Here is a 1062566-nt window from a genome sequence, read left to right on the forward strand (position 1 = left end):
ATATCTTCTTCCCCCTGGTGGGTGAGGCTGGACTAGAGCCTTATGCAGGTTTCCTGGCAGGAGGAGTTAGTGCCTGTCCAATGCTGGGTGAGGCTTGGTCCTGGTCCTCTGTGGGTAGGGCCATCTCTAGGGTCGTGTCTAGAGGGGGGTTCAAGGCTCAGGAAGTCTGCTGATGGGTTGGGCTGTGTTCCCACCCAGTATGCTGTTTGGCCTGAGGCTTCCCAGCACTTAAGCCTTTAGGCTGTTTGCCGGGGCTAGGTCTTGGTGCTAATGTCCCAAGCAAGATGTCAGCCTCTGGGAAAGCTCACGTAGATGAGCACTCCCAGAATGTCTGCCACAAGATTTCATGGCCCCAGGGTGAGCCACAGCCATCCCCTATGTCCCCAGGAGACCCTCCAAACCAGTAGGCAGGTCTGGCCCAGGTTTGTATGAAATCACTGCCTCTGTTTCCCCCCGTCCTGTGGGGCTCCTGGAGCTAAGTCCTGCTAGTCTTCAAAACCAGATGTCCTGAGGTCTCCTCCTCCCAATGCCAGGACCTCAGGCTGGGGAGCCTGACATGGGGCTCAGAACTCTCACTCCTGTGGGAGGGGCCCTGCAACTTAATTGTTCTTCAGCTTGTAGGTCGCCCACCCCAGTGGGGCTTTGGCCCGATTACATTGTGATCACACCCTTCATGCCGTTCCACTGTGGTTCCATCTTTATGTTTCCAGTTGAAATATCTTTTTTGCTAGGTCCCAGTTTTTTTGTTTTGTTTTATTTTGTTTTGTTGGTTTATTTTTTTGATGGTTGTTTAGCAGACAGTTGTGGTTTTGTTGTAGTCAGGAGGAGAGGTGAGCTCTGGATCCTACTACTCCACCATCTTGACCTCTAACCTCCATATATTTTTTATTTTTAATGTAGTACACGATACTTATTTTTCAGAAAAGAATACATTAGGTACTAATTCGTTTTAAATAATAGCAGCTGCTATTATATATTCAATGTTTTGTCTTCTAAAACTTGATATCTTTGTTCCTCCAGCTAATAGACCTCCCACCATAATTGCTACAAGCCTCACCACATCAATCCCTCCTTCTTCCACAGTGGCTGCAGGCAATTCAATATCAAACACTCCTCCTTCTTCCACAGGGGCTGCCGGCACCACGGCATCGAGCCCTCCTCCTCCCACCACGGGGGCTGCCGGCACCACGGCATCGAGCCCTCCTCCTCCCATCACGGGGGCTGCGGGCACCACAGCATCGAGCCCTCCTACTCCCTCCACGGGGGCTCAGAGCACCACGGCGGCTACAGTCACGCCGGCATCGAGCCCACCTACACCCTCTACAGGTACTCAGAGCACCACTGCATCAAGCCCTCCTCCTTCCTCTACGGGCGCTCAGAGCACCACGGCGGCTGCAGGCACCACGGCATCAAGCTCTCCTACTCCCTCCACGGCGGCTCAGAGCACCACGGCAGCTGCAGCTACCACGGCATCGAGCCCTGCTACTCCCTCCACGGTGGCTCAGAGCACCACGGCGGCTGTAGGCACCACGGCATCGAGCCCTGCTTCTCCCTCCACGGTGGCTCAGAGCACCACTGCGGCTGTAGGCACCACGGCATCGAGCCCTGCTACTCCCTCCACGGTAGCTCAGAGCACCACGGTGGCTGTAGGCACCACGGCATCGAGCCCTCCTCCTCCCACCACGGCGGCTGCGGGCACCACGGCATCCAGCCCTCCTCCTCCCACCACGGGGGCTGCGGGCACCACGGCATCGAGCCCTCCTCCTCCCACCACGGGGGCTGCGGGCACCACTGTCACGAAAGGTAATTTCATAGGGACTCTTCCTTCAGTGACTTGGGGCAGCAGCACTTCATCAGAGACCAACAGCCCAAACCCTGGTCCCACAGGTTAAGAGCAATTCCAGGAAAGACTCCTCAGTGAGGAGTCACAGCACTGTGATGGATGGTAGGTAAGTGTGTTCTCATGTAGTAGGGAAGTGCTTGTGAAGTGACTCAAGGTTTCCTTGGATACGAAACTCTAGAGTTAAAAAGTCTGCAGTCACAAAGACTAAGAGCGATGGCAGAGATGCTACAAGGTTGCCTGTAGGTCTATTCTGTTTTCCTTTCCTCCAGCAATTTGCCAGATGGGGAATATTTTTATGAACTTGGACTTCAGAAAAGCTGCTTTTCCAGCTTCTGTCTTCCTAGGAGATTTTTGGAAATAGTTTCAGCTTCTCTGAGAAAGTCAGGTCCTAATAAGCACTGACTCTCCAGCCCCACTGGTCTAGATCCCTGGTCTCCTGAAGGAAGGAGTCAGTGCTACCCCGGTTCCTGACCAAGTGCTATTGAGAAATATGACATTGCAAAAGTAGCTGATCACAATTTGGAATTTGAGGGATAAAAAGCCAAACCACAGCAGTGCTCAGTCCTCGTCCTAGACGTGAGCAGAGCCATGGTCCAGAGGATGGGTGTTTGGGGGTACTAAGAGAGGACAATTGACCTCAAGCCAAAGTTACTGAAACAGAAACCACTTGCCTCATTTCCCAAAACTTGGTCTAGAGCAACGGTCAGCAAGTTTTATCAGTGAAGGCAAACTAGTAAATATTTTAGGTTTTGTGGGCCACAATGAGGTCTCTGTTACAGCCACTAAGCTCTACCATTTTAATATCAAAGCAGCTGTAGACAATATATAAATGAATGTGCCTGACTGTGTACCAATAAACCTTTAGAAGAAAAACAGAAGACTGGCCACTATTGGCTCCTGAGTGAGAGTTTGCCAGCCCCTGGTCTAAAAGAATCCTCAAACCTTTGCGTAAAGGGTCTAGATAAACTGTTATTCTCAGAAAGGGAAACTGAGGCCCAGTGAGGGCGGCAAGTTGCCCAAAGTCAAAAAACAATTGATGTCTCCCTACGCTTACTTCTTTGGCTTCCCTAATGTTCTTGGATAGATCTAAGATATGGATGATTAAGCAAATGGAGGCAGAGCATGTGTCACAACCAGATTCCCAGTCTTCTTTCATGACAGGAGGAGCCACTCTGAAGGCAGCTACACAAATCCCGTGATCAGGAAAAGCAGCTTTTCTATGCCATTTCTGCCCTCCCCCCCCCCCCCCCCGAGTAAGGCAATCTGTGTTCTGGCCCTACACTCACTAACTGTGGGGTGCAGGGCGAATCATTTCTCTCTTGGCCTCTACTTGCTCATCTGTAATCAGGTGTGATTGAACTAAATAGCCTCCCAAATCCCTTTCACACTGTAACATCATGTGACTTTATTCCCAGACACAGAAGAGCTAACAAGTCTGTCCTTTATTGCCAGGAAGAAAGCATGCAGGGAGTTGTCTGTCCAGTGTGTCCAGAAGGGAGCTGCACTCAGTTTCTTCCCTAGGATTTTCCAAATTATCCTTGCAGCATGGCTGAGGCTTATTTAAAAAGCTATTTACTTTCCTTAGAATATTGATTTACACCTGGTTGGAGGGGAGAGCCTTACATTGTTTATGAGACACTGCATTATGCCTCCTGTGTTGCATGGAGCCTGATTTTTCTTCACTCTTAAAAAAATTCTTTTTAGATAGACTTTACTTTTTAGAGCAGTTTTAGACTCACAGCCGAATTGAGAGGAAGGTACAGAGATTTCCTGTATTCCTTGCTCCTATGCCTGCATAGCCTCCCTCATTATTAACATCCCTCACCAGAGGGTACAGTTGTGACAACTGATGAATCTGCACTGACAAATCATAGTTGCCCCAAGTCCAGTTCACATGAGGGTTTACTGCTGGTGTTGTATATTCTATAGGTTTGGATGAATGTAGAAGATGTGTATCCATAATTATGGTTTCATAAAGGTTATGTTCATAAAGACTTTCCTAACAATCCCCTGTGCTCTGCCTATTCACCGCTCCCTTCCAGCTAACCCCTGGCAATCACTGGCCTTTTTTACTGTTGCCATAGTTTTTCCTTTTTCAGAGTGTCATGTAGTTGGATTCACACAGTATGTGGCCTTTTCAGATTGGCTTCTTTCACTGAATAATATGCATTTAACATTTCGCTATGTCTTTTCGAGACTGAACACTGAATAATTTTCCATTGTGTGGCTGTACCACAGTTTGTTTATCCACTCACCTACTAATGGACATCTTGGTTGCTTCCAAGTTGTGGTGATTTTGAATAAAACTGCTATCAGTGTACAGGTTTATGAGCGGATGTGAGTTGTGGTAAATACAAAGTTAATATTTAGTATTTACCTTGGGTGAGTACTAAGGTCGGCACTTGCTGGGTCACATGGTAAGAGTACATCTAGTTTGGTAAGAAACTGCCAACCTATCTTCCAAAGTGGCTGTACCATTTAACATTCCTGCCAATATAAGAGTTCCTCACCAGCACTATTTTATTTTTCATTTTTAAATAAAACTACATTAGGTCCAGAGTTATGGAAAAAGAAGCTTAAATTTAATTAAAGTAAAAGAATAAAAGTATATGCAGTAAAAATTAAATCTCCTTCCCATCTTAAACCCCTAGGATACAGGACCCCAGTTTCTTTCCCCAGAGGCAGCTTCTGTGGCCAGCTGCTTGTGTTTGGGCAAATACAAACATATACACTTGTATGTTTGTATGTAGTCCCCTCCTTTATCATAAAACAAAGCATGTTATTTCTAGATACATGCCCAGGAGTGGAATTGCTGAATCATATAGTTGTTCTGTTTTTAGTTTTACCATATGATCCAGCAATTCCCCTCCTGGGTATATAGCTGGAAAAAACAAAAACACTTATTCAAAAAGATGCAAGGACCCCAATATTCATAGCTGCATTATTTACAACAGCCAAGACATGGAAGCAACCCAAGTGCCCATCAACAGCTGATTGGATAAAGATGTGAGAGAGAGATATATACACACACATACACACATATATATATTTATAAAATGCATGATATAGATACATTATGTATTATACATATACATTATATATTTTATATATATACACATACACAATGGAATATTACTCAGCCATAAAAAGAATGAAATTCTGCCATTTGCAGCAATGTCGATGGACTTGGAGGGCATTATATTAAGTGAAATAAGTCAGACAGAGAAAGACAACTGCTGTATGATATCACTTATATGTGGAATCTAAAAAATAATGCAAATGATGCATATACAAAACAAAAACAAACTCACAGATATAGAAAACAAACTTGTGGTTAACAAAAGGGAGACGGACAAATTAGGGGTATGGGATTATCAGATGCAAACTACTATCTATAAAATAGATAAGCAACTAGGATATATGATATAGCATAGGGAATTATAGCCATTATCTTATAATAACTTATAATGTAGTATAATCTACAAAAATCCTGAATCACCGTAGTGTACATTTGAAATTATAATATTGTAAATCAACTGTACTTCAATAAGAAAAGAGACCATGTTGTACACATTGTAGCTTATACACAGCTTTTTCTTAAGAGCAGTGATTTTCACCTATAGGATCATGTGAATCTTAAGACAGCTCTGAAGGTTGTCAGTCACATGATCTATTCTGAAATCAAAGCTCAGAATCATTTCAGTGGACAGAGATGAAGAAAGTGGCTAGCCAAGACCACCGTTTGGCCAGTGACCTATCTTCCCTTCTCGGGTCCCATCAGTTCTACAGAGATAGGAAGGATGCTGCACCTGGCCTCGTCTTGGAGTCCTGGCCAGTGGTGCAGAGACCACTGTAACATTCTTCTCACCATTTATTCAGGTCATCCACTCAGAAAGCCAGAGGGTGGAGTGTCCCCGCATTGCTTGCTCTTGGAATGTTCACTGAGTTAATCCACATTGTTCCCTTACTATCCCTTTCCTTTCTTCCTGGGTCTGTATGCCATGATGCTAACCAGAATAGAATAGCTTCTTTTTGGAGCGTCCTGCCTGGTCTTCCCTGTAATTGAGCTATTCACATCTTCCTGAAAAAATACGATGCTTTCTCTAAAATGGTTGTGGGAGCCCTACCTAGTGCTGGAGGACCAGACGTCAAGGTTCTGGAGGATCCTTGAGGTCCAACATATTTCCGTACTCCTTGCAGTTAGAAGACTGCTACCCCTCTCTGAGCAGACTCTTACCCACCAAACTCTGACCTTTACTGTTGACAAGCGCTTGGCTCCAGAATTTTAGCAACAAACTTCCTAGAGACGTAAGAAAATATGTATTTGTTTCTAGCTGTTCTAAGAGGGTACCATGGAATAGCACAGCTAAGGAACAGAAAGTGCCTGGGAGGGAGGCATGAAGGTTTAAAAGTATGTTTCTGGGTGTTATTTGTTGTCAATCTATGGATTTTTAATCTCTTTCTACTCCATTGCAGGTCCCACCAACCCTTGCCAAGAGGATTCCTGTAAGGGTGGTTCTTCGTGTGTGAGTCTGAATGATACATTTTTCTGCCTGTGTCCAGAAGGGCAATACTATAACTCTTCCACATGCAGTAAAGGTGAGTGACAAGGGATGAACCATGTAGACCTGCACCTCAGACCTAAATGGAATAGAAAACTTAAGATGATGGTGAAAAGAGCCTCCAGAATTCTAAAGGTAGAGGCAAATTTGGAGGCCACAAAGCCCCACCAAGTAGAGAAAAGGCACCTGTCTTTATCTCACTGGGACCTAGTGGGAGAGGAAATGGACCGAGTCAGACCTGGGAGCTAGTCCTGAAGGTACAGGAGTGCATGTGTCCCTTCACCTCACAGTTCAAGGAACGGTGCCATGGGGTCAAAATGAGAATGAGAGGTGCTGAAGTCCCTGACAAAGTACAAAGGCTGCATAAACACAGGGTGGTGCTGCTCCGTGGCTGCTCTGATACAGAATAAGGCCGTATGCCTAAAACCACTCAGCCAGACAAGCCGGGCTACTTCGGCTCTGACCTTGGTCCTGTTCTGTGTTGTCTATAGGATTTGCTTCTTCCAAACACCAAACCCTATTTTTGGAGACTTAAGAGCTTCTCAGCTCTGGAAACGGACTTTAGGAGCAAATCAGCACTACACTTTTTTGGTTAGACCAGCTGACTGCTATGAAAGTCCAAGGCTGTTTACTGATTTATAAATGTGGATCTGTTTTCTGAATGAGAAATACCCTTCCTTCCCAGAGCAGACCAACTCTATAGGACATGAATGAACTGTACTGGCCACAGGGATTAGAGATATACCAAAACGCAGAAGGATGTCCTATCTTAAGCACTAATAATCTCATTTCTGAGGGTGCACTCTAAGTAAATGACCTCCAAAATAGAAAGCTCTGTATATGAAGACGTTCACTGCAAGCTTTTTTTCCCTTTTAAATAATTAAAAGCACTAAAAAAAATCAATGGAGGGAACATGTATTTCATAGAATACTATATAGCATTTAGAATGATAGTTACAAAGCCTAAGTAATAATTTGGAAAAATGTTTATTATGTAATAATAAGTAAAGAAGACTCATGATATATATTGGAGCTATAATGATGTAAACCAGGCACAGAAAAAAAACAGAGCTGGGAGAAATAGGGGGTAATGTTTTTCGTCTTCCCATACTTCCAGTAGTATCTTCATAAGTTTAGAATTTTTTTACAATAATCTATGTTTTAAACAAAATGGAAATGGCCCTTTTTACATTAAGTATCACAGAAATATTCTGCTTGAATTTCAGGAAAGATATTCCCTGGTACAATTACATTCAAAACATCAAATATAGAGGACTTGAAAGATGAAAATTCTGTGGCCTATCAAAAATTACATTTTGAAATTACTGAATTTGTAAGTATTTTCCAACTGTCTTTTCCATACAGATATTCTTTATTCTAACACTGACTATTCTCTCTCTAACTAGAGAATGACATTCAGGTGGTTCACATGGGTGTGGCTGTACCAGTGGTTCAAACAGAGAAATGCACCCTTATTGGCTGGTAAACAGTAACTGTCCCCAGCTCCTGGGTGTCACTGCTTCCTGGTTGCCCGGCTCCTCCTCTGGGGCCCTGGTCCCCGCACCCCTGCCCCTACACCTGGCAGCCATGCCATACTCATTCTTACAGAGGCTATTAAAATATTTTTAAATGGACAGATAAATGTAATGATGCTTTAAAATAAATTATTTTCATAGTCTTGAAGAGAAAAAAAATTAAAGATATTTTTCTTTTTACAATCAAATTTGCACATTTTCCTGTGCTTGTCTGGCTTTTTTAACATCTGGAAGAGGAACTCCATCTGACTTAACATCCGTTATTTCATTTTCCCATGTTCAAAAATGTCAAAATGAACAATAGCTTCGTTTCATTTTGATTACTGTGAGTAAGAATGTCAACATGGAGAGATGGAGATCTTCATTCTGGACCAGCTGCTGTCAGATCTGGAAGGTCTTAGGGCCTCCGGCCAGTATTTCTCAAAGTTTGGTTTTGAAGAAGAAAATGTTAGCTTGTAAATACATCTTAGAATTCTAGTAAGATGTTAAAAATTAAAATCTTACTCTATGTCAGTGTCTTTCAATTTGAAATTATATCATTACAAAGAGTTTTACGCAGCGCTCGACTGTAAACGTGAAAAATTATTATCCAAGTGATTTACAGATGGTACAGACAGAGTGAGTGCTTACAAGCAAACAGCCGGTGCCAGGCACTGTGAGCAATGCCCGGGTGCCCCGGGCTTGCCCTGCCCCTTTGCTGCACCACCTGTGCACCAGGGGCCAGCTGGCCGGACTTAGCCTCTCACCCTGGGTCTACATTCCAAATCCCCGCTTGCATGATACGTGCTACATTGAGGACAGTAACACCAGTGTGTTCCTGCTTCCAGGGAACCCCTGATGGTCTTGTGTGGCTTTACCAATCTCTGGCCACTGTGGCCACTGCACTTCCCAACTTGCTCTGAGTACGAGTGTCCAAAACCCCCTCTGGCTACAGGCCTAGGCCCCGGGCTTCAGAGTCTAGTTCAGTGACTTGATCTCAGGCAGGTCTCGATGATCCTGGGGAAGCAGGAAGGGCTAGAGCACTCTTGTAATTTCTAAGAGGCTATCAATCTGAAAGGGAAGCACCAAAACTCCTTTGCAACAACTAGAGGTGGGGAAAGAGAGACATTTACTTTCTTCCAGGTCCACTTAGCAGACTCTATAGCCAGGGCAGTGCCAGCTCAGGCCCTGAGACGTCTCCCAGGGTCCTTTTTGTCCCCAGATAGATTCAAAGGGACAGTCTGCACAGGGTTTTGAAGTTTCCCTACTGCTGCTGTACCTGGCATTTTATGCATAATATTTCTAGTTCTCAAAATCGCCACATGGGGGAGACGGTGCTGTGGAACTGTTCTGCAGGTGAGGTGGGTAGTCAAGGATCAGGAAGGCTGAGTAACTGGCTGAAGGTCGCCCAGCTGATGAGTGAGGACGGAGTTGGGGGATGTGAACCCAGACCTGCCTGACCACAGAGCTGCTTCTCCTTCCCTGCTGGCTCTGCTGTGCAGTGGAAGCCGGCAGGCCTGTTTGGATAACTCCTGCCCTCCTGCCCAGCCTTGCAGCCCTTCTGCTGAAGAGGTGCATATCCCCAAATCCTCAAAGGGTGGCATGAAGAGGGAAAAATGGAAACCCTTTTCCAATGGCAGATGCTAATTTTGCAATCTCTTCTTTGAGATTAAGGAAAACGAAATTAAATGGGCAGTGGTCAGTAGGGGAGATGATGGAAACTTGGAGGTCATTCAGTGAACTTTTTTCAAGTAGATACCTGGGGCCCTGATGGTTTACAGAAATACCAGCCCTTCCTAATATTTAAAAGAATTGAAAAGGAATCTGACATATTCCAGATATAAGGCTGCCCAGAATAAGGAGAGCATCAAATTTATTTGGATTTGACTAGAATGAAAGAGAAATGTTCTAACATCTTTCTAAGTGACATTGGTTGCCAAGATCTTTTAAAATGTAGGGCCCCCGTGGGAGAAAAATAATAAAATTCTTGGATTCTAAAACAGTTGCACCAACCTAGTTCAACACTCATGTAATAAACATGGAGACTGGGGCCCAAAAAGGAGAAGACACGTCCAAGGTCATGACTTTCACATTTAATTCCCTCAGTCATCAGTCAGCTGGTGTGGGTGTTTCCTGGGGGCTGCCTGGTGCTGGGCGCTGTGGGACGAGGATAGGGGTGAGCAGGCGGGAGGGGGGTTGTGTCATAAGAAAGAGAAAATGAATCTCATTTGTGTCATCAAAGAACTTATGTTCTAATTGGGACCCCCATCCCCTCACCCCTGCCAGAGTCCCAGCTTTACCTCTGGCCACGTCTGTATAAATTTCTAGAGTTGTCTCTGCTCCTGGGACACAACTCGAGCCTAGCAAGATCTACCTGTGCTGGAGCCCCTTCCAGCGCACAAAGCCACGATCCTTTACTCCCCCTCCTCGTCTACACCTGCGGCCTTGGGTGGTGGAAATTACTGCTATCTCACACTTCCCAGTCAGACAGCGAGGTTCAAAGAAAGCTGACAGGGGGAGAAAGGTGGCACTTGAGCCCACTCCGCTCTGAGCCCCGCCACCTCTGAAGGCCGGCCCGGGCTGCCGCTCCCTCTGCGCTGCCGCTCGCTCCGCGCCCTGGCCCCGCACCACCCGCTGAAGTGCTGGAAGGCTGCTCTCCTTTGTGCCGCTCGCTCTGCTTCTCTGCAGCCTGGAGGGAGTTTCTCTGAACGCCCAGGGTAGATCATACTCTCTGTGGTGCTCCCCTCACTCAAGTTCATGGTGTAGCCCCCATTGGCTCTCAGGCTGGTTCTGCCCACCTTGGTCATCTCCGTGTTCCTGGCCTGACGCCCTGGGAAGGCAGGCAATTATGTGTTCCTGGATAAATGATGAGTGTATGAAGTTTGCATACACGTAAGTGTAACAGACTTGCAGAACTTCACCGTGGCTTTGATAAGACAAAACTGAAGTTAGTCAGCTGATTTTTAAGAGAGTGATCATTGATTAGACTGAGTGCTTTAGGTTTCCTGCTTTTTCCTGGGTAGCTCTGAATTATATCAGAATCTTACTATTTCAAAGCAACACTTACTGAAAGGTGTTAGAGCGTATGTAAAGAATAAATAATTTGCTGTATTATTTGTATAAATGAGTTTAGAAATGGACTTATGCTAAAACATAGATACAATATCACATTTCCCCCCTCTTTGTAGTTATTAAATCTGTACTTTTCCTCCACAGTTTAAAAAGGCATTTAACAATTCTGATTACGGACAGACTGTAATTGTTAAAATAAGGTAAGTTTGCTGTGGACTGAAGGGGAACTTTGGAAGCAGGTGTGTGTATGCCTATCTTCCCATCTTCTCTGGCATTCCCCGTGAGGCACTGAGGCCCTAGGGTGGCGAGTCACATGTCAGGAAGAGCACTCACTGCAGAGGGCCCAGCCTCTGATGTCACACTGAGCCATGCCTGGGTGCGCAGGGTGTAGCCTGGGGACAGCAAGATGCTGCCTGTGATTGGCGACACAGCAGTGTGCACACGTGACATCACCAGTCATCAGTTTGTTTGGTTTGATCCCTTGGCTACAAACCATGTTCCTTCCAGGGGGCCAGGAGCAGAATGAGTGGCTCACGGCTGTCTCTTCCCTCATGGGGGGAATGAGCAGAGAGGAGTTCCCCAGGCACACACCTGGCCACTGAAGGGCCCGTCCTGAGCTCTTTCTTCAGGAAGAACAGGCATTCAGTGAGCATATGAATATTCAATGACCAGGGTTACGTGCTACTAAGGAACCCAAAGAGGCAGAGGAGCCTCAAAAAGTCAGTGATTCCATCTCGGCCTTCTCTGAAGCATGCTGACACACAAGTGCAGCAGGCCGGGGAAAGGCAGCTCTAAGGTGAACCGAGTCATGCAGAAAAAGCAGCCCTAATGTATTTGTATTTTATGGTTTTACTACCTCATCTATCTTTATAAGCTTTGTCAAATCCATACTGGAAAAATGTACAATATATACATTCATATATATAAATTCAGAGAAGACCTCCTAAAGCTGGTGCGTTTTGATCTTGGCGGTGAACAAGGGTCCCATGTGATTGGTGGCCAGGACAGCAGGCAGCCAATAGGAGGCCCAGGGCAAGTGGCAGGCAGGGAGCTGAGCCCCGATGTGGAGGCTCAAAGCTGGAGGTACAGCCACCAACTGTCAGGGCATTAGGTTTGGCTTAAGGGAAAACAAGGAGTTCGTGCATCGGGATGACTGGATAAAAACAGGATCAGTGCAGTGTGGTGGGGTCAGCTAAATCCACACTCGAATCCTGGCCTTGGCACCACTTGCTGTGTGACTAGGCAGGTGATTTAACCTCTCTAAATTTTTATTACTTCATCTGTACAACTGGGATAATCCAATCAACTTTTGAAACCCCGGGAGGAGCAAATGAGATACCCTTGGGAAGATTCCCTGTGCAAAGTGCCTGGAACAGAGTCAGTTTCAACACGTTAGTTCCCGTCTGTTGCCCGTCCAGAATAACAGGCCCTGCAAGTGTGAGGGAGAGCTGGCCCCACAAGGTCATCTGGGGGTTCCCTGATGCTCTGGCACTCCCGTCATTCCCAAGAAGTTACTGAAAGGGAGCCAGCGGTGTTTGGAGGCAACCCCTCACCTGTGAGCTCAGTGTCCTGGGGAGAAGTGACTCCCTTCAGCTCAGGGGCCCTGCCCAGCACGTGGACCTTGGTTTCACTTTCAAAGGCATTTCTTAGACTCCAGACCAGTGCCCTTGCCTCTGATTCCCCAAGATCTTTTTATTTCCTGCCTAAATGTTGGAATGAGAAGGATCCTCAGAGTTTCTCAAACACTCGAAGCTCTGTTTGGACAGAGGAGGACACTCAGGTTCAGGGAAGCTGGGACTGGTCTTGGGCCACAGAAGACGGTGTCCTGTCCATCCTGGGTCTCGATCCCTGGGTGCTTAACTGCAAGCCGCGCTGTAGTCCTGCATTCTGCACCTCTTGTCGCGTAAGTGCGCGGCTGCTCCAGTGTTTCCTGTAAATGTTCTGTGAGTGGGACGTCTTGCCTCCTGACTTGGGGTGTGTGCTAGTAGGTTCTCTGAATCAATGAATAATGGACGGCATTTCTTCCCTAGCCCCACTGCAGAATTACACCGTGGATCTCTGGGCATCTTTCAACCGATAAAGAATTGCTTGTGTCAAGTACCCCTTTCTCACTGCCCTGTTCCTTCCACTCCCGCCTTCAAATCCTACTATGAGCAAATTACTGTAGGAAACTTTTAATTAGAATTGGAAGCCCATTTTTCCTTTTGGAATCCCTTTTTATGGGATGATTCCTAAAAAGCAGAATTTGGTTCATGTTCGGTTTTTCTTGATTGTTCTGCAGAACCCACATGGCGGTGAACATTTCCCAAGCAGGCTGGCTATGTTTTCAAGCTTCTGTGTTTATTCAGATGTCAAAAGAGAATACAGGAAAATAATTAGACAGGAAAAATAGATCCTGAGTCTTAAAAAAAAACACGGACACTAATCAGAGAGGGAAGCAGGTTTTAACAGTCGTTTCTCTCTCTCTCTCTCTCTCAGTGGTTGTGTGACTTGATTCCTTTTGGATAATGAAACAGAACTTGGCACAGCTGTTCTTAGGGCCCCAAATTGCAGCGCTGATTCGAGAGAGAGGCCCTTACGATGTCCTGGTCGTAGGAGGACTTAGTGTCTGGGGATGTGATGTGGGGCTGTATGCTGATGCTTCCCCCAGCCCCACCCTCCTTGGGATCAGTTCTTCTCTGGGTCCTATGTGCCCAGGCCCAATCTGCATGCACTTTGAACTGCCTGCTGGCTTCCTGGGCCTTTTCTGGGAAAGACCCAGACTCTGTGTGGTGGATTACTGCTCTCTCTGTGCACAGGGAGGAACACACACCCATCTGTCTCTCTCAAAGCACAAGTCTGAGATTTTACAGGTTGTTAAGAAATGTACTCCTGATTTTCTGCAGAAAGTGACACTTTCCTATTTCAGATGCAACTTCTACTTCTGGTTCACTCCGGGCTCCTAGATGCTAAACAAGTTTGTCCACAATGTTTTTACGTACCTTCCAGCAGGACCTTATTGTAGCCATAGATTTCCTCTGAATGCACATCGAATAGAGATCTCTGGGCTATGAACTGCCATCTTACTGCAACCCCAGGTCTCCCTATGTGGGCCTCAACTGTGGATTTAGAACAGTGGGTCGGGACTAGTGCTGGGAGATTTGAGAGTCTGGGAGGTCTGAAGACCTATTTGTTGAAGCTTAAGTTCAATTCATCAAGTAATGATTTCATTTCAGTCTTAGGACATCTGCAGCAAGATCTGAATTGCGTGCTGGTGACAAGGATGTTGACGTAGAAGTAGTAAACATCTTTAAGGAAACTACAGAACTAAATGAGACTACAGTATCTAATGCAATTACAAAAGCAATTGAAGACAATGCAGATGTCTTTACAGGATATACTGGTAAGTATCAAATAATTTTATTCCACATTTACCTGAAGACCTATCTAGGTTTTCATAAACTTTGCTATTATTTGTGTGAAGGGGGCCAGAAGAACTGGGTAATTGAATCCACAGACATCTGTCCTTTGACGTCCACAGACGAGTTTCCTTTGCACCGTCCTTTCTTCCTCCCTCCCTTTCCTCTCTCACGTGGCTTCTGCTCCTTGCTAACCGTCTCCTAAGTCAAAAAATGGACTAGTTTGTCCCTCTGCTTGGAAGGTAGTCTTGGACAAATAGCCTCTGGACATGGAAAGATGAAGAAGGAGAAAAAAGAGGGCTCTCTACCAAGTTAGAGCTTTCCAAATGCTCACAGAAAGTTTTACTTATACTGGCTCTCCTCTAGGCAGACACACAAGCCCACAGCAGAGCTGTGACTGTTCATTTCTGCTGTGTTACAAACACCCCAAACTTAGTGGCCTAAAACAACCACCATTTATTTATTACCGCACCGTGATTCTCTGGGTCAGAATGTGGGCTGAGTTCAGCTGGGCACTTCTGCTGACCTAGGTGGAGCTTGGCTGCTCTCTGCTGGGCTATCTTAGGCATCTGCCGTTAGCTGCTGGGTGGGCCTCCTGGGGACCAGTTGATCTCAGATGATTCAGCGGGATGGTTAGTCTCTGCTCCACGTGGTCTCTCATCCCCCAGCAGGTTAGTCCCAAAGAGTTTCAAGAGCAGCAAGAGGGCAAGTTTCAATACACAGGTGTTTCTCACTTTCTGCTTATGTTAGATTTACAACTGTCCTCAGTTCACATGACCAAACACAGTGTGCCCGGTGCTGCTAGGGGCGTGGATACAGGAAGGCAGGAGTAAACTGGTACTATGACTGCAACCAGCACAGCCGTCCTCAGGAGGTCCTCCCCTCAGAGGGAGCTGTTAGGGCCGGCTGGCCTGCGGGAAGTTCTTTATAACTGGTTCTCCCTGTGGCAACCAAATCCAAAGGCTTCTGCTGAGGAACAATTTCGCTGACTTCTCTGTAGCCTCTGACACTGCTCCCTCCCTGTCCTGAAGTCCTTTTCTCTCTGGGCCTCCCCCCACCTTCCCTTGACCCCTGCCCGCCTCCCTCATCTTCATTTTTGATCCTTCCAAGACTCCTCTTTTCGTCTCTTGAATGTTTGCTTTTTGATGTTTGGAACCTCCATGGCCTAGTTTGCAAAATTTATTTCTCTTTTTGAAAATATAAAGAAATCCTGGTCATTGATCTTTTTCCGGCACCTTCTCTCTCTCTCTCTCTCTTATCTTTTTTTCAAGATTCCACAAAGATTCTCACTGTTCTCTCAGGACCTGGAATATAAATGCTCTGGAATAAAATACTTAAACTTTTGTCAGGAATGATGGGGGCTGCTCTGCTCTGTGTTCTTTCCGGGGACTTCAGTTCCCTTAGCCATGTCCATTCAACTCTTTTCCATCCAAGTATTACTTCCTGGTGGAAGAGACACACACCCCTTCACTGATTTACCCATTTTTCATGTTTAACCCTTTGCTCTGTGTCATTGGACTCTTGCTGTTGTTTTGGGTTTTGCTTGTGGCAAACTTGAGCTCATTTGGGACTCTAGACTGTGTCACATGTTTAATATTCCATCTTTGGTTCCAGGACCTTCTTTTCATATTTTGTTTCTGTCTCTCATCTGAGAGCTTCTGTGCAAACCATGCCAGTTTCTTAAGTTACAGACACTCTCCCACTGTATTTTTTTTCTAAATCTATTGGGATCACTTGCAGCTGCACAGTTACAATCACATTTTCAGAACTTCTTACCTTCTCTTCTACTTTCATCTTCCAGAGTCTCGTGCCGTGGACCTACACCTTGTCCTTTCTGAACATGTCAACATTTACTCTAAGTCACACTCCTCTTTCTGGCTGTCACGTGATCCTTGTCTTCCGAGAGACCCATCACTTCTGCCTGCCGATAAATTTCTCCTTGGGGTCAGAATTTGGCTGAGGGTAGCAATTCATGCAGTCAGAACCTCTCCCCCGGAAGGTGAAATTATCAGCAGGGCAAGACAGAACCTTATCCTACGCTCTGCTTTGGGCTAGATGAGATCTCCAGCAAGTGCGAGGAAGTTGAGGGTTCCCATCAGCATGGGGACTGACCGCTCAGAGTGGATACTAGATGAAAATAACCATTGTACCCTTCAGGACATAGTTGAGTACCCTTTGCCGTGCTCTCATTTGGTTCTACTTGGCTCTGAGCTCTGGCCAACTTCAAACCGTTCAGCCTCAGACTGAGAAATGCTCTTCTTTACCAGCTGCTCTCAGCATCTCCCCACTCTGAGACCAGGCACGTACTCTGAGATACATTAGCAAATACCACATGGTGCCAGCTCGAGGTGGCCACAGGAGCATGAACCGCCCAGCAAACGGACGTGAGAGTGCCAAACTTCTGGAGAAAAACAGCTTCTCCTGCTCTCTTGCTCCTGCTGCAAAGACAGATTCTTCTGTGTCAAAAGCTGTAGAATCTCTTTCTCTAAGCTTTTAATTGGAGGCATTTTCAAAGGGCAGGTGATGAAGGAAGGTCAGGTATGGATTTGGGGTGTTTAGAAGAGAGTGAGCACGTATCTGCTCTACCTGCTCCTATCCCCTCCCCATCATCCATCCTCACATTCCCCTGTTTATCCCTAATGCCTTCCGCTCTGCTTCTAGACTAACGTACTTACCAGATTGCTTCCTCCTGCCATGCTTCTGGTCAAAATCGACCAATGATTTTCAGGCTTATATGATAAACATCAATGTCCTTAGCCTTGTGTTCAAACCCTGCTCTACCTGTGAATGAACAAAACAACGATTATTTGCTGAGTGGACACTTGCATTTCCATGATCTCATTCAATTCTCGCAACAATCACACGAAACAAGAATCATTAGCCTTAGTTCATAGATGGAGGGAACGTGGACCCACCACCAATGAAATAATTGAACAGGAAGCCCACAGCCAATCAATGGCAGAGCTGAGAAATCCTGACGTTCCCTCCTCACCTCTCTGCCTCTCTTCTGCCCACGTACAACTCCGTCACTCCCGGACAACAATCCTTCACTTCTTTTCATGCCTCACTTACTGCACTTCGACAGATTTTGTCTCTCCTTTGACTGTTCATATCTTCCCCATCTTTCAGCACTTGGCCCAGTACCCACCTCCTCCACAATGTGACCTTTAGCTACCCGAGCCCCTGAGTTCCCACTGTTCCTAAGGCTGCTGCTGGATGTGACAGTCATGTAACTCTACAAAGATGGGGCCTGAAACTTACACAGCTACTGTGTCCCCTGTGGAATCCAGCAAAGAGCCAGGTGCAAAAGAGGTCTTGAAATTGAACATAACTGTACTGCACTGGATTGAATTAATTTGAATTGAGTAATATAGGATATAGATATAGAAGAAATGATTGGGGACTTGAATTTTAGAGTCTCAGGTCTTTATTTGTTAAATTCCAAACCTATTAAAAAGCAATTACCACAACAATTGAGTGAGTGCTTTACAAGTCACCTTATCCATACTGTCTTCCTAATTCATCTTTGAATTCTGTGTGCCTCTCAGAGCAAGACCGGTGTGACTACTATGGTTGTGAGAAGAAGAATGACCAGGACAACTGCTCCAGTGGTTTACTGTGTCAGTGCAAACAGGGGCTGGTGAGGCCCAACCCGCAGGTCCCCATGTGTGTCGGTAAGGGCTCCCTTGGTTCTAAATGTCCCTCTCCTCTCTCCTTATACATTTTCAAAATACAGACTGTCCTGCTCAAGTTCCCATGTGCATTTCAGAGTCTAAGGAGTGGGAATGTTGGCTGTAGACCTACGGACCTGGGTGGGGCCTTGGCTGAGAGCCGGTGAGGAGAGCCTTGTGCAGCTTCACAGGGGGCACATTACGTGCAGACCACTGAGCACTTCCTTTTACCTAGAAAGAGCAATGTGAAAAACACTGTATTCTGTGACATGTCACTTTGGATAGGAGGAGGTTGTGTCTGAAAATTACCCAGAAATCACTCTGTTTTGCAGCCTTCGGTCCAACCTGCGATGACACCTGCAACGCAGAGAACAAGCGGCAATGTTTAGTGAGGAGCAGCACGAGCGCGGACTGCGTGTGCCTGCCGGGCTACCGGGAGGACAGTCATGGGGCCTGTCAACCGTAAGAGAAGACACTGCTTTTTCATCTTGCCGTAGCTGAGGCTGAGCGAAAAGGATAGAGCTTGTAACAGATGTATGAGTTTAGGGTCAGGGTGTTGGCTCCTGCCAAAAGCTGGTAGGTACAGAGCATCATGACCATGACTGTCATCATCACTATCGTCATCATAACCATCGTCGTTACCACCACCACCACCAACCACCCAACACCACCTCTATCCCTGCCACCACTATCACCACCACCACCATCATCACCACCATTACACCACCATCATCACCACCATCACCACCATCACCACCATCACCATCACAATCACCGCTACACTACCATCATCACCATCATCACCATCATCACCACTACCACCATCATCACCATCAGCAGCAGCAGCAGCAGCTTTTGAACATCCTCTGTGTGCTAGGAACCACACTAGGTAATTCTTCTCACACAACAGCACTGTGCCCATTTTCAGGTGAGGAACCCGAAGCTCAAAGAATATAAATAACGTGCCCCACCTCACCGGGCAGCAAATATTCAGCAGGGCCAGGTAGGCCCACAGCCCGAGGGGGTCCTGCTATGCTCCGTGCCTCTCAGGCTCAGCCTCCCCTGAATTGCTGAATCCTCCTGGCGCTCACAGCATGAGCATTGATGGTAGCAAATGGAAGCACGTGGGATTGTGTGCCCCCCTCAACCTTCCCGGTTTAACTGGGAAGACGGGGAGGGTAAGAAAGAAATGAAGAAAAGGAGATGGAACAGGGAGGATAAACAAAGAGATGCAAGGACCATACGGAGGTTGGGTGGGAGGTCTGGCCTGCTCCCACAAGGCTCTTTACCACGGTTTCCTGCTCCTTGTGTTTCAGGTGTGCATTTGGCTACAGCGGAGTCGGCTGTAAAGACAGTGAGTAGAAAAGTCTTGCTCTGTTATTCAATAACTGAGATACAAACCTTGACCACATTCAGAATCTGTCCAGTGCCCCAAGTCTCGGGCCTGTTTCTCAAAGACACAGAAAACCTGCCTGTGTTTGTCTTCTGGGTCAGGCCATCCCATGCCCACCCTTAGTCTCGGGCAGGGCCCCTCTGCTGTGGGAAATCAGAGAAGTCAGTCCAGCACGTGGGCTGCTGCCTCTGGACTTGCCCCAGGCCAAGAAGGGAGTCCCAACCTTATGTTTCCTTCCTACAGTAGCTTAAATACAACTTGTCTGCTGCTAGAAAGGATCCAAGGCCAGTGTTTTCCAAAAATGTGTGCTCATGGGAGAGCAGAACTAGAAAACAGACGTTAAATATTCAAATCTTTTCTGCCTGAGAGTGATTTCTTAGTTTGCATGTGTTGTTGCAAATTCAGTTGCTTAGTTCTTTCCCACCAGTTGGGGTCAATACTAACTTTATATGTTAAATGATTTTATATTTGAAATTGTATGTAATGAATTAAAAGATCAGTGATGAATGAAATACCCCTGTCAGTCTCTCAGCCAGCCACAAAGTTAGTGATGAGAAATGCTTTCAATTCCTACTATCTTTTGCTGTGAGGCTGGGTTTGCTAAATCATTTCTCCTTTCTGGGGTTTCTGTGTCCACACCTATAAAATGAGAGTTTCGGACCAGATCACCTTTGAGGGTTTTTTCCTAGACTTAATGGTTGATGGCCCCGTGAGTGAGGTTGGAGGTGATACGCAGGGCAGTCATGCAGAAGAAAAAATCCAAGTGGTTAGAGCAGCAGCGTCCAACAGACACAGCACATGAGCTGCAGAATTAATTTCAGATTTTCAAAGTGTTAAGTAAAATGTAAAAAGTAAAAAGAAATAGGTGAAAATGATTTTAATTATTTTATTTTGCTTGATATTGAACACATTATCATTTCAACAGGTTATTAATCTAGGAATTATTAATGAGATGGATTACATTTTTTTCATACTGTGTGTTTGGAATCCGCTGCACATGTTACACTTAAAGGCCAGCCCAAGGCCACTTTTCAAGGGCTCAGTAGTGCCAGACAGAGCAGATCTAGAGGAGGATGGGTGGTAATGAACTTCCAGGCTCTTCCCTCACCGGTTCCATCAGGCCATTTCCTGGATCCTCTGTTACTGGCACAGTTAACCCCCACCTGGTTCCCCTAATTTATCAGCAAGGTCAGCGATGGGCAGGCACAGGCAGCAGAGGCACGGAGGTGTGTGGACCTCAGATGAGATCCCACCCACCACGAAGCCCAACAAGGTCCTGCCACCATGGCCTCCTTTGTGTTTATGGTCTTGGTTTATCTCGCAAGGCTGTCTCTTCTGATTGAGTTCTGAAGACACAGATGGGGGTGGGTGGACAGAGGGTTAAAGGAGGTGGGCCACCCTCCATCCTGGCCCTGGAGGCATCAGAGACCACAGCCTGATTGTCCTCAGGGCCAGGACCCACTGGGAACGCATGCACCTGTGCAGTAGGCAGTGGAGGTGTGCTCGGGGGAGCCTCTCATACTCGGCTCTTTTCCCTTTCAGATATTTACCTGATCATCACCATTGTGGGCATCATTGCTGGCATCCTCATCCTCGGTTTGCTGATAGCATTGGTCATCTCAATGAGGTACAAAATGAAGTGTCCCTTTTCTGGGACACAGTGACACCGTCATTACACTCTGGTTTCCAAACTTCCAAACATGCCCAGACTTCCCTGGGCAAGAGCAGAAAAATACGGCGAGGCCTCTCTCACACCAATGACCTTTTTTTCTTACCTGAATTTTCTTCTGATTCTATAAGCTACACGTGATCATTGAAGAAAAGAGAGAAATGTGTACAGGAGCAGAATAAACACTCACCCACAAAACCTGACACCCTGCAGCCACCAACATTTTGACATACATTCTTCCAGGTTGTTTCTACCTTTTAAAATGACATACATAATTTTGTATTCTTTGTGTTTTAAAATTTTTTTCCTGAGGTTTGTTTTTGCTTAATACTGTACTGTGACAGAGCAGCCGCTCTCTGATGGCACTGAGACTCGTCTGTTAGCGTATTTGACTCCACTGATGTTGTCAGATCTAATTTTCATCAATCACTCCCCTGCCCAGGTCTTCGCACAAAAGCCAGACAACCTCAAGTGAGCCCCTGGGCTTTAGAAACATGATCTCCTCATGGCTGCTCCTCAGCGTGGTGTCTTAAGTGCTCTTCTTAAAACTTGAGTGGGGTCCATTCATTTCCAGAATGAGTAGAGAGCTCGAGTTCCCTCCATGAGCAGGGTGGAAAGCTGTTATCCAGTCCATTCTAAATGTGCCAAGTGAGGAGCCACTGTGGTAAAAAAAAACAAGCTGCTTTTTAAAAATGACATTATCTCGTATCATATTTTGGCAAAATAGGTACTTTTGCACTATAATAAGAGAGGACAAATAGAGTTTATGTTCCTAAAATATTTTTTTTTCTTCTATTCCATTTTGATACTAACTCTTCCCCAGAGACCTGCTTAACAGGATGCCAAGGTGGGAACTGAGAATAACTCCTTTTGCAGGGAGAGGGCCAGGACCCAGGGTTCTGGAGCCAGGCTGTCTCTCTCGGGACTGGCTCCTGCCCTGCGGGGCCATGGGGGGACGCTCGCCCCTGGGACAGTCCTGGTTCTCGGTTCTCCCTCCTAGTGCAGAGCCTGGCTTGCTCTTAGCTCAGCCTCAGTCTCGTGACTCTTGGGAGCAAGCCAGGAGTTATCATTTCTTGTCCATCTCAAGGGAAGGAAACCTCTCCTCCACGAATCACCTTAGACAGGAGGGCTGTCACAGGGCAGGAGCTGTACTGTGGGCTGGGCTGGCCATCACGGTCACCAGGGGGCTGGGTCTTCCTTTACGACATTCCCAGTGTCTGAGGCTCACCCTGGGATGGCCCTGTGGCCATCATAGGTGCCTCTGGCCCCACGACCCAATCTGAAGGGCAGGACTGTGTCTGGGGGCCAGAAGAAAGAAGGTCATGAGCCAGGTTCACTGGGAGCAGATGCCTCCCTCACCTGAAAGTACTTCCACTTGTCTTTGACCCCTTGAGGTCCCTGAGGGCCTGCAGCAGAACCTGGGAAACTTCGGTTCCTCCTCCTGAGACCTTTATACCTGGGACTCACTTTATTCACTGAGGTGCTTCCGTGGATAGTGACTTTGCCTGAATGAAAGTTTAGTCACAAATCATCTTTTTTCTTTGACTGTTATTATCATTTCCATAAAGAATTCAAAGACACACTTAACAATACTAACATTATTAGCAAATAGTAAATGGGATCAGTAGAATAAGACAGTAATGCTGGACCAGGATCAACGTTCTGGTTTTGATGGTTTCCTGGAGCTTATGAGTGGACTGAGGGGATCTGCATGGAATGAAGTAACGAGACACTACAGGTGACGGACATCAGGTCTGCAGCTTGTTCTTAAATGGCTCAGAAATATTAACAATGGGGGAATATGGGTGATAGATGTATGGGAGCTTCGTGTAATACTCTTTTCGTAACTTACATGTACATATGAAATTATGTCAGAATTTTTAAACATTTTTTAAAAAGAATATTAACATTTGCTTCACAGAACTTGCTACCATTGTCATATTCTAATTCCTGTTACCAATTACAGTTCAAAGAGCAAAAAGAAGAATGTGGAAGAACAGAACCTGATTGAGAACGACTTTCACAGTCTGAGACTTTATGAGACTACTGGCTTTAGCAACCTAGGAGCAGATGGGAACATCTTCCCTAAAGTCAGGGTGAACCTCCCAAAAGACGGTAGTGCTCGGAATCCCTATTCGAACTAGGGTTGTATACCCAACCCCGACTATTAGGTGAGCCTTGACGTGCTTTCTGTTTCCTTTGCTGAGTGAGATGCCCCAGGGACCTGGCTGTTGTATCATCACCAGCCCTGGCTGTCCTGTAGGCTTTTTTTTTTAATCCAAAGCTATTGTAAATAGCCACCACCTGGTCCCTAACACTGACCATGTATGTGACTTTAAACACATCGCTTAATTTCTCTGGCTGTCTATTTCCTCAGCTGTAAAAAGAGAAGCTTTAATTTAGATGCCTCTATGGTCTCTTTAAATCCGTTTCTACGGATATGACTCCAGTGGTTGTGATGACAGCTCCCAGACTGTTGCAGGAACTAGGACCTGGCTCAGGCCTAGGCAGCACTGCTGGATGTAAGCACGGTCCTGTTTACATGGACCCTTCCCATCCAGCCCACAGAAGGGCAAAGCTCCCCTCTCCTCCCCGCAGACCTCAAGGCAGCCAGATCAATTTCTGAGGCTGGTAATGCTTTATTTCCCATGGGAGGGCTTGCGATGAGACTAGCTCGTCCTCAGATGTGCATTAGATAAGCGCAGCTGGCACTGCTTAGTGCGACCCAGTGAAATGCTGAGAGGAGAAAGCCTGTCAGGGGACTCCTGCGGGGAAGAGGGACAGGACGGAAGGAAGGAGGGATGGCCCAGGAAGAGGAGGGAGCCAGAGAGGAGAGAAGACAGGGGAGGAGAGAAAGGATTTGTTTTCAAAAGGAAGAGTGGGGAGAAAGGGAAGGAGGGAGAAGTGGGGTGAGGCATCCCCAGGAGAGTAGAAAATAGGCTGAGAGAGGAGGAGACATGGGAGGTGGGGGAGGGGCTGGGGAGGGAGCACAGCACCGGACCCCCCCCCCCCCCCCCCCCCCGCCGAGGGCGATCACTTCTGCCGGCAGCCCTGGTGAGAGAGTCATCCTTTGAGGACCTTAATGCACTTTGAACATTCTGGGAAAACCTGACTTATTTTTATTATGAAATCGTATGGCTGATTTCACACATCAAGTTCCTTTTAATCATGGAAGTCCGGATGTCTCGTGTGTGCACCACGGGACGACTCCACAAAGTGCGCCACTTGGGGTCAGACACAGGTCTAGTCAGCAAGAGCCGGGGACGAACGTCCCATGGGCGCCCCTGTTGGTCCTACCTGAGGTGAACCTTAACCATCGAACTCATTTCAAACCTTTTCTCCACATCGCTGGAGCCCTTACCTCAAGTATAACCTCTGAAGAAAGCCCTTTGGTGGCTGAGTCGGTGTGGGATTTAAATCAGACACCTGGCTTCACAGCCTTGCCCTTCCTGCTACTAAGTCTGTGGTCTCGGGCTAGTTCCCTGACTTCTCTGGGTTTGTTTTCTCATCTGTGAAATGGACAAAAGGATGCCTCCCTCAAAGGATAAAGATCAAATAAGCTAATATGCATAAAGAACTCAGCACAATGATGGGTTCTAATTGGAACAGTAGTATTAAATAATGTTAATTAAAATTATAGTAATCCTTTATGAATCTAAATTGTCTCATACGTTTCTGTTGCAATACTTTTCTAAGAATTCCCCCCCACCTCTCTTTTTGTCTAGGATGGTAAAAGTTTGGGACCATTCATGGCCCTGAACCCAGCATATGAGCTTTTACTTCGAGTGTTTGGAAGACTGAAGGAGACGTGAGCAGCTGGGAAGCTCTGACGTTTGGGATTTCTCTTCCAACCAACACCTAGCCTCTCTGAATGGAAGTTGTGACAGTTTGCAGTGAATACAGCTTGTTTGCTAAGTACCTGTGAAATTAAATGCACACAGATGGGACCAGCACTTGTTAAGATAGTTGATTTGCTCCAGTCAGTACAGGGGTTGGGGTTTCTTTTACACGGTGGAGCAACAGTAACCATTTCCAATCTAGACGGAAGTGCCCCAGATGGTTCACTCCTGGAAGAGTCTACAAGAGTGTCACTTTGAGTTGACAGCCTGTGCATAAGTGACCTAATTCTGGGAGACTCCTACACATCAGCTGTGGAGGTCCCAGGGGATGGGAAGAGACACCATCCTTTAAGGTTCTTGGGTTCATTCTCGGGCAAGTGACTGTAAGGAAGCTGGACGGGGAGGCTGAGTCAGGGAGAAGATACCCAGGACCCACCTTCACCCTCAGAGTCCCCGCCTCGATGAGCGAATGGGCACTTCCTCTACTTCGTGTCCCACCCAAGACTCAGAACCTAGGAAAGGGTGTAAAGACAAAACTCCCAGCGCAAGAGGTTAAAGTCACTTCAAACTTGTAGGCCTTCTGTCCAGCTGATGGTGAGAGGCAGCTGTGCTCTGGATCCAGATGTTCAGCCTTGTGATGCAGATTCCAGAGGTACCTCACTGAAGCTCCAGCCTTCCCTGGGGACAGAGGCTTAACGGGGCCACCAACACACACACAGCCAAGAATGGTGGCAGTCACATCCAGTCATATCCAGTTTCTTTAATGTCAATTGTATCCTTGTTTATGTCTAGTCTCCTTGCAAGTCATTTTAATTTGCTTTTATTGTTAGTATTTGTTCTTGACTGTTAACAAATAAAGTATATTTAGTAGCTGGTGTCCTTCCTTGTGTTTGGGACTTTGGATGACACACATAGCAGTTACGTGTCACTTTCAATGGCAAACACGATACATGGCAAACCAAGGTGACTGACGTCTGCTGTCCTCATGAGGGCCTGTTGGAATACCCACGGTAATTTATTTTTTCATGGAGTAGATATTTTCGGCTGCTTCTCCATGCATACCCCACTACTCTTCCATTATGAAGCAACCAAATATTTTGGATGGGACTATCTGCCCGTCAGCTCAAATGCAGGAGCCCAAGTCATTCAGTGGAATCCTGTCCACCCTCCTTGCCACAGTCATTGACTTAGCACATGGCATAAATGGATGCAAATAGGACAAAGCTCAATTGTTGGTAGAAGGCTTGGAGGAAGAGAAACTCTTTGTTCTGGAGAATGGAATGTGAGGCCTTAAACTGCTTCAGTTTTGCTAAGCTGACACAAAAAGGAGGGGACAGCTGAAAGAACCATGCAAACCTGGAGCTGGTGCTCTGATCAGACTGTACCTGAAGTCCCTGGAATATACTGTTAGGCCAGTTTGAGCAGTTGTTTCTGATTTTGCAGGTGAAAGCATCCTCACTGATATAGCTTGTGTTTACTCTTTTGTTCTCAAGGCTAGTTAGTGAAGGGAATAAAAGAAACATTCTTATGAGCTATTAATGCCCACTGTAAAGACACTGGCCGTCCATCAATAGGTTAACACCAGCAGAATCAATGCAGACATAACTTTAAATTGGCTGACCACTGTAACTTGTCATCACAGATTCTATTTCTGACCTGTGTGCTACCTGCTTTACATCTGACGATAATTCTGGATTTAGTGCTAAACGTAGGCTATTTCTACCTCTTTACTAAAAAGTCCCACTTCTCTTGTGCCCCTCTGCACCAGACCATGCCAGTTTCCATCACTTCTCAAAGGCCCTGGGCCTGCAGAACTCTGGGCTTCATGGACCAGAGTACATCCATTCTTGGGAGACTTTCATTGCTATTGTTTGAATAAAAATCATGCTCTAAGTATGTATATGTGTAATGTTTATGTAAATGGCTTTAGCCTCCAAAGTTGTTTTTGATTCTTGAGTAATATGGCCTGTAATTCATTTGCTTCTGCTCATTGGGACCTTTGCAAAGGTTTTCTGATTGTCCTGCAACCTTGGAGGGCTGTCAGAATGAACTTTCGAAGATGTGAATCTGATCAGGACACTCCCTTGCTTAAGGCTTTCAGCGGTTCTCTATTGAGAGAATCAAGCCAGGCTGCTTGTGGCTCCACAGTCCTGCGGCTGCTGCCACCAGCTGCTCCAGCTTGGCCTCGCCTCCCCTCCCCTCCCCTCCCCTGCAGGGCACTAACACTGGCACACCTGCTGCTCCCTGAATGTCCACCTCCTCATACCTCCGTGTCTTTGCCTGTGCTGTGCCCTACACTTGAAATGCCCCTTTCCTTCAGCTGCCTAGTGAGCACCTCTGCCTCCTCTGACCAGCTTTTCCTAATTCTCTCTTCTCCACCCAGCACTCCCGAGTAGAAGTATCTAGTCCTTCAGATCCCAACGGGCTCCTGGAACTCACTCCCCCAGGAAAGAGGTTCCACACGGTGAGTCTGTTTCCTTCTTACCCAGCACAGTGCCTGGTGCAGAATATTAAACAGTTTGTGAGACAGTAGAAAACGGGACTCTTCCAGCTTGGTCTCCAAGGGGTATGTTGATTATCTTGATGGTGGTGAAGGTTCCCAGGTCTACCAAAACTGAAATCGTATGCTTCGTGTAAGTGCAGTTTATTGTACATCAAGTGTACCACAACAAAGCTTTTTTTTTTTTTCAAGTAGGGGGTGGCCGCTCATGCAGGGGCCTCTCTGACCTTGAGGGAGGCATCCTCTGATCACAGCCCTAAGACAGGGCAGGAGCACATACGTGTCATTCTGCTGATGTCCACTTCCGCCTGAAGGCTCTCTGAGGTCAGCCTTGGGTGAAGCCGGCCGGGGATGATGGGCTGCTGCCCCGACAGCAGCAGGTCTCAGCTTACATTCAAGTCACCTGAGAAGATTTAATAATCACTGATGCCTGGGTCCCATCCCAGAGCGCAGCGCTTCATTGGTCTAGGGCAGGCTTGTTAAGCTCCGCAGGTGACTCGAATGTGCAGGGGAGTTTGAGAACCACTTGCTCCTGGCAGTCAAGCCCCAGATCACATATCTCATCCCTTCCCCAGAGATTCTAGAAACCAAGAGTCCATTACACACAAGAAGCTTCAGAGGGCTCCAAGCCTCCTTGTGGAGGAGGAGGTCAGGCATCCAGGTGACACCAGCACCAGAAGAGCTTGAAACTTACATCTCTGGGGGCAGTTTTGCCCCACCTAACTACCCACCACCCTCTTGCCCCTTCCTAGCAGGTGGGGAAATTCCATGGCCAGTAGGTGGCGCTGTCTCCTATGGCTTGTAAACATCTGACTTCTGGGGGACAGCTCTTAAAAGGCTTGTTTGAAATCTTTCACTTTTTTTTGAATTGAAGTATAGTCAGTTATAATGGATCAATTTCTGGTTTACAGCACAATGTCACAATCATGCATGTACGTACATATATATATTCATTTTCTTTTTTTTTATTAAAGGTTATTACAAGATACTGAATATAGTTCCCTGTGCTATACAGCAGAAACTTGTTTGTTTGGGTTTTTTAAAATCTATTTTTATACATTGTGGCTAACATTTGGAAATCTTAAACTCCCAAATTTATTGCTTCTCACCCCTTCCCTCTGGTAACCATAAGATTGTTTACTATGTCTGTGAGTCTATTTCTGTCTTGTAGATGAGTTCAGTAGTATCCTCTTTTTTTCTTTTTCTTAGATTCCACATATGAGTGATATCATATTGTATTCTTCTTTCTCCTTCTGGCTTACTTCACTTAGAATGACAATCTCTAGGTCCATCCAAGTTGCTGCAAGTGGCATTATTTTATTATTTTTTATGGCTGAGTAGTATTCCATTGTATAAATATACCACAATTTCTTTATCCAGTAATCTGTCGATGGACATTTAGGTTGTTTTCACTTCTTGGCTATTGTATATAGTGCTGCTATGAACATTGGGGTGCATGTGTCTTTTTGAATTGAAGTTCCCTCCGGATATATACCCAGGAGTGGGATTGTTGGATCATATGATAAGTCTATTTTCAGTTTTTTGAGGACTCTCCATAGTGTTTTCCATAGCGGCTGTACCAAACTAGAGTCCTACCAAAAGTGTAGGAGAGTTCCCACTCCAGCATTTATCATTTGTGAACTTTTGAATGATGGCCATTCTGACTGATGTGAGGTGATACCTCATTGTAGTTTTGATTTGCATTTCTCTAATAGTTAGCAATATTGAGCATTTTTTCATGTATCTATTGGCCCTTCGTATGTCGTCATTGGAGAATTGCTTGTTTAGGTTTTCTTCCCATTTTTGGAATGGGTTGTTTGGTTTTTTTGTATGAGCTGTTTGTATATTATGGAAATTAAACCTTTGTCAGTCGCATTATTTGCAAATATTTTCTCCTATTTCGTAGGTTGTCATTTTGTTTTGCTTATGGTTTCCTTTGCTGTATGAAAGCTTATCAGTTTAATTAGGCCCCATTTGTTAATTCTTGCTTTTATTTCTATTGCCTAGGTAGACTGCCCTAGGAGAACACTGCTAAGATTTATGTCAGAGAATGTTTTGCCTATGTTCTCTTCGAGGAGGTTAATTGTGTCTTGTCTTATATTTAAATCTTTAAGCCATTTTGAGTTTATTTTTGTATAAGGTGTGAGGGAGTGTTCTAACTTCATTGATTTACATGCTGCTGTCCAGTTTTCCTAACACCACTTGCTGAAGAGGCTGTCTTTTCTGCATTGTATGTTCTTGCCTCCTTTGTCAAAGATTAATTGACCGTAGATCTGTGGGTTGAAATACTTCACTTTTAATTCAACAATCTTAATAATTCCCCCTTGATTTTTCCTTGATCTCTTCATTCCTTGTTCTTGTGCCAGGGGAACATGAATGTTATCAGTTCACTCTTGCATTATTTGCATAATTTTCACTGGAACATTAGAGATCATACATTGTTTCTCTTCAGTGGCCCTATAAAAGCTTAAGTATTGAAGTGATGTCATTGTTATCTTAATGGTGCATAATGTTTGGCACAATTATTCAGATAATCAATGTTTTCTTTGATGGTTTTCCCAAATACAAAAGGAGATAAATCCATTTTCACTGAAAAATCATTCATTCTAGAAAAAAAGAGAATACCATTAGTAGAAGGTTTCTGTCTTTCATCAGCTTTTATGAGGTGAGCAAGTTCTGGCTGAATTTTTTAGAGAATGAGGTTGAGAAGAACTCTGGGCACCATGTGGGGATCTTCTCTTTAGCCTCCAGGCTCTGACATGTGACCTGTGTGGTCTTTTACTCAAAGATGGAAGCTGGAGCAGATCATCAACAGCTTCCTAACTCCTGCAGGCTAAGTAACGTTCTCTGAGCCCACAGCCATGACATGTGGTCCAATTGAAGAATTCCTTCCTGCATTCAGATGAGGGAGCCAGTCTGAAAAACATCAAGAATAATAATAGTCCATATATTCTGGAGTACTTAATTTATGCCAGGCATAATTTCTTGGTGCTTCACGTGTGTTGATCCCTTTAATCATTTAATTCTTACCACAGGAAGAATAAAGACAGAGCCACTGCTTGGGAAAGACTGTGAAATGTCAACAAATGTCAAAGACAAAGTAAGACTAAGAATTCCAGGCTCATCATTCTGGAAGATCTCTTCAAATTAGGGAGGATAGGACAGATAAACCCAAGACAGCAAGCATTGCCTTCACTCTCATCTTAATGTCAACTGAAAAAAAAAAAAAGCACAGCCTAAAAGTTGAGAATTATGTTTTATTCGGCTGACTTTCTGAGGACTTATGCCTGAAAGACAGTCACCTCTCAGATCACTCTCAGGGACTGCGCCGAAGACTAGGGGAGGAACCAGGATACACAGGAGTTTTTGTAACAAAAACCAGGTAGTGGGAACATCAAAGAATTATTGTTAATTAAAGAAAAGCAGACATCTCCACTTAATGAATTTAGCTCTTTATTGTGTATGGGAAGATGCAAGAGTCTGGGCTCATGGAAATCATTCCCTTGATGTGCACCTTAGTGATCTAGGACCCGGATCCTGCTTTTCTCCACCCTGGGTCCCCGCAGGGTGCACAGTCAGGGCGGCTGCAGTGGCTGCTGGCTTGATGGTCACAACATCTTTTATTTACTGATATGACAGGCAACACTCTTTGTCCACAATACACATATAATGTCTAGATTTAGAGGAGGTTGTGTGTATGTAAACACATGAATAAAATGTGGGAAATAGAGAGAAGCTCGGAGAAGAAAGCACAAGACCCTTATCACTCAAGGCAGCGCTAACATCTGTATTTTTGTGAATTCCCTCCCCAGCGCTTTCTCTGTGCTCCTGTGCCCAGAGGTCTTCTGGCTTTTGGTCCATTGTTCATGCCTCTCCTATATAATCGAAGCCAGTGTCACTTAGGTGTGGTCTGCAGGCTGGCAGCATCTCCATCCCCTGGAACCTGCTGGAGATACAGCTTCTCAGGTCTAGCCCAGACTTACTGAATTAAGTCTCTTGGGCTGGGGACCAGGCATCTGAGTTTTCACAAGCCCCCTGGGTGACTGAGATGTGCAGGAAAAGTGTGAGAAGCACTAGTCTATCCCAGTGTGCTTTGTTTCCAGGGGGCAAATTATTCTCAGAGACTGCGATGGTCTTTGTCAATATTTTATTTAACACAGGTTGACTGCGGGAGCTATAATTTCACAAGCCAAGAGCACATAGGGTAATGTCTCTTAATAAGTCAATAAAGAAATAACAGAGTCCAGACCAATGACAGATTAATCACACTCTTGTTCCCAGCAAGGGGTCATGAAAGGAATAAAGTTCAAACTTAATTGAGGCGCACCTTTCGAGTTGGCTCTCAGAAAAGACGGTTTAGCTGATCTCCAGCTGCCAGTGCGAAAACCAAAGTCCTTGTTCCTAGAGCCCGTTGCTAGGGGACCAAGATGCCCGTGTTGGAGCCGCTGCACGGCTTTCCCACTGCCGGTAACAGAGTCCCCTTTCCCGTGGCAGGAGCTAATTCCCCTTGGTCTTCAGAGAGCTATTTAGGTCAGTAAAGGGTAGCCTTGTCCCAGTGGAACACTCTCGGATGGGCCTCACAAACTCTAAGTATTTAGAGCCTAAACACTCCCTCAGCCAACTTACTTCTTCTTAGGTTCTTAGAGATAAACCCCTAGCCGCACCCTGCAGCTGAGCTGGGTGATGTCGCAACCACAGATGTGGATGACGACATCCTGACACACAAGTTCACTTTTATATCAAAACAGTAACTTCATCCTTAAAAACAACTTCATTTTTGTCACAAACAAGGGGATTTGAATTCATATCAAACCAGCTCACAACACAGAGCACCTCAAAGTTTGGGGGCTGTGACCTCCTTTACAGTGACATGGCCATGACACCCAAGCATGGGGCAGGGTGTGAAAAAAAAAATCTCTATTGTATTTTACGGAAGTTTCGGTCCACAGTAGACCCCTTAAAAAAAAGGAAAGAAGGAGAGCTGGTACCTGTGGGGAGAGATGAGGGGAGCAAGTGAGACTTTATTTTCTTCATTTAAAAAGAACATCCAAAAGCACAGGCAGAGAAAAGCTCATCCTCGACCACAGGCCGTTCGGGAAGCACTGGTCTACTGTCTTTGTCTCTTTCAATGCTGGTTTCATAGAGGAACCTGCCACTGCAAGGATCGCTTCTACAACCAGTGCTCGTTTGTTTTGCTGAAGGGAGGAGACGTGACCTTGGTGTGGAGGGATAAGCAGGAGCCAGACTTTGCTCTCTGGCTGGGAACAAAGGGAGCCACTGTGGGGTTTTTAAAGCAGGGAAATGGCACCATCACAGCTGCTTTTTGAAATTAATGGGCAAAAACTTCATGCTGTACACCAGAATGGACATAACATGATAAACTGACTATACTTCAATTTAAAAAAAGAAGAAAGAAAGAAATGAGTGGGCAAGACGTGGGCAAGAGGATGAGTTGGGAGGTGATTACAGTTGTCTGGTCAGGACTCGATGGGGGCTTGGGGTGGTGTTAGGGTGGTAAAGAGCAGTCCACAAATTTAAGGATTTGTCTTTTGTCGTTACTTTTTTTTTTGAAAGTGAAGCTTGAATACATGTGTCAGGAGGTGAGGGAGAGAATTCTCTCATTCGTTGGTTTCTTTGTTTCTTGTGTATCTACATACTGATGGTTTCTCATAAAATCTGGTATCCGTGCTGCTTATTTCAAGAAAGGACAGGTAAATGGTTGCATGACTTGTGTTTGCTCTTATCTTACAATCTGTTCATAGTCAGCTCTGTGTATTACCCTTTGACTTTACCTGAATACCTACAGAGTGTGGTTCCAGCCAGATTTACCTGGTTTATTGGCCCTTTTTCCATCTTGGACTTTACAACCTGAGAACACAATTTTAATTATATTGCCACAGTACAAAATCAATCTGAATATCTAATGGAATTTGTTGAAAATATGATTTTTCCAGAAATACACAGGCATAAACCAATTAATTAAAATTTTAATATTGTTTATTATAAATGACTTATATATGACTTGTATGACTGCTAACTTCTGGACATTAAACTCAATCTGTATGTGTTGAGACTACCCAGTGCCAGCCTGGATTATGCAGTGATTCCCAGGCTCTGGGTAATATGTCTTATAAAATTGGGGAATCTGAAGTAAAATTTCAGAGCATCCCCTTTTTATTTTATGAAGTAAAAACCTAAAACCAAATTTTAAAAATTTGTATCTATCTTCACCATCAATTAAAAAAAATTAGAACAATTAATTTTAAAAGTAGCCAAAAAAGATTCTCTTTTTTCTCAATTACTTTTTAAAAACTAGCCTTATTGGAGGCATAATTTACACATAATAAAGTGCATCTAGAGTAAGTAAGGAGACAAAGAAGGAAGGACCAACTCTTAGGCAGTATTAAAACTAAGGAAAAAAACAAGCATAGTTTTGGAAAAATACATGCATCTCCTTTATTTTTCTCTTCTGTTGGTGGATTGGTGGCAGTGTCATCAGGCTGGTCTGCAAGTAGAACTTGGGACCCCCACTCTAGGCATGGATAAGAAAGGGAAGCTCTTCCCAAAAAGTGTAGGGAAAGAAAAATCATTTTTCTTCTCTTTCCTAGGTTCTTGGCTGAGACACATCCCCCCACCCTCTGCAGAAGCCAGACTAAGAGGAGAAAAACACAATTTTAATTATGTGCATACACATGGGAGCCCCCACAAAGATATGAGACTCAGGCAGCCAGATGATTGAGGCTCATATACCCTCCTGAGCTGAGGAAAGGGCCGGGGGCCTGGGGCTGCAAATGGGAAAAGGCAATTCACAGGGGAAAAGTGCGAAGAGGAAATGTTTGGGAAGCAAAGATTCCTGCCAGCAGATAAGTCTCTCAGGTGAACAGGTCATCTCTGGTGTTAGCTCTCTTCCTGGTACAAGCCTCCTTCTAATGTAAATTTCCCTTACCAAGGGGTAACTAGGACTCAGTTTTCAGAGCTTCTTCTGTGCCTGCAGAAATATCAGCTCTAAATAATAAATAGGTAAAGAGGCATATTTTGGGGTGACACGTTCTGCTCCCCTTCAGTAGAGAAAATGCAGAGCCAGCCTTTAGCCGCCCTTGCTGGGGGCCCAGGGAATGAAAGGTGGTCCCCAGCTGAGGTACTGGGGTGGCCTTGGGGTGGGGAGGGGGACCATTTTGGGGCATTCCTTCATTCATTCATTACCTCTTACCAATCCACGTTTTCCTTTTCTCCTGAACCGTGTTTAGCCTATCAGCTTATCACCGTGGTGATCGCGGCAGCGGGAGGTGGGCTTCTCCTCATCCTGGGCATCGCACTGATTGTTACCTGTTGCCGGTGAGTGCCGGGTGTCCACATCCCAATTCTGTCCCTTTGCCTGTGCTAAACAAGGGTCCATTTTTATCCTCATAAAGAATGTCTGGGGTGGTGTACAGTATTAATGATAATCTATGACTGAACCATTAGAGAAAAAGAAAGGCAAATTTCTGACAGGCACTGCCATCAGGGAAAGAAAAGGAGAGCAAATGGGATTTTAGTGGAAAAAAAAGAATATTCAAAAGCACAAGCAACAAAAGAAAAAAGATAGATTGGACTTCATCAACATGAAAAACTCGGCTTCAAAGAACACTGTCAAGAAACTGAAAAGATGAGGGGAGGGTATAGCTCAGTGGTAGAGCACGTGCTTAGCAGGAGGTCCTGGATTCAGTCTCCCAGGACCTCCATTAAACAAATAAATAAGCCTAGTTACCCCTCCTCCCAAAAAAGTGAGAAGACAACCCACAGGAGGGGAGAAAATATTTGTAAATCATCTGTCTAACAAGGGACATGTGTCTAGAACATATAAAGAATTCTTACAACTCAGTAATAAAAATGCAACCCAATTTAAAAGTGGGCAAAGAATTTGAATAGACATTTCTCCAAAGAAGATATGAAATTGCCAGTAACATATGAAAAGATGCTCAAAGTCATTAGCTATCAGAAAATGCAATCAAAACCAACATCGGGGGTGGGGGGGAACCCAAAAAACCGAAATTGGATACCACTTCACACCCAAAGATGACTATTGAAAACAAACAAAAAATAGAAAATAGCAAATGTCGGTGAGAATGTGGGAGAATTAGGATGCTCATACACTGCTGCTGGAAACGTAAAATGGTGTAGCCACTTTGAAAAAAAACTGGCCGTCCCTCAGAAAGTTAAGCAGAGTTGCCATTTGACCCAGCATTTCCACTCTTAGGTACAAACCAAGAGAAATGAAAATGATGCCCACACAGAAATATGGACATAAATTTTCATAGAGGACCAGTTCATAGTCACCAAAAGGTGAAAATAACCCCAATATCCATCAACTGATGGATGAACAAAATGCCATATCCATACAATGGAATATTATTCAGCCATGAAAAGGAACCAACTACTGATACATGCTGTAATGTGCATAAACCTTGAAAACAGTATGCTGCATGAATTAAGCCAGTCACAGAAGACCACATATGTATGACTGCATTTATTGGAAATGTCTAAAATAGGCAAGTCAAAGAGAGACAGAATGTAGATTAGCGGTTACCTAGGGCTGGGTAGGCAGGGGCAGAATGACGGGTAACAGCTAAGGAGTATGGGTTTCTTTCCAGGGTGATGAAATTGTGCTGGAATTGATTGTGATGATGGTTACACAGCTCTGAATATACTACAAACCATTGACTTGTACATTTTAAGTGGGAAAATGAAGAAACAAAAAGAGATGAAAGGGGTTCACTGAAGTCGTTAGCAGTGGCGAGGAGCAGATAGTAGTAAACTTGGCTCTGGGCTGCTGGACACCAGCGGGATGGGTTTCTACTGGAAAAGGAAGAGAAAGAACAGAGCTGGTCCCCTTCTCCTAGATTATTCAGATAAGAGAAAACTCAGACCTTTGGTTTGGATGGTAATAAACAGCAGGAATTATCCTGACATCACAGATGGAGGGAACTTACACAATAGCAAATTATCTTTTGGACCATTGATATGCAGGACAGTTTAAGATATCCTCTTCCTCCAGGGAGGCTGCAGAGAGCAAGCTGCTCCAACTGCCCATCCAGGGATTCAGGCCTCACGGTTCAGCCATTGCCTATAATTTACAATGTTGCTAGCAAAGCATCAGAGATAAACTATGTGAGTGGAAATAAAACACTGGGAATGAGACTAGGAGCTAGAGAGACGAACCTCGAATGCTTCAGGGGTCTGCTAAGTGTCCCGGAGCAACCAGGTAGTGTGGAAGGAGAGCCTGTCTCTGCTGGCCCCTGGGAGGAGAAGGTCTTTGTGAATAATTAAGTCATTGTTTGAGACCGGATGCTCCACCCCCAGGGAGCAATAGAATTGCAAGTCTGTTCTGAACTTGTCAGGAGGGACAACGCCTAAGCCCCATGCTGGACATTTGGTTTTATGATCCCGAGTGATTTGGTGCTTTCCCCAGAAAGTTCATTTACAGGAAAGCTACGTAAAGGGAGGAAACTCCAGATTCTCTTACCCAGGGCAAGTATAACTAAACATGTCTGACCCTAGGCTGGGTGCACAAGGTGACTGACATATCCTCCAACCCTTTCCAGTCAGAGAACTCTCACAGGTAGAGAACTTGTCCTAGGGTTTCCTGCCCCCTGAAATGAGAATCTGTATGGGTATAAAGACAGCTGGACATTTCTGCAAACAAAACATCATATTTTTACAGTTCGTGAAGTAGCTTCACGCAGTAAAAGAAGACTGACTAGAGAGTTCGAAAGCCTGAATTCTAGCCCAGCCTTGCTAGTAGCAAACTGTGACCCCAGGACAAATCACATCCTTCACAAAGCCAGAGTTGCCCCAGCCCCGCAACTCCTCAAGCAGGTGGGGAATAGCTGGGCTAAAGAACTCTAAAGGCCCTTCTGACTCCAACAGCTTGTGAATTTGAGCCTTATTTGCACCTGTTTCCCCCATGATTTAGAGATCTCTGTCCCCTAGAAGAGTCTAAATCCGCTCCACTGGGGCTGTGTCCTCTCTGCCCCCAAAAACCTGGCCCTTTGGGTTCAAAGATTTTTGGCTTTTTTTTTTTTTGCACCTAATTGCATTTTTACTTGTTTTAGGCAAATACTAAAATTAACAATAACATTCCTCAGTGGGCAGCTACAAAAAATAGTGGTAGCTTTAGTCTAATTTACCTTGTAAGTGACGAGATGGCACTTTCACAGATACCGTTTCTTTACAGAACTTATTCATTTAAATGTTAAATTTTTTTTCCCACAGAAAGAATAAAAATGACATAAGCAAACTCATCTTCAAAAGTGGCGATTTCCAAATGTCCCCATATGCTGAGTACCCCAAGAACCCTCGGTCCCAAGAATGGGGCCGGGAAGCTATCGAGATGCACGAGAACGGAAGTACCAAGAACCTCCTCCAGATGACGGACGTGTATCACTCGGTGCGTATGTCCGCCCCCGGGGGTCTCTGGGCTCCACTTTCCTCTGAGAATTCAAGGGCTTCCGTTTTGTGGTAGTCAGAGCACTCCAGCTAGTTAAGGGTTAAAGAGAATGGTGGCCTACGCCCATTATTCACATAATTTAATATTCAGTTTACTTACTATCTCTTTGCTTGGTATTTATTAGTTTTGACGTTGAGATAATATTTCCATGGAACACAGTCCATAATTTATGGGGTTGTAGCAATAAACCTCTTGTCGTTGAAATTGCCTTTAAGTTACAGGATTGGAAGCTAAAAGATACAGAAAGAATTTAATGATATTTAGCCTTTGGCCCATCCATTTTTATCTTGTTGGCCATGCTTTACGTCATAAGGTTGGGAAATTGAAACTGAGGGACGGGGAAAAGGTGTAGAGAGAACATGCTGTCCTCAACCAGCCCATGACAGAGGTTTCGCAGATTCAATAGGTCTTTAATAGTCAGTAGATCTTTAGTAATTTGCTATGTCCAAGAGAAAGACAAATATTATATCACTTACATGTAGAATCTAAAAAAAGATAGAAATTTTATTTACAAACCAGAAATAGACTCACAGACATAGAAAACAAACTATGGTCACCAAAGGAAAAAGGGGAGGGGAGGGACAAATTAGGAGTTTGGGATAAACAGATACACACTACTATTTATAAAATAGACAAACAAGAACCTACTGTATAGCACAGGGAAGTAGATTCAATTTCTTGTAATAAGCAATAATGGAAAAGAATCTGAAAATACATGTATGTACACGTATATGTGCATAACTGAATCTTTTTGCTGTATACCTGAAACTAATATTGTAAATCAACTACACTTCAATAAAAAAGATTTTTTTAATGTAAAAAAATAATAATTTTCTGTATCTGGCCGTGGACTGCATCAGTTGGACAAATGAGAGACCACCCTGAACCCTGCTTCTTCTGTCCCACATTGAATAGCGCATGTCATATTCCGGTGCCCTGTCAGTTCATCTCAGGTTACACGATATCAGCCATAAAGCAAACACGAGTGGAGATACCTGAGCTGAAAAATAAACAGCCATCAGGTGACTTCTCATGCCCTGTGGAGCTGTTTGAGGTATAGCTGCGTGTTTCTGGCCACTAGCTGAAAAGTTGCCTTTAATAGATAGAATTACAAACTTAGATGAACCCCATCTTCATTTCAGACATGGTAGGCTGAGCAGTGTGACAGGTGCTCAGATGATATTGCCAAGGTCAGTCCCCCATTCGCGGCAGGGATACTAGCGTTCTGGTAAATGCCAGAGAGGATTTAAAGCCATTGTGCTCCACAGAGAAAGATACTCTTTTTTTAAGTCAAAATAATAATCAGATAATAATTAATTTCGATAATAATCAAGATAATAATCAACTCAGGCTTTTCCTCTGTTGGCCTGTGGGCTGCTCTTGACGATGTAATACTTCTAAAAATCCCCTTTTGACATATGGGCAAAGGTGCCTCAGGTTCCACAGAGACGACCTGGCAGGTGTGACTTCCAAGTCAAGCCTTGCTCTGCGGGAATAGCTGCCTCCGCATAAATTCATCGAAATGGAGCATTCGTCATTGTCGTCGTCGTTGTTTTTAATTATTTAATTGAAACCCAAGAATCATAAACCGACTTCTCTTCTTCTCTCTTTGGCCACCAGCTCACCAGTATAAGGAATCCTGAACTTGAACGGAAAGGCCTCTACCCGACCTACACTGGATTGCCAGGATCGCGGCATTCTTGCGTTTTCCCCGGACAGTATAACCCAGTTTTCACCAGCGATGAGAGCAGGAGGAGGGACTACTTCTAAGTGCAGACAGCGCAGGGGCCTCCATCGCTCAGAGGACCGGACGGGGAGCAGCGCCCGGGGCCGCTCCCGGGGCTAGAGGAGCCACACCAGCGGAAGGGGCCGGGCGGAAGCGCCGTGAGGACAGGGGAGGCGACAGCGGGAGCCCGTGGAACTGGAACTGCCGGCTGCTCTTCAGCACCTGCATTGTTACTGTGAATGTGAACACGGGCCAGTACCACGGGGTCCCCGCGTGCCTGCAGCAGGGCCACGGCTGGGGGATGACGTTCCTTAGGGCTGATCACTAGGCATCATTGCAAGGACCCAGGTTTTCCTTAGCTTGCACCTCGGTAGATGCAAAAGCAGGGAGGGAGGTCTCCTTTCAGGTGTTTTTCAAGACTGCTCCGGAAAGAAGGCCTCTTCCTCAGATACTTCCAGAGGCCTCAATTTGGTGATGCTTTGACAGCGAAATACTGCCTCCTCAGTTGTTTTCCTGCCCAGTAGCTCCGTGCTGAAGCACAGGTGCCGACGGACCTACCACTAGTGTCTGGAGATGCCCCAGGTTAAGGCACAGGGTTTCCACATGCTTCTAAGTCTTCTTGTGCTACGTTGGCCAGACAGACCCCCCCCCCCCCCTCCAAACGAGGAGCTGAAATGTGTGAGGCACAGCACACAACTCCAGTGTGCTTTCTTTAGTCCAGGTGACACGTTTATTTAAGGTTTTTTCCCTTTGCTGTCACAGCTCGCTTTTCCATACACGCCTGCATCAGGGCAAACAACTTGCACTTGGTTCTAATTAGAGGCTCCAGCTGCCCCACAGTGAGCCCAGCAGGCAGCAGCGGGCACGGGGTGAAGTTCCTGGTGGAAGGTCGACCCCCGAGGGCACCGTGTGGTGTGGGGGCTCTGAGCGCCTGCTTTGAGGCCCAGGCTGCCACGTAGGGAGCAGAAGTGAAAAGCTGACTGCAGGTTGGGCCTGAGCTGCTATTTCACCACTAATGCAAAAGCAGCTGGATGTGGTTAGAGGAGCGGGATGGATAGGCGAGTTCGATTATCTGGAACGCCAGCCCTTTGGGAAGCCCTGCATATTGCTGGGGAAGGAGAGGGAGCTGAGGGGAGCCACACATGAGTCTGCTTACCTAGTGCAGCACCTGTCCTAGAATTTCTGGTCTTGTCCACACCCAGTGTAGCTTGAGTGGTTCCACCAACCACTCAAAGCTATTTATTCATTGAAGAAATAACTTATTTTCTCTCAGACAGTAATTTGTAACTCTTCATAGTATCACATAGTTCCCTCCAGAAGCATGGGTATAATTCAAGTTGGCTTTGGAGAACTAAGTCTCCTGGCCAGTTAGGGAGCTGAGCGTTTGCCTTGGGGAAAGAAACAACCCTGTGTCTTACTTATTATGCCCGTGACCTGGATCCTGTGTGCGGAGGAGGGTTGGGGGGTGGTGCATATCCAGTGTGGTGTCTTTACTCCTTGTGGAATTGTGATCATTCTCATCATCTACTTTTGAACATCCTGGTTTGGGGTAAAGAGAACACAGAGGTAAAAAAAATTGTTCCCACCCTGAAGCTTGGAGCCCAGTGGCACACTCATTTCTGGAAATGGTGCGGCCTTTGGAGACAGTTCTGTCCTGGGCATGGTGGTTTCTTCAAGATTCTCTACTGTCTTCAGAATGTATCTAATCCTTAATCTTATGGAATTCTCATTCTAACAGCTTTAAGTGCAAACTCCTGTGTCCCATGGTCTCCACGAGCAGGAAGGCTGCTCAGATGCGATGCCACTTTTGCAGTTCAGTTGCACTCATCTCATGAGATAGATACAGAGAGTCCTGTTTTTTGTCAGTGGGTGCCAACTTAAAATCTCAGAGCATCCCCTTTGAGAAATCTTGGGTCTTGCCTCTCCCCGTGGAACCAAACAGCCCTCTGAGTCTCACGGCCTCGCATCTAACTGGAGAGCTCGGAGCTCCTGCACTCAGCTCACCTGAGCCAACAGGCTGGGTCCCTCCTGAGGCAGCTGCTTCCTGCTCTAGACGCAGAGCCCTGCTCACCTCCAGGGCCCAGAGCACAGTGGGGGCTGTTCCCAGGCATACACGCCTGCTGCCTCCACTGGCAGATCATCTCCGATACCAGGGCCGGAAGCTGTATGCTCCCCCACATGGAGTGGTCTGTCCCCAAAGCATCCTGGAGCAGGATCCCAACGTCCAGAAAAGAGTGTGCTGTGAGTTCCAAGAATGCTTTCCTGTGAGTGGGTTTTGTGCATGTGAAATGGATTAAGAGTGTTGTCTTTTTCTTTTATCGTGAGTACTGTAGCACACCCCCGAAGGTTGAGTTCACAGTTCTGTGCAGTTTCTAGGAGGCTTCTGAGAGTGGAAAAGTGCATCTCCAGGGCGTCAGGGTCTAAGAAGGCATGAAAGCAGCCTGACTGTTCCTCAGGGCCGGCTGCCTGCCTGGGTGAGGAAGGGAGAGGCCAGCTTCACTCCTGCTTGGGGTGAATATGCCTCCAGAAGGGTCCCCCCTGAGCCAAGAAATTGCTTGTGGGGCAGCAGCCCTGGACTGAAGGGACAGGCTGGATGCACCCTGGGGGAGCAGAAGCCCTCAGTGTTAGTCCTCCCACCTGGGGTGTGCGTTTCCTGTGCACAGAAATGTCCCGGTCCTACATGGGGTCCCAGGACTAGAGGACAAAGGGAGGAAAGGAAAAGTGGCCCCTAGCAGCCCGGGAGATGCTGAGAGGGTAGGGAAGAGTGGGCTGAACAGAACCCCCGCATCCTGCAGTGTACCTGAGCCTGGGGACGCAGAGCAGGGCAGCGCTCACCTGGAGCCTCCCACATCTGTGGGTTTGGTTGTAGCTCCAGAGGTCCTATTTCTTGTGTCTCTTCCTCTTTGCCCCACGAGCCAGCCCAGGGCACTGGAGACAATTTAGGAAGTCTTAATAGTCCCAAGAGCATCTCTTGTGTTTCCAGCAGGGCCAGGATCTGTGCAGGATCCTTGCCCTCACCACACCCTGGTGAGGTGGACATGAGAGCACTCATTCTCGGATGTGGGAACCTTCAGAGAGGACAAGCCCCTGCCTTGGAGAGTCAGGATCCAAACCCTTTACGTGGCTTGCTCCTCCTGGCTGATGCCTCACCATCCAGTATTAAAGAGAGCATGAGAGAGTGGGCTGAGAATAAGTTTGGGTTTGTTTTGGTTTGGGTTTTTAGAACTTTGATATTATTAAACTGGAACTAAACTGATGACATGAAGTACAAAAACAAAATGTTGAAAAAGTCCTTTCAGGTCTGTTGTTACATGTATTTTTTGGACACCTGTGATGGTCATTAAGAAAGCTGTGGTCAGCTTGTGCTTAGCAAGAAGCACAGTGGTACATGGCTTTGGATGTAGGAGTGTACGGTGATGCTCTGGGTTTTGACAGACACAGCTAGACTTAGACATCCATCTGAGGGCTGCCTCACCTGGTTCCGTGGTAAGGCCGGATTTCCCACATATTGGAAGCAGATCTTTGTGAATGTTATCAGAGTCTGGAACTTATTCAGTTGAATGTCTTAAATGCTGACAAATTCCCCTCCTTTGACAGAAGTTTAATTTCAGAAGCAGCTAAGTCATTAAGAACCAACATTACTAAATGGATTGTGTTTTCAAGCTGGCTGATGGCATTTGAGGTCCAAAACAAAGCTGTAACAATTAAGTTCTTAAAGATGTTGTTCTTATAGTTGGTCCAAATGGGAGGGCAGCATCTTTGCAGTACGAGGCCGGATGGCTGCCCAAGGAAGTGTCTTTGAAGGATGCTATTTATTCAGATGTGAACCTGTCCCAGAGCAGACACGCCAGGGTCACGTGTCTCACGTGGCTGTTGGGGCCTCTGTTAAGCCCCCTTGCCCACGGTGGGTGGGAGGTGTGCCTGTAACTGTGTGAAGGCGGCTGACGAAGCCAGAGTGTTTCTCTCCTTGCTCCTGGATGAGTTTAGCTTAGCACACCCCACACCAGGGATTTGGGCCCGGGCTCTAAGATACTTACTCATATGGAAACTAGAACACTTCTTTGGAGAGAGGAAAAATGCAAAGTTTAGTGTTTCAGGATTTTGCATCTCATTGGAAAGTACCGTTAATATTAATATCAGAGATTTTTTTTCTGTGAAAACTTTTGTGGGAATTAGAAGGGACGTTTCATTTTCTTCTTGTTGACAAAGCGTCATTCTGTGGTTCTCGTGTGCATTTTTGGAAACAGATGTTCTGTAGAATTGGCTGTTAAGTGTGTTCTTTTTTCCTTTCTCAAATCCCCAGAGGAGGATCCTGGTTAATATACTAGAAAAATTAAAGTACTAAGTGTCACTTAACTTGTTGTGCTAAAGTATATTTTTAAGAGTGTTTTAATCTGTCCCATTTGGTATAAACTGCTCACAGAAAAGCCTGTGAAAACAAAGGGGCAACTGAGGTCAAAAAAGAGACAGATCTTTGACTCTGTCCTCTTGGCATTTTAATGAGGACGTTCTAAAGGGTTTGCCCATTGGATTCTGGCTTTGTGTTTTTCTAGGGGAAACACAGAAATACACCTCAGGTGCAGAGTCCTTGGGTAGGAAGGATGGGACTGGATAGGAATGAGATGGAACCAGTCTACCCGGGAAGCTACCCCAGGTTTCTGTGTTTCCTTGGCCTGTTTCTTAGGAAAAAAATGACCTCTCATCATGGGTGGCTGTGAGTCTTGTTACTGTTTGTGTTGCTGGATTTATGGTTAAATGAAGCATGTAGCTGGCAAACGAACTTTCTGAGTTCTCACAGGGTCCCAGATTTCTTGTTGCAAAACTTTAAACCTTAGCCCCTGGTTGATTGTGTTAAACCCATTATGAGAATGTTATTTAAATTTGTATTATAATTGCTACCTCCACTAATTATTCCGTACAGTGGCAGGAAAGTATTATTTGTAAGAATTTGATTATTTTTATACTCTATCCACTGTAAGTCTGGCGTTCTAGTCAGTAAAATGATGCAATAAAATAAATATCATTGTCACTGTGTTTTTCTCCTAGTAACAAACAATCCAGACCAGAGTTCAGCAAGGTCTTTCTCATGAGGGCATCGCTTAAGCAATGGGGCTGTACATTGACCTCTTACATGGCACATGTAGGGACCGAGTTATCACTGTGTCCTCAGTGCTCGACACCATGAGGAAATATGCTTTTGATGACAGATGGATGGGCAGAAAGGTCAACCTAAATGATGAAAAGCTTGATTCAGTATAACACTGGCTTTTGTTTATTTTTCTTTCTGAGAACTGGAGAGTCAATAACCAATTTTCAGACACTGAAAGCTTCCTCCTGAATGCCTCCCACCACCTCTCCATTTCCCATCTTCATGTCTTGGAGGAGGAGGGATAGTAAGCGTGCCCAGGCTTTGTGTTGGGGAGAATCTTGAACTTGAAGATGGTGGCCGTGGGCCTTACACTTAACCGTGGCCAATGAATGTGGCCTCCTGGTCGATATATGTTCGTTGATGAATTGCTTCCTTGAGTGCCTTTCGTGACAGGGATCAATGAGCCTCTCATATGCTTTATGACAGTGACCTTGGCCCTAGGAGGGGTTGGTAATGGCAGCTTGGGCCAGGAAGGTGACCTTTTGACACATGAGATCACAGTTGCAGCCCATCAGACATCTCTGAATGGAGATGAGCAGCAGTGCTCTCCTCTTCTTACCGGGTCCCTCCCACTCCCCTCTCCCCGCCACCAGTTAGCCCCCAGCTGAGACCTTACTTAGCATAACCCAGTACTGACCCCGTTCACCATCCTGCCTAGCTCAGCCAGACACGGTAAACATCACAGCATTTCCATACCCACACTACCCTGGGAACTGTTCAGGACTGAGAATGGGAGGCCCTTCTGCTGTCCACCCACACGCTGGCCTGATGCTTGTCCTGCCTGTGTCTCCGAACTCAAAACTGTCCAGCAGTTTTGAGCCTCCACCTTAGGGTTTGATTTGCCAGTAAGTCAAGATCTAAACAGTACTTTTAGGCCCTTGGACTTAAAGGGCTTCAGCAATGCACACTCATATTCCAGTTGCTTGAGGGGTAATGAAAGTCAGGGGCACAATATATAGATTACACAGGCCAGAGTCCTTCTGTCTGGGATATTGAATGTCAGGACAGCTATAAACCCCCAGAGCTGGGCTGTGTGGACGTGAAGCCACGTGATGCAGCATGAACGTCACATCAGAAAGATACTAGAGAGATGCCAGGAAACAGAAATGTAGGTGATTTTTAATGACCACATAAAAACTCACAGTAGGCCTGGGCTCTAACAGCTGGTACAAGACACTCCCTGACAGTTTCATGGCTGTTTTCTCAGATCATGTCGTCAGGCCTAAGAGTCCGCTCAGCTCTCTGAGCCTCAGTGTCCTGATCAGGGAAATGGGGATAATAAGTATCGCCTCCCAGAGTTGTGAGGACTAAAAGGGGGGATTCAAATGAAGACACTCTGAAACTACAAACAAACAATGCAGATTGATTCTCTTCAATAGAGCCTTCCTGTCACCAAAAGAAAGACAAACAGTTAACAGGATTAATATGCCATTTCAATGCTGTCTCATAGTGACTGGTCCTGAAGACCTCAGACTTGCCCTCAAATTGTTCCTGTCATTTCCCCCGCCTCCTTCTCCCACCTGCTCCCTGTACCGTGAAGGAGTTAATGAGCTCAAAATCGTACGCTCTGTACAGCTAGGAACCAAGACTGTCCTGTTCAACCTGATACGCTCAGTGCCTGGCACCTCGCAGGCATCACTAAAACAAATAGGTGAGTAAGTGGGTGGACAAATCACCCAACAGAAGAAACAGATTGAAGTTAGAGTTCCTGGAGATCTACCCCGTCCAGAAGCTGCAGGCTGAGGACTAGCTGGGGGCGGGCAAATAGGTAGCTGCGACACGTACCTGAGCAGGGCCCTTAGCAAAGATCTCTTGTAGCAAAGCTCCAGCGGCACTTGTGGACTAAACACTTGAAGATGCAGCAGAAAGCCCCTCACCTGATGAACTGTGGAGCAACTATGCCATGAAACACCACTCAGCAAACAGGAGGCCCAAACGACCTCAACAGACAGCAACACGGACGTGTCTCAGAAGTGCTGTGCTGTGTGTAAAGAGCCAGCCCCAAACGCTGCAGACTGTGTCATTCCAATTGTATTTCATTCTGGAAAAGAGAAGATTATATATAGGGACAGAAAGCAGGGGAGTGCTTTCCCTGGAGGTCAGGAAGGGCTTTCTTCCTTCCAGGCGCATGGTAGCTGGGACTTCCCTACCCACGTTGACATATGGCCATGTGACTTCCTTTGGCCAAAGAAATGTGAATAGAAGTGAAGTGTGTCACTTCTGGGAGACCCTTTAAGAGCTGTGTGTGGCCTTCATGTCTCCTGTTCAGCAATCGTGGAAATATGTGTTGAGATGGAGCCACTGTTGGCCTGGGACACCCAGTGACTAAGAGGAACATAGCCCCTTGCTGACTGGGCTTGGACGTGAATTGGACAAAAAGTGACACTGGTTACTACACTTTATGTGAATTGTCTGATTCCTAGTTCAATGCCATAGAGCATTTTTATCATTAAAATTCTTCAACTAAGCTGTTTTAAGTTTGTTTGTTTTATGAGAACTCAAATCAGAAACATTTATTGATGGCGAATATTTTCCAAGCCTGAGGTGTGAGGATTTGTGATGTAAATGAGCTTTTGAACTAGAATGTCCTAGATTTGAAACCTAGATTTATTAGCTATGTGACCTTGATAAATTTCTTAGTCAGTCTGATCATGAGTTTTCTCCTCTATAAAATAGCAATAATGATCATTCCTAGTTCAGAGGTGTGTTGAGAGATTAAATGATAGGATGTCTCTAAAGTGTATCTCAGTGGTGGGATACATCATTTAGCTCTGGGCCTTGGACAAAGCAGGCACTGAATATATGTGTGTTAGGCCCCATGGTGGGCATACTTAAAGCAGCTTTTTTGTTGTTGATATAAAGCTACAATTTTAATTCCTCTGCCGTTCCTTCCTGCTTACTTCATTGTTGTTGTCAAATTTTATTGTAAGGCGTTATCACAATGATTCTAGTACCATCAATAAGATGAAGGTTGTCTGGGGAAATATGCTGTGATTTTATAATCCACGTAAAACTTGATCTGTATTTAGCTCAGTGATAACTAGATTAATTGAGAACAAGGTCCATCTTTCCTGTCTCTCCACACCCATCAGCTTCACTGTGGAATATCTTGTCCCTCACTTCCTTATTAATTGGTTCACATTTCACATTGACGCTAATTCCTTTCTAAAGACCAAGGGACTGGAATAGTCATCCTAACCTGGGAAAATCAGGACAGGTTTCACCATTACTCAGTATCATAGAAAATGTGAGACCAGGAAAGATTTTCAGTGAGGTCATCTAGGCAACAGTTTACAAATCTTGCCCTTGGAGAGTGACTGGTCCAGAAGAGGCCATTACTGGGCTGAGGCCAAATGTATGAAGTATGTGGAGAGTTTTTCAAAAAACTAAATTGAGTCCATTTAAATACAATCTCATTATTATGAGATAATGTGCTTTCTACTCTTTTTAGTTAAAAAAATGTCCCTTATTTTACAAAACAATAGTAATAGCAGGTGGCAGTTTTCTTTATTTTTTTAATACCAATGATGCTTTGTCAGCAAGCACCTCTGGGTCAGGCCCTTCCACATCATTAGTTTGGGACACATCACTAGCTTTGTAAAATCTGTAAGTCTGGGAACCACTAGCATGGTCCAGTCCTGGATCTTACAAAAGAGAAAACTGAGGCCCACGGAGGATGAAGGCTGTTACTTTTCCCAAAATTTCCCAGTGTCACTGGTTGTACTTTGCCAGACAGAAGCATTGTCGTGCAGTGGGATAAAAGAGGGCAGGTTTTAGAGACAGATTTGGATACAAGTCCAGGGCCCCAGTGAATTGCTCACTAGGATAGAGCCTTGACAAATTATGCCATCCCTAAATCTTGTTAGTCGTTGGTTTTTTCCCCATTTTGAAGACGAGGTTTGTGTCAAGTATAAAAAGGAAGGCCCCTTCAAGTGGTTGAATCTGGCTGGTCTCAGACTGCCCCTCATAGCAACATGCAAAGCTTGGAGGCAGTGAAGCAATATTTATAAGGTTATTCTCTTAATCATGAAAGCAATAGGCAGAGATTGTTCAAAAGAAAAGATTTCAAGGAACCCAGCACCCAAGAAAAACCACTCCATGGTGAAGTCCTGCCAACCAAGAGGAGGAATCAAAACACTGAATTTGGAAATGGAGAAGCCATGAACGATATGTATTGGATCTGATTAGACAGAGAATTAAGATATAGAATTAAGAAAATGAAAGAATTAAGACCTGGAAATAGAATATAAATGTTACAAAACCCTGACAAACTAGAAATAAGAAAAACAGGAGGAGTGGGAGAATAAGATGCTCTTTCTCTTGTTTTCATAATGGCTAGATCAATCCATAGTTTAAAGTTAGTAAGTCTTTTAAAACAGCATAGCTTATTATAGTTTTCACAATATTTTTTTCTTCATCTTGGAGAAGTGTCCTTGGAACTATTATCTCTTGTATAAAAACACATTTTCTCAAAGTTCAGCAATCATTTCGTTTTCACTTCAATTGATTTTTTCCTTAAGTCAAATTAAAAACTAAATGTCATATGCAATTGAAAAGGTGTCTATATTATGACCTCACACTTGTAAAATCACACCTACCCACTGTCTCCCTCCATCTATTCTCTCTCTCCCACTGTCAGTCTACACACACGGAGAGCAATGTCTCACGGGGTGTCCTCTAAATGATAACACTGGTTACTGGACTGTGGGTACTTTTCCTTTCTTCTTCATGCTTTTCCATGTTGCTTAAATTTATTTTAACAAGCATGACTCATTTAATAAAAACAATAAAATTATTAATTTAAAAAATAAAATGAGGACATCAATGTGTAACTTTCAGATTGTTGAAAGAAAGTGTGTGTGTGTGTGTGTGTGTGTGTAGTGGTGTATGTGTGTGTGAGGAAGTTACGCCGCGCACAGTTCCTGGCATGTTGGCGGCGCTCAGTAGATGCTAGGTGCTGTTGTTACTGCTTTCTTGGGGAGAGATGAAGAGCCTTAAATCTCGACTGTAATATTCTCCTGTATTAGCTGAGGTTCTTAGCTGCAGAGATGAGCATCCCTTCGGTTTGGTTTATTAAATGATATCAGGTGACTCACAGAATCTCCCAGGGGGGAGCAATGGCCTAATCACACTGCAGGAGTGAGCATCCGGAAAGACAGCCCCTCTGCCACACTGCTCCGCACGGACCCCACAGCTCCCACCGCTGGCCCCAGCACGATGCTGGCACCTTGTTTCTGCCCGTGACAGCCAGGAAAGTAGACTTCACCTGGTGCTGCCTCCATTAATTTCCTCTTCTAAATACCAGGTCTGTATAGGTAACTGTGGTTTATGGTGCAGAGTCACAGACCTACACCCCAGAGACAAGAGAGGCTGCGAAAGCAAGGTCTTGGCTTCTCCCTTGGAGAGGCAGGCCTCGCGGGGAGATCCCTGGTGCAGGAAGGGTGGTCCAAGAAGCTGAGCCGCCTCACACAGGGCATCACTATCAACTGCACCATCTGAGTATCCCTTACAAAGCATGGTGATCCAAAGGCCAAAAGATTTCAAGAGCACTTGAAAGTTATTGTAAATTGGCTCCTTACTCATTCAAAAGTTTTCCCAATTCATTGAAATATATTTATGTACAAGAGGCCCTTTGTATCCATGGATTCCATATCTGGGAATTCAACCCACTGTGGATCAAATATGTTAAAAAAGAAAAATTTCCAGAAAGTTCCAAAGAGTAAAACTTGAATTTGCCACTCACTAACAACTATTTGCGTGGCACTTACATTGTATTTACAGCTATTTTCATAGTGTTTACATTGTATTAGGTATTATAAGTAACGTAGAGGTGATTTGAAGTATATGGGAGGTTATGCAAATACTACTTTCTTTTATATAAGGAACTTGTGCATTCTAGGACTTTGGTACCTGTGGGGGATGGGGGGGAGTCTCACACACTCCCCCCCCCCCAGGTACCAGGGGACCACTATAAAATTCTAAAAACTCAGAGAAGGGACCCCTTATCCAATGTAAATGGTGTTATCAGAGACCTCTCAATTCTTAGGTGAAAAATTGATAGATTTGTTATAAAAATATAAGCTGTGTATAAAGAAAATATTAAAAAGCAAACAATAAACTAAGAATTTACAGCAGATATGACAGAAGGAAAGTTAATATATCTTGATGTTCCAAAACTCATACAAATTAATTTAAAAAATAATCCCACTGAGAACCCAAGAGATACATGGGCAGAGAACATGCACAGATGATTGACAAGGGAGAAGGTACAAAAAGACACATGGGATGAAAGATACTAATGCTCACTCATGGCTGGAGAGGAAGGGAGACTACCACTGCCGGGGTGGGGGAGGGGGCGGCAAGCATCCCACATGCATTTTTATTTCATCCTCACAACCACGGTCACATTAGGTACCATAATTTCCATGTTATAAATGAGGAAACTTGAGGTTCTGAAGGGTGGGATAGCTTGTTGATCAATGTCAACTGGCAAAGCTGAAGCTGAACCCACGACTGTCAGTCTTCAAGGACCAGTGTCGTTCCACTCCTCAAGCTGCCTCTCTAGTGATTGGTGTGATTTTTTGCCTATTAAGTTATCAAGACCCAGTGCTGATGAAAGTGTAGTGGAAGAGTCCAGCTCATGAGAGGTTATGGGTGGGTGAGTAAATAAATAAAACCCTTTAAAATCTGTCAAGACTTAACTAAGAGCCATAAAAATGCTGATTTCCATTGATCCAGTCATTCCACATTGAGGGAATCTTGTCTTAGGGAATAATTCAGTATATGGAAAGAGTTATTGGCAAAAAGATTTTGTCAAGGATTTATGAGTAAACAATTGGAAACAAACTAAATGTCCAGAAATTGTCTACTTGATAAATGTTTATTTTCCAATTAATAGAACATTACATAGCTAATATAAATATTTGTTATAAATATTAGGAAGTAAAACGGGAAAAATTATTTCATACAGTTTTTAAAATAAACCTGATCCCCCTTGATATCAGGATAAGAAGTGGAAAAATGAAGGAGGTTTCACTTTTTATATTTCTGTATTCTTGGAAATTTTTTCAAACATTTTATAATTTAAAAAAATAAGGAAAAGTATATAGGATAAAAATTTTAAAATAAATATACCAAAATATCAACAATAGTAGGGTAGAAGGACAATGGAGGTTTTCCCTCCTTATTTTATTTTCAAACTTTCTTTTTAATATATTACTAATGCTATAGTTTTATATTAGAAAAATATATCATTCTGAAATTAAAACATGATTCCAACAAGAAAAATAACCATACTTGCCATTTATTGTCTCTGGAAGGAGGTCATTGTCTCTCTATCACACGTGAATAAACTGAACCTCCAGGAGGCTGAGTAATTTGCCGGCCACTCAGAGTTGAGCCTTGAATTAAGCCTTGACCTGTCTGACTCCTACCTTTGTGTGCTTTCAGTCTGCACTCAGGGCCCACATCAGTGGAGCTCTGGGCCTGAAGGAAGCCCTTGAGTGATGAAGACCTATAATTCAGCTTCCTGGAAATAGATGACATGGGGTGATGGAGGAAGAATTATCAAAATTGGTATTGACCTGGACATGAAAGAAAAATAATATGTCAGAAATGAGAGGAAGTAGGGTATTCAGGATTTTTGAAGCAGGTGGTTATCATAGGAGAAGGAAGATCTAGGGGAACTTCTCCAAATGAAGCGGATGTGTCCAGTGGCGTCCTTCTTTGTGGTAATTATCAGTACTAAAGTAGAACAAATACAGCTGGATAACAGAGATGTTTCAGGACATCAGAGAGGAGATCTTTTGCTTTAAAAAAATATTAAATACGAATTAAAACAGTGCTAGGAAATGCAAAATATAGAATCCCAGAATCTCAGGTTTGGAAGAGATTTTAGCCATTGTGAATTCCAGTTAAATTCCCTCTCATCTGAGTAGATGTACCAGGAACAGGGAGCACATGTGTTTGAGGAAGCCCTCTGCATATCTCAATAACTCCAATTGTTAGAAAGTTCCTCCTGACTTTCACCCCATTTACTTCCCTCTTCTTGGATGAGAGAGACCTCTTGGGAGTGGCAAGGGGCTTGGAAGGGTGGAGGAACTGGATTTAGGTTAGGGCTGTATGGGGACAGATTTGAGCAAAGCTGAGCAGCAGAGAGGAGAGAGGTGAGGCTGGTGGGGGGAGTCTGAAGGCAGGGTGGGCTCCAGGTGCAGAGACACCAGGGGACACAGGCTCTTCTGCTCTGCCTGAGTCATAGCCAACACCCGGGAAGACCTGGGAAATGTGTGAGGAGGAAGAGGCTCCTGCTCACCTCTGCAGCCTTCTCTGCAGCCATCCTTGCAGGAGTGGTGAGGGGAGGGCAGAGGCTGACGAGATAGTGGGACAGGGGAGATGACCCTGGCCACTCATGCAGACTTCCTGGGTTCACATCCCCACTTACTAGCTCTGTGACCAAGTTATTTTTTTTTAATTGAAGTAGATTTACAATGTTGTGTTAGTTTCAAGTCCTGGACAATTATTTTTAATTGCTCTATGCTTTAGTTTCCTCAGGTAGAATAATAACACTCTACCTCTTAGAGTTGTCTTGAGAATTAAATGGGTCAGTATCTATAAAACACACTAGTAATTTACACAGAGTAACTTCAGTGTAAGTGTTTGTGAAACGTAAGACATTTTGGAATTGAAACTGAAAATTTCTGTGAAACCATGATTTGGATTTCACAATTTATATAGCTGACTTCCTTGTTACTTTTTAAAAATATTCCTGATAATCTCTTAAATTATGAAAGAAGTTGAGAGTCACATAATGAGAGAGGCATTCTAATATAAAGATGTTAAGAGGGTAAATCTTCAAAGTTCTCATCCCGAGAAAAAAAATATTCTTTTGGAGCTATATGTGGTGACAGATATTAACTAAATTTATTGTAATAATCATCTGACAATATAAAAATATATCAAATCATTATGTTGTATACCAAAAACTAAAACAATGTTACATGTCAATTATGTCTCAATTGGAAAGAGAAAACACAAGTTCTTCTCCTGAAAGAGAAAGAAAGAGTGTGGTGGGGTTGAACAGCAGGGAGGAGAAAAAAAACCGGGAATTAGCTATTTGGGAACGTGGGAAGAAGCTGATTCAGGACATGGAGTATGTTGGACAGAGGCTGAGAACGGTGGGCTTGTGGTAGCAGCAACCCCGACATAAGATAATTGTCTTCCAGCAGGACTCAGTAGTAGGTATTAGAGCAGAGAAGGGGGCCAGACTTGAGGTTTTGGCAGGTGCACCAGGTGGGAGGAAACTGGCTGGAGGACTTTACTCAGAGTGATGCCTGTGGGTTTGGACTGAGAAGAAGGAAGGGCTGGGTGACGATGAAAGGTCGACAAATATTAATATCTTTAATCCATAAGATAGATGAATAACTCATACACTTTCATTAGAACATGATGAATAAACTTTCCCTTGAAACAGTAGATAAGAATCATGAACAGGAATTACACATAACCGAACAAATATATCGAGAATGCTCTATCTCATTAGTAGTCAAAGAAATGAGAATTTAAATCCTGGGCTATCATTTCTCACCTATCATTGTGGCAAAAAAGCTCTACTTTTTAAAAACGAAAATACTTTATGCCAATGGATGAAAGGAAAACCACAGAGGAGTAAATTAATATGAATCTTTAAGAAGATAACTTAGCAACAATTTCTAGAAGCCTTAAAATGTTTACCCTTTGAATTAGTAATTTTACTTCCCTGAATTTATACTAAGGAAAGAATACAAAACAAAACCAAAAAACAAGAGAGGCACAGCCTTCTCCCTCCCCTGCCCCCCAGCACTAGGCTTATATCTAAGGAACTAAGTCAGTTAACCTTCAGGATAATGGAATTTTGAGGCTATTAATGTCCTCTGAAGCTCTCTGTCCCCTGATTGAGGGATGTACAATAAAGCAAGCTTAGTCAGCCTACTTCTCTACAGAGGCAGGTAGGTCAAATCCTCCTAATTTCACTGCTACTGCTTCCTGCATTTCTATTATTCCTAAGTTTTTATTATTAGCACCTTGGTTATCACCCACTAGACTGTGAACTCCTCAAGGGCGGGACCACAGTCTTATCTTTGCTCTGTGTCCATCTCTACTCCCTGAGACAAACATTCACATAGGGGATGTGTCACGGATATTTGGCTGTCATTTAGGCTGCTCCCCACTCCCTAAGCCTCATTCTCTACCTTGTTTAGTCTGTGCATTTGTGAAATTGGCCTCTTTGTTTACCTGATTTATTCTTAAATGTCCCCGAGTCTGTGCCAACTAGTTGGCATTTCAGGGGTGCTATACTTATTAAAGGACTCTTGTGTCATGTCCCTTAAAGCAAAGTTCAGAGTCCATGCCACTCTGGGCCTATCAGCAGTATCTTTCCATAACTATTACTAACAGAGGGAGGTGGTAGTTTGTGGGTAATAAAACATGGTGGGGAATGAGTTGACTCATAGAAATTTAAAACTGGAGAGGAGCTCAGGAAAGGGGGGTATCCCTCCACCCCCACTCTGATTTTATAAATAAGGAAACTGAGGCCCAGAGAGAGGACATTTTTCCAAGGTGATGTAGCTGGTTCATGAAAGGGTTGGGCTAGGGGTCCAGGTCTTATGAGTCCCAGGGCACATGTTGTCATCAAAATATGTGTCATAAGAGCATGTGAGGTACAGAAGGTACGTGAGACGGCGAGGCCAGCAGCCCAGCCGTGGTGACTGAGAGGCAGAGCTCCCTTACAGAGGCCGGAGTCACCAGGGATTCTGTGGGAAGGCCTGGAGGAGAGCAGGGGCAGGGATGTGGGGCAGGCCTGGAGAGGTGTCTGGATGAAATAAAAACAGAGTGATGTGGTGAGTCAAACATGGTCTTTGGAACTTGGAATTCAGTCCCTGGGCTACCACAAATCCCCTTGTTACTTAACTTCTCTAAGATCCAAGTTTTTCATCTGTAAAAGCTTGCCCACAGCACTGACTTTCAGAATTGAGTTAAAGGAGATAATGGATGTGTTGTAATTTCAGCTCAGCACCAGGAGATAACTCTGAAAGATGATGGTTGGTGACATCCTCATGGAGGTCAAGTCTTGTGGTCCTTCTAGGAGATTCAAAGTGAGCACCCATCCCTCTGTCTGTCTTGAGAATTCTTTTGGACACAGACAAGCTCCTACCTTGGTGAGAGAGGACCTGTCCCCACTGGGCTGACTGCACTCATGACCAGTTGCTGGCCAACTACATCCCAGGGCCACAGTCAGTCAGCTGCCAGTTTTTGTAGGACCCACAAGCTAAGAGTGATTTTTACATTTAAAAAAACCTAGAAAAAAATCAATAGAAGAATCGTATTTTGTGAAATGTGTAAATCCTGTGGAATCCAAATTTCAGTGTCACAAATGACGTCTTATTGGGGCACAGCCACCCCATTTGATTGCACGTTGTCTACGGCTGCTTCCATGCTACAGTGGCAGGGTCGAGTATCATAACGGATTAGAGGTGACATGACATGACTCTCTCATCACTTCACACTGCTGCTCAGCACACCTCACACCACAGTGATACACTTGTAACTCAACAGTGTTTCAAATGCCATGTGTAGTTATCCCATGACATTTTGTGAAATATAGTTAATGTACAGCATTCTGTTAGTTTCGGGTGTACCGCATAATGATTTAACATTTATATACATTAGAAAATGATCACCATGATAGGTCTAGCAATCATCTGTCCTCATACAGTGTTATTACAGTGTTATTGGCTGTATTCCTTATGCTGTATGTTACAGTCTTGTGACATCTTAAAGAACTGGAGTTTTGTACCTCTTAATCCCTTTATCTATTTCCTTCAGCCCCATCCCACTCCCTTTTAGAAACCACCAGTTTATTCTCTGTATCTATGAGTCTGTTTTCATTTTATTTTTTGAATGCTTTGCTTTCTAGATTCCATGCAGGATTTGTCTTTCTCTATCTGGATTTTTCACTTAGCATAATACCCTCCAGACCCATCCATGTTGTCACAAATGGCAACATTTCTTTTTTATGGCTGAGTAATATTCTATTGTGTAAATATATCATATCTTCTTTGTCTATTCATCTATCAACTGGACACTTAGTTTGCTTCTATATCTTGGCTATTGTATAATGCTGCAATGAAATTTTCTTGTTCCTACCCAATTTAGCCAGACATTGTAAACATCACAGCATTTCTGTACTCGGCTCCCCTGGGAACTGTTCAGGAATGAGAATGGGAGGCCCTTCTGCTGTCCACACACACGCTGGCCTGATGCTTGTCCTGCCTGTGTCTCCGACCCAGCAGTTTTGAGCCTCCACCTTAGGATTTGATTTGCCAGTAAGTCAAGATCTAAACAGTACTTTCAGGCCCTTGGACTTAAAGGGCTTCAGCAATGCACACTCATATTCCAGTTGCTTGAGGGGTAATGAAAGTCAGGGGCACAATATATAGATTACACAGGCCAGAGTCCTTCTGTCTGGGATATTGAATGTCAGGACAGCTATAAACCCCCAGAGCTGGGCTGTGTGGACGTGAAGCCACGTGATGCAGCATGAACGTCACATCAGAAAGATACTAGAGAGATGCCAGGAAACAGAAATGTAGGTGATTTTTAATGACCACATAAAAACTCACAGTAGGCCTGGGCTCTAACAGCTGGTACAAGACACTCCCTGACAGTTTCATGGCTGTTTTCTCAGATCATGTCGTCAGGCCTAAGAGTCCGCTCAGCTCTCTGAGCCTCAGTGTCCTGATCAGGGAAATGGGGATAATAAGTATCGCCTCCCAGAGTTGTGAGGACTAAAAGGGGGAATTCAAATGAAGACACTCTGAAACTACAAAGGAACAACACAAATCAGTTCTCTTCAATAGGGCCCTGTTGTCACCAAAACAAAGACAAACAATTACAGGATTAATGTGTCATTTCAATGCTGACTCACTAGTGACTGGTCCTGAAGATCTTGGACTTGCCCTTAAAGTGTTCCTGTCATTTCCCCTCCCATCCTTCTCCAGCCTGCACCCCATATCATGAAGGAGTTAATGAGCTCAAAATCGTATGCTCTTTATAGCTAGGAACCAAGACTGTCCTGTTCAACCTGATACGCTCAGTGCCTGGCAACTAGCAGGCATCACTAAAACAAAGAATAGGTGAGTAAGTGGGTGGACAAATCACCCAACAGAAGAAATGATTGAAGTTAAAGTTCCTGGAGATCTACCCCATCCAGTAGCTGAAGGCTGAGGACCAGCTGGGGGTGGATAAATAGGTAGTTATGACATGTACCCGAACAGGGACCCTTAGCAAAGATCTCTTGTAGCAAAGCTCCAGCAGGCATTTGTGGACTAAACACTTTAAAGATGCCCAGAAAGCCTTTCACCTGGTGAATTATGGGACCATTATACAATGAAATACCACTTAGCAAATAAAAGGAAGAAAACCAACAAATTTCTGTATACTAATTTTGTATCCTGCAACTTTACTGAATTATTTTTACTGGTTCTAATCATTTTTTACTGGTGATGATAGGATTTTCTTGTATATTATCATGTCATCTGCAAAGTGACAATTTTACTTCTTCTTTTCCAATTTGGGTTCATTTTATTTCTTTTTCTTGTCTGATTGCTGTGGCTAAGATTGCCAGTGTTGAATAAAAGTGGAGAGAGTAAGCATCTTTGTCTTACTCCTGAATTTAGAGGAGATGCTTTCAGCTTTTCACCATTGAGTACGATGTTGATTTTAGTTTCGAAAAATACAGCTTTTATCATGTTGAGTTATGATCCCTCTAAAACTACTTGGTTGGGAGCTTTTATCATGAATGGATGTTGAATTTTATAAAAAGTTTTTTCTGCATCTATTGAGATGATCATATGTTTTGTATTCTTCAATTTGTTAATGTAGTGTATCACATTGATTTGTGGATATTGAACCGTCCTTGCATTCCTTGATAAATCCCATTTGATCATGGTGTATGATCCTTTTAAAGTATTGTCAGAGTCAGTTTGCTAATATTTTGTTGAGGACTTTTGCATCTATATTCAGCAGTGATATTCGTCTGTAATTTTCCTTTTTTGTGATATCTTTGTCTGATTTTAGCAGTAGGGTGATACTGACCTCATAGAATGAGTTCAGAAGTGTTCCTTCCACTGCAGTTTTTTGGAATAGTTTGAGAAGGATAGGTGCCAAGTCTTTAAATGTTTGGTAGGATTCACCTGGGAAGCCATCTGGCCCTGGACTTTTGCTTATTGGGAGTTTTCTTTTTTTTAAATTGTAGATGCAATACCATTACTGGAATTGATCTGTTCATTGTTCCTATTTCTTCCTTAGGAGATTGTACATTTCTAGGAACTTGTCCATTTCCTCTAAGTTTTCATTTTATTGGCATATAGTTTTCCACAGTAATCTCTAATGATCCTTTGCATTTCTGAAGTGTCAGTTGTAACTTCTCCTTTTTCATTTCTGATTTTATTGATTTGGGCCCTCTCCTTTTTTGATGAGTCCTACTAAAATTTAATCAATTTTGTTAATCTTTACAGAGAACCAGCTATTAGTTTCATTGACCTTTTCTACTGTCTTTTATGTCTCCATATCATTTATTTCCACTCTGATCTTTATTATTTCTTTCCTTGTATTAAACTTGAGTTTTGTTTGTTCTTCTTTTTCTGTTGCTTTAGGTGTAAGGTTAGATTGTTTGAGATCTTTTTTCTGAGGTGGGCTTGTATCACTATTAATTTCCCCCTTAGAACTGCTTTTCCTATTTCCATAGATTTTGGATCATTGTGTTTCCATTTTCATTTGTCTCCAGGTATTTTTTATTTCCTCTTTGATTTCTTCAGTTACCCAATGGTTATTTAGTAGCACATTGTTTAGGCTCCATGTGTTTATGAGTTTTGCAGTCTTTTTCTTACAGTTGATTTCTAGTCTAATACTCTTGTGGTTAAAAATATGCTTAATATGATTTTAATCCTCAGTTAATTGGCATTTGTTTTGTGGCCTAGTGTATATATAAAGTCCATCTGGTCTAATGTGTCATTTAAAGCTAGTGTTTTTTTATTGATTTTCTGTCTAGATCATTTGTCCATTGATGTAAATGTGTTGTTAAAGTTCCCCCACTACTACTGTGTTACTGTAAATTTCTCTCTTTGAGTTTTTTAATGATTGCTTTATATATTTAGGTACTCCTAGGTTGGGTGCACATATATTTACAATTGTTGTATCTTCTTGTTAGGTTGGTCACTTTATCATTATGTAATGTTCTTCTTTGCCTCTTGTTATATATATTTTTTTGAAGTCTATAAGTATCGCTACCCCAGATTTCTTTTTGGTTCCATTTGTATGGAATACCTTTTCCATCCCCTTAATTTGTGTGTGTCTTTGAATCTGAAGAGAGTCACTTGTAGGCAGCATATACACAGATTTTTTTTTCATCCAGTTAGCCACTCTTTGTCTTTTGATTGGAGCACTTAGTCTATTTACATTTAAAGTAATCATTGATAGGTATGTACTTATTGCCATTTTGTTCATTGTTTTCTTGTTGTTTTGTAGAGGTTTTTTGTTTGTTTGTTTCTTCTTTTGCTCTTTCCCCTTGTGATGTGAGACTATCTTTAGTGTTATGTGTCAATTCCTATCTTTTTTTGTGTGTAAATTATCCATTATAGAGTTTTAGTTTGTGATTACCATGAGGTTTATTATTATTATTATTATTATTATTATTATTATTATTATTATTATTATTACTATTACTACTACTACTACTACTACTACTACTACTACTACTACTACTACTACTACTACTAGTATTAAGTTGATGATCTCTTAGGTTCAGATACATTCTAACAACCCTGTGTTCTTACCCTGCTACCACAATGTGTAATTTTTTGGCATCATATTTTACATCTTCTTGTTTTGTGTATCCCTTAACTAATTAGTGTGGATATAGATGATTTTAGTACTTTTAACCCTCTTATTAGCTTTACATGTAGTTGATTTACTTCCTTTACTGTCTGTTTGCCTTTACCAATTAGATTTTTCCTTTCATAATTTTCATATTTCCAGTTGTGGCCTTTGCTTTTCTGCTTAGAGAAGTCCCTTCAACATTTCCTGCAAAGTCAGCTTAGTGGTGCTGAACTCTTTTACCTTTTGCTTAACTGTAAAACTCTCTATTTCTCCTTCAAATCTAAATGATAGCCATGCCATGTAGAATATTCTTGATTATAGGTTTTCTTTCTTTTACCACATTGAATATATTGTGCCACTTCCTTCTGGCCTACAAAATTTCTGCTGAAAAGTCACCCTATTGTCTTATGGGAGTTCCCATATACGTAACTAGTTGCTTTTCTCTTGCAAGTTTTAAGAGTTTCTCTTTTTCTTTAATTTTTGTCGTTTTAATTAATGTGTGTTGGTGTGGACCCTTTGGGTTCATCTTGCTTGGAACTCTCTGTTTCCTGAACCTGGATTTTTTTTTTTTTTTCCTTTCCCAGGTTAGGGAAGTTTTCAGCTATTATTTCTTCAAATAAATCATCTGCCCCTTTTTCTCTCTCTTCTCCTTCTGGGGCCCCTATAATCCAAATATAGTATGCTTTATGTTGTCCCAGAGATCTCTTAAACTTTCCTCATTTTTTAAAATTCTTTTTTCTTTCTTCTGTTTAGCTTTGGTGATTTCCACTACTCTGTTTTTCAGTTTGCTGACCTGTTCCTCTGTATCATCTAATCTACTGTTGATTCCTTCTAGGGTATTTTTTATTTCAGTTGTTGTGTTCTCCAGCTCTGTTTCTTACTTATGTCTTCTCTTTGTTGAAATCTCATTATATTCATCCATTCTTATTCTGAGTTTATTGAGCATCTTTATGATCATTAGCTTGAACTCTTTATCAGATAGATTGGTTATCTTCTCCTTGTTTAGTTCTTTTTCTGAGGTTTTATCTTGTTTCTTCATTTGTTAATACCCCTGTCTCGTCATTTTACCTAATTCTCTGCATGTATTTGTATGTATTATGTAGGTCAATTATGTTTCCTGATCTTGGAGAAGTGACTTTATGTAGGAGACATCCTATGGGGCCCAGCAGCATACTCTCCTCTGGTCACCAGAACTATATGCTCATATGATGCCCCCTATATGGGCTGCATGAGCCCTTCTGTTCTGGCAGGGCCAACTGCTATGGACACATGGTAGGCAGGCCCAGTCCCCAGCCAGGTAGGCTGCCACGTCTTGCCTCATGCAGTGATTACTAGCCCACTGGTAGTTGGGGCTGAGTCCTAGGGAAGCTGGCTGCAAGGTCCAGGGATCCCCAGAGCTAGTCCTGGCCTGCTGATGGGCAAGGCTGGGTCTCATGGCATGTGTTAGTCCACTGGTAAGCAGATAAATCCCTAGTGCTAATAAGCTAAGGGGAGGACTCCAAAATGGCACTTTCCAACACCAGTGCCCTTATAGTAGCAGGGGCTCCCCAAAATAGCTTCTGCCAATGTCTGTGACCCTAGGGGGATTTCCCAATTGCATCCTCCTCTTTGGGAGGTGCTTCAAGATCAACAAGTGGGTCTGACTCAGGTTCCTTTCAATTTACTGTCTCTCAGTTGGGACTCAGACCTATGAGATTTTGCCTGAGCTCTATAGGAGTGGATTCTCTGTTTCCTACAGCCTTCTGGCTCTCCTGAATGCAAGCCCTGCTGGCCTAAAAATCCAGACATTCTGAGGACTCATCTCTCCCAGTGCAGAACCCCTGGGCTGGGGAGTCCAATGTGAGTCTCAGAACCCTCGCTTCTTGGGAAGAACCTCTGCAATTGTGATTACCCTCCAATTCGTGGGTCTCCTCCCTGAGGGTGTGGGTGTTAAAATATACTGCATCCTGGTCCCACCTACCCATCTCGCTGTGGTTCCTTCTTTATATCTTTAGTGATGGAAAATCATTTCTGCTGGTCTTCAGATTGTTCTAACTGACAGTTACTTTGTAAATGGTTGTGATTTTGGTGTGTCCATGGGAGGAGGTAAGCTCAAGACTTTCCCACTCCATCATTTGGCCGCACCCAATAGCAGACTTTATATTAGCAATAGGAAGGAGTTTTGTGTCCTGTCTCTAGTCTCTTAGGAAATGCCAATGCTTCATCACTTTATTTTTAAAATACCAATGCAACACATCATATCAAAATAAGAAGACAAAAATGGACTTTCAAGTATCATGCTTTTGAATCCAACATGGATTAGTTACTAAATTTGATGGCAAAGCATTATTTATTAGGCAGTGACACTATAGGTAGGGCTAAAATAATAGATTATGTTAACATTTCCATACCAAGGATTTATCACAATATTCCCAACTCACAGGAAAGCAGCCATCAGGAAAAACAGAAATTTTTAAATGGAATATCTCATTACAGAAGAATTCCATCATAAAATTAAATAATGAAAATAAGCCTATAATCAAAGAAAGTTTCCATGTGGCTCATTTATTAGCCAAGCAAAGGAAGCCATGTAGGGATGAGTTAAATTGTATTTGTTTACAGCAGCCAAGGAGATATGTCTAGAAATAAAGAAATGTGCTTAAGACTCTTTCAGCCAGAACAGTTGCTCAGAAAGTTGAGAACATTGGGAACAGTGTCAATGGCCAATTAATAAACAAGGAAAATAATTCTGAGTGGTTTTCCTTGGCTCTTGATGAGCTGACAGATGTCACCAGGACTACTCAGTTGTTGTTTATTCAAGGAGTCAGTGACAAGTTTGAAGTAACTGAAGAATTAGATTCTATGGGCAGCCTCTGTGGAACAACTATAGGAAACAATATTTTCAAAACGGAATTATACACATTGAGTGAGTTGCATGATATGTGAATTTAATCTCAATAAAGCTCTTGTTTGAAAGAGGATATTTTCAAAAATTTGAGAAAACTCTATTTTCAGAATAAACTGAAGTAGAATCTGCTAAGATATATAACAACTAAAGGTGGTAGAAATATGTGTAAAGCAGAAAAAGCTATAGTTGGACTCATTTATAAAGTTTGTGAAAATGTTAGGCATTTAAAGCCTATGGTTATTCATTGTATTAGTTATAAATAAGTATTTTGTGGAAAATATTTGTATACATCATATATTGTAAGCTGGTAGTGTAACTTCATTCACTATCAGTGGACTTAACCATCACTGTTTCCGTGAATTTTTAATCCAGTACAGAAGATAATATCCTGATTTAATCTACTATAAAGCAGTTGGATGGCTTAATATTAGCAAACTTTTATTGCAAGTTTTTGAGCAAAGGGCAAAAATTTGAATCTGAATGAGAAGAACCACTCTCAACCACTATCATCAAACAAGAATGACTTTTGAAGGTATCTTCTGCTAAAGACTTGATCATGCTTCTTAATGAATTCAACTTATAGTTAAAACCCAAAAAAGCAATACATGCAAATTTTATACTGTGGAAAAGTCATTTTTATAGCAATCTAATAATTTTATGTAATTCACAAGTAATATCAAGCTAAATTCTATACTTCACATGTAGTCTAAAATTAAAATGAGAAGCAAGATATTCCTTCCCACACATGTTTGCAGCAGACATATATTCTGAATTTAAACCACAGTTCCAGCTCTGCTTTTTGATTTCAATGCAAGTGCAAAGAAACTTTCTGTATTTCAAAATCTGTTTTACTATGCAATTGAGGAGCATCTACCTAACATTCAATTGGAAATGATTAATTTGCAATGTAATGGCTGCTAAAGGGCAACTACCAATAGAAGAATCTAATAGATTCCTATAGCTGCCTTCTGAGCAGTGGATATACTTAATGAAAATTACATGCTGGTGGGCAAATATCAGCATTTGGCACTATAGCCTCTGAGTATGAAAAGACATTTTTGAAGATGAAATACATGAATTTCATTATAAATCAGCATTAACAGTTGAACATTTGTGATCAGTTTTAATGACATAGGGAACCTAATTCTGAACGTCAGTTAAGCAAACTAACCCCCCCTACCAAAATGATTCTATTCTCTATTAGTAAACCAGTATTAACAAAAGTTGTGCTCAGTTATTATTCTATTTTAAATTTCATCAATATATTTTTTTGAAATTTGTTTTCTCTCTTGTTATATAAATGTCTACATAATAATCTCAGTTTTGCCTCTTGGCCCACAAAGCCTAAAATACTATCCAGCCCTTTATTGGAAAAGGTTGCTAACCCAGATCTAAGTTAAAGTCTCACCTGTGCTCCTGATTCCTAGCTAAAATATGTGTGTTATAATAGTAAGTCACCTTCATGGTTTTGAGCTAAGAAGTGTAAACTATGTACAATGGTGACATGTGGTAGGTGCTTTTTAAGTTGTTATGAACATTAATAAACTCTATTTCTATAACTCTTCTGAGCTATACAGAGTTGTGATCATTACCAAGCTTGTCTGTAGGCAGAGGGAGGCCATTGGTGAAGAAAATTTTCCTTTAAGCCAGTCCTCTTTAAAATTGCCCTGGAGGGGTTTCCACCTAATCCATCCCAGCTTGCTTTTTTAAATTTTAGTTTTGAGGTAGCAGGTTTATTAAGATACGATTCATATATCATGCAATACACCCATTTAAATTCAATGCAGCACCACAACCAATTTTAGAACATTTCCGTCATCCCAGAAAGAAACCCATACTTCTTAGCCATCATCCCCTCATCCTCCCACCTCCCCCCTAGCCCTAGGGAACATATAATCCATTTTCTCTCTCTATAGATTTGCCTATCCTGGACATTTGCTATAAATGGAATCACACAATATGTGGTCTTTTGGGACTGGTTTATCTCACCGAGCATATTATTCTCAAGCTTTATCCACACGGTAGCATGTATCAGTCCTTCATTCCTTTTCATGGTGGAACAGTGTTCCATTGACTAAATGTACTACATTTTGTTCATCCATTCATCAGTGATGAAGACTGGGTTCTTTCCGTCTTTTGGACATCATGAATAACAAACTCATGTACAAAATTTTGTGTGGACATTTTTTCCTTTCTCTTAGGAAGAAGTGGAATTGCTGGGTGACGTGGTAACTCTATGTCTAACTTTTTGAGGAACTGCCAGACTGTTGTCCAAAGTGGCTGCACCGTTTTACTCCCTACCAGCACTGTGTGAGGATTCCAGTTCTCCACATTCTCACCAACACTTGCAGTTACTGTCTTTTTGATCACAGCCATCCTGGTGATGAAAATGTGATACCCAGCTCACTTTTAATTCTCTGGGAGTGGGTACTGGGGAAAACCACTCTCCTCACCTCTCCACACTGGGACCCGTTGCGGACAACACCCTGGGAACCCAGCCCTGCAAGAGCACTGGAGTATTTCCACTAAAATTTAAGTTTTTCTCAGAGAAGAAAAGATTCTCAGAGATTGTGCCTCGGAGGTACCTAGTTTTTCCATTCATAAAACCCACACATTTATGCCACCCTCTGGGTAGGCATTATTGAGAGATCTGGAAATATTTTTCAAGGAACTCCACATAGTTACAGGGCAGATTATTACAGGGCATCTTGACTCAGCAGGAGCCAGGACAAGATGGCTTCCAGAGAGAAGTTCTGCAGACATTCCCTCCCAGCCCCACCTCCCACCACCCACTCCCCATCCCTGTGATTTACAGAGACACCAGGAACCTTCTGGGGAGAGACCCAGGGCAGGTGGGAGAGCGTTTCCATAAAGGAAGGGAGGCAGACCCCGCATCATGGGAGGAGGTCAGAGGGGAGGGTGGTTTCTGGCCCTGCCCTGTGTGGCAGCTGCTGTCCAGGCTGGAGCAGAGATGGGGATATTGGCCCTCAAAGAAAGTCAGTCAGTTGAGGGCTCTGTATCGTGGGCCCCCGTTTGCTGGCCTCTGCTGGTGGTGATTCCTGGGTGCATTTTGCAGAGTGTTCCAGAGTGAGGACTTCCCACTGCTGCTCCCTCCACACCTTCAGCATGTCCTTCACAGCCCTTTGCAGAGTTACCGCAGAGACGCTCGTTTCAGATTACCACTCCATCCCCAGAGCCTGGGACAGCGTCTGGCACTTGTAGATGCTCAAGAGTATTTAGTGAATAAAGGAAAACATCAGAACCCGACACGGGCTGGTGGAACCCCAGCATAGCTCCTCATTGTATATACTGTTTTGTAATTATTCATACTTAGTAAACGCAGCATTGTTGAAAATTTCCTTTGTCATAATGACTACATTTGTCTTAACCGAGCTCCAGCTTTTGGATATTTGCATAGTTTCAAATATTTTCCTATGAAACATAATAGTGATACATCCTTGTAGCACTGTCTTTGAGCACATGTCTGGCTGCTTCCTTGGGATACATTCCTGGAATTGCTGGATCAAGCGTTAAGTCCATGTTAAAGTTCTGGGATACATATTGACAGATTTCCTTTCCCCCAAAGGCTGTGTACGAGGCCTGTTTCCCACACACCGTGGTCCACAGCAAGCAGTATCATTCTTTTCATCTTTGTCAGCAAAATAGGCCCACAGTCAGAATATCTAATTGATTCCTGGTGCTTTGCCGCCTCCCAGGAAATAGCTTACGAATGGGTGCCCAAGTTTGAAGCACCTCAGAGCCCTTGACGTCTTTGTGTGTGAGAGAGAAAATCTCAAGAGGAGAGCTCACCCACAGTCCTGCCTCCCAACAAGTCAAAGCACATTAATTTGTCCATGTTTGCTTCCAGGGCCCATCTTTACAGAGGCACAGTGTTCACGCACTTGGCTGTATAGTCGGAACCCTGCCTTTTTCACATGCCTGAGTAGAATAAGCACCCTCCCCTACTGCTGCTTTCATCTTCACCCTGTGCGACGCTGGCATACGTTTCATCAAGGACAGTCACCGCATTTATTCCTCTGCTCTTGGGAATTAATAGTTGTTTCTAATTTTATAATACACATAATAGTGCAGCACATGAACTTGTATGTATAATTTTCCCTTCATTTGAAAATGTTTCCTTCGGCTAGAGTCCTAGAGGTGAGTTTCTCGGTCAAAAGGTAAGAATATTTTTTATGGTTCTTAATGTCTGTTTCTGAATCGCCTTTTGAAGCAGACATAGCATTTGTAAGCATGTTAAATTATCTACACCCCCCAGAACTGAACATTGTCAATGTGAACATTTCTAACAGCTGTAAAATGTTATTTTACTCTTGTTTTTGTAGTAGCATGTCTTTAAAATGAATGAAAAGTCAAGTATGTTCCCCACATTTCTTTACTAATTTATTTTCTGTTTGTGAATTATTTGATTATGACAACCAACTTTGGGAAAATAAATTATCCAAATGCATGTTGAGTCTGAAGACCCAGGACAATATCTATTTACTTGGCATCCCTGCTCCCTGCACCTGCAACAGACTGGATGATACTCGTCCATTCTTTCCTTTATTCCATAAATATTTACTGAGCACCTGCTTGTGCCGGGTGTTCTGGGTGCTGGGGGCAGAGGCATGAACAAGACAGGGAAGCTCTGCTGGGAGACGAGGCACGAGACAGGGCTCTCACGGGCAGCAGACAACTGAACCAGCAAAAAGAAAAATAGTTTCATCCTGTAATGAGGCCACAGAGGAAATGAACTGGGGATCGATAGTCAGGTGGCTCTTTTACAGGAGACCACCAAGGAGAACACTCCTGTCATTCTTCTGCTCACTCTCTATTTAATTATTTTCTGTCTACCCCTCCGCCCCTATAAACCCCAAGAGAGTAGAGACCTCCATTATCTTGTCCACTGCTTCATATTCAGAGGCTGAGAGATGTACAGAGGTGCCTCAAGTATCCGATATCAATTGAAGAGCTGCCTGAATGTTATTCCTGTAGAGTATCCATTTGGTGAAAGTTAATTTCAGTAGATGTGAATGCCAGGATTGGACATGGTTCTGTCAAAGTGGCACCAATTAAACACCTGAGTTGGGAAGATTGCTTTCCCACAAGCCATTTCTGTGGGAATGGTTTACTGCATTAGAGAGGAAAATAAATGATCAACTTCATTGTTATCAAAATATGATATTGACAATTAGTATTAGTGAATCTGGAAAGACTATAGCATGGAAAATACTTACCAAGGGACTAGAATTAGCGAGAAGCAGTGAAGGGCAGTTAAAATTTCTTGCAACACTTGATTCTGTAGACAGAAAAAATTTGGTGAGTCTTGTTATTTAATCTTGATAGCAATTTTTAGGTATCTAATGATCCTTCCAAAGCCTTAGAACCTTATGATAGTACCACCATGTTACAGAACGAGAGTAGCTGAAGAGGGGTCCTTGACAGATCAAATTCCAGTCCTAAATGGCTTTGACACAGCTCCCTTCTGTTTACCCTATGTTTGAGTAGTCAGATATAATTTTAGATTAATGGGCATGTCCTGTCCTTCTCCATAGTCAATAGGCCATTGATAAAGTCCCTGCTGACAAACAGTTCTGTGGTTACCAGGTAATTATGGGTAAATTTAGCTCTTTTTAGCTGATTCTGTGACAAAGTCACCTACATATAATGTTTCTACAGGAAAATGGAGTCTGTGTCCTCAACTTACAGATAAATATCTAGGATATAGCTGGTGAGGTGCTAATTAATATCGCCCCTTTACTTTGCCCAGGTTTTGAATGATGTGAGAAATAGGACAAAGAATATGGTAGACGGAGAGGAACTATCACTTTCAACAGGAGTTTATTTTGGAGAATGTGATTTAGGGCTTCCTAGTCCTGCATCCTTACCCTCCCAGCTACAACCAGCCTGAATACCCAGGTTTGCCCCCCAGAAGGGAAAAGGCACATCAGAGGTGAGTTTTCCCAGTTTATTCTTCTGAAACAACTCACTACACCTCACGCAGGGCCAGTGAATAAAGGCACGCAGAGAGGCCAGGAGCATGATGCTCACCGAGCTGCCTCCACGTGGAAGGAGACGTGGGCAGGAGGGAGAGCACGTCCCTGCTGAGAGGCTCTGCGTACATCATCTCTCTGAGCCTGGGAAGTGGTGGACTGGGATGAAGGAGACTGAGAAGGATGGCTGTGGAGTCACACTCTCAGGACTGACTGCCTGACCTTGTTGCCCATGTTTCCCGGGGAAGGCCAGGGAAGCGTCAGGAAGGCAGGTGCTAGCAGACCTGCATCCCTCCCTGGTCACTCTTCCTGTGTCCTCAGCAGAGAAGTGGGACAAACCATGGTAGCATCGACCCTGCTACAATAGTATGGCATTAGTAGACACTGGCAGTAGAGCTCTGTGGATATTACTCTCTTGCTGTCTTGAAGCCAGAAGAGGATAGAGCGGTGGGCTCCTCCTGGTTCAGGAGACAGGATTTGAGTCCCTACATCTGAGACTCTGCAGCCAATTATATGACCTCTGGCCACTTTCTCCATTTTCTTAAATTCCTGGTTAGCCTTTTATAAAGTGGATGTAGTAGGCAGAAGTGTCATGGAAAAATCCAGAAAGGGAGAACATATTGCAACACATACATAAAGACCCCTGACAACTCAAAAATAAGACAAACAATTCCATTTGAAATTGGCAAATGGTAGAACAAAATATCTTTGAAAAGAAGAGATATGAATGGCTAATAAGCACTTGAAAAGATGCTCAGCATCATTTGTCATTGGGAGATACACCTTAAAACCAAAGTGAGATGCCACTACATACCCTTTAGAATGATTGATATTATTTTTTTAATTGAAGTATAGTTAGTTACAATGTGTCAATTTCTGTTGTACAGCATAATGTCCCAGTCACGCATGTACATACATATATTTGTTTTCATATTCTTTTTCATTAAAGGTTATTACAAGGTATTGAATATAGTTCTCTGTGCTATACAGAAGAAATTTGTTTATATCTATTTTTATATATTGTAGTTAACATTTGTGAATCTCAAACTCCCAAATTTATCCCTTCCCACCCCTTTTCCCCCAGTAACCATAACATTATTTACTATGTCTGTGAGTTTGTTTCTGTTTTATAGATGAGTTCATTAGGGTCCTCTTTTTTTCTTTTTCTTTTTTTTGAAATTCCACATATGAATGATATCCTATGGTATTGTTCTTTCTCTTTCCGGTTTACTTCACTTGGAATGACCATCTCCAGGTCCATCCATGTTGCTGCAAATGGCATTATTTTATTTGTTTTTATCATTGAGCAGTATTCCATTGTATAAATATACCACAACTTTTTTTTTAACATTTTTTAATTGAGTAATAGTCATTTTACAATGTTGTGTCAAATTCCACTGTAGAGCACAATTCTTCAGTCATACATGAACATACGTATATTCATTGTCACATTTTTTTTTTCACTGTGAGCTACCACAAGATCTTGTATATATTTCCCTGTGCTATACAGTATGATCTTATTTATCTATTCTACATTTTAAAATCCCACTCTGTCCCTTCCCATCCTCCACCCCCTTGGCAACCACAAGTTTGTATTCTATGTCTATGAGTCTGTTTCTGTTTTGTATTTTTTTTTTTTTTTTTTTTTTTTAGATTCCACATATGAGCGATCTCATATGGTATTTTTCTTTCTCTTTCTGGCTTACTTCACTTAGAATGACATTCTCCAGGAACGTCCATGTTGCTGCAAATGGCATTATGTTTTTACGGCTGAACAGTATTCCATCATATAAATATACCACCTCTTCTTTATACAGTCATCTTTTGATGGACATTTAGGCTGTTTCCATGTCTTGGCTATTGTAAATAGTGCTGCTATGAACATTGGGGTGCGGGTGTCATTTTGAAGTAGGGTTCCTTCTGGATATATGCCCAGGAGTGGGATTCCTGGGTCATATGGTAAGTCTATTCCTAGTCTTTTGAGGAATCTCCATACTGTTTTCCACAGTGGCTTTCCTTGCTTCTCTCTCCCACTCTTAATGATTTAGATGTCTTCTTTTACATTTTTGTGTTTATTCTATTTGGAATTCATGGTAGTTATCACCTTTCTAGTTATGAGTTTCTCATTTTTGTAGCATCCTGCTTCTTTTCTATTTAGAGTAGACCTGTCAATATTTCTTTTAGGTTTAGGGTTGCTAAACTCTTTTAGTTTTTGCTTGTCTGTGAAGTTCTTTATCTCTTTCTGTTCTAAAGGCTAGCCTTGCTGGATTGAGTATCCTAGGCTGCATCTTTTTTTCATGCAGAACTTTGAGTATATCTTGCCACTCCCTTCTGGCCTATAGTGTTTGTGTAGAGAAATCAGCTGAGAGCCTTATGGGGGTTCCCTTGTAACTCACTCTTTGTTTTTCTCTTGCTGCCTTTAGGATCATTTCTTTATCCTTGACTCTGGCCATCTTGATTATGGTATGTCTTGGTGTGGGTCTGTTTGGGTTCTTCCTGTTTGGGGCCCTCTGATTCTCCTGTACTTGGATATCTGATTCCTTCTTTAGGTTTGGGAAGTTTTCAGTCATGATATCTTCAAATACCTTTTCAATCCCCTTTGTTCTTTCTCCCCCTTCTGGAACCCCTATTATGTGTAGATTGGCATACTTTATATTATCCCATAGGTTCCTTATATTGTTTTCATTGTTTTTTATTTGTTTTTCTCTCAGCTGTTCTGATTGGGTGCTTTCTGTTGGCCTGTCTTCTAGGTCACTTATTCGTTCCTCTGCATTATCTAGCCTGCTTTGTACAGCCTTTAGGTCAGCTCTCATCTCAGCAAATGAGTTTACTAATTCTACTTGGTTCTTCTTTATAGCTTCTATTTCATTTTTGACATATTTTATATCTAAACACTATTTCTTTTAGTTCCTTCAGTACTTTGATCAGTCCTTTTTTGAAATCTTGATCTAGTAGACCATCAATATCTATTTCCTTGATCGTGCTTTCAGGGGATTTCTCTTGATCTTTTAATTGGGAGTGGTTCCTCTGCTTCTTCATATTGCTCATATCTCTCTGGCACCAGTGGGTGGGCAGGCAGGTCACTCCCCATCCCGATGTCGCAGTCAGATGCTGATCTCAGGTGAGGCAGGTGGGTGCATTGTGCCCCCTCCCAGCACCGTGGTCAGGTGCTGCATTACTGCCAGGAAGGCAGGTGGCCACCTGCCCTCTCCCAGCTCCAATCGCTCCACTGCTCTGAGCAGCTGCCTGCTCCGCCTTGGGTCAGCACTCTGAAGATGGGCTCAGGGAAGACCATGGAACCACCCTGCCCCTGCTCCATGCCAAATCTCAGCTCCTTGTTTGTCTTGGTGCCGCGAGTTCTCTGAGGTGCCAGGGCAGAAAAAGCCTATCTGTCGTGGGCTGTAAACAAGTCTCAGTCCTGCCTAGGAGGTTGCAGAGCCCCCTGGGTGTGGATTCAGGTCTCGGCCCTGCCCCTGCCCGGGCACTGCACACAGGAGGATATGGTGGCTGTGGCTGCGCCCTGCCTCTCTTCTCGTGAGAAGCTCCAATAATGGTGCTGTGGGTCTGAGGAGACAAAGGCTACACACCCCTGCCCCCAGGGCACACCAGCTGTGTTGCTTTGCTTTTTTCGCAATTTATGGGAGACCGAGGTTGTTCTGCTCCATATCCCCTCCCAGCCAGGGGGCGCAGCACCCTGCAGTCCCCTGGGGCTACCTAGTGCAGCTGCCCCAGTCCTCCACCCAGCTCAGGCAGCCTGGCCCGGCCCCAGCTGCCAGATCGTGTCTCAGGCTGGGTGTTGCGGGGACCCTTTGTGCCCCTTTAACTTAGTTCTGTCAGTCAAGGGGTGCTCCAGGCAGATCTGAGCCTCAGAGGCTCCCCCTCCAACCTGCTGGCCTCTCCTTTGAGAGGGGGAGACCCAGAGAACGAGCACTAGTCCTCCCTTGCCAGTCCCTCCCTGCAGGACCACTCCTGCACTGCTTTGCTTTTTCTTCTTTCTTTTTTCCTTTTCTCCTACCAGATTTTTGGTGTCTTTGTCTTTTGAAGAGGGCAATGTTCTGTCAGAGTTCAGCAGGTTAGTTGGCTCTGGTTGGCTGAGTGGGTCCATAGATGTGAGTTTTGGTGTATTTGTGGGAGAGGGTGAGCTACAAGCGTCCTTCAACTCTGCCATCTTGCTTCTCCCACGCTCACAACTTCTTTATCCAGTCATCTGTCGATGGACAATTAGATTGTTTCCATGTCTTGGCTATTGTATATAGTGCTGCTGTGAACACTGGGGGTGCTGCTATGAACATATATCTTTTCACATTAGAGTTCCCTCGGGTTATATGCCCAGGAGTGGGATTGCTGGATCATATGGTAAGTCTGTTTTTAGTTTTTTGAGAAATCACCATACTGTTTTCCATAATGGCTGCATCAAACTACATTCCCATAGAATGGTTTATATTATACAGACTGATAATAGCCAGGTGTTGGCATGGATTGGTAACAACTGGAACTCATATATCCTGATGGGAATGTAAAATAGTCCAACTTTGGAAGACAGTTAGAGAGTGTGTTAAAAGTGAAACATATTCATACCATATAATGCAGCCATTCCACAGGTAACTATTTACCCAAGAGAAATAAAAGTGTATGTCCACACAAAGACTTGTACGGTAATATTCACGGCACTTTTATTTGTAAAAATTAAAACCTGGAAATGATCCAAATATTTATCAACAGATGAATAAACAAACCATGGTATGTCTAGCACATCTATACAGTGGAATACTGTTCATAAATAAGAAAAAAACAAACTATTAATATGCATAACAACATGAATGACTCAAAATAATGATGCTAAGTCAAAGAAGCCTGACCAAAAAATAACCCCCCAAACCCCCATCTGGATGACTCCATTTATATAAAATTCTGAAAAGTGCAAACAAATCTATAGTGACAGAAAGAATATCGGTGGTTACCTCTGACTGGAGGTGTGGGAAGGATGAATATGAGAAAACTTGGGAATTATGAAAATGTTTCAGATCTCGATTATGTTAATGGTTTCTTGGGTGAGCACACGTTGAAATTTAAATATGTGCAGTGTACATAAATTATACCGCCATGAACTTATAAAAGAAAGAAAGGAAAGAAGGAAGCGGGAAAGAGGAAGAAGTGGTACACAGTAATGTGGATGAATTTCACAGTCATCGTGCTGAGGGAGAGCAGCCGGACATAAAATAGTGCATACTGCATGACTCCGTTTATACGCAATTCTGGAAAAAGCAAACTAACCTCCAGTGACAGAACGCAGATCAGTGGTTGCCTGGGGTTGGACAAGGAGGAAAGAATGGACTGCAAATAGGCAAGAGGAAACTTTTGGATGTGATGGAAATGTTCTATATCTTGACTGTAATGGTGATTTCACATGTATATACATCCATCGTAACTCATTGAATTTTACACTTTCTATGAATTCATTTACTGAAGTAAATTACATCTACCTTGATAAAGTGAGTTTAAAAAGAAAAAAGAACTTTAAGGCTTTGTTTAATTCCTGGTGCCAGGAATCATTCAGGCTGAGAATAAGAGCAAGACACGTGGGCCTGGGAGGTGTCTTTGCTCGGGACAAAGATTTAAGTCGCTTCTCAGCTGTATACGAGCAAACCCCCAAACCTATTTCTGAATGGAGACTTTTGGTACAACAGGGAACTCCTCTGCCATGTAATAACATAAAAAATTTCATTTTCACTAAGGTCAGAGTTAAAGCTCTGTCTAACACTCACAAGGTGTTATTGGCTGCATTCCTCTGCCTGGGGCTAAATGCAGGGGGTTGAAGGCCTGGGTGTTAAAGAGGGAGGACTAAATGGAGAAGACCCTCCTCCAGGTGATAAAGCTACTTCCTGAAACGTGGTGAGAGGTCAGGGGCTGGGGAGTGAGAGGTGAGGGGAGGACCTGAGAGGGGGACATTCCAGTGAATGACCAGGAGTGAGGAGATCAAATCATCTGTTTTAAGTCTTTTCTTGTCTGCACTATATTTTCCCTTCCTTGACCTGTCACCCACAAGCTTTCAGGCCAGTTAGGGTAAATGCTACAATTTGATATTAACTGCTGTTGAGGGCATTAATGGGGACCGAGTCCAGATACAGAGATATGTGGAGAGCCGTGGACGCTTGGAGGCATGATGACAGAGCTGCTGGAAGTGACCATCAGAGAGGCCCGGTGGTGTCCACAGCGAAAGGTGACAAAAGCTAAGCAACAAGCAGTTGGGGAAACACTAAGCACCCCTCAGGGGTTCTCAGATCTACAGCTGGAGGAAACTGGATTCCCCGCACTCAAATGGAGTGAGTGAAACTACATAACTGGGTGTTTAAAGGAATGGTCACCTCCTAAAAGATGGTAGTTTGGGGACTTTGGAATATAAGGATATTAACTAACACCCCCGTTTGCCCCCCAATCTTTAAGGATGTTTGGACTGTTCTGAGTTATCCTGGACTATGAAACAGAAAAATAATCCGTAAGGCCCAGTTCACCTCCTTGATCTCAAAAGCTCAGGAGAGACCTACACTATATGACCAAACCCTAACTAGTAATTGCCTTTGTCTGGATTGACATCAGTTAATGATTGGACTTTGAACCTGAGAGAGAGTTAAAAGGAAAGACAGTAGGAGGGAAGTCATTTTCTCCCCGGATTACCCAGCAAGAACATAGAGAATGAAAGCCTTCAGTCACCTCACTCTGCCTGCCCTCCTTTTTGTAATCTCAGGTAAGGAACATTTAAACTTTTTGATTCTTTCAATCCTGTTTGTTGTCTTTGAGGGAGAATCCGCGGGCTTGTGCTGCCACAGCCCCACCAGGTGGACTGTATTGTGGATGGAGTTTCCCCTCCAACTGGCCTGAAGACACAAGGCGTTTCAGTCTGTGATGAAGGCAGATTGAGCCGCAGAGAAAGAGGGCTCTGGACTGAGATGTGGGGTTCGGCAAGCCAGCAGTTTGTCCTTGAGAGTCCTGGGGCCAGACAAGAACAACTTTGTAGTTCAAGGGCCCAGTGCCCTGCGCCCCTTTCTCTTTAACCCCCAGATGTGATCTGAGTCCTACTACAGAGCAGGGACCTGGTTTAATTCCTGATTCTGGCATCCAGAGCTTATTGCCCCTTATGCATGGGAATCGAAGCTTACTCTGGGCAAATCCCTTAATCCCTCTGAGTGTTGGTGGCATTTCTGTCAAATGTGGATGCTCACATGTATTCCATAGGCCCTGTTGGGCACAGGGTCAGCCCCTGACAAAGGAGGGTAGTAGCCGGAGCAGGGGTAGCAGCAGCCCAGATGGCCAGCTGGGGAACTACTTTCTTGCTCCTGAAAAGCAGGTGCCTACAAAGAACTGCTTCAGGCAGGCCCTGTTCAAGGTGAAGAGCCAGATTCTGCACCAAAGCTTCCAGACACGAGGGGGAGTCAGGTAGCATCTTCAGCAGTTTTCTATGTTTGAAGGTTTAGGAATAGCTTCTTCACTAAAATCTTTTCCTTTAATAATATTTTTAAACCAATTGTCATTGTCAGAGTTCTTAGAGACAATGAAGTGTTCTAGAAAAATGATTACTGGGTCACTAAGAGTTTACTGACCAGGGGTTTCTAAGTGTTGAAAAAAGGTAACTTTATTGATCCCCTAGCCCTTAGGGCAATAATGATCATCTCTATTCATCTTAGTCTTTAAGAGTCCATGTGCCTAGAAACCTGAATGGGTATACAGCACTAGAAAAGTTTTTGAAAGAAGTTGAATACACACATAATGATGTATTTTTATGTCATCATTTTTTAAACACACACCCTCAATACCACCCCTAAAATTTCTGTCATGGAAATTGGGCAAATGCCTTAAACTACAATAGGCCACTTCCAGGTAGTAACATCGCCACCTGGTGGCACCTTCAGTTATTTTCACTGAGAACGGCCCTGAGGAGTATTAAACTCAGACTGATCTGCACTATAGGCAGTTACTACTTCTTCTAGTAATATAGTATGTTACACTAATATAGAAATACTATATTACTTATGTTATATTTATGTATTGTAACTAATGATTAATATATGATTAATACTATAATGAATGATATTAAATGTTCATATTTTTCTAATCTGATGAGCTAACAGTACAGGTTACATAATATTTTTCAATAACATTTCCAGCATTTGTGTTTTTATTAATTTTTGAGTTGTGCAGTTTTGTAGAAGGAGTCATGTATTTTATTTTTAATGCAGTTCTCTATATTTATTATTCAGAAAAAAAGTTGAGGGGGTAGAATTACTATTAAATAATAGTCACTGCCTTTACATCCTCAGTGTCTTCTCCTCGAAACATAATACATGGTTCGAGAGCCTCTAGTCAAACCATTTCAACAAACTAACCTCTTCATCCACAGATGTTATCATAATTCCTACCATGACTGATAATTGTCCTACCACTGAAGCTACAACACAAACTGCCACGGTTTCTGGGAAGACAATAATCAGTACTTCGAGCATAAAACACTACAATCAACCCTCACACACTACATATGAAACCACCACTGAAATTACATTAAGACACAACTACATACCCACTTCAACTGCTGTGGATTGTACCACAACAACCACTGAGAAGCCTCCTTCGCACTCAGCTCCCACAGATCCACACACTAACAATGAGTCTACTAATGCCGCCTCAGATGACACAATTCCTCCTACGACCAGGGAAAACCCTCTTCCCTCCTCAGCTACCACAGTTTTTCTAAAAACCACGGAAAAGCCTACTCCATCCTCAGCCACAATGGCTCCACCGACAACGACGGGGCCACCTACTACCTCCTCAGATGTAATAATGCCTCTTACCACCACAGGGAAGCCTACAGCCACCTCAGCTAACACAGATCCTCCTACAACCACAGTGGAGCCTATAGCCTCCTCAGCTTCCACAGCTCCACCCACTACCACTGAGCCTCCTGCACTCTCCTCAGCTGCCACAATTACTTCTATCGCCACAGGGAAGCCTACAGCCTCCTCAGATACCACAGTTCCTCCTACAACCACAGTGGAGCCTATAGCCTCCTCAGGTTCCACAGCTCCACCCACTACCACTGAGCCTCCTACAGCCTCCTCATCTGCCACAGCTCCTACCATTACCACTGAGTCTCCTGCAGTCTCCTCAGCTGCCACAATTACTTCTGTCACCACAGGGAAGCCTACAGCCTCCTCAGCTACCACACTTCCTCTTACGACCACAGAAAAGCCTACTCCATCCTCAGCCACAATGGCTCCACCGTCAACGACGGGGCCACCTACTACCTCCTCAGATGTAACAATGCCTCCTATCACCACAGGGAAGCCTACAGCCACCTCAGCTACCACAGTTCCTCCTACAACCACAGTGGAGCCTATAGCCTCCTCAGCTTCCACAGCTCCACCCACTACCACTGTGCCTCCTACCGCCTCCTCAGCTGCCACAATTACTTCTACCACCACAGAAAAGCCTACAGCCTCCTCATCTACCACAGTTCCACCCACAGCCACTGAGATGCCTACACCCTCCTCATCTACCACAGTTCCTCCCACTACCACTGAGCCTCCTGCAGTCTCCTCAGCTGCCACAATTACTTCTATCACCACAAGGAAGCCTACAGCCACCTCAGCCTCCACAGTTCCTCCTACAACCACAGAGGAGCCTGAAGCCTCAGCTTCCACATCTCCACCCACTACCACTGAGCCTCCTACCACCTACTCAGCTGCCACAGTTTCTCCTGCCACCACAGAGAAGCCTACAGCATCCTCAGCTGCCACACTTCCTCCTTTGACCACAGAGGAGCCTACAGCCTCTTCAGCTTCCACAGCTCCACCCATTACCACCGAGCCTCCTACAGTCTCCTCAGCTAACACAGTTCGTCCTACCACCACTGAGAAGCCGACTCTGTCCTCAGCTACCACAGTTTCACCCATAACCACTGGGCTGCCTACACCCTCCTCATCTACCACAGCTCCTACCATTACCACTGAGTCTCCTTCAGTCTCCTCAGCTGCCACAATTACTTCTATCACCACAGGGAAGCCTACAGCCTCCTCAGCTACCACACTTCCTCTTACGACCACAGAAAAGCCTACTCCATCCTCAGCCTCAATGGCTCCACCATCAACGACGGGGCCACCTACTACCTCCTCAGATGTAACAATGCCTCCTATCACCACAGGGAAGCCTACAGCCACCTCAGCTACCACAGTTCCTCCTACAACCACAGTGGAGCCTATAGCCTCCTCAGCTTCCACAGCTCCACCCACTACCAGTGAGCCTCCTGCAGTCTCCTCAGCTGCCACAATTACTTCTATCACCACAGGGAAGCCTACAGCCTCCTCAGATACCACACTTCCTCTTACGACCACAGAAAAGCCTACTCCATCCTCAGCCACAATGGCTCCACCGTCAACGACGGGGCCACCTACTACCTCCTCAGATGTAACAATGTCTCCTACCACCACAGGGAAGCCTACAGCCACCTCAGCTACCACAGTTCCTCCTACAACCACAGTGGAGCCTATAGCCTCCTCAGCTTCCACAGCTCCACCCACTACCACTGAGCCTCCTACCGCCTCCTCAGCTGCCACAATTACTTCTACCACCACAGAGAAGCCTACAGCCTCCTCATCTCCCACAGTTCCACCCACAGCCACTGAGATGCCTACACCCTCCTCATCTACCACAGTTCCTCCCACTACCACTGAGCCTCCTGCAGTCTCCTCAGCTGCCACAATTACTTCTATCACCACAGGGAAGCCTACAGCCACCTCAGCCTCCACAGTTCCTCCTACAACCACAGAGGAGCCTGAAGCCTCAGCTTCCACATCTCCACCCACTACCACTGAGCCTCCTACCACCTCCTCAGCTGCCACAGTTTCTCCTGCCACCACAGAGAAGCCTACAGCATCCTCAGCTGCCACACTTCCTCCTTTGACCACAGAGGAGCCTACAGCCTCTTCAGCTTCCACAGCTCCACCCATTACCACCGAGCCTCCTACAGTCTCCTCAGCTAACACAGTTCGTCCTACCACCACTGAGAAGCCGACTCTGTCCTCAGCTACCACAGTTTCACCCATAACCACTGGGCTGCCTACACCCTCCTCATCTACCACAGCTCCTACCATTACCACTGAGTCTCCTGCAGTCTCCTCAGCTGCCACAATTACTTCTGTCACCACAGGGAAGCCTACAGCCTCCTCAGATACCACACTTCCTCTTACGACCACAGAAAAGCCTACCCCATCCTCAGCCACAATGGCTCCACCGACAAAGACGGGGCCACCTACTACCTCCTCAGATGTAACAATGTCTCCTATCACCACAGGGAAGCCTACAGCCACCTCAGCTACCACACTTCCTCCTACAACCACAGTGGAGCCTATAGCCTCCTCAGCTTCCACAGCTCCACCCACTACCACTGAGCCTCCTACCGCCTCCTCAGCTGCCACAATTACTTCAACCACCACAGAGAAGCCTGCAGCCTCCTCATCTACCACAGTTCCACCCACAGCCACTGAGATGCCTACACCCTCCTCATCTACCACAGCTCCTCCCACTACCACTGAGCCTCCTGCAGTCTCCTCAGCTGCCACAATTACTTCTATCACCACAGGGAAGCCTACAGCCACCTCAGCCTCCACAGTTCCTCCTACAACCTCAGAGGAGCCTGTAGCCTCCTCAGCTTCCACATCTCCACCCACTACCACTGAGCCTCCTACCACCTCCTCAGCTGCCACAGTTTCTCCTGCCACCACAGAGAAGCCTACAGCATCCTCAGCTGCCACACTTCCTCCTATGACCACAGAGGAGCCTACAGCCTCTTCAGCTTCCACAGCTCCACCCATTACCACCGAGCCTCCTACAGTCTCCTCAGCTACCACAGTTCGTCCTACCACCACTGAGAATCCGACTCTGTCCTCAGCTACCACAGTTTCACCCATAACCACTGGGCTGCCTACACCCTCCTCATCTACCACAGCTCCTCCCACTACCACTGAGCCTCCTGCAGTCTCCTCAGCTGCCACAATTACTTCTATCACCACAGGGAAGCCTACAGCCACCTCAGCCTCCACAGTTCCTCCTACAACCACAGAGGAGCCTGTAGCCTCCTCAGCTTCCACATCTCCACCCACTACCACTGAGCCTCCTACCACCTCCTCAGCTGCCACAGTTTCTCCTGCCACCACAGAGAAGCCTACAGCATCCTCAGCTGCCACAGTTCCTCCTATGACCACAGAGGAGCCTACAGCCTCTTCAGCTTCCACAGCTCCACCCATTACTACCGAACCTCCTACAGTCTCCTCAGCTACCACAGTTCGTCCTACCACCACTGAAAAGCCGACTCTGTCCTCAGCTACCACAGTTTCACCCATAACCACTGGGCTGCCTACAACCTCTTCAGATGCCAGTATGCCTCCTACCACCTCTGAGAGGCCTACACCCTCCTCATCTACCACAGTTCCTACCATTACCAGTGAGCCTCCTGCAGTCTCCTCATCTGCCACAATTACTTCTACCACAACAGACAAGCCTACAGCCTCCTCAGCTACCACATTTCCACCCACAACCACTGAGATGCCTACACCCTCCTCATCTACCACAGCTCCTCCCACTACCACTGAGCCTCCTACCACCTCCTCAGCTGCCACAGTTTCTCCTGCCACCACAGAGAAGCCTACAGCATCCTCAGCTGCCACACTTCCTCCTATGACCACAGAGGAGCCTACAGCCTCTTCAGCTTCCACAGCTCCACCCATTACCACCGAGCCTCCTACAGTCTCCTCAGCTACCACAGTTCGTCCTACCACCACTGAGAAGCCGACTCTGTCCTCAGCTACCACAGTTTCACCCATAACCACTGGGCTGCCTACACCCTCCTCATCTACCACAGCTCCTACCATTACCACTGAGTCTCCTGCAGTCTCCTCAGCTGCCACAATTACTTCTGTCACCACAGGGAAGCCTACAGCCTCCTCAGCTACCACACTTCCTCTTACGACCACAGAAAAGCCTACTCCATCCTCAGCCACAATGGCTCCACCGTCAACGACGGGGCCACCTACTACCTCCTCAGATGTAACAATGTCTCCTACCACCACAGGGAAGCCTACAGCCACCTCAGCTACCACAGTTCCTCCTACAACCACAGTGGAGCCTATAGCCTCCTCAGCTTCCACAGCTCCACCCACTACCACTGAGCCTCCTACCGCCTCCTCAGCTGCCACAATTACTTCTACCACCACAGAGAAGCCTACAGCCTCCTCATCTCCCACAGTTCCACCCACAGCCACTGAGATGCCTACACCCTCCTCATCTACCCCAGTTCCTCCCACTACCACTGAGCCTCCTGCAGTCTCCTCAGCTGCCACAATTACTTCTATCACCACAGGGAAGCCTACAGCCACCTCAGCCTCCACAGTTCCTCCTACAACCACAGAGGAGCCTGAAGCCTCAGCTTCCACATCTCCACCCACTACCACTGAGCCTCCTACCACCTCCTCAGCTGCCACAGTTTCTCCTGCCACCACAGAGAAGCCTACAGCATCCTCAGCTGCCACACTTCCTCCTTTGACCACAGAGGAGCCTACAGCCTCTTCAGCTTCCACAGCTCCACCCATTACCACCGAGCCTCCTACAGTCTCCTCAGCTACCACAGTTCGTCCTACCACCACTGAGAAGCCGACTCTGTCCTCAGCTACCACAGTTTCACCCATAACCACTGGGCTGCCTACACCCTCCTCATCTACCACAGCTCCTACCATTACCACTGAGTCTCCTGCAGTCTCCTCAGCTGCCACAATTACTTCTGTCACCACAGGGAAGCCTACAGCCTCCTCAGATACCACACTTCCTCTTACGACCACAGAAAAGCCTACCCCATCCTCAGCCACAATGGCTCCACCGACAAAGACGGGGCCACCTACTACCTCCTCAGATGTAACAATGTCTCCTATCACCACAGGGAAGCCTACAGCCACCTCAGCTACCACACTTCCTCCTACAACCACAGTGGAGCCTATAGCCTCCTCAGCTTCCACAGCTCCACCCACTACCACTGAGCCTCCTACCGCCTCCTCAGCTGCCACAATTACTTCAACCACCACAGAGAAGCCTGCAGCCTCCTCATCTACCACAGTTCCACCCACAGCCACTGAGATGCCTACACCCTCCTCATCTACCACAGCTCCTCCCACTACCACTGAGCCTCCTGCAGTCTCCTCAGCTGCCACAATTACTTCTATCACCACAGGGAAGCCTACAGCCACCTCAGCCTCCACAGTTCCTCCTACAACCTCAGAGGAGCCTGTAGCCTCCTCAGCTTCCACATCTCCACCCACTACCACTGAGCCTCCTACCACCTCCTCAGCTGCCACAGTTTCTCCTGCCACCACAGAGAAGCCTACAGCATCCTCAGCTGCCACACTTCCTCCTATGACCACAGAGGAGCCTACAGCCTCTTCAGCTTCCACAGCTCCACCCATTACCACCGAGCCTCCTACAGTCTCCTCAGCTACCACAGTTCGTCCTACCACCACTGAGAATCCGACTCTGTCCTCAGCTACCACAGTTTCACCCATAACCACTGGGCTGCCTACACCCTCCTCATCTACCACAGCTCCTACCATTACCACTGAGTCTCCTGCAGTCTCCTCAGCTGCCACAATTACTTCTATCACCACAGGGAAGCCTACAGCCTCCTCAGATACCACACTTCCTCTTACGACCACAGAAAAGCCTACTCCATCCTCAGCCACAATGGCTCCACCGTCAACGACGGGGCCACCTACTACCTCCTCAGATGTAACAATGCCTCCTATCACCACAGGGAAGCCTTCAGCCACCTCAGCTACCACAGTTCCTCCTACAACCACAGTGGAGCCTATAGCCTCCTCAGCTTCCACAGCTCCACCCACTACCACTGAGCCTCCTACCGCCTCCTCAGCTGCCACAATTACTTCAACCACCACAGAGAAGCCTGCAGCCTCCTCATCTACCACAGTTCCACCCACAGCCACTGAGATGCCTACACCCTCCTCATCTACCACAGCTCCTCCCACTACCACTGAGCCTCCTGCAGTCTCCTCAGCTGCCACAATTACTTCTATCACCACAGGGAAGCCTACAGCCACCTCAGCCTCCACAGTTCCTCCTACAACCACAGAGGAGCCTGTAGCCTCCTCAGCTTCCACATCTCCACCCACTACCACTGAGCCTCCTACCACCTCCTCAGCTGCCACAGTTTCTCCTGCCACCACAGAGAAGCCTACAGCATCCTCAGCTGCCACAGTTCCTCCTATGACCACAGAGGAGCCTACAGCCTCTTCAGCTTCCACAGCTCCACCCATTACTACCGAACCTCCTACAGTCTCCTCAGCTACCACAGTTCGTCCTACCACCACTGAAAAGCCGACTCTGTCCTCAGCTACCACAGTTTCACCCATAACCACTGGGCTGCCTACAACCTCTTCAGATGCCAGTATGCCTCCTACCACCTCTGAGAGGCCTACACCCTCCTCATCTACCACAGTTCCTACCATTACCAGTGAGCCTCCTGCAGTCTCCTCATCTGCCACAATTACTTCTACCACAACAGAGAAGCCTACAGCCTCCTCAGCTACCACATTTCCACCCACAACCACTGAGATGCCTACACCCTCCTCATCTACCACAGCTCCTCCCACTACCACTGAGCCTCCTACCACCTCCTCAGCTGCCACAGTTTCTCCTGCCACCACAGAGAAGCCTACAGCATCCTCAGCTGCCACACTTCCTCCTATGACCACAGAGGAGCCTACAGCCTCTTCAGCTTCCACAGCTCCACCCATTACCACCGAGCCTCCTACAGTCTCCTCAGCTACCACAGTTCGTCCTACCACCACTGAGAAGCCGACTCTGTCCTCAGCTACCACAGTTTCACCCATAACCACTGGGCTGCCTACACCCTCCTCATCTACCACAGCTCCTACCATTACCACTGAGTCTCCTGCAGTCTCCTCAGCTGCCACAATTACTTCTGTCACCACAGGGAAGCCTACAGCCTCCTCAGCTACCACACTTCCTCTTACGACCACAGAAAAGCCTACTCCATCCTCAGCCACAATGGCTCCACCGTCAACGACGGGGCCACCTACTACCTCCTCAGATGTAACAATGCCTCCTATCACCACAGGGAAGCCTACAGCCACCTCAGCTACCACAGTTCCTCCTACAACCACAGTGGAGCCTATAGCCTCCTCAGCTTCCACAGCTCCACCCACTACCACTGAGCCTCCTACCGCCTCCTCAGCTGCCACAATTACTTCAACCACCACAGAGAAGCCTGCAGCCTCCTCATCTACCACAGTTCCACCCACAGCCACTGAGATGCCTACACCCTCCTCATCTACCACAGCTCCTCCCACTACCACTGAGCCTCCTGCAGTCTCCTCAGCTGCCACAATTACTTCTATCACCACAGGGAAGCCTACAGCCACCTCAGCCTCCACAGTTCCTCCTACAACCACAGAGGAGCCTGTAGCCTCCTCAGCTTCCACATCTCCACCCACTACCACTGAGCCTCCTACCACCTCCTCAGCTGCCACAGTTTCTCCTGCCACCACAGAGAAGCCTACAGCATCCTCAGCTGCCACACTTCCTCCTTTGACCACAGAGGAGCCTACAGCCTCTTCAGCTTCCACAGCTCCACCCATTACCACCGAGCCTCCTACAGTCTCCTCAGCTACCACAGTTCGTCCTACCACCACTGAAAAGCCGACTCTTTCCTCAGCTACCACAGTTTCACCCATAACCACTGGGCTGCCTACACCCTCCTCATCTACCACAGCTCCTACCATTACCACTGAGTCTCCTGCAGTCTCCTCAGCTGCCACAATTACTTCTGTCACCACAGGGAAGCCTACAGCCTCCTCAGATACCACACTTCCTCTTACGACCACAGAAAAGCCTACTCCATCCTCAGCCACAATGGCTCCACCGTCAACGACGGGGCCACCTACTACCTCCTCAGATGTAACAATGCCTCCTATCACCACAGGGAAGCCTACAGCCACCTCAGCTACCACAGTTCCTCCTACAACCACAGTGGAGCCTATAGCCTCCTCAGCTTCCACAGCTCCACCCACTACCACTGAGCCTCCTACCGCCTCCTCAGCTGCCACAATTACTTCTACCACCACAGAAAAGCCTACAGCCTCCTCATCTACCACAGTTCCACCCACAGCCACTGAGATGCCTACACCCTCCTCATCTACCCCAGTTCCTCCCACTACCACTGAGCCTCCTGCAGTCTCCTCAGCTGCCACAATTACTTCTATCACCACAGGGAAGCCTACAGCCACCTCAGCCTCCACAGTTCCTCCTACAACCACAGAGGAGCCTGTAGCCTCCTCAGCTTCCACATCTCCACCCACTACCACTGAGCCTCCTACCACCTCCTCAGCTGCCACAGTTTCTCCTGCCACCACAGAGAAGCCTACAGCGTCCTCAGCTGCCACAGTTCCTCCTATGACCACAGAGGAGCCTACAGCCTCTTCAGCTTCCACAGCTCCACCCATTACTACCGAACCTCCTACAGTCTCCTCAGCTACCACAGTTCGTCCTACCACCACTGAAAAGCCGACTCTGTCCTCAGCTACCACAGTTTCACCCATAACCACTGGGCTGCCTACAACCTCTTCAGATGCCACTATGCCTCCTACCACCTCTGAGAGGGCTACACCCTCCTCATCTACCACAGCTCCTACCATTACCACTGAGCCTCCTGCAGTCTCCTCAGCTGCCACAATTACTTCTATCACCACAGGGAAGCCTACAGCCTCCTCAGCTACCACACTTCCTCTTACGACCACAGAAAAGCCTACTCCATCCTCAGCCACAATGGCTCCACCGACAAAGACGGGGCCACCTACTACCTCCTCAGATGTAACAATGTCTCCTATCACCACAGGGAAGCCTACAGCCACCTCAGCCACCACAGTTCCTCCTACAACCACAGTGGAGCCTATAGCCTCCTCAGCTTCCACAGCTCCACCCACTACCACTGAGCCTCCTACCGCCTCCTCAGCTGCCACAATTACTTCTACCACCACAGAAAAGCCTACAGCCTCCTCATCTCCCACAGTTCCACCCACAGCCACTGAGATGCCTACACCCTCCTCATCTACCACAGCTCCTCCCACTACCACTGAGCCTCCTGCAGTCTCCTCAGCTGCCACAATTACTTCTATCACCACAGGGAAGCCTACAGCCACCTCAGCCTCCACAGTTCCTCCTACAACCACAGAGGAGCCTGTAGCCTCCTCAGCTTCCACATCTCCACCCACTACCACTGAGCCTCCTACCACCTCCTCAGCTGCCACAGTTTCTCCTGCCACCACAGAGAAGCCTACAGCGTCCTCAGCTGCCACAGTTCCTCCTATGACCACAGAGGAGCCTACAGCCTCTTCAGCTTCCACAGCTCCACCCATTACCACCGAGCCTCCTACAGTCTCCTCAGCTACCACAGTTCGTCCTACCACCACTGAAAAGCCGACTCTGTCCTCAGCTACCACAGTTTCACCCATAACCACTGAGATGCCTACAACCTCTTCAGATGCCACGATGCCTCCTACCACCTCTGAGAAGCCTACACCCTCCTCATCTACCACAGCTCCTACCATTACCACTGAGCCTCCTGCAGTCTCCTCATCTGCCACAATTACTTCTACCACCACAGAGAAGCCTACAGCCTCCTCAGCTACCACATTTCCACCCACAACCACTGAGATGCCTACACCGTCCTCATCTACCACAGCTCCTCCCACTACCACTGAGCCTCCTACCACCTCCTCAGCTGCCACAGTTTCTCCTACCACCACAGAGAAGCCTGCAGCCTCCTCAGCTACCACAGTTCCTCATACTACCATGGAAAACCCTCCTCCCTCTTCAGCTACCACAGTTCATCCTACATCCACGGAGGAGCTTACACCCTCCTCAGCCTCCACAGTTCCTCTCACTACCACTGAGCCTCCTGCAGTCTCCTCAGCTGCCACAATTCCTCCTACAGAGAAGCCTACAGCCTCCTCAGCTACAACAGTTCCACCCACAACCAGTGAGAAGTCTACTCCCTCATCATCTACCACAGCTCCTCCTACTACCACTGAGAAACTTACAACCTCCTCAGCTGCCACAATTAATCCGACCACCACAGAGAAGCCTATAACCTCCTCAGATGCCACAATGCCTCCAACCACCACTGAGAAGCCTTCTCCCACCTCAGGTGCCACAGATCTTCCTACCACCACCATTAAGCCTATTGCCTCCCCAGCGACTACAGTTCCTTCCACCACGTCAAAGAATCCTACACCACAGTCAGTTACCACAGCTTCTACGATAACCACCGAGAAGCCTACTGACTCCTCAGAGTCTACGGTTCCTGCCACCTCCACAAAGAAACCTGCTCCCTCTTCAGCTACCACAATTCCTACTACTACCATGAAGATTTCTTCTCCCACCTCAGGTATGACATCTCCTCCCACCACCACAGAGAAGCCTACTCCCCCCTCAGCTACTTTGAGCAGTGGTACTTGACCAGAAACCAACAGCCCAAATCCTGGTCCCACAGGTAAGAGCTATATCCTCAAAGACTCCTTATTGAGGAGTTCAGCGTGATGAATGATGGTAAGTAACTGTGTTCTGTTGTAGTAGGAATGAGCATATAAAGAGAACCAAGGTTTCCTTGAATGCAAACCTCTGGAGTTAAAAACCTGAGTCACAAAGCCTGATGGTGATGACAGAGATGCTACAAGATTGCCTGTAGTTCCATTCTGTTCTCCTTTCCTCCAGCTATTTGCCAGATGGGGAATATTTTTTTGAACTTGGACTTCAGAAAAGCTGCTTTTCCAGATTCTTTCTCCCTAGGAGTTTTTTGGAAATACTTTTAGATTCTCTGAGAAGATTAGGTCTGAGTAAGTACACTGACTCTCCAGCCCCACTGGTCTAGATCCCTGGTCTCCTGAAGGAAGGAGTCAGTGCTACCCCAATTCCTGACCAAGTGCTATTGAGAAATATGACATTGCAAAAGTAGCTGATCGCAATTTGGAATTTGAGGGATAAAAAGCCAAACCACAGCAGTGCTCAGTCCTCGTCCTAGACGTGAGCAGAGCCATGGTCCAGAGGATGGGTGTTTGGGGGTACTAAGAGAGGACAATTGACCTCAAGCCAAAGTTACTGAAACAGAAACCACTTGCCTCATTTCCCAAAACTTGGTCTAGAGCAACGGTCAGCAAGTTTTATCAGTGAAGGCAAACTAGTAAATATTTTAGGTTTTGTGGGCCACAATGAGGTCTCTGTTACAACCACTATGCTCTACCATTTTAATATCAAAGCAGCTGTAGACAATATATAAATGAATATGCCTGACTGTGTACCAATAAAACTTTATTTACAAAAACAGAAGACTGCCCAGAATTGGCTCCTGAGTGAGAGTTTGCCAACCCCTGGTCTAAAAGAATACTCAAACCTAGACTTAAAGGGTCTAGATAAACTCTGTTATTCTCAGAAAGGGAAACTGAGGCCCAGCAAGGGCAGCAAGTTGCCCAAAGTCAAAAAACAATTGATGTCTCCCTACGCTTACTTCTTTGGCTTCCCTAATGTTCTTGGATAGATCTGAGATACAGATGATTAAGCAAATGGAGGCAGAGCATGTGTCACAACCGGATTCCCAGTCTTCTTTCATGACAGGAGGAGCCACTCTGAAGGCAGCTACACAAATCAGTTCTCCTGTAATCAGGAAAAGGAGCTTTTCTAAGCCTTTCTGCCCTCCAGACACTCACAGAGTAAGGCAGTCTTGTTGTGTTCTGGCCCTACACTCACTAACTGTGGGGTGCAGGGCAAATCACTTTTATCTTGGCTTCCACTTGCTCATCTGTAATAAGGCGTGATTGAACTAAATAGCCACCCAAATCCCTTTTACGCTGTAACATCATTTGACTTCATTCCCGGATGCAGAAGTCTGTCCTTTATTGCAAGGGAGAAAGCATGCAGGGAGTTATCTGTCCGGTGTGTCCAGAATGGAGCTGCACTCAGTTTCTTCCACAGGATTTTCCAAATCATCCTTGCAGTGTGGCTGAGGCTTTTTTTTAAAATCCATTTACTTTACTTAGAATACTGGTTTATACCTTGTTGGAGGGGTGATCCTTACTGTTGCTTATGAAATACTGTACTGTGCCTCCTGTGTATCACATAGCCTGGTTTTATTTTTTTTCCACTCTTAAAAAAAATGAAATCACACAGTATATAGCTTTTTCAGATTAGCTTCTTTCATTTAATAATGTGCATTTAAAATTTCTCTATGTCTTTTCAAGTCTTGAACACTGAAATATTCCATTGTGTGGCTGTACCACAGTTTGTTTATTCACTCACCTACTGAAGGACATCTTGGTTACTTCCAAGTTTGGGCGATTATGAATAAAACTGCTATAAGTATTCGTGTGTAGGTTTTTGAGTGGATCCAAGTTAGTATATACTTAGTATTTTTATTGAGTAAATACTACAGTGGACGCTTGTTGAATCACATGGTAAGAGTATGGTTAGTTTTGTAAAAATCTGCCAATCTGTCGTCTCAAGTGGCTGTACCATTTTACATTCCAAGCAGTATGAGAGTTCCACACCAGTACCATTTTATTTTTTATTTTTTAATAAAAGTAATTAGGTCTATATTTAGGGGGAAAAGTTTAACAGGGCAAAAGTATATGCAGTAAAAACTAAGTCTCCTTCCCATCCTAAACCCCTAGGACCCAGACCCCCAGGTTCCTTCCTCAAAGGCAACTTCTGTGGCCAGCTGTTTGTGTTTGGGCAAATACAAACATACACACTTGTATGTTTGTATGTGGTCCCCTCCTTTATCATAAAACAGAGCATGTTATTACTAGATACATGCCCAGGAGTGGAATTGCTGAATCATATAGTAGTTCTGTTTTTAGTTTTACCATATGATCCAGCAATTCCACTCCTGGGTATATATCCAGAAAAAAAAAAACACTAATTCAAAAAGATATATGCACCTCAGTGTTCACAGCAGCTTTATTTACAATGCCCAGGACATGGAAGCAACACAACTGTTCATCAACAGAGATTGGATAAAGAAAATATTATATTTTTATTATATTTATTATATTTTTATACACACACACACACACAATGGAATATTACTCAGCCAAGAGAAGAATGAAATAATGCCATTTGTAGCAACATGAATGGACTTAGAGGGCATTATGCTAAGTGAAATAAGTCAGACAAAGAAAGGCAAATACTGTATGGTATCACTTACATATGGACTCTAAAAAATAATACAAATGAAAATATATGCAAAAAAAAACAGACTCACAGATATAGAAAACAAACTTGTGGTTACTAAAGGTGAGAGGGACAAATTGGAGGTATGGGATTATTAGATACAAACTTCTATGTATAAAGTAGATAAGCAACTAGGATATATTATATAGCATAGGGAATTACAGCCATTACTATATAATAATTTATAGTATAATCTGCAAAAACACTGAATCCCTATGCTGTACACTTGAAACTAATATAACATTGTAAATCAACTATACTTCAATAAGAAAAGAGACTATGTTATACACATTGTAGCTTATACACAGCTTTTTCTCAAGAGCAGTGATTTTCACCTATAGGATCATGTGAATCTTAAGACAACTCTGAAGGTTGTCAGTCACATGATCTATTCTGAAATCAAAGCTCAGAATCATTTCAGTGGACAGAGATGAAGAAAGTGGCCAGCCAAGACCACTGTTTGGCCAGTGACCTATCTTCCCTTCTCAGATCCCAACAGTTCTACAGAGATAGGAAGGATGCTGCACCTGGCCTCGTCTTGGAGTCCTGGCCAGTGGTGCAGAGACCACTGTAACATTCTTCTCACCATTTATTCACGTCATCCACTCAGAAAGCCAGAGGGTAGAGTGTCCCCGCATTGCTTGCTCTTGGAATGTTCACTGAGTTAATCCACATTGTTCCCTTACTATCCCTTTCCTTTCTTCCTGGGTCTGTATGCCATGATGCTAACCAGAATAGAATATCTAGGTTCTTTTTGGAGCGTCCTGCCTGGTCTTCCCTGTAATTGAGCTATTCACATCTTCCTGAAAAAATATGATGCTTTCTCTAAAATGGTTGTGGGAGCCCTACCTAGTGTTGGAGGACCAGACGTCAAGGTTCTGGAGGATCCTTGAGGTCCAACATATTTCCATACTCCTTGCAGTTAGAAGACTGCTATCCCTCTCTGAGCAGACTCTTACCCACCAAACTCTGACCTTTACTGTTGACAAGCGCTTGGCTCCAGAATTTTAGCAACAGACTTCCTAGAGACGTAAGAAAATATGTATTTGTTTCTAGCTGTTCTAAGAGGGTACCATGGAATAGCACAGCTAAGGAACAGAAAGTGCCTGGGAGGGAGGCATGAAGGTTTAAAAGTATGTTTCTGGGTGTTATTTGTTGTCAATCTATGGATTTTTTAATCTCTTTCTACTCCATTGCAGGTCCCACCAACCCTTGCCAAGAGGATTCCTGTAAGGGTGGTTCTTCGTGTGTGAGTCTGAATGATACATTTTTCTGCCTGTGTCCAGAAGGGCAATACTATAACTCTTCCACATGCAGTAAAGGTGAGTGACAAGGGATGAACCATGTAGACCTGCACCTCAGACCTAAAGTGGAATAGAAAACTTAAAATGATGGTGAAAAGAGCCTCCAGAATTCTAAAGGTAGAGGCAAATTTGGAGGCCACAAAGCCCCACCAAGTAGAGAAAAGGCACCTGTCTTTATCTCACTGGGACCTAGTGGGAGAGGAAATGGACCGAGTCAGACCTGGGAGCTAGTCCTGAAGGTACAGGAGTGCATGTGTCCCTTCACCTCACCAGTTCAAGGAAAGGTGCCATGGGGTCAAAATGAGAATGAGAGGTGCTGAAGTCCCTGACAAAGTACAAAGGCTGCATAAACACAGGGTGGTGCTGCTCCGTGGCTGCTCTGATACAGAATAAGGCCGTATGCCTAAAACCACTCAGCCAGACAAGCCGGGCTACTTCGGCTCTGACCTTGGTCCTGTTCTGTGTTGTCATAGGATTTGCTTCTTCCAAACACCAAACCCTATTTTTGGAGACTTAAGAGCTTCTCAGCTCTGGAAACGGACTTTAGGAGCAAATCAGCACGACACTTTTTTGGTTAGACCAGCTGACTGCTAATGAAAGTCCAAAGCTGTTTACTGATTTATAAATGTGGATCTGTTTTCTGAATGAGAAATACCCTTCCTTCCCAGAGCAGACCAACTCTATAGGACATGAATGAACTGTACTGGCCACAGGGATTAGAGATATACCAAAACGCAGAAGGATGTCCTATCTTAAGCACTAATAATCTCATTTCTGAGGGTGCACTCTAAGTAAATGACCTCCAAAATAGAAAGCTCTGTGTATGAAGACGTTCACTGCAAGCTTTTTTTCCCTTTTAAATAATTAAAAGCACTAAAAAAAATCAATGGAGGGAACATGTATTTCATAGAATACTATATAGTATTTAGAATGATAGTTATGAAGCCTAAGTAATAATTTGGAAAAATGTTTATTATGTAATAATAAGTAAAGAAGACTCGTGATATATATTGGAGCTATAACGATGTAAACCAGGCACTGAAAAAAAACAGAGCTGGGAGAAACAGGGGGTAATGTTTTTCGTATTCCTATACTACCAGTAGTATCTTCATAAGTTTAGAATTTTTTTACAATAATCTATGTTTTAAACAAAATGGAAATGGCCCTTTTTACATTAAGTATCACAGAAATATTCTGCTTGAATTTCAGGAAAGATATTCCCTGGTACAATTACATTCAAAACATCAAATATAGAGGACTTGAAAGATGAAAATTCTGTGGCCTATCAAAAATTACATTTTGAAATTACTGAATTTGTAAGTATTTTCCAACTGTCTTTTCCATACAGATATTCTTTATTCTAACACTGACTTGTAGACTAGAGACTGACATTCAGGTGGTTCACATGGGTATGGCTGTACCAGTGGTTCAAACAGAGAAATGCACCCTTATTGGCTGGTAAACAGTAACTGTCCCCAGCTCCTGGGTGTCACTGCTTCCTGGTTGCCCGGCTCCTCCTCTGGGGCCCTGGTCCCCGCACCCCTGCCCCTACACCTGGCGGCCATGCCATACTCGTTCTTACAGAGGCTATTAAAATATTTTTAAATGGAGAGATAAATGTAATGATGCTTTAAAATAAATTATTTTCATAGTCTTGAAGAGAAAAAAAATTAAAGATGTTTTTCTTTTTACAATCAAATTTGCACATTTTCCTGTGCTTGTCTGGCTTTTTTAACATCTGGAAGAGGAACTCCATCTGAATTAACATCCGTTATTTCATTTTCCCATGTTCAAAAATGTCAAAATGAACAATAGCTTCGTTTCATTTTGATTACTGTGAGTAAGAATGTCAACATGGAGAGATGGAGATCTTCATTCTGGACCAGCTGCTGTCAGATCTGGAAGGTCTTAGGGCCTCCGGCCAGTATTTCTCAAAGTTTGGTTTTGAAGAAGAAAATGTTAGCTTGTAAATACATCTTAGAATTCTAGTAAGATGTTAAAAATTAAAACCTTACTCTATGTCAGTGTCTTTCAATTTGAAATTATATCATTACAAAAGAGTTTTGTTATTATAATTTGTTAAACGTGAAAAATTATTATCCAAGTGATTTACAGACAGTATAGAGAGAGTGAGGGCTCACTAGCAAACAGCTGGTGCCAGGCACTGTGAGCAGTGCCCGGGTGCCCCGGGCTTGCCCTGCCCCTTTGCTGCACCACCTGTGCACCAGGGGCCAGCTGGACGGACTTAGCCTCTCACCCTGGGTCTACATTCCAAATCCCCGCTTGCATGATACGTGCTACATTGAGGACAGTAACACCAGTGTGTTCCTGCTTCCAGGGAACCCCTGATGGTCTTGTGTGGCTTTACCAATCTCTGGCCACTGTGGCCACTGCACTTCCCAACTTGCTCTGAGTACGAGTGTCCAAAACCCCCTCTGGCTACAGGCCTAGGCCCCGGGCTTCAGAGTCTAGTTCAGTGACTTGATCTCAGGCAGGTCTTGATGGTCCCGGGGAACCAGGAGGGTATAGAGCACTCTTGTAATTTCTAAGAGGCTATCAATCTGAAAGGGAAGCACCAGAACTCCTTTGCAACAAAAAGAGGCGGGGAAAGAGAGACATTTACTTTCTTCCAGGTCCACTTAGCAGACTCTATAGCCAGGGCAGTGCCAGCTCAGGCCCTGAGACGTCTCCCAGGGTCCTTTTTGTCCCCAGATAGATTCAAAGGGACAGTCTGCACAGGGTTTTGAAGTTTCCCTACTGCTGCTGTACCTGGCATTTTATGCATAATATTTCTAGTTCTCAAAATCGCCACATGGGGGAGACGGTGCTGTGGAACTGTTCTGCAGGTGAGGTAGGCAGTCAAGGATCAGGAAGGCTGAGTAACTGGCTGAAGGTCGCCCAGCTGATGAGTGAGGACGGGGTGGGGGGATGTGAACCCAGACCTGCCTGACCACGGAGCTGCTTCTCCTTCCTTGCTGTCTCTGCTGTGCAGTGGAAGCCGGCAGGCCTGTTTGGATAACTCCTGCCCTCCTGCCCAGCCTTGCAGCACTTCCGCTGAAGAGGTGCATATCCCCAAATCCTCAAAGGGTGGCAGGAAGAGGGAAAAATGGAAACCTTTTTCCAATGGCAGATGCTAATTCTGCAATCTCTTCTTTGAGATTAAGGAAATTAAATGGGCAGTGGTCAGTAGGGGAGATGATGGAAACTTGGAGGTCATTCAGCAAACTTTTTTCAAGTAGACACCTGGGGCCCTGATGGTTTACAGAAATACCAGCCCTTCCTAATATTTAAAAGAATTGAAAAGGAATCTGACATATTCCAGATATAAGGCTGCCCAGAATAAGGAGAGCATCAAATTTATTTGAATTTGACTAGAATGAAAGAGAAATGTTCTAACATCTTTCTAAGTGACATTGGTTGCCAAGATCTTTTAAAATGTAGGGCCCCCATGGGAGAAAAATAATAAAATTCTTGGATTCTAAAACAGTTGCACCAACCCAGTTCAACACTCATGTAATAAACATGGAGACTGGGGCCCAAAAAGGAGAAGACACGTCCAAGGTCATGACTTTCACATTTAATTCCCTCAGTCATCAGTCAGCTGGTGTGGGTGTTTCCTGGGGGCTGCCTGGTGCTGGACGCTGTGGGACGAGGATAGGGGTGAGCAGGCGGGAGGGGGGTTGTGTCATAAGAAAGAGAAAATGAATCTCATTTGTGTCATCAAAGAACTTACGTTCTAATTGGGACCCCCCATCCCCTCACCCCTGCCAGAGTCCCAGCTTTACCTCTGGCCACGTCTGTATAAATTTCTAGAGTTGTCTCTGCTCCTGGGACACAACTCGAGCCTAGCAAGATCTACCTGTGCTGGAGCCCCTTCCAACGCACAAAGCCACGATCCTTTACTCCCCCTCCTCGTCTACACCTGCGGCCTTGGGTGGTGGAAATTACTGCTATCTCACACTTCCCAGTCAGACAGCGAGGTTCAAAGAAAGCTGACAGGGGGAGAAAGGTGGCACTTGAGCCTGCTCAGCTCTGAGCCCTGCCACCTCTGAAGGCCGGCCCGGGCTGCCGCTCCCTCCGCGCTGCCGCTCGCTCCACGCCCTGGCCCCGCACCACCCGCTGAAGTGCTGGAAGGCTGCTCTCCTTTGTGCCGCTCGCTCTGCTTCTCTGCAGCCTGGAGGGAGTTTCTCTGAACGCCCAGGGTAGATCATACTCTCTGTGGTGCTCCCCTCACTCAAGTTCATGGTGTAGCCCCCATTGGCTCTCAGGCTGGTTCTGCCCACCTTGGTCATCTCCGTGTTCCTGGCCTGACGCCCTGGGAAGGCAGGCAATTATGTGTTCCTGGATAAATGATGAGTGTATGAAGTTTGCATACAGGTAAGTGTAACAGACTTGCAGAACTTCACCGTGGCTTTGATAAGACAAAACTGAAGTTAGTCAGCTGATTTTTAAGAGAGTGATCATTGATTAGACTGAGTGCTTTAGGTTTCCTGCTTTTTCCTGGGTAGCTCTGAATTATATCAGAATCTTACTATTTCAAAGCAACACTTACTGAAAGGTGTTAGAGCGTATGTAAAGAATAAATAATTTGCTGTATTATTTGTATAAATGAGTTTAGAAATGGACTTATGCTAAAACATAGATACAATATCACATTTCCCCCCTCTTTGTAGTTATTAAATCTGTACTTTTCCTCCACAGTTTAAAAAGGCATTTAACAATTCTGATTACGGACAGACTGTAATTGTTAAAATAAGGTAAGTTTGCTGTGGACTGAAGGGGAACTTTGGAAGCAGGTGTGTGTATGCCTATCTTCCCATCTTCTCTGGCATTCCCCGTGAGGCACTGAGGCCCTAGGGTGGCGAGTCACATGTCAGGAAGAGCACTCACTGCAGAGGGCCCAGCCTCTGATGTCACACTGAGCCATGCCTGGGTGCGCAGGGTGTAGCCTGGGGACAGCAAGATGCTGCCTGTGATTGGCGACACAGCAGTGTGCACACGTGACATCACCAGTCATCAGTTTGTTTGGTTTGATCCCTTGGCTACAAACCATGTTCCTTCCAGGGGGCCAGGAGCAGAATGAGTGGCTCACGGCTGTCTCTTCCCTCATGGGGGGAATGAGCAGAGAGGAGTTCCCCAGGCACACACCTGGCCACTGAAGGGCCCGTCCTGAGCTCTTTCTTCAGGAAGAACAGGCATTCAGTGAGCATATGAATATTCAATGACCAGGGTTACGTGCTACTAAGGAACCCAAAAAGGCAGAGGAGCCTCAAAAAGTCAGTGATTCCATCTCGGCCTTCTCTGAAGCATGCTGACACACAAGTGCAGCAGGCCGGGGAAAGGCAGCTCTAAGGTGAACGGAGTCATGCAGAAAAAGCAGCCCTAATGTATTTGTATTTTATGGTTTTACTACCTCATCTATCTTTATAAGCTTTGTCAAATCCATACTGGAAAAATGTACAATATATACATTCATATATATAAATTCAGAGAAGACCTCCTAAAGCTGGTGCGTTTTGATCTTGGCGGTGAACAAGGGTCCCATATGATTGGTGGCCAGGACAGCAGGCAGCCAATAGGAGGCCCAGGGCAAGCGGCAGGCAGGGAGCTGAGCCCCGATGTGGAGGCTCAAAGCTGGAGGTACAGCCACCAACTGTCAGGGCATTAGGTTTGGCTTAAGGGAAAACAAGGAGTTCGTGCATCGGGATGACTGGATAAAAACAGGATCAGTGCAGTGTGGTGGGGTCAGCTAAATCCACACTCGAATCCTGGCCTTGGCACCACTTGCTGTGTGACTAGGCAGGTGATTTAACCTCTCTAAATTTTTATTACTTCATCTGTACAACTGGGATAATCCAATCAACTTTTGAAACCCCGGGAGGAGCAAATGAGATACCCTTGGGAAGATTCCCTGTGCAAAGTGCCTGGAACAGAGTCAGTTTCAAAACATGTTAGTTCCTGTCTGTTTCCCGTCCAGAATAACAGACCCTGCAAGTGTGAGGGAGAGCTGGCCCCACAAGGTCATCTGGGGGTTCCCTGATGCTCTGGCACTCCTGTCATTCCTAAGAAGTTACTGAAAGGGAGCCAGCGGTGTTTGGAGGCAACCCCTCACCTGTGAGCTCAGTGTCCTGGGGAGGAGTGACTCCCTTCAGCTCAGGGGCCCTGCCCGGCACGTGGACCTTGGTTTCACTTTCAAAGGCATTTCTTAGACTCCAGACCAGTGCCCTTGCCTCTGATTCCCCAAGATCTTTTTATTTCCTGCCTAAATGTTGGAATGAGAAGGATCCTCAGAGTTTCTCAAACACTCGAAGCTCTGTTTGGACAGAGGAGGACACTCAGGTTCAGGGAAGCTGGGACTGGTCTTGGGCCACAGAAGACGGTGTCCTGTCCATCCTGGGTCTCGATCCCTGGGTGCTTAACTGCAAGCCGCGCTGTAGTCCTGCATTCTGCACCTCTTGTCGCGTAAGTGCGCGGCTGCTCCAGTGTTTCCTGTAAATGTTCTGTGAGTGGGACGTCTTGCCTCCTGACTTGGGGTGTGTGCTAGTAGGTTCTCTGAATCAATGAATAATGGACGGCATTTCTTCCCTAGCCCCACTGCAGAGTTACACCGTGGATCTCTGGGCATCTTTCAACCGATAAAGAATTGCTTGTGTCAAGTACCCCTTTCTCACTGCCCTGTTCCTTCCACTCCCGCCTTCAAATCCTACTATGAGCAAATTACTGTAGGAAACTTTTAATTAGAATTGGAAGCCCATTTTTCCTTTTGGAATCCCTTTTTATGGGATGATTCCTAAAAAGCAGAATTTGGTTCATGTTTGGTTTTTCTTGATTGTTCTGCAGAACCCACATGGCGGTGAACATTTCCCAAGCAGGCTGGCTATGTTTTCAAGTTTCTGTGTTTATTCAGATGTCAAAAGAGAATACAGGAAAATAATTAGACAGGAAAAATAGATCCTGAGTCTTAAAAAAAAACACGGACACTAATCAGAGAGGGAAGCAGGTTTTAACAGTCGTTTTTCTCTCTCTCTCTCAGTGGTTGTGTGACTTGATTCCTTTTGGATAATGAAACAGAACTTGGCACAGCTGTTCTTAGGGCCCCAAATTGCAGCGCTGATTCGAGAGAGAGGCCCTTACGATGTCCTGGTCGTAGGAGGACTTAGTGTCTGGGGATGTGATGTGGGGCTGTATGCTGATGCTTCCCCCAGCCCCACCCTCCTTGGGATCAGTTCTTCTCTGGGTCCTATGTGCCCAGGCCCAATCTGCATGCACTTTGAACTGCCTGCTGGCTTCCTGGGCCTTTTCTGGGAATGACCCAGACTCTGTGTGGTGGATTACTGCTCTCTCTGTGCACAGGGAGGAACACACACCCATCTGTCTCTCTCAAAGCACAAGTCTGAGATTTTACATGTTGTTAAGAAATGTACTTCTGATTTTCTGCAGAAAGTGACACTTTCCTATTTCAGATGCAACTTCTACTTCTGGTTCACTCCGGGCTCCTAGATGCTAAACAAGTTTGTCCACAATGTTTTTACGTACCTTCCAGCAGGACCTTATTGTAGCCATAGATTTCCTCTGAATGCACATCGAATAGAGATCTCTGGGCTATGAACTGCCATCTTACTGCAACCCCAGGTCTCCCTATGTGGGCCTCAACTGTGGATTTAGAACAGTGGGTCGGGACTAGTGCTGGGAGATTTGAGAGTCTGGGAGGTCTGAAGACCTATTTGTTGAAGCTTAAGTTCAATTCATCAAGTAATGATTTCATTTCAGTCTTAGGACATCTGCAGCAAGATCTGAATTGCGTGCTGGTGACAAGGATGTTGACGTAGAAGTAGTAAACATCTTTAAGGAAACTACAGAACTAAATGAGACTACAGTATCTAATGCAATTACAAAAGCAATTGAAGACAATGCAGATGTCTTTACAGGATATACTGGTAAGTATCAAATAATTTTATTCCACATTTACCTGAAGACCTATCTAGGTTTTCATAAACTTTGCTATTATTTGTGTGAAGGGGGCCAGAAGAACTGGGTAATTGAATCCACAGACATCTGTCCTTTGACGTCCACAGACGAGTTTCCTTTGCACCGTCCTTTCTTCCTCCCTCCCTTTCCTCTCTCACGTGGCTTCTGCTCCTTCCTAACTGTCTCCTAAGTCAAAAAATGGACTAGTTTGTCCCTCTGCTTGGAAGGTAGTCTTGGACAAATAGCCTCTGGACATGGAAAGATGAAGAAGGAGAAAAAAGAGGGCTCTCTACCAAGTTAGAGCTTTCCAAATGCTCACAGAAAGTTTTACTTATACTGTCTCTCCTCTAGGCAGACACACAAGCCCACAGCAGAGCTGTGACTGTTCATTTCTGCTGTGTTACAAACACCCCAAACTTAGTGGCCTAAAACAACCACCATTTATTTATTACCGCACCGTGATTCTCTGGGTCAGAATGTGGGCTGAGCTCAGCTGGGCACTTCTGCTGACCTAGGTGGAGCTTGGCTGCTCTCTGCTGGGCTCACTTAGGCATCTGCCGTTAGCTGCTGGGTGGGCCTCCTGGGGACCAGTTGATCTCAGATGATTCAGCGGGACGGTTAGTCTCTGCTCCACGTGGTCTCTCATCCCCCAGCAGGTTAGTCCCAAAGAGTTTCAAGAGCAGCAAGAGGGCAAGTTTCAATACACAGGTGTTTCTCACTTTCTGCTTATGTTAGAGTTACAACTGTCCTCAGTTCACATGACCAAACACAGTGTGCCCGGTGCTGCTAGGGGCGTGGATACAGGAAGGCAGGAGTAAACTGGTACTATGACTGCAACCAGCACAGCCGTCCTCAGGAGGTCCTCCCCTCAGAGGGAGCTGTTAGGGCCGGCTGGCCTGCGGGAAGTTCTTTATAACTGGTTCTTCCCGTGGCAACCAAATCCAAAGGCTTCTGCTGAGGAACAATTTCTCTGACTTCTCTGTAGCCTCTGACACTGGTGCCCTCCCCGTCCTGAAGTCGTCTTCTCTCTGGGCCTCCCCCCACCTTCCCCTGACCCCTGCCCGACTCCCTCATCCTCATTTTTGATCCTTCCAAGACTCCTCTTTTTGTCTCTTGAATGTTTGCTTTTTGATGTTTGGAACCTCCATGGCCTAGTTTGCAAAATTTATTTCTCTTTTTGAAAATATAAAGAAATCCTGGTCATCGATCGTTTTCCGGCACCTTCTCTCTCTCTCTTTTATCTTTTTTTCAAGATTCCACAAAGATTCTCACTGTTCTCTCAGGACCTGGAATATAAATGCTCTAGAATAAAATACTTAAACTTTTGTCAGGAATGATGGGGGCTGCTCTGCTCTGTGTTCTTTCCGGGGACTTCAGTTCCCTTAGCCATGTCCATTCAACTCTTTTCCATCCAAGTATTATTCCTGGTGGAAGAGACACACACCCCTTCACTAATTTACCCATTTTTCATGTTTAACCCTTTACTCTGTGTCATTGGACTCTTGCTGCTGTTTTGGGTTTTGCTTGTGGCAAACTTGAACTCATTTGGGACTCTAGACTGTGTCACATGTTTAATATTCCATCTTTGGTTCCAGGACCTTCTTTTCATATTTTGTTTCTGTCTCTCATCTGAGAGCTTCTGTGCAAACCATGCCAGTTTCTTAAGTTACAGACACTCTCCCACTGTATTTTTTTTCTACATCTATTGGGATCATTTGCAGCTGCACAGTTATAATCACATTTTCAGAGCTTCTTACCTTCTCTTCTACATTCATCTTCCAGAGTCTCGTGCCGTGGACCTACACCTTGTCCTTTCTGAACATGTCAACATTTACTCTAAGTCACACTCCTCTTTCTGGCTGTCACGTGATCCTTGTCTTCCGGGAGACCCATCACTTCTGCCTGCCGATAAATTTCTCCTTGGGGTCAGAATTTGGCTGAGGGTAGCAATTCATGCAGTCAGAACCTCTCCCCCGGAAGGTGAAATTGTCAGCAGGGCAAGACAGAACCTTATCCTACGCTCTGCTTTGGGCTAGATGAGATCTCCAGCAAGTGCGAGGAAGTTGAGGGTTCCCATCAGCATGGGGACTGACCGCTCAGAGTGGATACTAGATGAAAATAACCATTGTACCCTTCAGGACATAGTTGAGTACCCTTTGCCGTGCTCTCATTTGGTTCTACTTGGCTCTGAGCTCTGGCCAACTTGAAACCGTTCAGCCTCAGACTGAGAAATGCTCTTCTTTACCAGCTTCTCTCAGCATCTCCCCACTCTGAGACCACTCACGTACTCTGAGATACATTAGCAAATACCACATGCTGCCAGCTCGAGGTGGCCACAGGAGCATGAACCGCCCAGCAAATGGACGTGAGAGTGCCAAACTTCTGGAGAAAAACAGCTTCTCCTGCTCTCTTGCTCCTGCTGCAAAGACAGATTCTTCTGTGTCAAAAGCTATAGAATCTCTTTCTCTAAGCTTTTAATTGGAGGCATTTTGAAAGGGCAGGTGATGAAGGAAGGTCAGGTATGGATTTGGGGTGTTTAGAAGAGAGTGAGCACGTATCTGCTCTACCTGCTCCTATCCCCTCCCCATCATCCATCCTCACATTGCCCCATTTATCCCTAATGCCTTCCGCTCTGCTTCTAGACTAACGTACTTACCAGATTGCTTCCTCCTGCCATGCTTCTGGTCAAAATCGACCAATGATTTTCAGGCTTATATGATAAACATCAATGTCCTTAGCCTTGTGTTCAAACCCTGCTCTACCTGTGAATGAACAAAACAACGATTATTTGCTGAGTGGACACTTGCATTTCCATGATCTCATTCAATTCTCGCAACAATCACACGAAACAAGAATCATTAGCCTTAGTTCATAGATGGAGGGAATGTGGACCCACCACCAATGAAATAATTGAACAGGAAGCCCACAGCCAATCAACGGCAGAGCTGAGAAATCCTGACGTTCCCTCCTCACCTCTCTGCCTCTCTTCTGCTCACGTACAACTCCGTCACTCCCGGACAACAATCCTTCACTTCTTTTCATGCCTCACTTACTGCACTTCGACAGATTTTGTCTCTCCTTTGACTGTTCATATCTTCCCCATCTTTCAGCACTTGGCCCAGTACCCACCTCCTCCACAATGTGACCTTTAGCTACCCGAGCCCCTGAGTTCCCACTGTTCCTAAGGCTGCTGCTGGATGTGACAGTCATGTAACTCTACAAAGATGGGGCCTGAAACTTACACAGCTACTGTGTCCCCTGTGGAATCCAGCAAAGAGCCAGGTGCAAAAGAGGTCTTGAAATTGAACATAACTGTACTGCACTGGATTGAATTAATTTGAATTGAGTAATATAGGATATAGATATAGAAGAAATGATTGGGGACTTGAATTTTAGAGTCTCAGGTCTTTATTTGTTAAATTCCAAACCTATTAAAAAGCAATTACCACAACAATTGAGTGAGTGCTTTACAAGTCACCTTATCCATACTGTCTTCCTAATTCATCTTTGAATTCTGTGTGCCTCTCAGAGCAAGACCGGTGTGACTACTATGGTTGTGAGAAGAAGAATGACCAGGACAACTGCTCCAGTGGTTTACTGTGTCAGTGCAAACAGGGGCTGGTGAGGCCCAACCCGCAGATCCCCATGTGTGTCGGTAAGGGCTCCCTTGGTTCTAAATGTCCCTTTCCTCTCTCCTTATACATTTTCAAAATACAGACTGTCCTGCTCAAGTTCCCATGTGCATTTCAGAGTCTAAGGAGTGGGAATGTTGGCTGTAGACCTACGGACCTGGGTGGGGCCTTGGCTGAGAGCCGGTGAGGAGAGCCTTGTGCAGCTTCACAGGGGGCACATTACGTGCAGACCACTGAGCACTTCCTTTTACCTAGAAAGAGCAATGTGAAAAACACTGTATTCTGTGACATGTCACTTTGGATAGGAGGAGGTTGTGTCTGAAAATTACCCAGAAATCACTCTGTTTTGCAGCCTTCGGTCCAACCTGCGATGACACCTGCAACGCAGAGAACAAGCGGCAATGTTTAGTGAGGAGCAGCACGAGCGTGGACTGCGTGTGCCTGCCGGGCTACCGGGAGGACAGTCACGGGGCCTGTCAACCGTAAGAGAAGACACTGCTTTTTCATCTTGCCGTAGCTGAGGCTGAGCGAAAAGGATAGAGCTTGTAACAGATGTATGAGTTTAGGGTCAGGGTGTTGGCTCCTGCCAAAAGCTGGTAGGTACAGAGCATCATGACCATGACTGTCATCATCACTATCGTCATCATAACCATCGTCGTTACCACCACCACCACCAACCACCCAACACCACCTCTATCCCTGCCACCACTATCACCACCACCACCATCATCACCACCATTACACCACCATCATCACCACCATCACCACCATCACCACCATCACCATCACAATCACCGCTACACTACCATCATCACCATCATCACCATCATCACCACTACCACCATCATCACCATCAGCAGCAGCAGCAGCAGCTTTTGAACATCCTCTGTGTGCTAGGAACCACACTAGGTAATTCTTCTCACACAACAGCACTGTGCCCATTTTCAGGTGAGGAACCCGAAGCTCAAAGAATATAAATAACGTGCCCCACCTCACCGGGCAGCAAATATTCAGCAGGGCCAGGTAGGCCCACAGCCCGAGGGGGTCCTGCTATGCTCCGTGCCTCTCAGGCTCAGCCTCCCCTGAATTGCTGAATCCTCCTGGTGCTCACAGCATGAGCATTCATGGTAGCAAATGGAAGCATGTGGGATTGTGTGCCCCCCTCAACCTTCCAGGTTTAGCCAGGAAGATGGGGAGGGTAAGAAAGAAATGACGAAAAGAAGATGGAACAGGGAGGATAAAGAAAGAGATGCAAGGACCATACGGAGGTTGGGTGGGAGGTCTGGCCTGCTCCCACAAGGCTCTTTACCACGGTTTCCTGCTCCTTGTGTTTCAGGTGTGCATTTGGCTACAGCGGAGTTGGCTGTAAAGACAGTGAGTAGAAAAGTCTTGCTCTGTTATTCAATAACTGAGATACAAACCTTGACCACATTCAGAATCTGTCCAGTGCCCCAAGTCTCGGGCCTGTTTCTCAAAGACACAGAAAACCTGCCTGTGTTTGTCTTCTGGGTCAGGCCATCCCATGCCCACCCTTAGTCTCGGGCAGGGCCCCTCTGCTGTGAGAAATCAGAGAAGTCAGTCCAGCACGTGGGCTGCTGCCTCTGGACTTGCCCCAGGCCAAGAAGGGAGTCCCAACCTTATGTTTCCTTCCTACAGTAGCTTAAATACACCTTGTCTGCTGCTAGAAAGGATCCAAGGCCAGTGTTTTCCAAAAATGTGTGGTCATGGGAGAGCAGAACTAGAAAACAGACGTTAAATATTCAAATCTTTTCTGCCTGAGAGTGATTTCTTAGTTTGCATGTGTTGTTGCAAATTCAGTTGCTTAGTTCTTTCCCACCAGTTGGGGTCAATACTAACTTTATATGTTAAATGATTTTATATTTGAAATTGTATGTAATGAATTAAAAGATCAGTGATGAATGAAATACCCCTGTCAGTCTCTCAGCCAGCCACAAAGTTAGTGATGAGAGATGCTTTCAATTCCTACTATCTTTTGCTGTGAGGCTGGGTTTGCTAAATCATTTCTCCTTTCTGGGGTTTCTGTGTCCACACCTATAAAATGAGAGTTTCGGACCAGATCACCTTTGAGGGTTTTTTCCTAGACTTAATGGTTGATGGCCCCGTGAGTGAGGTTGGAGGTGATACGCAGGGCAGTCATGCAGAAGAAAAAATCCAAGTGGTTAGAGCAGCAGCGTCCAACAGACACAGCACATGAGCTGCAGAATTAATTTCAGATTTTCAAAGTGTTAAGTAAAATGTAAAAAGTAAAAAGAAATAGGTGAAAATGATTTTAATTATTTTATTTTGCTTGATATTGAACACATTATCATTTCAACAGGTTATTAATCTAGGAATTATTAATGAGATGGATTACATTTTTTTCATACTGTGTGTTTGGAATCCGCTGCACATGTTACACTTAAAGGCCAGCCCAAGGCCACTTTTCAAGGGCTCAGTAGTGCCAGACAGAGCAGATCTAGAGGAGGATGGGTGGTAATGAACTTCCAGGCTCTTCCCTCACCGGTTCCATCAGGCCATTTCCTGGATCCTCTGTTACTGGCACAGTTAACCCCCACCTGGTTCCCCTAGTTTATCAGCAAGGTCAGCGATGGGCAGGCACAGGCAGCAGAGGCACGGAGGTGTGTGGACCTCAGATGAGATCCCACCCACCACGAAGCCCAACAAGGTCCTGCCACCATGGCCTCCTTTGTGTTTATGGTCTTGGTTTATCTCGCAAGGCTGTCTCTTCTGATTGAGTTCTGAAGACACAGATGGGGGTGGGTGGACAGAGGGTTAAAGGAGGTGGGCCACCCTCCATCCTGGCCCTGGAGGCATCAGAGACCACAGCCTGATTGTCCTCAGGGCCAGGACCCACTGGGAACGCATGCACCTGTGCAGTAGGCAGTGGAGGTGTGCTCGGGGGAGCCTCTCCTACTCAGCTCTTTTCTCTTTCAGATTTTCAGCTGATCCTCACCATCGTGGGTACCATTGCTGGCATCCTCATCCTCGGTGTAGTGACTGCATTCATCTTCTCGATAAGGTATAGGATGAAGTGTCCCTTTTGGGGGACACAGTGATACCATCATTACACTCTGGTTTCCAAACTTCCAGACGTGCCCAGACTTCCCTGGGCAAGAGCTGAAAAATACGGCGAGGCCTCTCTCACACCAATGACCTTTTTTTCTTACCTGAATTTTCTTCTGATTCTATAAGCTACACATGATCATTGAAGAAAAGAGAGAAATGTGTACAGGAGCAGAATAAACACTCACCCACAAAACCTGACACCCTGCAGTCACCAACATTTTGAAATACATTCTTCCAGGTTGTTTCTACCTTTTAAAATGACATAGATAATTTTGTATTCTTTGTGTTTTAAAATTTTTTTCCTGAGGTTTGTTTTTGCTTAATACTGTACTGTGACAGAGCAGCCGCTCTCTGATGGCACTGAGACTCGTCTGTTAGCGTATTTGACTCCACTGATGTTGTCAGATCTAATTTTCATCAATCACTCCCCTGCCCAGGTCTTCACACAAATAGCCAGACAACCTCAAGTGAGCCCCTGGGCTTTAGAAACATGATCTCCTCATGGCTGCTCCTCAGCGTGGTGTCTTAAGTGCTCTTCTTAAAACTTGAGTGGGGTCCATTCATTTCCTGAACGAATAGTTAGATATCTTGAGTTCCCTCCATGAGCAGGGTGGAAAGCTGTTATCCAGTCCATTCTAAATGTGCCAAGTGAGGAGCCACTGTGGTAAAACCAAGCTACTTAAAAATAACATTTATCTGCTATCAAATTTTGGCAAAATAGGTATTTTTGCACTGTAACAAGAGAGGACAAATAGAGTTTACTTTTCTAAAATTTTATTTGTCTTCTATTCCATTTTGATATTAACTCTTCCCCAGAGACTTGCTTGCCAGGATGCCAAGCTGGGAACTGAGAATGACTCCTTTTGCAGGGAGAGGGCCAGGACCCAGGGTTCTGGAGCCAGGCTGTCTCTCTCGGGACTGGCTCCTGCCCTGCGGGGCCGTGGGGGGACGCTCGCCCCTGGGACAGCCCTGGTTCTCGGTTCTCCCTCCTAGTGCAGAGCCTGGCTTGCTCTTAGCTCAGCCTCAGTCTCGTGACTCTTGGGAGCAAGCCAGGAGTTATCATTTCTTGTCCATTTCAAGGGAAGGAAACCTCTCCTCCGTCACCTTAGACAGGAGGGCTGTCACAGGGCAGGAGCTGTACTGTGGGCTGGGCTGGCCATCACGGTCACCAGGGGGCTGGGTCTTCCTTTACAACATTCCCAGTGTCTGAGGCTCACCCTGGGACTGCCCTGTGGCCATCATAGGTGCCTCTGGCCCCACGACCCACTCTGAAGGGCAGGACCATGGCTGGGGTTTGAGGTTCACTTGGGGCAGATGCCTCCTTCACCTGCAAATACTTCCATTTGGCTTTGACCCTTTGAGATCCCTGAGGGCCTGCAGCAGAACCTGGGAAACTTTGGTTCCTCCTCCTGAGACCTTTATACCTGGGACTCACTTTATTCACTGAGGTGCTTCTGTGGATAGTGACTCTGCCTGAATGAAAGTTTTGTCACAAATCATCTTTTTTCTTTGACCTTTATTATCATTTCCATAAAGAATTCAAAGACACACTTAACAATACTAACATTATTAGCAAATAGTAAATGGGATCAGTAGAATGAGACAGTAATGCTAGATCAGGATTAACGTTCTGGTTTTGATGGTTTCCTGGAACTTATGAATGGACTGAGGGAATCTGCATGGAATGAAGTAATGAGACACTATGGGTGGTGGACATCAGGTCTGCAGCTTGTTCTTAAATAGCTCAGAAATATTAACAACGGGGAATCTGGGTGATAGATGTATGGGAGCTTCGTGTAATACTGTTTTTTGTAACTTATACGTAAATTTGAAATTACTCAAAATGTTAAATCTTTTTTAAATAAAATATTAATATTCGCTTCAAGGAACTTGCCACCATTGTCAGATTCTAATTCCTGTTACTGATTACAGATTAAAGATCAAAGGCAAGAATATGGAAGAACAGAACTTGGTTGAGAATGAATTTCAAAATCTGAGACTACAGGAGATGACCGGCTTTAGCAATCTCGGAGCAGATGGGAGCATCTTCCCTAAAGTCAGTCTGAACCTCTCTGAAGACAGTCAGCCACAGGGTCCCTATGCAAACCTCAATCTCAGAGCACATGGGAGCATCTTCCCCAGAGTCAGGCTGAACCTCTCCGAAGACAGTCAGCCACAGGGTCCCTATGGAAACCTCAATCTCGGAGCACATGGGAGCATCTTCCCTAGAGTCAAGCTGAACCTCTCCGAAGACAGTCAGCCACAGAGTCTCTATACAGACCAGGCTAGTACACCACGGCCCAACTATTAGGTGAGTCTTGACGTGCTTTCTGTTTCCTTTGCTGAGTGAGATGCCCCAGGGACCTGGCTGTTGTATCATCACCAGCCTTGGCTGTCCTGTAGGCTTTTTTTTTCAATCCAAAGCTATTGTAAATAGCCACCACCTGGTCCCTAACACTGACCATGTATGTGACTTTAAACACATCGCTTAATTTCTCTGGCTGTCTATTTCCTCAGCTGTAAAAAGAGAAGCTTTAATTTAGATGCCTCTATGGTCTCTTTAAATCCGTTTCTACGGATATGACTCCAGTGGTTGTGATGACAGCTCCCAGACTGTTGCAGGAACTAGGACCTGGCTCAGGCCTAGGCAGCACTGCTGGATGTAAGCACGGTCCTGTTTACGTGGACCCTTCCCATCCAGCCCACAGAAGGACAAAGCTCCCCTCTCCTCCCCGCAGACCTCAAGGCAGCCAGATCAATTTCTGAGGCTGGTAATGCTTTATTTCCCATGGGAGGGCTTGCGATGTGACTAGCTCGTCCTCAGATGTGCATTAGATAAGCGCAGCTGGCACTGCTTAGTGCAACCCAGTGAAATGCTGAGAGGAGAAAGCCTTCAGGGGACTCCTGCGGGGAAGAGGGACAGGACAGAAGGAAGGAGGGATGGCCCAGGAAGAGGAGGGAGCCAGAGAGGAGAGAAGACAGGAGAGGAGAGAAAGGATTTGTTTTCAAAAGGAAGAGTGAGGAGAAAGGGATGGAGGGAGAGGTGGGGTGAGGCATCCCCAGGAGAGTAGAAAATAGGCTGAGAGAGGAGGAGACATGGGAGGTGGGGGAGGGGCTTGGGAGGGAGCACAGCACTGGACCCCCCACTCCCATCCCCACCCCCGAGTGCGATCACTTCTGCGGGCGGCCCAGGTGAAAGTCCCGTGGGCGCCCCTGTTGGTCCTACCTGAGGTGAACCTTAACCATCGAACTCATTTCAAACCTTTTCTCCACATCGCTGGAGCCCTTACCTCAAGTATAACCTCTGAAGAAAGCCCTTTGGTGGCTGAGTCGGTGTGGGATTTAAATCAGACACCTGGCTTCACAGCCTTGCCCTTCCTGCTACTAAGTCTGTGGTCTCGGGCTAGTTCCCTGACTTCTCTGGGTTTGTTTTCTCATCTGTGAAATGGACAAAAGGATGCCTCCCTCAAAGGATAAAGATCAAATAAGCTAATATGCATAAAGAACTCAGCACAATGATGGGTTCTAATTGGAACAGTAGTATTAAATAATGTTAATTAAAATTATAGTAATCCTTTATGAATCTAAATTGTCTCATACGTTTCTGTTGCAATACTTTTCTAAGAATTCCCCCCCACCTCTCTTTTTGTCTAGGATGGTAAAAGTTTGGGACCATTCATGGCCCTGAACCCAGCATATGAGCTTTTACTTCGAGTGTTTGGAAGACTGAAGGAGACGTGAGCAGCTGGGAAGCTCTGACGTTTGGGATTTCTCTTCCAACCAACACCTAGCCTCTCTGAATGGAAGTTGTGACAGTTTGCAGTGAATACAGCTTGTTTGCTAAGTACCTGTGAAATTAAATGCACACAGATGGGACCAGCACTTGTTAAGATAGTTGATTTGCTCCAGTCAGTACAGGGGTTGGGGTTTCTTTTACACGGTGGAGCAACAGTAACCATTTCCAATCTAGACGGAAGTGCCCCAGATGGTTCACTCCTGGAAGAGTCTACAAGAGTGTCACTTTGAGTTGACAGCCTGTGCATAAGTGACCTAATTCTGGGAGACTCCTACACATCAGCTGTGGAGGTCCCAGGGGATGGGAAGAGACACCATCCTTTAAGGTTCTTGGGTTCATTCTCGGGCAAGTGACTGTAAGGAAGCTGGACGGGGAGGCTGAGTCAGGGAGAAGATACCCAGGACCCACCTTCACCCTCAGAGTCCCCGCCTCGATGAGCGAATGGGCACTTCCTCTACTTCGTGTCCCACCCAAGACTCAGAACCTAGGAAAGGGTGTAAAGACAAAACTCCCAGCGCAAGAGGTTAAAGTCACTTCAAACTTGTAGGCCTTCTGTCCAGCTGATGGTGAGAGGCAGCTGTGCTCTGGATCCAGATGTTCAGCCTTGTGATGCAGATTCCGGGTCTTTTTTTTTTTTTTTTTTTTTTTGAGGGGGAGGTAATTAGGTTTATTTATTTTTAAATGGAAGTACTGGGGATTGAACCCAGGACCTTGTGCATGCTAAACACATACCCTCCCTCGTGATGCAGATTCTGGAGCCTCACTAAAGAACAGAGGCCTTCCCTGGGGACAGAGGCTTAGCAGGGGCTACCAACACACATACAGCCAAGAAAGGGGGAAGCTACATCCAGCACAGTCTTTCTTTAATGATAATAGTATCCTTGTTTATGTCTAATGTCTGGTCTCCTTGGGCAAGTCATTTTTATTTGTTATTGTTATTATTTGTTCTTGACTGTTAACAAATAAAGTGTCTTTAGTAGCTGGTGTCCATCCTTGTATTTGGGACTTTGGATGACGCACATAGCAGTTACGTGTCACTTTCAATGGCAAACACGATACATGGCAAACCAAGGTGATTGACGTCTGCTGTCCTCATGAGGGCCTGCTGGAATACCCACGGTAATTTATTTTATCATGGAGTAGATATTTTTGGCTGCTTCCCCAAGCATACCTCATAGCTCTTCCGTTATGAAGCAATCAAGCATTTTGGGTGGGACTGATCCCATCCCCAGCTCCAAATGTAGGCCCTGATTGGCCCAAGTTGACTGTATCCACCCTCCTTGCCACAGTGATTGACTTAATAAGCACGTGGCATAAGTGGATGCAATTGGAGTAAAGCTCAAATGTTGGTAGGAGGCTTGGAGGAAGAGAGACTCTCCTGGAGGGTTGGGTTGAGGATGTAATGCCTTGAACTCCTTCAGTATTGCTGCTCTGACACAGAGATGAGGGCAAAGCTGATCAGACTATACCTGAAGTCTCTACACTTTACTGTTAGGCCAGTTTGAGCAATTGTTTCTGTTTTTGCAGGTGAAAGCATCCTCACTGACACATCTCTTGTGTTCTCAAGGCTAGCTAGTGAAGGTGTAATAGAGGAGAACAAATCTGACTCTACATTGGATCTGTTCCTTTAGTTTTAACCACTGTGCTCTGTTTCCTAGGCTTAGTCTTGCTAGCTCTGCACCCTTTGTGAAACAGTGTTGCCTTTGGCCTGGAATATACAGGACAGCCTATTCTCCGGGCTCTGACCTTTAAGGATGTTAGCACTCGTGCGCTTACGTAGAGATGGCAAGTTGCAAAATAGAGAATAACGTTTGTTTAGTTGGAGGTTTACAGGGACACCGTGGCCTGACCCAAGTGGACGGCTGCAAGAACACAGAATTCCTACAGCAGGAAGTTTGCAACAACCAGCCACACCCCCTCCCCTGTTTTTTTTGTGTGTAAAAGAAGCCTGTATCCTGACTGGATAGGATGGTTCTCCAAGACATTAGTCGGCCATCCTCTCGGTCTGCTGGCTTTCTGAATAAAGTTGCTATTTGTTGCCCCAACACCTTGTCTCCCGATTTATAGGCCTGTCATGCGGCGAGCAGAACAAATTTGGACTCGGTAACAAAAGGAATAAAAGAAACACTTTTATGAGCTATTAATGCCCACTGTAAAGACACTGGCCATCCATCAATAGGTTAACACCAGCAGAATCAATGCAGACATAACTTTAAATTGGCTGGCCACTGTAACTTGTCATCACAGATTCTATTTCTGACCTGTGTGCTACCTGCTTTACATCTGACGATAATTCTGGATTTAGTGCTAAACGTAGGCTATTTCTACCTCTTTACTAAAAAGTCCCACTTCTCTTGTGCCCCTCTGCACCAGACCATGCCAGTTTCCATCACTTCTCAAAGGCCCTGGGCCTGCAGAACTCTGGGCTTCATGGACCAGAGTACATCCATTCTTGGGAGACTTTCATTGCTATTGTTTGAATAAAAATCATGCTCTAAGTATGTGTATGTGTAATGTTTATGTAGATGGCTTTAGCCTCCAAAGTTGCTTTTGATTCTTGCATAATATGGCCTGTAATTCATTTGCTTCTGCTCATTGGGACCTTTGCAAAGGTTTTCTGATTGTCCTGCAACCTTGGAGGGCTGTCAGAGTGAACTTTCGAAGATGTGAATCTGATCAGGACACTCCCTTGCTTAAGGTTTTCAGCGGTTCTCTATTGAGAGAATCAAGCTCAGAGAATCAAGCCAGGCTGCTTGTGGCTCCTCAGTCCTGCGGCTGCTGCCACCAGCTGCTCCAGCTTGGCCTCGCCTCCCCTCCCCTCCCCTCCCCTGCAGGGCACTAACACTGGCACACCTGCTGCTCCCTGAATGTCCACCTCCTCATACTTCCGTGTCTTTGCCTGTGCTGTGCCCTACACTTGAAATGCCCCTTTCCTTCAGCTGCCTAGTGAGCACCTCTGCCTCCTCTGACCAGCTTTCCCTAATTCTCCTCTTCTCCACCCGGCACTCCCGAGTAGAAGTATCTAGTCCTTCAGATCCCAACGGGCTCCTGGAACTCACTCCCCCAGGAAAGAGGTTCCACACGGTGAGTCTGTTTCCTTCTTACCCAGCACAGTGCCTGGTGCAGAATATTAAACAGTTTGTGAGACAGTAGAAAACGGGACTCTTCCAGCTTGGTCTCCAAGGGGTATGTTGATTATCTTGATGGTGGTGAAGGTTCCCAGGTCTACCAAAACTGAAATCGTATGCTTCGTGTAAGTGCAGTTTATTGTACATCAAGTGTACCACAACAAAGCTTTTTTTTTTTTTCAAGTAGGGGGTGGCCGCTCATGCAGGGGCCTCTCTGACCTTGAGGGAGGCATCCTCTGATCACAGCCCTAAGACAGGGCAGGAGCACATACGTGTCATTCTGCTGATGTCCACTTCCGCCTGAAGGCTCTCTGAGGTCAGCCTTGGGTGAAGCCGGCCGGGGATGATGGGCTGCTGCCCCGACAGCAGCAGGTCTCAGCTTACATTCAAGTCACCTGAGAAGATTTAATAATCACTGATGCCTGGGTCCCATCCCAGAGCGCAGCGCTTCATTGGTCTAGGGCAGGCTTGTTAAGCTCCGCAGGTGACTCGAATGTGCAGGGGAGTTTGAGAACCACTTGCTCCTGGCAGTCAAGCCCCAGATCACATATCTCATCCCTTTCCCAGAGATTCTAGAAACCAAGAGTCCACTACACACAAGAAGCTTCAGAGGGCTCCGAGCCTCCTTGTGGAGGAGGAGGTCAGGCATCCAGGTGACACCAGCACCAGAAGAGCTTGAAACTTACATCTCTGGGGGCAGTTTTGCCCCACCTAACTACCCACCACCCTCTTGCCCCTTCCTAGCAGGTGGGGAAATTCCATGGCCAGTAGGTGGCGCTGTCTCCTATGGCTTGCCAACACCGGGCTTCTGGGGGACAGCTCTTTTAAAAGGTTTGTTTGAAATCTTTCACTTTTAAGGCAACAATTCTAAATAATTCCCCTTTGATTTCTCTTGGTCTCTTCTGTCCTCACTGTTGTGTCAGGGAAATATGAATGTTATCAGTTCACTGTTGTTGCACTATTTGCATAATTGTTACTGGATCGCTAGAGATAGTACGTTTCTTTTTAGTGGTCCAATAAAGATTAGTATTGAAGTCATGTTAATGTCATCTTAATGGTGTGTATAGTTTGGTAGAATTATTCAGGTAACATTTTATTTAATGGTTTTCCAAAATAAAAAAGGAGATATATCCATTTTCATGGAACAATTCTTCATTTTAAATTAAAAAAAAAAAATGCCACCAGTGAGAGGTTTCTGTCTTTCATCAGTTTTTATGAGGTGAGCAAGGTGTAGCTGGGCTTTTAGAGAATGAGGTCAAGAAGAACCCTGGGGCACAGTGTGGGGATCTTCTCTTCAACCTCCAAGTTGTGACGTGTGTTCTTTTATTCAAAGACAGAACCTTGGAGGAGACCATCAAAGGCTTCATAATTCCTATAGGCTCAATAATATTTTGTTGAGCCCACAATCATGACATGTGCTCTAATAAAAGGTTTCTCTCCTGCTCCTAGATGAGAGCACCAGTTTGACAAACAACAATAATAATCACAGTAATATAGCATGGAATATTTAATGCATGCCAGGCACAATTCCTAGTGCTTTACATATATTACATATGCTTTAATGTGTTGCATATGCTTTACATATATTTACATATATTAACCCTTTTCCGTTCTCACAGTCATGAAGTAGATGCTATTATTATCCTTGTTCAACAGTTGGGGAAACAGAGGTAAGAAATTTGCTCAAAGTCCCATAGGTAGTAAGCAATACAGCTGGGATTCGAACCCATGCAGTCTGACCCCAGAGCCTACGTCTCTGGCATTTAATGCCAAAATATTGACATATGTAGGATATTTCAGTGGTCAGTAGAGACAATGAGACATACATTTGAAACTGAGAGTGTCCTATATTGACTAGGCCTGGTGCCGGACACAAACAGAGCTTCCTGGAGCTTGTAGGTTTACGGGTCTTTATTACCAAAAGTGAAACATTTTGTCTTTATGCAATTGTTCAAATTTCAGAAAGTATTCTCTCCATTGAAGTAAATCAGCTAAAATCATCTGCAAAATGCCTGCTGTGTATGACTGCCACCTGCAGCTCTGGCTTCCTCTGTTTGGGGTCAGGGCACGGTTCCAGCTTCTCTCTCTCTAGTGAGAAGTCGCTCCATTCTCGAATCTTTGAGGCTTCTTTCCATTTGCTGGAAACAATAACCTCCTGACAGAGTCCAGGCTGGAAGTGACCCCCCCCCCCCCCCCGTTGGGCTGACATCCTCATTCCCCCTTAATACTACCTTTATCAGCCAGCCCTTCTCTGCTCCTGAGCTTCCGGAGAAAAGCCCTCTGTCTCATTTCTCTGGTATGTAGAAGGTCCTCAAAAAAATTCACTGAATGATAGAAAGAAGGCCCTATTTCAATGAAGTAACATCCTAGAGCAAAAAATAATCTGGATTATGGAAGCAAATCAATAGAATTAGGGCAAAACAAGAGAAGTCTCTGGATTATAATGGAGTCGATTGTCCAAATGTCTATTTGCATTGACACTTTTGAAGTATGTTTTTTAAAAAGGCTTAGGCCACAACAGAAAGACTCTCTTACCCAGCCCTGACTAAGCGTCTTTTCCATTTTCTTGAAAAGAGTTAACTTATATAATATCTTCAAAATGGTACATAATTCTCATTCTGTAATAGAACATCTATATTTTAACTAATCTTTTAAATGTTTCCATTATTATTCTAAGTCTCAAACTTTCAGAAAACACACACACACCTCAAAAGTGTCAATACAAATAAACTTTTGGACAGTGGACCCCCTTATAATCCAGAGACGTCTATTCTTGCTCCTGGGTGTTCCTGATGAGCCCTCTGCTCTCCTCTAAGTGGTGATCCAGGCTCCCTCTTGCTATGATTTCCTCACTAGGAACATGTTTCTCAAGGTCACACTGCACTCATCTGCATCAATCTAGTGGAAGAGGAAAGAGTGCGGAGGACCATGCAAGAGAGATTTTTTTGGGGGTCACGTCTGGTGTTAATACATCTCCTTTCTCCCCACATCACATTGGCTTAGAGCTCAGTCATATAACCACACCTAACACACCAGGGGAGGCAGAGGAATAAAGCAGAGCTATATGTCCAGGAAGATGAAGAAATGGGTGCTCTGTGAACAGCTATCCCGTCTCTCTCTCTCCCTCCTTTTACCTTACAGCATTTTCTCATCATTCAAGATTCTGCATAAATACCACTATTCCATCCCTAACCTAGAACAGTATCTGGCACAGAGTATACACTCCGTAAATATTTGTTAAATAAATGAGTCATGCCACAAATACTCTTTAAGTGCCTATTCTCTTAATTCTCAGTTAAGTCAGAGAGTCAGTCACAACGTAAGTAAGTAATTTCGAATTCAGCTCATGTGATGGAGCAAGGACCAAGCCCTTTGAGAACAAGGAGGAAAAGAGTCTGTGAACATCAGCTCTGGAAGGCTTGAGCTGGGTATGGAAAGATGAGTCAGTTTACCAACTGGAAAGATCAGGGATAGGGCCTTCTAAGGAGAAGAAACACGGTGTGCAAAGGTGAGAATGTGTTTGTGAGGGTGGGGGTCGGGGCCAGGCTGTGATGGGCCTCGTGTGTTGCATAATCATCTGATTTCCTGGTCTACTGACCTTTCAATTACACCAAGTGTGTGCCTGCCTGCTTTTTCTGATGAGAAGGCTGAACAACTAAACTTGGTAAGGCATTTACTCAAGTCCTGTCTTCTTGCATGGAGAAACTTGCAGTGCCCTCCCTGGTCTCTTTGGAGGGAGGGAGCCCAGCTGGCTCAAGTTATAACTTGTGGGCATCCTGCCTTGGGCCTGGCTGGGCTTTGTCCTTCGGCTGCATTTGGAAAACAGTGATTCGCATGGCTTGCAAATCTCCACAGCTAACTACACTTCAGCTTATTGACCTGAGGGTAAAAGGCCCTGTGTTTGCTGTTAATTGTGGTCTGGGGATGAGGATAGCTATAAAGCATGGAGCTCCTTGTAATGAAAGGCCCGCTGTGACCCCGGATGGCCCCCCTGTGTAATATGACTTGGAAGACTAGTGGGTCAAAACTCTCTCCCTGAGAAATCATGTGGGTCCACCTCCCAATTCAGGAAGCACATGACTATGCAATGAACATTCAATGAATGCCTGTGTGACAGGTATTTCCAGATGTATTTGCTGATTTATGTAAATATTTCCTGCATATAAATATGTTCTGAAATAATCACAGATAAGACCCACTGTTAGGTGGGATTGCACTTCAGAAAATTTGAAGCTGTATTTCTTTTAAGTACAAATTATATTAAGACTATGTCATAGTCACAGTGAAGATCAAAATTTCCATTCGAAATGAGGCAGCTGTGGTAGAACAGAAAGGACAGTGGACCTTGGAGTCAGGAGATGTTGACTCTAAGCTTGTTATTACTTCTCTAAGCGTCAGAGTCCAAATGGGAAGAGTGGGGTATGTTTTATAGCAATGATTGATACTGTAACTACCTGATCGAACTACAAATACCTGCTGGGCACCATTCTTTGGGCCATTCTGAGTGTCGTGGCTTTTTGAACGGGCTTGTCTTTGTGAGGAACCTGGAGACTATACCCCTGGAGTTATTACAAAATATAATGGCTTCTAAGACAGGGAGGCACCTATGCCTGTGCAACAGAGACCTTATCTCCTTGCACCTGAGATGACTGCTATGCAAGACTGGACTAGGGCACCCATGAGACGAACTCTTGATGCTGCCATGCTGGTCAATTGTGGTTCCTCCCTACATCTTTCTGACTAAAGCCAAGTGTGGCCTCTGGAAGGCTCATGAGTCTGAATATTTAGTTGAACTTAGGAGGAACCACTGGTGGGCACTGCAGGCATCATGTTTCATTTTATGGCCTCTGAAATGTTAGAGCAGACAATGACCTATCTCCACGGAGGCTGAGGAAGAGGAAGCTACCAAAGAAGGAACTTGGGTTACACAGAATGAAGAACCTACTGTGACTGATGATTAAATAATCAGAGCAGATTAGCCGGGGAGCTGATGGAGGCTCCTTGGAACATCCCTCAAAGAAGTGAAGTGCTCATTTTCAGAGTCCGTTCTCAGGCCCTCACGATCTTCCCATGAAGAGAAAGTGTTCGACCAGGTCCTGCAACCTGTTAAAAGGCGGTGGTTTTCTGAAGGACAGTTTTTAGTTGGTAGAACAGGTTATGTAAACCAGAGCCTACTGCCAAGTGCCAAACACATCTGACTTCACAGGTAATAATTACAGAGCCAGCTCTGGCATGGACTGGATCTTTTGCTTTCCAAGTGAGCAAGCTGAGACTGAGAAAGGGGCAGGCAATTGCATGGTTGCTCAGCTAGTTGATGGCACTGAGGAACGGGACTGAATTCTTCTGATTCCGAGCCCAGATTTATAGTTTTCCTCCGTTAGCAATTAAATATGAAGAGCTATATTCTATGAAAGGGGCAGTAGCCCCTGTCCACAGGCCAAAGTTGGGTCCCAAGCTAGAGGCTTGATGCCTTCTTGCAGGGCTGTTGGCCCTTGACTTCTGCAGACCTGGTCCTTGAGCAGCTGCACAGACTCCACCCCCACTGCAGCCCCAAACCTGGCCCCTAGAAAGGGGTAGGGGGTCGAGGCTTGTCATACCTTTTGAAAAGCTGCTGAGTGCCTAGCTAAGCATTATCTTCAGGACCACTGATAGCAAGAAGACAAGGCAGAAGAGAAAGGCAAGAAAGAAGTCGGGGGTGGCAAGGACAAAAGTGTGGGTGAAAAGGAGGATTAAAAAAATGGTACTCAAGTGGCCGAGGCAGAATGCTGGCTCAGCTTTACAGCACATTCCCAAGGTACCTGCTCATTCCTTCCAGTCTTCAGCTATCTCCTCCTTGCCCATGTTTGTGGTGTTTACTGCCCTCTGTCCATCCCCCCTTTCTGTGGCATTTCTCCCCAGGCCACATCTGCATGGATCATATCAGTCCTGTGCCCCTTCCCCATTCCCTTCTCACTCCTTTTTCCCTGACATTTACTCCAGAAGTCTCTAGACATGTTTAATTTAAAAGGGGGATGTGTGTGTGTATGTGTGTGTGTGTGTACTTGTCCTCATTCATTGTAGTTTTCATTTAAATAACTAGAAAAGAGTTTGTGTTCTTTAGGTGGTATGAGATAACTTCTAGAAAAAGAAACAAATTGTGATGGCTTTGCTAAATTGGAAAAGGGGCATTTAGAGAAAGACTCCAGCAGTCTCCTCTGGGTCTAAGCTCTGCAGACAATTTTAAAGAAAAGTGTTCTAAAAAAGGAAACAGACACGCCAAAATTAATTGAAAACTATCACAACTTTTACTGTAATTTTATTAATGGATATTGTTTTAAAATATTTCAGTTCATGAAGGCTGGAAAACATACATTCTCTCTGGAATATGTAATTTTAAAAATATGTTCAAAACTAATCTTTGAAAAATTGCTATCAGAAAGATATAGTAATGAATGAGCCCTTTCAGAATTGATAATTCTATGAACAGAGAGGTTGAAGACACATGACTTCTTTATCAAGGATGTGCTAGCTGCTCTGTAAATAAGTTTGAATGTGCTTCTCAACAGCTTCAGAGGAATGTGGCATTTCTGTGATTTACAACTACATTGGTATATCAAAAGCAACAATGAACAGAAACACCTTTCCTTGTTGAAAATTTCCATCAAGATGTTTTCTGTATTCCATTTCTCAATATGAAATTCTACCCATCTCAGTCTTGGCATAACCGCAGTGTGCATGCTTAACTCCAAATAAACCACCAATTCTTACTGAAGGATCTACTATATGCCAGTTCACCTAGTAGGCTATTTTCACCAAAATGGAACCTGGTATGCTCACTCTGGCCTGTCATCTGCCTCTCTCCTTGTTTGTCCTTTATCTGCACCATGCCTTTAGATCTGTCCTTGGCAGTCCCAGATGGGCAGCAAACCTCTGAGGGCTGGCATGGGGATTATGGTTTCCTAACCGGGACCGAGTACTGTAGGGAGACAAAAACCTATATAGAACATTTTCCTATAAAAAGGAATATAATTTGGTATTTTTAAAATGACAACTTAATATTAACCTTAAAGAAAAGTTTATACATGTTTCATTGCCCCATCAATTGCTGCAAACATTTTTTGTAATATTCTGTCACTGGAATCATTCATTCTTTCCACTGTGACAATACCAGAAATTACTATTAAAAGTAAAGTAAATGAAGGGGGAGGGTATAGCTCAAGTGGAAGAGCACATGCTTAACATGCATGAGGTCCTGGGTTCAATCCCTAATACCTCCTCTAAAAAGAAATAAGCCTAATTACCTCCCCTCCCCCCACCTGCCAAAATAAAATAATAAATAAAATATTTTAAAAAACAAAAAGTAAAGTAAATGAAGCATATTACCCAAACTCAGGTGACTACTGTAGGCTTGTTGTCTTTTGCTGCTCCAACTTTCTTCCCTGCATATTAAATGGCAACTGTTTATCAGTAAAATATTTTTGACCTGGATTATAAATTGAATTGCACAATATGACAACTCTGTGGGAGAGAGTTAGCATGTAAATCTGAATTGTGAAATAGGAAACTTAACTAATCTGATTTCAGGCAGTTTAAAAAAAAATTATGGTAAAATATACATAACATAAAATTGATCATTTTAGTCATTTTTAAGTGTACATTCACTGGCCTTAAGTATATTTACAATGTTGTGCAACCATCACCATGATCCATTTCCAGAACTTTTCCATTATCCCAAACTGAAACTCTGTGCCCATTAATTAATAACTCCCCATGACCTCTCTCTAGCCCCTGGAAACCTCTGTTATACTCTTTGACTCTATGAATTTGCTTATTCTAGGTCCCACATATAAGTAGAATCATACAGTACTTTTTCTTTTGTGTCTCACTAATTTACCTAGCTTAATGTTTTCAAGGTGCATCTGTGTTGTAACACATATCAGTATTTAATTCCTTTTTAAGGCGAATAATCCATTGTATGTCGATACTACATTTTATTTATCCATTCATCTGTTGATGGATGTTTGAGTTGTTTCCACCTTTCAGCGATTGTGAATAATGCCATTATGAACATGGGCGTACAAGTATCTGTCTGAGGCCCTGCTTTCAATTTTTTGGGGACTTGAGAGTTCGAGTTGCTGGATCAAATGTTAATTCTATATTTAACTTTTTGAGGAACTAATCTTATTTTTAAAGTAATAAGAAACATAAAATTTCTCTGGGTTATTCATGCTCAAGCCTTGAGACTCAAACTCAATCCAACCAGCAGCCTCCTTTGGGCCCAGAAGCTCAGAAAGGATCAGAAATAAGGCGTTCCTGAGGCAGCCACAAAGGTTGTTTCAGGAAGTACTGCCTTGTCTCTCTCCTGAGGGGGACCCCCCAAATTTGCTTATCAGAGGAAGGCAAAGCATTTAAAGGGCACTTCCACCCTCCAGCTTAATAAAAGGAAGGGAGGATGCTTGGGTAAGAAAAAGCTACAAACCAGAAAGCAAAGGCTTGGGAGGAATTAGAAGAGGCATCTCCAAACCAGTTCTGAGATAATGGAGCATAAAAGAATGTTGTCATCACTTGGGATTCAGCGGTTTACGGCAGGTCTGGGCAGGTTGGGAACCACGAGGTGGGACAGGAGGAAGGCAGATTTGACTGCAGTGTACTTTCCAGGTGCAGTCCAGGTAAACAGGGGTCTGTGTTGGGTCTGAATAGTGAAGCACAATGCTGGAGTGGGGAAGGTGATGCACAGATCAGACGCCACAGGGCCTAAACTTAAAGGATGCTCGATAAATGCAAGCTGCTATTGTACATGTCAATGCAATATTTACCTAGTTTCTGCAACTTAACTTTCCTTCCATCTAATCCATCCTTCACATCCCTACCAGACAAATCTTTTAAAATCACCACTCAGCACATAACAGCTCCCAGTTCAAACTCTTTCACTGGCTGCCCATTATTTATAATCATTGCCTCTCAAGCATGGATAAGAGTAGCCCCAAGGTCACTCCAGTGAGGCAGAAAGACCCAAGATAAACCTGGGGCAGCCTCTGCAGCACCAATTTTACTGGAAAATGTTTAGGGACAAGAATGACTCTTACATTAGAACAAACATGGGAGTATTTAGAGTATGATGATATTTGCATGTAGTCTAAGGATGAAACACTGGCCTTCAAGTGGAATTTGGAGCTTGGCCTCTGTGTACACTATACCACAAGAGTATGTTTACTTCCTCTGGCATCAGGCACTGCCTTGGTAGAGTCACGAGTGGAGGTGTACAATTAAAGATTAAACTCCAAATTCCCTAATCTGAGTGGTTAGAACTTTCCCCTGCCTGCCTCCTGGGAGCCATCTATCCAACTGCTTCCTGATTTACAAAAGTCAGATCACTTTGCTCTTTACTCCTTATTGCTTCTGCTTTCAGTAAAGGCACTCTAGACTTCTGGACAATGCATCCAGCTCCTGCATTTCTGCAAGTTAAGCCTTTTGTGCCTCAGTTTTCTTATCTGGATAACAGGAGAGTTGTGGGGAGGATTACGGGAGTTAAGGCAGTATTTTTACATTACAGTGCCTGGCTAGCAGTATGCTTTTTGTTCATGTTGGGCATCCTATTATTATTTCCTTCTACATGGAAGCCGCCTCCTCTCTTCTTGCCTATAAACTATTTCAGTCTTAACCCATTCAACCTGGCCCAGCCTAATCCCACCTGGTCCTTTGCACGTGCTGTCACGGGAAGCTCCCCACACCCACTCTTAACTGGCAACTTCAGAACCGGCTCAGATGTAAAGGATAAGGTGAAAGCCTGAACATCTGTTTTTTTAGTTTATCAGTTTGACTTCACGGAAACCGCCAGTGTATCGAGATAAGGAAAACGCAGAATAGCGACATACTGGCTAGTCTCGAATCCGCGAAAGGAGCAAAATTTACTGAGGTTAACGTGGGTTTTCTGTGTGCCTCCACGCCCCACGTGCCCTCTCTTCCCCACGGAGCGCGTCGCCTCGCAGTGACATGAGAGGGGCCTCCACCCCTTGGGCGAGCGCGGCTTTAGGAGGACGAGATGGCCACCGCATGATTCCCCCTCCCCGAACCCCACTCCTGAAGTCTAGAAACCCCAAGTAAGCTCGTCTTGCCTGTGGAGCGTGCCCCGCCCCCTTCCAGTATGGCCCAGCTGCTAGGAAAGCCCAGCCAGGCCCTACCCCGAGATTTTGATCACCGTCCCCGCCCCTAGGTGCGCCGGAAGCGACTTCCACCTGGACGCCCTCGGCCTCCGGTCCCGGGCCCGCCGCCGCGCGGGGCGGAGATCGCCCCGCCCCGCCTCGCCGTAAACTGACCGTGTGGCAGCCGGGCGGGGGCCGGGAAGGGGAAAGAAGGGGAGGAGTAAGGAGAGGAGGAAAGTAGAGTCTGGCGGGCCGGAGGGAGGAAGGGAAGGGGCGGAGGCGACTGCAGAGTGTGGCGGCGTGTTGGGGAGCCTCAGCGCGGACAGCGTCCCGGAGCCGAAGTCGCGGCCGCTGCTCAGAAGCCAGCCGTCCCCTCTGCCCGGAGCCGCCCGCCGGGGCTGTCCCTAGCGGCGACACCCCGAGCGTCCTGGCCGGCGAGTCGGCGCAGCGGCGGCCCGGGGACTCGGCGGCGAGCGCTGCGGGAGGGATGGTGGCGGCGGGGCGCGGGCCAGCGCAGCTGCCCCCGCCTCCCGCCCGGCCGCGGTCCCCGGCCCTCCGCCCCCGCGCCGTCCGCCGCTCGCGCCGCCGCTGAGCTGGGCGCCCCACCATGCCGCGGGCCCCCGCTCCCCTGTACGCCTGCCTCCTCGGGCTCTGCGCGCTCGTGCCCCGGCTCTCAGGTAAGCCGCGCCACCCGCCGTGCGGAAAGAAACTTTGTGGAGCACCCAGCGGCCCGCAGGCATCTCGGAGGGGCTGGGGCAGGGGATGTTATCTGAAGGTGGAAGGCGTCCCCCGGGGACTCCCAGGTGGGCGAGCCGCGGGGAACTGCCGGGTAAGGGCTTCCGAACTGCGTGCGCCACCCCGCGCGCGGCCCGCTGCATTCCCGCCCGGCTGTCGTCCGCCTCCGGTCGCCTCCCGGGCGAGGAGGAGCCTTCCTGTGTAAACAGCCCTGCCCGTCTGCTGACCCAGCCCGCGAGCACCCGCGCCCTGTGCGCGGGGAGGGCCGCCGCCAGCCCCGCGTTGGGGACGGGTCTCTGCATTCCCCGGCACAAAGCGGCCCTTGTGGCCGGCCTGGGGCTGTCGAGCTGCTGGCAGGCGCTGAGTGATGCAGCCGGTGCCCTGGCCTCGGGGAGGCGAAGGGCCGCTGGAAGCGCGTGACACGGAATCTTCGCTGGAGCCAAAGTGTGGGGGCCACCGCTACTCCTCAGGGCTCGTCTCCTGGGAGTATGGGTGCTCAGGGCCCAGTGGCTAATCCCTAGAATTTGACCGCGCCGAGGCCAGCTGCCTTCTTCCAGCTTCCTCTCCCGAGCCCCGCAAACTCGAGGGGAGACCCGCATCCCAAACCACAGCCCCACCTGGGACATCCGGATCTGATTCCTTTCTGCCTGGTTTTATCCCGCGGTTTACAGACACTCCGTCCCGCACACTCCTCTTAACTGTGGACGATTCCGGAGCAAAGGGCAGGGATTATGCGACTGCACTCGCGCGACACTGCCTTGGGCTGCCGGCTGTGTGAGGAGCCCTCGCTTACCTGCTTTAAGTTTTTGTCATTAGGAGAGGGCTAGTTGTGGCAGTTGGGAGGCCCCAGAGAGAGGATGTTCTATTGGGCGTTAGGGCTGCCAGGCACATGAGCTACCCCCACCCTGCCCCCCAAAAGCAGGAGGCTCCAAACTTTCTCCTTTCCCGTAGGGGACAGTTGTGTTGGAGTGCTTGCTCCATTCAACTTTCAAGCCCGAGATACTTGATTGCTCTTGTGAACCAAGAGTCTGGCTGCCGACAGAGGGAAGGAGTGTCCCCTTACTGTGTCTCATTTGCATGAAGGCAGTAGAGGTTTCCGTCTGAGAGAAGTCTGGGCAAACAAAAACTTCCTTCAAGCCCTAATTCATACTTATTACTGTAGCAAGACTTCTTTTATCACTCCAGAGCTTGGAGTAGATCAGAGGTTTCCAAACACCCATCTGGCAACCAGTGCTCATCGCTGATGTTTTCATGGGTCCCCAGGGAAATACAAAGAGAAAGGTGTAGCCTGTGTCACACATAGAAGTGTGTGACATTGCCAACAGTCCCCTGCTTCACAAGACTATCCTTTAATTTGAAATTATGTCTTTTTTTATTTTTTGGTAGGAAAACTTCTTTTAATAATTTGTAGTGATAATAGAGGGTAGATTTTCATTTTGGGCAACATTAAAAAATCGGGCAGTCCTATGTAAATTTCACCTTCTCTTTTTCTGTGTTTTTTCTTTTTAAATTTTAATGATGTGCGAAATCCAAAAATTTGGGAGCTACTGAAGGAGGTGACTTCTTAGTTCCCTTACAGCTTGATGTTCTGTGATTCTAATAAAAACTTAAATACTTCCAGTTGCAAGTAATTCTTTCAATACATCATTTTCCGCTTACATTGTGATTTCTGTTTTTCAGAGCTCACATGCATCCTCACAACGATCTCCATTTTTCGGGTGGGCCCAAAAGGATTATTTGCCCATCCTCCTTGTCCATCGACCCCATAGGTTTTTGGTCCAGTATCCTCTGTCCGACCTGAAGCAGCTTAGGGAGGGAAAAAAAGCATTGAGCCGCAGTGGTTTATTTCCGACTCCTGCGATGCTCTCTTTTCTCCTGCCATTGCTTTAGAGCTCAGCCAGCCCTCCATGGATGAGCAGAGCAGTGGTAGAGCAAACCCATCTCTGGCCTCCAGTCCTGGCCACTTCCCTCTTAGTGCTCTGGAGCGTCTTAAGGTTAGAAGGGGTGACACACATCTGTGTAATTTTTCCTTGTTTCCCTATGTAGCTGAGCAAACTGCAAGCATAGTTTGAAACAGTTTTTCTTTTCCTTCCCTTTTCTTCTTTTTTTTCATGATGCACTGAGGTACTTTATCCAGAGTTTGTCTGTCTTGCTACTAGGAACATGATTTGAAAGAAAACTCTTCATTACCTAGTAAAAGGAAAAGGTGATCTGCAGGGTCATGCCTGCCTGGGGGTCCCTAGATCAGTGGCCAAGTCACCCGTCTGTTGCTTACACCACACTTTCATCTGTATGCTTAATCCAGCAGGAAATAGACTTAATTTAAGGGGACTCACTTCAAACAAGTCCCTGGCAGGCTGATCACCCCTGCCACCCTCCCCCCCCATCCCAGGGTTATCTCCTGCTTTCCTTATTATCCCCTGGCCAAGGGCCTCTAGACAGGACCCAAGGGCGTGGTATTCCCAGGAAACCAGCGAAGGGTTTCTCTGGGGTGAGGCCGTTTGTCTCTACACAGTAGGAGGGAGGAATGTGGCATTGATTTGGCTGCAGGACTGGAGTCATGTTTGCTATCATAGTTTATTAAAAAGAAAAAATTCAAATGTTCTCTTAGCAAATGCCCTGCACGTTACAATGCTCTAAATCCTAAGAGAACCCTTTATCCTATTTACTGTACTCCTGTTGGCAGCACTTCCCGCCACCACGTTTTCGGTCTGTGAGGGGACTGCTGGAAAGTGGCCTTGGCTTTGCAGCTCTCAGGTAACCAGGCAAAGGTTTACAAAGGACGGGACAATGAAACGCAAACAGGGGCTTGGTGTGTCGGCCGCTGTTTACCCGAGGTGTTTACACTTTAGCGCCACCATCCTTGAATTAGGGGGGCTTTTAATAAAGGAGATTGAGGCAGAAGAGGGCAGGGTCTAATTAGCTCTAATTAGTATTCCTCTCCTGCTTGTTCTCCATGCTTATTTAGCTACTGAGGCAACGGAGAATTAAAGTATCTGAGTGGTTGGCAAAGGCCCTTTGTGCCTGCCTACCCTGGTAACTGCTACTTCAGCCAGCTCAGGGAAGTGTTCTGAGAAGTTCTAACGACATCAGTAATGTGCGATGATGACACAGAACGTCATGGACAGCGAGTGCCCCTTTCACGTGTGGTGTGCAGACCGGTTAATTGCGGGGGGGGGCTCTTCGCAGGTGTTTTCCACTGGCTGTGGCTGAGGGCTTTGTTTCCTTTTTTTAAAGGTAAAAAATTTTTTTTTTACTTTATTTTTTGAGGGGGGAGGTAGGAGGGCTTTGTTTTCTTTCTAGTTGGAATGGGATTAATGGCCTTTATAAACGTAAAGGAACTCTTCACAGGCCTGTTTGTGAGGCCTCTTCTTGTTTCTACTGAAGGCAGAGCTTGATTCCGGGGCCACGTGGTGCCAAGTTTGCTCCCAGGCAGGCCCTGACACCTCCCCTATGGCCCGCGCTTGGAGGGGGCTGTGGCGTGGCCCGCACTCCGTACTGGAGTCCCTCCCCTACCCCACGAGAGATTTTCAGAGGTGGTTGCTTGTCCCTTGTAGGGTCTCAACTCTCACTCAGAGTGATCTGTTAAAACTCAAGTTAGAGGCTGTCAATCTGCTTGAAACCCTCCAGTGGCTTCCAGAAGTCCTGACTGTGCCCTGCTAGGCTCTCCATGAAATCCCACTGCCCCCTGACTTTCTCACCACTTCCCCTTGCCCACTTCACTCCAGCACCGGCACCGCTGGCCACACTGTTCTTCCAGCTCCGGCTGCAGCCCTCCACTCTCCTGCTCCAGGTCTCTGCATGGAGAGCTTCCTCCACCCTGCAGCCTTTTCTCTCCCCACCCACGCTGCAGCCTCCCGGCCCATGTTCTTCCTACCTCCTCTCCTTTCTTAGCATTTATCACCATCTAATGTACCATCATCTGGTTTATTGTCCATCTCCCCCTACGAGGATTCCACCCCCACAACCAGGATGTAAGCTCCCTGAAGGCAGGGAGTTTTGTTGTTTTTATTTATCACTGTATCCTCTGTGCCTAGAACAGTGCCTGACTCATAGTTGCTGAATGAATGGATGAACACAAGTCTTGGTTGTGGGTCTTTGTGTGTGTGTGTGTGTATTGGAAGGGGAGTGTCCCACCCACCTCCTTGCCACCTTCTCCAACTAGCTTTGAGGTCAGTGACTGCATGTAGTTTATGAGGAAGAAACATTCTGGGTCGGGCTGGGGAGAGAATCCTTTTGAATGTGTTGAGATTTTTTTTTTTGAGCTGGAATCTCTGATAGAGGCCATTTAGTCTACCCCCCTGAATTGTTTGCATGAGGATGCTGAGGCCAGGAAAGGTTAAGTGACTTGCCCAAGGTCATGTCACCAATAAGTGACAGAACAAGTCCTTGAATCTGTTGTGCCAGGATATCCCCTCATCCCATGGCTCCAGCCCAGATGTCCTGTCCTCTGTGAAGTCTTGTCTGCATCCCTCAGATGGAGCAGAATTGGCCTTTCCTTCCCTTGTTCTCATAGCATCTTCTGTCTGGGGCTGGGAGGGATCTGCCTCACCCGCTGCATGGTGAATTGCCCCGGTCTTGTTTACCTTCTGGTCCCTGATACAGACTGATGATTGGTACTCAGTTGATTTCTCACCCCCACCCCCACCATGGTTTCAATGACCTTTAAAAGAAAACCCTCAACTTTTTAAACAGGTAAAACTATTCTAGATTTACAGAAAATTTGAGACGAGAGTACAGAGAGTTCCCATACGCCCACTTCCAGTTTTGCGTATTACTTACATCTTATATTCTTATGGTATTTTGTTACAATTACTGAACCACATCAACATGTTATTATTAACTAAAGTCCATGCTTTCTGCAGATTTCTTTAGTTCTTCCCTGATGTCCCTTTTCTGTCTTAGGATCCTGTACCGGATACCACGTTACGTTGAGCTGTCCTGCCTCTGTAGGCTCCTCTTGGCTGTGACAGTTTTTCAGTCTTTTTTGCTTTTGATGACCTTGACGGTTTTGAGGAGATATTTTGTAGACTGACCCTCTACTGGAATTTGTCTGATGTTTTTCCTTGTGATTAGATTGGAGTTATGGATTTTTGGAGGAAGACCGTAGAGGTAATCAGTCGCCTTTTAAAAATAGGTAATCTATTCACCTAGTTTTTTTAAGCATAACAAATGTAGGATGAGAGATTTCTCTTCTTTTCTGTTCTTTTTGCCCATCAGTCCAGGATGTTTGCCCTGACCCCCTCCCCTGCTCAGATCATGCCTGTCAGGTTTTTATGTATCTGGAGTATTTTCTGTACACGTTATAAATTTCCCTCCCCTGTTTTTATTGAAAGGCAGCACTAAACGCACTGTTCTGCATCATGCCTTTTATGTTAACTCTGTGGTAAATCTGTCAGGGTGAGCTTCATTTCTTCCGTACATGGGGAATAGGGAACGTGCACATTCTTTTTTAAAGCTGCATAGTATTCTAATGGATGAATTGGTGTTTAAAAAAAAACAAGTCATATCTGTAAAGCTGGCATTGTCGGGTGATCTGATGTCTGGTGTTCAGAAAGTCTAAGATTGGAACTGAGACAAATCCTTCCTAGAGCTCGTGTTTACACTTCATGGTAACATCTTTAGACCGATGACTATTTAATTGCTAGATTCAGTAGTGGAAATACTTTGTTGTGTGACACATGTGCAGGATGTGGTTCAGGGTTCAGGGCATCGGGAGAAGCACTTACCACCTTGTTTCTCCAAACAAGAATAATGAAATGTTTTTATTTTCTGTTGTGAAAACAGTGACTAAAATATGATTCAGGATTCTGTTTCTCTTGCCTGGCTTTTCACTCGTATGAAGGTGGACGCACAGACATCAACTGTTCCAAGTATCGTGGTCTGTTCTTGTTCGTGTGCTTTCTAGGGTGGGTGCATATCCTATATACTCATTAAGCGTTTCCCACTGTCCCGACTGAGGAGTGCCGTGTCTCCTCTCCCCCTGCCAGCAGGGCCGTTCCTGCTTGGTACTCGCCTCTGTCATCCCATTGCATGTTTTGGATCAGAAAATTCCAGCAGTTGAAGGTGTGTGTCAGTCGGTGCTATGTGACCTTGGCCACATGGGATGACAGAAGTGGGGAGAGGCTGAGTGGAGGGAGGCCAGCGGGAGGGGAGGGCTACTGCAGAAGTCTGCCGAGACCTGGCTGGGGCTGTGTAGGGCTGGAGGTGGCAGGCAGGAAAGGTTGGATTTAGGAGAAACATTTCATATGTCTTGCAGGAAGGATCGGCCGGACGTGGAGGCTGCCTGACTATGACTGATAAAGGGAGGGATGAGTCAATGAGTTTCAGAAGACCATATTTTCAGATGATGGTTTGCAGTAAACCCCTGGCTTCAGAGACATTAAGGGCTGCAGGCCACTGACGTCGAGCTGGGAATAGTCATGGTGCAAACAGCAACCAAGAAAAGTTGTGGCCACCGGCTGGGCTGCTCGTGCCTATTTCCATGACCTAGACACAATACTCTGACATTTGTGAACTCTGGCTGTTTAGCTTTTCTGTTCATTGCTTCCTTCCTTTCAAAATGCTATTGGTGCCGAGTGACTCATCCAGCCAAATCCAGCCTCTCTGAAGTGTTAATAGGGGGAGAGAGGAGAGATGCCAAAGGGAGTAACGCTGGCACAGGGGCACCGGTCAGCGCGGCCTGTGCTCTTGGTTCCGGAGTGCCTGGCTGCTGCCTGGTACCCACCGACCATGTGCTCCCAGGGAGCAAGGCCTGGGTCAATCCTCTCTGTATCTCCAGCGTCCCCGGGCCCAGTGCTTGGCGTTTAGGACATGCTTAGAGCAGGGTTTCTTGAATTTGAATTTGTCCCAACAGCAACCTAATTTTAGAGGAATTATCTTGAGTACAGTGAAACTCCTTTACTATTGCTTGTGAATATGTAATAGTTACAGAAACAATTAAGAATGCAGTGTGACAGATATTTTGCAGTTGTTTAATAGGTTTTCATGCCAGATGCCTGCCACATCCTTGGAGGCTCTTCAGGATTATGTCCAAGGTCTTTTAGGCTGACACAGAGGAAGACCAGAGCCCAGTCTGATGTGGGTCAGAATGGAGGAGCCCTTAGTGCCGTGAGCCGGAGACCCCGGTCCAAGGTCCCAGGGCTCAGTGATGAGGCCCTGGTAATTGGAAAGTGGTGTTGGTGAATTTATGTGGGCTGGGACAGAGACATACATGAGACATCCAACCTCAGATTCCTTCCTGACTAGGGTCTGTTGGACATCTCCTCCAGAGGACTCCAGAGCTTTCTGGTCACATGGCCCTGAGTCTAGGGTGGGGCAGGGACCCCCAGGTAGGTACTCCAGACAGGCACTGACTGGCCACTGCTCCTTCTGAACTCACTTGTAGGCTGAGCTCCTTGTTTTGGGTCACTCTTTTGTTTTCTCACGTTTTCATCTATAAAATGAGGTGACTTGATTAGCTCATCCTAAAGCACTTCCAGCTCCAAGGTTCAGCAATTCCAAAATTTCATGGAAATAGTTTTATACATCAAAGCAAATGACATGCCACAGGGCCTGCACTTCTCTCTGATAAGGTTGAGGAGAGCAGGAGAGTCATTTTCATTCTAGATTTGATCCCCACCCTCCAGGTAGTGGTTTCTGACCACTAAGGATATTTGACCAAAAAATGGATCTGGCATCTTGACTCTTTTCTTGCACTCATTGTTTTTTTAAAAGTCTCAAGTGCCTATTTGAAAGTCACCAAGTGAATGGATTCATATTAAAATGAGAAAGGAGTTTGTCGATACAAGCAGGAGGCAGGCAGGCTCAACTTCCCGGTGGGCTGGATTGTAAGACCTTGGTCAGTGTTTGGCCCTAGGAAGGGCTCTTCCTGCTGAAAGGAGGCATGCACCGTGGTTGGTCTCAGCTTGTTCCTCCTGGAAAATGGGTTCTGAGTCCAGCGTTGCACCCTGGAGGTCCTGCTGCAGGCCTGGCAGTGAGATTGGGGTCCCCCAGCTCTGGGGGTGTAAGGCAGGAGTCCCAACAGGGCGACCACTGGTGGAGGTGAGGGGCCCAGGGTTCCAGGTGGGGTCTCTGGTGGGGAAAACCATCTTTCTCACCCCCATGGGTCCCCAAAGCTGCCTTTCCTTTCTTCCCTGCACCTCAGGTCTTGCCAATTTCTCACCCGTCTATCCCAGTTGCCATTCTTATCCCAAATGGTATTTGTTCCTGCTAGTGCCTCTCAGAATGACACAGTGCAGCTCCGAGTCACTCAATTTCTGTGGGTTTTTACTGCCAGTGACAGAGAAGAAGCAGGGAGTTCAAATTAGCAAGTGAGGGAAATATTACAGGTTTAAGATGTCTCACAACCAGTGTTGTTATGGTGTTTAGCAGAGCTAGGGAACAGTCTCCACATCCCTGTGTTTTCTCCACTCTCCCTTGTTAATCTCCTTGACTCTTTTTCTCCCCTTTGTGGTCTAAGCCCTTCTTCTAGGGCTGGTGGCCCTGGGTTTTCCTTTTTTTTCCATTTATCCAGTGTGCCCCTAGGCAACGATCAGAAGAGACCAGTGGGTCTTTTAGGGCTGTGAGGACCAAATAAAGTTATTTCTATTCAAGGAAAACCAACTAGTTCTGCTCTTGTTCAAAAGAAATCTATCCTGGATGTTTGAGAGAGGAAGGAAAAGAAGGCTGATAAATTTCACCAAAGATGCCTGTGCAGTTGCAGGGTGGGATTTGGAGGAGGAAATGGGGTTGGGTAGAGGGGTGGGGGAGGGAAAGGAGTGGGGGACAGTGGATTTAACCTCAATACCACAGTTGCTCCTGCCTCCAGAGACCCCTCCCCACATTAATGGGACAGGGACAGGGGGTGGGAGGGCTGGCCTGGGTTTGAAATAAGTGACTTTTATAAAAAGAAGTTTTCCTCTACTCTTAAGTTTCTGATTTTTTTAAAAATCAGGGATGGGTTTTGAATTTGATCAGATGCCTTTGTATCACCTTCTGAGGTGATATATCGTTTCTTACTTGACCTACTAATACATGTATTGTTTGTTTGTTTTTTAATTTTTTTGTGGTGGGGAGGCGATTAGATTTATTTACTATTTTATGAAGAGGTACTGGGGATTGAACCCAGGACCTTGTGCATGCTAAGCATGCGCTTTACCACTTGAGCTATATCCTCCCCCCTTTTTAATTTTTATTTATTTATTTTTTTAATTTAAAAAAATTAAAAAAGAAATTGGGGGGGGGGGATTTGTTTATTTATTTTTCTAGTGGAGGTGCTGGGGATTGAACCCAGGACCTAGTGCATGCTTGGCCTGCACTCTACCATTAAGCTATACCCTCCCCCCTACTAATACATGTATTGAGTTAATGGAGTTGCATTATCTTAATCTAGCATTGTCTTCCCAGGGTACATTCTCCTCTGTGGGCTGTGCTGGCTTCTTTCGGTACACTGTGGATTTGGGACGACAGGACCCGATTTAGGTTTTTCTGATGTCTGAAGAAGACCTATCTGTTCTTTTTTCTTTCTTTTTTTTTGTCCTTTGTATTTTTGTCTTTTCAGCTGGACTAAGTGTACAGGGCCTTGTGCCCCCTCAGTGAGGGAGGGCCTGCTGTGTTACGGGAGAAGGCAGTGGAAATCCAAGTGGGCGCAGCAGAAGAAACGGGAGCTGCTAACACAAGGGTGCACGGTTGATGGGGGCTTCAGAAACCGTCAGTGAGAAACTGCAGTTAGCACAGGGGCTGCACCCTTCGGCCTCACGGAGGCCCCCTGTCACAAAAGGAAGTGACTCCTCCTCCCACCCCACTCAAAAGCCTCATCAGTAGGGTTTATGGCCAGAAACTAATTGGTGCGTCTGTATCTTTTTTTTGAAGGTCTGAACATATGCACTAGTGGAAGTGCCACCTCGTGTGAAGAATGTCTGCTGATCCACCCAAAATGTGCCTGGTGCTCCAAAGAGGTATGTGGGCGAGGGTGGGTGGGCTGCACTACCACACACACGTTGACTGTGCAGAGAAAGTGTGTTCAGATGCTGCAGACTACCTCTTCCTGCCAGGACAGTGGTGAAAGAGAAGCTGCTTTTTTATAACATGAATTGGGTCTCAGGTAGTGCTGAATGTTTCAGTCCTGCTTTAGGGAAGCAAGGCCTTCCTTCCCTTTTGTAGGGGAACCAGTCACAACTCTTGTATAGTTTTCTGCTATTTGGTAAAAGACCTGAGCTTGTGAAGTGACTCTGTCGCATAACAATTTAAAACATGCCTGGGTGGGTGGCCGTTGGTAGACACCAGTCATCTTAGAGTGGCTTATCTGAGGATGGATGTTAGGAATTGGCCTTTATGAAATGATTTTATTTGAAAAGAATGGCTGCTGTTTCATCAAGTCCTATAGGAGGGGCTGTAAGTTTGGGGTGGTGACAGGCATATTGCTGTCATAAAGCAGTACGATCAGCAGTGCTTGGCGGGCTAGTCGGGACATGGTAACTTCTAAAGCTCTCGTCTTGGGGGAGATTTCTGGGTCACTTTTCTAAACTGTTGTTAGAACCATGGGGCACAAACCCTCTTTGCACTGGTGCACCATTAAGGCTATTTTTAAAAGAACCCAGGACTTGCCGTTTTAGACTGGCTCAGCCGCTGCTTACAGTGTGTGCTGTGCAGGAGGCCCAAGGGATGGCTCCTGGCGGGCCAGGCCTCTTCGCCGTGATGCTGCCCCAGAGGTCTAGGGGTTCCTTCTGCCTGTGGTGGCTAAAAATGATCCTGTGGGGACCCCTACTTGATGCCACACTCTTTGTACATCTTGTCTCTAATCCTCACAACAGCTCTGTGTGGTGGGTGGTAATACACCTGTTTTATTGATGCAAGTCTGAGTCTCAGAGAGATTAAGTGACTGTTTCAAGGCCACACTGTGTTCCAAGGCTAGGGTTTGAGTCTGGCTTCTGGGACTTCTGAGCACAGGCCCTTTCCTCTAGGCTGCACTGCCTGTTACATGTGACTGTTCTAGAATGTTTTCTAGTAGAGTGAGATTCCTAACCAAGCCGCTTTGAGAGAGAATTCTTCCCAATACATGAACTCTTGGTTGTATTTGTGCTTAATTGTAGTCTTTGTTATGAACTTTCTCTAAACCTGCCAGTGGTTCCTTCCTGACCTGCATGACAAATCCAGGTTCCATGGCCCCTGCCTCCCCACCTTCATCCTTTGCTTGCCTCCAGCGCTTCAGCCCCAGGGAATGACCTGAAGGTCCCCAGAGAGCCCAGACTGATGAGCACCCTTGTGGTTTTCCCTGTGATGCTGCTTCTCCTGGGGGCCTTCCCCCTCCTTCCCCTGACCAACACCTTGCCTTCCAGTTTTCAAGAATCAGTTCAAGACTCATGTACTCTATGAAGACTTTTGTGGTTCCCCCCAGACTCATCTGTCTGTCTGCCCAACCACCTATCCGTCCGTCCATCTATCCATCCATCTCAAATGAGAATGTAAGCCCCTTTCACCAGAAGGTCAGGGCAGGGGTTTTATCTGTTTTCTTCACTGCTGGACACCCCCACACTCAGAATGATGCCTGGCAGATAGTTGTCGCTTAGTAATATTGATGGAAGGCCTTTGTTGGGCGGCTGTTCATTACGTGTCTGCATGAACACACCATGACCACCTCTCTGTCTCCCCATAGTCTGTCCTCCTTCCATAGCACCTGCAACTTCTTATTCTATGCATTTGTTTTCACGCTTGTTACCAATTAAAACATCATCTTCTTGAGTCTCTAAACTATGTCTTATTCATCTTCAGATCTAGCCAAGAATCTGGCATGAATTCCTATTTGGTAAGGTCTGCTAAAAAGACATGGAGTTAGACAACCAAAGTTTGTCTCAGTTTTACCATGACTTACTCCCAGTTTCTTGATAGGTCAAATGAAGGTGGCAGTCCCCACCCTCCAGCATTACTGGGGGCACAAAATGAGGTCAGTTCATGAGAGGGCTTGTGCTTGGGGCTGCTGATTAGCCAGGCCTCCTGAACCTTGTCATCGGTAGGTATTTTCTAGTGAAATGTGGGCAGGGGAGCTGGAAGCCGTCTGAACTGTCCACTTGAGGTTCCTTCCTTTCCTGTGCTGGCACTTCACAGGTCTGACGGCCTGATACTGGTGGTGACTGACCTCATCCCAAGGAGCTGACCACTGTCCTCGCCCACAGCTGGGCCGCCCTGCCGCCCACTGGGCTCCCCCCGTGCTTAGGAAGAGCCTCAGTCTTGGCTGTAGGACCTCCTGTGCTGCCTGCTTGGGAATGAGGCTTCCCATCCTCTTTGGAGTGAGCTGCCCCCAGGGCCTGAGTGTGTTCCAGGGAGCTGAGTTAGGGGAGTTCAGGAATGGTTTTGATCAACCTCTACCCCTAGCAGGACAGGGTGAGTGTGGCTGAGTGCCTTAACCATACTTCCTGGGATGCCATCAGAGAAGTAAGGTATGTGCCAAGAGCACATGACGTGTGTGCACAGAGGGCTGGTACTGAGTGGACAGCCAGGGAGGGCCGAGTCCCTAACCAGTGGGTTCTTGGGGATTCTGATATGCCTGCCCACCCTGTGGCTGCATACCACCCCGGATTAACCCCAGAACACATTCCACTGGGGCTCCCCTGTTCCAGATCCCACAATGGCTACCTTATTTACTTGAGGTGGGGGTGGGAACTCCTTACTCTGAATTAAACACCACTTGTGACCCAATTCCACCTCCTCTCTCCAGTCCCCCTCCTGTTACCGTGTGCTCCCACAGGGGTGGAGTTTGAGTCCGCCGGTGCCCTCACCGCCCCCTGCACAGCACTTCACGCTGGTTCTGTCTACCTCGTCCTGCTGCATGGCCTGTTAACCTGGCTCACCTGTCCTCATTTCCTAACTGGTTTCCTTGGCTTCAGACCTGACCCTCTGGCTCCAAGACCAGAGTTGCCAGACTCTCCCCTACCCCGAATCGAGGATGTGTGGGGTGAGGGCTGCCTGTCTGCACCACACAGCTCAGCCCCTGTCCCTCGTCCTTGGTCATGGCCCTGTGCTGTTCCGGGCCGGCTTGAACACTCCCGGTCCTGTTTGTACCACACAGCATAAAACGGATGACAAGCTCTGATGGGTTAGTATCTATTTTGCCCCTCACTTTTTAAAGTAGAAGTTTGCCTCTACTCTGAGAGAGTGGGTTTCACAGCCCAGCGAGCTGTGAAGAGGTGTGTGTGGGGAGAATGTGTGGATGCTTGTATGGCAAAGCCTGGGGGCAGCCCGCGTTATTTCCACTTACATTTTCTCTCTGAAACTGGCGCTTCGCTGTGCCTAAGTGCAGCAGGAGCTGGGAGACTTCATTTAGCTGTGTGCCCAGGGGGAAAGGGGCAGGGGCTTCTTGCTATAGGCCAAGAGGGCAGCGGGTGTGATGCAGGACAGTGTTTTGGGAGGAGTGGGTGGGGCTGAGGGACCGATGTTCCCCCAGGACAGAAAGCAGGGTTGTGAGAGCTGGGAGCCTGGAGCCAGAGGAGACAGGCAGGCAGGGTGATTGCTCTCAGGGCTGGGGGAGAGGGGAGCCTGTTGGTGTGAAAGGGGGACACCTTGAGGTGATCTGGCCTTGGGCAGTCCAGGCTTCTATGAAACCAGAAGGACCAGGCAGGCAAGGCTGCCCTGTGGAAGCTGGAGTCCCGCAGGGATGAGAACAGGAGGCCTGTGGCACTTGGATCGTGGATGTAGGATGCGGCATGGGAGACTAGGGGAGCCTGGGCTGCGGTGGAGGGTCTTTGCCTCGGAGTGGACGTGGGAAAGGAATGAAGGGATCGAGAGGGCTGGAGGCAGGAATGGGAGGGCTGGAAGCAGGAACAGGAGGAAGGGAACAGATCAGGGGCTGGGAAGCAAGACCAACCCGACTGGACCTCCTGGGGAATTATGGTGGCAGGGAAAGTGGAGGACAAATAATGTACATTCTCCTTTGAGCTGGGCAGAAAGTAAAACCATGAGCATCCACTCCAGCTCACAATGAAACACGGATCTCTGAGAGAACATCTCTTTGTGGTCATGAGAGGAAACATCTCGGCCTGTTGCTGGTGCTTTGTAAGCATTTATTTGTCCGGTGCATTAAGGGAGCCAAGTGGAAGCTGACAGGGATTTCTCTATCCCCGGGGCAGGCAGCACATGTGGTGGTGTTGATGGTGCACAGATTTCAGTTTGTCATCACTTACCTTCTCCCCTCCCCCCCACCCCCAAATCCCCAAGGGCTCTGCTGAGCCAGGGCTGTAGCCTCACAGGGCAGCCAGCTCCCTGCCCCTGCCCGCTTCTCTGCTCCTTCAGTCCAGGGATCAGCCGCTGCTCCCTTTCCTGCTTGGGTTCATTCCTCTTTCCCCAAGGCCTGCAGTTTCTCAACTCTTCCACCCTGCTGTTTCAGAAACAAACAAAACCCCATCCTTTCTCCCAAATACCACCCACATCTCTTTTGAGTTTTGGCCTTCCACAGCGGGCAGCGTGGCACACAGAGGACGTGCTGACTGGTGTGGTGCAGACGACAAGCCTGAGCGCGCTGGCCGCGGTGCCGGACAGCTGAGAGCCTGCCGAGCGCTGGCCTTGGCTGCAAGAGGGAGGTCTGATTGACAAAAATGTAGGGGAGTTAAGTGTTACATTGTTACAGCAAACAGTGGACCTCATTATATCCTCTCTGTAATAGGTGACTGAGGGAGCAGAGAGGGCCAGGTTGTAACAACTCCAAATGCTGGTGTTGTAAGAAAGAGTCATCAAAATTTGGAAGGCCTCTCTTTTCTTTCTTATTTTATTACCACTTAGTGACTAAAAGCTATGAAAGATGTTCCAAGTTCCTGTTCTGTTGCTTCTCTTGGTAATTTGCCTGCAGTGCAGTTACCCTTTGTGAGTCCGTTGATGACAGTGTTTCTGGAGACCATGGACAGACACCTCCATCATGAACTCTCTTCCAGCGTAGAGCGCTGTGAGCACCTGTGAACATTTGAGCTGCCCCATGAGACGCCCACCGTGAAACGAGTTTCCATTTTTCCATGTTGAGATGAAATCTCATACCTGTTTTTCTGCATCAGGTGGATGTTTATCCTCCAAGTTTGATAGGTGGCAGGAAGAGCTCAGCATCTAAGGCAGCAAGGAAGTAACGAAATTCAGTGGGTTGGAGTCTGGGCCGAGTTAGTTTCCTGCGGTGAGATTCAGCGATGACCCTGGGTGAGAAGGGGAGCAGATGAGGCAAAGAACATTGAACTTGGGTCCAGAAAGCTGAGGCCAGAGGAACTTAAACTTCTCAGGTGAACATATGCATGGACCTAGGCATGTGGGCCTCTGGTTCCTCATCTGTAGACATGATGGGCTGGTGCCAGGGATGCATCCAGGATCCCTTCCCCCTGGAACTTGCTGTATTCTGACACTGGCAGAGGCTCAGGTGTCCGGTCTCTGGGAGCTGAAGGCTCTTAGCACATGAGATTTCAAGACGTCACTCATGTGAGGAGGATTTTCTTAATCACAAGTCTTCCTTTCCTCCAAAGGTTTATCATTTGGAGTGTCTGTATTCATTGAATTTGGAGCTTGGAAATGGAGGTATTGAGGCATTGTCTTTATTTATAGTGTTTGTGTACTTGGAAGGTCATAACGACCACAGTACATGCCCCTGGTCTTTGTGGTTTTGGTTTCCTCTCTTTAAATATGTATCTGTTCTTATTCAGAATTAAAATATCTAGAGAGGAACCCAGGGGAATAGAGGAGAAGCTCTTGGGCTTGTGGGGTCAACCCTCCCTGCTGGGTCGGCAGCGCTCTCTGTCCTTTCCTTGGGCAACCAGAGCTCGTACCAGAAATCAGTCATGGCTGTTTTCAGACTCCTTCATGAGAGACCTTCAACCCTTGAGGGGATCCTTCATAGATGTCGAGGTAGCTGCCTTACTCTCAAAAGGTTCTTCAGACCTGCCATACCCAGAGGTGCCTCAGCTGGTGTCTTTGAGGCCCTAAAGCTCTGGGACAATGACAGGACTCAGTATGTAGGTAAAGGTATCTCACAGGCTGTCGAGCATGTCAGTGAAACCACTGGGGCTGCCCGGAGGAGTAAGAAGGTTGACAAACAGGATAGAGAAGGATGGCTCTGAGCCTAAGTCTGAATTTGGTATGAGTGCTGTCATAGGCTGTCCCTTACTGCCATTGAAGCTGGAGCTGTGGAGAAGGGGGCTCCCTGTGCTGTCACCTTGCTGACGTGGTTGGCACTTCTGAAGTCATCCTGCAAGGTGCAGTTTTAATGTGGTCAGTGGTAGTTCTCATGCTGGCAACCAGGTGACAGGAGTTCATGGTCTTCCGTGCTGGTCCATCAAATGTCAACGAAGCCACATGCATTGGAGTGGAGGTTTGCCACAACCTTGAAGAATGTTACTAAGGAGAAATAAGGGAAAGCTGCTACCAACGAGAGGAATGCAGAGGGCTTTGCCCCTAACATCCTTGGGAGCAAAGAAGCCCCAGAGTACTGTCAGGAAAGCCAGCTATGCCAACAAGGTTGTCACTGGCACTGTTTGGCTGCCTCTGAGTTCTTCAGGTTTGGGAAGTATGACCTGGACTTGAAGTCTCCTGATGAGCCTGGCGGGTACATCTTCCCGGACCAGGAGGAGGCCCTGAAGTCCTCCCTCAGGGACTGGGAGCGTCTATCAAAAACAGCCTTTGAGCAGGATGACTGGGAAGCTTGGATGAAGTTCATTGCTGGTGCAGGTATCCAGGCATTAGGGGATGATCTTGAGGAAGCGAATGGCTGATGCTGTGGATGAGGAATCATGCAGCTGCCTCCCAATTTAGGTGAAGCAGATTGGCTCTGTGACCTGGTCTATTCCGGAATGCAAGTTGCTCCAAACCATCGGGTAGGGTGCTGGGGGTTCCCACTGCTCTGGGGAGACTAAAGATTCTTTCCTTGACAGCCTGGTGGTGGGGATATGCACTGGTCTGGTCAAAACAGGTGCACTTTGACAATCAGAACTGGGTGGAGGACAGCCAGCTCCTCAGAACTGGAGGAGCTGGCAGCAAGGCCTGGTGTGCCGGCAAGAAGTTCAGAAATCCTCTAGCCAAGTAAGCTCTGAGCAGATGAGCCCCTGAGCCCTTTCAGCTCCCAACAGCTAATTTAGCCTCTGCTTCAGAGTTTAGGACGGCAGACTGATATCTGTAGGGCCCTTAGGAAGTTAACTCTCCTTTCCCACATCTCTGTGTTGTCTTTTTTTTTTTTTTTTTTTTTTTTTTACTGCTTTATTAGAATTATTATATCAGAGCCAACCTTGGTCATTTGGAACCCAGTTTAGAAACTCTGGCCTTGAAATCTTGTAGTTTCAAGAATAATTATTTTAAGCTGGCGTAATCACTTTTCCCACCTTGCTCCACATGTCTGTGGAGCCACTTCTTCCGCCTACAGTGCCCTGCTAGAGGTTGTTGACAGGCAAGATCTCCTGCCATGTCAAGGGTTCAACACATAAAATAAAATTTTAAAAAAGAGTTTTAGTTATAAATAAGCAAACAAACAAAATCACAGGAGCCCAGAGCAACACATCTGTTTTTACTTATTTAAAAATACTGCGAAGTCTTCTTGACTTCCTGCTCTTGAATCTTGCAAAGGCCCTAATGGGCACTGGCTAGTCTTGGGGCAAACTAGACACAATGAAGGGGGGTCCTTCTGCGTGTTTGTGCCTCTGCGGTCAGGGGATGCTTGAGGCTTTTTGGCAAAGTGTTTTGGGTAGGGGGGCAGGAGGAGGGGGAGGAAGAGAGCATCTGACTCCTCCAGCCAGCACTCCGGTCTGGCACTAGCATCTAGCCAGCTAGAAAGGTAATTTGTTTTCTCCATCCAGCACTGAGAGGGTTTGCTTTGCCATTGAAAACTCCCTTCCTGGAAAATGATCAATGCTTACAGGTATCATACTTGATATAACAAAGTATATAATTTCATTTTCAAGTAAATGGCCCAAACTCCTTGTGTACCAAATTAGGGTGGGTCGTCCTGAAGCCCAGCCTTCTCCTAAATCCAATTTAAGACAGGTTCTTCTTATCAATGTAGCTTTATTGTTTAAACAACAGTAAAGATTAAAAAGAAAAATATCATTTTATTCCCTCTTCCCTAATACCTCATCCATCTTCATTTAAAATTTTTCTTTTGAACCTGCAGATACAATTCTATTTTCTGATTTTTTTCCTCTAGTATAAATGTTTAGAAATTTCTGCTTAGTCTTCATAATTATGTATAATGGCTGTATCATCTACTGAGGTGATATCCTTTTTTTTTTTTTTAAGGATTTAGGGATTTGGCTTACAAGTGTATGATTGTGCTGTTCTAAGGAACATGCAGTATATATCTTCTTACAAAGTTTTGCATTCCTTTTGATAATTTTCTTGTGATAAATTCCTAAGAGGAGACTGTGGAGTCAGGGGTACAATGTATGTCACCACATTACTCTCCAGAATAGTTGTGGCTGCTTGGTGGATGAGGGAGCAGCACAGAAGTTAATTCTTCATTGAGTGACGACTGCTCAGCCACTTATAAGGCATCTTTCACAGACTTTTAGTTTTGCAGCTTTTGCAGCTCAGTTACTTTCTTCTGCTAATCATGTAGACAGGGACATTTTTAAAGGGAGCATTTTGACCATTAAAATAACAACGAAACTAAACATTTTTATTATGCGTTTACAACTTGACGAAGTACTTTCAGTCTAGCCACTCAGTCCTCGTGCTGCGTGGTGAGGCATTTGGGGTGGGGAATATTGTTTTCTCCCTTTTTAGGAGGTGGAATGTGGAGGGTTTAAGGTCGAGGGATGTTGAGGAGTCCACAGCCTGAGGTGTTCTGAGATGCCCTGGCCGCCTCCCACCCTCTTCCCCTGTCTCTGTGCCTCCAGGACTTCGGCAGCCTGCGGTCGGTCACCTCCCGCTGTGATCTGAGGGCCAACCTGGTCAGGAACGGCTGTGGTGGCGAGTTCGAGAGCCCAGTCAGCAGCACCCAGGTCCTGCGGAGCCAGCCTCTCAGCAGCAAGGGCTCCAGCCCCGCGGGGTCCGATGTCATCCAGATGACGCCGCAGGAGGTCACGGTGAACCTGCGGCCTGGTGAGTGCCCTCGGGGTGTACCCGCTCCTGCTGGGAGGATGAGCCGGGAGGGGAGAGCGCAATGGCACAGTGTCCCCAGACCCCAGGATGCAGGCTCCAAGGCCTTTGTAGACGGATGGAATATCTCTGCTATTTTTTAAAATTGTGTTGAAATATGTGCAACATACAATTATCCACTGTAACCATTTTTAAGTGTGTAGTTCATTGGCATTAAGTATACTCACAATGTTGTATAACTATCACCACTATCCGTTTGCAGAAATTTATTATCCCAGAGTGAAACTCTGGACCCACTGAACACTAACTCCTCACTCCCTCTCCACCCGCAGCCCTGGCAACCACCTTTCCACCTTCTGTCTCTGTGAGCTTGATTACTCGAGGTACCTGCGTCAGATAAGTGCACTCACACATGTATTTGTCCTTTTGTGACTGGCTTGTTTCACTGAGCATAATGTCCTCCAGGTTCCTCCATGTTGTGGTGGGAGTCACAATTCCCTTCCTTTTCAAGCTGCATAGTGCTCCGTTGTGTGTAAGGGTACATTTTGTTTATCCATTCATCATCCACTGAGGGACTCGAGTTGTTTCCACCTTTCAACTATTGTGAATAATGTTCTTGTTTTTTAGGGGAGAATGCTGGTATAAGTTTACTCCCTAGCTAATACAAGTTTCTCAGGAAACATGCTGCTTCCAGGAGAAAGTATTTTTTTCCCTGTTAGCAAATCCCATTTTAATGGGTGGTGTTCTACTCTTCAGAGTAGAGATTTTTTTTTATGACCCTGGGGCCTCAGCCAGCCCTGGAGTTGATTGTGATATAAGGGAACAGTTTCTGCGTGCCTACTATGTGCTAAATACTTGACCTACCCAAAGACAGCTGATAGAGTTTTACACCTGAGGAGCCACGTGCCCAAGGTCTCCCAGTTAGCGGGAACCTGACTCAGTCATAGGTCTTTGTGACAGTGCAGCTCATGGTTGTTTCGTGTGCACCACTTTTGTCATCTCACATCTACATGTTAGGCTCCTTGCGATGTCAAGGAGGATGTGAATGTGGCCAAATTGGAAAGCATCACATTGTTGAGAGAAGACAGCTTTTCCCCTCAAAGCCCGTTGATTTTTAGCCTTGTCTTTCTCACTGTCTAGGAAACCCCTGGCAATAACGATTTCCAGGTGGTTTATTCAGACTTCAGGGCGACTGGGCCAGTGGAAAGATGAGGGATCTGGTTGGCCATCCTGGGTTCTAGTTCTGGCTGTGGCCCTAGCTTGGGGGCCCGGGGCGAGCTGCTCCTCCCTTTAGCACCTGAGAGTCTTCGTCACCCTCAGTCCTCAGGCCATGCTCAGAGGCTTAAGCGATACTTCTTGTAAAAATGCACTTTAAGAATATTTAGTTACTGTTTTCAAAGAGTAATGGCCAAAGATGCCGATTTGGAGTCAGCCACATCTAGATTTGGACAGAGAGTCTGCTGTCTCAGAAATGGGTCCAGCTCAGCCCTGTCCATCATGAGCATTCAGTAATGCTTCTTGTTGTTGTTGTTAGGCAGAACTCTGAGTTACTGTGTGTTTGAGAACTGTTTTATCTTGCCTGTTGAATTATCCTGGAAATGAGAAACAAAAGAGGGCGTAAGTGGCCCGGCTGCGTAGAGCAGCATGAACTGCTGGACGTCTCAGGGACCAGTGCTGGGATGAGTTGAAGTTACTGTTTCCACAAGTCATCTCACTGGAAGGCATGCTTAGCCTTTCGCTGAGTGACATACGGTGTTGAGAGCGAGAAGCGAGCCCTTACAGAGCTGTGCGCGTGGGTAGAAAAGAGGTGGCTGAGTCTCTGGGGGCAGATGTTCGGTGGTGTCCTCTGGGGAAAGATGAACTCTCATCATGAGGAGTCAGGCTCAGGGTCAAGGGCTCTGACCTGGAAGGGGATGTAGGAGTTGTACACTATTAAGGTACCAGAACACAGTGTAGGATAGAAGTGGTTACTGACTAAGAGAAATGGTGTATTTTCCTTTTTATCATAGTAACACTATAATGGTGACTTCAAGAGAATTCTTGAAAAATCATCCACTTTAACACAGTATTATCTTTCGTTTTCACTAGATCTTCTGTCTTTATTCATGTGTTCATATTTTTCGTATACTTATAATGTATTTATTATTGTGTACTGTTTTCACTCAATAACTTTTGAAAACAAGGACTGAAATCCACACCTCCGAAAGTTCATAGTTTGAGGGTTGTCATCACAGGAGGTTTTTAACTTTTATTTTGAAATTCCTCATCTAGAGTTGCTCTCAGAGCCTGTGGTGCTTCCTCCAAGAAATAACCTTGATGGTGGCAAATCCTCATTCTTTATGATGGATTTCATTTAGGGAAGAGTTGGCAGTCACACAAAGCCAGAGATGTCACAGTTTTAATTCTGGTTTTTAAAATCAGACTTAAGGTGTCACTCTGAGGCAGAGAGACTATTGTTTGGTTTGACTTTGACTTACCAACTGGGTTTTGAAACAGACCCCAGAAAGAATTTCAGGAAGTGATTTGAGTGAGGGCAGCCTCCTTGGGCAAAGTTCTCCTGGCATTAAATTTATGCACAATGCCTGTTTATATATAAAGCTCAGAGTGTGCTCAATTAAAGAAAAAGGAAGCCTTATTTGGTATAGTCACATCTCTTGCTAAGCATTATGATTCAGTATCCAGTATTGGAAATAACATGGGAAATGTGATCCTTTGTTTGTACAAAGTCATGGCGCTGTGTGTAGCTCTGGTCCTGTGGAAGGTGTAGTGGTGGAGAGCCCATTGTGGAGGTCAAGGTGATGGAGGGGCTGGCTGCCCTGTGAAGACACAGCCAAGCTGTGAGGATGTTTCAGTCTGTAAAGATGAAGACTAGGAGAAGATATGAAAAATACGAATTCCTAGAGCTCTGGAACCTTCTGAACATATTTCTCAAATATGAAAACCCTTGAAGCCAATGGTGCCTCTTAAACTTTTGAAAATTTCATTATTTATAAAGATAACTACAGGCAAAGCCCAGATATTTATTTATTTAGGGGAGGGAGGAATGGTGTGTCACAGCCAGCAACATTTCCAGTTCACCAAGTGCATACTTACCTCAGGTGGATGCCCCCCTGACTCTGGGGAAGGCGGTCAGGTATGTAATGGTTGGTTTCTCCATTACATATTTTTAGAAATGCTTTTGTGTTTCCTCCTTTGCCCTGCTCCCTGCCCCTCCTCCATCCCACACCTCGTAATAGATATTTGCTGAGTGAAATGTAGAACTTTACCAGCCTTATACGGGACAAGTCAAGGACAAGTCTCAGAATAATATGTGAAGTACTTCACCAAGGCAAGGTTATTGTTCCAGAACAAGCCTGGAGGAAAAGAAAACAGAAAGAAAAAGTTTCCTCTACTTTAAGCATGATTTTTTGTTTTGTTTTTTAAAAATTGAGATATAATTCACATACCATGAAATTCACCATTTTAAAGTATACAATTCAGTGGACTGTAGTCTATTTGCAAGGTTGTACGGCATCACCACTGTCTAATTCCAGAACATTTTCATCACCCCCTAAAGACATCCTCTACTCATTCATTATTAGTCCTTATCCTCTCCCTCCCCAGCACATTCAGCCACTAATCTATTTTATGTCACTGTGGTTTTGCTTATTCTGGACATTTCATTTAAATCATATAATATGTGGTCTTTTACGTCTGGCTTCTTTCACTTAGCAAAATATTTTCCAGGTGCATTGGTGTTGCAGCATGTATCAGGACTTCCTCTTTATGGCCAGATACTATTCCGTGGTGTAGGTATAGATATACCACATTTTAGCTGATGAATATTTGGCTGTTTCCACCTTGGAACAGTTATGAATAATGTTGCTGGGAAGGTTTCTGTCCACGTTTCTGTGTGGACATATGTTTTCAGTAATCATGAGTAGATAGCTAGGAGTGGAATTGTTGGGTCATGTGGTAATTCCATGTTTAGCTTTTTGAGGAACTGCCAGATTTTAAGCAGGCTTTTGTATAAACACAGGCTCATGTTTTCCATTTTGTTTCCAATCCTGGAAACTGTATGTCAGGATAACAATCTTAAAAAAACTTTAACAAAGGACATAAAATTCTTAAGAAAGGGCATAAACTTTAGAATAAAGCATGTTGAAATGGTGAAAAGCTGGAGGTGGAGCAATTAGGAAGGGTTTACTTAAGTCTTTATTTGCCTTAATCCCTTAGCTTCTTAAAAAATGACCTTTGATTAGTAGCTTTAAAATTTTTTTAACTTTTTATTTTGAAATAATTTTCGAGTCACAAGAAGTTGCAAAAATAACAGAGAGTTCCTGTGTACCCTTCTCAGCTTTTCCCAATGATAACATGTTATATAACCAGAGTGTGTTACCAAAGCCGGGAAACTGACCAGGGTACCATACTGTTAACTAAACTATGGGGGATTGGTTGCTTTTGATACAGGTTTCCTGCCAGCCCCTGTCTATGCTGCTGTTTCCCCTTCTCCCATGTTCTGCTTTGTGGAGGTGCCAGGTGCCTGACTTTGGTATCGCTTCTGCTCCCCAGACTGACATTGCACACGCTTCAGAAGACTTGATGATGGGTGGATAAGTGTTTTGCTGTGGACTGAATGTTTGTATCTCTCTAACATTCATATGTTGAAATCCTAACCCTCAGTGTGATGGTATTAGGAAGTGAAGTTGGGCCTTTAAGCGCTGATTAGGACAAGGGATGGATCCCTCGTGAATGGAATTTGTGCTAGGAAAAAAAAAATAACAAACCAAAACCAAAATCCTCACAAGATCCTGAGAGCCCTTCCCCCTTCAGTCTTATGAGGACAGAGCAAGAAGTCAGCTGTCTGCAACATGGAAGAGGGCTCTCTCCAGAACCCCACCCCACTGGCCTGATCTTGGACTTCCAGCATTTATGGAAAGACATTTCTTTCTTTCCTTTTTTTTTTTTTTATTGAATTATAGTCAGTTTACAATGTTGTGTCAATTTCTGGTTTACAGCGAAATTTCTGTTGTTTATAAGCCGCTTAGTCCACAGTACTTGTTACAGGGGCCCGAACTGACTAAGATGAGATTATTTGCAGGGAAACTAGGAATGCCGAGCCCTGTAAAGGCCAACCACGTCTTCAGATGGCTCTGTCTGTCCAGGGTCAGAGTTCCGAGGTGGGGGTGGGGTGGGGTGCAGCACAGCCGCCTTGTTCTGGCCCAGTGAGGCTATTCTTTGGTTCTGGGTCTGGATTTAATTCTGAGTACTGATTACCTTCTGCTGCAGTGAACAGAAGAACTGGATGATAGTCTTAGGAGGTGTGTACTAGGACCCTAATTCCCTGTTCAGCTGTTGTCCATTTATAATACCGCTGATTTTAATGTTTCCATTCTTTTAATTTCTAGCTCAGAAATGTAATTCTAGAGAATCAAAAATTACTTAGATTGGGGATAGTCAGAGTCTTTTATCTGTTGAGGTATTACTTTATCTTAATGGTTGAACAAAAATCAGTCTTAAAAAAACCAAAAGTTTTTGCTGAAATTCTCTACCTTCGTTCTCCAGGAATGTTTGTCATGTGATATATGTCCCTAAGGACAAAAGCTAATTTTCGCTTTTTATTGAAGGCAAGACAGAGAGGTGAAAGCTTTAAAAATACATTTCAGAGGGAATGCTAGTTGATACTTGATTATGGTGGGAAACCTATGCTTATGAGCCAAGCAGTGGCAGGAATTCTGTGCAAAATACAGTTGGAGCTGGGTGCTTTGGAAACAGGAAAAACCAGAAGGCTATGGGAGGGGCTGCCTACAGGAGTAGCTTCCTTCTCACAGGTGCCAGGTGATCAGCTTGTCTTTGGGGCTTGCTTTATCCTGCTTCTCTAATCTTCTGCTGGCCCTGAGGTGGGGATTACGTGGAATGGCTGCAGAGAGGAGGGGTGCAGCCGCACGGGGAGATGAGCTTATAGGGGTCTTACGTGGAGAGGGAGGAAGGGGACATGTGGGCTGGGCTGAGCTGATGTCACCAGAGACAGGCACCCACAGGGAAGGTGAGCCTGGCTCTCACTCTGCTGGCCACATGGGAGGTGGTGACTCTATAGGTGGTGCAGAACTGGGTGGCTGGATGTATTGTCGAGTGCTTCCAAGTGTGTGTGGTTCTGGAAGTGTACCCAAAGGTGGAAAATGTACCCAGACCCTCTCCTGGCAGAGGTGCCCCCAGCCTGCAGCAGCGGCTTCACCTTCAGTCAGCTAACCACGGAGCCTCCCTCTCTGGGGAGTTGGGGCACCATAGCTTAACTCCCACTCGCAGGGCCACACTGAGAACTGGTCCAGAAATGTCAGTCCCTCCAAAACCTGCTGATGTTCCCGAGGCAAAGCTTGTACTGCAAACCACACGACAGGTCAGTAAATTGAGAGATGAGTTGTTGAGGCAAGCAACAGTGACTTTATTTGGAAAGCCAGCAGACTGAGAAGATGGTGGCCTAGTGTCCCAAAGAACCATCTTCCCTGAGAATTCAGGCTTCTTTTATACTAAAAAGAGAGGAGGGGAAGTCCTGGTTCCCACCAGACTCTCGAGGGGATGTGTTAATTTCTTCCTTCCTGGAGCCATTCACAGGTGGGCTGTTCAGGATGGTTCCTATGAGCTAAACAGAGGTATTTTAGCTTAGAGCTCGCTCGTTAGCTTGGAGGCAGGTTCCCGGCGGTGGGCCATTATGTACAATGTAAGCTCATAGGCAACATCCCTTTAGTGATTAACCTGTCATGGAATGCAGAGGTTCTTCCCTGTTACACTGATAGAACATTCCATCATTGCCAAGGCCCATTGAGAAGTTTGTAGCATTTAAAATCGGCATAGTTGAGGTAGCAATAAACCCTCAGTCTGAAGATTAATGGTTTTACCCTTTTTCTTACACCCCTTCCTTTCTGGAAAACTGGGAGAGAAATATTTCTTTTTAATATTTGCAGCCTCCCTGTAGGGAGACACGTGTGTCTGTGTGTCTGTGTGTGTTTCAGTGCTTAATTCCTCTTAGAATTTGATGGCAAGAGATTTCTCACTTCAGAATGGATACTCTCTTAGCAGAGAAAGAGACCGGTACATCACATCTTGTTTCCCTCTTGCCTTCATGTCTGGAAAATTTGGAGTTGAATGGCTATTAGCTATTTACACTCAAGTTTTTGGCAGAATGTTCTGTCTCTCTTTTTATTCCTACAGGAAATTGCTTTAAAAACTGACTTTCAGGGGAACTGAGGCTGAAGTTTTTCTTGTGGAGGAGCAGATGTATGGTGTTTATATACGTGGTCTCCTCAGTACCTGCAGGAATTAACATCCTCCCGGTTTCACTGATCCAGAAACTGAGCAGGAAGTTTAATGGCCCCTGAGATCTCAAATCCTTGGTGACAAGGTCTGGATTCCAACCCAGCTCTTACTCTCCAAGGCTGGTGTCCACTTCCCTCCCGTGGGTGCCTCCCAGCCTCCGTGAATCCAGGCTAGTTCCCTGTTTCCTGGTCCTAAAGTGCTCATCAGTTAATTACTCATAATCCACAGAGAAGGTGGAAGTGGATTCTGGATTGAAGAAAGTGTAGCTGGGAACTTGGGGGAAGGACACAGGTGACAAAAAGCAGAAGACCTCACAGAGAGGTCATGGGATGGGGCGGGGGGCGGGGCATGATTGCAGGCCCTGCCGCCCCTCCCCCACTGAGATGTGGCCCCCAAAGATGGGAGGGGCCCTGTGCAGGGACCTGCTCTGTCTGCTTGACGGGAACCAGAGACAGACATTGCAGCAGCCCGGAATTCATTCTGGAAAAAAATCTCGAACATTCCTCTGTTTGAGTCAGACTCCCATGGTTTTTAAAAATAGGCTCCTACCAACAGGCAGCCCAAACTACATCAATCCTGGGGCGGCTAGAACAGCACATGCAAAGACAAGTTGGGAAAGCGGGCTTGGCGCTGTCACTCAGGCTACAGTGGTAATTAAAATACTTCATTTGGGCAGGTCTTCATGGCTACAGAATACTTCTCTCCCCCCTCAGTGCTTCAGCCTTAATGCTGTGGTGGTGGTGTTCCTGCCATTTTACAGTTAAGGAAACTGAGGGCTGGGCTGCACCCCTAGTCGAGGGGCAGAGCTGGAACTTGAACTTTTGGCCCCGTGATTCTTCACGGTCTAGTTAATGAAGTATGCCTCGTCTGGGGTGGGATGAGGGGAGGGGTCCCAGAGCACAGGGTTCCCTATCCTGCAAGTTCTCGAAGGCTTCAGCTTGCTGGTTGTCAGCTTGAGGTGGAAGATTGGTTCCTCTGAGGTGTGAGTGCTGGCAGATCAGGCGTGGACCCTTGTGCGGGAGCCAGACCACCTTTCCTCTGAGCCTGCAGAGTACATCTGGACTTCAAGTGCGTGTGGACAGTTCCACTCGAAGACTTCAGGGACATCTCTTGGTGCCTCTGAGAGCTGATGAGACTGAGGGCAGGTGGAATTACTCGGTATGCTTCACTTCTTGATGCTCTTTCTGAACGATGTGTTTTTAGAGATTATGAAATGATGTGGGATCATTGTCCTGGCGTGAGTCTTCCTGTGCTGACTTGGGCTTTTCTGCACACCCTGCGGGGTGAGCTTGCACAGGCCACGCCTTTCAAACGCTGGCTTTTTCTCTTTGTTCTTTTCCTCTGAATCAATTCTTTTTCCCTTTGTCTGTTGGCTATCTTATTGTAGAACCAAAAATTATTTTCTCTTATAGCTGGTAGACAAATCTAGTAGTATTTCTTTTCCTTTTCTTCTTTCTCTTCTTTTTTTAAGAAGGTTTCTTGTTTGTTTGTTTTGTAAAGTTATTTTTTGTTTTTTTTGTGGGGGAGGTAGTTAGGTATATATGTATTTATTTTAATGGAGGTACTGGGGATTGAACCCAGGACCTCGTGCATTCTAAGCACGCACTCTACCACTGAGCTATGATTTCCCCCTTTTCTCTTCTTTTTGATGGTGCCAAAATTTGGAGTATGTCTTCCTGTATTTACATGTATACTTTCTGATAATAATGATTTGTGTCGGTGGTGTCAAATATGCCCAAGAACTAAATACCGTTGTTTGATAAATGACTGGGGAGCTAGAAATAGGTGATATGGCATGAGCATAAACATTTTTGCCCTTTGAGGGTATTTTAAGTAACCGTCTTTGTGTCCCCACTCTCCTTTGCCTTGTCCATCTCTCCCTTCCCCACCTCAGTTCTTACTCATGTCTGTACCTTTCTTTTGTTAATTGCCTCCCTGTTTTCTGTTTCACACCCACCTTTATGTCTCCTGGCCACATCGCCATCTTGGCCAGTCCTTTCTCTGAAGTTGTGTGGTTGGTGGGCTCCTCTCACTCAGTTTGTGTCCATGAAATTGTCTGGCTCACTGTCCACCAATTACCTAATAACAAACTTTTTTTTGCTGAGAAAACAGAACACTACGAAGGAGACTGGTTCTTTTTTTTTTTTTAAACATTTTTTATTGATTTATAATCATTTTACAATGTTGTGTCAAATTCCAGTGTAGAGCACAATTTCTCAGTTATACATGAACATATATATATTCATTGTCACATTTTTTTCTCTGTGAGCTACCATAAGATCTTGTGTGTATTTCCCTGTGCTATACAGTATAATCTTGTTTATCTATTCTACATTTTGAAATCCCAGTCTATCCCTTCCCACCCCCCGCCCCCTTGTCAACCACAAGTTTGTATTCTACGTCTAGAGTCTATTTCTGTTTTGTATTTATGTTTTGTTTGTTTGTTTTTAATTTTAGATTCCACATATGAGCGCTTTCGTATGGTATTTTTCTTTCTCTTTCTGGCTTACAAGATTATATATCATGACCAAGTGGGGTTCACCCCAGGGACACAAGGGTGGTTCAACATACGCAAATCAATCAATGTAATACATCACATCAACAAGAGAAAGGACAAAAACCACATGATCATCTCAATAGATGCAAAAAAACCTTTTGATAAAATTCAACACCCATTTATGATGAAAACTCTCACCAAAGTGGGTATAGAGGGAACGTATCTCAACGTAATAAAAGCTATGTATGACAGATCTACAGCCAGCATAGTACTCAATGGTGAAAAACTCAAAAGCTTCCCACTAAAATCTGGGACAAGACAAGGCTGCCCACTATCACCACTCCTATTCAACACAGTCTTAGAAGTCCTAGCCACAGCAATCAGGCAAGAGAGAGAAATAAAATGGATCCAAATTGGAAAAGAAGAGGTAAAAGTGTCACTATATGCTGACGACATGTTACTATATATAGAAAACCCTAAAAGGAGACTGGTTCTCAAAGAGTTTCTTTAAAAATGCTGTCTCGTGTTTAGAGCGGCTTCTTCAGCACTCAAATCCCCTTCAGTCACTCTGCCTCCAAGAAAAAGATTCCTTCTGAGAGGCACACAGTCACTAAAGAAAACTCAGAGGTGGACCGGCTTTGAAAACAAAACCCATCCCTGAACTCAGCCCCAGCAAGCTGGATGACCTCTCACACACACGGTCTCTCTGTTGGCACAGGTGAGCAGACGACCTTCCAGCTGCAGGTTCGTCAGGTGGAGGATTATCCTGTGGACCTGTACTACCTGATGGACCTCTCTCTGTCCATGAAGGATGACTTGGACAACATCCGCAGCCTGGGCACCAAGCTGGCCGAGGAGATGAGGAAGCTCACCAGCAACTTCCGACTGGGGTTCGGGTCTTTTGTAGACAAGAACATCTCTCCTTTCTCCTACACAGCACCGAGGTACCAGACCAACCCCTGCATTGGGTAAGTGACCAGCTGCCCTTCTGTTGGGTGGGGAATGGATCAGCAGGAAGGCTTAACCTGAGGACAGGACTCAGGAGGGCATATCTGGGTAGGGGGAGGGAACCTGGCTTAGGTGTTAAATCTGATGACACTGGTCCAGTTCTCCCGTTGTCTCTGAGTGTGAAGAAATGAACTGTTACAAGATTGCATAAAGAGGTAATGATCATAGCTGCTTTGTTTTCCTGCCTGCCTGACACAGCACTGTTTGCTACGTGAATAGATTTTGAGAATGTTCTCAGGAAGTGATGGACCCCAGGTGATCAAGGAGGGAGCCGGCAGAACAACGTAAACTTTCCCCTCGTTTGGGTTACCTGAGATGTTTGGGATAAGTGAATGCACAGTCTGTTGTTGGTGTTTATATAAATAACTATAACTTACCTGGACAAAACAAAATGAAAACCCTGCATTTTATAGGTATGTTTTTTCCCCAATATAAATACTTGAATTAGAAAATATTTGACAAATTGGGAGAGAACAGGAGTTCTAACTGCCGCAATGAACAAATCCAAAAGCATGTAGCGGCTCAGACTTGATGGAAGTTTATTTCCTGCTCACCTAAGTGCACGTGGGTCTCCTGATCAGTGGACACCTGTCCTCCAAGCAGTGACTCAGGGATCCAGGCTCCGTGTGTCCACGTGTGGCTTGTAAGGTCGGCTCCCTGGAGAAGGACTGGACAGGACAGAGTGGCCTTTGCGCCTACATTCTGTTCTGCAGAACTGGGTTCCAGCAGGGAGGCTTGGGAGCCAGACTGGCTGTGTCCAGGCAGAACAGGAAAAAGGGATTGGTGCATAGTCTCTGCCATGGTGCGTTTATGTCACTTCCTTCACCTCCCCTAACACAACCTCTGTGAGGTTGGTTGGTTTCCTTCCTGGTCTTTTAAATATTCTTTTAAATGGTGAGATTATGCAGTGTGACAACAAGTGATAACTTCCTAATTTTTCTTGCCTCATCTCCACGTTTAACTTTAGTTAGGCTTTGGCATGTAAGGTCCCAAAATAGTCACTAGATAAGGAATAGCTAAGACTTAAGTTCTTACTAAGCATTAGGCATCCATTGTACTAAATATCTTATATGGAATATCTCACTTAAATCTCATAGCAGTCTTCTGAGGTCTCTAAGGTAGAAGTGAGCTGTATCTTAAAGGTGAGGAAACCAAGGTTTAGAGAGAATAAACAACGTACCCAAGATTACACAAATAGTAAGGGGTAGATTTGGAATATAAATCAAGATGAACTACTTCCAGCTCTATGTTTCCATTAATATAATGCTTATTTTTCCTCCATCCAAATCACACCGCCACACAGATGCTGTACCTGAGTTTGAGTAATAGTTCCTGTTCCAAAACCACCCACCTCTGGGCACTTGCCTGAGGGTAATGTTAGGCTTTGCTACAGTGATAAACAGTCCCCAGATCTCAGCAGCTCAACACAATGAACGTTTATTTCTTCAAAGATAAAAAATGTACAGAATCTGATGGGAGCCACTTTCTGTGGCAGCTCTTCTTCAAATGGTGACTCTGGGATTCAGGTATCTTGTGATGTCATTTTCAATTCTTGGTCTCCTTGGCTGCCCCTGGGGGGAAATGCTGTTCGTAAGCCCCTAAGCCTGCCTGACCTGCCAGCTCGCCTTTGGTAGCCTCAGCGGCTCCCAGCTCTGGGTTGAGGTGGGTAGGTGAGGCGAGGTGGTTTTTACTAGAGGTGGGTGTCCTTCTGATCCTTCTGTGCACTCTCCTAGAAGCTACCATAGATCTTCCCCCGGGGAACAACACAGCTGGTGGAAAAAACAGTAAGATAAGAAAGTGTTTTAGATACAAATGAGATTCTAAGCTCCTTAACCATGAAGAGCTCCTAGGAGTAGTCATTTGCTGGGTTAGGTTCCTCCTGGCCACAGGTGGCTGCTGGCATTATTGTTGCTTTGGTCCTGTCTCCAAGGCCCTTTTCAGCTGTGTCCCAGTGCCACATGTCCTTTTGTTGGAGTTCTGCTACTTAGCAAGAGCAATGGCATCTTAGTCAAAACTGTTTTCAGTTCCTCTGAAATAGTGATTCTTTCTGCTGCTTTTCACCTCTGCCATCTGCTTGGGCCCTGTCTCCGGACAGACAGGCTGTGTTCCCGCTTCCATCTTCTGGGGACCATCAGCAAATCATCACAGGCTAGATTGGAAGCTGGCAGAGGATGAAGGACTGGCTTGGGGCCCTCAGCGTTTGAATAGTCAAAGTTACTACATTCTACTTATTCAGAGCTCCTTCTCCCAGCCAGAGAAGGCAGAACCAACTGCAGACAGTAAGTCTCACTGACAAGCTGCTTGGGAGACAGGAAATCCGGTGAAGAATAAGAATTTTGAAGGAAGTATCAGGTCTGTGTTATGCAGATCTCTCTTCCTGAAGCTGGACAGCACACTGGGGAGTGCCTCCATGGCTCGGTGAGCAGGCTGAGGTTATCGCCCCCATCCATGCAGTGGACCGTGTGCGGTCCCCTGGGTGTCCTCAGAGATGCCCTACTGCTCCTGGTGGGGTGGGGCAGAGCAAGCTGGGGGATGTAATCTGGCTGTTCCTGTTCCTGATCCAGGCTATATATGTGCTTTGTTTGCCTTCCTAAGTTTCTGCGGCACTGTGAATTAGTTACCAACAGTTAAAAATAGAAGATTTAACCAGAAATAGCCAGGATTTCTAGGATTTCTAAAAAAACAAGGAGATCTGGAAAAGGCTGGTTTGTGCCATATGTTGTTTGGCTGCCACAGTCCCTACCACTCCCTCCTGTCTCCCAGCTGGCCGGCTTCCCTAGTTTTGTTACCAGGCCCTCTCCAGATTCTTGGACAGCAGTACCATAGATACTCATATCACTCCCACAAGACTCTTAGGCGAGCAAAGCTTTTAATTGAAAGGATAGCTTGTGTACAAGCAGAAGGTGAAAAAGAGTGCCAGCTTCCCGAGGACTTTCCGGGAAGGGGTTTTAAAGGCCATGTGAGGGAGGGGGCCCCAGGAGCCTGATGAGCTTGTGCTCAGTTTTTGGATTGGTTGGCTTCATGGTGAAGTTTTGAGCATCACCAGCCTTCTGGTTTCAACCAGTCTGGGGTCCCCGTGCTTGTAGTCAGCCGTTTGCCTCTGGTGGGGGCCCGCTTCCGGCCCAAACGACCTAGCGGTGTGTGTCAGGCCTTTATCTGTGTCTTTCAGGGAACTGGGACTTCGGTGATTCTGCTGGGTGGTGGATTTATAGTCCTGCTTTTGTCCTTGGAAACCATGTATGTGTATCAGTGGAACAGAGATGGAGCTAATCTTTTACTCCTGTGGGTGTTTGGTTATTGTCTCAGAATCGCAAGGTTGTAGGCACTTTGTTTGACTGGACCTGTCAAGCCCCCACGCTCAAGGCCGGGCCCTTGGTCCTTTTCCGAAATGGCTGTACCCTTGTCTTCCTGTCTCAGTTTGTGTTCCATGCATGGCTCCGTAGATGCTGTCTGTGAACCTTGCTTATTCTTTTCCTTCCTCCCAAGTGGAGAGAAAACCACAGGGTTCTCTCTCAGTGGTACCTCTGTTAGGTGGTTCTCCCCTGTGGTGGGAGTTTCGGGGAGACAAGGAGTCAGGAGGGGTGATCTAACCACCTGTGCAGGGCAGCTCAGAGAAGAGAACCAGTTTTTCTTGGGGCTTTCCTGCGGTTTGTCCCACCTCCTTCTGCTCCGTAAGTTTCTGCCAAAGGATAAAGCACTTAGACTCATCCCCTCCCGTCTTAGAATGCACCAGAAATGCCAGAACTGAAGTGAGTAGTACTGGGGCTGCCATGGAAAGAAAAATAATTAATAAGTAAAGGAATTTAATCATCAAAGAACTGTTTAATTGCTATTCTGAGTAATAGGAATAGTGTCACTGGGAAGAGTCACATGATGTTCACTGATAACAGGATTTGACAGATTAATCCAGGATGTTATTTCTGGTTCTGAACACCTTTTCTTTTGTTAGAAGTATTGGGCTGTTGTTGAAATACATGCCTTGTCTTATTTCCATGTGGGATCTAAAAAGGCCAAACTCACAGAAACAGAGCAGAGTGGTGGTTCCCAGGGGCTGGGAAGTGGGGGTGGGGGAAATGGGGAGATGTTGGTCAAAGGGTACAGACTTCCAGTTATAAGATGAATACGCCCTGGAGACCTAATGTACAGCATGATGGTGACAGTTCACAATACTATACTTGAAATGGTATATAATTGTATACTTGAAAGTTGTTATAGGAGTAGAGCTTAAATGTTCTCACCATATACACACACACACACACAATGGATGTCACATGTAAAAATCTTTGCAAGTGAGATAATACATTTCATCCTTCCTCATTTATATTTCTTCTTACCCTTCATATTTCTTCCAAGAGGTCATGTACTCCTTCACCGCCTTGAAGATTTCACTGTCTTCTGGCGTGTCTTATAGCTGATGAGAAGTCTGCTGTCCATCTAATGGGTTTCCTTCTCTCTGGTAGCTTTTAATATTTGCCTGTGCTTTCCATGTTCTATAATGCTGAGCACTCCAGGGTGGCTGGGTTGGATTTAGTACTTTTATTTACATTGCTCAGAACTTGCTCTGCTTGTTTACTCTGAAAATACAGCTTTATTCTGGAAAATTCTCAGACATCATCTGATTCCTTTCTCTGATTCTCTCCATTTTTCTTTCTAGCACTACTAGGTGTGCGTTCAGGCTTCTCTTTCTAAACTTCATGCTTCTTAATTTTTCTCCCATTTTCTACCTCTCTCTTGCCCTTGGCTGCAGAGTAGGAAATTTTTTTCCAGTTTACCATTTTGTTCTTCAGTTTTCTAATCCATACGCTGAAGTTTTGTTTTTGAATTCCAGTGACTTCTTTTTTATTTGGTTCTTTTTCAGACTTCTGTTTTTCATACTATCTTTTCATAGACTTCTGACTTTTTTCCTTTCTAATAATATCCCATTCTGGTCTGGCATATTTTATTCCTTCCTCTCCTTCAGTGTTTGAGATATCTTTGTTTGAAAGTACTTTAGAACACTTTGTTATCTGCTTCCTTCAGTTGGTTGAATTTGCTGACATTCCAACATGGTGGCTTATTTCTCGTGGGGCCTCTGGCTTTTTCATTAGCTTCTCTTCATCAGATGGTTTTCCATCTGGGGATCACGCGCCTCAGGTGTGCTGACTCCCCTGCAGGGTGGCTTTATGTCCCCTGTTGCCAGGATCCTCCGTTTCACTGTGGGACTAGTTTTCCTCTTTATTTCTCAGCTGGGGGTTCGTTCCCTGTAAAAGTAATGAATTCTGACTTGTTCAGGTCTGGAGTTACAATCTTCATGGGTGATTCATCTTGCCCTGGGCCTGAAGTGCATCTTCCTTACTTCTTTCCCAGGCCAGTGGCTAGAATCTTTCTGTTTTTGATTTTAATGACTGGGCAGCTCTTTGTAGGAGTCAGCTTTACGCAGAGCCCTGTTCCGATCTCTCCTCCATCCCTGTTAGAACCAGCCCCAAGGCCCTGTCAGGTCCCAACACACCAGGGGGCCCTTCGGCGGGAGCTCCTGCTCCCTTCCCACCTGGTCTCTTGAGTCCATTTGTGGAATGGTTTCCTCTTGGTTCCTGGCACCCGGGATTTCCCTGCTAAGCTTCCAATCTTGGCTACATATTAACATTTTTAAAGACTATACTCTACCCCCCAGTTCTCTACGTTTAGAGAAAGAGGGAAGCTCCTTCCTTGTCAGCGCGATGACTCACAGGGTTATCTTGCAGCATTAGATTGTTTTCTGGATCCCTAGATCTAGCGTCTTCAAATTGGATTCATTTGTACACACACAAGCAATCCCTCAGGCTCTTTAAGCATATATATTTTATTTATCTTCTTGGTTCATAATCCTTAATCTAGTAACTCCCAGTCCACGGCCCTAACCTGGGGCCCTATGGCACAGACACAGGGTAGGGGTGGGAGGGCTTCCTGGCACGAGACCCTCAAACACCCAGATCTTGAGGTCACTCCGACAGTGCTCCCAGGGGTTAAATTAATTAACTAGTCACACAGGACTGTGCGGACATTCAGCAGACCCTGTGTGACAAAGCTGTTTTCCTCTCACCAAGAGGTGACTCTGGTTTGGTTATTCTAAATTCTCTGCAATGAAAGCATCTCTCTGGCAAACACATTTTGTAGTTCCTGATTATTAACAGTAGTTCTCCACAGTAAAGATGGATCTACTCACTACTGTTTGCAGGAAGGGAAGGGAAGCGGTAGAAAATGCTGAGCTAACTTAGCCGAGCTTTTCACAGCTTTTCTGGTTTTCTCATTGAACAGCAGTTACTGTTCTGTTCCCCTCCTCCCTTTTTCCTCATCCAACCCGACCAACCGTGACAGCACTCAGACACCTGAGGTCCTCCACCATGGACGGGACCTGCATGGAGGGTGAAGTTGTGGAGGGAGAGCCAGGGGAGTGAGCATGTGTGTCTATTTCTTTCCTCCTGGGCCACCCCTCTGTCGGACAGCTAGGCTGGGACCTCAGCTCAGTTCCTGCTCTCTTTGTGGCGAAGTGAGACAGGGACGGACAGTTTGGGTGGCACAGGTTATGGAAGAGTCTGAGCTGTCCGGGCACAAGGGGCAGAGAAGGTATGGGGAGAAGGAATAGGGAGCGAAGCAAAGGAAAGGCAAGCGGGGACAGCCTCTGGCTGCTGCTCCCTGTCTGGAGGGCACTGTGGCCATGATGGCAGTGGGGCTGACTGGCCAGGCTGGCTTGTTGAGAGTGACTGATGAAACAGGTACTAGAGGCCCTGACGGGGGATGAGATGGCCTCTTAGGAAGCCTGAGGTTGCTTCTTTCATGGAGTAGGGGAACCTTTCAGTCCTGCCCTGGCCACTCTCTTGGGCAGGTAGGCGGGAGCCCCTAGCAGTTGCTAAGCGTGTTTCCCTTCCCACGCACACAGCCTGAGTTGGATTATGAAGTCTTCCCCTTATGCCTCTCTGTTAGTGTTTGTTTTTCATCTTTTGTTCAGAAAGAGAGGCTTCTTTAACATGGCCACAGACCTGCACAGTCTGGTCCCGCTGGCCTCCCCAGCCTTCCCACAGCCCATCTTTGCCCTTACTCCCTGCACTGCAGTCTCACTGGCCTGCTTCTGCCCTGGGGCTCTTGGTGCTCCTTCTGCCACAGGGCCTTTGCATGTGCTCTGGCCAGGACGCTCTTCCCTGTCTCTGTTTTTACTCCCCTTTTACTTAGTGAACCCATCTGTGAAACAATGCCAGGCCCCTCTTCCGACTTCACTGGCTGTATATCCAACCAAATCTAGAACTGTGGCTAGGATCTAACCTCCTCCAGGAATGGCGCCACTTGGGGTCTCTACTGCAGGCTAAAGATGAGAGCACCCAATATTTCAGGAGAAAGACATGGCATCAACCTCCACTAGAGACGCAGTACTTCCCTTTTTCCAAATTCCCAGGTAGAGTTTTCCATTTGAAGATGGTTTGTATGTAAACAATTTTTCTTTGCATCTAGGAGAGCTGATGGTTTGTCATTCCAATGTTGATAAAATGAGTGAAGAAGCAGAAAGAACATTTTCTTTCATTCCAGTTGCATTCAGCGTGTGTCCATGTGCCAGCACGTCCTGTGGGCTCTGAGTGGGTTGACCTGAGGGGTTCTGTGATCCTCTGTCATGTGCAGCAGCAGAATTGATGTAGGAAGCTGGATTCCCAGAGTCACTCTGCTCACACTGCCCTCTCTCAGCATCTCCCGCCTTCCTCAGCCCGAAAGAGCCTTCCCTCGGCGCTGCCTAGGCTGCGGTGCCTGGACACCAGTCCCCTGCCTCTTCCAAGGCCCACCTCAGGGCTCCTCCACGACGTCTTCCTCTGACTACAGCAGCCCACTGTTATCTCTACTTCCTTTGACCCGTTTGTCCATTGCATTTACTTACAACCCGGTATATGCCGTCTTGCCTACAGTTTAAGGCTTGTATTTGGAGAGTAGGGACTGTTCTCTGTTGTCCCCACTGTCCTCTGTTGTCCCCACTGTCCTTGTCCCAGGGGCATATGATAGGTGTTGAGTAGATACTCGTTTGTGTCGCTCAGGGCATTCAGTAAATGCACAGGGTACTTGGTTGTTAAAGATTTAGAGACAGTGATGGAAAAGTGACTCTTCTTCTCTTTCTCTCTAGTTACAAGTTATTCCCCAACTGTGTCCCCTCCTTTGGGTTCCGCCATCTGCTGCCTCTCACAGACAGAGTCGACAGTTTCAATGAGGAAGTTCGGAAACAGAGGGTGTCCCGGAACCGCGACGCCCCGGAGGGCGGCTTTGATGCGGTGCTCCAGGCGGCTGTCTGCAAGGTAACCTTCCCCTCTGGCCCTGTCCCTGCATGGCAGGTCACAGAAGAGGCGTCAATGCGGGTATTGGCACAGCCTACAGGAGACGGCAGATTCTGAGCCACCCCAGCCTGTGGCTCCTGTCCACTCTTACATCAGAGGGTGAGCTCAGTGGACCCTTGGGGAAATTTACAACAGTCAAACCAGCCGGAGTGCAGGGATGGCTCAGAGCTGGTGTGTGTCTGTGTCGGGGTGTGGCTGTGTACAATGGGTTGTTGTCTTTGCCAGAAGACAGCTGTTCTGTGTTTCTACATTTGGCTTTTTTGCTTCTTTTCGAGGGAAAAAAGGAAAGGTCAAGCCATATGCATAGAATCTTATAGAGCTTTATGGCTCAATTTTGGTAAATGTTAAAGATTGCTCTTATGGGGACTCCAGCTGAAAGAGAATCGCACGTCATCTTTGTTTGCATTTCTGTTTGTTTTTATCCTGCTTCTCTGTGATGTATGAATCCAGAGGGAGGACACAGACTTAGGTCAGAAATGAACTCATGCTTTGAGAGGTTCCAATCTCAGCGAAATATGTAAATGGAATGTTGGTAATAACTTATTCTTAAAATAATTTTCTTCTGTCAAAACAACCCAATAACAACAAAAGATAAAAATAAATATCACTCTTGAATTTACTATCCCAACACATACTTTAAAAATTTTTCCCACAGTGGTCATCATAGGCGATGCGTCATTGGTGGTGCTTGCTTTCTTGAAAATCTAGGTGGGCTCGGCACCAGGGCGGTGGTTGGGACTCATATCGGGGGAGGGCGGGGTAAGGAGGTTAGAACTGTTAGGAGAGGCTGCATGTTTGACCTCAGAGAGCCTATACTTAGTGTGTCACAGATCCACTTCCCCTCTTCCCCTCTTCCCCTCTGTCCTCCACAGAATGAGAGCCACGATTGTCCTGTTTGAAATAAAACACCAGAATGGTAGACAGAGGCGGGTAAGGGGAAAGAAAATTATGAGGAAAACATCACAGCCTCCTGCAGTCCTCTTCTTGGTCCCAGTGTCATCCTGCCCGTCCCTGTGTCTTTGGGGCCTCCCGGGAGGAGGAAGGTCTCACAGTGGCCCCCTACCCAGGATGGCTACAGAGCGGCCCCTGCCCAGCCGCTGGCTGGAGTCAAATGGTTTGATTCAGGGGCCCCTGACACTTCGTAGCAGCCCAAGAAAGCCAGGTGGGACACAGCTAGGATGTGTTCAGCTCTGAATCTTTTGGGTGCTTCCCAAAATGGATTTGTTTCAGAAAATAAAATTGCATTTTTGACTGGCATTCAGACTGATTGTATGAGGTGTTGTCTTCCCAGACATTCCGCCAAATCCGCTTCTTGGCAGGAACACATAGTCAGGGAGGACGTCGGTGCTCTCTCATCTCCTGTCTCGGGAATTTTGTGGATTTTCTTTTGTGGGAAGGAAATCATCTTTAAGGCTTGGAGGACAGAGCCCAGTGACAGGCCTACACAATGTCCAGTTAAGTTAATTCTGTTGAATTAAATGAGTCAAGATGGGATGTTTGAGGCACCACGGTCTGTGAGAAGCCATTTGATTCACTCTTTTGCCCACAGAACCTTCCTGGGCCAGCCCAGACCCATGAAAATACCCTTCCCTTGGTAAACTCAGTATTTCAAGACTTGAGCATTTCAGAGGAGATGCTGGCAAATTTCTTAACCCCCATGCCTGCACCCAGTTGTGGATTACTGTTGGCCAGGAGGCACTTCAGAGCAGGTTTCAGTTTTAATCTTTTGGTCCCCAGGAAGTTACTAATGGCTTGGAATTCAGCAGTCTTTGAGACCCCAGCTTTTCTCTTCGCCATTGCTGTTCCTTTGTGCTGTCAGTCTGTGTTTGGGTACATAGCAGGCAATTTCTTCCTCACTTGAAACCACCTATTTGTAACAAATATCCTCTTCCTGGTTCACCACAGCCTTATTTATAGTAGCCAAATATTGGGAATAGGTTACAGTTGCCTATGGATGAAAGACTGTAGCAGTTGTCCCCTTAAAGAGTATTTGAGGACTTGAAAAATACTGAAGATAAATGAAGAGAGGAACGGAAAGCAAGTGATAAAACAGTATAGACATACGATTCTATTTTGCAAACAAAAGAAAAAATATGGAAAAGATTGGAAATAAATACATGGAAGTGTTAACAGCAGTTGTCTCTGGTGATAGGATTATGTGTGGTTTTTATTTTCTTCTGTTTTTTATTATATTTACTTAAATTTCCACAATAAAGATGTGTGATTTTTAAAATTTGTGTTGGAATATTTCCAACATATCACAGTAGGGAGAACAGTGAAATAAAACCCCGTGTACCCAGGGTCCATCTTGAACAGTTACCAGTTTGTAGCCAATCTTGTTTTATTTGCGTTCCTAACCACTTTATCCCCCATTATTTGAAGCACATCCCAGCTCTTGTTTGTTTCCATGATATTTAGATTTTTAATATTAATTAGATTTCCCTGATAATTAGATTTTTAAAGATTTCTTCAAAGCCCTAAGCATGCCTTTCTCTGTTGACTGAATTTTCTGCCTCCTCCTGATTTGGCTGGATTAAAGGCCCTTCCTCTTAATCCTGCAAACTGAATGTGACAGAGCCAGCAGACATGTAATCTGCGGTGGGAGAGGCGGCTCCTGCAGGCTGGAGCTGGCTGGGCAGCCCCATGCCCTCTGGGCTTCCTCTGACCCCAGGCCCTGGAGACAGAGCTCGGAGCTCGGAACAGGCCTATCTCACAGCCACAGGGGGCCCTTTGTTCTGACTTCACTCTCACTCTGGTGTCCCTGGGGTGGACTGCTAGTTCCGGACTTGAGGGGCTTGGGGGACTGGCATGTGCACGTGACTGGCCTTAAATCCCACTCCTGTGGTGGACTTAACGCTTCTTGGGAAGCTGTTGTTTGTTTTGATTTTTGTTTTGTGTGTGTGTGTGTGTGTGTGTGTGTGTGTGTGTGTGTGTGTGTGTGAAGAGAAGGAAACTGTTTGTTTCTATTTAGGACTCTATTGAGGATAAATAGAGCCCTACGAGTGGAAGGTTTGAGCTGCCATCTTTCCCCTTAGAAAACCCCATTGTTAGGAGAGGCCACCGAGCGGTGTCCACAGCTAAGGAATGAACTCCCCTGTCCTCATTGCGGCCGTTTTCCCAGTGCTGCGCTGGGCTGGGCTGGAATGAGGGGATGCCTGCCCTTAACTTTTTACCTTTACCTAGAAACCTATTTTTAAAGCTGTTCATACTTTTTCATGGTCAGAGTGACAGTTTCTCCCCTTACCACTTTTATCGCTCTCCTGAGATTTTCTAGAGGTTAACTTTAAGTTGTTTACTCTGGAATTGTGTAGGCAGGAGTGTGATGAGTAGTTCAGACTGGACCCGTGGCTGGTCTCCTCCAAAACAGGGAGCGCCTGTGGCCTGGGGAGACAGAGGGTGGAATGGGCCAGGAACTCTGTTCCAAGTGGCCAGTCACCACTTTGCTGGCTCTCAGGTTAAAGGAGTTCCCTGCAAAGTTGAGCCTGGCTGGGTACCTCCTGGCCGCACAGATTCTACTGGTCCTTTCTCCCGTTGGACAGAAAGTCAGATCTCTTTCCCCCAGCCTGTTTCCCTTTTGGCATCAGCTTCTAGCACCCCAACATTTATCCTCTGTATCCCTCAGACAGACTTTCTGTTTTAATCTTGATTACCTAATTTTGCACTGTTTACTAAATTTTTAAAGCGTGGTATGTCCTCTCAGAAATAGGTGGATGAGTAAGTCTCAAAGCAAATGAAGTAAAAAGTCTTGGCATAAAGATTGGGTCCTTTATTCCTCTGCTGGTGAGAGCATCCTAATCTGAAATGGAGACCACAGCCCCGGAGGGGCTGGAGGGACAGCTTCCTCCAGCAAGACGTTCTGCAGGAATACGGATTCTGCGGGCCTCTGGAAGCAGAATGATGACCGCCGTGCTTGACAGTCATCCGTGCTCCAGATGTCTTGTATCCATTGTCTCTGATTCTCATGACAGTCCTTCAGCGTATTCGTGGTGCTTGTCCCCAGTTTACAGGGTGCATTATACTTACTGTTGGTTAGGGTTGGAGCCAGGATTTGAACCAGGTCCAGCTGATTCTAAAGTCCAAGCCCTGTGTATCACCTGGTACCGTGCAGAGTGGGGGAACTCGATTTAGAGCCCTGTTGTCCTGATTCAAGCTGTGCCTCTTCTGACCTCCCGCTGACCTCTCTGGGGATGGAGGGGAGGCTCTCCAGGCTGCTCCATTTCACAAAGAGCTTGTCCCAGCCCTGTGCCCCTGTGCCCAGAGCCTTTGACTTTGCTTTTTGTCTCTCGTGGTTCAGGCTTGAGCTTCAGGCTGGGCAGGGGCTGCCCAGATACCAGTAGCGGGTGGAGAGTTCCTGGTCCCTGGAGGCAGGCTCAGCTCTTAGAGGTTCTCACTCTGCCCAGCCTCCTTCGAAGTTGATCTGGCTTCTTTCCACTTGTTGCCGGATTTCTTTTAGACCTCAGACTTGTCATTTTTCCAAGCATGGGTTGAAAAATACAGGAAATTGCTTTTCTTTCCTCAAGGAAGGCAGCCGCCCTGACGCCTTTATGTCCCGCGATGGGGCGCCCCCATGAGTCCTGTGCGCACGCAGTCCGGGTGATCTGTCTTGGCCAGTGTGAACTATTTCTACTGGCCGAACGCACCACGGTTTCTGCACTTCACACACCTCACCTGCTTGCCCTTCCTCTGGTTCACTGTCTCTGAAGCCTGTGAAAGTGTCAGATGTCCCTGCGGCCCATGGAGCTGGGGGCTGTGTGGCAGGTACGCAGGCCCCCCCACCCAGGCCTGCTCAGTGTTTTTGTCGAAGGTGGTAAATGTTCTCCTGGGCTTTCTATTTCACAGTTGGTTGTGGTTTAATGTGTGCTTGTGAATCACTCAGCTGTTTTGGCCCCTGGAGTGGCATTTCCCTGGTTGGCCTTCTGCCCGTGGACTGTGCTGTACATAGGCTTCACTGCCCTGCTCACAGCTGCCTGTTCCACACGAGGGTGGGCACAGACGGAGTCACAACTCAGAATTGTCAACAGGGTACGAGTGAGAATTTGTGGCTTTTCATCCTCTAATGTAAACCTCCGTCCCCTGCTTGGAAGGTGTCTGCACACCCTGGCGCCCTTGGCTGATGATAGCAGGGAAGGCTGATGCTGGGAAGGTTAGGAGGCCCCTGCGATGACTGAGGCTGGATTTCCATACCTGGCAAGAATGTTAGTTCAAGTTATGGCCTCCTTTTTGCTTTAAATGCCCACTTGGCAAAGAGGAATGAGAAGGATTTATTCTTGGGCGTCCCAGCCTCCACCCTGGCCTCTGCATTTCAGCCACAGTGACCTTGAATCTGTTACTCTGACTCATGTGAGGCCCTTTGCACACGCTGTTTCCTCTGCTTGGAATACTCCTCCCCTGTATTCCTGCATTTCTTTTTCTTTTTCTTTTTTTTTCAATTAATAGACTTTACTGTGGCTGTAGAACTGCTCTTAAAAAATAAAATTGTTTAACATAAAATACACCAGAGTTCCCATGTGCCCCTCCCCCATACACAGCCTCCCCCACTACCAACATCCCTCACCAGGATGGAGCATTTGTCATAATCGATGAACCACTGTTGACACAGCATTATCAGGCAAAGTCCATAGTTGACTTTGGGTTCATTCTTGGTGGTGCACTTTGCATGGGTTTGGACAGATACCTAATGACATGTCTCCCTATGGCAACATACAGAGCATTTTCACTGCCCATGCATCCCTCCTTCTCCCCTGAGCATGGTTTTCTTTTTGATGTTTAATCTCTGCCTGCTTATGTTTTGGACCTCTGCTTGCTTGTCTGTGTGTCAGGGAAGCCTTCCTTTATTGATCTTCCCAAAGAGGTCAGAGTCCTGTGCAGCAGGCCCTTGGTCACATCAACACCAGTTACATTTTATTTTTATTTGAGCTACTCCTTGAGCGATGTCTGCCTCCCCTTTGAGACAGGAAGCTCCTCGAAGGCAGGGAACCACGTCTGTTTGCTTCGTCACAACCATGTATCCCCAGCACCGAGCTCACTGCCTGCACACAACATACTCTCCTTGAACATTTGGTGACCAAACAGATGCTTTGTTCTCGCTGATTCCTTTATGCTTCTGAAGTTCAGGACCCCAGGGTCTGCCTGGCTCCACCACCCTTCCGCTATACCAGGTTCCACGTCGTTCACAGTGCTTCACATGTCCACTACAGTGGAAACAGAAGGACTATTACTTGGCAATACTTTCCAATGTGGGAATGTTTACAGCATGCCTGGTTAGGGCTCAGTGACAGGTATGATGGAGAAAATTAAGGAAAGATAAGAAAAAGTCCCCATCCTCAGGGATTTGATTTGAGCTTGTTGATCCGCTAGAAGACAAATAGAACAACCTGTTTGTAAACGTTAGATGGAACCATGTGAAATTATGACTATCAATTAAGTTTGGTATTTGACTGTTGATTGTTTCTCCTATAAAAGTAGAAAACTCATTTGGTTGAGCCTCATGTACTACAAACGTTTTTCTTCAGTTCGGACTGGCCTCTCCATGGAGTCTGCACCGGACGTGTTCCGCCGCACGTTGCTGGGGCTTGGGCTCCAGATGAACGTCTAAATCCTGAGTCACAGGCCAAGACTTCTTTTCCCCCAAGGGGAGAAATACAGTATTTTTGCTTTCCTTACGTTGAACCATAGACAGTTTTTTTTTAAAAAGATCTTTCATTGCAAAGCCCGGATGGAAGCATAATCAATAAACTACTAATGAGAACGTGTATATTGTTACAGAGTTACAGAAATAGGCTTGAATGTCAGCATGATGGCGAAGCACATCACAGAGAGAACATCCCACCTTGTTTTTCCTTATGTGCCTTTTTTGGAACTGAGACTCCTCGGTCCCCAAGCTCAGGTCCACGGTAGGGTCTGCCCCTTGGCTGGTCAGGCCAGCCCCCTTTCCTTCCTCATTTCCTTCCCCGAACTGTTTCCTCTCTGTGCTTGCCTGAAAGGTCAGTGTGCAGGGTATTTTAGTTAGGATTTTGGGGAGTTTGTTGGGCACCTGCTGTGTGTAGGATGCCTCATTAGCTGCTGTGGGATGCACAGATGACTGAGCCCCAGCTCCTGTCCTAAGCAGCACTGCCGTCGGACGGCAGATGCCTGCACAGCAATGTAAGGTACCAGCGGGAGCGCGCAAACTCTGTGAAAGGTCTGGCCCTGTAGGACCCATGGTTGAATCCCAGCGTGCTTCCTCTTCGAGGGGTCACCTTGGTCTCTGCCTCCCCACGTCTGCCCTGAGGCTCTGCGGCCACTGATGTTATTGATCGCTGTTGGCTGAACGCTCTGTGAGAGCTAGGCTCTATGCCAAGCACTTCACTGGGCTTATTTTACTTAATCCTTTGAAGGTGGCTTTACTGTCCTCTTTTGATCAGGAAATAAGTCTAGAAAGGTTGAGTCACTCCCTGAAGGTCTTACACCTAAAAATGACAGAGCCAAAGATGGAACTGTACCCGTCTCCTGGCTCCAAAGATAGAGTTTTTAACCTTGACATTAAAGTGCCTGCCATCTTTTGTGGCCACACAGGAGCAGAGAAGTGGGAGGAATGTGCTTCCAAAGCAGGCAAAGTCCTGGTCTAAGGACCATTTCAGTTTCCCACGTGACCCAGTTTGCCAGTAGTAGAGCCAGAACTGAATCAGTCCTGGGGGAGGCAGCTGTGCTGTTCTCTGGAGCTAAGAGTTTCCTGTTTATCAGACACAGTTATGACATGGCTCTGGCAGCCTTCGGGTTCTCTAGGGGGACGACGGGTACCGTCGCTCAGTCAGTGTGCTGCTGGATCCCGGCCCTTTGAGTGAGCATGCTTGTCTTTGCCCTCGGCTTCTCTGTCTGTGAGATGGGAACTCCGTACCTGCCTTGTCATTCATAAATCAGGGCGCCTCGGAGCCATGGGTTCTGGTGTTCAGCTCTCGCAGAAAGTGCTGGGGAGACACTTTTTCAGACAGTACATCCTTTTCTGCAGTGAGGGGGCATGTGGCTGGTGATTCTTCAGTGACAACGAAGGCCCGTGGACTGTGTCGACACCCAGCTAGAGGACCCAGGTATTTGGGGGACCGTCGATCTTACTTAGACTGACGTCAAGGTCAGAAAATCATGTCATCTAAAGCTAGTGTTTCTGTCTTCAGTGAAACTGCTCTTTGGAGAACATCTTGTCTAGGCCTCCCCTGTGTTTGAACACTTTTTACCAGAGAGAGTATTGTGAGCCTTGCCTCCAAACGGGGAAGCCAAGGTGAACGGGCCAGCCCGCATTCAGGCAGGCCCCCACCCGTGTTCTCTAAGGCAGCTGGGTGGGACGTCGGCTTTTCTCAGATTCCTAGGACGCTGTGTTCCAGGCCCTTCCTGCCCCCTCTCATAGGGCATCCCTGAGCCTCCCTCTCACCCTTGTGATGCTCTGCCTTGGCCCCTGTGTGTAACCCAGTCACTGTGAAATGGATGTGGGGACCCAGAGGCTTAACACAAGCCTGTTGGGAGATTCAGCTGCCAAACAGGACTGCACTCCAGGGCCTGCAGGCCGCAGTCCCAGCCCCGCCGTCCTCTGCAGCCAGACCACGTTCAGGGAATGCATCTTCCTCCTGGGCCGTGTTTAAGACAGACAGTGTTAGCAAGAGAGCAGAGACAGGTGAGTGGATGGTGCCAAGTGTGAAAACCACATCCCCTCAGAGTGGTTAAAGGTTAACCAGGAGGAGCAGCACCGCAGGCAGAAGCGTGTTACCTGACCTCAGACATCATTACTGAAAGGAGAGTGGACGCCTCTGGCTGTTCCAGGGCATGTTCTTGGTAGCCACAAGGAAGCAGGTTTGAGTTCAACACAAGGAAGAATTTTCTAACAAGGATCTCTGCTCAGCAGTGAGCAGGCTGTCAGGTGTGGCAGGGAGTCTGTGTGGGGGTCCCAAGCCCACATTGTGGGGGTGCCAGATGAAAGATCCCTGCACTGGATGGAGCTTGGATAAGCCAGCCTCTGGGGTTCCTTCCAAAGTCCAGGTGCTATGTATTTCCTCCCAGTCATCTTTTCTGTCCAGTAATCTATTGGTGCTTTTATTCTGTAGTGGCCCCTTCTCATCTGTCTTCTCTTCTCAGCAGTGCACCCTCTAAGCTGGATTTGTATTTGGCCACCATGACCGTGAACTCTACCATCCACGCTCGTTTTGTGTGCCAGGCTCACCTTGCTTGGAGCTGGCGCCTAGAAAAGCTCTCCCTGGCTCCCAATGGCTTCCCTATGGAGCCACCTTACCAAGTACATAAAAGTCCAGGTGGGGTGGGACAGCTGTTCAAGGGGACCCAGGGGCACTCTGGAGGTGGTTGGGAAGGGTGGAAGCTGGTTTTGGTCCTTTGAGTGACCTTCCTCTTTTGTCAGACCTGGTAGCCCCGGGGTGTGACTCCACCCAACCCCAGAAACCAAATTGCCCCACAGGCTGGAGGCTCATGTCCTTAAACAGAGAAACAATATCCTTACTCCGTGACTCCTGTTTCTCCCCCAGCCCCAGGCTATCTGGGGCCAGACATTGGAGGCGAACAAGTCAGCACATCTGTCTTCACTCTTAGGAAAAGCCAGTTTTTAATTATTTTCTCAAAGGCTGTGGAATCTGGTCTTCCATCTCCATTCCGCTTCCCCTTTTCTTGGACTACTACTCTTTATTTGCCATTTCCAAGTCCCAGGTCTCCCGAACTGACTTCCAGGCCTGGCTGCCCAGGTCCTCCAGTAACCATCCCACTGACCGCCCCTGCCTCTCTCCCCTCCTCCGCCCTCCTGCCACTTGTCAGACGACCCCTGGCCCTGCTGCCACCCTCCCTGCCGTTCCCATTAGTGTCCTCAGATCTCAGCACATGGCAGGTGATTTAATTAAATGTGTTCACTTAAGCTAGCCCCTTAATGCTTCCCATAGTTGTAAGATTAAAAGAAGATGCTTGTTAGATTCCAAAGCATATTAAACAGTCGGTGGAGTTGGGAGTGATGTGATTGAAGATGAGACGTTGTGAGGGAGGTTTCTTGGTACCCAGCCCTGATTTTGTTCGTGTCTCTACTCGCTCGTTCCTCACAGAGAGCCGAGTATGTGCCAGGTGCAGAGCTCTGGTTACTCTGGGCACTGCCCCCCTCCTCTCTTCTTTCAGCTTCAGATCTCTGCTGCTTTCTGAGAGAAGAGCAGCTTTGGTAAGTTCTCCACCGAGCTCCCACCCCGACAAAGTCATCCCCAGCCCCAGCCCTGATTGGAGTGGTCAGTCCCCACAAAAACCAGAAGGCTTGCCTCCTGGGACCTGGACAGAGTCAGAGCTTTTGGGCTTGGTGACAGCTCCCTTCCCCATTGCTCCTGACACGTATGTCCAGAGTCTCTGGATGGCTGCTCTTCACGTAGCGTGGTCACCTGTTCACGTATGTGGCTCACCTGGAACAGCTGGAGTAAACGTCACAGAACACAGCACCCTGGGGTGGCAGAAGGCAGGCCGTGGCCGGGAGAGGGGTGCCCTGCTCACCTGGAGAGGGCTTAGGAAGGGGAGGTTAATGTGTAACATTGCTCGGAGGCTCTGGCTCAACACAGGTCCTGGGAATGGACTGTAAGAGACAACTGGTATTTTGGGACTGGATGGGTGCTACTGGGGGACCAGGGAAGTAAGATGAAAAAAATATAATTCCAAGGTTTCCAGACAAGGCATTTAATGGTCCCATTGTAAGAAATGGGGAAATCTGGAGGGGAAGATGGTGTATCAGCTTTGGAGAAGTTGAGTTTCGGGGTGATGGCAGACACATCTGGCTTTTGGTCGGGACCTGGGACCAAAGCTCAGGAGACAGATCAGGTAGGGGAGGTAGTTGTGAGTTGTCCAAGCAGATGCAGGGAACTTGGGTAAATCTCCACAGGGGGAGAATGTCACCTTTGACCTCATCCAACGACAGGAGAGGAGGTGGAATCTGAGCAGCCAGAGAGGAGGGGGGAGTTGATGGTGCAGTGTCTAGGAAGCCAAGGGCAGGAGGGCTAGAGGAAGGCCCTGATCAGCAACAAAGAGGCCAGAGAGCAAGACCAGAGGATGGCTGTGGGGTTGGCGTGAGGCTGTCAACCTTGGCTGTACAGTAGAGTCACCTGGGAGCTTTACAAACCTCGGTGGCCAGGCTGCAGGTCACATGAGAACTACTGGGCATCAGCATCCTCAAAGCTCCCTCGAGGACCCTCAAGTGCAGGCAGGACAGAGAACAACTGTGCGTGTGAGGGAGGGAGATGGTGACTGAGAACCGCCTGGGAGAGAGAGTGGGGTGTGTGGAGAGGTTGTTTATGTGGGATTGAGGACCAGTCTGCTAGTGTTTGAGACATGTGATAAGAGATGCTGGGTCCCAAGCAGGGCTATTTATCATAAGTCATAAGCATATTTTCAGGCACAAGGAACAGAAACAGAGGGGACACTGGTTTATAGAACAGATTCTCCGAGAGGGTGGGATTTGGGGGCTGCATTTCCTTGGGGAGGGAGAACACGCCTTCCTTTGGGGCGGTGAGACAGAGGACAGGCCAGGAGGACGTCCCACTTGTTTATGACAGAAAGGCATCCTAGGGCTGTGGAGCTGGGGCACTGAGTGACTAGAATAGATGGAGACAAGTCCTGTTACCTGTGTCTGCGGGCTGCCTCCTGAGTGCACGTGGGAACTGGAAGTTGGAAGGCTGAAACAGATGCTGTGGTGGATTTGATGCAGATTCGACCAGCAAATAAAGAGAAGGCAAGTGAACTCCCATCTTGGCCAGACGCCGGATTTCTGGCTCCTGAGTCCAGTGCGTTTCCGTCCGCCCACTCCTGACATTTTCATCTGAGGGCTGACCGCCATCATGTTTGATGAGACTGGCTTTTAAAAATCTTGTCTTTACCCAGAGACTTGGAGAAAAGTTTAGTTAAACAAATTTCTGGGTTTTTTTTTTTCCTCGTAAAATAATTTTGTATAAAAAGAGAATATATTCAATCTAAAAATGTAGGAAATGCAATAAGCAGAAAGGAGATAAACATCACCCATAACCCTACAATCCAAAAATAAGATTGTATGTCTCTGGATTACAAATTTAAGTCACAGGTTTTCATCTCCATCGAAATACCGAGGACAGCCACTATCCGTCCTTGACTGTTTACTCTATGCAGGTACTGAGCTGGGTGCTCCGTGTATATAATTTTGTTTAATCCTCTCAACAGCCCTATTCTAGGTACTCTTATTATCTCCATCTTACAGCTGAGAAGCTGGGACTGGGAAAGATTAAGTAACTTGCCCAAGGTCACAAAGACAAGCCAAGGGAAGACGTGGGGCCCCCACTCCCAGCTGCTGTGTGGGTACCACAAAAAACAAAGGAATATGCATACGTGGTATTCCCAGCACAGTCCTGATATTCAGTCTAGTCAACTTATTAACTGTATTTAAATGACTCTTTGAGCAAACCAAGACTTCTTAAAAAAAAAAAAAGCTTTATTGAGATATAATCAATGTACAATAAACTACACATACTGAAAGCGTACAGTTTGACAAACTTTGACATATGTATACACACCCATATATATACACACCCATGAGTTGTATCTTCATCACAATCAAGATGATGAACATAGACCCTTCTCCTCCCAAAGAGTATTCCCCCCTGCGCCTCCTGCCCCTTTACCCCAATAGCCACTAATTTGCTTTCTGTCATGTTACTATGTATTAGTCTGAATTCGTTAAAATTTTAAAAATCCAGTGTATACTCTTGAGCCTGGTTAATTTTACTCAGCACAATAGTTTTGAGCTTCATCTGTGCTGTTGAGTGTCTCCATTCATTCCTTTTGTTACCAAGTAGTATCCCATTGTATGGATACACCACAGTTTATCTATCCACCTGTTGATGGATATTTGGTAGTTTCTGCCTGTTACAAATAGAGCTGCTATAAATGTGTTCAAGTCTTTGTGTGAATGGATGCTTTTATTTCTCATGGGTCAACCCCTAGGAGTGGGATGGCTGGGTCACATGGTCAGTGTTTTAACTTTTTAAGAAATTGCCAAACTGTTTTCCAAAGTGCACGTATCATTTTACATTCCTATGGGCAGTGTATGCTCGTTGCATTTTCTCCACATCTCCATCAGCTTTTGATGTGGTCAGTCTTTTTAATTTTTAGTCATTCTGTTAGGTGTGCAGTAGAAGCTCACTGTGGTTCTAGTTAATACAATGCTTTTAAACTTTTTGGTATGGAGTTCTTCATAGTCCCTGTAACAACTGTGGAGCCTCAGACATCAAACAACAAAAGGAGAAGAAAAGAAATGCAAAAGGTATTACTAGTATTTGAGTAGTAACTGTAGATCCTTGTTTTAGTTCCCCTTACGTGCTAAATACTCATTAAACCAGCATCAACCCTGCGAAGTAGGATTATCTCTGTTGACAGATGAAGAAACTGAGGCTGAGACAGGTGAAGTGACTGACTTAGGGTCTCACAAAACAAAGCAAAGACTTGAACTCAGCCTTGTCTGTTCTAAAGCTCTCATATGCTGGCCCCCATGCCATACTCTGTTTTGTAGTTATTCCTAAAAAAAAAAAAAAGAAAAAAAGAATCCGCTTTCCCACTACTGCTCTCTGCCCCAAATGTGGGATACAAACTTAAGCCTTCAGGATAGTCCAGACACATAGTGGGAAAATTATTTCTAGTGTAAATTCTCTGTGGAGTCACTCTTTATAAAATCTCCAAGCCCAAAAGCCTGGGTAACGAATAAGCTTGTCATTCTCTGCAGCCCGGCCTCTGGGCCATGTTTATTAACTTCACTTACATAAGAAGAGTCCACTTCAGAGAAGGCAGCATTATTACTACAACACCGTGCCACTTCTCCTTTGTGGAGCTGCTTCTGTCTCAGGTGCAGTCTTGCAATTCAACAACCTTTTCTCTTGGATCCAGCCGTCATCACTGAGAACCTGCCATGTACTTTCATGAATTATCCCAGTTGTTACACACCCTCCCCTCTCCCTGTGTGATGGGGTAGTTTAGCTTTGTGGGTAAGAGAGGTGGATCATCTGAATCTGACTTCTCTGGTCCTTACTAATTCAGTACCTATTGTCTAGTAACTTAATGCCCCTAAACACCAGTGTCCACATCTCCAAGATGGCAATATGTTACCTCCTTCACAAGGACTGTGAAGATGTAATGGAGTAGTGGAGGTGATCAGTAAACGTTAAGTAGTATTATGCCTGTCTTCCTAACAAGAAAAAACTTTGAGGTATTAAATAATTTGGTCAAAGGTACACAGGTAACTGGTAGTGGCAAAAAATTCACATGCCCATCTTCAAGCTTCTGAGTTCCATGTCATTCTGTCTGTTCACTTCCACCCTCCTTTGGGTCCCTACCTGTCCCTTGAGAAGCTGGCATGGAAGAAAAGGAGGCTGAAAAAGTTATACGACAGAGCCAGCATTCAAAGCCTAGTCTCGTAAAACTAGCACTTGCTTATTAAAGACAGTTTGGGAAAAAATGGAAAAAAAGGAAAAGATACCACCTATAATCTCACCCCCAACCACATTATGGTGTTTTTTTGTTTTCATCTCTTCTCTTTTTAGTAGAGAGTGGTGCTTGTTTCTCACAGTTTGCAATCACACTGCAATTGCAGTACTATATTCTTTGTTTTTCACTTTATGTACATGTTTATACATAATTTCATACTTTTTGTGAACATAGTTTCTAATGGCTGAAGAGGACGGATCTCAGTCTAATTAACTGTTCCCGAATAGTAGGGTGTTCACATCTTTCCTATTCTGTCACTAATAGTAAAAATACTGCTGTATGTACTTCAGAAAGGTTCTTGCAGATGGAGACTCCTGAAGTAGAATCATTGAGTCAAAAGATACATACTTCTTTGGGGTTTTTTTTAAAGTCAAGGTTATTCGGCAGTAATTGATGCAGAGTAAAATTCACTCGTTTTAGCCATAATGTCTTGTAACTACCCCCACAATTAAGATATAGATGATTTCTGTCACCCCAGGAAGTTTCCTAGTGCCCACCTCTTGTTGACTCGTCCCTTTGCTCTCAGTCTGTTTTCTGTTCCTGTATTTTTGTCTTTCCCTGAATATCTTAAGGATTACACAGTAAATCGCCTTTTGAGTCAGGCTTTTTTCACTGAACATAATGCTTTGGAGACTCATCCAAGTTGTATGTACCAGTAGTTTGTTCCCTTTTTTGCTGACTACTGTTCCATTGTAGAGATGTACTACAGTGTCTGTGTATTCACCACTTGATGGCATTTGGGTTGTTTCTAGATTTGGTGATTATGAGTAGCTGCTATAAATGTCTGCATAGAAGTTTTTATGTGAGCGTAAGTTTTCATTTCTCCTGGGTAAATACCAGAGAGTAAGATTGCTGAATTGAAGGTCAGTGTATATTTAACTTCCTAAGAATATGCCAAACTGTTTTCCAGAGTTGCTGAAACAATTTGTATTCTCATTAGCAATTTATGAGCTTTCTAATTATTCTATGCCCTTCCCAGCGCTTGGTATTCTCAGGGCTGGTTTTGTCTGCTGTTGGGAGTAGCCATCTAACGGCAACCTCGTGGTGAGTGTAATGTGCACTTCCGTAATGACTAATGAGGTTGACGATCATTTCATGGGCTTAACATCCACATCTCTTGGTGAAATGTCTGCTCAAGGCTCCGTCTTCTCCATCTTTTAAAATTCAGATATTTGTGTTGTTACTGATCTATGAGAGTTCTTTATATATTATGGACACAAGTCCTTTATCAGATTTTTATTTTTTGCGAATGTTTTCTCCCAATCTGTGTCTTGTCATTTTCTTGGTGGTATCTTTCAAAGAGCAGATGTTTTTAATTTTGACAAAGTCCAATTCATCAAATTTTTATCTCTTGAATCATGTAAGAAATCTTTGCCTATACCAAGGTCACAAGGCTTTTCTCCTTTGTTTCCTTCAGACTTTTTATAGTTTTAGGTCTGTGATCACTTTGAGTTAATTTCTGTACATAGTGAGAGGTATGGGTTGAGCTTCATTTTTTTTTCCCCATATGGATGTCTAATTATTCCATTACCTTAAAATTGACCCTATATGTGTGGATCTGTTTCTAGTCTCTGTCCTGTTCCACTGGTTTATACGTCCATCCTTTTTTCAGTATCACACTGTCTCAATTACTGTAGCTTTACAGTAAGTCCTGACCTTAGATAATGAATCCCCCAACTTTGTTTCTCTTTTTCAGAATTCGTTGTCTAGTTTTCATTATTTGCCTTTCCATATACATTTTAGAATCAGCTTGTCACTTTCTCAAAAAGGCCTTCTGGGCTTCTGATTGCGATTGTGTCAAATCTGTAGATCAATTTGGGGAAAAATGACATCGACAACATGGACTCTTCCAATCCATGAAAATGATCTTTGTTTTTCTTTAATGGTTTCATTTTCTTTAAGGTTCTTGATACACGTTGTTAAAATAAAGGTTGGTCCTCTGCTTTCCTGTTAGGGTGTTTAGCACATTGCTCTGCCCTTCTGGATAACAGATCCACGTTTCTCCTGCCCTCCCCCACCACGCCAGAAAAAAATCCTTTCTTGATTATGCTTTAACTTCTAAGGATCCCACTCCCCTCCCTTCCACACTCCATGGCTTATAATGATTGCTTTATTTATTTAAAAGTTTTAAGCTCTTTCTCAAAGTATAATATACATACGGAGAAGTGTAAGAATGCATTTTGGTAAATTTTCTCAAGGTGAAGCTACCAGGTAAAGAAACAGAACATTACCAGCCACTCTTGTGACCTCTTCCAGTTATTAGCCCCCGACTCCACCCCCACCTCCTCACCGTGCCTTTACTAGCATCTAGAACCCCTCTCCCCCTCCTTCCTTCCCCGTCATTCCTTCTTCCAGCTTCCGTGAAGGATCCTCCTCACTTTCAGCTCAGCTTTACGTAGGAAGCTCCCCCCTCCTCCTCCCCGGGCTCCACTGGCAGTCTGTTTACCTTCATCCGCATGCTTACCGTGATGTGTTAAAGTTGTGTTTCCATTTGACTGCGAGCTTTTTGAGGTCTGGAACAAGCTGTCTCGTAGACCCAGTGCCTTCTGTGGTGCCTGCACACAGTAGGCGGTCAGTAATTGTCTGTAGGATGACTGTTGAGAGTCTGGGAAACTGATTCCCCAAAAGTGAATTCCTTGCTCACAGCTGGCCTCCTGGCTTTCAGTTTCACTGGCTTCTTTTCAAACCCCCTTTTCTTCCTCGTGTTACTCTGACTTCTTGTGACTTAATTATTTCCATGCCACTCTTGGAGCAAGTGAGGAAACGTCATAGCTCTTGAAGGCTGCTTTATCCATCATTGTGGTGATAAGAAAGAGAGGATGATACCCTCAACCCCTCATCTGCCATTAGGTGATAGCTTTTAACTTTTAAAGTCTGTGAATCCAGTCTCCTATTCCAGGGTCAAGTGTGCATGTGTAGATAACTCAGCAATGCGTAAACCCTTCCTGCATTCACCCTGCTACCCACATATTTTGGGATGCCCTTTCACTACTGGTAGGGAGGCGACCCTATCCCAGTTTTTGTTGGCCTGTATCAGGGTCTAGCTGCTCCTAACAATAGTGACTGGGAGTGTTTTTGTGCAGTGTTGGGGCCACAGTGACTACATATGAAAGACAGAGACCTTTCTTCGCAGTACAGCCTGTATTCAGCTGTGCCTCCATCTGAAGGGTGGCTACGTTCCACACGTGAAGCAGTGAAGGGAGAAGAGAGTTGACCTGATTGGCCTTAAGCACCAGGGTAGTTCAAGGAATGACTGGAGCGGTCTGCATCTACAGGAAGGATGGCAGGTTTTACCGGATCCTCCAAAGACAGATCTGTCTGTTGGTCATTGGCGCACTCTGTTCTGAGTGAGTTGTGCCTACCTGGGGGGACTGAACTGGTCACTTACCGGTCATCTTTGACAAGGGCAGCCAGCCGAGCATGTTGTAGGGAGGCTGGAGTGGGCTCAAGGCTGTTCTGGGGAAGGAATAGCAGGCATCCTGGAGGAGTAGCCATCAGGTGAAGAGCAGTAGGAGCGGTGAAGAGTGGGACGGTCTGGAGGGAGGGGTCCAGGCTCGCAGCCTGTGTGGGCCACACCATGGAGACTGGTCTCCGCAGCTGGGCTTCCCCAGCAGGTCAAGCTGGGTCTCTTCTGAGCTCTGTGGGATCTCCTCTCCCAGTGGTTGTATGAGGCTCCCCTGCCATGTGCACAGAGGAATGCCTCTGATTCAGTCTGTGACCCCTGGAGATGGACCAGCGCCCCGCCCACAGGCTTGGGCAGCAGCAGCCAGAAAGGCTTTTCACCATCACACTCTGCCCCCAGGAGAAGATCGGCTGGCGAAAGGATGCGCTGCACTTGCTGGTGTTCACAACGGATGATGTGCCCCACATTGCGCTGGATGGAAAACTGGGGGGCCTGGTGCAGCCGCACGATGGCCAGTGCCACCTGAATGAGGCCAACGAGTACACTGCGTCCAACCAGATGGTGAGGGCCTGGGACCCCGGCACCGCTCCTGCCTCCTCCTTGTGGTCTGAGGCCTCACCTGGCCTGTGCCACCGTCCTTTGGACCCCTGCTCACTGACCTTCCCATCCACCCTGGGACCGGGTTTCTATTCCATTTTCTCCACCTGGGGGTGGGCTTCCAGAATTCCTCCTCCTCATTTACTTAGAACATTTCCCAGGGGTCTCTGTAGCTGGTTCATCTTTCCAACCTGGGGACTGCTGAGTCAGGGAAGAGGTGACCCAGGGAGGCAGGAGAGAGAGTGGGAGAGGTGATGGTACAGGAGGGAGAGGACTGTGTTCAACAGAGCCCAAACTGGGATAGATGTTCTAGGGCAAGGGCAGTGAAGACAAAACTGTCTGACTTCTAGAAATGGGTTCCCTGAGGCCCTGAGTTCTGTCAGTGTCGGGGGTAGGGTGGCAGGTGACCCACATGGGGAAGCCCCGAGGACCTTCCACTCCCACTACTGTCACTATGACCACGCAGTGAAACAGAACTTGTGCAAAATTTCAAACATATAATAACTGACCAGTGAAATGAACTTCTACCTACCCGTCCCCAGAACCAACAATTAAGATTTTTCCACATTTGCTGTACAATTTTTTCCCCCAAATCTACACCCTCTTCCTTCCCAAATCCATTCTAGTGTCTGGCTAGAGAGAAACTCTAATTCTTGCTGGACTAGCCCATTTTCTCTAGTTTCAAAAGGTGGTCAGTGCTCAAGACTTCCATATTACCCAAGAGTAACAGAGTCTGGAAAAAGGACCTGATAACTATAGAACCTCCCTGATGAGGACCCTGGACCCGTGATCAGCCCTTGAAATCCTTCAGGACATTGTTGAGCTGCTTGCAGCATCCGCCCCCTCTTCCTCACTCCCCTACAAACTCCTTTCCTCCCTCTCTGCTCTGCATCCCCTCCCCTCCCCTGCCACAGCCCAGCTTTTAGTATAATGTCAGCAGCCTCTTCTGCCCATTCTGAGCCATGAGCAGGACTGAGCAGAACCTGTGGGGGACATTGGCAGGCCCAACACTGGGCATAGGAAAAGGAAAATTGAGCAAGGAGATGGGTCTTAGGGAAGAGAGGAAGGGTGCTGCTGGTAGATGGTAGGATGTGATGGCCGTTCTTTTGGGGGCCTCCCCACTCTGCCCCATCTCTGCTAAAGGGATGGAGACATGGGCCAGGTGTGGGAAACCTCCATCATCACTTCTCCATTCTGGGTTGGGAGGGGTGGGAGGAGTGAGTCTAGTTTGGTAGGTGCCAGAGGGTCCTATCCTGGAGGGTCTCCCCGACATAGTTCCTCAGTTAGGAGCTGCCGGGGCTTGGTTATTAAGGGACTGCCAGGGAAAGACGCTTATCATGGCAAGATGAGCTACTGAGTGCATGCTGGAGCCAGATGCTAGTGTCTCAGCCTGCTAGAAATGTTACAGCCTTGATTTTTGCCTTGGCCCTAGGACTATCCATCGCTTGCCTTGCTTGGAGAGAAACTGGCAGAGAACAACATCAACCTCATCTTTGCAGTGACAAAAAACCATTATATGCTCTACAAGGTATACCTGGAGGGAGTGGGAGCCTGGTGGCATGAACCTGGGGGCCATGCTGACCCTAAGATGAGTGGGAGACAGGAATGTGGGCTCAGGTGAAGTGTAGGGAGGCGGAGTGAGATCCAGAGGAGAGTGGAATATAGCCCTGTCTTCATCCAGGGGAAAGTAGTAGTTTTAAGGAACAGTGCATACCAAGGACGTTAAACATATGGTGTCTAATTTGATAATGAGAAAAACTTTGGGAATAGTACCGATTCCTATCTTCCAGATGATGAAATGGAAACATCAGGGAATAGGGAAGGACAATATGAAATGAAAGTGTACAGAGAAAGAACTAGGCATCTCAGCAGGCTCCATCACTTATTGCGTAGTCCAGAGTTCTATGCCTTCCCGCAGAGGACAGGAGACCCGTGGGTTAATCTGGGACAGGAATTTCCGAAGCAAAGAGTAAATGTCTTGAGTGAACAGAGCAGTCTGTTTATAAGGCTATTCTGTCTAAAAGAGAATTTTTCTGGGTCATCCCAAGGACCACAGAGTCACAGGCAAGTCACCTTTTACTAGGACTCTCCACCTAACTACCTGAGGAGGCTTGTGGAGGTGCGAGGCCCAGCTCAGCTCTGACACCCTTCGCGCTGAGAGGCTGTGAGAACTGAATCCACACCTCTGGGACTGCCAGCCCTGGTCCCCTCTCCTTACTCTTGAATGTCCACAAAACAACCTTTGCTGATAATGTGTTTCTAGTGCTCCTACTCGAGATTATCACTGATAAAATGCCACTTAAATCTTCTTGAGTTCTTCATCTTGTTTTAGTCTGAATCAATTTTAGAATATGAAAACAAGGAAAGAGGATTGTTTGTCTTTTGTTGGTTTGTTTAGTGGAAAACAGCAGGATAGAACATACCCATTTATAAGGACCATTTTTAGAGGGATCAGTTGCACAGACTGTACTGAGAATGCCTCTGGATGCTTCAAGGGGAAAGAGACAGCCCCACCTTGGCTAAGCTATCCTTGCTTAGAACCAAGAACATCTTCCTCAGGGAGGAGGCTCATCCAGTCCAAGGCAGGCTGAGGGCTGTGGGTGTTTCTAGACATTTTTGTCACTTTAGTGAGTGACATACTTAGGCATTAGTACAAGTGAAAGAGGAAAGACAGCCACTTCAGGGCTGCCTGCTTAGCCACAGGACGTCACCCAGCGATTCCAGACCTCCTTGGAAGGCACCATTCATGTCTCAGTCCCCTTTTGAGAAAAGACACTGTATTTGAGACGCTTGGAAAAGTTTCCCCTTCACTCCGGGGCCCTGACTGTTCTAGCTCAGTAGGCCAGTGTTCACTCTGACAGTATGGGAAGGCAAAATGGGCTTATTTGTTTTCTTTCTTTTTTTCTCCAAGAATTTTACAGCCCTGATACCTGGAACAACAGTGGAGATTTTACATGGAGACTCCAAAAATATTATTCAACTGATCATCAATGCATACAATGTAAGTCACCGGTTTCTTCCCTGCGACACCCCCCACCCCGCCTCCCACTGAGGCTCCTTGAGCTGGTGTGGACCATCGTGCACCACCGTGCTGGTGTACTTGGTTCTGTTTCTCGCCTCCTGCCTCTTGAGTTTGGCGCCTTCCTCCTTCACTCAGGTTCAGGGTGGAGAGGGCATCCTGCTTGGTGCATCCCTCTCCCCTCATCTCCGCCTCCTTGACTCTCATCATAAGCTTATCCCAGTGAAGCAGCACGTGGCTCAGTCAGGCTCAGGCTGGCGGCCCTGGAAGTGCTTGGGTTCTGACCCGGTGATAACCCCAGGCCCCGTCGGAGCTCTAGGCTCGGGTGGGTACAGATGCTCTTCACCTATCCAGTTGCTGGGACGATGCTGCCACTGTGCTTGCTGTGTTGAGAAGGGAGAAGCGTGCACACTGACCTCGCCTCCCAGTGGGCAGGGCTGAAATTCCCCGGGCTTTTGGAGCTCCACACAGAGCTGCAGACTGAAACAGAACAGAAGAACCTGAGAAGAATCAACACCAGGTCTTCTGCCTGCACACTTAGGATCTGACTGTAATCAGGTCCTTTCAGAGGGAGGCTGAGCAGGGCTGTTAAATTCTGTGCTGTTGTAACGCATCACGTTAACTTGGCTCTGCTTTAGGAAGTACAGCACATAAGTGGTCAGGTGGCACTGTCACTTCCCAAGCCAGTTGTCCCTGATTGCCAAATGTGTCTCATTCCTACCCTCCTTTCCCTCAATCCTGATACCCAAGAAGTACTCAACTCAGACCTACTTTTTCTCCAGACGATGGCGCAGTTTCTTGTGCTGGCAAGTATGTACCCTCAGCTGTCCCCTCCCTGTGACGTCCCAGTGTGGCCGTAGCCTCCAGTCCCCACGTAGCCCTTCACAGGGCCAGGCAGTTCCCAAATTGGAATTCAGCGTGCATCTTCCTGTTAAAACAAAGTTCTACATAGAGTATATATAGTTTGAGTAACACTAGTGGTTGTAAACTTATATAGAATAGACTTGTGGGCTAACCTGGGGACCTGATTAACCACTACAGCATCCCCTGGGTGTTAGAAAAACCATGTGCTTTCCAGTGACTGATGTACACATGTGTATTTGGAACTCTGCCTTGCTAGTTGACTTTGTCACCCTACTGGTCTAGCCTTGTTCTGAGCTGCAAAATACTGCTCAGCTAGACCACGGGGGACCTGGAGGTTGGGACGTGGTCAGCCCTCACCTGGTCTCCTGGAGCCTCAGTGTCTTAAAGGCAGTGAGGGGGCAACAGTGAGAATTTCTGGCTCGTTTTGCGTCCTTCTCCCCACCCCCGCTTTCTGCTGCAGCTCAGGGCCCTCTTCCTCTCACAAGTGCTCCAATTCCTCCTCACTCCTGGAACTTCCTACTGAGAGAAGCTCAAGACTTCCTTCTCCTTTTCTACTTAATTCCCCACATACTAACATCCTCTTTTCTGATCTCTGACCTTGAAATCTTCACCAGATCCAGGGGCCACCTCTGAACCTGGTGAGACTAGGTTTCCAGGTTAGCTACACTTTGTGGCGTTCAGATTTCTACAGCGGGTGGAAGTGTGACATACTGAAAGTCTGAGAAGAGAGTGTGTGTGAGGGAGGGGCTGGGCCTGCTGAATGTGGCCCCCATCCCGAGGGTCACTCCTCACTGTGCTGCCTTGGGCCTCAAGCTGGGCGGCTGGCTGGCGGACCTCTGGGGCTCCCCCAGGAGTGCTTTCTGCCAAAGGCCCAGGTCCCCGATCCTTGTGGCTTTGATAAAAGAGGGCATCGTGATACTCAGTTCTAAAGGACTGGCAGGGTGGTGTTCCCCAGAAATGGGGAAGGCACTCGCTTAGTCAGCGTTGCATGTGGCCAAGTGGTCTGCACGTCCATACTTGTGTGCGGGTCCACTGAAAACCAGGATGCATGAGACAGTTGTGGTTCCCTGGGCAGGGTCTCAGGTGCTCAGTGCTGCTCTCACTGTTGCCTTGGCCCTGCGCAGGACTCATGCAAGGTAAATTCGTTTTCTTAATGGAAATCCAGGGGCCTGGGGTGGGCAGAGGTCAGGAGAGGAGCAGGGAACCCCACTCTGGGACTGAAGCGGTGGGACCCAGATGAGTAGAGGAAGTAGAGGAAGTCAGGAGCTACATTTGGAACCCGGGTTGAGCCCCCCAGGAGCTCTGGGAATCTAGCACCGCAGCTTGACTCTGAGTTAAACTGTAAGAGAGCATATTAGGAAACCAGACATATGACTTAGGAGTGAACGCTTGAAACTCAGTTCTTAAAATGGGCGTGTCCGGAATACTATGCACAATGACTATTCAAAATCAGTGGAAAACTGAAACAGCTTGATTTAGAGGTAATTAACATACAATTCACTGTACAGATTTGAAGTGTATAGTTTGATAAGTTTTTATACTTCTACACACTTGTGAAACCATTACCACCACCAAGACCTTGAATGTGTCCTTTGCTCTGAAACGCTGGGACCCTTGGTAATTCCCTACTTCTGCCCTTCCCTTCAGGTATTTTAAAGACAGGTATTACATACAGAAATGTGAAAAGGCAAGGTATTCGGAGCAGAGCCTAGCTGGTGGCAGCCGTGTTGCGGATACGCTGGTGCTCGACGTTGGTTAGTACTCGAGTCACTGGCTGCCGTCCTTTCTGGCAAATGGGAAGGCCCGGCCTGGGCCTTGGGCCCCTCGCGTCTCCTGGATCGGGGCCCGCCGGCGCCTGGGGTGCGGTGTGGACGTGCGTGCGCGCTTTGGCCGGCAGAGGGGCCCTGCTCTTCCCCCAGCCGGGTCGGAGCACTGACCGGACTGTGCGTTTCCCCGCCTCACCTCGCCGCCTCCGCAGTTTGCGGTGGATTTCACATGAGTCATGCAACGCGTGACTAAGTGTGGTGCTGACTTCGGCCTCCCCTGGAGCTGGCAGGCCGACTGGGGACATCCTGAAAGGATCGCAGTGGAGCCACGGAACAGAGGAAATGGCCTTGGCGTGGCTGTCGGCTGGGGAGGGAGCAAGACGGAAAGGGCACGTTTAATGGAACGCCTGGCAGAATCGAGTCTGTCGTACTCGACTTTCACGGGGTAAAATCTTGACGTACGCTGTTTCCTGCTGCGCCGAATTCTTCACTGTGGGAACTCGCCGGTGCGGAGCTTCGCCGCGCCGAGGGTGCCGGTGAGCTCAGAGGTGGGGCGCTGGGTGCACACACACGACCGGCCTTGTGTCACATTGAGAAAAAGGGGGCAGGACTCGGAGAGGAATCACGAGGGTCCCTTTTCAAAGGGAGAAAGAGCAGAATGAGCTGGAAACCATAGAGCTGCATGTGGAGGGTGACGTCAGAGGCCGTGGTGTGTGCTGCTTCTAGCGGAGCACGTTTCTCTTTTTGTTGTTGCCATAAAGTCTGCTCCCACCCGCTCCACAGCTGGCCTGGCTTAAAGCGATTGCAGATGTGACCCAGCCTGACTGAGTATTCAATAGTCTTTATAAACTAATGACATTTTTGACATTATCTCCTTGTCCTAGGATGAGAAGGAAGGAGTCATCTTCATGGGCCGGTCTGATAGGAGTTCACTGAATTTCAGGAGTCACACATAAGTCTTCGTGCATCAGAACTGCGTTGGCTGTGGCTTTGATCCTCTACTGTGTCTTGTACTTTATCCATTTATTCATTCATTTATTTGTCCAACAAATATACACTCCTGGTGTGGCAGGCACCATGCTACAATAAATAATAAAGCAGTGAACAGAACACAGTTCTACCCTCCAGGAAGGAGCTCACGATCTTTGACGGGAGTCTGAGTCTCAACTGGGATATGACCTGACCACACTTTCCAAGGTCAGAGCCAGTTTCCAAATAAAGTATCAGATCTGGTGATGACAGCGCGTCCTGCAAGGGGACCCAGAAGGCCTGTTCTGGTCCTGCCTGCCCCTGAGTAGGCCCAGATGTGGCCTTTTCTTTGGCCTCAGTTCCCGCTTCCGTAAGATGAGAAATTTGAACTGAGTCTCCACAGTTCCTACCACTGCTAACATCTTAAGAATTTCTGATTCTAGAGACTATGTGGAGATCAGAAATAATACAGATATCAGATCGGAACACAAAACTTTAGGGTCCTATGACCAGAATAGAACATCAGATTCAGTTTCCATCTGTTACAGTCACCGGTTCATTTAATCGGAGTCCCAGTCCCCAGTGCTCTTTCTCCCACGACCGGGTTCCCCATTAACGCTTCCAGGAGGTGGCCTCAGCAGATCTTGATGGGAAGTGCTGATGCTTCCTCCCAAAGCCTTGTCTGGGAGCCACGCGGCCCTCATATTTCAGGAGACTGGTCCCCAGTAATTTTTAAATAGCTCCAGTCTGCCTAACCCTTTTATGATACACTGTTTTGCCTCATCCTCATATACTTATTCACAATTAAACTATATAATTTCTAATTTATTTTGTCTTTCAAAAATAATTTAAGTTTCTTCCACTAGATCTGAGCCGCTGTGAAAACATCCACTCTTCCATCCCTCCATCCATCTATTCAACAAAAGCTTATGTTCAGTCCTGGAGAGAAATATGATAGGGTCCTCAGAACTCACAGCTCAGTGGGGAAAACAGATCTGTAAATAACTAATCACATCCTGCAGGAGAGCTGTGTGTGTGGAGTGGTGCTGGCAGCCGGCTGCCAGTGGAGGCTGGCACTAACAAGAGGAAGTGGATTTAAGAGAGAGAGTATTTTTAGAGCTGTAGAAGAGCTTAGACAATTTGTTGCAAAGGGAGAGACTATTTTTTGCAGAGTGTTTTCAACAGGCTGTTAATGTGTTGGGGAAACTGCATATTTAATTTAAGTTTAACGTGATATGCTCAGCAAAAAGAAAGAAGAGAAACCCTACAAGAGCAGGAGGCACTTCTGCCTGCTGTTGTGTCCAATGCCCTGTTCCCTGGAATGCAGCTGAGAGGGGAGATGGGAGTGTGATGGGCTGTCCGTTGATCTGGGGGTCCGTGTGTCTCTCGGAGCGTGTGCATCCTGCTATACTGAGTGCATTTGGTGGAAAAAAATTCTTTTTGTAAGATATGTCCTTCATTTGGTCTCAGTCTCCAAAGTACCTCCTTAGAGATTTTCAGTGGCAATTTTTTAAACTAACAGGCATACAGAAAATTGTACAGACTTTTCACAACTAAATACACCTAAGTATTGGGCCACCCAGGTCAAAAAACAGAGTATCACTAGCATCTGGAACCCCTATTATGTCCTCTTCTATTACTGTCCTCCAAGGGTAACCGTTAGTTTTTTCATGTTTTTGAATTTCATATAAATAGAATCAAACAGTATATATGCCTTTTGCGTCTGGCTTCTTTCAGGCCATGTGATAGGAGATTCATCTATGTCATGACATGTAGTCATATTTCATTCATTCTTGTACTGTATGATATTCTATGTGAACACACCATAATTGAAAAAAAAATGTTGATAGGTGTTGGATAATTCCAGTTTCTAGCTGTTACAGACAGTGTTGCTGTAAACATTCTTATACATGTGTTCTGGTCAGTACACATCTCTGTTGGATATAATTCCAGCATGAATTGCTTGTCTGAGGTTGACCTGAGCATTAGTAGACACTGCCTATTGTTTTCCTCAAGGGTTGTACCAGGTCACATTCCCACCTGCATGGAATGAGGGCCCCAGTGGTCCCAGCTCCTTTCCAACACTTGATATGTTGAAGTCTTTCATTTTTTTCTATTCTGATGGGTAATTGTGGCTTGATTTTTATTTCATCCATCATCTTGAGAACATAATCCACACATAAGGTGGATTTCAGAATGTAGGTCAGAACTTACGAATGTGGACCTCATCTGATGGGGGTAAGTGTGAAGAATGAAAGGGTGGGTTCCTGGAGAAAGTGCCTGCTGAGCTGACGTGGTAGGGTGATAAAGAGCTAGCGGCAGGGGAGAGATGAGAGAGGAGCAATTGAGCAAAGGAACGTTATCCAAGGCACATGCAAAGCCCAACGCCTGGAGAGCACATGGCAAGATTTGAGGAACTGCCTGTCTGAAGCTGAGGGTGGGGATGAGAGGTGACTGCAGAGACAAGCAGGGATAGAGCATCACCCCTGGAAGCAGAGGAGATTATCGTATGATACATGGACCATTAGAAATTCTCTGAGCTCACGGAGGGAGACCTCAGGCCAGGGCTAGCAAGACGGCACGTGGGTGTGGAGAGAAGGAAAGGGATGAGGGACGGGCAGTAAACCTAGCCTGCTGGCTCCTGCCTTGGCTTGAGTCCTGAGTTAGAGGAAGCCACATGGGCATTGGAGAACCAGTATGGAGAGCATCTCGCTGCAGCCTTTACTAACTGGTTCTGGCTGCTTCTCTCTGTTCAGAGCATCCGGTCTAAAGTGGAACTGTCCGTGTGGGATCAGCCTGAGGATCTTAATCTCTTCTTCACTGCTACCTGCCAGGATGGCGTCTCCTACCCTGGTCAGAGGAAGTGTGAAGGCCTAAAGATTGGGGACACGGTAAGTTCTCACCCTCTGCTCATTTATACTTAACATTGGTCATCATTCTTCAGCTTCTGAAAACTTTTGTGACTTATTAGAGTCCTTTGGGGGTTTGAATCTATCTTCCCACTCAGCGTGCCGGGGACTCTCCTAAACCTGCTCTGTGCTGTGTCTTCAGGATGTAGGTGGACTTGTTAAGAAAGCTCTGGTCAATACACAGCCCTCTGAGTTGCCACGTACGGCGTCTTCAGGTCAGCACTGTGCCTTTGTTATTGTCTTTGGCAGGGATGAGATAGGGTAGGAGAGTGTCAGTGGGAATCTGAAAGACTCAACCTTCCTTCCTAGTTTTCTACAGCTTGCTCTGTGCCTTGGATAATATGACTTTCACCTTTCCCTTCTGTAAAACATGAAGCAAGCTATCCACGTCTTCTGATTTGGAATGGGTAGCTTTGTAGCAGTGGAAGCCACAGGCCCCTTGTCTGGATTAAGTGGATATAATGAAATGGTGGGGAAGAAACATTGTGTGTAAAGTTGTGTACCTGTGTACCAAACCAAGGACTTGTGGGAGGGAGGAGGGTACATGGGTGATGAGAACAAAGGTGAAACACTGGCTCAGGGGCAGGCAGAGTGGGGATGGAGAGTCACCTGCACATCTCCTAGAGGTTCCTGCTGCCAGAAGAGACTGTGAGCTCCACTCCTTACTTTGTTGACTCTTCCATTGCTCAGAAAATAGGAAGGCAGTGAGGAAAAGTTCTCTTCTGCAATTAAAACAATCTGGTTGGAACCAAAAGAACCATAAGGACCTTAAAAATACAAGACCTGGGCTTCTAAGCTTTCCTAAGCACTAATGATGGTCAGGGTGGCTATAAGCAAACATACCCTGGACTCCCCGGAAACAGCTCAGAAAGCTGTAGGTGTGGCCGCATGACCGCTTACACTGCAGCCTGGTCTTCTGTGATTTCCTCACATTCTGTAATTGATTCTCTTCCTCCTTGCTCAGCCCAACTACCCTCCGCCCCTTTTATGAGCCACAGGCACCCATTCTAAATCTTACAGTAGTGCCTTGTCCAAGCAAAGGGACCACTCAAAATGTGCAGTATCAAGGTTCAGAAAATGAGGGACTCTAATGACTAGGTAACAAATCTTTTCCTAACACAGATTTTTTTTTTTTACAAGTTTCTTTTTGCTTAAAAGAAAAAAAAAAAAAGAAAGATGGCCTAATCAAGTTGATAGATGACAGATGATTAAAAATTCAAAATGATTGATTGTTTATGGCTTTTAGCTCAGAAGGCACTCACAGAATAAGATGACATGGCTATAATGAAACTCCTATTTGCATCTTCCTGTTTATGTGAATAATTTTTGGAGGGTGTGCTTTAATCTATACAAATAAAAAATAGGAATAGAATTGATGCTGATCCCTGTCTTAGCAAAAAGTAAAATTTTCAGTATACATGGACTCTTTGGGTGGGGAAAGCCCCATCTCATTAAAATGCACTTCCAATAAACTTTTTTTTTTAATGCTTGTCAAATTTTGTGATATATTTATGTCGTTTTGATGAATTGCAGTGATTAATCAATCCAGATGACTTTTTTAAAAAGCATAAACTCGGTTTGAAGAGACAGCTGTGAAAAATGGAGGGAGGCAGAAGCAGATTCTGTAGGTCTGTGGATGGAATGTTTGGTGCAGTGGGTCAGGAAACCTAAAGTGATGTGTGAAAAACACCCAAACAAGGAGCCCTTTACTTGGAGAAGTGGGTGCACCGGAAGAGAGGAGGATACGCAGCACGCACACCAGGTGCCTGGGTTTCAGGAAGTCCCTTGACAATTTCTAATGACATCCTTATGCGAAGGCAAGTAGTGTGGATTGAGGACAGCACAGCTAGGCAGACGCGTAGCTGAGAAAACTTGCTTTCTAAGAGCGTTGATAACATCAGCTGGGGGAAGATTTGACTGAGGTTCCAAATGTCTCCTGTTCCTGTTTACTACTAACTTGAGCTGAACTCGCGCGGAAGACCTGCTCATCAAAGATGGGAAGGTCATAAAGCTGAGGAAAAGAGGTTATCCTATAAAATAGGAAACCCAAGATTTAAGAACGTTTTTCAAAACTGAGCTGAGTTGAAGTAATCAGGATTAGTATCTTGCATTTACAGTATGGAGGGAACCTGGTTTGATAGTAGCTTTTAGGAAAAAGATCTGGCAGATTCTAATTCTCAGAGGCTCAATGTGAATAAGCAATGTTGCTTAAAAAAAAATATGCCAATTGAGGCTGCATTAATGGAAGTATTTTTTAGTATTTTGAAACCCCAGAGATGATGGCTTCACTCTTCTTCATGTGGGTCAGACTGCATCTTCAGTTCTCGGTTCAGTTCTTTTTTTTTTTAAAGGCCAGCCACAAGCAACCATCAGGATGAGTTGTCTAGAAACTAGGAAGATCAAGGGAACTGGTGTTTGTTGATAATAACAGCATAAAGTCAATTCTTTCTGGATGCAAGAAACGGAAGCCCATTTATGCTACCGTAAGCAAAAGGGAAATTGGTATAAGAACGTTGGGTCCCTTGTGGACCAAAGAGGGAAATGCACTTAGTCTTGGGAAAACCTGGAAAGTAACTGGACAATGAGTTAGCTCCATGTTCCTCACCTAGTTCTTTGCAAGGAAATAGTTATGCATGTTGACAGATGAGAAAAACTGAGGCACAGAGAATTTAATTAATTGCCCAAGGTGCCATAGCCAGTAAGTAGCAAAGTGAAAGTTGAAAGTCAGGGCTTTCTGGCTGTGACACCAGCACCGCATGCCCCCTCTCCCTGGCCTCCTGCTGCCCACGGTTCTGTTCATCATACCTGTTTCAGAGGGCTCACCTCAGAGCAAAGTACAGTAACAAGGAGCAGGCCTCCAGCGGGGAGCACAGAGTATCGGGTGCCGTTGTGCGCCTCCCCACATTTGATGCACACCCCTGTGGCTCAGTGCTGCCCAGCATCCTGAGATTTGGGGATGTGCTGACCTGTCTTAAGATCACCCACGGCTGGTGGTAGACTCAACTCAGCCCAAACCGAGTCCTCTCCTTGCCTCCTGACCATGGAGGGAATGACACAGGCCATTTCATGGGAATTGATAATGTGCCCCATACTGCACCAGGGTTTTGCTGCCAGGTCCTCTGCTGCCCGCAGCATCCGTGTCAGGTAGACATCCCCATTTTCTGTGAGGAAGACCGAGGCTCCAAGGGGAGCCTGAGAGACTTGCCGGAAGTCTGGCTGCTGGTGAGCCACACGCTCCAGGAGTCAGATCCACAACCACTGATGCCAGAGTCCATGTTTTTTCCTTTTACCTCATGCACTTTGGCAGTAAAGACTTCAGAGAAGTGCAGAGTGGTATCGTTGCCACTTGTGGAGGGATACTCCAGTGCGTAAGATTTTATTTTTTGCTAGGAGACCTCGGAAAAATAGGGACAACATCCAAAATACAGGAAAAAATTTTAAGTGGCATTGCTTCGCGAAAGTGAAAAATCGCAGATGTATTTGGATGATGTATAGATTTTAAAAGAGAAGGAAGAACGGTGCTTCTCTCATGCCTTTGACACACTTCCACACGGGTGGGCAGGCAGGAGCCTCCCTTGGGCTCTGAGGGGCTGTGACCCTGTTGAGACAGAGTGGCCTAAAGGCAGGCCTCCCATGCTGGCTCCTGGTTTCCTTGCTCTGTCCACGGGGCCACTGTCACATGACCCCTGGCTCCCCCGCCAGGGCCGATGGAGACAGGTCGGCAAAGAGCTGTGGCTGTTTGCCTGTCACAACCACATGGTGCTGCTCACCAGGCCACAAGAGGTGAGCTCTTTGAGGGCCCTGGAGGCAATGGGGTGGGGTAGAACCCAGGGCAAAATGAAACTGTGGTGTTCTTGTTCAAAAATAAAGAATTTCAAGATGACAATAGCAGAGCATTAAACTAAGCACAGGCCCTTCTTTCTGAGTATGGGCACTGTGTGCCCAGGCACTTGCCTGCTGAGCTGGCCCCGGAGGGGCTCTTGGGGGGCTGTCCTTCAGCCCCCTTTGTGCTGAAGGGGAGATGTACTTCTGTCCTTTCTCTCAGGCTGAACTCTCTCCAAAGAGTTGACAGTTGGACCTCGGCAGTCAGGTTTGTTACTGAGTGTGCAGGCATTTCTGTCTTGACATTTGTCCCAGGGACAAATCTGGTGGAGAAAATATACGTGCAGAGGAGTCAACCCCAGGGAGTGGGGTGCAGTGATAGCAGCCGGGCCTGGTGCTGCAGGAGCCCCAGGGAAGAAGGGCCCTGCATCACAGAGGGGTGCTGTCGAGCTGAGGCTCAGCTTTCCAGACACAGAAATAGGGTGGGGAGGCCCCATTAGCGCACATGGCATGTGCAGAGCAGCGGCTGAGTCCAGGAGAGGGTGAAAGCATTGCCCTGCTGCAGGGGGAATGCAGCTGCGGGGTTGTTTGGGGATTGAGGGGAGAGGGGGTGGGGCTGGGCTGCAGAGGCAGGATTGGGCCACATGGTAGGATGTACTTGCCAGGCTACGTGTCCGGCTGCTGTTTGGCAGGCGGGTCCGTTCTTTAGTACCACAAGTGAGAAGGGTGGGGCGAGTCCAGGAATGGCGAGGAGGGCAGGCAGGAGTCGAGAGCACAGCAGAAGGGCCAGGGGCTCCGGGGGCATCACCTGGAGAAGAGGATTAGGCAGGCAGGGTGTAACTGTCGTCAGGGGTGTCGCCAGGGGTGTCTCAGGGTCTGGCCTCTGGAGAAGGACATGGCCCACAGGGTGGGGGAGCCGTGGGACAGCTGGGCTCAAGTTGCATCCGAGCAGGTCTCACTTCTGTGTAACCAGAGCTTCCTGCAGGGGTGGGGGTGGGCAGGCCGGGGCTCCCTGGTCACTTCTAACCAGTGGTTCTGTGACTGTCCTGTGTTCTCTGGATTAAGAGATCTGTCCAGACAAGAAGCTGGAGAGGTGGTAGGAGGTGAGGGACAAGGTTGTCCTCAGACAAATAGTCCTTAAATGAAACCTTGAAGTCCCAAATCCAATGATTTCCATTTTTTTCTCTTAATTTCCCTCCCAACACCAACCAGGCGCTGACTGAGCGGGCCTGGCCAGTGCGAGCCAGTCTTCTCATGAACCGGCTTTGACGAATCAGTACACAAGTGGCCAGCTACGCGGCCAGTACAAAGGACCCCCTGAGCCCTGTCATGGGCTTCCCACAGCGTCCCCCTCTCCTGTCCCCTCCCTGGGGCTCTCTACCCCATGCCCATGTCCAGCGCTTTGTTTCAGTGCTCTCCTAGGGGACTTGGCATCTGCGCAGCCCTGGGTTTGGTGGGTATGGTGGGGGCTGGGCAGCCCCTTTGAAAGGGTGGGTCAGTCCAGCAGCCCTGCGGGGGAACCAGGAGCATCCCAATGAGGCTGGAATAACAGGGCTGAGCGGGAGGGAGGGCTGCTTTGTCTGTGACCTTGCTCTGGAATCTCCGAGTGGGAGAATGGAAAGTCTCTGGGAACTAAAAAGTCCACAGTTGTCAGGGAAGAGAAGCCTCATTCCAGCCGCCTGACAGTCTCTCTGAATTCTTTCTTGATCCCTTAGGGAGATGGACTCTGAAGGGAGGGGTAGCAGAACAGATTTACTGGCTGTTCCCGAAGTGCTTTTTATAGCATTCCTGTGCCTGGCAGGACCTGAGACCCAGTGGCTGAAATGGAGCCGTTCTCTGGTTATCAGGTGGCCTGCTGCGTGCTAGGCTGTGTGGGGCCCGAGAGCTAGGACCTCGGTTAGACCAAAGCTTTGGCTGAGGAAGGCCGCTGGGACCTGCTTGAAAGCTGGGTCCTCCTCACTCCCTCAGCTAGGCAGACAGTGAGTGAGCCTCTCTGAATCCTCAGTGATAGGCTCCAGCACTGGTTCTGGGCAGCCCCAGCATCTCCACTTACTCCTGAGCAAACCCAGACACGTGGGCAAGACCCAGGAGATTTAATTATCTCTTGCTCCTCGATCCCTTATAAGGCAAGTTTTCCCGGGGCAAGGTTATGCTCACAGATGGACAGTCCCCACAGTCTTGCAATAATTAAATGCTTTTGCCTCGTGGTCTAGGTTATTTGCAATTTATCCCACTTCTGACCCCCATATGCCTTTGCTGGGCAGGACTTCCCATTTAACAAGTCCAGCAAACTTGTTCCCGTGGGAAGTAGTAGCCTTGAGCAAGTCATGGCTTCTCTCTGAGCCTCCAAGGGAGGGATGTTCACCTCCACATTCTTGATGGCCCCATGAATGGGTGGCCCCGGTCAGGTGCAGCCCCCCACCCCCGCATCCTTCCCATCTGCAGGCTCAGATCATCCCCAGCCCGAGACAGGAAGATTTTAGGGAGCTTCTGGTCACTGCCTGGGGGGCTCCATCTAGTAGTCCATGCAGTGAGCCGGGCCTCTCCCTCTGTACCCAGATCCGGACACTGGGCATCTGCCTCATCCCCTGTTTCTAGGAGGTGGCATGCCAAAGGAGAACACAGACCCAGTCCCCCCACCCCCAGCTCTGTGACCAGCACTAAGATCCCCGAGCCACCAACCCCATTTTCTCTCTAGTAAAAGAGGATGTTTCCTCTAGGGCGGATAAATGAGATGCTCGTAGAAATGCCCAGCACAGCGTCTGGTGTGTGTAGTACCTGGCACCTGGTAACCATTAGTGTTTGTTGTCCTTAGGCAGATTTTAGTGCCCCAAATGGGTCCCCATCTTGTTTCCTTCCCTTGAGAGCTCACCTGTACCTCAGGGCTCGGAACTTGGTCTTGAACTTGCTTTCGTCAATCTCTCCCTTTGCTTCCTCCCACTCACCACATGGACATAAGGGGTGGGCCAGTCCCAAGTGTCTGCACTGGCTTGGTTCTCCCAGTGTCCTCTGACCCTGGCTCCTGGTCATCGTCCTCAGCTCACCTGTCCAACAGCATCTCCTGGGATGCTCCCCTGCTAGTGCTGACTCCTGGCTGTCTTGTTGAGTCCCCAGAGCCGTGGCTTACTGCCAAGCAGTACTCTCTCCAGGACCTAGAGAGCTGGGGCTGTCCTGCACAGTCTCACACACTCCTGCTCTCCCCCGAGGGATCCCTAGATGTCACAGATCTGAGGAGAAGCCTTTTAGAATTAGTAGAGTGATAAAAATCTGTAGAACATTTAGAAAAACAAATTTTGGATATTTTCCAAAAATATACATTGTTACCTAAAGGGCACCCAGTAAAGCAGGTTATTTATGACTTTTGAAAAATCAGCTTTCTTCCAACCCAAGTAGTAGAACTGACAGTAAAAATCGCTAAAAGTGGGTCCTAACTTGCTTTGCACTTTAGAATATTCTGAGGAGCCTTTTGAAAAAGGCATCTGGACCAGAGGCGATGATTTGGTTTCTGGAGTGGGCCCAGGTCTCTGTCCGTTCAGGGAAGGAAGCACTTCAGGATGGCATTTGGCCAGGGCGTGCTAGCCACCTGTGTGTGGATTTGCACAGTGCCCTGCTCGGAGGGCAGTGCTGGGTGATCCTTACTGCACAAAGGGAGGAGGAGAGCTGGAGGAGCTGTGCTCCACTTCCTGGGAGAATCGCTGTAAGCAATGTTCTTGCTTTCCTCGCATCCCAGCCACGTGGGCAGCTAACAGGCATCTTTCCTACATCGCCATCTGCCAGCGAGGTCCACTTGCTGTCTGTTTCCATGACAACCCATGAGCTGCTCAGGAGTTAGCAACACTTCTTTACTTGCTCTGTTTAATAGGAAAAAGTCTGTCCACTTCTGTGGTAATGACTCTTCTTTGACAGCCTCAGGCCCGTGGGCTGATGGTGAAAGATGCAGCTGGGAGGACCACTCAGAGAGGAACTGGGGCAGAGGGAAGCTCAGGTGTGTCTGTGCGGGAACAGTTATGCTGGGAGGGACCTAGGAGTCATTTTGTCCCTTTCCAGCAGGGGAGGAAACACCTCGACAGGGGCAGGCAGCTGCCAGGGCCCTCGGCCCCGGCGCCCCATAAGTTCAGAGAGCACGTCTAGCCTGGCACAGAGGAGGTGCCCGGTAAATACTTGTTGTGTATTTTGTTGACGTTCAAAATGGAGAGGGGAGAGGATAGGATAGAAGTGGGGGGAAAAGAAAAAAGCAGAGGAAAAGAACCATGTAAACTTGAGTGAATCCGTCTACCTTTCTGTGGAAGGAAGCCCTTTTGGAGGTGTGAAGATTAAAAGAGATAATGATCAAAATTAAAAGAGATAATGACTAAAAAATGATCGGAAGAACCAGGCATGATGCCTGTCAAACGCTGGCGTCCTGAAGACACCCTTCCCGGGTAAAGTGAAGCACTTGCTGACTCCGGGGCCCCTTCCTGCTCGGGCTGCCCGGGCGCTCCTCCCTGAGGGTGGGGAGGGGCTGGATTTGGCCCCAGCTCTTCACTGAGGACCTTGGAGGAACTGTGCTTGGGGTAAATCCCTGAGTGGCTGGAGACACACCGTGGTCACAATGTCCCCTCTCTTTCTCATGCCCAGGCGTCCTTTGAGGTGTCAGTGGAGGCCCGGAGCTGCCCAGGCAAACACACGCAGCACACGTTCACCCTGCGGCCCGTGGGATTCCGGGACAGCCTGGAGGTGGGGGTCACCTACAACTGCAGGTGCAGCTGCAGTGAGGTGCTGGAGCCCGACAGCGCCAGGTGCAGCGGGAACGGGACTTACGTCTGCGGCCTGTGTGAGTGCAACCCCAGCTACTTGGGCACCAGGTGCGAGTGCCAGGAAGGGGAGAGCCAGAGCGGGTACCAGAACCTGTGCCGCGAAGCAGAGGGCAAGCCCCTGTGCAGCGGGCGCGGGCAGTGCAGCTGCAACCAGTGCTCCTGCTTTGAGAGCGAGTTCGGCAAGATCTACGGGCCCTTCTGTGAGTGCGACAACTTCTCCTGTGCCAGGAACAAAGGCGTCCTCTGCTCAGGTAGGCGCCCCCACAAGCCCTTATTCTCTGAGTCAGGCACAGGTCTGGGTGCCCTTAGGACATCCCCAAAGCATGCCTTTTGCTTATTGCCACGGTCCTCTTGGGAGAAGATGAGGACACTCCTTGGGGGTGGGGCCAGCACGGTGAGTACAAAAGCAGGAGAGGGCACTGCCACGTGACTGCACTCTCAGAGTTGGAGGAGTCTGCTGCGGGTCATCCAGGACTTGCCGCACAGCACTCCTGACAGGTAGACCATCAGCCTCTTGATTGCCTCTGGGGACAGGGATGGCTGTTCCCTTGATTGACATCCCATTCATCTACTGCTGCTCTGACAAGTTACCACAAACTTAGTGGCTTAAAACAACAGATTTATTCTGTTACAGTTCTGGAAGTCAGAAGTCTGAAAGGGATGTTATTTGGCTAAAACCTAGGTATTGGCAGGCTGCATTCCTTCTAGAAGCTCTAAGAGGGGAGAATCTGTTCCGTGGCCCTTCCCAGCTTCTAGAAGCCATCTACTTTCCTTGGCTTGCAGAACCTTCCTCTGTTTTCAAAGCCAGCAGTGTAGCATCCTCATTTCTTTTTCTGACCTTTCAACAAACCTCTGCTCTGTTGTCACATATCTTTCTCTGATGCTCCTGCCTCCCCCTTATAAAGAGCCTTGTGTTTGTGTTGGATCCACAAGGATGATCCAGGCGAGTCTCCCCATCTCAGAATCCTTAATCGCATCTGCAGAGTCCTTTTTACTGTGTAAAGTAACCCTGATACAGGTTCCAGGAAGGAGCCCATGGACATCTTTGAGGACCGTCATTCTGCCTCCCACAACATGATTTGAAAGTTTCCTTTTATGTTGTACAGAAAATTGCTTCTCAGTCACTTCCCGCTCAGGGTTCACATTTTAGGCCCCCTCTTACACATGACAACCTGTCAAATGTCCGAAAAGATCTTTTTGTTTCTCTCTTCTGTGTTCTCATTCAGGTTGCACACCGGGTCTCTTCCTTCCCTGAGGCTCTACCTTGTTAAGTGTGCTTCTTAGGTCCAGGCACTTATGTGCCGTCTGGATAACGAGGACTCAGCCCAGACGTTGGCTAAACATTTGTTTCCTGTACCCTGGACATTCCACTTCCATTAGCACATCCTAACAAAGCTCACTTTTCTTTTTCTTTTCTGTTAAACAGTCATGTCGTACTACTGAGCTTGGTTTTAACTTGACTACCTAATGTTGAAGATTTTTAATATTTTGAACAAACTTTAGCTATTGTGTCATGTTTGAGCACGTAAATCTTTGAATCGAAGCACAGGACTTGACATGGATTCCAGTTAAATTACATTTTGGCAGTCCCCATTCTGGAAGTTGCATTCCGATGAGATACTGTGAAATTGTGTCTCAAAAGGGTCATTCTCTCCAACACCATGCCACCTGCACATGGGTCATGCAGAACAATTTTAGGCAGGATTGTAGTGTCTTCTACTGCCGTGTAGTCCATTGTGTATTCTGTGTGTATTGTTTCCAGAATTCCTTCCTTGAAAGTTGTCTTCCAGTTGTAAAGTGTTGATTTAAAAGGAGCTTAGAATATAGCAGGGAAGAAAAAGCACAAACATGTGAAGTAAATCAGAGCATATAAACAGTCTGCCATTGTGGGAGGAGTACCATCCCTCCACGGGACATATAAGTGCCCAGGGCTGCACAGACGAGGGTGAGCGAGTGGGGCCTCCTGGGGCCGACTGCACCGTGAGACAAGTTCGAGTACACCCACGGGTGCAGCGGCAGCGGGACGTTCAAAATTGGAATTGCTCCGGAACGTGCAGGACATGGGAATGCCATAGAAGAGTCAGCTGGGGGTGGAGTTAAGATTTGACGTGCTGAACAGGCAACAGGGATCCGCCCTATCTGATGGGTTGGATGGTTTTGTCTGGATTCACAGAAGAAGTGCTTAGGATCAGGCGGGCCTGGGTCTAAAGCCAACACCACCACGTGCTGCTTGTGTCACTCCGGGCACAGAGCTGCTGTGAGCAGTAAGAGAATGTGTCTAGGGCAACGAGCACATTGTCTCTCTGACCGCTGGTTGCCTTTACGAGTCAGTACCGTGCACCTGTGGGAGCTGCAGCTGCTGCCCAGCGTGCAGGCGGGGCCACCTTCCCTGTGAATCGCCCGGCTTTGCTGAGGACTTCCAGCATGGCGGGATGGATGGACTTCCCAATCCCATTAGCAGCCTCCATAAATGCTCCAAGAAGCCTGGCTGTGTCTGTAATTAGCTTTCAGTGGTGGATTTAAAAAACAAAACAAAACAGATTGGCAAATATCACAGAACTCCCTCCTTTCCCGTCAGGAACCAAAAATAATCCTCTGACGTGTCTTCATCCGGAAGGCTACCTGAGTCCATGTTGCCTAAGGACTGGGGCTGCTAGGTCGGGCAACGTGCAGATCCTGTCCCCACGGTTTAAATATCAGCCTACTGCCTGGGTTGTCTTGGACTTTGGGGTTTCCTGTCTCTAAAAATGGCCCAACACTCCTTGTTTCTGCAAAATTTTGAGAATTGAAGATGTAGACAGAGGATCTGGCATGGTATTTGGCAGGAAGCAAGACCCAGCATGTGGTAGGTGCCTCCACCCCCACCTCAGATGCTACGTTCCTCTGGATACGGCAGGGAGCCTGGAAGTGCGGGGCCCGAAGGGTGGTACGTGAGGTGCGAGCAGCCTTAGTGGGGAAAACTGGTCATTTGGAAACCAGAGTATTCTGTAGCTGAGTGAATACACAGCTGTTTGTTCAACCCCCAGAACCCACAGTTCTCCTGAGTTAGGCTTGCATTTCAGACTTCTGCCTGACCCCACTGCCCTCTCTCCTCCCTGTACTCTGTCCAGCCCTGTGGTATTGGGAGACTATCATGTGCCCCAGGGTGGAGAAACAGGAGGTTCGAGAAGCCTTTGAGGCCCCTCCATGTGCGGTGCTTCGAGTCACTAACTCCTAGGGATTGCTGAGCTGGGGTGTCTTTTGTTCCCCCATTGGAAAATTTGAAAAATACAGGGGAGTCGGTGGATGTGTGGTCAGTCTGTGCTGTCTGCCTCCTTCTTGGCGACCAGGATTAATTTGGACCATCTGGAAAACCAGACAAGGAACTCCTTTCCTCTCACTGGTTCACATACATCCCTTCCAAAGCTGTGTCCTCAGTCAAGAGGACGACTCCAGCTAGCTGGCCGGTTACTCTTAGGTCTAGAAAGCTCTGGAGAGAGAGAAATTGTTCATCATTCCATCACTCATACTTTTAGAGGTTAGTATCTTTCCTTTTCGTTTTTTTCCTAAGAGTATGTGTGTGTCCATACACAATTTTGTATCTTTTTTCACGTAATATTATCTCCTAAGAAGCACTTAGGCTATAATTCAAGAAGTTGAATTACTTGAATACATCACGGATTGGAACATTTGACTGTCTTTCCACCGCATCCCCGATTAGCCTTGTCCACCCCTTTACTTTGAAAGCAATGACTAGTTGAAATGTGGCGCCGTTCAAGTCCTCCTGGGTACAGTAGTTTCTGGAATGAGCTCATGCTTGTGTGCTCATCCAGGAAGGACATACAGCCGAGCCCAGCTCCAGGCAGGACTGTCGCCCGCCGGTGCAGCTCCCAGCCTCAGTTCGTCGTCTCGCAAACACTCCAGCTTGTTCAGGAGGGAGGCGGCGTGAGCGGGTGGGTGAGGGGCTCGCCCCCGGTTCCTTGCACCCGCGGTGAGCTCGGGCTCCCCCTCCGGAATTGTGCCCACTGATTTCGAGCTCTCGGATTGCTGTTACATTTGGGGTTTTTGTGGGAGAAAAGTCTTATTTCTCAACAACCGCTCTGGTCTTGAAGCTGCTGACTCAGAGGCTCACAGGCAGCTGACTTCAGCATTCTCTCAGTCTTTCTCGGGCCGTTCTCCTGCGGCCTGGCCCATGCAGACTGTGCGGTTGGGGTCCATCTTTAGACAGGGGCTGAGGTGGAGCCAGGGCCAGAGCCGGTGGGGATGTTCTAGAGAAGCTCCTGCCACTTCTCTCTGGTCTCTCTGCCTGCTCAAGGCTTCTTGTCCTTACCCCCACCGAGACAGGACAGGTTTGTTATGTGATAGGTCGTAAAAGTTAGTAGTGAAGCAAATCAGACTAAGATCTGGAAGCAACTGAGTAACTTGGTGATGGCTTTTGTGACACACTGTCACGGGAATGGGTGGGCAGCCAGGACTGCTGGGTCCCCCTCTGGTTTCTAGAGGCAGCGTAACTTAGAGGATGGTTCTGTCCACAGACTCTCCCCGTGTGTGCAGAAGGAGGTGTGGGGCTGTTGGGAGAGTTTCTGTTCTTTTGAGTCTCATGAAGTGTTGACCTTTCGGAATCCCTCTGCTAATAGAACACGAGAAGTAGGACATGGTCTGTGTAGTTGTTTTCAATGTAACTAAAGATTAGTGCTCAGACTTTGTTGTTCTTTGTTGGTTTCTGCACACAAACAGTGCATTTCCTGGGATTTGAGTTACTCCATTATGGTAAACTGTTGAAATCAGTCCCAACCCTGATGCTTTCAGCAGTCTCTATACTTAAAATGTCTGGGGTACATGGAATAATTTGCTAGTAGTCAGCCTCCTTCTTGGGCTGCATATATTGAGAAAATTTGTATCAAATAGGATATAGAATTTTGAACAGAACACTTTTGGTCTTGTGATTTTGAGATCCCAAAGGTACATCTAAGTAAGGTATCATATATTTTACTTCATCTAATAAGTTATTTGGCCAGTTTAATCCATATATATATATATATATATATATATCCATATGTATATATTTATCCATATATATATATGCGTCTCTTTTAAAACATGGCAGGCAATTAGAGATCAAAGGGCATCTGCAGTGTCCTCCCAGATGTAAAAAAATGGAGAGTGACACTAGTGCCATCATTCCTGGTGGCCAGAGCCAGCATCCAAATACAGGTTCCTGGACTGGGCTGATGGCTTCCAGAAGGCTTCCCAAGGTTACGTTAAACTTCTCCTGTTAAAAGTGCCTCTGACATTAGGGCCTAATTCTAGACTTCTGGATTCTTGCCAAATGAACCCCCTCCCATGCAACAGTTACCTAGATATGTTTGTAAAAGTACTTCTCAGCCTATTTGTACTGTTTTCTTCAGAAATGTAGTTTTCACTCTCAGAATATGTATTGTGGTGGCCCCTTCTGGGGCCATGCTCATACGCTACCTCCCATCACTGCATCACAGTTTGCATATTTCATAAATGACTTGTTTTAGGACCATCTTGAATGTGGCTGCATGACAGAGGCCTCCCAAAATACCTTTTGAATGAGCCAAGATTTGACATGTAATTTCCCAAGGAAAAAGAGCCCTCTTGGTGGGATTGTTACCACTGTGTGCCTCAGGTGGGAGAGCCTGGAAAACTCTTCATGCATATTAACTCATTTCATGTATATTAACCTCTGCTCAGTTTCTTGATGTTTCCCTGGATGCTATTTGCAAAAACAAGGATGCAAAAAATATATATCTTCTAGAGCAAGGGCTCCTCTCCCTCAAAGGAATAGCCTGCACAGCAGTTTTCTTTATCGGTTACTACATAAATCTTAATTATGCACATGACAGCGAAGGCCAAGAGAGGCATATTTCATTTTGGAGTACCCAGAATATGGTGGCTATGAGAATAGAACTTGTTACAGTATTCTTCAGTAACTATGATTATAAGGAATGATATACTGTAATTAGTAAAGATACTTCCACAGAGGACCATTTACCAGGATGCGAGGCCAGTGCACGTTCAAATCTAGATTCTAGAACTGGCACTGCCCCCTTTCTACCTCTGTGACCTTGGACCCTTCACTCACCCTCTCTGATGGATGTTCTCATCTGTCAGATACCCAGAGGGTTTTAGTGAGCAGCAAACAGGACACCAGCTGTAAAGCTCCTTAGATGCTGCCTCCCCACCCGGCCTGTTGAGTAAATGTAACTAGCTGGCTGCCCCCTCCCTGCTTTCCCAGAGGAACATTTTCTTTCCCGAAGATAAGCATCAGAGACATTCATGGCATCAAAAGAGGCTGGTTTCAGAAGTTCTCAACAGGCATCCATCTCACGGTCAGGAATCCTCTAAGAATTCCATCTGTATCCAGGTATTGCTCAAATTCATTTGAAAGGCAACAAGGTCCCAAAATTTAGGGCTTAGTCATATAATAAGACAGGGCACCTTTTAGATTGGCTGCATGAACCAGGTGAGCTGGGCCGCTCGGTCTGGCATCATCCAGCCTCTTGCAGCCTGTGGTTGGAGAAAGGTCTTTGGAAAAACTGTAGCATAGTAAGTATCTGATCTTCGTGCTGCTATAGATACCGAAACAGCGATCTCTCACTGGGATTCATTTTGTTTTAGGTAGGGTGCTGTGTTCACCTCATTCAAGAGCTCGCTGAGCATTCCTCATGTGCCGTGTGCTGTATGGGGTGCCAGGGGTGCAGAGTTGGAGTTGCTCACAGCATTGAATTTCTAAATGTTTGTTGTCCCTAGAATTTTCCATTCCTTAGAAACTTTCTGGGACTGAGGAATAAGGATAATGACCCATGTAAGCTTCTACCTTCATCATCCAGACTTAGTGAGATCTTGAAAGATGGGATGGAGTGTTGGGGAGCCATTTTGAGAGCCTGCCTGGTTCCATGCTCTGAACTCAGCTCTGGGAATGCAGTTTTCTTACTGCTCTTGCTCCCTGCTCACATTCTGATTCCAGAAGCAGCTTAAGCAGCAGGTCACAGTGACTGTGAAAAATGGAATAATCTGAGTGTTGGATCTCATGTCCCCACTCTTGTCTCTCTCCTTAGAAGGGGAAGTGTGCCGACAGGAGACCCGGTGATGAGGCCTCTGCCCACGCCCAGGCCTCTTGAGGCCTGGTCCTTAAGGTCATGAAGTTTGGCTTGTGAAGGAAATAATGGAACTTAAAAAGCAAAGGAAAATCCTAGGAAGACCGTGAGCATGCCAAAGACGAGATCTCAGTCCTGTATAGAGTTGGGTGGTATTAGCTTTTCCATGTTACAGGACAACCCGATAGAATGTTGTCCGTTCTTAGTTAACAAGAAGCCATGAGGACCTCTGGTGACTGAAATAGTTGTCCTTAAGGCTCCTTTGGTTCCACTTCTTGGGCGTTGAGCTGTCACTTAGTTTTGGAAACTGTGACATAACTGATTATAGGACTCCGCTGCTCAGTGCCTTGGTGGGGTGGGGCAGGATTGGATGGAGCCCTGTTTTCCTTTGGGATAAGTGTTCCTGACTGTCAGAACACTGACCTAAGAGCTCCACCCAGATCCAAATGCTCCCTGGTGTCTGGAATTTGCTCTGAATGAGTTCAACCTGCCAGAAGTTTTGCTTCTTGTTAATGAAAGGAACTGGGTTCTGCTTGTCCAACATGCATCAAAATCAGTCTACTGACACTGGGTTGTGGTGAAGGAAAGTACAGCATTTATTGCAGGCCAAGCAAGGAGAATAGGCAGCTTGTGCTCAAAAGACTCGAACTCTCCAATGGCCTTCGGGGAAGGGTTTTCACAGGCAACACTGGGGTGAGGGCTGCATAATCTGATCAGCTCATGGACATTCTTCTGATTGGCTGGTGGTGAGGTAACAGGGTGGTATTTGGGGAAATCTCAATTATCAATTTTCTGCCTCCAGCTGCCTGGGGTCTAAGGTCTGGGGACTACCGGTGGGTCAGCAAGCATTCAACTTCCTCCACTTGGTGGGGGTTTTAGTTTCTGCAAAACAACTCAAGGATATAGCTCAGGATGTTATCTGTAGCCCTTGAGGAGATGCTAAAGGCTCTTGACTTTGTTTTATGACTAAACTATTACTACTTTGTCTTGCTTGACTGCTTTCCTTTGTTTCTGCATTTTCTCACTTCTCTGATAAAATTTGCTTTTTAACACTGGGGGAAGGCCTAGAAAGCTAACACTTTTCTGTCACTGGACACCTTCCCGAGCCCTGCCTGCTGCCCTCTGACCCAAAGGAGGTGGCCTCCTATCACCCCAGCCCACAACCACCACCCCCAAAAGTCTTGATCAGGTGGCCCCACCATCCTTAAGCTAAAGGACTATACTTCCCAGGTTGGTATGTGATTTGACATCATAACGTTGGCCTTTAGGCAGATGTTGCAATAATGCAAGGAGAATCTATTTGAAGACCCTTTAGTTTACTATGTTGAAATGTGTTTCCTTGGAACCACACTGAGGCTAATTTGTTAGTGTTTGGTGCCCATCATAAGCAAGCACTAAAGAGTGGTATTATTTGCATCTGGTGCCTTGCCTAGCACCAGCAGTGACACACAGTGGGCCAGCTGCCTGTTACCTGCTTTGACTGTTTACATTGTGGGAAACTGAGGCCCAGAACCTGGACTAACGCACCTTGTAATTCTTGATTATAGATTCAGACTTGCAAGTAAATAGTTAACCTCCACCAAATTTCACTCATTTTGATTAGCTTGAGGCCCTTCCCAAATCTTATTACCACCACAGCCCTTCCTGCCACCACCCAAGCATTGAGCCCACATTTTCCAAGTCTTACCTAATAAATGCTCTTTATTTTGGTCAAAAATTTAGGAAACATTTAGTCTGTGTTTTGCTTAAGTGAGTTTCTCTGGGTTACGTAAGCATATACCAGACCCGGCAGACCAGGCTGGAGGACACACATGGACCGAGAGTCCGGCTGAAGTGCCCCATCCGTTATTGGTGAAGGCTCAGCGTGTTCCTCTTGGTGCTCAGTGGGCGTCTGGCTGTTCTTACTGATGAGGCTGGACCTGCTTTCCTTAAATGAACCTTTGTTAGCCCATTCTAATTCGTAAAACGCTCTTGGCATGAATGATTTCATTTAGCTGTTGTTCTTCTACCAGGAGACTGATGTGGCTGTTACTGATCAGCCCTGCGGGGGAGGCCGTGGCTGAGAAGATTGGCATGTTGGCCACACTCCCCACAGGTGGTTGGCCCAAAGCCTTGACCTAAGAAAAGCCCGCTTCCCCTAACCCTCAGGGGATGCTCTGCTCTGGGTGGCTGCTTCCTGCCACCTCGCGGCTTGGCTGGGCTCCTGGCAGCCAGGCTTCAGCATGGCCCACTCATGTGACATTCCAAACCAGCTCTGTCCATTGAGAGTGCAGCTCTAGGCTCTGAACGGTGGCCAGCTGAGGATGGAATATGGCAACTGTTAACCAACCACAACAACATGACAGCTTGCCAGGTTGGAAATAGTAACCTTCTCATCCTGTTGCAGTGACCAGGAGAGACGGTGGTGAATTCATGTCTCCCCAGATACCGCTGGCATTTCCCCTGAAGTGCCTGCTGGGCAGATCCGGCAGGTTAAGCTAAATTCAAGATGTTGATCTGAGGCACCTCTGTTTCTTTTGGTCACCGGCCTTCTGTTTTTCTTTCTGAGTCAGCATTCTTAGGGTCCTGTGAGGACTATAGTTCATTGCACTCAGCTGATTATAGACTTCTTTGAAACTGGAAAGGTGAGTTCATTAAGGAACTTGGGCTTTTTCCATCTTCCTTCCATTGCCTTAATCTCCCTGTGATTAATAGAGTTGGGCCAGAGACCAAGTCCTTTCCTTGGTGCTCTCTTGTGGGATGCAGTAGTCACTAGAAGAGTTTGGCAGCTGGCCATCAGCACTGAGGAATCAGGTGCTAAGACCAGAGAGGCAAAGGTGGCCTTTGAGGGGGCTCTGTTGCCTTTGACAGTGGAGTCTTGGCTTTCTAGCCCGATCTGTCATCTCAAAGTGAACTTGAGGTTTAGAAAAGGTTAGCTTAAAGAAGCATCACACTGTTTGCTTAGTAGTGGTCAGATTTTGCTGCTCAGATACAGAATGCTGTATGCGGTCCAGCCAATAAAGGCAAAGGATGAGGGGCTTGTCAGGGCGTTGCCTCTTGGGAAGCACCACCAGTTGAACTTGTCAGGGCTGGTTCATTGACACTAAGCCAAAGACAGAGGAGCAGCTGGCCCTGAGGCTGAGGATGCATCATTGCTCACATCTCTGAAGAGCCTTTTGCTGGAGAAATCTGACCAATATGCAAGAACAGTGCATATTGGGTGCAAAGCCTATGGCTTCTGCTTGACCATGACCCTTTTGCTGCCACAGGAAAGAGAATTCCTCATCTTTTTTTTCTCATGTCATCCTGAAGTCTCTGGGTCTCTTGGACATTTGCTAAAACTTAGAAGCATTTCAAGAATCACATTTAAGTTTATAGCATCAATAGTACTTGTTTCTTTTCTCTTTTCCAGCATCGGATATCTTCCCCCAGGGCTTCAAGCTTGTCCTGATGGCGTTCACAGCCTCCAACCAACAGGTTCTGAGCACCTGTTGTGTGCCAGACACCATGCTAGACATCGGGCAAACAAAAATAAAACACGGACTTTGATTTTGTATGGGTTTGTGGGCGAGTGAGATGAGGAAAATGAGTAAACACATATATCTGTGTGATGAGTGGTTGTGTGTCTACACTCTCCCTGTTAACTAAGTCTTCTGGTCAGCTTTAGAAAGTGCTCAAGACTTTTTAATCTTTAAAAAATAAAAAGATGGGGTATAGCTCGGTGGTAGACTGCGTGCTTAGCATGCACAAGGTCCTGGGTTCAATCCCTAGTACATCCATTAAAACAATGAATAAAACCTGATTACCTCCTGCCACCAAAAACAAACAAACAAAAAAAAGAATAGGAAAAGAGAAACTCTCAGCCTCCCGGCCTGCTCCCTGCAAGCTCCTCTTTCCTCCATGTTCACAGCCATGTTTCACAGAACATTTGTCTACACCCACTGGCTTCATGTGTCACCTCCCAGTCAGCCCTCACCTCAGTCCAGTTTGGATTCAGCCCCATGGTTCCACCACAGCAGGTCCTCTGGGTCCCAGATGGCTGTGTCCTGCTGCATCTGAGGCTCGATCAGCCCTCAGGCCCTCCTTCCTCCTCAATCATCCTCTCTTCCTCTTTCCCTTTCTCCCCTCCCTTTCTTCCATCTATTTATACATATGCGTGCTTGCACATGCGCGCGCGCGCATGCGCGCGCGCGCACACACACACACACACACACACACACACACAAACAGCAAGTCCGTCTCTAGCCCCTTGTTACCCATTCTCGTGTCTACTTTTCAAGTACTTCCCTTCCAGGCTGCCCACTCTCTCAATCCATCCTCACAAGTGAACCCACTCTATTTTTTGCGTCCAAAATGCTTTCTCTTCTCTACTCTTCCAAAACCTGTAGCTTAACCCAGAGCTTGTCCCAGGCTCTCTGGATTTCTCCCTGCTCTGACCTAGAACAGTAAACGTCAGTGGTGGAGGAATGGTAGAGCTCACCAAGTTACCTCTGTTACTTTACAGATAGGAACATGGAGGCCAAGGGTGATTTAATGATCAGTGACTAAAAGAGCCAGCCCTGTAGATGGATCTGTTGTACGTTTTTAAACTATAACACAGCCTGGGTCACCTTTAACATTTATCTTATGTGTTGTTTTAGTTTTCATTACTTAGTCATGACTGGACTATATTGGAGAGGTAGTACATGTAGTTAGGAATATGCGCTCCAGAGTCAAATAAATGTGGTTTAAATCCTAGCCCTGACACCCACCTGCTGTGTGACTTTGGATAAATTACTTGGCCTCTCTGGGCCTCATTTTCCATATTTGCAAAAATTAGGGTAATAATGGTACTACTATGCAGAGTGATTGGAAGGACTAATGAGATAATCCAAGTAAAGTGCTTAGAATATTGCCTGTCCTACTGTAAGTATTCCATGAAGTTTCTCTGTTAAGAGATTTTAATGGCTTGATACTTCAGTGAAATTAGAAGTTTCTTGAAGGCAGTAAACCATACATTTCTTTATCACACATTTACAAAGAATTGACCCAGTCCTGAGACCGACAGGCACTCTCTGCCTTTTACTGATGGAGAACCTGGACCACTGCCCGGTCTGGCCAGCGGGTGGCTGAGGTTGCACCATAGCTCCCGCCTAAAAAAGGTGCCCCGGCGCCCCCTGCCGAGCCTTGCCAGGTGTTCCAAGGAGAGTGGCAGGAGTGGGACTGGGCTGGTGTGAGGCTTTCCCGAGAGCTGAGCTCCGGGGTCGGTGCCGAGCCGGGGCAGTGCTGTGCTTTCTTGGGGAGGAGCAGCCCTTCCCTTCGCTGGAGGGTTCTCCAGTCAGTAACTCCTCCTTGCCAAGAGAAGGCTGTGTTTACAGGCTTAGGAAGCCCGTGGTGAGAAGGACACAGCCGTTCCAGAGCGACTTCTCTCTGGCCCCTGGAGGTTCATTTAGTTTCTGCTGAGGTGCCCGGAGCCAGGCTGATCCCTCATGAGGGAACTGGGTGGCTGTCCTGTGCATTTCAAAAATCTCTGTTCTCCACTTTGGCGGCACCAAAGCCAGCGCGTGGAAGGAAACGCGGAGATGGTGGGAGGGGCGCGTCCCTGGGGGGACCAGGCTGGGAGACACAGAGAACACCCTCCCTGCCGCACAGGCAGCCCAGCGGGCCGTTGTGTAACCTAACCTGCTGGTCCACAAAGCGCCAGGCAGCGCGCCCCACTAGGAGGGATTTCCCCTTCCCTCTGGAAGCCCGTGTGTGCGTTTGGCCACAGAGAGGTCAGCCCGCGTCTGGCTGTGGTTCTCCACGGAGACTTGAGTGAGTGCCTGGGATGTCTGTGACTCCGGCCCCTCTGCTTTGCGTCCATGGGCTCAGAGAGCTGCTCCGGACTCCCACCTCGTGCTGAGGAGGGCAGGTCCATGTGCCTCTCTGCTCAGCTGTGTCTGGGGCCCCGAGTCACACAGACAGCGGTGGAACAGAGGCTCTGTGCGGGTTTTCCTACTCTTCTCAGGTGGTGGCTTTGAAGAGTTACAGAAGTCAGGCCCAGGGTCTCACCCAGAGGTGTCCACACTGCAGACCAGACTGCCTTCTGTGACAGGGAGGTCACCCAAGTGAGCAGAGGCTTTCCAGCCCACACCCCTCCTGTCTCTTTTCTCTCTTACCACTTCCTGTTTACACGCCACCTATCCTGAGAAGAGGGGAGAGATGGGGAGATGGGCAGACAGAGGGCTGTGAGAGGAGGGATGCTGGGGGCTGCGAGAGGGAGATGCCCATGGGGTGCTCTGGGAGAGGCAGAAACAGAGGGTGCACACTTGTGTGCCAGGGACACTGACTGTGGGGAGAGGCAGAGGGAGGGAGACTGGGAGAAGAGCAAGGGAAGCACCCTTCCCTCCTGGGGAGCTCAGCCCAGCCCTCCCTCTGCCAGAGCCTCGAGGTGGGGGGGGGGTGGGTGGAGCCTCGAGGTGGAGGGTGGGTGGCGGAGGCGGAAGCTACATTCCGGAGCTGGATGGGAACTATTTTTGGACCAGCTATGGAGAGATGATCTGACGTCTGCTTGGTTGTGACCCTTGCTCCTGAGCCCAGCCAGGACAGGGAGAAGAGACCCACTTCTTGTTTCTGCCCTGTCCCAGGCTGCCTCCTTCCTTCCTCCAGCCCCAGGGCCCTCAGGCACATCCTCTGAGGTCACCCCAGGGCCACTTCGGGCCTCTGCAGACCCAGAGTTCAGCTTGGGGCTCAGGGCCACGGATGTCCTGCCCTGGACATCCAGCTGTCCCCCTCCTGCTGAGGGCCAGAGAGCTCCCCAGCAGGGCTCAGGCTCTGAGGGGCCAGTGAGCAACTCCACCAGGCCCTGGGGGTTCTCACTTTTGGCTGGATGTGGATTAGGTAATCTTATGGGAGCTTTTAACCTTGGAAGTTTTTGATCCAAGCTCCCAGAAAATGTTTCCTTCTCCCATTCTCTGAGAAGATCTACCCCATGCCTCCCTGCGATCACCCTCCCCATAACAACATGATGAAGCCAGCCTGCATTAACTGAGCACTTACTATATGCCAAACACTAAGTGCTTTATGCAGCTTAAGTGATTGAACTCACACAAAAACCCACTGAGGGAGGCATCTTTATTGGCCTCATTTTAAAATGAAGAAACCAAGATGCAGAGAGCGTAACCGTCAGTCACTGCTGGTAAATTGCAGATTCAGGAGGCCAACCCAGGCTCTGATTGCAGAAGCCACGTGTCAACCACCACACTCTGCTGCCTCATTTTCCGAATATTTCCTTGTATCCCCGCTCTGTTGTCTGCCACCCATGCTCCACAGTAAACAAGCTCCCCTTCAGCCTCTGCCTTATGCAGGAATGCCCACCCCCTCCTTTTCCTGAGAGCTTCAGGACTGGCCTCCTCCCACACAGAGATGGCATTCTTCTCAGTTAGCAGACCCTTGCTTTCCACCCGCTCTCTGAGGTTGTGCCCTCCCACTGTGTGATCCCTGACTTTTCCTCCTCCCTGCCTGTCCCTGTCACCCCTGCACGGAGGCGCTGTGACTCAGTCCAACACACTGGCCTCCAAGCCCCTTGCTCTCTCAGCTCCAGGGGTGGTTGTGTGCCGCAGCAGGGGCTTTATGTGCAGTGGTGGAGTCTGGTGGAGGGGGCAGGGCACAACCACTGAAGGAGCGACACAGCAACTGAGGACAGGTAGACCGGTTAGAACCAAGATGGCGGAATATTCGACTTCCAGTAGACCTTGAGCCTCATGGCACACCCACAGGCGCCATGGCATTTCCCAGGCTGACCATAAAAGCTCAAAAAGTGTGAAATCCTTGCCCCTTCCTCAGAGTAGTTGGAATAATCCTACTCATTAGCATGTGAAATTGCTGAGCCCATAAAAACTAACCACCCCACCTCACGGTCACTCTCGCTCTGGCTCTGTTGCCCCAGCTCTGTCGCGCTCACCTTCTGAGGTGGCCCACACTCTGTGGAGTGCGTATCAGCTTTTACTTTAAATACCCCACACCTTGGCTTCTCTCCCTCTCACCTTTCTGAGATGGGCCACACTCTGCCTATGGAGTGTGTATCTCCTGAGCCATTCTCCCTTCTGAGGGAGACAGACTGCACTCTGTCTATGGAGGTATCTCTCTAAATAAACTTGCGTTCACTTTACCATGCCTTGCTTTTGAATTCTTTCCTGCGTGAGGCAAGGACCTATTCTCCCCCAACATTGGCACCAATATTTCTGACGACCCTCCCACCAGGAAGGCCTTGTTCTCACTGACGATGAGGAAATGATCATCAGTCAGGTTTAGGGACTTGCCCAAGGTGACTTAGCTGATGGTGGAGACAGACTTGAACTTGTCTCCAGTACAGCCACCCGGCCTTTCACGCAGCTGTTACCCTGAGCTCCTCCCGCCACAGCCCTCACCCCCCAGCTGCCCTCTCCCTCCACTGTCTCTCCTATTGTAATCTCTGGAGTTTGCTCTTCCCTCCCTCCACTTCCCCTAGAACTTTGTCTCTTCTGAATCTTTCTCTTTAATCAGAAGAATGCTCAACTACATCCCCTCTTCAAAATCCCCAGCCTCCTTCCCCGCATCTCCTCCTTTCCCTGCACAACCAGATTCCCTGGGGGAGTTGCTCTGCTCACTGAGGCCACTTCCTCCCTGCTCTGTCAGTGGATATCGCCTTTGCCCTTCCTGACCCCTGTGGAGCATTGATGCTGGGGTTTCCTCACGCGTCCCCTCCCTCCTCTCCGGCAGCTCCTTCCTCGCCTGCTTCAAGGGTACCCCTGCCTCTAAATAGCAGGGGCCTGCTCTTGGCCCACGGCCCACACAAGCACCGCTTTGCTGATGGAAAGCTGTTGAATTCTGTCAAGCTGAAATTCTGTATAAATAGACACATTTACAACTTCCTGTCCATTTAGCTATCACTCATTCTAACAAAGTTACTAATAACTTGCACATGCAGCAGTTCACAGCTTACAGAGCGCCTTCACATGCCCTTCAACATCCCTGTCTGTGTGTAACGAAAATATTTTTTACGTCTGCACGGTATTAAACAGGCATCATTAAGTTCAGCCCAGTTTGCCCAGGTGTTGGGGGGGCATTATAAATAAGCTGTGTTTTGATGAAGAGCCCCTGCTTCGGTCCTCTGGGTGCCATTAGCCAGGATCGTGTTCCCTGTTCCCCATTCCGTTCTCCTGGTGATTGATGGATTATTGAGCTTGGGGACGGGGCCAAATGACCCTTGTCATTTTAATAACGTGTTACTACTAGGGCATCAGGAGAGGCCAAGGGCTGACCAGAAGATGTGGAAATCTCCCCGCATGCAGGTCAAGGGAAAGGCAGGTTGAGGCCCAGACACTTGGATTAGGATAAAATGAGACCGGACTTACATTGTTTTTGACACTCTACGTGGATCACACTTTCAGAGGAGACTTGGAAGCTTTAAACCGAGATAACAAGTGGGTGTATCTTGCGTGCCTGCCCCCCTCAGCTGGTAGAACCCCCTGGGAGTGCAGTGTTGAGGGTTCTGAGGCCAAGCCCGGGCTGCCTGGGAGAGAGGCCCCTGGTGCACCAGCACGCTGCCGGGGGAGGGAGGGAGGATGTGGCGGCCCGCGCCACACCTCTGCCACAGCTGCTTTACTCTCGTCTCTGAAAGGCAATGAACTACCTGACGGACTAAACTGGGGCCATCCAGGGGGTCCCTGAGGGCAAGCACTCAGGTGGCTTCAGCCACTTCACCACACGTGCCTTCTTTCCTAGTGTGGCTGCCGGGACTTGCTTTGGAGTTGGCGCATGTTTGGGGCTTGAAAGCCACACGAGGGACGTTCGCATGCCCTGTAGTCCTCAGCAGCGCCTGCCCGCTGCCCACCCAGCCGGCCCTGCCCGCGCCCAGGTCTTTGTACGCCGCTGCCTCGGGCGTGGCGGGAGGCTTTCAGGAAAGGCTGTGTCTCCGGCAGTGAGTCCTGTCCTTCTCCAGGAAATGGCGGTGACCTTCGGTGCATCACCAGCTCCTTCTGTCTCCTGCCCTGGATCCCCAACTCTCTCTCTCTCTCCTTGAACCCAAGATCTGGGGCCACACTCAACTGCTTTGACCTTGGACTGGGTTTTGGAGCTGGCATGGTGTCAGATGTACCCAGGGCAGCTGGGTTTACTTGCCAGTTAAGTGTCATGGGGAAAGGATGGGGCAGCTGGCAGCTTTGGCATTTTCACAGTAGCTGCCCAGCAGGGGAGCAACTTCTCCCTTTAGCACACACCCTGACCCTTCACCCAGAGCAAAATCATATACTACCTCTTCTCCAAACCTCTGACACTTTGGAATATTGGGTTAGGCTCTATTGGGTTCATTTTATCACATTGCTGCCAGAAACATTTGGAGGAGGAAGGAAAACAATACGCATCATCTCCAACAAAGCAGTCCCCCTGGCCCGAGTAGTGTCTTTGCTGCTTGTAAATATGGCACCAACCATACCTTTTACTTCTTGTATTTTTATTTTATGGGGTGGTGTGCGGTACAAACCACTGGAGAGGCCAGAGCTCTGTTAAAAACCTACCCCTGAAGTGCACTGATAGCTGCAACTCACTTTGAAATGCATTTAAAAAAATGTGGATTGATGGATGGATGGAGGGATAGAGGGATGGACAGGTATGGGATAAAGCAGCAGGCAACATGCTAATGGTGGAGTGAGGTGGTAAGTAGATGGCTGTTCACTGCATGGTCATTTCAAGTTGGCTGCAGGTTTGGAAATTTTCAAAATAAAATGTTGGGGTGAAATTAACCTGACAGTGAACCATTTTAATTTAAAACAGGCTCTTGACCAATGTGGTCCTGAGGCTGGAGAGTGAGGAAGTTGTGCGGATTGGATCCATTTGGGAAGACTTCCTGTGGAGGGTGGTTTCCTGTCTGCCAGGACAGTTCCGGGATTGGTGGAGAGGAGAGGCGTGCAGGCCTCCCCTCCCCCAGCCAGGAGCTCTGCTGCACGCCCCCACCCGTGCCCTGTAACCCTTGAGCAGGGGTGCTGCTCTTGCCTGTGGCCCACACATCACGCGCCAGCTTCCAGGCCCTGCACAGCCTCCTCCTGGCTTGGACCTGGCTTTCCTCAGCTCTCCCAGAGGGCTGCCACATGCCTCCACACTGGCCGTGACGTGGGAGGGCGCTCTGTCCCCGCACAGTGTCTGCTGGGCTCCCAGTCCCTGGGCAGCGGAGAGGCTGTCCCACACGTAAGGGAGGTTGGGGAGGCTCGGTGGCTCCAGATGGCCTTCCTGCCTCCTGCAGATTCTGGGCACTACAGAGCAGTCGTGGCACAGGGCGGGACAGGACGGAAGTGGGAGTGAAGAGGCTCTCTGGAGTTAGGTCCTGACCTAAATTGTGGGTCACACTCACTAGGGGTCTCACAGCAGGTGCTGAGCTCCAAGTAGCAGGATAACTGACTCAGGGTGGGAGCCTAATCTGTCCCACGCTCCCTCCTGCCTGTCTGCTCTTCTGCTGGTATGTCAGTGGGGGCTCAGTAAATACAAATTCTTGACCCTATTAATACTAGCTTTAGCAGAACGGCATCAGGAAGGAAAGTATGCTGCAATAACAGTCTCAGGAAGATTTTTAAAACTTAAGTGCCATTCGTAGCTTCCTGCCCCTGTTAGTGCAGAGAATGGAGAACCACTGACTGCTGGGCTCTTGTGTCCCTTGGAAGCTGGCACTCTCCGAGCTTTTCACTGTCCAGCGTGCGTACGCGCACCCACTCACACACACGTGCCTGGTGCACACACTCACTCACTCAGGCCTCTGAGCCCAGCAGTTCCTCTGCCCTTGGTGCCGCAGAACCAGGAGGGGATGCCCAGCCCCACATCCCTTGCAGGCTGTGGAAGAGGTTCCTCCTGCAGGGGGAGCAGGGGATCTTCAGCCGGTCCTCATCTCAGTTAGGGCTGCTCTGACCTCTCCTGAGAGTTCAGACCGTGGGCCCTGCAGCCACACTCCCTGGTTTGAGTCCTTGTGCCACTGGCTATCTGACCCCAGCGAGCTGCTTCATCCTGTGTCTCAGGTTTGTCACTTGTGAAGCAAGGATGGTGACAGTCCCTTCCACATGGGTGGTTGTAAGATTTCCTCAAGTTAGTGCTGTAAAGCTTGACACAGACGCAGTGAGTTCAGTGTTAGCCCTGACCGCTGCTGCCCCCGCACCTGCCCCCACACCTGCCCCGAGTCATCCTGCTCTGGGCCACGGCTGCGAGGCCAGAGCAGGAACCAGCAAGCGTCTCACTGAGACTGAGGGCAGTGACTGTGTTGCTTTCCTTCATGGCTGTAACAAGTTACCACCAATTTAGTGACTGAAAACACCTCAGCTGTGTTCTCTTACAGTCCTGGAGGTCAGAGTGTGAAACGGTTTTCACTGGCTAAAGTCAAGGTGTCCGCAGGGCGCCACTCCCTCTGGAAACTGGGGGAGTCCGGTCCCTTGCCTTTCCATCTCCCAGCGCTGCATTCCTTGCATTCCTTGGCTCCTCGAGGCCTCTTCCTTCCTCCACCTTCAAAGGGGCAGCACAGCATCTTGCTTCTCTTCGTTACCCCTACCTTCTGTGGTCAGCTGTCCCTCTGCCTTCCTCTTGTGTGGACCCTTGGGGTGGCATTAAGGGCCCAGCTGGGGAATCTGGGAGACTCTCCCACCTCAAAATCCTTCACTCAATCACACTGCAAAGTCTCCTTTGCTGTACGGGATATCATTCACAGGTTCTGGGGCCATTATTTACAAAACAACGGACACAGGGAGAAGCTCTGGGTCCTGAGCCTGTGGCACAACTTGGCCAACTTCTAGACCAACTTAGACACATGCACTGCCCGGGCCCCCTGCTGCCACGCCGGGTCAGCGCCAGGCCCTCTCTGTCTGCCCGGACGGACTCCAGGGGACTGCACCACCAATGTCTCGTCCTGTTGGACCCAGGCACGGGGTGGTTGGTTGCGCGTTTGTGCGGGCAGGCAGGTGCTGATGTGCTATGTGTGTCCCTTTAGGCCACGGCGAGTGTCACTGCGGAGAATGCAAGTGCCACGCAGGCTACATCGGGGACAATTGTAACTGCTCGACAGACATCAGCACGTGCCAGGCCAGGGATGGCCAGATCTGCAGCGACCGCGGGCACTGCGTCTGCGGGCAGTGCCAGTGCACTGAGCCAGGAGCCTTCGGGGAGACGTGTGAGAAGTGCCCGACCTGCCCTGATGCTTGCAGCACCAAGAGGTAATGGCCCCTCTCCAGCTTCTCCCTCAGACTAGGACTGTCACCCACCCAGTGAGCCGTCAGGGCCGGCCAGCCTCTCACTCCCCGTCTCCTGCACCTGCCCCACCTGGCCTTCCTGAGGAGCAAAACTCTTACTATCATTAACTAGACTAGTATCTTTGAAACACTGGTTCCATGGGGATTTTGTTAAAAAATAGAAAAACAGAACAACAACAACAAAAAGATTGCTCTTCCTAACCACGTTTAGAAATTACCAGATTACTGAGTTAAATGAAATTAAACTGATTTTGGTACCAAAATAACATCTTCTTGAGTCTTTAGAGGGCTACTGAGTATTTCAAAAGGGGATTCAGCCAGCATGCATCTTTTTTCCAAATGAATTTGCTTCCCACTCCGTCACATGAACATCTCCCAAACAATGCTTCACGGACCTCCATGGGAAATGCTGCTTTAAACAACACATAATCAGAAGGTAAATTGAATAGGAGGACACCGACCTAGATAAGGCATGCCAGGAACAAAACGCAGTGGCTTTTGAATTTTCTGCTCCATTTGCACAGATAATGGGGCAGGTCTCTGTACGGCTGCTGAGTGCAGAGACTGTCTGGACGCGGGCTCCAGGCCTTCACTGACTCAGCCATGGGGTCGCGTTCCCCGGCTGACCTCCCCACGGCGCTGCCCTTCACACCCCACCGGAGTGGGAATGAGAGGGAATGAATGAAATCGGGGAGTTATGCCATCAGGAACGCACGATGACACTTTCCCTTGCATTTTGCTAGAGAAACAGCGGTGCCATCACCACCCGTGCTCAGGGGCCAGGAGAAAGGGAAGCAGGGCACAGATCATCAGAAACAAATAATAATGCCGACGTTGTTTCTCTCTGGCTGGGAAACGCAACTGTGCAATTTTCTTGGCAGGTTTCCCTTCCAAACGCCTGGCTCAGGCTCCTAATGAGAGGAGTTCATGCTCCCTGAGCTGCCGTGGCTGCCGGTCAGGCCGTGCTCAGAAATGTGGTGGGTGGCGGGACCCCAGGTTGGATGTTTGCCACAAATAATTCAGGGTAATTGAAAGCTGGCTGCAGATGGATAGAAGAGATAGACAGGGCCGGATTTTATTTTGCGTAATTAGAGGGGAGCCAGCAGAGTAAGGAAGAAGAAACACAGATCCACTTTAGACCCACTGAGAGCTGAGAAACAGGAGAAATCCAAATAGTAACATCCCAGGGGAGGAGGTTAGGCTCCTGGACCTAGAGCCCAAATAGCTGTGGCCGGTTGAGCCTGGAACTGGGGCCATTATCAACATTTAAGGCCTGAGGGAGGTGCCCTCCCGTCAGCTCCCACCAGTGGAACCCTTTCGAGTACATGCTCCCAGCCCTTGGGGCACAGGAGGCTAATGGGGGGGCAGGGCCAAGCTAGGAGATACACATGGAACTAATGAAAGCAGATAAGGCCCGTTTCTTCCCTTCCTCTGGAGCAGCAAGGGTTAGCTTAAATCAGTTAAAAGGCCCTTGGGAAGACAACCTAAACTTTAACTGTTTAAAGCATTCATTTCCAAGAAGACAGAGACTCGATTTGTTAACCATTAAGCAATACCACAGGAGCGAGGGGAGCAAAGATGCCGTCAGAGCAGCTCACTATTCCCGCTCACTTGTCTCTGGGCCACGCTGACCCTCTGTCTCTTTCACACCCTAGTTGTAGCTTTTTTTTTTTTATCCCTTTGATAGTTCCCTATATCAGGCTGTTTTTCTACTTAATGCTTTGCTGAGAGCCACCAGGTTTCGAATGCCTTATGTGCTTTTGTTCCCCTAGGGTTTCAGGACAGCCCGTCTCTACTTTCTAGAGCTAACCAAACACACCCTTCACCTTGGGTGAGTTCACATTCAGCCTCAGCTGATTTCAATTAACAGGCTCTCTGAGTAAAGTCTGTCTCAGCAACTTTGTTTGCTTAAAGGCCAGACTTATTTTAATATACGACTACAGTACATCACAAGCTTCAGCCCAGTACGTGGAGCTCACAGGTTGAACTGATACGTCCACATGGATAATTAGGGAATGTTTCCTGGAAGTGGCCCTGTGCTTTCATGACAACAGGGGCTGCGGATGGAGGGCCCGGTGAGTCCTAGCAGAGACCGAAGCAGCCCCCTTTCCTTGCACTGTGTTCATCCAGGGGCTGGAGGACCAGAGCTGGAGCCACCCCTCCCGGGTCCCCAGCTGAGTCTCAGTTGCCTGCCCACTGGGGCTCAAATGCAAAAATTACCAACTTGTTTGTTAACTCTAAAATGTTTCCAGGAAGTCATTCCCAGGAGAGTAGGATTTTGTGGCCAGTTCTGTGAATTTTTAAGCATATTATACTAGAACCCTGGTAAGAAGTCTTACCTGCTTTCTCTCCACGATCCACTCCCTCACCCGTTCCTCCTCAGTGTTCAGAAAGAGAGTAGGGACTCGGGAGGGACTTATCGGAGAGGCAGGTGCCTGGGTGCTGGACCCTGCGGCCACTGACTGCTTTTTGGCCTCATTCCCCTCTCCTGTAAAATGCGGGCGACTTAAACGGCCCCCAGCTCCCTTCCAGGCCTGGCGTTCCATCCACAGTTTCTGCACTGGAAGTGTCATAACTGGTCTCTTCACCCCGAGGAATTTAAAAATGATAATAATAAAGGTGATGCACTGTGACTGGACATCCTTCCATATTTCTGCCGGGGAGTTTTCCAGACACACAGCCCCTTTGGTCCCCACAGGCCTGTGGGGTAGGTAGGACTGCTGTCCCCCGTGCGGCCGAGGCGCTGTGAGGCCACCGCCTGCACTCTGGTGCCGGGGCACAGCTCGGAGGAGGCAGTGGCCCTCCCAGCACGCTTGGCTCTGCATTCCTCACCCCGTTTCCCGGGGAAGCCCCTGTTTCAGGGGCTCTCACCCTCCTTGCAGGCCACCAAGCACCATCACCTCACAGATTCCCTGCAGGTTTGCCGTCAGCTGGCTGTTTTGTCCCAGCCAGGTACCCTGGTGGGGATCCTGGGAATTGGGGCTATAGGGGTGTGAGGACCCCTCTTCGAGGCTGGGCACACTTTCATCATCAGGAACTTCTTGTTGGGATTTGGCTCCTGATATCAGAACTTGAAATCTCCAACCTGCAGCTTGACCTGTGGACTAGACATGCACATACACTCACATAAGCTCCTCCAAGAGCCCTCAGGCTTCCCTGTGTGATGGCAACAAGAAGGGCAAGGCAGAAACAGTCCCTGAGGCCAAACATTTGAAGATGGGAGAGGCTGAAGCCTTCAGGGGCAGGCAGGAGGGCTGGGACTCGTGGGACATGCACCCAGTTACCCACGTGCAGCTGCTACACCGCGTCTAACACCCACATTTGTTGCCTCTTTTCCAAAGAGATTGTGTGGAATGCTTGCTGCTTCACTCAGGGAGCTCAGCTGACAACCAGACTTGCCAAAACCTGTGCAAGGATGAGGTGATCACGCGGGTGGACACCATCGGTGAGTGTGCTGAGTGGCCCCGGGCAGCTGCCCCTTTAGGATCTTGGCAGACACACAGAGACCTTCTCCCTGACGAGGATGACCGTCAGGACTGCCTGGCAGGCGGGGTAGTTTTAGTCTTGAGTTAGGAAGCAGCCTCAGCGCCTTGGCCAGTCCTTGCTGGCTCCCCCGTAGGACTTGGGGCGCCTGGGCTGGGGCAGTGGTTCCAGGCTCTCCAGGTATAAGACCTCCTCTGTCCGGTTCCTGGAGCCCAGTCCCTTCCTAGCCTCATCTCCCAGGCTTCCTTTGAAGTTGGCATGTTAGAATCGGTGCTGTTAGCTGCCACAACAAACCAACCCCAGACCTCAGGGACTTAACAAAATGTAAGTCAGTCTGTCACTACTGAAAGTCCAGTGAAGATGCTGACAAGGACTCCATGTGGTCCTGCAGAACTCAGGTACCCTCTAGATGGTGGTTCCACCCTCCTCCAGGTCCTTGGAATCCCCTCCATTGAGTCAGCAAGTGGGGAAGACAGGGAGGGATCAGGCGGGGGGCTTTCATGGGCCAGACCTGGAAGTGGTGCCCATAACCTGCACCCAGAGCCCAGTTGTCCAGCCACATTTAACTGCGAGGATGGCGAGAAACGTCCAGGAAGCCAGGAAACCATGTTTGGTGACCAGCTAGCCAGTCTCTGCCCCATTTGACCTCGGCCTAGCACAGCCGTCCCAATGCTGCCGGCATCGGACAAGGCAGAGCTCACATTCAGTCTGGATGAACCCGGGGTCCAGTACCGCCCCGGCGCTTCTCCTGGTGACGGGTCGCCCACTCCCTGTTCCATTGTCCTGCCCGGCAGCTTACATCGCAGGCTCTTCTCGTTCCAGCCGCTGCAGTTTGACCCCATCCATTCATCCTTCCAGCCATGCCTTTACCACAGGTCCAGTTCTGACCAGGAGCCCACAAGGAGGCTCCGACAGAGGTGCAGACATGTTTGTTTTCACCATCTCTGGGCTGCGTCCATTCTTTCCTGGTACAGCCATTGCTGTCCAGGCTGAGGAGTTTCTAAGGGTAAGGCTGCAGATCACACACCTTAGCCCTACAGACACGTCACGGGGTTTAGTACGGGTCTGGAAAACTCTAGTTACATCCAGTCCAAGTGAGCCTGAACCCCCATGCACTGCTGGGGAATGTGAAATGATGCAGCCACTTTGGAAAACGGTTTGGCAGCTCCCCACAGATTAAACATAGAGTTACCACATGATCCGGCAGTTAACACCCCCAGGTGTATACACAAGGGAATTGAAGGCATACGTTAACACAAAAACTTGTACATGAGTGTTCATAGTGACATTATTCATAACAGTCCAAAATTGGAAACAACCCAAATGTAAATCAACTGATAAATGCAAAAGTAAACCGTGGTGGTACATCCATGCAATAGGACATTATTTGGCCTTAAAAAGGAATGAGGTGCTAAGACATGCCACAGCATTGACGAACCCTGCAAACATTATGCTAAGTGAAGGAAGCCAGACAGAAAAGGACATGTATGACTCCATTTTTACAAAATGTCCAGAATAGATGAAAGCACAGAGACAGACACTGCACTAGAGGTCGCCAGGGCCTGGGGAGAGAAGGGAATTGGGACTGAGTGGTAAGAGGTGTGGGGTTTCTTTCTGGGGTGATGGAAATGTTCTGGAATTAGTGGGAACAATTACACAATGTGGTGAATGTACTAAAACTATGGGATGATAAACTTCACAGTGGTTACAATGGTGAGGAAGAAAGAGTGTGTGCCCTCAAAGGGACTCTGCCTCTGAGGTTCCCTTTCAGGCAGCCCGGCCCTCTTCCTCGCCCTCAGCTGCTGCAGCCTCCTCGCCCTGGCCACTCGTCTGTCTTGGCCCCGACCTGCCCCCTGTGTAGACTTCCGCGTTCCTGCCTCCCTGGTCTTGACTGACTGCTCTGTCTGGCCAGGTACCAGCTCCTGAGGATGCCGAGTCATGTATTCAGCCAACCCATAATCGCTGTGCCAGGGCTTGTGCTGGACCTGGGAGCCAGCCGGGAGCCCGTTTGCCTGCCCTGCTTCTGTCTAGTGACTTGAGGCCTGGCTCCCAGCCAGTTCCGCCTGCAGCCCTGGGACCGTTGCCCCTAACCAGGCACACGCAGGAAAGACAGGGCGATGCCTGCCCGCAGCCCAGTAGCAGTTCCCTCACTCTGGAGGGAATGCAGCCATTTGTGCACAGCTGCCTCGCAGTCTGTGCCTCTGAGATGGATCAGCTGCTCACAGAGGGCTTCTGTTCAAATTCCCCAGTTACCTCCTTCCTTCCTTCGCCTAGGCCTTTTCATGCACCCACACGCCCTCTCACCCAGACTGGACTTAGGACCGGGAGCTGAGAAAGCCCCGGCCTCCCTGTACGATACCCACAGCAAAGTGTCTGGGTCCAGGTGGAAGCACCTCTGAGCAACAGGCTCATGTAGGCCAGGGCTGGAAAGCACCTGGCGTCTCAGCCTGGCCCGCAGCCGTCATTCAGGGCCGAGGCCATTCCCGCGCTGCCCGCCTCCCTCTTACTTAACACTCTTCCCTGCGTCCTTTCCCTCCTAGAAATCAGTCTAACCCCGTCCCAGGGGTTAACACCTGGGGGGGGGGGGATTGTGACACCTCTGCCTTGGGTAACAGCTGTGTGGGGACAGGGTGGTGTGGAAGCAGCTCACGGAAGGGGGCTTCTTACTCCAGAGGGCAAGGCGAGGCCAGCGGTGTCCGGCCTGGCCCTGGCCTCCGGCGCTGACTCGCTGTGCATCGGCGCAGGCCCCACGGGGGCTGCCAGCCTCTCGTCCAGACATCCTCGTCTCCTTGTGGGTCTTTCTGGTTTTATATCCCAGGAAAGAGCTGCCGGCTCTTGGCTTCTCAGCCAGCTCCCGGCCCAGTGGACTCACGTGTGAGCTCTCACTCGGCCTCCAGGAGCACCAGTGTGGCCCTTCTTCGCTTTGTCCAGTTCTGCTGCTCAGTCCCGCCCGGGGTCCTGCCTCCTCTCCTTCCATGTCGCCCCAGCAAGCGCTGCAGAGGACTGAGGGGCCTCCCTTGCTTGGAAGGAAATTCATGTCCCCAGAGAAGCTAACTCAGCACCTGGGCCTGCACTCTTGATGTGAGAAAGCTGGCCTCGTCTTTCAGGCCCAGCCTCCCCTTTAAGCCTCTCTGCACCCACTTCCTTCTCTGAGGGGTCTGAATCCTCACCCTGTCCATCAGTGGCTCTGAGTTGCTCAGAGACATACTCAGGATGTTTCTGCTTGGTTTTCTTCCAGTGAAAGATGACCAGGAGGCTGTGCTCTGTTTCTACAAAACTGCCAAGGATTGTGTGATGATGTTCACCTACACAGAGCTCCCCAGTGGGAAGTCCAACCTGACGGTCCTCAGGGAGCCAGGTGGGTGGGGGCCAGCTCTCTCCTCCGCTGGGGGCTCAGTTTCTGACATATCACTTGTTCTCACCGTCCTTTCCATACTTGAGAAAGAGGAGAGATACATTCCTTACAAAGATCAAGGTCTAAGGTCACCCCTCCCCTACTGCTAGAGTTTGGAAGGATGGCTGTACATCTGGGGGCCCACTGCTGGCGTGGAGCTTGGGGGGCACAGCTTGGGGTACTGGGAGTTACAGGAGGCTAGGGCCCTGCCCTGGGGGAGTGTTTCATCTTGAAGGAGGTGGTCACAGCGGTGACAGTAAGCACAGAACACACTTAACCTACACGGCTGGTGGTGGTGTGAGTGTGCAGGGCGGGTCTGGACCATCAGGGCTGGGCTGGCCAGTCTTGCATCAGGGAGCATCCGGGTGCACACGCAGCCCTCGCTGGGCTGCGCACTTGCTGGCGTGGAGTCTAAGAAGGGCAGATGGAGTGCTGCCGTGTCCAGCTCCCTGGGTCACTGAGGACGGCACAGTAATCCAACACAGACAATTCTGCCTCATGCTCTGGTCCCCTTCCTTGAGGTAATTAGGGTTTCTGGTATGACCTCTTTTATTTTTCTCTGGAGGAGTCGAGGGTGTGGGGGGCAGAAAAAGATCTGCTCTCTTCAATTCACAGCATTACAAACTGTTTTTCCATATGGGGCCAGACCACATAATGTGCCTTCCCTAGGCCAGAGGCAGAGGGAAGTGTTGTGGTCCCGGCCCAGGATGCACGCCTGTAAGAATGAGGCTTTGTTTCCAAGGGCTGTCTTTGTGGTTCTTTGAAAATAAGCACATTTGCTCCAAAGAGCTCCACGCTAAGGGCTTACAAATGTTGGCTGGCCCCTCGCCCAGCCCTTGTGGAAGCGGCTTCATGATACCTCCTGCCTGTCCAGTCTGCTCCTGAAACTGTTTACATGAAAGCTGAGATGTGGTCCAGCGTCCTGTACGGAAGGCGGGGCCAGGCTGGGGTGTGGGAGCTTCAAGTTGGGGAGATGCAGCCGTGCACACACAGCCCGAGTAAAGTGGAGTGGCCACCAGGCTTCTCCTGGGCTTTGCCATCGATTGCTGTGGGCCTTAGAACAGTCACCAGCCCTCTTTGAATCTTTCACTTTTTGTGCATTGGAGAAACCTGCCTGCCCCCCAGGTCTCCCAGAAGCAATGTGGGGATTGCAGAGCATTGAGGGGAGGCCTTTGGGGAGAGGCATCCCCTTCATCACAGATGTGCCTGAGGTCTGGGTGTGAGGCTGGGGAAATGGTGGTGCTGGTGGCTTTCCTCACCATGCCTTGGTCCCCTCCAGAGTGTGGAACCGCCCCCAATGCCATGACCATCCTCCTGGTTGTGGTTGGCAGCATCCTCCTGGTTGGGATTGCGCTCCTGGCCATCTGGAAGCTGCTCGTCACCATCCACGACCGGAGAGAGTTTGCAAAGTTCCAGAGCGAGCGATCCCGGGCCCGCTACGAAATGGTAAGCCAGTGGGAAGTTGGAAATAGAAAAATGATCAGGCTTCGGGGTCCAGTTGTGTTCAAACAGCCGACAAAAGCCCACTGACATGTTTGGAATTGAAAACAAAGGCAAAATGTGATCGCAGGCAGTATTTGCCCAATCCTGGATGCCCTGCACAGAGCCCTGTGCCAGACCCGGGTTAGGAGGCTTACAGGCAGGCGCTCAGTGCAGCATCAGCAGGAAGTCTGGATGGTCTGGACACAGTCCCGGAGAGGACCCCAAGCGCTCAGTCTGTCACAGATCTGTGTGTGTGAGTCTCGGGTCCCCAAGCAAACTGCTTGCTCCCGAAGGATGGAGCACTGAGTCAGTGCCCCTGAATCCCCAGTTAGTTTCTGTTAAAGCTGGAAGGGACTGTAGAGACCATCTGATGCAGCCCCTCCTTGCAGAGACAGACAGAAAGCTCTGGGAAGGGAGGGCCCTTCCCAGGCCTGCAGGTTCGAGGCAGCCAGGCCTGCAGCACAACAGCACTGACCCGAGAAGGGCCCCCAGCCCTGACTCTGCATGTTTGAACAAATGAACTAACGCACGTCCTCTGGCCTCCCCTGTTCTGCAGGCCTCGAACCCTCTGTACAGAAAGCCCATCTCCACACACACCGTGGACTTCACCTTCAACAAGTTCAACAAATCCTACAACGGCACAGTGGACTGACGGTGCCTCCTCCTCAAAGGGCCGGAGGGGCACGTGCTCAGGTTAGAGGCGGACACGCTGGGACAGCTGCTCAGCCTGCTCACGGCTCCCTGCACGGCCAAGCACGGTGACCTTCCAGTGGGCCTGGCCGAGGAGCCCACAGCTGCACAGCAAGGCGCCCGGCCGCGCCACCTGGCCACCCCTCCGAGCCTGGCGCCGGCCAGGGACTTTGGCGCTCTCGACTTTCCTCACCACATCTGGCTCGTGGTCTCAGTGAACTGCTGAGACACTGGGCTGCCTCTCCCTCCAGCCTGGCCAGAGGGGAAGGCTCTTGGGAGCGTCAGTGTAAAACACCGACAGACACAGTCTTAGCTTTTCTCGTGTTGATCATTTTTATATGAAATAAAAAGATCGTGCATTTATGGTATAGTCCTGATTCCTGAGAATTACCTGCCTGGTGTCTGCCTCGCACATGGGCGTTGGTGATGGGATTATTGAGACGCCGGTTGAAGGCACATAGTTTGCAAATGTCAGCTTTCTTCTGTCCATGTTTGTTTAGTACTTTTGTAATGAAAAGGAAAGATTGTTTGGTAATGAAAGTAAAGACTAAAACCAAAAGATTCTGTGTTTGCCTGACACTCTTTATGACGTGCACGTTCTTCTCTAAGTGGTCGTGAATGGTGACCCAGTGGGGACTGAAATGGCTGTGCCCTCCCTCAGGGGACTCCACACCAGCCCGTCTGATACTCCAGATCAGGGCTCTTCACACAGCTCCATGTGGGGCTCGGGGGCAGCCGGTGGGGGTGCTCCAGGGAGGCCTGGGCAGGTGCCTTTGGACCCTCCCAACGTTTGCTTAAAGAGTTTAGGCTAGAAACTGTGCCGACCATCCCCTCGGCCTCCCGCCCCTGTCCACAGGTGCTGAGGCTGGAACTAGACTGTACAGATGAAGGGTCAAGATGTGATTTCCAAACTTCTTGCACAATATTATCAAGAACAATTTCTTTCCAGTGCCTTCCCCAGCCAAACTTCCATGCCCCAAAGCACAAAACCCATTTCACCTTTCCTTCCCTGCAGAGCCCGTAAGTCCCCATCTGTTCCCATCTTTCCCGTATCTGAGGCAAGAGGGCCCCCACACGTTACCTGATTCTATCCTCTTTAAAGAAGACGAAGCTAATTGCTGGAGAGGGGATGCGGCTTTCCCAGGTGTCAGGAGCCTAATGACAAACTGGTAGGAAGAGCCAGGTCTGGCAACTGGAGTGCCGGCCTCCTGCTACCGTCCTAAAATCTCACTTTTTTTCCCCTGTTGGCATCACTTCAAGGCTATTGGGTTTTCATTCCAAATTCATCTGCTCTCAGCCTTGGACCAAATTCCCTTTACTTAATTTTAGCAAACACTAAGACAGATGTCTATCAGAAAACAGCCCCATTACCTGGGGGAGATAGGAACAGATTCTGAGTTTCCTTTGTCCTATGTAATTAGGATGAAACAGATCTCGTGAAGGCGAAGCTGCCTTAAATCCCTTTTGGAATAAAGCCAAATATAGGTATATATACAAAACAGATAAATGGTGGCTTTGAAACCTTTCTAAACAGAAAAATACGACTTTGGAAGAAACTTTGGGTTTCTTTTTTGCTTGACTGTGGGTTTCTTGGAGACACATCATTAACTTGTTCAAAGTCATTTTCTATCTGGGCAGCTCTGTAAGGGCACAGTGTTCTTGAGCCGCCAACATAGAGGATGGTTTCCACCTGATATGGAAGTTAGGGGTATCCCCTTGGTGCCACCAGATGGCTGTTGTCAGAGCAGCTGCTCACAGTGGTCTGCTGCCCCCTGCTGGACACCCTGGGGACAGCAGTTCAGAGACGACTCCTGAGATCCTCACTACGTGATTCCCTTCTTTCTTGAGGTGATTCGGCCACACTTCCCGTTCCCCCGCCCTGCATCTCACCTGGGTTAACACAAATGATGGAGCAGGAGCTGAAGGTGGGCTGCAAAACTCTCTCAAACCGAAGGCTGACAGGCCCTTTCCTTCATTCTTTCCTCCTTTTTCCTTCCTTCCTTTCTTTCCTTTCTTTTGTAATCAATTTATGTTGATTTAATAGTATTTCCAAATGCTACTTATTTTTATTGATTTTTAACAATTTTTTTTAATTGTAAAAGTAGTACATTGAAAAGATGGAAAATGAAGAGATCATAAAGTAAAAGTCTTTTATAATCACACCACACAGAGGTAACCACTCTTGCTCTTTTTGTGGATGATGCCTGTCTTTCTTTTTCTATGGATATATGTGTAACTTTAAGCAAATTAGGATTATAGTATCACTCTTAAAAAGGATGGGGATTCTCATTCCACTTGGTTGACTAGGCCTTAGTCAAACTAAAATAACTAACAGCTGCTTCTTCTGGGAAGACATGTGTTTTTAATTTGCTTAATTAGACTCAGAGCTGGAGGTTGATGATCATGGAACTCTTGGGATGAATTTCAGGTAACAGCAAACAGATGGGGAGATCAGAGGGGTGGAGAGAAGGTCCTTTTCTCTGCCCCAGTGCCATCTCTTACCTGAATAGCTCCTCCCTCTGTGCGGGGCTCCTGCTGCCTGGAGTGCAGCTTCCAGCAGGCTCTGTGACTGACCCGGAGGAGCAGCGGAGACAGCACAGCCGCGTAGAGGAGACTCAGGAGGAGGTAAGTGTGTCTGAGGCAGCCCTTGTGGACCATGGAGCCAGCCCTGGAAGTACAGCCAGGGCCCTGCTGGACGTGTCCGTGAAAGCGGCGCTCCCGTCCCTCTCCTCCAGCTCAGCGGGCTCAGGAGGCTGGGACAGGTCTCTCCCCACCTGGCTTCTGTCCTGCCCCAGCTCAGGAGCTCCAGGCTTCTCAGGCAGGCAGGACACGGCTCCATTTTGCCCCCAGGCCCCCGGGGGAAGATGTAAGTGGAGCGAGACAGCTGAGCAGGCGGTGGTGCTGGGAAGGGAGAGCTGTGCTGGGAGACTCATCCTTCTCGGTCCGCGTGGATCCTCCTGCCGAGCTTGCGGCTTTGGGAGGGACGGTCACTGCCCAGCCAGCCCCAACTGACAGGGCTGCCGAGGCGGGTTGATGACGTGTCACAGTGAGATGGTCTTCACAGCCAATTTGTTTCTCTGGAGTTCAGTGCTGGGACATTCTGAGGCTTCATTTTGTCACACAATGGCACCTGTATAATTGAGTCTTGATAGTCAGGAGGCTGGGAAATAAATGCCACTAAGCGTAACCTACCTCGGGTTCTTACCAGGCTCCTCGTCCTCTCCACCGAACCCTGCTCCCTCTGCTGCCCCCATCCCCCCCGCCCCCACCTCCACCCTTGCTCTCCCATCCTTCTGAGAGGTGTCTTGCATAGTGTCTTCACTTTAAATGGCCTCAAATTCTTGTTGCAAAAAGGCAGGCTCTAAACTGCAAATAACCATAGGGTTATGAGCCCCAGCAACCTTCTAGGATAGTTCTTAACCATTTTGGGTTGGGGACCCTTTTGGTGTTCTAGTGACCGCTACAGACCCCTGGTCAGAATAATGCTCATGAATGTGTAAATAAGGAACATCCTGAAAAGCCTGGGTCTATCTATCAGGCAACTGGTTACCACTTACCATCGTAGTCTGACTTCAGAAACACCCTGGAAGGCTCGCCAATTGTAGCTTCATTGGTCCTATTCCACAGACTGTCAAACACCTGAGACTAAAAGCAGCCTCTCCTCATTTGACCCTCACAATAGGCCCACGTGGTATTCAGGGAAGGTAATGCCTTCTCTTTCTAAGGAGGAGATTGAGATTGGTCACCTGTGGAGTGAGGGTGGGCACGTGACACCCCAGCTCAGGGATCCCTTCTCTGGTCTGCTGCTCTTTCCTCTGCGTCGCACTTTCTCTCAGGAAAAGCAAGACTGTCTTTCCTGATCCTAGAGCTCCCTCATATGACTAGGGAGTCATCTGAGTTTCCCACTTCGAGGCACACATCTTTACTGAAATAAAATGTACCTCCACGTACAGACAGGTTACAAAGTATCTCTCCCCCACCTCTTCCTTGCATCTCTCTCTTGTCCCCAGCTTAGGAGCAGTCTGGTACATGGGTGGTAACCACGAATCCACGCACAGCTCAAGGAACTTGTCTATCTAAAAAATGAGGGAAGATGACAGCTGACACACACTTCATGATTCCTGGCACAAAAGTTCAACACTGTAAAGAGTCCTTTCCATGGATGTGGCCATGGTTTGTGTAGGCACTGGTTCGTGGCGCATCTCCCTGCCAGTCCAGCTGGAGTACTTGCATGAGCAGACGTGGGTACTGGTTGGCATTCACATCCTAGCCTGTGACCATAAAACTATTTTAAAAAACCTACACTGAACAGAATACACCGTCAGCTGAGGGTTGTGTGGCCACATCCTGAGTGAGGGTCTCCACGTGGGTGGGAGGTGGGGGCAGAGGCCCCAGGAGAGACGGGAAGGCCAGGGCTGCCTGCCTCTCCCGCCTGCCCAGCTGTCCCTGCAGGGAATGTAGGCTTGACTTGAGCTGGGAGACATCCCGTATCGGAGGGACCCGGAGTCTAAAAGGGAGGAACAGGGGATGCTGCAGCCCAAAAGGAGACAGACTGTGGGATTCAGGGAAGTCCAAGGGCAGCAGGATGGCGTGGGCAGGGGAGGGGGGAGCATAAGGCAGGGAAGGAGATCTGACCAGGCTGTTTTCCCCTGAGCAAATTCTGAGGCGAATAAGAATCTCTGGGCCATCACTCAGGTATGCAAAAAAACATTATTTTTTAACTCCATATCACCTCTACTTCAAGTATTCAAGTGATGGCAGAAAACAGTTACTAGGTAAAGAGGGACAGTGTCTTGTTAAACACAGTTGTCTCAGGACCCCCACGCCCCACCCTGCTGGTTGCTAGGTACAGTGTCATGACCCTGGAGGTGGCCCACGGAACCGTCTGTGCACCCGACACCTGCTAAGACGTCACTGTCCTCATCAGAACCACTTTCCGTTGAAGTGTCCCTGCACACTCGTGGAGAGCCTTCCAGTCCACCAGCTCTGTTTCTCAGTTAACTCCCACACCCTTTCAGAGAAATGAAAAGACTTCGTGGCTTCTCCCTCATGTTATCTGGAGGGACAGGAGGCTCAGGCCACCTCAGGCTCTGCCCCAGCCACGCATGGCCTCCAAGTCCACTGCCACGGCCCGTGCTGGGTCTCTGCACAGTCCCCGCTCTCCTGGGCCCCTCCTAGAAGAGCGAGGCCCAGAGCTCCTCTGTGGCCTGCACGCCTTTTTTCCTCCTCTCTTCCCTCCCTCCTGCCCTGGAGTTCAGTCTGGGGTCAGGGAGCCTGTACCACAGCCCACCCCTGGGTGACTGTGACCACCCCTCTGCCTTCTGTTCCTCTCCCCTGCTCCCTTGGTGGGAAGGAGAGGCAAATGTTCTTCCAAGCCAATACATACGCCAGAACCTTGAACTTTAAAAGTTAAAAAGCATTCTAATTGCTTTGTTTCTCTTTGTGTTTCCATTGTGGCATCCCTTTCCTGAGGCCAAAGGCCAAGTACAGAAACTGGAGAAAGCAGACTGCAGGGCAAAAAAGGAGGGAGGGGGAAAAGCTTGATAGTTCAGACGAGGCCTGATTACGAACTTTGAAGGCCTGAGGATCTAAAAAATGTGGCATCCCACACCCTATAATCCAAAATTAAAAATTAACAAAACAGCATTAACCATAAAATAAACATACAGCACCCCAAGAGTCCTGGCCCCCCACCCCTCTTTTGGAGTACCAGATTCCTTCAAAAGGCATGTTTTGGTATCCTTGCTCCACTGGTCCCCTCGGCCCGCGCTCAGTCGGCCAGTCGCACGCCCCAGCACTGACGACACGACTCGCCCCATCCGCGGAGGGGTGGAGGCCGCACACTGCGGAGTCCGTGGGTCACCGGCTGGCTGACATGGGCTCATGGCGACGAAGCACAGTATCCCTGCAGGAGCCCGGCAGCTGCTGCTTCTGGAGAGATCACTGGAAGCAGGCAAAGGGGAAGGCAGACAGGGAGCCTGGGTCTTGGTGGAATAAAGTTTTGTCTCCCTCGTAACCAGGGCTACAACTGGCGTGGTGCACTGTTAAACGTGTCAGCCAGCTATTGCTGCACAACAAGCCTCCCCCAAATCCCACGGCCACGATACTGAGCACTTATCATCCTGCTCAGGGGCCTGCACACCAGGTGGGGCCTCGGCACCTCAGGCTGTGGAAGGCTGGTGTGGGCTCCACTCTTAATTTTTTCTTATTCTTCTGGGATGTGTGGGCTAATCAGGGCCTGATCATGGTGGCAGTGAAAGATGAGTGAGTAGAAACACGAGTCTAGGCTCAGAACTGGGTCCCTGTTCCCTCCACCCACAGTCCATTGGTCAGAGAAAGGTAACAGCTAAGCCCAGCAGCAGCGGGGCGTGGAAATACTCCACCTGAAATGGGAGGGGCTGCTGGGCCATACAGTGAAGTGCATGGACTCGGGAGGGGGAAGGAAGCATGGGGACATGGATGGTTTGGGCACTTTGTATTGAATCCTGGTGGCAATAGAAGCACGTGTCTCTTGAACGGTGACTGATAGGAAGCCTGGCTGCTGTCTCTTAGGGTGGCATGGAGGTCCTAATAAAAGTTTAGTTTAGAAACGAAGTTCCATAATGACTCGAACAGTGTATGTTGGGGTCACTCCGTGCTCAGGAAATACTTGATTACATGGTGAAAGACTATTATACGTATAGTATGTAGCTGCATGTGGACATAAGAGGGGGAAAGTTGAATCTATCTGCCTTACAGCAAGAGGGTAAAAAGAGTAACAACGAAATACTAAGCTGGAGGGTAAGGACAGGGATTCTAGTCCTTACTCTGCCTGTCATTAGCTCTTCTGTAACCTTAGGCGAACCATTTCCCAACTGGCCTCCATTTCATCTGTGAAATGGGGTGATCAGATCAGATGATCTCTAAGGGGCTTCCAGTATCAGTTTCTGAAGATCCTAGGGTAGAGTCACCACTTCAGCTGCTGACAGGCCCGTTCCTATTGGGCAGACACGCCTACTCTACTGCACACTCCCAGCCTCCCCTGACGAGCCTTTCAGAGGCACATGCTCAGGGCACCTCCCTCACTAGTGTGGATACAGTCCAAGCACTGAAGTGCCCCATGATCGGGCTGCTGGGAGCCTAAGAACACTCACAGCCAGGCCGCTACAACCCAAGAGCAGATCACACAGCTGGGCTCAGGACTCCTGGTTGTGACAGTCCTTCCTCAGAGTCTGTGGATGTCACTACGTCTCCAAGCTTCCAGTGTTCCAGGGACAGTCCACTACTAGTTGGATTCCTTTTCGAAGTAGTTTATTCCTCTAGATGCTTGTAAAATTCTTCCTTGAAGTGCCCTAATTTTTACAGGATATGCCTTTGTCCGTAACACCTGCCTGGAATTTAGTGAGCCCTTTTAATCTGCAGACTCAAGTATTTTTTCAAACTGGAAAATTTCCTCATTGTTCATTTCGATCATTATTTACTCTGCTCCCATTGTCTTCTCACATTCATGGATCTGTCCTCTAAGCCTCTCATCAGTTCCATCTTTGTCCTTTTGTTTTGAATTTTTATATTTCTTCCACTTGATCTTCCTGCCCACAGATGTAGTTCTCAATATTATCATACCATCTTTAAATTTCCCATCAAATTTCCAAATTGACAACTACATTTTTAAGTTGAGTCCCTTTCCACAAATTGTGTCATCTTGTCTTTGCTATTTTGGTCCTTGAAGTGTGGTCTGTGTCCTGTGGAGCTCAGTTTCAGCAGAGGGCACTTGTGCTCGCTTTCATTCAGAAACATTCGCTGGGTCTGATCCAGGTGCTGAGAATACCGCACTGATGGGAAATCCCTGCTCTCTTGGCGCTCACAGCTGTTACAGGTGGTTTTCTTTGCTTTTCTCCCCGGGTGGCTGGATTTCCTCAGGTGCTTCTCTGGCCTACCCTCGGCTCTGTACACTTTGACCCTCATGTAGCAGCAAACCCGCAACTGGTAGGAGGCGCACAGGCTGCATCCATGGGCCAGCACTGCACTAACCAGGACAGGCGGTCAGGAACCTCAGCTCCTCTGAAGCCAGGATCATCCAGTTGGTCCTCTGATGTGCGTGCACACACATGCACGTGCATCCTAGACCTGAGCCGCCCCACTGTTTCCTGTGCCCACCTACCTCAAAGGACAGACGACGCCCTGTCTGTCCTCTCCTGTAAAGATCCTGGCAGAGCCTGTGGCCGTGCTTCTGGGCCTCGCCAGCTATTCTGTTCAGGAAAGGTGGGTGCATGGGAGATGGGTGTCCTCAGGCTGCCCTTCACCCTCCAGTGCCCTTTCCCAGAGACCAGAGACAGTCCACAACAGCAGGAGGCTGAGCGGGGTCTGAGAGACCCCAGGCCTCTGCTGGCCACAAGCTGGTTGTGTGCAAGGCTCTTTGCCTTTCAGGGTCTTCACTCGTGCAGCCCTTAAGTGAGGACAGCAGACCAGGTTTCTCGGGTTCCTGGGGCGTCACGGACCGAATGGTTTACGCCTGGAGTCCGGGAAGAGGCTGGTCCTGGTGGGACTCTCCACCTCTCTTAGCCTTACACATTCTGGGTGCCCTGTGAGGGCTGTTCCCGTTTTCTTCATCAGGACCATGTGTTACTGGGTTTGGAGCTCATGCTCTACACATATTTCTTGACTGAGGAAGGGCTAAAAACATCTGATGCCTCTACAATACTTCTATGCTTAGCAGCCCCTCACAGGCCCTAGAGAGCCAAGTTCTTTGTCTTGTCTCAACCAGTTTGTGCTACAAAGTTTTATGTCTCCAGACTGCACGGAGCTTATTCTCCAAAAGCATCAAAATCACCTGAGGCACCTGTTATAAATGCAGATTCCCAGGCCTCACCTCAAATCTGCCGAAGCAATCTCTGATAATGGAGCCCAGGGATCTGCGTTTTAAATACAGGGCAGGGGCCAGGCGACCCTTCGGCATTCCTCTGATTTCCCTTCAAGTTACCCAGAAGGGGCCCTTGGGGAGCTTCAGTAACAGAACTGGGTATGACTGGAGTAGGTTTCTCAGTAGGAGATGCAGGGAGACCCCAAAGACTATGTCACTGCAGAAGAAAACTGACTAACCAGGGCCGCGGCTCTCAGTGCAGTCCCCACACCAGCCTCAGCCCTGCCTGGGTACTTGTGAGAAATGCACTTTCATGTCCGATCCTGGAACTATCCAGAGTCAGAAATGCTGGAGCCAGGCCAGCGTCTGATTTAACAAGACTCCAGGTGATCTGACGCATGCTGAAGCGTGAGAACCAGTGAGTAAGTCGGTAAGTGGGCACCTGAGTCCTCAGCACACCACTCCGATGGTCTCTCAGCCTTGAGGTCGCCAATACTTTGAAGGTATCCAAGGGATCCTCGTAGGTTCTTGTTAGAAAAATCTGCACCTCTTCCTCTTTCAGCTCCTTCAGAGTAGCCCCAAGCCCACAGCTCTTCCATTGCCTTCCTGCCTTTTCCTTGATAATATGTCTTTGCCAGAGGGAACTGCTCTGGAGTTGCAGCACTGGGACCCGAAGGTCAAACTGGACTTTAGAGCAGAAGCTAGTAAGTGTGGACTCCAAGATAAGCACCTAGTTGAAGTAAGAGGTTTCTATCTGAGTCATGAAAGCTGAAGAGCAGGGCAAGCAGGGTGGGAACAGCTGTCATGAGAAAGTGGCAAGTGTCATCCTCGGATACCTGCCACTGCCTGCAGGCGTGATGGAGCTGAGAAGGAAAGGCAGATTATGAGTGTGCTGGTGGAGTCTGAACTGAGAGCCTTCCTTCAAATGCAACTGCCACCCTAGCCCTGCGCAAGACCCTCAGGGCCTTGAATGTGCAGTGGGGCCATTTCAAAATGATCCTCTGAGCCCACACCCTCCCCTCCCTCTAAGATGCTTCCTCAACAGATCAAAGAAATATGAAAATGGGGAACAGCTTTATTTGTACAGGGATCATCCAGAAACTCAGGAATTTCTAAGAGAAATTGCACCGGGGCCCAGAATGAGGGCTGCCCAACTGCCACGTGCACGAAGGCGGGGCCTGTGAGGGAAGGCAGATGCGCCCAGCCCAAAGTGGTTGCTACCTCTTGTCGCTGGTCTGCTTTCTCTTTACTTCTAAATGTGAGGCTGACATCCCTATCAACGATGGTTGGGAGAATCATGTAGGATCTTCAAGCAAATCTCCAAATGAACCTCTTACCACTGTTCCCTTCTAAATAAATGAAGGGGCAGCTGGTCCACTGGTAATAGAAAAAAGGCAAAAGAAAGCAATGACTGGGGCCGACAACACCTGCCTCGGGGAAGAGATGAGTCAACAGCCCTGCCTGTTGAATGAAGGCCGGGCACTGGCTTCAGGGGCTCAGTTACCGTCATCACCTGCCCCTCCCCTCCCCTCCCCTCCCCCAGCTCCCTTGGGTGAGTGAGCAAAGGCAGTGCTGGGACCCAGCACCTTTTGGACACTTCGACCATCACTTTTAAGCAGAAGAGGAGGAGAACAGGAAATATCTAAACATTATTAGGGCATCAGAGACACCAAATAAAGGACACAAGAAATGCTGTACTGGTTTTAGCCTCTTGATGTCCTCAAATTTTTGTCCCATAGAAATTAAAAGAATCAAAAAGTCTGATACAGAGATGAGTGGATCTTCAAATATGGATTGCCTCACCAACATCAGTCTCAATAAAAGGCAGCCTGAAAACGAACTGAGCATAGCGACAGTGCAGTGATTACAGGTCACTATATCCCCATAGCCCGTGGTAATTCCGGAAATCATTCCGACAGGACCAGTGGAAGACTCCAAGCAGTATTAAAGGTTGCTTATTATTTCAAGCCAGCAGCATCTCAGGAGACAATGTATCTTCAAGGCCTTCACAAAAATATGTCGGAGACACTCAAACAGCAAGTCTACTCAAATAAGCTTCCCAAGCAGCTTTTCTGTACATCTCAGCTGCTTCCAGACGATTTGGTGATGTTATTATGCCCCGGCCCACAATGATGATATCAGAACCTTGTTTGCCAATAACTTCCCGTGGGCTTCTGTACTGCTGGCCGAGATTATCACCTACAAAAACAAAAATGTTTAACAAAATACAGAGAATCAGAAAACCTGTTGCATGACTTTTCTGAAAAGGATCTCACCTGCTTTAGAGAAATATGCTCTTGCTCACCATGCCCCTTCTGCACACACAGCAAGTGAATAAAAGCAGAAGACTCCTTGGATTGGCCATAGATGTCCACCGTGTAGACATGCTAATCAACAGCTTTTCAGTGTCTAATTTTAGAGCATGTATAGTTCAACAGTATCAAAAAAAAATCTGTTGCCAAAAAAGGTTCACCACCAAATGAAATGCAATAAAAGTTTGTCTCATAATTGAAGACAATTTCAGTATACATCGTAATCACTGTGACATGCTGTTGGAAAAGTCTTCACAAGGCAGCTAACCTGACCATGACGACACATGTGAATCTTTCTGCCACAACCCTATCAGGTGCTTAGGTTATGTACAAATCCTAATCCTTAATTTCCGCTCTTCTGTTCTTTTAAAAAAAAATTTTGATGTATAATCGGTATGTTTCAGGTATACAAGATTGTGATTCAACACTGGTAGACAGTGTGAACTGATTACCACAGTAAGTCTAGTTAGCATACGTTACCTGGCTTAATCACAGGAAATTATTTTTTTCTATGATGTGAACTTTTAAAATTTACTCTTAGCATCTTTCAAATACGCAATACAGCAGTATTAACAAAGCCAGCGTGCGGTACACTATGTCCCCATGACTTACTTTATTTACAACTGGAAGTTCGTGCCCTTTGACTCCCTTACCTATTCCAGCCAGTCCTATCCTATGACTCTTGGCAACAACCAATCTGTTTTCTGTACCTATGAGTTTACTTTTTTATTTTTAGATGTGCACAGATAAATGAGATCATATAGTATTTGTCTTCCTCTGTCTGACTTATTTCACTTAGCATAACAGCCTCATGGGCAGCCATTGCTGCAAATGGCAGGGTATCATTTTCTTACTGTCTGAATAATATTCCACTGTATATATACATAACACCTCTATTCATTCATCCATCAATGAACACTTAGGTTGTTTCCATATCTTGGCTATTGTAAATAATGCTGCAGTGAACGTGGGGGTGCAGGTATCTTTTCAAGTTGGTGTTTTCTTTTTCTTTGGATAAATATCCAGAAGTAGAATTGCTGGATCATGTTAGCTTTAATTTTTTGAGGAACCTCCATACCATTTCCACACTGACTGCACCAATTTACATTCTCACCAGCAAAGCACAAGGCTTCCCTTTTCTCCATAACCTCACCCACACTTGCTATTTCTTATCTTTCTGATAGTGGGCATCCTTCTTTTGTTTCTGATCTTAGAGGAAAAGCTTTTGGCCTTTTCGGGATGATGCAAGCTATGGTCCTGTCATATATGGCCTTTATTACATTGAGGTAAGTTCCCTCTATAACTACTTTGTTGACAGTCTTTATCATAAAGGGAGGTTGAGTTTTGCCAAATGCTTTTTCTGCATCTGCTGAGTCTCTCTGTTCCTTCTTGTTCCCTTCCACTGTGTTTTGATGACTGTCTTTAGTGGCATGCTTAGGTTCCTTTATATTCTGTGTATCTACTACAGGATTTTGCTGTGTGGTTACCATGTGGCTTACTTGTATCCGTAACAGTCTGTTTTAAAGTGACAACAACTGAAGTTTGATTACTTTCTAAAGCTCTACATTTTTACTCCCTCCAAAAGGCTTCAGGTTTCTGATGTCATATTTTACATCTTTTAATCTTGTATATCCCTTAGCTAATTATTGTAGTTATATTTTTACTACTTTTATCTTTTAACCTTTTAAGTGGTTGATTTGCTACCTTTACCATATATTTAGCTTTCCAGTGAGATTTATTCTTTCTTTTGTTTTCTTGTTGCTAAATAGCACCCTTTCTTTTCAGCTTAAAGTCCCTTTAACATTTCTTGCAAAGCCACTTTAGTGATGATGGACTTCTTTAGCTTTTGCTGATCTGGAAAACTAATTCTCTCCTTTAATTCTGATGCTGGGCAAAGTTCTTTGTTCCAGACTTTCTCCTTTCAACACTTTGGCTCTATCATGCCGCTACCTCCCGGCCTGCCAAGTTTTTGCTGAAATACCTGCTGATAGTCTCATGGGGGTTCCCTTTTATGTAACAAGCTGTTTTTCTCTTGCTGCTTTTAACATTATCTTTAACTTTTGACATTTATAATGTGCCTTGATATAGGGCTCTTTGGGTTCATCTCATATGGAACATTCTGGGCTTCCTGCATGTGGGTGTCCACTTCCTTCCCCCCAGGGTAGGGAAGTTTTCAGCCATTATTTCAGGAAATAAGTTTTCTGCCCCTTTCTCTCTCTCTTCTCCTTTTGCGACTCCTATAGTGAGAATGTCATTCCTGTTTGATGTGTACCTTAAGATCTTCACTTTTTTCATTCTCTTTTTTGCTGCTCTGATACCCCCTCTAGTGTATTTTTCAGTTATTGTATTCCTCATCGTTGACTTCTACTTAGTACGTATATTTTCTGTCTCTGTTGAAGTTGAGTTAAGGGAGCATCTTTAAGACCATTACTTTGAACTCTACTGGGTAAATTACTTATCTCCATTTCACTATAGGTTTTTCCTGAAGTTTCATCTTGTTCCTTTTTCCTTCATTTTGCTTGACTCTGTGTTGGTTTCTATGCATTTCTCCTGGTCTTGAAGGAAAGATGTAAGACTTGAACCGTGTTCAACCTTTTCCTGGCTCCTGGTCATTTCTCAAAACTTTTGACTGCCCATGCAGCCTTTGCTCCCAGTAATAGCTCCCAGTAGTTGAGGGTATGCCAAGGCCTGTCAGTGTCCCAAAGGAGAGGGTCTCAGTCAGCACCTAGATTCACCCTGATTAGTTCAGACAATCAGGCAACAGCTTTTGAAGTATGCAAACACATACAGGCCTGTGGGACTGTAAGTGTAAGCCTTACTGGCCACGAGTGCCCTACCTGAAGGTGTCCCCTGAGTGGCAGTCAAAAAATTCAGGGTTACAGATGAATGCATAAGAAGCTTTTTTTCTAGGAGATAAAACAGCAAGTTCTAGTGAGACAAAGAGCATAAAGACGGTGTCTATCAATCACCTGACGTTCCCAGAGAAGAGCTCTGTAAACCCTGGTGTGTGCCAAAACTGAAGCCTCAGGCCAAAGCTCCAGGACAAGCAAATGGGCCCCTCTGACAGAAAGAGTAGGAGTGGTAACCTGCCAAGAATTGTGTCTCATTGTTACAGTCCCATGGGACCGGCAAAGGCAAGCCTCCCGATGGCCACCTGGTGGCCTGGTGATCAAGGGGATTCCCCTGGGGCAGCAGCCACAAAAACTGGGGCATTACAGATTTGGAGGGCATTATGCCAAGTGAAACTATACAGAAAATATGACATTGCTTATACATGGACTCTAAAAATGTAACAAACTAGTGAATATAACATAAAAGCAGCAGACTCAAAGATATAGAGAAACTATGTAAAAGTGTAGAAGTAGGAAATGTAGTGACAACATGGCAAATGTAGCCAATAAAGCAATCTAGAGAAACATACTTGAGAGGAATCTCAAAGAGCTCCTCCAAGTGGCAAGTGCCGGTAATACATACAGTGCCAGGCAATGGGACGTGTGATTTGCAGAAACGCAGGCAATAAAGCCTTCCTGCCTGCCTGCCTTCCTTCTTCCTCCCGCACTCCCTTACGCGCGCGCGCTCTTACCTCCTGCTTCTAACTGAACTCCTGGAGTCAAGTGAAGAAACTCAGGTTTCATGCTTACTCGGGAGCCAGAAATAAAGCCAATCACAAATTCAGAATGCTCTTCGGCCATTCTCACCTAAAGGGAACATCATAAACAGATAATAAAAAAGCAGTTAATCACACAGAATGTAAGAGAATTTACTATTTTATAGATGCCCTTTCTCATTTCATATTAAACTTATTATATTTAAGACAGGTAACCTTAGATATGAATTTACGTACTTGGTCCATTAAAGCCCTAAAGTAACTCCTCCTGTTCCTTTCCCTCATAATTACACACTAAAAAAATTAAAAATCCTTTACTATGTACATCTTAATTCTAAATGTTGCAGTTACTTTTTTGTAAAAATGCTTGGGGACCGACCATTTCCAAAAAGGATATGAGTAATACTCTAGAATGCATTTATAATGGTATAAAACCACACTGAAGACTTACTGCTCATCTATCTACACATATATCTAAGGACAGCCACCATATAAAAAACAGCTCTGTTGTTACCAGCAAGCTAAAGAGATCTGACCTCTACTCCTTTCTCTCTTCTTTAACATTTGTCAGTAACTTGTGTCCACAATTTATTTCTCTACCATTACGATACAAGTTTCCCTAGATTGTCTGATTTTCTAAATTACTCTTCTCTGAGGCTCATGCTGTTCCACTCTTGCCACTAAGTACTACCACCTACCAACAAGCGATATATTGTCCTTGAGCCAGATCCAGAATGCCAAATACCAGCACTGACTCATGGACCTTCTGCTGTGAGAGCTGGGGAACCACAGACACGGTCAATTCAGGAGGGGGTTAAAACCTGGCCCTAGGACATGTTAAGTTCTTCACAGTTCCACAGACAGCCTTTGAAATAATATGAAAAAGTAAATTCCCATGTAAAATGTAAAATTCTATTAAAATAAAAAGTCCTATTACTTTCAAAATTAATAGTCTTTAAAATATCTGTAAAAGTAATCCATCCATCTTTCTAGGTGACTATCCAACAATGAAACTCAACCTGAGAAGAATGTGAAAAGGAGCTTTTGAACTAGGTGATTATCCATCTCTCATTTGTTCTGGTGTGCAGGGGTGGGAGCTGAGTACTAACATGTATGGTGTTATAAGAACTTTTAATAATGGGGAATTACTGGAGGAAACAATGTGTCTGGACTCTAGTTAAGAACTCTCCCATACAATGCCAATCAATACCAAAGACTTTAAGCCACTTCACGTGGACTGCTGTTAGGAGACTGTGCGTCTCTATGGGATTCCAGAGAGTCTAAGAAAGCGCATATCCGGGAATAAGAGCTTCAATTTCCGCTTATGGTGAGACGGACAAAACTCACCTATCCTAAAGGCCAGATAAGTATTGACAGATATTTGACCCAATATTTGTGTTTCAATGTCTCTCTCTTAGAGTACAATTCAAATCTTTTCAGTGTCCACTACAAGATATATAATGCTATTAACAGGGCACTCTAGGCAACTAGTATTAATAAACTAATACACTAATAGCAACTGATTTTTTTATTTTTGGTAGCGATTCCACAGACCCCAAATTAAGATACTTTCCTCCCCTGTAACATGTAGCATCACCGCCCCAGCCCTCTCCACCCCAGTACCCCTCCTCTTTCACTTACTGCTTCTTTAGTGTAGTCCCCAGTGGCCAAGGAGCCAGCAGAGCTCATTTCTGCAATGAGCAAGCATGCCCGATGCAGGGGCAAGCCAACTCCTTGCAGGCCTTTCACAACTCCTGAGCCTGGCACCACGTGAGCATTTACTAGATCTGCCCAGGAAACTATTTTAAAGATACCACCTAAGAAAAAGGAAGGGAAAAGATACTTGTCAATTTGCAAATAAAAACCTTTAACTTTTTATCCAACTAACTAACCAACTACAATATGGAAATAATCTCCTAGTAACATGCTAATGAAAGAGTGCAACAGTTCAAGAATTTTAGTGATTCTCAGTGGACTTATGTGTGAAAATTTATCTATCTACCTGGTTAGCTAGCTGAGAGATCATAAGGAGAAGAAAACTGATTAGGACTGTTTTTCCTTGCAGGCTGACATTTGTGACCACCAATAAAATCTATGAAACTGGAAAGGTATGCCACTGAAGACAGGGGTTTGCTGAGGTCAAAGATATCAACATTCTGAAATTCCTCTGAAGATGACAAACTTTCTTTCTGTAGGAATCTCTCAGCAACTTTACCATCTCACATCTTCTACTTGTTCCTCAGGTCTCTTTAGTTCTTCACGTTTCAACAGGCAATTGCACTCATTTTAAAAGCAGACAACAATAACCTTAGATGTTTGAAAAAATCTATATGCATACCTATAGAAACTCTGTATAACTCACTCAACAGTCAATATCATAAGCACATGAAGAAAGTCAATTACAGAAAAATCTACCCTAAAGAAATAGTTTAAGAATACATACACATTAAAGAAAAACTGTCATCTGAAAAGACGCTTGTAACAGTTAAATTACATAAAATGTCTGATGTAAGGTTAAGTGAAAAAGCACAGGACACAAACAATAAAACAGAAATTTGCATAAAAGATTAGGTAAAGAATTAATTAAGCAGTTTTTTCAACTAACATATGCTCTACCTGGAGTTCCTATTTAACATAACATTTTTAAAAAAGGATGTATATCAACAGATCTCTTTCTGCTAAAAATAATCTTACAACTTTATACTACTTTTTAATTGCTTCCTGTATCTACAATTCTCATTCTTCAAATATTCAGAACTCATTGTGTTCTGCCAGGGCCAACATCTGTCATTTCTTCCTTCCTAGAACCCATGTCCCTTTCTCCTGGCATCAGCATACCCATTTTCTTTAAGGGAACTACCCTTGACTAAATCTTGGTTCAAGAAGCTTACATAAACTTAATAGCCTCACATTATCCGGGGTGAGGCTTGTTGCCCAGGTGAGCTAATAAAGGTATTCTATACCACAGAGCAGAGTGAGTGGATTGGGGAAGGCTTGAGGAGAATGCCTACCTGAGAAAGAAGTCAAGAGAGAAGAAGGCAGAGCTGAGACTTGGCGAGAAAGCAAGACCAAAAGACATCACTTGAGCTCCCAGATCCAACCATGCTTGACAGGCTGCTCTATGGCTGGGCTATCAGTGATGTGAGCCAATACATTTTCTTTTATTCTTCAGCAACTTTAAGCTGGATTTCTTATTCTTGCAGGTTCCTGAATAATACTTACCTTCATACTGCTTTTTCACTGTGCTTCCTATATCTGCAAATTTCCGGTCTTCAAATATTAAGAACTCATGGCATTTTGCCAGAGTGGTTAACTCCTTCATCACATCCAGAGTAAAATCATTCAGAATATCTACGTGAGTCTTGAGCATGCAGATGCTGGGTCCTAAAGCATCTGCTAGCTGCAACAGCTCACTGGACTCTGCAGTATCAGCAGACAGACACAGATTGGTCTCCTTCTTCTGCATAAGCCTCAGAAGCTTCGATGCAACTGGGTGGATCCCGGGCAGCTCTGCACGTGCACCAAAGCTTAGTTCCTTGGGTGCTTTCTTTACAGAATGGAGAGAACCATTATGATTAGTTACCACAAAAACATTCTCCTGAATAAATCTCTTCACTCTCTCGACCATCTCAGCATCAACTTTTTCCTGTTGCTCAAGAATCTCCAGCACTTTGGACAATGTACACACTGAGTGGAGACGAATCCCATGCGCCTGCAGTTTGTCCCTGCCTCCTTGCTCTCTGTCCAGCAGCACTACGGCATCAGTGACCTTCAAGCCCTCCTTCTGAAGAACCTCAACAGTTTCCAAAACACTAGATCCGCTGGTAACAACATCTTCAATGATTAGACAGGTTTCTCCAGGATTAATACACCCTTCTACAAGACGCTTAGTACCTAGAAAAGAAAAAATTACACTGATTCCATTTTAAAATTATATCTTTCAGCCAATTCAAGATGTATCTTGCAGTATAAGTTTGGCATGTATTAATGAAGAGGTGGATGATCTAATCATATTTTCTGATACTCTACTTTGATTTCTGATAAATCTTCGTTGTGCTATGATTACTGTCTTGTTCAGTGTCTCCATTTCAAAACTGTCAAAGCTACAATACAGCAAATTTAAAGTAAAACTAGCAAATTATTTAACAGTGTAAATAAATACCACTTAATGTGTTTATGATCAAAATATCAAATATGGGGTTTCTTAAGGGAAGACCACCTAGATCAACGCAAGTTATGAAATAAAGCATAGCCCACTATCACCAATGAAAGCATGCTTCTTTCCATTAACAAGCAATTTCATTATTCAAGATCAAACTACTGGCCTTGTGAGAACATAAATTCAGGAGTGAAAATGTTTAAAAACCACTCAGATCAGTCACTGTAACTTTATGAATTATATAATGTAGTGTGACTAGATACACTTTCCCACTCCAACCCCCTACTACAGACCATTTTCAGATGATCTACAAACTAAATAACTCAGGATGTGGACTCCTGTTTTCAGAGACTCAGTTTTATATCTTCTACTACCAAATTTGCTTTTTTAAACAGAAATAGAATTAGTGGGCATTTTGCCCACTCTTGGAGCCTTTTCACAGGTACCACCTTTGCCCTGTCCCATCCCTTTCCCTTTAAATCCTTTCCTTCCCTGGAAGAACTGGCAAGTTTAACTGAATCAGCTTAGACCAGAACTTAGAACTGTATTTATAGGTATATTTAACAATTAATGATCTTATTCTAAGATCTTAACATTTTTGAAGACATACAATACGGAAATAGAAATAAGTTTCCTTATGGCAGGGATTCATATAAACACTGTGCCACTAAGCAGCAAAAATATTTTTCTAATTTTTTATAATAGATAATACCAAACAAAAATGGACAAAACAGAATAACAAACCCCCACAAATACAACACCTTGCCAGTTAACAACTCATGGGCAATCTTGTTTCTGCTATAACTCCACTCCCACCATCCTCCAGTAATTTTTATTTATTCATTTATTTTTATTTTGGGGGCAGAGGTAATGTAACTAGGATTATTTAATTATTACTTTTAGTGGATGTACCACACCAGGGATTGAACCCAGGACCTTACGCATGCTAAGTACGCACTCTACCACTGAGCTATACCCTCCTCCCTGCCCCTGTTATTTTTAGAAGCAAATTCCAGACATATGATTTCATCATAAAAAATTTTAGAATACAACTGTAAAAAGAACTCTTTTCAAAAAAAAAAAGTAACAAAATAGTATCACACCAACATAAAACAACACATAAAACCCCAGTAATTCCCTAACATCATCAAATAGGAAATCATTTCCAGTATTTTTAGGTTGGAGTATTTTAGTTTTAAAGCAGCCTACATGTTTAAAACAACTATCTGGTAACCTTTTGCCACAGACCCATGAAAAAAAAAATCTCCATTTGTAATTTCATGTGACATTTATACTGCTTTAAGAAAATGATTTTTCTTCATGCATTTCTATTCATGCAGTTTAAATATAAATACACTAGGAAAGCAAGTGCTCTTAGAACATTCTGCTGATCAGGGAAGTGCTGGTGAAAATGCTGGGTTTCATAAATTTGGTGCACAAAAAAGCACTTTTTTCATTACTTAATTAATACGAAGCAATTTCACCCCAGACTCTAAAGGAAAGGAAGGTGTGATTTATAACAGTTAACAAATTCCACAAGCCATAATAACTTAAAGGACCTGTGAAGAATATTCAAGTCTATGAACATGAGTGCCTAGAAGAAGAAAAGATTCTAGAATTATTTACTTTACCATAATCCTTTGTTTCTTTCCTTCTAATAAGCATTGGAATTTGATTGGTTGAACAAATAACGGTAGCCAATGGTAAAGCTGTATAAGGTACTCCACACACAGTATCAAAATTGATCCCTGCATTTTGGGCAGTTTGGAATAAAATTTCTGCAACCTGTGGGGGGAGAAAAAAAGAACACATACAGGATCTACTATTATTATTATTTTAATTGATATATAAATAACTTAACATAAATACAATAATAACCCAGCAGGGTACAGCCTCAAACCTGATCAGAAAGATATAAAAGCTTTTGGTTAAATTACCCTCTCTGCAAATCCCAGTTTACAAATTTAAATATAAAAGCAGAAGAATAAACCTATTCTCTAGACTCAGGGCTGCTCTGAGGGCAACATGGAATGTGTTAGAAAAGGCTATGATGTTGACCCTGAAAGACTAAGTATGACCCCCAGGCTTCACAGTCTCCCTTACTAATTCATTATGCTTTGAGTGTCTAAATCTTTGTATCACCTTGCTAGTTTTACTTTCTTGAACAAGTCTTCAATTAAGAAGTTTCAGAAGGAACATTTCTGAACTCATTCTACAAGGCCACCATCACCTTGATACCAAAACCAGACAAAGATATCACAAGAAAAGAAAATTAGAGGTCAATTCACTGATGACCATAGATGCAAAAATCCTTAACAAAATACTAGCAAACCGACTCCAACAATACATTAAAAGGATCGTACACCATGATCAAGTGGGATTTATTCCAGGGATGCAAGGATTTTTCAATATCCACAAGTCATTCATTGTGATACACCACATTAAAGAATAAAAACCATATGATCATCTCAGTAGATTCACAAAAAGCTTTCGATAAAAATTCAACACCCATTTATGATAAAAACTCTCCAGAAAGTGGGCATAGAAGGACCATAACTCAACATAATAAAAGCCACATATGATAAACCCACAGTTAACGTTGTGAAAAGCTGAAAGCATTCTCTCTAAGATCAGGAACAAAAGGATGCCCACACTCTCACCACTTTTATTCAACATAATTTTGGAAGCCCTAGCCACAACAATCAGACAAGAAAAAGAAATAAAAAGAATCCAAATTAGAAAGAAGCAAACCTGTCACTGTTCACAGATGATAGGATACTATACGTAGAAAACCCTAAAGATGTCACCAGAAAACTACTAAAACTCATTAATGAATTTGGTAAAGTTGCAGGATACAAAATTAATATACATCATTTTTATACACCAACAATGAGATATCAGAAAGAGAAATTAAGGAAACAATCCCAGTTACCACTGCATGTATCAAAAAGAATAAAGTACCTAGGAATAAACCTACCTAAGGAGGCAAGAGACCTGTACACTGAAAACTAAAAGATGCTGATGAAAGAAATTGAAGATGATACCGTGTTCTTAGATCATAAGAATCTATACTGCTAAAATGACAATACTACTCAAGGCAATCTACAGATTCAATGCCATCCCTATCAAAATACCAGTGGCATTTTCCACAAAATTAGAACAAATAATTTTAAAATTTGTTTGGAAACACACACAAAAAAACCCAGCCTGGAGAAAAAACAGAGTTGGAAGAATCAGGAAGAATCATGATCCCTGATTTCAGACTATACACTACAAAGCTACAGCAATCAAAACACTATGGTACTGGCACAAAAACAGACACACAGATCAATGGGACAAGACAGACAGCCCAGAAATAAACCCATGCACTTATGGTCAATTAATCTACAACAAGGAAGGCAAGAATATACAATGGAGAAAAGACAGTCTCCTCAGTAGTGATGCTGGGAAAACTGGACAGCTCCATGTAAAAGAATGAAATTAGAACATTCTCTAACACCATATACAAAAATAAACTCAAAATGGATTAAAGACCTGAATATAAGACCAGATACTATAGAACTTCTAGAGGAAAACATAGGCAGAATACATTTTGACATAAACTGCAACAATACGTTTTTGGATCCTTCTCCTAGATTAATGGAAATAAAAACAAAAATAAACAAATGGGACTTAATTAAACTTAAAAGCACTTCCACAGCAAAGGAAATCACTGACAAAACAAAAAGACAAACTACGGACTGGAAAAATTATCTGCAAACAATACTACTGACAAGGGATTAATTTCTAAAATAAACAAACAGCTCATACAGCTTAGTATGGAAAAAACAACCCAATCAAAAAATGGGCGAGAGTAAACAGACATTTTTCCAAAGAAGACATACAGATGGCCAACAGGCACATGTAACAATGCTCAACATCACTAATCATCAGGGAAATGCAAATCAAAACTACAATGAAGTACACCTCACACCAGTCAGAATGGCCATCATTAAAAAGTATATAAATAATAAATGCTGGAGAGGGTGTGGAGAAAAAGGAACCCTCCCATACACTGGTGGGGATGTAAATTGGTGTAGCCACTATGGTGAACAGTATGGAGGCTTCTTAAAATACTAAAAATAGAGTTACCATATGACCCTGCACTCCTGCTCTTTGCCATATATTCAGAGAAGACTCTAATTCAAAACAATTCATGCACCCCAATGTTCAAAGCAGCATTACTTACAATAGCCAAGACATAGAAGCAACCTAAGTATCAATCAACAGTTGAACAGATAAAGATATGGTATTTATTGACACAATGGAATATTACTCAGCCATTAAAAAGAATGAAATAATGCCATCTGCAGCAATATGAATGGGCATAGAGATTATCATTATTAAGTGAAGTAAGTCAGACAAAGACAAATATCATGTGATATCACTTATATGTGGAATCTAAAAAAATGATACACATGAACTTACAAAACAAAAACAGACTCACAGACACAGAAAACAAACTTACGGTTACCAAAGGGGAAAGCAGTGATCAGGGAGTGATAAATTAGGAGTTTGGGATTAACATATACACATTACCATATATAAAACAGATACCAAGGACCTACTATATACAACACAGGGAACTATACTCAGTATCTTATAATAACCTATAATGGAAAAGTATATGAAAAGGAATATATACATACATATATATAAAGCTGAATCTCTGCTGTACACCTAAAACTAACACAACATTGTAAATTAACTATACTTCAATTTAAAAAAGTTTCCAAGAGAAATTAAGAAAACAATTGCATTTACAATTGCATCAAAAAAAATAAAATACCTACAAATAAATTTAACCAAGGAAGTGAAAGACCTGTAAACTAAAAACTATTAAGACACTGATTAAAAGAAAAAAAAGATGACATAAGTAAATGGAAGGATATTCCCTGCTCATGTATTGGAAGAATTAATTGTTATAGCAAACAATCCTAAAATTTGTAGGGAACCTCAAAAGACCGTGGATAGCCAAAACAATCTTGAGGAAGAAGTATCAAGCTGGTGACATCAAACTCCATTATTATAAACTATATCACAAAGTTATAGTATCAAAACAGTATGGTATTGGTTCCAGTCAAGATGGCAGAGTGGAGGACCACAAGCTTGCCTCTCCTAGCGACTACAACAAAACCACAACTGAATGCTAAACAACCAGCGAAAAATGACTGGAACCTAGCAAAAAAGATCTTCTGCAACTGGAAATATAAAGAGAGAACCACAACAGGATGGTAGGAGGGGCGTGTTCATGATATAACTGGGCCCCATAACCTCCAGGTGGGCGAACCACAAGCTGAAGATTTGTTAAGTCGCAGAGGCCCTCCCACAGGAGTGAGAGCTCTAAGCTCCACGTCAGGCTCCCCAGCTTGGTCCCAGCATTGGGAAGAGAAGGAGACCCCAGGACATCTGGTTTTGAAGGCCAGCGGGGCTTGGCTCTGGGAGCCTCACAGGACTGGGGGAAACAGAGACTCCATTTGCTTGAGAAGCGTACATGGAAACTCACGTGCACCAGGTCCAAGGGCAGAGGCAGTGATTTCATAGGAACATGGGCCAGACCTGCCTGCTGGATTTGGAGGGTCTCCTGGGGATGTGGGGGATGGCTGTGGCTCACTCAGGGGACATAAAAGTTTGTGGCAGAGTGTTAACCTACATGAGCTTTCTTGGAGGGTGACATCTTGATTGGATCATTAGTACCAAGACCTAGCCCCACCCAACAGCCTGTAGGGAAGCTTCAGGCCAAACAACATACAGGGTAGGAAAAAGGCCCCACTCATCAGCAGACTCCCTAAGCCACAAAAGGCCTCTAGACACAGCTCTACCCACCAGAGGTCCAGGACCAAGCTTCACCCAGCAGTGGACAGGCACTGGCTCCTCTTGCCAGGAAATCTGCATAAGCCTCTAGTTCAGCCTCATCCACCAGGGGCAGATACTAGAAATAAGAAAACAATAATCCCAAAGTCTGTGGAAGGAATCCACAAACACACAGAAAGATAGACAATATGAGGCAGCAAAGGAATATTTCCCAGGCCAAAGCACAAGATAAAATCCCAGAAGAAGAAATAAGTGATGAGGAGATAGGCAATTTATCTGAGAAGGAGTTTAAAGTAATGATGGCCAAGATGTTCAGAGAACTCAAGAGGAGTATAGATGCACAGAGTGAAGTTTTTAGCAAAGAGTTGGAAAATATAAAGAATACCCAAACAGAGTTGAAGAATAAAATCACTGAAATGAACACTACACTAGAAGGAACCAAGAATAGAATAAATGAGGCAGAAGAATGGATCAGTGAGCTAGAAGACAGATTAGTGGAAGACAGATTACTTCAGAACAGAAAAAAGAATAAAAAGGAATGAGGATAGTTTAAGAGAACTCTGGGACAACATGAAGTGTTCTAATATTTGCATTATAGGGGTCCCAGAAAGAGGAGAGAGAAAGAACCTGAAAAAATTTTTGGAGAGCTAATCACTGAAAACTTCCCCAACTTGGGAAAGGAAACAGACACCCAAGTCCAGGAAGCACAGAGAGTTCCACACAGGATCAACTCAAAAAGGAACACACCAAGGCACACAGTCATCAAACTGACAAAAACTAAGGATAAGGAGAAAATATTAAAATTAGCAAGAGAAAAGCAATGAATAACATACAAGGGAACTCCCATAAGGTTATCAGCTGACTTTTCAGCAGAAGCTATACAGGCCAGAAGGGAGTGGCACAATATATTTAAAGTGATGCAAAGAGGAAACTTACAACCAAGAATACTCTATCCAGCAAGGCTCTTGTTCAGACTTGATGCAGAAAAAGGCTTCACAGATAAACAAAAGCTAAAAGATTTCAGCACCACCAAACCAGCTTTACAACAAATGTTAAAGGAACTTCTCTAGTTATCAAACCAGAAGAAAAGAGAACAAAAAGAAGAAAGAGGAAAAAAAAAAAAAGAGAGAGAGAGAGAGAGAGAGAAAAAACAAGAGAGAGAGAGACCTACAAAAAATTGCTTTGGCTGTTCAAGGTCTTTTGTGTTTCTTATAAATTTTGGAATTGTTTGCTCTACTTCTGTGAGGAATGTCGTGAGTATTTTGACGAGGGTTGCGTTGGATCTGTGGATTGCTTTGGGTAGTTTGGCCATTTTGATAGTATAGGTTCTTCCAATCCAAGAGCACAAGAAATCTTTCCATTTCTTTGTGTCATTTCGGTTTTCAGAGTATAGGTAACCTCCTTGGTTAAGTTTATTTCTAGGTATTTTGTTGTTTCTGATGTAATGGAAATGCCTCTGCCAGTTATAAAGTTTTGGTTTTTGAAGTAACAAAAAGGTGAATGAAGGGCTGCAAATGACAAAAATATCCTTCTTTCTTATAGGTGAGCTGTATTTCAATACATGTATATGTGTGTGTGTGTGTGTGTGTGTGTGTGTGTATACATGCTGTATCTTCATGTGCACTTAGGATGCTCCCATATCTTGGCAATTATAAATCATGTTGCTGTTAATAGTAGGGTGTATGTATCTTCTTGAATTAATTCTTATCTTGTGGTTGGCATTATTCCTTTGATAACTATGTAAGTTTAAAAACCTAAAGCTCTAAACGTTCTTAGAGACAATGAACAGTACATATATGTAAATTTAAAAATATATGTGCAATAAAAAAAAATCTGTCAAGCCATGAAAGACATAGAAGAAACTTAAAAGTTTTTCATATTACTAAATGAAAGAAGCCAGTTTAAGAAGGCTACAAACTGTACGATTCCAACCATATGACATTCTGGAAAAGACACAGCTACAGAAACAATAAAATATTGTGGCTTCCAGGAGTCTGGGGAAAGGGAGGGAGGGAGGAATGAACAGATGGAGCACAAGGGATTTTTAGAGCAATAAAGTTATTCTATATGATAGTATACTGATGGTGGCTGCATGTCATTATGCGTTTGTCAAAACCTGTAGAACGTACAACATCAAGAGTGAACCCTAATGTAAACTATGGACTTTGGTCGATAATAATATGCCCACGTTGGTTCATCGATTGTACCAAATACGCCACACTGATGAGGGATGTTGAGGGTAGGGGAGTATGTATGTGTGGGTGGGGAGGGCTATTTTCTGCTCAATTCTGTTGTGAACCTGAAACTGCTCTAAAAGAATAAAGTCTATTACAAAAAAATCAGTATGGTATTAGCATTAAAAATAGACTCATAGGTCAACAGAACAAAACAGAAAGCACAGAAATAAACCTAAGCATTATTGTTCCATTAATTTACAACAAAGGAGCCAGGGATATACCAAGGGGAAAGGACAGTCTCTTCAACAAAGTGGTTTTGGGAAAACTAGACCTCTGTCTTACACCACACACAAAAATTAACTCAAAAATGGACTAAAGACGTGAATATAAAACCTGAAACCATAAAACTCCTAGAAGAAAACAGGTGGTAGGCTCCTTGACATCAGTCTTAGCAATGAGTTTTTGGATTTGACACCAAAAGGAAAGACAACAAAAATGGCGATGTAAGAAGATCCTGAACTCACCTTCTCTTGTGGACACAATAAATCTACAACTACTTATAGAACAATCCCCTCTGAAAAGAACTTGAGAACTAGCTGAACAGCTACTCGACAACAACAGATACAAGGGCACATAGAGATGGGTGGGAGACTTAGAGTTGCAGTCTTGCCAAAAACCCCATCCTGCTGCAGCAACCCATAACCAGGCAGGCCCTCACAAATATGGAATTTCTCCATGAGGAGCGAGGGGTTTGTGCTCCATATCAGTCACCCTAAGATTTGGGACCTGCACCAGAGAGATGAACACTCAAAACACCTGGCTTTGAAAACCAAAAGGTCTACACCCAGGAAAACCATATGCATGTAGGGAATGGAGACTTACTCTTAAATGGCTTGTGTGCAGACTCACTCACCCTGGGACCCAGCTTTTAAAAGAAGCAGTTTGAAAAAAGTCTAGACCATACATGAAGTAGAATCACTTGCTAACCTTAAAGTGTCTACTAGAGACACAAAAGCTTGTTAGGCCTCTCTCCAGGTATGTAGGCACTGGCAGGTACCATTTTCACACTTTTATTTTAACCTGCTAGCACCTGCTCCTCTCTGAGAGCCACTGTCCCAGCCCGACCAGAGGGGGCAGGTGGGTGCACCACCTCCACATGCTGCTGCTACAGCCTGGTCCCCAGCACTGCTCCTGCAGCCACACCAGAGATGTGGACACATGCCAGAGCCAGTGGGCACACAGCTCAAAAAGGGGACAACACTCAGGTACTGTGTTCTGGTGGCCTGGGGGTTTATATTTTTGGGTCCCATAGGTTTGAAACAATCAAAGAGACAGTTTGAGATACAATACATGAACCAGGGCAACATTAAACAGTAAGGTTCATTTTCTACACAGGACCACCCTTTCAAGACAGGAAGAGATAACTGTAACACTTAACACATAGAAACAAACACAGAGTCAAGCAAAAGGAGGAAACAGACATGTGTTCCAAACAAAGGTAAAAAATAAAATTCCAGTGAAAAAACCTTAATGAAACAGAGATAAGTAATTAACCTGACAAATAATTCAAAGCAATGGTCATAAAACTTGGGAAAAACATAGATGAACACAGAACTTCAACAAAGAGATAGAAATATAAGAATATACCAAAGAGAAATCACAGAGCTGAAAAATACAATAACTAAACTGAAAAATACACTAGAGAGGTTTGATAGCAGACTAGATGAAGCAGAAGAAAAGACTGGTGATCTGGAAAATAGGGCAGTGGAATTCATCCAGAGTAGCAATAAACAAAACAAAACACCAGAATTTTAAAAAGTGAAAATAGCCTAGGGAACCTAGCAGATAATATCGAGCAGAATAACATTCACATTATAAAGTATAGGGGGTCCCAGAAGAAGAGAGAAAAAAAGTTGGGGTGGGGAGAAAACTTGTTTTAAGAAATAATGATTGAAAACTTCCCTAACTAGGGGATGGATGTGGACATCCAGATCCAGGAAGTTCAGTGTTCCAAACAAAATAAATTCAAAGAGACCTCAACCAAGACACATTATAATTTAACATGTCAAAAATTAAAGACATGGAGAGAATCTTAAAAGCAGCATGAGAAAAACAACTTGTTATGAACATGAGAATCTGCCCTCCCCACACTCCCCCGTAAGACTTTCAACAGATTTCTCAGCAGAAACTTTGCAGGCCAGAAGGAAGTGGCATCATATATTCAAAGTGCTCAAAGGAAAGCACTTCCAACCAAGAATACTCTAGACCAGAAGGACTTAATATATACAGAACATTCCATCCAAAAGCAGCAGAATACACATTCTTCTCAACTGTACATGGAACATTCTCCAGGATAGATCACATTCTAGACCACAAAACAAGTCAACAAATTTAAGACTGAAATCATATCAAATATCATTTCTGACCACAATGGCATGATACTAGAAATCAATTTTACACACACACACAGAATGGGAAAAATCACAAATATGTGAATATTAAATATGCTCTTGAACAACCAATGAATCAATGAAGAAATGAAAGGAGAAATTTTTAAAAATATCTTGAGACAAATAAAAATGGAAAGAAAGCATACCAAAATCTATAGGATGCAGCAAAGTAGTTCTAAAAGTCTATAGTGATATAAGCCTACCTAAAGAAACAAGAAAAATCTCAAATAAACAACCCAACTTTATACCTAAAGGAATTAGAGAAAGAACAAATGAAGCCCAAGTTAGTAGAAAGAAGGAGATAATAAGGATCAGAGTGGAAATAAGTGAAAAGAGACCAAAAAAGATGATTTAAAAAAATAATGAAACTAAGAGCTGATTCTCTGAAAAGACAAACAAAATTGACAATCCTTTACTAGACTCACCAAGAAAAAAAGAGAGGGCTCAAACAAAATCTGAAATGAAAAAGGAAATTTACACTGAAACCAAAGAAATAACAAAGGATCATAAGAGATTACTATAAAGAATTACACATCAACAAACTGGATAATCTGTAAGAAATGCATAAATTCCTAGAAATATACAGTCTTCCAAGTCTGATCATGAAAAAATAGAAAATCTGAATAAACCAATTACTAGTAAAAAGAATGAATCAGTAATAATAATTTTTAAAAGCCTGCAACAAACAAAAGTCCAGGACCAGATGGCTTTACTGGTAAATTCTACTAAACATTCAAAAAAGATTTTAATGCCTATTATTCCCAAACTGTTCCAAAAAACTGAAGAGGAAGGAATCTTCCCAAACTCATTTTACAAGGCCAGCATTACACTGATACAAAAACCAGATAAGGACACAACAACAACAACAAAAAGTGGAGGCCAACATCCCTAATGAATTGAGATGCACAAATCCTCAATAAAATATTAGCAAAACAAATTCAACAATACATTAAAAGGACAATAAGCCATGATCAAGTGGGATTTATCCCAGGGATGCAAGGATGGTTCAACATTCACAAATCAATGAAGTTGATACACCACATTAACAAAACAAAGGATAAAAATCATATGATCATCTCAACAGTTGCAGAAAAAGCATTAAACACAACGTCCATTTATGATAAAGACTCTCAACAGAGTGGGTAGAGATGGAGCGTATCTCAACATAATAAAGGTCATATATGACAGGCCCACAGCTAACCATCATATCGAGTGGTGAAAGCTGACAACTTTTCTCTTGAGATCAGAAACAAGACAAAGATGCCTACTCTTGTCGTTTTTACTCAACACTGTATTGGAAGCCCTAGTCAAAGCAATTAGGCAGGAAAAAGAAATAAAAGGCATGCAAATTAGAAAGGAAGAAGTAACAAGTGGATGACATGATTTTATATTTAGAAAACCATAAAGACTCAACTAAAAATTGTTAGAAGTAACAAACAACTTCAGTAAAATTGCAAAATACAAAATCAATATACAAAAATATACCCCCAAAATTGTATTGTTATATACTAACAACAAACTATCAGAAAGAGAAATTAAGAAAACAATGCCAAATATAACTGCAACAAAAAGAACAAAATACCTAAGAATAAATTTAACCAAGAAGGTGAAACACCTGTACACTAAAAACTATAGGACACAATGAAAAAAACTGAAGATGATCACAGATAAATGAAAGACATTCCATACTCAGGTTTCTAAAGAATACTATTAAAATGATCATACTACCTAAAGCAATCTGCAGATTCAATGCAATCCCTATCAAAATTCCAATGGCATTTTTCACAGAAATAGAACAAACAATCCTAAAATTTGTATGGAACCACAAAAGATCCCAAATAGCCAAAGAAATTTTGAGAAAGAGTAAAGCTGGAGGTGGGGAGGGTATAGCTCAGTGGCAGAATGCACGCTTAGCATCCACAAGGCCTTGGGTTCAATCCCAACTCCCTCCATTAAAATAAATAAATGAATAAGCCTAATTAACTCTCCACCCCAAAAAATTAAAAATAAAAATAAAAATAAATTTTTTAAGCTAGAGGCACCACACTGATTTCAAACTATATTACAAAGCCACAATAATCAAAACAGTATGACTCTGACATAAAAAAATAGACAAACAGATCACTGGAACAGAATAGAGTCTAAAAATAAGCCCAAGTACATATGTTCAATTAGTTTATGACAAAGGAGCCAAGAATAGATAATGGGAAAGGACAGTCTCTTCTATAGTGTTGGTAAAACTGGACCACTATCTTACACCACATACACACAAAAATGAAATAAAACTCCTAGAATAAAACATAGGTAGTAAGCTCCTTGACATCACTCTTGGGTGATATTTCTTTGGATCTGACTTCAAAGGCAATGGCAACAAAAGCAAAACTAAACAAATGGGACTACATGAAACTTAGAAGTTCCCACACAGCAAAGGAAACCATCAACAAAAAAGGCAATCTTCTGAACTGCAGAAGATACTTGCAAATCATACATCTGATAAGGGGCTAGTATCCAAAAATACATAAAGAATTCATACAGCTCAATAACAAAAAGCAATCTGATTGAAAAATGGGTAGAGGATCTGAATAGACGTTTTTCCTCAGAATTTGTACAAATGACTGAAAAGTATATGAAAAGATGCTCAGTATCACTAGGTCTTCAGGGAAATGAAAATCAAAACCACAATGAGGTATCACCTCACACCTGTTGGAATGACTATTATCAAAAGAATAAGAAATAAGAAGTGTTGGTGAGGATGTGAAGAAAAGGGAATCCTTGTACAGTGGTGGTAGGAATCTTTTTTTTTGGAGGGAAGGTAATTAGGTTTAGTTATTTATTTTTTGGAAGAGGTACTGGGGATTGAACTCAGGACCTTGTGCATGCTAAGCATGCACTCTACCACTTGAGCTATACCTTCCCCTTGGCAGGAATCTTAATAGTATGGCGGTTACTCAATTAAAAACAGAACTCCCACATGATATAGCAATTTCACTTCTGGATATTTATCCAAAGAAAACAAAAACTATCTTGAAAGGATATCTGCACTCCCATGTTCACTGCAGCATTATTTACAATAGCTAAGATATGGAAACAACCTGTGTCCACTGAAGAACAAATGGATTAAAAAAAAAATTCAGTACACACACACACATATACACAAATGGAGTATTATTCAGCCATGATAAAGAATGAAACCTTGCCTTTTGTGCAACACAGATGGACTTTGAGAGCATTACACTAACTGAAATAAGTCAGATGGAGATAAATACTGCATAATCTCACTTATATGTGGAATCTCATAAAAACAAACTAACATACAAACAAAAAGAAGCACACAGAGAAAGAGAACAAATACAGGTGGACAAAATGGGTGAAGACAGTCAAAAGGTACAAACTTCCAGTGATAAAATTAAAAAGTCATGGGTATGGAATACACAGCAAGGTGACTATAGTTAATAATACTGTTTTGTGTATTTGAAAGTTGCAGAGAGATCTTGAAAGTTCTCATCACAAGTAAAAATTTGTACTATGAACAGAGGTATGTTAACTAGATCTACTATGCTGATCATTACACAGTATATACAAATATTGAGTCATTTTGTTGTACACCTGAAACTAATATAATGCTGTATGTCAGTTTTTAAAAAGGAAGAATATACACCAAAGTGTTTTTCATTAAGTTCTCATGCAGAGCCTATTGTAGGAAGTACTGGTTTATATCATTTCCACATAAACCATCACATTTTAATTCTATAATGGATACTCCCACCCAACACCATCTTATTTCAAAATGAAAGAAAAGCAAAGAGTTGCTTAGTGAACTAAATCAGAGGTCTTTAAAATATTTTGCTCCTGTACTTCTAAAGAGTTGAAAAACTTATGAGTATTTTTAAGCTACAAAAGATGTAATTTCTAGACTAGTGAAAAAATTAACATATTATCCTAAAACTGCTACTTGACTCTTTTAAGTGAATACAATGGAATCCAAATGCTATACTGATTTGATTGATACTCAACGTCTCCATTAAAATAAAAAAAAAAAAACACACAAAAATGTTGTACTATCAAAGTTGTAAAAATTTACATTTTTTGGAACTCATATTTTCATCCCATTGTTTCCACAGAATTTTATCCTAATATAATATATATTTAATGCTGGAAAAACTTTTACGGATCATTCTGATACTTCTCCACAACAAAAAGGCATGTAAACTGAACTTTAAAATTGTAAATTAAAAAGTTTTCCATGATCTAAGTCTCTAAGTGTTAAAAATTCTGTTACCATTATAATTGTTATGAGTATAAAATTAATTAAAACATAATCTACAAATTTTGACAGAATCAAAAATCAGATTCTTTTGGAAATGTACTTCTTAGAGAGATGAATGGTACCTCACCCTAGCAATTAATTTATGTATCTACTGCAACGACTATTACTGCTAGGAGGTTAAGAGTTTGGTATAAATTCTGTTGCTTTTTTGGGGGTGCAAGTATTAAGAAACCCTATTTGCTGAAGTAAGAAGATATGGAAGGAGTTCTGTTATAGCCAGGTCTCTTGGTGTTTTTAACTCCTTCCAAATTAACTACCAAAAATCACACACAGACACACACACACACACACACACACCCTAAGATCTAGAATCACAAAATAATTTTTAGAGGGTAAGGTATAGCTCAGTGGTAAAGTGCACGCTTAGTATGCCCGAGGTCCTGGGTTCAACCCCCAGTACCTCCATTAAATAAATAAATAAACCTAATTACTCCCCTAAATTTTTTTAAATCAAAAAATAAAAATAAAATAATAATTTTTAGTCATCTGTCAACTCATCACTTCTTCAAAAAATAAACCAATTTTTCAGTGGAAGATTCCCTAGTCATTCACTTTCTCAGCACTGATGAGGTGCACCAAAGCAAGATTTTGGATGGTGAGAATAGCTTAATCCCCTTCAACTAGTGCTTCAGTCCTTTTCTTAATAACCTCACACAGTGGGGTTCGCAAAAGGTGAACGAAACAAAAACCTTTAGTGGTGGAGAAAATTTACATATGTCTTCTAGATAGAACTTCTGTGATAATGGAAATGCTCTATATCTGCACTGTCCAATAAGGTAGCCATAGTCACATATGACTTTAAATTTAAAAACTCATAATGCTCAATATTCACATGCGGCTAGTAGCAACTCTATTACAAGACAGCACATTTAGACCCTCCTACTTACTGTGTGGTCTCTGCAGTTTTGGCTGGCAGCTTGTTAAAAAGACCCTGCCTCACATCTACTCAGATTACGCATTTTAACAAAACTCCAGGTAATTCATACATACTCAGTCTGAGAAGCACTATGCTAGAAACCTCTAATTTGTAGAAAAGTTCTTTCTTTTATTCACCAAAAAGTCGCCAAGAAATGCCCACCATCTGGCTTTCATAAAGTCTGAGAAGCACTATGCCAAAAACCTCCAATTTGTAGTTTTTTTCTTTTATTTATCGGAAGAAGTCTCCATGAAATACTCACCTTCTGGCCTTAATTTTTGCTCCCGGCCACACAGCACAAAATCAAATCCCCCTTTCCAAGCAATAGCCCTTTCGCGTATTTGAGCAGCTTCTAAATCTCACCCCACCCACCTTTCTCTTTCTTCCCCAGGTCTAATTTTCTCGAGGTTAAATATGCGAAACTCCTTCAACCACTTCTGTGCAAGCCAAAGCCCCGAGCCCGGTTTCTCAGCTCTTGCAAGGCACGTGTCAAAGGAGGCAAGTCAAAGGGCAGGCTGCCCTCTAGGTCCTCAAGAGCCTAACAGTTCCCGGTCTCCGGGCTTCGCAAACCGAGTACCCCAGGCCCACCCGCCTCCTTTGCTCTTTTGCTCTCACCCACAGCCCAACTCCTGGCACCTCCAACTCCCGCTCCCCATTCCGGCCACCCAACCTCTTCTTCCCTTTCCCGGGCTGGCACCTGACTAAGAAGACGCGGTCGAGACACAATTCCCCGCAGGTCGATGTAGACCGGGGAAGAGAGCCCGCTCTTCAGCACGAAGTTCCCAAACTTGAAAGCCTGCACATCGTAAAGGCCCGTTACCAACGACGTTAAAGCTGCTTCAGCGGCCGCCATGCTCCGACACTCACGGTTCTCTCCAAACTCCAAAGTGCGGCTGGCCTGCGCCGTCCGATGACGTCACATCAAAAGTCCCGCCTCTTCCGCCCCTTTTCTGACAGCTGCGCCGGCGCAATTCGCGCCGCTCCGGGTCCCAAGCAGCGAGGGTGGAGGGTTTCAGGTTGGGTCCCGGGTGGCGGTAGCGAACCTCACCTCGGTGCTGCATTTAGGGGAGATCGCTGGATTTTGAAGCCCCGTATAATTAGATTGGCTCCGGGATCATAAAATCAAGACTCTCAAGGGAGTTGTTATAAATCCTGCACTTTTTATAGTTCGGTGTTCTTTTGATGCTCTTCTTGGGCGAGCATGTTATTTGCCTCTTATTAGACACGACTCCCCTTGCCCTCCCCTTTTTCCAAATAGAGTGTAAGTTCTGGAAGACGGGGCCTTTGCTCAATTCTTTTATTTGGCAAACGTCAGTGTCATAGCAGTTTGCACATGCGACTATAAAGCACTTAGCAGGTAGTTGTTTCTTACTTCTGTCTGCCCTGTGCCTCTAGAGGAGAACGTATTTATTCCCATTAGAGTAGCTCAAGTGCTTGGCTCATAATAAGTATACAGCAGATGAGGAAGAGAGGGAAGAGAGTAGAGGAAGATAAATTGATTAGTATCAAGGTTATCTAGGAGGATAATCTTGCCAGTCAATCTGAAAATCTAAGCGTATTTGGTATTTACAAATAAATCCCTTAAAGTAGTGGAAGTTCCCATTATGTGTAGAAGGCAATATTTTAAGGGTAATAATTGATTCTGATTTCATTTCTATGTTTCTGTGTTCTTTATGTATGTCTGTATTTTCTCTGAAGACACTATGATGACCAGTCAGTGTGAAGGAACCCATGCTTTTGACAGTTCTCATTTCAAATAAATGCATAAAATCTTGATGAAATAGAAACCAAATATTAAAACATTTATGTTCTTATTTGCAAAATAAGCTAATCAGAATAGTTCAATCCCTAACACTTGTCAACTTTAAAAATAAAATGGCCAGTTATTTTACCAGCAAAATGAATTTTATTTGGGAATGGCAGAGGAATTGCATTTGGGACATGCAAACTAGGGTGAACATAGACAAGCCTGGAAAACAAAGGAGAGGAATGTTACTTGATAGAGAAACAGGGGAATTTGGGAGCGACTGCTTTGAAGGAAAGTCTATTGGAGTAAATGAAAAGTTCGAGGTAACAGTTTCTTATTGGCTGAGTCTTGGTCACTTTTCACTGGAAGCATTGGTGGGCAAGGAGAAAATCTTCCCTCCTCATGTTGGGGTAGTAAAATAAGCCTCTATCCTTCCCAGGAATGTAAAATAAATAGCATAGGGTGGTATGTGCTGGTGTGTACCTGAGAGCTCCTCCTTCAAGGCTTTCTCACTCCAATTTAAATGAAGTTTTCATTTAATAATTTTCACACAGTAGCTAATTGACAGTGTTCTATGAATCAGGTTCATTTGCCCTTGAGTGGCACACACACTCTTTCAGAGCCTGATCATGTTTGAATAGGCTAATCCAGATTCCTGGAGTCCACACTATGATGCATAAACATGCTGGATCCATCCCAAATGACCTGCCAATTTTCTAACAAAACTGCCAAATAAAGCAACAGAATGAAGTTAACAACTCACATTGAGACTTATTTGGCATCTTTGCATAGAGAAATGGCCTAGAATACTTCTCCAGGCTCCAAATTTTTGCTTTCTTTCTAAAGTGCTAGGCAAAATGTGTTGTAATAATAATGCAATATTTTCACCTTGTCAAAGGCTTTCATATATTTGGAGAAAGAGCAAAAAAAAAAAAATACTCTTTTCTTTATAACAGAAGTTTTAATGAGAAAACAAAAGATCACCAGCAAGAATATCTTTAGTATAGTATATTTATAGGAATGCATAACTTGTGAGATGTACATTTTGAAGTTTCATCCATAACTTACAACATTTACTGTAGTAATAATAACAAGACAGCAGGTCATCACTTTACAACATTACACATGAGTGATTTTGACTTACAAATAAAATATTTACAACCTACCTTTACAAAACGACATTGTGTGCATACAAAATGAACAACTGCAGAAAAATTTAAAAAGAATGAGACAACCAAAAACCCAGAAGATACACTTAAGGCAGACCAGCAAGACACTGAAATAATTAAGGCTGTGGAATTCTTCTGCACCTTGAAAATATAGAGCTATTTATCAATACTGTGGAGTGATTTTAAATCAATTGTTACAAGCCTGATGGAAGTATGTACTTATATGTATATGTGTAATGGTCCCTATGGGGAAACCTGTCCACTTTTGGATAAGGCCCTTTATCTGAATGGCCAGAGAAACCCATCCCTAACTCTCAAAATACTTGGTGGGGAGGAGTCACTCAAAACCAAGAGGTGCCAATGAAGTTTTCAAACCAACCATTAATAGTTCAAACATAAAGATTCTCCTGACTCCAGATAGACAGAATAACCTTAATAACGGTCCCATTATGTTTCAAGCTTTGTTCATTTAGCTTTGCAGATGTCAATAGATAGCAAATAATTCCCAAATGAGCAGACTCTAACTCTGCCCATCAGCCCTAATGGTTTTGAATGGCCTTAAATGGTTTTCTAATAGAAAAATTGACCCTCTGGGCTGTCTTCAAATGGATAGATTTCTGCATATGAGCAATAACATATACATACATATTATACACTATATACATGTACAGACGTACATATATCCGTATTTTCCAACAGTTTGCACTTTGATCACTACTGTTCTCTGACTAGGATCTCATTCTGAAGAATATGTTTAGCTTTTTCACAGTCTTCACATTTGTCCTAACTACTCGTTTTACTCACCTTCCCCATAGAGTAGGCTGAAGTTTGGCAGAAACAGAAGTAAAAGCACCAGGGTCAAAAAATCAAACACAGAGATGACAGATATGGCTTAAGTTAGTAAGAGAAGATGTATGTTCTGTTAACGTCAAATTCATAACCACAGTCTTTGAGATCCCAGTAACAGTCCCCATAAATACTCCAGGATGTGGATTCATTTCCTGATAGAAGTCAGGCACTGATGGAACTCTTATACTACGTATTCCTGGGCTAGCAAATTTGCTTGCTTAAGTTAAGCCTCAGGATTGGTGCTCTGAGAATTGTTCTTTGCACTCTTTTCTACCACCTTCCCTTTTCTCAGCTATCCTCACCATCCAAAATAACAGTTGTCTGAATAAACAATTAATCTCGATCATTTGAATCTGACCACATTTTAGAATCTCCCAGCAAACAGGCTGACAGGAAACACAATAGCCTATGAGTATTCATTTCAGGCTTTCCAGAAATGTCCCTTAAAGATGAAAATTTGTCTTAGAATAATTGCTTTTCCCTTTCCTCTATAACTTCTACATATATTGAAAACGAGGAAGAAATGCCTTTCATGGAAATTCTTTCTGTGTTCTACTGTTTTGGTATAGATTTCTCACATGAATAATATTCTCTGTGAAAAATATCTAATGCTATGGAAAATTTCAGCCCCTTTGACCTCCTAGAATTAATGAGACAACTAAAAGTCTTATAGTTTTTAGAAAACAGATATTAACATGGTAGCTCCTCTTTTATTAGTGGAGTATGTGTAAACCTTATCTTTCCTAACCCTGCCCTGGGTTTAATCATTCATTTCCAAGTGATCCCTAGATTTTAAATAGTTAAGAAAAACTGTAATGTAAATAAATCCAGTAAAAGCTCACATACTATGTTTGCCTAACCCAGACTCCACAGACATGCCACCCAGGAGAGAAAGAAATAAGGCCTGCGTTCCCCAAAGGAAGTGGTGAGTTCCACTTTTGCCCTACTATCAAATTCCTCCTCTATCAAATTCATGGGACAAAGTTTTGGTGAATACTCGGAAATAACCACCATCCAGTTTATAACATATTTGCTCCCTCATATTCTCACAAATCTAAATTTCCATGCTCTTCCACATAGGCAAGAAAAAAGAATGACTGACTCACGGGCACTAAATCACGGAGAATATGGGGAAGCAAATATGCTGCTCCTGAAACACTTAATTATCAAAAAAAAAAAAAAAAAAGATCTAAGGTTTTCCCTCCAAAACCCAACAGTCCAATTCATTTCTACACCTGTGCATTCCATTTGCCTCTTATAATTGATGCCTGTGAGACTCTGAAGACATGAGTTGTGATATCAGAAATTATTTTATTCTCACATCTGCCCTCCCATAAGGAAAGTGGCTGTTTGGGTTCTTCTCTGTTAGTTTTTCCAGAGGCCAGCACTTGAGAAGAGAGCCATGGTTGCTTTGGAGGGCATCTCGCTCTTCGCTTCTGCCGTAAGACATACCGGAGAAAACAGTTTACTGACAAAGACCTCACCACCCCTCCTAACCTTTTTCTGTAGACAAGCTTTTAAGTGATCAAAATTACAGCCTAAGACCAAATAACATTCAGACAAAGAGCACCTAGTACTTCCAATGAAAATCAATTTACAGAATTTAATCTCATGAGTTTGCCAATGGTATCTAAAGATGTGAATATTGAAATCCTGCAATGTTCCAAGTTACTATTGACAAAATCCTTAGCACTGGCAGTGTATAGCACTTAAAAAAAATTAAAGTATTTTCTAGACATCCCAACTAAGGTATTTTCCCAACATTCATATGAGATTAATTCCTCTCTCCTTCCCCCCAACTCCCATTTTAACAATGGGCACATTTGGGGCAGAAAAAAACAAAGACTTTCTGTAAGAAAGGACGAATCAGGAATAGCTGAGGTTGAAACTCAAGAATTCCTGGGCTCACCCTATGTTCAGATGGTTTCATTTAAAAGATATTTTAAAATAAAGGAAAAATGCTGTAATATCAGTCAGTCTAAATACAATGAACTTCTTTATCTCCCATCTTCCCCTCTGAAAGGCACTACTGTTTATAAAGACTTTGTGAACCACAAAGCAGTGAAGCCAGCTTCTCCTCTGTTTTCTCTACTCCCCCAAGAGTGTTTATGGCTGTGAGAGACCTGAAGGGCACCTCCAACATTACAATTTTTTTCTTCAAAATTTTCTCACATTCAGCTGTAAGTGGATATAAATCTAATTGGAAACAATGGTAAAAGATGCCATAAACTATTATACCTTTAAAAAATTATTGTGGTCCCTGATCTTTTCCTTCTTTCTGCATCCCGCAAAACAAAACAAAACAAAATACCCCAAATCAGATGCAACGAATATAAGCCAAGTAAGAAGCTTGCAACTTTAATTAAAATTTATTTTTCCCGTTTTAACTAGAAATTCACTCTTACTAATTCCTTGTTACATTTGGATTTCAAGAACTACGATAATTAGGTAGAAGTGGACTATTTTCTTGCCTCTCCCCTCTTCTCTACCACAAAGTCATAAATACCTCTGCCAAAATAGATACAAGAAAGTGGTTCCTAACCCTTCAGCCCTCTCCACAGTTGACCACAGAGCAACCTAAAGTATGTTTTCCTCATCTTCTGGGATTCCTTGTGATTTCCAACTTGCTATGGAGAATTCTCGAATCAGGAACACTATCCTATCCCTGCTGGGAGGGACCAGGAGCTTTGCAGACAGGGAGCCGCCCTACTAGTTTTCTTCAGTTATCATGCTATATAAAATATACACCCTTTCTCTTGGGGCCTCTATTAAATTCATTCTACTCTAATGATTGTATGTTGGCGCCAGTGAACAAAATCCTACTACTTTTCATCCCTCTGTCCCTCCTCTCCTGTCTCCGCACTTCCCCAGCATGTGTACTTGGGGAGGAGGATTCCACACAGCCTCCCATCTGGACCATTCCCACTCTGATGTAAAAGCTGTTATAAAAGCTTTGGCTCTAACATTCTCCTAACTGCCCTCCCCACAGCATGATTTCGTCAGTGCTCTCCTGTGCAGTCTGTACACCACTGTCCTTCTCCAGCAGAAACTCAGCTTGTCTCCTCCAGGGTCATAAAAACTCACAGTGACTCAGCCGGGGGCCCTTTAGTCATTGTCCACAGTGGACAGAGCAGATCTTGCCAAGCCATCCTGCATAGATACTTGGAATCCTCAGTGCCTGTGATCTATCCTATGATGAGCTCCAGGGACCAGCCTTTCTTCTTTTATGTTCCATCTTATCATGAAGACATGTTTACTAAAAGACTTTTCAGTAAATAATTTTAAATTTCAAAATACTGTATCACATAGTATTTGTATATACATGAAGACTGTGAAGGTTAGTCAAGAGAAAGGTCTGAGGAAGGGAGCGTTGGTGACCCAGGACCATTCGAAAGCGAGGAAACAAATACAGTCGGAGTCAGTTTCCACGTATTTGGTTAATCCTGAAAATACATAAGTGCTATCTAGTCTTATTGCTTGTACTTTCTACTATTTTATTAATCTATAATCTTGGATGGGATGAGGTGGAGGGTAGATGAGGAAGTTGACTTTGAAACCAATGGAAAAGAATGATGAATATTTTTAGTTCTACATTTCCACTGCGGGAGTGTTTTTAAGGTTCAGGCTTCGTTTCCATCATTCTTTCTCATTTAGATAGGTTTGTAGTTCTATTTATCCTTCGTAAACTCTCTCCTTGCACTTCTGTGCTGCGTGATTTTAATTTTCTCAGTCCTAGTATAGGAGAGAGGCAATGCCATTAAACCTGATTGGGACGAACACTTGAGTTATATTTTTTAAATATCATTTGCATAACAACAATTTTTAAAACACATCCTAGGAAACAAATGGTGGATCATGTACAAACACAAAAACAAAAACTCCTTCCCAAAAAGCAAAAAGAAAGAAACCATGGAATGCCCAGGTGTAAATTTTTTTTCCACCAGTGGAAAAAATGGGCAATTCATAATCATCTTGTACGGAGAATATACACCGGAAAGCAGCGTTGGCCTCAAAGTGCAAGTAGTCCTTTTAGTCCAGGGAAACACTGGCGGCTGAACGGTGATAGGATTTGCGATTGCAATTAAAACGCAATGCTCTGATAGGGTGATGTATCAGATATTATTCCATGGCTTCAAAAAGGACTTGGGACCAGGCCTTTAGAAGACCTATATGGCTGCCTCCTTTTGGTAAGCACCCCTTTGCTTCCACAAAGGGTTAGAAATAAAGCAGGCCAGCTTTCTGAGGACTGCGCTGTGCAGCTGCAGAAGACATCAGAAAGTGTGGTTTTTTACGTTGTTCACAGGCATTATAGGAAAGGTTTCTATTTGCACTTTTGTATGAACCTGTTTTATTCATTATCTATTTCAAACCAAGAGTAGACATAAAAATAGCCCCACAACTCTTACTGTATTTGGACTCATTTCTTAGCAGGCTTTCCTGCCAGATGAACTCTGAGCTGCCAGTGAATCTGGGGGTAGCATTTCATAAACAGAACCTATGTGAGTCAAATACCTGTGACTGAGAGAAAAATCTTCTCGTTCACAGATTGCAAAAGGGTAACATTGCTTTCTCTTAATGCACAGGTTCTAGTAAAAGAATTCTATACAAGATTTAAAAAATGCTCTAAAAAACCTGTCATCTAATTGTGCTTCGTCAAAACAATATAATGCTTCGGTAAATAAGTTATTGTCTTAACTGGAGCACTCAAAGTTACTTATGATTGATTTCATATATATCTCTATATTATAAAACTCTGAAAACGGAATGGAATATATTTTACCGTATGTGTATATGTATCCTATTAAGAAACTATATCTAAGTAATCTACACCAGAATAATTGACATACATGACATCTCTGTTAAATAGAATTTTTTCTTAAAATTTCAGCAAAGGCAGAAATCTTTTATACTCACGACAGTCAGTTTAAGTTTTGTCCAGTTAACCTCTCATTTTGGAACTCACAATTAGAATTTCATAACAGCTACTGTTCCTGTTACCTTTGCCTTGCTTTTGAATACTTTCTGTGACTCAGCATCTGTATCCCGTCTGAATGACCTTCTGGAAAGTCCCTAGATTTGGGGCGATCTTAGTGCCTCTCAGACCCTGAATAACCACTGACAAGGTATAAGAGGTACACCTCTCAATCCAGAGAACCATGTAGAGTGAAATAATGAACAGAATTATTTACAGACACATTCAGTCTTGCTTTGGCTCACACTGCACTTCCATGTGAAACCTCGGGGCCTGCAAGATGGCTATGTCCCTTGGTTCACCCGGTTGACAATGTAGCTCTTGACGTTGGGAACAGGCCGCACATCGTTCTGATGCTTGCGGCGCTCTATGAAGCACGCCAGGCGGGAGGTGTCCAGGGGGATCTTGGAGTAGCTGCCGTTGTGGGGCTGCAGCCACGGATGCTGCAGGCAGGTGGCTGCTGTGGGACGCCTGCGAAAGTCTTCCTGTAAGATCACATTGATGAAATCTCTGGCGGCATTGCTCACACCGCAGAAGTATTCATGGGGGAAGCTGAAGTCCACCCTGCATACATTGATACATGTCTCCTCCTTGCTCTCATCCAAGAAGGGGGAGACCCCGCTCAGCATGACATATGTCAAGACTCCGATGCTCCAGATGTCGGTGCCCAGGGACACAGGGATGCCTTGGATCACTTCCGGGGCAGCAAACTCAGGGTTCCCCAGAAGGTGGTGGATGTGGAAGTGACCTGAGATCTGGACAGCATCCTCCAAGTCAATGAGCTTCACTCGAGGCACTGGAATCCGTAGGTCAATGAGCAGGTTTTCAGGCTGTGGAGATCCAAGGAGGTGGGGAGAAGAGAAGGCAAGTTCAGCTCTCTGTTCTGACTACCAGGAGGACTCCATCCGTTCAAACATGGTTCTGCTATTCTTTGATCAAGCCTGTCGTGTATGGGACATTTCCTATGCAGAGTGCCCAGGAGGCTTCAAACTGAACTAAATTCTGAGTTTGGATGGGACTTCAGAAAAGTTGGACATTGAAAATCACGTCTTCTTAACTAGCCCTTACTTCTGCACTGAATTAAGAAAAGGTAAATTCTTTATTTTGGAAAACAGGAGTTTCTTTTTTGAGCACCATGATAAGGAAGGTGACATTTATTGGATTCCTTCTATAGAGTCAGACAAAGTGGCTAAAGCTTCCCTACCTTCTCTTACCCCAGAGGTCATGTGACTCTGGTGTGTTCTTATTCACTCACAAATAACACACAAATTGTGTGACAACCCAATATTCACAGAGACTTTAATGTCAGTTAAAAAAATAAAATAAGAATTTACATCCCTCAAGGGTAATGACTGGCAGGTTGGACTTAACCATTCCCCTGCTAGGGTCGCTATTTCTTATTACCTTTATGTCCAAATGTGCAACCCTGCAGTTGTGAAGGTACTGTAGGGCTTCCATGATGTCTCGGATGTAGAAAGCTACTTTTTCTTCCATCAGCTCATCATGATTCATAAGGTAGTCTAAGAGCCGGCCGTCATCCATCCTGAAAATAGGGAGGAAAAGGCAAAGGAAATATGCTTGCAAAGAAACAGAAAAATAGTACACATACAAATCTGTAAGATGTCTAAGATTTCTCGCACTCTCTCTTATAAATGAAGATCCACATTGCAACACGTGCATATTTTAGTTACAGCCCACAGTTAGCACAATGTTCAGAACTTGTATTAAGAAAATAAATGAATGTGTGCTTCAGGGAAGAAATCTGTATAAATTTAAGACACATTCTGTTTTGTGAACTTCTGAAATTGCTTACAGGGAAAAAGGTCTGACACTCCTTTAAGACAGGTTAGATTGCATAACAGAGAAAGGAGGGAGAGAGCCAGTGCACTCTTGCAATCGTCTGAGTAACTGGAATCTGGAGACTGCAAGGCATCCCGCGTATGTTTTGCAAATTGCTTTTACTTGTCAACGTTTAGTTAGGGAAAAACAGAAAGTAGGCAAAGTTTGACCTTGGCATTCCTGACCCCTTTTTGAATCGTTTCCCTCTTGGGCAACTTTCCAACCTTAAAACTGTGACTGAGAAGCTGGTACCAGGAGCCAACCAGACCTAGATTTGAATCCTGGTTCTGCCACTTACAGGCAGGGGGCTTGGAGCAAGTCACTTAAGCTCTCTGTGTTTTGGTTTCTTCATCTTTTAAGTAGGAGTAGTAACAACAACAACAACAATGTCTATTTCATTATGAGGACTGTGCAAGGATCAAGTGAGACAGTGAGGCATTTAAGCATAATTGGTAGCAACAGTATGTGCTCAACAAATGGCAACTATCTTCAGGGGCCCTGTGCCCTCTTGAGCGGGGAGTGACCAGTTGTCAGGCAGCTGTTCTCTAACATGCACTGGGCTGATAGAGGCCAATTCCCAGGAGAGGCCCAGGCAGAGGAACTTGAGCCAGAAACTACTTTTGAGCACAGCTGACAACCCCCTGCCAAGTTTCCATTCTCTTCCCTCGCTTGTTCCTTCCCACTGGTCTCACCTCCTGCTTTCCTTGACAGGAGCACAGGCTAGGACCAAGGGAAGCCTTCTTTGCCTTCCTCTGACCCTGCCAGGCTGGGGTGGGAGTGGTGAGCATGGAGGAGAGTAGGACTGGGCTTGTTAGATGCATCTCTCTGACCTTCTTGGAGTGATTTGAGAGAAGTTAAGTGTGGAACTGCTTGGAGACCAGAAAGTCTCAGCCACCAAGTTCACCCTTAGAGCTCTTGGGTAATGCAGACACCCAAGCCCCACCTGAGACTAAGGGATCAGAACCTCAGTTGCCTGATGGAGAAAAGCTCTACCAGCCATTGGATGGCCACCAAAGGGGTACCCACAGTCATGGCATAACCAAGAGTTAGCCCAGGGGCTAGCTCCAGCACTGCCTCTCCTCTAGTCACCCCTGAACCTCAAATCAGGCCAAGTTCCTCTCTATGTTCTCACCACAAACCTCTCCAAAATATGCATTTACCATGCTATGTTGAAATCACTCATTTATCTATAGACTTCCTCATTAGACATAACTCCTCAAGGTCAAGAACTAGAACTTCTCATCTTTGTTTCTGCTACCCAGGCCCAGGTCTACACAGTGAGTGCTCAGTAAGTGTTTGATAAACTAGTTCAGTGCAATATTCATCTAATTTAATCCCTGCAACATCTCTGAGAAGTGGAAATACTTCTTCAGACTTCCCAGATGAGGCCCAGGAAAATAAGTCCATTGCCCCAAATCACAGAGCGGGGATTAGAACCCAGGTTCTCCATGCCAAGAACAGCTTCTCTCCAATATTCTGTGGTGGCCTGGTAATCAACACCTTCCCTTGGGATGGTAATTGGCAAGTCTGAAGGGGCAGAGGTTCTGGGTCTGCTGTACCACTTTGGCACACAGGTGACAATACCTTTTACTGGGACTCAAGTACAACACATTGTCACTTGTACACAAGGATAGTTCCCTGTTGACAGAATGTGCCTTGTGAGTTAGAAAGCGCTCAACAAACAGGTTAGGCTCTGAAAGGCTTTCTGTAAGTGTATTTATGAAGTCCAAAATGACAATCTTACCAGCTACTACACAGCTATAGAAAGTCAAGTATCACAAAAGGATTACAAATACTAACAGTGATGGTTTTGTTTCCTCTTGTTTCTTTTCAACTAATTAAAAAATGTGGTCTAAGATGTCTTCATTTTGGCTTTTTTTCATCATAAATTTATGGTAAGTTACTGCTTCAAAGCCCCCCACACACACACACACCTAGATTAATAAACACCCAAAAGCAAGACGAAAATGAGAGTTGAAAAGCAGTAAATAGAGGGCTTCTCTATTGAACGTAGGTTCACGTGGAGCCATATACGGCACTGATCTTTGGTGTAAATGTCTCCAGGGCCAGGGCCTCCTCAGTTCTAATCAAGTAACATTTCCATGAGGGCTCAGTACTCCTGAAAAGGCTGTTCTCTTTAGCCTCTGTAAGATTTCTCTTCCCACTTTGATTTTATTGCTCTGTGCTGGGGCCCAGTACGTGGCCCCAAGTATACGGTTGCCTGAGTTCTTAGAAATTCTGGAATGAGAGATAAGATTCTATCCTTAAAGGAATTTCTTGGGTGGTAGATTGGGGATGTTGGGCAGTGGATGGATGCACAAGCTCTTCTCTTTCATTTCAACCACCCCTGTCAATAAGCCCATTGTCAATAAGCTTTTCCTAAATCCCTGCCCAGCCCAAGAGCCCACAAGAGAAAGAAAATGAAAAATGAAGTGAGAGAGATATGGGTTCAAGTCCCAGCTTCTCCATTTCCTAGTTCTAAGGAACTAGTTCTAATGACCTTCCTTCTCCTTAATTATCTAATGTATAAAACGGGAATAACATTTTTATACAATGGAGGGGAGAGTGCCTGTTACATGCAACACTTTGTAAACGAGAAGACACTGTATAAAATGTAACTGCCTTTTCCATTAATTGTGGGCAATAAATAACCCAAACAGCTGGGGACCACTCTGAAGAGATGACACCTGTACTTACAGTTCTAAAATCAGGATGTAGGAAGTGGGGGACTCGTAGGTGTCATGGAGAGTGATGTACTGGGGGTGCTGCAGGTGCTGAAGTAGGGCGGCCTCATGGGCAGCCTGCTCTTTTTTCTTCATTTTTTTGCTAACAAATTTCACAGCGACATCTTTGCGAGTAGCTTTGTGAATGCACTTCTTTACTATGGAGAAACGGCCTCTGGAAAACAAAAGGGAAAAAGTGTTTTGCTAAGATTCCTCAATTAGCTCGGTATCATTTTATTCAAGGATGTGTAAAGTTTTATTTGAAGCAGTCAGACAGTGACATTTCATTAGGAATCCTGTTTTCCTGTATTTTTAATTATATTATCATTTACAAAAACCTTGTTTCCGTCCTTAGCATTGTAGGGTTCTTTGAGATGCGAAAAACTAAATAACATTTTTAGTCAATGTATTTCTCTGTCATTTTGATCATTAAGCACAGGTTCAGTTTTCTTTTCTAAGAGTATATTTCTATATTTCTGTAAAATACAACAGTAACAATATTAAAGTAGGAGGAATTCTGCTCTATAATTTCAAAACATTTTTAAAGAGGTAGTATTTTTTCATTTTATTTTGTATTTATGATCCTTTTATTATGGAAAATTTCCAGTACACACAGAAGTAGAGAATAGTGTAACAGATCTATACACCCAGCAGCCAGTTTCAATAACTATCAACATTTTACCAGCCTTCATCTATCCTCTTCCTACCTCCTGCCTTTTTTTTCTGGGGTGTTTTAAGTGTATCTTATTTCTCGCATAAATACTTAGTTTGCATCTCTAGCTGACAAGGACATTTAAAAATATATAACCACTGTGTCATTTTCACATCTAGCAAAATTAGTTATGCCTGAAGTAGAATGGTTCCTAGACTCACCTGCAGGCCTTTGGAAGGTGGTAAGAGAGTGAAATGGAAGGAAGAAGTTGAGAGATGGAAGCTCGAAGAGGTGGCACAGCAGCACCATCCAAGGCCTGTCCCAGAGGTGCCCTCACCCAGGGTCTGAAGGGCAGGCCACCCTTCTAGCAGAAATGGATGCATCAGACACCACGGCCACCACTAAGGTTGTCCAACTGACTCCTTGGCCTGGCTCTGTGTTCATCAAGCAACTTCTGATAATGATAATTTTTTTTTTTCTGCTATAGATTTTCCCCAAAGAAGAGAATGCCCTAATCAATGAAGCAAATATTTGACAAATATTAATTGAAAGCCTATTATATGCCAGACATCATTCTTGGCATAGTAAACAAGTATTTGGTCAAATGGGGGATTCTATTTTATATCATCAATTAATAAATTGCCATTCTGGGTTTTGGACAGCACTCTCTCTTGTTTGTTTATTATAGGTGACTCCTTCCGGAGGACTTTGGATACAGGGAAACAACTGATGGCTGAGGAGAGGGCACCTGAATTAGTGGCTATGTCAAAGTACTGCTACCTTAATTTTTAAAAAACATTTTGTGTTATCAAAGTTATACATCCCCATGGTTTAAAAAGTCAATTAACTTTAATAAGCTTTGTTATTAAAAGCAACAGTATCTCATCCTTCACCTGTCCCCACTTTAACTTCCCCTTGAGGTAGTTTAATATAACAGTTTAATATATTTTGCTGATTATTTAGGTATTTATTTCTATGACACTAAATACAGTATGTTTTGTGTGGCTACATCTTGATTTTTCAGTTTTAATTATTATCTGTTGACATCTCATTATGGAAGATGAGATTTTAGTCTCTTTCCTTCCTTTGTCCCCACCACATAAGCACTTTTCTCATCCTCTGTCCTCCCAAGAGAACTATTTTGTAATCAGTATTCATTGTTCCCATTACTGCAGCTATGTCAGTGCTGCTCACAGCTGAACCTCTAGTAAATTATGACTATTTTTCCCTTTTTTGATAAAATGCATTCTTCAATCATTTCTAGCAAAAAGTGCACGGGAAGTAAGTCATTTGAGATTTGCATATCTAAAATGTTCTTTTATACATTTAGACTTGATTGTATGTTTGGCTGCACATAATTCTGGTAAAAACTTTTGAAGGAATTATTCTATTGCTTTCTAACTTCTAGGATGATTGATGATGTTAACTGTTAATGTCCAAAGCATTATGAATCCTTTGCATAGGACCCATATAAAAATATTTAGCTCTCTCCTCACCGAGATTTCCCGCATATTCTTTAGCTCAAATGGACCCTTTTTGTAGTTCCTCTGGCCAGAAAGATGGAATTCCATCAGAGTTTTAGCCTCTTGCATCACCATACACTTCTTCATGAATGCCCTTGGTAAAGCAGTAAGAGAAAGAAGAAGGGAAAAATAGGAATCTCCCTGCTCTCTTCCTGTCTTTTGGCATAAGGATGGGTTTCTCTTGGAGATTTTGCTCTCTGTGCATGCTGCATAGTTCCTTGATTTTGGCCCACCTTTGGTCAAAGCCAGGAGATCAAGGAGAAAAAAGAAAAACCCGAAAACCTCAAAAAAACCAGAAAATTCCCTTCCACTGTCTTTGTATTTTGCAGGTGTTAACTTCCCTCCCCAATCTCCCTGTTACTTACTTTTCAGAATCCTCGGGTAGTTAATATTTGCATTTTGCCCAAGGATTCTAGTTCTAATCAGTGAGAGGGAAAGGCTACAATGGGCTTATTCCTTCTTGGCCAGCATCAAAAGTTGTCTTCTTTTAAAAGTTGGGGACTACAAAGCTGTTTGGAAGTTCTGAGTGTGGGGGTGGAGCCTGTCAAGTTGACCTTCACTACAGGGTGATCTGAAGGGACTATTTAGTTGGGGGAAAATCCAAAGTCAGTATCTTTAAATCTTTCCTCTTGAGCTGGTCAGGTTCCCCAGAGAAAGACTCTCTTACTTTTCTGCCTAGAAGATGAAGCCTTGGCTGTCCACCTCTGGAGGCCTGGTGGGTAAGAGAGCAGTGGTCTTCAGCATCTAGCATTTATATGTCCTCATTAATGTCCTGTTGGGAGTGGAGTTCCATTTGCTCGCAGCTGTGCTTGTGTCCCTGAGAACAGAGGCATTCTGCCTTACCCTTCCCGGAGGATGGTTTTCCTGGACTTGGAAGGACAATCATATAACTACCCGAAGCTGGGGTGGAGATCTGGAGCCACAGCTTCTTCTCAAACAAGGTTCAGACAGTCTTTCCAATTTTAGCATCTTCCTAAGACACATTTCCAGAGGTACTGGATGCTGCCAGGACCCAAGCCTTCAGGGAATTTTCTGCTGCAAAAGTTATACTGGCTTTGAAGATACTAACTAATATACATAAAATAGATAAACAACAAGTTCATACTGTACAGCACAGGCAACTATATTCAATATCTTGTAATATCCTATGGTGAAAAAGAATATAACAAATACATGTATGTTCCTATACCCCTGAAGTATTGTGCTGCACACTAGACATTGACACTACATTGTAAACTGACTATACTTCAATTAAAAAAAAAAAGTGATACTGGCGCTCACCTTACCCCACCAACTGTCTTGGACTGAGTTTCTCAGGTCCCTCAGTCGTTCGTCACTTTCACCTATTTTTCTGCTTCTAATACCAATGTCCTCATCTTCATGTGCCTGCTTCAAAATTTCCTTTACTGTGGATTCAGTGAAGTCTCAGAAGGGAATGAAAATGGATGCCTGCGTTCAACCTGTCGCCCTTATCTGGAGGCCTGGTACCACTACCTTTTCAGATCCTGTATAGGTAACCAGTCAGCATTCCCAAGGGATAACTTTTGGGCTTCTTTAAGATGGAAGGGGGCCTATAGTTTACTTCTGGTTAAATATGCCACACTCATGTGCTCTTTGCTTCTATAGATGGGTTATAGGAGTCAACATATTTCTTTTTGGTTTTTATAGTACTTAATTTCTGGAGAGCTATTTTTAATGAGAGAGTCACACAGACCAAGCATTCTTGGTTTCGGTGTGGTGGGGAAAGCTGACTCACCTCTATGGCCCTGGCACAGATATCCTTCATGTATCTCATAAAGTATCTATATGTTTTATTTCCATTCTGCTAGCCATACAGCATTTTTAGAGGATCTTCTAAACATATGATGACTATAGTTGGGAGAGAGGAAAAGTGTCAGGCTGTTGGAGATGAAATTAAAAAAAATTGATTGCTTTGAACAGATCAGAAAATTGATCTCCCCTTGAGAAACATCAAAACATCCCTCTCTTTAAGGTAAAACATGCCTTCGCCTATGGCAATCAACAGCAAATCCAGGCCTCAGGGAGAATTAACTGGTATATCAAGGGGATGGAACCAATGTCATTTAGAACCAGATGGGGATTTGACTTGCTTATTATTGGGGTCATATATAGCTTCACAAACTTTAACATCATGGAGCAAACTAGATTTCAATTCCTAGAGCTTATTTTTAACAACAATTGCTATAACAAGAAACAACGTATGTTAGCAATACAAGCACAAGCTTAAAGTCTGGTAGCCCAGGGTTTGAATCCTGGTTCTACACCTACTAGTTGTGGGACCTGGAGAAAGTTACTTAACCTCCATGAGTTTCCTTTATGGGACATCTACTCAAACACTACCTCAAGGTTTTGTAACGATTAGATTAAATAATTTTTGTATAATATCCGCAAAGCATCTGCAACATGATAGTACTCAATACACATCACCATCACCACCACCACTTAAATTTCCACTGGCCTTTTTTTCTCTGTTTGGCTGCACAAAGAAGATAGGAAAGTAGAGCTAAAGTCAGCTTTTGATGAAAGGAGCTATAACAAAGGACAGTGAGTTACACTGTGACTCCTGCCTAAGAAACAGCAATAACAAGCATTTTGGCTCTCTCCACAACCTCTGTCACAGGCACTTAGGGAATTTTTATTTTTCACTGAGAGACGTCAATCACCGATGGAGAAGATGCTAATGGCCAGTAGCTAGTGGCTGTTCTTATTTATGCATTACAGGAGGCTGGGCGACCTGCAAGGTCCACCCATGTTCTCTCACGTAGACCACCCGGAGACCAGCGCATCATGGGCACGAACCTCGTTTTGTTCCTTCTCAACAACTATTTTGTGAGACAGGTGATAGATTTTTTTTCTATATTCTGTGAAAAGTTACATTTTTGTCCTTCTTATTTTTGAGGACATAGTTTTCTAATAGAGAGAGAGGAAGTGGGGGGTTGGAATAGAAATCCCCATAAACAATGTGATTGGCACATGGACATATATAGAGACCTGTACTCAACAGTTAGTGATTACACATTCTTCCCAGGAACACATGGAACTTTTTAGGAAAGTTGACCATGTTTTACTCATAAAGCAAATCCCAAAAGAAATCAAGGAATCAGTATTATAATGAACAAGTTCTTCAACCACAATGTAGTTAAGTTAGAGATAATTTTTAAAAAGCTCATATATTTGGAAATTTAAAAACATTTCTATTACAATTGGATCAAAAAAAATCATACTTGAAGGAAAAATACTTAGAACTTAAGGATAATGAAAATGCCACATGTCAGAACTCAGGATGTAGCTAAAATTGTACTCTGAAGGAAAGGTTGAGCCTTAAATTCTTATGTTAAAAGTAGAAAGGCTGAGAGTTGACAAATAAAGGCTTCAACTTAAAAAGTTAAAAAAAAGAGACATAGAAATACACAAAAATATTCTATTTTTTTCTTAATCTAGACAGAATGCACTTAGTGAAAGAAACAAAAAATAAGAAAAGCAAGTCATTATTCTGATGGGATGTTAAGTGTTCATGAATGAAAACAGAAAACTGGGTTATTACCTTCCAATTTCATTCAGCTCAGTATAAGCAGAATCAAAATTTTCCTTCCAAGAAATGGTGGCGCCATCAGCAGCAGCATCTTTGGAAGAGAGAGAAGCCATTTACTCTACTGCGGAAGTCATGTAACAAAAAGGTTAACAGAAAAGCTCTGGCATCATCCCCAGAGCAATTCTTGTGACTAAATATGGAGTCTAACTCAGTGGGAAAATGCCACGGTTCTCTGAAATGTTATTTTAAAAAACAGTATCCAAGGGGAAACGGACATGACGGAGTCAGATTCCCTGTCCCATCTACATATACAAAGGGAAAAGTCCATGAGAGAGGTGACTCGGCAGGCTTACTGACCCTGGCTGATTAACGAGGGAAGGAAAGTGCCAGGCTGAGGAAAGGCAGGACACTTGTCTTATGCCACAGGTGGCTCCTTAATTCCAACGACATAGTCCTACAACAGGACAATTTATGTTCCACAACTGCTGCTTTAATCCCAAGGACATATCCCAGTATCTCTTTCTTCTCCTTCTCCCCCTGAAGTTTCAGTTTTAGGGCTGAGCTCCACGGGAGGAAAGAGCCCATAGTGGAAGATGACTAGCCCCACCAGAGGGAAGATCGCGATGGCAGAGTCTTCCTATCAGAGACCCCGTGGCCCTGGTGGGGAGGGGGTGTGGAGGGAGGCTGGAGATGTCTCCACCGGCTGCCAGGCTGATGGCTCCCCACTGGAGCACTTTCTTTTCCTCTCTGAGCAATAAAAGCAGCTCATTTTTTTTTTTTTTTTAACTTTGTCCCTCTGCCTCTATTGAGAATTCTTTGTCCGTTGGTGGACAAGGACCCACACATCTGGGGGGAGGGGGGCTTACCCACCTGTTTGGTGGGCTTTCCAACTAGGGGGTCCCTCTATCCATTAACATTCAGACAATCAGAAATGTAACTTCTGGATATTTTCAAATAGAAATTTAATAGAGAAAATTAAAAGGGAGGAAAAAAAGCACTTTGAAGGCCTAGAAAAGCCAGTGAGAAGCAGGGCTGCAGAGGCCGCGGCAGAGAGGAAAGGGGAAGAGTTACAAGGCCAAGGAGAAAAGGAAAGCTATGCGCTCAAAACATTCTAAGCACTGCTCTTTCCCACCGCTTTGTTCTCAGCATTAATGAGTTTATCCTGTATACTGAATGTTTAGCTTAATTCAAAATATACGCCTGAGCAGAATCTTTGGCAGCAGTACCTTGTCTGATGTGTTAATTTCCAGGCAATGATTTATACACATACACACACATGTGTGCATGCGCGTGCGTGCACACACACACTCGCGCGCACACACTACCTATCTGTGCTGTCTGCTGGGGACCAAGGCTCACAAGAAGCACAACGTGAGCAGTCGTCATCCCGGGTGGGACTTAGGCCGCGGCTTGGGAGCTGAACAGTCAAGCTGCAGTACGTCTCTCCTGACCCCAGTCACCTCAGGCTGCCCAGAGCATAGCCGGGCTGAGGTTGGACATGGCTTATCCATATTGAATTCTGAGGAACTAGAGAAGCAGGGCCAAGGTTTCCCAGGGAGTCACAGGCCCATAGGAGCAGAGCAGAGCTGAGCTGGGCTGGCTGTGGAGAGGGGCCTGGGTGCATTTCCGGAGTTAACTGCAAGGGCGGGGCTGCAGCCTGAGGCCCTAGAGAGGCTTGCACAGCTCCTCTGGAGACTCCGGGCTCCCCTAAGCCGAGACAGGTTCATTGTCTTTTAAGTACAGTGACCCCCTCTCCCTGTCCCCACATACACCGTCTACTGTCTGGCCCCGCCCAAAACCTCAATACTTGGAGATTTCTTTAGGTTAACATGTTTCCTCTTACAAAATGTCCCTGGGACCAAGGTGGCTTGATGAGATAGTGAATAGGGGAGCAAAATGAGGACCACATTTGTAAAATACTCATGGGTAGCTAGTTAAATGGATATCTTAGTTAATTATTCAACACAGCTACATAAAAATGTGGTTAAAAAAAAAAAGAAGACTTTCTGGGAGGGTTAGGGGTGGAGAAACTATCAAATACTCATTTTGATTCAAATCTTTCCACCAGGTTGCTTTCCTCTCCCCATTTTAAATTGCTGAGTGGGGCTGCCCATAATGCTATAAAATACAAATAGGCCTGGTAGTGTTCCCAGGGAAGAGGAGGCTTGGTGTTCCTGTCTCAGAAGAGGGCTAGACAGCATCCATGTCACTCAAGGATGCTTAGGAACACAGGTGACACATAGGTGCCCGGGAACCTGGCAGGCCCAGGGGTGACGTGGGTGGCAGATAGAACTTTTGCTCCAAGACACTTGAAATCATACTTTTTGGAAACCTTCCTTGTCAGGCCTCTGAAATGCTACTTGACAGAAGCCGACAAGCAAATCCAGGTCGCCTCTAGCCCTGTGGCCTGACATGCCAGTGGGTCCGTGACAGTAGGTCAGGTGTCTTGTCTCCACCACCTGGGGTGCCGGGCACAGATGGGACTCACCATATTCTGGAAGTCGCACGAACTCCGAGGGCTCACTGGGAAGGCTGATGCCCCAGGGGTTACTGGCACTGACTCTGAACTGATAAGGACTCCCAGGACTGAGGTCTTCGATGACAAGGTATGTGTCCAAGGTCGATGCTACCGACTGCTGCCAGGCCTGGGAACCTAGGGTGCAGATTTTCGAGGAGAGGGAAAGAAAAGGCCAGGGGGACATTGTTTCAAAGACCTTCAGCAAACAAAGAAAGGAAAATTGACATATCCCGTTCAAGGGACAGTTGTGGTCACTGCTTCGGGCCTTGAAAGCCTGCGGGTTTCCATTTCCTAAAAGACCGAATACATATGAAGCTGTGAAAGCAGCAGGCCTGTAGCGTCTGCTCATTTTCGAATGTGCACCCGAGAGAGAGAAAAGACACAGAGCACGCAGAATGGACAGACATGTGGCAAATGTGTAACGAGGCCAAGAAAATACATTGTGAATGAATAACAAAATGGGAGGAAATATGCATTTGGAAATAGAAACAGAAGGGAAATGAACACTCACTGAGCACCGCGTACATGTAAAATACTGCGGAGGAGTCCTGTAATTCTCTCACGTAACCTTCTCACTTAAATCCACAGAACTCCTGGGAGGTCGGGAGCATTGGTCTCACTTTACAGAAGAAGAAACTGAGGCTCAGAAAAGGTTAAATACTTTTTCCCAAGAGATCTCAGTTTATAAGATGAACTATGACCTGAATAAAGCCACGGCAAATACAGTTTCAGCTCTGCGTTGATAGCTTTGTGCTGAGTTGGGAGACACCGTGAACAGCTAACGAAAGAGGCAAACATAAATAGCTTTTTAACTGCACAGGGCCTGTTTAATAGAAAAAAGAAGGGTTAGAATAAGAAGAGTAATGGAGAGTGGTGTGAAATAAAGGCTTCCAGTTTGTGAGTGAAAAATTCCGCCAACAGTATCAGTAAACAAAGAATGCTGAAGCCGTCAAGTCATCAGCCGCTGCACCACCCCCCACAGTGAAGACGAGTCTGCAGCCCGGCCTCTGCAGCCTCAGGGGACTCAGAATAAGAAAGGACAGGATACTGGCCCTAGACAGCTAGTTGGTTGTCAAAAGAATGAATTCAATGAGCCCAAATGTTTGCTCCCTCCCATACATAGAAAAGCGCTAAATTCTTTAACTTGAGATGCCCGGTTTTCTTTTAGTTAACAAGTAATCTTTTAACATTCCGACTACCTGGCCTTTGTTGTAAAAAAACTCCTGTATATCCCGGCTCCTCCCCTACATCTTCGGAGCAGTCCCTCAGAGGATCTGGGAGGCTGTCACCCCAGGCTTGAAGGGGTACGAGTCCTCAGAAATGTCCACTAAATAAAACATAACTCTCAACTTTTAGGCTGTGCGTTTATCGCAGTCAACAGGTTCCAGGTGAAAGCAGTTGCTTTCAATTCAGTGTGAGTTATTATGTGGTTCAGAGATGTATTATTAACAATTCCTGGCGGCATCTCATTTTAACTCATTCTTCCTGCTAATAGGTTTCAGGCTCAGCTATTTCTAACCACTAAGGAGCTGTATGCACTCAGCATGTAAGTGTAACACATTTAAAAGTTGAATAATTTTAGATAGAGATCTCTGATCTCTGAATTTTGTCTGGGGGTCGGGGGTGGTGTAGAGCTCTGCTTTTCCCACCCCAGTTACTACTCTAGGAGAAAGATCACAGGTTAGCAAACTAGAGACCGGGCCGCTCACGCCAGCTCTGCATCTTATGAACCCCAGCCTTATGTTTCTTAACTTTCTTTAAGCCTTAGCCTCCTCACCTATAAAACAGACCTGACTGGCCCTGTCTGGGTGATTGGGCTTGGAAGTAGGGAAATGCATGTGAAGGTACTTTGAAACCTGCCCGGAGTCATTATCATTTTGGTATTTGAGATCAAAGCCGCCTGTCCTTTGGCACTGAGGCCTTTGTGCTGAGTTGGAAGGCACAAGAAGGAACAGCTGATCAAATAGTTTCATGACCCTGAAGGACCTCCTTACGAGGAAACGAAGCTAGACAGAGGAGGGCAGGGGAGATGGCTTACCTTCCTCTCTGTACTCCACGGTGTAACCAGAAATCGTGCAGTTTCCCGTGCTGGATGGGGGCAGCCAGCGGAGAATCACGGAGGTGCAGCTTCTCTCCTGGGCAATGGGGCGGTTAGGGGCCGCTGGAACACCTACCAGGACAGAAACTAGGGTCAAATGCTGTTTCTGCAGAACTTGGCATCTTACACCAAGGCTGGAAGTTCCCTAGGGAATGTTACCTAACCCAGGTCTCAAATGTTTCCTATGACCTTCTCCACCCAGTGGCACACCTTTCTCTTGGCCCTTGGGAGACCTGGGAGATACACCTTGCTGTCTGAAGTTCTTCCTCGGGCTAATTACTGCACACTGGCGAGACAGTTTGGTCAGAGGACTATGAGGAATGGAGAGTCGTTGTTTAATGGGTGCAGAGCTGCAGTTTTGCAAGACGAAAAGTACTGGAGACTGGCTGCAAAACCATGCAAATACACTTAACAGTACTGAACTGGACACTTGAAGCTGGTTAAGATGATAAATTTTGTTATGTGTATTTTATCACAAATTAAAACAATATTAAAAACAGAATAAAAATATTCAACTAATAAAAGAGACTGTACCTTGCACTTTAAGGGTAGCAGACGTTGATGCGGTGCCGTGGTCATTGGCTGCTATGCAGGTATAAATCCCGCTGTCTTGGGGCATCAGATTGCAGATCTTCAGGGTGATTTCCCCGGAATCACTAGGGACACCAAAAGGATGCCCTTTAAAGTCCAGTCATGAGACAGCTGATAGTAAAGGAATGGTGCATGGAGTGCTGAGCTGAATCATTTGGCCCAAGGTCTAATCTCTGTTCTGTTCCCTTCTTACACACCTTGGGTGATCACACTACTTGTCTATCTCCCCAATGCCAATAGAGGAAGAAAATTCTTGCATGTCCATATCTCAAGCTGGTTGTAAATGAGGGATGGTAAAGGAGTAAGTGAGATAAGAATTAGAACATGAAATATGTAAAGTCCTATTCAAGTACTGGTCCCCAATATTACCGGTAATAAGCCACCTAGCCACTTTGTCCGAAAATATCTTCAGTCTCACGATCAATACTGAATGGTATAAGAAAATTGAAAGACTGAAAAAATGAAAAGATTCAAGTACTTCACATTCTCCATGTGGGACCCTCAAAATAATTAAGTGAATTAAGTAAAGGCAAATTTTTCTACTAAATAACTTTCCCAGTGGTCCCAGCCAGGGGTCCAGGACATCACAAGGGAAGAACTGCTCTGAAAGGGTTAAATGCAGAAGTCACAGTCAGCCCACTTGCTCCCTACTGGTTGTGACATAACCTAGTGATCTTCCTGATCCTCACCAGGCGCTGACACTCCCACCAAGCTCCCTGGGTCCACTGACATTTTAGCACCTGGCCAGGGAGTCTCTGCTGGGAACACCATCTCACAGGCACATACATTAGGTTAAAGGATGAAGTGTCTTGATCCTAGGTGTTCCTTTCATAAATGTTTCTTAAGTATCTAGGGCTTGTTACTGCATTTCCACTGGAAGTGGTACCATGCAATAAAGCTCTCAATTAGTGGCAATAAATATTAACAGAATAATTAGAAGGCAGTCAGCTAAGTTTTGTTAAAGTCTTTGCATAGAAGCACGCTTGTGCCTGGATGCACACTTTGGAGTCAGTCATTTTTTATTCTTCTAAGAAGATTGTTCTTAAGCTAACAGGGGAATTGAGCATACCATCATTTCACGAGATCCCGAGGGGTACAAATGGTTTGTGTTAGAATAGACTCTGGGGCAGCTATTCTCTTGAGAGACTGAGTAACCAGAGTAGGAGCTGCATCCCAGACTCAGCCTCCAGGTACCGTGCTGAGGTGCTGGGGCTGCTGACGTGGGGCCGTCGGCTTACCAGGAGGAGACGGTGTATGTAGCTGAGCTGTTGTCAGTGTCAAGGATATTCTGATCTGGACCCTTCCAGGTGATGGTGGGCTTCGGGCGGCCACAGACTTTGCACTGCAGTGTCACTGTGTCCCCAAGCAAGCAGGTCACATCCACTAAGGGCACAAGGAATTCTGGGGCCACTGTGGTCAAATAGACATAAATTTGCATCATTCAGAACAAACTTAGAATAAAACAGTTATTTTATAACACAACCCTCCCATTTCCCACCTGTGTTGTGGAACAATTCACATAAACTTGAGCTTAACAGTGTAGTCATCTGTGTCCCGTGAAAAAGTATTTTTAAAGTAATAAATGTTTATTTTAGAAAAATTAGGAAATACAGATTTAAAAAGAGGGGGAAAGGCTCCATGATGCCATCGTGCAGCAGTTACCGTGAAGAGTCTGGAATATATCCTTTCAGACTTCATAGAAACACATTTTTTCTTACAAAAAGTGGATCCCACTGTGTATAATGCAAGTTGTGGTCTTTTTCACCCTAACAGTTTATTGTAAACACTTTTCTCGTCCATAAATACAGAAGTACATCATCGTTGTTTAAAGGCGCTACCTCAGGGCTGGATTTGCCATAATTTATTTAGCCAATCTCTGTATTCTCAATTCTATCATTTTTAACTCACCTTCTTGGATGAAATTTGGATTTAAGATCTGAAAAACACAAAGAAACAGAAAATTGCTTAAAGCCTAAACTACTACAAGAGAACAAGAGGCATACCCTATTGAGTAAAAAAAGCACAATTTGGGGAGAGAAGCCTGGAGCCCAGGCTCTGTCGTTTGAGATTGTATCACTATTGCAGTAACAAGGGCACCTGGTTTACTTTCTTGTCTGCTAACTATTCACATTGAACTCTGGGCAGCCGAGGTCCCAGGCAGGTTTACTGTGTCTTTCTGGCCTCCATCACCTCACCTGCTCTTCCTCCCTACCACAGGCACAAAAACCCATTCCCCACCATCCCCTCCCCGCCCCCTGTGCCCCACCTCAATATGCCCTCAAAAACCTTGAGGGCATTGATTCTTCCCAGCATCAGGAATTTTCAAAACAGAGGAACTGGCATCTATCAAACTGGAAGGGTCGTGGACATGAACAAACCCAGGGGTTTCGTTTCAGAGCTTGTCTGGTTGAAGGGGAAAGAGAGAAGTGTCCCACCTGACCCACCCCGGTCCATCTGGTCCCTAGCACTCCTCCCATTGCCCAGGCCTCCAGAAGGCAACTTAAAAACCACTGCCCTGATGGTTCTGGCCCTATTGGCCACATGGGTGAAACGACGGAGACTTGGGCCAACCGTGTGACTTGTCTGGTCATGTGACTGGTTGGCGGGGACCGCGGGAGCTCTTTGCACACACAGAGCTGCCTGCCTTGGGATACCACGGATCTTCCAGGCGACAACCCGTTACCTCTTCTTGAGAGGATGGTCACCTTGATTTTCTTCCCATTTTGGCCTGACCTCTAATTCTACAGTCTGGGTCGTAAATCTGAGCGGGGTGAACAAAACCTGGGCTCAGGAGGAGGAGAGGCTGGGGCTTATTATCTCTTTTGTTCAATGTGGTTTTCTCCTAATTAGTTAAAAACTACTATCGGCATTCTCCTTCACGATAAAATGGGGATAAATAATCCCTAGTGCAAAGTGTTATCACAAAGATTAAATGCAATAATGTATGTTAAACAGTGCTTGGCAAAGAATGAGTCTTCCACGACTAGTTAAATAAAGATGACCTACTTCTAATCTCCCTTTTGCTAAGAGGCCCACTGTGGCAGTGGTTTATCTCAATAGTTTATCTTGCAAAAGCCTTCTTTTCTTCATAATGAAGCCAGAAGGTCTCCTTGTGCCTTCCCTGTTGGGGCACTCACGTTTCTCTCTGATTTACCCATGCAAACTTGGTTTCTGTGTGGGTTTTCCCTTCTACAGGCAACCATATGAGCACTTTGGAAAAAAGATATTATTTCTTCTTTTGAGTTCCCCTCTGCAAACCGACCGCCCACATCTACCACCAAGGTTTTTCACAGAGCGAATTGCAGAAAACTCTTGCAACGCCAAGTCCTGGGGCTGAGTGTCTCAAGACTGACCACCGCAGAGCCCTCTGCTAGTTTCAAAAGGTCACTCACACCTCTGCCCCCGCTTACTTTTAAATCAGTGGTTCTCAATCCTTGACCCAGGTGGCTTAAAAAACACAGTAACAAGCCAATGCCTGGGCCTCATGCCTAGAAATTGTTTTAATTGGTGTGAAGTGAGGTTGAAATCAGGAAGTTTGAAAGCCGCCTCAGGTGAATCAACACACAGCCTAGTTTGAGGAAAGCTGCTGAAAATGCCCCTCTATCCAATGGAACTGATCTTAGATAAACCCACTTCCTGCCCCTGAGGCTTCTCTGGAATGGAGCAGGGGAAGCCTGGGGCATTTGGTAAAAGCCACTGCTTTGTCCACATCTTACAAACTCCCTCTCTGTGAGGAGCCCCTGGGCAGTGGCAGAGGGAGAAGGAGTGGTTCCAGTTGAACAATTAAATAAACCACCAGCACGCAAGGCGGGCATGGCAGGCAGCACGGCCTCCCTTGCAGGGGAAGCTGGGGAAGCCAGGAATTGATCCACCTGGTTTAGGTGAGTCAGGAGAATGACATTGAACTAGTCGTTTCATATGCAAAGAAAAGGAAACCAGGAATATTTCCCAGACGTTAATAGTGGTTTTCTCAGGGTGATGGGATGAAGGGTGGCTGTCCCCCTCATTCAAAAAGCATTGTCTTCTCTAGGCTGGTGTAAGGTTTTCTAGATACAGAGATGCTAAGACAAAGGTCCTGACCTCAGGATTTATAAAACAACTGAATGCTGCGTGATTTTTTTTTCCTTTTTCTTCTTACCTGAGTTTTCCAAATATTCTGCAGTCAGTATGTTTCACTTTTGTAATTATTTTTTTTAATAGAAAAAAGGTGCAGTTAGAGCTATTAGACTGTAGCTTCCTCGAGGACAGGATCTGTTTGTTATTCAGCTTTGTAACTCAGGTCTCTAGCCCCTGGTCTGCCTCGTAACGGGCATTTAATTCGTGTTGGTTGAATGAATATTTGACCTATGTCCTCATTTCAGATTCATACACAGAATCCGGAAAAGATCTATAAAATAATTACTTCTGGGTATATTACTAATCATATTTGACTAAAGACTGTTTGCAAACACAGTGGAATGCAAACTTTTTGGAAAATGATTTAAAAACCATAAAATCCATAGCCTCTGAGGGAGGAGGTTCCTAGTGGGGTGTGGCGCTGGAGGGATGGTAAACTCTGGGAGCAGCAGAGCACATAGTATCCAGACCCTAAGCCAGACGTGATCTCTTGCCTTGAACAACATTCCCAAGCAGCTTAGGCCCTGGTTTTATCTGTAAAGTGGGGACAGTAATGCCCACCCGGAAAGCTGTTTGACAGAAGGAATTAATCTATTTGATGATTTTTTGAGCCGACCCTGCTAGGTGGTGGCTGGCGTCCAGCCGGGAGTGAGGCAGAATGCTGACTGTCCTCAGTGGGCCAGCAGTCCAGTGGGGAAGATGGAATTCAGTGACATCTCCGTGCCCAGGACGGTGCCCGGCTGATGTTAATAACCAGCTTCAGCAAACATGAAGGACTGCCCTCTCCCTCGTCCTACTCCTGCTCAATCAGAGGGACTCCAGGGTTAAAAAGAGTTGGGGATGTGGCCAGATCTGTATTTCCCATCTTGATGGGACTCCACAAGGGAGCACTGAGTCCACACCAGGAGTCTCAGTGAGGAGATGGATGACAAATGGAAGAGACAAATAGCAGTCTCCTACATTATAAACATGTAGTGGGCTGTCATAAACCTGCACTGTGGCAGTACTTTTATAAATGCCCCCAGCTGCTGCTTAGAGAATTCTTGCCTTATTTTTCTTTCTCATCACAACTCCACTGGTGATGTCTGTTATTGAACACAGGCACCATTTAAAAAGAAAATCTTCCTAGTTTGGGTGTAGACCTTAGTGGGGACCTTGGAGAGAAAGGCTGTCCATATGGCTTAACTACAGGTTCTCCATCTAGAAGAGGCTAGTGGGAAGCACCCATCTTCACACCTCTGCGGCTCGGCCGGCCCAGGTGTTGCTGATAAGAGTAATACCATCTCTGATTTGTTTACGTTATATAGTTGGCACAAACTACTCATAAATTCCTTCATTTGCTCCTTCAGAACTCTGGAGGAAGTGCTGAGCAGGTGTTATTTATTCCTACTTCCAGAGGCAACAGGGAAGTAAGTGTAAGATCACGGGGACAGTGACAGAGGACTGGCTCTGAGCCCTCCTTCCACCTCAGCATTCAGTGCTGAGGCCAGATCTTGGGAAAAGCATCGTGAAACTGTCATCAATGTCAAAGTTCTGCCTGCTGACCTGTCCTCCCCAGCCTTGCTCCCCATCACGGGAGTCCTCCTCTTTCCTCCAGCAAGGACCAAGAGCCTGGGAATATCCACACTAATGTTTCTCTAACTGTGACTCTGAATTATGCCCATAGGAGATTCCGCCCTCATTTTTTTCTCTTTCTCCTTTGAAGCAAATCAGAGTATGACGTGGAGGAGGGTCATGACGACCTTCTCACACGGTGTCTTTATATTTGTCTATGGCTCCCTATGGACTCGAAGGCCCATGCGGGCAAGGGCCACGTTTCGTTCACTGTCATTGCTGCAGAGCCTAGCACAGTACTTGGCACATATGTGCTCCACTGATACTTGTCAATCAATGAAAATGTAAAATGGTGGAGGTTCTAATTTGGGAGAGAAGAGTTGAGAAAATGCCTTGCCGTGGACTTGCAGTGTTCTCCTATTTCCATTAATCTGGAATGCGACTTGTTCTGGACTCTCACTGGTCCGTCAGGGTCTGAGATTTAGCCAAGAGTGATCCTCACCTCCTCTCTGCTCTTTCAGAGGCTGGTACCCGTGGCTCTGGTCAGTGCTGCCAGCTATCACAACATCGTCTCCCTGCATGTTGACTGCCCTACTGGACTTGTGAACCCTTTGAAGATAGTAACCTGTTTATGGGGTCTATGTACCACCTGCCATATTGCTTAACATAGCACCTTGCACATAGCAGAAGATCAGATAGTATTTGTTAAGTCAAATTAACCGAGGTCACTCCATGAGTCGACTAGAATTTAGGTCTGACCACCTTGTCTGGTGTGTGCGGGGACCTGGGGTATCAGCCTGGGCCCTGAAGGGTTAATCATAAGCTGTACATATTTCTTGAAACCCAATGTTTTCCTTCCTTAGAACCAGTTTGGGGGCCCGTGTAGAGGCCTGGGCGGGAAAAAGGAGAGATCTGGAATCCGAAATGGAAGCGGCTGAGGAAGAAAGATAACGTCGTTCTCTCTCTGGGAGACCCGCGTACAGGGAGGAGGAGGCTGGTATACACAGTGTGGGAAAGAGCTGCTTAGGAATCTGGTTTTATTTGAACAGCAGAGGGCGGCAGGTGGTAGAGCATCCTCCCAGAGCCGGCACAACACAGTCCAGCAGCAACTTGGTTCTTCCTTCTCGAGAGAGTTCCAGCCATTTTCTTGATTTTTCTTTAAAATAGGAGGGCAGTGCCATAACAGGAAAGAATTACAGGTAAAATCAACCAGCAATGAACAACATGCTGAGCTCTGAGGAAATCTTGAGTCTATTTTTCTTGCCAGTCAGGGTCCAAGATTCTGACTCCACGACCTGAGAGTGAGGATGAAATCCTCATCTGCCTAGAAAACCAGGCGCCAGAACTCACTCCAGAAGGAAAATACCTGCTTTTTTCTAAATCCCGCATCACCAGTCACAAAACACAGTTCAAAACTACATACCGAGGATGCTGAAGGAATAAAAATGGTCAAACAAAACTCCAATCAAAAGTCCTAAACTTGACTCAGAGCTGTCTTGAATGAAGCAAAATTTCTATACTCTGCCTCCTCTTCCTAGTCTCTTTGTGCTTGTTTCATGTGAATCCATGTTCAGAGGAGGAAGGAAAGGGATTTTAGATGATTTTAGGTGATGAGATTTGGTAATAAAATGAACAGATACCAGACAAACAATTTCTAAAAACTGAGGTATGATTTCTGGTTTGGAGGTTTAACCCTTCGTGTTTTCAATCTGGCCAAACCAGATATGATTTTCTAACTTTTTAGAAAACATTTCTCTAAAAATTTGGAAAATATTCCAACCTCTGCTCATCTCTAAGAGGACATAAAACAAGCTGCAAATAAACAAACAAAAAAACCCCAAAAAACAAAAAAAACCCCACACAAACGCAACAATCCCAAAAAGCAATAGAATGCTCTTTTTGAACCAGTTCCTTACCTCCCAAGTATTTTCTTTATCATTAAGCTCTAAGTATTTTTTCTTCAACCATAATTTTTTCTTTGACCCAACTGTAATAGAAATGTTTTAAAATTTACAAATGTATGAAATTAAAAAAAAATTATCTTCTTACTATTGATTTCCAACTTAACCTCATTGTGGTTGGAGAACTTGGTCTATAAGACACTGATTCCTTGATTTTTGTTGGCTCTGGCTTAAAGAGTAAAACACGGTCAATTTTTGTAAAAAGTCCCGTGTGTCCCTGAGAAGAACGCAGAGACACCAGTTGTTGGGTATAGTTCTCTATGAATGCCTGTGTGTCAAGCACATTGTTTTATGGGGATTTCTAGTCCAAATCTCTCTCCTATCTCTCCTTGGTATTTTGCTTAGACAACATTAAGAATGTCCTCAAAAATAAAAGGACAAAAATATGACTTTCAACAGAATAATGAAAAAAATCTACCACCTCTCCCACAAATAGTTGAGAGGAAAGGAACTGAAAGGTGGTTTGCTGCTGTGCACGCATTGGCCTCACGGTGGGGGAGCTCAGCCCACGAGAAGCCTGTCAGGAGAGGGGCTGGGGTTGCAGGGTGGGACGGTGCGGTGGTGGTGTTCTGCCTTCCCTTCTGCAACTCCCCTTTCCAACTTGGAAGCCAAGATCTTGACTTTGGATAAAGACTTTAGGGAATGAATATGCTGGGGTCTCATCCCTTAATGATTGACCTTGATCATATCCCTATTCCCCAAACTTCTCTTACTGAGTGAACCAGCCTCCCAGAGTCTGTGGACCCACAACAGGTCAAACTTTGCCCCGAGGACATGGGAGAGGGGAAGGCTGATTCCGGGGAACTCCCACACCCGACGGTGCTCCCCTGACATCCCGGGCAGCACTCAGCCGCTTTCACTGCTGCTTCTTCCTGTTCCTTCTAGGCCTCTCACTAGCACTCATTCCTCTCCCTGGCCGGGCCATCAGGCATTTTCCACCTTTCACTAGGTCCTCTGCAACCGCGCTCCAACAGGCCTGCCCGTCCCCACTGTTCTTAGTTAGGTGCCAGTTATCTTCCTAAAGTACAGAATGAATCCCCCGGACTCTGCCTAACAACCTTCCACTGCTCCTCACTGTCCACTGGGTCAAGTCCAGGCTTCCTAGCAAGTCCCCTGAGGCCTTCAGAGTCTGGTTCCAACTCACCTGCCAGGCTCTGTCTCCTACAACTCTTCCCACATACACCCAGGTCCCCAGACCGAATTCTCTTCTCAAGATGTGCCAGGCATTTTCATATCCCAGGGCCTTTGCTCAAGCCCCTTCCTCACCCTTACCCTTCTCCAAGATGGTTTACATCCTATTAGTCCATCCAACCCTAACCCTGCCATCGTGTGAAGCCAGTGACCATGCTCACAGGCATCCTGGGAGACAGGTTGTGAATGCACAACCGTGGGAAGTTCCTTAACCGCTTTGTGCTCTCTCAGCTGTCAGACAAAAATAATCATAACAGTACCTATGTCATGATGCTGTTGGGAGGAAAGAATTCAGTACGGAGCCAGGTACACAGGAGAGACTGAGAGAGTAGCTACTACTATTACCCCAGTGCCTGAGTGGGTGTTTAAATACCCACTGAACAAATACATGAATGCTCCTGCCTCTATTAGAGCACGTTTTGAAATCCGCTATATAACATAGGCATTTAATCAAAACTGCTTACAGTCACATGGAGGGACGTGATCTCACATAATCTGTTGGCCCTTTATAGTATTCACTGTGATACTGTGTTAACCAACTTTTGTTAACTTGAATTTACTAGGAAATCACGTTGAGTGAGTCTGTAGGTGAACCCTGATGCCGTGGGGTGTGGGAAAGGGAGGCGGTAGCCTTTGCTCCTCTCAGAGCTGGTTCTCAGAGCAACTTCTCCCAGGTCAGTGGCACCTTGTAATCTTATTAGTGAGTGACACACATGAAATGGGCTAGGCCTCCAGAGGGTGAGGGTGCCATTGGACACGCATGGCTAGGTGACTGTGCTGGCCTGAGAAACCAGTGCAGACATTTCCAGCCCTTGAAACTGGACCTCTTTCTTGGCTTCTGTGGCTGGACTCCTGAGTCACTGGGAAAGGGTGTGGGTGAGGCCAGATAATCACCCCAACTGTCAAGAGATTAAAAAAGTTGTTGAGGAAGAAATTCTCCTCCAACAAGCAGATGTGCAACAAGGAAGGGCCTGAACCTGACCGTCCTTAAGAAAGTACCTGGGCCTCACGTGGGGAGCAGACTTCCTATCATGTGCCAAGTTCGGCTCTCTACCCAGGAGAGCAAAATCTTTGGCCATCACACCTTAGCTCTGCACCATAACCAAGACCTGCTCTTTTTATTTGTTGCATGACCATGACCTCTCTGAACCTCTTCCCTCCAGGAGGGTAAGAAAACCTCATCTTCCCCAAGTGGTTGGAAGAAATAGAAACCATAACAGATGTGACCACGCAGTAGAAGACCTTGTAATTAATTCTCCTGGGAGAGAGAAACCCCAGCTCCATCTAGCTAAATGCCCTCCTCCCAGTGGCAGAATATAAATCAATCTGCATGGAGAGTTAGAACAAAGCTAGGAAAAAAGGTGAGTCTTTGGGCCAAACCTATCAGATCTATTACAAGGAAAATATTTTGTAAAAATAAAACGGGAGGAATGTGAGGCTCCACTTTCTTTTCTCCAGAGTTCTTTTCATAAAAAAAAATTCTTTTTATAAAATGCAGAAACAGGCACTGATGGAAACACACTGCTGATGCCAGGAGGTCAGTCACCTGACTAGGGGCATAAAAATTTCCTTCAATCTGTCTGGCCAGGTTATTTTGAAGCTCTGAATCTGGGACAAGGAGCCAAGGCGGCTGAGGAGGGAGCAGCAGGCTTGCTCTTTGAAGATATGGAAGCTGTGGCTAGGGAACTATGGGTTTGGGGAGGGAAGGAAGGGTCAGCTCTGGACACTCAAACCCTTTCCAGAGCCAGGAGTGGGCACTCCAGCTGGGTCTCAGGGGGAAATGCTCCCAGGCCATTCCTGCCATACCCCCGGCAAAGCAAGTTTCAGGAGCAAAAGCACCTCCCCTTCTGTTGGGGTCTGTTTTCAGAGTCAGCAGTTCGGGAGAGGGAAGTCTTTGGATATCACACTTTAGCTCTGCATGGGGCTCATAGGGCTCACACCAATTACATAAACGCCTGTGCCCTCGCCCTCAGAGCTGTGCCGCCTCCCACAGAAAACCGAGGCTCAGAAAGCCTGACTGGCCTGAGGCCTCACAGCTGACTGTCTCCAGACTGGAGTCCAGGTTTTCTAGCTCCCGTTCCAGGGTTCTTTCCATGTGATACTGCCTTTGTGTGATTTTTAAGTCATACTTTAGCCTTGGAGAGCTGGGAGGGGCAGGAAAGATATTCCTCTTTGTTGAGCTGGAAAATTGAATAACAAATTCAAGCAGAAAAAGTGGTACCAGAAGGCAGGCCTTCTTGTCTGCCAGGATCTGTGTTTTAGATGAAAAATAACCTGGAAATGGGGGCTCCAAGAGGGGAGCAGAATATGGTATAGGTGGGGGGACAAGGGCCAGGGAAAACCAGACACTGCCTGCAGGGCACCTGCTCGTTTTCAAACAGAACAGTACAACTTCCTCTGCCTCAGTTTCTCCTCCTAGTCTCCAAAGAGGTGAGAGGGATGGAGAACAAAGGAGAGCTGTTGCGTAGTGGGTACAGTTTCAGTTTGGGATGATGAAGCAGTCCTGGAAGTGAGCGATGGGGATGGTTGTGCAGCATGGTGAAAGTACTTAAAGCCACTTAAAAAAGGTTCAATGGCAAATTTTATGTCATGTATATTTCACAATAAAAAAATAAATAAATGAAGGGGGATAGGGTTAACTAACAATTTCTAAGTTTGTCAATGATTCTTACACTAATTGGAAACTTCCTTCCAAATTAGCTTCACTGTTTCAAATATTTTTTCTCCCACAGGATCCTAACCCCGTTTTTACCACAGAAAGCAACCCCCTGAGCTAAATATCTGGTGGCCGGCATTATGATCGCACTTAGTCTGTGTCATGGATAAGGCGGGCCCCGAGTTAAATGGCTGAGGCAGAGACGTAGTCTTTTTGGAATCATGACAACCTCTTACTCTGATGGATTGACCATCTCTGCTACAAGTATTCAGGAAAAAAAATTAAGATGCTTTAATTCATTGGCCTTGACATGAAAGCTGGGTTGAGACAGTCTTTGTCCCTGAAGACAGAGGCCCGAGTCTGGGAGGGTGGTTCAGGCCTTCCGACGCCAGCATATGATGCAGCCAAGTGTCAGTGCTGGGGTTGGAGGGTAGGTGCCCAAACCCAAGCACTGACAGTCTTCAGACAACTTTTCAGAGGTGGCACAGATGTGGGAACCTGTGTGTCCTGGGTCCCAGGAGAAACCCAGACTTTTCAGAGGCGGGAGTTAGCTAAGCAGGCAGATGCTGGGCCTCGAGCCGGGACCCTGGCTCCAGCCTGGTGTCAGTGCAGACACTGGGCAGGGGCAGGGTGAGAAGCTGGTAGGTGGGTATGTGGTGCCAGCCTATCATCACGCCTGCCCACCTTGTCCTAGAAGGCAATCAGCAGTCTAAGCTCTATGGGAAAAAATGAATAGTCACTTGTTCCCAAGAGAGCCTAGTGTTTGCTTTTCAGCCTGATTTGACTCTTCTTCCATGTATAGACACTTCTCTTATACACACTACCCCCTCCACTCTGCCCCTCGAAGTGTCATCAGTGCAAGGTTAAGAAGGAAGCTCAACTAGGGGCAGATTCTCGTCATTTTTAGAACAGTTCCCTCGAGGTATGCTTACGGATCAGCAGGAGGGAAGGGGGGTGGCAGGCCACGATGGGATCGCATAGACCCGGAGACAGTCTTGCGGGGCTGCTGGCGTGGCTTGCGGTGCTGGGAGTGGGAGGTGGGTTTGTATTTGAGAGTATTCACAAGCGTGTCTCTACAGGGGCAGAAAAAGGATGTTCACATTAGAGCAGAATGGCCTCCCTTTACATAACTAGGTGTTCTCGGAAAGCTGTGTAAATTGGATTCCAAGGATCCAAGGTGCTTTATTTTCCTCTTAATTAGCTTTGAAGGATGTGCCTACAGATGTACCTAAAGCAATACGTTAGGAATATGCCAGCCCTGAGAGTATCAAGCAGCTGGTGTGTGAGCAAAGACCCTGGGGAAACTGCTTCTTAAAGGAACCCTTTAATCTACCAATTGAGAATAAGTAAAGAGTGCTTTGGCAGTGATGCTCGTGTAGAGGCCAGAGATAAGAGCCCATACACCTGTAGGCTGGGAGCCAACATACTGGCATCAGGTCAAGGGCAGGCATTTGGCAGGGCAGGACTCAGCATTCAGAGATCTAACACTGACAGTGCTTGGGGTGCGTGGCCGGGATGTCCGCTGGGATCCCAGCCCCAGTGGCTCTTAGCACAGGCCAAGGGAGTTGCTGTTCAGCTCAGCAGTGCACAGAGACATGCTCCCAATGAGACACCACCTATCCCAGTCATCAGGCTCAAAGACAGGAGTGGGGCTAGGGGGCCAGGCTGGGCCTCGTAAAGATGCCCAAAGCTATCAATTTAGCAGCAAGCATCCTTTATGAGGTGGCTGGCCACCTATTTCTCAAACTGGGTCTTTAAGGAATAGCTCTTTTCAGTAGGCATTCCCAGCCATTTTCTTCTGCGGTGGACACTGCAAGAAAGTTCTACCTACCTATCCCTTGAGAAAGTTCTCAAATCACATTGAACGGGTTATCTTATCTGTTATCTGTGTCTGAAAATACTAAGCCAGCAGGGCCAAGATGCCTGCTTTCCCTCAGCACCTGCATATGTGCTCCAAGTTAATTTCAGCATGGCAACACAGTTCAGAAGAGCTCATGGATCCTTAGAAGGATCCGTATGGAATATACAAGGGCTGCAGGCATGCCTGCTGCAGGGACCTTGGCTTAACTAGAATATCTGCAGCTTCCAACCATATGCCTCCTCAAGAGTTCCAGTTCTGCCTCAAAGACTGTATTTGAAAACCTTTTGAAATGCATCAACGTCATTTTTGACTTCACTCTATTCAGCATTGCCATCTTAATACCTTTCCTTATGCACCCATAGCATCTCTCTGGACCCATGTGACTCAGCCCATGCAGAGGGCTGCAAGCCTTGGAGGAATGAGAATACCAGAAATGCGTGCAATTCACAAATCAGGGCTAAGACGCGTGCGCACGCCCATGCAGAAGCTTTTGCTTATCTAAGAGTAGAATGGAACACTGGATTACATCAGTTAACCCTCTCAGTGTCTGTTGCTCTCACCTGGCCCCACATTCCCCTGTGACCAATTTTTCCTTTAAAGAGCAGAGTGGGAAAGTCTCCCTAGTCCACCAGAGCTGAAAAAATGTCCCAAATTGCCTTCTGGAACACAGATACCCGGCTTTGCCCCTCCCTCTGCCTGGCCTTCCTCTATGTATTTGCAGATGACATTTTCAATACATGCCTGCAACACTTAGGTCTGGAGATACAGGTGCCATGAGGCATCTACAAGCTGTCAGGTGTGGGCTCCATGACAGCTGGTGCCTATCCTATGAAAAGCAAGGAAAGCAGAGCCAGAAATGTCCCCCACCTTCCTCATTCTCTAAGATACATTTAGGCTACAAACGCCATATCTGCTTCTTCCCACAGGGGAGCACTGCACTGACCTACACCTGCCAGATTTAGCTCTGTGGCAATACCCACATCCCCAGGGAACTGATCTATCTTGGCAGAACTCCTACTTGCAACCACTTGTCTCTGGCCTGATTCAACTCAACTGTTGTCTTCCATAGCGACTTACCCCTTCTTGAGCCACATGGTCTTCCTTGGGTTTTGTGGTGGTTGTCATAATACGGTGGTAGGTTTTTTTGGGATTAGGTCAAGTTAGAATAATAATAATAAAGGTACATCTAGTTAAGTGGAAAGCATAGAGCTATAAAAATGAACAGGTTTAAAAAAAAATCTCCATTTTGTGCATAGAGGAAATCTCTAAACTTCTATCCATTATTAGGGATGTGGGCACAGATTTGGAGAAAGACATTTCAATTTAGTCTGAAGGACAAAATGACAGGGAAAGCCAGCTCCACGTTTGCTCCAATTCTCTAGGGCTTGTAAATTGATGATGCTTGTCACTCAGTGGCAAGCCATGTAAGAGTCCTGTTTCTACACCTCCCAACAGTCCCCAGCCTAGAAGGAGTTGGAAGTTAATTCGATATTCTTGTTGTTGGAGGTGTTGGTTCTGCTCCCACATCCCTGTAACCCTAGAGTATGAGAAAGGCCCCTGGGCAGCGTCTCAGCCTCCAGGACTCTCTTGAGGTCTTTGCCAGGCCTCCACGAGGGACGCTGTTCCCAGGGCTCTTTCCCTTCACGGCAGGCACAGCCGGGCCCAGGAGCCCCGGGGGCTGGGCAAAGGCGGGTTCTGGAGTTGCTGCAATAGCTCCTCATTTACTATTGGCCAGCTACACACAGCGCCCAGGGGCCAGGTCATCCAACAAATGGACGGAAGCAATGACTTTGCTGGAGCCTTGAGGGAGGACTAGGTCCCAGCAGAACATAAAGGAGAAAGAAAAAAGATGAAAAGGGAGGAGAGAGAAACTAAAACGAATGGGTTCTTATCTTTAGCTGGGAACCAACCACTCTTTAGCAAGCTGTTCTCCATGCAGAAATGTGTTTCCAGTTACGAAGCTGGAGATTTTCTACATGAAGTCAAATTCGCCAAAGAAGAAAATATTATGCGAGCACTCGAGAGAACCAGAAGCTTGGAAAAAGATATCTAGGTAGAGTTTTCTATCAAAATCAAACTGAATTATTTCGTTTTGTTTTGTCTTGGTTTTTAAGTGGGATGGGACACCCAGAGGTGCCCTCACGTCACAATTTATCCTTGACTGGCTGGTCACTTTAGCAAGGCCACTGTTACAGAACACACCAGAAAAGACAATCATTGTAGGAAAGAGGACAATAGCTGCTTCTACCTCCATGCTAGTATTAGGGTCAAGATCATCACACTCTGACTCCTCGGAACTGTTCGTCTCCTTGATGGGCAGCATGAGGAAGGGGGAAGAAAGAGAACACAGTTAGAACACAGGCAGCTTTGGCTGGAGAGTGAGGAGAACTGGAGAGAAGCATGGACAATGGGAAACCAGGTGGAGAAATACCGGTGCTGTTAAGGTGGGGTGCGAATCACCGAGGGCGGCAGCATGCTCTTTTCGGGGAGAGGAGGCTGGGACTGTGTGGACAGCCGCTCATCTCACAGGAAGTAGCAATGGAAGCAACCAAATGAAGCCTGAGTGCTGTCAAATTTAAACTTGCCTTCCTTGAGGCTGGACTTCCCAGATGAGGGTAAAGAAGAGAGTACAATTTCTTTTCCCCAAGAAGGACATTAGAATGGGTTTCGATTGTTCTTAATTTGCCGAGGAAGGGAAATAAGACTCAGGGAGATAATCACACAGTGTAATAATATTAAACAGCAGCAGTCCGATTTCCACTGTCCAGAGGCAGATCTTTTCTGAGGGCCCAATGTAGAGAAAACAGAGCATGTCGTCTCTACAGGGACTTCCAGGGTCTGCCCAAACTTAGAATCAGTGAGTTCATGGTAATTGTTGGATTATTACAAAGCACTGACTTGGGCTTCATCAATGTGCCTCTCTTCTCTGCTCATGCAGAGGCCTGAAGGTGATGGCGTCTGAATACTGGGGAAAAGAAATGAAACTTTACCAAGGACACAGTAGCCCTTAAATTCCAAACCTCAGACTTCAAAGGGTTGGAGGTTTGGAAAGCATCCTAATCTCTTTACCCTGCATGTATTTTCAAACCTAGGATACTGAATGGGCGGCCTGGGGAACTTTAGTATGAATCAAGCATCTTGCATTTCTAACAGAATAATACTGCAGATAATTTTGCTATAAAACATCTGCATAGTACACAGAGAAAGGTATAAAAGAAAAAAAGTAATACTTACTTATTTGAATCGAAGTTGCCAGGAGAAATAAAAAATAAAAAATAAATTGATCTCGCATGCAAAATCCTACTAAACTACTTCCCCTCTGGTCCCCATCCACCCGCACTGCCTCGGGAGGATGCTGCAGGGTGGGAGTGGATGAGAGGTGGGACACAGCTCCGGAATACCTTACTCACTTTAACAGAGACTTTGTTGCCCAGAATATCCTTGGGTTTACGAGGCCCTGTGGCTTCATTTTTACCCGTGTTCTCCACTTCCGCCCGCTTTCTCATGCGTAGAGTATGCCATGAACATGACTTCCTGTTGTACCAAAAAATGCACCAATCAAAATGGCAGGTCAGGGCAGACTGAGGCGGTGGGTGGGCTGGCCACCCTTTGGGTGAGTCAGTAGGTGAGGTGCTCCGGTCAAGCCCCGGCTTCAGAGGCCCCAGACCTGCACACCAGCTCCTGCGGTGGCTGGCAGCAGGTATCACCTCCAACAGGAAGTGAGTGAGGATGAACTTTGACCCCTCCTGATAGATGTGCAAGGTTGGTTGTAGCATTTCAGGAAAGTATGAGTACTGACTTATTAAACTCTACCGGGGAAGTTTTTATATCATACTGATGAGGCCTTATTATAGGACTTGGGAATTCCCTTCCTGAAGGGTGTGGTGGATGGGAGAGGATTCAGGGGGTGGGGTAGGGGTGGAGTGGAGGATAAAACAGGAAAGATAAGGGAAGTATATTCTACAGTACTTTCCCAGGATCAGATAGAAAGACCCCAAAGGGTGATGCTGAAGTTTCCATCTCACTGTTTGTATTTGGGCTGTGGCCACTCCCAAACACCACAGTACAGACAGGAGATTTTAGGGCCTTTTGCTTGACAAACAGGTGAGCACTACTCATCTATCCGCATATTTTAGGACGAAGGGTTTCTCGTCCTATGTTCTCCACATCACTCCATGTTTGTGAGTACAGGGCTCTGTCAACCCCTAAGAGGTCCTAGAATTTTCCTGTTGGGAGAAGACCCAACACGTGCTCTCAGGGATGTGAGGGCAGCAATGCCCTTTCACACTAACCTAACTTCTTTCTTCTCATGAGGGGATTGGGAGCTATTTCCTCACAGAAACATAAAGAGAGGCTCAGAGCAGGGCTCAAAGACAAAGACACCAAAAGCCAAGTCACAGACAGCATCAGGGACCATGGGCAGGCATCATCAACTTCAGGTCACAGAGTCTGGATGAAGTTCTACCATGTCTAGAATAAGTGAGGTTGGCTTTCCTGCAGTGTCTCCTTGTCAAATTTAGGCCTATGCAGACATGGCTCAATGAAAAGAGCCTTCATTAAGGGAGAGGGGAGAAGGAGGCCTATGAGATTGAGGAGGAAGGACGATGCTCCAAAATGTGTAGCATCTCCTCCACGGAACTCCACAAATGTCAGGATTTTAGGATGCCCTGTGGGAAGTGTTCTCAAAATATTTATCACTAAGACATGTTTCACAGTCAACTTCTTCTGAGTAGGAAAAAGCAATAGTAGTCATGTCCTCAAATTTTTTTGGAAAGTGGGCTCCTTCAAGAGGCAAGAAAGAGTCTGTTGGCCAGACCTTCTCTTGTAGTTCCTAAACAGGCAGGTTCCCTAGGGTCCCCTGCCTACCAGCTCCTTGCTTCAAGCATTGTTTCTGAGTGAGAGCCAGTCATGGAAACTAACTTCCGACAACATCACTGTTAACTTCAGACTTCATCCCATGTCTTGACCCCCAAAGCCATGTCCCTGGCTCATTCTGAGAACATCTTGAGTCAGGGAGGTCCCTGCTGAAAAGACTTCCAGGGCTGCCAGCACAGTGTGTGTGTATGTGAGTGTGGAGATAGGTTCCTGTGCTTATCGCAGCCCTGGGGGTCATTCAGTATGCTTGGTGAGAAACCAGAAATGTTACAAGTAACATTCCAAAGGGAGACTCAGTAGTACAAGCAGCAGGACCCACTCAATTTCATATTCTTCTTCCCAGAAGAACATTTCATCATGGTTTGGGGAGCTTCCATCTCTTGGCCACAAGCCCAGGGACTGATGTGGAAACAGGCTTGCAGTGACATTTATCCCGTAGGCATCACAACCAACTCGACCCTGGTGGTCACAGCAGGCCCTGGGGTGTGGTGAGTGTCCTTCACTGATAAACAGTGACAGCCACTTGTAGCCCGTCGCTCTGCTCCACCCCCACCTCATGCAAGAGCAGCTAACAAGGAGCCAAGGAACTGGTATCTAAAGCTGCTCCCTCTCACCCAGCCTGACACCCCTTCTACGGCCCCTCCTATGGTAGGTGTGAAAAAGGGACCAGAAGATGCAAAGGTGAGGAGGGAGAAGTGCTGAGTGCTCGGGTAATCAGATCACAATGTATTACAAGAGTTAGCTCTGGAAGACATTGATTAATAAGAACCTCAATGCTTTAAGGGCCTTAGTTCGCAAGGCTTTGTGAAAGGTACTGAAACCAAGGGTCTTTAGGATAAAGTGATTGGGGCCTATTGCCCTGTCGCGGCCACTACTGATTTCCAACTGGGCCTGTGGTGACCTAGAGAGGCCAGGGTGAGGTCAGCAGCCCCCTGCCCGAGCCGGAGATAGCGCCGAGGAAGTGCAGGGGTATTGGTGCTGCTGCCCAGGTGTCTACGGGATCTCCTTCACCCCAGCCACGGGGACCACGCGCAGGGAGAGCAGTGTGGGCTGACAGCCAAAACCCCACCTCCTACCCCCATCATTAATGTACATCAACCTCTGGGTCACCCAGTTGGACGGCATCTGCTCTGCATCCTCCCTCCTCTCAGAGGTTAGATAGAATCCATGGGGGCTGTTTACAAGGGAGGGCTAGGGTGGGAGCTTTAGCGATAAAGGCACTTTTTGTGAAGGAAAAAACTGCTAATGCATTCAACCAACTCCTAAAACACAAAGAAGGAAAAAAAAAAAAAGAAGAAGAAGAATCATTTGTACAGAATGAAAAGCCCCAGAATAGTGAAATGGGGAAAAAGGGTCCACTAGTCTTGAACCTCATTAAAACATGCTCATGGTGAAAATTTATTTTACATATTTAAAATAGTACATTTAAAATTCTTAGGTACATTACAGGTACAATGTTGACCATTGTGACTCTCACTATATTGCACAGCCTGACTTCATCCATATGGGTCTCTTTAAATAGTGCAAAATACTTTATACAGGAATGTGTATGGAAGGGTCTTCGCAACCAAAATAAGGAAAAGAAATATCTTACAAATTACCATGAACATATATTAAAGTGACAGGGGAGGGGGAAAATTAAAAAAAAAAAAGTTACAATCTGTACAGAGGAATTGCCACAGACAACCAAAAAGTCCCTCTCTTCTGGGAGAAGCAGCAGGCCTCTGACCTGTACAGGTCTGGCATTTGTGCTAAGGTCATTTTTTGGTGTCAATCAAAAAAAATATATATATATCAGTTACTTAATACAATATAAATAGAAGTCCAGTCCAGTGAATCCTGTGGTGAGTCAAATGAAGAACAGGAGGCATGCCTTTTGTCACCTAGGGTTTCAGTAGGGTTCTTTTCTTAATGAGGGTGGGGAGAAAAGAAAAAAAATAAACAGAAAATTACAAATGAAAAGGAAAGAAAAACCACCGCCACTACCACCACCACCAAGAACACTCGGAACCATCCCGGCTGGAGGCCCCATGCTGCGCGCGGTTCCAGCGCTCAGACAGCGGTCCCCGAGGCGCTGTCAAGAGTAAGCAGCAGTAATTCCCTACCGTGTGTTTGCATTTTTGTGTTCTTTGTTTTAAATTTTTTTAAATCCACATTCACTCCTCTCCCGGGGAAGCCAACGAGGCACTTACTTGATGCTCCCGTCACTATTTTCCACGGCTGCTGTGGCTTTGGTGAGGGGCGCCAGAATACTGCCCGGGACCCAGCCCTCGGCCGCGGGGGAATGGTCACTGGCAGGCTGGAACACCAGGCACATGTTCTGCTGGTTGACGGCGAGGACTTGGACCACCTCACCTTGGCTCACACAGATTTCATTCTCCTTCAGTGCATAGTAGTCTTTGATCACAGCCATGGATGAGGCCCCATTGCAGCCTCCTAGATCGCTCTGCCAGCAGACAAGGGCACGAGGGACAAACACAAGAAGGCTGGTTCACAAGGGCTTGCTTTGCAATCTACTGTGGGGCTGAAAGCCAGCCCTCCCACTAGCATGGTGAACAGTGGGCAGAAGATTGTCTTGAGTAACGAAATCATATTCATAGACGGGCTCTGAAAACATGTTGGATAGCAGTGTCTCATATAATATTGTAACTAAGGATGAAAAGGTGGAGATACTGCCCAGCCTGGGGTGAAGGCAGGAAGCTAGAAGTCCTCCTGAGCATGCACCTTCCCGGCCGCACCCTCCAGCTGGTGGAAGGAAGACTGCGGCACAGGCACGGGGATATGTAAGCACTGGGGCGGAATGAGGTCCAGGCAAAGGTCAGGTCAGGGGTCACAATCCGCCAATGAAAAGAACACAGACTCTTTGACACATTTTTTTTTTCTTCCTTTTGAAAAGGCATTGGCCTTACTCTAAATTCTGACCCTCCTTGAGACAGGAGTAATGATGAGACATTTGCCCAATTCAAAGACCAGGCCATCACCCATCCTGACCCAATGGCTGTGGGAACAGAACTCCTCCAGCCCCCCTGTATTCATTAATATGAGGGGTCCTGCCTCCATGGCCTTTTCATGCAACTCTGCACCAGGGAAGCTGCCCCTAGACAGACTTATAACTCCCAAGGAGGCCAGGCTGCCTCACAGAGCATGGTGAGAGCCAGAAAGTCTTCAGTAAGTTAATGTGACTTCAACCTATTCATGAGGTTAGGGAATTTTTTTTTTCAAATTGAAGTATAGTTGATTAGCAATATTGAGTTAGTTTCAGGTGTACAGCAATGTGATTCAGTTACATATATATATACATATATATGTATTTTTTTCAATTCAATTCCATTTTGGTTTATTATAAGATATTGAATATAGTTCCCTGTGTGATACAGTAAATCCTTGTTATTTTTCTGTTTTATATATGGTAGCATGCATCTGTTAACCCCCTACTTGCCAAGCAGGAAATTTTTAAGATGAAAAATCATTTCCAGGTCAGTATAGTTACTCTAACACAGAATTGAACTTAGACATTAATCCTTAATTTTTAAAAATTAGTATCATCTAATAATACTAATTATTATAATAACTGATTATTATTATAATAGTATTATAAAACTATAAAAGTGAGAAAATGTAGGTCAGAAATGTAGATGTTCCTATTTACAGACTCACTGAGTTCTAGAGGAAACAGGACTGATGAGATTAAGTAACTTGCTGAGTTTCTAGGGCAAGGTGCAGAGTTCTGAGCTGCAGAAATTGGAATGGAAACCAGATTGCCTGATTCCTGATCTAGCACTTTTCCCATTTGTTGTCATTCCTAACTATCTTGAGGGGTTAAAACAGCTGTGTAGACTGGACCTACAGTCACACTGATGACTATCCTCATGGTTATGCTTGAACTGCGGCTGATCTGTGATAAATGTTTAATCTAAGGCTAGCTTCTCCCATTCACACATCGATGAACAACTGCCCCTGGACGCAACAGCTCACAGGTGGTGAGTAACTGTGAGCTCACTTGAGCAGCTTGTTCTTAGAAAGGGCAATCTCTTCAAGACGTCAAACCTTGGAGTTGTGACTTTTAGATGATCCACACCACATGGATGTGCTGTGATGTGCTATATATTATAACTGCCACTACAATATTACCTTCCATTTGCATGGCATTTCTGCAGATGACAACAGCCCTTTAACACGGAGTGTCTGAAGCAGGGGGAACTGGTCAAACTAGCTCAATTTGCAGGAGAAGGAAGAGAAATCATCGAGACTAGTCTGAATTTAGTGGGCTATTCCTGCTAAAATGATCAGCATAAAAAGATGCTACTTCCTGTATATCCAGGGGAAACTCTAATTTGAAAAGATACACGCACCACAATGTTCACAGCAGCACTATATACAATAGCACAAGACATGGAAACAACCTAAATGTCTATTGATAGATGACTGGATAAAGAAGTTGGTATATTTATACAATGGGATACTAGTCAGCCATAAAAAAGAATAAAATAATGCCATTTGCAGCAACATGGATGGACCTGGAGAATGTCATTCTAAGTGAAGTAAGCCAGAAAGAGAAAGAAAAATACCATATGATATCACTTATATATGGAATCATAAAAAAAAAAATACATCAATGAACTTATTTACAAAACAGAAACAGACTCAACAGACATAGAAAACAAACTTATGGTTACCAGGAGTGAAGAGGGTGGGAAAGGATAAACTGGGAGTTGATTTGCAGATACTAACTACTATATATAAAATAAACAACAAGTTTATACTATATAGTACAGGGAACTATATTCAATACCTTGTAGTAACATATAATGAAAAACCATATGAAAACGAATATATGTACGTGTATGTATGATTGGGACATTACGCTGCACACCAGAAATTGACACCACACTGTAAACTGACTATACTTCAATTAAAAATAAATTAAAAACAAAATACTACTTCCTAAAGTAGGCAGAGGCTGCGCCCTTAAGGTGGTGAGAGTGGCAGTATTGGGCTGTCACTTACCTTGCTGGCCTCAAACTTGTCCCCAGCCTGGTGGTAGTCAAACCCCGGACTGCCATTGGAGGTAGATATCTTCAGGGGTGGCAGAGGCGGGTTATAGCTGGAGCCCTTTGGGGGCTTCTCGGAGCCCACGGGGGCAGAGGAGTAGGGCCTGGGGCTGGCTTGGGGAGCCCTGGCAGGCTGGGACCGCATCACGGCTGTGCTCCTTTCTTTCCGCTGGTACTCAATGGGTGACTGCAGTGCTGCAGGGTAAGAGCAGACTGTTACTCCAAGCTCTGGAAATCCCCCAAGGACTTGGACGTTTATGAGGTACAGGTTTTGTGCAAGAGTGAGGATGTGTGAGGAAGATACTGCCCTTGTTTTTAAGGGATGTATATTCTACTGAGAACTCTTCTTAGTTTTGTCTAAGTGATGAAAATGCACAAACAAAATGGTGCCATGTGTGAGGGGCAAGTGTTGTACAAAAGAAGGGAGAGAGGGCTCTGTGGGATGTGTGTGTGTGGTGGACACAGGGAAAGGCGGTGGTGGTAATAAAGAGCTTCAGAAACCGCCAGCCCTCAGGCCCTGACATGCAGGCTCGCAGGAAGGAAGCAAGTGTGAAGCAGGTCTGGGGAACAGGATGGAGTCAGATTCCCTGGAGCACAGGGCTATGGGTCTCTGCAGAGGGAGGGAAGATGAGACAGGTAAAGGAGGTTGGAGGTGCCATGGTTAAAAGATTTAGAAAGCCAGGCTAATGAGTCTGATTTAATTCTGAAGATCATGACAAGTGACTGAATTAAGTGAACCTGAATGTTTGAAATCCAGGCGCTCTCACCAGATCTCACCAGGGTGCGCCTGAAGGACATTAACCTTGTAGCAGGTGGGAGGAGGGACCGGCGAGGGTCATTAGGAGGCATGAGATAGTAACAGAGGAGAGGCCCTGGGTGACCCAGAGCAGAGCCGTGGGAATGCGGAGCGGGTGCGGTGTGGCCAGGGCTCCAGCGGGAGATAAGACTGACACAGCCTAGACGGGAAAGCTGGCGAGAATCGAGGGCTGCTCGGGTTTGGAGACTGAGAGAACAGTGGTCAATGGAACTCAGGAGACACAAGAAAAGCTGCTTTGAAGGGAAAGATGTGAGCTTTGTTTTACTGAGTTTAAGATAAAGTTCCAAGGTCTGAGTACTAAAGAGGTACAGCCAGGCAAAAGCCACACAGGTCAAATTCTCCAACAGTGACTTCAGGGCTGGCCTGATTATGCTGTTTCTACTGGTGTTCGCTGTAGCAAATATTTAATTGGTTTAATGGCTGGGACCCAGACAGTTTTCAATTATAAGGCTATCTCTATAGTAACAGGTATGTACTTCAATAGGACTCAAGATACGGTCAACATTTCCTTTCTATTTGAGGCCTCAGGAGGAAAAGGTTGGCTCTGAGTGGGCTGCACATGTGTCTATAAGTAAAAGCCTGGCCCCAGTCCATCATCACATCCTTCTTTTGAGTGTGTCAAGGTATGGGATAGGCTCCAGCCAGACCTCAGCTTTTCTCCTTGGAGAGCATTCAATATTTAGGTTCTGATATGCTAGCTCAGTAATAGCTCCATAATTCACTGTTATTAGGTGAAAGGTCTCTTGGAACCATAAAAAGTCTGAATCACTGACTATGCCCAAGAAGCGCAGTTCCAAGTATTAAGTAGACGGCAGAGGGTTGTGACGCAGGCCGTAGCGAGCGGATCTGATGAACCAATGCCCATCGTATAGAACTGGGGCATTACCTGATTACATGCAATGGCTGGGCTAACGTGCTTGAAAATAGCATGTCTTCTAAAATAAGCACTATAGGGAGCCTCCACTCTTCTACCCGCCTCAATCTTCATAACTTAGGTCTTAGGATCAGGAAAGCCGTGCATCTTCTGACAGGGTCTGTATCTGGCTGATGGACACACTGTCTTACATCTGATCCTGTTTCGCACTTTGTCTCATTGACAAAAGTGGCCTGACCACTACAGTTTTGTGGGTAAGAGTCTAATTTCAAGTCATCCAGTTCTGGGTTCAAGCTCTTGTTCTATCAACCACTATTTTTGCAACTTTGGACAAGTTTATTAACTTCCCTGATACTCCTTTTCCTCATTTGAAAAATACAGGATGATAGTATTTAGCTTCCCAGGTTGATGAGAGGACTAAGTGTGATAATACTGTGAAATGATTAGCATCGTGCCTCCCCCAGAGAAAGGACTCAGTACATGGGAGCCATTATTTTACTCACTTACATTAGCCATTAATTGTTTCCGGTTTCGGTTTATTGTCCTACCTTATTTTTCCTTTGTTCTGAATTAATGAACTTTTAAAAACCTCATTCCAGCTTAGAATCTATCAGAAATTCCTAACCAATAGGATGCATTTTGCTGAATATATTTTATATGCACATATTTTTGCTTAAAATTACTTTATCCACACAAGCGTTAATTCAAAAGTCGTATACTCAGAAAGTGTAAACTATATACAACTTTCATTACAATCCCTCAGGGCCTGGCTTGTGGTTAATTTTAGACAGTTTAGAATGAGAAAGAACCCTAGAGATTACTTGGTTTATTTTTTTTCACCAAACTGTTTTACAGTTGGGCGATCAGGGGCATGGTCCCAAAATACTCTCCATTAAGTGTGTAATGGCTTTGAAGTCTCATGTTCTATTTTAAAAAGTCAAAGCATCCTGCTACACAATCTCTTTTTATTTGCTTTAAAATAAACACAATGTGTTAGGTCCCTCACCGTGGCCCACATTGATACCTGGTCATCTTCCAGGTTGTCTAGTGTTATCTGGAGATAACTGGGGGTTTGGCAGATCAGCTCAAATCCCCTTTTGCTCCCAACAGAGGTGATTGCGAACTCTCAATTTCGGTAATAACCTTAAAAGTTTCCGGAACAAACTGACAATTACACAGAGACTGACGCTCTCTATGGGATGTGTGCCCTGTTTTCCTGTTTCCAGAGCTGCTGCAACTCCATGGCACCTGCCCGCCGGGGGCAGAGTAGATCGTTTCTCCTTTTCACAAAAGAGCCAACTGAAGCCCAGAGAAACTCCGCTACCTGCCCAACGTCCCCAATGAGTGTGTCACCTTTAATCTTTCCCCACAGCATTCAGTTTTGTGCCAGACACCCAGCAAGTGCTCTATCTGCATCATTTGAGAGAATCCAGATTCTAGATAACAAGAAGTGACCCACCCACGGGTGGACACGTGCGTGCCAACGTGTGAGCACATATGGCCACACAGTGCTCCTGCAGGTCCACAGAGTTCATCCCTGTCTCTGTAACCAGGTCAGTTTGTTCTGGGAAATTTCAAGGTATTAGTGAAATTGAGAGTTAGCAATCCTATCTGTTGGGAGAAAAAGGGATTTGAGCTGATCTGCCAAACCCCTAGTTATCTCTAGATAACACTAGACAACCTAGGAGATTACCAGCCATTAGTTACCAAATGGAAAAATATACGTCATTGATAGCTGGCCCCTGAGACAAAGAGGGTGTGCCCATTTCAGACTTTTGCCCCAATTATTACCTGCCGATAGTGGAGGCCACAAGGCACATCCCCTATGTCGAGGCTACGAGAGATCACCCTTTCTTCTGAAAAGATGGATTTCTTTATCATGCCCCGTCTGTCCACTTGCATATTCAGGTTCAGAAAATTTCTAAACAAAAGTGTTTCTGAAAGCTACCGAGCTTTCAGATCACATAAATGTGATCGGGGCTCAGAACTTACTGTGAGCCCAGACCCAAGGAGGCTCAGAGGTGTGGGGTGCCCTGAAATGGCTTGGCTAGAAGCCAGGCCCAGTACCCACCATTTAAGAAGTCTCGCTGTGTTTCTAAGACTTGGTTGATGTCCTGCACCCAGGCCTGCTGGATGTCAGCATTGGCAGCTTGCAGAATGACCCTCTCCGAAGTCTCCCGGTTCATGAGTGCAAACTTGCAGGGGTCATTGTCCACGTTCTCTTCCAGGACCAAGTAATTCATCTGGAAGAAACCAAGTTGCCTCTTTTTTATATCTAAGTGATTCAAAAAAAATCAACAACATATTACAATTCCTCCAAGTTTTTATTTCAGGACATGTTTCCAAAAATTCGCTCTGGATCTAATAGCTTAAACACTTCGGTTTCTTTGAGTGAATGATACGCTCCTGGAGAACCTGTAGGATCACGTTAGAGGCTGGCACTCAGCCTGACCCTTCTCACAGATATTCGACCTCCAAGCCCAGAGGTCACTAGGCAGAAAGATCTTCAATGTTCTGGATCCTCACTCATGATGCCAGTGCCTCTGTCCTGGGGAAGTGGCTCCCCCAGTGTGGCTCCTCCATGTCCCCGCTCACCCCCACTGGGATCCTCACCTTGATGCTCCTTTTGAACATGTAACCCGGGGTGAGGGATCCCTTCCTGAGCAGTTCACTGAAGATGACAATTTGCTCAAAGAGGAACACACGCCTCTCCTTGGTCCGGGACGGCATGCCCGCATCCAGCTCAATCACGTAGAAGGTGTCCTGCTGGAGCAGCTTGCCCTGAGCGGTCAAGGTGCCCTGATGGAAAGGAGGGCCAGGGTGAATTAAGTGCAAAATGGGGAGACCACTACAGCCCTCTGGGTTGCAAAACCTCCCCCTCTGGGGACATGGACAACAGACCTCACAGCGAAAGCCTCAAGTTCTAGTAAGAGATTGAATCAGGACCCACCCAGTCATCTAGGGCAGACTGTGGCCACCTTCCTGTTCACACAGGGCCCTGGAGGGAAGGGAAAGAAGGCGATGGAACCACTAAGAAGAAACTCCAGGAAGACGCCAGAAGGAAGGTAAAATTCTTAGCCGAAAAGACGCTCAGGAATTATCCTGGCCCTTCTTGTTTTTTATTAAAAGGAGCCCTGGGGCTGAAGTGGCCTCTCCGTCCTCGGAGCTCTGAGAAGTGTGGCTGTCTGGCCCTTGCAGCACGGGCTGGACCCGGGAGGGTCCCACAGCCATGAACCTAGACCAACCTGTGGCCAAGGGAGGTGATGGAGGCAGGACCACGAAAAATCAGATGAGTTGGGCCCCGCTTTTCTATTATTTCAGGATAGGGAAATTCTGCAGTCTTAGTTTCCTGCTGCAGAGCAATGGGTCCAATTGAGGTACCACAGACAGGTGCCCATATTTTATAAGCTGATGGATATTTTTCTGGGTCCTGTAATCCTCCTTAAAATGCCTCCAGTTACCAGACCACTGGACACCCAGCCTAGGAGGTGGAGCCTATTTGGTTTGCCAGTTCTAAACAGATTCTCAGAGACACCTTCACATCTTCAGAGGGAATATAGCCTAACCCAGCAAGTCTTCACAGATGCTACTGGAGAGCCTTGCTTTTCCTACTGTCCACAACAAGAAGATGCTTATGTCTGAGACAGTGGCCAGAGGGCCTCCTCTGAGCTGTACTCTCAGGTGATAACTCTTGCCCTTTAGTGCAAATGTGGACTGTTCTCTGCACCTTACTGCAAACATCACCCAACACATAAGTCAGTTTCCTTTTTTGTTCCTGAGAAACACCTGCCCTCTGGGTCAAGGTCAGCAGCCAAACAGGCTTATCTCTACCTTGGTTAATATTAAGCCAGTGACCAGCTCTAAAAGCTCTACTAATTTTACGTAAGAGCCTGACCCATGAGTTAAAGCCCTGCCAATGCTAAAGGGAAAGCTAGAGGATTTAAAAGGAGAGAATGTGAGTGAAGGGGCTAACTTCTCCCAGGCTCAAAACCATGGACCTCAGAAGGAATTGAAGTATGTTCACGGTTTTTCCCAATGAGCTGAAGGAATACAAAGCAGATTCTCTGGGGTTTGATGAAAAAAGGAGATGGTGGGGCTTGATTTAAAAGATAAAATCATTCCACACTCCTGTGGTGGCCTTCCATGGATGCACGCACACAGCTCCTGTGAAGTCTGACTTGGGTCAGACAGCACATCAGACGCTGTTCCTCCTGTCAGCGGTCAGCTCCTCCAGAGACCAAGAGAAAGGCAAGTGAGACTCCAACTCAGAGAAACATTGGACATCAAGGACTAAGAGCAAAAGGAATTACTTGGCCTGTGCAGAATAGCCTCAGATCTAGTGTAATTCCAAGAGAACAAGGGTAAAAACTTCATCTAGTGTGACTAAAGAGACACCAAGTGAGAACTCGGGATGTATTTCTGCAGTGTGACCCTGCTCTTAAATGCTGCAGTCTACTGTGGAGAACAGGAACCTGTGAAAGAATGAATAGCGAAAAAGACCCTCCATATAGTTCCTGGTCACAAGAGAGCAAGGGAAGTCTGACAGGGACACCAGAAAGGGCTGGAAGGGCAAAAAGGACCAAAGAATTTGGCTCAAGATCATGAAACCAACCCATTAACCCAATCCTGAATATAGCTTTCCCTCAAATTACTTAAGCACTAGTCTGCCTTAAGTCTAGTCTATTCTCTCTATTCTAGCTTAGCCCCCCACCTCCACCCCACCAAATCCCTCTTCTCCAGAAAGGAATGACATCTTAGGTTGCAGGATTACTGGGAAACAGGATCAGAAGAGCCACATCTTTCTCTAAGGGGTTCGACAACAATTAAGCACCAACCAATAACTGTGTCAGTTCCTATTATATCATATTAATATTTGAAATAGATTATGATTAGTTAATAAATGGAGTTTGGATATAAACTAATAATAGGCACTTATTAAGTTTAAATTAGGAAAGTCAACGTGCCCTTCAAAGGTTCACTGTTATGAGTTGAAGTGTATCCCTTCTCCAATTCATATGTTGAAGTTTTAACCCCTAGTACCTCAGAATGTGACCTTATTGAAAGGTAGAGTCTTTACAAAGGGAATCAAGTTCCAGTGAGGTCACTATGGTGTGCCCTTATCAAATATGACCGGTGTCCTTAGAAAAGAGGGAAACTTGGACACAGAGATGTGTACAGAGGGAAGACGATGTGAAGATGCAGGAAGAACACCAGGCGAACATGAAGACAAGCTGAGGAGAGAGGCCTGAATCCACCCTTTCCTCACAGCACTCAGAAAGAACCACCCTTGCCCACACCTTGATTTTGGACTTCGAGCTTCTGGAAACGTGAGATGATAAATTTCTGTTGTTCAAGCCACCCAGTCTGTGGTACATGGTTATGGCGGCCCAAGCACACTAGCATATTCACTGAATCCGAAATCCTGGGTACACCTAGCTGTCTCCCGCAAAACTTGGTTCTCCTCTTCAGAGAAGAGAAATGTGCACTGTGATGTTTTAGAGCTTTAAATATTCGTTTAACTAAATAGCCAGCCACTATACAGATCTGCTTACTAGAACCACCCTCTCAGAAAAAAGGGGGGTGGTTTTCCAATTTCCCTCTGGTTCTGCTTCCATCAGTGTCCTGCTCTCCCTCACATTCCCAGCATTTTTCAAGCAAGAAAGAAAAGGGAAGAGGTCATCGGCAGGTTCACGGTTAGAAAGAATTCAGAGTCTTTCCAGTCCCACTGGAATTCTGACTCCAGCTTGGTTGACTTCCCATGACTGCCCTATCACTGGACATCCTAAATAGGATGTGAACCAGAGGGGCTCGGGCACAAAGGCGTAGGTGGTGAGTGAAGGAGGCCGGGAGGGCGGGCATGGGGCTTCAAAGGGAAGCTGCCCCACCACCTGGGCTCCTGTGGCCCCGAAGACAGAGGGCTAAGAAGCCTTCTTAAGGGCTCACCTCGAAGCCCTGCAGGCGTCCCAGGTTCATCATATCATTGCAGCGTTTTGGAACAAGGCACATTAACTCCACTGCTTTCTGTGGGAAAGAACAACAGCGGTCAGGACAGGGAGCAGCCCTCGGGCAGGGGCTCAGGGCAGCTCCATGCCAGTAGACAGGGGCCTCCCAGTGGCTCGTCGATCCTAGGAAAGGACACTGGTCCCTGCTGCCCACTTCAGAGGAGGGAGGGGTTTTCTGTTCTAGGTTGGGGAGACGTTGGTTATCTACAGGGGCTCCTCGTGAATCAGTGACCACATGTGGGGAGGATGCTATCCAGACCATCTTTTCCCTACCTTTCCACTCTTGATTATCAATTTCCTTTCCTTCTTGCATTTTCTTTCTTTGTTGCTTCCTGGCTGCCCAGGCAACAGCTTAGCCTCACTTGTGAAACATAACAGGTTTTAACCTAAGATAACCCGCCAGAATGGTCTGGGACCTCTCTGGCTTAAAATAATCCCCCTGGTGACATTGTCTTAAAGGACTTCACTTAGGGAGTAATCCTCAGGGGCAGAGGAGGGAGTGAAAATGGAATAATTTATATGTTCGACCCAAATTGTACCTGGATTCATGGATAAAACTGCACAGTGAAGCACCCAATCCTTAAGGATATTAGAGGGCTCAAATACCACCCTTTCCCACCACAAGTCACTGAGAGCCATGGAGAACACCGGCAGGGCTTGCTCTGGTCTGGCTCAGGATCGAATCCTCGAGTTCTAGAAAAACACTCAATGTGTTCTTTATTACTCACCAGTCCTCATCCTGCTAAGCAGCTATTTGCAAGGGGCTCTTGCTGTCTGAGAGAAGTCAGCCTGGACCCTCGGTCACCCTGACAGTATCTTTCCCTTTTAGAGGCAGACATCCAATAATGTCTCTAAGAACCGCCGGCATTCCAAGCAGAAAACTCACCTCGATATCTGAACACTCCAGACCAGCCTTCTCGCTGTATCTCAGGAAGTCCTAGTGAGTGGGGGAAGCAGGCAAGGGTGAGGGGAGGGAGAAATCAGTTAGGAAAAGAGAGCACTATTAAAAACCTAACGTCATGAAAACCAAGACAACACCCAGAAGACTTTCCTTCCTAACAGAGATGGCAATGCTTTGTAGTGGCTGAGATACGACGTTATGGGTCACAGCGAACATCGTAACACAGAGAAAACCCCCCAGAACAGTCAAAGATTCAAAGCTATGGGAAGGGGGGGAGGGGCGAAGGGGAGAGAAAGTGTGTGAATAGGGTCGAAAGGGGGACGATGACAAGAAGGAATGGGAGAAAGGACAGTTAAATCCCTCGCCCACTTGCCTCAGATTTCTCGAAGACAAGTCAAATTAAACGATTTTAGGAAGTAAAATACGATCACATTGTAGGTATTACTCATCTACGGTTTCTAGGGCCTTCCCTTTCCTTTCCCTTCTCCTCGTAGTCCACTCTGATTTTATGCTCTTATTATTTTTACTTTTTATTTTTTAAAGGTGCCAAGTCAGTGATGGCAACAAAATAAGAATGTGAATTGGAAAAAAGAAAATCAGGTGACAACCAACCTTCAAGGCAAGAATAAGAGCCATGCAATTTATTTGGGGGCAAAGCTGACACAAAATAACCAGCAGGTAAGGCAAAAACCTACACACGCCCCCAACTAGTTCACAGGAAAAGTGTGGAGACAGATCCCCACGCTGACCTGCTCCCTAACTCAGGCCTGACGAAGCCCCTTCTCTGGCCCTGAGCCAGGCTCACAGCCCTCTTACCTTGAGGAGCAGCTGATATTTTGTTATTCTCTGAATGGGCTTGATAAGGAAGTCGCTAAGTGTCAGCCTCTGATTTATCTCCTGTTTCACCTCCTGGAACACAAGGGAGCTACGTGAGGAAAAAAGGGACCAAAGAAGTGGGATGCTCTGGATCAGGGTTCAAAGGCAAGGAAGGCAGGTCTCTGTGATTGCCAGTAAAGTTTTAGAATCTTGTGTGGAATGGCCTACCCAACTGCTCATTTGTTATTACCAACACAGAGCACCCCTCACCATCTCCTCCTTACATGTCGAGATGTCACACCCTGTGTCCTCACCCCAGTCCCAGGGACAAGCTGGAATGGGTTTTCTGTTCTCCATCCCACTCCAGGGCCAAGTCAGGAAAGAAGGGCTTCCCTCCCCTAAGACACAAACAATCCCACGGGCTGGGCCCTCAACTCAGATCTGCAAATGCTCAGTCGAGGGCTCTCTCCAAGTAACGATGTTGCCTCTCCTCCAGCAAAGGAAATACTCTGAGGTGCTTGCCAGACCTCTGGGACCGGGAGCAGAGGCTACGAGGTGAGGGTCCTTAGCAAGTCTCCAGGGACCGGTGAGGAAGAGTGTGGGCACAGCCAGCTCCTGGGACCCGGAAGGAGGCCCGCAGCTTCTGAAGCAGCCCCCGTGTTACAGAGGCCTCATGCACGAGCAGGCGCGACAAGCAGTCCCCGCGCCGGCCAGCTCCGCTCCTCTCCACCAAGGTGCTCATGAGAACTTGGTAAGAAGCTAATGGCTCTGTTGAGGCCACCGTCCCTGTCCAGAAGGGGTGGACAGTGCTGAGCGGGGGCATCTGTGGATGGATGACAGGCTGGAGTTTCTGAATGTGGCGATCTTGGCCGGAGTTTCCCAACCCCGCCCTGGTTCAGCCAAGCCTGAGCAGCTTACTTCGAAGTAAGAGTCGTACTCGGCAACGATGTACTCGGAGCGCGGCTTATTCTGGCAGTACCACACATAGATGTGAAGCTTCCGCTCCTGCAAAGGCAGAGGGACAGGCGCTCAGGCATCTCCTGCCCAGCACTCAGTCAGAATGCTGTGCTGGTCTACACACTGAGGCAAGCACAAAGATATGGCCCACGCTGCAGGGACGCACCCAGGTGGTTAAATATCAAGGATGGAAGAGTAAAAACAGTGGGCAAGAGCCTGTCTCCCAGACTGCCAGGAAAGTAAAAAAGAACCCCCTCCCCCACCTAGTAACTCAGAGAGGGAGGAGAAGGAAGAGCAGAGGGGAGAAGGAACTGTAAAATGCATGTAAATGAGCCCGGGGGGAAGGGGACGGGAGGGGCTGCAAGGAAACACTCACATATTTAATAAAGAGCTGTGCCAATCTGTCTTGCTCCTGGATACATTTTTCCAGTTCAGCCAGGAAAACACTAAAAGAGGATGGAGGTAAGAGAAGGAAACCGCATCCTTCAGAATCCTATTATTTCTCAATGAAGAGGTAAATGATGGAAGTCTCTCCCCAAATCCCACCCCTAAGGTCAGAAGCCTGAGGAGGGCGGTGGAGTCCTGGATCCCCAGGACAGCCTGGTCCTCAGGGCAACACAGCACTTACTCCTTATGCCAGTCGTAAATCTGGTGAATATTTCCAAACACGATTTTATCCTTTCCTCGCATGTCCTCAGGGACACCCTTCTCTTCTATTCTCTTCATGAAGCCCTGCAGGGCAGAGACAATGGTGAGTATAGCATTTTCAGGAGGAAAATGCCCTGCAGCCCCGTGGAAGCCCACCCTCTGTGTGAGCACGAGGGCCAGGGCTTCTGCAGTTTCTCACCACTCAACCAGGACTTCACCCTTGTGCAGAGTGACAGACAAAACTTTTACGAAGTTCTGGGTCCCTCTGTCTCCAGTCCCCTTCAGAAAGCAGGACAAAGAAGAAACAGTTGTCTGTTCCTCTCCAGTCTCCCAATCCTACTGAATTACGTCTTTAAAGGCTCAAAACTAGGTATGTCTGACTTAGAAATAAGTCTCAATATGTGACTACTTGAGATTCTGTAAAATGCTATCATACATAATTTCATTTCACCTTTAAAATCAAGTTGTGAGGTTGTACAGACAGCATTTACCCCCATCTGACAGATAAGAGAGCCAGTGCATGGGGAATTACATAATTGGTCTTATGTCACACCAGTGATGTCTGACTTCCCTGGATCTCGGTCTCCAGATTCCCAAGCCCTCCCTTCCTAGGTTGGACTGCATGTGGAGGCTGCTGCACCTCTAGCCGCCCCCATCCTACCTTGGAGAAGGGGATTCCATAAGTTAAAATTCAAGTCCTCTCTATGCCAGGTTAGCCTGTTTATCCAAGGCTCAGGATAGGCAAATACAAACCCCTAAATCAGCAGGTTTCATAAGATGGGGACTTGTCGACCAAATGTAAGGAACCAGCAGGTGATTTAGCTATCCGGCATTCACTTTTCAGACTTCATATCCTTTCATTTAAGGTGATTAACAGCAGAGCTAAGCCATCTAAATTATCCATTTACTTTCTTAGACTTTCTCATCCAAGTGTCTAAGTCCCCCTAAAGTAAACCCCTATGGAGAGAGCTGTTTTATTTACTTCCAAGTGGACTCTTACCTGTGGACCTGCTAATCTTGCCTTATTGGTGGTTTCTTCTTTGTCTGTCCCCTTGCTATCAATAATGCTCTCCTTAAAATCTAAGGAAACATATAAGCCCCAAGGTTTTACTAAGAGTGATCTGCTTGACCTGCTTAGTGTCCATGGTGGCTCATAGCTGTGAAGAATATATATACATATATACATATATACTCTTACATATATGGTTATATGTATATATATATGTGTGTATATATGTTAAATACCATTGAACAGTTTTGGAGACAATAACTTGGTCACCTAAAATAAGGTGAAATGGATTCAGGTCTAACCAAGAAGCTGAAACATTTTGGGCCCTACCTGTCTCTAAATCTCTTCTAATAGTTTAAGGGGAAAAGAAAAAAAACTTACCTACATATTTTATTTGATCTATTACCATTTTTAGTTTCATTTCTGCAAATACCCAGGGAGAGTGAAATACATCCCATCACGTTAAAACCCCTCAGGGCCCAGGTATGGCCCAATATGCCCCTGGTTGGGTGACCATGGACCCACCCTGAGCCATCCACTCACCTCCACCACAATCCCCAGATCCTTGACGTAGTCTTTCTCTGTCTGTACCAACTCATTCAGGACGAACCTGAGCAGGAGATCAAGAACAATGAGGGTTCCTTTTCGTTGTGAAGTTAGGTCTTCACACTAAAGTTCACGGGGAAGTTAGTTTGGTGCCTCTCTGACAAGACCACCCAAACCCCACACCAGGCACCCCAGGGGAGGTGCTGGCCGGTGGTCCCTGCATGAGGGGCCCCCGGTGAGGAGCTGGGGGCACTGAGACCGAGAGGGCTTTCCCAGACAGCACCCAAGAGCCAGACGAAGAACGATGCTTACAGCCCAGCATTCATCTTTCTACTCTTTATGCTGCCTCCTCCCTCACCTATAACTGAACAGTTGCACAGACACAAGGCAGAAGGAATAACAGCCGCTTTGGCAAGACTGAGCTATGAAAGCTTCGAGGCCAAAGGGTCAGCAGGAGGCTTTTCCTCCTCCAAGTCAGCTCCATTCTTTGCTTAACAAGAAGAGAAAGACATTTATTTGACAAGCAACCTTTGGGTCTCAGAGACACTGACATCAAGTCAGGCATTTAAGATATAGAAGCTACAATTATTCAGATAGGTGTCCATGGTAACTGGCCTGCAAAATCCCCAGTCAAGGCCGGAAAGACTGACCACAGACATTCCCTAATCAGCACTTTCAACACGGCCACCTCCCCACCCCACCAGTTGTGCGATTTAACCACTACAAGGACATTTACTTTCTTGTTAATGATTTCCTCCTCTTTGTGCCAGTTACTCTGTCCGGGCTTCCTCAAGCTGCGGAGGAGGTGAGGATCATCAGCCCTGTCCGATGCAGACACTGAGGCAGTGCTGCCCAAGGTGACTACGTGAGAAGCAGGGCTGGGATCGGAACCCACTTGTACCAGAGTCCCAAGTCTCTGCTCTCACCGTCGCCCGCTGCCTGGTTGAGCCGCTCAGACTGGCTCTCTGGAGTATCAAACCCCGTAAAAAGCTGGACAGAAAACACATGTGACTGTGCACAGGGGCAGGGTAGCTGTAGCCGGCTTCCTAGAGTCTGACTTGTGCTACCTAAGTTTAAAAGAGTTTTGCCTGCAGCCACACAACTGCATTTTTGGCCCAAGTGGCAGAAGGGATCAAGTTCTGGGATGCCAAAGAGGGGCCCCAGAATAAGGGTGGTAGCCATTCTGAACCCAAGAAGCAATTCATCTGAAATTCTTGTTGCATACAGCACAGAGAAGCCACCAACTCCCTGCGTCTGGGGCCTCGGGCGATGGGGAGGAGGCAAGGGGAACACATGCCTCTTTATCAGCATGTCCAGCACTTCCAACCAGTTCCCTCTCTCTAACACACACAATTATGTGTTTTAGGCCACAGGAAGGAACTGGCAAGGCCAAATAAAAGCATTTAAATATATCTTTAGCATGGTCCAATTACCGCTTGGGAGAAAGTGGTAAAAGAAAACCCACAGGAAAGTTAGAGTGGGAATTTGGGGCTAGAAGGGCCTTCTGGAGATGAATCCAGCTCTCTGCCTCCAGACGTTATTTTTATCCTAAGGTACCTGCTGACACTGAAGGCTGTCCTAGGCTTTCCAGCCTCCAGGGAAGGGGACTGGACTAGGTGCTGCCAGTGGACCAAGCATCTCCTCCCTTGAAAAGCGGATGAAATACTTGGGAAGATAATGACACATTAAAAGATACTCTGAAAAGGCACACAGAAGATTTAAACTACATGCATCTCAAGGCAGTGCACAATTAACTGCCAAATCAACTGAGCTGATAATAAGGCATTTTTTTCATATTCATTTCTTATTAATAAAAATTATTGACAAAGTAAATATTATTCTTTGGTCCAACTACAGGTCAGACCTACTTCTGACCCCTATCCCCTCACAATGGTAGGGAATGGCTGGTCTTACACAGAAAATCTCTTAGAGCCTTTGTATTGGCTGTTCCCTGTGCTGAGAGTACTTTTCCTCCATGGCTAAAGGCCAGTTCCTAACCTCCTCTTGTTCTTTGTGCGAATGTCAGAACCATTTAAAACTACAACTAGCCTCATCCATACTCCTGACCTCCTTTACTATTTTTTTCTTTTTTCCAGCTTCTAACATACTACAACATGATCTATTTTATATTTTGTTTACTGGATGACCTCTCCCATTAGAATGTGAACTGGCCATGAGAACACGGACTTTTCTTTTGTTGGTATTGTTTGTTTCATTCACTGATGTATTCCAAGCTCTTGGTACATAATAGGTATTCAACAAATATCTGTTAAATAAATGAGTGACTAAAATTTGAGGACAATTGAGTCCATTCTCAGCTTCTTTCTTCTCCTGGACAAATAACCCTGTTTTCATCTTTTCTCCATGGATCTCCCATTTAACCCTTTGACATCTTACTGGACTGAGTCTCTGTTCTCTAGCCTCCAGTCCCACATAGGATTTACAGTTAAACACTGGCACATTTTCTCTTTCATCATGGCCATAAAATACAGCAGGGGAGAATAAGGGCAGTATACAGTAAGAGGCATGAGTCATCCTAAGGGCTGGATTTTCAGGACAGCTCGGGATGTGCAGAGATGTGAGGTTGGGGGAGAGAATGAGAAGAAGGAAGAGAGTCAAGTGGATAAAAGAGGCAACAAACTTCTGCCTGTTGGAGCAAAAGTGGACAGTATTACGTCTGGAAGTAAAACAATGGCTTCAATGACTATTCCTAGCCCCATTTACAAGATTAGTGATGGGCTTTGCCAAGGACCATCCTGTTGCCTCAGAGGTCACCCCCGTGACTATCAGCTTTCACCTTCCTGATCTAAGTTTTGCTTTGGCTTGACAAGACTGGAGCATCAGCTCCAACTCTTCCTCATCTGTGTAAAAACAACCTGAAAAGCTAAGGAGAACCAGCTTTGTACAAGTCCTGAGAAATTTCCCTTTGGGGAAGATATTTCCTTGCCTCTATTCTATTCTTGGGGTTCCCCTGAGCACTCATAAAGTTAAGGGGGTAAATATGGAATCGGAGAGCTTACATGCACTTGCTCATCTCCACTAAGAGATGGCAGCCCTGCTCGGGGGCCAGGCCCTGGCTATGATGTTTCCTAGGAAACAGTCATAAATGGTAACTCATCTCTAGGCAACAGAAGGACCTGATCTCATTTATTTGTGCTAATCTTCATGTCTACGACCAGGCTAAAGGGAGAAGGGCAGGCTAATTAGCAACCGGGAGGAAAATTTTATGCCTGCCTATGCTGTTCTCACTGCGTCTATAACCTCTCACACATCCAACTATGTTCAAGACTCATCAGCAGCTCTGCTTCCAACAGAGTCAAACCCTAAACAAGAAAACTGAAGTTTCAGAAGGATTGTGGTTATGCATGAATGGTATCTGCTATCTTCTTGGTCAAACCAATTGATAGACGATTGACTTCACATCAGGGTAGATGACTCAAACCTTGCATAACATATGGGTTTTTGTGAAACGGACTGCAGCGTCAAAGGTATCCACCCCTAACCATTCAAAGAGTAAAGAGGTTTTCCTGGAACTCAGCCCACAGTGAAATAAGTCGGACAGAGAAAGACAAAAACTGTATGATTATCACTTACATGTGGACTCTAAAAAAAATACAACAAACTACTGAATATAACAAAAAGAAAACAGACTCACAGATATAGAGAATAAACCAGTGGTTACCAGTGGGGAGTGGGAAGGGAGGAGGGGCAAGATAGGGGGAGGGGATTAAGAAGTACAAACTATTATGTATAAAAGAAATAAGCTACAAGGACATATCGTACAACATGGGGGAATTATAGCTACTCTTTTATAATAGCTATAAATGGAGTATGACCTTTAAAAATTGTGAATCACTATGTTGTACACCTATAACTAATATTGTACATCAACTGTATCTCAATTTTAAAAACTTGGGCTGCAAAAAAAAAGGGTCACCACATAAAAAGGTTTTTTTTTTTTCCCCAATAAATAAAACCTCTGGAGAAGGGCTGGAGGTAGAACCCGGCCTGGTAGCACAACAGCTCCATACATTACTTTCCTGTATGTGGGGAAACGCATCCTGATGGATGAAACTCCATCCAACCTTCTACCACGGATTCTTCGATATGGGGCCACAGTAATGGTCCCAGAGTCCCTTGAGCCTTGTTGTTTTCTTTTTATCAGTAGGTTTGACATTTCTAACAGACCTTGGTTACAACCACACTTTGTGAGTAATAGCCCCTACTTCACAGAAAATATTTCAGATGAAATTTCTTAAAGTCAGTGCCACAGGAGCTCCTTGTTGATCAACGCCACACTGTACAGGCCTAGGTCACCTTTACTTAGAATGAATGGTATCAATGGAAACACAGTGTGGGGAATCTCTCATTCTCCCCAGACTTGCCAGGACCCTTGCCCCTTGTCCACCGCTCGCACGACGCGCACCAGGCTGGAGTCTGGGGAAGCCACTCACATCCTGCCTCTCAGGGCCTTGGCTTTCTGTTCTTCTTCCAGGTTTCTAGGAGGTGTGGGCGGGGTCGTACCCTCGTTCAGGCAGCCTGTGGGGTCTTTCAAACTTCCCCGGTATGAGCCTCCTTCTAGACTCTGAAAAGAGAAGAATAAATAGCCTTACAGAAGTGTACGCTAGAAAGTCATCTGGAAGCCCTCGTGCCCTCCCCAGCCTAGCCACAGCCAATATGGTAGATCAGTAATCAAGGCTGTTCTCACCGAACCTCAGTGAGGCACCAGGAGACCAGAGACGCCCATCTTCCTGCGGCAGGGAGCCCAGAGCCGCCGCCTTCTCAGGCAGTCAGGATGTACTTGGCCTAATGGGCTGCTAATTTCCCAGACATAACGAACATTATCAAAGTGATTGATCTCTGGGTAAGAGCTCCAGAGGTAAAGCTAATCATCGCAATTCTACACCAAACAAGCAGTTAGAAAAGAAAATTAGTTGTAGGACCAGCAAATGCAAATTGATAAAGGGAGGGTAGTGATAGGAGAATTTGTTTGGTAAAATCAGCTACAATTTTCTGTGAAGAGGCCAATGAGATGTGGATAAGAAAAGGTGAAGAGATTTATTTACCCTTTTCTAAAAACATCTTTGCTAAGGTTATCTACCAAGGGCCTTCTTTCATTCATTAATTTCTTTCATCTTTTAATTAAGGTGTTGCAGGACTGAGAAGCAAGTTAAAGGGATTAATATGTTACTCTAGAAAGAGCTAAGGGTAAAGGATTCTAATCCAGGGACTAGCATCTGCAGCTGCTAACCTCTGGATCATCTTAAGTGAGACAGCTAAAATTGTTCTATGTTTCAATTTTTCTTAATTTGCAAACTGGGTCTCTCCTTTCTATAGACTATGAAGGAATAGACAGAGACAACAGTTGTAAAACCCTTTGAAAAATAAGAAATGCTCTACAATGCTGAGTTTCCCCCACCGTTCCCACGGATGAAACTGTTAACAATAAGGATGCTCAAAAATGGGGTCAATCTTAACATTTTTACAAGTGCCGTGGAAGAAAGATCACACAGCGATGCTTAGCATTTCATTACGCAAATTGGCAGAAGCAATGTGGGCAAACAGTAAGACCAGAGATCAAGGTCAAGGTGGGCAACTGTAAATAAAATATGGAAGAGTAATCCAAACCATCTATACAAGATGCTTGTCTACTGCAGCTGCTGCAGGAAAAGGAAGGGCTTTACGTCAATAGTCTTTGAAGACTCTGATCAGTCCTAAGGTTAAAGTCACAAAGATCAAGAAGTGCCCCCAAAGGCAGCAGGAACAAATGGCTTGGGCATGGTCTTAAAAAGCCCATATTTGGAGTACCTGTCACTCGCTTAGCTGCTGTATTTCAACATGGGCTGAATAGAGGCAGGAAAAGTCCAGGATACATAAAGTGCATGAGGTGACCAGTGGCCATTACATGAAACAGGTGGAGAGTATTAGAACTGGAGGCTGAAAAACTTAAAGCCGTGAAGAGATGTCAACTTTCTTTTCCCCAACTCCACCCCCAAATCAACAGAATGTTCCGAGAACCAAACATGAATGTGGTATCAACACTAGACACTAGAATTAAGAGGACAGGGTCTTCAAGCTTGAGAGCTTTCTTTAAACTTGACATAAAGGTATTTCACAGAACAAGTAATCAACCATGGAAGTTGTCCTCCAGAGAAGGAGCACAGGCTAAAAATACAGAAAGGTCAAGAAGAGTTTAGCTAAATTTACAGATTCAGGATCTGTAGCCAGTGATTAAGGAAATGAGTGTCTGGTGCTGAGGCTTGACAAGCCACCGGACAGATGGGCTTTCCAAAGACATGTGCCATGTCCCCTAGTGCCATCACCAGGGACAGGCTCCCCAGATGGACCCAGATGGACTCAGCTGGTGACTGATCTGATTACATGCCTTTTACTTCCCCTCCCCCTGTCCCCACTGTCCTGTTCCAGCCTTTGTTCTGCAGCCTGTTGGCTGGCAGGGTGCTGGCTGCAAGGCCTGGGAAACAGGCTCACATCTATGCTGCAAGGCCCTCCTGGGGACCATCCCGCTTGGCTGCTCTGCTCTCGTCTCTTCTACAGAATGAAGGACACCTGGAAAGTCCAAGGTGTCACACGAGGAAATATGTTCCATCTTCTCCTGCCTGACCTGTTATGGGCAAAGGAGCCCAAGTTATATCTGGGGAAAGAGTCTCTGGGATGGAGCTGAGGAAGGCAAGGCAGTGAGAGAAGAAGAAGAGGGAAATACAGGGTTTGATTAAGCTGTATGCTGGGTGATCTGTCTCAAATAGTGGCACTGGCTATAAATACTTATAATAATTCAAAAGTGATTCCCTCTGAGGACCTCGCTGCCTGGGCTAGAGTTGGGACACGGGGTTCCAGCCAAGTTAAGTAGGGTTGACCTGCAACTGTCTGTGCTGCTCCTGGTGGGGGGTACAAGGTGGCTGGTGGATGAGTGGTGAGCTGGGCAGCCACAGGGAGGACTTCTGCCCTGTCTGGGATTCAGGGCCACAGCAGTCTCAGAAGACAAAGGAATAGGTGTACAAAGGAGGAAGCAGTAAATGTTGCCAATGGGTGCTCCTACAGCCGATGCGAGGTCAGGGAACAGAAATGCAAACAGAATTCAAAAAACCATATTAAGTATGGAGGAAGGCTGTCCCCACAATAAAAAAAAGAACACGTTGCCTGTCAGCTCGATCTTGGATCACGTACCCATAAAATGCCCTTCCTCTGGGCTCCCAGAAGCGCCCTTTACACACCCTGTGAACAGCATTCATTTGACCGATCATTTGTTTGTACTCAAGCAAACATTTATTGTGCTTCTACAACATGCTGAATATTTGCAAACTGCTGGAGAAATGAAGATGGATAAGATATGGTTCCCTGCCCACCATAATCCAAGTTACAATGGGCATTCTTCTAGACAGGAGGGTACTGTGGGGGATGAATAAAAGGGGCACGCAGCTTTATGGTGGGGTGGGGCAGGAAGGGAAAGGCTTAATGGAAGGGGCAGTGCTTGAACTGAGGATTGAGAAGTGGAAAGGATTTCACTGGATACACCAGTGGGAGGATGTTCCAGGCAGAAGCAGCACTGAGAGTAAAGGATCAAGTTGTGAAACTGCATAGGGCAGCCTGGGGAAGCTGAAAGCTGCCTGGTGTAGGTAGGGTATAGCCTGTGAAGTGGGAGGAGTGAGGGACTGGCAAGTAACTGTGTTATATCAGTTGCAGGGAGTGGGTACTAGGGAGAGAAGAGGTAGGGAGTGAAACAGATAACCCTGAAAAAGTACACAGGGATCAGATCACAAGGAGCCCTGTGTGAAGCATACATAATCTGCAAAATTCCCTGAATCACTATGCTCTACACCTAAACACAAGATTGTAAATCAAACATACTTCAATTAAAGAAAAAAAAAGAGAAGTAGAGACTTTACTTTCTAAGACCAATGATGGGAGAATTTTAAGCAAGGAAGTTAACATGATTGAATTTAAGTTTTAGAAAGATCAGTCTGAATGCTCCTAAGAGCTTTTCATGACTTGGGAAAATAGCTCAGATATGACAGTAAAGGAAAATAGGACTTAAATTTTATATACTCTGTGATTAACTACATTATTTTAAAAAGGGTCTAGGAGAAAATACATCTAAATTTTAACACTGAATGTATCTAGATGATGTTAGGAGATTATTTGTGTTTAAACTCTTATTGTTCCAATTTTTCTTGAATGAGCATCTAATGCTTTTATTAGTCAGAAAAGAACTATTAAAGTTTTTTTTTTAAAAAAAGGAAAAAAATGAAAGAAAAGCAAGATCCCTCTGGTAGTCACATAAAGAGATGTGAGACTGAAATGAGGGAGGAAATGGTTGCAACAGTCCAGGCAGGAAAGGATTGTGAGCATTAACCCTACACTGTGAGCTCCATTAAGGAAGGTTCTGTGCTGGTAGGACTAGCACATAGCAGGAATCCAAGAATTTAGTGAATGAAACTCAACAGAATTCTAAATGAAATTCTTGGGGAGAGGTCAAAGTTCATCTGATAAAATAACAGGTAAGGGAGCTGGTCCAGCACCACCTACCACACCAGCCTCCAAGCTGCCCCACCCTTTTATAAAAATTAGTATAAAATCCTCCAACAAAAAGTATTAGAGCTCAGTCATTCCCAGGCAAATTGGGGATAGGAGTAGGAAAAGACATTTTACAGTAGAAAAACTGAAGTCTGGATTTTCCAGGCAAATGACATTTCAGGTTTGTGACTTGGGGTTAAACCTTTGTGGTGGAAATCCAAACTATTCTCTTTCAACTAGCTCAGGAGTGTCTTCCACAGAGGGATGCCAGAGGAACCAGTTCCTGAAAGCACACACCTCCACAACAGATATGATGGGGCCGTCATTACCCCCTATCTGGACTGTGAACCTCTGCTAACGCTGTCTCATGTCTGATGAAGCAAGCTGATTCATCTAGAGGAGAGCAAAGCGCACACACAAGCGCAGCCTGGCCCTCGCCATGTTCTGTGGCCCACCAGGGGGACCTAGGGAGGGAAATGCTATCAAAGTAGGGCAGGAACCAGAGGGCAGGAAGCTTTGCTTGAAGCAGGCAGGACTAATTCTCAGGATGCCAGGCTACCAGGTAGACCAACCAAGAGCTCAGCCTTGATCGGTCGCTTTCCTGAAAACAGAAGATTACCAGCCAAGGGTCTATCAGTGTCATCCTGAGCCCAATGAACTACTGCAATGTGCCACCTGAAGACAAGAGCTCCGGCAGGAGGCTTTCTTTCTAGGAGCTCAGTCTTTCATCTCAAGCAGGTGGAATCCTGGGCTTTTCAGAGGCACTGTAGGCTCTCACATGACCAGGAAGCTCTTGCTCCTCAAGCTTGAGGAATAAAACCAAATCATATAGATTGTTAAGCTACTACCCTACAACAGTCACCCATTCACTGATCTATTGACTGACAAATACTGTGTCCCTGTGCCCCAGGTGTGATTACGGAAGATAAAGAATGACAAGGTTGCCTTTCCCTGCCCTTCACAATGCAAATGAGGCGGCTAAGAGCTAACATGTGTGGGATGCTCACTTATCAAGCTAACAAAGCACATTCACACCTTACTCGGTCATCACCGTATCTCTCTTGAGATTAGACCCAGGTGGACAAAACATCACTGTTGATAAGTGAGAGACTCAAGCTGACTAAGAAACTTGCCCAGGGCTACACAGTAAATAGTAGAGGCAGGACCAACACCTAGGTCTTCTGAGTCCTTACACACTCAATACCATCAGCACCACCAGCACCCCGTATGTCCAGGAAAAGCTTTATTAAAAAGCACACAGGAAAAGCAGGGGGAGTCCTTATTCCTGGCTTGAAGACAATCCCTTAATACAAAACTAGAAGAAGTATTTTAGCTCTATTTGGGGGGAGGTGGGTGGAGCTGCTCTCTTGGTAAATAAAACATTGATTAAAGACCAGGGTTGGCAGGTGAAAACTCAGAAGTGTCCATTCATGTCTAGAGGGACTCGCCAAGAGTTTCTGGGGGAGTCTTGGGGTTTTATCTGCACTGCAGGTGAGTGGGGAGCACCTGCTCTGGTTCCCTAACAGCAGCTCTCCAGCAGCAGAGGTCACAGCTCCTCGAGGCCATAGTATTGGTATGATCATGTGACCATAAAGCACCAAGGGCAGCTTTGGGACTCAGGGACACAAAGGATCTCATGGCTTTAGGGCGGGGGGGGGGCGCCAAATGAATTCTAACTACAGAATTTGGTGCCATCTCTTGAGCAACCAAAAAAGAAAGCACAAAGAATCTAAGCCCTAGATACAGAAGTCCAAGTATACCAGATGCTCCTGTAACATTTCCAGACTCTGTAAATTGGGAATGACCTTATTAGTTCTTCTTATATTGAACTAACTTCCACGCACAGGTTCTGTCCTGTGGAGCCACCAAGAATGAGACCAGCCCTTCCTTCCCCTAGTAGTGCTCAGTTTTTGGAAGACAGCTCTTGTGTGTCTTCTCTCTCCTAACTCCTCCCCATACTTCAGTTTGGTGTCTTCAACTTTCCTTTAAATAACATGGACCACATGATATTGGTTACCTCCTCCAGGGCCCTTCTGTTGAGTTCAAGAACATTTTAGAATGCTGCATTCAGAACCTAACACATGACTCACACACAACTCACGACAGGTGTGGTCTGAAGAGCTCTGAGTACAATGGGGCCGTTACTCCCCTCAACCCGTATGTTGCACTGTCATCAGCCCAGCCTATGATGGCCGCACTGGCTGTTTTGGCAGCTGGCACACTATTGTACTTACAGTCAAATAAAAACGCCAGAACTTTTATGGGCCCTAGATTTTTTCTTCTCCTAAGTTAACAAGCTCACGAGGGATGGGCATATCAGTCTTGTGGGGTGAAGATGCAACTCAGAATTCTCAAATACGGCTGAGGTAACAACCACCTCCTGGTGCTCCCTCGCTACCCCACAGTGGCTACGGACTGGGATGAGGAGAAAGAGAAAGTAGAGGAAAGGAGAAAGGATCAAATATTGGTTAGAAGCTTCTGAGAAACCAAACCACTGCCCTCTCATTTCTTTCCGTGGCATAGGCTTGGTTTTATGTGTTTGGCCAAAGAAATCTCTGTAATTCTGGGCTCACTGCAAGTCCTCAAAAAGCAGCTCTTGGTGGAAGATGTTAAAGCCCTTATTACGGTAAGATCACCACAGGAAGACCATTCATCCAAAAGCTATTTGCTGAGAGCCTGTTACAGGGCCGATCAATTCCAACACCCCCCTACACTCCCTCTCCTCTGGGACCCTTGCTCTTATGGGGCTTCTGAGCATCTTCACTCACATGTTTAACACTGATCACACAAACTCGAGGCCTGTAGAGGCTCCTGACAGGCTAACGTAAACAGCAGTAGTAGGAAAAAGGTAACCCAAAACATGAAAAAATACAGATTTTTGGAAACAAGTGTTCACTGATGTAAATGTCAAAGATTTGTGCACACTAATACAAGGAGGAGAAAATGAAGTCCTAAATGACTCATCGTTTAGCTGCAGAGGTAAGCTGCAAATGAAAAGATGAAGATATTTTAACAAATAACACAACGGGACTGTCTAAGAGCTGTCCCAGGCAGTTGGTGGCTTACACAGAAACTGCTGTGGGACTGCAGAAGAGATCTCGTCTGGGCTGGTCAGGGAAAGCCCTGTGCAGAAATGGGATCTGAGTGGGACCCTGAAGGGCTATTGTGTTTTAGATAAGCCAAAATAAGAGGAAGAACATTCCAGGCAAGTAGGGTGGTATGAACAGACATAAGGGTGAAGGAAAGCCAAACGCATGTTGGGGGATAGTGAAGAAACCAATTTGGTTGGAGCAGAGTCCCTCTGCCAGAATCATACGTGGGTGTTGCAAATGTAGTTTGGAGAACAGACTTCAAAACATGAGACTCCTGGGTAACTGTGGACTTTTCCCATGGGACAGGGCTCTCCAAACTCTGATTATATACTTTAATTAGTAAACCCAATTTTGATCATGCACTCCCAAAACATGCAACTTATTTATAAATTAATTTCTGTACTCCTGTGTTATCATTATGCACATAATAAAACATACACAAAACCACTTAAAAATGATGAGTTAAAGAGATTCTAATGTTTTCCTTCAGCACCTCAAAAACCCATCTTGCATACCTCAAGGTGCCCCCACACTGGAGACCACTGCTTATACCGGCAAGAAGGAGGCAGGGAGCCCTCACTGAGGAGGGAGGCAATGATGGAGTGAGGCTGGGAGGCAGATGAGGGTGGAGAAGGATTAAGCAACAGCTACTCTGGGCATGAGGTCAGGGCCCTTGCCCAGGTGGTGAAAGAGAAAATGCAAATAAACAGATGATTTTTTAAGGAAAAAAATTTGAATGGTTATCTGGAGAATGAAGAGGACGTATGGATCAGGGTGGAGAGAAAAGGCAAGTAAGTGAAGAGTGATCAGGGAGATGGGCTTTGAAAAGTCAAGGTAGTGCCCACAAGAGCACTCAACTCCCACCCTTGAGACAGGCAGAGATGGTGGGAAAACCAACCTTCAGGAGTTTGACACTAGCACTAAAATATCAGCTAATTTTTTTTTAATTAGGAAGGAAAATTAGAAAGAGAAGAAGAAAGCCGTATGTGTTAAATTTCATTGGTACTCTGTAAGTTGGGATATTTGAAAAGGGAGTTACTGTAATCAAAATTATTATCAGGCAGCCTTCCCCAGAGAGCATCCACCACTTTCCTTTAATTCTTGGACCAAGTGGAGAAGGGTTTAAATGGTGCTGATTAACAGGACTGCCCAACAGAAGTCTGGCGGAAGCACATTTATCCTAATGAGAGTTGCAGGAAAAACCAAATGAGTAACATGGATGATAGCAAAGGAAAGGAAAATGCTTCAAATTGTCATCCTGTAGTGATACACTTAAAATATGGGAGTGAAAATATGGGAGTAGAAGAACAGTCCTACTCAAACAAGCTATCCAAAAAATGAGCTCCTTTTGAATTAATGTTTTTTTTTTCTTGGATATATGCCCAGGAGTGGAATTGCTGAGCCATATGGTGGTTCTATTTTTAGGTCTTTGAGAAACCTCCATACTGTTTTCCATAGTGGTTGCACCAATTTACATTCCCACCAACAGTGTACAAGGTTTCCCTTTTCCCCACATCCTTGCCAACATTTGTTATTTATATTCTTTTTGATAATGGCCATTCTGACAGGTGTGAGATGGTGTCTCATTGTGATTTTGATTTTCATTTCCCTGATATTAGTGATGTTGAGAAATTTTTCACGTTCCTGTTGGCCATCTGCATTTCCTCTTGGAAAAATGTCTCTTCAGTTCTTCTGCCCATATTTTAAATGGGTTGTCTGTTTGCTTTGCTTTTTAATTGCTGTACAGTTGATTTAAAATGTTGTATTAGTTTCTGGTGTACAGCATGGATGGTCTTGGAGGGCATTATGCTAAGTGAAATAATTCAGACAAAGAAAGACAAATACTGTAAGATGTCACTTACATGTGGAATCTGAAAAAATGCAACAAACTAGTGAATATAACAGAAAAGAAACAGACTCACAGATGGAACTAGTGGTCACCAGTGGGGAGAGGGGAGGGGAAGGGGCAAGATGGAGGTGGAGGATTCAGAGGGACAAACTATCAGGTATAAAATAAGCTACAAGGATGTACTGCACAGCATGGGGAATACAGCCAACATTTTATAATAACTATAAATGGAGTATAACCTTTAAAAATCGTGAATCACTATATTGTATACCTGGAACATGTAATATTATACATCAACTATACTTCAATTTAAAAATATGATATTGTAAAATAAATTCATAAAGTTAAAAAAATGTTAAAAAAGAAAACACCAGAAAGGAGCTCTTTCACCAGCATTATGCCGAAACCCTAAATGAGCTCAGACCCATAACTTCTCTCCAACGGTCTGATTGGTCCATGAGACCGTCACAAGCTAGACCGGTTTTCAGTGGCATACTCTCACGATGGGGACATGCACCATCTCCATTAATTTCTTGTGACGAGGTGTCTGCATACTTTAGCCCATTCCCCTTTATAATCAGCAATCTACTTTTGCAAGACTTTGCGAGCTAGAAAACTATCTGAGGTCCCCCAATAAAACTATCCAAATAATCTGGTGTTTTCAAAGATCCAATCCATGTTCTGTGTCTCAGCAGCATAGTTAGCTCCAGGGCTAACCAGACACACATCAGTCCATTTCCCTGTTGGCCAGGGGACCAGGCTTACAGGGAGGCTGTTTTGTCTTGGATACTTTTCACCTTTCATCAATGTCACAATCCCAAAAGGACCTGTTAATTGCCCACGCCCATTCTCAAACAAAGCCAAAAAGGACTTTGGGGTGCAGCTTTTTAGAAACCATCGTTAGCTGGAAACAATCCTATAGGAGAAATGAGGAAAGGTGCAAAGGAGACCATGGCAGAGAGATGTCAGGCCCCGGGAGCCGCATGGAGGTGAGACACACAGAACTGCCTCCAGGACCCCACTTACCAGCTTGCTTTTGACCAACTGTTCTATTGCACTGACAAGGTCTGCAGCAGTCGGTACTTCGGTGGAAGCCTGCCGGGCTGCTAGCAAAGAGGAGGACTGCAAGACATTGAGCAGCAAAGGAAAAGCAGATTAGCAAGGAATGCAGAATAGCAATTAGGAAGCCACACGCAAGTCCAAAGCTCAAGGCGCAAGTCCAAAGCTCAAGGCAGGCAAGGGAAGCAAAGCTCTATGATTAGAGGGAAGAGATGATTGAAGAAGGTGGGGGGTAGTGAGGGTGTGGGGCTAGTCTGTCTGACCCCTTGTCAGGAGTTCTGGCCAGGAGCGGAGCAGGGGTGGGTCGAGGCTCTCCCTAGCCAGGCCTCCAGAGGAGCTGAGGGAGGGGTCACTGAGTTCCCAGGAGGCCAACAGGGAAGGGCTGCACCCACTGACAGCAACAGGGGCTGGGGGGGGGGGCGGTGTGTGACAGGACTGGCCACTACAGGGCTGCCCACTGGCATTCCAGGAAACGGGCGGTCAACAGGCCTAGCCTCCTCGGCTGTGTCCAAAGAAGAGAAATTGTCCTTGCTCTACTTAGATGAAGATGGTAAATATAGATTGTCATCGTGTGTCAAGTAGAAATTCTAGGGGCAGGGCACTTGTAGACGAGAAACTGCCCCCCCAACACACACAGACACACACAGACACACACACACACACACAGACACGCACAGACACACACAGACACACACAGACACGCACAGACACACACACAGACACACACACACACAGACACACACACAGACACACACAGACACACACAGACACACACAGACACACACAGACACGCACAGACACACACACAGACACGCACACACACAGACACACACACAGACACACACAGACACACACAGACACGCACAGACACAAACACAGACACACACAGACACACACACAGACACACACACACAGACACACACACACACACACACACTCCACACGCTCCTCCACAAACACAGCTCTTCCTGGTAAGGCCCCCAAACTGAAACACTTGGAAGTAATAAAGGGCTTTAGCAGGACTTGTGTGTCTCACGCTGGAGCAACCGGGGACCATCCCATTCACAGTGAAACAGGGCTCCAGACCAGGGCCTTCCTTCCCCCCACCCCCAACACCAGCAGTTAAGGACTGGCCCAGGTGCCTGTCCATTCAGTGGTCTGGGGATTCCAGCTCACTGAGGGATGGTATTTTTTTTCCTTCCTTCTCATACCTGAGAAGAAACTCGGGGGAGAAATGGTTAACCCTACATGCACGTGTGAGCTTCTCCCTGCCCTGCACTTCAAGGCGGAGGGCAATGGTGTTCCCGGAGCCCAGGCCGCATGGGCTAGTGACTGTGGGAGTGGTGAGAGGACTGGCCTGGCTGGGCTCAGGCTTCAGATTTGTCCCTTAAGGGGAAGAACTTCAAAAAGGAAGCTTCTTGTTGTCTAATCTAAGACTCACTTTAGGTCTTTGCTTCTGAGATGGGCCAAAAAAATCAAATAAATGTAATTAACAGAGAGCGAGAGCAACACTCTCTCCTGGGGAACACAGGAAAAGAGCTGAAGTCTGTTGGGAAATGCAGGTTATCTACACTTTGATCTAGTAATCTTACCCCGGGAACTTATTCCAAGGACAGAAGTCAAAAGAACAAATGCTGTATACACCGAGTGATTTGTAGCCGAATTACCTAGAGTCAACAACCTTGGATATCCCCAGACAGGCTGGTCAAGCAGATTACATCAAATACATCAAGTAAGTGAAATAATTTTAATACCTTGGCTATTGAAATTATAGTTCTGAAGGTAAAACTAATAAGATTTTAGGAAATACTAAACATTACTAATATTTAACTTTATAAACATTAAAACTATAGGATTTTGAACACAGCATATGCATATTATAATTATAAAAATAAAACATACACGCATATGAACAAATGGAAGCAAATGAGGGGAATCTATCGTACGTGAGAATGGGCGATCTTTTAAAAACTCTTTTAACATAGTGGTAAAAATTATTTTAATAAATCCAACTCCGTTTGCTAGAATCTCTGAAGCTCATCCCACTCCCAAATATTCCAGAAAAAGAAACATTCAGAAATTAAACAGCAGGACCGTGGAGGCTAAGGTGTCTAAAATGGGGCTAACGCCACCTGCTCTAACCCTTTTCCAGGGTTACACAAACGTCCGAGGGTAAGTCCACATTCTGTTAAAAATTATCCAGAAACAACATAACATCCTTTCCCCAAAACAAATTGTGTTTGAGGGAATTCGAGGGGAAGGGTTCGTGACCTCTACTTATCTCGTGCAAGCTGGCACTGCCACATGGAGGGCTGTGTGGGGTGGCAGATAATGCGACCTGAGCGCCCTGCTCCCCCCACACACTAACACTGTTTCTAAAACATCTCACAGGAGGCCTCTGGGAACACAGTAAGTAGGTTCTGGTTCCCATCTCAAGGCGAAGCACAGGCATTTCCACCCCTGGGAATCCTGGATGGGCACCATGCCATGCTGCCTGCTACTTTGCTTCCCATCAGCCCAGAGTCAGAGCTGGCCCTGGAGACCAGGGCCACCAACATCATCTTACAAAGGGCCACACCTGTGTGTTTCTCCTGGGTGAGTCACAGAGCAGGGCGGTGACCATTCTTAGTCATGGGCCTGTCCCTAGACAATGTCCCACTAGCTTAGCACATTGCAAGGCCTTAACCAATGTCTGGGCACTACCGATCCAAACGCGAAGCAGGGAGAATTAAAGCAAGGCCTGGGATATCACCAGGAACACCGAAGCATCTGCACACAATACTTTCCGAATTGTATCCGGGTGGTGGTGTAAAGGTTTGCTTCCTGCCCTGAAGGGGCTGCCGACTGCAGGGCAGAGCACTGGAGAGCATCAGGAGACCCTGGAGGGATGGCTAATCACCACCAACAACCCAATAAAACAGCACTCTGGAAAGCAAATGCAAAGGACCATCAAAAACTGAAATCACCACTTCAGCCTCCAGTGTCCACTGGGACAGCAACACTGAGAGGAGGCAGGAGAAGCACGATGAAGTGGGAGCGTGCTTGGTGAGGAAGGCCGGTGACGGGGCACACAATGAAAGCAGGGACCTGACCGAGCCTCAGCCAGTACCTGAAGCACATCCAACCTGAGTCTCTGTTCCAGAACAATCGAGATGATCACTCTGCGCTTAGAGGCTTGGTGGATGTTCGCGTCTCAGACACCAGTGAGCAAGGGATTTTGCAAATCAAACAACTGGGGCAACCTGGTATATCAGGTTGGCAATCTTTGACAACAGCTGCCCCTTAGCAGCATCTCCATCCCTCACGCTGTGGTTGCAGAATTTTAACAGCACTGGGCTTGGCTGGAGGTTGCTGTGATTTGGATCTCAGAGTTGTGTGTAAGGAAAAGAATTACTGAAACATAGGTTGAACAGTCAGGTACACCAAAATGATCATGACCTTGAAGCACCTCAGATTCCTTTTTGAGATAAACAGGTTTTTTTTTTTTTTTTTGGATCTGCTGCTTCCAAAGACAGAGCCATTACCCTCCATCAACAGGGCGAGATACTAGGCAGATTTCCACTTTGCGAATTCTACACACACCCCTCCACTGTGCGGACTGAAGTCAGACCTCCAGGGATGGGGGACCCCTACCAAATACAGACGGAATGTGCATTGCTTCGGGCCCACGTGGTGTAAGAGGTAACACGGGAGAGAGAGTGTCACTACCCCCACCACACACCCACAACGAAATCCCGTGATTTACACACTGCTTTTCCAAGTGAGAAAGCGAAAAAGTCCTACCATCTCGTCCTGCGTGGGGTCGTTGTCAAAGATCTTCATAGGCGGAGGGAGGGGGGTGTGTGACTCTTCATCTGGCTCATCTTCACCCCACCCCTTCTTGCTCTTCTAGAACAAAAGAGCAGCATTAGTCACTGTTTCCTACAGTTAAAGATGCCAGTTGGTTCAGGACTTGGGGTGTTTTAAGAAGTAACATTATAAGCTACCCTCCTCTCTTAACACACTCCTATTTTCTCGGCTTCAGTGTGCTCCTCTGTGGAATGGGCTCACCTGCTCATCTCAAAGGACAGTGAGGACCAGACGGGGGAAACCACACACACACAGGAAACCTTACTGATTAGGCAGGAAAAGAGAAAGCTGAAAGAGTGGTCAGAGAGAAACTAACTTTTTTAGTTTTCGAAGGACTATTAAACCACAGTTTAGATATCACCAGGCTCTCCTGCCTACTTTCAGAGTTACAAAAGGCAGACAGAGTAAATTTACAAAGAGAGTCTGGTTACACATTAGGAAGAATTTCTTGGCCGCGTCGGTGACTAGAGTAGGTTAGTTTGCCAGATAAAACAGTTATCTCATTCCCCAACCAAAACATAGCCACTATATTTTGATCACAGAACCTCAGCTTTGGAAGGGATGTAAGAGGCTGTTGTTCAGTGTGGCCTCTCGGCTAACACAGGTCTCTCAGACCATCGTGTGAGGACGGCCTGACACCCTTCCAGGATGGGTGTTCATTTGTTCTCAGGAAGGCCTGTTTCATCACTTGATGAACCGCCCCACCGTTCACCTGGTAAACTTCCCTCTCTCAGCTGAAACCTTGCCTACTGCAAACCTTCACCTATTAATCATAATTCTCCCTTCTGGAGCAACCAGGAATTATCTACCCCCTTTTATATATGGTACTGCTCAAGATACTCAAAAACAGCCCTAATCTCCCAATACAGCCATCTGTTTTCCAAGTGAAACGATCTCCATCCTTTTATTCTTATTCTAAACAGGCCCAGCAGGGTTTGTGTAGTCTCTAACAGAGTCTGGGGACTTGGCGGCCAGCTGGCACCCCATGGGCCCAAGCCCCTGTCTCCAAATGTGGCAAAATGGTGCCTATCCGCTGGATATCCTGGTGCTGGTTAGTCTCTAAGTGGGTCACAAAGCAGACTGGCAAGGTCTTGAGAATGCAAAGATCACCCAGGCCCAAGAAGACCAACTCCTGGGAACGAGAGACTGGCTAGTTACAAACCCAGGGGAGGGTTCCTGCCAGGGCTCCAGGAGGAGGTATGTCGGAGCCCCTCCCTGACGGCAGGCACCAGGGCCTCGGGTGAGTACCTCATCAGCGCTGTCTCCCTGAGGGGTCGTCTCATCCCCAGGCTTGGGCGATCCCAGGTCAAAGCTCTTCCGACCATCTCGTACTTTCTTCTGCTTCTTGATGTTTCCATCGGCTTTCCCGCTGTTGAGCCGACGCACGGGACTCGTCAGCCACTTCTTCAGGGTGTTGGTAGAGCGCTTGGGACCAGGGGAACTGTGGATGGAGTTCAGGGAGGGCTGGGACTGCAGGTTGGCCACAGACTCGGACTTGCCTCCGTTTTCACTTGAGGAATGAGAATATGCATCTGAGGGAAAAGAACAGAAGACATAGCCGTGTCAGGGGCAGTTAAGGCAGGTTGCCAGCCTGCGAGTAAGGCAGCTCCATCCTCAGGAAGCCAGGACACAGGGCAGGATGGCGGGGCCAACTGCAGATCCCGGTCAAGGAAACCCTCTCTGGGAGGTAACAACTGACAGTCACTCAGTGGGCAGAAGACAAAGACTTCATCCTTCATGGACTAAATCCCATCATCCCAAGCAAGAACCATCAACCAAAAGCAACGTCATGGAGCACCTATGAATATTCTGAAGATGTGTAAGACGCAGGCTTTATTTTCATAGGCCCCTTATCTAGCTACAGAAACACACACATACACACACACACACACACACACACAGAGAGAGAGAGAGAGAGAGACAGAGACAGAGACAGAGAGAGGGGCAGGGAAAGAAAGAGAACAGCAAAAGAGTAAGACAGAACATGCAAAATAAAGATAAGCCCCCAGAGCGGTATGTGATTAATTGCCAAAGGCCTGGCACAGACCTAGAAGATAAGGAAGCAGAGTTCAGAGGAGGGTCAGATCAGTGTCGGCAGGGCTGGTCTGAAAAGGTTTAATGGAAGAGATGTGTCCAAGTAGAAGAGAAGGGAGAAGGAATTCCAAAAGCGGAGACAGTGGGAACGAAAGCACAGAGGCAGGAAAAATGGAAGAACAAGTTAGCACAGCCCTTAAGTAGATCCTTTGAATGAAATAAAGATGAACAGAGGAGGAGACACTGGATAGAAAGAATAGTGAAAACATTTAATAGTGAACTGGAGGAGTATGAACTTCAGTGTGAGATTCTACTGAAAAAAGCCACAAGAGAAAGGGCTTTTGTCTGTAGGTTTTTAATTAATCCAGTAACTACATACAGCACAGCCCTGGGCACAAGGGACTGGAATCCTGAAGGCCACACTAGGACTGTGCACTGGGAGGACAAAGCAATCAATGTGAAGCGTTTCAGAGCAGGAAGAGATATGGTTAGTGTCTGGATGACATATCAAACATGGGTTGTCTCTCTTATGCTATTTCTTCTCATTGCCAAAAAGGTCTTGGGAGAAGACCTGACCAGCTTCAGCTCAACCCGTGATGGGCCCTGTCGCCCCGGTGCCAGTTTGCATATTGATAGTTAAACCGTATGACGAGGTATTTGAACAAATTATCACAGAGGCTTTTTACACCTACTCATCTAAGATTAAATCATCTTTTTCTAAAATGACTTCATCCTAGACCCCAACTAGAGGTCTAACCCGGCCTTGGAAGCCCTAGGGCTAGACATAGCCAATACACTAGAAACAAAATCTTGAAATAAGATGGATAAATGCTTTTGCCAACAGAGAGCTGCCTCCAGCTTCTACAACTGGCTGATTTTGGAGGAACCAAGCTCAGGCTCTTGCCCCTGTGGAAACTCTCTTAGATATGGCTAGAGTCTTGTGCATACTTTGGAAAACAACAGCAGAATATTTGCATGTAGTGTTATAAAAATTGAGCTCCCCAAGTCCCCTGGGATGAAGGATAACTCACAGGGTTGCTCTGCTAAGGGAATATTTGGGGATCGACTGACTTGGCTGGTATCCCTTTAAGGACAAAGTGGTAATCTTATCTCGGAGAACTCTGTGCTGGCTATGTCTTGAGTACGTTGACATTATTTCTGAAGTGTTTGGCATGGGTCAGACTCCTGTTCTCAGAAGACTGAGTGATAAACATCTCCACCGCACTGGTGGTGGAACCAGGGCTTCTCTTATCTTTCTGCTGATAAGCTGCAGAAGATTTCAGTCACCAGGCCCCTGTGGTATCACAAGGCTCTCTTAAATCCAAGCCTTCAAAATGTAGCTTTATCAGCATGTGTCATGACAGCAGAGCTAGAGGCCCAGCCACATTAACTGTGCCTTGTGTTACTAAGCAAGAAGGATGACTGCCCAAATTTTCTGTTCCATAGCCTGGTTTTGAGATTTACCAGTGCAAATTTTGACTGATCATTCTTCTTTTCGGTCATCTGGTCCTGCTTTGGTACATTCGGTACAAATTAATGGCAAGCGTACATATCATAAAGTACAATTGAAAATCAAGAGTTACAATCTTAGTTTTGTTGTTTCAGGTTTATTCTGTGTAAACAATTAGGGCCATCCACCCACAGCCCACGCGAAAGAGCATTCAAGAGCTGGAAGCAAGCTGTAATGCATCATCTCGTTAGGGTCCTGTACTGAGACAGGGCCATTTCTAAATCATTTTGGATGCACGGTTACAAAAGAACGTGCCATCATTTAGTCCAGAAAATGTGTGCTTAGTTCATTGCGACTCTAAAGAGTAACTGGCATGTTAGGTTCATCCCATTTTTGGAAGACGGCTGCAATGAGCTGTTTGAGAATTTATTCTAGTACCTTTCCAGGCACAACAGTTAATTGACTAATTTGTAACAACAACAACAGTAATACTGTTATCTTATTAAATCTTCCCAAGCTGGGATAGGTACTATGTAGTAAGATTATTATCTTAGGAAATAGTCCTCCAGGAAACCAAGGGTCATCGTTGGTAAGTGGCAGAGAGGCAAGATTAAAACCCAGATCTGACTCCACTGCACATATATTTAATCTATTCCTACATCTGTTTATTCCATGTATTCTCTTTTGTGTGTGTGTGTGTGTGTATATATATATATATATATATATATATATATATATTTATTGAAGTATAGTCAGTTTACAATGTTGGGTCAGTTTCTGGTGTACAGCTTCAGTCATACATGAACATACATATATTTGTTTTCATATTCTTTTTTACCTTAAGTTACAAGATATTAAATATAGTTCCCTATGCTATGCAGTATAAACTTGTTGTTTATCTATTTTATATATATTAGTATCTGCAAATCTCAAACTCCCAATTTATCCCTTCCCACCCCTTCCGCTCCTGGTGACCGTAAGTTTGTTTTCTATGTCTGTGAGTCTGTTTCTGTTTTGTAAATAAGTTTGTCTTTTTTCCTTTTTTTAAGATTCTACATATAGGTGATATCATATGATATTTTTCTTTCTCTTTCTGGCTTACTTCACTTAGAATGGCAATCTCCAAGTCCATTCATGTTGCTGCAAATGGTATTATTTTATTCTTTTTTATGGCTGAGTAGTATTCCATTGTATAAATATACCACAACTTCTTTATCCAGTCATCTGTTGATGGACATTTAGGTTGTTTCTATATCTTGGCTATTGTAAATAGTGCTGCTATGAACATTGGGGTACATGCATCTTTTTGAATTAAGGTTCCCTCTGGATACATGCTCAGGAGTGGGATTGCTGGATCATATGGTAAGTCTATTTTTAATCTTTTAAGGAATCTCCATGCTGTTTTCCATAATGTCTGCACCAAACTACATTCCCACCAACAGTGCAGGAGTGTTCCCTTTTCTCCACACCCTCTCCAGCATTTATCATTTGTGGACTTTTGAATGATGGCCATTCTGACTGGTGTGAGGTGATACCTCACTGTAGTTTTGATTTGCATTTCTCTGATAGTTAGCGATATTGAGCATTTTTTCATGTGCCTATTGGCCATTTGTAGTTCTTCACTGGAGAATTGCTTGTTTAGGTCTTCTGCCCATTTTTGGATTTAGTTGTTTGTTTCTTACTAAGTTGTATGAGTTGTTTATATATTCTGGAAGTCAAGCCCTTGTCAGTCTCATCTTTTGTAAATATTTTCTCCCATTCCAGTTGTCTTTTTGTTTTGTTTATGGTTTCCTTTGCTGTGCAAAAGCTTGTAAGTTTAATTAGGTCTCATTTATTAATTTTTGCTTTTATTTCTATTGCCTGGGTAGACTGCCCTAGGAGAACATTGCTGAGATTTATGTCAGAGAATGTTTTGCCTATGTTTTCTTCTAAGAGGTTTACAGTGTCTTGTCTTATGTTTAAGTCTTTAAGCCATTTTGAGTTTATTTTTGTGTATGGTGTGAGGGAGTATTCTAACTTCATTGATTTACATGCAGCTGTCCAGTTTTCCCAACACCATTTGCTGAACAAACTGTCTTTACTCCATTGCATGTTCTTGCCTCCTTTGTCAAAGATTAATTGACCCAAAGTTCATGGATTTACTTCTAGGCTCTCTATTCTGTTCCACTGATACTATGTCTGTTTTTGTACCAATACCATGCTGTTTTGATTACTGTAGCTCTGTAGTATTGTCTTAAGTCTGGGAGGGTTATTCCTCCAGCTTCATTCTTTTTCTTCAGTATTGCTTTGCCAATTCTGGGTCTTTTGTGATTCCATATACACTTTAGGATTATTTGTTCTAGTTCAGTGAAAAATGTCCTGGGTAATTTGATAAGCATCACATTAAATCTGTAGATTGCTTTGGGTAGTATGGCCATTTAACAATATTAATTCTTCCAATCCAAGAGCATGGGATATCTTTCCATTTCTTTAAATCACATTTAATTTCCTTAGACAGTGTTTTGTAGTTTTCCACATAAAAGTCTCACTTCCTTGGTCAGATTTATTTCTAAGTATTTTATTTTCTGGATGCAATTTTCATATATTCTTTTAGCCTCTGTAATTATTATAAAAAGGAACATCAAGTCGCTAGTCTATGTAACATTTCAAATATACATTTATATATAATTTACATGTTATAAAATCTCCATGCTGAAAATAATCTCAGTCTCACTAATTTTTACAGATAAGGCGAAGAAAGCTTGTATATGGGAAATCCATGGTCACAAATTAGTCAGTCATGAAGCTAGGACCAGAATCCAGGCATTGTTACATCTCTCCAGGGTTCTGAACCAAGGCTTACTCTGTAACCCTGAGGCAAAAAAACTGCCCATAAGGCTGATATCTGGTTTTAAGTCACTGGGAAGATAAATGTGTCCCTGGATCCTTCAGGGAATAAAGTTCTTTGGATGTTCTGGCATGTTCAACTTGCTTCTTGATCAGAAAAAAATCATATTCTGAGGCTAACTTTACTACGGGATATTTTTGAGATAGAAATATAGAAAAAGTGTAACATCCAGGTACCCACCACCTAGATAAGATAAATGCAACATTTCTGCCACATTTGCTTAGCTTTTTAAAAAAGAAATAAAAGATTATAGCTGTAGTTAAAGCCTTTTAATTTTTTTTCACTCATTCTCAATCTCATCCCCCATTTTTCCTTCCCAGAGTTAAATTCTCTTCTGAACTTGGTGTGCAGCTTTCCTGTCCATGTTGTTAGACATTTACTTCACATGCAAATATAGTATTACTTTGTATTTTATATTTATATATATAATTATAATGTAGGTATCATTTTGCACTTGCTCTTTTATTCAAAATGACTTGAGAATTGTTCATGTTCACACATGCTGATATAGTTCATTCATTTTAAGTGTTGAATAATATTCTCTCATAGGACATATTGTGATATTTATAATACATTTTCCTAACAAGGGACATTTAGGTTGTTAAACACACACACACACACACACACACACACACACAGAGGCAGTATACGTAACCCTGTATAGGTCTCTTTGCATATGTGTGAGAATTCCTCTAGGGCAGTACTTCCCAAACTCCCTGTGGTAAAGGACCCATTTTTCTTATTTCCAATCTGTTTTGGGCCAATGCCTTTATAAAATACAAAGTCACACTGGCGGATGTCATGGAACATCAAATTGCTGTAAAAGCCTCTAAATGCTTGCTCTCTTTTTCTGTACTTGCCTCACTGTGGACTAGAAGCACAACTCACAAACCTTCACCATCTGCAGATAGCATATTGAGTAGTCCTGCTCTCAACTCTAAAGCATCTGTTTCAAGGTGGAACCACTGGGTTTTAGCATATACACACCACCAACCTCACTAGGTACTGCCAACTGCTCTCTGATTTACTCCCACCAATTGTGTACAAAAGTTCTCGTCCTCCTGAATTCTCCTAGGTGCTTCATTATGCACATTAGTATATAATTTTCCTCTGGAAAAAATTAAATGTGCCCTTCCTAACCAAAAACACCTACTTCAAAGGAGGAAATTGGGATGAAGCAGAATGTTTCAAGAAGAAATAAAAAGGTAAAAACCAGTGCCTCTAGATCAATAGGAAATGCATCCTACAGTTCAGTTCTCAGCCACAAACTGGAAAAATAGGAAACATGACAGGTAACCTATGAGGTTGAAGGTCCTACTTCAAAGACTGAGAGGGATAAGCTTACTTGATTGGTCATGGGAATATGAAGATACTAATGAAATCAAGAAAATCTAAATAGCCAACAAACGATAAACTCTCATCCACCAGCAGACTACCATACTATTTTTCATCCCTACTTCCTCCAATTCCCAAGCCATCTCTCTGAAATGCCCACTTTCTTAATATTTGAGAAAAGACTACATGATGCATGGTCATAGAACACGTTCCAAAGCTTTGCCAATGACTAGAGAATTCTTGGTGCCAACATTCATCTCTTAATGATATTTTTGTTCATGTTGACTAAAAGAGAAACTTTGGTGGTATAATTTTCCTGCCTTGATTATATGATCCAAGAATAATCCACTGGTGCTGACTCAGTGGATTATGACAGAGGCGGCAGCAGTGGACAGACACTCAGGTCTCCTGTTTCTTCATCTACAAAATGGACAGATTAGACAGAATGCATTCAAAGTCTCGCTCTACCACTGGCTAGCTCTGTGACTCTCAGCCAGTTACCTGATCTCTGTATATCTTGGTTTTCTCATCATTGAATGAATATTAGTATCTACCCTACAGGGTTATTAGGATTAAGAAGTTAATATTTGTGAAGTGCTTATAAGTGTCTAGTTCCACTGGAAGTACCATCTAAGTTAAATAAAAATAAAACCATAGCTATCTCCCCTAATTTCACGACTCTGAAATTTATTCTGTATGTTCCTTCACTCTGTCTCTGTGTTCTTCTAAAGGTTAGACTAGATAATTTAAGGCCATTTTTTAGCTTCAAAGTTCCATGCCTCATGAAAACAAGGAAAAACTTAATGCTACAAGTTGCCGTTCTGTGTCATTTCCATCCCCACTTCCAGTAACCACTCCTACACACAATGCCTGAAATCTCATCCCAGAATAAGGCAGTCACATCCTTGGGCTACCAGGTCATTGGTGTCCACCTCTCCCACCATTTGGAAGTTTAGGCAGCACACATTATTTCCCGGAGATGACAGTTGCCTCTTTATCTACAGGGTATCCCTCAGAATGGGAGCTTCTGATGGGCCTGGTGATGAGGCAATTGAACAGCTGTTGATATTAGGGTCTCAGATACCATCATGGGGTTAGAATAAACATGTCAATACTATTAGCCTAAGCCTTGAGACAAAGGCTCCATGATTTCAGGTGTTTTAATTACAGCAGCATGTTTCTAAGCAGCACAGGAGATAAGAGTTGTCTGCCTGACATGAAGATGAAAACTGGAATAAAGCTCATGAGCGTTTACACACCGAACACCTCCTAATAAGCCCACTGTCTATGTCGAACATTCTTTTACCTGGGTAGCCTTTCATTAGCAATCAGAATATAAGATATTTATGTACAACATGGGTAGCAGATGAATATACTAGAACTTTTGCTTATTTATAATTCAATCCCCTTTTTTAAAAAGGTTCAGCTCCTATTTATTTCACTTTTACGTTACACCTAAAAAAAAAGGCTTCTACTCTTTTTAGTTTAGTGTAAAATTTGCAAAACAATTCGGAAAGCAGAATACATTGTGTACAAGTCATCAAGGAATGCAAATTTAGCATGTGGCAAATGCCTTACAGCTGCATCCACAGGGCTGTCATCTACTATTTTTCTAATCACAAAATACTAGTTCAGCTTTCTTTCCACTGATCTCAAAGTGAGTTGAAAGTAAAGAAGGACCACATCTCCTAGACAAAATGGGAAGACAATTCTATTAGTTTTGTGGGTTTAATATCCCCAAAGACCAGGAACAGTGTCCTTATAAGGGCTAGACTCATAGCCCAGAGAGTACACACAGGTGCGGACGGCACTGGGTGGATTAAGAGTGCCCCAGACGCGTAGCTCACTGGGTTCGCCCATCATTTTCCTTACTGGCTTCAGGGGCACAACTCAAGAAGGGAAACTCATTTTAATCCACTTTTCTGGAGTTCAGTGATGCTATTCAATCGCATGCCAAAGGCATGTCTTTCACATACTGTATTATGTAATTGCTAAAAGATACGGGGTCTAGTTGTTCTGTATTAATCATACTTCACTACCCATCATCCAGATGGATATAATAGGGCTATAAAAGTCTCCCTGGTATTCACTGTAATATTGAATTGGAAGCATTGACTCCAAGAGCTGAAATCAGAAGAAATCATAGGTTCCTAAAACCCACTAGATATTTAAGGAAGAGTCTTTTAACCTCCTGTTCTTCTGTCTTGCTTTAGCTCCTATGATACAGGAATAATTGTAAACTCATCCTTATTGCTTCCCAAGGCTTGAGCTACATAAGGCAAATGCATTTCAATACATCTGTCTGCAGAGTTTATATACTCAAACATTCCTGTTTCCTTTGGCTTTCTATAACTAATTTACTTAATCCAAAATCATAGAAGTATCATATATACATTTTCTTCACACTGGAAATTGCTTATATGGAGAAGGGTGTATCATGGCAAGGTCAAGGGTGAAAATCCTCTGGGTAATAAATCCACAAATTCAACTACAGAGCACCAAACCTCCAGCAAGTATCAGTACGTCTTGTGCGATGTACTAATGGCTCTGGCAGGTCTTTTAGCGGAATGCTTAGCAAAGCCAGTCTCCTAGTTGCACATTCAGCTGAGGTCCTCAGGCTACACAACACCAGTTCCTGGCTTGGCTGGCATCCCGGAAACCCCTTTGGTTGGCCTTCTCGATGTCTGGGCCACTTGGTGCTGGAAGAAAGTTGCTGTGGTGACAGCAGCAGGATATGGGGGAGGCAGAGAATCAGCCTGGTCCAGAAACACTGTTTCTTATCACTAGGAAACTTGCCCTTGCAATTGCTCGTACCATAATGTTAGACTAAACCTGGCAAACATCTTAACTCAGGATGTTCCTTCCTCCATCTCTTATGGGAGAATGAATTTGAGTTTCAATTCTCAAAGGCAGAACGCAAGCCTCTGCCTCCTGCTCACTAAGCCATAGCTTTTACACACTTAGTTCAGGAATTTCTTCTCCAGTGAGTCCTCTGCCAACCCACCATTCCTTACCTCACCACTCTACTCAGGCTTCATGTGTTTTTCAATACACTTCTGAACATGTAAATCTCTGATTTATAATATCTGTGTCTGGTTTTTCCCATTAAACTAAGAGTACAAAATGAAGGGCCACTCTGAGCCTTAAAGGCACATTGCACTGGGATATATCTTACTTCATTTCTACTCATTGGTCCCCTTCTCTTCCCTATACTCCTGTTCCTGTTTGGTAGCATGTGCACAGAGGTCTGAACCACAGGGATGATTCTAAATCTGGTGGGAGCCACACAGGGCAGGAATCCTTTTCATCTTCAGAGCCTTTTGGGACATGAGCTCTTTCTATCAGGATCTTCTTCAAAAGACAAAACAATCTCCATAGGGGTGAAAAGTCAGCACCTCTGGCTTTAATCTAGATGAACCCTTTGGAATTCTGTTCTAACTCAGTCCAGATCTCCATCAACTACTGCTGGCTCCTTCAGGGTCCTGTCCTCACCCTCCCTGCTTTGACTTCGGTAAGGATGCCATTGGATGCAGAGGGTTAAAATGATAAAGTTTCCCACTGCTTGTCCTCAGGTCTCCTTAGCCTCAGTTTCCCCTGTGTAATCCTCTCTCTGAGTCAGAGACGGAGAGAGGAGACACCTCAAAGGGCACTGAGTCAGTCTGCCCCGTCACCCCAGAGAAGCACGTTCTAAACTTGCAAGGCCATTGCTGTGACGCTGATGTTGTCACACTGATGTCACTGATTCACTATTCCCTCTAGCTGGCTTTGGAAGTTAAGAGCTAAAAAGTCTCTCTCTCTATTCCAGGGGTAGAATCTGAAACTTGACCTATCAGATCAGGCAAAAGGCAGTGAAAGCAGCTCTGCTGCTCTTCCCAGAGTAAACAGTCCCGATACTTTTTCCCTCTGTATACACCCATTTCATGCTCTCAGACTTGTCCACAGCCTCTGCAGAGGAAATGCACGTTTCTTCTCAACTGTGGAGTAGGGAACTCTCCTAAAAGGCTTCTGACGGGGAGGGCACAGCTCAGTAGTAGAGCACGTGCTTAGCATGCATGAGGTCCTGGGTGATATCCCCAGTACCTCCATTAAGATCAATCAATCAATCAATCTAATTATCCACCCCTCAAAAAATAAAGATTAAAATTAAAAAAAAAAAAGATATCATGAACACAGGGAGGTCTTAATCACGACTCACGGCACCTGAAGTTTCAAGGCTGGGGAGGGCGTCTTCTTCTGGCTTCATCTCCCTGCAGGCCACCCTCCCAAGCTCCATGCCTGGCCGGGAAGCCAAATTTTCCTGGTAAAATAGGGCCACGCCTGAGTCCAAGATCTATCCACATCAGAGTTTTCTCATAGGCCTTCAAATAAGCCCTCAGGTAGGTTAAATGTAAGCTCTCTAAGACAGTTTACCCTATTACCTTACATGGTAACATTCTCCGCTTTTCGCACTGTGTGAACATAAACCAGTTCAGCTCCAGTAATACACACAAAGCCTCAAAATAACATTATACACATTACTGCATATAACTGCATTCTCCCTCAGAGAATGACCAAGGCTCTCTTGCAGTTTTTCTCTCCTGTAGGCAGAGTCTTCGTTCACAAAGATTTCTGAAAGGATATTTTTCTTTCCATTCCTGCTGTCACTGCCCTAATTCGGAGCTTTTAAATCCACTTGCTCTAACTACGTAACAACCTCCAAATTGGTCTCTTTGCAGCTAGTCCTTTTCTCTTCCCCATTTGCTATATCTCTGTTACCAGAACAATCCTATTGCTATGTGCAAGTCACTGTTTAAAACTTGATCAACAAAATCTAACTTGTCAGCTTGCCATTTAAACTGCTCCATGATCAAGCCGGAGCTCACCTTTCCAGCCGCATGAGCGTCCATTCTTTGATAACCCAAAGTTCTCAAGCTGTGGTTCCCACACCAGCAATGTAAGCATCGTCTGGGCACTTGTGAGAGATGCAGAGTCTTAGGTCCTGCTCCAGGGCTACCAGATGAGAAACAATGGGGGTGGCCCAGCACTCTGTTCTAACAAGCCCTCCAAGTAATTGGAGATGTATGCTAAAGTTTGGAAACCACTATTCTATATGAACCATCCACTTTAGTCTAATTATTCAGTTGACTGCACCACCCATATTGTGATTCCCATCACTCAAACCATTCTGCAGCCTCTCTGCTTATCTAAAGCCTGCCTAGGGCTTCTAAGAAGACTAAGCCCATCATCTTCTCCTATTTCTCTGGGAGCACCTCTTGTGCCATTCATTTGGCACTGATAAATGCTTGTTTATGTACTTTACTTCCCTAACTCTAAGGGAAGTCCTTGAGGACAGAGACGTCCCCCATCTTTGTATCCCAGCACAAGCTCTTCAGTCATAGAGGAGCTCATTAAATGGCTGGTGATGAATAGCTAAGCACAAATCAAGAGAAATCACTGGCATCTATTTTTAGGTCCAGAGACCTCTAAGAAAAAGTCAATGTCGTTGAGGCTGTCATCTCTTAAACTCAGCAAAGTGACTATCAGTATAGGCTAGGGCTTCCTGTCCCTTAAGATGTTCTAAGTGTTGCCCAGTCAATTAAGATGGGTTAAAGGAAGTGACCTGTTTCTTTTCTGCAGGACTTCTAGGAACCTTTAATATGCTAATTAACATGCTCTGGTAGATGACGACTCTCCAAAGTGAGTATTTACCAAATTCTATTAATATGCTGCAGAAAGCAGTATGGTTAACATCGATCTTGGCTATTACTCCATCTCAGTCTGGAACACAAAAGGTGAATCAGACTCCTGAGGATGGTATCCTGACACAGGGTTGACAGTCAAACTCAAAACTTTTTATGAACACCAAAGTAGGAGGTAAGTTGCTGTCCAGGTCAGTTATTTTTGGCTATGTGCTATCACATTAGAGTACCGGGGAGCCAGTAGGGAGCCTGACCTGGATTCAACTCATAATGTGCCGTTCAGTAGTAACCTTAACCAGAGGTAACCATGCCAGGCTTGATTACAGAGGCAGAGGGAAAGAGTTAAGCTGGGTGCCACTGGAACATTTAAGACTGTGATTAAGTGCTACTTAACTGAAAATGTCACAATGGAAACTCTCCGAGGGAAGGGAACACAAGGGAAGAAGAAAGGGAGGAAACTGCTTATCTGGAGGAAGAAACAGGTGACTGGTGGTCAATGACTTCTGTTTTCGGCCTTTTTTTTTTTTTAAGGAATCTACATTTTTTGGTGTGTGAGGTAGGAAAGAAAGTGTAAGATTTAGTGTCTCCAGGACTTAATGTAGTTTGAGACCCTACAGTCTTAGCCTGGCCCTGTTTCTCCCGAGGACCTGTGCTGAGTGAGTTTTCCTCTAGGTCCTTGCTACCTGGCTTGGAAAAAAGCAGCAGAGAAACAAGACTGCATTCGGTCTGGGCCTCCCAACCAAGCCCAGGCTCTCTCCTTCTGCTTTCCCCGCTCTGTGTTCTTCCTGCAGCGGTGGCCTCGTGGTCCTCCCTGGCCTCTTTGGACGCAGAGCACAGATTGACACTGAGGGCACACGTGGCCGGGAAAATCCACCGTCTGGGTTTTTCCCATCCCCATCAACCTGGCGATACATTCATGAGTATGATGCCACTGGCATAAATTCTTAATAATTTTTTATTTCGACATAATTTCAGATCTAGAGAAAAGCTGCAAGATTTGTACAAAGAATTCTTACATCTCCTTCACCCAGATTTCCCAAATATGAACATTTTACCACTTGCTTTTCCTTTTCTCTGTCTCTTTCTAAACTCAGAATAAGTTAAAAAGAAGATACCCCTTTACCCCTAAATAGTTCGGTGTATGTTCCCTAAAAACAAAGGTGTTCTCTTACATAACCACAGCATAACTAGCAAAATCAGGAATTTAATTGCCAATCACTCCTGTAATATCCTTTATAGAAAAAGGCCACGTCTTTCATGACTTGGACATCTTTTATCAGTACAGTATAAATACAAGACAGTTATTTTGTAGAATATTTCCTCAGTTTGGGTTTGCTGGATGTTTCCTTAATATTAGATTGAGAATGTGCATTTTTGGCAAGAATACCCCTGAACATGATGTGCCGTATCAGGAGGCACATAATAACAATTTGATCCAGTTTTAGTGATGTTAACGTTGATCCCCTGGTCATGGTGGTATCTGTTATGGGCAAATTTTCTGATCCATCAAGTTAAACTGCATATATGCTTAGTCCTGGTGTTTTAAAATTCTGCTACAAATCAACTGTAAATGATGTTTGAACCTAATCCTGTGTAAAACACCCAGTTCCACTCATGAAATGATTTCCTGATCATAAATATGATAGAATAATTTTCCATTACCTTGAAAACAGATTGAACAATGTATAGTGAAAACAGTGATTATGCTAAAGGCTAGAATTAGATTTTGTCAAATTTTGGTAGGTTGTGCTTTATTTGACTTGCTATTTAAAGTTGATTTTCTCCATCAACAGATGACTGGATGAAGAAGTTGTGGTTTATTTATACAATGGAATACTACTCAGCCATTAAAAGAATAAAATAATGACATTTGCAGCAACATGGATTGACCTGGAAATCATCCTTTTTTTTTTTAACATTTTTTATTGATTTATAATCATTTTACAATGTTGTGTCAAATTCCAGTGTTCAGCACAATTTTTCAGTCATTCATGGACATATACACACTCATTGTCACATTTTTTTCTCTGTGAGTTATCATAACATTTTGTGTATATTTCCCTGTGCTATACTGGAAATCGTCATTCTAAGTGAAGTAAGCCAGAAAGAGAAAGAAAAGTACTATATTATATCACTCACATGTGGAACCTAAAAAAAGAAAAAAAAAAAAAAAAAAGGAGGACACTAATGAACTCACCTACAAAACAGAAACAGACTCACAGACATAGTGAACAACCTCATGGTTACCAGGGGAAAGGGCTGGGAAGGAGTAAATTTGGAAGTTTGAGATTTATAAATATTAGCCATTATATATAAAAATAGATTTAAAAACCCAACAAATTTCTTCTGTATAGCACAGGGAACTATATTCAATAACTTATAATAACCTTTAATGAAAAACAATATGAAAACGAATGTATGTATGTATATGCATGACTGGGACATTACGCTGTACACCAGAAACTGATACATTGTAACTGACTGTACTTCAATTAAAAAAAAAAGAATAAAATTGATTTTAGCCTGTGGGTTTCCAAAATCAGTAAAGTTGAAGTTTCTGTGTAAAAGTTGCTAAATGGGGATTCTGAAAGCTAACCCGGGGTCAGGCTTGTATACAATCCAGGACGTCCTCCTATAGATTTTGAAATTGTCACTGAAAATGGTATTGGAGGTTTTGGGGGAGGCATAAAATTCTGACCAGCTCTGTTAATTACTCACAATATTTTACTAATAAATACAGAAATATCATCATGACAAAGAATGATGCTTGCTTTAGTCTTGAGTATGAAAGCTGACCAGCTGAAAAGGCCAGATGAAAAAATGGAAACATGATTCTAAGATACTGGTAGACAGTGAGGCATTTCCTGTCTCACAAGTCTGATTTAAGAGAGTTAAATGTGGGAGAAATGGCAAGTAGGTGATGAGAGAATAATTAGTGAGAACCTCAGCTGGCCCCTAGAACACAGGAAGGGCTGGGTAGAGAGACTGGGTTGGGATGATACTGAGGGGACCCTGGAAGGGTCCCTTTCTAAAAACACTGTGTAAGTTACTTGCATAATTGCAACCAGACACTCCCGTTAGCAAGCATTCCCTGCCTTTGGGACAGGTGAGACAAGCTGACTCCTTGTCCTCCAGCCATGAGCTGGTTCTAGAGACTTACCAGTAGTATTCCAACTTCTCTTCAGCCAAGAAAAACATCCAAAGTGCCCACTGGGCTGCTAGAGAACTGTGCACTAAGTCACACAGGGCAGGGGGTTGAAGCTCAGGTGTCCTCAGGGATTAATAAGGAAGTAAACACGAGAAGAGTCTGGATACTGGACAATCAGGAGTGGCATGGAATGGCCAAATGGAGAGTGCAGGTCTGCTAAAGACATTCATATTCATGTTTTAAGACAGAATCCAAACACTCTGCTGCCAAATGCTATACACCTGGGACCAGAGGCCCGAGGGCTGCTAGTCTGCCATGCCTGCCCAACAGTGACAAGGCCATCTCCTCATTACTAAAGCAGAGCCCTCCGTGACATGATCGGTAAAGACTGGGGTGAGATATCACCCAGCGCCACAGAAACCCTGGAGACATCCTTTGCAAGAAAAACACACAATTAGTATTGTGTATATTGGAATCACTATTTCCACAAGAACACCTCTTTCCTAGAAGACTGCCTAGACCCTGCCACATTAGACGGCTCTTTTATTCCTTAAGTGCTGGGTCCTGTAGGATCCATTTATATCTGAAGATACTGTATTATTATTCATTCACTCAACAAATGTCTACTGAATGCTGTCCACATGCTCAGTGCTATTCCCGATGCTGGGCTCCAGCAGTGAGGGAGACAAAGTCCCTGACATCAGGAAGTTGACATTCTAGTTGAGGTGGAAGTGGGGTCAGATAATAAACTAATAAATGAGTTAGAAAAATTTCCAAAGCAGTTGATCAGCATGTAGAGAATTAAACTGGCTACTGAGCTAGAGATGGTCTGTATAACTTCTTCAGAGTGAGCAGCTGGTGATAGTCTCTGAGAAGTAAGCCGAGACCTGAATGATAAGAGGGAACCAGCTGTGGGAAGATAGGAGGAAGGCCTCATGCCAAGGGCACAGCCTGTGCAGAACTCCTAAGGCAGAAAGGAGTTTGGGATGCTCAGGTTATCTGGGGGAAGTTCCTGAGGTTGGAGCATGGTTGGTGGGTGGACAGATGCAAAATGAAGTTGGAAAGGTGGGCAGTGGCTAGATTCCGAGGCTTGCAGGCCATGGCAGAGAGTTGGAACTTTATCCTAAATCCAAATGGGAAATCACTGGAAGGATTGATGATAAGACATGATTTACTTTAATTGATAATCTTTCACTTCTGATTGGTCCATGTTGTATTGTCGGATAAATTTATTATGGATTAGAATCACCTTTCCACTAAGAATCAACTTTTCTTCAAAAAGATTTGGGGAGAAGTATCTTACCAAATATGGATAAATGGGGAATATCAAGATATTCAAATCTGGTTTCTGGACAAAACACTCCATATTCAGCTCACACACCTAAGGCACCCCACCCCTTCCTGCTATCAGCTTGTGACGCCTAACTGATCTCTGTTCTATTCTTCCTGCCATGGTCTAGGGCATGTTGATGCACACTTAGGTGATGTTATCAATGGCTCCTACCTCTAAAGTTACTGATCTCCCTGCCTAGAAAGTTCTTCCCCAGATCCCACATGGTTCATTCCCTCTCTGCCTTCAGGTCTTACTGAAATGCTACTTTCCCAGTTTTTCCTGCACTCTATTTAAAAGTGCAGCATCCCACCCTTCCACACGGACACTCTCTATTCCCTTTCTCTTTTACTTTCCCTGCAGCACTTACTGCCATCTAACCATGTCTCTTAGTGTTCTGTATTCTGATGCTGTGGTATCTGGAGTCCTGCTGACCCTGGAGAAAAAGCCCCTCTCAGGGCCAGCTGATTCCTAGAGGTGGCAAACAACTTGCTTCCGCTTGTGCCTTTCATATGCAAACCTATCAAGCCAGAGTCTATACTGCCAACCAACTTCTTTATCAGGCTCTCATTTCGGGCCACTATCTACTTGCCCTAATCATCCCAGGGTCAGGAAACCAGCCCACTGAGGATGGCCCCTGAGCTCCAGAGCCTGCTGAAATTATCCAAACTAGTTCATCCTAAACGTGATTACCCTGACTCACCTCTTAAAGGCTTTAGGCCCCGAGTTCCTTCACCCTCCCTGCAACCACCCTCAGTGTTTCCACCTGTGGCCCTGTGGGATGCGCTTCCTTCCTCATGGGAACTATGAGTAATAGAAGATCTTTTCAGTGGTAATCACTCCTGACCTGTTGGCCTCACTGAACCTCAAAATTTTCTATGAATACACTGCATTAAAAAACACCTACTATAGAACTAATTATCTGTCTCTCTTACTCCCCTCACTCGACTATCAGCTCCATGACAGCAGGGAATTTTTCTCCGCTTTTGTTCACTGTTGTGCTTCCACCATCTAGAAGAGTGGCTGACACAGAGAATTACAACCCTCAATAAACTCTCATTCGTTGAAAAAAGATTTCACAGGAAGTGCTCAATAAATATGTTCTAAATAGTAAATGAATGAAAAGGAAGCCAAGGTGCCTGTCTGTGTAAGCACAGTTAAATACAGGAGTCAAGTGGTGGAGTGAGATGACCTCGGGATCTGACCTTGGGACCTGACCTTGGGATCTACCTCTTAACCTTTCTGAGCCTTGGTTTCCTGTCTGCAAAATGGGGATAACCAATACCTACCTCTGAGAACATAATACTTAAATAGTGAAAGGTTATTATGTAACAGTAACTTGTTATATGATTGTTAAATGACAATCAACAGCATTGTGTTGTCATACAGCAATGCCCCAGGGGCCTAAGGCCTGGGAGACAGGCCAGCCCCATCCTGAGATCCTGAGCCGTCAGACTGCGGTGCTGTGAGTCAGCTGGTGTATGAGCTCTCTCGCTTTCTCTCACAGGACAGCAGCAAAGGGAGAACACACTTCCTTCTGAGCAGCTCCAGTCCCCTCATTGCCTTCTATAAAACCTGCTGCTCCTCACCAGTCGCAGATGCAGGAGCGGATCCCGGCAGGTGCAGGCCCACACACACTCACAGACACACATGACAAGTGTGCATGCGTGAGGGGCACGGCACATGTAGGCCTTCCACAAACTCAAGGTGGAGACCCCAGAACGACCAGACTCACATCACGAGAGGACTTATCTGGTTTATAAATTTTCCACCCGTTTCTCTCTTCAAAGTTATGAACTATATCGTGACTTCAACAAATAAAAACGCTTAGATGAACAAGAAGACTTAAAAAGTCAAGCTTTCAAAAGTAACTTTTAGTCATTGTAGGAAAAAATAGAAGAAAAATGAAACGTTTCTGTAATCTCCCCACCATAACGCCACCTTTCACTTTAGAAAGTTTACCCCCCCTCTTTGTGCATGTGTTAGACCAGGGTATTTGCTGAATGAATGAACCGAAACTTGAGCCCAGATGACCCTTCTTCAGCTCACAGTCCCTCTGGGTAAGTCTCAGGATTCCAGGCAGCCTGAATGCTGCTTGGGCCCCTTTCACGGCACCCTACGGTCCTAGGCCAGGCCCCAGGCCCCCCACTCCCTCAGAGAGGGAAAGTGCAGTACAGTGAAAAGAGCCCTTGGCCACGCCAAGAATCCCAGGGGGAGGGTCCTAGCTTTACTGCTAACTTGCTTCACGGTCTCAGACAAATCCCCATCTTACCAATCTGTCAAATGGGAGAACAACTCTACATCCTCTTTACCAGCCCTTTCACCTTTAAAACTCAGGGATACAGAAGACTGAAGTCTGCGTTCTAAGCTGACTTTCAGGTGCCATGATTTCGGGGGGGGCAACATTTCATGTTCTGCACTTTGATCGTGATTCTCAGGCAGGCCCACAGCAGAGGAGGCAGTTCCCAGAAGTCAGAGTGGGAACCAGAGCTGAGGAAAAGCAAGACCGTAAGGTTGTTAATCACCACGAGAGAAGGTGAGAGGCCAGGCAGGATGCTGCAGGGCTTCTGCAGACTCCCGCGAACAAGCCCTTGGACCCGAATCAGCTGCCTTCCACTTGCCACTCGCACTGGGCACACAGGGCCGGGGCTCAGCCTCCAGGTTCCTGCTCATCGTGGCCCTTGAAAATCCTGCCATCTATTCTTGGGCCTTAAACTGTGTGAATTTATAACATTTAAAAGTAGCATGAGAGATTATGAATTTGTAAAACTGGGGAAATGCTTAGTCAATATTTAGTGAAAGAAGCAGAATACAATGTTGAGTTTAAAAACTGAACCAGCTCTGATCTATATATAGTACCTATAGAAAAAAAAAAAGGTAAGAATCCAAAGTGTGTCTAGGATTACAGGAGATGTTTTCCTTAAGTTTTCCTATGTTCTCCAAATTATGTTATAAATACATACTATTTTAAAACTCCATCACACATAAACACATGCTTCTGAAATGTCAAATAATACCTTAGAGGACTATAGGGTAAAACGTCCTCCAGCCCTAAGTCCTTCCCAGCTATTCCTCCCAAACCCAACTCCATCTCCTGCCTGGAGGTAACCGTAGCTGTTTCACATGTTAACTCTCAGATACACACACGTGTATACAGTTTGTTCTTACCCAAAGCAGTTCACGCTATAGATTTGACTGTTTTAATTTTTTTAATTTAATAAGTGGGAGATCTCCCCAGGTCTGTGTTTTCATTTTTGTTTGTTTTAGACGATTGCCTAGAATTCCACACTAAAACTGTACCACAACCAATCCCCTATAGGAAATCATGCTACTGTCCATCTTCTTGTTAGCTATTAACAAAAACTGCCACTTGACAAAAACTGCCTGGGACAAATAGAGAACTTTTCAGGGTGTACTTCCAGAAGTATGTCAAAAGACACACACATGTTCAGTTTTTATAAGATTCTGCAGAATGGCCCTCCAGAAAGACTGTATCAATTTATATTTCCACCAGTGTGTGATTGTTTCTCCATCCCCTTACCAATAATTCTGCTCATCTGAAGGGTTAAAAATTATCTTATTTTTATTTGTATTTCTCTGGTTACTACTGATATTATCTTTTCAAAAGTTTATTGGTTTGTTTTTGAAAGTCCTACTTCGTTTTAACTTGTGCCCACTTTCCTATTGCATTGTTGCCTTTTTTCTCACTGATTTATAAAAATCCTTTATGCATTCTGGGTATCCATCTTTTGTCTGTTAGGTAGGTTGCAAGTATTTTCTCCCACTCTATCATTTGTCTTAACTTCTTTTATAGTGCCTATTACATTTGCCTGAAATCCATCTGGAATTTTTATGTATAATGGTATTTGAGGACATAATTTACCTCATTCCAATGTCAGATGAGAATAAAAAAAAAAATCATCCAGAATCCTTCCATGTAGCAGTTTCTGGTAAACTACCTTCCAGCCTTTTACAAGTTAATAAATCGCTCTCTTTCACACATGTATTTACCTTTTGAGGGGTATAATTAAAAATTTTTTATTGTGCTAAAATATATATATCCTAAAATGTACCATTTTAAACACTTAAGTGTACAACAATGTGCTACTATCACACCACTACATTTACATCTTATACGCTGTTCCTTACTGAGAACGTACAATGTGCTCATCATTTTACTTCCGTTCTCGTGTGACGTTTGCAACACTGCATGTGTGTGGTGCTGTTGTGATGCCCATTTTACCGATGAGGAGAATGTGGCAGGTTGCAGAGCTGGTAAATGACAGAGCCAGTGTTCAGGCAGGTATGCATGACTCTAAAATCTATCTATACAGTTTTGAGCCTTATTAGGACAGAGGACCACCGTAGAGATGGGGTGAAAGAATCTTAATGCACCTATTATCCACACAAAGATGAATTTAAAAATTTCTAGTTCAAATTTCAAGTTAGGAAAATCTGAACTATTTTTAACCCAATAGAATGGAAACTGCACAGTACTCATTCTCTTTATTTAGTGGGATAATTTAAGGATCATAAAAATATTTATAGGGCTTTCATGAGCTCATCTGCAGCCTTCATCTCCCAAACCTATTTTCTACCATTAAGCGCCTCACCTTTCCATTCTACCATCACAAGGTTATGCAGAAACAACTTCTGTGGTTCGGGATGAGCAATACAGTCCAACAGAGGCACCAGGAGCGGCTCTTGTCAGAGCCTGGTTAGTGACCCCATGCCTCGACTCTGTGGAGAACACACTGTTCAAATCAGAGAGCAAGCCTGACAAATGGGAAAGCAATTTTGACAATTTTTTTTCCTTCATGTTTTTTGTGTTTGCCACCCACATGCCACCTGGATCCCAGTCCAGAGCACACCACCCAGAATCACACGTGTGAGTCAATGCCGTCCATTTCGTTTATCCTGGTGATGGTTCTGAGAAAGACCTGCTCAAAGAGGACCACCAGGCTCCATCTGAGAGCAGGTGTCCCTAGCTTGGTATGATGTATTATTCCAGGAGGTGGGGGAGAGTGGGCTGGGGGCGATTTGTAGATGGAAACAGATTAAAAACACCTTCATTCTCCTCCTTTTACTCTCATCAAGTTCAAAGTGAAAATGAGGCAACTTTAAAATGAAAGAACCCGACAGACTTGCAGAAGGGAACACTGACTTTCCCTGAGACAGATTCCCAAAGCCAGGACGTACATTTTTAATATTCATGTTGAGGAACAGAGGGAAGGGATACTACATTTCCAAAACTGGCTGGGTCCATCCCACAGGTCAGACACAGCTGGGCCTGGAGGTGGCTCTCCTCTGGGGAAGTGGATCCCGGCACAGTGGCATGGCCTATGGGCAGAGGCAGGGACAGGAAGGAGGAAGGGCTGATGGCCATCGCAAGGAGAGTTAAACTTGCTGTTCCTTGAGCCAACAGGTGGGCCCCTGAGGTGACTCTAACACTCTCACTAGGAGAGGTCCGTGAACCCTAAGGAAGAGCTCAAGAGTTTCAGCACAAGGGTGCAGGGACATGAATCACGGTCAATCACGGGCTGCCCAGCTACCAGGAGCAGGCAGGTGGAACTCACGGCTCCGTGAGGGCTGTGACGACCAGAAACAGCCTCCCCGGGAGAGTCAATTCTATTTTAAGAGACAAACAAGTGTGACTGTGGTTAAAGATAATCAGTCAGATGTTGGCAAAAGTAGACAAACATTTCTAGGCCCCTGCTATTTAGGGTATAAAAGTCTGTGTGTGTGTTTGCCAGGCGATGCTTATGCTAAGAGCTTTGGCGGCACAGGGTTTATATATGCAAATAAAAGTAATAGCCCCTCAAGAAAAAGCTGCTTCTGGAACTGCTAATCTACCCCATCTTTTCAGAGACACAAAATGGAACTGTTCCAAATTCCATTATAGTAATAAAAAATACAGAACCTGACACAGGGATCTGACCCTCGCTGGGCAGCAGGGTAAGTGGGAGAGAGAGCAGAATACTGAGAAGAAACCAGAACTCAACTCATTAACCAGCTGCTCTTGAGAAAATCCCTTAATCTGTCTGAGCCTCAGTCTTCTCAGATGTGAAATGTGTCGACTGACTCCCCAGGGAAGAACAAAGGGGATTCTGAAGTACCACGGGGTAAATCATTTCCATCCAGGACCCTACGCCCTTCCCCCTGCTCTTTCCCTTGCCCAGCTTCTTAGATGAATATGCCTAGTGACCCTTCAAGTCAGGCCTCCCCTGCACACAACTTCCTCACTCCTCTAGCCGAGCAGGCCATGCGTCCTCTGAGCACATACAACAGAAGAGGCAGAGAGACTTCAGTTGTCCTTAAACTCACCACGATTTCTCATTAGATCAGGAGGCCTACAGTCAACAGAAAGGATGCCTGCTGGCTGCCTCCCCAGCACCCAATTCTTTCCTTCCCCTTCATAAGAGCACCCCAGGTTTCCCAGCTTTGCGGAGTGAAACTCTGTCCCAGCTCAATCTCCAGCCCCACCTCCACCCCAGGGGTGGGTCCTAAAATAGCCGGAATGTTTTATTCCTTGGGCCATTGGGATCGAAAGTCAAGGATGGTCACATGGCCTGACACAGAGAGGCCCAAAGAGAGTCAATTTTGGAGACTTTTGACTTCCTCCTTCTCACCAAACATGAAGGTATGTGAGTTTCACTATGGGAAAAAGTCATTAACCCTAACCAATAATACATTTATCCAAAATGTTAAGCCTCTTTGTTTTTGTCTAAAAGTGATAAACATGGTTCCTGAATACAAGAAGCTCTGACTGGTGGCTGATGAGAGAATAGAAATTTCTGAGCCTTAAATGGAAGATCAGATATTTACCAGAGCACAGCAGATAATTATAGTCATTAAAGGAAAACATCCAAGATGATCAACTTCGGACATCAATACAGGGTAACGGCACAAACTAAACTAATAAAGAGATATAAAGGTCTTCAGTAGTGACCTGCCGAGGAACTGCTCAGGAACCCAACACACTGGCCTCTGGGTGCAGGGAAGAGACCTTTCATCTCTTTAAGAAAAAGTGTCCCCCTAAATTAGCCCTAGTCCTGGCAACCTGTTTTGAACAGGGATCAAAAATTGGGCAAAAGGCCAGCAATTAGAGGCCTAATCAGTTACAAGTTTGTTTTCCTGGAAAACTGAAAAATAACCAATAATCCTCCATCTCACTGAATGGTCCACCTAAAACTACTGCCCTATACGACAGAGAAGTATCTGATAATGAGAAAAAATAGTATTGTTCATAAGCTAGCATTTACTGAGTGCATTCGATGTGCCAGCACGCCAAGACTATACTAGGTGATACACACACATTCCCATAAACACCTGGGTTTTCTCAGGTGTGCGGATGGAGACCTTAGCATAAAAAAGCTAAGTAACTAGACTAACGTAACTTAGTAAACGCTAATGCCAGGGCGGGGACTCACTCTGAACCTCGCTAATCCATGTTTTTCCCTTAGAGATCTGAGCTACAGAATTGCCCTCAAAACCTTCTCGTCTACTTACAGAAAATGACAGATGAGCACAAGAGAGCAAAATGGCCCATGTTTCCTTTGTAGCCAAGTCCCCGTTGTGAGACTAACCTGGGCACTGTCAGACTGTGCTGGAACCCCAGCTCCGGCAGCTCTGTGATCTGGTTCTCCTCTCAACTGCAACTAGGGCATTGCGGAAAGACACATGCACTCAACGTGCCTCTCCAAATCTGTCTCTGTTTGTTAGAGATCAAGCAGAAAAATAAGGCTGTCCGATCTGAGTCATAATCCGATATCACTCTAAAAATGTCACAAATGTATGTACGAATTTTATGGGGCAGTATGCTAATCATGACTATAAATACACACTGGCGGTATGCTTAAATTATAATGAGTGATATTTTACAAACTAAACCTATTTCAATGCTTTACATTTACACATGTTTAGTATAAACAAATGGGCAAGGCTATTCCACCAACAGAATTACAGACACTGCCTCTGGCCTGTCTCAGGGATACGTACACACTGATACAGAAAAAGCTGAATCCCAGACATCCAAACAACGGCTTAAATCTATACAATACAGTGTGCAGCTTGTATCCCATAAATGTGGGATTGGTGACTTTTGAATAAGAGGCAAGAGTGAACACATAATTGTGGCACTTACCTTGGCAGGAAGTCACAGTAATTACAAATCCAGGTGAGTTACGTCACTGATAATTTATAGTGGGAGGAAACCGAGAGGGTGGAGAATTTGGCTGACTTTTTCTCCCGGGGACCCAGCCAGGCTAGGATAAACGCCAATAGTCACTTGGGATCACTATACTTCTCCCCACCCTGAAGTTCCCCAAGGGCTGACCTGGCCTTTGGGGAGCCTTGCCTACCTACTCTTCTAACTCCTACACACACAGGTGTGTGCCTGAGAACCAAAGAACAGGCCAGCCCTGATTATGCTCTTGCAGCCCTCGCTGGCGTGTGCTACCAGAAGGTCACAGTTAAATTTAGACCTGACCCCCTCACTGGGCAGGAGCCGGGAAACTGGCTGTTTGAGGAGATCCACAGACACTCTGGGAGAGCTGGCTGACTACACTCCAAATGGAAGCACTATTTGGTGGTCAGGACATAAGTTAAATTGGGAAGTGGGGTATAATTTCCAAACCAAAGCACAAAGAAACAGGGACTTGAAAATTAGAAAGGCTGAAAAAAACCTCAGAAGGTTACTGAGGTCTTCTGCTTTCACACAGAATCCAAGCAAATCTCTGTTTTTTAAATCCCTTTGTGGAGTGGGAACTGGGAAAAGTCTCAGGCCACTGAGTACAATAGCCCTCATGTTGTAGAGTCAAGGTTACAACGTTGCCGAGTCACCCAGACTCAGCTGAAGCCAGTCACCACCTATGATTGGGGGCGTATCCCTGCAGGAGGCAGCAGCTGTGGGCGGCAGCGCCTCAGAGCAGAAACTAGAACGTGGCGGGGAGACAAAAATGAGTAATAGTGGATGGGAATGTGGCCCTTTCACCTGGATCCCAGTGTAAAAATATGTAGGAATATGACAGCTCTCTGGGACTCAGGTCATGCATCAGGAAGAGAGGGCCTCAGCCATGAGCCTTTGTGGACACAGCAGAACTTCCTCAGGTGCTTGTGGACCAAAGAATGGAGGCCCAGGAGCACTGGAAGCAAGCCAGCTTCAGGCAAGGTACCAGAAACGTGAACTTCATAAAGCTGTCTGGCTTTATGCTTCTTTTACTCTACTTTCTTGTGTTCTTCCATGATGTGTAAGCAAAACCTTTTGGAAAGACTCTTTAAATGTGGTCTGGAATGCAAACGATACCCATTTGGGGACCAGGAGAATGGCAGGAACAAGACTTTTGGTACTTATCAGCTCCTCAGACAAGGTCCCTATTGCCCCAGTGTAAATTCTACCTCTTCCCCACCCCCTCCAAGAGATAGTCTCATAGCATCCTTTGAGGACACTTATAAAGATCTGCATATGTGTGTGTGTGTGTGAGAGAGAGAGAGAGAGAGAGAGAGATGTGCTGCTACCTCCTCTAAACTGTAAATTTATGAGGGCAATGCCATGTCCATCATTTTGTTCACGGGCTGTGATTTCCAATCATCCCCGAGTCCCAGAGGAGTCAGAGATGACCAGTCCAGGAGACCTTGGGTAAGGCTCCAGACTACTGCGGCAGCCACAGACCTCCCTGGGTTGTCTGGGAAGGCTTCCTGGGAACCTGATTAGACTGGAGCACACTGGCTATCCAGGCCTGGCTTCACATCAGGTCTGGAAGGTCAGAGGAAGGTCCCTGTATTGCCTGGCCTTGCTTGGAGACTTTGGGCCAGTGGGGTCGACCCTGATTTCATCAGGATCAGTAGCACCTAGTCCTCAGCTCTAGTTCTGGGAATCCAGCTATGATTTCAGAGTGGTAAAGTTCCCCCAGCATCCCTCTAGAGTTTTAGAAACACTGGATGCAGGTGGCCACTGTAGGGCAGATTTACATGGGAGCAAATCTAGAGCAGGGGGCTAGGACATAGTTTCAGGAACCCGAGAGTGATTTCTGATTCCCTGGGATCCCTGGCCCCTAGATTCCTTCCAAAGAGCTGGATCTCTCGGAAGACTTGATCCAATTCTTCTACCCTCCCCATCTGCCCAAACATAAGGGCAGGATTGTTCTACATTTCTCTGTTTTCTCTCTAAAGGTATAAGCAAGTCTTTCCTCTTTTCCCAAGTACTCTTCACATGGATAAAACTGAGATCTTTATGTTCTGAGATGCTGTAAAATTCTAGTGTTCTATGAAACCATACAAATACGTGCATACAAAGCCTTCTCGAGACAAATAGGGAGATGGTTCCAATGGCCTGTAAAGGGCTGCCCTCAGCCAGTCACTCAGTGATGCTTCAGGAGGACAAAGATGGGATGAAAACTGCTGCTCAGAATGAAACAATCACTCAAATGGCATTCAGCTAAAGGACCAAATGAAACTTGCCCGAGTTCAAGCAGGAGCTGAATGTATCCACTTAGTTGTGTCTCCTCTGGACCTCAGTCCCCAGTCAGAGCAGCAGGCTCCCCCCGCCCAGCCACACAGCCCTGTTTTATCCCTCAGACCCTGGGGACATGCAGGCCAGCCACGCTTCTTATGTCATGTGAAGAGGCAGTGCTGGAGTGAAGCCAGTGAGCTGAGGGTTAGAGTTGGGAGTGCGTTGTTACTCTCTTCCTGTTCTCTGTTCTTTTCGGGGCTTCCCCTCATTATGTTCCTAAAAGCTGGCTAGTCTGAGCTCTGTGAGCAGAACTTGTGATTTCAGCCCCATTTGTTTCCTATATACTGCTCAGAAAGGAAAATGTATAACTGCTTTTCTTGAAAGTTTCAGCTGAGAAGGCTGTGGGCCTCTTTAAGCATCAGACAACTGCCATCCTCCTGGAATTATGGAGGGGGCTGCGAGGACGGCCTTCAGATTGGCCCTGGAATGGGGTGAAAGGATACAGAGTTACAAACTTTCTACTCTGGCACATCAATGTATCATGGACTGTAAGTTCCAAAACAGCTTCATCCAAAGGATATATAATGCAAGACACAAATGTGAGCCACGTATATTATATAAAAAATAAAATTATATAATTTAATATAATGTTATATCATTTAAAATCTTTTAGTGGTCACAATAAAGTAAAAATGGGTGCAATGAATTTTATTACATTGTATTTCACCTAATATATCCAAAATACGGTAATTTCAGTATGTAATCAATATAAAGATTATTGATCTACTTTACATTTTTTGTACTAAATCTTTGAAATCTGGTACGTAATTTATATTTACAGTACATATCCATTTGGACTAGGCTCATTTCAAGTCCTCAATAGCCACACATGGCTAGTGGCTGCAGAATTAGCACAGATGGAGAAGGCAAGGTCTAACCTTTCCTCTGTGGTGCCCTGCTTGTCCCTGCTTTGCTCATACTATATACTCAGCCCTTTAAAAACCCCTTTAGGACCCAGAGAGAACCCCACATCTCCTGAGATGTCCTCCTAGATCACCCCAGGTCACTGTGATCCTGTCAGCTTCTGCATAATTATTTTAGTTAGAAATCAGGTAGGACCTTCAAGCATTTTTCCTTTATTGTCTTCAGCAACTATATTCCTTTGTGGGGGGGGGTGTCATTATTTACCATTTCACACTTACGGGGTAGCTCCCAAGTTAGATTGCAAGATCCTTGGGGGCATGGAAACATCTTAAATTCTCTATGTTTGCTAGTCTAACACCTGCCACATGGTACTCAAATATTTGGGGATTGATACAAAAAAAAAGTTCAGCTCAATTTCTCATGCTATAAGGAACTGCTGAAATCATTTGAGTGTGACAGTCGGCACAGTTCCACAGAGACTTCTATATACTCATTAATGCTAATAATAATCCGACACTTACATAGCACTCACCATGTGCCAGTTCTAAGGGATTTACATACGTCAACCAATCTGAGTCTTGTAAAAACCTCGCAACTAGATTCTATCATCATCTCCCTCTTCCAGATGAGGAAACAGAGGCAAAGAGTTTACGTAACTTGCACAAAGTCACACAGGTAAGTAGCAGAACTGGGATTCAAACTTGCTCTGGCTCCAGAGTCCAAGCACTTAATCATCACGATATATTGCCTCTCAGTCCGGAACAACTACAGAATAAATTTTTTACACCCCAGAGATCAGTATGGAGCCTAAGACTCTAATTGCTTTCAGCCAGGGTATTTCCTTACATAAAAAGAATTAAGTTAATTCAGAAAATGTAAACAGAAGTAAACAATAGGAGAGACATGAAATTCCTGGTCCCAGAGGAGGTTTCTCATAAATCTCCTTTAAATAAAGAACAGTACACTCTTCCTCTCAAAGGTGTAAAACTGAGGGTAACTGGTAACAACGAAGTCTTGAGATTTGGGATGTCTTTTAATTCAGAAACTTCAAGGAATTTATCCTAAGGAAAAAGTTACGGGTGTGTGCCAAGACTTAACTGTAAGAATGGTTATTATAATATTGCTAGCAAAATTAGAAACAACCCAAAATAGGGAGGGTGAGAATGAAAACAAGCCATATTTACACATGATGAAATGAGAACCTAGTGGTATGCTGATAAACCAGCTCTTCGCAGAAAGCATGAAACCTTGATTGGTGGTGTCGGGTGACTCCCCCAGTATCAATACTCCTACCTCTGATTGGCTGATCTCAAGCTACCACATCGTCTGCTCTCAGAATCCTTAATATTTAACAATCCCAACATAAGCCGGGCTGGCCCCAACATATCACTGAATGGATCCATGAAAACATCATGGAAGTTGTTTAGTATGTGAAAAAAGTTTATAACACTACTGTATCATATTTCCAGAAAAAAAATACACATGGGAAAAATTAAAAGGATATATTCAAAATATTAATACGGCTCTCTCTAGGTAATGGGATTTTATGTTCATTTATCTGCATTTCCCAATGTTTTCCCAATGTTTATGTATGATTTAGCTAGGCAGAAAAAAAATAATCAAGGCTGTTTTACCCAATAACAGTAATTTTAAAATGACCTATCTTCAGAGGCATGTCTCAAAAACAGAAAAAGAAGAATCCTGGATCTGCTTGTGAGACAAGGGCACAATTAGAAGCCTTAGGAGTGAGGAAACTCCTAGTACCACACAAGCAAGAAAAGGCTGAGGGGGTGGAGCCAGCAGCTGCAGCACCGTGCACACTGGTCTCACAAGGGAGAGGGGTCAGCTGTACCCCTCCCCTACCTAAATCATACCTCCCAGAAAGCTGAGATGTAGAGAGCAGAGACACGTGAACTCCAGGACAAGAATCTGTCTGTACAGTCTGATTCTGGAAAGATCTGTATCTTAACCCAGGGCTCTTCCTCATCCCTTCCCACCAAACTTGTAGCCATTACATTAAATCAATACCAACAACGGTCAAGTTCAAGTCTTTTCTACAAAGAAACACTCTGCAGCCATTAAAAATATCCTGGAAATGCAGGGGTAAACATATAAAAAAGGGGGTAAACATATAAAAAAGAATATATCAAGTTGTTAAGTAGTTGTTCCTAGGTGGTTAGGATGCTACTAAATTTATGTTTTTATGGTCTTTTTGTTTGCAGAACTTTTGATTTTTCCTGAAGTGAGCATAGTTAGCTTTAAGAGTCTGAGGAAAACAAACATAAAAGTGAAGGAGTCTTAACTGGGAAGGAAGATGCCACAACCACCCTTCCTCACCTCAGGGGGCTGCAGGGCTCAGGAAGGATGTAGGTGATTCCTAATTTCTGCCCCTGCCTGGCAAGTGAAAATGAACAGGACGGTCCTCCACCACTTCTCAAAGCAGAATCCCTGAGAAGCAGGCAGCTTTAGGTTACAGCCACTTTTGCTGGAGCTAGGGGAAGGGAGGAGGAAGGCGTGGGGACGGTGGAGAGGAAAGAAGCCAAAAATATGGGGGGGGGGCTTGTTAAAACACAGACTGCTGGGTCCCACCCTAAAGTTTCTGAGTCAATGGGGCCAAGAACCTGCATTTCGAACACATTCTCTGGAGAAACCACACTTGGAAAAATTCAGCTCTACGTAGAGAGGAAGAGAAGGAGGCACCACACGGGTGAGAGAATGAGATCCAAAATCTGTGCAGAAGTGAGATGTTCGCAGTTCTTCTTAACAGTGAGGCTTGGTTCCCCTTTGGATGGGGAAAGGTCATATCCCTTCCTCCCTGGGGGCAACAATGGAGATGCTACTGGCTGGAGGGCAGAAATTGGCAATGTCCTCAGAATCTGTTACACTTCCAGGCACTGGAAGAAAACAAACACATGCCTACAACTAATCCTGCCCCAAGGAGAGCAGATATATGGGAACAGAGATGTTTTATGAGGTACTGTTTCAACCTAGCAGCAGAAGGGGTTTCCCTTCCTTTTAATTTGCCAGTTTCCTCACTGTGGTCTCCAGAAAAGCAAGAATGTGAAACGACCTGTTCTGTCACTCTGATCTTTTACCTCTTGGCTGCCTTGCAGGTGTAACCAGGGCTCCCCTCCTTCCAGGAACTGTAACACAGAAGGTTCTGTCAACCTCAAAGGAGGAACTCCATTAGTCACTGAATAGCCCAAGCGGGGGAGCCAAGCTACCCACATCTCCCATCTACAAGGAATAAACAAGATACTGGCCAAACCTCAGAGAAATGTCTGGAACCTTGGGGGCTGCTGCGGACAGCAGGTCATGATTTTTATCTAGGCAAAAACAGCCTGAAGAAGGCCTGCAAAGCTTTGCACATGAATGTGCAACAAAAGTGGGCTGATGTGATCAGAAAAAATGTCTCTCATTAGACTCTTAGACAAAGTCAAGAGGCAGGCCAAGAAGTGGTATCTTTTTACATACCCTCTTTTACATGAGGTTCTCAGGAGCTGAACTTCAATATTAACGCAGCCATATTCCAGTCGTCGTACCTTGTGTTTCCCCTCCAAGAAGACTAACTCGAAGACACTTAGGGTATCTTGCCAGCACCTTCTTTCAAATGATCTTCTACATAACCATAGTGATTCTAATACTAGAAGTGTTACAGGCTTTTTTATGTTTAATTGGCTTAATAAAAACGGAAGGAAATCCCTATCATACTTCTCGATCACAAGCTTTCTTTCCCCACACTGACAACTCTACACAATTGAGGCACAGCTGACAATGGTTTGAACCAAGACCATTACATTGCTTAGGAAAGTGATTTACAATATGACAACCTAGAAGGCCCACAGATATTTAGCTGGGAGTCCCCTGAAGATGGTTCAGTGTCTAGTATTACAGTAACATTAGGAGCTAACCCTTTTAAAGCACTTTATACGCCTGGGGCTATGCTAAGCCCTTTATATATGTTATTTTAACTAATCTTCACAAGAGCCCAATGAGGTCAGTGCCATTATGACCCCCATCCATTCTCCCCTGTATCCAGCGCAGGGCTGGCGGGCAGTCAGCACATAAACATTTGTCAAATGAATTAAAACACTGTGTGTTACATAAAAACCAGTGACGTTCAAAAATGGAATGGCAGGAATGTATTACATTGATTCATTTCTACCTGAAAGGGTACACTTCATGAAAAGAGACAAGAGAGAAAGGGGGAAAAGGGACCTTTGGAATTAAATTTAACCAGAGGGGTGACCATGAGCAGATATTTACTAAGAACAACGTGTAGAAGCTACCCTGGGAGAGACAGGGATGTGGCTGCGGTCTCTGCCTTCTGTGGTCCTGGGACAGAACAGGTGCTCAGATCACACCAGGCAGCTCCAGGTCCAGATGGCTCCAGGCAATGCAGTCACCCCCAGAACCACAGGTCAGTCATTCCACAGTCAATGCCCAAGTTCTGGCTCGGGTCAGCCTCTACCCTTCTCAGTTGGGTCAGCCTTGCCTTTGTCCAAAGTAAGAGAAACCCCAGACCCAGGAAGACAATCATGGAGCTGAAGAAAGAACACTAGCAAAAGGGCTCTACTTCTGACCCTGCTACTAAGTGGCCAAATCTGTATCCTCCTGTAGAAAATAAGATCTATTAAGTCATCTCCAAGGTTGCACCCAGCTCTAACTTCCCAGGATATAGCCCCTTCTGCTTGAGAAGCGCCCTCCATTCTCAAGCCCATGCTCTCTCTAGGGCCTGGAAAAGCCTGGGGTTTGGTCTGAAGGAGAGGGCAGGCCGTGCAGCCACTCACAGTCACTGAAAAGGAGTGGCCCTTCCGCAGCCTGGGGAGCATTTGTGAGGCAGAAGAGCGCAGCATCAAGATTCACGGGGAGCACGTGAAGTGGAACACCACAAACACTACGCCCCGGGAGGGCAGCCTGCGACGCTGTCTGGGCTCGGAACCGAATTCCCCATGTTCACCCCCAACACACACTTTCATTTTGCATAAAAACACAGATATGGAGTTGGAATTCTTATCTTTTTATCTCAGGTTAGGACTTATCAACCTGTAACACACGGAACCACTGGGGTGACATGCCTACAGTGTGATCAACGATTGTCGGACCCACAGCTGTACCAGAGGAGGGATATTTGGCTTCAGTTTCCAATCTCCCCCACCCCAACCAAATCCATATACTCCTGTTTCCACTAGGCTGCATTATGACTGGCAGGCAGTACCGTTGTCCAGGTCATAACTGAAATCCCTGTTACTATGGGGAATCAGGTATGGGGAGAAAAGCATGGGATCTAGGTTGGGAACAGTATGCACATGTGGAAATTTTCCCCAGATAAGGGCACATCCCTGGGAGGCAGAGAAGACTAAGAGATACATTGGAAAAGCATGCATGCAAAATGGTCAATTCAATTTTCATAGTGGTAAAGGTACTTCCTGGAAGATAAAGAAATAAAAGGGTATGTATGCATCAAGGTCCCAAGGCTTTTGTCCCTTGGGTGGTGAACTAAGGTCAACAAAAGTGAATGTCACAAGGGTTCCTCCTTGAGGTTACCAATACCTTTCTAAAGGAACTTGGTGTCATGGTTTCACACATTAAATTCAGTTTATAAAATGAGCTGTATTAATTCATAGGCCATTCACTTTAAGTCATAAGGTTCCTGCTTAGTGACTCTGAGAAAAGGTAGGGGAAAAAAAAGAAATTATAGATGAGGAGGACTTAGGATGCCCTGTGAATCCCCACAACCCTTACCCACACCCTGTGATGTCTGACTCACGCTGGAACCCAACTGCCCCTGCAGTGGGAAGAGCCACGGGTATGTGATCCCAGCACCTCTCCTGCTGGCGGACTCAGCCTGGGCAAGGCACCAACCCTTCCTTTACCTCTGAGATACGCAGCCTCCTGAACCAGGTACTGCCTCACAGTCTAAATGGGGAGATACCATGGCACGTGGACTCGAGATGCAAGGACAATGGTACAATAGCAAACAAGTATAAATAAATCCCATGCGCACTGTGGAGAAGCAGAGGAGAGCAGTGGTCAGGGAAGGATTCCAAGAAGTGACTTTTGTCCACATACCCAAACTTAATTACAAGTTGAAAATGAAAGGCTCTAAAACTGGCTTCCACCTACCAACGTCAGAAAACAGTCCAGGCTCCGGGATCTAAGAAGTCACCAACTCCAGCCTGCAAAACAGAACTTAGCAACCTACAGGTGACTTGAAATCCTTTTCATCACTCGGAAACAAGGTGCCTTGAAAAATTTTAAGACCACTAAAGAAGAATCCAGAATGGACCCACTTCTTCAGGTGGAGAGGAAGTCTAAGTAGCCAGAGCCATCCTGAAACATCCCCCAGAGCGTGACATCAATAATTCATCACTCTTCAGACACACACATGCCGTGATCTCACATTTGGCTATTTTTTACTTCCAAAAAGCCAGTTATAAATGTATTTGCTGTCTTCCTTCCTTCTCACCTATCTCTATTTCCATTCTACCCCTGTTTTTCAGTTTTCCTGCCTTTCAAGACTAATTTCAAGGTAGGGAAGGAAGATCATTTTTATTAAAACCCCTTTGCCACACCCATACACAACAGAATCAAAAACTAGATCAGAAGGACACATTAGAGTTTCCTTCCTTACCTTTCCAAATCAAAAGACAAGCTCTCTACTAACTTTGTCCACATTTTTCTCAAATGTGATCTTTAAAGGCCATACAGGTACATCCCTAAATCCTTGACTCTCCCTCTAGTGTTAACAATTACAACTGCTTGGGATTCACCAGAGCAAGTCCAGGATCACTTAGCTTTGAGGGTAAAATAACCAGAACATTCCACTGCCTCTTCGTTCCTTTTCCTCAGACTTTTAAGGGAGGTGTCCTTTAAATGCTGAGTGATTGGAAGCCAGTTGTGAGTCAAGGCCCCTTGACCTGGGAACCATAGTAGTGGGTTCTGACCCATGAGCTTCAGAGTCGTCTGTACAACCAGAGAAACTGGTTTAACTGAAAAGGGAGGCCGACCGTCCCTGGTACAGATGCCCTCCACTCCCATCAGCCTCTCAGCCTCCTCCCTAAGTTCTCTGTGTTGCAACTGGGCAAGCTTCCTCCTATGGAGTTTTGGGGCTCTGGACAGTGCACTCAAGCTCAGTACAAGACCTTATCTTCTCAGTCTGCTTCCAAATAGATGTCTTCAGGCTGGGTGGGGACTCAGAACTCCCTAACTCCTCTGTTAGAGCAGGCTCAAGGAGCCTCAGCAGTGCCCAACACCTCAGAGACTATCACCCTGCCCAGGGTAGCTAATTCATCTCCCATACCATCTTCCTCAGCTTTGAGCCCAAGTTTTCCATCTTTGCATGTTTTAAATCTAGGAAAGAGTAAGGAGTAAAGCGGGAGAAGGGGAGTGGCACCCACCTTTGTTACTCTCCTTTTCTCTTTTAAGCTGCTTTCAATTGCCTGGGCTGATTACCTCCCTCAATTTTCAGCTGAGGGTCGGTGGTCTTCTCCAACTTTGGCTCCAGAACACCCCCTCTCCAAGCCACAGAGCCTACAGCCACAGCTTTTCTAGTCTTGCAGGCAGGAGGCGGCCCAGCAGGCGCTCGGCAGCATAGAGGGAAGGGATGGCCAGGGCAAGTCACAAACAAAGCAAAGGCTGAGAGACCCCTGGAGAATTAAATTCTGTAAGGAAGCTGGAGCTGCCACACATCTGGACTCAAGGAGGCAGCTGCTTGGCCCTTAGATAAGCACCGCCCAAGTCCTTGCATTCTGCCTTTGGACAGGAAACGACTCCCAAGAAATCCTACTTGGAAACCCTTCACCATGAAAGCAGCCAGCCTTCGGGGCAAACCCACCCACTCAGAGTCCCTTTGGCCATTTCCTGCTTCCTCTCCCTTTTAATATCCCTTTCCTTTAGTTCCCAGCCTTGGCTTTGAATGTTTCTGAACTAGGTCTGGGTTTTTGTGAGGGTCCCTGGCCTCCTAAAATTCTTTCTCCCCTGAGTTCTGGCTTTTAGAATTAAAACCAGAATTACTACAGCTCCAGGCTGTCCTAGTTAAATGCAGAGGTTGAAGGAATCTAATGCTGGGATTATGAACCTTAATGACTTGAGGAAAGGTTCTTTAGATTTAGTTTTTGCAGCCTTACATCTGCTCAGGATGGAGAATTTGTCAGGGCTATGTGTGTGTGTGTGTGTAGGGGGGCGCACAGAGGATGGCGATCACTTGAATGAAGTTCATTCACCAGGAAGTCCAAGAGAAAATGCCATCAGGACTTTATTAGGCAAGGATGGGTACCGAGACTGGGGCATTATAAATGGGGTTGGAGGCGAGAGACTTAATAGGTTAAATTTTAAAAGGGCAAATGTCAAGTGAGAGCCTGTATTTTCACTTCTAACAACACAGAAACAATCTCCCTCCAAGCTGAGGTGTTAAAGTGACATGAACTGCGTTAGAAACATCTGCTAACTCTGTCTAGGAAGGTTCCAGTTTCCTTTTCAGGAGAGGCTACATACACATTGATAACCTTCTTTCTGCCTTCTCACCACCTTCTCACCACCTTCTTTTGCAGGCTGATTTAGGGGAAATTAGTTACTTCCTGCAAGTCTCCTCAACGACATTAAAATTAGCAGAATAATTAAATACAGTCCTAATTGGGTACATAGAGAGTTCTTGGTTAATTAATGAGCCAAGCTCCGGCCCAGAGCTGCAAACCCATGCTGGCCTGCCAAAGCCCAGGCGGAGAAAAGCCTGCTCCAGTCCCAAAAGAAAACTGTCACTTGGCAAAAACAGTTCCTGGTGTAGACACAAGTGTCAAACACATTCCTGTAGCTAGGAGTCATCTGTTACTCCGCGGCTGAGGTTCATATGTAAATGAGGGCAGGAAAGTGTGACTCTGTCACTACAGGGACGCGCACAGCTGAATGCCCTCTCCCCATCCCCCGCATCCGCGCCCCACCCCCCTGCAGGCTGGAGCCCAGACAACCAAAGTCGCTGATAAGTAACCGAGTTCCCAAACTGCCGCTCTGCATCCAAGTCAGAAGCTCCCCGAGAGCGAGCGAACCCGCGTCGCGCGGAGAAAACTGAGATGAGCCGACTTGCCGGCAAACTCCTCGCTCTCGCCGCGCTCCTCGCCCCACCCCCGTTTCCCCCACCCCACGCTCTCCCCGCATCCCTCCCTCGTACTTGGCCGTCCCAGGCTTCGGCTGAAAAGAAGGCGCCTACGCCGACAGCCACTCACCTCCGCACGGGAAACAGCAGCAGCACTTCGCAAAGAGCCACCCCAAAGAGGGACCCCTGGTGTAGGCGCGGTCGCCGCCCTTCATGCTGCCGCGCGGCCCCAGCGCTCCCGCATGGCCCGGGCCGCCAGCAGCGGTGGGAGCGCGGCGGGCAGGCCACCTCGGCGCCGCGGCCCCGAAGCCAGCTGCCACCTCGTCCCTCCCTCCCCGCCGTCCTCTCCCGCACGGCGGCCGCCGCTCAGACTTTCTGGGAGCCGGAGCCACCTTGGGGAGGAGGCGGGGAAGGGCCCGGCGGGGAGGGCGGGACTGGGGCGGAGTTCCAAAGTCCAGCTGTTCGCCCGAGGCCCGCCGGCAGCGTGGCCCAGAGCCTTATGCAACGCGGCTGTGGCTCTGCGCGCAGGGGGAGCGAAGGGAGGACGGTCGCACACAGCCCCCCAACCCCGGCACGAAACAGGTGCTTCTCCTTTAGTGCAGCCTCCTCTCCTCAAAGGCTTCCACAGTCAGCTCTGGCTTAAACACACAACCCCACGAGGCCAAAGAGGAGGGAGAGGAACAGATTTAGAAGGTTCATGACGCTTTTTCCCTAACAGGTTCACCCTCTCCTTCTCCTCAGCCTCCGAACATAGACAGTCCCTCTGTGCTGAAAACACCTTCACCTTCCCTTTTCTTTCCTTCTTTTTAATATTTGATGCTAATAATGGTAATAGTGCCTCCCCCTTTTATCAGCTCCAGGATGGAGTGATGTGCAAAAGCACTCCACATTGGAAACCACCAAACTGAAATTCAAAGCTGTTGTGTCCCCTACTAGTTGTTTGAACTTGGGCAAGTCATTTCACTTTTCTGATCTTCAGTTTCCTCATTTAAAAAAACATATAAATAAAGGAAAATGAATTCCTGTATTATATGATTTCTAAGAGAATTTTCAAAGACATGTCCATGGAAGGAGCTGTTTTAGAGAGACGTTCCAGTTGAGTGAGTGAAACTACAGACACCTTACTCGTAGTGGAAGATTTCCATTCACCCCTCACCTCCACTACTATGCCCATGAGGTCTATCATCCCTTTACTTAAATCCCTGTTTCCTTTTCAAGTCTTTTCCATATTTCAAGGCCAAGCTCATATCCCCACCTGTCCCCCAAGAAGCCCACCTGGACCACATTCAGCTGGACCTTTCCATGAACCACTGTGTTTATCACTCACAAAGCATCTCTCCCATTCCTTTGTGTCCAGATTTAGGAGAAAGTATTGCTGGAAATATACAGCACTTATAAAGTAGAGAGAGCCTATTCATCAGAAGAAAAGGGAAGTTTGTGAGAGGAATAAAAAACAGAAGTTTGATCACTCAATTCCCACCTGGAAGAAAGACAGCCACAGGACAAGGTGTTTGGAAGTTACCAAGGTTTGGGGCTTCCTTTCTCAGTCTGACCCATGGTTAGGTTTTGTGCCTTATTTATCTGCATTGCAGCACCTGCCACATGGTTGGGACACAGTAGGTGCTCAGTAAATACAGTAGTACAACTTCACAAGTAACAATACATAGCATTCATTATGCATTTATTTGTGCCAAGCAGTTTCATAATTGCCTTCTATACATTAGCTCATTTATCCACACCAAAAAGCCTTATAAGAAACTGAATGAATGAATTATGATGAGGCTTTGATGGTTCAACTCTAAAGAGAAACTCTAAGAAAGTTCCCCCCATAGGAACAGCAGAACCAAAAGTCAAAATCTAACTTCTAGGTCTACCACTGCAACCCATGGCCTCTCTTGTCAAGAATTCTCTAAGAATCTCACTGTTGAGCAGGAAATGTGCCCCTGGTGCTCCACATACGAAACAAAGAAACAGAAGTTCAAATTGCTCATGCAGCCCATACCCCAGATTCCTGAATTCACTGATCATCCTGACTATTGTTCAGTCTCATCTTGCCAGCTGGACTTATTGGAGGATCACATTTATCCCGGGTTCTAGCTCTGACCCATGGCAACCAGTACTATTGTCTAGTTCTCTCTTCCACATCCCTAAAGACAACACCCTGTTTGCAGTTCTTGTAAGCCCAGAGCAGAAAATGGCCAGGACCTTCAGCCCTTCTAAAAGTGAACTTGGTTTGCTTGTGATCTACTGCATGGGTGCTGTGATACAAGAGTCAACACTGGGTCTACCCACCCAGTCCACCTCTTTGAATACTTTGGGGGTATTCAGGTAGGAATTCAAAGATGCTTCAAAACTGCTTGAATTGAGTAACCAATTCCCTTTTTACTTAAACCTTCCTCTGGGCCTTTGTGTTCAGGTGACACTGGATCATCTTTCCATCATAATCCTTTGCAAGAGGCTGATGACATCATCTTGCAGAAATGGGCTTGAATTAGATGTCTGATGAAGATCCAGCCCTTACTTCAGAAATCAGAGAAGCAGAAATTATTAGGTATAAAATAAGCTACAAGGATATATTGTACAACATGGGGAATATAGCAAATATTTGATACTATAAATGGAATATAACCTTTAAAAATTGTGAATCACTATATTGTACACCTGTAACTTATATAATATTGTACAACTATACTTCAATTAAAAAAAAAGAAACCAGAGTACCAGTAGACCCTAAAGTAGTCTTAGTCTCTATGAAGAGGATCCATTAGGCATGTTTCCATTGGTCCTTATAATCCAGGAATCCATCCTACTCTCAACTTAAAGGCATAAAGCCATTAGGAACACCTGCCCATCTTAAGTTGATATGGTCAGCACATTTTTGGCCATCTAGGAAACTGGCTAGGCATCAATAGCCCAAGAGTCCCACTGCCATCCTCATGTGCCTTCCAGAACGAGACCAGGGATGTCTACAACCTGGCAAGGAGGTCTTGAACACTACTAGGACACTGACTGATTACAGGCAGATTCATTCACTCAGCGAACACTTCTTGTCTACTATGTGACAGGCTCTGTTCTAGACACTGGGTCCACATTTGCAAACAAAAACAATCGCAGCCCTTGTGGAGCTAGCCACTAGAACAGACCCAACATGAAGGTGCACATGAAAGGAAAGGGAATCAGTGTTAGAAATCTGACCAAGTTTTGAGTGAAGGGATTTAAGAAAATAAGTGCTTCAATCCTCTAACCTACAACTCAGCGTTTTAAGGTAACGTCCTCTGGACAATTGAGAGGGAAGGGTAGGGCAATGATTTTTAAACACTGATGCTTATTAGAATTATCAAGGAAGCTCTTCTAATTTTAGACATTAATATTTTTTTAAGGTTCTCTGGGTGTTCCCAGGTTGGAACCAAGTTTAAGAACCATTGATGCCTGGGTCTCCCCCAACCCCCTAATCCTTCTCAAGATTCAGATTAATTTACTTTGGGTGAGGCTGGGCATCAGTGTGCTTTAAAGCTCCCCCGATGTTTGTAACATGCAGCATAGTTTGAGAACCATCGGTGCAGTGCGGCGGTTCTCCAACTTGAGTGTGTATCAGAGTCACCTGGACAGTGAGTTAAACCTCAGGTTACTGGGCCCCACTCCCAGACTTTGATTCAGTAGGTCTGGGGTGGGGCCTGAGGATTTGCATTTCTGCAAGTTCCCAGGTGATGTTGATGTCATTGGTACAGGAGCCACACTTTGAGAACCACTAGTGTAGTGAATTTCTTCCCATCAGTTTGCAATCTGTGCCCCCTTTTCTGTAATAGAACCTTGATTTTTCTTTGAGGACCCAGGCCTTCTGCATTCTCAGACTATGTTTTTGGTTGACATCCTCCCTCCGTTCACCTTCCACTCCAAGGATGGGCCTGTGACCTGGGTTTGGCCAGTCAGCTACAGGGACTGTGTACAGATTTGACACGTGACTCCGTTTCAGCCAGTGGTCATAAACCGTGAGCCCTTAGCTACAACTACTGGGAAAGCAGCAACCCCTTCCCAAACTTTCAGTTGGTAGAATGTTAACCTAAAGCAGCTGGAGGCCACTTTGCAACAACCATATAGGCAGGCACTGCCTAAGAATAAAGCCAACACGAGGAGAGATGAGATGAGAGAAAGATGTATACTGTGTGTGGGTGAGAGAGACGTTTGATGATAGCACCTGAATAACTAGATATGCTTTCCCCTCAAAGCTTTATCTATCTCTGGACCTTATCTGAGCCCCCACCCCATGCCAAATAAACATCTTTTTGCATAAGACAGTTGAATATCTATAGTTTCAGGATTTTCCAACTCCATCCCACCCACTCCCAAAGTTCAGGCTAAGAGCCACTGAGCAATACCTTTAGAGTGTTCCTGACTTCCAGACAGTTAAGTCTGATTCTTTTTTTTGACAGAGTCTGTCTTCACTGATGCCTCCCGTCAGTCTGTCTTACATGAATTAAGCTCTCTACCTACCCCTGTGTCCATTTGAACTCATCTCCATTTCCACAACAGTGAACCCCAAAGAATTCGGGCTGGTCTCAGCCTCCAGACATGCTGGGCCAGGTACACCGCAATGCTGGGCTTGGTACCACGGCTAGTGCCCTCTCCCAAGCTAGTCACGGGCGTCAAGAACACTAGGCTGTAACCTCAGGCATCTGCCCTTTTCATGGACAGATATATGTCCGATTTTTTCCTTTAGACTTATTCTCTTCAGATTTACAGGAACAGAGTTTTAAAAAATCACAGTGTTTATCCACATTTCTTAGGGAGAGCTCAGCCCAGAGACAGAAGAAATGGCATCTGAGCCCCAGTGCAGGCCTAGAGATTCCTGTGAGAACCTTCTTCCAGTGACAGGTACAGCGCACACCTCCTACAGAACATGTCCAGAGAGGCTCCGTGAGGGCTGTGGGCGTGGTTTCTGGTGAGTGTGGGGGACAGGCCTGCCCTTCTCAGCCCCACCCCAACCAGTCACTTACCTGCCTTTCCTTCCAGCAGAGAATCTGGCTTCAGCAGCCACTCTCAGATTCGGATCCAGAGTCCTATCTAGAGTTTTCACAAAGTTCTGTACGTGACCCAGGTGTAAAATCAGGGCCAAGGACCGCTGGCCTTGAGCCTCGGGGATTACTTCCCGCGTGGTAGATACAGACACAGATGTTTTCACTCACTCCAACTCTGACAGCGGTCCCTTGACTCATTCTCCCACTGCCTGCTATGCTCTCCAGTTACTAACCACACACTCCTGAGCTCATCTTCCTTGTGTAGGTTTCTGACCTGTGAACTGCCTGATGGCTGATACAGAGTGGTTGATAATTTTCCCCCAATTCTCCTGTCCTGGCCTCCACGTGTGACTGTGGCTTAAAACTCTAAGGTTCTTGCCAGGTACTGATCATTTATTCAACAAAGAATTGGTTTTTTGGGGGGAGAAGGGTGGGAAGGATCAGACTGGGAGTTTGAAATTTGTAGATACTGACAGGTATACATAGAATAGATAAACAAGTTTATACTGTATAGCACAGGGAACTATATACAAGATCTTGTGGTAGCTCATGGTGAAAAAGAATGCAACAATGAATGTATGTATGTTCATGTATGACTGAAAAATTGTGCTCTACACTGGAATTTGACACAACATTGTAAAATGACTATTGCTCAATTAAAAAAAAAAGAATTGGTTTTTTGAATATCTAGTACCTGCAAGTCACTAAGTTAACCTGTATATGGGAATTTATATGGGAAACTGATACGAGAAATATAAATCAAATAAAACGTGTTCCCTGAGCAAAGACAAAGGAAAGCAGGGTGAGTTCTGGAAAAGCAGCTAGTTCAATTTTTTTTTTTTTTTTGGCAGAAAAAAGAAACTGGGGACAGAATGGGACTGGACATAAAGTAGAAGTTACATCTTTATGTGAAGATGAGGAACTGAGATAACAATTATCAGTGACTAGAAACACTTAAAATTAAAAAGAAAGGAGGTATATTGTAGATTGCTTCTGTATTTAATTTGAACTCCAAATATGTCTTTCAAAATTGTGTCATGTCCATGTCCAACAACCATTCCCGGGTAATTTGCTTTATTTTATAGTTATGTCTACAGAAAAAGCATGGTTGCCAGCATTATGCACAGTAATCTCTTCTCATCTTTCCTGTCTAGTGTGGGCTAACCACTGTACCACTGCTGGCCCTGTGGGTGCCTCCATCCACCTAGTGACAGCTCCCAGACTCCAAGGACTAAACCTCCACTGAGCTCGTCCGATCCATTTTCAACTATGCCCTGTAAGCGTGTCCCTCTGTCCCTCTGTGCCTGCCCACCTGACACCTGTCTGCCTCCTTATGGCTGTCTCACTTAGGCTCAAAGTTAAGCCCGAGTTCACCCTGCCAGTCACCCTCTGTTTTTCAGGAAGGAAATATCACCGATCACCCTCTGGTCTGAACCAAGCCCCAGGTGAGGGTGGTCCAGGTGATGGTGAGAAGACCATGGGGTTTCACAAAGGACCCAGGGGTCTCCCCCGAACAGCCAGTGTGCACATGCACTTCTGGGGGACAGTGAGGTGGAGCTGCAGGCAGCCAGGACGGGTTCCTGGAGATCCAAGCTCAGGAGGAGACAAGCTATTTATCAATAAATAGCTGCAGCTGAAGTTGCTACAAACAAACCACTCCAGGTTTTATCTACTTCCAGAAACGTTCACTTCTAAGTAGGTCAAAGCGTTCCCAAAGTAGGGCAGTGAGAAGTGCTAGTCTATCACTCTGACTGAGTTCCAATTTGGGAAGTCTTTCCACTGCTAAGTGTCCACTACAAGGGATGGTATTTTCATCCTAACGGTCAATGCCACCTTCCCTCCCACAGGCAGAAGTAGCAGCTGTCACAGCATGTAGATTCATGGGGTGCGATGAAGCAGTTTCTGATACCTTAAATGCAAAGTGGATTTTGCCTTGATGTAACTCAGGTCAGTTTATAGAAGATTTCAATACTAGGAGGGATGTAGAAGATGCTGCCCATCCTTGTATTTCTGTATTTTCAACCATTCCAAATAAATGAGGGGTGCTTAGCCCTTGTGTCCCCAGAGAAGACTTCCCAGGAAGCAGGATTTCAAAGACTCTCTCAGTCAGAACTCCTAGCATTGGAACATTGTTTCTCGTTCCCATTCCCTCCTGCTAAAGCTTTCACCAGTTTCCTCTACGATTCTTCAGGAATGGAGGACACACGGAGCCTGGTCCTTCACACATAAACTCTCTTAGGGGTCCTTGATACTTGGTCCTTCTTCCCTCCCCCTGCTCCCTCCCTCCCTCCCTTCCTGTAAATATTTACTGAGAACTTCTTACATGCCAGTCGCTGCTCTAGACACCAGGGATAGAGTAATGAACAAAATAGACAAAATCCCTGCACTTGTAGGGGGAATCTCGGGGGCAGTGGGAGGAAGAGACAATAAACATTGATAAATATGTCAGGTAGTGACATAATTGCAATGAGGGAGAGTAAAACAGGGACGTGGGTTTACAGTGTGATGGTAGAGGGTGGGAGTGAGGGGAGACCTCTCTAGTTAGATAACATTCAAGCAGAGACATGGAGGAAGTGTGGTGGCACGCTGTCCAGGTATAAGAGGACCTGGGGTATCCAGAATGTTCCAGCAGAGGGAACACAAGGTTTGAGTGCTAGGTGGGAGAGTGCGTGGCTCAACTGGGGAAGAGCTCCGTGAGGCAGGAAGGCCAGGAGGTGGCAGCATGTGGTAGGAAGTATGAGCCCTCCCCACAGATGTCCACACCCTAATCCCCAGAAACTGCAAATATGTTACCTTACACGGCGGAAGGGACTTTGCAGATGTGATTAAGTTAAGGACCCTGCAATGGGGAGGGTATCCTGGATCATCCAGGTGAGCACAATGTAATCCCATGAGTCCTTAGGAGCAGAGAACCTTTCCTGCTGTGGTCAGAGGGAGATGTGACTTTGGAAGAGGGATCAGAGAGGTACCACATTGCTGGCTTTGAAGATGGAGGAAGGCACTGCAAGCCAAAGAATGCAGGTGGCCTTGGGAAGATGGAAAAGGTGAGGGAGCAGCCTCTTCCCTAAAGCCTCCAGAAGGAACACAGGGCTTCTGACTGCAGTTTCAATCCTACAGGGGTCCTGGAGGAGGGGGAGTTGTTTTCAAGGTTCAAGGGACACAGAGGAGGGCACTGAGGCGAGGGGGTTCCTGACCACTGTGTTTGGCCAAGTAGCATCACAACCCCGTTGCTTAAAGCACCTTGGGCCGAAGCAACGGCTGCTCCTCAACACCTTCAAGATACTCTCACCTCTGACCCTCCCTGAGCAGACAGGGTGGGCGCATCCCCAGCCCTTGGACCACTACTGCTCCACCTCTGCTTCCCAAGCACATTCAATGCATGTCATTTCTAGGTCCCCAGCTTTTGGAGGGGGAAAGTGGTTTCGGCTTAGCTAGCTCGACTAAGAGACTCACATCATCTTCTCTGTAGGGAACGCTCTGTTTTCTGGGATGACCCCCTCTCCATCATCCATCTCCAGCTTCTCCTCAGCAAGCACAATCAGGGCAGCCTGTCCTCTCTGGGACTGAATCCGAGGCTCAAATTTGAGCTCAGCTCCATCAGCTCTGAGCTGGCTCATAGGCTCTGAGGAGCAAAGACGCTCTTCAAGCTTCACCCTCTCTCCTCTCTGGATGATAAGAGGCACCATCCTCATGTGGGAGTCACAGAGTTACACCAGGATGCACAAGAACATGCTGCTGAAACAGGCATCTGGCATAAGCCAGGTGTCAGCAGGCTGGCTACAAAAAGGAGGGCAGGCTCTCTGGGGAGGGTCCCAGAGAGATCAGTTCTTTCTCTTGACAGCTCGTTTCTTCCTGCTTCAGTTCTCCTTGGAGGCAGCACCACACTGGCCTGACATGTTCCTATTTGAGGTTTCACTTCTGAGCCCTTTGATATCCTAAGTAATATCAGATGGATAGGAGCCAGTCACAGGCAGGAGATCACACCCAGAACAAAGCAGGCTTGGGGCAATTTCTAACTGTCTTTGCTGCTCCCTTGGTCTTAAAAGGAAAAAATAAATAAATAAAAGGGAAGAGTGTGGACTGGATGGCATCTACATCTCCCTCTTCCTGAAACTGTATCCTGGGAGGACTCCCAGACTGTTTGTTGGTCAGTAACTTAGTAACTATTGAGCCATTTCTGGCCGATCCTAACACAGACAGGTAAGTGGAAAAATTTCAGTTAAGAATAAAATAAGGCCATTTTCACAAAATTCCCCTTTGTCCTTCTCTTCTTTGAATTGAGGAAGGACACATTTATGCCCACCTAAGCACTCAATATCTCAGCATAGTCCTCCATCACATAGGTCAGCCCATCTCTGTGGTGGGGTCCGAATGTTACCCACCTTCCATGAGCAGAGTTAATCACTGAAAGGGCACTGAGAGGTACAAGCCAGGGAAAAACTTGAATTTTCAGCTCAAATAAATCATATATTATTTCCACCCTCTGGGTAGAAGGCAAAAGAAAGAAGAGAGGAGGAAACCATCATATCTTGGGAAGTCACAGAGCCGGATGGACCTACTCCTGGAAGACTGCAGAGAGGACCTGGGGTAGGCCAGGAACAGGAGCTGAGGGAATGGGGAGAGCGCAGACTAGGGACAATGTCAGGCCTTTGCAAAATCTATGGATGAAACTAGAAACAGAACCTTGACCCCTTGAGCAGCACTGGAGAGGATTCAGGCTCATCCCTATAGAGGTATCAGAGCTGGGACAAAGGGCAGGCGGGGAAATTAACAGTAACTGACTGTCTCTAGTGCGGTACACGCAGACCAGAAGTCAAACCCAAGGGACGTCAGCACTATTGCTCATTTTATAGATTTTAAGCATCTTGTCCAAGGTTATCAACTAGTCAGTGGTTGGGCTGGGATTCACACCCAGGCCTTCCACCCCAAGACTCTTAGTTACTCCACGCCTCTCACCATCTCATCGTGTGGCCTCATGCATAGCAGGGTCACTTTTGTCTTATTCTCAACCATTAGCCTGTGCACATAACAAAAAGACCAACTTCACAGTTTAAAAACACTTTCACTTAACAGTGTTGCCTCTGAGCCTCCCAGTAACTCTGAGAGAGAGAGATTTTTATCAGCTTCCCTCAGAGATGCAGAAACTTAAGACAAAGTGATTTTTCTACTTGTGCCAAACCCCATCCTCTTCCCGGCCCATATGACTTCCTGAGTACCAAACCCTCCCCTGGTTTCTCAAAGATTAGCAAGTACACTTCCAAGGAAAAGATAGACTGATTGTAACTCCTTAGGTTTAATCATTTAAAATTGCTGGTATTCAGCCATTTTTGACTACAAAAATGGTAATTCATGTGGTTCAACCTAATAAATTGGACTTCAAAGTGAAGATGTTTATGCTATGCTTGGATGGATTAAATATCAGACACTCAGGTTTATCACTTTAGGTTACTAAGGGTACTTGCCTGATTTGGATAGAGAGAAAAAAAAAGCACACATTTTTAGAACTGGGAGGGATCCTAGAGGTAAATCAGGAAGATACGGATGAAAGGTAATAAAGGTGCTATTTTAGAACAAGCAACATAATGAAAAACTATAGGGAATAACCAGGGAAAGAGAGCGGCCTGTGGAGAGCCTCAGAGTGGAAGGCAGTTACCACTACGCCCTGAGCCCAGAGAAAAGGGGACAAGATCAGAGGTGTGTGCGTGAGAGGCCAGGCACCAATGTACAGGGTTAAGCCTGGAACTTCCTAAATTCAAGGACGACTTTAAAACCACACATCTGAACAATCACCTGAAACAAGGCAGGATTGTTGAATTCAATCCAAAATGTTTTGTTCTGCTCTAAGGATTTAATGAAGCTGTATGGAGGAATTGCTGGGCTCTTATTAAATTGTCCTTTAGGAAAGAAGGATCTATCATTTTAGATGCAAATCGAGTTACTTTGCTCTTGATAAAGATCAGAAGGAGATGGAGAATGAGAATCAGGACTGGTGGGTTTCAAGTGGGGGACTGAGGAGGGGAGAACAGGAGGAGGGATGAGCAGGAAGTATTGGAATTTCAGGACTAAATAAGAGGAATTTTCTAACCATCAGAATTGTACTAAAATGCAACAGGCATCCTCTAAAAGTAATAGCTCCCCATCCCTGGGAGTGCTCAAGTGTTGCTTGGCTGGTCACCCAAAAGAGACATTTTAGAAGAGGGTCCCTATATTAGGGGAGAGAGTGAACCACAAGACTTTCGAGATGCTTTTCAATTCTAAGATTCCAAGAACCCATAAAATTCAATGTTATGAAGTGAAATGAATCTAATCAAGGACCAATTTTATTCGGTTATAAAAAGAGAAAGTTTTAATTCTAACCTTTGATAATTTTGAAAAATGACTAGGAACTACTTTCAGAGTCTCTACAAATACATCTTCATCTATCTTAAAATGCATTTTTCTTCAAGAAGTATTAGCACTCAACTTAATTACAGTTCTCATTCAAATGCATTATTTTTTGGTTTTAGTTATCCTTATCCAACAGTGATTTTAAAGAACAACCTTGCCACTATTCTTCATTGCAAACATACCATTCAGTTACATTACTCTTAAATAAAATTTTGTAGGCTGGCGTGGAAACCTATTCCTAACTCATTCATTACACTTCCATGTATAATTTTGTTCTTCGAGGGAGTGAGTTCTGAATTTCAAAGTGGCTACCTCACAGCTGGCCAATTACAGATGTGGTCCACCACAGATGGAGTAGGAGTGGAGACCAGCAAGCTGTAGTTTTAACATGTCACTTCATACCTGAAAGCCTATGTTTTGGGAATATTCATCCTTCAACTATTTTTTTTTTCCAGCTTCCCATGGTAAAGCCTCATGTTTGATGCCACGGAGTAAACTAAAAACCTGAGGGTTCCATTGCTGATTGGTTACTCCTAATGCAGAATTACTAAAAAGAGAGAGAGACCTGTAGTGAACTCTCTGGAGTCAGTAGGCAGGAGGAGACTTTAAGTGTCTGGATTTGATAGCAGAGGAGATAGGAAAGGCACATTTTGGCTCCTGGAAGCAGAAAGTGCAGGGAGTTCCCATCCTTCAGCAAATCTGTGGGACCGGCTGGACCAGCTCCCAGGGTTGGTTGGCCCCTATCAGAGCTGGACCCCATTCAGCCTGCTATCCAGCATGCTGCTCAGAGCCATTCTGCTCCAGCCAGGGACACCAGGCTCTTTCTAGTGAGTAAAGCACCCACAGGATGAAAGGCCCAGGAGGGAGAGCCCGGAGACCGGTCCCACGCCTCCCGGAAGCCCAGGAGCAGGCGGCCTGCAGAGCTGTGGGTCGAGGAGGCGGGAGCCCCAAGTCCTCTCCAGCTCTGCCACCAACTCTCCCCAGGGCTCTGGGGAAGTCACCTTGCTTTCCTGGGCCCAAAGGGGCCCCTGTAAGAGAGGAAACTGCCTAGTGCAGTGGTTCTCAGCTCTGCCGTCCCTGGGATTCACCTGAGGAGCATTTAAAACACCTGGGCCCTCGGGCCCACTCGGGAAATTCCGATTCCTCACATTCCAGGTGGGGTCTGGGCCTTGTCATTTGGTAACACTTCCAGATGATTCTAGGCAGTGGGGTTGAGAACCCTGGTAGAGTGGTTCTCTACCCTCCCCCTTCGGTGCTGACATTTGGGGTTCTGGGCCTCTGTTTCTGGGGGTGGCAGTCGTGGCCTGAGCACTCACATGGAATTCAGCACATCATACAGAAACTTCCCTGCTTCTCACAGCCCGGAGGAGCACTGGCCTGATGGTCTCTCGAAGGTTAAGAGGACCAGCTGCCTTCTAAGGATGGAAAAAGAACTGGATTCTGACTTCCAGTAAGACTTATCCTCTCCCACAACCCCCAGAAGAACGTTTAGGAATTCTCAGTCCCGTTGGGAATAACTTAGAAGGTGGAGCTCCCGCCAGAGACAAATCACCCTGACAGAAGAGCAGGCCAGGTGGCCAGCGGCTGCCAGCTGGATGGGAGGGGGAACAGCTTAAGGAATTTCTGCTAAGAGGCCAGCACTCCAGACAGAGAGAGGGAGGGGATTTTCCAAGTTGGGGCACATTCTTCCAGATGAGGCCTTGTTGGGGCCATAAGGATGCTCCACGGAGAACAGAGACTTAAGCCTGACTGCTGGGAGTCGGGCACCTGTATGTCCTGAGCCCAAAGAGATGAGAGGGCAGAAAGAGCTCGGAGGTTGCCATTATAAGGCCCAGCTTAATCAGCCTAGGCTTGGAGAGAGCAAACAGCCTGCAAACAGGAAGAGCCAAGGAAATGGGGGGGGGGGGGACTGGAGGTGGTGCCTGTAAGAAGCCACGATGGCGGCAAGGTTAGCTGGAAAGTTCTGTGACACCCTCCCTGCTTTCTCTCCTGCCTCTATTTTGCATCCATCGTCCTCAGCTCCCTCCCACTGGAGTTCTTACCCTGAGTGCCTCCATCTCCCACCTCTGGATCACAGACCACTCTGACTCTGCATCTTGGTTGTGGGTTTGCTACTGCCACACATATTATGTACACATAGGGGTGGCTGAGCCAGGACAGGGAGGGGATGCACCCAGCCAGAGATTAGGGAGGCCAAGCCTGGGGCAAGAAATTTCAGGTCTTCCCTTGATGCAAAAGTCCTTACTGATGGACTTCCCCACACTTGGAGGTGTATGACCAGTTAGCCTTTCCCAGAAAATAAATTGCTGTCCTTGGTTTTGTCTCTGGAGATGGGGTTTTGTCTCTAGACTGGACTCGTGGGAGTCTATAGTTATGTCACTGAATAATCTATGATAAGTGATACAATAACTGTAACTTATGACAACTAAGATGTGCTGAGTGCCAGGAGCTTTTTTTTTTTTTTTTTTTTTTTTTTTTTAAGATGTGCTGAGTGCCAGGAGCTGTTGTTGTTTTTTTGTTCTAATTAGGTTTATTTATTTTTAGAGGAGGTACTACGGATTGAACCCAGGGCCTCGTGCATGCTAAGCATGTGCTCTACCACTGAGCTGTACCTTCCCCCTGCCAGGCAATGTTCTAAGTGTTTTGTATATTTTATCTCATTTCACCCACACAAGTCTAACCTCTCTGTGCCCCAGTTTCCCCCTTGGTGAGACTTCAGACAACCATACACCCCAGTTCCTCTGCTTTTCCCTTCCCTGGCACCACGAGCTTCTCTGGTGGCTACTTCAAAGGGCCGAGGGGCTGCACCTGCAATTTCAAATTCCACACAACTTCCTGACACAATTCTTCCGTAGTCTTCAGAGAAAAGGGGGCTGGGTGAGGGGGAGCACAGAGTGTGGCTGTGTGTGTGGAGGATGGAGAATCAGGTTTTAGTTGCTATTCTCCAGGTGAAAAAAGCCCCAAGGCCCATGGAAGAGCAGGGCAGCACCAATAATGCAGCTTGCTAGCGCCACCTCGTGGAGGGAAGGAGGAAGTTAGGCTTTGGAGATGAAACATGGAATTCCAGAAACGAAAACATTTCACAATTAGTCCCTAGTAGCAACAGGTCTCCATGGCAACTCTTATCCCTGCCTCCCGACGGAATCAGGTCCCTCCCTCTTGCCATTCCATAAATACCCGGCACAGGTCTGCATGGAAACTCTGATGTAGTTACCAAAAGAAGCTCAGAACTAAGAGAACTCTGTGTCTGCCGCTCTCTGGGCCTCAGTTTCCTCAGTGTAAAATGAGTGACTTCAAGGCTCCAGCCAGCCTGGACTTCTGAGTCAGTGGCTGTCATACTTCAGTGTGCACTGGAGTCCCCTGGAGGCTTGTTAAGATGCAAACTGCTGGCCCCACCCCAGTGTTTCTGGCCTGGTAGGTCAGGAGTGTGGTCTGAGAATTTGCATTCCTCAAAGTTTCCTGGGGATGCTGTCAGTCCAAAACCACCCCCCTCACCCTGGAGAATCACTGTTTTCTGTGGTTCAGTCTCCCGGTGTGAGAAAAGTGAATAAACAGCCATGTGGAGGGAACACAGAGCTTATATAAAACAGAAGCCAAGGCTCCAATAATTTGTCCACAAAGATACACAAATGAGTGTCTCAGACCCCTGCAGGGCTGAGGGGACGGTCACACCTGACTTGGTTGTGCTCTGTGTTCCCCTGGGGTTTGCTCAGTCCTCTGTGAAGTGTGAGCATCCAGGTGGGGTGAGGGGGCCAGGGAGCCTGCAGTAGCTGTGGAGGGGGTGGGGTCAGTGAGAAAGGAGGAGTCGCGGCTTTTGGCCACGGGTGGAAGAGGACTCTTCTGGAGGTTGGGCGATACAGTGGGAGACTCAGAAGAGCTCTTAGGGGTCATCTAAGTCAACCTTCATTTTTAAGATGAAACTGACTCAGAAAGGTGAACTGACTTTTCCAAAGTCACACGGCGATTCCACAGCTCTTTCCCTTTCAGCTCCCAACCACGCTCCTCACGGGTAGGTCCCAGAGATCCCACAAGGTCAAAAAGGTTCCTGAGACAGCTGAGAATCATGATGCTCTTCAGTTAGCAAGGGCCAGCACCCGCCGCAGCCTCCGGGCCACACCCCTCTCCCTCCACTCTCCCTACCTTTCACCAAGGGGAAGAAGCAATCCATCTCCACGCTGCTTCGGGAGTGGGAGATGCACAGGGCGCTGCTGGGGACCAGGCCCTCCTGGGGGGGGCTCCGTTCCGTGGTGCGGACCAGACACCAGCCCGGCCGCTCACTCGGCCGCTCCAGCAGCTCAACCGTCTGTCCCACCTGGATGCTCAGCTCGCTGCTGTGGCCTGCGTTGAAGTCCTGGAGGACCACGGTCAACTCACAGCCACCTGAGAGCTTGGGGGTGGGGTGGGGGAGAGTAAGACATGGGGGCAGAGAGGAAGGATGCAGGTGGGCAAGAGGGGAAGGAGGGAGAGTGCATGAGAGCAGAGGAGACAAGGAAGGAAAAGAGAAAAGGTGGGGTTCAGGGTGCCAACAAGGCAGAAGATGGAAAAGGGGGTTGGGAATTGGAAAGAGAATAAGAAAAAAAAAAAAACAGAAATTAACATAGCACCATTCAATCATTCAGCTGTTCCAGCTGCAGCAACAGTCTGGAGACTGCCCAGAACCAGTCTTTGCTTCTAATTCCTTTTTATTTGGTTGGAGTTTTTTCCCTTTTTCCTTTACCAAGCTTCCAGCTAATTGTGTCCTCCAACCCCTTCCCCAGTGTGTCCCTTGATTTCTTACAAGGGCTCCGCCCCGTGCCCCTGCCGACCTGCACTTCCACCCCTTCTTGGCCTCATTTCTACTCACCCTCACTGGATTCTAGCTGGTGTTGGGAATAATGGAAGAGATGGCATCCTTTCCCTTTCACCCCTGCCACCTTCCCCATCCCCACCACTAGCTGGACCATTAGCATAAAACGGAGGCACCAGTGACATACAAAAGAATGAGCCCTCAACTCAAAGGCAGAAGCAGAACACGGTTTATCTGGAAGGGGAATAGAACTGTTTTATGCCAGCTCAGCCACTGGGGACCAGGAGAGAGGATGGGAAACTGGGAAGGGGAGAAGGGGCACATCCTTCTTAGGCGCTGTCCTCAGTGCTCCACCCTGTTCTCCCTCAGGGCCTGGCACCGAGCCTGGGGCAGAACCAATAAAACTGGGCAGAGAGACCCCAGGATAGAAACACCCTCTACGAGCTGAACACTGAGACTCTCACCCTCACCGTGAGAAACCATTAAGTATTCATTTGCCTTCTAGAACTGAGCACAAAGCCTCCCTCTTGGAAGAGCTGCTGCCCTTAGGGAGAGCGTGAGAAGGAGGGAAGGGAAGGAAAGGGGGCCCCCCAAGCAGCCTGTTCTCTAAGGTTCAAGGGGAAAGCCCCCTCCCACCTCCAGGAAACTCGCCTCCAATCTGCACATCTCTGATTTAAGCCTTCAGGTTAATGCACTAGTTCAGATACGCTGTTAGCTATTCCACACACATTCTGGGAGGCGTCTAAACGCAGCGAACATCACAGTGAGGAGGGGATCAACGGTCCCACCAGGACCAAGAGCTCCGCATTCAGGACTGTGACAATTTTCTATTAAAGGAAATTGAATGTCACAGTGGGCTTCAAAAGGTTAACATGATGCGCCAGACTGATGGTTGCAGAGTGCATAATCTCCAACCACAGAGCAGGAAGCCCCCTCTAAACACATTTCCATGGATGGGCGTGGTACTGCCGTCAGGGTTAGATCAAGGAGAGAAACTGTAGGACAGAAGGTGGGAGATGGGAGGAGACAGAAGAAATCAACATGTTTTTGGTTCATTTTTTCCACTAATGTTGTTGGTTCCTTTAAATACGCAGACCCCACTCCCCGACTCTCCTGGTGCTATCTTCCCTAAAGTGTCATTTAGAGAAGGATGCTGTGGGGTGGTAATGCCTCAGGTCTGAAGAGTGGTTTTACAGTGCGTAAAACACCTTCACATAAATTATCCATTCCATCATCATAATAACCAGGCGTTATTAACGTCTCCATCTCATAGGTCAAGAAATAAAAGTCTCAGAAATGTGAAGATCAGGGGTTGGAACCTTGAGTGTGCATAAAAATCACCTAGGGAGGTTACTGAAAATGCAGATTCCCTAGCTGGTCCCCTCCTTGCTCCAACCCCCCATCACAGATTATGAGTCAGAAGGCTGGGGTTAGGGTCCAGACATGCATACTTTAAATAAGGAGTGTCCCTTCCCCCTGAAACTCACAATTCTGAGAAGGGGGGTCTCTGGGATACTGCAGGAGAAATGCTAGCTGGCTGGTTTCCCACAGTCACCCAGCTGGACTTGAACCCAGACCTCAACTACAAATCCCACAAACCACACCATAAATCACACCCATGGGGCAAATTATAGGCATATTTTCAGGAGTGTTTATGGTTGGAGGGGATGGGAGGCAGGTGGGGAGAAGAAGACATCAGTGGCCTGAGCTCCTGGACCTCTAAGGGTTTGCTTGCCCTATATCCAGTCTCTTAGACTTTGTGGATTGCAATTTACATCATGACCAGTCTACACCACATATGAACAGCTGTATCACTGAAACACAGATTTCACTCTGACACTATATATTTTTTTCTCAATGGCTGGTGGCATCCTACTAAATCGATTCCACTTTCCACTAATGGACCATCTGAGAATGCTGGGCTACATGACCACGAAATTTCCTTAAGTCTGAGAAGTTCTGTCACTGGGCTTCTATGCCTCTGTGGAGTTCTCCTCGGTGCCAACCTCAGGTCCTCAGATTCTTCCATGGTGGGCTGAGGTGGGGGCAGGAGAGGATAAAGAACCAGGCAGTGTGTTTCTACAATTCAAGATCCAGTTCCTGGAGAGAAGCCTGGAAACACCACTAGGTGGTGCTGTTTGCCTCCTGCAGGCTGCTGGGTCCAGGGCCCAAGAGGAAGTGGGAGGGAGATGATGGACAGGCACTTCTGCAGTGCTCAAGCTCTAGATCCAGCCAAAACCGATTATAAGTCAAACCCAGGATGCATATCCTGGCTCCCTGCACCTCAATGGCTTGGTCCAAGAGATGTACCGCCTGGGGTGCCCACCCCATGGTCATGAGGGAACTCCAAAGGGTGTCCGTTGAGGGGGTGAGGAGAAACGCATGAGTCAGTGGTCAGGATGGCTGCCCCTGAAACAGTCCCTCCTCATCCTCTCCCCAGAGCAACAGGGAAGTTTCAGGGCACACGGGGACTTGGGGTTCGCACTTGAGAAACTGCTTCAGAGAACACACATGGAATCAGTACTGGGACGTTCGAAGAGCCCCTGCCAGCAGGGGGAGGGGTTGAGGGTAGAGGGGCCAACAGACCTCTGAGGAGGCTTAGCGCACTTCAGGCTTTTACCTGCAGTCCTTACAAGCATTCATTCACGCTTCGCGCTTCGTGCAGGACTGGGATGAGCCACACACCTGCTGAACGTTAATTAGAGTGTGACCCTCATGAACCAGTAAAACCCACATTCCCTCACAAATACTAAATTATCAGTTTCATAGAAAAGTACGCGTGTGTCCTTCTTCTTTCTGACCGGTTCTGGGGTGTGTGTCCCTGAGCCCCAGGGCTGTGATTTTCTCTTCTCCTCCCATTTCCAAAGGAACCGCAGGTGCGTCCGCACCCCCACGGCTTCTCACCGCCACACTCCGATCCTTTGCCACTTCTCTCCCTGAGCTAAATCCTAGGTCCCGGGAACTTAAATGGGTTCACCCGACAGCCTGCTGTAGAAAACGCTGGAGACAACATCTCTCGTTTTCACCTAATTCTTTCCTCCTCCACAGCCATTTAAAAACATTAAGAAGTTTGAATATCCTCCTTTGCAAATCTTTAGATTTTTATTTTGTATTTCTTGGCATAGTCATTGTCTAATTTTCCCTTTGGGCCTGCAGGTCATGTTTCACGTCTGGCTTCATTTTCAGCACTTCCTCGTCAGAGCTGACCCCTGTGTGCTTTCCCAGCACAAAGCCACACACACAACGCTGTCTCTCAGTGGTCCCCTGCTTGACTAATTAACCATGGAGACACCGACTGAGCTGGAAAACCACTGCCCATTTGCCGTCCTTGCCTCCCTACTGGGCTTGTCTTTGGCCACCTGACCCCTCCCCGGCTAGGGCCAGTCACGGCCCCTCTGTCTTACACTCTATCACTGTCTCTCAATGGCTACATCTCCCACATACTGACTTACTGTAAAGATGACTTTATTCTTCATTGTCAATTTTTAATTGTCCTTGAAGAGCTGCTTCCTCCTGAGTACTCCTCCCCTCCCCCAGACCATCTTCCCATTTCATGGTTCTAAACCTTGCTTACTTCCTTTTTTTAAAATACTTTATTTATTATCATATTATTTAATTATTTTGGCAGGGGGTGGGGGAAGTAATCAGGTTTAGTTATTTTTTGAGGAGGTACTGGGGATTGAATCCAGGACCTCATGCCTGCTAAGCATGTGCTCTACGGCTTGAGCTACACCTTCCCCCCAACTTTGCTTGCTTTCAGCATTTCCTTGGTACCCTGGTCCCTCTGCCTCCTGCGAGTGCCTGCTCTTCCCCTGCCGCCAGCTGCCCGCTGTCGGCCCCTCAATACCGTGTTGTCTCGGCCCCACCCTCTTTCACTGCAGGCTTCCCTCTGAAGTCACCCCACACAGATGGGACGTCGGGCAGCTGGCTGACTTTCCCAGCAGGCACTTCAGATGTCCTGCTCTCCACTGAGCTGAGTTATGCTAGTTCTCAAAGAAGTCAAAGCTATGATCTAACTTCTTCTCAAGGGACACGCAGGCCGTGCCATGCAGATCCTTTTTACTGACAGAAATGTGAAAGCTTGACTTTTCTCTCTCTTAGCAGGGTCCCTGATTTCTCTAAGACGACCTCCTCCCCTGAGCTATTTTTTGGCCTTTTCATGATGTATGTTTGGGTCTCTTCTATTAGCCCGTTGGTTACTCTCTTGATGTTCCCCCTTGCTGGGTGCCCTTCTGCCCATCTCTCACCACCACAGAGGTCAGAGGTGATTTGACAGGCACCAGGAAGAGCTATCACGCCCCGTTCAAAACTCTGAGGTCACATCATAGTTTAACTGTGTATTTTTAAACTATCTGTGATAGATGCTTAACTTCCAAACTATCAGTTCGATCTTCCTCCGGATTCTAAGACCAAACTTATTCCTACTAGAGAAATGTTGGGAGCCTTGAGCCGACAGCAGAGACTCAGCCTAAAGTCAGGTGTGCTGAGTCTTCTCTGACCTTGTACCCCAGTTTCTGTGACCTTTCACCTTTCTCCCTTTGCAGTGACCCCTACTCTGCCAGTCTGGCCGCTGTGTGAGTCTCCGACTCAGCCCAAGGCCAGCTACACCTCTGTGATGCTAACGGCCACCTGGATCTCCTCCCATCGCCCGCTGCTGAGTCAGATCAGACTCTTTCCCTTCCTTTCCTAGTCTCCTTTCTGGGGCTGGCCTTTCTTGGTGGCGCCGGTTCCCCTCTTGCCCAATCCAGGGTGGACTTCATCCTCCACCCCCTGCGATGCTTCCCAGAAGGCACATGGAGTGCCTCACACCCTCACTTTCCTGCTGCCTCTCGGCAGCGGCTGAGTGGCCTTCTTTCCAGCGTGCGCCGCTATTCACCAGAGGAGGCTTCATAACCAGCCTTGGCTCTGCTCATATTTGCCAGAAACTATTGCTTTCATTTACGTCCATTTTCGTTTGGTTCCTATTTGGAGATTAACTGAACCTCTTTCTTGAATAAACAGTGTGAGCTATTTACCCCTGTGAGCTGCCCTCCATGTTACAGAAAAAGAACATGATTAAATTCTCTGCAGGGTTTCCAGTGACAATCAGAAAGGTAGGACTAAACCTACCCAGTGTTCCCCTGCTATCATTTCAGGGCCTCACCTTCTGTGTGCTCTGTTAACCTGAGTCTCCAGAGGCAGCCCAGCCTAGCGGTAAGGGCAGGGGCTCAGGAGCCCCTCACCAGCTGTGTGACCAGGGGCAAGTTATTTAACCTCTTGGTCTCAGTTTGCTCATCTGTTGAATGGGTATAATCACTATGTCATAAGTTGCTATGAAGATTAAATGAGATTATACTTTAAAAGTGTTAAGTGAGATAATACTTTTAAATATTTTTAAAGCAGTTAGGACACTGCCTTGAGCAGAGTTAGCTCTCTAAATGTTTGCTTAGAAATAAATTCCAGAGGTATTGATTAATTATTATGACTTAAATTTGAGGGGAAAGTTAGGAGTAGAGAAGAAATGGAAAAAAGAAATCAATTTGGATGGTACATTTGTCTGGGAATAGATTGTACCAGATGTGTATAGGCATGTAAATTATTATGTAATAATTATGTAATGAATTATGTAATTATTAATGAATTATTATGTAAATTAATTTTTTCCTTTAAAAAATCTTAATGGAGTCTTGCCCTTACCCTGGCCAACTAGAAGAACTGTCCCTAGCTGTCTTAGGAAAGGTGGCACAGATGCCTTTAAAGGTTCCCCAAGTCAGCACATGCTTCTCCTGTTAAACACAAGGGGATGGTGGGACCCCAGATCCCTTAATGGAAAAAGAGGATTTACTCCTGCCTTTTCATTCTGCATTGCTTTCCATGGACCTTGCATCTGAAGATGCTCTCCTTTCCATGAGTCTAACTGCCCACAGTGTCTGCCATCCAACCCCACTGATAACTGTGAACTTCAGTTTCTGACGCTGCTTTGCCAAGCGCTTGGATCTGATGCTGACACACAGGGACTTGTGCTGGGAGGCGCCCATCAGATAAGTCAGACCTCCTCCTCTCCCAGCTGCTGCTCTCCAGCTCCCTCTGCCTAATTCTTCCGTGACGCTTAGGCAGTGCGAGACCCAGAGAGAGTTCTGTGAACATCACCTGTGAACGGCAGCACGCGAGGCCAGAGCCTGCTCAGCAGAATGTGCAGTTGGAGGGAGTCTGTGTGGCACAGTTCAAAGGTCATTGCCAACTCCTGTGCACAGCTGTCCTTCTCTCCCTCAGCAACCCCTGCATCTGCTGCCAGAGCCTGGAACCCCACCATCAGAGATTATTTTCATTTTATTTACTAATCCCCTGACCACAAACCTCCTCCAAGTGGAGTATGTTTATGACTCCTTTCTAGGCAAAAAGATGAAAAGCAGCCTACAGGTGATGTGCAGCTGTGCACACATGGCTTTAAGCAAGATGTTCACAAGAGCATTTTTTAATGAGAAAAACTTAATAGCCACAACATTGAAAAGCCCTAAAACGAGAATATAAAAATCTAACAGGAAGGGAAGGGTTAAGTAATTGTGATACCTCTGCTAAGTGAATGTTTAATTAAGCAGCCCTTAGGTATTTATAAAGCTTTGTAATAGCTTACACATTGCTTTCACATACAATGTGAAAAAGAAAAAAACAGGGCAGGATGTAAGGTTGCTTATGTAACTATGAGAAGAACATGAACAACTTGACAACTCTGTTCACAGGAAACTAACAGGAAGGAATGTCATCAGAATGTTAAGATTGGCCTTGTTGGGTGGAGAACTCTGGGTGATCTCCCCCCTCCTTTCTAATTTCCAGTGTTGCCCAATATTCCCTACCCAGGAGTTAGTTTATTTTATAATGAAAGGAACAAAACCATCCACACTAACCACCTGTAAGACAGGTCAACAACGTAAAGGGGGAAAATGCGAACATTCCCAGGAGGCATCATACTTTCAGGGAAAGAAGGGCTGGTAGATGGCTGGACAGTTCCCAGCGTTGCCCCAGGACCACCACGCGTGCTTCGGGAAAAGTGAGAGTCACTGCTGATGTCTGAGTGGAGGCTTCAAAACCCGTCCCTATAAACCTCTGTCCCTGCGCTCCTGTGAAACCCAGAAGAGCTCTCCTGACACCAGGCTTCTCCACAGGAGTTCAGGGCTCCGGCTTTCTCTGGAAGTGGACTTCTGAGGCGGAGGTGTGACGCCATGTCTGGGCACTGGGGTGTGCTGCTGTGAGCGCTGGGCCGTCTGCAGGTTGTACCTTGGTAGCCCACAGGGCCGTCAGGTCCAGAGGAGCCTGAAGCTGACGCTTTGCTTTATCTGGGGCTGCTGCTGACACAGCCGAGTTGCTGTGTGGTTTAGTTGTCCCCACGTTGCTGAGACGGAGGGCAGGGGGTGGCCTGTCGTCAGTGTCTCTCTCGGGAACTGGCCAGTAATTAACAGCGGGCGGGATGCGTGCGGGAGCGGGACTAGGGAGGCCCTGGTGCTGGTGCAGGTTTTCCCCGTGAGTGACTCTGGGAAAATCCCTTCCCCTCTCCTTACCTGCGTTTCCTCGTTCTTAAGATGAGGAAATTGGACTTCGGGGCCCTTCTCAGTGTTAATTCTGTTCTATGAGTGGAGAAGTTTCTATATTTACTCTGTAACACACAACCCTGTTTAATTTTCTTGAGCACCTCTCATTATTGTGTTTATTTGTTAACTTACTGGCTATCGCATCGCAAACCTGAATGTCAGATCCAGGAAGGGATGTGAGATCCAGCTCTCCCTGTCTTGCTCCTGGATCTCCCGAGTCGAGAGGGATGCCTAGCACATGGCAGGCGATCCATAAGTAACATTCCACGAGACACTGCCTGATATGTAACTATCTCCTTCCAGCGCCTGAGAAGGCTCTCGTTGGCTGCCCGCCTATTCTCGTCAGTGTCTTCTGGATCCCATGGTTTATGTTCTGAGACCTTTTTTGAAAAAATTATCTTGCCATTTGGCTATATCACCACTAATTCCTAACCCCAACAAAAACTACACAAGGGGGAGAAGTTATAAATCCACAAGAAGGTTGAAATTCACTGGATGTCTACGTACAAACTAAGAGATGGCCACATCCTTGTCCCTCTTGGCTCCCAGGACACTGGCAGACAAATAGAAACATATTAGTCAGATTTGAGGCTCTTTGGTTGGAGAAATAAAAAAAAAATGTACAGATACTCAAATACTGACATTTGGAGACCCGTCCCCCAAAGCTCCAGTGCCCTGCCCGATCACAACACAGTGAAACCCTCCAGTCAATAAGCTCCTTCCATTATACAGAATATCCAGTCAGCTTTCTCGGTGCCGCATTCCTAAATATGAATACAATTCAGCTAGAGATCACCAGATTTTTCAGAAAAGCCTCTCAGACAGAGACCAAACTGGGCAAAGAGGACCAGGAACTCAGAGGAAACAAATGCAGGCAGGACAATAAAACTTCAACCACACTATACTATCCTCAGAGAGGTAAGAGAGGATGGTTTATCCACGAAAAAAGAGCAAGCTCCCACTGAAAGAGGAAACATTACAGAATGAGAGGCTCCTAGAAACCAAAAATGTGGTTGAAAAGAAACATTTCACACATGGGTTAGAGATAAAGTCAAATTTTCCAGGCAGCAGAACAAGATCACCAAGAGAGGAAAACAGGGGAGAAAGTATAAGAAAATCAGAGAATCAATCTAACACGTTTTAGACAGAATGGAAAGGAATAAATCGTAAAGGAAAATTCCCAGGACTGAGGGTGTGAATTGCCAACTTGATCCAATGTTCCAAGTGCCCGGTGTAATTCATTTTTAAAAAGACCCAAGCACACACAGCATCAGAACATACTGGCAAAGAAAAGGACATCCTAAAAGCTTTGATAGAGGAGGGACCAACATCAGGTAAAGGCCAACAAATCAAGAATCATAATGACAACAGATTTCAACAACATTAAACACAAAAGAAAGTGGAGCAGTTTCTTCCAAATCTGAAGTGACAATGATTTCCAACCTAGAATTCTATGCCCAGACAAGCCACCATCAAGATGAGGGTACATTAAAAGCATTTCCAGACTTTTAAAGACTCAAAAACTTGCCTCATTAAGCATTCAATGAGTATTAACTGTTATGATTAGCATTTGTTGTTTTCCCAATTTTCCTTTTATTCTCTTTTTTTGGTTTCTCTTAATGTGATAGGCCTTTGATATATACAAAATAATCCCTTCATTCTCTCTTTTTAAAATGAATGAATAGGTAGACCGATTTGAGAAATGCCTGAAGCACAAAATGGTTTTTGATTTTAGCAAAGCATTCATCCAAGACTTAAGGGATAACCTTTCAGCCAAAACAATGACGTGAGTGCTGAGATGGTAACGGACCTGTCAGGTGAGTCCGTGGCCTATGAGAAGTGAGAGGAATTTTAGAGTTCATCTGATCCAATCCTCCTATTTTACAGATGACGAAAATAAATCCCTGGAAGAGAAAGGGATTTATCTAAGGGAGATAAGTGTCTGGAGGATGACAGATACGCAATAAATATTTGTTGCATGAATGTGTGGGTTAGTAAGTAAATGAGTTAAGTCAGAGATTATCCAACCCTCTTATCTCATTCGTGGAAAAACTGAAGACCCCAAGCTTGTTGGTAGCAGGGCCAAGACCAGATTCAGGTTTTCAAATTTAGGCTCAGAACACATTTCACTAAACCTTGCTAGATAAGTGCATTGTTCTAGGAGAGTAACACAAGGCTTCCACCAAATGCGTCGATATATGGAGCGGCATCAGTGAGGGAGGAGGACTGTTGAACCCTGCTGCAGAGAACACAAAGCCAGGAGAGCCAGCCGGGATTACAGATCACAGAAGCCCAGGGCCTTAGTGGGCTTCTCTGACCCCCTACTCATGGCAGGACCCTTTTAAAGATACCCAGCTCTCTGTTTTATGACACCGTTCCTTCCTGGTGGAGAGCTGTGATTTTAAGAACATTTAATTTGTTTTTGTAATTTCCATCCATAGTTCTCAGTCTGACCTCCAGAGCAGTCCAGAAGAAATCTTTCTTCAACAGAGCTTCACATATGTGACAACTTGGTCAAAAATTTCTTAAGCCTTCCCTTTCCCAAATATTCCTTCGAATGGCTCTAGAATGTGTGGTTTCCAATATTTTCTTTATATTCTTCTGGATAAACTTCAGTATGTCACTGTCCCTTCTAACTGGGGGAAACTCAGTCTTTCAGATGGAGTCTTTCAGCCCAGACTAAGTCCCGCGCTCACTTCCCCTAAGCAGACACTATCACTTCTATCGGTGGGTCCAAGAGTCTCTTAGCTAAGTCCAGCTGTGGGCATCTATGATGCAGGGCCTACTGAAAACCCCAATCTGATTGGGGGGGTCTTCTCAGCCCTGCTCCTCCCCCTTCTCTACTTGGGGCTCTCAGGCATTTAACTCAGAGAATTTTCTATTTATCTTCATTAAATTACATTTTCTAGCTAAGGCATGGTAATCTTGACTCTCTCATCTATCAGAGTGGTGATTCTTCCAGTTTTGTGTTATCTGAAGACCTGAAATTTATGCTTCAATGTGTTCACTCAAGTGAGAGATAAACATGGAGAAAAAGGTAGGACCAAGGACAGAGCTCAGAGACCCGACACTGTAGGCTCCTAACAGAAGGGCAGATCCACCCAGAGGAGGAACTAAACTTGCTCCTGGGCACAGTTGTCACCAAGGGTGGAAGTTACAGGTTCAGTTCAGATTTGGCTCAATTTAACATTTATTCATTTGTTCATTCAACATGACTTTATCAAATGCCCATTAGAGCTCTCCAGCAAGGGAGAGGGAAACGCAAACAGATACAGAATTTGGTGTCTGCTCTTTATCTCTGTCCCTCCTACCAGGCTTCAGAACCATCTAGAGTAGGCACAAGCTGTCAGTAGAGATGGGGCTGGGAAGATTAACAGCCTGGCAATGAACTTCGGCCTCTGACACTTAGTCTGGAGATAATTGCCCTGCCAAGAGGGAGGCATGTCCCGCTCTTTGTGCTTGCCCGAGGCTGTCTAGAGGCTGTCTACACTGCGGATCTCATTGTACTTGAGCAGGAAGGCATTTCCCTGCAAACACATGCCACAGCACATGGGAAAGCGCCCAAGGGAATGGCTCTGAAAACCCTGAGGTTATTTGCAGCAGAGGGAGGAGAGGTGGCTGGGAGAAACAGGATTACCATGAGCGACTCTCCAGATAGATAAGGAATTGTGGGCTGCCCTAGGCATTCCTGCAAACTGTCCACTGTATGCCATGGTTGTGCCACACCGAAAAGTGGAACTTCAGGGGAAATCCTACCAAAGACCAGAGAGGACTTCACAAAAATGCAAAACGCTATCACTCCTAAGTTAGTCAGATGTGAGTCACCCATTTCCCACTTGGTGGGTTACTCGGCCTAGAGTCATACTGCTAGGTTTGAATCTGTCTCCACTGTTACTATCTGTATAATCTTGAGCAAGTTAATTAGCCTGGCATTGGTTCATTTCCCTTATCTGTAAAACAGGGGTATTACTAATTCCTACCACAGAGAGTTATTGCAAGGATTACATGAATTACCACAGATAACACTGACACGCACTACATGCTCAACAAATGTTACCTGCTGTTTAACCAGTAATCATAACTTGACATGTTTTCTGCACTGATACCTTGTATTTAGGGAATAGAAATCCATTTCTAAAGCACCCTTAATGACATATATTGAAGGAAACTAGTGGACTGGGAAAAAAATTAAAAGCAACCATATATTGGGGATGTGGGTATATAGCTCAGCAGTAGAGCGCATGCTTAGCATGCTCACGGTCCTGGGTTCAATCCCCAGTACCTCCATTAAAAAAAAACAAAAAACACCATACATTCTCAAGCCCAGGCTAAAAGATTTAGGGTGTGATTTAGGCTATTTTCCTTTGTGAGGCCATGGATGTGAACCTCCCTCCTCGTCCTACACCAGGCCTCCCAGATAAACAACAGACTGACATCAAGCCAGGAAGGGATTTCTTAGAACTGTTTGCCAAACCAGGGTGGGTAACACGTTCACAATGCAGTGATAGGGTGGAGGCGTCCATTCACACATAGAAACTTGGCAAAATGATCCCTGGAAAGAAGAGGCCACACTTGCCCCTGGCTGACCAGGGGACACCAGTCAGGCTGATTATTTTTGGGTAATCTGAGCACAGGCAGCAAGTCGGCCAGGACAGAATTGGGAGGAGGGCGTGGGTGGAGTTCAGGGGTGTGCTGTGTACCCTCTGAGAGAGGGGGCTGGCCAGCTGCTGGAAGCCTAGGGGGTTAACTACAAATTCATGTTCAGAAGCAGCACATTCTAAATGCTTTGATTCAGAAAGCAGACGCCCATGGTGACTGTCTCCTTGGCCCAAAGAGATGCCAGGGGTATCTTGTTAATTTCTCATTATCAAGCTGAATAAGATAATAATTTACATTTGTATGACCCTTTCCAGGGTACTAGACTCTTTCACAGACATTATCTAATCCTCATAGATCCCTGATTTTACAGGTGAGGAAACAGGCTCAGTGAGGGGAAATGACTGGCTCAGGGTCACACGATGGCAAATCGCAGAGGCAGGACTCCTAGTCTTAGGAAAGCAGCTATCTCCTCCAGGTTTATTCGTTTACTCTGCCGCCAGCCACTGTGCTGGGCGCAAGGCACAGAGCAGCGAGGCAGATGGTCCTGATGACCTGTCCTCATCAAGCTGGCTGTCTACTGGGGAACATCAGTGAGCATCTGAGTGTGACGACAACAGAGGTCCTGGTCCAGGGATGAGGAATGGGGTCCCTCAGAAGTGACCTGCACTCCCGTCACTGCCCCATGGATACTGTCATGGTTGTGTCTGCTCCAAGCTGCTTCTATTATTGGCTTCAGCCCCTCCCTGGGCTGGGACAGGGGATAACAACTTCATTCCCACTCACCCACCAGCCAGGGGGATCCCAGAGGGGCTGCCTCTTTCCTCTGCCAGCCGGCTGGGCTCCATCACCACCAGGCCATCTCCAACAGCGCTTGGCACCACTCTGGTGGTGGGAGCAGGAGATGCCAGCTCTGTGACGAATGACCCAGAACTTGTGCTCAGCAAGGAGAAGAGCAGCAGCAATGGAAAGGGTTCCCAGAGTCTTACAGTGGCTTCCCTAAAGGTTGTCAAGTTTGCCATCAGTGATCTCCATGAGGATTTCCTCTCCTCCCTGCTCCTATCCCCCCTACTTCAGTGTGAAGATGGGCCTTTACCTGTGACCCTGCCCAGGTTCACCTACTATGGGTGAATCTGAATGGGATTTTCTCCTTCTATCTGCTGCCTTTGGCTGGTTTTGCTCTGTGACTGACCCCATGTCTTGGGTCTGGTTCATGACACTGCATCTTCCTCACCACTGCCTCCCTGCCTGGTCACCAACTATCAGGATGTGCCCTCTGGACACCACTTCCTACCTGTTCCTACCGCCTGTGCGTGATCTATGATCCAGCTCTAACATTCAATTTGGATCAGCTGTCCAGGAATAAAAGGGCAAAGGTGCAGTTCTAATGGCGTGAAGTGGCCACTAGAGGGCAGCAAAAGCTAGGATTTACTAAAGGGAGCAGCTGCACTTAGGTTGCTGGAACAGACAGCTGGACCCGACCCTGGCTGGGACACAACACTAGCTCATGTAGGAAAAACAAGATGGACAGTTGCATAGCGCCCAGCACACAGTATGTGCTCAGTACATGCTTTCTGGATGAAACCCCCAATTTTACATATAAGAAAGCAGAGACCAGGAGAAGTTATGTGACATGATCACAAAATTAGTGCCAGGGCGCAGGCTTCCCAGTTCTTAGGCCAGCGTGCCTTTCCATCACACAGTACACAGGTCCCCCTCCTTCCCCTCCCTCACTACTCCCTCCTCTTTCTTCCAACCAGATCAACTACCTCCCTATCCAAATTCCAAAACATTTTTGGACAAGCTGTAGTCACTTGTGACGCTTCTCTCCATCCCTTAGATCTAATTTGTCACCTGGCCCTGTCAGGTTATTAGAAATCTGTCTTTTGGGCAGCTCCTTGCTAATTCAGGCCCTCATCCCCTACCTTTGCGGTTCTACAAATGTCTCACGTCTGCTCCCCTCCATGCTCTCCCTCATCATGACACTCTGTTGTTTCAGATTCACATCCACTCTGACATCTGCCTCTTCAGACTCCACCAGCTTCATCATGGCCTCACAGCCCCTCATAATCCTCCCATCCACTGTCAGTCCAACTTCCACTATGTGTCCGGAGCTTTTTCTCTGCTCAGTCTCTTGACAGTGCCCAGGTAGGGCCCGGTCCCGTTGGCCTCTGGGCCGCTGTTGATGGGTGACACTCCAGCTAGAAGTCTCCCTTTTCCTCTGCAGGCCCCGTCCTCCCTGCCGCTGAAGGTCAAGCACAACTTGACCACTTTGCACGTCTCCCACCTTCTTTGACAGTCGTCTGCACAATGGGCTTTCCTCTTCCTGGGACTAAGCTTGCCTGTCCGATGTGTTCGATACACAACAGTCAGAAGGACACACACCCCACTTTAGGTGGTGTGTGTATATGTGTATATTATGAAACTTACTGTATTTCTTGGCTATTTGGCTTAGTTACTGAATAGTCATTTTTAGAGTGCCTTAGTTTTATCTGTTTTCTCCCACTCTGTGGCATTGTTTCAGCAATGGGGCAGCCAAGAGCTCTGTGCTGGGTACCAGCCAAAATGACTGTGAGTGTGTGCCATGTCATAGCATTTTTCTTCATAATTTTTAGCTTTTTGGGTTTTTTCCTACAAAAATATGTCAATATTTCTAACCGAGAATATGTGTTTCAGTTGGTAGTGGTGGCAAAGGGCTAGGAGAGGGTGAGGGAACTGGGAAGGCCAGGAGTTCACTGGAGGACAACGTGGTGATCTGCAGGCTGGAGTTTGAATTCAGCAGCCTGAGCCGGAACCCAGGTTCCAGCACTGCGTAGCTATGTCACCTTGGACGTGTTGAAGATACAAGTTCTGTTCAGGCTTCAGTTCCGCATAGTAAATACTGAGGTACTAAAGTTAACGTAGAGTTGCCACTTTGATTAAAGATGACAGTGCATGTAAAGCACTTGCTACCCAGTTAAAGGCTGTTGTTCTGGTATTATTACTGTTGTCAGTATTATTTGATGTGATTGGTTGAGTCACCGAGTACACCTGGAAGGGTCCCTTTTCTTTAGAGAAATCACTCATTTTATTTTAAAACTTCAAAAAATATACATCCAGAGAAGTGCATCTATCGGCTCAGTGAATTTTCTAAAACTGAATACATTTATGTAATCAGCACCCAGACCCCAGGAAAGAACACAAGAGCCCCCGCGAGCCTCACTCACATTCACTTCCAGGCATGAACCCCTCCCCACTAACCCATTATTCATCACTTTTGTGTGTGTGTGGTAAGAACACCGAACTTGAAATCTGTCCTTTAAGTCATTTTCAAGGGCACAGTGCAGTACTGCTCAGTACAGGCACAGTGCTGGACAGCGGATCTCCAGAACATGGAACATGACCTCCTATGCCCTCTTGTCCTGTGGTCTTGCTGAGGGGCTCAGTGGCCCTGAGCAGTGAGGATTCAGCAGAACTGGACAATTTTCACTTCCTCCTGATAGCCGCAGGAGCTGGGGCCAAATATTAAGGAAGAATCTTCAACTGTAAGTCCAGTTAGAACATCTGGGCTAGACAAAGATTTAACAGCTATGGCAGGATACAAAGTCAAGATCACAGACCATCCACGAACTGGGAAGAGATGGGAATTTTACTTTCCTTTGAATATAAATCAGCTATGCCAAATATGGGTTGAGAGCAGCCAACCATATAGTTTCAGAGAAAGCAGAGGCAAAAACCAATTTAGATATCTTTAAAAATTTTATGATCCTTTCTTCCCTGGGCCCCTTTTCCTGTGATTAGAAGTTTAGCAGCTAGAAAGGGCGAACTTGACTTGAAATACATCCTGGACAATTTAACAAAGCAAGTGAGGGGAGGACTTGGTGAAGGAAGCAGATGGCCCCCAGGGCAGGCGCCACCCCAGCTAAGAGTTCCTAGTGGTAGCACTCAGGTGGAGAGCAGATATATGGCCTTAGGAAAAGATGGAAAATTGGGTAGTACTTGGACAAGTTATAGAAAACTTGGCAATTGCACCTGTGGAAGGACTCCCAGGACCCAAAATTTAGCACACAGGGAGAATAATGAGCTCTTAATATAGCAGTGGTTAGTAGTGCCAACCTCAGGATGTATTTGGTACATGTATTTGGTAAAAAAAAAAAAAAAAAAAAAAAAAAAAAGACTCCCCTTCTTGAGCTAAAAACTTTGGGAGACAAATGGGAGAGCACACAGATACTCAGCATCACAACAGGGGAGCCCCCATGGACATCTGTATGCGCCCCTCCCCACTTTCCTGGGTCTCCATCTCTAGGCAAGCCACCAGATTCCAATTGAGAAACCATCACCTCTCCCCCATGTACACAGAGGTACCCCTCTCTCAGTGCTCTGACTTCTGGAAAGTCTTGGTCAACTTCAAACGAACTTAATTTCTGAAGGAAGAAACTGCTTAGGTAGTCAAAGGTAAACTTGAAGGTAGAAATTCTTCTCCTTTAAGGCTGACCTCAAGTCATTCATTCATTCATTCATTCATTCATTCACTCAACAAATATGTATTAAGTACCCCTGTCTCTGGATTTAGAGCCAGGATAGAATGCAATCCCCAGATGCCTGCCCTAGTGCCACAAACACATCTCCCCAGCATATGCAGGTAAGGAGGGACTCCACTTTCTCATAGCTCCATCACACTGCTAAAACTTGCCTGCACTGCATTCCACCACTCTCCTCTACCTGCTTCCTATCTCCCTGAGAAAGGCTTCATTAGGCTCCGAGACCTCCAAAGGATTGTTCCAGACACTCCCTCCCTTCTGTCTGCTGTGTCTAACATGGACCCAGACCGGGGGCTTTTGGTTCTAGGACCAATCCCAGTATCACGAGGGTGCAAGGTTTCCTTTGTGAAGGTGATGTTCTGATTTTGCACTGCCCCAGAGGCACTCACCTTCCACACTCCCCTCTATAACAGTCCTCTTTTATTTTGGGGTTCAGCTGAAGTCACTGCTTACAATCAGCCCTGCCTGGCAACCACTAGGCACTTTGACAAGGTAACACTGAGCGGTCAGTGAAAAGGACAACAGGGTGGTATTTTATTCTTTTGAAAATGTCATTAAATCTTAAATACTGAAGGACCTTTTTTTTTTAAATGGAGTTACATCAGTGGCTGATGAGAGCTCTCCTGGGCTGCGTACCCTTTCCCATGATTAAGTACACTCTCCAGTCTTTCTGGTTGCCTCTCCTGCTTGCAAGAGAGAAATATGAGACCAAGGAGACAATTTAGGACAAAAACTCTGCTGTGCTCAGTCCCTGGCTTCTCAACCAGCAAGTCAGGTGTGGGTGGGGCTGTGAGCTGACCTTCAGTTGAGAGGAGATTTCATAGAGTTGCCCTCTAAAGTTGTGTTTCCTTAGAGAGGTCTGGAATCTCTGGGCCTCAGAGAAGCTCCATCAGGGTGGGCCGGGGCCCAGAGTCTCGGTCCAGACCCCGACAGTGGCCTTAACAGCGAAGGCTGAACGGAGACGAAATGCCACGTCCACGACCAGGATGGCACAGTCTTCTCCCGGCAGGGGGCGCTCAGCCTCCCGCGCCGGCCCCTGGGCAGAGGACGCTGGGGACCCCGCCTGGAGGCCGGTGGACTGCATCTCTTCTGGTAAAGGACAGCAGCAGAGGTCCCTCCCCCGCTCGGCTTCCAGGAACAGCTCTGCCTCTGTGTGAGGGCCCTGCAATTCCACACAGCTGCCGCTAGCAGCTGCAAGGTGCGTTTTTTGTTTTTTGTTTTTAATCCGAGCACAGGAAGTTTGAGAAAAGAAAGGAATCCTCCACATCAGGGAAGCTGAAAATTAGAGTACAAAATTCATGACTCATTCCCTAGGCATAAAGCCACTGTGTCACACGTGCCATAAAAGCCACCCAACTTCCCAGGCCTAATGTTGATCTCAGGCTCACTGGCAAAGCAAGGAGAACATAAAAGATTCCAAGACGTACGGAGTTCTACTGTTCCTGCACCAGACAGAGGACGTGAAGAATGAGATGCTTGCAGAGGAGTCAGAATTCTCGGCAACGTGCAGCGAGTCAAATGCCGGGCAACACAGGGCTTGTCGGGGCCTCTCCAGTGTTGTGTACGTGTAAGTACAGCCAGACCAGGGAGGAAGAGCATGGATGTCACCTTGGCCTTAAAACCTAAGCGAATCCCCTTTGTGCTTATTATTATAATTATATCTAATTATTATTATAATTTTATTTATTATTTATTCACAACATCCTCCAGCACCTGCCTCCCCACCCTTACCTTCTGCCGCAGCAGCCTACAGTCCACAGGCCCTGACACCCGAGAGCCTCTGGTCAGAGTCCCATCTGCCTGGAACCCCCGCCCTCCAGGGCCGCCTGCCAAGTTCCCCCGCCCCTTCATGGTTGAGCTCAGTGTCCTCAGGTCCTGATTCATTATCTAATTGATTCATTCAACAAAGACCGAGGGCTTACTATGTGCCAGGCACTCCTTTAGGTGCTGGGGAGCAGCCCTGAACAGAAGAAACACCTTTGCCCCCACGGAGTTCGCATTCTCATCAGAGAGGCAGGCAGGGAACAAGATCACTAGGCAAAATCAGTGGCGCATTAGAATGCTGGGTCCTTGCACGGAAAGGAAAGGGTTAGGAAGTCTGGTATGTGTGGGGTCGGGGAGTATCTACTGGTTTGCATTTCTTCTGCAAGGATTTCCACAACCCCACTAATCAGAAGTGCTTCTTTCTCTTGTCAATGCACAACACAGGTACCTCGATGACAGAGTTTAACCTACACTTCCTTGTGCTTCCTCGTATGTCTACGGGGCTATTTATGTATATATGTATGTGTGTATATATATATATATACACACACACACACACACACACACACACACAATCTCTCTCTCTCTCTCTCTATATATATATATATGTATATATGTATATGTATATATATATATATGGATACAGGTCTCTGGGGACTTTGTATCCTCAAACTCCAGCCCTTAGACATGCTTTACACAGCCTCTGTTCACACAGTACTTCCTGAACTGAGAGAGAGCTCTGCCTGCAGCAGTCAGACTCTAGTGCACCCTGGTTTCTGTTTTCTCCCCTTCAGTGCTCTTTTTCCTGTTCATTCCTTTCCTTGTTTTCCTTTCCTGTTTGCAGCAGAGGTTTTCTTAATACTTTCCTGAGAAGATACCCTTGTAAACTAATTTCTCCTCCACTAACTGCTTCTGAATGGGAATAACCTTTCATCAAGGAGCTGTATGTGTTGGGGGTGGAGGAGGGAGGGCGATGGCAGGGGGGTGGTGCAGCTGATCTCTTAGGGAAACTCATGTGCAGAGGAAAGAACATATTAAAGGAAACCTGTGGTGTTTTAAAAATGTGCCCACGAAGTCTTTGATACTCCACCCTTCAGTGGTTGGTGGAGTTTAATTTTCCTCCACCTGAGTGTTGCCTGGACTTAGTGCCTTGCTTCTAATGCGTAGAATGTGGTGGAAGAGGGGGAAGCCAGATACATGTCACGAGGACCCTAAGAGGAGGTCCACCTGGTGAGGAGCTGCGGCCTCCTGCCAACAGCCATGCGAGGGAGCTCCCTTGGAAGCACGTCTTCCAGCCCTGGTCAGACCTTCAGAGCCCACAGTTCTGGCTGATCTCTTTACAGCAACTCAGAACCACCCATCTAAGTCACTCTTGGATTCCCGAGCTGCAGAAACTCTTAGATAATCAGTGTTTGTTGTTTTAAGCAGCTAAGCTTTAATACAGCAGTAGAAATGGAGTGAGTTCTGTTCTGGTTCTAGCACTGACATTGAGCAAGTCAATGAACCTCTCCAAGCCTTCGCTCTTCAGCTGTGAGTAAAGGAGATTTGGGTCAGAAGACTTAGGAGCCGCAGCTCTCAAACCCTATGTTCTCTGAACAAAGCACTCCAGGAGTAACGTGGTTTGGGTCAGCTATATGTAAAAAGCCACCACCTTGATCCCTCTGGGCTATTTCTGAAGGTTCCGATAGCAAGGTGGGGGGCATCATCTGAACCCAGAGGTGCAAGCTGAGTTCTAGGAGGTGACATTCAGCTTAGAAAGGGATACACAAAAATCCCACAGACAGAAGGCTTTATGCTTAGGAGGGTCCTAGAGAGGCACCATCCTTTACCTGGGTGTGGTGCTTCGCAGCGGACAATCTGTTCTCACGCGTGCTTTCATTTAGTCCTCACACATCTCATTTTACAGGTAGGGGGTTGAGGCTCAGAGAGTTCTGGTAACTTGCTCAACATCATGCAGTTACTAAGTTCCAGAGTTGAGACTGCACCACAAACTCTTTGTTGCTGAATTTACTTTCCATTATTCTCAGCTGCTTCCCTGATGATTTGACCACGGATTTATTATATCCAGCAGGTGAAGGCCACTGCCTGCCATGGCACAGTCCCTTCTACAAGAAGCTGCCCTGCTTATAGCTGCTGATGGGGCAGGCCTCAGACAGCAGCACCGTCCATCACATAACTCCACTCTGCCCTCCCCCAGGCAACTGGACCAGAGTGGGCATCTGCCCATGGAAAGCTACCCTAAAGGCTGACCAGTGACAAATGACACAGCCTGAGACAAAAAGATAAGTGGGGCCAACTAGATTCCATCTTTCAAAAAATGTGAAGTAGGAAACTGCAGGAGAATGACACACTTACCTGAGGACAGTAAAGGTGTTAACGAGGGGGAGAAAGGTCAGAGGGGACACAATGGGCCACAGGTAAGATGGTCATGTGTGAAAAGGACCTCAGAGTAAGCAGAGGTGATAAGGTGAAGAAAAGATGTGTATCTGTCTATCTATCTATCTATCTAAGAGAGATGGGGCAGAAAAAAGCAGACTTAGGGAGAAGAACTTAAACTGGGTCCACAACTGGGGTCCCTACAGCCATCTTGGATCTAGGACCATCCTACAGACCCGGGCTCCACAAGGTCCAGATCTACTGTGGCCACAGGGATCCACTCCTGTGAAATTCCACCTTCCTCATCAGTTCCTAGTACTACTCACCACTTTCTTGAGCTCTCTTGAGAGAGCTCTTGACCCTGACACTAAATAAATTTAACTAGAGCTGGCATGGCGGATGTGAAATTAAAAAGAAAAGAAAAGAAAAGAAACTGTGATTGTAAAATTCAAAGAATCGTAAGAGTTTTCTAAACATACACGTACACAAAGACCTGCATAGATTCTGACAATTAAACAACAGAAACACTTGTGACACCAAAAACTGCTGCGTTTCGTGGCCCTGAGACACAGGGAAAGAACCCGACTCCCTCACAGCACAAGCTGTGACTAGGAATTAACCAACCGCTTTTCAGTTTTTAAGAAACTGCTCCTAACTGTGCAAAAAAGGTGAAAATTAGTTCACAGCAATGTGAAGACCAACTAAGACACCTGTGGGTCCTGAGCTCTGCTGTGGGGGTTTGACTGGCAAACAATAAGAGAAGAGCCTTGCGAACGTCTCAATGCCACAGGGGCCGGCCGTAAACCGCTGCTTCATAAAAGGCTGCACGTCGTTAAATGGTGCCCACTGAGCAGCTCTTGACCTACCAGAAAGTTGGCTTTCACAGCATCTGGACACAGTAGAAAGAGTTCTGGACTGAGAATGAAAGATCCTGGCTCTTCACTTAGCAGCCACGCGGCTTAGACAAGCAGCTTCAACTTTCCCAGCCACAGTTACTCCATCTATGCCACCACAAGTGTGGACTGAATAAAAGATCATCGAGGTCCATCCCTGCTCTCAAACTGTGTCAGCGTGATTCTCAACCACCCACGCACAGCGAGTGCAACCACAGTGTGTCTATAAACTCCAAACAAAGAAGAAACCAGGACACCTGCTCTGGCCATAGGACAGAGTCTTTGAAATCAGAATTGCTCCATAAACTACTTTATAGATAGACCTGGGCCGATGGCTCCCCAGGTGGCCTGTATTGTCCTCCTAGTAGGGCTTGAATGGGTGGCTGAAAATAAAAGAGACTTCTTTGTTTTGCTTTGTTTTGTTTTTTTAAATATGGAACGCTTCACAAATTTGCATGTCATTCTTGCGCAGAGGCCATGCTAATCTTCTCTGTATCGTTCTGATTTTAGTGTATGTGCTGCTGAAGCGAGCACAAAAGAGACTTTTCTGTATGGCTCATTTCTTATCTCATACTTAAAATAATTTAAGGTCAAATCTACAAAAATTTACACATCTTTGACCTCTTGCCCTTCCTCTCTTACCTCCTTTAAAAAGAACCTGGAACACCTAAGGCTTATCTAGCTTCTTTCTTTCAGGTTTTCTTACCAAACACCAGTGGTCACATCCCCTTTTTAATTCAGCACCTCATCAAACCCCTTGCGCAGAATATTTACATCCCCTCCAATTTTGCTTTGCACCAAGCCCTAAAGCATGCTGCCCACCACAGGGGTGCAGTGGTCCCCAGCCTCGATGAGATCGACCGTGAGCTCGTGGGAAAGTGGTTCATGTAACCGTTGTCAGGCTCATCATTTAACGGAACGATGTTCAGTGTTTTAAAGCTTCCAGTCTTGCACCTCTCAACTGGGAGAGGATTTGGAACCTAGACTGTAGGCAGTTTCCCTCAGAGGATCAACGCAATTTAGAAAGAAGATCTATCAGTCCCCAAAAGGCACAGACAGCCTCAATGCAGGAGGGCAGTTTGCACTGTATTTTAATATCCCCAAATCATGGTGGTAAGTAGATTTTTTCCTAAAACCCTCTAAAACCATTTTAGGATATTTCCTGAAATCCCCACCTGACATCTTCCACTAGCTCCTCTTCATCCGCAGGCCACCGATCACTCCCCCACGTGGCCTCTTTCTCCAGGAGTGACACGCCCGGTTCTCAGGACACCATGTGACAACATAGTAGAGATGGTAGGGGAGCCCTGGGCCAAGAGACAAGGGTCTGGGCAGCCATCCTGATCTGCCCCTAGGTGGATGGTGATCTAGGGCAAGCCACTGGATCTTTCTGGGTCCATTTACTCATCTCTAAATGAGAGCACTGGGTACCTGAAAAATATCCAAGCATCCCTGCGCTCTAACTTTGTGTTCCCGTTCGCAGCTGCCCTTCACTGAATCACGAGGTGGAGACGCTGAGGACTCAGAGCGCACGTGCAGCTGGTGAGTGGCTCCAGCCTCTCTGAGCTCTTGGCATTTTGGGGCCCCACCATTTGCTCTGCCTACCTCTCCAGATTTATCTTTGACATTTTGTCTTTACAGAGCCCTTCTGAAAGAACCGAGGGAAAAGTCTGTCTCCCTCCCACTCCAGAGATAACATCTCTTCGTTCCCATTTAAATTTCTCTTGTTAAAAGTTCTTTTATGGAAAATTCTCTCCTCATTTTTCAGTGTCACCGTGCCCCAGAATAGCCAGCATTGCTTTAAGAATTTACTGCAAATGTCAGCCAGCTTCTCTGCAACATGCACGCATATCTCATTCCTCTGACCACAAACGACAACCCTTACTGACTTTACTAAGAGTAACAAGTACGACTCCTGCCTCTGTCTCTCTCTTGCTCTCTGTGACACACACACACACACACTCTCTCTCTCTCTCTCTCCAGCTACTCAGTGTCATCTTCCTTGGCTCCTACAGCAAGGGCACTCACAGTCACCCTGCTGTGCTAAAAGAAGGCAGTGTTGAGAGAAGGCACAACTTGAAATGTCAGTCCATGCAGTTTAAGAAAACCGCACCACAGTATACTTGTACTTGTCAGAAAACTACATGTTATTTAACCTAACATGTTTGCTTTTTTGCTCTGGCTGTCACAGTCTGAAGACAAATTCACTTCCATCACCTCGCTGGCGACTTTGAAACTGCTCACAACCCCTTGTTGATGCCTTTTTGATTCCTCATCATATTATCCTCCTTAAAACCCTTTATATTCTTTTTAAGCTAACAAACTTCTCATCAACAGTAGAGTCTTGCTCACTACATTCTGAGAAAGTAAAGTTTCTAAAATGTGAACATGCTCAACTTCCTCCTCTGATTCCTCTACTGCCTAGAGAACCAGGTCTAAATCCTTGAGCGTGTAATTTAAGATCTCTCAGATTCAACCCCTCAATCTTTCCAACTCATGTGCTACCAAGACGGACCCTGTGCTCCAAGTCACACCTACACTGCTGATTCCCAAACGCACCCAACATTTTCCCTTCTCCTTGACTTTTATTTACGATGTTTTCTTAGTCTGGAATAGGTTCTACCTTCCCCTCCCAAACGGCACTCTTCTCATCTTCTGGAAGTCCTTTCTCACCTTCAAGCCCAGCTCCAAGGCAGCCTCATCCATGAAGCCTTCCGCACGCAGCTACCATCCATGCCAGCGCCACCAGCAATCCTGAATCTTCCTCCCCCACCTCCCCAGCAGAGCACTCTGTCTCCCTGTATCACAGTGCATCTTTTGCCTTGGGTCTTTGGATTCAAAGTGCCCCAACAGTGGAGCCTGTGTGGTTTTAAAAACTGTATTCTACAGAAAGGACTTTCAATTACTGTTGATTTAAATTTGCTGAAGTAGAAAGTGCTGTAATCTGCTTCATCACATTTTTGAAACTTCTACATCTCTGTTTCCTTCATATGAACTCTCTTGTGTTTAATTTTAAAATTTCACATCCTTTTCAGTGTTTTAATTAAACTCTCTCAAGTCTTTTTGGAAATAGGGAGAGTGTATATTTTAAATGCCTTCTGCTGGCTTATAATTTTGGACTTTTCACTGGGCCATCACTGATTCTGAGGAAACAGCTCATAATTCTTTAAAAATTAATCTGCCTCAAAATATATTTTAAATATTAAGAGGGGGGAAAACACAACCATCCTTTATGAGATATGGAAGGACTTAGGAGCCGTGAGTCTCGAGGATACTTCTGCTATACAGTAATATTCTGCACAAGATATGCACAAAATGTGGAGGAGGGAATCAACATGATGTACAATGGACTGCCACTCATTTTTCTGATAATAAGAGAGAGTATGGCAAAGACTTCTGTGTACGTCCCGAAGTCCATTCTGCCCTAGTTTCTTAGTAATAAAGACTCATTTTTTGAGGGAGGGTTTACACTGCTGCCCAGTAAAAGACTACATTCCCTGCGTTCCCTTGCAGCTAAAGTAGCCTGTTGTCAAGCTTTGGAGAGTGAGACGTAAGCATGAGTGTCCTTAATGTGAGCAGGATGCCTCTTCTCCTCTTGTGCCCAAAATGCTCCATGGATGATGAGTGAGACCAAACCCTACAAATGGTGGATGAATAAGCTAGAAGGAGGCTGGGAACCTGATGAGTCTGTGGATCTTCTCCATCAGTCCTAGACTGCTTACATCCCATGTCCATCACGTGAGAGTAAACTTCTACCTTATCTAACCCAGTCACTGGGAGCTTTTCTGTGTAGCTAAACCTTCTAATCCTAACTGATATGGATGATAGAATCTCATAAAGGTAGAAAGGGGAAGTTTGGACATTTTTTTTTTGTTTTTTGTTTTGTCCCCATGTTTTTCTATTCTGATTAGGAGAGAAAAATTCAAAAGCAGCTTGGATCAAAGAACCATATCTCAAACAAAACGCAAATTTCTTCTGTATAGCACAGGGGACTATAGTCAATATCTTGTAATAACCTGTAATGAAAAAGAATATGAAAACGAATAATGTGTGTATATGCATGACTACGACATTGTGCTGTACACCAGAAATCGACACATTGTAACTGACTATACTTCAATTTAAAGGGAAAAAAAAGAACCATATCTCTTTGACAAAAGAAGACAGAGGGAGGGGAATGCCACAGGACTAATTAGGAAAGCTCAGCTGACAGTAATGCCTGTGACACGGATGCTCTGAACCTGAGTGACCAAAACAGACTGAAAACAGACTGAAGGGGCAAGTTTTCACACAGGTCATGCTACAGCGTTCTTGGAAAACTCGTGTTGTTGGTATAAGTAGAGCCCAGAAAGTCTCTGCCTCAAATATGAAAAACAAGCTGTAAATCAGTGTGAGAAGTAAATACAGGGCAACCTAGAGTGGCTGACAATGATGGGGTTTTGTGGAAATACCTGTATAGAATAACCATTCTTTTCAAATTGGCTTCATTTTATATATTTTAATGTTCACAAGTTTAATATTTATACGTTTATAGTGTTAAAAAACTTTATACGAAATACTACTTGCCTAGTTGACTTTATAATCATGTACTGATTTTTTTAAAAAAATTTACATTCCTAGGGAGATTCTTTTTGAGGCCTTTTCACTTGTTAAAAGACCCAAATAATCCCCTGGCAGGAGCTACAAAAACTGCAGGAAAACTGCCGGTGATGGGATAATTAGCTTCTATAGGACTAGACTTGAATTTCTAAACCTATTAAATAGTAACATCTATCAGCTCAGTTTTAACCCCCAAAAGGCAGTCCAGTACTTCTACACCAGCCTTCGCTTGTCTTGAGTAAAATCACTTTTTTCCACGTTTCCCCAATCCCAAAACTTCTAGAAGATTTCTGTCCTCTGGAAGCTCACATAGTTAGCGTTAAATTCCTGCACTCAGGGTCACTTGCATGCACTTTTTCTCTCTCTGTTTTTACCAGCAAATTCTGGTTATTCTCTGTTGTTCCTTGATGCACTGTAGTCCTGCAGCCTGTAATCCCCAGCCCTTCTGTGTGAATGCAGCCCTGGAACCCGCCCCTCCTGTGGATGTCCCTGTCCTCAGAGACTCCCTGCATGGTAAGTGGAGGTCTCAACACCTCTCCCAGTCTGATTTCATCTTACTTGCCCCACGGTTCCATTCCGACAACTTCCAACCTTGGGAGTCTTTTCACCATTTATTTTTTGGGCTCTGCTGTTCCTGCATCTGAACCTCAGCTCAGGCCAGGCTGGAGGCATGAAAAATACTTTCCTTTCCCTCATTTGCTCTGTCCAAGTCCATCCTCTCTAGACTGTCCACAGTAATTGGAGGATACCTTCCCTGCTGCTGCCTGGCTGTGAGTGGCATTTTAGAGAAGACGTGGCCGGCAGGCATAAATTACAGAGTGCTAGGGTTTGAATGGACCTTAGAGATTATGTGTTTACATGTTCATTTATCATTTAATACTTTGCTGTTTCCCAAAAAGGATCTGAAGAGGCTTATGTAAAATGTATATACATTAAAACACTGAAAATACCAAGAGACTATCAAAAGCTATACAGAGAGGGGGAACTCATAACTCCCTTATTGATACATAAAGAAGTAGAGGCTCAGAGAGATGAAGTAATTTGTTAAGATAATTGGGACTAGAAGCCCTTGCTTCACTGGTGACTATGGTTCCACATTGATGATTTTCCTTTCTGCTCCAAGTTCCATCAGCATCTTGAGCGACTTCTCTCCCTGTGGGCAGCCCCCCAGCACCCTGGCCTCGGTTCTCTGACCTCCTCATCTCCGCTGAGCTCCTCCTTCACCCCACATCAGCAGCCCCCTCCCAAGGTCAGGTAGTGGATCTCATGGTCACTGTGTTTGACTTCTCTGACTCCCACAGCACTAAAGTAGACATCTTCCTTTCTTTAGTGGTATTCTATAAATTTTGTTAAGTTGTATTTTCAGTTTCATTCAGTTCAACTCATTTCCGTTTTGGTTTCCACTTTGACCTGTGGGTTATTTAGATGTGTGTTATTCAGTGCCCAAACACCTGGGAAATTTCCAGAGGTCTTTCCGCTATTTATTTCTAATTTAATTACACTGAGGTCTGAGAACATATTTTGTATGACTGGAATCCCTTTAAATGTACTGAGACTTATTTTATGACTCACAATATGGTCTCTTGGTAAATACTCTATGGGCACTTAAAAAGGATACGTATTCTGCTGTTACTGGGTGGAATGTCCTACAAATGTCAATTTGGTCAAGTTGGTTGATTGTTTTCCAAGTCTTCTACATCCTTACTGACTTTCTGTTTATCCTATCAATTATTGAAAGAGGGATATTAAAATTTCCAATTGTAATTGTTGATCTATTTCTTCTTGCAGTTTTATCAGTTTTTGCTTCATGTATTTTGAAGTTCTGCTCTTATACACAAAAAAGCCTAGGGTTGTTAGGTCTTCTTGATTATCATTATGAAATATCCATCTTTATCTTTGGTAATATTCTTTGTTCTGAAATCTACTTTGGCTGATATTAGTGTAGCCATTCTCTCTCTCTCTCTCTCTCTCTCTCTCTCTCTATATATATATATATATATTTGGAATAGTGTTAGGATATAAATCTTTTTAAAAAATCTATTTGTATATTCATATTTTAAGTGAATTTCTTAAAGGCAGCATACAGTTTGGTCTTTTTAAAAAATACAATCTGACAATCTCTGTCTTTTATTGGAATGTTTAAAGCATTTAAATTTACTGTGATTATGAATATGATGAGGTTTGAGTCTATTTTCTTGCTATTAGTTTTCTATTTTCCTCTTCTGTTCCTTGTTCCCCTCTCCCTCCTTTTCTGCCTTCTTTTGGATTACCTGAGATTGTTTTATGACTCCATTTTAACTTATGTTATAGACTGAATCCCAAATTCATGTTGAAGCTCCAGCCTCCAACGTGATTGTATTTAGAGACAAGACTTCTATGGAGGTAATTAGGGTTAAATGGGGTCATAAGGCTGAAGCCCATCATCCAGTAGAACTACTGTCCTTAATAGAACTAGAAGGGACGCCAGAGCCCTCGCCGTGCGAACTCAGAGGAAAGGCCATTTGAGGACACAGGGAGAAGCCACGAAGACAGTCTTTATCGGAAACTGAATTTGCCAGAAACATGAATTCTCTTTGCTTCTTTTTTTTTTCCCCTTTCTCGGATTGATTAATATTGTTTTATTCTCCTTACTTTCCTCTACTAGTATTGAAATTACATATTCTATTTCTTTTCTCCCAGTGGCTATCCTTACATTACCCTTAAAAAAGTATATTTTTCTAACAAAGTCTAAGTTAATTCCTACTTCTATCCTGTTCTTAAGTCAAGCAAGGATCTGAGTTTGCTTTGCCCTCCCTCAGAATACTCCATTTTGTTTCAAATGGTTATTATTCTTTTTATTCTTGTTACTTGTGCTCAATAGTACGTTATATTCACCACAGTATTTTGGTGTTTGTTTCGCTTACAATATCTTTTTGCATCTAATTCCTCCCTCCTAGGCTCATTTTTATTTTTGCAAAAGAGTGGGGATTTATGGTTAGTAAAATTTCTGAGTTCTTGTATGTTGAAAATCCTTACTCTTAAATTATAATTTTGCTGGGCATAGAATTCTAGGCTGCGAAGGTTTTCCACTAGAACACCGAGGCACCTACCTCACCCTTTTGTTCTCTGTGGCAGTGGGTGAGAGGTCTGTTATCAAGCTGACTGACATTCCTTTTCAGATGACCACTTCTTTCTCCCTCTTGACTTTAACATTTTTTTCTTTTTTGTGATGTTCTCTAGTTTTACTACAATGTTTCTATATTTCCTCATTTCTGGAAAACCCTTTGTTATTATCTGCTTGAAAAATGTCTTTTTGCCATCCTCCCCACTTTATCCCAGAGTTCTTACTAAAATTACTTTTCATCCCCATCCCTCTGGTTGTGCTCTAAGAGATTTCTTCACTTCTGTTTCCTAAGTCAGGAATTCTCTCTTCAGGGTGTGCATTCTTGTGTTACAGTTACTTGTTTCTGTTTCATATATGGCATTCATCCTTTACTTCTTCGAGGATTTTAAACATCCTTGTTTAAAGGCTCTTTCATACTGCTCTTTATCTGTAAATCTCGCATATTACCCATGGATTTGCCAACTCTGGTGCTTTTCATTTTTGTGTAGAGCCACATTTCCCTGTGCTAACATTTCCTTCTACCTAAAGGGCTCTCTCTCTCTCTCTCTTTTTAACATTTCTCCACTGGCAAAGAATTTTTTTTCAGCTTTTGGGTATGTCAGAAAAAAAATCTATTTGCCTTCATTTTTGAGAGATATTTTCACTGGGTGTAGAATTCAAAGTTGACAGTTTTGTTTTTTTATCTTCATTGCTCCACTCTGAGGCTCCACTGACTTCTTACTTGCCTTGTTTTCAATGAGAAGTTCGCTTTCATCCTTACCTTTGTTTCTCTATATCTAGCACGTCTGTTCTTCTCTGACTGCTTTTGGAATTTTCTCTTTTATCACTGGCTTTGAGCAATTTGATTATGATACATTTTGGTGTAGTTTGCTTCATAGTTCTTGTGCATGGGGTTTATTTGGATTCTTGGATCTGTGTGTTTAAAGTCTATCAACTTTGAAAAATTTTCATCCATTATTGTTTTAAATTTTTTCTGTCCCCCTTTCCCTTTTGGGAATTTCAGTTACATAAATATTAGGCTGCTTTAATATTTCCACAACTCACTAATGCTATCTTCTTTTTAAAAATGTTATTTTTCTGTGTTTCATTTTGCATAATTTCTATCACTATGCTTTTAAGTACACTTAAGTTTTCTCCTGCAATGTCTAATCTACTCCTAAACCTACCCAAGTATTTTTCACCTCTAGAAGTTCAACATGGATTTTTCTTTGATTTCCATGCCTCTACTTAACATTTTGAAAGTTTGGAACACTTAATAATAATTGTTTTTATGCCCATGTTTACTAATTCTAACATGTGTGTCAATTCTGGGTAAGTTTCAATTGATTTTTTCCCCTTATTATGGGTCATATTTTCCTGCTTCTTTGCATGCCCAGTAATTTTTGATTGGATGCCAGACATTGTGGATTTTACCTTAATGGGTATCCAATATTTATATATTCTTATAGCTACTCTTGAGCTTTATCCTGGTGTGCAGCTAAGTTACTTCGAAACAGCCTGGCTCCTTTTAAGACTCGTTAGGCAGAACCAGAGCCTCATTCTTCTAGGGCTTGTTAGTCCCCACTACGAAGGTAAGATCCTTCTGAGGACTCAGACTGATGTCCTGAGAATTTAATGTTTCCTACTCTGGCTGGTGGGAACAGGCATTACTGCAGACTCTTTGTGGGCACTGGGTACTCTTCCCTCTAAATTATTTCAGGTAATTCTTTCCCATCCTGGGGTAGTTTCCTTTTAAGCATGTGCTGATCGATACTTTGATGAGTACTTGAGGGAGACCCTCTAAAGAGCTCCAGAGTTCTCTTTTTGTGAAGCTTTCTTTTCCCTACTACTCTGTCCTGTGAAATCTAGAAGCCCTGGTCTCATTGGACTTTCAGCTCCATCTTCTTAACTCAGGGAGACTACTAGGGTACCCTTCCATGCACTGAGGCCTGGAAACTTAGGGCAGTAAGCTAGGGTACTCATAGGGCTCACTTTGCTTGTTTCCTGTCTCTCAGAAATCACACTGTTCTCTGTTGTTTGATGTCCAGTGTCTTGAAAATCGTTTCTTATATTTTGCTTGGTTTTTAGTTGTCTCAGGCAGGGGGATCTATCTGGTCCTTGCTTTCTATCTTCTTGGTCAGAAGTCTCACATCTTCCTTCCTGACCACAACTTATTCTCCTTCCAACTTGCTTATTTAATTACTCTTACTATGACCTTCTTTAACCCCATTGGGACCTCTAGTTCATGATGCCCTCTACTGCGTCCCAATCTGTCAGTACTCTCCCCTCATCACTTTCCTTCCTGTGCAGCCTGTAGTCCATGATCCATTGTTTCAGTAATGCTCTTGCCAGCGTTCTCAATTCCTTTGCCCCTCTCTGCTCATTTAACACAGCTGATTACATGGAAGAGGTTCAATAAGTTTTAAATAATTGGATAAATAAATAAATGAGAAAATGGAGTATGTATGATGATTTCTGACAATCTCTCTGCCTATATTTCAAAGCTAAACATTTAAAAATTAATGCTTTTTAGTACTATGTATCTTTTATTAATATATATAATAATTAGGTATAAAATTAGGTTACCCCTTACATGTAAATATCATTTTCCCAGTTCTATGTTACTTAGGATGGATGCTTTTGATTTTTCCCACTAAAAGTCATAGGCTTCTAGATTATAACTAAGCCAGTAATAGAAAAACAGAAAGTGCAGGTATGAATGAAATTTAGAGGTAAGTTCCTATTACCTTCTAATTTTACAGATGAAGAAACCAAGGTTTTGAGAAGATAGATGATTTGCCTAAAATGTTCTTCAAAGCTCATACAGCTGGTCAATAGCAGAATTAGGAGCAAAACCAACTTTCCTGATTCCAACCCAGGGATCCTTCCATCCATTGCAGTGCTATTTTTTCTTGCTCAGGTCTGCTTGTATCCAACACCCTGTGTTTGCAGACAATTTGAATGTGGTTTACAGTAGAGTTTGCCCTTGCTTCCCAGTGAAACCATTAGGTGCTTAATGATGGAGTAACCATGTGATTTATAGAACAAGGTCATGCAATCTTATAGCATTATTTATAATAGGAGCAATGTGGCACATGGGTCATATTCTTACACTTAGGTAAAGCATACTTTCAAACATTAGTCAGTGACTCTGCCATACAGGATTCAATAAATTCATATCCCTACTCTGTAACTCTACTGTGTAGAGTCTGATGCCAGATACCAACATAATTTATTATGTATATATAATTTATTACAATAATGTAATAAATTATGCCCTAAGATACAAAAGGGATTATGGTCCTCTAGACGTTGTACCCTCAAAAACTGGTCCCCTAAGTCTGGAAAATGTTTCAAAAGAATAAGAAGCCTTCTAATCTTTATACTCTGACTAGACATTGATGTACTGACCCAATACATATAGGGCCTAATAGTCAGGGACAGGACATAGTGAAAATTAGGCAGTGGGAGTTACAGAAAGCAAAGAATGACTTAAATATGAATAACAGTCTTTCAATGTATAGGTTTGAAATTCACACACACACATACACACACACATCTGTTGAGTAAACCCCAGATTTGAAAATCTGAGTTAGAGCCAAAATGTAAATATTGAGTTAGAGCCAAAATGCAAATTATTTGCAAATATGACTTGATGTTACTGCTAATATAGTCATTCTGATGTGCACCAATATTTCAGCTCTTTGCCTCCTGGACACATAAATGTTTTTCTGGCCCCAACTGGTTTTGTAGGGCTATATGACTAGTTCTAGCCATTGACGTTGAGTCATTTTCAGGCTCAATCATTTAATTTTGGGTTCAGATTCTTCAGAATTCTCTTTCTGTCTAAGACAGTAATTGGTAACTTTAGAAGCTAATTCATCAGCCAGGGTCCCTGATTCCCTATGATGAACAGAGCCCCCAGTTAATCCATTATGAATATGAAGTATAAGAAAAAAATAAATCTTCATTGTTTTAAGCCACCAATATTTTTAGAATTGTTTGTTATCACAGCATAACCTAGCCTGTGCTGACAGATACATCTGTCTTCATTCTCTTCTCTGGATTGAGAAGATATTGTCTTAGGGATAGATAGTGGTAGGAGCCCAGGGACATTAAGAGGGTGGTAGGAAAATAAAGTTAAGAAAGGGAGGGAGATGTAATGGGGCCATTCCAAGACAAATATACACATATACAAATTACATGCAATTTGGGAAGACCTAGTAGATTTTATTATTGTTGTTGTTACCACTACTACCATGATTATTATTATTAGTTTTATTACTAGTTTTTAAAAAATAACCTGAAGATTACTGCCATTACATGCTATGACTCATCCTTGGTGTTGGATAGAGAAACAGAGGGAGGAGAGATAATTCTAGCTTTGGGATCTCTTAGGCTAATGCAATGGCTATTCATCATACATAGCATGAATTTTGTTTTTTGAATATTTACATTTTTTCTCTCCCAGTTGTACTATACAATTCTTGCAGTTAAGGATCATATTTTATTTCCCTTGTGTGCACTCTGGGAACCGTCCTGAAGCTCAATAAAATCAAGCTGAAGGCCAGCTTCACTTGCTATTAGGGAATTGGCATCAGATCCCACTGTTGACCATCCATGGGCTGACTCACAACAGATGCATCAATTCGCACATTTTCATTTCCTGGAGCGTCAGGAATGCTTAATGAGAATCCTGAGCATGGGGGCGGGTCAGGGCAGAGAGGGGAAGTGCATTTTCAATCAATATTGTCTTTGGATCCTTAGTCCTTTTCACTGGTGACCAACTTGGTGAAGCAAAGCAAATGAGAGACATTTTCAAATTTGACTTCTCATATCAATTGTTTCCTTTTTTGGACATGTGCTTTGTTATGTTTCTTCTTCCTTTTTATTGCTCCTGGCCCTCAGTGCTTTTCCTTTTTCAAGCTTCCCATTTGCCATTCTTAATTAGAAATGATCTACAGACTCCAAAAGTCAAGTGATACATTTAAAAACTCATGGGGGGAATACAATAAGAACTGTGTTGAGAGAGGAGTCGGTATTTATCAGAATCATTTGAGTTGTCAGGTACCAAGCCATAGGGTAGTTTCCCATACATGGCTGTGCACCTGAGCTTCTGCTTGCTCCTTTCATTATGGCCTTGGAGCTTCTTTGCTAAGTCTTTCAATTGCTCTCCTTGTTTATCAGTCCTGGCCCTCGATCTCAGATTCTAACTTTGCCTATCAGATCACGCACCAAACCTGTCTTCCACTCTTGCATTATCTGGAACTCAAGCAGCATGCTCCCTGTTTCTGCCAAGTATGACATTATTCTGCAGAATTTCCTACTCCCCAGTGGTGTAACCAGTCTGGTTGCAATAAAGATGGAAAATATTTCTCTCTGTATTTCTACACACACACACAAAAAATTGCACTTGTTCTATACTATGCAGTTGTACTTGTAGTACCTACTATGTGATTGGCCCTAGGACAAGTGGGGGGGGTACAGCTGCGAAAAAAGCAGACAAGAATCTTTGCTTTCACAGAACTCATTCTGTAGCAATGACAAATCCAATTACTAGTATGATTTGACATGGATCCTATAAAATTGCTGGTTTTTTATCTAGATAATGAACTACACTTACATGTAAGTTCTAATGTTTTTGCATCCTATACTTTTAATTTTAGTTCAAGATTAAATTTTTATCAGGATAGGCCAAAAGATTGTTGACCCATACTAGATATGGTCAGAAGCTCCCCTCCTGAGCACATGTGTTGATCCAAGAAAATAGAAAATAATCAAATGCCACATTTGATCTCTCAGAGCCACACGAAGAACATGACTTTGTTTGCCATGATGTCAACTGGTCCTTGGATTAAAACCTGAGCTGCAATGAACTTGTCCCATGCAGCCCTTTTCTAGAGGGCTAGCCAATGCCATTTGAAACTAATTTTTCTATATAGCTACGGAAGATGACTCTCTGGACTTAGTCCTATAATGTATCTCTCCAGAGATAAGGCTTTGCATTGGGTGGGAGGCTATTACATGATGAATGGGAGGGTGTGTGTGTGTGTGTGTGTGTGTGTGTGTGTACATGTGTGTATGCACACTAGTACCCTGAGCTCCTCTTTTATTTGGCTTCAACCTCAAAAGCTTGTCTCTTGAGGGCAAACTGATGCAGCTGGGAGGAGAAAGCCAGCTTCTCCTTAACTCCCCAGCCTGCTGCCTAAGTTTAATGAGTCTGAAATGGGGTTTGCAGAGGGAAAATGGGGAACCTATATTTACCCCACAATTGTGATTGAGCCATCTTCCTGCCACTGGGGACTCAGATCTAGGTTGAACATATCTGTTAACTTGGGCCCAAGGAACAGATTCTATATGACTTAACATATCAGTAATCTAGGATGAATTCCTGTACCTCTTCGCTGGGTCTCTTGGGGCCCTGTGCAATTTTTTGATAAAGAGAACCAGGACTTTTTCTACCTTTGTACTGTGAATGGCGTCTGTCTCCAAACAGGCATGACTGGAAACTATTATTCCTGTTGCTGAAACTTCATCAAGCTAGACCTGAGAGGCTCTGCAGTCTGCTGGGAGTCAGGGGAGGCAACCAAAGGGAATTCATATCTTAAGCCTATAAAGTACAAAACAAATATCACCCCACACTTCTCAGAATCTGCAATGCTCCTTTGAGCTTCCAGGGATTTATGAAAAGTGTAGTCCATGAACTCTTGGATCCTCATTTTATAGACTATTTATACTTGGATCATATGTGGATTTATTTTTCAAGAATCTTACCATATGAACTTTGAGGGATGTCTGGTCACACCATAGGTGAAGTCCTCATCAGACTGAATGGAATCTCAGCAACTCTAACCTAGGCCATATCAGAAAGGCTCCCTTGGACTCCTGGTGGAGGCTGGGGGAGTAGTCTGGGGTCCCACATGACTCCTGGGGCATCCTCTTGGCTCCAAAGGAGGCATAAAGACTGGGGGAGGGGCCATCTTCCCTGAGAGCTCCCACCTGTTCCCTAGGTAAGACCACTCTTCCCCAAGTTTTTGTGCTTTTCTGGGGAGTAATGAAGAAAGATTTCTAAGACCTTGTGTGTGCTCCTAGCAGAACCCTCAATCCTCCCTCTCCTCCAACACTCCCAGCCTCAGTACCACTATCTGCCTTGAGACCATCTGGGATAATTACATTACACTCTGTATTTCCAATTAGGTCAGTCACCAGAACTCAGATCCTCTCCTCACTTCTTCCCTCATCCCCTGCGCTACTTAGAGCACTTTGAAGCTATATTTTCCACTGTAGCATGAGTCATCATCTGGTATTTTATATATTTTACTTATTTATTTGCCTGTATTCCTATCAGAATATAAGCTCCCCGAGGGCAGGAGTTCTTGTCTGTTTTGTTGTTGTTGCCTAGGATAGTGCTTGGAGCATGGTAGGTATTCAACAAATATTTGTTCAGTGAACAAATGATACAATGGATAGCTAGTATTTATCAAAGGTCACTAATTATTAACAATATTACTTCTTTTGTTTTTTGGATAAATGACCCTTTATTGACCTGCAAGGATGTATTAGCCTTTCCCATAGTCCCTGATAGTTAGTGGGACCCTCCAGAACCCAAATCATCACATTACTTTGGGCATAATCTTTGATATCTCTCCCCCATGTCACATGCTTGCCAAAGAGACCCATGTGCCCAATGTAAACATTGGTGCTATTCCATGTCAACCTTCTGGATGCCCACCACCATCCCTGCTTGCATGTGCTTCTTTTGTAAGATGTCTAATCCAGGAGAAAATAGCCAGATTTCTGACTATTTTAGCCAGATGAGGTCTGATGGGAAACTGTCATGTGGCAGTGGTCTAAGCAGTCATTTTTGAAACACTCATCGGGCTCAATGGGCTAACTGCCTTCTCAGTTTAATTTCTGAATCATTCATTCCTCAGAAGCTAGAAATGCTGGGTTGATTGCCTGTCCTAGAAGACTATGCACCTGCCTGGCCCTATCAGCAATGTTGTGCTGTGCCATTAAGCTGGAATGTCACTATTTATATCCTGCAATACCAACCAAGCCCTGCAAGGGCCTCCCTCTTTAATGATCTATTCCATCTGCAAGCTTGCTTGTGTGTCCTTGCAGTGTGGATAGAGAGTCCTCAGATTATTTGTGATGGCCTGGTTTTGAGGCCATATCTATGGCTCTCCAACAAGTCTGTTGGTTGGTTAGTCCCAGAAATACCAAAAGAAAATAGAGCAATATGTCAATATCATTAACACCAAATGAGAATGAAGGAAGAGTCTTGGAAGTACAAAGCCTCGTATTTCCATTGCTAACCTCCAGCAGCCTTGGAGGAACTTAACTGTGTAAATCAATCTAAACACCTGCTCCTCTTAGGGCCAGGATGCCCATGCAAGTCCTCATGAATCTATGAGATACCAGAGCAACAGCTGGAGGGCCATACTTGTGGGTCACTCTCAGAGTCAGAGGGCCACACTAGGGAAATCTATGTCACTTCTGCTCCAGTCCCCACTCTCACTTTGGGATCCTCTTACCCTGATTGGTGCTATAGCAACCACCCTACAGAACTCAGCACAGCCAAATCTAAAAACTCCACAGTATGCCTGGGTGTAGGGCGCACTAAAAGGTCACCGTTGCCAGGCAACAGAATCCCTGGACAGCCTAACAAATAGAATAACACTCCTTAATCCACCATCCCAGAAACTCAAAGGCAGATGCATAGAGACCCCCTCCCCCCATCACTGCTGTTTGGCCCTGTGGCTACTGCTACCCATGATAGGCCCATCCATAGCAGGCCTGGCTCTATTATCGCCCCACTAGCACCCTAGATGGTCACTGGTAAGGCTGGATACAGCACCTATGCTGTGAAGGCTCCCTCCAGGCCAGGACAGGCTTGCAGGACTGGCGAAATAGGACAGATCTGAGATCCAGCTGCATATCTGTTCTGAGCCCCCGTTTTGGGATCCCACTATTCACCAAGCCCAGCCTGCAGCAGAGTGGAGTCAGAGCCTGAGCAGCTCCTTTAAGCAGCTGAGGGTGTGAGAGCTGCTGTACCATCAGGTGACCCAGTACAAACCGGAGGAAGGCGTGTAAGTGGTGTTCCATGAGCCACTTGGTCACCAGAACTGCAATCTTACCCTTGTCTTCTGACTGCACTTTTGGTTTTCTAAACTTGTCTTCCTTTTTGGATTATGAATTTAGAATGTACCTAAAGGGTACACAAAATCCTTTTTCCTGGGCTTCAACACCTTTCCCGTGCATGTGTATTTGTGCACACATGTGGACACACACGCCCCTGCACACACTGTGGAACTATGGTCTGTCTCTCTTCTTCTCATGGTTTCTCTAACACTGACCCAACTAACTGAATGCTGTGCCTGCCACTCCATGCCCTCCAACCCAACCTGTTTTCTCATAAGCTCAATCCTGCGTTGCAGTGGGCATGAACTATTTTTTTCTTAAGGAACAGTCACTTTTATAGCACAACTGGAGTCGAAATCTCAGAAAAAACACATTCACACTGGATCTTTCATCAATATGGAATTTCTAATCACCCAAGTTTTATGATTCTTATATATTTAATTTGTCATGGTCCACAGGTGGACTATCTACAGCAGATATTAGACCCTACACCGCCCCCTTGTTACCATGCTTTAGGGCTGCTGATGCCATCTCAGTGTGTCCTCAGAGCTTCTTCCTTACCCCTCTTCTCCTCCCCAGGTGTCTTTTCTTTCCTAATGATGCCTCTTTTATGTTGAAGCTAAAATAACCCATAAATTGGCTTTCTTTGATCATACAGTGAGTACAGAGAATGAAAATGGGGAGAAGCTCACAAGGGCTTATCTACATCTAGAATATACTTCAATGTTGATTATTCTATATAATTTACAAAGTGATTCTAATATATGCCATGTTCTTTGAGGACAGGATTAGTTCTAACTCACTTTCAGAGCCTGCTCAGTGGCTTTCACAGTGGCTGGTACACAGTAAGTACTGAATATGTGCTTATGGAATAAATGAGTGGTCCCAATGGCTGTACGGGAGGAAGATGTCAGAATATCAATGGGTTGAGAGATATTCGAGGGCAATTTTAGAAAAGAAACTTCTAAAACCATGGACTCTTGGATGGTCAAGAAATGAATGGAAGCTGAAGGGAAACAGCTCCGTGTCATTCCATCCCCTCCAACCCAACCTGTTTTCTCATAAGCTCGATCCTGCATTGCAGTGGGCATGAACTATTTTGTGAGATTCAATGGGAGACCTCACTCTCTCACTACGAGGCATCGGTGCAGGACTGGAGAAAACAACAGATGGGCAAGTACTGGAAAACAGGATTTTACCTTTCATGCCCATTTTTTTTTTGTAATATTTAAGTATCTGAGAATGTGATTCATCAGCCATCAGATTTAACAAAATCTCTCTCATTTTGCTATGTGTTCTAATGATACAGGAACTTTCAATTATCTCTGCTAATGGAATGGAGGCAAAGGTACACATCATCAAAATGCCATTTCTATTTGCCTTTCGGGAGTATTATGTGTGCTTCTCCCCCAGCAGGTCTGCTTTCATCCTTAGTTCTAGCGTGGGCTAATAGTAAAATGAGTTAGCATTTTCTGTGTACGATACCTGGTAGCAGAAGAAGAGATACGTGTTTATGGCAGAGGAAACTCATGCAGAGCTTAGTATTTGTCACAGTTAATCACCCACATGGACAATCTACTTACAGCAAGTGGGATTTTGAACGGAGCAAAATGCAAAGAGCAATGACGTGTCCTGGATTTGAATGGCCCCAGACAGACGCCCCAGGGGGAAGCTACAGCTCGTGCTATGAAGAGTGGTAGTGGGAAAAGAACACTGGACTAGGAGTAAGGGAACTGGGGTTCTCCTCCTTGGTGCCCAAGGGAGGACATTTACCTCTTTGTGTCTTAGTTTTCTTTAATCTACAAATGTAATAATGACATCTGTAACTGTCTACCTAACAGGTTAAACTGCCAAAGACAGCAGTGAGTACAAGGGCTTATAGCAGTATTAAATGCTATGAAAATGCAAAGCATTGATAGACAAACAATGAAATACTGTCACCAGCTTTTTAGGATCTTTCCTTCGCCCTAACTCCCCAATGCTAGGGGTCTTGGGCTGTGGCTTCTGAAACTTATTCCAGTTTAAAAAAAACTCACACTTCTTAAGGATCCTGCTCTTCCAAGATAGCCACTTTGATAATGTCCACGGATCCTAATGAACAGATATATCCTTTCTCAGGATTTTAACAGAGATCTTCCAGCTATAATACTTGGGTTATATATAACCTAGTGGCCTCAAGGTGAGGTCCCTGGACCAGCAGCAGCACCTGAAAATTCTTGGATCTACCCCAGACCTACTTTATCACAAACTCTGAGGGTGGAGCCCAGCAATCTGTGTTTTAACAAGCATTCCAGATGATTCTGATGTATACTCAAGTTTGAGAACCACAGATTTAGCTCAAGGGAAAAATGGGAAAGCTAGGAATTGGGCTCTGGGACATGGTAATGAGAAATTCTTTATTTCTCTGAAGGAGGCAGGGGAAGGCTTATGGGACTTTTCAAATCATACGGCACAGTTGTGTGTACGTGTGTGTGTGTGTGTGTGTGTGTGTGTGTGTGTGTGTGTGTGTGTAAAATGATGTCCGAGAACATAATTTTCTCAGGGAGGTCTTTCTCCCAACCACCGTACCTAAAACTGCATCCTCCCCTCCCCAGGCACCTCCTATCTCCCTTTCCTGATTTACCTTTCTTCGTAGTATTTATCACTTTCTAATATGCTCTTATTTACTTATTTATTTTGTGTATCATCTGTCTCCCCGAGCTGGGATGTTCACCCCACGAGGGCAGTCTGTTTTGTTCCCTGCTGTATCCCCAGCTCTGAGAACTCTGCATGGTCCCTAGCAGGCACTCAATAGATATTTGTTGAATTAAATGAGTGAATGAATGACTGCTGAACCCGAGAGATGAGAAAATACTGGGTCAGACCAAAACACTGAAACACCTGTAAGCACCCTTATTACAGCACAGGAGCCTTGCCTCTGTTCCTGCTCTGGGCTCTGAAATAAGTCTGCAGACAAGGCTTGGGCAAATGCCACCCTCAGGGGTTTGGTTCACTATCCTGCTTGATTATCACTACAAAGTGTGCTCTCTGGTTTCTCCTAGGCAGGGGATAGTGTACTGACTGATCAATATGTTCATATGGCTGGCTATGCTTAAGGGGCAGTCTGTGGGTGTGCAACAGATGAGAGTGAGACACAGCAGGGATGAAGGTAGTCTAAGAATAGAAATCTACTGAGTGCTGGTTCTCATGCTGCCCCTAACTTGCTATATAGTCTTAAGCAAACTTCTCAGCATTTCAGTGTCTCAGTTTCATCTGTGGATCTCAGTGGTTTCCACGGTCCCTTCTAGGTGTAATTATACATCCATTCAAGTGGTACTTGGTTAATGCCTGTCTCCTCTACTGGTAAACTCTATGAGGACAGGGGCTGTGTCTATATTTGCCCACCTAGTTCATGATGCCCAGCATCTGTAGGCACTCAAATATTTGCTGAGTGAGCATCTCTGTGAAAACCAAATGGGGACCTCAGCCTCATCAACCTGTGCTCTACACAACTAAGTCCCAGGGACGTGGCTGTGAGTTGTGAAGGCCCTGCCCTGGAAGGGATCTCCAATCACACAGGAAGAGCAGGGCACTGGCTCTGCCTGCCCCTACCAGCCCCCAGGGCACACGTAAGTTGCACAGTTCATTAACATGAAGACCATAGCAAGGTACAAGGGAGAGCCCAGGCTGGGCACTGGGCCATCAGCTCTGTGGTTTGAAGAAGCATGGGTTTGGGGATCAGAGACCTGAATTTGAATCACAGATCTGCTGTTTTCTAGCTTTATGACTTTGTACCAGTTATCCACTGCTCTCAGCGTCAGCCTGTGCATCTGAAAAATGAAGACAGTACTGCCTGCCTCCCAGGATGTCTGTGAAGATTAGAGGAGATAACGTGCACCATCAAGTGCCTTCCTAGCATCTGGTGTGGGAAAGGTGCTCAGTATGTGGAAGCCTGCTGGTCTGGTCCTGCCTTCCCTGCCCCTTGTAAGGCTTTTTAACACAGCCTCCTCTCCCCAAGAACTGGCCTAAGTTTGTTACTAGCTCATGGGAGTGCCCCAGTCAGTCTTTACACAAGGGGGATACAGATTGGAATAAAAAGTGCTTCTTAAAATATCTACCTTTGGAAATACATATTTTCTCCATTGGCTTCCAGTTTGCTTAATGAGATTTTGAGATTTGTAACTTGCTATAACTTGCTATCCAAAGGTGCGATTTTGTAAATAAAATTTAACAATTGATTATAACTTGAACGTGCTGACTCTTATCACTGAACAGAATGGGTTAGAACTTGACCTCTCTTCTTGGCTGCTTTTGTCTCCTGCCTTGCTCTTTCTCTGGTGGAGGGAGTTGCCCTCCTGTTCCTGCCCGCCCCCCTCCACCTTCCCCACCACACTCATCTACTTCATATAGCCATCTTCATTCTGGAAGACAAATTCTGCCGCTAGGCAACCAGAAGACAACATCAGTGTGGTTGATCAGTGACTGCAATTGCAGTGGTGCCGCCACCATGCCAGACGCACACTCACTGCATCTGTCCCCAACAGATAGAGCTTTCCAGAAAGTGGGATGGGGTGAATTCTTGGTAGAAAATTAAGGGCCTCAGCACTCAACAGAAAGTATTTATAAATCACTGTATATCAACAGCCTGCTTTAGAATCATTTTATTAGAACACATTCAAGAAAGTGACATATGGAAAAAAGACAGCAGCAATTCTCCATCATGCAAATGCCCATGTTAAGGTTCTCCACTGGATTTAAATTCAAGTACAAAGACAGTCCTTTCCTGAGCCAGGTGCAATTCCAGAGAATGACACTTTGAATTGAGAGCACATTTCCTCTGCAAAGTTCAGAACACTGAACAACTCCCACCCTCACAGTAAGACTGTGAGCTACATGGACGTGTAAACTTTCAGGATTTTAAGGAACCCTTTACCCCAGCCCTCCCCACTAACCCAGTTGGAGGAAGTAAGCCCAACTTTGGGACCTCTTAGAAATAAGGTATAGTCTATTGAAAATAAAGCAGTGGGCCTTAAAAAATTAGAAAATGAATATATATATGTATATATATATTATATATATATGTAATGGAATCATCTTTGCCTCTTGCCTTGGTGTGGGGTTTCCATGAAGCTCTGTGTTGGGCTTTGGGTTCTCTTGAGTGTTTTGGAAGCTGGATGACTTTTAAAAAATTTTTAAAACTTTTTATTATGAAAAATTGCAAACATATATAAAAGTGGAGAGAAAGGTATAACGAACACCCACATCCCCACCATCTAGTCTCAGCAATTATCAACATGTGGCCAGTTTGTTTCATTTATTTCTTCTCCCACTTCCCACCCACCCCCCAACAGGAGAATCTGGAAGCAAATGAAGGCCGGGAGGGTCATCTTTGAACCAGACACCTCAGGAGTGAATAATTTTAGGGAGGAGCTAGAAACTCGTGACAAAATCTGGGTAGGTAGAAGCGGATAAAATATTCATTGGGAGAAGTGGTTCCTGCCAATATTTGGGAACAACTGGAGTTAACCCTAATCTTCCATAAATCATAAACATAAACTGTCCCTCCTTCCTCCTCCCTTTTTCTCATGATGTGGGGGAGGCAGGCTAGATTAGAAGGGTGAGTTTTTTCCAGATTGGAACCACTGACAATAGAAACATTCAACCTAGAGAAAAACTCTAGAGACAGGTACATCCCTCCAATGAACCTGCTCAGTCCCACGGCAGACCTTTCAGGCAGCGAGGGCCTGGGGTGGGGGTACCTGGGGTTCAGACTGGGGAGCTGGGGGAGTGCATCAGGCCATGGGGCCTCTCACAGGTCCCTACTGTCCCACCACTTTAGACTTTGGAGAGAAGCTTGGCAACCCCAAATCACACCCAGTAGAGAAGCAAGGAGCCCCGAGAGGTGAGCCCATGGCCCAGGTGGGCAGATTTTGCTTGGAACATGTTGCCCTCTGAGCAAAGGCTGCACCCCACAACAGCCCTGCCAGAGCAGTCTCAAGAAAGGTGGGTGATGGGAGTCCAGGTGGGAGGTCCCAACGGCGGCACGGCTAACCCGGTGAGCTGCAGGGACAAGTCCCAGGCTGCGCGCTAAACGTAAGTGGAGAAAGGATCTCCAGGTCCCAGGTACCACCGAGGAGCAAGGTTGCCATCCTGTTAAGAAAAGGGCCGGGGCTCTGTGATTTGCATATGACTTTGCAAAAATTTCCATGAGATCCCGCAGCCCTTTATAGAAAACAGAGTTAAACCATCAGTGCAACCTGGTGTATTTCTAGCAACCCAATGCACAGTGCAGCCTGGCAAATACAGTCATTTGTTTTAGAGGAAATGGAGGAAGCAGAGTGTGTGTTGGACACTGCTTGGTCTGAAGACTCAGAAGAAGCCAACTAGGTCCAGGATCCAGATAAGGATCGCTGACTGGCCACTTTTGTTAACTGTCAGAGCTCAAATCCATACACTTTTCCTCACATTAGTTCCCTGTAGAGCACTCCTGCTGTGGCTTCCCAACTTCCAGACAGATAAGGAAGAGCAGAATCAGGAATAATATAAATAGAGATGCATTAAATATGAGGTCCCGTGGCAGTGATCATTAGTGTTAATTTCATACCATTTTCATTTTGTTTTGTTTTCTTGCTTCAGCTCTTTTAGGGTCCCTCTGCCTTACCAACAAGTCATTCAACTGGAGAAAAGAGACTGAGAAAAATTTTTGCATTTATGTAGCAGCTCTTTAGTAGTAACTGACTTAAAATTCCTATTTCAAGTGTTTCTGGGGTCCATCAAGTGGTAATTTGGAATTTTTCTAAGGCATGTGGTCCATGCAGGCTGCAAGGCTGAGGGAATGGATTACTGACTGAGCGAGGGAGAGAGTGGAAGAGACCCCAACTCCAGTATGGTGACACCATTTCTACCGGTCCATCAGAAGCAATGGAATCACTGTGTCTTTAAGAATGATGGCCCCTCAAAGAGAACCAACTTCTAGTGCTATTGGAAGAGCGAAACATTTTAAAAAGCAATGGCTCTCAGCCAAGAGAAACGTTCAAGATGAATGAAAGAATATGACCTCTCATTTGACTGTGGTTCAGCTCATGGTGCCAAAGGCTGCCTTATAGAAATAAGAAACTCTGTTAGTAAGAACTTTAGCCAGGCGAAAACTGCTCATTAAGGGAGAGAGAACATTTCAGCATCAAGCTCCAATGGCAGTTACCCTGAGCCTTGGGGACGGGAGGGGATGCTAAGGATTCAGGAAGGAGATGAGATTCTGAAGAATGCCAGGAGCAGTGTGCATGCACTGAAGTACCTTAGAGCAAAGTGCTGGTGACCACTGAGCTTACTTTTCCCAGGGCAAAAGGGACTCAATAATCTTAAATCGCATTTTCCTTTGCATGATGTTACATTAATGGGAGGTGGCATCAGCTGTTCTGATTAGCTAGTCCCCCACATCACAACTCACTCTCAGTATCAATGTAGTTTATAGATGTGCTATAGATGTGTCTGTAGAATTAATTTTAGTTGCAGTAATAATTTTATAAGTGCTGAATTTGACATTTTGCTCTTTATACAGTGGTTAAAATTCTGAAGGGGGAGAAGAGTTTTAAAACTACTTTTAGTGTCATTATTATTAATAGCTAATTTGTCATTTTTATCATCACTACTACCAGTTGCTAATATTTATTGTGTGTTTACCACGTGCCAGGCAAAGTGCTGAGTGTCTGGCATGCACAATTTCATGTAATTTGCACCACAACCTTATGCAGTGGGTAATACCATTACCCCCATTTTGCAGACTGAAGCACCGAGAGGTCCTGCCCAGGAGCACACAACTAACTGGCAAGTGGAGGGCTGAGATCTGGACTGAGGCTGGCTTGACTCCAAAGCTGTCCTAGCCACTGTGCGAGGTTGCCTTTTGTAAAGGAGACTCCATTTGCTAAATGATATTTGTACGTGTGTATGTTTGTGGATTCCAAAGGTCTTGGAAAACACCCCTCCCATATTTTGAGGATTGATTTTATCTTCGAGGACTTGACTAGAAGTGGTTTGGGTCACTTCATTAATGCACATTCATTAGATTTTACACAGAAACGTTTATCCCCTTTTAAACCTCATGTTGTGATGGTCTCTGTGCATCCACAAATCTGTCTGATGATGGTTCAATACGTGAGACAGCTAAGAATTAAAAGCATGTAGGCAAACTGAACACTCGTTCTCTAGAACTCTGAGAAAACACACACATGTTTACATAGGAAGCCATTATTTTATATGGCTCAGTTGGTACATGGAAAGGGTACTTAACACCAATGCCCTGTTCTTAACTTTAAAAACAATGGCCATTCATGATCTCACTGAGGTGATTTTTAAAAAATCTGGCCGAGGGCAGACTAGTGGGAAAAGTTTAAATAGAAGTGTGCTTAAAAAAATGGCCATTAATTCTTTCTTGAAATGCTAATGATCTCTATTATTTAGAAAATAACTGTCAGTTTGGAATTCACATATATCCCAAATTCAATCACCCTCTACCTCTGGCATTCTGATTCTGCTTCAGTAGGCCAGTGAGGAGCCTGGGATTAGCTTTTTGAAATGTTTCCCTGGGAATTCCAAGGGTCATGTGGTTTAGAAGGTTTAAGGCAGAGAGAGAACTTTTCTAGGCCCCAGCCACTCCATTCTTGGAAACCCTGAGTTTTGCAGCCTTTCATCTGCATTTTCACATCTACCAGCATATGCAGTTCCAGAAGCTCCTGTCTTTGGTACTTTCCATGAGAAGCAAGAATCAGTGAGACCTGCTTTGAATAGGCCAGTGGCTTCTATGAACCAGATCTCCCCAGAATTATTTTTTCGGGGGGGGGGGTGCTTAGGTTGAGATTTCTCCCATCTACCTCTATTCTGGTACAGACCCCTTCATATATAAACACTTTACTTATTTATTTAACATACTGGAGGTCTGATTCTACTAGACACTCATAATACGAGTTTTCTGAGCTATAAAGAGATGTTCTACAGTCCCCAGGTGCACAAAAGACATCATGAGAAATCCAGTGGTATAAAAATAGCCACAAGTGGGGGAATATATTTATTATATCATAGATCTACATCCTTTCTTGTTCCCTAAAGAATATGAGGCAGTTATCTTGAAAAATATTTTTAAATGCATCTTCAGTGGACTATATGTTCTAGATGTTTCTGTCTGATGAGTTTGGAAGCCATGGAGGCAATGATGGGCCTGAATTACTACTCCTGTGGCCAAGACACAATAAACAGCTTCCTCTAAATTCCTGACTTATGTGATGCTCCGCTAGGCACAGCAGACAGGGAGCAGTGGACACAGAACATGGTATGGGCTTGGTTTTTAATTCAGGTGAGTTTCATTCAGTTGGTCAGAAGGGAGGGTTAATAGGACTTACAGCACTGGGGCCAAAATGTGGCTTTGTGTGTTTCTGCCTGAATCATCCAACTGTTTTTGTTAATGGACTCGGTGGGCAGAAGGCAGTGTGCACAGTGGACGTGAGAAAGACTTGGGTTCAAATCTCAGCTCTGCCACTTCCTGGAGGTGTGACCTTGGGCAGGTTATTTAACTTCTACATTTTCCTCATCTGCAAAATGAGGATAACGATACTTACCTTGAGAAAGTGTTGTGAGGATCGAATGAGAGACTATACGTAAATGACCAGGCTTATAGTAGGAGCTCAGGAAGAAATACTGTGGTCACTGTTGGGTGTTTCTGCTCTGGAAGCTTCCTTGGCCTGCCCAGTTACAGCAGGAACTTCCAAGGGGAAGGACTGCATGGTTCTCAGTAGATGGGGGGATTTGTCCTTGGCGGGGACTTCACTGCTCTGTGTATGTTCCTCCTTTACACCCAGGGAATGGCAAATACTAAACTGACTGGCTTAAAAGAGACTTTCTTCACCTCACATTTCAAACTAGAGCCCAGACTGGAAATGTTCCTTGATGGAACCATCAGAATGAAAAATTGAGATATAGAGAAGTTAAAATGTTGCATCGTGCAGGGAGAAAAGACATAAACATCATGAAATATATTTTCAGTTTAGCTCTTTTTCAAGAATTGATTTGTATGGCTTTCTCTGTTCCTTCATGCTTCCTACTCTGCCTAAAGGGTCTCCCTTTGGCTCTCCTTCTAGGCATCTGTTCGCTGCTCATACTGACCCCAGGCTCCTCATCCCAAAGTGAGGAAGTTACTGATAAGGACCGGTTGGCCAAGCAGCTCAGTGAGAGCAGGGAGGCCTTGGAGGTGGTGCAGAGCCATGCTGGGGTGTGCTTCTCCTGAGTGACAGGCCAGGGGCTCCCCACTTCCAGAACAGAGAAAAGAAATAAGCCACAGCGAGGAAGAGTCCATCTCTCTGTTTTTCATCTTTCCATTTCTCCTCCTGCTCAGGGAGCTCATGGAGAGAACTATGGGACCAGGCCGTGTGGGAGAAACACCCTTGACAATGCTTGCTTCATGTAATTTTTTTGTTTCAAGTTCAGAAAGGTTAGGAACTGTCTCTTTATTAAAAATTCTTATCACAAACTTTCCCTCTGCCCTTAGACGATGGAGATGAGGGAGGAGGAGGGAGGCGAGGGGTGGGGGAGCTATGTCTTGACCTAATGGTGAACCTGCTGTTTGGAAGCTTGCCGCCCGCACAGGGGTAACCCGTTCCCTTAATGGAGGCTCCCTGTGCCCTCCTACCCCTGGTGCCAGTGCCCTGACACTGATTGCTCTGGAAACCCCTCCCTCTGGAATCACAGTGGGCTAAACCTATCTTGAAACATGTCTGCTTTCTTCCTCGCCCACTGCATAGCTCTTCGTAAAAATTCTTCATGAACTTGAAAGTATATTTCAAGCTTTTCTTCATCTTTTCCACACTTCTCTAAACAGTTGAGTTTGGGGGGAAACCCTGATGAACTCATTGTTTGCCACTCCCCACCCCCTAAATTTTCCTTCGCTTTCCTTTCACTGTCCAAGGTCCTGACCTTCAAACCAAACAAAGTTGCCAGTTCCTCAGCTCACAGCCTTCAATAACCTTGGCCCATTTTGCAAGTCAGCCCAAATTCACTCCCTGGTCACTTTCTCTCATCTTGAGATACTGAGAAGTCCATCTCTCTGTTCCCCACTAGGCACCTGCTTGTCCCCTCGTCCCTGGTTCACTCAGAGGGTGGATCTCAGCAATCATCTAATAATCCTGTCCCTGCCTATCCTTAAAAAATAACATTTATTAGTGGGGTTTTTTGTTAATAAAAGTAATTTGACTTGTCATAGAGAATTTGGAAAAAGCCACCATCCAGAAATAACCACTATTTACATTTTGGTGTATTTCCTTCATATATACACACGTGAATGCATATATGTAGATACAGATATATGTATACATGCATACAGAAGCACAGACTTGTACACATATATACACATCCACATTCCTTCTAATGTTTAACAGAAAAATTAGTCTTTCATATTTAGAGGGAAAAGGGAGACCCCAAGCAGGTGGGAGATAAAAATAACCCCAGGCTGCAGCTCAGGTAGGCTCTTCACCTGTGCCAGGTGTGGTCACAAACCTTTGGAGCACATGACTTACTGGTTTAGAATGCCATGGGCCTGATGGTCAGGGAAAAATACGCAAGCTATTCCTGCCTCCCAAACCACAGAGATGAATACTTCTCTGAGAGTAATATGGGAAACACATCCAGAGACACACAATAATTCATAAATATACACAAACAGAAGTTATACACATAAAACATATCCATATAACAACTATTTTCTGAGCACTCTCTGTGAACGCCCAACTCTACCTCAGTGTGTTGCAGACAACACAGGGTACCACATATGAGACTTGTCTCTGTGGGTCTCAGGATTCAGTTGCTGAGACAAACATAAACCCATGGGAAACCGCAGCAAACTGGAAGAAGATGCTTTCTCACAAAGTACTGATGGAAGGCACTCCAGAGATCATGCTAATAATGAGGAAGATGTGTTACAGCATTCTTCCTGAGGTCAGAAACACATCTATCAGGACAGAGAGAGAATTCTGGAGACACAGTGATGCAGTATAGTTTGGTAGACAAAGGTGATTATGATTTGAAAGATCATTATACTTGAAGATAATCACACATATTTACTAGAGGAGAGGTTTGCAGACAGCAAGGGACCCAGGGGAGGGGCAGGACCAGGAGGAAGGGGTTTTCTCATCAGGAGGCTCTAGGTCCTAGAAAATGTTGCTGTGGTTTGGGAGACATGCATCTCCTCTCAAAACTCCCAGGGACAGACTTTATACATTATATTAAAATCTAAAGTCAGGCTGAGGAATTGCCATCACTGTGATGGTCCAGTGGAGTGTTATTTCAGGAAGAGGACAGAGAATGAAAGAGAGCTAAGATGCCTTAGAGGTCCAACTTGGGGGGGGGGCTGTCTAGACCAGAAGCAGATCTGGGAGAGGATATATGAATTTAGTTTCAGTTCTGTTGAGTAGAATGAAGAGTCACCAAGTGCAGTTATGTCACAGACAGTTGCAAATGTGGTACTGGATCCTACAGCGAAAAGTAAGGGCTAGGAACAGAGATCTTTCAACTCATCATTACAAGAGCAACCTTATGCTAAGAAATGTGGCAAATACAAAGTAAATCATATAACATATGCTTTGGATGTTAAAGAATGATATTCAATTTTGGGGGGAGGCAATATTGGTGACTCAGAGGTGGTGGTAGGGGATTAATATGGAGAAGCAGTGAGCATGTCCTGAAGGAGGCATGAGTCAGGCTGGCAGTGAGGGGTGGTTGGGACATGATTAGGTACAGTCACGAGGCATTCTGGAAAATGGAAGCAGCAGGAGCAGATCATGACATGAGTGGGGGCACTTGACTGCCATTGTTTACTAGGTACCAGATGCTGCAGTACACAGTAAAGATACAAGCATCATTAAGACCAAGACGTGATTGTCAAGTTGCTCACAATGTAACAGGGGAGAAAGACACAGAGGCAACCAATTATTTGGTAGGCCAGTGAGGTTGCAACCTATAAACTGCCAAAATTCAATCAACCATTTTGGATCCACAGAAATGACAGTTTCATGTGATTCAGTCTAACGTAAGTGCATTGCAATGTGTACAACAGATGAGGGTCTCTAAAGGATCATGTGTAGGAGGGAAAACTATATACACATCTCTGGGGATGGGCCTGTACCTTCTTCTAAGTAAATGTGCTGCTGAAGGGCTTTTAACAGACATGTGAGATATTGGAAGAAATGTTTCAGGCAGATGAATCTGGTGTCAGTAGAAAAGATAAAATCCCAGAAAGCAGTGGGGGGCATCTACGAGGCTATTTAAAGAATTTAAGCAAAGGGTGGCCAACGCCTGACCAGGGTGGTGAGACAGACATTTTGAGGGAATCACCTTCAGGTCTTGGCAACAGACTGGCTATCAGAGGATATGCTCCAAATGGATCCACAGATACAAACCTAGGATCTGGAAATTCTTGCTTCTGCCCAAATAGGGACATCAAGCCAGGTTGCTGGTTTGAGAGAAAAAGAAAACTTTCTGGTGCTGAGACTGAGGGAAGCTGACAACAAACTGGAAAAACCTGCAGTGAGAGTGTTCACTATGTCACCATTTGGTCTTGTATTTGCTTGTTGGTTTCCTGGTTTCTTGGAAGAAAGCATTCATAAGGGTGGGGACTGGCTTGTTTTGTTTCACTGCTGCATCTCCAGCCTGGAGCATAGTAGGTACGCAAAAACAAAAAAGTGCTGAGTGACTAAATAATGAATACAAACCTGTCATTAGGAATAACATTACCTCAGAGACATACTCTTGGAATTTTTATCATGGACATCAGAATGGAAGCAACAAAAACCTTGTTGAAGGTTGGGGAGGAGCTAGAAAAAGAAGAATCAGGAGAAGTTCCACTGTGGGGAGCAGGAGGTAACAAATGTGTGTCAAATGGCAGAAGAAAAGGCTATGTTTGACAATGTGAGAGAGCAGAGGTGTTGAATGGGTGTGCTGGATGGAGGTGGAATAAGGGATGAGAGCCAGAGCATGTGGATGGATTAACCTTAGACTCTTTCTGAGTCAAGAGAAAGAATGAGAGAATAAAAGGACAGTTACACAACCAGGTGAGATAAGAGTAACTCTGTAACCATCATGCTGAAAAAAAAAAAAAGCCACTTAGTGTTTCTTGGATGCTACTCAATAAAGTCTAAATCCCTTTGAACGGTGTCCGGCGTCTGCCATGATCTGACCCAACCAATAATTCCAGTTTTGTTTCCCAAAGCTCACCTCCCAAACTGCATGCTTCATCAGACATATTCACTCCACATGCCCCAGAGGATACACTTTCCTTCTCCCTTTCCCTCCTCTTGCTGTTTGATGCATTTAGGGTGACTTTGCTCCCCACTCCCAACACTAATGCTGCCTGGATAAACTCTACCCTCTACCCACTTGGTAAAGTTTAACACTGAATCTTCCCAAACTAATCTTCCCAAACTGTAAGTTTTATTTTCTTACTTATATTTGTCCCCAATTTCTAGATTTCTTTCTTACCCACAATGCCAAACACATTACCTTGGGTTTATTTGGTCTTCATTTGTTCATTTAACAAATATTTACTGAGTACCTTCTATGAATCAGTATTCTTTTAGATTTGGTGATGCAGTGGGGGAATAAAACAGGTATGTCTTTGCCCTCACGGACTTAACATCTGGAGGAGGAGGCAACTGTGTGGACAAACAAATGCTTCTATAGTTAATAATGGTGACAGGTTCCAAGAAATAACAGTATAGGATGTTGTGAGAGATATGACTTGGGGAGCAGAGTTAGTCAGAGGCTAAGTTAGTCAGGACAGGCTAAGACCTGAAAGAAGAGAGAGCAGATGGGGTGGACTGTGGCATGAGAGGAGAAAGAATTTTCCAGGCAGAGGAAACAAAGATCCTGAGATGGCAAGAAACCTGACATATTCAAGGAAGGCCAGGAAGGTGGTGAGGCAGGAAACAAGAGGAAGAGTGGCTCCAGTGATGAGAAGTGGACCAACGTCCAGATCATGCAGCCCGCATGGGTCACACTGAGGATTTTGGTATTCATTCAAAGAGCAAAGGGATGCTATCAAGGGCTTGACGCCACAGATGTGAAGATCACATTGGCAGCAGAGTAGAGGAAGGATTAGAGGGAGGTACGGTAAATGTCTGAGGACAAATTAGGAAGCTTTTTTTTCACAGGCCTTGTGTGATAGGACAGTGGATTGCACTACAGTGGATTATACAGACCCTCAACAAATACCAAAGGTGTGCAGGCTCAATCACTAGGAGTGAGAGTCAGTCACTAGGCCTGAGAAGAGTTGACTTTCACCTTTACATATCTGTCCACTAATGTAAACCACAGTCAACATCACCTCAGCTCTCCAGAACCCTTAGGAAATGTGTCTGTCAGGAAAATCAAGTGTTCTGGACTAAAGGTAAACACCAACACCAACTTTTTCTCCCCATTTAAATCTTCTTAATGAATACGTTTACATCTCTGACTCCTTAAAAAGCAACAGACACTGAACATAATTTCCCCTTTTGTTGACAATTACAAACACCAATGTGAGTAATAATTATGGTGTAGTACAAGACACAAGGGAGTCCTAAGGCCTGCTGGGTCACACAGCACTGCTGGTCCCTTCACTAAATAGAACCCAACTGTTGGAGTTTTATTTCCTCCATCAGCTTTTGCTTTCATAGCTTTTCTGCTCCCTCTCTTGCTGTCAGTAGCTCAGCCTTTGTGGCTATTAGTGTGTGTACATAGAAGTAACTTTCTCCTTTTCCAGTTCTCTTATGGGCTCAGTAACTAGATGCCAAAGATAGTAACAATTACATATAAAACTAGGATTTGAGAGGCTTTCCTGTGAGCATAGATACTTAGTTTTGCTATGCAAAGATTTCTTTTCTGGGTCTTGAATCTGTCAGACAACTGAGTTCCAAATGCAATGGACTTGTCATCTTTTTTTCTAATACGCTTCATTGCTTTAACTGTAGTACCTGTCACATAATGTGTAGAGTAAATTGCACAGACAGATATATTTTAAAAAGTCAACTAGTTCTTATTCTTCTACTAAAACAAAGGTAAACTTAGGGATTGGCAGAAACCCACATTATATATAAAGTTTCCATGTTGGCACACTATTCTGTGGAGAAACAAGTGATGAACTGAATTTAAAGTACTAAATGTACGAAATTTCTCATTATGTCACATCACACGAGCCTCTAACTTACAAACGCATTACCTTCAAAACGTCAAATAAGGTTTATTAAGACACAATATAGAGAGTGAAAAGACAAGCCACAGAGTGAAAGCAGATATTTAACACATGTACAACCAACACAGGACTAATATCTAGAATACACGAAGAAGTCCTAACATGCTTAAGAAAAAAACCAGACAACTCACTAGATAACTAGGCAAAGGTTTGAACAGGGTCATCATAAAGGACAACATCCAAAGGCCCAATAAGATATGAAAAGATGTTCGGCCAGGGGAAAGCATATTAAAACCATAAACAGATATTACTACATACCCATCAGATACGCAAAATCTTCTGAAGTCTGACTTTATCGAATATACATGAGGACGTGGAGCAACAGTATCTCATGGATACTGGTAGAGGTGTCAACCTGGTACCAACATTTTGAAAAACAGATTACATCATCTACCACCTAGCAACTTCTTGCTTTTTTTTCACCTTGCAATTTCACTCCTAGCTCTACTTCCTAGAGAAACTCAAGTACATGTGTACAAGGATACATATACAAGAATATTCACAGAAGCATTGTTCACAATAGCCCCAAACATCCCATGTACAGAAAGGATAAATAAATTGTGGTATATTCATACAATGGAATACTATACAACAATGAAAATAAATGAACAACTATATACATCAGCATGGATGAATTCCACAAAAGTAAGTGTTGAGTGAGAAAAGACACATACACACACACAAACACACACACACAAGCATACAGTATGATTCTAGCCATATAAAATTTAAAAACAGCCATATTGAAACTATATTGTTTAGGGACACAAATACAGGAGGTAAAATAATAAAGAGGAGTAAGGACATTATTATTATAAATGTTAGGAGAATGGTTACCTCCAGGCAAGAGGACAGGGTTGTGACCAGAGAGGGGCACACAGGGGGTTTCTGGAAAGCTGACAATGTCTTGCTTTCTTGACCTGCATGGTTACTACATGTATGTTCACTTTATAACTATCCATTCAAATGTTTAGTGGTCTTTATGTGTTTTCAGCATATACATTTCACACTAACACATTTTTAAAAAGTTTAATGTAAGCCAGATGTATATGATTAGGAATGCATTTTATCCACAGAAATAAGAGCATAAACAACAATTAGTTAATCAGACAAACCCATAACTCTCCTTAGGTAACAGTATAAATTAAATACCAAACATTTGCATTAAAATAATCGACAATTATACAGCTGTGATAATATCAGTTAAATGAAATATACAAAAACAATAATGAATAAGGGTTATTTTTAAAGTATCTGATTGGAAAAGATAAAAAATATTGATGATGTACTAGATTGCAAGATTGGGGAAAGTGACACTCATACTCAGCTGGAGGAGTATAGATTGGTCCAATTTCTATAGGTGGTGCTCTGACAACGTCTATCAAAAATTTTAAATGCATATTCCCTTTCATGCAGTAATTCTACTTCTAGGATGTTATCCTGTTAATATACTCACAACTCATAACTGTGAGACACAAGGATGACAGTGTTGTTTGTCATGGTAAAAGACTAGAAACACCCATACACCCATCAATAGAGGACTAGTTAAATAAATTATGGTACTATGAGTAATGGAATACTGTGCAGCCATCAAAAGGATGATGTAGCTCTACACGTCCTGCTATGAAATCACCCAGGTTTGTTACATGGAAAACAGCATAAAATAATATTTTTGCTACCAATTGTTCAAACATTTTAAAAAAGAATAAGTATGAGTTTTTATATTAAATAATATCTCTAGAAGAATACCTACATTTTGAACCATGTGTATGTATTATTGCTTCAAAAGTTCATTTAAAAAATCTTAAATGCATGTGCTTAAGGGAAAACATGTTTAATTAGATTATTATGAGAAAGCATAGGAAAGTTTAGGTAAAAATTCTAAGGGAACTTTTGACTAGTTCCCGTCAGAGCTAACAGTCTATTGAAAAAAAAGTCTAATTCTCCATCAAAACAAAATAATTCTTTTGATACAGATATATCAGTAGGATACAGATGTATCAGTAGCACTGCTCTTTTACAGACTGTCCATGATTAGAATAATTATTTTGGGATCAACACTGATACAAAGGAGGAGAAATAGGAAGATGAATTTCAAGGCCAAGCTCAAGTTTCACTTCTGGTGTAAATGTCTTCTCTGGTTCCCAGGCTAAGTTTGTTGTTCAAAGCGGGCATACTTCTGTTATAAAATGTAGCTTATTGTGTATGTATCTAAACCATTGATCTTTGTTGTTTTTCTGATGCCTAGCACAGCAACTGGCATAAAGGAAGTGCTAAGTACAACTGTCTCCTTCTATAAACACATGTAATATGTCTATAGCCGCCCTATTTGGTATCACATATAAGATAGTTGGGGGTGTGAACTCAGAAGACTCTGGGACAAAGACAGAGGTTGTTCTTATGTGTCTTGAATCTCCATGGTATCTTGTCATCAGTGGACACTCAATATAATTCTGTCAAATAAAAGAATGAGTTCAGTGTACTGATATATTTGAAATAATTTTCCATTTTGCCTCTAGCTAATTTCATTCTTCTCCATTAACAGAGTTTTCTGCTTGATCAGGTGTTAGTGGTAGGGCCTCCTTAGTTACCCTCTAAATAACACAACCAATCTAGTGGTTGGGATTTTATATGCCCCTCTTAGAAGTACTGTCTTAAATTTAATGTTAGAGAACATATCCTAAAAATCATCTCTTTGAGGAGTTTTCAATAAATTTCTCATGATCACAATAAAGATTCTTAATAGCCTGTGTGTAAACAGGCATAAAAATTGTGACCATTCCTGTTTTGGGAGGTTGTGGGGCAGCTGAGAAGAGTTAGACTCTGTATTACAGATTTCAGGTTCTACAATTTGAAGGAACCCCTTCTAACAAACTATTCTCCACTCCTCATCCCCTTTATTATTATAACAGTTTTCCCTTTTTAAAAAAAGAACAATTTTCTTTTGATATTCCTGTTTTATGAGACAGAAATAATTTTAAAATATTTGGGGGCTATGTAGATACTTCCTAATCTTTCTCTTTGTCTAGAATGTCTACCTGCAATGAAGGTAACTTTCCCTAATCAGGAAATCTGCTGACTGCAACTATAGCCCAAAGGTGACAGCGGTGGGAAATCAAACTTCTGGTTTGAAGTGGTCATGAATCAGGAAATTAAAAACTGGGGGACTACCTTCAAGATATCTCAAATGATCTTTTTTAAAAGAATTGCTGTGTTCTTTTAAAATAAAAACTTACTTCTGTTTTTTTGGACATTTCTGTAACTGCAAGTAGAGACATCCGAAAAAAAAAAAAAAAAACCACCAGAAGCAAGTTCCAGTGCATTCTAAAGCCCTCAAAATTGAGCATATTTAGGTTCACATCAGCACAAAAGAGAAAGGTCTAAGCAGGTCACAGAGGCACTTTGTCTATTTGCTCACTGCCATATCCTCTGTGTTTAAATAGTGTCTGCCACACATAGGGGCTCAATGAAGGGCTGATAGATTAATCAACGAGATAAAAGGTAACATACATCAAAATCACAAGGAAAAGAAAAGATAATGAATTTTTAATATCCTCTAGTGCTCACTAAGTCAGACTATTGTCCATGTGTAAGTGAGTAACAGCAAAGAGTAAGTGAAACAATTTTTAAACCCCGTTCCTGCAGCTGAAGGGAGACAGGACCAGCTAGCAGGAGACAGGAGATGAACAGAAAGATACAGCCTGTTTGTTTTTTCTCTTCAGTACATCATAAAGTTCGAGAGGAGTATAAGCCCTTGCAGATAGTGCAGAGAGCAATGCATATGGGAGCATCCAGTGAGCATCCCAGAGCCAGCGTCGCAGGGGCCACGCAGATTAGAGCGGTAACTCCTGAACTTCTAATTAGTGTATATACATCTCTCTGCAATCAGCAATTTCAAACAGAACCAATTACAGCACTACTACTACTACTACTACTACTACTACTACTACTACTACTACTACTACTACTACTAATAATAATAATAATAATAATAATGACAGTAGATGAACATTCTGAACTTGGAAGACTCAGCCCTAAGCCCTCACACCTGGGGAGGCTGGAAACTGACTGACAGCTCTGAAACACAGCTAGGACCAGACCTGCATGGAACATGGTGGCAGATGAATGGAAAGACTGATTAGCAGAGGGAAGGGTCTGGTTAAAACTAGGGAGTGGATAGGAAAAACTATCAGGGGAGAGGCAGGCTGCTCTACTTGGTGGACGTTTGCTACTTGGTGCCCTGGGGAGAGACTCTCAGCCAAAAATCACATCCTCACTGTTGCTTCTAGTGGGAGGCGGCCCCGGAGGACATGCAAACTCATTTCTCTTGACAAGGTCCTGCTTTCTGGCAACAGGATCACATCGTCTCACCCCAATGCCACAAATCCTTAGGTCTACCCATCCCCGTCACGTGGCTACCAACTACACTGGTCACAGCAGACAGGTGGGCAGCGGCCATTGGCAGTGAGGACGTGACACTAAGCTTCCTGGCAGGTAAAGCCCAAACGAGCATTTTCAATCTAAGGTCAAGATCAAGAAATAGGGTAATATTTATCCACTTGTCTGTCAGACAGGCTTTTCCCAAGACTCCTGTTATGGCCACAGAAAATATACGTCACATTTTACAGCACAGCTGCATGGGTGAAGGCAGTCCCAGGGAAAGCAGGGCCACCACTTCAAATTCACCTTCACCAGCCCCACCGGCTCTGGTCTTACTGCTTGGGTGCTAGACGTTCATTTCCAGTAACACTTCTGCTTGAAACTTCTAAGAGTTAATTTTCACCTCCGCCAGCAGAGCTTACCTCCAGATACCCTAACTCCTGGTGGCACTTCTAGTCACTGAGGAGCACAACTTTTAAATAATAGTTCCCACAGCCCATTTCCCCTTACCATTAGCTTTAATAAGGCAGACTCAGTCAGCCTGTTCTGCACTAAAATAACTTTTCAGTTTACACAGAAGGAGAAAAGAGTAAGTGATATGCCAAGAGGTCTGTGCAGAATACCAAGTAAAACCCTCGCCCTGAGAGCTGCCGCTTCTCTGCCTACAGTCTCCACGCTTGCCCCCCCCCATGCCATCTCCCCAGCTGTCCGTCCGTCCGTCTTGTCTCGTGCCCCTTCTCCCCAGCAGGCAGTGTACTCACTTGGGTCTTGTTTGCCTTGGACTGTCGCCAGCTAATCCACTTTAACATCTTGGTTTAATCTCAAATTTGCTTTCTCCTTCCACCCAAATTTTTAAAAGTAGAACTGAAATTTGTGCTGGGTTGTGGCAGGGCTGAGCTGATTCTGGAGACTCACTGTTCCCAGGCAGCTTGGAGGCAGGGATCAGCCTTGCTACCGGTGCTCACTGCCAAGCTTTCAGAACCCAACCGGGAATTTGCCTTGAAAGGGTTGAAGACTGTCTGGGACAGAATCACACTCCCGCCAAGGCCACCAGATGAGTCACAAGTACTTGGTATCAAAGAGTCTGTGATAGGCATTAACAGTCAAGAAGTTCTCTTTCCCTTTTGCTACACGCCAGCCCCAGAGACAGCGGACTGGCCTACAGAACCACTCTGTGACTTACTTTGGGTTGTTGGGATTTGCTGGGGCCAGTGCAGGGTGGTGTAGAGGCAGCTGGAGAAGAAGCCAGGAACAAGAGTGTTTGCTTTTTGCTACAAAGTTCTAGAAGTTGAACTATTGGGGTTACTACAAAAGTATTATGTTTTAAATCCAATTTAACAGGCAGGAGAGTGACTTGGGTTTGAGCCTTAGGTCTGCCATGAACTGGCTCTGTGATGCCGAACACAGTCCCTGTTTCCTTTAAACAGGAAGAAGGCAGAGGGCTAGAGGATCTCTCAGGTTCTGTTCTTCCCTGAGCTTCTGTGTTTCCAAATTCCAAACTCACCCCGAGTTAAATCTGGCCTCCGGCCACCCTGCAGTTATCACACAGAGATCTAATCTCCTGGCAAGTCACCTTTTGCAAATTCCTTATCTCTGGAACAGATACTTGCACAACGCTGCCACCAGAAACAAAGAGATTTTGTGCAGGCGCAGTGTCCCGCGCTCTGCCTGCGTGCAGCAAGCTGCTCACCAGCTGCTATGCTTTATGAAGCTTATTTGCTTTTTCAGATGATTGGTAACTTTAAAGGTGGGTCTCCGGAGGGAGGATTTCAAGCTCTGGAGTGAGTATAAGTCAAGTATTAAGTAAAACAATGCTGTTGTGAGAGATTTTGCCCTGTGAACCTCAGTCATATTTTTCAGCAAAGTGTCTTTCCTACTGTTGGGTTGTATGCAAGGCTGGAAGCCAGTCATTTATTTGAGCAACTTTTCATTTAGAGGAAAACCTGCGACCTCAACTTCTTGCACTTTAAAGATTTGTTCTGAAAAGCCAACATGTTTGTCCTGTGCGGAACGCTGCTCAGGAGAGGATGGAGTTGGGCTTCTGGGGAGGTGACAGAGCAGCCTCGACAGGAGCTTTGTGTCCCAAGGATCCGGGAATCCTCTGCTTTTCACTGCTCACTGCTGCCACCACTCCCTCCACCCCGCCCACCACAGATCAGTGTAACAAAGTAACACTAGGAAAAATGGTTATTTTCAGACCCAGTCCTGGACTTGGATTATTCAGAAAATGAAAAAAAAAATCACAATTTGAACTTAAAACTTAAAGTGCCATTTTCCCTACTTTGGGGTGACTACCAAGTCCTTGACAAAATCATAATGCCTCTACCTAGGGTTCAGACAACAAATCTAACCCACTCTACCACCAGGTGTGGGTAAGATGAGACTGAGTCTCGGGATAACAGTTTATGAAGTCCAAGTTGAGGTATCAGATATATCCGCTCCAAACCCCGGGAACAAGGAGTACAATTATACACTCTTTATAGGTATTTATTAAGGGTTAGAAAGTATCCTGTTACTAGATGGGCGGCAACATAAACCTCTTCCTCTAAAGAAGTATTTTAGGGCCCTGAGACAACGGGCAGAGTGACACAAGTGCTCAGGACTCCCTCCTGGAGACCTGTCACACTTCCACCCAGCTTTTAACACAGTGCCTTTAATGGGCTGGATCTCCAGCGGGAGGTTCACCTGCTCAGGCACCCCAGCTGAATGCAACACGCGGTCACCTTGTTCTGGAGACTCAACTGTGGGTGGACCACCTTGATGGTTTTTAAGAATTTGTTGAGTGAAAAATACCCTGGGTGAGGATTTTTATTAGTCCTGACACTGTTAAGACTCCACATTTCCAGATGTTTGGTTTTATCCTCAGTGACAGTACCCAGTGACCTGTGGGCCCTTAAAACTCCAGGGAGCATGTTGTCCATTTTCTCGCATGGGAATGGCCTGCAGTCACCTGGACAGCAACCTACCCACCGCCTGTCTCCTCTACTCCACATACTCTTTCATACAGGATCTTGCCTAATCCTTCAAAACCCGGGGAGCAGAAATCATTGCCTTCACTGGACAGACTAGGAGGCTGAGGCATGAAATAATTAAATGACCTACTCAAGGTCCTGCAGCTGGTAAACAACCAGGGACTGAATCCATGCCTGATTCCCAAACCCACCTCCTCCCTCCCTACAGGGAACGCCTTTGCACCCCTCAGATCCTCTTTCCCACCAGGGCTCTTGTGCATGGTGGCTGCTAACAGCTCACAGATGACAGAAAAGGCTAGCCCCCTCGCCTCAAGGCGGGGCAAATGCTGGGTGCAACGCCTGCGCCAGCCCCAGGAGGGATCAGACTGAGACTCCAGCTGAAACCACGTGTGTATTTGCCTTAGCTCCTTCTACACCGGGCCCTGCCCCTTTTCCTGCAGGCACACCCCCAATAAATCACACACACAGGAACCTCAGTCACAGATTCTGCTTTTAGGGGATTGGATCCAGGATGCTCTCCTTCCTCCCAAAAGAAGCCCTATCTCCAACCCTACTCTCTGGAGGGTTTTTCTATTTATGAGCCCATTTAAATGAAGAGATTCTACTTTTCCCCACTGGTCCTCTGCCCCCCTATTAACCCTAATCCCGACAAGGGAATTAATTTCTTACATCTAATTCACGTTCTTCCAGTTGCAGGATTAGCCTACTTTTTCTTACAAGAAAAACCTAGGAGTCGTCTTTTATTTCTGGTGCTATTAGCAGAAGACCAGGGATGCCATCCTTTCTCTTTCTGTTTATTTACCTTTAATCTCTATAAGAAAGTAAGCCACAGAATGGCAGGGCCTTGCTTCATTCATTCCTGTACTCTCAGCACAGAGAGCAGCACCTGCTGCTGGCCCTTAACACAGAATATGAGTGAAGAGAGATGGAATAGGCCAATGCAGGGGCTATGCCCTCACTAACATACTAGTGCAGGGGCTGGATCCCCACCAAAGTAGCAGTGCGTGGGCTGTGCCCTCACCAATGCATTGTGCAGCAGCTGGACCCACTCTGACTATAGCCCTTGCAGCCGGTGACCTGCTTTGTGCTCCCAGAGTGCATGTGTCAGGATTACTAGGTTCTGAGAAACCAGGTGAGGCTCAATGGCAATCTATTCCCAGAAGGCTTCTGCAGCCAGGCTGCCTTGCCCCTTGTTATAGGCATCATGTTACTGCAGTGAGTGACCTTGTACGAACCTTTTGACCTTCCCTTTAGGTGGGTCTTCACCATCTCTAAACCAAGCGTTTCTTCCCAAATGGTAAAACAAAATTTTGGTCATGACCCATTACATTGACTTGATAGTTCAGAGTTTAAAAACTATACAGTTAGATCCTGAATCTCCAGGCTTCTCCAGGCATTTCCCTGTTACAATCAGCACATTGCCATTATCAGCCTAGCTTGTATCTTAGATCAGATCTGCTTGTTTTTGAAACCCCGCATTCAAATCAGCCCTGGGATGTTTCCACAGTGTGCTTTCCCTTACAGTTTTTGCATAGAATAGCACTCGCAACTCAATTTCACTTCAGTCCCCTGCCTCCAGCCTGCCTGGACATGTCTAGAAAGTCATAGTGTATTTTGAATGGAGACCACCCTGCTGGAGGGGTTTGTAATGTTCAATTCAGTAAGCGTTTATTGAGCGTCTCTGGCATGCCTAGACTCAATGGCAAATCCATGCGTAGGGACTGTCAATGCCCAGATGGCTGCTCCTGTACCACTAGCTGGTAATTATTCAGCAGAATAATTCATGTTCAACAACAAGACACTTCTTTACTGCCACCTCGTTACTCAGCCTTGCTTGACTAGAATTCTATAATTCTGGATTTCTTTGAAGTGTGGTTGCAAAGCTCCATCACTTAATACATGGAGGAGCAAAAGAGAGGAATGCCCAGAGTAGCATGAGCATATTCGGGACAGAGTAGGAAGGGGCTCAGACCCAGATCTCTATGGAACAAAGTAAGCATGTCCATTTGCCCTCAGGGAAGTGACACCTTTACATGGGACAGGTGTAAGGTAGAACCTAATTATGCAGACCCATTTGAGAGGTGAACAAAAGCAACTCTGGGGAAAACCACTCATGCCATTTGCTGAGGCACCCATGTTGGCTTCATCAATGTTTAGTGCAGAATTAAGAATATTAGTCTGATTCTTCATCACGGAAAAATTTAAAACAAGCAACCTTAGCTCCTCTGTTATAGAGAAAAGTGGTGGACTTCCCTTTCCTAGAAAGAAGAGTCAGACGAGGAGGGTTCCAAGTTTCAAAACCTGGATGAGAAGTGAGAAGGGGCCAAGCATTGGTCTTCTGTCCTCAATCTTGTCTTTTTAGCAAGAAGAATTTGGATGAAGCCACAGAAGGTATATTTAGCTAATAATCCTGGGAATTGGAGCTTACATACTGGACAGAATAATAATTTATATTCAAAACATGGTGGAATATTAGGCTGGACCTAAACAAGAGAAAATCTAATAGATAAAAAGTAGTCTGACAGCCAGGTTACTAAAACACCTACCCAGCTAAGGATCGTCCATGAAAACAGGCAAGGAGCTGTTACGAGCCAGCACTGTGCACTACTACATAAGGTGTACCATCTTAGGGAGGGGAGCAGGCACGGTAGCTCTAGAACAAGGACCTGAATTTGCATTGGTTGGGTCACTCCTGCAGTACCATACGACATTCTGGATGCCCCATTTCATATAGATCATTACACACTAGAGTAAACCAGAGGACAGCAACCAGGATATGAAAATATACTAATACACAGAATAGCTGGAGAAACTGAGGACTTCTAAACAAAGAAAATTAAAAGACAAGACCGCCGTCTTCAATTATCTAAAGCCTTAGAGGTTACTTACCACGGGCCAAAGGTGATACAATTTGAGGACCAGAATGAAAGCTGACAGGAGTGGATCATAACCCCATTAGATAATAAAATAAGCCATGAGCCAATGCTAACAACAAATACCCATTCCTTAGAGTCGAAGGGCTAACAAATGGAAAGAGAAGTAACGTTGTTCAATCTACAGACCAATAAATGGAAGCCACATCCCCTTAGGTCTAACATAGAAAAATCCACTGAAAATTAATGAACCCTGAACCTAGAGGGCAGAACTCTACTCAAGAACTTCCAAAGATCCCCAGTCTTCTAAATAGTTGTGCACTCTTATTTATACTATCTAAATTTCCATTTCCCCTCTAATAAGGGTGGGAATTAACCTTTAGTTAATGTCTAACAGGTACCAGGTAAATACATTTTACTTGATCTTCCCAGTGACTCAGTGAGATGGATATGACCTTCATTGTACAGAGAGGGAAGTTAAGGTGCAGGAACTCATGCCACATGACACAGACAGTGAGTACCAGAGCTGGAATTTAGACCCACCTCCTTCCATCCCACCACAGCACACAAAGAACATCCCAGGTGATTGCAGAGGTGCCTTGGGGCCCCACAGCTCCTCAAGGCCATTGTCATGGCCCTTTAATGGTTACAGTTTCCTCATCTACCCAGCCCAGCAGGGCCACTCTTCTCACTCCTCTGGATTAGAAGAAGACTGAGGCCCTTTCTAGAAACTCACTGTTAAAATGCCCCAGACCCCTGTGAGATGTCCCTGCCCCATCCCCTCCCCACAGCCACCCTGTCTGCCCTTCTGTTGAATATGGTTCAGCCTACCTGAATCCATCCACTTTCTTTTTCTCTTCTTCAGAGTCTGTTCACCTGACCACTTGGAAACCAACAGAGACCCAGTTTCCTGGTCTTCCAGTGTAGTTAGAGGGAAATCTAACACTGTTGGTAACATCTATGGATTCAAAGATACCAATGAATGGTTTCTCTGATGAAGGAGCGTGCAGGTCAGGGGCACACACGGCTGTCCTGATCTCATTACAGCGCAGGGTCATAGACAGGCCCTCCCTTTATCTGACGATTTCTAAGCGATTTTCCAGCTTTCGTGTCGGAACACAGAATCTCTCCTCATCTCCCAACCTGCTGCCCATGTTTCCCAAGGCCTGAGAAGATAGTTGGGGGTCAATGTTCCCAGCAGGCCAGGCTCTCCAGCTGACCGAAGCTTTCTGCATGGGGGAAAGGGAATTTCCAGGCTTTTTTAGCATGTTTAAAAATACCATGTTTGTATGTTTGGCTGCTTTCAGACCACTTCCTCTTAATGCTGGAGTTCCCTGAGGTCAGTTCACTCATTCCACAGTATTCCAGAGCACCTGTGTGTGCTATGTGCCAAAGGTACACCAATGAAACAGACAGACACAACCTGTGCCCTCATCAGGGCGTTAAGAGTCTGGCTATGGAGACACACATGAAACGAAAATCACACAAATGAGGATTTACACTCAACAGAGAGCCCACATCTCTCTACAGTACCCAGCACAGAGCTCGCCACATGGTGGGTGCTTTTTCACGAATACGTAACCGATGTTTGTGTGGACCCTGCAGAAGGACTGGCCAGCTGAGTCCGTCTTAGCATCGGGAGCTCCACACTCTGACTTTTAGAGCGAGGGAAAAACATGACAGTGAATCAGGAAGACCTGGGTTCTAGCTCCTGTTTTTTCCACTATTAGAATTTTCTTGGGCAAGTCACTCAGTCTTTCTGGGCCTCAGTTTCCTTACTTGTAGAATAATGCATAAGGACCAGGGTTCCTCCTTAACAATGAAATGCCTGCTGTTAGAGGCGTTCTACCCTGGCCTCCCTCCCCTTGTCAGAAGACGAGGAATGGCTGGAGCTGAGGGCTTCCTAAGACAACTGTCCCTCGCAGAGCTGTCTGTCTAAGTCAGGGCGGTGGCAAAGACGGAGAAGCAGCTGGAAGGGATGAACCCCCCGAGCACAGAACTAACAGGCTATGTCTGAACATGGGAGACACTGCACTTCACTAACCACCGACCGTTTAAAAAGAAACACTTCCGTTCATAGGGTACTCTAGGTTATTTTTCTAAACAACAGATCCAAAGAGAAAGGAAAGTACAGAAATAGTTTTCCTTGTATGTTTTTACAAGTGGAAAAAAACTAATTTTCCATCCACTTGGATAGTCAGTCGAAAATGGCTTAGAAACTTGAAGGCAGCAGGTCAGACAGAATGAATTACCTTGAGCATCCTAGTCTAGAATGTGATTTAGCACTGTGATCTTAGGAGGTTTGGGGACAAGGTCTTTTTTTTTCCCCAGTAAGAAAAAAAAATGAGGAAAAATCCTAATGAATACAGTTTATTTTTTAATAATGCCCATAATTTAGAAAACTAAAATGAAGCAAGGATACAGCCTGTTGCCTGGGGCTGAAGGACTAATGCCAAAATACTAGGTCTAGATAAACTAGGGCTAAATCGTCTTTGAAAATCCACTTTTATTAATGAAATCATTAGGATGCAGCCAAAGGTCACCTCATACCCTTCCAACCCTGAGGGAAGCAAATGAGATTAGGGTCGGAGACAGAATCTTCCGCTGTCCCTGCTGCACATTCAGACCGCTGGAGCCCTCCCCTTGCTTGAGCAAATACACTGAGTCTTGGCTAGTTTCCTTTCTTTCGACCCATCAGAGCTCCTAACTTTCGCTTACTTGCTCCAAAATGTAAGAGAGCAAGTGACCAGGTTTTCTCACGAGACTACTACACCCCTCTACACTGCTTCAAACACCACTTCCAGGTCCTTTCCCCCTTGGAAATGGAGCCACAATTCTCCGGCCAGAGGGAGGCATCATTTCCACGGGACCCCTTCAGATAGGCAGCCCCTTCCAATCAGCATCTCTGCGGCCATTTCCCACATCACTGCTTTTGGTCTAACTTTGAGATGAGCCAATCACAGCCACTAAAGTCTCAGGAAACTATCTCAGACTTCGCTCCCTGAGTTCTAGCCTCCCAGAAGACAGAGCAGCCCCGGTGCGGCATCTCAGGAGAGAGGAGACCCAGACTCACTCTTCACCTGCACCGATTCTGCTCAACTGTCACAACGTGAGAGGTCTGGCCGGCTGCCTCAGTCTTCTGTCCCCTCAGACAAGATCTCCATACCATGACATACCTCCTCCAGCCCTGCTCTTTCCCTTTGGCCAGCACAGAGAGACCCCTGGCTCCTGAGGTCAGGCTCCACCGTGAGAGAAACTCCTCGGGGGGTAACTCTCCAGGGGCGGTTAAGCCAACAAGAAGTCTTGCGGGGAGGAAGGTTGGGGCACTGTCCTACCTTGTCACTGTCCACTGTGTTCTGAGAGGTCCTAGAGGCAATGGAGATGGTGTCTGGCTGGCTGCTTCCATCCCCCTGGCTGTCAACATCCTCCACTCCATCCCTGCAGGAAGAAGAGAAAAACAACAGGGGTGGGGGTGGGGGGAACCACTGTGGGTTTAGAGCACACAAGCATTTCCAGCTGGGCTGGCAGAGCAGAGCCTTAGCACTTTCTAGCAGGGATTTGTCTAAAATTATCCCACTAAAGGAAGCAGCCCCATGTGATTTTCAGTGACGTCACCTCCTGCACTTAGCAAATACATAATCACTATGTTGATAACTGGACACAAAATGACTCCTTGTCCATAACTCCTCTGGCCCACGGTGCAGGTGGAACAATTCTTTATTTATTTTTACTAGGAATGGGTCTGTAATTGGCAGCAGGAAGAAGTATGTCCTGCTTAGAACCTAGGCTTCTATCCTACTGCCTGGGTCCTCTCCAATAATCCCGGAGTTCAGAGTATTCAAATAGTTTTTCTGCATGCTGAAACAGGATGGCAGGTGGCTTATAGCTGGCTGATTAAAAAAACAGAACTGATAATACACTTGTCTGACTTGTGTTTCTTTTGCTCAAGAAAATGGGGTGGGCTACTTTCTTTAGAGGAGATTATCCTTTGGGATTGTCCTCATGCTGGACCCTCAACTCCTGGGTATGGAGGAGGAGTTTGTTGCCTTCACTTTGGTGGGTCCTGTTGAGCTCGTGATGATTTACAATGACAACTTATTAACACAGAAGGCCAAGGCATCTTCTTAAAGACAGGGAGACAGTCACAGATTCTACAGCAGCTCGTGAGCCAGCTGTGTTCCTGTGCTTCTGAGAAGACAGTCTCCCAAGGACACTCCTGGCATTTGGACCCCTTCCTGGGCCCCTGGGCCATATAGCTGTCCCATGCTCATGCTCTCTTAACTCCCCAGCTTTAGATCTGGGTCCCAATCCTACACTGAACTCAAAGCCCGGGCCAAGGGGGATTAGATGCCTGGGAACTGGTGAAGGCTGAACAGTCTGTGTCAGAGAAAACTGGAGATGGGGGCCTGGGGTTGCATAAGTCAGCACAGGAAATGGCAGCTCTTCCTATGGAGGTCTTTGTGAAAGTCACACCTCGATACTGCCTGTGGAGACGTACGGCAGTAGGGAAATGGGGACTGGCTGCCTGAGAGTACTACCACATGGGCAGTATATCCATACACTGAAGCCGCCTCAGAGTCTAAACAATCACAATCTGGCGTGTGAGTGTATGCGGACACGTGCGTGCATGTGGGTACACATACGATGTGTATGTATGTACACAGGGTCTACTAGTCCTAAAAAGTGTTTTCTCCACTTAGAACACTTTTAAGTCAACTGCTCTCTCATCACCATATGTGGGCTTGGGAAATGTCAGCTTATTTTAATAATATAAGCCACACATTCGTAGGAAGGAAAATCTGCTGTAAAAAGAAATTATGTGATGCATTTCAAAACCAAAAATAAAGGACTTTTAGATCATCTGTTGTTTTAGATATCTGGACCACTGCTCCTCCCCCTCCTCCCCCATTTGTAGATAGTTGAGAGTTGGCTGTACTTTCTGCTTCCCACTATTCTGGCCCATTGCAGGCCCTTCTGGTCCACTCCAGATGAAGCCAGTTCTGGGGGATCTGGGGAGCCCATCCAGGAGTGTAGGTAGTATTCCCTAAGCCAATCCACTCCTCCGTAAACTCTGTCCCCATATGCAGGGAGCCAAACCAATGAAACAACACAATGCCTGGCTGTTCTCTGCAGAGTCTGCCAAGGTTTCTCACCCTCTCATCACAGGACAATGACCAAGAAAAGGTGCGAGCATTTCCAAGGTATGCCCATCCCATGATCTAGAGATGCTCAAACTCCCCTACTGTAGGAGAGAGGGGCTCTTTCCCAGGGTAACCCTAGCCACCCTCACCTGAATATCTTCCCAGCAGGGTCCCGGGCCTTTAGTTCCTTAAAACTGCTTCCATTCTGTCTTCTTTACTGAAGTAGGGGCTTCCTACAGCAGGGTCTGTCTCTAGTGCTGAACTAAATCTGCCCCTTACCTGGACTCTGGACATAGGTAACTGAAATCAAAATAACTCCTCCCCAATACAGTCATCATTTTTGCTTCCAGCACTGAGAGGGGACCTTACCCTGGCCATACTGGTCTTGGGGCTTCTCCCCATGGAGGAATCTCTCTCTTAGCCACACCCTTCTTTTGGCCACCACCTCCCTTGGTGGTTCTCAAGCCTGTGTCCTGAATGTCAACTACATCTTCTGCATTTATTCCATTCATGAATAGGAGAGGAGAGGACAGCCTGCTATCACCAACATCCATCACCTCAGAACTGTTTTTCTTTAGTTTTTTTCTTGAAGTTTTGTATGCTTTATTTTGAAGCGACCTCCAAAAGAGTCATTGTAAGTGACTGTCACATGAAGACTTGAGAAATACTTAAGCAGTCATCCACTGGTCTAAGGAAAACTGGGATTCAGCAGGGCCCAGAGAGATGAAGATATAAAAAATAAGTCCTCTTCTGCCCAATCACATTGCCTATGTCAGATGAATGAAGGTGAGGAATCTGCAGGGGGGTGGGGGGTATAGTAAGAGCTGCAGGGATAGCCCCACCATACCCCCCACCTCCTACACTGCAGTCCTTTGGCTCTCCACTCACTGCCCACCTCCTTCCCAAAGCCTTCCCCAGACACCTCACTCTAGTGGTCATCCAAAGTCCACTCTCCTTGATTCTTGCAGCATTTACTGGTTCGTCCTGCCTAACTATTCCATGTGTGGGACCTGACAGTCAGATGGTTCTCAAGGGAATGGACTCATCTTACACTTCCTTTTATCTTCCTGTAGCACCTAACAGAGCATCTACTGGAAAAGAGGTGCTCAGTGAAACCCTGCTGAATTTAACTGACAGCAACGGGTGAGATGCTTAAAGAGAAGGTAACTCTTCTAGGTGGAACTGAGTGGGGTGTCACGGAGCTGAGTGCCACTGCATAGCACAGTGCCCCATGGAAGCAAAGCAAAGGTTCCCCCCACTCCCACTTCATTCCCGCTCCCGGAAGCACGAGAGGCCGTGCTGGGGGCAGAGACGCTGGTTACCTCTTACTATTGTTCCTCTGTTTGGCTGGTGTTTTGGGGAGCTGAATTGGCTCCTTTAAAGCTCCTTTCAGGTGAATGATCCTCTCTTGAATCACCTCTCGTATGTTCTTGATCCATTCCTGCTTGGTTTCTATGTTGGAGGCCTGGAGTGCCACAGGGAGAAGGCATGAGAACCCCACTCTGCTCCAATCCACACAAACAGTTCTCAACCCTCCACTTGCAGGCTTAAGCCATCATCGTCAAGGACACCAAATGTTTGAGGAGTTTATTTCTCTTATACTTCTGACTCTTCAATCCAGGGACATGCTTCTCCAACTCCTAGAAGAGGGCTATGACCTCAATACTCAATGCAGACTTATAAGGGTGATCTTCAAAGTATTTAATAACCAGTCAGTATCTGCCCTCACTGGGCCGAGGATTAACACTTCAGTTACTAGATTTGCGGGAGGCCTGGGAAGTACAGGAGGGGCAGCGAGGGGGCATTTGAAGGCAGCAGCCATTTACCAACTAGTATAACTGAATATACGTCAGGATGTTCAACACCTATAAGGCTGCCCAGGCTTGTACTGATTCAGCCAGTCCTCGGTTTTCAGCCTGGTAAACCTGTGAACTGAAGGGATTGCTACCTTTCCATGAATATTTCATTTGTCTTCATGGGATTTTTGCCAGGTAATTCTACCTCATGTCAGGTAGCAGCTATGCCGGCAACTCAGAGTGATCAAGTGTGAAGCCTGGTCAGGGCTGGCCCATCTTCTTCTTGGAGACAGGCTCTTCCCTGATAAGCAAACGACCGGTGGGTGCTCCGTTTGCAGCGTCTCTCCTGAGCAACACTAACAGTACCAGCCGTGCGGACTCAGTTCCCAGGCTACATGCACCCTGGAAAGCTGAGGCGACTCCCTAAGACCCTTTCTCAACACTCCTCTCACAGCCTAGTTCCCATGCTAGTACGATATACTAGAGCTTACAGAATGTACGTTCCCAGAGGACTGGGTCCATATCTGATTCACGGTCATTCCTCACGGCACTGAGCAGGATATCTTATATGTAGATAAGATGTGCAGGAAAAAAATGTTGAATGTGGAGCAAATCAAGGTGCCTTTTGCTAAAGGGTCAACCGTTGTCCTTGCCATTTGAAGGGGACACATGGGCAGAACATATTGAAGTGGGTCTATTGAGGCCACTCCCCGCCTTCTTCCCTCCATGCTCCAAAGAGGCCTGGACTTAGGGGACCATTCATCTTTGAGATTTCAGTCTACTTTCATGATAGAATTTGCTTCTCAATGAGGCTGCCCTTCCCGAGAGAGGCGCAGGGGCTTAGTGGAGTATCCAGGCCCCAGCTTGTAGGTGTAACACGCCCACATCCCTCTGCCCCCTTCAGGCTACCCCAAACCCGGCCTGGTGCCCAGCAGAGAGCAGTACTTACTTTCAGCACTGTTTTATTGTCTGAGGAGGGGGTGCGCCCAGACCACAAGGCGAACTTGCAGGGATCGCCCTCGACGTGTTCGGTCACACCCAGTTCTGAGGTCTGTAGACAGGAAATGCCTGTGAGAGGCGGGGGAGGGGAGGGCGGTGGGGAGACTTAGGGCTGGGGTGGGGAGGGAAAGGCAACAGAGAGGAGAGGACCGAGGGAGGGGCTCTGTCAATCAAACTTAAACAGACCGCATATTCTGTTCCTCTACCCGGGATGAAAGGACCTACAGGCACGCCTGATGAGCAGGCAGCAGGGAGGGAAGGTGAAGAGGGAGGCGCCAAAAGCCAGCAGGAAGAACAGTGACCTCTAAGATGCAGAAGTGGGGGCTTTCCAGCTAGGATGCATTTGCACTTGTCCAGGATGGTTTTGGTGTGGCACCAGGGGAGAGATGAGCTGAGTGTCCGAGATCCCTTCCTGCCCAAGGGCGCTATGCAAATGGGGAGACTCATCTGACCCCACCTGCCCCACCTACCAGTAGCTTGTTCTTGTAAACATATTTCGTGTGTCCTGAAGAGTCTTTGATCTCCTTGCTAAAAACCAAGGAGATCTCAAAGAGGAACAGGTGTCGCTCCCGCCCCTTCCGGATCAGCGACTTCGGGTCCCACACTTGAAAGGCATCCTGCAGAATCAGCTCCCCCTGCACGTCCAGGTTCTCGTCGAACCCTGAAAAACACGCATTCCCAGCCTGTGGAGTTTCTCGAGCCATGTGTGGGTGCCACGCTCCACGCCCCGACTGTGAGAACCTCCGCCCCCACAGCACTTTTCTCTTGGGCTGATTCCTGCAACTTCTGAACACCTGAGGACACAGCTCTGCAGAACTGGGGTCAGACCCACCTTCCTGAACCAGGTCTCCTCTACAGAACCAGTATCAGTGGGATCTCCTGCAAAACTCCTAGGCAGCCTTCCCCCAGCCCCGCTGTTAGCCAGGGACCTCCTATAATGGTATAAACCCCATCTCTTTTTCCTCCACAGCTCCCACTGTCCCTGACTTGGAGCTCAAAGTGAGGCTGAGGACAAACACTGCCTGAGTGCCCTTGACTCCACTCTCTTTGTCGTCGCTTCATTTCTTATACCCCACTCCTAAGATCTTCCCTTTGATTGCCTCTGTACAGTGGGGTGCACAAGTCTCAACAGTTTATATTTATACCATTTTAAACCTTTAACAGAGGTTCTAAAACTTCAGCGTGCATAAGAACCACCTGGATCGCCTACAAAAACACAGATTCCTATCCATTTCTCAACCCGTAAGAGATCAGGATTCAGTAGGGGTGGGATGGAGCCAATGAATTCACACTTCTGACAGGCTCCCAGGTGCTGCTGCTGCTGGTCCACAGATCATACTTGGAGTAGCTAGATCGGATATACAGGTCAGGGACAGGCTGGAGGAGGAGGGTATTTATGCAGGCAGCCACGCAGCAGTCGGGGTGGGGAGCAGGTGCAAACAGAAAAGAAGAAGGTGGAGAAACTGTGACCCCAGGAACACGTTCAGTGGATCAGTGCTCAGTCTGGGGAAGGTAATCAGGGCTCCTGTGTGTGGAGAAGTGGGGCTTCCTGTGCTAAGGGTGGCCCAGGAAGTACTGGGATCAGACCAAGTCTTTCAGATGGCGTGGGGGTGGGTAGGGAGGGTGATGGGGGATGTGGAACCCAGAAAAGAGAAAATCCCCCACCAGTTTACTAAGTACAACAGAGTAGACTTACATCCCTAACACCTGTTTGCCAGCCCAGACTGGGATGTTGAGGAGTAACTCATCTAACAGCTTCTACCCCAGGATGCCGGCTCTGCCCGTATCTGCTCTGTTTTGTGGTGTTAAGAGTACTTTATTGGAGTCTCGCTCCAATAGGTTTCTGGGTCCCAAGAACATGGTACCAGCGACTGAAAGTGCTTTGGCAAAGTCCTATCACGTTTATCTGGCTGGACTTTTCTCACCTGCGAGGAAGGGCATGAGGGCAGTCGCACACCAACATGAATGTACTTAATGTCACTGAACTGTACACTTAAAAACGCTTAGAACGGTAAACCTTATGTCATGTATATTTCATTACTATAAAAAAAGAGAAGGCCATAAGGCTGAAGACAGTGGGTCTGTGTGTGTGCACAGGATTTCTACTTATTCTGATGACAAATGCCATGCAAATGTGATTCAGAGGAACGGGACCGCTGTGGGTCAGGGCTCTAGCACCCCTATAGCAACGACGATGGCCTGTCCTACTCTGCCTCCCAGGCAGCAAGTTGTCCACACACCTACACGGCTTAGGCTGGGTCCTACCTGGAGGCAGGTGTTAGCCCAGCTGACCCCTGTGGATCAATTCTCACCTCCCGAAGACCTACATAACAACTTGCCATTTCTCCTCTCTTCCAGCTTTGCCCCTGGCCTGCCTTTATGCCACTTCCCTCCCGCGACACAAGCTCCGTGGTCTTAGGAAAGAAGGAGGCTCCGCCGGGGGGCTGGGAGGACAGCTACCTTCCAGCATGCTGACGTGCATGGCATCATTGGCTTTCTTGGGAACACTGAGCATCACCTCCAGGCCATCCTTGAGCTCCCCTTTCCCTTCTTCACAGCAGGTTAAAAGTTCCTGAGAAAAAAAAGTCCAGACACCATTAGAACCACTTCCCTCAGTGTCCCCACCCTCCCACCAACTAAACCCTCAAGGCAATTATATACCGATTCCTCAAGGAGTTAAGACACCATCTTCATTCTCTGAAATGTCCCCTCTGAGCTATAAGGAAAGTAGGGTGGGGTTGAGGGGTTATATCCAAAGAATTCAACCACAATTTTTTTCCCCACACTAAGCTTCCTCAACTCAATCTAATCCAAACTAACTCAATTCAACCTAACTTCCAAATAGCTGGCACTAGAAGTCAGCCACCAGGCCTTCTCTGTCATTCCCCTGACCTCCTAGAGAAGGGAATACTCCTGGCAAAACACATGAACAGAGATGCAGTACTGTATGATCATAAAGAAGAGACAATGAGTGTGCAAAGGACACACAGCTCTCACATATCGCTCACCTACTGCCAGCACCACTTTTATTTACACACTTCTTCTGCCTGAATGCTGACTTCCACCACACTGGGAGCAACCAGGGGTTACAGACATTATAGGTTTATAGCCTTTCAGAGTTATAAAAGATTTTTAGATCATATGGACCAGGAATTCTTAACCTGGGGCCAATAGATGGGATTCTGGACTAGTCTTACTATTGTCAGACGAGGACACTGATCAAGGATAGAGATTTCCCCCAGGCTATAGAATTCATTGGAGGCCATATAGGGGCTTGAATCTAGGTCTCTTGAGTCCAAATCCATCCACCATGCCAACCTGTCTCCCTCATGTCCTCCACCATGTTGAGACTTCCTGGAGCATGCCCTCTCTTACTTCCTCATTAGAGACTAGGTCATTACCATCTCCGTAAGAGATACGTAATGTCTGGTTGATGGAGTAAAGTAAAATTGTTTCCAACTATTTCAGTAACCATAGACTACCCTGGAATGATTTTGCCCAAACCAGCGGAATGCTAGCTTTCATCTCTTCCTATCAGAGTTATTGTATCTTGCTCACTTTGACACTGGGAAGGAAATAGTTAAGTCACAGATCTACAATCCATACTCTCTTCTTCTCAGGGGGAAGGGAGGGAAGGCAGGAATTGGGTGGATGGGTGGGGACACACTTCCAGGAAAGAAAGATGTTGACAAGATCAAACCTTATAAACATATTCATGATAGACCTCCTGACAAACTGATGGCACTTGCAGGCAGAAGAGTATTTAAGGAATGCTTTTAGCAGGATATATGTGGCCTGACTAGGACTTCTTATGGTAGACAAACCTGGAATCCATGGCTCCTTGGGAAAGTATCACATAAGCTATGTAACTCCCTAGGTAAAAACTGATTACATTTCATGACCAATATGACTCTCTTCAGGGTAAGTGACAGGACGCAACATATATCATTTAGAAGCATGTACGTGAATCTGGGCCATAGCACATCCTGATGCTGTAAGAAAGGACTTGGAACAATTGGCAGTTGTGGATTTCTCTCTGTTTTACCTCTGCTTAAGATTATTTGTATCTTTGAAATTATTACTAAAGCTTTATACTTTGTAAGATACCTAATTAGTGCGCATCTGATAAGAAAATTCAATCCTTTGTATTATCTTGGAGACATTCCTGTATGAAGAAGGGAGCTTTGAGTGTTCAAAGAAGAGGTGAACTGCCCAGAGCTCATGTTTGGGAGGAAGACATGATCAGTCTTCAGCCCTGTCCTTGGTTCTGGTTAGTATAATAGCATCACTGTTCAGAAAGTTGCATTTACTTTTGCTAATCTGAAGTTCTCTGATTCTCCCCACCTCTTTCCTAATTTTAGCCCTCCCAATCTGTTCTCATACATCATCAAAGGAACTTCTAGGCATAAAAATAAGACAGAAATAAGAAATATGCTTCAGTGTGCAATAGAAAACACCAACTAGTTTAACCTCCCAAAGAAATTTGGCAAGTCCACCAATCAACCACCAAAACCAATGAGGTCTCCTTGGATTCCTGCTATGGTTTATGATAAGAAGGCGGCTCCACATTTAATTTAGACTCCACAAGGACCGCCAAAGCAGATTTACACAGAGAATATTGAACACTCCTAGAGTTTTTATGTTCCTGCAACACCTAAAGGGAGGAACTCCAGAGAATACTGATAATTAAATATCAATTTACTTGGAATAAAACTGACTTTAATGAGAAAATAAATCATATATTATTTATGTATAGTAAAAGCTCAGCAAAACATTTTTCTTTTACTCAGCAGCCGTTCTGCTACAAGCACACTTAAAAGGGGTCAAAAGTATCTTATTAAGGCTTTTATCCCCAATAATTTTATAACCTCTCTACAATAAATTCCTACTACTTAATTTTTTCCCTTTTCAGTGACCTGCATGGTCCTCTCATCCTAAAACAAGAAGTTACAAATGAAGACCCAGAGCCCACCCCTCCATCTGCCTACAGCAAAACAGGGCAGCCTATCCAGCCTCCACTTCCCTTCCTTGTCCATGCCACAGAATTAATCCTAGGAACCTCAGTGTTATGGAATTAATAGGGAGAGGGGAAAAGCTGTATTTCTCTTAGAACTGCATCTTTTTTTCCCTTTTGGAGGGGGCAGGTAATTAGGTTTATTGATTGATTGATGGAAGTACTGGGGATTGAGCTCAGGACCTTGTGCATGCTAGGCAGGCCCTCAGTCACTGAGCTATAGCGCCCCCTCCCCCCCCATTAGAACTGCATCTTGATTGGTTTAAGACACTGGAAGTGTGGATGGATGAGTCAGGTTAGTTTTGTTTTTTTTTAATTCACAACCCCACCAATTTCTAAAAAGGCTTTGGGATGCTTAAATTTGAAAACTACAAAAAAAAATCTGATACAAGAAAAATGATTTAGAAGTGTCATGCATTAAGTGGGTTAGGGAAGGAGGGGATGTTACACAGGGAAATCTGGGCTAAGGAGGAGCTCCTGTAAGCAACCACAGAACTGGGTGCTAGCCATCTAACAGTCAAAGGCAAAGGAGGACCTCAAGCTCTTGTCATTTAAAGGCAGGAAACACACTGGCTTTTCAGAAGAGAACTCCCCATGCCCAGCTCTGAGATCTTAGGAGAATTTCTAGGAGTCTTCATGTAAGAAACTTCAAAAACAAACATGATGGCATCTTCCAAAATGGTTCTGTCCAAATGGCCATGATGTTCTACACGTCATTATCTCTAACACTAGTCCTCAATAAAGGCCATGCCGTGTGCTGATTCTCTAAGTCATTTCTGCAGGGTTGGGAGACTGGAATGCCTGCACATGAAACCCAGCTCTCTTCCTGGAGACAAGGAAGGAGATGGTTTGGAGGAGGAGGGAGGGGAAGGATGGTGCACAGCCCAGCCCTGACCTAGGAGGAGAAGAGAGGCCAGGGCACAGGCTCACTGCTGCCCCTACTCTCCTCATCATGCAACCAGAAGTGCTGAGCCAGGAAGACCCCAAAGACAGGAAAGGTGGGCGCACTCCAGCATGACTAGAACCTAGATTTGAAACTAGACTGGTTTCAGGTTTAGTGAAGCAGCTAGAATACGTGAGGTTGAGCAAGCATCTCTAAACATGAGCTGCATTTCATCAGATTTCCCTGGAACTATATACTTCCTGTGACATGCCTCTCACCTTCCTTTTATTCTTTGCATTTGAGGAGTGACCTGCACACTATTCAAACGGAGGGAAAACTCCACCCTTATAAGTTAAGAATGAATATAGAAAAGGGTTATACAACTGCCTCTGATCAATTTCCCAGGCTTTCTGTGGGAAAATGTCATTTTCAGAGTGTCACTGTATCCTCCTGTGAGAAGAATCAGCCCAAATTACTTAGTGTTTTGCATAATTTGATTATTTGACTTTTAAAGAAAAGATTTTGGAGAAAATCCACATCTCTTAGTTGGCACCAGAAGAAACCCTAACATATGGGATCCAACAGATATAAAAGTGTCACTGTGTTTTAATTGGACTTTCAACTATATCTTCTCAAAAACCCCATAGTCTTGACAAACACAGAGATCAAGGCAATGGTAGGTGTTGCCCTGGGCCCCCACTGCCCGTGTGGCCTGGCACTGCCTCTAAGACCTCAACCCTGGATCCTGTCAGTAGTAGGGACCATCAGGAGGATGTGCCCAAAACAGAAGGACAGGAGAGGCTTCAGGGAGGGACCAGCCAGTGCCTGGGGTGGCATTCACTAAAAGCTGTGCAGTGATGAGTGCATGTAAAAATAGTTACAATCACTCCTGCTCTCATTTCTCCTCTTCTCCCACACCCCCTCCTCCCCCCCAAAAGCATCTGGAATGTCACAGAATAGAACATGCAGTCTGGAGCCAGGAGAGCCAGAGTGGGCTCATCTCTGAAGTTCTGCTCCTGGTAGAGGAAAGGTCTTGAGGTGAAGCTTTCCCATCCCTGGGCCTGGTCAGCAGCGTGGTCGGGGTGACAAGGAGGGGAGGGGAGGTACCTTCAGGAGCAGCTGGTACTTGGTTATCCTCTGGACAGGCTTAATCAGGTAGGAAGAGATGGAGTTGGCCAGACCATGCCGCTGCTGTATCTCCTACAGGGATGAAAACAGGCCCCGTTAGACAGAGAGGGACATGTGTACAACTGTGCTCTGGGAGGAGGTGGGTGGGGTAAGGAGAGAAGAGAAAAGAAAAAGGGCAGACTGTTCTTTGATGGGGAAAGGAGGGTAAAAGAGGAACAAGAGATATAAAGATGCATACAGAAATAGAAAAAAAAGGAGAGGTGGGAAAAAGGGAGAAACGTTAGGAAAAGAAAGTAGATTTGTGAAAGAAAAATGGAATCAAAAAGAAATGGAGGAAGATAAAAGTAGAAAAAGGAAGTGAGGCTGTAAATACAGGCAGAAGGGTGGAAGAGAGGTGAAGAAGTGGGGATGAAGGGAAAAAAGCCCAGAACGGAGGGAATAAGAGGGGGACAAAAGAGAAGGGAATGCAGGGAGGGGGAGGGAGGCACGGGTGTCTATTCCGATGGCTGCCACCTCTGTATGTGTCCACAGCCTCCTTCTTAAAGCTGCACAAGAGCAAATCTCTTGTACCAACCCTCCTCGCTTCAAATTCCACACATCCCAACTTGGAGTCTCCACTTTATTCCTTATCACTTTCTCCCTGCAATGACCTCTCTCATCCTTCAGGTCTCTTGAGCTGGAAACCATGGAGTCATGTCCAGTTGTTTTCCCTGGTGTAAGTCCTTCCTCTCCAGTTTCACCAACAATACTCACATCATTCATTCCCAGGCTAAGACCTTGGCTTCCAACCATTGTTTGTGCCTCTAGGCCCTCACCCCAGTCCACTCTCTGTCGTCCTCCAAAATGACCTTCCATGCCCCAAGGTCTGGGTGTTGTGAAGGTTAGTGAAGGGTACATTTTAGTTCCTTCCCTCAAGAACCTTATATTCTAGCTGGCTGAGACTATCAACCACCCTCAACACACACAAAATAGAGAGCAATGAGAGACAAGAGAAGGTATCCTCACTGGTTACAGCCAGCGAGAACAGGGAGAAATCACTGGGCCTGGGAGTGGTCACTGAAGTTTTAGCCAAGACAAAGCCTTCAGCTAGGGTTTAAAGGACAGGTAGAGGTTGGTGAAGTGAAAGTCGGAGGAGTGGCACTCTATAAAGGGAAGACGTATAAACCAAAATACATGGGAAATAATCACTGTGTCTTCAGAGGACAATGAGGACTATGCCTGAGCACATGGTCCTCCTTATCCTCCAAAGACCTCATTATCATTTAAAGAGAACGCACATTGAGATTCTAGAAAAAGTGAAACTACAGTTAGACAAGCAAGATGTATGTAGGCCACCGATGGAATCGAGCTAGAGGAATGAATTAGGATTTGATGGTGAGCTTCTCAATGATAAAGTACTGCAGATCTTAAAAAGAAGAAAAACCATGGTGAAAGCAATGCTTCAGATAGATGAATGCAGGCCTAATAGCAACACAGAGGGTGGAGACTGGGGAACAGACACAGAAAGACCAGTTAGGAGATCGCTGCAAAAGCCCGAGTGTGTAAACACAGAGTCCCCACGCGATCCAGGGATTCCACTCCCACGTACATACCTGAGAGAAACCAACACACATGTCCACATAAAAACTTGTATAAAATGTTCATAGCAGTATTATTAATAACAATGAAAAGACAGACACAATTCAAATGTTCATCAATTGATGAATGAAAAAACAAAATGCATTATATTCATACAATGAAATATTACTTGACCATAAAAATGAACAAAGTACCGAGACATGCTATAACACAGACACACCTTGAATACTTTACGTTGAGTGAAAGACACCACAAAAAAGGTCACAAAAGAACACACATTACATCATACCATTTTTTAATGAAATACCCAGAATAGGAAAATCTACAGAGATAGAAAATAGACTGTTGGTTGCTTAGGGCTCGGGGAGTAGGTCAGAGGGCTCGGTGGAGGGGTGATAGCTAAAGGGTGTGGGGTTGCTTTTGGAAGTGATGAAAATGTTCTAAAGTTGACTGTGGGGACGGCCGCACGTGTCTGTGAATATACTAAAATAAAATGTACCCTTTACATTTGTGTATAATACATATCTATATCTCCAGGTGTGTAATGTGGGGGCTTGCCATAAACTGAGATTAGTGAGAACAAAACATTGGAAGGATTACAGGAAACATTTTAAAGCTAGACAAGATAGGACTTGCTACGTGGTTGTGAAGGAAGCCAAACAACCGGAAATAAAACAAAAAATTCCGCTTCCCGCCAACCATCCCAGAAAGTAGCAATTTTCTCACTCACGTGCCTCTTCCCCAGAGGTGTGTCATTACAGCAGGACTTGTTCAAGGAAAATGGGCAAAACAGCTGGTGGCTGGACCCTCTTCGGGCAAGTGAGCATTGTGAGTTTACCGGGGGGCCTTTGGCAGGAGAGGACAGGCAGTCACACGCCTCTGGTCAGCTTCTCTCTCTGACCAGATGCCCAGCTCTGGGTGCGCTTCCTGTGTAGAGCAGGGAGGGGCTGCCTCCCATGCCTGGGTCCCCCCAGCCAAGTTACAAATCACACAGCCTCACAGCTCCCACATCCGGAGTAGAAAATTCTGGGTCCTGGGAATGTGCGGGCCTTTCTGCGACTTGAGTTTTCTGTGCTCTCTTTACAATAATGGATAATGAGGGATTGTCTTTATTGAGGGTTAATTTTTTATAGATGAAGGCCTAGAGCAGATGGTTTCTGAGGGCAGGGCTTAGGGAAACCCACCTGATGGAGTGGGAAAAAGCCGCACAGACTCTGCTTTCTGGAAAGCTTCGGGAACAATCCGGAGAGTGTGCTGCTCTCCTCAGCCCCCAGCCACGTCCCAGGGACTCCTATTGGGCCGGTTTTCTGGCTTCCATTGGCCTTTCCAACTAATACACAGGCTCCTCAGGCAGCATGCAGGAAATGGGGGGTAGGGTGTGAAATCCGGGGCATATTTGACTTACAAGTCAAAGTTGAGAAATTGGCTAGAAACAGGGATATGAGGAATGCAGGACTAAAGGAAAATACAGTTTAACACCAGACACTGTAACATGGACAAAATGAACTAGGCAAACCACCAGTCAACCTCCAGGGGCCCACGGGCCAGGGGAGGTGTGGTCATAGAAAGGTACATTGTTAACCTGCCAAAAGGCAATTGTTACAGATGCTGTGGAGAGGCACAAACCGTACTGCAAGCATAGAGAAAGGCAAGGATTCAGGCAGGAAGCAACGTGTGACCTTTAAAGGATAGGAAGAATTCTAAGAGCGACTGTGCGTGTGTGCACACGTGCGGGCAGAGGGGTCAAATCCTTTCTAGGCAGCGAGAGCTGTGTGAGCAAAGATAAGGAAGCAGAAGAGTCAGAGGCACACTCAGAACACAGGTCATATGCACTCAAAACAAATTTAAAGTTGAAGACAGGACACACACAGTGCTTTAAAACCTCAAAAAGACCCTTCTGGATGCTGTTGATAAATAATCAACCAGAAGCATCATAAGAGAAATACATTGTTTAGCAAAGGTAATAAGGTACAGGGCATCTAATAGGATGGCCAACACGTGAGAGAAGTACTTTTCTTGGGTTTTCTGTTCTATCAAATTCCAGTTTGGGACCATTTCCATAATAATACTCCATTAAAAAAAATCATGTCTGCTTTTTTTTGTCTGGCTTTCACCCAGTCAAGGGTCATTCTGTCACTTAGCCAACAGGATACTCGTAGAATCATTTCTACCACAGCAGTGTCAGGCTAGAAAGATGCTCAGAGAAGCTTTATTTTGTGAACGTGAGTATGGGAGCCATGTTCGAATGTCCGATTCCCCAGGGGGCCTGGCACACTATCTTGCACACAGTAGACAGTCAAATGTGTAAGGAAGGAATGAGGTAGGCAGAAAGACAGACTGATAGACATTAAAAGAGGTACCTCAGCTCTGAGTCTTCTCTTGGCTTCCATTACAGCACAAGTGCTCAACCCTGGCTGCATGTTCCTCTCTCCCAGAAATGTGTGAAACCCTCAACGCCCAGGCTAAGCCCAGGCTGATCTTACCAGAATCAGGGATGGGGCCCAGGAACCAGTATTTTTCAAAGCTCCGCAGGTGATTCCAATGCGTAGCCAAGCTTGAAACAACTGCATTAGAGCAGGGATTCTCAAACTTGAGTGGGTGTCAGCATCACCTGGAGGGCTTCTTAAAACTCAGGTGGTTGGGTTCCAGCCCTGGGGATTCTGATTCAACAGATCTGGAGTGGGGTCCAAAATATGCATTTCTAACAAGTTCTCGGTGATTCTGGTGAGGCTGGGCTGAGCCCACACTGAGAAGCCTTGCATTTAAGGATGCTGTATACGTAGTTGAAGTGCAACACCTTAATCAGAACCTGTATCACAGCACGCCTCCTCTACACGTGACATGCATGGCTCGCTCGGCTTGGGGTGGAGACATGGAGTCCAATGTGCCTTATTTGAAACCAAAGCACTTGGCATAGGATGGAGTAAAACAAAAGATAAAACATGGAGAAAAACAAAAAAGTTGTATTTATCTATGAGAGAGAGACTTGGGGTGGCCAGTAAAGAAAAATGAGGGACAAAGGACAGTTAAAGACCCATTATCTCAAAGTAGAGAAGCATTTCCACCTGCTCATCAGTGGCTCAAGAATGGAATTTCACATCTTACATCAAAGAAGGTGCCTGCGTGCTCCAGGATCAGCTGGTTGGAATCAGGCTTGTTTTTACAGTAGGTGACGTACATCTGAAATTTGTCTGCCTAAAAAGAACAAAGACAATTATAGATAAGTATCCATCAGTTGCTCCCTCCCGTTGACTGTGCAGTTGAGCCCCAGATGTTGTGTGCTGCAGGATTATCTGTGGCAAATGTTCTGGGCTCATCGAGTCTATGCTCCCCCAACAAACTTTGGGATACTTTCCTCCTATCAGTGGGGCAGGGAGGGTGGGGAAGCTGGCTGAAAGCGAGCTCATTGTAATATTAGTCTGTGCAAGGTAGAATTAGACAAACCAATCCACATATCATAACGTATTCTGAAGCTAGACAGAAATTGAGAGATTCTCCCCCTTTTTAGATTACCTACAATTATGCTTCCCATCTTGAAAAATGACAGCATTGGCTCTACAAACAAAAATCAAAGAATGAAAATGAAGCGGGATCTCAGACGGAGATCTGCTCATGCTCCAAATGTCTCCATTGCGGGCAGTATGCAGGTCCTGTCAAGCGACTATGCCACCATCCCCCCTTTCCCAGAAGCAACGAAGGGTGGGGGTGGGGGTGGGGAAGGAGCTCAGGGGCAGGGTCTGAACGATGAGTCCTAACCAGATTGCTACTTCAAGTTAAGAACCTTGACTTGGTGAAAATTCATTTCTTATTACTCTTGAGATCCTCTTTGTTAGTGCCACACACCCCTTCCACTGGAAACATTGTGTGTATCTTGGCCATCAAGTATTTTTCCCATTTGTGAAATGCTGCCCATCTTGGTGCGTATAGAACATTGGGGATATCCTCTTCTGAGGGCAGCCTAGATATGTGTTAATTATAGCAGGTTTCATCTAGCCAGCACTTTCCCAAGTGCTTTATGTATATTAACTCATTTGATCCCTAGAGGATTTTATGAGGTGAAGTTCTATTATAATCATCCCCATTTTACAGATGTGAAGTGGTGGCATCAGCTAGTTAAGGAACTTTAAAGTCCCACAGTTAGAAAGAGGTACAGCCCAGGCAAGCTGACTTCAGGCTTCTTGGTCATAACCATTACCGTTCAATACATTACCAACAACTCTATTGCTACCCTTTACTCCTGCACTACACTCATACATTAAGATTATGAGACTCAAGAAAGTCACTTTGGGATAATTCTTGGCAAAATGCGCAGATTTTATGTAATCACTAAAGGTTTTATGAAATCAATCTTAGGGTTTATACACTATCTGGGAGGCATTTATCATCCCTAAGAGATGCTGATAAATCATACTTACGGTTGATGGTAAGGCAAATTCACATAATGCATGAAACAAGATACCAAAAAAAAAAAAAAATCCCTTCATTTGACAGTCCATCTCAGTTTTTCTCCACGTTGGCTGTGCGAGGGATCATAACTTATTTATCAGCATTTATGTGAACTATGCATGGGCTCATGTATTTAGAGGTAGGAAATGTATTAACACAAAATACGACGGCAGTCTGAGACTTCCTTAAGAAATGAGAGTACGCCAGGAAGCACATTTTACGGTTTCATGAAAAGGTCTTGAGTTGTGGGACAAACTGTGATATTTATTACACGTCAATGGACTAGCCAACATCCTAGCTCATCTGAAATGTTTCCATCTATAATATTTAAAACATAATCATAGTCCTGCCTATTCCATAGGGCTAAGAGCATAAACTCTCTGAATCAGGAAGAATTTGAAAAAGTAATTAGCCCATTACGAGTAGGAGTTTTAAGTAGATAATTATTGAACATTGGAACTCCTGACCCTAGGGGAGGATTTCCACGTTTACTTGTACTTACTGTACTAGGTGAACCAATCTGGAGATGTTGGTCCTCCTACCATGAACACGGACTCAGAAAAACATGGTGTGGAGACGCTAATGGAAACTAATGTTTCCATTTGCACAATTAGAACCTGATACATTCAGCCCATTTACTTGGCCCATGACAACAGCACCAAGAAAAAGAATGACTAGACACATATCCTGTAGGTCACAGGATAGATACCCAAGGAGGCTCTATTAAGGAAGAAAATGTGACCAATGGTTTGGTGGATTTCTAAAGTTTGAATTCCTTAATCCTCATCCTGTTAAAAACAAAACAAAGTAACTCGTGGATGGAGCTGGAGTAGTTCTTCTACCAAGGGTGGCGGTCTTGTTCCAGTTTCCTGATACCTCAACTTTAGAAAGTTCTTAGAGAGCTTAGGTGGAGCTTGGACATGACATGTAAGGACCTTTCCCAAGGAGGGCTCTGCTCCTCAGGGGTACAGACTGCTTCTTTCAGATCTACATGGCCCCTCTCTCCAGTCCCTGGTCCTATGTTAGCATGTCAGGGACCCCAACCCCCAGCTCAGGCACCAAATAGTGCTGTCATCTGGTGCCAACTGCACTCCTGGAAAGCATGGGGCAGGGGGAGGAGAATAAGTTCAGGTTGGTTACCCAGGTAACAAAGCAGTGTCCCACATCCTCAGGCAGCTGCTCGTACTTCTCCAGCTCTTTGAGGAAGATGCTGCAACGGGAGAGAAAGGCCGAATCAGACATCTCTGTACCGCTGACACCCCTCCCTGCCAGAGGCTTACACTGAGGCCAACCTAACCTTACAAACACCATTATTTACACATGGCTTCTCCACCCTCTAAGTGATATGTGGTAAGGAGCAGTTTTAAAATATGTTGGAACTCATTTCATTAAAATTTGTATTAATTGATTAATTGGTGCTACTTAAACTAATAATGTTTTCCTCAAGGGTTTACACTTCTCAGGATGAAAATAATGAAATGATATACTCGTGCAGGGGCATTTCCTTTTAACGGTAACTACGACTCTAATTTTTTTTATACAAGTAACCTTGAGAACATTGTAACATTTAAAAAAAATATGGATATAGGTATCAAAAAGAACAAAATAAATGTCATCTATGATCCCAGAGGTGAGTGTAAAAAATTTGAATCCTACACTGACTTCTTTCCAATTCTTGGCTTCTTTCTTCCACTAGTACCCAGTCTTTGTAAAAACTATGAGTTACTGTTTCCTAATGAAGACATTGTCAGGAAAGAAAATTTAATGGGGAAAAAGTCATGATACATTTCAAAGCTGAATTAAATTACTACTGAATTATCTGCCAGGGTGGCTATCTGAATCCTGGCTCCTTTCTATGTTAATAAAGAAGAAAGGGTTGACTACACCTACTTCAAATTAATATATTAAGCAACTGATCTGAGCTCAGAGAATATAAGTCCAAATTAGCCAGAATCATTGGAATAGAATTTGCTTTTTAAAAATCACACAAAGTTTTTCAAATAGAAAATGAGGCTGTGGGGAAACATTCTGATGGAGACGGAAGACAGTATACTCTTTGCAAAGGGCTATTTGACAGTATCTATCAAAATTAAAAATGTACTTATCTTTGTCTCTGCAATTTTAATTTTGGATAATGTCCTATACTTGCAGTCACACATGTGTAAGATGAAGTATACACATGTGGATTCATTGTGGCACTGTTTATAACAGCAAAAGATGGTCTGTAGATGACAAAAATGTGCCACATCTACAGAACTATATATTATGTAGCTGTAAAAATGGCAAAACTTTTTATGTTTTCATATGGAAGATCTCCAGGCAGGCTGTTAAGTGAAAAAAGCAAGGTGTGGAAGAATGTATCTAACATTCTGCCTTTTGTCTAAGTCGGGAATATATACTCTTATTTTCAGCCTGAGAAACTAATGGTCAAAGTGTACAACTTCAGTAATGCAAGATGAGTTCTGGAGATCTGTTATACAGCTTAATATCTATAACACACCTTACTGCATTGGATACTTAAAATTTGCTAAGATGGTAGATCTTCTGTTAAGTGTTCTTATATAACAATAATAGGGGAGAACACTTTGGGAGGTGGTAAATACATCTATGGTCTTGATGGTGATGATGGTTTCATGGGTGTATACTTATGCCCAAACTCATCAGGTTGTAGATATTAGATTAAGTAGGTTTTTAATCATCAATAACACTTGAATAAAGTGGTTAAAAAAGTCATTACCCAAAATGAAAAGACAACCTACTGAATGGGAGAAAATATCTGCAAATGATGTAACTGATAAGGGCTTACTATTCAACATATATAAATAGCTTACACAACTCGACATCAAAAAAGCACACAACCCAATTTAAAAATGGGCATAAGACCTGAATAGACATTTTTCCAAAGAAGACATACAGATGGCAAACAGGCATACGAAAAGATGTTCAATATCATCATCAGAGAAATACAAATTAAAATCACAATGAGTCATCACCTCATATTAGTCAGAATGGCCGTCATCAAAAGGAACACAAATAACTAATGTTGGCAAGGATGTGGAGAAAAGGGAGGCCTTGTACACTGTTGGTGAGGATGTAAATTGGTGCAGTTACTGTAGAAAACAATATGGAAGTTTCTCAAAAAACTAAAAATAGAACAACCATATGATCCAGAAATTTCACTCCTGAGTATATATCCAAAAAAAAAAAAATGGAAACACTAATTTGAAAAGATACATACACCCAAATGTTCATAGCAGCATTATTTACAATTGCCAAAATATGGAAGCAACCTAAGTGTCCAAGAGGTGAAAAGATAAAGAAGATGTGTTATTTATATATAATATATATACTACCCAGCCATAAAGAATAAAATTTTGCCATTTGCAACGTGGATTGACTCCGAGCGTATTACGCTAAGTGAAATAAGTAAGACAGAGAAAGACAAATACTGTATGATGTTACTGTATGTGGGGTCTAAAAAACACAACAAAGTAGTAAATATGACAAAAAAGAAACAGACTCACAGATATAGAGAACAAACTAGTGGTTACCAGTGGGGAGAGGGAGGGGCAAGATCAGAGTAGGAGATTAAGAGGTACAAATTACTACGTATAAAATAAGTAAGCAACAAGGATATATTGTACAACACAGGGAATATAGCCAGTATTTTATCATAACTATAAATGGATTATAACCTTTAAAATTGTGAATCACTATGACCTGAAACTTACAACACTGTCCATCAACTATACCTCAATAAAAAAAGAGTTGAGCAAATAGACTTCCACATGTGCAAAATGACATGTAAAGAAAAGCATTCACTGCAGTACTGCATGAAATAAAAGAGGGTTGGAAATGACTCAAATATACTTTTTTAAAAAAGTCATTACCATAGGAAACCAGGTGAAGGAACAGGGTGGATGACGATAGTGATGAGTGACTTTTCTCAGTCTATACCTGTTTTTTTTTTTAAAGCATAAAACAACAAGTTTATTTCTGGCTCATGCTACCTGTGGGTCAGTAGGGAGGAGGATATAGGAGTGTTTACTGACCGTGGGATGTAACCAGAGACTGCATGGGGGCAGGGCTCTCCCAGGAAGTTTGGGGACAGGATACACAGAGTGGCTTTGCCACAGCTCACTCTGGGACCAGCACAACGCCTCAGTTCCTGGCTGCAGTCTTCTAGATCAGCTTTGACGGTGCGCAGACACTGTTAATGTTCTGCCTGTTTAAACTCGGACTCCTTTACCATGTTTATACGCATCAGGCAGCTGTGTGCTTTAACTTCCAGGCGTCAGTATCTGTGTCTCCTTTTCTCTTTTTTGAAAGACTGCCCTCAGGTTACTAGAACTCCTTTTGAGAGCCAGATATCAACCTACACTTTTCTATTTAATTTTTATTTTAAAAACTAATTCAAAAATTAAAGGATATGAAGCAGGTCTGAATTATTCCAATACTTACCTCTACCATTAGAACAAATACATTTTATTGATTTGACGTACACTCCCTGGTTCCTGTTGCCCAAGCATTCTGGCAGTATCTTATAATTACAAGCGGTTATGGGCTGTATGTATGTGTTACTTGTGTTCCCCCTTCAATGACATAGAAAGATGTTGGTTTTGGTTTAAAGAAATACATATGTGCAATTAAAAAGTATTTGGCAAGTCATATCTGGAAGGCCAAAATGCTAATAATGACTGGTGGGGTCACAGAGGATACATATTTTTGTCCACCTACCACTTAAATTTTCTGCAATAAATGGGTATGACTTTAGTAATAAGAAAAAGTCACCTAAAATTTTTGAAGACTCCTAGTGGTACCCATTTGATGATAATCATCTTTCCCCTGAATTTTAGAGTATCCTGATCTGAATCACGGAAGGAGTGATTATAATGCTATTTGGGCTTTTGAAAAGCAAATATGTAGCACTCAAAAATCAATAAAGTATCATATTTGTTGCTACTTTAAGAAGAACTGCAGGTGACACACATGTATTTAATATGACTTCTAAATTAGAAACAGAAAAAAAATTTATTTAATACCATCACTGAGGATCAAACTTTTTTCACAGCCAAAAAGAAAACATCTTTTTTTTTTGCTGTTGTTGTAAAGAGAAGCAACCTGGTTTATTACCATATATACATAATGAAATATAATATGTTACTATAGATATATTAATATATTTGTGATATGTTATAATTTTTATTTCTGGAACTGAATTCTAGAAGTCATTTATTATGTGGTTCTTTTCCATGGGAACACTAAATACTATAATGTACAAAATCTTCAGAGGTAGTTTTTCAGGTGTTGAGGTACTCTTCATGTGGTCATTTCTTACCCTTCAGTGTGAGTCTCAATGAAGACAATGGGTGAACTCCAGCTCTGAGCCAGGATGGACTGAACAGGCCTGGGGTTGGGGCTGGAATGGCTTGGCAAGTGGGGAAAGAAAACCTGATGGGCTCTTCTAGGACAAGGACTTGTGAAAGAAAAAGAACTGCTTTAAAGAAAGGAGAACCAGGAGGAAGAGAGTACTTGGAAGCAGAGAGAAAGAGGAGAATTTGGAGTCCAGGGCATGTAGGATAAATGCTCTCAGCTCGTAAGAAACCTCCACTTCCCCACTCTCAGCCTCTCACTCCAATCCCCTCACTCTGACTCCCATAGTACACATGCTCTTCAAAGTCCTTTAAAGGCGATTAAATAAATGATACAACCTAAATCATGACATTCCATACAGGATATAAAACTGTATTCTTTATGAAGACAAATATATATATATATGACTGAAACATTATGCTGTACACTAGAAATTGACACATTCTAGCTGACTATACTTCAATTTAAAAAAAGGTAATAACATATATCTTAATATCAAAGAGCCTAACTTTCAAAAACAGAAAGGAAATCTGGGCCAAAAAGAAAAAGCATTGTTGTTAGAATTTCAGGATCTTTTACATTTATGTTGCTGAGATTACATGTAAGTAAAGAGTCTTTCAAATAAATGAGAGGAAAAAAGCCTGTATTCTTGCTGTTGAAGTTGCAATGACTCCGTGATGACTCAGAGAGAGCTTCTCTCTTTCCTTGACTTATGACCCAAGGTCAGTGGCCTGGTCACTTAAGGTTAATTTTAAGCAGACAGTGGTAATTATACCCACAAAGCTGATAATTGATCTTGATGCTGAAGATGGTGCTAGCAATTTCATTTAAAATCTTGGTGATTTAAATAGAGCAATACCCTGACTTTTCGTGACAGCAGCTATCAAAAACCAATGGAAAGATGCTCTCTTTGGAAATTCTCAAGAAATGAAAGCACTTTAAAATGAATTAAGTCCATAGAATATCATTTCTACAATTACTGCCTTTCCAAAAAATGAAGGTTTTAAGAGCAAATGCCACTAGCCCCCCTACTATGGTCCCAGGACTCACTTTCCTTTCCTCCCACAACCAAGCACAGGTTAAAGAATCAGAATTAGCACCTAGTCACAGCTGTGAGGGGCTCCTCCAAAGTCCCATTTTTCTCATTTTAAAATAACCTCATGGGGCTGTTGTGAGGACTTAATAAATCCATGAAGGTGAAGAACACAACCCAGTGCCTGGCATACAGTAGGCACTAGTAAACATTAGCTCTTCCAATTGGTGCTTCCCAATCTTCCTCCACTCCACTCCTGGAGACTTATTCCCAGGGAGCTCTCCCCACCAAGCCCCTGGTGGAAAATATGTAATAGATTACCTTTTCCTAAACCACATCCTGGGAAAATCTTGATTGGGTATTACACACAAATTGGATTTCAAGGTCACCTATCATTTAAGTCTGGGAAATGCTGGGCTAAACTGGTTTCTGTACTGCAGGACTTCTGAAATTCTGTAATATGATGAGGCACACTATAAATCTCTGAGGTAGAGACAGTGTGCAGGGCTTCCCAAACTTCTTTGCAAGGAGAACACTTTTGGGGGAAGTATCAGACTTTGCCTCAAGGAAAATTCTTGGAAAACATTAGTTAGTGGGCCCACGACCTGGCTGTGCACTGCCCTCTGGGGTTTAGATCTGAGCATCTGTACTGCTTAGCGAAGCTCCCTGGGTAATTTTAATGCATCCAGCCCACAGATCGGCTTTTGAAGGCAAATGCCCCATTCCAGTGTGCTCCCAGTTGGCAGACCCGATATCAACTCCGTATGACTTCATTTTATAAAAAAAGCGAAGGAGTAGAAAAGCTACTTGTCTTGTGCTGGGCATCTCAATTCATAATTTTGAGTAAGATGTGCTCTATCATCTCGATGTATTTGTTGAAGGCAAGTGGCGATATCAAACTCTATTTTGCTTTTATATTTGAAGCTTATGAGGATGACAGTATCATTCTGCCTACTTCAAATTGACATGATGAGTTTAAATTAAAGCACAAGAGGGCCCAACACTCTCCACAAATGATGGAATATTCCACCTCCACTGTTCTGTAGCAACACCTCAGTCCCCACCATTGCGGTGATTATTGTATCACGGGAGAACAAGCACAGCAAGGAGTTTAAGTGTTTGTGTGAATGTCTGGGGCTCTTCCAGAAATGAATAAAGCTTTTAAAGAAATGTCAGGATTCAAATCCTGTATGTCATCACTTATACGTGGAGTCTAAAAAACACAACAAACTGGTAAGTGTAACAAAAAGAAAGATGCACAGATACAGAGCACTAACTAGTGGTCACCAGTAGGGAGAAGGAAGGTGGAGGGGCAGTATCGGGCAGGGGATTAAGAGGTACAAACTACCAGGTATAAAATAAGCCACAAGGACATATTGTACAGCACGGGAAATACGACCAATATTTTATACTAACTATAAGCGGAGCATAACCTTTAAAAATTGTGAATCATTATGTTGTACACCTGTAGCTTATGTAACATTGTACAGCAACTACACTTTAATAAAAAAAGAAATGTCAAGATCTAAGCAATGTCATTACTCTATCAAATTATTGTGAGGTAATACGTTATGCAGCTACTTTATGAGGAAAATGCTTCCCTCTGGCTTTGTATAGAATCCTAGGAAATGAAACCTCTAGCATTTATTGTTAGAAAAGCTTTGTGAGCTTTGCCATTAAGTACTATGGAAACAGCATTCCATTCCAAAGGCACCCTGAGTCATTTTGATTTTGTTACTCTTGCCAAAGGTAAATTTGACCTGTAGTCTTACTGCTTCTGGAAAAGCGTATCCTTCCCCGAGGAACTCACAATGTGGTCCAGAAGACAGACCTTTATGTCAAGGGTGCAGCTTGCACTTAAAGGGGAATAAGGGTGATGGTCTTGTGTGCTCGTGCTCTTGTGCATGCATGCTTGTTGGTGAGAGGGGGAATGAAGCGGGCTGGGCTGTGGTAAGGGGGAAAGAAGAACAGTGAGGAGACATAAATCAATTAAGTGGGGAGAAAGATGTCAGGCTCACTATTTGCAGGAGGCCTAAGTCACTGCCTTCATCAATGCTTTCATACTAGTGGAGCAAGAGATCGTTTCCAAGGGACCCATTAGTAACCAGACAGCTTCAGAGCCTAGCAGGGAAGAGGCTCTGTCTTGCAGGCCAGGACAGCTGGTTAGCACACCGAGCAGTTATTAAACTAATAGAGAGGCATACGCACTCAGGGAGGGTGCCAGATTGCTCACAAAAGTGTTTAATCAGCACAGTTTGATCACCTGGGCTGAGCCATGCCCATCACTGGGGTCTGTCTCTTCATTTCACGGCAGAAACTTCAGCCTAGGCTAGAGATGAAGGGGAAAGGTGTGCAGGGCTGGCCTCCTACTCAGCGTATGCCCCACCCTCAGCCCCCGACCTCAAGCAGCAGCTCACCTCGAGGCACTGCTATCTGATGAATATATTTTGCTTATATTTTCTAATTTTGTTTAGCAGATGAATCAAAAAGAATTGCACAAATGTAAGTGCAATGTTAAAGTAAAAGATAATTAATCTCACATTTAATGTTATTCATAGCCATTGATGTGCTGTTTAGCAAGTAGGCATGAATGCTAAGCAGTCAGTGTACACAGCTAAAATGAACAGGACTTTGACACATTTAGACTCTATCCTGCTACATCTATAACCAGCAACAGGGTTGACAGCTTCCTGAGAAAGCAAACAGCAACAAAATCACAGCTGCATTTTCTAGGGCCCTTCTGGTGGGTTGTGGAAGGCCTGCAACAGGGGTCATCCCTCAGCGTGTGGCTTTAGGGCCCAAGAAAAATCACAACAGGTCTTCCCCCTCCTCGTTGCTTGGCACTTGAATATGAAGAAAATGACAGTGTGATTTAAGAGGGAGTTGTGAAGACCTGGCTTCTTCGGCTGCGCTGTGAATCAGTTTGGGCAGGTCACAAACCTTTGTAAGCTCCAGTTTCTGTGAAACAAGGGAGTAGACTAGAACGAGATTTTCTTTAAAGGTTTTCTTCCAAACTTAAATTGTAATTCTCTAATTTTTCCGTAAATGGGATAAAACTAATACCAAAGGCATTTGGAGAGGGGGAAGAAGCATAGAAGGCACAGAATATGCATATTTTAAAGCCAGGTGTGTGTGTGGGAAGGAGTAGCAGAGACAGAGAAGGCAGCCACCGACCGCCTGGCAGTGTGGCCCCGCAGAGGGGCGGTGGCCTGCACATCCTGTTCTCACCACTTGGTGGAGCCAGCTCCTCACCTGGCAGCAACAGATCCACCCACTGCGTTTCAAGGGGTTGTAAAATCAATTCAGTGGGAGGACACCAGCATTAAAAAAGGAGAAATGGAGCCTAATTCAAACTATCAGAGTGCATCACACAGAGTGCGGGTCTTATTTTGAAGAACTTAATTTTCCTATTATATATAATATGTAAGCATGTGCGTATCAGGACATAATGTATAACCTTTTTCTTCTGTTCATGGTAAAAAAATGTTTGAAAAGCACATTGTTGATCCCCCTGTCTGCATTAGGATGGTAGACCCAGGGAGGTCTAGTTCTTCATCCATTTTTCCCCTTCCCTCTTATCCTCAACCGTCCCTCCTCCTTTCTCTCTTTCTAGTCTCCCGACCCCCTTCTATCTACCTAGAACCTCCCTCCAGTACTGTCCCCTCTCCCATCTCCTTTCCTCTCTCCCCCATCTCTTCCTCCCCCTCCACCACCTCATTGTTCTCACCTCTCTCTCCAGGTATTTTATCCCACTTGCCCACTCACTCTGTCTGTCTCCTCCCTTCCTTCGCGCTCCCCTCCATTACCATTCTGACTATCTCCACCCCCCACCTCTGCCTTCCTGTGCCTCAGTATCACAGACACAGATGTGAGAAGACACAGTCTAACTGGGAGTGTGACAGCCAGATCTCCCCAACCCTTGCTCCAGGACTGAGACTCACAAAGTCCTCTCGTAGTCTCTGAGCTTACCGGCTAGACTTCACCACACCCCTCCCTGGGAATGCCTGTGTTCAAACTCTCCTCCATCATCAATGGAGACAGCTCTGTTATTTAAATTCCATCTCAAATGCCCCCTCCTCTGGGAAGCCTTCCCGTTAAGTCAACTGAGGCTATTTTCTTTGCTCCTTTGAACTGCATTTGTGCTCACCTCCACCCTTACAACAGGTACCTCACTAATTCCCAGAACTCAGAGGGCAGAGCCTGGGTTAGATTCCTCACTGGGTACCAGCTCTGTCTCTAAACCAGCAGAGGGCTGACTCCAGGATGGAATTCTGGGAAGATTGTGGAAGTGTGGGCCTTGTTCAGTTGTTCCCCAACATTTTCCACCACTTTCCCCCAACTTGTCTTCACCCTCTGCTGCACACTACCCTCTGCTCCTGGCTGACCCCGGCCACCTGGTGCCCTGGTGGGCTGCCCTGGCCTGACCAGTGCTCCAGGCTCAGCCTCACATAACTCAAGCCCTGATCTGTGAGCCTCGGGCCTGGGGAACACAAGGCTGGGAGGGCCGTGGGTGGTGGCTGAGGCCAAATTGAATAGCTTCTGGCCAGGCCTGGAGGAGGGAGTATGCAGAAGGGATATCCAGCCCTGGCTGTTGGTCACCCACCTGCCTCTCCAACCTTTGCTGAAAACTGACTCACTTTAGGTGACTGCAAGGGTGTGTGACCTGGATGACATACCTATGGAAGAAATGGGGTGAAGTGTGCCTCAAATTTGGGTATCCACATGGAAGCTGGTTAGATATGAATCAGACAAACCAGATTTGGCAGTGCAGCTGGTGGTCTATAGAGTGGGGGAGGGGAGGCCCAGCCCCTGGAATCTATGCCTAATCTTTAGGTGGGGGGATGTCACATGTTGGGCAAATCGCTGGCCTCTCTGCTTATACTTGATGGTCCCGCAGACCCTGAACGCTGACAGCAGAGATTTTATAAAAATGCTATTGCCCAGACTCACACATGGCTGTATCTCCAATAACTGAAAAGGAAGACGTAAAGTTCAGGTTTAACTGAAGGTGATGAGCATTTAAAATGAACAGCTGTGCTTACCAAAGACAATCTAACAATCAAGGCAAACTGAAAACAATTATTTTTCCCAATTACAAGTTGTAGGTTAGTCAAAGTGTGGAGACAGAATTAACGAAACCATTACCATTTGGGGGAATCTATTTCTGGAATATACTGCCTCATCTGAGTGATCCTGGAATGCGTAGCAAGATGTAATAGAAATGGAAGTAGTTTCTGAGTAGAGAAGTTTCATGATCTTTACATTTAGTTCTACAGAGAAGAGATGTAATACGAAAACGGGGAGAGTGAAGGGTTAAACTAAGCATCATTCCACTTAAACCTCCAATCTGTGTTAAAACCACCACTCACAGGTAGTAAGTTCTACATTTTGAATTGTTCTTCTTTATAAAAATTCTGGTACTTGGGAATTCTCCATTCAAAATCTATATAGATGAAGGGCCTAGAGAAAGATCACACACACACAACTAATACTGATTGTCATTTTTCAAAGTGACACCATTTAAAAGGATCAATACTAACTAGTGGAAATATTTAACATATTCACCCTTGGTCTAGGTACTAATTTCCCAGTGACTCAGCTAGTGTGGTTATACAGGCAGTGTCAGTGTCAGTCCCTCTGCCTCCGAACCCCCTCCCTCCCTCCCTCTTGCGATGCACTGGAAATGAGAGGTGTATGCTTCTCTGTTAGATAGCATTTGATCATAATTTTGAAAAGATGCAAACAACTGGGGTCGAAAAGAACCCTTTCAGGCAAAAAAGTGACTATTTCAGAAAAGTATTCCTGAAGAGCAAACAGGTGTTTGGACCACTGTCTGGTCTTCCCATTAAGAAGTGCCCAGAAAACTCCTTCATTTAGACATTCAATTATTTTACTGGTCTAGAAGGTTCTGGTAATGATGGGGAAAAAAAACTACCTAATGGGTTTTCATGTCTTGAGACTTTCATAAACAAAAGACTGAATTATAACTTGAATGGCATTAGCCATAGTCTGCAAGTTGCAATTCTATTTTTAGTCCATTTATCCATTTGTCCACCAAACAAATATTTACTTAAAGTCTATTTACTTTCACTGCCAGGCAGTGAAAGATGTGGATTCTTATGGAATTGACAGTTTCTGCATTTTCAAAGTTGGCTTAATTGCCATTTTATTTCTTCCTCATTAAAAATTTTAGAAGTATTATGCTTTCTACATTAATCAAAATGTGTGTGGCATAAGTAGAAACATGTGTTATGAGAAGAGGAAAGTCTTAGTCCTCCAAAACCTGTATGGTTAATACGCAGCTTGATTTTCTTGGATGTTCCCTTAAATTGTGGATAATTTAAAACGGGTTTTTTGGTGGATAGCTTTCTAAATGCACTACAGAGTTCCTTGCTTTTTAATGCAGAATATGCCCATGATTCTGGGTTATTACTAACATATGATTATGCTCTACTGTAATATGGTGGCTGTGTTGGGCTCTATACTGGGGCAAAGGATTGTTTGCACTAACACAGGATAGCCCTTGACCACTACGATTTGGGGGATTCTTTTGCCTCTTTTTTTCCCCCCAGTTTATCTGTTTTCTTTCCTGCCAGATTTTACTTTATGCTGCTGGTATCAAACTACTTGCTCAAGGTCTTGATTCTTATTTGCTGTTTCTAAATTGCTATGGGTTTGGAAACGATCTAACCAACAGGTAAAGTGGCTTTTAGGAAGAATAGAAAGGTATTTCTATGGAAAGATAAGAACTTTATCTTTGTGATACCTCTTTTGGTTGCTCAGAAGCTGGTTTTTATTTTCTTCTTGTTTCTTTATAATGTTATAAATAGGTAACATTTGCTGAGTAGCTGTGTTCTCCATCACTGAATTTACTCCTGTACAGAATGCAACATTCCACATGGTTTAACTTGACTTTTTCACTTTATGAGTTTCTTAGAAATATATTTTGTAGCTGGTAGGTAGACTTTCAGCTATTTAAAAGACTACCAAACTGCTTGCTGTAGCTTACTGGAATTACATCATGAAACCAGAACACAGCATGGTTATGCTAGATATTTTGTTACAATTGGTCAGTTTTGAGATGAACAGTCTTTCCCCTTATACACCGACCTGGCAAAAACAGGTCTCAGAGGAGGTGCACATAGCGATCTCTATTTTTATACCTTGTCAGTTTGGTAAGGATATGAGGAAAGTGAGACTTGTTGACTAAATCCTAGAGATCATAAATCAGAAAAGAAAAGTAGTGTAATTTACTGCTTTCCAGGCCCACGTCTTCCCAGATACCCTGCAGGAGACAGGATAATGCTAAGCTGGGCTCAGCTGACAGAATTTGGGATCAAAGGTCAAGAATGGCTTTACGGGATCTTACTATATAGGCAAGAGGAAAGAATATTTCTATGTCTGGAGATTTCTAGACACACCATATGGAAAGTGTTAAAATTTGGATTAAAAAAAGAAAGACTGGGAACTTTGATTAAGTACTCCAGAGAGTCAGAAGGTATTTTCACCCTAGGCCTTCATAATCTGACAAGGTTAATATGTCATGGGAACTATGTATTCTGTTCCCTTTACACTAATGCCATCTGATGACATTCCAGGGGATTAATTATCAGGAGTTGATAAGAAAGGAGTGACTCTCCACCCCTTATTCAGACCTTTCAGAACTCAAGATACTTTTATACCCACTCTTACTTGCCTCTTGGTCATTCTTAGCAAAGGGCCACGCTGACGTCTCATTTTCTAGAGCTGGGCTGTCCGACATGGCAGCCACTTGCCATCTACATTAAATAAAGTCAAAAATTCAGTTCTCAGTAGCACTAGTCACACTTCAAGTGTCCAACAGCTGCACATGACCAGCAGCTCCTGTAGAGCACAGCACAGATGTGGACCATTTCCCTCCCTGCAGAAAGCGCCACTGCACAGTGCGGGGTGACTGCTGTATGTCAACGTTATGTCTTGTGTCTTGAGGTTCCCTCTCTTTGTACTTTGGAAACTGAGTACCATTAGCTGGTTATATAACTAACCAACCAATGTTCTGGCTGACCCTTTGTTAACGACGGAATATGTTGTTTAACATGCTGTAGAAAGATACTTAAATCAAGTTAGGGGCTGGAAAGAAATGAGTTGTGAGGTTTTAGGGCTTTATGATTCTACTTATTTCAACAAAACATACAGGGTCGATGGATGCTCTAGCCTATAAGCTGTCAAAAAATATGTTCCATGAGGTATTTTGATTCTCTCTCTCTCTCTCTGTAGCTGTTTTGCTTGAGGGTGAGGATGATCAGGTAGTTGGGGATGGAGGAAATAGGTTGAAAGAAAACTTCAATGGAATTTGAAACCTAAGGCCCACAGGGTGGAACGGTTAGCCTCGGATGAATTCTATTGTCAGAATTCCCCACAGTTCCAACGAGGAAAAGCTACTTTTATTTCCTCAAAGCCTGGCTATCATTCTGATTGGGTATAAAGATGTTAGGTCCCTTAGGAGATCAGGGGAGGGACACTGCTGAATACATGACTTCACCCTTCACTAGGAATTTAGGACTACTGTGGAGAAAGAAGGGTGGGTGAGAAAGAAGTCTGACAGCAAGTGACTTAGAAAATGTAACCAGCAACACCTGACCGGGAGAGCCTTCCCAACCAGCTTTGGTCCACTAGTGGGGCAGCTGTGTTGTTGGGTACTTTTGGCCCTAAGAGTGCTCCACTGAAACCCTCCACCAACCTACTTGTTATGAAAATCGTAGATCTCCTGGATGTTGCCAAAGATGATATGCTCCTTATTAAGGATCCCAGCGGGGATCTCCTCCACACCACTGGTCATTTCCCACAGGTAGGTCTGTAAGACAGCGACAGTCCCATCACTGGCAAGCACTGCCCCAGAAACACACATGAAGCAAACAGGGCTTCAACCCTGTGGGGTAAGGCTCGGACTGGGGACACATACAGAGAGTAAAAAGTGCGATGGTAAGTGAGCAGAAGGGGAAGGGGAAAACCTGAATGCCCCATCATCTTGAACTGCTGCTGGGGAAACTCCCATCCTGGACTTCAGCAAGAGCACAACTCCACACCCTTTTCATCTATTAAATGTGTGTGTCGGGGGAGGATGCAGACTTTCAGACTCCACTTAAGTTCACTGACTGTGTCATGGTTTTTATTTTGAATTCAAGTGTCTTACATGCTTTTCTTTGCTGAGTCTAGTTCCAGTCTGAGAAAAGTTTTCTTTTCCAAAGCACTTTAAACTCCCATGCAATTATTACTGACTCTAGGAAAAAGATGTCCTCTGGTTGGCTTTTTATTCTCCAGGCTCTGGGAGAAGACAGAGAGGACTGAGCTCCTCTCCAGGACTTGATGTGGCAAGCACATCGTTTTCTAACACAGCTGAGGACTGATTACTGTAAAACTTACCTCTAAGCACTCGTGTAAGTCCCTCACGTAAGCCTTCTCTGTCTGGAGCAGCTCCGCCATGATGAATCTAGAAGGAACCAATGGGCTTTTTCGGTTAGAGAGGTACTATCTCCCTTCCTTCAAACTTCACAGCCCCCTGCTCCCAGTATTCATGACATCCTGGACGCTCTATCTTTCTACTTTACCAATATACCTTTCTTCCTTTCTCACAACTCCTTGCTGAGTATTATCCTCCAAGTCCCTGTCTCTGATCATTTGCTCTGTATCCCTTCAGCATGTCTGTGCTCAGTGGTTCCATGCTCTCCCCCTTCTCCACCCCGGTTCCACCATGTTGTGACTCTCTGCTGGCACATGTGTGCTTGTGTGCATGGGGGCACAAGTTTGCAGCATTGCTCACACTCATTTCCACCAACTAGACAGCTTGAATCTCAGGTCCCCACATTTCTCTTACAGCTCCCAGAATGATCATTCCTGTTCAGCAGAACTGCTGACTTATTAAACCAAAACAGTTCACGGTACTGTAGGGTAAACCAGGTTTCAAAGCCAGAAACAGATGGCCAAGCAAGACACCACCACCGAGACGGGGGATTAGCAAAGTTTTTTCTGTAAAGAGTCAGACAGTAGACACTTGTGGGCCATTCATTCTCTGTCACGACCACCCAGCTTTGCTGTTGTGTGTGGAGGGAGCCACGGACAATATGTTTAAAAAAACAGTGTGGCCAATAGAACTGTTTATGGATAGAAAATAACTTTAGATAATTTTCACGTCACAAAATCTTCTTCTTTTGATATTTTTCAACTCCTTAAAAATATTTAAAAAATAATTTTTAGCTTAAAGACTACATAAAACAGGTAGTGGGCCAGATCTGGCCTGTAGGCCATAGTGCGCCGACCTCTGGCTTTGAATGGGGCTATTTTTTATCACAAACTGCACAAACTGCTGTGCATGAAATTGAGCGTGTGTCAGCACACGCTAACAAGGCCAAGTGACTGCTCTTCAGCCTCCCATAAAGAGGAGCCTGTGCTGTGCATGTGCAAGAAGAGGGCTCCCTCCTCCTTGGGCCCCTAAACAACACAAGGTACTTAGAGGGTGTTAAACTAATGACGCGTGGCTTCATCACAGTGTACCTACATTTTCATTTCTGTTTTCTTTTTTTCACAAATTTGTATTAGAAAAGGTGCTTCCTAGCTGGCATGTGATATGCAATAATCTCTAATTTAGCACAAAGTATATATTTATACATTTATCTTAGGCTTTCTATGTCAAGTTTTCATTGTACTTCATAACGAGAATTCCTATTTCCAAGGCGCTTCATTACATGAACATTTTTGAGAAAGATTGTCCCCAAAGGGTGTCCTGTTAGAAATTTCATAAGAAAAATTAAAACGAGCAGCATCTTTTCCTGAACCTTTATCTTGGTGGGATTTTCCTTAAAGCAATACCTGGTTTTAGCAGGGGCCTTTCTATTAAAATTAAAGTATTAATTAAAAAAAATCCCTTTTGCAGGAGTTAATGAGCCACTCTCTTACTATTCTTACTCCATTGGCAGAGAGGAAAATGCAAGAGCTTTGAAGTCAGACAAATAGGAATTGAATTACGACTGCTGTTTACTAGAAGTAGGACTTGCTTCTCCAAGCCCCAGACTCCTTACTTATAAAACAGCTGATCACACAGGGCTGCTGCAAGGATTAAACAAGATCCTGTAAGCAAAGTTTCCAGGACACTGTAAGTGCTTGGTAAACAAGGAGAGAAGGAAGATCAGAAGGAACGTAATCCCACACGCTTTGCAAAGTCGTCTTTGATTTTACTGCCTAGGGTTGTGGCATGCTTCTACCTTCTTCTCCCTTTTCTTCATCTGCTTTCTGCAATTTTGCCTGTTTTTCTTTGTAATTTAGCTCTAGTACCCTCGACCCCATTTTGTTTTATTTTCTACCCACCCCTTACCATCTTCTGGCTATTTGGTGTCGCGGAGAGAGCCTGGAAGGGAGATCCGGCCTAGTGTCATCTCCTCATTCCCCTCCCTGTCATGAGTTGAACTGTGTCTCCCCTAAAATGCATATGTTGTATCCCAACCCTCAGTACCTCAGATATGACCTTATTTAGAAATAGAGTCATTACAGATGCAGTCAGTTAAGAGGAGGTCATTCTGGAGGAGGGCGGGCCCCCATTCCAAAATGACTGGTGTCCTTAAAGGGTAGGGGGTGGAATCTGGACACAGGCATATATTCAGGGAGAAAGACATGTGAACAAGAAGACAGCCATCTGTAAGGCAAGGAGAAAGGCCTGGAACAGAGCCTGCCCCCCCAGCCCTCAGAGGGAACCAACCCTGCCATCACCTTGATTTCAGACTTCCAGCCTCCAGGTCTGTGAGATAATACATTTCTGTCGTTTAAGCCACCCAGCTTGTCAGAGTCTGTTGTATCAGCGCTAACAAACTAATACACCTCCCAGATGAAACACTAGCTCTGACTTCACAGACCAACTTCAATTTCTTCAGCTCCAAGGGACCTGTGGTCCTACTTCGTTTTGATAAAGTCAACTACAGAGGACTTCTTAATCTTAGGATACACTATTTTTTTCCCAGCAGTATTCAAAAGGAATCTATCAAAATATTCTTCATAAAGCCCTTGCATATCCTTAGATATGTGTGAGTTTGCAACACCAATATAAAGAAAGCAGAGTGATCAAGACATGGTTTGTGACATTGACATGGTTCATCATTTGCCCTAACAGTCCTTGGCTAGTGTGAAATGTGGGTGGGAGCATCACGTCTGTCCATTCCAACCTCTGTAGGTGGTCACGAGGACACAGCAAGCTGACTAAAGGGATGGGAGGCACTGAAAGCCAAGCACAGTCAGAAGAGCCTGCCAGTTGGGAGGAGATGCCCTCCCCGCCCCCAAGACATACTCTTTCTTCCGGGCTGACTTCCGCTTCTCTTCATTGACCTCGTGGTTGGCGTCCCGGAGCTTGACCTCACGATCTGAAAGGCTTGCTGGGATGATGTCCAGCTCCAGGTCCTTGTTATCCTACACAGAGAGATTGCAGAGGTCACCTTGGAGATGCTCAGGGAAAGCAACTCACCAGAGTTGGGGGAGGTGGTGGAGGGGAAAAACAGAAAGATATAATGGAGAAGTATGAGAAAACAGGGAATCCCACTAACTGCCACCCACTCTTCTTCAGGGGATAATTTTTTTTTCAAATAAGAAAAGTATGAAATGCTCAGGTCAAATGCTTAGGGCTAATACCCACAACAAAGAAAAAAAAATACAAACATATTTGATAATTAGTGTCATATTTCCCAAAGGATTTCGATCTTGATTGTATCTACAAACACACACACACACACAAACACACACACACATCTAAATTAGTCCAAGATTGCTTAGTAACAGTTAAAACAGCTATGAAACAGATATATAAAGACAAGAAAACTTTCATTTGCCAAGGGAAAAAATAAAAGTAAATATTTTTATTAAAACAAGCAACTTCTTTTGGAAATAGAAAGCTAAATGATAGAACAATTACTGAATTTTCTAATTACCCTTCCCTACTTATTTCAACACTGTTTGGTATTTATATAGGATAAAAACCTCTAGGAAAAAAGTCTCACAGGCTAAAGCCTTGGGGAAACGTTAATTCCCCCAATTGTAGTGGTTTGACCACTCTACTCTCTAGTCTGCCCTGCTTCAGAGTATGAGCCTATTTAAATTAAAGAATTAGAAATCCTAGGATTAAATTTCCAGCCTATATTTAGTTCTTAATTCATGGGTTACTGACCCCTATTATAAAGAAGAGATTAAAAGTCAGTCTTCCCTTGCTTCCTGGCAAATAGTACTTCTTTTCAGTTGAAATGTCAAATAGACTTTACACAAATTACATCCCTTATTCTTGAAAGAGCACCATTATACATACTGGGGACTCTAATCATTTGCTGATTAACATAATTGGATGCAAGACTGTTCTGATGAAGCCAAGATAAAGGGTTTAATCCTCAAAGTCAACAGTTAACTCTACATAAAGAAAAACTCAGTTCTGTAGCCATAGCCCCATCCCTGGCCAGCCAATTTTGCAATATACATATATAGCACCAGTCATGGAGAGCCGGAGGCCAATGACTCAGTAAGATCCAGCCCCTCCACGGGAAAAACCACACAAGGCAAGTGCTCTAGGGGTCAACAGCTGGGAAGATTCCTCTGCAAACCCAGCTTCTCTCCATGGCGATGAGCAGCAGTACTGAGGGAGGTGGGAAGGGAGGATGTCCCAGCTGGGCAACCCCCACACCTACCTCTGTGTTGACTCCTAGGGCTTTCTCCAGGGAGTACCGGTACTTCCCCATCCGCAAGGAGAAGTCTCTGTAATGCTTGTCCACCGTGGTCACCCATTTCCTGATCTCCGTAGCGTGAATGTGGCCCTTTTCCACAAAGCTATCGGCCAGCTGAATCAGAAGCTTCACCTTCTCCTTTGTTTGCTGCCCCAAAAGATAGTTGTAAGTTACTAGATTACATTTACTCTCATGGCCCTTCACCCCACCCCTCTTTCCTTCCTCACAGCAGCCAGAGATACCTCAGAGCCAGACTGCCTGGGTTTATATCCCAGTGCTGTCACTAACTGGCTGGGACATCCTGAGCAAACTACTTAAGCCCTCTGTGCCCCAGTTCCTTTATCTGAAAAATAGGGATCATAATAGTACCTACATTGTAGGGTTGATATGAGCATTACCAGAGCAGACAACGTAGAGTGTGTCTGGAACACGGTGCTTACAGTAAGAACTCAGTAAGCAATAAGTATTAGCCAGTATGACTATTGATGTAAGAACCTCTTACAATAATATATTACTTTATCAGTTTACAGAGTATGTTCATGTCACATCCGAGCCCCATTTGAATCTTAAAGCATCCCTAGGAGGCAGGTGGAGGGAGGTGGTGAGGGGTCTCTCTGAACCACAGATGAAAAACGCTGAGGCTTAGAGACTTAGGGCTTGTCCAACTTCATACAACCTGTAAGTGATAGCGCCTGTCTGCCTGTGGTCCACAGTTCCTCATTCTCTCCCTGCACTGTCCTGGTCTGAAGCAGGTTTTCTAGACATCAGTGAGTTAGCATGCCAGGATCTAAAAAAACCCAACTACCAGATTTAAGGGTAAAGTCTGTTCCTTTCACCACCAAGATATTGTCTTTAGTTACTATGAGAGAGAGAGAAAGAGAGGTGGGGAGGAGGGAGAGGGAGAGTGGGAGAGAGAGACTTAACGAAGTTAGCATCCATTACAGGGCTAATGGAGTGGAGCCCTGACATTTATTGGGTTAGTTTAATTTCTAACAAGAGTGTCTTTAACACCTACTCTGTCTACAGCACTGTGCAGAGAGATGTGGGGACAGCCTTGGGGGGTAAACAAAAGAAGAAAAAGAGGTCTTCATTTTCTGCAGACAGTCTATACCTCCATAGAGACAAGATTTTCACACAGAGTGGTTAAATAACTCAGGGCATTGTGTAACTGAATATTGGAATGAGAAGTATGTATAGTTAACATCGCAAGAATTTTAAAACCGGAAAAAAACGAAGGTGGGCTGACAGGGGCAGGAAAGGTCTCAGGGGGGAGGCAGGACGCACGCTGGGTGAGATATTAAACTGGAGAGGTTGTCCCAACAAGCAAACGCTTGCTCATCTTTCATCTTAAGTTTGGGTTTTGAAACTCTAAAACCTATCAAGAAAGCCTGATAGATTTAATTTAAGAGAAAGGAAAGAATATTTAAATAATATTCCAAGAAGTAATCTTTTATCTTTTGGAATGAGGGGAAGGTAGGTCCAAGGTTTGGATCATGCTACAATCTGCATAAGTGAGGGAATCTGAGGCAGAAAAATCACCGGAGCAACAGTAGAAAAGACAGAAGAGCCTCTCTTTCTTTATGCCTCACCTTTCCAGGCTCATCTACAGCCCCTCTCATGAGAGATTAATCCTCTCAAAGAATGTGAGCGCTTTCTGACGGGAGGCAAGTGGAGAGGACTTGACCTGACACACGGCCAGGGCTCTAGCTCTCCAGCAACTCACTCAACACATCTCAGCCTCTCCTCTCTCAGGACAGTGGGCTGGTACCCAGGGCTGGGAGGCAAGGAGCTTTGGTGTGAAGGAAAGAAGGTGGGTGTGAGGACAGGAGAAACACCTCCCTAACCACAAAAAGGCAAAGAATAATAGCATTGGGAATTGGTTAATAAAAGATATCTGGTGTTCCAAGGACTTCGATCTTAGCGCATTTAGGGCTTTTTTCCCTCTCTGAAAACAATTTTTCTTAGGTTTGTTATTTACTTAAAACAGAGGTAAACCTTTGTAGCTATAATCAAGAAATCCAGCTTTATAGAAAAGACTTGGAAATACATATTTATTCTCTGCTCTTGGTAAGGAGACTTGAACAGGAGATGGAGTTTTATAAAAGCCAATTGGTGGCAGCAGTCCTACCAGAGCAGCCCTATCAGAGGAAACTATATCCTGAAACATCAAAGCTAGGGAAGAAGGGAAGCTAAGTCATGGGTGGTGGTCGTGTATCCCTGATCCCCTCCGATGAGCTGACCAGGTGACGCGGCTGCTGGAACTGCCCTTGGTCCCGGGCGACATCCCAGTTCTCAACTCCAGAGGTGAGACCATGCCACATGTCTTGTTCTTCCTGTGAGGCTGAGTCACTCAGCTTTTTCTGGGCTCCTGAGAGGTCCTACCGCATACCTTCTGTCTTCTTTATTCCCACATACAGCCATACAATAGCTTTTCCCCTCCGTAACCTGAGCCAGTTTGAAACTCAAGTCTTGCCACCAGGAAGAGTGACTTATATAGACAGATAAAGGGGGGTCAGACGTGCTTGTGTGTTAGATTCAGAAGTATGGACACAAACTTGTGGGCAAAGGGAGGGTATAATTCATTTGGGCCTGGAAATTTGGAGCTGACATCTCACTTATCTTGGGCTTCTTGTGTCCCCTAATGTGTATTTTGCCCTTTCATTTTGACTTCTATGGTATCTGCTGGGAAAGACAGAGGTGATAAATACAAGTTCAGTAGTTCTGTTTTTCTTTTTCTTTCTCCTCCTTCCTTCGATCAGTAAATATGACACCATCTTCCTCTAATCAGAGAACCTTACTCTGAATGCAGTTTGTAAAAAGCCCTTCTGGTGTCTTCAGGATATCTCATTAAGTCTTTAAAATTTAGCCTTTTTGATATTATTCTTATAATCTCATTATAATCTTCCAATTGGCCTTGCATTGCCGATATGACCCTTGTATGTACTGACACATTCTTTTTAGGTATAACTTATTGAGCTCCCTGTGTGAGTGAACAGTTTCTTGAGATGTATCTTCATATACATTCCACACAGGAGAGAGTTTGTCAATATACAAGCATGAAAAAGTAAACTTTTCAAAAATGTCCACCACACAGGAGCTACAGAAACAGAAACACGTCCATCTTTTATCTGAACTGCTTAGACTCTACTTTTCTCATAGAAAGTGTGTCTCTGACAAGCCCAGGGTTCCCTTTTGCTGGCTATCTGAATTCCAAGACATAATTTAGTTCAGCTAAGGCTCCAGTCACTTTCATTACCACCTAATTCTCTTTTGTTAAGAAGTATTTAGTCCATTTATATCAGAGCTTCTTTCAATTTCAGAGAGAAAATAATCAGTTTAAAAAAGTGTTTTCTCAACATCATCTCTCACTGAGAAATGTAAATAAAAACCACGGTGAGATACGACTTAACACCCTCTAGCATGGCTATATAAAAAGACAGCTGATAGCCCGCGCTGGAGAGGATGTGGAGAAGTCAGAACTCTGATACACTGCAGGGGGAATGTAAAATGGGGTACACACCTTGGGAAACCGTTTGGCATTTCCTCAGAAAGTTAATACAGAGTCAGCACATGACCCAACCATTCCACCCTCAGGTATTATCATTTTTATTCTTACATTTGTGCATTGCTATATAGAAAGTACCTTTTTATATTCAGTGTTTCTTCTACTTGATCTACTTCTTTGGAGCAGAGTATAATACTTTAATATACTCAGTATACTTTATTGCCTTGCTCATTCATAAGGTCCACCATACTTACTGTCTTATGGTTTAAGGTCAATTTGGTTTTCATTTCAAATTCACTTTATTGGTCATAAGACTAAAACCAAAGATGGCTGGCTAAGAAAGATTTGCTTCGAGGAAGTGGGACTGGGTGAGGCACGAGGTTATTGCTTTTCATCAGAAACTCTCCAGCTGGGTTTGTTATCTTGTAGATATTCTCATAACAAATAGCCTTGAGACTTGGATATGATAGCTGGGAGGATGACAGACATCCCATTAACAGAAATAGTTAAGAGGGAGAGAGAACAGACAGAGAGCCAAAGGAAAAGAATCATACTAAGAAGAGATTTGGGGAGGAAGTGTTGTTGAAACCTACCACAACTTATTTCCCCTATGTTCCCAAATATCTGTAATCTCCCTTCAATGCAAAAGATACTGTTAGGTAAGTGAATAAAGCATAGTTCTTGTCCTTGTGGGACAACACTGCACAGAGATCACTGGGAGAACAGGACAGTCCATGCCTGGTGCCTTGAGGGTTATACCGACCACAGCTGCAGCACAGAGCCAGGCCAGATGGTACCCTGGCAGGTATGCAGGATCACACAGGAGGAGCCACTGAGGTAGAAAGGTGGGATCTTTTTAAAAGGTAAAAACTAGAGGGAAGGGATGGGTATTCTAGGCAGAGAAAAAGAAATGGTACAGAGACAAGAAAGGAAATGTTGGATCCCTCAGAGGGCATAAAATTTGCACAAACAAATAACTGAAGACACAGCTGGGGCAGGAAGGTGGCACAGTTGTAGAAGTTGTTGAGTGTCAGCCTGAAGGCACCGGAGAATCATTAAAGTTCTTGAGCTAGGTGGTCATAGCCCAAAGGAGTGTCTTAAAGATGAACACCAGTGAAGGGCAGGAAGGATTGGAAGGAAGGAAAGGGAAAAGCATGGAACCCAATTATGGTGGTAAGAATGTGAGTAGAAAAGAGAAAGACAGGAAGAGGATGGATGAATTGCAAAGGAAGGATAAGTTAAACTGACTAAATGATTCTCCACATTTCCTCTTTGGTTAGGGCAGAGTCTGATCCTAGGAAGCTCTGGGTATCTGCTGTGATCCATCCTTTGTGAGTAGGAACACCAGTGGGCCTGATTCCATTCAGCCTATGCATGGGTCATTGTTGACATTAATTGGAGAGGGAAAGAGAGATGCAAAGTGGGTGATTCAAAACCATTTTCACTTGGATTTGGAAAGGGTTCTGTGCATCTGCCACCTTCCTAGTGCTGTTTGCTCTAGCTGGTAGTGAGATGGGTCTCTTATCTGCACTGACAGCTTCTCACATTGCGTGAAGAGGTCCAAAAGCTCGCGAGCATGCAGGGAAGGTTCCCCACTACCAGGACTTCACAGTGTAGGAGTTACAAAGTGGATAAGCACTTCTGAAATACTAGCTCTGGAATGAGGCTAAAGGCCTAATTTTGTTGCAGCAAATTAGAGGGACTATTGCTGTAGTGTCTGAGGATCTCTGGGTAAGACAGGTATTCCCACAAAAGCAGATCTCCCCCTGGGAAGAGCATCTGTCATGCGTGGCAGTGATGCCAAGAAAGGTCCTCTGTGGCTGGGAGCCCAGCATGAGGGACAAGGATGCTACAAAGAGGGAACTGAGACAGATCAGATTTCATTCAAATCCAAGCATCCTCAGATCAAATCCTGGCTGTGAGAACAGATGAAAAGGAGATTTCCTCCCATGACAGCATTGTCCCCCTCAGTGTGAACAGGGGCGTGAGGGTGTGTGGTATGTGCACCAGTGCGTGTTTTGCTCCCCAGAGACCCCAGCCTGGCTCATCTGCAGGGCTGAGGCCAGATGGAAGTCATCAGCTCCAGAACTAAACTCACCTGCCTTGTGAACCCACCCATGGCCACTGGCCCTTCCCATAAGGTGGATGTCCTAAGCCATTCAAATGCCAAGAATCCACGGCTGGGTGCAGATCTTCCCACAAGCAATGTGCATTTCACACAAATGCGTTCCCTCGCCATATTTGGTCTGAGAGAACACAGCAGATTCCAGAGTGTGAAGCACGAAGATGAGCACTGTTTGGAAGCACAGCATGCAGGAGCTGATTTCCTGCCTGCAGAGCCTCTGCCCAGCAGCTGCAGCTCTTTGGATGTTGAGGTTTCCAAGGAGATGATCCTACCTGTGCTTCCCCCCATGCCTCTGTGGTCAAGCCCTTCTGCATATAGAGGCTGTTCTCCCTTCCACAATGTGAGACTGACCAGCCCGGGCAGTGCTGTGTGGATGTGGGGAAGGCTCTGGGATGCTTCCTACCTTGGCAGGCACCCTGAATTCCCCATATTCTTTCAGCAGTTCCTGAGTTTCCTCTGTGGTCTCTCCAGTGGAGGTATGTGTTGAGAGGTAATATTCACCTGTTTCTTGGATCCAGTCTAGCGCCTGTGGGAGGAAACAATCCACTCAGTGCCCCTGAAAGCCAGCTGTTAGCAGGAAAACATGCTAATGGTCTGATGTGAAGGTTTGTGATTTGGGACAACATGATGGATCTGGGAAATGCTGGCATGATTCCATCAGTACTTAGTCTGGAAGTTAATGTTATGAATGAGCCCTCCCTTGTTAGACCTGGAACATCCCACCAGCAAAGAGAGTGTCTTGTTCATTAATGGGGAATCTTCGAGGCCAGGCCCAGTATCACCCATGAGTTAGTAACAATCTGCCCCCAGCATCTTCTCCCAACTCCTGGTACCAAACTCTGAAGAGAGTGCTTGGTGAAGGCTGAATGCCTGGTCAGTGACAGCCTGTTTTTCCCTCTCCTCATCCCCACCTCCCATCTCTACTCCGCCTCTGCTCTGACCCTCTTCTGGACTGCCCCAGTCTTGGTCACCTGGGCCTCTGCATGGCCCCCAGAACTGAGGCGAAGTAGGGAAAGCTCTGAACATACCTGCTTAGCGCTTCTCTCAAACACCACGTATTGCTGGCACTGGTCTAACCGCCGCTTCTTCAAGGTCCAGAAGTGCAGGACACGATTCTCCCTCTGTAAGAGCTCACTCAAGATGGCTGCAGGGCAGAGACGGGCACTGGTCACAGGAAGGCCCTGAACAAATCTGACCAACCGCTTCAGCCCCACATCCCAGGTGCCAGATAACTGTGACCTTCAAGCCTCCCCACAGGACTAATCCAGGCACCAGAAGCAAGGGAGCAATCGCTCAGTCCAGAGAGAATTTCCCAGGGGAGAGACGATCAGGAGGTCTGGGAAGAGGACCTGGTGATGAGGTTCCATCAATAAAGGGGGAAGAGGATGTCCCCAGGGTGACTTAAAAGTGACCCTGATTCTCTTCACACCAAAGCTAGTCCTTGATGGTAAGAGACCTCGGGAAGTGTAGGTTCCCAAAATAATAACTAATTCAACTGTAGCCTCGGAGAGCGAAAGGACCTGACAGGGATCCCAGGCATTCCTGAGGGGTTCTCAGAGAGGGAGGGAGGGAGCAGAGGGCTGAGGACTGGGATGACTGCATGGATGACCCACATCACAGACCACACTCTCTGCCCTGTACGAGAGGCCGTGCGCTCAGCACTCTAACATCAGAACCTCAATCTTAACACTTCCGAATTGTGGGCAGAGGGAAGCTGTGTTGGAATCATGTCACCACGGAGTCATGTCTCTAGGCCCAAATTTCCATGTTGTTTTAGAACTGATCATAAAACAAGCTAAAATCTGTCCCTCATGTTACCTCTAATGACAGTGAGTGTGAGGATGTGCATGTCGGCCGGTAGCCCCACGGTGGGCCATGGGAGGCGCTATGCGCGTCATCATCCCCACTACTTCTCCTGTTGTTCTAGGAGCTGCGTGGACAGATTTCCTAAGGGTTTAACAGTATGTTCGAAGCTTGAAGCAATCAAATTTACTTTGTATTGTTTGTCTTCTTCTGCTTCCTGTTAAGTGCATTATATACTAATAAAATACACAATAATGATGCTATGAAAAATAATGTCTATTAAGTGCTCACTATGTGGCAGGTGCATATTTTCACAGCACCTCATGATGCATGTACTACTGTTATCTCCATTTTACAGACGAAGAAACTGAGGCTTAGAGAAGATGGTTACCTTGCCCAGGGTCATTCAGACAGAAAAGGGTGGAGCTGCTTGACTTCAGAGCCCGAGTTCTTAGCCACTTTGGTCTCCTAGGTCACCGGAGCTCGAAAGCACAAGTTACTGTGCTCTATGAATAGGACCCAACCCAAACTGCAGTGCTTGTACTTAGAAGTTTTTTGTTGATTTTGTGTACCTTTCATGCCCCATGGAAGTCTGACTCTCTAAGGATAGAATCTGTCTCTCCTCTCTTAGGCTGAGAGCTTTTATGGGTCCCAATTATTCACCCTTATCATGTAACTTTTTAATTTCTCCCCAAAGGGACAAAGGGTACTCATTAACCCCTGACCTTGGACCCCATCATGTGACTTGCTCTGTCACACGGGTTGTTAATAGATAGGACCCAGGTGGGGTTTGAAGTGTGCTTGTGCTTGTGACCTTGCCCTTTGTACTTCTGCCATCACCACTATAAGAAGTTCTCCTGGGTAACTGCTGTCCCTTCAAGCAAGGTCCCAGAATTAATTCCACAGAGCAGACAAGAACCCAACCTGCAGTGAAGGAGCCAAGCCAGCCATACCTGTAGCCTCAAGCAGAACCACATTGCTAAGCCCAGCCAAGACTGCTGGTCCCCAGCCAATGCACAGTCACCTGAACAACAAATGCTTACAGTTGTTGGCCTCTGAATTTTTGTGGTCGTTATATAGCAATAATTGCCCGTGTAACAAAAACTTAAAATAAGTGGCATTGGTTTTGGGCCCAGGCAACAGGCAAAAGGAAAGGGATATAGGAGAGATTATAGGTCCCTGCTCAGGTGGAGGCTTCAACTGGGCACAGACAGTGGGAACCTATGTTTCCTCTAGTCTTTTTTCCTCCTAGTCCAAGCTTTGTTTATTGAGGTCCCTCTATGGTGGCTGAATCAACCCAGCTCAGGTGAAAATCCTAATGAGTCTCAGGTTTTACTTTTGCCCCTTCTTGAAAGGCTTCCTGTGGGTAAACCCTGTCCAGGCCCCACGAAGCTGTAGCACACCCTGCTCTCTCTGGGTGGCCACCTCTCTTGGGAGGAGCTGGGGCGTGCACTCTCAGCAGGCAGCTGGCCTCACCCAAGCTGCCACCTGCATTTGGACATCAGAACATATGCTTTGAAAATATGTAGGAAGGGGAAGGTGACATAATACCAGCCTCTTAGCCATAAATAAGGCAGCACATCTGGAAAAGGAATTCTGCTTCCCTCTCCTATGCAGGGAACTTTGATTCCTAAGTTTAATTCTTCCCAGTGGCCTCTGATCTTCCCACCTCCTGGGATCTCTGAGCAGGAGAGAGGCCCTTCCTAAACAAGATCAGAGCCTCCCATTGTCCACTCGCAGCTCTCCAAGACTGTCCGAACTCCTCACTCCAAGTCAGTGTCACTTCCCTCCCTAGCCTCTGTCTCCGGGGTTGCATTTCTCTGCTGTGTCAAGATGACATTTGTTAAATTCTTCACCCACTCAAAGGCTAATTTCTGCAAGGTCTCGAGTATGTGAGTCCACCAATAATAATTTAAGCTTAACGTGGTCAGCTAATGAGCAATTTTAAAGGTTACTGACTTTTTCCCCATACAATTATAGACTTTATAGACTTCAGAGAGATATTAGAGATTATCTAGGCCAGCACTTAATTAAATTTTATGTGCACAAAAATCACCTGGTTGGGGTTGGATGGGGTAGTTCTTGCCAAAATGCAGGTTCTGATTCAGTAGGTTTAAGTGGGGCCTGAGATTATGTTTCTTGCAAGCTCCCAAGTGATGCCAGTGCTGCTGGTCTGGGGACCACATTTTGAGCATCAAGAGTCTAGACATCGTCTTTCATTTTTAAATAAGAAAACCTTTCCCTCTATTTTGCAGCTGTTATTAAGTTATAGTGAAAAATAAATTCATTATTTAAGAATAATTAAAAAAGAAAACTGAAGTTTTAAAAACTTAGGCAGAAGGTAATAAACACAGGATTAGAATGTGGTTTTATGATTCTCAGTCCCTGCCTTATTCCCAGGCTGTGAGATACCTCAGTCTTGTGCTATTCAGTGTCAGCCACATTTGGCTATTATGTCATAGTCCCTTAGTTGCACTAGGCACATCTCAAATGCTCAACAGCCACATGTGACTAGTGGCTATGATACTGGCATGTAAAGCTGTGTAGACCATTTATTCTATTAATATTTGTCCTATTAATTCTGTTAGCGCTGCTCTAGATGCTAAGATAAATGGAAAAGCTTTGGGGAAATTTTTATCGTCATGTTTCCATTCCAAATCTTGATGCATGTTAAAAAGTTGCCCATGACTCGCCACTGCCCATACATCCCACACCACACTTTCTCTTCTCCAGGCAGAAGGACCGGGAAATCTGAGGTGGCGTGGAGACCAGGTACACAGCCGCTGGTCTGGGCGGCCGACGTGGCTCGAGGCCAGCGGGGCTCAGACTGACCTTTCACTTGCTGCTCAGGTCCTCTGGTGTGGCTGGCGGCGCTGGGCATGCTGACGTTGTTCCTGTGGATGTACTTGAGAAACACCTCAGCGTTCCGCCGCGCCAGGGTGCAGGCCTGACAGAGACAGGGTGTGAAGCGCCACACGTTAAGTCCCAGCCCAGCAGGTGCATATGATCTAAGACCCTGGAGAAGGGGTGCCTGTGATGAGGCATCAGGAGCTGTGGGTGAGCCCGGGGCCCACTTCTGGTTCACGGACCAGTTCCAATGCAGGACGCTCACTCACTCTCGTACTGAGTAAAGAAGAACTTTGCCCTGTGCCTCTCCCCTTTCCATCACAGACAAAAATCAGATCAGCGCCCCCTTGACTACTGCGTGCTGATTCAGTCTGACTAACGTTCACTTTCAGGCTGTTTTCCCTCAGCCACCACAATGTCTCATGTATGAACACTGGTGGGAGCCACTTCAACATTAGCTTAATTTAGACTTAAAGCAAATTTAGTAAACAAACCTGTTAACCATATGTCCCAAATCTAATTGGAAGGTATCCACATTTTAAAAACTTATCTGTCCATCAAAACGCTAATAAACATCCTATTGCTGGGAAATATCTATCATGGAAAGGAGTAAGAGCCCTTGGACCACCGCTTAAGACTCACAACAGCAGCGGGTGGCAAAGAGGGTAGGTCTGTCCCTTGTTCTTGGACCCAGGGAGGAGGCTGAGGCCCAGCAAAGGCAGGAGTCACGAAGCAAGTCAGGGCTAGAACCTAGATCCACTGACAAAGTACTTCTAGTTTTTCCTCAAGACCATACATTTTTCTGAATTTCTTTAAAAAGCAGAATTTTTCTCCATTGGAGAAGTAATACGTGCTAGTCCATTAATTTTTAACCCACAGTTTTCAGAACTGAATTATCTCTAAAGAAAACTGTTAAATTTTAAACCTTTTTACACTTAGCATCTGATAATACAAATTATATGGTAAAAAATTCTTTTCAATGTTGCATTAGCAATAATGGCTTCCGGATGCTCTAGTAAAAGACTGCTCGTGGGTCCATCCACTCTGAGGAGAATTTAACAGCTGGAAAGTGGTCCAAAGCTAAGGAATCCAAAATAGAGGAACTAATGTATACAAATGGAGATGATCTTCTGTCCACTGGGCACGTCATTCCCACAGTAGGGAGTTTCTCAGCTATGGTTTAAGGTACATACAGAAAACACCAGACCAGAACATTTTCTTTTCCCCTTCTTTCAAAAAATATTTAATTTTAAGAAGAAATACCTTTATACCTCTATTGAAAATCTTTGATATGCTCTACTTAAATTGTTTTGATTTTAAACTTTGTTTTATAATAGGGAAGCCTTTTAAAATCATCTTAAGCCCTGTATGGAAGAATTTCTATTTAATCTTATGAGTAAGAGCTGATTACTAAGGGTTCTGATCAAATGCAGGTGCAGATACCAGAGAGATGGCAGAAGGGCAGGGGGAGGCTGTCTTAAAAAAAAGAATGAAAATAAAACTTAAAGAGGTGGTCAAGTAGAGAAAATCCCTAATAAAAGAAAGGCAGTTAGTTAATTACAGAATTGTAGAAAATCAGTGGCAACATGTCAGGGTACAAAAATTCTCTTTTGTACTTTCAGTAACCTGAGAGGACGCAGAACATGAAAGCAAGGAATCTGAGAGTAAATGGAGCCTTTAAATACGTTTTAACATAGAAGGCTCTGTCAGACAGAAGATCAAAGCAGGAGGAAAGAGGCTTAGGAGGCCGTCCCACACCAGCTGAAAGCTGTTCAGAGCAGGCCTGTGCTTCCTCCCTGGGGAGCCAGGGGTCCTTTAAAAACAGAACAAACAAGATAAGGTATTTCTCTCTCTACCCAGTAGAATAAACAGTGTTATATTGACTGGTAACCGATAACTGCTAGATTGATAAGTAAGATGTCTAAATTTATTTCTTCAGTTCCTGCCCTAAATTTTGCATCATCCATTTATAAAAGTTGTATTTTAATACTTTTCTATCTAGGCTTATTTATTTCAATTAGAAATATTTTTATAGTCAAAACATAACTGAGTAAAATTGTGTATTTTTCTCATTTAACATCAATGGGATATCAGGATATTTGTACACAGCACCAGCAGAAATGGTGCATCTGAATTGCCTAATTATACAAAAAGTGCTGAGAGGAATAAAGAATGTTTCAAGTGTAACCTTTCAACCTTTCAAATTAACCAGCCAATATCTGTTCTACAAATGCCTCCTTTTAGATAAGCTAGAAAAAGCAGGGGTATGGGAAGCCCACATGAAGCAGGGAGAGAGAGAGAAAGAGACAGAGTCAGAAAGGAGGAGGATGTGGAGGTGATGGTGGTGGTGGTGGTGGTGGTGGAGGTGAAGAGAGGGGAGAGAGGGAGACAGTGGATGAAAAACAAGGCTAAAATCCCAGACCTTGGATGACAATGTGCTCTGACCTTAAGAAAGGCCTCCTTTTGCTCCAGATGTTTACTAATGAGTGGAATGACGTGGTCGATCTCTGCCGCTGGCCCCAGTTTATCTCGTCCACCGCACCAGTCCTCATCTCTCCGGTATTCTTGTTCTAAGCTCTCCAGGACACTACAGACCTAATGAATCATAGAGGAAAAGACTCAGTAAATTAATCATTTAAGAAGTATTTTATGAGGACCTTTAGCCAAGAGGTTCTTGCACAAGTGATGTTTTTCCATTGGAAATTCAATTTGTAAACTTAGGTACGCAGTGCCCCTGAGACATCTAAGAGAAGTCCAGGAGGTGGTAAGAATCCAGCGTCTGGAGCTTGGGAGACAAATTACTACTGAGATACAGATTTTGGAATCATCTTCTGACAGTTGATGGTTGAAGGCTGAAGCTATGGGGGTTAATGACATCACCTAGGGATGGGATACAGAGGTAGAAAGGAAGAGAGACTAGTAATTTGGGGGGGGGTTCAAAGTGTTTATATATATGATATTGCTATAACCTCTATGATAGGTAGAACAGGAAAAGGAGGTTTGGAGAAGACCCTTGGATTGTTCAACCATCAGTATTTGAAGGAAGTAGCTTTAAGCAGAGGTAAAGAAGGAAGTTGCCTATGTTGTATGACTTAAAGGCTACAAAAGAATGCTAACTTTCCCCTCCCTGGAGAAAAATATCCCAGCCAAAGTGTTTCAAGGTACTGCTGTAAGCCAATGATGTCTCCAGGCCTGCTGTTGCAAAATGTACATTTCCTTCAGAGGGATAACAAATTTGGGTTAACCTAAAAGATGGTTAAGAAGTCTTTCAGCTCTAAACATACTCAAAAGGCTAAAAGCATTTCAAATGGAGGCTTGGAAGGTAAGTCAGGTTAGGTGTGGCAGTAGGAGACCCAGGGCAGCCTAGGGTCAGAGTCGAGGGAAGGATGCAGAAAATAGGAACTAATCTCTATACCTTCCTTTAATAGGCTGTAATTACATACCTGGCCATGACAGCAGAGGAGAGCAGCTCTAACTATCCTTGGCCTCCTCTGTCTGAGAAAGTCATCCCTTTTGGTGGCATTGGCTAGGATGCTTACTGAGTTATGAACTGAGCTGAAAAATAAGCTGCAAGATGTCCCAAGAAGAACACCCTCATAGCCAACATGCTTCCTATGTCGTGAGAAGGCTTGTCCCTGAACTCTAGCTGGTTTCTTTAGCACCGCACACTGCTCTTGTGGCAAGGCATGAAAACACGCAGGAGGCTGATATCTTCAGAAAAAACAGATTATGTACACACAAAAACTTTAAGAAAATGAGTACTTAACATCTGTCCCATGATAGTATCAGACTTAAAACCAATCAGTTTGGGAGCTAGAAGAAATGGAAAAATTATCCAGTGTTAGTCCTCTAATTTAATAGGTGAAGAATAAAAAATCTAGAGGGATAAAGTGACCTTTGGCAAGGTCAGTTCAAGGTCAAATTTCTTGACTTTTCAAAAAAAAATTTTTGTTTTACTTTTTTTTTCAGGGGGTGCTAACTAATTAGGTTTATTTATGTATTTCTTAACAGAGGTACTGGTGATCAAACCCAGGACCCCGTGCATGCTAAGCACGTGCTCTATCACTGTGTTATATCCTCCCCCTCCTGACTCTTAATCTAGTGCCTTGTCCCCTTCAGCATCTTCAACTATCTCAAATTAAAATCCACATGTGATGTTAGGCAGGGATTGAGCCTCATTTTTTTTCATATGGATATTCACTTCTTTAGCACCACTTGTTGAAACGACTTCACTTATTGGATTGCTTTGTCAAAAATCAACTGACTATATATATGTGGATCTACTTCTGGAACCTCTATCCTGTTCCACTGTGTCTATTCTTACACAAATACCATTCTGTCTTGATCACCGCGGCTTTAGAATAAGTCTTAAAATCAAGTAGTGTAATTCCTCCAACTTTGTTCTTCCTTTTCAAGATTATTTTTGTCATTCTAGGTTCTTTGCTTTTCCATGTAAATCTTAGAATCAGCATATCAATTTCTAAAATAAAAAAGAAGCTTGCTGGGATGTGACTGGGATGTGTTGAATTTATACATCAACTGGGGAAGCTCTCTGTCATGTTAGTCTGCTGCTCCCTCTCCCGTGGAATCAAAGGCATCATCTCTCTGAATTACTGGAAGGAGGTCTGAGAGAAGGTGTAAGATGAACACTGGCTGCAGGGCCCTCTAACAGGCATGTTACCTTTGCTCCGAAATAGACTTTCCCATGGTCCCTGTAAGTCACCCAGAGGAGAATGTTTCTCTGATCAATTTCTATCAAGGACTGATTTGAATGAGGAAAGTATTTTATGCTGAATAAAATTACTCCTATCTTAAACCTCTATCTCATAAAGATAATTCCCTAACAGCACCCAAATCATTTAAAAATCCTCTTAGCCCTTGTGCATACTGCTGTACAGAAATACTAGTAATGGGGTTGCATCTTTATGGCCCTGCTGTATGTATCTTTTGCCTTTTCTCCCCCAGCTGCACCATCCTACCATTTAGGCTCATAGTTCTCCAATGACAGAGAGCTGTTTCCTCCATCAAACTGGGAACCCCATGAGCAAAAGAGCTGTGTGTTTTTCAAGCAGTACATACCGCCTGACTGTGGTAGATTAGATTATGTTCAGCAAATTGTCATTCTCCTCTCTCAACCTTCATAGGAGTCATAGGCTGCCCTGTTTCACTGATACTGGCTTGGCCATGTGAGTTGTCGTCAAAAGGAGGCTAGAGCGTGTGACACAAGCAGACTTGAAATGTGCTTGCACAGCAGATTTTGGATGCTTGCACTCCTGCCTTTCACTATAAATGTGCCTTTAGTAGCTGCTGATCAAGAAGGATAACAGACATGGAAACAGATCTAGACCCAGTCTACAGCTTGGAGCCTAGCTCTACCAAACTCAGCCAAGATCAGCTGAACTCCAAATACTTAAGCAAAAAATAAATTCTCATTGTTTTATACCACTGGTTTTGGGGGGGGTGATTTGTTACACACCACCATTGTGGCAACAGCTAACTGGTACACCACTCAAATTTAGCATTCGGTGTAAACCTACCCAGTTTCCACTTCAATGCCTAAATATGATGAATTTGAGAAATTTATAAGAAACAAATCACAAGGTCCACTCCTCTAATGGAAAGGATTATAAGGAAGCAAACTGCAGTGTCTCCACAAATCATTCTTCTACTCTCAAAGGCTCAGAGGACTGGCTTCTTGCCAGGAAGATTCAGCAGATTTGCAGTGTGAGGCAGAAAATAGCCCTCCATCAGTCTCAGCCCCACACAGTCCACAACCCTCTCTCTCACCTGTTCAGAAGTTTTGTAAAAGGCCACTGAGGCATTGACCAGTTTTAGCCGGTCTTCCATCTTCAGCATGAGCTGCTGCCAGTGGAGGGCCACCTTCTCAGCGCATTCCCGGATGGCGTCGGCATCGTAGTGGCCAGCCTGGAGCAGTGCCTCAGCTTTCTGCTGCACCTGCAGGGCGCTCTGGTGTGTCTTCTGCAAGGAAGTGGCATGAAAGAGGGACTGGGCACAAGGGGAGGAGAGAGAGGTCCGTGGGAATGACCCAGGCGTGGTATGGGAGGGGGTGGAGTGAGGCGTGAGTGGAAAGATGCAGAAAAGTTAAAAAGCTTTAAATGACTGATTCAAACATGCTGTCATGATGATTCAATATATCATTGTTTTAAAAGCATATTTAGAAAAAGTATATCATGCATTTTCATTAACTAATTGCTCAGGTCCTTAATTTCTGCCCCCACTCCTTCTCTCCTACTTGCATCACTCTGCGTTTTAAAGACATTTCAGTTGCTGTGCTAGTGAAATGCAGTTATGTATAAATATGCTCCATGATTGATTCATACATTAGTTAAATTTCCTTTGCAAATCTAATTATAAATTAACTCGTTGTGCGTTTTCAGAGGAGATTACTGCTGTAGTCCCATTTTACAGAGCAAATAAACATAGAGCATAAAAAACATCCCCATGTAACAAATCTCAGCCAATAATGCAATCATTTTAACATGAATGATCAGTTTTAAAAGGATTCCAGTAGAAGGAAGAAATTTGGCAGGTTAATAAGCAGAAGAGTAGCATCTCACACCATCTCTTAGTTACCTCACCAAGGGAGCAGAACAGCACAGTAGATAATTCAGCTCAACACATAACCCTGCATTATTACATTATTTAAGTTTGCCTTTATGATAATATATATTGTAGAAAGTTTATTTTTTGATTCAGGCTAAATGTGGTTTGCATTCTCAGTTCACATTAACTGTGGAAGGTGAAGAGAACAGGTTGGAAAACTGGGTGGCAGGGAGAGAGCCAAATGGGCTTAAAATTTATTAAAATAAAGGACTGATGTGGATGAGCCATATGACTTTTTTTTTTAAAGAGGTAATATGATCCTCACCTCAGCTGCTGGGATCATTTCAACCCCATGGCCCAGTGCTAATTTGGCTTTTGCACTTGGAGGAGAGTATAGCTTAGCCGGCAGTGGAAAAGGGCAGCTAGCAGCCCAGTAAATTACTCCTGAATGATTTCTGCCCTCGTGGGCAGCAGCACTGGGACCATTCTCCAGGCCACTCCATTCAGCACTCCCCGTATGGGAGTACAACCCTTCCTCTTTTCACCCCTACCTCCCCCTTCACCCTTATCCCAGTCGGCAGTCTACACAGTCCTATGCCTTCTTCCCAGTCTATCAGCCACCTCCTGGCTTCCCTTCCCCTGCTCCTGAATCTGTCCTCAGTATTCGCTATGTTAACACGATCTCCTATAGTAACCTAGACTCCCTCATTCCCTTGCTTTGCCCCTGAGTCAGCCTTCAGTCCTGATTGACCACATTAGCATCTGGGTTCCTAATTTCTGGATGAAGCTAGAAAAGGTAAACTAACAGGCAGAAATGACCCAGTACAAGTCTCTGGCTTCTTTCTGTTTTACATATTGGGACCAATTTCTTTTACTGTCTCCTAAATGCAGAGGTACCCCAAGGTCCTTTCTTGGTTTCTGTCCACTACTGCAGAGTTCTCATCCATTCCCTTGGCTTCTATCATCTCCTCTTTGTAAATGACCCTCCAGTCTCTATCTCTCGCCCAACAACTGACCCTCATCTTTAACTGCCTTTGGATGTGACGGTGAGCTGCCTGCCACACCTCTCACCCAGGTCAGTAGCACTGATTTGGATGATCTAGCTGTCTGCCCCATGTCAGTCACTTACAAAGATGCATTGTTAGTACAAATGAAAGATCTTCCAAGAGAGAGGAGGAAACGTCACCAATGAATGCAAGTGGCTTTACTGCCCAACCAAAGCCTCCACCTTTCTCCCACAGCCCTGCTCAAGCTCCACATATAAAACTAAACTCCTCTTCCCCCTAAAAGTCTTCCCACTGCAGTCCGCCTTCTGTTGATGGTGCCCTCCTCACTGCCACCTAGGATTACAATCATGTCATCATCCTTGCCTGCTGTCCTCACCCCGAATCCCAGTCCTGCTCTCACTTCATACCTAGACTGCTGTGGTGGTCACCCAACTAGTCTTCTTACTTTCTATTACTAACCCGCCAAACTCATCCCTTACACTTCTGACAGATTAATTCTCTGCAATAGGAAGTGTTTAGATTAAGTGACTTCTAGCATCCTTTCCAATAGCTAAAACTATAATTTTATGCTCCAAGTATCACTCCCCTCTCTCAATTTAGATGCTTTCAGTGATCCCACATTGCTATGAAATCAAGCCCAAACTTTAGAGGATTTCATTAAAAGCCCCTCACATTGTGGTCCCAATTACTTCTATAACATCATTACCTACAACTTCCTTACAAAACCAATTGAACCACTTTCTTGTCTTTGCCATCTTCATTCTCCCTGCCTTTAAGGAACACCCCATAGTCTCTCCTTGTCTGTGTTCCAGTCTTCCTTGGAGACAAAGCTCAGTTCCAACCTTCTTCAAAGAGCCCTTCTGGACAGACTGAGACTCACTAAAAACGACCCTCTTCTAAATGCCTATATCACTCATCTAACAGTTGGCTGATTTTCTATACTTAGATGGTGAAACTCTCAAGGCAAGGACTGTTTAAAAAAAAATCACTTTAACAGCTGTCATTTAACCAGCAGGTGTATACTCCGTGCAAAGCACTGTACTTATGCATATTTTTTTCTAGTTCTCATGACACTACTACAAGGTGGATATTATTATTCCCACTTCACAGATTAAGAAACTGAGGTTCAGGCTGGTTAAGTGACTTGCCCAAAAATGTACAACCAAGGAGGTGATAAAACCAGGTGTGACCTATTCCCAAATCTATGTCCTTTCCACTCTTTCACACCACATCATTTTACCTCTAGCAATTAGAAAGGTATCTACAATTTCTCATGAAGAGGAAGGTTCGCCAAATGAACATTAGTCATTATGATAATTATCTGGCCTCTCCTCAGTATATGAAACCAGCATATAATTGTCATCCTAAACTCGTTACCATGTCTTTTTCTCTGAGACTGGAGGAGTAACTTTAGTTTTCCTACAATTCATGCTATATAATAAATCCTTTTCCTTATTCTGAAACTCATTATTATCTAATAGTCCTGGGAGCCCCTTCTTCCCTTTACTTTCCTAAACTGTAGACTCTTCTTCATATGACATAATCTTTGCTTTACTAAGCTTGAGTCATTATTTTGCATTTATTTCTACCATTATCTAATCCTACTGAGTGCTGTACCTTGGAGACACGGATTATTGAGGATGTTCATATTTAGTAGGAGTACATGGAAGAAAACTGAACCAAATCAACTGAATTTATTATCCAGTTTTAACTACTATTTCTGCCATAATGCTTATGCTTAAAATGCATAAGAGGATTTCAAATAAAAATGGATTTTAAAATCAAGCCTGTCTTTATGATGTTCACAGTCCTTGAAGACACATCAGCCACAACATCTCGGATACTAACAAGTAATAACCTGGGTTTGCTGAAAAAGCCATGTCTCTGAGTGCTGGGTACTACTCTCCACTCTGAATGGCCCTGGAGAAGTTTTTCTGAAACCAAGGCTCCTTCAGATAAACATTCTGACCTTCTCTGGGGAAACCAAAACCTTCAGACTCATGATGTCACCCAAGCAAGGGTGAGCAAACATCTTGGTCTGCCCATGACAGTTCTAGCATTTGCTGATTTTTCTGGCTTAGTTATTAATAAATCCCTCCTTCATTCTTAAAAGTGTCTCAGTTTTAACAATAAATTATCTGATCATCTTACCCATAGCTTTTTATTTTCCCTTCTGGAGCCCAAGGTTCTTTCTTAGGGCCCAAAATGTCAAATTATGTTCCTTATCAGTGATCACTGTAAAGGCCTCCAGGAACATCACCAAAATGGGTTAAATCAAACCAGACTAGTTAGATGTCCTTTCAACTTGCTTAAATCCTCCCTGGCCTATTTCCCCCCAGTGTAGAACCTGGTCTAAACTGACACATTTAGAGAGAAGGCCAAGGCCACCTGGAGAAGGAACACATGTTGAAATTCTGGTTCTGTTCTCTTCAATATTCTAGCCATGCTGCAGACCCTGCCTACCTTCCACTCCCAAGATCTTCCAGAAATCCCACCTGTTCTGTCCTCTTGAGCCCACAGACATAAATTCTACAGGGGTCTATATCTCAACATCGATTTCAAGGATATTTGATCAAGTTGCACCCATGAAATTAAACAGACATGTATATGCTTAGTGAGCCTCCATTCTGTAAGGATGCAACAGCATCTAATGCAAATTAATACAAACACTGCACTTGTATACAAGTCACGTGGAACTCAGTCATTTCAACAGCACTGCTAATGCATTTACCCACTATTTTCTACTTGCTCATTGAGACGCTCAAGGGTGTCATGGTTTTACTTGCCCAACGTTTGATTAAGGGACTGAAAATTTAATTACCTGAACAAAGCAGGTAAACCTTCACATTCAAGATAAACAAGGAGGCGGTATAGCCAAGGGCTGTGTTCTCTCCGCCTAGCATCCCTCACAGCTCCATGCCCTGCCTCTAGTATGACTGCCCAACCTTCATCATTCTCTTCAGTGCTGCCTCTCTATGGGGCCGTGCCACTGTGTGCCTGATTCTTGAGTATAACCCCAGTCCTGATTTCTCCTTTACGAGGAATAGATCTTAACGCTCTCATATTTGGGCATGCCAATAAAATGCAGCAGAGACAGCTGACGATGATAAAACTTCTCTCCTCCGGTTAGTTCTTCCTTAGAAAATGATTTGCCCATGCTGCGTGTGTGGTATATAGTTTATTTTTAAATCTCAAATCTCAGACAGGACTCTAATTCTAGCAATGGTTCCTAAGAATATATCAGGCATCTTATAGAAATATGTCATTCGTGACAATGTTTAAATGTTTTCACATACGAGATAGTTCTTGGAAGATTAGTAGAAATCAATCAATACTAGTTTAAAATGGCTAGATATCTGTTGGATTACTGTATTAAAGATATACTTACTGGTATACACAGTTAAATCTTTAATCATTGTTGTATTTTTTCTGGTAGAAAACAATACTTTTGCATTTCTTACACACTCAGAAGTAGGCTGAGTTTCATACTAAACCACAAGTAATGAACAAGTAATTTATCTCTTTTCCCATTGGTGCTGAACTTATTTTATTTTTAACATAGTGCCCATGTCCCATTTCCTACTCTTTTCCCCATGTCACTCTAAAGCAATCAGCTCAAGTCTCTTTGGGAAGGAAATATTCTAGCAGGAAGGATAATTAAAGGTATTATTTAAAGCAAGACAAAGTTTATATCAGACTATCATAAGTGGAGTTTTATTTTAAAATAGCCTTTAAAACAAGTCTTGGTTGGTGAATTTCTGGTTTCAGTTTAATCCTTAAATATGACTTTCATTAGCACAACTGAATAACTGAGTTCAGTGATGCATACTACCTAGAGCCGTCTGCTCCCGTGCGCGCTGCTCTTGTTAAAAGGCAGAATCTGACAGTAGAACCTAAATATTACATGTAAACTAAATGTTTAAAAATGGAATCCTAATTTGCTAGTAACTTCTGCAGTGGTTTATCCTCAATTCTGAGTGATCTTCAAGTAGAAGTGACTTCTGAACTTTTAGTTTCCCATTTCTCACATGGTGAGTAGTCCGTTAACATATAAAAACTCAATGCACTGCAAGCCTTGAAGGTTAAAGTTACAAATAAATAAGAAAGATCCACATTAGTAGTGTGAATACTTGTCTTCTAATACCAGGCTTCCTTGGGGTGCTGAACCACTGCATTTACTTCTCCATCAATTCTTGGGTGACAGGGAGGCTACCTGGCCCATTTCACTAGAAAGAGTGATGACTTCAATAGATAAAGAAGTGCCCACATCTTGAGGAATCATCCTGCCTAAGGTGCAGAGCAGAAAGGGGAAGGGAGGCCAGTATAGCCGGATTTGGGTGTTACCTCGATGGCCAGTTGGAACTGCTCATGCTCCCGCTGCAGTTGCTCTGCTTCAGACAAAGAGCTGGCGTTCACCAGGCTGGCGTTGAGCATTGACTCCCCATTGCGGATCCATCCCAGGACCTAGAACACAGGTGTCAGGACAAGAACATAGGTGAATGGAGCTTCCACAGAGCTGCTACCTTCTGTGATGGATCCTTCAGCCAGAGAGCTCATTATCTTCTACCCACAGTTGAAGAGAGGACAGGACGGGTCTAGATAATTAAAATCTCCCTAATTATGCCTGCATCCTGTGCCACAAGAGACTTATTTTAAGTACCAACCTCATTCCCAGCATCATGTTTTCTTTTCAACCTTTATAACTCCTCAGTCCATTTCCTCACCCACTTAGTTTAAACATTACTTTATCTGATTGCATTGTATGTATGTTTCTGAAGTTCCTTCTGGGACATAGTAAGGTATAAATGAATAAATTCCATCTGTTGGTATCGTTTTCTTTTTTTTAAGGCCCATGTCAAATATCAACAACTTTTTGAAATCTCCCATACCTAACCACTCCCATTAGAAACAATCTCTTCATCATCCACTAAAACCAGACCATTTTGTATGTACCACCTCTGTGGCACTCACCACAGCCTGCCTTATTCTGTTATTTTGACTTCTGTTTTGACCATTCTCTCCCTCCCTCCCACCTCCTTAGAACATAAACTCCCAGAAGACTAGAGTGATATATTAGTCATATTTTAATCTGACCCAGTTCCTAGCATAGTACCTCATGTGCGACAGGTATGTAGTAATGTTTTTAAAAGAGTGAACGACTACCTATGGAAAATACACTGAGCAGTGGGTCCAATCTCCTACATCTTGCAAAATAGTCAAGAGTAGGCAGGTTTGAGCTTTGATTGGTTAAATAACGCAAAGGGAGAAGAAGGAAAACAAGCAAAATAGTATGAATTGTCTACACACTGGACCATTAGAAAGAGGGAGTATGTTCTAATTGACTTAAATTATTTAGAGGCTATGGCTAGGCTGAGTAAAATTTCTAGGTGACCTTAATTAGTACTAGGGGAAAGAAAACTCAGCTAGGGAATATTAGAATAGAAGGAGAAACAGCTGACACTGTCTAGACAGTCTCGGCTGAAATGGAGACGTGGCAATTATCCAGCTAATAGAGTCAAGTGCAAATAATCCAACCAGAAGTATTAAACCTTGAAAATCTACCTTGTGTCTGATCATCAGAAAATTGCCAAATATTTGCTTTATTAAGGCATCTGAGAGTTTGCTTGGAGAGGAAATAAAAATTCTTCTGAAATTTTGAGATCAGTAAATACCATCCATCTGTTACTTCAAGGCAAAGCAGAAGACACCACAATCTGTTTCAAATAGTTTCAGATTTTTTTCCTTCTCTCAACTTCTTCATTTAAACAGTTAGAAAAATACTAAGCCTGGTCTCCTATTTCATAAACCTCACAGGTATTTCTCAAATTCCCTCCTTGGGCAGAAAATGACTGATGCCCTATTGTGCACGGATAACATCGGGACATAAACCCCACTGAAGCAGGGCTATTTGGATTGAGATGTTAATTCATGGGCCGCCTGGCAGATTGTGGATAAGATGCCAATCTGTAAAGCAATTAGTTGCAGGAAATAACTGCTCAGAGTGTATGTGTGAAATCTCTGATGCCACTGGTGTTCTGTGGCTGGCTGACTAGAGCTGCTAATGATTTCTGAAAGCTGGCTGGAAGTTTGGGGACATGCACACACGAATTGCATGCCTAAACGCTTCTCATCTTTGGAAAATGGAGCTTACAATTTATAGTTTTGAACTATGGAAGTCCTTCTGCCATGATTCACTGCATTTTGCTTGGTTCAAGATTCATTTAAAGGTGTCAAAGAAACATTTTCTCAATGTGCATCACAAATCAATGCTTGGGGGCAATTTGACTCCCTCTGGGCCTCCTGAGTCTTGCTGGAATATTTCCTTTCTGGTCTCAGCCAACTGAAAACATCAGTTAGAGCTATGGTTGTGGGATCCCCATCTAACAGGTTGTTCATTTAGAAATATAGGTTTCAGTCTCTCCATCTTTCATTAAATCATACCATAACCTTGATATTCTTGTTCATTTTTATTTCCTAGATGCTGTTTATAAAGGCATTCCAGGCCTTCAGCATGGGAGATTTGATTTTAGAAAGATAAAAACGTATGGTAGTTTATTTAATCAATGGCTTGGCTTCAGGGGTGGGACAGATGCTGATGATTAAAGTCCCATGCATTTTCATCTTCCCAAAATCAAATCTCCCATGTTGAAGTCCTGGACTCAGTCCTAGAAGCTGAACTGAGGCAGTGTAGAAAGAGCACAAAATCGAAAGGCAGAACACGTGGCTTTGTTACAACCTGGTAAAAACACTTAACCCCTCTGAACCGCAACTTTTTCATTTGCAAAGGTAGGGTAACAGTGCCTTCCCTTCTGTACCAGGGTTGATGCAACATACTGTGAAATGCAAAGCCTGACTGATGACGGTGGTGCTGGTGAGTTTTAGTTTTGAGGCAAAGCTAGGTAGGTAATGCTATGATTCTTCACTTATACCTCTCACAATGAGAAGAGAAACTTTAAGAATATTGATTTTTATTCTAGTATTTGTAGAGCCTTATTGGTTTATTCTGATGTGATGTAGACACTTTAGCTGTTTTGTTATCATCTTTGTACTCTGATCAATGACAACTCTTGTTGGTATGATTTTCTATTACTGTTTTTACAAAACAGAAATAGACTCACAGACATAGAAAACAAACTTACGTTTACCAGGGAGGAAAGGGGGTGGGAAGGGATAAATGGGGAGTTTGAGATTTGTAGATACTAACTACTATATATAAAATAGATAAACAAGGTCCTACTGTATAGCACAGGGAACTATATTCAGTACCTTGTAATGGCCTATAAGGAAAAAGAATATGAAAAGAAATCTGTATTTATATCTATACCTGTATCTATATATATAAAAACATAACTGAATCACTATGCTGTATACCAGAAATTAACACAACATTGTAAATTAACTACACTTCAATTAAAAAAGATTAAATAAGAAAAAAGATTACTTGAGCATTCTTTAAATAATTATGCTTTGCATAATAACAATAAGTTTTCTTTTTACTAAAAAATACTCTATTACTGTAATCCTTTATCTTCCTGGTTCATAAAATTGGTGATTTATTCTTCTGTGAGCATCCAAGTGAGTGAAAGGCAGCAGCAGAAATTTTGTAACAAGAATGAGAAAATGTTGGTCCTACTGATCTTGAGCTGTGTGACTTTGGAAATGTCATTTAATCTCTCTGAGGCTCAGTTTTCTCATCTGTCATATGGTAAGTCACAGGGTATAGATGAAATGAAATAACTAACATAAAAGTATTTTGCAAACCACAAAATGTGACCCTTAGAACGAACATTTTATGTTGGTCATCCACCTTAGACAACAGTTTACCTATAGGTTACATGGTCTTTGAAGGTCACGTTGAGCCCTAACATTCCTTACTTCTTTCAAAATTCAGAGACTGTCCTGTGACCACAGGATAACAGAGAAACTTGGCTCTGTAGAAATGAGGGTCTGGAAGACCCTTGCTGCTTGGGGACTTAGGAGCTAGGCTACAAATTCAGCTCGGTCAGAGCTGAGAGGGGGAACTGAGTGATGGAGATATATTGCATCCTCAGGCCAAGGAAGCTCAGATGATCCCGTGTTAGGAGAAGAATGGATGTGATTAACTGGACGTGAATGTCCACAATGATGATGCCATCGAAGCTGGGCAAGCTGGATCCTGTGACTTCGCAGGGTAGGGCAGCTGCTCACATAGGCTGTGTTCTCTAGGTAATGCTGACAATAAGGCTATGAGGGACACTGATTCTAACTCCTGCTACTGCAGATGACTTATCACAAGGCACAGTCGTTTCTGAAACTCCAGCCACAGGAAAACCATCAGCCCCTCAGACAGTAACTGGGAGCCTGCCACATTTCTAGTGCTTCTTAGTTTGAAAAATTCACGGTTTATGAGATTATACATGTTCATCCTTCATGGTTTTACAGGCTGTGACTGTGTGTCTTGTTAACAAATGGATAGTACTTGTCCCTTTGGCTGCCTCTCTTTTGGATCTACTCCAGCTCCTTTCTAACTTTTATGCACAGTGAACAGAACAAAACACCATATTCTCTAGAGGAACATGAGAAGGTAATATGTTCTTCTTTGTTTTAAATTCCCATCTTGATCACATGCAAATTTTGGCCAGTATTTGGTCCATGGGGGTAATTTAAGGCAATGTCTTTAGTAGACAAATAAGCATGATTTCTTTCTCCATAGCTTAGAGCTCCAACATCTTATAAATCCATTTCGGCCTATTTTCTGCTAAATGCATTGCTCTGTAGGAATACATATGGAAATTCAGTTAGTTTTATGCCCATTAAATAGGTTTTTCAAACCTTCCTGAATTATCTAATAAATGTGAGGTCATCCTTACCAGAGTAGCAATTTTCCTGGAAAGCAATCAGAGCATTCTGTGGGGTCTGGAGAATGGTCTAAGCTATTTTTCTAGAAGAAAGGGAGCACCTGGGTGGTCCAGGGCCCTATACCATGAGCTGGAATCAGGAGAGCAGCTTCCCTTCAAGGCTCAGTGTTTCTCTGGAGGGGTTAGGCCATTTATTTTAGATACAAAGTCCTGTATAATCCCTTCAGAAAGAAAACCACTTGCATTAATCAGTTTCATTTGCTCTAAATGCTTAAAAATAATTTTCAGTCCAATTTCTGTGACATCATCATTCCTCAAAGCTTCAGTTTATATAACTGAAGTGGCGTTAACTACACTTACGGGTATGAAGGCCAAATCTAAACCTTTAAGTGATGAGCTCTAATGACAGAGCTGTATGATGACACATTGCTGTCCTCTCCCTTCCTGTCCCCACTGATGGCATTTCAATAAGGTCTTTTCATTCTTTCTTTCTTCCCTTTTTTTTTTTTTGAGAGTAACTTCAAAAGAGAAACTCTGGAGCTAGTGTCTAAATTTAGCCCCACTGATCAATACTGACATCTAAATTAACTCCCTGTTTCCAAGTGTCAACAGCTTCCAAATCAATATTTCCCACTCCACCAACGTCCATCAAACACAAACACCTTCTCTGAAACTGCATCAGACGACTCCCAAAAGAAAGAGCCCATGTCGACAAGGAAAACAAGTCTGTCCAATGAGGCATGGTGGCTTAACCGTGCAGGCAGTACCTCGGCGCCTCCAGGGGCCGCCGTCCTTTGCAAAGGCCTTCACGGGTTTCCTAAAGGCTGACCCGAGCCATCCAGTCCCAATTTGAACTACAACTCCCTTTGCATCATTCCTGCCATGATGGAGAGAAGAAGGAATGTTCTCACTCCCACAGACGAATACTTTTTTTTTGTCCTCCAGTTCATGAAACACTTAATGGGAATGTATACAGATATTAGTCAAGCCTGGGTTATCCATGGACGGATGATCCACTTCCCCACTTGACAAACTACCTTTCATCGTCCCAGCTCCCCATCCTGTGCAAAATGTATACTTGGAGGATGAAAATTCATTTCATTTCCATTTTCATCTCAGTCAAGAAAAACATAATTAGGAAGCTGGCCCTATTATTAGTGCTGTAGCGAAAAATAAATAAAATAAAACACCAGGAACAAAAGCAATGGCATATATTTCATTTCAAAGTCAATTAGGAATAATTTCCCTGTTATCTGGATATTTTATTCAGATGACTGTGAAAAAGGAGAATGGAGGAGAACTCCCATGGCCTGCTGGAGCCACTGACTCACCAGGCAGGCGCCGGCCCTCTGCCACGGTGCTGCAGCAGACTGCACTCTGCTGGAGGGCTTCTTTCTATTTCTCCCGGGACTCCAGGGTGGGAGAGGGGCCCAGCAGAGGCAAACTGTAGGACCTTGGATTCATGAGGCCTGGGCTCAACTTTGAGCTAACTAGTCAAGAGGCCCTGGGAGCACTAATCCTCTGGTCCTCAGTTTCCTCATTTGTAAAGTAAATGTATATCACAGTCCCCCATGGGCCTGTTCTCCTTAAGTGAGATCCCACGTAAGAAAGTACTTCTCCTATGAAAATAAAGACTATCATTACTGCCAAGAGGTTCAGAATTTGTATACTCATCACTGCACTGGGCTAGCTAGGATTCCTCCCATGTCCCCATGAATAACAGGTCTCTCCAGGGACTCAGGTGTGACCCCAGGGCAATTAAACAGAAAAGCAGCAGTGGTCTGGCTTTGCCTGGGGCTCAGTGATTTCACCTGAGCTCAAGACGGATCGTCAGCACAGAGAGGGCGGGCCCTGGCTGAGCACTGATTGGAGAAGAAGGAGGGTAGGGAAGATCATTTTGCATATTATAATAAATAATATAGAATAACTAAAAGAGAAGCATCAGCAAGGAATACCCTGAATAAAAGGGCCTGAGCAATAAATAAATAAAATATGATGTCTTTTTTTCTTGTGCTAAATTAATAGACAAATGTAAAAACTCTAGCAGTCACTGTACATAAGGAAAAAAACATTTAAAAGAGGAAGATGTATCTCTGCTTAGGATACTTTGGGTGGGGCTCTGCTTAGAGGAAGCAGGTGGATGGGGTTGCTTGGGAAAGTGTGGAGCGGAAGGAGTAAACACTGAAGTGCTGTGGAGTCTGCCCTGCCAGGAAGCCGTCCTGGACCCATGGAGGGTGATGGTGAGTTCAGTGTGACCTTTGTCTGGTGACTTCTCTAAGCTTCAGAGACCTCCTCTGTAAGGACAGTAATATCTGCTTCAGAGAATGGTTGTGAGGACTGATTAAGAGATAGGTACAAAAGGCAGGTACTCAGTAAATGGAATTATGATTACATTTGTATTTCTTCAATCCCACTTTGTCTAAATAGGAAATCCCCATTCATTATGCTAATGATTCCCACTTAGTCTGTTCAAAATATAAATATGTAGTATTTTTAAAATGTGCCATTGGTCATTGTATGTATGTTCCTAAAGAGTCCTAGGAACCGTAAGGGTATATTCTTTAGTAAAATAGTATCATGTCTCATACAGGTAAGAACTCTTCTCTTTTTAAAAGTGGCTTTAATGTGTCTAGAACATTTTCTTATGAGAACTATACACACATTGAAAGAATGATGGGAACTGAACGATGGCTACCACATACTGTCTATATCTCAAGTGCAGTACTAGGCACACAGGTGCCCCACATTAATCAGCCTGGCTCTAAAGCCTGCATACGCTTATTGATAAGGGCTTTGTATTTCCCATGAACTCTGCGCAGGATTGAGGATAGAAAGGAAGAGAATGGACTCAGTGGCTAAGAACAACTTGGAAAAGTACTGGAATGCTCTCCTTAGATTGTTATAAGGCAGAGAAATGATGCATGTGTAGTCTGAGCCGTTGTACCATTAGATCTGTTTGTCGGAGCCAATAGATAGCAGCCTAGTTTTCAGAAACAAATGCAACCACACCTTACCTTACCTATTTCCTAAGTTCCGGGTATACCTGTGGCTCTGTATGCCTTACCCCGTACCAGGAACAGGCTCAGGTCAGACTCAGCTGCTGGGAAGCCCAGGCTGAAGGCAGAGGGCTAGATGGCCAGGCTCACCTGTTTGACTTCAGCCTGGAGGTGCCGTAGCTGAAGGCACTGCTCCAGCCGCTTGTGGGTCTGCTCCGCGTTAAGCTCCAATTCATGCTGCTTCTCGTGGAGAAACTCCAATAGCTCTTGCACCTGGGCCGCCAGATCAATGTCTTTTTCACAGATTAACTCAATTCCTGATTTAAACAAAATGTAAACAATTAAAAACCCGGTAGTAAAGACTATATTTCTTCCAATATGCATATGAAAGCTGGAATCCAGAAATAGCCACTAACAGCACGCTCTCAACCTCTGCATATCCCTCTGTGAAATCGGACAAATCACCATAACAAGCCTTTGTTTGGGATGCTCAAACCATGCCATCTCTTTTGGATTAACTCATCTTTTGCCAGGGAATAACTCTTCAACAGATGATTGCTTACCTAATTATCAACTGGGGTCAAAGAGGTGGTTTTCTGGAGTCCATCCCCAGACAAGGCGGCACACGGCAGTCCCCACAAGGGGACTGCCAATACCAGAATATTCACAACCAAGCCTCTTCATCATATTGGGAAATACAAAGTCCAAAAGACCCTGTCTCAGGAACTTCTGCCCAAGGCACCTCTCTTTTAGCTGGTCAGATGCAATTTACCATTAGATGTTAAGTAAACTCTCAAGAGAATAGTTGGGCAGTGGTGATTTTATTAGCCAACTGTTTAGGTCCCCTAAAAGAGCAACTCTAAGAAATACATGCTAGCTCTCTATATTGTTTCTCAGACACAGGCAAACACACCTGATAACCACACCCCAGCAGTGTCACAGGGGTACTGAGTGCTTATCCATTTGGAAAAACCATCACACGAAATTGTGCCCTCACCTGGAGAGTTTGCTTATCCTTCTACTGATTCAAAGCATAGTAAGCCCAGCCAGTCGCTGACAAGGGCTGCCAGTGTGATTAATAAACTCCCAACCATCTGACCTGTGATGGGAGCCTCGAATCAATACCCACCAGGCAGAAGCTGTGGCTCCATTCCTTGCTCACCCCCTCCCCACCTCCTTGTCTTATTTTTCCTGTGTGTACCTCTCCCAGCAAACACATTCGCTCTCTGCTCCAAGCCAGTGCTCCGATTCGCACATTATCACCAGCACACCTGTAGTAGCCTTCCTCCAACAGATTTCTGCTTCAGGAAGGGTTGTTAACAAACTCTGAGACAGAGTGAAGGTGCTGCGTAGTTATCTAGGTCCTCTAGCCTGTCCTCTAGTGACTTGAATGTGATCCCTTACTTAGCTGTGATAGACCACACGGAAAGTGGGGAGCCGGCCCTGAGTCAGAATCATGATCTTGGGCAAGTTACCTAAATCCCCAGCAACTTCGCTTTCCTTATATGTACAAGAGGACTTTAAGTCTCTCTCTACCTCAAAGGCTACCTACTTCAGGAGCTGGTTGGGAGGATTAAATGAGATGATGCATCTGAGGCGTCTGTCACAGATCACAATAAACACGCTTTGCTCCTTAGTTCCAGGGCTGGCCCGCTTTCTGACCCAAACTTTCAACTTTTTGCCTTCTGACATTCATGCCCTCTTGGTTCCTATTTATCTCCAACTTCATGCAAGTTGTAACCCGTACTGTTTCTTGATTCTTATTGTCCAGCTATTTCTGTTTCAGCCTTGGCTTCGGGAAAATCCTCACTCTGGATTGCTTGCCTCCTTCTGATCCCTGACTCCACCTGGGTCTGCTGATTCTTAGTTCTGTCCAGATCCTTTCCCTGGGTCCACATCCTGGAATCTATGGCCCAATGCAGTTATGGATACGGATGAATAGAGTCTCAACCAACAATGGGGCTCAGACTCAAAAGCCCAGAAGATAAATACTTCCAAAGGGCACCAAAGGGTAGTGTACTTCCATGGGGATCACTCTCAGAGGAGACCAACAATCTCAACGTATGGCCACATAAAAAATCAGTCCCCTTTGGGACACTTCCTCCTCCCTGTGACTCACAACATCAGAAATTTATCACCCCCCACCACCACACCTGCCTGATACAGTGGGGGCGAATAAGGAAAGTCTGTACATGATAAGGGAAATTCACTTCTCAAGGCAAAAATAGTGTTTTACATAAGGACAATATGGGAGAGTGTAAAATTTTTTTTCTGGTGTTACATGGTAATAATTTCAGTATCTTTTCACATTTATTTTTTTCTGTCAGTTTCATAATTCCAAGATCAGCTCCTGAAATATCTGTAAGACACAGGAAAGAATGGCTTGTTCTTTTGGCAGTCAGCTTCCTCCAGTTACTGTTTTTAATTAACAAGGAGATGAGGTAGAGCATCTCCTTGACTGAAATAAAAAAATAAGAAAAAATACAAAAATTTCTACCTCTGTAGTGCTAGGTTTCGTGGAATGACACTAGACCTCCATGTTTACTTTTTAAAAATGTAATTTAAGATCCACCTGCAGAAGTAGAGGCTCTTCCCTGCTTCCTGCCACAATGTGGATTTTTCCCAGCTCATTTTCATTCTGCATGCATCTCTGGTGTTTGGTATGATGGGCTTGGGCAAAGTGTCTTTCTAGGAGAAGCTCATGGGCTCACCTCTGCCACATGACATGCAAATGGGCTCTCTAAGCCTGGTACTCATCAAAGGGGCCAGCCACCTGCTTAGAACATCATCCAGAGTGGGCTGCCTGCCCGCCCTGAGACTTGAGCCCTTCATTTTCAGCTATCTTGCTTGATATATAGATATTTTTTATGTGAGATGAACACAGGAAATAAAATGGATGAAGATGATGCCTACAACTCTCCTTCACCACTCATCATGTTGTGGATGGAGTGGGAGAAACATGAAGAGTGACTCCAGCCACACCAAGAAGAATAGAAACTCACCTCTCTCTTCTGGTGCCCCCAAACACATTGGCATGAGTCCCAGCTAATACCCATCACCTGGTAAGTGCCATCAATCAATAGCAAATAGTGTTTTCTTATGTTGACATTACTGCCCTCAATCTAATCAGAGGCCTAACTGTCTTCCTTACAGGGTCTCCAGAGATGCAAGATGTGTTCTTACCATCAAGGAGTGAAATAGATTCATAATGAAATAGTTCATCAATCTCTCTAAAAAAGCTGCACTGAGGTTTCTTTCTGATGTGCCCCCACAAGTCCTATACACAGTCCTGTGTCAGAACAGCCCCACTGAGGTTGGTTCCTTACTAACTAGTCCATGTTCTCACAGGAATGCAGGTTCCCTGGGGCCAGGGCCAGGTGTATTTTATGCATCTCTGCATCTTTAGGACCTAACACAGTGCTTGACTCACCCCTAAAAATACCTGTTTAGTGAACACATGGGTCTCTTTAAGGAAAAGCTCAGGTCACCTGAGAGCTTTAGGGACAGATGTGGGTGTGAGTCCATGCTCTGCAGCCTGTTAATGGGGGTCTCTGGGCTCCGAATCCCCTCTGAGACTGAGTAAGATGGGAATCCCAACAGTGACTCCTCATGAGTGTTGTGAGGACTAAGAGATAAGGTATATACAGTGCCTAGTTAGTAAAACATCCATGTCCCCACTTTTTCCTTTCCCTGGGGGAAATTATAACACATCCTTTGTTGATTACTGATGGGACTGTTGAATGGCTTATATAAAATGGAAATATAAAATCTTACCATCAGGTGTTTATGAACTTGCTCAAAGTGTATCATTAGAAGTTATGCTGATTTGGATGCTGTTAGACCAGTGCTCTCAACCTTGGCTCAAATTAGATTCATCCAGAGAACTTTAAAAAGTTGCCATGTCTTAGCCATACCCCAGACCAATAACATCAGAATCTCTGTGGGTAGGATCCAGGCATCAGGAAGTCTTAAAGCTCCCAGGGTGATTCCAACATGCAACCAAGACTGGAACCCACTGGGTAGGGGGTACAATGGTCAGCGATGCAGGGACAGAGTTATTCTTTATGCTACACTCTGGTATCAGAATGCCCGGCAATGCCATTACTTAGGGCTCAAGTCCACAGTTAATAATAAAATGTTACTTTGCTTTCCTTTGCTGCCAGGTCAAGGGTACCACTTTAATTTCCTCAAGGACAGAGGTGGCTGTGGTCTAGGGTAGCAGTGAGGTACTCCTGCCTCTGCTGCTTGTACTTATAACGTGTCTTTGAACAGTTTGTGTGTTCTTCAAAAATCTGTCTGCTTCAGACAGAGAACATCTTCTTTTCTCTTTTCTCCTCCGCTTCCCACTCCTCTTTCTGTGTCACTCCCTCAATATAACACCCAGTTCAGAAATGACAAAGTCCTTTAATCAGGTTTTTAGATCAGTATCCTCAACCCTGGTACATCAGAATCACTTGGGAAGTTTAAAAAATCTGGGCCCACTCCAGACCAATTAAGTAAGAACCCCTGAGGGGTGGGGCCCAGATACTGGTATGTTTAAGAAGCTCTCCAGGTGATTCCAAATATGCAGCCAGGCTGAGAACCTTTGTTTTTTGTCTTGTTTTTTTTATTTTTAATCAGCGCCTCTTACCTTCCCCTCAGATCCATATTCCTTCACTCCCGAGAAGCTTCCACTTTGGAAAAATATGGGCCTTTTCTTTCCTTTTATGACACAGTACAATTATTTATGGCCCATTATTTTTCCCTATATCTGTTCCCCCTGGACTGATGTTCCTCCTTGATTAATTCAGCAAACATCAATATCAAGACGTAACCACTCTGCTGGATGCCGGGAATGTAAAGAGAAGGAAGGAGGGACCCTGCCCTCACGCTGCTGGAGAAACTACGGGAACACAAATAACCCCAGCAGAACTCAGCATGAGCTAGAACACGAGGATAATGTGCAGCAGGTAACAAGCTTTACTGAACTCTCACCACACTCAGGTTTTACCCCACTGCACCCTCACAATGACTCCATATGGTTAGAATTCCTATGATGGCTGTTTTCCAGAGGAAGGTGAGGCTTGGAGACATGAGGTAACATGCTCAAGGACACCCAGGTAGTGAGACGTGTGGCCATGATGCCAACCCAGGAAGTCTCTCGCTCTCCTACCAGTACTCTTAACCTCTACGTTTAAGGAGAAGAGTGAGCCTCACAACCTAATTTAAGAATTTATTTAAATGCTGGGGCAGGGTTCTCCCCAGGCACAGTAAAATTTAAACATCATTGGCACAGACTCCAAAGAGTTTTCACTTAAAAACCTTGTTTAGAGAGAGAACTTGATGCTTTGATGAAACAACAAAAGTGACATATCTACAGGAAACGCAGATTCTGTCTTCTTCCTGAGGTCACGTGTAACAGTCATATGGTCAAGTCACAGCAGGGAGAAGATCTGGGGCATAACCAATGGGGGCAATGAGGCTGCATCACGGAAGGTGAGAATTGGAGGGGACGTGGGGAATGGAGGCCCATCGGCCACACTAGACAGAAGAAACTAAGGTCTAAAGAGAAAGAACAGGGACTTCCAAAGTCAGTCTGCTTGTTGGTGATGCAACTGGACCTTGGATTCAGCCAGCATGTTTTCCCCAATTTGACTCTTTCCAGCAAACCCTACCACTTCCCAACTTGAGGCCCAAATAGGTAACACTAAACAACGAGCAAGTGAAGAAATTGTTCCTATTTTGCCAACTATTCCTAAGGCTGATGTTGATTTAAGTGAAGGCTTTTGCTTTTGGTGAGGGTTGTTGGCACATTAGATGGATTTAGGAGAACCTGGCTGAATGCTAAAACTTCATACCTGAAAATAAAGATAAGGAAATTCCCTACTTCCATCTACGTTTGTAAAAATCAAAGCGTGAGCCCTTAATTAATTTGGCTTGGAGGGCTAAATACCAACCAACTTTTTGATTGTGTTAATTGTCCTTTTTCTGAGACAACAGTTACTTTACCTTTAGTTCAAATATAGTTCATTAGACATACAAAGTAAATGCCCAACCCATTTATTCCCTCAGTCCTGTGTCTCTGAAGTCCTGTATTCCTTGGCCATTCAAGTCCTGGGCAAGGCCCGTTCTAGGTCCACCTCCAACCCCAATCCCTAACCCCAGCTCTGGTGTGACTGCCCTGTCCCTTCCTCCAAGCCAGAGATGAGATAGATGCCCAAGGTATATGGCAGCAGAATGAGCTTCCCTGAGGCCCTGGAATCATGTCCCTTGAGGCTTCCTGGGCTATGTCAGCCTGAGCAGCTGGCTGAGGCAGGAGCAGGGGAACAGCCAGTCCCAGCAGAGAGGGCTGAAGAGGCCAATCAAGGCTCTTTTAACAAAGCTCATTCCTAGAACAGGATATTGTGGGGGTGAGCATCCCATCTGCCTGGGGTATTTTCACCCACTCAGCCCTCACAGTTAAGGTGGCCGCCAAGCACAGCCAGTCTTCAAGGACTGCCAGCTCTGTTACCAAGGGTACTTGGCACTTAAACAGAGATGTGCTTGCCGAAGGTCTTGCCGGCATCCTGGTCCTAAGTGCCACAGGTTTTCAGGCAGATGAGGTTCTCCACCTGCCAGACACATCAGTATGTGAAAGGATGAGGGATCAGCATCCCTGCAGGGTTTCTCTGCACAGCATCTTTTTTGGGTACCATGTCTGCACTCTCATGGTTTCCAGTCTTAGCTGGATAGCCAGCTAACGTGAGCATCATGAGGACAAGCTGTAGGGTAAAACCCTGAGTCCAGACAAGATTCTCAGTCACAGTTTCTCCCTTCCCCAATAAGGCCTTGAAAAGGTACAAGCCATGGCCAAGAACACTACTTCTCAAACTTTAACATGCACAAGATTTACCTGGAGATTTTGTTAAAATGCAGATTCAGACTCACTAAGTCTGGGATTCTGCCTTTCTAATCAGCTCTCAAGTGATGCTGGCATTGCTGGTCCAGGGCCCACACTTTGAGTAGGTCCTAGATCAGGGTCGGTAGATTGGAGGTGCATCAGAATCACCTGGAGGGCTTACTGAACTACAGATTTTTGGGCCTCACCCCCAGGAGATCCTGATGTGGCAGGTTCTAGGGATGGGCCCTTGAACTTGCATTTCTAACAAGTTCTTGGGTAATGCTGATGTTGCTGATCTGGGCACTGCATTTGGAAGTCACTGCCCGAGGGCATTTCATAGATATCAGCTGCTGTGATTTAACCATCGCAATGAAAAACAGTGGTTCTCAGCCCTAGCTGCATGGGGGCATCACCTGCGGAGCTTTTGCTGATACCCAAGTCCTACTGAGAGGTGTTCAATCAGAATATCTGGGCATTGTCGTTTTGAAAACAGTCCCCAGACAGACTATGATGTAAATGGAGGGTCCTTCCAGGAGCTGTGTGGAGCCTGGTCTATACCCAGTAAACAGGCCTGGGTCTCACAGGCAGCTGCAGTCTGTTCACAACGTAAATAAAAATTCAAGGAAAGATAATGCTGACCAAAGTAAATAGAATTTACTAGATAGTCTCTCCTCTGGTGAGAAGTGAAGTTCCTCTGAATGCTGGTATATATTCTCTCAGGTCATTAAAAGAAACATAGTACCCTAAAGTCAAGTTTGATTGCTAAGGTCTGCCTGACGATCTCAGGATTCTAAATGTCCTTCATGATCTACAGGGACATGGACCAATCACGTTTTAACGAGTTGATGGCCTGAGCCCCTGTCTGCCTCCTCCTGGAAGACCCAGGGTGGGTGGGGATGTGGAGATCTGACTTCTAGAACTCTACTGGTGTGTGCCCAGACCGGCAACTTCTTTTTTCTGGACTAGCTGGACAAGTGGACCGCTATGGCTCTCTCCAGTTCTAACATCAAAGGCTGTTTTGGAAAGTGGCAGGTGTAACAGTAAGGGCTTCTGTTAGATAAATAGTGAATAAATCCTGAGCAGGAAAAGAAGTCAAGTCTGGGTAGCTCAGCCAGTGTTTTTTGAGAAGTTATAAAATTATATGACCTTGCCATAAATTTTATCAGCACTTTTCTTACATGCACGCACAGACCAGTGATAAGAAAAATGAAGACTCAGAAGCATGAACTGGAGATGAGGAGCTAGCCCTGAGGGTGGAGGACAGGGCAGGAAAATGTGTGTGTGTGTGTGTGTGGGCGGTGGGGCAGGGCAGGGTGGAATAGCGACATCTACACATTTGAATACAGTTCACAAGGATGGCTGACTGCTTTTGGAGCCCACTTGGGCTTTGTTTCTTCAACCACCATGTTTTTGAATCTGTGCTGATTTCCATCATTGGTTTTTCCCCCACATCCCACAGTACCAGGAGATCCTGGCCCTATTCCTATCTTTACCACAGCCTAACCAGGCAACCTTGGACAAGTAATTTTAGCTCCCAGGCTTCAGTTTTTCTTTAAAATGGAGGCAAAACCCTCTGTTCCAGTACCTGTGAGAACAGAATAAATGAGTGGAACAGAAGTGCTCTTTGGAGCCAGGGTCGTATTCTTGTTTTCATCATCTCCCCATTGGAAGAATGAGCCTGGGACAGGTTGCCTACCTGAGGCCTGAACCTCCATGATGTACTGATGCAGATCCTGGCCCTGCTGGATGACCTCAAAGGTCATGTTATTCATGGCCAGCTTCCGCTCCGTGTGGCGCTGCAGCCGTTGCTCCGCCAGGGTCAGATCCTCCGTGTTAAAGTCATTCATCTGCCGAAGCAAGTCCTCGTTCCAGGCATCTAGTTCTGCTGTCACCTGTGAGAGAACCACCATCAGTGTAGGCTCGCTGGTCCACAAGAGGCTGTTAGGTTGAAGCTCACTGATTCCAAACCTTACTAACTAATCCAACCTTCAGATCTGTCTCTGCTTTGCATCTCCTTTTTGACCCCCAGAGCACATTTAAGCAATGGTACCATGCACCCAGGTATGCATGCCTTTAAAAGTGTTCTCCCTGTGCATCAATGTCTACAGCAGCAATAAACACTTATATGATGAATTATGGTTTAGAAAGTTTTTGCACACTCCATCTCATCCCACCCCTACAATAACCTAGAGAGGCAGGCAGGGTGGAGATCTCCAGGTCCATCTCACACAAGAGGAAGCTGACGCTCACTCACACAGATGGAATGGTTTGGCCAGAGTTCACTGTGCTCACAAGGGGCGTGACCTGAGAACATAATTTGGTTCTTCTCCAGACTGCAAAGACTTTGTCCACCATACATACTGTAACTATTGTTCTAAAAGTCTCATAATTGGAGAGGTCCTTAGAAATTAAACGCTGAGTCTAGCTCTTCAAGAAACAGAAACAGAGGGCTGGAGAAGCCTGGTGAAGGGCCTGAGGTTACACAATCAGTTAGAGCCGGTACACACCAAACCCAGGGGTTCCAATCTGGTTCCCGTATTCTGTTATACAGGATTCTCTCTACTACAAAGGCCAATACCTGGAAGTGGTGACTAAACAAGGTGTAAATGTGTAGCTTCTAGAAATACAAGCAGATTATACTCTATTGAAAGGCATGAATGATCCTAATGAAGACTGAAGCATGTAATGAAGGGAAACTTTGCCTTCATATGAGCTTGCTAATTGGTTTCTGCTCTACACCCTCACTCACATGACTTGACCTTGTTTGCTCTCAAATATGTGCCTGCAAACAGAGACTGAATCCTACACTTCCTTTACAGTCGCTGCAATCACCCACAGAGTAGGAACTCAGAAGTACTGAACTGGATAATAATTCCACCTGATTCATGAATCAGATAAAACCTTTTCTAAAGTGGTTTTCAGGTGTTATTCACGCTACCCCAACGGAAGCCTCAGCCCAGATCGCGCAGTGGCAGCATGGCCCAGGCAGCCTAAGCATATGGTCTAGGGCCGCAGCTTGGTGATTTTCACCATGTTGGGTCTCATTCCAGCTGAACTGTGGCATAACCTTCCCAGTTACCAAACACTGCTGGCCCCAGGGGAGTAGTAGCAGGGGACAAAGGGATGGAAAGACCAGCTTGATGCAGCCAGGAGATGGCGCTGTTCCATCCTGTGCTGGGGCCATATGTCCTGGGGTGGGATGGGAAAGCAGTCCCTCATGATCGGCTGCCGTCTGGGTCAAGGGATTCCATTTTTTGTCTAACAGTAAGACTTTTCTCCATTGCAAGCATAGTTGCTCTCTTTGAAGCAGAAATGGGGGAACTGAAAAAATCTGCCTTCACTGCTGTGGGTTCTCACCTTATGCCCCCACCTCTCTGCAGGTCAACAAAGGGATCCACTGAGCTCTGCCCAAAAACCTACTATCCACTTATTGTGGGGAGTCCTTGGGGACCTGTGCATTGGCAGGCAAAAGGTTTTTGTTGTATCTCAGCTTTGAAAAGCACTTCATTCTTTAACTAGAGAAGGGAGTTAAACTGAGAAAAATAAGAGAGATAATTTATAATTTATAAGAGATCACTTTATAGGATGAATAGGCTTTTGTAGACAGAGCTTATAAATGTGTTTTCCCTTCCTGTATTAAAGTATAATTTACATACAATAAGACACACAAATTTTAAGCATTCAGTTCTATTAAGTTTTGACAATTTTAGATACCAGGGTAGCCATCACCAAAAACAAAATACAGAGCCTTTCCATCACCCTAGACAGTCTACTTGCGCCCCTTTTCAGTCAGGTCCTGCCCCCTGCACCCACCCCTGCCTCCCACCTCAGGTACCACTTTCTGATTTCTATCCTCACAGATTCTTGGATTCCATACGAATGAAGTCATACAGTATGGACGCTTACATGTCTGGCTTTCTGTGTTCCACACACTATATTTAAGATTCATTCTTATTGTATCAGTTCATTCCTTGCTACTGCTAAGTGCGGTTCCCTTGAGCAGATGCACAGTGACTTGTTTATCCATTCTCCAGCTCATGAACGCCTGGGTTGTTTCCAGGATTTGGCTATTATGAGTAAGGCTGATGTGACAGTTCTCACACAGGCCTTTCTGCGGACATAGGTTTTCACTTGAGAGTCACCTAGGAGTGCAATTGTAGGGTCATAGGGTAGGTGTACATTTAACGTTCCCAAGAGGAATTTCACATTCCCAACAGGAACATATGACAGTTCCAGCTACTCACCATCATTTGGTATTATTGGTCTATTTAATTTTAGCCATGCTAGTGGGTGTGAAGTGTTATCTTAGTATGGTTTTAGGTTGTAGTTCCCTAATGACTCACGATGGTGAGCACATTTTCATATGCTTACTGGCCACTGGTATCTACTTTTAGAAAGTGTCGTGTTTTTTTCCTCATTTTTCAAAAATCAGGTTATCTTTTGATATAGATTTATATATATCTTAATAGAGTTCTTAATATATGTTGGCTATAAGTCATTTATCAGATAATATGTTGAAAAGAGACCAAACAAAATTTTTAGTCCATTTCCATGTGTACAAACTGAGGGAAATAAGACTAAAACTAAGATAACATGTATGAAAGGAACAGTCTGCCTTTAAATTTGAGTTTTTGTTTTGCTTCCATGAAACTGAGTCTATGAAGAAGCTGTTTGCTGCAGGAAGGTCTCACAGGGGTCCCAGGCCTGAATCTGTGGAATGGAAAAGCAAGTGTGCAGGGTCCTGGTTAGGGCAGAGCAAAGGGGAGGTGCTTGAGTTGGGAGAGTGAGGCTTGGAGGTCTGGTGTCTTGGGAATCTGGATCTAAACCAAATGTGAAATGTGCCCAGGATTCTACATCCAATGTTTCCCTATTCCTTCCTGCCCACTTCTCCACCTGCAGCACCCAATACCGTTAAGCTGAAGGGTCCAAGCCTGTCATGAAGCCTGAAGAGAATTTCAAGGAGCTACTCAGCGCAACAGCCTGACTTCCAAGGCTGCCCTCCCTCAGCCTATACGCTCTTTACTTCCTCTATGTCTGACTCTCTCCTCCCAATTCCCTCAAGCACTGATGCCTGGAGTCTTGAAATAGTCTGATTTATGTTTTTCTAGAGTTTGAATTATTTTCTTTCCTGAGTATTTTCTTTCCTGAATATTTTCTGTTTTCTAAAGGAATATTCTGTCATTGGGAGCCTCCTCTCCACCTTCTTTCCAGAGCACAAGGCTGGCACATACATAGAGGGGGCTCTTTTTCTTTCTTTAAAGAAAAAAATTTGTCTTCAAACCTGAAGCTTACTTTACTGCTAATGAACAAACCTAGCTTTCCAACTTCATCTCACACTCTTTTGTTCCATGAATCAGTCATCTCCTTTACTCCCTGACCCAGAGAGTTAGCTCTGCCCTCTCCAGCCACCTTCCCGAGTCCAGCAGCCCGGAAACACCCTTATCCATCCTTCCGATCTGCTCAAGTCCTCACCGTCCTTCAGAGTCAACCCTCTGGCTTGAAGAACTTCATGACAACCCCCAGACCCTGACGTTTTCTCTGGCTTATCTCGTAACAGGTGACATGGGCTAGTTTGCAAACAGAGACAAGGCCATGAAAAGAAAAACCTGCCTAGGGGATTAATCTGGTGATCTAACTCCACTTGGAAAAGAAACCTGGAAGAATCTGTTCTGGGCAGAAACCAGGGCCTGAACCAAATGAGCGAAAGATGGAACACAAAGTACCCACAGGGCATTAGCCTTCAATCAACCTATTTTGCTTTCTCCCTCCACTCAGTTAGCTCCATCTCAGCTCAGGGCTCACTCAGTTCCTCTCTTGGCTCCGGTGGCCTCTCTCTGCCTCACTCTTCTGAATTAATTGGAGTGTTAGGATACCATGACCTCTCTGAGAGATACACTGGCAGTATTTCTATTCTAGCAACTATCCACTCTAGAGCCACAGCCATAAGGGAAATCGGAGAAGGAGCTAAACAGGAATTCAGAAAGGATAAGAGGCAGGGGGAAATGAGGAGCACTTCAAAAAGAAGCCCAAGACTTTGCTGCCAGATGAGACTCATTCAGTCCAGTATTCTGCTGCCAAAAACTGACCCTAGGGACAGAGTTTAGCAGCCGCCTTGGGCTCGGTTCTCAAGAGCCCTCTTCACTGTCTCCTCCCATTTTCTGGGTCCTTCCCAGTAGTTTTTATAAAGAACACTTTTGCCCCTCACCCCCAAGTGTACCTGCCTGAAACAAAACTCACCTGCCCCTTCTCTTCTCACTTCTAATGGTCTATCCCCATCAACTTAGCTCTTTATTATCAGCTGCAAAGTTGGAAATCTCACTGTGTGGTCCTTCTCTTCAGACCATTTTTAGGTGCTGGTGATCATGATAAAGATGAGGATCACGGTTAAAAGAAGGTATTTTACCCTGTTTCATGCATTTATCGTGGAACAGTGTTGAGCATTTGATTTCCTTTTATTTAACCCTCATAGCAACTCTAGGAGGAAATGAAGGCACAGAGAGGTCAGATCATTTGCCCCATGGTCTCAGAGCTGGTGGTGGCAGAGCTGAGCATTCAACTACAAAGTCCAGTGCTCTCAACCACAGTGTCATATGCATAGAGCTGGTCCAAGAACAAACTTCAGGGGACAGCTTTCTTTTTTTCTCACTTGAGGAAGTGCCCGATTAACCTTTCCCCTGTTTTCTTCTCTAAAAAACCCCCATAAACATATGATAACTCCATTTTCTTCATCTCATGTGACCCTTTTAAATTAACCATATGTTCCCTGAACAGATCAATAAATTGTGTTTGTAGCCTTATACAATGCCTTTCGAAAAAACACAGCTCTCCTCCAATAGGATATTTTTGTTTAAGACTTCAGTAATTTTAAAAAATTGAGTATTTATCCTCAGTATAAAGGGCCATGTTAACCTATCTAGAATTCTCTGGTCCCCCAGGGGCCTTTGGCATGAACAAGAGACATATGTGCAATCTGGCATTGGGGTGTAAACACTGGGACAAAAGCTGTAGCAAAGAGAAGTGTAAGTGCCCTCTGTGTGGGCATGTTTTCTGAATGACAAGAGCAAATGCCATGGCTCTCACAGCGGTTACATGAACACTCAGGGATCGTCTAATGATGATTAGGTAACAAATTCAGAGAGAAACAATGGGGGAGAGTAAGATGGGAAGTTTGCTTAAAATCTGGAAGCAAATATATATACATATCTATATATACACGTGTATGTATATATAGTATATTCATACATATTATTTAGATATTTAGGTATTTCATTAATAATAATAATGCTGACTACAATGTATTAAAGTGTTTATTGTTAGGAGCTTTGCTAAAAATGCTCTATGTGTTAACTCGCTAAATCCTTAATAATCCTATGCACTAGGAATTATTATTTTCATACCTATTTCTCTGATGAGGAAACTAAGGGAGTAATTTGCTTACAATCACACAATTAGTATAGCCAGTGAAACAGGTTTCAAACCCAGACAGTCTAACTCAAAATACTGCACACTCAATGACTGTACTATACTGCTTCTCAGCAAAGGGTGTGTGTGACTGAGTGTACATGTGCGTGTGTATAAACACTACATATGTTATGTATATTAAGGTCCAATTCCATTCCAATTAACAGTGAGGAGGAAGGATCCAAGGCATTTCATTGTGGTAAGATGCTCTGAAATACATGAGCTGTCAGTTGCAAATGAACACCTTTCCCTTTCATAATGTCATTATTTGTATTAAGATGAGAAAAGTGAAAGCTAAATTTTCTCACTGATCTACAAGTGCTGGCTGATAGGGAAAGACATACGGCAGCTAAAGAGACAGTCCCATTGCATGGGAAGAGCCATTTTATCTATAGTGAGTATGTATATTGGTGTAAGTCACCACTGTGAAACTAAAAGAAATTACCATAGTCATTTGTTTTTCTTGTCTAGTCAAGTGTTCTTTTCTGTTAATCATAACTTATTAAATGATGAGATTTAGTGAATTCTAATACAGATTATTTTAAAAGTATATAATAGAATTTCATCTGTTTTGGAAATGTATATAACCTTCTAAAGAGTTAAACTGTTTATTTACGTAGCTATATGAAGACCTTTGAGGATATTGCAAGAGTTTTCTAGAAAAGAAGAACTTAACACTAAAGAAATCCACTTAGTTTTTTGATTTCTGGCAAAAAAAAAATGTAAGAACATATTGCGACACTGTAACTGATGAGTTCTAATTGTTCAGTTACTGAATTTCTATTCCAATTAGATAATTTGGATAATTGAACACAATTTTTATGACCAAGTTCATGTTATTTTTTTTCATTATCATCATGATGAAAACTGAGATCTTTGATATAATTATGACTGATCTTGAGGGGATCTTGGCTGTTTATCTTGTCTGTATTTTTGCCTCTTAATCAGTTTGAGACATGTAGGAATCTATTCTTTTCAAAAGATCTCCCCTCTGTTGAAGAGCTCCTATGACATATACTGTTTACCCATTCCAGAACTTATCAATGCTTTAGGCTCAGAATGGGTTTTCTCCTGTGAAGGCTAAACACCCAGTGCTGGACTTTACATCATTTCCTTCTACCGAGTTCCCTGCATCTTTACCAGAAACAAGAAGCAGATAGCATTTGAACTTTGATAACATAACCTGACTTCAGGCTCACAGCTCCTTACCCACCCTATTACAGGATGATCTGAAAAGTTCCATCAGGGATCTTTGATGACCTACCAAAAACAACTGACTTGTTGGAATACTAAAGCTGTGTGAATAATCCCTTTTATTTTTATTTTTTAAAGGAATATGGTAGAGGAAACCCCCAATGATCCTGAAATCAATCAGACAAAAGTCTAGAAGAAACTATCAAATAAATATTTTGTGAGAATTTTGGTTTACTTGTATTTATCCTGCATTTCCTTCACAAAAGATCTGGGGGTACATTTAGAAAAAGCTACAGGGACCCCAGGACAAACTCATGAAGACTGATCTCAAACAGGTCTCATTTTCTTTCTTGGTAGAGTTACTATGTTGGTGGATTGGAGGCATGTTACAAACATGGAGAACAGCAAGGCTCTGCAGAGCCTCACACTGTATCTGCGGAGGAAAAGGTTATGAAATTGCACAAGATGATGTGGCCCTTGGCAGGAATGCCTGTGCAGGCTGATGGCTTTGTGTCACCGAATGAGAACTTTCAGTGAAGCACCACAGGGCGCTGCCTGACCTGGCCGATGTTTCAAATTGTTGAAATATTTATAGCAATAATAAATGCATTTTGATGGGCTGAAGAACTGGGTCCAAAAACAAAGTAAAATTTGAGAGGAAAAATATATAAAAATTTTGCATTTAAGTTAAAAAAAAAAAAAGGTCAATGTATTGGAAGCACTTACCTTGAAAGAAAAAAAAAAACCAAACAAACCCAGGGGCTTTTAAGGAAGCACAAGCCTCAGCAGGGCAAGTGATGGAGTCACCATAAAGGGTCCTGTCTCCTTGGGCTGTGCTGGGAGAGTACCAGCATCCTGGATGCACAGCTCCCAGGGGCGTGTGTGGAAGCCGGGCGTGGCTAACTAGAGTTCTGCCAGCAGGGGGCAACCAGGAGAGGTCAGAACACACCCGGAAAGCGGTGAATATATTGGAGACTTGTACTACAGAGAAGGCTGACAATGAAGAGAAATAGTTACCGGAGTTTTAGAGTCAGAGGGGACTGTAGAAATAACTTACACGTCACAACATTTTTCAGATAAAGGAAAGAGGGCTATGATGACCATTTTCAAATATTTTTAAAGCTGCCAAATAAGAAAGAGCAGATTTGTTCCATTTTTCCAGAGAGCAGAACTAGGACCAAAGGATGGTAGAAGGATGGAGATTTTGGTTCAGTACAATGAGATCCTGACTTCTCATCTCTCCCCACATCCCACCCCTACCCTATCCCTGCTTCTGGGCTCTGGAGATAATCTGGGAGAGGCTATATGGCATCCTTCAGAAATGCCAAATCCTGGCCACCAACTTTGACCCCTCTTCCCTGGGTTGTCTCATCGGGAAACCTTCTGTGGGCAGCCTGACAAAGTTAAGCATTCCTGCCTCAGTGTTCTCATCAAACTGTGAGTCTCTCTCTACCATAGAATTATCACATTATGGGATGATTTTGTTGCTGTGGTTCTCCCCAACTAGACCCCTAATGGCAGGGATTGTTTTATCCTCAATGCCCAACACAGTTTTTGGTACATAGTAGGTGCTCGTTAAATGTTTACGAGATGAACTTCTATCAGGTGAAAGGCTGCCTGAAGGATCTCTTTCATGTATAAAATGCTAAGGGTCTCTGCATACAACCAATTGTAGAATTGAGACCACAGTAAACTACAATCAGCCTTCTCTCTTCCAGGCAGAATTTTCCTCCTTGAGGGCCATTTTCCCCAAGCCTCAGCCTGGCCCCAGCCGGTCCTAAAATGAACCCCATGGGTTTATAGTTGGCTCTTCCATTCCTTACTTGGGTTAATTATGCAGATTAATTTTCAGGTGCATTGAGCAAACTTTCATTGTAATTATGGAGTCAGAGATTTAAAAGAAAGACCATAACTGCAGCCCATTTTTCATAATGCCCCTTGCACAGAGTGGCTTTCTTGGTGTCATTTCTAGTACTCTCCAACCTTTGTATGCTCACCTCAGGGGATGCCCAAGATTAACTGTTGAAAACAGAGAGGAAAATTATCTGTATTTAAATATGCATATGTATGTGTACATATACATATGACCTGTACACATATCTTATCAAAACAATAGAAAAGGTATGATATTTCCCTGGACTTTCACTAGTATACTGATGCTGGAGTCTCACTCGGACCACATGTCAGATGGTGTGGCAGGGGAGGGCTCCTCAGGGACGCTGGAAAGACCACAATGCAGAGGGGTTCATTCATTCAGTTGCTTTCAGCATACTTCAAATTATTGCTCTGTTCATGTGCCTAGCTAAATGAACTTACCTATTATCTAGTTTTAACTAAATTAACCTTCACAAAAGGACATGTGGCTTAACAAGGTTCCTCAAAGAAACTGCAGTTTGAAGATAATTCTAATCATGAAAGCACAAGGGAACTTTGAACTCTTTGGCAACCACATTATGGGGTAAAGAAACAGTGACAATCCAGTCAGATCTGTCAGGAAACCAGAAGCAAAAAATAACTGAAAATTATCAAGGAGACTATTTGAAATATGGAACCACAACGTCTAATGAAAAAGCGAAACTTTACCCTAAGGGCTCAGTGAGTTTTGAGATTATTAGTGATAGTAGAACATATGTATAATTTATAAACTAATATAGACGCAGGTAGAGGGGGTTGCAAGTTCAAAAATATTTTATTGAGAGTATACAACCAAGAGTTTAGAGACCACTATCTTGTTCTTGCTTCTAAAAATATTTTTTATTTCTTTCTGATCATTCTGATTAATGGTAGGAAAGGTGAAATGCACAGAGGCATCAAAAACAAGAAAAAGTTACTTATATGCTTAACACCACAAAATAAACATTGTTTGCATTTGGTGAAGTGTCCCTTCTATCGTAACTGTTTCCTGTAACATATTTTTCATAGAAGGAGGCTGAACTTACAGGAAAAAAACTTTAGAGAACATCATGTTCTGCTATGGGTCACTTTGCCTAGTCTCCAGGGAGCCTCAGGCATGTCAGGAATGCAGCTGTAGTCCTGGTTTCTGAACATCTGCCTCATACATTTGGGATAAGTTTCACCCTCAGTGGAAGTACCCCTGACCCTACCCCAGGTATACTGTGGGAGCCATATTCTTGAGTAAAAGGAGACTGGTGCAGCAATTCATGTGTTACCCTACTTTTAAAATTAATTCATCCATGCCAGCCATCAGTGATATGGTTAAGGAGTCACACTCAGATTCCCCAGACGTCAGGGGAGCAGGCCTGCTCTGGGTTTCAGTAATCCCTAGGAATTCTGAGTATGTCCATCAAATGCCTTCCTTTGGGGAAGGAAACCATTGCTGTAGATCAGTAACAGCCTCTGCCCTGGCTTATGTCAGCTCTGACACATCTCTCATTACAGAAACCACCCTCAGTTTCACACTCTGAATCTTCTCTAGAAGTTTGCCCTTCATCTCCACAGTGAAACACTTGCTGGTATTTGAAATAATCTCCTCACCCTCAAAAATAACTTCTGACAGTCTGACTTGAAAGAGAAACTTTCCATAGGTCTGGCAGGATTTCCATTTCTATCTAAGATGAATTACAGCATTTCCTCAAGTTTTGGGCCACACTTGAAATGGGGAACAAGACTCCTTCTAAAACCTGGGTGTCACTGCCTAAACCAGAGGGGGCAGAGCCAAGTTTTTATCTCTCTCATTTGATCTACTTACTATTTTTATCTCCCTCATTTTGTTAGACCCTCATTGTACTTCCCTACTTATGTTCTGCTGCACACCAAGCTGTCCAACTTGTCTAGTATTCAGGGTGGGAAGGGGAATTTTTATACAGTACAATCTCCGAAGAATGCAAATCCTACAATTTACATATCAAGCGCATCACAACGTTTAAATAGGATCTAATTTTAAATTATTTGATTTACAGTCAACTTCCTTTGTAAAAAAAAAAAAAAAAGGACTTGTGTGTGTGTGTGTGTGTGTGTGTGTGTGTGTGTGTGTGTGTGTGTATGCTTTGGACTGGAAATGGATTTTCCCAGAATCACACTGCAAGCAAACAGTGATGCCCCAGCTGATGTCAGGTGTCCAGTCCGAGTGGCAAAGTAAAGTTGACTGATCTATTCCAGAACTAAACCAGCAACCCTGACCTCAAAACTCCATCCATCTAATTGAATACATCTTAAGCATCCAAACCCTCAGGTTACTTCCTCCTCCTTAAGCATTTTTTGATGTGGATCTGGAATGACAGGAGAGTCAATAAAGAATACAACAGCTGAATTCCCACACCTGCTAATGTAACTTCCCCCGGGGATGTAGTCACTCTCGGTGGGTGAAATGGAGCCGAGGGACGGCTGTGGGAGTGCCTGGGGCCACTGCTGCTGCAACCAAACGTTAACCTCTGCTTATTTCTGCGTCTCACTCCCCATTACCAAAGAATAATAACTCCCACCCCCTCTTTCCTTTCTTTATTACCTTTGTCACCTCACCTTTATGAAATTTCCCACAGTCACTCCTCACCACATGCCAATATCTCTACTTTTCCACTGGCATTTCCATTGTTCTTTCAATATATGTTTTAATACTGTTTGCCACCTGAAATGCTTTTGAGTATAGATTCGAAGTAAATTATAAATAAACAGTATAAATAAATTCACTTAAAGTTATGGAATGAGTTGGAGGGATAATCAAGATCAAGATTTAAAGGCATATCTTTTCCTTTGTTTCAGAAACTGTCTAGAAAGCACCTTTGAGAACATGATATCTTTAAGCAAGAAACTGCCGTGGCTTCCGGGAAGTCAGGGTAGAGGGGAAGAGAAAGCTCACACGAGAGTAAGGGGTAGGAAGGACTGCTTGAGCGCTGCTTTTCTTGTATATTTCTGATTCTCATTATAAATATTTTTGGTCTCAGGACTGAAGGAGAGGGCACCTGCTGCCAGGACCATTTTCTGGTCCTGCATGGGGCTGGGGATGGGACTGGGACGGGGATATTGGAGCTTTCAATATTTGAAAAAATAATAATTTTCCTTTCAAACTAGTTCCACAGAAGTTTAAAACAGATACTTCTGGGAAATCAATCCCAGGCCCCTAGAAGTCCCAACTCAGAGGAGATGGCTGGAACGCAAAGTAAAGTTTTAACAAATGGTAGATGGAGAATTGGTTTTCCTTCATACCACACTAGTCAGGAGCAAAGAGAAGACAGAGCTTTTAATTTAACTCTTTGCTATCCCTGAAAAGGACAATGCGCTATAGGTATTGAATATTCTCCATACCCCAGAAACCCTACTGGTCTGGCTTTAGTTCCTGTGTCAGAGCAGAAAATAATAAAAGGTGGATATTATGCAGGGTGGACAATATTAACAGGTATCACAAAGGGAGCATAAATAACCAGAACACCTGATTCTGACCTTTCCAGAATGAACTGAGGAGTCAATGAGATGAACCAGCAAACGGCGTTCAAATGGCTCACTTTCTTAACGAGCAGAAAGCAAACTGAGGATACACGTCTTCCTTCCTGTGGCTCCTGAGTTCCTGGCTGCTGTGTGAGTTTGTCTAATCCCTGATCTACAGTCACCAGCGGAGACCACCTAAGTTTAACACCTACCTCCTCACGAGGCTATAGAATCCAACGACTCTACCACAACCACCCAACAGCCAGCTCCATGGTCTTTCAGGAACCAAAGTACCAAGGAAGAGTCCAATGCATACCAACAAAACCCTTCTCAATGGAGTAATCCCACACAGGAAGCGAGCAGAGGGGCTCTGCTTGGCGGTGGGGGTGAGAGGGACTGGAAGGAATACAATATGGTGGAATGTGAATTTGCTGATTCCTAAAAATGTATCTGTGATGCACAGTCCCCTGTCACCCCCCTAGGCTCCCGCCCAATAGTCCCTTCCAGGTCCCTGGGGCAGCGCCCACGGCCAGGAAGCAGCCTGCCCTCTGTCTTCCCACCACATGCCGCCCCACCTCTACCTCAATGGTATACTGCTCAAAGATGCGCAGCTGCAGGAAGATGTCCAGTTTGATCTTCCGCTCGTGGAACAGCTCCTCCATCTGCACCTGAGCATCATCGAGCTGCTGCAGGACTGATTCGATGTGGCTGATGGAGCTACTGTGGGGCGTCTTGTTGTTGGACACAGCCGAGTCCCTGTGGCAGAGCAGGAGAAAGAAGGCAGGGGGCCTTGCCATGTTAAAAGTGATGGAGGAACAGGGGGCCTTCCTCATCTGAGCAAGGGGGATGTGAATTAGTTAAGTCACTCATAATTGACAGATCTTAATCAAACTCCTAGTGTGAGCCTGGCACCATCTGCTTAGTAGGTGAACCAAAGATACACGTATCCTCTTTGAGTTCACAGCACAGTAGCTCCAAGACTAGCTGCTATCCTGTTCTTCAGACAGAATTGTGACAGATATCAAATGAATACATGCGAAAGGATTCCACAAATGTTAGAGGAATGGGATGGTTCCACACATATATGTAGTCTAATGTGTACAGTTTCAATACACACATGCACACAAACACAAATACAATACATAAGAGTAGACAAATTAAAGGCATATGAGGGGGGAGCTCTTCCTAGTTTTACCTCACAGGATTATTGTTTAAATAAAATGAGATCATGGCTACCAAAATTATTCATCCACTTTATAATGCTATGCCAAAGTTCTGGGCTTGTGTTACTACCTTTAAGCTGTAGCTCGGAAAGCATGGGGTCTGGGGCTGTAAGCCTGGATTAAGTCCCTGCTCTGACATATATGGGCTGGTGACCTTGGGAAGTCACCTCCCTGAGGCCCAGGTGCCTCTTGTAAAGTGCACTTAATAATCCCCAGCCTGCTCCCATCACGGTTTGCTGTTCAATAAGACAGTGTCTGTGAACATGTTTTGTGACCAGGAACATGCTGTACCAATGAATGTTAATCCTAAAAGGACACCGAAATGTCAAGTGCTGACTAGGGCACAGGTCCCACTGGGGAGAGTAGAAGCTAGGGCACAAGAGGCTGGACAACCAACAGAGGTTTCAAAGAGGATGAGCTCTAATTTGGGAGTTAGAAGAAAAAGAGGAACCCAGCCAAGTAGATGGGAGGGGCTGGCTTTCTGAGCAGAGAGCATCTAAACAAAACTAGCAAGGGGAGGCGACATGTCATAGAGACAACCAAGAGATAAACACTGTGATCTGCTCAGACAAGTGAGGTGGTGATGACACCTCCAAAGAGACCATTATCATGGGACAACTGTGGAGTTGAAGAAGTTTAGATTCCACAGGGCCTTCAGTGAGTAAGCTAGAGCCCTGAAACTTGAAATAAACAGGCATATTCATTATCTTGTGATGTCTTGGTTTCTTATATAACTTAAGAAGTCAGAGGTCAGGGGAAAATCTTTAGTTTTGAATGCTTTCCTCAGCAGCCTTTCTGAAAACCAGGGCCTTGAAGCTGGTCTTTATCCAGAAGCAATGGGATCTGAGCTCATACTGATTCTGAAGGGAGCATAAGGTCAGTTGTCCACAGTCTCTCCTTCTGTCATCCAGGGAGCTTCCAACCCCAACCTCCTCACCCTGGCCTATTCGGGCACAAAAGCCCACCATGGCGCAGAATCACCCAACCACGAGAAGAACACGAGAGCTGCACTCAACACTATGCCTTCTGCATCTGTTGAGAATATTGCTGCTGGGAGGATATGACTGTTCTTTCTGACGGCTCCCCTCTGTCTTTCTCTATCACAGCTTCCAGAAGAAAGAGGAGGATTTCTGGCCATTTTGTACAGCACCTATGTCAGTGGCACACTGGCTAGGAATCACAGAGATGATGTAAAATGACTTTAGGTACTTCGGTGATGAGTAGCGGAAGAGACGTGGAGGCCTAGGAAGATGTGTGCGCCGGTGTGTGTGAGGCATCCGGCCAACGTCCACCAGGCATCATCCACTCTTTTTCTTTGACTGGTCTTGATATCAGGGAGGCTAGCATCAGGCTTGGGGAAGAATGAACAGTCAGCAGTGGTTCTTGTCACTTGCCTATAGTCCCCTGTGAAATCCATGAAACTTAAACTTGCAGGACAGGCATCAGCCATCTCATTGCCTTCACTATCACTGAGCAGCCTGCAGCCCTCAGGCGTGGCGCAAGGTCGGCAGTGGGTAAGAGCACGTGGCATCTCCACAGACCCTGCCCCACAGGGAGGCCAGACAAGTTTGTGTAAATTATCTGGAGGGGAAAGGCAAAGCCATCACAAAATTCTCAAGCTGACAGGCTCCTAGAGTGAACCCCTTAATGACACAGACGAAGCAGCTGAGGCCCAGAAAGGTTAGACTGCCCACCATTTGGAGTTTTCTTCAGAAGCAAGTAACAGTGGGGTTTCCTAGATAGGCAGACACAACTGTCATGTATTATATATTCATGAGGATGAATTGGGGGAAGAAGGGAAAGAGGCTGTCTCGTTAGTAAGAAATAAGAGGACTCAGAAAATCTCAACTGCATGTTCAGAATAGAAATGATTAATCTAACAGGAAAACATGCCAGGGCCATCCCAAGGTAAGTTCTCATTGCTTTTTAATTGGACAACTAGTATGGGTGGGGGGAAAGCCCTCTCCAATTGAAGTAATTCCCTCCAGCCTCAGGACTGTCCTGGGACGTGTTGATGAGATTATTTCTGTCCGGAGCTGGCAGAGGTTCTGGTGCTCAGTGATCTGGGGATAGGAACAAGCTCCCACAGGCAGACATCATTAGCCCCATCAAATCCTATTTACACAGCACCTGGGCACAGGGCTGCTTGCTGAGGGCTTGCTCAAGGCCTCATGACACTTTATCTGAGGAGCCGATGCCCTTGACAGGGACAGGAAACCAGACATTGATGCCAAGAGAAAGGAGGCAATGGTGTGGATGATTCTAAATGAATGTAAGGCATCAGACAGGGTTTTCTAAGAGTCCTTCTAAGCTGTATTTGTTTAGAATGATATAGAAAGAGTTTTATTTTCTGGGCAGCAGGAAATGGTGGAAAGGTTGTATGTCGGTGGTGGAAAGTAGAGGGAGAAAACATCACACACTCTCTACATTTTCATGGGGCCACAGGCACCATTTGGGGTTACATTTTTCTGACTGGAGCACTGGAATTCAGAGTAGCCCGAGAACAGATGCCAAATAACACGACATTCCATAATGGCTATTTCTCCACATGACCAAATATGCCATAATTCTTAATGAAGATGCTGCTTATTTTCTATTGAATGTTGTTAAATTTTTGTTGTATTCGTATTGCTTGTTGGATGCTGAATAGCATCTTCAATCATACATAATGCTTTGAAACATTAGCGCTTTTCCATTTACTATTTCATTCTAAATGCAAGTTGGGTGCAAGCATTTGTATATCTGACAGATGGAGAAACTGAAGCTCACACAAGACCACAAAGCTGGCTGTGGCTGAGCCAAGACCAGGACATGATGACTTATCTCGCGTCTAGTCCGAGGCATTTCCCTCTGGAAAGCACCGCCCATGCTGACCTGGCCTCGCTGGGCTCCCCCAGGGAGGGAGGCGCTGACCTGAGCTGCTGGATAAGGTCTTCGCCCTCCTTGATGACGTTGAGCGTGGCATCCAGAGTGGCGGTCTGCTGCTGCTGGAACTGCTTGATCAGTTCCTGGACCGCATCCACAGAGTCTGCACAGACATCCTCCAGCATCTCCTTCTGAAGGTCTTCCATCCATGTCCACAACTGCAGAGGAGAGAGCAGAGAGTCACTCAGGGCAGATGGGAGAGGCCAGGGCTGAGGTAAGGGCAGGAGTGCTGAACTGAGGTCACCTAACCGACCCTCAACCAGTCAATGAGATAGCAGACTGTCTTGCTCATCAGCACACTGATAGGTCAGTTTGCATTTCTGTATTTTGATTCATTATCCATCTCTGCTAAGTCTACTCCCTTAGTGCTGGCATTCCCTAAGGACAGAACCACACTCACCTTTACTTCCCTGTGGCTTAGGGAAACTGTGGTCTTAGAGCTGGGAGCTGCCTCATCTTTGAGGGACTGGGAAGAATAGGAAACTGGTGATGGACAAATCTTATTTCATCTTTCATAAAGTAGGGCTCTGCACACTTCCTTCAGGCAGCTGACCCAAGACCAGGATATTATGACTTATCTTGCATCTAATCCAAGATACTGTCCAAGGCATTTCCCACTGGAAAGCACCACTCATGCTGGTTCCTAGAAACCTATCATGATTTTACAAATATGCAAAAAAGAATGTGATGCTCAAAAAGAACCAAATGAAGATTAAGTAAATATGTGCTAGGCTAAATTATTTTATTCTTTTCAGGATTGCTCAGTTGGTTAGAAAGTTGAATGCTAGAGACATAGCTTAATTTCAATATAAATATGAAACATTTCCCTCACGATATTCAAGATGATGAAATGTAGTCAGGATGATATTACTGGTCAGACAACTTGAAAGGAGCTAATTATAGTGTTTTGAATGGAACAAGCACTGGAAATGATGAGGAATTGAGCTGAATTCCTAAAAATCCATTTATTGATACCTCTTCCTCATATTGAACATAGGTCTCCAGTGGCCTACCACAGTGCTCCTCTTCTAACTGCTCTCAGTGGGCATTTTCATGAATGATGGAGGCAAAGATGAGTCTGACATTATCTTAGAAACAAGGAATCTTCACCTGGACAGCAGGAAAGATAAGCTCATGGCTCCACCAGGGGGAAAAATCTGGTAGAAGAAGCCAGGAGATGTGGATTGTGCTCTTCCTATAACCTGTGGCGCCTCTGAGTAAATCACTATACCCTTTGCTCACCAAGACTTCGTATGTAACATAGGCTGGGGAAAGCACAGCATAAAATGGTTAGTGACCTTATGGATCTAGCGTTCTGTAAGTCCTCCATGTTACAAACATGGATAAATATCCACCTTAAGAATATTATTTCATCTTGCTGATTCTCAGTACAGTAAATCATGGTATAGCCTTTGTAAAAAGAGGTAAGAAAAGAGACAATAAAGAGAGACAAAAAATAGTCTTCAGATTTTGGACAAGTCATTCTTTGTTCTTTAGACAGGAAAGGCCATAAATGCGGCAGAAGAGGTTGGGTTAACAAGATTAAAAAGCCCTGGAGATAGTAAATAAAGGGCTTTAACAAATGTTCTTTTTGGATAGATGAGAACCCCTCTAAGCCTGTGTCTCCTAATCTACAAAATGGGAAGAATAATATTTGCCCTGCTCACTCCAAAAATTATGAGAAATAAATTATTTACGTTATCAATGCTTTACATAAATATACACGATTATTAATAAGTCTGTAGTATTGTCATTATAGCTATGAGGAATACAAATTGTTATTATTCAGTGTCCCTGTCATGTAGCAGCTTGCTTCTGGTTGTAATTAGTTCAGTTTCCTTTCTTTACAAATAAACCTTTTGTTGTAAAACACAAGTTTTCTAGACCATATAAGCTGGGATTCATATTCTTAAAGGTATGAATGTATTTATTTCAAATCAGTATGAAATTAGGAAGTTCAGGATATTGGTCACTATAACTTAAAGCTACTTCATTCTTTCCGGCTGTCATTTTGCCTAAAGAGCAAAGACATTTTCCAAATGTATTTAACCCTTGGGTATGAGATAATGAATTCCCTGAAAAATTACCGTATGGAGAAGCAATATAGCATAGTGGTTAAGAGTTTCAAACTGCAGTTTTACCACGTTACCTATATAACCTTGAGTCAGTAACCTACAGTCTTTGCACCTCAGTTTTCCTTATCAGTAAAGTGGGAATAATAATAGTTTTTACCCCCCCAGAGTTGTAAAGATCACTAATAAGTTGATATATATGTGTGTGTTATGTCTGTGTGTATACACACACAAATAAGTGAGATATAAGTGTGTATTTGTGTATATGTATATATACTCAGTATTTATGTAAATTATAAAAACATATATATATATACACACATATGCATATGGTTATCTGTACACACACATACATGCTCACACAGATATATGTATATCACTTAGAAACAGTGCCTGGTATTTAATAAGGGCTACATAAAGTGCTAAGTATTATGATATTTAAGATATTTTTGATACGAGCCATCTCCAGTTCCCACTAGAAGACAGAGGGAAGGTTTGAAGTGCTCCTTCATTTTGAAATTGGTAAAAGATCAATACTGGGTTTGGTCCTTCAGTATGGGATGATGAGCTGGGCCTCTGTGTTCTGTTTCTGCAGCTTTGTCCTGGAATATCTAAGGAAAGCCTAGAGATTGAAAAGTTCAGATATTTCTTTTAAAAAAAATAAAAGAAAAGAAGACATGAAGAGAGAGAGAGATGAACATTGTGGACAGAGAGCAGGACATTTAAGAGAAGAAAAACAAACTCAGTGCATCAGTGGAGGACAGGCACCTGATTAGGATGAGGCTGCACTTGTGCTACAGGAATAAGAGACAGGAAAGGGGCTTAGAGAGATCTTGAGGATTTGATTTTATTGAAGGCAATTTTATTCTCAGTACCATCCTTAAGCTATTTTAACGGCTTCATAGCTTGGAGGTCCTTTTTTCCCTCCTTAATAAGAACTTGAACACCTCTGGTGTAGGTCTAGGGAAGAAAGTCAGCATCATTCCTTTTTGAGGAAATCCACCACAACTCAGGACAGTCCCTCTGCCTGGTGGTCACACAGCTAAATTGCAGGGACAGTCAAAGACCAAACATTGCCCAAGATGATGTGTCAGCATTACAAACAAAAAGACTAGAGAAAGATTAGGGATATTTTGAGGATACACACTAACCTCAGAAATCAGTATCATTTAAAAATACATCCTCCCCTCCAAATATTCTCTGATTAATGAGTTGAAATTGATTTCTCAGATTTCTGGTCATATATTTACTATATTATTATTAAATAAACTCTTGTCTAAGGTAGAGTTAAAACCTACTGTTGAAGAAAGTCAGCTAAGAGATAAACAATCAAATATGACATTAGATGCCACTCAGCTCAGTGGTCAGCAGCCTGGTAAGCAAAGGAAGCGGCCCATCTACCTTCAAGAGGATAAGATGCCAAGTAAAACTGCTAGGAAACTGGACTCAGATACGGAAGGGGATTATAGTACCAGAGACAAAGGGTTAGCTACATCTTTCTCTATTTTTCCTTCTGTAAAAACAAAACCAAAACAACCCAGAGGGAAAAGAGTTCTTGAATGGAATTGATACTTACTGGGAGTAATTCTTGACTCAGTCTTTGTCTGGCTAGTTCTATGATCATGAGAAAACTACTTATTTCAATTACTTCATACTTAAAGTGTATGTGCACACATGTGTGTCTGTGTTCATGAATGCATATGTGTGTGTTTGTGGTTTCTCTAGCGTGTCTCTAAAATCCCTTCCAACTCTAACATGCCATGGTTTCCTTTCAGAAGCTGAGCTAAAGAAGAGGTAGTAACAGAGATATTCTCAGAACTGCAAACCTGCAGTCACAGCTTTGATACCAAGACACCCAAAGTCCAGAGACTTTCGTAGCAGATTGAGGATAATTATGATACCAAGTTAAGAGACCATTTACAACCTTGAAATCCCAAACCGCACGCACGCACACATACACACACGCACAGTTGCCCCTTGGTGGCAGCAAACTTAAACTGCAGGTTCATAATTTTGAATAAGCACCTCTGAAGCATAAAAGTGAACAGACATAAACAGCAGTGTCACTAAACTCTGAGGACTCATATTCCATTCCTTAGGCTATAATTTTCCTACTACCAGAATTTCCTGTAGGTCTCCTACGTATGTGTCCATCTGACTTATCCCTGAAGAGCATGCCTAGATTGCTTTGAAAGGAATCCAAATCGGAGAGCTGCTTCTATGATTAATTTACTAATTATCAGGAAGCCGATGAGACTGAGTCAGAATCACCTCGCACTTCAAATTACCATGAGCCAACGGTTACCAGAATGAAGTGGAATCATGGAGTGAGTCAGGCAGCTTGGCTGCAGCCACCACATGGTTTCTCTCACTGTCCTCCACTTCCATTTCTCTCACCTAGGATAATCCTCTTTACCTCTGCTTATCTAAAGTCTAACAGGACAGCACTGCACCTTTGCCACAAACTCACCTGCTCCCCAGAAAGAATCTCATGCTTCAGCCATTTCCAGACCCCTCCTCTTGATCAAACACCCCTGTACCATGATCATTCTTTCAGGGTTCTGCTCTCTGCTTGGCAATGACTACTGGTCCATGCTAATATATACACTGAGATGGCTTTATGTATTCCTTCTCTCGGAATTGTGTCCAAAAACGCCTACATTCAAAAGAATGAGCCAATTTTGAGAATTTCTAGAACCTTGGCAGGGGTAGAGTTAAAGCAGTCCTTTGAATGCCCTCCATAAAGCTAGCTCTAAGACTGAACTAATGAGTCCAGGGGGCCCAGACCTCATCCTGCTTGCATAGTGGGGCAACCTGAGAAAAGGGCAATTGAAAAGGGCAGAAAGAGAACGACAAGGAAGGGAGGAACTAGGGGGTCTGTAGAACTAATGAGGCTTAGGGATGAGTGGTTAAGGAAAGTGGTAATTTACTCCATCACCTTCTCCTTCTGATTGGCTGTGCCATTTATTCAGTTCTGGCAGCTACTGTGCTGACACAGTTGACTGACCCCTAGAGATGTGGAAAGAAACACCAGTTCCACAGGGTGAGCGACTTCCCCCTCATTTTGAAGAGATTGTTTTTCTTTAGCACCTACTACTAGCTTTTATTTCTTAAATAAACACCATAACGGTTTGGCAACTGACATAGAGGATGAAGCAGTTTTGTTCTCGAGGCCAACATCTCTTGGGAAGATTGCTTTAGTTTTGGTTCTACAGTGGGTGGCCAGGGGAACATGTGTACATGTGAGTGTCTGGCATTTGTGGGGCGTGTGTGTGTGTATGTGTATGTACCTATTTGAGCAGGGTATAGCAGGCAAGAATGATTTTGCAGGGTTATAAACAAACAGAAATGGGCATTTAACTAAACTACCTAATAAAGAGCTGAGGTTGATTATCTTGGCCACATTCCTTAGTTAATTTGACTCTCATATTATTACTATAAAAATATCTAAAAATGGATATTTTGAAAAGCAATTGCAGCATTTCCATGGAAACACAGCATAGAGAGAGAATTCTATCTGGACAATCTCTGCATAGCAGATGACACTTGCTACAAATGCCTTTTCCTTGGACAAAGAAAATGAGGATTTGGGTAAATGCTTCCCCCTGCATCCTCCCCAGGCTCTCCAGACTAGCAAACAGCCAGCTGTCCTCTTGTCCCCAGGCAAAAAAGAAGGTATTTGAAAGTTCAGCCAATTTGTACTCATAGCTGAGGTTCTGGAGGCATGAGGGTCCCAAGTGCATGTTTGTCACTTCTCTTCATTATGTGGCCCTTCTCTCTAAGTAGGGATGAAAGTTTTGTTGCTATAAAATAACATTTATTGGGACTGTTCCTGATTTTCTACTGAAAGTATCATTGAGAAAAAATTATAAAACAAAACTATATGCAAAGGAAAATTAAATCACCCATAACATTCTTAACTTCTTTGTATATTTCTTTCTAGTCTTTATTCCATACGTGTGATTCAAAGTGTGGTCCTACTGGACATACAATCTTTTATATATTATATCACAAGCCCTTTCTCATGCCATTAAGGATCTCTGACAATGCAATTTATAACAACTGCATAATATTTCACTATATAGATTGTGATTTGTTTAATGAGTCACCTAACATGGAATATTTAGATGGTTGCTAATTATTCAAGGTTATGAATAACACTGTAACAAAATGGTTAGAAAGTTTTAACTCTCCAGGCTCCTTTAGTCGCCACAAATTCACAAAGCAGGGCCAACAGGATCAAGCAGAATTTTCAATCTGCTGAAAAAATGAGCCTGGAGGATACCTTCTTCCTATCTTCCCTCTGTTTCCTCTCTGATCCTAATTAGAGTAAATCTTTTGATGTAGGAAGTGGGCAAAAGTAAAATGATGAACTTCACCCTGGGGAGTCATAGGAAGTATAGTTTATATCATTTATGAAGATGGATATTCAGTTCCCACTCAGAAATCTCCTATAAAGGGGACTTTAATTCCTTCAAAATTACATCATACAATGACACTATTACACTTTGGCACAAATGCAAAAACTCAGCAAGCAACTGTAGGTAGGTAGGAAGGAGAAAGAAAAAGAAGGAGGGGAGAATGAATGAAGGAAGGAGCCACGACAAGCACGGGAGCTACCACAAGATCTGTGACAATGTTTACCATCAGCCCTAGCCCCACCCAAGGCCACTTGAGCGAAACTGAGCAGAAGGTCATCCTTCCATTCACCCTATTTACTGTAAAAGGAGAAAACGTCCATAGCAACTCCAGTTCCCGCACAGGCTTGTAGACTTGGCCACTAAGCTTGCTTTGAGTAAAAAGCCACAAGTTTGCCTATAGAGTCAAGAGGAAGGAGTCAAGAGTTAATAGACATGGGATCAAACAGGACCCACATTTAGCAAGGTCTGAGAGGTGGTGCGTCTTAAGAGGTATTAAATGATACGGAGTTCCTTCTTTATTAGACCATCCAAGGATGCTCACTTCTGCCCACCTGATAATCCGTCTCTGCCCGCTACACAGGCTCTAGAGGAAAGCTCCCACAGGCAATCCAGATTCCCCGCCTGTCCTCCTTTCTTTATATTGTCTGCAGAGCTAAAGTCAAAGAACTGGAGTAGATAAAAGATGTGATTGAAAGGGCTTCTCCCTCCCCTCCGTTTTTTAAATTTTCTTTTTTAAGGAGAAATGACCAGCCTCTCACAGTCAGGTAAACCTGTTCAATATTTACTCACCATCACTGTGTATCAGACACAGCAGTAGAAACATACAGTAGAATCTATATTCATACATCTACATGTGTTCTCTACATATGAGCACTTTCAGCTTGATGAGGAGGTGCCACTTGGCTCAGTGGGATCCCTCGATGAGGTACGCACACTGTGCTCCTGTCTCATCTGGGTGGGCAGTTGGAAGCCCCAGGGAAGAATTTCAAGGGAACGTGATGCCTGAGTTAAGTCCTCAAGTTCCTTATTAAGCCTATATTAGAGAAGCATTAAGGAAAAATTTGGGAGGGAGTTTTCTACTAGGAAAAAAAGTAGGTATTAGTATTGTACTACTCAATTTTGTAATAACCATCATCATAATTATCACAAAGTAACAGAGACTAAGTAATTTTCTCAAAGGCACACAGCATGACCAGTGATCTAGATCTGGAAATCAGATCTCCCTGGCATCTAAGAGCTTGCTGTACTTACCGTGTGGGTAAACATGTATCTGTGTGTATGTGCAATATACATATGCATATACATGTATATGTGTACATAATGCATAAGTGTGTACATATGTGCACATGCCTTATTCTCTACTCTGCCTAAAAGGGGCCTCAGACAGACTAGTTTGGGGATGGGAAGGTAACTGAGAGAAAATGTGCAGATATAAAGTCCTGCTAGATGGCTCCCATGAACAGCCTCTCCATGACAGCCACTCAGAATGATGCTTTTCTTTCCATCCTGGAAAAAAAAGACCTGAGGGTTGCAGATCTCTTGAAAGAAAAAGCCTCACTATCACACACCTCTCTGCATCAAGGCAGGACGGCTCCTAATTTCTCTCATATTTGGGGGTCCCAAAGAAGATATTTTGCTACTTCCTGACAGCCTCCAGTTGGAATAAATTCCCTGGTGGAGAAAACTCTTCCAAGTCTCTGTTTCCTGGCCTTTATATAAAGTCTTTACACGAAAGGCAAATGAGAAAAGGCATGGGCTTTGGAGTCAGAAAGACTTGGGATCAATGCCTACATTTACTGCATCTTTGCTACAAGACACTGGGCAAATTATTCTCATGGCTATTGATTAGATAGATAAATAGTCCAGCACACAACAGAGGCCAAATCCATTTCAGTTCCCTCTCCCTTTCTTCACCTGCCCTCAATATCATGCTGCTCCCTGCAGTACTATTTCAGGCAAACATGGTTATATGAGCCGCGGGAAAACAAGAGTCAGATTTAAATTGGACCAAGCTTAGCAAGGTTTGGGAGAGATCTGGGACAAGAATGGTTGATAACTGCATCCCTGACTGTTCCTATCTGCCACAGCCCCAACCCTGGCAATGCTTTACTCTTCTCAGCTGAAGCTACCCTCCCCATCAAGCCTCTGCTTTGGGGTTTGAAAATGTAAAGAGGAAAAAGAAGAGTAAGCAGAAGGAAGGAGAGTGGAGGAGAGGAGGAGACACAAAGGGAAAAGGAGAACAGAGTGTGGGGTAGCAAATGAGAGCACAAGAGCAGAATTCAGGAAGACAGGTCAAGTCTCTGCAGCACTGAGCGGCTCTGAACCCTAGACAAGTTCTTTTCTGGGCCTTCCCTTCCCCATTTGAAAACACGTTTAATAAAGTCTACATCATAAGAGTCTCATGAGGATTACATGAGATGACATACATGTGTAGCAAGTACTAAGTACTCAGAAAAAAGTACTACTTAATATACACTGAATACTTGCAATGAACCAAATCTTAGGCTAGGTAAATCACCTGTAGGTGATTAGTTAGTTGTAATTAAGTAATAATGCTTAATTACTTCAAGCTTAATTACTATTATTATTAATAATAATTATTATCAACATCAAATACAGAAGAAGAGGAGAAGAGAAAGAAAGGGAACTTGAATTCACATTGGAACCATAAGGGGCCTCAGAGCCACTGAGTCCAATCACATAATTTTGTAGATGAGGCAACCCGGGGCCAGAGACACAAGGATTCGCACAAGCTCCCATGGTTCTCCAGCAGCAGGATCTGAACTGGAATCCCAGCCTCCCAGTTCCAAGTACAGAAGGGGGGATATGTAGCTAGAGGGGGTTCCTGGAAGCCACAGTCACCCTCTCAGGAGTGGGACTTCCATGGAAACTGACCTCATCCACCCCCTCCCTTGGCAACTGACACCCCCATAGCCCTCACAAGGAACGTGACTCCTGTTCATTCATGCTCCATTCTCTCACCCACAGGCTCATAATTAAAAGAGAATACACATGCCTTTGGTTTCTGAGACCATTATTAAGAATCAGGTAAGCCACAAGCAAGCAGACAACCAGGCAGGAAAACGTGGATTAAAGATAATCCCCTTGCTTTACAGACACTCATCAGAGAGTGGTTATAGGTCCCACAGAGAGGAGGCAGAGCCAGCTTCACGGGGCTTGCCAGCCCTTCATCTGCCTGGGGAATCTGTTTAGAAAACATTATCTTTTCATGCTTTTCTCTGATAGGCACTGCAACGATTTGCATTCATTCCCACAAAGTGTCAGAAAAACCTGTGAAGTAGTAACAACCAGGCTTCCTAATGCATTTCAAATATCAAAAATCAACTTAATTAAGTAGGGTTAATGTTTCTTCGTGAGCAGCAATCAAACTTTAATTAATACTCCATTAAAATGAATTCCTGGAGGAACACAAGCATGCACACACCTAATGAGTTCATCTGCCAAGGGTGTTATTACAGAAGATGCTAAACGTGCCTCCTTACTGGCCACTTACTCAGTTTCAGAGTGCCCGTGTTAATCAGAAATGAAAAGCAACCCCAGGTTTGCAACCCTCCTCCTCTCTCTGGGCCCTTCTGCCCTGTCAATATTGTAACGCGATCCATCCTCTGGCTCTGATCTCCACTTTGTGAATGATTCAGGGGCCAGATTTAAGCCCATCTAGCTTCCTCCTGCGTGGAAGACACCCCAGTCCCCCTTTCTTCACTGGCTGTCACTCCACAGTGAAAAAGGTGAGGACCATCTCATTTCAATATCACCCTGGGGCAGACTGCATTAAGAAGATTTAATCTTCTTTTAAAAATAAATAAATAAAAATACAGAAAACATTGGGAAACTCTGCATGTTCCCTGCGGGTAGCAAAGATGATCAAAGTTCTGCTGGACTCTGATTTCTGACAGGAGACAGCAACCAAGAGAAACTGAGTGTGGGGTAGGAAGGGAGTCTCTGATCCTCTATTGATTTCTCTTATGGCAACTATTTCTATACCAAGGATTCCCAAATTTCTCCAGCTGCAGACTGAATGCCCTAGCAGACTCCCCAAACACCTGCCTCATCAGCCCTCTCCTCACTAGAGATGAGGAGGGAGTTTTGCCTCACATTGGTCGAGACCTAAATACAGGAACAAGCTGTTAATATCATCAACCTTAGGAGGCTGGTAACCCCCAGACCATCCAGGACCCCGGGCATACCTTGGGGGCTAGAAAACTGACCTGACCCTTGCAAGAAGGAAGCAGCCCAGCCAATGCCCCTCCTCCACCACATGCCCTTACCTCTTTGGTGTGTGTGTGGAAGGAGACAGACATGTCCAGGAGAAGCTTCCGCTGCTCCACCCTGCGCACGAAGTCTTGGATGCGCACCTCCAGGTGTCGAGCTGCCTTGTAGATCTCCTCCGGGTCACATTCCCCCGTCTGAGCCAGCTGCTCTGCTGCTTCTAGGAGCTTGTCTGCATTGGTGTATGTATTCTGCCAGCAACAACAGTGAGGGAGAGTCAACTTGCAGTCACGAACCGAGCTTCACGCCTTCCCCCAGCCCACCAGGGCTGTCCAGAGCTGGAGCGCAGGGTGTGGGCGCTGAGCCGAGAGCTCCCTGAGCTGGCACAGAGGAGCTGAGCACCCGGCTCACCCGCCACCTCTCAGCAAGCCAGCAGCCTGCCTGGCAGCTCAGCACAAGTGGGCACTAGCTAGGTGCCTCCTCCATCCCTGGGATTTCTCTGAGGTGGGGCATCCCTGGAAAGAAGGGAGGAGACACACGAGAATCCCCACTCCCCAGCTGCCCCGGCCCCACACCCTTAGGAAAATCCATCATTGCCCTCACATCTCAGGCTGTATCTGCCAGAGCTAGAAATACCTCATCCACAGGGATGGGCTGGGTTTCTATGTGAGAACACCCGGGAAATGCTAACTGGGAGATTGCTCGACTTTCCCCTCCAGTCCCTTGTAACTACTGGTGTTTATCTTTTGGAACAAAGCTATCTCTTTGGAGGGGAAGGGGGTCAGCAACTCAGGGAGCTGACAGAAGGAAGCAGGCACAGCCAGGGTGAGGAGATGCAGGCTATTCTCTGGGTGCCAAGCAAAGGCTTAAAGCTTGCAGGAAGGTTGGGGAGGAGTCTGGTGATTTTGTTTATCTTAAGCTACTGCACGCATGCACATTCACACATGCACACACTCACTCTCACACACACTCTCTTCCTGTCCCTGTCTGTATTCTCCAGAGCATTTTAAAAGGCAATCAACTCATAATTATTGCTGATCAGGACAGTCACTGCCTTTATAATACAAATATGCCAGTTATTACATACATGCCATGCATACGTCTTTTCCTACGCAGGTTTCCCTTTAAAAAGATCTCCTGATAGACCTTGAGTTAGAATTGGTGACTCAGGTGTACATTATATTTCTTAATATCCCTACAGTGGCCCAATGTCCTATAGAATGGTGAGCAGGTGGTTACTGGTGAAGATGTGAATCTGGCAGCAGGAGCAGTCAAGAACAAAAGCACAGTGAGGGGAAATGGAATGGAATTGTGGAGCAATGACTGTATGGTGCTTTACTTGGCCTATGTCTAAAGTGTCCTCCAGTCTGCATGGAGTTCTTCAGACCTGAAGACCTGGGTGTTAAAGGTTGAATTGTGTCCCCCACTAAATTCACATGCTGAAGCCCTAACCCCCAGTACCTTACAATGGGACCCTTATTTGCAAACAGTTATTGCAGATATAATTAGTTAAGATCAAGTCATAGTGAAGTAGGGTGGGCCCATAATTCAGTATGACTGCTGTCCTGACAAAAAGAACACCACGTGAAGAGACAGACACACTCAGCGAGAATGTCATGTGACACCGAAGGTGGTGATGAGGGATGAATCTGCAAGCCAAGGAATGCCAAAGATTGCCAGCAAACTACTGGAAGTTAGGAGTGTGGCATGGAATAGATTCTCCCTCATATCCCTCAGAAAAAAACCAACCCTGCTGACACGATGATCTTGGACTTTCAGCCTCCAGAGCTGTGAGATAAGACATTTCTGCTGCTTAAGTCACCCAGCGTGTGGTATTTGTTACCCCTCAAACACTAACACATTGGGGTGGAACACCTAAGAGGCTGTTGAGCCCACCTTGGGTTTGATGCCTTATTGACATTTCCTAATTGATGTAACCCAAAACGGGTTATGAGCGCTGGGACATCAAGCCCTTGGCCCCTGGGGCTTTTGAGCAGGGCTGGTGGTAGCCAGAGCCCTGAGCCAGAGATGCGTCAACCAGGTAAAATGCCCTGGTTAATTCAGCCTTTATGTCAACAAGCATAAAATCTCGTCTTCACTTTACTGCTCTCTGCAGATATTGTGTTCGTTACAAATTGAAGGTTTGTGGCAACCCTGCTTTGAGCAAGTCTATTGATACTGTTTTTCCAACAGCGTTTGCTCATTTCAAGTGTCTCTGTGTCAAATTTTGGTAATTCTTGCAATATTTTAAATTCTTTCATTATTATTATCTTTGTTATGGTGATCTGTGGTCAGTGATCTTTGATGCTACTACTATGACTTGCTGAAGGCTCAGATGATTGTTTGCATATTTTAGCAATAAAGTGTTTTAAATTAAGGTTTGTACATTGCTTTTCTAGGCATAATACTATGGCACACTCAACAGACTACAGTATAGTATAAACATAACTTATATGCACTGGGAAATAAAAAATTCATGTGACTTGCTTTCTTGCAATATTTACTTTATTACAGTGGTCTGGAACCAAATCCACAATATCTCTGAGGTCTCCCTGGATACCTCCCACTCTCCTGGCTGCAGCCTTGGCCCATTATCTTTCTGCCTTCTCTTCAGGGAAGAAACAGAGCACTCTAGGGCAACTTGTCCCATAACACTGGCATCTCAGCAATACAGCTATGGTTTCAGTCTGAAGCAGAGGGACAGGAGGCAGGCTTTTTAAAGGCAAAGTGTGGAAGAGACAGTGAATAAAAACACTTCTGGTGTCAAGAGTTTACTTCCTTGGCAACATGAAGTTAGCACCCTTGGCACTACGCTCTGGGGATGAGGAAGGATGAGGTCAAAAGTCACTTTTATAATTCAAAAGAGGCACTTTGGACGGGAGAACATGACTACCAGAGGACCAGTACAGAACTCGCCTCCTGATGATTATTTTTCCAGGATGTCATGGTTGGAACCAATAAGCAGTGAGAGGAAAGCAGCAAAAGGACAGAAGCATTAAGGAGGGAGAGGGAGGGGGGGGGGAGAGAGAGAGAGAGAGAGAGAGAGAGAGAGAGAGAGAGAGAGAGAGAGAGACACAGAAGCATAGGCATTAGGGAGGCACAAACTGATCTCTGGATCTTGACATTAGTGAATGGCAGGCAAATCAAGGTCCTGCCATTTGAAAAGTACTTTACAGTTGACAAATAAATCTCTCTCATCTTCCTTTCTTACCCAATCTGGGGCAGAACTTCAAAGGATCCATCTGTGTTTGAGGAAAACTACCCAAGACTGGGAAAAGAAACTCTTGAAAGTATTAGATGTAACAGCATGCAGTACTCACACAGAGCAAGGAACAATGCCTTTTTCTACCAGTCAGACTGGAAAACCTCATGATTCACAGGATATTGGGTAGAATACTCAATTGAGTCTTGCCTCAACAGAGGTAATTAGCCCTAGACTGGGCACTTCTCTGGTCTCACCTAACAAATCTTAAAAGACCTGAAAGAACCAAACTTTTCAAGTAACAGTGACCCAGAACAGAGCTTAAAGATATTTGTAGGAATACAAAATATTTGTAGGAATACAGAAATATCCAGCAACTGACAAGGTAAAATTCAGAATGTCTTGTGTCTAAGTGAAAAATTATCAGGCATACAAAGAAGCAAAAAAGTATAACCTACAATCTGAACAAAAATCAATCATAACTGACCCATGACTGATACAGTGTTAAAATTAACAGACAAGGAATTAAAAAGTTATTCTAACTATTTAATATATTCAAAGAGTTAAGTAGAGAAATAGAAGACATTAAAAAAAAGACCTTGCACTTCTAGAGATGAAAAATATGCTAGATGGTAAATAGCAGGTTAGATATTGCAGAAGATTACTGAACTTGAGAACACAGCAATAGAAACTACTAAAAAAAAAATGCTGAGAACTGAATCACTATGCTATATACCTGAAATTAATACAATATTGTAAATCAACTATAATTTAAGTTAATTAATTAAATGCTCAGAAAAAAAGGAATTAAAAAAAGATCAGTGAACTGTGGGACAACTTTAAAAAGCCTAATATACATGTAATTGAAATCTCCAAGAGAGGGAGGGAGGTGGAAAAACATTTGAAGAAATAATGACCAAACAGTTCCAAACTAAGTGAAAACTATAAAGCCACAGATCCAAGAAACTCAACAAGTCCTCAACACAAGAAACATGAGGAAAACTACATCAAGGCACATAAAAATCAAATTCAGTGGAAAAAAAGAAAAGGAATTCTTAAAAGTGACCAAGGGAAAAAGATACATTATACACAAAGGAATAAGGTAAGGATCACAGCAGACTTTTCATCAGAAATAAGGCTACTGAGAAAACAGTGTAGCAACATCTTTCAAGTAAAAAACAAACAAAAACCTCAGCCAAAACAAACAAACAAACCTGTCAACCCAGAATTCTACGCCCAGCACAAATATTTTTCAAAAACAAAGGTGAAATAAAGACACTTTAAGGTGTACAAAAGCTGAAAGAATTCTTCACCAGTAGATTTGCATGACAAGAAATGTTCAAAGAAGTCCTTCAGGAAGCAGAAAAATGGTAACAGATGGAAATATAGATCCATACACAGGAATAAAGAACACTGAAGTGCTCTTATATGGTTAAATATATAATATTTCTTTTCTTATTATTTGAATCTCTTTAAAAGATGATTGAATGGTTAAACAAAAATGGTAACAATGTAGTGTAGGGTTTATAGCAGATACATAAATAAAACATTTGACAACAACAGCACAAAGGCCAGGAAGGAAAAAACAGAAATACAGTTGACCTTTGAACAACATGATAGTTAATTTGCATATAACTTATATTCAGCCCTCCATACCTAAGGTTCCTCTGCATCTACAGATTCAACCAACCATAGACCATGTAGTACTGTGGTATTTACTGTTGAAAAATATCTGTGTATAAGAGGACTCAAGAAGTTCAAATCTGAAGTGAGACAATTATATACAATTGTAAAGTTCTTGTACTGTATGTAAAGTGGATAATATCACTTGAATTAAACTGATAAATTAAAGACAAATACTATAAACCCTGAAGAAACCATTAAAGTAACTAAATAGTTATAACTAATAACTCAACAAAGGAGATAAAACAGAATCATAAAAAATGATCAATCCAAAAAAGGAAAAAGTAATTAAGAATAGGTGAAACCATCAGAAAAAAAAAAAGGAAGATGATAGACTTAAACCTAAATACATCAATAATCACATTAAATGTAAATTGTCTAAATACCACAATCAAAAGGCAGAGACTGTCAGATTGGTTAAAAAGGCAGGTCCCAAATATATGCTGTCTATAAAGAATGCACTGCAAATGTAAAGACACAAATAGGTTAAAAGTAAAAGAATAGAAAAAACATAGTATGATAACGCTAATCAACAGTAGCTGAAGTAGCTATATTAATATCAGACATAGGAGATTTTAGAGCAAATAGTATTACCAGGGAAAAATAAGGTGATTTCATAATGATAAAGGGGTCAATTCATCAAGAGGTTATGATAATCCTAAACATTTATGTACCTAATAACAAAACTTCAAAATATGTGAAGCAAAAACTGATAAACCTGCAAGGAAAAATAGACAAATCCACAATTAGAGTCAGAGCTATAATGCCTCCTCTCAAAAATTAATAGAAAAGTAGGCAAGAAATTACTAAGGATATAGGAGATTTGAACACTCTCAACTGCCTTAATCCAATTGACATTTATAGAACACTCCACCCAACAACAGCAGAAGGCACATTCTTTTCAAGTGCTCACAGAACATTTTTCAAGATAAAAATATTTTGGAACATAAATATTTTCTCTGATCATAATGCAATTAAATTACAAATCAATAACAAAAATACTTCTGAAAAATCCTCAATGAGTTAGAAATTAAATAACACACTTCTAAATAATCCAAGGGTCAAAGAAGGCAGTATCGGTTTACCAAGTATGTACAGTATGCTAGGCACTGTGTTAGGCTCTTTATATATATTACCTCTAAGCTTTGGGATCAGTCATAAGATAGACATTATTAATTTCATTTTACAAAAGAGAAAACAGTTTAGGAGCGGTTAAGTAACTTGTTTGAGGAATGTTACAGAGCTAGAAAATGGAAAGCTCTATTTCTAACTGTAATCTCAAGGCTCTTTTCATTGAACCATTTACCTCTCTAAGACTCAGTGTAAAATCTCCATCTCCTCTTCTTCTCTGTTACTTTACTCACTCTTACGCCTCTGATTTTCAATACGACATTGTAATTGTTCACTTGCAACTGCTATCCTTTTGCTTGCAACACACTTCCAATGTGTACATATTGACTTCCAGAGAGAACTGAATTCTCCCAGAAGGAAGAAGTCCTATCTTTACTTATCTTTTTTATATCTACTTTTTACCAATGTACCTAGCCAGTACAGTGCTCTGCTCTCAGTAGGTACTCAACCCAAAAACTCTGCAGCCCAGCATCTTGTCAGCAGTAAGGCTTGGAAATAGATGTTTACCTTATCTCCTAGTGTTTTCCATGTAAATGGGAGTTAGAGTCCCATGACAAAATAAAGAAATTTACTTTGAGCACAGAGCATGTTTAAATACAGTACTGATCTAGCATGTCATGTACAATCAACCAAAATTTTTAACTCGGGTGATACAAGAAAATGCTTTTTCAGTTTTCACCCTGCAGAATCAAGCACACATTCCCCCACCGTCTGCTGGCTCTTGCAGGGAAGGAAGTGCTGGACTCTGACAATGGCAAAGTGGTCTTTGTGGGAAGCAGTAGGATGGAAAGGAAGAAACTCGTTGGTATCAGTGACATGTTAACCCACCACATTACATCTGCTGGAAGGATATATCTTCCTAGGTGTCCTGAGCAAGGGAACAAACAATAATAGTTGCCTCTAATAGGGCAAGTTGTATGTACAAACAAGGAGTAACTAATGACTAGTTCTAATCAGATACTCGTTAAATCAGAGATTGTACCAATCTGCCAGGAGTCCACTAATTGGGACTGATACAAAAAATAACTGTAGCAGATGCTGATAGCCCCCCAATACAAACAGTCTGGGTGCTGAGCTGATCTCTGGGAACCTAAACACTGGCTTTATCACATTTACATATACAATCATCACCCCATCCCATTCTCATACACATCATTACTTGCTGGAAAGTATTTTCCTCTCTGTATCTAAAATGCTTCAACACCTTTTCCTATTAATGATAAATGGTGCAATTTCAGAACTCCACACTTTTTAAGTAAAGTTCTGTTTCCTACAGTCTAACTTTTATGTGTTTAAGAATGTACCTAAGTGAAGAGTTCTGAGAGAAGAAAAGCAGGTGTCCTTTGCTGGGGTGTTCTCCTTTACTGACTCCTTTTCTTCCCTTCTAATCTTCACTAACCCTCTTCATTTCCATGTTATGCTCAAAGGAACTTTGATGTATTTCCCCTCAGCTGCAAGCTGGAAGCCGAATATCTAGGCACTCTCAGGCAAGATAGCAAAAGACATAATGAGAATTAACTATTGGCATATTATCTACTTAATATAATGATAAAATGCAACACCTTCTTTTGGACAAAAGTGTACTGTCAATCCTAGAGGTTGCCAATACCGATGACAAAATATGATTTGACAGAAAATACCAGGTCCAGCTTGTAAGAAAGGACCAGCCAGGCTCCAGAAAATGTGGCCACCCCTAAGGGACTGAGACACAAAGCAAAGAAGAACTTTCTCCTTGACCCTCCCCGTTGATGCTTCCAGGGCATGGAGAGCAGTTGAAGGCAGAGACTGGGCTGTGTGTAAGCCAGGCCTAATGCTTAAACTGGACAAAAAGAAGACAGTGTAGATAGGAAGAGGCCTAGAAGCCAGAGGTTGGCCCAGACCTACAAGCTGGGGCTGAGAGGAGGATCCTAGGGAGCTGAGCAATTAGGAGATCAAAACCAGGAGACTGCCATGCAAACACAAAGCTCTGAAGACTGCAGAGGGAAGCATTTAATCCTCTTCCCACTGAGCAAGTCCCAGATGCAGCCAGCTGGCGTCCACATCGCTGCTGGGAAGCAACCCGCCACGCTCAGAACTTGATAACACGGTCTCTACCCTGCCACCCTTCCCCCTTCCTCCATCTCCTCACTCAGCCCACACTGGAAAAATAATGATGGGGAACATGTAACCACGACAGAAGAATGCGGACAAAAGTATTTTAGGAGTGAAGAAGGCAGACCTAAGCCTTCAGATGTGGATATGTGGATTTGCCCAGTCGCCTGGCCCTGTAGAAGTTCATTCTCACGTGGAATTCTAAAAGCCAAAGAAACAGCAGTTGGTGAGACAGCGTCTCCTGGAACAAAGGCGATTAGGGCCACCTGCTGCAGGGATGGCAATTCAAGAGCCGTTGTGGGGTGGGGGGAATATACCCAAAGTGATGTCCTCTCAAAAGAGTAACTGCAATGTTGCTCCTTTTCCTGTTTTCCATATTCTATGTTTGGCTGTCAGTGGGAGGCAGTGGGTGTGAGAGGGAAAAGACAGGACTTTAGAGAGACAAGACAGTTGGCTTGAAAACACTGTTGAAAATATTGAGGCTTGTGGATTTAATTTTCTTTTCTGTTCCATCCAGAAAAGGACAGATCAAGAAAGGTGCGCCTGATCCAGGGAAGTGGGGCTGGGTGATGGGGTGAATGAGCAGAGGGGCTGGTCCACACTTCTGCCTCCACCCCAGTTAGCACAGTGCTCCTGAGTCCTTTCCCCTCTTGTGGTCACATACAGCCCTGAGTGTCCAGGGCTGCCTGTCCACATCGACATGGATCTGCAGGAGCTCACAGCCTTGGAGCCTCTTTACAGATGTTGTTCCTGCTCACTTTCCACCTTCGCAGACCCTGGACCCCTCCTACTGGCCCCATTCTTACCTTAGCTAACCTCGCTGGGATCCTATGGAAAAGGGCTTCTTAACAGAAGCACTATTACCATTCTGGGCTGGACAATTCTATACGTGGGGGGCTGTTATGGGTTGAGTTCTGTCCCTCCAAAAAGATATGCTGAAGTCTTAGCCCCCAGAACCTGAGAATGTGATGTTTTATGGAAATAGTGTCAATGTAGGTGTACTTAATTAAGATCAGGTCATACTGGAATTGGGTGGTCTATAATTCAGCATGACTTGTGGCCATATAAAAAGATGCCACATGAAGATACAGACACACAGAGAGTGCCATGTGACGTGAAGGTCAAGATTGGAGTGAGACAAAAGAGCACCAAAGACTGCCAGCAAACCCCAGAAGCCCAGAGAGAGAGGCTGCAAACAGATTCTCTCTCACAGGAGGAACTAACCCTACCAATACTGGATCTCAGACGTCTAGTCTCCAGAAATGTAAGACAACACACTTCTGTTGTTTTAAGCCACTCAGCTTGTGGCACTTTGCTACTGCAGCCCCAGGAAACCAATACAGGGGCGGTTCTGTGTACTGGCTTCCAGTTGACAAACACTATTTGAGACCATAAGCCCCAGTGAAGGAGACCATGCAACTCTCTCAGCTTACAGTGCTTTCCTGATAATCCTTCAAATGGAGTAAGCCTTAAGAAATCACTAATCATATGGTTCTCATAGTACAGGATTGAGGGGCAGATAAAGGAGCTTAGGGGAGAAAAGCAGTGCTCAGGCCCTACCCAAGATTACTAAAATCAGAATGGGCCAAGGGCGGGAAAGGGGAGTATCTGGAAGCATGTTTTTTGTTTTTGCAGGGCAGTGGAAAGGGGTAATTAGGTTTACTCATTTATTTTTTAAATGAAGATACTGGGGATTGAACCTAGGACCTCGTCCATGCTAAGCACGTGCTTTACCACTGAGCTATACCCTCTCCCCTGGCAGCATACTTTTTTTAAAAGCTCCCCAGGGAACTATAACTGCAGCCACTATCTAAGGTTGAAACCACTCATCTAAGGGCAGGGCTCACAGCCTGGGCTGAAATCCTAAGGTGAGAGAAGTCTAGTTTTTTGCCCTAAATTACCTACAGGCTTTGAATGAATAATAATGCTCCTGAAGAACAGAAAAATTTGGAGAATTAAGGACTGTAATGCACTTAACACTTCACTTAGTAATAAAAATACAGGAACTGTGGTTTATGAAAGTGAAAACTAGACATACCCAAGTTGTTCAATAATAGGGGAACGGTTCATACACTGTGGTCCAACCACATGACGCGGTCATTACAGTGTGTCCTGAAGACTGTGCAGGGATCTGAGGGAGTGTTCCCGATGCAAGAATTAAATGAGGAAGTCAGGATAAATCGAAGTATGGTTTTCTTTCTTTCTTTCCTTCCTTCCTTCCTTCCTTCCTTTCTTCCTTCCTTCTTTCTTTCTCTCTTTCTTTCTCTTTCTTTCTTTCCTTCCTTCCTTCCATCTGTCTATCGGAATAAAACTGCTACTGATAATGGTGGCTGCCAGTGTTGGATCCACTTAAAAACACTATTACATGTGGTAGATTATGCTATTACATTATGTTACAGGTAAGTAAACTGAGGCTTGGAAAGGTAAAATAACTCAAGCAAGCTCACAAAGCTGGTGAATAGTGGATGCTGACGTGGAATTCACATTTATTTGACTCCAAGCAAAACATTCTTTGCATTTTGCTGTGCTGAATGGAAAATTTCCAATAAATATTAATAGTTTATGTATAATTATCTCTAAGTTATACTAGGGATGATTTTTCTTTTCCACTATTTCCTTGTTTCCAAATGTTCTATGGTGAACATGAATTAATTTTATAATCAGAAAAAGTTGAAGAATCACTCAAAGTATAAAAATTATATGCAGGGCATTCTTTAGAAATGATTCCAAAAAAGTAAACAAAATTGTCTATTTATATATGTTTGCTTCTTTTTTGTATGTGTAAGAAGGAAAATGGGCAAGCTAACTGTGATTGCCTTGGGAGGGAGGGATTGGGAAGTGGGAGTGGAGGAGTAATTAGCATTTTTATTTACACATATCTTTGCAATGTTTCACTTGTTATTACAACAAACAGGAATCTCTTTCAGAATTTGAAAAATATGATTTAAAAGAAATTTTAAAGGAAAAGATAAAGATCTAATATACTTCTGTCAGTTGAGTACACTTCGAAATACAAATAAATTTCATTATAAATGTATTTACCTTAGAGATGGATGCATTTCCTAGTTCTGGGATCCTGAAGACACTAATGCCTGACCAACCACTGTGAAATATACAATCACACAAAAACGCAAAATCTCCCTGCAGCCCCAGTCAGAGATTTCAGCTTTCTCAGTTTGGACTTTATGACTCTGCTCATTATAGCTTAGAAGAAACATGATTTTGATATGACACATATATGCAAAAAAGATCCAGTTAAAAATAATCACCTATGAAGTCCTGGAAATTATTTCCTCTGGGCACAATGCTAACATCAACTACCCAGGACCCTGAGTTGTCTCCCTCAGCAGTCAAAAATAAGAGACATGTCAAATTTGAAAACACTTCAAAATGAGGCAGACTCTCAGACAACACCCCAAGAGCCTGTGTCTGGAATGGGGCCATGTGGTTTGGTTGAAAGCCTTCTTTATCAGCATCATATAAAAATCTAAACCCTAATGTCCATGGCATGGAGCTGACAGCAGCACAGAGTGACAGGTAGCGGCCAGTCCTTGGGTACCTATGTGTATAAAACTGACAAGCTGATGTGGATTGAAATGCTTAGGACCCTTTAAATGAAAATGAGCAAAATAAAGATGGAGTGATGCAAAGATCACAGGAATAAAAGGAGACATCTACATCTAGAAGAATCATCCTCCCTCTTCTAATCTTGCTGGTGCGCTCCGCGACTGGGGTGTCAGTGGCTTTAGAAGGCCTAGGTCACAAACAGCTCACCTTCCCCAGGTGTGCCATTAAGCTCATCATCATCATCATCCAAGAGAAACATAGCTTTTAGCCACAGGGCTGTATTCCCTGATTAGACCCCTCTGAATGCAAGCCAGCCCTGGAAGGGTACTGCAGTACTGGGAGGGACCCTCAACCAAGGAAAAGGAAAACCTTGGCCTCTGCAGTGGCCCTGGAGGTGTCTCTACTCCAGACTGGAATTACTGAGCATTGCCATGTACCCTGAGCATCCAAAAAAGGGTGAATTATGTTCAGAATGATCTGTATACAAGGCATGGAAAGTTTAAACTGTATTTGAGAAAGTTTACATAAATAAAAATGAAATCTGAAAAGTTTCAGCATGAAGAGCTTAGAGTTCAGTCTTGGTTCTCTGTGAAATTAAATGATGTAGAACAGTTCATTCTCCAAGGACGAGAAAAAAATGATGTGTAACAGTAATACAAAGTGATGACATGATGCTGAGGGCACAGTAGGTAATGAATGATCAAGTTAAGATGTATAGGCCTGGAGAAGTTCTCAGAAGGAGGGACATTTTTTGAGTCAACTTTACAAAGTCTAAAATGTGAAGACAAAGAGGAGGAATCTGTCAGGCAAAAGAGTGGCTTGGGCAAGGGTCCAGATTGGCAAGTCAGGAAGATGTGAGGCATCTTGGTGAGGAACTGAGAGAGGGATGGTCCTGGGGTTTCCTCCTTCAAGTCAGGAATGGAGATGGAAAGCTTACTGAGGGTGTAGAGCAGAAGTGGTTATTGGCTCTTCAGGAAGAACAGCCCACCTGCCCTCAGAGAAGCACAGTTCAGGAGCAGAGAGCCCAGCTCTAGCCCACACTGTGGGCCAAGCCCCAGACAGTATGGAAGTGGCAGTAAGAGGTGTGAGGGAGACAGGAGAGACACAGAAAGGAGAGCTCCATGAAGAATGGGGCCACCTGCACACTTTCCTCAAACAGGGCCACATTCAGAGATTTGGTCTAAGACAGAGGGGACACCATATATCCACCAAGAACTGTTCACCACAGACTGTCGACCAAGACCCAGGGCCCTCTGAGACCTCAGGACCCCTCTTTCAACGAGGGAACAACATGTTCTTTGTATTTCCTTTCCTTAGAAGATTGACTCACCCATTGGAGCATTTCCTTGGAGCAGAGATGCTATGGGAGATCAAAGTCTCCCTACATATGGCCCCCAAGGGAAAGGGCAGAAAACGAACAGCTCGAGATTGGACCATGAGGCAGGGAAAGGTCATGAGGTTCAGGCTCACATCCCATCATTCACCTCGCTATCTGGAGTTCTTGAATGTTCCTAATATTCGCAGGCCAAGAAGTGTCTTCCATGACCACAGACTCTACCCAGAATCCTCACAGCCACGAAAACCTCGGCAAGAATCATAAGCAATTCAGTACAAAACCACCCTCAACACGACAAAGGAGAAATTAAGCAATGGAGTTATGTGAATGGAAACACAATAAATAGGAGTGAGCTGGCCAGGAGGCGGGGTCTGGCAGGCCATGAAAACCTTCACAGAATCCCAAAAAAGGTAGATCCCAAAGTCACCGTAGACCCCGAGGGCTCTCTGGAAGGGCTTGGCATGAACTGGGGCAACACTGTTTGCTGGCAGCAGGGGCTTCCTGTTCCCTCTGGGTAGAAGGGTGTGTAAGATAAGTGGTCAGAGCACTGTTTGTACAAAGCATCATGCTGTTTCCATTTCCATTTCCAAAATTGACTTTTGACCCCAAAGTCTCACTGATCTACACTTATATAAACATCAGAATGAGGCTCATTAAATCACTAGCTTTAGCTTTAGAATGTGGAAAGTTTCCTCAGCTAATCCTGCTGCACATGGGAATCTGGCCCTCAAACAGTGTCAGCAGTTTGTGGTGTGAAGAGTTCAGTTAAACTCAAAGACTGGTCAGCACATTCTCTCTCGTGGGAAACACCCGGTATGGGGCAATATCATCAGTCTTTTCTGTATCTTTAGCTCCTCTTTTCTGAGCATGTTCCAGACATGATCTCATCCACTGTCACTATATCCCTCGAAAAATAATGATGATAATTTACATCTGCTCTGCGCTCTTGACTTAAAGTGCTTTTAAGTACATTATCTCATTTAATGCCTACTTCAACTATGATGGAATAAACAGTTTCTTGTTTTGTAGATGTAGAAAGGAGGTTTGGTGAGGTTAGGTGATCTGCACATACAGCTGGAATAGCTCTGGGCCTCCTACCCAGGTGTTCCAATCCCTTATCCTTCCTTCTCACTGGACCTTGTTGCTTCTCACAAGAAAAAAAGGAGGAAGAATTTATAACTCTCATTTTGTTGATGATGAGACTATAGCTCTAACTATTGAAATGGTCTTCATGCGAGGCATAGGGTAAGGAAGGAGAGAATCTAGGAAATTACCACGTCAAGGTCATCTGGTACCAAACCATCTGGCCACCTGAAGCCATGGTGGACTGCAATTCCTTGTGTGTGTGTGGGGGGTGGCGGTAAATCTAAAACCTCAAACTTTTCTAACACTATAAATTCGTAAAACTTTAATTGGTGTGACAGCTACAGCAGGTGGGTCAGACCCAAGCTTTGCATCCAAATAACCCTCTCTTCTTTATCTGTATTTTTTTAAGTAAATGAGACTGATCTTGTGAACTCTCAAGACACTAAAAAGTCCATAATATTAGGCAGAGTCCAAGCCTCATGAAGAAGAAAACTGAAAGATGTCTATCACATGGATTTGGCACTCCCTTTCTAGCCTTACTCACTGCCCCCTTCTCTCAAAATTATTTTCAAATTCTAGGCATGTGATGGACTAAAGTCCACCAGAGTTATTTCAGTCCATAATTGGCACTGCTGGAGCTCAGATATATTGTACAAAATAGCCCACAGTGTGAAACACCATGGAGCTATGTAATTACAGCTGACGTTGCCAATATTTAATGCTGTCGGCTCCTAGAATGTACTAGGACAGCTGTACTAGTCTCTACTGAGACCCAGAGGGCAGTGTGCTGGGCTGGCTGGGCATTTGCCTTATGTATCCCCAAACCAATGAAGGCACCTCTCTTGATGAGGCTTGGATGTCACCTGGCACCACAGGAGGCCACAAGAGCTCAGCTCTCTGTGCCCCAAACTTGGCTGCCTTTCCAGGTGGAGTAACTCAGAGGTAAGGCTTTGTTCCTGTCAGAACTTGGCAGTGGGCTTTTCTCCTGTTCAAAATTTATTCCAAACAAAATTGGTTCATAAAAATGCCTCCAGTTGCTCATTGGCAGAGAAAAAACACACATAACTGCTTGGTGGGCTGTTCATGTTGGTGATGGATGTCTGATTTTTGGTTTTCATAGTATATACACTGAAGCCCTTTCACTCTTAGGTGCTGGTTGCTGACTTTCACCACCTATCCCAGAGGCACCTCCACCCACAAGTCCTCAAAATCCCCTTACCCTTCAACCCAGACATTGTTGATCTTCCCATCACCATGAATGCCACATCAAGCGAGTGCTTGCCTCATGGAGCTCTTAGGGGTCCTGGAAAGCAATGCCCACCCAAAATCACACTTGGATCAGAGCCAACTGCTGCACCTTGGACCCTGACTAGAGCCCCTATTTCAGGAAGGGATGTCCCAAGAGAAGATGGGACAGACATGAAGGAAAAAGAAGAGGAAGGAGAGAAGGAAGAAGGGGAGGAAAGAGGGTACAAAGGGACTTTTTTGAAGCACTCCCATCCACCCACCACCACCACCACATCCATCACCATCTATGCACCCTACTTCAGCCAGTTTTAGGGGCTCAGAAGGCCCTCACAGCCCTCTAATATACATGCACCTACAACAAGAAGTGAGCGGCTTGGGAGGGTGCTTGTAAATTGCCATTCTCTGAAGCTTTCTCTTGGGAAAAGATTCGAATGCCTGGCTGAAATCCAGTCCTCTGTTTTCAATACTTAATCTCCATCTCCTTATCCATTTCTAACTCCACCTGCTTTTAATAGTCTATAATTATAAATTACCAGAATCTGGGAAAGAGTAAGAAGTCTTAACATTAAAGACTTCACCAGCAAAAACATAAAACAAAGCAAAACCCAAAACCACTGTACATGTGTATCTATTACTATGACTATACCATTAAGTGAGAAAAGCTGGTGACCAACATACATACACATATAAATAGAGAAATATCTGGAAGAAGAAACACCAAAGTATTAGCAACTGTTAAGACAGCTGGACAACCGAGTTGGGTGGATTATTTTTGTTCCTTTTTGCTCATCTGCACTTCTATATCAAAAATGTGTAGTTTTGTATTTAGAAATTTAAAAAATAATAAAATAGACACTTCGTTTGGAAAAAAATCAAAATGAGAATTTAATAAGTTCAGTTTTTCCTGTTACTCTGTGTACATATGTGCTAGAAGCATGAGCTTTGGGGTCAGACTGCCTGGCTTCAAAGCCTATTTCCTGCACTTGAATGTTCCTCTCTAGGCCTGATTTTTCATCTGGAAATTGAGGGTAATATTAAAACATACTCCACAGAGATGTCTCCAGGATTAAATGAGATATTTCTTCTAAAGGTATATATTCAATAAATGGCAGTTATTATTATTACTTATTCATATATTTTTATTGCATAGGCTTAAAACTTCACAAATACTTTTCAAAATATATTTATCCAGGAGAAATGTTTTCACTGTGGAATTTGCACACATCTTTCACGTGCCCCCTCTTAGTTTTAGCTTAGACAGTGCTAGCTTCCAAAAGCCCACAGTGTCAGAAATGAAAGGAGGCAAGAGAAAGGAAGTCAATTTGGGCAGGTTGACCTGTGTTGAAATTAATTATTGAAAGGCATGGTAATACATGGTTTTCTTTCTGAATCAATACCGGGCAGATGAGAAAGCTTTCTTCTGGAACAGCTTTCCTTGTTCCCTTTCTAAAACATGTCAGTGCTCTCTAAGATTCAGCAATTTTGTATTCTTCCCATTGGTGTGTTTTGTCACTGTGCAAGGTTAATATGTTGTTACCTTGTGAAACTAGTTGTCACACACTTGGTACCTCTCTAAAGAGGCACCATGTGTCAGAGCAAGCTTTGGAAGGAAGAGTACTCTCAGTTGGTGCCCAGACTCTCTCTCCTTCCTTCTTTTCTGAGATCCTATGGCAGGCTCATCTCCAATCCCATTAAAGAAATCAAATGGAATCACACATCCTACCAATAGACTGGTTCTCCATATCAGGTCCCAGTGGCAGCTAATCCAGCCCTGCTCTGGTGCCCACATTTGATAATTAGACTTTTGTCTTGTTCCTAAGAGCCAGCTCTTCCTTACCTGGTGCCCCAGCAATTGACTGCAAATGCTACACTCTTCTTCACTTTACCTGATTTGTAGCCCAGTGACTGGAGCCTGCTATCTGTTAACAGCCTTCCCAATGCAAACTGCCCATCCTCCTCCTTGGGTCTCTGAGTACATTGGCTCCTGGATGACCAGTGTTGGGTACCCACTACCTACCACCCCGAGGCAGGATGTGCCATTACTCTATTGCCTTTCCTTGGTTCCGACTGGTCAAATTGGATGGCCATCTCTTCCATATGCTTAACCCAAGGGCCAAGCTTATCTGTACTTGTAGCTGATCTTTCCCCTTGGCACCTGGCCCATCTCGAAGGACAAGCCTACTCTTTCCAACCTAGTTAGGCAGACCATACCCAGCTGAGTCTTGAGAGATGACAGCATGGTACTCGATAACTTATCCTGAAAGGGAGTGAGGCTTAGATATATCCACTACCACCACGACCACGGTCCCCACTGCTGCCACAGAGGCTACCATTTATCAAGCATCTCTTATGAACCAATTTCTCTATTAGGCACATTCCAAGTGTTATTTCTAACCCCTACATCACTCTTCAGGGGAGGTGTCACCACCCCCATTTTAGAGAGGACACTGAGGCTCAGGGCAATTAAGTGATTGCCACAAAGCCAATAAAAGAACAGACTGACTGCAAATGCTACATTTTTCTTCACTATATCGTATGTCCAAATAGATGGGAAATTAGAACTGAGAGGGATGGCTCAAACAGGCTTGTAGAGCTATCAAGGGGGATGTGTTTTGGAGACAAGGAGGCTTCATTAATGATAGCCTGACCTTAGCAAAAGGTAAAAAGAAAGAGACAAAATAATCTCCTGGGCTGGTTCAAGTGTAGCCCACCACCTTGAGCTAGAAAATGGAAACGAAGCTCCAGGCCAGACCGATTAACTGTCAAGTTAACTGCTGAACTGGCCAAGCTCTAACAGTCAGCAGAGCCAGCTGGGTACATATGTTTCAGATAAGGCAAAGGACAGGTAAAGAAAGGTGACAGGCAGTCACAGGATTCCCAGAGTCCTGACGTCACAAAGAAATTTTAGATGAAGATGTCATAGAGGGTCATGAAGGTGACCCTGGAGTCCAAGGGAAATCTTAGACACAGGAGGGAAAGAGTGCCACTCAGCGGTCGTATGATCACAGTGCTAACACATGGCTGTCTGAAGGACCACCCAGAGCCATGCATAGAAGAGAATTAGGAACTGGTTCTGGGGTAGAACTGAGGCCCCTGCCAGGCCTGATCCCAGAGACATCCAAAGTTTCTGTGAATCAAGAGACTCTACAACATGGAAGGTGGTTGACAGCCTGGGCGCTGGAGCTAGACTCCTGGGGTTTGAATCCCAGTTCCACCATTTACTAGCTCTGCCAACCTGAGCTAATTATTTCACCTCTTTGCCTTAGATTCCTTATCTGTAAATGGGAATATCAGTACCTAACTCATGGGATGTTATGAGAATGAAGTGAAGAGTGTCTGGTACATAGAAAGTACTCAGTAAGTGTTACTGTTCTTATCATTACTGCTGTTGTTAGGGTCTCCTCAACAGGGAGAAGGAAAAAATGTCTATCAACAAACATGACAGACTGAACAAAAACTATGACTAGGTGAGTTGTCTTGGACACAAAGTCAATATACTGAACATAAAATCAGTATACTTATTTGGTCTGATTTACCTTTTGTTTTGTTGTTGCCTTTAAGGTCCCTTTGAAAAGGGCCAGTTTTATTCACCTCTAATCTTATTCACCTCTCTAAGGGAGAACTTTTGAAAGGTAAAAAGAACTTCACCACATTTCAGCCAAAAGAGGGAGAGAGTTAGAGCCTCCCGAGCAGTCAGGCATAGTGTGATGCTAACTATCCCAGTCAGAAAATCATGGAAACTTAGCAGGGCTGGTGACATGGACAGAGTACTAAGGATTACCATGCCCTCTTGTCAAAATTGGTTTCCCATGGAACCAATTTATAGGAAATAATTTCATCTGAAATAATCTGTTAGGCTTTTTTTTTCTTCAATTAAAAGAATACAGAATAGTCCAAATAACTCACTCAAAATTTGACTCCAAAGATGCTTCTTGCCAAGTGTGGGATTCTGGACTGGGGCTGTCCACGCTGACTCTTGCTCAGTGTAATCCTACTAGTTCTATCAGGATGGCTACCAATTAGGTCCTGGGTTTTATGTTTCTGAGGCCTGTATTTTTTAATGAATATTCATTCAATCCACCTCTCTTCCATTTATCATTCTTAGAGTTGCAAAGGACCTCAGACATCACCTGGCTTGATATCCACCCAACAAAGGAATCCCCTCTATACCATTCATTCCTTTATTTTTCAAGTGCCAATTACATGTTAGGCTCACTGTACCAGGCATTGGGATAAAAAGGCTAATAAGATAAAATTTCTGCTCTAAGGAAGGTCACAGCTGGGGAGTGAGGTCAGCATAAAATTGATTATGACACTGTGTGATAACTTCCATGACAGGGATGTGACCAGAAAAAGTGGTAATATTTGAGATGAGTGTTCAAAGAGGAACAGAAGTTGGTCAGGAGTAGTCAAAGTTAAAGATGTAGGAAGGATTAAAAAGGAGACAGCATTGACACTTGAGATCATGACATATTTAGGTAAAATCTGGGACAGGAGGAATACAGAGTGGGGCTGAAAAGGAAAACCAGAGAAGGCAATAGCCAGCTCATAAAAGGTTCATAATATCAAGAATTTGAACTTTATTCCAATGGGAAGACACCTATGAGTTCTATAACAAACAGAGTAGCAGGATGAGATGTGCATTTTAGGAAAACCACTCTGGTAGCAGTGTGGGCACAGAGTAAAGGAGACCATGACTAGAGTCAAGGAAAACAGGAGGATATTGAAAGCATGAGATAATGAGACTCCTATCTAGGGCAGAGGCAATGAAAATGGAAGGAGAGGGACTTATTAAATACATAGAAACAGTAATCTTTGCAAAAGACTAATGAAAGGTGAGAGCAAGGGAGGAATCAAGAATGACTCCCAAGTTGCTGGCTTGAGCAGCTGGGTGGTTGGTACCCTTCACTTACACAATACAGGAGGAAAAGGACACCTGAAAGGGGTAGGAGATGGTCAAATAAATTTTGGACACATTGGGTTTGAAAACCCTCTGAAAAATCAAAGTGGAAGAGTCTAGAAAGCCAGTGGGTTTTCGAATGGGAAGCACAGGGGTGAGATCAGAGATGAGACATGGATTTGGGAGCCATCAGAGTAGGCAGTGGCAGTTGAGGTCATGAAAGAGTATAAAATCATGCAGGCAGCATAAAGTGAGAAGAGAAGGTCTGAGGAAAAAAATCCTGGGGAAAAGGGAGACAACTCTAAGAAGGACCAGTCAGAAATACATTAAGGAAACCAAGAGAGCAAAGTGTCATAGAAGGCTGACAAAAGGTCAGATGCTTCAGAAAGACCAATGAATATCTGAAAAATGTCCTTTGGATTTAACAAACAAAAAGAGACTTTGGTAAGATTAACCTCAGCTGGTCAGAGAGAACAGAAACTCAACAGAAGCTCAAGTCGAAGGGCATCTAGGAGGTGAGGAAGTGGAGATGCATGTATAAAATTTTCTCTCAAACACCTGGGCTGTCAAGGGAAGGAAGAACAGAGGAAAGTAGGGTCCAGAAAAGGTACTCTTGGTTTCTTTTTGTTTGCTTGCTTGTTTGTTTCTAAGATGGGAAAAATCTGAGAATGTTTATATCCTAAGGACGAAAGTATTGCCTCTACTCGAAAACCTCCAGTGATAAGCACACTACATCAGGAGACATTTCATTCTGGTTTTGGACAGCTCATAAAAAAGCAACTGTGGGTTAGAAATGATACCTGAATTAAGCCAAAATTAGCTTCACTGTACCTTCTACCCTATCTCTTTTACAGGAAGCCTTCAACTATCAAACTCAACCCCTGCCTTCCATAAAAAATTATTTACTCAAAACTGGTCATAGCCAGTTACTTTAACTTCACTCTCCTGGCAGCATTCCAACAATCACAGCCTAGTTTGTCAATATCCTTTTGAAAATGTATTTTCAGAGCATAGCTGAGCCCCATGGAAACTAAATGAGCTGAAATCTCCAAGTCTCTTTCTTCAGGGGCTACAGAGTTTCTTGCGGATCTGCTCAATTCTCTTTGCTGCAGACTGTCAGCACATTGATCTTGGACTTTCCAGCCTCTAGAACTATGAGAAATAAATTTCTGTTGTTTACAAGCCACACATTCTAGGGCATTTTATCATAGCCATAGCTGAACAGACTAAGCCATACTAAATGTTTAATTGTTTCAATTCCTAATTTAAATTTAGGCTTTTCTCTGCTTTCCTAAATAAATGTATACAATTCAAAAGAAAAAGAAGAAAATGTATTTTCAGGAATTAGGCACAATATTCCATATGCGATCTAAACAGTCAGCATACAAAGAAATTCTTATTTCTCCAGCTTAGAGGTTATATTTTAATTTGTATCATTACTCAAAAGCCTTTAAAACTCTTCTTTGCTCTAAGAGCAATGTCTAAATCCTTCCATGTAAAGGTTAAGGTTCTTGAGAGTCTGGATATAACCCATACTCTTTTGAGCTTTCCTATAAGGCTTCACTCTCTACATTGTAGAACCCTTTGCTCTCATCAACTTATTGATGTTTTATTTACAGCGTCACAATTTTTAAGAGATGCCAGGAAATCTGAGGACTCTCATAACCACTGCAGTTTTCCTTGAGCCAGAATTGAAATCATATCAGAATAGCATTTCCCATATCCTCTATCTGATGGAGCAGACTACGGTCCTCTCCAGTAACCATCATGGCTTCTTTTTGCTCTCCTTTAATCTCTAATATTTCTCCATATTGTTTACTACTCCCAGTTTTGTAGATCTCATATAGATGAGAGCCTTTCTGATATACCCTCAATTCTCCTATTAAACGAGTCCTTTAAACAGAAAATCTTCGATTGTCATTTTTTATTTATGAGCTCACTACCCTAAAGTCTCAGGAATATTTATTATCTTTATCTTCTTGTGTTAAACTTTAAGGACCTTACTTGTTACACATGCCTTTGGTTGATATATAGATAAGGGAGGCTATAAATATTGCTTGCAATCTGTATTCTTGATTTTTTTTTTTAACCTAAGTTGACCTCAGGGCATTTCCTTCAGAAGATGCTTCTTTCTGTGTCACCTGTGTGGTGCCTCACATATCTGGTTTTGGCTTTACTGGGATAATTTTCTCCTTTGACTTTAAAATTCACTTAAATCCTTCTAGACAGACCAACAAGGTTTTCTGCCAAAGCACATCCTTCCCAACCTTTACAAGATGCACTCTACCCCTTGCCAGAAGCCCATCATCCTGGCTTCATAGGATATAGTCCAGAAAACTTTTAAAAACACCATCTACACAGGCAGCCACTTGTTTCTCAGCCTCCCTTCTCTTCCATAGTCACTCCCATCACACGGAACAAGAGATAAAAAACACCACCTGTGCTTTTGAATCTTTCAGTTTGCTACCCAGAACTTGAAAGTCATTAGGAATGCAGTCACAGTTTTTTCTGAGCATGCCATTTGTTCCACTCAGGAAGCAGCAAAAGTGGGGGAACCATTCATAGTCTTGATAAGAAGTTTTTGGCAGGCTCTCTGTATCTTGGATATTGGCTCTGATCCCCTCTCAATTTTCCACATCAAGTGTACACAAAGTGACCTTCAAAACCCTTGTTTGGGAATTATCCACCATATAAAACATCTTTCTTCTTCCTGACAGTGGTCCCAAGAGCTCACGCCAGCAACTTCTCTCCAGAGCTCTGTGGAAGGAATGTCCTGAGTCCACCCCAACAGGAAGAGTGCCAGGCAAGATCCAAAGGGTAATTGTCCCTCATTTCTCTGCCATTTCACATTCTTCCACTTGCCCGCTTCATGACATTAATTTATCTGCATTTTCCTGGCTTTCTTCCTCACTCCTTTTTTTCCATCCTGCCTAAGAACCTCTCATCTTCTCTAAGAAACTAGAGTGCAAAAAAGTATCTATTTAAGGTCTCCCACCTTCTCCTTCTGCTTGCATTTGCAGCTGCTATAACTGGTCACCATCTCAGGTGTGAAAAGAAAGACAGGACTTACTCCAAAGGTCACTACACCACCGCCAGGCAGGCATGTTTCCTGGATCACCAAATGAACTAAGGGTTTACCTTGGTTTCACTAGATGTGCTCCTTGAAAACGAAAAGAGTAAAGACTATGCCTCCTCTCTTACTGTGGACTTAGAGGGTTTGAATATGTTTGCTGTATGTTTTTCCACTGGATTGTGAGTTCCTCAAGACAGAACTGTGCATCTCTTTAATTTTCCATGGTGCCCACCGAAGACTTGACAGGCCATGGAAACTGAGTACAACTGTCACTCTGTGGGCACACGCTCCCCATCTCCAGGGATTATCCCGTTCCACCTTCCTTTAGTACTCTGGTAGGTTAGTGGATTACACCTTGAGCATCTTTGCAGGGCAAGGTCACCGATAGGTCCACTGAAATGTTTTCCTTCCATTCTTGCCTATTTTGACTCCAAGACTCAGGATGATTTAAAAAAAAAATGTATTCTATTCAAGTTTGAGAAAAAAGCGAGGGTCAGATAGAGAAATAACTAACCAGAGATTATTGAATGGACTACTTAATGATGCCTGTATTTTTGTATTTCTTTAAATCTTTTTTTAAATGGTCTGTTCTTTCAAAAATGTTACACTAATGCTTAGCTGCTTAAATGTGACTTGGTGCTTTGAGATTTTAAATAATATATATTTGAATGTAAATGCTTACTAATTTTTGACTAAACTAGCTTACAGAGAGTCTGGCGTTTCAGATAATGAGGTTATAAAGCAGACCGCTAACACAGCAGGCACAGCTGCTATCTAAACCGCAGGCCCCTGATTACTTTCCTGCTGAGTCGTGGCAAGGATCTCAGGACAAAAGGGCAGTACCACTGCCCAGTCTACCTCCCGGGCAGATATGGACACATCCATGCCCTGACAGCTACACTCTTATGGGCAGCAACTCCATCCCTAAACTTGTTTATACTCCCAGTGATACCTAACATGCAACACACACATACAAAATACATGTATATATACAAATGGTCAATAGGCACACACACAAAATGCTCAATATCGCTAATTATCAGAGACATGCAAATCAAAACTACAATGAGGTATCGCCTCACACCAGTCAGAATGGCCATCACTAAAAAGTTCACAAACGATAAATGCTGGAGAGGGTGTCGAGACAAAGGAACCCTCCTACACTGTTGGTGGGGATGTAAACTGGTGCAGCCATTATAGTGGACAGTATGGAGATTTCTTAAGAAACTTAAAAAAAAAAAACTAAAAATAGACTTACCACATGATCCAGCAATCCCACTCTTGGGCATATATCCAGAGGAGTCTCTAATTCGAAAAGACACGTGCATCCCAGTGCTCATAGCAGTACTATTTATAATAGCCAAGACAATGGAAGCAACCTAAATGTCCAATGACAGATGGACAGATGACTAGATAAAGAAGGGGTGTGTGTGTGTGTGTGTGTGTGTGTGTGTGTGTGTGTGTGTGTAATGGAATATTACTTAGCCATAAAAAATAATAAAATAATGCCATTTGCAGTAACATAGATGGACATGGAGATTGTCATACTAAGTGAAGTAAGCCAGAAAGAGAAAGAAAAATACCACATGATATCACTTGTATGTGGAATCTAAAAAAAAAACCACAAATGATCTTATTTATAAAACAGAAACAGACTCACAAACAAAGGGAACAAGCTGATGGTTACCAGAAGGAAAAAAGGTAGGGGGTAAGAAGTGATAAATTAGGAATTCAGGAGTTACAGACACTAAATACTATATATAAAATAGACCACGAGGTCCTACTGTACAGCACAGGGAACTATATTCAATACCTTGTAATAGCTCATAATGAAAAAGAATATGAAAAGGCATACATATGTATAACTGAATCACTATGCTACACACCAGAAACTAACACATTATAAACTGACTATACTTCAATAAAAAGTAAATAAAAACAAACAAACAAAAAAATAAAGCACATGTATGAATATTTAAATATATATATGTAATAAGTGAGTTTTTTTTTTTTTAATTGAATTTACTCTATGGCCTGAGTCATTGATCAGTTTATAGGTAACTTGAGTCAAGTATCTCTCCAGACCAGGAAGAGTTCCCACTGGCCCCCAGCTCTTCTATTTGAGCAGGGACAATCTCAGCGGCTTAGACTAGAAAGCCCTCTAGAGACAGACCCTTGGTGCATCCCCTGGCCCTGGCCCCTCACCATCTGCCCGTCAGGCTCTCATGAGTGAGGCTCCTTTCCTCACTCTGCTCCGCTTCTATGCAGACTATTCAAAGAGTGCCATCTGCAGGATGAAGGGAGTACTCATAAATACTAAATTCATTCCCTTCAAATGGTAGTTGAAGAATTTTTTTAAAACGTGTTCAAGAACTAATCAACACAAAACTGATGTTAAAGTTTAATAACAGGTGATGAACTGCTACATTCAGCTTTCACAGATATCATTTGTATTTATTTTCATGACTGCCTTAAATGTCTTTACCCCAAAGGGTAACCAATGGTGAGAATCACAGGTGTCCCACTGTCCCTAGAACAGAGAAGCGCTTGTCCAGGGGCTTTATGCTGCCCCTTGACCTCTCCCCAGGGGCAGGCATTTCTCTGTTTTTCCCTGCAGAAGGGCAAATTTCCAGGAGCTGCTACCAATGAAACAGCTCTCTTCGTGCTTTGATTCATAACAGTTTTTTAAATCTGAAAGCACAGAATGGGAGCTTAGAATTCCCTTGTCTCATCAGTCTCAGGTCAAAGAATCATAAAATCATGAAGCTGGCAGAGGCTCCTTCACTGAATCATGGCCCTCTGTCGCGCTGCTGACAGGCGACCCCCACCCAGCCTCCTACTTCTCACTGTGTGTGATGCCCTTCCTGACCATATCTCATACCTAGCAGCCCACAACAACCAGGAACGAGTTCCAATACTTTCACTTTGTGCCACTGATCTCTGCCCAACTCAAGAATGATCCACTTCCTGATGAAACTCACTGCTCTCCTCCCCACGGTTCTCACCTAATTGAGAACAGAAGCAAGAGAGAGAGCACCCTTTCCTGCCCGATCGCCCCCTCTCTCACCACCTGAGCGTGATGGTCACCTTGCACAGAGCAAAGCAGGGCTGAGGCAGGTGGCTACTCACAGTCAGAGTTGGTTTTCCTATGTGGACTCCCAGTTCTAGGATGCTAGGCAGCTCCACTGCCCACTCCCTTCCCTAGCCTGGGGACAAGGGAACAAGACAGGATTAATTTCCCGACTACAAGCCCCATCTCTAGAGACCTATGTCCAGGGCAATGCAGTGACCACACAGCCCCTCACTCAGGTGTTACATTTGTGGCCTGCATCTGCTGCTGCCCTTTTCAGAGGAAACCCAATCCTAAAAGCATGAGCCTTTTGGAAGGTAGAACCCTCTCTCCTCTCTCATAAAGACACAGTTTTGTCAGAAAGCAGAGGCGGGGGAAGCGGATTTTATCAAGAGATTACTCACTGGCGGGACCAGGGAAAAGGAATGCATGTGAAATGGGATGGCCACAGCACCACCCCCTGCCCCGTTCTTGCTCTTTGCTCCCACTTTCCATGAGGAAACTGGCACTCAGAAATGAACTTTACACCCCATTCCTACACCTCAGTAAGGAGGGACAGCATGGAGTCAGGCTGAGAACATGAGTCTGGAGACAGACCTGGGTCGAAACCCTAGCAGAGCCACCAGGTGACGTGGGTGCTGAAGAACTTTCCGAGCCTTCGTGTTCTCTTCTACAAAATGAGGGTAATACTGTCTATCACTCAGGATTGGTGGGAGACAAAACACATAACAGACCCATAAGCTCTCAAAAATGCGTCCGTCCTTTCTTCAATGTGAATTTAAGTTAATGTGTCTCCAGTGCTAAATGAAAGGCATTGTCCCACATGAAGGGCATATCAGGCACCAGTTAGAAGGTGGAGGAGTAACTGGGAGCAACGGGGTTGAAGTTGGGGTGGCCATGACACTTGCTCAGTTGTAACAATACACAAAAATGGCAGCCCCCTCATGGGCCTTCAGCCAAGGTTGGCATTGCCTATGAGGCTACAACAGGAAGAGAGCAAGGAGTGGGCTGGATCAGGGCTGTGGGTGGATCTGGGGATGTCCTTCCCAAGTGAAGAGAGCTGAGCCACGGGACAGCCAAAAGGCAGGGGAGCCAAAGATACGGAATGGCTCTATAACAACAGGTTATCCCAGGTACCACAGTGTCCAGTCTCAGCAGGCAGGGAGTCCGGATGGCCCTCTCCCACCCCTTGCCCTCTAACAGACTGGACAGGCAACAGAATGCCTGGTCACCTAGATATTTTGGGTCTGTGCTACATCCTGTCCACCAAAGGCACACTGAGCCTGGGTCTGCATTATGTTGGCAAAGTCCAGCTCATTCTGCAGAAGGCCCTTGTGTGGTTATAAGCTTGGCCTTTTGCTCTTATGGTGGTAGTCGTGAAATATATGTAACAGAAAACTTTTTAAGTTCAGTGGTGTTATTAAGATTCACGCTGTTGTGCAACCATTGCTCCCATCCATCTCCAGAACTCTCTATCTTGCAAAAATGAAACTGCACCCATTAAATAATAACTCCCCATTCCTTCCTCCCCTTCCACCAAGCGCCTGGCAACCACCATTCTACTTTCTGTCTCCATGAACTTGACTATTTCAGGCACTTTATATAAGTGGACTCATAGGATATTTGTCCTTTAGTGACTGACATTTCACATAGCATTATCTTCAAGGTTCATCCATGTTGTATCATGTCATATTTCCTTTCTTTTAAAGACTGAATAATATCCCACTATCTGCATACACCATTTTTGGTTTATCTATTCATCTGTTGATGAATACTTCGGTTGCTTCCACCTTTTGGCTATTGTGAAAAATGCTGCCTGATCAAGGGTATACAAATACCTCTGCACATTCTGTTAATTCTTTTGGGTATGTACTGAATCATGTGGTAATTCTATGTTTATCTTTTTGAGGAGCTGCCATCCTGTTTTTCACAGTGGCTGCACCATCTTACATTCCCACCAACAGCACACAAAGGTTCCCTGTGAGGCTTTCTTTATTCTGTAAGTTGGGTCTAATCCACCCGCCTCCCCAGGTTCAGGTCACTGCTGACACAGCCCTTCTGGCTCTTGTCAGCATCACTTGTGGCTCCCCTGGAGATGGGATGTGTTCCCACTACACCCCGTCCTCCAGCAGGTTCCTTCCTTGGCAGGCCCTCTCCTTTCACACCCACAGCTCACATCCGTCTGGCGCTGGTCACCTTCCTGGGTGATGTTTGGGGCTCTGGACAGCGCCCAGCATGACACCACACTGAGGACTGCCCATGTAATGGGACCAGAGCCAGCCCTGGCTAATGCTGTGATGTGGCAAACCTAAGCTCTGTCAGACTCCCTACTCCAGCAGCAGCCACCTCTCTGTTCCACAGTGATGTCCTTCCAGGTTCCCCTCCTCTGCCTTCTTAAGAGTTTGATTTCCTACTACAACTGATCACACCTGACAAAACTGGACAGCAGTATTTCATCTTGAAAATGAAGATTTGCAGGATCCATTTGGAAAACTCCTTGAGAGGAATATAAGGGAGTTCGGATAAAATTTGGAGGGTAGAGGCTTAGGACAGAAACCCTCCTGTAACACTCCATCATTAAGACAAATGGTTAAGTTCTCACACAGCATCTTTGTGAAAATTAGAAAACGGTGCCCTTTTTAGATCAGGTATGCAGCTCAGCTAAAAGGTAAACATTGTGCAAATGACAGACCACATATTTTGCCAGTGACATAAAGGCACACTCTCTGGGCACATTCAGCCTTGTGGGTGCATTGCTTGGTGAACAGGTTCCATTTTCCTCCAGGTCCTGGAAGGTACACAGCTTTGCAAGTGGAGCTCATGTTAATTTTCAGTTCCCACCTGCCTGCAGCGACAACCATAAGCAGTAACTTTGGCCTGTTGATGGTTCTAATAACAGCATCTCTCCTGCCATCACCACCTTGCGGGCAAGGTATTGACAAAGCATGCTGGCAGGAAGATTTTCTTTGAAGACCATAAACTGAGGGTTTACTTAACACTCACCCGGCGATCCAAGAGCAGACAAGAGTCTCCTTGCATCAGGTAGGAAGGCAGTCCAATAGCCATGGGCTATCCAACCAACACGTCCACCAAACACCAAAGCCATAACCCTGGTCTCCCATACCCAGCTCCACACACACGTGCACACAGCACACAGCCATCTACAGCATCTCACCTGAGCCACCTCTTCAAAGTCATCATGCCTCTTCTGCAGGGCCCGGGCTCGATGCAGAGACTTCCCGACCCCTGTGTGTTTGCTGAGAAAGGCTTCGCCATGGTTTTCAATCCAGTCTAACACCTGGCCAGAGAGGGAAGACAGAAACAATGACTTCTTGGCAGAAGGAAAGACAAGTGACAATATGTGTGACCGCTAGGCTCCTCAAGTCCCCAACACAGTCAGAAAGCAGCAGTCAGGTGGAAATGCCCAATCCACAGTAGATACAGGGGATTTCATTACTGTCACTGGCAATATAACAATCTCACCCTTAACAACATTCAGCTTATCTTCTTTGATGTCCAGAATCTCCCCTAATTACTTTTTCAGTTTTCTCAGCCTTAATTAGCCCATTATTTTAAACAAGCTACACAGACCATCAGGCACAGTTCAACCCCCTCACTACCTTTGTTCCAACCATGTAAGGTCAGACACATTTCCAGGAAATTAGGCAGTATCAGGTCAGGGCAGTTCCTTGGCCCTCCTTCCACCATAAAAATGCTCATAGCAGGGGGAAACCAGTACTGGGGGTCCTGCCTCCTTGTGCTCCTGGGACACTCTTCCTAATCTTGGAAAGAAAGTCCAGAGTAGTCAGTCTCCCCTGGAGCTATGCTCAAGACAGTTGATCCTCAAGACAACTGCCCTCTCTGTCTCCTTTCCACCTCCTTCCAATCAACATCAACCAACCAGATAAGTAAGGTCTTTAGTAGCTATGATTTTCCTGGGTAGCAGTAGAGTTCTCTTTGTTCTCCAGACTTAAAATCTAGTGATCTGGCCATAAGACATTTTGACATTTGGAGTTGAGAGAAGCTGTCAAATTGGTCACTGGAGCAGTGGAGAGATGAGTGAGGAGATGTTGAAGAGGGGAGAAAATATGTGGTCCTGGAGGGCACTTGACAGGGGAATTGGAAACCCTAGGGTAAAAGCCTTGAACTGTAGGGAGGATCAAAGTCTTTAGTCCATTGTGCATTTGCCCACACAACCTAACAAAATGTATGCCTCCCGGGCAGAAGGGAAGCGGTTCATCTGGGCTCTGAGGAGCTGGCACTCAATAAATCAGATGGCCACAATTAAATCAGAATTACAGTACAGACACACCTGTTGCAGATCCTGCCAAAACTCAACTAAGCCCACTCTGCTCCTACTGTACTAAACTTCAACGAAACATTTGATGAATGAGGTACTAGTTTGCTCAGATTTTGGAAGGACCTTTGGGAAAATAATTTAGATGAACTAGCCCTGTTTCAAAGAATGCTTTAATCCATTCCTTTGTTTCTTCTATGGATTGCCCTGTGGCAAGCAGACAGATCAAATCATTCCATGGACGGTAGGCACAGGAGTTCTGGTTCTACAGAATCTAGCCTTTGGCTTCACTTCCTCTGACATTTGAAATAAATTAATGCCTGCAATTGTGCAAAGTATGGACACTCTCAAAGTCTTCAGTGGCAGTATCATAAAGTCATACCAAGATGGTATTAATTAGAGAAATGCATGTGTGTGTGTGTGTGTGTGTGTGTGTGTGTGTGTATACACATATATATAAAACGAGGTTTAACAAACATGCACAGTACAAAGCCAGGTCAGGTAATTGTCTATTAAAGTGAAGGGAAAAAAAGGCTTTTGTAAAAAATTACTTTATATAAACATTAGTGTAAAGATTTCAAATACTTTAGCAACAGGGATTTACTATATAACACAGGGAACTATATTCAATATCTTCTAATAATCTATAATGGAAAATAATCTGAAAAATACATATATATAACTGAATCATTTTGCTATACACCCAAAACTAACACAATATTGTAAATCAACTATATTTCAATTTAAAAAAGATTTGACACTTTATATAACAAATTCTGGCCATTTAAAAAATATTCTGGAGGTACATCTGTAAAAAGAAATTGCAGTAGAAAATGAAATGAATTTTTACCTTTTGCAAACAATGAAAGGCAACACTGAAAGGAACTTTAAATATTGCTTTCTTTGAAGGAAGAAGAGCCAACTTTTCTCTTGAATTACTTATGGTGAAATTTCAATAACAAAAAAATCAGGAGAATGCATTTGTACTTAATTTGCCACATTGTGACCCCACAATTCTGTACTATAAAGGGGATGGCAAGTGTCAGGGTGCAAGGTCAAAGGTAAAACTAATCACAAACTTTCCCATGCATTGTGTACTGTGGATAGTGTCGTTTTATCATTTTCATGCATACTTTAACTTTTATTAATTCCTTTTTTGAGAATGAACTGAAGCTTGGAGATAATTTTTAAAACTAAAGAGCTGTCTTGGATCCTTTCATGAGTGCTTTGAAATTTATGCAATATTTTCAGATTATGATTTTTTTTTTTATTTTGTTTTGAGCAGTTAAATGTGACTTGCTTGTCTGGCACTTTATTCATGAATTTTATTTTATTCCATTTCATTTTTATCTCTAGCTTTAATAAATATTCTAAATAATATTCTAAAGCAAATTGGTTAAAGAGAAACATTTCTCATCCACTAGCTCACAAATGGTTAGCTTTTATACGCCCTGAGGGTGATTCACAACTTTTAAACTTTTTTTTAAAAAGCAGTTTATTTCTTTTTAAAGTCATTTTGCTTTCTTTAAAATGTCCATTTGTTTTCAGTTAGTGACACTTAGTTTACTTAATTAGCTCTACCTTTACAACTTAAAAATTGATTTATTTCATATTTAAGAGAATTTTACTTAGTTTAAACATTACTTTGACTGCCCTGTGATGTTATATGGCCTCCATTTAGTCCATCTTCTGCTATTAGACCTGGATCTTGGTGACAAAATTACTTTAGCAATACATTGAGACTGAAAAAGTACCTGAGGACAGATAAACATAATCAATGTATGATGACTTCTGGCAATCTTGTTTCACATAGTTCATTCAGAGCCAGCATAGCTCTCTTGACCCTTGATGTCTCTGAACCCTGGGAGTACAATCCAGCTTCCTACATGGACTGCACGGCAGAGAAATGACACCATCAGTGCCTGACAATTACATGACACACCGTAAATTAATGTGCAGCATTTAAGTCTAGTGAGTCTCAGAATCTGAACATCACTGGTTGAAGAATAAATTGAGTTTCCTGCCTTACCCTGGACCCTACCAAAGTCTAAGCACCCATCGAGGTACCCCTTATTAGCTGCCTCCTACTTAATTGATCTCATCCACAAGATCTTATTAAAAATACTCAGTTATCAGTTATAGTCAGGATAGTCCAGGATGATGGTTACTCATACCTATTTATGGCTCTGAATTAGTATTCAAGTTTCCAACAATAGGAGGTGTTTTCCTTTTTTTTTTGTCTGAGGGGTCTTCAGGATGCAGAGGAGCACATGTGGGATATGACTATCCACATATTCAAGCAGGTGTTAGTCTCACTGCAGCCTAGCGCCAGGCACTAGGACAGCCCGAGGTGCAAGACTGAACAAGGCAGGTGCAGTCCTGACTCCAGGAGCGCAGGCTCGGTGGGTAATGAGCACTAGACACGAAATCACACAGTTCATCAATAACTGCAAGGGTGACAAGTGCCAACAGAAGAGAATTTCACTATGAAGAAGTGAGGTTTAGCCGAGGTCTGAGAGAGACGAGAACTTAACTAAGCTTGGAATTAAAAAGACCAGCCTGGCTTGGGTAGGCTTAAGTAGGAAACGCGCCCAGAGAGGGCAGGCACCAGGTGGCGCTCAAGCCTGGTGTGCGGAGTCCGATTCCAGCGTTCAGCCTCCAAGCCACTGAAGGGCTGAAAGGAGGACATCACTAGATCTGCATTTAAAAATTATTGCTCTGACTGCTTTGCAGAGAATCAGTTGGAGGAAGGCAAGCACGGAGGTGGGGAACAGGAGGTTCTGGCAGAAATCCTGACAAGAGGCGATGGTGGCTCAGGTAAGGCCAGTGGCAGTGTCTGCGGAGAGATTAGCACACAGAATGGGCAGGATTTGGTGACTGGGCATGGGGTGAGGAAGAGGCAGGGAGAAGACTGACCCCCTAGGGGTTAGGCTTGAATAACTGCGTGGAAGAGGAACTTGTCACTGGTGCAGAGGCAAGTGAGTTACAAGGGACAGCACAAAAATTAAGACTTATTCTTAAGTTTTCTTTCCATTTTCATACTCACACTCTGGTTTTAATAAATGACAGGTGTGCCTCTGAACCTGAGTAGGAAGTAGCACCCAATGATAGTTGTCAATCTGATTCTGGCAAGATGTACCTTTAATTTCAAAGAAATAATTTTATACACTAAGGTTTAAAAGTAAAGTAGAAATTGTTCATAGAGCTGGGTTCTACAATAAAAAGAAATTAGGGACAAGAAATCTACCCCAAAAACACAAATTTAGGCTTACATGGAATTAATCCACGCATTCTTGAAGGGGCATTTCACTGGGATGTTTTCAAGGGACCCCTTAACCTGAAACACAAAGTCCTCTGTGACTAGCCTCATCCCCCCAACCCCACCTCCCACCCCATGAGTTCCTGGCCCACACCTAGACACCCCAAAAGCTGTTTCTCACCTCCTGAAGTTTGCTCTTGCTATTTTTAACTTTACTTGAAATGTCCTTATCTTTCTTCCCTCTAAATAACTTCCTAGGCTCCTTCTTACTCAGCCTTTAAGCACCATCTCAAAATCTCTAGTTTTGGAAAGCCTTTTCTCTTTAACAACCCACTCAAGCTAGAGGGGTGTCACTCTTCTCGGTTCTGTTCAAACCACAATTAGTGCCCACAGGCTGATCTCTCACGAGACTCTGACCTCCTTGTGATTCCTGGACACAGCCTGGTCTTCAGCACAGAGTGGACTGAACTCAACTCAAACTCATCCCCCAATACACGACTTTGGGGTGAAGGTCTTCAGCTCTGTACGCCCACTGTAACTCTTTCTCATTACTTCTCTTTCTGTGTGTCCACCCTCTCCGCTGCCTCACTTGGCAGGAGATTAGCTCCTGAAGAAGTATGGGGTTTCCACTATTGTATTCCACCCTTTCACCCCTCATTGCCCCCAGCATCACCATCAGCACTGAACACACACGAGTTACTCAATGAACGTATATAGCCGTGAATTGTCAAGTGCAAATATGGCTGGCCTACTGTCTTGCTCTACCAGCAAGAGGCCTACTCTTTGCTCTGTCACTGGGAACAGCAGCCCTGGTCAGCCTGGGACTCCTCGCCACTATAGCAGGCAGGCAGTCTTGTAAACAACTTGTAAAGCACTTCCTCCTTTCTCATGCCCCAACTTTTCAACCAGAATTAGTCCTTTCCCAGAGCAGCCTTTTCCAAGAGAGACACTCACATCCTGAACCGGATTTGGGAGCCAATCTAACAGCCATTATGCATAATTCCCTAATCACCCCCTTTCTTCCTCATCTAATTGTGTTTATTCCAACCAGCATACAATCAAGACAGAGCACTTTTCAAGGGAGGAGACAGTCCTTTCTAGCTGCTGGGGAGAAAAGATTTTTTGAAGAGAACTACTGATATTTTCTGAACAGCGGCCATGAATGCAAACAAGTTAATGGGAGAAAATCAAAGGCCTAGCTGATTTCTGTCCTGGGACTCTGATTTTTTTGGATTCTTCTAACATGATAGAATCTCAGTATTGGGCAAGACCTCAAGGATCACCCAGCCCAGTGCAGGAGGCCCCTGCACTTAGAGGCAACCACCTTTAGAACAAAGTTTTAAGTTGGTGTCTAAGCTCTATTTACATATAAAAGTGTTTTAGGCTCTTAAAGCATCATTGAAATGTGGCACCACTGTGATCATTCTAAGTTAAAGACACCATAACTTACAGAGGAAGTGGGTTCTCATCCCAGCTCTGCCCCTAACCAGTTGTGGCCCAGCTAGGCCTGTGCTTTCTCCTCTGGACCTCACTGCCAAATGATAATGTCAGATAAGACCATCTCCGTACACCCCCTTCCAAAGAAAATATTTCATGATTTTATTACATTGAGGGTAAGGCAGCTCAGCTCCCCTCCTCAGAAGAGGCTACTGTCTGTGGAGGGTCTGCACTTTGTCTAGCACTAGGTCAGGGAACCCACCCATCATCTCATTTATGCTACCTCACCATAGCCCTGGGATGGTGAGAGTCATTATCCCCATGTCTGGATGAAGAAAATGAGTCTCAGAGAGGTTAATTAACTTGCCTGAGCTCACACAGCTACCAAATAGTGGAGTTAGTATTCAATCCCAAGTAGTTCTGGCAACAGTGCTACTGTCTGATTCCCAGACCCTATTCGAGTTTTGCCATCTGTCCCGACACTGACTTTTAGAGCAAAAGGATGCAGTCCAGAGGCACATGTCATGTTCAGCTGTCCCTTTATTCTGGAAGAGTTCTTCAGGCTTCCCTTGTCTTTCCTGCCTTTGACACTTTTAACAGTTACAGACCTATTACTTTGTAAAATGTCCCTCAGTTTGGGTTTGTCTGATATTTTTTCATGATTAGAATCAGAAATATAGAAATGATTCTTGTTCTTTCCACTGCATTCTATCTGGTGGGATATAGTTTCAATTTGTTCCATTACTGGTGATGTTAACATTGATCACTTGGTCAAGGTAGTGTCTTCCAGATTTTTTTCTAGAAAAGTCACTCTTATTCCTTTGTAATGAATAAGTATATGGAGGTGGCAGTCTGAGACCATGGAGGTGGTAGATGCCTGATGTGCCATGAAGGACTTTGTACCACGCTGCTGATAGTGCCACCAGCAAGCAGACAACCCTCGGGTGTCAGTCCCCTTTGGGGATTATTACCCTTGACTGAAGAAAGTAGCTTTGCCCAAGGCCCCTTCTTACATTGACCAGTGATGGACCCCAGCATACCAAGGCCCAGACCTCATTCCACAACCTGGGACCTTCTTCAGAACACCCAGTAGGGCTGACTAAGGATTCCCTTGAGATGACATTGTAGCTCAATGTCACCCTCTGTCTAATCTTGCTTCTTCCCTTCCCTTCCTCAGGGGTTGATTCCAAGACCATCTTCTAATAAACTTCCTCTGGGTAAGTTTACCTTACCCTATGTGGACACCCCCTCACCCTGCTTGGACTCCGATCCTCTAGGCTGGGCTTCCCTCTGTGCATGGATGCCCTCCTACCTCTGCCCAGGCTGTGACACTGCACACCACAGCCCCCACTCCTCACAGATGGCCTCCTTGACCTGCTCAGTGTCTGCACCTATGCGGGGCCACCATCCTCTATAGGTGTTCTATTCACCTTGCTTGGGCTTCGACACCCTGCATAAGGACTTGCATAAGCCTTTGACACCAGACTTCCCCTGCATAAGGACTCTCACTTCACTCCACTCGGGACCATCCTTCCTTGAGGACCCCCAGTGCTGGGCTGCCCTCCCACCAAAGCCATCCTCAGCCCACTTGGGCTCTGACCTCCCTGGGCCACTGCAGCCCTCCTACCCTGTAGAGATACCTACCTCGCTCAGCCCCACTTAAGAGGGAGAGCCTCCCCTTTCTGGAAACATTTTTTCATTAAACAAAATGGAGATGTTTTGCAAACAGATGTCCTCGGACACCATCCTCCCTGGGAATTCCCCCAGCTCACTGATCTCCACCGTCATCTTCTTTTCTGAATCCTTATCTTCCCAGCCTCCAAATTTTGCAATGTCTGAGGGCTCAGTTCTGGACCTCTTCTCACTCTTCTCTTACTCCGTGCACGATCTCACCCCGTTCCATGGCTTAAAATATCATCTATCTGCTGGTAATTTCCATATTCACAGTTCCAGCCTTCATTTCTCTCCTGAGATAGAGACTCCTGTACCCAACTGCCTACTCTTCCTCTCCAACTTGGTATATAATGGGCATCTCAAACATACCTAAAACGAACTCTTTATTTCCTTCTGCCCCTACTCCCCGCCTTTCCTGGTCTTCCTTGTCTCAAAGACACCACAGTTCACCCAACTGCTCAGCCGCAAGCCTGAGAGTCTGCATTATTTGCTCTTTCCTGTGCACTGATTTCCGCCACAACCACCTAGTCCAAGCCACCATCTGTCCCTACTCAGCCCACCAGCCCTCCAAGTGGTCTTTCTCCTTTTAGTCTTGACACCCATCCACATGGTAGCCAGATCTTTAAACATAACATTTCTTTAAACATAGATCAAATCATGACACTCCTCTTATCAAAACTCTGCAATTGTTTCCCACCACACTTAAAAAATTCAAATTCTCTCCATAGCTTTTAAGGCCTGATTTGATCTGGACCCAGTCCATTCCTTCAAACTTCTTACCCTCTTTCCCTCCTCTCTATTCACCTGGTACTCGGGCCATTCTCCTGCTTTCATGAATGCACCTAGCTTGCCCTGGTCCCAAGGACTTTGTAGGCCTCATTTCACATGCTTGGAACCTCTACTTAAACACACCCCATGGCCTATTCATTCAGCTCTCTGCTCGGATGTCACTGGCTCTCACTCTAGGGCCTCGACATGTTGGTTTGTTTGTGGCAGTGTTTTCTCTCTACCTCCTGAATGTAAGCTCCCAGTGGGCAGGGGCTTTGTTTGGTATGTCGCTGTGTCTCAAAGAGCACCTGCTGAATAAACGAGTCAATGAACTCAACCAATCTGATTTGAGAACTTCCTTAAGGGCAAAAACCGTTCAAAGAAATGGAGATATTTTATAAATAGTTGTGAAATCAGAATCCCAACTCTCTGATCCCCTCCTCTGGCTCTCTTTGATCAGTTGTCTTATTTGAAATATGTTATTAAGTCTGTGTCATAATTTGATCCATGATAAAACAGGCGAGACGCTTTATTATTTGAAGTAAGCTAAAGGAGTGCTCCCCCTCACCCCCGCCCCAGCCCTGGCCTCCCTACTCTGGAGAAAGCCGTTATTTTCAGGTCCCTGAAGGGGAGTTTACATGCCATCAGGTGTCAACAACACACTGTGTTCTGTTAAAGGCTCAAGTACACACAATGTGTGAGAGCACCCAGGACAGTCCATCACATCAGTATTTCTGTCTCCTTGCTCAGCACGCTGAGCATTAGTTCTGAAGGGGGAAGTCTCATCCTCTGCTCCCCATTGGCTGTGACCAGAAAGCCTGCAGGCGCCACTTGAAAGGCCCAATTACCCACAATTCATTTTCTATCCACTCTTTGAAACAAGCATGATCAAAATAAATGTCTTGCTATGGCAGGAAAAGCCATCAGTCTTCTGAGAGGGCTCAGCTGAAAGTCATTTGCAGGTGTACAGACCCTCCTCCCCTGAGAACCATGGTCCTTCCTCCTGACGGATGTGATGCTGAGTGGAAGCCAGCTAAGAGACCGCACCCCCACTCCCAGTTAGTCCACACCTGTCCCTTCCCAACAGGCTAAGCTGAGTAGAACACGTCCTTGTCCTTGGCACCTCCCTGAGAGAATCTCCTAACCCTGGTGCCTTTGATTCTTGTTGTGGTGTCACCACACTTCTCATCACTAAGGACTGAACCTCTCAAGTCAGTGCTTCTCAAACTTCAGAATGCTTCAGAATAATCACCTGGGGTTCTTTTTAAAATATAAGCACCATCTTACCCACAGATTCTGAATCGAAAAGTGTGGAATAAGGCCAGACAATCTGTTTTTAACAAGCCCCTACTCTGACCAGATGATTTTAATGCCAGGGGCCTGAAATGGAGTCTCCCTAAAACCGAGTTCCCCGCCAAGTTTATGATTAACCTCTCTATCCAAAACTGTATTCCTGTTCTTGTCCTGCCCCTGTTCCCATCAGGACTGAAGAACTTCAAAGAAAAGAGGGGCCTGACAATGAGCAGGCCCCTGCATGGCCTTCCAGGGCCCCTCCATGTCCCCTGTTCTTGTTTGGCCTTCCCTGAATTCCAAAAAGCAGATTCAAGCAGTTAATGATTAGAACAATGGAGTCAGAGGACTCTTAGTTCTTCCCGAAAGGATACAGATAACAATCTGACGCATCTTTGAGTTGCTCTGAAGAAACTAAGACCCCCACTGCCAACCTCACCAACCTAGCACAGGACGGTGACTACATGCTGACCACAAGCAAGCAGACTCCAGACTGGCTGGAACCAGAAGGTTGATGACTGAGATCCACCAAACATCACCCTGTTATCTCCCCACCAATCAGAAAAATGGCTATGAGCTGATCACATATCCTGCTATCCCTACCCCTAATGTTGCCTTTAAAAACCCTTTCTTGGAAGCATCAGGGAGTTTGAGTCTTTTGAGCATGAGCTTCCTGCTCTCCTTGTTTGCTGCCCCCTGCAATAAATGCTGTACTTTCCTTCACCACAACCTGATGTCAGTAGATTGTCTTTGCTGTGAGTTGGACAAGCAGACCTGAGTTCAGTTCATTAACAGGTCCAAGGACCACATTTGAAAAATATGGTTTCATAGTCATACATGACACCTCCCTTGTTTCCTATAAACAAAATGTAAAGCAATTTCCAGTGATTTTTTTCATAAATATTCTCCAGTCTACCCTTGCCTCATCACCTGAGTTCATGCTGTATGGCTGCACCGTGACTGTGGCCTCAGGATCCGCCCACTCCAACCCAGTCCACCAAGTGGCATGAAATTACTGCAGACCTCCACTCTGATCACCTGTTTCCTCTGCTCAAAATCTTTCAGGAGCTCCCCACTAGTTATAAAGGGTGAGCCTTTTATCCTTTAGCCTGGTATTCAAGGTTCCAGAAGTAGCATGTTGAGGTCAAGGACATGCTGAGCACAGGTGTTATCAGAAAGCAGTGACCCTGGGTGGTGACTCTCTTGTCACTTGTTAACATAATAATTAAAAAGGAATTGAGGGTATTAAAGATGTTTAAAATTACTATGGATCAACAAAGCCCTGTGGCTCAGTAACTCCTGAGGGACTTTCAGCGCCTTCCAGGACCCATCAGCCTCCGAGCTCTGCCAGATGGAGGCACTCAAGTCCTTCCTGGGAAGGTGCTCATCACAGAAGGATCAATGCTCAGTCAGAACAGAGTTTGCATTCATAAATTCAAAGTAAGCACCAAGGGAGAAGGCCATGATGGGGAAGGGAAGAGAAAGCAGAAAGTAGGGCAGAGAGGAATGGAGGTGAGGTGGAGAGCACAAAGGGGTACCAAGGGTCTGTGAAATTTCCAGGCAGGAGGGTCTGAGCACATTGGGGGCAAGCCTCTAAAGCTCACTCCCCAGCCCTGCCAATTCTAGCTGGGGAGTGCTTGTAGAAGACTGGAACAGATCCTTCAGTAGCAGCTTCCTACTACAGGGAGAGGGATAGAGTGCCCCCAGCTTCGGCAGATGGGAAAGTTCCCCTATCTTCACTCCAGCCAGGAAGCAACCCTGACAAGCAGAGCCCTCCCTTTCTCCCCTCTCTACCTCCCCCAGTTCAGTTGCACCTCAACCCTTCTCTCTTTCTGGACACTCATCCTGCCCAAAGAATTATCTATTATCTACTTGTCTATTAATGATTAGATCATCACCAGCAAAACTTACTTGAGAACTTTAATACTAAATATTACCTTGGGCAAATGGATATTATTCAAGATATATCCTACAAAGAAAGGCATCAGCAATGCTGAGTTAACAAAATCACGGTTGTGAAAAACAAATGAGAATGGGTGGTGCCTGTTTTAGGGAAATCTGTGTTAGAGATAAATAACCATAGAGGGCAAACTTTATAAAGATGGAACAGGTGAAAAATAATGTTCAGATCTGAGTATGACTGCCTGGGTGGGTCTTACTGGACAGGCAGGCTGGGGATGAATCTCAGCTGTCAGCAGCTATATGATCTTGGGCAAGTCTCATCCTTTGGGATCGCGTTCTCTCTCGGGGCCCTTTGAGCAATGACATTCCAGCACTAACTTATAAGCCCCTCAAGGGCAGGAGCTGTGTCTCTTTGCATTCCCATCACCTGGCATAGTGCTCCGGGCAGAGCTGAAAGGCTAAGAGCATAGACCTCGAGATGAGGCAAACGTGGGTTGGAATCCTTCCTCTGCCACTAGCTGTGTGACCTTGCACAAGTTTACTTAACCTTTCTAAAACTCAGTTTCCTCACCAGTAAGGTGGGCACCAGACTATCACATGCTTCATAGTGTTGGATGATTAAACAAGAAAAGATAAGTAAAGGAATTAGAAGCTCAATTACTCACAAAGATGATGAATCCTGAGCTATGAACAATAAAACTTTTATAGACACATTTAATCCCAGTAACCAAACCTCAGGGTTGGAATCCAACCATCCCTCTGATGTTTGAATCTCCGCCCCAACATACCCACCAAGGAACTAACTAGTCAGCATTTCAGATTTTGAGGATGGCTCCCCTTTGTGTGTGTTCCCCCATCTATCTGAGACTATACCCTGAGCATTTTCCTTCTCGGATGCTTTAATCTTTCCTTCTTACAGGAAGAGTTCATTTCCCAACCCATCATCATTCCAGTCACCTTTTTCTAAGCATGCTGTTTGTAACCCAAAGTGCTCACCTTTTATTATGCAAAGCTGTCCACTGGAGTATATGATGCCCAAACTGGTTTAATACAATTAAGGGGCTGTAGTCACTATAGCTAGTAAAGGACTGAATATCTGGAGTTTTAAAAATTACTCTTGAATCCTTTTTACACATCCTTTGGCAGGCAAGAGCTGACAGTAAAAGCTATAACTTTCCCCCATGAGGCTCTAGAAAAACCTGATAGAAACAGGTGAGATTCATTTGTAGTACAAGAACTATGGACTTTAATATTAATATGTTCATTCAGAATGCTAAGTCACTGAGCCAGATAAATTCTGTCATCACTGCCCCTCCCTAGCTCACCTTTGGATCACTTCAAAGCAAAACACATTGCTTTTAAGAGAGAGTATTGGAGCCTCCAATGGGTCACGTCCCACCCATACCACCAAGACCACTCCTAACCCTTCCAGCCTGACCTCCCATTACTCCTGCCAAGAGCAAGCACCCAGTTTTATTTCCTCTTCCTCCTCCTCCCTTTCCTCTGGCTACTATAACTTATTCTTTGCTTCCTGGCCTTCCCCAGGAACACCATCCCCATCTCTTCTGCCTGAATCCAAGGACCAGTCCAAATCCCACCCCAACTGCAGGGAACTTTCTCTGCTCTGACTCCGCCAGCCCATTGTTGTCTCGCTCTTTGTCCCTGAGCCCAGATAGCCATGTGCCATCCAGACATCCTCAAGTGTAGATGTCTTCTCTCTGGCCAGCAATCTCAAGTTCTTAGCACAGGGCCTCGCACACAGTAGTTGTTCAAAAACACTTTATCAATGTATTCTTGCACAACACAGAGGAAGAAGAGGAAAGGGAGGCAGAACAAGAGGGCCTGTAGAGTGCTCAAAACACTTACTCTGGCTATGAAAAAATGGAATGGAGTTTGCATATACCAGAAAGATCAAGACTCTAGCTACTCCCTGTTCTTCTCACGACAAAGTCAGCTCTACCTGGTCTTAGAAGGAGTCCTTTACTCCCCTGGGAAGCCGCAGGAGTTAGGAGAGAATAACGGAAAGTTAAAGGTTGGCAACAGCTCTTTTGGCTGTTGGTCAGTACTGTCCCACTCCAAACTGGAAAAACAATAGCACCGAAAATTATTCCACCAGCAATCAATGGCAGGTGGGCCCGTCTATGTCCTTCTGCAGCTTAATGAACCCAAGTCCCAGTTTGATCCTTAGGGTGACTTATTTCCACTGTCCTCAAGCCCAGGGGGGAAGAGAATGCTAAGTGTACACCTGTTGGCACCCAAGGGACATCTACACAGAGATGATGTGTCAGGCCAATTTTAGCTGCAGATGTTTAAATGGAATCTTTTTTCACTAGTGTCTATCTTTGGTTTCAACTTCTCTACTGTGCTTTGGGTCAAGGTATTCCTATTTGGGCAAAGGCCATGCCCAGAAATGGCAGCAAACAAGGAGTCAGGTGGGGAGAGGCAGGCTCACTCTGCCCTCTCCCTCTGCTAGCAGGAGGCCCTGTCTCTTTCTCTTCTGTCTATCCCCGTACCCTCCTCTTTCCCTTTCTCCTTCCAGCTGGTGTGTGTCTGTTTCTCTGCATTCTGTCCTTAAATCTCTCTTCTCTTTCCCTTCCCCCATTGTCTGTCTCTGTCTCTCCCTCTCTCTGTCTGTTTTGGGGTGTGTGTGTGTCTGTCTGTCTGTCCCCTCTCTATGTAAGTGTGCATGTGTGCTCCCTGTCTCTCCGTTCTCCTCCAGCTGTCTGCCTGCCTGTGACGGATGCCAGGTGCAGGGAAGCGGTCTCTCACCTGCTGGACATCTTGCTGGAAGACGCAGAGCTGCAGCCGCTGGTGGAGCCGCACCTTGCGGTGCTGCCAGATGCTCTCGAGCCGCCGCTGGTGGTGCAGCACCTCGTGCACCACGTCCAGCACCTGGTGCACTGCCTTGGAGTAGTTGGCTGTGGCCGTGAGGGACTCGGAGTTCCCAGGACTTAGGGGACGCTGCAGCACATCCAGCAGCGCTTTGCCATCCTGGCTGACCTGCAAGAGGGAAAGAAGGTCAAGTCAAGGGAGCAGAGGGGTGAGGGGCACAGAGAGGGCATGAGAGGCTGTGGAGGGTCCCTGATCAGGACTGAGAACCTCAGTGCTATCTAGACCCATGACAACCAAGGACTGTGCTAGCGAGAGCTGCCAGGTCCCCAGCCTGCACCTAGGGAGGGCGGAGAGTCCTGGATCCTATGGGAGAGGAGTTGCGGGAGCAGCAGCCAGTGGTCTACGAGACCTCAAATCAGTGCCTCTTGACCCTGCCTTATCTCTCCCCAACACCTAGGACTGTACCTGACATTTGATACTTGATAAATATTCTGACTGGCTCACTGACTAGCTCAGCAGCAGAATTTCATTTCAGAAATAAAATTGATACCATAAACCTCTCTCCCTCTTCCTTCTTTACCTTCCTTGACCTACCTCTAAACTTCTAGGTATGTGACCAGAGGCAAGAGTTATATTACTTGACCTCTTCAGGCCTCAGTTTCCTTGTCTGTGAAATAGGGACAGTAATGGTCCGTACCTCAGAGTTGTGGTGAGGATTGAACGAGTTAACACATGCAGAGCTCTTAGGATAGGGCCCAGCATGTAGTATTGGTACCAGAGTACCAATTCAACCCTTATCATCATCATCATGTCTCTATCCTGTCTTCTTCATTTCATTGTCATTTTCTTTTCTATTTATCTTTGTTTTGCTCTCCTTTAATAGAACCACCTTTTTTTTTTTCTCCTGAAATTGTTAACATCCCTGTCTTTCCGGAACATGCAGGGTAAGGGACGGACCCTTAGATTATAAACATAACATCCATGCTCCTGGGTTTCCCAACACTCACCGTCAGTGCTGAAACCGGTGGGGGTGACATTCCCTGTCATTCCTCACTGGAATCCTGGCAATATCTCTAGAAAATGGCATCATTTGATTGACACCTGTGGCTCTCTAGTCCTTGGCAGAGTATCCAGCAGAGCATGTGTCTTTCTAATTTAAAACAGGGGTGTCTAGGGAACTGATAGGAAACTTAGACCCCAAATTAATTTGGTGAATAATGAAATAAAAGTTGGTTCGGAGTTGGAATGGTCTCCTTTCCAGCAAGTAGGAAAGGAGGTGTGCTTCCACCTCCAGCCTTGTGATGATGAATGGGGAGCTATTTGCTGGGCTCACACCCTGCCTTCACCCCAGCTGCACATCTTGATAATAGCTTGGCTGGGGGGTGGGTGTTCAGGAATACAGAGGCAGCTGTTACTCCCCCCTTGACAGAGCCACAGAAGTGTGAGTTGGGCTGGGGTATGAGTAAGAAGAGCACCAGTGGAGAACACAGCTGAAACAGGAAAGGAAACCTGGCTGGAGGAATACAGTCAGTGTAGGTGACTACCTCTGTCCACCCCATCTCACCCTGCCTGCTGCCCATGCTGTCCTGCCAAGGAAGGGGAGAGGAAGTACCTCACAAATAACACAGAAGTAATGCCCTCCAGAGATGTGAAGAAGACGCACATCCCGTGGCCATACCCGAGAGAGCTCTCTTCAGGGAATTCTGAGCAGATGCTGCCTTTGGGCACTGTGCTATGTCCAGGGCAGGGTGGTTCGAGATGGAAGGCCAAGTCTTCAAATCCAAGTCACCCCGAGTTTCATTCCTCTGCCTCAGTCTACATGTGGGGGAGGCAGGAACAGCCCACTGACCTCTGAAGGGGGCTTGGAGGGAGTGTCAATGTCCTGCAGTGCTAGAGCCTGAGAATTAAGTGGGAGAAAAGCTGTGTCTCTCTATATAATTACACTCACACTCCATAAGTGTGAAATACGTAAGTATAATATTAATCTCATTTGTATGCTCTATTTTTGTATTTACAAAGAGTAGATTTAGAGAGTCTTGACCCCCAGGTAGAGGCAAGGGGCCTCAGAAAGCCTTGGGCCATGTGCATCAGAGCTGATGAGATCAGATTTGGCTCACAAACCCTCCTCTCTGCTTCCTATAATGACAAAACCTATTACCATTTTTTAGTACTTATTATCGTCAGGCACTGGGCCAAGAGCATTATATGAATTATCTTTACAGCCCTTAAAACTACAGGCAGGTGTTATCACCTTCATTTTACAGATGAAGAAATTGAGGCTTTCAGCGGTTGAGTGACCTGCCCGAGGTCACGCAGGAAAGTGCGGAGCTAGGACTCAAACTTGGGTTTTGACTTGGCAAAAACTCTTTCTCTCACCCAGAAGCATTGGTTCTTCGACTTCAACATGCGACCAGACTCAAGTGGGGCAATATTTATTAAAATGTAGATTCTAGAGCAGGTGTTCTGAGTGAGCGGGTAGGTCTGTGGATGTCTCTCGGTGTATTTGTGGGAGAGGGTGAGCTACGAGCGTCCTTCTACTCCGCCATCGTGGCCGCGCCCCCATCCAGCTTCCTCACATCCCTCAGCCCCTCCCTCAGAGTTCACGCCACTCAACGAGCTTGCTTACCTGTGTCTATCCACACAGATGCAGCTATATGCCCCTCTCCTTTTACTTTGAAAGGAAGTTTTCCCTCCTCTTAACTTGTGCCATGCTTCCTGCCGCTGAATTTTCAGCAGAAGAGCCTTTTAGTCTGTCCTTCACTTTCACAGCAGCTTCTCGCTCTTGCAAACACTTATCTCTACCCCATAGTGAGCTGTCCTCTGAGAAAATTAGTATTTTTTGAGGAGCTGCTTCATAAAAGGGGTGGTTGGACTGGTGTGTGCATGCCCGTACACCAGCCAGAAAGCAACTCCAGAGCAGCACGACCTTGTTTCCTCACAGTCCTCCCTCAGAGGAGAGAGTCCCACCTTCGCATGTTGTGGGGGTAGGGATGCAGGTGTATGCATGCTCACCAAGGCAGTACCTGCTGATGGCCGCATCTTTTTGCTTCCTGGCTGGAGACACCATCATTCACAGATGAAAGATCTTAGTGCTGTCTCCAAAAGGAAACGGCCTCTCTTCTTTTTAGGCTGACCCAGGCTATTTCACAGCACACAGGCCAGCGGTTCTGCCGCCCATCCACCCATGCACAGCCGGGACCCCCTTGGTTCTCACCTCTGTGTAGGCCTGGGTCACCTGCTCATACAAGGACTGGTGGTGGTGGATCGCCAGCTCCAGGTCCTGCATCTCGGACGGCAGGCCACCTTCACTGCACATCTTACACCAGGCGTCCACTCCCGACAGGAACTGGAAGGAAAAGCCAGTCAGCTGGGTCAGTGTGGGAGCACCAGGGTAGGGCGATGGGCGGATTACATGGAGATGGTCAGATGCCCTCGGAAGAAGCACTGGAACCTCAGGGAGCCTTAGAGACCAATGCAGAGGGTGGAGCTTTTGCTTTAATTCTACGAACACCAACCCCATTAAGAAATCAGACCCAATGCCTGTTTAAGAAGTGTAGTTTCCACAAACAAAGATGACTATTATGAAACTGCTGGGGGTGGGAGTGTGCGTATGTTCAACAGGTTACATCCACACACTGACTATAAACTATAGGTATGCAAATAGTTCACTGCATTACATGTGTACATGAGAGCTTCTTGGCCTGTGCACACTCACAGGATGCAATGAAATGGGATGTTTCCACACGTGCACTTTATAGTGTGTACATCAAGCTGTGAAGAGGAGCAAAGAACACCTCATACAGGCCCATCAGACACCCCAGGGAACTCACAGAGACCATTCCCTCAGGGAATGAAGATTAACCCTCAACAGGATCCCTGCTGCTGGCTCAGTCCCTAGCGGTGGAGGTGGGGAGGGGCAACTTTGGGGGACAGACTGTACTATGCCTGTAGTGGCTCCTGGGACATGATATATAGATATAGATCTTGACAGACATTAAATTATTTAAAAATTAAAATTAACAACTATGGAAGATGATGGGTCTCCATGCACAAAGGGTGAGCTAACTGAAATCACTCAGATTTACTGAGTGGAAAATACACCTCTAAAATGCAAATAATCTTTCACCCAACAGTCTGGAATGGTGCTGTCTGCGATTCCTCTTGCCTGGATGCACAGCTCCACTTAAATTAATTGCCTAAATACCTTTTTATCTCATTGCCTAGAACAGCCCATCTGAGGACAATAAAGAGCTGCCTAAATAAATGCACTGAAAAAATAGCCTTGAATCCATCCTTTGGTGTGTGTGTGTGTGTTGTTGCCAGCTAAAAAGAAGCGTGGTTTATGAGTTTCCCTGAAGCACTGGTAATACCTGATAATTGCATTAAAAAATAGATACAAATAAAATTGCTTCTAATCCAAACTAATCCAAGTCAGGAAATAGCAAATAGAAGTTGACTCCTTCAGTTACTCCCAATTCGGGTACCGCATTTCTGCAACTGCTTGAGTTCTAGTCTTGGTATCATTGTCTGCTTTCAGTCCTTAGCCAGTCAGCTGTTACAGTCGATTTTTCATTCTGTATGATTTTTATCCCATTAAGCCATCTCCTAACAATTCTGGAAGAGTGCTGGGTGACACTCAGTATTAGATTGCATGTACTTGCTAATATCTCAGAAGCTGCTTTGGTCCATCAGTAATCATTTTACAAAGGAACTGGAAAGTAACTTGACATTTATGTCAGTCATGGAGGAAGCACCTCTTCAAGGCCCTTGGGGTTTCCCTGTAGTATTCCAACAAGAGTCCTATAGCAGGTGCCACAAAATGGTCATCTCAAGGAGAGACAGACAGAGAGACACAGAGGGAAGCACTGAGTCTCCCTTGCCAATCTGGAGAAATCTTGAACAAAGTGTGCAGGTGATAGGATTGAAGAGAGAACAGCAGATTTGACGTGAATATTGTCGTGGTCCTAAGAATGCACTCACTGTCAGTTGCTATCAGTCATGACCATCATCATCTTAAAAGAAAAAGAAAGGCTAGCTCCCTCTCAATGTGCAGGGTTGCTCTTGACTTATGACACAAGTATTTCAGTCTCTGGAAGGTCTCAGATGGAAACAGACACAGGTGAAGGAAATACAAAGATACCAGGACAGGTATGTTGAACAAATGCCTACGGTAGTACTGTCAACCATTTAAAAAACATTCTAGGCACCTTATGTGCTCCATCTCTAATTCTTATAACAGTGCTGCAAGATTTATGGTTATCCTCATGTTAGAGATGAGGAAACAAGCTCAGAATGGTGAGGTGACTTGCCGAAGAGTTAGTAATTAGAACTTACCTGTGTCTAGTATCAAAGCCTAGACTCTTTCAATTACCCCAGGCTGCCTTCCACATTAGGTTGGTAATAGAGGAAGAGATTAAAGGTATGACCTTGTGTCTGACTCTGTATTATCTGTGAGCTACCCAAATGTCATACAAAGAAAGAAATGTAGACGTTAAGACCACAGGCTTTAATGTTAGACACATCTGGGTTGAAATCCAGCTGCCCATAGATGAATATGTGACTTTCTCAGCGGTGTATTAATAAATGTTTAATAAGCAGCATATATACGAATATATGTGTGTATGTGTGTATGTATATACACACGTGTTATAAATTTTACTGACATAAAAGGTGCGTAGCACATAATTTACAAAGAATAATAACATATAGAATGCTTCTTATGATAAACTCCATGTAACCGATTCTCACAGATGCTTTTGTTTCCAAATGACAAACATATAGTTCCAACACAAAAGCTGCTGACATTTTCACTCCGTTAAGGTGTAACACAAAAGTGAAAAAGTACCTGGAGACTTATGTCAGAACGTTATTCATTCATCAGCGATTGTAAGTGACTTCTTTGCTGAATGGAATGATAGTTTTTGAATATCAAAAGAATATTTCCTTAATTTTGTGTGCTATTCTTGATGTAACAGCTATAGGAGGGACACATTTTAAAGTTTAATCTGCATTTTAAAATATTTTCTCAAGACTCTAGACAACCAAACAATAAAACATCAGATCAAGCCCTAGTCTGTAAAACTTAATGATTTCCATGGTGTAAAAACTTCTACCTTGGTCTATTTCAAGCTATCAATGCGACAACACCAAATGTGGAGTCGGGAAGAGGTGATCAGTATCACACAAGTGTGTATTTCCACCATAGACACAAATAGATGGAAATAATCTCAAGAACACAGAAAATAATAAAATGTAGCAAAATAATTGAAAATGATGTTCTGAGTATTTATTATCTTTATTTTTAATATGATATATTTACTATAAACTTATATAAAGTAATATCTATGTTTAACAACCAGCTTGTAAAATTCTTGAAAATTTAACAACTGGCTCTCCTTAAGCTGGTTAGTCAGCTCCAACACGCCACTGGATCTTAGGTAGGTCACTTAATCTCTCTGAGCTTCCTTGCTCCTCTCTATAAAACGAGTTAGTAATGTCACTGCCCAATGTCAGTAAGCATATGGCAACAGATAATTATTATTTCTGTCCCTTGTATTATTATTACATCATTATTATCCACAGCAAGTACTTCATGTAAAATTAGCTTCCCCCTGCTCTTAGCACTCAATGATCAGTTTACTTTCACCCCTTTGGTCTATGCTCATAGGATGCAAACTAAGCAGTCAACACACACACACACACACACACACACACACACACACACACACACACACACACACACACACACACACACACACACACACACCAATAAACTACTAAGCAGAATGTACACAGGCTCTGGGTTCCTTCCTGTTTGGACGTTAGATAAGGCCGCCCAGAGTTACCAACGTCTCTTTTATACAAAAGGGGCATGGAAGTGGCAGAACACGGGTTACTGTCACAACTACTCAGCAGGGTCTTCGGTGTTTCAGAACGAGAAGAGGGGCACTCAACCTCAGTGTGTGAACTCTCACCCCGCCCTTCCCCCGTCCCTCCGCCTGCCACCACCAGCAGCCGCAGCTGCTCCCTTGGCCTCACCTGCTCGGCCTTCTGATGGAACACTGCAGACATGGCGAGGATGGTGCTACGCTCGTCCAGAGCAGCCGCAAAGCTCTTCCACTCCTGGTCTAGCTGCGTGGAAATCTGCTTGATTTGCTGTGATGCATAGTGGCCGGCCTCTGAGAGGCGGGATGCCACGGACATGATGCGGTTGATGTTGACATAGGCGTTCTGGGGAGCAAGGGAGAGCAAGTGCTTAGTGGGGTGGGCTGAAAAGGCATCCCCGGAGCACTTTGACAGGGGGGAGTCTTTGGGGGATGAGGCTACCGAAAACAAAAAGTTTGAGAGAGGCTAGCGTCGGTCACACTAACGCATCCATTTTGGGCCCAAAGGAGGTCTTTGCCTGCAATGTAAAGTTACAGTGGATGGCAGGTACAGTAACTGAGAACTTTCATTCTGGGGACCAACTCAGTTTTTGTGCCAACTCTTAATGCCCATGAATGCAGTCACTTTACACGGACTACCTTAATAACCCTCACCATCATCTTATGAAGTCAAGCCAAGGGGACAGCATGGTACTTCCAAGAGTTTCTCTCTGGAAGCAATGGCTCAGACTGGAGCAAGAGTGGGAGGAGGCCAAAGCACCTCTGTCAGGAGAGAGCTGGACCCAGGGCAGCACTGTCAACCTCAACAAGGCAACAGTGCTCATCAAAGAGGGCAAAGGACATATGTCACCTATAACTACCCACCTTCCTACCACCAAGCCAGGCACTCACTGCCCCCATCTGCCCTAACGAGAGAGCTCGGGCATTGGCCATCAGCCAGGGCTTAAATAAAGAGAGCTTGTGAAGCCACAACACGCATGCGAAAAATAAGGTCTGTGGTCTTTCCTTATCCCTACTTGACTTGGGAACATTTCCTCACCTGACCCCAAAAAGGCACCTGTGGGGGTCTCCTGGCCCTGCTGACTCCTCTCACCATGTATTTTGTATATATTCATTCCCATCTCTGATTGCCAATTAAAAATTCATGACCATGTGTGTTGCTCCCTACTAGGCTGGCAGAAAACTCCCCAGGAAGAAACAAGATAAAAGAGAACTCCCACAAACACAGACAATGGGGAGCATGGCTATTTTTAACTGCTACCTCCTAGTAATTGTCTGAGGTGTCAAAACAATCAGGTAATATCGTGGCACCAACAGGGAGCTTTTCTGACTCACACAATGTCTGTCTGAAGAAGGACCAGGGCGGCAGGTGGCTTGCACACCTTTGTTCTTTGTTACAAATCTTCTCATGTGATAATAAATACTCTTCGGCAACAGTGTTTTCTCTTGGCTCTATTAGCTCAGTGGTAGTTCATTAATAATGGGTAAGCTTAATGAAGGCTCTTTATTTTCCTTTCCTTCTCCTTTCATGCTCCCCATTCATCTTTGCTGTCCCTGACCTCAAGCCCCTCATCCCAAACCTGAAACAGGTTGATAAGGCCTCTCATCATTGAAAAGGTCTCTGTGGAAGTTGAAAAGGTTGAGTGAAGTGCTCGAACACACAAATCCACCCTGCTGTCTAATGACCCCCACGCGTAATCTCTTTCTTTAGTCTGGCCTGAGATCTTTCTGACGTAGCACCATTCCTTGATAGAACTAGAATATTACTAACTCTTATTATTTGAAATAACTCTCATTCAAAGATTTAGGAATCATTATCAGCCCGGTTTTCTGTGTTAGAACACAGATTTTTCTTAAAATTAAACTCTATTTATAGAACTGACAGAAAAACCCACTCTGAATTAGAAATAGAAGGAAAGAAAAGGTGGTGGGGGAGGCATATACTAATTTAAATAGTTCTGTCTTCTAAGGGACCAACGTTCGGATTTCTCCTAAATTTCCTTCTTGGGCTCCCCCCAGAGCAGACCTTGAGACAAGGATTTGGGGCAGCCTGTTTATCTGGGTGATCCCAGGAAGCACAGTGAGGGAGTGTGCACCTCAGAAAGGGCAGGGGGGCAAATGAAGGAAGAATGTGTTCACGAGTGAGTGACTGCCGTGAGCATTTGGGGTCACCCCTCCTGAAACTTTGGAGAGACTATGTAGAACACACTTCCGAGCCATCCCACTGGGAGATGAGGAACGTGGGGTATTTACGTGCCAAGTCCCATCGCTCATGGTTGAAGGTCCCTCCTGGAGTTACTCCCTGGCATTTCCAGCCTGACCTCCACACAAGCCAACCACACTCCCAAGGTCAGAGAGTGACCACAGGCAGAGAAACGCAGGGAGTGTTGTTGTGTTTGGGAACTATCTGCAGATGACCCTCAGGGCAGACTAAGGGGATACGGGTGGGACAATGAGAGAGCGGACAGAGCTATCCCTCCAGACAGGACTCAATCCTGGAAACTCTCCCCTCTCTCCACCAAACACATTTATCCAGATCTCTCTAGGGTTGCAGGGCTTCCTTGTGTCCTTTGGCCAGACAGGAAGCAAGAACAGCAATAAGAGCAGGGCATGGCCTGTCCCCAGGGTCTCTCGTGTACATCTTACGGACGCCTGACCCTTTGTCATCACTGCCTGCTTATATTTTCTCCCACAGGGAACTTGGGGAGGCAAATTTCTGCTCACTTACAGGAAGAACTTTCTAGTTATTAGAGACATCGAACTGTGGCTGCCTCTGGAGGCTGTTAACACCTTGTCACTCATTCAAATATTTATGGAGAGTGGGCCAGGCTCTGTGTTGGGGGCTGTGGGAGATCAAAGAGAGACGAGACAGGAATCCTGGCTGAAGGACTCACAGCTGAGACTTAAGAGAAGCCCTCAAATCACTGTAATTGAAAGCACAATGAAGTAAGTGCTTCAATAGAGGCAGAGGCAACTCGTGTATAAAGATGCAGAGGAAAGGGATCTGAAACCACGGGCAACGATGCTGGGAAGGGGCTTCCTGCACAGAATGGGATAGTGAGATTGGCAGTCCTCCAAGGCCCCCTTCAACCCTTAAGCTAAAAACAAACAAACAAAGACCACAGCTTACATTTCACATTGAGACGAGCACAATAAATGCCTTTGTGTTCGCTTATCAGTGGGCAGAGAAATGTCTTACTAAAGCTAACAAGTGATTATGCTTCACACAAGAAGTAGAGGCAGTATTCCTCACAACAGAGGGATAAATATAATGTTGACTCATGAATCTGCTCATTATTTTTCTCTACAGCCCCTTTGCAGAGCAACAAAACTCTGCAGGCAAGCCACATTGCCCAAGTTCATCATCATTGTCTTCATTTTCCTCCAGCCTAGAACTTGAGACAAATAAGCAGACAGATTTTAAACTGGAGTCACAAACCAAACGACAGGAGAGGATGGCAGAGAAGGTCCCATATGACTTCAAAGGACAGAGAAAGGTTGCGAGTCTGAATAAACAGGGTGCTTATTCTGTCTTCTCTTCAGTGCCTTGGGGAATACTAACTAAATCTACTCCCCTCCATAGACTCTTTCCTATGGAGGAGGTGGGGCGTAAACTGAGGCTATAAAGCTTTCAAGTACCCATATTCCATGGGAGGGCTTTAAACAGAAGAGTAACATGATCTGGTTGATGCGTTCAAAAAACTGCTCTGTTGGCTAAAGGGCTGGCAGGGGAAGGCTGCAAGGCGCAAGTCTGGGGAGGGTAGTGCGGCCCACCCTGGGGGTTCAGGTAGCCCAGCCTCGGCTGTCCAAGCCTCAGCCCTCAGTCTGGCTCTGCTCTCCGTCCTGTCGTGTGAAGGCCACAGCTGGAGCTGGGGGACCAAGGGACGGCTGCGCTCCTCCCCTTCTTCTCTGCAACCCCTCCCCCTGAGCCCAGCTGCCTAGACTAACCAGCTTCCCAGGCCAGAAGTTGACAACATGACTAATAGTTCTGGCTTAGTGAGTATCTTCTTAAACCCTTACCTCAAAACTGCTTTATTAATTTAAAGCCCGCACTATAGCAGTGCTGCCAGTTACTAGGCATTATACAAAGTAGCACATAGTCCAAGGTATGAACACGACCTACCCTGCAGTATGCCATGTGCCTGTAGCCTGGTCTGTTGCATCTCCCATCCTATCTCCCCACAAAGGCTCTCCTCCACTCATTTTGGTCATAAATGGGAAAAATAGCTAAATTCCAGCAAAATCTTGCTAACTGAAAACCTTTTATACTTACAATCTGCCCCCACTTTTGGTGCCCACAAAATTTTCTATTTTCTCATTTCATTCCTGCAGTCATTAATTGGAGATCACAGGAGAGACAGCCGGCCCCTTCTCTTGAGGTCTTGTCTCCTGCTGTGATTAACTAAAATCGATGGGATAGAGTAATTCTGCTGAAAGAACTGCTTGGCAGAATCTTGAAAGTTTTCAGCCCTGCCAAAGGCTCTCACTTTGAACCTGGCTCCTCGCTGCCCTGACTGGCTACAAAAACATACAAAGTTGCTTGCAAGATAATGATAACCTTCCACTCAAAATCTCAGCTAAATTTTCTCTTTAAGTGTAGTTTCTTATGTGGTATACTCTGAAAGAGATACTGGTTCTTCTAGAAATAGTCATTTGATGCAAGCTATCATTTTTGTAATCGTAGGGTCTGTGTCAGGGGCTGATTGGAAGAGTAGATTGTTTCTGAGTATGTGTATTGAGTCCCATTCATTTCACTCCTAAAATCAGGGGTGATTGTACATTCCTCTGGTTAGAGGTCCCCACCCTAAATTAGAAACTCCCTCCTGTATGTTACATGAGATAACATAAAGCAACCAGTCAGTTGTCTGGCATATAACTGATAACTCAAAGAATGTCTTATGTTTTCCCACATCCAATTCCAGCAGACAGGTGTTAACTCTCCAAATTAAGGGCAAACCCAGTCAAAGTATTAGTAAAAAGTAGAACAAAAGAAAAATCTATCAACTATTCCATTTAGAGGCAAATATTTCAGAGTCCAGAGTCTCATTATACATCCCAGAGAGCATGCCACAAGGTCCCCTACCATTCCTGAGGAAGAGTCCCTTCCACAGGAGCCTGCCCCGTGGGGCCAGCCCCATAGCGGGCCAAGTGGTCCGAGCTGCCCGTCAGGCCACTGCCCTGCAAACTGCACCCTCTCTATTGGCAGATGCCCTTCCCCTAGGATTCAAGGGTCTGGGGCTCTGAATTGTCCACAGGTCTTTCCTTGACCCAGAAAGATCAGAGGATTCCGAATCAGCCGACTTGCTCTGGGAGCCATGCCCCTTCAACCTTAAGTCGGAAAATAGAGGCCTTTGTCTCTTGGGATATTCTTCTTAAGGAATTTCCACTACCTTGACTTGTGTTAGCCGCACCCAGAGCACTCAGAAGTGGGAATGTCCTATCCTCATACAAAGGGACAGACCCATCTCCTTTTCACTGATCATACTGCAAAGGTGGCAGAAGCGTCCTCCCCAGGCCAGGCGAGGAGACCCATCACTTTGTCGGACAGGGATGGCTTTTTCATCTTCACCTCCAGCGAGGCAGAGGGGAGTCCCTGAAGAGCTGTCTCATCTCTACAAGGAATGAGTCCTGGGCACAGGGTTCTCAATTCCATTCTGCCCAACAGGGCTGCAGCTTTTAAATTCTCATCATGAAGATGGAAGTTGTGATCTGTCAGAGCATCACAGAAAGTGAGTCCAACCCCCACACATGGGCCACTTTCCTGAAAGGGGCTCAGTGCTCTAGACAAGCCCTGGAGAGCTTGACTCTCCAAATCCGGAAGTCCAGGGAGGGAGGTCGGGCAGATAACTGACCGAGGGCCAAGTTCTCAGCAAAATCATTTGGGTCAAATGAAAACTGAATGTTCAATCAAAATGTGAAATACAAAATATATAAACAGTATAGCTTCAGCTGAGAAAACCATTATGCATACTAGCGCAGCCCACCAAAGATTACTGCATGCTGTTCTGTATGAGATCTGCCTGGTGCGGGGGAGTTTTCACTAGGGTCTTTTTCTCAGCTCAGTTCTCCTGTGCACAGAGAAGCTTTTTAAAAAATAATTTATATATATATTACTATTAAGGGAAAATGCTCTTAAAACTGTACAGAGGAAATATATAGTATTTTATCCCCCAGCCCCTTCCCTCCCCCTGAAATTAACACATCAAAACATCAAATGCTATGGGTAATGGAGCAAAGGCGGAATTTATGTTCAAACTTCTACTTCTGTCAAATTCTTTCTCTTTATTGAGACACAAATGTTGTTTCTAGTTTTTGTTTGTTTGTTTTTTTTTCTCTATAAGTAATGCTAGGGGGTGCAGGGTATTTTTAATTTTAATAGATTTGGTATTTAAAATATTTTTTAGTTTTAAGAATTATTTTGATGTATCTTTAGTTTTAACAGATTTGGTAAGGTTACATTCCACAAAAGTTGTAATTACTCAAATGTCCCCTTATCTTTTTACTTTGGTAAAGCACTTTTTTTCACAAGTAAAGTAGAATTTAGGTACAAGCAAAATAGGCAAGTTTTAGTGAGCAAATTAGGCTTCAATAAGGGGAGAAATATAAACACATTTTATTTAATGTTTTCTAGAAGCCAAGTCCATGTAACAATTTCATTTTATAGTTAGAAAAAAAGTAATAAAACACAGATATTTCTTGAATCCACCTAGTAGGTGCTTAAAAAAAATCTATTAAATCAATCAAGTATTATGTTCAAAGTAACAAAAAGGCAAACTGAGACTAGACCCAGGTCTCCTGAAGCCTAATCTACATGACCCCTCTGCTTGAACTACCTTTTACTCATGTCCTAGAGGTAATATTAATTTCAGGTTTTGTTTTGTAACACTTAAAGATAGCCATGAGGAGAAGTATTTGGATATTTTCCCGCACAGCTTTCAGAGGCTTCATGCCAAAGCAATGGAAAAAGCTGAACCTCATCTCTTTTTTTCCAGATTAATAATACCATATGTATTGTTTACATCTTTGCTAGTATCAAACCCACTTTGGGTCCTGAAGCTGTTAACACATCAGCCTATGATTAATTAGTTGAACATTACCATGTAAACCTGCTGATCCCACCTCGAAACATATGGACACTGGGATGGTAACATCTGGAATAAGAACTGTCCATGCTTGAAACTCTACTACAACAGCTATGAGATGTGGTGAGCTCTCAACGAAACCTCGAACTTCTGTCTCCCTCAAACCACAGGGTGCCCTCTAGGGGGCCAAATAGGGCAGCTGATGGATGACTATCTGGTCAGGGCTGGCAAAACAGTAGGTCAAACCATGTGGAAGCCATCTGTCACTGTCGGGAGGAGAGAGCAAAAGAGTTGGAATAGCCCTGGTGATCAACAAAGATAACATTGGCCCGTGAATCCCTCTGTCTCTCGCCTGGCTTGCTATAGCAATGTTTCCTCCAGTAATTGCTTCACAAACCATTAAGCAGCCATGAAAACAAGCGCCTGGCCATATGTCTGAGGGCCAAGGAGACCCAGAAGCAGATTTAAGTAAAAGAGGAAACCTACTCTTTCCTTTCTCAGCCCTGAGTGAAACTTCCTTAAAAGGGTGAGCGTCTTTGTGTGAGGCATTATTGTGGGATTGAAAGGGCAGCGAGGGATGGGTACAGCTGGAATCAGATTCAGGGACATCAGCAGGGAAAGAGGTGGAAACAATGCAGCTCTTCTGGGTTAGGCTGCAGTAATTTCAGGCTGCCTTAAAGGTTGGAATCAGAGGCTATAAAACTTCATGGAAACATGTTCACTGATAGTTTATCCTCCACATCTTTCTCTGTTCTCTTGGCTATTCAGAGCTTGGTGCATGGCATCAGCACAACCTGTGAACTGCTTAGAGCTCTGAAGATGGGAACTGTGAGAGGCTGTCCCGAACAAGGAGAACTACTTCTTCTAGCACTCTGGACCCTGACAATGATAAGAGCTGAATATTTGCCAAGCATAGCATCATGCCAAATGTTATGTTTAAAACCCATGATCACATTTCATCCTCACAACATCCCTGGCATAGGTACTATCACTAGCCTCCATCTACAGAAGAGGTGGTAAAGCTCTACAAAATTGAAATAACTTGCCCATGATCTCACAACTAGGAAGGAAACACAGAGCCAGGGTTAGCATCGAGTGCTCATGCTTTTTCCCACTATGATGTTTTACTTTGCCATAGATGTGAAAGCAGTTGGGCTGGCCAAGGAAGTCCCTCAAGAGAGAGGGGAGATGACGGAGAGGAATTTCTCCCAAAGGTTCAAAAACTCATATCCCAGAGAAATAGGGCTCTTGGAGAGAGAATTCAATAAGAATTTCTTCATCTTGAAGCCTTCCCACTGGGGACCTTGACTTGCCCTTGGAATTCCCAGAACAGCTTAGATTGGAATGGGCAGGGCCTGGCAGGTGGACTTTTCTTGTCTTTTCCCTTCTTGGAGGAATAAACCTATAAACCCAAGGCCAGTCACCCTGAGAAGGCCTCTGTCTCCAAAGAACCATAGAAAAGCTCAGGATTAAGGCAACTCTTTGCCCCTCTAATTCATGTCTTGCTTTATTGTTGGAGACTTCAATCTGCCATTTTATTTGTTTATTCAACCATTCATTCAGCAATGTAAGGCACTGTGCAAGCTGGGAACAAGACAGACCAAATTCCTATGCTCATGGAGCTTACATTTTAGTAGAAGAGACAGAAAATAAAGTAGTATCTACTATATATTTCTTATTTCAGTGCTATATAAAATATAGCTGGAAAAGGATAGAGCATGATAGGGTTGGGGAAGTGCAAATTAAGGTAGAGAAGTCACGGCAGGCTGATCCCTAAAATCGAAGGTGACACCTGAGTTTAGCCCTGAATGAAGTAAGAGAACTAACAGAGAGAGATTCCAGGTAGAGGAAACAGCAGGGTCAAAGACCATGAGGAATGACCTTGGAGCGTTCAAAAAATAGCAAGAAGCCCAGGGAGACTGGAGCATATGAGTAGGTGGTGGAGGATGACATTGGAGGGGTAACTGGGGTCCAGACCACGTAGAGTCTTGTAAGCCATGGCAAGGGACGTCAGCTGAGAATGAAAAGAAGACATTAAATCATTTTGAGCAGAGAAGTGACATGATGTGATGTACCTTACTTTTGGCAGCATTGCTGGGGCTGTTGTGTTGAGGATGGACTGTAAAGGAACAAAGGTGGAAGCAGGGGGACCAGATAGGAGCCACTACAACAGTGCAAGCAGGAGCAGAGGCAGCTTGGATCAGGGCTGTGGCAGCAGAGGTGGTAACAAGTGGCCAGATTCTGGGCATACTTTGAAGGGAACTGAAAGTACTTGCTGATGGAAATCCTTTAGCTCTTCCTCATTTCTGGGCCTCTAGTTGTGTCATGAACTCTGACCTGTGTGGTTGCACTGCTCCCTTCTCATCTGTCTATCTGGTCCTGACCTCTCAGTTCTTGAATCTTCTGATTTGTAAACGTCTTGCCTGTGATCAGTCTCTGTCCCTCGTCTGGTGCTCCTGGTTGGCTACCAGCCATGCCCCAGAATGGCACATGCAACGTTGCTGCTACTTGTTACCATCCACATTTCATACTGTGTCGTGCTTTACAGCTTAAGCCCTTTCGTGTGCATTATCTCATCTGACGTGCTAGGTTTCACAGACCATTTCATGCTTTTTATTTGGCTGCAGGAGATCACAGAGAAGAAGCACGAGTCAGCTTTGGCAGAATTTCAGACAAATTAACTCCTTGGCAGCTGCAGACCTGGTAAGGAGCAGGCACTGGCTGCATGTGAGTATGCTAAAGTGTGCAGGTAAACTGAGCTACAGGCTCAGGGGGTAAACACTCAGAGGGCACAGCAAATACCTTGAGGGCATGGGACATGCTGACAGATGGCCCCAAGAAAAGAAGTGCCAGGGGTGTTGGGCAGAGAACCAGCAGTGGGGCAGAGGAGGGAAATCTGGGGCCTGGAGCAAGTGAATGATCAGGAGAGAAAGCTGAACCAGGCCAGTGTCAGAAATCTGAGTGGTCAGCCAAGCCCTGCAGGTCATCTCAGAAAAGCCCTTCTGAAGGGACCCTGGCCAGGGGACTGGGCAGCAGGTGAGTGGAGCCAGCATTGTATATGAGAGTGATACTGAGTGATGCAGAGTGATCTTTTGCCCGTGCCAAGGAGCTTCCCTGGGTTTCTGGTTTGAATAGAAGCCAGCCCCCAAAACGTGGCTGATGAGAGACTGGTGAGTAAAGGTAAATAGGGTACCTAGAGAGGCTGGAGTAGGGAGTAAGGAACAGGGAGTAAAGACAGACACTCTTTCTCTCTGGATACTCCAGACCTTGAAGGGAAGTCCTCCAACTCCACAGGCTAATTATTCAATAGCTACATAGTTTGACCCCAGGGTTCATGTCAGCTGGCTTATTTTCTTCGCCTGGTCCAGTGATTCTCAGTCTGACTCTCCATCTCACCCAGGTTTCCTGGGCTACATCCCAGCACAGCTAAATCAGAGTTGAGGGCAGTGCGGCCCAGATGTGGTGTTTTTCAAAGCCCCTCAGGTAACTCTAGCGGGCAGTCAGGAAGAAGGGCTGCTGCCTACACACGTGCACCTGCTTCACCGCGCTTAATTCAAAGCACACTCCTTTCTCCTTAGGACAAGTCTAATCCTGACAACGGTGCCAAGAGCAAGGAAAAATAAATGGGTCCTGAGCAGATCAGAAAATAAATCTAATCCTCCTACTGAGTTGGAAGAAAAGGGAAATTCCACCCACCAGGCTGTTTGTAGAGATATAAACACTGCATCCTGTTCAACTTGATTAGCAAGAATAGGTCTGGTTGGTGATACACGTGGTATTTTATAAGTGCTGGTTTCCTCAGAAGGCCTGCCTCAGGGAATCTCAGTGTTAACAGCAAACACTGGATCACACTCATCCTGTTCAAGGAAGGACACCTTTTAATGGCTGTCCTTCCATCTTTAAGATAAGAACTTCAGAAACAAAGATGCTTAGGGTCAGGTGGAACTTAAAAGATCATCCAGTCCAGTAGTTCCTGGACTTTACTGTGCATCACCTGGGGACCCTGTAAGCAACCTGGTTCCCGGGCCCATCCCTGATGGAAACCATTGCTCTCTTTCACTTCCTTCCAATGGCTGTTCAGCTTCTGTTGGAGTGACGTCCTGCAGGCCTCCCTCAAAACTAAAGGCCATGCCTTACCAGTTTTGTGTCCTTGCTCCCACTCTCTGCTCCAGGTTGGTGACAGATGCTGTGGCAAACTTAACATCTTTATTCATTCAACAAACATTTATTAGACACCAATTAGGTGCCAGGCATTTTTATAGGCCCTGGAGATACGGATGTGAATGAAACAGACAAAGCTCTACCCTGAGGAGCTTATATCCTAGTAGGTAAAATTTTCTTCACATTAGGTACATGAATTTAAGGATGGCTAAACTACAAGCTCCTTGAATACAGCTTTGTGTCTTGTGAATCTTGCTGTTCTCAGTGTCTAGCAAAGGGCAAAGAGAATGCAACAGCAAAAGTTTGTTGAATACACCAACAAGAGAGTGTCAAGCAGTACACCCAAATCCTCCCAACTCAGCTTTGCTAACGCCACCATGGCGACTGTCCATGCTCTGCCATGGTCGTTCCCTTTGACTTTAAGAAGATTATATCTTAAAGGTAGTGGGAACCCATTTACAAAACATTCACTCTCCAGTTGTCTTTTTCTCCTCTTTCTCCTTCTCCTCCTCCTCCCCCTCCTCCCCCTCTTCTTCTTAACAGTTTTATTGAGATATAATTCACATTTAAATTTAATATATACAACTCAATGATTTTAGGCATAATAGTATTTAGTATACAGATATGTACAACCAACATCACATTTTTACATTTTATCATCCAAAGAAATCCTGTTCCCTTTCCTTTCCTATTATTCCTCTATCTCCCAGCCATCCCAGGCCTACCACTTTCTGGCTCTATAAGTTTGCCTATTCTAGACTTTTCATATAAATGGAATCATATAAACATGTAGTCTTTGATGACTGGATTCTTTCACTTTGTAAAGTGGTTTTCAAGGTTTGTCCATGTTCTAGCATGTATCAGCACTTCATTCCTTTTTTGTGGCCAAATAATATCCTATTGCATGTATATACCACATTCTGTTCAGCTGTTCATCAGTTGATGGACGTTTGGGTTATTTCCATCTTTTGGCTATTATTAATGTTTCTATAAACATTTGTGTACAATGTATACACATTCTGTATGGACATATGTTTTCATTTCTCTTGAGTATATACATAGGAGTTGAATCACTGGGTCACAGGGTAACTCAATGTTTAACCGTTTGAGGAACTGCCAGACTGTATTCCAAAGTGGCCACGCCATGTTACACTGCCTCAAGCAGTGTATGAGGGTTCTGATTTCTCGAGATCCTCACCAAGATTTGTTATTATCTGACTTTTTGATTACAGCCATTCTAATGGATGTGAAAAGGTAGCTAATTGTGGCTTTGATTTGAATGTCCCTCACGACTAACATCTTTTCATGTACTTCCAAGCATCTTTCCATGCACTTATTGACCATTTATATTATCTTCTTTGGAGAAATGTCTATTCAGATTTTTTGTCTATTTTTCAGTTGGGTTATTTGTATTTTTGTTATTGAGCTCTGAGCGTTCTTTATTCTCCTTTACATATTCTTGGTCCTAGATACAAGTCTCCTATCAGATAAATGATTTGCCAGTATTTTCTCCCATTCTTTGGGTTGCCTTTTCACTTTCTAGATTATACATTTTAAAGCACAAATTTTTAAAATTTTGATGAAGTCTAATTTATTCATTTTTTATTTTAATTTCAGTATGAGGTTAGGATCCAACTTCATTCTTTTGCATGTGGATATCCAGTTGCCCCAGTGCTATTTGTTGAAAAGACAGTTCTTTCCACATTGAATGGTCATGGTGTCCTTGTCAAAAATCAGTTGACCACAGACATATGGGTTTATTTATGGACTATCAATTCTCTTCCATTGATCTTTATGTCTATACTTATGCCAGTACCACACTGTCTTACTCACTGTTGCTTTGCGGTAAGTTTTGAGGTCAGGAAATATGAGTCCTCCAACTCTGTTCTTTTTAAAGATTATTTTGGTTATTCTGGGTCCCTTGCAATTCGAAATGAATTTTAGAATTCTGCTTGCCAGCTTATACAAAGAAGCCAGGCAGGATTCTGAGAGACATGTGCTGAATCTGTAGATCGATTTGGGGGAGCACTGCCATCTTAACAATATTTAAGTCTTCTACTCCATGAATATGAGATGTTTTCCCCTTTATTTAGATCTTTAATTTCTTTCAACAACATTTTCAGAGTACAAGTTTTACACTTCTTTTGTTAAATTTTTCTCAAGTATTTTATTCTTTATGACGTTATTATAAATGGAGTGGTTTTCTTAATTTCATTTTCAGATAGTTCATAGTAAGTGTGTAGAAATACAATTGATTTTTATATATTGATTATTTATCCTGAACCTTGCTGAACTCATTTATTATCTCTAATAGCTGAACTCATTTATTAGCTCTAATAGTTTCATAGTAAATGCCTTAGGATTTTCCATAGACAATTCCATGACATCTGAGAATAGAGGTAGTTTTACTTCTTCCTTTCTAATCTGAGTGCCTTTTCTTTTTCCTGAAAAACTGCCCTGGCTAGAACCTTCAACATTAATTAGAAGTGGCAAGAGTAAACATCCTTGTCTTGTTCCTGATCTTAAGAAGAAAGTATCTTGTCTTTCACAGTGAAGCATGGTGTTAGCTGTGGGTTTTTCCCCACGGCTGACAGGTGCCCTTCTGATAGGTGCCTTTAATCAGATTGAGAAAGTTCTCTACTGTTTCCAATTTGTTGAATGCTTTTATTATAAAAGGATATTGGATTTTGTCAGATAGTTTTCTAGATCTTTTGTGATAATCATGTGGTTTTTGTTTTTTATTTTACCAAGCAACCTCACAATTCTAGGATAATTCCTAATTGGATGTGATATATAACCCTTTCTATACGTTGCTAGATTTGGTTTGTTGCTAGCATTTTGTTGGAAATTTTTGCATCCATATCATAAGCAATAGTGATCAGTAGCTTTATTTACTTGTGTGATGTTTCTGTTCAGATTTTCTTATCAGAGTAATATTCGCCTCATAGAATGAGTTGGGAATGTTCTCTCCTTTTCTGTTTTTTGGAAAAGCTTCTGAAAAACTAGTATTAATTCCTTAAACACTTTATAGAATTCACTGGTGAAGCCATCTGGGCTGGGCTTTTGTCCATTTCACCTAAGTTATCTAATTTATTGGTATACAATTATCTATAGTATTCATTATAATCTTTTTTATTTCTGTAAGGTAGGTAGTAATGGCCTCTCTTCCATTTCTGATTCTAGTAATTTTTTTTCTTAATCATTCTAGCTAAAAGTTTGTCAGTCTTTTCAAAGAATCAGCTTTTGGTTCCACTAATTTTTCTCTACTGTTTTTCTGTACTTCATTTCGTTAATTTCCATTCTGATCTTTATTATTTCCTTCCGTGTGCTTGTTTTAAGTTTAGTTTGCTCTTATTTTTTCAGTGCTTTAAGGTAGAAGATTAAGTTATTAACTTGGGGGATTTTTTTCTTTTTTAATACAGGTATTTACAGCTAAAAATTTCTAAGTATTGCTTTAGCTGCAGCCCAAAAGTTTTGATATGCTATGTCTTCATTTTCATTCATCTCAAAGTATATTCTAATTTCTCTTTTTATTTCTTCTTTCCTCTACTGTATATTTAGGAGTGTTATTTAATTTTCCTATATTTGTAAACTTCCCAAATTTCCTTCTGTTGATTTCTTATTTCATTACATTGTGGTCAGAGAACATACTTTCTTTATATTATTTTTAGCCTTTTTATTTACTGAGGTTTGTTTTATGGCTAATATATGATCTATTCTGGACAATGTTATATGTGCCCTTGAGAAGAATGTCTGGTTTTCTGTTGCTGGGTGGAGTGTTCTATAGATGTCTGTTGGGTTGATTTGGTTTATAATCTTCTATTTCCTAATATAAGTCTTCTGTTTTCTTATTGACCTTCTGCTTAGCTGTTTTATCCATTATTTAAAGTGGGGCATTGAAGCCTCTAACTATTATTGTTGAATGGTATTTCTCCCATCATTTCTGTCAGTTTTTACTTCATGAATTTTGGTGCTCTGTTGTTAGGTACATATATGTTTATAATTGTCATATCTCCCTGATGGAATAATTCTTTTATCATTACAAAATGTTCCCCTTTTTTCTCCAATAAAATGTTTTTGTTTTAAAGTCTATTTAAAAGTCTATTATTAGTATAACCACTCTGGGCTTGTTTATGATCACTATTTTCAAAATTTTCCATCCTTTTATTTCTAATCTACTATAAGCTTTGAATCTAAAGTGTTGCTCCTGTAGACAATATATAGTTGGAGCTTGTTTTTTTTTTAAATCTAGTCTGACAATCTCTACCTTTGATTAGATTGTTTAATCCTTTCATATTTAATGTTATTATTGATATAATCGGATTTATGTCTGCCATTTTACTTTTTTCTGTCATATGTATTTCCTTACACTTCTATTCCTTTTATACTGTTTTCTTTGGTATTAAGTGAATATAATGTAGCATTTTTATATCTTTACTAATTTTTTCACTATGTATTTTTTAGTTATTTTCTTAGCTGCTGCTCTAGGGCTTATCATGAACATTTTAACTTATCAGAATCACCTTCAGATGTATACCAATTGAATTCCAGTGAGATGAAAAAATGTTACTCCTGTATACCTTCATTATCTTACCCCACTTTTTGTGATTTATTGTTATATATATTACATCTATAAATCTATAAACCCAACATTAGATTGTTATGATGATCACTTTTTATAATTTTGTGTATTTTAAAGAAGCTGAGACAAGAAAGCAAAGCATAAGTTTATAGCTCTTGTTATATTAACCTCCTTATTTATCATTTCTGGATCTTTTCTTTTGTTCCTGTGCATTCAAGTTATCACCCAGAGTAATTTCCTTAGCCCAACACACTTTTGCTCTGACCCACTTCTTTTGTGCTGCTGCTGAAAAATATGTTAAATTTCTATATGTTATAGGCTCAATAATACATTATATACATATTATTTTATAAAATGGATGTTTAAATAAGAGGAAATTTGCACTTATATTTTCCTTTATAATAACATAATTACCTTTAATGGTGCTCTTTGCCTCTTTTTATGAATTCAGAGTGATGTCTGGGGTCACTTGCTTTCATCCTAAAGAACTTCCTTTATTATTTCTCATAAGGTGTGTGTGCTAGCAACACACTTCCTCAGTATTTGTTTATCTGGAAATATCTTTATTTCACTTTCATTCTTGAAGGATAGCTTTGCTGGATATAGGCTTCTTGGTTGACAGTTTTTCCCTTTGAGCACATTGAATATGTTATTTCATTTCCTTCTGAACTCCACTGTATCTGATAAGAAATCAGCTATTATTCTTATTAAAATTCCTTTGTGACAAATCATTTTTCCCTTGCTTTCAAGATTTTCTCCCTGTTTTAAGCTTTTGGTATTTTCACTACAATGAATCTGTTTGTAGATCTCTTTCCTTTATCCAACTTTGAGTTCCTTGAGCTTCCTGGCTGTGTAAATGAATATTTTTCAACATATTTAGGAAGATTTCAATCACAATTTAAAAAATATGTTTTCTGTTCCTTTCTATTCTCTCCTTCTAGTACTCCCATTATGCAGATGATGGTACATTTAATGATGTCCCACATTTTTCTGAGGCTCTGTTCATCTTTTCTCATTATTTGTTTTTTTCTGTTCTTCAGATTGTGTAACTTCTACTGCTCTGTCTTCAAGGTTGCTAATTCTTTCCTCTGCCAATTCACTTACTATTGACCTCCTCTAGTAAAGTTTTCATTTCAGTGACAGTATTTTCCAACTCCAGAATTTCAACATTTTTTTAATAATTTCTATTCCTTTATTGATATTCTCCATTGGATGAGACACTGTCATCATACCTTCCTTTACTTCTTCAATTGTGGTTTCCCTTAGCTTTTGTGTTTTGTTAAAACATATTTATAATGGATATTTTGAAATCTTTGTTAAATCTGACATTGGTTGCTCTTACAGGGATTTTATGCTGCTTGCTTTTTCCAGTGTGTGCTTTTTATCCATTTGTTTTTCACCCAGATCATACATTTTTGTTTCTTTGCATAGCTTGTAATTTCTTGATGGAACCTGGACATTTTAGATAATATATTGTAGCAACTCTGGGTACTGGTCCCCTATTTCTGAGGCTTGTTATTGTTATTTGCCTGCTTATTTGTCTAGTGACTAACTGGACTATTTTAGTAAAGTCTATTTCTACTTCAGTCCCCACAATGGAAAACCTCTGATGTTGCTCCTTAGAGGGTGCAGCCTTGGGTATGCCCACATTCACTCTGGGATGGCAGTGGTCTCCACAGTCCTCACTAGATAACTTCCTTCCTTGACCATACCCTGCTGTTAAATTTCACTGATTGCCAGCTCATTATTCTTTTGCTTTCAGCAATGCCTTGGGGCATAAATTGCTCCACAGACCTAATCAATAAATCCAAGCTCCTTTGAAGGAATAATCCTGAGGTCAGTACTTGAGATTTGTTCTGGCCTCAGAAGGTCTCTTTCTCCAGTTCTCTCTGGCAAATTAGCCCACCTACCATTTATCCTATATCTTCAATAACTCTACCAATCTTCTCCCAGTTACCTCTCACCAGAACCTCCGTAAGGGAATTTTTGAGAGTGCTTTTAGCTTGAAATTCTCTACTCTGTGTTACAAATAAAGTCAGTTGCTTTGGGAAAAGATTTGCAGCTCTCTGTTTTATAGTTTGATTCCACTCCCAGACAAAATCTCTGAGCCATGACTCTGGAGCTGGGGCTCCCCTGAGTGACACCTCCAGTTGAGAAGCCAAAGACTCAGTGGAGGTGGGTGAGTAGTCTCAAGTCTTCTTGGCATAAAACCTCTGCCTTATAAGCTGGAGCAACAGCATTTGGGACCTGGGAATTCTCTGCAATGCTGCACCTATTGTATAGCCTCTGCTCCATGAGTGGGGACGAGGCAGAAGAAGGAATCCTCACCCCTTGGCCACACTCACCTAGAACTTAACTTCAGTAACAAGTAGTTTGTAACAGGATAGGAACTGCCCTATCTGGGAAGGTGGTCCTTCAACTGGGAGCTGAGGGGGAAGAGGACCCTGTGTTCTTGGTTGCACCAGTCTGGAGTAGAGTTTCCATCTCATCGAGCTGGTAGTGGGGAGGAGAGAGGTAGAAAGTGGGTCTTGGCTCAAATACCACAGAATCATTGTTCTAATCAAATTTTAGTAAATTTTCTTGAATAAATGTTTCATCATTTGCTGTATGCACTTAAGACCATTTCTAGAGAATTTAAATGGTTGTTGTTTTAAAATAACATTCACCAGTTTCTCTGGAGAGTGGGTCTGCATAGCTCCTCATGCTGTCATGCTGGAAGTGGACTATCTTTCAGAACTTGCAATGCTTTATTTTCGGGCATGACTATTTTATACATATACATCTCTATAGAACAGCAGTTCTCTAACTTTAATATGCATGTAAATCACCCGTGAATCTTGTTAAAAATAGAGGTTCCTGGGGTGCCATCCCCCAGAGATTATGATTTGCTAGGACTGGGGAGAAAGCCAAAAAGAAATCTGCATTCTTAGTAAGTCCACTACATGATTCTTTGGAAAAAGAATTGTACTAAAAAGACTAACACATACCAGCTCAGACTGATCACTTCTCTTTTCCCACAGCTTCTATGTCTACTAAGAAGCTTTGCAGCTATGGCAGGGTCAAATCCTGGCTATTAAAGATCACAATAGCATGTGTTCTCACCAAAATCTAGAAACACTGTATTATAGGAAATGCTGCCTGTTTGGGCATGGGGCAGTGCTTGCAGAATCATAGTTTAGGGCTGCCAAGATGACAGAGCACCCCAGAGTAAGGTTTCTCAAACTGGGATCAGGAAACCTGCTCAGAATCTCTATTTCTCTTGCACCAGATGTAATTTTTTTCCTTGGTGCTACTATTTGTAACTTTCCCTCAAAACAAAGAGAGAGCACCACAGGCTTTGCTGCAATTGGTCTGATTTGCACACCATCAAGTGGCAGTATGTGCCTCTGGGGAGCAAATGAACAGGATTAAGGCAGCTAGCAACACGCCGTTGCTGAAGGGCTTCCTGCTGCCCAGCTGCACATGGCTATCACTAATGTGAGTCCTCAGAGTTGTAATAATAGAAAACGAATATCATTTCATATTTTAAAACTCTAGACAGAAACCATTAGCGGTCTATTTTTTTCCCCAAAGAAGCAGTTAATTAAAACTGCAAATAAAGCTGCATTGTATGTGTATGCACTCCTGTGAGTGTCTTTTTCTTGAAGGACTAGAGCATAGGTGGCTGCATGATTGTTCTGTTGCAGATTACAGCCTGACTCTCCTTCCATCTGCCCACACTCCCAACAGAGGAGAAGGCCGCACTCAGGGGAAGGAGAATTTGAAAAAGGCTTCCACAACAGAAGGAAGAGTTAAGAAACAAGAGAGCTCCCGACTGCTTGGGAAGGACAGCTTTCTGAGACACTATAAGCCGCCAGACAATATTTTACTACTGTGTTTAGTAGGTGGGTATGATTATTATTATTATCATCATCATTACTACTATTACTATTTTGAGGATCAAAAGAATAGGATTCTCCAGTGAGAAGTATAAAAAACATGTTATGACAAAAAGCTAAAGATCAACCAATTTTAACCTTTTTCTTTCAGAGTTGTTCATGTACCATACTCAGTGGGGCATTCCTCCCACACCCATGGCATGTTAATAACTGATAGCCTTTATTGGTACAAATCATAGATAACATATAGAAAATTTCTGATTTTTCTTCCAGGACTTAATGATATGCAATGACTTCTCAGTAATGGTAACCTCAGTTGGAGCCAGGTCTTTACAGGCATATTAAACTAGCAACACAAAAATAAAACTTGAAAACCAGATAAATTATACCTAGAAGCTTTTCGTTTACAAAACAATGTACCTAGGGCTTCTTTAAATTATAATTTGTTTGGTATATTACAGAATTTAATTCACAGACCATTAATTACTAACAATGAATGAACAATGAACATTAAGTCAATAGTGATTATTGACTGGAAAATGCACCTGACTTCCCCTCATTTAAATTGATCCCTTTTCATTATAATCTATCAGAGCATCCCTTATTCTCCCAACATAAGACTCGTTGGTTTATAGCCATATATACTAACATCTGTCTCTCCACTGCAACCTCCGTGGGACACTGGCTCTCTTGTTCACTACTAGGTCCAACATCCAACACAATGGTCTGATCCTTAATTATTTGTGGAATGACTGAATAAAGAAGTCATGAGGTTATTGGTCTCTTAAATTGGGGAGGTTGATTGATAGGCTTTAGGATTCTCTTGAATTCCCTGAAATTATCTTTAAAAAGTTGTCCATGTACATTTCTCTGGAGAAAGGACCCAAAACTTTCATTAGATTTCAAAGGCGTCTGTGACCTCCCTGAAAGATAAGGAATCACTGGCCTATTTCAGTAAAACACGATTCAATAGCAAAGAACTCACCTGTAGCCTGAAACAAAAGATGCTAAATGTACCTTTTCGTGGACACACGTGTGGGCGTATGTATGGGTGTGTGTAATTTCCAAGAACCCAAAAGGAAATGCCTCAGTGAATTCACAGAACAATCCGCATTCTCACTTCCCCTGAGTAACTGATCATCCTACAGTCACTGGGCTCCAGCAGTAGCTGCTTCATTCATCTGTTTCTTGGCAGCAACATCCATCACTCAGGCCAGAGAACAGGAGTCTATAATTCCCTCCTTTCATCTGTTTGGGATGCTGACATCTCTCTTTGTGGAAGTTCCTTTTAATAACAAACTTGCAAACCTCCCAGTTAACAAAGGCACGGGCCACCTTTATAAAGCACCAGTTTGGACAATGTGACTGAACAACCCAGGGATTTCCCTTCCCCTGCCTGCAGCCAGAGAGGAGATCCAGCCTAATCAGGCTCAACAGGCCTCCGAGTGCTGTAGGCACTCAGAGCAGTGGGAGACTACAAGATGGGCTGGAACATGCTAATTGGCTGTTGTATGTTAAATCTCTTCCTCCCTCTCTCCCAGCTCCAGAAGATGCTTCCCTTCAATAAATTTCTTCGCTCATTTTCTTTTTTTGTCCTGAAAATGGAGACTTCAAAAGTAAATGTGTCAGAGGAAAGGTTTTTGATGTGTCATTAACTCTCAGTTATCCATATTAACAGAGAAGAGCAGTGGTGCAGTTAATTCAAAGCCAAAGGCTCTTTCGATTTAACTTTGTAGTTCATTGTCTTGAGGGGCTTGGTGGCAGACTTACCTCCCTAATTATGTTTGTCTTTGCTTCTTAACAAAATGAGTTTGTCTGACTTAGGGCTAGGCAGTTGGGTGACATGAAGGTTCTGGCACAGAATTTGTAAAATTCACTAGGGGAAATCCACAAGGCACACAGCTAATCAAACCTGACTAGATTTGACTTCACGTTCTTAATCACCTGTGATCAATTGCTTTGCTCCTCTGTGACTAAAGGGAGCCAGGATGAGAGCTAATTATAGAAGACTGGTTGGAAGGGAATGAGTCTTTACATTCAGATGAATGTACAGGCTGTGAGTCGCAGCCAAAATTGATAACACAGCCAACATTGATGTTTTCTCTGCCTGTCCCATAACCCTCTACTCTGCAGCTAGAGGTACCTTTCCATGCAAATCTCATGACGTTCATCTCTACCTCATATCCTGCAGTGGCTCCCTGTGCTCATCACTAGGGCTGCTCACAAATATCCACTCTCTCCTCTCCGGTATGTGGAGGTAGGACCATATACCTCCACCCATGAAGTTAGATGTGACTGTGTGACTGGTGTTGGGTAATGAAATGTGTCACTTCTAAGTGGAAGGTTTCAGAGCTGGCGTGAGCTTGGCTAAATGCTTGTCTAGTGACGCACTGCAGCATCTGGGTCCCTGAGTGACTGGGATGAGCAGAGCCCACCACCAGCCAGTGATGGGCACGTGGTAGGAGCAAGAAATAAACCCCTATTGTTTAAAACTACTGAGATTGTAAGGTTCTTAGTTCACGCACCAATTCTCTGTCACTGCACATATCAAGCTGCACCATCATGGTCTGAGTTATCTCCCCAACTACACACTAAAAACTGAAGGCCAAAATTATTTCTTCTTCAGTACATTAAGTCCAGTGTATTAACATAGTTAAAACAACTTGGTAGAAAATGAAATTGTCTTCCTTCCTGGCCTCTGTGATCCTCTGTGTTTATGTTTTCTTAACACCAGCCCCCTCCCAACATCACCAGCTGAAATGATAAGAGGTCTTTGGTGTTCAGATATGTGGGGAGTGGTGGAAATATTCTTTTGGACCAGTAGTACAAGCAGGAAGAGCTGGCAGAGGGGAGAGAGACGTCAAGGCATACTTTGGCTGCAGGCATTTCAAATATAATGGGATCCAGGGCCTGACAAGATTGCTAAGTCCTGGGGTGCCCACAAGGGAAAAACAGTATCCCAAAGTGATAGTTTTATGAGGGATCAAGGTGTTACCTGGAGTACACTCCTGTATCACCACCATCATCACTATCACAACACCAATATTTACTGATAATGGACAATGGACCGTGCACATCTCCAACAGCCTTACAATTAACACATTGAATCTCACAACAACCCTATAGAGTAGCTATTATTATTTCCATTTTACAGATAAAGAAATTGGAGCACAGAGAAGTAAGTTTCCCATGGCCACCCAGATAGCAGATAGCCCTCTCTTAACTCAGCACCTGCCTGGACCCTCCCCATCACAGGAGCTCACTGGCTTCCAGTACGGCCCACCTCCCAAGCCATCCCCTGGACATTTATGCCTCCCAGACCAACACAAGCAACACTACCCTCTTCTCTCTGAGGCAGCCCTTTGCATTGCGGAAGGCAGCAACCGTGTGTCCTGTAAGGCTCCTCTTCTCTAGTGAAGAAGCCCAGTTCACAGAACTGTTTCCAATGTGCCACAGACTGAGGTCCCTCTCTGTCCCAGCTCAGTGACTCACACATGCTAGTTGGGTAAGTCAGTGGAGTGGAATTGGTGCTCTTTCTTCTAGTCTTGCACGGAGCTAATGGCTTCTACAACCCCAGAACACTCCTTTCCCAGGCAAAGCGGGGTGTGGAGGCAGAAATGGGGCCACAAACTGCTGTAGAGACAGCCAGCTGGCCACGCATCCTGCACACAGTCCCATTCGGAAGAATGGGATGCCAAACCGGTTGTGTGTTCAGAGTTTCTCATTCTTAAGTCCGGTTGGAAGTCTGTTTCTGCCCTCCCCACCCCAAGCCTGTTTCCCTCAGCATTCCCCTGCCCCCAGAGAACAGACCCTCCACTCACCATGGAGTTCATGGCGAAGTGATTGTGCTGTGTCTGGAGGTCTAGGGCATGCTGGTAGCTGACTCCAATCTCCGTATGGCTCTGGAGGAATAACTCCTTGTTGTGGCTTATCCAGTCGAACATCTGGAGGGGGAAAGAAGGCACAGAGTAATCAGAAGGGTTATGGGTCCAACAGTGCGAATCTTTCAGAGCTACTGGAAGAAAAACAGCCCCAATGCTGATGCCCAGCGAGGGCCAGTCATCCTGCCCAGGGTGGGGGTGGCCCACAGCCTGACTTCCCAGAAGAGCCCTCCTTCTTAGCATAAGGACCCACTGTCAGCCTCTGTGTTTCTCTACAGAGCCTAAGGGAAAAGAGAAGGTGAGTGAGAGAACCAAGGGCAGTGGGGAGCAAGCTGTTCACTCTCCCTAGTTACTTCTCCTTTTAAAATCTCCTATAAAGCATCAAAGGGCCCCATGTGTGCTTTAGGGATAGGTGATGAGGGGGTGGCTTAATCTATTCTTTAGTGCACCAGCAGGAGAGAGAAACCCTTGTCAGAAGCAACAGAGTATCCTAACATGCCCCTACTCCACTCACGCTGCGCAACTACACACATTGTTGAATTGACTCTGAACTGAATCAACTTTTCTTGTGATTCCACAGCTTCACAATTCCCAAGTTTCTGCTGTAACGCATTAGGAACCAGAAGAGGAGGCTTTTAAGGATAGGGTAAATACTTCCTGGCACAGTGGACGCCGAGCCATTTTCCTCCCCTGGCTCTGCACCTGGTTCTCCTTCAGGTATCTACCTCTCTCCCAGGCGGCCCGCACACTTTAAGGGGTGCTGACCAGTACCCCTCTGCCAAAAGAGAGCCTGGTCACTTTAAGGGTTATCCCTCCTCAGGACATCAAATCTAAGCCAATAAGTGTATGGCATTTCCTGACCAATGCGACTATCTCAGAAACAGGAATGTTATCCAATTCAGTACAATAAAACATGGTGGGGGGTTGCCAAGATGGAGTAGAGAGACTCACAGCTCACCTTCTCCCACAAAGACACCAAGAATTACATCTACAAACCCGTTGAATCACAAAGAACACCTACTGAACTCCAGTAGAGTGTCTCTTGCTTCAGAATACAGGAAGAGTCTCCCAAAATCCAGTAAGAGAAAAAAAGAAGAAAAAAGAAAAAGAAAAAATTGCTGCAGGGAGTCCTGCAGGGAGGGAGCGGCACAGGAAGAAAGGCACCCTCATGCTGGGATGCCACCTCTCCAGCCTGGAGGTCAGCAGGGACAGAAGCAGAGCTTCTGAGACTCCAAGGAGAAAGTGGCAACCATTTGGGAGACAGAACTAAGGGAAACTGACATGGAGAGTCCCTGCGGTCCCCGGCAGGGACGAGCTGGGATTTGCTACTGGAGATCAGTGTGGAGCCTGGGCAGAGGGCTAGGGCCCAATGCACAGAGACAACCTCAGGGGACTGGAGGGCAGTGTGAGCTCTGGCTAGGAGTGTATGTGGAACAGAACTGTCTGGGACGCCTATAAAAAAGCACCACTGCTGATGTGCATGGTGGGGAGGGGCACAAAGCAACCACACCATATCTGCTGCCTACGCTTGGCTCCACTGTTGGTGTGTTTTCGAGAGAACAGAGGTGGGGCTCAGTCATAGCCATTGCTGCTACATGGAGGCGGGGCTAAGAGCTGAATCCATGCCCAATGGCCCTGTAACTTCAAAGGCAGAACTGAGATTTGTTTACAGCCCCAGGCAGAGAGGGTGGCTTTGCTCTCTCTGGATCCTTTGTGGACCCATGCCTCTGAGACAAACAGGCAGTGGGCAGAGTTCTGGTGCATGGCAGGGGCCAGTATGGGTATTTACAACAAGTGTACTGTATGCAGAGGCGGTGCTGGGGCCTGCAATGACCTGTGGTGCACCAAGCATTCAGGTGTATGACTGCACATTCACTAAGGTGGATCCTAGCACCTCACATTGGCAGATCTGCACCAGTTGTTCATGGGTCCCAGAACCTGAGAGACACCAGAGGTTGTGGGAGACATTCCTGCAGCTAAGGCAGGGACAAAGCTGGCATCATCAAAGAGTACTTTGTAAGCCCGCAGAACAAGTGACAGACAACACCACAGAGGGCACTTTCCAGTGGACATCTCCTGCGGAGGTATACACAGTGACCCTCCTTTACAGCTGAAGCACTCCAACCATGGCTACCATACACCACAGCTCAGAAATGGGTCTAGAAGCCTCTATTCCAGCAACAGGGGAGCAGACCTCGCCCCTGTCAAGGCTGTGACAACCACAGAACAAAAAAGGAGGCCCTGCTTAACAGCCAGGGCAGGCTCTGATCCCCACAGCACCAAACACACCCTGAATCAAAGGCATAACAGCCAACACACACAGAAGAAAGATGTGGCAACCATCCATACTAAGAACAGCTCTTGCAACAAAACTATTAGATACACAGTCTTCGCAGGAACACTCCCACTTTAAATAAAAACAGCCCTTCAAGACCACAGTAGATAACTGATACTCCTAAATACAAAGAGCCAGAGAAATATAAGTAAAATTATGAAGCAGAGAAACCACCCCAATTAAAAGAACAAGAAAAGTCCCCTGAAAGCATGAACAATGAGATAGACCTCAACAGTCTACTAGATCATGACTTCAGAAAGGGGGTGATAAAAGGACAGAAGGAAATAAGAAAAACTATGAATAGAGACAGAGAATACTATCAAAAGGAAATAGAAATTATAAAAAGGGGTCAAATAAAAACAGAAAACTCAATGGCTGAAATAAAAGCTGAGCTAAAGGCAGTCAAAAGCAGACTAGATAATGCAGAGGAATGAATAAGTGACTTAGAAGACAGGATAACAGAAGTCACCCAATCAGAACAACAGACAGAAAAGCAAGTAAAAACCAATGAAAGCAATATAAGGGACCTACAGTGTAATATAAAGTGTGTTAACCTATGCATAATAGGGGTCCCAGAAGGAGAAGAAAGAAAAAAGGGGATTGAAAAAGTATTTGAAGAAATCATGACTGAAAACTTTCCAAACCTAAAGAAGCAAACAGATATCCAAGTCAAGTACAGGAAGCACAGAGGGTCCCCAACAAGAAGAACCCAAATAGACCTACACCAAGACATATTATCATTAAGATGGCCAAGGTTAAAGATAAAGAAATGATTCTAAGGGCAGCAAGAGAAAAACAAAGAGTTAGTTAAAAAGGAACCCTCATAAGGTTTTCAGCTGATTTCTCTACACAAACACTGCTGGCCAGAAGGGAATGGCAAGATATATTCAAAGTCCTGAATGAGAAAAAGCTGCAACCTAGGATACTCTATCCAGCAAGGCTATCCTTTAGAATAGAAGGAGAGATAAAGAATTTCACAGACAAGCAAAAACTAAAAGAATTCAGCAATACTAAAAGAAATATTGAAAGGTCTACTCTAAACAGAAAAGAAGCAGGAAGCTATAGAAACAAGAAAATCATAATTGGAAATGCGCTAACTCTAATGAGACTGACAAGGGATTAATTTCCAGAATATATAAACAGCTCATACAACTTAATAAGATAAAAAAAAAAAACAAAACCAAACAACCCAATACAAAAATGGGCAGAAGACCTAAATAAGCAATTCTCCAATGAAAGCATACAATGGCCAATAGGCACACGAAAAAATACTCACTATCGCTAATTACCAGAGAAATGCAAATCAAAGCTGCAGTGAATTATTGCCTCACACCAGTCAGAATGGCCATCATTCAAAAGTTCATAAATGATAAATGCTGGAGAGGTTGTGGAGAAAAGCGAAGCCTCCTACACTATTGATGGGAATGTAGTTTGGTGCAGCCATTATGGAAAACAGTATGGAGATTCCTTAAAAGCCTAAAAATGAACATATCCTATGATCCAGCAGTCCCACACCTGGGCATATATCCAGAGGAAACTTTAATTCAAAAAGATACATGCACCCAATGTTCATAGCAGCACTATTGACAATAGCTAAGACATGGAACCAACATAAATGTCCACTGACAGATCACTAGATAAAGAAGCTGTGGTATATTTATACAATGGAATACTACTCAGCCATAAAAAAGAATAAAATAATGCCATTTGCAGCAACATGGATGAACCTGGAGAATGTCACTCTAAGTGAAGTAAGTCAGAAAGAAAAAGAAAAATACCATATGATATCACTTACTTGTGGAATCTGAAAAAAAAAAAGACAAATGAACTTATTTACAAAACAGAAATAGACACTCAGACATAGAAAACAAACTTATGGTTACCGAGGGGGAAGGGGGTGAGAAGGGATAAACTGAGAGTTTGAGATTTGCAGATACTAACTAATACATATAAAAAAGATAAACAACAGGTTTATATTGTATAGCACAGGGAGCTATATTCAATATCTTGTAGTAACATGGTAAAAAAGAATATAAAAATGAATACATGTATGTTCATGTATGACTGAAGCATTATGCTGTACACCAGAAATTGACACAACACTGTAAACTGACTATACTTCAATAATATATATATTACACACACACACAAATATATACAAAAAATGAAGGGAAGTTTGCTGGAAGCTTCTGGGAAAACAGAACTGTAATCTTTAGATTCGACTTCTCTTCCTCAGATACTGTCATTGTGCCCCTGAGCCTCAAATTGCTGCAGCCATTCCACTGGCAGCTTGAGTAAAGCCAATGGGCAGAGAAAAGGTGTAATTAAAACAATAACAGGAAACAGGCAGTGGCCTGATTATGTCTTGCCTGATCTCCACCTTATCTCTGGACTTCTTAGTACCTGAGCCAAGAAATCCTCTTAATTATTAAAGCTTGTTTAAGTTGGACCTTCTGTAATTTTCTGCCCAGAGCAGTCAAGAGATATAGCAAGGAAAGATGTGAAACCCTTGGAGAAGAGGACTGCTCTGCGTGGAACTCATGCTCCATAGTTTGGCATGGGGTAAAGGCTGCAGCTGCTGCAGAGTAGGGAGGAACGGAGCACAGGTGTAGTCTGAGAAGCTGCAAAGATCACGCCAGCTGTCCTAGAGGCAGAACTGCAGACTCATTCCATTTTTTTCCCCTTTAAACAGAAAAGTGAATTTACTTTTTCAATTACATTTAACCAAATTTTATCAGAAACTCAGTATATACTAGGCATTGTCCCAGGCAAAAATGACTAATATGTGGCTCTTGAGTTTAAGTGGCTTAAAACCAGTGTGGAAAGCAAATATGGACTCAGATACAATGTTAGTACTACTTGACATATGGCTTGGTTAAAATCACAACCTGACAAAATCTATCAAGATAAAGGTCAATGTGGCCAAGGTAGCACCCATTTTTGATGGTGTGGGGACAGGGAAGAGCAGACAAGGCTTCCCAGAGGAAGGGACACCTGAGTTGAGCCTAGACTCAGGAAGTAATTAGCCAGGTGGCGATGCGTGGGATGTGAGCTCCAGGCAAACGGGAGATTAAAGGGGCAGAATTGTGGGGCAGCCCAGTGTGTCGAAGATCTGAAAGCACCACTGCTGTGCTTCTGGACCTGATGTGAGGCTGAGGAAAGAGATGGGGGCATGGAGAGGCCTGGACACAAGCTTTAGGAAACCTGGACCATATACTGTGGGCAGCAAGATGTCAGTGGAGGTTTGTAAGCTGAGCAGTGAAGTATAACATGAGCTTTGAGAATAGCGTGGTATATGGACTGGAAAGATGAGACGGAGCAGTGAAAATGATTAGGAGGCTATTACAGTAACCTTGGGGAACGACGATGAGAACCTGGAAACCTGGACGTAGGGAGTGGCTGTGGAGTCTGACAAGGGGGCAGAATGAGAGCTACTAGGAATGGGACTGAGGACTCACAACTGTTAGGGAGAGAGGGCAAGAAAGAGAAAGGGAAAACAGCCAGGTGTCTGGCACAGCACCCTGGGTCCTTGTAAGAGAAGGTGACCCTATGGATGCTTCCTCAAGAGGAAGGTAAGAAAGGGGATGGAAGAGGGGAGACAGCGGGTTCCGTTTTAGATGCTGAGTTTGAGAGGCTTAGGAGAGCTTAGGAAGCAGAGGTGTGCTGTGGGCAGAATTGTATGTCTGGTTTCCCAAGAGAGACATCGAGCCTATGACAACTCACACTTAAGTATAAATGCATCACCTTCCCAAGGCAAATGTGCGTGATTTGGAGATGGTTTTCCCTTTTGAATGACCCAGATCACCTCTGGCTACCTACACACACACACAGAGGAGGAAAGGATCACTCTTCACTTTCGAGTAACAGGATGTTCCAGGCTGGGGGCTCCTGTGGAGGCTGGGTCACCACCCTGGGTCCTCCAGTCACAGTCAACCCCACACCACAGGCATTCAGTCAGGGCTTTTAAAAATTTTTATTATTAAAGACAAGGAGGGAAGAAGACTAGTGTCTCAGGAGTCTAAAGGAAGCTTATCGTCTAATTTTTCTTCTATAAAATTCTGCCTCTCAATTCCATTTTAAAATAATTTCTCATCTCTTTTCTTTGTGGACAAAAGAATCAATAAAGTTAATGAAAATCTGAAATGCCTGAAGTCCTTGGAACTTGTGATGAAGAGTGGCTCACTCTTTATACTTTCTTGGCAATCCCAGTGGCCTAGAAGTGACCTTCCCTCTATTTTCTGTTAAATGACTATTTAGAAATGCTAATAAGCAGAGAGTTATGTGCTAGCACCAGAATGATTAGATTGCCCGGCGCCAGGTCCCTGCTGGACTACAGAGCAAGGAGAGCTGAACACAGGCCAATTAGGGAGGAAAGGGACGACAACAGTGAGTTAACAGGCAGGCAAGAGTGGAGAGTACTGGGGGAACTTGACGCCTCCTTGAATGCACTTCTCACACGATGAGGTCCGTGCCCAGGCCGTTCAGACAGATCTGCCTTCCACATTGGAGCACGCACATGGTATGTCTCCAGTGGCCGCACCTCCTGGGAAAGTTCAGCTATACTGGAGACTGGAGGCTGTGCTCCAAAGAGGTGATACTCATCTCGGGCAGAGAGACAAAGACCTGCGCTAAGGGCCAGACAGTCTACGTGATATCAGGAACTAGGGTCTCTCCAACATGGCTGTTTCCTAGGGACCGTCTCAAGTCTTCTCTGGGTTTGAATCTGCTGCCTAATTGTATATGACCCTCACCATTGTGAGCCAGCTGTCTGCGAGGGTCACCAGCATTTCTGTTGCACGCGGTGGAAATGGCTGCAGAGAAAGAATGTGTGTGTGTTTGTGTGTGTGTGCGTGCATGTGTGTGCCTCTGTGTGTGTGTGCAGTTAAGTGGGATGAGGACTAGGCTAGGTCTGGACCTGGCTCTGTCACTAACTACCCATGAGCCTGTCTTTTCATTTCTGAGCTTCTCCTCATTTGTAAGAGACAAGCAGTTTCCAGAATGGAGGTAAGCATCTTGGTTTACGCTCAATTTGGAAACTTATGGAATGTATTTTTTCATTCAAAATAAAAAACAGTTTTATTGAGTCTCCTGGATCAGAATGCATATTCATTGCTACAACTCACATTTCTAACTTTTGAATAAAATGAATATCAGGGAGAAAACTGGCATTGTTTTCAATAGCCAGAGAAAGGCATCTTCTTAGTCTCAGCCCTGACATCTGTCTGCTGCTTCAGAGTTCAAAATGTCCCTTGGCATGCGTCATCTCACTGCCTCCATCAGGCCCAATTTACAGACAGGAAACAGGCTGAGATAAGGGAAGCCCACCGGATGGGTTTCATTCATTCTGCCCAATGCACATTCACCAAGTGTCTATTGATCCAGGCTCTTGGGACACTGCCCACCTCCTGCATTTGACTGTAGGACCTCCTCTGCCTGGGCTCCACAGAGCAGATGGCCCCTAGAAGGCAGCCACCAGGGCACTGTGGGGCTCCAGCTGTGGTAAGATGCTGTCCCTCACATGGGGCCATTCACTCTCCAATACCCAGCCCCTCCTGCCCTCCTCAGCCTGCCCCACAAGTGCCCGGGACAGCTGATTCAAACAACTCTGCTTCTCTCAGTAAATACTTAGTGAATGAAAGAAATGCATGAGCGAGTTTGCCACAGGCTCTGGAGTTGCTAATCTCCAGACAAGCTGACCCTTTCTAAGCTCCCTTCCAGCTAGGACATCTTATGATTTGATCTATTTGAGCTGGGGTATCTGGAAGACACAAGTCACTTGAACTAGGCTGACCCAAAAAATCTGAAATAAAAACAGAAAAATTACAGAATATATCTCCACAGTGTTTTCAAACATTTTGAACTCTCTTTTTTTTTTTCTTTTGAGAAGCTACAAATGGTAGGTTCAACAAAATGCAATATAACAACAAAATTCCTTCAGGAGGAAAGTTCATGTCTAAATAATGAAAATTTATCTCTTTGTTTGGAAACCAACATAGTTTTGTCTCATTAAGAAGATGGATGTTCCATAGAAGCTACTTGGTTGTTGGTTTTTTTTTTTTCATCTTTTGCTAAGTAATTTTTTTTATCCTGGCTAAAAATCAGTAAAAATATAAAAATCTGGTTCTTAATATATAATAAATGATAAAAAGAATCTATTTAAATTCAAATTAGGAAAATAAACAGAAATCTTTTCCCTTTTTCTTTTAAAGATGGGGATAGCTAAAAGGTTATTATCATTCTGTTCTGTTTTTAATGAAGCATAAACTATTTTATAGAACAAAGATATTAAATAAGGATCTTGGGCTTATTTTCCTTCATTTGCCAAATTTAGCAACAGCATCTGATTTAGAGTTTTAACTTTGAAACCACCTTACCACCTAGTGTTACTATTTTATACTGTCTGCAATTTAGATTATATTGGTTTTAAAGTGAATATGAGCATATTCAGGTATGATGAGTTGATTGAGAGGACAGAAGACAACCAATGGATTTTTGTTACTAAATATGCACATTCCAATATCACCTATGTCCCCTGTACCCTGCCTGGACACTACAGTGACCCATCCATAAAAGCCTGTGCCCTAAAGAATACTAACAACCTCCTCGCCAGTGAGCCTTGCTACATCTGGAAACTTGGTGTGCAGTCAATTCCACAATAAAGCATTATATGTCAGTTATAGCGCAAACGGCAGAGGCTTCAAATCAGGAGACTTGGGTCCTAGTGCAGATTTTGCTGCATAAACTTTAACATGTTAGGTTAATGGTCTAAACCTAAATGGGGATAACAATTTACACTATTTCAGCCTTAGAAAAGTGAGATTCAAATAAGATAGTGACTTTATGCTTTGGTAAGTACTACACCCTTGATAGATTTTAAGATTTATATAGTGAGCATATTCTACTGCACATATTTCCCTAATGTTCTGTTTTAGAGCACAAAACAGATGAAAGGTATGGATCTAAAATTGCACTATGTTCACCTTACTGCAAAATCACCATGGGCTAATGGGAATCACACCTGCAGCTTGGACACAAACATTCACAGCCCACCCCTCCTGGAGATACTCCCCCAGGGTGACCACAGGGCACTGCACAGACCAGGGACACCCTGCATCCTCCCACTGCCCCCACCCTCCACACACTCAGAGCCCTGTGGTGCCTTTGCCCACACAGGACTCAGAGACCCGCACACTCTCTCAGGATTATGCCCAAAGGCACTGGTGCCCTCCAGGCCTCCTAATGTAGCCAGACCATGGGTCTCACTCCATCCTGCCTTGCTGCCAAACCCTCCTTCCCCATCCTCTCTGCTACACCCTAACCCTTTCATTATTAGGGATTCAATCCTTTTGGCTCTTAACAGTTTTTCACTCAGGAGAGACTCCCATTAAAATGCATTATTCCTGCAGCTCCTCCTGGAGTTAGTTTATCCTAGATACAGAAACAGCTCAGTAAGAAAGCAAGGCCTTTTGTGAGCATGTTCCAGGGATGAGATCTTAAAATGCAGTGGCGGAGATTCCTAGATGTAAGGGAAGAGGCCCTAAAATGAGAAGTGGGTGGGAACCAGGGGCAAATTTCCCACTTTACAATTGCAGAATTGTAAAGTTCACAGGAACTCTGACTGACCCTGGGCACGTGTCCTCATGCAAACAGGGCAACACATAGACCCCATGTGTGTGTTCTGGTTCAGGATTCTTAAGACCCTTCAACCCTTGTTTTCAATTCTTCACTCCACCAGGATGGAGCTTTTATGTTTTTCCAAAGCAGGGTAAAGAGAGAAAAAATAAAGGAGCCTCAAATTTGGACCAAGTTTCTAGGTTCCTAGAATTCCTCACTGAAAGGAGTTGGACATCTCGCCTCTTCTATACCCTGCAAGGCTTGCAGGCCATAGGGAGTCCAAGGTTGGGGAAGACCATCTTTACACTGGTGTCTAGAGACAGGAGAGGTAGTTGGGACTTGTGCATGAGAGATCGTCAATAAATTTCTACTGGGGGAGAGAAGGTGTTTGGGGCTCTGCCTGTTTTCCTTTAGGCTTCTGGAAGTCAGCTGGCATACTTCTATATATTGTGTAACAGGGAAGCCATTTTTATCTTTCACTATAAATCCAGCTGCTCTGGGAGGATGGCTCAGCCTGGTTCCCTGGGAGACCTCAGCACTGTAGCCTCAGGAATCAGCCAGGACACCTGTCTCACTGGCCCAGCTGTGTCTCTGACCTGGAGACATGCTATTGTTTGTTTCCTTAGCATGTTGCTTAATTCCTTAATTCCCAGATCTCAGATCTAACATCCTAACGTTACTCACATCTAGAACTGCCCCAGTTTCTCTATTAAACAGGCAAATGCCCCACAGTGAGCAAGCCCTTAACAAAACCCTTTCCCCTTCTGCATGCTAATCCAACCTTCAGTTCACACCCCAATCCTGTTTCCCTGGAAACAGATACAGAGAGTATGTGCCAACATGGTACTAAATTATGCTGCCAATGGTAAAAACACTCTCGATTGGTAAACTATCTCTGGATTGGAAGGACTATCAATGAACTATAAATCCCTGATGGGGACACTATTCCTTGGTCTTCCCTGAGGGAGGTGACTCTTGTGTCTGGTGTGTGCATTGCAGGGATCCTGGAAGCTGCAGCAGTAGAGTTGTTACAAAAGACACTGGCTCCTGTGGGGCATGGGTTTTGAGGCCTGGCAGCTTCTACAAGGCCATGGATCTTGTCTCCCTGCACCTGAGTTGGACTGCTGCAGGGACTGTCCTGCTGGGAAACCACAGCTCCCATCTTATAGCGTCCTGAGTAGATAGCACCAAAGGTGGCCCATAGCAGTCTTTACATCTGAATGCTTAGTGGGGTTGAAGAAGACTTCTTGGTAGGTATGGCATCTGTACTGCAGAGCCAAACTCTGTGTGCACAGTCTCTCTCCTTGTCTTCCCTTTCTCCATTCTCCTTTCTCTTTTCAACTTTTCTCAATGACAGCCATAGAGATAATGGTAACAATAGTAATACCAACTGACATTTGCTGAAATCTCACAATGTTCCAGGCCCTTTTCTAAGCACTTTACTTATGTTAACTCATTTAATCCTCTTAATAATCTCATAATTATGTCCCCCATATTAACCCCCAATATTATCACCTCCATTTTACATACGGGGAAACCAAGGCACAGAGAGGTTAATTAACTTGCCCAAAGCCACAAAGCTAATAAGTGGCAGAGCTGAGATTCAAACCCAGGAGGCCTAGTTTCAGTGTTGATGCTCTTAACCCTGTAGCTCCACCTTCTAAAATGCTCAGAGCTTCATTCTGTCTACCCTTCCCATCATCCCCAAACCTTCAGAAGTATATTCTGCCCCTGATGCCTTTGTTTTCCCTCCATCTATTACCTCTTATGACATGTTCTACCTTTACTGTTTTCCTAAGTCTGCACCCACCATGAAAACTAACTGCCTCCTCCCTTCTGAGTTCTTGATCCTTCCTTTGATATTGCATCAGAATCCAATGCAGTCCTTTCAGAAACTCTACCCACTCTGGCTTTGTGCACCAGGTCATTTTCAGGGGCAGGCCATCCAGCTGCAGACGTGGTCAGCATCCCCTTCCTGCTTTGACAAGTCCCTGCCCAACACTAATTCTCCCAGGAGAAGCAGTGCTCCCACACACTCATGCTCTCTGCCTTGACACACCATGTCTAGTCTCAGTGTGACAAAAACAAGAGGAACACTACAATTTCAAAAGTTCGCCAATCCTTCAATTCTACACTGATTCATCCAAACTTGCCCCCCACTGCTCTAGCTGCCCCTTCATGGCTTTCTTCCTTGTCCCGCACACCTTTACTGGGATAGTCTCAGTCTTAGCCCTCAGCCCTCTGCCTTTTATGCATCAGCTCTGTTCATTTGAAAATCCATCCAGGCTCACAATTTCAGCCACACAAATAGTATTTCCTGTGCCAAGTGTCTCCACTGGTTATCTCACATGCTCCTTATAATCATGCAAAAAGAAGGTATTGTTAATTCCACTTTAGACATAGTGAAAACTCAGCACAAAGAGCTGAAGTAAATTGCCTAAGATCACACAGCTTGTAAGTGATAGAGATAAATTTAGAATCTAGTGTCCATCTGAACCCAATTTCCTCTGTTACAGGGTGCTCTCTGACTTTAACTTCCCTGATAACTGACAAGAATAAATATGTGCCCGGCTCTGCACAATGAGCTTTATACACATTATCTCATGCCTCATAACAGCCCTACAAGGTAGTAGATACCATCATCACCACCTTCCTCTAGTTGAAAAAACCGATTCAGAGAGATTCAATAACTTGGCCAAGGTCACACAGTCAGGATGGCATATTAACAACTCAAATCTAAATCTGTATGACTCCAAAGTCCACACTTTTAAATCATCATCAAATTGTCTCCCAAATGCACACCTGAATTTCAGGTTATTCCTAGTAACGTGGTGCCTGTAGATTCAATATGAGTGTCTCTTTAATGTTCAACCAGCATCTTAAACTACTCTGTCTTCTCTATGAAAACCGTTACCTTCCCTTGACTTCCCACGTCTTCACCCCAACCCCCAGAGCCCATTTGTTCTTTCTTTCCTCAAATCACTCTGAAATATACCCTCCACTTTCCACTGGTACTGCTACTCACCACGCAGCCCCTCCTGCCAAACTGCTCCCTTTTACTGGTCTCCATGACTCTGTTTCCTTCCTTCTACAAAGCCATCAGCCCCCGCCAGGCTCACTGCTCTAATACACCCTTCCACCCTGTCATTCCCTCGAACCAGAAAGCCCCACAAAATTATTGTTACCACTGTTGTCTACAATGCAAAATCCAATCTCCATACTCTGGCATTCAAGGCACCTACCTCCTCCCTACCCCGAGTTGACTCTAATCTGCCTTTCCCCAATTATTTCACACCACCGTCCTACACCAAGTATCCTTTCCTGCTGTATTCTATTCACTGTCATGTAAATACATCATAACATGCTCATTGCCACACTCATATGTGAGCTCATATCTTTCCTTCCCTGAAATACTCCACATCCAAATATCCAAATTATTTTCATTCTTCAAAATGCAACTGAAGTCTCACCTCCTCTCGATGCCTTCTTTGACCAACTGAGCTCATACCGATTTCTCTTTCCTCCAAACTCACTGCTCAAGTATCTACTATAGTAGTTCACAAACCTAGCCTTCATTCAGAACTATCTAAAATGTTTTCTTCCCAGGCACTATGTGATTCAGCAGAGCCCTGCAGGTGATTTTCATATTCTTGCATTTTTATTTAAACAGTTCACGTGGAGACTTACAGTCTGTTCTTGATGGGGTAGCTGGTATCAGACTTTGCCACATGTAAACTAGTTAAAGGCCAATGATCCTTGAAAAAAGGGAAACATACAATGTAAGCCCCATTGTCACCTTGGCTTCTTCCCTGAGGGTGTTTTCCACACTGTGGAGCAGAGAAACAGGAGCCGAGCAGACAGTAGTAGTCTTTTTGTTTGTTTCTTTGTTTGCAGGGGAGGTAAGTGGGTTTATTTATTTATGATGGAGGTACTGGGGATGGAACCCAGAATCTCATGCATGCTAGGTATGTTCTCTACCACTGAGCTATCCCCGCCTCCCCCTGAAAGCAGCAGTTTTAATGGTGTAAAAACAAGAGATTCGTGCTCAGGGCTAGTAAGGTGGCTGCAATTAGGGTGACTGGAAGTTAGAGAGGAGGGAGCTATGAAAGGAGCCCTAAAAGTCTTCACTAAAACTTCCGTCAGGTCCTTGGCCAAATCCTAAGCTATGCATAGGCCAGGTAAGACTCCAGAAGCTCTAGAAGAGAACAGGTCTGGGAGGTGGAGAGCTGAACAGAAAAATGTTAGGGGACACACAGTGCTGGGGGAATGTTAGGGGTTCTAAATCCAACAGTGTGATGAGACTTTGCTGTACACTCTGGACACTCAGTTGGAACCCTAGGAAGACCAGGCTGTAAGAGTAAGAACAGCGTCCTAAGAATCAGGGCTGCACTTGAGGATTAATGAGAAGATGGAAGGAGACTGGCCACAGCAAAGCCTAAACCAAGGCTCAATGGGATCAAGATCTATAGTTTAACTGCTTCCCAGAACAAAGCTTCACAATATTTGGAGAAGGATAACCTAATCAAGGGTCTGTAAAATACACCATCTATAATAACTAGTAAATGACCAGACATATGCCGCAGGAAAAAGTGACTAATAATAAAATAAATAAATAAGCAGTCAATAGAAACAAATCGAGAAATGATCAGGCTATGAGTTAGCAGACAAGACTTTCAACATAACCATAATAAACATCTTTAAAAAATAGAAGGGAAAGGGACAAAAAGGATTAAAAGATGGAACCCTGCAACAGAGTCCAGTTTTCTGTTTCTTCTAGTCAAAAGCCTTCTGATATAAACAGTCAGATGCCCATGATGCTTAGTACGATGCTCTATTCAGTTACTGGGTGCCCACTGTACTCCAGACATTGGATTAGGGACTGCTGATGAAAGACTGAGGTCAGAGTCCAGTGAGGAAGACAAGTGTATTCAAAAGTCTGTCAATTTTAAGTGTGAAAGGCACTATGAAAAGTGTATACAATGAGCTGATAGCAGAGGACTACTACTTGGTCCAGCTTGTCAGAGGTAGAGATAGGGAAAAGCATGGAGGGCTCCCAGAAGGTGGCAACAGCCGAATGATACAGGAAAGACAACAGGATTTAGCCACGTGAGGAAGGTAAAGATGGGAAGGGTATCTGAATGAGAGGAAACATCTTGAGCAAAGGCCCGGAGGCCTGAAGCAGCATGGAATGAGAGCGGGTACAAGGAGCTCTGGAGCAGGAAGTGAGAGGTAGTGAGGAGGGGGGATAGAAGGGAGGGAGGGGCCCAGGTCGTAAAGCAGAAGAACTGGGCCTTTATTCAGTGGCAGTGAAACTACGGAAGAAGAGTAATAAGGTCAAATTTTCTTTTCACCCTGAACTGGGTGCCTGCACTGACAGATACACTGTCATCTATGTCATTGCAAAGAAGAGTCCAAGCCAGCCCTGATCTCTCCAAACAAAATCAACACGAACATTACAGACTTCTCACCAACTGGGGCTCTTGCCTCCCCATCCTCCTCCTCCTCCCTCTCTGCCCCTCCCCTCCTGTTTCTTACAAACCCTTCAATGCCTGGATTGAAGAAGATAAACACAAAGGCGGAGATAAAGATAACATATGAAAGGTGCCAGGCACAGTGCATGACATGTGGTAGATGCTGAATGCAGGCTGGTTCTTTTCCACTTCCCCTGGGTTCTGACAGAATAAGCTGGCAGTCACAAAAGTAGTTGCCTTCTAATTTGGCTGCAACCCTTCATGCTAAAATCATACACTGTCCTTGAAAATCAGCACACTCCTGTTAGGCCTTTAAAGGCTACTCTCCTCGGGCTTGCCCTCCTCATCGAAGTGATGTAATGAAAAGTCTCACCAAGTCTATTATTAATATAAATATTTTCAGACTTTGAATAATGTGGTATTTTTTGCATTTTATTTCCAGTCTGCTTGCCTGGATGGAATGAATTTCCTGCAGCCCTGGCAATATACACACTACCCCACTGTGGGGAAGGAATGGTCCTCCAGGAGCCAGCAAGTCAAGCAGACAAGAAACAGGACCAACCAAGCCAGGAATCAGCCCGGGCGGCCCCGGGATATTGACTCTGAGCAGCCAAATTCCTTCCATCTGAACCACAGATGCTGGTAAAATATTTTCAGGAACAGAGTGAGGGAATGTTCACTCACTTTCCAAAATGTAGAAATGAAGAAGTCAAACCCTATTTAATTTAAGCTGAGAAAATAGTGCCCAACTTTATCCAAGAGCTAGATTTATGCACAAACTGAGCTCTGGCCCTTTGCAAGTTAATCTAGATGAGCTAATGCTTGTTCCTGGCATACAAGACGCACTCAGTAAATGGTAACCATTATTGTTACTGCAAAAATGAAGTGTCTGTTGGATGGTCTCATCGAGTCTTCCCACGCATCCTAAAGTCAGCTGTGGCAATTACTTGCACATCTGGGGAAAAAATTCCATGTGGACTAGGGAGGAGGTGGCCCTCCCTTCAGGAGTCCCTCTCTGACTGACCAGCGAGCCAGTGCTGTGCTAGGAGGGGTCTATGCTAGGTGGGGTTGACCTTGAGCTGAGAGAGCTAGCACTTCCCTTTTCCTTTCTCCCCTGTTCCAGCGGCAACTTCAACAATGGGGCCTAGGCAGGTGGGGGACCACATGGGAGCCAGGCTCAGGAACATGGAGCAGGAGATGCTTAGATGCTTCCAGACCCCACCTGGGACAGCATTTCCCACAGGAGCTCGGGAAAGGCTTATGGAATGAAGAGCCCAGTCTTCAACACCCTCCACTTCTTTAATAATCTTATTCAGAGGACTACAGTAAATTCCTGTGTTTAGACAGTGCCAATGTTCCTAAGAATAGGCAGAAATGCAATAACCAGATAACTCTTGGTAATGTTTTCAGTAACCTTTACCACCACTTCTCTGACTTTTCTGGGCCTTAAGAGAAATTAACTTTTGAATTTAGTTATTCATCTTCCTTCCAAAGTGTTTTTGGGCTTTCTTTCCACCACCGCTCTATTGTCATCATCCTAACATGAAGACCTTAGCTCTCCTTCCTCTCTGACATCCAATCAGTCACCAGGTCCCACTTTCTTTCCTTTAGAGTATCTCTAGGGTTTGCCCCTCTCCTTTCCACCCCCACCTATCACCTTATCTGCTCACATTTGGATTAGTATAAAAGGACCAGAACCGGTTTCCCTGCCTCCAAATCTCCCTCTCCACTGCCAGATGAAACTTACTAAAACCTCAGTTTTTAAGGAAAAGTATTGGAGTGACATCCCCTGAAACCACTCAGCAGTAGGTGGTGCTCTTGTGCCAGCTCAGAGCGTGTACAAAAATTTTATTCCATCAGGCAGCCTAGTGAGTACAGACTGTGCCATGGTCCACTCTTCATTTGGCACTCACTGTGTGCCTCTGGGGAACACAAAGTTATCTACCACACTGACCCTGACCTCCAGTAATTTGCAATATAACTGGGTTGGAACAGGGCCAATTTGAGCGGGATGGATAAAGACTGGAAAGAGGAGAGAGAAAGACCACCTCCAGCAGGGAAGAGTGAGGAGAGCAGCATTTGAGCTGGACCTTCAGCTAGAGGAGGGTTTCAGTAGGCAGACTGGGAGGCAGGTTGGTGTAAACAAAGGTGTGAGAAGGCGAGACTGTGCAAAGCACAGAGAAGGATGTCCTGATGATGGGGGCTGAATGCCCAAGACCAGTCTCACTCTCCATTCTAGGCTCTTCTGGTTTGCACCTCCCTGTGACACTTGATAACAAGGGGTCTCCCTGGGAAATCTTTTGGGACAGAACAAATGCCCACTCTGAGGCAGGACCAGTCAGTCCACCTGATTTGCATGGAGGAAACCAACATCCTTTTTTTCTCTATACCAAGAAAGGGCAAGAATCCAGCTTTCTTCATGGTCCCTGGTAGCTCAGGGAGTGCCGTGATTTCTGACACCCTCTTGTGACTCCTGGTAATCCACATGCCATGGATCCCACCCTCCTCCGCTCCTCCCCATGCAGCGGGAGCTCCAGCCACACCAGACAGTGCCAGCCACACCTGACAGTGGATGTTCCCAGAACCCACCCTGTACCTTTGGGGCTGCCATGCCTTTGCTCATGTTCTTCCCTGTCCTGCACCCCAGCTTGGGCTAAATGTTTCCCCTCTGTTGCTCCCACAGCAGTGACAGATACTTCAGTCAACCTTCCCCATACAGCAGCTATTTGTTTGCTAGTGTCCTTTGCCCCAAGGTGGGAAGGCCTGACTCCAGCTCACCTCCTAATTGTCTGTCCCCAGCACGGTACCCAGCACTTATTTAATTGGCTTGTCTTCAGCAACAGTGTTCTAATATCTTGCCAGCCTGGGTACATGCTTCTAATTTCCCTTTCTCTCTTTTTTTAGAATTGAAGTATAATTGATTTACAATGTTGTGTTAATTTCAGGTGTATAGCATAGTGATTCAGTTATACATATATATATTCTTTTTTCATTATAGGTTATTACAAGCTATTGAGTACAGTTCCCTATGCTATACAGTAGGACTTTGTTGTTTATCTATTCTGTATATAGTAGTTTGTATCTGCCAATCCCAAATTCCCAATTTACCCCTCCCTCCTTCCCTTTCCGACTACTGGTTTCTCCAGGCACCAGGTCCCTACCTCACCTCCATGCTCGGCTGGCACAGGCTGCCCACCGTCTGCTCCAGCACCCTTGTTGTAGATGACTGTCTACTCTCACCCCACCTCCCCAGGAAAATCTCCCAGTGCTTCCCTTCCACTCCTAATCCCATCTGACTACATAGTCCAGCTCAAGCCTGTCTCCACAAAACTTCCAGCTGTTGAGCACTTATTGGGCTCCCAGCACATTAGATGCTTTTTCTAGACATTTTCTATATCCATTCAACAATCCTAAGGCATGTATTAAAATCTATGTTTTACAGATAAAGAAGCTGCTCAGGGAGGGTAAACTGACCCCAGATAGTTAGTTAGCTAGCAAGTAGCTAAGCTGGGATTCAAACCCACGTCTCTATGACTGCAAAGCTGGTGTCCTTTCTAGAAGCCTTGGCTGGGTCTTCGGGCCTGTGCTCTCTCTGACCTCCATGGGAGGCCTGAGCCACAATGGGGAACCACCCAAGGAAGGAAGCGGGACCACAAAAGGGAAGCAAAGCAACAAGTCCTGAAAGAATGGAAGCTCCAGAAGGGTGGGGTGATGCGGGCTGGAGGAGGGGCGGGGGCGAGGAGAAGAGGGGTCTCAAACGGGAGAGGAAGTAGAAGGGGAGCAGCGGGGAGGATGGAAGGTGAAAGGAAGGAAGGAAAGTGAGTTCTTCGAAGTAAGATGCCTGGAAAGAAATCTTGAAAAATTTCCCCACCCTAAATAGAGATGCACCTTGTTTTTTCACTTTATAAATTGTACTTGTATGTCTTTTATTCTTCACAAAGGGTACTTTAGACATTTCCACCACTTCCCCTACTGGGGTAGAGCTGACATGTTTTCTTTCTTTGACCACCTCCCCCCTCTCTCCCTCGCACACACTAGACCGCCAACCCTAACCCCTGCCTGTAAGTCACAGAGACCTTGGTACCTAACTGGGTTCTAACCACTAGAGTGGTTCTATTTCTTAGCCATCTTTTTCTTACAAGGATGGGGAATCACGTCAATGCCAAACCTGATTTTCCCTACACTTACCCACATTATTTTCCCATCCTGTGCTTGGGATGGGGACAGGTCCTCAGCACCTAGCAGAAGACCTGACAAACAGCAGACACTCAACGTTTGTGGACACTCAATGTCAGTGAATGGTTCTCAGTCACTTCCCTGTGCCTCATACAACTTCTGTCTCTGAGCAGGATCTTCCTTTCCTAGCTCACCTAAATTGCTGTGGACAGAGTCAGTATGACAACCTCAATTCTGGAAAGTGCCCTTAACACAGTGTTCATGTTCTCAGTTCCAAGGGGTCACTATGGGGTCCACACACAAGTAGAGGCCACCACTGATCCATATGATAATTCAGGTCTCGGCCCTTTCTGGCCCTCATAAGAGACCTGGGAAGGTGCCCAGCCTCCTTGCCCAGTGTTCCCCCACCCTGCTCCCTATACCCACACTCCTCCTGCAGGCCTGGCGACCTCAGGGTACACTGGGCTGACACGCAGCAGAGGGAAGGAAGGAGAGGGTGAAAGACTGTACAGAGGAGAAAGCAGCTTCAGCAGAAAACACACATGCAGCCTGCAGAACATTGTGACTTGGATTATTTTTGGAATCTAATGTTTCTAATGTTCAAGGGGAGGAAATGAGAAAAAGTAAGTAGAGATTCCCAGGACCAGCAGGCTGGAAATAACACAGGACACTGTGTCCTGTGTTGGGCGGGACACGACACACTTCCTTGCCCTAAGCCCAGTCAACAGGAGTGGCGGGGAGATGGTTTAGGCCCCAAGAGGAGGAGGGAGGGCAGGAGCAAGGGGGCACCAGAGACCTTCTTGGAAAAAAGCAAGAAATTACAAACTGCCCAGTAAAGACCTTTCCCTGAAGGGTCACAGCTCTGGAAAGCCTCCCTCCCAACACCAAGGGCTCAGGCAATTGAATCAGAGACTTGTCGGCACGCCCCCTAGAGGCCAGACCAGTGTTTGCCCTTTTATCACAGCAGCTGTAAGGACACAAGTCAGGTGACCACTGCTCTCCACTCCAACCCAGCTCCTCTAGCCACCTCCCAGGTTGCTGGCATCTGCACACTTTCTCCTGCAGGGTAAGAGTAAGGGGTGTGTGTGTGTGTGTGTGTGTGTGTGTGTGTGCACGCGTGCGTGCGTGTGTGTGTTGGGGCAGCCAGGAGCTGCAGACTTAGAGCAGAGGGCCCACCTACCTGGCTCCATCCCAGGCACACCTCCCAACCTCACCAAATCTCAGCTTTCTATCTCTAAAATGATGCTCACATGCATGCCCCAGGCCTGCCACAAAAAGGAGATGGCAGACCAAATGAGGAACTCCCGACTGGGTTACTCTGGGTGGGTCTCTGCTCTGGGTCAAAGTTTTCTATGTAAAAGGAAGGGCTAGGCCAGAAAACCTCTAAGGTCAGGAGTGTGAGAACACTTTGAAAACCGACACTCAAAAAAAATATTTCGTATTATAATGACTACAATGGCACTTCAGTTTGACAAATGACACTGCTGGCTCAAGGGGCGTGGGGCTTGGAGAGCTGGTGAAGAGAAGAGGCAGTGGGCCAAGTGTGGGGCAGGGAGGAGGGGCCTCACCAGTTCTTGTCAGCCCAGGCAGAGTGAGACTCTGGGTCCTGCTCTGGGCCCTGGGGAGTGATCAGAACTGTTTGTATCTCAGAGGGAGAGGGCAGGAAACAGCAATGGATACCTTGCCCAGTGACAGGGCATCCTGGGGATGTCCTGAATTGCTAATAGAATTAACAGGACATACAAACAGCAAAACACAATAAGCACAAAACCCTTAGTGCAGTGACCTGCTGCCTATCATGATGCTCTTCACCCAAAGGGCCCCATAAATATTTTCTCAGGGTGATCAAGATGAAAGCAACATTGTTTTGTTTGCACAGACCTCCAAGAATATTGAAATGCATAGACATATTTCTTGGGTGGACAGTAGGAAGTGCTTCTGGCCGCAAGCTTGTAAGAGAATTAGACAACTATGCTCTTAGCTATAATGCATGGCAGGAGGTAATAAGTGTCTCAGATGTAGAAGGTGCATCGGGAGGGGCAATCACAGCCCACTGGGGAGAACCGCTTTCCTCTGAGTCTGCTTCAAGGACAGACGCTGTTTTTCCAGAGATCTTTCCCTGTGGCAGCTCCCCCAAACCTGACCCATCAGATATGACCCCAATTTGACCTGGGGTCCTCCTCACTCAAGGGGACCACTCAATCTAGTGATCTTGGCGGTGGGGGAGGGTCATGAACCTACAGCATAATTGCCAACTTCTTTCAAAACTCAATTATTGATTCTGTTCCATTAGGGATCACTGAAAATTATTTGGATCAAGTTCATTTTGAAGACAGCATCGATGACACTCTGCGAGGTCTCTGCAGGTGCCAGATGACTGAGGAGTGAATCACGGCTGACACAGCACAGGGAGAAGGAAGGGAAGCCGAGGACTAGGGAGCAGCAATGCTGGGCCAGGCATGGGGCCGGCACCTCCACACACACCATCCCATTCAAGCCTTCTAACAACTCTGGGCAGCAGCTTGGGCATTTTTTTTAGGGAAAAGAACTCAACAGATTATGGTCCTATCTGCTAAGAAAAATTTCTTATTTTCCATCATCACCCAAGGTGACAACCCTGAAGAGAGACAAGCCAACTGTAGATATACAAGGGAGAATGAAAACCAAAAAGGCAAAGATTATTACAGAATTGTTGAGCTCTAAAGGGGCTTCGACATAATGTAGTGCGGCAAGTCTCAAAGGAGGAGGAACGGCCGGCACATTGGGTGGGGGCAGGGGGGGTCCTTCATCAAACTACCCTGGAGACACTGAAATGTCCCCTTACAAGCCTATTCTTCACCACCACCTCCCCCACCACCATGACCACACACATGCCCTGCCACCCTACTACTCCCACTGAAAGACATTTCCACAAAGAGAAAATATTGTATGTGAGAACAGTGCCATGTGGAAGCAGAAAAGAAATCAAAAGATGCTGAGTTAGCACAAATTATTCATCTTTGTTTTTTGGGGGAACATAATTGGGGGTCAAAGGTTAAAGATGTGGCCTATATCCCAAGTGGCAAGTGGCACTCCAGGACCAATCTGAACCCCACTCACGCAGCTCCGCCTCAGCATGGACATGGCACCCATGGGGGTGAACAGAACTTCACCATGCAAGGATGAATATGCAGGAAAGCATTTAAAATTAGGTTCTCCAGAGGGAGCTTTCCCACAGGTGGCATGGTGAGGGCAGCCACTGAGGCCAGTCTCCTCTAAGCAAATGAAGGGTTCTCATTTGGGCAAATGCCATGGTCACAGAGGAGATGGGCACCTAAATATCCTCCTGAGTGTGAGGATAAAGATCTTGTCTTGGGTGTGTCCCAAGCACAGGTTTACACAGGACACAACAAGCTGTATAAACCAGTAATAAACCCAGTTCCAGCACTGGAAGCCCCACTGGGTAGCTGTGTTCTCTTTGGGGGATTCTCTCACAAGAAGTGGGAATATGCTCCTTTCCAGAATGGCTTTGGGCAAGATTAGAGTATGGACCTCCCAGGTAGACAGCAGTAGAGCCTCCTTTATTCAGAAGCGAAGTAGACCAAGTTTCCTCCATCAGTTAAGACTAGTTATGCACCAGAGCCCTTCTAAGAACTTCCCCTTATCTACAAAGACTGGAAGGTTGTGGGTCTTCCCCAGATCAGAAGGCAGATGGTGCGTCAGCTTTGGTATTTTCTGATGCTTGTGACTGGCGTCAGCACATAGATGGGCATCAGGAGGTCACAGTGGCTGTCATCAGGATGACAAGGCTGGGTTTCCTACAGTGCGTGGGAGGTAAACTTTTTGATCTCAAGGTCTCTTCCAGTTCTACCATTCTCAGATGTACCCTAGGCACCCAGGAAAGGGGAAGGGGATAGGCAGTGAACAGCACCCACCCTTCCCATTCCCAAGGGGACACTGACAACGAGTACTTAATGACCCTTAACACCACAAACTGCTCCCTAATGGGGAAGAGGCCTCCCTTCTCTCCAGTAATGGGATGTGATTGCAGGGCAGACAGCTTCATCACACAGGGTCCACTGCAGCTGGGGCGGGGGTGGCGAAAGGGGCAACCGGCTGTAAGACACAGCTGCAAAGAGAGCCGCAGTCTGCGCCCGCTAATGAGAGCGACCGGCCGGTGCTCTGTGAACACAGTGGAGGACAGGCCCATTAGTTACAGACCAGAGGGCACAGGGCCCAGGCAGCGGTGCTCATCTTCCAACAAGATGCACTGTGTGTTACTCAAATCACCTCTGAATTACCCAGCCCTCCCACAAATTGCTCATTAAGGCTTTCCTGTCATTCCTGAGCTGCAATGCCCCCATCTCTGAGAACTCCCTAATCGCAGAGGCTGGGCCTAGGTTGGTGGGGTGCACACAGCAGACATAAGTAATATAAAACAGGACGTGATGACAACTTGCTGCTCCAAGACAGAACTTCTGGCTCACTCATCTTTATCCAACTGCCTTGTTCTGGGCGCATGACAGCTGCTCAACAGCAGTTTATTAAATGAACGCGTGGCCTGCTTTATGGATCATCTCTGGAAAAGAGTCCCTCCTCCCAAAATGTTTAATTGGGAGAGAGAGTGGCTCCTTCCCCACCACCGCCAAGACTGGGAGTGCATGGGGTCATCCTAGAGGTCGGGGAAGGTGGTGAGGGGTGACTTCACTTCCCAAGGCCAGCTGGTGAACGGGGAGTACCACCCATTATTCAAGGCCTGGGAAAGAAGCTGTCACCCACAGGGCCAGAGGGGAGGCTTCTGAGCCCACTTCTTTATAAAATACAAAAATAGACGCTGGGTGATCACCAGACTCCTCCAATTGCCAAGAGCTTCCCAGATCTGGAATTAGAGGCCTCCGACAAGCCTCCCACCAGAAGGAGGCTAAGACATGGCTCATGCAGGAACTATTTCCTCAGGCCCTTGTTTAGATGTGGATCTGCACACACAACTCTTACCCAAACCGCCACCCTCCTCACCCCCTTTCCAAAACACCAAATAAGTCAAGGGCTGAGGCACTCTGTTCTGCACAGATATTTTAAATTAATCTTAAAAGGACTGTTTTACTCCCCTGCCCCTCACCCAGCACATTTCTGTGGCAGATGGGTCAGGCCTGAGTGGCATTTTCACCACTGACTCAAAATCGAAATATTCCTGGGCTGCCCTCCTCCGTTGTCCTTTCACTCCCGGTTTTGTTTTTGATAGTCTCTCCTACACACACACACACACACACACACACACACACACACACACACACACACACACACACACACACACACACACACACTTCTTTTTAAGATATGAGCACAGATCCTAACTTAGAGTCTGTGCACAGAATTCAGGGATGCTGTATTTGGATGGGAAAAAAAAATGCCTTTATTTTCACTAACCTCTAACTAAAATACAGCTTTCTCTTCACTTATGAACACAGTCAACAAACTTCATTAATGTTAACCAATACTTTGGCCTCTGACATCAATAGAAACTCACACATTTTCAAAGCACACCTGGGTTGTTGCCCTGAAATATCATGGTCATGACTACTTCAAAATTACAGTAGTTACATGACTTAAAGTCCATCTTGTTATTTAACATGTTCCTAAAGAAGTACATATGTTGCTATATTTTGAAAATTTATTAACTGTATTTCAATAATTATTTTCCAAGCCCATATATTTTTTGTATGTTTATAAATATTATTTTGAGAAGCTGTCCATAGGCTTCACCAGACTAAACGGGTCCAGAGCACAGAAAGGTTATGAGCCCCTGCTGTCGACTAAGCATTAGAAGGTGGGATTTGAGAGTTTTCCCTGTAGTCATCATAGGCCAGGGGACCCAGGCTAACAGACAGTGGCCAGTGGTGGCATGAGTTGGATCCTAGCAGCAGAGGGATAGCAGGGCTATTGGGTAGGAGCCTGGGTGGGCTTTGGTGACAGACAAAATATTAGCTCTGTCCAGCCAGCAGTGTGATTGGTCAAGCCACTTCATCCTTCTGAGCTTCCGTTTCCTCAACTATAGAATAGGAATAATAATATACAATACAATTCTGTGAGCAGCAATTGAGAACATGTATGTGTGACAGCGATTACGGCTTGGTGGACTAGCACTTGGCTGACTCTAGAAGGTCAGCCTTCCCTGCCTGGACTCTGCTGGGACTAAGGTGTGTTATACTGTTTTGTTTTGGAGATGGGCACTGTCTGTGCCCCCTGCAGGCTTCCCTTATTCTTCAGCTTCAGGGATGCAGTGAAGTGTCTCAAACACTAAACACATCTAGGCAGACCTAAGTCTCCTACCACCCCTTCTGTCCTGGCTCACTGAAACTGGCATGCAGTCCAGGCTGCAAAGCAGATCCCCTGCTGCCCCAAAGCAGAATAGCCTCAAGTCAAAAGGAGATGTTCCAGACCTTTCCAACATCGGTCACAGGAATCAAAGTCCCTGCCTCTAACTTTACAGAGCAGCTGGCTGCTGATCTGGTGTCTCCCTTCACTTGGATATAATAAATAAGGCTTCTGTGGTCCAAGTGCCCACAACCCCAAATCCAGGCCAGGCCAGGTCAGACCCAGGCTGCCTGGCAACTGGGCAAAGAGCCCTCAAGAAGGCCAGTGGAAACCTTGCGACTCCTAAGGTTGTACAGAAAAACTTCTTTACTTGTCTCTTTCAAATGCTGGCTTAAATGATGTTCAATAGTTCTGTTGTAGAAACGGGCTATGCACTCTTTTAAAATTATACATATTGATTTTCAACTGATTACAAATTATAAAAGATTAGAAAGCACAGAAAATTTATATAGAGAGATTAAAATCAACAAAAGCCTGGCCCCTAGAAATCAAAACCATTAACACTGTGGTGAATTTTCTTCCAGTTATGCCTACGTTGGCACACTTAATGTAAAGGGGATCATAATTATATAGTTTTATATCCTGATTTCATCACTTAAATAGCTAGAGACATTTTCAATATGGGCCCTTGAAAGACACAAAACCATTAAATCAGACACCATCTATAAAACTCACAGGATACCATGAGATGTCATGGTATTCCTACAAATAGTATTGTGCATTCAAATACAAGTTATTCCCAGAAAACTATTAGGAGAGCCCGTTTCACTCTTCCAGAAGTGCAATAACAGTAAACTCCCTTCTTTAGCTTGGAGAGAAACTAGAGAAGATACTTCTGCATCCTCAGCAAAGAGGCACTGTATGGTATTTTCCTTTTTCAGTTTCTCATATCCCCCCTGATACGGGGAAAGCTTTGAAAATTCACTGCAGGAAAAATGGTGTCTTGTTGAGAAAGTGCACAGCAGCTGAGAAAAAACCTCCAGAAAGAAGTGGTGTGGCAGGAAGAGCCCTGGACTTCAAACAGAAGAGAGCTGGATTGCTAGGTCAAGTCTGCCACTGAAGCCCCCAAAATCAAAGAGCACTGGTTTTGCCACATCAGCAGAGACACCACCACCCACCTCAAAAGACCAAAGGGCTGTGTAGATTAAATGAGACTCTGTACGTAAAAGTGCTTCGTCAACAGTCAAGTGCACTGCGGGACAATAATCGCTAAGTCATGTTGTTGTGGCTGGTCACAGTGCTGTGACTTCTATTGCTCAGCCAGCTCGAAGGCTTGAACCACTCACGGCCTGCCCTGAGAGGGGCAGTGTCCAACAGTGTAAAAGCATGGACTCTGCAGCCACACTGCACTTCCTAGATGGGCCAAGTTAATTAGCCTCTCAGTTTCTTCATCTGTAAAATGGAATAATCATAATCCACCCACCTCACAGGACTCTTGAGAGATTGAAATGAGTTAATCTACACATGGTACACGGAGAAAAGTACCTGGCACATAATAAACCCTACACAATCTCCAAGTCCAGTTATCTGTTGATGAACATTTAGGTTGCTTCTATGTTTAGGTTACTGTAAATAGTGCTGCTATGAATATTGGGGCACTCTATTTTTCGAATTAGAGTTTTCTCCGGATATTTGCCCAGGAGTGGAACTGCTGGATCATAGGGTAAGTCTATTTTTAGTTTTTTAAGGAATCTCCATACTATTTTCCATAATGGCTGCAGCAAACAACATTCCCACCAACAGTGTAGGAAGGTTCCCTTTTCTCCACACCCCTCCAGCATTTATTGTTTGTGGACTTTTTAACGATGGCCATTCTGATTGATGTGAGGTGACATTTCTCTAATAGTTAGCAATATTACCATATTAAGTGAAGTAAGCCAGAAAGAGAAAGAAAAATACCATATGATATTACTTATATGTGGAATCTTAAAAAAAATGACACAAATGGACTTATTTACAAAACAGAAACAGACTCACAGACATAGAAAACAAACTTGTGGTTATAAGGGTAGAAGGGGCGTGAAGGGATAAATCGGGAATTTGGGATTTGCAGATACTAACTACTATCTATAAAATAGATAAACAGCAAGGTCCTACTGTATAGTACAGGGAACTATATTCAATATCTTGTAATAGCCTATAATGAAAAGAACATGAAAAGGACTATATATATATATATATATGAATCACTATGCTGTACACTGGAAATTAACACAACATTGTAAGCCAACTATCCTTCAATTAAAAAAAAAAGTGTATACGCCAATAAACACTATACAAGGGAGCTTTAAGAAGTCAGTGATCATTGGCCAAATATAAGACTGGAGTTAATGCATACCAGTCAAAACCAGTAGGCACATTTTTAAAGGCTTTCCACAAACATACTATCATTGACCAGAAAGTTGGACTAGCAGCCTCTGTCAGTTTCCCACTCGGGTTTGGCCAATGCCCCCCTACCTTCTCGGCATCCTGCTCGAAGAGCCGCAGCTGGAAGCACTGGTCCAGCTTGAGCTTGCGCACGTGCCACATCTGGTGCAGGTGCTGCCGGGTGGAGTGCAGCTTGTCCAGAAGGCTGGTGATCTTGGGCACCAGGCTCTGGAAGTCAGCGCTGCCCGGGATGCAGTTGCGCCCTGAAAAGCCGTCGCTGCAGCGTATGCACTGCAGCAACCGCTGCCCCTCGCGGTCTAGCTCCTCCACGGGGGCCTTCAGCACCTTCTTCTTGAGCTGCGTGTGCTCGTCGATGAGCCGTCGCGAGCCCTCCACGTCCACAGGGAACTCCTTTCGGGCCAGCATCTCCTGTAGATCCTCAAGGCGCGAGAGCAGGTGCACGGCACTGTTGAAGAACTCCTCCAGGGAGAGCCGTAGCTCGATCCACTCCTCGTGGTTGTAGTCCAGGGAGCCATCGAACTCCTCCGTCAGCTGGGAGGGGTCCACCAGCTTCGTGAGGCCCTCCACGGACACCATGCTCGTCTGGGATGGAGAGACACAGAGAGGGAGACTCAGTGATGTGGGGGCAAATCAGGGGAAGACCCCAGGGCAGCCGTAGGTAGAAGAGAGAAAGTCAAGGGGAAAGGCCAAGCTAAGTCTACATATAATGACCACAGCCTGCCTGGGAAAGAGTGAGTGGGAGAGCATGCAGCCCCCTGGTCAGAAGCCACAATTAGCCAAGGTCAGCAGTTTCAATTGACTGGCTGACTGTGTCAAAAAGCCTTTCCACCTGCCCTCCATTTGCCACTCAAAGGAAGACTGCTTTTATGTCCCTGCTGTCCTCATCTTCCTCCTCCTCACCTCCAAGTCTAGCACAACAGGGCTTGAGATGCTACAAGCAGGAGACACTGGAAGAATAGACCGAGTACCTGGGGGTCTAGTTCTCAACAGCTTTAAAACCCAAGGTGTCAACACAGTTGGATTCGTGTGCGTCAGTCCTTGGGCTGCGCGGGTCTCAGAGTGGATCTTTCTGCCTCAGGTTGGGCAGGCCTTGCCCTGCCCTGAGACTCTCCCCATGAGCAGATGTCCTCTGGTGCGAGACTGGGAAACAGACAGGGCTGGAGGCAGGGAGTCTGGGCCCTCAGCTTTCCCTGAGCCCCCTACAAGCTCTTGGAGAGCAGAGTGGAGAATGTCTGTCTCCAGGACACAGAGCAGCAAATGACAGCACAGGCAACCATCCCAATTTACCAAGAAACATCTTTTCCTTCCTATAGGATATGCCAATTCTCTCCCTGGAGAAAGAGAGGCTACTAGAGAAATATCGGGTCCCAGGGTCCAGCCCTACAGTCACTCGTCATGTGAACTGGGTGAGCTACTTAAGTTCTCAGAGCCTCAGTCTCCTCCTCTGTGTAATGGAGAGAGTAATGCTTTTCTCCTAGGGCTGTGCTGGAATTAAATGTGACAATGTGTAAAGCACCTGGGGCCCTGGCATGGAGCACGTGCTCAGTCCCTGTTAGCGCTCATCGGGATGCTCTGAAGGCTGCATCCTTCCTGGAACCTTTAAAAGCAGTTTGTCTCCCTCTGTCTTGCTGATGCCTGAGCATCTCCTCCTTGTCTCCCTTTCCCGTCCATCTTATTCCAAAGACACAGGAAGGAGCTGTCTGTGTTTGGAACAAGGGTTCTCAAACTGGACTGCTCATCAAGGTTCCTGGGGAAGCTTACAAAAACACTGGTGCTCCAGCCCTGCTACAGCTTGGGCATGGTAGTTTTAAAAAGCTCCAAAATGTGCAGCCATTGACACAAACCTCTGCTAATCTACATCTCTGCTAGTCAAACTGCTGTCCTCAAGCCAGCAGCACTGGTACCACCTGGGAGCTTATTAGAAATGCAGAATCTCAGGTCCCATCTACACCTACTGAGTCAGGATCTGCATTTAACAAGATCCCCAGGGGACTCTATACATTAAACTCTGAGCACTGTTCTAGAGCCCCTTCTCCTTTCAATTCAGCTCAAAGTTCACCACCTCCAGGAAGTCTCCCGTGATTCTGTTCACCAATTATTAAGTATCTGCTCTTGAATAAGCCTAGACTCTCATCTCTGTAGCACTAACTGCCTCTGTCTGCACTAAGGACTTCATCTGTTACTTGTAAAACACTACTTTATAAATACTCTTCCAAGTTAGAAGCCCAGCTAAACCCCCTGTTCTTCTTGCTTGGGAGGCAGAGACAAGCTTGCTCAGCTTACGGTGAAGGGGTGCAGAGAGATGGGAAGTACTGAGCAGCTACGCTGAAGCCAGTTTCAGGACTTGCTGGAAAGACTGTTTCCAGTCACTTCAGCTAATAAATTTAAAGGCCTGTTGTCACTGCTTCTGTATAAACAAACCAAAAATATACAAAGCATTTACTTCCCTACAGGATTCCTAGAGTTGGGAAGGGGTACTGGGAGAGCATGAGAGTTAACTCTTTCTATAGCAAGTCAAATTTCTGGTGTTATTTACACAGAGGACTGCTGTGGTCAGGAGGTGGTCAGGGTGTTGAGCTCAAATCACAGCCTATAGGAGCCACCATCACTCACACAGACACTCCCGGCCCCCGGGGACAAGCATCTGGAATGGGACGTTGACACAAGATGAAGAGCAGCTCTGCCTTTCTAATGTGCACACGTGCACACGAGGTCCGTCCCCTCGGAGATGAGGCGAGAATTCCGAGAAAGGGGAACAGCTCGAATTTGGCTGGAACAAAGGTTCCTAAAGCATTGATTTAATCTGATGTGTTGTCTTTAAAAACTCTCAGGGGACATATATAGCCTCTAGAAAAATCTAGTTAAAAAACAACATGTTTTCTGAGTGTAAAAGGAATACAAATTCTCAAAAGAAAACAGAGAAATATGAAGAAAACAAAAATCACCCATAATCCAGCCAACTCAGACAAAGCACTGTTAACATTTTCATGTATTTATCAGCCTTCTTTTCCATACACTATACACTTAAGAACAAATTTTAGATTATATTGTTGATACTGTTTTACAACCTACCTTTTTTAAAACAATAATCATGTTTGCTTTTCAGTGACACGTGGTCATTGAATGGTCATTGACACATGGTGTCATTGAAAAATTAGCATGATTATTGTTTTTAAAAAGGCAGGTTATAAAATCATATTTATATGATTATATGACTTCATATGACTTTTAATGGGTTCATAGTATTTGCGTATTAATGTCACCAAAATTAATGGATACTTAGGATACAAATTACACATATGTGTATATATGTCTATATGTAAATATATGTAGATATATGTGTGTATATTATTGCAAAAAACGCTGTGATGGACATCTTTGTAGACATTTGCTGTAATTATAATTTGCTCTTCAGCTTTTTGTTTTGTTTAATTTTTATACTAAAAAGTTTCCTAGAAGGATGACCACTAGATCAGAGGCTATAAACTCTTTTTAAGGCACTTGACCCAAATTATCAAGTCTTCTCTGAAAACAATTGCTCTGATTTACATTCACCAATAGTAACAGGATTGCCTTGGGACAATCTCCTTCTGAGACTCTCACTGGCAAGGCCACAGTGGCCAAGGAATAGTGAAACATCAGACCCTGACAGCTGTGGCCGGTGGTGCAGATGGAGAAGCGCAGGAGAGAAGTGGCAGTGAGGCAGAAGGGGAGCAGGGAGGGGAGCTGAGAGAGAAGGCGGGCTCACCTCAAAGATGAACTTGGAGCTGCCAAAGTTGGTCTTCTGCTTCTGCCAGAAGTTGTCAGGCTTGATGATGAGGGCCACATGGATCTCGGCTGGAAAGGCTTCCTGCAGCGTCTTGAGGAGGGGCTTGATGAGGTCCCACTTGGAGCCCCGCATGTCGATGATGACGGTGAAGCCACGTTTGCACACGTCCTCACTGTGGGGAGGTCAGAGGTCAGGCACCGCCACGGGGTAGCTGAGACTGTGGAGCGTGCAGTCACAAAGCATCTGGAAACCTGCATTCCTTCTAAACTGGACCAGCCTCCCAACTTCACACCAGGTCCCCTGGCCGCCTTCCAATCTGATTTGGAATGTACTGTCTCAGAAAACCTTTCTAGATGAACCCCATCTGACCACGGGCATCTGCCATCTCCCAGCACTTAGCAAATAACTCAGCCTTCCCTGCAGTCATGTATTTGTTGAGACATTTACTGCGGTGGTATTCATCATCGTGTTTGATTTTCTTGTCATTCTTGTTTCCCTCTTTTGTTCCTAGGATGAATTCTGTTTTTCTCCATTTGAATGCAAGCTCTCTAAAGACATGGATGCTGCTGCCCTCAGATCTGAGACAGACAGTCCTTGGCATCACTGCTGTCCTTCCCTGGGCCCACATCCATGGCAGCCACTGGAACACTTTACCACGGAACCCAACCTGGGCCGAAGACTCTTTTTCAACAAAGGGCTCTAGGCTGATTCTATCAATTAATTAGAGATGGTACACAAGGCATTGATAACATCACTGTATTTAAGATGTATTACTTATAGTTCAAAATGTATGCCAACTTTGAAAACATCAGGTTGCTGAGTCATGCTTCTTACACTTAGATGACTAAGTGTGGGACTGATTAGAACAGTGATGGGATCCAGGTGTCCCACGTACTTCCATGATAAGAGTCAGGGTATAAAGAGGCACATTCCAGGAAGTTAAGAGAGGGGAAACCACTCTCGAAATCAAGGCCAGCTGAAGTGACAGTGACCCATTTGAAAACCAAAAAATAATCAGACTAAGTGAATCAAGGTGTTGCTATATAACTTACTAAGTAGCAAAGTTTATTTAAACACTTGGACTTTATAACTCCTAAGAATCAAAAGAAAAAAATGAAGGTCAAAACAGTTATAACAGCTCAGTTATAACCTATGTGTTTATTTTATAACTCAAAATAGACTTCAGTTAATTCATATGTTTATATAAATACTGTCGTAGCATTTCCTTAGAGTGTTAGGATTAATTTCCTATTCCCCATATGGTACTCACTTAAACCAAACCACTGTGCGTGTTGCATGCCCCACAGTCTTGCACCACCACCTATCAATTGCTTGGAGCTACTGGAGGTTAAGACCACAGTGGGGGGATTTAGGCTACAAAAGGAAACAAAATCCCATTTCAGGCTTCATTCTCAAATCTCAGCCAGTGATGAGATGTCACAGACTTTCTCCTACGACTGTGTGACTATCTCAAGCATAAGGCAGCCTAGTTAGGCCTCCCAGTCACACAGCAAACTCCCCAGGTGAGGACACTCTTTCCATTTCTTCTTGTTGATACAAAGGATTAGACTCTGCAAGAGGGAAGGTTGAGCCTTTTCTTTCTCCTTAAATCCTGCCTCCCAAAGGAGAGGAGTTACCTCCTCTTCTCTGACACTTACTGAGTCAGCAAGTGGCCAGCGTCTCCCATAAATAATTCTTCCTACCTTAGTGTCTGAAAGCAATGTGACTGCTTCTTAAATTGCAGAATTTCTTTCCCATTATAAGAAAATACCTGCTAATTATAGAAAAGTTAAAATATTCAAAAATCTATATAAGGTGCACAAATGGTAGGGATTTATAATACTCGGGCCTATTTCCTTCCAGTCTTTTTTGTGCATATAATTTTCATACTGTATAGCATTCTACCTTTCACTCTAACAGTGTTTTCTCCTATCTAAAATTTCTTTGAAACTGTTATAGTTAATGCCACACAGTCCATCTTATACCTATACCATAGCTTATTTAATCATTTTCATGATTGCTTTACAGAAGGGCACATCAACTTATTTGACCATCAGCAATGCATGAGAGGACCCTGCCTCTTACTGTATCCTCATCACTACTGGTCACCAAATTTTTAAATCTTTGCCAATTTTCTAAGGAAAATATTGCATTACATTTAAATTTGCATTCCCTTGATTACTCTCCATTGCTTATTGGCCCATAAGAATTTCTTCTGTGACTTACCTGATCATTTCTTTTATCTGTTTTTCTATTGGGATTTAGTGACTTTTCTCACTGAGCTTAGTTTTGTTTAGCTTGACTCACATGTGCTGCATGCCACTTATGCCAGGCACTGCACAGTTATTGTGGGTCTTGCTTTTCCTTAGAGAGGACCGACTTCCTTGTTTACCTGCTCCTCAGGCTCCCTCGCTGTTACCATAATTGTGCTGACCTGAGAAATCCTGGCCTCTAACAACAAAAAGTCAGGGTCGCGACCAGGAGCTGGAGTTTGACTCTCCCAACATCTGAATGTGGTCAGTAACAGCTTACATACTGTTAATGAATGATTTCTGACAACTAAAAGAGAAATCAGGCACTAAGACTGTCTAGGACGATCTCACTAACCCAGGAGATGGGAAACAGGCCCAGAGGCTGAATGTTGAGAGATACCCTGATTGGCATCTTTCTGCGAAAACAGCCTAATCTCCCAAGGCGCTCTCTGGGTTTGGCTTGAAGCAAGGAGCATACCGAGGGGAGGGCAAAGAACTTTTTACCACATGCTTATTCTGTGCCAGGAACTGGGCACTCGACACATGTTATTTCATGTTATTCTCACAATGACTTATTCTCACAATGACTTGGCATGGTTATCACCGTATAAGAGATGATAAAATTGAGGTGCAGAATTTGCCCAAGGTCACATGACCAGTAAGTAAGTACCTAGCACAGAGTCAAAACCAGGACCACTGACTCCAAAGCCCACGCTCAGGGGATTGTATCACATTACACCTCACCATGTTGCCACTACGTGCGGTGTGTCCGTGACTGGGTGTGGGGGTGAGGGTCAGTGAGGAGGGCACTTGTTTAGGGAGCTCATAGGAGATGGGGAAAATTAGGGCAGGGAATCCAAGTGTATGACCTCCATTCTACAGTCTGCCAAATCACAAAATCACAGAAACAAAAGGGCATGGCATATTCAGAAAGTTCAAGTAATTCACTTTGGCTTAGGCAGGTGGGTAGGAGGCAGAGAGGGATGAGAGGGTGCTGTCTGAGTGCCTTAGAGAGCCCTATTCTGGGCTTGGACCTTCCTCTTACATACTCTCCCCCCAGGGAATTGGAAGACTTGCCACACAGAGTCCATGCTTCCCCCACCCCCTTTCTACACCAAGCTCCTTGTAGCTGAAACCCTAAAATTCTTGGCTCAAAGAGTCCTTAGCCTACTTCCTAGACCCATGTGGGCCTCTCTCTCCAGTCCATTCCCCCACGGGTAAGCAATACCACCAGTGTGAACACCTCAGCCTACGGGGTGGCAAAGAGCTGCTGTTTACAAAGATGCGGCTAAAATGTGGACTTGGGAACTGGGGTGTCCACGAGCAGGCATGATGCCCCTGTAGTGGACGACAGAGCTGGACGGTGGGCAGAGAAAGGATGCAGCGCATAGGGCTGAAGACAGGTCTCCCTGTCCTGTCAAGTTCCAGCATGAACTCAGAGGAGCCCAACAAATCTGAATTCACAATTGGCCTCTGAGGTAGCTCTGAAGATATATCTGTCAAGGTAGAAGGGTAGAACACGTTTTATTTAACAGTTTGTTAGCTCGCTAAATTAATTTTCAATATTTAGACACAGGGTATATGGGTTTCCGTTTGTACTTCTGCCCCAGGCATCTCAATGTTAGAAGCAAGCCTTGCAGATAACAGTCAGGAGTGGAGCAGGCCTCCAATCAGAACGCGCCTTCCTTTTACCACGGCAGGAGTGCTGCATTGATCCTAAGGGCAATCAGGAATCACTAAAGGGTGCCATTTAGGGAAAAACACGGGCAGGTGATTTGGAGAGATTACCCTGCTGCTGTGCAGAGAGAGAATAAATTGGGGTCAGCCAGACAGAGAAGCAAGAGCAGAAGCAGAGAAATCACCTCCTTTGGATCTTTGCTAAGATGCCTCCCAAGTGAAGTCTTCCTCATCAAGCCTGCAGCTGTCACCTAGTACTCCCTCCCTCCCTTCCCTGAATGATTTGTCTCCTGAGCACTTATTACTATTTGGATCATACGTTTAACTTATTCATTTATTGTCCATTTTCCATCACAGGAAAGTAACCTTAATGAGGGCAGGGATGCTTGCACTGACTTCACTGCTGGATTCCCAGCACCTACAGTGCCGGGTGTGGGCTAAGCCTCGATACACCAAGGAAGGAGAGGAGGCAGTTAAGGGTATGGAATCCAGAACCAGCATTCCTTGGTCTGAATCCTGGCTCCATCATCTACCTATTGAGGAACCGTAGGCAAGTTACTTTTCACCTCTACGCCTCAATTTTTTCACTATGTGAATAATAGTAACTACATTCCAGGGTTATTTTAAAGGTTCAGTTTGTTAATACACATAAAGCACTTGTAACGGTGCCAGATGCGTAATCTGTACTATGTGAGTCTTAGCCACTGTAGGGGGCGCTGCTGGTGTCCCTTGCAGGGCCCCTGTATTGACCACTGGGCCCAGTCCCCAGTTCCATAAGTGCTGCAGCAATCAGCTTATGCCTGAGATCGTCTCTGGAGACTAGCCCGTGGCAGATGGGTGCACTTCTCCAGAAGACGCTTGGGCAGCTATATCCCTACCCAGGGGTGCCAAAGCTCAGACACTCTACCTCAAGGTGGATTAACTCTGAAGTGTGACTTGTGCTCCAGATCTTTCTCATTCCCCGAGTCAGCCTCCAGCAAGACTTTATCTGAGACCACATCCTTGCTCGGTTCTACCCCATCCTACTCAGCTTCTCTAACTCCCTTCTAAGTTTTCCATACAGAAAATGCCCTTCATGAATCATGTGTACCTGAATCCCTGTCTCAAGACACACAGCCACAGTCATACATACATAAATTTCACATATATATGAAATTCTGAAGGCAATTTGAAATACAGCTTGGAGATTAAAAGAGAAATTTGGGCTGCAAATTCTGACTTGGGAATCATCATGCTTGGCACATAGTAGGTGTGTTCAATAACATTTTCTGAATGAATAAATGTATGAATGGTGGCAGCAGATATGCACAGAAGTGGATGAGATCGCCCAATGAGAACAAGTACGATGAAAAGAACAGTCTTCTCAGTCCGGGATAGAACTGATGGGAATATCAATTTTAAGAGATGGGAGAAGAAAGTAAATGAGCCTGAGGAACAAACGCAGAGACGTTAGATAGAACCAGGAGAGGAGTGAAGTCAAAGAAATCAGGGAGGAGAGAATTTCAAGGAGGAACTACAGTGTCAAATGCTGCAGAGAGGTCATTAACTTAGGTCAGAACAATTGCATTTAGCAGCTAAGAGGCCTTGGACCCACTGGTCAGGGCAGTGTCAGTGGGGACTGGGGTAGGAATTGGGTGGAGCAGGGAAAGAGTCTTCCTAGTTGGTCTCTGAGACGACTGGAGGATGTGTCAAAATCATCACAGGTGGCATTTGGTGCACCCCCTCCCCTGGCCCTGTCTCCCAAACAAGAAGGGTCTGTACACTGCTCTTCGGCTACCCGGAGCTTCACAGAGGCTCCCCAGCCCACCTCTTCCCCAAGCCTCCAGACCCCCAGACCTCTCTCCCTCTCACTCCATGTGATCAGATGGGGAGCAGCCACAGCAAACCAACTTACACCAGACTATAACAGGCAGCTGTCCTTTTCCCTTTAGGTTATTTATCTTTGAAAGGTATTTCTTAACCCAAATTCAATTTTCAGGGGCAGAATTTGCATGGTGTATGGTGAGGATGGGAACACAGAAAAGTGAAATTTGAAGCAGCAGGCCTTCAAATCCACTAAAGAAGGGAGAGGAGAGTGAGCAACCCTTGCCCTCCCCCAAGCTCCCTGCTTTAGAGGGAGAACGCAGCCACTGCCCCACCCGTTTCCAGACAGGGGCTGGAGACCTGGATCCATTTAGCCAGCTTCTCACCCTTTGTGATAAATTAGAGTCCCTTCCAACTGAGCTGTGAACTGATTCACAGACGCTCAGGAGCTCTCGGGCCCAGGACATAAGTGTATAGTGAGCGGCCAGATGACTGATCAGACAGTTCTACAGCATTTACTCTTTTGTGCATTACATGTCTTTGGTGGGGGGGGGGGGGGAGGTTCACTCAGCGAGCCCATGCTGCCTCAAAACAGCATTTGCACCTCTTTATGATGATGCTTCTCAGACTTCACTGACTTTCATTATCACCTAGGACACTTGTTTTAGAGTCATGATTTAGGGGGCAGCTTTTAGATATTCTGATAAAAATCAGTCCGGGATGAGGCCCAGGAGTCTCCCCAGGTGATCTACGAATAACACGTTGACTCTCTTAGGTATGGTTTGTGAGAGTTCAGTGAAACGCACTTTGTCTAAATCAGATGAGGACAGGCATTAATAAACAGTAGGTAACACACAACTATACAGTCAGAACAACGTTTGCAAGGTGAACCAACAGCTATGCTATACAAAAGTCGGTCAAAAATGTTAGCAGGTTTCTCTCTCCATAGCCTCATGCTCCCTCGAGTGGCGTCATTTATTGTAAGCCCTGGCTTGGGAGGAGTTCTGTCCTTGCAGTGCATTTCTCTGGTTCTTTTTGCAAAGACCAAGCTCCTCCTCTGCTGGCCTAGGGAGACTCTCCCTTAAGGGCCTGGCCGCTGCCCTCCCCATTGTAGCTGTCTGTGCTTAACCAGATGCCCACTGGAGAGCTGTCTTCCCCGGCCTCCCTCCGTACTTCTAAATTGCCATGAAATCACTAATGGAGTTCCTGCTTCTTATCATACACCTGACCTGGTAGCCTTATTTAAACTTCTGGGCAAGTTCTGGGTGTCTCTCTGGGTCCTGGTGGGTCCTGCTCACATCTGATGCCCCAGAGTCATCCTCTGACCCACGGAGCTGTGAACTCTATAACGATGGTCCTGGGTCTGATTGGTCAGGTGCAGAAGGCCTCTATGGTGGGCGGTGAGGAACCAATGAATCAGCATGTCACTCCTGGCCCTCTGCTGTCCTGGTGGTACCCCATGCTAACAGAGATTACAGTTTAGCAGCCCACCATTGAACCCAGGCCCCCAAAGTGTTTTATTAGGCACAGTTGTTACTATTGTTTATAATGCTTTCAAGTGCCTTCAGGGGAAGCTTAAACTCTTCATTCTTTAAACCACTCCCAGTTCATTCCCACACTCACGTGACCTGTCTGCTCACTGGCCTGTGGATCTGCCTCTTCTGTCACATGAGAAGACTCAAAGACCTTAGCTTGGGGAGCAGGGGGTAAGGTACCAGTGTCTCAAGCCAAGGCTTGCTCTGGGATCTGGGCAGCAGGGCAGCGTGCCTACAGATGACAACCTCAGGCCAGGGTGTGGCTTCAGGGAGCCAAGTGTCACTTCCTCCCAATCCCTGCTCCCTCAGCTCCTCCCCAGGTCCCTGGCTCACTGAAGCCCAGACCACCCTTCTGGATTCCATCCTGGCCACATCAGTGAACCACTCCCATTACCATCTGGCTAAGGGGTCAGATTCAAATGCCACCTTCTCCCTGGGGTCTTCCCTGATCTTCCCTACTCACTCAAACAACATTTTATACACATCTCTATTAACTTCTTTACTAGTTTCAGTTTTGTGTTAGACTTTAGCCTCTCATCCCCCTATGCCATTGTGCTTGCCCACCCCAACTCCATCTTTGCCTAGAAAACGTCTACTCATATTTCAATGCTCAACTCACATGCCTCTTCCTCCAGGAAGTCCTCTCTTACTGTTAGACCCCTCCCCATCCCACTCCATCCCCTCTGGGATAAGCGCTCTTCCCATGCATTGCCATAACTGTGTGCTTACTCTACGTGACAGAGGTCATATGTGGGGTAACTACAGCCAGGCTCTGTCTGATCAACTTCTGTATCCCTTACAGAGATTTATATGGCTTCAAAATGGGAACCTAGTTATGAAGGGGCTTCATAAATAATATGGTATCATATAAATATACCATATTACCTATTAATTCATTAATTTATTGAACTAGCAAATATTTATTGAGCACTTACTTTGTGGCTGGCCTGATGCTAGGCACTAGGGATACAGATGTGGATAAGACAGAAACATGGTTACATTCTAGGGGGAGAGATGGACACAAGATATTAGCTAGATAAATAGTATAAATGCAAACCACGCTAAGTCTTAACAACTTATCAGGTGGTCAGAATAGGCCACTGTGAGTAGCTGACATTTAAGCAGAGACCAAAACTATGAGAAGGAGCTAGTTAAGGGAACACTGTAGAAAGAATAATGCAGGCAGAGGGAACAGTCTGTGCAAAGGCCCTGAGGTGGAGAAGAAGCTGTGTGGGGGCTGACAGGAAGGAAGCAGAAGACCAGCAGTCAGATCTGGGCTCTAAATCTGGAGGAGCTCAAAACCTTAAGCTGAAGACAAATAGAAAATGAGAGCCAAACTCCTGAAACTTGGAGCAGCTGTTTTTGATAAAAATAGGACATACACACATATTAATGACAAAAGCTAATTTTATTGAGCACATGAGAATCTATGTCTGCTAAGGGTTTTATAAGCATTTTATTTATTCCTCACATGAAACTCACAAGCAGCTGCTATTTTTACCCTGCCCTACAGTTAAGGAAACTGAAGCCCAGGGAGGTTAAGTAACTTGCTCAAGTCACCAGAAAGAGGTAAAATCATATTTGAATCCGGTCTGTTTGATTCCTGGATCTGTTGTCCTACTTTGCCTCAGAGAGACACTTGAACCTGAAGGAACTTAAATGCTTACTCATGCTAATCCTTCATTTCAGAGCCAAGGGCAACAAGTTCCAGAGCAGGGAAGTGACCTCCCTCACAGTTGGGTAGGTGTTTTGGCCATTTGGGCCAGACATCCAGGTGTCAATCTCCCTGCTTCAGGTCTTCTATTAAGCCATGCAAACTCTGAAACTGGGAGGAAGAAAAGTCCTTCCAGATGTTAAGTAATCTGGTTTGAAGGCCCAGGGTATCCTGTGTCGAGGACCAAAGCCCCTTCCCAATGAGTGAGGACCATCTCACTCATGGTTGCACTGTGCTCTGGCAGCAGAGAGACAGCCTGACTCCATTGCCCCAGCTCCTGTGATCCCCCCTGAGGTTCACCCCATATCTCTGAACATCTGGCAGATTCTCACTCAAAACACCTGTCAGAATAAATGTAACATTGATTCTTCCTGGTGGCAGGTGGGGGAGCAGAGACTGGCAATGAGCACCATGCCAGCAGATCAGGCGAGGGGGCAGCAAAGGATCCTGCTTAGTGGGTGCTGCTGGGGGCTGTTTCGTTGGTGCTAGTTGCAGGGAACAGGGTGTCAGCAGTGTGGGGTGTCAGAATCCTAGTGTGGGAGCCCAAGAAGGCCCAGCACTTGGACTGTGATGGAGCAGAAGTAGCTTTCAAAGCAGACTGAGTCACTAAGTAGTCCAGGGAAAGAGACAAATTAAATACTGGGGTAGAGGGCTGGACTGGCCACTGAGGAGTAGGCAGGGGACGGGAAGGCTAAGACAGGACTTCCCTGCCACACACAGCTCTGGCCCCACAGGAGCAAGTGGGACCCGCAATGCAGGATGACCTGGATGGTCAGTCCTACCACGGTGCACAGACAGCTCACCACGAGTAGACAGAAACCAGCAAACGGCAGAAGGAAGAGTAGCCCCAAGATGTCACCTAATTCACACTCTCCCCAGGACTGTGCTGTACCCATGCCTCCCTGAAATCACTTTATGAGCTGAATTCTCCACTCAGAATTTGAGGAACAAGAAAGGCCCTTGGAGTTCCGATGAAAGAACGGTTCCCCTGGCCCGTTTGTGCCCGAGTTCTCCTGCCATTCTCAGGCTGCAGAGTCCCAGATTTTGTTTCAGTCCCGCACACCTATGTGGCTTAACCTGCTTTCTGCTCCTTAGTGCTGCTGTCATAGCGGCTCTATGCTGACTGCCCCAAACCACACTACACCCACTTTCTTCAACAACCAGAAATCAGCAGGTGTAAAGAAAAGTGTTAAAGACACATTAGCACCTGCTTTAAGCTTTCTCATTGGTATAATCAGAAGCAGTAAAAACACTGGAGGAGGCTGTGCCTCCTCGAGAAATGAGCCACTCTCAAGGAATGTTGTGTCTGAGTGTTCTGTCACCCAGACAGTCCTCAAGCTCTTCCTGCACAATGTGGCAGGCTCCTGAATGGCCAAATGTCTGAAGGAGGAGAGGGGAGCCCCCCCTGCCTCCCATGTACCTCTCTTGGCAGGCTCACAGGTAGCTGTCCACCATCAGCAGGTTTCCTGTCATGATGTGATTCAGCTGCCATGAAGGCCACTTCAGGATCTATGTTAATCCATCCAGAGGTTCTGTTTCTTGTTTTTTTGTTTTGTTTTGTTTTGCTTTGCTCTGTCCATTTTTCCAGGTCATGATTATTCCAAAGAATTTGTGTCTTTTCTACCCATTTAACAACTCATCTTTTGCCTCTGCACCTCTGATCTGTGATGCCAGGACTTGGGGGGACAAAGGCCAAAGGTGATCATTTATCCTAAATTGAAGCCTCAATCCCCTCTCTGTAAAGTGAGGAGACTCTGACTAATGGGTCTGGGGTTTGGGCTCAGTAGTATTCAGAAGTTCCCCGTGATTTGGCTGCACAGCCGTGGTGAGGTACTACCAGTGCTACTAGGTACCAGGTCTAGGAACTCCCCGTTGCTCATGCCCCACCCTCAACTTTACCAGAAGCAAAACCAACTCCTGCCCAGACAGAGTCCCAGGGAGACCTTGCAATGGAGTTCAAATGAAAAAGGTTTATGTTTTCCACCTCTTTGAAATCAGCTAACTAATTCCACCCAAATGAAGCTATTTGAAAAAACAAACAAACAAAAGACTCTGATTGCAACTGTGCTGGGGGCAGGGATGTGGCTGACTCTCTTTTTCATCCCTGGATAGGGTGAGGTGAAGACTCAGACCCCAAGATTACTCCCTGTATCCCGAAGTGTGGCCGCAAAGTGACAGGTCCAGTGGCCTAAAAAACACAGGAGGACCTCTGCATCCACATACTGACGTGTCCTCAATGCCATCTTTTAACAAAACACTTTCTAAAAACCAAGAACCAAAAAAGCTGAGAAGCACAAACATCTGCCATCCTGCAGAGAGTCAAAGGAGCATGCCACAGGTTGGAGGGAGCTCCCAAAGAGAGTTCCAGAAATGGGCCGGGTGACAGCAGGACCAAGGCAAAAGGATGCATCCTTCCAAAGGAATTTTCCCACTGAGGCCAGCTTGGGCAGCTGCATATAAACCCTGGTGTGTGTTAATCCACCAGGTCATTACCTTACAGTCTCGTGGCCTCTGAAACACAACGTCCATTCACCAAAAGAGGTGACCACTTTCTAGGCCAGACTGGTCTGGGCCAGAGTGCTTGGAAGGAGCTACTCTCAGGAGAAAAAGAGCTTGGAAACTCAGGAGGAGGACAGAACCACTGCTTCTGGAAATCTGGGGCTGGCTGCCGGAGGGCAGGTGGCAGAGGGGTGTGTTCAGAGGCATGGGATGGAAACTGACACATCCATTTCCCAACAGCAACCTCCTGTCTTATTTCGCAGCCTCCTTTCCTATTTCCCACCCTCCTTCACAGAGCTGTAGGTTCCTTCCTTCTAGCGTATTCAGAACATGAAGCAGAAATGAAATGGAAACCAAAGCAGCGAGGGAAAGAAAGAACGAACGGAAACCAAAAACCACAACCTCTCCACACAGCCCTTCCCCAGGCTGAGTGAAAAACTAAGTCATCTTTTTTAACTTAAAAATATGTCATTATAATCACTGCTCATACATGTGTGAGTAGCGGACCAAAAATTGAATCCACATTCCAAAGACTATAACCTGTCTAACCACAGTGTCTCAGTCACCCCAACTGTAAGCCACAGGAACATTTAAGCCACTTTTCCAAAATGGGGAGGCAGAGAAGAGGGAAGGCAGCTGACCCAAGAGAGGCTGCAATGGTGTGGCGTGTGCTGGCTCCGCCCTCAGAGCAGTGCCTCCTCTTTGTTGGCTGCATCCCTGTTGTCCTCACCACCTTTCTCTTTCTCTCACCACACCCTCACCTCTCCTTGCTCTCTCCCGGGGATGCCCCCACTCTCCAGCTGGGCTCCGGTTTCCTGGCTGGGCAGGTGGAATCCTCATTAATAAACCACACATTTCCTCTAGGAAACAATCTTTGGTCCAAACTGCCACACACACCTCCACTCCTCCCCTCCTCCTCCTCCTCCTTAAGTAACAATCACTTACGTGAAAGCCTGAGGCCATGTGCCTGTGCGCACAAACGCGCGCGCACACACACACACACACACACACACACACAGGTGCCCAAATAAACCCATCCACAGACGTCCTCAGCTACCCTCAGGGCCGAGCCTGCTGGGCTCTGCCAGCACAGGGGCTCCGCCTCCCTTAGAGCAGGTGGCCCTCACTCAGAAGCCAGCCTTCCTTCCTTCTGCCACCAGCCTGGGTCCCAGTGATTTCCATGGAGGAAAACCCTCTGAGGGCTCAGTCACAGGTATAAACCTGAATGCGCCAAGGGAGGTCATAGAAAGCCAGCAGAGAAACCTAAGGAAGGGGGACAGGTTTGAAACTTCAAACTAAACAGGAAGGGCTCAAAAAGGTCCTCGCCCTCACCCACAGCCAGCTCAGAGGCTCTGAAAGCTGTGTGTCAGTGGGATAATTACCTGCGGGAGACCCCAGGGAGGCCCCGCCCCCAATGTGTGCTACTCTGGGAGCCACCTGCTGGCCCACAGGTCCTGTCCTTGTCTGGTTGCAGTGACTGGCCCCAGCAACACTACTGGCCAGCTGGATGGCCCTGGGCAGCTCACTACACTCCCTGGACAGAATTCCACCCTTTTAAAGGGAAGGGGTTGGCCTGGCTGACTTCTATAAACCCTTCCTGCCTCAAGCTCTCAGATGCTAATCCAGCTAGTTCTTTTAAAATCCACTTCAGGTTATACATTCAATTAACTGTCTCTGATGACATCCATTGAATTGGTTTACTTATTTAACAACTGCTTGGAAAACATTTAGTTTGTCTTCTCTAGTGGGTCCTGGAATTTCTACTGGATTGAAGCTTTCCCGAGGGCAAGAACTGCCCTCAATAGTCTTCAAGTGTAGCCTGAAAAAAACCAGAGGATTATTTGACCTCTCTCTAAGTTGGTGGGTATGTAAGAACTAAACAACTGTCCCATCTATGCACAGAATTCAATCTGGACCAATTTGCAGGTGTCCTAATGGAGGATTCCATCCCAGTCGGGGCTGCGGTCGGGGGAATGGTTCTTGTCTTCCTCCAGGTCCAAAACAGGGAATTTATCTTCAGCAAATAAGTTCTGAAGCCTGAGTATCCTGCAAAGGAAAACAGCCTCCAGTCTAGGGATAAGAGGACGTTCTCTTTCAGGACAGAGAATCAGGGTGGAGCATGACCTGGCACTAGGGTCAGACCTTGCCTTGAGCACCAGGCCAAAAAGAGTTTCTGTGCAAGACCTGGCACAAAAATTGCTATCAATGTAACAGATAAAATTCCAGCTCAGGACTGCACAAAATAGTTTGAGACAAAAGGGGGAAAATTGACTGGTTTTAAGGTTTTTGAGTAGCTCTCAAAACCAAGGCTGGTCCTTGCTTGATCCAGAATGAGGTAAGGGGGAGGGGGAGGAGGGAGGCTCTGACAGAAAGGGGAAGAAGGAGGACAATCAGGATGCACACTTGGATGATGTCAGTAAATGATTCGGAAGAACATCTGCCCTAGCTGAGTCATGGTGGCTCTCACAAAGTGCTTCTGTCTAGGTTCCAGGAGAAACGGGCTGGCTGTCATACTTGCTCAATTTAGAAACAGGAACACTTCTCCTTGGTGAGACAGCATCCACTCCCAGCTCCCGCACAATGCTCCTCCATGCTCCATCCTCTGTCATAGAGCCAGTCCACCCATCCAGCCTGGGCATTCCCTATGGGTACAGCCCCTCACAAAGGAAAGTGAACATCCCAAGGAGACCTAGGTCTGGCTTCAGTGACTTCGTGTCTTGAAGAGAGAGCCTGGCGTTGGCTCCGAGGACCCTGGAGGTGAGACACTGCCCTTTCCCTTCAGGGAGATCCCAGTCTAAGGGGATTCAGACAACTTGCAGGTGCTGCTCTGCAAACTTCCTGCCAAACCAGACTCCTTGTCCTTGCCTTCAGGGGATTTGTCACCTCTCAGGGAGAAAACCTTGTGAACAACTGGAATTCGTGGAAGAGATGGGACCCATCACCACTACATGATGAGTTTTCTGGATTCAAAGTCTTTTTCAAATTTTTTTCAAGTTATTTTGTTCTGCACAGGTGATGCTGTTCTTTTCATAAAGAAATTCTTTATAAGTCTTTTTATCTAAAGCAATCCAAGAAGAGATGAGATGGAGAGAAACAGGTGAGAGGAAAGCCTTCTTCTTTTAGTAAAAGCTACAGTGGCAAACTGGTACAGAAATTTTCGGCAACAAGTAAGTGTATTCACCAGGGTTATACTCTCAGCCCCCAGAAGCCCTAGGTAGTAATGTTTCTCTTGTTCTCATTTTCCACGTTCAGAGAAAGAAAACAGAATCTGAAAGGGAAGGTTTGAAAAGACAAATGAAGACTTTTATCTTCAATGTGTGTGACTGATGCAAACAGTGAGGAAGACAGTAGAAATTCCAAGAGATAAGTATGTTTGGGGTGCTGTGACTTCAGATCTACCTAACACTAAAGACAAACCAATAGGAAAGAATTTTTTAAAGGATTTTATCTTACAAAAGGAAGTTAAGAACTGGTATAGAGATTCTGCATTATTTAAGCATTTTCCCCCAAAATAGCATCATTATAAAATTCCACTGGCAATAAAATTTCAACTGGCAATTACTACATACTCCAGCTAAATATTTTCACAAACATTATTTAATATTTACTAAAATTGTCTTAAGAAAGATAATATTAAACTCATTTTGTGGTTGAGGAAAAATAATTGTTGTTTAGTGGTTACATAAGTTTCAATACAAAATTAAAAAGTAAAGCCTGGAAAAATCTAAGGTCTAATGAGGAGAGAGTAGACTATTACCATTTGGAGCCTCTGACCAAACCCATCTGTATCTTCCAGGCCGCTGAGCTGAGGTACTCCGCCACTTGGTGGCAGCATACATAATCTGCCAGAAGTACACGTATGTACTAAAAGCAGTCTCTCTACAAAACTGAAATATTGTAACATGAAGTGTAAGGATCCAATACATGCTCAAAAATACACCAAACACTAGTGAGGGGCACATGAAAGAACCTAACCAATGACAGGTGAAGAGAGAAATACAAAACATGCTGCAAACAATTATGTAACGGGGAAGAAAGAAACCACCCCAAATCTGGAAACTGCCGAGGAAAAAATAAATCCTTTCCCTCAACACCACACTGTCCCTCCAGCATCTATATTCAGGGAGTGCTCCCATTTCCAACATTCCAGCCAAATGAATCTGAACTAAATTTAAATCATCTTGATTTCCCAGCATGAATTCTTGAAATTCTGTATGCGCTGGGGCTTATTTCACCTGAAACGCTGAAGTTTACCTAATGTGAGAGGGACCAGAAACATCAGCTTCCTAATCAGCCTGCTGTTGGTAAGCCACAAACTTCAGAAGCCTAAAAAGAAAATAAATGACCCCACCTAAGCTTTAGAGGCCCATTCAGCATTGCTACCCAGAGACAAACTCCAGGAAGACCCAAGTTTCTCAGTGGAAGGCAGATAAGGATCTCAGTTCAGGTGAGCAGAGGTTAACAATCACTTTGGGCCAAGCCAGGAACTAACTGAGCAACTAGCCAAGCAGCTGAAATAGACCCAGAGGCAAAACTAAAGATTCACCAAGAGCAAAGAACAATTAAGTCTTTATAGACTTTTTATCAGATCCGAACTGTAATGAATGGTCCCCGTTAAGATGCCTATTAGCTTAGGAAAGTAAAAGGAATCCTAACCTGGGAGACCCCAAGGGGCAGTCCCTGTGGCCAATTCCTTTCCACTTTTCATATCCAGAATCAGGGTTAGTTAGGTGCATAATACATGACCCTAAATTAGGGTCCCTGATGATGGTGTTAAGACTGTTTGCACAGTGGGGTTTGGGCAATGATGAGAATATAAACATAAATTTGGAGAAATATAAAGGCTTGGAAGTTTATGGCAAGGCATATTGGAAGTACAAACTGGGAAATTTGGAAAGAAATGCAGCAATGTATATCACTAGCCTTAAAAAAAAATCCATGATTGCCCCAAATCTATCCCAAAGAAACCGTTAAAATGTAGACAAAAGTTTAGACACAAAGATGTTTACTGAGAGTTATTTACAGCAATGAAGTTTTGGAAATGACTCAGATGTCTAATTAAAGAGGTTGGTTGAAATATGGTGCATCCCAAGACACACTATTATGCAAAAAAAGTTTTTACCATTATGTAAATATTCTTAGGGTATAATGTTGAGTGGAATAAAACAGAAGCAAAATTAAATAAATAATATGATTCAACTATGTTTTAAAAAATCTCCAAAGAAAAAAGACAGGAAGGAAAAATGTCAATATATTAATTGTTTCTATTTCTAGTGGGTAGAGTTACAAGTGGCTTTTTTAAATTATTTCTATTTTTTAAAAAAATTATTTCTACTTTCTGCATTTATTTTCCATAATAAGGAAAGAGTTTTATAATTTGAAAAAGAGGCCAAGACTTTATCACACTACTAGGCATATATATTCATTCACTTAGTATTTAAAAAAAATTTTTTCAGTATTTACTATAAGCCTGTTAGGGGATACTGATCTTACTACTATCACTCCTATTCCTACTAGCTCTAATTCTAACCTTAACCAACACCCCAACCCCGCCTTTGACAAAGCTGTCCTAGAGACAATGGACAAGTGACAAAACAAGGTCCCCTCTTCTAAGCAAGGAAAGGGGAAGAAACTGCCACTTGCCGCCTGCCCCTGCTGTGTGCCAAGTTCTAGGCTAGGTACCTCGCACATGCTCTCAGGCAATCCTCACTACTGTTGTGTCTGGTCATGTCTCTATGCCTGTTCCACAGGCAAGGAAATTTGTCAGCTAGCACACACACTTCTCCTCCTAGAGGAGAGGGTTCAGACGTCCATTCTTCCTGGGTTGGAACCCCATGCATAATTTCTAGGGTCGGTATTCGTCATTGAGCCCACTCTTTCTCCTCTAGTAGTCCACAGTTCCACTCCCATCAAGTCAGGGGCGATGTGCAAACCTCCCTCTGAGGGTCATATTGAAGATCATGAAGAAAAAACAACACCCCCTTCTCCATCAGGAATCCTTCTGTCGGATGCTGGGTCCTTGATTTATCACCTAAGGGCATTTGCTGGAAGCATTCCTGGAATACTCAGGGCTGCTTCTCATAGTTACTTCATGAGCACATGGTTTCCACCTCTGATTGTTCAGGTTATTGTTCTCCAGGGAATCAAATACGCTTGTCTCTGCATTTGAAGCCTCACAGCTGGCTCTCACCCCTACACACACACACACACACACACACACACACACACACACACACACAGAGTTGCTTTTCACAGGGTTTCCACAAGCCCCTTTGGCTCCTCTGCCCCATTAAGGACTCTGCCAGCACATACACAGAAATGCCAAGTCCAGCAGTGGCATGGTCAGGGAAGTGAACAGCTTCAAAGTGTGTATCAGCTGACTGCTACCTACCACCAGAACCATGCTTCTGACACCACAGCAATGCAAGATTGAACCAGGTAGGTGACTAAGTGAAAGAAACATCTCAGCCCCAAGGAAATGGAACAGGATGACCTACTGTAGAATACAACGGAGCCCACCCCCAGCATTCTAGGCTTTATGTTCAGGGTTCCCACTACAGACAGTCTTTCACTCATCTCTTTGAATAGTTTCCATGGTTTTAAGTGCTTTTGTTTTTTCACTCCATCTTTTAGTGTAATTTAGTGACTGAAAAATAGTTGACAATAGTCCACAGATGAACATAAATGAGTGGCGTTTAAAACTGAACACAAAATCTAGGGGAGGAAGTCTGAGGTATCCCTTGCCCCCACCTTCACTACCCTGCCCATCCACAGACACCATCGGCCTTGGCCAGAGGAAACCTGAGTTTTAGTCATTTCCCACCTGCAACAATCTTCACATTTAGATTTTATGTTCCTTAGCAGCAGAGAAGACACTATTTGCTATTCAGAGCTTGTGCTGCATATACCTAACAATAAGTACAATTAACTGATATTGCTGAGAAATTTGTACAGAATGTGGGAACCATAACAGAAATTACAAGCCCTCTAAACATAAGCAACAACAACAACAAAACGGATCTGAAAAGCTATAAGCTTTAGGCAAATGTCATCATTGGCCCTGTCTTCCGGACCTTCCATCACTACTCCCCACATCTCCCTTTAATTGATGATCCTAGAGCAAAGGGCAAGATGCCAACAACACCTCTCAGCAGGTCCTTACAACAGACACATTCAGTGACGACAGTTTACATAGCTTGAGTTCTCTCATGCTGAATACAGTGGGAGGAAACCCTTGCAGTTTTGACCTCATCTTTTACTGTCTTTCTGGCTCTCTCTGATTCTATTTTCTGGTGATGCTGACATAGACAGTGCTGGCTATAAGCCCAATTTATCTCTTGCTGAAATCAGTAGAACACGGGCAAATGTTATTAAACAATAAGCTTTGAATATTGGCACCTTAGTTTGATCAGCATTACAGAATGTCCCATCTTAATTTCTTGTCATCTTCCCTCATCAGTATGACACCTGCTTTCTTTTCTGGCACACTCAGCACCTCAGTGGCACTGCTAAGAACAGAGTTAAGTGGCAGGCATATCAAAGGGTTAACAACTGGTGCCCTTAGGAGCAGTAGAAAGATGATCATGACAAAGCAGAAAACAATGATGAAGAAGAGGAAGAGTTCAATGCAATAAAAATAACGGGTTTCTTTACTAGATACTTAGAAATTCCTATTCCAAGCATATGGTCAACTTCCAATAATCACAGTCGGTAGATTATCCACACTGTGAGCCATGCCTGGGCAATTGTTTACTCTCAGGCTAGATTTTCGATGTGTGTCTCAATTTCTAGGGATATTCATCAACTGATTCTGAGTATTTCGTTTCCACTCCTTTCACGTACAAGTAATTGCAAGCACACAGCAGGGCAGGAGGCCAAAAATCTAGATAAGTGTAGGACTGATGACAGAAAAGATAATACAAGAATTCACCAAGATCCCTATTCATGTCCTGGCTCATAGTAGGCACTCAATAAATATTCATTGAATTGAATGAATGGAGTTGTTAGGAAGTTGAACTAGAAGACCGTTAAGGCAGATCTTCCTACCCTAGTATTCTATGATTCCTCAGAATAAGATAACAGAAACATTAGAGAAGTCCCAGGAGATAGATACTCAAACTCATCAGGAGCAAAAAAGGGAAACTGGAAAGGACTCATCTCAGGCTGAGATGGATCCCAAAAGAGTGACTAGTAGTGTTCCAAACTGTCACACCTCAGGATGACATTTGGCCCAGGTGATGCCTCAAAATTCCCACTCAGAGTCTAAAGGGACTGGGAAGCAGTTCTCTGAGGATTTTAAGATGTAGACAAGATCTGAATTGAAATTCTATACCTTAACTTATTTAGGGAACCTGAGGAGAGTGTATGTTGGTGCAGGTGGTAATACTGTTTTGAGGTCCTAGATTTTATGATGTATTTTCCCCCAATATCATAGAAACACAGAATTCAGGGCAGGGAAGCTTCTTAGAAATGATCTAATCCAGCCTCCAACCCACTGGAGGAATCCTTCCTACAGTCTTCAGCAACAGCTCACTTTCTCCAGAGGCAGCAGCATTACTGCTGGACAGCTCCCACCTGGGCAGATTCTTTCCCCACCTGAGTCCCTAACTTCTACCCATTGATGCAACAGAGGCCATGCTTGTCCCCTCCTCTTTGGGGCGGCTCTCCTGATACTTGAAGTCAGGAATCACTTTTCTTCCATTTTCACTCCTGCCAGAAAACACCCTTCAGTCCTTCAACTGCAGAGACAGTTTGTGGATCCCCCAATATGCTGTTCCCCCTACAATACTCTAACTGGTCCATGTAGCTCTTAAATGGGGTTGGCAGGGTTCAATGTTGCAGGGTTGAATGTAGTGGTCCAGATGTGGCCGGGCCTTCACACAGGACAGTGGGGCTATTTCCTCCCATTCATTTCACACAACCAGCCTTCCTCCCAGCCCCTCTTGGATTTTGTCCCCCTTCACCCAGCAGCACCCATCCTTCCTTTCAAATTGCTTCCCATCTGTTTTTTGTTCCATCTTCGCTTAATAAGTCAGAATTAAGAAAAGTGTTCTTCCAATCCCTTTATTCTAAAGGAAAGATGAGTGTGCTTTAGCTACAGGGAAGTGACAAACCTATCAGAAAAGAAAACGTTATCATTCATATTCATAAAGGGTACAGTATGGTAATTCATAAATTATCACAACTGTCTGTTTAATCACCTGTTCTAGAATAGTGCCCAAAATGGCATCAAACTGACTGGTTCTTTAGATTCTGGGATCTTCTTTCATCACTTACTGGTCTTATTTCCTTGTCTTCTGCTGGCTGGTTCATCCCCTGTGCTACCAGCACAGTCATATACTGTGCTGTTCTTTATAGTCACTGGTTTGGCACTGGGTAATACCCAGGTTTTCCTTAACTTTCTCAAAATGTCTATTCTTGCTTACCATGAATTCCAAATCTGCCTGCATATAGAGGCTTTAAATACATGTTAAATAAATAAATGATGAATAAATGCTTGAATAAATGAATGTCAAATGTCACCCACAAGTGATTACACCAGACTGGAGAGCCCACCTACGCCCACAGGCTCCTGTCTTTCCAGCCAACTTGACCATGACCCTGAATAGATAATTTCTTCTCATCAATATCACCTGCCTGGTCTAGCTATTCATTTGTAGTTTCCCTTCTTTCCCAAAGCCATGGCTAAGCAGAAGAGTGGTAAACACTGATGCACTGAGTCCTTCAGCTTCCTCCCCAGACTTCACTGTCTTTAGATAGTTCCGTTCCAGGTTTTGTTTTCAACAGTCATTATGTGTGATCCTGGGGCCAACAGAATTAGGAAGTGATGGGTAGGCATGACTAGTTGGTAAACTCCTCAGTCTGCCAGGTACACACAATCTTGGTGAACACAGGCCCCTTGGGAGGGAGGCAGTAGGCACACCAGGACACTAAAAGTTGCCTCCCACCTGCCAGAACCTGTGAAGAACGTTTTATGTTCTCAAGAGCCCAGGAAGCAATGCTTGTGACCACCCTCTGAGAAGCAGAGAGCCTGCATCTAGTACGCTCCTTCAATGATAACATATTGTTTCTCTTTTTTCATGACCTTCCTTTCAACCCCTCTTGAGTTTTGTTCCCCTTCACCCAGCAGAAACCTTTTCCTTTTTAATTGCTTCCAATCTGTTTTGTCCCATCTTTCCTTAACGAGTCAGAATTAAGAAAAGTGTTCTTCCAATTCTCTCACCTTCTTTTCTAAAGAAAAAAATCAGTGTGCATTAGCTGCAGGGATGTGATAAACCTACCAGAAAGAAAAACATACCCTTCATATCTCTCAGCATCTCAAATTTCTTCTGGCTCTAACTGAACTCAGAGTCTGTCATGGGTCCCCATGAAAACTTTTCCTGTAAATTTCTTAAGAAAATGTCTGGTTTTATGCCTGTTACTAGTATACTTAGGGAAGCTGCTTTTAAAACTGCTTAACCCCTAGATAACTAAATTGCTAAATTACTACATCAATCATGGGTTATTTAACCCATCTCCTTGCCTCCAAGACAGATGGGAATATTTCTTCTATATAAAGACCTCTAAGGGAAAAAAAAATCTTCTATTCTATTCTTCATCCATGTCTCATGCATTCAGTTTGGAAGTTCTTCTTTGGCTATAACCTAAATCACTTTCATTGAAGCTTAAGATCTTTTCTGGTTCCCTGTGGATACCATAAAGAAAAAAAAAAAAACCCTATTCGATGTCTATTTGTTCACAGCCTTCTGCTTGGAGCTCTTGAGGTCTCCCTGTTCTTTTCAACACCCTTCCAAGCATGTGACGACTGCTCTTAAATCCTCTTTGCCACCTGCCCATCACCACCCACCAACCCCTGAACAATCGTCTCCCCCCGAAGCTCTTCCAAATGCAGTGTTTGCCTCACTTGACACCTGCTCCAAGAACTTAATGGGCATGTTCAACAGTTATCCAAGGTCTCCCAGCAAAGGCAGAGCTCCTTTCTGCCATTTACTAATTCTCTTGTAAAGTGCACAGAGAATGATGAAGGTTCTGAAAGCCACTTCTCCTTTGCCACAACAAACACTTAACAGGCTCCAACCCCCCTAAGAGACAGAGAACAGAGATCTCACTGGTTGCCAGTGAGGATGGGGAGAGTGCTGGAGTCAGGAGGGTTGAGTTCTGCGCCAGGCTCTGCCACTGACCACCACTACCCCCATAAGCAACTCTAACTCCCACAGACCCTGTTGCCTAAGCAGAACATGACGTGTATTTGTCTATATGACTTCTTAGGGATCTTCTGGCTCTCACGTTCTATGATTCCCCTACTAGGCAAAGGCCTCTCCTCCTTGTCCTCCTTAAAAGATACAGACCATGTCCTTGGCATGTCTCCCTCATTACCCTCTGAGGCCAGCACCACCTGGAAACACTTAGAAACCAGTGTTTCTCAAAATTTGTTTAGTCATCACCTCTCACCCCAAAAAGGACTTTTTGTACTTTTTTCCTTATTCACCCACCCAATGAAATTTTAATACCATGAATATACTGTATATCTGTTTATGTATTATGTATATAGCTGTGCTTAATACATAGAAGAGTAAGGTTTTTTTGCTATCCCCAAGAATCAAATTTCATCTCCCTTGGAGGCAATATTACCCCTGTTGAAAATGCATGACCTGGATTAAGCTGAAGGCTGCCTCTTGCATGATATAAGTGGAGTTATTTGCCCTAAACTCCAAAAGCCACAAACATATTCACAGGCCAGAGGTTTTAGAAAAAATCCATTACACAAGCCAGAGTGGAATCAGCCAGAATTTCCATTTCCCCGAGGTAAAGAGCAGCTTCCCATCCCTCCTCCCCAGGCCACACTGTCTCCTCTTCCAGGGCCTGCCTGGGTCCTCTTAGCCTGGGACCTTCACCTCTGCCTATGGTTCTCACATTCAGCTCCCACTCCACTCCTATGATCCCAGCAGAAACAATGGGAATGGTGGGAATGAGGTGAACAATGGGTGATGACGTTCCAGGAATAATCAGAATCAAGTCCAAGGGCAGAAACAGCAGGGCCCCTGGCAGGGATGCAGGCTCATTCCAACTCACTTGCATCAGTCCAGCTTCCCCCTCCCTCCCTGAAGGACGTCCCCTTCGCCTTACCTTGGCACGCTGGCCAGATAGGTTACAAGTTTCCGCAGGTCTTCCTGTCTTATTCTGTCATGATTGCTGCGAGCAGGGAAGGTTAGGATGGGCCCACCTCGTTTATCACGGCCCCCTACAGGGAGGAAGAGAAGGGAGTTTAAGAAAACCAGCCAGAAAGTGTGCCACCGAGGAAAAAGAATTCACCTGATTGCTGGATGAAACAGGCAGAAATCAGGTACCTAGAGAAATTCTGGTAACCACTTAAGGCCAGGGTATGGGGTTTGGATGTGGGGAACATGAGTGACCTTGAGCAAGTCGTTTGACTTCTCTGATGCCTCATCTGCAAAGTGTAGATGAACATAATGATGACTACATGACAGGGTTGCTGCAAGACCTAAGATGGCACATGAGGAAGCACTTTGAAAAGTACTATCTACAAATGTGAGATGATAACTGCTCTTACTGAGAAAACAAGCCATTGAAAGTGCTGTGGTCTTTGGAAATTCAATCTCCAGCTCACTTCTCTTGGCAGACCTCTGTGAGGGGGAGTGCTCAGGATTAACTGACTACCATGGTGAGAAGCCCTGCGAGCAACCACCCGGGACGTCACTGCTCGGAGGTTTTTATTTATTTATTTATTTAAACATTTTTTATTGATTTATAATCAGTTTACAATGCTGTGTCAAATTCCAGTGTAGAGCACAATTTTTCAGTTATCCATGAACATATATATATTCATTGTCACATTTTTTTCTCTGTGAGCTACCATAAGATCTTGTATATATTTCCCTGTGCTATACGGTATAATCTTGTTTATCTATTTTACAGTTTTGAAATCCCAATCTATCTCTTCCCATCCCCCGCCCCCTTGGCAACCACAAGTTTGTATTCTATGTCTGTGAGTCTATTTCTGTTTTGTATTTATGCTTTGTTTGTTTTGTTTTGCTTTTTAGATTCCACATATGAGCGATCTCATATGGTATTTTTCTTTCTCTTTCTGGCTTACTTTACTTAGAATGACATTCTCCAGGAGCATCCATGTTGCTGCAAATGGCATTATGTTGTCAGTTTTTATGGCTGAGTAGTATTCCATTGTATAAATATACCACTTCTTCTTTATCCAGTCATCTGTCGATGGACATTTAGGCTGTTTCCATGTCTTGGCTATTGTAAATAATGCTGCTATGAACATTGGGGTGCAGGTGTCATCCTGAAGTAGGGTTCCTTCTGGATATATGCCCAGGAGCAGGATTCCTGGGTCATATGGTAAGTCTGTTCCTAGTCTTTTGAGGAATCTCCATACTGTTTTCCACAGTGGCTGCACCAAACTGCATTCCCACCAGCAGTGAAGGAGGGTTCCGTTTTCTCCACAGCCTCACTCGGAGGTTTTTAGATTCACAGAAAAGACACTAAGTGTTTTCTACACAGCCAAGGATCCACCCTGCCTGCCTGCTTGAGGTGCCACCTGTCACTCCTGCTGAAGGAACAAATGAATCTTTATTGGAAATAAGGATGCTCAAGGTCTTAATCGCTGCAAATGCATGTGTACACACTATAATTATAAATGTTTTCTAAATATCACGTTAAAAAACAAGCCAGAAGGAGTATATTGAGATGACGATCATTGTTTGCTATCAGAAGGCTGAAATTTTACGTGGTTGCTTTTTCTTTCCTCTATTTTTCAAATTTTCTATTCACTATTTATTCTAAGATTTTAAAAATTACTCACTAATGGGTGCTGTGATTAGAAAGCAGGATCAAGTTTCTCAGGAGGGTTAGACCAGGACGAAGCTAAGGTTAGTAAACGTCTCCTTATGGGCACTGGCTATAACACAAAGAAAACCTCTATGTCAAGATCAGAGATGCCCCATCCTGCATGCACCTCAGGCTGCAGCCCAATATCCCCCAGAGCAGGGACCACAAGGGGATCTAATGCAAGAGGGAGGAGGGGTTGGCATGGCCACCACCAATACTGGAAAAGAAACTTAAAGCTTGGCCCTCTGAAGAAGGACGTTTCCCAAGGAAAAGCAGTGCCTCCCAGGGCCCCCACCCAAGTATAAGTTCACAAATAATGTTTCCTTCTAATTGTGGGGTCCAGAAACCACAAGACAGAACAGAGGCCTAACAAACAAAATCCAATCCATTCCAGGGATTCCTACTCCTGAGGAAGAAAGAAGGAGACTGCAAGGAGAAAAGGATCAAAAAAGATCAGGGCCACTGAGAGACTTGGCCCTGAAAAAGAAGCACCACTGTCCCCTCCCTACAGCCCCCAACCAGGGCAGATTTGTGTAAATATACCACAGAGTTGGGCCCCGGCCCCCAACTCCAAACCTTCCATAGCACAAGCCCTGGTTATATGTACAGATAACCAGCCCCATCTCATCTATCTTGGAAGTGGTTCCTGTCTCCCAGATGACTTCCACACGAGGAAAGGGAAGTGAAGGGATCAAGTGGAGAGTTTCTCCAAAGCTGGGAGTTTCTCCCACACTCTCAAACTTCCCCTCCAGCCTTGACCTCACCGGAAGGATTGTCACTCTTGGGTATTTTACCTGCAGCTGTCGCCTTTCTCCTGACCTTCTGTGGACAGTTTAAGAGTAGAACTATGGAAACATGGGGAGCCAAGGCTGGTCTGATGGTAAAGGCCAACTAAGAGGTTGAAAGGGCTGTTGGCACTGTCCCTCCTTCTCAGCAGCCAGTTCTGCCCTGGGAGACAGGAGTTTCATAAGTTTTGGCTGTGGAAGATCCCAGAGTGCAGGGGAGAGGAGGTAAGGGGACAAGGCCTGGGGAAGTGTAATCCCTTCCCTCCAGGAAGTATGGATAAGGAGTCCAGAGGCGCAGCAGGATCAAGCCAGGTATTTTGCAGAAAGGAGGTGACCTTGCAAGTTGTAGGAAGAAGAGGAGGAACGAGCATGGAAGAAGAGAATCATTAGGCTGGAAAGAGTGGGGACAATGGGCAGATCAAGGCTTCAGAGAAGGTACAAGGGGAGGGTCCTGCCCCTTTCTCTGCAGCAGACTGATAGACCTCACAGAGCGAGGAGGAAACAAAGATAAATTATGGAAAGAGAAGAGTTCAGCCTGCCTGCAGGACATTATTTCTTTAGGTGAAATAGTGTTGTGGATCAGGGTGAGCTTGAGGTCCTGGGAGAAAGGAGGAGTGGACCAATGTTGCAGAGCATCCCTCAAGAATGGACAGCAGGACTATGTATGATGTGGGTTTAAGGGTACGGGGCAGGAATTGGGGCAGAGTGAGAGCTCTATTGAAAGGTCTGGCCATGGTGTCCATGCTAGGCTCTACCTTGAGCAAAGGCAGAATAAAGCTGATACACAGCTGGGGAGGACCCAGGGAGGGTGGGACATGGCCTGCTGGATTATGAGTTTCCAGAGAAGAGGGAACAGCATTTGTTTGGTTCATCTCATATCTATCCTCTCCCAACTGGTAGGGAAACATGAGAAATGGTCAAAGGTAAGAGGCTGAGGCCACAGACAGACATACTAGGGGTCAAGTTCATAGATGTGCATGACCATAGTTGGGAGATGGAAGACTTTGGTGCCAAAGAGGCTGAGGAGCAATGAAACTGTAGGATTTAACTGATAATTGACATGAGTGCTGACGTTCCAGAGGGTGATAAGCAGAAGTGAAGAATGAGAGCCCTCAGTTATAGAAGTGGACCCAGATGCAGGGAGACAAAAGGAGCCAAGTTTTTAAAAGGCAATAGAGATGGTGGTAGGATCTTCAAAAGCGCTGTCTCCTTGCTCATCTAGCACCTGCAGTTTGCCTACTCAGTCAAAGCTTGGTGCTGGGAGCTACAGGATAGGACGGGGCTGGGGAGGAGGCAACCCGAAAGCAGGAGAAGTTAAGGCTTCCCTGATGGAGGTGGAGGGGGACAGTGCTTCATTTTTCAGGGGGAGTCAGGCTCCAGTTAGGGCAAGCAGATTGGGGTAGTCTGGGAGGACAAGAAAACACATCTAGAGAATCACACCCACAATTTGGCCCAAGTAACTATAGCTCTGCAAGTTGTTAATGGATACACATATTTTTAAGGAAATGAGTTGTTCTGTTATTTGGGAAATGCTTTCATGTGCTTGACGGGCATGCGCTTTAATAAACATGGCAAATCTCCAAGAAGGGGCTATAATAGGCAGCACTTTCCAAACTTATTTGAGAGTAGAACCTCTTTTTCTTTTTGTTTTCTTGATGGAAGTACTGGGGTTTAAAGCCAGGACCTCATGCATGCTAAGCATGCGCTCTGCTACTGAGCTATACATGCCCCCTCAACCCCTTTTTATTTTTTGAAAATCATTTCATGCCACTGTTGTTCTATGGAACACTCTCTGAGACTCGGGTCCAGAGTATAAAAGATTGTGCCACAGCCGCCTGGAGTTTCCCTGGGAACAAAGGGCATGCTGTTGATAGGAGATAAGGTGGCAGAGGGGACGGCAGGGGGTGGCCACAAGGAGGGTGTGAGCGCACACAGAGACAACAGGGGTGAAAAGGGGCAATGGGTGCTGTAACTGGGAGGCACAGCACATGAAGGAAGCTGGGGAGAGGGCAAAGAAAGGGAGAGCAGGATGGGGCAGGGCGGGAATGATGGAGGCTCCCCCTCCCCAGCACAGCCACAGATCCTGTCCTGCATACGTGCACACGCCTACACGCAGAGGCTGCTGGGCTGGGCTGGGCTGGATTATTCCAAATGTCTATTCCCACTACCCTGGCCACGCTGGGGCACCAGCAAGGGAGGGGGCTCAGCCAGCACTGTGTTTCTCTGCCCACCACTTCCCACAGTGCCTCCTCCCAGAAAGAAGTGTTAACTGCAAGACTGAATTACTTAATTCTGGGTTTCTTTATTTTGTTTTATTTTTGTGTTCTGTCTTCTAAAAGCTTAGGACACAAGAGCCTTTTATGGTTTGTTTTTTGCTTTTGTTTTTGTTTTTTTAGACATAGCTAGTCATCTCCCTGGCGCCCTCAGGGTCCTTCCCAGGCACAGAAGGACAATGTTCCCTAAGCCCCAAAGCTCCCAGCATCATGTGCAGATGAATAAGACCTACCCCAAGCCACTCGGCCCCCATCGGCACACGGGTGTAGCTGCTACCCCCAATCTCCTTACTTCTATTCTGGGAAGCGTCTACCTGCCTCATGCCTGACTGCCTTCCTGGCACAACGCTGCTCTGTGCTCCATTAGGACAGCTCCCTCCACTTGAGAAGCCCTTTTCTAGGGCTGGCTGGGCCCTGCCCCAGGGCTCTGAGGGCATTCACGTGAGAGAAAATAAACCATGAATAATCAAGCAAGGGTCCTCATGTCAGAGTATACTGTGTCTGCACTCATATGCCCTGAACTGATGTGGAACAGGATGGTGCTCAGAAGGTCTGCATTAAAGCCAGGAAGGCCTCCTGGAGGAGGCAATGTAGGAACTGATGTGGGAAGGAAAGGAAAGGCTCAAACTGGCAGAAGGTGTGGGGAAGGCACTATAGATAGAAGAAGCAACAGACATAAGAGAAATGGAAGAATTAGCAGGACACCCAGAGAAGAGGGAGGTCACCAGGTTAAGAAGGCTTAAGGCATTAAAGAAGGAGAGGAAAAGATCTGATTGGGCTCCTGGAGACCTGTGGGCCATGTCCTGGGAGCCCAGATCATGGGTAGCAGCAGAAGTCAGAGGTCTGGTGCTGCTCAGCAGCCCCAGGACTTCTACAAAGGGTCTTCCCACACACTCAGCAAGCACTCAGATCTATGTTTACAAAGGCTTTGGAGGCTGCCTTACACCTCTGCCCATAATGAGATTGCTGCCAAGGGAGCAGCCTGTGCTTCTTCATATTCAGTGACAGGGGCTCAGTACCTCATAAGATACACAAGCACGTAACACTAACGGAGAAAGGCAGCTTCCCAGTTCCTCTCTCCAACATCAACAAAAAGAATAAAACTCTATGTTGTTACTGTTACTGCTGCTGCTGCTGCTGCTGCTGCTGCTGTTGCTATGAAATGCACTTAGTACCTTACAAAGACTTACATACTCTTATCACATACTCTGCCCACACCTCCTACCCCTATACCCTGAATCAGTGGTCTTGCCTCTTCCCTCTGGTCAGGTAGGAGACACTGCTGCTTGGTTTCTCCTTCCCCAGACCCCCCTCCTCTCTCTCCCTTCTCTCTGTTTCAGCTGTTGCCCATCAGCAAGGCCAGTAGTACCTATAAAGTGAACCCCTGCACTGTGGGACTGTGTAGGCTCTTTCCTTGTGATTCCATCACCACTCCTTGTAGATGCCCAGAATCATTCAGAAACAAAGGCTCAGTCCATGGTCCACAGAAGTTAAGCACTTGGGTGTGTTTCTTAAAATGCGATCCTTCGCTACTCACATTGTCATTCCCCAGCCCCTGACAGAGACTCTGATCCAGGAAGCCTATAATGATGCCCTAGAACCAGCATGCAGAGTGATGCTGTGCACCTTATAGTTTGGCTTCAATTACATCAGGGGTCACCAAACTCTTTCTTAAAGGCCAGACAGTAAATATTTAGGCTTGCGGCCATCTGGTCTCTGCTGAAACTACTCAACTCTGTTGTTATAGTAACAAAGTGGCCATTGACAATACTTGAAGTGGGTGGAATAATGGCCCCCAAACATATCGAGTCCTAATCCCTGGAACCTGTAAATTTTACCCTTTTTTGGAAAAAGAGTCTTTGCAGATAGTGATTATGTTAAGGCTCTTGTACTGGGACGAATATCCTGGAATATCTAAGGGGGACCTAAATGTAGTCACAGGTATCCCCACGGTGAGGCAGAAGGAGATTTAACACAGACAGAGAGGAGAAGGCAATACCACCATGAAAGCAGAGATGGGATTGATGCAGCTACAAGCCAAGGGATGCTGGCCGCTCCCAGAAGCTGGAAGTGGAAAGAAACAAATTCTCCCCTAGAGCCTCCGGAGGGAACACAGCCCTGTTGACACCTTGATTTCAGTCCAGTAAACTGACAGTGGACTTCCAGCCTCCATGACTGTGAGAGAATGTATTTCTGTTGTTGTAAGCCACCAAGGTTGTGGCAATTTATTACAGCAGCAGTAGGAAGCTAATGTACTATTAAATGAATGCACTTGGCTATGTTCCAATAAAACTTTATTTACAAACACAGGTGGCTCGCCTGCAGCAAAAGACAGGCTATAGTTTGATGACCTCTGAATTAGATATGAAAAGGACCATGTGCACAGGATGAGTTGGAGAGAGAAGTAAGAAATGAATATTATTCAGAAAAATAAATAGACACTCAGCTGAGTTCCCTTTGCTGGAAGGGGAGATAAGGAGGAGCCAGAAAAAATTTAAATCTCCTGTCCACAACCCACTCAGAGACAAACTCAAATAAAACCTCTGGGAATGTGTGCAGAGGACAGATCTCTCCAGCTGGAGTATCTTTCAGAGGGGCCTCAGCAGCTCCTATGAGCCTGACAGGCCTGGGAGAAAGGGGTGGGGTGAGGTGGATTTGTGTGCGGAGTGTGAAGGGGGTTCTGGGGGGCCTCCATTTGTGGTTATGAACATCCTCCACGACACCCAGCCGGGACCAGAGCACTCCCTTCCCTTTCTGCCTGCCTTTGGAGAGAGGAAGCAGCTGCCCTGAGCATCGCTGCCACCCCACCCCTCTCTCTCTCACTAACACACAGAGATGTGAGTGCCCGCACACATGCACGTACGCACGCACACATACATAAACACACACAACTTCTCTAGGTCCATTACAAAGGAAACTTCAATAGACACTCACCAGACACGAAGGCCACTTTTTCCTTCAGGATGGGAAGGACATCAGAAGCTTTCAAACCATCATTCCGAAAAGACCCTGTTGGAGAACAAAACAGAAAGAGTCAGGGTGAAAAGGGCCCAATGGCTGAAGCCCTGGGTCCCACCCTCAGCTTTCCAACCGCATCGGGGCCAGAAAGTCATGCCTTGTTCAGGTCCTCCAGCCCAGCCCAAGAACAGGAGAGGCTCCACAACAGAAAGACACCTCCACGTGACGCCACGCCACAGGGGTGACCAGGGGTGTGGCCTTCCGGATCCCTTTCAAGGAGAGGACAGTCCAAGCCATCCCCCACCATGTACACAAAGCTCCATGCCTTAGAGGCAACAATTATCCCTGCTGCTGTGAACCTGAAGACAGGGGCTTTTAAAAAATTATTTTTTGCACTTCTAGTGCTAGCACAGTGTCTGGCACCCAGTAGACATTCAGTAAATATCTGTTGAATAGGTTAGTTAATATCAAGGTGGGCCACAATGTCCTAAATAATTCTTTTTGCCTTTCTTCTTTGTGGCACAACAACTGTTCGCCTTCATTCTATAAATGGGAAAAGCAAAAATCGCCAGGTGAGAAGCAAAGCTGAGTACCATACCCTTCTCCATCTCCTTCCCCTCCAGTGTCACCATCATCAGTCCACAATGGACAGTGGGTGAGTTACACTTATCCCATGGGAAGGAACATACTCCCTTCTTCAGCAACTCATTGCCTAAATCTCACTTCTCAGTTGGAAAGTCCTTTCTGGGGTCCAACTGAGTTCTGTTAGGGGGTTGGAGGTGGAAGCCTGGGGCTCACACAGAGTGGAATATAACAATATGACTGGAGAAACAGTAGCCACAGGAGGCAAAGGACAACCCAGCCCATTGTGAGATGTGTGGGTAGGGAGGACTCAGTGTACACACACACACACACACACACACACACAGAAAAAAAAAACCCAGGCCAGCCCACAGCACCCCTGTCATTTACCCTGAGTACCCAACAAGGACTCTCAGGGAGATCCAGCCTACTCTATGAGCCCTGTGAGCTGTCACTGGAATCTCTGCTGTGTTCTACCAATAGGGACATGGCACAGAGGGACCCTGGAAGAGAGGCGGTTCTGTGTCAGCTCAGTGAGACAGAACCAGAGACCATGGACACCCCTTTCTCCACTTGGCTTACTCCATTGTGGTCCTAGCCTGATCATCCACAGGGGGAGAAACGTGCTGGGCAGGGTGGTCCCACTTGGGCCATCTCAATCCCTAAACATTGACTATTTCAAGGATCGAAAATCATTGGGAATTTTGGCAACAACCCAGGACTAAGATCACTGGCCTAGGGAAGGGAAATAAGCAAGCTGCACACTCAACCAAAGAGGAGAAGAGGAATGTCCCCAGAATGCCCGTTTCCTTGGTCAGAGGTCATACCATAACCCAAAACACATTTCCAAAGTGCCTCTGACCACTTCATCTGTTTCTCTTTTTTCATTTTTCACTAAATGAAGACAGTGAGCCTTTTTATTCACAGTTGCTTCTCCTTAGAAGCTGGCTCAGAGTCCCTGATGCTGAAGTAACCAGCCACAAGGTTCACTCCAAGAAGACAGTGAGCAACAGAAGAAAAAAAAACACTATAGGAAAGAGAGTTCTAACTACAAGCACTGTTTTTCAAATTCTTAATTTTTTTCACATTGTCACCTGCATTTTATTTATTTATTTCTGTTTGTTTTGGGGGGTGGGAATTAGGTTTATTTATTTACATATATATTTTTTAATGGAAGCACCAGGGATTGAACTCAGGACCTTGGGCACGCTAAGCACAGACTCTACCACTGAGCTATACCCTCCGCCTATAAGTACTGTGTTGCACTTTCTATCTTTGTTTCTACATATCTTTCTGCTCTGACTTTCTCTTCCAACACAGAAAAGCTATTAAACCTCACTAGTAGAAACCAATTAGGATGAATATAAATTATTATAGAAATTACAACTAGATACACAGGTATTTTTTTCATCATGATGCAATAAGAAGTTTCAGCTTCCTTAGCAAGGAAGAGTCTTCTCAGGCTTTACCAACTAGACAAGGACCATCTCTAACACTGAATTTCTCATGTAGAATGATGCTTCTGCATCAAAATAGCTTAATTTCATATGTGAAATATATATCAGTGTTAAAATACCCTCCTTGATGTCACTACATACAGTATTAATTTCTGTACAAAAAAAGGTTTAATAAGAAAAGTTAAACTTCAGTCCTGTCTTTGTAGATTATTTACAAGTTCAAAAATAGCAAGACCTATATTGAGATTTTACTGTATAATAAGAATCCACATAACCCTCTTCTCTCCTAAACTCCTGCCCAATTTTTTTCCACTGTTCTTTCTCTCCTCCCCTACCATGTTAAAGTCTGTGAGATGGTTCTAATTCCACACAGTCCCCAGACATTAAGGAAGAGGTTGGAATTTGCAAAATCAGAAGCACAAGGTTCCCCATCCTGCCCCCTTCCATCCCCTACCTGTGGAGAGAGAGAGAGAGAGCTTGGATTTTCATCCTGCACACTCCACTCATCATGCTCCACCTCTTTATCTTCCCCTCCAGACTCCAAGATCTGAGAGAAGGGAAACAGCTTGTTCGAGTCACTCGCAATCATCTGCCAGAGTACACATCAATACCTTGGGGTGGGCTGGACTAAGATTCACAGGGCTTCCTCTTCCCAGGCCAGAGTCCTCCCCCAGCCAGTTCAGACAGCAGCTGAGCTATCTCCCACGTTGTGTGCCTACCAGAAGAAAACCTAAAGTGTCCAGATTTACAAAATCTTTAACCAGGGGATAATCATTTCCAATGGCAGCAACATTATTTTTCATGTTCTAAAAGGATTTGCTCCAGGGTCTCTTTAAATAAAAGCTGCCTTAGTGGTTTGAATTAGTTTTTCACTTGCCAAAAAATTGAATTACAAATAAATTTTCAACAATATATGTATTCTGTAAAGCCAAGCAGAGCTAAACTAATTAGCCCAGCAGCTCAGAAGTTGGTGACCTTGCATAGAAAACCTATTTGCACTGGCTAAAAATTCTATGTATCAATTCCCCCAGGGCCCTTGTGAAACCAGCTGTCTGAATCTATAATAAAGGGGAACTTCATTGAATACTACCTCAAACAAGACCAATGAAATAGCAACATGTTTTCACTATTAGGTACATGTCTGGGCAGACTCAAGGTAAATGTTCAATAAATATCTGATAAAAGAATAAATGAATGAATGAAATGCTAACTCTTTCTAAAGTGACTTGCACAAGGTCAGTGGCCTCATCTGTCACACCAAGTGCTGGTGATCTGGGTGGATGATCTCCAGAGTACCACTCAGCTCTAATATTCTGAGACTTTTTAAACCTTTCCTTCATGTTTATTGGCTTTAAGATCCTCAGATTATCAGATCAATATGCCTTGAAAGAAAGTATTGAGAACCAATTCCCTAAAACAATTCAGTGCACTTTGGGAAGATAAAACAACTCTTCCCTGGCCTCCCAGACCATTCTTTCCCAGGAATCAGTTTAGGGATTGGAATGCTCAGGGCACATCAGCCCATTCTGCAGGCAGCCCAACTTACCTAAATGGGAGACTAGTGATGGAAGAACTCCTATGGGATATATATACCTTGAAGGAGGCAGACTTGAACTGCAACTACTCTCTCTGATACAAGGTATATTTGATAGCACTATTAGACTGTGAACCCCAGGCCTCTTGCTGTCTCTAAAGAAACCCTGAGAAGAAATAAAAGCCCCTGTGCCCTTGAGGTTACTGTAGGAAAGAACTAGAAGTCTCCCTCATGGACCTCACCCAACAGGAACGCTGTGCTTTATCTTAAGGACAAGGCATACTTCGCTGGCATTCAGTGCCAGTCCCACCTCATTCGTGTCCTGCTGCTGTCTGAATTACAAGCCTGCTGTTCTGTTAATTAGCAAAGTTGAAATGTTCTGACTCTATTAGGGAGGTAAAAATTACCCCCGCGTCTCCCCAGGATCTCCAGCAGGGGTCTTCTCCAAGCCCTACTCCTGCCTCCTCCTCGCTCCAAATGGCTTATGCTCATATGGCTGCTGCCTGTTCCTCTTCACATTTTTCTAGTCACCATTCCTATGCTGGAAAATGCCAATCATCCTCACTCTGGATCCCAGCCTCTGTGGCCCCACATGGCAAGAGCAGGACCAGCCCTGTGTCCCAGGCCCTGTCCGTGGTTTTATGGCTCTGGGATGACAGTGAGTCTCCCAGGGCAGCTGGGTGCTTCATCCATGCTAATGTCCTTCCGAAAGCAATCCTGACTTCAACAAGCAAAGAAACAAACAAGTAAGTGTTGAGCACTCGGAGGTGCGAGCTGCCACAGTACCAATGGATTGCTCTTTATCGCCTTTTGGTTCTCAGTCACACCCCCTCAACTTGCACTTATTTAGAAGTTATTGTGTAAGTATTCTAATGTTGCATCAAATGGGCCTGAACCCTGGTTCACCACTGAGACAGCAAATTTCTCAATGCTCAGGTCTCTGTCTCCTCTGTCCACTCCACTCCTATGGTGTCCAGCACGGGAGCCTTGATGAAGGTGGCACTGAAACACTGACTGATCTGCTGGACAAAAGAGATTTGGCTTAGAATTGAGAGTTTCAAGAACTCATTAGGCCCAACCTTGGTTTGGGAGTAATTTGGACAGTTTCCTATTTCCAGATTCTTTCGTTCATCAATTCTTTATTGAACACCTATTATGTGCTAGGCCTAACGTTGGGCTTTGGCGATACTTTGACAACTAAGAAATGGACCCTGCTTTCCAGGAGGCTTCCAGGCAGAAACAGATGTGCAGATAGGATGATGAGCTGTTATCAGAGATAGGACATCACCTGTACAGAATGCAAGGGAGCTCAAAGGAAAGGCTTCCTAAAGGTGAGTTCTAAATCCTTGCTACTTAAAGTGACAAGCATCACCTACCAGCTAGAACCTTGCTAGAAATGCAGAATCCCAGGCGCCACCCCAGACCTACGGAATCAGAGCCTGTGCCTTAACAAGAAGCCCAGGTGATGATATACACTATGTTTAGGGAAGTGCTACACTCCAAAGCATGTCTTTCTATCCCAGAGCTGCCTCAGAGGCAGAGACAGATAAAAGCAAACTTTAGCCTCGTCTAAGCAGAAACCTCTAAAATCTGGTTCAGTGCTGCCACTCACAACCCCTCCCATCTCGGCCACGGGAAGACCCCTCACCACTGTCCAGGATTCTAGAGATTCAGCCATTACTCTGTGACCCAGAACTCAAACACAGCTCTGGAATGAAAAGGCTATCCAGGAGGGCTACCTGCCTTCAGGGCACTGAGGCTGGGCCGTGTCTTATCTTTTGACGTTTATGAATAACACTTGTCCAAACTGGTCAGAATTTTGGTAACTTAAATCACTCTCTTATGGATCAAGTATTTTAATTTTACACAAATCTTCCTCACTGTCCCAACCTTCAGAGCCCTCTGCCTCCTCTAATTGCTCTCAGTACCATAAATACCATCACTGATCTTATTTATAGGCCAAGATGCCATCTCTGAGATGGCCCTGGAGGACAGAGCAGCCAGGTGGTTTATGCCTCTTTATCGCACCTGCACTCCCACCAACAGGTACAAAGCCCTGAACACTGGGCAATGCTGGATGAGAAACAGAGGAAGGAGAGGTGCCCCCACCCTAGGGAGCACCACTTCTAAAGAGAGCACAGTGCTCATCTCAGGTAATTCCCTCCGTGGGAGGGGAGACTTAATTTTTGCCCTGTGAGAATGTCCAGCCTAATACCTTGTGCCCACTTCCCTTGACATCAGGAAGCTACCAGACACTGTATACAAAAACAACTTAAGATTCTGAGGTTCTGAACCTGCCTCCAACATGGTTGCCCAGCATCCCTTCCCTCCTGATTACTGGTACCGTCATCCACTGAGTCACCCACATAGAAGCCTGGGAGGCAAAGGAGGCATAGCCTAGTCGTCCCTCTCCTACATTGCAAATATCGATTCAGTCACTTTGTTCTGTTGGTTCTACCTCTTAAATCTTTCTCTAATCCATCATTTCCTCTGTGAAGTTCCCTGACCTCCCCGTCAAGCTGAGCTGCCCCTGACTGTACCTGCACTCTTTCACTCCTGAAAGGCATTTCTGTGTTTTCATTCTGCTTCCCATTAATTGATCTGACACCCCGCAGGTGGGGACCATGTCTTACTCATTGTTCTACCCCAGCACCTAGCACAGTGCCTGTCATGCAAGAGACTACAGAAATACTGAATGAAACTGAGGAGGCACAGGTCCTAAGAAGACAAAGAGTAAGAGTGGTGAGTTGGAGGCAATTCATCAGGGCAGCTCCTCGAAGAGGTGATCTTTGAACCAGGTTTTGAATTAGGGGAGGGCCACAGGATGGTGCTCTGGTGGGAAGCAACATGTGCCAAGGCAGGGAGAGAGGGGCAAGCAAGCTGTGTGCTAGAGACGGAGAGGGCTTACTGACAGAACAGAAAAGCAGGCTTAGGGAGTGATGGAAAGAGACGCCTGGAGGTGGTGGTTGGGCTCTGTGATCTCACTTTGAACATGATCAATCTCAACAGGGTTGATTCCCGAGAAGGCACCAGTAAAGCTGTGGCTGCAAGTGCCTGCAAAGCTCAGAGAGCTGGGCTGTGCTGCAGCCAGGGCCAGGGCTGGGTAGAGTCTGGATGGTCCCAAAGGAAAGCTGTGCTTCTAAAACAAAGCTGGACCCAGCAGGTGCTGACCCCAACCTCCATATCACATTCTGTTTATCTTCAAGGAGACAGCAGGTTGTGGGGGGGGTAGGGGGGTGGGAAGGGATGGGACACATGGCCCCTGTATGGTAGATGGTGGAATAGGGGGGCAGGGGGTACTGGAACTTGGTCTCTTTTTATCTTCTCCCTAGGTTCCAAGAAAGGCAGGAAGAATGTTCATCTGCTAGGTACCCCCTGGGAGCCCGCCAGGCCAGTAAGGAGGCTGAGAGTTTGTGTAAGTCCCCATGAAGATGCAGTGTGGAACTGACTCATAAAGGGAAGAGACTTAAGGACATGACCCCTTCTGTGTGGGGACTAGAAGGGCAGAGCCCTTGGGAAAAGACACAGTGCAGCTAGGATGAGAGGGAACCTATCAGTGTGAAGAGGCGGTGATCTGTCCCTTCTCTCCTTCCCCTCCTTTCTATATTAACACAAGAGGAGAGAGAGGTGGCAAGGCTGAGAGGGAAAAGGGTAAAGAGTGAGAGAGAAAAAGCTGGAGAGAAAGACACATATACACACACACAGGCAGAAATGGAGGTGAATATTTTGTCTCCTCTTTACAGACGCTAATGAGCTATTAAGGAAACTGCCTGTTGGAAAACTCCTCCAGGGGACTATAAATATATTCCTTGGAGATCTCCTTAAAATAACTGCCACTGAGGCAGCAAATGCATGCTAAATGGAAGGAATAAACCTGGCAGAGAAAGAAACTGGACAGCTTTGGGTCAGCAGCAGACACACAGCCCAGTGGGGATCCACTGGCTCTCCCCAGCCTGGGGATCCATCGCCCCCAGTGAGGCCAACTCCCTGCAGCGTCCTCCATCACTGACACCTGCAAATGTCAGACCAGCAGGCAGCATCCTCTCTCCCCTTGGACAGCAGCCACAGTGGAACAACAGCATGGCAGGCTCTCCTTCTCCTCCTGGCACCACGCCATGTGACTTCTGAGAGAAGGACATTCACAAACTTCAGCTCACCTGATTTCAATGCTAAGGGGGAGAGGAAAAAAACACAAGGGATCCTCTTCTGGCAAGTGCTCAATACCAAGCTTTTCCAAGCAAACTGATGAGGCCTTATGCAGCGTGAGGCAGTAGCCAGGGGCTTGAGATGATAGCCAGATGGAGCCGTCTTTTCACAAGGATGCAGTGTCTACCTTCTCTGAACTCTGACATGCATTTGAACTTCACTCGTCATAATAACCATTTTCTGCCCTTCTCCATAGTGAGCTGTGTCCCTTCCCCAGGGTGTCTTCCTAACTCCTCCCTGACCCCAGGCTAGCCTGGTTTCCCTTCTCTGTATGTCACATGGCAGGTACCTCAATTCCATGCCATCTCCACCCCTGCACCTGGATTCTAAGCTCTCTAGATTCTAAGCTCTTGAGGGCAGGGACTGAATGCTTATCTCCGTATCTCTAGTGCCTGGCACAGAGCTGGCACTTAATGAGCAACCAAATCTCACTCATCCACAGTGCCATGGTGCTTTCCACACAAAATCTGCTTAATAATGGCTGTGCCTCTCTCTCCTGGTCCCTCTCTGTGCCTATCTCTACCCCATCTCCATCTTTCTCTCACTCACGCTTCCACACAAACTTTAACTGTGGCCAGTTTCAATATTAGATATAAAGTCTTGGCTAATGGGCTACTCTCGAAGGGCAGAAGTTTGTGACACTTACCATTGCTAGATCAGCTCCATTAAAGCTCACTAATAATTAGCACTTTAAACATGTGAGTAGCACCTCTCTAAGCCCAGCTAATGAGCAAACCATTTCTGTTTATTCTTCACAAGCTTTAACATTAGCTTGAACTGTGAGCTCAGCTGCAAGACACACTCCCTCCTTCCCGTCCTTCCCAGAAAGGCTGACATCCTTCAATGCACTCTGGGCAGAAGGAAATGAACACTTCAGAAGTGACTACATCTGCTGATCACTTTTTTTTAACAGTCTTTGCCAACTGATCAGGTCCAAGTACTCATACCTCATGGATGGTGGTGATAGTAGTAGATTTATCCTCTTTTCGTTACATTGAGTATTACTCTTGGATGGGTCCACAGAGTAACAGAGAACATTAGCCAGTGTGGAATCAGTCAATGATAAATATGAATCAACTGCTAAACATTAGCAGTATATTAGCAGTATATACTTTTATTATTTTGAAAGGGTTATAGAGGTACTCAGAGGCAGAAGGTGTGTTCTATGGAAGTTCAGACATATGAAAATTTCACTCCTTGAGACCCTCACTCTCAATTTCTCTCCCTCTTCCCCAGTCTGCTTCTCAGTAGTATTTTAATTTTAATTAATTTTAATTTAATCAGGACATTATGACTTTAGTTAAAGATGAAACTGTTGCTTCGAAAAGCCAGCTTTGGCATCTGTCACTATGGAAGGCACTCTGGCAGGCATCCAAACATGAAATGACCCAGCACCTTCCCAAGACCTCTCCCCCCTACCCCATCCCATGGCCTGAAATTCAGGTGTGGGTTGCTGCAGTGAACTAGCAATGGCTGATTGCAGAGCTCAGAGCAGATCCTTGGGGCAGCTCCTGGAGCAGTCTCTCTCACCCCAGCCCAGAGCTTCTCCCTGCTCCCACCTTCAGGCTTTCTGATTCCACAGTTGTGCCATTCCTGCCTTAGTCTCAGATACCATGCCCAACAGTGGAAACAAGGCCACAGGGAAATACTGGGTACAGATTGGACACAGGTCCACCACAGGCATGGAAAAACTAGGATCAAAGTAATAACCAGGTTTGTAGAATTGCAAGTCCAGCCTGACAGGTGAGAAGGGCCACACCCAAAAGTCATATTACTGAGTGAACTTTAGCAAACTAAAGCACCTTCTCCCACTTGAAGGCCATGCATGCTGCTGTCCTTGGTCCTGAGCTAGTTGTGTAGTTGCTACTCAGAGTGGCTGCTGTTCAGACTTAGGATATATGAATCAAATGAGAAAGAGTCAGAGGCAAAAGAGATGTTAAGATATATTAAGGAGATAAACAAATATGAAAAAGTGTTGAAGGACAGAGACAGAGAGAGATTACTACAGAGACTTAAGAGACTTGTTTTGGTATTGTTTTAAAATAATTGAAGTAACCAAGGAAGAAAGGTCTGTGCGTGTGTGAATGCGCATACGCACGCACACACACACCCCTCCCGTGGAAGTGAGACAGCACAAACTCCTTATGTCCCCCAATACTATGTTTAGATTTTTGGATAAACTGAAGTGGATGAGTTGGCCATGGAAAGATTCCTAGAGTTTTAAGGAATTTTTAAACCTCTTCTTAACTTATTACCTTGGGTATCTAAACAATTCAGTTCAATAAATATTGAGCACCTATATGTGCCAAGTCAAGTCCCAGTCGCTATGGGTACAATGATAAAAAATGTAGAGTTCCTGACCTTAAAGGACTTTTGGTTTAGAGGGAGAATCAGACATATCAACATGTAATTTTAATATCAGGTAAGAAACACAGTGATAGATGTATATACAAGGGACAAATATTCAGAAAATCCCAAAGAGATGATAAAATCAAGGTCTAAGAAAGTGTCTGAAAAGTGAAGGAGCAGTAACTAGCGAAGAGGCAATGGGTAATGGGAACATCAGCAAGGTCCTGGACTGGACAGGATAGCAGTGCGTACTGAGGTCTCTCTGGTGGGGGTCAGGGAACAGAGAAGAGTGGCTAAGTTCCCCCCACCCATTACTCAGACCTTGCCACAGTAACAGAGACATGAGTTAATGTTTGCCAGAAATAAGCAACAAAGCTTCCCTTGCAGACCTAGCATAATGAAGAGGCAGCATAAGCTAGGAAATGACCAGGACGAGGAAAGAGTCTGATTCGTGATGCCCGCTGTTTCTTAAGAAAGAAGCATCACCATGTCAAGTGCTAAACAGGAAAACAAGATAACCTGAATATCTCATGAAGCTAGAATTCTTCCCCTGAACATGGAAAACAAGGAGCTGGTGGGGTGTCTGCAAAGGCTTGCCCAGGTAAACTCAACTCTGCTCACCAGAGGACACACTAAGCTGCACATTCCAGGAGCACCTGCTAAACCAAAGCAGGCTTCCTAATCTTGCCTCAGAAATGTGCGTGGTAGGAAAGGCCTTGAACCTCATGAAGCTGCATGCAAGTTACTGTGTGTATGTCCACATGTGCCCACTTTTATGAAAAGAGAATTGTGTAATTCTAGTCTTCATGAGATTTTTTTTTTTCATAGAAAGGGTCAAAGGCTTCCTAAATGGTAGAGAACCTCTGGTCTAAAGCAAAGTCAGAATGAGACACTATAATCTGAGTTCTAACCACTAGATCCTATCACGCAGCATCTGCCTCACTCACAGCCCAGTACTGTGGCTGGGCTGTAAGGGAAAGTAGCTAGAGAAGAAAAAATGACTTAGATTCCTTAGCCTGGATAAAAGGAACCTGAGGCAGATGGTGGGAGGTGAAGGCTGTGCACTGAATCCCACACTCTAAGGATAAGCCTTGGAGATGGTTTTGTCTTGTAACGGAGTTACTGAGGGCCAGAAGGGATGAGGTTAAGCACGAAGTGAGTTTTACAAATGCCTAGACAGTGTCTTTCCTGGAAACCATACTAATTGAAGACTCCCCCTGGCCTCTGACCCCAGCTGGCAGAGGGATGACAACTTGACCCAAGACCATCCCTAGATCCATGAGGGGTTATGGTCAGGATTAGAGCCAGCACAGGGGTCTGCAAGCTTACTTAAGAGCCCTTGGAGGCTGGATTGTGGCAGGATAAGGAGACTCTCAGCTGTTCCTAGTCAGGAAGCCACAGTGGGGCAAACCTGGCCACTATTTGCGCAACAAGCCATCTTGCAGAAGATGGTGGCTCTCCCAGCGCAGGCACATCCTGAGAGGAGGTTCACAGCCCTGAGGAAAGCACAGGCTCTGGATTCAGACAGAACTAAGTCTGACTCCCAGCTCTAGCACTTATCAGCTGTGTGCCCTTAGACAAAGTACTTAACCTCTCTAGGTCTGTTTCCTCATCAGAGATAAAAATACCTACTTCACAGGCTATGGTGATGATTAAAGGAGAAAATCCATTTAAAGGTACCAGACACATACCTGATGCTAAGTCAATGTAACACTCCTTCCTTCCTCCCTGTTCACCTTGGCAGCCTCGCATGGGGCCTAGTACATCGTAGATGCTCAATGAGTGTTGATTATGTGAACAGATGAATGAATAAGAGAACAAGTAAGTAAATGGAGAAAATTCAGAAAATGGCAGCTAATAACCACCTCTTCACCTTCTCACTACACACCTGTGAGCTATGCTGCTCACACTCACTGTGTAGTAAAGTGTGTAGTTGCTCTGAATTTGTATTATTTCTCTCCCTTATCCAATCTGAGCTGTTTGGCGAGCACTTCAAACGCTCCTGCTCCCAAAGCCACATTCCCCAGATGCAAAAGAAAGCCTGCTGTCCCCAAAGGGAGCAGCTGTGATTGAGTGCTTGCCCCTTCCTCCTGTGTCCAGAGGACTATGGTCCTGGGCACGCCTCCCATACTAATCTCCATGTGTTCAGCCTGTAGCTGGCTAGCCTCATCCCTTCTTTCCTGGCTCCTCTCCCCAACTGCTCTGGGTTCCAGACAAAGATATACGTGGCCAGGTGGCATTTCTGAGAAGCACTCTTACTGAAGACACATCCCAACAGCAGGGCCACCATCTGTGATGAGGTAGCCCTAACATCTACCCATGGGCAGAATCTTCAGAGCCCCAGAAGCCCGCAGGGAGAAACAGGAGGCCAGAGGGGAGCCCGTGCCCTGTGGGTCTTTTTCTTTAGTTGGCCTTGAGCTGTCAGGCCATTGTGAATGGAAAGTTCACAGAGGAAGAAAGACCAGAGAGGTTGCAGAGCTAGATGTGGAGGCCAGGAGAATGGTGAATACAAATCCCAGTGGGTCGGACCCCCAATACACCTACGTATAGAATAGATGGCTCCAAATTGCTAAGGTTTTCTATTCCAGGATCCCTGACATTCTTTTCTCATTAATTCCCCAATACTGATAATTTTCTCCAATAATCTGAGCAGAATACCTCTAGGAGGTAGGGAAACATGGCTCTTTTTGCTCTTCTCCAGCTACTTAAAGAAGAGGAGTCCTGGCCGTGACCAGGGAGCCATGAGGTTGCCTTGGCCATGGATGAATGTGCACATGTACTCAGAACACAGCTTATATGCTTGAGGACTTGAATAATGTTAAAGTAGGGAGTAATGATATTCACTACAGCTTTATATTATTGAAAAATCACACAAAACCTAAATGTTAAACCACAGGTGATTGGTAAAATTATCCATGGTCTACCCACTCTATGTAGCCATTAAATATGACACTGTACAAGAATAATTAAGGCCATGGGAAATGTTACGGTGTGTTGTTAAGCGGGAAAACCAGATTGTAAAACAGTATGTACAACCTTATCCCAATCGTATATATACTGGTGTTTGTATGTGAGTTTAAAAACCACATACACAGATGTACATGGTGGTTATCTCTAGAAAATGGTATTATGACTGATGTGGTTAACACTTCTTTAATGTTTTTCACTATCCAATTTTTCTTATTATTTTAAGAGTAAATTCTCTCCTTTGTATATTAATCTTTTATATAGAGGATCTTTATGTAATATTCATGCACTTTAAACATTTAATAATTAGGTTGTGGTTATGACACTATCTACAAAAAGCATTGTAAAAGCAAACTTATTTAAAGTTTAGGACAACTGCGTTAAGCAGCTGTCCACTCTATGATGTGATTCCATGGTGAATAAAAAATGGCTACCATTCATCACAGATAAAGTTGTCTTATGACTGAAAGAACTGAAGTCCAAATAAGCTGTAAAAAGAAAATTAATTTTTCATTAAATGCCATTTAAAGATTTGCCATGTATGCAAATAGGCTTTATCTCAGGAAGGCAAGATATTACAGAAGTTTCAAGTAAAATAAAATCAACATGGTTTTGGATTAAAAAACTAAATAGTATAACAGATATCTGTTGAGTGAATCTCTAAGTACCTATTACGTGCCAAAGGGATTTTCAACTAGACTTCCATTTGGAGGAATAAATGGATGAAAGTACTTAAACATGTTTCGGAAAAAAGATGAATAATAGGTTGGGCTTGCCCTACTAGATATTAAAATATATATTTTTAAACTGCAGTTATTAAAAGGTGGCACAGACACAAGAATTAACATACAAATGAATGGAGCCTGATTCATAGACCTAATAAAGATCTGACATATTTAAGAACCTAATATAAGATAAAGGAAAAATCTAAAGAAATGGGGAAAAGACAAATTATTCAATAAATTGCACTGGAAAATGAACCAGTTGGCAAAGAAAAATCAAGTTAACCCTCATAACTTCATACTATACACCAAAATAAATTTTAGACAGATTAGAAAAACAAATCTTAAAAATGACATACAAAAAAAGTACCTTAAGAGAAAATATGGGTGAATTTAACAGATCCCTGAATGAGAAAGCACTCTCTAGACATGAAAGCATTGAAAGAAATAAGAAAGGAAAATATTTACGGTTTTGTCTATGGAAAATTTTAAACTATACATCAGAGTATAAACAAAATTTAGAATGTAAATGACAAGGTGGGAAACATATTTACAACAAATCTGACAAAGGATTACTACTACTCCCTATCTGAAAAACAGGCAACGAATATAAACATACATTTCAAAAAAAGGAGAAATGGCAATAAACAAGAAAAAGGGGTCAACCTAATTAGTAATCAAGGAAATACAAATTAAACAATGAGACGTTTTAAAATCCATTAAATTTGCTAAGACTTTGAAAAGGCTATAATGGTTACTGTTGGCGAGAGTTCAGTGCTAGCCCTCTCTGCCCATATCCCTGCTAGTGCAAGTGAAATTGCCGCACCCGCTCCAGAAGGCAGTTCTGTAATATGAACGTCAATGATGCTACACATAAAGCGATGATCTAGGAATTCAATTTCCCTTCTGGATGTCCACCTAAGGAACCAAGGAAAAATGAGGGCAAATATTTGAGGACAGGGAGTTTCAAAGCAGCACTTTTTATTGTAGTCCCAAACTACAAACAGCCTAAATATCCAACAGAAGGGGACTAGTTAGATAAAATTAAGATAGCTCTAAACGGAATACCAAACAGCCATTAAAATTTTAATTTTTGAATAATTTATAATTTCATGGAAAAATGCTCACAATATGTAAAGTAAGAAATAGGATACTAATGATACATGCGCTATACATATGTTAGGTTGAATCACATGAAATTGCTGAGGCTAAGCTATTGTTTTTTTTTTACCTTCAGAAATACAAATTTGTTATGATCCCAAATATGGATATAATATATTTCCGGGTTGTGAGTATTACGAAGATATTTCATTTTCTTCTTTATACTATTCCATAGTTTTCAAAATTTCTTCAATGAACAGGTATTAAAGTTTCCAAGTTGTATAGTTACATGAAGACCATACGAAGAAACAAACAAAACTCAAATATGGAATAAACCACCTCTGTTTCCTCTTGCCTGGATTTTACAGTCCTCTGCCTCTTAGATAAAGAGCATGGAGACTGAGAGATCAATGTCTCTCCTTCATTTTATTTGCATGTTCTGTAATTTGCTCCTTGGAATTAACCCCCAGAAAAGGAAGCAAAGCCCCAAAAGGATCTGACCTGTGCTGTCAGGCCCCCTTCCTCCAGGAAGCCTCCCCAGACCAGGCATGAGAGCCATGAGATTTCTAACACCCAGCAGTGGCCCCATGCTGTTCAGTGAGAAGTGCCACAGAAGAGGAAAGCAGGCAGCATCCTCATTGGGAATCCTCCCCACTCGTGTCACTGCCACTTCCTAGAGCTGGGACTGAGGTTCCTGCCCCTGTCCCATTGTAGGCTCACACATAAGAAGTAAAGGCCCACAGGCTTGGGAGAAGGCAACCAGCAGCTTCCCTCCAACAGCACGTTGGTGAGATTGAATCCATCACCCCCAGCCTGACATCTTATTGTGCTCTATATTCTTGCCAGATGTCTGCAGGAATCCTCATTCACTACATGACAAGGACCTCCTAATGACACGTCCTCTCCCAGCACTCCTTGACTGTGCCATTCACAGAGCTCCTAGGCCCCACGAGGTGGCAGAAAGAAAACCAGGCTTGTTGTCAGATGATCTGGGTTCAACTCATAACATCAACTTAGCAACTTTGAGGAGGTTCCTCATCCTCTCTGTACTCAATTTCCTCAAAAGGACATTTCAATATTACCCTAGTAAGGATTAAATAAATTCAAGATAAAGCAGTTGCCAAACTGCAAAGCCCCATACAAAAGTAAAGTATTAGCTATCATGCCTGTATTGCAGCCTTTGTGTGGAAGAAATTACAGATTTTAAGCCTTTCTGGTCTTGAAGCATGGCTATGCTTTTAGGCACTAGCTAAAGCCCTCCCATCACTGCAACCATCACCATCAGCCTCAGAAGAGAGGCAGCCCCCTGGTTTGGTAACCATGATCAGAGAAAGCCTGGCTCATCCCCTGTCTACCTGTACTTCTCTGGTGTACAGCACATTAATGTGCTAATTGTAACCCTGAACTCCAGGCAGACATTAGTCTGCAGGGCAAGTATGGGACTAGATGCGGGGTGACTGTGTGGCTATGTTCCCATTCCCATTCGGGGAACACAGGGAACATGATTCCCAACGTGGGACGAGGACTGTGTCAAAATAACCAAAGGCACATCCCTGAATTCCTACATGTGCAATTGTCTCAGCATACCCATTGAGACCAAAACCTGGGAGACACTCTCAGTTCTTCATGAAATGCCAGCCCCAGGAGAGTCTCATCACCTCTTCCAACCTCCTTCCCTTCTGACAACTGAATATTATCCTTTAAGCCTCGAGAATGCATAAAGAGGTAGGTCACCATCCCAGGAACGGGGCCAGGGCCTCCACCCTTCACATATTCCCCAGCCTCCCAGAGTAAAGCATCAAGCATCACTTCCTCTCACCTCCCTCTCCCATGACCCTCATTCAGAAAGAACTCTTGAGTGTGCCCAGTGGCTTTGCAAACAGCCCATGCTGGTGAGTTGAACAGAGGCAACAATCTTCCTTTTCCTTAGAGCACTGGTCTGTGACAAAGGAAGCCTCTTTCCTAGAGAGCCCATCAGGGGCCAGAACCAAGAAGAACCAAGTAGAATGCCAGAGTTAGAAAGTCCTTACAGACTGCTAGTCCTTCAATTACAGGGAGGGAAACTGAACCCAGTGAGAGGAAGGCACCCAAGGTCCCATGATGAGACTAGAAACCCAATTCAAGCATTCTCTGCTCCGTATCACATGGCTTGAAGAATACCGCCATTACAGACACATTCATATGAAAATGCAAGGATGAGAAGATGATAATTATAGCTTTGCTATCCAACACAGTAACTACCAGTTACATGAGGTTACTTAAATTTCAATTAATTAAACAAAATAAAAAATTCAGCTCCTCAGTCACATTTGAAGTAGCTAACAGCTATCGTATTGGAAAACACAGAAAACTTTCCCATCATTGCAGAAAAGTTCTATTGACAGTGCTAATCATTTAGGTGGATAGCTATCCTACAAATGGTTAAGTTCCCTATGGGCAGAGTCTGTATCAAAAGCTCCCTTGGAATGTACTTAGAATGTTCTCCATAACCCACAACAAATGACTGAATGAGTGAAAGAACAGCCCAAGATACAACCAGTGAGGGGCTCAGCCAGCAAGGACCCAGAGTCCATGAAGCATAAATCAGCCATCCAGGAGAGCCACAGAGATGGCCTTCAATGATCTAAGCACATGAGTCTAGGGAAGAAACACATAGTTTCCATTTCCTTACCTCTTTTTTCAAAAAGTATGATTATTAATTTTTGAAACTTGATCAAATTTTCCAGTGGGTACCAAGTCTTCAGTTACTAATTGCCAAGCTTCACACAGATGCCTTTGGGCCTTGGTCACTTTGGGAGGTAGCTGTGCAGAAGGCCAAGTAGTCTAAATGAGAAGGGAAGTCCTCAGGTTCTCTAGCGAGAAAAAAAAATCTTCGCTAACCTCTCATTTTCAGGATGCAATTTGAACCTGCATCTGTGCTCACTTTGTAGCGTCCAGTCACCCTCCATCAAGCCAATGAAATGCTGACTGGTCATACCTGAAATCAGGCTGCCTTCTACAATGAGAAGCCAGCCTGCCCAATGCTGTGGAAGCCCACAGTCCAACACACAAGGTGAGGAGTCCCTCAAAAGACTGGGTTAACATTCTATCAAGGAAAAAGCCCCTTTGCAAACAAGATTGACTTGTTCTGCTCTATTCAAAATTTTGAGTAAAAGCCTGATTAAGAACATTTTGCCAATTTAAAAAAAGTGAATTTTTAGAAATTTCTGGATGACAACCTCCAATGAAGACATTCTTTTTAATGTAAAGTTTCATTCATTAAAATGAGACCAAAGGGGAGAGAGATTAGCTGCTTATAGAGGCCAGGAAAAAGTCAGGCCTCCCTGGATATTTTCAACACCTGAAGTTCTAACTATACATGAGGTGAGAAATAGAGCTACCCTGAGTTCTGCTGGCTCAGTTAAGGTGATTGATGCAATTAATATTTAGAGCAAATAAGATACTCAGTGAACATTCCATTTCTTTTCTATAGGTTATGAGTGTATTTTTTAATTAGTTTACATCTTATAGTGTATAGTAATTCATTTTGCAGTTTCAATTTTAAGACATTTTTCTTAGAACAACAGAGTTCTCTTTTGCTTTGGAGTACCCTAGCCCCATTTTTCACATGGAGGATTCATCAAAGTCCAACTCCCCAAAATGTTACTTAGCATCACTGTGCCTTAGTTTTCCCATCTGCAACATGTAACACCAACCTCATAAGGCTGTTGTGAGAATTAACTGAGATTATGTGTGTATCCTGTGACTGGCAGGTAACAGGAGTCCAGTAAGTGCTAGGTGATGGAGTGAATGAATGAATTAATGAAGTGCCTGGACTATGTGACTGATTTGTCACTGGGTTTAGCTATACAAACCTGGAAGCAGCCAAACTGCAGAAACAAATCACAATTTAAGACACAATCACCCACATGCTATCAGCTCCTGAAATTGTAGACAAAATAACCAGGAGGAAATAAGCTGCCTACAGAAAGCATGCCTTGCAAATTGAGGCAAAGGTGAGGACATTATAGCTCCCATGGAAAAAAATCTTGCCTTCCACTCTAAAATTTTATGATTTTGTGTTTGTGCAAATGGGAATAGTAGTCAACAATCTAATCATTGTTCAGCTTTGGGGTTTCTAGGATTAAAATCTTTCCATCAAAATCCAAATGTGGATTTGGAAGTGTCCCCGATCTAACTTGGGCCCAGGTATGTAAAGAGCAACTGAGTCACAATTGTGCTACTGTTTCATGCTAATAATGTTCCTGACGTGGGAAAGAACACTGGACTAGGAATCTGAAGACCTGAGTTCAACTTGTGGCTTTTTCAAAATCTCTTCCCCTTTCTGGCCTTCATTTCAACACTAGTAAAATGAACAAGCCAGGCAAGATGATGCCTGAGGCTGTCCCCTACCCGGCTGTTCCACTGCCTAATTCTAGTTTGCTGTAGAGAGATAATGGCTGGCAAGAAGCTAGAGAAGGGGGCATCCCAGAGGGGAAGTGAGAACCTCAAGAATCATGCTGGGAAAACACCATATTTAATTAATTATAATATTAGTTTATGTACCATCAAGAAAAAACTGTTGCAGTTAAACTACTACATACATATAAACTGTAAGATGCATCCTCATTTCAGAGATGGCAGAATGTGAGGGGAAAAGGGAATCTCAGAATCAATGAAATATGGGAACTAGCATTTACTGGGTACTCGTTATATTCTAGGCATTAAACTAAGTGTTTTACATGTATTATTTCACTTAAAACTCAAACAACTCAGTGAAATAGAAATAGAGATGTGTAAAAGAGCAGCATTTTACAGAAAGGAAACTGAGGCACAGAGGCTTTACATGATTTGCTTGAGGTCATCTAACTAGTCGGTAGAAGTAAGATTTGAGCCTGTAACTATTTCATTCCAAACTCCATCCTCTTAACCTTTTACCCTTTGAAGAAAGGCTGGAGCATTTGATGAAAAGGGGAAATGCACTTTTGGATGGAGTTAGAGCTGAAACACTAAAATTGTCAGAATATATTAAAGGAACTTACTAGGGTAAAACACTTTGAACTACGAGGAACCTTAAAGATAATGTTACATAAACACATACTTTACAGACAAAGAAACTAAAGCCCAGGGGAGTTATGTCATTTGCACAAGCTTATACAGCCAGTTAGTGCAAAAGTTAGGATTCTAGAATTTTGCCAGGTAATAAGATCAGCTTCTCAAGTCTATGGTTTCCTGAATCTGCTAATTTGCATTTTTTCAAGTTCTAGGCATTTCCTCTCTTTACACATTGATTTCTTGGTGATGACACAGGCAAGTTCCTTTAGCATTTAATGCAATTCCTTCAGGACTGAGATACTGAGCATTCTCAAAGCAGTGTGAGGAAGGGGGACAGAGCAGTGGGGTCTGGGGCCTCCTAGCTCTAGGAACCCAGCACGCTTAATTTCTCTGTGCTTTGTGGATTCATATGCAAGATGAGACTCCTACACCAACCTCATACAGAGGCAATGTCTCCAAAGTCCCACTGGCACAGAGTCGGCGGACAACTGATGGTGGTTATTTTGGCTATGACTGCTGCAGTATCTTGGTACTTCCACTATGCCCTCACCTTTCTTGGCCATCAGTTCTTAAATGGATAATCTGTTTTGCTTTTTCCAATCTGAAGTACACCCTCTTGACTGGAGACAGTGGAAGCAGGATGACAGTTTGACCCTTCTTCCCTTCTCCATCTCCATTTACGATAAACAGGCTTTTCCAAGCAGAAAACCAAAACCTTTCTGTATCTTTACTGTTCCCAAGCTCGCTTCCTGCTGGCTTTAATATAGTAAACTGCCCTCCCTTTAAATTTCTGTATAAGTACTTTAAACATCAAGCTCCCTGAAGAAGTCCTTTACCTTTCCTAATTCACACTGCTTGTCTTAAAGTGAAGGCCAGCCTTTTCCAAGGCGTGGGCAGCCCTCAAGGCTTCACAGCCACTTGAAGATCAAGGTCAAAGCAATTTACATTCAAACTTCCAACCATTGGGAGCTGAGTGCCAGTAAAAGAAAAGCCCCTTCCTACCTTCTTGGGGATCTCTGTGCTCCTAGTTAGATCTGTGTTAGAAGACAATGGGTGATAATTATGCCGCAGGCGGCCAGGAGCTACAGTGGGCCCTCAAGCTGGGAAGAAGAAAATGCCAAAGGAGCTTGAGTGGCTTGGGTGTGGGCTGACTTAACAGTCCTACTTTCCATTTTAAAGACACCTAACAGAGGGGGAAGGCACGTGCCCAACTCCACAGTTGCCACCCTGTGGAAGCCCAGCTAGTGAAATCAGCAAGCATCACCAAGGCACCTCCGCCCTGCTTGGTCATAGTGTACCTCACAAAACATGGCTTTTGTAAACCAAGCGGCACAAGAGCCCAAATTTCAGCTCCTGACTTTGCAAGCCCTGCCCAGCTGTTATTTTGTTTCTGCCGCTTTTGTGGGACTTTGCAGTAAATGTTTGCTACCACTGATTAAAGGTTACTACCTAGGGGCTGACTCCCTTAGTGCCTTTCATACCTGATGTTGTTAAAGTCTCATAACTACCCTATGGGCTATATATTATTTCCACATTTGATGGATGAAAACTAAAGATTAGAAAAATCAAATAATTTATCCAAAGTTATAGGGTTAGGAAAGGATGAAAGCAGGATGTGAACTCAGGTCTATTCCATTCCAAAGCCTGTACACAAAGTCTCATACCATATGGATCTCTCCTCTAGTGCCCGAGTACCCAGGATCAAGGCACATTGGGAGCATCAGTCCCTCTAGGGTTGGGATCTAGCCATCATTTTTGGTGCAGCCCCAGACACACAGTTTGATGTGTCTGGGATGGGCCTCCAGGGCCCAAGTTTCTGTGGAGTCAGAGGACAGCCAGACTGCTGAGCTTGTGCCTCACTTCCCTCGCATGTGGGGTAGTTAGTACCCTGCAGCTAGCATCATGCTCTGACACTCCACCTGAGTGATTAGGGCCTTGCTCATCCCTTGCCGGGCCCCCCCTCCTGGTGCAGGCTGGAAGGAAGTGTCTTAATCCTGTCTTAATCCCTGTGCTCCCAAGTCACAGTCTGGGGGCCTGCCAGGAATGGACTGATGGCCCCAGTGTAGGACCACAGGCTCCCTGGACCCCGAAGGCCTCTCACCACTTGTGGACTCTGGTGACATTCTCTTCCAGGACTCCCCAAGTGTCTCCCTCCCGCATCTTGGATGGTGGATGGTGATGCTAGCCTGGAGAAAACTTTCTTTTGTGATGCTCCACTGGATCCCACCTATTTCACTGCTGACTGTTTGCCTCTTCCAGGCTAGCCCCACAGTCCCTGAGCTCTCAGCCAGACACTACCAATCCTTTCAGAATTGCCAATGCCAATCTTGATTTGAAGTGGGAAGTCAGTTTTCTTCATGTAAGCAAGAGAGTAAAACAACCCATAAAAGACTGTCTGAAGCATTTCAGTCAACAATAACAACTGGCTAAATTAAAATGACGAGTCCCAAGAAACTCTCCACCCCACTGACTGTTAATGACATGGTAATTATAAACACAACAGCAAATATTATTATCAGCTTCAAGTGTTGACTTGAAACCAGCTGGTACAGTCAGCAAAACACTTCAGTCCTAGAAAGTTCGGGAACTCATGTAATACAGTAAATCCAGCAACTATAAATCCAACTTAGATGAAATCTCTGACTGTGGAGATGGAGCTGTACTTCTCAGTGTGCCACACCACCCAGAAAACCCCAGAAGTCCTCTATGGTACCCTAGGTTGTCCTATATCCATGGTGAAAACTGTTTCCATCAAGCCACACTAAGGATGGTCTAGAGACTGGCTGGATGCTCACCAAGCCGCTCTTCTCTGAAGGACACAATCCTTAAATTTCCCTGCCTCCCTTGCAGTTCAGAGCAGTCACGTGACTGAGCTCTAGGCAATGAAATGCGGGCAGAAGTGTTATATGCCATGTCAAAGACCGGCCCACAAAATCGCCCCCCATGTGTGTCCTCCACTCTCTCTTTCCCTCTTCTGAAGGCTGGAAGCAGAGAGTCTATTAGAGGACTCCAAGGTATGGCAATCACTCAGCAGAAGTGGAACATCTGGAATGGACTGTGATGTGAGCAAGAAATAAGTTTCTATTACATTACCCCCGATATTTGCAGGTTATTACTGTAGTCAATCTATGCTGATCAGTTAGCAGAGAGCACCGACGTTGTTGACATAATTTTGAGTGAAATATCATGATGGTAAACTGTGCAGACTGAAGAAATTACTTTCTATCTCTATTCCAGAATCTTAAGTCTAGTGGTAATGTGTTAAGGGTGGACAGGTCTCCTTCAAAAACAATAAGGATATGTCAGGGATGTGGGTACAAAAACTGTGGGAGAACTTCAAAGAGGAGAACAATAAACACAGAAAAAGGGAAACCTGGGAGGACAGAGAACTATTTAGGACTTAGTAGTTAGCCAGGCTCTCCATTCTCCTTTCTGAAAGATTATCCATTCCTGTGCCTCTGACAAACACAGGTGACAGTACCAGGTAAATTTCTGAGATCAATCTTAACATAAATTATTGTTCTGACTCCCAAATCTAAATTCTTGGGCTTGTTTCACCCAGCCTAGCTCCAGCTGCATTGCCAACCACCAGCAAGTGTTTCCACTTAGATGCAAAGTTCAAATCTTCCTCTGTTCTCAACGTCATGTCTCCATCCTGCCAGAGGGGGGAATAATCATTAGCTTCACACCTAACATATGCCAGACCCAATATATAACATTATATATGTACAATTATAATTATAGTAATCACCTCATTAAATCCTCTCATATTCTTTCCTGAGATAGATCTCATTATGTCATTTCACAGATGTGGAAACTGAGACTCACAGAAATCGAACGGTTTAGCCAAGGTCACATAACTGGTAACCTGGACTGTAAGAACGATTTTCATTTATTTAAGACCTATGCTGACGAGGATGCTTCCTTCACCAGCTAAATACACCTGGCGGTGTGCTGAAGCCTGCTGTTCTGGTTCCCAAGAGCCAAGAGTAATCGTCAGTTTTTGCCAGCTGGTTGTTAAACAGGTTGGTAGCGTGAAATCTGCCACAGATAGATGGAGTATTTACACAATGGAAATCAGCAAATGCTACAAATGCTACAATCAGGGCTTTCACTCCCCCTTGGAAGCATTTCCCATCACTAACTACACCTTTCTATTTGGACCAGTATGGCAAGACAACACCGTTGCTCTATTGAAATTTCAGGAATAAGAATTAGAAGGAAAAAGCACCTGATGGCAGACTTCACAAACAAAAAGTTAACAAAAGCAAAGGCAAATGTTAGAAAGACACAAAGGAATGAAGGAAGATGTATGGGTCTCTCAACATGGCTCAGGCTTTCTGACAATTCCATAAAGAGCTCTCCTTATAAACTGGTAGGAAACAGTTAGAAAGCACGACACTATTTTAGGAGAGGTGGCAGTTAAACTCTGGGGCAATGGAGAGAACAGCTGTGGAAAGAAAGATCTTAGAGATTTAGTTTTGAACTAAGGGATTAGGGAGGCATCATAAGCCCCTTTGAGGTAACTTCTGAAACAAGGATTATTTAAAAAAATAATTTAAAAACTCCCCCCAAACCTGCAGTTAGCACATTAATGCAGTAGCACAGATAATCCAAAGCAGAAGATAAAATCACATGATGCTTTCCAAAGCCAAAGAGAAATGACTGGAATATTTTCTTTGATCAACTGCACACGGTTTACCTTCTGTAATCAAAGTGCATCTTAATTAGACAAGCATGCACCCATCTGACATCTGGGGAAAGGAGGCTAGACGCTTGCAGAGTGGTTAAGGGCAGTCACCCTGCATCACTTTTTTCTTTTTAAACAAACACTCCCCATGTGGAAAATAATGCCCATGTGAAAAATAAGGAAATCGGTGCTTTTATTTGTGGCCTAGAGCAGTTGTTCCCAAACCTGGCTTCTTATCAGATTTGGTTGAAAAAAAAATTTTTTTAATACAGACTCTCGTGTCTATATTTAGATTTATATTCAGTGAGTGTAAGAAACTGTGTGTTTGCCAGAACTGAATTGAAAGACTCATAAAAGCTTAACATCAAAACAATAATTATTATTAAAGGATTAAAGAATCCTAAGTAGAAACCTCAGTAAGGTTGACCAACTAACCCAGGTACAGCCAGGAAGAGAAAAACACTGAAGACAGAGGGTCTGAAGGAGATTCCAGTTTTTGAAGAGGTTATACCCAGATCTAGCAGGATGCTGAATATAAGGGAGGAAGACTAACTGCCACTTGTTTGCTATGTCTGGAGGGTGACAGTGTCACTGAGCTTCAGAATCCTCATCTGTGAAATAGGGAGATTCACGCCGAAATTGCTAGGCAGCTGGAGACTGGAAAGCACCTCTCGTAGTTCCTGGCACAGAGGAGGTCATTGTTAGTTATTACTCTATTATTACGTTCTCTTTTTCACCCTGCTTTGGGAACACTGTCCCATGCCACAGCATATAAAGCTGCAGGAGCTGCTGCCTGGGTGCCTCCAACCTCCTTCTGCAGCAGCCTATCGCGGGCTCCCAGTATCTTCTGAGGATGACAGAGGAGGCTCATCACTGCACTTGGTCAAAAACCAAGAAAGCAGCTTTACTTGACTCTGCCCTCAACTCACTACAAGACTTCCCTTGGTCTTCATTTCTAGTCCTGACAAATGGGCACAATCAAAAGGAACCTGTCTTGGCCAGAGGGCTCTAATGAAGAGTCCAGGAGAATGGATTAATCTGAAGCTTCAGACAGCTCAGGGATAACGAGCCAGCCTGTTGCTGTCCCCGGGAGCTGTCCCTCCCTCCCAGGTCAGGGAGATGGCTGGCACCCCCAAACTGCTGCACTGAGCTTCTGCTAATTGGAGACTTGATGACAGATAACACCAAGTTTCTGGGAAATAAAATGATCTTTCCAGCCCCAGAGCCTGCAGTGAGGAGAAGGGAGGATGGGAAACTTCCCCTGAGTAATGCAACCAAGGTTCCTGGGGGCACCATATATAAAACATTAATGCAACTCGAGCTGCCACCAGAACATGTCAGGGAGTATAGGAAACAAGAAAAGCTAAGAGTGGAGAGTGCTGCTGACCCAGCCTGCCAGCTGGCACGGCACACTAGGAACGAGCCGGGGCCAGCCAGGAGCTGCAGGACAGCCACCCAGGACCGCAGCAGCACAGGGAGTTCCAGGACTCCAGAAGAGTCTCAGGAATTAAGGGTGGTGCACTTCACTCTCTTACCAGAGAGGAAGACAGGCGTGTCTTGAAGAGACAATGATAAAGCAAAATGTATCTGTTTTCAGAGAATCACAGGAGAGACAAACAAATAGCACAAGTGGAGGGGGCAGGCTTGGGAAGAGGGGAAGGGTGGATGGGTCTGTGAGAACGTGGTCTGAAAAAAAGTAGAGAGACCAGGAGACGGTGGGAGGGTTCAAAGAAAATTAGGTTACCCAAACTCTCATTAATGGAATAGGATGCAGTGGCTGCTACACAGAGAAAATTCTAGATCTTCATGCTGGCTTCTTTCTAATTTAAATTTTCTAAATAACTTCCATGTAAATGAAGTACACTGAGCACATGGGATTTCACACTTCAACTTGAGCCAGCTCTGAAGACACCGTGTTTTCTTTTTCCCCTGCCGGTGAAGGGAGGGAGGCAGTGGGGAGGGAGTGAGAGCGGAAGTGTGGCAGAAGATGCCTGCGTGGCCCGAGCCTGCTGAGTGGATGATCCTCATTTCCAGCAGCTCCTAGTCACAGCTCCAAAGCCCAAGTCTAACTAGAGAAGACAAGCCAGCCCAAATCAAAGCCGCTTCTTCCTGAGATGGGAGCCACATCACTGGACTTCTCCTTTGGCTGTGTTTATGGATTTAATGTATGCTAAACTAATTCACATGTCCCTAAAATTTAAATATTCTCAAAAAGTAAACATTCCCAAGTCTATCACCTGCTTATGTGAGATACTCTCCCTCACATCTGGAGTTCCCAAGGGCAGCTCAACCCTTCTCCCCTCCCACCAGGAGCTTCCGGAGAACAGAAATCACATGCATCAACCTGTGCAGACCCAGCAGAGCCTCCATACACCAGGGCGCTAAGTGTTTTTTGATGAGGATGGCATTTTAAATTCCTGTTATTCCCCAAGGATTCTTCTCCAGGAAGAGAAAAGTTCTGAAAACTAGCAATATCTGTTAAAAGAGAAAAGATCCAAGGCTCCAGTCGTACATGGGGACTGCCAAGACACTGGAGTAACCCAGAGCTCAGCCAGCTGAAGTCAAGGAAAGCCATTGTTCTCCCTGCTATGAAGGATGGCCTGCACCATACAGTGTCTCCACCACCCTCTGAGCCCCAGTTCCGCTGGACTTCCCAGACCTCAAAGTTCTGCATTGGTTAGAAGTGTGTTTGGCTGAGAATAACAAAAAGCCCTGCTATGATGGCTTAAACAAGTAAGGTGCTTATATATCTCAAGCAACAAGAAATCTGAAGCTGGCAATCTGGAGCTGCCTTAATGATGTCTATCTTCTTGATCCACCATCTTAGCACATGGCTTTTTTCTCTTGGTCACAAGATGGCTGCATTACCTCCTAGCATCAGGTCCCCATTCCAGGAAGGGAGAAGGGTGAAAAGCAAACAGCTTTCCCTTTGGATGTTTTTATCTTTGCTTAAGAAGATAAGCACTGACTTGTGCCTATGTATCAATAGATACATAGAATCATGTCACATAGTCTTTCCTAATGACAAGGGAAACTGGAAATTTAAGTATTCCACCATTTATAATAAAGGAAGAAAAGGAAGAAAGTCTTTGGAATGAATGTTAAGTACACCAACCTGCAGTATCTGTGCCACACATACAGATTCCCAAATCAAAAAGACACTCACAGCCTTCCAAGAGGAATAATGTGAGGGGGCCTCTTGATTGTCTGCTCTCTCAAGTGTGAAGGGCTGTGAAAAAAATTTACCCCAAGCTCAGAAAATCCTCTCAGGCTCACAGATATGTCCCCTTCCTTTGAACATGCTGAGTCACTTTTACATGCATTTTCTCATGTACTCCTCACAGCAATTCTCAAAGGCATGGTTACCTGTCCCACTTTTGTAGAAAAAGAATAGGACTCTCAAAGAGGTTGCTTGCCAAATGTCCCAGAGCTTCTAAGTGGCAGGATCAGATTCAGAATCCAGATTTCTAGTCCCAAATCAGTATTTTTTCATTATACCATTGATCATTCTTCTCACACTGCGTGCCCGACTGTGGCTGCTACTGCTGTAACTCCCCACCCTTCCTGTTTATGATGAGCCTTTCCCCTTGTAAAATTTAGATTAATGCCAAAGGAGAAGGGAGGTCATGGGGAAACTGGCAAGCATCACAAAAGGTTGAAAAAGATCAGGAACCTCTTCTTACCAACAGAACCCACATCGCCCTCTCCCAAAGTTCACCCAAAAGAGGTTCTAAAAAACCAAATCCAAGACTAGAGGATGCTTTTCAGGGGTCATCCCCTCTATATCCCTCACTCCTCACCCCTCTAACAGCAGGGGCAGATCTTGGAGTTCTCTGGCACGTCTGCGATTACCTCCCGCCGCAGGCTGCCACACAGGCTCGGCATTGCTCAGGCTGGCTGCGTACTCCTCCAGCAGAGCACTTTTATCCCTGCACGGTAATTGCCTGGCCACTGTTCTGACTGCCACACAAGACCCTTCACTCCTTAAGAAAAAAGGGCTGTGTCTCATTCAGTATTGTCTCCCCAGCATCTAGCATGATGCCTGGCCTATGGTATGTTCTTAATAAAAAATATTCAAATAAATAAATGCAAAACACCAATTCTTCTTATTACAGTATCTGTACGTTTCTTTTTGCCCTCTCCAGAGTGGAAACAGAAAGCAGCTGGTCACTCCTGTGGGTGCCCCATCAGGTCTCCACAGATCCCAGGGAGGGCAGACTTTGAGCCATTCAGCACAAATCCAGAAAACTCTTAGATGCAAGACCCCAGGAGGCTGAGGTCTATGGCACTGGGACTGATGTGTCTGCATTTCTAGGGTGGGCCTGGTGTGTGAGAAAGGGAAATGGGCTCTGAACAGCTATCAGGCAGGACTCTTGGTGCAAGGGAAGCAGAGAAGGGCAATGGGAAGAAGCCCAGCCCGGGAGCAGCGAGAGTGAACACCAGACACTACCTGGGTCCCCATTCAGGGAATCAGGGTCACAACCACACAGGCAGCCTGAACTTGGCTTCCAAGTCCCCCTGCCTCTGGCCTCTCAAGCCTTTTCCTGGCTTTAGTCTGCCCCATTGCCTTGCCTTGACCCCTGGCACTTTGTCCCTCACTCTCTCCTAGCACTGATCCATGGATTTCCTGAGTCTAGCTGAGGCCCCGAGACCCATTCCCAGGCCCTGCCCACTGTAGCCCACAGCCACTGTTGATGGAGGAAGAGGATGCAGAAGCCAGAGGTGCCTCAAAAGCAGCAATTCCTAGTCTCTGTGGAGTCAATGACCCCTTAGAGAATCTGATGAAAGCCACAGCTTTTGTCCCAGTCACTTACAACAACCATAGCATTTCCGTGCAATTATAGGAGCTGGATAGACCATGGGAAAGCCCACTCATGGACCCAGAATAAGGACTTCTGGTCCAAGGTCATGCACAACTTTTGTTTTAGGGCTGTGGCTCTCCCCAGGAGAAACCCTTAGTAGCCCAGCCCAGGCCACTCTTGGCTTGTCCTTCCCACAGGGAAGCTTTTGGAACAGAGAGAACACAAATTGTTTCTTTGATCACTCCCATCTCAGAAGCCTTTAATGTAGTAAACACTGAGCACTTACTGCGTAGCAAGCTGTGGGAAGCCAGAAGACTTGACATACATTTTCTGGAAATCTAATCTTCACAATAAACTTGTGAAGGATGTATTAACCCCTTTCAGATGAGGAAATCAGGCTTAAAGGAGTTACGGAATCAGCTGTGGTTGCACAGATGCGTAGCGGGTCATGGAGTGTGGAATCAGACCCAGGCTTGTCCGGGATCCATGCCTGCTCTCACCTGTACCACACTCGAGACGGTTCCTGAGGCTCGGTTATCTTCAGGATTGAGCAAAGGAAAGCTCTCCCAGCCATCCAAAATCTACCGGCTCCCTCCATGTTGCACAAAGCCTTTAATTCCACAATAAGAAATCTAGCTAAAAAGAGACATAATGCCTCATGGTTATGTGTCCATTTCTCTGGTTCTATATAAATGTAGTCTTTTTTTGTGGACAGTTTATGAAACTGAGTCAGTGTATGAACCAGAAGACAGGTGTAGGGAGCACTCCAGTAGGAAACAGTGGTAAGTAGCTGCAGGGGGCTGGAGGGACATGCAGGGGAGCATCTTTGGAGAGGTAATGAAAAAAATTAGCTGGCAGATGGATGGAACAGTCCCAGAAAAACTGTATAGCAAGAACAAAAGATAAGACAACTCCTGATAAATTTCTTCCTATGAACAATATTGCAGGGGCATGGGGTCAGAACAGAGGATAAGCCGGACACTGTCAGGTACCTGCTGGAGGGCTGGGGGCTGGAAATGGCATTTAGAGTGGACTGCCGTCACATGCTGGTCTTGCTAGATGCTCAGGCTTGGGGGAGAGAGGGAGCCCGGCAGAGAACAGTCAGGAGAGGTATCACCCATAGCTGGAAGAGCGCCACAGCTGGGAGGGCCAGGGGGTGGAGACTAAGTCGAGATATGGTTTGAGAGAGTCTGGAATCCAGGAGACAAGACTGAGTGAAAGAAAGCTGGGAGCGAATGAGGGGACAGAAGAAGAAGTCACCCTGGGTGTCTGTTCACAACCAGCCCCCGAGGCTTGCTTTTCAAGGCCAGAGGCAAGGGCTGGGTAAGCAAGAGGGCCGGTCTTGATTAAAGTACCTGAAGAAGGTGGGACCCTTCCCCCAGCATCATGGATGTTCAGGAAACCAAATGAAAAATAACAACAGAATATAAGTCAAAAGCTTAATGTGTTACAAGTTTGCAGGATACTGTTTTCTTCAAAGATACTAGGATGATATAAGGCAAATCTAATCAGCAATATCAGTATGGATGTATGCGAAGATTAAACAAGAGTTTATATCCAGAATAGACTAATGGACGTAGAAAACAAATTATGGTTACCAAAGGGGTTGAGGGGAGGAATAAATTAGGAGTATGGGATTAACAGACACACATTGATATATATAAAATAGATTAACAGCAAGGACCTACTGTATAGCACAGAGAATTACATTCAATTTCTTTTAATAATTTATAATGGAAAAGAATCTGAAAATATATATATATATGTGTATGTGTAACTGAATGGCTTTGTTGAACACCTAAAACTAACACTGTAAATCAACCATACTTCAATAAAAATAAAATTTAAAAAATAAATAAGTGAACAAGGGTTTATACTTTAAGTTAAAATAATCCCAAATGTCCAACAATAAAAGGGTAGTTAAATAAATCATGGTATCATAGTAAAATTGCTAGGTGTGTAGGATCTGAAATCAGAATGCTTAGAGTAAATCCTGGCTTTGCTACTCGACAACCACGTGATCTTATGAAAACTGCTTAAATTTCTTAAGCTTCCATTTCCTCACCTGTAAATGGGCATAATTATAGTAACTGCCTCCTGGTATTATTATTTAGCACAATACTGGATATATTCCTATATAACTATATAGCAAGAAATCATTCCATAAATGTTAGATAGTAGTTTTGTTGTCATTATCAAGATGCGTTCATATGATAGAATACTATTGAACCATTAAAAACAATTGGTAGAAATACGAAATTGAAAGATATTTACAAACAACTTGTTTTAGGTTTTGAGAAGCAGATCACAAAGCATGCATGATTTTAGTTTTTCATACATTTATATAGTTATGTTTACATGTATATGTTTTATATGTGTATGGATTTAGATGATTAAGAAAATGAGATGAAGATTCAGAAATGAACAGGCAAGGAGAACAGGAAAGTATTTCTGCCCTCAGAAGTGAAAAAAATAAATGTCAACTTCAATACAGCCAGAAAAAGCTCTACGGGAGTGAGCAGCTGAGGCATTTCTTTGATGTGAGCTTATAGAAAATTCCTGGCTGTCACCGCTGCCCCCACCCTCACCCTGCCCTTCTCTCTTGTCTTCAGTCCATGAACTGGGATTGGGACCTCTCTGGTCTCAGAAACAGGCAACAGCAGCCTGTTTTATTATTATTACTATTATCAGTTTGATCAACAATAACAGCAGCAATACCCCTGTGGGAGGAGCACCTCACCTTTCTCAGAGCACTTCATGTACAACCTTTAAAACCTTTACTGGACCATTGACCCTGAGCAGGACCCCACCTGCAGCTTGCCTCAGCCTGAGGTGCACAACCTCCCCTGGGCCAGGAATTAAATGAGGAAATCAAGGATGCCCACTCAGACCACACAGAAAGGGAAAGGACCATGTTCATTGTGCAGGTATCTCTGAGGGACACTTCTGGGAGTTCTCGGCTAAGACCAGTGGAGTCAGGGAAAACCCTCTACCCCTTTCCCTTGTATTCCTAGTATTCAGAGTGGACAGCTGGGGAGAGAGTTCCAGGCCCTGAGGACAAAGCTGGCAGTGAAAGGAAGGTCCCCAGTTCCCTTCCTCTGGGCTCTGGGGACATCTGCCTCCTCCCAAGGCAAAAGAGCACATTTGATGAGAACCAAAACAACCACAGGAGTGCACTGAGTGCAGGTGAGTTTGATGCAAGTATCTGAAATTAGATTTCTGGCAGGTAGGTAGGACTTTGCAGGCTTCAGCAGGTGTCCTTTTGTGCAGAAGCATGGACAAAGCACCCCGCGCACGTTGCTAAACTCGGCTCCTCATTGTTATCCAAACAAAGGAGTCAAGCAGTAGATGAGAGTGGAAGCAAAGAGAGGGGCTCTTGTGGAGCCAATTCCATGCCCAGGAATAAGCACCCAAGGGCAGTGATTCATTGAGGCTCCATATCTTAAGACCTTCTCCTTTCAGAGCAGGTTGGATAAGATGGGCAGTTCTATAAGGCCTTTGGGGAGGAGAAGGAAAAACTTCTTGCATCCTCCAACCCTGCCTACACAGGGACCTCAGGAAGAAGTTCTGGAAATGGCAACATACTTTATTCGGGCTTTAAGAAGTTCAAGGCTCACTCCCCAGGAACCCCCTCTCCACCACTGACAAAGCACTTGGACATGCACCTTCAGTTTGACCCTTACAACAGGGGAGTGGGCAACCTATTGGTTTATAACATCCCAAGGACCATGTCACATAGGAGGTTCTTGAGGAAGGTGAGGGACTCTGTGTGGGGGAGAATGAGGCCCTGGGAAGTCTGGAAAGCAGCCCCTCACCAGTCTGGCTAAGCTCCAGGAGAGACGGTAATTAATGTGGGGCGACAGTAAAAGTTCTTTCACAGCTTCCAAGTGTGCGGATAACGGTTTCTCCCTAAGTCTTAACCTTCTCACTAATTCTTCTCCCCACATCTCTTCTAGCAGTAATAACAAGCCAACTTTGCAAACAGAATCTAAAGGTATTTGGGGTCCACAGCCATTTACAGCAGTTTGCAGAATTTGCAATAACCACATACATATTTTCTCATGCCACTCACTTCCCCAACCTTCCACCCCTACCCACTACCATCACTACCTTCTTCTCTTCCAGACATGCAGGTTTTACCAGCTCAGGGTCCTCAAACATGTATCTTGAGAAAATATACTTCCCCCAGTATATAACTCTTTTCCCATGAAGCTACAGATGATAAGGGCCCACCCACAAAGGGAAGAGGGCCGGGCTGAAATCTGAGAAGCAACACTAACCCACAGGCTCTGTGGTACCCCGTGTACAAGGGGCCCTGGGGGAAGGCTCAGTGTCCCCTGGGTTCAGCTGTACCAGGAGACACATCTCCTAACTCAACTCATTAACCTCCCCCCTTTCTTATAGAGCAGGCCATTTACGCTTTCAGTAACATGAAGATGCAGTTTTAATCACAGGTAAAAACCAACAGCATGTGCTTACATGGAGATTATTCACTTCCATGCCCACCTGGAGGAAAGTGTTAATCCTGCTGGGAAGAAATAAGGTTATAACTCTTGAATAATACCTTTCAACCCAAGAAGTAGGTAGTACTATCATCACCACCAAGAAACTGGAGCCCAGGGAGGCTCCTAAATTGCCTATCATCACACAGCTAGTAGAGATGATGGAGCCAGGACTGGACTGCCTGACTCCATAGTCCCTGATCTGTACCCTCCATCCCCCGGAGCTCCTTCCCTCTTCGCCAGCCCTACCTGAACCCTGGCCCATGTTGACTCACTGTTCTGATAGCATCAGAGGAAGAGACTTTAGGGGACCAGTCCAGCTCATACTGACCTCTCCTTCCTCTGCTCTTTTACTATACTCACAATTTAAAGTAGTCCACCTAGCATCTGGTATTTTTTTTCACACTCCTATTTCTAATTGCCTCATGTGTGACCTCTTGGCTTCGCACCCACTCCCTGCTCCTAGATCATCTCTTCTCTCACTTCTCCCACTGTGTCATGGGCACCAGAGGCACTAGTAAACAGTTAGTTTGGGAGAGGCAGATGCAAACCCTAGTCAGCATCCTCTTTTTGGAGGACAGAATTTCAGATGTCAGAATTCTCCCTAATTCTACCTTTCTGGCTCCTGTCACAAGTTAAAAGTGGTGCTTGTGAAGAATTCAAAAGAAATGGGAAAATGCTTATGATAAAATGTCAAGCTAAAAGAGACAGGATGCAAAAATAGATACACTGTGAGAGCTCAACTATGTGAAAAACACATTAAAAAAATGGAGAAAATATGTTAAAGAAAAAAGGAAAAATAAAGACTGGAAGGAAATATACCAAAGGTTAAAGAGGGGTTGTCTCTGGCTGGTGTAACTATTAAAGATTACTATTTTTCCATTTAGTTTTCTGTCTTTCTTTTGGAAATGCCAGAAATTGCACTTTAGAGCAACTCCAGAATGAATGTTAAACTGGATTCTATTTGTAGAAGAGTCAGTGGGAGTGAGCTTGGGGGTGAAGAGAGGTACATGTTTAGAAAAATTAGAAAAAATATATTAAAAGAATCTTTCATTCAGGGTCCAAACACATAAACAAAAATCACTCAAGGAATTAAAAATAGAGCAACTTCCACTTCAAATATTTACAGGCTTTTTAAAAAAAATTTCTCTTCATACAGTCATAGTCACTAATAGCAATGACAATGGGCACCCTTGTCTCATTCTTGCAGACCCTGGTGAGAATACTTCTATTTTGACCATCACATATATAGCTGCATGCATTTTTTCGTTCTGCCTTTTAGCAGAGTGAAGTATTTTTCTTGTGTTCATAGCTTACTGAAGTTTAACTTTTTAAAATTATATGTAAACTTAAATTTTAGCTGAAACCTTTTATATTAAACCTTCTTGAAATTCTGGAATAAACTCTATATACCAAAAAAAAAAAAAAAAAAATGGAGGGACTTCAATGCAGGAAATTGGTTACCCAAATGATAGAAGAGCTAAGAAGTCAAACAGGATGGAGGGGATACCCAGATATTACCAGAAGCCAGAGTCATCCATGGAAAGGGGAATCAGGAGAGGTGAGCCTCCTTTCCTCTGCCCAGAACATGCAGTGATCAGAGGGGGGCGGAGGGGAGGGATACTCCTGCCTCCTCTTTCTCCCCCCACCATTCAGTATCCTGCCAGTGCCTTCCACTGACCAAAGTCAGCTACAAGCCAGATCTTACGGAGCCTGAGAAGAGCCAAGGTGTCAGGTGTTGGACGACTCTCCATGTGTCCTGCATTTCTTTGCATTTTATGAGCAGAGAGACCCTGATAACTTTTGCTACCTTTTTCCTCTGAGGCAGAGAGCAGATTTATTTGCTGACCAGTATAACAAAGATAATGTCTCCCTCTGGTACAAAGGCTGGGCAGATCTGCTTGCAGCCCCTTTAGAAGACTGGGTCAGGGTTCCCGAGCTGTGTGTGGGCAGCAGGCATCGGGGTCCCTGTGGGATGTGGGGGTAAGGGGCACCAACATAAATGTGCTGAAGCTCATGCTACCGGTTTGCCACGAGTAATTAAGTCCTTTGTCTCTGACTCAGACTAACTTGTTAGCTTGCAAACATGTACAGCTCAGGCCCTTCGGAGTTTTTGGACCCTAGGTAATAGAGCACACACCTCTCCCCTCTGAAACCCCTGCTCCAGCCTCTGCCATCTTTCCTGCCCAAAGTACTTCCTTCTGCCAGACCCTCGATGACAAACCCACTGCCTGTGCCGGCACAAGACAAGAGAAGCAGGAGGTAAATGTAATTAAGTGACTAATTTGAGCGCTAGACACCAATTTCTGTCAGAATCAGCCATGCTGAAGGGATAATGATACTAACTAAAACAGCTTTTACTCTGAAGGGAAATCTTTTCAGAACTGTCTTTCTCCCTACCGAGCTTTTCTCCTCCACCACCCCTGACCCATCGGAACTGTTTGCTCACTGTCCTGAAGGTCCACATCCTCCAGTCCCATATCCGTACTGCAGAATGAATTTATCTAGGGATCTAGTAAAAGAGGCAGATTCTTGCTCCACCCCAGACCTACTGAATCAGAGTCTTTGGGGTGGGGTCCTGGATTCCACATTTGAAACAAGTGCCCAGGTGATTCTTAAGTATCCTAAAATTTGTTTTAAACACTGAGGGCTCAACCCTGACTGCACATGAAAGTATGATGTCAGGGCTCCAGGCCCTAGATTCTCATTCATTTCTCTGGAGTGGGGCCTGGGGACATGGGTTTTGTTGTTGTCGTCTTTTAATGCTTTCCTAGGAAAATTTCATTTGCAGTCAGGGTTTAAAACCCCCAGGCTACTTACCCTACTGGGAACAGGAATCAGGTGAAACTGTGTCTACTGCGGGGTTTTCGCCAGTATTCCTCTGCTCCAACATCCCAACTGCCCTTCAACAAACTCATTTGGTTCTTCTCCCTTCAAATATAAATCTTAAGAATTCCTCCCACTTGTAATTCTCTAATAACTCACTTACAACAGAAATCTACCCCCACAATGAAGAGTTAATTGGCCCATTCCCTTTTTTTTTTCACTCTACCTCGGAGCTCCAATTGATCCATTTATAGTTCATCTATCCATCAATCCCTATGTGCCTCGCTAAAGATATCTTCAGAAACCCCCGGGTTTCTCCTGGCCTGTTACTCTGCCATTCATGGCCAGGTTTCCATGCTTGCCTCCCTCTGCCCCCGTCCCTCAGCACCCAAATCTTCAGGGCAACAGAAGCTGGAAGAAGATACCCTTTCATACCAGAGGACTGGGAACATTTGCTAATAAAGTGGAGCCTGAACAGCTACTGAAGATCCCTGCCTCTCCTCTCGCCCACATCCCACGCATGGATGGGTGACCAGGGTGCCACAGAAGCCTCTATTTAGATACTAAATTCAGCAGGTCTGATGTGGAAGGCCTGTCTCCCTGTCACTATGTTCTTGAGGGTATCGCTTAATAGGAGGATTACTTGGGTACCTCTAAACATAAGATATTTATTTCCTTAAGGGTAGGAGAGATGAGAGTAATACAGAGCCTCCGTTCCACATGAATTTGTCCTTAAAGACAGCACAATGCACATGGTCCTGCATGTTCCAGCTGCTGTGCCTCTTAGGAAGACATCCTAACCACCGATATAACAAATCACTAGCCGTTTCTGCCGGCATCCTTCCCCTCTTCTGCCAAGCCCCCTCCCAGAAGAACAACTATTCCCACACTCTCACCACAGACACCTCTTTCACAACTCCCGCTGAGGAGGAATCTGGCACTCTCAGGCCTGGAGCATGGATAAGGCAGGGCCAGAGAAACATCTATGTCAAAGGAATGAGTCATTAAAATGGTTGAAATGTGGTCTGGAGGGAGAGAGAGATTCTCTAAAGGGACAGTGAGAGGGTTTTTATACCTAGGGAAAAAAAACAAGTTTTTTAGCCTCAGCGCCTGCCTAATGAAGACAGAAGCTGCAGGCAGTTAGAGATCTCAGCATTTCATTCAGTAAATAACTGGGCACCTACTTGCAATAGGCTCTGGCGGGGCACTGTGCAATTCAGTGATGGATGAGACGTGTCCTCTCCCTCCAGAGCCTACCATAAAAGGTAATCACACATGAAGAAGACTTTTAGAAGATATACGAATGGCCAATAAGACATGAAAAGATCCTCAATATCACTGTATCATTAGGGAAACACTAATCAAAACTATAGCACTAATCAAAACACAAATCAATACCTCATACTCATTAGGATGACTACAATAGGGAAAAAAAAATCCCACAAAAACAGAAAATAACATGCTGGCAAGGTTGCGGAGAAACTGAAACCCTTGTGCACTGGTGGTGAGAATGTAAAATGATGTAGCTGCCGTGGTAAACAGTATGGCAGCTCCTCAAAAAATTAAAAATAGAATTACCATATGGTCCAGCAATTTCACTCCTTGGTATGTACCCAAAAGAACTGAAAGCAAGGTCTCAAAGAGCTATTGGTACACGCAGGCTCATAGCAGCCTTATTCACAATAGCTAAAACATGGAAGCAACCCCTGTCCGTCGACAGATGAATAACTAAACAAAATGTGGCACATACATGCTAGAATATTATTTTGCCCTAAAAAGAAAAGAAATTCTGACACATGCTACAACACGGATGCATCTTGAGGACATTATGCTAAGCAAAATAAGCCAGTCACAAAAGGATAAAAAACAGTGTATGATTTTACTTATATACGATATCTAGAGCAGTCAAACTCAGAGTGAAAGAAAGTGGAACGGTGGTTTCCAGGGACTAGGGGAGGAGAGAATGGGGAGTTAGTGTTTAATGGGTACCTTGATGACACCTCGATCACAGCCTCATGAGAGACTGTGAGGCAGAGGACCCAGTGAGTCATGTCTGGACTCCTGACCACAGAAACTATAAGATGATAATTGTGTGTTGTTTTAAGCCACTATCCAGAAATAGATAACTAATACACCACCCTCTCTCTAGCCCCCAACATTTGCCACCCTATTGTTTTGAATTCTGACCAATAAATATCTTCTAATAACCACATTTGTGTTTAATTCCTGTAGGATAATTTTATCTTGTAAATAATTTCCATCAGATTGATTTTTTCCTATTGCAAAAGGATACAGTCACTAGACAGGCACTCCTGGGCTCCTAACAGCCAGTGCAGAAACATCCAAACTTAGGTTGGTAACAAGATTCTCATCCCTGATCTGCCACGAGGTCACTGTACCCTGTTCCTGAATGTTCCCTCCTGACTTGGTTTCTCTTCTCTACAGGGTCCTTTCTTCCCCATTAAAGAAAAGATGCTGTTCTCCTATATCTGTCGGAGGAATCACTTTCCACTCTAAACTGTATTTTCACAGCACGTATGTAAAATCCTGGACTGTCTCCCTTCTTTATTTCCAATTCTTTCCAAACTACCTCAGGGAAAGATTTCTTTCTCCCTGCCTTCTACTTTTTCCTCCCTGTTCTGTTCCATTTTGAGCCAAAAATCATCCTAATCACAGCCGATGAGAGCAAGATCAGTGCCAGGGATTTACACCTGTATCAGGAAAAAGGCAGAAACATGCAGTTTGAAAGAAATTAGAGCTAATAACCAAAGCCAGCAACTCTAAAGCCCATGAAAGCACCCCAAAATCAATGTCAGAGCCTCTACAAAAGCTTCATCCGCCCACCTCTTCTTCGTCTAATTTAACTTAACCTGCTTTTGATCATAAGCAGCTTTCCAGGAAAAAAAAAAATATAGGACTCCCCTTTGCTGAGGTTTTTGCTATGCTTACTATTAAAGCCATAGGGGGAGGATATAGCTTAGTGGTAGAGCACATGCTTAGCATGCGTGAGGTCCTGGGTTCAACCCCCAGTACCTCCATTATAAAACAATGTTATCCTCTGCTTTTTTTTTTTCATTGCAAATGCATGATATGTGGTGAGTTATTTTCGGTTTAACCTGGGAATGTTTAACCATTACGCATAAATGTCTTTTGTTGTTGCTGCTGTTTTAATAAAAGCACAAGATTGGTCCTTACACCTGACCTATGAATGAATTTTTAGACATAGCCCACTTGTAAGTTGGGGTCATTGATACATGTATGTAGAGTGTGAACGGTGTTGTTGATTGCAGGAAGTGAGATGAGAGACGGAGGAATGTGTAAATACAGTCGAGGGGGAGGAGCAGAGCTGAGAGCAAGGAGACCAGGGAGTGAAGTGAGCCACGTGGGGAAGAGAACCAGGGGAGGGAGTGGAAGGTCCGTGGCACTTACTGAGTAACTAACGTGCTGGAGCTTTCTCCTGCTGCTGCACTCAATCCTCACATCAGTCCTTTGAGGTAGGGCATCTCCTCCTGCCATTTTCAGATGAGGAGGCTGGTCCTTAGAGAGTTTCTATGACCTGCTGAAGGTCACACAGCTCCTAAGTGGTGGGGCCAAGATTCCAACTTGGGTCTTGGTGAACAGCCAGCAAGGACCTTCTGGTCACTTCCCTGTGCCCCACTTCCTTCCTTTTCTAGGTGAATAAAAAGGTAGGGATGGATTGTCCCACTTTTCCTGATGAAAGCTGGGGCATGGGAATGCTAAAGCACAAGAGTAAACTGCAGAGAAAGTCTGGGAACCAGAGAGTTGATGTTTCCCAAATCACGGAAGGCTGTGTGGCCTTTAAGGTAGGAGCTGGAGGGCTGGGCCTCAACCTGCTCAAGAATACTGGAAGGGGGAAGCCAGGGCCCTCCTTCCCAAAGCCACTGTAGCCTCCCTGGGCAGGTAAGAAACAGCAGCCCTAGTGGAGCAGGGCCACAGCAAGGGCAGCAGCTGAGAAGAGCCACAGCTAGGCAACCAAGAAAGGCTGAACGTCAGTGACCCCAGGCAGAAACCCAGCATCATCCTGATCAAAATGTGTATATACAGTTATAGCTGGGGGAAAACTGAGGGAGAGGAAGTGATGGCTTAATGAGGAGGACACAGCTATGTACCCTGGGCATTCGTTTCTTTAAAATGTTTGCTCTGAAAGAATTATCTCCCTTTTACTTGCTTGCTTAGTGTTGTTTAAACATCACACTTTTAATAAAGAGATAGGTTGTGAACCCGACAAGAAGGATATAAAAACTGAGCTCAGCTTTTATCTCAAGTAAACACTTGGACGCCACTGCTGGGACCTGCACATCCAGGTGGAGACCAGGATCTGCCTTCGGAAAGAGCCCCCCAGCGGGTGCAGATGTCAGTGGTCCAAACTGGCTTGGACCAAGTGGCTATGGAAAAGTCCTCCTGTGACACAGATACCCTGATTAGATTGGGACTGCTCTCCAACACACAGGGCTTAGGAAACTGAGGGGAAACTAGAGGATAAGAAGAAACATACATAAAATACATTTACCTCCCACTTACTTCATACCCGCTCCTCATCGGCACTGCAAAGCACCTTCTCACTGACTCCTTGTGACCCTCCCCCACTAACATTGTTCCCAACCAACTGTCATTCCTGACATTTTTACTAGACCACAGGTTGTGGTCAAGGTTGCCTGGATTTTCATTGTGGCTAAAATGCTTCAGGAGGCAACAGGGGGCTTTGCCCGAGTCCATGCTCGCCAAGCAGTGTCCTCGTCCTGAGTGCACAGGAGGCAGCTGGCCTTTCCCAAGGGAAGGTCTCCATGTGTACAGAGCAGGGCCCCCAGACTCCCATGTCCCGTGGAAAGGCAGAGGGAGAGAACAAAGGAAGCCAAGTAGTGCATCTGCTCCCTGCAAGGGTGCCCACCCGGTCATTCTGTCCACCTCTAACAGCAGACTCTGCCTCCGCCTCTTCTCAGGAAGGTCAGGTGATCTTTACTAAGTGCTCTGAGCCCTTGGGACCCAATGGGCCTCTCTGCCCCGGGAGTCTGACAGGAAATCAATCTGCTGTCTCCTCTGCTTTCTGAATATTATGCATGCCTATCAGGTAGGAATTTGAATCAGATGATCTCCAGGTCCTGCCTAATGCCAGCACTCTATAATTCCTTTCAGCCAAGGCGCAAGTATGCCTTTTTGGCTTGAGGCAAGGAGAAAACTGACATAAAGTTAGAAAATGCAATCACCTTCCAAATCCCCTTGACAAGACAGGACAGCAGCGGTATCCAGAACTCGACTTTGTTTTACATCAGAAGAAACTGCGGCCAGACTGCAGGAGTAACTTAAAGACAAGGTGATATAGCTGATGGTTGAACTTGGGTCACCCAGGACCCCTGGCATCTCGTGCTTGTCCCCCTGCACTGTTCAGATCCACCACATTTGGCTGAGCAGTGCCCTGACTCTGGGCACCAGCAGCTGCTTTACCCTCTTAGGGGTATTTGGCTCCAGCTAATACCACAAGAGTCAAAATCCTGAGCATACACTAGTCAGATAATGAGGAAAGGCGCCACAGCCACAGCTGAGTGGCAGAGAGAAGCCAGCCCCAGACTTTACAAGTCACCATAAATGTATCACAGTGTGGGTAATTTATATAGAGATGGCTGCATAACAAAAACAATCACTTCACTGCTACTATCAAGGGCCTCCCTCAGGATGGGTTCCCTGGTTACCCAATCATCCGACGATCTTCCCCCAGATGATCTTGATACGATCCTGGGTTAAGTCACTGGGTTAAGTCAGTTGCTTCAGAGCAACTGAAGATATTTGCTATTTTAGGAAGATTGGTCTAGGCAACCTTGAAAGGAGAAAACAGGACCAGAAAGGCTAGTCAGGAGGCTTGTGAAGCACCTAGGCATGAGGTAAAAAGGTGAGGATGAGTGGAAAGGAAAGGTTGCAGGCCAGAGGTTATAACAGCTACTGGATCTGCAGACTAAGATGAGGCAGCCATGGGAGAGAGAAAATCATGAAGAAATTCAAGGTTTTAAGTCTTGAGAAAGAGGGACACTGGATCTCGGGAAGAGGGGCTCAGTTTAACTTTTGACACACTGACAGGATATTCACAAAGAGTGTATACAGAGCAGAGAGTTAAAGAAGAGAGCCTGAAATCTAAAAGACATAAGCAAGGTGGCCACATCCACGGTGGTCTAGAGAACAGGTCTGGATACTCAGCAGGGTGCAGACTGTGCTGGGCGCTCAGTGCCTCCAGGTTTGCGTGTCTTACATCCCAAATATCCTGTAAGCATCTTGAGGGCAGACAACTTCCACGTGCCTCGCAGTAACCAGCACAAGGCACATGGAGGCACAGAGCTGAAGCCTGTCTCACCCTCAACTTTCATGACAACAGAAGTCAGCCTGGCCAATGGTCATGGGCATCGGTCCTGCCAGCTGCCCTCTTCTCTTGGGAGGACAATGCAAGGTCCCCACACAGATTCACCAGGCAGAAAAGAAAGCCCCTTTGTGGGTTAAATCCTTCCACTGTTTTCTCAAGATAGTGACCAGTTCACAGGACATGAGCCATCATCCCAACACCTTCCCTGCTAAGATTTTAAGAGCTTAAATCAATAAAGGAAGAAGAGCCCTGACTGACAAGGGAAGCCAAGACTCTCCAGGCTCCAGGCCTTGTGGGTGAGACCCTTACCACAAACTCTTCCACCTGCAGCCAAGGCCACACACACACAGGACCCTCCTGGGCCAATGCCCACCTCTGGTTCTGGACCACAGAGCCTTCCTACCCTTCCCTGGACCCTGGTGGAAAGTCCCACGATCTGCCACTCCATACCTACCCCTGCAATAAGAACAGCAGGGCTCGTAGCTCTCTTTCAGGGCCCCTGGTAAGGGCTAAGCAGACAAGCTGACAGCTAGATGCTGATAAATTCCTCAAACAGGTGCATCCAACCTCTAGAGAGTTACTGTCACTTAGAAATAGATTTAAGGTAAGGTCTATCTCCCTTTGATCTGAGGCAGAAGATAGTAAAGATGACTGGGGTGGAGAATGCCTAAGGAATGCACAGGCCTCCATTCTCTAGAGGGCACCAGAAAGCTCCACGTCATCAGGTGAGACGGGGGTCCTGGTGTGGTTCACCCCACCCGTCCTTCATGTGATCAGAGAGCAAAAGCCAAGAGCCTGAACTCTGGACCAGACTTCAACAACGTCCTGCATTCACACTCGAGACTCTGTCCCCAGAGCACATCTCTGGAGACCTCTAGCATACCTGCAGGCTGCCCCTCCCTCTCTCTTGCGAGAAAGCCCCCCTCTAGATATACTTTGCTGCCTGGGGCCTGCTCAGGTCAGGTCTGCTCTGCAGGGAGAGGGGAGCTGGCAGAGACCCAGCACAGAGCACATGTGAAGGGGCCCCAAGGGAACCCTGTGCTCGTGACCTTCCCAAGGGAGACACCTGTGATTTTGGACTTCTGGGCACTTTGCCCAGTGGCCTGACATCCTGGGGGTGGAGGAGGGGCCTAGCTGGCTCCAAGAAAGAGCCTGACAGAGGAGTTACTGGTTGAGGGGCTCAGGAGAGACAACACAAACCTGAGGCAGGAATGGCAGCAACTGATAAGCAAGGAAGCCTTGTCCCTAAAAGGGACAAATGCTGTGAAGGTCCTACCTCCAGACTTCCATGCAGAAAGTCTGCTGGAATGGCAGGGACTCCTTGGCACTGATGAATGGTGGGCATTCACAGTATCAATAATGAGCTTTATGTAGTTTCTCCAAAGTTCCTGCAGAACCTTCATCTCTGCCCGGCTGGGGACTTCTGAGGCCCTGCCCTGGTCTCTCCCATTGGCCCTGAAACGTGGCCACTCCAAACCAACAGGAAACCTTGGCCCTTTCCCTCCTACTCCGCCTTACCCTAGTTATCACTGGGCCAGGAGGCCACAGCAAAGACAAAGAAGGTAGAGGAAGCTTCAGTTCAATGGTTTGTTGATCCTACATTCCCCTCATCCCCCAACAATCTTCAAATCAACCAAAGCACCGCTTACTCAAGGTAGTCCCATCCTCAGAGCCTAACAGAGGGGCTCGCGTCCACTCCTAACTGTGTTTTCCTTTCATCTCCCACATGCCCTTCCATCCAGTCTGGGACACCCACGTCCATAATCAAACATGGGCCACCATTTGGGCTCCACCCTCTCAGTCTTTCTCTTTCCCAATTTACTTCTTTTATTTATCAAATTTATTTTGGCCATTATAAAGGCAGTACATAGGAAACTTGAAAAAGAAGGTAGACATAGGAAATAAAATGACCCAAAGTCTCAACCCTCTCCCCACCGCCATTTATTAACATTATTTTTTAAATTACATTTCCTTATGGTCTACTTGCTATGCATTTTTCCTTTATTTTTTTCCATCTGGATCAGACAGCCTGATTCCCCAGCTCTATCACTTGTTGTGTGACCTTGGGCGAGTTATCTCCTTAACCTCATGAAACCCAATTTCCTGGCTTGAATGACAATGGGGGTGGAAGTTGATTGTGGCAGCTCTACTCATTCCTGTGATATCTGCTTTCCAATAAACTCCATCTAACTGAAATCAGTGATCAGATCCATCAATAAAGAAATAGAATTCAACTTCTAAAAATTCACGTGACATACAACTTTTTTGAAATGCTGCTAGCATATCCCAGGAGGTAGGTCATTCAAAGTGTGGAATCATCACTTCCTGTGGATGGCACAGCCCCAGCACGCAGAGAACACCAATGCACAGTGTTGAGAGTCAAGAATATCACAATGCTATCACTTACTGTGTACCTACCATGTTCTAGGAACTCTGCTAGGCTCTTGGCAAACTTTTTCTTCTCCTATTCTCAACAAACTTGCAAAACAAAATCTGATCCCCTGATTCTACAGATAAGGAAAGCTAGGCTAAGAGGCTTACCCCAAACCTCTGCTCTAGAAGGCCCAGAGTTCAGGTCTTCTGCATCCAAATCCCACTCTGTTGTCCTAGGCAGTGACCTGAACTGATTCTCTGTGCATTATTTCTGGCTGTTCCATTCAGTACTCAAGCAGAATGTCTTGTTGTCTAGAGCAGACTTTCTGGCTGTTTTTCTTAAACTTACTCCTCTGGCCTTTCTGCAGGGGACCAGGATTAGCTAGGTGGACCCATTCTGACCTTCTCTGCTCACAGCAATTATGACGGAAAGAACAGGACAACCTGTGGAAACTCCTGACCTTTTGCCCAGTATGTCCAGGTAAGGTGAAGGGGTGTCGGGGTGGGGATGGGACCAGCTTGAGGAGCTCTAAATGAGAAACCTGAGCTCATTCTGCCCTTGGAATGGAGTCTAATGATTCCTGGAACATCATCACCCACTGTTGAATGAATGACATTTTACATTAATCACACAAAATGGATACAGTCATATGAGGGATAAGGAAAATAAGATTCAGAGAAGTCAAGTAATCTACTCAAAGTCACACAGCCAGCAAGTGCTAAAGCTGAGCTGGCTGAACTGAGGTCTGTCCAATTCCCAAACCCATGCTTTGCTTACCCCAGCAAGCTGTCCTCCTTACTAAGTGTCCAAAAACATATCAGGTAGTGCAAAGTTTGCAGGGAGGATGCTTAGGACCTTTCCCAGAACCCCCACAAAGATGATTTTATTCAGGGGCCCTGATGGCAACTGCTTGCAGCTATTAAACCATCTGCCTGAGAATCCAAATTCTAATTTCTACCACATGCAGGAATTCCTCAGGGAACATGTAGTTCAAACTTCAAGGAGGGTCAGAAAAACAAAGGTCCTTCTATGGTACATTGTTTACAAAGCTGGTCACATCAAGTTCTCCCATCCATGTGTGCATGCTCCTTTGCAACGTGACTGTCTCTCTGTCCCTTAAGAGGTGGCTCTACCTCCATACTCCCCAGATCTAGGCTAGTCAAGACCTGGTTTAACCAGAACATAGCAGAAGAGACACTGTGTCACTTCAAGAGGTCTTACAGCTTCCACTCTCATCTTCTCAGAACACTCCTGCCATCATGTAAGAAAACAGTCCTTTATTCTGGTGAATGAGATGCCACAAGATGAATAGAGAGAGACACCCAGCTGACAGGCAGCACCAACTGCCAGACCTGTGAGTGAAGCCATCTTAGACCACTCAGCCCCAGGCAAGCTGTCAAATAGCTAGAGCTACATCAGTGATCCCAGGTGAGACCAGCAGAAGAATTGCCCTGCTGATCCCAACCCAAATGGCTGACCCATAAAACTGTAAGCAAATCAACAGTTGTTTTAAGCCACTAAGGTTTGGGTATTTTGTTACACAGCATTAGTAACTGATACTCCATCCCTTTGCCTCTGGGAACACTTCCCTCACCTCTTCTCGGCAGTACTCACCTATCCAGCAAGCAATCCTTCAGTTCTAAGCCACCTCTACATAGGACTTCTTTCAGAAGGTTCTTCCCAAAACCACTTTCATTCAGTATATATTTACACAGTGTATCCTACAAGTGTGGCACTTGTAGGATAGGGTACAGGGTATTAATAAGTGTGTGAGTTGAGGACTCTTCCGTCAATGAACTCACAGTATTACAGGTGTCATAACCTGAGCCCCAAAACAGCAGCAACACAAAGGGAGATGTGAGATGCACAGCTGGCACCACAGCATGTGTCCATGGCGGGCAGAAGTGTGAACAAATGGGCAACACGGAATAAAGTGGTATGGGGTCCAATTTCCCAAATCACCTTACAGAGGATTACTCCACAAATCCATCACTTTGAGGGCATAAAGAATGTGGGAACTGAGGAAGACTGTAAAGTGTATTTCAGGAAAGCAGCCGATGTGGCTCGTGGCCTGAGACTCTGTAGGCTCCAGGAAACCCCAAGTCTGGAGCCAGACAGCAAATACAGTTGTGACCACATAACAAACACCTGAGCCCAAGGGTTTCACAAGGGCTCATAAAATGGGAGTGGTTTAGAGACTGCTTTTACTAATGTACAACTTCTCTGTGTGTACTCAGGAAGAAAATGTCTTCTCTCACATATCAAGCTGTTGGTTATAGTCAACAACTCCCTAGTGCCTTCTAAAGAACTCCGAACTTCTTAACCTGACATCTAGGGGTTCTCCATGATCTGGTGCTGAAGTCAGATCTGGAAATCTAATCCAAGCATTAAGACTTCTTCACCAGCTGTGTGGCCCTGGACAGGCCACTTTACACTTTTGAGTCTCAGTTTCTTAATCTGTAAAATTGGGATTTTACATGCATAGATCAGGGGGATGTTATGAAAAGTAAAATGACATAACAAAGTGCCCAGTATTGTCCCTGGCAAACAATGGATGTTTACTAAACGGACAGTTCCTTCCCGAGAGTTCAACATCTTCCATCACAGAGAACAGTTTGTGAGATGCCAGGATGGAGGCTGGGATAAAGGCACATCCTGAAGCTTGATGTGGCTGGTAAGAGTAATGGACTAGGTCTCTGTGTCATAGTTCGTTTTTGCTTTTTACTGCACATCCCAAGTACATCTATATAGCAATTAGGCAGCTAACCAAGGCTTGTCACGGTGTTTTCTGAGAAGGGAACTCTGAAATGCTTTTTGGTTGCATTTTATCCAAGCCAGCCTCCTCTCGTCTTACACTTCATACCCAACGATAGGCATTCACCTCTTGTGCTCAGAACACTGGTCCGACATTAGGACTGTTCTCACCTCTGTATCTAGTTCCTTAAGTAGAAAAAACTCTAATCCTAATTTCCTTAGTCCCACTCCAGCAAAGCACCCCCACACACACATCCAGGCCAACTGAGCATCCAGAGAGACTCACCCCCAACTCCTCCCCTATTGACAAGAAAGTCAGTCCACTGTTGGTCAGAATTCCTCCCCCATCTCTCTCACACAAATATACACTGGCATTCCACAGTAAAATGGGAAACTGAACTAAGAGAATTAAACCTCCAACAAAGACCAGTCAATACCACTGACTGGAGCAGCTTTTCACTGAACATGAGGCATCAGGGAGCCATGGCGATCCTCCTCTCCTCCCCCCAAAAAGTACCCGTACTGACCCTCTATCCCCAGGATCCCACTGCACAGGTAGTTGTAGAGTGTCCACAAGTATCAGCCCCTGCCCAACTAGAGCCTACAGCTGGGCAGAAGCTCCAGCTGCTAAAACATCAACCACTGGCTCCAGATTGAAGAGAAATAGACTCCTTCATACCTATGAGCCCTTATCCTGTGGAAGGGACTCTCTGACTCAGTAACCCCACACACCCTTATGCCTACTCTATCATTTAAACACCCCGGAGAGCCCACATGTTTAGTGAAATGGAGTGGTTCCCAGTCTCCAAGCATGGACTCTCCATGGTTGCTCCATCTCTCCCATCCAAATCACAGCATTGACCCCTCATGAGAGAATGGAAATAATTTGTTCAGTGACTTAATGTGCTAGGCCTTCTGCTTGGTCCTTTACACAGATGTTCATCATTCATTCCTACAACATATCTCTGGGTAAGACATTATCATTTCCACTTTACACATGAGTAAACTGAGGCTAATAGAGCCCAAGATAATGCGGTCAATAGATAGGATACAAGTCCATGACTTTCCATTCAAGAGTCAACGTGCAGAGCTGTAGTCTCTAAGTATGTATTCTGAATATAGGTGCCTATGTTTGGGTGTTTGTCCACCCAGGACAGAGTTTGTGCCTCAGTCACTGGTTTCCTATAGCTCCCAGCACAGTGTCATGTTTGGAGGCAGGGTTGATATTGGTGACAGATAGGGTTGCCCTCCAAATCACTTCCAGAGTCCTCTTCCATCAGCGGCCCACTGAGACCTAACCCAAACCTGAGGGCATGTGAACATAGTTACCACATTCATCAAGAGCGGTGCCTTTTCTACAATATATAACATACTATGTTGTTGTGACAGTTTAGACCTTGATAAAAAGACATGAGAAGAAGCAGAAAGACATGCAGAGATGGTAGACAGTCACCTTTTCTACAAGCTCACTCTTCACCTGGGAAAGAAGGCGGTACCTCTAAGCCTCTCCCTAGGGAGTGTCCTCTAGGTTTCCAACATGAGACTCTAATCTAGGCACACCTTCATAACCCCCACCACCACTCTGGCGGCTTCCTTAAAGTCAAGGCAAACAACTCTCCTTAGCAGAAGCCAACTCTCCATGCTTTTCCTTGAACTCTCCCTCATTCTCTCTAACCTGGTTCCCAAGCTTAGACAAGGTAGAGAGAGTCAGTTGTCAACGGCAACCAAACCCCACTGCTTCAACTCCAACTTCACTTCGATTGGTTTGGAGGGATAGAAATCAAGGAGGGGATGGGACCAAGTTGACTTGTATCTAATGTGTTCCCTTAACAATCATCATGCCTGATACTCATGCAACTCTTCAATTTTTCTAAGGGCTTTCCAGTATCATCTTATCACCTTTTAATCTTGCTGCAGTTCTTGAGATGAATGACAGTGTCCTCAGACAGACAGGAACTCCCTGCAGTTGTTTTTTGTCCTTCTTCACCAGCCTCAGCCTCCAAAGGTGGAGACTTACAGCAGAGGTAGGGCAGAAATCTGATCTTCCCAACAAAGGCACAGGATCACTCAGCCTTAGAGATGGCTGAGTCTTAGCAGCTCTCCAACTTTAACAACTTAGCAGGGGTCCCCTTGAAACCACCATCATCCAATAGAACTTTCTGTGATGATGGACACCCACATATATAATCTGTGCAAGACAGTCCCCACTGGCTACACGTGGCTATTGACAATTTGAGGTGTAGCTAAAGTAACTGAAAAGCTGAATTCATTTTAATTGTAAATAATTTTCATTTTAATAGCCACATGTGCTAGTGGCTACTACATAAGACAAGATCACCCCAATCAGACCTCAACACAATGGTGATTTACTGCTTCAATTTGCTATTGTTCCACAGAACAAAGGGTGTCATGGAATTTCACACAGAGAAGACCTGGCATATGTGCAGACAAAAAGGCTAACCGGATTACCCTTTGCCTAGTTTGGATGCTGATCACTTCAACAGCAAAATGCTCACAAATTCTTATAGACTGAGCAGGTGAAAACAGAGGTGCCACAAAAGACCATCTAGCCTGACCTCTTCATTTCACAGGTGGGAAAACAGACTTACTACCCCTTTCTCCTCAGATTACACCTGACCGATTCGTGTTCTGTAGGGAGTCCAGTGCTTTTCCACACTTGCTCTCAAAGTTTCTGACAACCTTCCCAATTATTCTTCACCTCTAGGTATCCCATGGCAAGAGCCAGGCTGGGGAAAAGAAATGACATCTGTCACCACCACCATCAGCAACGAGAGTCTCCTCCTCTAGGACCTCACAAGGGCCCAGAGGTCAGGAGCAAACTGCAGGGAAAGAGCCATGGGAGTGCTGGACCCAAATTCTCAGCACAGGTCCCTGCAGTTCTCTCTTGTTGCTGCCCAGCTCTGTCTCTACTCGTCAATCACCTATTTGGAAACCACCAAATTTAGATGTTCAAAAAAATGTTCTCCTCCCCTATTAGCTCAGAGCAGCAGTCACGGTTTAAATTTGGGGCTTTGAGGGAAATTAATTCCCAGAGGAACCTCTTTCCCTTTGTTACTGGCTGATTGGATCCCTGGAGAGAGGGAGTGCCCACTGGTGTAGGTTCTAGAAATGAAGATCTTGAAGTTATGGAGAGATGGAACCTAATTTTCTTGTAATAAGAAAAATATTTGTTTCCCCTGTTTTTTAAACTAGAAATTAAAAAGCATGAATATGTATGTCAGTCTAATTTTTATTAGTGTTATTTAGAGATCTCTGGTCACACTGGTTGTTAGGGAGAAACAACTGTGACCTATAACTGTTCATTCATCAACCACGTATCCAACACCTTCTTTCCAGTTACTTTGCCGGCCACAGCACTATCCAAGGCGGAACAAGTAACATCCAACCATCAATGTTTACTGAGACCCTACTAGACAGGGAAGTTCTTATCTTCATAGAACTTACATTCCCATAATGGAAGGCTTTCAATAAATCTATGTACAAAATACAAATATCATGTCAGATAGCGCATGTCCTAAAAGACCATTAAAGCAGTAGGATGAGAGCATGAGCATGCTACTTTAGCTCTGGTCCTCAAGAAAGGCTGCTTTAAGGAAGTGACATCTGAGCGAAGGCCTGATTGTTGGGAAGGTGGCAAATGAGAGGGTGAGGGAAGATGGCTCAGGCAGAGGGAAGAACACATGCAAAGGCCCTGAGATGAGCACAAGCTTGGTGTGTTTTCAGAACAGAAGACTGGCAAGGCTGCAGGGCTGTGAATGGTGGGAAGTGGGAGGAAATGGGGTCTGAGAAAGAGGCCGGTTCAGATTATGTCGAGTATTACAGGCGACAGTAAGAGGGGTGGGCAGGTATTCCTAGCGCACGGGAAGGCACTGAGGGGTTTTAGGCATGAGAGAAAGACGATCAGACTTATGAATATAAATACTTACATTATGGATAAAATATTCACAATACGGAAGATGACTGTAAAGCAGGCCATTACAAAGTTTTATAGGAACTATGCTAGTAAGGAAACCTACACTGCAGGGAAAGGATCAAAAACACTAGGCCTCTTAGGGTGATGGCATTCCAGGCCATAATGAAAGATGCAAAGGTGTGAAAGTGCAAAGTGACACGTGTGAAACGTGATGGCATGCTGGAGGGGACACAGGGAGTCAGCATGAAGGCAAGTAGGTACACACATGGGAGGCCTTATACACCAGCCTCAGGAACTGAATTTATTTTGCAGGCCACTGGTTCTTAACTTGGCTCTTAAAAATACTGGCACCTGCCCACACCAAACCTATGAGATCAGAACTTCTGAGGTGGGAGGGCAGGCACTGGGATGTGTAAAGGGTCTCCGGGTGATGCAAACGCATGGCCAGGGTTGAGAACCACCACTGCCAGTGATGATGGGGCCCCAAAGGGTGTGAGACAAGCAGTAACAATTATTTATTTTCCATAACAGGTTTGTTTTTCTAAAGATTATATTTTAGAATACAGTATTTTTAAGTATAATATATTCAGACAATGAAGACAGATTAATTACCTACATTTACATTTTCAAGTTTTGAGAATTGTTGCAAATGGAGTCACGAATTTCCATTCCTCCTGAACTCTGGCTCTTCTGACAGTTTATGAGAAATCTAGAAACATCCCTAAACAGAAGCAACCTTTAGCAATACACTGTTGATGGACTTTAGAGCCAGAAGGGTACTCTTGAGAGCACTCTTATTTTACATATATAAAAAGAGAGGTCCAGAGAGAGGCCTTGACAAGGCCAAGGTTAGCCAGGTTAGCAGCAAAGACAGAACAGGAAACCCAAGGTCTCTTCACCACACCACTGTTGCTTGTTTATTGTGCAAATAAGAAAAGCCATCTTAATTTCTGGACTGAGCATTTTTCACAATATTAAGTAGATCATGAAAGAGCACGTAATTTTAGAAGAGAAATATAAAAGAGGGAAAGAATGGAAAATAAAAGTCCAAACTAATCAAAGGCAGTTTGGGGTACAAAGAACTTTATTTTGCAGGTTATCCCCTTAGTTAATGACCTCTAAGATTATTGCTTCCTCTGATGCTTTATTTTGATACTTCCATAGGCTTCCGTAAACTGAGAACTTGTTCAAAATAAGACAAGTTTTCTACATGTTAGCAATTCTTGTTCAAGGCACATATTTCAAGATGGAAACCCCACATCTTTCTCCACCCTCTAGAAGATGGAAGATTTGAAGCAGGAGACACAGAAGACTGGGCCCTTTCCCAATGCTGCAGGATGCATTTGCAGGACAGAATCCTCGTTCTATGTTAGAATCAAACACCTGAGGATCTTTTCAGTCTATATTTGGGAAAACTAACCTAACACTGAAGGCTGAAATATGCTGCCTATTTTACAGGTGTGCCAGGCAAATGTAGCAGCAGTGCCACCTCCATGTACACTATCATCTTTGAGCTCAAGATCCAAGGTTCATGCAGCAGCAAGGACCAGCCATGTGGTTCTCCATTTCTCGATAAAGTCTTTCGCTTCATTCTCATCTTGACAAGTTGAAGGAAGAGCACCAAGATTTTACTTGCCAGCTGAGTTTATCTGAAACAGAGGTAAGGAATAGCTGGACCAAGGCCACTTCCAATATGGATGCAGTGACAGATATGGAAACTGACTTTGCTCATGTAAGTGTGTGAGTTCTGCCGTGAATCCAAAAGACAGTGCTTCTTGCTCCTCAGAACAGAAGAGACTGGGTTCAGGCTGGATATGTGTAAGCTACAAAAGCTATGACCACCCCAGCAGGGGGCAGATGTTGCAACTAAATCAACAGAAATAGTGGTGTGGCCAAGGCTTGGTCATGCAGAGATGGGAGCGAGTCCTCAGGTATTACAATTCAGTCAGGTGACCCAGGAGCAAGACTGCGTGCAGGGAAGCTCAGAAGGAGGGGCACAGAATTGGAGGCTGGCCCAGAGCTAGCCTGGAGGTTAAAATATGAGGACCATGGCCAAGGGCCACCCAGCCCAGGGGTGGGGACTTCTGATGTTAAATGGCCCAAGCTCATCAGGATGGTCATCAGTATGTTTTCTTCAGCCAGAAATCCTCTGAAATTGTCTCAGGATCTTCCTGATCAGACCCAGAACATGCCCACTGTCTGGAATAGAGATAAGGGTTCTCAGAAATGGGTTATCTTTCTAAGCTATGGAACTACACTTTATAGTTCTTTAAGATCCTGAGATACTCCTTTCTTGAAAACTTACTTGTTTTGTCTTAAACTCCCAAAAGGACATTATTCCTCTACATTATCTAGTTTCTTTCTACGGCCTCTCAATGTCTTTTATAAACTTACCCAATTTTTCCCAATCCCTGAGTAAAGGCCCTAAAATTCAGTGCCCTGTGGTAGTATTTATACATTTCTTCTTCTACCTTTATATCATTTCTTTTTACTCCTTATGCAGCACCAATTCTCAAACCTATTTTTCACTGTGTCTAAGAACCTATTTTTCTCTATTTCTATCTATAAAGAACACTAACAAAAATCTATTTTAATGTCATCAACATATTTAGGCTACAGGAGGCACACACTGATGCAGCATTAGATGAGGGCATTGTTCTCCAGACTGCTTTCACATCGCTTGCTAGGTGATTTGTCAAAACATACTTTGCCATTCTTCTCTGGAAGACTTCATCTACTCCATACATGGTGGTTCCTTTCTATTTTTAATGATTCTGGAAACACAAAAGATGGTTCAAGTGTCCTATGATGGAATCCATGGTCCCTCCCCTCTGTGGCAGTGGTCAACCCTCTATCGGCAAGTCATGCAGGAGCTGCTTGCTCTTCACGGATGCGTCCATTGCTCATGTCTTTACATCTTCTCTCTAAAGAGGTGTGCTAAGAGTGCTTCCAAACCCCAGGCTGGTGAGCACATGAAATCTCTAGCCAACACCCACTTTTAGGCACTCATACAGTCATGCCAGTGCTTTTTTTTTTTTTTAAACCCTTCTCATCTTCAAATGTCATCTTATTTATGACGTGTTTTGAATACAGTGGAGGGGACTGTGGGTGGTTTGCCTTTGTTCCCTGTACAGTCCTGGTGAGGATGCTGTGATTTTGCACACAGCTGCAGCAGGGACTGGGGGTTTGGAGTGTGAGAAGGAGGCACCGGTGTTCACTCCGTCAGGCACCTTCTCTTACTCATGAAGAATTGTTTATGCAGCAGACACGTCCCACACACGAAGGTGCGCTCATCCTTAGGCACGCTTATCTCCTTTGGTAGTATTTGGAGGGCATGCTTCTTCCTCTCCTTTGGAATCACCTGCAGTGAGGAAGGGCATCTTGGGCACGAAGGAGGCTCCATCCTGCTAAGGAGCAAAAGGATGAAACTGTAGTCAGTGTCTCTAGTTAACAGACAATTTTAGCCATCATACAAACTTTGATAATAGTCCCCTCAGAGGGCACTAAACAGTATTCCAGCTCTGAAGGCCCTGCCTCAGGAGTAAGATTAGGTGTCTGGCTTTGCCTCAGAGCATGGATTCACAAGAATTCAAATATAATTTACATACATTATGGAAATATGCTGCTACAGCTAAAACAGACTATAATATTCAGTTTAGATAAATTTAAACTCTTACCTTTCAGTGAGGAGACATCTCATTTTCCTTTGCGAATCTCAATGTGAAGGACCACAAGGAGCTGATTTCCAATTTCCTTCCAACTGCTGCACCTTCACACTGGCTCTTACTTCTGCCTCTGTGACTGCATGAGGCAGTGAGCTCCTTGTTTTGGAGCCTCCGAGGCTCCAGCGAGCATCCAGGCCACCCAGACTCTAAAGGCCTAGTTAAGAGGACTGGATCTTGTCCTCCAACCTGTGGAGCAAAATTCAACAAGAAGCAGCCCAAAAGGAAGGCACTGAGTTTTCTCACCCCACTCTCTCTTTGCAGATGGGCTACCTGCCCTGAATACAGACACATGTGCAGCCAGGACATCTGACATCTGTGCACGACGCACATCGCCCAGCGCCACAGGCAGTCCTGCATTCAACAGAGCTCTCGTCACTGTCAGAGATGAACTGTAGGAGGCACAGGACAGGTCCTAATATCTGAACACAAAACTTTAAACATTTTATTTGATGCCTAAAAGAAACAATTTCTCAATCCAAATGATATCCATCTTTCAGCCCCTTTCTGAGTGATTTTCTGGGCCTTCAGCCTGTGGGGGCCTCCTGAGAAGCAGAGAGGCCATCAGGAGGTGCCTGTGGTTCTGACCTTCAGAAGCAACTCAGGGCTTGAGAAAGGAGAAAACTGGGAGGTGACGCTGTGAGGCTTTGATGTAAATGCCCACAGGCCTGGAGAATGAAATGCTCTTGGAAGTGTGCCAATAGCTCTCACTTCTAGGAGCAAAGTCTGGGCCAGAGGACCAGGGTCTGTGATAGCACGGGACATTTTTGGTGAAGTGCATGAGGCCACATGACACTCGCATGTATCTGTGCCACAGATGCAAACCCAGGTCCATCCTTTATCCCATCCATGGGATAAAAAGTAAATAGTGAGCCAAAGGGAAGGAAGAAAGAGGAAGGAGTAGTGCTGAGGAGGGAGCAGAACCTTGGGGACAGAGATAGAGCCAACGAGCTGATCTCAGATCATAGGCTAGTAAGCACGGTTTGCGGTCCATTTCAATGTAATCGTTGTGATCTAACTTACTCTCCCCCAAGGGAACTTCTAAAGCCATCCCAAAGAAAGGATAATATATTGTGTTAATTGAGTCCTAGTAAACAGGGCTAATTCCTCGCAATCATTGTAAATAGTGAGTGTTTAACACAAATTGCAATAATCACCCATGACACCCAGAGTGTGAAATTTACTTGAATATCAGCTTTGTCTAATATCTGCATTACTTTGTTTTGGGGGGGAAGGTGCTTGTGATTTTTTGTTTGTGGTAAAATATAAATATAACGTAAAGTTTAGCATTTTAACCGTTTTAAAATATACAGTTTGGTGGCATTAAGTACATTCACATTGTTGTACAACCAACATGACCATCTCCAGAACTTTTTCATAATCCCCACCTGCATTACCTTTCATACAGTCTGTGAGCGACCCCAGAACCCCATAGGATGAGGAATCCACCATATCATCCTGCTCAGTTCTGGGGAGGACTCAAAGACACAATATTACCTAGTATCTTAAGGTTCACAAAGTTCTTCCTCAATGTTCACACCAACGTCATATGCATCCTATTAAAGGAGGAAGACCAAGACTCCAAGAGGGAGACAGACTTGCTCAGAGAGAACAGTGACAATGAGTAGAACCAGGCCAGGCTTCCAGCATGCATCCCATGACACCTCACCACCTCTAACACTGAGAAGGGGATGTGAGAAGGCTCTGCAATGATGCCTAAGGACATCCTCCAAGAGCAGAGCTGTCTCTTGTCCCACCTTCTGCCTTCTGCTTTGTGGGATTCTCGCTGCTTTGGGGACAGACAGCCAGAGCTGCCTGGTAGCCCAGAAAAAGAAGGCAGTTCTTTTACATGGTACTCATTGCAAAAGCCAACTTGGGTTGCCTAGCACTTTTTTTCCTCTTTTTATTTTTTTCACTTGCATCAAAGCAAACCCACATCCCATCCACTTCTTCACACTCTCCATCACCCTTCTCTCTGCCCTCTTCCCAGCACACAGGAAGAGAGGACATCCCTATTCCTGATGACCATTTTAACCAGATTTCTTCTGCATGAAAATGAGACCATGGGATCCTGCCTGGTGTGACTTCTCCTTCCTGTACCTCATAGAGATGGCTCTGCCCATGGCTCCCCATCACACTCAAGATGTCCAAATGCTTCACAGACCACCTCCATTCAGGTGACTAAGGGCTTCCAAGAGTGACTTTGTTACTGTGTAGTTCTTGGCAAAACTGCATCACAAATGACAAGTGCAAACTTCTTACCATAAATGGAATCACAATGTTGGTCCCAGTGCTGCACACACACACAGATAATCTGTCATCCAAGCATGTGATCCCTTGAATTTCTGATACATACGCCCCAGATGTATGTTGAACCCCACTGTATTCCTTTCCTAGGGCTGCCAAGGCAAATCAGCACAAACTGGATGGCTTAAAACAACAGAAATGTATTCTTTCACAGTTCAGCCCAAAAGTCCAGAATCAATGTCTGAAGGCTCTATAGAAGATTCCATCCTTGGCTCTTCCCAGCTTCTGATGTATCCCAGGAATCCTTGATACCCCTGGGCCTGTAGCTCCATCACTCATCTCTGCCCGCCTCTTCATACAGCCTTCCTCTCTACAACTCCCTCTCTCATCTTACAAGAACACCAGTTGTTGGCTTTAGTACAACCCCATCTCTCCCTAACTAATTACATCTGCAAAGGCCCTATTTCCAAAAAAGCTCATATTCTGAGGTTTGGGGTAGACATCAAATTTCAGCAGACACTTAATTCAACCCAGTACACCCACCTTCCATCAACAAGGCGTGTTAAATCCAGTTTCTTGTTTTCTTTGTTTTTGTTTGTTTGTTTTTGCCTCTAGCACCTTCTCCGTTTCAACCCTACTCTTGACCACTGCTTTGTTGAAGAACTTCTGAGGCATCTGCCTCCATCTCCTCTGCCCCATTAAACAATTCCAGACCTCACTGCAAATGGATGTATGGACACTAGGTCAAGAAGGAAATAATACCAAGTGGCCCATGGAGGGTTCATTATTTCAAGTCTCCATCTCTCCCTATTCACCCAGGAAGTAGTCTGTGTTCAAATCACACCCAGCCTCACACTGCAGGTTACTGGGGTTCCTGGCCTCTGGGGACTTAGAACACAATAGTGAAATGGGCAATTGTACGCTTAGATGAACAGAGGAGGCCAAAGAGCCAGGTACTGAAGGAGGAAATGGACATGAGCGGGTGAAGAAGCAGAAGACACGGGGACAACCTGGGAAAAGGCAGAGAGATACAAACGAAGGTGGAATTTTCAGAGGACTGTGAGTGGGCTCCATCTGACTAAACAATGGCTTTGCTGCAAAGGCGAGGCTTCTTCATTGATAAGGTTGTAAAGGCAATTGTTTGTGGATGTGCACCTGATCCTATAGGGCCTTGCGTCCAGGCCAAGAGGACCCCCATTAAGGGTTTCTAAGCAGCTGGGGGGGGGGGGTAGTTGATTAAGTGGTGTTAGGAAAGCCAGATCTAGTTGGGTGTGCATGATGGCCTCAGGGGAGTAGGAAATTGACAAGGAAACCCTGGCTGGGAGCCCAGTTAAGAAGACAGACTCTGGGGCCAGAGCTTTATTCCTCCACTATCAGTGAACCCCCATCCATGGCCATAACCTTCCATCAGACTCTGCAATCAATACAGCCATCCTGACGCGCCTGGGGTGGGGCATCCTGGCTGAACCCCAGCCCTCCCTTCCCATTAACATGATGAGTTGCAGAGGGCAAGTCAGGGAGAGCTTTCAGTGAATTCCAGGAATGGAGATACCCTCCGGGCAAAAATCCCCAAAGAGGAGCTCAGGAGCACTTTGCAAATCAACACATGAATGCCACTCATGGACAATAGCCTGTCCAGAGAGGAGAGAATCCCTGTCTCAGCTCAGATCCAGCTTCATCTCACTGCTGCATTTCCCTAGGACTGGCACTGGCACCCAGGAGGTAACAAAGTGACCCCAGCTCAGGCACTGCTTTGCACAGGCGGCCACCACACAGGTGATTATCATCTCCCCATTAGACTGGGAATGTCCCAGGAATGGTGGGCTGTTTCTCCCAGAAGGCTCCATTAGGGTCCCCACAGTCAGCAGACACAAAGCCCAGGGGAGGCTGTAATACACCCCCACCTTCTCTATCCTCCTCATTTGCCCACAGATTCCCATGCTTGGGACCTCAAGAAGCAGAGGGTGGTGTGGAGATAACATGGATGGAGCAGGAACAAGCCCAGAGTGTGGGCAGCAGAATTATTTCTGAAGTCGTCAAGGCCCATCCCTGAGCTTCTTTTCTTGCTGCAGGCCTTACTGGAGAGATGTGAGCAGAAGGGAGCTCAAAGGAGCAGGACGATGGCTGACTCCTTTGGTTCCCCTTCTCCTTAAGGAAAATTCTGTACACCAACCAGCACAGGAAGCTCCCATAGGCCCACAGCCACAGCCACCTTTGCCTGGCTGTCAACCAGCCCGAAGCAACAGGCCTCAGGAAAGAGCCTGGGGCAGTACTCACAGAGGAAAGGGGCAGATGTGGAGCTTCCTGAGCACAGCTAAGGCAACATGGAGAAAAGGCACACTCTCCACGTCCACCTCTACTGGCCAGGAAGTCCAAGCCCCGCTGGAAGTAGATGGCACCCAAGGCAGCAGTCCACAAGGAAAAGGACCCTCCTCCAGATTGTTTTCCCTTTTAAAGCCATCAATCTAATTTGAAAGACGTAACAACTTCCACCCCCTTTATTTCTGAAGGGAGATGCAAATGGGTGATCTGTTTGAACTAAAATTAAACTCCCTCTGTGTGTAACTTCTTGACGGTATGCATATATTGAATCTGACTCATACGGTTCATGCGGAAAGGTTTTATTAATATAACTACTTACCCCAGCCCACTCCCACTGGGATTCATGGCTCTTGCCCAAGGTACATTTTGGCTAGATCTATGTTACTTTAAGTCCTGGCATGGATTAATGTTTCATGACAAGCACGTTCACAGATTCTCTGAGAAATTCCTAGCTGTCTTTGGGTAACAATTATGAAGCAAAATTGGAAGTGGCCTTGTCTACATAAACAAAGACCCCCAGTCTGGGGAGTCCAGAGACCTGGGATCTTATCACTCTCTTCGTGTGATCCAGCCATCACCTCTCCAGAATCTCAAGTTCCTCATCTGCTGGCCTCACACTGTTCTCAGTTCTTTTCCAGCTCTGACTTCCTGTGATTGTAAAAGACATTTAAAAATATCTCCAGGGAGAGAAATCTCACAATATCATTTAGTCATGAGAAGATTGGATTAATGATATCTAATATCTCCAGGTTCACAATGGTTTTTAAAATGTGCAAAGATCAGTAAAATAAATAAATAAATAAATAAAATAAAACAGAAGAATCTTTTTTAAATGCCCATGTTAAAGGAACAGAAGTTAAAGAGCCTAAAATAAAATCTCTAGCCATTCTGTGTACACAGAGAGAAAATGAGCATGGATGAGGGAAAAGCTATACAACATCTGGAATGATAAAGACTTGTGGTGATTGGACTCTGCTAACTGAAGTAAGACATGACAATTATGAAGACATTATAAACCACAGTCCTAACTCCACGTCACTGTTGTACACCTTTTGCCATCAGGCATGGGGGAACCCAGGTTCCCAACAGGTGGACGGCATTATGTGAAAAAGTTTAATTCTCTCTTGGCAAGGGCACTGTTCTGTCCCCAGCTGGATGGCAGATCTTGGGGCAGCAGAGCAGCATCTCACGATACCTAACAACTTGGGTAGGACAATCTGGGCTTCAGAAGGTGCTCAGTTTAGATCTTAGTATGAAAACCTGATATCTGGGTTGGAATCATCCTGGTTAACAGGCCACCGATGAGCTCAAGTCACAATGGAAGTACAAAAGGGGTACAACAGAGGGATACACAGGTGAGACATATCACCAAATACTCAGCTAAGTCTGGCCTTGGCAGGGAATAGCGACGGATAAGAATTATGGTCAGGCAGTCAAGCATTAGTAAGGTTTTTCTTGGGCCCCAAGTTTAAGCAGAAACTATCATTTAACACAGTCAGAAGTAATCTAAGCCCTCAAGGTCTGGGAATGAATTTTGAGTGCTGGTACATAGAAGATGCTCAACTGTATTCCTTGACCAAATGGAAGCTTACAAAGAAGCTATTGTTCCATTGTTTGCAGAACAATGTTTCTCATTCATGGCAGCTCAGACTTCTAAGTCGCCCAGGAGAGGGGAAGACCAGTATGGTGTAACTCTCTAAGATTAGAGGTGGTTGGACCAGGTTCAAGTCCCCTAGGAAGGAGAATTTCACTTCATCGACCTCCCTGGGTATCCCTGATGGAAAGGAGATGTGTTATCTGGATGGGCTGGGGATCTGCCAGTGACGGAGAGTGGGGCTGGACCCTTGGAAAGGGCTGCTCATCCACCTGAGGAAACCCTCCTCAGCAGCAACCCAGACCCAGCCGCCTTTGGATCTAAATGCTTTCAGTTTACTGGAAGTAGCTGAACACAAACAAAAGGTCTTGCACAGAGTCATTAAAATAAGCAAGCAATTAGAGGCTCTGGGTATCTAATTCCTGAGCACAACAATCAGGCAGATGTGATGAACCCCAAGAGTAAGCACCAGCTAAGCCTATTTTGAGAGAAAGCATTCCCTTATTATGAGGACAACTGGCATTAGATAAAGTAATGATCATTGTCAGTTGAATCTTGTGAGAAATTGTATTTAACTTGAAACTACGTATTTCGTTCCTATAAATTCCATTTTTTCTTCTTTCCAAGATGGTATATCTATCTTCTAATAGAGAGGAGCATTAACCAACATATACTATGATTCCATTAGAGTTATTTAATTTGGAGAAGTATACCTAAATACAGTCTGTGAGTTGGTTGGTTTTATATCTGGGAACTTTCTGGACATTCCATCTTGCCTGAGCCTCCCTTAGTCATCCATACCTGTGCCAAGAGTCTCACTAGTCACTTATTCTATAAAATCAGACTCAAAGTAGTACCAATTACTTGGTGGAACCTCCAAATTTTAATGCGTGGAAACAGACCCACATATATATGTGTGTCACTTGATTTATGACAAAGGTGACACTACAGAGCTATAGGGAAAGAACAGTCTTTCAACAAAAGACTGTAAGTGAATTGGATGGCAAAACAGGAAGAAAAAAAGAATCTTCCCCTCACTATACACAAAAAGTACTTCCAAATGGATTACTAATCTAAATGTGGAAAGTAAAACAATAAAGCTTCCAGAAAAAAAAAATTAGGATAGACAACAATTTTTTATACAGGACACAAAAAGTGCTAACTGTAAAAGAAAAAAATTGGTAGATTAACACTTGGACTACATTAAAATGAATAACGTATTTCATCAAAATATACCATAAAGAACATGAAGCTGGAAGAAGATATTCATAATGCATACATTCAACAAAAAAAATCATGTCCAGAATATATAAAGAATTTCTACAACTCAGTAAGAAAAAAGCAGATCATTCAATAGCAAAGACTAGGAAAAACAACTGAAGATTCACTTTATAAAAGAGAGCATCCAAATGGCCAATAAACATACGAAAAGGTTCTTGACTTCATTCATCACCTAGGAAATACAAAAACAAACAAACCCACAATGTGGCACTACCACATCCCTACCAGAGGAGCTAAAATGGGAAAGACAAATAACACCAAGCATTAGCTAAGATGTGGTGTGACTGGAAGTCTCCTACCTGCTGGTGGAGATGTGAATTGCTATAACTGCTTTAGGAAATTATTTGGTAGCACTTAGTAAAGCAAAACATACCCATCCTCTATAGTTTAGTAATTACTCCCCTAGTTATATACTCCACCATACTGGGAACATACATTCATCAACAGACCTTTACAAAAGTGTTCATGAAAAAAATAAACAACCCAATCCAAAAATGGGCAGAAGACCTAAACAAGCAATTCTCCAAGGAAGACATACAAATGATCAAAAAGCACATGAAAAAATGCTCAATATCACTAATTATCAGAGAAATGCAAATCAAAACTACAATGAGGTATCACCTCACACCAGTCAGAATGGCCGTCATTCAAAAATCCACAAATGACAAATGCTGGAGAGGCTGTGGAGAAAGGGGAACCCTCCTACACTGCTGGTGGGAATGCAGTTTGGTGCAGCCACTATGGAAAACAGTGTGGAGATTCCTCAAAAGACTAGGAATAGACTTACCATATGACCCAGGAATCCCACTCCTGGGCTTGTATCCAGAAGGAAATCCACTTCAGGATGACACCTGCACCCCAATGTTCATAGCAGCACTATTTACAATAGCCAAAACATGGAAACAGCCTAAATGTCCATCAACAGGTGACTGGATAAAGAAGATGTGGTATATTTATACAATGGAATACTACTCAGCCATAAAAACCGACAACATAATGCCATTTGCAGCAACATGGATGCTCCTGGAGAATGTCATTCTAAGTGAAGTAAGCCAGAAAGAGAAAGAAAAATACCATATGAGATCGCTCATATGTGGAATCCAAAAAACAAAAACAAAAACAAACAAACAAACAAAAACAAAGCGTAAATACAGGACAGAAATAGACTCACAGACAGAGAATACAGACTTGTGGTTACCAGGGGGGTGGAGGGTGGGAAGGGAAAGACTGGGATTTCAAAATTGTAGAATAGATAAGCAAGATTACACTGTACAACACAGGGAAATATACACAAAATGTTATGATAACTCACAGAGAAAAAAATGTGACAATGAGTGTGTATATGTCCATGAACGACTGAAAAATTGTGCTGAACACTGGAATTTGACACAACATTGTAAAATGATTATAAATCAATAAAAAATGTTAAAAAAAAAAAAGTGTTCATGGCAGCTTTATTCAAAATAGCCCCAAACTGGAAACAACTCATATTCCTTATGTAGTAAAACATGTAAGCAAATCGTGGTATGTGGTGAATATTACATCGAAATGAAAGTGACAGACAGTTGCTACACATAATGTGGATTAATCTCTGACATATCATGTTGAACAAAAGATGACAGATACAAAATAGTACATACTTTAAGATTCCAGTTACATAAAGTTTGAGGTCAACTAAGCTATGGTATTGTAAGTCACCCTAGAGATTGCCCTTGAGAGGAGAGACTAGTGAATGGAAGAGGACACCTGGGGCCAGCGTTCTGGGTACTGGTGATGTTCTGGTTCTTGACCTGTATGCTGATTTCTCAGGTGTGCTCACTGGGTAAAAATTTATTGGGCTGTACGCTTATGATTTGTGCACTTACTATATGTATATTTTGGTTAAAGAAAGTTTACAGTGAGAAAATATAAACACAAAATAAATTTAAGGCATAAAGTCTATGTGGGAGGAAAATAAATCTGTCTTGCAAATAAATCCAAACTTATTAAATGACAGCAACATTGACAACTTCTAATTGTTCAGATTATTCTGTTCTCAAATGAAAATTTTATTTTTTATTCATTTAAGATCTAGGTCCCACTTTCAAAAAGAACTGAAAACAACAGTCTTATTTATTGAAAAAACATACACTAGAGGCTTTTTAGTCTTCATTGGAAGCTTTCAGGACATCAAAATTGTTAAATTTTGCTTGGTTTACTTTTACTTTTTTCCCCATGTTAATATATGGGTTTTTAAAAATACAATGTTTCTTGGCTAACATCCTCTAATGAAAATTAACAACCCTAGTATTTACATAGCCAGCAAGCAAATTAAGCTGAGCAGAACACAATCTGCCCAATCAGAATCTTTGGAAGGTGTCAGCCAGAGACTGCCGCTCACATCTAACAGCTCATGCTCATCAGAAAGGGAAGATTGGGAGCAATTATCTCAATAATCCAAGCCAAGAAACACAGTCATGCTATTCAGGAGAAAGAGGGGGGCACAGAGACCAAGCTGCTCTAGTGAAACAGCCTGGCTGGCCAGAAAGAGCTCATGTTTTCCTGTGCGCTGACTTCCGCCCCTTCTGGAGGAAAGATTTTCCAGGGAATGCGATCATTCTCTTACATCCGCTGGGCTTACATTTGTACAAGACCTATGGTTTACATTTTCCCAGATACTACTATCACCTGAGTCTTAGTCTCACCCTTAAAAAAAAAAAAAGGGTTATTACTACCCCGTTTTTGCTAGTGAAAGAATTGAGGCTCTGCCAGCTAAGGGACTCCTTAGAGCCACAAGACCAGCAAGTCACACAGGCACATTCAGCAACAGTGCTTGTCTCCTGTACCATGAGGTCTCCTGGCTGTTCTCTAGGCCTGCTTATAAGAATGAGAACATAATCCCAAGACTTGAAAAAAAAATTAGATGAAGATTTAGACACTGGGCAGCAGGCAAGCTGGAAACTGTGCCCCAGCCCAAGAACAGTGTTCACACCTTCAGGATCATGCATCCCGGAGGCATTGGGAGGAACAGGGAGGGGACATGGGTAGGAGCCAGGACTGTGGCAATTAGCTGTTAAGTGTAGCAATGGCCTGAATGCCTCTGTCCAACTCCATTGCAGAAGGGTCATCAGCAATGATGGAAATGTGCTGTCCAGGCAGGCTTTCCTGCAGATGGAACAGACACTTATGGCTCTGAAATATATACCACATAGTTATGCAGTCTACTCATAAACATGGTCAGGGTGGATTCTGCTAGAGATGATATGACCCTGACACTAAACAGCATAAAGAGCACTGGCTTTGGAGTCCAACAGACCCAGCTTTGAATCCCAAATCTACTTTGCACTAAATGTGGGTCCCAGAACAAGTTACTTTGCTCTGAGCTTCAGTTTCCTTAGCCGTAAAACAGCAACAGTGCCTACTCGTCAGAATCATTGTGAAAAACTGATGAGATAATATGTAAAGTTCCTTTCCCTACTCCCTACTTTAACAAGTAGATAATAATAAGATTAATTTTCTTTTTGTGAGTTTTTAAAAACATGACATGATGATTGTGTGTCTTCCTTGGATGCTAAAATGAAATAAAAACATAAATCATTTAAATTCATATCTTACAGGATAATCACATATGAATATATAATAACCTTCTCAGATGGCCTAATTTAAGAACCTTGACCTTTATTTCCTTTTTCACCTGGAAATAATCTGATTAACTCAGTGCCTGCTTCATTTCCTGGAATAGAAATTGCAATAATTTTCTCCTTAATTTCAATAAATGATTAACATGACAAAAACAGCTTGCATAATTTTCTCTAGAACTGGTGTTGTCATATGCTGCTTTAAAAAAAGACAAGTATCTGCCCAGTTAATTCCAGATGTTGTCTTGGGCAAATTCCACAGGTTACCCAAAGAAGGTGAGGGAGACTTTCCTTTCAAAAAGAAAAAAAAAATTCAAAATCTACAAGTGTTCTTCCATAAAAATGTTTTGCTGTCACCTCAAATCCCATGAATACCCTCTACCCATAAACTGGTCTGCCTTCCCAACCCAGCTGTCCTATTTCTGTCTGTGCCTGCATGTTCTTAGAATTTTACAAACAAGGAACGGAAAAGATTTCCATTAAAGCCGCTTGGCCCAATATCAAAAAAATGCAGGAATCATTTCCACTGCATCCCTGATGATCTGCTACTTGCTAAACTCTTCCAGTGTGGGGGAGTCGACTACCTACTTCCCTGCTGCACTGCTCCCATTCTTGGTCAAGTTCTTCCATAAATCCAGTTGAGATGTCTCCCCTTATGTTTTTCCCCCATTCACTAATCCTAGCTCTGCCCTAAAGAGCAATGGGAGGCACAGATAAATTTACCTCTTCCTCCACATTGGAGGCCCACCAATATGGAAGACAGCCATTACATTACAGACAGCCATTACATTACAGACAGCCATCTGTACACAGATTTTCTGCTCTGAATTAAACACTCAATTCAAAAACACTTGTTGAGAGTCAACTACGTGCCTCATACTGCTTTAGGTGCTAAGACAGGAGAGCTAAATAACACATGGAATCTACACACAAGAAGCTTACACTAGCCCCTAAGAACAATCTGGATGTGACCCGGCTTCTAACCATCCACCTTCTCCCTCCTCCATGTACACTGTGGCTTGTTGATGCCTCTCTTAAAGCATGATATTTTGGGGCGTTTGCCCCAGGGAGCTGAAAACTTATGTCCACACAAAAACCAGCACATGGATGTTTATAGCAGCTTTATTCTTCATTGCCAAAACTTGGAAGCAGCCAAAGTATCTTTCAGTAGGTGAATGGATAAAGAAAATGTGGTACATCCAGACAATGGAATATTATATAGTGCTAAAAAGAAATGAGCTATCAAACCAAGAAAAGACAAGCAGGAACTTTAAATGCCTATTACTAAGTGAAAGAAGCCAATCTGAAAAGGCTACATATTGTATGATTCCAGCTATAAGACATTATGGAAAAGGCAAAATCATGGAGATAGTAAAAAGATTAGTGGTTGCCAGGGGTTAGGGAGAGGGAGGGAAGAACAGGCAGAGCACAGGGGATTTTAAGGGTAATGAAACTACTATGTGTGATACATAATGGTATAATGGTATAACTTTTTATACTTTTGTCTAAACCCATAGAATGTACACCACTAAGAGTTAATTTGCATTAAGGTTAACAACCTTAATGTAAACTCTGGACTTTGGGTGATTATGATGTGTCAGTGTGGGTTCATCAGTTATCACAAAGGTACCACTCTGGCGGGGATGCTGATAGTGGAAGAGGGCGGGTATAGGTGGGGGCAGAGTGTAAATGGGAAATCTCTGTACTTTCCTCTCAATTTTCCTGTGAACCTAAAACTGTTCTAAACAATAAGTCTTTTTTAAAAATTAATAGACAAAAAAATAGATGGATGGGTCTGTGAAGTATACCAATGTTGATTTCCTTCTTTTAATATTGTACTATAGTTGTACAAGACGTTAACAGTGGGGGAGGCTGGGTGAAGGGTGCACAGGACCTCCCTGTATGCTTCTTTGCAACTTCCTATGAATCTAAAATTATTTCAAAATTAACAGTTTAAAAATAAATGGACAGATGAGATGACAAGTGGCAAAAGCTGCTGACAGGACAGTTCAGAGACTAATAAAAGGTCCAAACCAGGGTGGATCTATCTACTGAATGAAATAACTTCTGGAAATGAGCACTGAGGAGAAGAGAACTGTCAGATCAGCATCCACACCCTGCTCCTCCCTAGGAGGTAGGGCACTTTCCTGGAAGGATAACCTTGAGCTCTGTGATCTAAATCTGTGGGGCCTTCTCCTCATTCCTATCGTGGAACAACTGGATGGGCAGAGTCTGTGACCCATGTCACCTGGAGGAACTATGTGGAGTTGGGCTGGGGGTTGTGAACCATCAGGCTCCAGAGTCTGACACACCTGGCTTCAAAATGCAGGTCTGCCACTCACCAGCTGTGGCAGCCTGAGCACATTATTTGCCCTCTTCAAGACTCTGCAAAACAGAGATGGAGACAAGCACTGTTATCACATTGGGTTGCGAAAGGAGTCAATAAACTAATTCAGACAAAGAGCATATAAAGCTCCAGTATCTACCAAAAACTCAGTAAATGTTCGTGGTGTTAGAGTCTCCTGCATGAGGCAAGTCTAGGTCTTCAGGACACACTCTTACTCCCCTTTCAACATCAGACAGAACAATCGGTCCTTCCCCACTTGCTGGCACCTCTCAGCTTGCCATGACATCTCAGATTTCCAGCCACTCCAATCAGTGCTTCTCAAACTGTCTGCACTGAAGGACTAGCTTGGTTTGTTTGATTTTTTCATTTTTTTCCCAACATGTCATAGACTGGTACTTTGGTAAAATACAGTAAAAATGAATTACTTGAGAAACGTAATTACAATAACAAAATATAAGGCCCAGTTTAGTGTTTTCAATTTTTAGATTCAACAGACAAAATTACTCTGGCAAATTGCTATAAAAGTTTCTAAATGCTTCCTTTCAATTTCCATACTTCTTATTACTGACTGATGACCAACAGTTGGCAGAGCTGGGCCATGGATTGCACTTTGAGTAGCGCCTCTTTTGTAGCTTTTCCTCCAAGTTTCCAATAACCTTACAGTCATAAAACATTACTAAGTAATTAAAAATCTCTATTTTTGATATTAATTTTAATTCCCAAGATTGCATGTTCTTTGAGTGCCACATTCACTGTGTGTAGCACAGGACAGGTGCCTCCTAGGGGCTCAAATCCTACTGGTAATTCAAATATTAAACAGGCATATTGTGTACTTTTCCTTCATCATGATTTAGATAACTTGATAGTGCATTTGTGAAGACCTGCCTGACAGGCACATTTTGTACGCTTAGCATCCCTCCCTGTTTGCCTGCCTTCCACCTATTTGTGTGTGTCTTTTTCACCACCTGTTTCATCTCCACGTAAATGAAATGCACCACATATAGTCACTGTTTCTCTTCCACGGAGGGATAAGACAAGACAAATCACAGAAAATCCCATTCATCAGAAAATCCCATTCATAAGAAAAGCTGGCTGTGGCTCACCAGATAAACACTCAAGGAAATGGAGTGCTTATATTAATACATTTCCAGCAGGTACTGTTGTTCCTGACTGCATCTCTCTATCGCTGGGTCCATGATGGCTGCTCTGTAAACGTGTGTGTGAACTGGCCGTGGAGGGCTGGCTGTACCTCAGTCACTGCAAGTCCCATCTTCATCATGTCACTCAGAAGGCAAAAAGTGGCAATGACTGCTGTTACAGGAAGGAGCCTCAGGCCACTTAGATGCTTTTCTATCCTGGTTGCACAGCCAGATCACCTGGGGAAATCTCAAAAAAAACATACTCATGCATGCCTCCTAGATCCAGAGATTTTTTTTTTTTAATGTAATTGTTCTGGGGTAAAACCTGAACATCAGTATTTTTCAGGCTCATAGATAATTTCAATGTGCATCTAAGATGAAAATATCACTGATGTGGCATACCCTCCCATCCACACTTAGTACTCAGCAGATGTTCCTTAAATGTTTGTTCACTGGATGAACGACTCACTCAGTAGATGAGAATGAGCCTGTGGCAAATGTGAAGATGGCCTTGACTCGTCTCCTCAGACCCCTGACCTCCAGTGCACATTTCCTCCAAGGTCCAGCTTTAAACTCCTGCCAGAAACATCCCCCTTCCATCCTCTTGCTGGTGGGAAGAGGGCTTGTTTCTCCCGTGGAGCCCTGGCCCTAGGAAGGCACTAGCTTAGCTCATCCTCACCTTTTTCAAGCAGGAAACTCCAGGACTTTCTAGAATACGCACCCAGAAGGCCCCCCCAAATAGCACTGGCCTCAACTCACACAGAATGGGAACATGTTATCTCATCTATTTTCTGTTTATTTAATAGTTGTTTCCTGATTGTTTTTCTGGTGGTCCCTGGGACCACAATGCCATCTCAGACTACAGACCCCTGAGGACAGAGGCCTGAGAACACTTAGTACCAAGGGACTGGTTTGTGAAAGTCTACTGAGCAGATGCGGTTGGGCTGCTGAGGGAGGGCAGGAAGGCACGCATGGGCGGTGTGTGCGGTGAACAGGAGGAGGAGGAGGGAGAGGAGATGAGACGCTGGCGGCCCACTGCGAGCAGGCACAGGGGACAAACAGATTACGCAACATCTGCAACCCTCTCCCAAGGGGCAGGGAAGACCTTCACTGGGCTCCAAGATCTCTGATGAGAATGTGTACCTGCAGCTGCCCTGGCTTCTAACCTCTGGCCCCTCCCTTAGCTTCTGCTGCTGCTACTATTTTTAGCTGAACAGCAGCCCTTCCCCCACCTCCTCTTCAAACCTGTTTCCACGACCCCAGAGGAGCCACTGACTGAACTTTCATTCTCCCTCTGGACCCTGAACCTCCCACCCCTTTTTGACGCTGACATGGAGTCAGTTCGGGATGTTACGTGGGGCTGTCTGGAAGGAGATGAACACAGGGTGGCCTCAAAGTCAGTTGTGAAATCCAATTCATTTTTTAAACCAGGAAGGAAAAAATAAACACATTAGGTCCAGGGACAGCCCTCCCTTTGGCCCCCAAAAGCAGACATTCCTTGGGTCTCCCTTCCCCTGCCCACCTGCATATTGTGGTAACCCACCACTGGGCTCAATAAACCATGTGGATTGACTGAAACATCAGCTTCCAGAAAAGAAAGAGAGGAAAACATATTCTCCATCTATACGCCAGTGAGATATGAGGAGATATGTGCCTTCTCTTGCTACACCAGCTCCTTAGGTGGCTGGAGAGAGGGAGGAGGGCATCCAGCCAAGAGAGGTGAATCACTGACTATCCCAGAATCCATAAAAAAATTTCTGAGTCCCAGAAGCACCTCTCAACTGTAGGGATTCTGAGAAAATGATTCATTCATTCACTATCCAGTAGATATTTACTTAGCTCCTACTAAGTGCCAAGCACTCCTACTAGGTGCTGGGGAGAGAGGCTAGCAAAACAGTCAGCTTCCGTCCTCATAAAGCTGGCAGCTATCTGGGGAACAACGCCGGAGTTCAGAGGCATCTGTGGGTTAATGGTGTCTCCTGACACACTACCTTAAATTTAGAGCTGAGGCACTTTTGAGGGAGGGGAGGAGAAGGAGGAGTTAAGGAAACCAAATGTGTTGCTATGCAACCATGATGATTTATTCTTAGCCAGAGCAGGCAGAGCAGCAGTAGCACACAGGGAGTGGTTGCGGGGAGGAGACAGGAGCAGCGGAGGGTGGGGACACCAGAGGAGTGGGAGTGGGAGGCCAAGTGGTGCACACACACAAGCTCCAGCCGGGGAGCTGCTCACAAATGGACACTGCACAGAATCACACTCGCCAGAGGTCATCAGAATATTATGGAGACAGCCCCAGGAACCACGGAGAGGACCTCCTGCCCAGCTGCAAAAACCCTTGTTCTTGGGCCTGAAATTAACCTTCAGTTATTAAAACCAGGTCTGTACTGAATACCAAAAAGGGACAAAGAACAGCATCAAGGCTGGCATGTTTCCTGCCGGGGCAGGGGGAACATACAGTCCACCAGGGCAGTGAGATACACATGCACAAAAACAGTCCATCAACAGGTATTTGCTAAACATCTCCTCCATGCTCAGGATGCATGGTGCAGGATGCTGTGGGGGCGGAGACAGCCCCAGGGCTGAGGGAGGGCATGGATCATGCTGGCTATGCAGAGGCCACACCACGCTAACAGACACTTGCTGGGTCCCGGGTCTGAGAGCTGCACCTGGTTGGGTCCCCACGGGCTCCAGGCAGCCTGCAGCAAGTCCCTTGAGGTCTTTGAGCCTCAGTCTCCTGAACTTTAAAATGAGACTTAAACTAAGCAATCCTTCCAGTTCTGACATGCCTGAGTCTTTGCTGTTATAAATACTACAGGGTTTCAGTGGAGGTAAAGCTGAGTATGAGGTGGAATACTCAGGAAGGGCCGTGTGGAAGAGGAAAGATTTGAAGATGGAGTGAGGGAGACTGATGTTTATTGAGGGCCTGTTATATACCTTCACCTAATGATAAAGGGTTTTCAGAATTGAAAAAGCCAAGCCTCCAGGAGGTTGAGTAACTTGCTCAAAGCCACAAAGCTAGTAAGCAGCAGATTCAAGATTCACACCCAGATCCGCCTGGCTCCACAGCCTGTGCACTTGCCCCTGGCTCACATTGCCTCTCTAAAATGCTAGGACAGGGGTAGGAACGGGGGGCATGAGGAGGCCTGGGGAGGCAGCACGGGCAGAGACTGACAGCTTGAAAACCCCCAGGATTAACAAGGGGACATTCCTGGGGGCTGTGAGGGAAAGGAGGCTGTGGTGAGCAGAAGGAATGAGAACCAAGCAGACCCCCAGCAACACTCTGCATTGTAAATGCTACTGAAAAGAAAACGGTACATAACACAGTCCTCACCCTGAATTAATGTGCAACCAAGGAAACAAAATGTGAAAACTGACAATTAGTGAAATGCTACAGAAAGTGCCAAAGAAGGCATACAAAAGTAAATCACAGTACAGTTTAAGTGGGGGACCTGCTGCTTCTGATGCTGGTGGCCATAGGAGCTCCGTGGAGGAAGGGGTATGGATGTGAGCCTTAGAGGATTCCAGGGAGGAGATCGGTGGGAAGGAGAAAGGGGTGAGAACATTCGAGACAGGAAAAAAATCTCATATGTGGGAGAAAAAAGCAGGAGATATGCTCCTGTGCTTAGAAAAGAGCTGCTGGGAAAGAGCTGGGCTGGGCAAACCTAGAGAGCCTTGGCTGATCCTTAACCAGAAAGAAGGCGGTGAGAAACCTCTGACTAGGCCTGAGCAGGAAAGACAGGCTAACGAGGAGGTCAGGTGAAGGCAACCAGCAGCACTTAGAGGGCCAGGATGAGATGAGGAGGGTCTGAACGAGGGGGTGGCCCTGGAGATGACAAGGAAGGACTAATTCCTGAGTGTTTCAAGATGAACAGAAAAGTCTTGATGAATGGGAAGAGGGAGAAGATGGAACAAAGTTAACCCAAACTTCAGACCAACAGAATGATGGTGCCATGTTCATAATGAGAGAAGCCCAGAAAAAAATAAAACTGGGGGAGGATGGTGATGAAGTTGATTGGTTCCATTTTAGACATTCTGTCTAAGGTACCTCTAGGATATTCAAATGAAAAAAATCATGAATCACAAACTCAGGAAAAGGAAACCTTAGGTTGGGGGAGGGTAGGTGGGGCCACCCACCATGGTGGGGTGGGGGGGTGGGGTGAGGGGAGCCCTCCTCTGCTCCTTAAGCCCCCAGGGAAGACAGGACAACTGCTCTGTGAGTTAGGAACTGTATGTCCTGATAAGAGAAATCACAGGAGAATGGAAACAAAGTCCCTGAGCCAACTCAATTATTCCCGTCAATAGAGCAAGTGAGGCTCTCAATCAGAGTCAATCCTAGAAGAATGGAATCCATTTCCCTCCCCAAGCAATAATCCCTTCTGTGCTCTAGTGAGGGATCTCCCACCTCTGCCAGGGACAGAGAATCACAGGAGACCTCATCCAGCATCTTGGTATGGAGACAAGGGATAAGATTTTGGAGTCAGAAAAATCTGGGTAAGAATCACAGTTGCACCATCACAGGGAACATGGGAAAGTTATGCAATCTCTTTGAAGAGTAAAAAGGACAAGCGTCAAGTGCCTGGCACAGGGCAGGGCATATAGATGTTATCAGTTAAATGTTAGTTCCCTCCACATCCACCCTAGAGCAGGCCTTTCTGTTACTGCTCAGTTCTCACTGAAACAGCTTTTTCATTAATATCTACTCAGAAGGCCTACTTACACTCTCTGGGATAGCACAAAATATAAGTCAGTTTCCCCTTCTACCTGTCAAATGTTGATCATGTTTCCCCTGAAGCTGGATTTGGGGCACCCTGAACTGAGTGCCATCCTTATGATAAGATCTGACAGATACAGAGCACAGAGGGGCTATGGACTGCTCTCCTATAAATGCAGCCCAGGGCCTTCAAAATATCACCTCCACCTGACTGTTAGTAGCATATGAAATTCTACCGTTAGAGATTTATTTCTTTAGCTTAACATGCTTCTTTTAAATAACAAATTCTCCCATGAGGAATTACCCATTGAGCTGTTACCTGCCATAAATAACAAAATATGCATTAATTTATCAGCTTCAGGGATGAGGTGTGTGGCAAGGGTTTTGATGCTTTAGAGAAAAGGAGGGGGGCATTTTGGAGTTGAGATCACTGGTCCTATTTGGGGAGGCTGGGGAGGCCACTGAAGTGAGTTAGAGACCACAGGGCAAAAGGACCTAGAAGAGCAAGTTTCACAGCTTCACCAGGGATCAGCGCAGATCACTAAATGACAGAGGTCACAGTAGAGATACCCTTGCTAAGTGGAATTACCACGTGAAAGTGTGGGACCTTGAGGGTACAATATGAGAACTGGGGTGGAGGAGGAGACAGCTGTAGCTCTCCAAAGCGCATCACAAAGCACCATAGAAAAGCTATCGCCACCTCCTGTGGAGGTAAAATCAAAGGGATCAAGGTGCACCAGGAGAGACTGGGGTCAGAGCCAGGAAGCACTTCCAGATGACGTAGAAATTCTCCCTTTTCGCCCAGAAAGGCTTCCTTTGTGCCCCCACCACTCACCTGAAACTGTTCCTTCAAATATGACCCATGATCTCCTAACATCCAAAACCCAGGGTTCTACCTCAGTCCTCAGCAGATTGAAGGCTAGGCCCACGCCTTCCTTGAAAGCCCCGTGTGAGGGCACCCCAGGCACCCTAGTGTGACCACTCTCACATTCCTTATCACTGTGCCCCAAGGCTCTCCTTTCTCCTCTGTACTACTCCGTCCCCAACAAGGCAGAGGGACCACTTCCTGAAGTTCTCAGAAGAGCAGGAATGAATGGTTCTGAAAAGTCTTTTCTGCACAGGGCCAAGCGCACAGCCAGTGCATAACAAATTGCAGATGTAACAAAGGAAGCCAAAAGCGCTGGCCAAAGTGTGGCTCAAAGGATGATGCCCTGGGAAGTCAGCCACAGAAGGCAGCACTTAGTCGACATACACACCCTGACTTTGACACGCAAGCACCCATTCAGCATGTTTTCTCCGGAGAACGACTTAAAAGGAGTGCCGTCAGCCCCAGGGCCCACTGCCTCCTCGTTATTCTGGTCTCTGGTATCCAAGGAGACGTTCACACAGGGGACTGCATCTCCATAGGAAACAGTTCCAAGGATGGAACGTGAGAGGAGAGCTCTTCTCAGCCACAAGAGGACTTTTCTCCTCTGGGCCATCGTCCCCACTCCCCCTGCTGCGGGCCTCCAGCATCCTCCCTGGATCCCCTCACCCTTGCCCAAGCTGCAGCAATTTTCTTTGCGATGCAGTCTTTCTGTTGCTTCACATCTGTATTATATGTACCGTGATAAACACGTAGATGAACAATATCCAAGAACACCATACCCAACCTTGGGCTCCCTCACACCAAGGTCTTTCCTCCCAGAAGTGCCACGGAGGGGAAGACCACTCTCTCCCTTACAAGTGCAGAGCTCTCTGAGGACCAAAGCCATGATGTAGAGTCACATGTCATCCTTGCCTGTTCCTCCCTCTGTACTCACTGCTGCCCTTCAGCTCCCAGCAGAACTCTGCCCAGACAGGCACGTGCAGCTGATGCTGGTGCCTGAGAGACACCCAAAGAAAACCAAGAGGCCCCCAGAACTTCATAGATGGGGGAGATGAGGATGGTACACAAGGAAAGGTGGAAAGGGAGGAGACAGGAGAGGGAAGGACTGGACTGAATCCTTTGTGAGCTCAGCAGTTTCTTACATCCTGTCTTAGTCACCCTTTTCATCGTTGGTCCTGGCCCTGATCACTGAGATTTACCCTTTGACCTGCTCCTCCATCTCTGCCCATTGAGTGTGAAACATTGAAATCTGTTAGATATTCTCAGTGCCAAAACCTATGCAAGAAAGTTACCAAGGCAACAGAACACTCCTCTTCAGTATGAATACTTAAGGGTGATACTGCTGGTGGAGTAGAGCACCAATGTCCTCCCCAACCCCTCCTTTGGTCTGCTGATTTTAGAGTGGAGCCATGAATGGCTTTGTTGGGGGAATGGAAAAGAGTAGGTGCCTCCAAAGACCAGCTAAGTTGGAGTTTAATGGGCTATCCAGTGAGGACACAGGATTTTGCAGCTCTGGTTAAATGCTTAGCTCCCACTGGGCCCAGAGGTGGGATCAGGGCAGAGAGAAGGCTGCTGGAGGATGGAAGTGGCACGAATTATGGGAGGGGACTCCCAAAACCATAGCACCAGGACAGAGCACCCAGGACAGGTGCTTGAGATACCAGCCTACTGGGACCACTGGGAGATGTCCGGGGCCTTACGTTCTGTCCAGGGCTATTTTGACCTCCTTTGTTCCTTATACTCCCTCTCCAGACTCACAAAGATACAGACTTCACTGAAGACACTTAGGATCAAGCATCCATGTCCCAGTGCTATTCAGGGAAACTCTTCTTTCCTGCCTCAGCAGATATCATTCCATTCATAGGGCTAGCTCAGCCATCTCCTGCAACCAGCCCACCCCCAGAGAACTATTTTTATCCTTTTCCTTCCCTGGATCTCAGTTTTACCATCTCTAAAAGGGGAGGGGTTTTCCTCTCCTCCTTCCAGACACTAATACTTCTGGAAAAGGTAAAAACAATATAAAATTTTGCCTGTGAGGACTCCTTGGAGAAACTCTTTAAATAAGTAGTCAGTAGCAGCGGCCCCACTGCCAGAAGGCAGGGGTCCTCGGGGCGGTCCCCAGAGATCCCAGCCCTCATGCTTTGAAGAAGAGATGGCACAACAATCCAGGACAAGGTGTCTTACATTCATCTCCCCTCTTCATCCACATCCTGACCACTGCTCCCCACATGCACCCACTGCACCCAGACTGGGCTATTCACACGCTGGGAGCTACATCCCCACCTTGCGCACACCATCCTCACTGCACACCTCACCCTCACTCATCCTGCCAGGACCAACAGCCGTACCCTCCCCCCAGCCACCCCGGGCACACTGCCCACAGGACTCTTCTCCCCTCAAGACCTGCTGCCTGCACTAATCATTTGACAGATCACACCCTGTATTTGGTCAGTATCGTCCTGAAGGCTTCACACAGCATCTAAAACAGTGTTGTGCACATTGTAGGTGCTAAAGTGAGTATTTGTTTTAGGGTAGATTTTTAAAAAATTACCCATTGTTCAGCAAAACCAGGTGACTCGAGTCTCCAAGTGTTCAAGCACGTCCTCCAGGAGAATGGAGATTCCTCACACCCTGTCCTCTGCTGTCCTTCCCAGCACAGCTCTCTTCCTCCCTTCTAAACACACCACTCCTGCTTGGCCTGAAACATCCTTTCCAGTTGCCCAAACTCTCATAGCTGCTCCACCCCATGAAGCCCACCCGCTACTCATCCAGGATGGCTCAGGACCTCACTCCCCCTCTCTGACCTCACTAAACCATGTTTTCCTCACTAGAGGCCCCTGGTTTCCTGTGGAGCACAAACGAGGTGTAACTTTAAAGCAACGTCACCACCATTGTCACAAACACTCTGGGACATGCACATCAGTGACCATCTTTTCCCAGGTCACACCCTGTACCAGGAGTCCGTGTCCTGGGTTGGAATTCCAGGATCTCTTAACTGCCTTAAACCTCTACCTAGAATTTCTGGGCCTCCAACAGCCACTGGGTTTCCTGGTGGGAAACTGGTATTGTCTCTCACTGTGAGGAGACTAATGAATTCTACCCTCCTCCCAGGGTAAGCAGATGTCAGGCCCACCTGACGCGTCCTCCCACGCTCTCCGAGAGTCAGTCCAGTGTCACGACTAGGCATGACATGGACCAGGCAGTCCAGGGTTGAAACTCTTGGGTGATTTGGGGATTTGCCCAAATCAGTCAGCATCTCCTGACAGCCTGCTCTTGTTCTAAGGGATCGGGGGCTCTCTGAGTGTGGTCCTCACACCAGCAGCATCAGCAGCACCTGGGAACTTGTTAGAAATGCAGAGTCTTGGGCCCACCCTATACCTCCTGGATCAGAAATTCTGAGGATGGGCCCAGCAACCTGTGTTTTAACAAACTCCTCAGGTGATTCTGATGCACATTCAAATTTGAGGACCACTGATTTAGGCCCCAGGGATACACAAAAATGAAACACCTACAATCTAGAACAGTAGTTCTCAGCCCTGGCCACACATTAAAATCAGCTGCGGAGCTTTTAAATAACTCCAAAGCCTGGTCCCAGACCAATGCCATTAGAATCTCTAGGAATGGGTAAATAATCATAGTGCAATGTGCTAAGTGCAAAGATTGAATAAGTGTGCAGGCAACTGAGAAGGAAGAAGGCAGTGAGACACTCACTGCCAAGGCAAGTGACTTCACTATCTATGCCTCTGTTTTCCCATCTGTAAAATGGGGGTTGCAATATCCACCCTACATGTGATGATGTATGTAAATGCCTAGAACACAGTAGTTGCTAAGTCATCATCAATTCCCTCCCTTCCCCAGACCAGGCCCTTTGCTGACTCTGAGCTCAGCAGCTGGACTGATGTGTCTAGTATGCCCCTTACATCATTTATCATCAATGACCCCGCCCCACCACCAAGGAGAGACTTCCTGGCTATTCACAGCCTTGGGCAAGAGTTCTCTTCAGCAGCCATCTCAACACTCCCAGAATCTTCTGTCACTGTCTTGAAAAACAGCCTGAGTCCTTGGGAACCAGACTGCTCCCAGAGGGCTGCTCACAGCCTGACTACAGCTCTGACACCCCCAACTCTTTGAAAGAACAGCTCTCTAAAACACCTTGACAAAGGACTCTTGAGTAACACTAGGAACACATGGACCTATGCCTGCCCCCTCCCAAACTTTTGGCTCCAGGCAGAGCCACTGGCTCAAGGGGAGCTCTCCGCATCAGGTAGACTCCCTGATGCAGAACCTTTCCTTATTGTGTCTCCCTCCTCAGCAACATCTGAATTCAGCCTATAGGGGGACTTAATAAAAGCCCAAAACTCATTTACACCTTCCTCCCCACAAGGCACAGGAGCGGATCTGCTGTCCCAGAGCAGACAGCCTACAACTCGGCAGACCCACAGACCCACAGGCAACCCCTATGGCCTCCCCAATAGAGCAGAGAAATGCGGGCTGTCCTTGGAGCTGCCCCCTTGAGCTCTCAGCTTAACCCAGCAGATGCTACAAACATTTTTGTCTTCTCTTGAGAACAGCCTTTACTGTCATTTAAAAAAAAAAAAAAAGCAAATTGCGTCATTACTTCATAAGCAAACTTGCTTTTTTTGTTTAAAATAAAAACATGATCACTCAAGCTTGCCCAGATTTGGTTTCCTCTTCCCTAGTTTCCTTAAATGAAGCTGGGCTGTTTCCCAAAATCAAATTAGCATTCAAAGAACAAAGTTTTGTCACCATTAAGGATAGTTTAAATAAACAAACAACAACACGACCCTGCCCCACTGGACTGGGAAACAGTTCCCAGAATGCGGACCCTACAGAGTTTGAACACAGGTGGTGCCCCAGCCATCGGTTCCCCTCGGGGGCCTGCTTGGAAGGGAGCAGCCCCACAGCTGGCAGTGGTCAGTGTAGTGTCTGTCATGCCACAATCTTCAAGGGGCCTCAGAAACCAAACCCCTAGCCCAAATAAGAGAGTGGGAGGAGGACACAGAGACAAGGAGGGATCTGGCTTCAGAGGAAAGGGTTTATAGATACCCAGAAGCAGGAACCAGGCCTGTCCTCCGAAGAGGCGGGGGCTGCCAGAGAAAAACATTGTCTTCAGAAGCCAAATCCTGGCCTAGTTTCCTGCCCCTGACCCACAGAACCCCCAACAAAAGAATTTGGAACATGAGACAGGAAAAAAAAATCCCTGCAGAAACAGTCCTGGGGAAACAGGAAAAATAAAGGAGCCACGTGGCTTTTCCCCAGTTCTCTGAGCAGTAATACCAGGGCGCGATTCCTTCCCAGACACCACAAAGTCACCCTCTCCTGGCCCCATCAGCCCTCCTCCTCCTTCCCCAAGTCCTGCCACGTGCAAAATAAGACCTCTGCCCAGGCTGGCCAGACAAGAATGAGATATTTCCTCCTTGGCTCTGCATTTTCATTCAGCCTTTAAAAAGCTCAGGCCGGGAAAGAAGCCCACAAGGGTGTTGTGTTGTGCCTCAGAGCTCACCTCCCCAGGGCTGGCTGCATTTCCCTGCATTTCTCCTCCTCGCACCAGCATTCTCACTGGCTAGGGTGCCAGACCCTGGGCCCTGGAAGCACTAATTGAGCTGCCACCACAACCCTTAGGAATGTGTGGCCAAAAACAGAGCATTAGCAATGCACGGTTCCATCTGCCCAGGCACGCTTAGGCCAGGCTCCAACAGGTAGAGGGCGGCTGGAGGGACACGGGAAGGGTGTGTCATTGGGCAGCACGTGGTCATCCGTACTGATGGTGGAAAGAGACACGGGACAACCAAACTGATCAAAAGCTAATAATCCAGAATCATGGGCATTGTTTGTTGGGAGACAGTATGATTTTTCACAGCAGAGTTGTGAAGAACCTGCTTGTTCAAAACTGAATTTGCATTTCCTGAACACAAAGACTAGGAAGAATAGAGAACAACCACATGAAAAGAGGAAGCCAGTTCAGGATTTAAAAATGACCACATAATAGACATCCAGAAATAAGTAAGAGCTGGCTATGTGGGGAAGACACATAGGAAGTGAGCGCCGTGAGGGACCTGAGACATCACCTGGCCCTCACTTTACAGATGAGAAAACTAAGTCCCGGGGAAGTGAAGTGACTGCCTCGTATTACACAGCTGCTTGTAGAAGAGCCAGAACTAGAGCTGGATTGTCTAAGCAGAGCCCTGTTCAGTTGGCCACACGGGTTCAAGGGCTTCCCCTTTGAAAAGAACCATCAGCCTAAACCTCTGATACGAATATGTCGCCAGGACCCTGCAGGCCTGCCAACAGTGGCTGCTCTGTGATCACCATGTTTTCCTATACCCAAGGCACCTTCATGTGCTACTGACTGCGCTAGGTTGAGCCCCAGAATGATTCAAAAATCACTGCCCAATGGTTTGACATCACAGCATGGTCTTTGATAGCAGTACCTTATACGATTCAAATCAGTAGGTGCTATCAGTTTCCTCAAGCTCAAGTACAATACTACTCTTTGGTATTTGATTTTTTCCCAGAGTCTTTTGACATCTTGTACCTAACATTCTGTTCACCAAACCCCATGGGTTAAAGGTGGAGAAGGGACTGAGACACCTGTTTCATAGACTTCCCTGATGATTACCCATAAGTAAACAGCTGGCAAGTGGGATTGAGAGACTAGCCAAGGCCTCTGGACTCCCAGAGCCAAGCTCTTTCCAGAGCAAGTTGAGAATAGGAGTAAGAAGTAAAAATTTACAAGAAACTTAAGGGGCAAGAGCCAGAAAAACATTGTTTGCTAACCTGCAGGCAAACAGAAGATATCGGAGTCTGGGGGAAAACTACTGAGAATCATATTTCAATCATACTTCATTTTTCTTTTTCTTTCTTTTTTTCCCTTAAAGTATAACTTGCATACAGTAAAGGGTACAAATCTTAAGGGAAGAACTAGATAAATTTTTGCATATTTATACACTGATGTAACCACCATCCAAACCAAGACTTAGAACATTTACAGCTCCCCCAGAAGGTTCCCTCATTCCCCTTCCAAACAAGAATAACCATTATTCTAACCTCTACCCATACAAAAGGTTTGCTTGTTTTTGAGCTACATATAAATGAAAGAATATAACATGTATGCTTTTATACCTGGCTTCTTTTCCTCAACATTCTGTTTGTAAGATTCCTCTATGCTGTTCATAAGCCAACAGTGTGCTTCTTCTCATTGCTGTATAACACTCTGTTGAATCAATATGAAACAATGTACTTATCCATTCTACTGTTGATAGAAACGCTTTGATTGTTTCCAGTTTGGGGCTACTATGAATAAAGCTGATATGAATATTCTTGTACATGTCTTGATGAAGATAAACCTTCATGTCTGTTGGGTATATCCAGGTGCAGAACTGTAGCATCATGGGGGTATACATAATAGACACCAACAAAATTTTTTCAAAGTGATTACACCAATATACGTTCCCATCAGCAAAGAAAGTTCCAAGAGTTCCATATCCTCATCAACACTTGGTGTCACTGGTAAAGAATATTTTTAAAAGTATCACTGGGAAATAAGGTACCCCAGCTAGGTTTCCAGATATTTGATTTTTATTTCAGTCTTTGAGCAATTTTTTAAAAAAATTCTAACAATTTTACTTCTTGAACAGAGTTAACAACCTAACCCTTGCAGTCCATAGTGAGATATACAGAGAGTTGTCTGCCCTACATTAAATATCTAGGAATTTTACTATTTCCTCCTTTATGGGTGGACATCACTAAAGTATCAGCAGGCCATTGCACCTCTCTCTACTCACTCGTCTAGGAAATATTGAAGATGACCCAATCAGGAACTATGATTTACACACAATCATAAATCAATAAGTTCTCGTCACACTGTTGCTATAAAGTTATTTCTATTTCTGGAACAGTGAAGGTTGCCCCATAAATAGATAAGTGAGTTATTACTCATTTCATTTGTTTGTTTGTGGTTTGGCAAATATTAACCAGTTATCAAACAAACAACACACATTTATAAAACACATATTTTACCCTTTAAAATAGCACCCAAAGTAATAAAATATCTAGGAATAAATCTAACCAAGGAGGTGAAAGAATTATACACAGAAAACTATAAACCATTGATGAAGGAAATTATAGAAGACTTTAAAAAATGGAAAGATATCCCATGCTCTTGGATTGGAAGAATCAATATTGTTAAAATGGTCACACTGCCCAAGGCAATCTACAGATTTAATGCAATCCCTATCAAATTACCCAGGACATATTTCACAGAACTAGAAAAAATCATAATCAAATTTATATGGAACCATCAAAGACCCAGAATTGCCAAAGCATTACTGAAGAGAAAGAAAGAGGCTGGAGGAATAAAAACTCTCCCAGACTTCAGACACCACTATAGAGTTACAGTCATCAAGACAGCATGGTATTGGTACAAAAACAGACATATAGACCAATGGAACAGAATACAGAGCCCAGAAATGAACCCACAAACTTTTGGTCAACTCATCTTTGACAAAGGAGGCAAGAATATACAATGGAATAAAGACAGTCTCTTCAGCAAATGGTGTTGGGAAAACTGGACAGCAGCATGTAAAACAATGAAGCTAGAACACTCCCTTACACCATATACAAAAATAAACTCAAAATGGATCAAAGACTTAAACATAAGACAAGATACAATAAACCTCCTAGAGGAAAATATAGGCAAAACATTATCTGACATACATCTCAAAAATTTTCTCCTAGAAGAAATAAAAGCAAGAATAAACAAATGGGACCTAATGAAACTTACAAGCTTCTGCACAGCAAAGGAAACCGTAAGTAAAACAAAAAGACAACCTACCGAATGGGAAAAAATTTTTGCAAATGAAACCGACAAAGGCTTGATCTCCAGAATATATAAGCAGCTCATACGACTCAATAAGAAAAAAATAAACAACCCAATCCAAAAATAGGCAGAAGACCTAAACAAGCAATTCTCCAAGGAAGACATACAAATGATCAATAGGCATATGAAAAAATGCTCAATATCACTAATTATCAGAGAAATGCAAATCAAAACTACAATGAGGAATCACCTCACACCAGTCAGAATGGCCGTCATTCAAAAATCCACAAATGACAAATGCTGGAGAGGCTGTGGAGAAAAGGGAACCCTCCTACACTGCTGGTGGGAATGCAGTTTGGTGCAGCCACTGTGGAAAACAGTATGGAGATTCCTCAAAAGACTAGGAACAGACTTACCATATGACCCAGGAATCCCGCTCTTGGGCATATATCCAGAACGAACCCTACTTCAGGATGACACCTGCACCCCAATGTTCATAGCAGCACTATTTACAATAGCCAAAACATGGAAACAGCCTAAATGTCCATCAACAGATAACTGGATAAAGAAGAAGTGGTATATTTATACAACGGAATACTACTCAGCCATAAAAACCGACAACATAACACCATTTGCAGCAACATGGATGCTCCTGGAGAATGTCATTCTAAGTAAAGTAAGCCAGAAAGAGAAAGAAAAATACCATATGAGATCGCTCATATGTGGAATCTAAAACAAACAAACAAACAAAGCATAAATACAAAACAGAAATAGACTCACAGACATAGAATATAAACTTGTGTTTGCCAAGGGGGCGGGGGGGGGGAAGAGATAGACTGGGATTTCAAAATTGTAGAATAGATAAACAAGATTACACTGTATAGCACAGGGAAATATACACAAAATGTTATGATAACTCACAGAGAAAAAAATGTGACAATGAGTGTGTATATGTCCATGAACGACTGAAAAATTGTGCTGAACACTGGAATTTGACACAACATTGTAAAATGATTATAAATCAATAAAAAATGTTTTAAAAAAACCCACATATTTTATGTTACTGAGCTAGACATTCTGGAAGTCACAAAGAAAATTAACAAGCTTTCCCTTGATGGGGCAGAGCCTAGGGTAAATCATGTGGAATGTTGTCATTTGCCTTCCTCTTCCCACTTTACCCACTCAAACTTTTTCACAGATGAAATGAGATTAAAACAAACACCAGTGATGACCTTGGCCTTGGCCTTGGAGGGGAAAGCTAGTATTAAAGGGATAAAAACGGAAGAGACCTGCCCATAGGGTCACAGTGATAGGATTAGCAGACATTTGATCCTATCCAAAATGTTTATAAGACACCTGGTCCATAGGACATTTGGTCCATGCCAAAAGGTCCTTGAAATTTGGTCCTATCTAAAACATCTATAAGCATATTCGGTCCATGTCAAATGGTTTTGGATAGAACCAAATGTCAAGGATCTTTTAGCATGGACCAAATGTCTTATGAATGTTTTGGACAGGACCAAATGTCCTGCAGTGGGTGATAGAGTAAACGGATAATAGAAGGTGATGACTGCAATCTGTATTCCTCTCTTAGAACAAGCTCTAATTCCACCTCATCCCTTCCTCCCCTGGTCTCTGCCCATCACCACTTTCCTTCTCCCCAGCTACTCTCTCGGTGCCATTGCCCACATTTCACCACCAGGGAAAATGTGCCCAAGACAAGACATATTCCCTGACCCTACAGAACATACCAACCTTAAAGAACATATCTATGGTGATCACCAAATGCAGGATTAAGTCTAAGGAGGAGTCACTGTGAAATGGCAAGTGCAAACAAAGAGTGGAAGGGTCTTGAGCTGGCCCTTAAAGCATGGAAAACTTAAGGCAGAGCAGTGAAGCAATGGTGGGAAGTCCTCCACCCTCTACAGAGCAAAGGACAAGAGTAGGAAGAAACAGGAGACCTTTAGGGTCTGTTAATAGGCAGGACAAGCTTTCCACACCACAATGATGCTGAGATATAATTCAGCTACTATAGCTTGACTTCTTCACTCAGACAAAAGCTGCCTGAATACAGTGACTGAGAATTTTAGGAACTTTTTTAGAAACATCCTCATATAAGCAGGTGGACGAAGCTGTATACAATCTTGCTTATCAGCATTCTACAGCCCTCAATTTCTCAATTTACATAGTTTCTGACCTGGCTCTCTAGATGACAAATGCAAATCACTAAGAACAACTCCATGGCTTTTCTGGACTGGAAAGCTGCTTCTGTCCCTGTGCAGAGGTGTAACCAAGTTGACAAGGCAGCTAGCACTGGGGAGCTGGGGAGGGGACAGGGAACAGGCACAGGTGGGTCAGATCCACAAGGTAACTCTAGATCCTGGAGCCTTTCAGGACCAGTTGAAGAGGGCAGAAACTGCATCTGAATGGGGTATGTGGGAACACCTTCCACCATACCAGAGCCACCCACACAAAGACATGGTTCTTAGATCACTATGCTCCCCTCCATCAAGCTCACTTCTTTGAGGGACCATCTACTTCTTGTCATTTGGTTTAAATTTTCATTTGATTTTCCTGCTTCCCTGTACTGTCAACTCAGAGGGAACATCTCCACTCTGAAGGAGGCAAAAGTAAAACTACCATTTTTGAATGGCCAATCAGCAAAGAGGGTATGAGAATCAGGACTTCCATTCTCAGTCCCAAAGTTTGTTTCACCTCAGGCTTCTGTCCTGGTCAGTGTTTGTTATCTAAATAATCTCTGTAGGAAACACTTCTTTTTCAGGGACAAACATCCCTTAATGTACAGAAAGTGACAAATGGAGAGAGGGTGGGGAAGCTGCCATCAGTTACACAAACATAGCATTAGTTGGTAGCATCTGTCTTAACATTCCAGCCTTCCAACTTCCTCTGATCATTGGTCTGATTCCACTGATAAGTCTGACTACAGGTGCAATGAACAACTTGAGAAAAGTCAGAGCACACACATCCATAAGTGCTTCTTGAGGGCAGAGAGTTGGCCTTACTCATTGCTGTCTTCCTAGCACTTACCACAGACCTGCACAAAGGTACTGAATAACCAGTAATTTGAGGGAACACAGGAATGAAAGAAACAATTGAGTAATTTAAAACATATTGTACACCTTAAAGGCATAAATCCTGAAGGGACACAAAATTATGGAGAGGTTTAGCCTGTAAGATTGTGGAATAAGGGTAATAAAGTAAATGAAGCATAAGAAAAAAAGTAACATTAAGGAGCCACAAGGATCAACCAGTCTAAAGCATTGCCAAATAGACTGGCAATAATCACTGTTGTCCTCAATTATCCGAAGGATTTCAAGTAAAAATGAAATTATATAGCTCCGTATGACTCTAGAGGGTTGATCTAAGATCATTTTGCCTAAATTAGACAAAGGCAGATTTCAGTTACATAAATTGATTTGCTAACAGATCTGCCCGACACTGCAGTGAGTTGTAGTGTGGAGTCGTGAGTGCCTTGTCACTGATGGATCAATACTCAGTGATCGTCCAGAGGCAATTTCTGCCTCAAGTGGAACTTAGACTCAATGGACTCTAAGGTGTCATCCATAACTAAGAGTCTACTAATCTACAACTCTGTGGTCAAAAGGGGATAGAGTCAAGCAAAGTAGACTTCCTGGAAGAGGAGAGTTTGCAGTTAGACCGCGAAGGCGATGATGTGAAAGAGCAAATTAGTCTAGTTGCTACAGTGAGTACTGGCGTACAGGACCCAGAAACCTTACTAAAGCAGGAAGGATCAGAAAAATCAGCGTGTAAAAGTGTGTCAGGGAACCTTTAGGGTCCGTATGTATTATTCTTAGAACCATCTATTTAAAGTAAACTGATACCTTCCTGAATTGGTAGATAACCTCAACCTAGATCAAACTGAAATGGGAAAATCTTATCAGATATTTAATAAGTTGATGCAATATGGAGAGGCTACAGAGTTAGAAATTAAAGGACACCAACAACAAGGCAAGTCTAGCCCACAAATCTGTAACCAATTTGAAATTCGTGAATGGTGGTCTCTGAGTGCCGCCACAAAAGTGCCTATCCTGGCAATCTTGGATGCCTGTCATTATTGAACCAGGGTCATTATTTTATGAGTCTTACGTTGTAGCTGAGCCAGACAGACAACAGTACCTTCTTTTATTTCACTTGGATAATGGCCAAATATAAGTCACTTTACTATGACTTAAAGAGTATCGTGCCCATCTGTTCACAATTGATGGGAATAATAGAGGGGTGGAATGTGCCAGGCACTCTTGGACAACCGTGTGGAAAGGGTCAGTAGCTTTCTTGGCTATTTGCCATATGACCACACTTCCTTCATCTGTGAACATATGGACTTGATGAAACTATCACTTGGGGAGCATGGTACAACGGGGCTTGGGCCAACCCATCTCCACAAGAAAATCTACCTAAGTTACAGTAAGGGAATAGCCTTTACATTCTGTGTCACACCATGAGAACTTCTTGCAAGATGCAGCTTTGTGTTGTGTCCTAGAATGAGAAAGGGAGAGCTGTGACTGGATGTCATCTCTGTCCACTGCCTTGAGTTTAAAATAGGGAAATAAATCACCTCAAAGGAGAGGAGTGAGCAGGTGATGTCCTGAGACTGAAAACTTCTCTTGTCCACCTCTCCTAAGATGGAGCAGTGGTGGGGAGCAGAAAAGTGCTCTCAAATATTTGCTCAGATTTTTGAAAGAGTTCAAACACTGAAGGAGAGAAACCTCACTATTAGTGGTTAAGAAAATAGTTTGGGTAACACTGGATTACTTTTAAGCATAATTTTTGAGTAAAAAGTAAAGAGAACTAGCTGAAAAATCCTTCTGATGTCTGTCTTTTCAAGTTCAGAAATTTTCACTTGTGACATATGAAAAAGAGAACAGAATCATTAATTTGAGGTCGGGCAAAAGCAAAGAAGTCTCTCCTTATTCTTGGCCAGGAATTCCCAAAACCATGATCCTCTTTTATTCGACATTTCTATAGTGAACATCAAGGTAAACCATGAAGGCAGAAGAGACGCCCCTAAAAGGCATCCTAGAGGAGGAAGGGAGTGTTAGGAGGTGAGCTGTGGCATTTGTGGTACAAGCTGGTCAAGAGTCGACCCCTTTTCGTCCAAATCGAGATGGGGCCTCCAACTCATGGAGCCACCGTTGCTCAAAGCGGAAACACCTCCTCAGTGCATCCCAGGCCTAATCAACCAGGCTGCTGGCCTAAGTGTGAGTTCTCCAGATTCTTGACATCTCCTCTTTTGTCCTCTTAAGTATTTTCCTGCTCACAGGGGAATTGAGAACAAGGACTGGAAGAAATTCATTCCAAGGTATTTTGCTGTTTGTGGGCAGTGTGTTGAAAGCATTTCTAGGAAAGGGGGATTATGTTATAAGTTAAAAAGAGCATTTGCATTTCCTCTGATCTCAATTATTCAGGCCTTCAGTGCCCTTGACTCCCCTAGCCTCCCTGGCATGTCCAGGAATAATGAAGAGTGGACCTAAACAGCGATATCTGCCAAACTTGCCAGGAACGCCACACGTAGCCCTCTGCCCACCGTAACCATATCTTCCTGTCCTTTGCCTGACAGCTCAAGGTCACCTGCTCCTGGAACTCCTGCTTACTCACCACACCATCTCTAACCTTGTTGCCTCCCTCTTCACAATATCAGCATTTTTAGTCAGGTCATGCAAATTTTCTATCCTCGTGATTTGGAACTGACAACATGATATAACAAAACAAAGCAAGAGGCATGCCATCTGAGGTCCTAGATTCAAGGTCCTTGGCTTCTCCTTGCTGGCTAGGTGACCTTAGGCAAATCTCTTCACTTGTCTGAGCTTCAGTGTCCTCATCTGGAAAAGGGTGATATGGATTTCACAAATAAGATGTGAAAGCTTTTTGGAAACTGTAAAGCAGACTGTTTCTGTTGGGGGTGAGGTAGAGACCATGTCTCTTCCTTATATTCCAGAGTCTGAACTAGGGTTGTTCACCCCCCAACAGCCTGAGCACAGATTTGGCTGAAATGTCACTGAATGCCCCACTTGTCCCTACAATGCTAACACAGACCCTCTCCTCAGGTGTAACATGTACATTCAGAAGTCACGCACATCGTTATAAAGATGCCTCCTGAGAAGGATCCTGTAGCCTAGCCTCATGCACTCCCAGACAGGAGAGAGAGGAGCAGATCCAACCCTCAGAGCCTGCTGAAGGGCACAATGGTGGCAGCAGATGGAGCCAAGAGTCCTCCCACCCTGCAGGCCATGCTGGTTGGTATACCCAGCCCCACTGCCCAGGAAACGAATCATCCCCATGACACCCAGGAACTTTTCCTCCTCTTCAGCACAACCACCTGCAGAACTACCATCACAACCACTGCAGCCAAATCCTTGGCACCACTCATCTCACCATTTGGAAAGCTAATAGCCCAGAATTCTTTCACTGGGACTCTTTTCTAAAGTCATAACTAAAATGTCTGATTGCACTGGGAGACCAGAGAGAGAAGGATGCTATGTGACATCTGAAGCCACTAACTGTCCATATTCCCTGCAGCAGTGCATTGACAGTGTCCTGTTTTCTTCCCTGAGTGTCTGCTAACAGGTCTGTCTGTGATAGGAGAGCTCAGAGTGATAGAACTCGATCTGCATCTGCAACAGCTGACACCAATAAGCAGATCCTTTGTTTTACAACAAAGCAAATTCAATAATTATTGGCCTTATGGAGAATTCCAATCCACAGCCTCTTTCAACAGGGCTCCAAAGGCATCCCCAAACTATAAAAATGCTTCAAGTAGAAATAAATCACTTTCTCACACTTTATCGTACAACCGGGTACCACAGGCCCCAGAGTCAACACTTTCCTAATGGTCCGATAAAGATAGTAAGAAACAGCTGAGTGCTCATGAGTGACATTGACAATATTTTATAAACACGAAAGGAATCAATATCAGAGTGCTGTGGAGGTGGCAGTGATTTCCCCTGAAAAACCTGAAATGCCCTCCCCCATGCTACCCAAGCTCTATCATGTTATAAGTATTTAACTGAAGCTGGACTTCTTCTATACAGCTTTCTCTGATCTCTCTAGCCTAGAAAAAATTCATTCAGTCAGTCAACATTTATGTATGTATGTATGTATGTATGTATGTATGTATGTATGTATGTATGTATGTAGCATCTACATGTACCAGGCACTGTGCTAGGCTGTTCTAGGGGTATAACAAGGTAAACAGTCAAAACCTCTGTCTGGTGGCTCCATCCTCTGATCTGAATAGCATCCTCTGATCTGAATAGTTTATACCCCCTGCATCAAATACAGTCTTTCACAGAGAGCATTTTCCTGAAACTCGTATCACTCTCCACTTTACAGCATAATTATGAAATTATGAACATGCCTTTTTAAGCAGCATGAGGGTAAAAGCATTTCTGATTTCTTTTATGGTCTGGTAAGAGAAGGTGCTAAGTAATATACGTTGAATGAACAGTTAGCTAGTCATGTGAAATAAATAAATATGTTTAATTTTCCTATCTAGCTTGTAAGTTTCTCCAAAGACAAGAATTTCTCAGTTAACATTTCTGTATCTTCTAGAGTATCCAACCCAGGGCTGGGTACGTGGCTCATTCTGGATATACATTTAGTTGAATTCAGCAATTCCACTTGAAATAGGGGTTCCTCTTCCATGCCAATCCTGTTAATCACACCCTAGATTTAGAAAATGGGAAGTCTATGGCCAAGGAAAACAATATAATCAGTCCTAAGTGACCTACAATCCCCCAACATGCTGGCTAAGCTGTCTCCCAAACCAGAGCACTGTTTGTGAGAGAGGAATAAAGTCATCCTTCATTCATGAGGACTGACATAAGCCACCTGTGCATTGCAAGAAGAAAACCAGAATGAAATTGGAGCAGCAAGCCTGACTTTGGACAAGACCACCCATGGAAACATCTATCTTGTGACCCACACAAGGTCTACTTGCCAAAGACCATGAACCCAGGAGTCAGGGCCACCTGCCCTGTCAGAGGTACAGCTGCAGCCAAAATCAGTCCAGGGAGGCCAGAGACCCTTGGTATGTACCCACCCTTTTGGTCTTTTGGTTCTGCCTCTTGAAATTCATCTTCTGGAATATCCAGCCCTGCTCTAATAACCCTTGGGGGAGGCCTCTGCTAATGAAGTCAGTGGTTGGAGCTGACCTCTGTGGGGAGATGGACCAACATCCTTGACTACCCTAGGTGAGATCAGGTGAACTGATGAGGCTCTCCCATCTATACCACTAATAAGCACACCATTAGCACGGCAGAGCACATCCAGCCTCGGAATGGCATAGTACGTCTGTGTCACCTGCGAGGGCATTAACCTGAATCAGAGAGTTCTAAGTTCTAGACATCCTCACAGGATATCTCAGGATTTGCCATCTGAAAATTCACTGCACTTACTTGGAAGCTCATCCTCCCCATTCCCCAAATTAGAAAGTACCCCCAGAAACTTCAAAATCAACATTAAATGACCAAAAATTAAATTCCCTTTTCTTTCCCAGACACAAGGCTAGACCTGCTTCAGCGTTCTCAGATCTGGGCAGTCTGATCCCTTCTCATGCTGTGTCAGCCTGGAAGCATTCCTGCCTCCTTCCCCATCCTTGTGATCCAGCATGGATCCTGAAGCTGCTCTCGAAGCCAGCAATGGCATTTAGTCACACCAAGCAGGGAGCTGACTTCATTTTCCTCAATAAATATTTCATTGAGATTCAGAGAAATAAGAGAAACCTTATTCATGAGATTTATGTTTGTTTTAATGATTCACAGCATAGTTTGTTCCAATTAAATATTTATTTTAATATCTTCTTGGGTCTGAAAACTTCTGCCCATTCGTCAGTGACTCTTCATATCATCAGCCCGCTCACAGATGTGCAGATGCTTCTTCTCTAAAGTGCGAGATTTTCCTTTCCAGCACCCTCCTAGTGGGGAGCCGGTGCCATGATTTACAGTGTCGCTGACACATGGCCCAGGGCCCTGCCAGTTGGTCTCCACTCCCTGCTCCCTCTTACCTGGAATCTCTCAACCCTACATACATTCTTAAAGCTCACGCTGCTCGGATACCTCTCCCAGACACAGAATCCTGAGAAACCTCTATAGAATAGGGGTGGGGGTGCACCGGGCATTATGGTATGGTAAAAAGGAGACTGCAGTTGCAATAAACAGCTCCAGGTTCAAGTTCCAACATCACTACTTCTGGCTGTTTCCCACTTGTATAGTGGGGAAATATATATTACTGGGAGAATCAAGTGAGATGATGGAAGTGCTTCATAAACTGTGAAGAATTACAGCTACCTCCCAGTGTTGTTGTGACAATTAAATAAGAAGACATATTTGCTATGTCTAGGACAAATTCGGTATATAATAAATACTGAAATAAAGACATCATCATTATACAAATATGAAAAATGAAGTTTGTTTACTTTTATCAGAGTTCAATGTCTATTTCGGTCTCACTGCCTAACGTGTTTACATGCTACCTAAGTGATTGCTTCCATTACTTCCATATAGAGAGGTAAGGAACACTTAGTAGTATCTAGGACCTATGTCAGGGGCAGGGGGTTACTGTGTGTAGGTGTACGTCGCACTTTTAAACTGTTCACATTTATACACGTCTTCACAATCTCCTCAAGATTCTCTCTCCCACAGAGATGGTAGAATCTTCGCTCAGCTAAAGCTTCCTTAGATACCAAGAAAAGCATTCCCCGTTTCCATCACAGGGAACATGGTCTAAGCCACTCCCACCCCTTTGGCCCCAAGAACAGCCTCCATCAAGTGGCAGCCAGAGCCATTTGCCATCTGTGGTCCCTATGTACTGACCCCAGCTGAGCGCTCACCACTCAGCCTCCCAAAATCTGGCCCCTGGTACAGATGGAAGTGTCTCCTCTTCGGCTCAGAAAGTACAGCAGTCACCCTCAGGGACGGCACACTCCTCTGCCTCTGCCTCTGCCTCCCTCCTGGCCTGCCATCGCCCTCTGGGGGGCTTCCTGGATGGGACCAGAGAGAATGAGCCTGGGGGGAGGAGGGAGAAAGAGCAGATTCCCAAAGCAGCTTGAAATCCAAAGGGATTTTACCTTTTGCATTAATTAAATGTCATTTCTAAAATTCTTAAACCCTTGGCACTGTGAGAAAGATTTACTATGCCAAAGCAAAAAGGACTTCTGAAAAGTAACTATACAGGCTTATAAGTTAATAATGGCTTTGTACCTTGTATTACTAGAGCTAATTCCATTATCTGAGAAACTAAAAATACGTTCAGTAACCTAGTGAATGCCCCAATCCACAGCTCCTGAAAGACCAATCCTCTTTGCCACCACATCATGTTAAATACTTTTCTCCTCTAAGAAGCCATCCCAGAATATCTCCCACCATGTCTGAGTCATTCCATCCACTCTAGACACCGCCCACCCCACTCCACACACACAGACACACACAGACACACCGCCTTCAAGTTCCTCTACTTCTTCCGGAGCCAAGGAATCTTAAATTAACACCAGGGTGCATTATTTTCACATTCATAAAAGGATTAGCTGACTGATATTAGCCCCAAAGAATGAATGAACCATTCTGGGTGCCAAGGCACTGCCAGGGTCAAAGAGCTTTTGAGCAGGGAGCACTTTCCTTGCACCTTTCACATGACACCAATTCTGCCTTCCCCAGAAATAACTCTTAATAAATGTTTTAGTTATTTAAATAGCAAATAATTTTCTGATTCTCTTTCCTCCAAATGCTCAAGAGAAAAACGCCACTATTTTTCTTTTCCATAAAAGAAATTTCCAGTAGAGACCTACAGCTCAGGGCAGCAGGTCAACAGAACACACTTGTCCACACACCAGCCAGGGCCCCCTCCTCTCCCTCAGAGCTGCTGCAGATCAGAATGAAGCCTGCAATGTCTGAAATACGATCTTCCATCTGCCACTTGATCTTCCATCTGTCACTTCCCAAATTCGGCAGGGGGCCAGGGGCTGGAAGATAGAGTAAGAGAGGCCTCCAGGGGTCCACTTGGCAATGAGCAGATGTTAACCAAATGGGAGAGATGTAGCTCTGCTTCAAAGCAAGAAAAGGCCGAAGGTCATAGCCAAATATACTTTGGTGGCCAGAGGAGACCCCAAGACATCACTCAATAGTCAAACATCTAACTCTGCCTCTAGGCGTTTATGGTATAGGTATTCTCATCACAGTTTCCAGATGAGGGGTGGAAAGAACATGAGGTTTAGAATAAGAAAATCCATGTTAGAATCCTGACTCATCATTATATAAGCTGAATGACTTCGTCAAGTCACATAACTTCTTTGAGCCTCAGTTTCTTCATCTGTAAAATAGGGACAATACTATTGTGAGATATGAAATAAGCATCTAGGACAGTTCCTAGCACCTAGGAGCACAGTTTGGCAAACAATCAACATCCCCAAACACTTAAATTGCAACACAACCATTATCAACAGGCCATATTCTCTGGGTTCTTTTTCCAGCAGAAGGTCTAGATTTTCGTTATCTGTCTATACTATTTTTGCTGGGTCTTGCATGGCTAAGAAAAAACTCCTGAGAGACTACCAGCTGGAATGGAAGATGTGGTCTCCAACCATGACCAGAGAGAAATTATCTGTCCAACAAACAATTCAGCCACAGCCTTCCCCTTATGAATATAGTATCTGGGCCAACTACACCAACTGCACCAAAGGGTATTTAAAACCATCACTGTCACTGGAAGATAAATCTGCACTACCTCCTTCATTTGGATACAGAAGAGAAGTTTTAAGCCACCAAATTTGCTTCTTTGTAGACCATGTCCTGGTAAATAGACCTTATCTTTAAAAATGCATACTCATCTTTGTTGACAATCCTGTCTTCCACACTGAGAACTGTTCCTGGAACCAGGGTCTGTTTCTGGAAACCAATTTAAATTTATGAAGCTGCTTGTATTTATGATAAAATGGAAGTAAATCTGGCTGAAGCAAAGATCTAAGTTCCCCAGATCACTGACTATTCACTTATTAGTCGCTGCCCCTCGCCAACACCCAACCCACAGGCTGCCCCTGCTCAGCTTCCCTGCAGAAACCTGGGTCATTTGGAAGCACCACCGGGAAGGAGCTGAAAAAGTAGGGGAAGCAAATGCATTAAATCAAGGGACACACCCTCTCCAGCCAAGGTCAACACTCAGGAGGGGCAGCAAGGCTTGGACAGTGGCGGAAGGACTCCACCCACGCAGCACTTTGAACAGAAGCTCTCTTCCAACTGGAGGCAAAGAGCTGCTAATCTGACGCACACCCAAAACAGAGATGTGGGTAAAAATAAAACGACGACTGCTCCCCTGTGAGAAAGCCAGGAAGAGAACATATTGAAGCAATCATGGCCTGAAGCCCTGCCTAACACCAGTGCTACTAAGTGACCTCAGCCAGGGACGGAAAGGATTGATCGAGTTACTCTTCTTGCTCAAAATCTCCCAATAGCTGCCCATAAACTACTGAATAAAATCCTAAATCTCCAGTATGTGGAACATAAAACCCACTCAGCCAGCCTTTCCAGCTTTCTCTCATTGTCCCAACCCCCGCCCCTGTACACACATTTGTAATGAGCACATATACCTGCCTCCACGTGAAGACTATCTCTCAAACTCTGAACCTTCCCACTCTGCAACTTTCCTCTCTTGCCCTCCTCCATCTCTACAAGTCCAGCTTCTAACCATCCTTCAAGGCCTTTCAAGACCAAGTCCACAGCTGGAATTCTTCTCTCCTCTTCTCCACTCCCATGGCATTTTCCAAATAAATAACCCTTTCCCTTCAATGTAATTTCCATGAAGACAAAGACTGCCTGCCTTGTTCACTCTCATAACAGTATCCTTGCAGATATTTGATAGGGAGTTCAAGATTTGCAGACACTACTATAAATAAAACATAAACAACAAGTTTCTTTTGTATAGCACAGGGAACTATATTCAATATCTTGTAGTAACCTATAATGGAAAAGAACATGAAAACAAATATCTGTATGTATATGAATGACTGAACTATTATGCTGTACACCAGAAACTGACACATTATAAACTGACAATACTTCAACTGAAAAAAATGTTAAAAATATTTGCTCATACATGAGTTCACAGGGTTGGCTAAAGACAAACATCTGGGGAAAAGAACATGTGGCCTCTCCAAAATCCATCTTCTTCTTCCTCCCATTCAAACCCATCATACAAACAAAGACCACTGGGCTGCTTGCCTCTCTGATGAAACGGCTAGGACATGCCCAAATGCCCATGGTAGCCACAGTGTACACTGAAGCTACACTCCTCTCCCCCAATCTGCTGTCTCAGGCCTCGTCCCTCATCCTTCTGTGTGAGGTGCTAAAGGAGAAGAGATGACTATAGCCATCTTTCTTTTTTTTCTTTTAAATTATGTTTGTTTGGGGATAGAGGTAATTGGGTTTATTTATAATTTTTTTAATGGAGGTACTGGAGATAGAACCCAGGACCCCATGCATGCTAAGCATGCACTCTACCACTGAGCTATACCCTCCCACCATAACCACCTTTCTATTCACAGATGGGAAACCCTTCCTCTGCCTGCCTCCTCCTTTGAATGCTTCTGCCCAGGCCCACTCTACCCCTCCTACACCTCTGAGGACCCCACCGCCTCAGTCCCTTCCTCTCTCCTTCAGATAGGCATTCACCATTGCCCACAGGTCCTTCTCTCCAGAAGTCGTCGATAAGATTGGATTTCAGCAGACACTGCCCAGGGCCTGAAGATTTATCAATGCTGAAGCTTTCTAATGCCTGCCAATTAGTGTGTCCATTATTCTGGGCTGGGACATCCAAGCCCCTAATCTACTTAATGGAGAAGGAGCTCCAGCGAGGCAGGAAGCACCTTGAGCTAGTCAGCTGAGCCAGCAGGACACAGCAGGGAAACTGGCCCTCAGAGGCAGCCCAGCTTAGCCGCCTGGCAGGTAGCCTCAAGGTAAGGAGACAGGGTCTTAAAAGGAGCAACTGAAGGATGACTCCACGCCTGCAGGAAACACATCCCAGACACAAGGTGCACAGGGCATCCTGGGGCTGAAGTTTTCCCCCAGGGCCTCAGGCCAAACTTCAAGGCAAATGGAGGCTGGTCTTCGATTCCCTTCCTGATACCCAGCTGTCCACTGCCCTCCCTCAGAGCCTAGTACTCAGCCCTCACAGCACATTCTGTCTCCCCAACCCCTTCAAAACCTGCCTACCTCAGCTGTTAGGCCCCAGATCCCTCCTTGACCACTCTACCATCCTCTTCTCATCCCAAAGTTAAATTTTAGGCCATATGGGTTAAGAATTAATAGCTAACATTTATTGAGCTTTCACATACATAGCATCACTTCATACAGTAACCCAATGAGGTAAATATTGATATTGTCAGCATCTTATAAGTGATGAAACTGAGGCCTAGAGAGGTTAAGTGACATGCCCAACATTATGCAGTAGTGAGTGGCAGAGCTGAATCATTTATTGTTCACACTGAACTATTCGGCATACTGCCTAAAAGGCAAGTCCATCAGCAAAGTAAGCCTGGCCATGGTGCTTAACACTTCCAAACTTTATTAAGCTTTAGATTTTTCTTTGGTTTTTAAGGGAGCCTAGTCATGCAAATCAATAGCTTTAACTGGTAGCGCTTAAGGATGAAATAGCATGGAGGTGATTGAAGGGAACGAACCTACAAGTAGGTACACTTTCAACTCAGTTTCACCCCTCTTGAAACCACCACCCCGAAACCCAGCTGTATTCATCTGCCCATGACCAAAAGTATCACCCCACACACACTTTCAGCCTGCTGGGCACATCTTCTTTGGGTTATCTTCTTTGAGGGACTTCCAAGAGCTAGCAACCTGTGGTACGTAATGGACTGGTAAGGAAAACGTCTACAGTGAGGTCAAGGCATAGACACAGGACATAGAAAGAGGGAGGGGGACATGGATCCTGAACCTGTGGGAGACACTGGTTCAGGAACTGGACCTCCTCTCCTCAGGTGGAAACTATGGAGGGGCCAGACAGGGCAAGGAGAGTAAATGTCCCTCCTTATGGGGCCTCTTGTCCCAAAGAGAGGATCTGGAGTCCATCTGGTTCCTCAAAGGCAGGGAGCAAGCAGCCTGCAGGAAAGGCTGTCTTTGGTGCCCTTGTATCTGACTTCTATGCCCTCCAACCCTGCTCCTAGGTAACGAGGGCAGGTATATTAGAGCAGGGACAGCCTTCCAGCCCTCCTGGGGAAGTGATGTCCATGTTCCCAAGGTCTGTGAGGATTCTTAAACCTTAATATGATCCCTGTTCTACAAGCTGCATCCCATTTCTGCCAGAAACACTTGGACAGACCCCACTTGCCCAGTGGAGCCATATGACTCCATCAGATGCATTAGTTGTTATGTGATATTCATTTATAAAAGTAATTTGTAGTGTGATTAAATTTGTGAATAAATCTCCAATGAGGGCATTCTTTCTACTACAGAATTTTATTTTTTAATATCTTTGATTGAACAAATATTACATTTTGATTGTAGGCTATCTCAAATTTTTATAGTTTTTAGGTTACAAAGGGTGTTTTCAAGGAACATGCCCTTAACACTTCTGAATTCTTTCCACTAGGGTTTGGCTTTACATTTTTCGGCATCATTCAGAGCACAAAGGTCCCCAAGTGGCACAAGAAACATGACTATACTTCTTAATCCTTAACTCAAGCTGAGCACAGAGTATGACAGATACTGCTGGTTGCCTGCTGAGCACCCATTTACTTCTTCCTGGCTTATAGTACCTAGATTGTGTTCAGGAGTCAAGTAGCTGTGTGCTTCAGGGGAAGCAGAGACACTTCCAGCCCCATAGAGTAAATCTTAATTATGTTACTCTAATCATGGAAATGACATCCCTTTCCCAGTAACTTGTTTAGGAATACAAGAAAAACAGGCTCTTTCAGGTGTTTTCAGTTCTCCATGAGACATGCAGAGTTGTGGCAGCTACCTTGGGACTATAAGGAATAGAAGGATGTAAAGAAATAGGGTCCTGGGACCTTCATTTCTTGCAACGGCTGGCTGGGCACCTAGGACCAACCTCCCACTGAAAAAAGTTTGTGGGTTTTTTAAACCTTCTTAGAAGCATTAAAGAGCTAAGTTATTAAGCCAAAACCTAGGAGAAGGTGACACTCCAAAGAAGTTAGCTCAAACCACAAAGCAGCTTTGGCCCTGAGAGCATTTGCCAATCTGCAAGAAATAGCGCCAAAACTAAGCCGTGCTTCTTCTGGCAGCCAGAATGGGCAAGGGGAGCAGAAATCAAAGCTCAGGGCCAGCCCAAGGAAGGAGCTCTGATAAATAACACCCCACTTTAAACTGGGCTTCCTCCTAGATAGAGGACTTCACCTTCAAGGTAAAGGCAATCTAGAAACAAGCCAGCTCTCATGAAAACTTGTAAAACAGCTGCCTGTAATCTGGGTCCAAGGAACCTCAAGCATTGAACGTGGGTTAAGGTGGAAATGGACTAACAGTATCCCTAGGAGTCTGGCAAAAGAAAATGAATGATCACTGCAGGAGAAAGTTAGCATTTAAGTCTTCAAATTATTCTCATAAAATCTTTTTTCAAAAATAACAGCCAGAAAACAATCGAAGATAGCATAAGGAAAAAAACAGCATGAGCAAGAACCATCAGAAACAGCAGACTACAGAAACAGACCCACAAGGACTTCAGATATTGGAATTATCAAATAGAGACTATAAAGCAAATATACTTACTATGTTCAAAATAAAAGATAAGTTTAAAAGATATTTTATTAAACTGAAAACTTTAAAGTGACTTGAAAAGGAATTAAGTAGGGATTCTAGCACTGAAAAATATACTTGAAATTAAGAAGTCAATGAACAAATTTAACTGCAGATTAGACACAGCTGAATAGAGAATTAATAAAATGGAATAGAAATCAGAAGAAACTATCTAGGATGCATCATGGAGAGATAAAAATATGAAGAATATAGAATGATAAGAAATATAGAAGATACAGTGAGAAGTTTCACCTTCAATCAACTTCAAAATGGATTCAAATTCAAGAAATTTCCATTTTAATCAATTGGTATCCTGAAAGGAGAGACAGGAAAGAAAAGAGATAATGGCTGAGAATTTTCCAAAATTGATGAAATGCAACAATCTATAGATGTAAGAAATCTAATGAACCCAAGCAGACTAAATAAGAGAAAATCTGGTCATGATATTGAGCCTCTGATTTAATGGCCCAACTTCTGAACTTCTTGTTAAGAAGCAGGAAAAGAAGTAGTAAAAAAGGAGAAGGATAATTATTTATTGTTTAAGCCATTTTGAGTTTGGGTTCAGTTACCTGCAGCCAAAAGCACCCTCAATGATATTCATGGTGAGAATAAAGTATCCTCCATTTCTTGAATGCCTACTTTGTGGCAGGCACTACATATAGATTTCAATCTTGTCTAATTCCCCACAAAGCCATATAAGGTAGTATTTATCAATCAATAGAGACTTATAGGCTTATGGATACAAAGAATCTCAAAATGTCAGTAGCTTAACAGAAAAAATAATTATTTCTTGCTCATAATACATCTTCAAAATAATTCAGCAGAGGGCTGTGCTCACAGTTACTCAGGGTTCCAGGCTGATGGAGTCTTTATCCCAACATAGCTCCTGCAATCGCTGAAACAGTGAGAGAATGAAGTAAATAGTATTTTACTTTTAAAGCTTTTAAAGCTTCCATTTAGAAATGAAACACCTGACTCTGCTCACATTTCATTGGCCAAAGCAAGTCACACGGCCAAAGATGTAGGGAAGTGTAATCTTACCATGTGCCTGGAAGGTGCAGAGCTGGAAATATTTAGTGGATGGCTCTTATGAATACCACAGACAGATATCACCCTAATCCTTCGAATGAGGAAGCTGAGGCTCAGAGAGGTATTTAATACTTGTTAGACAGATGAATGGAGAATGTACTCATTAAAACATCTTCCTGAAGGCGACGTTATGAACTTGACTATCTGCCGTTTAGTGAAGGGGATAGTAAGAAGAGAAATGGAGCAGTGATATGGTCTCTAAGGAGCCAAGCAGAGCACCTAGCTGGGTCTCATCATAGTCTTTCCCAGAATCATCCATTGTCAGGGGCAGAGTATGGGACCAAGGCAGCCAGGGGGAAAATATCCTAGTCCTTCCTTTGTTCCTGTGCTAACCAGAGCCTCCCCTACTGGATAAGATGGGACATTTGTATACACACACTAAGGGCTCCCACTATCTTATACATTCCAGGTGTTCAAGATGTGGTTACGATGGGGGAAAAAAATAAGCCCACGTAATCCATTTGGCCATGCCAAGTTTCTTAACTTTGATCTTTGTAGATTCAGAAAGCTTGTCAAGGCAAAGGAGATGCAAACAGAGAGCTCTCAACCCATCATGCTCAGACACAGAAGAAGGGGCCACCTTGTTCTCTTAGGTCCTCAAGACCCTCCTATGAGGTGGATTTTCCAACCTGTAATGTGCAGAACATTCCTCACCTCCTCCCATACCTACTGATGACACATACACCTTCCCCTCCCAGTACCCCACACCTACTGGCAGGCTCCCTTGGCTGCCCCACATTCCATGTATGTGCTACCTCTACCAGCCCTGTCCCGCCTCCTGCAGAGCCATCAGTATCTGTCTGAGATTCTCTTCTTGTGGCAGGGAAGGAGTCAATACTGGGGTTATTTATTTATGTGTTGGTTTATTCCTTCCCAAGGATGAAGCAGCGGTTAAGAGGAAGGCAGGGAGGAGGGACCGGGCAGGGAGAGGGGGAGGTAGGCCCAGAAAAGAAGCTGTGGTGAGCCAGAGATTGGCGGAAGAAATGTCTCTATAATTTCAACTGCTTTCCAACCACATCATCTCTAGCTGAGCCCCCTGGGGTGAAAGGTCTGTGTATTACTGGGGATAGGAGTTTGTAACCTTAATTATGCCTTGAAGCATTTGGCTGTGTTCATACTGAAATTTCCAGTAGGGAAAAAAAAAAAATGTGGTTTCCATTACAGTGTCACTGAGGGACTTGTACTGGGGTTGGGATCATTAAAATGAAAACACTGATGAGTAAGCCATGGCATTTTGTCTCCAAGACTTACGTCCTTCCTCCACCCCTAGCCCTGTACTTTATTTTGAGATAGGCTTAAAATAGTCTGTAAAATATGGAGCTCATTATCCCATCTAACAGATTTCATTTGGCATGAATGTAGATTAAAAGCCCCATGCCAGTCCTTCCTCCTGGCCTGAGTTTATAAAGAAGACACTCCTCTGCTTTTGCTCTGGGCTGGGTTCTTTAGAGCATGATTCTGCAATGGACAGGCAGAGCCAGGAGGTGCCACTTCCAACTCCACTCTGCTTATTTTTCATGATAATAACAAGGGAGGATAGAGAAAGAAATACAACCCAGCTATTGGGCTTCTTAGAAATTTTTCCTAGAGCCTTAAAAAGCCAAATCCAAACTAGATACCTCTCAAATCCATGAATTCTCCAGTCTGTCCATTCTTCTACATACAATAACTCTATCAGGGCTGCTGAGCATGTTAAAGGGGCACAGCTGAATTCAAACTACAGGGGACTATGATGAAAAGAGGCCTCAACTAGGAGTTTTCGCATCCTTGCTTCAAATGTAGGCTCAGGCAACAACTAACTATATGACTTTAGGAAGTAAAATCATCTCTTTGGGCTCAGTTTCTTCCTCTCTTAAATGAGAGGTCTCTTCCAACTCTGTCTCTTTTTTCTTCTGCTGGGGGTGCAATTATGGAGGCAAAGAGGATGAAATATAAAGAACCTCTCCTTACTCACCACTGATCTTATTTGACTCTACGCCATCTCTTGAACCAGTAAATGTCCTTTTTATCTGATAAAGCCCCATCCTTCTCTGATTACACCTTTTCTCTGAATCACTAGAGTGTTTGCACTGCATTTTCTCTCACCCCGAATGCCCTTTTCCCTTGCTCTCTCTAAATCCTTAAAAATCCAAATACTCACAAGGACAGTGTGCTTAACAGTAAGCATGTGCTGATGGCTTGATTTATCAGTATTTAACACAGTTCCTGCACAGGTGTCATCTCCACTCCAGGGGTTTCCCACAGGGACCAGTCAAGGGTTTTGAACAAGGGGGTGGGGCAGGGACTGATCTCTTGAAGGGACCAACAGGCTCCACTCATCAGCGGTCCCCTCTGAGCTACTCAGTGGCTGAGTGTCCAGGTGATAGACCTATTCTCGCCCCTACACTTTCTAGTTGAGTCCCCTCAGCTATCTCCCTTATATGATGAGAATAACATGCCCTGCACACAGGGCTGTTGGAGGCTTGAATGAAGCAGGTGAGAACCTATCCAAAGTCTTGAACTACCCACCTCTCCAGTCTCAGCCATGACGTTGCCTACTCTTTTGCTAAGAATATCAAGGCCATCTGAACTGCATTTCCTCATTTTTCCTTTTTCCTACTTAAAAATAGCACTCAAAGCACCCCCTTCTTCCTTCCTTCCAGTGAGGAAGCATTTCTCCCTCCTCCAGTCTTCCACTTCCATCTGCACTTTTTAGTCAACCCACCCCTACCTCCTCCAGGTCATTGCTGCACGTACAGCACTTACCACAAGCTCTTCTTACGGATTCAGCTGTTGCTTGACTTACTTGTTGTCTGCCTCACTCATCAGAATGCAGACTCCATGAAGACTTCATGCTTTATCCATGCTGTACCCCCAGCAAACAGTGCAGTCCCTGGAACACTGTTGGTGCTCAGTGAATATTTACTGAATGGATTAATAAACCCATTTCTGCTCATCATTTTCAAACTTCTGGCATCAGCCTGCTTCCCCAGCCTCAAACACACTCAGGCTTCCCTTCTTTAACAAAACCACCACTTGACCCCAATGTCCCACCAACCACCATTCTATTTTTACCTCGCATTTTCTGACATATTTCTCAAACAAACAATATGTGCTGGCTGCTGCCTCATCTTCACCACCGCCTCCCACCACAATCTGTCTTCTCCTCCTCGAGGCTGCTGAAACAATGCTGTGAGTAGTCACCAATGCCTTCTGTCACCAAACTCCTCTGTCTCCTGCAGATGGGAAATGGCCCTTCTCCTCTACTGCCATGGATTTACTGTATCCTGGCCCTCCTCCTACCCTTAGGAATTCTCTTCCTTGGATACTGTCTCCCCAAGTCCACACTGTCCAAAACCAACCTACACTAGTCACATTTTCCCCTATACTGTCTTTCCTGAGCTAATATCAATTCCACTATCACTTTGGGGTAGATGACTCAAAATCATGCCTCGCATGAAGGAAGCGGGCAGTTTGTTACACCACGTTATACGTCTTTGTATTCCCAGCACCTGACCTACTGCCTCATACATGGGAATTGTTCAATACATTTTTTAAAAATTAAATGCTACTGCTCTGCCAATATTTGCCTTTAACTTGATATGCAAGCAAGAATCTTCACAAGGCGACCCCAACCTCTCTCTCTAAACTTAACTCTTACGACACAGATGCTCCGGGCAGTCTGTACTCTCTGCCTTCCATTCTCATCATTAAACACTGCTAAAGCTCAAGTCAGTTCTCTCTGTTTATTCTACCTGCCACTGTGTTATTTACTGTGTTATTTGTTATAGTCTATTTCCCCCACTAAACTTTAAAGCCTGTGAAGACACAAACACTGTCTTCTTCAGCATTGAATTCCTAGAGCCTTGAATAGGGCACAGCATATAATGGGTCCTCAGAAGATGTTTGATGAATGAGTGAGCATTTCCTCTTTCCTTCAGACCCAACTATGTCTCCCCCCTTGTGCATTCATGGCGCTCATCTAGCATTTCAACATGAAATAATACCTTGTGGGATCACACAGATATGTTGTGGGTGTATTACTTTGCAGGTGTTGCAGGTATTGTCCATGTAGAACCATGAATATTACACCTAGAAGGGATATTCCTTATAATTCATCCATCATTTGATAGAAGAGCCAAGAGAGACTCAGAGAAGTTATCGCTGGTTCTTGATCTTTCAGGAGTTTGAATTTCCCTGAGGGCAGAATCCTACTTCCTACTCCTAAATACTCCCTACTACTCCTGGGGCCCTTAATAGATACTGTCACTATTGCCACTAATAATAACAGTACTATTTATCGCTTTGACAATTTCTTTGGTAACACGTCACCTACATCCACAAGGTGAAGAGCAAACCCACCTACACCAGGAATCCATAGTTGGCTTTCTGACATCCGGGGACACAGCTGCCCCAATGGCCCCCAGCTCTGAGCAATCACTGAAAACGCCACAACAGGAGAACAGGTGCTGGGAGGCTGTGCCATGACCAGGGAGGTGTTTGCTTTACTTTTCTCACATGACAGTCACCTCCACCCCACTGGATAGAAACACCACACTGGGGCCTCACAGCACAGCTATCGGTGTCCTTCCCCCAGGACTTGGCCTAGATATATCTTGGCTGGTGATCTCACACCACAGACAAAACATCCTGGCGAGACACTCTACTTTCTGCGAACAGAGGAGGTGGGCAGATACCCCCATTTAACATGTATGCCAGAGAGAAAGATGGGGATCTTCCCACCTGTACAGCAGCAGGTAGAGGAGAGAACTCATCCCAGGTAGGAGTCAGGGGTCCTGGATCTTGATTCTTCTTATCGCAGCTCTGCAACTTTAGCAAAGTCTTTAACCTCTATGACCCTATTTCCTATCTGTGAAATGGGAACTAAAGTAAATTCTCTCAGAGAGACATGGTCAGGACCAAGGGGGATAAGATATTGGAACTGTCAAATCATTGCAGTTTTCTTCCCTTCCCCCTCTCCCGCCACCAACAATTCTGTGATAGTCAGCACAGTCTATGAATTCCCTGGAGAGTTCAGATACTCTGTTAGCTCTATTTATTGGGTTTCCTAATAGGATACAACTTGAACTAGGGGTCTGGGTGAGAATACAAAGGGATGATGGGACAAGGACCTGCCCTCAGGGAAGCTCTACTCTCTTAGTTGCTTCTGGAGGTGCTTCTCGGGAAGGACCTCCTGAAGAAACTAAGCTCCTAAAAGCGACAGAAATCTGAGAGGGCAGCATGCTCCTACTGAGCACTTATTTGCTCCAGGCACCAGTCACGCATATTAACTCCCTCAAGGCTCGCACCTCCTGATAAGGCGCGTCCTACTGCCACCCACAGGAGCACATTGTGAATCACAAAACACCGGCATTCCACCTCAAGTGCCCATATGTCTCTGAACAGAATCAGGTATGATTAATTGGGGGAGCTTTTTCTGGAGGACATAGGGATTACAAGATTTGGAAAGGGAAGGATGTGGATTAACTGTAAGAAGGGGAGGCTTAGGGCATCTCAAACAGAAGCATAGGAAAATGTGAAGGTTGCTGAGGAGGTTCTGGTGTGGAGCAACAGGGAATTGTCCTGGGATGGCATTTCAACAGGTGCTGTGTTTAAATTGTTTATCGAATAAGAGGCCTGCTCCCTTTAGGAAAGTGGTCTTGTGCCAAAAGCCAACTGAATAAGAGATATCTACTTGTGGCTTAAAAAGCTAACTTAAAGTGACTTCTTTAAGTCACATTATATGGATATTCAGCTCAAATCAGAAGGTGATTACAACCTAACCTCCTCTAGTTAGAAAATTCTCAGCACAGGAGAACCAGCCTGCAGGCTTTTCATGCACATGCTATGCTCTTCTTTCTCCCCGCCAACCATAGAAAGGAAGGAACAAGTCATAAAAGCTGTCACAAAGAAGCTACATATCACGCTGGGTACTTATACGCAATAGGTAACGAGAACAGGACAAGCCGGACCAAGGTGAATATCCAGAGTCCGTGGCAGGCTAGGAGTGGACTAAGTAGAGACACCAAATCAGACAGACACAGTCAGGGGCCAGAGCTGGGCAGGTAACTGAGCAGCAAGCAAGCCAAAGACGAGGCATCTGCCCGTGATGGGAAAGCAGGGGCTGCAGGCATGAGAAGGCCGAGACCAAAGATCAGGGTCCCGAGAGCCCCGGCCCTGAAGGCCAGCTGCATCCTGACCCCACGCTGCACCTGAGCATAGTCAATGCTTGGATAGAACGTTTGGAAGATCTGAAAACTGAGGCAATAGAGGATGGCCATGCAGGGAGAGGTGAATTTAGTGAGAAACAAATAGATTCCTGGCCCAGAAAAGAGCCCAACACCACAAAGGCCTAAGGAAAGTCACTGTCCTCCCTGCCCAGCTATTTTCTCGAAGGGAGAAAGGGGCTTTTCTTTCTCTGATTATAGCCAAATATGGGTAGTGCTCTCCTACTGGAGTTATACTAATCAAGTAAGGAGAGGTTTTTGACATCTGCAGTGACAGACCACCACCCCATCTCCAGAGCCCTGGGCAGCTAGGACGGAGAGCGAGAAACCCAAGGTGGGCTGGAGCCAGACAACATCTTGGGGCACAGGTAAAATTTTTTCCTGAGAAAAAATTTGAAAGAAATACGAAGGAAAGTCACAACTTAGGTAGTGATAGAAAACGGTTGTAGTTTAAGTTTCTGGAGAAATACATGAATTATATCCAAAGGATTGTGTTCCTTTAAATTTTGTTCCTTAGTACATTCTTTTGTTTACTCCTACATGTACTACTCTCATGAAGTGACTGATTTTCTCATTTATTTTGTTATTTGCTAAAGAGTCATGTTTGCCTTTACTCTCTGGCATGCACATGAAGGCATGACAATGAGCACTTCTCACCTGGGGCTGTCATTAGAATCACCTGCAGAGCTCCTAGAAAATGTCCAGCCCCCTTTCCAGAGACTCCAGTTTATTTGGCTGGGGGTGGGCAGAGAGGTGGGAAGGGAGGAACCAGATGTCATGCTTTCTAAGAGCCCCAGATAATTCTGGTATATGCCCAGGAATGAGAACCAGTTGGTTTCTGGTTCAGAGTCCAAAGCACTTTGTGGTTAGCTACAGGAATGCAGACGAAGCACCAAGAAGAAATCAGTAGCCTAAAGCCTATGATGTAAATGCAACGTATCACTTACATTTTCCACACATCAGTCATTTTTGTACTTCTGTTACCATTTCACCATATCCACATACCTCCTACAGTTATTTCCTTGATATCATTTCAAATCGACTTCATCTTTTACTTAAAATTGTTTTTAAAAGAAACTAGTGAACTGGGGTAATGGCAAGGTGACATAAAAAGGCAGAAAAAAGAGAAGAAAAGACCATGGCTCCTGAGAGGAGAAAACACTCAGAGTTAACAATCAGGGATGGGTGGGCCCAGGGCAGGAGACCCAGGATCCATGGGCCCAAATTAGCCCAGGCATAGCAGTGAGAAGGATGAAGTCTTGGCTATGGGTTAGAGAAGGAGGAAGGAATCCCAGGGAATGGGGTGACAGGAGGTATGGGACAGGAGCTCTAGAGATAGAGAAAGTAGACTGAGGGACCAGTAGGGCTGGAGGAGGCAGATATCTGGGCCAGAGATGATGCCCAGATAGGGCTGGTGGACAGGTAAAAGGGAGACTGGAGGTGGGATTAAGGGGAGCTCTGAGAGATGCTCAGGGCCTGACTGGATGTGGTGGGGCAGGGAATGGACAACACAGTAGAAGCTGACACTGGACAAAACAGATTGTGCTCCAGACAGTGCCAGGCAGCGACCAGCAAGAAACCCTCCAGGGACACCTGTAACTGCCTGAAATCATTTCACATGCTACCAGCAGTGGTTGTCCCCACACGCTAGGAAACACTGCCTGACGTTCTATGAATAAAGAACATCAGTCTTTTCACTCTTCCCTTTTCATTACCAAAAAAATCAGATTTAAACAAAGAAATGTAAACTCCTACCTCATCTGTCGTATCCATGGGGACTTACCAACACTCAACAACAGAACACAACATTACGTCCCCTCTCTTCTATGCACACTCACGTTCCTTACCTGTACCAGCACTTCTGTCTCAATGGGTAGTCCCCACCAGAGGAACCATCTCCTTAGTCACCATCCGAAAGCACAGAGCAAAATCAGCAGAGCTGACAAACGCCCAGTAACAAACACCATAAAAACAGCATCTGCTATTAATGAAAGAAATCATCAAAATAATTGTGTCTGAGCAACCTGGCAGTTCATTTTCTTATAAATCCTCACTATAGTTAAGTACAGCCTTAGAAAACAATCCTTTTATTTTCTTAAATCCTTACCCTTCATGAATCATGATGGGGGAAGACAAAAGACTCATCTGCAATCACCAAGCATACACTGCCACTGCTTAGTAAAGTTTATTTCTGCTCTAATGTTTCCTCCCTTTTCCTAGGTGTGTCAAGTCACAGATTCATTGATCCCCCAGTCACAGCCAAGAGAATGACTCAGGCTGGCACACAGCTTGTCGATTATTTCAATTTCCTGGTCTAACCTCATCATTTCCCACTTCTTCTCATTGCTTATTCCCTCCTCACTTTCTTGAGGCCTGTTACTTTCAAAATGACATGCAGCATGACAATGATAAGGGTGAAATGACACAAAATCCTAAAACAGATGATGGGAGCTAAATTCCTCTACACTAAAGAGAGAGCCAAGAGAATTCTGTTCACTGCCCAGAGGACAGGTGCATCATTCATCCATTCATTCAACAAAAATTTACTGAGCATCTCCCATGAGCGAGCTCAGTCTAGCACGCCACGTTAAAGCATGCTGTTGTCTACACAATGTTAGCTAACATTAGTTACTAGAGAGAAGTTGCTTGAACATGGATGTGGGTATGGACACAGCTACCTGTGTAATACTGGGATACCCATTAACCAGAACTGGGCAACATAATCAACAGCCAGCCTCCTAAAGCCTGGAAATAAGTTGCCTTACACAGTCAGAAGCAGCTCGTCTAAAGCCTCACATTAAAGAAAACCCTAGAGACACTGTTTATGAAAGACCATAAACTTTCCAATTACAGCCATATGTGGTGACAAAACATGCACGGAAGAACACACGATTCTGGCAACCAGCGTTTACTATCCAAGGGGGAAAGTTTAAACCATCAATCCATAAAGTCATTAACCTGACATTTCTAAGGATGCCTGACACTTTTACATGCACTAACACTATAAATTTCCCTCAAATTCTATAATATAGGTATTGTTATCATTGACACTCCCATTTTTCAGATTAACAAACTGAGGGTCAGTTGGAGGGTAAACCATTTATTCAAGGGCACTTAGAAAGTAATGGCGCCAAAACTTGATCCTAAGTTTGTAAATCATGGATTCAAGCATTTTCTAAAGCATAAAACCACATTATTATTAATAACTTATACATTAACATCTAGTTTCTTTTTATAATTAGCATCATATGTTAATTTGAATCTTGTTTTAATTTACGTAAGTATAAATTGTCTCTAAGCCTCTAATAACTCTTAATTGGACTTTTCTCAACTCCTTGTTATTATATACCACTTGCTCTGTCTTTCCTAAGATGTCTGTAAGACAGTGAGAATTAAGTACCTTGGTAATGAAAACTAACATTTAAAGGGCACTTTCTTTATGCCAGGCACTGGGATAAGTATTTCACTTGTAGCTTTTCACTTAACCCCTACAGCAACCCTCAGAGTTGGTGCTACTATTATCATTAGCATTCCCTTCTACAGTGCAGGAGGCATAGAGAGGTTAAGTAACTTGTCTGAGGTCACACAGATAAGGGGGATTCACACCTGTGGTCTCCTCCCTCCACTGGTCTATGATCTTCACCAGTAAGAAAGTTCTGGCTCTCTTCCTGACACTCTCATCTCACGTCTGGGCTCCCCCTGGCCTGTTTCTCAGTGCTAGTGAGAGATTGCTTTTCAGATGTGCTGGTTTGGCTTCCTCCATCTTTGATTTCTCCCCGATAACAGCCCGGGATCACCTGCTATGTGCAGCTCTCTCTTGCACCTGGCACTGACCTCCTGGCACAACTAAAACCATTCCCGGTGAAGATAAGCACACCTTGGGCTGTGCAGCGGGGCCTCCCCAGGGCCACATTTTCCATCAGGGATTTGATCTCATTCTTGCCAAAACCTCTTAAAGAAGCCAAAGCTTTTTTAAAAAACAAACAAACAAAAACCACTCAACATTGTGGGGAAAAAAAAATCAATTAACCAAGTTAACAGTGGCTTTTCCTAACAATGGCATGTCTAGATTTGTATCACATTACCAGGAGATTTAAATCACATGAATACTTCATGGTGAAATGTATTAAGGTCAGATTAACCTGGGGAATAAAACTGACTTCCCCTTCCCTTTTGACTAACTGCAAATTCTGTGCTGGCTCTGTCCACAGATAACCCACAAAGGGAGCTGTCCTCAGGATGGGTGCTGTAGCTTCATGATGCTGAGGGGCATGTAAGGAGGAAACGAACACTTACAAAGCACCTACTATGCACCAGACAGTATGTTAATGTGCTTTACAGGTATGAATTAAATTAAGAATTCCACAACAACCCCAGCAGATGGGAAAACGAGCTCAGAAAGGTCACATAAATCAGCCTAAGGTCACAGAGCTGGTGGTGGCAGAACTGAGATGGGAACCTGCATCTGTTTGCCCCCAGCTTCTTGCTCAGGGACCACTCTCCTTGCTACACTGCTCAGTGTTCCACCGAGAGCCCTGCAAGACAGGGCTTAACTTGTCTTTGACTACAGTACTGAGCTTGGTGATCAACCCCACAAGAAATGAAACCCTGATACACAGATGATCCCCAAATGGCCCTGTGCTCCTGATTCCCAACTGGGTCACAAATGTCCCCAGAAAAACAGCCTTTTTTAACTTCCCATAGGTTGGCTATTCACCTCCGTTTCATTCCCTCTTCTCTTTCTTCTTGCTCTCTGCTCCCTTCTGTGCTATGTCTTTGTGTGTGTGTGTGTGTGTGTATCTCTGTCTCTCTATGTATCTGTGTGTGCATATCTCCTCTGTTTCTCTTTCACACACACACACATACGCAACACACATTCTCATATTCATTCTCTCTCCCCCAGGAATACCTCGATCCAGCAGCCGGAGCAAGCGGAGATACCAAAGATACCACTGGTCCCAGAAGCGGTCCGTCATCCCACCCCGAACTCATCCTTCACAGCCAGTCCCCTCAGCAGAGCCTCGTCCCACCACCGCTGACTCAAGAAGGCCGGAATTACTTGACGCCGGGCTTGCACGCAGCCTGTTCTAAGCAAATGCCTGCCTGTGAAGACAGCCACCAGTCCTCCCACACAGAGGCTGACTGTGCTGGGAGCCCGTTTCACAGCAACAAAGGAACAAGTGCAGAACACCGCCGCCTTGTGCAGACCAAGCCTGCATGGGCCCAAGGGGAGGTCAGAGCTGCAGGGGAGGGCAGCCAGGGAGGGCTTTCACAAAGAGGGAAGGGGAGAGGTGGTCTTGGGAACACAAATCCACACTCAAGGCCATGTCTTGAATTTCATTTTTGGATCTCCTGCTATCCTGGCTTCCCCTGTCTCCCACACCAGATACCAGTGGCTCCCCTAACAGGACAGGGGTGGGAAGCTGGGAGCTCAGCCATCCTGGACTCTGAGGTCAGCCCAGAAGAGCCAGAGCCTCACTGCTTTGCTTTCAGGGACCTTAACCACCCCTGCCTAAGGCTGCTGAACTCAGAAAAAGACCCTTTCTCCCTTAGTGGATCCTCGGTTATAGTGGAGAGAGCATGGGCTCCAGAGTCACATAGTCATAGATGCAAATCCTGCTACCACTTCATAGTTGCCTTGATCAAGTACTTCCCTGCTAAGCCCCAGCTTCTTCCTCTGCAAACTAGACAGAATAGCATTTGCCTCAGCGAGCTATTGTGAGGCTCTAAGAAAAGGAAGAACCTAACATTTCTGGTCCAGCACTTGGTGGATGGCAGTGCTCAAGAGATCATTCCCCCTCTCCCTCCAACCCCTCTTCCTCTCGCCAGATTCTCAGTTCCCACTCGTCCTGACATCCCATGCTTTCCCACTTCAGTACCTTTGCCCCATTCTTCCTGCCCATGGCATGTCTACCTTCCTCCCCGACTTCATCGTGGCCAAATCCTTCTGATTTTTTCAACGTGTAGCTCAAATGCCACAGAACCGGGCAGCCTTGCCTGGCCTCCCTCTCTATATTGCATTTCGCTTTCTCTTTTGAATAGGACTCCACTGCCTCACTTGACCATAAACTCCATGAAGACAAAATCAGCTCTGTGATCATCGTTGCATCCCCTGAAGTATCTTGAAGTTTGCAAGAGCTTGCGTGTTTACTAACTGAATGAGTGAGCAGGCAAGTGAGTCTGGGCACCCCACATGGTTTCGTTTTCAAGTCAGGAAGAGCAGTGGACTGCCGGGGCCTCCATCCTGTGGCACCGCCTAAGGCCTGTAGAAGGAGGACAGGGCATCTTGGCCTTGCCCTGCTGGGAACCCATTTTACAGGGTGCTGGCCACTGACATGGTGAGGTGAGGCTGTGCCACCAGGTGACCAGAAGTCCTGTTCACAGAAGTGAAATCCAAGGAGACCCCAGGTCTGGAATAACCTTGGACTCCAAGCCTAAAAACTACCCGGGAGCCATGTGCACATTCATCACAGCTCTTGTTTCAGCCCAGGTCATGCCTGCAGTGCCTTCCCGCTGTCCTAATAGAAATGTTGGCACCCCAGGCTTCCAGCGAGAGCAGGCCTCCCTCAGCGTCAGCTCTTCCTGGGGTCTTAGGCCTCCAAGATGACACAGGCTGCAGATTCTGACAGAATTCAGGCTGAGGAGGAGGCATGTCCAGGAGCAGGAGCTCAGAGAGGGAAAGTGAGCAGAGCCACAGTGTCCATCAGCCCAGCCCACCACTGCATCGTGGTTCCCTCTTAAAGGCCAGCATTGGGACTGAGCAGACACCACTGCCCTCAGACTCACAGGCTCTGTTAGTATTATTTTATTATTACCTTAAATGGACAAGACTCCAGTGTGTAGTTAACACAAGAATGCAAACCCCTCCTACTCCCTGTCTGGAGAGAAGTGCACTGACCCTTAGCCTCCCACTTCCTTCATGAATAACAAGATCCATCATTCAGGTGTGGCCAGTCCTTTTTAGCTCACAAAGCACTTCCACATCCATCATCTCCCTTGGGCCTCTTAACAGCCCTACAAGGTCTGGAGGATGGGACTTGCTTTCCCAGTTTACAGAAGAGAAAGCCCATGTTCCAACAGGTTGCTCATGGTCAAATACCTAGTAACTGGCTGGGCTGAGGGAGAAGTATGTGCCATCTGTCTCCTCCTGAAGAGTTTCTGGGGCCCTGGATTATCTCCTGAGGAACTGTGGTGTCTTTCATAGAGAGATGGGGGCCCTCGCAGTAAGGCAGGACCCCCAGGGCAGTGCTGACGAGCCATGAGCACAGGGTGAGTAGAGGGCTGCCTGTGGTCTCTTACCGAGCGACAACCTTTCATTTTTGGCTCCTGGCTTGTGGCTGCCGAGGGAGAGCATCTCCAAATGACAATGACAAAATGGCTCTAACCCAAGCCAGGAGAAACCTGAGGTGGGAGGGATGCACCCAGGGCTCCCACCAAGCAGGAGATCTAGGCAGAGATGGGCTTTGGAAAGAGCATCTGACTGTGAGCACAGTCCCAGGGCCCGTGTAGATGCTGAGTAAACTCGAGTACTCTGCTGGGGCTAATACTACTATTGCACAGCCCATTCTCGGGCCTGGAGAAGGAAGCTGGCCCTTTCCCCCTCCTTCTAGTAACCAAGTGCCAAACATTTCACACAGCCTCGTTTTCAAAGAGATAAAGGGAATAAAGATGTTAACAAATAATACAGGTGCAAGCACTTCCCCCATACTCTGTGAACCTAAGAATATAAGCATTACCTGTGGGGTCAGCCCCAGAGTGAAACCACTCAGCCAGCAATTTTACTAAAGATTGGCTTCAACCCATCAAGCTGGGCTCCTTGGAGCTCCCCAACCCACCACTGCTCATTTCTCCAACCCCTACAGAGCCTCATAAGCCGTAGTTTCAATGCAGCCCCTTCAGAAGTTGAATAAAATGTTCCAAGAGACTGTCAGAGTTGCCATTTAGCTGCAGTGCAATTAGAATGGATGGGGTATTGGCCAGGAAGGGGCTTTATTAGGTTTTTGTTGTTGTTGTTGTTGTTTTGTCTTACACAATACTCCTGCAGCAGCTCCTTCTTTCATAGTGGTCAAAGCAAGCACAGCCATTCCCGTTGGTGTGGTTCCTCCAACCCACCTGGCTGGCTATGGGGACCTGTTCTCCAGGGACAAGGAGCATCTCCAGACCAGCAACAGCCCATCCATTCCAGAGGGCCGATGCCCATCTGGATGATCACCGGTTACTTGGTGGCACAACATAGATGTGTTCCCTTCTCGTCGCTGTTCCTTCTTCCTATTTGGCACTGTTCTTTCTCCCTCTCTCTGCCTGCCCCAACGGAGAAACACTGTGTTCCCGATCAGACAAAGGCAGCACAAGTGTATGGAGCAGAAGGCAAGCAGCATGGAGGGAGGAGAGAAGTAATCGTGTCCCAAATCTTTCCCACTCATCTCCCGGGACAGTGACCACTGTTCCCGCAGCAGAGCTGGCTGGCTCCTCGGACACGTCGGGCTATCTGATCAGTGGAGGCCACACGGAGGCGGCAGAGTTGCCAGTCTGTGTACCAGAGTGAAGACGAACCCCGGCCACCCGCCCCAGGAAGTGGGCTCCACCAGGGTGCCATTTTGCCCGCAAGCTGTGCTTCAGTTGCAACATGTTATCACACGCTCCGGCAGACACCATCCTCAGCCACCTCCCACACCACTTCTGTCCCCTTGGCGGTTAGCTCCCAAGTGGTGAAGTGAGGCCTTTGGTAACATATTGTCAGTAACACCATCCGTGGACGGGATGGACAGTGGCCAGTCTGTCCTGTGAGAGCCCAGTGTCCCCAGGAGAACAGCACCTAGGACAGGTATCACCTGTCACACTGAAATTCAAGTCCACTTCTCCCAAGAGGGCTTTCCCAGCTAACCTCATGCATTCTCTAGCTCAGAGGTCCTCAAAATTTAATGGGCGGCAGAATCACCTTAGAGGGTTGGTTTTCCATGCAGATCACTAGGCCTCACTCCCGGAGCCTACATTTTTCACGAGCTCCCAGGTGAGTCTGAAACGGTGATCCATCTGCTTCTGTCCCTGCTCGTCTCTCTTACTTCACTGAACTATTTTGGTTGAATTCTAGAGTGTAACCCATTTCCCCACACACCGTCAGAGTCCGGGAGGGAGGAGGACCCTGGGTCCAAAACTAGGAGGGTCTCCTGGAAGGTAAAGGGGGGCCCAGGAGAGGGCCCCAGACGGAGGGCTGGGAGCTGCCAACCAAGAGGCTGAAAATCAGCCTCATCTCTCCACAGGCTCCAGAAAGCGTTCATCTGCACAATGGCTTTAAATGTCACCTCAAATATCAGGCCGGGCAGCAGGAGGGAAAGGCGGGACTAATTAGCCCGCCATGCCCTGGCTTTTGTGTCACTTTCATCCTTGTTCACCTCTGACCTCCACTGGCATCTTTAACTCTCCCTTGGCTGGGGGAGCCCCAGCCCACAAAGACGTCTCACAAGCCTTCACCACACTGTGCTCTAAACCAAATTGTTAAATGGGAGAAATGCAGTTCCTCCCCAGCCCCTCCCCTGAGCATTCATTTGTTCCCCACCAGTTGCTAGAGCCCCAACATTGCCCTGAATCTCCAACAACAGTATGTGCCCCAACACCCCTGCCCCATGCCCCAAAAGCCAGATCCTTCCCCTCTAGCTCTGCCTTGTCAAAGCTCACCCATGGGCCCATGAAAAGTATGCTAATTTCATCCACTCTAAGGTTTTCATGATGAGAGCTTAATATTTAGACCCTTGGGGAATACTACATTTTGGCAAAAGATATGGCCTTCAGAGTCAAAGGAAGGAAAACAGAACAGAAACAAAGCCAAGCTCATGGATACAGAGAGCAAACTGGTGGTTGCTGGAGGTGGGCAGCAGGGAGTAGGTAAAGTGGGTCAAAAGGTACAAACTTCCAGTTATACAATAGGTAAGTCCTGGGAATGTAACATACAGCATGGTGACTATAGTTAATAATACTGTATTGCATATTTGAAAGTTGCTAAGAGAACAGATCTTAAAAGTTCTCATCTAAGAAAAAAAGCAATCTCTAACTGTAGATGGTGACAGATGTTAATTAGACTTATCGCTGTGATCATTTCACAATACAGCCAAATCATTATGTTGTACACCTGAAACTGATACAATGTTGTATGTCAACTATACATCAATTTTTTAAAAAGAGAAATGGAATACCACCACCAGGAATGCTAAGTTAACATATACATATGTATATGTTCTTAAGTCAAAGAGCTTAACTTGTACAAATTATGATCTGGAATGACAATTTATTCAATCACAAAAAAGGGGAGCAGAAGTCTAGGCCTTAGGTAAGCAGTGGTGGGGGTACGTGGGGGGCAAGAAGGAGGGTCCACGACTCTCTTCCTGTAAGTTTCATAGGCGTCCGCCTGTCCAGCATCCTGTTGAAGGCAACTCAAGGGACTCTGCCTCCCTCACTTGCTCTCCTGACCTCCCATTTCTTAACCAGCACACGACCACCAGGTTGGTTGCCCTCTCCAAAGCACCTAAACTGTAAAGCAGTCCTTTTTGAAGGAAAAAAAAAAAAAAACCCGAATAAATTGTGGAAGAGGACACCTCAGAACCTGACCCAACAGGCCTAGCCATCCAGAGAGCCCGGTATTGCCTCCTCTGCTTCCCTCACGGCCAGTAAGAGGACCCTCTTTCCTCCACGAACAGCAGTTTCTTCACCTGTCAAAGGAGGCAGTGTGACTCGGTGACCTAAAGGCCCCTCACGTCGGCGAGCCGTTCACCCCTTGTGGTTTGGTTCCCCTTCACGGTTCCTCCCATCTCTCAATTCCCACAGTTCACTGAGTTAGAATCAGAAAACTTAGGTTGTCAGTCACCACAGCTGAAACCTCGTGCCTCCCTCAGCCCATGGGGAGCCCTGCTGTGGAGAATTCTCTCCCTTCTCTCTTCATCCCACGTCTTCTTTTCTAAATAGACCCCCTTCGGCATATCTGCCCAGGAAAATTAGGCACCAGGCTACAGTGACTGGGATTGATAATAATAAGTGTGAAGTTCAACAGGATCCAAAAGAGCCCATCAAAGAAATACTAAATTTTGGCTAGCATATATCTAGAACTAAAATTTTTTTCTGTATTCTGTCGGAGGGGGGTGGTGTGTGGGAAACATATAATTTGTGTGTGTTCCATTATTACATAAGAATATTTGACTAACCTGAATGCCCTGACACCCACCCTCAACACACACACACACACACACACACACACACCCCAGAGTAGCTGCACACTAGCCAACTTCAATTCTCTCTTCCTTGACTCTTATTTTTAAAAAGAAAAGAATCAGTTGCCATGATTACTTTACTTTTTAGCAAATGAATTCTGCTTATGGTTCTTGAAAATAACAGATTCCCATAAATCCTACAGCTAATCTCTTTATGATCTGTTTATACTGTTAATCTGAAGCCTTCTAGGTTTTGGGAAAGGGCCTGAGCTGAATCAGACCAACTGGGTTCAAATCCCAAATCTTTTTTTGACTCACTGAGTAACTTGAAGTAAATCACTTAACTTCCCTAAATCTCCATTTCTGATGAAGATAAGGTTGATCTTACAAAATCTGAACAGCCTGCATGAGGAAAAAACAAAATACTATATATAAAATACTAAGCATTGTACCGAACACAGTAGGTGCTTCATAAAGTTAGCGCCTTCTCATACAGTAGAAAACAAGCTCGTGCCAGGTTGAGATTCTCAATTCATGGGACCTAAGTGGACAGATAAGCCAGTTAAAAACAATGTCAGCTTTGCCAGTGAGCACAACTGTAAGCCAAGCAGCTTTTGTCAAGTCCTGAGTTAGGGACAAGTCACAACTCCAAATCCCCCAGCTCTCTACCTGCCCTGCAGGAAGGGGCAGACTCGTGTATATCTCACTTGCCCAGCTGCCCCAGGCATCTAGCTTCCTCCCTCTGCCTTAACACAGGTTGCAAAGTTCAAAAAGAGATTCAATTACAAAAAGTCCTTTGACTACACCCTCATGAACCATGTGGATGGCCCTGGGTACTGACAAGATGGAAAACTTTAAGGAGTTCACTGATGGAGTTTCCATGTAGTAAACACCAATGATTTGGCTTCCCTAAAAGTCTATCACCCACTCCCAGCCTCACAGTGTGCACATAGGAAATCCTAGTTAGACATCCATGTTAAAAAAAAAAAAATATATATATATATATATACACACACACACACACACACAAACACACATATATATCTACATATATAAAACTTCATGAAGAAAAACTTTTATAGTCTTAGGGTGGAAAAGTTTTCCTAAGCAAGACACAATGCTCAACATACTGGCTCATATATGCATTTTTTTAATCTCTGGGGGGGATATATCAATCACCTGAGAAGAGGGGAGGGACAATAGCAGTGCAAGGAATACTTTTCATGTGGTATCTTTTTACACCTTTCAAATTTTTACCCTTGAATTATATCAACTAACTTTTTAAAAGACATTTTAAGATGATGGGGTCATGAATAAATAAAACTATTCTTGGAGTCTAGCTGCTATGCAGGGAGAAGCCCAAGCCACATGGAAAGACCACATGAAGGAGAACCAAGGACCCAGGCTGAGAAGCACAGCTAGTCCAGCCCCACCCACACCCACTGCCATCCACGTGAGTGAGTCCACTTTGGAGCTTCCAGCCGTCCCAGCAACCCGGCAGACACCACGTGAAACAGAACCGTGTGCTCGACCCTTGCAATCACAAGAAACGGTAAACTGTTGTTCTAAGCCACAAAGACTGGGAATGGTTTACCACAGTGTAACTGATAAATGAAACAGGGAGTCATTGAGTACAGAGTTAAAGCCACAAGATTGGATGAGTGCACAAGAAAGTATTGAAAAGGACTGTACCTTATTTCACCTAGAAGACAAAAGTGTGGCCAGTCTCAGAACCATATCTATTTATCTACCTATCTACCTATCTTGGGATTTGAATTCTGAAGACAAGGTTGTTACACGGGTATCTAATTAACATGCATGCTTAAATTTTAAAAAGAAGTCAGACTTTCTCTGATAGTAAGTAAGTATGTCTGATTTGGTTGCCTGCTTTGACAGTGAGAGCTGCCTTTTTCAATTCATTAAATTTGAAACTCCAAGATTTTAAAGAAAATGTATTTAGGGGGGTGGGTACAGCTCAGTGGTAGAATCCATGCCTAGCATGCACAAGGTCCTGGGTTCAATACCCAGCACCTCCATTAAAAAATAAATAAAACTAATTACCTCCCCAACCAAAAATAAAAAGAATATATTTAAAGTCTGTATATAATATACAACACGCTCGAAAATATTTTATTTGCAATCACTTAAACTTATGGTAAGACAAATGTTCAATGTCAACTTAAATGTTGTGACAGGCGTAAATAGTTTTCAATATCCTTTTAGGGCATACATAAGCAAGGCAGTCTGAAGCCCGCTGAACTGTGTATGGTAGGCTCACACAATGGAATACTTTGCAGCTGTTAAAAATGATAAGGCTTTCTGCAAATTGATATGAAAAGACTGTCCAGACATACTGTTGGGTTAAAAATGCAAGGCATAGAACAATAAAGTTAGCATTCACTTGCTTTTGATAAGAAAGTGGTAAAATAAGTGTGGATTCAGATTTGCCTCTATTTTCAAAAAGAACACATTGGAAGAATTCACAAAAAATAACACTGATAGTTATCTATAGGGGAGGGGGTTGAGTAGACAGGCATAAAGTCATATAAGGACCTTTTTATATTGTATTAATTTTTTAACAATTGTGGATTTTTTTAAGTCCTCAGGGGAAAAAAGAATATATAAAATTACAAAAACAAGAAAAATGTTAAAAGATAATCTAGGAGACAAATATTTACTACACTGCATCGAAACATCACATAAAGAATTAATACCTCTAATTTACAAAGAGCTCCTAAAAACACTAAGAAAAAGCTAAACAACCCAGTATAAAAGTGAGTCAAGAATATGAACAGGTAATTCACAAAAGAAACACAAAAGACTGAGAAAAGGTAAAAAGATGCTAACTTTCACTAATCAGGGAAATGCAAATTAAAGCATAACAGCATGCTATATTTTACCTATCATATTGGAAAATAAATATATATAATCTGGCAGGAGAGTATATTGAGATAACATTTTTAGAGACTGATTTGGCAGTACCTAGCAACATTTCTGAAATGCATAGCCTTTAATCCAGCAATTCTACTTATAAAACTCTCACCTGCCACACTTACACAAATGTTTCAGTGTATTCTGCAACAGAAAAAAAAAGCTGGAGATAACCTAAAAATCCAATGACAAAAGACTAGTTAAATAAATTGTGATACAAATATGGTACAATCTATATTATACTTTGAAACCATTAAAAAGGACAAGCAATTTTATACACAGTGACATAAAATGATGTCCATGATACATTACTGGGTGGGAGAATACAATCTGCAAGATAATTCGAAATAATTTGTAGTATTCCATTTTGGCAGGGAGAGGAGATATGGAATATAAATACACACATAGACACTATGAGTATATATTTCAATATGCATAGAAAAGGAATTCTGGTAAGATATACACCAAACTGTTAACAGTGGTTATCCCTAGGGAATCGGGGTAGGTAGTTAGATAACTGTATTTTATACAATTTTCTGTCGTTACACTTTTTTACCATAAGCATTCGTTACTTTGGTAATTTTCAAAGCATTTATGCAGCCTGACTAAAGTAGCAGCTCAGATCTTTTCTGGAAAACAGGTACTCCTTCGGGGCTAGGAAAGCAAGTTCCTTGTCCACTTCCCACTCACAGGATCTGGAATGTGAGTCTCCAGAGAACCCACAGGTCCTCATAACCAACTCCCTAGACTCGTGCGCCTGTCCACTGGCTGGCAGAGGCAGTTCATCCCCCACTTGGCTCCACACCTTGCTTACCATGAGGACTAGGTGGGCGCTTCGTGAACTCAACAAGCACTCAGTACCACCCAATTCTTCTCAGACCATTCGCTTGTCATCCACTTAGACAGCTTGTGTGGCTTTGGTCAGAAAAGGCAACTATGTTTCATCTCAAGTTCCAGCTCTAACCAGGAGCAGTGATTGTCCAGAGCTTTCTGCTAAATAAAACTACTATCTTTCCCTTTGTATTAATAAATATCTTTGAGACTTTGCTGGGGTGGGCGGGGGGGGGGGGCTGCAGGGCTCGGGGGCAGCCCTGAGGCCACAGGCAGGAAGGATGCGGAAAGAGCAGCACTGTCAATTAGTGACGGCTGCCAAGATGAGGCTGGAAAAGCTGTGACACACGGGCTGGCAGGTCTGCCATCCCTGCCCTCGAACGGTGGGCTCTGACTCGAACACTGATACTTTCAAATCTGCAGTCTCTACTGAAAGTTTGGTTATTTTAGTAGCTAAGGACTGAAGAGGGTGGGAGGGGGCTGAGGAGAAGAGAGGTGACAGCTGATTGTGGCTGTGTCATAAGTGCTGTGTCCATCAGAAGACAAAGTGAAGACATGGAGAGTCCAAGGAAGGGAAGGAGCCACTCACCAGTAGAGATGTGGCCCCAAAGAGCTGCAGATGGAAAGCTTTGAACATCTGGGTACAGTGCTGCCTGAGGCAAGCCCTGTGCCTGGGTTCCATCTGTCAGGTCTTCCCAAGTTCCTGAACCTGGGGCCTCAAGTTTGTGCCCACATAAGAACACACTTTTCACAATTTTAAACCATTTAAGTGCTCTGTTAATTGGGAATTCACTCATCTTCCCTATCCCCATAACAAAAACCAGGGGTTTAAAAAAAAAAAAACCCAAAGCCAAAAAAAATCTTAGAACTTCACGTGTTGTAACTAAAAACACTCAATAAACAAAGCCAGTCCATGGGCTCCCTTGGGGAGTAATTGTCTAAGAATGCTTCTTTTCTTTCAGCGGGTGAGAGAGAGACAGACAGACATGCTAAGGCTGCGTGGAACTCATCTTGAAAGCATTAATTTTTCCAAACACCAATGTGCAGTTCCTGCGCTCTTCCTGAGCGAGTGGCAGCAGGCTGTGAGGGGGCTGCAAGGACACCCCTCGGGCAGGATCTGCCTGCAGGGGTTCAGAGGGAGGGTCGTGCCTTGCCATGAGGAGGGAATGTGCAAGGCCTGTGAGGACACTGACGCCTCGCAGTGGATCACTCATTTCCAAAGCAGAAGAGAGAAAGCAGAACTAAGACCCCCGCCCCTTTCAGGCCCACTCTCCAGAGACTGAGGGGCAATCAACCAAAATATTCTCCCTCCTCACCCGTCCCTCACCACCCATAGTCCTGACAATCACATCCAGGGGCCTAGCACCAGGAGACGGTGTCCAGTTTGGGGGGCAGATGTCTTTAAACCATTTCTCCTTCTCTTCCCTGTTTAGAGACTGAAGTGGAGATGCAATCTGGTCACCTATGGTTTAACTGTTCTTTGTTGTCCCAAGTCCGTTCTCTCTAGGAGCTGGAGACACTCTCCTCTGCAGTCTGTTCACAGACAACAAGACACAACAAACCATCTACAGCAGCAAGGGAAGGTGTCATCAACTGCCTGATGAAGGCGGACGTGACAATCAGGATATACCAGAAGCCCTGGCAGTCTTTAGTACGTATCCACCAAGCGGGCTGCTACCACCAGGGCCTATCCATGTCCAGCAGGATGCCAGGATTCCCCCTGGAAATCAGCCCCACCCCCAAATAGGTTCAAGTGCTGTGTCACCACCATGACTTCCTATGCCCCTCCTACCACTGACTGGCTGTGTGAGCTCACTCAAGCTACTTAACCTCCTGTGCCTTTGTTTCCTTACCTGCAGAATCAGGATGATAATAATAGTATTTAAATAAGTTAGCAAACAAAAAGGGCTTAAAATAGTACCTGGCACACAGTGAGTACTATATATGTGTTTATGATCATCATTAACTGTCTGGCCCTCACTCTCCATGCTCTCTAGCTCTTCCTTTTTGGTCCATCACATATGCTCTTCCCATGCTTTGGAACATTGTCATTAAGCTATCTGTGCTGAGTCTGTCAGTCTCTAGAAGGAGTTCCCCGCCCCACCCAGCTGGGCTGGGCATCCCTGCATATGTACCCATCATATCCTGTTCTTCCTCAGTATCACATGATATCCATTATATATCAAATTATACTCCAGTCGTCTATATGGCTGTCTCCTCAACAGGATCCCATTCATTGCTATATCCCTAGTGCCTGGCAGAGAAGGCACTCGATAAACATGTATTCAGTGAATGATGAATGAATGAATGAGGAATAGGTGAAGGCAGCTTTCATTTATTCAACAAGCACTTATTAGGTGCTGACTCTGTGTCATATCCTGGACTAAGCCTGGAAATACATGAAGGACCAGAACACCCAGGAGTCTCCCCCAAGAACGCACAGTCTGAAGAGTGTAATTTCTGCCTTCTAGCAGTAACTCAAGAAAAAAAGAGGGGATGGGTGTAGCCTTGCCCAAGGCAAGAGATCACCAGGTCCCAGAGGAAAGGAGTGGTTCTTAGAGGGAAATACAGATTTGCCTCAAGTAGGGGTCTATTTAACTTGAACTAGCAACAGAAGACTTGAACCTAAGATTCTGTTCATTATCTCTGTATTCAAAGTATAAATGTGGCTTTGCATGACCTACGAAAAACAAAAGGTGGATTCTTCTTTATAAGGGTAGTTTATTTACCCAAGTACTATCAATCTAACTCCTGCCAGAAAAACACTGGTCAGTTCACTGTATCCATGCCGTCTGCACACAATCTTCATCACACTGTAAACTTCTACGGACAAAGACCATAGTTGGTGCATTTTTGTATCCCACCCCACATCTGCCTACCATTGGCACCGAGTGCCTAGCATAGTGCTTCATCCCAGGGTAAAGACACATTGCAGGATGCAAACTGGGAACAGTTAGCTCATCTTGTATCATTTCTTCCCTTCCGCATTTCTCGCTATGTTTTTTATGTTTGTTTTGTTTATTTGCTTAAGGGAAAAGAAAAAAGAAACATCAGGAGTTAAAGGCGTATTTGTTGTTCCTTCTATTTTTCTCTTCTGAAGCAGAAATGACACCAGCACCATCCCAATCTGCAAATAAAGCTGGCTGTGGGATTTTGGAGATCTACTTAGCTGTAACTTTGCCAGGAGCCTTTGATAGCTCAGGCTCACTGAAGGAAAAAAAGGAAACAGAATTTCTACTTATAGTAAGAAAAAGCCAACGCAACTTTTCCCTTGGAGATTACATCACAGATACTTGAGATTATGTTTTCCATCCTGGATGCCCTAAAAATGAGGCAACGGAGGTCTTTTCCTCAATGAAAAGTCCAAGCCTGGCCACCTCCAGAAAGGCAACAGAGCTCCCAAATCCCAGCCTGGGGAGCAGGGGGACTCTGGAGGACCACCACCATATGCATTTGCAGTGATGTGACTGCACATCTATCCTAGAGGAGGAGGATTTTCAGAGTCCCATCCACTCCAGGACTCTGGTCCCACCATCGCTTTCATTTTGAGGGTCATCTGTGGCAAATCGTATTATGAATTTCAAAGCCAGATAAAAGTGAGTTGGAAATTATCTGCCCTATCATCTCTACCCTTCTTCCAGATAAGGCAAAGTAAACTAATAAAAGCTGTGACTTGGAAAATGTCCTCTCATCACGAGAACTAGAGGGACAAAACATATGTCCATGGCTGTGGGTCAATGCGCATGTTCATGTGAATATATCTCTGTATATGCTAAAGTAGCTTGAGTAACAGTGGAACTATAACCCTAGGCACTGAGCTTATCATTAAGGCTGCTGTGTCTCCGCCACCAGACAGAGTCTTGCTGGGAGACCAACTGGTTTGGGAACATGTAGGTAAGAAGAGTAATGTGAGAACAGTTTATTTTTTCCTAATGTCTTGGAGATGGAATGCATTCTTCCATGGGGATACATAAAAACATTGCTCATTAAAGTGTTACCAGATCTACTTCAAACGACACTCATCCTGGGCAATGTATGTCATCTTCATTTCCCTCCGTGACAGGCCCACAAGGGTGGGTGAGCAGGAGAACACCACACAGTGTGTCTGGATTTCTGCTATACCTTTGGCAAATGTCCTCCAAAATATCCTTGTAGATAAGATAGTTAAAAATGCACAGGATGAGAGTAGAGTTGGGTGGAATTATGGTAGATAAACTGCAGAACCCAAAGAGTGTTTATTAGGACAATACAGTGAGCTATAGGTGGAATACTGGCCAATGGTGGTAGCCACAAAGCTCTTCCCTTGTCTGTTGTGTTTGACTTTTTTAAAAAACTAGTTGCTAAGATGACAAGATGAAAGATATGCTTATAGTGTGGATAGATAATACAAAACTGGTATAGCGGGCTTAATATTATAAGAGATGACCAAAATCAGTATGTAAATTTAATCTCAGCAGATTTGAACACTCGGTCAAAATTAACAGAGGCAAACTTTATGCCTGAGATCTACATTTTAAAATAAAAAATGTACCTATCACTTACTTAGCAATTCCAGTCCTTTGTATCTACCCGAGAGAAACACTTATATATGTGCATGCTTGTTTATGAATGTCCATTACAGCATTGTTTATAATGGTAAAAAAAAAAAAAAGTAAAAGAACAGAAATAACAGAAGAATTGCTAAGACAGTTATGAAATATCTACAATGAGGAATACTATACAGAAGATTTTCAAGACATGTCACTGCATGAAAAAAAAAAGGTGCAAAATGATATGAAAAGCCTGATAACCTGAGCCATATACACACACACAAAGAGAAATTTACACATTTCTAGAGATGTATATACAGACATACATATATGTAAATGGAGGAAAAGGTCTGGAGGGTCCCTAACATCTGCTAGCAGGATCTACCTCCAGGGAGAAACTAAGCTATGAAGTTAAAAAGGGTTTTGGCTTTATCTGTAACATCTGAAATTCAGAACGTATTGTGTTAAGCTATGTGATTCAGCTTTGGTTTTAAAGCCTTGCTTTTAGCTTTAAAAGAAAAAGTTCAAAAATATGGGAACGGACACAAATTCTTGAGCTTTCTGTTACCACAAACCTAAGAGGTGTCAGCATTGTGGAAAGACTGCAAAAGCAAATTCTAGTGTCCAGGTAGCCTGCAAGTACCGGGGATCACTCAGCTGACCGTGTCTGCAGCACTGTGTTGGATCGAAGCCTGACAGCACAATTAGGCAGGGACAACGGCAAAGTAGAATGCAGCTAGAGAAAAGAAATGTCTATGGGGAGTCTGAAGAGCGTGACTTCAGAATACAGATTGAAGGAACCACAACTGTTTAACCTCAAAACAAGAGAAAATCCTTCAAATATTTGAAGGCTTATAATGAAGATGACACAGTAAACTTATTTTGGGTTTTTTGAGAGGTAAAAGTAGGGCAAGTAAATGCAAGGAATTCTTCCTATTAAAATTTTTTTTAAAAAGAAGAAACATTCTGATAGAATGAATGACAACAGAACAGTCTATCAGGCAAGATCATGAGCTCCCTGTTATTGGAGGCATTCAAGTAAAATACTCTATTTTAAAAAGATATTGGATTTCATTAGAATCAAAACTATGTGATCTTTAAGATTTCCAACAACTCTAATATTTTATGATTCCATATTTTGGCAGCAGAATCTATTTTCAATCACTGTGTAACCCCAACAACTTCAAATCCCACAGGTGGTGTACTCTGCCACCAGGTGGCAGTAGATGCTTTGGACTCTGAGTCCTAAATGTTAGCTGTGGTGGAAAAGAAATTAGCACAGTTTTATAACGCTTTTTAAAATAAAATTTAAAAAAGAACAGATGCAAGCATTAAGCCCAAAAGTAGCCCATTTCAGAGGAACATGTAAGTATAATTCATAATTTTTCTGATTATTCCATCACAATGATTCTTAATCACTTGCTTTCCTCTTGTGCATTTCCTTTGTACTGGGTCTACAAAGACAACCTTATCTTCTTCTGTGGCCTCCTCTCTCTGGTGTCAAGTTTCCTGACCTACACACAGTTCCAGATCCCTGCGTCTCCTCTTCATGCAAAAATCTCCTCTGCTTCCTCCGCAGCTGCAGACCATGTCTGCTACTATAGCCTTTCTCCCCAACCCAAGCAGAGGACCCAACAGGAGGGTCAGACAAACACCTCAGCCATTTCCTGCTTCTAGCTTTCCTGTCCCTGGATCCACACAGCTGAAGCCACAAAACAAGCAAGCAACAAACAAAAACAGAATAGGCCGAGCTGCTGAATCTCCACATCCTGACAGCATGAAAGTATATGATTATCTTTTCCCAATTAGAAGAGAATAATCTCCCACCCAGCTCTTAAAGAAAGGAGAAACTTTCCTTCTCCAGCCACAGCTGTCAGCTTGGGTGTTGCTTAAAATCTGAATACAATCAACAACTCTTGTCCCAGTCCCCAGCAACCTAAACCTGTTACATCACCTTGGTTACAGATCACTTCAGAAAACCTGGATCTCAAAAAGTATTTATGTAGGAGCTGGTGAGTGAATGAAAACAAAGCAAGATTTTCTTAAAACTGAGATTTAAGACAGTTTCATCACAATAAATGATATACCTGGCTCAAGGTCCTACTCATCCTTCTGGTCTCAGGTGAAACACCTCTTCTTCCAGGAAGCTCTCAGGAGGGCTAGGGCTGTGCTGGATGCCCTCACTGTGTGCACCAATAGCATCCAGCACCTGCCTTGCCACACAGCCCTGCACTGGCCCTTCCCCCAGCCTTCCACCCTGACTTCAGTGGCCTCTGTACTGGCCCACTGCCTGGTTACACTGCAGGATTCATGAAGGCCTAGTCTGTATCTGTTTCTTTTACAACAGAATCCCTGAACACAGTAGGACTCAATAAATATTCATGTAACTATTATAAATACACACATTATCAATTAATGAATTAATGTGGAGCCCAAGTCCAGACAGCTGTTCCAGGATAATGTTTATCCATTCCACAAACATTTCCTGAGCATCTCTTGTGCTGTTGTGGTACAGGATGCGTCATACTCAGGCCCTGCCCTCAAAGAACATGCAGTGGAGGAAGGAAGCTGAGACACGTACACAATACCTATGCCACAGAGTAGACACAGCAAAACCAAAAAAGGATGGATATTAGAGAATGAGAAAATGGGCCAAGGCACTGGGATTACCAAGTAGTTCAAAGTAGCTGGAGCTAAGGCTATGGGACAGGTCATACTGCGATCAGAGCCTAGAGGTCCATGAATAAATACCTTTAGTTAAATAATCAGTAGGTGTCAGGCTAAGTGTTTTACATTCATGAGTTCATTTATTTCTTCAAACAATTCTGTGTGAAACCCTCTTGTTATAGAGAAGGAAACATGCTCAGAGAAGTCAAGAAAATTGCCCAAGTTGGCACAGCTGGTAAGTGGCTGGGATCCACAACTAGGCCACACTGATGACTATGGCAGCAATATCATAGGGCTTTGAAGCCTGAGATGCCAAGTTAAGGAGTTGTTACTTTATCAACGGGCAACGTAGAGCCACTCTGAATAGGAATCAAAGTTTGTGCTTGGGAAGATTTATCAGACAGTAATGGGGAGAAGGGGTTGGGAGCAGTCAGATCTAAAGTCAGTCCCAATGTTGTGCAACTCCTGAACTGGGAGAGAAGCAGTAACACTGGAAAGCTGGTTCCAAGCTGAGGAATCCAGAGGAAGAGCGGGGACAGTCTAAAATGATCCCAAGGTGTACACCTGAGTGACAGTGGGCAGGAAGTGGCATATAGATGCTTCCCTAGTGCCTCCGTGTGTGCATGTGTGTGCAGCATCTGTGGGAAAGGAAGCCAGTGCCTGTGGGAAAGAGTAGGAATGATAGCAGGCATGGGTGAGGGCTCCAAAACAGGGGGCAACTTAAGTCCTCCCCACCCCCCCACATCTGCAAAAGCACCCTGAATTCCCCTAACCCACTTGGAGCATCTGAGCCCCAGTGACGCACAAAAGCACAAGAACAACAATGTGGCATGAAGCACCACACAATCATGTCCATCCGGCTCTACTCTCCTCTGGCCAGCCTGCCACAGCATAGAGACTGCTTGGTCCCAAAACAGAACGAAGAAGCAGAAGAGTGTCAGATGGGAGTTACAAGCCCCAGGCAGTAACCTTGACTCCCTGTAACCTTGGGCCAAAGGCTTAACATTTCTGGATCTCAGTTTCTTCATCTGTAAGACAAGCAGTTTGGACCAGAAGTGGCACACTGGAGGGCCACAAGCCAAACTTACCCTGGAAATGAACTTTGTTTTACCAATGCAAGGTCTTTTAATTGAATTAGTTTCAACATTTAAAAATCAGGCTGTTTAATAAAAAAACAAAACAAATTAAAAAAAAAACCATATTTGAACCCTCTTTGAAACAAGATGTGGCAAGAAGGAGCTCACATTTCCACATGGCATCAATCAGCTGGAGCTGAGTAGCTGCTGCCCCGTAGAGGAGGCACCACTCTCCAGTTTGCCACAGTCCCCAACACTCCTTACTGCTCCCTGAGTGAGAGTCTCCACTCACCATCTACACTTGGCTCATTTCTGTCTTCCAGGTTAACAGTCTGGCTCTTCTAGGCACCTGAGCTTACAATCCCTAAGAAGAAGATCTAAAATATCATCATAGGGAGGCTCAGGAATTGGAGACAATAAACAGAAGCACAGAAAACTGGCAGGGAACTCCTCACAATGGCAGATGCTGGCCTCCCAGAGAAGCAGGGGCTTGTTGCCACTGATGGAGGTTTATTAAAACGTGTGTCGGGACTGCCCACCATTCCCCCTAGCCCCACCCCATCGAGGAGGAACACACGGATGACATCAGCCTTGGACACCGATGGAGAAATCCCATCATGAAGCAATTTGCTTCTCCAGCCTCTCTAATTTAACAATTAGCTTAACAACCCCAGTCAGGCACTTACTGCTGGAGCAGAGAAGTGATCCTGACCAGCAGCAGCCTCAGCCCAGAAGCTTCAGGAGGTCCTTTCCCACACTGCCCTCACCTCAGCTGGGTCTCTGCCTCTCCACTCACACAGATATTCTCAACATCTCCAGAGTGCTTCCACCTGCCCCTTGAGCCTCCCACTCGAGCTCATTGGAAGTTCTCCCCTGTGTCCAAAATCAGTTTCTCCCACTGCAACTTTAGCCCATTCTCTCTGTCTGTCCTGGAAAGATGCTCCCTCATAATAGGAAGCATGCTGGGCCGGGATGCTCCAGTCAATCACTCCTCTGGCCCTTTGGGAGTTGGGGTGTGGAAGGGAAGCCTGCACATAGGACACACTGCAGAGAGGAGGGTATATTCACAAGTCTGGCAGCCTTGGCACATCCTGGGCACAGATCCTGACTCACAGAACAAGTCTCAGGAACTGGGCTTGCCCTGACCTGGATGGCACGCTCAGCTCCCCATCTGCATTGCCAAAGGGCCTCTTGGTAGAATGCACAGTACCTCCCTTGCCCAGCTCGTCCTGCTCCTGCCTCCAGGGCCTTTCTCAAGCAGTACCCCAAGCCCCGAATGCCAAATTTCAGAGAGATGCACACACATCGGAAAGGGGGAGATTTAAGAGTTTATTAAGTCACAAGTCTACAGAAACCTGGAGGCTATTTTAAAATACAGTGTTAGAATTTCCAGGATAGACAGGGCAAGGACAGGGAACACAACAGTAGACCCTCGAAGAGGAAAGCATCCCTGCATGACTAGGGAGAAATTTCAAAGAGGCCATGGAGGAAGAATTGGCATAAAAACACAAAACAACCCAGGAACTTAATCAAGCCAAGATAAAACAGGAATATCAATGTTAAGGTCAATCAGAGGTTATTTTGTTCCACCAAAGGGAGACAATGAGATGGAGAGTCAGGAGGGGCCAGTCAGTGATGCTCCTGGTACAAGAAGCATCCTTGAGAAAGAAAGTCCTTCCCAACTTGCCCTCCTCCATTGACAAGAGTGGTTAGGATTGAAACTGCAGTTAACTGCTCAGGAACCTGACTGACAAATAAGGTGTAAATAAATCACGAGGACCATATGGCATCCACCTGGAGTCCTAAAGGAATTCAAGGGTGAAATTGTAGAGCTGCTAGCCAAAATGTGTAACCTCTTATTACCAAGTCACTTGTGTCCTAGAACTGCCAGAGTACTCATGTAGCCTCCATTCATAAGAAAGGATCCAGGGAGAATTCTCGCTTTCAAACCAGGAAAGTCAACAAAATACGTATGAAGAACAGGCCTACTAAGCGTATAAGCAAGCATGACCTCTCAGAGAAAAAGACAGGACATTTCTTATAATAGCAAAGCATGCATATAAGAATGTTTGAAAGAGTAAATATGAATGTGAATTAAAGAGACTCTGTGGCTGTAACTTATGTAAATTTCCAAGAAATTATTAGCAAGGGATTATAGCAAAAATGTTTTAATTGAACAATAATGCAACACGGGAAACACTTTTTCAGAGAGTTGACTTACAGACCAGTAACAAAGAGAAAAAATAAACTGACACACCTTCAAATTAAGAAGTAAAAGTGGAGCTCTCTAGGCACGAAGAGTAGAACTGGCCTTATCTAACATTCTTATACACGATCTGTTGGAGGGAGTAGTGGCGAGCTACTCTACAGGTCTACACTCTTCCAGCAAGAAAAAGAACCGCTGATCCAGAGAAACGATAGGAAGGTCTTTTCAGGTTCTAAGAGCTGATGTAAGAGAGGCGACTGAGTTTCAGTGTGATGGGATCTATCTGCCTCTTGACAGTCTCTCAGCCTCCTCTCTCCTGATAAGACGAATCCTAAGCCCCATTCTCTGGACCTTACGATTGTGGGCTCCAGAACCTACATATCCCTAAAAATAGGAAAAATTCAGATTCAACTCACAGAAAATGCTTATGGCTAGACTAACATGGAGATTGCCCACTGCATTTGGTTAAACCCTGACCAGTCAGGTTCACCATGGGCCGGTCCTTCTTCACTTACCTGCAGTGCCCATTCCACACACAGAACTTCACGTTTATAAACCCAAGGCACATATCCATAGAAAAGCCATTTGGATGCTATGAACCAAAAATTCTAAAACAAAGAAGAGAATATGATTGGATTCACCTATTCCTTTGAATTAATTTTTGTTATTGCATCTCTATGTTGGGCATATAGTAGGGAGCTGATCATAGAAATGCAAACCTGAGTGAATTCAGCATCTCCTACTGGCCCTACTGTTCCCTGTGACCCATGTCATCTGCCTGTCCTAGTGCTTCTAACGTGATTGCCACATGGTAAGAGACTGTGCAACACTTTCTCAGCACCCATTTCTGCTTATCCAAGTCTATTCATTCCTTCAAAACTACAGGCAAAACAACTTCTCCCCACAGACATCTCCAGCATCATGGGAGCTTAAAACTGACTATCATTTTGGGCTTGAGGTCAGTGCTTTGTTGCAGATGGCAGAAACAAAAGAGTTCTATGTTATGTCACTTGCTAAAACTTGTTATAATGTCATATAGTGGCTATACACATAGGTTCAAATCCTGGCTCTACTAATCACTAGCTGAGTAAATTCAGAGCTCAACATCCTCATTTGTCAAATGGATGCAATAACGTTTACCTACTTCAAAGGGAAGTTCTAGGGATCAACTTAGATTATGCTTATAAAAAGCTTGGTACAGTAGTTTGTGCATATTAAGCACTCAAAAAAATTTACCTAGCACTAACAATGGCTTCCTTCCCTCTAGCTCTAAGAGATCAGTTCCTTTCTTGACTTTCTCCCAACCTACATGTAGCTTTTAAAAGACCGCGTTTTCAAAAGTTGGCTGATTCTAGCTGCCTCTATTCTACAACCCCCCAGGGCTCAGCTGTCACTCTACTATCTTCTTGTGCAGTATTTGCTTAGACCTGTCTGTCACTTAATACACTGTGAAGTCCCTTCCATGTGCCAATGTCATTGTTGCCTGTTCTTGGGTAAAGTTTGCATGGAAATAGGCAGCAAGCCTAGCTTTATCAGTAACGGGTCACTAACTGCTTCTAAGAGAGTCCATATATGATACTGTTTTTGATGAATCTGTCAAGGTAAAGGAGATACACTCTGAAACTAGACTTTGTCAGCACTTTGAGAGCAGATCCATTGTTGATGAAGACCCATTAACCAAGTTCCCAAAGCTATAGGCCAGAAGCTCCATTTATTGGGTGCCAACAACAACAAAATGCAACTGTCAACGGGACCTGGAGTGCTCAGGTCAGCATGGTCTGTGTAGGCTGTCGGACTGGGGAAACCAAACCAGCATCCAAAACTTGTTTACTGAGCATGTAAAAGCAAGCCTAGAGGAGTCTGCAGAATAATTCATGCCTCAAGGGCAGCAGACCACAATGGGGTGGTGTATATACCCCAAGATTAAGCTAGACTTGCTGGAGAACCAGTGTTTCCTTGTCTGTGGCCAGAGCCTAAATGGGCACTATCAACTTCTGCCACTTTAACTTGCCTTTCAGAAGTGTCTCAGCTGACCAACAACTTCTGTACACAGTTTCCCCAAGCTGCACTTTGGTGCAATTAATTAGCCTTTAGATTACTAGATTACAGTCATATTTCAGCCCAGCATCCCTGAGATTATTCCCAGCTCATACTGAGGGAGTCTTTTCCTTCACACATTTGCAGAACACCTCCTGGTCCACAGCTGCAGATGATGGATCACATCCATGTAGGATGGATGGATGGACCTAAATTTAACCCTCAGAGGCAGCTTCATTTCTATTATTCCCAGGTTCCTGGGAAACCTCACTGTTACCTCCATGAAATCTCTATGGGCAGAACTCCCCCAGGCCAGGGTCCTCATCTTCTATTTTATTCCATGGTTCTTTAATGAGTAGAACAGGAATTCATTAGCAGTAGTCAACGCATCAATGGCATTGATTGACTTGTTAAGTGAAGCTGCAAACATTTGCTTTCACTAACAGGAAGAGATGACTTTTCAAGCGTTGGTGAGAGAGTGCACAGATTCAGGGAGCAGATCGGAGCAGAACAAGACCAGGAAGAGGGTGCACTGAGCCGCTGTCTCTGCTGTCTTTACAAGGACTTGTAGAAGGAAGTGTAACATGTCCCCGGGTTGTATTTAGAAAATTGATACCCACTACTTAGAAATAGCTCTTCTTCCACCACATTAATCCTGGCCAACATCTTTTCCCACCCCAGTGTCTTAACAGCCCGTGGCAGAACATTCAGCTTTCGTTTTCAGAAGAAGGAAACTTGGAGTCTGGGACAGAAATATGTCTTATTCCACAAATCACTTACGCTGTGGAAGGTCTTCAAGAGGTCCTTCAGGAATCCCTCTGGCTCAAGGACGATGTCTGAGGGAAATTCTAACAGAGGAGACACCTTGTGGGCTAGGGGAGTTACTTGCTTTCCTATGTGGTTGTGGTATGGATGTCTTCTGCTCTCTTCTTCTGGGTTTAATTGACTTGCAAGTCAACGCTGATGAGCAGAGCCCACACTTGGAGCCAAGCAGCCTTGGGAGAGATCCTGGTCTTGAGACTTTTCTGGCAAATCATTCAGCCTCTCTGAACCTGTTCTCTCAGAGTACAGGAGTAACAACTACCTTTCAGAGTTTGGGGAGGACTAAAGATGACATCTGGAAAGTGCCTAATCAGTGGTTACACTTATGATGGGTGATTTTTGCCTAACTTGGCAACCACAAAGACACCACCATTAGAGAAGTCACCACCAAGTAACATCTGACTGGCTCAGAGCACCAAGCATCCCAGCACAGCTAAATAGGCGCGAACACCCTACCCACCACATCATCCAACCAAGCATAAGGTTGCCTCCCTCCCCTACTGGGTCATCCTTCACATGGAAATGCTACCTTCCTGAGTCCAGAGTTTTAACATAAATAGAAACCCTTCAAGGACAGACATTAGCACACACACACAAAGTGTAGAGAGAGCAAGACAAAGCAGAAAATAACCCTAATTAAGGCAATTTCACACAATTATATATGTAGAAGGGACCCTAGCTATAATTCAGTGCAGCCCTCTCATTTTACAGGTAGGAAAACTGAGACCTTGAAAGGAGAAGCGGCAGATCAAGCCAATGATAGATCAATCCTAAAACCAAGACCTCCTGACTTATTCACTATCCTGCACTGCACAGACCCCCTGAAGCTGACACACAAGGCAAGATGCTGGAGGAAGGGAAGGCCGAGCTTGTATTTACTTAACTTCTACTGCACCAACAACACAGGGATAGGCACTAATACCTTCAGAAAAGTTCCCAGCCATCCTACAGGAGCTAAACATTCATCAAGGTGAGGAGAAAACACCTGGCGTGTGCAATAGCAATAATGAAAGGAGGTTTGTGATGACAAGTCCTGGAAAGTATTCAAGGAGATCAGAGATGGGAACAGTGATGTCACAGAAGACTTCTCCCCCAACCTGGAGTGGAATAATTCTGGAGCCTCACAAAATGGAGAGACTATGAGTAGACCATGGCTAGAATGGAAAGGCCCTTCAAGCAAAGATTCCAGCAGGAGCTGAGTCTTGGAGGCTAGCCTGAGGATGGTATGTTCTCAAGTAAGTAAAGAGAGAGCCTCCAGCAGGCTCTCCAAGAACCTGGAAACTATTACCTGGCTGCTTCCTGGATCTCTTACAACAGAACATGGAGCAGTGCTCAGAGCAGAAACCTTGAGGACTCCAAGTTTCTCAGCAATCACAGTGGCACTAAGGTCTCGCGCACACACACAAACATAAGCATGGTGATGGAGTCAGCTGCTTGTATTTCTCTCTTCCTACCTGCTCCACGACCCCAGGGGATTCTTCTCCTCTGGGGTCCACCAGGGTCTGACCACTCCATCCCTGAAGCAGCCTTCATGTCTGCTCTACACAAAGCCTTGTCCAGCTCTCCTCAGTGCTGCCCACAGGGCTGAGAGGTGTGTGCTGCCACTGCTTCATCACAGTCTCTTTGCTCCACACACACTCGGCCTTTTACAGCAGTTTCTGTCCATGAGCTTTGGGGAGCAGGTCCCCAGAAAATAGGGGACAGATCCAGCTAACTGTCCTAATCTCAGTGTTACCTTCCTTTCACTTTTCTTACCTTAATTTTCCCTCTGCCTCTACTTTATCACTTCCTTATTTTACCTTGTTGTAGTTCATATATTTCAATAAGCCGCTGTAACTGCTTTTTCAAGCAAGGTCGTATCTAAATGCATGCCTGCTGCTCTAGCCCATTTGCAGAGTAGCCTAACATGAGAGGCCCTCCAGTCCCTACTCTGCTGATACCTTGGCAGACCCATTACAGACTTTCCAAATCCATCCTTCCAGGCCCAAGTCAAATGTCCCCCTTCCTACAAACCATTCCCTAAGTCCCCCTAGTAAAGCTCACCCCCTCCCCTCTGAGCTTCAACTGCACGTGGCATCTACCTCTTTATAGCCCTTACCCTATTCCACACTGTAATCCACTCTAAACATTGGTAAAGTTATTATTATGATTATGATTTATTATTTTCTTAAAGCAAAGGAGCTCCACCATGCCATTCCCTCACCCAACAATATGCAGTGGCTCCCCGTGCCCAATGAAGGAATCCCTCACTTTAACACCAGTATACCTCTAGCTTGATTTCCTACTTCATCCTACATACCTGCTAATCCAAACTGCCCATTTTTTCTCAATTATGCCTTGTTCTCTGCTACAAATAAATGGGGAGCAGCAGATCCTGTGTACTCTCCAGCACCATCCCTGGGCCGCACACTACATAGACACACACTACATAGACTCAGCTCTGGGAGACCCCCAATCTCTTAGACATTTTAACTTTGTTCCATCAGTATTTCTTTCTCCTCCTCCTCCTAGGTCTCCATAAAGTTATGTTCCCCCAGAGCAGTGCATGAGACTGGTAGCACATAGCAATGCAAAGCAAAGAACACAGACTACGGATGTAGACTGACAGACTATTTCTAAATTCAAATCCGAGCTCTGCCACTTAGGAGCTGCATGACTTTAGGTAAATTCCTAGCCTCCCTTAGTCTCTGTTTCCTTATCTTTAAAATGGGAAGCACAAAGGTTGTTTTAAAGATCAAATGAGACATTTGTGAAAATGCCCAGCCTCATCCCTAACACTGGAAGTTGCGTCACAAACAGCAGGAATGGTGACTGGTGACTGCTGCCCTTGGTGTCACTCATGCTTCCAGGCCATGAAGGACAAGAGCAGGAGGTCCGACCCCCACGGCACGGCACAGGCCGAGGTCCTTCCACACCACAGATCACACTGCTTCCTCACACATGCTCCTGATGGGGACATCAGGAGGCGGGTGGGTGGGGAGGAGACCATGTGAGGAGCCTCTTGACTGTGTCTTCATATGTCATAATTAGTTGGAGATAATGTAATGATCCAGTTCCGGGATCCATGACATTGGGCAAATGGGGGTAATTTCAGTGGAGAGAAAGTCACTTGAGGGCCCTCTTGCTCTTTTTATCTTTGGAAATTAAAGAAACAACATCAGATTCTTTTATTTAATCTCCAAACCTAGAAACTGAAATACAAAATATAAACATTCAGCCTGAATAAATGGAGGGTGTAATGTGTATTTGCTCTGTTATTTAAGGATGTTCAGTTCTTCTCTAGAAAACAAGAGAAACCAACAAAATGAGAGAGAGAAAACAGCACAGGCAACAAGTAAGCAGGCGGACCACGAGGCATGGTTGGCATGGATACAATCAGCGCGTGCACATGTTGAGGAGGCGCTGGGAAGGGAGGAGAGGACCAAGTGCACACCTAACATTCATGCCGGACTCCGACTGCTCTCTGGCGGCCCTCCACTCAGGCCTCATGAGTTCTTTGCCCACACAAGATCCAGCGCTGGTCATCAGGACGGCTTGGCCGACTGACCTGCCCCAGCATTTCTCCAAAAAAAGCATATGTGAGCCACAGGTACCTTCTGCCTGCAGTGCCCTCCCATTCACCTCACTTCTGGTTTCCAGAACCATATCACCCAAGGGGAAGGCCGACCTGGCAGAGAGACAGACAGGACCTCTGACCCCGTATGACTCAGAAGCCAGGGATGTGGTCCTTCCACTCACTCGTACCCTAAACCCACCCCTCTCTGGCTGTGAGCTTTCAGTTTCGACCTCAGGACAGGGGACCCACTATGTGTAAAGCTCACTTAGAGGCCACCATTGCATCAATGTAATTTCCTATCACAGAGGGGAGGAGAGGGGAGGGGAGGGTGGTAAACTTGAGTAGTCAAGGTCAGGGAATGTAGAAAGAGAAAAAAGGTGCTAATTTCATGTCTGAGGTCAGAGTAGAAATAGGTTCTTGAGGGAAGACCATTTCACTGAGAGCCAGGATATGAGTGTCCCCTTTCTGGCTCTGCCATGAAGAAATCATTTTGCCTCTCAGAAATGCTGTTTTCTTATCTATAGGAATGAAGCAGTTGGGCTAAATTATCTCCAATATCTCTTCTGGGTCTCCAATTTGAGGATTTAAAGTCTGCTTCCAGCCTGCATACCACAGCTCATAGCACACCGTTAGAAACTGGTGTTTGCATAAAGCTACTGATGCTTACATAGTCGGGTGCCAAGATCACCTGGCTCTTCTACATACTAGCAATGGGGAAGTTACTAAAAGCAAGGCTGGAAAAAACAAAGTTTTTCCCTAAAAGCCTCATATTCTCCTAGTAGCCCAGATGAAGATGTCCCCTGTTTGCCCCTCCACCCTCCACCACTCTGCACCCTGTTCTAGGAACAGCCTCCATCCTTCTCCAGCCTGCTCTGAGCCCTGGGGGGCTGACCAGTGCAGACTACGTCAGGGCTTTCTTGCCCTCTGGCATCCTGCTGAGTTCAGCCATTGGGAAGTCCTAGCAGAAGATCAGAAGCAGCAAGGAGAGTGAGGCTGGGATATCCTGTACCTCTCCATGACCTCCCTGTGGGGCCTTGGTGGGCTGGCTGGCTGTGTCCCCTGATCTCAAGTCATGGCTCCTGCTGAGGTAGCCCTCAACACGAATTCTCTGTCCTCAAGTTCTGGTAACCACTCCTTCCTCATTCCGTTGGTTCTAGGGAAACTAACCTCTTCATTACTAGTCCCTGCCCACACCTATGTGAAGAGCCCCTTCGTTAAACCTTCCTCAGATGACCCAAAATGGCTGAGCCATCTGTTTCCTGCTGGAGCCCTGACTCATGTTACCTAATGAACCCATTTTCTCTCTAGTCCCATCTTTGAGCAGTTGATTTACTCTGAAAATCTCTACACTGTGCAACTCACATTCCAGAGTTTCTCCAGTGCAGCTGAATTCCCAGACAAGAAGCTGAGTTGCCTCTTTTCTCTGTAGCCCTCTTCATGCCTACCTACAAAATTTCCTGTTCCACTTGAAAAGAAAAAAAAATGTATCACAAAGGCTAAAAAATCCACAGTTCTGTGCATGGGTGAGCAGCACAACATTCATGTCACTGTCCAATGAGCTCTTCCACCCAACCTGGGATTCAACATCTCCCCTTGGAGGTGGCCTTATTGCCCCTTGCAACAGTGTCTCTCCCTGACAACATCCAGCCCACCCTCCCATGGACATGGGTGCCATCAGGATCCTGAATCCCCACTGAATCCAACTCCACGTCTGCCCCTCTGGACTCACCACAAACTGGAATGTGACCCAAGTTGGATGCTTTTGTTTGGCCTCTAGAGAATTTTTTTTTTAAATTTCGGCTTTATTGAGGTATAATTGACATGTAAAATTGTAAGATATTTAAAGTGTACATCATGGTGATTTGATGTACATATACATCGTGAAAGGACCCATCTAGTAAGCACATCCATCACTTCATATATTTATCTTCTTTTTTTTTTTTTGATCAGGACATTTAAGTTCTACTCTCTTAGCAAATTTCAATCATACAATAGGGTGTTGTTACCTGTAGTCACCATGATGTACATTAGGTCCTCAGACCTTATTCACTGTATAAAGGAAGCATGTACCCTGTGGCCAGCCTCTCCCTACTTTCCCCACCCACCAGCCCCTGGCCACCACTTTTCTACTTTCTGTTTCTATGAGTTTGATTCCATATATAAGGGACACTACACAGTTTTGTCTTTCTCTAGCTGACTTGCCTCACTTAGCATGATGTCCTCACAAATGGCAGGATCTCCTTCGGCCTCTGTGGAAATTGTTCTCTCTCAGTCCCAGTCTAAGCTTAGCATCTCTATTTCTTGAGATGGTTTCTTTTTAATAAAACAGTAATAATAACAAAGCAGTTACTGAATGTTTATGCGCCAGACACCAACCTAAGCGTTTTATGTGTCACACAACCCAGTCTTCACACAGCCCCATGCAGCAGGTGCTTTCACCACCCCGCCCGCCTTAGAGAGGGGGGTCAGGCCACGCACCAGGATTCGGGCGCACGGAGTCTGGCTCTGGGGCCTTCAGTCTTTTTCTTAATGTTTTGTTATGAAATGTTTTAATCACATCAAAGACTAAAAAGGATAGTGTGACTAGTCCCCACATACTCACAATCTAAATTTAACAATTATTACCCTGTTGCCGTAATTGCCTCATAATTTTTACAGAATCTTTTTTAAGTGAATTACACATATCATGACATTTCACCCATGAATAATAAACATCTTTTAACTATGAAGGCATTTGTGGGGAAGGGTATAGCTCAGAGGCAGAGTGCGTGTTTAGCACGCACAAGGTCCCGGGTTCAGTCCCCAGTACCTCCGTTAAAAATAAATAAATAAATAAAAACCTAATCCCCCCCCCAAAAAAACAAATAAATATGAAGGCATTTTCTTATCCACGATTCTATTAATCACACCTAACAAAATTAACAATAATTTCTTAATATTATCTAACAACCAGTCTATATATTCAAATCTCCCCAAGTGTCCCCACAAAATATGGAACTCTTCATGAGTTGCATGTTGTCCTCACACAAGGCCAGTCCAATCTCATCTGAATTATTCCAATTTGAGTTCATATGCTGCACCACCCCTGTCAGCACTATGCTATCTGCTCCTTGCTGTGCTTTTCCTCCTTAAAGTCTTTTTAAATGAAAAATCTCTCTCACTCTAGTTCTCCTTCACTGTGTAAATCTAGTGCAAACCAGTCTTTCCTGATGGAAAAGACCAACCTCCCCAATTTAGCCACAGCCCACTGCAGCCACCCTCCACAGCACGCACAAGACCCAGGACTGCCACGTCCACCGTGAGCAACTCAAGAAAGAGAGTCAAGATGGGGAGGCTCCCGAAGAGATGGACAGGGGTACCCCTGGTGTGAGTACTCATGCTAAGAGGGAGGAAATCGGCAAATTTTGCTCCAGGTCTTTGCCTTGGTCACTCTTGTTCTGAAAACAATGTGTATGCAGCTCAAATGGTGCCAGGTGGGAAGGCAAGGCAAGGCTGGGTCATTCCCAGGTATAGAAAGTCACTTCTGAGAATCCAGACCCCAAATCAGAAACAGTCCTAGTATCCATGCCACATCCTCTTCCTCAGGGCCCAGCTAATCAGTTCCTAATCAGATGTCACCTTTGGGCACCCTCATAAAAATCTGAAGATCTCTCCCACCCCACGTGGGCAGCATGTGTGGTAGGGGGTGACAAGGAGGACATTACTGTTGCTTCTTCTCCTGCTTCCAACCTCTTTGATGAAGGAGGAAGATGATGAAGGGAGAATTGGAGGAAGAAGAGTACAGAGAAGAGGGCATCATTGAGTCCGCCCTGCCTACTTTTCAGGACCTAGAGTGCCTAACATTCCTCTAAATACCAAAACTGTTGTCCCGCCTCTAAAGGGCTGCCAGAGGAATCACAGCATTCCATTCACTGATTTTTTTAAAAGGCTCTTACCACCTCTCAGCAGTTTAAACTCCTTCTTGTTCTTTAAGGCTTAATCAAAATCATCTCTTGAGTTTGACATCCTCATCTGTGCCTCTTTAGCATCCAGTGATGACCCAACTGCAGGGTGAGTCAGGATGAGCTGTAATTATCTGTTTCCTTGGCTGTCTCCCCCGCTAGATGTCAAGCTCCTTAAGGCCAAAACCACGTCTTATTTATCTCTGTACCCTCAATCCTTAACGCAAAGCCGTCATATATCAGTCATTTAACAAGTGTTGGTCAAAATGTACTGAACTCTTGCCCTTTGCCCAAAACTGCCTTCTGTGTCTTGCTAATGACACTAGAGTTTTTTCTATATTTTTCTTTACTTAAAAAAAAAAATCTTCAGTTGCTTCTCAGTAGCTCCCTTGACAATCAAAGTAACTGGAAAACATCACCCCAAAACTTGAGTCTATGTAGAGAAGTAAGTCTGTCCCTTATTAGAGATTTGTATGTCAATCTTGTTTATATCATGACTCCTGAAGGGTTGGCCCAAGCTTTTTCCATTCTTGCTACACCAAAGTCAGTGCTTTACATACAGTGCACCATTGACAAATGCTTGTTGAATTGACCTGATAGTGTCCATGATCCAAGCTCCCTGGAGAAGTTGACCATCTGCCAAATACGGCTACAGTGTGTTTGAATTATGCTAAGTAGCCAACAAAGTTCAAGCAAGGAAGAAAATTACCAATCCCTCCTGGAAGTGAGCAGAGAGAAGGGCTTTCTTGCTTCCAAGATGTCCAAATATCTTGTTCTAAATACTGACATCTGTTTGCCTCCAGCTTGCTGCTCCCAATGTTTGCCAACTAGCCAAGAGTATCTGTGTCTTTACCAACCATCTTCCTGCATTGCACCCACATCACTTCCTTCCCAAGCTGGCAACTTCATAGGCACTACCATGTAAGCACTCTGTGGGCACCAAGGGCAAATATCCACCCCCAACTGAGGAGGTGAGGTCACCACCTCTGCACCCTGGACAAGCCCACTATCAGAGTGTCCCAGTGGCTCACCCCTCATGAAAGTGTCAGCAGTGCCATGACCCCAACACCGGCCCCACTGCCCTCCCCTCCTCTGCTTCTCTCCCCATTGCCCTCTTAAACCACATATAATCTGGCAGCTCTGACAGTTAAAGACTCTGAACTCTCATTCCAAATGCATGAGTCCTTCTGGAGACAGACTGACCTGCCTCTCCTTCTGCCTCTCCAACTCTCCTTCAGTGTCTCATGGACTCCTCGTTCCCTCCTACCCTCTAAATCTGAGCTGTCCTTGAAGTCGAACCCTGAGGTCATCTGAGCTCTCTCCTCACACACCCCGGCACTCCCACTCCTGGGAGGGCTCCACTGACTTGTTCAGAAACACCTTCTCACACGTAAATGCACAGCAGTCTTTCTCCTTCCATCCCTCAGTGTCCCAGCCCTACATCAGGCGCTCCCAAATGCACAGCTCAACCCTCTTCTCTCCATATATTTTCAGCCCCACAGCCTCCAGTGTATTCTAGACAACTGCATTTTGATCCCCTGCTTGCACCACAAGTCAGTGCCATCCCTCTCCAAATTAGCTCCCTTTCCCCACATCCTAATTTCCTCCATTGTGTCTCCATTTTTCTAAGGCACCAAGGAAGAGTATGATGTTTAAAAAAAGAGAGAGAGAAAAATAATGAGAGAACCAGTAACGACTTCTGTACTTGGAAAGTAGCAGGGAAGTGCTAACACCTACACTGGAACACAGAGGTTAAAGATGTGTATTTCTAGGACCCACCCCTGGAGACTCCACTTGAGGAAGTCTGTGCTGGGGCCCAGAAATCTGCATTTTAACAATGTCCCCAAGTGATTCGGATACAATAGTCTTAAGTCACATTCTGAGAAAAATCAGGTTTTAGAAGTTGAGTACAGGATAAAGCAGACAGAGCTAAAAATGTGTAAATGCCCAAAGCCGGCTTCAAATAGAAGCAATAAACTGCTACAAAGCTCTGCTGCATAGAGATTCCTACTAAAATCATAGAACCAGGACAGACCACAGTAATTACCTGGTCTCACTCCTTCATTTGACAAAGAAAAACTGAAGCTCAGAGGAGATCAGTTACCTACCCAAGGCCATACAAGTCCAAGGCAGAGTTTAACATAAGGATGTCTTTTTCCACAGAAGTAAACAAAAGCATGCCCATGCGTGTGCACACGTGCACGCACGAACACGAACACACACACACACACAAGCTTAAAACGGTACTTCCCAAATTTTAATATGTAAATGAATTACATGAGGCTTTTTAAAATATGCAGAATCTGATTCAGCAAGTCTAGGGGGCCTAAGATCTTGCATTTTTAACAAGCCCCAGGTGATGCTGCTGCCGCTGGTTCACAATATGCCCTCTGAGTAGCAAGTGCTTAGAAAGTAAAATAATCACCCTTCTGTTGTTCTGAAAAAAAAAAAAAAAGGTCTCTTTCTTTACAGTGAGCACTCATGCCCACAGAAAGCAGTGTGCTTCCGCTTTCCTTGGTGCTGCGTGTGAAGTGAGTGGTGCTCCACTGCTGCCTCCAGGTTCTGGCCACTAATCACCTGTTGACAGCCAGCAGGGATGGCACTCGGAACAAAGGGAGACTAACAAGCCTCCCGCTTCAGCTCTGTTACTGAAACATCCATGTTGAAAAAGTATGATGTGATGACGAAAATGGGGGATTTAAAAAGATGTAGCCATGCACTTTTCTTGAAAGCGTATTTAGAAAATCAGACTATTTCACTTGAAAGAAAACTTTCAAATTAAAAATAAATGCCCTTGTCTGGAAATACTAGTAGAACCAAACAAAAAATTTTATTGGGAATCAAGAAATAAAAATATACTTAAGCACCATTACTATGAACAAACTGGATTACACCCAGGAGAATGGCCTTCTGGCTCAGAGGTGGGCTCCAGCACCACACTGTCTGACTTCATAACTTGGCTCCATCATTTACATACCATGGGATGCTGAATAAGTCATTGACCTCAGTTTCCTCATCTGTAAAATGGGGTTATTAGGAACATTCAATGAGTTCCTCCAGGTAAAGCACTTGGCATGATGCCTGACACATGGTGGGCATTTGATACAAACTGGCTATAAATATTTCCAGAGATGTCAGTGCAACCAATGAACCACAGATTAGTTGATTCCTCAACCACTGAGGAATTCAGCTTGATCAGTACGTACCAGCCTTATAGGCCTTCCCTGGAGAAAGAGACACTCACAAAAATTACTGGCTCATTCTTTTCCATCCATCTTGCAGCATCTCAGGCGCAGTCAGCATGGTTTGTGACAGGGGCAGGTGAGGTCAGTGGCTCCAGCTGGGTACTTGTTACCCCTCCCAGGAATCCCACCATCAGCAGGGCCAGCTTCAGGGTGTGCAGTCACACAGGATGCCACACTGAGAAGGCCCTGTGCATGGGATTTAATGCTCTATGGTCACTGTCCCAAAATTTTTAGTAATTTAAACTTTGAGATGCTCAATATCGCTAATTATCAGGGAAGTCAAAAGTACAATGAGGTATCACCTCACAGCAGTCAGAATGGCCATTATTAAAAAGCCCACAAACAATAAATTCTGGAGAGAGCATGCAGAAAAGGGAACCCTCCTACACTGTTGGTGGGAATGTAACTTGGTGCAGCCACTATGGAAAACAGAATGGAGATTGCTTAAAATAGAATTACTATATGATCCAGCAATCCCACTCTTGGGCATATATCCAGAGAAAACTCTAATTTAAAAAGATACATGTTCCCCAATGTTCACAGCAGTACTATTTACAATAGTCAAGACATGGAAGCAATCTAAATGTCCATCAACAGATGACTGGATCAAGAAGTCATGGTGTGTGTGTGTATACACACACACACACACACACACGTACATATACCATGACTATGTAATATAGTAATATTCCATTAGTAATACTGCATTATATGTGTGTGTGTGTGTGTATATGTATGTATGTATAATGGAATATTACTGAGCCATAAAAAAGAACGAAACAATGCCATTTGCAGCAACATGGATGGGGCTAGAGATTATCATACTAAGTGAGGTAAGTCAGACAGAGAAAGACAAATATTTTATCACTTACATGTGGAATCTAAAAAAATGACACAAATGAACTTATTTACAAAACAGAAGCAGTTTCACAAACACAGAAAACAAATTTATGGTTACCAAAGGGGAAGGTGAGGAGGGATAAATTAGGAGCTTGGAATTAGCATATACAAACTACTACGTATAAAATAGACAAACAAGGTCCTACTATATAGCACAGGAAACTATATTCAACATCCTGTAATAAACCATAATAGAAAAAATATGAAAAAGAAAATATATACATGCATAACTGAATCACTTTGCTATACACCTGAAAATAACACTTTGTAAATCAACTATACTTCATTTTTTAAAAAAATAATAATAATTTAATCTTTGAATATATGTTTTGTAAGTGAAATCTAATGGGGAAATGGAGAATGTGCCCGGGGGTAGGGGCTGAGGCTTACACACAGTCTACCTCTAGCCACTCCAGGATGAACACTCAGGTCCCCACTCCTCCACCCTCTGGGGCTCCAGACCTTGTCCAGTCTCTCCATCCCTGTCCCCTAGCAGAGGCCTCAACACAAATATAGCTAGTGAGGTGGCAGGGTCAAGGTCAAGTGTATACACCCCACAACGTCTCAAGGCACAGAATGGCAGCTATCCCTGCCCTGGGCTGGCCACACCACAGCACGCTCAGAGGGCAACTCAGCAGGAGCAAGCACCTCACCCACCAGCAATCCAGGTAGCCAGCATGCCCCTGTGCTTGCAATATCCTTGGAAGTTTCCTGTCCAGTCTGGGTTGAAGCAGTGGGCCCTTGGGATGCGGAGATGCCTGTCTCAAATTCTCTGCCCCTGGCCAGGGCTCAGTCCTGCAGCTGGCTAATCCCAGCAATCCAGAGGCCACTTGCACCAAATCACAAGGCTCGGTGGGGGCCAGGCACCTGTAAGGGTCTGCACTGGCCCCCCTGAGTATCCCATGCTAAGGGAGAATATCAATAAACAGCAAATTTAAAACACCATGACAGGTTAAGAGAAAGACTGTGGGAAAAGGGAAAGGCTCCATATTCTAACACCTTAATAACACTTTTCCCCTCTTTTTGGACAAGAAGCCTCACATTTTCATTTTGCATTGGGCCCTGCAAATTATGTAGCTGGTCCTGACTACTAGCCTCCAGCCCCACCCCAACTCCGCTGCTTGGTGCTGCATTCACCTCCCCCTCATCTCATGTTGAGGGAGCAAGGCCTAGCCCTTTCTCATGAAAGGAGTCCCTAATAAGCACCAATCCATCTCAAGATTGGTCAGTAAAGCTAACAGAGAGTGAAAAAGAAGAGTCTCCTGAGAACCAAGGCCACCGGGAAGCAAAGGAATTCTCAGGAGAAGATATCTGGCAACCTAGAGAAATGGCAACGAGGCTGAGGAGATAAAAAGCACTAAAATCAGCCCCAGAAAAGATTTCCCAACATTTATGCCACTATCCCCACAGTTCCCAAACTATGCACCCAAGGTACTCTGGGGCACCACAGCAAATTCATAGGGGTTCCATGGGATGTTTACATTTCTGAGGGAACTACATTAATGTTTGACATCTGTCAGACACCACATCAGCTACTAGCATAAGACAGTTCTCAGTTGCAGCATTAAATCACACTCCATTCCTTTTGATGACATCATATCTTTGCAAAACTAGATTTGGGGCAGTTGCTATGAAAAAAGCAAGCATAGCACAAAAATAAATATAGAACAGGAAATGAAGAAAGTAATATCCAAACTGATGCCAAGGTCTGAGAAGTTGCACAGTGCCCAACAGGGACATCCGTCTCAGCAGTAAGTAACCATGGTTATTTAAGAATGAAATAAAAATACTTCTCTTTCAACTTATGTGTATTACTTCTTCAAGTGGCTATTGCACTGTTAGGACATAAGCACTTATTAAGTTTGTGGACCTAAATACTTAATGAACAGATCTATGAAGTGTTTGTTTGGCCTAAGGGAGCCACAGAAAAATTAGTGAGACATTCAAGAAGTGTGAGCCGAGAAATTGTGGGAATCTCTGCTCTACACAATCCGTTTCTTTCATATAATGAACATCTCTGGAAGGAGAGGAGAAGGACGTGGATTATGAGGAGCACATACCCAGTGGAACCAGAGCTGGATTCAACCAGGGATGAACCAACAACTGACACAGAGTGACATTTCTCACATTACATTCTAAGAAGCTACTCCCAAATTTCAAACTTTTACCCAGATATTTAAAAAATAAATAAATAAATCTAGACCCTTTCATCTTCAGCCTGGAGGATGGATGGTCTAATTTGGAAAAGGATGAAGGAGATGTTAAATCCACAGGTGAAGGATACAAAGACAGAAACCAGAGGGAAGCTCATTGATTTAATTGGGCTGGATCAATTCTAGTAAGAAATCACAGAAAAACCCAATTGCAGCTCAAGGCTATGAAGCCTGCAGTGCACAGCCAGGCCATAAGGCTGAAGATCTCTGGCACCATAGGGAGATGGGTAACTTCAAAACCTTCAAGCTTGAGAGGAAGAAAAAATAAATAAGTAACTGAAAGAGTTTGGATCAAAAAACAGTAAGGGCCTTCCATGTTGACAGAATAAAAGCTTGAAGACAAATGGGCCTCTTCAGGTCACAACCTGTTTTATTTGTGGCCAGAAAGAGCATCTGGCCCACCTTTCAAAGTGAGTTAACCCCACCAAGGCCTCAGAAACACAAAGATGTGGCATCAGCCAAAGAGACAGAGGAAGACATACTGGTAGCTCTGTTACCATGAACTGAAAGAGGAATTTACACATATGAAGACCCTCTAGGGCTCAAGGATAATGTTCTGTGGGGAACTTGGATGCCCAGTGTCTCACTTCCTTAACATTGTCAGAGAATCTGAACCCCTTGTAACCCCAGGGTTAGAGAATGAGCCTGGACGCTGGTAGGCTCACTGAGCGAAGAGGACATCCGTGAGCAGCAGGCATGGCGGAGAGAGAAGTATGGGGACAGCAGCTGAGGACATCAAGAACTAGCCCCTGCTGGGCACTCTCACTGGGCTCCTCCTGCTTGGGAGCTGGCGCCTGCATATGCAGGCACGGGGCCAAAGCAAGGAAAGTCCTCAGTGAGGCCTCCTGTAGCAAGAACTCACACCCGTTTCCCTCTCCTGCTGCCCCTTCAGCTTCTGCAGGTGTCCTGGATGCTGAGTGGATCTTTTACTACCTTCCATGGCTGCTCTTCCACATTTCAGCTTCTTGGCCTTTAGCTACCTTCCTTGTCCCTGGCCCCTTGCTGTCCTGAATCTGGCCACCCTCTCTGGTTCTGACTCTTGGTCATTCTACAAACTTTGAGAACTTCTTGACCTTTAAACCTTACTTGTGTTTCTTCTGTCCCAGTGTCTCATCCTCAGCCCAGCTCCCAGAATAATACTCACATCTGAAGACAGAGTGGCAGAAAGGGGGTACAAAAGGGGCAGCTGTAAGAAAAAGAATAGGATATGGTCCTAGAGGTTTACTCTCCAGAGGGAGAGGCACTCTGAGGATGGCCCTCCAGTCCAGCTCTTCACCAAGCCAAGGGTGGTAAAGGATAAATCAGTGGAAGTTAAAACCCCCTACTAGGGAGGGAAAAGATCTGGCAGGGCCAGCCAAGACAGATCTCTCTGGGGAATAAGATTTGCCAAATATCCAATTTAAAGAAGTTGGAGGCTCTAAGAAAATTCAAACAAAACTTTTCTCCCTTCAAAAATCCTCTTTACAGACCAGGAGAGGAAACAAATCACTTTTAAGAGTAGTTGTTATATATAGATGATAGCCACTCCAAAATTATCGACTGCACTTTCTTGGGAAGCCTATAAATGCTTGGTGGCGCCTATAAATCTATGAACTAAGGATACTATAACTGGCTCAGAATTTATCCTGTACATCTCCCCCAGAGACTGGCAAGCCTGGGAGTTTGTCATTGCTGGATTTCTAATGGCTGGGGACACATATCAGCCAATGATAGTTTATTCTGAATTTTATGTGTCACGTGTGAAAACAGGTACTCTGCTCCTCCCCTGAGGCAATCTTTATAGGACTGGCATTTTCTCAGAGGTGAGATAAGCAGAGGAGGGCCCGCACCAAAGAATATTCTCAAGGAGATCTTTTAGACTTTTCAAATGACCTAGAGATAGAATCTCAGCAATCACCCCTTTTGGCGCTTTCACTTTCCAGTGAAGAAATTCAGGCTTAGCTAGGTGCAGTGCCCTGCCTAAGGTCACAGAAGAGTGCAGCACAGTGCTGAGGGCAGCACGCAGCTCTCCCAACTCCAGACAGCGGTATACGCCTTTGCATCACACTGCAGCAGCCAGAAGACTTGTGAAGGTCTCTTCTGACATCTAAAGTAGGGCCGGATTCCACTGATTACACTTTTGGGGAGTCCTCCCACTCTCCCCCCTTGAAAAAAGATAATCATATATAAATTTTATTTCAAGCGCTGAGCAGTGCCTGGAATGTGCAGTTCCAACCACAGCATACACATTATAGGCAAGGCAGGGGGCTGTGAAAGGTCAAACAGCCTTGAAGGAGAGAATGAAAAACATAGGGTTAAAAGTCCTGACACTTGAAGAGATAAATTGCCTTCTTTGTTCTTAACCTCCACAAAGGCTCTCCAGGAATTCACAAGGCTCTTCCATCCAAGCTGATGTATGGGGTGACCAAATTGAATCCAACAGCCCAGAACTGGAAAAGCCCCAAAGAACAAAGCCTCAGTATTGCACATATTGAGGGTCCTGGAAGGAATGAATAAAGTGTGTACCTGAGGCAGCCCATTTAAATGCATAAGACTTGAAAAGTCTTGTCATGGAAAAAAAAAAAAAATGATACCCACCAGAGTGGCTGAACAAGTCCTAAAAGGACTGGCCTTCTGCTATACTTTAAAGAGACTTAGAGTTGGATTTGATGGTGTCACCTCTGCCATCAGGTCTTGCCAAATCTGGAGGTCCATGGCCCTAGGGCCTGGGAAACCTGAGGCAGCGTGTGATAGCGCATTTGGCCATGGGTCTGTCAGAGAGGACCTTATCTAGGGATCTGCTTTGGTCTTTGTCATGGGGAAAACTGAAACCTAAGGGGGAAATCACAAACATGCTTATTCAACACCTAGTGTAATACTAGATGGAATAATAAGAGTGGTCTGAAAAAAGTCTCAGAGAACTACCTCTGTGCATAACAAATCAAATAAATACTTCTAAACAAACTAGGTAGAACAGATTGAAAGGCTGAAAGAAACTGGGCCAGAGTAGAGAGAAGAAATTAGGCGATCTCCTTTTAGATTCAAGAGACATGTCAGGTGGCAGCAGCAGCAGGGCAGAGGAAACATTCTGGCTAACAACCAGCAGACTTCTGTCAACCCTGCACCCCTCCAGCAGCCTGGCTGTCCTGGCTCAAAAATCAGACATCACAATCAGACACTATGAGAATTAACAGAGCATTAGATTTTATAACCGAGCCAGAAGTGTGCCTCTTCTAGAACTGATGCCTTATGGAGTCTATTGGGAAATGCTAAAAATCATTTGTTACCAATTTATGTGAAAGTTTTTGGCAAATAGAATTCAAATCCCACCTCCCTCCTCTAAAGGTAATTCTAACACCAAATAATATGGAAATTAAGCATTTTTTACCCTTTGGGATGAGGAATTCACCAGCCTTCTTAAAGTTCCAAAGGTCCTGAGGTTAATGAATTGAGCTAAGATATTTGCCATAACCCCACTAATTAAAGAGCCACATTCAACTAGACTATAGACAACAAACTAGAGCAACTTTGGCTTGAACTGCTGATATTCATAACCCAGAAAGCTGATATTCATAACCCACAAAGTTTAACTTAATAAATGCTCATCAGGACATCAAAATGCCAGGTTATAGGAAAAGAATACATAACCATTCTCAGGGAGACTTTACCATACATGTCACATAGCTCCTCCTGCCAAGATACAGACTAGTTCATCAGTGAGCAGCACAGTCTAACCCACTACTGTACACAGGTCAGTAGGTCAACAGCTCCAAACGTGGGAAAGACAGTCTGCAGGCCCACTGCCTGCTTATAGAATCAGGCACAGCATGGTACAGCTGGCTGTCTGGCTGCTACTATGAGGCAAAGGGCTACCTACGAGGAAAGGTCTGAGAGGTACATTCTTAGGGTCCACCAAAGGTGCAGGGAAGCATCAGGACTCCAGCAGAAAGGAAAGCTGCCCCAGAGCTCTCTGAAGCTTGCACACAGTTGAGTGGAGAATGACAGCATGTTCTCCATTTGCCTCTAGGGGCTTCTACAACCTTTTAAATAATGCAGTAACAGGAAGATGGGGCATAGAAGAGGAAATGGTACCACAGCTAATGCTGAAAAGACCCAAGCCTCTCCCAGCAGCCATCTCTACCCAACCTAGAGTTTTCCTGTTGCCTAGGAACAGCCACAAAGCATGCTGGGAAAGGTGGCTTAAGTATCCAGGTGCAGGCTCTGTGGGTCCTCTACACCACTTCTTGACCCGTGCCTGACTTTACTCGTCTATCTGAGCTTGCCTTTGGCTAGAGGCCTTGGGATTTCCCCACTTTGCACATGTCAAACACTCTCCCTGGGAAGGAAAAAAATTAATTTGACACAAGCAATCAATCCCACTGGAATGTTTGTGCACACCGAGCCAAGCAGAAATGGATCCTAAAGGGACCACTTCTGGGAGGCAATGGGAATTTTAATGCTGAAAAATGATACTGTGTCAAGAACCCAGTATGATGGAAGAAGCACACATTTGCATCCAAAGCATGAGCACTGTCACACACGTGCATGCGGCATACATTTGCACACAGGTGTGCCCAGTCACTATCCTCATGGGAAAAGACTTCTGGGTATTTAATTGTCTAGGCTGTCGTCAATCTGTTGATGTTCTGTATTCAAAATATTTTAAGAGGTTGAAGAATACAGCAGTGCTAAACCCCTTTAAAGTAGAATGCTACAATAGCATGTGAAATGTTCCTATGAGTCCAATGTGATTTCTGTGGTGCTAGGCTTGGTGAAAGTGCCCACAACTTCTAATTCTCCAGGAATGTGCACAACCCTCTGCCTTTGCCTACTCTTCTCCCTCTGCAGGAATTCCCTCTGTACCCTGTCACTTTGGATAATGAGAGCATCTTCCAAATGCCATTCAAGCATTTCCTACTCTATGACCACCAACACATCTGCCAAAATACGCTTCTCCATTCCCCAGTTTATGTGCCTGAATTCCACTAATGTAGTCATTCATATACTTGGAATGTTTTAATGTACTTTTTAAAAAACTAATGTTTCCCTCTCTCAAAACATGAGTCCTCTGAAGGTCTAAAGAATGTGAGGGAAAGGAGACAGCATTCTGGGTAGAAGAAAATGTAGAAGAAAGCCAAGATAACAGTTCAGTGACCTCCTTTCAAGATGATGTGGTTGGACTGGGTTTGCACATGCCCTAGGAAATGAAGACTTTGGTTTGCTTTCACCACCTTTTCTCTGTGACTCAAAAGAAGAGTTCAAGGATGTAAGCTGGCAGGAAGATCAACAAGTTAGTCTTCCCATGCCTTGAGAGCCAGCAGGGCAGCTCTGACAGAGCCCTGGTGAAGGTGTTCTCTACGATGTTTCAGCATATCCCTAATGACAGACTTGGGGTCCAAAAGAACAGGCTGAGAAGTGTAGCCTTTTCAACACAGGCCCAGAAATCCCAGAAACCTGTCCCTTCTTTCAAAAGATTCTAAGGGCCAGAACAGTTTGAAGCCACTGCTGACCATCAGGATGATTCTCCCCGAGAGAATTAGAGCCCGTGCTCACCAAGCAAGGATGTGGGGTCACCTGTAAGCTGTGGCATCAGGGGTCTGACCAAGCAGTCTAGAGCTGCTGAGACCAAAGGCCTCGAAAGGACAGAAAGTCTTCAGAGAACCTGAGACCACATCCCACCTGGTTTCCTTCCCTGCTGACTTTACTGCTGTCCAGTTAGCTCAGAATGTTGGAGATGGGAGATGCACTCAAGACCACCTAGCTCATCTCCCTCATTGTCTCAGAGAGGGCAAGGGGTTTACCAACTTTACCGATCACAACGCTGGGCTCCTGACACCCAGCCCACTGCTCTTTCCACTTGAACCCAACTATCTGGCACCATCATTTGCCTACTTTTGTATTTTTGCCCTGTACTTTCCTTGCCTGTCCAGTTTACCAGTCTCCCAGTTTCTGTCACCTTCACAGGGAACAGAGTTCCCACTTTCCATGGTCAAATGAGAAACAGTGCACTAAGGATACTTGAGCCCCAGAGCCCTGGAGTAAGAACAGCATGTAAAACATAGATGTCTCCCTGTGTTAAAAGAAGTGGAAGAATTGTGGTTAAAAACAACAGCAAACAAACAACTCCACCAAAGAAGAAGCAGAGCGACAGCCCCAAGCTGGACTTCCTTTTTCTATTTATTATCTATTTAAATTGATCTTATTTAACGTATCCTGTCTATAGAGTACATGTTCATGAAAACCTAGGCTAGTGTTAAAGGAATCAGCTTTATTTGGAAAAAGCAAAACTGACTGGCACTGGTCATTTTAGAAGGCTGAAGAGACTCAGAAAGCAGATCCTATCAAGGTAAGAGGGAAACCAGAGCCATTAGAGGTCCCCAACACAAACGTCAGTCAGACTCACCAGATAGAAATGCAGGAGTCAGCAGTGCAGCTCTGTAAGTAATCCATCACCCTCCTAAAACTGGGAGCTCCTTGAAGACAGAGACTGTGCCATACTTACCTCTGTACCACGATGCATGGGATGTAAGGCATACTTGCTAAATGCTTGCTGGGAGAATCAACAACACTGCACTCTGGCATGCTTACATGCACATAAACACATACAAGTATGTAGATAGAATTCCAATGAAGGCAGTCTTAGAAGCCCCACTTCTAAACTCTTTTTCCCCAAAATTATTGTTTTAACAAAGGTAACACTTTTTAAAACATAATGTAAAAAAAAAAAAAAAAAGAAGAAGAAGAAGAAGAAGAAGAAAGACACAAATGAACTTATTTACAAAACAGAAACAGACTCACAGACATAGAAAACAAACTTACACTTTCCCGGGGGGAAAGGAGGTGGGAAGGGATAAATTGGGAGTTTGAGATTTGCAAATACTAACTACCATATATAAAATAGACAAACAAGTTTCTACTATATAGCACAGGGAACTATATTCAATATCTCATAGTAACCTATAATGAAAAAGAATATGAAAAGGAATATATATATGTACATGTATAACTGAATCACTATGCTGTACATCAGAAACTGACACAATATTGTGAACTATTTCAATTTAAAAAAAAAGATCTTAAAAAAAGTAACATTTAGGATAGCTAGTTAAAGAAATAAATTAAATTAAATATAATGTATTTTTCTCTTTTGCATGTCCTTATACATATTAACCTGCCCCTTCCTCTATCAGAAACAACCGTTTGCCTCAGGGAAGTTTAAGATAGTTACAGTAGCAAACAAAGAGAAAGCACCCATGTTCAACTATTGACATCCTGGAGAGGATTGTTCTTAGTAAACAGCTTGAATTCTCAAGTTCCCATGAACATATCAAGATCCAAACTGGGTGGAGTTGACTGTTGAGATCACTTTAAACCAGCGGTAAAAAGTACTCAGGATGCCACAGAAGGGAGGGAGGGAGGGGAAGCTGTCACCCTCAAGCATCAGGGGAATGTGGCAAAAATTCAGTCTAGGAGATCAGATAGCAGGGTCTCAGCATCCTCCTTTACACCACGTGTGGAGGTGACCGTATGAAAACACAGCACTTGCCCAGTGGGTATTAGTTAGGTGAGCCTGGTGTAGAGGTTCTGTCTTTTCACAGTTGGCACTGAGTGAGCTAGGGATCCACATATTTCTTCATTCCCTGATGATGGTACTGAGAGATGCTCAGAGAGCCAGGGACCAGGCAGAGGCCTGGGGTTAGGATGAGGAGGCTGCCAAGTACAGGGACCTTGACCCCGTAGGCAAATAGTCAGGACATGAATGTTAGTGTTGGATATCAGCACAAGACCCCGCAAAAGCAAGACACATCTAGCCACACCTTTGCAGACACCAGTACAGGGATCAGATCAGACCAGACTAGCCCCTATGAAGCAAAGACCAGGGGGAATTCAACCATTATGCCTTGGCACCCGTCTCCCCTGCCCCCACCGCTATCCCCACAAGCTCACAGGTACACCTCTACACACCCAGACCCAGAGAAGTGGGAGAACAGGAGAAAATCCGAGTGACTGAGAAATTTACCTGAAAGAAACAGTCATCCAAAAAAGCTGATTCGGGGAGTAGGGGGAAAGTGGCATACTATAAACTAGCCAAGTTGGGGTGGAGGAAGATTAGCTCCACATTAGAAAAATTTTAAAGCGACATTGTCTTTGCATGTCTGGATGATAAGTAATGTGCAACCAAGCTTCGGTGTCACCCATCGGAGAGAAATCCTCAGCCGCCCTGGGCAGTTAGATGAGCCACTCTTCCACACTCACACACTTGTCTCTTTTCCAAAAGCAAATGGAACGTATCATGAAACGTTTCACTCTATCTCTAGTACTGCCAATTTCTTACCAGACATGAAAAAATGTACAGTCCTCAAACGTGGTGTGGCTGTCACTCCCCTCTGAGTCCCCTAGCTCAGCTTTCAACCACACTCAAAACCGAGGGAGACCCCGGAGAAAGCCGGCAGACAAAAACTCTTTTTATTGAGTCAGCAATTTTATTTGTCCAAAGCATTCTCCTTCTATTATCTGACTTTATCGTCTACTATTCCTATAAGGTATGGCAGGGCAAGTGTGTTTACCTCTCTCTTCAGATGAGGAAAGACAGGTCCCATCTGTAAAAACAGACATTTTTAACTGGCTTGGCCAAGTCACAGAGATAATCAGTGGTGGGTAGAATTGGAAACCAGGGTCTCCCGAATCACATCCTTGGATTCTTCTAGCCAAACACAGACTATGGCTTTTGCACACAACCTAAAGCACTTCCATACCTGTGGTATTGGAATTAACTTTCACTCAAGCCCACAAAACACATGTGGCTTTTTTTGGCTAATTGTGACTGTAAATCTGCCTCCTAAGTCACTTAAAGGCACACAGCAAAAGAAGCCAAGAATGGTCTCTACCATTTATTTAAATGTCATTTTAAAAAGTGTCCGTAAACATTATACAGAAAGTTAGCCAGGACTGGCTTCTCTCCCTCTCTCTGGAGGATAAAAGCAGAAGAAATATCCTGATCCTGCAGTTGTCCCACAGTCACCTTTGAAAATGATCCAGTAATGGGTAACCTTTCATGCTACACTTTGGACTAAATAATGTCCCAGAACAAACACTGGTCCACAGAAAAGGTGGGTTATAAATGTCCATCATTAGGAGTATGGTTAAATACAAAATGGCACATTCACACGACAGAATGTAACACGACTCTTAAAACAAATGAGATGGAACATATGTCCTAACATGGAAAAACGTCCATGGTTAGAAAGTGATAAAAGCAAACTGCAGAATAACAGATATAGCATAATTCTCTTTTCGTTAAAATATGAAAGAAAGCCATGCATTTGTATAAACACACACTTGTATATTTAACAGGTACATACGTCTGTTGAGTTTATCAACTTTATGGAGGTGGAGGGAGAGAGAGCATTTACTTTTAACCACAGATCCTGTACTTCTGTGTGACTATTTTTGACAACAGCAAGTGTCAATGCCTTTACTCCTTCAAACATCCAACGGATCTTCTGTCTTATATCATCCCCACGTAAAGGTGGAATTGGCTTTGTTCAATAGATAGGCATATACTGATATATCACATATTTAATTTTTTTTATTTTGGGGGGTGTAATTAGGTTTATTATTTGTTTATTTTTAATGGAGGTACTGGGGATTGAACTCAGGACCTTGTACATGCTACCATACTAGTGGTAGCAAGCATATGCTCTACCACTGAGCTATACTCTCCCCTTCATACATTTCAACTAATTAGGGAAAAATGACTTCATTTAGGAAAATGTCTGGCCTCCCATTTGTTTTTTAATTTAATTCAGTGATCAAAAAGCAAACCTGGATCAAGGGAAAGAGTACACACACAGGAAACAAGACCAGAAGCTCTCAAATTAACAAACAGGGGTTCTCTCTGGATGATGGGATTACAGTGGTGTTTCTATCCTTTATACTTCATCTCATTTTCCAAATGCTCTATAGTGAGCCAGCGTTATTTTTATAATAAAAAATAACTTTAGGACAAAAAAATAAATGTTTTATGAAAGTATACTGAAAATCAAATTTCTCTAAATGAAACCTTATTTACTACTTAAATTATCTTTTACCTTATAGACAATACATACATATTAAATGAATCAAAGAATGAGTGAAATTCCCTTTCTGAATGACCTCCAGTTAGCCATTTTTTCCTGTATCAGTCTCCCCACAAACAAACAAGACCATAAACTCTTCAGGGACAAGGACCATTTGTTACCAATCTTTAGCAGCCCCCTTAGTATCTGGACCCGGCATAATACTGGGCACACGGCAGACACTCAGTCAGTATCGATCAGTTGGTCCATCTGTATGTTTGAACTTCCCTATATGCTTCTTTAGTTTTCCAGTGCCTATGAAATATACAAACATTTGTAAGCAAGCAATAAAAGGTCCCCTCTAATTAATCCAGAGTCAACAAGAATTGTTCATTATATTCCACAGTAAATATTGATCTCATAGGTCTTTTTGTTTAAGGTAGAATTGCTTGTCCACAAAAAAGATTCATTTCCGTAGCACAACAATTCATTATAAAACTCCCAAATGACCTACATACCAATAAACAGCTCTTTTAAAAAAAATTAAGTCAACAAATTCTAATCAAGCAAGTATTATCTGCAAGGCATTGAATTGGATATTGGGAAGAAGACAGACAAGTCCAAAACAAAAGATGAGTACAGCCTACTTGGGAAAACCAGACATGACCATTTTCTAAGGTAGGGCTTCCAAAAGTCTTTGGAGTCATCAATGTTCAGGAAGGTTCTGGAAAGAGACTAGTGTCCAAACAAGTCTGTCCACCACCTTGGACATCTCTTGTCCAAGTCACTACCCAAGGACTCAAGAGTCCTGTTTTCACCTCTACTCCAGAGACTCCAGGGCTGAGCAAAATGCAGAAGTCTGCACACCTGGCCCATTCTGAACTCAAATGGACAGGTCATTCTTTAATGCAATTCTCACTCACTCTTCAGAGAATGGATCCAATCCATCCCCTTTCTTCACAGGCTCTCAGCACCTTCTCAGTTCTTCAGATGACCGTGGCTCCCATTCACAGAGAAAACTGAGGTCAGTCTTCTTAATAAGCTTAATAAGAGCTCTAACATCTGACCTGTACACTTGACCTGAAAACCACCTGGTCTTTTCCCATAGCCATAGAGGAAAAGTGTCTCTCCATCCCAGAGGTAACCTCTTTGCCTGGGAATCTCATCCTTTTCTGACTTTTGAGGAATCTAGTGCCCACCCTAGTACCCTACCGACATATGTACCACTTTCTATCACTTTCAGCAGCTATCACTGTCTCCTCTCATGATTTTTTCAAACATTCAAAGATTTTTCTCTCTTGAAAAAAAAAAACTTCACTGGACTTGATAACCTTTAAAAATTTTTATTGAAGTATCATTTGCATGTATAAAATTGCACGTAAGCCTACAGCTCACTGAAAGCTCACAAACAGATCACACCTATGATCAAAGAACAGAAGATTACTTAGAAAAATACCTCTTCAATTGTCATTTTATTATTCTCCTTACTTTTATTGCCAAGCTTCTTGAACAGTGGTCCATCTTGATTTTCACTACCTCCTGATCTAGCTCGGCATAAGCATCCCCTCTTCAGTGAATCCTCCCCACACCCATCCGGGGAGGTTGTTGATGCTTCCCCTATGTTCTCAATGTTCAGCCTGCAGTCCTCTTTATGGCACTTGTACTACCTTGCAATCATTTGTTTATGTGTCAGACAACCCCACTAGACCATTACCCTCCATGTGGGAAAGATGATTTGATTTCTAACTTGTTTTTGTAGCCCCAGTGCCTGGCACTTATTAGGTGCACAGCTGGTGTTTGACACTCGAATGAATGAATGCAAGAATAAATGAAGAGATCCACTCACTGAAATCTAGTGCCCTACTGAAACTGATCAGACTTTGTCCAGTTCTCATCAAAAGTAATCACAATATTTAGCTGTCAAATTCAGTGGTTAGGATCATGAAGAATGACTAGAAAATTACACTGTTCCAATAGTTGGTTAAGCATTCTTTTTATATCCAAGAATTTGAGCCTGTTATGTGCCAATGGACTGGGGTACAGAGAAGAGACAATATCTTGCACCTACCCCACAAATTAAAGCTGAGGCATCATTCTTAATGGCATTCTGTCCTTCCAAGGCCACATACCCAGCATGGAATCCTGCCAATCTTCTTCCCCAACTGCTCCCAGAGATACTCCTCCCTTTCCCCACAATCTCCTTTCCAGGACAGTAAGAAGTCAGAGACAGGAATCCCCCAGGAGCCCCAGACCCCTCCTCCCTGCCCCCTTTTGTCACATCCAATTAACCATCTGCCAGTCTCCTGGGTCTCCCTCTAGGCCCACTGTCCAGCTGCCAACTGAATCCTGTGTTCCCCACCCCCATTCCCCATAGATGGCCATTGTCCCTGGGCTGCAGGGTAAGAGTGTAAAAGGCAGGGGGTTTAGACACATTCCCAGTCTCTGCCTGCCATGCTCTGGAATAACTGTAACTGAAAGCTTAGAAATAATACCCCTACCTATCTATGCAGAAGGAAGGGAGGGAGAAAGGGAGGGAGGGAGAGAAGATGGAGAGGAGGGGAGGGAGGGAGGAAGGAAGGAAGGAAGGGAAGATGGGGAGGGCATCACAGAGGAGGGGAGAGGAAGAAGGAAACTACTGAAGCATAATTTTCATAATTTGTAAAATGCAACTAGTAATATGATTATATATGTAATATAGTTATACTAGTAATAGAATATGACTATTCTATTACTAGTAATATAATCCCATTTCTATTACTATTTATAACGTGAATGTAACTATCACAATATGTATCTACAAACATCAAGCAATCCTGATAAGTAAGGATTTTTTTTTTACCCATTTTAGACATGAGAAAACTGAAGCTCAAAGAGGCTATACCTTGCACAAGGTCACATGGCCAGTAAGTTCCTGTTCTAAGACTCCATGATTCTGGAACTGAGCCATACCTCAGGAAACTCCCACCTCCTCCTACTCCAGGAAATATAAACCCAGTCCCCTACAGCCCACCTTGTGGTAATAGTAGCCCCTAGATTCCTACTCCCCATCCCCCTAGAGGGCCACGTAAGACTCCTCACTTGACGACAGTCCTTGGGTTTGCCCCTTTGGGGACAAAGGAATGAGTGTACTCATTGGCATCTTCCCTCTGGTAATGAAGGGTTCCTCTTCATGGAGAAAAATGGGCAAGAGGTTCTTCCAAGACCCCTACTCCGCTTCCTCTTTCTTTTAGAACTTCTAGAGGCATTAAAGAAACTGGAAATTCAAGAGCAGGTCCATCCCTGACAGGAGACAGCACCCAGTGGCCAGGCATGGACCCCTTCTCAGGAGGCTGCCCTGACACCTTCCTGCCTGAGTCCTCCTTCTGTCCTATCCTCACTCACCCTCCACCTACCCCTCAACTTGCTTTTCTGACTCACACTCTGTAGGAAGTGATTCTGTAGACCCCACTATAGCCTGGAGCAAATCCCACCTCAGCCTGCAAAAAGAAGCCACCAGCACTTATAAAAAGATTGCTATTTTGGGACCTCCCAGCCTTGCTTTCTAGCTTCTCTGCCAAAGAAGCCTTTCAGAGCCACACCAACCCAGCTCACCCATTTCACAGCTGGCCTCAGCTTGCACTACCCTCCCCAAGCATGGTACCACAAGCCCCTGAGTCTTCAAGCCAGGTGACGCTCTCTCTGCTGGGGCTGTTGATCAGCACATTATGCCCTCAGCCAAACTTTACTGAAGTCTGCCTTCCCCCAGTCTCCTCCTCTAGCCCAAGGCTCACCCCTAAGCTAACCTTGAGATCCACCCCTACAGGCTTATCCAGGATCTTCCTCCTCCAATTGCTCCTCTCTTTTCTAAATATTCATTCCCTTCCCCTTGCCTGCCTTCTCCCTCCTACCCACCCCTAGGTATTCACGTATCTTCTCTACCTAAAAAAAGCCTCCCCTCAACTCTGCTACCCATCTCCAACTACCTTACTATTTTTAACCTTTCCTTCACAGCCAAACCTTTCCAAAGAGTCATCTATATGCACTCCCACCACTTCCTCCCCATCCACTCACTCCCTATTCCCCTTGAAATTCGAATTCCACCTCCCATACACAATTCAAACTGTTATTTCAAAGGTTACCAGTGATCTCCCAATTTCCAGAACCCAGAGGTGTGCTCAGCCCCCTTCTCCCTCAGTCTCTCTGCAGCACAGTCTCTGCTGATGATCCGACCGCTTCCCAGCCCTGCTCTCTCCTGGTTCCCCTCCAGCCCTTCACTGGAGTCTACAGCTCTGTCCTTGGCCCTCTGCCCTTAAGTCTGTGTATGCATTTCATTTATTATCTCATCTATTCTGATAGCTCCAGCCACAACTTCTTATGGATATCTCCCAAATCTATATTTTCGTCTCTGGCCTCCCTCCAAAGCACCAGACTCCCTTCATTATCCACCTACTGAATCAACACCTCCTTAAGCTATTTCACTGACACCTGAAAAGCAACATGTCCCCAAAGTAAATTCCCAAATCCTTTCTTTCCTCCTGCCTCCCCACAGCCACTCCTCCTCTTCCTTAACTCCCGATTTTCATTTATGGTACTTCCATCCTCACCCAGGCTCTAAGCTTTGGAGCAATCTTTGAGTCCTGCCTCTTCCTTAACACCTCTCCATCCAACTTACAAAGTCCTACAGACTCTACATTCCACACGCTCCCTCACATCCACCCCCTCCTCCCTATTTCCACTGTGGCATCCCAAGTTCAGACGCTCCTAACCTATCAAGTCGTCTTCCAGTCCAGCCCTGGCCAGCAGTTCCTCCCCCCTTGCAATCCACCCTCTGCAGGGCTGCCAGATTTATCTTCCTGATCGTGTCACCACCCCATTCAGAAATGTTTAGTGGCTCCTGAAAGCAAACTGCAGAAAGGCCAAACTCTTTGGCCTGCCATTTAAAGCCCTATATTATCGAGAAGTCCAATAAATGTTTGATAAATGAAGCAATCAACTTGGTCCCCATCCCCTTCTGAGTTTTATCTCCCATTGATCCTCCACCTGCATCCTCTAAGTCACATAAACTGGACCACTTACTGCTCTATATATGCCATGGATGGTCGCACATTTTTCTAACACTGTTCCAACACTTTCTGTCTTCCCCATCCAAATCTTACCCACCCTTCAAGTCTCAGCTCAAGAAGGAACGGCTTCCTTGAGAACAATTCATTTGTCACTTTTCACTCTCCTACTTGTCTATGTCTCGTTATCTGTTTTCTAGCTAACTTCTAGCTCCCTTCTAATAATACTATGGGACAGAAGGGGAGGAGATGAAGCTAATTCTCCAACAGTTTCTTCTTTACCTCCCTGAATTAATTCCTCTGTCCTCTCAGCTAATTCTTTCTGTTCCTTCACTCTTCGGCAGACACGATTTCAAGCAGCTCTATTGATCCAACAACTCTATGGCTGCCAATCATTTCCTAGTTATTCTGCTGCCAGTCATTCACACTCAAAGGAGAGGCAGAAGAAGTCTAAACTGCACGCAGGCAGAGAGGAAGGAAGGGACTGGTTCTCTGTACCCACCTGAGGCTCAGCGGAAGCAAGAACTCCATCCTCACTGGTCTCCTCCAGATGGCATGGGGACACGTGGCCCAGGGCCTGGGGGGCTGGCATTTTTACACCTTTGTGGAAGAGGAGAGAACAAGAGTGCCCTGATCTATTGTAAGGAGGGTGCCTCATCCAGTCCCCTTGGGAAACCAAATTGAGAAGGATTGGAAAAGGTCCCATGGAGGTCAGATTAAACAAGATACTATTTGTCAGAAGAGGTACTTAGAGTAATAGAATGTTCAATATGGAAGGAACTATCTACACATATTTGGATAGAATGGTACAACTTACAAAGACCTTTCACATTCAGTATCTTATTTGAGTCTCTCAACAGCCTGGTAAGGGAACTGGGGAGTGTGTGTGTTTGGAGCGGGGGAGGTTATCCTCATCTTACACAGATGTTACTCATTTGCCCAAGTCGTTCAGATAAGTAGAGAGCAAAGGTGGGGGTTCACCTCTTGCTCCCTTGCGTGATCTTCTCTGCCTCTTTCACAGGCTTTTTCTCCCTTCCTTCCCCGCTTAAATCCAAGTGCTCCCTGAGGGGGGTATAGTAATTATATTCCTGCTCTGTAGTCTTTCTTGCAATGATTTTATACACTCCCATAGCAGAGTACACGGCTGCACTAGGCACTCAATAAATATTTGTCAAACAAATGATTAAATGAAAGAATGGAAAAGAGCTGAGGCCCAAACCCTCGCCTTCTGATTCCACCCAGGCTCCTGCACTCCGACGTGATGCCTTTCCAGCGCCCTCTCCCACTCCTCGTCAAAAGCCCTGCACTACCCTTCGGAGATTCCCTCAGCCTCTGTGCCATCGCATTCAGGTAAAAATGAACACAACAGGAACAGCCAAGACTTCTTGTGCTCCTAATGTGTGTCAGAAACCACTAGATATTTTTTACACCTTTTTCTTCCTATTTAATCCTCTCAACCTGTGAAACAAGCATTCTTGGTCCCACTTTGCAGAAGACTGAGGATGACAGAGATTAAATAATTTACCCAAGATTCTGCCCCTGATTATTACTGAGCCTGTCTGACCCAAAGCCCATGATCTTCTGGCTATACCAGGATTTCTTAGCCTCAGACCACCAACATTTGGGGGCTGGATAATTCTTTACTGTCTTGTGCATTATAAGATGCTTAGAAGCACCCTAGACCTCTGTGCACTAGATGCCAGCACCAACCCCCTTCCCTGAGCTGTGACAACCAAAAAAATTCTCCAGACATTGCCAAATATTTCCTGGAGGACAAAACTGCCTCCAGTTAAGACCACTAGACTATACCATACTGCCTACCGTCAGAAATAAATTACCAAGTTCTAAACCAGAAAGAACTTGGAGAAGTAAAAGCGTTCATTCTCCAACATCTAAAAAGGACCTCTAGTCCATCCGTTCTCAGGTTTTATTGATATCGACAGTCAGGAATATATTTTTTTTACATCTCACTTAATTTCTTTCCGTAGCTTCAGTTTATTCCAATACCGCTTCCATTCCCCAAAGGATTATCAAATATAGTTGGACAGAATGTGCTAGTAATTGAGTTATTGATGACTGGTGACCCAAGGATAAAGGAAAGCCTCCCAAATCTTATGAAGGTGCACCTGGATGTCACTGATATGTTCTAAAGTACTTAAGGTAGAAATAGCCAAATAAATGCAATATTATAAATATTAACAGCATTCCCTCTTCAGAACAACAAAGTCCTCTCAATACTCCCCAAGAAGTTCCTGGAAGATGATGTGACCAAAAGCCCAAATCATAATGGGGGAAGTAGAGGAGAATCAAGAAAGAAAGGTAAACACTGACTTAAGCACCATGTTTACATCCTGGAGCATTAAGCACAACATCAAAAAGTGGTGTTTTCCTTTGCTGCAAAAGAGAGCTCAGGAGGCAAGAGACCCTTCTCTTTTTAGGTGCCTGGCAATGCACAGACAGAGTGGGGATAGTTACCCAAAGAACTGTACACCAACATAGGTTGTCACCTCAAAATCTCCCTTCTCTATGGTCTAGACCTGATAATGTCCAGGTCCCTGTATGGGTGGAATGGGGTTGTCATCTGAGAGAAAAGTTTAAAGAACTGTACAGTGAATACCGATATATCACCACCTAGATTCAGCAACTGCTTATATTTTGCCATGTTTGCTTTATCTATACTGGGGGGAGATGGTTTGTTTTGGTTTGGCTTTGACGAATCACAAGCTTTTTAAAAGATCTCTTAAAGAACAAATAACTTCATTGTATGAAAGGGCTAAAAACAATACCTCTGCTGAAGTGAGAAAATGAGTGTAGACAAGTGAGTGTTTCAGCAATTCAGAGGAGAGAGCTGGTCTGGTGAGCTATGAAAGCTTCCAGAAGAATGTGGGGCTCACACCTTGGAGAATGAGTTGCATTCGTAGAGTGGGGGTGCAGGAGTAGAACATGAGTCAAAGCACCCTTGGCTGGTGAGAAGAGCAGCCTGGCTGGAGTCTGTGTGAAGTACAGACTTGACCCTGAAGGAGGGAGTCACTGTAGGTTCATAAACCAGGTGCAATTAAATTAGTACAATCTACAAAGTGCGATCTGTCTGCAAATGCCAATTTGGAGTGGGCATGAGAGAGCAGGATCCCAGGACCAAGAATGAAGGCCACTAAAGGGGTCCATGGGCCACATGCTGGGTCTCCTGGCCAAGGCCAGAGGCCCTGTGGATGAATACCATGAGCTAACTATGAAAGATAATTCAGTCAGGTTTGTTAGAAGAGAGAGATTCCTCGGAGACAATACCAAGGTTTTAAATATCACGACTAGGAGAGGGAAGATGCCACTTACAGAATTAAGGAAGGCAAGAGGAGAGGCTGGTTTAGGGACTTGAAAAGGCAGAATTGAGTTTGAGGAGGACCAAAATTCAGGTAACAGCCAACACTCCAGTTAGAGATGTCTATAGACTCACAGGACCACCCCAAGTTCCTACTCTGAATGCTCAACAGAAAGACAGAGGTAGAAGATACTTCCACAACAGTCTCATTAAACTTCGCTTCTTCATTTTTTTCCTTTGAGTTTTAAAGAAAGAGGCTTCTCCTCCACTCATCAAAGCCACGCATTTACTTCTTTTAGTGAACCTGCTCTTGTCCCACCTCTGCAACTATCTAACTCAACCATCAATCTTGCATCTTAGTCCTCCCTGCCCACAGGCTCTGTCCCTTCCACTTCCAAACCTGCTCTGACTCTTTGACAAAAAAATAAAAACTCCTTTTCTTGATACTAACATCCCTTCTGACTAGCTCCCTATCTCTTTTTCCTTTCACTGGTAAATTCTGCAAGTAAACAGTGTCTACCCACCACCCCAAGTTCCTACTCTGAATGCATCTTCAAATAATGTGCCCCAAGACCTCACAGGTGGCCTTCTTTTTATCACATTCAGTGACACTTAGTCTCCTCCTGTTCAACCTGTCTGCAGCCTGTCATCACATCAGAACCCACACCAACTCCCCGGGGTCTCCGAGATCAAGTCTCCTTTGCTGCCACTTCCTAGATAAGGGTTCTCCCCCAATGTCTAACTTTAGCCCTTTCCTCTTTCCTTCACCCCCTCCCTCTGAGAACTGAGGCGTTCACAAAACTTCAGCTGTAGCCAGCCTTGCTACAGATGGTTTCCAAGCCCTCACCACAAGCCCTCACCCCCTGCCTGTGTTCCTAAGTCCCACATCACCTGCAAAACACTTCCACCTGGATGCTCCTCAATCACTTCTAATTTTCCATGTCCAAAGCTAACAGCATTATCTGCGCTGCAAAACCAGCTCCTGTCTTAAACCAGAGTGCGTCATTCAGGACACTTGGTCATCTATGCTTTCAACCCAGCTATTCCCGTGTCCTTCCGAGCATAATTTTCTTTCCCCCCTACAACTAGTTTGTCAACAAACTCCCACATTTCTGCCTTTGAAAAGTCTCCCAGAGTGGTCCCTGACTTCCTCTTTCTGCCATCAACCCAGACCAAGCCCCTTGCCATCAGTTCTGGATCACTTTTGCATCTCCCTGGATTCTTTCTCTCTTCTCCACTTCACCTGTCATATGACCCCCAGATTAACCTTTCCAACTACCACTTTCTTCAGGATGTGCCCTTGCTCAAGAACCTAAAATGACTCCCTACCAATCCTGAATCAAATCTAAACTCATCTCTTAGGCTTCCAAGATTCTCCCTATCTGGCCTTGCCCTACTCTCCCAACCCAGTTTCCCATTCCTCCCTACCCTACACCTCACCCTCCATCCCCTGGGGATACTCAAAGTCAATGCCTCTACCTCCCTGGGCTTTTGCCTGTGCTTCTCCTTCCAACCTCCATCTCCCCTTCAAGGGCTATTGTCAGTTCTACCCTCTGTAGTTCTGCCAACTTTTTATCTTATAGCACCGTAATGTTCAGCAATTAATTAATCTATAATTGAGCAGTAATTGTAAATCCTCTTTTAAAAGTTCTTCACGGGTAGAGACGACTTTGAATATTTCTTTTGTATCCCACAGCACCCTGGACAGCAGAAGGCTCCTAGTAGGAGCTGAAAAGTCCTGGTTGGTTTTCTACTCCAACTGATTTCTAGTCCCAGTTCTGGGTTCCCATATTTCCCCTTCTCTGCCTCATAACCATAATCAATAAAATTATTGTGACACACTTCCTCAGGCTTGGACCAGAAAATTCCAAGACGATACATCTATAAAAATAATGGTCTGGGGTGTGTGTGTGTGTGTGTGTGTCTGTCTGTCTGTCCATGTGCATGCAGGGGAAGCAAGATTTAGGGAATCCAGCTTAATCAGTGGTCAAAAGATCTGAAATACCAAAATAATCAGAAGAGGATAAGTAAGGAACCAAAATGACAGAATTATTCGAAACATGCCTAATTAGAGGCAGAGTATGCCAGGGTTTTGACAATGCAATTGCCAATCTGGTCTTTGTGTGTGTAAAATTTTCCACCAGATAGTAGGGGGTAATCCTGGCACTAGCATCTTTGAAAATGTGTTCAAAGCTTTCTCAGTTGTTCAACTACATCAATTTATCATTTGTCCAGCCTACCAGGTGTAGTGTTGTGTTCCATAAAGATGGGGAATCCGAAGGGAGACAGTTAGGAAATACGGGCTTTTCCAGGCTTAAGAATCCCCAGCAAGAGCCCAAGCTAGAGACTAGAAGGGGGTAAGTTCAGGAAGTAGAGCACAGAAGGCCATTCAGGGTGGGTGGTGGTCCCAGACCCTACCACAGGCAGCCTGCACCCCCTCTTACAACTTATTACAGGTCATCAGTCATTTCCAGCCTTATGTACTGAAGATTTCACCCTTCTCTGATTTTAAGTGCACATCAGACCTAGCCTCCCCCTCACCAGCAAGGCTGCCTGAGGAGGAAGGAGAATATCCCCAACAGGATTCCACAGGAGACAGACCCAGTCTGCTATTTACTCTGTGATTTGAGCCAGAGCTAGACAATGTAAGCCCCACGATGTGTTTTGAAAGGCCCTGGGAAAAGTAACACATTGGACCATTAGAGGCTATTAACACCATTAACACTGTGTGAATTCATTTATCAGAAATTAGCAAGCCTCCAGAAAGTGAGATCTGCTCCAAGGGCCTGGGACAGAGAATGCACAGGAATCAGTGTTCGGATGGTAGGAAAGAGAGAGGAGGAGTGGAGGCCAAAAGATGAAAGTGGGTCCAGAAAGGGAAGGTGGGAAAGCTCACACTTCAAGAGTTTTCCCCAGAGCTAAGAAAAGGGAGACTTTTGTGCCAGACGGGAGCCAAGGTGGGGGGGGGGGGGGGAGTCAGGGAAGACATGCTGGTGAGTGTTTCCAGGTATCTCTTAGCCCCCAGAACCTCTCCCCTTGATTATAAACTAAGGTGATAAACTCAGGGCAGGCACCTCTTTAGAATCCATGCTTTGGTTCCTAGGCAGAGAGAGAGAGAGAAAGAGAGAGAGAGAGAGAGAGAGAGAGAGAGAGAGAGAGAGTGTGTGTGTGTGTGTGTGTGTGTGTGTGTGAAAGAGAGAGAGAGAGAGAGTGTGTGTGTGTGTGTGTGTTTGGGGGTGGGGGGCGTAGGGTGTATATTGGACCACACGTCTGGGAAAAAGGAAGAGGGAGAAGCAAGGCTGAGCCCTGGGAAGCAGGATAGGATAACAAGGGCTCCCTTTGCTTTCTCCAGGCCCTGGCTTCAGCTTCTTTTCTGTCCTCCTGCTCTTTTCTCTTCAGACCAATTAGAAAATGAACATATGGCCAACCAAGACGTCACTTCTAAAGCCACAAGTCTCCCCAACAAAGCACCCCACCCCTTCCGTTAGATGACCTCCAGGACAAGGCAATGAGGCTAGGAAGCAGATGGGTGCGCTGGGAGTCTTCAGAGCTAACCTGGTCCTCGACCCCTACCAGTTCATGTCCTCTGATCCAACTCACAGAAAGAGGGCAGATGCCCAGGGTCCCCATAACTTACTGGATTCCTTGGGACAAAAATTCCAGACAAAATGGTTCCAGACATGGAAGATGGGGAGCTCTATCTACCGAGTTGGTGAAAGCCACAGGTAAAGGGGAGATAGAGAATCCCTGGTCATCAGTGAAACAGGGCCACAGGTGGTGGGAGATGAGGGTGGTCGGTGTCCGCTCTGGGAAAGGGACTGTGTAGCCAAGGAACATGAGGAGTTCTAGAACCTGGGTCTGGGAGGAGGCAGGAGCCGAGAACAGCTGGAAAGACAGATATGGGGGGTGCTCCACATACCACAGGCAAGCAAAGATTCAGTGGGTGTGTATGAGGGGGACGCTAACTCACACTTCCAGGAATGAGTGATTCTTACTTAAAAAAAAAAAAAAAAGCTCATCCGTTCCCAAAACTGGAGGAGAGGAGGACAAGGAGGAGGTCCCAGGCGCCCACCGCCCTCCCAGCCAGGTCTGCCTCTCAAGTCTGAGGCGCTGGCTCCCCACACACACCAAGCACGACCGTCCTCGGTCCGCTCCGCTCCTGACTGTCAGTCTGCAGCCTACACGACTCCCGGTCCCCGCTGCCCCTCTGCACAGCAGAGCCCGGGGCCGCCGGCCCGAGAAAGGGTGCCAGCGCAGGGCGGCCGGAGCCCGGCTGACAGGGGCTGGGGGAAGGGGGGAGCCGAGGAAGGGGCGGGGGACGCCGGTAGCCGCACGCTGCAAAGTGATCCAACATCGCCCCATCCCCGCGCTCCGGGAGAAGGCAGCCCGAGGGGACCGCCTCCCGCCTCCCCAACACAGACTCCTGCAAGTGGGGTGAACGCCGAGGGGCACCGAGCTCCCAGCCCCCACTCCTCCCCCAAACGCGACCAGTATTGCCATAACAACAAGAATCTCGGCAACTCCAGCCCCGACGACGAGGGGGACTGCCCCCCAACACGCACACCCCAGCAACAGCCCTCCTTCCCCAAACTTGTCCAAGACGCCGCGTCCAGGGCAGCAGCCCCCCTCCCCGGCCCCCGCGCCCTGCCCAGCTTACCTGTCCGGAAAAAGGCGTCCACGTCCGAGTCGGCGGCTCCTCCTTCCTCCGCTGCCCCCTCCGGGGGGTTCATGACTGGGGGAGGGCGTCCGCGGGCAGCCGGGGGCTGGCGAAGCCTGGGGCCAAGGGCTGCTTGGCGCCTGGTGGGCGGAGGGCGCGGGACGCAGCGGCCGCGGCCGCGGCCGCAAACCCGGCGGACACCGGGCTTCGAGGGCGGGCGGCCGGGGCGGCGGGGCTGGGGCAGAGGACGCCGAGGCTACCTCAGGCGGAGGCGCGAGGCGGGCTGGGGGCGCCTGCCGCTGGCTCCCCCATGGTCCCCCTTCCCCCGGGGCGCTGGCCGCCTGCGGTCTGGCCGGGGCCGGGGTCTGGGCTGCCTGGGCGCCCGCTCTCCCCTAGAAGAAGCAGCTGGCTCTCCTCCTCGCCCGTCTGCCTGTCTCTATTGTTCAGCCCTGCTCGGCTCTCCTCTTTATTTTTCCTCCTCCCTCCCACCCTCCCTGTCTCTCTACCTCCTCCCTCCCTCGCTCGCTCGCCCGCTCGCTCCCTGCCTCCCTCCCTCGCTCGCTCTCTAGCTCCCCCTCTGGCTCCGCCAGCGCCGCCGCCTCGCAGCTCCTCCCACGGCTCCCGCTCCTCAGTCCCGGACAACAATGACCCGGGCAGCGCTGAGCTCAACAGAAGCTCCGGCCCGGGCCGGGGGCTCGCCGAGAGCCCCCGGCGGCGCGGACGCCTCTCTCCCGCGCCGCCCCGCGCCGGTCTCTCCGGGAGCCAAGCTCGGGCCCCGAGCTATTGTTCGCGGTTACGCTAGGCCGGCTTCCTGAACCCCGCAGGAAAAGCCCCGGCGAAGGAGGCGGCCGGGGAGGGGGCGGGGCCGCCGGGCGAGTCCCGGGCTGCTGGGCGCACGCCGGGCTCGCCGAGAGGGCTCTACGCCCCAGCCCCGCGCGCTCAGCCTCGCCCCTCGCGCTGCCGGTGCTCGAGGCCTGGTGGCCGTCTCCTCCACCCACCCTATTCCCAGGTGTGTGCGCCCCCGCCCCCCCAAATTGCCTGTCCCCGAGCTGGACTGATCTGTCCCTAGAGGCTGGACTTTTTCCCCCTCCTTCGCGACAAGGTCTGTCCTGTCTCCGGCCTCTCCGGAGCCATTCGCATTTTCCTCACCAACTCACCTTAGTTTCTCTCTTTCTTAAGCTTTTTTCTTTTTACCCTTTTCAGCGCCCCTTTAAACATTTCTGCCTGTCTCTGTGACACCGCCAGGTCATTCCTCTTGCGGTGTGTCCCTGCCTATCTTTCCCTCCCTCCCTCACTCTCTTCTGTCTTTCATTTGTCTCTGCCCTGCCTCGGTACTTGGCCCGTATCTCAGCGCTCCTCTTGGACAGCTGTCAAAACTCCCTAATCTCCAGGGGCTGCTCTGTTTTGTTCTTCTCCCTCGTGTGAATGGAGCGATCCAGTTGGCCAGGAGAAAGGAGGTGTTACAGCAAGCTGAATTTCAATTAAAGTGGGGAGAGGGGATGGGGAGGAATGGGGAAGACCTCTAAAAAGAAAGCAGATGCTGTATGGGGTAATTAATGCAGTGATTGTATTGTGCCAATTGGTTTTTAAGCAATAATTAAACAATAATTAGCCAGTATTCTGTTTATAGTCCCAGTGACTGCGAGCCTACAAAACAGAGGCTCTTTAGACATGAGCACTTAACGTGGTGTGTTGAGGACTGTTGCTGCTGCCTCATCCAGACAGATGGAGAGGCTGTGGCCTCACCTAATGTGTTAAAACATGGCTAATAGGAAAACCAGGTCTTAGTGTAAAGTTGATGACATGGGTACCCACCAGCTAGAATCTCCTGGATCTATTTGTCTCTGGTAACCTACTTGGTTCCACCTGTTTCCAGTCAAAGCAACTGGGACCTTTCCAGATCTAACAGCAAATATGATGAAGTAAATAAGTTTTTAGTGAACCCTTTCTGGTTCCCTGTACTCCTTACTTTCTTTACTGAATGTCACAATTTTTTTTTAACCAATGGAAAAATAAGTACAGTTGTCTGTCCTCAGTCTTGGGTACATCTATCAGACCTCATTTCTTAAAAATTATGAATAGAGACTCTGACATCCAAAGTTCACTGCCATGAGATCTAATTCATCTGGTCTGATAGCTTCAACTGCCTTAAAGCAGCCAGATGCCCCTTATTTACCACCTCCTCTGACAATGAAAGTATTTTTCATTTGTCCTTTCTAAATTTTGCCTTCCCCTTAACCCTACGCCTAAACCCTGCCCTGCACTCCCACACGTGCACATGAAGACAGAGCCGCTATTAACCGCCACTATTGTGCACATAAAGAACAAGAGGCCTGGCAAGAGCATTAGCTCATCCCAAATTCAGAAGAAATATTGCAAGTTTAGAGAAAGGTTCATATCAAATTCTCAACAGGTGTGGACCAGAATGGGGGAAACCTTATGAAATGACTCAGACTTTAAGAGGAAATTTGTCAATTTCTATTAAGATTTTAAATGTACATAGCTATATTAATATCAAAGATTTCAGAGCAAAGACTGCTACGAGAGATAGAGACATTTCAGTTCATCAATTGGACCTAACAATCCTAAAAGTTTTTGTGTCTAAGAGTTTCAAAATATTTGAAGCAAAACTAATAGGACAAAATAAGGAAAAACAGGCAAATTAATAATTATAGTCAGAGATTTTAACATCTGTCTCAATAATTAACAAGGAAACAAATCAACAGTAAGGATAGGGAAGACTTGAACAATACTATCAACCAACATAACTGATATTTATAGAATGCTCCACTCAATAACAACAAATATACATTTTTTCAAGTGCACAAGTATCAAGTGCACAAGATAAACTATATGTTAAGCCATAAAACAAGTTTTGATATATATAAGAAGATTAACATCATGCAAAGTGATATGCAAATTATACCTCAGGTTTTTTTTAAATCATACAGTGTTCTCTGAGCACAATGGAATTAAATTAGAAATCAACAACAGATATACGAAAAATCCCCCAAACACCTGAAAACTAAAGAAGTGCTTCTAAATTACCTGTGATCAATTAAGAACCCAAAGGAGATAATAGAATTTTTAAGTGAATAAAAATGAAAACATAGCATATAAAAATATATGGACTAGAGATAAAACAGTACTTAGAAATTTATAGTACAAAAAAACTATTTTGAAAAAAAAAAGTCTCAAATCAATAATTTCCTGTTCTACCATAAGAGCAAATGAAATACAAAGCAGAAGAGTAGAAAATTTAAAAGATCTGAGCAGAAAGCAATGAAATAGATAACAGAAACAAAGGAGAAAAACTAATGAAACTAAAAGTGGTTTCTTTGATAAGATCAATAAAATTGATAAGCCTCTAGCCAGACTGAAATAAGGAAACAGAGAGAAGACTCAAATTAGTGTCAGAAATCTGTCAGAAGTGACAGCACTATACATTATAGATAGGTAAAAAGAATAATAAGGGAATATTATGAACAATTTTATGCCAACAAATTTGACAACTTACATAAAATGGACAAATTCCTTGAAAGACACAAACTACTACTAGTGCTCACTCAAGAAGAAATAGATAAATAATCATGTATCAATTAAATAAATTTGTAGCTTAAGAGCTTCCCACAAAGAAAACTCAAGACCCACATGGCTTGAATGGTGAATTCTGTGAAACATTTAAGGATGAGATAATACCAATTCCATACACTCTCTTCCAGAAAAAATAAAGAGAGAATATTTCCCAACTATTTCTATAACATTACTGTGATGCCAAAATTAAACAAAGACCATATAAGAGAAAACAACAAAACTACAGACCACCATCCTTCATAAGCATAGATGCAAAATTCTTAATATAATTTTAGCAAATCAAATCCAATAATATATAAAACAGGTAATATAACATGACCAAGTGGGTGGTCTTTTACCAATGTTGCAAGATTGATTCAACATTTGAAAACCTATCAATGTAACAAGCTACTATATACAAAATAGATAAACAACAAGGTCCTACTGTATAGCACAGAGAACTATATTCAATAGCTTGTAATAGTCTATAATGAAAAAGAACATATATATAAAACTGAATCACTATGCTGTACACCAGAAGCTAACATGACACCGTAAATCAACTATACTTCAATTTTTTTTTAAGTACAAAGAAAAAAAAGAAAGAAAATCTATCAATGTAATTTACCATATGTTGTGGATTAAATTGTGTCCCCCTGAAAGATGTTAAAGTCCTAATCTGAGGTACCTGTGCACATGACCTTATTTGGAAATAAAGTCTTTGTAGATGAAATCAAGTTTGCATAAGGTCATTAGGGTGACCCTAATCCAATGTGATGAGTGTCCTTATAAGAAGAGAAAAACTCTATGTGAACACAGAGACACAGAGAAAACACCATGAGACAACGGAGGCAGAGATTAGAATGATGCAGCTGCGAGTCAAGGAAGGCCAAGAATTGATGGCTACCACCAGAAGACAGGACAAGGAAGGAGTCCACCCAGAGTCACAGAGGGAACAGGGCCCTGCTGACACCTTGATTTCAGACTTCTGGCCCTCAGAACTGGGACAGAATAAATTTCTGTTCTTTTAAGCCACCTAATTTGTGATGCTTTGTTATGGCATCCATAGAAAATTCATATACCGTATTTAAAAAGAAAAACTATACAATCATTTCAATAAAGCAGGAAAGGCATTTGACAAAATACAATGTCTATTTCTGATCAAAACTCTCAGCAAACTAGGAATTGAAGGAACTTCCTCAACTTAATAAACGACATCTACAAAAAACCTATGAAAATGAATATATGTATTTATATGTATGACTGAACTATTAGCTATACACCAGAAAGTGACACAATATTGTAAACTGACTATACTTCAACAACAACAACAAAAAAACACTATACTGAATGGCAAAAGACTAAATGCTTCCTCCCTAAGATCAGAACAAAGCCAAAATATCCACTCTCACTTCTGTTCAACATTGTACTGGATGTTCTAGCTAGTACAATAAGGTAAGAAAAAGAAATTAAAGGCATCCAAATTGAAGAGGAAGAGGTAAAACTGTCTTTATTCATAGACAACATGATTGCCTATTTAAAAAATCCATCAAAATGCCAGTACAACTAATAATGTGTTTAGCAAGATTTCAGGATGTAAGATCAATATAAAAAATAAATTGTATTTTTATACACTAGCAATTAAGATTGTAAATGGAAGTTTAAAAAAGCATCACCATATTAGCTTAAAAAATATGAAATATGAAGACTAAATCTGATAAAAGATATGCAAGACCCATGCATTGTAAACTACAATATATTGCTGAAAGAAATGAAAGAAGACCTAAGTAAATGGAGAGATATACTGTGTCATGATCAGAAGACTCAAAATATTTGACATCTATTTTCTCCTAATTGATCAGCAGATTCGATGCAGTCCCAATTAAGATTCCAGAAGGTTTTTTTGTAGATATTGACAAACTGATTCAATGCAAAGAATCTAGAAAAGCCAAAACAAATTAAAAAAGAGGGAAAAAGTTGGAGGACTTACACTACCCAATTTCAAGACTTATTTTAAAGTTACAGTTATCAAGACAGTGTGGTACTGGTATAAAGACAGATCAATAGATCAATGGAGTCCAGAAACAGGACCCTCCCCCCAATATTGTCAATTGCTTTGCAACAAAGATCAAAGGGAATTCAGTATAAAAAAGACAGTCTTTACAATTGGTGCTTGAAAAACTAAAAACCTGTATTAGTTTTCTACGGCTGCTATAACAAATTACCACAAACTTAGTGGCTTAAAACAACATAAGTTTTATTATCTTAGTTCTGGAAGTCAAAAGTCCAAAATGGTTCTCACTGTGCTAAAATGAAGCTGATAGTAGGACCATGTTCTCTCTGGAGGCTCTAGGAGAGAATCCATTTCATTGCTTTTTCCAGCTTCCAGAAGCCAGCTGTGTTTTTTGGCTTTTACCCTCCTTTCTCCATCTTCAAAACCACCTACAGGCCTAGTCCATCACACATTGTCATCTCTCTAGTTCTCTCTTTGGCCTCCCTCTCCGACTTTTATGGGCCCTTGTGATTATACTGGGCCCACCCAGATTAATCTAGGATAATCTCCCTATTTTAAGGTCATCTGATTAGCGACCTTAATTCCACCTGAAACCTTAATTCTCATGTAATTTGCTATGTAACCTAACATAATTGCAGATTCTGGGGACTGGGATGTAGACATTCTTGGGGAAGTGCATTATTGTACCTATCACAATATCCATATACAAAAAAGAGATAATTTGAATCAATATTTCACACTATATACAAAAGTTAACTCAAAATGGATCACAGACCTAAAAGTGTACCTAAAACTATATAATTTCTAGTAGACATTGAAGAAAATCTTTGTGACCTTGGTAGGGAAAGATTTCTCATATATGACACCAAAAGCATAATCCTTAAAAGGAAAAAAATGATAAACTTGGCTTTGTCAAAATTAAGAGGCTCTGCTCTTCAAAAGACATTGGTAAGAAAATGAAAAGGCAAGTCATCAGGAGAAAATATTTGAGAGTCACATATCTGATGAAGGGCTATATCCAGAATATATGAAGGACTCTCAAACTTTCAAAACAAGAAAACCCAATTATTTTAAATTGGGCAAAAGATTTGAATAGGAACTCACCTTACAGATGTATGGATGGCAAATAAGCACTGGAGAAGATGCTCAACATCATTCGGCATTAGAGAAATGCAAATTAAAATTACAATGAGATACCACAGTCTATTAGAGTAAAATAAAATGACTTATTCATATCAAGTGTCAGTGAAGATGTGGACTAGCGGGAATTCTCCTCCACTTCTGGTGGGATTGTAAAATGGTACAACCACTTCAGAAAACAGTTTGGTATTTTCTTAAATAGTCAAACATGCCCCTATGATATGGCCCAGCCAGTCTGGATATTTTCCCAAGAGAAATAAAAGCAAATATCCGTGCAAAGACTCATACACAAATGCTATGAAGCAGCTTTGTTTGTAATTGCCCAAGACAGGAAGCAATCCCAAAATTCATCAACAAGTGATGAGATACACAAATTACAATATATTCATAACACAGAATACTACACAGTAATAAAAAAGAATGAATTATTGATACACCCACAGTACATGGATAAAATAATTATGCTGATTGAATAACAGTCAAAAAAAAGCCCATACTAAATTGTTCTATTTATATAAAATTATAGAAAATGCAAAGTAATCTGTACTGATAGAAAACAAACCTATACTGATAGAAAAGCAGATCACTGGTTGTCTGGAGATGTCTGGAGCAGGAGACTCGGAGAGTAGGGGCAAGCAGTTAGGACTATGGAGAGGAACAAGGAAGCCTTTGGAAGGGACGGACATGTTCTTGATTGTGGCAATGATTTCATGGGTGTATGCTTATGTCAAACTGGTAAAACTGTGTTCTTTAAATACATGCAATTTATCAAATGTCAATCATACCTCAATAAAGCTATTTTTAAAATAATTTTTAAAAGAATAGGGTAACGCTAGACATCTTACAAAGAAATAGCAGTTATCTTGAGGGAATTATTTGGGAATTTTATGAACTATAAAGTGCATATATAAATATTTTAATTTTCATAATGTGGATTCTTGACAATAACGGAAGAGAGAGAGAGGATCATGACCAGGGGAAATGTTTTCACATGGTGCATAAGAATTTAGTGGGGAGGAAGGAGGAGAGAGGTTCAGGTACAAGTATTTAGGAAAAAATCTCTCAAATAATCTTGACAAACACCCCCTTCCATCCACCCCTCTTTGGAGACGGAAGGAGGAAGGAGACAGGCTGATACATAAGAGTAGATGGAAGTGTTTAGGAAGGCCTGATACATAAGAGTAGATGGAAGTGTTTAGGAAGGCAGATGCGCCCAGAAGACTGTGGAGGAGTTTGGAATTCACAGAAATAATCAAGGAATGTGGTGGTAGGCACCTCAAGGAGGGTGTGGCTGTGGGAAGGAAACGGGAAGCTATAGAAATCAATGAGAAGGAAAAGCAGTAGCATGTGTTGATGGCTTATATGTGGAGTGAAGCAGGTGTGGGCAGGAAAGAGGGAAGGGTGGGAAACTGGAGTTCAAAATACCTCCCAGCACCAGGGAACTGAGGGAACGGTGGCATGACTAACAGAAGAAGGAAATCTAGAGGAGAAATCCATCTAGGGAAAGATGGGAAAGCGATCAAGTAGGATATTACTTAATCTAACCACTCATTTCATCATTGAGAAAACTACAGAGTAAAATGACTTGCCCAAAGTCACATAGCAGACCCTAGAACTCCTGCCTCCTGGGCCAGCTTTCCATGCTGCTTCCCTGTAACACATTACTTCTTACCTGAAGATCTGAAGTGATGATGGGCATTTGGGTGGTAAATGTCCAATCGGCAATTAGGACTGTCAGCGCAGAGCCTGGGAGGGGTGGGAGCAGGAAATATTGATTAAGGAGCTAGGAGCTGGCTGGAGCAGCTAGAGCAAATGAGATAAAAGGTTTTCTATCCACTTCCATTAACTATCCTCTTTAGACATATTATCCACTTGTATGTCCTGCTTTCCACGCAAATCAAATTCGCCTTAGAACCAGCACCTCTTCCCGACTTCCCTAACTTCATTATTCCATTCACCCAGACTAGAACCCTGAGACACCTGATTGGCTCCTTCATCTCTTCTACTTCCAGCATCTAGATGGTCATTAAGCCAAAGTTTTCCTTTGAATTGTCATCTGTTGCCCACTTTCTCCTCCAGGGCCATCTCAGCCCAGCTCTAGCTCTGTAATCTTGAATTTCTGCAACAGCTTGTCAACTGGTTTTGCCAGGCGAGGTAGAGAAGAGTAGTCAAGGCCTGAAAGAAAAAACAGACGACAAGTGACAGGAGCACGGTGGCCATGGACATGAGAGACAAGAGGGTGTCAGGAGGCAGACAGGAGTCAAAAATGGCAGATTCCACAGATGAGTGAGGGCCAACGAAACCTGGGGCATGGAGACAGGATGTGTGGGTAAGTGATAGATTTCAAGGCACCTTTGAGAAGATAGAGGAGACTGGAACCCGATATTAGGAGAGAGTATGTGGTGGGGGAGCAAAGCAGAGTGCGAAACCCAACTGCAGACAGGACAGGAGCCAGTGTGTGGACTGAGAGTGGAAGCAGCAGAGCTGAGTCATCTGTTCATGAAGTTCAGGCAGTGAAAAAAGACAATAAGACAATAGCTTAGACAGGATAGTCAAGTTTCCAAATATTTATTTCACTTTGTTTTTCAAAATGGAGCTAGCTATGCAAAATTGAAAGACACAGCCACAAGAAGAAGAGAGGGATAAAAAGCTCTGAAGCTGGAAAACCATCAGCATCACGCAGAAACTGGAAGGGCAAGTGGCCTTCCCTGTTGCAGGGATCAGCCTGCATCCTGAGGACTGGTCTGCACAGAGGAAGCTGGTGGAAGATATTCGGGCCTCAAATCTTGATTCCCAGCCCTCAGTCCATACTGCACAGGAAATTTCTAACACAAAGCTGTTTCCTTTGTCACACTATTTTCTGTTTAGAGTGAGCATAGGAAGTAATCTGTCCTGTTCTTTTAACAATTCCAAGGGAACGCCAAAACATCACCGGTCTTTGCCTGGTTTAATATACAGTTGTGACAAAACCAAAGTTCTTCCTGACCTCTACTTTTAATCTTTCCTGCTGCAGCTGCAGCCCATTCCTTCTCATCCTGTCTTTGGGGAAAGCACGTGGTGGCCAAAAAACCTGCCTGCATGAGGAAATCTGCAGCAGGTAAAGTAAGATGGATTTCCTCCAGACCCTGAGGAAGTTGTCCTCATACACTCCACACCCATGCCTCTGTCAGCCTTGCCTATCCTGAAGAGAAGGGGGGAACTCAGAAAGACAAAAGAACATTCAAACATATGTCATTTTCCACTGACATTTTAAGAGAAAGCCTCCTTTCGACAGTTCAGAGATTCAGGTCCAAAGGAAGCCAGAAAAAAATCCCACAGCTAATAAACCAAAGTATATCTAAAGCTCCCCAAGAAGAATTACAGGTGCTTAAAAAGTGACCAGACTCAGAATGCAGTCAGCCCAGGAGCCTCTCTGTGTCACTAAGTGGACTCGAGGAAGAGTAAGTTTCCTCTCTGATGCCATCTCAGAGGCTAGGAGGACCTGCCAAGCATCCCTCGTGGATATGTCTTATAGCAAGGGACAAGACAGGAAAGGAATCAAGATGTGAAAAAGAGAATGAGAAACAGAAGGGTCAGGATGGGAGTGGAATAAAGACAAAGGTGGAAGAAAGATGCTGATAAGAAGGCAATGAAATAGAGAAAGAGAGCGGTAGAGAAAGGGAGAATAGTGTTCCTGCTGTTCACTTAAAGCAGGGATTTTGTAAATAAAGCTTTATTGGAATGCAGCCATGCCCATTCTTTCACTTAATGTCTATGCTACAACAGCAGAGCTGAGTAGTTGTGACAGAGACATATGGCCTGCAAGTCAAAAATAATCACTACCTGGCCTTAACAAAAAATGTTTGCTGACTCCTGACTTAGAGTAATAATATCATAACTTCCTGTAATACTAGTAAGCTCTTCCTGGTTCTTCAACTATTCTTTACACTTAAAGTTATCTTCAGAAACTATTATCTGGAAAGAAACCAAGGCTAGTGCCAAGCAATGGGAAAACTATTCAGATCTATAGCTTAGAGAATGACCAAAGCAAGATCACACCAAGACACAAAAAAAATCTCAAAGCTGAAGAACAATCAATAAAAAATGTTAAAATAAATAAATAAATAAAATGATGCCAAAAAGAGAAAAGAAAAAAAAAAAAAAGAAGGATAGGGCAAGGTTCATTGTTAGGGCTAGTTTCTAGTTTACCGCTATGTTGAGGTTTAGGACTAGGTTCACAGTTAGGGGTAGGTTCAGGTTTAGGGCTAGGTTCAGGGTCAGGGATAGGTACAAGGTTAGGGCTTGGTTCAGGTTTAGGGTTAGATGCATGTTTAGGTCCCATTGTAGGGTTATGTCTACATGCAGGCTTAGGGCTAGGTTCAGGGTTAAGGCTAGGTTGAAGTTTAGGGCTAGGTGCAGGGCTAGCTAGGTCCATTTTAGGCCTAGTTTCAGGTTTAGGTCTGGGTTCGGGTTTAGGGCTAGTTTCAGGGTTAGAGCTCGGTTCATTGTTAGGGCTGGATTCAGGTTTAGGGCTAGGTTAAGGGTTAGGACAAGAAACATTCACGGTTAGTGCAAAGTTCAGTGTTAGGCCTAGGTGCAGGTTTAGGTCTAGGTGAAGGGTTAGGGCTATATTCAGGGTTAGGGCTAGTTTCAGAGTTAGGGCTAGGAGAAGGCTTATGGCTAAGTTCAGGTTTAGGGCTAGGTCCAGGGTTAAGGCTAGGTGCAGGATTAGGGTTAGTTTCAAGGTGAAGACTATGTTCAGGATTAGGGCTAGTTTCAGGTTTAGGGCTAGGTTGAGGGTTAGAGCTAGGTTCAGATTTAGGTCTAGATTCAGGGTTAAGGCTAGTTTCAGGGTTAGGGCAATATGCAGGGTTAGGGCTAGGTGATGAGTTAGGGCTAATTTCAGGTTTAGGGCTAGGTTCAAGGTGAGGGCTATGTTCACGGTTAGGGCTAGGTTCAGAGTCAGGGCTACATACACTATCAGGGCTAGGTTCAGGGTTAGGGCTAAGTGCAAGTTTAGGGTTAGGTTCACTGTTAGGACTTAAAAAAAAAAAAGCTGAAGAACAAATCCAACTCTCAAAAAGACACCTATAGATGGAAAATATATATGTGTATGTATATGGATATGTGTGTGTGATAAAATTTTAGCATTGCTAAATACTAATCAGAAATCTATATATGGAAATATGTATTATATTTCTGATAAGCATTATATTTCTTTACATACTTTTTTTTCTGATTAGTATTTTAAAATCGCATTTTGCACATTAGTGAAATCAGTTGTTTCATGGGAGAAAAGTTTGATATGGTATGGTGCCCAACAGAATTAAGAGAATTGATCAAGATAATATATGAATAATAATAACATGAAATTGAAATATGAATAACAGGAGAGTTTAGGGAAAGAAATGGTTTAAATGTTTCTATTATCTCCTTTTGATATTAACATGAAGGTACAAGTTTGAAAGTGGTATTTTTTATATTTCTATCCAAGGTGCTTGGAAACATGAGACTGAGAAGGAAAAAGGCTGGGAGTAAAGGGTGAATTCTACCCCATGAAACATGAAACAGAGTCATCTAGGCTGTTCGGGAGATTCTGCAAAGAAATTAAAGAGCCCTGTGAGAGCCACACGTCTCCTGCATTTGGCTTGTATTTTTCCAATCTTATCTTCTTCAGATTATTCCTCCCCATAGTCCATGAAGCCATCCCACTACATCTTGTCCTGCCCCCCCACCCCACACACACCCCACTCCAGGCACAAGATTCTACTTTTCATCCCCTTAGTTATCCAGCAATCCCTGCCCTGTCCCCATTCCTAGACTCCCGCTCAAAGGCACAAACACTGCTGGTTAACTACCCCAAATCCATTGTCCTTACTAAAACAACTGCAATATTATTCAGGAGGACACTCTGTCCAGCTAGCATGTTCACCTTCCCCAACTCCTTTGCAGCTAGGGGTGACCATGTAACCTGTTGCTTGTCATGAAACATGACTCAGAGAAAGTCTGCTAGGGATTTGGGGAAGTATTTGCCCTCCTCACACAGGCCCCTGACTTCCCCTCCCACATGCTTCTCTCCTTTCTCAACCCTCCTTCCCTTCCTTCCTTCCTTTCTTCTTTTTCTTGCCTGGTCCATGGACAGGAGGCTTGAGGTAGAACAGCCATCTTGGAAGCATGAGACAGCAAAGCTAAGGGTAGGAAGAGGAAGGAGAAAAAGAGCCTGGGACCCTGGTGGCACCTTGGAGCTGCTGCATCAGCCTTGGACTTCTCACTGAATGAGAATAACGTGCCTCCATTCGGTTAAGGCCCTATAGACAGATTTAGGTAATGAGTAGCCTAACCCAACTAATACACTTCCTTCTACCTGGAGAGTCACTCTCCGCATTCCTTAGCCAGTTTTTGAAGTCCTGCACTTTCTTCAAAGCCCACCTTAAATCCCACCTCCTTAAGAAGGCATTCCATAATGTCTCAAGATTGATCTCCTTTTCCCATAGTCACAGAGGGCACAATTAAAATCATTAAAGTAGCATGCATCTATCAAGCCTGCTTCTTGTCATAAATATTTACATATGGAGCTCTCCCAGATGGAGGGCTGCTAAGGGCAAGGATCCTTTCAACTCATTTTGAATGCCCTGCAGCACCTTGCACCGTGCCCAGAGCAGTCATTCAGTAAAGGGTGGTTGAATTACTTTGATTGGAGAATCGCTCCTCCCTTCCCAATTGCATAGAACGGATCACATTAAAACACCTGTCCTCTATGTATATAGGGTAGGAAAGTTACCAAATATGGAAAATAGACTTTAGAAATCCCAGTCATGTTTTGACCATATTTTGACAATTTGAAAGTGTGCAGCCTATTGCTGACGAATGACCCGGATGTATAAACTTAAGTCAAACTAAGGAAAAGAAATGAGACAGTATTCAGAGCTCAAAACCAGGCCTATATACCATCAAAATAGTATGGTGGTTTCACCAAACTCAACCTCAAATCAGTGTCTGCTGAAGGTAGACTCCTATTCCCAGCAATTAATCCAACTTACTGCATTATAATTCCAGTTACACTTCTGCTGCTCATTTAAGAAAATTTTTTGAGCACCTACTATGTGCCAAGCCTAGAGTGACCAATAATCCCAGTTTGCCTGTGACTGAGGGGTTTCCTGAGATGCAGGATGTTTTAGGGCTGAAGCCAGAGAGTCCCAGGCAAGCGAAGATGGTTGGTTACCCAAGAAGCTCTGTGCTTGATACTAGTTATAAAGCAGTAAAAAGAAAAACCAAGTATGGTCACTGCCCACATGGAGCTCTACAATCTAGTGGGTTTTTATTTGGGGGCTCCTAGTAATTACAAATAGGTTTGCATCCTTTAACTATATTTTCAAGTCATTCAAGTTAGATTTTATTACACAGTAATCAAGTCCACCCAACACTTCCAGGTGCTAACACCACAAATCTCTCAGCACAGCTGGCTGTCCATGCAGAGGGAAGATGAAGAACTTTGGAATAGGAGAGTAAGCAGAAGTTCAGTTCATGAATGTGGTCATTGTTCTGCCGGCTGTGAATTCCAACCAACTTTAATCACAGCCTGAGCCGTGATTAAAGTCGTCTGTTGTTCTTGGATCAGCAGGCAGACTCTCTTCAGGTTCTCAGCCCAGTTTGTGACACTGATTTTGACCTCTTGGGTGGAACAGGGCCTTCTTTGGAAAGGGCCAGGAGATGTCAACGTTTCCTGGGGGAGTGTGGAGGTAATCTGACTGTGGCATCTGCTGATGTAGCCATCGCAGCTAGTGGGGACATGACTTTTTTTTCCATCATTGTTCCATATGCATTCTTCCTATAGCTGGATATTAGATTAATGAGAAAAACTCACTCTTAGGTCAAGGGCTTATGATGACTTATTTCCCCTCTCAGAATGTCCCAGATAGATACAGTCGGCCCTCTGTATCCTCAGGAAATTCAAGGATTAAGTTTGTTATTAAAAAAAACTTTTCAAAGTGTAAAAAAAAAAGAGGCTGCATGAGAAAAGAGGAGCATAAATGACAGTAAGGGTCATCCCTATAACAAGGTGTGAATGAATATTCTAAACAAAGTAAGAATTGCAGGGAAATATTTCTTTATAGTCAGCCCTCTCTATCTGTGGGTTCTGCATCTGTGAATTCAACTGACTACGGATTGAAAATACTTAGAAAAAAAAATCCAGAAAGTTCTAAAAAGCAAAACTTAATTGTGCCACATGCTGGCAAGTATTTACATCACATTTATAGTGTATTTACAACTATTTACATTGTAATTACATTATATTAGGGATTATAAGTAATTTAGAGTGGTTTAAAGTATACAGGGGGATGTGTATAGGTTAAATGTCAATACTACACCATTTTATATAAGGGACTTGAGCATTCCCTTATTTTGGTGTCCATAGGGGTCCTGGAACCAATCTCCTATAAATACCAAGGGACAATTGTAATATGCTCTTCTGAGTTTAATAATCTGAAGGTCCTAACCCCCATGCTAGCTACCAACTCAACAAAAGCTGAAAGTCCTGGTTCCTCCATTTCAAGAATCAGCGAAATACTTCTTGCTCTATGATGGACTTCTTCTCTTCTCTCCAGACTTCACTTTTGTTAGACTTTAATAACTACCAGTTGGTTTTCTACCATTGGCTAGATACCATTATCTTTTTTAAATTTCATAACAACTTGAAGTAGATATTGTTATTCCTACTTCCAGATGAAGGAACCAAGGCACAGAAAGGTTAGGGAACTTCCCCGGGGTCACATATTATAAATGGACAGAGTAGAATTTGAATCCCATGCTCTCAGATTCTTCTGAGAGTTGGTTTGATGCGCTGAAAGGGAACAGATCTTGTACACTTAAAGATGAGTGTGAGAAGGACTTCAAGAAGAAAAGCAATTTTGTGTCTGTTGACCTCCCAATTTTGTTTAGGGATGGAGTGAGTAGGACAGGGAACACTGCAAATCAGGGAGAAAGGCTGAACAAAAGCCTTGGTCTACTGCCTGCACTAGATCAAATGTTAATTTATAACTATATGTGAATTTGTGCTTTGAAGCAATAAGGAATTAACTTAAAAACCACCTTACAGGGTTTTTAAGAGCATTTTTTTTCCAACAAACAAGCTAAAATGCTTAATTTTATTTCCATGGAACTTTTTATGGCAAAGATGCTCTACCTGCCCGAGAATTACCCTTTGGAAAGATAGAGACCAGAGAAGTTAGGGAGTCCTATTTTTGTTGTAGCTCCTGGGCAGCTTTATCAGGGAGGCACAGCATTGCGGCTCTCAAAGCCTGACCACACACACCGCTCCCCGTGCCATCCATCAGCACTGTGGTAGGATGGAGCAGGGATCCCTGAATAGCATTTACCAATGAGGCAAGCGAAGCCTTGAGTCATGTATCCCCAGGGTCTTTTCAACAGCCTTATTTGTCGCAGGTGTTCAATAACTGTATTAAATAAGTGAATATGTGAACAAATAAACAGTGATTTTTCAGAAGGTCACACAGCAGGGACAAAAATATTATGTCCTAAATCTTAACTCCATCCTTGATCAAGTTACATCATCCTCTGGGTGAGCCTGGCCAACTTTAAAATGGAAATTTGGAAGCCAGAATGAATAGGGCACTGTGCCTGACTTAAGCAATATCAAAAATTTCATTAGAGATGTGAAAAAGATGGAGTTGGTGAAGACCTCCTGTTATCCAGATGCCAAGATCATTCGGTGTGGTTAGTTTGATTTCTAATGAGCATCTGCTCCAACTCATGAATCCCTTTACACTTTTATACAATGCACGGCTCACATTACAGAGTCAACAATTCTTTATCATCCGTGTGGTCATTCACTCTTTGGTTGTCTCTCCCTGGTAATTGTTTAATCTGGCTTCCCCAACCACATTTCTTGGATGTCTGCTCCCTCCTGCCCCTGTCAGTCAGGTTGTACTCAGGGAATGTAAGGGCACAGAGAGCAGTCCAAAGTCAGTGATAACTGATCAGGTGTTGAACTACTACTTCGGATTATCCGCATGCCCTATATGGATACACAGCTTCGGCTGGTTCAACAACCATCCAAGACTGGGGGGGCACTCTTAAGATTTACACTCAGCTTTCCATCATCTGTGCTGAGAGAGGTGACAAGGGTGTGGACGCACAGCAGATACATTTTTAAAAAATCAAGGTATAATTTACACCCATTTAAATTCTACATTTTAATGAGTTTTTACAATTTTACATACCATTACCCTAACTGAGACAAAGCACATCGCCAGCATCCCAAAAGTCCTCGCCTGCCCCATCTCAGTCAATCTTCCCTTACTTTGGCCCCAGGCAACCACCAATCTTCTGTCACTATGGATTAGATTTGCCTTTTCTAGGCTTTCATGTAAGTGAAATCATAGAGTATGTACTCAACAAAAGTTATTTTTCTTTGACTTTGGAAGAGCTTCTCTGATTTCCTTTCCAGTGATGTCTGGTTCAGACTGATATTAAAATGAGTTCACGTTCCCTGCACCCACACTGATTTGACAGGGTAGGCAGAACTAAGACTTGGAAGAAACCTGAGAGGTAAGAAGCAGAGGCTGATGAGAATAATTACTGGCAATGAGAAGAACGCTGGCTCTTCCCAGCACTGGTAGAATATGACAAAGAGTGTGTGCCCATTTTGTCCCCTGAACCTATTTTCAGTGTCACTCAATACGGCTTCTCTAAAACCTAACTGCCTGGGAATTTCACATGCTTTGCCTCGAATGGACATTTTATTTCGAAACTCCAGCCTCCAGCCAGCCCCTCTCAGCCGCGGAGCCATTGCACCCCCTGCTGTAAACACAGGGATCTGTCACCCCCATGGCACGAGGCAGTCCCAACCCTCGCAGCCCGACCCTGGAGTGTCAGCTCCCCACAGCTGCTCTTAGGTTCATGTGTTAGAGCTGAGCTTATGCATACGCGAACACAGAGGAATACCAAGAGTTCAGCAGCTGGAGAGAAGACAGGACCAGAGAGAAGAAAGGGAAACCCCAGAGAAGAAAGAGCAAGCTAGACGTGAGAGATGAGGAGGTGAACGGCAGAGGCACAGCCCGCAAAACAAAGCAAGAAGCAATAAAGGGATGGACTTTTTCCCATCTGAGAGAAATCCCAAAATTTCACTCCTCTGCCCAAAAAAATAGATTCAGACCCAGGCTATGAGAATCCTTAAAAGTGAGTTTTAACACGGAAATACTGATAAATCTTTTCAACAACCTATACACCTCCAGGTACTGCCGGACTTGCTTAATCCCTTTAAACCTCCAATAACTTCAACTATGGTGTTTAAAGTCTCATAAATCTGCACTAACTTAAAATAGGGAAATATAAATCATGTTCAGGAGCTTAGGGGGAGGAACAGAAGATGGGTATCCCAATGCCATTTAAAACCACAGCACAGGCTTTTCATCAAAATATTTCAGGAAAAGCTGAAATGGGAAACACTCAGGTTTCTGAGCTGTGGTTCCAAATGTTCTCAACTTGTCCTTTTTTCCTTTTTTTCAGAGGCTGAGGTGGAGTGTTTAGGAGTGTTGACGGGCTATTTAGTTGGAGAGAAAAAAATTGCAAAGACCTATCTCACTGAGTCTTATTTTTATACAAAATAAAACCAAAAACAAACAACAATTTAAGAGGAGAAAAAACCCTACTGCCAGAAGTCATTAGAAAATAGCACTGTTTCTAGTAAAGCAGCAACAGAAATAATGTCTGGTTTTTGTTAAAATATTAATTCATGTCAGAAAAAATGAAGTTATGGGTACTGCGCTACTAGTAATAGTTAACTTTTCTCTATCATTCCTACTACATGCCAGGCACCTCCCATGTGAAGAGCTTTAAGTACATGATCTAATTTCATCTTCACAGTAGCCCCCATGAGAAATATTATTCTCTCCGCTTTATAGATGAGGAAACTGAGGTTCAGATTGTTTAAGTAATTCACCCAAAGCCACACAGTTGGTAAATGATAGCACAAAAATTCAAACCCAGCCCACACACCATCTGAAAGAATCCCATATGTCATGCTCTGAGAGTTGATGCGTTTTCATCTTTCTCTCTCTTGGCCTGGTCCAATGAGCTTTTCAAACCGAAAAGTCTGCTATATTAGTTGAATCTTTACTCAAAATTCAGGCAACGTAGAGAAAATGAGTCTACCGCTTGTGTTGCTTGCTTCAAATAGCAGTTTTCCTGAAACGATGTGCTACCAAGTGATCCTGGGAAAACGTCTGAACTTTAGTTTCCTCACCTGTTAAATAAGAATGTAAAAGCTCCACCTTTGGGGTTGTTACGAGGATTAATGTGTGGAAAAGCAATCTGGAGACTGCAAAGGCCAGGCAATTGCTGGGTCTCATAATGATTATGGTACTTTAAATATAATGAGTTACAGCCCCTCTCTAAAGCCTAGCTTCACAGATGAGAAAAAAGGGAGAAGACATTTCAGTCACTCAGATGGAGGCCAGAACTCATTTTAAAACACTCATGATTGAAAGACGTGGGAGAGGGAAAATATATGTCTCTCTAATATCACTTCCCAGACTGTCTTCAATGGGGTGTTAATAGATGTTTCCTCAAAAAGTCCATGGCCAGAGAGATCTGGAAAACACCAAATCTGTGATCCCTCCCTCAGAGAATCACAATGTGCTTTGTCTTGTTAAAGGTCCTGGGAAGTCCTACCATAAAATAGCCTCTGCTTGTTTCAGCAATTCCCAAACGTTTGACCATAGGAACTTTATTTTTGTGTTTCCATCTATTAAGCACCTCTCAGAACACCAGGGAACACAGTGTAGGGGGAATCCAGGGGCCACTCTCAATAAAGACCACTCCTCTCACTCACCATCAGCGCAGCATTTGATCCACTCTCTTTCCACTGTGACACGTGTTCCTTTATCGAACATTTACATTATAACAAGGAGCCTCCCCAGCATCTGTGAACATGTTATTACAAGACGAGGCTCTACACAGAGGAGGGCACATGCAGTACACCCCACAGATCTCTGGGTACAGCCCCGTTGCCTCAGATAATAACAGAGGAATAGGAAGAGGAGGGGGCATCTCTCTCCTTCAGCGGCTCTTCAGAAATGTGTGTTTCATGATGCTAACTTATGCTAGAGAATCATCTTCATTTGGGGTCCTCCAGAAGCTGGCTTTGAAACAAGGATTTGAGAGCAAGTAGTTTGTTTGGGAGTTAATCCAAGGAAATACAAGCAAGAGAGGGAGGAAGTGAGTCAGGAAGGGGAAGACAGCCAATAAAAGGTGAATTATTAAGCCAACCACACAGTGGACAACTATAGCTTAAGCCTGCAGGGAAACAGTGTAAAACACACACTTCAGAATTAACCTGCCCAAGGGCTGGGGTTGCTGGGATATTTATACATCATCTCCCATCACTCACTGGTTCCCCCCTCCTGTGTGGGGATGGGGGAAGGCAGTTAGTTTTCCAGAACTTCTGAGCTTCCATGCATCTTGGGCCTTCCAGGGTTCCAGATAAAGTCTTCAAGCACCAACTTGCAGGTACTGGCAGTCGGAAGACGTCTGGAGCACAGTGAAAATGATAAAACCTGAGAGATACGGGTCCGCCTCACTGGGTCTCATACTTGCTTCATATTTCCAGATGGGAAAACCAAATTGGAAGGAAGTTAAGTGTACCCTTACTTGCTGAGCAACAGGTATTTTTGAGGTGCCAGGTGGGCTGAGTGGGACCTTGAGTCCACAGTCCCAGGCCAAGAAGATAACCGAGTCAAGGACACAGGTGAACCGCCCCTCCTCATCACCGTGAGACAGAGAATATAGAACCTTTTTTCTGGCTCCACATCAGTAATACTTCTCATTACAAGTAGTGACTCTCAACAGCTGAAGGTGAGGGGAAGCCATACTCCACCAGAAGTGGTGCCTGGGAATCCAGGGGGCAGTCTGTACTTAAAATATCTACTGAAGACTGCCTCGCTCCCATACCATGCCACATCCCGTGATGCTAGGTCACTGTGATAGTTGTCATAGGAGCACAGGGTGGACAAATACCTGATCAGACGAAGCAAGCAAATGTGCCTCTGAAACTAGCAACCACTTCAGTAAAGGCATTGGTTTTTTTCTAAACATTTAAGAAAATTTACAGTGAGGTAGCAAGGGAAGAAGTTTTCACTGTGAGCCAAGGATGTTTGAGTGTTTCAGGAAGTTGGCAGCAAGAGACCAGAGTATGGGAGAAGCTGCAAGAAAAGTTGTAGCTGACTCAACTTATGGTGGTTCAACTTAAGACCATCATTCAACATCCAGTCAAGTTGAAAGTCAGAATTTCCCTGCTCTGTTTCAAGAGATTATTACTTTCTGTTCCCTTTCCCCCAAATCTCACCTGCTACCCTTCCTCTTTCCCTGAGTTTATCCATATTATAAAACGTTTATCAATACGGCTAAAGTGGGAGTAACAATGTCAGTAATTTATACCAAAGAGAACCCAGTTACTTTCTTTCCGCAGTATTCCAAATTATAAAACCTGAATTATACCTATGATTTGAACCTTTGTCAGGTTATGGAAAAATAAGTTAAAGAGAAGAAAAGGTAGCATTTTAGGAAGGGCCAGGGTAGAGGTTCCTCCACATAAGTTGTACCTCTTTTACTAACATGACATCATGTAATTCTTTGGCCCTTAATAAAAGTAACTATTAGTGCTTTTAATTTTCTCTCCAAGTTCCTGAGCATTTTAACTCAAAGTGCCTCCTCTCCTGCTTGACATCTTTGTTGCTGGATACAGCTTTCAGGGAAGGCAGCAACAATACTGTTTTGCCCGATTCTGACCTCTCCAAGTTGGAACTTCTCCTTTTCACAACTCCTCTAAAGACAGTGGCCTACACACCATTCATGATGCTAGAGATACTTATGGGGGTGGAAGACTGGCTTTCAGATATTGACTAAAATATTTTAAAATGACACAAATGAACATATTTACAAAATAGAAACAGACTCACAGACAAAGAAAACAAACTTATAGTTTCCATAGGTGAAAGGGGGTGGGAAGGGATGAATTGGGAATTCAAGATTTGCAGATACTAATTATTATATATAAAATAGATAAACAACAAGTTTCTACTGTTTAGCACAGGGAACTATATTCAATATCTGTAGTAACCTATAATGAAAAAAGAATATGAAAAGGAATATATGTATGTACATGTATGCTTGAAACATTATGCTGTGCACCAGAAATTGACACACTGTGAACTGACTATACTTCAATAACAACAACAAAAAATATATTGACTAAGAGCCTCCATCCTTCAACCCTTTACCCCTGGGAAGAGAAGGAACTCAAGCTGTCTTCACTTCTCCCCATGCCCTCACCTCGGTACCTCAGGAAGATGTCATGCCAATGTGATGGAGAGATCTTGGCACACTGAGTGGGCGTGGCTTAGTAAAGGAAGACGGCACTCTCTCTGCCACTCTCCTTTCTTCCTCTTCCCTTCGCATTGCTGAAGAGGGTGTCTGGCTCACAGTTTTCGTCTCCTATGCCTGCTGCGGTGCAGTCATCTCTTTGGGATCTTGTCCCATAAAGGTCTTCAAACTTGAGTTTGTGCTTGGGGGAAGTGTAACTGAGCAGGATCCTATGGAAGCTTCCTGGTTCCATAGACCCCTCACCCACCCCATGTCCTCTGCCTGTCTCTTGCGTGTTGAAAAATGTTAGCCTCCTAGGCTTTCCCCAAGTTCCAAAGATTAAATTCAGTCCAAGAAGTGAGAAAATACACAAAGAAAGGAAAAGAGTCAAGCAAGACAAAATAATAGTTTAGCTACTAAGCAAAGTCAAGGAACTCTAGTTCCTCTTCAAGGGCTATAGATAATATTCTAAGCCATATCCTTTGAGCTGTTTTGCAGATACTGAAACCCCTACCAGGTGGAAGAAGTTAATTATATCCCCACAAGGATGTAGATCCCAGACCCGTTGGAACCAGAAGGCTGAGAATGTTAACTCCTGATTACCTTACCACTAACCAGTCAGAAGGATGTCCACGAGCTGATCACACACCCCACAACCCCCCTCCCTCACCCTGTCTTTGAAAACCTTTCCCTAAAAGTCACTGGGGAATCTGGGCCTTTTGAGCACTAGCTACCTGGACTCCTGGCTTAAATGCTGCACTTAAATCCTGCAATAAATGCTGCACTCGCCACCACCACAACCCAGTGTCAGTAGTTTGGCTTTACTTTGGGTGAGCGTTCGGTAACAGAAGAAGAGGCACAGGTAAGACTCTGGCCTCTGCCAGGTGCTCTAGGCCACCTAATAGAGAGAGAGGCATGTAGCTTTCAAACACAAGCTCAGTGAAGAGCTACTTTCTTTTGTCATTGCTCCCTGTGCATATACTGTCCTTAGAAACTTTATGGGGAAGAGAGAGAAGATCATGTTCCTTGTTTGAGAATAGGATTTGGGCATTTCCGAGGTCTCCAGTCACCTTCTTCCTCCTGCCCCCGTGTTTATTCTGAATGTTTTCAAACACACAGGAAAAATAATAAGAATAAAAAAAATGAATACCTGTATATGCTTCTCCTATTTCATCAACAGCTAACATTTTGCCACATTTGCTTCATCTATATATACGATATGTGTGCATGTGTATGTTTGGGGTTTTTCTTGTTTTTTTTTTTTATCATTTTGAACCATTTGAAAATAAATCATAGATATCATGACATTTTTATCCTCCACACACTTCAGAATGCATCCCCTGAGAATAAGGACATTGTCCTTTATAACCATGATACCATCATTACACCTAAAAAATTAGTAATTCTATAACATCAAATATCCTCAATTGCTGCAAGAATGCCATTTGTTGCTTTTTTATTGTGGTAAAACATACATAACATCACATATACCATTTTAACTGTCTTTAAGTGGACCGTTCAGTGGCATCAAATACGTTCACCTTGTTGGTGAAACCATCACCACCACCCATCTCTAGGACTTTCTCATCTTCCCAAACTGAAACTACCCATTAAACAGCAACTCCTCATTCCTCCTTCCCCCAGCCCCTGGCAACCACCATTCTGCTTTCTGTCTCTATGCAATTTGACTACATCAGGCACCTCAGATAAGTGACGTCATACACCATTTGTCCTTTTGTGTCTGTCTTATTTCACTTAACATAATGTCTTCAAGATTCATCCATGTTGCAGCATGTGTCAGAATTTCTTTCCTTTTTAAGGCTGAATAATGTTCCATTTTACATATATACCACATTTTGTTTATCCATTCACCCACTGATGTCCATTTGAATTGCTTCTACCTTTTGACTACATTGAATAATGCTGCTATGAACCTTGTGTGTACAAATATGTATTCGAGTACCTGCTTTCAATTTTTTGGGGTATTTACTCAGAAGTGGGATTGCTGGATCGTATGGTAATTCTGTGTTTAATTTTGTTTTCTACAGAGGCTGCACCATTTTTCATTCTCATCAGCAATAGTTCCAATTTCTCCACATCCTCACCAACATTTGTTAATTTCCTTTTTTTTTGTTAATAGCCATTCTAATAAGTATGATCTCATTGCATTTTTTTCTCATTGCATTTTTGATATGCATTTCCCTAATGATTAGTGATGCTGAGCATCGTTTCATATGCTTATTGACCATTTGTATATATTCTTTGGAGGAATATTTCAAGTCCTTTGCCTATTTTTTAATCTAGTTATATTTTGTTGTTGTTACATTATAGTTCTTTATATATTCTTGATAACAATCCCTTATCAGATATATGACTTGCAAATATTTTGTCCAACCCCTGACTGCCTTTTCACTCTGTCCATTGTATCCTTTAATGACACAAGTTTTTAATTTGGACATAGTCCAGTTTATATTTTTGTTGTTGTTGTTGTCTGTTGGTGGCTACTAGAAAATTTAAAATTACATGTGGCTCATATTATATTTCTGTTGGACAATGCTGGCCTGAAAGCTTGAATAGATTCACTTTGGGCAAGAATACTTTATAGGTGATGCTACATACATCATAATATATCCCAGCAGGAGATATACAATATTAGGTTGTTCCACTAGTGGTGATGATTGGTTAAAGGGTAGCTTACAAATATCTAGATTATAAAGTACATTTTTGCCTTTGCAATTTCCAAATAATTTGTGGGAAGATACTTTTAAACCAGAATACTTAAAAAAAATATTGTCGAACTTTCTTAGCCCTCTTAGAGGAACCAACATCTACAGATCAGTATTAAGGATAGTCATCCATGAGTCAGATCCTGAATGTATGACCCTCCTAGGGAGGGCAGTTCAGATAACTCTTGCCCTTTTTAGCCTGGTTTATGGCTGCAACAGACAGAAAACTTGCTATGCCTGCCCTCTCCCATCCTCCTTCCTAAGAGCTGTAAGTAATCCGTAGCACCCCCTTGGGCCAGTCATTTCCATTGTGACTGTCCCCAAGGCTTACCCAGCTCTCCTTTCCTGTCTTGTTACTGGCAATAATCCTCTACTCCCGCATTTTGGAGAGTTCTCCAGGGGAGTCTCTCATGCACTCAAGAACTTCTCTCTTGTTTTTCAACTCTGTCCCCACTTTTTTTTTCTGTGACCACACTAATGTCTGTGCCAAGGCTGGTGGCTCTTGGAGCTCCCAGCACTGCAAATTTCCATGGTGCCAAAGATGCTCTGTACTTCCCAGAGTCTTTTCTGGTTAAAGCCATGCTGGGTGTATGTGAAGTGGAGAAGAAGACACTTTTCCCCTAGATGCCAAAGTAGCATCTCTGTTTGTGTTCCTCTGCTTCCAGCATCAGTTGTGAAATCATATCCTTCAGTTTCTGCTTGAGTCTCAAGAACTCTACTCATAAATATCCAGAATAGACACCTTGCTCTCTCCTGATCCCCCATGTCTCTCCAGGCCAGGTGCCTGAGCAAAAACACCTTCCCTCTTCCTTTAGCCAAATCAGCTCCTGGCATTGCTGCCCACTTTCTTTCCGAGGAATATCAATCTTATTTAGGCTCAAGATGGGACAACTAGTCATATTGCACATTGTAGTACCTAAGTAGGGGAGAAATTTTATCACTCGGTGAAATTTCTAAATTTTCTTCTATATGTTTATGTGGCCTTGACCTCAAATGGCTGATGATGAAATCAAAGGACTCCAGCTAAGTCTTAAGGTTTATTCCCATTACAAATAAAAAGAGATTCTACTGGGAAGACCCATGGACCCAAGGATCTCAGAGATCAAAAGAGGCAGTTAAGGTTACGCACAAGTGGTATAAAATCTTAAACTATGCAATTTCTAAAAGAAAACATAGGAGAAAAGCTTTGCAACCTTCGAGTTGGCAAAGATTTCTTAGTATACACGAAAGATAAAACAAAAAGTTAATAAATTGGACCTAATCAAAATTTTTAAATGTTGCTCTTCGAAAGACACTGTCTAAAAAATGGAAAGGTATAAGAAAATAAGACAAATTTAAAAATGAAGAGTTATGCCGCAGAATGTGAGACAAAACTTTTAATGCATGTATCTGGCAAAGGACTTAGAATATATAAAGAACACTTACCACTCAATAATAAAAATACAACCAATGCAATCTTAAAAGGGGCAAAAAATATGAAGCAATATTTCATGGAAGAAGGTATATGAATGGCCAATAAGCATATATAAAATGCTCCACATCATTATTTGCATGCTAATTTAAATCATAATGGTATACCATTACACATCCATTAGAATAGTAAAAAATTTAAAAGACTTGCTTAAAACAACATAAATTATTGTATAGTTCTGTAGGTAAGAAGTCCAACACAGGTATCACTGGGCAAAACGTGATTTTGCAGGTCTGCATTCCTTTCTGGAGGCTCTACAGGAGAACCGTTCCCTTGCCTTTTCCAGCATGTAAAGATCACCCACATTCCTTGACTCATGGCCCTCTTCCTCCGTCTTCAAAGCCAACAACAGGTCTAATTTTTCTTACATATCCTTCTCTGACTCTGACCTCCCCTTTGGCTTCCCTCATCCACTTTTCAGAAACCTTATGATTTCATTGGGTCCCCCTGGATAATCCAGGAATATCTCCCTATCATAAAATCGTCAGTGCCATGTAAGTTAACATATCCACAGCTTCCAGGGATTAGGACTTGGGCATTTTGGGATCCATTATTCTGCCTACCACACGCAGCATATAGCAAATAGCGATAACCACAAAACCACATATCCTTTGTTATTGTAAATCAGTTATTCAGCCAAATAACAAAAACAAACAAAAATGTGTTGAGCCCTGCTATATGTCAGATCCCTGTGGTTAAAGCTGAGGTTACAGTAGGGGTGAGAGCCTGGGTGTTTGGTGATTTTTTTCCACCCCTTTCAAACAAAATTCCCATTCTGGTTTATTTTAGCTAAGGGATAAATGAGAAGTAACCTTGTTTAAATTGTTCTCATTACATTGTAAGTAACTGGCCTGTCGTAACCTTCTGGGAGAGACATTTATATTCTTTTTTAAAGGAGCACCCTAATCCAGGTTAAGGAGCTTCTTAACCTTTAAGGAGCATACAAATCACCTGGGAATCTTGTCAAATGCAGTTTTAACCCAGTAGGTCTGACATGGAGCCTGAGATTCTGTTCTTCTGACAAGCTCCCTCCCGGGCGATGCTGATGCTGCCTGTCAGGACAGCAGCTGGAAGAGCAAGGCCCAAACTCAAAAAAAGCTCTAACTCTAAGCAATACTCAGTCTGACCCGGCCACCAGTCTGCCCTTAAGAAGGGTTCACAACCATCTAAGAGGTTACAGTAGTCAATCAGTTTATCAAAACATATACTTCAGCACTGACAAAACACCTGTAGCAGAGGGGACACTCTGCCTATTGGTAATGGTCTTGGTTTCCTACCAAGGTTTCTGACCAAGACTTACATGTATCCCCACATGTGGATCCCCATTTACAATCCTTGATATAATAAAATGATATGGTAAGTCTCCTAGGCCAGGACTTCCAATATCCAAGGCTTAAACATCCCAGACAGTGACCCAGTGACCCAGTACCTGGATTCATACCTATTGTCAGAAATTTATAAGGTTTGAGCTATTTAAGGATTCCCTAGACAAGCGAATAAAAGCTGATTAAGATTCAAAGTTATCTGTCTAACGGGGGTGAGCTTTTGCATACTAGCGCCTATGAGGAGGTGGGGAGGTGAGGAGAGATGAGCAAGAGGGCAGAGCAGAAGCAACAGAATCTCTAGAGGCAACTGAGATAATCTTCATAGGAACCTGTATCCAATGAAACAACCTTAGCATAGGGAGCAGTGGGAGGACAAGTGATTGTATCAAGGTGAATTGATAATGTGATTTGTAAGGTAAAAGTATGCAGCATGTTCCTAAATTTGTTCCTGATTCATGAGCTTGGGCAATATTGCTTCAGAGAATACTTCTCAACATTGATGCACTTTGGTATCCCCTGACCTACAACTTCCCCAAATCTTTGTTTTGGCCTCAGAAAGAGATCATTTTGGGGAAATGAAGCAAAACCAGACCTGCCATTCCATACCTTCTATTTGCAAGATAACTAGGTCTCTCTCATCTCTTTGGCAGAGTGCCGTTATATGGTTTCCTCCAAGGCCTCCTTGAGAAACCTCCATGCTATGTTCTCCAACAGCCTCCTGCCCAACTGATCCTGGGTGGGTAATTGCTAAAAACTCTCTTGTATGGGCTAACACTGCCAGGGCCCCCTGTCTCAAGCAGCACAGATCCACACTTGGCACATCTACAGAGAGAGATGGGAGAAGGCATGTATCTATGCAATACAAAAAGGAGACCTATTCTGTCTAGACCAGGACTTAGGACTCTCCATTCATCCAGTATCTAAGCTGGATGGTCTCTGTGAGAGCGGTTTCCTATTATAGATCGAATTAAAATAGGGGGGTCATTATTCTCTCTCATCCTAAGCATTCATCCAAGTATTAAAATGTAGAATTTTACACCTGGCAGCAGCTTTTAAGACACAGTTTAATATCCATCGTTGTACGGATAAAGAAAAGGAAGTCTACAAAAGGGAAGTGAATAGATTAAGGTCAAACAGGAAGTTCATGGTAGAGTCTATATCCAAACCCAGCTCACAGAGGTCAGGTGACTTGTCTGAGGTCATATGTCCAGTTAATGACAATGCTGGGACCCAACTCCAATTCCAAGACTTCTTTCCATTACAGCCTCCCTTAACCATAGCTAGAACACCCTTTCCCACCCCTGATGAAAGAATATCCCATTACTGATTCACTAATGCCTCTGAAGATATTCATTCACCTTGAGGGCTGAGGGTCAAGGTGGGCTTTGGGGGGAAGGGTAAATGGTACTACCTGGGAATGCTATGATGAAGTCTGGTCTTTTATCTCATAATCATATCAGCCTTTCCATTTAATTTTATGGCTTAAGTTTTTAAATTCTTTTCCTACCCAATCCTTCTTTCTGGCCATGTGTGATTACTATCTTGTTATTTCAAGTTTCTCTCCAGCTGGGTAAATCTTCACTCCTTGTCCTAGCACAAGGCTTTTCTCTTTGATTTTATCTCATCTGCCCGTGGAGGACAGCTTACCTTCCCACCCCTCTGTTCACATCTCACTCACTTCTTCCCACCTCTCCACTTTTCATCACTTTCTTACTTCTGACTTTCTTCCACTTCTCTTGGAACGATGATTCCTGAATTTCTTGCCCCCACCAACACTGGATGGCTTTCCTCTCTGCTTAAGGGGGGTAAAGCCGTGAAAGCCCCAAATACCATCTTTCGTCTTATTTCCTATTTTCAGCACACATCCTATTTATAATTCCGCCTCCTCCTTAGCAGATTGACACAGCACTCTGCTTGGTTCCCAGAATAAATGCAATTCAAGAATGAGCGGCAAGTCCAGGCTCCCAGGACTCCTCTGCAGGCAAGCATTGGTTAGGAGGGCTTCTGCCAGCGTTGGAGAAGTGTCTCTGCCGGCATCTGTGCTTCTCTGGGCCCATCTTCCGCTTCCTGGAAACTCCTTCCATACAAGATTTTCTTCCTAGCAGATTTCCCTTCCTGATCATGTCTGCACCAAGTTTACATTAAAGGTAGTTTTTATTACCCTAGCATACATTGACTATACCATAAAAGACACATAAGAAATACTTGTTGGGTGAATGAATGTTGGCATATTAATAATAGATAGATCATAACTGAGTCTGCAGGAAGCCAATTTGGAATTACAGCTGATCCACAAAGTGAACAATACATATTAAAATTCACATTTTTAAAAATAAATACCAATTTCCTACTACACCCAATATCTCTGATGTCCCCATCACCAAATCATTATAAAACCTGTATGAAAGAGCAGCATTTACAGAGCAAAGTCCACCATTACAAGTTGTACTTTGCTTAAATGATTTCATTTATTCTACAACCTCTGAAATAGATACTATTATCCCCATTTTAGGGTAATAAAACTGAGAGTCAGGTAGGTGAGCAGTTTGGCTTAGGTAACAGAAAGAGTAAGTAGATTCAACCCAAGTCTATCTGCCTTCAGAGCTCACTTTAACAACTGACAGAGGACTTGGGGCCCTTGAATACAGCATCTAACGTAGCACGCACTAATAACCTCTGGTTCAGTCTGTGTCCCTTGTCTATTTCTTTCCTGCCTGGCACATAGTAAGTACTCAAACAAATATTTGTTGACTTAAATTATTGAATGTATCACTTAGACTTAGTTTCTTAACCTGGTATTATTCTAATTTTCTGGGCTTGACATAGATGCTTTAGAAGAAACCCAGCATTGAGCTACAGAGAGTTAGACGGGGACAACGAGCCAATGTTTCCTGTCTTCAACAAGGAAAGCAGATATGGGGTGAAAACTTAGCAGGTGGGATTTAGGTTAGGGCTAAAGGAAACATGGTAAGATCCTAGACCAGGCCACTGAAGAAGGCAAAGTATTTTGTCTGCAGATCCCCGTCTCTCTGGGATGAGCCAGATTCCTACCTGCAGGGAATGCTCTGCTTATGAGGGCCTGCAGAGCCACCAGAAGCTGCTCTTCTGCATTTGTGGTAACAGTAGGAAGAGTCTGCTGCAGAAACTGCCCTCGTTCAGTGGCATCCTCTTCACAGTAATGTGGAGTTGTTAGTTCCCTTGATTGCTCTCTCATGCGTAGCTTTAATTGTATCCTTGCTTTTATGTAGAGAATAGAATCGTGTTCCCAAGAGGAGAGCTGGGAAAACCCACTGCCAGCCTCGAATACAAATAGGAGTCTGCAGAAACTGCTGCTTCATGGGTGGGCACAGGGAAAAGGAGACGAGGGAGGACAGCTACTTCCAAAGGTGTAGGGTTTATGCATGGAGGGATCACCGACTCCCCATGACCTCTCCCAGGAGTATAAACAGCAGCAATATGATTCATAGGAAACTGCCTGGAAATTGCATAGGAAACTCTCTGTAGGGGAGGGTTTAGGTGGTGCTGAAAAGCTAGCAACCCCCCAAAAAGCTGTCCGTCACCCACACTGGAGCTTCCGTGGACTAATATCACTGTTGGCATAATTATCTATTTCCTTCCTCAATTTTTATGCGTGTTTCTATGCAATTGAGATCATACTGTACATAAATTTTGTAATCTGCCTTTTTCAGTTAACATTGTAGTTTGTAAGCCTTGGAAGGTGGGAGGGTTTCATTAAATCCAGTCATTTTATAGTTGAGAGTGACATCAGGCAAAAACAGCAACGACAACCAGCACTACTGTGTCAGCTCCTGGGAACTGGAAGAGTCCTGTCCCACGGGTGGTAGGGTTCACCCATTTACACGACTTCATCAGGCAGTGGGCAGCGGCTGGCTCCAGGACTTAGGAATAAAGTTCTTTTTAAATCTTCTCTCAACTTCTTTTATTTTCCAAATTTCATAATAAACCAGTATCACTTTTATAGTCAGAAAAAAATTATTTTAAGTGTTTCTTCTTTGTGCTGCCAAGAAAGCAGCAAGGCATTAGAATCTGAATCAGCTGCAGAAGAACAAGCCACCCAGGCTCACCTCACCACACTTTAAGCTCTCCATCTACAAAGTGGGACAATAGCCCTGGCCCCTCCCAGTGTGGAGACTGTAACACCCGCAGTATCATACAGAGAAGGTATGTGGGGCAGGCTGAAGAGATAAGCAGCCCAGCTCTGGGAGGTGTCCAGCTTTGTGCTGCCCAGCCCTCCACAGCCCCACCCCCTCAAAGCCTCTCAGAGGAAGAACATTCATTCGCCTTATTTATGACCATAACATCCGACATAGGCATCATTGAGAAGAACAGATTGGAACCTAGGTACTTTTAGACCCTGAAAAAAGGAGTCAGGCTATTTCCTTGTCCCCTTGCCCACTTACAGGGCTGACTAATTCATTAGGCACAGGAGACACAGTGCCTAGGGACTACAACACTTTTAGGGGTCCACAAAAACTAATATATTAATGTATTTGCCATATGCCAGCACAGTTGTAAAATGTAGGTTTTGACATTTTTAACGGTGGAAGGGGCACACAAATGCAAATATGCCTGAGACCCATAAAAGTCATAATGTGGCCCCACTCAGCCTACATCAGCTCCATTTTTCCCAAGGCCTTCTAAGAAATCATCAAGGTGGACTGCGGACCAGAATGCCTACCATGCCTCTCTATTGTTCATCTTCTCCATCCTTCTGGTATAAAGGAAACAGAACTTGGGTGTGGACGCTTGGCATGAAAAATAACCGGAACTATGAGGTTAGACTGAGACCCCCACAGCAGAATTAGGCAGATGGAGACATATTTAGCAGAGAGCATAAGAAACAGCTTTCTAAATTGTCCACAAAAAAAGCCATTACAACACAGGAAGGACAAAAAGGAAATGACTCGGTGTTTCTCCCTTTTCATAAAAATGATTACCCCTCATTCCTTAGGATAAGGTCTCTGTAAAATGTGAACATTCCCTTTAATAACTCTGGTCCTTCTTTTCAAATTAGAGTTATAAATAAATAAGCACAATTTGCAAACCATTTGATTACATCCCTGTACTTTCCCAAGATTCCCTAAAGAGGCACTTACACCAATTTTTGCATCATTAAATATTTAAATAAAAACTCAAATTGAACTGTGGGACAAAAAGGCATTTATAAAGCAGATGTTTGGGTCCCATGCAGCACACATTTTAGACTTAGGAGCAAACAGAACATTTGCAGACCAGTAATAGAATAATGCGGCAAAGAGTTTTGAAGGGAGAGAATATTGGTTTCCAGGGAGGAAGCCAGTGTGCAAACCCCCAGTTTTACTTGGAGTCCCTTCTTTAGCATCCATAAATACATGGAAGGCCAACGGGAACCAGGAAGTAAGCAAGATGAAGGAGCTCAGCAGTCAACCTCCAGCCACAAAGCCCAAGCCCTAGGCAGTTTTAAAACATCATGGAAAAGTTACTGAGTTCAAATCACCTCAAACACTTGTGGTACAAAAGAAAATAAGTAACTTAAATTTAGAATACTTTGTTTATAAAATAAGGTAATATTTCAATACATTTTATTGTCATTTTCATTGGTAAACATAGAGCAAGGCACTATGCCAAGAGGGGTGCACATGATGCAAACTGGGGTTTGCAGTGTGTCTGGGAAACAGAAGAAGTACAAGCTGTGAGTGGATCACAGCAGTATAAGGCATACACGTACATGTGGAATGACATGGGAATGGTCCTGACTGATGTGTCACTGAGGATCCAGCAAAAATCAGACGGCATGCTCAAGGGATTTAACTGAGAATTTGACAAAATACCGATTGGGGTAAGGGCAGAGTTAAGCCAACTAATCACAGTGGCAGCAGACAGGGAACTAGCAACATTGGGAAGCTGGTACCGCTCTTGGCCTGAAGGGGCAAGGCAAGGAATCATATCACTGGAGCCCGACTGAGAGCTGGCAACATGGAAGAGGGGGTGCTGCACAGAAGCTGAGGCCAGAAGCTCAGGATAGAAGTTGGGGAATAAACATCCAACCTCTGGTCACCTGCTGATGCCTCCCATAGGCCCAACCAGAAACTGGAGGGCCAGGGAGCCTGGAGATGCAGGCCTGGAACACAGATCGGGAGAGACAAGAGTGGAGAGTAGACACAGAGGGACAGGTGGAGACTAGGCACAGGCTGGACACCTTGCTGTGGGATTTATTTTAAGAGAAAGGGGCACTTTCTTGGCATAGAAATGGAAAAGGGAGGGCATCTTGGGCAGAAGAAGACATGCCTATATAGGAAATGGGAAATAGGAAATGGTTGGCTGCTATAACAACATACCATAGTGCATGCAAAGTGTATTTTCTTAGGAGGCAGGCTATAACATTCAGGAAGCTTGAAGGAATAGACATAGAGCAGAGTTTCTCAATCTCCATCTCCACACAACTGGGAAAAAAGAAGTTTATGTCATAAACAGATATTTATGGCAACTATTATGTATGCAGTCCTGTTTGAGGCCCCAGAAAAACACATGAATAAAACAGAAACCCATGTACTCCAGTGAGAGAATATAGGTAGACTGATAAAATACAAAATCTTTAAAAATACAGTGTGCCTTGATAATAAAGTAAAGGAGGAACTGGAAGGGACACTTATATTCAGTTTTAAATAGAGGGGTCAGTGAAGGCTCCCTGCAAAGGTGACATGTGAATATAGACCTGAAGGAGCTAAAGGGTGAACTATGTGGATATCTGAGCAAATCATGTTCCAGGCAAAGGAAACACAAGTGCAAAGATCCTGGGGCAGGAGAGGGCCTGGCCTTTCTAAGGAATAGCAAGACACCCAGTGTGGCTAGAGGGTAGTGAGGAAGGAGAAATGGAGAAAATGATGGGTTCAGAGAATTTAAGGCCTTGCAGGCCACCATGTCTTTTACTCAGAGTGAGGTGGGAGCTATTGAGGACTCTGAATGGACGAGTGACATGACCAGTCAGGTTTTCAAGGGCTCCCTCTGGTAGCTGTGCTGTGGACTATGGCGAGGCAAAGGCAGAGAATTGAGGAAGGCACTGCATTGGTCCAGGTGAGAGATGAGGTTTACTCAAACCAGCATGTTGGTGGTAGAGGTGGAGACAGGTGCTTAGATTCTGGAAAGCTTCTGAACAAAGTGCCAACGGTACTTGCTCTGATTGGATGTAAGGTGTCAGAGAAAAAGCAGCTGGGGATAATGCCAAGGTTTAGTCTGAGCAACTGTAAGGGTGGAGTTGCCATTTGCTGTTACAGGGAAGATTAGAGGAGCTGGCTGGGAAAGGGACATCAGGAGTGCAGTGAGGGGCACGTTAAGTTTGAGAAGCCGGTTAGTGGCACTATCAAGCAGACAGTTGGATATGCTAGGGTGGAGTTTAGGAAAAGATTAGGGCTGTTGATACAAATGTGGAAAGGAAAACATGAGATGGGGTAAGAAAAAAAAGGGAGTGAGCGTGGAGGGAGAAGTCCAAGGGTAAATCCTGGGACACTCCAAACGTTAAGGTATCAGGGAGGGGAGGAAGGAACAATGTCTGAGTCAGTCTGGGCTGTGTGATACTGTGATTTATAATAAATGTATATTTGGCCATTGTTTCTGACACAGAGCTCCTAAAACCTTTGGAATTCCTGAATGATAAGAGCAACAAAGGTATTTTTGTTATGTTAATGAGGTGACTTTTGGACCTCACCTGAAGATGGGGGCTGGTACCAGAAGAACTAAACTTGCCACTAGAGGGTTGGAAATTTCAGTCCCACTTGCTGACCTCCGGGGAGGGAAAAGGGGCTGGAGGTTGAATCAATCACCGATGGTGGGTAATAATTTTATCAAACATGCCTATGGAATACAGCCTTCATAAAACCCACAAAGGGCAGGTTTCAGAGCACTCCCAGGTTGATGAACAAGAACACATCCAAGTGCCAAACTACACAGGAACAGAAGCTCTCTTATTCTGGACCTCCCCCTATGTATCTCTTCACCTGACTGTTGATTTGTACCTTTTAATATCCTTTGTAACAATCCTGGTCATCTAGTGAGTAAACTGGTTTCATGAGTTCTATGAGCTGCTCTAGCAAATTAATTGAATCCAAGGAGGGGGTCATGGGACCTGTGATTTATTAGCCAGTGGGTCAGAAGCATGGGTGACAACCTGGATTTGAGACTAGCATCTGAAGTCTTGTGGGAATGAGTCCTTACTGGTGGAATTGGATGCTGTCTCCAGGTAGATAGAACGGAGTGGAATTGTAAGACACCCGGCTGCTGTCAGAGACTTGCTTGGTGGAGTGGGTGGGTGTGGGGGGAACTGCATACACTGGAACTGGATGCAGAATGGTTGGCTGCTATAACAACATACCATAGATTGAGAAATATATTTCTCACAGTTCTGGAGGCTGGTAAGTCCAAGATCAAAGTGCTGGCAGATTTGGTCCCCGTGAGGGCCCAAATCAAGGACTAGAGACTGCGATTTTCTTGCTGTGTCCTCACATGGCAGAGAAAGTGAGCTCTGGTCCCTCAGTCTTCTTACAAGGGCACTAAAATCCCATCTTGGGGTTCCACCCTCGTGACCTCATCTAAGCCTAATCACCTCCCAAAGTTCCCACCTCCAGATACCATCACATTGGGTTTTAGGGCTTTAGCATATGAATTTGGGAGGACAGGAGCATTCATTCTACTGCAACCCAGCAAAAGAGACTGAGAAGGAAGAGCTAATGAGGAAGGAGAAAAACCAAAAGAGCACGATGTCCTGAAACCAAGGAAAGAGGTTCAAGGATGAGAGAGTAATCAACAGGGCCAAATGCTGCCGATAAGTGGAGTTAAGGCTAAGAGATGATCTTTGATTTAATATCCTGTTGTTTGAGATCTTCACAAAAGTAGCTTCAGTGGAGTGATGAGGATGAAAACCTGATTCAAGTGGATTCAAGAGAACTGGGAAGACAGATTAGAGACAGCAAGTATAGACAACTCTTTTACAGAACTTTGCAATAAAGGGGAGTAGAGAAATGGGGCAAAGCTGGAGAAGAATATGATGGGAGAAATTAGAAAATAATTGTATATTGATGGAAATGAAAGTGAAAATGAAATAAAACATATATAATCAATTCTCAATTACACACAAAAAACCAGAGAGAAATAGTGTGACCTATTTGATGAGTTTACTTTAAAAAGCCTTATGGAATATCTGAAACATTAAAAAAGCATATGTAAGTTCTGAAACACCCACAAACCCCCCACCCACACCAAGAGCTAGACTACCACCAACAACGTCTATATGCTCTTCCTTCTTTCATCCTCCCTGCTTCTCTCTTAGAAGAAAGCAAAGTTTCTGAATTTCATGATTCTCATTTCCTTGTAAAGTCATATTCACATCACTATTTTCTGTTGTATTTATTGACTGATAGAACCTCACCCTAACCCCCTGCAGACTGTCAGATCACTTTGGTCAGGCAGTAACATGAAATTACTTTCTTACATTTAATTTCCTACACTAACATTCAATTTTTCTTCTTCCATCTCTAGCTTTGCCTGAAGTATCCCTTCTTCTGCACAAAGATCATCATTATTCATTCTTCTCTGTACCACTTAACCTGTATGAAACAGGAAGGGATCAGCACATCTTCTTCCCTTGTGCACTTACAGAACAGATCCCAGTAGCCACAGCATTCTTTTCCCCCCAGAAGATGCACCTACAACCCTTAAAATAGGACAGGAGGGAAGAGGGCAGGGCACAACCACTGAAGGAATGACACAGCAGTTAAGGATAGGACAAACTGTTTAGAACCAAGATGGCAGAAGATTTGACTTCCACTAGACCTTGAGCCTCACTGCACACCCAGAGGCACCATGACAGTTCCTAGGCTGACCATAAAAGGACCAAAAGTGCACAGGGCCCAATTCCTGGGAATCCCAGCCCTTCCTCAAAGTAGTTGGAATAATCTTTTTACTTGTTAGCATAAGAAATTACTGAGCACATAGAAACTAGCAACCCCGCACCTCATGGTCGCTCTCTCTCTCTTGCCTTCTGAGACAGCCCACACTCTGTCTATGGAGCATGTATCTATTTTTACTTTAAACTAAACACTGCCATACCTCACAGCCTCTCCCTCTTGCCCTTTGAGATGGCCCACATTCTGCCTGTAAAGCATGTTATCTCCTAAATCGCTCTCCCTTCTGAGTAAGATAGACCGCACTCTGCCTGTGAAGAGCTTATCTCCCTGAATAAATCTACCTTCACTTCACCATATCTTGCTCTTGAATTCTTTCCTACATGAGATAAGAACCTATCCTCCAGTCACAAAACCTCCAGCCTCCCTCTCCAATCTTAAGGCACACACGCTGAGCAGATGCCTACGCCAACATCAGGTGTCCCCTCTCCAGAGAGCTCAGCAAGGCAGATGGTGACCAGTGATTCTACTTCTTTTATCCCCAAATCTTGCCTATGGACAAACAGCCATCTTCACATCATCCAGAATTCTCCAGCTATGCAAGGACCTGCAAGATTCTGGCAAATGCCAAGAGATGGAACCCTTTACAAATAGAAGACAGCAGGCTCTGAAAGCCCTCTGCATATATAAACCAAAAACCCAGCTTCCCCACTTGCTCACTGATGCTTGAAATTGCTTTAAGGAGAAACAACAGCTTTCATCTCACAACTACAGAAACTTTTGAAGGCCCTGGATGAACTAATTCATTTATTTAGACCAGCACACACCACGGTTGGACTGAAACATTGGCTGCCACAACAGACACCTTAAAAATGGGTGTGAAGTGTCAAGGGTTGTAGCAGAGAAAGATGAGGCTTTCTTGCCTCCTGAGGAGCTTAAAAAAGAAAAATCTTGAAATCGGAAAATCTGGAGTCAAATTGGGCCTCACTGCCAGCTATCTGTCCATAGGCAAGTTACTCAATGTTTTAAGCCTGTCTCTTATTTCTAAAATGAAGATAAATACCTACCTCCAGAGTTAATGTGAGACGTCACATGTGATGCCGTCCTGCATGTGACTATTTTTTCTTTCTCTGTTGCCCCTGGCATCTTGAGCTCTGTTCCTACCCACACTAGATCCAACCCCCTTTCTTATCATTATAGAATCTGAGGAATCTGGAGCCTCAAACTGTGGGTTCAAATCCTAGCCCTATCACTTGCTAACTCTTGGGCAAGTTACTAGGGTGTTCTGTGCTGTTTCCTCGCCTGTAAAAATGAAGATAATAACGGTCCCTGCCTGGTGGGGTGATTGTAAGGATTAAGTGAATTAATATGTGTCATGCACATAGAATCGTCACTGGTCAAAAAACTAAACAAAACAAAAACCTTGTTAAAATTCTTCCTCAGGGCTTCTCCTCACCTGCCCATTTTTCACAAGCCAAAAGATCATTGAAAGGTCGTCCACTTCTGCTCTCTAACGGACAAAAAGCCCACTGTAAATTGCTACACATTCCCCTAGGTGCCTCAAAGCCCTCAGCCTCATCCCTAAACGCTAGCCAAGCCGTCTGGTCCTTCCGCCACAAGCCGACCCTCAAGCAGCTCTCCGCCTCCCAGCTCCACCCGCATGAGACTCCGCAGGAGGCCGTAGCAGAGGGGGCGGGACGGGGCGGCGGGGGTGGGCCGGCTCTGTGAGGTCACGGCCGCGCCCCTGCGCCGCGGTTGCCAGGCAGCGCAGCTGGCGTCGTCGTTGCCTGGCGAAGGCGAAGCGCTAACAAAGCCGGGTCCTGCCCCACCTCTCCTGTGCCGCGAGGCTGAGGCCGGTGCCGCCCTTCCCCGCCCAGATTCTACTGCTTTCCGCCCGCCGAAGGTGCGAGGCGCTGGATCTCTCCGCACACCTCCCTCCTGAGGCCAGGCGCGAGTTGCCGCCCGCTGCCGGATAGCCTCTTTGGGAGCAAGCCTCAGGTAGCCACCCCGAGGGGAAGTGGAGGGAGGGCAGCACCCGGAGCGCCCCGACAGCTGTTCAGGTCCTGCCTGATGGGCCCATCAGGATTCTAAACCCCTCCTGTTCACAGGGCAAGAGGAGGGAACTGTGGTATTTAAGGAAACAGAACCATGGGTGATTACTGCTCTCTGCCCAAACTATGATTTCTTACATGCAGGACCGTGATTTGGAAACACAACAGAATCTGGGATTAGACATCTCCCCCTCCCCCCTCCCCTGACTAGCCAAACCTCTGTTTTTTCGTCTGCAACGTGCATATAAGAATACCTATGAGGGATTGTCAGGAGGACAAATGAACATGACTAGTACTTTATAAACTGCTATCATTCATTCATTTTCCTCCTATATATTGAGTACTGACTGTATTCCAGGCACCTAGCTAGGCACTGGGGATTCTATAGTGAGCAGAAAATGACTGACCCTGCCCTGAAGTTTACAGTCTATTGTGGGGAGGCAGGTGTTAATCCAAGAATCACATAAATAATGTAAAATTAGAACTAGCTGCTGCCAAGGAGAGGTGAGTAAGTGATGCTCTGAGAAGATATAATGAAACCAACAGTCAGAGAGGTCAGGAAAAGCTGATTTGAAACCAGAAGAACCTATGGAAAGGTGAGGAGTGCATCCCAGCAAAGGCAACCACGTATCCAAAATCCATCATCTCCTATTCCAAACCCAAACAAGTACATACAGTTGCCTGGTCCTCTTTTCCAAGAGCTGTTCATAGAAACTGCCTCTGAAATTCTGGTGTCTGCAGCCTTTCATTTAGGTAACTGCAGGCTTTTGTTTACATAACTGAAGCCCTGTTTAGCCCATACTAATAAAACTAAATGAGAAATTCCAGAAACAGATATATATATATTGTATTTGATAAGACCTATATTCTTCAGCACTTAGCACAAAGGTGTTGGCCTGCCATTCCATACTGGGAGGCATGTAGGTTTAACAAAAGAGGAACCTGTTGAATTTTGAGTTGGGGTCAGGGTGGGGCAGGAATGATGGATAATTGAGGAAGGCCTACCATACTGACAGCTTTAAGAATGAAAAAGAACACAAAACATTGGAATCATGGAATGTTAAGGTAGAATGGACCTTTCCCCACTTCTTTTATCTGATGTGAACAAATGGTCCATAATGCCCAAAGGCAAAACGCTGGGCTTCAGTGCTTTTCAACTTAAGGAGTCTATGACTCTAAGTCTCTGTGGTTTAAAAGTGCATGGAAGTCCTGAGTCCCATGGGGACATGGGAGGAGAATTTGACCTGCCCCTCCTTCAGTGTTTTCCATCTGTGATCTATGTGCCATCTATGATGCCACCATCTACCCAGTCATCCAAGCTTGAAAAGTGGGGAGTCATCCTAGACTCCTCTCTTCTCATCCATTTCCCCCAGTGGTTACCAAGTCCTCTAGTTCCTGTCTCTCCTATCCCTCCCCATTGCAATTGCTTTTCAAGGCAATGATGCTCTCCAGAGTTGTCTCCAAAAATGCTGCCATCTTCTCCTGACCAGGCTCCCTGTGTGAAGCTTCACTCCACTCCCTTCAGCCCATCTCCACAGCTTTCAGTCAATGTGTGTTTCAGAGTCCAGCAAAGAGAAAATCATATAACAGTTTAACAAAGAAAGTTCAATATAACAAATTTTAAGCATAGTAAGATTGGAGTAGTGGAAGATTAGTTAGCCAGACATAAAAATCTAAAGTATACAGGAATCACAGATATAAGAAGCTATCATTACCCTTGAGATAGATCATCCAAGAAAGAGATGACCTCCCAAGAGTGTGTCTCACAGGGTGTGGCCACAGCTCACTGGATGGCAGAGAAGTTACTGAGGTGCAGGGCAGGCAGAGATCCATTTACTGGGATGCCAGAAAAGCCATTCATGAAAAGATGACTACTGGCTGCATTCTTCAGCAAAGCTTCCCAAGAGAGGCGCCGGGGGAAGCGGCTAGCCACTGGGCACTGCAGCAGTCGGGCAGTTAGGAGATCACGTACTGCAGACGCTGCTGAAGCTGTGCACTGCAGGATCCCAGCACTGGGAACTGCATGCTCCTGGAGCCTAGCAGGAGGATCATATTGGAACCCTTAAGAGAAGCTCCTTCCTCCTCCAGTTTCCCTCCAGCGCCCTCTACTAACAAAGCTTAACATTATGCTATCTGGCAAAGGAGAAATACTTAAAGGACCTAGTTCTGTTTTTGCTGAGAAGGCAGGGCAGGTTGAATTCGGAGCAGAGAGGCAATCAATTGATAAGCAGAGCATCAAGTTAACACCCAAATCTGACTGTGTGACTCTACTGCTTAAAACTTCTAGTGCCTCCCTATTGCCTTTAAGGTAAAGTTCAAAAGCCTTACCATGGTATACCAGATCTTTTATATTCTGGTCTTGGGCTATCTTTCCAGCCTTTGGCTCAACCACTCCCGCTTTATCCACTCTAGCCCTCCACAATTACTCACAGTTCCCTGAATTCTCTATGTTCTCTGACACCTCCACACCTTTGTCTAAAGAATCCCCTTCTTGCTCGTATCAGTACCTGGCACTGTTCTGAGGGCTGGGAATACAGCAATGAACAAACTAGGCTTCCCCAAGTCTCTGTTCAATATAATCACTATTTTAGAAATATTTTCTGACTACCATCTATTGCCTTCAGATGAGTTAGATGCCTCATCTAGGCGTTTCTGTTCTCCTATATAGAGTGCAGAGTTCTTGACACTTATCGCACCCAATTTTAATCACTGATTTTCCTATCAGTTTCTTCCACTAGCCTCTGAGCTCCTGAAGGCAGGATGTGTGACTCATTTATTTCTGTCTCCCAGTCCTCAGTGCTATTCCTGACAGATAACATTTTACTGGATTAATTATTGCTCAGGATCACATAATTAGTCAAAGATAGGCCCAGGACCAGAATCTTGGTCTCCTGTCTCATAGCCACCAGTGCTTCTTCACCGGAGCTTGATCCTCCCTCTGGGACCTATGAGGAACAGCAGCCCTGTGTTTTGTTTTGGAAAAGCCAAGTGCAGTATTAAACATCATCAGGAATGGTAGCAGACACAGGAGAGAAACGTAGCCCTGATCTTTTGTTGAAAACTGTGGTGCATTCACCCCTCAGAGCCCTTGTATATGTTGAATCCCTGGATCATAGGGATGCTGTGATGAAATCAGAAGTAGGGAGGACAAGTACAAGGATGAAGTGATGTGGGGATATTCTAACCCTTCACTGAAGAAATGAATACTTTCATACACTTTAGAATGACAAGGTTAAGGTAGCCCTAGGTTTGTATACCAGGTCCCCAAAATAGGGGATGTGTTGTATATCTTAGGGAGCACAATTAACACAGCAATCTGTCAGTGGTATCCCTGGGCTTGTGGATCATGATATGAACATGGGGGAAATCTTTGAAATAAGAACATGACTAAGTTAACATAAGTCAAAAGAGGTAACTTCACTTTTTAAATAACAAACATATGGAACTCATAAATGTCAAGAGGTGGTACTAGCATGATATATAAGCAATTTGGAGAAATTTGCTAATAACAGAGCCAAAAAGTACTACTCAAAAAAAGGACAAGGTCAGGTAGGACTGCTTTTAGCAATATTGCTGTTGGCATCCAAATGCTGGGTTAACTTGATCCAGGTGTTGGCCCCCGGATAGAAAAAGATCCAGACTTCTGTGAAATAAAGTTGGAGAGGCAAACTAATATGAATAAGATAAATTGTGGAGCACTTGAAAGTCACACAGGGCATCATTTTGATGAGAAAAGAAATGAAAATCCACTAAAGGCTTTTCAGAGTGATGTAACAACGTGAGTGGTTAGGACCTTTTTTCTGGAAAAACTAAGCCTCAATTTCCTGGCATTGGAAAAATGATTATAATAGTAGAACCTACCTACCCACAGATTGCTGTAGGTATTAAATGAGATAAGGAATGTGCATTGGCTTTTAAGCCTGTTTTATGCTGGGCACCCCTTCCATTCTTTGCAACTGTATGGAATATGGTTAAAGAGACAATAATTATATTTTCCAGACAAAAAAATTAGGACATACTCTGACAGATAATTTTTGTTCCACTTCAAGGCGCTAAAAGTGTACTTCTTATGAGGCAAATTGGAATATCCAGGATAATTCATTGACTTATGGAGAAAGTCAGACATAATGTTAGAAACTAGCATTGTCCTAGAGAAAATCCATGGTGTGTAACTGCCTTATTCAGAGACAGGCAGGATGGTATAGTGTAGAAGGAGCAATGAAGGAGACCCGAGTTCTTGACTCAGCTCCAACACAAACTGTTGTGCCAGTCACGTCTCCTCTTTGTACATCAGTTCTCTCATTTGTAAATTGAAGACATTGAACTATATTGGAAGTCAAATTAAGCCCCTTCCTTTTTTGGAAAAAGATGTTCCTTTTTATTTTCCAGGCAAATCTTTTCAAAGTCCATGAGGACTAAAGTGGGGATATGAAAAAGAAGGATGAATAAAAAATGGCCATGATATATCAGACTAATGCAATTGAGAGAGTAAAAGAAGTTCATCTTGGATGTTTTTATGGGAAAGGGGAACTCCAGAGTAGGTAGCTGGTGGATATGACATAGTATGGTTGAAAGTTTACAATTGGAGATTCAGGAGTCATCAGCATAGAGCTCTCGTTAAAGCCACAAAAAAGGCCTCTACTTCCAGCAGAATACAGCAGCTTGCAGCAGCTCAAGCCTCCCACTGCAATGAATTTTAAAATCTAGAAAAATTATTTTTAAAGCTATTGTAAGTACACCAGAGAGCTTCAGAAGTGATGAATACTAGATTAATTACAATTCCAGGAGGGTGCTGAGCCCTTCCAAGATGAGCTGAAGGTCATAAGTCATTTTCTTTACCAACTTTGGATGTGGACTCAGGATTGTGCTTGGCCCTTGCAGACAGATTTTACTGGAGGAAAGAGAAACCAACAAGGCTTTTGGCAGTCAAACAGCACTGGCATGACAGATTAGAAATTTGAGGCACCCCAACACACTTTAGTTTTTACATAACATCTGACATACAATTTAAAAAATCCTAGACAGGCAAAGAAGCAGGAAAATGTGTCTAGTAATCCAGAGGGAAAATAGGAGATCCACAGGTAGATTCAACCACTGGAGTTATCAGACATTGACTAAAATAACCTGAAATGATATGTCCAGGAAAATCAAGGGAAAGATGCATAAATGGAGAATTTGAACACAGATGTATAAAAATACCAGATATTCTAGAACTCAAAATATAATATCTGAAATAAAGCATTCACTGAATGGATTTAACAGCAGCCTGGATAGCAGAAGACATGGTTAGTAAACTCAAAGGTCTACAGAAAATATCCAAACTGAATCACAGATGGAAAAAAATGGAAAAAACAGAGTATATGACTTGAAATAGATATAATTAGAGTCCCAGAAGGTAAGAGCACAGTGAGCACTTGGAGAGGTAATGCTCAAGGACCTTTCAAAACTGATAAAAGATATCAACTCATAGATTCACAGATCCAAGAAGCTCAGCAAACTCCAACCAGGAACACCTGGGCAAATCAATCAAACTACTGAAAATCAAAGATAAAGAGAAAATCATAAAAACAGCCAGAGGAGAAAGGCACATTGCCTCCAAAGGAGCAACATAAAGACATCTAGCTTATTTTTAACAAAGTATGGAGATCAAGAGATAATGAGATTACATACTTAAAATGCTGAAAGGAAAAGTTGCTAACCTAGAAATTCTATACTCAGTGAATGTCCTTTAAAAAAAGGAAGGCATTTAGTAGACAAAATTATCAGAGTGTATTTTTAAGCTGTTTACAAAAGACACCAAACAACTTAATGGAAAAGTTTAGGAAAAAGTGTATAATCTTGCAAAAATTAAAAAAAAAATACTGGCAGACAAAGTTGACTTTAAGACAAATAAAACATAAAGTGAGGTATTTCATAATGATAAAGGTTAAATTCAGTAGGAGGTTTTAAAAAACCCTTAATATTTATGCATCTAATAATGGGGATTGAAAATTTATCAAGCAAAAACTGATGGAACTGAAAGAAGAAATAGACAAAACCATCTCATAGATGGGAGATTTTAAACACACTTCTCTCAGTTACTGATAGAATAAGCAGGCAAAAAAAGGTAAATAAGGATACAGAATATTTGAACTCCTTGATTAAACCTCTTGACATATATAGAATGTTACACCCAACAACTGTGGAGCAAACATTCTTTTCTGGTGCACATGGAACATTTACCAAAATTCTTAAAAACAAATTATTTGAGAAAAAAAAAAGTATAGACTAGAAAACACAAACATTCAGGGACTGAGCCTTAGGCAATACCTCTAAAAAGTGATAGCGGAGACAAAGGTGAGCAACAGAAACGAACAAGGAAGAGCACAGAGGTGGGACAAGAAAGACACCGTACAACCGCTATCCAGTGGAGCGAGGCGGTTCATCAGAGAGGGGTCAGCTTCTCAAACGCAATACAGAAGCCCAGAAGAATAAGTGCTGTGGGGGAAACCACTAGATTTAGCAGTCAGGGAGACACTGGTGATATTTATACCTGTGAAGGCAGTTTCAAAACCATAATAATCAGGGTGGAAGCCTTATAAGAAGGATTAAAGGAGCAGGGGTCATGGAGAGGAAAAGGAATCAGCCCGTAACACACTTGGGAAGTCTGACAGTGAAAAGGAGAATTAGACCATTGGGAGAGAGAGTAAAGTACAAATAAACAAAAATTTTTTTCCAAAGAGAAGGCCAGACAGTGCCTATTTGATACAAGAGAAGGTGCCAGGGAGGTGGCAAAGATGAAACTTTCTAGAGGGTGTAGAAGGTCAAATGCTGGTTCCTCGGGCCTTGGACAAGGCAAGAGCTCAGAGCTCAAGCAGTAGAGGGGAAAATATGAGGTCAAAGAGGTAGACTGAAGTGGCAGAGGAAGGCATGTGAATTCATTCTGACACCCTTCATCTCACTCAGGTAGGAAATTCCTCTACTGAGAGTGAGGACAGCACTCAAGTGGGATGCAGGCTTGAGGGGAAAGTTATTCACTGGAGATTAAATAAGAAATAGAAATGTGTTCCTGGGGGATGGCATAGATCAGTGCAGAAGCAGGCGTGAAGGAGCTAGAGAGTAGAAGCAATGCAAGGCTGGATGGAGTATGCTGCACTGAATGATGCTGTAAAGATTACTTTTGTGATGTTATTGTTTTATAAAATAATAGAATGAGGCCTGAAGAACAACCTGGGTCCAAATGTGATTGCCAATTAGATTAAGCCTAACTTGATAGAAGGCCAGTTTTCTCATTCTTTCAAACTCTCAGCTGATCTCAATCTTGGAATCACATGACCAACTTAAAATTTGTTCACGCTTTGTTGTAAGTGCCAGAAATCTTAAAGAACCCCCTCCCTCTACCAACCCCAGAAAGCAACTTCAGTCCTCAACAGGGAATCACAGCTCCTACTCATGAACCTCATACACATAAACAAAGTTACACTGCCTTATCTTGCTGCCTCAGTAAGGGAGTTGCTGCCAGTATTAGTGAGATGTTGCTGTTTCATTCTCTTGGCTTCTGTTTTCTTTAGAAAGTACCATATGCCTTCAGCCTGTGCGACACTCTGTGAACTCTATTTCTCTGCAATCAAAAAAGTGTATCTGCTTTTCTCATTGGTCTCAAACTTCCTGCTGGCTTCTAATCAATACTTTATTTAAGTAATTTAAATTAGAAGCTACTTTTTCCTTAACAACCAGTATTTTTACAGTTTACTTTCTAATTACATTCTTTTAAAATTACAGAAATTATTATATATATATAAATTATATGAATCTCAGATTTTACTGGAAATTGATTTCGGTACTCAGCAGAATCTCTTCTATAACACATTATCCTAAAACACTGAAACAAACAAAACTTACAAGTTTTTCAACAGAAGTATTTGGATTTCGACTTTACAGCAAAGCTTCCCACCTCTTTTCATGTCCTGACACACAGAAATATTTGTAAAGATTTGTAAAGCACATCAGGCACACTGTAGGGTTTGGGGAGGTCTATATGGAGCTTATGAAAACTTCAGTATAGTTTTATCACATAATTGCAATAAAAAGTTAAATACAGAGTGAGAGTGAAGATAGTAAATTTTACTTTGAATAAAACTTTCAAAATAATTTTTTTAACTTTTCAAAGAGAAATAAAGCTCACTTTCTGATCATTATTTTGCTTTATATCATGCAGGTCCTGATCAAAAATTTTTAATGCTGTTCTCTTCAAATTCTTATAGTTACCATCAGTGAGAAAGTTTGCCTCGCAGATGGGTCTCAGCAAATGTCAAAATGGTATTAATTAATTTTTCTCCAATTGACAGAAACTCTTTTCTCATTATTAACCAGGATTTGAATAATTTCATTTCTTCATCTTTGGTTGAAATTCTTATGATAATGTGAATGGATTTCTAAGGCACTTGAACTTTTTCATATCATGTATTTCCAAAGAACGTGACACCTAACAGATGTTTTTCTACTAGTCTTACTTAGGGTTGAAGTTAGAATATTAGTTAAACTGCCCCACTGAACTACTTCTAACCTCACATTTCCTTTGAATCTATGAGCATTGTTGGTATACTTTATTATATTCTCACACATTCATTGTGATTTTGATTGGATTCATTCTGGTGCTTGAAAATGTTAAGTAAGCCAAATTTCTGAAGACAGTAAACTCTCCTCAACAACTGCAATGAGGATCATTGACATTTTTCAATTCCTCTTTTTGCTCCTAACCTTCAGGGGAGAAAAAAGCTTTTTCTTTGATAGGTGACTTAGTAGGAAACAGCAGACTGTCTCTTCACGTAAAGCTGAAACCAGACGGAACTATAGCAGCCTGGATTTTATTAGTAACATCCTTTAATATGGAATTCACATCTACAGGCAAGAGCTCTATGTGAACAAAGCAATGTCTTATTGCATCGCAGGTGTTCAGAACATGGAGAACAGATATGATGTAAAGCCTTCCCACCTTCCTGTCATCACAGCTTTCCCACCAGTACAGAAACCGCTGTGCTTGCATAATCCAGAAAATCTTGTTTGTTTTAAAGTATTTGGTTACTACCCCAAATACCTCTTCCTGAGTAGTTTGTTTTGGTACTTTCTGGCAAATCAATATTCCGCCAAGCCTTCCTCTCCAGGGATTCTATCTAGTGCTATAACTGAATACTGTTATTAGCATCTGTAGATTCAGTGCCCTGCAAGGAAACACTTTGATTAATTGGTCTTGTGGAGACTGTCAACAATGAATCTTCTAATAGTAATTTTCCATTTTTATATTTTCCTTGTTTCATTTTGTCCCAAACTTGGTCATTTCCCAGGGAGGTTGATAAAATGAGTGATTCTGTAATTGTAGCAGACATTTTGGCCTTAATTCTCAATTATGTCACCTTTTAATTAGTCTCTTGAACCCAATCTGACAAACTATTATTGTAGTTGAAAATACTGTTATTAAGCAATTTCATTTAAAAAAAAGTAGTTTTCAAAGTGTGGTTTCAGGGACTTCTAAGGATCCTTGAGAATTGGGGGAGTAAAAATCCATGAAGTTAAAACTATTTTTGTAATAATACTGAGACACTATATGTCTTTCTCACTCCTCTTCTTATGAGTATACAGTGGAGTGTTTGAGAAACTACATCATGTGTGATATCACAACAGATTGAATGCAAAGCAGATCTGAGAATCTAGGTACCTTCTATTAAATAAGACATTAAAAGATCTGCAAAAAATGTAAAACAATGCCATGCTTGTCATTAAGGATTTTTTTAATCTCTGGAAACTATAGTTTTTTTTTAATAAAAATTTGTTACCTATATTAACATACAAAGGATTTACTTTTATTTTAAAATAAAAACATTTAATTTCTAAAATAAATATTGCTAGATATAACCAACATTAACAAAAGCTCTTTCGGGTCCTCAAGAACCTTTAGGAATTTACAGGGGCACTGAGATCAAACCTTAAAGAATTACTCTCTTAAGAGAGTATCTGTATAATACAGATATCTTCTATTAAGGCGCTGGCATAATTTACCTGGCACCGCTTTTTTCATTTGATAACTTTTCCATGAAAATAAGACATTTAGGCAGATATTTAGGTAAAGAAAATTATCAGGGCAAACAAATCCAAATTTGAAATACTTCTCACTATATTACCTAATAAGTGACTTAAATTTATATTTTTTGGCTACTGTATATGTCTGTGAATATCTAAACAGTATTAAACTATAATTAAATATTAATATTTAATTTAAAATTGTACTTTATAGTTGGAAAAGAAATCATACTTAAGGAGAAGGGAGGGTATAGCTCAGTGGTAGAATGCATGCTTAGCACACATGAGGTCCTGGGTTCAATCCCCAGTATTGCTGCTTAAAAAATGTATAAACCTAAATAGCTCCCCCAACCAAAAAATAAAACATTTAAGGAGATTATAGGCCTTTATTACTACAACAAGTCAATTTTCAAAGAAAATAAGGTTGTCCATTTTCTTAAGAATATTTTTAAATAAATCACAAAACTTTTGAAAAATTAAGCTTTTTGATAAGGGGAAATTCTAGAAATGTTACCAGTTAATTTAACAATTAAAATGCTAAATTTTCCACAAAATATAAATATTATTTATACTCAAGTATAGTTAAAATATTTTGAAAAATATTTTTATAAGCTATTAAAGGCTTACAGTCCTTTTACTGAACCAATTAAATTATTTTCCACTATTATTTGCTTTTAGAAGCAAACATATTTTTTATTTCTTTAAACAAATAATGTCATAAAATTCCATTAAGAATAAGATTTTGGATATTACATCAAATGCCAAAAATAAATAAATGTATAAATCAAGTCAATTTTTTTAAATGGACAAAGTCAATTATGTTTTATTAATGGCAACTGATGATGATGATGATGATGATGATAATGATGAAAATATATGCCTTCTTTTTAGGGAGGAAATAATTTTAAAAATAAGAGCAAATTGAGTCAAAGGAAGAAAGTATTTGAAACACATATGCACAAAAGATTGTCACTGACAATAAATACATTGTGATTAAAACAATAATCATACTTATAGAGATGGGTTTAACATGTGGTTAAAGGGGGAATTTCTATACTAGCATCTCTTGGCAGGTGCTCTGCACAAAACCTTAAGCACAAAAACAATAATTACAGAAATCTGGAAGTTTACCGACTGAGTAAAACAGTATCCAAATATAATTTCAACTGTTATTAACTTGTGAATGGTTGTAAATTTTGTATCACTATGAAAAGTTTACAATCATCAATCTCCCTCGAGGCACACCTGTAGCCCATTCTGCCATGATCACTTGCGAGCAGCTCAGCTTTAGAGATCTATAAAAGGCAAAATGGGATGAAATGGTAAAATGTGTACTACAGATAATATTTGGTGATACTCAAGTTTTGCAGGAAGGCCTATGGCATAGAATGGACTCAAGATGAAACTTGAGGTGGGGGGTGTGCAGGGTTTGAATAGATGGAGAGGAAGAGGGAGGGAGGGCACCTCAAGTAAGCCAGACAGACTTAGCAACATACTGAGGGAAAGAAAACAGCAGGACAGAGCACTGCTAACAATGAATGACAAAGTGTTAGGCTTTGAATGTATAATTTCCTGGAAAGTGGCCAGAGTAGACTATGTTTTAGAAATCTGTGTTGGTAAATACTAGTAAAATTATATGGATAAATCATGGGGAACCTTGAAAGTCAGTTTATGATGATCATTTTGCGAGCAGGGCTCTCTGACCTATTCACAGCAGTACAGAAGAGAGATCTGGACACACTGGGCAGAAGAGACCAGAGAAAGACCCGAGACAGCGAGGAGAGCAACTAGGAGGCTGCACAAATAGGTGATGAGGGGCTGAACCAGAGTGAAAGAAGTGGAAGTAGAGAGGAAGGGATGAGTTGGAGACACATGGCAAAAGAAATATCAATGGGATTGAGCGGCAGATTCAACAGATTAAAAAGACTAGATGGCTCCAGGGCTTTGAGGCAAAATGACTCAGAAAATGGTGGCATTATGCTGAGAAACAAATCTGGAGAGGAGACTTGGTTGGAAGATGGAGAATGAGTTTTAGTGGAGATGTGCCGGAGCCATTAGAGGATGTGAGCGCTCCGAGAATACAGAATGCTCGAGGCTGAGCTTTGGGAAGATTACTAGTCTTGCTTAGCAGGAGGAAGGGGGAATAAGAGTTATGGACACAGTGCTGAGGAAAATAGAAAAACAAGAATGGTGCATGTCATCAAAAGAAGAGAAAGCCTTTCTCTTTATGGCTCACTTTACATAGTTTGATAATCTCTAGTTCCATCCATGTTGCTGCAAATGACGTTATTTCATTCTTTCTTATGGCTGAGGAGTATTCCATTGTGTGTGTATACACCATATCTTTATCTAATCGTCTGTCAGTGGACATTTAGGTTGCTTCCATGCCTTGGCTATTGTAAATACTGCTGCTGTGAACATTGGGGTGCATGTATCTTTTCAAGTTACAGTTTTCTCTGGAAATATGCCCAGATGTGGGATTGCTGGATCGTAACAAATCAAACAAACAAACAAACAAAGCCTCAAGAAAGAAAGGACAATCAAGTTTAACAGGCCATTTCTGGCCTTAGACTCTGTATGTTCAAATCCTGCCTGTCACTTATTAGTTACATGTCATTTCAAAGGTTTTATCCTCTTTCTTAGTTTCATCATCTGTAAAATGGTGATAATAAAACTTACCTCAGGGATATTTTGTGGATTAAGTGAAAAAATGCATACAGAATACTTAGCACAGTATCTGGTGCAGATAAGAAGTTAATAGATGTAACTGATGACTTTTAAGGGGCCAAAGGAATGATGAGCAGAAAAAGTGGCAAGAGGTTAAAGAAGGACTGAGCATTGAGAAAAGACACTGTGTATGAAGAACTTACTAGAGATTCTTTGCCCAAAAATGAAGAGAGATCACAGAATAGTGACGTGATCTCCTCACTGAGGCAATGAGGTGAAGGCTTTGCTTAGGTTTGCTCTGTACGAACAAAGGGTTATTGTTATTGTTGTCCTAGAAACCTATTTAATTAGAGCTGGGCCATCTTTCCATTTACATGAGGCCACTTGAGCCTTCAATAGAAATCAAACAATTGTACAACTAAAAGGTCCTGTCAAAATTTTTGCAGTCAGTAAAATGGTGCAGCCTCTGTGGAAAACAACAGTATGGTGGTTTCTCAAAAAATTAAAATTAGAATTGCTATCTGATCCAGAAACCCCACTTCTAGGCATATACCCAAAAGCACTGAAAGCAGGGACTGGGAACAGATATTTGTACACCCATGTTCATAGCAGCATTATTCACAATAGCCAAAAAGTGGAAACAACTCAAATGTTCACCAAAAGATGAATGTATAAACAAAGTGTGGTCTATGCATACAATGGAATATTATTCAGCCTTAAAAAGAAAATAAATTATGACCCATACTGCAACATGGATGAACCTTGAGGATATTATGCTAAATGAAAAAAAACAGACTCAAAAGGACAAATATTGTCTGATTTCACTTATATGAGGTACCTAGAATAATCACATTCATGGAGACAGAGGACAGAATGGTGGTTTCCAGGCTGGGGAGAGGTGAATGGGAGTTTTTGTTTAATGGGTGCAGTTTCAATTTGGGAGGATGAAAAAGTTCTGAGATGGATGGTGGTGACAGTTGCACAACAATGTGAAAGTTAATACCACTGAACTTAAAAATAGTTAAAGTGGTCAATTTTATGTTATGTATATGATATGAATAAAATAAGTCACTGCCCTTTGCTAGATAAAATGAAAAGTTATCAGAAACAACTTGTAGCAGTAACTCTTTTTAAATAATGAAATACATCATGCATACAAATAAAATGCATAGTGTATATTTAGGCATAAAAATAATTAAACAAACATGTAAGCATCCACCATCCAGCTTGAAACATAGAACATTACTAATAGCTTTGGGACTCCTGTTCCATCTCCCTGATACCCCTCTTCCTCCCCATCAAGGATAACAGCTGTTCTGAATTAGTATTTATCATCCCTTGTTCTCTTGTTCTTTCTTACAATATTGTGCCTTATTTACGTGACCTAAATAATATATTGCTTTTTCCACTCAGTATCGTGAGATTTACCCATGTTGGTGTCTGTAGCATTCTCATCGAGACCTGCGCTCTCTTCCCAGTAAATTGAGGCTTTTATGACTATGCAGTGACCCTTTTTATTCCTAACAATGCATTTTGCCTTAAAGTCTCTTCTGTCTGGTATTAACACGTCTTTTGTTTATCTGACTATTTATCCACATATCCTATTACCTTCAGTCTTCTGTGTTCTTGTGTCTTTTCAGATATGCCTACAGCTGGATATTTTAAAAATCCAGTCTGCTAATTTCTGTATTTTTAACTGGAACATTTAAGACCTTCTCTTTTTATTGTGATTACTGTTATATACGGACTCTTCTCTATCTGTTACTTATACACTTTTCCTATGCTTCCCCCCGCCCCTCCCATCTTGCTTTTGGATCAAACAAGTTGTTTTGTGTTGTTTTTCATTCCTTTTCTCCTTTTTACTGGTTAGTTGGTTTTATTACTTCTGTATTAATTACCTTTGAAATTTTGCTATGCATACTTGACTTTTTACAAAGTCTAAATTTAGTATCTTTATATTCATCTTTCTCTAAATAAAAGAACATAAAGTAAAAGATAATGGAGTACCAACAAACTGAGACCATTTAATTTCTTGTCGGGATTTCCCAACGAGGCTGATGGTATAAATTTAAAACTTAGATCTATCTTGTGGCTACAAATTCTTGGGAAACTATTTCTCCCCCAACAAGAAGCAGCAAGGAAGACAGATCTCTGTGCTGCTTCCCTCTGTCAGTAGGCAGATATTTTCAGTCCCACCGTTTCACACTTAGAGTATGAGGGGTTTCAGGTTTAGTGGGTAAGAGAGTCCTTCAGTTCAGTTACTTTTTCACTCCTTGCCAGCCCATTTACCTCGAAGCTTCAAATTCCTGGTGTTTACATTGGCCCTCAAGTCAGCCTTAGTTTCTGCATTTGCTTTCCACCCTGGTTTCTGCTTCACTCACTTTCTTGTAAGCCCAGCAAAGCAATTTGAAAGGTATGTTTGCTGAGATTTGTCTCGCATCCAGGTATTTTGAAGATGTAAGGCTTTTCAGACTATCTAATCTCTCTTTTTCTATTAAAAGCAGATGAAGTCTTTCACTCTGTTTATTTGTGCATTGTGTTGTATGCTTTCTATGGATCTACATGTTTTGCTGCAATTTGTCCTGGAACTTTTTGAGCGAGATATATGTTTTCTCTTTTACAATTAAAGTGGATGAGTACATGCAAATGTAAAGAGAGATGTTAATCAAGTGGCTGTTTAATGATTATTTTTATTTGGAAATACATAATCTAATGTCAAATAATAGAGGATTCATAGAGTAAATTTTGCTATGACTCTTACTGAGCCAATAAGAGTTGTGTGATATGGAAGATGATCATGTTATGATGTTAAGTAGATAAGCTGTTTTGTATGACCCCATTTTTATTTGTAGAAATATATATTTACATTGGAAAAATTGTGGAAGGTGACAACTAATATTTCAGGGTGATATCACTAGGGGTACTTTTGCTTACTTCTTTTTTTTTTCTTCCTTTTTTTATAACACCACTCAATTTTATTTATTATTATTATTTTTGGTGGGAGGAGGTAATTAGGTTTATTTATTTATTTTTAAATGGAGGTACTACGGATTGAACCCAGGACCTCGTCCATGCTAGGCAAGCACTCTACCACTGAGCTATATCTTTCTAGCTTCTTATTTCTTGTTGATCTCTACTTTTTAAATGAATAGGTAGTAGTGTGCGTTTTTTTTATGTAAATGACAATTACAACAACAAAACCCAAGGATTAGTAAAACACTTTCTAACCTTAGAGTTCTGTAACAATATATCTGTCTTGTGGCATAGTGAACTCCCCAATATTGAGAGTGTCAAACAGATTGGGTGACTTCATGTCCAGGATTCCTGTCATTTTATGATTCAAAAATTTCCATTTTATTTATTTCCCCTGCCAACAGGTGAATCAATCAATGCCTCAAACAGATAAGCAAATATGCATTCCCCCGGAGCTGCCGGAATTGCTGAAGCAATTTACCAAAGCTGCCATTCGGACCCAGCCGCAGGATCTCATCCAGTGGGCCGCAGAGTACGTACTCCTTTCTCACTTCCAGCCCCTGGTCCCCACTGGAGGTAGAAGTGCTGGGGTGGAGGAGGGAAGGTCTTGGAAAACTGTGAGGAGGTTGTCATGGCTGCAGCCTGGGAGTCGGGGCTGATTAGCATAATCTTTGTGTTGTTCAGCTCTTGCATTGCTTTGGTACTTTAAAATCCACACATTAAATACAGCAAATTGGGCGAGGGTGGATGCTGTCCCCTAATTGAACTATACAGCAGCAGGACGCCAGGGCAATAGGCAGAGTATCCTGGGGCAATCAGCAAGAGTTAGATTACCACATCCTATCAGCACAAGCACACCCCACCCCGTCCCAGAATCCCCACCCCTACCCCGGTCCCACTGGAAAGGAGGGTTTAAGAGTACCCCCAGTTTAGCCTGCCTTTCCCTGGTGTAAACCACGGCCTCATTCTCAGGCCTCACCACTAGATGGCAGCAGTGCACCTGGGGGAACGATGCGAGGAGCCTGCGGGGCGGACTGTGTGGGATTAGTTCAGGCAGGTTCACTCCTGGGTTTACTCCTTTAATGTGACACCTTCCTCTAATGCTGTTAAAACTCATTCTTGCGCCCAGCCAGAGACACTTCGTATCTTGTCTTTGTATCTTTGTCTTTCCTTGAGTGTTTCTTTGAACTGATTTGTTCCTTCAACACAAGGATGTCCACACGGTACAGGTTGCATTCTGGAGAAAGGAGGCAAGAGTGATGAGGCAGTTGGAGTATCCGCCTGGCTGCAAACAGTGTGCCTCAAACACAAGTGTCCTCTTTCAGGAGACACCTCCAGAGACTGCTCAACGGAAGGAGCTTACACAATAGGTGCTGGCCGGGATTGAAACAGTTTCACACTGAAAGCCTCCCAGCTATGAAATTGCTTCTTAAGACAAAAGTGCCTGCTTGAACCTGGGGAACTGAGGCTTGGGGCAGGAGTTGGGGGCTGACCTGACCTCCCAGACCATTTTCAGGCTTTTCTTTTTTTAACTGTTTGGGGATGACCTCCTTACTAGCGCTTCAGAGGGAGAGAGGGGTGGGGAGTAAGAGACTACTGAGCACAGCTGGTTCGTTGCGGGAAGGGAGAATCCTCCACATGAGGTTGGGTAGATGCACTGATTGAGCAGGTGGTGGGTAAAAGGTGTGGACGCCTTTGAGAAGGCGCACAATCTGAGAGGAGCCTCAGAGTCTCCCGGCCAGGGCACTCATGCTCCTGGGCTGGGCTAGGATGAAGCTTTTACAAATGGAAGGAAAAATAAGCCAGTGGTGCTCATTAAAAAAAAAAAAAAAAAAAAAAAAAAGGACACAAATTGGGTTACTTTGCCTGGTAATGAACCCTGTTTAGTTTTCCATTCTAAATTTTATGTATTACCTCTAAGATTGAACTTTAGTGTCAGAAGACTAACTTCTTTTGGCACACCTAGACACGTTGTTTTATACTATACAATAGTTTAAAATCCCATTTTATTGTTGCACTGCTGCTTTATAGCAAGAAAAACGACATTTCTTGGTATTGTCCCTGACATTTATGGGAGAAAACATTCCACTGTTGTAGCCTGCTTGCTCCCATATTGTATCATGTGCTATAAATGTTTTAGGTATCCGTGAAGAATCAGTTTGTAGTTTAACTACAGTAAAAAAGCAGAGCATGACCTAAGAGCATTCTCCATCTATTCAGACACGAAAAGCCCTTGTCAGATGGTTTTATGTGACTTACAAACCTGCAGCGTTTTAGAGGTGAAACTCCACAACATATTTCCAAGACAAGATGTCTATTTAATTCATCACAAGCAAAACTATCCCTGCATATGTGCTGTCCATGTGGAAACCACCTACCAGGCATCAGCAGGACATAAACTAATCTGTCTTGTAGTGGGTATGTGTGACCACACAATTTGAATAACAATGGGATTGCTCACTGCAAACAAAGCTAAATAACCACAGAGGACTAAATCCATGACTACAACCAGCTCTACTGAAAATTCTAAAGATGTTGCTGCTGACAGTCACTCTCTACCTAGGCAGTCAGTTCTGCCAAGTGAGTGCCATGTGTCTCTCGTCCCTCCCATTTACATCACCCAAGTCTGGTGCTATGCCTGGAGCCCACACCCACCCCAACACTGACCTGTCTGCAGAGATTGCTCACACAAATTGGTAGAGGTGGCCTGAAAGTATTTCTTCTGCCCTCTCTGCTGATGACCTCCAAGAGGTGCCTGGCAGGTGCTTTGGTCCTGGTAGCTGTAGCTCTGCGTTGCGTGGGGGCTTAGAGACAGTCAATGGTTTGCTCCATCATTGTATGGCTCGACCCTAAAATGGGTTGTATAAAATTCCCTGTGTATTCTTTTTATACTACCTGGATCTGGAGAAATTAATACAAAGTAAGAGAGAGGCAGAGGCTGTGATCCAGCGGTAGTCAGTTACAAGACTTCTGATGTCAGTTACAAGACTTCTGATGGAGGCAGGCCTTTCCATACAGCATCAGTGCCCCAGGTGTCAACTGAGTATGTCTATTTCCTGCTGCAGGCAGCCCCTTCCATCATATGTCAATCCTGAAACATGGCTCAGTGTTTTTCCACACTGCACCAAAATGAAGTCCACTACACAAAGCACTGATGGGCAGGCAGATGTTAAGGAAATTTTTGAGGGGAGAGAGTGGAGAATTTCACTGAACATACCCCATGTAAGTTCGTCTCAAACCCTTCTTTGGCTTGTCTTCACACCTGAGCCTTCCTTAGTGCCCTGCCAACCTTCTCTCCCCTCCCGTGAAGCTCCAAGTCTCACTGCCTCCAGCTGAAATGCTTCCTGGCTCATCCCAGAGCACCTTCAACTCCTCCCCTTTCTTATGTAAGTCATTTTAGTTCTCTTCCAACTTCTCTTTCCAATCTTACATACCCCTACCACTACCCAATACCAACTTTATGTAGACAGCCATTGTACCAAGCACAAAGATTTTTGTGTTTAAAAAAAAAGATCCTCCAGGTACTAGGAGTCTTCCTTCATAAAAGAGAGTAAGGAATTTAAAGTAACAATGGTTTTCTCTCTCCTAATATACATATACATAATATACATATTGTTCATATATACATATATAATACATATATATCTCAATATATATATGCCTATATGCGTGTGTGTCTCTGCATGTGCATGCACACACATGCATAAAACACTTAGGAAGGAATGACTGAAAAAAATTAAAAAAACCAAAAAACAGACCCAATATGCTTCAGGGAATTCCATATCAAACTTTTGTTGGTTATTCCTCATCCTTAAAGAAGAACAAATCTTTTTATTTCCTAAACTGTCTCTGTACCTTAAGTGTAAAGTAACATATTCAAGCTTTTCCTGTACTAAAAATGAACTAAATGAACTAAAAACAGTGTCTGGCACAAAGAAGCCACTTAATGTTCTTTCCCTCACCCCCTCCCTGAAAAAAGAGAGAGGGGACTCTCAAAGCAGCCAAAGGCCGCTGGAGTATAGCTGCTCTCCCCACCTCCAAGTTTTTCTCTTGTAGGTACTTCGGGGCTATGTCCCGTGGAGAGATTCCTCCAATCAGAGAGCGGTCTGAGCGAGTGGCTTTGTCTAACTGGGCCGAGCTTACACCGGAGCTGTTAAAGATCCTGCATTCTCGGGTAGGCACCATCCTACAGCGCAAAGGGGCGTGCAGGATGACGTCAGGGTTGGTGGGTTCAGACAAAAGTCCCCTTGCTCATCACCTGGTCACTCAGCATTGTCTAAAAAGTCACTAAACCAAGCACCGAGAGGAAATCTTCCCTTGGGGAAACAGGAATGATGGTGAAATAGGCTGTAAGCTGAGTTGTCAGTCGAGTCATTCCAGGTTGCCCTGAAGCTGGCAGAGTGTCCAGGGGTTCAAGGCAATGTGAGTCCCTTCTCTTCAGAAAGTGCAGGTCCACATCCCTGGCTAGTGTCACCCTTACTCATCAGGACCATATATGATGCCCATCACAGTTTGGGGAGGAGCATATTGTAGTTCCACAGTCATCCTAGGTGCAGACACAGCCTAGCTTTTAGGCAAAATTCTGGTTCTCTCCACAGCCACATCATCCTGGGAGCTGCCCCACAAATGGATGAGGAGGGTCTGTCTTGAGAAAGCTTGCAGTTTAGCCAAATCCCAAGAAATATGGCTTAGCACAACCATACCCGATTTTAGGTTCCAGGACCAAGGAGTTTGGGGGTGATTTAGGACTGACTCAGACAACTAACTGCCTTGGTCCTGGAGGCTCAGCACTTCACGGGAATCAAGAGGACCAGGGAAGGTGTGGCACTTACGGCTTTCCTGGCCAACAGCTGGCCGTTAGTGCCCTTCTCCTTTTGACCACCAGCACCTTGTGCAGTGGACATGGCAGATATCCGAGATACCTGGGACCAAGCAACTTTAGGCATCCTGAGTATAGACCCCATATAATTCCTGGGAAAGCAGGAGGGATGCATGTGAGGTCTAGAGCAAAGAACTCAGTGGAGTCTAGATGAAGAAATTTAACATCTAGCTCTAGTTTCACCACTAACTCGTGGTCAGACAAGTCCTCTGCCATTTGGCTTCATTTTTAGGCTGTCCTATTTGCCTTCTAGGGACAACCTAGGGTTAAACAGCATATAATAAAAGCATCAGAAAAAAATTAAAATGTAATATACATGTATGTATTCCCCATAACTCTGACATCTGAAGTTTAAAATGATTAAATTATATCTTAGAATTTTCTTCATCAGGCTGAATATTTCTCCACCCTTGCCAAGAGAACTGCCAGAGACCCCATTTACCTCCAACACTCTCCCCCACTGCCTGCTGTGTGCTGGGAAAACAGGGCCATTGTCCTGGCAGGCGTTTCTCAGGGCCTTCTCTCGTCCTGTCCCTCATCCCGTTTTGTGTTTGTCCCCTGCCCTGCAGGTTGCTGGCAGACTGATCATCCATACGGATGAGCTGGCCCAGATGTGGAAGGTGCTGAATCTCCCAACCGATCTGTTTAATAGTGTGATGAATGTGGGCCGCTTTACTGAGGAGATTGAGTGGCTGAAGTTTCTAGCCCTTGCTTGCAGCTCTCTTGGAGTTGTAAGTTAGCTCTAATGCTTTGTGTTAAGGGGAAATCTCTCGGGGCCTGGAAGGGCAGTACATCTATCTCTTCCCACAGTCAACTCTGCGGGGCTGATGGGGAGCCCACCTCCTCTTGTTGACTTCCTCACCTCTCTGAATTAAGGTCGTTTCTCTGCTCATCAGCCAGAAGCAGGAATTAGGAGGAGAGAGGGGAAAACTGTCATCAAACTCTGGGGAGAGGTTGACTAAAATGCAGCTTTTGGATTATTTATGAATTTCAGCCATTGCACTCAGATTTATTTCCATCACCACTCTGCTTCCTCCATTCATATTCCTAAAGATCACTAGGAGCCAGCTGTAGAAGAAGACTGACTTAGACTCGGGTTCCAGACACCTAAAAGATATGTCAATAGAGACTCTGAAGAAGATTTTCATCCTTATAGAAAACTACTATTTGATAAGCATAACTGGATACAAGAATCAGAGATAAGAGAGCAGGAAAGGAGGAAGCTATTTCCAGACTCAGAGTCATGACATCACTAGGGATGCAGAATGCTCATACAAATTCATGCCTTTTCCAAATTTGACGTGATTTACAATTGGAAAAGCCATTTTCCTGTTTTCTTTAAAAGATACTGCAGAAAGAAAAAGATACTGCAACCAGTACACATGCATATTTAAAAGGTATCATCTTATATGTGGACTCACTCTTATTAAACAGTTATAATAACTTAAATGAAAAGGAATCAAAAAATGATTTTTAAAAAATCTCTGAAGTACATACACGTTTAAAAGTTAATGAGAAAATGATTACCTCTGTCAAAACTAAATGGTACGGAAAAGGTAGTTTGAATCACTCAGTAGATCTAAACACAATCTTGTTCTTTCTTCTCCAGTATCTTGGGAATGCATATTTGACACTTTGGTTCATGAGAAAGGTTACCAGGAATATTGTAGTCCAGCTTTTCCCATGGATTCTGCTCAACTCTCACTGCGATCATTTCTTTAGAGAGGAGGAGGAGAGGCCATTCATGGGGTTTTCCCTTCTCTGCTGTCCTTTCTAGCACTATCATATAATGAATAAATTACTCTCTGCAGCAGAGGCAGATGAGTTGCCAATCAGCACTATTACACCTCTGTGGAAATAGCCCCAATGTTTGGGAAAAATCACAGAGGGAAAACAAAAAATCGACATACTTCATTACATTCTCATAGGATCACAAGTGTATTCACACCACGTTCAGAGACATTCAGGGGGTAGTGAGGGATGTACTTTCTCTGTAGTTAATTCTGATCTTCCCAATCTACCCTACCCATGAAGGGTGGTGTAAGAAAATAAGTAGATCCAACCCAACCCAGGAATTTCCATCTGCTGAAGTAACTGAAAACAGTTTTAAGGTAAACTGCTCAGTCTCTCAGATTTCTCCTCACCACTCCTCTCTTCAAGGTGGTGGCTGAGTGTACAAGGCGGGGTGGTGCTGGGACTGCAGAGCAGCTGAGGGGAGGGTTTCCAACATCCCTGATCCTTCCCAGCACTTCTGCTCTCCATGGAAACACTCATCTGTGTGGTCGCCAGCTGTGCAGCTTAAGCCTTTGGTTTCTTCCCTTTCACAGCACGAGAGTCCCTCACCAGCTCACCTCTGTTCTCACTGGTGTTCGGGGCCTCCTTAAGTCTCTCCCAGGTGGCCCTCACCTGCTCCCTGCCTTTGGTGCTCTGCGTCACAGCCCCTCAGCACATTGGAGATGTCTGAGTCCTCTCCTTGTCCACATACCTCCCTGTAACCAAAGTGACTTCGGAAAACCAAATTCCAACCCTCCTTCCGCAGCTGCTAGGTTTACTTTGCTACAGCTGCCACCCAAATTGGGGAGGGGAAACCATGAGGTGAATTCTATCTTTCTACCTCCCTGCTTCAGGAGGTTGGATTAGATGGTCCATGAGGCCTTTTGATCTTGAAACATTCTAACATTCCATTTCACCTTCTCTGCTTCCACTGAGACACCCTCAGGCCTGACTCTGGGTAACAGTGGACCCTGCCAATTCTGAGAGGTGTCTGATTCTGCCCCTTGTCATCCCTATGTCAAAGAACACCGAGGTGAAGTCAGCCTGAAGGTCTAGTCCACAAACAAAGGGTGCTCTGTGAATCCAGGAACCATCCTGTTGTATCTATTTGCTTCTGGTTGGACTATTGCTGGGAACTTAAATGTGGGGGTGGTCAGGGTGTCACCATCTGGAGGAGGTTACATTCCTGTTAATCCACATATCCTGAAAGCAAGCCCCGAAATCCCCAACTTGCTTTGTCAACTCACCAGCCAGCCATGAGCTCTGTGCCATTTAGAAAATCCAGTCCCCTCCTTATAGAAGAATCTAAGGCAGGAATTTTAGGAAGCAGGTGTATTTACTCCACTTTGTGCTCTTTGAATCTACCCACGTGATTCAAAATGCTACAGCACGCAGACCTGTGTCCTCTTCCCTTTCAGCCCTCCCTCCTCTAGCATGACTACTCCACCTCCTGTTCCACCGAGACCAATTATATACAGAAGAGATAGTGTAATTGTGCTCACGAGAAGGAAGGGCATATTTTGTTAGCAGATAGTTCACTTTCTAAGCCTTTCACCTCTGAGTTTGAAAATGAGGCTTGTTAAGATGCTTAAAGGCTATCTCTATGGAGTGGATTCCCAGCTGACCAAAAAATCTTGTGTAGCAGAATGCAGATCTCTGTTTACTTTAGATTTATTTAAGTATATCAAAAAGCTCCACTCTGGAGAATTCTCATCCAATTCATCCGTTTATTAAATCTTTTAAAACATTTAAAAACCTTATGAGGGCAATAGAATCTGAAGGTTTGTTATTTGAATGATCAATAAAAAATATTTGAGGTAGAAAGCACCTTTATTGGTTTGCTAGGGGTACCATAACAAGTACCACAGACTGGGTGGCTTCAACCACAGCAATTTGTCTTCTCACAGTTTCGGAGGCTGAAAATCTGAGCTCAGTGTGTCTGAGGCCTCCCTCATTGGCTGGTAAATGGCTGTCATCTCCCTCTTTCTTCATATGGTTGTCCCCATGTGTCTGGTGTCTTTCTGTCTGTCTCTCTCTCATATCTTAATCTCTTCTTATAAGGACACCAGATCTATTGGATTAGGGCTCACTCTAATGACTTTATTTTAACTTAATTAGCTCTTTAAAGGCCTCATTTCCAAATACCATCACATTCTGAGGCTTTAGGGAATGGGCTTCAACATACGAATTTTGAGCGGACATAATTCAGCCCATAACAGCACCCCTGTATGGATGAGACTGTAGGAAGAGGACCACAGAACAAAGGCAACAGGGCAGTAGGGGTTTTTTAGAAGCAGAGAGGATGAGCTATAGATGGAAATTACGAGGTTCAGTGCACACATGCTTGCAAACCTACCCAAAACCACTGTCAAGCTGCCCTCTCATGTACATGCCCTCCCATCCTCACTGACAACCTCTTACCAGCCTCCTGTGTGCCCAGCCTCCCACCCTCACCCATGGAAGTGCCTGGCACACTGCCTCATCCAGTGCTTCCCAACGACTTGCAGGAGAAGACTCTAAAGGCCAAGAGAGAGTAAATGAAAGTGGTCCCCTCCCCTCCTGTGGCATTATTCCAAGAGTCTCATTAGAGTATATAAGCGAGACCAATCACCTTGCCCTTTAGAGAGAAAACTGGAGCTCAATAAGAAGAAATTCTAATTGTGTAGAATGTAAAACCAAATTCCTTTCCTTTAGTGAGGTTATTCTGATTAAAGTAATAAATGTCTTAAAGCATTCAACAGTTTATAAACTTAATTCCTTGAGAGTATCCCTCCAACCAAGAAAGGAAAGGAAAAAGAAAGACATCCAGTAGATACTCAATATTTTGAGATCGAATTAAATGACACTTGGGCACAAAAATATTCAAGCTTTCCCGAGTATAATATCTTATGATGTAATACTTCATTTTACGAGAGGAAAATTTTTGTTTTCTTTGTTGTATCTAAACTGATGTTAGGAATTTCATTTGGAAGAGTGACTTTCTCCTCATTCAATCTTATGACTTTATAGACCATTGCCAAAACTCTGAAGATAGTGTGTGAAGTGTTATCATCTGACCACGATGGTGGCCCTGCCCGGATCCCTTTCAGCACCTTCCAGTTCCTCTATACGTATATTGCCGAAGTGGATGGGGAGATCTCTGCTTCACATGTCAGTCGGATGCTGAGCTACATTGAACAGGAAGTGTGAGTAAACTTTTACCAACTGGAGGGGAACACAAATTTAGCAGGCCAAGATATACTGAGGTTACTGTATTTTACTGCTCTGGGAACAGAGAAATATTGTGAAGAACATGAAGATCTGAAAGGGAAGGGGAAACCGAAGAGAAAGAATGGTAGAGGACAGTGATTCTTGGTGTGCTACCCAGACCAGCACCTGGGAACGAGGCAGAAATGTAACTTCTCAGGCTTCCGCCTGAGCCCATCAAATCAGAAACTCTGGAGGCTGGGCCAGGCATGTGTGTCTCAGCAAGCGCTCCAGGTGACTCTGACCCATGCTCAGGTTTGACCAGTGTGGTAGGAGGGGAGGAGGAGGAACAGGCAGTCAAGAAGTCAGAGAAAAAGAGTGATGAGGGCAGGAGCCACAGAAGAATTAATTTGGAGTGAGAGAGTTGTTTATATAGTGTCTTTCTTAAGACGAATTGTTAAATGAACTAACCCCCCAATATATATCTTTTTTTCCCCAAACAGAATTGGTCCTGATGGTTTAATCAAGGTGAATGACTTTACCCAAAACCCCAGGGTTCGGCTGGAGTAAAAGCACAATTTTGGCAATTTTAAAGGAAGATACAGAGATGATTGTGCTTCAGAATGACTGAACCCCATACACCATCCAATGTCAATTTTCTTGTGTAACGGGTACACACTAATAAACAATTAGGCAAACATATGAAATCAGAAACATGTGGAACTAAGTTGTAAAACTGTTGGAACAAAACACCTACATTAACAGAAGATTAGTATCCTTCCCACATGGACACAGAGTAAAGTGGCCGACGAAGCATGGATAGAAAATGCAGCTGAGGTGAAAGACAGGCTGTCAGCTTTGCAGAGGAAGGGTGTTATCCAGACACAGGTTTGATGTTGTGCGATTGTTAGGAATGTCTTACATGAGTGGTCAATCTATGTTTTTACCAGTTTATGTCTCCATTTGTAGCTATTATGCTAGTCGTTCATTCATTCACTCACCAACCAATGTTTATTGAGGTTAGCTATATGCCAGGGATAGGACGGCCAGATGAAGTACAGAAATACAGAACACTCAGTTAAATTTGAACTTGGGATAAACAAGTTTTTAGGTTTCTTTTTTCTTTTTGCTAAATCTAGCAACCGGACATATACAAATGATCAAATCTAAATTCTGCCTTCATGGAGCTCACAGTCTAACATGAAGATAAGACATGAATTTAAATCACTTTAAGTGGCCCTGAGAGGTACCAGTAAAGTGTTTCAGACATCATTATTTGAAGTGTCTACATTAAGGTGTCTGACACCGTATCCAGGTGTTACGGGGCCCTTTTAGGAAAATCCCCTGCATGAGCTTAAGACCTTCTGACAAGGTCACCAGAAGATTTTTTCTTTCTCCTAGGAAGCAGATGAGATTAACAGGCTGTGTGGGTAATGTTCTTAAGGCCAGGTGTGCCCGGGTTGCTGGATCCCTTCTATCTGTAATACTGTCCTCTCTTGCAAGTTGTTTTTGTAGAAAAATCATGTTAGGTTGCTTTTTGATGTACATGTATCTCTCTCTGCTGAATTGGGGGAAATTTTGTTGACTAGTGTCTAAATAAGTAAAAGATTGCAATGGGATATCACCACAGGCCCTTGATTTTGACCTAGAGTGAAACAATGAAAAGGGTTGAAACAAATTCTCCAACCACGGTCATCTGGCTACACCTGCAGGGGATGAGCAACTGCTAATCCTCCCTGCTGCCTGCCATCTTACCAAAGCGGCGCATTGTTTACATGCACTCTGGGACCCATGACTGTTTAAAAGATTGAAAGATGAAACCCTGCACTGCAAGTAACCAGGGTTAGAAAATCAATGAACTCCTTTAACCTGCCTCAGTCTCTCCATTTCTCTTTCACTGTGAGCAAAGAATTTAAATATGATCTTGCCTGGGAATGAGGAGTTTGAAAGACCCTAAAACAAAATGTTCATAAGCACAATAAAAGTTAAAACATCTTTGGTACAGTTGAGAAAGCAGACTGAAATTAGAAACTAAACCTCAGTGGCCCTGAGCGTAATCCCTCAAGAGTGAGGCTAACGAAACCCCAGCCATCAAAGTGAATCCTGGACACAGATGTGAAATCATTGATGGCATTGTAGCCATCAGTTGAGACCAATGACAACTGGCAATACCAGTGTGGCACTGCCAATTGCTGGTCTTCTAAGCCACCACTTGGTGTCCACCAGGTTCCTCCTCTCCTGCTCTGTCTCACTGCGGGAATGCTTCGTCTAAGCCATTGATATTGCTAAGCCACAGATGCTCCTCAGAGACACAACCTCCACAGCACATCTCCCAAATCAGCCTGCTTCAGCTGTCACCCTTACGGTGAAAAACAGCTTTGCCCTCAACCTGTGCTATGCTGTTATTAACAATGATTATAAATACTATTATTAATGACAATAGCCAGCATTAAGTACTATGTGCATGTCACCATGCACACACATCGCTTTGCATTCATTCTCAATTTTTCTTTTTACAATCTGACCTTATGAAGTCAATATGATTATCCCCATTTTATAGATGAAGAAGCAGTCTTAGAGAAATTAAGTTGCTCACTGTCATTGGTGAGAAGGAATTTGAATCCAGGTCTATCTCACTTCAGACTTATGTTGCCTTATATTCACACTGCCCATCTGAGTATGGAGTTTCCCTCCAGAAACAACTGCTGAGATAAGTATTTAAGTGCAAGTGGTTTATTTTGGAGGCAATCCCAGGAACAGTGGAAAGGGAGTAGGGAAATAAGTGAAGGGAAGAAAGCCAACAGAGGGTGTGTTATCAAGCCAGTTATCCCTGGAGCCCAATCCTGCTGGAGAACTCTGGGAGGTAGTGTAGAACATGCCTCAGAGTGACCTCAACCTGAGGGATGAGGAAACTCTCCATCCATCACAGGCTGAGGGCTGCTTCCTCACCAAGTTCCCATCTGTCACTGGCTGAGTGGCAGCATCAACCTGCTGGTATTTCCAGCTTGCCTTACTCATGAACTTGCGCTTGTACCTTTTGTTCCAGATGAAAAGCGCTCAGGTAGGAAGTCACAGGTGTGCACAATTAGCAACCTTTGGAGGCATATGGATGGGGCACCACCAATCTCTGTATAAATGCCTTACAGAGATTTTTAATTATTTTTAGCATTTTAATCACTATTGCTTCTCTCCTTGGGTGAGGCAAGTCCATAGGGACTTCAGGCCACTGACACTGTGCCATACTAAAATCACAGTTGATCCTCAAATCTGACACTCTGTCCCAAACCAACTTCCCCAGATGAGATCATTCCATAGGGGATCTCCTGGTCCTTGCTGCCTATAGACCCTTGTCAGACCCATCCCACTGGCCTTCCTATCATGACCAAAAATATCTGAATCCTAGCATGACTCCAGTTAAGCTGTCAAACTGAGAACCCTGTAACATATGGTTTGTATTTCTCCTTTAATAAGAACAACATTCAGGAAGCAATAAAACCAGGATTTTTTTAAAGAAAAAAGTGGGCTCTTTCTTTCATAAATTAAAGTATTTTGATTAAAGTGAAGACTGCAGATACATTTAAAGCTTCAGTCAGATATGCAAAGATTATGATTCAACTCCATTTTCTCTGTGCTCCATGCCCTCTCTCTCTCCTTGATGCTGTTCAGTGAGGCACCCCCTTATCCCTAGTTAATCAACAACTTCCAAGATCACCAGTGCCCTGCAATAGAGGGTGCTGGACACTCGAGTGTAGAAAGCTGGTTTTGAATTATGTTAAGAATAGGATTCTCAACCTAATATTCTTGGAGAGGCTCCTGAATGTCTCTGATAAAATTGTATACATAAGTATGTTTCATAAATGTGCACATCAGCATTTTTCTGAGGAAAAAATATGAAACGTTTAGCAAATTCCCAAAATTGTATAAGATCTCAAAAGGTTAAGAACCCTTGGGTTAGAAATAATTCCAGAAGTCACCAAATGGCTTGAGGAAAAGCAACAGGGTGGCCTCAGATCTCTCCAAGCAGAATTGAACTCACGTTCCTAACATTTAATTTATTATCCAGTCCACAGCCTCTAACTTTGTGAGTCTTGTCTCTTGGCTATAAATCTTAGATGTGTTTTTAGTTTAGATTTTCATATACACTGCAACTTTGGTGGTTTCCTATAAACTGGAACACAGTTAAACATGAACAGAGACTTTCACACTTCTGGGGTAAGCCAACTGGGAAAGCCATTGGTCCAATGCACTAGATTACAAAACACTGCCTAGACGAAACAGAGCCATTAACCATAACACTAGAGGAAACTAAACTTCCCTATCAGGCTCAAACAGCTGAGACCTGGATAATCCTGAGTCTTGAAGCATTTAAGTGGCTGTCAGCCCTAATGCAACAAAGCAGTCAAAACACTGGTTGGTTCATTTATTTATTCAAAAATTAAAAAAATTCCTACTATGTGCAAGGCATTGTGCTAGGTATTAGGGATGCTACACTGAATAAAATAAGCTCCCTGCTTTTACAGAGACTAAACTCTACTTGGGAAGACAGACATTAAATAACTAATCACATAAGTGAAACATGATGCCGTACCATCATAGCATAGGGACACACTAACTAGTTTGCAGGAGTGGTGGAAAGAAGGGCTTTCTTGCAAAAGTAACCTGACAGCAAACTCAGAAGTCTATGCTTCAGTTAACACAATATCTCAGAAATGTGTTTCTGTACCCCACACCTCTTACCAAGCTCCAGACTCAAATACCCAGTAAACTACTTGATATCATCTCTTGTATGATTCCAAGGCATCCCTAATCAACATATCCCAAAATGAGTTCCTAGCATTACAGGCTAGAGTCTGTGTTGCAACTATTCAATTCTGCAGCTGTAAGACAAAAGCAGCCACAGATAAAACATAAGAAATGTGTGTGACTATGTCCCAATAGTTTTATTTATGACACTGAAGTATAATTGTCATGTAATTTCACATGTCATGAAATATTATTCTTTTGATTTTTAAAATCAATTAAAAATGTAAAAACTTCTCCCAGCTATTGGAAAAAAAGATGGCAGGTTGGATTCGGCCAGGGGCTACAGACTGTGGACTCCTGTGCTGCACTACAGTGATGTTTGTGAAACACCAGTCATTTCACCTTGCCCCGATCTTAAACTTCTACACATTCCTATTGCCCTTAGGAAACCCAAATCCTTAATGTGGCCTCTGAGAACCGCATAGCCTGACCCCTATACATATTTCTATCCCTGCTGTCAATACTTGAGCCACAAAATCTCTTACTTGTTACCATGCTGTCTCCACATGTTTAGAATATTCTTCTCTCCTCTATCTATCTAGTTCATTCTTCAGATCTCAGCTAATGGCAGCGTTATTTGTAATAGGAGAGAGAGAGAGAGAGAGAGAGAGAGAGGATTCTGGAAATACATTGTAATAGGAAACACCAGGAATCTGTTTCCCCACCTAGATAACAATTGCACTGGCAGAATCTTTTGGATGTAATCATTCTGGAACTCTGGAGTCTATTGAAAAGTTGAAATTTCTAGGGGAAGGCTTGAATGGTAAATTGCAGGTAATTTCAATTTTAGCTCTTAGCACAGTAGCAGCAACAGATCCCCAACTCCCAGTCCAATAACTGACAGCCATACACAGGTTCCAGGCGCAGCTTGCACACAGCTTATGTGAGCCAGGGTAGGCAAAAAGCTCCCTGTCCTCCAAATTCTGGGTCTGTGCTCTCATCACTAATTGTTGCTTCTGATCACAAAGGTGCTGACAAAGAGGTGGGTGGCCATTGTTGTTGCACCTCTCATCACTGCTGCAAGCCCCTCTCCCTCTGGTTGAAGTGACTTACGGGATTTAAAGGGGTGGCACCCTTTCTTCCTCCCTTCCTTTTTCTCTTTTTCCTCTTTTGAGAGCCAGACATTAAAGACTGGTATATTCAAAATTAACTGTATATACAGGGAAAATTAGAACGTGACCATGCATGCCCAAGAAATGTACAAACTCAAAAAAGACCTGAGAAGACCTTAAGTTTACACCTCAGGCTGATCCTTGGCACTGAGATAGCTTACAACAATTATATACATACATAACAAAAACAACTATATCTCTATCTTATCTATCTATCTATCTATCTATCTATCTATCTATCTATCTATCTATCTATCTGTCTATCTATCTATCTACATACTTGGGACCAGTGGGACACTACCCAGTGGATTAATATATGCATTGTGGTACTCCCAGAAGGAGAAGAGAAAAAGGGGCACAGAAAATATTTTTTAAAACAATAGCTGAAAACCTCCCAAATTTGGTGAAAGACATGACTATAAACCCCAAAACTGAGGGAGTTTGTTACTACCTGCCCTTCAACAGCTCAAGGACAAAATGAAAGGACACTAGACAATAACTTAATGCCAAATGAAGATCTAAAGCCCTCAACAAAGGTAAATACATGGGCACTGATAAAAGTTAGAATTATTTTAACAACAAATAGTAACTCCACTTTTTGTTTTCTACATGATCAAAGAGACTAATACACATTTTAAAAAAATGATTAGTCTAACAGCTAACTATTACTGTAACTTTGGTTTGTAACTTGACATTTTGTTTTCTACATAATGTATTAAAAAGAATTACCAGTTCATGTTTTCATACACCCAACTTATAAAAATGTAATTTTGTGACATCAACACCCGAAAGGGGTGAGGATGGAGTTGTAAAGAAGTTTTTCTATGTTATTGAATTTAAGCTGGTATAAATTCAAATTATAATGTTATAACTTTAGAATGTTAAATGTAATCCCCATGGTAACCACAAAGAAAATAGCTATAGAAGATGCACAGAAGGAAAAGAGAAAAAATTTAAACATTTTCACAAAAAAATTGACTAAACAGAAAAGAGGACAGTAATGCCAGGAATGAGAAACAAAAAAGCTGTAAGGCATATGAAAAAAACAAATAGCAAACTAACAGAAATCCCTCCTTATCAGTAATTACTTTTTTTAGGTACAGTTGATTTACAATATTATATTAATTGCAGGTATACCACACAGTTCAAAATATTTATAGATTATGCCCTAGAGTTATTAAAAAATATTGGCTATATTCCGTGTGCTGTACAGTACTTTCTTGTAGCTTATTTATTATATACATAGTAGTTTATACCTCTTAATTCCCTGCCTCTACCATATACTGACCCCTACCCTTCCCTCTCCCCACCAGTAGCCACTAGTTTATTCTCTGTATCTATTTCTGTTTTGTTATAGACATTTGCTTATTTTATTTGTTAGATACCACATATAAATGACAACATATAGTATTTGGTTTTCTCTGTCTGACTTATTTCAATAAGCATAATACCTTCCAGGTCCATCCATATTGTTGCAATGGCAAAATTTCATTCTTTTTATGGTTTAGTAGTATTCCATATATATATCACATCTTCTTTATTAATTCATCTGTTGATGGACACTTAGGTCTCAGGTTGCTTCCTATCTTAGCTATTGTAAATAATGCTGCTAAGAACACTGGGGTGTATGTATCTTCTTGAATTTGCGCTTTTGTTTTCTTTGGATGTATATCCAAGAGTGGAACTGCTGAATCATTTGTTAGTTCTATTTTTAGTTTTTGAGGAATCTCCACACTGTTTTCCATAGTAGCTACATCAATTTACATTCCCAACAGTGTGCAAGGGTTCCCTTTTCTCCACATTCTTGCCAACATTTGTTATTTGTGGTCTTTTTGCTGATGGCCATTTTGACAGGTGTGAGGTGATGTCTCATTGTGGGTTTGATTTGCATTTCCCTGATGATTAGTGATGCTGAGCATCTTTTCATGCGCTTGTTGACCATCAGTGTGTTTCCTTTGGAAAAATGTCTATTCAGGTCTTCTGGCCACTTTTTAATCAGATTGTTTATTTTTTTGGTACTGAATTATATGAGCTGTAGATATATTTAATCCCTTGTCAATCACATCATTTGCAAATATTTTCTTGCGCTCAGTAGGTTATCTTTTTGTATTGTTGATGGTTTCCTTGCTGTGCAAAAGCTTTTACGTTTAATTAGGTTTCATTTGTTAGTCTTGCTTTTGTTTCCTCTGCTTTAGGAGACAGAGCCTCAAAAATATTGCCATGACTTATTTCAAAGAGTGTTCTGCCTATGATTTCTTTTAGGATTTTTATAGTTTCTGAGCTTATATTTAGGTCTTTAATCCATGTTGAGTTTATTTTTATATATGGTATGAGAAAATGTTCTGATTTCATCCTTTTACATGTAGTTGTCCAGTTTTCCTACTGCCACTTATTAAAGAGATTTTTTTTCCCTATTATATATTCTTGCCTCCTTTGTCATAGATAAATTGATCATAAGTGTGTGGGTTTATTTCTGGGCTCTCTATTCTGTTCCACTGATTTATGCGCCTGTTTTTGTGCCAGTATCATATTGTTTCAGTTACAATAGCTTGGTAGTATAGTCTGAAATCAGGAAATGTGATACCTCCAGCTCCATTCTTTTTTCTTGAGATTGCTTTGGCTATCAGTAATTACTTTAAATGTAAATTGATTAAACTCCCCAAAAGAAAGAGATGAACATAATGGATAAAAACACATGGCCCAACTATATACTGTTTACAAGAGAATCATTTTTGATCCAAAGACAAATAGATTGATAGTTAAAGAATGGAAAAAGATGTTCAAAGCAAATAGTAACCAAAAGAGAGCAGGTATGGCTATACTTATATTAGACAAAATAGATTTCTAATCAAAAAAGTTCACGAGAGAAAAAGAAGAACATTATATATTAATAAAAGGCTTAATACAGCAAGAAGATGTAACAGTTTTAAATATTTAGGCACCTAATAACAGACCATCAAAATAGATAAAGCAAAACTGATAAAACCGAAGGGAGAAATAGATAGCTATATAATATTAATTGGAGACCTCAATACACTGCTCTCAATAATGGTTACAACAACCAGAGAGAAGTAAGGAAATAGAGGATTTAACATAGTAAACCAAGTAAATCTAACAGACATGTACAGAACACTCTACTCAACAACATACATATTCTTCTCAAATGCACATGGGACATTTTCCAAAATAGACCATATAATAGATCACACATTAGGTCTCAAGAGATTTAAAAAGATAGATTATCATACAAATATCTTCTATAAGTACAATGAAATTAGTAATCAGTAACAAAAAACTGGAAAAGTGATAAATTTGTGGAAATTAACATATTCTTAATCACCTAATATATCAAAAAAGAAATCATAAGGAAAATTAGAAAACACTTAGAGATGAGTGAAAACAAAAACAAAAAATACCAAAACTTACGGGATGCAGTGAAAGTAGTGCTAAGGGGGAAATTTATAATTATGAACATTTACATTGACAAAGAAGAAATTGCATGGCGACAAATGGTAACTAGACTTATCACAGTGATCTTTCTGTAATGTATAAACATATCAAATCACTATGTTGTACACTTGAAACTAATATAATATTGTAAGTCAATTATACCTCAACTAAAAAGAAAACCCTAAACTCAAAGCTAGCAGAAGGAAAGAAATAATAAAGATTAGAGCAGAGATAAATGAAATGGAGAATAGAAAAACAGTAAAGAAAAATCAATGAAACCAAAAGTTGATTCTTCAAAGATCAACAAAATTGACAAGCCTTTAGCTAGATGGACTAAGAAAAAAACAGAAAAGACTGAAATTACTAAAATTAGAAATGACAGTGGGGACATTACTATCGATTCCACAGAAGTAAAAAGTATTATAAGAGAATACTATGAACAAATTGGATAACCTACATGAAATGTACAAATTCCTAGTAACACAAAATCTACCAAGACTAAGTCGTGAAGAAGTAGAAAATCTAAATAGACCTGTAACTAATCAGACGACTGAATCAGTAATCAAAAATCTCCTGACAAAGAAAGATGCTGGAACTGAGGGCATCACTACTGAATTCTGCCAAACGTTTAAAGAATAACTAATATCAATCTTACTCAAACTTTTCCAAAAAATTGAAGAGGGAACAACTCCTAATGCATTCTGTAAGACCAGCATCACCCTGATATCAAAGCCAAAGATACTACAATAAAACTATAGACCAAAACCCCTTATAAATACTGATGCAAAAACCCTTAACAAAATACTAGAAAAATGAATTCAGTAGCATATTAAAAGAGTATATATCATGACCAAGTGGTATTTATTCCTGGAATGCAGGGATGGTTCAACATGAAAAATCTTCAATGTAATATGCTACACTAACAGAGTGAAGGAAAAAAAAAAAACCCATAATCATCTCAACTGATGCATAAAATGCATTTGACAAAACTAACACCCCTTCACAATAGAAACACCTAACAAACCAGGAATACAAGGAAACTACTTCAGTATAATAAAAGCCACATATGAAAATCCTACAGTGAATAACATACTCAATGGTGAAAGATTGAAGACTTTTCCTCTAACAAGAATAAGGCAAGAATGCCCACTTTTGCTGTTTCTATTCAATATAGTACTGGGAGCCAGAGCAATTAAGCAAGAAAAAGAAATAAAAGCATTGAAATTGGAAAGGAAGAAGTAAAATTATCTTTGTTTAGTAAAATTATCTTTATCTTATATGTAGAAAATCCTAAAAACTCAACAAACACACAAAAAAACTGTCAGCCCTACAGACAAGGCTTTCATCCTCATTAAGTGTCTGCCTCAGCCTAGCCATCTGGGACTGTTCTATATTAAATTGCTGCCAGGATTTTACATCGAGTTACCTCCAATTTGTGGAACATATTCTCTACTAATGTTTTTGAAACCAATTTCTACTTCATACAGATGCTTTTCCAACAGCAATTAAAGTTTTTCTTACACACATACACACACACAAAAACTGTTAGAATTAATAAATGAATTCAACAAAGTAGCAGGATACAAAGTCAACACACAAAAATTACATTCCTGTACAACTAACAATGAACAATCTGAAAAGAAAATTAAGAAAATAATTCCATGTACAATAGCATCAAAAAGAATAAAATACTTAGGAATTAACTTACCCAAGGAGGTGAGAGTTGTACAATGAAAACTTCAAAACAGCGATGAAAGAAATCAAGACATAAATAAATGCAGCACATCCCATGTTCATGGACTGAAATAATATTTTAAGGGGTCAATATTACCCAAAGTAATTTACAATTCAATTCCTATCACAATCCCAGTGCCAATTTTTGCAGAGATGGAAAAACTCATCCTGAAATTCAGATGGAATCTCAAGGGACGCTTTGAGGGTTACTTCTTGATAAACTCATAATAAATTGAAAATATCATAAATAAAAAATGCACTTACAAACCTAACCTACTGAACATCATAACTTACAGTACACTGCAGAGTATATGCTGTTTACCCTCCTCACTGTGTGGCTGACTGGGAGCTGAGGCTCCTTACCACTGCCCAGCATCATGAGTATCTTACCTCATGTCACTAGCCTGGGAAAAGATCAAAATTCAAAGTAGTTTCTGCTCAATGCATATTGCTTTCACACCACCGTAAAGTTGAAAAATCCTTAGTGGGACTATCATAAGTAGAAACTCTCTATACACAGTTGGGAAAAGTCTATAAGGAAATGCACCAAATTGTTAAGAGTGGTTTTCCCTGGGTAGTGGGACCATGAGTGATATTTATTTCTTGCTGACCTATATTTTCTAAAACAAACATGTATTAATTAAGAAAAATCAGTGTAAGTTTAAAAAAGTCAACTAAGAAAAAAAATCTGTAACCTCAGGTTAATATGCTGAAAACTTACAGGAGAGGGATGAAGAAAGAAGTTTTTACAGTTTAGTCTAATTCAAAGTTAGATTTATTACATACCTAGCTTCCCCAAATCACTCAGTATGAGTATGCAATATATTGGTGGACAGATACCAGTTTCTGGCGTTTTATTTTAACTGTAATTAAAACTTTCAAAAGGTAGCTCTTTTCCCTTTAAAAAAAAATGTAATCAGTTTGGTTGTTTTATTTCTTCCCAACTTGATTTAAAACATTAACCCAAAACTCAATGCCTTAAAATACAGACACTCTCATTAAAATTCGTGCAGCATACCAACGGCAAGAATACTGCTATTCTTCATTAAGAGTAATCACTCCACTGAAGAGTAAACAACTATTCATGGAAGGAAAATCAAAATCCCAACTAATGAGCACCGTTCTGAAATCAAGGGTCATATTAAAATTCTGAAAACTGCCGTCAGAATTACGCAAAGGAGACCGAGGATTGATTTTTATTGATTATCAGTAACAGAAACATTCAAAATAGCATACAAAACACCAAACTAAAAATAGAGTCAAAACCCAGAGCCAGCGCAATTCCTTCTGAAATCTATCTGCCCTCTACCGCAGTCCCTTCCTCGGCTCCTGGCGGGTCCCTGCCGCCACTTCTCCCAGCTGAGGCAGGGCAGCGGTCCTTCACCAGAAGCCCTCGCCGCACGCACAAGAACTCAGTTCTCTCAGGTGACCAAGCACACGGCTCAGCCCAGCACTCCGGCTCCTCGTCCCTTCCCGCGCGGCCCGGCCCCTCCCCTCCTCGTCCCGCCTCTCCCCTCCCCTCCCCGCCTTGCCCCACGGGATCCGGCCTTACCCCGTCGCCCCGCCCCGGCCCGCCCCGTTCCCCGCGCGCTCGCCTGCGTTCTACGGGCTTCTCTCACCCTCCGCCCGAGTGTGACGAGCCCGAGCCGGGAGGGGTCTATTGCGCAAGCCCAGGGCGCCGGGTTGGGGTTTGAGGAGAGGCCTTGGCTGCGCGCCGGAGACCATGAGGCGCGACGTTCGGCGGGCTCCTTCCCGGAAGCGGAAGCTCGGGGGCCGGGCCAAGGGCGGCCGGGAGTCTGCGGCGGTTAATTCCTTTTACCGTGCGGCTTTGCTTCACTCCGTCTGGACTTTCCTGAAGCTGCGAGAGATGGTTAGGTCCGGATCTCGACCGGGCCAGGTGAGGTCTGCGGACCTGAGGCGTCCACTGTAGGGGTGGAAGAGGGACTCTTGGGCCGGGAGAAGTGCACAACCTCCTTTGAAAAAATAAAAACAAGGACAGTGCTGCTGCATTAAAAATGCTGGGAGAGCAGGCGGGGCGGGGGTACCTAACCTTAACATCGTAGCCCAGCCGTCCTGCCCACAGACATATATTCTGTGTTAATCGTTACAGTCGTCCAGAGCGCTGGTTTTGGTGTGGGGCCCGGGTTTGAGTGCAGCCTCCACCGCTGGTTCGGGTGACTTAACCTCTCTCCGAGCCTCAGGACGTTGTTGCATCAAATCCAGTATCTAGGCTCTTCCAACAAGTGCCGCTATTAGCTGATCCTCCGTCACAGTTGTTGGTATTTTACTACTAGTTTAAAAAAAAAGTCTCCCAATTAGTGTCCCTGCATTTAGCCTTACCCCTCTCACATGCACTTTCCTCGTCGATTCTCTTTCCGGCTTAAAATTCAACTCTGGAAAACTTTTTTTTTCCCCATGTAAAATCTCAGTTCTTTGGCCTGTCAACACAGCCATTTCTTGATCTGGCCTGTGCATTCCTTGCCAGCCCCCACCCTCGTTCCAGTAATACGCAGCACGCTTCATCTGTTTGTTTTATCGTGCCGTGGATCCCAGCGTTCTCCCAGACTTCCATGCCTTTGCACTTTGTTCTGCCTAGAATGCCCTTCTCTCTGATATCTCCACTCGCCGTCTCCTGTCCCTCAACTCAAGGACCACTTCTAGAAACTTTGTCTAGCACTCTCACATTTCCATTCTTTAGGTGCCCCTCAGCGCTTCTTTTGTGTGCTTATTATTATTAAACCACTGTTTAGGCTAAAGGCGTTGCTAATCTTCCTAGCTACTACAGTTTGAATTTTCAGGAAGTCTATCGGTAGGAGTCAATCAATAGGAAGCAACTGCTCCTTACACAGACCCTCTACTTAGAGTGATCTTACTCAAGTATATCCACACTACCACCACCCTTTTTTCTCCTTTATTTATCAACTCACTTTTAATGCTGCTTCCCCATTAATGTGAATCTTACACTTTTTTTCCAAGACCCAGCTCAAGACTTTCTTCATGAGTACTTCCAGACCAGCCCCACCCTTATAGATTTTTCTTTTATATTGAGTGAACTCAAAATATGTGCAGTCAGCAAGGGAAAAACATGGTTTTTGTACAGATTCAAATTACAGTTCTGCCACTACTATCATAGTGATAGTAACCAAAGTACTCTAATTCTTGAGCCTCCTTTCCCTTCTCTATAAAATGCTGCCGCAAAGAATTGGGGAGATTGAATGAGAGAACCTGGTAAAACATCTATTTCAAACTTGGCATAAAATGTGCAAGTTTAGTCTCCTGGAAAATACTTAGTTTATTACCATCTTAATGGTAATAATAGCAGCTAACATTTAGGTACCAGTTATGTGACAGTACTATTTAAGTGCTTTTACGTATTACATATAATTTCTCATTTAGTTTTCACTATAGCCTTAGGAAGTAGATACTATTATCCTCATTAGATGAGGAAATTGAGGGATGGAGAGTTCAGATAACTCTCCTACAGTTACACAACTGGTTAGCAGTGGAGACAGGATTCAGACCCAAATAGCTGGTGTCAGAGTCCAAATAGCTGGTGTCAGAGTCCATTCTTTTAAACATTATACTTAGTTACATGTAAGACTGAACAAGCCACCTTTCTGAAATTTAGGGTCCTACCTCACAGAAATAATAGCAACTTGCAGATGTGGATTAAGTGGAAACGAAAGCTTTAGTATGCTCTAAGTTATTCCATGCATGTAATTTTATCTTGCACTTGTTGGTGGAAGATACGACTCCTAAGAAATACGGTTTTCTCAAACAGCAAAGTAAAAAGTTAAATGATGATACCTAGTGGAAGTAAATGTACAATAAAGCAAAATGATTCCTTCATGCATTGCCATTTGGGGCACTTCTTTTGGAAAGCAGTTTTGCATTAAACTACTAATAACCTTTTACCAAATAATTAAGCTTTTAATCCTGAATATGAAAGGCTATTTTCAATATATGAAAAGGTTTATTTCAGGTTTGTTTTTTAATTGTGAAAAATATGAAGCAAACCAAGAACACATTGTATTACTTCCTCTCAAGGAAATACTGTACAACCATTTAAAAAATTTGAAGACTGTGTTAATATGGAAAAATATTTGAAAGTAAAAACACAAGAGTCAAAATTGCAACTATCTAGCCATGATGACTAAGTAAATTATCCATATGAAGACCTAATAGCACAGAGCACACCTCATGCCTAGATCTTGGTTTCTAAATGCTGTTGTCCACTAAAAAGAACCACGACTGCTCAGAGAAATGGTTAACTCCAGGGCTGAGGCAGGGAAATTATAAAGTGGGACTGGATACATCAAAATACAAAACTTCTGCGCAGCTAAGGAAACAGTTAATGGAGTGAAAAAGCAACTTATGGAATGGGAAAAAAATATTTGTAAGCCATATATCTAAAGTGTTCATAACCAAAATGTATAAGGAACTCCCAAAACTCAGTATCAGAAAAACAAATAACCTGATTGAAAAATGGGCAAAGGGCTTGAACAGACATTTCTTTAAGACATACAAATGGCCAGCAGGTATATGAAAAGATGCTCAACTTCACTAATCATTAGGGAAATGCAAATCAAAACCACGATGAGATATCACTTCACACCTGTTAGGATGGTTATTATAAAAAAAAAAAAAAACCAAGTGTTGGAGAGGATGTAGAAAATTTGAACCTTTGTACATTGTTAATGGGAATGTAAAAGAGTGCAGCCACTATTAAAAAGTTTCCTCAAAAATTAAAAATAGAACTATCATATGATCCAGCAGTCCCACTTTGGATATTTATCCAAAAGAATTAAAAACAGGATCTTGAAGAGATATTTGCACTCTCATGTTCATTACAACATTATTCACAACATTCGAGGTGTAACAACCTAAATATCCCTTGATAGACTAGTGGTTACACAATGGAATATTATTCAGCCTCTTAGGTATCTAAAATAAAGTAATAGAAGCAGAGTAGATTGGTAGTTGCCAGGAGCTGGAGGGAATGGGAAATGGAGAGTTGCTATTCAATGGGTATAAAGTTTTAGTTAACGTAAAAGTAAGTTCTAGAGATCTGTTGAACAACATCATGCCTATCGTTAACACTGTATTGTACACTTAAAAAAATTTGTTAAGAGGGTAGATGTCATGTTAAATATTCTAACAATGAAAAAAACAAAACAAAACCCATAGCACCTTATTTTAGAAAGTAAGGAATAGCTAAAAAATAATGGGGACATATGTTAAGGTTTGAAGAGACTCCTACTGACAGAATCTGGGACAATTTGAACATCAAAATAAATAATGATAATAATGCATCATAACCCATTAAATAAAATAGGAATCAATGAGTCCATGTAACAAATGAAAAAGTACTTCACAAATGTTGAATGCCAGCTAATAAATGTGGAAGGAATGATGTAAGTTAGAAAAATAACCACTTGACACATGATTAAGTCAAGAATCCTCAGTGGGTGTCAAAACTACTGGATGAAAGTTTGATTAGTATGATGTCTGCATAATCTCAGAGTATCTCCATCATATTCCAAGTTATCTTAAGGAAAAGTAAAACTCTTATCAACCCAGTTTAAAAACTGTGTTCTCAGTAGCATTCTTAGAAGGAGAGTATATATATGCAAGCAAATAATAGAATATTATATAACTCCAGGAAGTTTAATAGTTACAACCTAAAGCTATCTTGGGATGAAATGTGTAAACATGTCCAAAAAAATCATAAATGTAATTGCCAACAATGACAATACCTGAAGGGTAAAACGAGGGAGTGAGTATGGAATTTAACCATCTTTTAAAAATTATATTTTGAATAGAAATATTTATCAGATATAAAGTTATTAAGATACAAAAAGGTAACCATGGAAAGTCCCTTATTGCTCTGTCTCCCAGATACTCAGTTTCCTTCCCGAGAGGCAAATGCAATTAGTTGTTTCTCATGTAACTCCCAAGATATTGGATACATATAGAAGCAAATACATTTTTTTCTGTATTCTATACAGAAAGTAGCCCACTTAAATTACCTTTAAAGTTAAAAATTAAAAAAACATGACTCATAAATATGAGTTTAAAAATAAAGATTGAGAGGATAAGATGTAGATAAAGAGGAATGATAGAGTTTTCATGCACTAGTCTTGTCAGATATTCTAAAGAATGTGGATAAATAGAATCCGAGTTAAGAATTCTGTTCTATATCTGGAATTAACTTGCATGTTTTGAAGAATTGATGAATGTATTACATGTTCAGGGACTGATTATAGTCCAAACTTAGTATAGTAGGGACATCTGGTTAAAATAATATCTCAACTTCATTTTCAGCTTAAATAAATTTATGGAACAAATGCTTGTGTTGCTTGACATTTTATATAGAACAAATTATAAGAGTTCAATTGTAATCATGGATTTTATTAAAAATAGATAACATGATACATACATAAAATGGAATATTATTCAACCTTAGCAAGGAAGAGAACTTTACACATGCTGCAGCATGGATGAACCTTGAAGATACTATGCTAAGCAGAATAAGCCAGTCACGAAAGGACAAATAATGTATGATTCCATTTATATGAGCTTCCTTGAGTAGCCAAATTAATAGAGACAAATTAAAGGGTGGTTATCAAAGACTCAGAGAAGTAGGGGATGAGAGGTTAATGATTAATGGGTACTGAATTTCAGTTTGTAAGATAAATAAGTTCTGGAGATGGATGGTAATGATGATTGTACAACAACGTGAATGTATTTAATACCATAGAACTATATACTTTAAAGTGGCTGATACTTTTTCTGTTACGTATGTTTTACTACAATAAAGAAAGGAAGCAATGACATTTCAGGTTTTGTTAAAACAGGATACTGAGAATATAATAGAAAAATGTTTGTTTACCTACTACAATGTAATGCATTATGTCATAGGTGTTATCTTCAGGAAAGCACCCTGGACCTGCTAAGTTAACAAGTGGGAAGAAAGGGTAAGTACTTAAGGAAGTCTTCAATTTCAGGAAATGTCAAGAGATTTTCAGGTCTTTGGGCTGGACTAAATTTTGCCTATCCCAGAAAACTAGATGGGTCTCTACCTTCACAAAACTCTGGGGAGGAACCTTGCCTATCTACCCATGTCGATCATCTGAGTGTTTAATAGGCTTTATAATCTTTATAAAGTCCTGCGTAAATCTTTTACATAGTTGGACAAGCTTTCTTATCCAACCTTTGCTGGAAAGAAAATGACTATAATGTATTTTGAGAAAAAAAACTTTTTGTATTACTTGTAAAAATATTAACAAACTTGTTTTCTAGGACCCATGTAAGAAAGATACCCCGTTTTAATGCAGATTCTGGCTGTCCCACTCATTCCGATTCAGAAAGTCAGGTAAGATTAAGCTGAACAGATACAATATATACAATTTTAGTTAGTTTCAGGTAAAAGCTAAGAAGTGGGAATAAAAATTCAAAGGTAAAGTATTAATTGCCGTTATGAAGAGTGAAGGCTTTTTGCTTCAATACATGTTTTCTACCAATAATAAGTTATTTCTAAATAAGGAAGTTTTAAAATTACAGAATTTTGTTTCCTACATTAAAATTTTATGTACAAATTTTTCAATGACTTTCTCCTTACAGACTGAAACTGTACAGGGGCTTGATGGTTGTGCCTCTCTTCTGCGGGACATTTTAAGAAATGAAGATTCAGGTTTTATTTTTTAAATGTTTATTTGCTGATCACCTTTTCTCAATTAAGTAGTTCTCTTAATGTTAATGAATTTTTGTCTTAATTATTAATAGGTTCAGAAATAGCATATTTGGGAAATAGATATAACCCCAAACCTTTGGAAAGCAAAAGATACGGATCTAAGAAGAAAGGACATGAAAAGCATGCTTTTCCTTCAGTAGTCGGCAAAGAAATTTGTAAGTATTTTTTCTCCTATTTACTTAAACATAATGCTTATTTGGGGGGGGGGGTTGATAAATTATTGGGATTATGCAGTTGGTCTTCCATGGTAGTAACATTGGTTATTCAGGTGTGTGTGTGCTGGTACTTTTTTTCTCCCCCTCTATTTAGCTTCTAATCACTGAGTAGTTACTTTGTTTACTATCACTTTCCCAAGAAAAAAAGTAGGAAAAAAAGTGACTAGGTTTTATGGGAGAAGAGGTTCAAACTCAGAATAACATTTGGTAGGTGTGTAAGGTTATCTTTGTTCTCCCTGCCCCTTGTTTCCGTAGATACTTGCAAATTGGTTGGGTTTCATGTGTATACTTATTATTTAAAAAATACTCTATGTATATGCATATATTCTCAGTAGGTTCAGTAGCTCAACATTTTGAGCTGCACAGTTAGAAGACATGGTACCTAGGAAGGGAAAATTCCAAGTTAGGTAGCTATATAAGGAAAGAAAGCCTGCCACCGATTGACAGTGAATAGCCAAGGATATTTTACACCCTCACAGTTAACTTCCTGACTTAATTAAATGTAATAATGCAGTTTAGGATAAGCAAGTTTTGATCACGTTGTTCCATAGAGGCCTATAGAACAAGAAAGCCCTAAATGGAGATGAAAATGTCCACAATGGCAATTCAGATGAAACCAGCTATAATGGAACCAGCTAGTTCCACAGTTGATGTGGGCCAAAAGTGTTAGCATAGCAGTACCTGCTTAGATTCAGCTTAGGGAAAGGGTAAGGTCTAGAAAATCATCTATAGCAATTGCCCTAGACACTAAGAGCTCAGGATCCAGGCAAAGAGGCTGAGAAAATGAGGGTAGAGCATTCAGAGGACTAGAGGTTGGTGTTGCTGATGGTCCTGCATCAGAGAAGTAAGGCAGAGAAAACAGCTTACTAACCTATCTTGGAGGCCAGTCACATTTAGCCTCACATTGTCTTTATTTGCACTGCTTAAGATGATAGTCACTAGCCACAAGTGGCCAATCAGGCACTCCAAGAGTGGCTAGTACAACCAAGGTGCTGAATTATAAATGTTATTTAGTTTTAATTAATTTAAATTTAACTTTGAAAACTGACACTTGATCTAGTTATTAGAAAACTTTTAAATATGTTTGGAATAACTTGAGTAAATGAATCTACTTTTTCAACTGTACATTTTATTAAATGTAAATACAGATCAAGGATTTCTGATGAAAATTTACCATCCAGATTGAAATATGCTTTATAGTAAAATACACAGTATGCATAGAAGATTTAATGCAAAACATAAAATATCTCAATTTTTAATGTTAATTACATATTGAAATGTTAAGATTTTGGCTATATTGATTTGAATAAAACAAAAATTAATTTTACCTATTTTTTACTCTTTTAATATAGCTACTGGAAAATTTTAAATTGCACATATGGTTTACATTATACTTCTATTGGACAACATTGGTCTAAACCAGGGGTCAGCATACTACTGCCAGTTTTGTTTTGTAAATAATATTTATTTATTTTGTAAATAAAGTTTCGTCAGAGCACAGTCATGTTAATTCATTTATATATTTTCTATGGTTGCTCCTGTGCTGCAGTGATAAAGGTGAGTAGTTGTGACAACGACCATCTGGCCTGCTAAGTGAAAAATGTTTATTGCCTAGCCTTTTAAGAAAAAATGTGCTAATCCCAGGTCTAACTCTTAAACTAAAGGCCTATTTATTAGGGCCCAATGGACAAAGAAAGGAGTGGTAGCACCAGCTGCCTGTTCCTGCTTTTTTCTTCAAGGCAGGTTATTTTTTGTCCAGGGCACCGTCCTCAAGGAACTCTCATTTGGAATGTACATCGATGACAATGGTGCCATGGTAGCAACTCGTTGGATCCTAGCTTAACTGTTTGTTAGCAGCGTTCCAACAGAAAATAGCTGGCAACACTCAAATTAAGATAATTCAAAGAGGGTTTATTTACAAAGAAACTCATTGCAAAAGTGTGACTATGGTATAGGGAAACCACAAGTGACTGTGCTAGTCCAGTGCTGGCAGCAGCAACAGAGCTGTTACTCTCCCTAGATCTTAAGGGATGAGGTGGGGAAGGGGTTACTGGGACTCAGAGATACTGTTGTGTAGAGTAGGCTGCCTTGAGAAGAGCAGTGAGCTTTAAGGGACAAAGCCAGGCCAAGGTGGCCTTGTTAGAGAGGTAGTTGGGAACAAATACTCTGAATTTATGCTTCTTCCTTTCCTTGATAATGCCAGGGCTCCCATTGGATTGGGTCCAGCTGGAACCCTGTTGATGTGTATCAGGTCTGGGGTTTGATTTTTGTTCTTACAAGCTAATAAGTCAGCCTTACTATGTCATGCATGTTTACAGGAACCACAAGACTCCTGGGGTCAGAGACAAAGGACCTTATCACTCATAACACAGCAAGCAGCATGTATATTAGCATATTTGTGTTAGTTATCCCTCACTACTAGTTCCCACTGAGATGATGGAATAGATCCAAGTGGATGCTGCACATGCTACAAGTTTAAGTTTCAGCTGAGGAACACTGAGCTTGAGGAATCTATTGCTTTGGTAGTAAGCAGTAAACAAGCTTATACTTTCCTCAGGGGGAAACATTACCTTTTTCCTCAGGGCTGCTCGCTACAAACACAACCCTGAGAAATGGCTCAGGTAAAGAGCTTAGGTCAAGTCCTTACTTCCTTGGTAGACCCAGCAAGACATGTAGGAGCAGAAGAGACCCACGATGGAATGTCTCTTAACAGTGTAATCCATACAGATCAGCATCCGTGAGACAGCAGAGCAGAAAAGAATGGGTAGAGGATGGGTTTGGAGGAGCACATTAGAAAGATCTGGCCTTCTGTCCCTAGCATTAAATTCTTATTTGCATTAGAGTCAGATGAGTAGTTCTGGCCAGTGATCAGGATACAACATTCTTGTCATCCTTTCCCCTATGTTTTCATCATCAGAAGGAAGGACCTACTTCTTACAGGACAATCTCTTTTAGAGCTGTAGTATTAGAAATTGATTCTCATTGACTTACTCACTTCTAAGATTGACTCATTGGAAGCAGAAGCCTTTTTCCCTCTGGTTAAATTACTTATCTTTTTTAGTTTACCAAACTCTGTAGCACTGTCTAAAAAGGATCATCTTTTTTTCTTTTCTTTTCTGTAGTTGGCAGCTGTTAACAAGTACAAGGGTTTTGCTCTGTTATCACAGTGCTCAGCACACACAAAAACCACACTCAGTGTTTGCTTTCTTTTCTCTCTCTCCACAAGTGAGATAATCATAAAGAGAATGGTAAGGAATCTGTTACAGCATGTTAACTAGTATCTGTGTATCATTTTAATTTTAAGATACATTATCTTACTCTTTTGTGTTAAGTGTCATCTGGGGCTTGGGCTCCTTCTATACTTTCTGTCTGGGGCCTCCCTGATCAATGAGTGTCTGTGGAGTCATGCCCACCCACCCTGATGCATAAGGGAGGAAGGAAGCAGAAAGGCAGTTCCAGAAGTGTGTTGAGAGCTTACTTGACAGTGCTCCTGATGTTTAAAGAAAAAAATTTTTTAATAAGCAGCTTTTTACATTTTGATAACTGTGTTGAATGCTGTGGGCACATGACCCTAGTTTCAGTATCATATATATATTTCTGCCCTCACCTTGGGGAAATAAACCTCTACAGGCAGAATATTTTGAATACTGATTGCTCCCATCAAGGCCAGGTGTTCTTTTACATATTTCAAATTATGATGGGCATCCAGCAGCTCTTATCTGCAGTGGATGTTCTATATTTGGGTGGCAGGAATTATCTTACCTGTCAGACAGTGCTTGTATATCCAAACAAAAGTGCTGTACAGCAGCTACAATTCCAGGACAGAAAAAGTTTTGTGAACTGAATAAATGAGTGTATCCCTTTCATGAATTCTAGTTACCAAGTGACACCAATTAGACATTGCCCTCCTAATCTGTTAGGTAAAATGTTTATGTAGGGTGCTTTGGTATAGTAAACAAGAGCAAGTAAACATACTTTCTTTGTATTTGTATAATAACAGGCTTATTTTGGTGGTAGTGGTGGGTTTTTTAAATTTTAAAATTGCATATCCATTTTTGTCTTGGATAATTTGCTTTATAATTTTGTCTCTTAAATATAAATATACAACATTCTCAGTAGAGTTTCACATAGATTGAGCTAATTAAGGAGCAAAATAAGTCATTTTAATTATAAAGCTCTGATTTTTAAGAGATGTTTGAAGTTTATTACATTATGTTGGGTGATGACATTTGCTGGCAAAAGCATAATATTGTAGTTCAGCTTTATCAGAGATTGTGAAAACCACCCCTTGAGAAGAAGGTGAATGAAAAAAAAAAAAAGGAAGGTGAATGAGAGCCAATGTGAGTGTAAAATCTGAGAATTCCTCAAACCAGGCAGTTCTTATCTTATGGGACCAAAGGAAATTGAAGAGCAGAAGAGAGACCCAGGAGTCAGGAGGAAAGGAAGAGCAGAGTGCTGGGCGGCCTTGGGCTGCCTGTGATCTCACCCTTCATCATTTTAGATTTCAAAGTTAAAATATTTTAGAGGATACTTTTCCATTAGATTTATTATAAAATTGTATTTCCAATAAGAAATAATTTGTTAATAGAATGTTTATTAACCAATTTGTTGTAGCTTGTCTGCTCAGATAGTGAAGAGTAACTGTTAAATGTTTTTGGTTTTAATCACCTCAGAGAGGACATGCTTAGAGGTGTATTATTGGTATCAGAGAGGAAGATTTGTGAATATGAAATATTTACTTGTCTGTATTGACTTTGTAGTCATTTAGTAATAGATATAACACTTAGTGAGTTCTTACTATGTGTTGGACATTGATACTTTACATGTGCTATCTCACTTTTCACAACAGTCTTATGAAATAGATAATGTTATTATTATCATTTTTCTAACAAGGAGGAGGAGGCCAAGAGAGGTTAAGTAATTTGCCAGAAGTTAACTCAGCTAGTAACTGCTAGAGCTCGTATTGAGGCCGCAGAAGTATGTTCACAACAAAAAGTTATCTCAAAAGGAAGCTTAGCCCAAGTCGAAATGGAAGGATCCAATAACTCCAACCATTTTTGTAGTCAAATATTAATTTAGTAGTCTTTTTCTTTAAATTATTTTTCTATCTTCATTGGTTATAGTATTTCATCTGCCTTTAACTTTTTGCCTTTACTTATAAGTTTTATGCTTTTAGCAATGTTTTTCCTTCAATAAAATGTATATGTGTTTGGGGAATTCAATACCATTTAAAAAAATTTAACTGTTTTCACTTTTTAAATAATTAAGGTGTAACTTTCATAAAGCAAGTGCATAAATCTCGGTAAATTTTTACACATGTCTACACCCATATGTAGCTTTGGAGACTTTAAATGCCACTATCCAGATGAAAATACAAAACATTTCAGTACCCTACCAGGCTCCTACTCATCAGTATCCTCACTACCACCTATCTCCTCCTCAAGGTCACTTTTCTGACTTTTAACTCCGTTGGATGGTTTTACTGTCTTTGAACTTCATATAGATGCAGTTGTACACTGTGTAGTCTGACTCTTTCACATAACATCATATCTGTTAATTTCATCTAGGCAGTTTAAGTATGTGAGTAATTTGTTCTTTTCCACTGCTGTCTAGTGTTCCATCATATGAGTATACCACAGTTTATCCATTTCTACTATTCATGGCTATTAGGGTATTTTCAGTTTTTGGCTACTGCAAATATACCTGTTGTGAGCATTCTTGTACACATCTCTTAGTAGACATAAACACTCATTTCTGTTAGGCATATACCCAGAGGTACAATTGCTGTGTCATAGAATATGTTTAGCTTTGGTAAGTCCTACCAAAAGCTATATATTTTTCTAAATTTATTTTGTATCCTGATAACCTGTGATCTACCAAAAACATTCTCATTTCTGATAATAGTCTTTAAAAAACATTTGGGAAGGGGATCTTATTAGACAAAGAGATTTTAATATTTATCTTTACAGTAGTGCTATATAGAAAACTTTGTTGTTTTTCATGTATTAGTTTATTAATACCAGGTTTCTACTTTGTACTACTTTGTATATAGATTAGTACAAGATTCTGTGGGAGAAAATAATGAAATATAAGATACAGCCCTGCCTAAAGAAGCTTATAGTTTAGTCAGGTAGGCAAGAGAATGAAAAATAAATGATAATAGTACCATATGCAAGTGATACATGATTTGTATAGACAGTGTGCTCTAGGATGGTGAAGAGCAGTCACTAGACTGGAATGATTGGAAAAGGCTTCATAGGAGAGGGAAGCCTTCAGGTGAGCTTTGGTGAGTGGGTGGAACTGAATTGGAATGGGTGGTTCTTCATGAGTAATATTTTACGGAAAGTGAGAAAAACTTATTTTAGGAGTCTAAATTGGCCTGATTGCAATGAAAAATTACTGATTAGAGGGTGATGGGAAGATGGTTGGAAAAGTATGTTGTTGTCAGGCTTTTTGGAGACTTTAAATGCCAGGTTAAGGTGTTGTTTGAGGCCCAATGTGTAGATTAAATCCAATTTTATTCTTGCTCTGAGAACTCTAATTTATTATTATTATTATTTTATGGTCAAAGCATCAGGATTATACAAAGTATTCTGTTTTTCCTATTCCATTCCCCCTCTCAAGAGCATGTACTGGACAAGGATCAAAGTGAAAAGAGTTTCATTAAATAACACTCTTCAGAGGAGACCTATAAATGAAGGAGAGATTTTATGAATAGCATTTAATAAAGATTTTCAGGACATAGTATAGATAATTTTTTGCTAAAGAACTTAATTCATTACCTACTTTAAAAAAAATAATTTGAGGTGATTTTCTTTAGGGAGTGATAGCAATAAAGCCCTTCTGTAAACTATATGATGTACTGAACTACTTCTGAGAGTCCTTTTTTCCCTAAAGCTTATGGTAAAAGATTCTTTTTGAAGAATCATATTTCAAGAACTTTTTTCCCTTTTTTCACATTAGTATCTTCAGATAGTAAGAAACCTATACCTAATGAAGCTTCTGCTGGAAGTGAAAGAGACTCATCAGATATACCACAAAATTGGTCACTACAAGATCATTATAGAATGTATTCACCCGTAATATACCAAGCCCTCTGTGAGCATGTGCAGACTCAGATGTCACTGATGAATGACTTGGCTTCAAAGAGCAACCCTAATGGAATTCCTACTGTACCTTGCCACACTGTGTCTGGTTCTGGTTAGTATGAATGAGGTTTTAAAAGACATGAATATAAGCTCTAATTAAGTTGACTGGTAGTTGTATAAGCAGTATGAGATGTGAATGATCTTTTCTCCCTGTTACCTTTTAGAATCTCAGGCAACTCCACATTCTAGTTATGGCTTATCCCACTCCACCCCAGTCCTGTTATCTCAGCACTCACCCTGCCCTCCAATGGTTCATTGTGTGAGTACAGTTTATATACTATACAAGTAATAATTTGCATTTAGAAATTGTTATCTTAAGAGAAAAAACTGAATTTGCTGATTGTATCTTATTGCCCTAGGATGTAAAGACCAATTATTTTTTCCAAGTTTTTTTTTTAATTAGAAAAGTTTTATCTGTTGATTAAGGATAATGGTGAGAGGGAAAAGGGAAAGAGATTAGTAGAAAAAAGAAATCACCCATACCTACTACCAAAGTACAGTTTCTCTTGGTACATTGGCAGGGCATGTTCCAGTCATTTAATTCTCTGTGTAGGTTTCATTTTCTGGTTTTAATTTATTAAGTTTGCTGTAAAAAAAAAAAACTTAGTCATAGTTAAATTGTCTACAGTTTTATATACTCCTTTTTTTTTGCTTAACATTTTATTGTAATTTACTTTTTGTACCTTTTTAAATAAGTTGTTAATACTGTTTAGTGGATGTACCATAGTCTGTGGTTAGACATTTAAGTAAGTTTTTTACTCCCATAACATGTCTCTAAATATGTTTATGGAAAAGCTTTTTGTATATTTGAGCTTATTTTCTTACATTGTAGTTTCCCAAAGTGGAAGTTTGTTTTAGTCCCAAAGTGAACTAAGTTTTGATGCCTTTATGCCATTTATATATAAACAATCTATTTTAGTCATGGCTTTATAATGTTCCCATTGTGCTCAGGGGAAATTGAGCTTACTCACTGGTAGTCTTTAACTCCATCCTGCAGATGTCATTTTCCAACATTTTTATTTGAGTTTATTATAGTTAATGCCTACAAGTCAATGCTCATGTTTTTGAAGGCTTAACTTGTTTTTTCTTTCTTTAGGAAGTTCAGACTGATGGTGACAACAAGTTTGCATCACAGGATAAAACAACTTCTGTGAACTGTACTGATGATGTTCTAAGGAATTCCTTCAGTGCTAGTCTTGGAGTTCCATGTGGCCTGCCCCAAACTGACAAACCAGCTATTCCAAAATTTCAGCAGCTGGATCTTGCTAATGGGATTCTGCCACAACAAAGAGTTCCTAATGAGTCAGACCTACTAAAGTGTTTCCAAACATATATGAATCTGTTGCATTCTCATCCGGACAGTCAGACACACCGAAGTCCCACTCTATTACAGCCAGCTTTCTTGGCTACCAATGAAGAAAAATGTGCCAAAGAACAAATTGGAGAGGTTAGAGGTGAAGGAAAGGATTTAAACATACATGTGCGAGATTCAAGAAAAAAGGATGTGCAGAAGGCAAAAAACGTGAACCAGAGTGCTGAAAGAATTAGAACTATAAAGTATTTGTTGGGAGAGCTCAAGGCTCTGGTAGCAGAGCAAGGTAGATAAGTACTTTATAATTTTCTGTGGCATGTCATTATTTAAAATAATCAACATGGAGTTTGTGATATTTTCCATAGAACTATGTCTTATGCTAATAAGGAAATGAATTTTGTCTGTTTTATTCTTATTTTTTAGGTTTTGATCCCTCTTATTTCCTGTGAATTTGAAATGTACTAGGGAATATCAGTCTTTTACTTGCAAGTGTTTATTCATTCTACTTGAGTGAAAGGGACCTTGAAAAGATTCAGCCAAAGATAATTTGTAAAGATAAACTTTAAGAGGTTAGAGGACCCCTAGACATGATTAACTCCCTAGAATAGAATAACTTCCTATTTTAAAAAGGTGCAGAAATTTTCCTCTCATCGTTTCTTTAATAACCAACTGTTATAATGTTTAACAAAACTCACTTTGAGAGGGAATCCAAACCTTTTTATGCCCTTTTCAGTTTACTTTTGGGATTTTTTAATGCAATCAAGAAAAATGCTTAGGTGAAGTTATGAGATATTTGAGCCAGGTTGTATTCATTTGTTTTCTTATGTGTGTATGTTTTAAATAATGCCTTTAGCTTGGAGTGAGTTACAGATTTGTCATCCAAAACACACAGTAATTGATTGTGGAAGCACTGATTGAATACCTAATATCTTCAGACTGACAAAGAAATACCATATCTTAAAATTTATCTACAGGATTGTAGCAGTATTAATCCAGTGGTTTAATATATTAAAATTTCTTGTGTTTTCAGACCTTCAACTTACTACTGTTCTCTTAACCAGATGCTTAATCATGGTAACAGTAATAATAGTAACAATATTGGCTGTCATGTATTGAGTACTTACCATGTGGCCAGTACTATGCCAACTTAGTTTTATATGCATTATCTTAGTTTTATATGCATTATCTCATTTAATCCTCACATCAACCCTATGAGGTACTGTTATTGTCCCCATTTTACAGATGAGGAAACTGAGGCTTGGAGAACAGTGTTTCATTTAATCCTCCCAGCAACCCCATGAGGTACTTTTGTTATCTCCATTTAACCACGAAGAAACCTAGGCTTCAAGAGTTAAGTAATTTGACTAAGGCATATTGCTAAGTGGTGAAACCCAGGTCTCTGCCTCTAATGCTTATCAGCGAAACCACTCTACAGAGGATTGATAGAAGTCTGCTCAATAATTGGGTACAGTTGTTTACTGTATGCATGTAAACTTTTCATCAGGGTGTTAAAATACTCATGGACTTGAGTAAATTTTTGTAACTTAGAATATACTTTCTACCTCTTTTGGATATCAGACAGTTAATATTATATTTATTAAATGTTTTCAATTCACAGAAAATTTGAATAGACATGAGGGGACAAAAATAAAAGGACAGAACATCTAAAATCTACCTTCTACCTCTGCCTGTTTGCCACCTCCAAACCCGTCTACTCCCCACAATTAGTAATAAAAATGATGCTGCTTTCGATGCTACATCAAATGAGGTGTGGCTGGTTGTGTTAAATCTACTTTGTAAAATTAAACAATGAAACCTTATCTTGGTAGACCTTCCCTCAATATTTTGCCAAATTGAATTATCTAGAGTGAATTGTTTACTTATGCTAGGATCAGAGGTTGTATTGTAAATGTTAATACTATAATCAATTATAGGAAACCCTTTAGCAACTATAGGAGTCCAACAGAGTCTTTTGGTAAATGTGAACTAAGAGATATGTGTAAACAATCTTCCTACTAGACACTTGAACGGAAAAATCACTGCTATAATAATCTTGGCACTTAAGATTAATCTTTCATTACTGAACTTAATTTCTTTAGAATTCCTCTGGATAAGGAAATACAGGCTGCAGGAAAGAGAAAAATAGGATTTGTATAATAAATTCACAAATAACTGAATTGAATTTGTTTATAGAAAGTATGAATGTATCTGAAACATTTTCTTTTTAAGTAATACATATGAATAATCTTATCCAAAAGCAATTTATAATATTACCTTTACTCATTTCTTCTGTCTTTTATAGAAGATTCAGAAATTCAGAGGTTGCTTACAGAATTGGAGTTGTGTTTATCTCTGCTTCCAGCAGTAAGTGGAAATGCAAATATTCAGGTGGAAATAGCACTGGCCATGCAACCACTAAGAAGTGAAAATGCTCAGTTACGCAGGTAAGAATTATTCTATGAATTTTTTTGTCTCTGTGCAAAGATGTCCCATCGCCAGAACAAAAGTGCCTGATGACCTATCTAAGGCTTCATAAGGACGACAGATACACTATCTTACTGTGTTTCTACTATTTCTTCCCCATTTTCCAAACATTGCCAGCATCCTCTACTCTCCCATTACTTCTGCTCACTAGTACGTATTTTATACCACCTCTTTCACATCTGTAGTCACTTGGTTGGTAGTGAATGGAGAGGAAGAAGTACCTCAGGGTACTACCAGGCTAGTCTAGGCTATGCTGCAGTAGCAAACTCCAAAATCTCAGTTGGTATAGCAGAGCAAAAGTTTATCTCTCCCTCACACCAGGACCAGCATGGGTCCTCAGGATTTAATCCTGTGACTCAGGATTTAGGTTCCCTCTGTCTTAGGATCCACTGTCTCAGCGTATGTTTTTCAGGAAAAAGAGAACATAGATGTGGCACACCAGCTCTTAAATGCTCATGTCCCCAGAAGTGGGACAGTCTCACTTCTCCATAGATTTTACAGGCTAAAGTGAAACTTACTGCCTTGCCTAATATAAAGATCTGGGATATGAAATTTTCTCATACTTCCCATATACTCCAGAAGGAAAGGAGAACCTGGTATGGTTGAACACTAGTAGCCCACTACACTTACACATAGGAAAAAAATCATTTAAATTCTTAGGTAATTTTTCTTTTGGCTCTCTTAAGTTAGGTTGAAATTATGGTCTTAATTTGTTTAGGAAAGACATAAACCAGGTACCTAATGTTGAAATACAGAAACCACTTACATGTTATCAATAATATCTTAACTTTGAACATTTCAGTGGTGATCACCAAGACCACTGCTCCAGTGTCTGTTTATCAGTATACTTTGGAGAGAATTGGAGCACATTTTCAGGTGCTTCTGCAGCACTGCAGCACTCCTGTGCCCTGGGAGGGCATTACAGTTACATGAGCTGTAGACATTGTACCAGATAAGAACTGCAAGGACCTGCATAAACATTCTTAAGAAACTAGAAAGCAATAAAATAGAATTTCTAGTTGGAGGATAGCTTAAATTCATGGATCTGGAGCCTGCAAAGGCACAATAGCTAGTGAGATTTGCTTGTTTAGGATTATTTCTCTAAAGATCATTAGTCTCTAGATACTATGATATATGATGGGGTTTAAACTCTAGTAATTTTGTCTTCAGTCCTGACCTAAGGGATTCCTATAGTAGCATTAGTTTTTCAAAATCAAAACTAAGTGTAAATAATAATAATGATAATAGCCAAACCTACTACTAACATTTATGGAATGTTTCTTATGTGCCAGGCTACTATCCTTTATATGTGCCATCTCTTTAAATTCTACAACAGCTCTATGAAGTAGATGTTATGTTATTCTTATTTACAGCTGAGGAAACCAAGGCACAGAGACATTATGTAACTTAACCCAAGGCTATGGATCTCTGTAAAAGACAAGACTCAAACCTGAGCAGTTTAATTTTAGAGTGCATTGAGTTTAATTTCTATACTTCTAACTTGCCTCTGCTTGGAATTAGAGACTAGTTTATGCTTCACTGTTTAGCTGTTTTTTATGGAACAAAAGAATATAATCCATTTAAAATAAACATGTATATTTTTAAAGGTATGACTATCAAATAATTAGTTTTTAAACAAGCATACCAGAACTTAGTCTCCACATATTATCTATTTCAACATTGTGACCATGGGAAATATCAGTGGTTGTTATTTATTTCTATTCCTTAGGACATTTTAGAATTGCTTTAGGAGCTAATTTATTAGCCACTTAAGAAAATGAGACTTACTGCTTTATTGGTCACTGCGTGTTTTTAATTTTTTAAAAAGATATTAGTTTGATGTCTAACTTAATTCTTCAGACTTGGCACCAAAGCTTTTTTTCCTTAATTAAATTAAATTTTATTTTTTTAAACTGAAGTATAGTCAGTTTATACTGTTGTGTCAATTTCTGGTGTATAGCACAATGCTTCAGTCATACATGAATATACATATATTCATTTTTGTATTATTTTTCACTGTAAGCCACTAAAGATATCCAATATAGTTCCCTGTGCTATACAGTATAAACTTGTTTATCTACTTTATATATAGCAGCCAGTATCTGCAAATCTCGAACTCCCTGTTTATCCTTTCCCACCCTCTTCCCACCCCCAACCTCCCATAACCACAAGGTTGTTTTCTATGTCTGTGAATCTGTTTCTGTTTTACATATAAGTTCATTTCCTCTTTTTTTTTTTTTTTTGGATTCCCCATATGAGTGATATCATATGGTATTTTCTTTCTCTTTCTGGCTTACTTCTCTTAGAATGACATTCTCCAGGGCCATCCATGTTGCAGCAAATGGCATTATTTTGTTATTTTTTATGGCTGAGTAGTATTCCATTAAATATACTGCAACTTCTTCATCCAGTCATCTCTCGATGGACATTTAGGTTATTTCCATATTATGTGTCTTGGATATTGTAAATAGTGCTGGTATGAACATTGAAGTGCAGGTGTCTTTTTGAATTAAGGTTCCCTCTGGATATATGCCCAGGAGTGGGATTGCTGGATCATATGTAAGTCCATTTTTAGTCTTTTGAGGAATCTCCATGCTGTTTTCCACAATGGCTGCACCAAACTGCATTCCCACCAACAGTATAGGAGGGTTCCCTTTTCTCCATACCCTCTCCAGCATTTATCGTTTGTGGACTTTTGAATGATGGCCATTCTGACTGGTGTGAGGTGATACCTCATTGTAGTTTTTGATTTGTATTTCTCTGATAATTAGTGATATTGAGCATTTTTTCATGTGCCTATTGGCCATTCATATGTCTTCATTGGAGAATTGCTTGTTTAGGTCTTCTGCCCATTTTTGGATTAGGTTATTTGTTTTTTTCTTATTAAGTCTTATGAGCTGTTTATATATTTCTGGAAATCAAGCCTTGTCAGTCTCATCTTTTGCAAATATTTTCTCCCATTCTGTAGGTTGTTGTTTTGTATTGTTTAGGGTTTCCTTTGCTGTGCAAAAGCTTGTAAGCTTAATTAGGTCTCATTTGTTTATTTTTGCTTTTATTTCTATTGCCTGGGTAGACTGCCCTAGGAAAACATTGCCGAGATGTATGTGAGATAATGTTTTGCTCGGCACCAAAGCTTTTTGGCTCTGTGTCCTTAGAGCACAAAGATTATATGGCATGTTACTGCCACTATGTACCTGAGCTTCTAAAAGTGAAATTATTGAAAAATGAAGAATTTGTCAGATATGCTCTTTTTAGCAGAATGAGATTTCCAGAAGTATAAGAAGTTTCGTGTCTCTCTGGTAATCTTTATTTAAAAAGAGTTGTCTGTAATCTCCATTACAAATGAAAGTTGGAATGTGTAGGCTCATTCAAAAGTGTTTTGCAGAATTTTCAATCAAAGAAAATTTTTTTTCTTGTTTGGACATTTTGAAACTTCATGTTCCTTTTTAGCCAGAAAACTGATCTTTCAAGGACTTTTTCGGTGTTTATTGCCATCTTGTGGCTTAAAAAAAAATAGCTAGCTGCATTATTTCTTTGGCATTTGGGGCTGCACTGTTTTTATGTGGAACTCCTGACGCAGTACTTAACATTTAGCTTTCCTGGTTCCTACTCACATAATGTCAGTAGTGCCCCATTCAAGTGTGACCACCAAAAGCCCTGGCACATTCCAAAATTTTCTAGATGAGGGTTGGGGGTTCCAGTTAAGCTAGAGAGTACCTTAATATTTAAAGGGCAAGTTGGAATTCATGACCATTTCTTGATTTTAGACTCAAATACAAGACCATTTGGTACCCATACAGAACAAAAAAATGAAATGGAAGTGAGTAGAAGGAGCTAGGGTGTGGCATTCAGTCTTTTGGCCTGATAATTTGACATATGGTAACATGATTCTTCCAGATGGAAGTTACTAGAGGAAGAATATATTATTTTTTTAATTTCATTTTATTTTTGTGTTAGAGGATGTAGAGGGAGAGCCAGTGAGTTAGGATTTAGACAGGCTGAATGTGTCATTTAGACCACCTAGAGATACGTGTGGTGTGAGTCAAGCCACGAACAAGATCCAGGATAGAAATGTAAGCTTGGGAGTTGTTCACTGAACACAGTTTTACTGAGCGTTTGCTATTTATCTGGCACTGCTGTAGGCACTGGAGATGGTAATGATTGAAAGCAAGTGATTTGTTATCAGCATATAAATGGTAGACTTACCAAGAGGGTGTGGACTGTGAACACAGCCAAGGGTGAATTACTGGGCAGTAACAGCTTTTTAAGGAGAGAACACAGGAAGAGGAGCCAGGGAAAGAAACCTGAGGAGCAAATGGGGAGGTAGCAGGAAAACTGGGAGAGAGGGATGTCACAAAAGCTACAGGAAGGAAGAATTTATGGATCTTTGTATAACATTCAAAATAAAGAAATTGACCAAAGGGACAAGGATAGGTCACGAATAAACATCACAAGACAAATCACCCAAAGAAAACCTATGAAAGCTTGAAACAATATTCTGTAGTTTCAAGGAAATTAAAGGTGATAGAGTATGTCTTAGAAGCAGGAAGAGAGAATAACTAATATGTATAAAAATAAACAACAAGTTCATACTGTATAGCACAGGGAACTGTATTCAATATCTTGTAGTAACTTATGGTGAAAAAGAATATGAAAACAAATATATGTATGTTCATGTATGACTAAAGCATTATCCTTTACACCAAAAATTGACACAACATTGTAAACTGACTATACTTCAATAAAAATATATATATACAAAAAAAAGCAGGAAGAGAGATTGAAAAAGATAGAGTACTTAAAGGAAAAAAGACAAAAGGAGAAGAAAAATAGATTAGGTGAGCACAGGAAAATAAGATAGAAAAGCAAAAACTATTACAAAAATGAAAGCCCTGTTGGAAACAACAAAAAAAATGAGCATCAAACAAACATCAAGTCAGGAATATTATATTCCATTAGAACTTAAGCAATATGAAGGCTGAATTTTGTTGTTTTGTTTTTTGTGGTTTGCTGCCCCCCAACAAATCTCTCTGTTTCATTTGCCACTATTCATAGTTCAATGTCTCCTATAAGCCTTAGTTTATTTCTCTTCACAAACCCTTTAAATATTTTTATTAATTTATTTTTGTTGTGGTATAATATATGACAGTATTTTTTTTAACCATTTATAAATGTACATTGCTTTGGCATTAAACACATTCACAATACTGCGTAGCAATAACCACTATCTGTACCGAAAACCTTTTCATCCCCGACATAAAGCCTGTACCGATTAAAGAATAAGTCCCCTTCTCTTTTCCCTCAAGTCCCTGATAACCTCTGTTCTCCTTTCTGTCTCTGTGAACCTGAGAAGGCTGCATTTTCATCTTCTTTGTTAGCTCCAATGCTGAGAATTGTGCCTAGCACTCACTCTAATAAATATTTGTTGAATGACTGAATGCGGTAGATAAGTTTGAAGAATTCATACAAAACAGAATAGAAAAAGATTGATCTAAACATTATTGAGAATGTGTGATACATATGGAAGAGAAAGAAAAGAGATGCAAAATTGGCGTAATTAGTGTTTCTGGAAAAAAGAGGAGAACAAATAGGTTAAAGATAATATTAAAAGATATATAAATAAGAGGAAACAACTAATCTACAGATCTGTGTCAGCAGATAATAGGGTATACAACTGCTCAGAAAAACTATGCAAAACAATCAACACCAAGATGTAAGGTAAAGTTACTATACCTTAAGGACAAAAAAATTTAACTTAATAGATACTCAAAAGAAAAGCCATTCATAAAGAGAAAAATATCAAGCTGGTCCCAACCTTTTCACAGTAATATTCATTGCCAGAAGATTATAGAACATCATTTACCAAGTTCTGAGGGAAACAAAGTATGCCCCAAGAATCTCACATGTGGTCCAGCAATCCTTTTAGTGTAAAGGCAATAGTCATACTCTAAAGTGTGCAAGAACTTAGGAAATACAGTCCCCTTGGACTCTTTTAAAAACAAAAAGATTCTGGAATGAAAAAGTCCATTCAACCAAGAGATGAGTTCAAATAAAGGAGTAGATTAGAGATGAACATTGAATCTATATATGAACTAAGACAACTGTGAGATTATGGGCTCAGGCTAGAATGTGTTAGTAATAGTGACAATAAAAATTCCAAAATCAATGTTTTTCATTTTTCATATCCATATTTCCTTTATTTTAGGCTGTTTAGGAATAATTTTTTCTGAAGTAAAGAAATATTTGCCTAAAGTTCATTAGTTCTGGTTTCACTTGTTACTTTTCTTTCAGTTGAAATCATGTAATCCTAAATTCAATACAAAATATTTTAACATAGTATTTGTAGTATCATCTCACAATTTAAAAATACTGTTTAGCTAATTTTTTTCTGTCTGTATATACTAGAAAAATGTCTGAATCATATTCAGTATTATTTCTGTTCAGTATTGTGCTAGAGTTTCTACCCAGCGCAATAAGGCAAGGAAAAGAAATAAAAGCCAGCCCACATTGAAAATGAAAGTAGTAAAGCTGTCTTATTCACAGATGACATCATAATCTTTGTAGAAAATCCTATGGAATCTACAAAAAAAGCTACTGGGATTAATAAGTGATCTTAGTAAGGTTGCAGGATATGAGATCAGTATACAAAAGGCAATTAATTATATTTCCGTGTACTAGCAATGAACAATTTGAAATGAAATTTAAAATCAGTACTATTTATAGTAGCATCAAAAATATGAACAGTTCAGGGATAAATTTGATAGAAGATTTCTAAGACTTGTACACTGAAAACTACAAAACATTGCTGAGAGAAATTAAAGAAGACCTATGTAAGTGAGAGATAAACCAGATCCTCTGACTATAAGATTTACTGTTGTTAAGATGCAGTTCTCCCCAGATTGATCTGTAGATTATGTGTAATTCCAGTGAAAACCCCAGCAAGTTTTTTGTAGAAAGATGATTCTAAAATTTATATGGAAGATAAAGTCTAAAATAACCAAAACAACTTTGGGAAAGGAGAATGAAATTTTACTGTCCTATTTCAAGACAAGTTACAGTTTACAACTATAAATTATAGTAATCAAGACAGTGTGGCATTAGCATAAATATAGACAAATAGATCACTGAAACAATAGAAACAAACTCGCACATGGATAACTTATTTTTGACGAAGATGCCAAGGAAATGCAATGGGGAAAGAATAATCTTTTCAGTAAGTAATGCTGGAACAATTGGAGAGCTGTACACCAAAAAAAAAAAAAAAAAGGAACCTCAATCTTTACTTTTACACTGTATGTAAAATTAATTTGAAATGAATCACAGATCTTAATATACAAGCTAAATTTACAGAACACGGGAGGAAGACTTAGTTACTTCGGGTTGGGAAAAATTTCTTAAATACAACAAAAGAACTAGAAAAGAAAAAAATGAATTGGAATTCATCAACATTTAAAACTTTGGCTCTTCAAAAGACACTAAAAATGAAGAAGCAGACAATAAACAAAATATTTGCAATCCATATGTCTAGAATGCTTAAAGGATGGTTACAGCTCAATAAGACAAATACACAGTTTAAAAATGGGCAAAATATTTGAATACTTTGTCAAAGATACATAGGTATCAAAGAAACACATGAAAATATGCTCATTATCATTAATCATTAGGAAAATGCAAATTAAAACCATGATGAGATACTACTACATACCCACTAGAATGAGTAAAATTCAAAAGACCACACCATGTGTTAGTGAAGATGCTGAGGAACTGAAGCTTTCATAATTTGCCGATGGGAATGTAAAATGGTACAGCCACTTTGGAAAACAGTTTGGCAGTTTCTTAGAAATACAAATACACCATATGACCCAGTCATTCCGCTCCTAGGTATTTACCCAAGAGAAGTGAAAGTGTATGTGCACACAAAAACTTGTTCATGTGTATTCATAGTAAACAACCCAAATGTCTGTGAACAGGTGAATGGATAAACAAATGATGGTACATTCATACAGTAGAACACCACTCAACAGTAGGAAGGAAGGACCTATTGGTATGTGCAACAGCATGGGTGGATCTCAAAATGATTATGCTAAGTGAAGAAACCAGGCTAAAAGTATATATTGTATGCTTTCATTTACAATATAATTAGATAAAATTCTAGAAAATGCAAACTAATTTATAAATCAGTAGTTGTCTGGCAAGGGAATGTTATTAAATGGACCTGAGGAAACTTTAGCGGGTGATGAATATCTTAATTGTGTTGATGGTTTCACAAATCCTATGTTAAACTTACCAAATTATGTACTTTAAATATGTACAGTTTATTGTATATCAGTTTTATCTCAAAGCTGTATTTTATTTGCTTATTTATTTACTTTGGGGGGGAGGTAATTAGGAATAAAGCTATATTTTAAAGAATGATTGGGAAAAAAAGAAATGCTTGTCTAAATGTCAGCAGTTCTTCCTTTCCTTTGTTAAAATCAAGTAAACGTAAGTATAAAACACAATATTTTAAAATAATGCATAAAACATTATCCATTTTTAAAAGACATCTTTTATGTTTTATCAAGTATTACTCTAATAAAACAATCATTTTTTAAAAACCTGGCCCTGAAAGCTGAGGATGTGAGGGAAGAGAGTAGCTAGTTCTACAGTTAGGTTGGAGGGAATGTTTTCTTAATACAGAAGCAATTTTATTATGCTCTCAACTCAGGCGCATGAACTAGCAAAAGAGAAGAGAAGGGACATACAGAATTGTCAAGCAAATCTTCTGTTACACAGTTGGTGTGTAAGAGGACCTGCTGTTTTTCTGGAAAATACCAGAAGAAGCATTCCAGTTGAAGTTATGAAGTACCAGTCTATGCCGCCTTTTCTAGATCTGCCCTCTTTGTTATAAAGGAGAAGCCTTTTCAGAAAAGCTGAATTTTATTAAAACAAAGATGAGGTTGTATTACACTGTTGTTCTGTAGCTTGCTTTTTTTTTTACTTTATATGATCTCTTGGAGAGCTTTCCATGTCAGTCTCTTTTTTTTAATACCTGTGTATTAGTATTTCACAGTATGGATATATCATAATTTATACAGCATTTTAAATTATTTCCAACTTCTCACTATTAAATACTGCTATTGTGAACATCCTTGTTTATATCGACAAGATTATGGATGTTTTTGCACATATACAACTATTTCTGTGGCTTAGAGCTAGAATTATTTTGTCACAGATTATGAGCATTTTACATTTTGTTGGATAATGCCAGAATACCATCCAAAATGGTTATACCAGTAGACTCCTATCAGTTGAGATAATTCATTTCCATATACTGTCACCAACAAAAAGTGCTATGTCCTTTTATTTTGTCAATTCTATTGCCTTAAAATGCCTCCTGTTTTAAATTTTTATTTCTTCATATTAGTGAGACAGCATTTTTCATATGCTTATAGATGATTTCTATTTTATTTCTTATGTGAATTTCCCATTCTTGGTCATATTTTACTGCCTTTCTTACTGATTCGTAGAAGCTCTTAAATGTTACAGACCTTTTGTCTGTTATATGTGCAGCAGGTATTTTCTTTTAGGCTGTATTAATTCTAGAGCAAATTTCAATTTTTGATATAGTTAAATCTTTTATTTTCCTTGGTGGTTGCTGGATTTTGAGTCTTGCTTAGGAATGCCTTTCCCTCTTCAAGGTTACATAGATTTCCACCTAAAACTTGTATAGTTAGATTTTGTTTGTTTTTGTATTTTATGTTTAGTTCTTTGATCCATTCTGAATTAATACATACAAGTGATGTGAGGTAGGATCTATCGTTTTAGATTCTGTAACAAAAATACTTTAGTGCAGAGTATTTCCAGGTAAGTAATTCTGGAAAGATACTAGAGAACTTTTTTTTAGTGTTAACTTCCTAGAAGTTAAGAAAACACTTGTAGTTCCTTTTGTATGTTCCTGTTTGTGAAGCAGCTACGTATTTTGAAGTTCATTGTGGGGCAAAGTTGTTGCTTATTAGCATTCTCTTCACCTAAATAAAGCCATTAACTTTTACATCTAGCAAGGAAATTAGTAGAAGCATAGATTTGTGTTTCCCAATGTTTTCACTGTGTGACAAACCAAGCAGATAGATGTCTTATAGCAGTCAGTCCCTGTAGGTATTCTGGTTCATGGTTATGGCAGATCTTTTAAAAAGTAGATGATTCCTACAGTAATAAAAATACCTCCTGAGAAGGAAAGCAGAAGGAAATAGCAAGAGGAGATTGGAATAAAAGAAATAGAAAAAAAAAACAAAAAAAAAACCAAGGAAATCACTGAAAAGATACAAAAACAAAATAGGGAAGAAGAAAAAAAGTTAACCTTTTTCTAGTGAGGGGAGGTTTTATGCTATCCCAGGCAATCTTTTAAAAATTATCTCAGGCCTTATAATAATAGTGTGGTTTTGTTGTTTGTTTTTTGTCTTTTATCTGGAGGATAAGATGGACTTGTGCTGCCCTAGTGGATGCCACTGTTTGTGTGTGGTGTGTTTTAATTTGCTGCCAGATGTATACAGTTAAATGAGCTGGGGATTCTTGTACTCATGTTTCTTCATTATTTTATTTAGGCAATTGAGAATTTTGAACCAGCAACTTAGAGAACGAGAAAAAACTCAAAAGGCATCTGGTTCTTTGGAATGCAACCTTGAATGTAGGTAAAAGGACTTGAAGCATTGATGGTAAATTCTTTGTGGCTCTAGAAATCTTGATAAAGTATTGAGGTTTCCTAATTACTTTGTCTAAAGTGGACTTTTAAAAAAAAATAAATATTTAAAAAGTAGGAATAATACTCCATATTAAAATTTAAAATAGTGTAGAAACACAAAAATAAAAGACTTATGCTATCACTTCCCAATAATACACCCTTATTTTTTTAAAAGGCTGTATTTTCTTTCACCTATTTCCTGTTCATATATAATTGATTTATTTCACAAATACTTACTGAATATCTACTAATAGATAGGCGCTAATAGAACTATGTATATACTTTTTCTTTTGTAGAAATGAGATGACACTGTATACAGCTTGCATTTATTCACTTAATATGTAGTAGATATTTTTCTCTATCAAAATACAGAAATATGTTTCTATTTAAGAACTACGTGGTTATTCTGTTTATGTAGTTCAATCATAATGTGTTTAAAACCCTCTCCTGACAGATGTCTACATACTTCCCCCTTTTCCAAAAACAAATAATCCTGCAACAAAAGTCCTTATACATATGTCTTTATGCACGTGTGAGCGTTTTTGTAGATTACAGCTGTAGAATTGCTGAGTAAAAGGGTATATACTGTTGCAGTTTTGACAGATATTGCCAAATTGTCCTTATGGATCATACAGTTTAAAGTAAAAGAAAAGAAAGAGAACTAATAGTACCAGAGGAAAAGATGAGAACTTTTCTTGGGAACTTTTCCTAAGCCTGACGAAAACTCAGATGCCACAAAGGAAAGATTAATAAAATATGTCCCAGAAATTTTTTCATTTTCTGCAGAGCAAAATTATAAATACTTCAAAAAGCATGAACAAAATGGGGGAATTTTTTGGTACTACATGATGTGTGTGTGACAAAGGCTTTATTTTCCTAATATATAAAAATATCTCTTACAAAGGAATAAAAAAAACAGAAGCACCCAACAGAACACACTTCATAAAAATGTTCAACTTCACCAGAGTAATTTTGGAAAGGATCACTCTGGTTCCATTATGAATAAACGATGGGGAGGAGTGGGAGAGAGGAGGCCAAGATGGGAAGTGAGGAGATCAGTGGTTGCCATTCTAAGTAGCTTCTCTCTTTTTACTCTCTGCCATTTACTTCTTGTTTCCTTGAGAGCACTTATTACTATTCATACTTACTGTTTGCTGTTAGCTCCATGAGAACAGGAACCACATCTCTGCTGTTCACCACTGTATGCCGGGATTCTAATACTCCCATGTAGTAAGCCTTCACTCAAGGCTGCAATTACTAAGTGAGTGGTGCCATACATTTTTATAGCCATCATAAAGGATGTGATATACCTATCTGCTGAAACATAACAATCAAAAAAAGGCAAGATTAGAAACTGTGGGTATATTATGATTCATTTATGTTTAAATATATGTCATATACAAAAGTATTTTCCAGAAAGACATCAAAGTTAATACTGATTGCTTCTGGGGGGAGAGTGGAGGTGAGATGGGAGAGAGACTTTTCACTGAGAATCATTTGGTATCACTGGTGTTTCATGGTGTTTTTGAATTTTTTTACTTTGTGCGTGTATTATTATTTCATATAAAAAGGTAAAAAATTTAGTGCCCCAAATATCAATTGGAGAAGAAAGATATGACTTCTGCCAATCAACTTTTAAAATACATTTACATAGACCTGCTCAAGCATATAATTGTTAAGCAAAATCAATAAATTCCAAGCCTCTTCTTTTTTAAAAACAGATCTTTTCCAAGTTTATACTTTTTAAATTGGAGTAACAATTATTTGATCTATTTTGTCCTACAGTGTTTTCTCTTCAGTCATTGAACAAGTCCCTGCAAAATCAATTACAGGAGTCACTAAAGAGCCAGGAATTACTACAGAGTAAAAATGAAGAGCTTTTAAAAGTAATAGAAAATCAAAAAGATGAAAACAGAAAATTTGCTGGCATATTTAAAGAGAAAGATCAAACTTTACTTGAAAATAAACAGCAATTTGACATTGAGACAACAAGAATGAAAATTGGTATGTGTTTCAACTATGGTTATGGTCACTTTTTTTAAAGTAATAAGGAAACTAAGACTTTTTTGTTGTTTTAGAATTGGAGGAAGCCTTAGTCAATGTGGAAAGCTCCCGGTTTAAATTAGAAGCTGCTGAAAAGGAAAATCAGATATTGGGAATAACCTTACGTCAGCGTGATGCCGAGGTGACTCGACTGAGAGAATTAACCAGGTAATATTGACCTCATTTGAATAACTTAGGCCTTCTGTTAGATGTATTTATAAACTTCAAAATAATTTCAGACTTGCCCTCTTACCCCTATCTTTTTCTCGATGTGTTTGCTCATTTCTAATGATGTTTTCTTCTGTTCCAATTAAGTTAGTTTAAATTCCAAACATGGCTAAATGCTTTTTTAAACCACATGACTCCAGGAAAAGGGCTCTGATGAGCTGAAGACTTATTTAGCAAAATGGTTAAGAGTTCTGTGTCTCTGAAGCCAGAGAGACCTGAGTGGAATCCCAGCTCTACCATGTATTAGCTGTATTACTTTGAGCAAGAGATAGTTAACCTTTCTAAACCTTAGCTGTAAAGTGGAGACATGATTAGAGTTGATGGGAGGACTAAGAAATAATTCATGAAAAGCACTTAGCACAGTAAGCCCTCATTCATATGATCTTGGGTAAGTCATTTAGCCTCTCTGAGTCTCATTCATTTCATCAGTAAAATGAGGGAGTTGGCAGCAGCCCCTAAGATACCTTGGTTCCTTAACATGTCTTATCTCAAATAAATAAACCACTTTGCTCAATTTTTGTGTGATACGCACTTATCAAGTTCAGTTTTCTCTTGAGACAGTTGTCAGGAATTGGATTTTCAACTAATTTTGTAAATCCTTGAGAAGTTGGTTATTTTAGGCCTTAATATCATCAAATCTGACCGTGCCTTTGAGTGATCCTGAAAATGTATAGTTCCAAATATAAAACAGTCCTAAATATAAAACAGTCTTCTTTGTATTTCACATGAGAAGATCCATTTTGAATTATAAGCTTTTTTCCCCACTTTGAATTATAAACTTTTAGGGAAATAGATGAAATAGTTCTATATATACATATATAATATATGTATATACATATATTATATATGTATATATAATAACTTAGTTTTATAAACATTTGAAATGACTTTATATAAGCTATGTTAATATAGAAATATTACTTTTTTCCCACATTCCTCTTTCACAGAATAATTTCACTCAAACTTTTATCAAACAGTGAGAAAAGCAAAATATACTTTTATATCCATGTAGGGTTATAATTAGCTAGGCTCTAGTCAAAGTTTCTAAAATGTTGGCTTATACCACTCTTGTTCAAAGTGAAGTGATTAAGAGAGTGTCCCTTCTTATGAAAGCCCTTGTAAGGTCTCCAAAGAAATGTTTTTCTAAGGAGTAATTTTGGAGTAAAAACTCTGTTATTTTTAAGTAAGTATGGTAAAAGAAACCAGTCATATTGTATGATTTTATTTATAAGAAATGTCCGGAGTGGCAAACCCTGGAAACAAAAAGTAGATTAGTAGTTGCCAAGGGCTGGGGGAAGAGGGCAAGAATGCAGGGTGACTGCTAATGGTACAGAGTTTCTTTTCAGGGTAATGAAAACGTTCTGAAACTGGGAAGAAGTTATAGTTGTGAAACTCTATGAACATACGAAATGCCCACTAGGATGTACACTTTAAAAGGGTGTATTTTATAGTTTATAAATTATATCTCAATAAGCTGTTTTTTAGAAGTATATATGGTATGCAATTTGAAAAAGAGAAACAGAGCAGTCAACATGGTCAGGTTCCATGAGCAATTCTTAGGTGTCACTGGGAACATCTCCTCATTCTAAGGGGCATGGTTGTTGGCCCCAAGCAGGAAATAAAGCAGAAGATCTAGTTTCCTGGGAGTTTTTTCCTACAGTCTTTTTCTTCATACTGCTAAATCCAGCTCCTTTCCAGGTGTGACATTAGAAGCTGATTTTTTTTTCTGTATATATATGTGTATACAAATATATATATATATATTTTATTTAAAGTATAGTCAGTTTACAATGTTGTGTCAGTTTCTGGTATACAGCATAATGCTTCAGTCATACATGAACATACATATATTCGTTTTCATATTCTTTTTCACCATAAGTTACTACGAGATATTGAACATAGTTCCCTGTACCATACAGTATGAACTTGTTGTTTATCTATTACATATATATTGGTTAGTATCTGTAAATCTTAGAAGCTGATGTTATCTTTTATTTGTAGAGTTCTTGAATTTTTTTTTCAAAGTCTTCTCTATTATTTTATTTGTCCTCATTTATGGAGGAAAAATTTAAATATCTGCATTTCCATGGGGAAACTGGGGCCATGCAAGTTAAACAGTAATAGAGTTAAGTAATAGTACAATTATTCTAGAAATTAGTATAAGTGGAATCCCAAAGAAATGAAGGGACTTACCTGACTTTCATGATTAACTTACTTGGGGCCTGAGCTGGGACCTGCACCAGGACTTCAGGTTCCCTCTTCAGCCTTGCTTCCTGTTTTGAAGAGGATAGCTTCTCTCTGAGACAAGATGACCCGTTATTGAGAGATTCTTCTGTCTTTGTAAGAAGATACCTTAGTACCTGCTCATTCTTCCAAATGACACAGTCTGTCTTTTCCAGTGTTCTTTAGGAATGAGTAATGATTTGCATGCTAATTAGAGCCTTAACATTACTCTAACATAGAAGCATAGGAACTGAGAAAGTTCATTAATTCTTATATATTATCTGCTTTTAGAAAAGACTATGTGGGATCAGATATTTTGTTCTCCTTTTCTGAAGACTCTCAAGAACTTTCCTGTCAGTTTTTTTTTTTTCCATTGTTGTCAAGGATCTTTTCTATTTATGCTGGGCATAAATCTTGCCTTGTGACTACTAGCTCACCTATTAGTCCGACTAACTGGACTCTAAATGGTTGTAGAAACATAGTGGACAGGCTTAGCACAGTGCTTTGCAGGGGTGGGTACCACCACTGCATTTTCTGAAGACTCAGTAATAGCTTCAAAATGCTAAGTATACACATTGATGAAAATTTTTGTTTTGTCCTTTAAATTAAAAAGCAAAATAAACACACACAAATGCTCTTTGAGCTCAGTTGTATCAAAATTCACCCACATTCATGATTTATAATATGTTTGGTGGCACCCTATGCAATTCAGTTAATTAGGAACATCTCCAGTACTATAGCTGGGCTACTGTGACTATTTAAATTTTATTTTTGACATTAGAGAGTAAAGCAGTGACATCTGACAGTACAGATGAGTCTTCATGCTCCTCTCCCCATCTCTCCTCCTGTAGCTGTACACCTCAGTCAGATAGGTGTATGTTTTTTGTATGTGTTAAATAGGCTCTTAGAGATTTTGCAAAATTTTTAAATGCCTTTCTCAGACTAGAAGGATAATGGGGCTAGAAGTTACACATACAAGTTCTAAACAAATTTCCTAAACCATCTCTTTCTTCTCCAACCTTCAATAATTTCAAAATACATCTTTATCCTTTTTTTTTAGATTTTACCCTAGTAACATGTTATAAAACCATTAAAATGTGTGGGAAATTAATATATTTTTCAGTAAGTAAATGTAAATATTCTAATAGTGTCTAAGAGCACTCTTACAAGTGCTGATAGTTATATAAATTACTGTATTTTTTAAGTAGCCAAAAAAGAACATTACATTTCTTATTATGAAAATATGCCAGTTTTCTAAGCATTAAAAATCAGTGTGTATAGCTAAGTCTTATATAACAGAAACATGAATATATTCACTTTGTAGCTATTCAGGTACTTGTATTACTGCCTTTAAAATTTTGACATATTTTTATCTCTTTACTTACAGAGTTTTCTATTAATTTCAAAGACAGTGGTGTCACATTTTGTTTGCACATGAGAAACTTAGTGATTGATACTAAATTCCAGAGATTCAGATCTTACTACATTGTCCCTTCCTTCCTTTCTGTATTGCAGATTTTGTACACAGCAAAGATAACATTTTTATTTAAGTCTGGAAAGGAACTTCAGCATAAGTATTTCTTTTCTAAAAATAAAAATTCCAGTATGCCGTCTGATTGAATTAACTAGTGGGTCATTATTCATTACAGCATTTCCTTAAAGATATGTTTCTATGTCATATTTTTTATCTTTTAATAGTAGCTTATTAGCTTCTTGAAAGAGGTGTGAGTAAAAGTGGCTGGAGCCATTGCCATTTGAAGGGCAATCAGAACTCAAAACATAGCATATTTAAGGTGATAGTGTAAGCCAGATTGGAAAAAATATTTTTTTTCTTTTGTAGGAAAAAAGTTACTCATTCCATACCTAAAGATATAATCACTGCTAAGTGTTTAGTATAGAGATTTCCTTTTAATATTTTATTTGGATATGTAACTGTTTTTACAAAAATAGTATAGTTACTATGTTACTTACGGCTAACCTTATACAACGAATATTTCCCCATTAATAAATACTCTCTCCAACATGAGTATAAATGGCTGTGATGCAGTTATACTGTAATTTACCTAAAATCAGTCCACTGTACTTGAAGGTAAAGATATTGTCCATCTATTTTTTTTATGATTAATTACATCTTTGTAAATATATCTTTGGGTACAACCTCTTGGTGTATATCAGGAGAATAAATTCCTAGAAGTGCAAATTGATGGATCAGAAAATGTGGCATATTCAAGTCTTTAAAGCTTCTAGGTCCTTGATATACGTAGGGAAATAACATCTTTTTTAAAGGGTAAACTGGACTAAATACTGTTTAACATATGTGATGCGTTTGTGAAGAAAATTTGTAACAAATTAGTACCTGCTCATTCTTCCAAGTGACACAGTCTGTCTTTTCCAGTGTTTATTAGGATGCAGACCAAGATCTTTTCTCATTTGTCATTTTAATTTACTGTGTCCAGAGTATGTTCTGTGATTTTGGGCTTTTAGTTGCTTTTTTCCATATTAAGTAGTGCTTGCCTCACATCCTTTCTTTTAAAAGATGAGTGTGTTTGAATAAATAAAGAAGTGGGTAAAAAGAAATAATTAGTGTACTAAATTCTTCTTAACAGAACTTTACAGAGCAGTATGGCAAAGCTTCTCTCAGATCTTAGTATGGACAGTGCTCGCTGCAAGTCTGGGAATAATCTTACCAAATCACTTCTGAACATTTATGAAAAACAACCTCAGCATGACCCAATCCCTGCTCACACTTCCATAATGAGCTACTTAAATAAGTTAGAACCAGATCAGTCTATCATTACACATTCAGAACCACTTTCTGCAATTAGCAATGAGAAAAACATAGTGCCAGGTAGACCCTATGAAAATGTTCTGCCCTCCAAAGGCCCTCAACATAGTAATACTAGGAGCATGGAGGAAGTATCAGCCCCAGGAATCATTTCTGCCCTTTCAAAACAGGATTCTGATGAAGAGAGTGAAGTTACAACTTTAATAGAAGAGTATAATTTGGATAAGACAATTTACATTCCATTTGCTAGAAGCACTTCAGTAAAGAAATCACCACTGTCCAAGAGATTATCCCCCCAGCCACAACTCAGTGTAGCTCCACCGCAGCGTGTCAGCAACAGTGGACTTGTTGTCGCTGAAAAAGAAAATAAATTGTGTGCACTCGGAGTTTGCTCCTCTTCCAAAAAGGAAGCAGATGTGCCTGAGAAACTTTCCAGAACAGCTGATATGGAGGACAAACAGCTCCTCGAGAAAATAAAGGAAGCCATTTGCAAGATCCCTGCTGCCACCAAGGAGCTAGAGGAATTGGCTGCATGTCACGGCCCCTCCTCTTGTCAGAGGAGCAGCATTCAGGTGAAAAGCAGTGCAGTCTCCGATGGTAGCTTTTTAAATTCTGACTTGACCTCTGATTGGAGCATCTCTTCTTTTTCAACGTTCACTTCTCGTGATGAACAAGACTTCCGAAATGGCCTTGCAGCACTGGATGCCAACATTGCTCGCCTCCAGGAGTCCTTAAGGACCGGTCTTCTGGAGAAGTAAACTCAGAAGAAGAGAAAAATCCTTTTTAAGAATAGAACTTGGCTACATTGAATGTATATTTTAAATTTCTTTAGAGAAAAGTTTTATATTAATTATGTGTGAAAGAATAAATTGAATAATAAATTTATTATTGGAATATATTGACACTGCTTATAGAAACAAGTCATCCTAAGAAATTGACATTTGCTAAAAGAAGAAAGTTGTGTATAACTAGGAAAGTACTGTAAGTATTGTAAATATTTTATTTAGTATTTAGCAATTAGAGCTTTTTCTTACTTTGCTGGGCTCAGGGTGCAGGTTAGAAGGATTCTCTGGTCGTCCTAAAGGATAATGGGAAGGGAGTCTTTGGTTATAATTTACTGTGTTAAAACTAGAGTTTCTTTTCTCTTTCAGGATTCCTGTTTGATTTTAATGACACTGTGTTTTTATATGGGATGTTCTGTGCTACAGGCTGGTGGTGTTGGTGAGACATATCAACATTTATTTTAAGAGAAAAAGTGCCAATATCTCCACTTCTTAAAAACGTTGATTGGTCTAAAAATATATAGATAACATCCTAAGTTAATATATGGTTTCTTAAAATTTTGACACTTTTATTTATTTTTATCCTGAATTCATGTTTAAGACCATTAAAAACTGAAGTCAGACTGATAAAGAAATACTAACAGATAAGTTTTACTTTTGGAAATTTGGTTTTTAAATAAATAAGTGTTTATTTGTTTTTTGTCATTATGTTTGAACATGGTGGATTTTATAAATCTTGAACTATTTGTAATTCTGCCTTTCTGGATGAATTTTTTTTTAGCACTTTAGCTGAGAACACTGTCTATTCTATAAGTAATATGAGCTAGGTTGGTCTCTGCTTCTTTATACTAGCACTTCCTAGTATACCTAGCACATTTCTTCTTTTTCATGGTTCACTTCTCGTGATGAACAAGACTTTTGAAATGGTCTTGCAGCACTAGATGCCAACATTGCTAGACTCCAGAAGATGATAACTACTTGGTGTCATCTCCTTGCATCTAAGCAGCACACTTTAACTCTTAGAAAGTTGGTGAATGTTGTGCTATCAGTGATACTTCATACACGTCACCTGCCTGGGTCATTGTCTTTAGTGCTTGAGCAGATTTTAGCATTAAAGAGTGCTCTGCTGATACCAGAGCCTCTTCCTGCTGGTTTTTAAATGTTGGGACTACAACTTCTGAAGGACCCAGGTACAGTCTCTTTGACATGTTCAGAGTTTATAGAAAGAGATTTCTCAAGTCTGAAAATAGTAAATGAATTCTAATCTATTTTCACAGAATTGTCTGTTAATGTTTTTAATTTTTCTTACTTCTGATATTCATAAATTAATTCCTTGGTTTATGGGGAGGTAACAGGTCACAACTCTTGAACACATAAGGTCAGAGGTACAGTTCAGAAATATGAAATAACAAAGCAAGGAAGAAAATTATGTCATCTGTCTACTCCCAAATATTCAGTTGTTATTCATAGGCAGAAGTAAGTTCTTAAGATTATTAGATGATAATACAAGAAAATTGTCCACTTTTGACCTTAATATAGGATGGGCATCATCAGGTGCAAAGAACAATTTTAGATGTTTGTAGGTTCAGTTAATTAGGGGTTAATAGTTTGATTAAAGAATAAATTAGACTGGGAAATCCTTGAGGGACCTTTATCAAGAGCTTACTGTTTATTTGATGTAAGACACACACATGGCATAGAAACATGAAAGAATTTGGTTCAGTTTTAAGATGAAATAAGACCATAGCAAAGTGGGTGGGATAGACACTGAGTTTCATAGAAGTTTAGAGTAGAAAGAAGCCCAAAAATGGTAGAAAAAGAACTGGAATAGAAGAAACTTCATTTGGATCTTAAAGAATGTATAGGATTTGGATAATCCTCAAAATCCTCAAAATGTTAACCCCATAGAAAGTCAGTATCATCAAAATGTTGCGGTTGAGTGGTATATTAAGACGACGGTAAGTACACCAACCTGACTAAAATAGAGGATTGAGATGACCATGTGGTAATGGCAATACAGATGATGCTAACACAGTTTAGAAGAGCTGGGGTCAGATTGTAGAATGCCTTGAGCTCCAGGCTGAGGAATAACCATTACACACTATGAAGTCATTCAGTGTAAGGATATCTTTGGTGGTGTTTGTTTTCTTTTTAAATTGAGGATCACAGATGGAATTGAATGTTCTTAAAATTGCATAGAGTAATGGTAAATAAGAAGTATTAGAGGAGGGAGAGGCTAGAGACCCCTTAGGAAACTGTTGCAGTAGTCCAGACATAAATTGATAAGCCATTAGCAATAAAAGTGAAAAAAGAGAGACAAATTGAAAAAAATTTTAATAGGTTTGGTGACTTAATAGAAAATGAAAGAGAATGAGAAATCAAAGATGACACTAAGGTTTTTAATTTGATCAGTTCAAGTCACCCTGAGCAATGTCTAAAATGAAAAATCGGGGGAGGGTGTAGCTCAAGTGGCAGAGCGCATGCTTAGCATACACAAGGTCCTGGGTTCAATCCCCAGCACCTCTTCTAAAACTAAATGAGTAAACCTAATTACCTGCCCCCCCCCAAATCAAGTTCTTGGTTAAGCTCAAACTTAACAAATTCTAATTTTAAGTCTTAATAACTGATAATGGAGAGTGGGTTAAAAAGGAGAGAAAGAGTGCCCATTCACAGTTCAGTTGAGATCTTCACACTAGGAGTCTTTGTAACTGCCTCATCATAGTCTCGGAAGAGTCAGTCTGGTCCCCAGTCTCAGCCTTCTCACAAGCCTTTTCTGATGTCCTAGAATGTGAAAAGCACGTGAAGTGTCCCCTAACCTCTGGCAGGATGAATCCAGTATCTCCTGATATATACTGGGTGTAGAAAGGGAAGAAACTATCCTCCAGCATTTTGACACTATTCTACTGTCCTTTCTTGGATCTCTAGAGGTAATATACAAATTGTTCATAATGGATTTAGTATTTGTGAATACGATTGAAGATGAAAGTTAGAATCTGAATCTGTTTTACCAAGTGTAGAGATCCCAGGAGCAGGGCTAAAGAAGCCAAAGAAATACTTGGTGCACATTCTTCTCTTATCCTTGCCACCCTTGGAGTGTAGTGAATCATCCAGAAATCTTCACTTTGCACTAACAGTGGCATTTATGTCAAGTGCTTTAAGTTATAAAAGCCTGCTTCAACTACCTGGAAGTAGGGCAGAATTGCAAAGCCTAGTAAGATGGAAAGGGCATGCAGCCACATCACAACTTAAGTATGTATTTAGTGCTCATATTGTGGGCCAGTCTCTTCAGCTAAACATTCATTCATTCATTCAATGAATAAGGGAATTGAAAGCTCTAATACGTGTCAAGTGCTGTTCTGGGCTCTAAGAATACAACAGTGAGCAAGACAGGTATTCTCTACCCCTAAGGAACTTACAGTGTGACACAAGCAAAGGATAAATGCCATGAAGAAGAAAATGGGGTAAGAGGACAAAATGACAGAATTGGCTAAAATTTTAATTATTAGGGTGAGAGGACCCTTCTCAAAAATTGTTTTTAGGAGCCCAGGATTTAAGCATACCACTAGTTAAAGTTGGATTTGATTTGCGAGCTAACATTCCCTTAATCATTGATCATAATCAGTGTTAATTTTTTATTTCACTCTGTTCAGAATCACTTAAACAAATGGGTTCTGTGACTATATCACACATTGTATTTTGATGTTTTAGTACACATGTGTAGAGAACTGGGCACTATCTTATTTAAGGCTGTTGTCCTGAGTAGGGCCTCCCAGAGAATTACCAGAGATCGTAAGGTCTTGGGGACTTCTGTAGGACTTAAAGTTGGTTTTTGAAAGGACTTTAAGAGTCTTCTGTCTTATTCTTATACCCAGAGAGGGCATCTGTTTTACAGTCATACGTACCACCAGTAAGATCCCAGGTACACCGTTTGCCTGGACCATGCTATAGTTCAGGCTCCTGACAAATTCTTACTCACCCTTCAAACCTGTGGTACTACTTCTGTACCCTGTATATACCCCTGCTGATGTGTGTATCAGTTTATATATCAGCCTCTCCTACTCTACATGCTTAAGGGCAGCTGGCCAGGATTTATTCATCTTTGACACCCCCGTGATGCTTGGTGCCTATCAGATAGTAAGCAGTTAATAACTGTTGTTGGCCTTAACTAAATCCTTGACAAATGGTCATCTAGGCTTCACTTCTAGGTAATTTCATGCAACACCTGGTTTATAGCTTTATTACACACATCTAAGCTCCTAGCATTAGCCTCCCTGTAACTTGTATTCTTTATACCTGTTATTTTCTGAAGCAAAATTCACTTGTTTAGCAAACAGTTTTACACTATGGCTTGTGCTGTGGAGAAGCAACAGATTCTTAAATCTTTAGGAGTGGAGATAGGGCAGAAACTTTTTTTTTTAATTCCTTATAAGGTTAATCTAGTCCACCAGCCTACCTCACTGATTTGTAGGAGGGATAAATGTAGGCAAAGCACTTTGACAGCTGGAGGGCAGTGTACAATCTGTGACTTACGACAACATTTAAAGAGCACTCACCCTGTGGAGAAAGGGAACCCTCTTACACTGTTGGGAATGTAAATTGGTGCAGCAATGGTGGAAAACAGTATAGAGGTTCCTTAAAATAAAAATAGAGCTACTATATGATCCAGTAATCCCACTGCTGGGCATATATCTGGAAAAGATGAAAACTAATCCAAAAAGACTGCACCCCAGTGTTTATAGCAGCACTATTTATAATAGCCAAGACATGGGAACAACCCAATTGCTCATCAACAGACGATTGGTTTAAGAAGATGTGCTAGACACACACACACACACACACACACACACACACACACACACACACACACACACACACACACACACACACACACACACACACACACACACACATTATGCAGCCATAACAAAGAATGAAATAATGCCATTTGCAGCAACATTGATGGACCTAGAGAATATCACACTAAGTGAAGTCAGTCAGTCAGAGACACATATATATCCCTTACATGTGGAATCTAAAAAATAAAGCAAGTGAATCTATACACAAAACAGAAACAGACTCAGACATAGAAAACAAACTTACAATTACCAAAGGGGAAAAGGAGGAGATGGGAAGGGACAAATTAGGAGTTTGGGGATTAACAGATACAAACTACAACGTAAAATAGATAAGCAACAAGGATTTACTGTATAGCAGAGGGAACTATATTCAATAACCTATAATGGAAAATAATCTGAAAAAATATATATATATATAACTGAATCACTTAGCTGTACTCCTGAAACTAACATAATATTGTAAATCCACTAAACTTCAATTAAAAAAATAATAATTAATAGCCCTCGCCATCCTGCTTGCCCACTTGTGAAGTCCTCCAGTTTGTCAAGGTCTTAAAATTTAAATCCGGCAATGAGCAATGAACTCCAGATGTGATATGATCAGGCAGAATACAGTTAGCTTATCATTTCCTATGATCTAGTTAAAATTGTTTTAAAATGGGCAAAGATTGAGTTGGTTATCTTTAGCCATCACAGTATACTACACATCATATTAAGGCTATAGTTAGTTTCCAGATAATATTCTTATTGTCATTCTTGGTGTGCCATCATGTTAGGACAGCTCAGGGGTCCCAGGCCCTGTCCAGCTAGAAATGAGCAGTAACTCAAAGACTGAGGTTATTGCCAAACAATTGGCCACAGCTGTCCCTAAAGGAAGAGCTCATATTTATCACTCAAAGTGCTTGTTCTCCTTGAAGCCAGGTTTGTTCTTAGAGGCCATAAGGAATGGTGAAAAGAGCTAGATTGGGAGTCAGGATCCCTGGGTTCAGGTTCTACTGCTGTCTGTATGAACCCTTTTTTTCCAGTTATAAAATGTGAGGATTTGACTAAACGTTCTCTTTGGTCACCCCATGATTTAACAATCTATTTGGTAATGTATTCCTAGCATTTTGACCAAACGTGTCTTTCAGTTAGTTAACCATCAGGTTTTGCTCAGAGTATTTTGAACTATATATGAAGTAGGTCATTCTTCCAATCAGTGGGAAGGCCCTGCCAACTCCAAAGAAGATTTATATAAAGAAGGGAGGTTATTATTTGTCACATATGATTCAAAAAGCTCTGATATTCCTGGTATCTCTTAATAATTCCATATATCTCAGGACTAATATTTGAACATCATCATTTCTATTAGCATTCCCTACTTAGAAGTTTAAAATACTCCTGGTATAAAACACTGTGGATAGTTTTGGTTTTATGTTTTACAGACGTCAACTTTTACAGATAAAAGGGGACTTACGATCATCTAGTCCAATCTCAGTTTTAGAAATAGGGAAATCGAAGCCAAAAATATTAAAGACATTTGCTCAAGTTCCCACAGCTAACACCTTGACCCGGATATTGTGATTCTCCGTCTGTTTTCTTCACTATGGTGTCTCCTGGATATCAGCTGAATCTCATGATCACTTAAACTGCTGGGGCCTCAGATCTGTCACCAAAATCTAGCTGTATGCCTTTTTCTCTACTAGCACAGTCTAATAATAAGAAATTCCTTCTGTAATTTATTGTGAGGATTAAATAAGTGAAAAATGCTTTGTGAACTATCAACACTATATAGTTGATAATGGTCACTAATTGTATATAGTTGGTCTACATGTATATATGTGTATGTGTGTGTGTGTTGTACTAGAAATTTAAGGTTTTATTTTTGCTTTATGAAAGGCACACAATGTTCTTAAATTCTGTTTGGCATGTGGCAAATAATAAAACAATTTTCCCACCTATCACTTGGCCAATTCCATTAAAAGTCATTCAAACTTGTTTTTAAAGTAGATGGAAAAAGTTACATGAGTTGGTTCTCCCACCAACACTGGCACTCACAGTGAGTTCTGACATTTCCAGGACCCCAACACTATCTTCTCTTCAGCCAGAGAGTAAGAGGGCTCCTTTTCCATGGAGATAAGGAGACATGCAGAGGTATGACAGACTATCCAGAGGGAAAATTTTGTCCCCTTTGGAGCTGGAGACTTACATATTTGTTCAAATCTAAAACAAGGAATGTTGTCCACAGCTCAATAGAGAGCACACATCCAAGGTACATATTTTTATCCCACCATCCTTTGCAGATTATTCTGCACTTGGCTGTGAGCTCTAGGCCCAGAATAGGGTAGGAGACCAGAATCAAGTATTTTTAAAAGTCAGCAGCTCCAAAACAAGCAGAACAGACCCTTTTGGAGGTTAGTAGTTTGTGGTTTGGTGAGAAGAAAGGAGTAAAGGGAAAATTTTTAAATCCAGAGCCTCAATGGTAGGAAAGAAAATTAATCTTTTTTTCTCTCTCTTTTTTTTTTAAGTCAATACTATGAGACTTGCTGTCTTAAACTAGGGAGATAGATTAGTGGAAGATGGGACACAAGCTAGAACAAGTTAATAAATATTTGAGTAAGTATGTCTTCACCATTTAGAGCAGTGACCTATATACCACCACTTCACCCTTCCCCCACACAAAGCTAATGATCATTTTTTTCATGACAGACTGAACTCACTTGTCATCACCTTTTCCCTCCCCCCATCTCAACTGGTCTAAAAATCCATCTGGTCAGATTTCTGTAATAATAGATGACACATAAAGCAACTTCTCTTGTCCCCTAACTTAACCCAGAAAGAGTATGAGAATTTAAACTGTAGTTTTGTATCTTTGGCCAAAGTTTGAGAAAAGGTCATGATAGATCACTGATGAATATAAGACACTAACTTGAACAGGCACTGATAGTTAAGTCTATGGGAAAGTTCGTTTTATTAACGGTGCATTAGAAGAGAATGAGCCCTGGATTGGAAGTCAGGTGAACAAGTGACTATCTTCATAGTCTATGTGACCTTCAACCGTTTATAATTTATTAGTTCTCTACTGTGTGCCACATTGAGCATTTAAAGACCAAAGTGTGCCTCTGAGGAACCTAGAGCCCCAGGACCTGCCAGATGAGGTAATATGATCTTAATGACTCTCTGCAGCTCAAAATGCTACAGCTTCCAAGGAGAAGGTTCCCAACACCAAAGGAAGTAGGCACACAGTGCTCATGGACACTCACTGTGGGGTCATACAGAATTTTAGCTTTGAATTGCTGTGCTTTGTCTTTTCCTTTAACACTCCTATCTCAGGTGCCCTCCATATTTATTTCTCTTCTAGATAATATCACTTTCAAAGAGATTGTGTGGTGCTTCTCTGAGGACTTGAATATTTTTATTTCACCCTCACATTTAAACTATAGTTTCCATTGGATTTCAGTGTGAAGATGGTAGTTTAAAGTTGTCCTTTCCCCTTTCTTTTGTAGAAATCAAAACCAACAAGAGGAGTACAAGCTCCATTTGTGGGGAAAACTAGGAGACAGCTCTAAAACCAAGCCACAAATGAGCCAGAAGAACTGCCAAAAGCAGTAGTTATCAAGCTGGGTCTATATGAAAGGAAACAGACAGGGAATGCTACAGCTCCAGATAGCAGAATGAGCTAGCAGAGTACACTGCTCAATGATGAGCAGCTCACCCAGAGGGAAAAGTTGTAAAGCCTTAATTTACGACAATGGGAAGAGGATCCATAGTTTTTACATTGGGGGAAAGTATAGATGCCTATTGCTATGTGGAGAAAGAACACTGAACAAGTCACTGCTCAAAACTCTGAAGATTAAGGAAAATTCTAGCCCTTCTTACATACAAGCATTCTGCAAATAGCTGATGCAGGTAAACCTTCCTTATCTGCTTCAAAAAACAAAAACGAAAACACAAAAACAAGTCATCAAGAAGGACCAGCAGAGGATCTATACAGAACATTTTGAGAAAAGAAGAAGAAAGAAATAGAAAAATAAAACTGTAAATTAAAAGTACTTATCAGAAAAAAATGTTACCATAGAGTAGATAAAAGTTCTGACTAAATATTTGGTCATGAATTTTAAAAACTGATTTAAACAACTATTAATTCACATCAAGAGCACCAAACAGAGAAGCAAAAAGTTAGGGACAAGGTGATGAGACAGTGGGAGGAACGGAAGCATGGGGTTGGCAGAATTTAGGAAAGAAATGGAAGGAGAAAATGAAGCCACCTCAGAAATGAAGGCAAAATTGAAAGTAAGCCGAGGGAAAATCAGATTTAAAACATTGATTTTGATGTAAAATCCTAAGTTTGACTTCTTTACCTTTAGCCCTTTGCACAGATGTTCCACTGTTGCCTTCTGGCTCCCAGTGTGGCTATGAAGAAGCCTGTTGGAGCAGATCCTTGTGTGGCTTTGAAGGTGATACAGTTTTCTCTCTGGAAGCCTTTAGAATTTTCTCTGGCTTTGATTTTAAATGTCACTCTAATGAATATTAGTGTTTTTTGATTTAATGTCTCCTGTTAGTGCTCTGTGAGCTCTTTAAATCAGTGATCTTATATCTTTTTCTAATTCTGGAAAATTCTCAGTCATTGTTTCTTCAAATATTTCCTTGTAATTTGTTTTTCTCTCTACTTTGATTCCTATTATGCGTCTCCTTCAAACCTATGTGTCTCTTAACTTTTTTCTTATTTTGACCATCTGTATCTATTCTTAACTCTTCTGGGGAAGGTTTCCTGACCTGATCTTTCATCTCACAATTTGCTCTTCAGCTATACCCATTCTGCTGATAATTTATTAGGTTCTTAACTTCAGTTGTTACAATATTCACATAGTTTGTTCTTCTTTATAATTGCTTGTTTCTGCTTCATTTTTCCACTACTCCCTCTTATATTGTTAAAATATTTATTACATGTGTTTTAAATTCTTGTCCATCTAGTCCATTGTTTCTGTTTCCTTTAGCATGGACTGTTAAGCTTGTGCACCTTGTTTGTATCATTCTTTCCCCCTGTAAGCACATAACCTTGGGAATATTAGCTACATAGACAGGTAATGTATACTTGGGTTAGGAGATTGAAATCCAGATTCTAACTCAGATCCCTCATGATGAGTTTATAGAATGTATCTCATGTCCTGGGGTGGTGGTCATAGCAGTAGGAAATATTCCTTGGACCAATGACTTCTGTTATTTCAGTCTGGACATGATCACTCCCTACCCACATGAATTGACTTTTCCTGTATCTCCTCTCTCAGCTCTGCTTTTTTTCAAAAGCTTCCTCCCTACGATTGGGATATGAATTAGGGCTGCTCAGGGATCAAGACAGTTATCTGTGCCTGTTGTCAGCTGCTCTCCTAGCCAGACTCCAGCTCTGCCACAACGATATGCATACATCCAGTGACACTGTGCTGGCATTACTCTTCTGCCCCACAGAGATGATGAGGTGAGCAGTGACTTACCCAGAACAGTGTGGAGGAGGGAAGAAAATATGAGATTGTATTTTTGCAACTCATCCTCTGACTGGCCATCTTCAATTCTAGGCTGCCATTTTCCATTTGCATTTGGAATGCAACCACTTCCTATCTTCCTGAAAGGTTCTTGTTTTATTATTATATTCTGTTATCCATTAACCTGTCTGTCGCTTCTGTAGCATTTCTAGGGTGGGTTCTAAAGGGAGGCCAGCATGTTTGTTTCCTATCTTGTCCTCCCCCACTAATGTGTAATGTCATCTCTGTCACTCCCAAGTTTCTCAGTATCTGTGGCTGTATTTCTACTCTCTCTAGTCTGTTTCATTTATGTATTAACTGCTTCTGTGCAATACCACACTGTTTTAATTACTGCAGATTCATAACATCTTGATATCTGATAGGGTGATTTTTTCTTCTTATTCATGACTATTCTGGGCCTTTTACACTTTTGTGTGAATTCAGGGATCAGTTTATCAAGTTCTGTGAAAAATCCACTTTAGTTTTACAGGCATTGCTTTGAATTTACAGGTTAATTTGGAGAATTGCCATCTTTGTTATATAGAGACTTCTAATCCATTAATATTGTATAATGCTCCACTTATTTACCCCATAGAAATCCTGTTAAACTTTTGTGGGGTTTATTCCTAGGCATCTTATAGCTTTTGTTGCTATTGTAAGTCACCTTTTTTTTTTTCGCTTTTTATACAATGAAAAACCTTTATTTTTTTCTAATCGTACTTAAAAATACTCATTGTGAACACCTGATTCTTATATAAAATACAAAAAAGAAAGTAAATCCTACCCATCATCCTGAGGTTAAAATGTTGGTTTTTTCCTTTCAAGCATTCTTTACACATGCAACATACACACCCAAATAAATGTGCATATATAGAATCATATCATGCTTGCTTTTTTTATAACACCTTTTCGCTCTCTACCTCCTCTCCCCATATTAGCCCCTTTCCTTTTCCCTAGCCACACACCTGTAACCTATATTCATAACCAATATTTTCCCCATGCTCATAAAATCCTACATGGATCCCTGTATTTATAGAGATTTCAGGGAGTTGATCATTGTTTTGCAAAGGTGGGTCGTATTGTACACATCTTCCTGTATTTTTATTTTCTCACACTTAGAAGTGCCTATGAAAATTCCTCTAGATGAGTAGTAAGTCATTTATATGGACCTAATTCATTCTTTTCAACGGCTGCTTAATATTGCATGATATGGAGATGTAATGCTACAATTCAATAATTTGGGTCAGTTGTATATAATAGAAACTAGTCATTTTAAGTAGAAAGTGATTGAATGTGGGAAATTCGGGACTTACCAAATCAGTAGAGGGACCCAAGTAGCAGGCTATAGGCTGGACCTCCAGGGATAACTCCACGACAGTCCCACAGAACCTGCCCCCCCAAGGGAACTGTAATGTCCATCACAGGAAGCTGCTGTCTCAGCTGCTGGTTCCAGAATCATGCCACCTACCAGCTTGGTGGTCAGGGAACTATCACCAGAACTTTTGATTCCAGCCCCATACCGCATCTGTCAGAACTGTACTAACACATCTGACTGGTGAAGTTAATTCACAACCTAGAACACTAGTTTCAAGGGAGTCTGGGAAATATGCCTAGTTTTTCAGCCTCTGCAAACTAGAAAGACACACAAGAAAAGGGTTAACTAGAGGGAGAATGGAACAATCTACCAAATCTGCTGTAGATTGTAGATTGCTGCAGATAGCTGTAGATTGGGTGCCCTTATGAACAGTTTCACGGGAAACATACCTGTCATGTGGACTTGTGGGTTTCCACTTCTATTCCTAAGGAAGGAATAGGGTCCCAGGAATAGAATTTCTTGGACAAGCGATGTATGTATTTTAAAAGATAGATCTTGCCAAATTGCCTTCTGAAAAGGTTATAAAACTTTACATTTCTGCCAGCAATGTGTGAGAATTGCCTTCATACACACTACACAATCAGCAATAGGAACTATGGCTTGGTGTGTGTGTGTGTTTGCTTTTTATTGTGGAGAATTTCAAACATGCACAAAAGTAGGCACATAATATAATGAATTCTCAGGTTGCCATTTGGCAGCCCATTTGGAACCATCCACCTATGGCTGATTCTGTCCCACCCACTTCCCCCTGTTTCATGTTATTTTAAAGCAAATTCCAGATACCATATTACTTCACTTACAAATATAAGTACAAATGTATGTCTAAAAGATAAAATAGCACAATATTACTATAATATCTAAAAAATTAATAATAATTATTAAGTATTCAGCCAATGTTTACATTTTGTTTGAGAAAGTTTCAAATAAGGCCCATAAATTGCAACTAATTAGGATGTTCTATGTGTATTTAAATTTATAGTCTGTCCCTCACGGACACAGAAAACAAACTACGGTTACCAAAAGGGAAAGGTGGGGAGGATAAAAAAAATTACAGTCTCTCCCACCATCTTTTTGTTCCTTACAATTTGTTAGAACAACCAGGTTGTCAGTGCCGTGATGTTTCCTGCAGTCTGAATTTTGCAGGTTGCATCCCTATATTGTAGTGAAATGTTTTCCTCATCCTAGTTATTTCCTGTGAGTTGGTAGTGGAATCTAGAGGCTTGGTCAGATTTGGGTTGGACCTTTGTGACAAGAATAATTCATAGATGGCATCTGTCTGTTTCCTCCACTGGGACTCACATAATGTTTGGTTGTCTTTCTGTTTGTGATGTTAGCAACCAGTGTCCAGATCCATTAGGGTTGCAAAATGATGACCATCCAACTCTATTCTTTTTCATTTGTGGCATAGACTACATCTATAAAGAGAAACTTCCTCACCTCTGCTGTTTGGTTATCCACTGGTAAAGTTCATTTACATAAGATAAGAAAATGCTTGATTCTTTCCAGTTATTTACCAGTTTTCAAAATAATGAATTGGATCCCTAGCATCCTTCAACGGTGATTTGTTTTTTAGTATCGCTATGAATTAATGGATTAAATTTATTTGAGGTGTTCAGTCCATTGTATTTATAATTCTTATGGATACTTAAGTTGTCCCACATTAGATTAGTGGAAGCTTTGCTATGGCTGATTTTGTTTTTGCCAGTGTGATAGGTGTCAAGCAATTTTATGTTACTTTCTTTTTTTTTTTTAACGTATTTTTTATTGAGTTATAGTCGTTTTACAATATTGTGTCAAATTCCAGTGTAGAGCACAATTTTTCAGTTATACATGAACATACATATATTCATTGTCACATTTTTTTTGCTGTGAGCTACCACAAGATCTTGTATACATTTCCCTGTGCTGTACAGTATAATCTTGTTTATCTATTCTGCTTATGCCTGTCAGTATCTACAAATTTTGAACTCCCAGTCTGTCCCTTCCCACCCCCAGCCCCCTTGGCAACCACAAGTTTGTATTCTTGTCTATGAGTCTGTTTCTATTTTGTATCTATTTATTTATTTATTTATTAGATTCCACATACGAGCGATCTCATATGGTATTTTTCTTTCTCTTTCTGGCTTACCTCCTTAGAATGACATTCTCCAGGAACAGCCAAGTTGCTGCAAATGGCGTTATGTTGTCGTTTTTTATGGCTGAATACTTTCATTTTTATTTCCCTGATTTCTGGAGAATTTGATCATATCCATATGTTTATTGAGCCTTTTGGCTTTATTTGCTAGTGAATTGTTTATTTGCACACTTTGCACAATTTTCTATTCTGTTATTGGTTTTGTCTTATCAGTTTTTAGGATTGCTTTTATAGAAAGTAATCCTTTGTGAGAACATAGTAGTACAAACATTTTTCCAGACGTATTGATTGCTGTTAATTTTGTATTGCCATACCAAAAAATGTTATTTGTGTATGGTCAAATATGCCTGTCTTTTATTTGATAGTTTCTTGGTTCTTGGTAAGGAAAGTCTCCCCAAACTACAGATAATCTCCTAGACATTTTATTCAAGTTTTAAAATTATTTTTCTTTTACATTGAAATCTTTAATCCATTTGCAATTTACTTTTGAATTTAGTATAAGATAGCAATCCACTTCTATTTTCTTTCAGATGGGTAGCTAGTTATGCCTGCATTTTTTTTAATAGTTCATGTTTTCCCCACTGAACTACCAGTTTGGCACACAAACATTTCTAGTAGCCCCTGTAATATAATTATCAATTATTTACTGTCTTCCACAAATACATTTTTATACACCCTTACCAATGCCATATTGATTTACATACATAGACTTTATAGTATGACTGATACCTTAGTAAGCCCCCATATATACTCTCTCTTTTCTTACTTTATTATAGTTACATTAGCTATTTTTTGGCATTCTTTTTCTATTGAGTTTTAGAATCATTTTATCTAATTCCAAGAAAAACCTTGCTGGAATTCTAATTGGAACTTCATTAAATTTATATATTAAAATTTCCAGAATTAACAGTTTTTTGTTGTCTTTCCTTCTAGGAGCATGATATGACTTTCAGTTTATTAAAGTCCTGTTCTGTGTCTTTTAATAATTTTTTTCCCCTCAGTTTGCTTCAATATAGGTCCTGAATCTATCTTGTTACATTTACTTGTAAGTATTTAGAATTTTTGTCACTGACACAATTTGAATGGATTTTTATTGGCAGCATGAAGATTATGTAGGCATAAGAAAGAACTTTTCAGACAGACTGTCCAGTCACTAGAACTCGTAACTGAATTGCAAGCTCCATCTTCCATTATTAGGAAGGAAAGGTGGATATGTGTCTCTCTAAGACCTTTTCCATAAGATCTTGCTGAGAGGTAAGGGGAGGGATCAGATGAGCCCTGGAAGGCCTACAAAGAAGAGGAACCTAGAATGTTGCTGTTTTACCCAACCTCCTAATGTCAGCCTTCTGTTCATGTGAGGGCTCTTGACTTAATTAGCCAGTTTTTCCAGTGGGTACGTGGACATGTAGGAGACCATTATAAAACATTTTGGGATAATTCAGGGTAAAAATTTCCCAAAGAAGGATTTCTTTTGTTTGTTTTTTTCCTCTTAGAAATTCTGTTTTGCTTTATGATATAGTTTGGTTGTTTTGTTTTTGCAATAAATACCTTTTTGTTTATTTACACACATAAGTGATTACAGTAAATGTACTCATTCATTCACTTTGTGTACTCACGAATAATGGAAAGAATTTTAGCCCACTGGAGGCCAGAGTATTGAATTTGGTATGACATGATTGAATAACTAATTGATATTCCACTGAATAATGTTACCATTTGTGGAACAATTACTATGTACCAGGCACTCTGCTAATCTGTTTTGCAGGGCATCTTCTCATTCAATCTTCAAAACAACACTGTGAAGTGGACAGGATTTATTTCATTTGTATCTCATTTTTAACAATTGGGAAATTAAGGCCCAGAAGAATTTAAGTTACTTGTCCAAGATCATACAACTAATTAATGACAAAGTTTCCATGCAAGCCAAGAGGCTGACTCAGAAGATCTTACCACTATACTATACTCCTTTCACACAGAGAACTTGAGGTGGAAATGTATGACTTGCCCTCTAACCTCCATTTTCACTTGTGCAAAACAAAGAATTCTTAATAGATGATACTGATATCATCTGGCTGTAGATTCTCATTATGCAGAAAGTTGAGTTTACAGAATTTATAAATCAAGGATCTTATATATTAACCCCCCCCCCAAGTTTGCTTTATAATGTATAGGTTTCTCAGCCATGATTTTCATGTGCTCATTTTGTCCTTAACTGTGGTCTTTGTTCTGCTGGGTTTTTGTAGCACTTCCCTCTATGGTTTCTAAGATAAACCTCTACAATGTGTTTGTGGGGGAAGGGGAGCAAATAGAGAACTTGTAGGTTATTAGTGGTAAAATATGGGAAGAATGATAGAATGTGATCACTGAGTTGATTTTTGAGTTCATATTTCACTTGAGTTCATATTTGTTCATCTAAACTGTTGTTGCTATTCTTTCAGGCTGTATAAAACAGTGGATTTAAGTGTCCTGCAAAATCTTACACAAAAGCTTGATACATGAAATAGAGAAAAGCAGAGCTGCTCTGGGCAAGAAACGGATGGGGGCTTGGGGACCTTGCCCCAGTCCCTACTCTATTCCCCCCATCACCTCCTTGGAATCTGGGGATTCTGCAGCTTGAAATCATTGATTTAGATCTTAAACTTGTTTCTAACATTGTAATAACCATAGGAACTTTAAAATAACATTTTGAACTAGATTTTATAATTATTATTATAATAAGTGACCTAATAAAATAGTCCTTTCCTAAAAGATGCCAAGGAAATTCTCAATAGAGGATACTTCTGGGACTGCAGGGTGCAGCTGTAGGGAAGATGACAGTCATTTTTTATTTTATGCCTTCTGTATTTCTTTCTTTATTTATTTCTTTTTTCTTTCTTTCTTTTCTTTTCTTTCTTTCTTTCTCTTTCTCTCTTTCTTTTTCTCTTTCTTTCTTTCTTTCCTTTTTAGCAATTACAATGTGTGACTTTAATGGTTAAAAAATTAATTTAAATTTTTTTTCAATTTGGAATTATATTTTCATTAATGGCTTTGTAATCAAATATTTTTCCTTAACGATAAGCTTTTTCAATTATATAATAATAATGCATGACAAAATAGGATTTAAAGTAGAAAATTAGTTTACAGTAAACACTTACAAGAACAAATCTACAAACACATTCTGGAGTTCAGTGTGTCTGTACTTTCATATAGTAATACTTCTGGTCAAGGCACTGGTCTTTAAAGAAATCATTAGCCAAACAAAAGCATTGTTGGTTAATTTCCAAATTGTTCTTTCTACTGTAAATTTTACCTAAGTTATAAGTAGGTCTCAACTCTGATCCCACATCAGAATTACTGGGGAATCAAAAAAATAATAATAATTTCCCAAGCTGCACCCCAAACCAACTGAATCATTATCTGGGAGGGGCACCCAGACATAAGTATTTTTAAAAAGCTCCACAAGTGAATCCAACTTGCAGTCAGGCTTCAGAACCACCAAGTCTTTAATCTTCCACCAATACTAATCTAGGTGAATTTAATGAATTTATAAACTAAGGTGAGCTATCTGTTATTCAACACTTGTGAGAGATTAATAAATTGTGATATTTTATCTTTCCTTTCTTCCCTTTCCTCCTTTGGCTTTCCTAACAAGGGCCCAGCATTGAAGGGGGCCAGGCTAGAGAAGGGATCCAGAGACAAGAAGGAAGTGCAGAGGATGTGCACAGACAGATGGAGGCCAAGACTTGCAGATTAAACTTCCTAGGAAGGCAGTAAAAATATACAGGCACCCCCTCCCCACCAAGCAAAGGAATATTTTCTTTAACTACTAGTGTCTTGCTTTGGGGAAATGGAGTTAACTTGTATTCTTTCAGGATGTCTGAAGGAACAAACAGACAAATTACTCTCCGAAGCTGATTTATTTCATCTTTACAAACCAGCCATCATGCATTAGGTTTGTGTGTTTGGACTATGGTGTTTTTCAAGTTATGTGATGTATTTCCTAGAAACTCAATGACGAAAAATCCCCCAACAATCTAACTAAAAAATGGGCAAAAGAATGCAAAGACAATTCTCCAAAGAAGATATATAAATGGCTAATAAGCACATGAAAAGATGTTCAACATCATTAGTCATCAAGCAAAAGCAAATCTCAACCACAATGGGATATACTTCACACCTGCTAAGATGTGAAGATGGCTATTAATAAAAAAAAAAAAACCAACCAAAGAACAGAAAATTTAAAATGTTGATGAGAGACTTCTGGTTTCTGGTCTGGCATGTAAGAAGTTCGGACATCTCCATCTTAATGACATATAAAAAGCTGAATAAACTGAAAAATTAACAACTCTTCTTAGATCTGTAAGAGAAGCGACCTCACAGGGCAGACCATTACTTCCAATATTGGAGAGACAGACATTTGGATACAGAAAAATCACAATTTACTGCCAGAAACTCAAGAGCAGAAACCTCTGCAGAAACCAGTGTCTGGGTAGGAAAAACCCGAACTGTAATTGACAAATTGATGGAAATTCAGTGTAGATGAATCTAAGAGTTAAAAACTTCAGGCAGACCCAAACATGGAGGGAGGAAGAGGCCTAAGCTTTTGTAAGTTTCACCTCCAATACCTCACAGTGGTTCTCACAGTGAATATCAGAGAAAAGAACAAGCGTAACAAATAGAAAACAGTAAGAAATATGGTAGCTATTAATTCAACTATATTAATAATCACTTTGAATGTCAATGGTCTAAATACACCAAATTAAAAGACAGATGTTGTCAGAGTGGACCAAAAAACAAGACCCAATTCTATGCTGTCTATAAGAAACCCACTTTAAACATAAAGACACGTACACATTCACAGTAAATGACTGCAGGGGAAGGGTATAGCTCAGTGGTAAAAAAAAAAAAAAAATATATATATATATATATATATATATATATATATACACACACACACATGATAGGAAAAACAGAGTTGAAGGAAAAGGAAGAGCCAGATAAAAATGAGTGAGAGGAACAAAACCAGGAAATTTCAGAAATCCAGCCACCAAAAAAAATTTTTTTAACACTACACAGAAACAATAAAATGGAGAGTTCTGTGAAGTTAGAAAGGCTATCTGGACCAAACCTCCTCCTAAAAGTTCAGGAATACAAAATTCTTGTTAAAATGAGCAACAGAAAACTATCAAGGTTAATTCTCATGCAAAGCTACTAAAAAGGGGTGGGGTGGTAGAATAAGGATCAGTATAACATCCCTACAATGAATACCTACCAGAAAGATAATAAATAAATCAAAGATACAATATCCTAAAAGAGCTAAAAATCATTGAGAAAGTGGTGTAAGAAAAACATACATCAGAATTAGAGAAACTCAGAAATTGGATCAGAACACAAAGAAGAATTAAAATATTTTTTAAAAGCATTTGAGAAATGAAGATTAAACTAAAAGGGCTACAGAGAAAAAAAAAACACACACACAACAAATAAAACCTTAAAAGAGAAGGTAAAAAGGAGAGAAAGTTTTAAAATAAAAAATAAATGAAGAAGAGAATTAAAAGGATTTCAGGGAAAGTGGCAAATACTGAAGATGGGCAAAAGAGGTCCAAAATCCAGATAATGGAAGCAATTTAAAGCAAGGAAACAGAACAAATATTAAAAACTATAATTGAAGAAAAACTTTCCTGAATTAAATATATATTATATATATAGAGAGAAATTCAATATATCACTGAAGCTATGTTTTAGAAGAACACACTGTCCACCTGAGAAATAGCAAACCAGAATGATCAACAGACATATTCTAGTAAAATGACTGGACTTTAAGGAAAATGATGAAGTTTTTGAGTATCTATGCAAAAAGAGCCTATCACTTAAAAGGGAAAGAAAAGTAGACTGTATGAGACTTTTTAATAGCAATTCATTACCCCGTAAGTAAGTGGCAAAATATATTTAAGGTTTTCAAGGAAAGGAAACACAAGCCACGTAATTTATATTCCATAAAACTGACCTTCAAATATAAACACATAGACATATTGTAAACAACATATAAGAACTCAGGGAATACCATTTCCATAAACTCTTCGTAAGGAATCTATAGAGGACAAACTTTCAGACAACCAAAATAACTAGATTAGAGAGACATAAGGAATTAATCATGAGCATTACATATATATTTACCTATAGAACTAAGATTAAGTGAGGGCTAATGAAAACTGTAGTATGCAATGGCTATAGAAGCTGACAACTATTAGAGCACAACTATACTAAAAGGGATAATATATGCAACAATTAACTGTTTTCAAGAACTATAATCGGTGGTGGTAATATTAATATTGTTATTTTGAGATTATTATATTTTTAATGTGAAATAAAGCAAATTAGCAAATTAAGATATTCTAATTTCATCATCCCTTATATCCTTGAGAATTAGAATTCTCCATATGGAATTTCTTAGGAGATCCTGATGTGTGTTAGAAGGGATTAATTTAAAACCCTCTAGTCCTGAAATTGAATTAGAAATATTAACGTGAACTCATGAAGTAGTCTATCCTAACTTTAAACTGAAAAGACCTAGAAACAGTTACCAACCTAGTAGCAATTAACACCCCCTAATGCCCATACTGTCATATTGAAATATCAATAAAGGAAACTAAAACTTCTTTTTGAAAAATGGCTGATTCCAGGTCTGGAGCAGCGAATGTATAAAATAAGCTCAAAACAGCTTGTCATATTAGGTAGCAAGAAAGGTACCTACTGGCCAAAGATGGAACAATTTGAGCTTTAATAAAGATTACAACCGCAGTAGATTGAAATCCATCAAATATATTTAAATTCATAAATTTATGACACTATGACACCTAATAAATCACTTTCTGAGGATGACAGAGAACTAGTTCATTATCTTGAAAACTTGGTAATTAAAAGAAGAAATAAGTATTTATCCAGACTTTCTGTTACGAACTTATCTCATCCTAACTAAATACTAGATGAGAGAAAGCATCTCCTTATAAACGTATTCTCCTTATAACTCATTATAAAAATGATAGAATTAAAATATTATTTTGCAGCCCTCAGTGAATTCATGGATCTAGGAATTAGGCCTCACCAGCTGTAAGGCTCAAAAAATAGCAAAACCAGACATCATGCGCCTCTTGATGAAGGAACACCACCACCTGTTATAGTCTTGCCAAAGGGACTGAACCTCAGTCTGGTGAAGCCTCTGGATCAGCTGTTAACTTCTAGGAAGTGGAGAGGACAGAGGAGTACGCCGAACTGCGATTCCCAGAATGTAGGAAAGCCCACAGGTCAAAAGGCCTAAGTTCTTCAACAGATAATGTAATAAAAGACTTAAAAGGCACACCAAGTTTTTAAAAAATGGGCATGACGCACACTTGGGAGATAAAGCAGTAAAGAAACTAGCAAAAGCGATTATATAAATGACAGGCTGGTGGTTACTTTTGGAAGGAAGGTGATGGGGGTTGGGATTGGGGTGGGGCACACTGGGAGACTTTTGGGATGACTGACAGAGTTCTATTGGTTGACCTGGGTGGTGACTGCAAGGATGTTTGCCTCATAAAAATTCACCAGCCTATATATTTGTTTTGTATGGTTTTCTGTATCTGGCTTTTGTTTTATGGTAAACATAACAAGTACTCCTTTACCTGACATAAACAGTTCAAAAAAAAAAAAAAAAGTAGAGTCCAAGCGAAGAGATCAGAAAACTCCACAAAATATTTCATATCAGGTGCAAACTAAATACTAAGCAAGTTGAAAAACTAATTTTAAAAGGTATTCTCTAAATGGATGATCCTTAACACCCAACAAAGGAAAATGTCAAAGAAACTCAAGGTAAAGTTTCAGAACTGGAAGCTGCCTGAAAATAAATAAATAAATAAAACCAAAAAACATCCCATGGAGATTAGAAAACTAAGGCCCAGAAACAGTGAGTGATTCCAGCAAGCTCCACAAAGCTAGTACCAGAACCAGGTCTAACATTCAGGTCTCCTAATCTGGGATTTTTTTTTTCCACCACAGAACAGACTTTGATTCCTTTACGTTTTAATTGTTTGTTTGAAGTGGCTGAGTTAAATATTTAATATTTTTCCAGAACATTCCCAAGATAACGTTTCAAAATGCATTTAATGTTGGATCGTCCATGGGGAAAGAAAATATCGAAGTGCTTTCTCAGAACTGGGTCTGGTTAGCCTAACAGCTGAATTGGTTGGGGAATCCTGACCTGAACCTTCGAGAGACTGTCACTAATCTGAGAATGTTCTCTCTTTGACTTCTATAGCCTCTTCCCCTCTTCTCCCAGCCTCTTGCCTCGCCTTGTCTGATTGCCTCTCGGTAAAGTAGCTATATAGATCATGCCTGCACGTTAAAGAGTTAAAAGTAACATGCTAGGCGCCATCCTAAGCGCTTTACCTGACTTATCTCACTGAAATCTTACAATCCTATAAGGCAGATTATCCCCATTTTAGAGATAAGAAAACGGAACAACAGAGATAAGTAATTTGCCCAAAATGTTGCAGCTAGAAAGTAAGGGGTAGAGTTCTCAACTCCAGAACCCGCTGCTTTAAGGACTATGTTATCCAGCCAGAACAAAATTGCACGTTGTGGACAATTTTGAAAATGAGGCAAGTTTTTCGCGATACTTTGTCCAAAACCCAAAATTATATTCATTTGGGGAATCTCTTCGATTCGTTGCTGTTTTTGACAGACACATCAAAGAAAAAAATTAATTTTAAAGTGTACAGACTTTTTCTAATGTGTGGTCCTCTCATGCGTATCGAGACTTGCAGGGGAAGATATGAGAAAACACCCCGAAGGCCTTCAGTCCGGTGTGCCAGGAGGAGCCGGGGTGGTGCCGGGGAAGAGTTGGACCGGCGTCCAGCGGTCGGTTCCGCTCCGGATTCTCCACTCGGGACTCCCGGGAGGAGCGTGGGGTGGGCGTGGCGGGAAGAATCGCAGGTCCATTCCCAGAGCGCTATGCAAATAACATGCAAATCAGCGCGTGTGAGCCTGAGTCGGCAGTTTGGGTCCAGACCCCGAGCGCTGTTATCTCAGTCGCTTGCACGCGCGCTCATTCGTTTTCCCACTTGCTCGCTCTCTCGCCGGGCCAAGCACCCCCGCCCCGCCCAGCCCAGGACGCGCCTTGCCGGCTCCCCGCGCCGCCCCGTCGGCAGCCGGCGGCTGAGGGAGCGCTGAGCCCGCGCTGCGCGCCCGCGGCCGGGACGCCCCGCCGAGCGCCTTGCCTCGGCTCTCGGGCCGCCTTCGCCGCGCGGGTGAGTGAGCCCGCCTCTCGCTTTTGTCCCGGGACGGCCCCTGGGAGTCACTCTCTGAGGGCGGGGGTCGCGGGGTCGGGACCCTACCTTAGGAGCCTGCACCTGGCTCCACTGTTGGGGAGGGTTTCTTAGGTACCGCGAGAAGTTGGGGGAGGCTCATAAGGGGGCGACCTCAGCGACTCCAGGCAGCCCGGGTTTTCTTTTAGAAGGTGAGGTGCTTGGGGACAGTGATGCGGCTGTCTCTATAGGCGTCATTCGAAGGGGGTGCTTTTGATTTGAGGGGTGCAAATCGCCGTTAGCCTTCAAGGAAGAGGGGTAGCTCTTCTCCCAGCTCCCCAGTCTCTTGCTGGAGGACTCGAGGATGGCGGGGGCGGGGGTGGCACGTGAGGGCCCTCCCAGCCCAGCTGCGAGTCTGGGAAGGTAGGGCAGTGGGGGCAGCCCCGGGGCCCCAGGCAAAACTGGGGCGTCGGACGTTGCAGTCTTGCTCTCACTCCCTGCTCCTATTCAGGCACTCCTCGGTCTCCTTTGCTTCAACGGAGTTTTATGGTTGATAGACCCTTGTTCGCAGATCATTGCGGTTGGAAAGTTTAGGCTAAACTAATTTCCAGGTGTTAGCTCTCGGTGGCCAAGGCAGAATTCCTCCCTGGAACTTGTGGCTCCTAACACTCTTCAAGACCCAAAGGACTGAATTTTTAGGCGTGGTATTGCAGATGCCAAGACAGGCTGATGCGGAGAGGTTTTCTAGAATTTTGTTGTTGTTGAGGGCGAGGTGGTGGGACATGTTCTGTATAGTAACCTGAAGGAGAAAGACCCAGCTCTTTTGAGGCCTAGAGGGGGTTAAAAATAGCTATTGCAATTGAGGGAGGTGGGCCGGGTAGGTGCACACCTGGGCAGTGGGAATAGTGCCAGGCTTCAGGCCACTGGTTTTCACCATCCCTCTTCTCCCCACGTGCAAAGAGCAGAGTATGTGCAATGTCCGGCCCCTCAGCCCTGAGGAGCCTGCTTAGTGCTGCATCCCCCTTCCAGCTGAAAGTAAGTTGTTCCCTGTCTCAGTGCAATCTTTTTTTAATGTGCACAACTTGTCAATAAGTTATTTGCAGATGGGGGTGGGAACTTGAAAGGACCATTTTGGGAACCCCTCACACTTCAAAGCATCAGGGATCTACAATGCAAGTCTCCAGGGGAAGTGTAGGTGCTTCTGGTAAACTTACTGGATCCCTAAAAGGCATTTCAGGTTCTAGTAAAGTAGTTTTATTTTTTCCACTTCATTTTCCTGTTCCCCTCTATCTCTTTACTTTTCTCTTAAATTCTTGACCCCTTCCCTTCCCTTCCCTCTTCAGTAATCCTTTGTCTTAGTCTCTCTCCCTGCCCTGCACACTGCAGGGACAGTGGGAAGTGATGCTGTTAACGCCATAGTGCCCTAGGCCAGTGTGGCAAGTTCCCTCTTGGTGCCCATAGTGAGGTAGGCCCTTTGTCTCCCACCCTAGGTGAGCCAAGAGCCTTCAGCCAAAGCAGGTAGGAGCCTGGGCACTTGGCTCTGGGTGGGGAGTGGCTGGACGCTGGCTACTGGATTGGGTAGTGGGTACTCTGGGGATCTGCACAAGAGCCTTTTCACCAGGATGCGCATGTCTGTCCCTTCACTCACTGATGATACAAAAAGATGCTGGTCCTCATGCACCACTAGGATGAGCTTGGTGAACCACCCCACAGTGGCAAAGGATCTGTGTGTTTGATTTCTTTTGTACAGCAATGGCTAGCTGAGGAGGGGGTTAGCTGGGGCCTTGGAGCAGTTTTTCTTTATATGAAATTTGCTAACCCTCTCATTAGGAGACTGTTTCTCAAGAGCTAGATCTTGGGGGACATGTACAAGGCAGACTAGGCCCTGGTGAAGTTCCATGGTCTAACTGGTAAATTTAGGGAGACCCACATGCTACCTGGAGCTTAGATAGACAGGTGCAGTCACTACAGGGCGGGGGCCTCTGGCTGGCAGTTGCAGGGAAGTCTACGGGGAAGGCTTGTTGGAAAAGGAGGCCGGCCCCAGATGGTAGTGTGGGGAGAGAGGCCCTTGCAGTGCCAAAGGTGAGGGAAGGGTTTTGATCCTAGCTGGGGAGTTCTTCTTCAGCCTCAGAGGAGTAGATTGCAAATGATCTGGGGTCACTGTGTGCTCAGTGTCTACAAGAATGACCCCTTGCTTTTCCCCCAAAATATGAGTCTAGAGTCTTTGAAACTGAATTAGTTGGTTTATTGGCTCTTTGCCTTTTCAGAGTTTCAAGAGATGGCAGTTTGAGAATGCAGCCCAGCCTGGGGGTCGGGGTGCAGAGACCCCCGTGAACATGTGGAGGCTTATTTAGTATCTTTCTGAGAACAACACTGCTTGGTATTCTGGAAACATACACCACAGACACTTGGAAGCCTACTGCCCCTCCCCTAGTTCATACCGACACGCTTCGATTGGGAAGTTGTTCATTCTTAAAAGCTTCCTGTCCTATCCTCTCTGTACACTTAGTGAAATTTAGAGAACGCTTAGAAAGTAAACTTTGCCAACAGAAGATGTTGTCCTCTTCCAGCTTGACTGTTGTGGTGTCATTTTCCTCTGACTGAGAGAGAGAGAGTATACCCAGAGGACACGAGGCAGGACTGCTTGCATGGAAAACGTACAAGTGGACACGGGGGTGGCATGTGGGCTCGGAATCTAGAGTGGGGGCAGCATGGATGCCACTAGGACAGGTTCTGCGCCATGTGAGTTCTGCCCCCTTCCGTTTGTGCCCTGAGACTTCTGCTCCACCAGCACAGAGGGTGAGTTTGCTGGGCTGAGGTCTGCTGTGTGAGTCACTCACTGCTCTTAACTGTGCTGTTCTGTAGATGAATTCTCTGTCTCTTTATTGAGTTTCAGCATCATATTTTTCTGTTTGTTTTAAGCCAACAGGTGGAGCAAATGCAAGTTCTTACAATCTCAAGGTGGGTGGACCTTGGTGTTTGTCACCACAAGCCGGCAGATGCATCCCTCCTGCCCTGTTGTGTGCACCTGGTCTGTAGGGGCTGCAGCCCTGGGGAAGGGGGCTGGGGCAGGAGGAGAGCCAGTAAGAATTGCTCCCAGCTTGCAGCTCATGGGGATAAGGCTGGATTTCCGGATGCTTTCATTGTCCTTGTGCTCACTGTCCCTTGTGTCTGAGGGCGAATGCTCACAATGGACACCGCACAGGGAGCTGTGGGAATTTTTGTATAGACTGGGCTTCTCGAATATCCCAATGTTGTCCCCTCATCCCACTGTTGATACTTCTGTCCCCTTTCTCCTCCCCCCTCTTTTCTTAGGTCCTAAGGGTAGAGCCCTCTGGAGACAAAAGAAGCATGATGAGGAGAGGTTTTCTTTTTCTTTCAGATCTGCTGCTTGATTTCCTCCCTTCCCACTCTGGGCCTCCAGATCTGATGGATGCTAATTTGTTAATGCAGGACCTTGTGTGTTGTTTCCCATAATCTTTTGGGAACGAAGTTGAACTTCCATAGTTGAGGATGCTATTTGTCTTCTTTATTTCCAGAGATGGATGTTTTTGGTACAGAGTAGCTCTCCTTCAGATTTCTGGCAGGAGAGGCAGCATGAGAGTAGAATGTGGTCTTTGGAGTTAAACTTGGGTTCTGAGCCATCCTGTTCACTTACTAGCTGCATGTTTTTAGGCGTGGTAGTCAACCTCTGTGGGTTGTCTGCAGTTTCCACATCTGACAATAAGGGTGGTTATAGAAATGAAATGAGTATGTGAATATAAAGAGGCACAAAGAAGGAATATCTATTATTCTACATACTGAGTATTGTTCCCCATGTCTATGGAATGACCTGTACATCAGCCAACAAACATTACAGAGCCCCCTCCACCTAGCCTTGTGGAGAATTATAAAAGGAAGTTAGTATGCCCAAGGGGCTTTGGGCCTATATGGGGAAATATAACATGTAATTGGAAGATAGGAATAAGTTCTTGGTACAGACTCATTTAGGGGAATTGAGTAGCAAGAAATTCAGGGGCTGGAGTGATGAGGAAAGGCCTCAAAGATGAGGAAGAGGGAGGGTGGGTACCAGCCAGGAGAGAGGAAGGCAGGAACCCTTGGTTCGAGTGTCCCGAAGCTCTCAGCTGCTCCTTTGTTGGAACCTGGTGAAGAATCTTTGACCCTGTGGTGAGCTCTCAACCATGCAGGCCAGCTTTGACCCAAGATTTATTTTGGGGGTGGTTTTCATTCCAGGCTTGTTTTCCCTCTGCCACTCAGAATATTCCTGGAACAATTTTGTTTTAACTTCATACTAGAAGAGAAGTAATGAGAAGCAAATCTATAGCCAGAGTGAAAGCCCATCCCGTGAAGACTTTTGGATTCCCAAGGCTTTGTATTCTTTCCTCATGCCGCATTTATGTCAGTCCACTTGGCACCTATGTTTTACTGAGGTGAAAACCCTGGTCTAAGAGGCCAAGTAATTGGGTGGCAGAACCAGAAACAGCCAGTTCTCATCACTCCACCCCAGTGGCAGATGTGATGGGGTGAGAAGGGCTGACTTCGGCCAGAGAAATGAGTGCAAGTTGGATCTATCATCTGTTCCACCTGGTTCTCCAGAGTCTATGAAGGCTGTCCTCTTTTTCTGGAGGTGTCCTGGGGAGCAGGGGTGACTATTCCTTCATCTGGTCTGACTATGATTATTGCCATCTGTCTCCTGTTAGGGGCCCTGAGTACCATGTGTCTGCCCGCACAGATTCCACTCACCCTTAAAGTCTATCCCACCTAATAGCCAGACTTGACACTTGGGGCTCACACTGGATTCTGGGTCTGCCTTGACTCTGCAGTGCACCATCGTTCAGAGAAATTTCACCCTATGAGCAGTTCCAGACTCTGGCCATCTCCACTGACCCAGCAAGAGTGCCTTTCTCCTTTCCTAGGGCTGGACTAGATGGAATTTCTTCTGAGGCTGTGTGAAAAACCAGGAAGAGGCCATGGTTTGGAGTCAGCTCCAGCACTGTCCTGGTCTTTGTAAGTCCATTAGTAAATGCAGAGGGGAGCCCCTTCTCTGCTTGCCTGACGAGGCTGTGGGCAGATGAGCAAGTGCTTGGTACCCTTTAACTTGCGATGCTATCGGCGGTGTAGTGCCCCACTAGGCCACGAGCTCCTGATGGCAAAGTCATGCTTCATCTTTGTGCCCTTACTCTTAGCCCAGTAAGTAGTCTTAGCACCTGACACACTACAGGTGCCCAGACATCTGTACTGAAGGCATGGGCAGTGGGATGAGTAGGAGTCCTCAAGAAAGACCCTAAGACATCTCCATATGCTGCTCTGTGAGAAGGTAACCTCCACTCACCACGTCACTTCTGCAAAATATCTTCTTTATGGTTAGTCATAACTGTTCTGATTTTCTCCTGAACGTCCTGCATTTTTCTGCTAAGTACTAAGACTGCTTATAGAATGTGTCTAAAATGGACCTATCCCTACCCTTCCCATTATCCAGGTTAAGTTCTCATTCCTTATTTTTGTATTTGTGTGAATAGAGCATTTCTGCGGTCGCTTGGTTGCTAACCTGGTAGAAATGGGTGTGTTCAGGAGGAGGAACCAGGCTGTTGCAGGGTGCCTGGAGGAACACAGCCCTTACCCTGTCACTTGCCTCTGATCACTACTGAAGCCGGTGTCTTTGCAGGAGGGCCTCATTCTGGACATGAGACAGTTAATGCAGTTGCTCCTGATTTTACCCCCTGGTGTTTCCACTGAAGTGTTTTAGGGAGTTGTCAGGCTTTTTGTTGTGATTGGGCAGCCACCTAGGGCACCAGCTGGTCGCAGATGACCACAGCCACTCAGCCCCTCCTCCTGAGATTATCCTCCTCCTCTGGTTACCCCAGGCAGAGAATCCCTTGGTTTTACTTTCATATTGTCATTGCTCATGACCAGACCTTCGCTCGCTCATACTTGGACTATTAACTATGGCCTCTCTGTGGCACAAATACATTTTACACTTGATTGCTTTGTTAATCTTAAAGTCCAGTCTGGCTGTGTCACTCCACCTTCAGAAACCTTCAGTGGCTCCCTGCTGCTCACAGGACCACCTTAACTTGAAGTGCAAGGGCCCCATCATCTGACCTGCACGCCAAGCTCGTTAACTTATTGTCCCTAAACCCAGTTTACACTTCCCTGTCTCTCTGCCTTTAACGGTGAGTTTATCCTCTCCTGGAATATTCTTCACTTGCCTCTTTTACTGACAGGTCCCTCTATCCTTAAGTATTTGTTCAGGGAGTGAATTGAGTTTCTAATGCCTGTCAGGAGCTGCCCCAGCATGGAGACTGCCTTTGACATGCTCAGCTTCAAGTTTTCTTCCTCATTTGAACTACTGTAGCAATTGGTCCCTGTAAAATTCTTTTGATGGTGACAAGTCATATATTGAAAAGTTTATATCTTTAGTTTTTTTCATGATAAAATTTTTATATCCACAACTACATTGAAAAAACTTCAAGGGAAAGCCATGCCTAAGGCCTTTATTTCCTAATAGCCATCTTTCAGATCCAACTAATGACAAAATTCCAATGGCAGCCTTGTTTGCAAAATAATCCATGCCTCCCAGTCCCCAGCCTGACCTGGGTGGGGTCAGGGAATCTGTTTTTACTAAGCTCCTCAGGTGTTTCTGATGTCAGCCAGATTTGGGAATCAGTCTTTATTGCTTTTTTGCTATGTAATTATTTCTTTGATTTGTGTATTAGGTAGGATTCTTCAAAATGAACAGAAACCAACTCAGGCTAGCCAAAGAGACAAAAAAAAAAAAGGTAGTAGTTGTGTGGTGAAAGGAGATAACAGTCCCGTATTTTCTTGATTTCAAGTTATGATAGGCTGTAAGATTTATATCACTTTCTAGATTCTCAGGAAAAAAGCATTTCCTTTAATATACATAATTTTAGAAAAATTTCTAAATTTCAGTATGCCTTTATTTATAAAAGTTGTATAACCACTTTCTTCATCATTATCACAATCAAAATATTAAGTTCCTTCTGAATTGTGTTTGTCTATCAGTCTTACATTACACATGATTTCAAGATTAAAGTCCTGTTTTTTATAACCTGTGCTCATGATTTTTGAATGTTGAGTCATCCTTGAATTCTTAAGGTAAATTCTTGGGTAGATACTTGGTCATAATGTATAATTTTTTAAAAAAAAACACGTTGGCTTTAATCTTCTAATCCTTTATTGGATTTTTTTTTTTTTTTGCATTTATGGTCATGAGTGAGATAGAACTATTGTCTTTACTTTCCTAGGCTGATTTTGTATGTACCGACAATTTTGGCATCTTCAGCCCTTTTAGGATTGACAGAATAATTCTGAGGAATATTAAAGTATAACAGGATTTTATCTGCATTTCCTTTAGGTTAAACTTTTACTTCTGGTTTTTCTATAAGTAAATAATGTTGCTAAGATAGTATCAGAATAAATATCTTCTTCTGAAAGTTAACCGGAAGCTTTGAAAAATTATTGTTCAGTACCCAACTGATCATGTGTTGCACGTGAATCAGTAACACCAGCTTTTCCTGTCTTAAAAAAGTCTATGCTTTATTCTGATACATTTGGCAGTTTCTTTTGCCCTTTGATTCCATTGCTTGACAAGTGGTAGGCATCATTTTAGGTACATAATAACTTTTTTTCAATGCTGCATCACGATGGAATCTTTGAAGGCGTTTTTCTTTCTCATTTAAAAAACTGAGGTATAATTTACATGCAGTAAAATTCACCTATCTTAGTGTACAACTCTAAGTTTTAACAAACATAAAAGCATTACTACATTCAAGATACAGAACATTTCCATCACTTCCCAAAATTGCCTTGTATACTTTATAGTCAACTCTTCTACCACCTGAAGATCCTAGGTGGGAATCACTGATCTGATGTCTGTACCTACGATTTTGCCTCTTTCAGACTGTCGTGTAAGTGGAGTCAGATGGTATGTAGCCTTTTAACTTTACCTTCTTTCACTTAGCACAATGTGTTGGAGAGTTATCTATGTTGTTACATATACATTAGGTCAAAGGAATGCAGTACGTCATTCCTTTTTACTGCTGCGTGTTATTTCATTGTATGTGTTTCCCTATTCACCAATTGAAGGACATTTTGAGTTGTAGTTTGGGGTGATAAGGAATAATTCACTATGAATATTCATGTACAGGTTTTTATGTGAACATAGATTTTCATTTCACTTGGGTAGATACCCACAGGTGGGATTGCTGGGTGGTACGGTGCATGTATCATAATAAAATGACAACCTGTTTTCCACAGTGGCTACACCATTTTGCATTCTTACTAGCAATGTATAAGGGTTATAGTTTCCACATCTTTGTCAGCACTTAGTATTGTCAGATTTAAAACATTTTTTTAGATATTCTGATAGGTATAATTTATCATTGTGGTTTTAACTTGCATTTCCCTGATGACTAAGAATGTTGAGCATCTTTGTTATTTAGCTTATTTGCTATCCGTGTATCTTCTTTGGTGAAGTATCTGTTTAGATCTTTTGCCTGGGTTTTATTGAATTGTTTCATTTTGATTGAGTTTTGAGATATAATTATTTATATTCTGGACATGAGTCATTTATCAGGTACATGTTTAGCAAATATTTTCTCACTGTCTATAGCTTATCTTTTCATTCTCTTACCCATCTATTTTTGCAGAGCAGAAGTTTTTAATTTTGATGAAATCCAATTTATCAATTAAAAGTATTCTTTTGGTGTTGTATCTAAGAAATATTTACCTAATATGAAGTCATTAAGATTTTCTCCAATACTTTCTTTAAGATGTCTTATAGTTTTAGGTTTTATATTTAGGTCTAATCCATTTTGAGTTTTTTTTTGTACATGGTGCAAGGTATTGATACAGGTTCTTTTTCACATATAGATGTCTAGTTAATGTAGCACCATAGTGAAAAGACTATCCTTCGCCTATTGAATTTCCTTTGTATCTTTGTTGAAAATCATTTGAGAATGTATTTGTGGGTCTGCTTCTGACTATTCTGTTCCATTGGTTTGTGTGTATATCCTTTCAGCAATACCTCACTATCTTGATTATTGTACCTTGCTTTCTTGCTTTCTTGTGGCTGTATTTTAAGTTTTGAAATCAGGTAGTATTAATTCTTCAACTTAGTTCTTCCTTTTCAAAATTGTTTTATTTTCAATCTGATTTATTTGACTTGTATTTATTTTTCTTGCCTTATTGTGCTGGTTAGGATCAGTATAATGTTAAAAAGGCGTGGTGAAAATAGACATCATTGTCTTATTTCCAATCTTATGGGGCAGGCATTCAGTCTCATACCATTATGTTTGATGCTAGCTATATGGTTTTTGTAGATGCTCCTTGTTATGTTGATAAAGTTCCCTTACTCCTAGCTTGCTGAGGTTTTTTTTTTTAATCATGAATGGATTATGATTTTTTTCAAGTGCTCTTTTTGGATCTATTAAAATTTGAAATTTATATATATAGATTTTTTGTCCAGGAGTTGGCAGACTTTTTCTTAAAGTGCAAGTCTTAGTCTTTTTGGAATGCTATAACAAAATACTACAGAACAGGTTGCTTATAAACAACAGAAATTTATTGCTCACAGTTCTGAAGGCTGGAAAGTTCAAGATCAAAGCTCCAGCATGTTCAAGTTTTAGTGAATGCCCTCTTCCTGATTCATAGCCAGTGCTTTCTTCCTGCGTCCTCTACATGGTAGAAGTAGGTTAGGGATCTCTTTGGAGTCTCTTTTATAAGAGCACTAACCCTATTTATGAGAGTGCCACTGTTATGACTTAAGCATCTCCCAAAGGTCCCAACTTCTAATACCATCATCTTTGTGGCATAGGGGGTTAAGATTTCAACATATAACTTTTGGGAGGACAAAAAAATTCAGATCATAGCGGCCAGAAAGTAAATCTTTTAGCCTTTGTCAGCCATAAGGTCTCTAACTCAACTCTTATAAGGTCTCTGATCAATGACTCAGCTCTGCCATTGTAGCATGAAACCAACCATAGACAATACCTAAATGAATGGATGTGGCTGTGTTCTAGTAACTATTATTTACAGAAATAGGCTGCATAGTTTGCTGACCCCTTGCTTTAGTCTGTTGATATGCTGAATTATACTAATTGATTTCTGTATGTTTAACCAGCCTTACATTCCAGAAATAAACTCCACTTGATCAAAATGTATTGTTAATCTTTTTATATATTGCTGGATTGAATTTGCTAGCATTTGTTGAGGTTTTGTGTGTATGTGTGTTTGTGTGTGTTTAGACTGATGAAAGCTATTGGTCTCACTCTCTTTTCTTATAATGTCTTTGATTTTGGTGTCAGGGTATAGGTTGCCTTATAAAAGGAACTGAGAAGTGTTTTCCTCCACTTCTAGTTTCTAGAAGAGTTGTATAGAATTGTTATTATTTGTTCCTTAAATTTTTGGTAGGATTGTCCAGTGAAGCCTGGAGTTTGATTTGATGGAGTGGTTTTTAACTGCAAATTTAATTAGTTAATAAACATAGGGCTATGTAGATTATCTATTTCTTCTTGAGTGATTTTTGATATTTGGTGTTTTTTGGGTAATTTTTTCCATCTAAAATGTAGACTTTATAGACAAATATTGTCCATAATATTTGCTTATTATCCTTTTAATGTCTTCAGGGATTATGGTGATGTCTCTTCTTTTGTTACTAATATTTTAGTTTGTATCTTTTTTGCTCTCTGCCAGTCTTGCTAGAGGTTTGTCAACTTTATTGATATTTTCAAAGAACCAGCTTTTGGCTTCGTTGATTTTTCTCTATTATTTTTCTGTTTTCAATTTCATTGCTTTCTTCTTTTCTCTTTATTGTTTCTTTTCTTCTGCTTGCTTTGGGTTAGTTGTTCTTCCTTTATTAGTTTGCTAAAGTGGAAGCTCTGATCATTGATTTGATAGCTCCAGGGTTCTCCTTTTCCGGGATAGTTGGGTTGGGAGGGTGAAACGGAGGTGCAGAAAGAGGTTTTCCACCTCTAAGCACTTACCATGAAAGCTTTAGTAAAAGCCTGTGCCATATTTGTCCAGAGAGTCCTGAAGCTCCTACCTGGTGTGGGACCAGTGGGAGGGAGCATCAGAGGTCATACTTTGGACTGCTTTCCTGCTGCCCTGGGAATCTGGGACCCTAATATTCATCTGCTTCCCAACCTGACCTGTAGAACAGAGAGCAGAGAGAGTTGGAGTTGCTGCAGTTTTATGGGTGAAAGGGCTCTCCTCAATAGTTTAAAGGTGGACAAGCTTTTTCTGAAAAGAGCCAATAGTAAACAATTTCAACTTAGCAGGCTATACTGTCTCTGTCACAAGTATTCAGTTCTGCCATTATAGCATGAAAGCAGCCATAGAGAATATGTACATGAATGGTTGTGGCTGTGTTTCAATAAAACTTTATTTATCAAGATAGACAATAGGCTGTATTTGGCCCATGGGCCATAGTTTGCCCATCCCTGCATTAGTCTGTTAGTGTGGTGAATTACACTGATTGATTTTCATATGTTGAACCAGCCTTGCATTCCCAAGATAAACTCCACTTAGTTTAGAGCATCGCATCTGCACCTGGCCCTGTCTTTGTTTCTTAGCTTGTCACTGAGCTGGGAGCTTCTCAGGAGCAGAGCCACAGAAGTACCACCTCTTATCTCCCATCAAACATATAGTGGGTGGTTAGTAATTATTTGTGGCTGGATGGAAAGAACTGTGCATATCCATGGTGTCTCTGCTGAGGCCCCCTTGGGGCCCAGAGACATGGGCATTGTGTGGAGGAGTGAGGCCCATGTGCTACCACTGCAGGCATAGGCTGATTTTCATTTCAGAGGCTATTTTGGAAACATGACTTAAGTTTGGTCTGTGGGGCTCTGCTTTCTAATTACTCTCTCCTTTTCCTGAGAGTTGTGGTTGGCGCAGTGGCTGCCAGGCCCAGGAACTCAGGCATCCAGATGCCAGTGCGGTGCTGGTGTTCTGAAAGGGCTTGACTGACCTGTTTCCAGGGCCCTGGTCTCCTTTTATAGAGGTGTGTGCTGGTGTGTGGGAGAGCTGCCACAGGAGGGGCCGGGCTGTCTGGCTCCTGAATGTGAGCACGCCTGACCTTTGTGACTCTGGTCAGCTTCGTGCTGACCACATGGTGCCGTGGCAACACGGGGCATTGGACAGATTCTGTACAGGCACATTGCAGAGTTCATCTCTGCTACTTTTCCTCATTGGCTGAGAGAGCCACTTCTGTGGTTGGTGGGAAGGGTCTGGGCTTTGCAGCTCACAGACTGGGGTTTGAATCCAGGTTCAACACCTTATTAGATGGGTGAACCTGGGAAATTATTTAACTACTCTGAACTTCCCTTCACTCATTTCTAAAAAGTAGATGCTCACAACCTTGAAGCATTGTCATGAGGGTTACATTAACCGCCCCCTCTCCTGGGCTAGGGGAGATGTGGGGGGACTCTGAAGGATATTAAGCAGAGAGTGGTGGACAAGTCTATAGAGAAATGCAGAACAAATTACAAACATGGTGGGAAAATCCTTTGAATGTCTAAGGTATGGAGAGGGATGTTGATTCCCTTCTCCCTCCTCAGGTATTTTTTGACTGAGGGGTGGGGAGGAGTGACTCAGGGGCCAAGTCTCTGGTTTCGCTCTGGAGCAGGGAGGGGCTGACTGCCACTTCTGGGTGGTGTCTTGGATTGTTTGGTGCTTTTGTCTTTTGTTATTCAGCCTGGTTCACTGGGAGGGGAACAGAGTCCTGTGGCTGCGCTAGACCCTGGTTAGTGACACCAATTGCATAATTGCCTGCTATTTGATGGTGCCTGGCCCCTACTACCTGGCAACAGTAAGAACTCTCCTTCATGCATGCGTAGGCTCTCACTGCTGGCAGAACATGCTTGCAACCATCCTTACTACCAGTGAAGGTGAGGAAGGGGTGAGGAGAGTCCCTTCTAAAAGCCATCAGGACACCTCCACCCCTGCTTTCCACTGGCCAATATTTTAGACCCTTGGGTACAGCTATTAGGGGATGAGACCCCTGTCTTTCCTGCAGAAAGCCAGTGAATTAAGGAAACTTGCTCCAGGCTCATCCTGCCCACCCTCTGGAGGAATCAGACTAAGGCTTTTAGTGGAGAGCTCATAAAACTTGTTGAGGATTAGAAATTAAATAAAGTTCCAGTTTTGTCATCCTGAGATGATTTTATATTATTGCACCTTAAAACAACATTAAAACACAGATCTGCTTGTAACATCTCTGGTTAAAAAACAATGTTAATCTTGTACCATATGAAAGATAAAATTCTAACTGTCAACTTCACATACAAAATAGGCTGCAGTTAGAGTCCTGCCATATAAGAGACTCAGTTATCGTCGAGTGACTGTAAGTATTTTTCATTTGGATAAATTTTTTATAGTTTACTTAATATTTCACATATTTAGCATTTAATTTTTGTCAGTCTTTATGATGTTATTCTTATTCCTGTTTTATAGTTGAGAACCTAAGTCTCAGTGAAGTTAAAAAGAACTTGCCCAGTTTCACATGGCCACTGTAAAGTCACTAAGCAGAGGGCATAAAATAGAGCAGTCACTTGCCACTTCCTAGCTGTATGACCTTGAACAGGTTCATCTCCAAAACAGGGATAATACAGCTAGCTCATAAGGTTTTCGTGAAGGTGAAATAAGATAATCCAAACGAAACACTTGGTGTGCTCTCTGCCATGTAGTGAGGGCTCAGGAAATGTTAGGTATTATTATGATACTATCTTTTAACTCTTCTGCATTGGTGTTTCCAGTTTCTATTCCACTGTTATGAGTAACACTGCTATAATTATCTTTGTCCAAATGGTTTGCTTTTTCTGTTGTGTCATTTCCTTGGATTTTATTCCAAGAACAGCTTTACCAGGTTGAAAGGTATGACCCTCTTTTTTTCGCTTTTGTTCCATATTGCCAGCCAGCCTATTAGTGGGATGATTCCTGTTTACCAAATTGGTATTAGACCCAGGAGAGTGAACTACCTTCTTTAGATGGTACTTCCCTGTGACCCCTCAGCCTGTCAGACGAACCATCAGTCATTCTAAATGAGGGTAAAAAGACCACATCCTAGGCTTGTTGGAGCCAAACCTTACAAAACAGGTTGTGCCCACAGCAAGATATAAACCGAGTTGGTCAGCAAATTGTATTGAAAACCCTAGGAATGGCTGGCCTCCCTGCTGCTTCCTGCGGACTCCTTGGGAGATCTTGGCATGTTTACTGTTGTGGATATGAACGAGTGGTGTTGCGGGAGGCAGGAGCTGCTTCTGAGCGCCTGACCCAAGATTACAGGGAGAAAACCTGTGTCTGGGGACCATGGGTAACTCCAGACTTTTTAATATATGTATTAGTTTCTTAGGGATGCTGTAACAAAAGTACCACAATCTAGGTGGCTTAGAATAAGAGAAACCTATTCTTTCTTTGCCAAAGTAAAACTAGATTACTGCTTATCCTCAAAGTAAAGAACTTCTGTGTTTGTGTAGAGTAATAGTAGAATAAGGCTAGAATGCAAGGGCCTTGTTGTAGGCTGAGAGTTTAGAGGTTATTAATGGAGAATCATCAAAGGTTGCTGAGCAGCAGGGTTCACATACTAAGAGCTGTGAATGAGAAAAATTTACATGGTAGTGACATTCAGGGTGGATTGTTGTGGGGGAACACAGGGGATAGGGAGGACAGTGGGTCTGCAATCCACATATGAGTCCAGGGCTTGGACCTGGCTGGAGACTGCAGGGGAGCCAGCAAGGGGAGGGATGTGAGTGATGTGAAGTTAGCAGGTGTTGGAGATGTGAGTGGTGACCGAAAAGAGAGAAAAAATAGTACAACAATCTTACATTATAGGTACTATGTTCTGTAATTATGAAAAATATCAAATATGCAGCAAGGTTGAAACAAATGCACAGTGAATAGCCATATGCCCTCCACCTAGATTCTAAAATGAACATTCTGCCGTATTTGCCTTGTCACATATCTAGCCAGCCTGCTATCATCCATCTGCCATCTTGTTTTTGTGATGCATTTCAAAGTAGGCTGCAAGCATTAGTATATTTCCCCCTAAATACTTAAGTGTGCATACCATTCATTAGAGTTCAATAGTTGTTTACATTCTTTTTCTTTTGAGATAAAATTTACATACCTGAAATGCATACTTCTTAAGTGTGCCATTGTATGGCTTTTGACAAAAGCACACAACTGTGCAACCTAAGCCCCTTTCAGAATTTGAACATTACCGGCATCCCAGAAAATTCCTTCATATTCCTCCTCAGTCAGTCTCTGTCCCTACTCTCTAGGACAGCACCATTGTTCTAATTTTTAAATCATAGATTTATTGTGCCTTTGCTAGAATGTCATATAAATGGAATCGTACAGTATGTATTCTTTGGTTTGAAGTTTATGTCACTTGGTATAATGTTTGGAGGTCCATTTATTTTGTTGTGTGTATCAGTGGTTCTTTCCTCTTTATTTCTGAAGAATATACCACTGTATGGATATACTGCAGTTTGTGTCTCCATTCATCTGTTGATGGACAGTGGGCTGTTTCTAGTTTTTGGCTATTCTGAATAAAGCTGCTGTGAACATCTTGTACAGGTCTTTTTTTGGGTGGACATGTTTTTCATTTCTCTTGGGTAGATGCCCAGGAATGGAAAATCACTGGGTCATAGGATAGGTCAATGTTTAGCTTTGTAAGAAACTGACAAAGTGGTTGTACCATTTTTATACTTCCACAAATAGCATGTCAGAGTCTGATTGCTCTACATTCTCACTAACATTTGATGTTGTCAGACTTAAATTTTAGCCATTCTGGTAGATATGTAGCAGTGTCCCAAAATGGTTGTAATTTACATTTCCCTAATGATTAATGGTATTAAGAATGTTTTCATGTGCTTATTGACCATTTCTATATCTTTCTTTCTGAAGTATTATTCAAATTATTCAAATATTTTGTCCATTTAAAAAATTGTGGTTTTTTTATTATTTAATTTTAGGAATTTTTAATTTATTCTTAATACAACTTCTTTGTCAGATATATGATTTGCAAATCTTTTTCCTAATTGTCACTTGCCTATTCATTTTCTTGACAGTGTCTTCTGAAGAATAGATGTTTTAAATTTTGACAAAATCTAATTTACAATTTTCTTGCTGAGGCTAATTTTTTTTCTGTGTCCTAAGAAACTTTTACTGTCCCCCATAGAAGATCACCTCATATTTTTTTCTAGAAGCTTGATAGCTTTAACTATTATGTTCAGATATGTCACCCATCTCAAGTTAGTTTTTTGTGTATGATATGAAGGAGGGGTGTCAAAATTCTTTTTCTCTTCTAATGGATATCCAGTTGTTCTTGCCCCATTTGTTGCAAAAACACTTTCTTTGTTGTTTGGTACTGTATTTATCCTCATGAAGAAACCAAGACAGAAGTAGCTAAGTAACTCATTCATAGGTCCTGCAGTAGTGGTCAGATTTAGGATTTGAACCCAGAGCCTATATATTTAACCACTGTGCTCTGTTTCCTTCTATGCTGATGACTCTGTGATTTTGACCTAAGTGCCAGGAAGCTTGGTGTAAAGCATTGGCAAAAAAGTCAAGAAGGGAAGAAAGTTTCATTTGAGGTTGAGTTGGGGAGCCCGTGGGATACCTGAGTGGGTAACTTGGGAAGCGGATAGAGAAAAGGAGGGAAGGACAAGTAGGGAGCAGGGAGGGAAGCAAGAGAAAAGGGAGGCAAGAGGTACTGAAGGCGGACATTGTTAACCCCAACCTGAACCTCACCTTTTCTGTTTAGCATCGGGGGATTGGTACCTGTCACATCAACCCAGGTCTAGAAGAGCCCGTGAAATAGACAAGATCCAAATAGTCTAGCTCTTTTGAATCTAGGTGGTGAGGGTGGCATGAACAAGCGTCATAAAGCTAGAGAAGAGAAATAGATGAAGAAGGGCAGAGAGAGTCAGCAGGCATCATGATCACAGGGCTGACTCTCAGACAAACCTGGTTTCAGGCCTTAATCCCAGCCCTGCTGCAGCTCACTAACCATGGGAGCTCAAGCAAGTTCCTTTGGTTCTGTGTCTCATTTTCCTCATCTGTAAAATGAGAATAACATCAACCTCCCCGAATTAAATTAGACAATGGGTTTAAGGCACTTAGTACTGAATCTAACACATTCTCAACATTCAGTAAATGGCATGTTAGTAATTTTTATGAAGATTCAGTATTTTAAGAATGTGATTAGTACCTGGAGTGTAGAAGACCCTCAGGGAAGCTTGCTGAATGAATGAATGACCTCCAGAGACCTAGAATTCTCCAACTTTAATTGCGCAACTTGGCAGTTTGAGAACACATGGCCAGGAAGTCAGAGTAAGAAGCTAGGACTGTAAACTGGAGCTGGTCTCGAAATATTGAGGGTGGCACAGGAGGCAATCCAGATGGCTGGTGCTGAGCCAACAGGGCCTTAAAGACTTCCTGGGGAAAGATGCAGACTGCTGGCCCTGATACTGCACAGGGTCTCCACAGGAGCTTTGCAGCAGGGAGGGAGGGGGCTCCTGCTGAGAGCACCAGAGCACTCCCAGACCGTGAGTACGAGAGCACTCTGCCTGCCGGAGGGATAGCACTTGCTATGTGTTGTTGTCCAGTGGATCACAGAAACCCATCTCTGTCACTGGTTTTGATGACTGTCCTGCAAGATTGGCTGCACTTCTAGAAAAGCCCATTTACATGGCATTTGTGTTGGAGTGTGTGCTTAGTATGCAAGAGGTTCTGGGTTCGATTATCAGTACTGTTAAAAATAAATAAATACATATAAACCTACTTCCTCCCCCCCAAAAATTAAAAAGTAAATTTTAATGTCTTTTGTGTGATTAATTTTGAGTCCAGTTCACACCACAGGTGAACAGCAAGCGGAGTCAATCAGGTTATTTGTTGAGGGCTTACTGGGCACCAGACTCTGTGCTTGGTAAGGACACCATCCTGCCCTCCAGGAGCCAACGATCTAGTTCGGGAGATGACACACGCACAGAGAGGTACGAGGGAAGTGCTAGATGTAAATGGCCAGAGGACAGCTTGGGGAGAGCACATGAATAAATGCCTCCTACACTGGTTGTCAAGCCAAAGATAGACATTCAAGCCCTTCCACCTTCCCCCCAACCCACCACTTCTCCCTTCCCAGGGTATAACTGACATTTGAGTGTTTCCTTGGAGGACGGCACTTTACACGGATTAACTCCTTTGCCCCTTCTGATGACCCTGTGTGGTGAGCTCTGTTAGTGTCCCTGTATTTCAGATGAGAAAATAGAAGGACAGAGATGCTGGGAGACATAGGCTCGGTCACTAGCTGGAAGTGATGGTGCTGTGTTGTGAACCCAGTAGGGTTGCCCCAGAGCCTACTTGTCATGCCCACGAGGCCCAGCTCACTGTATTGTATGACTCTCCTCTTTCAGACACAGAGCAAGAAGGATTATTGACATCTCTTTCATGATCTTAACATATAAACACAGCGTTCAACCAGTTTTTAACCAAAGGCAGCCTCCCGTACATGTTGCCCTGGCACTAGTTCAGCTAAAATATTCTTTATTTCAGAAGTGGAGGCAGCAAGACTGAACCACTGTGTTTATTGACCAATTTCAACTGTCTCAGGGCACAGCTTTGAGGATTGGAGCATGCTGTGAGTGAATATTTTAACAATCCATGGCAAGATGACAGCATCTTGGGCTCAGACACAAGAATTAGTCTCAGACAGGACTTTTTTCAGTGCCATAACTTTAACCAGCTGGAATTTTTTTCCATCCTTTTCAACCTCCTGAAGTCAAGAATTTTGCCTTTTATTGGGAAATCTGCATTTCATTGTATAGATAGAACACTATGTCCTTGGCTTAGTGGGTCTCCCCACTGAAGAGAAGCTGGAACTTTATTTTATTGCAGGCGCTGGGTGTCCTAAGGGCTCAAATACCAGCAAGTCTGTTTCAAGCATGAGAGGTCAGAGACACAGCAGTGTTCTGATCAAAGAATGTGAGAGGCAAACTGTCCATCCCAGGACAGCCCAAGCCTTGTACATGAGGGCGTGGGGAAGAGAAGAGACGGGGGCTGCCGCTGACCAGTGTGGCTTCCCCAAGCTGGGGGAGTGTGTGGGGGGCATGCTGCTGCCACACCCTCTGAGATGGGCCTGTGGAGCTGGGAGAAGCATATTTGAATCAACATACTGGAAGTCATCCTCTAAATCACAGTAGTCCTCTTCGGAGGGTATGTATCGTCATCTCTTATTTTGGTGATGCCACATTGCTCTAAATGTTTTTGGAATTTTAGTTTAAGAATAGTGTTTCAGGTTTAGAACAGTTCCTTTTTCCTTCTGAGAGAGAGGGGGGTGTGTGTGTGTGTGTGTTTTAGCTGCATCTGAAAATTTTGAAAACTCCATTCCTTAATAATCTATTTCTGTATATGGATTTATTATTTCTTCTACCTGCAAGAAATTACTGGTAACAGTTTGATTTCCCACACCTTTCCAAATCATGATGGTACCCGTTATTTAAACTTTTGTCAATCTAGTGGGTAATAAATGCTATCTCATTGTTAATTTAATTTTTACTTACCTCTGGTAAGATTAGGCATGTCGCCATGTTTTTTTGGCTGTTTGTAGATTATCTCTTCTTGTCCTTGGCTCATTTTTCTATTAAATTATTTGTCTTTTTCTTCTTGAGTTATAGAAGCTCTTTATATGATAGTGATATTTGGACAGCCTTTTTAATATCATGTGTTATGACACAGCTTCATTGATTAGAATTTTGGAAATGGCTGGCAGTTGGCATGATTGAGTCAGGCTGAATCATATGTGAATTTAGTTACGTAATTTAAGTAATACATACAATTGGCACAAATGGTTTTGGCACAAGGCAGCTGACTCTTGCCTACAGCTTACCTGGAAGGAGCAGGAGGGGCAGGTGGGCTAAAGAACTCGAGAGTAACCTAGTAGCCCAGAGCATTCAGCCTGCAGTGGCATCCGTCAGTACCTTGCACAGAGGGAGTGGAGGGTGTTGCCTAAAACGGTCATTCTGGTAGGTGGAGTTTACTTAAAAGGGCTTCTGCTTCAGCTAACATTTATTGGCTGGCTGCTGTGAGTCAGATGTGCTGTGGGCCAGGAATTCTTCTGTCCCCTCCAACTGAGCAGGCATCCCTTAGAAGACAATGTGTGGAAAGGTTACAGAGCATCCCCCTTTCACCAGTCAAAATGTGATGTTGACCTAGCACAACCCAACCCCACCATCCCCATAACTAATATATACACATACCGATTTTATATCCATCTTTTCTGATTTTTATTATGAGGCTCTTTCTACAGTAGTTTGGAGTACAGCCTCTGCATCTAACTGCTTGTTTTCAAATCCTAGCTGTGTGATTTTGTGTAAATTATAAAACCTCTCTTTCCCTCGGTTTTCCCATCTACAGAATGGAGATGATAGCACTACACCTCATAGGATGTCGTAGGGCTCAAATGAAGTTATGCACACAGAGCACTTAGCACATTTGGTTTCAGGATGGAGTGGGGAAAAGCATTTTGGTGAACCAAGGCCCGTGGCTCTCCCACGCTGTCCAGGGAATTACTAAAGAGGCTGAAGGAGTGGGTGAAGGCTTAGAGGCTGTCCGTATTTCTGGGGAAGCAGCTCCAGTTTTTCTTTCCCTAGTACTTTGAGGCCTCTCCTCCTCTGGAGACCTCTCAGTTCTTCCAAGTCCCACTGCATTTTTATACCTATTATATACCATCTTCAGGGCCATGGCCAGTACCACGGGATCTGAGCACCACTGCAAGCGATAAAAATAAGCTTAACAAACAGACAAATCTTCAGAGCATCCACAGCAGCAGTAGGAAAACTACCAAGACTCAGGGCACTGACTGAGCAGGGCCCAGAATCCAATACCAGTAGGGACTCAGTTCTTATTGCCTCTATCTGTAACAAGAGTTGCCGGACTCCGGGCCCCAGGAGCACCAATGGCAGAATTGAGGTGGAAGGGGAAAATGAATATATACTGGCCAGGTGACAGCCCCAGAGTAGGCTGTTTTAGGCTGGCCTTGCCTCACTGTTGAAAACTTAAGGCTATAGCTCTTAACACACAATTTTTTTTATAGGGGGAAGAAAAAAAAAAGAACAGGTGTCCTCAGATTGCAATAACGAAAACATTATGGTTTTTGGAGTCATACCCAAATTCAAGCTCCAGCCTGTATGACTTTGAGAAATCACTGAACCTTCTGTAAGCCTGTTTTCTCTTTTGAAAAATGAGGATAGCATTGCCTACTTCGAATGACTAGGTTTTATGAAGATTAAATGGGTATGTAAAATACATTGTCATGCATATAATAGGTCCCCATTAAATAGGAGCTGTTATTATCAGTAAATGCTCAATAAATATTTGAATGGCTAGTGTAGCTAAATGAAAAACTGGCTGTGTTAGGGTAGACTTGGCAAGAAGCAAAACCAAAAGTAAGCACACATACACAGTAAAACCCTGGAAGTTAGTGCCAAAATTGATGTGCCTCATCTCATCCCACCTGGTACCCTTATGAGGCCAATTCTGGGAAGATCCCAGTGGATAAACAGATGAGAAAGTCATAGCGGTATGTTATAAGGGAATGCCAAATTTGAATTATTCTATTTGAAAGTGAAACCTCCCTATATGCCCACAGGCAGGGAAGAAGTCCCTTTCTAGGTCAAAGGGGAGGGAAAGCTACTTGTGTTTTCTCCATTTATTGATTCCAGACTGAGTTATGTCCCTTTATTTGGACAACATCACAGACACTGAAGACTCAGGTGCCCATGTTCCAGTGTAGCAAGTTCTATTCTGAAAAGAATGGCCTTGTGGTTTTGAGATACGCCACATCACAGCATTTACTCTGTCCTCTTTCCATCCGATTCTCTCTCCCTGAAGTTTTTACCCTTGATTGAATGGGAAAGATTATATTAGTCTCTCAAGTTCTTGCCACAGTCCTCTGTTCCAGTTGGTTTGATCAGTGCATAACTTAGATATAAAAGGAGAAGTTCCCAAATCTCCAGGGTGAGTGGTGGCAGAGAGCAGTGGGTATCTTTGCCTTCCTCACCATACTTGCACAACTTTTGGACAGAGAGGCTTTAGCGAGGTAAAAATATTGTCTGGCTCCAGAGAGAAGTGATTGGCATTCACGTATCATCCCCTCGTCGTTTTTTTAAGTTTCATTTTAGGGGCGCATGCCACTTTGGGAAGGAGGACCAGATTGCTAATTTACATTTTGTTTACATTTTGAAAACTGCTTCTGCTCCAGACTCACATCTGTGATGGACAAAAGGAGAGAGAAAGCAAAAAAAATGGACATAACTAGCCTCAGATGTGAAGTAACCATCTCTGTGGATCATAAAAGAAGAGAATTGCAAAAAAGTGATCAGGGGCTGAAACTTCTTGTGCTGTGGGTTGGATGGAGGCAGTGGCTGTGAAGAGTTTGGCTCCTATGAAGTAAGAGACCAAAAGTGCTCTGTAGGCGTTGAGAAACCAGAGTGAGGTTTGAAACCAAGGCTGAAGAAGAGCCACTGAGTCATGAAAGAAGCCTGGGTATGTAAGAGGGGAGGAGGAGTGTCAGCCTGCGGATTGAGACTGGGACAGAAGTTGTGGGCCGAGGAAAGCAAGGACAAGCACATAGCCTCGCTCCCAGGAACTGAGCTCTGCTGCCTGCTGGTTCTGTGACCACGGCTGCCGTTTCCTGTGGGGCTGTAACACCCAACCTGCTTCTGCATTGGAGGCCTGGAAGGTCAAGGAGAAACAGGGTGAGAGAGAGAGGAACAAAATAACAAAAGTAAGAACAGACTCAAAAGGAACTTGCAACTCCAAAATTGAAAATAAATCAAGAAATACATGTAGCAGAATCAACTGTAAGGATAGGAAATTATCCCAAGTGAAATTAATTTATAGAATAGTTTGAAAAAGACTTTATAATAAGTAGGTAGAGGATGTGCCCCCACCCTGAAAAAAAGGCATAACTTTCATTATAAAAAAAGGAATTGTGAAAAAGAAGCATACATAAAATAAGATCAGACACGTATATATAAAAAATGTGAAATGAAAAATGTAGTTACTGAAATAAAGATACAATAGATAGAGTACACTGATTCCTAGATATCATTGAAGTGTGAGTTAAGAGATTAGAAAATAGTGCAAAGGAACTTTCCCTGGCTGTAGTGCAGCAATATAAAAGTTGTAAGGAAAAAAAATAGTTTAGAGGTATGAAAGGTGAATTGACAGGCTTCAACATTCTTTAATAAAAGTTACAGAGTGAACAGAGGGAATGAAAGAGAAGTGATATTTAAATAAATGGCTAATAATTTTCCAGAGTTGAGTAACAATGTGAATTCCTAATTCAAAAGTATCTCCTAATACTATGAATTTAAATAAAAATTGATCCACAGTTACACATACTGTAATGAAAATGCATAATCAAGGCAGGGGAAAAGACCAATGTATGAATCTGCTTGGGCTGCCATAACAGTACCATAGACTGGGTGGTTTGAACAAGAGACGTTTGTTTCTCAGTTTTGGAGGCTGGGAAGTCCAAGTTCAAAACTGATTTGGTTCTGGTGAAAGCTCTCTTCCCAGCTGGGAGATGGCTGCCTCCTCACTGTGTGCTCATCTGGTAGGGAAAGAGAGTGTGCGAGCTCGCTCCTGTCTCTTCTTCCAAGGACACTGATCCTATCTGATCGGGGCTCTACTCATGACTTCATTCAATTCTAATCACCTCTATAAAGGCCCAGTCTCCAAACACAGTCACATTGGGATTTGAGGCTTCAACCTGTGAATTTTGGGAGGACATAAACATTCAATCCATAACAACCAACTAAAAATCAGAGTGAAAAATATGTCACGTATAAATAAATGGCAGACTGATAGATGTTTCAGCATAAGCAAAAGAAAATAGACGAGCAACTTCTAAGTGTTGGACACAGAATACTACCTAGACAAACTGTCCTACAAGAATGAGAGAAAAATAAAGACCAAGAGTATAAACTCAGACTCTCACTGAAAGAATTACTTAAAAATATACTTTAGAAAGAAAAAAATTGAACAACGAGAAAAGATGCACAATATAAGAAACAACAGTGAACATGGTAATTGACAAAATATATTTATATTCATTTAACTGTTAACAATGCAAAAAATTCCTAAGTGTGTGTGTGGTTTAAAAATAGAATTAAAATGAAAACTAGACATCACTAGCAATATGGGGCAGGCTGTTGGGGGGCAGGGGATATGTTAAAGCCATGTTCAGTGTCAGGAAGATGATAATTATAGATTTTGTAAGAAAAAATTATAATTGTATCAGTTGAGTTTTGCTGCATAACAAACCACTGCAAAACGTAATGGCTTCAAAGAAACACCATCTGATGTAGCTCTAGAATCTTTGGGGTAGCTGAGCAGTTTTTAAAATCTGGGCCAGTTCAGCTGATCTTGACTGTCACATACTTCTGTGATGGGCTGGTGGCTGGCCAGAGGATCTGGAATAACTTTACTCGTCTCTAGAAGTTGACTGCCTGCCTGCTGGGATGCCTTAGTCCTCTTCCAAATAGCCTCTCATCTTCCAGATTGTCTGCTGAGGCTGTTCACATTGTAGCGCAGGTTTCCAAATGCAGCCAGAGAGCGAGCCTCCATGTGTAAACAGCACTTTTTAAGCTTCTGCTTGTATAACATTCACTAATGTCCTGTTAGGCACAATAAGTCACGTGGCCACGCCCAGCTTCAAGGGATGGAGAAATAGACTCTCCCTTTTCCTCCCTGGTAGGAGGAAAAGAATTTATGGCTGCTTTTAGAATCTACCACAGTCTGCTCCTTGGTCACAGATTATTCACATTTCTCCCACATGCAGAGTTTGCTAATCCTCATTTTAGGCTTTCTGTCTCATCCTACTTATGATCTTACCATATCAGGATGGATATGGCTCCTTGAGTAAGGCTCCTCTTGATTCAGAGATTTGTGAATTAAAAATGACGTCACCTGCTCCCTACACACTTGATATACAATGGTGAGACAGAGGCAGGTTAACAGAATAGATGTTTCCATGCAAAAGCAGGAGGATCAGGAGACATGTAGCAATCACTGGTCTAAAATTCCCGCTGGGCAAATGTTGCCTGGTTGCCCTACTCCAGGGCAAAGAATAGCCCTTAATTAGGGCTCAGTTCTGCTTCTTGGGAGTGTCCTCCCAGTCCAAGGCTCTTGACTCCATTCTCTAGTCCTTTGGTTCCCCACCTTGAGAAACTGTCCCTTTATTTCCATAAGAAATAGCCATGTTAACAGTTTAATAGCTGTCTCATCTGGGATCCTGCCCATAAGTAGTTGAGAGCCTAGGGACCTCTTTTTAATTTCACTGATCTTAGTCCCTCTAGTTCAAGCAGATGGTGCTTTTGCTGGCATGTTTTTTGTTTTGTTTTTGTTTGTTTGTTGTTAACATTTTGGGTTTTTTGTGTAACATTATAGTCTACTTCATTCACCAAAAGCTATACCCACAATTATTTTTTCTCTAAATTTATTCACTGTGATTGGGATTAGGCTTCTGTCATGCCTTTTTGTCTAGCTGAGAAAGTACACTAGGCACTTTCTTAAATCCTTCAGAGGCTTTAACAAATAGTCATACCCTTGATTTTCTCTTTGTCCCAAGGTCTCCTTTTACTTTGAGAATCTTTCACTTGAAGACTGTTCAAATATGGGGAGACAGAGATGAGAGAGAGTTTTATTTCCCAACACAGCAGGTCCCAGGCCCTCTGTATTCCATCTAAATTCTGGCTGCAAACCAAACATTTCCTTCTTTAGTGCATCTCTGTCTTGCCATACTTTATCACATGCAGTTAAGAGCACCCAATGGCACTTTCCAGTTTCTCTCTGGAGATCTTCTTAGCTATAACTGAAAGTTCATTAGGTTCATTTTTCCTCTCAAGTTACTGCAAGCTTAGGTTTTACCAGTTGTTCTGTCTCTACATAGTATGAGTCATTGTTTTCCAAATTGGTTATAGCCAGGTTTTTTTGTTTTTTGTTTTTGTTTTTCCCATTTGAGCCTTTGCAAGCTGTTTCCTTACTGATTTTCTCGTCACTCTCCTATTCCAAAACCAATGCCACATGTTTTAGGGTTTTGTTATGTCAGTACCCAACTCTTGAAACCAACTTCTGTATTAGTTAGCTTGTGCTGCATAACAAACCACTCCAAAATTTAGGAACCTAAACCATGGCCATTTTCATTAATACCACTACTTTTGGGGTTGGTTAGGTGGTGTTTCTAATCTGGGCCAGCACAATTGATTTTTAAGTTTAGTCAAGAAGGCTTTTCTTACAGGAAAGTTTATGACCTTAAATGCGTTTATTAAACATTTAAAATATGAAAAATAAGTTGAATATTGTATTATTTTATATGACATTTGGCTGGATATAAAAGAGAATCTAAATGGTCATGGGTTAAATGACCTAGAGGTTTAACATTTGTCACGTAACAAGAAGTTTGTGTTGTCAAACTCAAGTTTATATGCCAACATACCCTGAGGCCAAACAAACTTAAACGTCCGAGTTTGGAGCAGAGAAAAGTTTATTGATTGAGAGGGCACCGACCAAGAAGATGGGAAATGTAGGTTTGTCTCAGATCTATCTTCCTGGCTGACTGGGGTGTAGGTTTTTAAAGGCAACATTTGGGCTAAGGGTTGCAGGGAGCGTGACTTTCTTCTGATTGGTTGGTGGTGAGGTAACAGAGTGGTGTTTCAGGTATCTTAATCATTAGCCTTCTGGTTCCAGCCAGCCTGGGCTCTACGTGCTTGTGGTCAACGTGTAGTTACCATTCTCCACCTGGGTGGGGATCTTAGTTCCTGTAGAACAACTCAAAGATATGTGTCAGATTATTATGTATATCCCTTGAGGAGGAACCAGGACTCTACTTTTTTTAACTGAACTATAGTTTCTTGACTGCTTCTCCTTTGTTTCTGCATTCCCTCAAGTCCCTAATCAGCAACTGTTTGAATTCTGCTCTTTAGAACTCAGGGAAGTCCTAGGAGACCAAGGCTGTTTTCTACAAACAAAAAATGGGGGACACAGCAAGGCTTTTGTACCCTGGAGGGCCTGCTCAGTTTCAACTCCCCCTTTTCTTTGATACTTCTCAATCCTGAGGGAAACAGGTGTGAGACAAAAAGGGAAATAAATTTTTGGACAGGGAGCTTAATCATGAACACGGCAGAGGAACTTGATTTTAGGGGGACTCAGTTTCACTTGGAGGTAGACAGTCCAAAGCAGATGTGGAGGTTCCACGATGGTATCATGGCCCCAGGCCCTCCTGACTTTTGATTCATCTAAACTTCATTTTCATAGTCATGCTTGCTGCCACATGATTGTAAGATGGCTGCTTTACTTCCAGTTTTGTATCCACACTCCAGACAAGATGGGGGAAAAAGGGATAGTTATAAAAGAGACATGTACCAGCTGAGTCAGCCATCTTTAATCAAAGAGCTTTCTGGGAAGCCCTACCCAGTAACTTCTACTTATACGTCATTGGTAAGAATTGTGTCATACGGCATTTCCTATCTATAAGGGAGTCTGAAAAATATAATTTGTTTATTTATTTATTTTTTTGCTTGGCATATTGCTTTCCCAAACTAAACAGGGGCTATGTTAATAAGGAACAAAGGGAGAATAAATATTGTGTAGGCAACTATTATATTTCTATACATGTCCATCTCAAGAAGCTAGATGAGGAACAAAATAAGCCCTTAGACAAGTAGAAGTAAGGAAACAAAGATAGGGGGATAAACAAAATGAAATAAAAAGCAATTTGGAGAATCAAAAAAAGTTATAAAATAGATAAATCCTTAGTTAAGTTTTTTTTTTCAAAAAAAGAGCCACAAATAATATTTTGAAAGAAGGGGAACTATAACTACATATTTGTAATAGATAATACATTTCATAAGATCATATTCTGAAGAATTTTATGCTAAAATTTGGATTGGGAGAAGACATAGTTTTCTAGGTAAATATAATTTGCCAAAACTATGTCAAAAATATAGAAAATTCCAGTAAAGCAGCACAATCACTGAAGAACCTAAACTGATGACCAAGACTTCCTCTCCCCAGGATATCAGGCTTAGGTGGTTTATATATGTACTGTATCCAACTTCCAAGAAATAGATAAAATAATGGTAATAAACTGTTCAAGAGAATATAAAATTAAGAAAAGTTACTTACTTTTACAATGATAATATAACCCAAATACCTAAACTAAAAAAGAAGAATACAAGAAAGGAAAATTACAGACCAATCCAATTTATAAACATAGATGCTAATGAAATATTTACAAATCTATTTCAAATATTTACATTCTAAGTAGAATTTATGTAAGACATTAAGAATGATCCAACATCAGAAAATATGTTAAGGTAATAAAACACATTAACAGGTTAATAACACCAGTAATCTATAAGATACAGAAAAAGAAGTTGTCAGAATTTAGTGCTTATACATGATTGAATAGACTTTTCAGGAAACTTAGAAGGCAATTTTTTTAACTTGATAAAGAGCATCTATCAAAATATCACAGCAAAAACTATCGTTAACAATAAGACTCTAGGCTCCTTTTCAGTAAAGTATGAAAAAGATGAAGATGTCTTTTCTCACCATTTATATTCAGCATTATACAGGTGATGCTAGACAATGCAATAAGAAAAATGATATGAATGTTGGAAAGAAAGATGATATGTCCTTATTTGCATACAGTATGATTTTCTTGAGGTTTTTAACTGGAAAATATATAGTAAGAGCTTGCCAATTTCCCTAGACACAAAATCTCATAAAAATCTTACTGATAAGTAATAACCAATTAGAAAAATTCATAGATAAAGGATCTCATTTTCAATAGTAATAAAAGCCTCAAGATAGGCATACTCCTGGCCAAAAAATGTACAAGAATATTTTTAGAGAAACTGCAATATTGAAAAGAAAAAAAGAGCCTTAATAAATGGAGAAAAAGGCTGTGTTCATGAACTGGAAGATTTTTATAAAGATGCCAATTCTTTCCAAATTAATTTATAAAATAAATGCATTTCCAAGTATGAATAGGATGTGGAGCAATAGACTCATTCACTTCTGAAAGGAGTTTAGATCAATACAACAGCTTTAAAAATCAATTTGGTTACATCTTTAAACCCAGAAATTCTAGTCCTAGATGGAGAATCTTACGTACATCAGCAAACATACATTAAAATGTTTACTGCAGCAAAAAAATAGGAAACTATCTAAATATCCATCAATAGGAGAATGATGTTGGTGTATCACTATTTCATAGAATGAAATACTATACATAAAGTGTACAGAAGTGAAAAAATTATCTCTGTACTTCTTAATGGATGGCAAAAACAGTGTTGAATGAAAGAAGCAAGTTACGGAAGGATATGAAAAGAATAATATTTATATAAATTTTAAAACCTGGAAAACAATATTACATAGTGCTTATACTTACATTGTCTTTTTAGGAACCCATGTGAACATGCCTGGGAATGATAAGCAATGACTTTGTGATGGTGGTTATCTCCAGGGAGAAAGGAAAGGGTTTGAAAATGGGAAGAGAGGGCTCACAAAGAGCTTCAAATGTATCTGATGTTCTTTTTATTAAAGATCTGTTTTTCTCTATGTTGGAAATCTTTCACCATTTAAAAGATGTTTTATCCTAAATGCAATGAGCTATCTTGTATTGGATCCAGGAACAGAAAAATGACATTAGTGGAAAAACTGGTGAAATCCAAATAAAGTCTGGAATTTAGTAAATAGTAATGTACCAATATGGGTTTTGTAGTTCTGACAAATGTACCATGGTAGTGTAAGATATTAACATTAAGGGAAATTGGTTAAAGGAACTCTCTGCATCATCTTAGCAGCTTTTCTAAAAATCTAAAATTATTCCCAAATGGAATGTTTATTTTAAGAAGTGGGGGTGGATTTTAGAATACATTAGTACACTCCTAGAGGACATGACCAGTCTCTTTGTAAGGTCAGATTTATTCCCATTTCATATTTGGTACTTCCCTAGGATTTGGAAATCTTAGAGCGGGAAGGGGCCCTGAGGGAACACCCTATCCAACTCCTTTCCTCTGGGAGGTAAGGCAGGGGAATTATTGCAGAAGAAATTCTTGGAGGCCAGAGAAGCTGAGGAACTCAGTGAGCAGGGAGGATGGGAACCCAGAAGTTTTGCCTCCTAAATGATCTTTATTTTCACCTCATTGCCTCTCATAATAAAGACAAATGGGGTTGAACAACCTCCTTTATTTGTTTGTTTTGAAAACTGGAGGAAAAGAATTACATATCACCGAGAAATGGTTTAGATGACCAAAGACACTGAAGCCGGAGAGGTCAAGGTGAGGTTGGTACATCATTTTGTCTCTTTGTTATGAACCTTCTTAGGATTAGAGAGAGCCTACCCCCTGAGGGCAGAGTGGTCTGGGATGGGAGGGAACTAAGAGCTGTAGAATGTGTCTGTGTCCTCTATCCTTATCAAAACCCTCTGAATAGATGTAATTGCCCCCACCTTACAGATGAGGTAACAGCTTTAGAGGTAGGCCTATTGTGATATTGTGATATAATTAATTTGTCATGTTTCCTGAACTAGCTCTTAAAATCTTTGTAATTTCTTAAATGATAAGAGCTCTATGGGAATCTTTTGTTCTTAACTCCTAAAATAGCTCTAGAGCATAAAGATGAAACGACTGGTTTTTGTTATTCATGACAAGCCTCTTTCAACTACTGAGTTTATATTAACGAGGTGATTTTTGGAACACCCCTGGAAAACTGTAGGACAAGGGCTGGTTGTCAGCAGAACCAACAAGGTGGTTAGAGAGTTGGAACTTTGAATTCCACCTCCTAACCTCTGGGGAGAGGAGAAGGGCTGGAGATTCACTTAATTACCAATGGCCAATGAGGTAATCAGTCATGCCTCTGATAGGAAGCCCCCATGAAACCCCAAAAGAATGGTGTTTGGGGAGCTTCTGGACTGGTGACCAAGAATGCATCCATGTGCCAGGAGGATAGTGCACCCGAGACTCCATCAGACAGAAGCTCCTATGCTTGGGATTCTTCTGGACCTTACACTATGTATCTCTTCATCTGGCTTTCATTTATTTTCTTTAGTATCCATTGTAATAAATCATTAATCTAGTAAGTAAACTGTTTTCTTTTTGGGGCAGATAATTAGATTTATTTATTTTTAGAGAAGGTATGGGGATTGAACCCAGGACCTCATGCATGGTAAGCACGCACTCTACCACTTGAGCTATACCCTCCCCCCAGAAAACTGTTTTCTTGAGTTCTGTGAGCTGTCCTAGCAAATGATCAAACTCAAGAAGAGGGCTGTGGGAACCTCTGATTTATAGCTGGTTAGTCAGAAGTACTGGTAACAACCTAGACTTGTAGTTGGCATCTGAAGTGGAGGCAGTCTGTGGGATCTGATGCTATCTCCAGGTAGATAGCACCAGAATTGAGTTAAATTGTAGGACACTTAGCCAGTGTTGCAGAGAGTTGCTTGGTGAGGGGCAAACCTATACACATTTGGTAACCAGAAGTGAAGTAGAGTGTCATCATAGAGTAGAGAAAAACAAAGGAGAATTTTCCCTTTACACCTGTGTTATAGGTAGCCAGGGCTGACTCTAAGAACTCATAATTAAGGAAGACCCCTCTGAGCCAAGGCAGAGCCAAGGCAGAACTACAGCCTGGAGCAGGCTGAGAAGAGCTTCAGGGGAGTGAGCATCAGGACTGTTAGAGCTACAAGCCACTGCAGATTCTTCCCTCTGGAAAAGAAGTCATGCGGGTAAGCTCCTTGCTCTCCTACCCCTCCTCCCTCTCTCGTATCTGAGCTGCAGAGCCCATGTCTGCTAGCCTTTGAGGGGAGGCCTCCCTAAAACCAAAGGCCTCCCTTTGTCTTTGTTTAGTTGTTGTAGAAGAGGCTCATGTGACTGAAGAGGACTCCCTGAGGCTTGATTGAGGTGATGTAGGTGAAAGAAAACTGTAAATCTCTATATAAATGTGGTTGTTGGCTGAACAGTGTAAACCTGGGAGGTTTGTGAGGGCAAGGGGGGAAAAGTGCCTCTTGAGAGAGGTCTTCTAGGAGAATATGAGATTAGTTGAGGTTCAGTGAATCCCTTTGTTGCTAACTCAAGGAGCATATTTGAAGGGATAAGCTTCCTCACTTAGAGCAGAGCATCCCAGACTTGTTGCCATAGTGACAGTGCTCAAACAGAGGCTTAAAAACCAGAAAACACCAGGTCAGAGGGTTTCTTTTGGAGCTGTGATTCTCCAGCAGAGGACTCAGCTATTGTGTACTATGGAGGAGAGGGGCAGGGAGTTTGAATAGCTTCCCTTCCTTCCTGTCTCTTGCTGTGGGACTTTTGTTTTGGTTTTTTTCTCTGGATTGATGTGGCCTTTGGAAAGGGTTGCCTCCCTGTGGAAGGAACTAGTCTTCATTAAAACATGTGTCAGAAGCCAGAGGCACCAACAACGAACTATCCTGAAAAGAAACTAAGAAAACATTCCCATTTACAATAGCATCAAAATGAATAAAATATGAATAAATTTAACCAAGGAGGTGAAAGACCTATACACTGAAAACTATAACACATTGATGAAAGAAATTGAAGGCATAGTAAATAGAAAGATAACCTGTGTTCGTGGATTGGAAGAATTAATATTGTTAAAACATCCACACTATGCAAAGCAATCTACAAATTCAATGCAATCCCTACCAAAATGCTAATGAAATTTTTCACAGAAATAGAACAAACAATCCTAAAATTTGTGTGGAATCACAAAAGACCCTGAGTAGCCAAAGCACTCTTGAGAAAGAAGAAAAATGCTGGAAATATCACATTTCCTGGTTTCAAACTATATTTCAAAGCTTCAGTAATCAAAACAGTATGGTGCTGGCATAAAAACAAACACATATGTCAGTGCAATAGAATAGAGAGCCCAGAAATAAACTCACACATATACAGTCAAATAATCTTTGACAAGGAACAAATTTATCTCAATTTATTTTGTGCCTCCATTAGCAGGATGTATTCTAAGGTAATTGCTTCTTTGCTTTATGCCTTTATGCCATTTTGACTTACAAAAGGTCTCATTGGAATGCGCTACTTTCAAATAGTGGGGAAACCTTTACTTTATGATGTCATTTATATGTGGAACCAAAAAAAGCTAAGCTCATAGAACAAGAGAGTAGAATGGTGGTTGCCAGCAGGTGGTAGGGAGGGGGCTAGGTGGGAAAATGGGGAGATTTTGGTCAAAAGATATAAACTTTCAGTTATAAGATAGTTAAGTTCTGGAGACCTAATGTACAGACTGGTGATTATAGTTAATAATACTCTACTATACACTTGAAATTTGCTAAGACATTAGATCTTAAGTGTTTCACACACACAAACACACACACAGAGACACAGTAACTATGTGAGGTGGTGGATGTGCCAATTAATTTGATTGTGGTAATCTTTTCACAGTGTGTACATATATCAAACCATCACATTGTACAGCCCCCCAAAAGAATCTGGAGGCATCTTTCTTTTTTTCAGGCCCTTTTCTTCCTTAGGTATCCTTTGTGCTGAGAACAGTGATTGGTATTTAAATGTTTAACAAAAATGTGTTGAGTAAGTGAATGAATGGATACAACCTTCACATACATTGCCTAAAGATATAAGTACAACAGTGAGTAGAGGATTTTCAGAGGGATGAGATGTTGGCAGAGAAGACCAACAGACAAGTTGATCTTTTTATTGATACTGACTATATGATTGTTTGGGATTTGTTGAAACATGCATCATGGCCTCTTGCAGGTTAATTTTTGAAAATATTTCCTGTGTACTTGAAAAGAATAATGCATATTTTATAATGATCAGATACAGGATTTTGTATGTGTCTGTTAGATCAAGCTTTGTTGCCCATCATAACAAACTTGGGAACTTTCACACAAATAATTATGGGATTGAGTTAAATTGAGCAGAATTGGCCTGTTTCTGAGCTGTTGTATTTGGGTTGCAGTTACTGGACCCATGTTCCTAAAACCAATGCCTGGGATATCCTCTACGCCTTTATCTCATTCTTTATCATTTTGTAGTGATTATTTTTTCCTGATTAATTACATTGAAGTCTATTTTATCCTATACTAATTTGCTATTGTAACTCTTATAGTTTTTGCCTGACATATTTTCCACTCATTTCTTTCAACCTCTTTGTGTGTTTTAGGTTCATCCTAAAAGAAACATAGAGCTGCTATATAAATAAGTAAATATACATATATTTTTTTCAGCACTCTTTTCCTCTCAGTGATTGATAAAATAAATATATCAGAAAATAATTAAGGATGTAGAAGAACTGAATAACACTATCAACAAACTTGACCAACCAGGCACTGCACCTAACAAGGCAGAAAATATGTTCTTTTCAAGTGTACATGACAGAGTCACCATGATAGTCACCACGATATTTGGGGATACTAAACAAACCTGTATGTGTGTGTGTGTATGTGTTAACTGGTGAATTTGGTTCATTTATATTTATTGTGATTTTGGACACAGTTGACACTGGAGTGACATGAGTGCATCAGAGTGGAAGAATTGTTGATGGCCATCAGAGGAGACACACAATGTACTAGAAGATACCTAATAAATGTCAGTTCTCCTATACAGTCCCTTCCTCCAGGCCCTGTTGAGTGGATGTTTGGAGGATTTATGTTGATTTTTGTCTGATCAGCTCTTTGAATGCAAACTCTGTGTTGTTCTGATGATACTCTCGGCCCCCTAACCTCCAGCATTTTCACCATGCAAGTGACCATAAAAGAACTGAGCTGATTGCAGGGAGTTAAAAAGGGAGTGAGTGGAAAGGAAATTGTGGCAGGAAGTGTTAATGACTCATTGAAAACATTTAAGTGGAAAGGAAGCTAGAAATAGGGTGGTAGCTGGAAAGAGCAATAGGTCTACTTGTGGGTCTTTTTAAAGAAAAGATGTCTGGAAACAGATTAAAAAGGAACTGACAGAAAGTGAATGGTTAAGGGGCAAGAACTAATCTTATCACTTTAGTATGGGTAGCAGAGATACAGAAAGAAATGTTTTTACATGGTGCATTATAGAAATACACATCTCTACTAAATTACCAATGTAAACTACATAAAGATAAGCAATATGATTTTTAGAATGTGTATGAGTCTTATACTCCCTTATCTGACTCTTAATAAACATTAGTTAAGCCAAATGGATTTTTTCCCCCTACTCTTTCTTAGCACCATAAAGAACTTTCAATGTCATTGAGTCCATATGCCCATCTAAGGTAGGAGACTCCTCACAGTATCCCTAACAGATAACTATCTAGGATATTTTGAACACTTGTGGTTTTAAGAATCTTACCACTTCAAATGGGAAGCAGCTGCCTTTGCCCAGAGGTCTGATAATAATGAAGCTCTTCTTTTATTCATCAGAAATCTGCTTAAATAACCAGCTGTATCTGAAACAATTATATATTTAAAGTCTCTGCTGTGTATCTGTCCCCTTACTCCATCTTCTAACATCACCTGAGACCTGTCTCATGAGAGGACTTCTGGATCCCTCAAAAGAGTTGTTCCTATTTTGTAAGCAGGGCAGTGTTTTGCATTCTGACTAAAGCAGCTACTCAGAACCATAAATGGAAATTGAATTTTGTCAGGTGCATTTTTTGATATTTATCTAGTGAAATGATCATACAATTTTTCTTCTTTAGTCAGTTGATACAAATTATAATGATTGATTTTCAAATGTTGAACCAGCCCTACATTTCTAGGATAAACCCCACATAATGATGTGTTTATATATTTATATAATTATACACACACAAACATGTATATATAAGTAAATCTGATTTGCTAATATTTTGTTGAGGATTTTGTGTTCATGTTCATGAGGAGTATTGGTCTGTAGTTTTCTTGTAATATCTTTAATTTTCATGTCAAGTAATGCTGGCCTCACAAAATTTCTTTAATTCTGGTTATCTATTTCTTCTTGAGTGAGTTTTGGTTGTTTGTATCTTTAACAGAATTTGTCTATTTCATCTAAATTGTCAAATTTATGGGCATAGAATCATTAACAATATTTACTTACATTTTTAAGGTGTGTGGGATCTGTAGTAATATTCCCTCTATTATTCCTGATAATTATGGTTTGTATTTTTTTCTTTTTGTCCTGATCAGCCTGGCTACAGGCTCATTATTTTAATGATCTTTTCAAAGAACAAACTTGTGATTTCATCAGTATTTTTTTCTCTTTTCAATTTCATTGATTTCTGCCTTCATCTTTATTATTTCCTTCATTCTGACTGATTTGGATTTAATTTGCTCTTCTTTTTTCTAGTTTTCTAACATGGAAGCTTAGACCACTGATTTGAGGCTTTTCTTTTATTCTAATATTAGCATTTGTTGCTTTAAATTTCCTCCTAACCTTAGCTACTTCCTCCCTAACTTGATATATTGTGTTTTCATATAATTCAATTTCAAGTATTTTTAATATCCTGTGACTTCCTCTTTGATCTGTGGGTTATTTAGAAGTGTGCTGTTTAGTCTCCAAATATTTGAGGAGTTTTTCAGATATGTTCCTGTTATTAACGTCCAGTTGAATTTCATTATGATCATATAATATCTCTACATGATTTCACTTTTAAAAAATTGATTCAGGTCTGTTTGTTGGCCTGAATATGGTTTATCTAGGTGAATGTTTCGTATGCACTTGAAAAGAATGTGTAAACTGCCTTCTTGGGTATAATGTCACTTCAGAAGTTGGTTGATAGTGGTGTTTAGTTCTTTTATATCCTACTTGTTTTCTGTATACATTTTTAAAAAATCAATTACTGAGAGAGGAGTGTTAAAGTCTCCAAGTATAATTGTAGATTTACTTAATTCTCCTTTTAGTTCTAGGAGTTTTTGAATACTGTATTTTGGGTCTGTGTTGTCATATGCATACACATTTAGGAGTGTTACGTTAGTGAATTTACCTTTCCATCATTATGGAATTACTCTCTTTAACCATGCTAATATTCCTTGTTCTGAAATCTACTTGTTATGATATTAAGAGAGCAATTTCAGTTTTCTTTTGATTGGTGCTTGCATTTTTATCCTTTTTTTCCTTTTATTTTTACCTATCTCTGTCTTTATATTTAAAGTGGACTTTCTACAGACAGTATATAATTGGGTCTTGCTTTTTCATCCAATCTGATATGATAATCTTTAATTGGCATGTTTGACCATTTACATTTAATGTAATTATTGGTATGGTTGGACTAAAATCTGCCATCTAGATGTCTCATTTGTTTTATCTCTTCTTTGTTCCTATATCCTCTTTTTCTACTTGCTGTTGTATTAACTAAGAATTTTTATTATTTCTTTTTATCTCCACCGTTGGCTTCATGTTTATACTTCTTTAAAAATTTTTTTTAGTGTTTGCTGTAGTTCAACATACATCCTTAATCACAGTTACCTTCAAATAATATTATACCACTTAGTGTATAGTATAAAAATCTTAGAACATTATATTGCAAGTTCTTCCTTCCCGACTTTCATATTATTGTCACACATTTTTCTTCTATGTATCCTATAAACTCATGGTACATTACTATTATTTTAACTTTAAACAATTATCTTTCAGAGTAATTTTTTAAAAATGTCTTATGTTAACCTTCATTTTAACCATTTCTAGAGATCTTAGTTTATCTAGACTCAGCTTCTTTCCAGTATATTCCTTCTGCCTAAAGAACTTTTTCTGACAGTTCTTGAAGGATACTCTGTGAGTAATGAATTCTCTGAGGTTTTCCTTTATTTTTGAAAGTTTTTATTTATCTTTTACTTTCTGAGTGGTATTTTCATGGGTTGATAGTTTTTTTTCTTTCTGTACTTTTCAGATGTCATTTTGATGTTTTCTGGCTTGCATTGTTTCAGATGAGAGGTGTGCTTGAATGCTTACCTTTCTTCCTCTGTATGTAATATGTTTCTCCCTCTCCATCTGACTGCCTTTAAGGTTTTCTCTTTATGTTTGATTTTTTTTTTTTTAGCAGTTTGAATATGATGTGTGCAGGTGGGTTTGATTGTTTTTGTTTGGTATTTATACTGCTTGGAATTCTCTGAGCCTCTTGGATCTGTGGGTTTGATGTATCTCATTATTCTTGGAAAATTCTTGGGCATTATTTCTTCAGATATTTCTTCTGCATCATTCTCAATTTCTTCTTCTACTAGGATTCCAGTTACACATATGGTAGACCATTTGATACTATCTTATAACTCTTTGATGCTTTGTTCTTCCCCACCTCCCTTTATTTGTGTGTGTATTCAAGTTTGTATCATTTCTGTTGACCTATCTTCAAGATCACTAATTTTGTTTCTTCAGTTGTGTTGAGTCAGCTTATAAGCCTGCTGAAGCATCTTATCTTTCATCCATAGAAACAGAAATTAGATTGGTGGTTGCATAGAGCTAGGAGAACTTGAGGGGTTATGGGCAATGACTGCAAATGGATACAGCATTTCTTTAGGGGTGATAAAAATGTTCTAAAATGCATTGAAGTGATGGGTGCAGAATTCTGTGACTGTACTAAAAACATTGACTTGAATACTTCAAATGAATGAATTATATGGTATGTGAATTATTTCTCAATAAAGCTGTTACTAAAAAGAAACCTTCATGCTTTAGGTTCAAATGCTACATTGATACAAATCTGGCAGGAATCAGGAAGGGATAAGACATTTTACTGATGGTTCTGAAGGACAGAACAAAACATAATTCTGAAGCATGTTACTATAACTGAAGCTGGTAGAAAGGTAGAGATTATATCTGTTTTTTTTTTTTTTCTGTTTTGTATATCCAATTCTAAGTATTGAAAACTGGCCCTCCTAAGTATTCTTAACTAGTTCATGTCTTTATCCTTCATATATTTTGTTAATTCCTATAGATAAAATGTGATTTGTGGTTATTAGTCTTACAGATTAAAAGTTCCAAGTCCTCTCCTTGCTTTTCTAGTGTTCAAGCTCCACTCTATTGTGTATCATAGGGTATCTGACCCACTAACTGCTGGTGTTACCTGGTATTGTTACTGTTGGACTTTAATGACCTCAGAGTTTCTGTATTATCTCCTTCTGTTACAAAACAACATACAAGTAGGGCCTGTGGTGAATTCTCCAAATCAAGAATTTTAGGACTGTATCTCTCTAGGGGGTTCACTAAGAAATCCACAAGTATCATGTAATGGTCTACCAGATGCTCCTTCTCTGCAGAGAAGACACACATGCCCCTGGCGTATTGTATGTTTCCAGACACTTAAAAGTCTGATAAGTGGTCCTTGATATTTCTAATATGGAATAATCCCCAAAATATATTAAGTGAGAAAAGCAAGGTTCAAGACAGTCTGGGTAATAAGCTATCATTTGTTTTAAGAAAAAAAAGTGGGGATAAAAACATATATGTATTTTTATAATATATCCCTAGAAGACACTGATGACATGGCAGACTCTGTGGAAGGGAAGTTGGAGCTGGGCACCTAGGAGCAGGCAAGGGTGAAAGACCTTTTCCTGCATACCTTTTGAATTTACATTTTGAATCATATAAATGTATTGGCTATTCAGAGAGAAATACAAGTTTGATTAAACACAAAGTTCTTCTACCCAGAAGTAAACACACACACACCTATTGTCAATTTATGCATGACAAAGGAGATAAGAAAATACAATGGGAGAAAAGTCAGCCTCTTCAATAAGTGATGCTGGGAAAACTGGACAGCTACATGTAAAAGAATGCAATTAGAACATTTCCTCACACCATATGCAAAAATAAACTCGAGAGAGGTGTGAAGATGGCGGAGTAGAGAGACAGCTCGCCCTCTCCCACAAATACACCAAGAATTACATCTATAAACCCACTGAATCACACAGAACACCTACTGCACTCTGGCAGAGTGTCTGGTGCTTTGAAATACAGGAGGATTCTCACAAAATCCAGTAAGAGGGAAAAAAAGAAAAAAAAAAAAGGAAAAAGAAAAACTTACTGCAGGACCCGTCCTGCAGAGAGGGAGTGGCATAGGAAGAAAGGCACCCTCACGCTGAGACGCCCCTTCTCCAGGTAGGAAGTCAGCAGGGACAGAAGCAGAGCTTCCGAGGCTCCGAGGAGAAAGTGGCAGCCACTTGGCAGACAGAACTAAAGGAAACTGGCACAGGGGTCCTTGCGGTTCCCAGCCCTAGATGCGAGCCGGCAGGGACAAGCCAGGACTGGCTGCTAGAGATCAATGAGGAGCCCGGGCAGAGAGCTGGGGCCCACTGCACAAAGGCAGCCTCAGGGGACTGGTGGGCAGCATGAGCTCTGTCTGGGGGTGTATGCAGAACAGAATAGTCTGAGACCACCCCCCCATAAAAAAGCACTACTGCTCGTTCGTGGAGGGGAGGGGCACAATGCAGCCACGCCATAGCCTCTCTCTGGCTCCATTGTTGGTGTGTTCTTGCGAGAAGAGAGGTGGGGCTTGGTGATAGCCAAGTTCTCTACTGTTGGTGGGGCTGAAAGCTGAATCCACACCTAATGGCCCTGCAGCGTCACAGGCGGAACAAAGATTTGTTTACAGCTCCAGGCAGAGAGGGTGGATTTGCTCCTCGGTTACCTTTGTGGATCCGCACCTCTGGGACTAACAGACAGTGAGCAGAGTTCTGACGGGGGCAAGTATGGGTATTTACAACAGGCTGGCGTACCAGCCTGTACCTTACTGTATGTGGAGGCAGGGCTGGGGTCTGTGCTGACCTTGTGGCACACAATAGATTCAGGTGCGTGACTCCACGCTCATTACAGCATGTCTTAGTGCCTGACATTGGTGAATCTGCACTGGTGGTTCCTGGGGCTCAGAACCTGGGGGGCACTGGAGCAGGTGGCTGACATTCCCACAGCTAAGGTGGGGAGAAAGGCAGTGTCAGCAAAGATTACTTTCTAAGCCCACGTAGCAAGTGACAGACAACACCACAGAGGACACCTCCCAGTGGACATCTTAAGCAGAGGTACACTCAGCGACTCTTCTTCCAAGATGAAGCTCTCCAACCCTGCCTACCACATACCACAGCTCAGAAGTGGGTCTAGAAGCCTCTATTTCAGCAACAGGAGAGCAGACCTGGTCCCTGTCAAGGCTGTGACAACCACAGAACAAAAAAAGGAGGCCCTGCTCAACAACAACAACCAGAGCAAGCTCTGATCCCCACAACACCAACCACACCCCCAATCAAAGGGATAACAGCCAACACACATGGAAGAAAGACATGGCAACCATCCATACTAAGAACAGCCCTTGCAACAAAACTATTAGATGAACACAGTCTACACAGGAACCCTCCTATGTTAAATAAAAACAAACAAAAAATAAAACAGCCCTTCAAGACCACAGTAGATAACTGATACTCCTAAATCCACAGAGCCAGAGAAATGTAAGTAAAATGAAGAAGCAGAGGAACCATCCCAATTAAAACAAGAGAAGTCCTCTGAAAGAGCGAACAGTGAGGTAGACCTTGACAGTCTACTAGATCATGACTTCAAAAAGGGGGTGATAAAAGCACTGAAGGAAATAAGATAGTCTATGAATAGAGACAGAGAATACTATGAAAAAGAAATAGCAACTACAAAGAGAAGCCAATTAGAAACATAAAACTCAATGGCTGAGATAAGAGCTGAGCTTAAGACAGTCAGAAGCAGACCAGATAATGCAGAGGGATAAATAAGTAACTTAGAAGACAGGATAACAGAAGTCACCCAGTTAAAACAGCAGACAGAAAAGCAAGTAAAAACCAATGAAATCAATATAAGGGACCTATGGGATAATATAAAGTGTGCCAACCTAAACATAATAGGGGTCCCAGAAGGAGAAGAAAGAGAAAAGGGGATTGAAAGGTATTTGAAGAAATCACAACTGAAAACTTTCCAAACCTAAAGAAGGAAACAGATATCCAAGTACAGGAAGCACAGAGGGTCCCAAACAAGAAGAACCCAAACAGACCTACACCAAGACATTTTATAATTAAGATGGCCAAAGTTAAAGAAATGATTCTAAAGGCAGCAAGAGAAAAACACAGAGTTAGTTACAAGGGAACCCCCATAATACTTTCAGCTGATTTCTCCACACAAACACTGCTGGCTAGAAGGGAGTGGCAAGATATTCAAAGTCCTGAATGAGAAAAAGCTGCAACCTAGGATACTCTATCTGGCAAGACTATCCTTTAGAGTAGGAGAGATAAAGAATTTCACAGACAAGCAAAAACTAAAAGAGTTCAGCAATACTAAACCTTTGCTAAAAGGAATATTGAAAGGTCTACTCTAAATAGAAAAGAAGCAGGAAGCTATAGAAACAAGAAAACCATAATTGGAAATGAGAGAACTACAATGAGTTGCAAGAGAATAAACATGAAGATATAAAAAAAAAAGACATCAAAATCATAAAAGGTGGTAGAGGGAAGCAAGAAAATAATAGATTTTTTTTCTCTCTCTCTTTTTTTCATTCTTCTTAGGATGTGTTTGAGCCTACATGACTACCAGTCTAAAACAAACAGATATAATTAACAAGAAGTTTATACTGTATAGCACAGGGAACTATATTCAATATCTTGTAGTAACTAACTTACGGTGAAAAAGAATATGAAAACGAATATATGTATGTTCATGTATGACTGAAGCATTATGCTGTACACCAGAAACTGATACAACATTGTAAAACTGACTATTCTTTAAATTAAAAAAATATATATATATATGTTAAAAACTCAACTGAGCAGGTTAAAAAACAAACTCAAAATGGATAAAATACCTAAATGTAAGACATGAAACCATAAAACTCCTAGAAGGGAACATAAACAGAACATTCTTTGACATAAATTGTAGCAATATTTTGGGGGATCTGTCTCCTAATGCAAAAGAAATAAAAGCAAAAACAAACAATTGGGACCTAACTAAATTCAAAAGCCTTTGCATAGCAAAGGAAACCATCAACAAAATGAAAAGACAACCTACTAGGAAATATTTGCAAATGATGCGACTGACAAGGGGTTAATATCCAAAATATAGAAACAGCTCAAACAACTCAATATAAGAAAAACAACAACAACAACAACAACAACAAATAATCCAATCAAGAAATAGGCAGAAGACTTGAATAGATATTTTTCCAGAGAAGACATACTGATGGCTAATAGGCATACCAAAAGATGCTTAACATTGCTAATTATTAGAGAAATGCAAATCAAAACAACAGTGAGATATCACCTCATGCCTGTCAGGATGGTTATCATCAAAAAGTCTACAAACAACAAATGTTGGTGAGGATATGGAGGAAAGGGAACCCTTGTACACTGTTGGTGGGAATGTAAATTGGTATAGCCACTATGGAAAACAGTATGGAGGTTCCTCAAAAAATTAAAAATAGAACTATCATATGATCCAGTAATTCCACTCCTGGGTATATATCTGAAAAAAATGAAAACACCAATTTGTAAAGAAAAATCCACTGTAATGTTCATAGCAGCACTATTTACATTAGCCAAGATATGGAAGTAACCCAGTGTCCATCAACAGATGAATGCATAAAGATGTGGAATATTACTGAGCCATAAAAAGAATGAAATTCTGCCATTTGCAACAACGTGGATGGACCATGAAACTATTATGTTTAGTGAAATAAGTCAGACAGAAAAGAACAAATATGATATGTTATCACTTACATGTGGAATCTGAAAATTAAAACAAATGAATGTATATAGCAAAACAGAAATAGACTCACCAATATAGAAAAACAAACTAGTGGATATCAGTGTAGAGGGAAGGGAGGAGAGGCAAATTAGCACTGGAGGGTCCTGCTTCAGAGGACTGGCATCCTCATACTGCAGGGAGAATTATGTACTCAGTTTTTTGTTTTTTGTTTTTTGGTTTTTTTTACTGTGAGTGTCATGGAACTCAGGGATAGATGTGTTGCTTGATAAGTTTGCAGAATTAGTTTAGAAAACCATTTTGTATTACCAGCTTTTATAGTTCTAATTTTTAAGTAATCAGCTTAATTTTATATTTTCTTGTGAGTAACTTTGGGTCCTTTTAGAAACAATCCTTGGTACAGCTGAGCTGTGAAAAGATTAGAGCTGGAAGTAGCCTAATCCGCTGGACAAAAGAATGGACATAGTGGGGCCTGCTGGGCTCCTGGGGGCACAGGGTAGGATGTGGGCCTGAGGCACAGGAGGAGCAGCAGGTGAGGAGGCGCCCCCTGCTGGCAGTCAGTGGAAGAGTAGCCGGTGACGATGAGGTGCCGTGTGCGCTCAAGCTGGAGGTGGAATCGGGGCAAGGAGCTAAGAGCCACAGGCCCCTGAGCCCTTAAACAAGGGTGGGGATTCCTTGAGGAGAGGGGCAGCAGATGGACTGAGCCTACTGGGTTGAGAGAAGTTCTGCTGGGACTGATGGGTTGAGCCCACGAGAGATGCAGAGACCATTACTTATAGGAACACCATCCTGCTCCAGCTCCCACCTGGTCCTGTGGCCACATGGATTACCAGGAGCAACTG

General features: G+C 43.9%; 7 protein-coding genes, 2 non-coding genes and 1 pseudogene across 37 annotated transcripts; 6 read left to right on the forward strand and 4 right to left on the reverse strand.

Moving 5' to 3' along the window:
• Positions 1-284: 284 nt before the first annotated feature.
• LOC105090339 (mucin-13) lies at positions 285-23287 on the forward strand. The gene is made up of 12 exons (XM_064476999.1): positions 285-357; positions 1021-1326; positions 6320-6442; positions 7632-7738; positions 11136-11191; positions 12603-12605; positions 14213-14373; positions 17938-18063; positions 18393-18522; positions 19377-19414; positions 20996-21080; positions 23089-23287. The coding sequence occupies exons 1-12, from the start codon at positions 285-287 to the stop codon at positions 23264-23266; spliced, it is 1386 nt and encodes a 461-aa protein (XP_064333069.1). The 3' UTR covers positions 23267-23287.
• Positions 23288-86645: 63358 nt separating this feature from the next.
• Positions 86646-110266, forward strand: LOC116147095 (mucin-13). The gene is made up of 13 exons (XM_064477000.1): positions 86646-86812; positions 87097-87225; positions 87433-87551; positions 93164-93286; positions 94478-94584; positions 97970-98025; positions 101039-101205; positions 104766-104891; positions 105221-105350; positions 106205-106242; positions 107824-107908; positions 109888-110015; positions 110187-110266. Exons 1-13 carry the CDS (start codon positions 86646-86648, stop codon positions 110264-110266), a joined length of 1455 nt encoding a protein of 484 aa, XP_064333070.1.
• Positions 110267-125534: 15268 nt separating this feature from the next.
• ITGB5 (integrin subunit beta 5) lies at positions 125535-230431 on the forward strand. The gene is made up of 15 exons (XM_064494484.1): positions 125535-125677; positions 135588-135673; positions 144560-144764; positions 155270-155519; positions 163676-163844; positions 182182-182343; positions 183812-183907; positions 185291-185380; positions 191754-191888; positions 200346-200775; positions 220565-220787; positions 224165-224268; positions 227545-227664; positions 228980-229146; positions 229739-230431. Exons 1-15 carry the CDS (start codon positions 125608-125610, stop codon positions 229832-229834), a joined length of 2403 nt encoding a protein of 800 aa, XP_064350554.1. The 5' UTR covers positions 125535-125607; the 3' UTR covers positions 229835-230431.
• On the forward strand, positions 141426-142781 carry LOC116156584 (alpha-enolase-like; annotated as a pseudogene).
• TRNAS-AGA (transfer RNA serine (anticodon AGA)) lies at positions 153611-153683 on the reverse strand. The gene has a single exon. It is a non-coding gene; the product is annotated as a tRNA-Ser (tRNA).
• A 9337-nt stretch (positions 230432-239768) lies between the features above and the next one.
• On the reverse strand, positions 239769-265427 carry UMPS (uridine monophosphate synthetase). The gene is made up of 6 exons (XM_010981518.3): positions 265210-265427; positions 250421-250574; positions 247853-248524; positions 246272-246447; positions 244607-244721; positions 239769-240910 (listed from the first exon to the last, which is right to left on the reverse strand). Exons 1-6 carry the CDS (start codon positions 265363-265365, stop codon positions 240741-240743), a joined length of 1443 nt encoding a protein of 480 aa, XP_010979820.1. The 5' UTR covers positions 265366-265427; the 3' UTR covers positions 239769-240740.
• Positions 265428-273141: 7714 nt separating this feature from the next.
• Positions 273142-881231, reverse strand: KALRN (kalirin RhoGEF kinase). Of its 24 annotated transcripts, none has more exons than XM_064494426.1 (60): positions 881002-881229; positions 706807-706881; positions 699078-699192; positions 675451-675643; positions 671772-672284; positions 643305-643427; positions 619935-620126; positions 616111-616242; positions 612834-613064; positions 598613-598735; positions 569110-569301; positions 558316-558485; positions 554761-554935; positions 541839-542034; positions 533434-533600; positions 525795-525914; positions 519667-519858; positions 516325-516474; positions 513865-513979; positions 510258-510373; positions 509633-509755; positions 503564-503746; positions 502186-502304; positions 499278-499344; positions 498599-498708; positions 484610-484679; positions 482129-482218; positions 477425-477517; positions 472881-472992; positions 470891-471081; positions 470371-470472; positions 468948-469090; positions 465820-465922; positions 396832-397078; positions 344211-344494; positions 342897-343001; positions 339081-339176; positions 329036-329166; positions 324579-324645; positions 323007-323110; positions 322755-322824; positions 322340-322426; positions 321422-321514; positions 320591-320641; positions 319646-319723; positions 316316-316501; positions 315774-315945; positions 311968-312206; positions 309153-309406; positions 305496-305619; positions 304334-304393; positions 290655-290682; positions 289985-290156; positions 288690-288811; positions 288096-288227; positions 286028-286192; positions 283552-283630; positions 277786-277986; positions 274654-274792; positions 273142-274079 (listed from the first exon to the last, which is right to left on the reverse strand). In XM_064494426.1, exons 1-60 carry the CDS (start codon positions 881072-881074, stop codon positions 273534-273536), a joined length of 8901 nt encoding a protein of 2966 aa, XP_064350496.1. In that variant the 5' UTR covers positions 881075-881229; the 3' UTR covers positions 273142-273533. The 24 variants fall into 24 exon arrangements, with proteins under 24 accessions (XP_064350496.1, XP_064350490.1, XP_064350489.1 ...); XM_064494420.1 differs by having other exon boundaries at positions 519667-519885; XM_064494419.1 differs by having other exon boundaries at positions 558277-558485.
• Positions 419619-419725, reverse strand: LOC116155864 (U6 spliceosomal RNA). Its single transcript, XR_004139764.1, has one exon. It is a non-coding gene; the product is annotated as a U6 spliceosomal RNA (small nuclear RNA).
• Positions 881232-920266: 39035 nt separating the features above from the next.
• ROPN1 (rhophilin associated tail protein 1) lies at positions 920267-946798 on the forward strand. Its single transcript, XM_010981521.3, has 6 exons — positions 920267-920504; positions 936658-936785; positions 940310-940427; positions 941702-941863; positions 945915-946090; positions 946595-946798. Exons 2-6 carry the CDS (start codon positions 936670-936672, stop codon positions 946659-946661), a joined length of 639 nt encoding a protein of 212 aa, XP_010979823.1. The 5' UTR covers positions 920267-920504; positions 936658-936669; the 3' UTR covers positions 946662-946798.
• A 12002-nt stretch (positions 946799-958800) lies between these two features.
• CCDC14 (coiled-coil domain containing 14) lies at positions 958801-996162 on the forward strand. Of its 6 annotated transcripts, XR_010384192.1 has the most exons (14): positions 958889-959087; positions 964112-964167; positions 964493-964565; positions 964814-964883; positions 964976-965098; positions 972122-972358; positions 972471-972565; positions 973403-973904; positions 975921-976062; positions 986686-986768; positions 988608-988826; positions 988901-989033; positions 993923-995082; positions 995253-996162. XR_010384192.1 is itself a non-coding variant. In XM_064494526.1 (13 exons), exons 1-13 carry the CDS (start codon positions 958914-958916, stop codon positions 995263-995265), a joined length of 1920 nt encoding a protein of 639 aa, XP_064350596.1. In that variant the 5' UTR covers positions 958806-958913; the 3' UTR covers positions 995266-996162. The 6 variants fall into 6 exon arrangements, 5 of the variants coding, with proteins under 5 accessions (XP_064350599.1, XP_064350597.1, XP_064350596.1 ...); XM_064494526.1 differs by lacking the exon at positions 993923-995082 and having other exon boundaries at positions 958806-959087; XM_031454567.2 differs by lacking the exon at positions 995253-996162 and having other exon boundaries at positions 958887-959087; positions 994272-994438.
• The last annotated feature ends 66404 nt before the right edge of the window (positions 996163-1062566 follow it).

This window comes from Camelus dromedarius, chromosome 2, assembly GCF_036321535.1.
Source record: "Camelus dromedarius isolate mCamDro1 chromosome 2, mCamDro1.pat, whole genome shotgun sequence".
In the NCBI taxonomy this organism is placed as follows: Eukaryota; Metazoa; Chordata; class Mammalia; order Artiodactyla; family Camelidae; genus Camelus; species Camelus dromedarius.

Bases quoted from the DNA above. Each gene is read 5' to 3' on its own strand.
- UMPS (XM_010981518.3), bottom strand. From the start codon at position 265,365: ATGGCGGCCGCTGAAGCAGCTTTAACGTCGTTGGTAACGGGCCTTTAC. The intron at 250,575-265,209 runs GTGCCAGCCCGG...CTCCCCCCACAG, and splicing joins GACCGCGTCTTCTTAGTCAG to GTTGCAGAAATTTTATTCCA. The intron at 246,448-247,852 runs GTAAGTATTATT...CCTTTTTCTTAG, and splicing joins AGTGAAAAAGCAGTATGAAG to GTGGTATCTTTAAAATAGTT.
- ROPN1 (XM_010981521.3), top strand. From the start codon at position 936,670: ATGCCTCAAACAGATAAGCAAATATGCATTCCCCCGGAGCTGCCGGAA. The intron at 940,428-941,701 runs GTAGGCACCATC...CCTGCCCTGCAG, and splicing joins TAAAGATCCTGCATTCTCGG to GTTGCTGGCAGACTGATCAT. The intron at 941,864-945,914 runs GTAAGTTAGCTC...ATGACTTTATAG, and splicing joins CTTGCAGCTCTCTTGGAGTT to ACCATTGCCAAAACTCTGAA.
- KALRN (XM_064494410.1), bottom strand. From the start codon at position 881,074: ATGAACCCCCCGGAGGGGGCAGCGGAGGAAGGAGGAGCCGCCGACTCG. The intron at 503,747-509,632 runs GTAGGAAGCATC...CTTTTGGGGCAG, and splicing joins AATTCAGGGTGCCTGCCAAG to CAAACAAAGGAGAAGGTGAA. The intron at 274,793-277,785 runs GTAAGTACAGGT...CCCTATTTTCAG, and splicing joins TACATCCTGATTTTAGAACT to GATGGATGACGGCCGGCTCT.
- LOC105090339 (XM_064476999.1), top strand. From the start codon at position 285: ATGTCAGCCTCTGGGAAAGCTCACGTAGATGAGCACTCCCAGAATGTC. The intron at 1,327-6,319 runs GTACTCAGAGCA...ACTCCATTGCAG, and splicing joins CCCACCTACACCCTCTACAG to GTCCCACCAACCCTTGCCAA. The intron at 18,064-18,392 runs GTAAGGGCTCCC...TCTGTTTTGCAG, and splicing joins GCAGGTCCCCATGTGTGTCG to CCTTCGGTCCAACCTGCGAT.
- LOC116147095 (XM_064477000.1), top strand. From the start codon at position 86,646: ATGCCTCCTATCACCACAGGGAAGCCTACAGCCACCTCAGCTACCACA. The intron at 107,909-109,887 runs GTATAGGATGAA...TACTGATTACAG, and splicing joins GCATTCATCTTCTCGATAAG to ATTAAAGATCAAAGGCAAGA. The intron at 110,016-110,186 runs GTCTGAACCTCT...TCTTCCCTAGAG, and splicing joins GAGCATCTTCCCTAAAGTCA to TCAAGCTGAACCTCTCCGAA.
- CCDC14 (XM_010981522.3), top strand. From the start codon at position 958,914: ATGAGGCGCGACGTTCGGCGGGCTCCTTCCCGGAAGCGGAAGCTCGGG. The intron at 959,088-964,111 runs GTGAGGTCTGCG...ATTATGTCATAG, and splicing joins CCGGATCTCGACCGGGCCAG to GTGTTATCTTCAGGAAAGCA. The intron at 964,168-964,492 runs GTAAGTACTTAA...CTTGTTTTCTAG, and splicing joins TTAACAAGTGGGAAGAAAGG to GACCCATGTAAGAAAGATAC.
- ITGB5 (XM_064494484.1), top strand. From the start codon at position 125,608: ATGCCGCGGGCCCCCGCTCCCCTGTACGCCTGCCTCCTCGGGCTCTGC. The intron at 144,765-155,269 runs GTGAGTGCCCTC...CTGTTGGCACAG, and splicing joins CACGGTGAACCTGCGGCCTG to GTGAGCAGACGACCTTCCAG. The intron at 185,381-191,753 runs GTAAGTCACCGG...CTCTCTGTTCAG, and splicing joins TGATCATCAATGCATACAAT to AGCATCCGGTCTAAAGTGGA.